Source organism: Pelodiscus sinensis, chromosome 1 (assembly GCF_049634645.1).
Source record: "Pelodiscus sinensis isolate JC-2024 chromosome 1, ASM4963464v1, whole genome shotgun sequence".
In the NCBI taxonomy this organism is placed as follows: domain Eukaryota; kingdom Metazoa; phylum Chordata; order Testudines; family Trionychidae; genus Pelodiscus; species Pelodiscus sinensis.
In genome coordinates, this window is record NC_134711.1 from 225,380,273 (window position 1) to 226,476,690 (window position 1,096,418).

Here is a 1,096,418-nt window from a genome sequence, read left to right on the forward strand (position 1 = left end):
AGTTCTAAGTTACATGACCTAATACATTATATTCTAAAGGGGCAATAATAATAATAAATCTAAACATTTAACAATCTTAACAAATAATAATAAGAAGAAGAAGAATCCTAATAAATCTAAACACTTTAAGTTGTGGGGAACAAATTATGGGGAGTCACTTCCATTTGGGGGAATCATTTTCAATACATTAATATGTTATCCCTACACTTCCCCCCCTCAGGTATGCATCATCAGACCTATGGTTCTCACGACAAGTGGATATAGTATTCTTAGAGTTCCAGAAAGCCTTTGACAAGGTCCCTCACCAAAAGCTCTTAAGTAAAGTAAGTTAATATGGGATAAGAGGAAGGTCCTTTCATGGATTGATAACTAGTTAAAAGACAGGAAACAAAGGGTAGGAATAAATGTTAAGTTTTCTGAGTGGACAGAGATAACTAGTGGGGTCCCCAAGGGTCTGTCCTGAGACCCATACTATTCAATTTATTTATAAATGATCTAGAGAAAGGGGTAAACAGTGAGATGGCAAAATTTGCAGATGATACCAAACTGCTCAAGATAGTTAAGACCAAAGCAGACGGTGAAGAACTTCAAAAAGATCTCACCAGACTAAGTGATTGGGCAACAAAATGGCAAATGGCTTCGCCTCATTTGCATATTTTCTTGCGCAAGAGAGGTCAATGTAGACGTAGCCTGCATGTTTGATCTGATCAGTCTTGTAACAGTTTTTAGATTTAGATTTAAGGAAATGTAAAGTAGTATTATGTTCTTCATAGTTAACACAGCAGCATTTCTATTCTTGTTTCCACGTTTGTTACCAAAGACTGGGTTGTTGTTTTTTTCAAACAAAGCATTAACTTCCTGTGTACTGTCTGTTTAAACTGAACTTTCCTCTCCCCAGCCATTTGTATAAAAGGTGAGACACAGAGACACATTTTGGCATAATGTTGTGGGTCTCAGGATCATTCATATTTTCTCACTGGAGGTTTTAACAGTACTATTTGTCTCTTTTATCACTCCCTAGTTTCTTGTCTGCAGAATTTACACATAGGACACTGTGGGTAAAAAGAATCAGTTAACTCAAACTAAATGTGTTTTAGATAGAATATCCCTCACACATCCTGTCTGTTATACAGGCTTCACACTTACATGTATGTTCAGCAACAGATTTAGGCCAAAGGAAGGCAGTGGTTAATGAGATATTGAAAACCTGAGATACATTCATATCCAAAAATATATAGGTGCTACACTATATGCAGCTTCTAAAAGTAACTTTGAAATCTGCAGATGATGCACATGACAATGTTTGACTTGTCCAGAAATTAATGTTATCAGCAGGAACCATTCATCTTTTTTTGTTTCCTCCTATTTTCACAAAATCACTTAATAAACTGAAGAAGTTGATTAAAAGAAGATCCAGATTTCAGATTATTTTATGGAACTCTATAAATGAAAGTCTATAACCCTTCACAGCTCAGCCGAGAAAAACAAAACAGATTATAAACTGCAGTGAGTACTTGTTTCCCTTTTGTACTTAAATACTTAAAATCCTCCTTCTTGGTAAAAAGTAACAAGCCTCGGGAGCCTATAAAGTCTTAGTTTATTGTAAGGGGGTTGTTGGCTCCTTATGAAAAGAGAGAGAGAGAGAGAGAGAGAGAGAGAGAGAGTGTGTGTGTGTGCACGCTAGTGCGCACGTGCACGCACTCTCACAGTACCAAAAGAAAGGGAAAGGGCCAATGAGAAATCAAGACCCAGAGGTTGACAGTTCCCAGGAAAAATAAGCAGAGGCTAGGGCTCCTGATGAGCTTGACTGACAAGTCAGGCAGGCCAGTTATGGAATCAGGATTTGGCTCAGTGGCTCAGACTTCCCTGTTATAACTTTGAAATCAGTGATGATTTCCCAGGGATGAATCTAGCTGAAAGTACATAGGATTTTTCACTTTAGAATTTATCACGTCATTTCTTAACTCCTCTATGATATATCAGCCTCTTAAGATAGGAACAGGAATAGTTAAACAGCCAATATTTTAAGCTTTCCTTAGGTCTCAAAAGGTATGTTTACACAGCAGTATTATTTCGGAATAACTGGCATTATTTTGAAATAACAAAATGTGCATCTACACAGCAAGCCATTATTTCGAAATAATGTAAAGGTGGAGGACTTCTTATTCTAACTCCATTTCACGAGGATTATGGGAAGTCAAAGGAAGAGTGTACTTCCTTTGACTTTCTGCTGTGTAGACAGCACTAAAAACTGAATTAGGCTATATTAACGTCAGCTACGCAATTGATGTAGCTGAAGTTGCATAGCTTAATTTGAGTTTTGCCCTGCTGTATAGATGTACCCAAAGTTTTCTGCAGTTTGTGAACAAAAGAATATTTCCTCACTAGATATGTCTTTCAAGGTCTTGCAGCTCTAGCTATGAGCATATCATTTGATATGAAAATGTCTGACATGTCAAGAAATTAATGTTATCAGCAGGAACCATTTATACTCTTTTGTTTCCTTCTATTGTCACAAGATCACTGTTACTTAATTGAAGACGCTGATTAAAAGAAGATCCAAATTCTAGATTCTTCTTTTGGAACTCTGTAAATTAAAGCCTATAACCTTTTACAGCTCAGCTGAGAAAAAAAAACAGATGATAAACTGTAGAGATTCCTGTTTCCATTTTGTACTTAAATAAATCCTCCTTCTTGGTAAAAAGTAATCTCAGTTCCCCAGCCTTCATCTCCTCAATTAGTCTTAGCTCAGACTTTAGCTTTTCTCTCAAGGCTAATAATTTGTGCTCACACATCTCTCTATAGCACCTCTGGAACTCTGGCACAATTCATCTTAACCTTCTACCCCTAGATCTATTGAAAACCTTAATTTATTCAACTGCTGTCTTGACACAACATGCCTCATCCACTGGTCTCAGTCTGCTATGCAGATTTAATCATACATTACAACCTAAATAAGGAACTTGGTAATAATGTATGAATATATTTTGAAACTAGAAGACTTTCCCGGCATTGTCCAGGTCTGTCAGGATGGGGGGGAGGGGCAGGTGATAGGAGAGTGCAGGAGTCTGGGCAGGCATGGCCTGGGGATGGTGGGGAGGGACTTAGGGCAGGAGGCTGGCAGTGTGGGAGGTGTAGCAGTCAGTATGGGGGCTGAGGAAGGGCTCGGGGCTGGGGATGTGGGGAGGGGTGAGAGTGAGGGTTGGGGGTGAGGAGGGGCTCAGGGTAGAGGGAGAGTGCAGGAATAAGGGCAGGGAATTGGCAGGAAGAAGAGCTTGTGGAAAGGGGCTTAGGACAGGGGGATGGGGGTGGCCACTGGCTTCTCCTTGGGGGCATCCGGGATTGCGCATCCTACCCATCAGCTTGTCCTTGGGGGTGGGGCTGCACACCCTGCTCACCAGCTTGGTTCCAGGGGGCTTGGGCCAGGGTGGGGGTGGCCCAAAGCAAGGAGAACCGCATAGGCAAGCCCTGCTGTCACTCCCCATTCCCAGTCCAGGTCTGGGGAGACGGGAGAGACGGGGGGGGGGGGGACAATGTAGGCCAGCCCCAGCAGCATTCCCTGGTATGGGCGGAGGGAAGAGGAGGGGACTGTGCAGAAGTCATGCACACTGGGTGGCCTGGCAGTGCTGGATGAGGGGTGGGCTGTGGTTTCTCCAGGGATGTTGGGGCTTTCTCTTCCAGCCCTGTCCAGTCGAGCCTTACTCGCTAGGGTTGCCAGGTGTCCGGTTGTGAACCAGACAGTCCAGTATTTGAGTTTTCTGTTTGGGAAACAAATTGAGAAAATATAACTGTCCGGTATTTTCTAAATAAGATGTAATTAGATTGTGATGTAATGTTGAAACCATCTGGCAACCCTATTTCTCCCCCACATCTGGCAGGGCTTTTTCTCCATGTCCACCTTCTCCCCCCACAGCCGGTGGAGCTTTTTCTCTCCCTTCTCCCGTCTGGCAGGCCTTTTTTCTTCTCCTCCCATGGGGCAAGGGCCTTTCTGCCCCCCAACTGCTGTGGGCTTTCCCCCATCCAGCAGGAGAAGGTGGGGCTTTTTCTTTCTCCCCTCCACTAGTCTGGTTCCATGATCCCTCTTTCCCATAGTCTGACACCTTTCATGTTTTCTGTCCTCCCTGTCCAGCAGGGACTTTTTCTCTCCCACACAGGCTGGGAAGAGCCTTTTCTCCCTTCCCACAATGTGGCAGGGGCCTTTTCTCCTTTACCCTGTGTCCAGCAGGAGCCTTTTCTCTTCCTCCTTCCTGTTCAGCAGGACTCTTCTCCCCAACCCGTCTGGTGGGGCTCTCTCTTTCCCCCCTCCTGGTCTGGTGCTATGGCTAAGGGAGGGGTCAAATTACCCAGTTTGGTGACTGACAAGATGGTGAGCTCCAGGCCCAGCTGGCCACTCTTTTGGTGGTGTATCTCTCCATAGTGGTCACTCTGCAGTATTGCTGTCCCTCCAATCAGCCCCCTCCTTTTCCATATTATAGAAAACAATCTCATTCCAAGCAGATACCATTTTCCTGCCACAACTAAACACTGATCTTGCTTCAAATTAGGAGAAGAGGAAGATACATACCAAATTAGGTGGTCCTAGATCTTACCATTTAGAAGAGATTCTTGAACAAACAGACTCACAGAGAGACAGACAGAAGTACATTTCTAAAATATATAGATAGATGACTTGGTATTTGTAACAGGGCCGCTGCCTTCAGATACTCCCTTGTGGTGTGGGATGGCCTTTCATGTACTCTGCCTTCAGTTCCCTCTCATATTCTTTGCAATCATTGATTCAGAATCCTTACAATAAGAATTCCTTTTGTGGGATCTTTTTTTGTCCAGTCTTTTACCAGCTCCAGACACTTTGGTTCCATGATCCCTCTTTCCCATAGATGTGACACTTTCAGCCTTTTCCAGTGTCTTTTCAGCTTCCCCTGTCAGGGGCAATCCATAGGGGGCATGAAGGCTCACTTGCTCCCACAAATGCCATGAGGGGCAGGAGCAAGTTGCTAGCAGCTGATGAGCAGAATCATCCTGCACCCTGCACTTTGGGGGCCCCTGCAGAGTCCAGGGAACTGCCGGTGGGGCCAGGCCCCCCCACACTTGCTGGCAGTGGGAAGAGGAGCAACTCGGCCCCAGCCCACTCCACTCCACTGGATCCCAGCTGCATCACTCTGCTTCCCACTGATGATGAGTGTGGGGATGGTTCCACCCCCTTCCCTTGAGCCGGCTTCCCAAAACAACATGGCCCCGGTGACAATGGGGAGCTGGTGCCAGCAGCAAGGATCCCACACACTTACACGTGGCAGGAAATGGAGTGATGTGGCTGGGAGCCAATACAGCAGAATAGGCTGGGGCCCGGTCACTCTGCTTCCCCTCACCACTACCAGTGACTGGGGAGAGAGGGGGGGAAGGGATAATCCCTGTTGACAGTGTCAGGTCCCTGCACTGGCCCTATGGGTTCTCCCCTGGGCTATTAGTCGTGTGGAGACGAGTCAAGGGGAGGGGCAGTCACATCTGGTGCCCCCGTGTTTCTCCCCTGAAGTCACCACTACCACCTGGGCTCCTTTGCAGTGTTCACAGCTCTCTAGTGGGTAGCAACTTAGCTAGCTGGCTTTTCTGCAGTCTTTCCCTCTCTCTCATTACCTAGGCCTTGCTCTTATTTATCCCTGATTGGGTTACACGATTCATTTTCCCTACCTACTCTGTGAGGTGAGTGAGTTAACTGGGTCACAGGTAGGGTAGCCACCTCCAAAACTCAGATAAAATGGCCACTGGCTGCCTCTCCTTGCAGCATCAAAAAGGGTTGTAATGCTAATAATAGCTAATCATTACTAACATGTTTTAGAGAACCATTATATACAAACACATAAGCAAAGATGTATTTTTATGTTATGTCATTTTTCTTACCTTATCCTAACCAGCACTACAGTCCAAACTATAGGGTTAAGAATTATAGAGTGTTCACACATGTTCCAAGTGAAAAAACAAACCCAGTATATTACATTTTTTACACAACATAGCAATACAAAAACTAGCCAGGTGGAAATTCTAAGCACAGTTCACAGTTGGGGCTGAGACTGATCTCCCTTTAAAGGGCCAGGTTCCCTGTTACAGGAATATTTTTTCTCATCCCCAGACCAACCAGAGACTGTGCAATGGGTACAAAAGACTGCAATGAGTGTGGCCACAACAATGAATATGGACCTATCCATATTCTCCACCTGTATGTTTATGCACTAAACATAACTTTATGAATGAATGCCAAGTCATCCAAGGCTTTTATGCACAAATCCCTATTTGCATCATGAAAAATGAAAAATGTGCAAGTGTATTCAGTGCACCTCTGTTTATGTATTTGCCCTATATCATTTTGCAGAACTTCATTTTGTAGACACAACATTTCTAATAACAATGATTTGCAGGAAAATGATACTAGGTTGGTGAGGGATGAAGAGAAATTTGGTTCTAAAATAAATGCTCATATTTCATAATGAGGGACAGTTGACACTTTCATTAAAGCCAGGGAGTATACTCTATAAAGACTGATTTAAAAAAAATGAGATTACTTATTTATAAAGTCTTATATAAGTTTCTATTTCTAACAGGTTTGATTAAATGTGGCTCAACACCTTTTCTAGGCTCTAATCCAAGGTTTCTAACACTTACATAACATTTTATAACATTTTTCCTCACAGCAATGTTGACTTTTTGCATGACAAGGAGAGGGGCATTGTCTGCACTCTATTGTGCACATCCAAAGTTAGCAACTCAATTTCTAATGTATTAGAATATGAAATGTCATGAGGAGCTAATATATCTTTTTATCATAAGGAAACAAGTGCATGTTTTACTTGGTTTATTTTACAGACTGTTCTGCTATAGCTTATAAGAATTAAATAACCATTGTCATCGTGGTGGGGTGTACCAACCTGGTAGACTGGGCCTCAAGCAGTCAACCAGGGCTATCTGGCTGAGAGGGCCCTACCTCCACACCCCTGCTGGGCATGCTCCAGCTGGAGGACCAGTATCAAGGCCAGTGGAACAGCTCAGTCAGGGCTGATGACTGCAGAGGAAGGAGCTACTGCCAGAGTGCTGGAAGAGGAGTGACAGCTGGATGGTGCTGTGGAGAATGGCTGGAGAAGCCCTCAACCTGGATGTGACTGGAGAAGAAGCTGATCTCAGGGAGGCTGGTAGGAAGTAGCCCAGGGTGAGGAGGCTAAAAACCCTGAGAGCTCAGTGTGTTGTGGGTGGATTCAGTGGTATACGGTATCAAAGGACCTTCAATATCCTTTGTTAAAGGAAAATGCCAGTTTTTACTTGTTACCTAGCTTCATCTTCCGTGTCCCAAATCCACTTGAATAGGGATCTCCTATCTCTGAAGAAAGCATCCTTAACCACTGATGAAGGGCTCTCTTAATCTCTCCTGTTAAAGCCAGTGGCTAAATACTTAGTCACTAATCCAAAAAGTGGGAGGGGGAAGAAAGTGACTTTGTAGCCTCACGTTCAGGGCAACCAGGTAAAACCTAGGACCTCTTGCTCCAGTGACTCTAATTATTTATCCACAGTGAAGCTGACTGTACTTTCACCCTTGAGAAAGTGTCCTCCTGTATTGGCTGTAATGCCTAAGGGTATGTCTACACAGCAAAATTATTTTGAAATAACAGCCGTTATTTTGAAATAACTTTCCTAGTGTCTATACAGCCAAAGCACTATTTTGAAATTAATTTGAAATAGTGGAGCACTTATTTCACATTTGGTAAACCTCATTCTACGAGGAATAATGCCAAATTTGAAATAGCTAAACTGAAATAAGCGCTGTGTAGACGCTTATTTCAAAATAGGGGGCCTCCAGCCCTTCCCAGGGTGCCCTGGTGGCCACTCTGGGCCAAACCAGGAAAACTCCTCTCCTCCTCCCCAGCCCCGGAGCCCTTAAAGGAGTAGAGTCTGTTTGACCACAGGGCCTGTGCCAACTCCAGGCCTGCCAGCCCAGAGCCTGCAGTCACTGCCCCTGACCCAGTTGCCAGCATGAGCCAGCCAGGCAGTGCCAGCCAGCCCTTCACCACTCCCCAGGAGCAGTCTGGCAGCTCCCAGGAGCCTGCCAGGGGCTGGAAAAGGCGGGCGCCTTCCTGGTCCAGTGCAGAGATTATGGATCTCATTCAGGTTTGGGGGGAATCCTCCAAAGACCATGATCTCTGCACTAGGTGGAGGAACGTGGCTGTCTACAGACAGATGCCTGACAGCCTGGCCACCAATGGCCACATGTGTACACAGGAGCAGGTGCACATGAAAATAAAGGAGCTGAGGCAGGCTTATGCCAGGGCCACAGGGGGCAGCTCCCACCCAGGGGCAGACCCAGACCCCTGCCCCTATTTTGATGCCCTAGACCACATCCTGAGGGGCCGGACAGTCCGTGCCCCCCAGGTGGTCATCGATCCTGGGGCAGAGGGCCCTCACCAGGGCACGGAGGAGGAGGACGATGGCCAGGAGTCGCAGGAGCCTGGAAGGAGCATGGCACTCACCCAGGACCCCTGAGGCGTCACTGCAGAGCAGGGGCGAGCCACTCACAGAGCTCAAGGAAGGTGTCTTTCATCATCCTGAAGTTCTGGGTCCATTGTTGGTCTCCCCAGCACTCCAGGATGATGTGGTCCCACCAGTTGCTGCTGGTGTCCAGACGCCAGATATAGCGGGGCATATGGCATCTGGGTGCTGCTGCTGCTCCTGCTCCTCCCAGCTCCGGGGGGCGGGGGGGCGGGGGGGGAAGAGGGCCTGGGAGTTGGGCTGCAGCAGATGCTGTCAGGAAGTCTCCAGCAATTGCAGCCAGGCTTGCAGCAAGATATCCAAAATGAGCATCAGAGAGCCCAGGGGCAGCTCTGGCTCCATGGTGCCAAGTACTGTGCTTTCCCAAGTCAGGGCAACCAAAGTAAGCAGAGACAAAAATACTCTGCTGTCCCTCAGCAGGGAAAGCTGAGAACCAGCTGTTCAGGGGGGTCCCTTTAAGCACAAGTCTCAGATAGCCTCAGACAGCAGCCACACAAAGCAACCACTGACCTGATGCCCTGCTGGAACCAGTTTCAGCTGCCCTTAAATGCGATTCAGCGACCAATCAGTGTGGACGCACTATTTCAAAATAGCAAAATGCTGTTTTGAAATGCATTTTGTGTATAGATGCATTATTTCAAAATATCTTATTTTGAATTAACTATTTCTAAATAAGATATTTCAAAATAACGCTGTAGCGTAGACATACCCTAAGTGATGTGCCTTTTCTGCCATAAGATTTACCTCCATTCCTCGATCTAGGAACACACAACTGCTTGTACTCTCATACTTTGGCTCTGGCTCTCTGGGAGAAGGTATTCAAAATATATTTTACCTTAACTCAAGACTAATGGATCCACCTGAAACAAAATGTTTTCCTATTATTTTTCAATGATGTGTCTTAACATCTTGAGCCCCTAATGGTCCCAGTCCAAAGGATTCTCTTTAGTTTTATTGGAGTGAATATAGATTATTCCAAAACTATACTTAATGTATATTAAAATATAAATCTGGATTAGTGAAAATTCTGCCTGGGATGCTTTCACACATTTTCTACCCCTCTACACCTCTCTTCCAAGTGTTCCCCCTCCATGCTTGGACCATGTTCCAAAGAAATGCTCACATTTAAACTGTGCCCTTCAAATATCCACATTTTTTATATTTATTTCAGAAGATTGAATCCTTTCCTGACTGTCTTCTCCTTCCTCCCAGACTAAATTGTCCATGTTTTGTGTTTTTAACCCCTTAGCTGTGAAGGTGTTTGGTCAGATTTCAAAGTTGCACTCTCCAATTTAGTCCTAGTGCATATTTGTGCACCTATCTTTCCACCACTATGGCCTAGGTTGATAGTTTCTTATGCCTTCATCCATAGTGTGTGGAACTCCATCTAATCTTCTCTCCTTCTTATCAAACAACACCCTTCTCCCACAGATGTTCTTTATAATGACCATTGTTACCCTGTTGTTCAGAAGCTTGCCCCTTCTCCCTATTTTCTATATGGGATCCCCTTTATCCTGTTTGCAATTTTGGGAGTGTTTTTCTAGTTGTAAAAACTTAAACTGAAATTATTGTACAGTGCTTTGTGCACTTCAGCAGGTGAAAATGAGAACTGAGGTTTATAAATAACATACAGTAACTCAAATCTTGGAGACAGCACGCGTGGGTAATGCTTTGATATTCATCCTGGGTAAGTTGGATTTTAAAGTGTTTTGAACAATTAAAGTTTTGTTTAAGTAAATAAAATCAGTACTTTGAATTCTACTAATGATTTTTTAAATTACTACCACTGTTTTTCTTGTATGTTTTTAAAGATATTGTTTCACTGAATGTTGCAAGATTAAAATACTGTTCTGACCTTTGTGTACAATTGGACTTGAACACTTGTTTATCTTTGAGGGGGAAAACACATTGCATTCATTCTTTGGATTACAGTTCTCTGTTTCATGTAATTCCAAAATAAATTACTGAATGTACTGGTTTTAGAAACATTTGTGGCAAAAACTGAGAAATGGCTAGTTCCTAATCCATGTCAGAAGTGGGAAATTTTGGGGGGTTGGGGCCACTGACTCTCAGAAATTAGTTGCGGGGGGGTGGGAAGCCACATGGCCCCCCAACTGGTAAGCAGCCAAAAAAGACCTTGATGTCACTCATGCAACTCTGGGTACAAGGATTCCCCTTGCACTCCAGCCCCTGAAGGGGATGCCAAGGCTCAGGGCTTCTCTTCAGGGCCAAAAACTCTTCTGAGGGATCAGAGCTATTAGATTTTGTGGGGTTCCCCTAGGCTCTGAGGTGAGGCCAAAAATGAGGAGTTCATTGTGGGGGAGGGGCTGTCAGAACAGGCTGGGGATGGGGGTGCAGGGTAGGGATGTGAAAATGTAATCATTCACATGGCTAACTCACTACTTTCTTAGCTGTATGTCTGAATATAAAAGGTGTAACCTCAATACTATATGGTAAATAGTGAACTGGCTAACTCATGAGTAGAGGGAAGCTGTCACCAAATCAAGCTATATCAATTATTTGTGTGATGTTGAGTGTGTGCTGTTACTACACATATGTCTACAAGCTCTCTCTTTCATGAAGAAAGCAGTTGGCTTCTCTCTGGGAGGAACTCAAAAGTTTTCATAGTAATCTGAAACTTGTAGAAATCCATACTTAGGCAAAGGCAAAAATATAAAAGTTTTCCACTTTTTATAACTCAGAATACTTGTCTGTTTCAAGTCAGGAGCTGTCACAAATGAAACTGCAAACCACTACTTAAATCCTGTTATTTTGCCAGTCAAACTGGGAGGCTTGTCTTTCCATTGAAATTCAAAAATATAATGGAGATAGTCAAAGGAATTGGAAAAAAATCCACAGCAGTTATTCATTCTGTCTTTGCCACTAAGAAATTGGCATTTCCTATTTGCACAGAGGCAACCCTGCTGCTTGTGCTAATTCTGCCTTCTACAGTACTCCTTGTTGTAACAGTCTTTAGATTTCAAAGACAGACTCCAGATAAGAAACAATTCAGAAACAATATTCCAATAAGGCTAAGCCATACTGTTACACAACACTGATAATGCTTACTCTGCTGCATACTCACCAGGTTCCTGTGTTTGTCCCACCACAATGGGCCCATGTATTCTTAAGCTTCCCTTGGTCTGAGTAGGCTGCAGCCCTGTTTCTCTCCTTGCCTAGTCTGGCACGCTCTTTTGCATACCCCTCTGAGGAAACGGTATTCCAGTGCCCAGCTGTCCTAGGTCCCCAAGACCAGTGCTGATCTCAAGATTACTTAGTAGCTTAATCACACCCTTTCCCAGAGCTCTAACCTTGTGGGTGCTCTGAGTTTACAGTTCACATTTTCAGGGACAGTAGAAGCACATAATAGACACATAGGGTTCATCTGGGCTCCTTCAAACCAGTCATTCTTTACATTAGCTAGCACAGGAAGTATATCAATTCAGACAAAACAATAACAAGGGACACTTGAAGACGTGAATGGTATGCATCTTTCTGCCTCGGTCTCCTCAGCATTCTTGAGTATTCTTTTGGCTTACGTCAGAGTGCTCTAAGGAGTCTAGGATCCCTGCCCTCCTCCTGCACACAATTTCTCCTCAGAACTATGGGTTCTCTCATTCTCCCCCACATGGTTAGTTTCCTTTTGTTGTTGTTAGTGCTGGCTGGTCCCTCTGCTATGAAAGTATGCCTTCTGTTCCTCTCCTGCCTGAGTTTCCTTTGTTTCACTTTCTGCTCTACCCAATCTCTGTGGTTTTAAAGGCTAGTAGCGGTACTTTTTTCTTTGTCATGCAGCTAGGGGAAATCCACTCCTCCAAACACTAGCTCTCTAGACAAGCTGGACAGAGCTTGTTCCATCCAGATTGCAGCTACTTCACTGTTCTGTGATGGTTACTCTAAATCTATTAGACTTTTACTAATCATCCTAGTCAAAGCCAGACACATGGCTGTCCTTTCCCTCCTCAGCACAAGGGTTATGATGTAGGAATACAGTGAAAGACAACCATAAGACATAATACAGACAGTTCAAAATATCAAACTGGAATTCATAAGCAGTACAAAGATACCCCTAAATCATCACAGGTACATAATTCAGCTTTCCCTTCCTGTTCAGGCACCAATTCCATGAGAACCCCATTAGAGGACCTTCAGGTTGACTGGATGGTAGCCATCCCAGGCCCTCAAAGCTTCCGGACTCATGTGGGCCTACTGAAAGAAATGTGATTTAATAGCATTTATAAGCCATAAATCAATAATGAAACTGTTAAACTAAAATAAATCATATCACCAGAACTAAGCTATTCATAATACTAAGTGTTGTTTTTACTAAGTAAATTACAGTAAACAAACCAAGTTTCAAGTTAGCCTCTATTCTGGACTGGGTTGATCATATTCATACCAAAATTAATCACTCCTTACATAAATTCTAAGATGTTTGCTGCCCATTAGGTTAAGAATCCCAAATAAAGGATTTTACCAAATTAAACAAATGTATACTTTGAATCTATTTAAGTACCCCTTAACACTGAAAACAAATGATCTAATGTCTCGGCCACAACCTCGGAGCCAATTAGCCACTTTCTTTTTGCACCTTCTCCCCCTCTCCACCCATGCTCCCAACAAACATAGTATAAAACAAACTTCAACAGTACATTCTCTATAAGGAGAAGTTATCAACTCTTATTTAATAACCTGCAAATGACAATCTCAAGGTTCTCAAGACTTTTTGACTCAGAGCACATTTTAAAAAGTGTCTTTTCAGACAATATTTAGGGCTGTTTAAACAACATAGGATTTATGGGAATTCCCACACGTATGCATGCCACCACCACACTTTCACTTTCACACCTTGAAATAAAGAGGTAAAAAGGTTGGGAAATGTCCCATTCATAAAAACAAAAGATGTAAAATGGAGGAAAAAATACGACCTGAGGTTCACTAACACTTGGGCTTTCTGTCTTCTAAACTTTCATTGAATTGGAGCTGAAACTGGAGACAAAGGGCAATGATATGCTGGCACAGGCCTAAGTTCTTGCTAGCAGATAACCTTCAGTTGCAGGGAGAAACTGTTCAAAAGCTGGCATGGCCTGTATTTGTTCTCGCGCAGATTCTGGTAAGTCAGCCTCTCCTCAAATGGCTTGACGACCTATAAGAGAGAGCTTCTCAACCTTACCATTGATTCTAGGGTTGCCAGGTGTCCAGTTTTGAACCAGACAGTCCAGTATTTGAGATTTCTGTTCTGGAAACAAATTGAGAAAATATAAATGAGAAAATATAAATGTCCGGTATTTTCTAAACAAGATGTAATGTAGATTGTGATGTAATGTCAAGTGTGTCCGATATTTTTGTTGAAACTATCTGGCAACCCTACTTGATTCTTATAGTTCATAACTCCCACTGAGATCTTCAGACACATCAAGTAGTAAGTAGGTCCTTGTTAGTGGGCAACTTGCAAAAAGTCCCACTCAGGCAAGCAATTTAAGTATTTAGTGTTTTCCAGATCAGTGATTGGTGGTCTAGATTAAAAGGAAATCAAGACACCTAAGACTACTTTTGAGAAAGCTAGTGCAGATCTTCCTATTTTTGAACAGGGCTATTAGAGAGCTTACTTTCTAAAACGCAAAATGTAGTAGAGAAAAGTTACTTTAAAGCTCATCAAGATTAAATCCATTTACCATGCAATCAATCTATATATTTTAGAAAAGTGCATCTGTCCATCTGTTTGTTCACAAACTCCCTCTAAATGTTAGAATTTCCAAATTAGATAGGCAGCTTCCTCTTAACTTAAAGCAAAGTTTGATTGCACCAAGAAAATGGGAAGTGTCAAGAATCAGACAGTTTTGGAGGGGCACAGAGAGGAGGGACATGATGGACTCCACCATCTTGTCTGCCACTATACTGGGTAAGTAGCCCCTCGTCCCAAACCCCTCCCCTCTCCTGGCCTTGGGCTGCAGCACTGGAGGGGGAGAGAGACGGGGAGACAGAAAACCCCTGCCGCCGGGAAGAACTGAGGGGAAGAAAAGGCACCTGGCAGCAGCCACCGGGAAGAGGGAGGGAGAGAAAGGCCCATTGGATGGGATGCCCTGCTCTGAGCCCCTCCTCGCCCCCCCGACCTCACTCTTGCATCCCCCCCATATCCTCCAGCCCCCTGCCCCGCCCTTTCCCCTTCACATTTCCAAGGCCCTGGCCTGACTCCAGCATGTCCAACACTACCAGCCCCCTGCCCTGAAGGACCCAGACAATGCCAGGTAAGTCTTCTAGTTTTAAATAAGGTGTGTATATATGCCCATACAAGTTGTGCTCCTCATACACACAGACACACATACATGGATAAACTGTACTTAGTATGCTATAAGAAACATAAGAGTATAAAACAAGCCTGCATTAAGCCCCCTTTTTATGTCTATATCACTTAGAATTTGAAAGGCGACATGAAACCATAAACTATGGTAGATACAAGTATAGCATTCTACAGTCTTAGTTAACAACAGTAACTTATTCAGTTTTAAAGATACTGTACAACAAGCTTGATTGGACCCTCTTACAGAAAAGACACTCCTGTGACTATCTTTAAATACATACAAGCATCTGCATGTTCTTACTAATTAAGGTACACAGTTCCAGGAAATGAGGGGCTGAAGGTGACAGGTTTCTTTCTTCTGGGTGATCCAACCTGGCTCCACTTCTTGGCTGTCCAGGTCAGGACCAATCAGATGGTGATCCATGATACTTCCAAAGCTATGAAATGTCCAATCAAAATGAATAGTCCTTTTTCACCATCCTCTCAGAGAACAAGACATCAGCTTTTGTGTTCTTGCAGCTTGGACTGAAGTTTTTATGTAACACGATAGTCTATGCAGGATAGCTTATGCTATTATCGATGGTACAATCATCTTGGAACATACTTTGAACACAGGCTGGTTTGCTCTGGTCAGCTATTTATACCCCAAAATAATTTTCTGTGGGCTCTACGTGATTTATCTGGTTGCAGTGTTTCCATTAACACTGCTGGCTGCCAAAATGTGCAATTTAAAGGTCACATAATTGGTACAAGTCCCTCAATTCTTTGCTGCTCTTTAAAAACTTGTTTTAACTTGTTTAAAACAATGCAAAATTACTATAGCCCAAACAGCTAGGCTATGTCTACACTGGCATGATTTTGCACAAGAACTCTTTTGCGGAAGAGTTCTTGTGCAAAAACTCTTCCAGAAGAGAGCGTCTACACTGGCATGTGCCTTTGCGCAAGAGATGTGCTTTTGTGCAAGAGCATCCGTGCCAGTGTAGATGCTCTCTTGCGCAAGAAAGCTCTAATGGCCATTTTAGCCATAGGGCTTTCTTGCGCAAGAAAATTCATGTTGCTTGTCTACACTGGCTTCTTGCGCAAGAACAGTTGTGCAAGAGGGCTTATTCCTGAGCGGCAGCATCATAGTTCTTGCGCAAGAAGCCCTGATTTCATACATTAGAATGTCAGTGTTCTTGTGCAAGAACTCGCGACCAGTGTAGACATAGCCCCAGTCCCTGGTCAGTGCCACCCAGAGTACAAAAGTTCACCTGTAGGGTTCTACCTCCCAGCCTGGGTTGAAAAGGGGGCAGAGGGACTGATAGGGGCACCTTACATGGTCCGAGGTCGATGGCGCCACCTCTGTGTATGATTCTGCTGCAGCTTTTACCACGAGCCACTCTGCCACACTCCAACAGCTGTCTTGTTCCACTGCCCTAAAGAGTTTTTTCTCAAGATCACGCCAGAGACTTTTGGGGTGTCGGACTCTGGGAGATTTTGGGCTGGTGGACTCCCGAGACTCTTGGGGTATTGGACTTTGCTTACGGTTTGGGCTATGAACTCTGTTTGTGGTATTTTCCCAATGCCATGTGACTTCTCTCTCTATTTCATTAAATGTTTCTTTTCTACACTCAGACTCTGTGCTTGCGAGTGGGAAAGCATTGCCTCTCAGAGGCACCCATGGGTGTGTGAATTTCCCAGGCTACTGGGTGGGGGCTTGAGCTGGTTCTGTGTGAGATGAACCCCTAGATATTGAACCTGGCTCTGGTTGCTGCTGGACCTACCCGGCAGAAGGGTTACACTTATAAACACTCTAGTTAGTTTCAGTTCTTTTTATTTACTTCCTCTTTTAACACAGCCACGTTTTACAAAATGGATAGAATAAACATGCTTGATTATAAACATTAGCCTTATTTCTTTACTTTATGAAAAATAAAACCATTTACATGCAGCCTTCACCATCCCCTCATCAGGATTGCCCAGAAGGGAAATTAAAGTTAAAAAATATCATTAAAAGCTGTCTCACTTATAGCTGACTTTCCTTGTATATCAATTTTAAATAATATTGATTCCTATTTTACTAAGCATCTGGCACATCTAATATCAATACTTGTTATGAATGTAATGTGGATTTTTTAATTAGATATGTAAAAACAGGAAGTCTGTTTAGAAGCACCAGCACTACAATCTTGCAAAAGGTTTCAACCACTCTGAGTTTCTTCAGACTTTTATTGAATGAATCTAGAGGTTAGACCTTAGCTTTTTATTCTCTCAGTGCTCTGTTCTACATTTTCAAAAACACTTTGATACCAGGGAAATTTCTAAAATAGTTATCACTCATAATTTTGAGGCCTTACTTACTACAAAGCACAGTGGCAATATTTAAAGCCGTGATCCTGCAAGCTGATCCATGTTAGCAGGGACCCATCAAAAGTCAATGGATTTCCACCCAGATGCAGCTTGCAGCATTGAGAATCTGCATTAGGAATTAAATTAAAATATTAAATTAAAAATGTAAATATTAAAATCCTTACTCAGTGCAACTTTATAATTAGTAAAGGTAGATTTATAGGAGATATGGGATAGGCTTAACCAACATAAACAGAGAGCTGATGCCACAAGATTTCACCTGAAAAAGCAAGGGAGGTTCTACGGAATGTTTCCAAAATGTATGAATATGCCAAAGCATTTCATTATTAGGCCGATGTGTTCTCATATCTGTGCAGAAGAAACATTAATTTTTAGCTGTGAAATGGAAATTTGGTTCAGAGTGCTCTGGTTGCTTATATAGATATTAAGAGACTTGTACAATGATATGCCTGGCATTTTTTAATTGATCTTCAGATTTTAGTAATATGATTGTCTTATTGCTGATACATACAATGTGTGTAATCTTTTATTGCTTAGTGGCCTAATTCTGTAGGATATGGAACACCCTCCACTCCCTGTCTTTTGTTTTTGTGAAAGTTAAAGGTTCTCAGAAGCTCGCAGGGAGTACTGACCACATGCCTTCCACCCTGGATAGGATACTTGTTGCAAGGCTGGATCTGATTTTTTGCTTAATATATTTCTTTGATTAATATTCTAAACAGAACTTTGTGATCATATGACCACATAGCCTTTGTCACTAATAAAAGAACAATATGTGTGAAGACAATAAATGTAGCATTTACCTTGCGACTCCCTACAGGAATATATAGGTACAGTATGGCTACGTCTAGACTGGCATGATTTTCCGCAAATGCTTTTAACGGAAAAGTTTTCCGTTAAAAGCATTTGTGGAAAAGAGCGTCTAGATTGGCACGGACGCTTTTCCGCAAAAGCACTTTTTGCGGAAAAGCGGACATGCCAATCTAGACGTGCTTTTCCGCAAAAAAGGCCCGATCGCCATTTTTGCAGTCGGGGCTTTTTTGCGCAAAACAAATCTGAGCTGTCTACACTGGCCCTTTTGCGCAAAAGCTTTGCGCAAGAGGACTTTTGCCCGAACAGGAGCAGCACTGTATTTCTGCAAGAAGCACTAATTTCTTACATGAGATCATCAGTGTTCTTGCGGAAATTCAAGCGGCCAGTGTAGACAGCTGGCAAGTTTTTCCACAAGGAAAAACTTTCCAGTCTAGACACAGCCCCTATATAATGAAGTTTGGAATATGTCACATTTTAAATAATTTAAACTAATTTAATGTAGATTTAAGAACATAGATGTATTGTTATGGTCCCTTCGTGTTTTGCAAGATGACTACTTTTTAGGGGTAGCCCATGCACACTTGGAGAAGTAGTTTTCTTAACCACTGCCTGACCAAAAGGCACAGACTGAGCAGTTGTTGAGCAGATATACAGGAAGAGTGAGCTTGTGTGGGTCAGGGATCTCAGAAGGAAGAGGGATTCTAGTGCTGAGTTACAAGAGAAGTACAAAGGACTATACAGGATAGTCAACTAAGTGTCCTAGTTATGAACTACCTCAATTCCTGAAGATACACAACAACTGGCTCAAACCATACCTGGGTCCTCACTCAACTGAAGCAGGACCTGGGCAATGATTAAGAAAACTACAGTTAATGAAGAGGTAAAGCCCCAGGGCAGTAAACTGGACCAGGTGAGGGCGAGCACTGGTGTGGCCCTTAACAGAGGGAACCAAGACGGGCCATGACACAGAACTCCGCGGGAGGGTGCTACCAACAGAACTTACCCCATTTACCCATGGCTACATGCAAACACATATGATAAAACAAACTCTCAAAGAACTGCACATTTCTGGACTGAACACACACTCCCAGCTGTATTTCACAGACATCTCCCCTTCCCCACCTCTAATATCATTAACTCACAGGCATTTACCTTTCCCCCCCCCCCCCCCCCCCCGCATCTCCCCTCTGTTCTGAAATGTGATTTGTCCTTTTCATATGTGTTCATTTTTTTAAATTCTATCCTTTGGTATATATGGTTGTGACTATTTTCTTCCACTACTTGATCTGAGGAAGTGGGTCTGGCCCATGAAAGCTCATCATCTAATAAACCATCTTGTTAGTCTTTAAAGTGCTACATAGTCCTGTATTTTGTTTCAGCTGTATTTTAGTCATTGCACTACTCTTCACCCTCCCCCAGTACAGTTTTACTGTTAACAGATGACTCACTATGCTGCTGTGTACCGTGTGATGAACTAAAAGTAGTAACAACTTATCCTCCCTTCCAACAACCCAGCACATCTTTGTAAGATTGTGTGAGCACCAACTGAAAAAAAAAGTAATGTTAAAAGCTTAACAGCTATGTTTTCTTCCGGGTCTCCATTTTGATCACGCACATGCCCATTCACGTGCGCACCCACTGTGGAAGCGGCAGTAAAACCAGAAGAGGCAGAAGTAAGGCAGAGCCTGGTAAGTTTGGCTCATGTTACTTATTAATGCCCGAATGGGAGAGAATGCTGACTTCAGACCCAATGCAAAATTTATTATAAGCTGCAGGTAGCAGCACGCATCTGCCAATGTGTCACCTGTCTGGCAGCTGCCATATGGAATTGTGGGATAGTGGAGGCAGACATGAATCTGGGGGACCCAGGCAGGAGCTGTGTCCACACTGCACTGCAAATCCAAGTCATAGGCTATGTCTACACTGTGATCTTTTTCCGGAAAAAGATAGGCAAATTGCGAACTGCAATTTGCACACCTTTTTCTGCCTTTTTTTTTTTTTTTTTTTTTTTTTTCCTGAAGAGGTTTTTCCTACATTTGGCCAGTCTACATGGGTGGGGCCAAATGTGGGAAAAATCTCCGCTTTTGGAAGAGACCTTATTCCTCATAAAATGAAGAATACAGAGCTTCCGAAAGAGACTGTTCCGAAATAGTGGATATGTTCCTTGGACATGGCAGAGTTTTTCTCTGGAAAAACTCTGTAGTGTAGACATAGCCATAGTAGCACATGATTCTAGACCCACCCCCTAGTGCTGGATTCTAAGGTCTGAGCCCAGGGGGCTTACTGGTATGAGTCATATTTATATGTAGACAGAAGAGGACAGGGGTTGGCTTGAGCCTGAGCCTGGGCTTACATTGCAATGTAGACAGACCCTATATGCTACTGTAACAGAAATAATAGCAATACTACAGGCCCCCCTGCAAATGTCAAAATAGGAGCCTTTACGCTTGTCATGGGATCACGAAAACTAACACCATATGAAGACCTGCTTTTAAGAGGGATACCTGGGAACTGAGTGCTCCTCCAGTGACAAAGACTGCAGGAGCCTTTGCCTCACTTTGATAATACTCAGTTATATTCCTCTGTGCTGCAATAATTTTTTTTAATTATCCCCTAATTTTAATCTGTAAATTAAGTATAGGATTTTCCTGTAGTACAAGGCACACTGGACCTCAACTGCTTTAACTTTGAACTGTTTATTACATTTAATTTAATTTAATTTAATTTAAAGATGGGTTACTAACCATTGCCAAGAAGGTCTTTATAAAATTAAAATGAATAATGAGACTTCTGGAATGAGACCATAACTCAAGGGTGGGTAATAAGTGACCTGCAGGCTGGATATGGTTCACCAGGGTTAGCTGGTAGTAGGCTGCCAGATGCTTTGTTTACCTGAGTGTCTGCAAGTACCAACTTTTTCCAATGAGATATTTCCTTGAAGTATTTGCACCAGATTGGGTTGTGGATTTCTCAAAGGTTTAAAGCACTCAAAACTAAAGGGCATGCAAAGAAAGCTGGAAAATAAACTCCCTTTTCTGTCCCAACATTCTGTGTAACATATGTGGAATCTCACAATCCCCTTACAAGTGAATTGCCCATTAAAGTCAATAGGTGTTGTGCACATGAAGGTCCTCCAGGATCAAGTCTAGTTGTTATGTCATGCTTTTTAAAAACCTGAGTTCCCCAAAAGCTCTGTGACCTTCACCCACCCACATATCCAGATTTGACTGTTGTTTTCTCAGCTCATCTGTTAGTCTGAAATGACTGGTATTAACATCTGCCTGCGTGGTTTGGCTATAATTAAGAGTCCTCTGCAAACATTGAAGCAAATGCCCTTCCTTTTTTCGCAGGATTGTGAAAACTACAAACAACACTTTAAGCTGCTTTTCTGATCGGACTTATAGTTCCCCTGTAGTTGCAGGGCCATATGTGCTCAGGGATAGCCTAGTCAGCTGCATTAAAAAAAAACACACTTAAATCTCACACATTAAATACCTGAACAGCACTAGAATAAATACATGTTGCCTGCACACCCATTCCTTGAAAAGAAAAGCAGTTTATGTAACCATACATATCTCAGCAATAATATGTTACTTCCTAACTATTATCATGGGCAGATGAGAGGTTTTTTTTAAAACTCCTCCATATGTATTCATGTCTTGTCAGCTCAGATGATCTCTGACTCATAGGAAACTATATAAATGGCATGTGTTCCTCATCTAATCTAATCTCTATTTTTCATGGCTTTGTGTGGGCAGGGGTCTTTCAAGTAAATAGGTTGACATAAAAGGCACTGAAATGGGGGAAGGAAAACTAAATGACAAGCAGTAGAGACAGGTAAGAGACTGTAGGAGAGCATGAGGACAAAGGATAAAGATTTCCCCTCTAGAAAGGTACTGTATATAGGGCTTGATTTTGCTCTCAGGAACACCCTATCAAAATTGATGAAGTTACACAGGTATAAGGGGGATCAAAATGAAGCCTGTACTGTGTCATGGAGCAAGATTAAATTGGCCTCTCTAGATGAAGTTTCTACAGTTGTGGCTTACAGATGTTAGAAGTGTAAAATGAAAAATTAGAAACAAGTGTTGACGTGCACTTTGTTGGGGCTGATATTCCTCATGTTAGCAGTAGGGAACTTATGGCCCACGGGCTGTATCCAGTCCATGGGAAGTGTGGACACCCACCTGCAAGGCTGGAGCTGTGAACACTGGTTTGCCCCACTTCAAGGGAAAGTGTTGAGTCTTGGCACTTCCCCTCATGGAGTTGCAGGGAGATGGGGGAAGCTCTGAGTGTTGGCACTCCCCTGTGGGACCAGAGCCATGAATACCAGCTTGTCTCACTGGAGAAGACCCAAGGCTCCAGACCCCCCCCAACAGGTGGTGAGTGAGTTGAACATTTTATATTTTTCTCTCTCTTTCAAAAAAACTACCCTTAAATTAAATTGCTTTTAATTTGTGTGTGGCCTGCAATTTATTTTTTCTTTGAGTCAGTGGCCCGGGACAGAAAAAAGGTTCCTCACACCTGCGTTGTGCAGCATTCTGCCAAGAAGATAAAAGAGTTGGGTTCAATATTTTTAGGATCCTTCTACACAACTAAGTTGGCTTAAACCCAAACCTAGAAACCTGGGAAAACTAAATCCACCCTCCAAATGACTTTAACAGGCAGAAACTTCACCAAGTACAGGCAGTCCCCGGGTTACGTACAAGATAGGGACTGTAGGTTTGTTCTTAAGTTGAATTTGTATGTAAGTCGGAACTGGCGTCCAGATTCAGTCGCTGCTGAAACTGACCAGCGGCTGACTACAGGAAGCCCAAGGCAGAGCAACTCTGCCTTGGGCTTCCTGTAGTCAGCCGCTGATCAGTTTCAGCAGCGGCTGAATGTGGATGCCTGGGGCAGAGCAGCTGGGGTGCTGCCGGGTTGGTCCAGTAGCGCCGAGGACCGGCGCTGCGGGACCAACCCGGCAGCGTCCCAGCTGCTCTACCCCAGGCGTTGGCGAGAAAAGCCTGGTCTGCTGGGGGGGGGGGGGGGGGCACACTAGCAGCACCCCCCCCCAGCAGACCAGGGAGACGTGGGCGGCGGGACCGCTGAGACGCGCCGCGGTCCCGCTGTCCGCATCCTCCGTGGCTTTGCTCCGCATCTCTCTGGTCTGCTGGGGGCCCCCCCCAGCAGACCGGGCCCCCCCTCCCCCAGCAGACCAGGGAGACGCGGAGTAAAGCCGCAGAGGATGTGGGCAGCGGGACCACGGCGCATCTGGGCTGTCCCGCTGCCCACGTCCTCTGAGGCTTTGCTTCGCGTCTCCCTGGTACCCCCCAGCAGACCAGGGAGACGCGGGCGGCAGATCGCCGAGACGCGCCGCGGTCCCACCTGCATCCTCCCCGGCTTTGCTCCGCGTCTCCCTGGTCTGCTGGGGGGACTCCCCCCAGCAGACCAGGGAGACGCGGAGCAGCTTTTCTCGCCCCGGAGGACGTGGGCGGCGGACCGCGGCGCGTCTGAGCGGTCCCGCCGCCCGCGTCCTCCGGGGCGAGAAAAGTCCCGTTCGTAACTTATGTCGGATCCGCGTAAGTCAGGGACTGCCTGTACTCCAAGAACATGTGCCAACAAGGAAATCTTTATTATGGGAAATGGGCATTTATAAACTTGAGAAAACAGAAGGGTGAGCCTCAGAAGGAAGGAGAGGCACAGGAAACGGGATCATAGGAGCAGCACCTCTGTAACCCGCTTCCTCCACCACACATTTCTGCTTCCAGGATTTTACATATGTAGCACGATCCAACACCCATATTTGTTAGGTTATGTCTACACTTGATTCCTCCTTCAAGAGAGGAATGCAAATTCAGCTGAGCAAAATTGCAAATGAAGCACAGATTTGAATTTCCCGCGCTTCATTTGCATAATCGCATCCGGCGCTATTTTGAAATACCTTCTTTTGAAAAAAGAAATGCAGTCTAGATGTGTTTATTTCAAAAGAAAACCCTTCTTTCAAAATTACCCTTAAACCTCATTTTATAAGGAAAGGCACAGCAAAATGCAAGGTGGAACAGATTATTTAGCACGAGAGGATTTACGTGGCATTACCCAAGTCCTTGTGGAGTCTTAGGGGGTGGGGGGAAGGGTAGAGGGTGCAGCATTCAGGGCAGGGGGCTGGGAGATTTGGGGGGTCCAGGATGGGGAGCTGGGAAGTGAAGCACTCAGGGCAGGGGGTAGGAGATGTAGAAGGGCTGAGGGCAAGCGGCTCAGGTCAAGCTAGGGAGGTGTGGGGACTTACTGGCATGTCCTTGGGGGTTGGAGCTGTGTTGCCTGATTCTAGGGATGGTCCTGGGAGGGACCCTGGCAGAGGACTGGGGGGGAAAAGTTTGGGGGGGTGGTCGCTTACCCCAGTCGAAAGGCTGGCAAGATGGCAAATCCTGGCCCCAACTGACCACTGTTTTTCTGGTATGGCTGTCCACTGTGGTCACTCTACAGCAGGCATGTCCAAAGTCCGGCCCGCGGGCCAATTGCGGCCCGTGTTCCGGTTTAATACGGCCCCACAGGTAATTTGGCAATATCTATCTTTTATGGCCCCCAACGAATCCATATGTATTGAGATGAATACGTTGTAAAATCTCAGTTAATGTCAGCTGGTCTAAATCAGTTATAAATATATTTGGACACAACATGTATACTTGGTGTTATGTTCCTGTTCATATTTTTTGAACTTAAAAGTTGACAGACAACCTTTATTACCAATAATATGTAATGTACTTTACAATGTTCCTGACATATATTTCAGCTTCCTGGATTTTTTTTTCATCTGGCCTTCAGATATGAAAGGCAGAGTGATTTAACACCTGTTTAGATTTGTCATCCATGTGACGAAATGAAAAGTATGCCGTTTGCAATAAACTTTGCATAAAATAGTTAATTTGCATTTAATTTTAATGGTTCAAAGAATGTCAGGCAAAATGGTCGGCCCTCACGCATGTTCACTTCATCAAATCTGGCCCTCTTTGAAAAAAGTTTGGGCACCCCTGCTCTACAGTATAGCTGTCCCCGACACTTGCTGCCCCTAGTGGTCATTCAGTAGTATCTTTATCCTCCGATCAGCACCCTCCCTTTCCATTTATGGAAAATAATCCTATTCCGGACATTTCCCAGTTTCCTGACACAAGAGGGCTGTGTCTAGACTGGCAGTTTTTCCGGAAAATCAGCCGCTTTTCCGGAAAAACTTGCCAGCTGTCTACACTGGCCGCTTTAATTTCCGCAAAAGCACTGACTTCCTACTGTAAGAAATGAGTGCTTCTTGCGGAAATACTATTCTGCTCCCGTTCAGGCAAAAGTCCCTTTTGCGCAAAGCTTTTGTGTAGGGCCAGTGTAGACAGCTCAGATTTGTTTTCCGCAAAAAAGCCCCGATTGCGAAAATGGCGATCAGGGCTTTTTTGTGCAAAAGCGCGTCTAGATTGACACAGACGTTTTTCCGCAAAAAGTGCTTTTGCAGAAAAGCGTCCATGCCAATCTAGATGCTCTGTTCCGAAAATGCTTTTAACGGAAAACTTTTTCATTAAAAGCATTTCCGGAAAATCATGCCAGTCTAGAACAAATGGACTCATGGGTGAACAGACAGGTAGACTCACATTTCTAAAATAGATAGATCCGCATTTCTCAAACTGTGGGTCCTGACCCCCCAGGGGGTCACGAGCAACTTAGAGGGGGGTCGTGGTATCACAAAGTTTGAGAATCCCTGCCATAGATAAATAGCTGGCACATATTGTAAGGGACCGTTTAAGGCAGAGTGGCCCATTAACACCTTTGCACTCACAGAACAAAAAGAGGGGATTAGCGCATTCCAATTTACTGTAATAAAGTAGAAGTCTCAGTGTGGCACTCCATCCATGGTTCAATCATCATGGGGGTTGGAGCAGAGCAGCCCATTGAGTGGGCTACACATATTTTACGCTATGAGAAGATTTGGCGACAAAAGTGCTGTCAAAAGTGGAAACTGATCAAACTAGTTTTTCTGCCACCCTGTGACGGGGCGCTTGAGGCAAGCAGGCTCCGCAATGGCGGCCGAACTGCAAATGCACCAGTGAGGTGCGCCACTCGAAGACTGCTGCCCCGAACACACAGGGGGCGGGGGTGGAGCAATGCACCCGTCGCACCCAGTGTTCTCTGTGGCGCTGTGGCGCAGCCTTTAAAAATGGCGCGCTGCCAGCCAAGGAGGAGGGAGGAGTGAAAGCGACCAGCATGAGAGCACTCGGGGCAAGGCCAGCACTGACAGAGCAGGACCCAGAGCGCAGCGGGACCGACTGGGATTGCTGACCCCCCCCTCCGAGCGAACTCACAACATAAGCAGCTAAGACGGGTCGCAGAGGAGTGTACCAGTCCAGCAGGGTAGGAAGTGACCCAGGGTGGAGTCAATGAGTAGGACCCGCGGGTTGACATGTTATGGGATACGTCCCAGTCAACCAAAGGAGAGAAGTGTTTTCTCTCTCCCTAAGGGCCCTGGGTCGGGGCCCAACAGGAAGGGCAGGTCCGGGTTTCCCAACCCCCGCTCCCTGAAGCCTGGGCAAGCAGGGAGGCACCTCATACTGTTTCGGTGGGACTAAAAAGATGACAACCCAAGCAGGGGCGGCCTGTCCATATAGGCGAACTAGGTGGTTGCCTAGGGTGCCAAGTTAAATTGGGCGCCAAATGGTGGTGCAATATCGTTGAGGGGTTTGGAGGTGGGGGTGCCGATTGCCAGTTGCCTAGGGTGCCAGTTGCTGGCAGTTAGTCTAGGGCCGCCCCTGAACCCAAGCTCAAGCTGTACCTAGGGGACATGGGGATGTGGTGTTGAGTGAGGACTCTTGTCTAGTGGAAGGAAGAAGGATCTTGTGTAAAAGACTGAAGGCACATCGGTATAGTGGGAGGAGGGTGGACTGAAGGGAATAGGTGCCAGGGGGGCCCGAGAGGGCTGCTGGGGCCCAGACGTGGTTTTTTTTTGTTTGTACATAAAGTAAAAAGAGGTGAACACCTCTTCCCCCCCTCCCCCAAGTGTGTACTGTAACACGCCCATTGTCAGTCTTTCATGGCCACATTATTATCTCCCCTGACAACAGATAGAGCAAAGCTACATGGGTAAGCATCCCACAGTGCAGTGTTGTTGGAAGGCAGAGCTGATCTCTGCACTTCTTGGGATTCCCTCCTAGTTCTCTCACAGCATTCTCAACTAGGGAGCAGCATCACGAGGAGCTCTGTGAGCTCTGTGTGCTTAGGAATGTCAAAGCAGCACAGCAGTCTCTCCAGCTTTCCCCCTGCAGCAACAGTCTGCCTGCTACTGTGTTTCTAGCAGGGCAGAACAGGAGCATTCCACTGTCTTGCTCTTTTTGTTTGTTCCCCAAATGGAGCAGCTCACTCAGCTGTCAGATACTTGCCAGAGCTTTGAAAGGGGAAGGATGCATGCCTGCAGGGTAGCAGAGACCACAAAACACTCAGCAGAAATCAGCCCGCAGGTATTGTGGGATATTGGTAGAAATCACTTCTCTTGCCAAAATAAACAAGAGTCCACACTGGCTCTTTGCCAACGACAGAGAGAAGGGAAAAGGCAAAAGTCTGTTGCAGAAGTGGAAGTTTTTTTTTTTTGCCAAAACTGGATGTTTTGCCAGACAAAAGTCGCATTGCTCACTGTTTTATTAACAAAAGGCCATTTTTGGTGACAAAACATGCCAGTGTAGACAAAGCCTTAGACAACCATAGTAAAATCCCCAGAAAACCTACAGTCTATTTAATGAACAGAGCATGAAGCGAATACTTAAAATGCAAGGTGGTAGGAGGAGAATCACCTATAAGTACGCTGACCATCCGTCCTGGGGTACGTCTAAACTACATGCCTCTGTCGGCAGAGGCATGTAGATTTGTTTTTTTGGAAAAGGTAAATGAAGCCGCGATTTAAATGATCGCGGCTTCATTTACATTTACATGGCTGCCGCGCTGAGCCAACAAACAGCTAATCAGCTGTTTGTCGGCTCGCGCGCTAGTCTGGACGTTCCCCCTGTCGACATCAAATCCCTTTGTCGGCAGCCCCGGTAAACCTCATTCCACGAGGAATACCGGGGCTGCCGACAAAGGGCTTTGATGTCGACAGGGGGAACGTCCAGACTAGCGCGCGAGCCGACAAACAGCTGATCAGCTGTTTGTCAGCCCAGCGCGGCAGCCATGTAAATGTAAATGAAGCCGCGATCATTTAAATCGCGGCTTCATTTACCTTTGCCTATGTGTCTAATCTATATGCCTCTGCCAACAGAGGCATGTAGTCTAGACACAGCCCTGGATATTCCAGGACACTCCTGACTTTTAATCTCCTGTCCCGGGGTGTCCCTATGAAGCACTGAAATGTCCTGAAAAGCCCAGAGATTCCAAAGGCAGCTGGAAGCAGCTACATGCTGCTGTTTCCCCTCCCACTCCCTCCACTGGGAGAACAGGAGTCAGGGCCACTTCCTGCAGTCTTTCCCTGCTGCTCAGGAATCTGCCAATAGGAGCAGCAGGAGGCTATGTCATTTGGGAGCATGTTAAAACAAGTAATTTTCAGAGGGGGAAGGGGGTGCAGGGAACTGGCACTTGGCTCAGTTGGGCTGTGGGAGTAGGGATGCCAGGAAGTCGGGGGGGGGGGGGGGGTGGTGGTAGCAGCAGGGGGCCTGAAATGACTTCCCCTGGCCAGGAAAAAAAATGTAATCTGGGACCAATCCTGAAGGTGATGGAAGTCCAACCCCTACCCCCAGCCTGTTCCTGCACCTCCCTACTGGCCAGACTCTGCACCCTCCCTTCTGGCCAGACACTCTATCCCCAGCCTGCTCCTGCATCTTTCCTCCTGGCCAGACACTCTCCCCACAGTCCGCTCCTGCAACCTCTCTCCTGTCCAGACATCCTGCCCCCAGCCTGCTCCTGCACCCTCCCTCCTGGTCAGACTCTGCACCCTTCCTTCTGGCCAGACACCCTACCCCCACTCTGTTATACACCCTCCCGCCTGGCTAGACACCCTACTCTCAGCCTGCTTTTGCACCCTACCTCTCACCCAGACCTCCAGGGGACGCTCTAGACTAGCTGCCAGCAACTGGCACCCTAGGCGAACCATGCAATCAGTGCTCTCCCCCCCCCCCAACCCCAAGGGCAGATATAGACTGAGGTTTTCGGTTCTGTGACTGGAGACAGAGGGACTGGGGATGGATTTCTGTGGCTGGGGACGGGGGGCTGGGGATGGAGATCTGTGGCTGGGGACGGGGGAGTGGGAACAGGGGAGAGGGAACAGGGTGCAAGTGGGGAGAGAGAGTCCCCTGAACCCGCCTCCTCCCAGGATTCCCCCCCCAGAGGGAAGCCGACCCCCCTCCCATGGCGTGGGGAACTCCTGCACGTGCCTCTCCCACCCCCCGCGGCGCAGGGGAAGCCAGCACGTTCCTACCCCGAGCCGACCCCTCTCCTCCCATGTCGCGGGAAAACCCCCGTGCGCCTCCTCCCCCGGGGCCGATTCCCCCTCCCATGGCGCAGGGAACCCCCGTGCACCACCTCCCTGGGGGCCACCTCCCTGCGCTCTTCCTCCGCGGCCGACTCACCCCTCCTGCGGTGCAGGGAAGCCGCTGCGCTCCTCCTCCGGGGCCGAAGCCAGACATTAGGGGAAGGGGAAGTGGCAGGGAATTTGGCGCCCCATTTAACTCGGTGCCCTAGGCGGCTGCCGAGTTTGCCTATAGGCACAGGCCACCCCTGCAGACCTCACAACCTCTCCCCTGTCTCCTCCCCACCTCCCTTCCAGATTCTGCACCCCATCTCTATCCCACTCACTGGCAGCACTGTCCCACACACTGAACCAATTATTTTTGTCCCCACCCTAGAACCCAAGGAGGTCCAAAAAATCCACCAGAAAAGTAAATCTGACATATGGGAAGAACTGAACCTCCCCCATGTTGCTTCCCCTCACCCCTTGGGGCTAGAGTGCCAGAGGAGTGAGGCGTCTCAGTTGGGGGCCACCTCAGTGAGGTTTGGGGAAGAGGTTTTTTTGCTTCTCGCTTGTGTGGTCACCAACTGATTTTTCTGCAGGTCAGTGGCCCCTGACCCAAAAAAAGTTGCCCACTCCTGCCATAAATAAAGAAAACATTGAAACCTTTTGTGTTGGACATAAATTAATATTTTACTTTATTTAAAATTAAATTTGATAAACTAACATGCAAAAGTTAAAATGCTTAATCTGTTTAATAATTTAAATTAAACCGTTCTCTTCAGCTGCAGCACTAGTAAAATGGCTCCAGTGTAAATATGTAATTAACGGTGAGTTTCCATTAGCAACTGGTCTGTGGAAATGTTTACATTGAGCCAGGTGGTCCATGGGCCAAAAAGGTTGAGAACCACTGAAATAGAGGCAACCATGGTCTCTCCCCCCGAGAGATCTCTCCGGGCTCTCTGCTACTCCACAAGAGCCCACAGAGAGAGCGGTTTATTACCATGGCTGTGAAATCACTGTTACTCCGGGGTGGATGATGGACAGACTCTTTGCGAGTCTTCCTCATCCAAGCATTTGATGATTTAAACAGCATGTTAAGATGCCACATGAAAACACTTGATGCGTCCACAGAGATGCAGGATGTATCGTCTCTCTCCAGAAATGCCTGTCATGTCTTGTGTGTCTGGGTAAACAAGTGCTTTGTGAGCTCTGTGAAGTGGTGAGATGTTTTGACTTACAGTTTCAAAGGATTTGTTCTTCTGTCTTTGGGCTGCACATAGTCTAGACCTGAATGGAGTTAGCTTTTACAACGCATTTTTGAGTTATTCTGACACATGAAGTGAAACCTGTGCTAAAGACCCCACATCCAATTTTCTTCAAAGGTCACCTCTACCAGGAAGTAGAACTTTTACTGTTTGGTCCCTTATGTTTTTGAAGGGTGACTAAATGTTAACTGGATCTTCTTGGGTAATGTCAGCAGATTGCTTTGGGCCCAATCCTAGCTTAAAATTTAAATTGGACCAGGCCCTTTGTAAGCAGGTTGGGAAGTAGTCTCATCTGGCAATTATTATTAGGTATTATTTACATAATATAGGCAGAGCCATCATGATAGTCACATAGGCCGTGTCCAGACTCAGGGGTTTTTTCGGGAAAAGTAGCCTTTTCCCGAAAAAACTTCCCCTGCGTCCAGACTCAAGCCGCCTTCTTTTGAAATTATTTCGAAAGAACGCGGCTTTTCTTTCGATGGCGGTAAACCTCATTTCACGAGGAAGAACGCCTTCTTTCGAAAGCTCCTCTTTCGAAAGAAGGCGTTCTTCAATGTAAATAGGGCTTCCTCGAAAGAGAGCATCCAGACTCGCTGGGTGCTCTCTTTCGAAAAAGCGGATTGCTCTTTCGAAAGATCCGCCTGCAGTCTAGACGCGATCTTTCGAAAGAGGCTCTTTCGAAAGATGCTTTCGAAAGAGCCTCTTTCGAAAGAAGCCTGCAGTCTAGACATAGCCATACAAATTTCTCAGTAGCTTTACATATAAAAGGGTGTGTCTATACTACATGGCTCTGTCAACGAGGCTTACAGGATCTGATGACAAAGGGTTCTGGGGTCAGCTGATCCCCGTCTAGACTACCGCGCTGTGCTGACAATCAGCTGATCGGCACATCACGGTGGCCATTTTAATGTAAATGAAGCGGTGATTATTTAAATCGCTGCTTCATTTTGCTATGTCTAGTAAACTCATCTACATGGCTCCGTCAACGGAGCCATGTAGTCTAGACTCACCCCAAAATAGCCCAGCCCCATTGATCTCCATGGGCAATATACCTTTCAAGCAGTGCTGGTGAGAGTTAGTGACATGGTCTTCTCTACCCTGTAATTGTCATGTTTAGTTCAGCATTGTCATTCTGGCTTGTGGAAAGTGAGGGCACTTGATAGCTTTGCAGTAACATCAAAAAATGCAGTTGTAGTACATCTCATTAAAGATGTAAATTCCCATTAATCAGTTAACCAGTTAATGTTACGTCACATTGGGGCTGCTGCCAGCTCCCCCCCCCCCCCCCCTCCAAAACAGACCCTGTTCACAGCAAGCTGGACTACCTAGAGAGAGAGTCTGCTCTGGACACTGGCACAGTCCCTGCCTGCTGGATCCCTGGGTTCTCCACAGACAGGGGCTGCTCCGGACAAGAGCAATCTCTGTCTGCAACAGGGCTAGAGCAGCCCCCTGCCTGCAGCAGGTGGGGATCTGCTCCAGCCCCTTCTGATAACCAGTTAATTGGAACTGGTAAGCATCATCCAGTAACAGGACTAAGGAAGTTGTCCCATGAAATTGTGGGATAGTTCTGGATGATTCCCAGGCCTGAGTCAACTGGGGCTGCATCTACACTGCAAAGTAATAGGTCTTGGATGCTGGACGTTATCTTGAATTGAGGTTGGACCCCTAGTGCTGCAGTGTCATGGAACCCTAAGTCTGGGGCCTGGGTTAATTCAACTGTAGTATAGTTGCATGGGGGTTCCTATTGTGCCCAAACCCATCTCTATTGGTAGAGGACGGCGGGAGGAGTTCTTAGAGGGGTCACATGACATCCTTTACTTCTGGTCATGTGTCCATCTTGATCCCGGAAGTACTACTTTCAGGAGTGGGACTTCCTATGGCAGGTGAGTGGGGCCTAAGAGGGCAGGGGCGTGGCTAGCGGTGTTAGGGGGCATGGATAATGTGTTCCTATTTTTGGTCCAGAAAATATGGTCACCATACCTATAAATCTTAAAATCTAATGCCTGATTCTGCAAAAATTACTCATGTGAGCAATCCTTCTTCATGGGGGTGCTCCCACTGAGATCACAGGAACTTTATACCCGTAAAGATTACTGGTGTGAGGAAGGTTAACATAAAAAGACCTTGAAAAGGGCTCAATTCTACAAGGGGCTGCACACTCTGACCCCAATTCAGTTAGCCACCTGCTTAAATGCCTTACTAGAATAGGCTCAGAGTGCTCAGCACCTTCAAGAATTGAATCCAAACTATAAAAATAGAAAAGCAGAGTACAGAACACACAGAGCTGCTGTCAGAAAAGGAATTTATACAGACAGCTCACTGATAGGATTAAAGGGGAAATATTGATATCTAATATATACTTGAGAGAGTCCGCCCATCTGTCTGTCCATGTGTTTGTCTTTCTGTTTGTTCAAAAACTCTCCTAAACGGTAAAAAGCTAGGACTACCAAATTTGGTATACAACATCCTCTTATGATAACTTAAAGCAAGGTCAGGGTTTGATTGTGCCAGTAAAATTGGATGTGCCTGGAATAGGATTGCTTCTCAGAAAAATCAAACAAACAAAAAAAGAGACAGAATCAGTAGCAAGTAGAAGAGGTTGGCTGTTCCCCTTCATCAGGGAGTGAGAGGAAAGTGCACAGTTTGCTGCATTCCTCACTCTGGCTAGGAGACAGACAAACCTGGACCTGCCCCAGGTGGAAGACATGCACCTCTCCACTAGCTGTGCCCACTGGAGCTTCAGTGGCCATAGAAAGATGCTTCTCACCTGCCTCAAGCTGCTGTAATGAGAGAGGGCTGGGGTTGTCCTCTTCCCAAGGTAGCCTGCATACTGGACTCCTCATCCCCAGCCTCACCCCAGAGCAATGATTTCAATGAAGCTTGTATATTTTTATTGTATTTTCCAAAAAATCCCCAAAATTAATTGAGTTAAGGACCTAAGAAATACAGGGTAAGTCTTTTGGTGTAAATATAAGTATTTGCAGGATCAGTTCACTAGTAATTAAATGAAACATTCAGAATGAAATATGCAAGCCAACCACATTTTGAACTAAAACAAATGTCAGTTCATGCAGAATAGAATAGGAGCCCCCAGCCCCTGGTCCATGCCGGTGGCAGCAGAGAGGCCACCATTGACTGAGCAGGGCAGGCAATTGGGGGAAGAGGCAGGGTGGATACAGAGCCCGAGGAGTGCAGCCCCATGGGAGTGCGCTGAACATTGCAACAGCCGGGCTGTGCTCCTAGCTTCCACCTCTGGCTGCAGGGCTGCACTCCTGGCCTCTGGCTGTGGGTCTCCATAGCCACCCTGCCTCTTCCCCTGAGCATCCCCTGTTCCTGTTTTCCCCCTTCCTTCTCCCTCCTTGAGTTTGTGATGCACCAGATGCTCTGGGAGGGCAGGGCAGGGGTTACTGAGCAGAGGCGGGGGAGGAAGTGTGGCTTTTCTCTATGGCTGTATCTACACTGCACCCCTTTTCCGGAAAAGGGATGCAGATGAGACAAGTCGGAATTGCAAATGCAGTAGGGATTTAAATTTTCCCCGCTCCATTTGCATGAACATGGCTGCCGCTTTTTTCCGGCTCGGGGCTTTGCCGGAAAAAAGCGCCAGTCTAGACAGGGATCTTTTGGAAAATAAAGCCTTTTCCAAAAGGTCCCTTATTCCTTATTCTGGCACAGTTTCTCAATTGACTTCACATTTGCTGATAGCCTGCATGTATGGAAGACAGTAATACATTAAATACTGCATTTGGAATTTGGAATTTGTTCAGATCTATTTGAGTGCCTGCTATGAGCCATGAAAAGGATTTTTTCAAACAAAATCACATGGAAAAACAACAGTGTGGAAAACTTCTGATATTGTTATGGAATAGGAGACAACAGCTGGCTATGATGAAGAGGACACAGCTGTTTGTTACTCTTTTACATTAGCTTTCTTCACATGAAGTTCAGTGTTTATTTGTACCAGTTTGAATTTTGTAAATTAAATCTATCTTTGTAGCTTTTATTTCCTGAACCTTTATGCACCTAATTCTGCACCATTCCAATCAAGGTAGCATGTTACAGTCCTTTTGCATTCACTTTACATTGGTGTAAATGACAACCCAAAAGCATAAGGCAGTGGAGAAACAGGCCCTATGGTCTTATGCCAGAGTGGAAGTGAGCATTGCCTGTTGATTTCCATAGGAATTGTGAGTGCCTAGCAGCACACTTGAGGATCAGGTCCTAACTACTTTTTTTTTTTAAGATTTCTTTTAGCAAAGACAGTTCCAAAATCTTTCTCAATGTCCTCATTTCTGATTGTTCTGTGACATTATGAGAAGCAGCCAGAAAAGGATTTGGGAGCAGATCGTTAGCTGGTATAAAATACCATAATTTCACTTAGTTCCTACTTCCTACTCCTGAGGAAGTAAGCATGTGCATAATTCATGTCCCCCACAGAGTTCTTTGTTTCCTTGCCAAAAAATTTTTTTTGATGGGGAAGTAAAAGAAGCTGCAAGAATGGTCATTTGCCACTCCCTGGCAGCACAAGATGGTCAATTTGGACTCCTGGAGCAGATGGAAGAAAAGTAGATCACTACTGAGTGGGAGGGGGCCCTGGCAGTCATGCCACATGAAAGAGACACTCTGTCCCTCTCACTTGCTACTGCAGTAAGCTCAGCATGGAGGAGCAGGGCATGGGGTGGGTGGGTGTTTCTAAGGAAGTAGGCATGGGGAAGCTCTGTCCTCTCAGAGCAAAATGTAGCAGCCGGCCTACTTAGTGAATGGTTCCTGTTATCTTTGTGAATTTCCCCAGGAGTATAAAACAGGTGTAAAATGGCGTAAATGCTTATGGTACTTTCGTGAGTAGAACTGAGCTGAACTTTTGGATTGAAAAAATTTCCTCTCAAAATATGCTTCATGAACTGATTGTCACTGACCTATTTGGAAACAGTCAGGAGCCAATATAAATTGTGAGTTTGATTCCCCAGCCCTCACTTGCTCTTCAATTGCCTATGATTGTAAAATTGACAATATGGCTACATATATGTTGTCTATTAACTGGAAACAAAGGGTCACACCTGGATACAGTACTATTAGGTAAGGGGATTTGGGGACTTATTCCAGTGCTCCCCATTCCCCATCTTTGTATTGTAGTTTAAATAAATTACCAAAATAATTGAAACCAGTGTGATTATATTGCATTATTTTGACAAATAATATATGCACAATTTTGCAAAATTTTAAAATGTTTTGTGCAGAATTTTTTTGGGCACAATTTCCCTAGCAGTAGTACCTTCCTGTAATGAATATAAATTCTGGTAGGCTGGAGGGATCCTATGGAATGCTACATGTCAGTGCCAGGAGAAATGAATGTGCACATCACAATTTATCAGTTGATACCTATTAAGAGGAGATGCTCTGTCCTTTGATAGAGGAAGCTTAGCGATCCAGGTCTATTGGTAAAATAGAGAAATCCGGAATGTAAGTTTGATATAACCTCATCCACCTTGTCTCTCTCTAAGGGTATGTCTAGACTACATGGCTCCATCGACAGAGCCACGTAAACTAGTTTCCCTGGCAAAGGCAAAGAAGTGGGGATTTAAATAATCCCCACTTCATTAAAATAAACATGGCCGCCGCGCTGTGCCGACAGTCAGCTGATCCGGCACAGCGCGGCGGTCTAGACTATATTCTCTGCCAAAGCAAGAGTTTCCTGTACTCCCAATAGCTGCCAGATCAACCTCTAATAGTAAAAAAGTCACTTTTAAGACAGCAAAAAGATGTGCTGCGAGAGTTGCTACAATAGAATGTTATCACATCATCTCCTTCCTGTTATGAATAAAAATCAAGTACAAGATTCTTCCTATTGCTTTTGCTGATATGGCTGTTTATGGAAATGCGTCATCTTGACACAGACAATCCATAACTCTAATCAGTCTAGCTCTACCCCACCCCCTATAATTGACTAAACACAGTGCTAGCACTGCAATTAAGCATTTAACCAATTAAATGGGATTTTATATCCCCAATAGATGTTTTATCTATTCTCTTAAAATGTTTCTATGTACTGCACATACACCTATTTCTTTCCTCAACTAAAAATGAAACTGCATAAAATTGAAATTCTTTTATTTTCCAAATGTTAATACAGCTGTACTGCTGCGATGAAATTTTGAACTGATGTGCACTTTAACAAAAACGGTAAAGTTTTCTGCACCAGAAGAGGATGCAAAGGCTGAAAAAGCGAATCCTCGGGATTGTTAGGTGGGGCGCCACCTGTAATTATTGGACCTGTCACACTAAGGCAGATGTTTGCAAACTGTGGGATACGCCCATTATGGGAGTGCACAAGTACACTTGTGGGGGCATAGGTAGGACTGCACCAATGCCCATGGGCAGTGGGGAGAGAGTGTGACGCACTCTTGGTCCCCATACTCCATCTGTGTTTTTCTCCCTCTAGCTGTGGCCCATCTCTGACTCTGGGGGAAGAAGGCATGGACAGGGTGAGGGTGAGCCCACAACCCTATAGGTCAGTCTTCTTCACTGCATGTGCATCACTGGCTCAGCTATAACAATGCAGCTGCATGGCTGCAGCTCTGTATGTGTAGAAATACCCTAAGGAGGTTTGGAAGCTTTTGCTGGAGCAGAGGCAGCCCTTGCTCTAAAACCAATGTGGAGAAAGTAATGAAAGCAAAACCAGAATATAAATGAATGTGACAGGCTATGCAATGCGAATGCAGATTCGCATCTGTAAAGCTCATGCCCCTTGAGAATTGAAGAAGTGTTTCCCAAACTAATCTGCACTATAGGAATTCTGGAGGCTATAGCAACTCTGCTAAGCTTTTGGATATACCTGCTATTGAAGCAAAATACAAGCACAAAGCAAAAAACTTCCAGATGCAGACAAAAGATTCTCAATGAAACTTCAGTACAATAAAGCCCCAGCTACACTATAAATTTAACAGCCAGAGTATAATTAGCTGACACAGGCTATGTCTACACTGGGAAGGTTTGACGAAGAAAGTGCTGTTGACATGCAAAAATCACCAAAAGTGAAAACCGTTTTTTCTGCCTATTGTCAACATTTTATGGCACCCTGTTAACAGAGCAAAGCAATGTGAGCAAGCATCCTGCAGTGCAACATTATGGGAAGCCTGCGCTTCTTGGAATTCCCTTCTAACTCTGTGAGCTCTCCAGGCTAAGGAAAGTCAAAGCAGCACAGCATTCTTTCCAACTCTCCCCCTGCAGCAGCAGTCTGCTTGCCACTGTGTTTCTAGAAGGGCAGAACACGAGCATTCCAATTATTTATTCTTTGTTTGTTCCCCAAATGCAGCAGCTCACTCAGCTGTCAGATACTTTCGGGAGCTTGCACAGGGGAGGGGAGCATGCCTGCAGGGCAGCAGAGATCACAAAACACTGAGCAGAGCCATCAGGGCAGGCATTGTGGGTTACTGGTAGAAGCCAGTTCTCTCAACAAAACAAACAGCAGCGTTCACACTGGCTCTTTGTCAATAATAAAGGAAGGAGAAAAGACAAAAGTCTCTCGCAGCACTGGAAGTTTTTTGTCACCAAAACTAGTTGTTTCCCCCACAAAAGTCTCATTGCAGTTTAAACACTTTTACTGTTTAGTTGTCAAAACATGTCAATGTAGACTAGGCCATAGTCAGAAATGTTCTTATTCTAGGGTAGCTGTTTTTAGTGAGATTGGGGTTTATAATATATAATATGATTCTCTAAGACAGCTCTGTGAATAGGTTGTCCACACCAGAGACAACTCCCCACCTTCCTCAGACACATTGCAACACAGCCATCTCTAACCATTCTGGAACACTCGAACTAGTATAGAAAGCCTAAATTCACCCTCATATTCACCTGCCCTCTACATACTTTAATTAATCTTCATTAGATTACCTGAAACGTTGCACACTCTTTTACTATATACTCCTTTGTTTCTTATGTAACATTTCTCTCCTCATAGCTTTTTGTTTTCCTTGTATTTAATTTGCTGTTTGCATCCCTTGTACTCCCCGATCCCTGTGTGGAAGATCTGCTAAGGAAGCAGGAGCATAGAACTCACAGCAGCTCTCTCCCCACTGCAATTTTTCCCTCTGACCTGGTAAATGGAAAGGGTCTACACCTGGGTGTGGCTGGGTTCTGTTTGGAAAGAAGCAACCACATGGTGAGCCACAAGGTGAGAAGAAATATTGTCAGCATGAGCTATGCACAAGGGTGAACATACACTGAGCTGTGTGTGCTGGACATCACGGCTGGGTACAGGTCCCTGTGGGACTTACAGAGGAGAAGCAGCAGATAGGCAAGCAGCCAGTGCAAAGGAATCCCAATGAGATCTACAGACTGAAGCTAGCCTGGAATAAAGGCTATCATGTGATGTCTTCAGTAAAAGTTGGGTCATTAATATTGTGACATGTATGCAAAAGAACTAGGGGTCACCAAATTAAATTACTAGGTAGTAGATTTAAAACAAATAAAAGGAAGTAATTCTTCACATAATTCACACTCAACCTGTGGAACTCCTTGCCAGAGGAAGTTGTAAAGACCCAGGACTTTAATAGGATTCAAAAATGATAAATTCATAGAAGATAGGTCTATCAATGGCTATTAGCTAGGATGGGCTGGGATGGTGTCCCTAGCCTCTGTTTGTTGGAGGCTGGGAATGGGAAACAGATGAAGGATCACTTGATGATTTTCTATTCAGTTCATTCCCTCTAGGGCACCTGGCATTGGCCACTGTCAGAAGACAGGATACTGGTCTAGACGGACCTTTGGTCTAACCTAGTATGGCTGTTTTTATGCTTGTTAACTTTTCAACTCCTAGGTGTCTAAGCATTGGGACGGAGTATATATGACTGTGGTGTGGGGTTGTACAAAATGTTAGTGCAGACACAGCCTTAGCTAGAAGTCTCTCTTTTTAAGGAATATCTTTTCCCAGAATTATATAAGTACACAAATAATTATTGACAAACCTATTTTATCAGCAGTAATATTGCTAGTGTCCCAACATGCTGTGCATGGAAAACATCAAAAGAATGACTAATAGGAATGAATACATATACTTATATTCCTGTTTATTACTATTATCTACAAAGTCTGTAGGGACATGTTTAATATATTCAAGATTTTATCTAGCATTCTCAACTACAGTCAAATAAATAAGTACCATTAACTTTCTGGGAATGAGTCAGTGGAGCGGGCTGGGGTTGGGGTTGGGGCTGGGGCTGGGTCAATCTTCCTCCTGCCACCACTGGTGAGTACAAGAGTGGGCCTTACAGCTGCTGCTGACACCAGGATTCCTGCTAATCCCCTAGGCCCTGTTGCTTGGGAAAGGAGTGAAATGAGAACAGGGCAGGAAAAAGGCTGGGACCTAAGGTGGAGAAAGGGGTTGTCCCAGGCCCCACAAGCCCTTAGGAATGGCTCTGACTACAATACAGGAAACCCTGGCCATTTGCAGTTGATGCGTTCCCACATCTACCAGAAATAGCAAATACTGGGAGCCATGGCTCCTGGTCCCTGACGTGAGCTCCCTGCAGCTCCAGAACTACATGTGGGGAACTCACCACAGGGACCAGGAGCTGCAGTAACTTTCTCAGGACTGGAGACCTCAGGAGAACCATATTCTCTGCCAAAGCAAGAGTTTCCTGTACTCCCAATAGCTGCCAGATCAACCTCTAATAGTAAAAAAGTCACTTTTAAGACAGCAAAAAGATGTGCTGCGAGAGTTGCTACAATAGAATGTTATCACATCATCTCCTTCCTGTTATGAATAAAAATCAAGTACAAGATTCTTCCTGTTGCTTTTGCTGACATGGCTGTTTATGGAAATGCGTCATCTTGACACAGACAATCCATAACTCTAATCAGTCTAGCTCTACCCCACCCCCTATAATTGACTAAACACAGTGCTAGCACTGCAATTAAGCATTTAACCAATTAAATGGGATTTTATATCCCCAATAGATGTTTTATCTATTCTCTTAAAATGTTTCTATGTATTGCACATACACCTATTTCTTTCCTCAACTAGAAATGAAACTGCATACAATTGAAATTCTTTTATTTTCCAAATGTTAATACAGCTGTACTGCTGCGATGAAATTTTGAACTGATGTGCACTTTAACAAAAACGGTAAAGTTTTCTGCACCAGAAGAAGATGCAAAGGCTGAAAAAGTGAATCCTCGGGATTGTTAGGTGGGGAGCCACCTGTAATTATTGGACCTGTCACACTAAGGCAGATGTTTGCAAACTGTGGGATATGCCCGTTATGGGAGTGCACAAGTACACTTGTGGGGGCATAGGTAGGACTGCACCAATCCCCATAGGCAGTGGGGAGAGAGTGTGACCCAGTCTTTGTCCCCTTACCCCATCTGTGTTTTTCTCCCTCTAGCTGTGGCCCATCTCTGACTCTGGGGGAAGAAGGCATGAACAGGGTGAGGGTGAGCCCACAACCCTAAAGGTTGGGAACCACTATATTAAAATTAAGGCCTAAATTGAAACTCAAGTTGTGTATATAAAGAAATTGTGTAAACACAGACATGTAAGTCAACTTAACCACTTTTTGACCTCTGCAAAAAACAAAAAAAAGAAGAAAAAAAAGCACTCCAGGAAGCTTAAATAAGTTAGTAGTGCTTACATAAGATTGTAGATTTTTTTTTTTTAGCTTTCATTTTTCCTCACAGCAGTTTCTATTTATTTGCTGTTATTTTAGCACATACCATAGACAGGGCCATCCCTAGTGGAATGCGGGGCCCAGGACAACACCCCGCCCCCACAGGCCCTTCCCCCATGCTCCCCACTAGAGGCCTTTCCACCAAGCTCTGCCCTCTCCCCCAACCAACACAAGCTGGAGGAGTAAAGGGCCTGGTGTGGTGCTGCCTCATCCCTGCACTAACCACAGTAGCAGGACCTGGAGGGGCCCGCAGCCTGTTCTGCTCCACCCCACTGCCTTCTCCCCACTTTGCCATGGCAGCAGAAACTACTCAACTAGTCGATAAGCACTTCCATGTTCTGCCTTTGAAACGTACAGAGCCCCAGTGAGGGCTCTTGTGCATTTCAAAGCGGAAGTGCCACATGGAGCCTGGGGTCAGCAGGGGTCTTGTACATTTCAAAGCTGGAACGTGGTGTGGAGCCCGGGGCCAGCGGGGAGTCCCCAGCTGATCCCAGGCTCCACGCTACTGCTTTGAAATGCCGTGAGGAGTCTGATGCTGGGCTCCCTGCGGCATTCAAAGCGGCAGCGCCGCACAGAGCAGCTGACCCTGGGCTCCGTGCATTGCTACTGCTTTTAACTACCACCCACTTCTACCCCCCTTGCTGCCTCTATATAATAGAGGCAGCAAGGGGGCGGGGAGTGACTAGTCAACTATCCTATAAGCTTATTGGATAGTTGACTAGTCCTTTACATCACTATCTGTGTCCCACTGCTGCAGTGAAGCAAAACATAGCAGGTTGGGAGAGGGTGGCAGGGCAGACGTGAGCAAGCCACTGAGTATGGGCAGTGGGAAAAGGTAGGGCAGGGGGACGCCCTAGCCCCAACTTCGAAGTAAGAATAAGAGCCTCCGGAAAAGGGCACTTTTTCCGGAGGATCGGGGCCAGTCTAGACGCTAAAAGCCGGAAAAAAGCGGCGGACATTTTTATTTAAATGCCGCGGGGGATATTTAAATCCCCCGCGGATTTCCCTACGACAACTGCTGAAATTTACATGCCCCTTCCGGAAGAGGGGCCAGTGTAGACGTAGCCCTACAGTAGGCGTTCTGGGGGCAGAGTGTGGCCAGGGCCATGTCTGGTGGTTGGGATGGCAATGACTTTCCCGGGGCTATGATACCTGCTGCCCTGTTAGTCACTCTGGCTCCAGTTGCCAGAGTGAGGGAGGGGAGGGGGGCAGCAGGTTGCTGCTGTTGCCACATTCCAGGCCCCACCCCCCAAGTTGGGTGGGACCGGTCCATAGGATGGTTGATGTTGATGGTTGATGGCTGCTGCAAGCCCCCTCCCTCCCCAAAGCACAGGGCGTGATGCAGCTGCCTTTGGAACCTCCTATGGACGGGACGGTTCTGGCCATAGGCCTGTGTCTATTCACTACACTACACGAAGAGAGACAGCGCTGCCGCAAGCAGCAGAGATCCCAACGCTGCTGTGCACAGGGGCTGAGCCCGGAGGTCATTCCAGATGTGCCCACATCTGCCCACTGCAGACGCCTGAAATTTTCCACACACACACACACAAGGAGCGAGGCTGCCACCTTCCCTCCCTTGGGTTGTCACATCCTGCTGCCGTCCAGCCAGAGACGCGCACGGGCGCTCCCTGTGCACGCCCCACGGGCAAGGCGGCAGCAGAGAGGCAGCCAGGCACGCGCCCATAGATGCGCTCTGCTCTGTCCCCTTGGCTGGGATAAGGCGGAGAGCCAGCCCAGCACCACAGCCAATCAGGATAGGGCTGGGGGTCACATGATGTGTCCTCTTGCTCGCTCTCTCACTCACTCCATCTCACAAGCGACTTTCTCCGCTCACAGCCCCAGGCGCATGCGCTCAGCTGTCGTCCGTCGCCCTCCCCCCCCCCCCAGATCCGCGTCCAAGCTCCTGCTTTAGAAGGTGGGGAGGGGGCGGGAGGAGAGCTTTTACAAGCGGGAAATCTCGTGAGATTTGGAAGGGAAGCCTCGCGAGACGTGATGGGGAGCGGGACGGCGCGGGGGAAAGAAGCGAGCCGCGGGGAAGGCGGCCCCCGGCGGCCATGGCAACTCAGGTCGCGCGCGGGAGCCGTTGCGAGCAGGAGCAGGAGCGGGACGTCCGGGCGCTGATCCGGCGCGTGACCGGGCTCCGCGAGGCGCAGGAGGAGCCCGGCGGCCGTTTCCAGGCGGCGCTGAGCTTCGCCTGGTCCAACTTCAGGTCGGGGGCCGCGCCGCGCGCTGCGGGGGCCTCCGGTGCCCCCCAGCTGCCGGGCGGGGCGGGACCGACGGGTGCCGGGCTCTCAACGGAGCAGTGGGGGGGGGGCTGAGCCCCCAGACCCAGCGCGGGCGGGAACTGAGCCGGGCTGCCTGTCACCTGGCTCCTAGGACACTTGAAATGCGGAGCAGCAGCGGGGTCTGTGCTGGGCTGAGCCAGGCTGCTGGGCCGCCTGCTGAAACGTTCACTGGCAAGGCCTATAGCGTTAACCTCTACGCTCTTGGGGATTCATTAAGCCACTACTGCACCATTGCATCCCTACTCTGACCCCTTTGCAGTCAGTGGGAGCGCATGTGGTGCCTGAAGTTAATGCCATGCCTAAGTCATTGCCGAGCTAGAGACGTCAATTTCTCCCTTCTTGAAAAGGTCCTTATAAGCCACATTGGGGAGCAGATTTTGCTAGAAAATTACAGAGCTGCAAGAAACATGACTATGAATCTTCCCTCTGTCTGTTGAAGTGGATAGATGTGTTTTAAAGATGGAAACCATAGTAATCATATATAACTAATTTTTTCCAGCGTTTTTGGGAAGATACGCAAGTTAATTTTTCACCTTACATAATGATCTTACAGTATGTTCACAACCAAAGTTATAGGCAGTTATTGTGATGATGTCTTTGGTGGTAAGTAGTGATGTCAGCATGTAGACAGCTACATGATTAACCAATAAGACTGGGTTTATCAATTAATCCTATAGACTACACACATTACCTTCCCCTCCCCGCTGCCTCTCTGGCAAATACCAGGTACTGCTGCAACTGATAGAGAGGCAGCAGTGTGGAGGGTGCAGGAAAGAGCCAATGCACCCATGAAGCCGGCTTTCATGCCATCTCTGTGCATGCCGGATCTGTGGACCCGCCTCCCCCCTGCCTTGCTGCCTCCTGCAGAGGGAGCAGGAAGGGGGAGAAGGAGCTAGTGCTGGTGGGGAGCTGGTTCTCTGGTGCCACCTCCCTCCCTCCACCTTGCACTGCTGCTTCTGTAAGAGACTACAGTGCGGAGTACGGGGGGTAGGGAAGGCTTCCACAAAGCAACCCTTGTGCATGGGGGTCTGTATTAGAGACAGCAGCGTGGGGTCGCAGGTGGGAAGCCATTATTTAAAGGTAGAGAGAGGCAGTGGCAGGGGGCTTCAGGACTGTTGAATAGTTGTGTAGCTGCTAAAATTTAATATGGTTACACAACTATTCAGTTACATGCTAGCTAATATCCCTAGTGGTAATGATCTGAGAAACAATGGGCTTATGTAAAAGTTAACAGTTGGCATTATTCAGTATATGACATCACATGAGATACCTGCCAGAATGTGTCATGTAGCAACTACTATCTATGTAAGATGTTTAAAAGTGAGACTTCTTGCTGCTTATTTAAATCTTAAGTTTTTAAGTGAGCATTAGCAGTGCAATGCAGATCCAAATTACTAGCACATTATTTTGTATCTGATCAAGTAACAAGGATCTTCATAGGGTTACTAAATATATATTAGTGGCAAAAGTAGAACACAGAGTGAGAGAGGGATGCATCAACATGGTACAGGCAGTCCCCGACTTACGTGGATCCGACTTATGTTGGATCCGCATTTATGAACAGGGCTTTTCTCTCCCCGGAGCTCACGGGCGGCAGGTCGCCACCCGTGTCCTCCAGGGCGAGAAAAGCTTCTCCCGGTCTCCCTGGTCTGCTGGGGGGGGGGGGGGGGGGTCCCAGCAAACCTGGGCGGCTTTGCTCGGGTGTCCCTGGTCTGCTGGGGGGGTCCAGAAAAGCCGATGGACCCCCCCAGCAGACCAGGGACACCCGAGCAAAGCCGCCGCCTGGGCGGCTTTGCTCGGGTGTCCCTGGTCTGTTGGGAGAGAGGGGGCGCAGCTCGTGCGCCGCCTCCCCTCCAGCAGACCAGGCTTTTGTTGCGGGACGCCTTGGGTAGAGCAGCTGGGGTGCTGCCGGGTTGGTCCTGTGGGAACCTACCGGGCAGCCCCCCAGTTGTTCTGTCCCAGGCTCCAGATTCAGCAGCTGTTGAAACTGATCAGGCTGATTCCAGGAAGCTGGGGGCAAAGCAACTCTGCCTCAGGCTTCCTGTAGTCAGCCCCTGGTCAGTTTCAGTGGCAGCAGCTGAATCTGGAGCCAGTTCCGACTTACATACAAATTCAACTTAAGAACAAACCTATAGTCCCTATCTTGTACGTAACCCGGGGACTGCCTGTATAAGGACAGTGCTCCTGGTAAGAAGTCCAACCCATCACTAAGGATGTTAAGAGGTGAGTAATCGTGTAGTCGATAAAAATTCTATCAATTACATGATTATTTGATAAGGGAAGGCACGCAGTCCTGACTCATGCTGGATCTGAAACCTACCCCTACTGTGCCTTTGCTGTTTAAATGTTGGAGCTGGGCTGCCTGCTCTTCTTTTGTTCTGTTAACTGATATAGAGAGCAATATTACTAAGAACATAAGAATGGCCGTACTGGGTCAGACCAAAGGTCTATCTAGCCCAGTAGCCTGTCTGCCGACAGTGGCCAGCACCAGGTGCCCCAGAGACGGTGGACCGAAGACAATGATCAAGCGATTTGTCTCCTGCCATCCTTCTCCAGCCTCTGACAAAGAGAGCCAGGAGCACAATTTCTATCCCCTGGCTAATAGCCTTTTATGGACCTAACCTCCAGGAAATTATCTAGCTTCTCTTTAAACTCAGTTATAGTCCTAGCCTTCACAGCCTCCTCAGGGAAGGAGTTCCACAGGTTGACTACACGCTGTGTGAAGAAGAACTTTCTTTTATTAGTTTTAAACCTGCTACCCATTAATTTCATTTGGTGTCCTCTAGTTCTTCTATTATGGGAACTAATAAATAACTTTTCTTTATGCACCCTCTCCACACCACTCATGATTTTATATACCTCTATCATATCCCCCCTCAGTCTCCTCTTTTCTAAACTGAAAAGTCCCAGTCGCTTTAACCTCTCTTCATATGGGACCCGTTCCAAATCCTTAATCATTTTACTTGCTGTTTTCTGAACCCTTTCCAAGGCCAAAATATCTTTTTTGAGGTGAGGAGACCACATCTGTACACAGTATTCAAGATGTGGGCGTACCATAGTTTTATACAGGGGCAGTAAGATATTCTGTGTCTTATTTTCTATCCCTTTCTTAATCATTCCTAGCATTCTATTTGCCTTTTTGACCACCGCTGCACACTGTGTGGAAGTTTTCAGAGAACGATCCACGATAACTCCAAGCTCTCTTTCCTGATTTGTCATAGCCAAATTAGCCCCCATCATACTGTACGTATAGTAGGGGTTATTTTTCCTGATGTGCATTACTTTACACTTATCCACATTAAATTTCATTTGCCATTTTGTTGCCCAATCACTCATTTTGGTGAGATCTTCTTGGAGTCCCTCACAGTCTGCTTCTGTCTTGACTATCCTAAACAGTTTGGTGTCATCTGCAAACTTTACCACCTCACTGCTTACCCCTTTCTCCAAATCATTTATGAATAAGTTGAAAAGGATTGGTCCCAGGACTGACCCTTGGGGGACACCACTAGTTATCCCTCTCCATTCTGAAAATTTACCATTTATTCCTACTCTTTGTTTCCGGTTTTTTTTATCCAGTTCTCAGTCTAAGAAAGGACCTTCCCTCTTATCCCATGGCAATGTAATTTACACAAGAGCCTTTGGTGAGGGTCCTTGTCAAAGGCTTTCTGAAAATCTAAGTATACTATATCTACTGGATCCTCCTTGTCTGCATGTTTGTTAACACCTTCAAAGAACTCTAATAGATTAGTAAGACATGATTTCCCTTTACAGAAACCATGTTGACTTTTGTCCAACAAATTATGTTCTTCTACGTGCCTCACAATTTTATTCTTTACTATTGTTTCGACTAATTTCCCCGGTACTGAAGTTAGACTTACCGGCCTGTAATTGCCAGGATTGTCTCTAGAGCCCTCTTTAAATATTGGTGTCACGTTGGCTACCTTCCAGTCATTAGGTACGGAAGCCGATTTAAAGGATAGGTTACAAACAACAGATAATAGTTCAGCAATTTCCTATTTGAGTTTTTTTAGAACCCTTGGATGAATGCCATCCGGTCCCGGAGATTTGTTAACATTAAGTTTTTCTATTTGTTCCAAAACCTCCTCTAATGACACTTCAATCCGGGACAGTTCCTCAGATTCATCACCCACAAAGGACGGTGCAGATTTGGGACTCTCCCCAACGTCCTCAGCCGTGAAGACTGAAGCAAAGCAATCATTTAGTTTCTCCGCAATGGCTTTATTGTCTTGAGTGCTTCTTTTCTATCTCGATCGTTTAGGGAACCCACAGGTTTTTTAGCAGGCTTCCTGCTTCTAATGTACTTAAAAAACATTTTGTTCCACGAGGCGTACAGATAGTTCGGAATGGCTTGCTAGTTCTAACTATCTAGCCCGTGCCGCGTGTAGCCGCGCGGCACGGGGTTCGAACAAGCCGGCATTTAAAAATGGCGCCGGCCGGCTTATGCAAATGAAGCCCGGGAAATTCAAATCCCGGGCTTCATTTGCAAGTGCGGTATGCCTACATTACCCCGCTAGTTCGAACTAGCGGGGTAGTGTAGACATACCCATAGAGACACCCACAGACTCTCTCAAATATATAGTAGATTTAACTTGAAAAGTGAGATGCTTCACTTGTTAACCTATAGTTAACCTAAACCCAAACATTTCCTTGCATAACTTAAAAACTGTATTTTGTTTTAATTTCTCATTTAGATTTCATCGATTTCTTGATGTAAGCAGTCACAAAGTAGAGAGAACAATAGAGGGGTAAGATTGTCTTATTTTTAATGTATTGATTAATAATGTTCGTTTGAAACATTCATTGATACAAATTATTTATTTTTGAATCAGAATTTATGAAAAGCTGATTATTCATTCAGACCTCAGTAAAGCTGCAAGCTGGAGAAGACTGATAGAAACATTTCTGAACTCGCCACTTCCCAGCACAGAAGAATCCAAGGTGTATAGCTTTTTTTCTACTTTATTCTAATTTTCTTGTATTTATTCTGATGCTGCTCACTTTATAACAATTTTTTACCAGAAAGTACAAATGAGTTACATTACTATTAAACTACATGATTGCCACTCTGAGCTATTTTTTTAAAATTATAACCTATACTCTTCCTGTTATTAAAATGTGTATTTACTAGAAGATTTACCTGGTGTTGCTCAGGTCCTTCAGGGCAGGGTGCTGCAGGGCTTAGGGCAGGGTTTGGGGGATGTAGGGGACTCAGGACAGAGGAGTAAGGAGGTGCAGGAGTCAGGGTTGGGCGGAGGAGGAGGGGGCTCAAGGCAGGTAGAGGTTCAGCAATTCTCGGGAGCTCTGCTGGCTGGGCACCATCTCCCTGGGGCTGGCCATGACAGGGGTGTGCTGGCCGGGCAGCGGGCGGGAAGCTTACCTCCACCGCTGTCTGCTGTTGCCCCAATGGGGTTATAGATGTCCCAGTCCCCATGCTACCCCCTGTGGTCATTACACAGTGTAACAGTCTGTGATAGCAGCCCCTTCTCCATGTTATGAAATACAATCAACATTCCAGGCATCCATCACCAAGGTGTCTGGGTGTACATTTCATGGCTTAAATTATATCATTGCAGATAAAAGACATAGAGCTCCACATTCTGTGTTATGTGAACATTTTTGATAGTATAGATGGGAATCCAACCAGTCTACATCAAATTGGATTTCCTAGTTTTCAGTTGGAAAAACTTGTCAAAATTGTGTTCTGAATTTTTTTTCTAATTTTGGCCAAGTTTTTTAATAAGTATATTTGTGGATCATGAACACTTAAAAGAGTTGCAGCGTTGCAGCTAAGAATGTCCTCCCTCAATCCCTATGAGTTTGGTGTGTTGAATTCCGGATCAGTTTAGGGCATCTAATGGATTAAAACTATGTGTTTTCACTTGAACCACGTCCAGTGTGGTTGTTTTGAACCTGTTCTAGTTGACCTTTGAAGACTGAAACCTGATGCTTTTGTAAAATGTACATTCCTGTGCTGGTTAGAGGCACTCTGTATAATGTCATAATGTTTAGTAGAGTTGTGTGCTTTGTTCCCAATGTGTGTGCTTAGAACAGGGGTGGGCAATAATTTTTGCAGGTGGGCCACTTCATGAATTTTGGTATGTGGTCACAGGCTGGTTCTAGGCCCCTTGGAAAGGGTGGGGCCTCAGGCAGAAGAGTTGGGGCTGGAGCTGCGCTGGCCATAAGTATGCACGCTGTGCTAATCAGGTGGGTGGGTTGGGGAGAGATGTTTGCTGGGCCAAATCCGCCCTCCCCCATCTCCCTCCGGCCAGATTTTGCTCACTCCTGGCTTAGAACCCTAATTTCATTTCTAATTTAACTGATCTGTGACCTGTCTTTGGACTGGTTTAGACTTCTCTGTTTTGGAAAAAGGAACAACTGTACAGTAGCAGTGCAATTATAATCTAATTGCTAACCACTCCTCCTTAGAGATTTTTAACATACATGTAACTTTAGCTATGTTAAAGCGACGAGGAGTCCTGTGGCACCTTATAGACTAACTGAAGTGTAGGAGCATAAGCTTTCGTGGGCAAAGACCCACTTCGTCAGATACATGTAGTGGAAATTTCCAGAGGCAGGAATAAATATGCAGGCCAGGATCAGGCTGGAGATGACGAGGTGGATCCAATCAAGGAGGATGAGGCCCACTTCTAGCAGCTGATCTGGAGGTGTGAATTCCAAGAGAGCAGAAGCTGCTTTTGTAGTTAGCGAGCCATTCACAGTCTTTGTTTAATCCAGAGTTGATTGTGTCAAACTTAAAGATGAACTGTAGCTCAGCAGTTTCTCTTTGAAGTCTGGTCCTGAAGTTTTTTTGCTGCAGGATGGCTACTTTTAGATCTGCAATTGTGTGTCCAGGAAGATTGAAGTGTTCCCCTACAGGTTTTTGTATGTTGCCATTCCTAATATCAGATTTATGTCCATTGATTCTTTTACGTAGGGACTGTCCTGTTTGGCCGATGTATATAGCAGTGGGGCATTGTTGGCACGTATTACATTGGTGGATGTGCAGGAGAATGTACCAGTGACAGTATGGCTGATCTGGTTAGGTCCTGTGATGGTGTTGCTGGTGTATATATGTGGGCAGAGTTGGCACCGAGGTTTGTTGCAAGGATTGGTTCCTGAGTTCGAGTTATTATGGTGCGGTGTGTAGTTGCTGGTGAGAATATGCTTCAGGTTGGCGGGTTGTCTGTGGGCAAGGACCGGCCTACCTCCCAAGGCCTGTGAAAGCGAGGGATCATTGTCCAGGATGGGTTGAAGATCACTAATGATGCTATGTTGTTCGTGATTAAATTGAGCCAGTCTACATGCTCAGAAATGTCAAGTTGTATTTAGCCCTCAGCAGAGTTGTGTAAGGTAACTGGGATGATCTTAAGCTTTTGTTCTTGTAGTAACTTGGGTGTCTTGCTGTCTGGCTTCATGGAACTTATTCATATCAAAGATAATTCTGTAAGTAAAGTTCTTTGGTAGATTCTTGTAAGGAGAATGGTGCTAGCATTTTAGTTGAGGTGCTAAAATTTGACACATTTTGCATAATCTGTTTGTACTCGAAAACATTAATTAGTATATCTGTTATTGAGAGGATCTGTGAGCGCTCATACTACAAACTCTGGCATACAGTGTTTTAGTCTGTTCATTTCCTAAAGTCTTAAATCAATGTATTGACTTTTTTTCTTGTGTTTTGTTAAAGACAGATTCTCATTATGCCATACTATCTCTTCTGCTGTGCTTGTCTGATTCTCCTTCCAACACCAACTATGTGGAAAAGCCACGAGATAAAGAAGTGGGTAGGTAATATGATCTTTATATTTTAAATGAAAAACACATGGACAAGAAACAATCTGATAGACTACAAGTGGGGAAAAGGGTCCTAACATGCTATTATAAATCATTTCAAGATTCTCCACTGGTTATCTTTTTGTGGATTTTTATTTTGTATCTAATTAACCTACACATCTAAGACATTGGAAGTTAGAAGGGTTGAGGGTGGGAGGAAAAGTTAATGTTTTTTCTCATCTGGGATGCTTCTTCACATCCAGCCCTGAGGGTCTGTCTCTGCTATGGGGTGGATTCTGCAGCGATTAACCCCTTTGCAGATTGATTTGGCAGGTGTAGTAAATAGACCACCACTCTCCCATCAACTCCCGTATTCCAGAACAAGATGAGTAAGGAGAGTCGATGGGAGAGTTTCTTTTGTCAATCTAACACTGTGTGGACTCTATAGTAAGTAGGTCTAATGTACATTGATTTGAGTTAAGCTACTAACATGACTCAAATTCTGTAGTTAAATTGATTTGTCCCAGGAGTGTAGACCTTCCCTGAAGGTTATTTGGTGTTTAAATGAGCCTGTGATCTTTGTGGGAACATGTGTTAAAATGATTGTCACAATAGATACCCTCTCAGTAAAGGGGCCAGTGCGTGAAATACTCTGTCAATGATGGAACCTCCATGTGAGGTTTGATGCATATTGGTGGGCAGACTGCATTAACTGCTGTGGTATTAAATAAAAGACTTCATTTTCTAACACTGTGTGTCCTGACTGTTTGATTATACAGGACTGAGCCAAAACCAAAATCTATCTGAAACTATTAACTTTGCATGTAATTTCACATGAAATAATTTATGCAGTAACTTGACATAATGCAGTTTGGTTATTTCTATAATCTTTTCATTTTAAACTAAAAATACCGCTTTTCTCATCTAGCTAATTTTAACTTGGTAACATTAGTTTTCCACCTAATCTTACCAGGAATTAATTTTACTTAGTTTCCTGGTTTTGTAGTAGTATAGGTTGAACCTCTCTAAACTGAGACTCTCTGGTCTGGCTGGACCTTGGATGCTGCCAGACCAGAGAGGTCCCAGTGGAGGGCTGATGACTAAGAGCTCTGTGGGCTGATAGAGCAGTGAGCTGCCTGGCAGGGTCTGGTGAGGCTGGCAGCAGGATACAAGCAACGGCCAGGCAAGGACTGGTTGCAGGGTGGCCAGAAATGACCTCCCGGGTCCAGCAAAATCCCTCATCCAGGACTGGTCAGGTCCCGAGAGTGCCAGACCAGGGAGATCCAACCTGTATTATATAATTTCCCATGTTTCTGATTACAAAAAAAATTGGTAAATTGACAATCTCCAATGGATCAAGAATAAAAAGATGAGAAGACTGGAACACATGGGATATATTTTGGGATGCCACACACCCTTGTGGTACTCATTTGCAGGGCTGAAAAAGAGCCATTAAAGCACTGAAACAACATTTTAGTCAAGAAATTAGAGGGGGAGGGCAAGCCTCTGCACACCCTCCCGCTTGGAATATAGTGGTGATGCAGCTTGAACTGCATTGTCAGCACATCTCGAGTGAATGTGCAAAGGTATCTCAGAAAATTCCATTTGCAGGATTAAATTCCTATTGGATTAAAGTATATTATTTTATGTGGTTTGTGATTATGTTGTTCAAAATATTTATCACACTGTATTTGTACATATTCTCTTATATAGAAGGGAATACTAGGCCCCTGCCCAGAGTAATTTACAGTGTGGGTTCCTGATCCAGCAAAGAGTTGTCAATGTGTTACTTTTGGTATTTCTACACCGCAAAAAGAAACTCAGTCAGTGGTCCCCAATGTGTTGCCTGCGGGCGCCATGGTGCCCGCGGAGCAATCTGGGCTGGCCCCGGGCGTGCGGCAGGTGCCAGCCCCGGGCACATGGGCGGTCCCTGCCCAGGGTTACCGCAAATGCCGATGCCGGCCCCAGGTGTGCGGCACCTGGGTGGCCGCTGCTCAGGGTCACGGCACATGCCGGTGCTGGGCCCTGGGCGTGTGGCGCATGGTTGGCCCCGCCCCCAGGCCCATGGCCCGTGAGTGGCCCCGTACGCGCGGTGCGTGAGCGGCCCCGCCCCCAGGCACCCAGCAGCCCCAAAATGTTGGGGACCACTGCACTAAGTCATAGAGCCCGGTTAGTTGGGATTGTAATTTTAAAATATCAGTGGAGACATTCTGACCCAGGATGGAGCCTGAGTTCTGGGATCTTCACCAGGTTTCAAAGTCTGAACTCCAGCCAAGTCATTTGATCCAGGCTTTAAGACTCAGTGCTGCAAGGTTGGTTTTTTTTTTTTTTTAATGTAGATATCTTTATGCCCTAGGAATAGTTCCATTGAAGCAAATGGGATTGCTCACAGTTTATAAAGTTACTCCCTCTTGTGAGTCTTTTGCAGGACTGAGAACAAAGATAGATCTGACATGATGCAGGAAAAGGTGCAATCAGACAGATGGGATAACAATATACCATAGTGCATATTATGAGAGTCTAAACTCAGATAAGCACTTTAGGAGAAACATAAATAGAGAAAAACAGGAAGATAATTCACACTACTTAAATTTTCAGTAAAAATGTTATATCATGGCTAAAGAAAGTGACATTTTTCACTGGAGAAGAGTGTCTCTTGTCAGATGGCACCTTTATCAAAATTATCAAGTCTTACTAGAGAGGAAGTTGGAAATGAGGACAAAAACATGAGTCTTACTTTTTTGTTCCTTTTAGAAAAGGAAGAAGAATTTGACTGGGGGAAGTACTTGATGGAAGGTGAAGAAATTGATTTTGGCCCTGACATGCCAGTAAGTTATATCTTAAAAGTGACTGACTATGCTCTTTCAGACTACATATAATATTTAGGATTATAGATATTCAATAAAGGAAATAATGTATTACTTTTTGATTTAGGAAGCTATAACTATGGCAGGGCACATTCTTTCTAGAGCCGTGAAGTGTCAGGAAGTCAATTTAGAGTAAAACTCCATTGGTCCGGCATCCAATGCTCCGGCACTCCGGCACCATCGGGAACCTGGAAGTGCTCCGGGTAGCCGGACAATTGGAGCTTCTCTGCGTCCAGCTTCCCCAGTTCAGCCACTGCTGAAACTGAACCAGCAGCTGAATTGGGGAAGCTGGGGGCAGAGCAGCTGGGATGCTGCCAGGTTGGTCCCATAGCACTGCCCCTCGGTGCTGCAGGACCAACCCGGCAGAACCCCTGCTACTCTGTCCCAGGTGTCCCCAAGAGCAGTGGGGGTGCTGCCGGTTTGGTCACGCAGCGCCGAGGGGCAGCGCTACTGGACCAACCCGACAGCACCCCAGCTGCTCTGCCCTAGGCGTCCCCGATTCAGCTGCTGCTGAAACTGACCAGCAGTGGCTGAATCGGGGACACCTGGGGCAGAGCCGGACTATCAGAAGGGGGGGTTATGAGGGGTCTGGGGTGGCAACCCCCCACCCCTCCCCAGACCTCTCATAGCCCCCCCCTTCCAATAGTCCGGCATATTTGATCATCTGGCACCCTCTGGGTCCTAAAGGTGCCAGATTATCTGAAGTTTACTGTACATGTTTTCCATCACAGGAGGGGGAGATTGTATCACAGTGGTCAAAGGGTTTTTTAAAAATTTAAATACTGGTTTATTTTAAAACAATGAACCTTAGTCAGATTTTAATTTAATTTTAAAATCTATAATAAGGCCTAAATTTAGTCTAATCTATTAAAATATACGAAGGAAAAAAATATTAAACAGTACATGCTTGCTGCTGATGTGTTTATATAAAAAAAAAAAACAAGTCAAACCACTAAACTGGTGAATGTCACTCCCTAAGCACCTGGAACCAGAGTTTGTTGAAGTGCTTAAATCAGTTTTTGATTGGATTAGCATCTTCTGTAGGTCCACTCCTCGGCGCTACTGGACCAACCCGGCAGCACCCCAGCTGCTCTGCCCCAGGTGTCCCCAAGTCAGCCGCTGCTAAAACTGACCAGCGGCTGACTACAGTAAGCCTGAGGCAGAGTTGCTCTGCCCCCGGCTTCCTGGAATCAGCCGCTGATCAGTTTCAGAAGCAGCTGACTTGGGGACTCCTGGGGTTCTTAAGTTGAATCTGTATGTAAGTCGGAACTGGCATCCAGATTCAGCCGCTGTTGAAACTGATCAGTTTCAGCAGCGGCTGAATCTGGATGCCAGTTCCGACTTACATACAGATTCAACTTAAGAACAAACCTATAGTCCCTATCTTGTACATAACCCGGGGGACTGCCTGTATACTGCCTTCCATCATGCACATTGCACAAAAATGTACTTGGTCTTGTCATACTTGGCAGGATTGGTCTGAAGACAGTGAAGAGGAGGAGGATGCTCAACAGCCTCTGAGCAGAGAAGACTCTGGCATTCAAGTAGACAGAACACCACAAGAAGAACAAGACCAACACAAGAAAACAGTGTCTCAGGTCTCATGGAAAGGTTCGTTGTTCAAAATTCTCTTAATGGAGGCTCTCATAATAAATGGATTCCTAATAAATGATTCTGACTTGTATGTAGCTACCTTAAGTCTTTCATAGTTATGCTTCTATATTAAAGTGCTCTGATATTGTCACTATATTTAAAGTTGAAGCGGTTCTTTGGTTATGTATTGTAGTTATTCTTTAACAGCAACATGATAGTGCTTCATTTGTGTGTAATGAAGGTTTGATCCAATTTCCATTAAAGTCACTGGAAAGATTTACATTTATTCCTATGGGAGTCTGCACACCAATGCTGCCATAGGAAAAAATGCATATCAGATAAATATAAGTTGCATGTCTTTACATAATATAAAACTTATGTTATTAAATGTTAACACTAAAATAAAACCAGGTATTAAGAAAAATAGCTGTGTATTCTTGGCTATAGTATACCAGTAATTCAATGAATGAGGCATTTACAAAAATGCAGTTAATGGGACTGCCCTTCAAATTGTTTCCGGTAGGTTTCCTTAACAGCTGTGAAATTACATGAGTGTGCAGTCTGATATTGCACCTACGATAGAAGCTGGTTCTCTGTGAGGAGGCTAGGTGTCATGGATTTTAGATCCAGAAAAAATAATTTTTAGGTGATCTCCTAAGAGCTTGGTATTAAGGGCACCCTGGTATTGGGTGAGCTTAGTAGTGTTTTGTGCCCTTTTATATCTAGGTTTTGTATGTATTTTAGACAGTTATTGAGACAAAAGTATATTTCCTTAAGATGGAAAGATAGATAAATATTAGTAAACGTCTTTCTTATTTTTAGAGACTGATTTTAATAGGCCTGGCAGCTGTGTATGTAAAGTAACTTACACATGCAACTACCATGAATCTACATGCAATAAAGTGCAAACAAACCGGAGTAATTAGCCACTTAATTGAATGGAGCCATATACTGAAGCTAACTCATTGTTTGGATTCTTATTGGTGGGACTTCTTTTGATTTTATAAGCTCTCCTTACATAAACGAAAATTCTTCACTGACTGTCAAATATTTTACCAGTGGGTGAGCCTGATGCACGCAGCTGGCTGGAACAGCATGTGGTTCCTCAGTATTGGACAGGAAGAGCTCCTCGTTTTTCTCACAGTTTGCACCTACATTCCAATTTAGCTGCTGTCTGGTAAGAAAAAAAGATCACTGACATGTTCACTGATGATCTTATAAATATTTCTGAAAGTTTGTTTTTGTTTTTTTCCTGAAAGATCTCTGAAACAGTAAGAGCTAGAAACACCAAATTTTGCACGGATACTACTGATCTCCTAACTTAAATAACTGGATTGGTTATATCTCGAAATTGGTCATCCCAGAGCTCCAATTGGACCATTAATTAGCTTTTAGTAGCGCCTCATCATAGGTATTTGCTGGACTCTTCTGTTAAGCATGTCACTTAAACTGCAACTACAATATCCTTTCCCTATGATAACAGAAAAAGTATTTCCAATAAAATGTTGTTAACATAATTTATGTAGTTCATTCACCACACCTTTTATCAAGAAATGAGTTACATGTAAATGTGTTTTGTAAGCACATCACTAGCTGTGTTAATTTCTTAAAGTAATAAATAAGAGAAAAGTATTTCCAATTAAAAATTTGTTATGTTAATGTCACTGACATAGTTAGTTCATCACACATTTTACTATATTTTCCCCAGGCGATGCTAGGTATTTCTGCTAGCTATTAATAAAGATTGTATTATATAGCACTTTTATCCACAGTGCATCACAGTCATTAGCTAATGGTACAAAGTATTGTGAAGGATCATTGAGTGGTCCAACAATTTTCCAGCAGTCCACAGGGAAACAAAATTTGAGAAACACGGCCCCGCGACATTAGCTACATCTAAGGAAGCACTCTTTTGTGGATATAGCTGCATCTACATTGCTTGTTTATCAACATAATTATGCCAGTCAGAGGATGGGGTTTTCTCATTGATTGAGATGGATACACTGGTATAAAATTTCAGTGTAGACCAGGGTGAGACTGGGATTTGGGGGAGAGCAGAAGTACTGTCCATCCAGAGAGGACCTTCCTTGTATTTAAGGTGGCATACAAGAAAACAGGAATGTTGGTGAGAAGTTGACAAATAGCATTGGCAGAGAAGAGACAAGAGAGGAGAAAGAAGGAAGGGAAGAGTTGTGAACCAACTTGAAAGTTGGGCTAAAACGTTTGAACTTGGAGAGTGACTCATTCCTAATCAGAAGGGTCCATACCACATGGCTCTTACCTGTATCAACAAAACCTAGAATACAGAGTGTGATGGAAACGTCAGTACTCTGAAGGATTAATTCCTGTCGCAAGGAGCTGAAAAACCCATCCCGGGCAAACTTTTTGGCAGAGTAGTGTGCAGTAAATGGAAACCCAACTTTACCTAGACACAGAGCAGTAGTGTTCACACAGTTAAGGTCTGTGACAGGAGTAAAGTTTTGATTCTGCACCAGATGTAACATGCTTTCCAAGCACTTTGAGTGCCAGTGAAACGTCATGCCCCAGAGATGCAGGTTGGGAGGGATCTGAGCATTCAAACTCTAATGGTTTTAACTCTCTTAGCGTATGTCTACATTACAGCACTAATTCAAACTAACTTAATTCGAATTAGTTAATTCGAGCTAAGCTAATTCGAACTAGTGCATCTAGACCTAAAAACTAGTTCGAATTAGCATTTTGCTAATTCGAACTAGCCTGTCCACATTGAGTGGACCCTGAACCGAGGTTAAGGCTGGCCGGAAGCAGTGCCGGCAGGGCGTCAGATTAGGACTTAGAGCGTGGAGCTGCTTTTTCAGGCTAGCCGAGGGCTGTGCTTAAAGGGACCCGACCCCCACCCCAGACAGACAGTTCTCAAGGGTTCCCCGCTTGCTTGTCTACCTCGATGAGGGACAGCAAAGCAGTCCTGGCTTGGAGTGCCCACACTCGGCACATCATAGCACTCGGCCATCAGCCCAGCTGCACTTGCCGCAGGCTGCAATCCGGGGCGGGGGGTCAATCAGGGGGCTGCAGGAGAGCTTCCACCCCGAGGAGCCTGCAGCGCCACCCCAGTCCTCCCCATTGGGGGCTTGTGCCCCATTTCTCCCTCATCTCCTTCCACTTACCCCTCCCTAGCCCCCCTTCCTGATGTAAAAAATAAAGGACATGTGTGTTCAAAAATAGAAACTCTATTTAACAAAACTCGGGGTGGGGGGGGAATTAACCTCTGGGGAGACTGGGAAAAGGAGGTGGGAGAGGAGAAGAGAGAGGGTGGGAGAGGGGAGGGGGAAACCTGGGAGGAGGGATCTGGAAGGGGGAAGCCAGGGGAAGAAGGAGGAGGGGAAGTATCAAACTATGGTACGCCATATCTTCAGTACTGTGTACAGATGTGATCTCCTCACCCCAGAAAAGATATTTTGGCCTTGGAAAAGGGTTCCGAAAAGGGCAACTAAAATGATCAGGGGTTTGGAACAGGTCCCATATGAAGAGAGGCTAAAGAGACTGGGACTTCTCAGCTTAGAAAAGAGGAGACCGAGGGGGGATATGATAGAGGTCTATAAAATCATGAGTGGTGTGGAGAGGGTGCATAAAGAAAAGTTCTTCATTAGTTCCCATAATAGAAGGACTAGAGGACACCAAATGAAATGAATGGGTAGCAGGCTTCAAACTAATAACAGAAAGTTCTTCTTCACAAAGCAAATAGTCAACCTGTGGAACTCCTTGCTGCAGAAGGCTATGAAGGCTAGAACTAGAACAGAGTTTAAAGAGAAGTTAGATAAAGTCATAGAGGTTGGGTCCATGGAGTGATATTAGCCAGGGGGTAGAAATGGTGTCCCTGGCCTCTGTTTGTGGAAGGCTGGAGATGGATGACACGAGACAAATGGCTTGGTCATTGTTTCGGTCCATCCCTTCCAGGGTACCTAGTGTTGGCCGCTGTTGGCAGACAGGCTACTGGGCTTGATGGACCTTTGGTCTGACCCAGTATGGCAGTTCTTATGTTCTAAACTCAGGGTCGGGGGTCTCAGTGGACCACCTTGATTTTCATGCAAACCTGCTCCTGGGTGGCCAGGCTGGCAGCTATCCTGCCTTAGACGGCCACTTTCCTGTGCCTAGTGTGGAGGTTGTGGATGTTGGAGGCTTCCCCCCAAACCTCGATGAGGTCCACAATCTCCGCACTACACCAGGTGGGCACCCGCCTCTTGCGGCCCCGGGCAGGCTCCTGGGAGCTTCCAGCCTGGTCCCGGGAAGAGGCGGAGGGCTGGATGGCAGCGGGTGGCTGGCTTGTGCCATGCCAGGTGCAGGGTCTGCTGGCTGGGTGCTGGCAGGCTTGCACCTGGCACGGGCACCATAGCCAGCCCGTGCCCTTTAAGGGCTCCGGGGCTGGGAGGGGGGGCAGATGAGTTTCCCTGGTGGTGCCCAGAGTGGCCACCAGGGCAAGCTGGGAAGGGGTTGCCTCCCACTAGTTGGAATTAAGTAGCTACACAGCCCTTAATTCGAACTACTTAATTCAAACTAGGCGTTAGTCCTCGTAGAATGAGGTTTACCTAGTTCGAATTAAGCGCTCCGCTAGTTCGAATTAAGTTCGAACTAGCGGTTTGCCTGTGTAGCGCCTATGAAAGTTAATTCGAACTAACGGCTGTTAGTTCGAATTAACTTTTTAGTGTAGACATACCCTTAGGGTGTATCTACACAGCAAAGTTATTTCGGAATAACGGCAGTTATTTCGGAATAACGACTGTTATTCCAAAATAACTATGCGAATGTCTACACAACAATTCCATTATTTTGAAATTATTTTGAAATAACGGATGGCTTATTCTGACTTCTTTACACCTCATTTTATGAAGAATAATGCCTATTTCGAAATAAGGCATGTGTAGATGGTCCATTTCTGCTATTTCAAAATAGCCCCTCACCAGGGCCATTCTAAGTTATTCCGCCTGGGGCTCTAAATCAAGATAGCACATCTACATTAGAGAAGCCTGCCTCAGACTAATTTTGAGGCTTTCCTGCAGGGTACACGTGCTATTTTGAAATAAGCATTTCGAAATAACTATTCCAGAGTAACTGTGCAGTGTAGACGTAGCCTTAAAGACCTCCAAATAGCTCAGCCAAATGTTCATGCATAGGTGATTTCACAGTTTCCCACCTCCAATGCTGTCAACTGATGTGGTCAGAGCTCGCTCAGAGTAATCACCTACAGTGTTGAGGTGTTTCATTGGCCCTTTAGATCCTAGGATCCTCAACTGAGCTCATCAGCTCAGTTGACTGAAGATGGCAAATTTATTATGGGGATACCTGCCACAAGACACTTTACATCAGCCAGCGAACCATCGCCTTCAGCTGGCTACTGAACTTGATCCACAAAGACAAGATGATGCCATTGAGTCCGTCAAATAGCCAATACAAAGAGAGTGCCAATCTGTTCCATTCAGATTGTAATGCCAATATTGTGTTCCTCTACTATGCCTGTTGGCGCCTAATCAGAAGCATGCCAAGATTCACAACTACTCATGAGCCTCTAGAGGGAGCCAAACACAGCCAAAGAGTAATGGGTAGAGGGCAGGGAGATGCATTGCTGAGTTTTTGCCGCTCCCTTTGGTGTCCCTGGAATGCCTCATCACTTCTGAAAACCAGCCCCCAGTGTTTGCCCCCGTTCGCCGGTCACCTGGCATGGATGAAACCACCATGATGCTGCCTCTGCTGTCTTTCAGCCTGAGCAATGCCGAGATCGTCATCATGGTGATGTAGCTGAGAAAGTTAATCCTCAGAAGCTACTGCACGTGCTCCACAACCCCATCAAAATAGTTGAAGTACGAGTTGCTGATATGGTTGAGGATCAGCATGTCAAAGCCTCCTGGAATCAAAGGGGAGAGCCAGGCATGGTTTAGTTTTGGGTGGAAGAGAACTGAAGGAAATTCAGAGCACACTGGTTGTATAAGCTACATATCCTTTCCTACCGTCACTCTGAATCTCTGCGGGAACCTATTCCTGGGAATGAAATGAGTTGTTTATTGGTGGTGGTGGTAGTAATATATAGTCTATCTTTTTTAGAGAGTTTGTCTGATCAAGAACTCCTCCTAAATGCTAAGAACTAGGACCACCAAATTTGACATACAGCTTCCTCTTCTCCTAACTTAAAGCAATGTAAGGGCTTGGATGTGCCTGGAATGGAATTGTTTCTCTTAAAACTTTACAGAGAAGAGAGAAAACGGAGACATTTGGAGTACTGCTCCGTTTAGGTACAGCTAAAGCAATTCTTAAGGTTTGAAAACTGACTAGGGTCCTTTTTTGTTTAAACTTATCATTCACTATGTTTTTACGGCCAAAGAAAAAAATACACTTCATGCAATTCCTATTTTTAAAAAATTACTAAAGATAACTTCATAAAAATAAAACTATTTTTGAAAAATACAACCATTTCAATAAATCATTTACATATTCCTTTCATTTAAAAAAAAAAACAACCTTAATTGAGTTAAGGATCTAAGCAACACTGGATAAATCTGCTAGTATTAAATAAAGCCACATAATGGTTTATGGTTGAATAATTATTGAGAGCGCTGTTGTGTCCAAATCTCACTTTGGACAAACGGCATGCGTGTGGCAATACCAAATTGTGATTTAATTTGTGTATATGTGCTAATGAATGTATTTGGTTGAATTTTGAGCTAAGAAATTGTATCAATAACTAGTATTCTTTCATAAAAATGATTTAAAAATACTAAAAAAATTAATTCTAACATATTCTGCTATATTTTGGTAATGTTTACCAATAAAGAAATGTCATCAGCTCTGTGAATAATTTCAGAACTTTTCCCTGTGACTCTGTATTCCTATTTAGAGGTGAAGGAGTTTCCATTTCCTTCACAAATTTTTGAGAGAGTATGTATTACTTTGAAGTGAGGGATAGATTTTGGGATGGTTGGTTATCCAAATTCACTCCTGGATTTAATGTATTTATAATAGCTGCAAGTTCTAAATCATTGAGTCAAAAAAGTGGATTCATCATTTGTAATATTTCAGAGGTAGCAGTTTTAGTCTCTAATAGAAACAGCTTGAACACCGGATAGTCCTGCAGCACCTTAGACTATGTACGTTTTTTGTTAGTCTCTAAGGTGCTAATAGACTATTTGTTGTTTAAGTTTTCACATATAATATTGGTTATTAAGGAATTAAATATTTAAGAGTTGGAATACTAAAACTAATGCATCAAATATTTACTAGTTAATTGTTTTTTGGTTATGACTTGGATAATATTTTGGTGGCTTTTCATATTTTTTGCCTTTAGAAAAGTTGAGAGTCAAACACTATTGTTTACAGCTTGCATAGCTTCAATGAAGTCTTTTAAGTCACAGTTGTAAATTGAGGGAGAAATGGGCTTTAAGATGACTGTTGGATTCTTATTGGTAAAAATTTATGCTGTGATTTCAGTTTTTTAATTAATAGAACTTTTTGTTCTTTTAGGGACCAACACTTGTACAGCAGTGATCCCTTATATATGCCAGAAGAAAGGACTCTCGTCACTGAAACACAGGTTATCAGGGAAACTCTTTGGTAAGCAGGAATCTGACATGCTTTCATATTTTATTTAAAATTAAAATTATTTTAAAAAAAAACTTGCACCATAACCTAAAAGTGTTTTAGGCTCTAGGAAAGAGATTTGTAGTTGGATTTCAGTGCCAGAAAACAAATATTGCTATGTCCTTTTTCTAATCTGTGCACCATCACCAATATTAAAGATGCACAAGCCAGAAAATAAGCCAGTTTACATTTTCATATAGCTGTATTAGCTCTGCAGTACAAAACACTTACTTTTTGAAAGGACTCGGTACACAAAGAGCACATTTGTTGAGGAAAAAGCTCAATTCAAGTGATGCTATTAGGTAGGAGGAAACCTCTAAAAGAAAGAGTTGAGACTATGACGGAATGTTCTGTTGGCAATAATATGGTTTACAGTCTTTAGGCAGCAGTGTGCAACCCATGGGTTGTGGCTGCCTTCCTGGAAGGTCGCACTGCTGGGCTGGCTGCCTGCCATTTTCTTTTCCCGGCTTGGCCCCCAATGCACATGCGAGGCGAGTGGACCAGGTCTTCAAATTAAAGGGGCCGCAACAAAATGTTCCTGGAGGGTTTGGGGGGTTTTTTGCCCTGGGGGTTGCGAATTAAAAAAGGTTGAGCACCACTGCTCTGGGGGGCACCATTATTTTTTTTCAGATTCCCAATAGGGATGTTAAATTTAGTTTAATCAACTAATGGACTAGTCGATGGATTTTCCATCGATTAGTTGATAAGGGGGGAGCCGCAGCAGGGTTAGCTCCCCGCACTGGGAGCTAACCGCACTGCTTTTCTGATTTTTAAATGTATTAAGAGTCGTCAGGCTCTTAATACGTTTAAAAAGCAGAAGCATAGCATCTGGGACTGGGTGTGAGCTGGGAGGCAGTGCTGGGGGGAATCGGCTTTAAGCTGTCTTCTCCGCCCTCCCTTCCCCCCTCCCCCAGTACTGGTGCCTGTTCCTCCCCGCTTTGCTGCCTGAAGCGACTAGTCAGCTATCTGATAAGCTTTTGATTATTGGATAGTTAACGAGTCGCTTACATTCCTAATTTCCAGGTGACAGTAGTTCCATGTAGTCTTGCTTCTATGCCTCTGTTCACATGAAATCAGCTTATTGGTTGCAACCATTTTTCTCTGATGTGTGCATTCTCACAGTGATCCACCCCTTTACAGTAACAGTGCTAGAGTTTTATATTGTGCTCTGCTTAGTCACCTTGGAAAGTTACCTGGGAGTTTCAGGTACTAAAAAATGCTGGCATCTTTGAGTATAACAAGCTGCTGCTTCAGAACTTTGTTGGCTTCCAACTGCAATTTAAGATGTAGGTTGCAATTTAGTAAGTCTTATATGGCCAGCTGAGGGTTTGACCCTCTTATGCTGCATCATGACACACCAGTAGCACTCCATTGATGTTAAATACTTAAGATATGGCTAACGTTGTGCACTGGTGGTCCCACATCTTTGAAACTTTCTTCTTCTAGCAATCCACTGAACGTGGGTTTGTTGAGTTTCAGAGAAATTTAAGATTTTTTTTTTTTTTTTTTTTTTGTCCAAGTCTCTTATCTAGGTTTCCCACTAACTGGGTTTGAAGACTTTTTTAATGATTTCAGTTAAAATAGTTTTGCTATTGTATTTAGGGACTCAGTTGTCAGGCTGGAAATCCAATGTATAAATAATTTGTTTTATAATGTAAGTTAGCTTAAATGAATTTTAAGTTTTACAGAAAGTAATTCTCAACGTAGGTTAAATATTTGTTCTAAAAAGCCTTGTTGGATGTCCTGTTCTTTGTGTTGACATCCAGAGATCTTTTACAATGATAATTCACCCTGCTTGCAGCTTGGGATCAAAATCTGATCTGTCGGTCACTTTGGTGCTAGAAGGTTCTTCAGTTTTCCACAATCAAAATTTAACCAGCTTCCAAGTTACAATCTCAAGTCAGACTACGGTTTATTTTATTTGAAGTTAGGAGCTTTCTTTAATTTAGACATGTTTTCCTCAAACTGTCATTCCTCAAGTAAGTTCAAGATCTGTAACTCCTCTAGTTCAGCAAAGTCCTGCCTTTAAGAGAATTGGCAATCTCAAGGCAGAGTAGTTACGTCTCTTGTATTGGCATCTGCTGGACAGTCATTAGTTCACCAAGGTCTGCATATTGGTCATCAAATCTTGGCCAAAAGGAAAGAAATGGTACTGGACAAGTTGTCTTTATATCTAGTGCCCAAGAGAAGGTACAGGAGATATTCATGTATTATCCACCTAGTTTTGGATGTTCATAATTAAGATTATTCTGCTTCCCATTTTGGAGGAACAGTGCTATGAAAATCTCACTATAACATATCTGTGGTTATTAGCATGAAGAAAAACAGGAACATTTACCCTGCCTTAACTGAATATATCCTTTTTTTGAGTAATATGTTCATAGATCTGGCTGACTGGAGACGAGGAATGTTAACTATCGCTTAATTGACTAATTGAATAGTTGATGGAATTTCCATTGACTACTCAAGTAGTTGATGGCGGGGGGGGGGGGGGGGAGAGGGGCGCTCCCACTGTGGCTCTGCACTTTAAATGTAGTAAGAACTCGGCGGGATTTTGTTATATTTAAAGTGCAGAGTTGCCCTTCTCATGGAAAAGCTTTTGGCAGATTAACATAGCAACACTTGCATATTCATTACGATAATTAATTTATTTGCAAATTCATTGTGGTAAGGGGTTGCATGTTGTTTTGCATTACATCTGTACGCACACAGTAACCTACCACTTCTCCAAGTTTACCCATTTTATGAAGGCCATCGTCCTTCTTTGATTCCCTCTGGCCTCATTCCCTTTGCCTCAGGATCCCTTTCCCCTCCGCCCCCACCCAGCGCTTGGACACTGGCCCCCAAGTGCCTTCACCCCCACCTCCAACCCCTCAGTGCTGCCCAGGATGAGCCCAACACCCACTTTGTTCTTCCCTGCAAGTGGCACCAAGCCCTTGTGTCCTCCCACGCAGTGACAGGACCACCCAGCATGCAATCAGGTCTGAAGGATGAAGCCCCATCCTGGCCTCTTGTGTCTGGTTGCCTGGCATATGGCCCCATGCTCTCACTTACTGGCCTGGGTGGCTGGGTGTTTTGGACCTTGCTAGGAAGGGAAGTGGAAGAGCAGCTTGTTGCTGCAGCTGCCCGAGCTCTGTTCTGCTAGCTAGTGCTGCTCTTCCGGATCTTGTGGAGCAGATTGTAATGTGGTTGGGTGGCATCTTGCCCACGGCTGGGCCTGCTCCTGTGGGGCATGAGACATGCACTGTTTTCCCCGTTCCCCACGCTGCTCTGCTCAGGCCCACATGCACACACAGGCCCAGCACAGACCTCTGGAGCACCCACCTGCTGCACCACTCACCGCGTACTACTTCAGAGGGTGGGGCTGAGACAGCGACTGTATGCAGGCTGAAGTACCATTGTAATGAATCAGTGAAGAAAAATGGCTATTGTTGAAGGTAAAACACTGGATTGGGAACACTGATGCCCTGAGGTGATTGAAAGAAATCTTTCTGTAGATGGTTGGCTAGTGGTTCTTGGTCATGTTCTCAGCGTGTAACTGATCACCATATGTGGGAACTGAAAGGGATTTCCCTCTGAGAAGATAGGTAGGGACACTGTGGAGGTGGAGTAACATTCCTTAGCAATGTGAGGCATGGGTCACTTGCTAGGCACATCTGGACTCCTATCACTACATTAGTTCCTTGCCAGTGGACACCAGGCTTCAATTTTTTTGTGCACCTTGGTCCATCCTCTTCTCACCTTGTGGCACACAGTTGTAGAGTTTCCTGATGGCTATAATACTTTGATCTAATTCTAGTTTTGGGGCTTGGCGTGGCAGGTGTTGGGTGGTTTTTAGTGGCTTGTGATTTTACAGGAGTTCAGATTGGTGGTCCCCTCTTACTTTAAACTCTGACTCTAAGGATACGTCTCCACTTTGAGTGGTGATCCCAAGCTTGAGAAGACCTACCTATATTATCTCTGTAACATTAAAAGCACTGGTGTGACCTGTGCGAAGGGCTAGCTGCCCCCAGGATGATTCCATTCAAGGGGCTAGGTGTGGATTCCAGGCTGCTCTTATCGCTACTGCTATATTAATTTTTTAGCATGCTAACTTGATCAGAGCTAACATGATCTATTGGAGCAAGGAATCACACATCCAGCTCAAAGTGTTGGTCTACCCTAAGAAAGGAAACTTTCTGATAAGCAGGTACATTTTATTTTTAAGGATTTGGTATATTATCTAATCCATATAATTATGATGTGTCTGTTTTTAAGAATGTCATGTTCACTTTTTCTTGCTTTCCAGGCTTCTTTCAGGGGTGAAAAAGCTCTTTATATTTCAGCTGAATGAGGGAAAGGTGACTGTGAGAAATGACATTATTGTAACTCATTTGACCCATGTAAGTTATTTAATCAACCTGGGTTGATTTTATTCAAATCATAATTTAATATGTCTGTCTTTAGCAGGCTTGAATATTTGGGGGATAGGGAACTAAAACTTCCTGTGGGGGGAAAAATTGTGATTCCACATCTGTTTTTAACTTAATAAGCAAATCTGAGTAGGCTGATGACATAAGTGATTATAATTTAGTGATAAACATAACATTTCATTATCTCAAATTCAACACTCATATAAAAGGTAAAATGAAAGAATCTTGTGATTTCTGGTCTTGTAAAAAATTAATAGTCATTAGATCATTCTGAAAACCCTTATTTTATAGAATTGCTTAAGATCAGTATTGGAGCAGATAGCGGCATATGGACAAGTCGTGTTTAGGCTGCAAAAATTTATTGATGAAGTGATGGGGCACAGCTCAGAAAATGCAACCCATGGAACCATTTCCACTCCCAAGAAAACTACAGAATCTCCATTTAGAACCTACCAAGCATTTATGTGGGCTTTGTACAAGTACTTCATTAGTTTCAAAGAAGAACTTACTGAAATTGAGAAATGCATAATCAACAAAGGTACGGTATAGGGGATATTTAATTTACAATAGGAAAATGTGTGAGAATATGCTATTACACAAATAAGTTTAAAGTATGTGAAAATAGTTGAACAAAATGCTATGCAGTATTTTAAAAATGAACCATTTTTAGCAAGTTTATCTTTGTATAATTTTGGTTTTGCAGACAAAACAGTCACTCTTTCAATAGTAGTAGATAAACTGTCACCTCGACTGGCACAGCTTAAGGTACTTCACAAAGTTTTCAGCACAGGGGTGGCAGAAGTACCACCTGACACTCCAAATGTTGTAAGAGCATCTCATTTGCTTAATACACTCTACAAAGCTATTCTTGAATATGACAACGTTGGAGAAGCATCTGAGCAAACAGTATGTCAAATCTAATTTTTACTTGAATTATGAAACACAGTATCTAGAATATTGTGTAATTTCAGTTTTTCTTTGAAGCTTTTTATCACTGAAGAATTGACTTATAAGTCCATTAGGTCACAAATGAAATACATGACATGGTCTCTTATTCTATAGTTACCTACGTTATAAACCACAAAATTCACCATCGCTAGTACGTTGTGCTCAAAAGAGACTTAGGACTGGAAATAATGCATGTTGCTGGATAGGACTGAAGTGCATTGAGAAAGCAATATGGAGATGATTGCAGGGTCTGCTTCAATTTAACACTGCACTGCATCGCTATTAGTTGAACATTATATCTGGTCAAGTTTTTTTTTTAATGGTACATTTTTGCATACTGGAAATATAGATTTGCATAGTTATTTGGATTGGCGTCTCTGAAATGGGTAGTAGCTATTTAAATTGAATATTATGAATAATTTTGCCATGGGTGGCAGGTCTAAAAGGCTGTCAAACTCTGCCTCTCCTGGTGATGCTGTGGCCAGCAGACTCGTGTTGCAGGCTTGGGTGGGGGAGAAGTTTGATTTATTTTGCCCCATGCCAGTCAGCTGAGGAGATGTTATACAGTGTTCCCTCAATCTTTTCCATATATGTGCAGAATGAATTTTTATGTGCACGTACACATGTGTGAATGTGCTCCACCAATAGAAATACAAAACCTATTTGTGGGTGCTCTGCTAATAATCTGAGTGGCATTTGAATATGTTCTGAATGGCTGCACAAGCGCTTAGCTTACAGGGAATACTGGTGATATGTACCATACAGCTTCCTGAGCTCATTATAGTAATCTCCCTGGACTCCAGAGAAATTAATGATGAATCCAGGAAACTGAGTAGCACATTCCACTCCTTAGCTGCCCCGGAACATTCATGGGGCATTGCAAAAGCATCTTCTGGACTTGAAATACCTTTCTTCTAAGGTAGTTTGAGGTCTGGGGAGCAGAGGTTTAGTGTGGCTGCACTGATTCAGAACTCCTCTGGGGCAGGCAGACAGGGAGGGTTCGGGGCTTTGGTCAGTCAGGGGCCTTCTCTGGCTGATGTGGGTGTCTTATACATTTGGGTGAGTAGGTAAATGGGGGTGAAATGGGCAGATATGGGACTAGCCTCCCTTATCAAGGGACTCTACACATCTCCCATGAACTTTGTCAGACATGTATAAGATTCCACAGTAACTGGTGTTTACTCTTCATTTCAGGTATCCCTCCTCTTCTCTCTTTGGGTTGAAACAGTAAGGCCATATTTGCAGACAGTGGATGAGTGGATTGTCCATGGTAACTTGTTTGATCCTGCTAAGGAATTTATTATTCAGAGGTATGAATGAGGATACAGATCAAAACATGGTGGCCAACACAACGTTATAGTTGTTGCACAAGACAAACTGGATGGTGGCATAACAATAATTTTGTTTGATTAAATAGCTAAAAATGATTCAATTTTTTAATTACTTTTATCTGTGTCTAATCTACATGAGAGAAGTTACATGAGGTAGTGAGAGAATGACCCTTGTAATTATTGATATAATACAAAAAGACTTAATTTTTAAAAAAATTCAAAAATAAACAAAAGAACATCCGTACCATGTCAGACCAAAGGTCCATCTAGCTCAGCATCCTGTCTTCCAACAGTGACCAATGCCAGTTGATTCCCTCTGGGGTACCTGAACAGGTAATTGAGTCTCAGAGCGGTAGCTGTGTTAGTCTGTAACTTTAAAAACGAGTGGTCCTGTGGCACAGACTAGCAAAAAAAATAAAAAATAGTATCATGAGCAGCTTCTAGCCATCAGACTAGAACAGGGGTGGGCAAAAGCCTCTCAGCAGGTTGGATCCAGGCCCCTCGGGCTTTGATCCGGCCTGTGAGGCGGTTCCAGGCCCTGCCTCCAGTCCGTTGCCTCAGAGGGGCAGAGGACTGTGAGCCTTTCTAACTGCTTCTATTTACAGGGCTGGAGCCTTCCCTGTGCCTGTCAGACAACAGTGTTGCCTAGCAGCCGTGGGAAACATGAGTCCTTTTAATAGAATCAGCTGAAAGGGATCACACGTCTCCTGCAATGCACTAGGGGAATGGAGAGCTACAAGCCCTTTCAGCTGTTTCTATTTAAAGGGCTCTCATGTTCCCTGTGGCTACTTGGCAACGCATTGTCTGGCAAACGCAAGGAAGGTGCCAGCCCTTTAAACAGAAGCACGTAAAAGGGCTCCCAACTTCCCGCCCCTCTAGTGCAGAAGTGGGCAATAATTTTTGAAGGAGGGCCACTCCCAAGTTTTTGGAAAGTGGTCATGGGCCAAACTCTTCCATGGTATTAATGGAGGAGGTGCAGGGTCTGGGATGGAGGTTGAGTGCAGAAGGGAGCTGGGGTAAAGGATTGGGGTACAGGAGGGAGAATGGGGTGTAGGAGGGAGTTTGGGTGAAGGAGGAAGTTGTGACGTATGGCAGGAGATTGGGGTGTCAGATCTGTGAAGGGGGATGGGTGCATGTGGAGTTAGTGGGGCAGAGGGTCAGGGAAGGGAGGGGCTGAGATGCCAGAGGCAGATTCTCACCAGGAGACTTGCCCGCCCGCCTGCCTGCCTGCAGAGCTAAAGGCTTGCAGAGCTAAAAATGGTTCTGCCTAATCGGCCATGTGCGTGAGTGAGTGAGTGAGCAGGAGGGTTGTGCTTTGTGGCTGCCTGCTATTCAAACAGGCAGCTTCCATTGTCCAGTGTCTCTCCAGAAACCAGCCAATAGGATAGTGCTGGGGGCAGGAGCAGAGTCCAAATCTTCCCCACTCTCCTTCTGACTCAAAAGAGAAAGCCTGCTGCCACATTTCTGAGGAACAACATGCAGGGCTGAGGGGCAAGCAGGGGAGCCTGACTCGAGCTCCCCTCTACCTTGGAGAGCTGGATCCGACCCGTGGGCGGTATTTTGCCCATGCCTGCTTTAGCACGTTGCTAGGGAGCCAGAGACACAAGGTCTTTCAGCTGTCTCTATTTAGAGGGCTCACCTGCTGAGTGGCTGCATTGCCTAGCAGCCACCCAGCAGGTGCAAGCCCTTAAAACAGAAGCAGTTGAAAAGAGTTCACAGCTCTGCTCCACTGGCCTGTTACCTTGGAGTTGCCTGGAGGCATGAGCCCTTTCAGCTGCTTCTATTCAAAGGGCTTGTGCCTGCCAGGCAGCTGCGAGGAGGCCAGGAGCTGCTAGCCCTGTTATATGACATCTAAGCCTACACCCCAGACAACTCTGGGAGGAGGCTAGCCCCCGGAATCCTCTCCTCTGCTCCAGATCCCTTCCATTGGCTAGAAGTCGGGGGAGGGACCCCAGGCCAAGCAAAGCTCCTGGTAGGGAAGCTCTCAACCCCACCCCTTTTGCCCGAGACTCTGCCTCTTCTGGGTTGGCCCGTGGCCACTTCGAAAATTTGTGAAGAGGCCCCGCCCCCCCTTCAAAAATTATTGCCCATCCCTGGACCAGGAAAATCATCCCTGCTCCTCCTGTCTTACAGCCATTGATGGACCTATACTCCATGAATATATCAGTTTTCTTTTGAATCCTGTTATAGTGTTGACCTTTACAACATCCTCTGGCAAAGCAATCCACAGGTTGACTGCATTGTGTGAAGAAATACATCTTTTCATTTGTTTTAAGCCTGCTGCCTATTAATTTAATTTGATGAACCTTAGTTATCTACTTTCTCCACACCAGTTATGATTGTATAGACCTCAAAGATATCCCCCCTTAGTCATCTCTTTTCCAAGCTGAAAAAATCCCGGTATTATTAATCTCCTCATATGGAAGCCATTCCATCAAATATATCTTTTTTGAGCTGGGGCGACCACATCTGCACACAGTATTCAAGATGTGGGTGTACTATGGATTTATGTAGATGCAGTGAAATATTCTCTGTCTTGTTATCGATCCCTTTCTTAATGATTCCCAACATTGTTAGCTTTTTTTGATTGCCATTACACAAAGTGGATGTTTTCAGAGGACTATCTACAATGACTCCCTTATCTCTTTGAGTGATAACAACTAATTTAGGCATCATTTTATATGTATAGTTGTGATTATTTTCCGGTGTATGTTATTTTTGCATTCATCAATATTCAGTTTCATCTGTCATTTTGTTTCCGTCACCTAGTTTTGCGAGACCCTTTTGCAACTTTTCAGTCTGCCTGGGACTTTATTTGAGCAATTTTGTGTTTTTCTGCAAATTTTGCCACCTGGGTGTTTTCCCTCTTTTTCCAGCTCATTTATAAATATGTTGACAGACACCACTGTTTACCTCTCTCCATTCTGAAACTATTTATTTCTACCCTTTTTTTCCCCTTCCTTAACAAGTTCCTAGTCCAGGAGAGGACCTTCCCTCTTATCCTATAGTAGCTTACTTTGCTTAAGAGCCTTTGGTGAAGGGTCTTTGTTAAAGGCTTTTTGAAAATCTAAATACACTATATTTGTTGGATTTCCCTTGGCAACATACTTGTTGATACTCTCAAAGAATTCTAGTAGATTGGCTAGTCATGATCTCTCTTTTTTTTAAAAAAAGAACTCTTCCTCAAAAACTTATGTTCAGTTATACGTCTCACAGTTTTGTTCTTTACTATAGTTTCAACCAGTTTCCCTGGTACTGTAGTCAGAGTTGCTGGCATATAATTGCCGGATCATGTTGGGAGCCCTTTTAAAAATTGGTTTCACATTAGCAATCTTCCAGTCACTTGCTACAGAAGCTGACTGAAATGATAGGTTACAGCTTACAGTTAGTGGTTCTGTAATTTCACAGTTGAATTTCTTCAGAACTCTTGGGTGAATACCATCTGGTCCTGGTGACTTATTAATTTTTAAATTGTATCCGTTTGTTCCAAAACCTCCTCTGACACCTCAGTCTGGGACAGTGTTGGGTTATAGCGGTCTATGGCTATTAAGTATTTTTTCCCCCACTGTGCAATACTACTAATTTTTTTTTCTAGCTGTTGAACAAGTAAGGCTTTCTTTGGCTTATCCCTGGCTCCTAATGCGCTGCCCCTTTAAAGAGCCAAAATGGCACTTCAAAGAGGCAGCGCAAGCTGAGCCAGGGATCAGCTGGAGTGCCCAGCTGATCCCTGGCTCTGAGTTGCAAAGCCCCTTTGAAGTGCTGCTCCAGTGCTTCAAAGGGGCTTTGCAACAGCGAAGCCCCTTTGAAGTGCCTAAACGGCACTTCAAAGGGGCAGCGCAGCATTATGCCTGAGATTAACCTGTTAAAAAATTAACACGTTAATCCTGTCCTGTGTTAATCGCAGGCGTTAAAGCAGGTCAGTTGACAGCCCTAGTAAAGATAGTTGCAAAGTTCTTCACTTAGAAAGGAAAAATCAAATTCTCAAATACATAATGGGGAATAATTGGCTAAGTGGTAATACTTCTGAAAAGAATCTGGAGGTTTATAGTGAATCACAGATTGAATGAGTCGTCAACATGACACAGTTGTGGAAAAGGCTAATAATATTCTGGAGTGTCTAAATGGGAGTATTGTATGTAAAACACAGAAGGTAATTGTGCTTTACTTGGTGTTTGTGAGTCGCTCCTTGAGTATTGTATTCAGTTCTGAGTGCCGTACTTGAGGAAAGATATGGACAAACTGGAGGAGATTATCAAAAGTAAGCAAAACTTTCTAAGCCTTCTGTGGTTTAAAACTGGGCATGTTTAAGACTGAATGGGAATCTGATGAGTCTTCAAATATATTGGTTCGCCATGTCTGCAGAAGATAGCACAAGAAGTAATGGGCTTACTGTGTACGAAGGGAGATTTAGATTAGCTGTTCGGAAGAACTTTTTTTATTTGTAAGGATAATTTAACTATAGAATAGGCTTCCAAATGAGATTGTGTAATCCCCATCAATTGAGGTTTTAAAGAACACGTTGGTTGGACAAACATCTGTCAGGGATGGTATATACTCTAGAATGACTTGGTCTTGACTTAGTGCAGGGAACTAGACTTGGTGACTTCTGAGAGTCCTTTCCAGTTCTACATGTCTATTAGCCTATCCTTTCTATAGTACTTTGGGATAATTCCAAATTCAGAATGAAATCTAAATGAGAGATGTATATTATTATTTAATAGAGAAGAGTTATATTTTAAGAGGATAAAGTGTAATGATTTTATTTCTCCATCGTAGAAACAAAAATGTTCCAGTTAATCACAGGGATTTTTGGTATGCTACCTACACGTTGTATAGTGTGTCAGAAAAGATGGAGAATGAAGAGAAAATGAGTGATAATGCCAGTGCCAGCTCTGGCAGTGATCAGGCTCCCTCAAGTAGGCAGCACACAATGGTATCCTTTCTGAAACCAGTACTAAAACAAATCATCATGGCTGGAAAGTCCATGCAGTTGTTGAAGAACCTGCAATCCAAAGACGATTCTCCACAGCAAGCTGCATCAAGAGGTGAAAAGAATTCTCCATTGTGTATAACAGCATTTGTGTTTAGGGTGCATTAACGTTTCTGTTACAAACCATGCTGTTTGTAGAGTATATAGCTCTCTTTGTTACACTTGCACTATGTGGTTTTTTTAACTTCACATCTGCTTTGAAACCTGATTCTGTTCCAAGATCCCTAACACATGAGACACGCACAACAATGTGAGGAAAAATTAATTTTTTACCTTAATTCAGAATTTCTTTGCTTTTCTCAGTTGTAGGTTGTTCTTAAACATTATTTTAATTTCTCTCTTATTAAAGTTTGTACTTCTAAAGATATTTATTCAAACAATAAACCTGTTTTCTTATGTGATTAAATAGTTGGTTCCAGTTACTGCATAGTTCACTGGTTTAGGAATGATAGGTAATAAATAAGGATTCTTGACTGAGGAAAGCCTGTTGGTGATCTTCTCAAAGAGTTTGATATAACTATGGGCATGCTGAATATTTAGGGAAATCATCATGAATGATTTAAAAAATTACAAACTAACATGGCTATCCCTCTGAAACTTTTCAGCATGAATGATGATATACAAAGCACAGTAGTGGGAACTGTGATATCTGTTCTATTCAGCTGGGACAATATAAACTAGATATTTGTAAGTTATAGAAGTCCCTTTCTATTTAAATATGGAGTGAGGTGGCTTTGCACTGTTTGGCAATTTTTTAATATATATTTGTAATTCCTTTTAGCATGGAAGGATAAACTGTCAGTGAATACACATTTTGTACTAATGGCTGACGGTTACTTTAACCATAGTATTTAAGGGTTTAATATTTTCAGAAATATTATTTTCGTATTTTAGGTCCCAAGTTCAGCAAGATATTTCAGTATGCACTCAACATTAAGCCTATAAATAGTCCTGTTAATATTAATATTTAAAGTTAGATATGTGCTTAAGTATCTTGCAAATCACAGCTTGGATACTGTTGATGCTGCATATGGAAATACAACAAGCAAAACTGGGTTAATCTGCTGAACTTGTTATAATTTAGTCAACATTATTTCTTATTTATCATAAATATTTACTGTGTACTTCAGATTCAGAAAGGAAGAATTTGTACACACTATTTCTGGAGTCTGTGCAGTCTCGTTTGCGGCATGGAGAAGAATCTGTTCCGGATATTATTACAGAACAACAAGCTACAAAGCAGAGTTTGATAAAGATGCAGTCCATAGCAGAAAGACACTTAGAACTGGATGATGTTCATGATCCATTGCTGGCTATTAACTTTGCTAGGTAATCAAACACCTGAAAATTAACAGATCTTATTACTGTGTTGTCAGAAGCAACAAGGCTTAAACTTTAGCTATTGCTGCTTAAAAAGAACAGGTTTAAAGGAGAGCCTTGCTAAGTATTATCCCAGGCAGCCGATGAATGGCCAAAGGTGAATTAAAAATATAAATTATTACGTGAGTATTTCAAGATCTGTTTGATATATGCCCGCTATATCTAGGAGTACTTACATGTTTTTAGTGTAAAAAATGGGAAATGTCTGTAGTATAGAAATTTTTATTACAAAAATGAGATATTTCTCAAATGAATTATGATAGAAAAGATGCTGTAGCAAAATCTAATATTTTTAGTGTGCATGCATGGGACGTTATGTAAAATGCCTTTCATTTGCATCAACGTGTTTCTCTATGGCTGATCATCACAAATATGTATCTTGAAAAACTCTACCGTGATACTAATCTCTCTCTCTATAAAAAAATATTCCTGTGGGACAACAGAATGATGTTATCACATCACTAATGTTGCCCCACCCCAGCTCCAGGCTGCTCCTCTGGCCCTTACATAGCTCCCCCATGGGGGAGTGGTCATCTTAGGCCACTACCAGCGACTCCTGTCCTCACACCCTGACCCCGGCTGCCTTTTGCACTGACTGGCCTCTCCCCCCACAGCCCTACTGACTGAGACCCTCCTCACACCACCCCCAGCCCTTTCTCTCACACCCCAAGCCAAGATTCTGCACCCTCAGTCTCCTCACACCCCTTTAAGTCGAGACCGTGTACCTGCATCCCCCTCACACACCGTAATTCTACTGCCTCATCTCTCTCCTTCCCCAGTGAGTTTGAAGTAGTCTTTGAAGTAGTCTTTTCCCACTGCTCTATCGCCAGCTGGAGGAGGGGGGAAGGGAAACAGAAGTGCATAGGGAACCTTGGGGCTTTCTCCCCTGCCCCCACAGGAAACTGGCACTGGTGCTTCAACCTCGTGGGGGGAGGGAAACAAGGCTGGAGCACCAATGCTGGCTCCCTGCTATAGGGAAAGTAGGGGCGAGGGCTGAGCTGGAGCTGGCGAGTGATTGGGCTGGTGGTGCCAGGGTCTCGTCAGGGTAGTGAGTGAGGGAGGTGGGGTTGTGGGGTCTCAGGGCAGTAAGTGAAGGGGGTGAGGCTGGAGTGCCAGCGCGGGCTCCCAACATGGCCCCAGTCTGCTCACTCACCGCCCTTCTGAGACCCTGCACCTCTAGCCCACTCAGTCAAACCCCCGCAGCCGAGACCCCGCACTCCCAGCCTCTTCACTCACCACGCTGCCAAGACCACACACCCTCCACCAAGACCCAGCGCTCCCAGCCCCCTCACTGAGATCTCACACTCTAAGCCTGCTCCTGCCCCCCTCAGACACTCTGCCCCCAGCCTGCTCCTGCCCCCTTCCCTCTGGCTACACCCCCAGGGAGAGGGGGGTTTGCTAGCATAGCGGGCAGGGAGCACAGACCCCTAGAAGTAGTTTAAAACAAACATTTAAGGAAAAAGGGTTAATTGCCACAAAAATAATTGTTCCTTTAAGGTAGAATAATATGAAGAAACTAGCAGAACAGCAGTATGTTGATTCTAACAGTCTTACATAGGTCATAATAATTAGTGGTGAGAATGTTAGCTATTTATTTCTTTTACATACCAATAGGTAGATCAGTGTTCCAGCTTCTTAAAAAGAGTTTTAATGTAACAATGGTGCCTTTAGTTCTTGGTTGTATTTAAACACTTTCATTTTAAGTTAAATGACCTTAACAGTTTAATAAGTATGGTGTAGTATAAGAACGTTGTGTTATATGCTCTTAAAAGTTGATTTGGACTGAATTAACCAGTCTATCAAGTAGTGTTCCCTCTAAGCTGTGTGGCAACAAAGCTTCATAGGTGATTAATCAGCCCTGCCCAGTCAGAGTCTCAGGGCTCCATGCATGGGGTTGATTGACTAGGTGGAGCTCATTAATCACTCATAACCCCTTGTTTAGGCCTTAAATTGCAATTTAGCCCTAAAAGATCATATAAAACATATTTTTCTTATTTATTCAGGTCTACAATACTTGTACTGGTACTGTTTTCAGAACCTCTACAAGAACTGGTATAAAAACAGTTAGTGATTAGGTGGTTATAGCATATCGTTCAAACTAGTACTTGCTTTGTCATACATCGGTTGTATGAATGGTCAGTTTAAATAATGGCTTGTCTGAATTACGGCACTAATATCCATTGACTTACCAGCATGGTAATTACATTTTTGCTACTTTTTCAACGCGCTTTTTTTTTTTTTTTTTAAAGCAAAGCTAAATAAAACCCAAAAGTTGTAAATGTATGACACATTCTGCAAGGTATTTCATGGATAAAATTCCTTTCTAGCTAAGAATTGTTTTTTATTTTGAAGGCTGTATTTGGAGCAAAGTGACTTTCATGAGAAATTTACTGGTGGCGATGTTTGCGTGGATAGATCCTCTGAATCGGTGACATGCCAGACATTTGAACTGACATTGAGGTCTTGCCTTTATCCTCACATAGATAGGCAATATCTTGAATGCTGTGGCAACCTAATGCAAACTTTAAAGAAGGATTACAGGTAAGAAATGAAATTAGATCCTGCTTAAAAAGCATATTCAGTTGTTGTTATACCATACTGTAAAAACATCAGTTATTTTAAGAAAATTGATTTGTAGTTGAAAAATTATATAAACTGTTTAAACATTTATTCTAATTCTGCTGTGATAAACAATAACAAAAAGCACTAATAAAACCTAGAATTAACATTTTCCAACCTTCACATTACTCATTGGTTTTTTGGGGGGTTCTATCCCTTTATCTGTGTTACATACCTACTTAATTTTCTAGCCAAGAGTGGGCTTATGTCGCTGTAACTGCATCTTAGGTATGAAAAATTCATACTGCCTGAAGGTGCGTCTATAGAGCACCCTAAACTTGAAATAAGATATGCTATTTGCATTATGCAAATTCTATCTTTCTTTGATTCTATTTTGAAATAGCTTATTTTGAAATTTGGTGCGTCTGTGAAGAGCAGTATTAAAACTTAGTAACAAATTGACAAATATTCCTGGAAAGAGCAAGGGGTAAAATCCTGGCCTTGTTAAAGTCAGCAACCTAGATATCATTGATTTCAGTGGACCCAAGCCTTCCCACAGACAGCTGAAAATACAGGAGAATTTTCAGGAAGGCAGAATATGATTATCTAAATTTAAAATTTGAGCGTTGCACTAACATTAATTATGTGATATTGTCATGCTGTGTTCAGTAAAGTGGCCAGATCTTATGATCTCTATTGGTCTTAGGTGACCATCTTTCTATTATTCATATGGCCCCTGTCACGGCAGTATCCCAGTTCCTCAGTCTTTAAATGTAGCCATCCGTACAGCACCTTTGTGAAATAGGGAAGTACTGTTGTCCCTTTTTCCCCCTTTATAAACAGATAAGGAACTGATATTGAAGCCCTTTCTTCAGCAAAACTCCAAATTAAGTTAGAATTTTTTCAAGTTCCACATTTAAAGAGATGCAGTATTTCTCCCTAGAAAGCTGTTCTTGGGAACTGAGGGCCTGATTGAGGAAAAAGTGCTTGAGTTCATTAGTAGTCGTCCTAAAGTCAGTGGCACTGCTTTCAATGCTTTGAACTAAAGCACATGAATAAGTATTTTGCTTCATGTGTGCCTAAGTGATAAATCTATTATGTGGGAAAAAATTTATATCTCACTGGAATCTGGGATTTACTTAGAAGTTCTTATTATGCTGAGACTTCTAAAGGTTTGCATTGCAAAAGGAAGACTTGTATAATGCAGGTTGAAGAGATATTTGTATTTCCTGTTTAGGCTGGTAGAGAACTTGCAGGCAATGCGAAACTTTTTCTTGCTTGAAGCTGGAGATACTATGTATGATTTCTACACATCTATTTTTGATAACATAAGAGAAAAGGAAACTTGGCAGAATGTATCATTTCTAAATGTCCAACTCCAGGAAGCAGTTGGACAACGTTATCCAGAGGACAGTTCAAGGTAAAATGCATGGAATTAAGTTTAGAGTAAAAGTGAAAGAAAGTCAAATTCCTTCTCCCTTCCTCTTGAAATAAATTCATGAAATACATAAATATTAGGCTATATTATGGTCTTAATCATCAGTATAGCAATACGTTCATCCACTTTGTTAATTCTGACACTGATAGAAACTATTGTGCGTAGTGATAGCATATTCAAAATGTAGTGTGGAAATAAGCATATGAATATCTATTTAATAGCAGTGCATTGATTAATCTTTGCACTAGAACTAATTTTTTATCTGTAAACATTTGTTTTCCTCCACAGGGAGTTGCTCTATATCAGTGGTCCCCAACCTTTAGAGGCTGCCGGGCGCCAGGGGGCATGGCCGTTCGCCTGCCGGGCGCCAGAGGGCGGGGACACATGCACGCCCGGGGGCGGCCCCCCCCCATAGCCGCGTGCTCGAGGCCGGTGCGCCCCCCCCCCCCCCCCCCAAGCGCCGCGCGCCCGGGGCCGGCACCCCTTCCAAATGCCGCGCGCCCAAGGCCGGCTCCCCCCCCCCCCCCCCGCAAGCGCCATGTGCCTGGGGCCGGCGCCTCCCCCTCCCCGCAAGCGCCGCGGGCCGGCTCCAGCACCATGCATGCACCACGTGCCCGGGGCCGGGCCAGCTCCGAGCACTTGGAGGGCGCACACAAATGGCCCCACGGGCGCCATGGCGGGAACCACTGCTCTATATATTCTCTTGAAATAGTGTCTTCATTAGTGATTCTGTTATAAAACGTAGTTATTGCATGGAGCAGAGATATCTGTACAAATCTTTCCCTACCAGGTTAAATCTGACAATTTATATTTAGCAATGACCGATTAAAACGAACCGTTTTAATGTGGTGACCAGTTTAGTGCAAACCATCTGCAACTAGAATATTTGTTTGTTTGTAGGCTGTCTATATCATTTGAAAGTGTTGATACAGCAAAGAAGAAACTCCCTGTCCATACCTTAGATGGTTTAACGCTAGGGTACAAGGTAAAATATTTCTTTTGCTTTAATTTTAAAATACATTTGAAATAACTAGGAATGTCAACGTGTAGTTGACTATACGATTAACCAATAAGCCTAGGCTTATCGGTTAAGCTTCTCGACTACATGTATTCTACCCCTTCTTGCTGCCTTTCAGAGGCACACTGGCTGCTGGCCGTATCCCTGAAGACTATAAAATAGTCAAGTAACCAATAAGAAGTCATGCGGGTTACTCAACTATTCAGTTACCCGGTATCTAACATCCCTAGAAGTAACAGCAAATTGTTTAATCATTTTTGTTTGTTTTTTTTTCCTCTTTAGGTCCCTTGGCCTGTGGACATAGTTATAAGTTTAGAATGTCAAAAAATTTACAATCAAGTATTTCTTCTCTTGCTACAAATAAAGTGGGCCAAGTATAGTTTAGATGTTTTACGATTTGATGGTAAGAAATTTCTTTATCAAGAAATATTTAATCTTAAATCTGTATGAATGAAAATATAAAGTCTTGTTTTAAGGCATATTGGTATCCATGCTATTCACCATTGTTGTAATACATCCAGTATTACAGTGACCTTCTTGAAAAGTCAGTATTGCAGTATAATAGCTACTGTTTGTACCATTTACAAAGTACAGGGAAAGTTAGTTGCTAAATTCATTTTGCTGAGCAGTGCGAAAGTCACATGGGATCTCATCTAAACCCACTTAAATGAATAGGAGTCTTTACATTGACTTCACTGGTCTTCAAGTAAGGCTCATGTGTACAGCTAAATGATTTTGGAAGTCAAGTTTTTGAAGTAAAATTGACATTAAGGGTAATGTCCAGCTGTCTTGATGGCCAATTTCTCTCTTGTGGTAACAGATGTATGAGCATCCAGATTAAGAGATTTTAAACTAGTTGGATCCTTGAAGGCTTTACAGAATTCATCATATCTGAACTCATTTACCACACCCATTAAATACAGCTGGTTATATTTGAGGCATTTCTTTTACAATCATCACTATGATAGACTATTTAAGCACCAAATACAGAATTGGGTCAGTGTGCTTTGTCTGCCATCTATCATATCTTAATTCAGCTAGAGTTAGTGAGGTTTTTTTTGTTTATTTTTCAAATATTAGATTTGTTGCTCATTAATTCTTCAGCCATGGCTACTGAAGGAAATCCTGTGCATCATATACTAATGCAAGTGCAGCCAATATGACCATAATATTACCTCTTGTCCTAAGGGGTTGTGAAAATGGTTACCCTTTTGACACTACAAAGTAAATGTTTGTAGGTCAGAATGTGTTCTTGGAATTGGAGTATAATTTTTCTGTGCTTGCAGAAAGTTTGAGCTTCTTAATTAGGGTGGGGGAGAAAGGGAGTGGAGATTTTCTAATATTCTACTTTAGTGGCCTTTTTGGGGATTATACTACTAAGAGCTTTATATAAAATAGTCCACTGTAGTTTAACCTTTTGAAAAAAATAAATGTCATGTAGATTGAGTAGTTGGGTTCAGGTTTTACCTAAACACGTTTTTGTAACCCTATTGAATTGGCGTGTCACTGAAGGTATTGAAAACTGTACTTTCTGATTTACTAAAAATTTTAATTTTGTAAGAGTATGACTGGGCTTTGCAGTGTGTTCTCCCTTTTGTGGAAATAAGATTATATTCATGTAATTTTTAAAAAATATTTTTATATATAAACCTTGGCACTTACATATTAAAGATAGAATGTTTTATGTAGCAAACATAAACTAATTGCATCATAATATCCCCTTCCAATTATTATTTTGATATATGATTGTAACGTAACTACCGATAAACTTTGTCCTTTAATTCAGATACTTATTTCAGTATATTATTATTCTGATAATTTAATACAAGGATTACATTTTAATTTTAACTTTGAAATGTAGTCAGTACCTGTTTTATAAATATTCACCTAATCTTTTTCCTCTCCACTTTTAGAACTAGTAAGTGCTACAGAAAAACCACAGCTTAAGGATGGACCTCAGTTAGAACAAGAGACAGTTCCTCACTTTGGAGCACAAACAGATATGATAAAACAACAAATTCACCGCATGTTCCTCTTAAGAGTGAAACTCATGCATTTTGTTAACAGCTTGCATAACTACATCATGACCAGGGTTCGTCCTTTTACATTAATCTTACGTATTTTAGGAATTTCTTACTGTAGTCAAACATTGCTAATTCAAAACAACTTCTGACTATGCATATGTAATTAAGTAATGTCTTCACTTAATGTCTATTTTGTTCAATTTTTAGGCAAGGAATGTATATTTAAAATGTTTGAATTTTAAGTAAGACCTCTTAAATCAGTAAATATTAAATAGACTTAGGAGTTTAAGATGCACAGTTCTTTTTTTATATTAGTAGCACTTTTCTTCAAGGCTAATTTTTTACTTCCAAAGGTTTACAAAGCGAGGACATTAGTGTCAAGAGAAAAGTACATTTCAGTAAGATGCTATTACTGTGCACTCCTGCTAGGATGACTGCAAAAGTTGTGTGTCTTTACATGGGTGCCTCTAGGAGTTAACTACTGTTAATTTCCAAAAGTTCATATTGTCTTAAATGAAACAGGAACCTATGTAGTCACATTTGTCCTACTGCTATATATGAATTGCAATTCTGTATTAATACATCCTCTTTGAAATAAGAACAGATAGAAGTTGGCCAACTTTCTTAATGGTGATGCTCTTTATTAGGCAATAGGTTCTGAGTTCTTTTGTGAATCCCAGTTTCTTAATTCCTAGGCCTTCAGGAGCTGGGATTTTTAATGATAGCATGCCCTGAATCAATACCTATAGAAGGGGCATATTCAATCCATGGTACAACTAAAAGCTTCTATCACAGTGGTTCTTAAACTCAGTTGCGATTCCATTTTAATGGGTGTGCCCAGGACAGTGGTGAGACTTGTTAGGACCCAGGGCTGAAACTGAAGCCTGAACCCTGCTGCCCTGGGCTGAAGTTGAAGTCTGAGGGTTTCCCCAGGACAGTAGGGCTTGGACTTCAGCTCCTTTCTCCTTCCCCCCCCACCCCTTGCCTAATGTGTAGTAATTTTTTTGTCAGAAGGAGGTCACAGTGCAATAAAGTTTTAGAACCCATGCTCTGTAGAATTAAAGACTGTCATTGACAAATGGAGTTCAGTTTTTGGTCTACAGATGCTGGCCATAAAACTGAATATCAAAGGCAGATGGAGGAAGGGAGGAGTCAAGGAACAATAGAGGTTCAGATTCTAAAAAGAACTTCACAGGGGAGTGTAGAGAAGAGAACTATAGGGTTTCCGATCATAGAGGATCATGTTAATTATCCTTGCTTTTTCTTAAAGATTCTTCACAGTACAGGTTTGGAGTTTCAGCACCAGGTAGAAGAAGCCAAAGATTTAGATCAACTGATTAAAATTCATTATAGATATTTGTCTACAATCCATGATCGTTGCCTGCTGAGAGAAAAGGTATGTATCTAAGAAAAACGGAATACATGATATTTTCAGCTCAACGAAAGAAGGAAATGTTGTAATTACAAATGATCTGGTATTTACTGGACTTTTACATATGGGCATTCTAGATATTGTAGAGAGGCAATAGGCTTTCCAGTTACCCTTGACTTATTTTCCCTGTAAATTTGCATTTTCTTCCCACTCAGAATAATATCCTTAATTACAATCCAGCCCTACTTCAAATTGTATACGGGTCATCTATGGCTAGAAGATGTAGAAATCTATGGTGTTTTTTTGTGTCCTGTCCCAATTAGTGCTCTACTCCAGGTGCACCTGTGTCCCCTGTGCCTTTTTGACTGGAGATTTCTCATAGCAGAATTCATTTGGCCCACACAAATGTTGTTTAGTATTGTGTGCCAAGCTGCTATTGTACATGCAAACCAGCCTTTGCTTGGGACAAAGTCTTATCAGTAATCTGCATGATTTTACCCCAGTTGTGTTGCTTTAGCTCCTTTAGTAGCATATTATAGTGGTTCTTATTGTAGTTAGTAATAGTTTTAGCTGCTGTTTTGGCTTTTTTAATTATTTTTGTCTAATATATAGCTTCTAGAGATGTAATTTCTCCTCTTCTGGGAGTTTTTATTTTACTGGGAGGATATGCTAAGTTCTGGTTTCAGACACTGCCTGTCTGTACCAACAGGAAGTCCCAGTGACTTAGTGACACGCCTTGTGCACCTGTTGCCTCAGGGAATATTATATTTTCTAAAAGTGCAACTTGCATCTTGCATTAAAATCTAGAGCCATCAGAAAACAGAGAGCACTAACTTGGACTCCTCACAGTGGAGAGCACAGTATGTCCAACCTCGGACACTGATCAGGGACCTCCCCTGTACGTTGGTCTCTGAGTAAGTCTGCTGCCTCTGAACTGTACTTCTTAAGGGCATCTAAGAGGAAGACCCAAAATTCCTTTCGTAAGATTTCCAGAGACCATCCTTCAAATTTTCCAGGTAGGGACTTAACCTAAGAGAAGTCAGTCTCCGACGAGTTCACTGACTTCAATTCTTACTGCTTTCCAACTTGGTACACATGAGGCTGCTGTCAGATATAGTGTGCTATGTTCAACTTTTCTTTAAAAGCTCAGGGCAGTCACTGGGTTCTGTTACAGTGCACCTGGCAGCCATCATAGCAGCTTTTTTGAGTAGATGCAGGTGTGCATTCCACTTAAGTGTGTGCACACCTTGCACACAGCTAAAGAATTTTGCCAAGCAGGACTTGCAGAGGGGCAGCACTTGTGCCAATAACTACCCACTCTGGTTCGTCCTGCCTGGAGTCAGAGCTCTGTATGATTTTCATCTCAAATCACTCTATTTTTAGTACTTTTCTGTTTATATTGAACAATCCCCACATAGGTGTTTGCTATGCCTACATGCAGCTCACAGCAAGGAGTGGTGTGTTTTGTTTATAGGTTTTTCACCAAATGGACTCTGGGGACAAGCGATCTTTGTCTGAATGTCTCAACATTACACCATGTCTGCTAATGGGTCTCATCCTAAACAATAAAGTCAATTTTGGTTCCTACTAAAAAAATAGAGTTCATTGAGGCCCTCAGACTCTTCAAGTTTAAGAGCATTTCTACTAACCGTTTTCAGTCATTTCCCTTACTCTGCAATCTCAGCCTTCCACAATGCCTTGAACGTGTCTCAGGTTCTTGGACAACATGTCTGCTGGCATAAAGATATTTAGAGGTAAATTAGAGATAAATAACAGCATAGAACACTGAAAGTCAGACCTGGTGTCTGTTAACAAACTTTATAGGACCATGGGAAACTTGGCCATGATAAATGGGTTCATAATAATTGACAAGGGATAGAGACTAAGACCAAGAATATCTTATTTCCTCTTACAAATCCATGGTATGCCCCCATCTTGAATACTGCATATAGATGTGATAGCTTTTCTGAGATGAGGCAATACTGGCATTGGAAAAGGTTCAGAGAAGGGCAACAAAAATGATTAGGAGTTTGGAATGAGTGCCATATGAAGAGAGATTAAAAAGACTGGGACATTTTAGCTTAGAAAAGAGGAGAGTAAGGGGGGATATGATAGAGGTCTATAAAATCATGATAGGTATGAAGAAAGGGAATAAAAAAAAATTATTTACTTTTTCCCATAACAAGAACTAGGGCTCACCAAATAAAATTAATAGGTAGCAGGTTTAAATCAAACAGAAGGAAGTTTTTCTTCACACAGTGCACAGTCAACTGTGGAACTTCTTGCCAGAGAATGTTGTGAAGGCCAGGACTTTAACAGGGTTCAAAAAATAACTAGATAAATTCATGGAGGATAGATCAGTCAATTATCCAGGATGGGTAGGAATGGTGTCCCTAGCTTCTGTTTCAGAGGCTGGAAATGGATGATAGGAGCGGGATCACTTCATGATTACCTGTTTCTGTTCACTTCTTCTGGGGCAACCGGCATTGGCCAGTGTTGACAGACAGGTTACTGGGCTAGTTGGACCTTTGGTCTGACCCAGTATGGCCATTCCTCTGACATCCGGCTAGTCAAAAGCATGCTGGACCACAGATGTTGTCTGACCAGAGAGTGATGCACTAGAGAGTTTCAGCCTCTAGCTTTGTCTATACCTCTTCATTGTGTATTTCTGAACCATTATGTTGGTATCGCATGTTTCAGGGCGATGAACATTTTGGTGGGTAGACCTGCTAACCTTGTTTTAGGTAGATTCTGAACCCCACCTTCTAGGGTGGGTACTGCTTGTGAGTCACCTAAGTGGAATACATGACTTCATTTACTTAACGTGAGTAATCATTTCTTTTTCAGCTGTGGTTCTTTGAGACAAGGTGCATGTGTGTATTCCATGACTGACCCTCCATCCTATGCATCAGACTCTAGTTTCTGAGTGTTCTTTGTAAAGGAGCTGAGGTGGAGGGTGTCAGGGAGACTCGACTTCATGTTGCCAGAGGAGAGGCTATGGTCATTAGGTGTGACAGTACTGCTAGGAAAAATCTTTGGTTCTAATGTGCTACGTGTATGCACAGCTATATGGAATACATGGTTACATCAGATCTCAAATAACCATGGTTTTTAAAAGTAACCATTTCTTTCCATTCTTGAATAGAATGTTTTTCTGTATTTGCCCACTCAGTGATGATGAGGCTCCTCAGGGGTCTCAGAAATTTATTTCTCCCAGTCAAGAGTCCTACTCTATTTGGGACCTCAAGTTGTTTCTTAAATGTCTTATAGAATCTCTGTTCTCCATTTCTCAATTGAAAGCAGCATTTCTGGTAGCCACCACTTTCATCAGCATAATGAGTTAGGGAAATGGGCGGCCCTTTTGGCATACCCCCTGTTCATGTTACCTTTCAAAGACAAGTTCACACGGCCACACCTGTTTTTACCAAAAATATCTTCGGAGTTCCATGTTAACTAATGCATTCACTTTCTGATCTTTTACCCTAAACCTCAAACAAAGAGGATGTGTTACACACAGTTGATGTCAGGAGAGCCTTCGCCTTCGATCTTGACAGGACTAAACCATTCAGAAAGACTCCCAAATTATTAGTCTCGATTGCAGATAAATCAAAAGGCTCTGCAATATAAGACTTCCCACATGCATTACTGATTGTGTTAGCTATTGCTACCAATCTTATAATCTCCAAACACATTCAGGCATATGAACTTGTTCTATAAGATCTATTGCCACTTCTACAGCTTTTTGCAAAAATATTCCCATCAGTGAAATAAATAGAACTGTGACTTGGACCTCTCTTTGTACTTTTGGTAAGTGCTGTGTGATATCTCATGACTTGGCTTCTGATGTTGTATGTGGCTCAGTTGTACTTTCTTCAATACTGAACTCAATTCTGAAGGCCCTTGCTCCTTAAAGAATTCAGTAGTCACCTAGGGCATGTCTACACTGAGGAGTTATTTTGAAATAACTCCCCTTATTTCAAAATAACTAGGCGAGTGTCCACACTACCAAGCCTGTTGTTTTGAAATAATAACTTCTGCTTGTGAAGAGGAATACGCTTATTTCAAAATAGTTATTTCGGGACTTATTTTGAAATAACCTGGTAGTGTAGACTTAGCCCTAGAGTGAAACACCTATAGGGACAGTACTAGAAAAAGAACACATTATTATTCACCCAGTGCACTAACACTAATTCTTCAGGATGTGGGTACCTATGGGTTCTCCACTTTGGGTACGTCTAGACTACATGTCTCTGTCGCCAGAGGCATGTAGATTAGGCTACCAGGCATAGGAAAATGAAGCGGCGATTTAAATAATTGCCGCTTCATTTAAATTTACATGGCTGCCGCACTGAGCCGACAAACAGCTGATCAGGGTAGCAAGAAGGTGAGCAGTAACTGAGAGTGCCACACGTGATAGAGCTCTACTACCTGATTGAACTGTTGTTTTGTAGAGCAATGATTTTTCAGTGGGTCCACAGACTACATCTAGGATTTCCAAACGGCTTTGTACCTCCACTTGAAATTTGTCAGGGGACCGCAGATGGAAAAAGGTTGAAAACTACTGTTGTACAGACAGCAAAGTCAGCGTATGCTGTACCTGTTTGCAGTAGCTTTAGCTAGTATCAGTAGTGTATTTAAATAGTATTTTAGGTTAAAATGCAGTTATAAAATATTCCAGATTGTATAATCTACATTAACCTAAATTACAAGTTCCTACAAAGGTGGGAAAGCAACAAGGGTGTTGCACTAGTTTAAACAAAATATAAATAGGACCAAAAAATATTTCATTATCTGCATTTTGTCAGTTGATGTTTTAAATGTCAACATTTGTTTAAAACTTTGCCACTTCGTAGGCGATACACTTGGTCACTGGAGCAGTACTTTATCCCAAATACTAGGTACATTAGATATTGTCAAAATAGTCAACCACAGAATGAAGTGAATAGTTAATCCAGTAAACAAAGCATATATTGTAGTTTGGAGAATTGGAGTATATCCTCACGATTGTTTTAATTGAAACATTAATTTTAAACATCATGGGATGTCATCTTCCAGCCTACAGAAGCATTTATTGAATTTAAAAATAAATTCCTGATTACAGCTACTTATATTTTTCCCCATTATTATCTTAGGTCAGTTTTGTGAAAGAAGCTATAATGAAAGTGCTGAATTTAGTGCTGATGTTTGCAGATCGTTGGCAGGCTGGTTTGGGAGCTTGGAGGTAAGTAATGTGTCCTAATGTGATCATTTCATGGTTCCAGTGTTGTGTTTGAAGTATATATCTTTTTGCATTGCATGGTTATTGGAAGAGGCTGAAATGACCTTTTGTTAACAAGGATAAAATTCAACTGAACTGAAGCTTATCAGCTTCAGGCACCTGTTGGTTGTATAATCAGAGTGTTTTTCAATGGATAATGGTGGCTGTTGTATGTAAAAAAAAAAAAATCATAAATTAATAAAATGAAAGGCTCAATGGTCATGTTTGTAATTACATTTTTTCTTTTAATGCTTAGCTTAAAATTACAGGCACTAGGAACTGACATTTTTTACTTGGTTTACGAGAGTTGTGAGTTTAAATAATAAGGACTCGTTCTGGACTGGTAAAAAGGCAAGGGAAGATAGGAAAAGTTAAACTTCCTTTGGTTATTGGCTCTGTAAATCTTCCTTTTTGATATAGTTGGCTAGTTGATAGTAACCTTGCGTTCTTCTTCGGGTAGTCCCCGTGGGTGCTCCACTTCTGGTGTCGGGCTGGTCCCGGCGCCGCAAATCGGAGCTTTAACAGAGCTGTGTGTGTGTGTGGTCGGGCAGCGCGCGTGCACTCCCGTTTCGCGCCTTTCATCTACCGCGCGCTGCCCGGCTCCCGCCAGTTCTTCTCATCCGCCTTGGGTCGCAGACGGAGCTTCCCTACTCTCTCCTCAAAATTTCCCCCTTCTTCCCTTCGGCTGTTTGCCGTGGGGAAGCCTCATGACTTTTACTGTTTAAATATAGACTGCGTCTAGCCCCGTTGGCAGACGCGGTTTAAAAAAAAAAAAAAGAAGAAAGGAAAGAGTATACTCAGAAAGAGCAGGGCTATATATAGATATACACTGTTGGCGTTTTTTTCTGTTGCCTGCTCTGGTTAAAAAAAAAAAAAACAAAAAAAAAAAAACAAAAAAGGAAGGAAATAAAGTTTAAACGGAAAGAAAGTAACACGGAGTAACCGGGGACGCATACAAGCGGCTGCTCTTAGCCGGCGGTAACACTCAGTCCCCACAACTCAAAATGCCGGGCTCCCCCGGCTTCAAGAAATGTGAAGGCTGTGCTGAGCCAATGCCGGTGTCAGATGGACACTCGGCTTGCATTCGCTGCCTTGGGGAGACTCACATCCCCCAAAAGTGCTCCCACTGTGCCAGCCTGACGACTAGAGCCCGCAAGGAGCGGGAACGTCGCTTGAAGGAGATCCTGTTTGATAAGGCTCTCATGCCTTCCACTGCCTCAGGATCCTCTGCCTCCGACCCTACGACTGATAAGCGGAAGGCTCCTTCTGAGGCTTTGCCCTCATCAAAAAAGAGGAAAGCCTCTCCTGCTCACTCCCTGCCAGCTGCTCCGCAGTCGCGGGCAAGCGCAGGTGACAAGCCGGGCACTTCTCGTTCGAGGGTAACCCGTGCTCCATCAGTCAATAAGCCGGCCGGCACTTCAGAGTCTCGTCAGCCCCCTGCTCGGGATCCTCACCCGGCACCGGGGCTTCTTAAAGAGACAGACGCAGCGGCACCAGTTGTATCAGCGGTGCCGGCTGTTGAAGGGCTTTTAACCACGGCCCCCCACAGGGAGCTGTCCTCAGCACCGGCAGGGGATCAGCGTGCTCATACTCAGATGCCTGCTTCACAGCCCTTAACCCTTCACTCTCCAGGCTCTACACAGCCAGCAGCATCAACACAAAAATCAAATGCCCAGGGAATCTCCCAGTGTGCCTCGCCAAGGTCTCACCACGAGCCATCCCCTCACCGCTGTGCCTCTACGCACCACGCAAGAGACCATGGGCATTATTACCACCGCAGTCTCTCATCTCGTCACTACTATAATAGAGAGCGTAGCTGTTCACACCAGAGATATTCGAGATCTCCTTCTCCGGCGAGACGCTCACGATCACCAACTCATTCACCAAGAAGTACATATTACGCCAGGTATGACAGCACTAGATCTTCTGGACGCTTCTCCCCTGCAAGGTCTGGCCGGCACTATTCTCATCGTTATAGACCGGACTATCTTGAATCATCTCATCACAGTCACTCTCGGTCTCATCGCAGGTCTCCATGTTCCTGTAGATCAGTTAGTCCACGCTCTGGGCACTCGGAGATCTCCAAGCGTTCTCCGCTACGACGTCCCGTATCTTCTCGTTCCCCCACGCATTGTTCTCAAATGTCGGACCTAGAGGAAGGGCAACTCTCGGAAGGTGAGCAGGATATCTCCCCTAATGCCAGTTCACCACAGCCCTCTAGGGATGAACCGCTGTCTATGGGCGAGAAGTCTCCACCGGATGATCTTAAGGAATTCCAAGACCTGTTTAAACGTGTAGCGCAATCTCAGGAAGTGCAGCTCACTGACTCTCAAGCTAAACAGCATAAGCTGTTTAAGAATCTGCACCCTAAACAACAGAGAAAGATTGCACTCCCGGTAGATGAAGCCATCTTAGAAGTGGCACAGGATATCTGGCAGACGCCAACATCGATACCGCCAACTAATAAGAAAATTGACAAGAAGTATTTCGTTTCATCCAAAGGACTGGATTTTCTTTTCAATCACCCTCAGCCGAATTCCCTGATAGTGGATGCGGTTCGTCACAAGAACAAGATGCCCCAATTCAAGAATTCCCTACCGGATAGGGAGACAAAGAAATTGGACCACTTTGGTCGGAAAGTTTACTCCTCCTCGACCTTGTTACTGCGGGTTGCCAATTATGCTGCTCTGTTATCGAACCATAACTTTGATAATTACTCTAAGTTACCGGAACTCATGCAGCACCTCCCTGACAGTAAGAAGTCTCTCCTTAGATCGGTTGTCCAGGAAGGTTTCACCGCATGTAGAACAGCCCTTCAGATAGCCGCGGACATTGCTGACACAGCCGCGCGAGCAATGGCAACAGGCATTGCGATGAGGAGAGCTTCCTGGCTACTGTCAGCGGGAGCTCCTAAGGAGTTGAACTCCAAAGTGGAAGATTTACCCTTTGATTGTCAGAAGTTGTTTGCCTCTACTACCGACGAGATCCTCCATTCTGGCAAGGACTCTCGTATGACCCTTCGTTCTCTGGGGATGTACACGTCACCTTTTAAACGCAGACGATACTACCCTTTCCAGAGGAAATATGATTATTTTCCCTATAAGCAACAGCAACAGCAGCAACAGCAGCGTGGATCTGACCAGTCTAGATTCAGACAGCGCCCTCAGCGCAAACGTCAGCAACAGAACCGCTCTGCTGCTCGACCTTCCCAGAAGCAGCAGGTTTGACTCCCGTGCAGAGGACGCGAACATGTCTCCAACGGTCAGCACTCGGAAGCCTGCAATCACCACCACCACTCTATTCCACCACCGCCTCAGGCCATTCCTTCATCAATGGGCCACCATTACATCGGACCGATGGGTCCTAGAGGTCATATCGTCGGGCCTGACAATCCCGTTCGCATCAATCCCTCCGACCACTCCTCCCACCCCATCCCTTCTCAGGGACCCGTCTCATGGGGCCGCTCTTCGAGAAGAGGTTCTTCACCTACTCGAGATCGGAGCCATAGAGAGAGTACCCGACGAATTCCGAGGCAAAGGGTTCTACTCCAGATATTTCCTGGTTCCCAAAAAGTCCGGAGGGTGGAGACCGATCCTGGATCTGAGGGGTCTGAACCGTTTTATTCGAAAGCAGCGCTTCAAAATGACCACCCTGGCCAAGATCATGCCAGCACTAAACAGAGGAGACTGGTTCGCAGTCCTGGATTTGCAAGACGCATATTTCCATGTAACGATTCACATAGCCCACAGGCGTTTTCTCAGATTCGTAGTGGGCGACGATCATTTTCAGTACAGGGTTCTGCCTTTCGGCCTCATTTCGGCCCCAAGGGTGTTCTCCAAGACACTAGCGGTAGTGGCTGCCCATCTTCGAAGGATAGGAGTCGTTATCTTCCCCTACCTCGACGATTGCCTCATCAAGGCGCGCACCCAGTTAGAGGCTCAACACATGGTAGTCGCAACTCAGGAGTTGTTCGACTCCCTCGGCCTTATCGTGAACACTCAAAAATCGCGCCCACGACCTACGCAGATTTTAACCTTCATAGGAGCGCGTCTCGACTCCCAGTCGGAAAGAGTCCATCTTCCACTCGAGCGTTTTCAAGTAATGCAAGATCTGATAAAAACAGTTTTGCACGCTCCAATGCTCCCGGTACGCGTATGTCTCCAGCTTCTGGGACATATGGCTTCCACGACAATCATAGTGCGCCATTCAAGACTGCACCTCAGGTGTCTGCAGCATTGGCTAAGCACGGTTTACAAGCCTACCGACCACAGCATTCGCAAGACGGTAGTACTTCCAGTACATGTCAAAGACTCCCTAGTATGGTGGACGAATCACAACAACATGTTGTCAGGAGTTCCCTTCCATGCACCACAACCGTCACGAGAGATAACCACAGACGCTTCTCTCATCGGCTGGGGTGCCCACATGGGCACAAAAACAGTTCAGGGTCGTTGGTCCACTACGGAGATGATGCTCCACATCAATCTTCTCGAGCTTCGAGCCGTGTTTCATGCCTGCAAACACTTCAAGGTATACATAAAAGGTACTGTCACCAGAATCCTCACGGACAATGTAGTCGCAATGTACTACGTAAACAGACAGGGGGGTGCCCGGTCCCGCTCACTTTGTGCGGAGGCTATCCGTCTCTGGAAATGGTGCATTCGAAACAACATCTCTATAGTTGCGTCATACTTACCGGGTGTGAACAATACCACAGCCGATGCACTGAGCAGGTATTTCCCCCAGGACCACGAGTGGGTGATCCGCACAGATGTCCTCTTAACTCTCTTCCATCAGTGGGGGTTTCCGACGATAGATCTCTTTGCAACACGTGCCAACGCAAAATGCAGAGCTTACTGTTCCAGAGCGGGAGTGGGACCTCATTCGCTGGGAGACGCATTCCTCCTTCACTGGGGCACATCACTCTTGTATGCATTCCCCCCTGTTGTACTCATTCCCAGAGTACTCGAGAAGGTTGTGATGGACAGGGCACGAGTGATACTTATAGCCCCAGCATGGCCCAGGCAGCCATGGTACTCAACCCTTCGGCAGCTCTCTGTACGAGCACCGCGCCGACTGCCTTGCCTACCAGATTTGCTGACACAACAGAGAGGCTCACTGCGTCACCCGAAGCTGGACACTCTGCACCTCACTGCATGGATGGTACATGGTTCAGCGAGTCCGAGAATCTTTGTTCGGACCAAGTGAAGCGTGTTCTCCTGCACAGCAGGAGAGATTCCACCAGGAAAACCTACCTGTCAAAGTGGTCCAGATTTGTACGATGGTGTGCTCCTAAACTCCTGGATCCCTTGCTTTCGCCGATGCATGTCTTATTGGACTATGTCCTTCAGCTGCAGGCAACCGGACTAGCCATTTCATCACTTAAGGTCCACATAGCGGCAATAGCTGCTTTTCACTACCCCGTTGAAGGCAAGTCGGTTTTTTCTCACCCCATGATGGTTAGATTTCTCAGAGGATTGGCTAACCTCAACCCACCACGGAGACCTCCGCCACCTGTATGGAGTCTTGACCTGGTCATCGATGTCCTCACTGGGCCACCGTTTGAACCGCTGGCCACGGTACCGCTACCGATGCTTACGATGAAGGTACTTTTTCTTCTGGCTATAACATCAGCACGCAGGGTGAGCGAGTTATCCGCACTAATGTCAACGCCTCCCTATACGGTCTTCAACCCGGAATCAGTGATACTGAGGTCTCATCCAGCCTTTCTACCTAAAGTATGTACGGAATTTCACATAAACGAACCAATTGTTTTGCCATGTTTCTACCCAAAACCGCATGCATCTCAGCGAGACGCTCTCCTGCATACGCTCGATGTCCGCAGAGCCCTGGCTTTCTATATAGACAGAACCCGTACTTTACGTAAGACGGACCGCCTCTTTATTTCAACATCGGGCTCTTCTAGGGGCAAGTCCTTATCCGCCCAGCGCATTTCCAAGCTGGTTGTCTCTTGTATCACGACGTGCTATACTATCCGTAAGAAGTCTCTCACCTCGCAACCTAGAGCTCACTCAACACGAGCAGTCGCTACGTCTACAGCTTTCGTGAACGGTGTCCCTCTTCGTGACATCTGCCGTGCTGCAACTTGGTCTTCAAATTCTACCTTTTCAAGACATTATGCAATTGTTCAGCACTTCACCACTGACTCAGCAGTAGCCTTGGCAGTGTTGCCTACTGCTCGGAATACCGATTCCGAAACACATGTTTAGCCGAGATTACTGCTTCGGAGTCACCAGAAGTGGAGCACCCACGGGGACTACCCGAAGAAGAAAAGGAAGTTACTCACTTCGTGCAGTAACGATCGTTCTTCGAGGTGTGTCCCCGTGGGTGCTCCACGACCCGCCCTCCTCCCTGCTTCGGAATCTTGTTTTTTTCTGTCTTTCAGATAGGCGGTGAGACGAACTGGCGGGAGCCGGGCAGCGCGCGGTAGATGAAAGGCGCGAAACGGGAGTGCACGCGCGCTGCCCGACCACACACACACACAGCTCTGTTAAAGCTCCGATTTGCGGCGCCGGGACCAGCCCGACACCAGAAGTGGAGCACCCACGGGGACACACCTCGAAGAACGATCGTTACTGCACGAAGTGAGTAACTTCCTTTTCTATCTCAGAAGGTGAAATCCTGCTTCTGTCAAAGTTGAGGGACATTTTGCCTTTGAGTTCAGTGGACCAGCATTTCACCCAGAAAGTTCAGGGCTCCCATTGTATCAAAAATAAGCCCTATAAATGTCTAAGCAAACCTCTTGCATTATATGAGGATTGCCTAAATGTATTATATTCTGTTGCTTTTTCCTTTATACCTCCTCTGTATTCTTAGGCACCAGATGAGAAATTTCTGTAAGGCAGAGTATTCAGGAGTGCTCAGTGCTGATCTGTCCTCGTGGAACTCGCCATCCACGTGCTAACTTGCCATGGGCATCCATCTCTTGGGCACGTGTTTTTTGTCTATGGAACCCACATCAGGGAAAAAGAAGAGCGATTAATCAAGTAGCTTCTTAGCTCTCGGCCAGCAATGGGCAATCTAGGTTAGTGAGTGGGCTGCCTGAGTAGGCCTTTTTCACCTCGATGGGCTGCAAGATTGCATAACCAAGATGGTCTCTCAGAATACGGTAGTTTTGTTAACTGTGCTTGCATACCTCAAATTTGCGAGGTGTGCTGATTGAGCTGTAGCCATGCTAAGTTTGGAAGGGGAGCAACTGTATGGCTCTCACTCAGTGTTGTGTGCAGTCAGCATGCACCTCACTTCACGTGCCCTTGCTTTACATGTTGGTTACTTTAGTAAAACTACTAGAGGAAAAAACCTACACAAATGGAAACTAGCAGAATTTGGTAACTTGCACGTGGGCAATGGTAAACAATGTTCCGTGGACCACACACCGAAATCCAGTGGACCACATGCAACCCACGAGCTACAGGTTGCCCACCACTGCTCTAGACTTTGAAGCAGTTTGGAGCTTGAGAGCATATCGCATAAGAGAGGTTTCCTAGACTGGAACAGTAACTTTACTTCACACAGGATCGGTGTCTAATCCTACTAGCTATTCGATTCATAGCAGAGTGTGGCGTTAGCTCATTATTAATTGTGTTGTGATAGTGCCTTAGTAGCCTCTGTCAAGAATTGTTGTGCTAAGCCACCCGGGGTTGGCAATAATTTTTGCTGGGGGGTCACTCTAGAAATTTGGTAAGTGATCAAGCGCTGCATTTTTCTCTTATATTAATGGAGGAAGTGTGGTATCTGGGAGTGAGTTTGGGTGAAGGAGGTGGTTGTGACCTCAGGCACTGGACTGGGGTGCAGGGGTTTGGGTTGTGACCTAGGACAAGAGGGGGTTGTGACCTGGGACCGGAGATTGGGGTGCCAGATCTGGGAGAGGATATGGGTGCAGGAGGGGAGCAGAGGTTTTGGGTATGTGGTATAGAGGGAGGAGGATTGGGAGACAGAGTTGGGGAAGGGAGAGGCCAGGCACCAGAGGCAGGCTCTGGCCAGAAGATTTATCTGGGTGACTCTTGGCCAGCAGCCCAGCATGTTTCTCAGCCAGCCTGCTTGCCTGCCTACCTCGTCCCTGAACTGGCTTCAGAGCCGTGTGTGTCTGTAAATAACTATGGGGGGGGGGCATATTGTTTTGTGACTGCCTGTTATTCAAATCCAATGGGATTGTGGTGAGGGCTGGGGCAGTACCTGAAGCTCTTCCCCACCCTCCCCCCACTTTCCGGGCTCAGTTTTGAAAGAGAAATGGACCGGGAGCCACTTTTCTGAGCGGCATGTGGGTGGGACAAGACAAGCAGGGAGTCTGCCTGTGGATCTCTCCTGCGTCCACAGATTGGATGCAGCCCGTGGGCCATATTTTGTCTAGGGCTGTGCTATAAGCTCTCCATTCACACACAATTGAAAGATCATCTCACCTGAAAGCTTAGAATACCCAAAGCACTCATTTTTATTCATTATTAAAAAGAAAGGCTATGTCATCTTATATAGGAATATATATGTAGTCAATTATCAATTTTATATTTTTAATTAAATTGCACTTCTTTCTTAGGATGGAATCCATAGAGAAGATGGAATCAGATTTTAAAAATTGTCATATGTTTCTTGTAACAGTTCTAAATAAAGCAGTCTGTAGAGGCTCTTTTCCTCATTGTGAGTATACAGAACAATTTAACAATAGTCTTTTTATATACTGACGCTTCTCATTTATAAACTTCTTTCAGAAAGTAGGCTTTTTTGAGTTTGTAGGAATGTGGCTGTTTAATATGATTTAAATTGATTTTTATATTGTGTAAGAGCAAGCTTAAGGTGTGAGACTGGCAAAGCATTGTCTCTTCTTTTAATAAAACAATTTAAAAATATTTTACAGCATGTGTGCCTTGTTTTGGTTATGAACAGCAAATCCTTCTTCATTTTGCCTAAGGCCTTGAGGCTAGACATGCTAATGATGATTGGCATCAATCGTAAATCCTAACTGTGTCAACGGAATTCACATGCCACTTAAAGTATTTGGTACTCATTTATTTGACTACACATCACTTAAAATGGCTGACGTTGAATATGTGACAAGATGATTTGTAGTCAGAGATAATAATCACTGTTAAACATAGATTGCATATTCTTTTTTATGCAGATGTTGTAGTGCCTTCTATAAGCTAAACAGAATTACAGGCAGTCCCCAGGTTACATGGATCCGACTTATGTCGGATCCCTACTTACCAACGGGGCTTTTCTCGCCGAGGAGGACGCGGGCAGCGGGACCCCCCCAGCAGACCAGGGAGACGCAGAGCAAAGCCGCGGAGGACGCGGGCGGTGGGACTGTGGTGTGTCTGGGCGGTCCCGCCGCCCACGTCCTCCACAGTGAGAAAAGCCACTCCGCGTCTCCCTAGTCTGCTTGGGCGCCCCTCCCCCAGCAGACCAGGGAGACGCGGAGCAAAGCCGCGGAGGACGGAGGTGGCGGGACCGCGGCGCATCTCGGCGGTCCCGCATCCTCCGCGTCTCCCTGGTCTACTGGGGGGGAGGGAGGGGGCGCAGCTAGGGGGGGGACCGCTGCTGAAACTGACCAGCGGCTGATTCCAGGAAGTCCGGGGCAGAGCAACTCTGCCTCGGGCTTCCTGTAGTCAGCCGCTGGTCAGTTTCAGCAGTGGCTGAATCTGGACGCCAGTTCCGACTTGCATACAAATTCAACTTAAGAACAAACCTACAGTCCCTATCTTGTACGTAACCCGGGGACTGCCTGTATTTTATTTATTGTTTTATTATGATATCAGAATAGACATCCTAGAATGGAAGGCATAAAATGGCCACTTTTATTTTAACAATTCAGTAGTTTTTTGTGCTGGTGCGTTAGATATTATGTAGCAGTATAATCTTGTACAGTACTTAACAGGCAAATGGAGGCAGAGTCTGACTGAGGAATCTACATTTTAACGATTAGGAGTTGAGAGTTTCATTTTAAATTGGCCATGACCGTTTTAACATGTCATCTATGTTGGTATAATATCACTGTTCTTAAACATTTCAGCTGATAGACTTTTAAGTATTTCGCATGTATTTTTTCAGTCTGAATGTTGCACCCACTAAATATTTCTAAAGATAACAAAATATTTGTTTAAGTAACAGGTGCATCTGTGGAAAACTAAATACGTAATGATGTGGGTAGTGGTACAAGAATAACACTAATTTTAAATGAAGCAAAAGCTACACCAGACTAACACGGCTACGTTTCTATTACTAATTTTAAATGACACTGGCTTCTCACAAGGACAGAGAATACAAAAGTGGCCATGGTTGTAATTTCAAGACCTTAAATACGAGAGCAGGTGGAACATAAATTGTCCGCTTTTTGAAGTGAATTTATTCTGTGCTTGCACTGATATAAATTAAAGCAGAATTTTGTCCTGTGTTATGGGATCTTTTCGGTGGGGGCATTATTTACAAAGGACAAAGATTCATTTATTCTTTTTGCTAAGGACCAACATTTGAAAGGAATGCAACTTTCCACAGTTGATCCCTCATTATTTAAGATATTTCAGGTAATGAAATTGATAAAATTGAAATCTCCTGATGGAGAGAAGATATCGTTGTTTGTAATCTGAATAGTAAAAATATATTTTGTAAGCTATAAAACAGACAGCTTCAGAAAACCTTTGCAGAGTGATATAAACAAGCATATTTAAAATGTTTAATTGTTTTAATCTGTTTTGGTTCACAGTGGAGTCTTTAGCTTTGTCACTCATGGCTGGCATGGAACAAAATTAACAAATCCAAAGTGCATTGAACTATTCAAGAACTGAACTCCTGTAGCATTCATCTTCAACGTTATTTAAAGTGATCCTTTTTTACTGAAATCCGTGTGTGTGTGTGTGTGTGTGTGTGTGTGTGTGTGTGTGTATACACACACATAGCTAAATAACAGTTTATATAATTTCCTTTTATTGACAGTTTGAAAATGTAAAATGCTTGAAACTGTAAATGGCATTGTATATAGTATTTAATGAGTATTTAATTGTGGCTGTATTTTTTCTGCATGTTAGTATACTATAATATCAAATTCATACTGTCATGTAAAAGTAGCTGATTTGAAAATACATCAGCTGTATTGTGTTGTGAAGAAGGAATTATTTTTAAAAATAAAGTATTATCTGCGTAAGTCTTGAAAATAGTTCCCATTAATTTTGGAAGAAATGTTAAATACTTGCCATTTTAAATTAGGATCAAAAGACATATGTATAATATATTATAACTGTGGAAGTGCGGAGTACAAAAATACTTGTTCTCAGCTCCTTACCCTTCTGTTGTTCTTCCAGTCCTTTCCACAGGTGATCTGTCCCTTGTTCAGTTTCCTAGTCTCTTGTGACTTAGTCTCTGTCTTCATGTCTGTATATGTGAACCTCACTCTTGGGCTATGTCTACATTGTGGGGTTTTTCTGGGATACCAGAGGAAAAACTCGGCTGCATCCAGGGAATGCATCTGCTCTTCCGCTTTTTTTATCTGTGGGAACTACAAACTTTGTATTAAAAAAAAAAAAAAAAAAAAAAGCTGAAATTTTGATGCAATTATATGATTCTGTGACAACACCAAATAGAGAGAAAGCTGGCAACACTGGGGGTAAAGTGCTGGTGCTTTCTAGTATGTTCTAGGTCCATTTGTAGCTTAGCATGGGACAGAAGTGAGCAAGAAACAGCCTGTGGGCTGGATATGGCCCACCGAGTCTTTTAATCCGGCCCACTGCCTGCTCCTGTGGCTTACAGCAGACCCATTCCACTCAAAGTGGCTGGCTGCTCCCTGTGGCTTGCTGTGTTGTGGGTGGGGTGGGAGGAAGAGGCGTTGTGTGCTGCCTCTGCAAAATCTCTCAGCTCAGTGTATGTCTACACTGCAGAGTGTTTTTTTTTAACTGTTGTTTTTCCTAAAAAACATCACTTACGTCCACACTGCAATCGTGTTCTTTCAGAAAAAAAATTGAGAGAACAGAAGGGTTTTCCAACATTGATAAACCTCTTCCTACGAGGAAGAAATCTTTTTCTGAAAGAGCTCTTTTGGAAAATGGCGTGTGGACGGGAAAGAAGGAGTTGTTTTGAGAGAAGAGGAAAAGGCACAGCTGTCCTGGTGGCCACTCCATCCATAGTAATCACAGCTTAAATGTGAGATAGTGTCTGTTCAGTGTGGACACTATCAAAAAAGCAGATCGCTTTTTCAATGCACTTTTGCAGTATAGACGCTCTCTTTTGGAAGAAGTTTTTTCAGAAGATTTCTTCCGGAAAGCTTCTTCCAAAAGAAGTCTGCAGTCTAGACATAGTCTGGAAGCTGAGATGTTGTTGGGGGCAGGTGCAGCACAGCACAGTTTCTCAGCTCAGCTCCACAGTTTCCAGCCAATAGGAGCTGAGAGATTTTGCTGGAGGTGAGGGCAATTTGAAGCCTCCTCTCCCACCCTCCCCCGCAGCACAGCGAGCCACAGGGAACAGCTAGCCTGGGGGCTGCTGGCAAGTAGGGAAGCCTGTTTGAGAGTGCTGCTGTCCGGGAGCTACTTAGGTAAGCCCTTCCTAGCCAGAACTGCACCCAACTTCCTCCCAGACTTGGTACTCCTTCCTATTTCCCTCCCCCATGCTAGAATCCTCTCCTGCACTCATATCCCTCCCTGGACCCTGCACCCCAATCCTCTGCCTCAGGTTACCACACAAATGCTCTGTACCCTTCTCTCCCCCCCACCCCACCCCATATCACAACTCCCTCCCAGACCGTGCATCCCTCCTGCAAGCCAGGATTATCTCCTGCATCCCGCTTTCCTACCCTAAGCTCCCTTCTGCACCTAACCTCTGTCCCAGAACCCCTCCATAGAAAACCGCAGCCCTGACAACTTGCCAAAATCTTGCAACGTCTACCCCCATCAAAAATTATCCACCCCAGCACAGAATGGTGTCTGAGCAAAACCTATATCATATTTTTATAGTTCTCATACCATAGCTTCCCTTTTAAAATGTTTCAAACTTCTGGAGGGATGCCCTTTGAAGCTGTGGTATCATCAAAAGTAATTTGTACTTTCATTTCACCTTGGTCTTTTCCCACCATGATATCCCTACTCTGCAGTGTACCTGTATTTGATATATCTATAAAATGTTTGCTGCTTGTCCAGTTTAACAACACTAGCCATAGCATGATGTATTTGGGCAGTGAGGTCCAGGAGTTGCTTGCACTTGTTCAGGTATATTCATGTGCTGTTTGGCCAAGTAGTTGTTTACTGGTCTTCTGTATTTTAAAAGTTGACTGAGTTTGGGTAATGTTTTTCTATATATATGGTTACTCCTAGCTCTATCTAAGTAATAACTTTCTTTTCTCTCAACCTGCTTTAGGTATTATATTTAGGTATGTGGCAGAACAAAACAAAAATGTCTGCCATATTTGATTAAGCATTAACTTATTGTGACTCTGCCACTCCCTGTTATCAGCACTAACTTAACTTGGAAAAATCTGTGGGAGTAGCCTAGAAGCACAATGTAGAGAGAAGCACAATTATGGCTCCTCACCCCTATTCGCAGAGCAGCGGGTGATGTTGTGAATGGTTTTCTGCTTAGTGTCCCTATCTGGTTCCCTTGATTTGCACTTATCACTCCCATTTTCATCATTTGCTGCTCTCTGGTTCAGTTAATTCATTGTCTCTGGCGCCCTTCCCCCATTCAGGGTGAGTGTCTTTTGTTCTATTGTGATCTTCCATACCCCCTTCAAATAGGATTTCAGATAGGACAGCTCTAGTCATGAATAAAAAACTAGAGCTGCCTTTTTGTTTTTGTTTTTGTTTTGAGGGGGACAAAAGGTGTGCATTCATGTTTGCATTTGCTTTCTCTGATAATGAAAAGGTATTTGGCTCAGGCTGACTTGTATTATATTAATTTAATTGGAATATATGGATCAAGAGTTGACTAGTTACATGACCCTGTAAAGTTTTAAACAAGGTTCAGGTTTGGTATACAGAGACCTCAGAGACCAGGGCTCAAACACTATTAAAAATCTCTGTGATTAAAGATAAATAAAAGAAGGAAAAAAGTTAAAAGCATGTGAAATGCAAGACACATTAAGTAAGGCTTTCATTGCAACCATAACTCTTTTCTCCTTTCCTTTTTAGTTTTTAGGAAACCCTACTGTTTGATCACTTCTTAGGTGGTATTAAATAGGATGTTAACTTTTGGGGGAAAAAAAGATAGTTAATTGAGATGGACCGGAACAGTTGTTGCTGTTAAAGTCCAGTCCTATTTTTAAGAAGACAAAACAAAACAAACTTGCATAAGAGGGGAGAGAGAAACAGTAAAAATGGAAAATGCAGCTTCTATCTCTGCTGTTGACTCTGACTTGCAGCTTCACTAATAGAAAAAGAAAGGCACAAAGCACCATTTTATTAGCCTCTCTGAGACTTGGCAAATTTCTGCCTGCAGGGGGGAGTACAGAACGTTGCTTTTAACTGCCTCTTACAGGCTCATAGCACTATTGTAAAATATGTAGTCTTGGCCTGATAAGCCAGACTATTATTATACAGAAGGCGAAAGGAAGCTGGATAGGAAAAGAACTTGGAAGGGCCAGGAGGTGTGACACAGTCTCATGGCCCAGTAGTTGGGATTCAGACAGAGCCAATGGAGATGGTGATGTGATGTGGGTGTCCTTTTTTGGGGGGGTGGGGGGAAGAGGGAGGGTTGAATCTGTTCAGGATACCTCTTTCACACAGCTGATGAAAGCCCAATGGTGTGTCAGTGGATCCCTGACTCCTAGGAGGGGATGGACGGCAGCAGTTGCTGACAGGCAGCTTCTTTTAATTTTCCACCAAAAGCTGCCGTAAAAAAACCCCCACTAATGAGCTTATCCCCTCATTATTTTGTCCATCAATACATCTAATTTTGGACACACTAATCTGGGTTCATTGATTTCCAATCTCTTGTTTACCAGCCATAAACTTATTGCAGTTCTTGAGTTACAGTAGTAGGCCTTCTTATGTAGAATAAATTAGTGAGTCTCGCCTTTTCCCACCAACATTTATTATTTTAATACGTAATTGAAATACTCTGTATATTTCTATTCGGTTTCCCACTGGTAGGTTCACAAATCAGATAAATTCATAAGCCTAATTATTATGACACCACCTACCTGATAAAAGGTCTAGTTTACAGGAGAGAAGGTTTCCAAAGGATTACTGGCAGAACACTCCAAACTTTCAAAAGGTGACATCTGATTTGTCCGCTCAGGGAAATTCCACTAGATAGAAGGATTTCAAGTTCTCTGAATTTGCTATTACAGATTAGTTAATCCTCTCCGGAGTATCCACGGCTATTGTTTTAATAATGCCCTGTTCGATGTTTTTAAAACATGAGAAAAGACATCTCTTACCTGAAAAGTTTCCACTCTAAATGATAAACTCCAAAAAATGTTAATTTTATAAACTACATATAGCTTACAGTGAAAGGATCATGGTACAAATGACTGAGAAAATATAGGTTGAGGAAGCAATAAAGGAGGGAAAGGATTTATAGGTCCAGAGAGATTGTTTTGATGGAAAGGGAATGGAGGAGGAGGAGGAACTATTGGGGTGGCAGACAGATTAGAGTTAGACAAGGGTGTAGCCCTGAATGTAAGTAATAAAGGACAGATGGGACAGAGGGGAAGAGGTCAGCACAGAGAAAACTGAAGAGTGAATGAGGCCACTTGGAGCACGTCTACACTGCAGCATTATTTCGAAATAACGTCAGTTATTTTGAATAGTGTGCGTCTACACAGCAAGCCATTATTTTGAAATAATTTTAAGATGGAGGACTTATTACTCTGACTCCTGTAACCTTCATTTCGCGAGGAACAAGGGAAGTCAAAGGAAGAGTGTTCTTCCTTCGACTTCCTGTTGTGTAGACAGCGCCAAAAGCCGAATTAAGCTATTTTGACTTCAGCTACATAATTGAAGTTATGTATCTTAATTCGACTTTTGCCCGGTAGCGTAGACATGCCCTTAGTGAAAAGTTGTAGAAAAAAAGGAGGGCCCCAGCATAGAACCCTGTGGGATGTTGATCCAAGTAACAAGAGCAAGAGGTGCAAGCAGGAAACAAAATATTGAAAAAGCAGTTAAAAGAGATTAGTGAATGGGTGGTCAACTGGCAAAAATCATAAAAAGGTTGAGAAAAACAGAATTATGGTGTACAAAGCCTTACTGTTTTCATAACTTCCAATGAATTAGTGATGGTTCAGCAGTCAAAAAGACATATGTTAGCACCACGTAGAGGCAATGCATATTAAGTTTTTATTTAAAGGGCGATCCTTTCAGGGTATGTCTACACAAAAGAGTTTTTTCCGCAAAAATGACCGTTTTTCTGAAAAAACTTCAATTACGTCCATACTTCAATCACATTTTTCCAAAGGAAAATCGAAAGACTAGAGGGGGTTTTCCGACACTGGTAAACCTCTTTCTACGAGGAAGAAGCCTTTTTCTGAAAGAGCTCTTTCGGAAAATGGTGTGTGTGGACAGGGAAGAGAGAGTTCTTTTGAAAGAAGAAGAAAAGGAAAAGGTGCCCTGGTGGCCACTCCTTCCATAGTAATCACATCTGAAATGCAAGATAGCGTCCACACTGAATGGACTCTCTCTTTGAAAAAAGCAGATTGCTTTTTTTTATGTGATTTTGCAGTGTGGATGCTCTCTTTCGGAAGAAGTTTTTTTCCGGAAAATCTCTCCCAGAAAGGCTTCTTCCGAAAAAAGCCTGTCGTCTAGACATAGCCTAAGACACTAGCCCACATCCTTGATTCTGGTTTAGCTTTGCATGTGTATAGAGAGGGGATGAGGATCAAGGTGGAGAAAAGAAATGTCCTTTTGTTAAATTTTTGGTTTTGGGCCAATAGGATCTGATTGCATTTGCCCATAATATGCTTTAATCACACCCTTTTCTCTTCCCACAAATCATCTTGGGACGCCTCTGCAAGGGGAAGGTCCAGCTGTTTAAGGAAAGTGTCCCTTTGTGCCTTTCCTAGGTTCTACTTGGAGTCGCTTCTACTTGGACTAGGGCATAATATTAGTATTTATACACAATACAAAAAAAAAGAATGGGCTTTTGGGTGTATTAGGCCCTGATCCATCAAAGCCCTTACGTACAGTGGAACCCTGTTTATACTATCTAATTGGAACCATGGCTAGATAATCAAAAACTTAGATAATCAGGAGGTCAGGTGACAGCCCAAGCCTTGCTGCCTGGGGCTGAAGTGTCAATTTCCCATATTCTTCTATGTGCGCAGGTGGTTCACTTAATACAGACAGCTGAATTATGGCAGCTTATCTAAATGGAAATTCTACTGTATTTACTTAAAGTATATGAATAATCTAATTGACAATATGGCAGTTAGCACCTCTAATTTCTATAGTATAGACAAGTCCTTAGAAAGAGAGAAACTAATGAATCAGTGGAGCAATACGTTCCCTGGACAATGTCCCTGTATTGTTATTGAGGCTGTGTATATCATATATTTTGAAGTCTTTATTTTGCACAAATTCATACTTCGTGATTACCTAGATACCAAATTTTGCATAAATAATCCAGCCACTTAAATTAGCTGAATGCACTACTTTTTACACCAGAATATGCTGGGTGAAAGGTTTAAATAATTATTCTTTTTCAAGCAGTGTCCCGTGGGTGCTCCATTGTAGGTGCCGGGCTTGTCCCAGCACCTTAGATGGGAGATCTTTTCCAGACGTAGTCTGCTGGACCGCACATGTGCGAAGTGCAGCTCGTGGCTTTTTGTGCTGTTTGAGTGCACTACTTTTTATACCGGAATATGCTGGATGAAAGGTTTAAATAATTATTTTTGTTTTTTATTGGAAAAAAGTCATGACTATTATGATTAGAGTTCATAAATATTTGCTAACAAAATTAAACTCTAGTTACCTGTTCAACTGTCATTTTAGTGCGAAGAACATTTTTTATTGCTACAAATCACAAAATTCAAATTAGTTACAGAAAGAGTAATGGAAGTTGTATGAGTTTCTGATTCAAATTTACTACGTTTGGTAATTATTCAATAAAATGAATAATGTTTGTAGTTGAAATCCTACAAATTTAAAACTGCTCCTTTACTTCCCTTTTGCAAGCATATTAATAAATTGTTACATATATTTAATTTCTTGAACTTTCCTATAAGTGTGATCTATTCAAAATTACTTTGCCCGGTCAATGACAGGCCTCACTTCCTAGTTGGGTATAAAAAGAGGGTGAATTTGCATTGGTTAGGAAAGAACCAGGATATTGGGTCTGGAATATGACTTTCAAAGGGCTGACATTTTGAGGTTCTAACAATAATTTAGTATTATTTCTGGTAGAAGTAGTTTCTGACCATAGTGTTCTAATCACTTTCCTAACCTAGAAGGCAGCATGAACCCTGGCTCTAATTCAGTGATGGGCAACTTAAAGTCCATGGGCTGCATATGGCCCACTGGGATTCTACCTGTAGCTTGCACATCCCCTAACTGCTCCCCTCCCCAATGTGCTTCTCGCGCAGTGGGGCACTGGAGCCTTGCACTTCCTATTCTCTTCCTTCCCTTTTGCCCCCAGCACTTTTGGAGTTCCACGAATCACCTGATTTGCACTCTGTCCCGGCTACTGCCTCTCCCTCTCAGAGCTTGAACACTATGAATCAGCTTGAGAGACAGAAGGGGAGAAGCAGGGACAGAGCACAAATCAGTGGATTTATGGTGCTCCAAAAGTGATGGGAGGAAGGAGGAAAAGTAAGAAGCGTGGGGCTCCAGTATGTGAGAGGTGCATGGGGGAGGAGGGTAGAAAAGGGGTGTGCAGGCCACAGGGTGTCCACCATTGGCCCACTGAAACAAAGGAGGCCATTCATGTGGCCCGCTCACTTGAGTGTTGGATGCCCATCAATGCCCTACGATGAGTCCTGTGCTCCTCATCAACACATCTCCCAGACTAGTAAAATGAGAGAGGAAACATGGGCTCTGATCCTGCAGAAGCTTTTGTGCTCAACTGTACACACAGGAGTATTCCTCCTCTGATTTCCCTGCTCTGCAGAGGTGGAGTAGGGGGGGAGAGAGAGCTATGCCAGTATTGGTTGTGCAGTGTACACATAACCTTAAGTGCTGACAGGAGGGGAGCCTAGAAGAGTTTTATGTTCTTTTGATAGAATCAGACATTTTCTGGAAGAACAAAAATGCAAATATTGTGTCAGTCACAGCTTGTTAATTTACCAGTCTAATAGCAGTAGAGTGAAAAGCTAATTGCTTTAAAGTAGCAGAAAAGGGGTTCACTTAAAATCTGAAAGAGTACAGGGGGCAAATACCCTGGGTCTAATATAATTGGCATGATATTTGCAGCATCAGAAGGATTGGATTTGAGGTTCCATCCTCCAAAGACTTTCCATGTGCTTGATTTTACACATGCATGTAGTGCCATTGAGCTCAATAGCAATATGCTCACATGTAAGGTTAAATACATGAATGTGTCTTTGCTGGATTAGGACACATTAAACATAGGTATTTAGACAGACTCAGTGGCAAGAAGAGAAAAATAGGAAGCCTGGCATTGCATTTAGGCAGACGCTTTTATGCAAAAATATGCTCAATGTTTCTCAACTTTTATAGGCTAGAATAATTCAACCACAGAAATGTAGGTCTAGAATAGACTTCAAGAGGTGACCCAATATATCCCAGCTGCAGCAAGAGTAAGTATACTAAAACCATCTCTGTCAGGTGACCCTTTCTTAAAAATCGCCAGTAATAGAGAAATAGTAATAGAGAAACGGAACCTAAAACGATAGCTACCCTAGCATTTGTGTTGCTCGGGTATGTGAAAAACACACCCCTCCGAATAAAAGTTACACCACCAGAAGCATGCGTGTGGCAAACGCTCTGCCTAAACACGTCTAGGTACCCCCTCCTCTTTGGGAGCGGTTTGATTATGTGAACGGGAGCGCTCTCCTGCAGCACAGAGGGGTTTGCACAGGCAAGCTCTGCGGCAAGGGGCATGGGTGCAGCTCAGCTGTGCCAGTGTGCGCGGGCTACCGGAGCCAGATACGGCTCCACATTCTCTTCCTCTGGTACCGCTTAGATGCCGACTCCCAGGATTGCTAATGCTAATACATCCCCGTGAAAGGGCTGCCACGGCCCCCGCCCCGCGGTGGAGGAAGGGCCCCTTCCCTTCCCTCTCCCCTCCTGCTCCAGGCCCAGGCAGCAAAGCTGCTCCCCCGGGAGCGCCCGGAGGGAAGCGGCTCCTGCCTCTCAGCCGGGGTAGGAGGAGCCTGGCGCTCGGCGGGGCTGGGATCCCGGGGGCAGCGGGAGGAGGAGGAGCTGGAGCGGCAGGAAGGGTGTTTCCTTGCGCGCTTCCCTGGCCGAGTGACTCAGGCAGGAAACTCCAAGCCCAGCGCGGCCCAGAGGCAGAAGCCGCCCCGGCCGCAGTAAGTCCCGCGAGGGCGGGGAGCCGAGAGCCGGAGGGCGCCGAGACCCCGGCAAGCCCCCGCCCGAGCCGCTGCGGCGGGAGAGGCGCGGCGAGCCGAGAGGCTCCTGCTGCGGGCGGGTGAGAGAAACTTCCCTTCTTTCTGCCCCTCCCCCGGGGCCGGGGTGCGCCCTGCGCGCACGGGGCCCGCAGCAGGCCCCGGGGCTGCTCCTGCCGCCCAGGCCTGCCCCGAGCCCAGCTCCCCCCTCCCCAGGCCAGGCTCTGGACCCATCTCGGGCTGCAGCCTCCCCGTTTCCCACCGCGCCCCAGCTCCCCGAGAGCTGCAGGGACCGGCTTGGCTGTGTCTTGTGCAGCGCCCGGCACCGTGCAAGGGCTGAACAAATCACGCCCCACAAGGCGCGGGGTGTGCGCTTTGCCCAGTGGGGTGGGGGGAGAGGCGGCGTATTGTCGTGTAGGTTGCGGAATTGAATTTCTAGCACAATATTGTTTCTGGTGTGGTTGTGTGTAGGGGTGTCGGGGTAGAGTCGAGCTCTCTTGTACTAAATGTGTGTCCCCGGGCCCCCACCACTGGGGAAGAGAAAGAAAGGAAACCGGGATTTCCAATCATTTCCCAGCATGCGAATGGAAGTTTAGGGTCATCTGTCTGTCTTGAGGAACTTCTGCCATTTGTGCTATGGCCACAAAGACAAGGAAAGCACAAAACTTTAAAAGCATTTTAAAAAGCAAAAAGTATTTCACTGTTGGTGTAAGCCCCTTGTAAATCTGCATAAAGAACAATATTTTGTGTAATCATTATTTATGTCTTTACAGCCAGTCCCCGAGTTGCGAATGGTCGACTTATGACCGTTTGCAGTTACGACCGAAGCTGTCGTAAATGGCAGACCCTGAGTTACGAATGTGATCTGTGCTTACGAATAGCGTGGTCGCGTGTAACTCTATGGGGTCCGACTTATGAACAAACCAAGTTAATGACCAATTGCTTGGTCCGCAACTGTTTCGTAAGTCAGGAAGAGGCTGTATTTATAATGTTGTATACTGAAATAGTGCCCAGAGCTTCTAGAGATGGACAGAGCCTCCTGTCACCAGTGTGTTATCCTGGAACTATTGAATTCTTCAGAATGTACCAAATGGTACTTGTTGTTTATATTGTGGTAGGGCCCAAAGTGCTTATGTACTGTATGAATGTGTAGTGTGAAGACAGGATTGAGGAGAAATAACAGAACCAAGTACTGTAAACCTTGCAGGGAAAAGATGACCAGTTTCAGGCCCCAATTCTGCAATTGATATCATACAGACCATTACAGGATCAGGGCCTGAGTATGTATAAACATATTTCTAGTTTATTACTTGAAAGCAATTTAGTCTGTTCTCATGTGTGTGTTGTATTGTAACACTTGTCCCCATATCTAGCACTCAAATTGGTTTGTCGTTGAACGGTTGTTAGGACTGCACTGCCTCTGTTATATGTACAGCATATAATAGAAAAATAGATTACAAATAGAAACATTATGAGGAATTACTTGGATTTGCAGATAAGAGGGTAAAAGTAAATATCTGTTTAAATAAAAATATTATCCCGAGCAAGATCTTTGAGGGAAGTTGGTTGCTCTCCAATTAAAATAATCTTACCTCTCTGTTGTATTTATTCGTAATGAGGATGAGAATTATATCATCCAACAGCAGACGTTGTGATGACCTGCCAGTGTTTAATCTATTTGTTTAATATGACTTTCTGAAAATTTAAAGAGCGTTAAATCCATTGGAAAGTCTTTCTATGGGTTGGACCTCCCTAGTCTGGTACCCTCGGGGCCTGACTGGTCTGGAAAGGGGGGATTTGCCAGATCAGGGGAGGTCCCTTTCATGTCTTGTGCTGAATTGCTGCCCTTTGCCAGGGCTCCAGCCTGGGCACCACTGCTGCCTTCCTGGCTGTGGCTCCCCAGCCTGGAGCTCCCTAGCTGCTGTGAGGGCCGAAGCTTCACAGCTGCTTCCAGATCCTGAGCTCCACAGCTGGGGCTGGAGCTCTGCGGATGCTGCTGACCCCTGCTACCTCCTGACCACAGGGGGCAGAACTCCACTGCGCTGCCCACCCCTCCGTGTCCCCCCACACATGGGGCTCACAGCTGAGTCATCAGGCCCCCCTCCCCTGTGCTCCTGCCTCATAGTCTGACCTTCCTATACTTGGGTTGTATGGTCCAGGAACACCACTGGTCCTGCTGGACCAGGGATTTTGCCAGACCAGAGAGTCCTGGTTAAGGGAGGTACAACCTGTAGTGGTTCAGCAAGTCTGTTAACAGCCTGTATGTTCTAGTAAGACATAGCAGCTCACACTGCCTTTGTTATAGCCCTGCAGTATTTGCTAATGGGTTTGAAAAAAAAGTGCAACATACATCTCTGAATTCTATCTCATGGAGGTATACTATAAGCAGTTCATGCTTTATGACATACAGTGAACCTCTCTTAAAAGGCCAACCAAAGGGGCAAAGTATTTTTTACTAGAAGCCTTGGAAATACTTACAATAATCATATAAGAAATGGAGTTTGGGTATTGCCTCTGTCATTTAATCAAAGGTAGCCTCTAGATTTAAAAAATGTAAATAAATCTTCTATATTCATGATGTAGCTTTATTTCTGCATGATGATAAATTAGATTTTTGCCATCCTCCAATCTTTGCAAATCCTGGATTAAACACCTACCTTCACTCAGGCTGAGGAATGGCTTTTACAATTCTTACCATGATTAGACATGACAAAATATTGCAGTTAATTTTCAATAGACATATATATTACATTGCCTTACTAAACAAAAGTGTATTCCTAACATAAATTTAAAGATTTCCCCAATATCTATGGCTTCTCTGTATGTTGTTTGCTCTTTACTACTGATTATATATCTGTATATAAAAATTGATTTTACAGAAGTATTTGTAAATTGCAGAAGCGATTGTGTATCCAGATCAATGTTTTAAGAAAGTCTGAACCTTCTAAACCTCATCTTACTGGGAGAAGTGGGATATTGGCATCTGTAATATGTCACACCCAGCTAACTAGTGTGACTAATGTATGTCATTTCATTAGAAAATGGGCTAATATTCCCAAACTCCACTCTTGATTATCTAGTGAGTTAAATAACAAGTGAAGTTACAACAGTGTGCAAAAGGAAAGGCCCTCTCAAACAGAATGTTTAAGGCTATCTGCAAAAAGATCAAACAGATGAAATTATTTATAGTTTTGTTTCCTCTTCCTGGATATCCTTGGTGGTCCAGTGTTTTTGGAGGAGGGTTGTTACTGCTTGGACGCCCCCACATCCCTGCCAGAAAAGTGTAGAATTCATATAACACTGTCCAAGTTATCAAATTGCTTTTGCTGTTTGTGTTTTAGAGGCACTTGCCCCCTCCATTCATAAGGGAGTATTTATGGAGGGAGATGGCTTGTCCTAATTTTCTGTTGTAAACGAATGGTTTTGGAGGGTCTTTAGTGAAGCTTCCCTTTCACATACGTTACTTACCAGCAGGGAGGCGGACAGCAGCTTTCTTTTCCCCACTGCTTCTGGGTTGCTCCTTTCTTCCTGTCTGCTGCTGCCACTGTGAGGTATTCCTGCTGGCCTCTTCTCTTATATGATAATAGGGTTTGGGCTGCAGAGATTTCCCCGTTCCCTGTGACATACTGAAACGGTTAAGGAGAGCAAAGATGCTCAAGCTAGAGACCCCTCCAAGATAAGAGTGGGCTTCTGGCAGAGCATTATTTGTGAGAGATCCTCTGTTTTGGAAGTTGCTAACCCCAACTTTTGTGCCACGTATAGATTTGTTAACCTTCTGGACATGCTGTGGCACCCAGCTTTTCTCTATTCTTCTGTTCAGGAGCAACTGGACTGAGGGTTGGTATGATTATATTCATGGTTGGGGCCAGGCCGATCACCGGGGAGGGGGGACAGGATAAAAGAGTAATTGCCCCAAGGCCCAGCCACAACTGTAGTGAACTAGCCATGCTCACATTATTGAGGTAGACGAGGCTTACTTCAGACAACTAAAAGAAGCTTCCAGATCACAGGCCCTGGTTCTCATGGGGGACTTTAATCACCTTAACATCTATTGGGAGACCAATACAGCAGTACACAAACAATTCAGGAAGTTTTTGGAGAATGTTGGGGATAACTTCCTGGTACTAGTGCTGAAGGAACAAACCAGGGGCAAAGCGCTGCTTGACCTGCTGCTCACAAACAGAGAGGAACTAGTAGGGGAAGTAGATGTGGATGGCAATCCGGGAAACAGTGATCATGAGATGGTAGATTTCAGGATCCTGACCAAAGGAAGAAAGGAGAGTAGCGAAGTACACACTCTGGACTTCAGAAAAGCAGACTTTGACTCCCTCAGAGAACTGATGGACAGGATCCACTGGGCTGCTAACATAAAGGGGAAAGGAATCCAGGAGAGCTGGCAGTATTCTAAAGAAGCCTTATTAAAGGCACAGGAAGAAACCATCTCGATGTGCAGTAAGAAAAGCAAATATGGTAGGCGACCAGGCTGGCTTACCAGGGAGATCCTTGGTGAGCTTAAACACAAAAAGGAAGCTTATAAGAAGTAGAAACTTGGACAGATGAGTAGGGAGGAATATAACTATATTGCTTGAGAATGCAGGGCAGTACTGTAAACTTCCAATAATCCGGCACCTTTAGGACCCAGGGGGTACCGGATTATCAGATAGGCCGGAGTACCAGAAGGGAGGCTATGAGGGGTCATTGCAGAGCCTTTGGCCATTATCTTTGAAAACTTGTGGAGATCGGGAGAGGTCCTGGATGACTGGAAAAAGGCAAATGTAGTGCCCATCTTTAAAAAAGGAAAGAGGGACAATCCAGAGAACTACAGACCAGTCCGCCTCAGACCCCGGAAAAATAATGGAGGGGATCCTCAAAGAATCCATTTTGAAGCACTTGGAAGAGGGGAATGTGATCAGGAATAGTCAACATGGATTCACCAAGGGCAACATGGATTCACCATGCCTGACTAATTTGATTAGCTTCTATGATGAGGTCACTGGCTCTGTGGATATGGGGAAGTCTGTGGATGTGATATATCTTGACTTTAGCAAAGCTTTTGATATGGTCTCCCACAATATTCTTGCCAGAAAGTTAAGGAAGTATGGATTGGATAAATGGACAGTAAGGTGGATAGAAAACTGGGTAGATTGTTGGACCCAACGGGTAGTGATCGATGGCTCGATGTCAGATTGGCGGTCGGTTTCAAGTGGAGCGCCCCAAGGATCGATTCTAGGGCTGGTTTTGTTTAACATCTTTATTAATGATCTGGATGAGGGGATGGATTGCCCCCTCAGCAAGTTTGCATATGACACTAAGCTGGGGGAGAGGTAGATACATTGGAGGGCAGGGATAAGGTCCAGAGTGACCTAGACAGATTAGAGAATTGGGCCAAAAGAATTCTGATGAGGTTCAAGAAGGACAAGTGCAGAGTTCCGCACTTGGGACGAAAGAATCCTAAACGTTGTTACAGGCTGGGGACCGACTGGTTAAGTAGCAGTTCTGCAGAAAAGGACTTAGGTATTACAGTGGATGAGAAGCTGGATATGAGTCAACAGTGTGCCCTTGTAGCCAAGAAAGCAAATGGAATAATAGGGTGCATTAGGAGGAGCATTGCCAGCGGATCTAGAGAAGTGATTATTCCCCTTTATTTGGCACTGGTGAGGCCCCATCTGGAGTATTGTGTCCAGTTCTGGGCTCTCCAGTACAATAAGGATGTGGATGCATTGAAGAGGGTCCAGCGGAGGGCAACCAAAATGATTAGGGGGATGGAGCACATGACCTAGGAGGAGAGGCGGAGGGATTTTGACTGACTTAGTGTTCAGAAAAGAAGAATGAGGGGGGATTTGATAGCAGCCTTCAACATCCTGAAGGGTGGTTCCAAAGAGGATGGAGAGAGGCAGTTCTTAGTTGTGATGGATGGCAGAACAAGGAACAATGGTCTCAAGTTGCAGTGGGAGAGGTCTAGGTTGGATATTAGGAAAAACTATTTCACTAGAAGGGTGGTGAAGTACTGGAATGGGTTACCTAGGGAGGTGGTGGAATCTCCATCCCTAAATGTTTTTAAGTCTCAGCTTGACAAAGCCATGGCTGAGATCACTTAGTTGGGATTGGTCCTGCTTTGGGCAGGGGGCTGGACTTGATGACCTCCTGAGGCCTCTTCCAACCCTAGGATTCTATGTTCAAGCCACCTAGCCACACTCAACTGCCAAATAGCCACTAGTGACTAGTGTACACTTCAAAGGCAAAAGCGCTGTGGGGACCCCCGGGATCAGCTGGGGACTCTCCCTCTGACCCTGGGCTCCAGGTAGCACTGCTGCTTTGAAACACCATGGGGAGCCTGGCATCAGCGCCTCACGAACCCTGGGGTCATGAAACCCTGGGAGTCCCCAGCTGATCCAGGGCTCCATGTGACGCTTTGAAATGCCATGTGCAGCTTGCAGACATCCCAGCTGGCCCCAGGCTGCATGCTGTGTTTCAAAGCAGCAGTGCTGCTTGAAGCCTGGGGCCGGACCCTCGGCTCCATGCGGCGCTACCGATTTGAAGTACTCCCTTCTCTGCCCCCGGCCCCTTGCTGCCTTCTCTGATAGAGGCAGCAAAGCAAGGGAGGGGGGGAAGCAACTAGTCTACTAGCTTGTTGACTATATGATAAGTATTTGCTTATCGGCTAGTCGACTAATTGTTCACATCCATCCTGGATAGCTGCCCTATCGGGTAGAGTTCTATAAATTCAGATAAATACAATTTCAGTTTGCAGGAGAGAAGAATTTCTCTCTACAAGAAGATGGTAATGGAAAAAAAGTTGTTTAATTAAATTTTGAAAGGAAGTGAATGGTACATTAATAAAAGTATCAGATACCAGTACATTGTGAGGAATTGTAAATAAGGACAGGCCAATAATATAATTGACCTTAGAGATGAGTGTCATAGTTACTTAGTTACCTGCACCTTTGACTCTTCCTGATCTGAGGCCCTGTCTCTACTACCACAAGCTGTCAGCTGAAGTTGCATAACTTAGATCATGTGAATAATCAGGGCTCGACAAATAATACAATCTACCCACTCATGGTGAGTAGATCGTAACCCGGAAGAGCCGTGTTTGGGCGATCTGCGCATGCACAGATCGCCGGACAGTGTGGCTGGCGAGCGGGGCTCGCCGCAGTTCGGTGAGCCCTGTGAATAAGGTCGTTGAAGTCGACATACTTAGATCTGATTTATCAGACTGATTTCAGGCTCATGACAAGTACTTCCCTCAATCCTTGTATATTTATATCCCAATACTGTTAAAATTTAGTTATTAACTAGTTTTAATGATAGCTTTCATTTAGGTCATTTTTTACCATTTCTGTATTAGGGATCAGAACCAAAATGATGCTTTGCTTGCCAGAATCCAAGTCCTTCCAGACTTGGACTAAGCATTTGCTGGTCAGCACCGCTATCCTGGAAAAGCTCTGCCACATCCAAGGAACATGTCTGCTTTTCTGAACAAATTTTTCGGTATCCCTTTAAACCTCATTCTACGAGGAAGAAGGGATGTTCCAAAAGAGACTTTTTTCCTGACATCTGGCCCAGAGTAGATGGGCCAATTGTCAGAAAAGCCTCTTTCGGAAGAAAAGCAGAAAAAGATACACAAATTGCAGTTCGCAATTTGCGTATCTTTTTCCGATAGAACTTTGTAGTTTAGACACAGCCCTAGTGTAGATCGCTGGCTTAAAACTGCTAGGAGAATCTCCCATTAGTGACAGATGTCAAATATGTAAAGGATTCAAGCCCTGCTCGACTAAGAGTGGTGAGGCTCAAGCGTTTGCTTATGGAGACAGCCCTTTATCTTTCACCAGAGTCAGCGCATGGGGAAAGTTCCCAAGCATACCAGTGTTGGTGCAGAGTACCTCATAGGAGATGTTTGTAGCTTCTCAGTCCTGTTTGCTGCTACCAAAGAAAAGACATAGGTCTTCCTCGTGTTTGGTACTGCAGCTCTCTCCATGTGGCATCTTGTAATTCTCTCATTCTTAAGTCAGGCCTTGGGATGCATTCCCCTGGTACTAACTATGATGTAGCTCAGCTGGTCGACCTTAGGTTCAGTATCTGCTGTTCTGTTCCCTCCAGGAGCTATTACATTGACCGGACAGCCTTCTTAAAATAAGTTCAAAAGAATTTAAGAGAAAACAGATCTTTAAACAAGCTAGTTTAACAGGTGTCTTTCTGTCTTCTTCCATACAGGGATCTTTGTCTGGTCTAACCCTCCTGTTGAAGCTCAGGCCAACTGCCCACTGTTGAAAATTAATTCAGAGTAAGGTGTGAATTTAAAGTGCAGTAGCTATTCCTAAATATCCCATGTATAGACAAGCTCTGAGATTTCAAGGAAGTTTCTCTGTTAATTGACTTACGAGTTCAAGTATATATCCCCAAAGACCAACCAAGAAACATCAGAGTATCATCATCCTGCTGTGATGGGGGCTTGATCTGATAGGTCTTTTTCCATCTCTAACTTTTATGATTCTGTAAAGTGTGTGTGTGTGTGTTTACACATATGCGATCTGTTGGGTGATTCAGCAAGGGATGGAAACTTAAAACGTGTGAACTACGTTAGATCTTTGCTCAAATTAGTCAGCTGCCTTCTGCAACAGTGAAAGATTCTCTTCCTGTCTCAGTAAACTGTAAACTAGATGTTGTGTTATGGAAAGTCTTCATCTGCCAAAGCCTTTTTTGCACTGACATTAGGAAGGACCTGCTTGCCTTTCTTTCTCAGATATATCATCTTGTCCTATGGCTATGGCATAGTTGTATAGTTTGAAATGACTGCTAACTGTTCACACAGGAGAAAAATGCAGCAGTTGAATGTAAAACGAAGGGGACCAATCAGTATCCAGTAAAGGAGTCTTAATTTTAATATGACATTTTTATTTTAAAATAGAAAGCAGATTTATTCCTCCTTCCTCTTCAGTGATCAAAAAGCCATCGGAGTGGAATGCTGGAATCTGAACTGTGAAAAGACTGAGCCGGTCCAAAGAAATCACATGCATGTGATTGAGGAAGGGTCAGCCCCTCAATATAGCTTGGCTTTCAGAAACACAGCTCCCTCTGTGGTGGTGGGTGTGTTTTTTGTTTCGAGTTTTGACAGAGTAGCATGGACATTCTTTATGGCCGAGATGGATTCCGCTGTGTGCATCTAAGGCTCAAAGCTCAAGTGAAGTCTCATAGTTATTATTTCAAGTAATGGGCTGTTAGAGTCTTAGGTGGCTGAGTAGGCTTGAGCTGGTGCACTAGCTTTTTTTAATTCTTGCAGACCTGCGTTCATATTTTGAGAAGCATCACAAGGGAAAATTAATATGTTCAGGTCCAATAGGGTGCGGGGGAGGGGGGTAAAGGAGGTAACTGCCCTGGGGCCCGGCCATTCAAAGAGGCCTGGAGCTCCTGACAACTGCTGCTGCTATTGCAGGGGCCCAAGACCCCTTTGAATTACCCTGGGAGCTCCAGAGTAAGGATGTTAAAATGCGGTTAATTGACTAGTTGAGCAGTCGATGGAATTTCCATCGACTACTCAACTAGTTGATAGGCACTTCCTCATTCCTCCTTTGAAAGGTACAAGAGCCCCACCAGGGGCTCTTGTACCTTTCAAAGGAGGAATGTGGAACTCCACGTACTTCCCAGGGCCAGAGGGAAGTCCCGCTGACTCCAGGCTGCACACGGTTGTGCCTGCTTTGAAACGTACAAGAATCCCCAGCTGATCCCAGGCTCCGCGCTGCATTTCAGTCCCCAGCTGACCCCGGGTTTTGCGGAAATGCCGTGCAGAGCCTCCATGGCACTTCAGCGTTTTAAAGGGACAGTGCCGCATAGCTGAGCTCTGGATCAGCTGTGCATCAGCTGCCCCTTTGAAGTGCTGCCTTGAGGTTTCAAAGTGGCAGCGCTGCACAGCTGATCCCCAGCTCAATTGTGCGGTTTGAAGTACCCCTTCTTTCCCCCAACCTTTGCTGCCTTTATCTGATAGAGGCAGCTAGGGGGGAGGGAGGGATTCTACTAGTTGACAGACTATTCGATAAGCATTTGCTTATTGGATAATCGACTAGTTCTTAACATCTTTACTCCAGAGTGCCATTCTGTATGGCTCTAAGGGCTGGGAGGGGGGCATGTTGCAGTCTGGACTGTGCTAAGTGCTGACTAGCCTTGGTCCTGCCTCTTCTGCTCTCGGCCCCACCTCTTTGTGGGGTCCGCAGTAGCTGTTGGCCCGCTCAATGTTAGTTTTCTCTTAATTCTCTTTGGTGCATGTGACAAAAACACGGCAGTATTTGCCATGTCATTGGTAAAATGCACGTGATGTTAAAATGGAAGAGAGAGGGGAGGACAGAACAGAATTTAATTGATACAGCTTCATAGAGGCTTAACCATAAGTTGCCTCATTCTAGTTTTGTTGTTCTATATCGTATTGAAAGCTTTTCACCATCGTGACGCATTGCATCTCTTGTATTTTTTTTCCCCGCTGGTTTTTTCCAGTAGTCTCGTCTTTTCATCTTAGTCCTCTTAATTTCCCTTTCTTTTTCCTCCTGCTGTGTGTGTGTCTCAACTGTTCTCACAACCTGCTGGAGCTGTTTCTCCCTTACTACTTCTGTTTGGGTCTATTCTTCTTTTCTGCTTGCCTTTCTTCCAGACTGTTGCTGTGGACCAGTGGTTTTCAACCTGTGATTACTGGAGGTCCACGGATTGTCTAGATTTCTATAGTAATCCACAGCTTCATTTGAAAAATTTTAGGAAATGGAATGGAAAAAAGGTTGAAAACTCCTTCTGTAGGTGTTTCAGTGAGTGATGCTGTATAGTACCACTTAGGGGAAGCTGGACTTGTAACCTCCTCAGGGAGAGCAGACACAAGTGTGCCCCAGAAAAGGACTGCTGTGGGACTGCTTTCCATAGGTTGGGAACTAGGGATGTTAGTGCATAGTTATGTAAACGATTAACTGGTAAGCCTGGGTTGATCAGTTAATCCAAATTACTACATGCACCTCCTCCCTTCCTGCCCCTCTATCAAAGGCAGTGGGGCAGGCTTGAGCTGATACATGCAGGGAGCCAGCTTTTAAGCTGGCTCTCTCTGTGTGCTGGCTCCGCAGAGCCGCCTGCCCTCCCGTGCTGCCTTCCACAAAGATAGTGGAGTCAGGGGAGGCAGGAGCCGTTTTGCGCGGCTCCCCTTTTAACTCAGCTCCCCTTGTGGACCAGCTGCCACCCCGCACTGCTGCCTCTGATAGATTGGAATTGCCTTTTGGTGAAAATTTCTAAATTTGATAGTAAAGGAACAAGTATAGCAAGTACGACTGAGTTTAAGACTTCTCTTAGGAGTTCTCTGAATAATGTAGAATTATTTATGAGAATTGGTTTCTGACTGTAGTGATTCTGGGGACAGCTGCTGACTTTAGAGAGGGTTGTGTCATTCCAAAACAGCTGAGCATTTCACTGCCACTATGATTTATATTTTGGCACGTAACTTATGTAAGAAAGGTATGGTCACACCCTTGGATTATGCAAGATAAATATTTATTTTCATCCCTTTACTTTTTCTGCAATTTAAGTGTGTGGTACAAACATTGACTTTTAATTGCTACATTGACATGTTAAGGTTTTTTACTCAATTTCTGATGACAGTTCTTCCCCAACCGCCCCTCCCCCAAATCCTCTTATTCTCTACCTTCCAGAAAGTGCTTTGAACATGAACAAATTTACATTTCTTATAGGACTTTGCCCTCCTGAAGAATCCAATAATATTTTGTAGAGCTTGCTCTGCCTTTATTGAAATGCAGCCATCTGTGGAATGGGAAACAGCTGTTCAGCAGCTTGCCACAGTTGTGGATAGGAAATGAAGAATATTATATGTAGTTGGAGCTGTAATGAGAATGATAGTGCTTAATACCATTACTGTTGCAACAAGTGCTGATGGGTGCTTTGGACCACAAGTGGTCAGTAAAGTAAGTCTGCCTCTTCTGCTAAGTGACAGCCGTTCTAGCAACACAGTGGCCAGCTAATCTGTACTGGGTTATTGGATCACTATTGACTAGGGATATTAAAAATAGTACAATTTAGTAATTGTGTAACTGCAACAATTCTTAGCGGTTACACAATTATTTGAAAACTCTCATGGGTGGGGCCAGCAGTCAGTACAGTTTTAAACCAGCTCCCTGCACGTACTGGCTCCCACATGCAGTCCACGCTGCTGCCTCTGTGTCAGAGGCATCAGTGCAGGGTGACAGACAGCTCCCCTGCATGCTCTTCGTTTAAAAATTGGACAGAACCAGCCTGCCAGTCTGAGTTTTAAATGCAGAGCACGTGGGAGATGGGAGGGGTTGTTGCGGTTAACCAGGACCATTAATGGGCCAGGCATCTCTAGTACTGACTGGGGAGGAAAGTGCAGTATTGAAACTTATAGGTCACTCAAATGGTCCTTTAGTCTCCCACCAAAATAGCTTAACACTGACTCACCCTTAAGAGCCCAAGGCAGTATGGCTGCTCCATGTGTTACTAATAATAAAAATGTCAACAGCTATGTGTGGTTAGTTTGGTACAGATTTTTCTGTCCCAATATGAGTTTGAAAATAAATGGGGGTTTTATTGGTGTTGTAAACCACATTGTGTGTTACACTATCGAAAACACTCGCAAGAGGATATGTGGTTTTACCCACAACATACAGAAAGCTGATTGGTAGCTAGGCTAGCAGCTCTAAAAGGAAATTTTAATTAAATAAATATATTAAAAATCATGCATGGTTCGGGGTTGGCACCATCATGTTTCACAATGGACACTTGACAAAATTATTGTACTTCATGACGGACATTGGGGGCGGGAAGGTCATGTGCTTCAGTCATTCAGTGTTTTGAAAAATGATCACAGATCTCTCAATTTTTACCACAGGCACTTGTCTCTTTGTAGGGACACATTGCTGACCCCTGGAGTGGTTGGGCATGCAAGCAGCGCTTTATTTTGCATGTCATTTTGGAGCAGCCACTACTCACTCCCCCTAGTATTTTCCACATGCTGTGCACTCTCCCTAGCCTGATACCATGCTAATCATTTCCATCATGTGACAGTTCTTTTGGCTGTTGCCATGCTACCAGGCTGGTGTAAACAGTCTTTTTACAATCACAGATTGAAACAAAAACTTATCTTTTTGAAAGGCTTGACTGTGTATAAAATCGGCTGCATAAAGGCCCTATCAGCTGCTGCTTGTTCTCTAGTTTTTGTTTTTACTTCAGTCAGCTAAACAGGGGAATGATGTGTGAGCGTTTTTTCCTTGTTGCTTCAAGTTATGCAAATCTGTTGGTCAGAAACAAAGAAGGACTCAAATAACAAAAGAACAAATTAGAATATTCCTCTCTCTCCATAGAACCTTCTGTCGTCCCAGGCACTGAGAGAGAGAGAAAAGAGAATTGTAAATGAAAACGTAATGGCTGCAGAATTTGGCCTCCACTGTCTGAACAATCAGAAAACTTTTTTACTGTTTTGTGCAGTACTGTGGATAACAATGAGAGTTTGTTTTTAAATTAAATCTTATTCTGTTTAATCTAAATTGTTAGAGATGTAAGATGTTTGTTCACATTCAACTGGGCTTCTTTTAAATTGAAATAGAGCTCATGTAACCTCTTTGTGGAAAAGTTGAGAGAAATTCTAGAATCCAGTGTCTTCCATGCAATGGATGTTAATATTTGCTCCCCACTACACTGGCTGGAAGAAACATTAACTTTTGGTAGTCATTGTGGTTTTTAGCCATTTGTTTTGATAAGGAACATCATCATATAAGATGAGGCAAAGTTACTTTAAGTCTTTGTAGCAAATACTTTAACTGATTTGTTTCTTAAAAGGCAGTTAAACCCTCCCCCAACAAATGAACAAAAAGAAAAACCAATTAGTAAATGGAACAGAAAAAGTTTGAAAATGTTGAGTTGATATAAAACAAATTCTCCAATAAACTCAAATTTCTCTGCTGCCTTGAGTGAGCCTGCTCCCAGGGGAGTTAATGGCAACATTTCCAAAGACTTCAGTCTGAACAGGATTAGGCCCTATGGCTCTTAGGCCCCAGAATTCAGCAGAGCATTTAAACATCTGCTTAAATGCATCCCTACTCAGCAAACTCCTAAGGAGTAAACATCTCCTCCTTATTGAGTAAGAGTTATATAAAGGCAATTGTCTTTTCCCTGCCAGTCTCATAAGCACCTCCCTTATGTTACGTCCTCCTCCAGCACTTGGTGAGCTTTGATATGACTGTTTTAAAAAATACCATGCAAATTTACACTGGAATTCATTGAAGGTGATGCAGTTATAGTTTTGGTATGTGCATCCAGGCTGAGGTTACTCTGGTTCAGGTGAAACTGAGATAATTTTCCTCAATGTCAAGAGAGGGGAAAAGCTAATCCTACAGGAGGCACTCTTTAAAAAGCAGACTAACTTCATCTTTAATTTACTTGGAACAAAAAAAATGAATAAAGGCTTGCAGGCTCAGGCATGGTTTTCAAAAATGTACAGTTTTGTTGTCCAATTTGTAACAGAATGGTGAAAGAAATGTTTCTGGACACTTGAAATTTTAATTTTATGACATTTAAACCCTTTAACAGTTTTTTCTCCTCCACAAAATACAAAGTAATATTGTTTAAAAAAACAACAACCCACACCCAGCAAACCCTGGTGATATGTATATTCAGGCACAGTATTTTGGATGGATTTTTTTTAAATTCATATTGGAAAAATTTCAGGTGATCTAATTACTTTTATTTGGGTTACAAATTCAATGTTTATTTTGAAATCAAAACTTCTGAGGCTCTTCTGGGTTTAATGTGACGTGTAACATGTACAAGTGGTGTTTAAGAAACAGTTCTCAGAGGCAGAGTTCACATTTAGTGCATTTAGTGATGCATATTTCTGGGTCTCTTGCCAGTTTTAAAGTCTTGCTTATAAAGAGCTGGATCATGTCCTGTCATGTGTGGCTATGCAAAGGAGTAGAAGGATAAGCCGCAATACCATGCCACCACTTCCTGCACATGGTGGGAAGTGAGCGTTCTTTCTGTTGGGGCTTCTCCTGCCCCTCCCCTGCCTCTCCCTGCATTCTGTCTGGAAGTGTTAAATTGGGGAACATACAAACCATGTTGTAGTTTCTCTGCTCTTCTGAGAAAGGAGTACAGTTCAACTCTGTAAATCAGTCTCCATCTATGGCTTCTCCAGGGCAGAACAACAGTAGGGTTGCCAGAAATCCAGTTTTTGACCACAACACTCAGTCAAAAAGGGACCCTGGTGCTTTTTCAAAAGACTAGTGGGAAGTTCGTTGGGGCTAAGGCAGCCTGCCCTGGCTCTGCATGACTCCCTCAATGTGATCAGGGAAGCTCCTGCACTACCTCTGAACCTAATGCTGGCTCCGCAGTTTCCCCTTGGCCAAGAATCACAGCCAATGGGAGCTGCGGAGGTGGCATCTGCCTCATGGAAGGGAGCAGGGCAAAGGTTTTCATTGTGTGTGGTTAAAGCAACTCTACACAATGACAAGCTGTAGATTTTATTATAAACTCTCTATCTGGCCTACAACGAGTGAGGGTTTTCAGTCCCTCCTCCTGAGTACAGACAACACCAAGTAATGCAATTCTGCATTGTGGTATTTCCCCAGAAGTTTGTATTTGCATTGGTTCATTTCAAAAGTTCGTAGACTTCCTGTCCTGGAGGTTGTTTGCACTACAGCGATCTAAATGGTTGGCTTTCTGATTTATACTTCTTTTAAAGCTTAACTCAAATCTCGATACAGATACCACAGATACAGAGACTGTTTTGCAGATGGGGACTTAAGGAATTCTGAAGTTCGGAGGGGAAGAAAATAGTTGTATAACCTGAAATAGTAAAAAGCATCAATACCCACTGAGGACATAAGCATGTATCAAATTGTCAAGTTTTTTTTTTTTTTAAGGGCAGCCTTTTTAAAAAAAAGTGAAATAGGTGATTATAAAAAAGTCATATCTTGGAGCATCCCCTGCCCATGGTGGGCCCTGCAATGCTGGAACAGCCTCCTACCCATGCCAGGTAGGGAACTGTTCCAGCCCCCACCAGTTAACCTTTCACATCCCCTAGGGTGCTAGTCCAGGACTTTGTAGGCAGTTCTCTGCCCTAGCATAGATTTCCTGTGTGATCTTGGGCAAGTCACTTAGTTTTTCTATGCTTCAGTACCTCAGCTGTAAAATGAGTATAATAGCACTTTCCTGCCTCACAGTGGTATTGGTCAGATAAATACATTAAAGGCTATGGCCTGGCCTACACTACACAGTTAGGTTGAGATAAGGACACTTATTGTGACAGGGCATGTCTGTACGAGGGAGAAGATTGACTCCTTCCCGTCCCTCCCCCCGCCTTCCTGAAGGCCGGTCTTCTAGCATTTGATTTAGCAGGTCAAATGTAAACCCATAAATTGAACGCTGAGGGCAGCACCTGCCGGTGTCCAGTACTCGTCCTTCTGTGAGGAGTAAGGGAAGTTGACAGGAGCTTGTGCTCCCATCAGCCTCCTGCTGTGTGGCTTAGTTAAGGTAAGGCGATTTCAGCTACGCCTGCCTTGTCTAGTGTAGACTGGGCCTCAGTTTCTGCACTACAGCCTTGCTCCCGCTGAGGTAAGTGTCCTACTACAGAGACGTGATCATGCCACCTCCACAAGAGGCATGGTCAGGGCGTCTCACTGTCTCTGTAGACCCTGCATTACTAACATCAGCTTGCCTGTCTTATCAATTTCATGGCCCTTGCCGTAAATTTGAAAAGAAAGCTGGCTCTCCCCTCCCCTCCTTCCTTGAAGAGCTGGGCATCTGGACCCTGCTCTTGGTTGGGAGCCTGAGTGAGAATGGAGCCTGCTTCTGACTGGGAATGGGCAAGTGAAAAGCCTCAGGTGGCTTCTCCTCCCGCCTCCACTCCTGGACCTGGAGAACCAGGCTTCTGACATATAGTTGCTGGAAGAGCTGAGACACCCAGTTCTCAGAACCCCATGCTGTCCCTCTTTGGTCCACAGAAGGGCTGCTGATGAGGATGCTACCGCCCCAAGCAGGGTAGTGTGGGCTGTAAATCAACCTCATATAGATAATTTAGTTTCTAGCATAGATGTGTCATAAGATGCTCAGATACTATAGTAATGGAGGCTGATACATGTGCTTTGGATAAAGTACTGATGTCTACGGAATGTGTCATATTTTTTAAGTTGCCTAATATTCACTGTGCACCATTTTGCTCCGGTCTTCTTTGTGAAATACTTACCTTCAGTAATTTTTCTTAATGGAGAACTGTGATTACCATAATATGAAATGAATTAACATCCCATATACTAACTTCTTCAGTCATTGTGTTATCCAACCAAAAGCTGTTTTCATCAATAAATAACTCACTAGAAATCTTTGTTTAAGGCAGGGGTGTCCAAACTTTTTTCAAAGAGGGCCAGATTTGATGAAGTGAACATGCGTGAGGGCCGACCATTTTGCCTGACATTCTTTGAACCATTAAAATTAAATGCAAATTAACTATTTTATGCAAAGTTTATTGCAAACGGCATACTTTTCATTTCGTCACATGGATGACAAATCTAAACAGGTGTTAAATCACTCTGCCTTTCACATCTGAAGGCCAGATGAAAAAAAAATCCAGGAAGCTGAAATATATGTCAGGAACATTGTAAAGTACATTACATATTATTGGTAATAAAGGTTGTCCGTCAACTTTTAAGTTCAAAAAATATGAACAGGAACATAACACCAAGTATACATGTTGTGTCCAAATATATTTATAACTGATTTAGACCAACTGACTAACTGAGATTTTACAATGTATTCATCTCAATACATATGGATTCGTTGGGGGCCATAAAAGATAGATATTGCCAAATTACCTGTGGGGCCGTATTAAACCGGAACACTGACCGCAATTGGCCCGCGGGCCGGACTTTGGACATGCCTGGTTTAAGGGGTGAACCTTACTGTCTGCTGCAAAAATGGTCACCTGACAGTCTTATCCCAGGAGATGATCTTGATCCAAATGATGCTTCGCTAGGGAGTACAAATTTGTACATCACCAAGGAACAAGTCTACTTTTTTCTGTATTTCCTGAATATGCTTGTTCTGATGGCCCTCACCTTTTTAAAGATTTAAGATTTTCAAAAGAAAAAAGATTTTCAAAAGACAATTATATTCATCTAGTCCCGTGGTTATCACCTACTTGAAAATTGCTGAGGGTCTCAGTGGACCATTTAATGACCTTTCCAAATGTCTGCACCATTAGCTAACTATTCCAAAGCACTTTGGATAAAAGCTCTACCAAGAAAAGCACAAAACTCATGTTTTAACATTGGTAGTCTTACCTTTCTGAAGCAATGGATGTGTCTGTGAGCAAAATTCAGGCAAGTTGGCTATTATATTTGTCAGCTTTTGGTTCTTTCTCACCCACTGTGGCAGCCCCCGGGCTGAAAAGGGAGTCTCTCCCCTGCCGTAGCAGCCACAGAGCTGAGGCTGGGAATGAGGGACTGCAGTCCTGGAGCTGAGGAAAGTCACTTCTTTCTCTGGCTGTGGGTGCCCTGCACATCCTAAATTCTCCCAACCTCTCTCCTCACCCCATCCGACTTCCCCCACCGACTTCTTCTTTCCTCCACCTCGCCCCACTGCTCCCTTCCACCTCTTCTCCCGAAGGCCACCACCTAACCTTACATGTGTGTCTTCTCCAGGATCCAGGCACCTAATTAGTCGAGCCACACCTGCACAGCTCCAAAGATTAAATGGGCAGCTCTTCATTCTCTGGTGTGGGTGCCCAGGAGCGCACCTTAGAAGGAATTATTAATGGACCGCCTGACTAGAGCTTGTGGACCACTGGTGATCCATGGACCACAGTTTGAGAATCTCTGACCTAGTCTTACTTCCTGTATGATAAAGGCCATAGAATTTCATCCGGTTTTTGCTGCAGTGGAGGGAGTTTAGTCTTCTCTGATAGGTAAGATTATCAGGCCCAGTAACTTGAGGCTGAACTACAGCATCTCTTCAGAAAGTTATTCAGTCTTAGTTTAAAGACTCTAAATAACGATACATTCATAGACTTTTTTTTTTTTTTTTTTTTAAGACCAGAAGGGATGATTATGCAGGTCAGACTAGATGATTGTAACACAAGACAAAGAACCTTACTTTGTAATTTCTTCCTCAAGCCCATAACTTCTGTTGGAGTTAGACCATGTCTTTTTGGAAAGCTGTATAATCTTGATTAAACACATGACAAATCCATCATGTCCCTAGGTAAGTTGTTCCAGAGGTTAATTGTGCTCACTTAATTTTTTCCAAGACACGGCACCACTACTCTGGGCTTCCTTTTGAGATTTTTTCCCACTCTGCTTTCCGAGAGCTTAGTTTGACTCCCGATTTTGTCAGGTGGTTATTTTTATTTGGCATACAGCAAAGGTATGGTGAGTTGATTAGACTTGAGTGTAATGAGTGGGTTTAGGACATACAGGTTGGACCTTACTGGTCCAGTTACATCCTCGGGACCTGAGTGTTCCCATATGAGGGAATTTGCTGGACCAAGGAAAGTCCCCTGGCACCGGCCCTGACAGCCTGCCGCCCTTCTCTGCCACCGGCTCCTTTGGCACTGCTGCATGCTGGTGATACGACTGCCCTGACCCGGCTGCCATAACTGCTGCTTCAGCCCCACTGCTGACACGGCAGCTGGCAGCCTTGGCCCTGCTGGTGTGGCACCAGTCCCACTGCCAGCTGGCACGTGGCCCCAATTGGGCTGCCAACCTGCCGGGGCCCCAGCCCCAAACAGGCTTCCCCTGCTGGGCTGCTGCAGCTCTGTCTCCACTGACAAACTGGCACGCAGCCCCCCTCTTCTTTTTCTGTCTGTTAACACATTAGATTGTGTTACACGTTCTGGGATTGGCTTGGTGGCTTTGTGGGAACTTGTCCCTATACATCATGATTTGTCCACGCACAACTTACTCTTCATCTCATCTACATTCCAGCCTTATCATCTTAATTGTAAATAGTAGAGATGTTAAAAAGTGGGTAATTGTGTAACTGTGTAACTAACCACTGAAAATCTTAGTGGTAACACGGTTCCACACACCTGCAGCGGGGCTATACATAACTAAGAAGGAAAGAACAAAAATAACCTCTTACCCTGTGATTAGTACCTTTTCCAACCTGCTCTCAAAATTCATTATGTAGATTCAGAATCTGTCCCCTCCGGGTTTAGGGTTTGGTTTTATTAACAAAGTTCAGTACAAGCAGCTTTCCCAAGCTGTTCCTAAGGTTTCTGTATCAGAACTGCACAGATCACATCCTAGATCCTTTCTCAACTGAGAGCCACTTCCATCTCCTTTATATCTAGGTGAGTGTGGGATAATAATCCACCTGCTTTAGCAAATTTTCAAAATCTCAGTATTCTCCTCTCCTCAGGAACAACATCCACTCACAAGAGGCTGTGCTTAGCTTCACACACACACTTCCAGCCTATTGAAGGTATTAGTCCAGTTTGAAAACAATAATTGTAGGTAACTTTTAATGTGTTTTACTGTTCATCTTTTTAGTTGAGCTAGTTTGTGTGCTGCATTGAGTGACAAATATTGAGGAGGTCTATAGTGAGGAAGGTAGTTTTTTAATCAAAAGTTACTGTGGTGAAAAATAGGTTCCCCTTTCCCAAAAATAGTTACCTCTACCCAGAGGTAGGAGGGAAAGTGGCAGTTCATCCCTTTGCTAACAACATCACCCACCCACCATGTCTTCCTGAATGTCACAGGCCTCAACTGCTCCCTACCTATACCTCCTTTTAGTTGGATGAGCCCGTCCTTTGTAACTTAGGGCACAGAATGTAGGTTCTGTTCATGGTTCTGTACCAGAGTTGAAACACAGTTTTGGCTCATCTACAGAGGAAGACCAAGCCATAGTGTAACTTTGAGAGGCAGGGGGGATTACTTCATACCATGCAATCTGCTGATCAGGTGAGATTGTTTGTGTAGTTGAGCCCTGTATCAGCTGTTCACAAGTCATATCCAGATACTCATGCTTGGTTCACTTGTTAACTGCTGATGGGAAGGAAGTGTCAATTTTCTTTAACAAAATCTGCAAACTTGTCAAAGTTAAACAGGAAGATGCCTGTTGCTCATACGCATCTTATTCTCTTACTGAGACTGAAAGCATGAGACAGAGTGGTGAACAAAAATATTTAATTCATGGGGGCATTACAGTCCATTATGTATCTAGATCAGCAGAACAAAACACTCCGATACCGTTTTGCATTCATAAAATGGAGCAATTGCCACCTCCAAAGCAGCTGAACATTTGAAATTGAAGCAGCATCTGACAAATGGGAGAACTGAAGTTCCCAGGCACACAGGCTGTTGTTGTAGAATCAGAAGCGTCAGGGGGTCGCTATACAGGATAAACTTAAAAAACAACAAATGATCTGGTGCACTTTATAGACTAACAAAACATGTAGATGGTATCATGAGCTTCCGTGGACACAGCCCACATCTTCAGGTAACCGGAAGAAAGCTGTGCCCACGAAAGCTCATGATACCATCTACATGTTTTGTTAGTCTATAAAGTGCTACCAGAACATATGTTGTTTTTTAAGTTTATCTTGTAGAATCAGGCAGTGCAGGTCTTGAAAAACATGTTTTCCTGTGTTTTTTTTCCAGCAAAACTCTGAATGGGCAATGGACCAGAAGGGCGGTGGAGGGGGAGATTTTTCCTTTGCTTGTGCTTTGGGTGGATTTTTGTAAAATGAACATTTGAAAACATTTAATTTAAGTCAACAGTCTAAAATATTTAGTCTGAAGATAGAGTGGAGTAAAGAGGAGAGTTCTCTATTGAATTAATCAGTCCTGGGAGAATGTGACTGTTCTAGTTGAAACAAAACATCTGGGCGATCAAGGAGACTGTGTTTTTTTTCTTAGTGCTGGAGCCACAAACAAGTGTCAAGCGCCTGGCCTTTCTTAGTTCGGAGCTATTTGTCTGTGGTTTTTATGAGGAAACTGAACTGTTACTGTCAACATTTTATTTTATTTTTTCCAGCAATAACTTCCTCTTAAATAGATATCAAAAAGTTTCGTTTCTAGTGTAGTTTTTCCTACAGTTTCAGAAAGTATATTTTGAGACTTTATTTTGAGCTATTTATGGGACTCCTCTTTCTGCTCAACTGCTTGAATAATAAGTTGTATGACTGTTTAGCTACATTAGCTCAGCCAGCAACGCTAGAGCATAGGACTCTAGCCTTGCTTTAGATATCTAATTCTGTGGCTGAACCTCTTGCTAATGAAATACCCTGAGTTAGGGATAGACAGACAGGTTTTGTGCAAGTTTCCCAATAAACTGTGTAGTTCTAGTTGTAGACCTTTTTTGTTTTTTAACCAAGCTCTGCAAATTGTTCAGTAAGTTTAATGTGAATAAATTGATTACAAAACCTGCTAGCTTTGGGCCTAGGGTTTGAATGTGATTCCCAAGTGGTGAAAGATCCATGTTCTGCCTTCTGTACTTTTCCAACAGTAACAGGTATTTATGAGATCACTGCTAAGTTCTATTCACTCATTTACTTCTGGGGGAATTCTGTGCCACTGTGCAAGAAAGAGTTTGTGCTGAATTAATGTTTCCAACAGAATTTGATTTCCACCAAAACGCTTCCTTTTGGTGGAAATAACAGATGTCAGCCGTGCCCATGGCTGAGGCTCTGGCTGACAGCCATGCTTGGGAGTGTCAACTGGAGCCCCAGACAACTGACATTTCCTGAATCTTTTTTGTTGTCTGTATTGTTACAGACACACTTGCTAATGGGTATTTTGAAATATTTTACCAAAATATTGGAACTGGCATGATTATATTGTGTTATTCTGGCAAATAAAATATGCAGAATTTAGCAGAATTTTAAACTGTGTGCAAAGTTTTTAATTTTTTGGCTCCAAATTCTCCCAGAAATAACACATTTGTTTTGTTTTTATCAGTATCTCATCTGTTTCTTTTCATTCTTCCTTCCACTTCCAAACTAAAACAATATTTTACATGTTGAGTGCCAGCCCACTCTTTGTTTTCTATTTATTTCACTTCTTCATTTGTTTTCTGTCCTGAGCTATCACACACACAAAAAAAAAAAAAAAATCTTATTACATTGCTCTTTCCTGGTTTCATGTAATGAAGAGAAAGAGGGAATTAAAAAAAAAAAAAAAAAGAAAATAAAAGAAAGAAACCTGATCCAGTCATATGAGAAGTCTTTCACCAGGCGACCAGGAAATTACTGGATCAATAGTTTAGAGCAGGGGTGGCCCTGGGCTGCAGCAGAAGGGGCAGGGACTCAAACAGAAGGGGTGGGGCCAGGATGCTTCCAGGCTTCCCAATCCACAGACCACGATTGGTCTGGGGGTGGGGGAGCATCTTTGCCCCCCCCCCCTCAAGGTTTCCACTAGGCACCTGTGTCACTGGAGATAGGAAGAGACTTCCTGTGCTCCCCACGCCCAGGCCAATCAAAGCACTGCATGCTCCTGGCAGGGCGGAAGAAACTTTGTGTGCTTCTCCCTGCCCCCAGCTCCTAATTGGCTTGGGGTGGGGGAGTGTCAGGGCCTCCATGGGCCGGATCAACCTACTTGGCGGGCCAGATCTGGCCCTCGGAGGCCCATTTGCCCACCCCTGGTTTAGAGTCAGAGCAATTTTTACCTGGGGATAGCCCAAAGAGGAATTCATGATCACATATTTGCATGTTTTCTGAACAGTCAAAAAGTAGCTTTGGGGAGGGAGAGCCAGTTGTATGGTAGCTTCAGAATGCACTTCTGTTTTACGGCGTGTTTTCTTGATTAGACTGTAAGTATCTACACAAGGAATAAATATTTGATAATGGGCTCTTTAGTCTAGCAGAGAAAGGTAAAAAAACATAATCCAGTGGCTAGAAGTTGATGCCAAATAAATTCAGACTAGAAATAAGACAGTTTTTTAACAGTGAGCATAATTAACTCTTGGAATAATTTACTGAGAGACATGATGGCTTCTCATTCAAGAGTGGTCACATTTCTAAAAAACATGCTCTAGAAAATTTTTTGGAAGTTCTATAGCCTGTGCTTTACAGGAAATCAGAATAGCTAATCAGAATGGTCTTTTCTGGCTTTGGGATTTGTGAATCTCTATCCACATCACTGTACAGCAGTAACTGGATGTGCACTGGCATTCTAAGGAATCGCAGTGGAACAAAAGCCAGGCTGTTTGCAAGATTGTTGTTCAGGACACTTGATCAGTCTCAGAAAACAGAAAGCTGGTTGCTTTGTAGATTGATTGTGTCAGCTGAGCTACTTATTTTCTTTTAAAGAAGGTGCTTGCTGTAATGAAAATCTCTCCAAAGCGACTGGTGAGGAAATGTCAGTTATGCAAAGGAAAGTAGGGTAGCAATGTTGTTTAGTGATTAAAGAACTGGGAGTCATGGATTCTGTTCCTGACTCTGCCACTTGACTTACTGTGATACTTAGCATGTCAGTAAACTTAGATGTGCATGTTTCTTTTCTGTGAAGGGGAATAATGCATTTTGGCAAAGGGCTCTATAATGCTCAGAAGCAGCTGCTATATAAATATTAAATAGTGATAATATCTTATTACTGCAAAAATATGGAACCCCTAGGGAACCACTGTGTTTTCAGCCTGATGGGTAGGCCCAGAATGATGTCTCTTGTAAGATGCACATGTTAATTTTGCTTCTTGAAAATTGTTCCAGTTTAAAGAGACAATAGAAAAACTGTGGTTAGAGGAAGGACCACCCAGCCTTGTCTTGTAAACTAGTGGTCTCATGCTGTCTACTAACCCTTGTGTGTACAATCAGTTGGTCTGATTTAAAAGTTATATACAGAAATATCCAACATGGTGCAGTGTTGTACTGATAGAAGAATGTTACAGGTACTCAGCGTTCACTAGGATTCTGAACCATAAAATTTCCTATTGCTATGAGCAATTCAGATTCATTTGCAGTATCTACTGCAGGAGGGCTGGTGTGTACAAGACCCTAGATGGCCACCAGATTTTTAAGTCATTAACCAGAGTAGCTCTACATACCATTTTGTTTAAAATGCTGATGGCTGCTGACACCATGTCTGCGTTTTAATTCTCCCATGATTGCTGAGTTCGTGATAGTAACGGTAGGAAATCATGGAACAAGCCATTAGGGGGCATCATCCGCTTAGAACTCGCACTTTGTCTAACAGTTTTATACCTACTCTAGTTACAAGACTCCTAAGATTACTGTCACTGGGGTATCCTACACTGCAGAATTTTTTCGGAAAAATGGCAGTCACGTTCTTTCAAAAAAAAATAGAAAAAATAGAGGTGTTTTTCCAACATTAGTAAACCTCTTTCTACGAGGAAGAAGCCTTTTTGTGAAAGAGCTCTTTCGGAAAAAGGAATGTGTGGATGGTAAAGAGGGGGTTCCTTCAAAAAAAGAGGGAATAGCACAGGTTCCCTGGTGGCCACTGCATCCATGTTAATCACAGCTTAAGTGTGAGATAGCGTCCATTCAGCATGGACGCTATCTTTCGAAAAAGCAGATCACTTTTTTGGTGTGCTTGGGCAGTGTGGACGCTCTCTTTGGAAGAAGTTTTTTTGGAAGATCTCTTCTGGAAAAGCTTCTTCCAAAAGAAGCCTGTAGTCTAGACGTAGCTTTGGGGGAGATTACAGGAAAAAGGATTTCCTTATTTTTCTAGTTTGCTTGCCTTGACAGTGCTTTGTTCAATTTAGTTACCATTTTCTGCTATATTGTCAGTTTTCCCTGTAGATGGTGTGGGGTCTGTCATGCTATTTAAGGGGAGAGAGAAACATTTTAAAAATACAAAAATTGGAAGGAGTTTGCAGGGAAAGTGTGGAACCTGAAACTCCTTTTAACTCATATTGAAAACTAATGAGGTTTCAGTTTGACATTGTCTCTTCCAAGGTGGTCTCTAGCTAACTGAGCCTGCGGGAGGGAAATTGTTCATTTCCCACACCAAAAATAAATTGTTCCTCTGTTCTTCATGTTACCTGTTTTTCATAATTTTCCTCCCACAGAAACAAAATGACTGCTCAGGTTACTTTAGAGGATGCCTTGTCCAATGTGGATCTCTTGGAAGAATTACCATTGCCAGATCAACAACCCTGTATTGAACCTCCTCCATCATCTCTGCTTTACCAGGTAAGGAGTGTCTATTAGGCGTCGGTCAGGCTTTTTGCTACCACCTACCCTTAGCGCGAGAGAGCCTTGTCTGTACCTGCCAGAGACCATCTCCCTGACTCCACCAAGCATGGCCAATTCGAGCATTCCCCTCTCAGCCAGCGCAGGCTTTGCTGTCCCTCTGCAGGTTAGCAATAGGCACACTTGAACCCCTGAATGCTTTGAGAATCTCCCTTGGACGTGCAGCCTCTGGTCCACAGAATTTCCAGATCTGCTGTTCCCAAAAGACCAGTACCTCCAGCTTGGCCTCAGATCACTGCTCTGCTCAATTCATAGCACTTAGACTTGTTTATAGAGGAAAAAAAATATAAATGTATTTACCAAAGATGTTCAAGTAATTATGAGTCGGTAGAAGTATTGCAAACAACTGGTTACAAATAAAATAAAAGCATGACACACATTGTAGGGCCTTTGTTTAAATAACAAGATAATTTCCTATCTGATAAGGCTCACCACAACCCAATTCTTTGTCACAGGCTTAACAGCCCTGTTTGGCTATACTTCTTTCATAAGCTTGTCCCTTAGGTGAGGGACTCGGATCCAGAGTGACTCTTAGTGCCCAGAAATCCACTGTCTGCATTCACAAACAGGATTACCTCCGTCCCTTGCTGTTTTGTATTTGTTTCCCCAGCAGTTTTCCTTTCTTGTGATTTTTGCAATTTTGATTAGCTTGGTGGACCAATATGCAAATAGATTTCTATTGTGAGGTACACCATACGACCAGACAAGGAGATAAGGAGGCGTTTATTTATCACCTTCTGACAACCAGATCCAATTCACAGATTTTAAGAACATAATTTTTAACATGAATGCATGACTTTTGAAATAGTACCCATGTGTACATTTTGCAATGAATGACCATCAGTGAGCTACTGGCTTTTGGTAGAGACTTTTCATGCCACCCTTCGGTAAATATATATGTATACTTGATCTAGAGGATCCCTGTAGCCAAGGGGCAGGCAATAATTTTTTGCCGGGGGCCGCTTCGGAAATTTTTGAAGTGGCCCTGGGCTGCACAGGAAGGGGAGTGGCATCGAGCAAAACGGGTGGGGCATTGAGTGGAAGGGACATAGATATATTTGGGTTTCCCACCCCCAGATAATGATTGGTCTGGGGTGCCTTTGCTCCCACCCCACGTTCCCCCAAGGTGCCCATGCTCCTGGCGTGAGAGGAGACTTCCCTCGCTCCCCTTCCCCTAGGCCAATTAGGGTCTGGGGATGGGAGCATGCAAAGCTTTGAAGTGCCGTGTGCTGCTTGCAGGGCAGGAGCAGAGCAGAGGAGACTTTGCGCACTCCCTCGCCCCTAGGCCCTAATTGGCCTGGTGGTGGGAGAGCAGCAGGGCCTTCACAGGCTGGATCCACCTGCTTGGCGGGCTGAATGCAGCCCCCGGAGGCCCTTTTGCCCACCCCTGCTATAACCCCTTTATACACCTTCCGTGCCCTCTGCCATTTATCAAGAGGTCCTTGAGCCACAGCTTCCTATTAATTTCTGGAAGAGGAAATGTGCTTTTATTTTGTTGTTGCTACAGATGCCAGTATTTGAAATCCCCCTTACCTCCAACTGTTACATTTGTTTGTTTTCTTTCATACAGCCAAACTTCAACACTAATTTTGAAGACAGGAATGCGTTTGTCACAGGCATTGCAAGATACATTGAGCAAGCTACTGTTCATTCAAGTATGGTAAGTACGTATTTTAAACGCAGTATTTCTTTTTTTAAAAGTTGTGTGAGAAGAGGCATAACTTTGACAAACTTTTTTTTATAGGGCTGACCATGCAAAGAGAAAATAGGAAACCACGTTATCAGCTACACTTCAGACAGGCACAACTGTCAGGAGTGATTGCTCATATTAAATAAGCTGTCGCTGAACGTAATACTACACATTCAGACTTCTTTCATTGTATTCCATATGAAAAATGGATCCTAATTTGTTGCCAGTGCAGCCATTCTGTTTTCTGTGGATTAAATGTGGTTTTAAATTCATGAAATATTACCTACTTCAGATGTAATAGTTGTTTGGTTCTGTTAGTAACAAAGCTTGGCCTGTTAGACTTCATGTTTCAGTGGGTGTCAAGTGTAATTTAGTAATATGATACATATTCATTGCATTAAATAGTGTTGTAAATAATCCATATTAATTCATGGTAGAATATGAATTTTTACTTTAGGATTAACTTTTCATATTATGTAGCTGAATTATTTGTTTCAATAATTGATTTAATCAGGTTGAGTTGTGCTTAGACATAGAGATCTTGCTTCTGAAAAAATAGTATCACCTGACTATTTGAAAATACTGTTTAAGACAGGATTGCTCAAACTGGTGGTCATGAGTACATACTTGAAGCAGAGAGCAACTACTATTAAAATATATAGTTTAAATCTAGCGTTTTAGAAAATTACCTACACCTTTCTGTTGCAATGTGTGTTTACTTTTAACAATATTGTACATTTATAACATAGCAATCATCGTTCCTAAACAAAACATATATTTGTATTATCACCACAGACTCTGGGGATTGTAGTGTTATATGTGCAGGTGTGTTGTCTTGTGCTTAAAAAGGTGGGGCTAAGGCAACAATAGAGGCCTTGATTGTGCAGCAGCTGAAGACCTGCATTAAACTATAAACCAGTCAGAACACTGAGACGAGGAGGGAAAAAAATAAATTGAACAGTCACACACAGATGGGCAGCACTGGAAGGAGGCTGGTGGGGATATTGCCACTTGAAAATTTGCCTTAGCCCCCCACAGCCACCCTTCCCAACACAAAGATCAAACATTATTCAGAATTAAGGGCAGTATGGTATGGCATTGCCACTCTTATTTCTGCCATTTTGTGCTTCTGCTGGCATTAGCACTGTCTTCATAGCTGGGTGACTGGCCAGCCAGAAGTCTCTGCTCTCTGCCCCTCCCCCCCGCTCCCCCTTTTTGCTGTGAAGGCAGTGCCTGCTGCCAGCAGCAGCTCAGAAGTGAGGGTGGCAATGAGTCACTAAGTCTACTGTGAAAAGTGATCTTGATAAAGTTTCTTTGCCCCCCCCCCATTATTAAACATTAACTATTAAAAAATAACTTTTCCACTTACAATAATTCCATACACATGTTTGTCTTAATTTGTAAATAACAGCCCTCCCCAAACATTAATTATAAACACTAGAGTAATACGTTTAGCATTAACAATAGTGTTTAATAATAAAAATGTGTTTTTTAGATAATATAGGGGAAGTTGCATGCAGAGGCTTGCTGTCTGAAAGGGGTCACCAATACAAAAAGTTTGAGACCACTGATTTAAGATATGTCAGTTCATACTGAATGTTATGTGTATATCCTAGTAAGATAAAAATATTTGTTAGATTCAGAGTATGTGTGTGTCTCAAAGAGAGAGAAGCTGGCAATTCTTAATTTTTGTTCTGCATAAGCGCTTCTCATACTTATCTCAACATATATTTATTTTAGAATGAAATGTTGGAAGATGGGCAGGAGTATGCAGTCATGCTGTACACTTGGAGAAGCTGCTCAAGAGCCATACCTCAGGTAAAGGAGCAAAATTCAATTGTCAGGCATCTCAAGTTCTTTCCTTTTTGTGTGGCTACACAACTTTATGGATAAACCTTAAGACTCTAGAATAAACCTTTACTCTTGAAACAGCAAGACTGAGAGTGTTGAAGCACAACTTTTGGCTGCTTGGGAACTGATGTGGTGGTGTATGGGGGGGTTTTGTTTTTTTTTGTTTTGTTTTGTTTTGTTTTTGTGAGGGAATTAAGGCAGCATTTCATGTTATTCTGTGTTAAATTCCTTGTCTGGTTTGCGAATAGGGTAGCAATAATGTTCATTGGATGGGCAGTTATGATAGTAGTGTTAAATTAACACCAAAGTTTGAACAAATGGAGATGGTAGTGCAAATACACATTTAAAGCTTAAATGTAGTGTGGTTCTGATCAGCAAGTTAATGATATAAACTAGACATTAAACACCTTTCTGGAGATCATCAAATAGGATTTTGAGGGTTGGTCACTTTTTCTAAATGTTTGGAGCAGTCCAGATTTTATTTGTGTGTGCACATGGATGCACATGCATATTTATTTCACACACATGGTTGGTGCAAGTTCAAAGTTAGGACTTAAGTGCCTGAAAAACTGATGAGCTGGAAAAGCAAATGAAATCAAAGTTTTATTTGGAAATGATGTTATCTCTTTGATTCTCTTCAGGTTAAATGTAATGAGCAACCTAACCGAGTAGAAATTTATGAAAAAACTGTGGAAGTTCTGGAGCCAGAGGTCACAAAACTTATGAATTTTATGTACTTTCAGGTAAAAAGAGTTAACAAAACCTCTATTAAATAGCTATTGGTTTTTGTTTCCTTTCTTATGTGTTGTGGTATTGCTTGCTCTGCTTTGGTTGACATAGCTCAAAGGCTGCATATGCTATTGTAAAGATTTTACACAGCCCAAAGAGAGAGACCATGGGCCTGATGTGTCTCTTAAATGTAACTTGTCTTCTAAGTGCAGTCATATATGTGCATGTGGCTTGTCACCTGTGCTCTCCTTGTTCCTCATGCAGATATTGCACAGTTTAAAATTCCTTTCTCTTTCATTCCCCATGTTTATGCTCATGTTTACTTGCTCATTTATTTTTTTCTGGAAGCAACTCATAGACTTTAAGGTCAGAAGGGACCATTATGATCATCTAGTCTGACCCCCTGCACAGTGCAGGCCACAGAATCTCGCCCACCCCTCTTAGAATAATCCTCTCACCTATGTCTCAGATATTGAAGCCCTCAAATACTTTGAAGGCCCCAACATGCAGAGAGTCCTTCAGCTGTGATCTGTGCCCAATGCTACAGAGGAAGGCGAAAAACCTCCAGGGCCTCTGCCAATCTACCCTGGAGGAAAATTCCTTCCTGACCCCAAATATGGCGATCAGCTAAACCCTGAGCATGTGGGCAAGACTCACCAGCCAGACACCCAGAAAGTTCCCTATAGCAACTCCTATCATCCCTCCATTGACCTATTTCCAACTGATAATGAATGGTCAATTAGTTACCAAGATCATGTTATTTCATCCAACCATCCCCTTATCATAGAATCATAGAACTGGAAGAGACCTCAGAAGGTCGTCAAGTCCAGCCCCCCTCTCTAGGCAGGACCAATCCCATCTAAATCAACCCGGCCAGGGCTTTGTCAAACCGAGACTTAAATACCTCTAGGGATGGAGACTCTTAACATCTCTTCTGAACTGCGGAGTAAATCAGTTTTATTCTTGCCTGAAAAACTTTGATTTTATTCTGTAAACACTTAAACACTTGAGTAACCTGACTTTTGTGAATGTTCCTGTTGGAATTGGGGTGTATATGCATGAATCAAGTTATGTATGTGTGTATTTACAGGATTAGGGACCTGTGTTTGCTGAACACTATGCATACTTAAAAAGTTTTTGCCTGGTTAGCATGGCTACAGAAGATGATATTTCCTTTACTTCAATTAATGACAGATATGTAAATGGTAGCTGGGATATTTTTATAAATTTCTATTATTTATATGAGGCATTTAGGCCTGGAGAAAACATATCAAGTCATCTACTTAATGCCCTTCTCCAAGGACTATTGCAGGATTGCTCCCTGTAGTATTTAATGTTTTATTGCACTGATTTTCAAACTATGGTCTGCAGTAAAGATGTTAAGAAGTGGGTAACTGACTAATCGTATACTTGTTACAATTTATATTAGTCAATTTATATTACACAATTAGTCAATAAGGGGCCACACAGTGGCTCTGAAGTTTAAATGTAGTAGGAGCTGGGTGCGCAGGCAGCCCGGATCCTATTATATTTTAACTGTAGAGTTGCAATGAGGCTAGGGCCTGGACTGGTGTGAGCTGAGACTGCTGCTGAAGCAGCCTCTCCCTGCGGCTAGCCCGGGCTGCCGTGAACAGGGGCTGCTGCCGGAGCAGCCTCTGCCTGTGGCAAGCCTCAATCCACTGCAGGCAGCGGCTGTTTTGCAGCAGCTCTCTCCCCTCCCCTCCCATTGCTACCTCTGATAGAGGCAGTGGGGAAAGGGGGGGGGGGGGGCAGGTGGCACCATGGAGATGGTGCTGGGAGCAACTGGCTTTTAAGCCAGCTCCCCCCAGCACGGGCTTCTATTCCCCCCCTGCCTTACTGTCTCTGATACAGAGGCATCAAGGGTGAGAAGCGAGTAGTCGAGTACTCGTTTCAACTCCATAATAAGCTTATCATAGAATCATAGAGCTGGAAGAGACCTAAGGAGGTCATCTAGCCCCCTGCCCACGGCAGGACCAATTCCAACTAAATCAACCCAGCCAGGGCTTTGTCAAGCCGAGACTTAAACACCTCTAGGGGTGAAGATTCCACCACTTCCCTAGGCAACCCATTCCAGTGCTTCACCACCCTCCTAGTGAAATAGTTTTTCCTGATATCCAACCTAGACCTCTCCCACTGTAACTTGATAAGCTTATGCTTATCGGGTAGTTGAGTACTTGACTACTTGCTTATATCCCTAGTCTGCAGGCTCTTGGAGGGTCCACTGACTATGTCTTAAGATTTCTGAATGGGTTTGCACCTCCATTTGAAAGGGTTTGTTTAAGGGTCTGCAAAAAAAAGATAGAAAACCACTGTTCTATTGCATTTTGTTGAGTTAGTTGTGGGTATACTGCTTCTTTTCAGATACTAATTCAGTTTTAATAGACCCATTTTACTATTAGATACCAATAAATATTTCCAAGTATTTCCTTTATGCAATTTTAATCCCTTTCTGAGAGCTGTCCTCCCAGTCCTTGATCTTTAAGGTACCCAAAACTATATATATTTTAAATTTTCATCATCAGTCAAGTCAATGGAAGGGAAGGGAGGAGTTGTGTGACTGGCTTTGCTCTCCTTATTTCTAGAGCCTTGCAAATCCCCAGCTATCCGTTGTATATCTGCAGGGATCTGCATCTGTGGATGTGGTTATCTGCGGCTCATTTTTTTTGGATATGGATGTGGAGGCGGCTACAAATTTTGTATCCGCACAGGCTCTACTTATCTCCCACCCATGGCTTGGACTTGTATGGTTATTTGTGAGGAGAGAAGTAAAACTGTGAAAGCAGCTCCACTTACAGGACTAGGTTAGAGCTTAATGGAGTGCATCTGGGACTTCCTGTCTTGAATCCTTGAATCTCTGACTGTCCGGCAGAGGTACACTTAGTGGTAGATTGCTCCCCTATTTCCTTCCACCCTAGCCCATCATCTCGTATGGGGGGGCTGTGTTTGCTGCTGGGCAACTTAATGAGGAGCAGCTGCAGTTCAGAACTCCCAACTTAGGGTACGTCTAGACTACAGGCTTTTGTCGACAGATACTGTCGACAAAGCGCATCTAGACTACATCCAGTTCTGTTGACAAAGCAAGCTGCTTTGTTGACATGACAGTGTGGATGCAAAGGACAGTGTAGATGCAGTCATGCCTTCTGCCGACAGAACTGTCGACAAAAGGCATTATTCCTCATAGAACTAGGTTTACAGCCGTCGACAAAACTGCTGAGTTCTGTCGACGTTATGTTGACAGAACTCAGCGGCAGTGTAGACACAGGTATAGTTTTGTCGACAAAAGTACACTTTTGTCAACAAAGCCCTGTAGTCTAGACACACCCTTAGAGAAGAGGCAAGGACTGAGGGAGAAGGTGAGGAGTGAGTGGAGAAGCAGCAGTCCCATAACTGTCCAATGCGAATGGGCCTGGTCAAATCCAAATTATGCTGTTCCATTCAAGGAAATGAAGGTATTCTGCAAATTTTGGACAACATCCTTTCTAGACCATCCCTTTGGCTGTCTCGCCAAAGAATTTGAGATATGCAAACTACAGCAGTATAATTTAAAATAACTTAAAGAAAACCGACACAACATTTTGATCCCAGCCATTATGCTTCATGTTCCAGCAAAATTCTAAATGGGGTGCAGTATCCCCGGGGCTAAGCATGCTAATTAGGCTGTATATATGGGGATCTTGAGGGGCATACTGTGAATGCTCATTGTACCCTTCCATATTCTGAAGTTTTAATGGAAACTGCAGATGCCTTCTATGTGAACTGTGGGATCGGGTGATGAGTCATTTTAAGGGCATTTTATTGTTGAAGAACTTTACAGGAAAGGAGAAGGGGTCATCTAGATAATCTGCTTTCAACCTATCCAGACAACTGTACCCCTTTCAGGAGTCTGATTTGTCTTGAGTACCCCCAAGTTTCATCTCACTTAAAGATGACATGCTTACAAAATCAGAAAATTACAAAAGTGTCTCAGCCACGCTACAGGTTGAACTCCTGTAATCTGAACTTCCCTAGTCCTGCAATACCCCTGCTCTGGCATTGTCAGTGACGATGTGGGTGCTCTGAGGTTGGAGCACTCATGGGGAAAAACTGGTGGGCTAGATTCAGGAGCATTGCTGGACTAGGGAAGAGGGAAGCCCCAGTGGCTGGGAGCAGAAGGGCTGGTATTGGCCTCCTTTGGTCCTGCAAATTCCCTGGTTAGGGACTGGTCAGATTCCTAAGGTGCCAGTCCAACTGTTATTACTGAAAAATTGCTTTTTCTCATTTTTAAAATATAATTATAAAATAAATCAATTGGAATAAAAATATTGTGTTTACATTTCAGTGTTCCATATATAGAGATGTATAAACAAATCACTGGATGAAGTTTTAGTTTGTACTGACTTTGCTAGTGCTTTTTATATAGCCTATTGTAAAACTAGGCAGCTATCTAGATGAGTTTTTGTACCTCCTGGGAGACCTCTGTGTACCCCCATGGTTACATGTACCCCTGGTTGAGAATCATTGACCTAGATATTGCAGTGAAAGTAATACATTGAAACTGTTACTTTACTAAACTATGGACTTGTGCTCTTTTCTCTTCTAGAGAAATGCAATTGAGCGATTCTGTGGGGAGGTGAAGCGCTTATGCCATGCAGAGAGGAGGAAGGATTTTGTGTCCGAAGCATATCTGATCACTTTGGGCAAGTTCATTAACATGTTTGCAGTGTTAGATGAGCTGAAAAATATGAAGTGCAGTGTGAAGAATGACCACTCTGCCTACAAGAGGTGAGACGTTGTTATAAGAAAAAGTCATACATGTCAAGCTTACTGTTTTTGAAATACAGGAACCCGCACAAAATGACAGTAATAGCTCTTTTTACAGCACCTGTGTTATTTAAATATCATCTCATACATATTTTTAAAAAATCAATTAAACGAAAGTTGAACTGTCAGAAGTTAAAACTATCTGAGCAAATCCATTTGCCTTTTGCTCTTCTACCAATAACAAAAAAGATTTCCATTCATCTGGCTGATTTTCTTTATGCTTTAAATTTAATGAGCGTACATCGTTTGATACATTTTTTAGCTTAGAAATTCTTTTTTTCTTTCCAGTTTCAGAATTCCCATTTTTAGTCTATATGGTTGGCCATTGATCTGGTTGCCATTAAGGCCCTCTAGCTTGGCTCTTTCAGGCCCCTGTGATTTACAGATGAAATGAGAGGGAGAGAAGGGTAGAATATCAGGAATGAAACACCATTCTGAGTCTGATCCACTGCAGCATGTACCATTGATGAAGTGTTATGACGTGGCAGATGAAGGAGATGAAGAGAATGTTTGCCTCTACCACAGCATCTGGAAAGCCTTCTAGAGAAGTAGGGTACCAGGTGTTCCTTAATAATTATAATTAAGTTGGTAAATAGCCTGATTAATCTGTGCTGCCTCCACTTGACTGAGGTTTTTTTCCTATAAGAAATTCTCCTTTTTGTTCAGTGGGTGAAATCATTTGGATTTTGATTGACCACCTCTTCTAGGACAACGTCCTGAGTGGACAGACATTGATCCCTTAAAACTTGATGTTCAACTGGTGTAACTTGACAAAGCACCATTGAATACTGTGGAGCCATGTTGACCCGCGTCTATTAAAAGTCTCTGCCTAACTTCAGTGTTAGCCAGCATCAGTAATGTATGAGCTGCTGAGGATGCTCTGATTCATAAGCTGTAAATTGTATCTCTGTCTGTCTAGCTAGTAAAGGACAACAGGAGACAGTGAGCCGACTGTTAGTGGAGATTGTCACCACCTTTGAAAAAGTGAGGTGCCGGTGTTCTGAAAGGAGGGTCTGAAATCAACTTAAGAAATCAACTTTTGATCTGGACAGTTTTACAAAATGTAAACCGGTGTTTGAATCTTGCAATCTCAGAAGGGTGTAACAAAACAAGTCCAGTAGTGCCTGGATCAGCATTTCCAGTGCAGTTACTATGGTCTTGTTTTTAGCCATGAATAAAGCATCTATGTTGATTGTTTAAGAGTTGTCCTCTACTTTTGACCAGGAAGTAGCATTGATATACATGTAGAATCTATCAGGAGTGGATGGACTTGTTCATGCATGGCTCTGCTATAGGGAAATGTTGATTCTATCCCCCTTTAACTGTGTTCTTTTTCTGTTTCCAAAGAGCTGCTCAATTTCTGCGTAAAATGGCTGATCCTCAGTCCATCCAGGAATCCCAGAACCTATCCATGTTCCTTGCTAATCATAACAAGATTACACAAGTAAGATTTCATAATCTTATTCTAAATATCAAATATATTTTATAAGCTATTAAAATGCATTCCATTCTGTAGAGATAAGAGGAGGGTGTAATATTTTTCATTATGTTGGTGGAAGTGACAAGCTTTTGAGCTTCCACAAAGTTGTTCTTCGGGTTTGGGAAACTTACTCAGAGTGTCATAATTAAATACATGATGGAACAGATTGTTTAGGGGTAACTAATTAACAAAATATTTCAAGGAAACGTTAAAGGTGAAGTGAATTGCGGGAGGAAAGGAAGTGGGAGAAAATACAGCTGGGGCGGGGTTTGATAGTGGATTATGGGTTATTGTAATAAGTCATAAATCCAGTGTGTCTATCCATTCTATGATTTTTAGTGTCTAGCAAAGTTAATAATTTAAGGTCCAAATGCTTGTCTTTTGAAAGTCCTGTGCAGGTTTCCTTTGAGAATGAGACCTGATGTGTTAGATATAGAATGATGGCTTTGTGAAAAGTGTTTACCACCTATGTGAGTTCCTTTTTAGAGTATAATGATTGATTTTGCACACATAATTGCTATTGGGGAATTCAGTGCACATCAGAAGTAACTGCTGACATCTTGTGTATGTAACCAGTAGACTTAAATATATTTGTTTTGTTTTATCTTGTCTTCTAGTCTTTACAGCAACAGCTTGAGGTGATTTCTGGCTATGAAGAACTGCTGGCTGATATTGTCAATTTGTGTGTGGACTACTATGAAAATAAAATGTATCTAACACCCAGTGAGAAACACATGCTCTTAAAAGTAAGGATCTTTTTTAGTGTTGCAAGGTTTAATTCTAATGGGGATGGGCACAAATGCTTGTGTATTTCACTCGGTCAGAAACAGCTAAAGAATTCGTATTCTACTATATATTTCAGAGAGTTTGTCTGTCTGTTCGAAAACTCTTCCTAAAGAATAAGATCTAGAGCCACCAAATTCGGTATACAGATTCTTTTTATCATAATTTATAACAATGTAAGGCATTGATTATGCCAGGAAAATAGGATGTGCCTGGAATGGGATTGCTTCTCATATAACCAAACAGGAACAAGACAGAATCATTAAAGCAAATATAGTCCTCAAAAATGACATAACCGAGCGAATTTTGAAACTGACTGAGCCAAAATGAGCCAGAAAAATAGGATGAACTTGAAATAGGATTGCTTCTCAATAAACCTTACAGAAAAGAGATAGAATGGAGAAATTTGAAGTAGTGCTTTGTTTTTGGCACAGCTATATCAATGGTTAAGATTTGAAAATTAGAAGAAAATGATATTGGAAACCAAATTGATTATAACCCTTTTTTGTTAAAACAAAGCAAATGGTAAGAGTTCATAGGAATGAAGAATCGAAATACATTTAATGGAATTCCCAATGGAATTCCCAAATTATGGACCTAGGCAATACCGGGTTAATCTGCTATAGGTTCAACCTCTCTAGTCTGGCAACCCTGGGACCTGACCAGTGGTGAACCGGAGAGTTTGCCGGACCATTGGAGGTCAATATTATCTAATATTATTGCCAACACTTCCACTGATGACTGGGTTCTTAAAAGACATTTAGGAATAAATTAGAGCTAAATAACAGCGCAGAACACTGACAACTTGGACTGATGGCTGTAAAGTAACTTTATGGGACCGCAGGAAACTTGGTCACACCCATTATAAGTGGACATCTGACTAACTAAAATCATGCTGGACCACAAATGTTGCTGGACCAGAGAGTGCTGGACTAGAGAGATTCAACCTGTAATGCTTAATGTGTTTATATAAAGTTTTGCCACTTCCTTTTCCCTGTATCTTCTTTTCTTCCACACATATTATACACTGCAAATCTTTGATTTTTAAGAACTGTCTAATTCTATTTTGTACCTATTGGAGATGTTTAATTCAACTGAAGTCCAGGTGTGAAAGTTGTTTTTATAGAGTTTTAGTGAAGGCAAAATTGAATTAATATGCTACATATTCAAAAATAAAATATATGATTGTGCAAAGAGGTGTTAAGGGTGACTCTACATATTGAAACTTCATTTGCTAGTTGTATTGATTCCAGGGACCAGCTAGCTGAAGTTATGATTAAACAGAACAGTTGGTAGATAAATTTAGTAATTTGGAACTTGCATGTGTAATATTGTGGTAAAAGAGGGGAAATGTAAAATGTACTTTGTCTAAGTATAGTATTTTCAGCTGAATGTCTCAATAGATGAAATGATACAGATTAAAAATATGGAATAGCTCCTAAAATACTTTCAAGTAGAACAAGTTCTTCTGAGGGATTTGGGGTATTTAATCCCCAAAGAACTAGGTATAGTATTTGTTATGTAGATGAGATACGCTCATGCCCTAAAAGAACCACAGAATGTACTGGATATATTCTACCTATAAGAATCTCTAAAATGCCCATCAGTGCTGCTGAGCAGTGAAACATGCATGTATAATATGGACTACAGTGCTGGGTTTCTAGTACTAATGTCAATCATGTGTAGAATTATAACTGTTGGTTATTAATTCCAGAATTTAATCGTTTTGGGGGGGGAGCACCAGACTTCTTTGTACAATCCAAAGACCGAGGGCTATAAAAAAAGCAGCAGCTTGACAGTGGTTGACCTAAACTTCTGTTACATAACCAACTCTGCATCCATCATTTTAATAAGAAATGGGAATTTAAATTAAATCTCTAAAAAGAGCCACATTCTAATTTAAATGGGATAATATTTTTGTATGTCTAATCTTTATGCAGATAATCTGCTTTTTGTAAGGCTTGTTTATCATGCTAATATTAATTTTAAAATTAATGTACATTGACATAACTATACACTTAAAGTACTGCAGAAAAATTAAATACTCGGGAATCTCATTTTGTCACTGGGAGTTTTGAAAAAGTGTGCTTTATGTGTGTGGCTTTGGATGTGTTAACCAGTTGTGTATTTTTATGATAAAAGAACATGGTCTTACTTTTAGCTGAATAACTACTCGTGAGCTTGTCTTAAGGAAAAGTTAGATGGTTTGTTCTTTTTCCAGGTAATGGGCTTTGGACTGTACTTGATGGATGGAAGTGTCAGTAATATTTATAAATTGGATGCAAAGAAAAGGATAAACCTGACCAAGATAGACAAGTTCTTTAAGGTTGGTTCAGATGGCAATGTTTTAATTAAAATTGATTAAATATGTTTTAATGGTAATTTTCTTCCATTTAAAATATACGATATTGTACTTCAACCAAATAATTAACACTTAAAACAATTGCATTTAATAACCTCCTCTGCTTTCTCCCCCCTTGAGTACAGCAGCTGCAGGTGGTCCCGCTGTTTGGTGATATGCAGATTGAACTAGCAAGATATATTAAGACTAGTGCCCACTATGAGGAGAACAAATCCAGGTAGGAATGCAGCACAATACTGGGGAGAGGGGCAGATCCTCGTGCTGCAAATTGTCATTGTCCTGGTAAAATCAGTGGACCTATGGCAGTTTACCCCTTCTGAGGGACTATCCTTGGATCTTTGCCCTTTGCTATGTTGGGTGTCTGCTTGTGATAATATGGGTAATACATTTTGAGTGGGAGAGCATTCTGAGGTGCTAAAAGCATTAGACTTGTGTTATTTTTCCCTGCTGCTGTTTAATTTGGCACATTTAGTAATAGTAGCATGCCCTTGGTCCTTTTCTGAGGTTGTACCATTATGGAATTATATAGTGTTGAGGAACACACAGTAACTGACCGGCTTTATAGTTAAGCATTGGTAAAACAAAGACCTTTTTTTAAGGTAGTTGAGTTGAGGGATAGATCTGTTGGTATTGTTCCTCATTGCATTGCAGTCTTCTCGGAGACTAGTTTTATTCCTGATCCTGCACTTCCTAAAAGGAAGGAGGGCTTTGTATTGCTCAACAGCATCCCTTTCATCTAATTAAAAAGAAGCATTGTTTGCGTCAGAAAGACAGCCCATCTCCAACACTCCTAGGCTAGAGAAAAGGAAGCCATGACACAAAGCTTTAAAAAAAAAAAAAGAGAGGAGGAAGATATAAAAGCTGAAAACAGTGGCTTAGTTGTATCACTTTGTCATGTCAGCAAGGTCAGGATTTGTTTTTTTCTCATGTTCTGAAATAGATGGACATGCACCTCTTCCAGCAGCAGTCCACAATACAATATCTGTGAGCAGATGATCCAGATCAGAGAAGACCACATGCGCTTCATTTCAGAATTGGCTCGTTACAGCAACAGTGAGGTGGGTTCTGCTGATTGCACTTGAGTAATGAACATTGTTACAATTAGAGTCTTGAGATGTAAGGAAATCTTAGATATGTTAAAATGACCCTACTTAAACATTTAGATCAGATATAAGGCTGGCCCACTCTCTCTCTCTTGATAATGTTTTTGCACAAGCTTATGGGAGTGAACTAAGTTTGTGTTAGTCTTAATTCTGTATTTGCAGACTTCGCCATGCCTCTTGCATGCCAGTACATCCCAGAGCAGGTGGGGCATTTTCTTCAGAATTTCATGTCAAATTCATAGCATAAGAGCATACACATAGCTTTATGCATAAAGACAGAAGTTAGGAGTCAAGTATCAGAGGGGTAGCCGTGTTAGTCTGAATCTGCAAAAGCGACGAAGAGTCCTGTGGCACCTTATAGACTAACTGAAGTGTAGGAGCATAAGCTTTCGTGGGCAAAGACCCACTTCGTCAGATGCATCTGACGAAGTGGGTCTTTGCCCACGAAAGCTTATGCTCCTACACTTCAGTTAGTCTATAAGGTGCCACAGGACTCTTCGTCGCTTTTGCAGAAGTTAGGAGAACATTCTTCAAAAAGGCATATCTTTCCTCATGCCATACGAAGGCTGTCTTCTTGACTGAGTCCGCTGTAATATAAGGCAACAATTGCACCAATCTTCTATTTCCAAGAGAATTTTTTTTTCAGTGCCACACATTTGCATGTTCTATTTGTGTTTATTTTGTTCTAGGTAGTCACTGGGTCTGGTCGTCAGGAAGCTCAGAAAACAGATGCAGAGTATCGAAAACTCTTTGATCTCTCTCTCCAGGGACTACAGCTCTTATCTCAGTGGAGTGCACATGTTATGGAAGTGGTAAGTTTCCTGGGGAGCAAAACCAAGCGAGGAGGAAGTTTTAGGGAGAAGAAACAACTGAATAGTGAATCTGGGTGGTTTTTGCTTTGAGGAAAAATATTTACATGCTCTTTCTCCATTTGGTTAGTGGCACTTCTATTTTCAACCTGGGAAGAAGATAACAGTTGTTTTCTTGAGAATAGTGGCAGTGCAACTGTGTTAAATCAAGTGTCAAAGATGCAATATCTCGCATAACCTCTTTCAGAAAGCTGAAATTATTAAGTATAAATTTTCGTAATCCTCCATTAAGCCACAGCTAGCTATTTTTATTCTGCTTTTGGACATATGTTTTATAGTATTAAAGCTGCCTTTATTTTGCTAAAATACAACTTGAAATGATCTTTCATATATCCCAACACATTTCCCAAAGTGAAAATGATAGCAGATGTTATGTGGTATAAATAACAGAAAACAGTTGTATTTTGATATTTTCTGGTGAATAAATTAAAACCTATAGGGCCTTATTCAAAGGTAGCAAAAGTGAATGAAAAGATTCCGATTGGTTTCAAATCAGTCTGTTAGTCAGAAGTTTGGTGAACACTGAGAAAAAGGAAGAAAAATAGTTTTGGCTCAATAATATAACAAAATGTCAGAAGGGTTGAAATGAAATGTTTCACGTTTTGTTTCAAAATGATGTGTTTTAAAATGAACCTATATTTGTCAAAAGGAAAGGATCCCCAAAATGAAAACCTAAAAAATTTAATTATGGGTAGAATGACACATTTTGTTCCATCCTAAATAATTTTCTTTTCATTTTTGTCACCAAACTAAAAAAAATCAGCTATTAGCTCTAATTGGCAATACAAGGCCAATGGTTTGCCATATGTCAGGCCTGGGCAAAAGAGCCTCTGTGGGCCAAATCCGGCCCACCAAGCTGCCAGATCTGGCCTGCGGACATAGCGAGGAGTCCCAATCAGATTCCTGCCTGCCCCCTTCTCTCCCCTATGCTGCTGAGAGAAGCTGCTGCTGGGTTCTGTTTGAACAGCTGTGAGCCTTTATGCACTGCTCCCGCCCCCAGCACAATCCCATTGGCCAGTTTCTGCCAGTGGGAGCTGCCTGTTGTTAACAGGCAAGGCCGGACCGAGCCATTCCGGCACCCCTGGCAGACAGGTTAATTGTGCCCTGGGTTTGGGGAGGGCACATGCGCGGCCCCGCCCCCGCCCGGCGCGTGGAGCTGACAGTAGCAGGACGCACATGCCCGGCCCGGCTGCTGCCGCTGGCATGCAGCCCGGGGCCGGCCAAGCCTGGCCATGCAGGGCCCCGCAGCCGTGGCGGGAAGGGCGCTGCTGGCTGGCGCTGTGGGAGTTAACGCAGCCCCCGCCCTGGGCGACCGCTGCAGGGTGGCCGCTGGGAGCTGCTGCAGCCCGCCATCCAGGAGCCGGGTGCGTGGCTGCCTGATGGTAGCTGTAAAGGGCGCTGAGTGCCCCTTACAGCTGCCATCAGGCACCCCCCATAGGTTGACGCCCTGAGCAGCTGCCCAGCCAGCCCATGCCTTAATCCAGTCCTGTTAACAGGCAGCTTGGGAAGCACCTCCTCCCCTACCCTCTGGCTTGTAGCTGTTCAAAAAGCACATGGTCCCTGCAGCCAGTGTGGGGGTGGGGCAGGTGGGAAGTCTGCTTGAGAAGGCTGCTGGCAGGGAGTCAAGCAGGTAAGTCTCCTAGCTACAGCCTGCTTCTGGCACCCCAAAACTTTGCCCTCTGCCCCACATAACCCAAACCCTCAACCCCCCTTGTGCTCCCATATCTCTTCCCAGATCCTACACCCCAAACCCCTGCCCCAAGTAAAAAGTCAAACCCTTTGCTCCCCATCCTGTACCCATATCCATTCTCAGATCCTGCACCCTAATTCCCTGCCCCAGGTCACAGCCCTCTCCTGCCCTAGGTTCCAGCCCAAACCCCTCTTCCCCAGGTCATAGCCCAGACCCCTGCACCCTAATTCCCTAACCCAGGTCACTACTGCCTCCTTTACCCAAACTCTCTCCCAGATCTCTCACTCTCTCCTGCACCCCACACCCTTACTGCAAGATCCCTTCTGCACCCAACCTCCGTCCCAGATGCCGTACCTCCTCCATTAATATGGAAGAGTGCAGCTCTCGACCACTTTCCAAATTCTTGGAGTGCCTCCCTCCTCCCAAATTATTGCCCACCCCTGCCGTACATAATGCTTCTATGCACGGTACTATGATAAGCACATCCTGGGTTCCTAGCCATCTTTTACAAATTGAGACAGAGAAGTCGTGCTTCTTCTTCCTGTATAATACATTTAAAATCTATCCACCCCTTTCTGTTGTGAAAATCTTAATTCATTGATAATCTCCCATTTAGACTATAGCAACTCCTTTTTCACCTCGTCTCCAAAACCCCTCTTTCTTCCCGGGTTTTTCTCTTTACAAATTGTTGCTTGCAAATCATCTCTCTTGCATTCCAGTTATATGATATTTCTACTACAGGACTCTTCCTGGACTCTGCATTGTTTTCCAGATCAAATTCAAACTTTCTATCGGGGTTCTGTGTAGCTCTGCTCCTGCCCATATCTTGTCACTGGTTGCTCACTGCTCTGCTCTTTGGTTATGTCCTGGGCTATACTTTTCTGATTTCCCAGGCCTCTTATTTCTTCTTCATACAAGTGCTTCAGTTAGGGTTGCCAGATGGTCCCTCCCCCCCAAAAAATACCGAATATGCAGTATTTTGGACAAGCAAAAAGGGGGGGGAAGCGCAGGATAATAAGTACTGCCTCTCCCAGCCACTCCCCCCACCCCTTCTGACGGGCCCAAACCGGCGATCGCGGGGCCACTATTGCTGCTCTGAGTGTGTCAGGAGCGGGGGGAGTGGCTGGGAGTCCCAGCCACTCCCCCCGCCCTGGCTAGGCTTCTGATGCGCCAAGAGCGGCAATCGCAGCCCCGCCTCCCAGCCTAAGAGTTCCAGCTGGGAGGTGGGGCTGTGATCGGCACTGGGAGCCTGTGATTGTGCAGAAGCCTGGTGGAGGCGGGGGAGTCCCAGCCACTCCCCCTGCCCCCGCCAGGCTTCTGAACAATCACAGGCTCCTAGCACCGATCGTGGCTCCACCTTCCAGCCGCTCCCCCCACCCACGCCAGGCTTCCATCCAGTGCTCAGCAGGAACAATCAGAGAATACCGGACATTGCACATGTCCAGTATTCTCTGATTTTTTTTACCAGACAAAGAGTGCAAATTCTGGACTGTCCGGTAGAATACCAGACACCTGGCAGTCCTAGCCTCAGTACATCTTCCCATTGTCCTGTCAGTCCTGTTTCTTATTCCTCTCCCCCACGCTCCTACAATTTCTTCCTGAGCATGCATATAGTCAGTTTCATCTGTTCCTTTTCAGATCCCTCCTTAAAACCTTATTCTCATTCCCCAACCCTTGTTATATAAATAGGGATTTTTTTTTTTACTTATTTGTACTCTAACAGGCATATCTTAACCCCACAAACTAATTTTGTATGTTCCGACCCTTTGTCTACTGTTTTTCCTGGCATCCTCTTAGCTGTATTCAACTTAAATTGCAAGACAAGAACTGCTTCTCTTTACTTGCTGTGAAAAATGCAGTGTGACTCTGGCACTTAATATGATTTTCTTTTTCTAGATTTCTCAGAATCAGAAACTACTAGATTTGAGTTTTAGAAAGTAAAATCTAAAATCAAGTTGAGAATAGAGGATATTAATAAGGATATGGATATAGTAGTATCGATTTCAACTATCACCTTGACTGCCTCTTGTTAAAAAGATTAATGGGTTTGCCAGATATTTAGATAATTTATGTACGGTAAAACTCCAATTGTCCGGCATCCAGTGGTCCGGCACTCCTGATAGTCTGGCACCAACTGGAACTTGAAAGTGCTCCGGTCAGCCGGACAATTGGAGCTGCTCTGCCCCCAGGTACACCAAGTCCGCCACTGGTCAGTTTTAGCAACGGTGGACTTGGGGAAGCCCTGGGGCAGAGCACCCCAGCTGCTCTGCCCCTGGCTTCCCCAAGTCAGCTGCTGGTCAGTTTCAGCAGTGGCTGACTTGGGGAAGCTGGGGGCAGAGCAGCTGGGGTGCTGCTGGGTTGGTCACACAGCACCACCCTCTCCCAGGCTGTGCAGTTCCTCACCGATCCCCCACCCCCCATAGTCCCCCTTCCGGTACTCCAGCATATCTGATAATCCGGCACCCCCAGGATCCTAAAGGTGACGGATTATCGGAAGTTTAATGTAAATAGCATGCTAAGGAGGGCCTTCACAGCTTTTAGCTTTAAATCCAAGTAGAAGGCTTACTTAAAAGGCACTGAGAAATGTAACCCCCTTCCCCCCCCCCCATCCAGTTTAAACAACTGGGAGAAATACTGCATGATTTGTTACATTGTAATCTGTATTTCCACTTGAGGTCAAAAGTGTTTTTTTGTCCCAGATATCTGACATCTCAGGAAAAAATGTTAGGAGCTGACAGCATACCTGTGAGCACACCGTTTGTTCTGTTAGCATGGGTAGCCGTTGAAATAATAAGAAGGCAAATGACATGGTAGTTGTGTGGTTTGATGGTATCTGTTTTTTTAAAAAAATCTTTAAGTATTTTAACATTTTATAATTTTAGGTTTAGTTTAAAATTGTATTGTAAAACTTTTTGGTTTTTGTGCATTGGTCTAAGGCTAAGTCACTGTTGTTAAACTTTGCTTTTGCACGTAGTATTTTAACCCATTATAATGTCCTACACCACACTATAAATCTGGCTAGTGCTATAGTTGTGGTGATATCACAACTCAGTGCTTGTTGCTTAAATTAAAGCTATGGGAAACTGGATTAAGAAGCCACTAGAATTTTGCAGTTAATATAATTAATTGGTATGATCAGTTCCTGCTAAAAATCAGTTTTGGAATATCTTGCGCTATGTTAGCATAATATCTTGATTTTGGTATCAGAACAGCAAACCTTTCTTTTGAAATACTGCATTTTCAGAGGCACAGAGAAAAGCTCCTTTATTAAGGCCTAACAGAAATCAGGAAGTCTGATTGGCTTCCACTTGTCTTCAAAATCTAAAATTGCAGTCATTAATCTTCATTAAAACACTGTGCTGAACCACATCACATGCTAGGAGTTTTAGAATTTACTGTGGTATCCTATCATCAACTTACTACTAAGAATGATGGAATGTCTTATTAGACTAAAACCTGCATTCAAGGAAGAGTGTTCTGTGGTTTTTTATATTATTTCTCAATCTTTTCTTCCATGTATCATTCTTCGCCTACCTGTGTGAATTGCAGTATTCATGGAAGCTAGTGCACCCAACTGACAAATACTCCAATAAAGATTGCCCTGACAATGCAGAAGAGTATGAGAGAGCCACACGATACAATTATACTAGTGAAGAAAAATTTGCTTTGGTTGAGGTAAAAGAAACTTTCTCTTCATAGAGATTTGGGCATTTTCCCTCTTCCCCCTTCCCATTATTTATATTTTAAAATAAATACATATATTCGCCCTGCAGGTTATTGCCATGATCAAAGGTCTTCAGGTGCTGATGGGGCGGATGGAAAGTGTCTTTAACCATGCCATACGTCATACTATTTATGCTGCTCTTCAGGACTTCTCCCAAGTTACGTTGAGAGAACCATTAAGACAGGCCATAAAAAAGAAGAAAAATGTAATTCAGAGGTAGTGTTTGCATTTTCATACAACGTCCTATGTTCCTTTTTCCATAGTTTGCTAGTTAAATGTCTAATGCTAACATTCATATTTCAAAAGCAACCACCACCCTTGCTTATAAATAAAATATCAAAAATTGGCTTTATTGACTATATATATTAGTCTAGCACAACCTGCTCAGTGCTGATTACTTTAAGATAAGAGAACTAGTGTAATCTTTAAACCATTTAATGCTACGTTACCATTAATGCTATATCTTGTGTTGCTATTTATTTTAAAGGGAAACTGGGGGCAATCTTTTGATGATTCCAGTACTGCTACAACTTGCTCTCCTGCATTGCTCATCTTTCTCTATTGCTTCATCCTGCCCCCACTCCCAATCACAAAAGAAAAAAGGCCACTGTTGTCTTTGCCCTCCACTCCTCCTGCTGTCTTCACCTCCTACTATTCAATCTTCCCTACTATGATCAGTGCCATCCTTAACCTTGTTTTTGTTGTACTTTCATTACGTACTTCCACCCATATAGGTGAAGGCCCTTGACCAGTAGTGCTACCACTTGCCTATATCTCTACAAAAAATCTTAAACAAATGAATTAAATGTTCAGATTATTCTAGACCTTAAGGTTTGCAAATAGATTCTTACACTGGTGGTGGGTGGTTTGTGGTGGTGGTTTTTTTTTGGGGGGGGGGGTGACTTTATATAGATCTGTTGTAGTCTAAGGTTTTTTGGATGTGGAAACAGAGAAGTGTTTCTTGAGCCATGAAAGTAACATTTTCCATAAATGTTTAAATGAGAGCATTAGAGCTCTTTTGATCACTCTGTACACTATGAGCAATACTTGGATACATTTTGAGAAATGCTTGTATTCCAATTCCAATGTAGAACAGAAGAGCATCATAATGTTGGATGTGTGAATTTCAGCTTCTTTGTGTGTGTTTGAGTAGTCGTTATTTCCCAAAATAATATCTTTCCAGTTTGGTGAATACAATTTAAAAATGTTATTAGGCTAGTATAGTCCTAGGATTTTGAATTTGTAATATTTAGGGGCTATCATTTACTATAAACATAGATGTTAATCACCAATTGTGGAAGTCCATGATAGTTTCATAGCAGTCCATTACTGAAGACCAACAGATTGCTCCCATATGAAACTTCTTTTATCTAGATTATTTTGATAGTTTTCATGTTAGCCAAAACCATTTTTAAACAAGGCTTTTATAAAAGCTGCTAACATGGTTAAACTGGCTAGCATAGATCTTGTCTAATAAAGTTAAGTACTTTTGTGGGCTATATTGGGCTATATATGCCATAGGTAGGTGATTTGTGAAATATAAAATCAATAGATGAAGCCAAAGGGGATGTCTTCCTTTGTCAAAGGGACCATTTTTCACTTTAAGCAGGACTTTCACACTACATAATATATTAACCTTCAAATTACATTCTGCCATTCTTAAATGACCACTACTACATCTATGCAAACTTTTAAGAGAGAACTTTTATTAGAATCCCTTTTAGAATTTTAAAAATAATTTTGCATTACCAAAATATTTTATAAATGGAAGCTTTATTTATTATTAGTGTTCTTTAGCCCTCATTTATTGGATGGTAAATTCTAATGTTTTATTATATTGCATTTACCTCTGTGGTAGTGAATTATGATGGTGTACAACCCAGGGCTATAAATATACATGTATATTTTGCTAAAAATAGTAATCAGTGATGGAAAAAAAACAAATGTTGTCCAAGTATGACTTGAAAATGTCAGTGTGACTGACAAAATACAGCCCTCCTTGAATGTTTGCTTCAAGGTGTTTTTGGTTGTGGAATAAGCATTTATATCTGGTTGGGTGCTACAGTATTTTGGATTGTGTTTAGTGTTCTTCAGGCCATCAGAAAGACAGTTTGTGACTGGGAAGCAGGACACGAACCATTTAATGACCCAGCACTGAGAGGAGAGAAGGACCCCAAAAGTGGTTTTGATATCAAAGTTCCGAGGCGAGCAGTGGGACCTTCCAGTACTCAGGTATTTTCTGTTCTTCCGTATGATAATCATAGTATTAGCATCACTGATTGACATAGAAAACTTTTTACTACTGAGCCCTGTAACAAGCTGGAGCAGATTTAGATAACTCTCAAGCTATACTTAACATTATTTTATTTATTTATTTTTAAGTATAATACAAATGCACTGTGAATCTGGATTAGTCAGAATTCTCTATCTGGGATGCTTTCACTTCAGTTTTCTACCCATATCTGTTCTTTTCCTCAAGTGCTCAAACTTTTGGCTTCGTTCCAAGGAAATGCCCATATTTTAAAGGTGTGCCTTTTTAAATGTTCTGTTTTTGAGATGAGTGGATCCTTTCCTGCCTGGCTTCTCCTTCCAGACTAAATTATATTTATGGTTTTTAAACCCCTTCACTGTATGTTTACGTGCTATATTTTAGATTTGCATTCTTAAACTTGATCCTGGTTGATATTTGTGCTGACTCTTTCCACCTCTGTGCTTTAGGTTTCTAGTTTCTTGTGTATTTGCTATAGTGATTGATAGAGTGCAGAATTCTCTCTTTCTCTCTCTCTCGTAAAACAGCATACAGGCAGTCCCCGGGTTACGTACAAGATAGGGACTGTAGGTTTGTACTTAAGTTGAATTTGTACTTAAGTCGGAACTGGCGTCCAGATTCAGCCGCTGCTGAAACTGACCAGCGGCTGACTACAGGAAGCCCAAGGCAGAGTTTCTCTGCCCCAGGCTTCCTGGAATCAGCCGCTGATCAGTTTCAACAGCAGTTGAATCTGGACGCCTGGGACAGAGCAGCTGGGGCGCTGCCGGGTAGGTCCCCGCAGCCCCCCACCTCGGCGCTGCGGGGACCAACCCGGCAGCACCCCAGCTGCTCTACCCCAGGTGTCCCCAGGTCAGCTGCTGCTGAAACTGATCAGCGGCTGATTCCAGGAAGCCTGGGGCAGAGAAACTCTGTCTTGGGCTTCCTGTAGTCAGCCGCTGGGCAGTTTCAGCAGCGGCTGAATCAGGACGCCTGGGGCAGAGCAGCTGGTGTGCTGCCGGGTTGGTCCAGTAGCACGAAGGAGCGGCGCTGAACCGGCAGCGCCCCAGCTGCTCTACCACAGACGTCCACGAGAAAAGCCTGGTCTGCGGGGGGGGGGGGGGGGGGGAGCGCACTAGCTGCGCCCCCTCCCCCCCCCAGCAGACCATGGAGACGTGGGCGGCGGGAGCGAGATGCGCCACGGTGCCGCCGCCCGGGTCCTCTGCGTCTTTGCTCCGCGTCTCCCTGGTCTCCTGGTTTGGGAGACGTGGAGCAAAGCCGCGGAGGACTGGGGCGGCGAGACCGCGGTGTGTCTGGGTGATCCCGCCGCCCACGTCCTCCACGGCTTTGCTCCGCGTCTCCCTGGTCTGCTGGGGGCCTCCCCCCCCCAGCAGACCAGGGAGACGCGGAGTAGCTTTTCTCGCCCCGGAGGATGCGGGCGGCGGGACTGTGGCGTGTCTGGGCAGTCTGCCGCCCGCGTCCTCCAGTGCGAGAAAAGCCCCGTTTGTAAGTACGGATCCGACGTAAGTCAGGGACTGCCTGTACTTTTCTACCTTTATAATAACCACTGTTACCCATATTTAGAAGCTTGCTCCTTTTCCATTTTTAGATGCGATCCCTCTTTATCTTATATGTTTGGGGTTTCGAGGGATGTTTGTACAGTATCATAACAGATCACTGCACATTGCTCTGAGTACAGCAGAATGCAAAAATAAGTGGAATTATGGTGTATCAATTAAATACAGTGATTCCTAAAATCTTGGGGTGAAGGGATGGAGCCGGTTTGGGAAGTACTTTTTATATTAGTGATGGGTGATTGAGTTGGGTTTAAAAAATGTCTCGAAAAATGTGTAAATATATAATGACATTTTGTGTAAGTAAATGAAATGCTTTATTCTAATAATAATTCTTTTTTAAAAATCACCACCAATGTATGTTTTTTTTTTTCTTACCATTGTATGTTTAGGAGCTTTGTATCACTGACTGTTGCAAGCTCATTGAAATACACTCTTGTGTCTACTGTCTGGTCTTGGTCATAAACACTTGTTTATTGTTGCTGATGGGGGGGGCAAATTACAGCAATTCTTTAGAATGTTCTTCTGTCAGTTGTATGTAGTTCCAAAATAATAAATCACTGGATTTACTACACTTAGAAATCTTTGTGAAAAAACTGAGACACAGCTAGTTTCTTATGACCAGATTCAGCTCTCATTGAAGTCAGTGGGAGCTTTTCCATTGACTTAAATGAGCTTTGTATTGGACCCTCACAGAATAACAGGTCAAATGAAGAAACTTGCCTACTTTAGAAGTGGATGTTTCCGTCTGCATGCTTACTGTGTTGTTTTTCATCCCTTAACACACTAACACACACTTTTTCTGCTTCTGTTTCCCCTTCCTCATTTACCCATGTGTTGTATTAACTGTGTCTCTCTCCCCTGCCTCTCCTTGTCTGTTGGTTTTTAGCTCTACATGGTTCGCACTATGACAGAGTCCTTAAACTCTGCTGGGCTGTTGAAGCAGCTCAAGTCTCTTGGAATGGAAAAGCTATTGCATGTGATAAACAAGTTTCTGAGGCAGTCCTACATCTATCCGCCTCTTTTAAACTTTGGTGGTAAGATATTACTTATTATTTTAATTTGTGGTGAGTGAAGTTTTTCACTGCAAATTGTCTATTGCTGTATATTAATGCAGACTCCCTTAATGTGGAAGGCTTTTTGGCTAGGCATTTGTATTGGCATTAATTTTGGTTGGAGCAGCTATCTTTTTTTTTCCAAAGGAGAAAGGCATGGCTCTTGCCGAAACTGTAGTAGGGTTCAGTTTGAAGTGGTGCAGTCACTTTCTTGATGGTATTTCTCAGTGTTGCTCAACTAATGTACCATGTGTATTTTCCTTTTTTTCCTTTCCACCACAAATGTTTCCTTTTAATGATACAGCTTTACATGGTGAGAACTATGTTAGAGTCTCTCATTGCTGACAAAAGTGGTTCCAAGAAAACCTTGAGAAGTAGCCTTGAGGGGCCCACCATATTGGACATAGAAAAATTTCATCGCGAGTCTTTCTTCTACACTCATTTGATAAATTTCAGTGGTAAGATACCTAGATGATCAGTGTCCAGCTTAGCATGTCCTAACACCTTTAACATGCCCTGGAAAATGTTTCCGATTGCCTAAGCCACTTAGATTTGGTTTGTTTAACTAAAAGATTGACTTGCTAGAACTTTTTGAGATATTGCAAAAGAATGTTTCACCTAAGTGCTTTTGTTTATTATTCCTTTTATGCATTTGTTTTAGTGGGTGGTGGTTTTTTATTATTGCATTTATATTTTTATATAACAAAGACATAAAACATCAAACCTGTTTAAATTGCAAAAAAATAAAAAAAAATTAGGAGACACATCAAGTCCCCTGTAGTGGTAAATTTATATTAATTAACTACCCCTGTGTATTTTGTCAGTTGTAATCGGAAACATGCTATTCTAATGGAATCAGCTACTGACACTGAATGTATTTAGTCTTTGTCATCACCATGGTGTGTTGTCTTTCATCTTTTTTTTTAACCTTTGACTCTCATAGTTCCAGTACGAATGCTTTCCAAAAACAGTGCCATGTTTGTCAAAGGAAAAAGTTCAGCCTTGTTTTGGCTCACTAGCATTCTGCAAACATTGCATGTTGTATGCCTGTTAGCTGGAGACACTGTAGAAATCTCTCAGCATCCCTGATAGGGTGTTCTTAAAGTTACCTTCCCTTATTCCAAACCCTCCCTCAAGAATTCAGATAATTTCCTACTGTTCTAATCTACAGGGGTCATATGGGGCCAGTCAATTCCACTGCTTAATCAGAGGGATGGCCACAAGATGCTCCACCTTTCCTTCTCTCACAACTACTTCTTGAGCTGAGAGCATTGCTTTGACAGCACTTTGAGCCACTGGTGGAGAATTAAACTTGGATAACCTCCAGGGTGGTGTAATATATTGTTGCCAATAAACTAGTGGGCTGGCCCACTTTTGCCATGTTTTCAGTAACAAAAACAAAACAGAAAACCCCCACCAAAACAAAACTCCAAACGAACAAAAACACTTGAGGTTTTGAGTGTGTTCATAACTGTTCTCAAAACCTCACCGATTTTACTTTTAAATTTGATTTCACATGTGTAGCTCTAGTGACTCTCACCTGCTTTTTAGTTTCACATTTACCATAATCATCACATTTTTTGTTATTAACATGTTTCTCTCATGGGAAGAATAATGGCTTGTTGTTTATTTTGAAAGAAACCCTGCAGCAGTGCTGTGACCTGTCCCAGTTGTGGTTCAGAGAGTTCTTTTTAGAACTCACAATGGGCAGAAGAATCCAGTTCCCCATTGAGATGTCGATGCCCTGGATTTTGACAGACCATATTTTGGAAACCAAAGAGGCATCAATGATGGAGTAAGGTTTATGTGTGCTCTTCTGTTGTATTATTTTAAATGTCTTTTTATTTATAAAGTTAGTGCTTTTGCTCATGATAAGTTTTTATTGAGAGAGTATTTCAGACATAATTCTTTAAAGATACTGTTTCCTGAATTCCTATTCTTTCATCTCGGCACCTTAACTTGAACTCCCTGGCTCTCAGTGATTTTGGTTCTTTGAGGCATAGGCAAACCACCACATTCTGAGATCAACACATGGTGCTTCTTTTCCCCTGTAGAACATAAAGTTTCCAGGTGAAGTGCTGAACCCTATCAAAGTTAGTGACAATACTCATATTGCCTTCAGTGCAGTCAGGATTTAACTCCAAGTTCCTTGATGAATGGGAATCATATGGCTCCCCACAGTAGACATGTAAAAGACACCAAAGAATGATAAGACAAGACCATAAGAAAAAAACCCCCCATAATTTAAAATGTACCCTGGTGCATGACCAGCTCTGAAGTGGATGAGTTAGGAGTCTGCCAATACAGTGTCTTGAGAGAAATAGAACAGCAGATGAATAATTACAGGCAGTCCCCGACTTACGCGGATCCGACTTACGTCGGATCCGCACTTACGAACGGAGCTTTCTCGCCCCGGAGGTCGGGGCGAGAGAGCCCCGTTCGTAAGCTGCTCCGGTGCCCCTGGTCTGCTGGAGACCGTCTCCAGCAGACCAGGGGCACCGGGCGGGTTCCTGCGCTTCTGAGGCTTTGCCAGAGCAAAGCCTCAGAGGCGCGGGGAACCGCCGCTGCTGCCGCTTCAGTCTGGGTGCCTGTGGTTGCTGGGGACGGTCCCCAGCAGACCACAGGCACCCGGACTGAAGCCGCAGCCGTGGGGGGGTCCCGCGCCTCTGAGGCTTTGCTCTGGCAAAGCCTCAGAGGCGCGGGACCCCCCCGCGGCTGCGGCTTCAGTCCGGGAGCCCGTGGTCTGCTGGGGACCGTCCCCAGCAGACCACAGGCACCCAGACTGAAGCCGCAGCCGCGGCGGGGTCCCTCGCCTCTGAGGCTTTGCCAGAGCAAAGCCTCAGAGGCGCAGCACCCCGCTGCCGCTGCGGCTCTGCTCCCCGTGTCCCTGGTCTGCTGGGGGGAGGGGGCGCAGCTAGTGTGCGCCCTCCCCCCCCCCAGCAGACCAGGCTTTTGTTTTGGACTCTGGGGCAGAGCAGCTGGGGCGCTGCCGATTGGTCCTGCAGCGCCCGCTCTGGGCACTACTGGACCAACCCGGCAGCACCCCAGCTGCTCTGCCCCAGGCGTCCCCAAGTCAGCTTCTGCTGAAACTGACCAGCGCTGACTACAGGAAGCCCCAGGCAGAGTTGCTCTGCCCCGGGCTTCCTGGAATCAGCTGCTGATCAGTTTCAGCAGCAGCTGACTTGGGGTTCTTAAGTTGATTCTGTATGTAAGTCAGAACTGGCGGTCAGTTTCAGCAGTGTCTGAATCTGAACGCCAGTTCCGACTTACATACAGATTCAACTTAAGAACAAACCTACAGTCCCTATCTTGTACGTAACCCGGGGACTGCCTGTATTCTCAGTATCCTTAGTGTATGTACAGGGAAAAAAGAAACTGAAGCTAAATGGACTTATTTGTTCTCATCTCTTTTTGAGACAGTGCTGATAGCAGTATTTTCATGTTTTTCATTTCTGTGGCTTCTTATTTGCTTCCTATGGGGTCGTATTGTACAACAGCCAAAGAAGTTGATCTTGTGTGTTCTGAAAGGACTTCCATTCTACACATTTACATTGTCATGCTTAGTAAGAATGGTAGCTTGGGACCTGTTTTGGAGATGTGGCATACCAAGTGTTACATCCTGAGGTTTGTATGGAAGTCTCTGTTGTCTCCTGCTGCTGTCTGCTTGATTTAACTCAGGAGGACCACAAGTGGGATATTTTATGGTCTTTCTTCTCTGGAGTCTGTCATACAGGCTGCATAAATGCCTGGATCAGGCCTCTGGATTGGATCTTTGGAGCTGTTTCCCCGACTGTTAACTGCATTATCTAGTATTAAGTAGTAAGGTATTTTTTTGTGGCAGGGTACATTGCAGGTAATAGAGTTGCTTGCCTTCTGTATTTTTAATCTTCTTAGTCTAAACTACAAGTGTGTGTGTGTGTGTGTGTGTGTGTGTGTGTGTAATATATATATATATATATATATATATTTTTAATTATCAAGTTTTTGTTGTTGGTATATTTACAGAGAATCATTTCACAAACTGTAAATATTTGTTCAAGTACGTGTCAATGTGGATCCCACTGGCATGAGATCAGAATTTTCTGAGTAACAGTGCCCCTCAAGGCTGCATGTTCATCCTGTCCCTCTCCAGGCTTCTGTTCGAGGGCATAAAGGAAAAAAGAGGGAGGTGTCCTCTGTTCTCTCTAAGGGCATGTCTACACTGCACAGCAATTTTAGGATACCAGAGATCTATGCAAACTGCCCATTATTTTGAAATATTTTTTGAAATAACAGGCACGCTATTTTGCCATCCCTGTAAACCTCATTGCACAAGGGATAAAGGATGGCTCAAACTTGTGCATTATTTTGAAATTTGGCGCTGTGTAGATGCGACAGATTTCAAAATACGCTATTTCGAAATAGATTTGAAATAAGATATGCAATTTGCATAGCGCACAAGTTGTGTGTCTTATTTCAAGTTTAGGGTGCTGTGTAGATGCACCCTTACTGTCCATGGACGTGAGATGGCACCTGGTGATGTGTCTGATACTCATTTCAAGCTCTATTTTTAATCTACTTTTGTGAAAAAAATCCTTCTTCAGTTTCTACCTTGTTAATTTTTTCTTTGGACATCTCTTCCCAAAGAGAGCACACTTGTGCATAGTCTCCTCCCTCTTCCCCCTCCCCAGCATGGTAGGTATGTGACACTAACTACCATGGCAGGTGCTGAACCCTTATAGTTTAATCCCTGTTTGTCCTACGAAGGACCCATCCTGCTGGTTGACAGGCATCCTCAATGTCTTTTCTGCTTGGTGGAAAATCTCAGATGAGTGGTGTGTAAATCCTTCTCCCTGAGTGCCCACAAGTCGAAGGATGTGCAGCTAAAACTCCATCTGCATCACCTCAGACCTGGAGGAGACATGCAACCACAAGGAATCTAGAGGGAGTCAACCCTCAATAAGAACTCCTTTAAGTAGATTTTTGAGCTTGTGGCACTAAAGAAGAGCTCTATGTAAGTTCAAAAGCTTGTTTCTCTCACAGACATAAGGTGTGTGTATGGATGTCAATATAAATTTTCTATCTAGAGCCTTGCAAATTTGCGGATATCTGCTTTGTCAAACACTAGGGTTTGGAGTTGACAGCTAGAACAGATGCCACGTTTGGGAGAGCAGTTCTGCACTCACTGTGTGACTTGAGCAATTGAAGCACTGCATTCCCACCATCTCGAGAGGGTACTACTTGCCAGTCACCTACAGTGGGATTCATGCTGACACATACTCCAAGAAAGAACAGTTAATTCCTCTATAGTAATGTGACTCTGCAAAGTGTTGATATTCAGTGTTACGACCTGCACCCTCCTTTAGAAGTCCCTAGTTACCATGGGCTTCCAGTTTCAAGGGAACTGAGGCAACATCATGGCAACATTGCCTTTTACGCCTTTGCACTGGAGAACAAGGGAGGCACAGGGTACATACACCACCACATTTCTACTATTAAAAATATACTAATCTCATATACATGAGCTATATGTGCACCTACAGTGGGATCCAAAGTAACCACAGCATCTCAAAGAATTAGTCTTTCTGTAAGGTTAAGTAAACATTTTTTTTTTCTTTCTCATTCAGATATGTTCTCTATTCTTTGGATCTTTACAATGATAGCGCTCATTATGCTCTTACTAAATTTAAGAAGCAATTCCTCTATGATGAAATTGAGGCAGAGGTAAAGTAAATTCATTTATTGGAGAAAACTGTTATGTATCCTAATTAGGAGACTGAGTCTGTTTAAAGGTGAGGGAACATTCTGCAGCAATATGTAGCTCTTCAGAGCAGATAATGGTGATACAGTGTGAAAGTGGTGAGAAATAGAGAAGAAGAGGCAACCTTCCTTGACAATAAGCTTTGAACAAGCATATATTTGCATATGTCTAGTTTTGGCATTGTTTAAATTTGAAGTTACTGCTTTTCATGGGGAAGTAGAAGAATTTTGTGTTCCCTAGGTTTTTTTAATTTGGTTTTGTAAGTAATGATAGAGTCTAGGACCATGGTCACGAACCCGTCAATTGCGATCGACTGGTCGATTGGAAGGGCTTGACCGGTTGATCACGAGGCATTCAGGGCCCCCACCCCCATTTCCTCCCGCCCTGCAGGAAGCCCCACTACCTGTCTCCAGCAGCAATAGAGGTAGCGCCAGCTTCCTGCGGGGTGGATGGAAGTCCCGCAGCTGTGCACCACTTCCGGGGTTTCAGGAAGTGCGCTGGCTGCTCCCCTACCCCAAACAGCCGACCTGGTACCTGAAAGGCCAGGTCTGTGGCGTGCCGGGGACCTCCTAGCAGGGCGGGGGTAGCGGCGAGTTAGGAGTCCCTAGAAGAAGCGTGTGCTTGGGACTTCAGCGGGGGAAGGGGCAGGATTCCCCAGAGGAGGTGCGTGCCGGGGCTTCCCTCCTCTGCGGGGTCTCCAGAGGATGCTTGTGCCATGGACTTCCTGCATGAGGGTGGGGTAGGAGTTCCCAGAAGGGGCACGTGCTGGGACTTCCCTCCTTGGTGGAGAGGGGGTAGGAGTCCTCAGAGGAGGCGCGAACAGGGGCTTCCTTCCTCTGTAGGGAGAAAGGGGTAGGAGTCCCTGGAGGAGTCGTGTACAGGGAACTCCCTGTCCCCTGCCCTTGCCCCCACTGGCACCCTGCCCCCACCCCAGCACCCTGTCCCGTGCCCCTGCCACAGCACCCATTGGCACCCTGTCCTCGCCACAGCACCCACTAACACCCTTCCCCAGTACAATGTCCCTGCTCTCACCAGCACAGTTGGGGCCACATTAGTGAGACTTGTGGGGTTTTGGAGGAGTTATTTTTTTGCATCTCACTTGTGTGGCCCCGACTGACTTTTCTGTGGGTCACTGATGCCTGACTCAGAACAGGCTCCTCGTCCTTCTCATAAATAAAGACAATGCTGAGACTTTTTGGGTTTGACATCATATTTTATTAAAAATGAAGGCTTGCCAACAAACCCCTAATTGGAGCCAAGCCCCCATCTGGTACATAACACTCCTGTACTGCCCCCCCCCCCCCCCAGCTGAAATCTGAGCCTATGATACACTGGAACCCCCTGCCCTGAGCTTCTCACATCCCCAAACTCCTGCACCCACACACCCTTAGTCTTCTGCCACAACACTCCTGCACCATCCACACACTGCAAAACTGTGTGCTGAGCCCATCATACTCCCAAACTCCTGCACCCTCACATCCACAAGCCTGTGGCTTGCTCAGCACCCCAACACTCTCCAGCCTGGAGCCCCCTCCCCGAGCCAGCATCTCCTCCATCTCCTCCTGCACCCAAATTCCCTCCCAGACCTGGCACCCCTTTCCCACACTTAAATCCCTCATTCCCACCCCAAAGCCCGCACCTCCTGTCTCAACCCAGAAAAACTCTTCCATGTCCAGGGATGTGTTTGCTCTTCTGCTAAAAAAAGCAGAAGAACAAACATGATCTTTCGGCAACCCCTGTATTCCTCGTTTCAAAAGGAATATGGGGGCTTCTGACAGAAGGGGTTTTTCTGACATTTGGCCCAGTCCAGACAGGCCAAATGTTGGGAAAACCTCTTCCTACAGAAGAATTGGGGGGAAAAAAGTGGCAGTGTGGCCGTACCCTGAGAGTGTATAAAAGCTGGGGATAGCAAGTGATGGAGAGGAGGAGAACAGAGAGGGCGGAGCTTCAAGGAAGGGGTAAGGTCTTGGGGGAAGGATGGGCTGGTAGATCTTGGCTTGTTCTAACATTTAAAAATGATCTTGGGTGTAAGAAAGTTGGAGACCACTGGTCTAGGATATATGCTCCTTTTTATTTCTGTGCAAATATTAATAAATACATGTCTTAACCATTTTCCAGGTAAACTTGTGTTTTGACCAGTTCGTCTACAAGTTAGCAGACCAGATATTTGCATACTACAAGATCATGGCAGGAAGGTAGCTATTTTGATGGTAGCATCTTTTATTGATGTGTGTGTATATAGATATATTTTATTTCAGTTTTCATCAAAAAGGTTGAGTGGACAGCTAATATAGTGAAAGCCAGTGAAAATGTGGTAGGATCAGAGGCTAAAAGAGGTAAAGAACACGTTAAAAATTACTTAGACACAAAGTTAGATGTCTTCAGTCACCCATGCCTGATGAAATACATCCTAGAATACTCAGGGAGCTAACTGAGGAGATATCTGAGCCATTAGTGATTATCTTCTAAAAATCATGGAGGACAAGAGAGATTCCAGAGAACTGGAAGAGACAAATATAATACAATCTATAAAAAGGAAAATAAGGACAAGCCAGGGAATTATAGACTAGTCAGCATAACTTCTGAACCCTGAAAGATAATGCAGCAAATAAATAAGCAGTTTTCAGATACCTCAGAGATAATAAGATCATGAGTAACAGCATAGATTTGTCAAGAACAAATCATATCAAACAAACCTAATGGCTTTCTTTTGAAAGGGTAACAAGCCTTGTGGAAAGGGGAAGATATGATGTATCTTGACTTTAGTAAGGCTTTTAATACAGTCTCACATGACCTTTTCATAAACAAATGAGGGAAATAAAATCTAGATGGAGCACAAGGTGGGTCTATAACTGGTTAGATAATAATTCCCAAAGAGTAGTTATGATTCACAGTCAAGTTGGAAGGACTGCCTGGGAAGAAGTACTGAAGAAAGGGATTTAGGTGTCATAGTAAATCACAAGTAAATGAGTCAACAGTGTAACACTTGCAAAATAAATGTCACTCTGGGATGAATTAACAGGAGTGTTGTAAGCAAGACACAAGAAGCAATTCTGTTCTATTTTACACTGATTAGGTCTCAGCTGGAGTATTGTGTCCATTTTCAGGAAAGATGTGGACAAATGGGAGACAGTCCAGAGAAGAATGATAAAAATGTGTAAAGGTCTAGCAAACATGATCTATAAGGGATGCTTGAAAAAATGTTGTTTTGTTTAGTCTGGAAAAAAGAAGACAGAGAGGGGACATAAGTTTTCAAGTATATAAAAGATGTTACAGAGATGAAGGAGAAAAATTGTTAACCTCTGATGATAGGTCAAGAAGCAATAGGCTTATATTGCAGCAAAGGCAGGTTACATTGGACATTAGGAAAAACTTCTTTAACTGTCGGGTAGTTAAGCAAAGGAATAAATTGTCTAAGGAGGTTATAGAATCTCCATCTCTGGATATTTTAAAGAGCAGGTTAGACAAACACCTGCAAGGGAGAGTGTAGCTGATACTTAGCCTTGTCATGAATGCAAGGGACTGGACTAGATGATCTCCTGAGGTTCTTTCCAGTCCTACAATTCTATGATGCTTTGATTTCTGCAGTAGTTTGCTGTGTAATAAACTATAACCTCTTTTTTTCCTCATTATAGTCTGCTTCTGGATAAACGGTTACGCTCCGAGTGCAAGAATCAGGGAGCAGCAATTCACTTGCCACCATCCAACCGGTATGAGACACTGTTGAAACAGAGACATGTCCAAGTGAGTAAAACTGATGCTACTGTATTGTATTTGAATTGCTTGCTCTTCTTCCCTCTTACTCCACAGCCTTTTATTTTTATATATATTTATTGTCTAAGGAGGTTATAGACAATATATAATTGATGTACCTAGTATTTAGCTCTCACCTGAGAGCATAGTACTCTGTTTCTGTTGTCATAGGCTATGTCTACACTTGCACTTGATGGACATAACTTTTGTTATTCACAGTTGCTAGAAAAATCCCCTCTTCTGTGAATGACAAAGTTTGCTGTGGCAAGTGAAAGTGTGAAAGCTGCTTTGTTGGCAGGAGGGCTCTGCTGCCAGCGAAGTGAAACCCCATTATTGGGGGTGGAAGGTGTTTTTGTTTTTGTTTTGTTTTTTTTGGACACAAATGCCAAGTGTTCTCACATGCTGACTTTTAGCAACAGGGCAGTGTTGAAACAGCCTTGTTGCTAAAACCTGTATAGTGTAGACTTACCCATAAATAGCTTGACTGGGCCCATCAGAGACAGAACATTTATCATTTCACTCATCAGCAGTACCTGAACTCTAAAGCTGCAAAGATCCTGTTTTAATGTACATATCTATAGTTTTAAAAAGTACAGAAATGTGTTGTGTGATAGAATTCTCTCTCAAAATGGAATAACTTTCCAGTCTTCAGAATAATTTTTCAATCCTCTCCAAACTTATCAGTAAGTCTTAATTGGAAACACATTCATGATTAGCTCAGGAGTTGATTAGGTTTTGATGCACTGTATATAATATTTTTTGTGCATAAATGTGGGCTGGGTAGCTCATGTACACAACATGGGTTTATGTGTATTATCTGTATACGGTATGTATGTTTGACTATAATCTACATATGCAGCTCTTCTGTTGATTTAGATAAATAGGTTTTCTTACCTTAATAAAAATAGTCTCTAAGCCATTTTATCTAATACATTTTTGGGGATTGTTTTTCTTCAGCTTCTTGGTAGGTCAATAGATCTAAACCGCCTCATCACTCAGCGGATTTCAGCAGCCGTGTATAAATCAATGGAACTGGCAATTGGTCGATTTGAAAGTGAAGACTTGACTTCCATTGTTGTAAGTATTGTTTCTGAAGCTGTCCTGCAGGATTTTCATTGGAAGTGTGGTGCTAATGCTATATTATTACTTGCTTATGGGGCCTGGGTAAATGACTTACGCAGCTCTCCAAAACTAGTGACATGTTTCAAGTCTTATCTGTTTTCAGAGCTGCACCACTTTTTGCAGCCTTATGCTTTACAAAGAAAGCCTGAAAAATGAGCTAAATAGTTGTACACAGAAAAGAATTTAAGCAGACCAGCTGAAAATCTCTTCTTTCCTCAGTTGCTCAGCTTTCTCTCTTCTCTCATGCTGCCTTACTAGTATTCCTGTCAAAGTGAGGGCATGGGATGCCTGGGCAGTCTAACACGTGCATTGTCTTCTGTTACATTGGTGTTTGAGACTGTCAAATTCATTTTCCTCGGCTTGGAGGTTAGGAGCACTCCACAGATAGCAAATTTAGGAAGAGTGGGGAAAAACCCACCTTTTTCCTGTTTGAAGATGTCTTGGTCAGCTCATGAGCAGCATTAATAGATGATGGAAAAAGCTGGGTTTTGCTTTGCTGAGCCAGAAGAAAATTCTTCACAGTGCAGAGCTTTGAGAACAGTGGAAATAAAAGGCTGTGAGGAGATGAGGTTTTATAGTGATTTAAGTTTGAAATAGAAATCTTGTATGTGATAGGCAGTTCTGCGCTCCCTACATAACTTCAGATCGAAACCAAATAATCCAGGATCTGAGAGTAACTGGGTGTTTCATTACATGCATGAAGTGGACACTTTCACTAGAGAGCCATCATGCTGAGTACTCTGAACCATCTCCAGCTGGACACCCCAAATTAATATAAACTTGTATTAATCTCTCTGTTCCTCAGCTCTGCATTTTACTGATGGGAAAAACACCAGCCATTCTCTACACAGGGTTTCATGACAATTGATTAATGTTTGTGAAACACTCAGGGTATGTCTACACTACAGAGTTTTGTCGGAAAAACGGTTGTTTTTCCGAGACAACTTGAAGAACGTCCACACTGCAGTTGCGTTCTTCCGCAAGAAAATTGAAAGAACAGAGGGGTTTTTCCAGCATTGGTAATCCTCGTTCTATGAGGAAGAAGTCTTTTTGCGAAAGAGCTCTTTTGCAAAAAAGCTGTGTGTAGACAGGGAAGAGGGAATTCTTTTGGAAGAAGAGGAAAAAGCACAGGTGCCCTGGTGGCCATTCCATCCATAGCAATCACAGCTTACATGCAAGAGGGTGTTCATTCAGTCTGGACTCTCTCTTCCAAAAAAGCAGATCGCTTTTTCAATGCACTTTTTCAGTGTGGACGCTTTCTTTCAGAAGAAGTTTTTTCGTAAGAGCTCTTCTGAAAGAAGCCTGCAGTCTAGACATAGCCTCAGATGCAATAGGGATGAGCACCATAAAACAACTCATAAGGAAATGTTGATAGTTCTCATTTGTCCTCCTCGCTTCTTGTTTCAAATGTTTCCAGGAGCTAGATGGTTTGGTGGAGATAAATAAAATGACACACAAGCTACTGAGCAGATACATGACCTTGGACAGCTTTGATGCCATGTTCAGAGAAGCCAATCACAATGTGTCAGCTCCCTATGGAAGAATCACTCTTCATGTCTTTTGGGAGCTCAACTATGATTTCCTTCCAAACTATTGTTACAATGGGTCCACTAACAGGTTAGTGGCTTTTTAAATAATTGTCTTTGCATATGTAGTTTGTTGTACCAACTAGGTATCTTAGCGAGTAGTCAAGTCAGCTACTCGCATTCTCCCCCTTCTGTCCCCTCTTCTGCCTCTGTAGTGCCGCCTGGCTTCCCCCCCAAACGCTGCTGCCTTGTGCGGGGGTGGAGAGGAGAGACTACTGTGCATCCCACAGAGCAGCCCTGTCCATCGTGTCTGGGGCTGGCCACAGAGGCTGCTCCAACAGCAGCCCCTGTCCGTGGTGGGGTGGGCGTCCCAGCTTGCCCGCTCAGCTTTTACTACATTTAAACCGCAGAGCTGCAGCGGGGGTACCTCCTGGACTTGCTTCCTAACATCCCTGCTATCAACAGGGTGAAATGTAAAGTAGATTATTTTTGCCTGGTATACACGAGCTGCCAACTGACCATATTTTGGCAATATTTTAAAAAAACATAGTTTCTCATTAAAAAATCAACTGTGCCCCAATGGATAAACTTGGTTTTTAATTAGTTTGTACAAAACTTGAACTTTTATGATTAGTTATAGTAAGAGGAAGGATTGAATATAAGTGAAGGGTGGAGCAGCTTATCTCTGCTTTAAGCTCTTCCATAACAAATGTTGGTGAACGCTGTTCCTGTTCTCCTCCTGTTTTTCGTCTGCCTCCTTTTTCAATGTTTAGAATAGTTTGTGCGGCCTTCAAATATACATTAGTAAGAAAGCCAAGTGATTAAGACTACTTATCCTTTCATACCTTTAACAGTATGCTAGTATGTGGCCACAATAGGGGAGAAACCAGACTTAACCTGAGTTGCCAAATTCTGTGAAATTGTAATGATCTACGATATGCTGCAGTATGAGGAATATCTAAAAATAATTGAAGATACACATCAGGAGGAAACTTTGATAAAAAAAATAATGCAATAAAACATTTCACAACAGTAAGTAATGGAAACCAAGTTGTAACCCTTGGTTCTGTGTTGATGCAAGAGGATGAATTACCGGTGTTTGAGGCAGAATTCAGTGGTTGTGTGTTGCCAGGTGTTTTGTACTTGTGTCATCACTCTCTTCTGTGCTCCAGAAGTTCTGAATACAATGTTCTATTGATTATGTGTTACTTCTCTTGTTATGGAGTGCAAATGCCTTTTTGGAGTTGATCATAGTACAATGGATTCAAGTGTATATACATTTTTTTTAAAAAAAGCATACAGATGGTTTATTATTATAGCAATGCAGAATTCCCAGACATCAAAACTGAGTGGATTTTGCAAATGAGCCATAATTCTTATACTTCTGTCTTTTTTTTCATCTCTCATCCCCTCTCGGAGGCTAGTGGCATTTTTGCACACCTGTCTTTTCTGATCCAGGACTTGCTTAATACCACTGACATGTTCACAAATATATACTGTGATTGCCTGGTGCCATGCAGATTTGTTCCATGTCTTTTACTTCTGCTTTTTCAGCTTTTAAAGATAAGAGTAGTAGAAATGTGGGGGCGGAATCTGAAATATAGAACACTTGAGTCAATTGAAGGTCACTTTGAAGTGAGAAAAAGGGTTTTTCTTTGCTGTTTTTTTTTTTTTTTTTCCTTTTTTTTCCGGACGGGGACAGGGGAGGAGACGGGCACTTGTGTTGCATTTTCTGTCTTTTTAGTTTGTGGTTAGAACACAGTTACCTTCAGAAATGAAATACAATGAGAAACTTGCTGACCATGAAATGACAGTCAGTGGTGACATGTTTTTGAATTATTTGGGAAAGGTAGAACAGCATCATTTTGCCTCCCACTTTCCCCCAAAAGCTTTTTCAATAATACTTATATTTTGGATCAAAGTTTCTGCCAGTGCAGAAAGGAATGGGTTTTTGTTTGTTCCGGAGGCATTAACTAAACAGTTTTTATTGCTTGAGCTTTTCTATGGCGAACAACTGGATGTATTTCTTATGAATAACGTCACATGCTTAATTCTTGTTCAGATTCTCAAATTTAGCCCCAGACTTATCCAATATGCTGATGTGTTTTTAGAATAACTTTAATATAGTTATTTGAAAAAAAAGTTCATAGTCATGCTCTGACATTCCTATATTCTGAAAGTTTCACAAATGTAAGAAATTAAATCTCTACTAAATGTATTTAGTGTGTGTTGAGTCATCGTCTTTGAGTCTGCATATGCTATCCACCGTTAAAAATGTTTAGAAAGTGAATGTGGATTCATTGAAGGAAGCAAATTGGGTTCTGTAGGGCTGCTGCTTATTGATGTAAAAATGTGCACACAAATTGGGTTAGTCTTAGCGTTATCCTAGCAGGATAATTAATTTGAAAGATAATAAAGTGGGAGAGATCTCAGATAACATCTGTCCTAGTCATCCTGCTTGATTGCTTTCATTATTATGCACAGAATTGCTCTGATATGTAATGAAAATCTCTGAGCATGTGTGATGACATGACTGCATGCTTGTTTGGATTGTGGGCACATACACAATTGATCCAGTTTATTTTTTCCTCTCGGGAACCTGGGATTCCGTGCAGCTCTTGTTAATATGCATACAGATCTGACTGCCATTAAAGTGCAGAGGACAAACTGAAATAGAATGGTAGGTACATCGTCAATTTGTCACACTTTAGTCACACAAATGATCACAAATAAGCCCAATGATTAAATTTTCAGTTTATTATGTGTGTTTGACAGCTTTGTGTGCGTAGGCAATTTTATTCTTCACCTTCCATAGACTATTTCCTGTGTGTAGGCTTCACATAAACATCAGAGGAAAGAAAAACATTTTTAAAAAAGTAATTGTAAAACCATAAAAATGAGTGTGCGGAGGGGCGGGATGTCCAAGTGCAGTATAAAATGTGTATTTTTTTTCAAATGAACTAGCATCTCTCTCTTTTTAATCTTTAATTATTCTTTAAAGTAAAAGCTTAACAGTAAAACTTGTTTTGTGTATAAACCGTCTAAGAGCTCTTCCCCCAAACATTTAATAAACAATTTTAAAAAATTGTAAAAGGTTTTCAGGCCTTACAAAGGGTTCAGTCTCAGGAGAACAAAAGTGGAAGTTATTTATGCAGAGGTATTACAGCAAACTGCATGTTGAACTATCCGTAGTTATTTTACGTTGCTTAATGCATTGAGATGAAACAATAGGATGGATGTCATTAAAAGATGTAGAGATTCACTAATTGCAGCTACTGGGTTTCAGGATTTTAGTGTCACGTGTTTGTTACCCTTCTGTACGTTCAAGTCCACGCAGGGGCTGCAACCTTGGTTATTTGTGGAAATAAAGGCTGTCAAATGTGTGGCAGCAGCTCAACTCCATTGGTCCTGTTGTTTCAGTTAGTTTTGAGATCCATGGAAATTTTAACCTACCTATATCACAGGGCAAGAGAAACAGAGTTGACTCTGCTTGGCCAGTTATTACTTTTTCATGATAGAGAAAGAGATAAGAGTGTGCGGTCTGCATTTGATACCTAAACAATGAGTTTATTTCGGGGAAGTCATTCTTTTTGTACTCCCTTGATATAAATAGTATGAGTTCCATACGGTAGCAAGCAGTCAGACTTTTAGCTAAATCTCCTTTTTCCTTTTACCTCCTTACACCCCATTACTGCAGCCTCTTCTAAAAAAAAATCACATGGGTTGCATTCTTTATCAGATGGTTTTCAAGATTACAAGGCTGCTTCAAAATGCAATATGAAGACAAACCTTCATTTAATTCATGCATAACTTGATACAGCAGAAGCTTTCTTCATGCTGGGAATAGCCAGCATGGGTTTGTGAAGAACAAGTCATGCCAAACTAATCTGATAGCTTTCTTTGATAGGATAACGAGCCTTGTGGATAAGGGAGAAGCGGTGGATGTCATATACCTAGACTTTAGTAAGGCATTTGATACGGTCTCGCAAGATATTCTTATTGATAAACTAGGTAAATATAACTTAGATAGGGCCACGATAAGGTGGGTGCATAATTGGCTGGATAACCGTAGTCAGAGAGTTGTTGTTAACTGTGCTAAATCCTGCTGGAAAGGGATAACAAGTGGAGTTCCTCAAGGGTCTGTTTTGGGACCCGTACTGTTCAATATCTTCATCAATGATGTAGATATTGGGATAGAGAGTACGCTTATTAAGTTTGCAGATGATACCAAACTGGGTGGGGTTGCAACTTCTTTGGAGGATAGGGACATAATTCAAAATGACCTTAGCAAGTTAGAGAAATGGTCAGAGGTAAACAGGATGAAGTTTAATAAAGAGAAATGCAAAGTGCTCCACTTAGGAAGGAACAATCAGTTCCATACATACAAGATGGGAAGCGACTGTCTAGGAAGGAGCATGGCGGAAAGGGATCTAGGGGTCATAGTGGACCACAAGTTGAATATGAGTCAACAGTGTGATGCTGTTGCAAAAAAAGCAAATATGATTCTAGGTTGTATCAACAGGTGTGTTTGTAAGCAAAACTCGTGAAGTCATTCTGCCGCTCTACTGTGCACTAGTTAGGCCTCAGCTGGAGTACGTGTCCATTTCTGGGCGCCACATTTCAAGAAAGATGTGGAGAAATTGGAAAGGGTACAGAGAAGAGCTACAAGAATGATTAAAGGTCTAGAGAACATGACCTATGAAGCCAGGCTTCATGAACTGGGCTTGTTTAGTTTGGAAAAAAGAAGATTAAGGGGGGACGTGATAGCGGTTTTCAAATATCTTAAAGGATGTCACAAGGAGGAAAGAGAAAATTTGTTCCTCTTGGTTTCTGAGGACAGGACAAGGAGTAATGGGCTTAAAGTGCAGCAAGGGAGGTTTAGATTGGACATTAGGAAAAAATTCCTAACTGTCAGGGTGGTCAAATATTGGAATAAATTGCCAAGGGAGGTGGTGGAATCTCCCTCTCTGGAGATATTTAAGAACAGGTTAGATAGACATCTGTCAGGGATGGTGTAGACGGAGCTTGGTCCTGACTTGAGAGCGGGGGGCTAGACTCGATGACCTCTCGAGGTCCCTCCCAGTCCTATGATTCTATCTCTTCATGCACAGTTTATTTTGGATTTTATTATTCCCGAAAGCATGGGAGGATTTTGCTCAATTTTGTATGGAAAAATAAGACAGGAAACTGATCTTTTTCTTTTCTCCCTTCCTTGTATTTATGACACTGTTTGAAAGAGATTAGTTTTTGTAATGAGAACTGTATTTTCTCATATCAAGGATTACAGAGCAGATTTGATTACAGTCACTGTCCATCAAACTCTTTGAGCCTCTTACAGTTTCCACCAAGTGACTGAGCACGTTTAGCAGAGAGAAAGCAGCAGCAGCATTAACAAACATTAGAGTTGCTGACCCAAAGGGCCAAAATTTGTTTTTTGCGTGCTCCTGGGTAAATATGGAATAACTCTAGACAAATATTTTTGTCACCTTTTCCAACAAGTGCCTTCATGTTTTTTCCCATGCTGCCCCTTATGCATGGAGAGAGCTCCCTGTAAATAGTCCAGTCCCCTTCCTAGGCTTTACAACCCCAAGCCACAGCATCAAAGTGCTATCTACACAGCTATTTTTAGAGCACTAGCAAGAGCCCCACTAATCCAAATGTGTTGATCCAGGCTGGGAGGCTCACTCCTGCAGACACTGTAGACCAGTGTTTCTTAAACTTTTTAAGACCAAGGAACACCGAACAATTTTTTTTAATGAGGAACACCAGGGATTTTTTTTGTTGAGCGCAAAAAAAAAAAAAAAAAAAAAGGTCGGGGGGAAAGTTGAGATTTTTTTTTAAGGTTGTCCGCCCCTTAAGTGGCCATTTTGAATTCTTTTGTTCTCTGCAGCACACTTCCTACTGCCTCGTGGCACACCCAGTGTGCCGCGGAACACCATTTAAGAAACACTGATGTAGACCTAATGTGAAAGACTTAGTAGGCATACTCTTTGTTTTCTCATAAAGAACCTGCTCTAACACTCCCATATTTTTTCCTCCTAAGAAATGGAGTATTGTGGGCCAGAGGTAAATGGCCAAGAGTGAAAAGTTTTGAGGCTCATGAGACTCTGTAAGGGAGGACTGGCTGTGCAGGGGAAGAATCTAACAATTAGCCTTTCAACTGCCCTGTGCTCTGTTCCAAGTACAAGGGAAGCCTGAATGATTCTCTTCTTTCCCCAGTTACCTGAAGACACTGCAGTTACTTATATCCCTAACATTTAAAATTAATCATGGAAATGGGTCTGAGTAAAAACCTTGGCTCAACATGGGAATGAAGGGACCTTTGTTGCTCTGAGACATCTCTAGTTATTCACTATGGGTACGTCTAGACTACCGCGTTTTGTTGACGGAAGTTTTGTCGACAGAATCTGTCGACAAAACTTCCGTCGACAAAGAGCGTCCAGACACATTGAGTTCTGTCGACAAAGCAAGCTGCTTTGTCGACAGAACCCCGTAGTCTGGACGCAACCCTACGTGCAATAACACCTTCTGTCGACAGAACTCTGTCGACAGAAGGCGTTATGCCTCGTAAAATGAGGTTTACCAGCGTCGACAAAACTGCTGAGTTCTGTCGATGTTATGTCGACAGAACTCAGCGGTAGTGTAGACGCTGGTATAGTTTTGTCGACAAAAGTCCACTTTTGTCGACAAAACTCAGTAGTCTAGACACACCCTATGACTAGGGCCCTACGAAATGGTTATGAAAAATGCATCATGGACCATGAAATCTTATCTTCCCCCTTCCTCCCCCGTCCCCCCACCATTAAATCTGTTTTTGTATGCTTTTACTTTATACTACACAGATAGCATTGGGGGACCAGCATTTCTCAAATTAGGGAGTCCTGAGCCAAAAGGGAGTTATGGAGGGGTGGTCACAGTATTAACACCCTTACTTCTATTCTGCCTTCAGAGCTGGGTGGCCAGAGTGCAGCGGCTGTTGGCCAAGTGACCGCTTCTGTAGATAGTGCCTCATCATCAGTGTATAGAAGTAAGGGTGGCAATACCATTCCATGCTACTTTTACTTCTGCATTACTGCCTGCAAAGCAGGGTTGGCAGCCAGTGAGGCGGCTAGCTTAGGGCCCCAGCCTGCAGGCAGCAGCACAGAACTAAGGAGGGCAACAGCAAACTTTACTATCCTTTCTTCTGTGCTGTTGCCAGCATCTTTGCCTTCAGAGCTGGTGTCCAGGATAGCAGCTACAACAATCCAGCTGCCCAGCTCTGAAGGCAGCAATGCAGAAGTAAGGGGTGGCAGTACTACTCTACCCCTACAATAACCTTGAGGACCCCCCTCCCAAAAAAACCCTCCTTTAGGGGTCAGAACCCTACTATTACAACATTTCAGATTTAAATAGCTGAATTAATGAAATTAACCATTTTTAAAACCGTCTAACTGTGAAATTGACCAAAATGGACCATGACTTTTGTAGGATGCTAACTAGAATGTCTGCAGTTCATTTACAACTGAATGGACTTTAACTGTTTTGTGAAAAGTAGATTAAGATCCTCCGGGAAATTATTGATTGTCCATGCTCTGCAAATCCATTTTATCTTTAACAATGTCATACAGGTGTTACTTCTGTCCTTTCTTTCACTTGTATAGGTTTTCAGTGGGCATGACAATTAGTGTCAGTTCAAAGAGAACAGGAGCCCCGGGGGGGGGGGGGAGAGTAATCTCAAGCACTGTCATATGTTTAGGATTACTTTGAATGATCCTGTCAAGTGTTTACAACATCCCTGACAAACTCCATTAATGAAAAATCTCTGTAAAGAACAAATAATCTCAAGAGGAAGTTTCTAAATAAATGCATTTCACTTATACAAGAGAATGGAAAAACTAATAAATCCAGGAAATCCAAATGAAAGGTGATTCTTTTTATAAGAACAGAGAATTATTGTATTAAAGGCAATATATCTAAGTGACCTTTTCTCTCCTCAGAAGCAGCTAAATGCAAGCAGTTACGGATTTTAACAAATGCACATAGCTTGGAAATACACTAAAATATATCTTAACAAACCACTGGAATTGTTAGCATGCTTATTTTTGTGCCGTTTTATAAAATACAAAAACTAAGAATGTTCAAGTTTATACAAAAATAAAACTCCTAAGCATAAAAGAAATAACTGCAAGATGAGGTTGATTTTCTGAATTTTATAGTTTGAATGCACATTTGCTATTCTGCAAAAACGTTTTACATTCACAGTCTTTAAGTATTTGGGTGAAATATTACTTCTAATTATCAGCTGCTGAGGTCTCACCGTGGATTTCTTACAGGAATAAGGATTACTTTTAAGCAAATGTGTACAGATTCTGGCCCTAACGGTAAATTTCACAAACTACTCCGACAAATAGCCTCTTGTGGGCACTCCTTCCACTCTGGTTTTCCATTTGCTTATATATTTAAATATTACTTTGTTGCTCTTGATTTCCTCAGCTTATTACCTTTTCCTTTTTTTTTTAAACTTTGACCTATAAGTTTTGATTGTGTGCTGTTGATTGCTTAGTAGCTTCCTGTTCTTCACATAGACTTGCCACTTCTGAGGTTCAAAAAACCAAAAACTAAAACCCAACAACCAGGACATCTTGCATGATCCTGAGCCTACAAAACTATTTCCAGCATTATATTTAGGAAAAGGATATTACTGGGAGAAAATTCAGATTTGCAGACATCCATTTAATCACATTTTTTAGATATGTGTAGAATTTTATGCATGTTTTATATGTAGCGCCCCCTCTCCACCTGGTTACCTTCTTTTAAAGCCAATCTCCTTTCAGGTTCGGATGGATAGGTCTGGGTTCTTCTGGATCCCGCCACCTACTCAATTTTATTCTTTCTGATGGATATACTTGGCCGTGCCTCCACCCCCCTCACTCCTTCCTAGCAGGGTCACCAGGGCAGCTTGGGAGGAAAATTCTAGCCCAGGATAATCCCCACGTATTTGCCAGATAGTTGGAGACTCCCAGAAAATAACACAAACACATACACTATAATAAACACAATTATATTAAACAAGAGACAATTATAACAGAACAGGGTAAAACACTATTTTTAGGGTCACCGGTGCCCAGCAACTGTGAGGTTAGTGTCCCGTTGGTACGCGTACTTTGTTGGGGCCCTTGATGACTGTTGACCGCACAATCCTTCTCTGCAGTGGTTTAGCAGTGGAGCTGACTAGGTCCAGTACAGCCCAAAGGACTCACAAATGGGAGAAGGCAGTACATCCCTCCACAGTTTAATATGCTGCAGGTAATAAAATCCCCAAACAAATTCCCTGCCTGACTAACTAAAAATTGGTGCACTCACACACTCCATGAATGACCTCAGGTTGAGAGATGACTCAGTCTCTGCAAAGGGCTGCTCTCTTCTCACAGGGGTTCTCTTTAAGCAGGAACCAGGCTGCTTTGGTCCCAGAATTTCCCCTCACCGTGAAGGGGTGCAGGACTCAAGATGCAGACCACACAACTGCACCAAAATTCAAAACTATAGCGTCCCAGCCCAGCCTCCAGACCCACACAGCAGGCAGCAGCCCTGAACTTGCTGCTAGAGCCCAGCTGACCATGCAGTGACTCTCTCACCCAGGGAGCTGGAGAGCCCACTCAGCCTGGCTGGGGAAGCCTCCCAGCAAACTCCACAACTGGGAATCAACAGTGGAGACATAAACCCAGCTGAGGGATCCTGCCCTTCAGGTCCCTAGAGGCTAGCTCTCAGGGGGAACCCTGCATGCAGGCCTGGGGCTTACTAGCTCCCACACACTCAGTCCTCCCCTTTTCCTGGCTGGCTCCAGACTCCCCTCAACAATGGTCTCGCCTTCCCCCTGGGAGGGGCATCTCACTCCCTGTGGGTTGCCGGGCAGACTCTGGCCCTGGTAGGGAGGGGGAGCCAAGGCAAACTCATAGTGCCTCTCCCTGAGCTGCCAGCAGACAAAGCCCCGGGAATCCAAGCAATCTCCTTGGGGGTTACATATACATATGCATTTTTAATGGTGTACAAAGTGAAACTTACTCCAGTGAACAATGGAATAAAAAGTATGATGGTACGTTCCATGCACTAATTATAGCAGAATTAGTACAGGTTGAACCTCTCTGATCTTGCAACATCCTCTAGCTGGCATAATATCAGTTAGCCAGATGTCTACTTATCATGGGAGTGGTCAAGTTTTCTGCCATCCCATAAAGTTTGTTTACAGCCACCAGCCCTGGCTCTCAGTTTTCTGTGCTGTTATTTAGTTCTAATTTACCCCTAAATGTCTTCAAACAACCCAGTAAACAGTGAAAGTGTTGGTAATGCTGCTAGACAATATTGACCTTCTATAGTTTGGCAAATTCTCTGGTTTGGCACTGGTCAGGTCCTGAAAATGCTGGAGTAGAGAGGTTCATCCTGTATTCTGATCTGTTCAAAACTCTTTAGTAGCAACACAAGCTGTGTCAGATGGTGAGGTTCTTTTTAAAATCCTTAAATAGGAATGGCAGTATTTTAAGAAGCAAGGTGGGTAACTTGATGATGGAGAAGAGTTATTTATTCATTAACACAGAATTGGTATGGTAAACCTACCAGATGTATCACTGCACTTTCTAACTGGACTGTGTATATTATAGAGGGATTTGGAGCAATCAAATATTTGAATTGCTCCACTGCAGCTCCACTCCGGCACCAATAGTGACTGCTCCAGTTCCACTCTGAATCCACTCCACTCAAATTAATTTTTAACTATAAATTTTTAATTTTTAACATACATAATTCATATACATTTTTATTTATAAATTGCACATTAGTTTTTCTTATGAAATTTTGCCGTAAAATATTTGAAATCATAGAATCATAGAATAATAGGACTGGAAGGGACCTCAAGAGGTCATCGAGTCCAGCCCCCCGCCCTCAAGGCAGGACCAAGCTCCGTCTACACCATCCCTGACAGATGTCTATCCAACCTGTTCTTAAATATCTCCAGAGAGGGAGATTCCACCACCTCCCTTGGCAATTTATTCCAAATATTTTCCAAGTTTTTAATTAATATCTCAAAAACGCTTTAATATAAACATATCAGTGAAATTTGGTATGTGCTGTAGCGTTAGTACGTGCTATCGCTGTTCTACAACATTAATTGTTGGGAAGTAATGAGGCTACATGTTACAAGGTTGAAAATAAAAATATACTTATCTAACTAATCTATGTGAGTATGTACTTGCCTAACCTTGGCACAAGGGAGCTGGGAGCAGTCTGCAGTGTTGCCAGATGTCTGATAATTATCTGATTCTTTAATAAAACATATCTCCAAAAACCTGTGTAATTTTGTATCTGTACATTAAATCTTGATTTCGGCCGAAGTGAGAATAACTGTGACATATTACATAAAGTGGTAAAGTAGATGTTAATATCAATTGTTATACAATCTGAAACTTTTTGGCACCGTTAGGACTTTCTTGCTAAAATATTATTCATTTTGAATTGAAAATGAAAAAAACCCAAAACCTGAAACAGTGGTGCAGTCAATATTTTCTGTGCTCCAGCTCCGCTCTAGCTCCGAAAACCTGCAGCTCCACTGCTCTGCTCTCCAGCTCCGGGCTCCGCTCCAAAGCCTTGATATTATAGGTACATTCTTCTTGTGCAATGACATTTTCTGCCATCAGAGTAACACTTTTATGTGCAGGGGATAGAGACCTTTCTTTGGGCTGGTCCAAGATTGTGAAATGATCTCCTGCAGGACCTATGAAGCACCAAAACGCTTTGCCATCTTCTTTCTGTTCTAAGTGGAAGGAACACTTTTCAGTATGGCCTTCACTGACAAAAACAGATAATACTTTCATCACACTGAAAAAGATTGTTTCACACGCAATTTTTTCCCTGCAGATATGGGAAGAGGAGTAGGAGGAAAGAACCACATGTGATAGATGTTAGTTATTTTGTTTATTGCACTCTAGAAAGGCATTCTGTGTTTCAACCTGTGGCGGTGGATTGTAGTAATACACATTACTGTGTAAACTGTAGGGAACAATTCTGCATTTTTTTCATTAGCAGAGTATTTGTAGTTCTGTTCCATCTCTATCCATTGAGGACTCAATTGCCTGGGAATGAAGAGGCATAAGGGAATCCCTTTCTACCTTTTGTGGAATATCATTAGCACCTACAGAGAGAAAGAGGGAGAGCAGTCAACATTGGGCTGCTAATTCTGCTCCCATGCTGTGGGAGAGAAGTTCCCATCAGTATGCTCATGAACAATTTGGAGCCGGCACAAAATGGGAAGTAAACTACATCAGCAGAAGCGTATGGAATTGCAATCTGACTTGTGCCCCGTTCCTGGGGCAGTGTAGTGGTATGCTGCCCCTTAGTTGATTTGGCCTGTTGGGTTAGAATGGAAATTTGATTTTGTGTGTGGACAGCATTGTATATTTAGTTACTGGCACACCTGATATATCTAACTGTGTCTATATTTTGCTTCTGTAGGTTTGTTCGTACTGTGTTACCATTTTCTCAGGAGTTTCAGAGAGATAAGCAGCCTAATGCACAGCCCCAATATCTCCATGGATCAAAGGTTAGATTTGATTACCCTGTATTTGTGTTTTGTATATATTTGATGATAGAACCCTTTTGAAAAATGTGACAGTAGAGAAATGATTGACTATTACATTTAGCATTATTTTGCTTAGATATTTAGTGTATCTGTTTCTTGAGGATATTTTAAGTCATAATTTGTTCTTGGATTTTGAGTGAAGGGTAAAGCGCTATTTGCCAGACAATATAAACTTTGTGTTTGATGTTTGACTTTATCTGATGTTAAAAGTTAGTCATCATGTCAAACTTTAGATCGCTCAGTTCATCACAATGGCAGAGAAGAACTGAACAGAAATGAGCTGTAGAATTTTTGTCAGCCACAGAGAGGGAACATGAGCCATAGTGAGAGCAGCTGCTCCTTCCTTGCAATTTTATGGTGGTGGTGGTAGTTGTAAAATGAGACACAACAAAAAGGAAAACCCACCCTTTGACTGTAATCAGACTTCAAAATAATGGTAAGGACTCCATCTCAAAATATCAGCTATTCAACTGTTTAAAAAAACACACTGGCATTTCTATGGCATCTTCACTCCAAGGATCTGGAAGGTTGCTTTGCAAACACTAATGAACTCAACTTTTCAACAAACCTATTGGCTAGATTATAATTATCCTCCTTATTTTACAGCTCAGCAAACAGAGACAGGTAGAGAATGATTGTTTTATGCAAGGTTACAACAGTGAGTGTGTAGCACACCTGATTCCTCATCCTGTGCTGTAAACATGAGATAACATCTGATACCCAAAAGGCCTCATCGTGCAAGTGCACTTAACTTTTAAGAGTGTCGTTTTATTGACTTTAATAGAACTAATCACACACTGAACTTGTATACCGAGGCTGGGGATATAAAATCCCTTCTCATCCCTGCAAGGCTGGGAATTGATTACCTCTTCTTAGCAATAAATATTTTATTACTGGTCACAAAGTTATTTTACTACTTCAGAATCCAGCCTGAGTAATTTAACTCACCACAAGAGCAGTAAATTCCCATTTTCATGCTATCATTATAACTCCATAAAGTCATTTTGTATTTGTTTGATTTTTTTTTTAGTGTGACACTCATTTTTGTTTTGCTTATGGAATATGTATATATAGGAATTCACACTTTATTAAAATATAGTAAGAAAGAACTAATTTAGTAAATTCAGCAGTATAAAAAATAACTTATCTGTATTCTTGCAGCAGCATCACTAGTTTTAAAAAAAATTACAAAATAAACTGTACTTCCTAGGACCTAGTCTAAAAAGTTGATGGAAAGTAGTGGGTGGTAATTTTGTAACATCCCCCACCACCTTAGTCCAAACCCATTGCCTTGAAATAACAGCACTGTAACAAATCACTAGAAAGTATTTTAAATCGAGGAGGTAAATTATCACTCTAATTTTGTCACATTTTAAATAATAAAAAAGACAGGATTATCCTCATCAAGTGCAAGTTTTATGCAAAGAATATTTCTTGTTTCGTGGTACAATTAGATGGATATTAATCAGAAGAGGTTGCAAATCTTATGTATTGCATTTAGAATGATAACTGTTTCAGTGAACTACCTCAGTATGTTTCATTCTTGCATGTGGTCACTTTTCATTATCTAATTATACTTAGCACATCGTGTTTTCAAAGAACTGTGTTCACATGATTATAACAATGGTGGTATGATAAGTAATGCTTCCAGCACCTGTCAGTTTAAACAGATGAAGGAAACTGAGACAGATTGATTTAAGTGATTTGTCTAGACATATATAGCTTACTATAGACCAGAATTGCAGCTCAGAAGTGTTAAACTTGGAATTCCAAGGTAATGATTGCTATTGTAAAACATATGCTTCTAAAATATGAAGGAAAAAGGAGCATTAACCTTCCTTTATATGGACTTAAGGAGAATTTCACTCAAAACACATACTTGTATTTGAAGAGGAAACTATTAATCAACAGATAGAAGATACAAAATAATAGTCTCTTACATCTGTAACTTCACCTCTTTTTTGGGGTGTGGGTGGGTTAATGTTAGTTATATGTTATGCAAATAACCATGGGAACACAAAGCGTATTTTGATAACTGTTTGGTAGAAGATTTGATAGCTTAGGGGAGTGAAGATAGCACACTGAGCTTTTCACCTCTAAACCACTTAGTACTTAACAACAACAAGAAGCATTGCCTTATGCCTGTTCAGTTGTCTATATTAAATCAATAGTCACTTCAGTCCTAGTGGACTCATGTCAATACTAGTATGCACTAGTTGGTTCTAATTAGCAGCCATAGTAGTCACTGTAAATATATACCTTCTAATTTAATCAAAGGGCAAGATGCCAAAACTGAAGACCACCACAGTGAACCTGTTTGTAGAGAGATTATCTGATTTCAGATTCACAGAGGTTAGGAAGCCAAATCAATCAATATGGCTCAGTGCAGAAGATTATGAATGCCCTAATTCTATACAGGGTGATGCAAGGTGAACCTTTTAAAAGCTCCAATGTTCCATTTTCAAAACTAACGTAAGCACTTAGGCTAAACAATCTGTTCCACCTTAAGCTGTGATGCTGAGTTCCTTTCCCAAATCAGAAGCGCTCTGTGTAGCTCAAAAGCTTGTCTCTTTCACCGACAGAAGTTAATCCGGTACCTCACCTTATCTTTTGAAGCACTTAATTCCGGTTGAAAGCCACTGGGACTTAGACTCTTAAGTGTCTACATTTTTTGTCAATGCTGCAGGGTTAGGGCTGTAATAAGTAAAAGGCTGAAGTAATGCAAAGATTTTATTGGAGTTGGAAATTGTAAACAGATTTAGTTTGGGTTAGTCCTGCTTTAATCAGGGGGTTGGCCTAAAAGACCTTCTGAAGTCTCTCCCAACTGTTGTCTTCTATGATTCTATGAATACTTCTCCATCAAAGATCTCAATGTGGCATACTAACATTGTTTAATTGATAACGTCTTAATCTTTGGAAACGTTGATGAGTTTCTCTCGCAGGGTAGCTAGCTGCTCTTTGAGTCAGGGCCCAGTCTGCCCGTGACTGTCTTAAGGAGGCCACATCCTAGAGATCATTGACTGACTCAGGTGGTGAATTAGTAATCAAGCAGCTGGACCTAATAAAGGTTATCTGAGCTTGGTTAGAGAGAAACTCCAAAGGGAGACGGGAAGTTCCTGTAGAGAGAAGCTCCCAGGAGAGGCCTGAGCCAGATGGCTGAGCAAGGAGCCTAGAAGGTGAGCTCTCTGAGGGACCCACCAGAATGAGGAGTCTGTGACACATGCTTCTGGAAAGGGGAGTCTCCATTGATAGAAGCTTGCTGACTGCAGCTCTCTAAGAGGGTCTGTTCTCAAAGATCCTGCCCTGGTAAGGATCAGTTTCTGTCTTGGGACACATCCAGACTACCCTCGGCTTCCAAAAGAAGATATGCAAATTTGGCGTGAATTTGCATATCTTCTTCTGATCCCTTTTTCGGAAGAAGTTTAAAAAAAAAAAAAGCAGTCTAGACGCGGGTTTTGTGCAAAACCTCCTTCCCCCCCCTTTTTGGAAAGAACCCTACAAACCTCATTTTTTGACGAATAAGGGTTCTTTTGAAAAAGGGGGGGTTTGCGCAAAAAACTCCGTCTAGACTGCTGCTTTTTTTTTCTTTTTAAAGAAACCTCTTCCAAAAAAAGGGATTGGAAGAGGATATGCAAATTTGCACCGAATTTGCATATCTTCTTTAGGAAGCTGAGGGTAGTCTACACGTGTCCTTGAAGAAGAGTTGAAATAGTTGGTCCTCCCCAGACTTCTGAATCCAGAGAAGGATCTTAGTCTAGTAAAGACAATAGGCCTCATACTGGGCCAGAGACTAGAACCAAGACAACCTTGGGAGAAGAGCTTGGGTAGAATCAAGCCCTGAACTCAGGGTGCAGGGCCAGATGGGCTAGAAATGACTTAGTCACCCAGATGAGATACTGCAGGGAAAGTTTTGTTTCTGTTGTGTTGGCTTTTCTGTTAATAAATTAGGGGAACTCCACAGGGGTGGTACTCTTTAGCATCTATATGTTTTGGCTTGTTGATCCGCTAGAGCAGCAATGGGCCTTGAAAGCTGCATGGATGGCCTTCCATCTCAATGGACTGCAAGATTATGGAATCAAAATAGTCTCCTGGGATAGGGTAGTTTGGTTCACTGTGCTTGAATACCTAGAATTTGTGGGTTGTGCCACTTGAACTGTAGTAGCACTTTGACTGGATTCAGAGGACGTACACAGCTCTCATGGTCAATGTTGTGTACAATCAACATAGCCCTTCACTTCACATGCCCTTGCTTTATGTGCATGTCACTTTAGTAATGCAAGTAGGAAGAAAAGACACAGATGGAAACCAGTAGAGTTTGGCGACCCTGCATGTGGACAACGGTGAACAAAATGTCTTGTGGGCCAACATAGAACCCTAATTGGCCACATGTGGCCCTCGGGCTGCAGGTTTTCCACCACTGCACTAGAGGATGGGAAAATCAAGTAAGGGCTCACCAGTAACCTTATGCCTTCCTGTAAGGAAGCATGTCAGGTCAGCCTGGAATGATGACGGTCCCCTTGTCATAAATTAGGAAAGTAAAGTACAGAGAAGTTATGCAGTTATGCTATAAGCCATTATCAGCGCTTTGAACAGAGCCAGGTCTCTTCTCTCACAGAGCTATGCCATAACCCCAGGATAATCTTTCCTCCTTGTACGCGTCTCTCTGCTCTAAACAAATTTAGCTAGAATAAGTATTTCACCATAATTGATTTTAGGCTCATAAAAGAGGTGTGCAGTAGTTTATTTCTCTGCATTTGTTTTGGAGGCAAAACTGTAGGGACAACTTTAGTTTCTGAGCAGCATTTATTTTGATTATTAGTGCCTTTTTAAGTAATTATCTCCATTTGGAATACCAATGATTTTCAAGATCAGATGCAATTTATTTAAGAGAGTATGTGTAAGACAAAAGGAAAACACAATCAATTGGAAAAAATATGTAGTTGATATTATTTAACATTTACAGATTGAGTATCAAGGTTAATTTAGTACAGAAATATAATTTTGAGCATATTCCTATGACAGGAGAGTCACCATCCCTTTGGCACACAATTATGTTGTGTATTTCCCAATGGCATGCGAGTAGAACAGATTTGTTTTCTGTTTGTGCTAGCTGTGATTTCCGTATGTGTGATTTGCATTAGCACTAAGAAAACTGACGTATCAGTCACAGAATAACTGAAACACTGTAGGAGTGGAGTAGCTGGAAAAGGCACACTGCCTGTTGCGAAGCGTTTAAATGGGTGCAGTATTCTCAGATTTTTGTAATAGACCACTTTGGGTTGCAGAAGCCAGTAGAATTGATAGTAATGGCTATGCTAACAGTTACCCTTCTCTGGCTGATGAGAGAGCTCAACCTGGCTAAATGAATGTTGAGTTTAAATATACATTCTTCAATATCAGTTAAAAATAAATGCAGACAATTACAGTATATTGTACAGTCACACATGTACCATATTGGACCATAACATTAAAATACATTGACTGAAAAGAAAGAAGTATGTGCTTAATAGATGTAAAACCATGACACGTGAGTGTGTGAAAACAGACTAGACATATTGTTCTGCCACGGTGCTCCAAGTTTCCACTTCAGTAGCAGTGTTGGCAGCTTGCCAAGATCTTCAGGACAAATATCGTTGCATATAATTTCAAAAATAAATGTACCTTACTCACTCATGCTTTAGCTGCTTTTACTCTTGGTACATTAACAGAAATTGGGGGCTAGATAAAATCCTTCCATTGTGTTTTGTCCTTCCCCATTAGTTTAGGGACAAAGTAATGGAGTCATGGTTTTGGGTCTCATGATCTCCTCTTTCCATGCTGTGCAATGAACACTTTGCTCCTATTGCTGCAGCATTAAGCTAGAGAATCTCTTAACCTCTTACGGTGTGGTTAGAGCACCTCTTGCTGATGTCACCATCCTGAGTGCATTTTTAAACTGGGTGAAATAGGAACCCTTCCTCCTTCCCTCCCAAATATTAACGAATTTAGCTAATGTCCTAGAACTAGAACTTGTTTTGAATGGAAATGTCAACAGCAATGAACTGTAGTTTGAGAAGCAACCTGATTCTGAATGATGTGGATAAAAAAAGATGACAGGCCATTATCGACGTAGTCATTTGTGTTCCAGCTGCCGGCAGCATGCGTTTACAGGTTCCCAGAAGCAATTTTCAGTTCAGCTTGATTTATTATTTAATAATAATTCTCTTTGACCTTTTCATTTGTGTATTTATTTTGAAGTAAACCTTATTTCCTCCCTCCAAAATGAAAGTTAAAAAATACCCTCTAATTTCTGTGCTATGTGCTTGATTTTTTTTGTAATAAAATCAAAAGAATACTTAGTTGTAAACCCTAGTATTGAGAATCTTCCAGCTGTATGTGGGTTGATTATAGTGGCAATTGTGAGTAAGACTGTTGAGAATGCATCAGTAATAGTTAAACACCACCCATACAAACTGAAAAAGATATAGAACTCAGTGGGTGAAAATATTTTACATATAGTGCACAGTAAATCTGTGCAGTGGTCGTTACCCATTATAATGGCCCAGCTGTCATTAGCACTATTTCCTGGCTTTTGGAAGTTTGCATAGCCGGCTCTTTAGAAGTTAAGGGATTTTCTATTATTGTGGCCAGTTGGATATCATCTGCATTCTTACCCTCAGCACTTTGGACTAATCTGTCTTGCCTCTGAAACTCCTCTGTGGTGTGTGACTTGTTTATTGTCCAAGCTTCCCCCTTGTCCTGTTCAGAGGGGATGTTTTGTCCCTCTGCCCGTTCTCGTCTCTTGCGGCACCATATATGTAGGCAGCCATAAAGGAGGATCCCGGCAATGATGAGAAGCAGAATACTGCTAGTTAGCCAGATGCCCAAGGCCAGTTCTTTTTTTTTGTTGCTTGCGGATGCTGGATCTTCTTCCAATGTGTGAAAAATTCTGCACTGGTCACTGGAGGGGTTTGCAGATTGGCAGGTTACACACAAGATGTAGGTGGTTAGTGGAGTTAAGTTTTCGATGACGAATGAGGACCGACTAGCAGGCACTCGCTCTTCTTTCTGAAAATTTTTTCTTGAATAACCTGACAGCATGTTGTTCCAGTTGGGATGATACATAATACTGTAAAAGCTGTCAGCACAACTAGCCATCGTTGGCCAAATTACCATTGCTGTGCTTCCTGTAACATTTTGTATTGTTACTCCCATTGTGATACCACTGAATATTTTTTCACAGTTGTGTCTCCTCACAAAAGGGTGCCTATAGTTGCAGTTCCAGAAAAACAGGATGTCCCAGAAGCGTCACCACGGAGAAAAACTATGTAGATCTTAAACATGAGCGTTCTGTAATTTAGAAAAGTGGTTTATTAGGAAACAGTGTCTTTTTTATTTTTCTAGGGGCATTTGCAGATGAAGTAATCTAATCATCCTGAATCTAAAATTAAAGAGACGCTTTTCTAGTAGCAGAAATGTTTTTAAGTCACTGCATATTTCTGGCGTAAGGAATCTACAGTCAGACAGTATCACCAGTGGGGCCTTCAGTTACCCATCATTTAAAAACTTCTATTTATTAAGAGGGAAGCTTTCAAAAGAGGCACAATCAACATAAAGCTGTAAACTCCCATGGAATTCTAGTGGGATTTGGGTGCCTAATTCCCCTAGTGTCTTTTGAAAATCTCCTTCTAACTCTATTGCAGTGTAAAAACTGAACAATCAAAATTGTTAATGGAAACATGAGGTAGTACAAGTTGAAACTCTCTTAATCGGGATACTCTGGTCCAGAAGGAACACGGATGTTCTAGGACCAAAGAATCCTCCTGGAGAGCTAGCACCTGGGAACCCTTCAGGTTAGCAGGGCAGCGTGAACCCAGTGTGTGCCAGTGGGGCTTCCCAGCAGGGCAGTGGGAGTCCCATGCACGATAGTGGGGCTGCCCAGTAGGTCAGCGGGAACTGGGTGCACAGAGGCAGCCGGGCTGACTGGTGTGGCAGCAAGAGCCCGGTACACATGGAGGCGGCGGGTCTTCCGGGTACTGCAGCGAGAACCTGGTAAACAGAGGCAGCAGGGCAACAGGGGCTGTCAGGGCAGTGGGCGCAAGCCAGAGAGGGAAGCTGTCTGGGAGGCTGGCAGTGGGGCCAGGACTAGGGGGATTTGGTGGCAGAGGGTCTAGAAATGACCTCTCCTCGTCCGGCAAAATCCCTCATCCTAGATCGGTCAGGTCCCGAGCGTACCGGACAATGGAGGTTCAACCTGTACACATGTCTGCTGACATGAAATCCTGGACCTTTTTTTGTTAACTGCATAAATTTTAAACATCTTTAACAGAAAAGTGTGCATGATATTTAACATAACTTATCACTTTGATAGGCTAAAATCACAAAAGTTTAAATATTGAGCAGTATTGAGAACTAGCCAAAACTCTCAAATGTCTCTTGAATCATAGATGATTGGTAGGAAGCCGTCAGGTTTCACTCTGAAGAACAACATAAATTTACATATCTGCAACGCACCATTCCAAAAATACATGCACAAGCACATGCACGAGCATTTGTTTTATTCTGATTTTTAAATTTGTTTTTATTTTTTCCATTTGCTTATGTATTAACAATCTAGTATTCTCCTGTGTTCTAACCAGTCTTAACAAATCCCATTTTTGTGAATACGGGCAACTATAACTAATTAGCTTGGAGACGAGCAAAAATCTCCAAATGTTTTCCTCCTTTGTTCACCCATAGCTTTTGATTTTAACTAATCATCTAATTATTAAAAACCAGAACAGATCATGAGTCTGTTGTTAGGCAGTCTATTATTTGGATCCCCTTTTTTCTGCTCCCTGTATTCTCTCACCTTCCAGCTGATATGGGCTCTCATTTGTAGCCATTCCTTAAGGAACGACTGCATCAACTGTATGCTAGTAACTTTGAAGCACAGTTCATTGTCTTGGTTCTGGAGCCCTATTCAATACTCTGATACTCTGTTCTAAATATAAAACAATCATGGCAAGCAAAATGAAGGCTACCTTTTTTGTCATGCTAGAGCAGCCAAACTGACAGCACAAAGAGGGAAGCTACTTACCTGGAGGAAAAACACGGGTTATATCCTGTGCTCTTGTTGGGGGCAGTGAATCTTTTTATAATACATTATTACCAAGATTAATAATTTTTAAGTGAAGAAGTTGCCATTAATGGAAATATCTCTCCTGAACTGTATGTACATTATCATCTGTCATACTTGTGCTTTACATACTTAAAAAAAACCCCTCTGTATCTGTTAATAATTTAACAAATTTCTGGTTTTCATTACCAAAATAAAATATTGTATAGTATTAGAAGCAGCAAATACTTTTTAATAATGAGATGTGTTGAGCTAATTGTGATGTTACTTGTCAAAGGTAACCAGTTCATCCCATCTTAGCAGGGCCTCAGTTTTACTTTTCTGTAAAGAAGTTTAATTTGGGTTTTGTTGAGACATGTATTTTCTGAGAGTAAAATTTTCAAAAGCATCTTGGGACTCATTCCCATTGACTTAAGGACCCGAGTCACTGCTGTTGGTAGTTCACTAGCTCAAGTTGAGCTAGCATGAGTCTGCCTACCTGGGTTGGGAATCACAGTGTAGACTTATACTAAGCACTTACTTGCTTTTGAAGTGTTTATTCAAAGTGCTAGCATAAATGACTGACAATTATAAAATAAATGATTAGTGATTTTGCTACAGTGTGAAAGTATTATTTAATGTGGATGTAATGTATTCTGTCTCCTGACTGAATAGCATTTTAGTACTGGAAAAATGTTGAGAATAGAAGCTTATAAAATTCTGACTTAGTAGGTGTTCTGAAGTTTATATGACTTATAAAATTGGAAAAATTACTCATCTGAGGATCACATTAAAATAACTGTACCTTCTGCAGTGTTTTCAATGAATTAAAAAAAATTTTAATTGCTACTAAGCTGTGAGAACATAGGTCTCAAAATTCCCACTTGTAGTTTGTATATTCTGCGTATTTGGGAAGAATATAAGGCATATGCTCCTCTACAACGCATTTTAAAAATATAAATGCTAGCAAACCCATTTAAAAAAAATAAAAACAACAACTCTGATCTCAAGAATGTAGGCATCCTACATTTTAGCTGCCATAAAATATAGGCAATGAAACAGCTGCATCAGTTTCAAAGAAATGAGTTTATCATTGAATAAACTTGTTGGACAAACAGATGCAGGCACCCGATAAACTAAAGTGATTTTTATAATGCTAAACTTGACTGTCTAAGTCTCTTAGGTATTTGTATATTGGTCAACAGTATATTGTTAGAACATTTTTTTTTCTTGAGAGTCCCATATCAAGTTTCAATTCAATAGATTGCTAGTTAATTACATTTTATATAAAAAGATTTTTTTTAAATACTTCTTGATGATATTAAGAATAGAATCCATCTCCTTACCCATAGAGCTATTTATGAGTAGAATTTTGGGTGTTTATTTTAATATGTGATCACAAGGTCTTGTCTCATTACCAAGCGTTAATTACATTTTAGTAGGAACATACATAACAAAACTGGTATCTTAATGTTAGAAAAACTAACTTGGTATTTTATTCATTATAAAATTGTTACTCACCTTAAATTCCTGATATAAATCCTTAGGATAAGGGTATCAGATTGTGAACTTCTAAAAATGCAAAACTAGATTTTTGGTGTCCTTTTGTGTAGGTGATTTCCTTCATGATCTGTAATTGCCAGTTCTCTCTCTGATTCTCTGGATTCAATTATTGTTGCTTGACTCTTGCAATTTTATTCTCCAGCGATGCTTGTGACACAGTTTCTTTCTCTTCTACTTAAATTCCGACATGAGCGCATCTTGTTTGAGCAGCCTGTTGCCTAGGTTTTCAAAGAACATGCAGGAAAAAAGACAGTTAATTCTCTCTCACTTGCTTCTTGGACAATATACTGCATGAGCACTCCAGTTACATGCTGCTGTATTGTATACCTAGGCTTGCTTCGGATATGCTGCGTGTGAATAAGGCTGGCACTTCTGTGACATCAGAATAGGAGGGTTTTTTGTTTGGGTATTTTTTAGAGGAGGGGGGAGCAATAGCTTACAGGGAAAAAAAAAGGAAAGCTTCTTTCAGTGATTGAGAACTTTGCTGTTTCAGGTTTCTGCTCTTAATCATCTTTTTGTATTCCTCTTGCAATACTTTTTATTTCTTTAATACATTTTTTATAATGAGCCTCTAATCTAACATTAACCACTAGATTGTTCCAAGTTGCTTTACCTGTTCGATATAAAATGTTCACACATTCATGGGGAAATAGGGTATTTTTATAGGCTGGCTATTTCTGATTCTTTTGCCTTTTTTTTTTTAAAAAAGACTATTTTAGTGCCTGCTTTCCCATAATTATGTTCTCTTTCTTGAAGTATGCAGGTGTACTCTTTCTACAAAATGCTTACAGTGAGGAGAATTATAAAATATTCTATAATGTGATAAAGTAAAATAGTCTCTACATTGTGTTTTATATATGTATTTGTATGAATATATAAAAAATTCTTGTTACATAAAATCTATGAAGTTGTGAACTCCAAAAACAAATGAATGCAACATTTAAAATCATTACTATGAAATATAAAGCTACTGCTTTTAGGAGTAATTTGTTAATAGTGTCCTGTACACCTAGGCATTCGCCTGTAATTGGTTTTTAAAGTCTGCGGTTTAAAGTTTTCTGAAACATTTGGGAAAATTAACTCTGTACTTCCTCCGTATTAATAGGCAACAAACATGTAGACCAAGAGTGTTCCATTACAGACAACTGTATTATAAATTAAATACCAGAAAAGGGGTGGGAAATATAGAAAAGATTATTAACCAAGGTTGATCTAATTAGAAATATTCCATCAGCTATTCTCTTACTTGAAAGTTTTTTGAGTTACCTTCTGACCTGTATTATTTTAGCACTCAGAAATAGGTTACCTATTCTTGCAAGGGTACAATACATCAAGAATGTAGCCCAGGAACTAAGCTGATGGGGAAAGCCAGCTACACTTGAAATAAGAGCATAAATCAGGAGTAACACAATTGTTAAAAGTGTTCTTTAGTATTTAGGAGTACCACTTCCATTTGATTTCCCAATATCTGTTTTTCATGTGTTTGTGCAGTTTTGCATTTAATACTCAATTGTAGTTTTGGGCTTTCTGCCAGCCAGTGTTAATTTAGAATTCAGTATTTCAATCAGCTGTGATCCAATAACAGGATTTTTAGCTTCTTCCAGAGCAGTATTCTGTATGGATTCTGATAATCTGCCAAACATCTGTTGAAGTTTGAGTTCACAAAAAGAATGGCTAAATAGTTATAGGAAATATCCACTCCCACCTCCCAAATCATTATAAATATGCAATCTGTAACAGGTGTCAATAATTGTAATTTAAAATATTATAGGGGGACACATTTCACTATGTAACCTGTTTGTGTTGTTAGAGGCAGCTCCCTGAGCAGAAGAAATGTAATCACGTTAAAAACAAGGTGAAGTGAAACTTCTGAATCTCCAGACACAAAACTGTAATAGTTAGCTGAAATACTGTTAACTTTTTGGATATTTTCTATGCATATTTTATAATATTAAATACAAAGTTGCTCAGTTAAAATCAGAGTCTGGAAATGGGAAAGTAAAGGTTCCAACACTAACATTTAATTAGCCCAAAGGTTTACAAAAGCTCCACATTAATCACAAGATTTAAAACAAAAGTTTTGATTAATAGAGTGATTAAAACTGCAATTAAACAATAATTGACTACCAGTTTAAATTCAGCCTGGAAGTATGCCCTCTGGAATGGTGGTTGAAGCATGGTGTGGCATGCAAATGTTTCACGTATCTAGCATATAAATACAGTACCTTGCAACTAAGGATATAACATCCCATTTAATTGATTAACCAGTTACGTGTGAAGTTTAACTGGTTAACAAATGGGGGGGGAGGCACAATTGGGCTGGAGCAGCCCTCTGCCCATGGTAGGCAGGGAGCTGCTTCAGCCCCCATTGGTTAACCAGAACCTGTAAACATCACCCATTAAGGGTGATGCCTACTGGTTAACCTTTCATATCCCTAGTGCAGCCCCAGCTACAACAGTGCCATTCAAACATCTGTTCTCACTTTCCGGTGACATTATCTCCTGTAAATGTGTGGTTTTTCCTGTCTATGTGAAGAAGAAGCAGGACTGAGTGGCCTTGGAGGCTCTAATGTTTTACATTGTTTTCTTTTTGAGAGCAGTTCTGTAAAAAAAATCTACATTTGTAAATTGCACTTTCATGATAAGGGAATTGCACTATGGTACTTGTAAGAGTTGACTTGAAAAATATTTTTTTGTTAATTTTTTTTACAGTGCAGATATTTGCAATAAAATAATATAAAATGAGCATTGTACACTGTTCTGTGTTGTAACCGAAACTTACATTTGAAAATATATTTTAAAAAGTATAATGTACATTGGTATTCTCTTTTGTTTAACAGTGCAATTAAAACTATTTTTTTTAAACTTAGTTCATTTGTTTTGGGGTAATTGCATGAGTTAATGGCAATTGAGAGCCCTACTTAAAAATATTTCACAAAAAGTAATGCACATTGTATCCAATGAGAGAGTGTTATGAAAATTCAGTGAATAGAGTTATTTCTGTTATTAATACTACTTTTTTTTCTTCCCATCAGGCTTTGAATTTGGCATATTCTAGCATTTATAGCAACTACAGGAACTTTGTTGGTCCCCCTCACTTTAAAGTAATTTGCAGGCTGCTTGGATACCAGGGCATTGCTGTGGTAATGGAAGAATTACTGAAAGTGGTCAAAAGCCTGGTATGTTACCAAACTTTGTGTCCCTTTATTTTTCTCACGGATTGCTTCTAATGAAGGGGAAATGTTTTATGTTCAGTGGAAAGTACATCTACATATAAGTATGATTCATTTAGCTTATGAAAGGTGTTTACATAACACATTTACAAAATGTGTTTACAAAATGATAAGAAGAAATACTATATATAAGAAGTTGTATTGTATAAGATCTGCATGGAAGCATAAGCCTAAACTATTAACTTTTCTCTGACTTTTATGACCTTGCCATTAGTTCACTAAACTAAAAATTGCTGTTAACTTTCAATTACAGTAAAGGACCTTAAAAAAAAGATGATGATGATACTCCTGAGGGAATTCTATACTCTCTCACCCCTTCCCCCCCCCCCAAAAAAAAATCTGAGCACAATATTTTAAAATTCTGCAAAGTTCTGCATATCTTATTTGTCAACAAATAAATGTAGAGACTCCATCATGGCAGTTGTAGCCCAGGCCACTGGCTGCAAGGAAGTGGGAAATCGCCATGCAGCACCCCATTGTTGAAGAGCTTTGGGGACAAGAAGTGGGTGGAGGAGTGTGGAGCTTCCTGGAACTATGGGGAATGCTTCTGGGGTTGGGTCTGATCCAGTCCCAGCCACTTCTTGCAGGGAAAGAAGTCCTATCCATCCCAGTCCAGCTAGGACTAGCAGCTGAGCCCAGTGCAGGGGAGGAGACATGGATTGTGGGGCATCTCCAGACCTACTCCTATCCCTTCCTCCTCACAGTGATGAGTCACCTGTGCTTCTGGAGATGGGAGCATGACTGCAGTTTTGGCTTCCTTTTTTTCCCCCTGTCATACGTCATTTTTCTGTGAGAAAGCAAAAAAATCTGCAGGGAACATGAATTTTGTATGCATGCAGTGGCACAGAATTCCCCCAGAATAAAACAAGGGAAGATATAGAACTTAGGATGACTTGATTCCCAGTGTGTGTTTTGTTATACTTTCTGTATGAACTTAGGTGAGTCACTTCATCTGTCTGTGTCCATTTCCCATTTATAAAAGGGATGAGGTAATAGCTCTTTATTGTCTCACATAGGTGTTCTGGGGATCAACATTGTGACACTTCACCTTCATATTTTTTACGCAAATACATTTTTGAATATGTATGACCAATTTTGCATAGAGTATATTTGAGTTAAGTAACCTACGTTCAAGAGCCTTTGAACCCCTGAATGTGTTTTTTCTATTTGTGCACATGTATCATTTTTGTATGTGAAGTTAGAAATATGAAGTGTAAACCTGTTTATTAATCTAGAATTTATACTAAGAGCCATTAGTGGTACTAAGGGGCTTAATAGCCCAGTGCTCAAGACAATGATCTGTAAATGGCTGTTTTTCCTGTAAGCCTACACTGTGGTTGGTCCTACAAAGACATGTGACCATGCCACCTGGTGCTGGAATTCATCTTGAATCTAGTATTCTTCCATGGGGATGTGGAGAGAAAACAAAAGCCTTAGGAAATTCTGTTTAAAGAATGGGAAGCAATCATTGTCATCTTCAGCTGGCCTTGGAAATGGCCACCCCACCCTAAGAAGGTACACATGAAGAAACCTGAAAGCAAAGTACTCTTAAGACACAAGGAACTGTTACACCCAGACCAGAGAAAAGGTCAGCTCTGTCTTGAAGGATTTTACCTGGAATAAGGAGCAGGGTGAGAATTATGATCTGTAACGATCTCACCTAGTGTAGTGGAATTAGCTGATGTGTTTTGTTTATTTTGGCTTAGTAATGTATTTTGATCTGTCTGTTTGTCAAGCCCAGTGGAGAGTCTGGGATGTATTCAATTAGATGTCTATTAGTGATGCTTCAAACTACAGAAGATTTGTTTTTTCAAATAGTTTTACATTATGCCTGATACTTACAGGGTAAAATTTAGATCTCTTCAGAGGGACTGAGCTAATTTGAACCAAATGAAGGATGTGCTAGATAAGTGGGTCAGAGGGAAAAGAGTTACAGGCTTTGAAGGAATGTGTGATTTGGTTGTTCTGTTTCTGTTAAAAGGTCCTTGATTCAAAACATGAGGTAAAGCTGCTTTAATGTCATCTTTATGCATACTGTAACATCTTGTTTTGGGAAGTTGGAAATTATTGAGGGAAGATAACTCTGGTTGAGATTATCCATGTAGCTTAGGGAATTTAGACACACGTTTAGCATTAGTTTCAATGAAAGATTGTGTCTGTCCCCTCAATTTCAGGTGGGGAACCTTTTTTTTTTTTTTTTTTTTTTTTAAATCACAGGCCATTGACCCACAGCAAAAATCAGTCATGGGGCCACCCACAAGTAAAAAGCAAGAATCTGATTCAAACCCCCTAGTCCAACCGCATTTGTCCCTATGCCAGAGGCCTGAACTCTCCCCTCACTGCAGTTACTGGTCCTAAACTCCACCCTAGGCTAATCCCCCACCCCCAGAGGAGTGCCAGGTGGGCCAACAACATGTAACTGCAGCCCCAGCTAGAGCACAAAAGGTCTGGATGAGCTGCATGCTGTGTGGCCAAAATTGCGGGGGGGCAGGAGAGGGACATTGGACAGGACAGAGCATAGACAGGTCCACATCTGGCTGTTTGGAAAGGCACAGCCTCTCCTGAGCCTATGAGGCGGTCCACCCATGGATGGGCCACATGAAATTAAGCAATGGGCTGGAGCTAACCCATGTGATGATGCATGTTTCGCTCCCCTGCCCTAGATCTACCATTGAAACTAATGGGAAGTATGTTTGTAAAATCCTTAATACTGTTTCAAATATCTCCACTTCTCTCTTTAGGAGGAGTGTTTTTAGATAATCCTGTGTGGAGTGAGAGCATTGCAGAGTCTGGACAGTTGTGTATAACAAATGAAGCACAGATGTTCTCGCTAAATTCACTCCAACTTAGTTGTGTTCTGGTTTCTTTGTTTTGTTTTGTTTTGTTTACACATTTGAGCAACAGCTGAAATCTTTTCTGTCGTCCTTTTTTTTTTCAGGGCTTTCAGTAATCCCGTTATTGCCTCCTGACCAAATATTAGATAACAAAAGGAAGGTTTAAACTTTAAGACTGATCAAGCAGTGCATAGTACCAAGCTTGTTTAGACTAGTATTCAGACCATATGTCAGAGGAGTTATCCACACAACCTTCTAAATCTTCAGAGATGGCCTACTGTGCAACTGGGAGGGGTTTGCTTGCTATTGGGCATGGAGAAGCATAAAGCCAGGAGTTCTGTACAAATGTAACTTGCATTTTATAGGCATATGGAAAGAATTTGCAGGTGTCTTTTACTTTTTCCATACTACATCTACCACCATAATATTTTGGTCTCTTCCTCCTGCCTCATCAAGCTCACAACCTAAAATAACCTATTGATTTTATTGGAGCAATTGGAAATAGACAAGGGATTGATATAGGATGTAAAAAAAAAAAAAAAAAAAAAAGAGAGAGAGGGGAAAGGAAAGGAGGAAATGTTTTTAGAAGAACTCTTATTTAGTTTGTTTTGCATTTATTTGGCTAATTTATTGATAGGATTTTTGTTCTCCAATTTTTCATGCAATGCTTGAGTGCAGTAAAGTGATAGTGGGGAGCCCCCCAAGTAGAAATTTGGCAGATTGGCATTTTGTTTACAGAAGTTTCTGAATGCATGGGGGGGATTTTTAAACTTAAAAAAAGGTCTTGATCTCACTCACCCTTTCTGCTCCTCTGATAAATGTCAACTGTAACCAGTCCAGTAGGTAATTGTATTATTAAGACTCTGTCCTCATAATTAACATTTTATTTCTCCTATTAGTCACTTATAATATCTTCCCAAAATGTGAAACACGAACTCGTGATTAAGCAGGGATGATACCTGCTGAGAGGACCTTGCAAAGGACAGACAGAAGTTAGGGGAAAGGTCAAAAATGTGTCTTGACATGTCAGCTTGATTCACTGAAGGCAGCATGTTAGTGATGGATCTCTAAGAGGGACTTAAACGTGAAAAAAGCAGGTTGCTGTGGTTGAGCTCAGACAGGTCACACCAGTAAGTGAGGGACACATAGAAGAAATGTGTGGGAAGTTCACAGGCAAGCAGACAAGACTGAAGACCGGGAGTTAGGATATGCCAGTTTTCATCACGGGAGGATAAGTAGGGTCAAAGTTCCCCTGAGCCAATGACTTATTGGGCTAACACAGTTGAGACATGTCAGTTTCAAAGTCAGTGGCATACAGGGAAGTGATGTGGCCACCATCACGTTGACTGCCTTTGACTATCCCAATCCTATGGATCAGTTACCCATTTTGTGGCTGGGTGAACTGGACGTGGCTTTTCTGTATGAGACTCAAACCCATGGGCTTTCATCAGTGTAGGTGAATGCCTTAACCACATAGCAACCACATCTCCAAATAGGGTGGGATAGGCTTTTGAAGATCAGAAGCTTTAAACCTGATGCAGTAGCAGAAGGAAAGTTTTGATGAGGGGAGTGATATGATCTGGTCATGTACAAAAGATGATATTCGTGGCTGCATTTTGTTTGGATGGCCAGGGCAAAGTAGAAAATGTTGCACTAAGCAAGGTGGGAGAGAATACTTTTATACCCCAGTGGAGTGCTTTTCATCATTACCTCTCAAAGTGTTTCATAGTCTTTAATATATTTATTCTCACAAAACCCCTGTGAGGTAGGGAAGTGCTATTAGCCTCTCTTTGCTTCAGCTCCCCCATCCACAAAGTGGGGTTAAGTGGCTGCTGAAGGTCACAACAGAATTCTGTGTCGAAGCCAGGAATTGTGCCCAAGTCCTCCAAGGCTGGTGTTATAACCACTGAACCGTCCTTCCCGTTGCTGAGAGCCTGAATGAGGGATTTGGCTGTGGTGGTGGAAAGAAAAGGATAGATCTCAGAGATGTGGAGGAAGAAGAAACAGTGAGATTCAGGTTATGGCCTTGAAGGTGTTGGGCAAGAGAAGGGGGGTGGGACCCCAGCAGAACCACCAAATTGGTGATGTTGACAGCTATGGAGAGTGGGTAAGTGGAGAAACTTTGGAGGGAAAGATGGAAAAGTTTGGTTTTGGCCAAATTAGGCTGAGAAGATATCCAAGAAGAGATATTAAGTGACAAGCTGGGATGTGGGGTTGGATGGGAGGAGAGAGCTGAGTACTGAATGGCTATGTGCTAATGTAATTAAAGACAGCACCACAGTACATATGCACCAGGGGGTCCAAATTAATGTTCATGGGGTATCTTTAATTCTGGCATTTCCTAACTTGTTTGATTTGCAACCCTAATAAATAAATGAATGAATGAATAATCTAATTTTCATATATGTTTTGAGACTTTGCTTCCTAGATGAGATTTGTTTGTCAGCATTGGCTATTGTGCTATTGCCACTGTAACATACACTGAGAGTGATTAATTGGTTAATAATGCACATTTGTTTATAGTGTGCTCAGATATGAAGTCCTCTGATCATTTGGTCATAGAATCAAACAACATTTTTTTGGATGCCTTTTCTAAGTAAAAAATTAGCAATACAGTGAAGGGAAAAAATGTGTTAGGGAAGTGTCATGTTTATCTTTGGTACCTATGACCAGTTGCATTTTAACACATTTGTACAGCCTGGATGTTTAGGCCCTGAACCTGCAAACCCTCATATACATGAATAGTCACAGGAAAGGTCAGTGGAATTACATGCATGCATAGAATTATGTATGTACGTAAGGATCAGGATCACTAGCAGGATAGGTGTTATGTACTTTCACCCAATTCAGTTGTTCTTCATGATTTGTTTGGGGTTTTTGGTCAAAAACTGTGAAATGGTAAGTGATAGTCACTCAAAGTATTTGATAGAATGCTGTACTTTAAAAAAAGCCTGTCATGAAGCTATAACAATAGTATTTTTTTTAAATCTGTTTCTCTAAAATCAAAAACATTATAGGTTGGACTATAGGATATGCAGAGTTAAGAAACACACGACTTTAGAGCGTATTCAATTCATATGTAAAATGAGCTGTATAAATGTCATTGTTCAGCAACAACAATATGATTTTTCATGTCTGTCTTCCCTCAGTTGCAGGGCACGATTCTTCAGTATGTGAAGACATTGATGGAAGTGATGCCTAAAATCTGTAGATTACCTAGACATGAATATGGCTCTCCAGGTAGGTTTACCTTTCATGTTTGCTAGAATTCCCTGCCAGGCAATCTCAGATACTAGTTTTGTACACTGTATTAGACAATCATTGGAAGAGTGAGTGAGTGCAAACTGGGATATAGTTCTGCAGCATAATTAAGTTTAAGATCTGCTCCGGGCATCTTAGCCATTTAATGAGTCAGTTGTTGCATCCAGAGAGCAATCTACTTTGGATACTGAATGCTACAAAAGAGAAAATTAATTGCTAATGAGTACTTATCATACTATTAATGCCAGTTTTGAAATGGCTTTCTTATCCCTAGACATCCATCTTCCACAGCTTCTAACCACACAAATGAATCCTTCTATTTGCTCCCCAACTTTTGAGCATTCTTTTATTTTTCCTGTGTTAGGTTTATGAAACTGGAATGATTTTGCTCCCCACAGCATATTTGACTCATTGAAAAGGCTGAACCAAATCAAGGATTTGCAAAGTGTTCCCTTCCTGTGTATCTCTCTGGAGCATATAAATGGATGAGTCATATCAATTAACCACTATACAGATTTTGAAGAGTTTAGCTGTCCTTTGTGCCTGGACTAGTGTTACCCGCACAAAATACTCACACACTGTAGGGGCACCCATACTCCCCCATTCCTAAGGCTCAGGTGTAACCTTTCCATTGTAGGCACGCACCCTTACCCTTCTTCAGGCTTAGGTGTAACCTTACCTCTGTGGGTTTGCAGGGTCTTTTACCAGTGAAAGAGCCTTGCACAGTAATATCCTACTTAGTCTCTATTAACAGTCATCAAAAAGAGATGAACACGCCAGACATACCATGCTCACTGTTCCCAATGAGACAGATGACCTTGTCTAGATGGTCTGTCAGGATCAATCCATCTGGAGGACTCTAGTTTCAGCACAGTGTCACTGGTACAGAGTTGAGATCTAGCAGCTCTGATCTTGGAACTGTGTCCTGGAGTTGGTTCCCAAAGAATTTCCTTTTGGGCCCCAGTTTATATAGTGAAACCTGAGTCATAGAATCCTAGGAAGAGACCACAGAAGGTCATTGAGTCCAACCCCCTGCTAAAAGCAGGACCAGTTCCAACTAAATAATCCCAGCCAGGGCTTTGTCAAGCAGGGACTTAAAAACCTCTAGGGATGGAGATTCCACCACCTCCCTAGGTAACCCATTCCAGTGCTTCACCATCCTCCTGGTGAAATAGTTTCTCTTTATATCCAACCTAGAGTCCTGCTTTAGCTATTCCTTAACCAATTATTTTAGTATAATTTTACTAACCAATCGTAACATACTGTAACAGAATTACCTAACCCAGTTTTTCTCAACCTTCTTTTATAAAGTACCCCTTAAAAAATTGTAAGTACCCCCAGTACCTACAGTTTTCATACACACACAAACATTTTCTGACATTGCAACACATTTGTTTAAACAACTTAATTGTAGCTGGGCTGCGATGAAATTCTTGGGTGTTTTTGATATAAAGTGGAAGGTTCGGGAATGTGGCCAGCCCTGGAGAGGTGCAGAAACAGGCAACCCTGTACTGAATGTCTTTTAACTTTTATTAAAATGCTTTTAACTATAACTATTTAACAGTGTTTACAGGCGTGGGCGCCAAATAACTATTAACAGGAACAGTAAACAGAATGCAGTGCAATAGAGGAAAATACCCTGAGGTTTTTCCAAGTCCCAGTAATTATCAACAACCACCCAGGGATTTTTAACAGTTATATTTACATTAATTTCACTCATAAGGTCTAACATCTATCTAACTCCTAACAGTACTATTCACAACCCTCTAACTAACTTACTCCTAACACTATTATTTAACAAACCTCTAACTAACATCAGACAGCAGTACTCACACTTATCTGACAAACAAGGGACAACAGAGACAGTAGCATATTCGTTATTCATTACGCTTTGCGGAAGATTCAGTTGATTCGGTGAGCGGGAGGGGGCCTCAGGTGATCAGCCTTCGGAACCTGGCTCGTGTTCTGCCTCCCAAATTTTTGGGAACCCTCAACTGGATGCAGGAGGGGAAGCTGTTTTATAGAGAGCAAGAGCTTTCCCACGCTTCGCTGTGATAAGCGTAGCAGATTCTGTCTGTCTAGTGACAGGACTGAGGGGGAAGTGGAGGAGGTGAGATGGCTCTTGGCCGGCCCGAGCTTTGCATGACCCTTACCTGTCTGGTTTTTTACTTCTGCTTTTTACTGATCTTAAGTCACATAGTACAGGATTTTTGGTTTGAGGGGAAGGTAATCTTTGGGCTAGGAAGGCTATGAGCATAAGGCCTGGCCAGAAAAAAGCCTGCTTTTACAGGGGTAAAGAGTACAAAAATAATAAAGCGCTGTAAAACGTTTTAAAAAAAATCAGTTTTCTCCAAATTTCAGTTGTGTTGATGTACCCCCCCCCCCCCCCCGACTTCTCTTGAGTACCCTTAAGGGTAGGCACTCGACCCCCTAAGGTTGAGAAACTCTGACCTAACCAATCAGACCCCGCTACCTTAGTTGATTTACACCTAGCAAAATTAATTATACAGCCGACAGAAACAATTAAAAATCTGACAGATCATACAGACAATAGGAAAGTGAGGACCATCATACAGACAATAGGAAAGTGAGGACCATCATCAAAGAATGAAAATTCCATAACCTCAGCTATTGATAAACAGTTTCTTGCCAGTTGAAATGTTAACTTAGATCTTAAAATGGGTAAAGAAAACTTATTTCTTTATCTGGTGATACTGGGTGCCATTAAGACAGGGTCTCCTTCTTAACAGTCTGGTGTGACACTACTGTAATGCAATTTAGATAGAATGTGAGTATGTGACTCCAAGCTTTACAGCTAATGGCTGCTGCTCTTCAATCTGGCTGTAGAGGAAGGCTTCAGGCCTTCCAATATGGCCATAGAAAAACCATATTGTTGCACTAGGAATAAACAATAAGTGCTGCCATACATAGAGTCACGGAGGCCATTCTGTGGGGAAAGCCTGCATAAGGATTAGGAAGATGAATTTCACCTTGGTGAGGTTCCTTCAGAAGATTCTTAGGGGGGTAGAGGGTCCCTCCTGCCCTGGGGAATGAACATCAGGAAAGAAGTGACCTGGGATCCTTGGATAAATCTGCTCAGGATTCCTCTGAGGACTTTTTTTACAGCAAAAGTAAAGCTCATTTGCATAGAAGACCGCTGACTTCTTATGGAGCTAAACTTTCTCAAACCTCAGCACTTTCCAAGTGCTATGTGTGTTTCTTTAACCTGGTCATCAATAATAAAAAAAACATAGCATAGTGAATATTTAGAAAAAATAACATGTCATCTTCTCTTTGGGGCAGAGAAGGAGAAACCTTGAATAGCAGATGATAGTTATGTCTCTAAGGCCACGTCTTTACTTACCAGGAAGCTCAAATCAAGATACACAACTCCAGTAATGTTAATTGAATAGCACAAGTCAACGTACCTTGATTCAATCTTTGGCACTGTTCCCTCAGCAGGAGGTTGATGGGAGAAACACTCCCATCGACTTCCTTTACTCCTCAGGAGGAGCAGGTGGACTGGTGCCAACGGGGGGCCCTCATTGTTCGATTTAGTGCGAGGGTGGGGAACCTTTTCTGGGTCGGGGGCCACTGACCCACAGGAAAATCAGTCGGGGACCACACCCAAAAAATAACCAAAACAAAAAACCAAAATCTATCCTCACCGACATGGCCCATGACTGAGGAAAAGACATGTCCCACATTCACCTCTCACACCAGAGCCTAGGGGGACACAGCCTAGTAGATTTTGTGTGCTCCAGCCCCATGGTGGGGCAGCAGGACATCTGGAGTACCAGTGTGCGCTTCCCAATGCTGTGGTAGGGCCAAGCCTCGGGGGCTGGATCCAGGCAAGCCGGGGGTTGCATCCAGCCCCCGCACTTTAAGTTCCCCACCCCTGACTAGACCTGCTAAATTGAATGCCAGAAGATCAATCTTCAGAGCACCGATCCCAGATAAGTATAGATGTGGCCTTAGTGTGCTACAGGGTGATGCTTGGAAAGGACAGGTGATAGGTGTGATACAAGAAACCCAATAGAAAACCTGTGTGGAGACTAAGGAAGTCCACCTTACTCCCTACGCGACTCTTTCACCAGACTTTGCTTCCTCTAGAACCAGACTTTGATGACCTCTGTTGGCTATTACCCCAGCCCTTCTGTTTGTGGCTGGTGAAGTGAGTGGAAATCTTAGTGTGACAAGGGAAATCTTAGTGTGAACCTGTGTTGTTGTCTGTGGGGAGAAAATGTTGCAGACAGTTGCCATTCCTCTCCAGCCTGTAAAACAGCTCTTCTTCCTCTCTGTCCTGCACAGGTCCAACCCAGCAGATTGAGAGGGGAGGGATGCATGTCGTGCTACATAGTCACTGCTCTGTCCTTTCCCTTCTGTGCCATCCTGATCACCCACACACCAGCTCTCAGCACAAGTACTTTAAACAAATGGGTAGCCAGGGCTCACCAAGCAGCGGTGAGCCCCGCTTGCCAACTGCGCGGTTTCGCGCGGTTCTGCGCTCTACTCATGCACAGATTGCTCTGCGCCGGCTCTTCCGGGTTGTAATCTACTTGCCACGCGCAAGTAGATTACATTATTTGTTGAGCCCTGTGGGCAGCTATAATAGTTACAAGCAATGGGCCCCACTGAAGATATTCAGTTGCTATTTTAGTTCTCTGGTACAAACTCATTCATACATCACTCTCATTGTCTCAGCTGCTAGCCACAGAGACCAAAGCTACTGCTCTGATCCAAAGCTTTAATGCATAAGGATCTGAGCTGGCTTAATGTACTGAATCTATTTCCCTGTTCTCGTCTGCATTCGAATAGCCATCATTCTCTATCGGAGCACACTTAGTAAGCCCCTAATTACATGACACAGCTCAGGGTTTTCATTATGAATGTTTTATTGGACTCCATTAATTCTATGGGACCTGAGCAATTCCAATCATGTCTGTTCTTGAGGATTTTAATGACTAAAAAGAACAGAGCATGGACATAGGGACAGCTGAGTTCAAAAGGCATTCCTTACCAAAGATTTCGTTGCCATAGAAACAGTCCTTAAGTGGTGTGCAATTTACTCATCTTGTATTTTAGAGAAATATTTTTATAACTACATTAAACTGAAGCGGGAGGTTTGGGAAGGGAGGGGGGTGAGGGGGAGACTGCAGCAGCTCAAGTACTTCAAGGAACACTGTCCTGTAAATATTTAAGTGCATTTTTATTTATCTGTTTGTCATCCTGGAAATATAATTGCCCCCTATTTATTTACTTTTCTGTTACTAATTTCTTCTATTGTTTGAAGATGACTACCGTTGTTTTTGATCATCTAGTCCCTGACATACTAAAATGTCCTTGGGAATCAGAAAAATCTTGCTTATGTCAGTACTGCTGTGGTAATAGATCTATTTGTGCTACTACTGGAGAGCTAGCAGAGGGGAAGATTCAAAGAAAGGAGGGCAGGGAGACAGAGACTATCAAAATATAAACTGAGAGAGGGGGATAGATAGCTGTGTTGAATTATTTCATAAATTAAATTACTACCCTGGGGACTACACTGGAGTATTTTTTTTAAGTAGGTCAAATCTTGTGACCTAAAGTTTGAAAATGTGTATGAAAATGGAGTCAGGGAGGCAAAAACTGGCATAGGACAACATATGACCCCAAAGAAGTACTGAACCAAGCTGAAACCATTTTTATCCTCTAAAATATGTGGGAATGTTTTACCCCAGGTGAAATCTCTCCCACAGAAATTTGGGGATTTGCCTCTTGGCAAAAAAGAAAGTGCTCAGAGTGCACATGAACTGGAGTTCCAGGATATAGCAAAAGGGCTTTGATAGCAACTGGTTCTTTGGGCCTTTTTAATAAAATGAAGGCAGTGGAAGTAGGAGCTCTGTGAGGAGGAAGCTCACTGGAAGCCAGCTGAAGTTAGACAGGAAGGAAGTATGTTATAGGTTACTCTGGAGATTCTCCTTTGGGGAGGGAGTTTGCAAGGAGACAGTAGTTCACAAAGGACATGTATAGAATCCTAGAACTGGAAGGGACCTCAAGAGGTCCAGTCCCCTGTCCTCATGGGAGGACCAAGCACGGTTTAGATCATCCCTGATAGATGTCTATCCAACCTGCTCTTAAATATCTCCAGTGATGGAGAGACTACAACCTTCCTAGGCAATTTATTCCAGTGTTTAACCACCCTGACAGGTAGGAAGTTTTTCCTAATGTCCAAACTAAACCTCTCTTGCTGCAATTTAAGCCCCTTGCTTCTTGTCTTATCATCAGAGGCCAAGGAGAACAGTTTTCCCCGCCTCCTCCCTGTGACACTGGGCTAGATGGACCTTTGGTCTGACCCAGTATTGCCATTCTTCTTATGACACCCTTTTAGGTACTTGAAAACTGCTATCATAAGAGCGTACCGGGGAGGGGATGTATATCGAAGGTAGGCAGGAGAAAGCAGGGAACTATTGCGGTTGGGAAGAAGGAAGGGAAGGCTACTTAGAAAGGTCTGATAGCAAAATGAAGCTTTCTCTACTCTCAAGTGTTTAGTGTTCGAAATTTCATTGCAGAAAGAATTTCAGTGAGGTAATTTGAAAGCTGATTGCTTTGGAAATGGCCTTCAAATCTCTATACTGTACTTCCTGGGTGAGGGGAAATATTCTAATTCTTTGTCAGAAAATGAGGCTGAAATTGAAACAGCATTTTCATCACATAAAACACAGAATGACCTTGGCTAGGCAATAAATAGTCTACAAGATACAAAAGATAAAAAAGCATAATTTTTGCTCAGTGAATACAATAACCAGTGGGCGTAATGCATGTAGGTCCTGATGGTTCAAAAACAAATACATGTGCTTAACCTTATGGACTGAATATAATCCAACTGAAGTCAGTGGGACTCAAAGTACAAAGTTATACGTGTGTGTGTTTCTTCGCGTGATCAGGCCATAGTTTGTATTAAAAGTTCTGAGAGAGAACATAAAATTAAAGGTTAAGCCATAGTACCTTGCTTCTTAGGAGGCATTTTATAAGAAGCATTAGCAGAGATTTCATTTCATAATAATAACCCAGCAGTCACTCTGCATAAAATCACAGAGCCTGGTTCAGTTCTTTGAAAGAATAAATGTCATTAGTCTGTACTTTAAACTTATGTAGCAAATTTTGTGTTTTTAGACCTTTGGGACATAATTGATCAGAGCTTTTAGATCTGAACTAGGATAGTTTCATAGAAAAGGAAAGGTAGTCTTAAATGGAGAAACCTACGCAGTTTTAAATTGCCTATGTTGACTTAATTCATGTGCTAATTAATTTAGAAAGCCAGACCACATCACTGGAATGTCACATCTGCCATGTGACCTCTTTTGAGTTAGGATTTAGGAAGCAGAGATGGGGCCTAATCCTTTGTTAATCCTCTGCATTTACGAAATACATTCTATATCGAACAAGCTTTGTTTCTGATGAGAGCAGTGTAAGTCAGCTGCAGAGGTTATATTTATGAATAACATTAAATATTTCCTTACTACTTCAGCCTTGTACAAATGAAAGGATTTAATTAAAATTATAGTTAGCCTGGGAAAAAACCCTAAGTTTATTTATCTTGGGGATTGTACATATTCAGTTCATTTAATAACTTACAGATGCACCTACTGCATTTATGTTAACAAATAACAGTGGAGAGAAGGAATGCTGCAGACAAAGAAATAAGGACTCTTTGGTGATTTGACTTATTGTAAAGGCTCCTAGAAAGGTTTCCTGCTTCTTTTGCTGTATTGCTTATCTGTCACAAAAGCAACATATGTGCTTCTTATGATATGGTCAGATGCAAGGATATTAAATGGTGGTTACATAACTAATCGTATAGTTGATACAGTTTGTATCAACTTTACAATTAGTCAATAGGACTGCTCTGCAGAGCTGCAGCGGGGGTAGCTCCAGGAGCCGGCTTGAGTCCGCTCTGGGAGTCACTCATGTTGTGGCTCTGCATTTTAAACGTAGCAAGAGCCGCCAGTGCAAGCTGGGACTGCTTGGTCCCAGCTTTCACTGAGTCCAGCAGCCCCTGTCCGCAGACAGCCTTGGCTGCCGCGAACAGGGGCTGCTGCCGGAGCAGCCTCTGTTCCTGGTGGATAAGGCTGGCTGCTGCAAACAAAGGCTGCTTCGGAACCAGCCCCTATTCATGGCAGCTAAGGCTTTGCAGCAGTCTCCTGTATCCTCCCCCAAGGCAGGGGCACCACAGGGAGCATGGGGTGAGCGGGAATCAAGCAGTCACCACTTGCCCCATGTTCGTACTATGGCACTTCAACCTTTGAAATGTAGTAAGAGTCTTGGGGGCCGAAGCTGGAGTGAGCAGAACTGCTTCCATCCCTGCTTGCGCCATTTCCCCCATGGCGCCTCTGCCTCCCCTTCCCCCCATGGAGACAGTGCTGAGGGAAACTGGCTTTTAAGCTGGCTCCCCCCCAACACTAGCTCCTGCTCTCCCCCCTTTAGTGCATCTAAACCTAAAATCTAGTTCGAATTAGCATTTTGCTAATTCGAACTAGCATGTCCACATTGAGTGGACCCTGAACCGAGGTTAAGGATGGCCGGAAGCAGTGCCGGCAGGGCATCAGATTAGGACTTAGAGCGTGGAGCTGCTGTCTCAGGCTAGCCGAGGGCTGTGCTTAAAGGGACCCGACCCCCACCCCGGACAGACAGTTCTCGGGGTGCCCCGCTTGCAAAGCAGTCCTGGCTTGGAGTGCCCTGAGTGCCCACACTCGGCACATCACAGCACTCGGCCATCAGCCCGGCTGCACTTGCTGCAGGCTGCCATCTGGGGAGAGGAGGCAATTGAGGGGCTGCAGGAGAGCTTCCACCCCCAGAAGCCCGCTGAGCCAGCCCAGTCCTCCCCATCGGGGGGGCGTACCCCATTCCTTCCTCACCTCCTTCCACTTACCCCTTCCTAGCCCCCCTTTCCTGATGTACAAAATAAAGGACACGTGTGTTCAAAAATAGAAACTCTATTTAACAAAACTCAGGGAGACTGGAAAAAGGAGGTGGGAAAGGGGAAGAGAGAGGGTGGGAGAGGGGAGGGCAACTAAAATGATCAGGGGTTTGGAACAGGTCCCATATGAAGAGAGGCTAAAGAGACTGGGACTTCTCAGCTTAGAAAAGAGGAGACTGAGGGGGGATATGATAGCGGTCTATAAAAGCATGAGTGGTGTGGAGAGGATGCATAAAGAAAAGTTCTTCATTAGTTCCCATAATAGAAGGACTAGAGGACACCAAATGAAATGAATGGGTAGCAGGCTTCAAACTAATAACAGAAAGTTCTTCTTCACAAAGCAAATAATCAACCTGTGGAACTCCTTGCTGCAGGAGGCTGTGAAGGCTAGAACTATAACAGAGTTTAAAGAGAAGTTAGATAAAGTCATGGAGGTTGGGTCCATGGAGTGCTATTAGCCAGGGGGTAGAAATGGTGTCCCTGGCCTCTGTTTGTGGAAGGCTGGAGATGGATGGCACGAGACAAATGGCTTGGTCATTGTTTCGGTCCATCCCCTCCAGGGTCCCTAGCGTTGGCCACTGTCGACAGACAGGCTACTTGGCTAGATGCACCTTTGGTCTGACCCAGTATGGCCATTCTAAGCTCAGGGTCGGAGGTCTCACTGGACCACCCTGATTTTCATGCCAACCTGCTACTGGGTGGCCAGGCTGGCAGCTATCCTGCCCTAGACGGCCACTTTCCTGTGCCTAGTGCAGAGGTCGTGGACGTTGGAGGCTTCCCCCCCAAACCTCGATGAGGTCCACGATGTCTGCACTAGACCAGGCGGGCACCGGCCTCTTGCGGACCTGGGCAGGCTCCCGGGAGCCGCCAGCCTGGTCCCGGGAAGAGGCGGAGGGCTGGGTGGCAGCGGGTGGCTGGCTCGAGCCGTGCCAGGTGCAGGGTCTGCTGGCTGGGTGCTGGCAGGCTTGCACCTGGCACGGGCACCGTAGCCAGCCCGTGCCCCTTTAAGGGCTCCGGGGCCAGGAGGGGGGCAGACGAGTTTCCCTGGTGGTGCCCAGAGTGGCCACCAGGGAAAGCTGGGGAGGGCTAGCCTCCCACTAGTTCGAATTAAGTGGCCACACAGCCCTTAATTCGAACTGCTTAATTCGAACTAGGCGTTAGTCCTCGTAGAATGAGATTTACCTAGTTCGAATTAAGCGCTCTGCTAGTTCGAATTAAGTTCGAACTATCGGTTTGTATGTGTAGCGCCTATCAAAGTTAATTCGAACTAACGTCTGTTAGTTTGAATTAACTTTGTAGTGTAGACATACCCTTGCTGCCTCTATCAGAAGCTTATGCTTATGCTTATCAGATAGTCAACTAGCCGCTTACATCCCTAGTCAGATGTAGACAAAGGTTGGTGTAGCTCTAGTCAAAGCTTGAAGATACTTTGGTCTGATCTCAAGCATATATTATCGTTTATTGCTTAGTGGTTCCATGATGTCTGACTTGTATAGTGAAAGCTGTATTTGTTCACCCTCTGTGTAAGGTGGTGATTGCATGGGGGGGAAACAGTAGTGGCATTTGATAACCACCCTCATTCTATCTTCTGGCATGTATAACTTGATTCATAAGGAGCTTTCATCTAAAATTGCATTAGCACAAATATTATAATTAATTTTACAAAGCCTCAACCTAGTTTGAATCAAACAAGGTTTTGAATTCGTCGACCTTGCCAGAGGCAGGATGAGTCTGTATCAGGGCTGAGGAGGGCTGCCATAGGTAAGTATGTGTGGTAGTTCTTGGGGAAGTCCCTTGGCAGGGATTGTGATGAGAGAGCAGAGTGGCAGTGTGCGACAGGAGAGTTGGAGGTTGTCCTTGCCCTCGCTCATCCTGCTGACCTTTCTCTGTCTCCGGTTTTTATATATATATAAAAATCTAGGACTAAACCTTTTTTTGGGAAAAGCAGCAAATTTCTGGTGCTTGGGAAAATGTGGTCACTCTAAATTGTAGATCCAGAGCATGGATTAAAAACAAGCTCACTGTTTAGCAAAACAATGTACAGTAAAACTCCAATAGTCCGGCATCCAACTGTTCAGCACTCCCGATACTCTGGCATCAAAATGCCAAGCGCTCCTGACCAGCTGATTAAAAAGCCTGCGGCTCAGCACACGTGCTGGCTGTAACCTCTGGTTACATGAGGAGCATAAGGTTGGGGGGGAATGGGATCCTGTTACAGTATGGAGAAGAGTGTTTTGCTTCAGCGAAGGGGAAAGGGGAGGGGAGAGAGAGGAGGATCAGGTTACAGCACAGAGGAGACAGGGAGGGGAGAAGGAGGGAGATGGTGTCCTGGCCAGCTGTTACGCTATGCAGCTGTACTAGACCTCCCGATTCTCCGGCAAATCTGATAATCCGGTACCACCTAGGTCCAAAAGGTGCCGGATTTTCGGAAGTCTACTGTAATAGGCTTTCAGGGAGATATTATTAAGCATTGTATGAAACAGAACACTAGCAATATGTTCAACAAAAACTTTTTGGTGTCTCATTTGCTTCAGGTGGATTGTTTATTGGAATAAACCAAAATAGGTATCATGCCGTTCTTAAATCGTAAGTGCAAGTGCAGGTGAAGGATAGCAGCATGTGAAATGAGAACCAGCTAAATGTTTGTTTATTAAAGGAAGGCCTTGTTATAGCACACACTCCTTTAACCGTATACCCGTTATGGAGATTGGGGCTATTAAAAGGAAGCAGATTCTTTTTTCCAGAGAGTGGCTGGACAGAGCTCTGTTATTTGTGTGGATATACAATATAGAGTATTTTATATTATACAAAATATAAACCTTATCAAATGAAGATCAAAGGAATTTGTTAATGGTAAGTAAGTTACTTGGTGGGAAGAAAAATACCAAGTACTAAAGGGCTCTTTAATCTAGTGGAAAAGGGTACAGGCAGTCCCCGAGTTACGCTGATCCAACTTATGTCGGATCCGCAGTTATGAACGGGGCTTTTCTCGCCCTGGAAGACTGGAGCGGCGGGACGCCCAGATGCGCTGCAGTCCCACCGCCCCCGTCCTCCGGGGCGAGAAAAGCTGCTCCACGTCTCCCTGGTCTGCTGGGGGGGAGCCCCCCCTCCAGCAGACCAGGGAGACACGGAGCAAAGCCGCGGAGCACGCCCGCAGCAGGACAGCCCAGGCGCACCTGGGCTGTCCCGCTGCAGGTGTGCTCCAAGGCTTTGTTCCCCGTCTCCCTGCAGACCAGGGAGATGCAGAGCAAAGCCGCGGAGCACTCCCGCAGCGGGACAGCCCAGGCGCACCTGGGCTGTCCCGCTGCAGGTGTGCTCCAAGGCTTTGCTCCCCATCTCCCTGCAGACCAGGGAGACAGAGCAAAGCCGTGGAGGATGCGGGCGGTCCCACCACCCGCATCTCCCTGGTCTGCTGGGGGGGGGGGTGCAGCTAGTGCCCCCCTCCCCCACCAGCAGACCAGGCTTTTCTTGCCTATGCCTGGGGTAGAGCAGCTGGGGCGCTGCCGGGTTGGTCCCGCAGCGCCGCTCCTCGACGCTACTGTACCAACTCGGCAGCACCCCAGCTGCTCTGCCCCAGGCGTCCTGATCCAGCCGCTGCTGGTCAGTTTCAGCAGTGGCTGAATTAGGACGCCTGGGGCAGAGCAGCTGGGGTGCTGCTGGGTTGCTCCAGTAGCCCCGAGGAGTGGCGCTACTGGAGCAACCCAGCAGCACCCCAGCTGCTCTGCCCCAGGCATCCCCAAGTCAGCCGCTGCTGAAACTGACCAGGGGCTGACTACAGGAAGCCCGAGGCAGAGTTGCTCTGCCCTGGGCTTCCTGGAATCAGCTGCTGATCAGTTTCAGCAGCAGCTGACTTGGGGACGCCTGGGTTTCTTAAGTTGAATCTGTATGTAAGTCAGAACTGGCGTCCAGATTCAGCCGCTGTTGAAACTGATCAGTTTCAGCAGCGGCTGACGCCAGTTCCGACTTACATACAGATTCAACTTAAGAACAAACCTACAGTCCCTATCTTGTACGTAACCCGGGGACTGCCTGTATAATAACAGCTAATGGCTGGGTGTTAAAAGTCAGACAAAATCAAATTAAATATAAGATGCATTGCACTGGAGCTCATCCTCAATTGCTTGACTACTACAATCCCAAATCCTTGCCTTCCAGGATATAGTCCCATGTGTTGTCCCCAGTACTGCCCACTCCCCTTTTGTAGTCATGGCTAGCATTTGATGTGTTTGGATGTATGACTTTGCATTAGGCTGTACTAAAATGCATGTTGTGTGAATGATCCCAGGTTTCCAAGTGATCCAGAACACACCACATGACTGCCCAATCTTTGTCATTATTTACCAACCTATTAATCTGTCCATCCACGACTGCCCAATCTTTGTCATTATTTACCAACCTATTAATCTGTCCATCCACGAATTCTGTCAGGACTGATTTCATATCTACTTTCTAGGACAATCCCTGATGAACCCCATTAGAAAACTCCCCATTCAGTGATGATCTCTCATTGACAACTACTTTTGTGACGATTCAGTTAACCAGTTTTTAATCGATTTAAAGTGCGTTTTGGTGAAACTGTGGATGTTCATTTTTAAATCAGAATGCCAAGGGATGCTCAATTAAATGCCTTACAAAAGTCTAATAACTCCACAGTTACCTCTTCCAACTTCCCCAGTTTATAGCTCATCTAGATATTTTCCCCTTCCCACCCACTCTTTTCTTCTTGTTTTAACTTCTGTTTCCTGCCATGTGTCTCACAACGTTCCCTCTACTCCTTACACCCTCTTTTTCTGCTTGAATGTTCTCACTCTCCTTCTTGAAGTCCATTCATTCACCATGTTTCCACTGTTGCTGTCTGCTCGCATACAAGGATTTACTCCTGTCCTCCTGCATGACTCCGTTTTTAAAACGATTAGAATTTGTAGCATTCATTAGCATAAAAAGTTGATGTCATTTTTGTAACGTTTCCCCCCTCCATCTGTTGCCTTGCTCTTTGGGACAGTGACTGTGTACATCTGTCCTAGTAAGGCACCATGTAAGGTTATGGTTAATTGTTACTAAAAACAGATCATATGCCCGACTTGCTCAGGGAAGGCAGCTAGATATAGCAATCAGCAAAGTTGACTGGCTGTATTCTGATCTTTAAAAGATTCTTAATTCTATATTTGCATTTATTTTATCTGGACTTGATGCTGTAATTCCTCAATAATGTACATACAGAGGCAATCATTGGATAAATCATGACTTCTGTTTCTTGCAGAGGGCATATTGTGTATGCACGCCACTTTCTGACTAGTTACTCAAGGCAGATCAATGGCATATCAGAGTGCATGCGAAGAGTCTTGTTCCTGGGCCCATCTCATTTGTCTTCAAAGGAACAAAATATGACTCATCCCTCATTTCTAGCCAAGTACCATAGTTAATGTTTTGATATGATGATCAAAGATTTAGCAACATGATTTTAATTCCCATTAATAGGGGCTGCTGCTAAATCTTGTGTAAAAAAAAAAAAAATGTTGTACAAGGCCATACAATTATATTCATCCTTAGTGAGCTAGTGAGGAACTTGAGTTCTACAGCAACTTTTCCTTCTTGTTCCACTCTCCATCTCATCCCACTGTCTACTGTTTTTGTAAAGGGGAAAAATAGGTGTGATCTATATGATTTTATCCATTTAACCACATTTTGTATCAGCAGATTTCAGTAAGTTAATAGATGTGCACATGGTAGCTACTGGATTAATTAGTCTTTATTTCTCAAATGTTTTCACCCTTCTTCTTTTTATATATATAAAAAAAAAAATCTCAGGTATCCTGGAATTTTTCCACCATCAGCTGAAGGACATTGTTGAATATGCAGAACTGAAAACTGTGTGTTTCCAGAATTTGCGGGAAGTGGGAAACGCTGTGCTCTTCTGTCTGCTCATTGAGCAGAGTCTGGTAAGTCCTTAGGAAGTTGCTCTAACACCAGGTGTATCCAAAATGTTTGTCAGAAATTGTTGCTAATGATGCCTTATAATAAAGTCACAGACTTACATTTAATTGTAAGTACCTGTCAGAAATACCTTGGTTGTTAGATGTCTCTAGGCCATAAACTCTTTCTTTTGATTTTTGGGTTGTTCAGTAAATCATCCATGTCAGATTCAATAATAGGAGTAGCTACTCTGATCATTGTTTGTCTATAGGAAAGCCAGGATGGCAGGAAAAATGGAAACAGCCCTCCTGCCTCGTTAGTTTTCGGACACTGTCCTCCATTGTCTCAGTTCTCTTATGGTTCCCCTCCTACTTCTTCTTTACAGAGGGAGAGTGGGAGAGATCCAGAGTGCCCCTGGTGTGGGCAATGTAGTTAGCATACGGAAGCCACAAAGTGTACGTGATGACCCTCTAGTGTCCCAGTACCCTAACCGTCATCTATTTTATCTTTCTTAGATTGTAAACCTTTGGTCAGGGATTGCCTCTTACCTCTGTCTGTACAGTGCCCAGTAGTACCATGGGCTCCTCTTCCTTCTCCTCCTAATACAAAAGCATCTAATTCGATTGACCTTTAGATAATTTTACTTGGAAAATAATTTAATTTCCTTGGAAAAGGGGTGGATCCTTGTGTTTGACTGAAATAAGTCATGGAACATAAAATCCTTGATGCTCATTCGGGGTTGCTATAACTATTAATGTCAATCACATATAAAAATGAAAATATGCTATTTCGATCTTAAGAGGTGCCAGATGAGTCTAGCTCTTATCTCAGCTTCTGATTTTGGCTGTTTTATACACTGAGGGTGTGTCTAGACTACAGGATTTTTTCGAAAAAAGTGGCCTTTTTTCGAAAAAACTTCCCCTGCGTCTAGACTGCTGCTGCGTTCTTTCAAAAGTAAATCAAAAGACCGTGGCAGTTTTTTCGACCGTGGAAAACCTCGTTTTACGAGGAATAACACCTTTTTTCGAAAGTGCTTTTTCGAAAAAAGGCGCTATGTAATGCAAATGGTGCTTTTTCGAAAGAGAGCATCCAGACTGCCTGGGTGGTCTCTTTCGAAAAAGCAAATACTGGTTGTAGTCTAGATGCTCTTTTTCGAAAGAGGCTTGCAGTCTAGACGTAGCCTGAGAATGTACCGGGATTTCCAGAAGAAAACATCCAGATTAATGGATTTTTTTTTAAGTATTTGTGAAACAATTTTTTTTTTTTTATTCCTTATATTTTAAAGATTTGAAATGGTTCCACATTGGGACCCGAGCATTAGCCTCCTGGATCTGAGACTGACTTTCTGGGAGACATTTCTTGGTGATAATGGGTTATGGGAACAGTGCTGGTAAACATAAAAACAGGATTTGCTGCTTCATTCACCTTTTTATACATCTACACAGGATCTGTCTACCACTTGAACATAGAAATTCATCATTCTGCATTAGTCTTTTCAATAAATAGCCTTTGTCCTTTAAAAACTGCCAGTTCTACGTGGGAGTAAATCCAAAGTAATCTGCAAAAGTCAAAATGCTGCTAAGTATTTCTGTGAAAAGAGAGCCAAAAGCACCGTTCTTTTGCTCTAATGATAGGTGCTTGGTGCCCTATTGCCTTAGCCACTATTTGTTATAAAGTCTCAGGGTAGCCGTGTTAGTCTGTAACTGTAAAAACAGTGGCACCTCTCAGACTAACAGATATATAGGATCATGATCTTTCATGGGTAAAATGCACTTCATCAGGTGAGTTGGAGTGGAAATAACAGAATCCAGGGTATATGTAAAAGCAAAAGCAGTAACCTGTCAATTGTAGGGTGCTAATTGAGCCAGGCTAGATGTGTTCCATTCATAGCTTTTGATGTGTAAATGTGAATATTAGAAGTGGAGGAAATTGGCTTTGTAGTACGTTAACCAGTTAATATCTTTATTCAACCCCAAGTTGATGGTGTTGAACTTGTAAATGAATTCCAGTTCAGTAGTCTCCCTCTGTAATTGGGTAGTGAAATTCCTTTGTAGAGAATGCCTACTTTTAAATCCATTATTGAGTGACCAGGAAGGTTAAAATGTTCCCCTAAAGGTTTCTGTGTGTTTCCATTTTTGATGTCTGATTTGTGTCCTTTAATCCTTTGTCTCAGAGACTGTCTGGTTTGGCCAATGTACATGGCAGAGGGGCATTGCTGGTACTTGATGGAATATATAGGACAAGAAGCAATGGTCGTAAATTGCAGCAAGGGAGGTTTACTTCAGACATTAGAAAAAGCTTCCGGTCAGGGTGGTTAAACACTGGAGTAAATTGCCTGGGGAGGTTGTAGAATCTCTATCATTGGACATATTTAAGAGCAGATTGGAGAGACATCTGTCAGAGATGATCTAGGCCAGTGTTTCTCAACCTTTTTTTTTTTTTTTTTTTTTTTAATAAAGTGCCCCTTACAAATATTTTTAAGTACCCCCAGTACCTACAGTTTTCAGATTAAAAAAAAAATTCTACCATTGCAACACATTTGTTTAAACAACTTAATTGTGGCCAGACGGGTGATGAAATTTTTGGGTGTAAAAAGTACAAAAATAATAAAGCGCTATAAAACTTAAAACAAAAATTCGGTTTTCTCCAAATTTCAGTTTGGTTGAGAAATACTGATGTAGGCACTGTTTGGTCCTGCTGTGAGGGCAGGGGATTGGACTTGATAACCTCGAGGCCCCTTCCAGTTCTAGTGTTCTATGATCATGTTAGAGGATGTGCAGTTGTATGAGCCCCTGATGTTGTGCCTTACGTGGTTAGGTCCTGTGATGATGTCACATAGATATGTGGACAGAGTTGGCAACAGGGTTTGTTGCTGAGGTAGATTCCTAGGTGTGTGTATTTGTGGTGTGGTGTGTAGCTGCTGCTAAGTATTTGCTTCAGGTTGGGGGGCTGTCTGTAGTCAAGGATCGGCCTGTCTCCCTAAACTCTGTGAGAGTGAGGGGTCATTTTCCAGGATAGGTTGTAGATTGTCAATGATGTGCTGGAGGGGTTTAAGCTGGGGGCTGTAGGTCGTGATCTGTTGTTTTCCTTTTTGGGCCTGCCTTGAAGTAGGTGACTTCTGGGTCCTTGTCTGGTTCTGTCAGTCTGTTTCCTCACTTCCCCGGTTTTAAGAACACCTGATAAAGATCTTGTAGGTGTTTGTCTCTACCTGTGGGACTGGAGCAGATCCTGTTGTATCTTACGGCTTGATTGTAGTGAATGGATCATGTGATGTGTCCTGGATGGAAGCTAGAGGCATGTAGGTAGGAATAGCAGTGTTTTCGGTATAAAGTAGTGTTTATGAGAGCCTCATTTATATGTACTGTAATGTCAAGGAAGTGGATCTCTTGTGTGGACTGGTATTAGGTTGATAGTGGGGTGGAAATGGTTGAAATCTCTGGAGTTCAAGGGTCTCATTTCCATGGGTCCATATGATCAAGATGTCATCCATGTAGCGTAAGTACAGAAGGGATGCCAGAGGACGGGAGCTGAGGAAACATTCTAGAATGTCAGCATGGTTCTAGAGGCAGATTAGTGCCCTTGACATGTTGTTTTTTTAACTCCTAAATGCTTCTTATTCCTCTCTTTTTTTCTTTTCTAGTCACTAGAAGAAGTGTGTGACCTGTTGCATGCTGCACCATTCCAGAATATATTGCCAAGGGTTCATGTCAAAGGTATGGGCTGGATGAGCATCCGTTCTCCAGCAGCATGACCTCCATGCTGCTTTCTGGTTGGTGCATTCGTCATTCTGAAACTTGCTTTACACAAATGCTATTCATTTGCAACAACAGCAAATTCCTGAGCATCTGAAAATTGTACAGTACACAGGAGGCCGAAGCCTGTTAACCAAGGCTTTCTGGGTTGGGTTTGAAGAATGATCTGTGCAGCACCCATTGTTGCCTCATCCCCAGTTGGGGATGAGGTTGGAGGATTCTGGCCTTGCTATGAGGCCCCATCCTTCGTTTCAGCCGTGACTAGTAGGTGTGCAAAATAAACTTTGGATTAGGGAGTTTTAGCGCTGCATCTGGTAAGTTGCTGAACACTGTGTCTAATACAGCAAAGCACTTAACTACAGGCATAGTTGAGACAGACTTTTCATATGCTTAAATGCTTTGCTGAATTTGGAACACCTGTGCTCAGTACTAGGGATGTTAAATTTAATTTAATCAGCTACTCAGTGGAATTTCCATTGACTAGTCAATGAATCAATAAGTGGAGGAGCTGCAGCAGGGTTAGCTCCTGGCTCTGGTAGCCAACCCCGCTGAGGCTCTGCCTTTCAAATGTATTAAGAGTCGGCAAGCTCTTAATACATTTTAAAAGCAGAGGCGCAGTGGAGGGTCCTGGTGCAAGCTGGGAGAGCTGATTCCTGGCTCACGCCAAGTCTCCCCCGCTGCCTATCAGACCTTTAAATGTATTAAGAGCCTGCCAGCCCTTAATACATTTAAAAAGCAGAGATGCAGCATCCTAGGATTGGGCATACGCCAGGAATAAGCTGATTCCTGGCCCACGCCTGGGCCCCTCTACCCCCTGCCTCCCATGCCCCCTCGGAGACAGCTCTGGGGGAGAACCAACTTTTAAGCCATCTCCTCCCAGCACTGGCTCCTGCTCCTTCCCCTTGCTGCCTCTGATGGAGACAGCAAAGGGGAGGGAAGTGACTAGTCGAGGGAAGTGCTTATCGGATAGTCAACTAGTTGCTTACATCCCTACTCAGTACCTTGCAGGATTTGTTCCTTGAAGTCTATGTTCTCTTCTCCCCTTCCTGACTGATGGAGGGTAGGTGTCCTCTGTTCTTCCATTTCCTCCTTTCGCATTCCTTTCTTTGTTTTTTCTGGGGTTTTTTTTTGGGGGGGGGGGTCTCTTTTCTTAACTCTGCCCCAGTGCCAGAAGCAGCAGATCTGTCTAGGCCTCTGCTCATAGGATTCACATAAATAACAAAGCAAAAGAGCCTTATCATATTTATTGCAGTTACTCAGGTCCCTGTAGGCAGCCATCAGAATAAGCAGATCTTTTGTATATTTTATTCATCCACTCAACGGTGAGGTTTTTTTTAACTTTTCAATACATAAAGCTCTACCTTCAATATAACAGCAATCTCTGGGGGCAATATCTTGTATGTGGTAAAGGTGATTTTAATTGGCTTAGTATGTATGGAGGTCAAAATATGCTAGAGATAACATACGTGCTTTATTTTATTTTGAGGGGAAGAAACTAGTTAATAACAAATAGCCTCAGTACTAGTTTTTACTGTATAGTTAGTTTCTTTATACTTGAATGTATAATGTAATTTTGTTAGAGGAATAAACCCTTTAATGGATACTATGTATCAAATGTATACTGAAGAAAAAGCAAGCCATTTGAAATGAAGTATCAATCAAAGGAATAATTTACACACACAACTATGTGACAAAAGTAAACTCTAATAAAAGCACGAATTTCTGTATTGCAGTTTTCATTGTTTTTGAAGTAAAATCATCTAACTTTAAAGGATAATGTGAGGGTTTTTTTTTCCCCTTTCAGAGGGTGAAAGACTTGATGCTAAAATGAAAAGACTAGAATCAAAATATGCTCCGCTCCATCTTGTTCCTCTGATTGAAAGATTAGGAACACCCCAGGTATGTCTTACATTTTGTGTTCAAGATATTTTATGCAAAAATATCATTGCACAAGAAACCTGGGACCTTCACAATTCCAGTAGTAATGTCAGAATTACAAATGTCTCTTAAAATTGTTCACACAACAAGGCCTCTAGTAAATCCATGGATTCAGTAAAGTTGGTCAGCAGCTTGTGCACACAGGTGGCTTATTGTCAATGTCTAGGACAGTGCAGAGGTGACATTTTAGGTTTCGGGAAAGGATTAAAGTGTTAATTTCCACATACTCTCTTGTGATATAATGTGTAAAGGAAAGGATTTGTACCCAAGGGGCTCCCAGTTCAAATTCCACCAAAAGCAACTGATTTGCTCTGTGACCTTTTAAAAAAGTCATTTGTTCTCTTGTGATTCAGTGAACAAATTGGATAAAATCAACCTTTTTGGAAAGCAACTGTTCTATTTGATCTTTTCTGAGCTTTCCCGGAAAACTAATTACCAAAAGAGAACATTCTTCCTCCTGCATACCTTGTCAGTGAGCCACTTTTGATGTCTAGAAGCCATTCTTCTCTGTGTCTTTGTTGAGTATGTTTCATTCCCCATTTGCTTCAATGGAAAATTGTTCTTGAGAGAGGAATTGGGCGGGGGGGCAAAAGGGAATGTCAAGTATAGAGTTAAGACTACTTTTATCACCATGGATAGGTGTTAAGTGAACTGTGCTAAGCAAGTGACATGGTCCCTACTGGAGAGAGCTTACAATGGGAGGGCACAAGCTAGTACAATATAGAAAAAGAAAGTATTGATTATAAATCAGTTTACTTCAGTTGTATTGATCTCTTCATGCTCACTTTGAAGCACATCAGCTTCTGATAGCAGCAGGTCAAGGAGTCAGCAATAAGTGAGGGAAGGAGGCAGACAAACCATTGTCTTTTGATTAATTTCAGTTAAAAGCCCCCCACACCCAGCCCCCCAAAACCTGCACACTTTGGTGTGGTACAGCAGCAGCTGACCTTTTGCACTCAACAAGCCTTGAAAAGCTTTTCTTCCATTGAGTGGGTGGGAAAACCCCCCAGATATTTCAATGTTGGTGTTTTCTGCTTCCGTCTTTCACTTAACCCCAGGAGAATTAATGAAAGTATTCAGATCTTAAAAGCATTGATTCAAAAAGAGAGAAGTCAAATCTAGTGACCCGGCTATGAGTACTACTTTTGTTTAAACAGCCAATTCGGCCTGCACTCAAATGAATTTGCTCCAAAGTGAAGTGCAGAACTGAAACTGGGACATTCAGGTAAACTGTTCTACAGTACTCTTGGGGTATGTCTACACAGCAAATTAAAAGCTGTGGCTGGCCCATGCCAGTGGACTCTTGCTCACAGGGCTTGGGCTGAGGGACTGTTTTGCTGTTGTATCTGGGAGGGAGAGTCCCAAACTTGGGATCCAGTCTGAGCCCAGAAGTCCACACTGCTATAAGACTGTCCTGCAACCCAAGCCCAAGTTGGCTGGCATAGGCAAGCTAATGAGTTTTTATTTGCTGTGTTTTTGATCAGCATACTCCCATAGATCAGCATACTGCACTAGTATAAAGCTTTCAAAGAGAAACCACGTCTCCCCCATAGCTAATCTGAAATGTTTCATTCACTTTTTATTTCCTCCTCTCCATCTTAGCAAATTGCAATAGCAAGGGAAGGAGATTTGCTGACCAAGGAACGCCTCTGCTGTGGCTTATCCATGTTTGAAGTCATCTTGACCAGGATTCGGACCTTCCTGGATGACCCAATCTGGCGTGGCCCCCTTCCCAGCAATGGTGTGATGCATGTGGATGAATGTGTGGAATTTCACCGTCTCTGGAGTGCAATGCAGTTTGTGTACTGCATTCCTGTGGGAACACATGAGTTTACTGTGGAGTATGTATCGTAGGCTGCCAATTATGCACTTATTGCAACAGTACTTTATTGTATTTCCTAGTTAGAAATGGAGATGCAAATATAATGGTGGTGTTCATGTTTTTGAGAGAGCTCAGTGAGGCAAGCATAGGAAAGAGGGAAAGTGATGCTTGCACTGAGAGCCTTTTAGCACAGGAACATAGATTATTTTTAAAAGAAACAATTGCTATCTATTTTAAATACTTTGGTACATAATAAAAGCTTTCATAAAGAAGAGGTCCTACCACACACACCTCAACACCAGTGATGAGTATTGCTATCCATGCTGGATTTAAGTAAAATAACTTTTACAAGTAGTTTTAACAGATACTTATTTTCTGTAGGTTAGCAGCATGAATAAACATTCAAAAGTTAGTGTCCTGCAATCTTCAGTTCTTCAGTTTTTAGCATTTTGTTTGATAGTTTTCGGTAGGAAAGATTCTGAGCTATAATTTGCCTGTCACTGGCTAGTTAAGTGGAAGTCTTGCGACATTGCTTCCCTTAGTCCATAAGGACCAATAAATATGGTTGTGTAGCATTGTCTGTACTATGGGTTAGTATAACAGTAGCACTGCTGCAGAGTAATGGGGAGCATATATTTTTGGAAGACTTTAAAACTGGATGAAGAGTTTCATCTTTTCTAGTGTTTGCAGTTACTACATATTAATTTAGAGGAAAATGATCCTAAAAGACAGTGTTTTAAACCCTAGCCTGCGGGATTTTAAATTCCTGTGGGGTTTTTTTGTTTTTTAAGAGATGTCATGCTAACTTGTTTTTGGAAGTTTTAAGCGAAATATATCATTTTCTTGGACTTTGTATTCTGTTACAGACAGTGCTTTGGAGATGGGCTGCACTGGGCTGGCTGTATGATTATTGTCCTTTTGGGACAGCAACGTCGCTTTGATGTGTTGGATTTCTGCTACCATTTACTGAAAGTACAAAAGCATGATGGCAAAGATGAAGTCATCAAGAATGTGGTAAGTGGAGTGTTCAGAATTAATCTAATTTACTTTTCAAAGCACAAGATTATGCAGTAGAGCAAGTTGTTAGTAGCACCCTATGTTAACTGGGATTTTAACTGAGCAAAGCTTTACCTTTCAATGTGGCATGTGTTTTCTTTCATTTAATGAAACATCTGATGTGATCTAGATGCATATATGTAGCCTTAAAACAGGGCTAGTCCAACTGAGGTTGTAATTCCCAAGTTCAAGGCCTATTTCTGGAATTGTACACAGAGTAGAATTTTAAAACAAATTTTTATGTGGATATTTGCATCTAACACTGGTTGGGGAACATTCAGGCTACGTCTACACTGGCATGATTTTCCGAAAATGCTATTAACGGAAAACTTTTCCGTTAAAAGCATTTTCAGAAAAGCGCGTCTAGATTGGCAGGATGCTTTTCCGCAAAAGCACTTTTTGCGGAAAAGCGTCCGTGGCCAATCTAGACACGGTTTTCTGCAAAAAGCCCCGATCGCCATTTTCGCGATCGGGGCTTTTTTGCGGAAAACAAATCTCTGCTGTCTACACTGGCCCTTTTGCACAAAAGTCTTTCGGAAAAAGACTTTTGCCCGAATGGGAGCAGCATAGTATTTCCGGAAAAGCACTGACAATCTTACATGAGATTGTCAGTGCTTTTCCGGAAATTCAAGCGGCCAGTGTAGACAGCTGGCAAGTTTTTCCGGAAAAGCGGCTGATTTTCCGGAAAAACTTGCCAGTCTAGACACAGCCTCATAGTTTATCCAGACTACACACCACTCTTGGAGCAGATTTAGGAGACTTGGCACCGTTTTCTCTTTCTGTTACCCACAGTGGCCATATTAGGTCATACAACGGGGTCCATCTAGTCCAGTATCCTGTCGTCCAACAGGGGTCAATGCTTTTATCAACAGTTGGTCCTGATTTTTATCTCAAAGCTTTTTCTGAATATACATTTTTTACATTGCAGCCTTTGAAGAAAATGGTGGAGAGAATTCGCAAATTCCAGATCTTGAACAATGAGATAATTACTATCTTGGACAAGTATTTGAAGTCTGGTGATGGAGAAGGTACACCAGTGGAACATGTACGCTGCTTCCAGCCCCCTATCCATCAATCTTTGGCGAGCAACTAAGTGTGGATAGACAACCTTGCATTTTACTTTAGCAGCAGTTCTTCTGTACCTAGTTCAGCTTTAAGATTAAGAGGAGAAAAACTCCTGTAAGGAATATACCTTAATCTGTATTTCAGTATTTCCTGTGCCTTTTGAATGGTGGTGCTTTGTCATTTTCAGTCTCCAAGGACAATAATTGTATACAATCCATACTTATTTTTCTAGACTAATATTTTATATACTTGATAAAAAGGCTTTTTGTCTTACAAACCCTTCTGCATCCGTCACCTGATGTGATCATTTTAGACTGGATTGGTTCAAACGGTTTATCCTTATCAGCAAATTATTAGGGTGGGTGAAAAAAACGTGGGTTTTTTTTGTAGAAACATTTTTTAAAAATTGATCATAATTGTTTGTATTAGAAATGCAGTAATTGCTTGCTTGGTCTTTATAAAAAGAATCCTGCTGGTATTTTGTGAATAATTTTTGTAATCAGTTGGATTTTTTTTCTTGGTAAAATTAAATTGCATCCTGTGATTAATGATTATGGAAATAAAGGCTAATTAATTACAATTCTCACTTTTTAAATAGTGATTCTTTCACTTGGAGGTGGTTGATACTATGAACTTCAGCGTGGGAGCCTATCTCTCACTGTTTCTCAAACCATATCAAATTAGTTTTCTGGTTTGAGGTGGTTATTTTAAAATGAAAGTTTTCTTTCCAAATTGATAAGTAATCTGTTTTAAAATTATTTTTGAAAGGTATCCTTGCATAGACTGAGCTATTGTAGTGTCTCTCACTATGCTTAGCTTTAATTATACTAATCATTACTATGGGAGAATATTTCAATCTTATTGTATTACGAGAGAGGTCCTAAGCAACACTAGATAAATCTAACTCCGTTTTTTCCTTCACTTAAATCATTGTTCTGAGGTGGGAGATGGGGTCAGAATGCAGGCTCCCCGTGGGGAAGAGAGGATTACCCCAGTGATCTCTCACTGCAGCAGCTTGGGACCAACTGAGAAAAGCACCTCTGACTGCTGCAGCAGGCACATCCAGGGGAGTTGTGCAAACAAACGCTTTCAAATATATCATAGATAGCTGTCTCTTTCTTCATCCCTGCCCCTCTGCTGCCTCAATAGGGTTATAGGTGCCCCAGTCCCCCATCTCTGGCCCATTGCAGGCCCCTCCCATGGTCATTATACTGTACAATTGTCCTTGCTTTCCATCCCATATCCCCTGCTGCCACCATGTGGCCATTACATAGTAGATCCTTCCCTTTTCAGTTTGAGAACTAATCCCATTCCAGGCACACCATCCCATTTTCCTGGCACAACCAAACACTTTTCTTGCTTTAAGTTATGATAAAAGGAAGCTTCATACCGAATTTGGTGGTCCTAGCTCTTAGGCTGTGTCTACACTGGCATGATTTTACATAAAAACATGCTGTCTGTCTACACTGGCGGGAGTTCTTGTGCAAGAACACTGACATTCTAATGTATGAAATCAGTGCTTCTTGTGCAAGAACTATGATGCTCCCGCTCAGGAAAAAGCCCTCTTGCATAACTGTTCTTGCGCAAGAGACCAGTGTAGACAGGCAACATGAATTTCTTGCGCAAGAAAGCCCGATGGCTAAAATGGCCATCGGAGCTTTCTTGCGCAAGTGAGCGTCTACACTGGCACGGATGCTTTTGCGCAAAAGCACATCTCTTGCGCAAAGGCACATGCCAGTGTAGACACTCTCTTGCGCAAATACTTTAACGCAAAAACTCTTGCATTAAAAGTATTTGCGCAAAATCTTGCCAATGTAGAAGTAGCCTTACAGTTTAGGAGGGGTTCTTGAACAAACAGATGGACAAACTCTCAAATATAACTAGTCCAGTGGCACTTTAACAGGTTTATTGGGGCATTGGAGCATAAGCTTTTGTGAGCTATAACTCACTTTCTCAGATGCTGAAGAGAGGAAGTGAGATGTAGCTCATGAAAGCTTATGCTCTAAAGACTAGCACATTTATTTGGATATTAAAGTGCCACCAGACTCCTTGTTTTTGCTGAAGCAAACTAAAACTGCTACCTCTCTGAAATCTCTCAGGGTATGTCTACACTTGCAACTTATTTTGAAATAGGGATGCAAATGTAGGCATTCGAAATAGTAAATCCAGGATTTAAATATCCCCCACTTCATTAGCATAATTGCGTCCGGGTGCTATTTTGAAATCGCGCTATTTCAAAATAAAACGCCCTGTGTAACCGTGTTATTTCGAGAAAAAAACCCTTCTCTCAAAATAACTGGTAAACCTCATTGTATGAGCAATAACAGTTATTTTGAGAGAAGGGTTTTCTCTCGAAATAATACGGATACACGGGGCGTTTTTATTTTGAAATAGCGCCTGGATGCAATTATGCAGGGGATATTTAATCCAGGCTTCATTGACTATTTTGAATGCCTAAATTTGCATCCTTATTTCAAAATAGGGTGCAAGTGTAGACATACCCTCAAATATATAGTACATCCTGTGAATCCTACCTCAGTAAGTTTGTAAAGCTTCTTTAACAACTGTACAATCCAAATTAAAGCAACATGATCAGGGACCCCTCCAAAGTCTGAGTTTAAGCCTGTTGCTCTCTGGTTTTACAGCTTTGTCAAATTGTACAGGTCACAACAAGTATTCTTCTAACAGCTATAACAGCATGTTAGATATTCTTAGGATGGGAATGGAATGGCTAATGGTGTATGCTTGGACAGAGCAAGTGGTAGTGAAGCTGCTCTTTCTACCCATAAGAAATTCTTCTGAGGTTATATCCCTTATAGCCAATGATGGGGGAGACCAAAACAACAGGACCAAGTAGTATTCTAGCACCTCTCTCCCTAGCCTGCCTGCATAATAAGACCTTTTCCCTGCTTTCAAGTCCTGACTTGTTTTGAAAAACTGGAAGCCAGCAGGAATCCAGAAAGGTGCAAAAGTGAGTCAGCTAGGCATGGAGATGAGGCAAGTGATTAGGAATACATTAAGTATGAGACCATCTTAAATAGCTGTAGAAGAAAATTTTTCTTGAGGTTACACAAACAAGGATTAAAGTGAAGAATAAGCTAATTTTTAGTAATTCTGTGCTGGAAAGATGGGGGGCTGGTTACTCAAACTTGCATTACCCTAACTAGAAATAATCCATTTTTCAATGTATGTGTCTACCTGACCTGGTGCTTTAGAATAAAAAAAAGTCTCACATAAATGTTCTTTAAACTTTTCTGATGGGAGAGTGTGGTGGAAGCTCAGGGTAACTGTGGGGGAAGAAAGAGGAGGAATACACTTGCATGGGGTGCAGTAATTCCCTTATTTTGTGCTCCATCTCTATTTTATGCAGTACATTCTACCTTGATACTACAGGAACAAAAAAAACCTTATCTACAGTGTCACTCTTCCTTGGTGCTGTGTGTTGCACCTGAAAATTCTACTGAAATTTCTAATGCTTTAGCTCTTCAAAGTACCATACAAAGGTCAATTATGATGAAAGATAGAGGCAGCAATGTTTCATGTCACCACTATTTAAAATTATCAAATTAAGTGACCTGGCTGAGATGCACTATAGGCCATGAAGCCCCCACTCACAGACCAAGCTGGAACCAGGATTAAAACTGTCCTCAGACACCCAATTTAGGCCTTGACTTCAAGAATTTTTTTAAATGCATGTTAAAATCCAAGCGTGGGCAATGCATAATGCAATTCCTACATGTCAACCTTCAAGTTTCCTTCAACTATCTAATGTTTAAAAGAATGTGTAGTCACAAATAACATTTCAAAGGCACCTGAAACTCAAGTCTTCAAAATTGACTAACGTTTAAGGGTGTAAATCCCAGTGAAAGTCAGTATAACAAGACTTTCCACAGTATAATGCTGTAACTATACTGGTATAGCTAAAACATTACAACCCATTCATGGCTGACTAGGAGCCTACAGCAATACAAATAAACATCTTTATAATTTATTTGTTATTCCAGTACAGGAATAAGCTATACCAATAAAAGGCACTTCTTTACTTTAAAACTATATCTATACTAGGATTTGGACCATTTTATTATCCCCCATGAAAACAATTGTGTGTTAATGGACCAGGGTCTTTGGAGCTTAACACACTTTTGACCATAGAATTTAATATCTTAAATTACTTGTGCGTTTTGGGAACTTCTACCCTCAACCTCTAAACATCTTTCTCCATATAAAAAATGAGGGTAAGTGGGAAAGTTCTTCAAGTGGATCTGCATATTCTCACATATGAGTCTTACACATCCTATTAGTGCCTCACAGAAGAACTTTCTCCAACTAGTTTCTACCATTAGAATACTCGTGCCCCCACCTGCAGTTCCCCTCAACATCCCTAACCATATTGAGAGTGAGGTTGTGTGTGGGTCCCAGTACCCTCTACTACTTCAATTACTCTCAACTGCTGTGACAAAATACAATTAACAGCTCTGGTTCATTCAGATGCCAGCTTTTCTTCATTCTTACTCTCTTGATAGCTGCAGTTTATGCTTTACTGGTAAGTAGAGAGTGGTGTTCGCTGGTAGCTCAGTTCCAGATTACGGTGGAACTGGAAGAGCTGGGATTCAGGAGATGTGCTTCATGACTGGTCGTCTTCCTGGCATAGGATGATCATATTAGATACCTGAACTGCTTAGGCAAGGATCATTCTCCTGCATGTTCCATCTACTGGATTTTCATGCCCAAATCTGCTCAAGAGAGGCAGTAAAGATTGCAAGTGCTTCTCCTTAAAGAGGAACGTGAAGCTCCAGGCACTCATCTGATCCAAGGCCTGATGCCAGTAGGCTTGGCTCCTGTGACTTCTTCCAGCAAGTCAAAGCACTTCAAAGGTTTCAGGCAACTGGAACTTTCTTGCGTCATGTTTCGAATCCTGGGGCTCAAGCAGTCAGGTTTTTGATGGCAGTGTTGGTAGAAAAAGGCCAATCAACTGCCATAGAAATTGGAGCCATGTTTGCTCCAGCTATGTTGGTTCTAAAACAGGCAGCAAGGGAGTAAGACTGTCACTGTTGGATGTGACAGGGTAAGGGATTTTTAATTTTGTTGGATCATTTTCTCTTGGCAAGAGAACATTTTCTATTGGCAAGTTACACCAAGCTCTTTTTCACAGTTAGGTTGTTAGAACACCAGATCTCACATGTCAGATTTGTTGGATCCATCCAACTCTGTCATGGCCTCTCCAGATCAACTCCAAAACCCAAGCCAGTTTTGGCTTCAACATTGAGAACCAGTGGCATTTCATTGCATCCTGCACTATCCTTCACTTCAGCCGCAACCTCTGCTTTGGTTCTGGTTCCATCTTCAGATCTGATGCGGAGTCTTTAATGGCAGATGTTCGTTTGGCTTCTGAGCATTCTTCCAATCGGAGTAAGATTGTGGAAGGGGTTGATGTTTGTTTTCACCCGAAAAAAGGAAGAGAGTGGATTATTAGCCTCTCCTCTGATCTATCTAGACTTCCTCCTCCAATATCTCCATTAGAGCTTTCTCTCTTGTTTCTCTCCACACTCCACAACAGTTGCTCTCATCTGTGTGGTCCAGTACAGATCCTAGGCTGGATCCATGTTTAGAGGAGGATAAAGAAGCAACTCCATTGCTCCTAGTTCATGCCTCCTTTTGCTCCTTCTCCTGTAGGTTTGTTCTGAAATCAAGCTGCTGGGGAGTGGTGGTTCAATGGGCACTGCTATAGGGTACGCCTTGTAGATGGAGAGGTCAGGAAGTTTCATCTATAGTGGATCTGGCAACTGAGAGAAATCCTTAGATCCAGTTCCACTGGACCCATCCATGTCTCAGGCAGTAGCACCTGATTCTCTACATAAAAGGAAGATGAGGTGATTGTATAGTCTTGTTCAAAAAGAGCTGACTCAGACTTACAGTCCTGATTTATCACCAGATGAGCTTGTGAGAATGGTGTCTGCCTCTTTCCCTTCTGAAACACTACAGTTCCATGACCTGATGGGCCACACAGCATCCATATTGAATTTACCTTCAAGTAACCATGGAGACTTCCCTTCCAGAGTTTGACATTCTTAGGATTCCTTCAAGAGTAGGATGTCCTTACAAATTTTTGATGCCCTGCTGGAGCCTGCGAGGCTGTTAAGAAGCAGAAGTTGACTAGTTTCCAAGAAGACAAACAAATCCTATCAGATACTAACCTGGGTAATGTTTATATTTTCACACCCATTCTGTGCCTTACTAGTACTACGTTCAGAGATGCTAAAGGAAGAGGTAGGAGGGGATATGCAAGTGAGTTAACAGACCCTGACTGAAGAAGGTAAGATCTATAATATGCATTTTCATCTTGAAGAACACCAGTTACAAATATCCCACCTTCATTTACTCATATGTAATTCCACTTGTAGTTATTCCCCACCATTGAGCAAGAAATATGAGGCATTTCATGGTTTCACCTACCCAGGAAAAAAAACAACACAAGGCTCTGTCAATCATAGCTTAAGGATAAGGCCCTTTGGCTGTTGCTCTTTTTTGGTTCTATCCTATGATTTCCCCCCTTAATTTAATTTTTCATTCTGCTTTATACCTGGAAATAGAGAAGAAAAAAATCATTAAAAGGCATATGATAAAAGAAGTGAGGCTCAGGTGAAGCACTTAAGGAAACAAGGAGCCAAAAAAAAAATTGTAGGAAGGGAATGGACTAGTTAAGTGTTTTTTATTTAGCACTTGCCTGACACAAGATCTGTAAAAGGATGCAGACTATCTAGCCTTAAGTACATCTTGTAGGGCAGAAGAATGTACAATAGATGCCTGTTGCAGAGAAGAGGTAAATTCCTAACTACAAGCCTGATTTGCAAATTATAATAGAATTTGGGGATTCCTCTTTGCCCCATTGAAAACTGATCCCTGCTCTCTACACTACAAAATTAATTCATTATAACAACATCACTGAGAGATATGAATCATCTATACTGCCTGGGCAATGTAGTTCTAATGATCTAAGACACAACTGTAGACAACACTTATTTGGCAGGGGAGCTTCTTCTGCTGACAGCTACCTCTTCTCACAGAAGTGATGTTATTAAGCCAACAGCAGGGTTCTGGCCTTGTCACGTTATTGGATTTTAAAGGGATCACACAGAGTTTTTGTTGTTGTGTCTGTTAATGAGATTAGAGGAATGCTGAAGGATGGAGTCTTGTTTGATTTATAATGTCTTTTGCTTTGCCCAGGATGAGATGCTGTTATTTATGCTTTTCTTTGAAGGTCCTTGTAAAGATTGTTTGTGTGAAAGTGTTATGTATGTGTTGAGATAGAGGTGCGAAGGTTATCCTCAGGGCCAGATGGCCAAGAAAGGAGGGGTGAGGTGTGGGTGAAGTCAGACTTGTTGGTGTCAGAGGAACCATCAGTGCATACAAAGATTGATCAGATTGATGACTCGAAAGTGGAGCGAGCACCCCCAAAAGACAATTGATTACAGGATGACCTTTTTGGAGATGTTTTGGCAATGATTAACATCAAAAAGATAACCCACCGGACACAAACTGGCACAGTGAAATCCATAAACTTCAACAGAGAAAAGGATTATAAAAGCAAGGTGCTCTGCTATGGAACTTTGGGTCCGTCTTGTCACCAACACCAGGAGAGCATCGGATCACGACCAACATAGCCCAGCTCTCCCTCTGTGATTGATCTGGCTGACCACTAGATTGATCAAGACTCTGGATTAGTAACTATAACATCGTCTGGAGGGAATGTGTATATGGCATTTGTGTGAGTGACTGAAAAGCATATGCGACTGTTGTAGTCTCAATAAAAGATCTCATGTGCTTTGTTTAAGCATAACAGGTGTTTGCCCCAAGGTATGTACAAAGGGGGCCATGTGAGATGTCAAATAAAACCTTATGTTCTACTGATTTTATGTATGTTACTCATGTACTTGTATGCTATCTGTATGTGGAGTTATATGTACTCTGTGTAGATGCTGGAAGATTCTGTGTCTGAGACAGAGCAATGGGCAAAGAATGTTCAGCCAGTAACTACGCTAATTAGCAAGGCCCCAGGGACAAAGCTCTCTGAGAGCCCGATACACACCTGAGGAATGCATCTGGAAATCTGGATGCCTGCAAACCAGCCAGTATCTGATGACTGCTCACATAGGACACAGGGATAGATCACAGGGCCATGTGACCTGCTCTGGCCAGGAAGATGCCAGGAGAAGTATATAAATAACATATGGTAATCTAAATCTGGCCTTCAATTTTGCTCCTGATTCCAGATGCAGCCTTGCAAAGAACAGCGAGATGGGAAGAATCGTGGGCCCATCCTGACATCGGATGTACACCTGAGACTTTTAAGACAGCAGTTTATAACATCTAGGCTAACACCCTGCATCGAGAACTGGATGATTCGGTGAATGTAATATATTCTCCTTAACCTTACTCTCATGCTTTTCTTTCTTTTATTAATAAACCTTTAGGCTACGTCTACACTGGCAGCTTCTTACGCAAAAAGTCTTCCACAAGGGTGTGTCTACACTGGCATGTGCTTTTGTGCAAAAGATGTGCTTTTGTGCAAGAGCATCTATGGCAGTGTGAAATAGTGACTGTGCAAGAAAGCTCTGATGGCCATTTTAGCCATAGGGGTTTCTTGTGCAAGAAGTTTGTTGCCTGTCTACACTACCCTCGTGCGCAAGAGGGCTTATTCCTCGTGGGGAGAGGAATAACTCTTCCAGAAGAAGCCGTTTTCCGATGCTAGACTGTAAATTTACTTGTGCAAGAATGTGTGTGCAGTGTAGACATAGCCTTAGATTCTAAAGGATTGGCCCAGTGTGATCTTGTGGATAAGATCCAAAGTGTAAATTGACTGGGGATTTGTGGCTGGTTCTTTGGGAATGGAAAGACCCATTCAGGGTAGGTGAGGGATTATAGAACCCAGTGGGTTAGGCCAGGAGCTGATTGGAGCACAGGGAGAGCTGGAGTTTCTGAGGGGTTTTGCTCAGTGAGACTAGTTTGTGACCTGTTTGGGAAGGTCTCCAGTCAGGGGCTGTAAGGAGCCCTGAGTTTGAGCAATTTGCTCTGAGCGGACACCCTCAGCAGTGCACAGGCCTGTTGCTTAAAGCATATTTGTAATGTAGACATACCCTGAGATTTACAATCAAACACAATCTCCTTATAGTACACATTTGAGTCATAGTGAGTGTTGTAAACTTTCATTTTTGTGTTTGTTCGATAAGCACAAGGATATCCTCTATTCAAACATATAATAAATTCAATTTTGGCAGCTAATCATAGGACCTTAGTCCAATAATTGGCGCTTACAGGCATTAGCACTATTCAAAGCATCTACAAAGGCCTATATTAACAGGAAGTTAACTTGTCAGACATGCCCCAATGCATTAGTGAGTCAGTATGATCTTTAACCACACATTACATAGTAGTAGGAAACACTCTACAAAGGGATACAGTCAATAACTAAAACCCTTCTGAGAAACAGGTGTCAAAGTGCATTTTGGTGGCTATTCTTAATTGACTGCATGTGCCCTCATTCATTAGTACTCTCTGTAACTAAATATTTCAACAATATTTAATTAAAATTTCTACTCCATTAGCATTTTCACCAATTGTATCTTGGTCTAGTGTTTGTCTAGTAATGCTCATACTTTAAAAGGGCTACTCCAGGCATTTGATTGTTTTGAGCATATTATATTCCTGAAAAAAGATAGCAATCTACTTTTCTACTGTCATACATTAATGCTATGAGACAGTTTTGGGCTGTAAAGTCAGTTTCCATGTAAGCTACTTTGAAAGAGTTATTCAGCAATACTTAATCTTGTTTTGCTCCTAATCAGAACTGTCCCACTTTAGGACTATTCATGTTTAAGTGACTGTCAAGTTATTTCCAAGGGAGCAAGAAATAGGAAGAGGGGAAACCGGGACATGCTGCATTCCAGATCAGAGTTAAAATTGTGGGGCTATTTTGCAAAACAAAAACATTTTGTAACAAACTATAACTACAGTAAAACTCCGATGGTCCGGCATCTGACAGTCCGGCACTCCTGATGGTCTGGCACCATCAGGAACCCGGAAATGCTCCGGGCAGCCGGACCATTGGAGCTGCTCTGCCCCCAGCTTCCCCGATTCAGCCGCTGCTAAAACTGACCAGTGCTGAATCCGGGAAGCAGGGGGCAGAACAGCTGGAATGCTGCCGGGTAGGTCCAGTAGCACTGCCCCTCGGGGCTGCGGGACCAACCCAGTAGCACCCCAGCTGTCCCGGATTCAGCCGCTGCTGACTCCAGAAAGCCCGAGACACAGCTGCTCTGCCCCAGCTTCCTGGAATCAGCCGCTGGTCAGTTTCAGCAGCAGCTGACTTGGGTATAACCTGGGACAGAGCAGCTGGGCTGCTGCTGGATTGGTCCCCGCAGTGCCGAGGTTTGGCGCTACCAGACCAACCCAGCAGCGCCCCAGCTGCTCTATCCCAGGCGTCCCGATTCAGCCGCTGCTGAAACTGACCAGGGCTGACTCCAGAAAGCCCGGAGCAGAGCAGCTCTGCCTCTGGCTTTCTGGAGTCAGCCGCTGATCAGTATCCGCAGCGGCTGACTTGGGGACACCTGGGGCAGAGCACTTGGGGTGCTGCTGGGTTGGTCCAGTAGTGCCTAGGAGTGGCGCTGCGGGACCAACCCGTCAGCACCACAGCTGCTCTGCCCCAGGTGTCCCCAAGAGCAGCTGGGGTGCTGACGGGTTGGTCTCGCTGCGCCAAGGGTCGGTGCTACCAGACCAACCCAGCAGCACCCCAGCTGCTCTGTTGCAGGCGCCCCCGATTCAGCCGCTGCTGAAACTGACCAGCAGCGGCTGAATCAGGGACTCCTGGGGCAGAGCCGGACTATCAGAAGGGAGGGCTATGAGGGGGTCTGGGGTAGCATCCCCCCACCCCACCCCAGACCCCTCATAACCCCCCCCCCCCCCGTCTGATAGTCCGGCACCCCCTGGGTCCTAAAGGTGCCGGATTATTGGAAGTTTACTGTAGAATGAAAAATTGATATTGCATGTGGACCTTGTGGTAAAATACTTAATGGCTTACTGGAGTCACCCCAGAGGTTTGAACTAAAAAAATGCACTCTTTGGAAAACATCTTGAAAGTGGCAGTTATCACTACAATCAATAAATGATTTGGGCACCAGTTTCCTGAGAGAGATGACTACATCTTACCTATGATTCACTGCAATAGTTATCTCGGATATTCTTGCTCATTGTTAGCAATGACCTCTCCAGGGTTACGGTAAGACTTTTTTCAATTTTAAAACATTTTAAATTAGTTAAAATAAACCATTCTGAATGTACACTTCCTGAGTCTTTACTGTTTCAAATTTAAAGTAATGACCACTACTAAAACATTTGTTATATGCTTCCAAATTAGCCATTTAAATGACATTCATTGTAAATTGCTCCCCTCACCTTTCAGTGCATGTCCCTCGCATTTTAGTTTATGTTTTATATGCTGAAACACACATGCCGAATATTCATTATTCAAAAGACTCAGGTTCAAGTCAATGTACTTACCACCAATGCAAAATTAGAGCACTTTATTTTTATATAGTTAAAATCATCATTAGTGCAATAAGTTTTTAAAATGGAAAATCCAAATTAAAAATATTTACAAGTTTACACAGGCAACTCAAGAGCAACAAAAACATGTACTGAGGTCATTTCAGTGTGTCTTTTAAAGTAAATATAAGGCAAATTGAAACTCCATCACTATTCTTGGTCCAAATTAATCAAACCTAAAAATTAAGGATTGTCTGTACATTTTTTAAAGTACACCATCTGCTTCCAGAAAACCTCAAACATTTTACAGCAAAAGAAGTTACAGAATTGTTCTTAATACATTGTCAGAAAGCTGCCAGATTTCCATTTCTCCTGGAGGAAACACTCTCACTGGATTGTATTTCACTTATACAGGTTGAGCTTTCTTCATTATGATTAAAGCATTCATATGTGGCTGGCAGAGTGCCATTCACTGCTCTGTCATCTTTCCGCAAGGAGACAGGCAGATTTGCTAGAGTGAAACTGACATCTTTAAAGGCATGCAATAAAAAGATCCCCACAATGATCGTAAGAAAACCACTGAAGGTGCCAATAATGTCAGCAGCAGACATGTGTTGCCACTCCTTGAAAAGGATAGCAGAACAAGTTAAAACAGATGTTGTAAAGAACACATAATAAATCGGAGTCACTATAGAAGTGTTGAATATATCCAGAGCTCTGTTTAAATAGTTGATCTGTGTGCTCACACAGACTATAAGGCTTAGCAGCAAAATCCAGGACAAAGGATGTTTTAGCACAGGCTTTCCTGAAAAAAGTTCCTTTATAGTGATGCCCAAGCCTTTCACACAGGAGACTGACAACGCTCCAATTACAGAGCAGATTGTTATGTACACAAGAATGTTGGTCTGTCCGTGGCGAGGTCCTACCACAAATATCAGTATTAAGGACACAATGACGACAAGTGTTGCAAAAACCACAAAACCTGCAAAAGGGAAAAAAAAGTAATTGATGTACAATACCCAGGAGCATGCTGTTAGATACTAAGAAATGCAGTGCATATTTTAAGAGCAACAAGTCCAGGGTAACAGGATTCTTGCCCTGCCACCCACTTCATTTTATAAATAAAAAAACATCATTTTAACATTTTTTTACCAATCATCCAGAATGGAGGCTGTAACAAATCTTGTGACAACTGATGAGATTGCTAAAATAAACATGAACTAGGACTGCAGGCCAGGCCTGCCTGTAATACTATACCCTATTTCTCTATCAGGCTCGGAAATGAAGACCACATTCCTAGATTGCCAGCCTCCCTTTTTCTGCAATCCTTGGCTTATTGAAAAGCACAGAACTAGGAGTGTGGAGAGGATATAGACACATATTTGAATGCTGTGATCTGTTTTTTATTTGGGTGCTTCACTCAGCAGTAGGAATTTTAAGTCACCCATGGGACATGCTGATAATGCCCTCAAATAAGTCATTTCCCCCCACTTTCCTCATCCTTAAAATGGAGTTTTATCTTCTTCGCTAAATGCTTTGAGAGCTACAGACATCAACTGCTATGTAAGAAGTAGGTATCATTTTTATTATATTGTGAAATACAGGCTCTTTGACTCTTATATTGTGACTCTTTGACCTAAATTTTAGCTACTAGCCCCAGTGATAATCCTTTAATATTGTAAAAACTTTCTTCACACTTCAAGATATGCTAAAAAATTGGGTTTAAAAGAGATGATGTTTCTTTGTACAAAATGTAACTAGGAAAAAATAGCTGTCTGCTGCTTAAGCAGCTAACATGTAAAACTGCTAATTTATTATTCTTCCAGCACACACTTTTACTTGGACAAAAAATGACATGTTTGCTGTTAACATTCTGACAAATTCACTATCATCCTTCAGTGTTGCTGCTAAATCTATTGTAGAATTCAATCCCATATTTCATTTACAGATGTAGAAAAGCAGAGGTTGCCTTTAACTGTTTGGTACTAGAAATTTGCAATAGTTGCAACAATAAATAAACCTCAGACCTTCTACCAGAGTAGACTAAACACACTTATCCAGGTACAGGCAGTCCCCGGGTTACGTACAATATAGGGACTGTAGGTTTGTTCTTAAGTTGAATCTGTATGTAAGTCGGAACTGGCGTCAGCCGCTGCTGACACTGATCAGTTTCAACCGCGGCTGAATCGGGATGCCAGTTCTGATTTACATACAGATTCAACTTAAGAAACCCAGGTGTCCCCAAGTCAGCTGCTGCTGAAACTGATCAGCGGCTGATTCCAGGAAGCCTGGGGCAGAGCAACTCTGCCTCGGGCTTCCTGTAGTCAGCCGCTGGTCAGTTTCAGCAGCGGCTGACTTGGGGATGCCTGGGGCAGAGCAGCTGGGGTGCTGCTGGGTTGCTCCAGTAGCGCGGCTCCTCAGCGCTACTGGAGCAACCCAGCAGCACCCCAGCTGCTCTGCCCCAGATTCAGCCGCTGCTGAAACTGACCAGCAGTGGCTGAATCAGGACGCCTGGGGCAGAGCAGCTGGGGTGCTGCCAGGTTGGTCCGGAGCGGCGCTGCGGGACCAACCCGGCAGCCCCCAGCTGCTCTACCCCAGGGGTAGGCAAGAAAAGCCTGGTCTGCTGGGGGCCGGGGGGGCACTAGCTGCTCCCCCGACCCCCCCAGCAGACCAGGGGGACAGAAGCAAAGCCTCGGAGCACACCCGCAGCGGGACAGCCCAAGCGCGCCCGGGCTGTCCCGCTGCGGGCGTGGTCCGTGGCTTTGCTCCCCGTCTCCCTGCAGACCAGGGAGACGGAGAGCAAAGCCGCGGAGCACGCCCGCAGCGGGACAGCCCAAGCGCGCCCAGGCTGTCCCGCTGCAGGCGTGCTCCAAGGCTTTGCTCCTGTCCCCCTGGTCTGCTGGGGGGGGTCCAGCAAAGCCGCTGGACCCCCCCCAGCAGACCAGGGACACCAAAGCAAAGCCACCCAGGCGGTGGGAGTCCCGCTGCCTGGGCAGCTTTGCTCCGGGGCAAACGAGCAAAGCCGCCCACACGGTGGCTTTGCTCGGGTGTCCCTGGTCTGCTGGGGGGGTCCAGCGGCTTTGCTGGACCCCCCCCAGCAGACCAGGCGAAACTTTTCTCGCCCCGGAGGACGCGGGTGGCGACCCGCCGTCCGTGAGCTCCGGGGCGAGAAAAGCCCCGTTCGTAAGTGCGGATCCAACATAAGTCGGATCTGCGTATGTCGGGGACTGCCTGTAGTTAATATAGGAAGAAGATAAGTACAGATGAACTGGACATTTTCTCTCACCTGGATCTCCTAGCTTGTGGGACATTTCATTCAAAGTTTCTACTTCCTCTTCTTGTGGTGCATGAATGACCATCACAGTTGAACCCAATACACTTAACAAACAACCAATTTTTCCATGCAGATTAAGTTTTTCATTTAAAAAATAGGATGAAAGAATAGCACTGGAAGGAAAAAAGAAATACATTGAGATTAAGAATCAGTAGAAATTTAATTTGCCCACGGTACACATCAAAAAACATCTGTCTTTTAAAATTAAGAACACACTTTTCTCAAAGAAATTAGAGTTATTAATTGTTATTTTAAGTTCAGGCTCCAAATTAAAAAGAGGGCAAAAAAAACTGACAACAGAATTAAGTATATACCCCCTCATTAGGCAGACAAGATTTCTACAGCTCCCTTGTTTCAATACCTAATATGGTGGCTGCCTCCCCAAAATTGCTAGAGAAAAAGTTCTTCATTCTTCCTAGCAATTTTGAGGATGCAACATAATATAAAATCCCTCTCCGAGACATCTAAATGATGTGGTACACTGATGCAAAATCCTTGATATTCTAAGACACGTAAGATCCTGATTTTGGTCAGAAATGAAAATTAATTTATTAGTCTCATCTTCCTTTTATCTGTGCACATTGTATCTGGTTTCTAACCTCAAGAGATGCAGAAGATAAACAGCAAATGCTGCAGATAAAAGTAGAGGTCCACCCCTTGAGCTGTGCAAGGGAGCTTGTAGACTGCTGACTCTCATTATGCCTGAGTTAAGTCAGTGCTACTCCTTCCATTTTTCTGAGCATTGTATTTACTCGGAGTTAAGAAGAAAGCCGTATTTAAGTGACATTTCTAAACACATAGGTTCACTTCTGCCTCTCTGAAATAGTGCTTTTTTCTAAAGGGTTCTTACCTTACAAGAACACTGAGAGCTCCTAATGGAGTCACTAAAGTAGCTGGTGCAAATGCATAAGCAGCAAAGTTAGCTACTTCGCCAGCTCCCACTGCAGAATAAAAGAAGAATTAGGAAGTCTTAACACATGTGGGAGAAACCTCTGAAACTAAACAAGTGTTCTCGGAATGAAGAAATTTAACTAAAATGTTCAGCTGACACGGAAGTTTAATATAAGCAGAATTCAAAGCTAGTGGCTAGGCAGTCCATATTAGGGATGTAAGCAACTAGATGACTATTCAATAAGCAAAAGCTTATCAGATAGTCAACTAGACCCTCGACTAGTTGCTTCCCCACCCCTTGCTGCCTCTATCAGAGGCAACAAGGGGGAGGAGCAACAGGCAGTGCTGGGGGAGCCGGCTTAGAAGCAGATTCCCTCCAGCACCATCTCCAAAGGGGGATGGGGAAATGGGGGGGAGGGTAGTGGGGACCAGGCAAAAGCCAAAAATCAGCTGATTCCCAGCTTACACCCAGTCTCAGACTCTGCACCTCTGCCTTTTAAATGTATTAAGAGCCAGCAGGCTCAATACATTTAAAAGGCAGAGCCACAGTAGAGTTAGTTCACAGGGCCGGGAGCTAACCTCACTGCAGCTTCCCTGCTTATCAACTAGTCAATGGAAAACTGACTAGTTGATTGACTAGCTGATTAAATTAAATGTAACATCCCTAGTCCATATAACAAAAATAAATCTCACCTCTAATTTAGGATAGCCCATTTTTATTTAACAGCCTCTGCATTTTCTCATCGGAGCAATTCAGGACATTTAACTCTCACATGAGCAAAAGAATCTGCAATTGTATCTTCTATAAAGCAGTACATAACTACAATGAGTCAAATTAAATGTGCACTGTCACACTTATGTAACTGCAACATTTAGAAGATGTGTTAAAAATATTAACAAATGAAATGGAAGGAGAGGGGAGGTTTCAAATATTTTAAAGTAACTTTTTCAATGGATGGTTTTGTATTTTGTGTTAGCTGGGGCTCATGCAAGAAGGGCTGTGTACACCCAGGAAGCAGGGGTAAAGATGACAGCTGACACCACACCACCTGGGCTGTTCTCCCACACAATCCATCACCGGGAGACAGCCTGGGCTCAGGCCCTCTTTCCTCCCACCCCACAGTCAGTCACCTGGAGGCAACATGGTTCCAAGTGTCAGTCCTGAATTCTTGCAGCAATGCAGAAATAAGGGTGGCACTGATGTGCTAAGTCTGCTATGAAATGTGATATTGATGAATATCACTTTTCACATTGCTATCCTTACTTCTGAGCTGCTTTTGGTGCAGTGCTGGGTACTTGGCCAGCAGCTGCTGCTCTCTGCTCTGCATTCAGAGCTATGTGGCAGTATATGCATTGCGGGAAACACAGAGAAGGGGAGTCCGATCAAATAAATTTAAGAACCACTGATGTACTTTAACTGCCCAAGCTTAGTGGATTGAAAAATACAAAAATAATCAAAATTAATAAGGGATCAAATTGACAGCTGATCAAGAAAAACCTATTGAAAAGAAACAAGGGAAATGGATACTGTTAGAATTTTATTCTTAAATTTGATTTCAATTACAAAATTATTAATAATAATACAATTAATTTTAAAAACACTATTTCAGTGTACAGAGGTTATGCACTGTTTCTAGCTTTGTTTATTGTCAAATATCAAAATGTTTGGGAAAAAAATGTTGAATGTACACTGGTTACTCTTTTTAATACTTACTTGACAGAAGTCCAGCCCACCACAGCCACTCTTTAAGATATGCATGACCACCTTGACCTGGAATTGGAAGAACAAGCACTTAACCAGCAACACAAAGGGAAGCATCAATCAGTGTGATTGACAGTTGTATTCCAAAACAGAGATTGTTTCCATGTTATAAACTTATATGCAACCACACATTAAACGAAGACCTGCACCACCTGATGCATAATAAGGGAAAGGGCTGAAATAAAAATATTTTCAACTTAAAATGTGCAGATGTTGTGAAATCTGCTTTAAAGATTAGCATCTTATATACATTTCTTTGAGACTAGAAATGGCATATAAAGTGCACAATATTTGTCTATTCTGAGATAATGATCTAGACTCATCATAATGTTAAAAACCCAATTAAATTAAAGGGGATTTAACAAATCCCTATTTTTGCACTTTATTTTGACAGTTCCTGGTTTGTAATCTCAGCTGACTACTTGTGTTCTTCCTTTTACACAGTAAATGAGGAGGATATCTATAGGAAGATACAACTTGACCTTGGGGAAATAAGTTAATTATCTAAAATAAGGAGTGTTTTTATTAAAGTACGCTTTGTAAGGCACACACCACCATGGTATTTTGGTGAACTTAAAAGACAGAGGCCATGCAATATTTCACTTTCTCTACTCAAATTGAGAACACACATTCTGTGTCCACTCATATAAAACACCAACTTCTCCAGAATCATTAGAGATGGAAGGTTCTAATACATAAGCTAGGTCTACACTGCAATGGTAAGTCGGAAAAAGAAATTCAATGTGCATATCTTTTTCCACTTTACTGTCGAAAGAGGCTTTTCCAAAATTTGGTGTGTTTACAGAGTGCCAAATTTTGGAAAAAAGTGCTTTTTCGACAAATCCCTTAGGTTTACAGGGATGTGAAAGAGCGTGTCTGCATTTTCTAAAACTTTTTCAAAAAAGCGGACATGTTCCTTGGACACAGCATTGCTTTTCCGGGATACCAAAGGCATCCCGGAAAAGCAGTGCAAGTCTAGACATAGCCCCACACACACTAGGGATGTTAAATGGTGTTTAATCAGCTAATCACCTAGTCAATGGAATTTCCATCAACTAGACAATTAGTTGATGAAAGGGGAACTGCAGAGCTGCAGCAGCGTTAGCTCCCAACCCCAGGAGCTAACCCAGACGCGGCTCTGCCTTTTAAATGTATTAAGAGCCACCAGGCTCTTAATATATTTAAAAGGCTGAAGCGCAGTGAAGGGGGACAGGGCATAAGCAGGGAATCAGCTGTCCTAACTCACATCCAGTTCCCTGCTATGCCTCTGTGTCCTCTGCCCTCCCCTCCCCCGCCCCACAGAGATGGTGCCGCGGGGGGGAGGGGGGGGGGAAGACTGGCTTTTAAGCCAGCACCAGCTCCCCCTTCTCTTTTGCTGCTACTCTCAGACAGAGACATCAGGGGCGGGGGCAGAGAAGCAATTAGTCGAGTCACTAGTCTATCTGATAAGCTTATGCTTATTTGATAGTCCAGTTGCTTACATCCCTTAACACACACCATTAACCTTTTTGTTTCTTTGATACACTGTTTCAGTGTGGTCATTTAATAGGGGCAACAGGACAGACTATTTTCAGACTGATACAACTGATCAACAGAGAGCAATTGGTGGAGGGGGCAACAAGCCATCCAACATCTTGCACATTTCTAGCTATTTTCCATCTATCCATCTCAGCTCTTACGTTTTGCCTGTCACTATTATAGCTAAGCACCCAATGCTACTACTTCAAGTCTTCAACATTTTCATCAAGCGCATGGTCAGCTGTAGCAAAAATCCAAAAAGTTTATCAGTTGAATGGAAGCAATGTAATATTACCTCAGGGATGAACCAGTTCTCAAGGCTGTTTATGTGAGTTCAGTTTTGATTAAATATATTGACTGCTATTAAACTGTCAGTATAACAAATTCTTTCAGTATAAACGCACAATGCTAACAGGGTTTTTTTTTTTTTTTTTTTAAACTTATGTTGTGTTACAGTAAAATATTAACCCCAAACATACAACCTTTTTAGGTTCTGGAATGTCATCTTCCTGAATATGGTCATTTCCCTCTTCTTATTTTATATTCCAATTTTTGCTTCAGTATTTCTGACATAATGGAAGTCTTCAAAGGACATTTTCGTTTTAGAAAATGAGAACAGTAATGTATTCTGATTCAATATTTTGATACAATTACACTATTTATCATGAGCTCATCTATTTTGGCAAGCATCCAGGTAATCAGGATAGACCACATTGGTTCCCAAATAATTTTCAAGTACAATTTAAGATGCAGTTTAGACGTAGAAAGCCGTGATTTGGGTCCTACATATCTTGGAAATTGCCTCTTTTATCTCTGCCTCCATAGTGGACATCATCTAAGACACTAAAATTGACAGCTCCTGCGTTTGTTCATTTGGAGCAGTCACTCTCTCGGTTGGGGCACTCACTCTGGACTTCCATTCCCCTCCATACCCTCTCACAGTGCTAATATGATGATCTTCCAATCACACTGTTTGAGGGGGGGTTTGCATGTAGGATGGAAGCAAGTTTATTCTCAATTGACGTGTTTTTGATTGACATGTCCAAAAAAACCTATAAATTTGGGTATGTATCCAGAGGACACAAACTGAAATTAAACTGAATATATTACAGAAAGGGATTTTATCTTTTTACTATAACTAACAATGAACTAGAAATAATGCAAAGACTACAGAGGAAATACAGAAGCTATAAATTTTAGATCTAGAAGTTTCATCTCCCAATGAGGAAACAAAGTAAACCAATGCACAAAAAATCAGTGAAAATTCAGTAACTATTCACTAAGTAGTAAAATAAAATTAAAAACAGACAAAAGTTCTCAAGTGCATTCTTTACCTGCTCTCATTGAGCCCTTCCTGGCCAGTCGGAGAAGACCTTTCTTTTTAAGGATGAAACTCCCTCCAATGAAAATGCTGGAGCTCATAGCCAGTACAAGACCAATATAGAAATCATATTTTCCTCCACTCTGGATCATTTCGTAAGCTACTGAGGTGTTCAAAACCGTCACATTGATCGTGGAACAAAAGAACTGCTGTTACTGGAGATAGAGTAATGCAATATTGAAACCTGAACAATTTCATATTATCACTGATAAATCATACACCTATTTTCTTGTGGAAAAAAAGTCTGCAGGCAGCAAAGATGGCAGGCAGCCTGCTCCAAAGAACCTGAACTTTAAAGGTGGACAATAAAGATCAGACACAGTAAGTGGTTGAAGCCACATGCTTGTGACAGAGGTGAAATGCAACAGATAACCTATTAAAGGTTTTGAGAAAGTGCTGTAGAGCATTTGGCACTCCAGATGTGAGTTCCAGAAGCAAAAAGGAATGACACAGCATAAGTGGATTAATGCATTTTCAAACATATAGAGCATGTATTATTCTTTATATTCACACACAGTTCCATTCCACATAATACACAACAAATAACTAATTAAGTTAAAGTTAGTTTATAATGTGGGTTTGAGTTAAGACAGCCACAGCATTCAAACATTCATATAAAATTATTGGAACAATGGAAGAAAAAAGTTACAAAGGATTGCTCAAATCATAATTCAGAAACTGCAACAATAACCAGTAATCCTCTAAAAAGAAGTCCTGTTGCACTCTAAAAACTAACATTTATTTTGGCATAAGCGTTTGTGGGTGAAGTGTGTCTGTGCCCATGAATACTTATGCCCAAATGAATCGATTAGTATTCAAGATACCACAGGACTCATCATTGTTTTTGCATATATAGACTAGAATGGCTACCCCTCTGATATAGAAATCCTCTGTTTACCAATATTTTTGAAAGGGTTGTTTTTCTCAGTACCTTCAAGACAGTGGCACTACTATAGGTACCAACATGGCCCCACAGCATGGCAACATTTTTATGGCTGACCTCAAATGTTTCCTCAGCTCCTGTCCCCTGACACACCTTCTCTACTTATGCTATACTGATGAAATCTTGATCATATGGACCCACAGGAAAGAGACCCTTGAAGAATTCCACTGGGATTTTAACAAATCTACCCCACTATCAACCTCAGCCTGAATCAGTCCACGCAAGATTCACTTCCTTGACACTGCAGCACAAATAAATGATGCTCACATAAACCAGAAACTTACTGACCACTGTCTACAGCCAAGCCCTAAAATACAATTGGATTTGCTCCAATCTCACAAATATCTATAAGACCTTTATCAAGCATTCTTAAAACAAACACCCACCTGGGGAAGCGAGGAAACAGACTGTCAGAGCCAGACAGGTACCCAGAAGTCACCTACTTCAAGATAGTCCCAACAAGGAAAAAAAAAAGAACACTGGTCATCACCTACAGGCCCCAGCTTAAACCTCTCCAGCGCATCACTGACAATCTATAACCTATCCTGGAAAATGACCCCACTCTCACAGGCCTTGGGAGACAGGTCAGTCCTCCCCTACAGAGAACCCTGCAACTTAAAGCAAATACTTACCAGCAGCCACACACCACACCTCAGATACATTCAGTCAGGAACCTAGTCCAGCAACAAACCTCATTGCTAACTCTGCCCACGTATAATGCAAGTGACATTCAGTCAGGAACCTAGTCCAGCAACAAACCTCATTGCTAACTCTGCCCACGTATATATGCAAGTGACACCATCAAAGGACCTAACCATAAAAGCTACAACATCAGGGGCTCATACAACTGCATATCCTCTAACGTGATATATGCCATCAAGTGCCAGCAATGCCCCTCTGCCATGTATGAAGACCAAACCAGATAGTCTCTGCACAAAAGGATAAATGGACGTCAATCAGACATCAGGAATAGTAACATACATACAAAACAAGAGGATGAGGAGACAGGAGAAGTCAGGCTCTAAGATTTCTCTGCTATAGAAAGGGCATTTCATCATGCTACTGCATCAGGTACAGCTTGAAAACTGATATTATGACTCACTGGCACTCAGTCACATATTGTAGGCAATTCTCTGAATTTAGACTAGCAATACCCTAGGGCAGGTACAATTTGAATTCATTTTTTCTTTCAGCTTCCATCAATGAGAATAGATGCACTTTAGATTTTCTCTCTCAGTTCAAGGTTGCACAAATGGTTAGCAAACAACTCTTAGCTCCTGTTCTTTTGAACCCTTTCACGACCCAAATTATTTCTAGTTCTTACAAAGAAACCTTCAGGGTTTGTCTAAGGCTAATTCCAATTTTAAAGTGGTAACTAATTTCTGCTCAAACTCAAATTGCTTGAAGAAAAACTTAGTTTGGAAAAGAAACAATGAAAAGCAGATGGAAGAATTATTCTGTCAATCTAGCCACATTTACATCGTGGGTTAGGTCAACCTAACTACATTAACCAGGGCATGAAATTTTTCACAGCCCTGATTAACATAGCATGGTTGACTAAAATTTTAGGTATACACCAGAAGAGATAGTGAATGGAATTAAGTCCCCATAACATTATACAAGTATGTGAAAGTTACTATTCTGATTTGTTTGAAGAAGATAGATTGACTTTTACTTCAGCTAAATGTGTAAAAAACAAAAAGTTTAAAAATGCAAAGACACTTGATTTTTAAAAGAGTTCAAGTTTCTAAAGTATTAATACATTTAAAATAATTTTAAATATCTTTTAAGTGGCTCTACCTAAGAAAATAATCATAAAAATTGTGACATTTATTGAAACTACCCTGCATAGATGGCTAGTGCAAGACCTATGGCACCACATATCTTGTTTCAGTTTTGAAAGAGGTTGTTAGAAATGTAATAGTATAACCATTTAAATGGTTAACTGTTAAGCCTGGCTTTCCTGGTTATCATTAACAGTTATACACAGGCTCCTGTCCTGCTCCGGTGGTCTACATACTTGCATTTTCAAAATATTTTGCAGTATGGAAATATGGTATATTTTAAAAGATGCTTAGATGAGAGTAACAAGAAATACACCCCTGTTTACTATGTTACCTTCCATGGTAAACACAGTGTTTCAGTGATAATAGCAGCTATCATACTGGGAACCTTTAGTTTAATGTATATAATATCTCTATGAAATCTCTATGAAAATAACTAACAAAAATGCCATAAATAAATATTCTTAGTACAAGCATGCCAGGATGTTAGGATATTAACATTAAAGTACCATGAGGTTAACAATACCCCAGGTTCAAGCTTTTTTTTTGTCCATTCATGCCCCTTTATTCTTTAATGTTAGGTACAAATGCTTTTAAGGAAGGGCAGCTGCAGCATAGCATGACACCAACAAAGACTACAAACAGCAATTGATATAAGCGTGAGGGCTTGTCTTCCCCACCAGCCCAATGGATGGGGCAGCAATCAGTCCAGTGGGGGTTGATTTATCATGTAAATCAATCACCAATTGCCAGGGCTCGCCGAACCGCATGCGCAGATCGCCGGAACCCGACAAGGGCAAGTAGATTGTATAATTTGTCAAGCCCTGCCAATTGCTCTTCCTTTCAACTCTGATACTCTACCAGAACAAGAAGTGCAAGGGGAGTCCATGGGAGAGTGTTTGTGCTAAGTAGGTCTAAATACAACTGAGGTAAATAAATAGCTAAAGTTGTGTAACTTAAATTCATCTCCTCCCATAGTGTAGATCTGTCCTGAGCGAACTTAAAAATGAAGTGCAGTTTTCAAAATGGTAATATGTATGCAAATTAATACATATAAAGAGTAGGGATGTTAAAATGTGGTTTGTTTGGGATTTGTTGGTAAACATGTAACCACTAAAAACAAACGATGTGTATACGTGTAAGCGGTTCCGCGAGAGCTGGTACATGCAGGGAGATGGCTTAAAAGCCCGTTCCCCATAAACACCTGCTCCCACCTGCCCCCTCTTGCTAATTCCTCAGATAAACTGATACAGGTGTGGGGGGAGGGGAGGGGTATAGGAGGCCTTGCATTGTAACCATGAAAGTTAACCCATGAGCTCAGGCTCATCAGTTAACCATTTAAATGTGTACACCATCACAACCATAATAAAGAAAACACATAAAAATCATACTAGAAAAAAATAATGATGCTAACACGGGGTAGTCAGAGAAGACTCCTTGAAGCCGCTTCCTGGTTTGCTGAGAAAGCCACTGATACTCTCCTTCTTGCTGTCTGGGCTCCTCACTACCCTGTCCTACTGGGCCTGATCTCCTGGTCTCCCCCAGACAAGGCACAGAGCGGAGATAACTGTTCCCCCCTCAAAAAAGCAATGCAGACATTGAATCACTTCAGCTCCAGGAGAATACAGTTCAAGGGTACAGCATTCTCTAAATGGGATCAAAACCCCAAACAAATCCATCTTTCATCATGTGAGAGTTTTCACACATTGAAAGCTCATTCAGGTAAGCCCCCTTTAACAATGAAAGGAGGATGTGTACACTAATTGTTTCCCCCACAGATAATTATTTACACTAGGTTTGATAGTCAATAAAAGTAAATTAATGAAGTACAAACAGCAGGTTGCAAGTGAACACAGGCTGTCAAAGAAAGTTTACAGAATTAAAGAAAAGAAAACACATAGCTAGTTCTAATACACTAATGCTTATTGAAAAATGACCCTAAAACTGTTCTTATTTCAGGCAAACTTTCACAAGTCAGAGAAGATCTTTTACACTGACCTGGGTCCCGGCTATCTTTTTGGGTGTGTTATGCCAGGTGACAGAGAGACTGATAGCATTCTATCCTAAATAGACTTCCTTTTGGGCAGGAATCCTTTATTTCTACACCCCACGCCCTTCCATAGAAAAGAACTTGGTTGAAATAGCATACCGGTATTGGTTTGGTGACGTCTTTCCAGGACCAACCACTGCTCAAACTTAAGAGACAAAACAATGCTGTTTACAAGTCATTAAGCTGATCACCCAATAATTAAGGTTGTCAGAGCACTGGAAACACCCTTGATGGCTTTCATTTGCACATTTAAAACCATAAACCATCCAATACCCATATTTCTAACTTTACACTCAAGAATGACCCATACACCAAAATCAGATACACAGATCCAGCAGATTGTGACATTAAAATTGACAGGTTACATGAGGCTTTTTGTCAAAACATCTTTGGATTATGCTCATATGTATATGTAAGACAATTTTATATAGCATGGGAGGAACACTATCACAGCCACCTTAAATTTTCTGGTTAAAATATAAATTCTCCTAATTTATCAAAACAATTTGATTATATAGTCATAAGACCTATAAAAAGCATGTTATCCAAAAATTCAATAATACATATAATATACACAAATGTTAGACAACTAGAGTGATCCAAACATTAGTACAGAGATAATGTAAGCAGATCTTTCTCATTTCTTAAAACAACTGCCTAGCAGTTAAAGTTTTTATTAACAAAGTTAAACTGTAACTGACATGCTTTTGAAAGCCCCAGTAACTTAAATGTTGTGGAAAAGAACAGGAAGCAAAGTTTGTTTCTTTGACTGCCACTGCACGTTAAGTGGATTTTTTCAGAGAACCATCCACAATGACTCCAAGATCTCTCTCTTGAGTAGCTGTAGCTAAATTAGTCCCCATCATATTGTATGTATAGGATTATTTCCAAACTTTACATTTATCAACATTAAATTTCATTTGCCATTTTGTGGCCCAATCGCTTAGTTTGGTGAGATCTTTTTGAAGCTCTTCACAGTCTGCTTTGGTCTTAACTATCTTGAGCAGTTTGGTATCATCTGCAAATTTTGCCACCTCACCTCTTTCTTCAGATAATTTATAAATAGGCTGAAAAGTACTGGTCCTAGTGTGGACCTTTGGGGGACACCATTAGTTACCTACACAAGGTGAAGCATGTATTCACATCCCTAACATTGGAAAAAAGTTTCAGATAGCAAGGGGACACAAGAAAGTATAAGCACATCTGAAAAAGGTTTTATGATGGGGGGGGGGAGGCCATGATGTCACACAAGCATGGAGAAGAGTAAACATTGACAGAAGTTGCTGGTAATGAAAAGAGAAATCTGGCAGTAAATTATACTTCAGACAAGAGTGAAATTTAGGAAACTGATTCCTGGAATAGCAAGAAAAGAATGTGGATATCTATAAGGACCGTCCTCTAGTCCAGTGTTTCTGAAAGTGGTCTGCGAAACCACTTTGAGAAACCTGTAAACTGGCCACTCCGGTGTGTTTACTTACCGGCACCACAGCCAAGGAGCATCGCGACTCCCATTGGCTCCGGTTCACTGTTTGCAGCTAAGGGGAGCGTAGGTAGTGGCAGCCTAGCCCACGCTGCTTCCCAAGGCTGTCCTTGGCTGCCAACAGTGAAATGGAGCCAATGGGAGCCACAAGGCTCCATGGCTGCGGCGCCGGTAAGTAAACACACTGGAGCGGCCAGTTAACAGGTTTCTCAAAGTGGTTTAGCCGACCACTTTCAGAAACACTGCTCTAGCCTAGTGAGCTAATTAATCTACTAACACAACCAGAAAGGCCAGTGAATACCATTGTTACAAGCTGTGGCGACTGGTGCCTACTTGGGATGTAACAGCATAGTAGGTTAACCAATTAACTGATAAGCAAAAGCTTATAGGTTAATGCTGTAGACTACATGCATTTCCCTCCCCGTTTCCTTGCCAGTTCATTTTTAGTAGGCTAGCCAGCAGCCTGGCTCAGTCCTGGCGCTCACATTGGGTCTGGCCCCACTGTGGCTCTGTATATAAAGGCTGCGTCTAGACTGGCATGATTTTGCAGAAATACTTTTAACTGAAAAGATTTTCCTTTAAAAGTATTTCCGCAAAAGCACGTCTAGATTGGCACGGATGCTTTTGCACAGGCTGCCACCCCACCCCGCCCCCGAGGGACTATAGAATAGTTGAGTAACGGATAAGAATTCATGCGATTAATCGATTATTCAATTAACCGATATTTAACATTCCTAGTGCCTACAGGATGAGGGAGTCTAGACAGGGCCACCCAGCGGGACAGAGAAGGGACATGTAGGGGGAACCCCATTTAGTTCCCTCAATGTTGGTGGGGCACAGAGGGCCAGTGCATGCTCGAATGCTACATTCCCTGTGGCTACTAGTCCCCAACCTTTAACTCCACACTGTCGGATGAGAGGGGAGCCTGCAGTGCACGAGGCAGCACAGAGGAGACCTGGCCCTGTGAAGTCTCCTACCCCAGAGGCTTTTCCTCTAACAGGTTACCCAGCTGCTGCCACGGGTGCAGCCGCAGCGGAGCGAGCAGCCCTAGCGCAGAGCGCGGTGGTGACTCCGGGCAGTGCCACAGGGTAGGGGCAGAGGCGGCCCGCGAGTGAGGAGCCGCCCAGCGGCGGTGGGTGGGAAGGTGCCTGCGGGTCGCTCGGTGACAGCGCGAGAGGGGCGGGGGAGGGGCGGCCCCGGGGTTCGATCCCGCTCGCGCAGCGCTTCTCGGAGGAGGCGGGGCAGATTCCGGCACCAGCCTCGTTCCCACGCCGGAGGCCTTGAGGGGGAACCACCCCCCCCCCTCCCGCGCGCGCGTCGGGCCCCACTCCGGGGCGGCCCCGGCCGCGCGCCCTCCCCGCTCACCTGCGGCCTCGGCACGTCACACCCCCGCCGGGGGGCGGCCCTGGGCCGGAGCGGGGGGCGGGAAGGTGGGGCTGGGCCCTGCGCCCTCGGCCGCCATGGAGAGAACCAGACACCTCCCGACTCGGCCAGGCGCGGGGGGCCGTCACAGCCGGCGGAAGGGGCGGGGCCGAGACAGCGGCGGCCCCGCCCCCAGGAGACCTGATCACGTGACCGCTCCGTGAACTGGGGGGGAGGGTCCGTCCCCGCGCGCCCCCCCCCTGGAGCAGCGGGCCCCGCCCCCAGCCTGCCCGGCCCACGCGCCTGCCGCGCGGCTCCGTTCTGCCCGGCCCGGCGCTTGGGGGCCGCGCTGCAGAGAAGCCTCCGTGCGCCCGGGGGCGCCGGCAGACACGCGCTACCCACCGGCTCCTCGGCACCTGCGGGGCTCCCGTCTGCGCCAGCAACCGGGCTGGGATCACGCCCTCGCATCCTCCCACGCCGCCAGCCAGCCCGAGACTGGGCAGGAAGGAGCACGAGGCAGGTAACTTGCGGGGGTTCCCCTCCCCTGCCTCGCTCGTACCTGCTTTTCCCCGCCCGCCTTGGTTTGCTTGTCACAGTCCCTTTATCCTCCCCGTGCGAGTCCCGACTAGTTACCTAAGTCAGCCTCGCTCGCCCTCGTCTCAGATTTAACAAACCTGCCCCTGACAGCACTGAAAGATGTTTAACTCTTTAAGGGGAAAAACCCGGTTATGCTGCCGGCCGGAAAAAGTACATTGTCCTTTTTATTCAAGTAAGGGATAGACGGGATTACATATATGCTGTAAGCTATCTTCCCCTTGTGCCACTTTTTTTCTTGCTACTCTATACTTCCCTCTGGTCAAAATAAATAGGCCCTGATGCACTTCAAGTATAGTTTTGCATTGACTGCGTAGGTTTATTTTATACTCTTGACTAGTTGAGCCTGTTTCTCAATCTAAGAGAAGTGTGATCCTCCCAGTTTTAACGTCTCACGCTCTCAGAAACAAGGGTTTTCTTATTTTTAAACAAGACCACAGTATTACTTCTGTTTGTTTGTTTGTTTTAAACCTGCTGCATGTTAATTTCATTTGGTGACCCGTAGTTCTTATATTGTGGGAATAAGTAAATAACTTTTCCTTACCCTCTTTTTCCATACCAGTCATGATTGTATAGACCTCTATCATATCCCTCCTCCCCCTTGGTCTCCACTTTTCTAAGATGAAAAGTCCAAGTCTTTTTAATCTCACTCTCCTCATATGGGACCCGTTCCAAACCCCAAATCATTTTTGTTGCCCTTTTCTGAACCTTTTCCAATGCCCATATATCTTTTTTGAGATGAGGCAACCACATCTATATGCAGTATTCATATAAGTATTATATAGAGGCAATAAGATATTTTCTGTCTTATTCTCTATCCCTTTTTTAATGACTCCTAACATTCTGTTTGCTTTTTTGACTCCCACTGCACACTGAGGCTACGACTATACTGCCCAGTCTTGTGCAAATGAGCTGCCATTTTTGTGCAAGGGGCTTTTGCACAAGAAAGAGCAGTCTACACTGCTCCTTCTTGCGCAAAAACCTCCTCTTGAGCAACAGCCGTTCTGCCTGAAAATAAGTGGCAGAACGGCTTGTGCAAAAACCCCTTGTGCAAAAATGGTGTCTCATTAAGTATGCAAATGAGATGTGGTGATATTCATCGCCGCACCTCATTTCCATATGTTCTTGTGCAAGACTGGGCAGTGTAGACATAGGCTAAGAAGAGGTTACTTACCTCATAACTGTAGTTCTTCAAGATGTGTTGCTCATGTCCATTCCAATTAGGTGTGTGTGCACTGTGTGCATGGATCTCGGAGCTTTTTTCCCCTCAGCAGGACCCTTAGGGCCAGCAGGAAGCCCCCTGGAGTATAACTGCATATATACCCCTGTTGGCCTTCCACCCCCTCAGTTCCTTCTTTCCGAAATTCTCTGACGAAGGGGAGGCGGGTGGGATTTGGAATGGACATGAGCAACACATCTCGAAGAACTACAGTTACGAGGTAAGTAACCACCTTCTTCGAGTGCTTGCTCATGTCCATTCCAATTAGGTGATTCCCAAGCTGTTTCCTCTGGCGGTGGGGTCGGAAAGTAATCTTACCTATTTCTCCACAGACTGCAGCACTGCTCTACCCACAGACACGTCTGCTCTGGCCTGCTGTGCGATGGCATAGTGCTCGGAGAAGGTATGGACAGAAGACCACGTGGCTGCTCTACAAATGTCCAAGATAGGTACTTGAGCCAAAAATGCTACGGACAAGGCCTGTGCCTGCGTGGAGTGGGCTTTCAACCGTGGAGGGGTTTTTCCCTGGCCATGGTAACACTCAGTAATACAGGCAGTGATCCATGAAGATAAACACTGCACTGACACAGGCGCTCCCCTCATGCGCTCCGCGAAGGAAATAAAGAGCTGTGATGACTTTAGAAAGTCTCTCGTTTTGTCATTGTAAAAGGAAACAGCCCTTCGAACATCCAGGCAGTGCAAAGCCTGCTCCCTAGGTGTGGAGTGTGGTTTAGGAAAAAACACCGGTAAATCAATGTCCTGAGTCATATGAAAATTGGAGACTACCTTAGGGAGGAAGGCTGGGTGAGGGCACCGCCTGACCTTGTCCTTGAAAAAGACAGTGTATGGAGGGTCTGAAGTAAGGGCCCGTAACTCTGACACCCTCCTGGCAGATGTGATTGCCACTAAAAATGCCACTTTCCATGACAGGTGCTTTAGCAAGCAGGAGGCCAGTGGCTCAAAGGGTGATTTCATCAGTCCTGTCAGTACCAGATTCAGGTCCCAAGGCAGGATGGGGGGACGCACCTGTGGCATCAGTCTATCGACCCCCTTCAATAACCGCTTTGTTATTTTATGGGAAAACAGCAAACACCAATCCTTCTCCCTCGCCTTGGTGGAAGGCCAAAATTGCCGCTAAATGGACCTTTAGAGAGGACGTAGCAAGGCCCTGTTGTCTAAGGTGCAGCAGGTAATCCAATATCAGATAAACACTAGGGCTGTGTCTAGACTGGCAAGTTTTTCCGCAAAAGCAAGTGCTTTTGCAGAAAAACTTGCCAGCTGTCTACATTGGCCACTTGAATTTCCACAAGAACAAACTGACTTCCTACCGTCTGAAATCAGTGCTTCTTGCGGAAATACTATGCTGCTCCCATTCGGGCAAAAGTCCTTTTGTGCAAAAGGGCCAGTGTAGACAGCTCAGATTTGTTTTCTGCAAAAAAGCCCCGATCGCGAAAATGGCGATCGGGGATTTTTTGCGGAAAAGCATCCGTGCCAATCTAGACGCTCTGTTCCGAAAATGCTTTTAACGGAAAACTTTTCTGTTAAAAGCATTTCTGGAAAATCATGCCAATCTAGACGCAAGCCAGTGTACAAGAGAATAGCAAGTTGAATACAGGCAGTCCCCGGGTTACATGGATCCGACTTACATCGGATCCCTACTTACAAACGGGGTGAAGCAACCCCGCACTAGCTGCTTCCCCCCCAGCAGACCAGAGAGACGCGAACCAACCCCCCTCCCTCCCCCCCAGCAGACCAGGGAGACGCAGAGCAGCTTTTCTCAGAAGACACCTCAGCTTGAGAATAAAGGACTGAGGGAAGTGAGGTGTGGGAGAATAAAACTGAGCTCTGGAGAAATGTTTGGTTAGAGTTTCCCCTACAATATGTACCAGTTCTGACTTACATACAAATTCAACTTAAGAACAAACCTACAGTCCCTATCTTGTACGTAACCCGGGGACTGCCTGTACATACTGATAAATGCCATAGTCTCACCTAGAGCTGGAACGCCACCTTGAGATTGATGTAGCTCTTTTTTTTGGGAATGTTTTTGGTAAGAGGTGTTGACTGCCAAATTTTGGGGTGTTACCTGACAGTTCCCACCCCAAATATTCTATATAGAACTCCTAAGAATTTGTCTAAACTGAGGTAATTTTCCTCCAGTGCAACTCTGCCAGTGATAAGCAATCATGGGAGCAAAGCTGTACGGTAGACAGGACACAGCTGTTTGGAACACAGGGCTATATAAAATACCTGCTGCTCCATTTCTATATTAAAGCTTAGTGCACTCAGAGCTGCTGCTTCAGTGGAGAATTACAGATCTGAAATTTCCTCATATAAAAATACCTAAAGTAGGTGCCCTCTATATTATTTCCTATTTAAAAGATTCAGTAATCATGCATGTGGGAAGAGAAGTATCAGCTTGTATAACCTTTTAGACTTTATATCTTATCACATTTGAGGGAATATCACTGCAACTTTTGAATATAAAATGGAGCCTGGGTTCATGGTCCACAGTATTGACATTAATTGTTATTCACTACAAATTATCCTCTTTCACAAGATGCCTTTTTCCTTTTAAAAATTATCCCAATTCTGATTTGAAGCAACAATGGCATAACCTCTTCAAAACAGGTAAATAAGCTAATACAGCATTAATTATTCCTGCTCATAAATCCTGCACTCAGAAAGATACATTTGATACTCTCACTTTGGTTAGTCTGCACACCATTAGATGTAATAACATAACAGTGACACTCAAAAGTGATGCCCATTTCACTATAGCACTAGGTCTAACTGAAGGCAGAATTTAATGGACAGCCTGAATAATTTTCCAAGTGTTTTCTATTGACTTGCTGACACTCATTCAACAGTGGGGTTAGAGAGGTGTACTGTGCTAAACAACTAGTCAAAATATAGAAATGTATGGACAGAGTAGATAATGACATTTGAGATAAAAGAGTTTGCAAAAGACTTCTAGCCCCAACAGGTATTTGTATCTTAAGAAAAATATTAATCTCACATGTAAACAAACTGAAATGGTATTAACATGTTAAAGCCTTGACCCCGGTTGTCAGTGTATGCTTAATTCAATCATTCACACGATTCTTCTTCCATAGGAAAAGAACATCTACCATTATTCAAGGCAGCAGGACTCTGAGTTTTGTGGATCAACAAAAGAAATACTTCTGGTTCATGTGTCAGGATTAGGTCCTATGATAGCTAAGCCTGTGTGAAACAGAGTATTTTCTTTATGATAAAGAGCAAAGCAGAAAAAAGTCACAAAACAAGTAGTGAGCTAGAAATAAGTCATTTATTTTAAAATGTTAGAGATTAATAAATAGATTATATATTGGAAACCTTAATAAATAGCCTTTTATAATTTATACAAGGCAAATACAACATGCCTATAAGCAAAGATAGTAAGCTAGACTTGTAAGCGATTAACAAATCTATATACACATAATTAAGAAGCTAAAATAGTTCATTTTCATTTTACCAGTAGTAACTATATTGCAGTAGTTTTTAAGTAACCAAAGGTCTGACACTGTATATTTGTTCCCATCCATTTTTCCAAATTCCATTAAAATTAACACACATACATACAAAAAAAAAGTAAAAGGAAGAATTTTCTCATTTAAAAATAGCTCAAGATTATCCCTTCTGTATAACATTTCCCCTCACATATTGCAAACAATATGAATGGAAAAAAATACAAACTTTTAATTATTGAAAAGCATTTTCCCTCAACTTTGAAAAGTATTCTGGACTTTCCATTTCCTAATTTTCACCCTTTGCAATCTTTCAGTTTGAATACTGCTGTATGAAATACTTTGGCACTAAGAGTTCTAGAGCTCTTAACATTATTGGTGCTAATGCTATATGCATAAACACATTCTGCAGTACTTAAATCCCATATTTCCTGAACCCAAAGAGTTAATTACAAAGACTAATCTCCTTGAAAGCAGGAAGTTAAGTATAATTAGATATAAATTTGTTTCAGTAATAAACTTCAGCAGTTATATGTAGATTACACTCTCTAAGGACTGTAGAGGAAGTATTACAATATCCTATGTTTAAGTAAAAAGGTGAAAGTGGTACATCATGTGAACAAAAACCCAATGATCAGTGCATTGCAGTTTGAGGTCCCTGTATTTATTTTCTTTAAATCTTTCTAGTAAAAAAATAAAATTTTATTTTAAAATAAAAAAGCAAAAGTAAAGCTTACAGCTTCCATTATTTTAAACAAACAAAATCCAGTGCTTTCACCGTCAGTGCTAGTTACGTCAGAAAAAAATACATGTACATTCAGTATAAACCAAAATTATTAAATTATTGTTAGGAAGCATCACTTGTTGAAGTGCATATGAAATTCTTATTCATATTAGTTTCAGGTAACTAATAAATAGGCTTTATTTACACCATACAGTATCCTGGATAATTAGTACAATAGTTATCTTCTTTAGACATTTTGCTTTTTATACACAGATATTTAGAGTTTAGGAAAAAAACATTTTTGGTTGTATCAAAATGGATCTATTCTTCTGTTGGATGTTTGGGGTATTTATATGGGTAATACCTACTAATAATGATGGGGCCTACACATGTCAATCCTTCAGATTTTGCATGACTAACAAGTCTCAAAATGTATTTTCAACAGATTAAGAGCATTGTGTATGTCTGACGGATTTAACAGAAGACAGACACTATGAAACTTTTCATCATGGGAATAAATATATTTTAATGCATCCCATCAGTATAATCACTTCACTTTATAGCTTCTGTCATTGCTGCTTTAGAATCAAATTTTAAGTAATCTGGCTCTTGGCTACCAATATTAATAATTTATGAAGCAACTTGGGGGGAAAAAAAAGGAGGGGGGGGGCAGGAAAAGGAAGATCAAAGCTCAGGAGACAACTATTTTCTTCCTGAGATGATGGGACTCAGACATATTATTCAAAGGTGCTCCCCTGCCTTGAGGGGAGGAAAAGAGAAGATCTGACGATTCACTTCAACAGTGCAATTTTTTTAAACCAGAGAAGCAACGTGAAAAGACCCAGAAAATATAAGAGGTTTGGGATAAGGGGAAAGGAAGAAAGAATCACATCAACAGTGACAATACAGACTACTCTCAGATGGGTACTGTTAGTTTGTGACTGCAAAAAACCGAACAAACCAAGGAGTCCTGTGGCACCTTAAAGACTAATTGATTTATTTAGGCATAAGCTTTCGTGGGTATGATGAATGCATCTGACAAAGTGGATTTTACCCACAAAAGCTTATGCCTAAAATTGGTTAGTCTTTAAGGTGCCCACGGGACTCCTTGTTAATACAGACAATGTCAAGACACTTTTAAAGTTAGAATTGAGCCAGATCCAGTTAGAGGAAATAAAAAGAACACTGCTCTTTGCTGAACAAAAAGTAGCAAACATAAATGTTTTCATTTATCCTCCATGATGTAAAAGACTGTAATGATGTGCAAGGCCACTTGAAATGCTTTTCCTTATGTGTGTTGGCTTTTGGCACCTTGATGTTTAAAAATATAAGTACATTTCAGGAAGTTCAGCACATGGATGAGGAGCTAGGGAGAAGAAGAACATTCTTGAAGAAATTTATCAGCTCCATGGATGATCAGAAGGCCAAAGAATACATCTGCATTTCAGTCTTCTCCTTTGTAGAGTCTGCCTATAACAACTTGCTTTTGAAATGTAGAAAGAGGTTGCTGTGACTGGGTAGTTTTGTTGGTTTGGGATTTTATAATTATAAAATTTGCATAAGCACCTAGCATACACGGATAGGCATTTTTTAATAAAGTAAAACTTAAATAAGCAAACATACCTGGCCAAATAAGGACTAGGATGAGATATGACTCAAAAGTTACGTCAGTCCTCCAAAAAACATGACACTGTTTTAAAAATACTATATCTGGGGTTCTTTTCATTTACCTTTGAGTCTTTAGTGTTTCCTGAGGTTGCATTTTCATGATTTTCTCTGTAACTGAGGACTAGCAACTTACTTCTCTCTTAAATCAAAGGCGGAGAGTCTTAAGTAATCACATGACTCTGGTGAGCTACAGTTTTAAAACAAAACACCAATTATTGAGTTAGCAACATTGTGTCTCTAAATAGACAAGGTTTGCATTATTCACAGTGACCCATGAACTTAACTATGTGATACTGTTCTTGATCTTGTTATAGACCAGTGGTGGGCAATAATTTTTGATGGGGGAGCCACTCCAAGAATTTGGTAAGTGGTCAAGGGCTGCACTTTTCTATTATATTAATGAAGGAGGTGCAGGGGGGTTTGGGATGGAGGTTGGCAGTAGAAGGAAGCTCAGGGTGAGGGATTGGGGGTGTAGGATCTGGGACGGAGTTTGGGTGAGAGAGGGAGCTGTGACCCGGGGCAGCGAACTGTGGTACGGGAGGGTAGGGGAGGAGGTGCAGGGTCATGGAGGAGTGTGTGATCTGGTGTAGGGGGGTACAGGGGTTTGGGTTGTGATCTGAGACAGGGGATTGGGGTGCAGGGTCTGGGAGATATGTGGATGTAGGAGAGGATTCTGGCCTGGGGGAGTGGTGTAAGAGAAGGGAATGCAGGGTCTGGGTGGGGGTTGTAACCTAGAGCAGGAGTGCAGGAAGGGGTGCAGGGATTAGGGCTGTTACCAGGGACTGTAAATTTGGGGTGCAAGGTCTGGGAAGATGTATGGAGGCTGGAGCAGGGGTGCAGAAGGTTTGGGTTACATGGGGTAGGGGAATAGGAGGAGGGACAGAAGGTTGGGGGAGGGAGGGGCTGAGGTGCCAGAGGCAGGTTGTGACTGGGAGACTTTACATGGGCAGCTCCCAGCCAGCAGACCAGGTTCCTTAACCAAGGTCCCTGCCATCCACACTCCTGTACTGCTCACTGCAGCTACAGAGGCCACGTTTGCGGCCACAAACACTGTGAGCCTGGGGTATGAGGTGGGAGAGGCACTTCATATGTTTCCTGTCCTGCAAACAGGCAGCAGCTATTGACTGGAAACTGGCCAATAGGAGCTACTAGGGGTAGGAGCAATGAGAGACACCTCTGCCCCTTCCACCAGGCTTTCAGTATTCACAGAAGCACATGGCCCCACAGCAGCCAGCTTTCCTGTGTGCTGAGCAGGGATGGGACAGGTAGGGAGCCAGCTGAGGCTCTCAAGGGCCAGATCCGGTGGCTTGACGGATATTTTGCCCAGCCCTGTTATAGACTAACATTTGTAACCTTCTGACATGGTTTCTCGCATCCCCCGTTTTCTCTTATGGGACACTCTGGACTGCCAGGTACTCCTGCCCCTAGTAGATGCAAGTTTACTTCTATCTCCAAACTTAAAATAAAATAATTTCTTACTTATTTGCAAGCTTTTGGTATATTCTTCCAATGACATGGTTTATCATCATCACTGATTACATTATACCATGAAAATTATTTTCACTCTAAAGACAAGAACAATACACTCTTCTAAATATCAGTGAATATCAATAATTTCTTCCTTTCTTCCTTCTACACATTAATACAGTGTAATCCAGGTCATCTAAACCAATCAATTCATAATCACTCATACCATGTCTTGAGACACTTGCACAAGCCTTTAAAATAATACTGCTGTACAACAACACAGCTATGAAATACTGAGTTACTCAACTCTGCTTTCCTATGAATCATAATTGTACCCACCTTTCTTCTGAATTAATCAAGAAATCTCACACATGTGCTTCTCTCAAAACTTTTTGCTCACAACAACGCCCGTTCACAGCCTGATTTCATAATAGGCAACATAATGACATAAGTTCATTTATTTATCCTGCTCTGAATATGTTTTGTCAATTAGCTACTTCATTAAATAGTTTCCTAAATTTTGTTATAGAAGTGGATTCTACATATCCTGGATTGCTGTAAGCAGACCTCTTATCAGTTACTCTCATTATGATTACAGATGTTTGCAGAAGCCACTAAAGCACCTTAGCATTGACTTCAGCCTTGTACATCTTTCCAAAGATATTCTGACCTTTCTGTCTGCTTTATACGCTTATAATTTGAGTACAGCCAAATATTAGCAACAAAACTAGATTATTCTAACCTGATCCAGGCCATCAGAAACAAACACATTCAAATTAAATGATATTTTTAGATTACAAAGGCACTGGAAAACCTACTATGTATACAGGAATATTATGCATCACATCCATGTCTTTCACACTCTTCCTGTCCATTAATTAACAAGAGCTCTTGGATGAATGCTGTATGTCTTCATGCACTTAAGAGTTATGAGAAAAATATATACCTGTAATCAGGCTGCTAGTTTCAGCTGCATCGCTGAGCTAGCTGTAGTTGGCAAGTGATTAGTGGAAGATTTTAAGGGTCAGATGCACTACACAATACCAGTGACTTGAACCCTTCTCCTTCAGTGCATTGATCTATGTCAGTCCACATTTTGGAGGCAGTTATCGTAAAACAGACAGACCTGTACTCCACAATTCAATCAATGTTTGTTTAACAATTCACAGCCAGGAGTATGAATACATTGATATTTTAAGGAAATTAACAGAAATGTTGAATTTGTTAGCAATATTTTTATAGGGCATACACTACTCATGAAAGGTACCAGATTGAGCACATTGGAAACTGATGTTCTCTGCCCATAAGATTTCCTAAACTCATCTGCCAGAATGTCGCCAAACCTTTTCTGGATGGACCAACTTTTTGGAGCAAGGAGATACTTCAGTCTCTATGCTGAGTCATTCTTTAGCCTTTCTGCTAAGGCAGTCAGCAATGATACTGCTTAATGTCAACTTATGGTGATTTGGGGTATGTGAACAACTGTCCATTAAAACTGGATGATGGCCACCAATCCTTTTCACACAAGCCACCACTCTTCCGAGGGTAGCAATTGCCAATCTCAATCATATTTGTGTCAGTGACCTAGAAATGGAAGGCTCTGTATCATTCTCCGAGCCATCCAGTTCCCCTCAAATATGATTTTAATCTGTCTTCATATTAGGTTTATTCAAATCCCCAATATTGAAGTTGAACTCCTTGAAGACTTGTATAAGAACAATTCCAATTGACACAGTGGTGAATCCACAAGCCATCCCCAAGAAATCAACCACTCCTACATTACTCCATTCCCTGAAAAGGATGGCAGAGGCCAGCAGGACTAAAGTGGTGAACACAACATAGTAGATAGCACCAAACACAGACGAGTCAAAACATTCCAGTGCCTTATTGATGTACTTGAACTGAATGATGATGCTACATCCTAACACTGTCAGAAGAACCAAGCAGAGATACAGGGCTCTTTGACTTGATGGATTATTGTGAAAGATATCTTGAGCAGCCAGCCCAATGCCTTTTGTGCTGGGCACAGTAAAACTGCCCAACAGTGAGCAAATACTGATGTAAACCATAATATTAGTGGGTCCATGAGCTGGTGCTATCCAGAAGATAAGCAGGAGAAGCATGAGAAGTACTATGCAGAGGTAGCCCACAAACACTGAAAAAACAAAGAAAAGAAGATAATGACTTATTAATAGAAAGGTAGAACTTTTGCCACTGGATAATTTATTACAGATTTGTAAAGGCTCAATCAGGAACTTAAACAAGGTAATGCATAATGATAAATACACTACGCTGAGGATCTCATATCAAATAAAGAACAAAACCCTTTGAAATGGGTTAAATCAATGTATAACTATGATAGTTGCCATTCTTATCCTTTTTGTGTAAATCAAATAATGTGTGAATACCCAACTGTTTCATATTATAATTGGATTTAAAGATTTTTTTTAAAGCTGATATTATATTTCTATTAAAAGCCCCTATGAAGAAGGGTTGTGATATAACCACATTCATTATGGCCTGAATCCACAAAATAGCTAAGCACATACTTAAGTTTCATTGAGGTCAATGGTATGAGTAACACAATTCAAGTAGTTAATTTTGATCTGGTTGGACTACTAAATGTACAACAATATTATTTACTAATAATTGTAGGTATACTTTAGGTTTGAGTTTCAGTGAAACTGAAAATGTTAAATAGTTTCCAATTTAGCAATTACAAGAGAAAAATTAAAGTGGCTTAGGCATCCATGAAGCACAGAGAATATGCCAAACTCCTCGCAGGTAAGGAAAGATTTACAAGCAAGTCAGTCTAATGAATAGCAAGAAAAAAGAAACTTCCCAACATGTTTTATTGGTACATTCTTATTATGCCTCCAGTGTGCAAAAGCAAACATGAACTTGACCATTGAAACAGAACCTATTAGGCCTTAAAGCTATTTTATAATAAAGCAACAAGAAGTGAAAGGATTTTACCCACAAAGATTTTATTTTAATTAGAACCCCTTGAAATGAGCTCCTGGAATTGTAATTTTGATTTTTTTCCTCAAGAGAAATTATATAAAATACCATTTCAATGTTTTAGAAACTAGGTTACAAGTCCAAATTACAGCCAAGTTGATTTCTTCTCTTAAAAAAGAAAATAATTTATTTGCAGTTCTTGATTTATCATGCAAAAATGAAATGTTTTTCATTGTAAGAAGAAAAACTGAAAGGGAGAATTTTTTCAAAGAGTTAGAGCAAGGGGTGGGGAGGCTGTTGTCTGCTCCCTGGGCAGTGAGAGCCATGCAGCCTGGTCAGTGACATTGCTCCCTGGGGCAAGCCAGTTGGCAGCTACTCCCTGGGGCTGGCCTGAAGCTGTTGGGGTAGTGGGAGCAAATTTACTTGCTGCCCCCTGTGGTCTTTCTGGACTATAACTGTCCCTGCTATCACAGCCCTCCCTTTTCATCTGATGAGAAACAATTGCATTCGATACACATCTTGTTGTCCTGACACAACCAAACCCTGACATTGCTTTAAGTTATGATAAGAAGAAGCTGCATACCAAATTTGGTGGGCCTAGCTCTTACCATTTAGGAGGTTTTGAACAGACTCACAGACGAACGGATGGATACACAACCACACAATCTCTCTCAAATACATAGTAGATTTGCCTAGGAATTCAGAAGCCTTAATACCACCAATGTTGCTGCTTTTGGTGAGGCAACTGTTCCTTTCAAATAAGTGTTCCTGGACAATGCTATAATAATTCTTTAAGAGAATGAAGTACCTGGATTTGTAAGCTTCTCTTCAAGCTCAGCCTGAGTTGTTACACTCTCAGATTTTGGGGAATGGATTATGAGAACAACAGACCCAGCACAGCTCAGCAGACATCCCAACTTGCCAAGAATGTTGAGTTTTTCTTTCAGTAAGTAAGAAGCTAAAATGGACCTTTCACAAAGTGACAGAAAATTGAAATTAACCTAAATTATTAATTCTCTTAACAAACATACCTTAGGTAACTAATGTCATCCGTTTGTTTACTTCCAAAAATAGCCTTTATGTAGTCCATTTATATGCTTCAGCCCTGACCCAGGACAGGGGAGCAAGGTAAAAGATAAATTCAGTCTTTATATTCATTCAACTTTTGACCTCTTATCTGACAGCACAAGGGAGCCAGGCCAACCGTGAGGCAGATACCTATCTACTGCAATCTGGTGGGAGACTACTGATCCATTTCACATAGGGCCCACTAGCAGTAATGAGGTGGCAATGATTTTTGGTAACAAATGCCAAGTAAATGGCCCAAATGTAAAAAATGCACTGTTTGTTTAACTTTCTGCGATCAACATTGTTCAAGGCAAAGGAAGACATGACACCAACAGCAAACATTTTACAGACTAAAGGAGACGATCAGTGCAATTCAAATGCATAATATACCAATTACCAGAACCTGGAAATACCTGGAAAAACGCTAGGGAGTGTACAGCTTTGTTTCTTTTAAAATAGCATTATTCTTTTATGGTGGTTTAACAATTATAGGCTAAACACTCTCCAGTGGCATAGTGAGGGGGGAACGGGTAGGGGGAGCAATTGCCCCCGGGCACCACACTAGTGGGGCGCCAGTTTAGTCCCCCTCTGTTCCCCCGTTATCCCTCTGCTCGCCTGCTCCTTCTCTGCCCACTGGAGGGAATTTGCCACACCAGCAGAGGTCCCCTGCTACTGGCCCCAGCTGCACATGCACCCCCAATACCACCGCCAAGTTGCCATGACCCCCCTCTCTTGAAAGGCTGCCGCATCCCTGGTCACGGCTGTGCTACTGGGCCTCCAGCCCTGGTTCTAACCCCAGCCACACTGCCACCAGTTCCATCAGGCTCCTAGCCCAGCAAGCTCCCAGTTGCTGGCCCTCCTGCCACTGGGGTCCCAGCTAGGACTCCCTGGTCCAGGACATCCATGGTCTGGTTGCCGGACCAGACAGCCCCGGTTTTGGGAGGTCCAACCTGTAGAATACCAAAATTGCACCAAACTTTTGTTTTATCTTAGTTGTTGATAAGTCGATATTTAAATACTAACCATCTTTCTGAGCATAACATTAGTTAATCACATATATTACACTTTACTAAAATGTGAGAGGGGAAACTAAAATCCATAAGCATGATGTTTTCCTGCTGAAATGCCACTGGTCACTGATTTTATTTAGAATCTACATTCTACTAGCAAGAAATACAGCATTCAAATAAATAAATACAATTCTTACCCAAATGGAACACCAAGAGCTCCTAGAGGAGTCACTAACACAGTTGGAACTGCAGTATAGGCCAAGAAATTTCCAATTTGGCCAAGTGCCACTGTTAAGAGAACCACAAAAGAGGTTTTTTGTTTTTTAAATCCCTTAATAAAGAGGAATAATGAAAAGCTACTCAATAATGCTGGCTCATATGACCTGACAGGAAGATGGACATTACTGAATTGCAAAAAATGAGGTGCCACTGAAGTGGATTTTACCCACAAAAGCTGGCCCAAATAAATCTGTTAATCTCGCAGGTGCCACAGGACTTCTCATCATTTTTGCAGATATAGACTAAGACAGCTACCCCTCTGAACTTTTCACCATTACTGAACTGTTTAGTTCTACCCATAACTTTTCAGTTATACAAAAACAAGTTTTTCCAGCTGTTTAATTTTTTTAAGTATTATTTAAAAAAAAGGCTGTTTGCAAAAGAGACGGCACCAAGAGAGCATCATCAATAATCCTGCTCCTTAATGTTCTCTTCAATCATTTTACATAATTAAGTAGGGAACAGAGTCTTGAGATGGAGAATTTGGAACCCTGTCAAAGGATGCATGTACATTTCCTGATGTAAGAGTTCTGAATTTAGGCATCCCATGATCTAGGTTCTAGAGCATGAGATATTTGGAATCCCACATATATCTTGTTGTAGTGCCCTACAACAACACCGGTCTTACCAAGAGACGTTAGGAAGCCACCGAGTGGGTAGAAAGTGCAAGAAATATTCAAATATCAAATACTTTGTTAAAAGCTATTGGATACTAAATTAATGCACAGGTACAGGACAATCTGTACACTATACACTATTCAGGAGGCAGATCTTCAATCAGTGTAATGCACCATGGAACTATAATAATTTACACTAGCTGACAATCTGCTCCTCACAGTCTTACACTGAAAAATGGAATTCCAAATTGATCACATCACTACCCAACAACCGTGTTTCATATTTCATCTATTGAAAATGTCATTAAAAGCTGCATTATAAAAATATTGGCTAGTTTTAGAAGTGCTGGCCCATCTTAGAATCATAGCATCATAGAATACTAGAAGGGACCCAAGAGGTCAAGTCCAGTCCCCTACCCTCATGGCAGGACCAAACATCTAAATCATCCCTGATCGATGTCTATTTAACGTGTTCTTAAATATCTTCAGTGATGGAGATTCCACAACCTTACAATAGGACAGCTTTGATATTAGTTACTATTAACAGACAAAAACTTTGAGACAATGGCTACGTCTAGACTGCATCCCTCTGCTGACAGAGGGATGCAAATCAAGCACTTTGGAAGTGCAAATGAGCCCGGGATTTAAATATCCCGGGTTTCATTTGCATACTCACGTTCCGATGCTGTGCCGATCAGGTTCAGTGTCGAAAGTGAAAGTAAAGTGTAGCCGCAGCTCTGCAGACAGCGGGGAGCTTTTTCGGCAGATCCTGTACTCAGTGGCTATGTCTACACTGGCGCGATCTTGCACCAGAAATATGCAAATGAGGCTAAGCGTGGAATATTGCTGAGCCTCATTTGCATACCTAATGAGCCGCCATTTTTGCAGAAGAGGCTCTTGCGCTAGAAGGAGCTGTCTACACTGTCCTTTCTTGTGCAAGAAAAACCCTCTTGCACAATGCTGCTATGCTGATTATTTTCAGGAATAACGGCATTGCGCAAGAGGGTTTTTCTTGCGCAAGAAGGGGCAGTATAGACCGCTCCTTCTAGCGCAAGATCCTCTTCCACAAAATGGCGGCTCATTCGATATGCAAATGAGGCTCGGCGATATTCCACACTTAGCCTTATTTGCATATCTCTGGTGCAAGATTGCCCCAGTGTAGACATAGCCAGTATGTTTCAGTATGCCTGAGACAACACCTGTGCTTCCCCTGAGCAAAAAATGTCCCACTACAACTAATTTGTAAAGGGAAGAGGGGTGTTCGTTTCTGTTTGTAGTCTGCTTCTTACTTTGGAAACAACATCATGATGCTTAAAATGGTTTACCATCTTCTGGTAGATGACATTTAGGGTCTCATCATGGCTATTTTTAATAAAGTTTCTTTAGCTGGACAAAGCACACCAAAACATTCACATTGCAAACACTGGAAACACGTGCAAGATTTTCAATGTTATCTTGGAAAACCACATGGATGCTGTCAGTGACATTTACCTAGCACACTCAGAAAAGCATCTTTTTGTAGCTGCCATCACTTGCCTGTTACAAGCTTTACATTACAGATCTATCCATTCGTCTATTTATATGTATCTGTCTCAATAGCATTTGAACTCTTCTCCTTTCTGCAGTAATCCTGTGGGTTCCACCACCAAAAAACCTAATGGTAGTGTTTTTCTGGGTCTAGATGTTTTCACCAAAATAGCTGCTCTTATTTAACACTGTCAGTTGCAAGTGAACTTGCTTTTTTGTATCAGGGAATCAAGTCATTTGAATAAACCTTGTAGGAGACAAACTGATGGTCCCCAAAGGTTTTGTTAGTCATCCAAAACCAGCCAACTTCTAATGTATAGGATATCAACTCTTGTGGTTTCTCCAAGGCATTCTGGATATTTACTAGATTACAAAAAAATCCACCCTTTTTTGGATTCCACAGTTCTATCTGGCTCTTGCTGTTTGAGACTGGACTGAAATTTTGAATCCACACAATTCTAGTTCAGTGGTTGTCAACTAGGGTACACATCCCCCTGGGGGTAGTCAGAGGTCTTTCACACTCACCTACATATTTGCCTAGTATTACCACAGGCTACACTAAAAGCACTAACAAAACCAGTACAAACCAAAATTTCATACAGACAATGACTTATTTATATTGCTCTATATACTATACACTGAAACTTAAGTATAATATTTATATTGTAATTGATTTATTTCATAGTTATATGGTAAAAATGAGAAATTACGCCATTTTTCAGTAACAGTGTGCTGTGACATTTATGCATTTTAATATTTTTTTTCTTATAAATTTAAGTGAGGTGAAATTTGGGAGTGCACAAGATACATCAGATACTTGAAAGGCATACACTAGTCTGCAAAGGCTGAGAGCCACTGTTCTAGTTAACCATTTCCAAAGTATTTTTATAAGATGTTAGATTATTAGTTTTGACTCTGGAGGACAGAGGAGCCACTCTACTGGCTTTACATTTGCTGCAGACTTCCCCAAATAGACTCCTTATCCAGAGACCTGCTGGCTTCCACTTCCTTTGCACCACTTGAATTGAGCAATGGTGAGAATGCGTTGCTTGTCTAGCCATATAGAGGCACAACTAATGAAAGTCTAATGACTATTGGCAAGTCCTGTACATTTGAGGATCAGTATCACAGTCATTCTAATAGTCCCAGAAAGATTAGATTAAAGTGCAAAGGTAGGACGTAATCTTTCCCACTGACTGACCTTACAACAAAACATGCTAGCTACTCTGTATCTTTTCTTGGACTACAGTCTCCAATTCATTCAGGGTGTTCAGTAAAACTACTTGTGTGAGTAAGGGTCACAGAGGTCTGTATTTGTCTCAAACCCAGCACTTCCCTAGGATTCAGCAGCCTACTTCTTGCAGTAGATGACAAAAAGTACTGTAGCTGCCAAAGTTTGAAATGACAAAATACTAAAGGTAAACGTTGGCTAAGTGTTTTCTGATCTAAAAATTAACATATGACAAAACCCGCATGTTATGGAACTACAGTTTTTATTTAACTTGCCTTTTAAAAAAAATAAATTATCACAATTCACAGATGCATCACAGGTAAGGCTATTGGGTGAGTGTTAATAGTTTCAGCATTAAAAGGTTCTTACATTTTGGCAGAAAAGATAACTCTGTGAAGATTAATGAGCTGTGCTAAAACTAACTCTATGATACAGGCTATTTAAAATCCAATCTATGCTGTTCCATTCTTTACATTACCTTACAACATAAGATACTTACTTGCAATAGTACCAGACCACCATACTATATCTGTTAAATATGAAGTACCTGGAAGAGGCAACATAGAAAAGAGTGGATGAGTAGTACTGGGAAAACATATAAAACAGCAATATTAAAGCTACACTAAGAAATTTATTTTCATACACTCTTGCACATAGTTAGAAAAAAATTCTGATGTTAGCTCCAGACTGTCCTAACTAATCATGGTACTCTTTCTTGGTACATCATATCATTAGAAATTCATCTTCAAGTGCTCATGAAACATCATCATCCTGTATTAAAAGAAGCTTTGAAATATCTATAGATATGTCTGAAGATTCTATTCCCTATACATGTTGTGCTCATTACTAAGAGATAGGTTATCTTTCAAAACATCTGGCGTAAGAGACAAAGAATCTACAAGCCAGTTTTTCTGGGACAAATTTAAGATACAGAGAAATCTGTGAGAGAGGTTTGGGTGTAGACTTTTGGCAAGCATTTAGTCTCCTGTGGCTATTTGACCTAGACCTTCTCTGGGATGTGAACATGTTAGATTTCAAATAAATAGGTGAAAATGTCAGACTGTTCTTCACCTGCCTACTAATCTCAAGTGTATATATTTTCATTATAACATCAGACCACTGTTATGGATTTTCATCAGACAATTACTATGCATTTTTTATCTACTATTTTATCTTAGATTTTTAATATAGAATTTGCTAGGGAGTTGTGATAGTCTTAAAATTTGATTAATATTTCAGGACACATTTTACAAATCATACATTTTTCTATTATGGAATACTAACTAAATCAATATAAAAATTATAAAAGTCCAAGGTCCATATGTATTATATTAAGTCCTGAACCAGAACAAAAAAAATTGAAAATCTTTTAAAAATAAATTTCTGCCTGACCAAAATACATAACTACATATTTAAAGATCTAATATCCTGCAGACTATCAAGGCTAGATGCCAGGAAATCTCTCAAGGAACATGACATTTGTGTTTACCTGTGATAGTCTTCAAGGTGTCAGATATTAACACCACATTATTCTGTTTATTATTTCCTGCCTCTATGACCATACTTCTGTTTTGCTCTTACTTCAGTAGAACCTCACTCAAGAATTGCTAGAAATTGGACCAATGTTATCATCAGCTGAAAATTCAGAATCCCAAATAACATAAAGCAATAACATTTAACTCCGGGGATTCCTAGAATACAGGCAGTCCCCGGGTTACGTACAAGATAGGGACTGTAGGTTTGTACTTAAGTTGAATTTGTACTTAAGTTGGAACTGGTGTCCAGATTCAGCCGCTGCTGAAACTGACCAGCAGCTGACTACAGGAAGCCAGAGGCAGAGTTTCTCTGCCCCGGGCTTCCTGGAATCAGCCGCTGATCAGTTTCAACAGCAGCTGAATCTGGACGCCTGGGACAGAGCAGCTGGGGCGCTGCCGGGTAGGTCCCCGCAGCGCCGCACCTCGACGCTGCAGGGACCAACCCGGCAGCACCCCAGCTGCTCTACCCCAGGTGTCCCCAAGTCAGCTGCTGCTGAAACTGATCAGCGGCTGATTCCAGGAAGCCCGGGGCAGAGCAACACTAAGCTGCGCCGCCCCTCCCCCCCAGCAGACCATGGAGACGCAGGCGGCGGGACCGAGTCGCGCCGCGGTGCCACCGCCTGGGTCCTCCGCGGCTTTGCTCCGCGTCTCCGTGGTCTGCAGACCAGGGACACTCGGAGCAAAGCTGCGGAGGACCTGGGTGGCGGGACCGCGGCGCGTCTGGGTGGTCCCGCCGCCCGCATCCTCTGGGGCAAGAAAAGCCCCGTTTGTAAGTATGGATCCGACGTAAGTCAGATCCGCGTAACTCGGGGACTGCCTCTAATGGCTGCTAAAACTACACTGGAATTGAAATAAGAAAAAAAATGACAGTAAGGAGTATGACCAGCTTTCACGTGGGTATCAAATTTATCAGTTCTTAAATTTTTGTTGCTGCATATAAAAATCTCAATAGTTGTACAAAATTACATAAACCATCCATACCAGTAAACTAACTTCACAAAAGTGTGTCCCCCTACTGATGTTTCCTCTCCAAGCACAGTTTGATACTCTCTTACTGATTCAATTCACTAATGTAGCGAAAAGTTGAAGAGGAAAGTTAAGTAGCATACTGTCAATTATGGACCTAATGCAAAACATATTGAAATCAATGGAAAGCACACTGTGACTTCAATGAGTTTTGGATCATGTCATGCACTGTGTTAGTTCTGCCTTCCATTCAAGAGAACAAGCTCAATACATTAAAATGGAGAGAACACTAGCCTAGAATCTTTTAGGATTCTATACCTCATGTTTTTGCTACTTAATTTTACTGGGCTTTTGTAGCTTAATTTTGCATATAGCAATTAAGAAATGCTGTCCTTAGTAGGTTGGCACTCAAATTTTGCCAAGAAAAATCAGTTACAAGTAACTTTTCAATATACTTTGTGACACTGTTATTTTATATATAATCATTCAATTACCATTAGTGAAAAATGTTAAATTACATGAATGAGAAAGTTCAAGACTTTAGCATAATTCTTTAAACATGGTAGGTCCCAGCTACACAGCAAAATGGAAATTTAATTATATTAGGGTCAACAATGCTGTAAACAAGTTACAGTCAACTTCCAATAATCCGGCACCTTTAGGCCTATCAGAAGAAGGGGCTATGAGGGGTCTGGGGTGGGGTGGGGGGGATGCCACCCCAGACCCCTCATAGCCCCCCCTTCTGATAGTCCGGCACTGCCCTAGGCGTCCCCGATTCAGCTGCTGCTGGTCAGTTTCAGCAGCGGCTGAATTGGGGATGCCTGCAGCAGAGCAGCTGGGGTGCTGCCGGGTTGGTCCCACAGTGCCGAGAGGTGGCGCTACGGGGCCAACCCGGCAGCACCCCAGCTGCTCTTGGGGACACCTGGGACAGAGCAGCTGGGGTGCTGCCGGGTTGGTCCCGCAGCCCCGAGGGGCGGCGCTACGGGACCAACCCAGCAGCACCCCAGCTGCTCTGCCCCCGGCTTACCCTATTCAGCTGCTGGTCAGTTTCAGCAGCAGCTGAATCAGGGAAGTTGGGTGCAGAGCAGCTCCAATTGTGCAGCTGCCCGGAGCACTTCCAGATTCCCGATGGTGCCGGACCATCAGGAGTGCCAGAGCATTGGATGCTGGACCAATGGAGTTTTACTGTACTCCCAAAATGTGTTTCTATGAATGTCACTTATCCATGAAAGAAAAAAAAAAATCCAGCCCAACAAAGATTACTTTTCTTTGTGGGAGAGGGGACCCTGTGTTTACAAAGCAGCACCGTGTCAGGGCCTTAAAATGCCACAATGAGCCAATTGTGGAAAATGCAAATAAACTTGTTGGGCCAGGCTGTCAGCTGGTAGTAATGCTGTTTGAAATTGTTTGTTATGCTTGAATGAGTCCCCAGGAACACATCAGATATAGCATGGTCTTGAAACGTGAGCTGGTCCTAGAACAGTCATGTACAAAAATTCTGGAAGTCATACCTAACATGTTCCAGTATTCTGAATTTACATAAGAGCTCCCTACATATTCACACAAATGCAAAAGAATGACTGCGTCAAGCCTATGAGTTTCCTCTTAAAATAATTCCAAAGCAAAGATTTAGGTGGAAAGAGACAGTTTTTGCAATTTCTCACAGATAAATTCAAAGTATAAAAATGTTGTTAGCAAAATATCATGCTTTACAAAGCTGTGACTTCAGAACACAGTTACGTAAATTGTGAACTTGTAATAATCATGTTGATTTCTATCATCATTTAAGTGGGTTTAAATAGCACAATGATCTATTGTGCTACATTTTTACCTCAAGAAACCAAGTTCACATAAAGGCTCACATTTATATAGTAAAAAAAAGTTTGTTGATTTGTATTCTGTGAAAGAACAGAATGAAGATTCATTGGTACAACTGTATGAAGACAGTTTTTACATCTTTCTCTAGCCAATAACAGAACTTTCTTATCAAGTGTACATAAAATATTGAAAGCCAAATGCTTGTTTTAAAATCAGAGATGACCAGTGGTGTTACAGAATTTCACAAAGTGAAAATTATTTAGAAGTACACTGATGACTCGACTGTTTCAGTTTGACATCATATCTGAATTTTATTATTTATTTCTTGCTGTTCTCTCCAACCATTGAGCTCTGACATAAAACATTTTAACTTTACGGGTGAACGTAAAAACCAACTCATCATGTTACTATCCACCAGACAATAAGAAGTTTCATGTGTTCTATTTCACAATAAAGTTGCTCAGGCAGCAAGACTGAATAAATTTTGTAACAGGACTGGAAGCAGATTCAAATCAAGGATGTCAGTTCCTTAACATCAGGAAATGGATTTTTTTCCATGTCACTTACCTTCTGCATCCACCCTACTTGCTTGCTCCTAAAAGAAAAGCATGAAAACACTTGCAGGTGCTTTATGCTTTGAATAGTTGATATGGGATAAATACAAGATGGGTGAAAAACCTCAGTAATTTAATGTCTAAGGATGCTTCTACTCTGCAGAGCTTAATTTGAAATAAGCTATGCAAAGTGAGCTATGTCAATTGCATATCTTATTTCGGAATAGCTTATTTTGAAATAGGGAGTGTCTACACTAGGGATGTTAACTATCGGTTAACTGAATAGTCGATTAATCTCATGAATTCTTATCAGTTACTTGACTATTCTGTAGTCCCTGGGGGTAGGGCCAGCAGCCAGTGAGCTCCTGTCCCACTCCCGAGGAGCCCCCTGCCACTCTGCACTGCTGCCTCTGTATCAGAGGGAGCAGCATAGGGTGCTACGTGGGAACTGGTCTGAGAGGGGAGCCAGTTTAAAATCCAGCTCCCCTCATGGACTGGCTGCCTGTCACCCTGTGTGGCTGCCTCTGATAAACTGGCAGTCATGCCTGCCTGGCTCTTAATACACTTTAAATGCAGAGCCACAGTGATGGTAGGTCCCAGACCCAGTGTGAGCCGAGACTGAGCCAGGCTGCTAGCCAGCCTGCTAAAAAATTAACTGACAGCAGAGGGAGAGGGAAATGTGTGTAGTCTACAGCATTAACCTATAAGCTTTTGCTTGTCAGTTAATCGGTTAACCAACTATACTAGTACATCCCTAATCTACACAGCACTTATTTCAAAATAGAGCACTCTTCCTCTGACTTCCCTTATGCTTTGTACAATGAGGGTTACAGAAATCCTCCAGCTTGACAGTATTTTGACACTATTTCGAAATAACTGCCTGCTGTGTAGACATGGACTAAGATATTTTGGAATAGAGCTAGTTATTTCAAAATAGTGTTGCAGTGTAGACAAACCCAAGTTAATGTCATGATAGAGAGGGGTGGGCTCCCAAATTATTTTCAGTAAAAGCTGGGGGTTTGTGTTTCTTCTCCTATCAAAGTGGACCAACTTCTGTTGGTGAGAAAGAAAAGCTTTCAAGACACAATGGGCTCTTCTTGGGGGTCTGGGAAATGTACTCCAAGAATCTTAAAGCTAAAAATGGAACAGAGAGTTTAGCATAAGTAATTAGCATATACTTTATGGCTATGGCGTTCAACCAGTTCTGAAACATGATAGTGGTTACTGCTATAGCAAACTAGCCACACTCAAATGGTCAAATAGCCACATGAGGCTAGTGGCTAGCATGTTGGACACCACGGCTCTAAGGGACCATTCAGTGTAGAGTTCACAAGGACCAACAGGTCAGACAGAGTGATTGTGAAAGTGTTCATCCTAAGGTTATAGGGCGTTTTGGTCTTTTATCACTTTCCTGTGTAAGTTCATCTGAGAGCCTAGTGATTACCTGGTTCCATCAATGCGATTGTTATTGGGGCATTTAGTGCATGGGATGAAGTATACTACATGTAGCAATAGCCATATATAAAATCCATGGATCTTGAAAGGCATCTGAAGAGTGGAGATATAGCTACACAAAGTAATCACTCTACCTCTCACCTATCAGTCTTCATCATCAAAGGAAACCTACACACTTTCAAATGTGAGTCCATGAGCTCTGCTAGACACTAAAAATCATGGACTGAATAGTGTCACCAGACTTAGTGTGTTATACACTTTTGTAACAAGCCATAATCTCCTTTATTTGTCCTATGACTGCAGAGGTAAACTACTCAAGGGCAGCAAGTATACTTGGCCAAGGAAGGCATTGCTTTCCCTGGTGCTGCTGTCACCCCACCACTGGATACCTAGGCTGTTGTGCCCCCACCCTTCCCAAAAACCCCACTGCCAAAGATGCCAGTTGCTCACCACCTACCTCCTCATGGGGATGGGCAATAAGGAAAGATGCAGAAAGCCTGTGGACTGAATAGACGCAGCAGGATGCTGCTGTGCCTTCAGGGCATGAAGAGCTGTGGTTGGAGGGGGCTCCCAGTCCAGCACTGGGGCCTGTAGCTTTTCCAGATTTGAAGAGGAGCTTTATAGGTCTCAAAAATGTCTCTCTCTCACTAACAGAAGTTGGTCCAATAAAATTACCTCACCCACCTTATCTCTCACCCACTCACACAACTACAGCTACACTGCATGTGATAACAGAACCTAACTAAAGTCCACAGATTTGTTTTTGGTGGCCCAGAAAAGACCCCAAATCTCTCTCCCTGAATATAAGCAGACTTCTTTCCTCTCCCACACCATTGCCATTATTTTACTATCATTCTGAGGGGAGCGTTTAGCCAAACTACTTAGCAGATCCCCGGGCCCTTTCCCCCCTTTAGCCAATGCACAGCAATCCAATTATAGAACTTGCACTCCAGTCATTTTATAAAAAGTTTTTCTTACTGACTCGCTGGAGCAATCCGATTAAAAGGAGCAGAGCCCAGCAAAAAATGGGTAGAAACGGTTCAACAGAAAGAACATGAAGGACCATGGTGAAGAATTTAAGTAACAGTTCATAGGTGACTTGAGGCCAGATCTGTTCTGCAGTAGCAGACTGGCTGAAACCGTTTTGCTCTCTGCTCTACAGCTGTATGGCAGTATTAGAAAGAGCCTGCCCCCCTCCCCTCGACTACGTGAAAGGGCTGAGGAAGGGACCCAGAGGTTATCAGGAGAGAGGGGCGCAAAAAAGGATCCTTCTCTCTGGGGAGTAAAGGCTGGAGGGGGGAGGGGGAAACGCTCTGGAAAGGGAAGAAGCGAAGATCAGTCCGGGCTATGCATGAGGTTGCAAGGGGGGGAGGGGAAGCTAGGCTATCCCGTCTGCAGTGGAGCGGCTACCAGCTGAGTAGAAGCAGATCCTCATTCTGGGCTGTGAGGGACGCTTCCGGAGGGGGGCCGGAAAATAATGCAAAGCGTTAACGAGGGGCTGGCTTTTTCCGGGTGGGAGGAGGCCAGGGACGTGCCGGGCACCGCAGCCTCCGTACCTCGTCCTCTCGCCCGCACGATGCCTTTCTTCTGCAGCACGAAGGTGGATCCGTTCACCAGGCTGGACACTACAGCCACGCTCAAGCCCAGGGAGACGGCGGCGGGGCCGGGACTCTGCGCGGCCCCCACCTCCCCTGCGCCTGTAGCCAGCGGCATCCTCATGCCCGGCTCCGCAGCGCTGGCGTCTCTCCCGCCAGCCCCGAACCCGCCGCCCCAGGAGCCTCTCTGCGGGACCCGCCCCGAGCCGCATAAGCTCCACCCCGACCGCCGCTGCCGGGAGGGGCGGAGCTCGGCGGCCTCTGGCACCGGAGCCGCCGCAGTAGGTGACGCGCCTTACAGCCCCCCTCCCCGCGGCACCGAAAGGGAGGAGACACCCCGGCGAGCGCCTCTCCTTGAGGTCGCGGCCACTAGAACTGGCCGCAAATGCTGTCCTGGCGCCGCATTGCACTACGGCTCCCTCCATCCCCACCCCAGCATGGCGTCACAGCGAGTAGCATTATGACATCATGGTGTCTTCCTATTGTCATGCCATGACGTCACAGGCACAACACTGGAATGTGGCGCAGCCTCGACGTTGTGGTCTAGCGCTGTGGTGCGGCAGCTAAACCTCATGGCAGGGCTTTGAGAGAGACAAGGTGGGTGAGGTAATAACTTTTAGTTGATCCATTTCCGGTGAGAATCAATGAGCTTTAGTGCTATGCCCAGCTCCTTTGGCCTGAAAGAAGAGCTCTTGGGGTGTTCCACAATTTGTCTCTCAGTTTCACTGCATGAAATTGGTTCAGTATAGGCGATTACTCTACCCATCTGATGGGGCTCTTATCCCAGTGTTTCTCAACCTTTAAGTACCCCCAGTACCTACAGTTTTCAGACACACATTTTTTTTCTACCATTGCAACACATTTGTTTAAACAATGTAATCATAGCTGGGCAGGTGATGAAATTTTTGGGTGTAAAAAGTACAAAAATAAAAATTCAAACAAAAATTCAGTTTTCTCCAAATTTCAGTTGTTGATGTACCTCCCCCCCCCCAGACTTCTCTCAAGTACCCCTAGGGGTACTCATGCCATTGGTTGAGAAACACTGTCTTATCCAGAGCCTACAACAGCACTGAAAATGACATAACATTATCCTCAAGTTGAATCTGCACCTATATGACATTACATTAATATTAATCAGTTGACCCAAAATGCAGGACAATGTAGCACTTTAAAGACTAACAAGATGGTTTATTAGATGATGAGCTTTCGTGGGCCAGACCCACTTCCTCAGATCAAATAGTGGAAGAAAGTAGTCACAACCATATATACCAAAGGATACAATTAAAAAAAATGAACAAATATGAAAAGGACAAATCACATTGCAGAACAGCAGGGGGATGCGGGGGGGGGAGGAGGAAGGAAGGTAAGTGTTGACCCACTTCTTCCACAGAGACAGCTCTGGCCCTCTCCTCCTTCCCAGAAGGTAAATGTAAAATGTTTGACTAGAATTAAGGATGTTAAGGGTTTGTTCGCGCTGACAGTATAATTTTGAAGCAATGTAAGGACAGACTGGTGTCCCAGTGAAGCCTGAATTATTCAGTGGGAACTAGGGATGAAAAATCCCATTTAATAAATTAACTGGTGTTACCAAAGGCTCAGTAACATACTAAATTTAGAATAATTGAAGCCATTTTAGAATCTGGTTGGATGTCCAATGTCCTTGCCCCAGAAGCAAGATCCGTCGGCTGAGCCCGTATCTAGTCACTGGTAAATTGGTAATGAACCACACAAGTCCATATAAGTAAACCAAATTCAATTGTATTGTAAATTTAGATATATAACAAATAATCATGAACCACGATAGTATCTGGTATATCCCAAATGCTTAGTATCTGGTATATCACCCTCACCCAAAGAAGAAAAGGAAGATAGAAAGAATTCCAAATGCAAGGTTGTGACGACGCGTCAGGGTTCCTCCGATCCTGCAACCCCGTAGGAGCAAGAATAGACTCCACCAGCCAGTAGAATAGAGAAGGTTTATTGCTTATCTGGGATACAGCACATCATAGACCTGATGTAATTTCAGGAGTGAGGGCCAGGATGCCTCAGACCCCTTGGATTAGGGGGTCCATTGTCACCCTTAAACCCTCAGGCCTCAGCTAAGGCTGTTCCCTTCATGTTTCCCAGCCAGCAACTGCCCCTTCCCCAAAACCTGGTGTTTGTCCCCGCCTCCCTCCTATTGTCTCCCTCCCTACCCCCAACCGGTTGGACAGGTTGGGGTCTTTGCCTATGTGACTTAGGCAGCTGTCCTGCTGGGCAGCGCTACAGATACCAGCCAGTAGGAGTCACCCCCAGCCCAAACACAGCCACCAGTGGATGACCATGGCCTAGTGTATGGCTTGCCCACTACATCACAAAGGTAAGTTACTATTAATGATAGTCTGGCAGGACGAAGGCGAGGCCTAGGACGTTCAACCTTTAGAATCCAGAGAGTCCTCAGGGAGGATCACTATGTAACAATCTAGTAGCTGGATGAGGGTATACTGAAAAGTCAATATCTGGGCTTTCACCACAAAGAAGATAGTGTTCTTATTCTGTGAGGGTTCTGTGTACGTATGGCTGGGTCTTCACCACAGCAAGATCAGATCGCGATGGTACGGCAGCAGTGATGTAAATCTCGAGCTCTGTTTGATGTAACCCAGTATGCTGATGCCAAGCCTTCGCTATAGTTTGAGCAGGGAAGCACCACAGAGACCCAAAATCCACCACTGGAGATGATCAGGAGCCAGAGAAAAAACAGGAACCTGAATCTTATGTGGGATCCTATTTTATAAGTCTCTTAGGGGTATGTCTACACTACAAAGTTAGTTCGAACTAACGGACGTTAGTTAGAACTAACTTTAATAGGCGCTACACTAGCGCTCCGCTAGTTCGAATTTGAATCGAACTAGTGGAGCGCTTAGTTCGAACTAGGTAAACCTCATTTTACGAGGATTAAGCCTAGTTCGAACTAGCTAGTTCGAATTAAGGGGTGTGTAGCCCCTTAATTCGAACTAGTGGGAGGCTAGCCCTCCCCAGGTTTCCCTGGTGGCCACTCTGGCCAACACCAGGGAAACTCTATGCCCCCTTCCCGGCCCCGGACCCCTTAAAGGGGCACGGGCTGGCTACGGTGCCTGTGCCAGGTGCAAGCCTGCCAGCACCCAGCCAGCAGACCCTGCACCTGGCACGGATCGAGCCACCCACCCGATGTCCCCCAGCCCACCCCCTCTTCCCGGGACCAGGCTGGCGGCTCTCGGGAGCTTGCCCTGGACCGCAAGAGGCGGGCACCTGCCTGGGCTAGTGCGGACATCGTGGACCTTGTCCACGATCTCCGCACTAGGCACAGGAAAGTGGCCGGCTAGGGCAGGAGAGCTGCCAGCCTGGCCACCCAGGAGCAGGTGTGCATGAAAATCAAGGGGGTCCACTGAGACCCCCGACCCTGAGCCCTGAGCTTACAATGGCCGTCCTGGGTCAGACCAAAGGTCCATCTAGCCCAGTAGCCTGTCTGCCGACAGCGGCCAACCCTAGTGACCCTGGAGGAGATGGACCAAAGACAGTGACCAAGCCATTTGTCTCGTGCCATCCCTCTCCAGCCTTCCACAAACTTTGGGCAGGGACACCACTTCTACCCCCTGGCTAAGACTACTCCATGGACCCAACCTCCATGACTTGATCTCACTTCCCTTTAAACTCTGTTCTAGTTGTAGCCTTTACAGCCTCCTGCAGCAAGGAGTTCCGCAGGTTAACTATTTGCTTTGGGAAGAAGAACAACTTTCTCTTACTAGTTTCAAGCCTGCTACCCATTCCTTTCCTTTGGTGTCCTCTAGTCCTTCTTTATGGGAACTCAGGAAGAACTTTTCTGAATGCACCCTCTCCACCCAACCCCTGCTTTTAGAGACCTCTATTCTGTCCCCGCTCCATCTCCTCTTTTCTAAGCTGAACAGTCCCAGTCTCTGTAGCCTCTCTTCATCTGGGACCTGTTCCCAACCCTTGATCATGTTAGTTGCCCTCCCCTCTCCCAGCCTTTCTCTTCCCCTCTCCCACCTCCTTTTCCCAGTCTCCCCCAGTTTTGTTCAATAAAGACAGAGTCAATGTTGGAAGAAACGTTATCTTTATTTTGTACATCAATAAGAAGGGGGGCTAGGGAAGGGTAAGTGGAAGGAGGTGAGGGAGGAATGGGGTACGAGCCCCCGATGGGGAGGACTGGGCTGGCTCTGCGGGCTTCTGGGGGTGGAAGCTCTCCTGCAGGCCCCCAATTGCCCCCTCTCCCCAGATGGCAGCCTGCAGCAAGTGCAGCCGGGCTGATGGCCGAGTGCTGTGATGTGCCCAGTGTGGGTACTCCGGGCACTCCAAGCCAGAACTTCTTTGCAAGCGGGGCACCCCTTAGAACTGTGTGTCCGGGGTGGGGGTCGGGACCCTTTAAGCGCAGCCCTCGGCTAGCCTGAGACAGCATCTCCACGCTCTAAGTCCTCCTCTGATGCCCTGCCGGCACTGCGTCCGGCCATCCTTAAGCCCTGTCCAGAGTCCACTCAATGTGGACTTGCTAGTTCGAATTAGCAAAACGCTAATTCGAACTAGTTTTTAGTTCTAGACGCGCTAGTTTGAATTAGCTTAGTTCGAATTAACTAATTCGAACTAAGTTAGTTCGAACTAGCGCTGTAGTGTAGATGTACCCTTAGACAGGAAAGTAGAGGCTGGTGCAGTGTGCAAACTGTGTAGTGCCGGGTGCAGAATCTGCGCCATGTGCAAAGTCTTTTGTGCCAAATGCAAAGTTTTGGTGTTGTGTGTACAGATTTTGTGCTGTGTGCAGAGTTTTAGAGCAGTGTGCAAAGCTGTCCAGCACCACATGCATAACATGAGGTAATTTTGGCGGGAAAGAGTCCAAGCAGTCCCAAGCACTATATGATGTTATTGATTTTACCTTCAATACTGGTTAAATATTATGTTTAACTGATTTAAATGGGGGCTAGTTGAGGTTGCTCAGGCCAGTGCCCACAGTGCACAAGGCCTGGCTCACTGTGGATGGAAGGTGCTCCAGGTGGAGCACCTCCTGCCTGCAGGGGGCCACCCAGGGCTGGAGCACCCCATGCCTGCGGTGGATGGGGGGTGTACAAGCCCCCCACCAGTTAACTGTAACCAGTAAGCATCACTTGGAAAGGTTAACTGGCAAACCCTACACATCTGTAGTGGGAATCTCAGAATTATATTGTGTCAATTCAATAAACCATTTCCTCACTTCCATCCACATCCATTCTAATGTTATCAGTGCAGAGTCACTTGTTTATTTCTGTGTTAAACTCAAAGTGCTTTCTCATCCCATACATTTTTCAGTGTGCTGCAGTTTTTGAGAGGAAGGGAAAGAAAGTATATAGAAAATTATTTTCCCTGTAACATTGTTGAAATGATCCTTCTATACTGGCCTCCCCTTGTCCTCATCAAATTGGCAATCTTGTGGCAGTCTAAAGTCTGGCTTGTTTCTTTTCCTTTTTCTTTTCCTTTTCCTTTTCCTTTTCCTTTTATTGGAAGGTACTATATTAATACAAATAATAATAACTTCTGAGACACCATCTCATCTGACCATGGTAAAGAATCAAAGAAATGAGTTAGGGCATGTCTACACTTACAAGAAGATCAGCACTCCAGAGGTCGATCTTCTAGAATTCAATTTAATGGGTCCAGTATAGACCCCTAAATTGAATATGGAGGGCAGCCCCCACTGGCATCGAGTACTCCCCCATCTGCAAGGAGCAAGGGAAGCCAACAGCCTCCCGCTGTGTGGATGTCGCCACTGCTCAACTTAAGGTAAGCCGACTCCTGCTATGCATTTTGTGTTGCTGCAGTTGCGTACCCTAAGCTGACTTGCCTGGTCTAGTATAAAACAGGCCTTAGAGATCTAACTCAGGTGCAGTTACAACTGTTTTCCACTGATTGCTTAGCTGGGGTTATTCTGGAGTGCACACAATGCTTTAGTTTCTTTCTCCCTTCATATAACAATAGCAATCTACACAAGTGTGGGCAACCTGTGGCCTAGGGGCTGCATGAGGTCCATCAGGGTTCTGTGTGTGGTCCACGGGACATTTTGTTTACTGTTGCCCATGCTGCAGGGTTGCCACATTCTGCTGGTTTCCGTCCACATCATTTTTTCCTTCCTATATTAGTAAAGTGATATGCATGAAGAACAAGGGCATGTGAAGTGAGATGCGTGCACAACATTGATAGTGAGAGCCATGCGCTCCCTCTGCATCCAATGAAAATGCTGCTACAAATCAGTTGGCACACCCCACAAATTCTAAGCATGCACGCAAAACTACCCTATCCCAGGAGACTGGCTTGTTTACAACAATATTACAGCCCACTTAGCTGCAGGACTCCGTTGGGTACCCATGTTAGTCTGTAACTGTGAAAACAACAAAAAGTCCTGTTGCACCATAGAGACTAACACATTTACTAGGTCATGAGCTGAAAGAAGACTAGTCCTGCGGCCCACTCACTAGCCTAGGTTGCCCATCACTGATCTACACATTTTTACAAACCAGTAAGTATGTTTTCAATTAATGTAGCATTTATTTTAAAAATAGATTGTCACGCTGTATGAAATCACATCACAGTGTGCAAAGCTGTATAAAAGCTGGATGAAATGACTAGACTTAAGGATTACATTTTTTTAGTAGGCAAGATGTTTATTTTAGCTTATATGTTATTAATCTGTCTTGATCACATTTTCATGCAAATAAATGCCTCTTGCATGCCATGGATTTCAGCACTGCAGATATATTTTAGTAATATGTCTGAGACTGTCAGGTTAAATTTAGCTTTATTTTGTGGAATGCATCAAATGTCTAATCAGTATTCCTTGACTTTAATTGGAAGTCTCTGGTCATAGTATTTAGGTCCTGGTAGACACAATATTGTGAGTGATCGACTGAATCCTCAGGTTTCTTACTCCTGTCTGGTTTTGTTTTGCTACTCCATTTCCTAGGTTGGGATGAGCACTAATTTTTGATGGGGGGACACTCAAGATTTTGGTAAGTGATCAAGGGCCACACTTTTCTATGGAAAGAGTTTGGGGTCTAGGGTGGAGGTTGGATGCAGAAGGGAGCTCAAAGTAGGAGACCGGGGGGCAGGAGAGTGTGTGGAATCTGAGAGGGAGTTTCGGTGAAGGAGGGGGTTATGATTTCGGACAGGTGCTTGGAGTGCAGGGGTCCAGGAGGGGGTATAGATGTAGGAGAGGATTCTGGGCTGGGGGAGGTGTGTAAGTGGGGATTCAGAGTCTGGGAGGGAATTGTAGTCTGGGGGAGAGGAGGAAGGAGGTGCAGAGGGTTTGGGTAATAACCTGGGACAGAGAAATAGGGCACAGGGTCAAGGTGGGAGTATGGGTGGAGGAGAGGATTCTGGTCTGGAGAAGAGGTGTGGGAGGGGATGCATGGTCTGGGATGGAGTTGTGACCTGGGTCAGAGAGGTGCAGAGGGTTTGGGTGGTGACCTGGGGGAAGGAGGAGTTGGGGGTGCCAGAGGCAGGCTCTGGCTGGGAGGCGTTTACTTAGGCAGGACCTTGAGGCAGACTCCCTGCCTACTGCAGCCCCAGACTGCTCAAAATGGCTGGCTGGTACCTGTGGCTATCGCTCCAGGTGTTGGGGGCGGGGGCGGGAAAGGCTTTGCATGATGCTCCCACCCCCAGCAAAATATCTTCGCTCCCATTGGCTGATTTCCGGCCAATAGGAGCTGAGAGAATTTGCTGGCGAGTGGGAGCAGTGCTCAAAGCCTTCCCCAGTCCCTGCAGCAGAGAGCCACAGGTGGCAACCAGCCACTTCTGAGATAAGGCTGAATACATAATAGCTATAATTCACTATCCTATCACAAACTCTTTCAACCTGTCTAGAAACAGAACGTTAAGAAAGCTTCTTAAAACTTCCTTATTTTTGTGACTCATTATTTTTGTGATTTAGCGAGAATAGTTTGGTATCCTAACTTTTCTCTTTGAATTCATGTACCTTGGTGCTGCCAAGTCTAAAAGTTTTAAAATTGAGTCAAGCCACTGTAGCCATGAGATTGGCCCCCAAAATCATGAGATTAAATTATCTTTTTTGACCTAGCATCTGCTTTTTAACAAAAAACCTGTTTCTTCCCACCTCAGAATGTGTTTGATAATGATGGTATTGCCAGCTTTTTCAATTTCAGAGCAAGTTAGGCAATTTTGGCTCACACCCCAGGAATTGTCTCACTAGAAGACTTGTGATAGAATGTGCCCCATACTCACACCCTATTACTGTAATAATCTTTGTACAAAGTATGCCTTGTAACGTATCATTTGAAAACTCAATTTGCTGATCAATATGGTCCTGTGTGGCAACATTGTATGCGAAGTTATAAGATTCTACTGCAGGGTGTTATTAACAAGTGTTCCTGTGAGTAGTTGCTAAGGGAGATGGATCTGGCAATATAAAGAGCAATATGTACATGACGAGCAGCATAACAAACAAACACAAATAAAAAGTCTAGAGAAAGGCACAGGGGCTCATGACAGAGAGTATTATAGCTAAACCAGCAAAAGAAAACAGAAATTAAATTGTCCAAGGACAGAAACATGGAAAGCAGGAAATAGCACCAGAGATGTGGCAATCAGTATGAGTATAGAAATGCCTAGCATTCAGGCAAATATGGAAACTGTAACAAACCTAACCATTATGCGAAAATGTGCAGAGAAAGCAGAACAATAGATGTATTATGTGTAAAAAGGAACCTCAAGTGAAAAGAAGAGCTGTTCTTAAGCACAATAATGGAGACTCAAAACACTGGCTAATGAAAATGTGCACATATGTGACATACATGAGAGACGCTGAAGTACCAGTAAATGTAATAACAGAAACTGAAAGAGGGAGAAATAAGGAATACATAAAAATGGAAGAGTCAGAAGCGCCTGTGAAAGATTACAATGTAGGAGTAATTCCAGAGTTTGAAAAGTGTGCACACACACTTAAATACAAAGGGAAAAAACAATAAAATGAGTTTGTGGTGGGACACAAAGGGAAGCAACTAGTTTTGTACCTTCATATTTGTAAAGAGCTTGCTCTCATAAAGAAGGTGTATGTCACAGAGAGACAGAAAGACAGAGAACCACACTGCAGATTACATGGCTGGGAAAAAGGATAAAGGAGTTTGAGGAGGTTGAGAAATTGTGTTCTTATACATCCTTCCTATTGAAGGAAAAGGCTCAGCTAAGGACCATAAATGCATGGTTGCGCACGTAGTGGAAGAGATGGCTTTGGATTTGTTGACCATGGGATGTTGTTCCAGGAACAAGGATTGCTAGGAAGAGATGGGATTCACTTAACAAAGAGCATCTTCACAAGCAGGCTTGCTACCCTAGTAAGGAGAGCTTTACAGTAAGTTCACTGGGGGATGGGAACCTAAATTCCAGAAGAAGTGGGATACTGGGAGGAAACACAAGGAGGAGAATGCAAAAGAGGAGGCTTCCTGATCCATATTCAGAAAGCAGGGTAGTCAGCTAGTGTTCTTTAGGTGCCTGTCAATGAACACAAAAAGCCTGAAAACAAACAGGAAGAAATGGATGACCTGACACAGTCAAGTAACTATGATGTGATTGGAATAATAGAGACCTATGGTACGTCTAGACTACATCCCCCTTTTGACAGAGGGATGTAAATTAGGCACTTCGAAATTGCTTCATTTGCATAATCACGCCATGGCGCTCTTTCGAAAAAGTGCTATTTTGAAAGGAAAACCGCAGTCTAGACATGGTTCTTTCGAAAATGGAAGCCTTTTTTGAAAGATCCTGTAAACCTTAAAAAAGCGATCAATGGTTTAATATCTAGTTGGCAGCTAGTATCAATCCGAGTGCCCAGTGGTCAGTTTTGGGGCCAGTTTTGTTCAACATCTTCATTAATAATGTTCTGCTGAACAAAAGAGTGAGGGGGATTTGATAGTAGCCTTCAACTACCTGAAGGGGGCTTCCAAAAAGGATGGAACTATCCGTGGTGGCAGATGACAGAATAAAAAGTAATAGTTTCAAATTGCAGTGGGCAAGATCTATGTTGGCTATTACAAAAACCTATTTCACTAGGTGGGTGGTGAAGCACTGGAATGAGTTAGCTAGGGAGGTTGTGGAATCTCCATCCCTAAAGATTTTTAAGCCCAGGCTTGACAAAGCCCTGGCTGGGATGATTTAGTTGGGGTTAGTCCTTCTTCGAGCAAGGGGTTGAATTAGATAACCCCCCTGAGGTCTCTTCCAACCCTAATCGTTTATGAAAACATTAATTAGCATTATATGAAGATGTATTCACAGAAAATGGTGCCTACCAGTAACCTACAAGATAAACTTAAGAGAAGATGCAGAACCTACTGTACATGCTACACAGAAAGTTCCACAAACCTTAAGAAAGAGGCTAGAAGAATTACAAAAATGATTGCAAATGGTATCATTTTGAGAACAGAAGATTTAACACCACGTTTCTCAAACTGTGGGTCCCGACCCCCTGGGGGGGTCGTGAACAACTTAGAGGGGGGTTGCAGCTGGATTCAGTTTTTCTCTTGCAAAAATTTGTGTGTCTCTGGTATCTCAACTGGCAATCCATTGACACTGATCATGTGATTACTGATAGTCGGGCTCGGCTTCTCTCGCAAATGTTCGCATGTCTCTGATGTCTCTCCACGGACAATCTAAATGCCGATTCCGTGATCTCAGACAGTTGAGTTCGGCTTCTTTCGCAAATATTTGTGTGTCTCCGGTGTCTCTGCCGACACAGCGTAGCGTTTACTAGTACAACATCTTTAGTAGTCCTTGGAGTGTATGTGAAGTTCCATTCTTTTATCAATTATTATAAATTTATAAAAACTTTTTATCTGTTGCAACATGGAAAGGTTTGTGTTGGGTGGTAAACGAAAAGCTGACTACAAATCTACCGATACTGCTGATAAAAGTAGGCCTAAATCAAGAGAGTATGATGAAAATTACATATCTTTTGGTTTCACGAGTGGTTTTGTTACTGGAATAGAACAGCCTCACTGTGTTATTTGTCAGAAAATGCTATCTGCTGAAAGTATGAAGCCAAGAAAACTAAAATAACATCTGGAAACAAGTCATGCAGACTTAACTAACAAACCTTGAGATTTTTTCATTAAAAAAGAGATGAAATGAAACAACAAAATGTGAGTCTAGTTAAATATATAAGCGTCCCTTCAAAATCACTTTTAGCTTCTTATCAAGTTGCATACAGAATTGATCAGTGCAAAAAGCCCCACACGATTGGAGAAAATTTAATACTTCCATCAGTTATTGCTAAACAGCTTTTAAGTATCCATTTGTCTAATGACACTGTTTGCCACCAAATTGCAGATATGGCAGAAGATCTTAATGAGCAACTAATTGAAAAAATAAGAAGCAAATCATTTTCCATTCAAATAGATGAGGCAACGGATAACACTAAAGATACTCATTTAATAATGTACGTTAGATTAGTTGATGACGGTAAAATAAATGAAGATTTACTCTTCTGTAAAGAAATTACAGGGATGAGTAAAGCTGAGGATCTTTTTGATATAATTGATAGCTTTATGAAGTCAAATCTGTTACAGTGGTCGAACTGTGTGGGAAAATGCACTGACGGAGCATGCTCTATGTCAGGCTGTCATAGAGGACTTCAAGCATTAATACGCCAAAAATCTCCTGGTGCTGTTTGGACATACTGTATGATTCATAGGCAAGCTCTCACTTTGAAAGATTTGAACCTGGCATTGGTGAATGTTCTACAAGCAACCATAAATGTTGTGAACTATATACAAACCAGGCCTGTAAAGGCAAGGATGTTTGCAAGATTTTGCGGAGAGATGGGTGCTGAACACACTTCCTTGCTATTTTACTGTGAGTCAAGATGGCTGTCTCAGGGAAACGTTTTGACACGTGTTTTCGAACTAAGGAATGAACTTCACCAGTATTTAATTGAGGAAAGGCATAGTAGTACACACATGTTTATCAAATGTGATTTCAGTATGCAGTTAGCATATTTAAGTGACATATTCAATAAGCTGAACACTCTTAATACCTCACTGCAAGGTGGTAATAATAATATTCTTGAACTCTATGATAAATTGAAAGCGTTTATTAGGAAAGTTGAACTGTGGCAAAGCAAAATGGAAAATCAAATTTAGACATGTTTCACACTTTAAAACAATTTATTGAAAGCAATAACACACATATTAGTGAAAATGTGAAATGTTGTATTTTAAATCAGCTTTCTTTAAAATTTCACTTTAAGAACTATTTCTCAGATATGGATATTGAAAAATTTGATTGACTAAGGAACCCATTCAATGCTAAACTAATAACTGGTACACTCACTACTACCGAGGAGGAGCAAACCATTGATATCTCTTCTGACACTGCTTTAAAAATAAAATTCTCAACAATGTCTCTCTCTGAATTTTGGATCAGTGTGAAAAATGAGTACAAAGAATTAAGCGAGAAGGCTATGAACATACTGATCCCGTTGGCAACATCTTATTTGTGTGAGTCAGGGTTTTCTGCAGTTGCTGATATAAAAAGCAAATATCAGTCAAAAGTAAATGTGGAACGAGAAATGAGAATGGCTATCTCGACAATGAATCCCAGATTTAAAAAATTATGCAAACGTAAACAAGCTCATCCTTCACATTAAACGATATGATTCCAAATTTGATTTCTTTTGTCTATTTCCAATAAAAATTTAGTTACCAAAAGTTATTGGCATATTTCTTTCTTGTCCAATCCTAATCCCAATAAAATGATTAGCTTTACTCGTGGAGCAGTGAGGGTGGGGTCACATTAATTCATTTAGCATTTTAGGCGGTCGTGGTATCACAAAGTTTGAGAACCCCTGATTTAACGGATTGGGTTCTCTGTTTAGTAATTGTAGAGAAAAAAGGAGAGGGACTAAGTTTGTTCATAGATCCAAAAGCTGAACAAAATCGTAAAAAAGGAAAACACCCTCTTCTCAGAAATAAATCAAATTACTCAGCAAATTAGATACATCAGAATTTTGGACAGGCCCCCTGGGACACTGAGAGCTTGAAGAGCTGCACTTTCAACACACCGTTTGCTTCCTAAGACTGCCTGTCAGAATATGTCAGAATATGTTTGTTTCAGAAAGTCTTACACTATCCAGTGAGCCAGATGCTAGAGCTGCCAGTAAATAGCCAGATGATCTTGAACAAGCATACATATGAACATAGACATACATATGAACACAATAAAAGTGTCACATGCTGTCTTTCCAGGCATATGGGATACATTTGAAATTTGTTACCTTGTTTCTGTGCCTACTTTTTTCATCATAAACAGGTATCTTGACAGCCCTCAATAAGATACAACACATGATGTTTTTCAGAATAGTATCCGGGATGGGACTTAAAATCCTTTGTACCTTGGATGCTTGGGACTGTATTAATATAATATATTAGCTTAGTGAGTGTGATCATAGCTCCCACTAGTGACTCAACTCAGCAGCTACATCAGCCTTCTTATTCAGCTGAAGAGGCTAGTACGCTGGAGATGCTGTGTTTGAAACTTGATAAATACCTCAATAGTGTCTTGAATGTGCACAACTGCAGTTTATTATACATACATTTATTTAAATGTATAAAGAATATAAATATATATGCAGCTAGGATGAAGACTTCCTCTCATGTTAAATTACTATAATGTAGCCTTGGAATAGCAATGTTTTACTATTCCAGAGAGTCACAAAGATGTCCTGGATTGCTAAGAGATTTCTGTAATAGGGATCTTAGTTCTCACTCTCTGGTAAATATAGGCACTACTAGGACTTTTGAAGCAGAATGTTGCCTTTTTGCAAATTTACGGTGGTGCTAAGTTCCGGTGTACCAAGAGATGTTGCCTTTAGCTGTTTGAAATACCTTACAATTCCTTAAGTGAAGACTTGCAGAAAAACCTTGGAAGAGGCTTAAAGTAGCTGACAATTTATTCTTCTCAATTTCACATAAAAAGAGTGCTGATAGTATTAGGACCCTTCGGAGTGCATAAAACAGTAATTAGTTTTAAGATTATAGCTTTAATTAAATACAAATTAATAGTAGTTTAGAATTAGAAAATCCAATATAGCTGACCAAAATGGAAGATATAGGGATGATGTAGTGGAAGAGTTCATCTTTGAGAGATACAGGGTGAACTAATAGGAAACTCCAGTTTCTGGGACATAATGAAAATTCTACTCAGCAAAAAGTCCTTAACTGACAGCTTAAAGCACATGTAGGCGGAGCGAGAAGAGGTGCAAGCCAATTGAAGAGAGCAACCAATGTATAAAGCTGAGAGCTGATAGGCTAAACCTATAGTGGGATTAGGAGTTTAGAAGAAGAAGAAGAAGCCATGTAAGAAAAATAGCAACAGCAAAAGCAGCAAGAGAACCCTGAAGCTGCCTGGTGACAGTTGCTACAGCAGCCCAGCCAGCATACGGCCTCAACAGCAGCTACTGTAACAGCCAGCAGACTTGTGTATCTGCCACCAGAGGACAGCTTTTTACCTAAGTGGCAGCAGTGAACAGTGCCTCCCTCTCTTTTGACCATACCGAGTTGAGTTAGAGCAGGGGTGGCCGCATGCAGCTCTGGTCAAAGAAATGTGGCTCTTGCTAGTTCTGACCTGCATGCCCAGACTGCTCATGGCCGGTTGCTCTGCACACGCGCCCCAGTGCCTAGAGGGAGAAGTATGTGGCGGTGGCGGCTCTGGTGAGACTCAGGCATTAGGGTACAGCGGGGAGGGGAGGGTTAGTACATTGATACCCTTTCCTTCAGTCTGATACCCTTTCCTTCAGTTTCTTGTCCCTTTCCTCATTCTCTCTCTCTTTCTGGAGTCAGGTTACTCCCACTTCATCATTCAAGATGCTCCATCTTTGTGGTTTGGCCGGCTGGGGCCTGCTCATTATAATTTTCTCCTTCTGGGGTTGTATCTAAATCTTCCTGAACAAACTGTCTCAAGCAGTCTCCTGCTCTACTGCCCAGTCTGTGTCATGTCTCCAATGGTTGGTAGGGGAACCCACACCCCCCACTACTTCAGGTTCCACCTCAGGGATACTGTTGCCAAGATCTGTTCTGTCTCAAATCCTACTTCAGTTTCCCACTTCAGTTCTATCAGACTCCTGGTCCATCTCCTCAAGAGGCCTATTCTCATCCACTGTTCTGCTTTCCCTCTCTAGATCTTGAGAAAGTGACCACAAGCTTTCTGTACTGCAACTCCCTTCTTACTCTTTATTTACTGGTTTTATGGCAGCTTAGACTGCCTCTAGCTGGGATTCATCATCAATTAAAAATTTATCAGCGCTTACTCTCTTTCATCTGAAGAAGTGAGTTGTGCCCATAAAAGCTCATGATACCATCTACCTGTTTTGTTAGTCTCTAAGGGTTTGTCTATGCTGCAGCGTTTTTCCAGAAAAACTACACTTATGTCCACACTGCTATTGTGTTCTTTCGACAGAAAGTCAAAAGAATGGAGGGTTTTTTCCAACAGCGGTAAACCTCTTTCTACAAGGAAGAAGCCTGTTTCCGAAAAAGCTTTTTCGGAAAAAGGCGTGTGTGGACGTGGAAGAGAGGGTTGTTTTTTTTAAAGAAGAGGCCTCCAGGAAATAACACAGGCTGGCCACTCTGTCCAAAGTAATCAGAACTCTATAGTTCCTGTCTCCTGACAGCTCTTAAAGCTGCAGGCACCTGGGACAAGCCTTGTGGCGGAAAGCTGGGCCTGGGAGCTGCACCTCACTGTGGGGTCTGACTGCCACCCAGATTTGGACCCATGGCCCAGCCTCAAGCCCCCCAACATCCCTCCGGCCCTCACAGGGAGCCCCAGCAGAGTTCCCAGGACCAAGCCAGGGGCAGCAAATGCTATGTGCCCTCCTGGTCCAGGGTGAGCTGTGGGGGGAGGAGGGTACCCTTCAGGCTCTCCGCTCCCAGAAAAGAAATGCGGACATCTATGGCCCTAGTGGAGAGGGGACCCTCCCAGGACTCTGGAGCAAGTGAGGAGTAAGGTGAAGGAAGTCTGCCAGGGCTATGCCAGGGCCAGGGAGCACTGCTCTCGCTCCGGGGCCAAACCCCACTCCTGCCCCTATTTCCAGGAGCTTCACCAGATCCTGAGGGGTGGGGAAGCCTGCCCCGAGATCCCTGCCAAGGAGGAGGAGGACAAGGAATAGCAAGTGCAGGAGGAGGAGGAGGACAGCCAGCACCGTGACTCTGACCCTTGAGCCAGTACTCCAGAGCCTGGATGTGTCGCAGGCATCCTCTGATGGTGGGGAGGGATCATCAGGTGAGTGCTCTCAGTTTTCCATATATACAGGGTGGGGGAGGCAGGTGCAGAGGGGATGGGGTGCGATCGTCACTTGGCCTGCTCAGCCTGGACATTGTGCTGCAGTCAGTGCACGTGGAAGCACGTGTAGCACCAGTCTGTGCTATGTGGCCTCAGGAGGCATCCCTGAAGCATGCCTGGGCTCCTGCTCACAGGCTCAACAGAGGCCACATACATGTCTGACCCCTGGGGGGAGATGCCCTTCCCACCACCAGCCACTGCTGGAAGCAGGTTGGGCACAAGGACGGACACACGACCCCACACAGACCAAGGAGTACCACACACAGCACACGGGCATGCCTACACACACGAGGCACCACCTGCTCCTGCAGACAGCGCTGCCAGGCACAGGTGTGTGTGCGGGCGCTATGGAAGGCCAGGCTGCCCCAGACCCCTCTCCCATCCATGGAATCCCACTGTGGCCACACACTTCCCTTGCCTGCTTATCTGTGGGATGGGAAGGGGGGGAAGTGGAAGCATGGTCCCCTGAGCACCTCGGGGCCCCTGTGAGGCAGGGCCTGCTGTGCAGGCCACACATGGCCTTGCTCCCACGTCATCCCTGTCCTCTGGCCCGAGGGCTGTTGGTCGCTACTCACAGAGGAGGGCACGGCCTCATGGACGGTATCTGCATAGATGGCTGACCGCCTCTTCCTCTTTATTCTCCACAGCCGGACTAGTTGTCGCTGAGGGGTGATCCATGTCATCAGAGGCAGCCGCCTGACTATGGGAGTGCCACAAGTGCACGAGGGTCCAGGAGGACCTCCTGAGGCAGTATGTGGGCGTCCTGCATGACATGCAGCAAACACAGGCCCAGAAGTTCTGGGAGGACACTGAGTGATGGAACCACGTGTGGGACCAGCTTGTGCCGCAGGGCAACATGTATGCCATCATGCAGGAAATGATGGCTCACCTGGCTACTGTCCCTGTTCCTGCCTCTCCCCTCCCCCCCACTATGCCTCCTCCCTCTGCCCCCTGCCATCCCTGACCCTACTCCAGCCCCCCCTCCTGCCCACCCCGCTGTTGTCCCAGGCCCCACTCAACCCCAAGTTTGCCAAAGTCCCTGGACCCAAAGTGGCACTTCCAGCTGCCCCACGCACCACACCCAGCCCTGAGCCCCCTTCCTTCCTTCCCCCCATCCAGGTTCTCAGCCCCCCTCCTCCCTGCCCCATCTAGATTCTCGGCTCCCCTCCTCCCCAGTTTATTTTATTATAAAAAAATACAACGTTTATTTTCTTCAAATCAAAACAGGTGTGTTTATTGAGAGTTCAGGGAAGGTGGGAAGGGAGGGGTTGTGGTGGGAAAGGGATAGTATAGTAAGGCACAGCCCCCTACTGGGGAGGCCCTGGGGAGAGTTACTGGGGTCTTTGAGAGAAATGCTCCCTCAGGGCCTCCTGGATGTATATTCCCAACTAGTGGGCCTGGCGGATGGCAGCTGTGCATGACTGCTTGAAGGCCCTACCTTCGTGCCTAGCCTTTGCCCTCCACCCCAATAGGAAGGCCTCCCCCTTCTTCTCCACAATGTTGTGGAGGACACATCATGCAGAGACGATCTCAGGAATGTTATGCTCCCCCCACATCGAGGCAGGTTAGGAGGCACCTGAACCTCGCCTTCAAGTGCTCAAAGGTGCATTCCACCTGCATGTAGGCCTGGCTAGGTGAGCATTGAATTGGTCCCTGTTGGGGTCCACGTGGCTGGTGTACGGCTTCTTTAGCCACAGCATGAGGGGGTAGGCTGGGTCCCCCATGATGCACAGTGGCATCTGCACATCCGCAACCCCAAAGTCAAGCTGGGGAAAGAATGTGCCAGCCTCCAGCTTCTGGTAGAGTCTGGAGTTTCTAAATACATGGGCGTCGTGTGCCCTGCCCAACCACCCAATGAAAATGTCCGTAAACTGTCCACAGTGGTCAAGCAGGGCCTGCAGCACAATCAAGAAATAGCCCTTTCTGTTGATGTACTGGGTGGCTCAATGATGTGGTGCGCGGATTGGGATGTGGGTTCCATCAGTTGCTCCTCAGCAGTTGGGGAATTCCAGGGTGGCAAATCCTGTGACGATCAAGTCCAGGTCTCCCAGGCGGATGACACTGCGCAGCAGGATGGAGTTGATGGACCTCACAACCTGCAGAAGGAGACAAAGAAACACACAATACAGAGATTGAGAGGGAGCCCCTGAGCCCTTGGGAGTTTTGCCTTCTGAAGTCTGTAGCATGTGGGCATGGGTCATTCACCAGAGTAATCTGGATGTATTCCATTTGATGATGCACCAACAATGGCAGGGAAATAAGAACCTAAGTCCTTCTCAGTGTCCTGGTTCTCAGTGTTCTGTGTTGTTATTTAGCTCTAATTTACCCCTAAATGTCTTCTAAGAGCCCAGTAAGCAGTGGAAATGTGGGTAATGCTCCTAGACAATATTGACCTCCCGTGGTTTGGCAAATTCTCTGGTTCGGCATTGGTCAGGTCCTGGGGATGCTGGACTAGAGAGGTTAAGCATGTACTTCATACAGTAGGAAAGGAAGAGACAACATATAAGCAAGTAATAAAAAATGATAATACAAGCTTTAATAGTAATTACACAAGTGAAACTTACTCTGTTTCATTTATATAAACACACTTGTGTTCCTGGTAACCTGAATTTTCCAGTAACTAAGCCTTCAAGCTTTAATAAACATTTCTCCAGGATATGATTACCTCTCTAAGTTTTTTCAGAAAATGCAAAATACAGATCAACAGTTTCCTTCTTTAGGGCACAAAGTAAAAGCTAACCAAGCCAAAAGCAAATCTCAGTTGTTAGCTGGACTGCAACATAGTTTCTGTGACTAATGTAGAGGAAAATTCGTTCTTGTAACTAGTGTGCTGTGCCCTGTGCTTGCTATGCTCACCAATCCCCCTCTCTCTGGCCACTTTCGATTTCGTGACCAGAGAGCATAATGATGTCATTCTGTCGCCTGCAGGAAAAACTTCTATATATAGAGAGAGAGAGAGAAAGAGAGAGAGAATTATTTTGTAACCCTATTATGAATCTGTGTTATATAATAGTACTTTTTACAAATTAATGTCCACAGTGGACAGGCAAAACATGCTGGAACTGAGGGACTACCAGAGGAGCTGTCTGAAGGAGTGGCTAATGAAATAGGAGGAGAAGCAAGCACAAGCAAAGTCATGTAATCTTAGGTTGATCAGGGATTGGTGGAGAAGCGACTTACTGATAGTCAAAATAAGAATCCAGCAGGAGAGAACAGAAGAAAGAGGTAATTAGTGACTTTGGGTAAACAGGTTCCAGTGAAGATGGGTGGAATTAACTGAACAAAAGTCATATTGGAAAGGACAGAGTTGGAGAACAGGGTCTCTAAACAGCAGGAATAAAGCACATGCTCAAGAATCATAGGCTATGTCTACATGGCACGCTTATTTAGAAATTACTCATGTTATTTCAAAATAACATAGTGTGCGTCTACACAGCAAGCCCATTATTTTGAAATAATTTTAAAATAATGGCTCCTTACTCCAACTTCTATAACCTTCATTTCATGAAGAATAAGGTAAGTTGAAGGAAGAATGTTCTTCCTTCAACTTCCTGCTATGTAGACAGCACCAAAAGCCGAGTTAAGCGACTTCAACTTCAGCTACGCAATTAACGTAGCTGAAGTTTCATATCTTAATTCGACTTTAGTCCGCAGTTTAGACACACCCATAGAAACACAGAGAAATTTTACACAATTACAGTTGTAAAGTCATAAAATGTAAGAATGGGCACATTTTAAAAAGTAAGCTCCAAAAATTAGAGGGAATAGCGAAAAACAACAAAAGCTACATGACAGCTAGAAAAAAATCCATTGCCAGGAGAGATTTAGAGCTCAATGTGTCCTGTTTATCAAAAGATTATTAAGAAATGACAATGTATAAACACCTTCACTGCAAGAAAATATTGGATATAAAAGGACTTTTTAATCTGCTGGAGAAAACCATAAGAACCTAAGGTTGGAAGGTGAAGTCAAATAAGAAATAAAATTTGCTTGACTAATTGTTTGTTTGTTTATTTCACAGTGAGGGTGATTAGCTATTGGAACAAACTACCCAGAAAAGTGATGGATTCTGCACCTCTTGATATCTTCAAATCAAAATAGGATACCTGTAGAAGATATGCTTAGGAAAACTGGATAACATTTTATGGCCTGTCTCATGCAGTAGTCCTCTATATCAGGGGTGAGGAACCTTTTTTGGTCAGGGGCCATTGACCCACAGAAAAATCAGTTGCATCTGGCCATTTGGCCTTAGGTTTCCCACCCCAGCTCTGTATTGATGGCAAGTATTCTTTTAATGTTCTAATGAGTTATATAATGATTGGCAGCACCCAGGATAGAAGCATAGGAATGTACAAAACTTGGAGGGGGGTAAAATTACTGAAAAATTCACCTTCTTTAATCAACTTAACAAAGTTGGTGACAATATCATGATGCTTTGGCTTGCATAAAACTGTAGTTAGTATTAGACTTACGGCTTTAAATAAGTTATAATTGATGATATTTAACTATAAACTATTCAACATGACTGCTACTATCGTTTTTTATTGGAGAGGCTCAAAATGGAGGGAAGAAAATAAATCAGACAATAGCAAGCAAAGAATAATGGTCAAACAAAGTTTGAGAAGTTTAGCTCAACCCAATCCCAGTATCTGTAGGGAGGGGTAAGTTTAGCTCAATTCATTCAACAATACGTGGAGGGAGGAATAAGCATGGCAAAGCTGATTAGTTGAACAGTTGCCACTCATCAAAAGCACACTGCAACTGTAAATGTCAACCAATGAGAGAAGGCCCCCCGCCAGGAGTGGGGCCGACAGGGGCTGCTGGACCTGCTGCCCTGGGAGGCTTTGCTACAGGCTCTGCAGTAGGAAGCTTAGAGCGCGTCACCACAATGAAACGGTAGCGGTTACACGGGGAGACCTTTAATGCCCTTCCACATCCCCTGGGCCCTGACTGGCAGCCACTTCTGGCCCTGGCCACTCTCACAGGCAGCAGGTAACTGGTGGGATCCCTGTGGGTCTCAGGGTCCATCACTGCGCTGCCCCGCCCTGGCCACCTGCTGACCAGGCACCAGCAGCTCACACACAAAAGGCAAACAGCAACGTAAAACATGTCACCCTCTTGACGTCACACAGCAGCCCCCCCCACAACGTAAAGCACGTCACCCCGTTGATGTCACATAGCACCCCCCCATGTATTGCGTGACACTGTCCATAGTTACTACAGAGAATTCTTTCTCAGGTGTCTGCCAGGCAGTCCTCCCCCACATGCTCAGGGTTTAACAAATTGCCACATTTGGGGTTGGGAAGTTCCTCTTCCCATTCAGATTAGTAGATTTTATTTTACTTTTTTCTGCTATGTGGGTCAGGCATCACTTGGTAGTTTGAACTAGAATAAATGTCAGTCTCTCTCTAACTTGAAGTCTTTCAATCATGATTTTGAGGACTTCAGTAACTCAGCCAAAGGTTAGTGGTCTATTACAGGAGTGATGGGTGAGGCCACTGTAGCCTGCAGTGTGCAGGTCAGCCTAGATGATCAGGATGGTCCCTTCTAGCCTTTAAGTCTTTGAGCTAGTGCTGAGTTGCTGGCTGGCCCCAGCATTGGCTCCCCCCCGCCAGTGCCAGGTTGCTGGCTGGCCTGATCATTGGTCCCAGTGCTGAACCATGTTGCCAGCCAACCTCAATACTGGCCCATAGAGTGCTGGCCGGCTGGCTACTTCCAACACCAGCCTACTCGCCTCCAGTTGGTGACAGAATTGAGTTCCCGCCAGCTTGAGCACTCTCAAAGAGGAGAGGGAAGAGCATCTCTACGAGAGGCAGCAGCATTGGGGGGGGCGGGAGCTTTTAAGCCAGTTCTCTGCACGTACCTGCTCCGTAGACTATTGAATAGTTGTGTACTCATTAAAATTTGATGAGGTTACATGACTATTCAATTACATACGATCTAACATCCCTCCCTACTCCCTTGTCCACACAGGCCTCTGATTAGAATACTGCTAAATACATGCAAACTGATGCTCAACCTCAGGTATTGTTGGTAATGCACTTCTTTGGGTCTAGTCCTTTTTTCAAAGCATTACTTGTGTGGCTGATATGAACAAGTTTTATTCCTCCTCTCTCACTGGGAGATCAGTTTTATTTTTCTGACCATTCTTTGCTGTGCTCTCGCTCAGGTCCCCAGGCTGAACTCCCCTCTAATTGGCAGTTTAATACTTCTATGCCTGACGTCTCTCAAATTCACTTCCAGACTCCTCCATTTTCCCTCTTTCGCAAAGAGGTAAATGGATACTTTTACTCCTCTTGAGACCACTTCTACACCATGGGCCTCTGCAACAAAAGATTTTGTAGTCCAACTTTGATCTTCCATAGAATCATAGGGTTGGAAGAGACCTCAGGAGGTTATCAAGTCCAACCCCCTTCCCAAAGCAGGACCAAGCCCAACTAAATCACCCCAGCCAGGGCTTTGTCAAGCCCAGACTTAAAAACCTCTAGTGATGGAGATTCCACCACTTCCCTAGGTAACCCATTCCAGTGCTTCACCACCCTCCTAGTGAAATAGTTTTTCCTAATATCCAACCTGGACCTCCCCCACTGCAACTTGACACCATTGCTCATTGTTCTGTCTGTCACTATTGAGAACAGTCTCTCTCCATCCGCTTTGGAACCCCCCTTCAGGTAGTTGAAGGCTGCTATCAAATCCCCCCTCACTCTTCTCTTCTGTAGACTAATTAAACCCAAATCCCTCAGCCTCTCCTCATGAGTCGTGTGTCCCAGTCCCCTAAAAGAGCAAAAGGGACTGTAAATGGCCTCTTGATCAGCTACAAGGGCTCTGTTCTCACATGCCAGAGGCCCTCCTGCCTGGCAGAGCAGGTATTTGAGCCAGGTGATTTGAACCCCAGGTGAGCACCCTAATCCCCATACCACAGAATCCCCATACCTACCCTAGGGTGTGTCTAAACTACATGGCTCCATCAATGGATCCATGTAGATTAGGCTGATCAGCAAAGGGAAATGAAGCCGTGATTTAAATAATCGTAGCTTCATTTAAATTTAAATGGCTGCCGCGCTGAGCCGACAAACAGCTGATCAGCTGTTTGTTGGCTCAGCGCACTAGTCTGGATGCTCCCACGCCAACCTGAAAGCCCTTTATCGACCTCCCTGTTATGCCTTGTAGGATGAGGTTTACCGGGGAGTGTTCAGACTAGTGTGCTGAGCCGACAAACAGCTGATTAGCTGTTTGTCGGCTCAGCGCAGCAGCCATTTAAATTTAAATGAAGCCATGATTATATAAATCGCGGCTTCATTTCCCTTTGCCAAACAAACAAATCTACACACCCCTATTGTTGAGTACTGTTGTATTTTAAAACAAATCAAACCCAGAGCCAAGACATAATCCACTTTTCCTCCCCCAATTTCTTCCTGTCACTCCATCCTATTCCCATTCCCTTCATATGTCTGTCCCAGTTACACCTACATTCCTGTATATTGCCTCAAAGGTTCCTTTATCTCTCTTTTCCCTCCAGAACTTCTCTTCCCTGCCTTTGAGGCAGCATACAGTTCTGTCCTTAGCTGCAATTGTCTCTTGCTGTTACCCATCATGTCTTAGCAAAGGCTTTGTCAATAAACAGGGTTATCCCTGCCTGGCGGCAGCAGCAACTCCCTATCTGTAGTGAGGTGTAGTAGGCCCTCCTTGGCCAGGTTCACTCCACTAGGCAGAGGGTTGCTATGATTAAATATATAGTTTGATCAGGTAACATTCTAAAAGGGGTTTTACATCCCTAGTCCCTAGGGGGGTGCAGAGCAACCCTCATCTGCCCCAGATGTGGAGTCCGGGGTAACTTCCCTACTCCAGCATCACCTCTTCCCATATCTACCCCTTCCCCTACTCTACCTTTTCCCCCAAACCTTACCCCTGCTCCTAGTAAGCCTAACTTCAGTTCCAGGTGCATTGGATGAAACCACAGGAAAGAAAAAAATTATCAGACACATAAATGAACACTGTATACTGGGGCAGAGTAAACTTGACTTTGAGGCATGACTTTCCTTTACAACTCTATTTTGAGGGAGTCAGTAAGCATGTGGGCAAGTTGACATACTATATTAGACTTTAAAAAGCTTTTGACAGAGTCCCTCACCAAAGGCTCTAAAGTAAAGTAAGCAGTTGTGGAATAGGGGGAAGGCTCCCTTAGATCAGCAACAGGTTAAAGGTTAGGAATAAAAAGGGTTTCACAACAGAAAGCAGTAAAATTTACAATTACAAAAATACTCAGGCTAGAAAGTCCAAATTGACTGCAAAGAGTCACAAAGATCTCATTTAAGTGGGTGACAATGACAAAATGGTACCGGTAGATGAAATTAAATGCTGATTAGTGCAAAGTAATGAACTTTGGAAAACGTAATCGCAATTGTAGATACAAAATAATGGGGATCTAAATTAGCTCTTACAATTCAGGGAGGAGTTGTTGGAATCTTTTTGGATGGTTCTCTGAAAATAGCTAACCATGGTGCAGGAGCAGTTAAAAATGGTAACAATGTTAGCAACCATAAAAGGGATAGCTAATAGAAAATATCATAATGCTTTTGTTTACATCCATGGTGCATCCACATCTTGAATACTGCATGCAGCTCTGGTAACCCCAGCTCAAACAAGATATATTAGAACTGGGAAAAAGTACAGAAAAGGCAACAAAAATGATTTGGGATATGGACTAATCTTTCATATTAGGCGAGATTAAAAAGACAGGGCTTCCTTCATTTAGAAAAGAGATGACTAAAAGGGGCTGAGAAGGCTTGTATAAAGTCATGAATAGTGTGGAGACTCAAAATAAAAAGTTTTATTTACCTACATTTAAAACAAATATAAGGATTACATAGTCACGTCAACCTGGAACCTGCCACAGGGGCTGTTGTGAGCGTTCAAAAGACACATTCCTGGTGGAGAGGGCTCTCGATGGTTGATCCCTAGTAAGAATGTGAAAAGGTAACCTATAGAGGCTGGAGCAGCTCCCTCACTGCCCTGGGCAGGGGGCCGCTCCAGTCCCATGGGGCCTGCTGGAGCAGCCCCTATCCATTGTGGTCCCCATTGCAGGTTCATAGACTCATAGACTTTAAGGTCAGAAGGGACCATTATGATTATCTAGTCTGACCCCCTGCACAGTGCAGGCCACAGAATCTCAACCACCCCTCTTAGAATAATCCTCTCACCTATATCAAAGATATTGAAGCATTCAAATACTTTGAAGGCCCCAACATGCAGAGAGTCCTTCAGCTGTGATCTGTGCCCAATGCTACAGAGGAAGGCGAAAAACCTCCAGGGCCTCTGCCAATCTACCCTGGAGGAAAATTCCTTCCTGACCCCAAATATGGCGATCAGCTAAACCCTGAGCATGTGGGCAAGACTCACCAGCCAGACACCCAGAAAGTTCCCTATAGCAACTCCTATCATCCCTCCATTGACCTATTTCCAACTGATAATGAATGGTCAATTAGTTACCAAGATCATGTTATTTCATCCAACCATCCCCTTATCATAGAATCATAGAACTGGAAGAGACTCCAGAAGGTCGTCAAGTCCAGCCCCCCGCTCTAGGCAGGACCAATCCCATCTAAATCAACCCGGCCAGGGCTTTGTCAAGCCGAGACTTAAATACCTCTAGGGATGGAGACTCCACTACTTCCCTAGTTAACCCATTCCAATGCTTCACTACCCTTCTAGGAAAATAGTTTTTCCCTAATATCCAATCTGGACCTCTCCCACCACAACTTGAGACCATTGCTCCTTGTTCTGCCATCTGTCACTACTGAGAACAGCCTCTCTCCATCTTCTTTGGAACCTCCCTTCAGGAAGTTGAAGGCTGCTATCAAGTCCCCCCTCACTCTTCGCTTCTGCAGACTAAACAGACCCAAGTCCCCCAGCCTCTCCTTGTAGGTCATATGCTCCAGCCCCCTAATCATTTTGGTTGCCCTCCGCTGGACCCTCTCCAATGCTTCCGCATCCTTTTTGTAGTGGGGGGCCCAGAACTGGACACAATACTCCAGATGTGGCCTCACCAAAGCCGAATAAAGGGGAATGATGACATCTCTGGATCTGCTGGCAATGCTCCTCTTAATGTAACCTAATATGCCATTAGCCTTCTTGGCTACAAGGGCACACTGTTGACTCATATCCAGCTTTTCATCCACTGTAGAGCCTGCAGCAAAGTCTCCTTTCCGGGAGTGGGTCGGTAGCTCTTGCTAGGCCTGGGAAGGTGGCTTTGGTGCTGCAGCAAAGCCCCCCCCCCCCCCCCCCCCCCCCGCCAGGAGTGGGGCCGACAGGGGCTGCTGGACCTGCTGCCCTGGGAGGCTTTGCTGCAGGCTCTGCAGTAGGAAGCTTAGAGCGCGTCACCACAATGAAACGGTAGCGGTTACACGGGGAGACTTTTAACGCCCTTCCACATCCCCTGGGCCCTGACTGGCAGCCACTTCTGGCCCTGGCCACTCTCACAGGCAGCAGGTAACTGGTGGGATCCCCGTGGGTCTCAGGGTCCATCACTGCGCTGCCCCGCCCTGGCCACCTGCTGACCAGGCACCAGCAGCTCACACACAAAAGGCAAACAGCAACGTAAAACACGTCACCCTCTTGACGTCACACAGCAGCCCCCCCCACAACGTAAAGCACGTCACCCCGTTGACGTCACATAGCAACCCCCCCCATGTGTCGCGTGACACTGGGCTCAGCACCTCAGCAGCTGCGCGGAAAACAGACCTCGGCGCGGGGAGGGAGGGGCACTGCGCAAACAACCAACGTTCCCCACCCGCTTCGGGACAGGATGTCCCACCTCCTAGTGTCGCGCTGATTGGTGGGCGCGCTCGGGCTGCCGGCTCGGGGGATTGGCCGCCGAGGGCGAGGCTCCTCCTGCTTCCGGTGTTGCCGCAGGGGGTGGGTTGGGCGGGGCGACCAGTCGGATGAGAAGAATAGCCCGAGAGCTGAGCCTGAGCGGCAGCTGCTGCCCGAGAGGGACAGCGCTGTGGGTAGGCGCAGCCCGTCGGAGTCCGGGGGGGCGCGCGCCCCTGCCCTCGCGCTGGGGCGGCTGTTACGCGCGGGGGGAGCTTGTCGGGGGGGAGCCGAACCTTTCCCCTCCCCCCCCCGCTCTGAGGACGGACGGGGTGGGGGAGCTGCCGGTGGGCGTCCCGCTCTCTCCCCCGGGCTGGCCCCAGTCCCCTCCTGCCTTGGGCTCCTGCTCATGCAGCTCTTCGCGGGGGCGTTGTAATGGCGGGTGAGGAAAGGGGGGGCCGGCCCGGAGGTCGTGGGGGGCTGTCCCGGTTTAATGGAGCCGGGAGGAGGCAGGTGGCCGGGCCCGGGCCTGGGGGCGTTGGAAGGGGGGTGGGGCGAAGGGGCCCGGCGCAGACCTGGGGGTAGCGGTGAGGCCGCTGCATAGAAACCGTTTTGAGGAGCGCGGCGCTTTGGTGAAGCGGTCTGAGGCCAGATCCCCGGCTGGCAGCCCGTGGGCCGCGTCCCTCAGAGCGGGCATGTAAGACATGGTGACAATGGCCCTGGAATGTGCTTCAAGTGGGAGGTGAGGGGAATAGCCTACTGCTTTTGGAGAGGAGCGGTCTAGGACTCTTCCTCCCCCCTCCCCCCCGGTTCATCCCTCTGTGTAAAAATGGTAATAGCACTTGGGTTCGCCTGCTACTTGCATAATCTGGATCAATTATTTATTTCATGCACCATTTACGGGGCTGAGGGGTAAAAGCAGCAGCCCAGGCCTCTGATGATGACCTTCGGTGCATTGGGATGTGTTCACCATCGTGGGTGGAGGAAGGGAAGGCTTGTGGCTTGAATAACGGTGAACACTTTTTCTTTTTTTCTTTGTACATTGTTAGGGTGTCTGCTTACATGTGAGAGAGTTAGATTGATATTCATGTAAATACAATTTTGGAGGAAATGTGACTCATTCTGGTATTACCAGGATAAAATAAGAAGCTATGCAAGGTTATCTACTAGATGTTTCTCCCCCCCCCTCCCCCCCCCCCCGACAGATCTGGCCCCCTCTGCCAGCCTGGAGAGCTTTGAAGAAGGAAAATGTCTTCTGAACCTTTTTGTCTGTCTGCTCAGACTAGGTTTGATTCCAAATGGCTGAAGACAGATTTACAGGTAAGGACTTGTGACTTTTTTTTACTATACCATTTTGTATCATGGCATTTGGTGTGCACATCAGCAACATTTGTAAAGGTCACTTGGCAGCAAACTAAAGGACCTAATTCTGTTGAAAGTGGCATGCAATTTCTGATCATGCTGCCTTGAGAACTGGTCTCAAACAAGCAATAAAAGTACAGTTTTAATTTCATAGTAGTCTATATTTTGCTTAAAACCATGCTAAAATATGTATTTTTGATTTTTAGTGTATTTTTTTCACAGATCCATGTTTAATTATGTAGTGCTCTGTGTTTTTAAAAACTGTAAATATTTGTAGTCTACTGCTATACATAGTTGTAGCATATAACTGGTTGCTATAACATGGAAATAAAACTGGTTAAGGAAAATTGAAATCTGAGCAAATTAATTGCTTACACTTTGAACAAGAAGAGCAACTAATATAAATTTGCAGACAGGTTTCTTGGCAATTCTGCCTGGATTATTTGTTGGGATTTAAGTGTGTGTGAACCTGTTTTAAAAAGCTTCCTACGAAAAGTTTTCTGATAAGTTTGTCTTGAATCTTTGTACTGTTTTTGTCCTGAGGAAAAACATTGTATCTTATCTAGAGTTTTATGGGGAAAATGGAACATCTAATTCTTGTCTATATGGTGTTTTGTACTAAACCAAAATTGTTGTTATGCACTCATGATAAGGACATGGGAATAAAGATTTATTATAATGCTATAGTTTCTAGTTTTCAGTTTTGTTGTGCTTAGTGGTGTTATGTTGAGGTTCAGGTCAGTAAGGCTACATCTAGAATGCAAGCCTCTTTTGAAAGATACACACCCACAAGCATGTATTTGGGATGACATGTGCAAACAAATACATATTGTCTTAAGTGCTCTGTTTTCAAAGTAATACATAAAAACTGACATTGAAGTAGGTCAGTCAGTATTATCCTTCAGTTACAGATGAGAAAACTGGGAGAATGGCATATTCAAGTGACCTTTTTTGAAGACTACATAGAGAGTGACTGAGTTGTGGAGCTGAACCTAAAATTTAGCTGTTCTTATGCTTAGATAAATGAGTCTTTGTCCTGAGGAGCCTGCAATCTAATGAGATTCTGACTCCAATATTTTCCATCTAAAGTGTAGGAAAACTACTAGCATACAACTATTCAATGGTTACATATTTACAAGCTCCTCATCCCCCGCTTTTTATCATCCCTTGTGTCAACTACAAGAAAATAGTGGAAATTATTTAGTTAAAATGACCCTTCTTTGTGGCCAAAGGTGGTGTTATGGTTGGTTTGGTTTTGTTTCAACTGTTTGTTTTTTCCTCTGTGAATTGACAGATTACAGATTTGTCTGTTCACGTGACTTGTTTGATACTGTCCCTTTGTTACTATGCTTAACCTCTGATGATTGTTGGAGAACACTATCAACAAAATTGTCATGGCATCTTGAAATTAAGGTGTCCTTTTTTTTCTTTTTTTTTCAAACAGTTGCATTTTTTTTTTTCAAACAGTTGCATGTATTATAACAGCTACAATAAGTACTTTTGCCTATTGTGGGAATCATTGTAGCGTTAACTTTTAAACAAGCTGTATTAAGAAGACCTCCTATATTAAAAACTTTACCAAAAATTTAAAAGGCACATCTTTTCATGATGAGAAACCAATTGCATTCAAAGTTGTGAAAACAGTGTTTTGTCTTAACTGAAATATAAGAGTAATTGAGAGCACAACTACAGTTTGATGTCGGGATACTAAATGTGAAAATCAGTCTTTTGTTTCCTCTACAGTCTGTTGAAAATCACTGTTCTTCAATTATTGTCTCTATTAGCAGACATTATTGATAGCTTTCTGTTACAAATGAGTACATTGCTTTTCTCTTTTTTCATTTAGCTATTTTTGACTGACTTTACACAGGCTCTGTTCCCAGAAAGTGTGTGTGTTTAAAAAACAAAACACCCTATATATGGGTCCTTGAAATAGGTTAAGTTTTTTACCTAATAGGTGGCAAATTGTTTCTCTGGTATTAGTAGATCCTGGGCTTTGTCTCTTTTTCTTCATTCATGTTGGACTGTACTGGCTATTGAGTGGAATAATCCAGTTATTTTAGAGCTTTATTATTGGTTTGAGATAATGTAAATCAGCGGTTCCCAACTGCAGTCTGTGGCCACCCCGTCTGCTGGGTTGCAGCACATTTGCTAGGCCATACCCCGGCTTTTATTTAACCTTGTGCACTGAGTTCCCAGGGAACTCCTTTCCTGCCCACTTCCCCATACAGCAGCAGGGTAGCTGGGCAGCTGGGACCCCAATGGGGCTGTCCATACTAGGACATCCTTACTGTGGCCCCCGGTTCCAGCTCCAGTAGCTGCTACTTGCCCTAGCCAGCGGGGCCACTGGAGTGAAACACTCCATGATGGGCGGCTTCCCTTGTGACTCTATTCTCTTCCTTTCCCACTCAGTGGGAGCTTCTCCCTGACCTCCAACTGCTCCCATCTAGCATGCACACATGTTCTTGTTATGCATTATTAAGTACACAGGAAAATACGAATAAGCAGAATGTGTCAGCACTGTCAGACCTGTTAACTACTGCCTCTTTAATTCTGGTAGAGTTGAGGCAAAAGGTTTGAACTATAGAATGCTTTTAAACAAAAATTAGCAACTATTTTTAAAATTCTTTTTAACCATTGTGTCTCTTACCCCTCCACCCCCTTTGATTTGCCTGATATATGTTGGGCTAAAATCACTATAATAAATATGCAAATAAATGAATTATCATAATGTATGTGCAAGTATTTCAGTGCTGGATTGCCAATAGTTTTTGAATAAGTTCGCTTGTCTGGTATAAAAAAGGTTGAGAACCACTGATGTAGATCATGTCAGTTAGACTAAAGTATCACTCTTTAAAGTGAGAGATCACGCTTATTTAAAATACTGGACTCCTTTTGACATCCTTTTGTCTCTTCTGCATGAAATGATTGTAGAACAGCTTTATGGCAAGGGCCCCCAAACTTTTTTGGTCATGTACCCTAGGAGCTGGGGCCTGAGTTGGGTGGTGGGAGCATCACCAGAGTCATGGCTGGGAGCAGGGCCAGTGATGCAGCTGGGGCAATGGCCAGAAGTAGAGCCATGGCTGGGATTGGGGGTGGTATTGGAGTGGAGCTGGGGGCAGAGCAGCACTGGGTGGCACTCTCTTCCCACTCCTGTGGGGGCTGACCCAGGCTTCACTATTCCCCTCCCCCCCATGAATGTTCTTCCATGGCCTCCCTCCACAGTTTGAAGTCTACTGCTTTATGTAATTCTGTATGCAGTATAATAGTAGAGTCCATCCCAGCATGTTACACCAGATGGTCGAGGCAGCATCTTTTACTGGACCAACTTCTACTGGGGGGAGGGACAAGTGTTCGAGCCACAAGCTTTTCTTCTGATGTGTGAAAGGTACTCCTAGTATCACAGCAAAATGCAAGTTGAACAGATAGTTTAGTAAGTAGTTAACAGAGACTCTGAGGCTGCAAGCTGTCCCACGCCTCATTGCAAGATTTGAGGATTGAAGATAGTGTAGTGTAGTTTTCTCTGAGCCTTGAAAGGGGAAAGGAGGGGAATGTCTTTCCTCAGGGTAGAAGAGCCCTCCTGAGGCATGCCTTGTTCTCTCTCTCCTTTTTGTTATCTGCTGTTAATTTACTCAAGCTGTATGGGCTCTTATTTCAAGCTTGATGACTCTGGCAGGAATTGTAGATTGAAGCCAATTAAATTTCATTCTCTGTAGAGATAATTAACCTTTTTTGCTCTGGCCTCCTGTGAAGTTTGTGCCATTGCATCAACATAACGGATATAAATAAAAACATGGAACAAATAAGTTTAAAATGGGTCATGCACAACCATTCCTTTCCCATGCCATAGGAGTTCAGGCACATGCAGGACAGAAGGTCCAATATGAATTAGTGAAGTTTGGAAAGATAAAAGTGAGGTCAGTGGGAATGGTACTGCCTGGAAACTAGCTTCAAGTGCCCTAATTCTGTTTGTGTAATGAGTGTCAAGGGTTCAAAGCCAGTGTAATGTGATATGCTCCTTTGTTAGATTGTAGGGAACCTATAATCACCTGCACAAGCACCATTGTTGTTCTAAAACTTGAACCTTTCTATTCTCAAAGATAAAATTGCTGAAACTGTCTCAAGTTTTGTGTTTATTTTTGATAACTATATATTTTCTTATTCCTTCTTCCTGTCTCTGAACTATCAGTGTAGTCAGTATTACTGTAGATGCCATCTTGCATCATTGCAAGGCCAAAGTGCTCTTCATAAATATTTTGAAGTGTTATTTATATTTATCTCATTTCAATATAATCTCATATCGTTCTCCTGCTGTGCACTGTTCAGTAAGTGAACTTTCTCCAACTGACTTTACCTAAGCAAAATGTGTGTTTTACAGCTGACCAGGAGATTCAGCTGCGAAGTCCTAAGAACATGTCAAAAATGGAAAGTTTCTAGTGCACTGAATCTCATGGCTCAAATATTTTGAAACCAAAATTAATTGTCCTAAACTAACTACACTAGATACTCAATATTTTTTATTTTACTTGAAGTTTTCAGCTGAATTTAGAGTGGTTTTTTTTTTAATATTTTTTTTTAAAGTACAGGTTGAAACTCTCTTGTCTGTGACACTTTGGTCCGGCAACATCGGACTATGGATATTGCTGGACCGGAGAGGAGAGATGTAAGTGACTAGTCGAGTAGTTGACTACCCGATAAAACCTAGGCACTACTTGACTACTCGCTCCCATATCCCCCTTGCTGCCTCTGTATCAGAGTACATGATTAATCAATTACCCGCTTAACATCCTTACCAGAGAGCCCTTCGACCACAGGGCTGGGTGGCTATGGGTTGGCCACAGTAGCCCTGGGATGAGTGGAGCCCTGTTGGCCATGGAAACTGGGAGAGCTCATTCTGTTTTATGAAAACAGTCAGTTAAAATCAGTTTGATGCTGTCCCTATCAACGAAAGCTTAGGTTATGAAGGAGTTAGTGATATTTGACTCTGCACTCACAACAAGAGTAACCTGTTGCAAGTAGGATTTTTCCATATCCTATGAAACACTAGTGTCACTGCATCTTCTTGTTGAAATCAAATCTTGAAAAATATATTTTGGGGTGGCCAGTGGGAAGACTTTCCTTATAATTTAGGACTCCAGTAGCAGTAATATTGAACTGACATTCCTCAAGCCAAACAGTAAAATTCAAACATTACAAGGCATTCACTTCACTATGGCTTTTCATGATAAGTAGGGTATGATCCCATGAAGACTGAGAAAAGAAAACTAGATAAATCTGCCTACAGAAGAGAGAACAAAAGGGGAACAATTATGCTCTATCTTTTTGTCTTTAAGTCAGCATTACATTTGAGCAAGAACAGGGGAATGTGAATGTTGCTTCTCTATCCTTCTCTTCACAGCAGTCTGAGAGGAAGCAGAGATCAAAGAAGAGAAAAGGTCCTGTTGTCTTCCTTCCTTTTTTTTTTAAATGGCTGATGCAAAATATGGTGCAGCTGGAAGGAAGAGGCAATGTGTTCTTTTCTTTTCCTTCTGCACTGCTGGGGGTTTTGGAGTGCTTCCCAGTGAGTAGCTCCTGTCTTTCATGACTGGCCCTTTTTAGTAGGTTTCTGAATTTTTTCAGGTTGCAATATAAATACTACTTTGATGGTTGTCTTCAATTAAATTCTTAGATGGAGATGGTTCTGGTGCCTGCTTTGTTTTACTTGCATTGCCTACTTCAGTGAAGTTTATATAATAAATTCAGACTTCTTTGTTGCCTACCGGATAGTTTGCTCCTCTGGAATTAATTGTTAATCAGCAGATCATGTTTCAAGAATTTTGGCAAACCTCTTTAAACATTTGGTTTCAAAACAATTTACCCAACTTCTTTTCATTTCTAAAAAAAATACTATTTAAAAAAAAAACTTCAATTGAGGTTCATGAAAAATAGAGTAGGGGTTCATGGTTTTAGGCATGTGATGTTAGCAGTGTTCTCCATTTGACTAAAAAAGGGAGTATAATAATTGACAATAAATGATGTAACCTTTCATGAACTCCATACCATACATCAGATTTCCTAGGTTCAGTTCTTTTCTCAAGCCTTGAGAGAAATAGCTAACAGTTAAAATAGGAGTTTGTACAGAGCGGGAGAATAGGTTTCTAAATGAGCTTTTTAAGTTGAGTTATTAATTGTGCCAGTCAAATTAGGTTAGAATGGGTGCTGCTGAGTGTTGTGCTTCCTGATTCCACTAATCCAAATGGTCACCATGAATGGCAGGTATGTCCATTTTGGCATGAGGATAAAATGCAAAAAGGAGTCCTAGCAGTAGAATTTCTTCTGTGCAAAAATAGCAATCTTAGAAATGTCTGAAACAAAATACAGGACTATGTAGCACTTTAAAGACTAACAAGGTGGTTTATTAGGTGATGAGCTTTCATAGGCCAGACCCACTTCCTCAGATCAAATAGTGGAAGAAAATTGGCACAACCGTATATACCAAAGGATACAATTTAAAAAAAAAAACACATATGAAAAGGACAAATCAAATTTCAGGACAGAAGGGGGGTGGGGGTGGGGGAGGTAAATGTCTGAGCTAATTATATTAGAGGTGATAATTGGGGAAGCTATCTTTGTAATGGGTAAGATAACTAGATCCTTTATTCAGATTCAGGAGTAAAGTGTCGAATTTTAGCATGAATAACAGTTCAGAGGATTCTCTTTCAAGTGCAGTCTTAAGGGGCTTTAGAAGCAGGATGAAGGTAATTAAGTTGTTGAGACCATGTCCTTTCTGTTGGTTCAAGAACTCCTCCTAAATGGTAAGAACTAGGATCACCAAATTTGGTGTACAGTTTGCTGTTATCATAACTTAAAGCAATATCAAGGTTTGGTTGTGCCAGGAAAATGGAATGTGTGTCTGTCTCCCACATGGACTTCTTCCCAGGGTGTGCCTGCTACAGCAGCCAGGCTTCTCTCAGATCCCAAACTGCTGCGGTGAGAGAGCTGAGATGGTCTTCTCGCCCCATGGCAAACTGCACACTGAAACTCTCATGCACAGACCTACTCCAGAACTATGATTTAGATGAAGAAAAACAAAAATTGAGTTAAAGCTCCAAGTACATAAATGTTTTGGATGTGATCCTGAACTCATCAAGTATCTTCAGAAACCTCTTTATCCCCAAATACTCTGTTCATAGAGTCACAGAAATGTGGGACTGGAATATGGATGTGAAAGGTTAGCCAGTAAGCATTACCCTTAACTGGTGATGCTTACTGGTTCTGGTTAACTGATGGGGCTGGAGCAGCTCCATGCCTGCCACAGGAAGGGGCTGCTCCAGCTTCGTGGGCACAGAGCAGACCCTGTCCACCATGGGTCTAGATGCTTCACAGGCAGGGGTTGCTCTGGCTGCCTACAGTGGGGGAAGGGGACTTTCCAGCCCAGCTCCCCTGTCTGTCCCCCTTTAATCCAGTTAACCAATTAAATGGGATTTTATGTCCTTAGACTAGAAGGGACCTCATTAGATACATCCAGTCCCTTGCATTGAGGCAGAAATTAGTGTTATTAGATCATCTCTAATATGTGCATGTCTAGCCTTTTTCTTAAAAACCTGCAATGATGGAGATTCCACAACCTGCCTAGATAATTTGTTCCAGTGCTTTACTACTAACTCCTTTTATAGTTAAGAAGCTTTTTGTAATGTCTAACCTAAATCTCTCTTGCTGCAGTTTAAACTCATTACATTTTATTCTGCCCTCAGGGGTTAAGGAAAACAGCTTGTCATCCTTCTCTTTGTAACACTTCCGTACTTGGAAACTCTTCCGTACTTGGAAACTCTTATGTCCAACCTCAATCTTCTCTACTCCAGACTAAATTAAACGTATTTTTTTCTTCTTTATAGGTAACTAGAAGATTTTACTTGGAGTTGCTCCAGTTCTTTACTTAATTTTTGTTCATTTATATCATTGCTTTGGGGTAGAGCTAGGGATAAGGAATTCAGTATACAAGCTGCCGAGGGAGAAAGGATTACCTCAGCCTGTTCTCACCACAGCAGCTTGGGAGCAGATGAGAAGTACCTCTCTGTGGCCACTGCAGCTCCAGGTGGCACAGGCAGGGGAAGGGTGCCTGGCTCCTGGCTAGGGCAGGTTCAGGTTTGTCTGCCCTCTGTACTCCCCAGCCAGAGTGAGGAATACAGCACACTGTGCACTTTTCCCTTGGTCACTGATGGAGAGCAGCCAGTAAGATCCCTGTTTGAATTGGGTGGGGAGGAGTTTGTCCCCCTGCCCTCCCTAAAGGGCTCCTGTAGGTATGTGAGGCTTGGGGCTGGGGTGGTTCTTTTCACTTGCCTGGTGATTCTCTCTTCTCAGTATGGTTTTATGAGAAGCAATCCCATAACGGGTACATCCCATATTCTTGGCACAACTAAACCCTGTCCTTACTTTAAGTTATGATAAGAATTGCATGCCTAATTTGGTGGTCCACTTAACATTTGAATGGATGGATGAACACATTTTCTCAAATATATAATAGATGTTTTCTAGACCTTTAATTTTTATTGCTCTTCTCTGGATTTTCTCGAATTTGTCCACATCTTCCCCAAAGTGTGGTACTCAGAATGGTCCTGTTGAGGCTTTCTCAATGGTGAGTAGAGGCAGAATTACTTCTCATGTCTGTTTTACAACATTCCTGCTAGTACATTCCAGAGTGATTAGGTGTATTTTTTTTGTAACAGTATTACTTCAGTTTTAGTTTGTGGTTCTTATAACCTGTAGATGCTTTTCAGAAGTGCTCCTCTTGAGGCATTCATTTTCCATTTTGTGTCACTGCAATTGATTGTTACTTCCCTTCCTAAGTAGAGTCCATATTGAATTGCATATTGTCCATATTGAATTTCATCCTATTGATTCAGATAATTTTGAATTCTTATATCCTCCAAAGCTCTTGCAATCCCTGCTAGCTTAATATAATCTAAGTTTGTGTACTCCTCTTCGCTATTATCTAAGAAGATATTCAATAGAACTGGACCTATGGCAGATCCCTGTAGGACTTCAATCAATAGCTACTGAGTACAATTTTCCGACCACTTGCGTACCCGCCTTATAATAGGTTAGATTCCCCTAGTTTGCTTATGAGTAGGGTGACCAATAGTCCGATTTTCTTTGGGATGGTCCCTTTTTTAAATCCTGTCCTGGCCATCCTGACACTTTTGGCAAAACTCTACATTTGTCTCATTTGCTCTTGCTAACTCATTAGCTGGCAAGAACAAACTAGACAAATGCAAAGTTTTACCAAAAAGATGGGGAGTGACCATTAGTGGGGCATGGAGGAACCTGTGTTTATGGGGGCGGGGATCAGGAGGATTAGGGTAAATGGCAGTGCTAGTCCTGTGTGGAAGGGAGGGCTCAGGAGAGTGACTTGGGTCATCCCTGCCCAGTGTGGATGGATGGATGGTAGGGGGTCTTGAGCTGGCCTCAATGGCGGGAGGGGAGGGGGGAGAGGGAGAAAGGGGGCTTGGACTGGCAGCCCGCATTGTTGTAGAATCATAGGGTTGGAAGAGACCTCAGGAAGTCATCAAGCCCAATCTAGGGATGTAATAGTGTAGTTGATTAATTAATAAGCAAAAACGTATTGGTTAATGCTGTAACCTACAATCATTCTTCTCTTCTCCCCCTCCCTCGCCCCACTGTACCAGTAAATTTTTTAGCCGGCTGGCCAGCAGCCTAGCTCAGTCCTGGCTTGCGCTGGGTCTGGGACCAACCCCTGCTGCATCTCTGCATTTACAGTGTATTAGGAGACAGGTGGGTGGGCAGGCAGGCAGCCTGGCTCAGTTTTGGCTCATGCCGGGTCCGGGAGCTCAGATTCCCCCCCCCCCCCCCGCACAGAGGGTGTTGCCCACTCCACAGTATTGCCTCTGTATCTGAGGCAGGTGGTCTGCGAGGGGAGCTGGTTTTTTAACTGGCTCCCTCGCAGACCAGTTCCCACCTGGCACCCCATGCTGCTGCCTCTGATACAGTGGCAGCAGTGCGGAGTGGCAGGGGGCTCCTCTGGAGTGGGGCTGGAGAGCACTGGCTGCCGGCCCAACCCCCGGGGACTGTAGAATAGTCAAGTAACAAATACAAATTCACAAGATGACTCAACTATTCAATTACCCAATATTTAACATCCCTAGTTCATCCCCTCCCCCCCAACCACTCTCCCTTAGGAAAAATAATGATCCTACTTATGAGAGAATATCAAAACTTACTAAAGATTAAATAAACTTAAAAAAACAACAAATAGTCTGGTAACATCTATGCTTCCCCTATCCACAAGGCTTTTATTCTGTCAAAGGAGGCTGTAAGGCTGCCTTCATTCAGGGTAATTAAAAACAACAGCTTTTGGAGGTACATGTTCTGTGGCCCCAGTGCCAGAGGAGCTGTTAGCTCCCTGCTGCAATGCTGTGGCTTGTACCTTTGTGTGCCCCCTCTTGAGCACTTCTCAACTTGATGTGATTTGTTCTTAATCAGCACGGATTTAATCATCACCATATCTTTTAGGTAGTGGTTGTCAAGGCTGATTCTCCACTCTCGCACAATGAATGCAGAAGTTAGGGCCCGCAAAAGTACCCCAAAACCTGCTTTGGTATTAAACCCCCCCCCCATCTGAAAAACCTAGATTTTGGGGATAAAAATCCACTCCCACCATCAAGTGCTTTTGAACCCACAAACAGGGGTGGACACTTGAAACCAACCCCAGGGCATCCCAGGCTCTTTTCCTCAAAGAGCTTGGAAAAAAAAAAAAGAGAAAATACAAATTGCAGGCTATGGCTGCAATCCCCTAGTCAGAGGCATGCAGCTCCCACAGAAAGATTTTCCAAGACACAGAACTGAACCAATACCAGGTTAATAGAAAAGAAAACTTTTTTATTATCAAAACAATACTCCTGTTACAAGCATAGTTGGATTGGCTAGATGGCAAGATCCACCAATTAATAAACTTATGGGGAATTCCACCATGGGCCAAAACTTCATTGCAAAAGAGAGGAAAACCCATTTCAAATAGCACAGACATCAGATCCACAGTCCCAAACCATAAAACAATAAAACCTAATGGATTTATCTAAACTGTATCCTACTTACAGATGGTGAAGAGTCTTTTCTTGGAGAGAGACATGTTGTCTGTCTCCCTCAGTATTTACAGCAAACTAGCTCATAGACAAAGGAAGAAAAAAACAAAAATTCCTTTGTCCCAGTTTGAAATTACAACCTGCATTTCTATTGGCTGACTGCTACCTGGCTAGGTACAGTTTACCCCTAAGTCCCCAGGCTGCTGGCCAGCCCTCATGACCATGACAGGGGTTCACAACCATTTTCTTTCTGGTTGGTGGGTACTGGTGAATCAGGTGTGGGGGGCTTGAGGGTGGAGCTTGTGGTTGTGGGGTTTGTTCAACAAGACATATCTGGCAGGAAAAGTGAATAATGCTATTAAGCTTCAGAGCTCAGTGGGGCTGAGGAGGACTTAGGGCTCAAGGTTAGGAAGAGGAGTTTGGGCATAAGTGTAGTTTGGCTTCTGTTTTTTTTTGGGGGGGGGGAAGGGCTGGTAGGCTGAGACCAGCTCCACATAGTCAGGTCCAGCGAAGGGGTGACATCTGTGTTTCCTGACTCACTTCAGCAGGCTAGCTGGGAGATGCAACCAAAAATATAACTCAGTGTGGTGGTGGTGGGGATTCAGTTAAAGTTTAAAGATCGCTCAGGGTGCAGAGAAAAGAGTAGCTAGGGGCTGTGCATGGTCAGAGGGGTATTTCAGGGCATGTGTGGGGGGCCTAGATAGAGGGTGTGTACTGGGAGGGCTTTGCTGCCCAGGCAGCTGGGTCCCTCTCTGTTGGAGCAGCTCTTAACAGCTGCGTGAACAGTCAAAAGGGGCTGGCTGGTGGGTACTGGTGAATCAGGTGTGTGAGGCTTGAGAGGTAGAACTTGAGGGTGGAGCTTGTGGTTGTGGGGTTTGTTCAACAAGACATATCTGGCAGGAAAAGTGAATAATGAAGATGAGATTAATTGATCCAAGTTTGGGCCTTCTGGGTGCCCTCCTGTGAAGAGTGGCAGAATCATATCTTATTGAGGTAGGGAAAACTTGAGGTGATTCTTTTGCAACCCAGTTGAATGAGAAGCTATCATGGAGTGACACTGTGAAAACAGTGGTGTAATCTGCCTTGCTTGAAGTGAGGGACGTGAATGGGTAACCATAAGCATCACCCTTCCTGGCTGATGCTTACTGTTTACGGTTAACCAGCAGGGGCTGCTCCAGCTCTGTGGGTTGGCTAATTAGTTACATATAATATTTAACTGGTTATACCAATTAAGCAGGATTTTACACCCTATTTGAAGCTAAAAGCCCATGTCAGGAATGTTGGGCTGCCATTATTTCCTGTCTTGGATGTTGCTGTCAAAGACAGCTGCAAAGCGGTTACATAACTTCACAAACATTAATAATTGAATTTACCCTCATGCAGCAGAGTTTGAAACAAGATTCCCTTCTGCACTTTCATGAATTGCAGACCAGATTTCTCTCCCACCCCAAATTAATCATTCCATACTATCTACAACTTTGACAGGTTTAAACTGAGGATGTTAAAGACTAGTCGACTATCTGATAAGCATTTGCTTACCAGATAGTTTTTTGACTAGTCCACTATTTGATTTCCCCCCTGTCCTTGATGCCTCTATTAGAGGCAGCAAAGGGGGGGTAAAGGGTACTTCAAAGTGGCAGAGCTGCACAGCTGTGTGGGCACTGCCACTTTGAACCTCCAAGGTGGCATTTCAAAGGGGCAGCTGCTGTGGAGCCTGGGGTCATCTGGGGGCTCCCCAGATGATCCCAGGCTCCCTACAGCATTTCCCCAGCTGATCCCGGGTTCTGGGGAAATGCTGTGTGGAGCCTGGGATCAGTTGATGAGTCCCCAGCTGACCCTGGGCTCCACTGTCCCTTTGAAATGCATGGAGGTGGTGTTTAAAGGGGCTGTAGGGGCCGGGGTCAGCTGGGGACTTCTCAGCTGATCCTGGGCTCTGTGCAGTACTTCCCCAGAACCCGAGGTGAGTTCGGGGGAAGTCCTGCGCAGAGCCCCGGGGTCAGTTGTGGAGTCCTCCGCTGACCCTGGGCTCCTAGTGGGTTCCTACTGGGCTTCGAGCATCATGCAGCAGGCACCCACGTGCAGCCCAGGTCCAGCAGGATGTGGAGTTACGCATTCCTCCTTTGAAATGTACAAGTGGCTATTGACTTGTCGACAGAAATTCCATCGACTAGTCAGTTAACCGCATTTTAACATCTTTAGTTTAAACCCCCAAATCAAGCATTTGGACCAACTGAACACATAATTCATATACTTTCATAGTGCAATAATACAGTAATATCTTAGGAAAGCTTGATATCTATTATGAGATGTGTACAGATTGTGTTTGTGAAGCTACTTGTGTATATAGAAATATGTGCGCATTATGTAACCTATACCTTGCAGTAGGACAGTGAACAGTGAAGTGGATTAGATAATGAACACAAGCTATAACTGAGCCAGGCTGCCTGGCCGCCTTGCTTCTAATAAACTTTAAATGCAGAGCCGTAGCATGGGTAGGTCCAGGACACAGTGCAAGTTGGGACTGAGCTGGGTTTCTGGCCAGCCTGCTAAAAAATTGACTGGCAGGGGATGGGGGGCAAATGCGTGTAGTCTATAGCATTAACCTATAAGCTTTTGCTTATTGGTTAATCAACTATACTGTTACATCCCTAACTAGTGGTTCATGTTCATAAATGCCTTGGTGTGTGTAAAAATTATTCTGCGTATGGATGGAAAAGATTAGTGGGAACATTGATTGGGAGGCTGTTTTCATACCTTCTGAGGGTAATGAACTAAAGGGGAATGGTTTTAGTGTCTTAAGAACACAGAGGACATATTTTGGAAAACGTAGGAGTGAAAGGGCTGTTGGAGTCACAGTACAAGCAATGAGAAGGCTGAGAGTCGGGCAGTGAAACCTTGTGCTTATGGGCTGACTATGTCGGGGATCTGAACTATAGTTGCACAGCATTAAGGTCCCCAAGGTTACAGAGCCAGAGGTTACATAACCAATTACTGGTGTGTCGGTTCCCAGAACATTTGCCGTTTCTACTAACAGCGACTCAGAAGAGCATCCTCCTCTTTCTGTAGACTTCAACCAAAAAGTTTCTGGACAAAACTTCAGTTCTTGGTCTCAGCACTTGAGCGTCAGGTGGATAGACACTTTGAAAATGTTTGGATATAGTAAATCTTTGGGAGAGAAGGGAGTAAATGCTTGTCCCTTTGTGCTGAGTATCCTCATTTCTGAGCAAATTATGAGAAGAATGGTTCTGTGGCTGAAGTACAGATCTATATCTGTTCTTTTCTTTGCAGCTGACTTGCTGTAACTTTGGGCAAGTCGGTTATATACTCTTGGTTATAACTGGATTAATGCATCTCATAAGGATGTTGAGATGCTTTATTTATTATTGATAAAATGTTTTGAGATTCTTAAATGGGGAAGGTAAAAAAGTTAGGCTAGTAGTTTTATTCCCCACTTTAAGAAACTGCTTAACCAGGCTTTGTTTTGAGTATCATAATAGCAAAACATAGCTGATGTTTGCTCAATATCCATGGAGTGAACTAGAATTCCAATGGTAAATGGCTCTGGTTTAATTGAAGGAGTGGGCTGCTGTTCACATTTATTATAAACATTTTACCTGTTTAAAAACAGTGTCAATAGTCCTCCCCTCAGTCAGCTGCTTTGCTTATTGCCACACACTATCATGTGTCTGTTCCTCAAAAAAACCAAAAACTAGTTTACTTCATTTTTTTCATATAATGAAGCACGATAGCAACTTAAATGCCACTAAAACAATAGCAAAAGCTGTCTTTCTAAAAGCTATTTATGCAATACTAGCTTTGATATAAATACCTCGACCCCCACACGCCCCCCAAAAAAAGAACCCTGACTGTATAATGTACAGTGACTGGAGACAGAATTATTCTTTCTGAAAGGGAAAGAAGGGGCTATGTAGTTCTGAGAATAGCTTTTTCTTTATGGAGCATATCGAGGAAGTGACTCTAATAAAATTTAAATAATGAAAGCCGAACACAGTTGGCCTATTTTCAGTTTTTTGGCTGAGTTGACAAGGATGTTTTTCAGTACCAACTTTGGATTTCATGTTCTACAGGAGGAGCAGAAGCTGAATCTGGGAAACAAATCTTGATTGTAAGCAACATCTATAAATGTAGTGGAACTTAGTCTTTTGAAATACAGGCTTGCTGTTGTATGAAGGAATTCTAAACTTGACCCGTCATTTTGCAAAGCACATAAATCTACATGAAAGCTCATGATGCCATCTACATGTTTTGTTAGTCTATAAAGTGCTACCACTGTTTTTTTGTTTTTTTTAGTTTACAAATATTTAGTCGTTAAAAAAAGAAAAGAAAGGTAAAGTCTACTTTACCTTTAGTAGAAGCAGACATCCCTCACTGTAACACTCCAATAATTTAAGAGCTTAATAGAAGATACAATTTTGCATTTGTTTTTAAAAAAGGACCTGTTTAGTTATTTCAACAAAATACCTTAATCTTCTCAAAAATAATATAGAGTGGAATACTAGCTAGAAGAGACAGTGTATTTGTAGTTATCATTCAGGTGGATGTGCGAGTCAAACATGTTCTCTTCCTTGGTATGGGAGGGTCGTTACGGGCAACTGGGGAACTGTGTTCAGATAAGAGAATCCTAAAATCTCATAAACCAAGCTAAAAATGATAGTTTTTTGTTTTGTTTTGGTGGTTTTTGTTTTTTCAGACAGCTCCCTGTAAAGTCCATTGTGGTGTTACCTGGTTCTAACGTACTAAGAATATAAGCTTTAATCAAGTCATGGTCAAAATTTAATTCTGGTAATGAGCATCATATTCAGTAAATTTCACCCAAGTTCAACATAGTGTGCAGCTGACACTAAGTGACTTTTAGGAAAAACTAGTAAACCTATTTTAACTATCATCTCACATTTTATACTGTAATATAATGAAGCCACATCAGAAGGGCAAACCATATTGTGAAACTAATAAGGCAATTTAATCTGTTACAGATACCTCAAGCCATAATATACCTATTTTAAATTTTTCATGTTTCTGAGAATTAGACGTGAAAATGACACCTCTGTTGTGAAATAACACATTTGCTTACAAATATGGCTTCTTTTACTGCAAACTTTTTCACTTCATTGGAGTTCAAACTTTTTACTTAGTTTCATGAAAAACTTTCAACCCATCTAGCTTTTTGTGGATTATTATTTGAAATCCATATTGGGATGAACCTACCTGAAGGAAAAGCTTAAAAAAGCATTGATTTCAAATAATTGTAGCATTACCTACTTGATAAGTTTTTTTTCATGTTTTGGTTGGTTAAATTGTAATGTGATTCTGAAGAATTATGAGAAGAGACAAAGTTTCAAGAGGAGGCCTTAGCTATGAATTTTATTTTGGAAAAGCATTCTAGATTTGTCAGTATACCCCAAACTAGGGAGGTATACAGGTAACTAGTTACACAGTTAAGCATCATCTTTACTGGGTGATATTTACTGGTAACTGGTTAACCTGTGCCCAGCCTGGCCAGAGCAACTAGGACAGGCTCACAACACTGCACAGTGGGCTGGAGCAGCTCCCACCCACGGTTCAGCAGGCACATACAGATTAGACCAGCCCTCCCACCCACAATGCAGTGTGGGATGCTTCAGCAGCCCCCCATGACTCAGCAGGTCAGTTGATCAATATTATGCTTTTTGAAGCTTTTCTTTCAGGTAGGATGATCCTAAAGTGAGCCATACCTACCAGGGTAGTAGAACAAAGTCTGACACTGCTAATAGTATGACAACTAAATTGTAAGTGTGCTGTGGTTTCGTTTATTTTGCTGTGAGAAGTGCTGACCAGAATTTCCAAAAGTTTTATTTGAGATAGTGTGAGGAATGCTATACATACCTTATTTTTAAAATTGTTTTTAACAGCTTGCTTTTACACGAGATGGACTCTGTGGCTTATGGAATGAAATGGTGAAAGATGGCGAAATTGTGTACACTGGAACAGAATTAGCACAAAGTGGTGAACTACCTCTAAGAAAAGGTAACTTTTTTCCACATTTTTTTTCATCCTGATAACATGACCTAAGCACTGATTTTGTAATATTGCAAACCCTCGGTTCTTAATCAAATGTATCTAACTTCTCCTTTCTTGTGTTCCTGTTCTTGAATTAATAGGAGGGCACTACTCATTAAGTTTTATAGGTTATTGCTTCCTTCAATCTGGTCCCTCGATTGTTTGGCCTTTTAGGAATACTGCTTTTCTCTGTTAGCCTGAGAGAGGAGACCTCAATTTCCAGAAATGACTTGTCAGAGTAAAAGAATTATGATGTTTAAAAAAACAAACCCTCATTCCCAGGGCACAGAGGCTACTGCTAAAGATTCCTCTTCCCTCCCAGTTTCTCTCCTCGCACAGGTCTGGGCTCCACAGCTTCATCAAGGGAGGAATAGTGCATGTATTACAAGGCTGGGTCTATTCCATCATTAACTGGGCTCTTGGCTTTTCTTGCCTGCTCTAGCGTTTGTGGGCTGTTCAAGCCCCAAGGTACATTTAATGCTGTTACATTTGCAGATGATACAAAAGCATCCACTTTCATTAACTGCCCACCATTATAAGTAGTACCCTGCTGTATATCCACACATACCCGCATATATGGATATCCACCGATCATTTTTGTGGATGTGGATGCTAATTTTGCATCCACGCAGGGTTCCAGTTATGAGCTTCTGGCAGGTGTGCTGTGGAATGCACAGGTCACTGTCATTACAGAAAGCAAGCCCCTGTTGTGTCCTCTCTCAAACCATGCCATATGTTAATGTTGTATTTCACCTTGGATCCCAGTTTGTGTTGATGTTCTCAATCTAAGCCAGTGGTTCTTAAACCACGGATCAAGACCCCAAAGTGGGCCTCAACCATTTTAATAAGGTCAGCAGGGTTAGATTTGCTGGAGGCCCAAGATCAAAGCGCAAGCCTGCAGGTTTCAACCCTGGGCAGCAGGGCTAAGGTTCGGCTTCGGTCCCTCTGGAGTAGTGTGATGTTGTCTCCCTCCTCCACTTCAGGGTACTGGGGTTTGGACAGGCTTCTGCTCTGGTCCCTCCTCACAGGGGTCCTGTAGTTTTTTTTTTGTTATCAGAAGGGGATTGTATTGCAGTGAGTTTCGGAACTCCTGATCTAAGCTGTTCATAATTAAACCAAACCAAGCCATGCCACGGAATGCAATAAGCCTTCTGGATGATATCCATATATTGGATAATGCTGGACTTCTTACTGCAGAGGTTTACACAGACAAGCCTACATATATCAAGAAGGTGGCTTCCTGGTCATCACATGTCTGACTGCCTTTGGTCTCTTAGCATTTTACCGTCCTGTTGGCTCTACCTCAATTTTCATACCTTCTTGGGCAACAGTAATAACATGTCTGTGTAGTCACCTCTCAAAATGTTATCCTTGATATAGTACAGGTTATGCCTCCCTAAACTGGGACTTTCTGGTGGAACACAGATGTTCCTGGACCTTCAAGCTCAGGAACAGGGGGAGGCCTGGTGGTGGGGCAGGAGTGTGGTGGGGGACCAGCAACTCAGCTCCGAGTCCCATGTCGGTGGTGTGGGGATGGATGGCACAGTGGGGGAGTATTGGCCCCAGTGGCCAGGGAGCTCTGACCCATGCTCCAGCCGAGGAGCTCCCTGACTGCTGCCGGGGCTGGAGCTCAGTAGCCGGGGCTGGAGGGCTGGGGCCAGAGCTTCCTGGCTTCTACAGGGGCTGCTGTTGGGGGGAAGGGGGGGGTCAAAATGGGGCCAGAGCTTCACAGCCAGGAAACACCAGCCCCAGTGGCAACCAGGGAGCTCCAGCCCCGGCTGCTGAGCCAAGCGGCTGTGGAGCGCCAGCCCTGGCAACAGCTGAGCCGGTGGCAAGTAGAGAGCCTGGGGGGCTGGGGCAGCAGCAGAGATGGGCTGTAGCCCTTGCCTGGGGGCATCAGGGCAGTATGAGCCATTAGGGGAGGGACCTTCCATGGTTCGGCAAATCCCCTTGTTGGAAACAGGTCAGGTCCTGAGGTTGCCAGATCCAGAGAGTAGTAGTAACTGAGGTTGCCAGATCCAACCTGTAGTAATCTTGACTGACCATCAATGATCGCATAGTACTTAACCTCTTCCCTCCTCCTCCTTTGTTTCTGGAGCAGCAGTTCTGTCTCTCAAATTCACATTCCTACTCAATGGATAAGTTTTAGAGTACTCAGCTATGTCCTGCCACTCCCAATTAAGGGCTTCTGCCCTGCCTGGCTATTGCTTGTCTCTCATTATCATCTCCAGATCAGTGTTCCCTTCAATTTTTTCCATCCATGTGCAGAATACATTTTATATGCACCAAGACATGTGTGCCACCCATAGAAACACCCCCCAGCTAGGGGTCCCTGCTAACCATAGTCTTTCCTGAGTGGCTGCCCAAGCACTCAACTTACAGGGAACATTGCTCCAAACCCCATCATCCATGAAAACTCCATGTGGACACAATAACTGAAGGTTTGCTTGCAACAGCTGTGTAATGGCATTGACTTCTGTAGGTGTGTGTACCCCAGACATCCCTGACACAGCTCTTAGGACACTAGATCATCTTAGTTTTGTTATCCTACTAATTTGGTGTCCCCCAAGCTTTGGAGGGTGCGGGTGGGGGGTGGAAGGGTAAGTGACCATGCTCCTCCCCCCTCGTAGATACCCTGAGAAAAGTGGGCAGGTTTCCTGAACTCTGCTGCAATCCCCCTAATAGTCATTATGTGCAGCATTGGGATAGTACAGACTCACTTTCACACCCTGCCCTGCAACCTCCTCTTGTCTTACACTAAACTTATCCCTGCCAACAGTGACTTAAGTATTTCTAGGTTTAAAAAAAGACACAATGTAGTCTAGTGAAATGTGAAACCTAGCACCTGTGGGAGCTAAAGCAGCACTTGTTTCTTCTTTAATCTTTCTTAATTACAGTACTACCATGAATTTGAGGACAAAGGTTGACATTCTTGGCTCTAGGTTAGAGGTATTCTAGGGCAAAGAATTGGATGGATTTTTTTTTCTCAAAACAGTTTAAGTGGTTCCATTTTTATTTCTTTAGATGACAGTACTGAGTGCCAGGCAGGATCAAAGAAGGAAGAACAAAATGACAAAGAAAAGAAGGACGAAGAGGAAACTCCACTACCTACTTGTAGAGCTAAATCAATTGTTGAGAGCTGGGTATGGGGCAAACAGCCAGGTATTATGAATGTTTCAGTTATTCTTTTTATGGCATTATATAATTTATATTGATAGCTAATTGGAGCTATTAGAACTAACTGGATGAAATGCATATATGTTGAGTGTATTTGTTACGTTAGCTGAATATTTCTGCTAAATTATCAGTAGGAAAATTAACAATGTTGACATTTAGATTTGTCATCTTTAGGTTTAACATTAATAGTTCACTTCTTTGGATACACCCTGAGTTATTATTTCAGGTATGTCTACTCTGGCTCGTTAGTTCGAGCTAGGTAGGCAAATGAGGGCAACCGGAGTTGCAAATGAAGCCCGGGATTTAAATATCCCGGGCTTCATTTGCATGTTCCTGGGCGCCACCATTTTTAAATCCCCCTTAGTCCGAATTAACTGCCCGCGGCTAGACGCGGCAGTTAAACGTTAATTCGAACTAACCCCTTAGTTCGAATTAACTGTTACTCCTCGTGGAATGAGGAGTAACAGTTAATTCGAACTAAGGGGTTAGTTCGAATTAACGTTTAACTGCCGCGTCTAGCCGCGGGCAGTTAATTCGGACTAAGGGGGATTTAAAAATGGCGGCGCCCAGGAACATGCAAATGAAGCCCGGGATATTTAAATCCCGGGCTTCATTTGCAACTCCGGTTGCCCTCATTTGCCTACCTAGCTCGAACTAACGAGCTAGTGTAGACATACCCTCAGAGATTTGGACAAACTTTACTGCATCAGTGTATGCTTGCGCCTTGCAGTACAAAGTTAGGTTGCCTCATGTCAGCTTATTTGTGTGTCTACATTTAAATTGGTCTCCCATAGATGTAAGCACCTTGTTAATGCAATAAAATCTCTGAACACTGAAGAGCCATGGTTGACCTACTGAGGTTAATGCAATAGATGTAGGGATGTTGTATGATCTGTATCAACCTTAATAGTCTTCCAGGAGCTGTCCCACATGCCCCCATTCCCTTTAAATGCTACTGCCCAAGTATCATGGAGACTAGAGGCTACTTTCCTTTTTTAATCTCCTCTGCATAGTTCTGAAATGCCTTTTCTGATTGGCCACCTTGGCAAGAACACCTTGCAGCACTGTTGCTGTGTGCAACTGACCAGGCTGGTTACATGCTTTAGAAGTATTTCCCTGCTTGGAGTAAACAGGAGGTATTAGATCTCTTGGGCCTATGGGAAGAAGCAGCTCTGCAGGCATTACTACTGATGTGAGTATCTATTGAGCTGGTTGCATAGGGGATGCTGTCCAAGGGGTCTGAAGTTTCAGTAGCAGTATCTCATGAAATTAAACTATGGCAGTGAAACCAACATTCAACCTGGTGCTACGCTTGAGGATATGCTGCTTTTATAATGACCTGCATGCCATGGTTGGTGCTTTGTTCCGGTATATTTTTGTGAGTCTCAAAGGTGCCACGGGATGAGTATTTCCTCTAAGCTGTGTGGAAGCATAGCTTCACAGGTGATTAAGTAGCCCTGCCCAGTCAGCTGTGCAGCTTGGAGGAAGCACTGCACAGGACTACAGATTGAATCTCCCTTGTTGGGTGCCCTTGGGACCTGAGTGGTCCCGAACCATGGAGTTTGCTGGACAAGGGAAGTCAAGCCTCCCTGCCCAGGTGTAGGGCTCTGCTCCTGGCTGCCTGTCACTGCCTCCAGCCCCCCACTCTGCCAGCCCTGGCCAGGGCTGCGCCCCCCACTGTGCCAGCCACAGACAGGGGCTGGCCCCACTGTCTCCAACCCTGGCTGAGGCTGCAACCCCCCATGGTGCCAGCCTGCACTGTGCGCCTAGCTGCTGGCCCCACTGACTCCAGGCCTAACCAGGGCTGCGCGCTCTACTGCCAGCCCCAGCCAGAACTGTGCTCTTGACTGCCACCAGCCCTGCTGCCTCCAGCCCTGGCTGGGGCTGCACTCCCTCACTGTGCTAGCCCTAGCTGGAGCTGCTCTCCCCACCTCGCCAGCCTCAATAGGGCTGTGCTCCTGGCTCGGGTCTTGGCTGGGGATGTGCTCCCTACTTCAGCAACTGGGCAGCCAGCGCTTTCTGGTCCAACAATATCTGTGGTCCTGCTGAACAACGGATGTTGCTGGACAAGAGAATCCCGGATTTTAGAAGTTCAACCTGTACTCATTTTTAAAGTTATAGACTAACACGACTACCCCTTTGATATTTTTTTTACAGTGATTATAGTACTTTAAAGTCACCAAATGAACGCTGAATAAGAATACATGCAATACACCAAAATTGCACTTTCTGAACATTTAGAAATATTGTCAGTTTTCAGTGTTTCCATACAGCAAATGGTGGTGATGGTGGTCAGTTAGAGGCTTTGTGTTCTTAATTCATGTATCCAACCAAAACTTTAACTTACGTTGCCCAGCTGTCTCTGTAGTGGAACTCACAAGAGTGTGACATTGTTCAATAATGTTTAGCACACTTGACATATGTTCGCCTTTGTTGCTGACTTACTCTTCTTAACTGGAGATAGCAAACAGAGTATCTGCAGTGTTTTGCTCTTTAGTTGTCCTGGTCCTCATAAATTTTAATTTTTGAAAAAATGTGATGAGCTAGACTAGACAGTCAAATAAATCAGATACTGTTTACTTACAAACCTGTTTTCAGGTACTCACAGCTTAAATAGTGCTAATGAGTTACATTGCTTGTTACTGTTCTCAACCCAAAAATGCCACTTTTCTCCTGAATTTAAATGCCATTTCAATTTGTAGAAAAAAAGTGTACAGTATGCTTTAAGAAAAAGGTTGAGGAAATAAAGCTACGATCAGTAAGCTAAATTAATCTATTTTAATTTGCTTTCAAAGCTATTGTCATTCCGTACATTTACTTGATGCCATCTGATATTAATCATTGTCTTTTCTCTTTAAAAAGAAAACCAAAAACTTTGATATAGCACTTACACAGGTAAAAGCCCAGCTATAAAAGTCAGGGGGAAAACACCTAATTCAGTCGCATTACATTTGATGAAAACAAGAAATGCTACATATACACAAGGTTACAGTAACTTTATTTCAGTTCCATTCAGAATTTGAAATCAGATGTACAGTACACATTTAAAATGAGTTTAAGCAGAAATACCACATTTCTGGTTTTGTGACTTCATTTTTTTGAACAGCCTTCAGTAGCCTAAAATAGAAAAGATAGGAATAAGCAGTAGCATATTAACTTTAAATGAGCAAGAAATGTTTAAGTAAAATAAAACTGATAGTTTGCTTGTGTAGTCAAAACTGGTTTGAACTAGCAGTGAATTAATCAGTCAAATGTTTGTAAGCATTTGTTTTTACACAGGCCTCCAAGGGATTTAAGGTATATGGGGGCAAGTTTGCTATTTTTAGATCATACTGTGTCTTGTTTTCTGGCACTGCTAGTAAAGCTAATTGCATTGGGAAGTCACTTTAGAGGCAGTGCACGCTGGAGAAGATGAGAATTACCAGAATGGATTCAGTGAGTTACTGTAGCAACAGTTTTGAAATCTTTCTGGACTTGTATTATGTTGAAAATTGCCTGGAAATTCCACACTTTATGGAACTTTATTATATATGGTCATGCCAATTCACTTTCAGAATATGATCTGAAGAAGTGGGTCTGCCCCATGAAAGTTCATGACCTAATCAACTATCTTGTTAGACTTTAAAGTGCTACATAATTTTTTTTCCTTTTTGTTTTACCAAGATCAGACTAACAGTGCTACCTCTCTATTACTTTATGGCTACGTCTAGACTACAAGCCTCTTTTGAAAGAGGCTTTTCTTCTTCTTTGAACAGTGTCCCTGTGGGTGCTCCACTGTAGGTGTCGGGCTCATCCCGGTACCGCAGGTCGGACAATTGTCAACAGTAGTCTGCCAGACCGCGCATGCGTGTCTGGCATCTCGTGCCTTTTGCGCCGCTTCTGATCGTGCGCAGTCCAGCTCCCGCCAGTTCCTCCTAACTGTCCTTGGTCGCAGGCGGAGCGAGCTACCTCTCCTCAGGTTTTTCCTGTCAGCAAACAAAAGTTCGTTAGTTTTTAGTAGTAGTTCTAATAGTTATTTGTCTGCAGTTCATTTAAAAAAAAAATGCATCACTTCAGTATATGGGGGTCTCGCGGATTCAAGAAATGTGGCTCATGCAGGGAGTCAGTGCCCACCTCTGAGAAGGAGTAACGTTAGTTTGAACCAAGGGGTTTGGTTCGAACTAATACGTTCCTGGTTCGAATCAGCTGTGATTCGAACTAGTGCGCCGGCGAGATCATGCTAATGAAGCATGGGATATTTAAATCCCCGCTTCATTGACTATTTTGAATGCCTGCATTTGCATCCCTAGTTCGAACTAGGGTGCAGGTGTAAACATACCCTCAGGGAACAGATTTCCTTTTTACACATCCGCATCCAAATTTGCTAGTAGTCAATGCTGCTCAGAGGGCCAAAGCCCCCCAATACAAGAACACGATCACGGACAGGGACAGTAAACGCTTAGACCTATTTGGACGTAAGGTATACTCATCGGCCACATTAGCACTCTGGATGGCCAACTACTCTGCCTTATTGGCAAATCACAACTTTGACAATTATTTGAAGCTAGTGCCTCACTTGGAACATCTGCCAGAAACTGAGCAGCAGCAGCTGAATCGTGGACGCCTGGGGCAGAGCCGGACTATCAGAAGGGGGGGCTATGAGGGGTCTGGGGTGGCATCCCCCATCCCATCCCACCCCACCCCACCTCAGACCCTTCATAGCCCCCCCTTCCAATAGTCCGGCATATCTGATAATCCGGCACCCCCTGGGTCCTAAAGGTGCCGAATTATCAGAAGTTTACTGTAATTACTTATAGTCCACTTTATTTTAATGTATGATTATTGCTCAACATTTCTGAAGAAGTTAAAAGAAAATGTCCAGTGGATAAGTATTTGACAATCACTTCAAAGTTTGTGTTAACAAGACTTGTCATACTTAAGCATCTAATCACATTCATATCTTGAGATAACTGGTATCCAAGTAACTGTCTAGTTTTTCCTCAAATTCCAGTAAGACCATTTCAGCTATTACCTGTAGGAAAGGAAAATCCAAAACTTGGTTATTATTGAGGAAAAATGTCCCTGTTATATTTAATTCAAACTAATTCTTTATTATGTATATGCAGGTGCAGTCATGTATACTGCTACATTCTTAAAATAGATTTTTGGGAATGTTTGTTTGATCTCCTTTTGGGTACTTATATGTTGAAATATACCCCTGTCATACATACTGCAGGTTCCTTTGCTACACTCGGCAATACAACAGAAGTTCTCAAACCCCTTTGTATCAGACAAAACTTAAAACAGAGGTGATTGCATAGTCTAGCTGCCCTCCTATTCACAATTTTACTTGTTCATGGCAGCTGTTTACATGAAGTATTATTAGAAAGCTATGTAATAGCTGTCTTTTAAAAAGCAATAAAGCCACTGGAAAGGAAGAGCACATACCCTTGGAAAACAACTATCTGCCTACAGATAATCAACAAGTGCTCTGTTGACCACAGTTTGATAACTTACATAGTGGTAGCCTAAAGAATTTATCTCATATTGCCTGTAGTGTAGCTAAGTAACATGACTCCAGGATTTGTGCAATAATTATAGAAGTAAAATGTGCTAGAGTGGACTCTGTATCATGGTCTTGGTATATTGTGTAATAACTTTTTTGCTTAATTCCCTTTTGATAGAACACTGCCCTCAGCTGAAATGGAATCATAGGTTACTATCAATAAACAATAGCGATAGAAATGTAGCCGTGTTAGTCTGGTGTAGCTGAAACAAAATACAGGACTATGTAGCACTTTAAAGACTAACAAGATGGTTTATTAGATGATGAGCTTTCATGGGCCAGACCCACTTCCTCAGATCAAATAGTGGAAGAAAATAGTCACAACCATATATACCAAAGGATACAATTAAAAAAAAAAACCCAACAATAAAACACCACTTGTCATCACCTACAACCCCCAACTTAAACCTGTCCAACACATTATCAATAAACTACAGCCTATACTGGAACAGGATACTAAACTCCAAGAAGCTCTGGGAGACAGACCCATAATCTCCAGTAGACAACCACCTAACCTCAAGATGATTCTTACCAACAACCACAGGACATACCACACTAATACCAACCCTGGTACTTTCCCTTGCAACAAACCCCGTTGCCAGCTTTGTCCACATATTCACTCTGCTGATACCATTATTGGACCTAACCAAGTGAGTTATAAGATCAAGAATACGTATTCCTGCGCATCCAGAAATATAATTTATGCTATCATGTGCCGAAAGTGTCCGTCTGCTATGTATATTGGACAAACGTCTCAGACACTTCGCCAAAGGATCAATGCCCACAAAACAGATATTAGACAAGATCACAAAGAAAAAACAGTTTCTTGCCATTTCAACCAGAAAGGACATTGTCTCAACGACCTAATCACATGCATCCTACTCCAGAAGACTTTCAGATCTGCACTTGAAAGGGAATCCTCTGAACTGTCATTCATGCTAAAATTCAACACTCTCCGCGGGGGGCTGAACAAAGACCCCAACTACCTTACCCATTACAAAGACAGCTTCCCCAATTATCACCTCTAATACCATTAGCTCACAGACATCTACCTTTCCCCACCTCTAATATCATTAACTCACAGACATTGGCCTTCCTCCCCCCCGCCTCTCCCTTCTGTTCTGAAATGTGATATGTCCTTTTCATATGTGTTCATTTTTTTAAATTGTATCCTTTGGTATATATGGTTGTGACTATTTTCTTCCACTATTTGATCTGAGGAAGTGGGTCTGGCCTACGAAAGCGCATCATCTAATAAACCATCTTGTTAGTCTTTAAAGTGCTACATAGTCCTGTATTTTATCAATAAACAAGTTTGTTTTGGCAGTATATTTAGTTCTTTGGTAGTAATATTGTATAGGTTGCTATTTGGATTTGAAATAATTTGGGAAAGTTAAAATTAATGGCCAATTTCCTGATCATATCTGATACATTTAAATCTTTCTGAAGATGAATGTGATTTCCTCACATGGGAACTGCAGAGCAAATGGAAGATTGAAAGTGAGCAAAAGTGTGTGTATATGGGATCATTTAAAATATTCTGCTCTTACTAAAACAGATAATCACTATTTCTGTCAGTTCTAAGGTGTCTGAACTTCTTGCAGAATCTGCCAGGATGAAATTACAGCTACCATTTAGCAGTTTAAAATAACTGTTCCAGTCATTGCCTTGTTTTCATTGCTTCCAGAACTACTGTTGGATTGAAATATTTCATGTATAATCCCTTCCTGAAGGTGGATTTTTCTGGAGAAAACTTCCACAAAATTGAAGCCTTATGAGGCTAGAGAAATATCACGGAGAAGTAGTAAAGTATTAAGTATTCTTAAATCTTATTCTAACTCCTGTGGATTCACATTAAAGAACTTGAATCTCAGTGAGGTCAGATGCCTTTAAGTTAAGTTTACACACAATGGAATAGAACCTTGAAGGTATTTAGAGCCCAAACTGGTAACATTTTTTGCCTAATCAGTTGCTGGCTGTTAAAAACATACATTGGATAATGAGGTATTTTGTTATGTGTACAGGTTATACCCGTTATGTTGTGCTTAAACATTTAGGAACTAATTTCGAAGTTTCCATTGCAGTAACAATTGTGTGTGTGTGCGCACAATGGGCAGCCTTGAATGTAGCCTTGTTCTAGCATAATTGCACTTGCAGTCAGTGTTTGGGTAGTTACGCAGTATTCTAGATATTAAGCAGTAAATGCTACTGAGGGTTTAATCTGTCTTGGTGTAAAACTTACATTTTTAGTTCTTTTTAAGATAAATACTTGTGGTGTTGGGATCTAGTCTTCCTCCTGGTACTCGGTGATTTCCAGCTCTTGTGCGGTTATTTCCATGAATGTATCACTGTACATAAGACTGAGGGGTAGCCACGTTAGTCTGTAACTTAAAAAAAACTTTTAAAATGTGTGGTTCCTGTAGCACCTTAGAGACCAACAAAATATATGTACTGTATATAGGTGCTACAGGACCATGTGTTTAAGTTTTTTTTTCCTGCTATATATAGTGTTGTGTGTGTGTGTGTGTGTGTGTGTGTGTGATTTCGATAAAATTTGTTTCCTCTTAGAGCTTACAGCTATTTTTTTGTTAATGGAAGCTGCTCTGAGAGCCCCAACTTATTTAATTTTTGTCAGTTGTTAGGAATTATGCATGCCCCATTTCTCTATAGACCTGTTGAGTCTGGTTCCAGAGGCCATGTTTATATAGATCCTGTATCTCAGATCAAAAATCTTATAGTAGTGACTTCTCCTTCAGTAAGTAGCAGAAGGAACAGGCTTCAAAAGTACTTAACCCTTAAATTGAAAGAAGAAACTAATTTGCCTAAATATAGGAATCATTTACTAATGCTTACAAGGATATCTAAATGAGAATTCCCTGAGATGTTGTATCCCAACCAGAGCTCCTGTGGGGATGTTCATTCATCTTCCATGACCATTCAAGGAAGGGTAGGTGGTTGTATTTAAAGTATATTGGAAAACCTATCCGGGAAAGTTGGGTCAGGGCATGATTAAATTCACATATTTAAATCAGCTGCCAAAGAGGCCACTGTTAATAAAATCATCTAAAATGCAGAAGTTATTCTTGGATGGCTATTTTTAAGTCACTACTGCATCTTTGAGTTGGCCTTTGGAAAGTGATAAGTTTTTCTGTTTGGGCGAGTAAGGAGTATACTGAAGTTACCTCTTCAGATTGGCAGGTCAGCTTTACTTGCTGCCTCCCATAAACAATCTCAAAGACGTTCTGTTACGAAACTCTGAAATAAAGAAGGCCATGCATTACAAAATGTTCCCTTTGTTTTTGTTTACTAAATAAAGATTGGGATGCTATGGTAACATCAGTAAGTAGCCTGGCATACAGTCTCAGTGCATTTCACTTCACAATATTTTTACTTTTCCTGTATTTTTTCAACAACTCTTATTTTGGTTTTCTTGAGTAACATAAAAGTATCATATCTTGTAAATTTCCTCTGGTGTTTAGCATATTTCACGAAGGAAAATTTATGTAACACATTTCTAAGTGGACATTTGTTGAGGTGTGAGTTACTTAATGATTAGTATTTAGAGAACATGAGAGACTTTCCCTTGTCTTTATTTTGTTATAAGATATAATTATAGTTGTATATAACACAGATTGTTGCTGGTTTCTTGGTCTACTAGCTTAAAAAAAAGGTGTGAATGATGCCAGGATGTCTGGCTACAAGCATTTTCATGTCTAAATAAATAATGAATATGAATAAATGCAAAGTATTCTTTTTAAGGTTGGGGTGAGGAAATTAAATGCACCTACAAGGGAATGGAAATACCTGAAAAGATGATTGCTGAAAATGAGCATAGGGTGATGCTGATGGCAAATTAGATGTGACTTTGGAATGTGATATGGCTGCAGAAAAATCCATTTGAATTTGCTTCTGTGTGTGCAAAGATGTCACATGAGACCATATATGAAATGCATTCTAGTGCAAAGATCTGAATGTACAGGGAGATTATGTAACTCTCATGACTACAATGTGAGGGGTGTACTATATCAATATTTTATGAAATGGAGTTCCCCAAACCGGAGATGTAGTTCTTGAAGCCCTGTTCACAGCTGTTAGCAAACACCGTTGCCCTTTGGTTGAGGAGCTTTTTTGTGCCATAATCTGGATTTAAGTACTCATAAGTTCATTAGAACAAAGTACTTCAGTTTGTAACTAGGAGCTAGATAAGTGGCAAGGCTGGAACATTGTAAGAATCCTATAGTTTAGTGAAAAGCAGCATGAGATGGTTATAGTCACTAAACAGTTGATAGAGAAGCTTGCTAAAAAACTTTATAAACCTCTATTGAAATTTGCCATAGGAATAAGCATGCTCAATTATATTTAATATATCTTTACAGTATACATGTTTCCTTTCCCTCACCCACCCACTTGTCATTAGCTTGTGAACTCCTTGACCGTGCCTTTTCTGTTTGGACTGCTCCAAACTCTATAGTGTAGCACATACTTATCCTGAAACATGTTTTGTTTGGCAGTGTTCTCCAGTTACACTTTAATTTCTAACGCTTCTTGTTTTATAAGCTCAGCAGTCCTTGGCAGTGATCCTGGAGCTACTGAGAATTGCATTATAAATACTAAGTAATAGAAGATAACGTGTATCAGCACACAAAATGCATGCAACAGACTTTATATAAGGCTGTTAGCTGCACATAAGAACACTGAAAAAACTTAAAAAAATAACAAATGATCCTGCAGCACCTTAGAGACTAACAAAAAAAATAGTAGATCATATCATAAGATGTTGTGGGCACAGTCCACTTCAGATGGATTGAGCAAGGGGTCCAGAGGTACAAATAAATAGAAAAAGAGGGCGTGGGGAGGGAAAGAAAAGGAAAAAAAAATCCTGTCAATTAGAGTGTTCATGCTAAATAAGGCTAATAGAGTGGGCTATAAGTGCCTGATACTGAGCTTTTGATGTCATTGGGGTGTTGAATGTAGCAGCCCATCCACTTCAGGTCTTTGTTCAAACCTTGATTAAAGGTGTAAAATTTGCAAGTGAAGGCAGGTTCTGCAGCTTTGCTCTCCAGCTGTTCTTTGAAATTGCTTTGTAATAGTATAGTCACTTTTAGATCCATTAATGTGTACTTGGGCAAATTAAAATGTTCCCCAACAGGTTTCTGTGTATTACCATTTTGAATAAGAGCACTGTTCACAAGGTCTGTTAGAAGATAGAAATTTGCCAAGTCATTTATTTAGAACATTTTATAATACATATTGAGTACATTAATGAACTATTGCAATTCACACAAGTAAGCAAATAGTTTTTCGCCCTAATAACCTTAACTTTGCCATTGTACATATCGTATGTGGAGTGTGTGATTACTTTGGGTATTTAGCATATACCTATCCCTAACACGTTATGTAAGAAGACTAAGTGAGTTTGATGGAGTAAAGTTAACTGCAGTGACAGTAGTAATGTATTATTAGAATATATTTGCATAGCATACAGAACGCACTTTAAAGGTTGTCGGTTTTTTTAAAATTGCATAGTGAAAAAATGTCTTCCTTGTCATACTAACCTTGAATGTTAGAATGCCTGCTCACCTTAAATTGTTCAGGTTACTTGTTTTCATATTTGTGAACTCTGTTACATGTTGTGTACATCTCACTGTATCAGAATAGTAATACTCCTCTGCCATGTTTCTTTCAGATGTGAATGAGTTGAAAGAGTGCCTGTATGTGCTGGTGAAGGAACAGCAAGTTCTAGCCACGCAAACTGCCACAACAACTCTTTCGGCTCTGCGGCTGAAACAGAGGCTAGTTGTCCTGGAACGATATTTCATTGCATTGAACAGAACTGTTCTTCAGGAGAATGTCAAGGTTAAGTGGAAAAGCAGTAGTATTCCTCTGCCTTCTGCAGACAAGAAAAGGTAATGAGATCTGGACAAGAAGCTTGTTCTGTTGCTGGATCAGTTTAAAAAAGATATGAGTCACCTTTTTGTGACTTCACTGATGTGAGAGGCCTTAGCTCTGGTTTATTTTTCCTTCTGGACTTACTACACATGCCAAAGGTATTGTATGCCTCTCTGAGGCAACAGCTTTGGTCTTGTGTTGACACTTGAATATTTCCCTGTGCTTGCATTTCAGTGCATTTCTATGTCAGAAATTTCTTCTAAGCTGTAATAATATTTTCACCAAGATGTTTCTTGTGTGTCATTCTAGATAGCTGTAGTCAGGCTTGTTTAGAAACTACGTCAAGGAAGATCACATGGCTGTAATGACATTAGTAGCTGTATTATTAGAATATACTTAACTTGCATAGGCTACACTTTAAAGGTTGCAATTTAAAAAAAAAAAGTAAACTTAAAAATAGTTTACCTTGACATACATATCTTGATATCAGGGGAAAATGTTAAAAGGGAGTAGCTGCAGATATGGCAAAACAGTAACTGAAGAAGAAAACACCAGTTACTTTCCTGTTGTAAAGAAATGTGCTAATTCTGTTTCACAGACATGGTGTCAGTGGAGGGCAGAGGTATTCTGTATTTGAATAGGAGTGTGGGGCAACTCAAGTTGAAATTTTATTAGAACTGAAAGCATTTATTTATCTGATTAATTTCTACACTTTTGCAGGAATGTATTTAAAGGAAAGTGTACTTATGAATGATTTAGTGACGTATTGAAGCAGCAGTGTCTGGCTTTCTAAAATCTTTTGGCCTCAGTCATGACTTCAGTAGACAAGCATCATTTTTTTTTTTTTAAATCACACTTGACATTTTTTTAGGGAAAACCCCCCAAAACTTGGGGTAATCCAAATCTCTGATGTGCAACCGAAAGGAAGGACAATTTTGTCATTCTTAAGAGAAACAATAGGGCTCATTTTGCATGTAGAAGGTGAAGCCTTTTTATTTTTATGTAATTTTTCATAAAAATAAAAATTAGTATAATATGTTCATATTTTAATGAATGCTATTAAGTAGTGCAGTCAGCAAATCAGCAGATTAATTGCAATTAATTACACTGTTAAATATTTAAATAAATGGCATTCTATTGTTTGTGGATGTTTTCTACATTTAAAAAAATATTCATTTCAATTACTGCACAAAATAGAAAGTGTACATCGATAACTATCTTTGTTTACTTTTATTTACAAATATTTGTACTCTAAAAAACCCCATAAGAAATAGTATTTTTCAGTTAATCTCATACGGATAGTACACTGCAATCTCCTTATTTTATACAGTAAAACTCCAGTTGTCCGGCATCCAGTGGTCCGGCACTCCTGAGAGCCCAGCACTCCATGGAACCCGGAAGTGCTCCAGGCAGCCAGACAATTGGAGCTGCTCTGCCCCGGACTTCCCCGAGTCAGCCGCTGGTCAGTTTCAGCAGTGGCTGACTTGGGGATGCCTGGGGCAGAGCAGCTGGGGTGCTGCTGGGTTGGTCCTGAAGTGCCGCACCCCCCTCCCCACCCTACCCCAGACCCCTCATAGCCCCCCTTCCGATAGTCCGGCATATCTGATAATCTGGCACCCCCTGGGTCCTAAAGGTGCCGTATTATCAGAAGTTTACTGTACTTGTAAGTTTACCTTTCATGATAATGTACAAAAATAACTGCTTTAAAAAATAAAATAATTGTAAATCATTGAAGTCTACTGTCCAATTAATCCTATTTCTTGTTCAGCCAATTGCTCAGACAGACAAGTTGATTTACATTTGCAGGAGGTAATGTTTCCTGCTTATTGTTTGCAGTGTCACCTGAAAATGAGAACTGGTATTCACATGGGACATTTGTAACCAACATTGCAAGGCATTTATGTGCCAGATACGCTACAGGTTTGCGTACCCCTTCATGTTTGCCCACCATTCCAGAGGAGCTACTTCCATTCTTATGAAGATTGCTTACAAAAAAAAAAAGCGTTAATTAAATTTGTGAATGAACTACTTGCTGGAGAATTGTGCGTCTTCCACTCTCTTTACCTGCATTTTGCCATATATTTCATGTTATAGCAATCTTGGATGATGACCCAGCACACATTCTTTGTTTTAAGAACACTTTTACTGCAGATTTGACAAAACATGAAGAGGGTACCAGTGTGAGATGTCTAAAAATAGCTCCAATACTTGAACCAAGGTTTAAGAATCTAATGTTTTTTTTCCAGAATCTGAGAGGGACAAAGCATGGGGAGCATTCTTTAAAAGAGCAATACTCCAGTGCAGAAACTACAGGTCTTCCGCTGGTGGCATCTGACTCAGATGACTGAAATGAACATGTGTTGGTTCATACTGCATTGGGTCATTATTGAGCAGAACCAGTCATCAGCATGGACCCATGTCCTATAGAATGGTGTTTGAAACATGAAGGGATGAAAGAATCTTTAGCATATATGGCATGTAAATGTCTTTGTAATGCAAGCTATAACAGTGCCATGTAAAAGCCTTTTCTCTTTCAGGTGACAGTGCAACTCCCTATTGAACTAGCAAGTAAAGTTTTTGACCCTCATCACAAAAGATAATTGGAAGAGAGAGAAGCAACAAAACTATTAGTGCTTAGCATCAGTAATTGGAGGGAGAGGAAAAAGAGAAAAAGTTGTTGGGTATAGATTAACCAAGGTGTATCAGAGCCAGGTTGAATATAGTGCTGGACAGAAGATATCCCAGGTGTAACATAGCTGCAGTCCTGGACTAAGGATGTTAAAATGTGGATAATTGACTAATCGATGGAATTTCTGTTGATTAGCCAATAGGCACTTCCATATTCCTCCTTTGAAATGTGCAAGAGCCCCTATTGTACATTTCAAAGGAGGAATGCAGAACTTGGTGTACAGTCCAAAGCCAGCAGGAAGTCCTGCTGTCTCTGGGCTGCATGCAATGTGCCTGTTTTGAAATGTACAAGAGTCCCCAGTGGGGGCTCCATGCTACGTTGCATGCCTCTAGGAGCCGGGGTCAGGTGGGAACTCCCCCAGTTGATCCTGGATTCCGGGGAAATGCTGCGAGGAGCCCCAGGCTCCAGGGCTGCCCCTTTGAATTGCATAGGGGCTGTCTTAGGATTTCAAAGGGGCAGCACTGCTGTGAGGCACTGCCACTTTTAAGCACTCCTCCCCCCTTTGCTGCCTCTATCTCAGAGGCAGCAGGGGGTGGGGAAGATATTGACTAGACAAAAGACTATCTGATAAGCAAATGCTTATTGGGTAGTTAACTAGTCTTTAACATCCCTGCCCTAGACATGACTACAGGAAGACCATTCAAAAGCATGTAATGATGAGAAGGCTTATGTTAAGAACTGTCTTTTAGGGTCATTCTTCAGGGTGTGAACAGTCATGTCAAAATATGTATGGATCTTGATATTAAAAGTGAGGCAGAAGTTAGAGGTGGGTTTGCAAGAAAAAGAAAAATGAAAATCAATTGAAGTAGACTATAAATACAGTACCATACACTTAGCAGAAATCTGATTGCATACGTAGAATTACAAATTCACTAAAGGGATATTTAACATATTAAAACAGTTTAATTTTTAATGCTTTAAAAATTAAAAATTCGAATATATACAATTTTTACTTTTTCACCATGTTAACTTTATTGAATTCATTGGAATAATAATCCTACTCACTTTCACTTACTGTATCAATTTGAATATGTTCTTTTGCACAAGCACAGGAATGCTGAGCTTTAATTTTTTTTATAAAAAGAACAAAAACACTTCAATATTTTTATTCATAGTGGTTTTTGGAAGTCACATCAATAATGAGAGTCCATGTTTGGAGCCTAAGCTAAATTTATAACCGACATTTTGTTATATAATTTGAAACTCTGAGGAAGGTTTTCAATACAATGACAGTTTCATGTGGCTAGAGTCTTCTCACTAGTTAACACTTGCTCTAAATTGCTCACAACTAAATAAGTACCACTTGAGAATTTTTTTTGTTAGACCTAAAATTAGAGCTTTTTTATGGAGAGTAGTAGTAGGTTTTAGCAACAGGCAACACATATGATACCAGTCCATCATCTGACTTATTTTAAAATTAGGTTCTTGGTGGATGGGCAATGGAAATTAATGCTGGCTTTAACATTTAAACAACTTAAATTTCTCTTAAAGCATTTTGATTTTTTTAAATTTTCTTGTCTTAGTTCTAGGCCTGTAGGCAAAGGTGTAGAAGGACTTGCACGAGTGGGATCCAGAGCAGCACTTTCATTTGCATTTGCATTCCTTCGAAGAGCTTGGAGGTCAGGTAAAGTCTGCTTTGTAATCTTATCTTTGCCTTATTTTTCACAATGGTATGCAAAATTAGTTTTAAAAGAACATGTCTCCTCTCTCCCAGTCCCAACAGCTTTAGGGCTTTGGGAGAGATCTCTCCCTGCTGTAGCCCCGAGCCCTTGTGTGGGGATTAATAGGAAACTGCACACCCATGCATCTTAGGGGGAATTTAGGTGATGGCGTTTTGCTTTTTACTTATCTGCCCAACTCCAGAGGGAGCCAGTGGCTCTGTACTCGTATACAGTCCTTTATCTTGGACATAATCTTGATTAAATGGGGTTTTTAATTGTTTTAAAAATAACTGTTTTTAGGGTGCTGGTGTTAAATAAAAGTTGAATACTAAAAATGTGTCTAAAATAATAAATAATGGGACAGGTTGACAGGGCAACTGAGTAGATTCGTATTGTTGGCTATGAATCAAGAATACTTCTACTGTGTTGTGGGGTGCTTTGATGGTTAGCTATGGAACTCCTTGAAGTCCAAGCCAAAATTATTCTATGAAAATTAATCCATAGAAATATCCATAGAAAATTAATCACATGGATATCCATGTATCCATGGATTTTGCTTTTTCTAAGGTTCACATTCAGAATGATTTTGAGAAAGTACTGATGTATCCTTAATTAGCTACTTAGTACAGGTTGGACCTTTCTGGTCCCGCACCCTTGGAACCTGACTGGTACCAAATCAGGGAATTTTCCAGACCAGAGAAGGTTCCCTGCCATAGCTCAACCCCATAGCCCTTTACCCTCAGCGCTGCCGGCTCCGGGGGGCCCCCTCACTACTTCCAATACTAGCAATCGCTGCCCTCACTGTCACAGGCTGCCACAGGCTCCAGCCCCATGCTGCTCCTCTGCAGGTCCTACTCTGGTCCCACTGCCACAGTCTGCTGCTGGCTCCACTCCTGGTACCTCTGCCATGGGCTGGCTCTGATCCTGGTCCTGCTGCCACGGGCTCCCAGGGGCTATCAAGGGCATGGGCTTCAGCTTCATGACAGCCTGTGGGCTCTGGCCCCATGCTCCCACAGGCTGCCTGAGGCTCTGGCCTTGGTCCTGTTGCTGATGGTTCAAACTCCTGCCCTGTGGCAACCCACAGGCTCTGGCCCCGCTCCCACAGGCTGCCCGAGGCCCTGGCTCTGCATTACCACTGTCTTGCACTGTGGGTGCTGCTGGTCTCCGTGTCACAAGCTGCGGGGGCTATTGCTGGCTCCAGTCCCTCTGCTGTGGGTTTCTCAGGATTGCCACCAGCTCCAGTTCCTGCCCTGTCCCGCTGCTTCAGCCTGGTCCCGCTTCTGGATAGCCCTCCTGCCACTAGGCTACTGGGCTCTCTGATCCAGGAACATCTGTGGTCGTGCCAGACCATGGATGTTGCCAGACTAGAGATTGCTGGTTTTGGGAGGTGCAACCTGTACATACTGTGAGGTAACTGCTACGTTATCTTGGTTGGTAGGTGAGGATGCAGACCTTTGCAGTGAATTGTTACAAGAATCTCTTGATGCACTCCGAGCATTACCAGAAGCATCCCTTTTTGACGAAGGGACTGTATCATCTGTATGGTTGGAAGTTGTGGAAAGAGCCACTAAATTCCTAAGGTCTGTTGTGACTGGGTAAGTGGGTTGTTTGTTTGCTTGCTTGCTTGCTTGAACTGGCATTGAAAAGCTAATTGAATTTTTAACAACTGATGGCTAGCAAAAGTAGTTAGTGGTAAATTGAGTAGTTTCCTTGTTGGATACCCTGGCATCAATCAAGCAAGAAACAACTGTTTCTCTCATATCACTTGCTTGTTGTGCATTTGTTCTCTCTCTAGTCCATTGGAGTGAGGTTGTTTTTCATAATTCAAAGGAAATTGCTCTGATATAGTGTGCTTAGCTAATATAAATGGACTGTTTTAATGTTCAGACTTGGCATCTGCATTGAGTTGCTTTGTGTGAAAGTGAATGAGAATTGCCTACTGAACAACACATTGTCTTTTGTTTAAAAGCACCAAATAAACCACATTTAAATGAAAGTGGTCAATTTTTTTTTGATAAAATTGAGATGCAAAACAGAAGTTGGGAAGTAATTTTAATACAAGACCTGGATTAAAAACTTTTGCCAACACAGCTATGTCACTTAGCTTTGAGATCCCTGCTAGGTGTGTGCAGGTCTCTGAGGCCATGTCTACCCAGCAGCGTTAGTTCGGAATAACTGACGTTATTCCAAAATAACCTCTTCCGTGTTTACACAGCAAGCATTTATTTCAACATAATGTTGAAATAGTGTCGAGCTGGAGGATGACTTACTCCGATTCCTGTAACCCTAATTTTACAAGGTGTAAGGGAAGTCCAAGGAAGTGTGTTCTAACTCAGACTTCCTGCTGCATAGACAGCACCAAAAGCCAAAATAAGCTATTTCAACTTAAGCTACGCAATTGACAGCTCAAGTTGCATAGTTTATTTTCGCTTTAGTCCTGCTGTGTAGACGTGCCCTGAAAAGGGCCATATTTTTGCAGTTGAATATATCTGCCATACATACACCCATATCGTACAAAATCTGAAAGCTTTTGTACCTTTAGAAGAGGCATGATGTGGCCCTATCAAGTGGTACTGTAAAGCTGTGGCAAAGTGAAACAGTGGTCCCTAAATGAGTGATTTTTTTTCCCACAGTTTCAGAAACATGGCAAAATGGCTGTAACTAATTTTTACTGTTTAAGAGAATTTCAACACTTTTTAATGTGGTGGTTATTTTTTCAAAGCTACCAAACAGTGTATTGAAAATTTTTTACTGACTTTGCATTGACTGCTTTTTTTTTCACAGAAATGAAGCTATTTAGCATGTGACGAAAATGGTTAATATCAATAGTTTGCAATATACATACAAGTTCCTTATAAACTGCATGACCATGCAGCTGCCTGTTTAATGTCATGCAGGTGCCCAAAGAAGCCACACAGGCCAAGGACCTGCATCAAGGGGTTTTGGTTTCCCCTGTCCTCTGGCCCAGCCTAGCCTGCCTTCTGGGATTAGGGCAACTGGCCCCTGGCCTGGCCCCCACCCCAGTCCCCACCAGCCATGCCAGTATGAGGAAAGGTGCCTTCCCCTCCCACCCAGATGCTACTGTAAAGGGGGAGAGTTGCTGGGAGTCCTGTCTCATTGCAGTAGCTGAGAAGCACCTTTCTTCACTTGAAACCTCTCCTGAACCCGGCTCCAACCCATAGACTGTATCCCCAGCTACTCCTGCACCTCAGTCTCTGTTCCAGCCCTGAGCTCCTCATTCCCGACTCCACCACAGAGCACACACCCCAGCTAGTGCCCTGCAGCCTTGTATGCCAACCTTCTGCCCCAGGTTTCTTTTCTTACACTACAAACCTCTTCGCCCCATCCCTGCCTCATGAATTTTGCTATGGGCGCTAATATGAATACTTCACCACCTTATTGGCACTCATAAATTCATTCTGTTCAGGGGTGGGAAAAATGGAGAGAGCATTGCTGGGTACTTCTCAATGGGTGGAGGCCTCAAGGTCTGCCCAGGACGTGCTGGAGGGATTATATCTCCCAGTTGGCCTAAGATGTCTGGGTAATCACACAGGAGGAGCTGGAACATGTTGCAGAAGAAAAGGTGGTTTGGTCCTTCCTACTCTCCGTGTTACCACTGTGACCCTCATTAAGGAACATCCTCCTTCACTTGAAACCTCTCTGGAGCCTGGCACCAACCCATAACCTGTATCCCTAGCCAGACCTCTAGCACCCCTGCACCTTAATCTCTGTTCCAGCCCTGAGCTCCTCATTCCCAACTCCATCCCAGAGTACATATCCCCTGCTAGCACCGTATAGGCTTGCATATGGTGCACATAGGAAAAAAGATTATGATCTTAATTAGCAAACTATTTCACAAGAGATGATAGGTTTCTATATTTGCAACTGAAATGTGCTGAGCAGATCAGTATCACTGAAGCTTGTGTACCAGCAGCATGCCCAGTTTGTACTCCATAATATGTAGATATAAATGTACAGGCAGTCCCAGGGTTACGTACAAGATAGGGACTGTAGGTTTGTTCTTAAGTTGAGTCTGTATGTAAGTCGGAACTGGCGTCCAGATTCAGCCGCTGCTGAAACTGACCAGCGGCTGACTACAGGCAGTCCGAGGCAGAGTTGCTCTGCCCCGGGCTTCCTGGAATCAGCCTCTGATCAGTTTCAACAGGCTGAACCTGGATGCCAGTTCCGACTTACATACAGATTCAACTTAAGAACCCCAGGCGTCCCCAAGTCAGCTGCTGCTGAAACTGATCAGCGGCTGATTCCAGGAAGCCCGGGGCAGAGCAACTCTGCCTCGGGCTTCCTGTAGTCAGTGATGGTCAGTTTCAGCAGCGGCTGACTTGGGGACGCCTGGGGCAGAGCAGCTGGGGTGCTGCTGGGTTGCTCCAGTAGCGCCTCTCCTCGGCACTACTGGACCAATCCACCAGCACCCCAGCTGCTCTGCCCCAGGCGTCCCCAAGTCAGCCGCTGCTGAAACTGACCAGCAGCGGCTGAATCGGGACGCCTGGGGCAGAGCAGCTGGGGTGCTGGTGGATTGGTCCAGTAGCGCCGAGGAGCGGCGCTACTGGAGCAACCGGCAGCACCCCAGCTGCTCTACCACAGGCATCTGGAGAAAAGCCTGGACTGCTGAGGGGAGGGGGGGGGCGTACTAGCTGCGCCTCCCCCCACCCCCTTCCCCAGCAGACCAGGGAGATGCGGGCGGGGGACCGAGACGCACCGCGGTCCTGCCGCCCAGGTCCTCCGTGGCTTTCCTCCGCGTCTCCCTGGTCTGGTCTGCTGGAGACCAGCAGACCAGGGAGACGTGGAGCAAAGCGGAGCAAAGCCGTGGAGCACGCCGGCAGCGGGACAGCCGCGGCGTGTCTGGGCTGTCCGCTGCCCGCGTGCTTCCCGGCTTTGCTCCCCGTCGCCCTGGTCTGGGGAGACGTGGAGCAAAGCCGCGGAGCACGCGGGCAGTGGACAGCCCAGACGTGCTGCGGCTGTCCCGCTGCCGGCGTCCTCAGAGGCTCCAATTGTCTGGCTTTCTGGAGCACTTCCGGGTTCCAGGTGGTGCCGGACTATCAGGAGGGCCAGACAACTGGAGTTTTACTGTGTGCTTCTCCATTTGCAAGTTTTTTGTATTTATTTTGCATCATATAGAAAGTTGATTAAATTGAATGCATGCTGTATTACTCTTTCATATATTCTAGAAACTGGCTTTCTAATTCAGTGATCCTTGTGCACTGGTCAGCATTAGTGTTAAAAATGAGAATATGTAGATTCATATTAGCAATATGCAAAAGCTGTGAAAGAAATAGCCTAACGAGAAGTAGTAAAGACTAAGTCAACAAATAAGTCCCACCCTATGCACTGAAGTGGGATGAAGAGCACATTACAACTCTTAACAATCATGTCATCAACAATATAACAAACCCATTTGACTCCATCACATGCAGAGGTGCTTATCAACATATCTGTTGAACTACTCAGACATACAGAAGTGTCTGTTGAAAAAAGCAGATGGGTGATAAAGAACAAATGAAATTTGTAAAACTTGATGTTCCGGTGTCAGCTGTTCTTAGTCACCCTGTAAGACCTATGCTGCCTGTGTTCCTTTTTTATGCTGATTGGAACAATGAGAAACAGACAAAACTGAACAAGGGCATCAGCTGAAATCTCAAACTGAAAGAATCCATGAGCTATGAGCACATAACATCGAACCTACAGTGTATATCTGGGATGCCATGGTTTTCATATAAATGATATCTTGAGACATATTGCACACATGCATCGAATTGGCTGAGTACTTAAGACAAGTCTTCAAAGGATTTGACCAAGCTAATTATTCAATGGAAGTTTTTGACAGATGACAACAGTAACTGTGACCACTACAGAAAAAGTTCTGGACAGGATTTAGGACTTGGATTTGGGAAATATCAGGTGATTGGTGGAGGTCCTGTCTCTCCTTGGAAAAAGTTTTTCTAAATGTAGCTTCCAGTAAGTAGTCAGTTGTAAACTTCTTTGGTGAGTTTATGGTTCAAAGTGCATCATAAGCAGTACTTTTTGCTTTAAGGCTTTTCAAATGGCAAAGGAACAAAGTCCATCACCAGTCTTGTTACATCCAAGACTTGTGTAGTACTTAAGAGGAAGTGGACTTATGGATACTTCTGGATGCTTTGTGCCAGTATGGCTTTTGGGTCTCTTGTTGTCAAAGGAACCAAAGAAATTAGGTCATCCGAGAGAGCTGTTTTTGATCTTTGCTAACAACTAATTTCCAAAAATGGAATACACAGATAACGCGGATTGAAACAGGAACCATTATCAGCTCAGCTGAAAAGCATCATTTCCAAAATAAATAAGGGAGTGGAGGAAAGTTGATATTTATTTTTAAAACAAACCTTTGCACATCTCCAAAGGAGAGTTAATTCTTTACATTTCATCTTCAGCGTGTTTTCCTAGGTATTTTTCTATCCCAAGCTTATAACCTTACTGTAAATTTTGACATAATCTATTACCTTGTAGATACTGGTTTTTCCCCCCCTACTGGCTTCTTTGTAAACCTCATGTAATGTGTTAATTTTGCAAATTTTAACTTCTGCAGTTTAAAATTAATTTTTGTTTGTTTGTTTTAAATAGTGATGTACATGGAGCTCCAAGTTCCAAAGGACCAGCAAACATTCCATTGCAAGACCAGCACTTGGCACTTGCTATATTATTAGAGCTGGCAGTGCAGAGGGGCACACTAAGGTGAGAAACGAAGCACTTTTCTGCTTTCAAACAAGAGTACCTGTTAAACACTCTGGGGAATTCTAGAGATTTAGTTTTCATTCATTAAATGTTGAATTTTCAATGCAACACTTATTGGTCCTCTCAATTATTAGAGGTGAAATCCTAGCCCTAATGAAGTCAATTGCAAACTCCTATTGACTTCAGTGAGGCCAGGGTTTAATCATAATTTCCTATCGTGAGGGTAATGATAAAGGATAAAAAACAGGAAGTTAGGGAATATTAAGCACTCATGCTTTGGGGTCTAAAGCAATTTAACTGTGGGATTTAGAAGGAAATGTATTTTTGGGGGTAGTCTACTACATTATTTTCTCATAAGAATTTTCATATTTCTCTGAATCATCAACATCTGTCTGTTAGTGATGGATCACTGTTCTGAACCAGACTAGCAATTCCTATGTAGCTAATACTTTGCATGAGAGGAGGTTAAGATACATTAAAACTATCCTGAAATACTTTTTTGTGGACATTTGGTCCAGATCTTCATCTGGTATAAGTGCTATTCTGTAGTTACATTGAAACTAATTGAGCTGTGCTGATTTATTCCAGTGAAGAATAAGTTTAGTCTGTTAGACAGATGGCTCAGTTTTCTGAATAACTACTGAATAATCAAAGCTAAAATTTGCACACATACCAAAACTTAAAAAAAATCCCAAAATATAAAAAAACCCTCTGTCCTTCATTTTGACATTTTTGTTGGGGGGGAAGGGGAGTCCCAAACCCCTAAACTAAGCAAATGTTTTAAGCTTTAGTGGGGTAGCTGAGTTAGTCTGTAACTGGAAAAACTTAAACAACAAAGTCTTCCAACACCTTAAAGACTAACAAAACATGTAGAGGGTTTCATGAGCTTTCGTGGGTACAATCCACTTCATCTTTTAAGTGATGAAGCTCTCAGTAGGTTCTGCCCAATACCCTGACTAACACCTAAAAATATTTTCATACAACTGTTTTTATATATGTGTGTGTGTGTGTGTGTGTGTGTGTGTGTTACATTAAGGAATCCATCTTTAGCATGTTTTTATTTGTCAAAAATCCAGGATTTATGTTCATGAAACATACACGTCTACAATTTGATTTCATGTAGAACGTCAAATAACTTCTGTAGGAATGCTTACAACAGGGATGATAAACTTACTCTTTCAGCCAAATGTTGTCTGCTGTTATGCTGTTGCTTCAACTCTGGGATAATGGAACAAGGGAAACTGATAATGAGCGATCTGCACAAGGAACAAGTGCACCCCTTCTACCTCTACTGCAAAGGTTTCAGAGCATAATCTGTAATAAAGACATGCCTAACGCTGAGGATGAAATTCAGGTATATGTTTGTTTTTTTAATTGGGTATATTCTGTCTAGTATCGAATTTTGTCATGTTGCTTAGACACTCTTCTAAGGCTTAAAACTCTGCTTTTGTAGTAGTAACTACAAAAGGTCCATTTTCCCTGGCTGCGGGTAGACCAACGCACAAACAGATGAACTTTTTGAAATAGCTGTCCCTTTCTCCATCCCTGCCCCCTGTTGGCCCAATGAAGATATATAGCTGTCCTGTACCACTTGCTGCTCCTCAGTGGTCGTTCTGCAGTCCCCTACTGGCCCCATGCTCTTAGTTTTTGAAATGTACAAGAGCCGCACTGGGGCTCTTGTACATTTCAAAAGCAAAGCATGCGCAGGGAGCACAGGGCCAGCGGGGGACTGCTTGCCCACTTGCCCCATGCTCCCTGCATGCACTTTGCTTTTGAAATGTACGAGAGTCCTGGGGGGGCTCTCATATATTTCAAAAGCAGGGAGTGCGGGGCCAGTAGGGGACTACTTGGTGCTCCTTGCTTTTTGAAATGTAGCAAAAGCTGGCAGGGCTCTTGCCACATTTCAAAGGCGGAGTTGCCCTGATCGACTAAACAAATAGTCGATGCAAATTGAATCAACTATTTGATTAGTTGATTTAATCTAAATTTGACATCCTTACTGAGCATCCACAAAATACTTCATATCTGTGTCTAGAGGAGAAATAAAAAAAAGTCTTGAGCATGTAAAAATTATTCTGAATGTTCCAATTTTAACAGCTTTTCTTAACTTTCTTAGATGCTTTCCTACCCTCTGAGTCCAAATGAGAGTTTTCTGAGGTACCTGACTTTACCACAGGACAACGAGCTAGCAATTGATCTGCGACAAACGGCAGTTGTGATCATGGCCCACTTAGATCGCTTAGCCACTCCATGTATGCCTCCACAGTGTAGCTCTCCTACATCTCATAAGGTAGTCTCATATAATATCAAATCAGCTGATTCTGTTTGTAGATGGACAACTTAATAAACTCTGCAAGGAAGAAAAAAATCAATTATTTTAGTAAATCAGCAGTTTACTTAGCTCCTGGTACTCAAAGAGAATCGGAGCTATTCTCAAAATGTTTTCATATAGTGTCTGAATGAATTTCCATAAAGAGTTGTCTGAATATTTAACCTCTCTGCCTTTTTTCCTCATGTTTGGCCATAGTCATACAAGGTATGTGACCAGGGAGGTAAGTTGTTAGTGCCCTGCGCAGATGAAGAATTTTGTATCTGCATCCACATTTGCAGATATAAAGTGGATATCAGTGGATTTGCAGGGCTTTAGTTATAATTTAAGGCTGAAATCCCTTTTGCATATTTTATAGCCAGAACTTTTTTCAGAATTTAAAAGAATCCAAAGTTTCTCCTTCAAGTGGTGTCCCTGTGGGTGCTCCATTCAGGTGTCTGTGTGTCCTCATGCTGGTGATCTGAGATTTTTACCCTACTGGTGCCTTCCCATGCCACGCATGCACAGTTGCTGTCTCATGCTATTGTGTCCGTTAGCTGCATCTTTTTCTACCGATCTCTGCAGAAGACGGAACTCCTCAGCGGTTCGACCTGTTCCTTAAGAGAGATTTTTGAGAGAAATTTCAGTTTTTAACTAGTTTTAGTCAGTCATTTTTTCTTAACTTAACCTGTTGCTGCAAAAAAAAAAAAAAAAAAATTCTCCTTCCCCTTTCTCCCCCCATTTTCTTTTCTCTCACCCCCAGTTGTTTTAAAATGCCTGCCTCCCCCGAATTCAAGAAATATGATTCCTTCAGGGAGATGGGCATGCTTCCTGCATAAAATGTCTAGGGAAAGGCCATGTTGTGTGGAAATGCAACACTGCCAGAGCATGACGTTGAGAGGGGCAGGGTGATAAGGCTTAAGAACGTACTCAGGGAGAAGTCCCTCTAGCTGTTGGACCGGTCCCTAAGAAACCGGCACTGTTGGAACCCTTGATTCAGAGGAAGAGAGCCCATTCATCTTTGCCCCAGGGCTCCTGCAAGTCCAGGGCATCACAACATGGTTGCTGCCTGTGGTGCTAACAACCCGCACTTCCCATTTGCCGGTTCCATCTACTTGCGGCTCCACTGAAAAGCGCAAGATGGCACCATCTAAGAGAACAGAGCTGAAATGAAAAACGAGCTCCTCCGCATCAACTGGTATGTGCTCCCACCCAGCACTGAGGATAGTCGGATGTGCCACCTCCCCCAGCACCGGTGGAGGCGATGGCACTGACACAGGCCATTCCTTAGCAGTGGACTCTATCACCTAAACAATCTTTGGCACTGGAGACTGACAAGCAAGACACATAAGAGGTCTGAGTCTCTACACAGGTGCCTGAGACTCTACTACCAGAACACACAGACAAGTCGCCACCACATTCTTCAATATTTAGGGAGGACAGTCCACATGGGCACTGAACAGAGGGCATTTCCTTTTTGTACATGCTGTCCTCCCATTGCACTGACCTCGTGTGATGTAGTGGGGGTACTTGCTGGGCTGTGGTGACCTCTGCTGTCTGGAGCAAGACCCAGCAGGGAAAACCTCATTATGCAAAGGTGACTAAAAACCTGTCTGACCTGCGGCCCCCCCATGGGGAGAAACAAAGGGAGGTGGAATGCTGCCCTGGCGGTGGGCAGAGCTGGAAGAGGGGAAGTTAGTTCCTGGCTGGAAGGCAGGGAAGAAGGAGCTGGGGAGGGGGGCTGGGACTCCCCTATCTCAAGGAGGGCACTGAGGCCTCTTAGCCCCAGTTCCTGTAACCAGATTACATCTGTGCTGCGCTGTGCTGGAGGAACAATAAACAACCTCCATTCTATTGGCTGGTGAAGTCTGTTCATGCCATTTCGGGGTGCAGGAGATGGGAAAATCCCGACGCGTCGTCACACCTTGGCACCGAACATGGGAGCAGGTTCTCATCCCAGCATTCCTCTCCTACTTGCTTAGTACCATCTTGGTGTTCAACCAATCAAAAGACCGGACAACAATGACCTCTGTGGCCCTGGTCCTACCTTCCACAGTGGCCTCCATAGGCTCAATGCCACTCTCAGCCACCATTGACAGGGCACAGCTCCTTCCACTCCAGCTCAACCACCAACTCAACCACCAGTCACCTTCTGCGGTGAAACAGACCCGATGGAGGAGGAGAATAACCTACCTCAGTCTGATACAGAGGAGCTGCCTCCGTCATCCCAGTCTTTGTTGTCCCCTGGTGAGGCAGTCTTTTCCTCCTCCTCTCTACCAGTGGATGACCTGAAACGATTCCAGGAATGTTTAAGAGGGTTGGGAACTCGCAAGACATCACGTTGCAGGAAGTGCAAGAGAAACAGCACAAGCTGCTACAAATACTGCAACCAGCATCTTCCTAAAAAATTGCTATGCCTGTTGATAAGGCCATAATGGAGCCCTCTGAGACTATCTGGCGCAAACCTGCTGCCATTACCCCTACAAACAGAAGAGCAGATAGGAAGTATTTCATGCCTGCTAAGGGCATGGACTTCCTTTTTTTTCATCCCAAGTCCAATTCATTGGGTTAAGGATGCAGTCCATCACTGGTCAAGACAGCCGTAATTTAGATCCACTCACCAAGATAAGGGCCACAATAGGTTAGACCTTGTCTTCGGACGGAAAGTCTATTCCTCTGCAGTTCCGAATGTCTAACTGCGCAGCTCTTCTCACGAACTAGGATCACATAAACTCCTGCAGCCTTGAATTGTTTATGAATGACCTTCAAGAGCAAAGATGACCACAGCTATAATCCATTATTCAAGAGGGCTAGTTGTATCACTCGAACTTCCCTAAAAGCCACAGTGGGTGTGGCAGACACAGGTGGCAGACACAGATGCCAGGGGAACAGCCACAGCTGTAGTGATGTCATACCTCCTGGCTACAATCTTTGGGAATATTAAGGGAGCTGCAAACCAGAGTAGAGGATCTTCCATTCAATAGAACTCACCTGTTTTCAGTCAAAACAGATGAGGTTCTCCACTCAACGAAGGATTCCGGCACAACCCTTCAGACGTTGTGGTGTATATTCCACCTAAGAAAAAAGAGACATTACGCACCATATCAGAGGCCACGAGACACTTCCTTCCAGAGACAGCAAGAAACCTTTTGATCAAAAGTCCAAATACAAGAAGGGGTCAGCATACTCAGACCACAATGCTGCAATCATCAGCATCAAAACCACAGTTTTGAAGGTTGAGGATCTGAGCGACCTCCCTCTGGAACCAACACAATCTAACTATGTTTTTGGTCACCACCTATGTCCTTTTTTATCATCAGTGGGCCCTTATTACTACGTACCAATGGGTCCTCAAGATTGTTGAATGGAGCTATATTATTCCCTTCCTGTCTATGCCCCCAATCCTTTCCCCTTCCCTGTGTCTCTGTAAGGACCCTTCTCAAGTACCTGTTACAAGTAGAGGTACAAAACTTTCTCAGCTTAGGTACCATAGAACCAGTTAGAACATAAGAATGGCTGTACTGGGTCAGACCAAAGGTCCATCTAGCCCAGTATTCTGTCTACCGACAGTGGCAAACACTGGGTGCCCCAGAGAGGGTGGACCGAAGACCATGATCAAGCGATTTGTCTCCTGCCATCCCTCTCCAGCCTCTGACAAACAGAGGCCAAGGACACCATTTTATCCCCTGGCTAAATAACCATTTATGGACCTAACCTCCATGAAATTATCTAGCTTCTCTTTAAACTCTATTATAGTCCTAGCCTTCACAGCCTCCTCTGGCAAGGAGTTCCACAGGTTGACTGCATGCTGTGTGAAGAACTTTCTTTTATTAGTTTTAAACCTGCTCCCCATTAATTTCATTTGGTGTCCTCTAGTTCTTCTATTTAGGGAACTAATAAATAACTTTTCTTTATCGGCCCTCTCCACACCACTCATGATTTTATAGACCTCTATCATAGCTCCCCTCAGTCTCCTCTTTTCTAAACTGAAAAGTCCCAGTCTCTTTAACCTCTCCTCATATGGGACCCGTTCCAAACCCCTAATCATTTTAGTTGCCCTTTTCTGAACCCTTCCCAAGGCCAAAATATCTTTTTGGAGGTGAGGAGACCACATCTGTACACAGTATTCAAGATGTGGGCGTACAATAGTTTTATACAGGGGCAGTAATATATTCTGGGTCTTATTTTCTATCCCTTTCCTAGTTCCTCTGCAATTTCATGGGAAAAGGTTCTATTCAAACTATTTCCTTACACAAAAGACAGGAGCCTGGAGGCCCATCTTCAATCTCAGAAAACTATACTAATTAATGAGTAATCAGAAGTTCAAGATGGTGACATTGAGGACTATCGTACCAGCATTGGATGAGGGGACTGGTTCTCAGCTTGGGACCTTCAAGATGTCTATTTCCACATATCCATCCACCCTTTCCTCAGAAGATTCCTCAGATTCACGGTAGGGGGAAGATCACTACCAGTACTATGTACTACTCTTGGGCCTTTTAACTGCACCCCTCCATGTTCTCCAAGACACCAGCACTTGTCAATGCCTTTTTGAGATGTCAAGGGGTCATCCTATTCCCGTATTTAGATGATTGTCTAATCAAAGGTACGTCTTGTCAACAGACTTTAACTATAACAAATATCATTCAGTGTATCTTCTCCTGCCTTGGCCTCCTAATAAATCTCCAAAAATTCATCCTAGAACTCACTCAAGCAATAGAATTCATTGGGGCATTGCTAGATTCCACCAGAGCCAAGGTTATCCTCCCCGTCCACTGATTCAACATGCTACATGACCTCAACACAATGTTATGTGCACCATTCATGACCGTGCATGCCTTCAAATTCTGGGGCACATGGCAGCCACAAAGGTGGTACAATTGGCAAGACTCCACATGTGGTGTTTACAGGGATGGCTGGCCACAGTGTAATCCTGAACTGACGCAACATAAGCAAGCGAGTAACACTTCCCTCATTAGTACTCCCCTCTCCTCTTTTGGTAAATATGTCCTCTTAATCTTCCAACAGTTGGAGTATCCTTCCAACAGTGCAACCAATCATGCATGATCACCTCCAACGCATCCCTCACAGGGACTTGTGGGTTGCCCACTGCAGTCATTGTACAGTCCAGGGCAGAGAGTCACACCACGAGATGCACCTGCACATCAATGTATTGAAACTGAGAGTGGTCCACAACACTTTCTTCCACTTCCTCCTGATAATCTGCTGCAAAACAACACACACTACATGTTTCTATCAGTTGACAGGGGAGTACCCGATTGCAACAAGCTGCATAATGCGAACAGGCATGTACTTGCCGGGCCATCCGATCATCATGGCAGATACTCTGAGCAGACAGTTTTCAGAACATGAGTGGGAGCTCAATCCCGTGATCGTTCATCACATATTTTGCCAGTGGGGATTCCAGACAGTAGATTTGTTTGCCATCAGAACCAGTTGCAAGTGACCATATTACTGCTCCAGAGCAGGCCAAGGGAGGAAGTCACTGAGAGATGTTTTTTCTCCCACTCTGGACAGCACTGCTTCTCTACGCCTTTCCACCAATTCCCTTAGTCTGCAAGATAATCCACAAAATATGCTCAGATCAAGCAACAGTAATTCTGATTGCCCCATCCTGGCTCAGACAACCATGGTTCCCTTACCTACAATACCTCTCTATGACCTGATACCTCTTTCAATCACTCCCAGCCTTCTGTCCCAACACCAAGGACAAATTTACCACTTAGTCCATGGGTGCTCAGATTCACCGCATGGTTCCTCCCATGAAGAATTTACCTGTTTTGAGAGGGTAGAACAGGTCCTGTTGAATAGCTGCTGCCCATCCATGTGATACACTTACCAAAATAAATGGTGATGACTCCAGGAGTCCTGTCAACATCAATTATAACCTATTACCACCTCTATACCTACAATCCTCCAATACTTCATGGACCTTAATGAGGCTGGATTGTCCATCAGCTCCATAAAAGTTCACTTAGCAGCCAGCGCAGTCTTTCATTATTTAGTGGATGGCTTTTCCATTTTTGCTTGCCCTACTTCTTTCTGGCCTACGCAAGATGCACCCTGACCAATGACCACCAGTATCCCCTTTTCTGTAATACTCTGAGAAGGCCTCCTTTTGAGCCTTTAGTGACTTGCTTCTTGCACTGTGTGGTTATGAAGGTGGCTTTTTTAGTTGCAATTACGTTATCCAAGTGGGTAGGAGAGATTGTAGCCCTGATGGCAAACCCGCCATCTTCTCAAAGGATAGGATTATCCTATGTCCACACTCAAAATTCCTATCGAAGGTAGTGTCCCCTTTCCATATTAACAAACCTATTTACTTACCCACATTTTACCCAAAGCCTTATAACTTCATCAGGGACATGATCCTGCACACCATGGACGTATGCCGAGCTGTTGCATTCTATCTGGACAGAACAAGACAATTCCAAACATGCACAAGACTTTTTATATCTACTTCTGGACCCTCTAAGGAATCAGCTGTGTCAGCACAATGACTATCTAGGTGGATATCATCTTCTGTCCACATCTGTTACAAGCTTCACAAGTGTCCTCTCCACAGAGGATCACAGCTCATTCAGCCTGGGCAATGGCAACATCTATTTCCTTTCTTCACAGTGTGCCTCATTTTGACATCTGCAGGGCCCAATTCCAACTACCTCCGGGGGTCTCACTGTCCTTGCTACCTCTTAGATGCAACTCTGAAGCTCACCACTGCATAACGTGGATACTGCTCTATAGTCACCTGAGTGGAGTACCTACAGAGACACCACTTGAAGGAGAAGTTACTCACCTTGTGCAGTAACAATGGTTCTTCGAGGTGTGCGTGCGTGCGCTCTCCACTCTCTCCCTTCCTCCCCTCTACTTTGGAGTCTGTCAATGAATTCCTTAATAGAAAAGGAATGGAGGGACTCACCGCTGCACGTGCAGCTAATGGACACAATAGCATGATATGGTGATTGTGCATGTGTGGCGTGGGAAGGCACTGCTAGGATAAAGATCTCTGATCACCAGTGTGAGGATGCACCAACACCTGAGTGCAGCACCCCCTGGGAAACACATCTCAAAGATTGTTACTGCACAAGGTGAGTGACTTCTTATATAAGCATTTCAGGGGTAATATCTGATTGGCCCCCTTTAGTGATTGTATACATAAATAAATAGACTGTTCCAAAGAGTTTAATACTTTCAGTGGAATGAGGAATATCTTCTCATCGCAACTTGGTTTGGTGATGTGATGGGAGCCCCCAGGGGTTAAAGCCGACTACCCAGTGAAAACTACTGGATGATGGTGAAACACATGATTTTTTTATTAAAAAGAATGGTTCTTTTATCAAAAATCAAGTGACTTTTAAATGAATTTTAAAACAAGCAAGAGTTTAATACTTTCAGTGGAATGAGGAATATCTTCTTACACTTGTTTTCCAAGCTACTTTTTGAGCTTTGGGATCTTCAGTTTCCTTTTTTCTTATCCCCTTCTCCCAGTACTGCCTGTTTATCGGAATGTGACTTATTCTGGAGCCCACTGTGATTGCTCTTTGGATCGTTCAAAGATTTCTGTAGAATGACATGCAAATCATTCTCTGAAACCTATGGCTGATGCTGCTCCATAAATGTACTATTCCCTGTGCCATCAGCTAAATGAGCAAGACCACGTTTCTTGTATGTTACGTAGGAGTGCTCTGATATACCAATTTTAAGAAACCCCAAAATATCAATTTTTAATGTCCCAATTTGAAAGCTCTTCTGGCCGTACTTGCTATAAATGTTTATGGTCTTTTCTATAAGCAGTGTTGTTTTAGCTGTGTCAGTTCAAGGATATTAGAGAGACAAGTGGGATGAGGTGTTTTTTATTGGATCAGTTTCTGTTGGGGTGAGAAGCTTTCAAGCTACACTCAGCTGTTCTTAGTCTGGGAAAGGTACTTGGAGTGTCACAGCTAATACAACATCAGAAGTCTGGCATAAGCAGTTGTCTCTTAGTCCAAGTGCTAACTGCTTATGTTAAATTATTTATTCAACATTGTACTCCAAGTACCTCTCTCAGACCTGAAGAATAGCTCAGTGTAGCTTGAAAGCTTGACTCCCACCGAAAGAAGTTGGTCCAATGAAAGATACTGTCTCACCTACTGATGGTATCTTTTAATGAGACTATTTTTATTGTTGTATTAATAGAAAAGGCTAAAGTTTTACATATACATCTGCCATTCATATTGATTGATTTGAAAAATTTTGAAGCAACATATTTGAAAAAATATCCTGGTGTTTGTGTGTTGTTTAAGTTATGTATTGAACAGTACATTCTTACTTAGCTTTGTTGCCTTACAGGGAGCTTTGCAAGAAGTCATAGGTTGGGGTTTAATAGGATGGAAATATTATGCTAATGTGAGTGGTCCAATTCAGTGTGAAGGACTTGCAAATTTGGGAGTTATGCAAATTGCCTGTGCAGAGAAACGCTTTTTAATCTTATCTAGAAATGGACGAGTTTACACACAAGCATACAACAGTGACACACTGGTAGGTGATTTTTACATCCATACTAAGAGTATTGTTTTCTCTTAAATATGCTGCTATGAGATGGTTCTTTGTAATAAATCAGGTGTTGATTGGAGATATTGTGATGCTGCTAATTTTAAATAACTAGTCTTTGAACCATAAGTGGCAATGGTTTATCAGATTTCTTTGCCATTTTAAGAATACAGATTGGACCACCCTGGTCTGGCACTCCTGGGACCTGAACTGTCCCAGTCTCTCCTGCTGGCTGCTCCTCTTCCAGGCTCCTCTCTTTGGGACTTTCTGCCTTGCCGCTAGCCCCCCTAACACGGGCCCGGCACATCTTCCCATCCTGTTGCCCACCCACTGCACCAAAGTCTCCTGGGGTTCTAGGCAGGGATTGCTTGGCTTCTTCCAGCCCTACTGCCACAGGGTGTTTTTTAAGGTTCCCGGCTTGTGCCACCTGGCATTGCTGGCCCTGCTGCTGTTGGGAGTTCCCCAGCCAGGGCGCCCAGCTGCCCTGCCCCGCTGCTAGGGCTGGCCCCGCTTCAGCTGGGAGGAGTGTGGGGGGGGGAGGGGCAGGCGTGGTTCCCAGGGGCTGCTTGGTCAATCCTGCCCCACTGCCACCAAGGGTTTGCCGGGATTTCTGGCTGGGGCTACCTGCCCACAGGCAGCCCCGTTGCAGCCCAGGGCTCCTCAGTTATGGCTGGACTCCATGGTCACCTGGCTCTGCTAATGCTGGGAATTGTTTGGCCTGGGTAGGGGCTTCCCAAATGCTGCCTATCCCCACTGACACTGGGGGTTCCTCAGCCAGGGTGGGGGCTCCCCAGATGCCACTTGCCCCAGCTGAGGCTGCCCAACCAAGACTCCCCAGCCCAGCCCCTGTGTTGCTCCCGCCTTTTCCAGGGCTCTTGGTTCCAGCAACAGCCGTGGCCCTGTTGGATCATGGCTGTTGCCAGACCAGAGAGCCCTGGATTTGGGAGCTTCAGCCTGTGTTTTCAATGTTATAAATCTTTGTTATGATGCTCACTACAGCTGAGCCTTAATGAATGATGCCCCTTTTCTTTTCCATGGGTATTGCTTTGCTGTTTCTTCCCTTATTATGTAGCAGTTGTTTAGCATGAAGAACATTTAAGGTAATGGATATTTTGTGACCACCAGTACCTATGAATTAATTCAGTTCTTTAAACAAAAGTATACTGGAACAGAAAAGTATGGAGCTAAGATTATCTGAAATGGTCAAACAAAAGCCAGTTCGATATGTACCACATGCATTACAAGGATTGGACAAAAATGAGAGCTCCAGAATATCCTCTGCCTTTCATCAAACCCAAATAGTGGATTTTAACTTATGGCCTTGTTCTTTGGTTTCATTAACTTAATGCTGGAGGGTATAGTTTTGAAGTAAGGTCTTATTGGGAAAACCTAATTATCAAGTTGTCTGAGTATTTTTAACACTCTTTTTGAGCAACATAACTTTTCTTTGTACGTTGTCTCAAATGAATTTACAGGGACCACAGCTGGTGCAGAGTCTTGCTTCTAGAAATATTGTGAAGATTGCGGCGCATTCAGATGGTCACCACTATCTTGCCTTGGCAGCAACTGGAGAGGTTTTCTCTTGGGGTTGTGGAGATGGTGGAAGACTAGGCCATGGGGACACAGTGTATGTATAGTAAAATACCATTGACTCACTAAAAGCATAGAATGTATTTATGCATAGTGTACTTTAATATTAGGAACTAAATATTAAGATGGGATGAAATATACAGACATTTAATAAGTGTTACTGAAACACAACCACTTACAGTGAAATGACAATGGGCAAAAGATAAGTGTGCTATGGTTGTTCAAGTCTTGTAGTACATATGTATTATTTAAAGTTGAATAAGAAATTAAGAAAAAAGGATGGTTTATAGTCATTCCATTAGATTTTGTCTTACCTATGTTAATGATCAGATCAGCAAATAAACTGCAATTGTTAATGAAACGGAAAGGATTGCCTTTCCTCTTTTTAAAAACAACCAAACAAAACTAAGACTTTTTTTACTGATTTCTTTTTTTTAAGAGAACAAGGGACACGTGTTAAAGAAATATTATGAATGTGATTTATCCAGCACATATTCATATACAATTTTACCTGTAGCCTGCTTAGCTTAGATCCTCTCACAATGCAACAGAATTTTCTAGGAGGTCCTTTAAGGATTATTTGTCTCAATTGAAAACTGATTCTTGGCCATAGAAAATGATGAAAAATGTATCTACCCTATTAACCAGTGTTAACATAAGGATACTCAGGAAATTCAGCCCCTTTTATGAACTCTGACTCAGAGTAATCCAAAATGTTTTTTACAACAGTCCGACTTCAGAAGGAGTGTGTGTGTGTGTGTGTGTGTGTGTGTGTGTGTGTGTGTGTGTATACATAAAAATAACACACATTATCAACTGTAAAATTACGTTCCTCCTGAATATTTTATTTCCTTTTTAATGAAAAAATCCTGAGTTCTTTATGTACTTGCACATGTCAATTCCATTGTATGTTCGTGAGCACCTTGTGCACAGTGGTTACAGAACTTTTCCTTTTTTCATTGGATTGGCTCAAGCACCCTCTGTGTGCTAGTGTAAGGAGCAGAGCTGCCCCAGTTCTCCTCAGTTCTGCCAGTAATGGTTGTCGGAGTGATCTCAGACTTTTTGACATAGAAGTTGTCTTCACACCTTTGTGTGTATGTATCCTGTTAGGAATTGGTTGTTAGTTTTATTGATAAATGTAAACTTACATCTTTTTGGATCAGTTTTTGATCTTTTGGTATTGAAATTTGATACTGCGTTGCTGTGCTCATTAGGTTTTAAGGCCTGCTGGACTTGACCTGAGCAGTAACCCACACCTGGTTTGCTTGAAATGGTTGGTGAAATTCTACATAAATGGCAAATAATTGCATTTATAAGGGATTTAAACTCCACTCAGAGGATCAAGTGGCGAGGTCAATTGTTCACTTCTGGAGGCAGAATGCGGCTCTGTATTGGACTCCATCTTACAGAGAGTGCCCCAAGTACATTGGCTTTGGTACTGAGTGCACTAGATGCATCTGCAACTCCTTGGTCCCTTTATTTGTATCAAAGAAGAGACTTAGACCCTCCTAAGGCTTGGTACCACAGTTGGGTTTGTTGGTGCCAAATCCAAGTAGGGGTAGAGACTGACATTTAAGAGAGAGTCTCTCTAGCCAGAAACCCTGTATTTGAGGAAAAAGTGATCACTACCTCCAGAGCTTGGACCATGTCTGTTGAGGTTGTCTTCTGGTGGATTGACCTGGTCAGGACCTTCTCTGATCACCTCAAGTGGTCTTCCCAGACACTGCCAGATCCACCTTTCAGCTCTCAAATATAGCAGAAAATGCCACCAATTTTATTCCTGGGAGGGTCTCAGCAGAGGCTCATAGATGCTTTTCTGTTATGTTAGAATGATCCTCAGCTTATCTGTTTATCTTGACAGTTACATGCAACTCCCCTCCCCTGTGCTTGAGTCTCTGTTTCCCTCAGAGCTGCGGTATGGGGTGCTGGCCCAGCAGGCAGCTCCACAGGAGCTGATGCTCACCTGCCCCATCCCCCATTGCTGCCTCTGATACAAAGGCATCAGGGGAGGAGTAGGTGGCTCCTGCCACATTCCCAAGTGTAAATGTAACCGCTGAAAGGTTACACATTTACCTTAATGAATGCATTTTAACATTACTAGGCTGAATTACTGTTTTCCATGCAGTATCCTACAGGGGTGTACTTAAATACTTCAGTGTTTGAATTGTATATCCCAGAGGTGATAAGTATTTCACCACTACAGTGAGAAATTCTTGCAGGATAAGGAAGTACTGTACTCTTGTCTTGGGGTTGAGAGTAGCAGAAAAGGAGTTGTATAGATAGAGGAACTGTATTGACTTAACTATTATTTTAACCCTAAATATCAGACTTTAGAATGTCACAGGTAGTGGTAGTGTAAGCTTTCCTCACAGGGCTTCGCATAATTGTGTTTATTATTTATCATACTCAGCCTTAATTTACTTCACAGGTTCATTTTTATCTTGCTTCCTCTGGCAGTTAGTAAGGTGTAGTTGTGATAGTGATGATCAGTTTTTCTAGTAGACAGGTTACTGCAGCTCATTTCACAGAATTACTGTATCAGGCTTCCTGTTTGAGACTCTTGTTTTCTCTCTAAATAGACCCCTAGAAGAACCAAAGATGATATCTGCTTTATCTGGAAAACAGGCCGGGAAACATGTTGTTCATATTGCATGCGGAAGCACATATAGTGCAGCCATCACTGCTGAGGGAGAGTTGTATACATGGGGACGAGGAAACTATGGCAGATTGGGACATGGTATGTTCTTCTAATTTCTTAAAGCATGACACTATGAAAATTTAAATGTGTATGTCTTTTGGATATTTTTGACAAAGTGATTTTTTGTTTTGAAGGTTCCAGTGAAGATCAAACCATCCCAATGCTGGTCACTGGGCTGAAAGGACTGAAAGTTATTGATGTGGCCTGTGGAAGTGGAGATGCTCAGACTCTTGCAGTGACTGAAAATGGTTAGTGGCTAAACTTGCCATCTTTAGTGTCATTAGAAAGACATTTGTGGTGATCTTAGTCTCTAGAGTCTAAATGATTATTTATATTTTAATACATGTTTGAGAATTGAAAGTATTAGTAAAGGAAAAAGTTGAGCACTAAATGTATATAATTTGCTACTCTTTCCAGTTGCATTGTTACTCAGACTTTTTCTGACACCACTTCAATTCATCATCTGTTCTGCCATATATTCCTCCTTTTCACACAAGTATCTTTTATCCACCTAGACGTCCAATACTGTTTTTGTTGTTGTTGTTGAGATTTTTAACTTTTTTGAAGTGGTCAGAGTACAGCCGTAATGCACCTCTCTTGGAAAGTCATAGTTGTATGCCATGCACTAGAGCATTGTTGGTTTCTGCCCCCCTCCCACTGTACTTCCATCCAGCTGCCCATTTCTCACAACTATGCATTTTATTGTAGCTTCTTCCTCCTTCCCTGTGCTGGTGCCCAGGCAGTGAGAACACTGAAAGCATAGAGGAGTCTCTCCCTGCTTTTAGTTCCTGTGCTTGGGGCCATAGCAGTTTGCATTAGCCAAGAAGAGGCAATGTAAGGAAAGTCTTGGTCCAGCCCCTGGAACTCTGGGCATCCTTAGCATAGGCAGAATCCTTGGAAAATTTAGATGCCAAATTTTAAGTCTATACTGAGCATGTGAATTTTTTTGGAGACTCATAACTTGGCCATACTTCAATGAATTTCAAAAGTTCTAATGATGTACTAACTTTTTGTCAGTGTATGTAACTTAAAGATCAATGCAAACTCTTCTTTTCTAGGTCAGGTATGGTCTTGGGGTGATGGAGATTATGGGAAGCTAGGAAGAGGTGGCAGTGATGGTTGCAAGACTCCTAAGTTGATAGAAAAGCTTCAAGACTTGGATGTGGTGAAAGTACGCTGTGGGAGTCAGTTTTCTGTTGCTTTAACAAAAGATGGACAGGTCTACTCCTGGGGGAAAGGTGACAATCAGAGGCTTGGGCATGGCACAGAAGAGCATGTTCGATATCCCAAGCTACTGGAAGGCTTGCAAGGTAAGTAACACAGAATTGGTAATCACAATTCTTTCTCGGCCTAGAAAATGTCAAAAGTACTTAGTTTCTGGTGGTGAAAAAAAAATCTTTTCTATCATACATTGTATCCCAACTTAGAGAATTTCACCACTGCATTGCTATCAAATTGTAACTTGCTTGTATTAAACAGTAAATATACTTGCCATCCTCTGTGCTTTTTATTTGAGATTGTACTTTTGTTATTCCAACAGACGTATTATGCTACTCTATTAAAACTTTGTAATACTTGGAAAATGTTTCTATACTCTTGATACTTTTGTTTTTTTTTAATTCTTACTGCTTTTCTCACTCAACCTGACTGAAGAGTTCTTTCGAGTAAAACATAATTAGGCATTTCAATCCTGTAAATATGCCTATGCATAACTTTCATACATGAATAGAACTGTTGAGAACCATGGGACTACTTTTGAGATTAAAGTTAAGCACGTTCATATGTGTTCTGAGTAGCTCAGAAAGGAGCCAAAAGATGTTGCTTACATTTAAAAACAAACAAACTTGAAATACTGTTAGGGCAGGTGAAATAATATAGCATTATGAAGTGGGTTTTATAAATCCTTGTAACTGACATATTTATCCATTGCATTTATACTGTGATGAGGTCACTTAATTGAAAAGAAGGATTCTCAGTTGCGTGATAGCAGTAATGGACTTGCATGTGACACTGTCCAGTCACTTTTCCATTTAATAGTGGAAACAAACTCTTTTAAATAAACAATTCAGCTAAATGGATGCAAAATAAAACATAATTTTTGCAGCCTTATCCATTTTGGCTCTTCTGATAGCTTAAATCTGTTTAAACCTTTCTGACTTTTTTTGAGTAGTCTCAATCTGTTAAATTGGAAGGTAAAGCTACAGTTTGACACATTAATTTTGCTCATTTTTAAATGTGGTTGTAGTAGTTGTTTGCAAAATCACAAGCTATTCGACTAATGGTGTTTTTGTTAAAAACACACATCGTTTTTACAGTAAACAAATTTAATATTTATTTTCACTTTTTCCTATCAGGGAAGAAAGTGGTGGATGTGGCGGCTGGATCCACCCATTGCTTGGCACTTACTGAGGATAGTGAAGTGCACAGCTGGGGGAGCAATGATCAGTGCCAGCATTTTGATACTTTGAGGATCACCAAACCAGAGCCTACTGCTCTCCCAGGCTTAGACAGAAAGCACATTGTTGGAATTGCTTGTGGCCCTGCCCAGGTAAGCTTTGAATCTGTTACTGTTTGTTTTCAAACTTCTTCGTGGTTTAGAGGAGTAACAGTAATTTAATTCCTACTTCTTCCTATGATCTAAAGTAGTGATTCACAAACTTTTCCATTCCCCTCCACTCCCTCCTCCTCCCCCTGCTTACCATTCACAAGGAGCCTGGGGCCACCCTGGCTCCACCCTCCTCCCACTGCTGCTGGGAAGGGTTGGGCTGCAGCACACTCTCATCACGCCCCGTCCCGTCACACCCCACACCCTGACCTAGGGGTGTATGAAGGGGGCTGAGGAGGGACAAGGGAGGAGGGGGCACAGCTCCCGCCACCCTCAAGTATCAGAGAGGGGGAGGGTTTGCTGCTCTCCCCCTCCCCCCCCCCCCCACGAGAGGAGAGGCCGCATGGCTCCCAGGGCCTCGTGGCTTCCGCTCCCCCCTCCCCCTCCCCCACTCGGGGAAGCCTGTGCAACTCCTGGGACAGCATGGCTTGTGGCTTCTGCCCCTTCTGAGCAACGGGGGGCGGGCGGGTGAGGGTGCACAGCTCCTGGGGCCGCCTCCACAAGAGGAGCACGGGAGACTGAGGCTGGGACAACAAGCTGCTCCCGCTTCACACTTACTTGGAGGGTCATGCAGGGGAGGGGTGCATTCGCACACACACCCCTTCCCCTCCTCCCCATGTATGAGCATGAAGGGGCTGCAGCTGGTCAGCGAAGAAGCCTGCTGGTGGCGCTGATAGTGTGGTGAGAGGCCGTTTCAGGGGGGGGGGGGCCTGTTGGGGGCATGACGATGCAGAGTGATGTATGAGGAAATTTTATTTATTCATTTTATATATATATATATATATATATATATATATAAATTAAAAAACAAAGAATGAAATTTTTTTTTTGATGGATATCTTTAGCTGTTGCAAGGGGAGGAATCACGTAAATGAATTGAATTGCACTGCATTCAACCTGCACTTCATCAAAAATCTGAAAATTGTAATATAGCTCTTGAGCCTCATTCCTTAAATAAGGCACTGGTATCTCATAATAGGCATATCATTGATTAGAGAAAGTAACTTACTCTTCCTTTTCATACATAGAGTTTTGCCTGGTCATCTTGTTCTGAATGGTCTATTGGTTTACGTGTACCATTTGTGGTGGATGTTTGTCCGATGACATTTGAACAGCTAGATCTACTATTGAGACAAGTGACTGAAGGAATGGATGGCACCTCTGACTGGCCACCACCACAGGAGAAGGAATGCATGGCTGTTGCAACCTTAAATCTTTTAAGACTTCAGGTATGGAAACTTTCTTACATGTCTGAGTTCTCAGATAACAGTAAACTGGCTGAAAGAAAATAGTGGCTTTTAGTGTGTTAATGCTTTTGGTTCACTTGAAATTAATTAGTACATTACAATGAGCTGTTTGCATCTTGGTTCCAAAAAGCGGAGAGCTAAGGCTGGTTTTTCTGTCTTAACCATGAATTTTCCTGCTCTTTGTTTAATGTTTTCTGAACAGTTCTTGCACTGTGAAACTAAAATGTAAACTGACTAATCGTAGACATATGATGAATATGCCACGTGCTGAAAAATCTTAGGTTCTGTATTTTAATTTGTCTTTTTAAAAATGAATTTCCTATTTGGGGCAGATCTGGTACTTCTGGGTTGCTAAAATTGTCATTATGTCCATGATAATATAGAATAATGTGTAGAGGGATATCTGGATAATTCATAAGTTGAGGTAATTATTGCTTACTAGTTATCCTGGTGTACTGGCTAAGATTAATACATATTAATAGTGTATAACTGTATTTTTACTTTAGCTTTGCAGTTTATTTCTAAATATTTTCTTGTATTTATACTAGTATTTGTGTTCAGTGTCTGCTAGATTGACTTCGTTCACCTTCATGTATTGTCACCTCTAAACAAAAATGATTTTTTTTTCTTTCAGCTACATGCTGCTATCAGTCACCAGGTTGATCCAGAGTACCTTGGCTTGGGTTTAGGCAGCATCTTATTGAATAGCCTGAAACAGTCAGTGGTAACTTTAGCAAGTAATGCTGGAGTTCTTAATACTGTACAATCAGCTGCTCAAGCAGTGCTGCAGAGTGGGTGGTCTGTGTTGCTGCCAACAGCAGAGGAACGAGCTAGGGCTCTTTCAGCTCTTCTACCCAGTGCAGGTATGGTTTAATAATGGAAAACTATTTGTCTGAATATTTGGTCCACAATGCTTGTTCTGTTCTCAGTTCCAAGAATTGAAATGAGCATTTGAATTTATAGCTCATTAAATGTTCTGTTTTTGTTAGTTTCAGGCAATGAAATGAATGTAAGTCCAGGACGTCGATTTATGATTGACCTCTTAGTGGGCAGTTTGATGGCTGATGGAGGTTTAGAGTCTGCATTAAATGCTGCTATCACTGCAGAAATTCAGGTACACTTCAACAATAGTTCTTCTATTTGCATAGTAAATGGATGTATATAATACAATTGTTTACAGGACTCGGTGGAAATTCTTTGCAAATAAACGGGTTTACATCACACAGAGAGCAGTTTCCTTGCTCAGAATTCCAAGCCTTTCTTGAGGTTCCTTCCCAGCCAGCATTGTGCAAAAAGCGCACTTAGCTTTCTTTCAGGCTCACATTACAAGTGTTTCTCTGGCTGTCCTTGACTTTCTGCTGCTATCTTAGTACTTTGTCTGATTGTGTGGTGTTTGACCACATCTGCTCAGATGCAAAAACCTTCCACAGCAAAACCCAGACTCCCTCCGTATTTGTGTTTCCCTCTAAAGCTCCTCTATCTGCGTGGCTCAGTTCCTGGTTGGCCTTGTATTTGGTCTGTATTTCATATTGTTTACCTGACTCTTAAAAGAGCTTAACCACTTTTTTTTTTTAATTTTATCTTGACTGAAGACTGGCTGTTACTATCATCTTCAGTGAGTCTTCATCCAACCCCCAGTATCGCAATAATCTGAAATGCAAACCATAAAAAGTTTACATGTAAATTTGATAAGCATTTAAATGAATAGTGACTACATTTACTATTTTAAAGCGAGGCACAATATATAAAACTACTTGTCATATATGCAGCACCTACTGCTGTGACTTCAGCAAAAGAATGCACAAACATGAAAGCCACATTCCAGATTTAAAATGGTCTTTGATCTCCTCTGAAGGAATCTTGCAGAGCAGCTCCCTTTTAGAGAGGCATCTCAGTCCAAAAACTCCCTAAATAGTAAGCAGGAATCTCTGAAACTTGAACTTCTGTACACTTGATGTTCGTTACAAAATATGAAATGTACTACCAAAATGTGAAAGCCACTGTTTCTGGTAACATTGTTCAGTTGGAATTTCAGTCTGACTTCCATACCCAACTTCCATACCCAACTGTCTAGTATAGTAATAAAAACACATTCATTTAATTCTTAAACCATATACTCGAGGATAGTATTACAGGAGATACATACACTATAAATATTAGGTTTCATTGCACTTTTAAAATCCAGCTTCATTTGAGTTCTTCAGCAATTCTTGCTCTTCTCAAGACTCCATTTTGAAGAGTTAGATGTCTAGTGATATCCTTGGGATGAGTGAAGTCCTTGGATATTGAAAGATTAGGCTGTCTGAATGAAGCCCACAACAATGGAGACCATATTATATGCTGAGAGAGACTTGAAGGTGCTTAGTCCATGAGCTCAGAGCTGAGGATACATCTTGCTTAAACTGCAAGCTACATGGCATGGCATCCATATATATTGGAAGCATGGAGGTGGTCAAATGCATAAACTGTCAAGGAAAGCCCTGTTGTAGAGACCCTTCTTTTTTCCTGAGAAGGAAGAAAAACCTGAGACCTACCAAATATGCATGTACCATGAGAGAAAGTTGCATGCTGCTTCTTTTGTGAAGGAACTATAACTTGTTAGGCCAGATCTGTGCTAAAGGGGAAGGTCAAATTAAGATAGCAACTCCAGCTACTGTAATTACATAGAAGGAGTCGATGTACCTTAATTCGAGTTTCCAGGTGGTCTACACAGTGGGAGGCTGATGGGAGCAAGTGCTCCCATCAGTTTCTTACTCCTTGTGAGGACCAGGAATACTGGTGCAGATAGGGCTGCCCTCTTGAGTTCTATTTAGAGGGTCTTTAGACATGGCATTAGAGAGTATCTTCTAACTGTTTTGGAACTAGAAGTAGGTAGATTCCAAGATTTGCCTACAAATAATGCAGCAATCTCTTAGTCCCATGGTATTAACATGTAATTTGTTTTTCCCTTATTCTGGTGCCATTCAAAAGCCTTAAGAAAAATAAATAAGATTGAGTCAAGCTGATGTAATTACAATGCTCAGGGGTGTAATGCTCCATTCTCCTGAGCACAATACCTATGCCGGCTTAGCCTCCCATGTAGCATCAGCTAGGTTGATGAATGAATGCTGCAGTTGACCAAGCTACTGTTGCTTGGGGAAGGTGGAGTTCCTATGGGAAATTCTCCCCCACCCCCCATCCACATTGCTGTAGGAAACATCTGCCATATGGCACTATAGTGACATAGCTATGTTGCTTTAGTGCACGTAGAGTAAACATGGCGATAGTCTTACATTGAACCATTGAAGGACTGCTTTATATCAGTGGTTCTCAACCCAGGGCAGGGGGTCTGCAAGCTAGTTTTAGGAGGTCCTCCAAGGAACAGTATTAGATTCTCGGGGGACATGGTAGAAAGCCGAAGCTCTGCCATGTGGGGTGAAGGCCAGAACCTTCAGCCCTGCCATCTTGGATTGAAGCCAAAGCCTGAGCAACTTTGCTTTGTGAGGACCCCTCTGGCATGTGTTCCTAGGAAGTTGACTTGCTTGCTGCTCCTTAATGTCAGTCATTGCTTTTATATGCAGAAAAACAGTTGGGGCATTGGTGAGCTGTGGAGTTTTTATAGCGTGTAGGGAGGAGCTTCAGGAAGAAACAGGTTGAGAACCTGTGCTTTATATGTCCCTTAAGAGTCTTGAGGCTTCAATCCCTTTTTTTTCCAATATTCCTACAGTAGAAGGAATGTACTGACCTTTCCTGCACCATGTTTTTCGTAGTCTGTTTTCCTGCCTATGAGAGAAGCTTTTACAATTAATTGGGAATTTTAAAAAGGCATAAAGATGCTTCTGTCCTGCAGGAAGAGAACCACTGTAGCATACTATAGTTTGGACAGTGTTGATTTAGTAGTCTTCAGAATTTTTTCATTTAATCTGACCTTCCCACTATTTTGTTTTTTGTACAGATATACTTTAATAAAACCTTGAGGGTTCAAGCATCAACCGTTTTTTATTAGAAGAGTAAGGCTCTTTCCCCTTAGTCTCCCATTCCCCATGAGACTTAATGTGCCTTTGATTTCCTCCTAGATCTTTTACCTCATGATGGAGCTCAGCCTGTGCTTCATGACCTGTTACCCTGCCTTAAAATTCTCCTCCCCTCTCGTTTATCATGTAGATTATAAATGTTGTTTGCCTTGATCAGAAGGTTGGGAAAGACATACTGCTCCCTTGGATCTCCTTACATTCTCTTTCATTAGGATAAAATGGTCTTGCTCACGGGCCTTATTTTTCTTTTCAAGTTTGCTATCTTCTCAGCATAACTAGGATACTCTTTGATTTCTGTTCTGGATTCAGGGCAAAAAGAGGATATAGCATAGTATTAGTGTTCACCGGGCACATTTCAATCTATTCTTCTAGGTTACAGAAATCTAGACACCTGTTTCTTCTGAAACAAAGAACTAAGGCTTGCAAGTCCTTCTGTTCATGTAGGCCAGATGCTATTTGGCTTATGTAGAGTTGATGCTTACAAAAGAACAGTAATATGCTGCCCATTTATGTACAGCCTCTGAATTCCCCATACTCTATCGTACTTGCCAGTTCCTTAGGGTTTCAGCTTCAAGTTCTGACATTTGCCTTCTTGGACTAAGCCCAAGGTTTAGTATTTTTATCCATCTGTATTAACATGAGAATTTCACTTTTAAAGGTGAACTGTTTTCTTAAGTGAAAGTTTTCAATTTTCATTGGGAGGAATCTTGGCAACAACTGGTAGAAGTATGTGGAGCCTAACTTCATGCCAAAATGCAAACTTCTCATTGGCTGCTCTCATGAGTGAAACCATGAGTGGCTAAGGCAGCCAACAGTGTGTAGGGCAAGCATTACACATTAGCCTGCATTGGTGGAATGGTTTAGACAGTAAGAAATTCTACTTTAAATTTCTTTGTAAAAATGTGTTATGTCTGCATAAGGTGGAGTATGAAATAAACTTGTTGGGTATACTTAGGCTATGTCTATACTGTGCGCTTCTTGTGGTGGTGTATAGAGTATATGGAGCCAATATGCTGCAGTTTAAAGCAAGCTACATCCCTGCTATGGTGTATGGCTACATGTGCCAGTAGCCTTTCCTACTGCCTCCCCATGCCAGCATGTTCATATCCATTAAACAAATGATTACATCTAGTGACAATGTCCTGGCTGCTTTTAACTTTAATGTTTTTTGTATTGCAGGATATTGAAGCAAAAAAAGAAGCTCAGAAGGAGAAAGAAATTGATGAGCAGGAAGCAAATGCTTCAACACTTCATAGGAGTAGGACTCCATTAGACAAAGACCTTATTAATACTGGGATCTATGAGTCTGCAGGGAAACAGAGTTTACCTTTGGTTCAGCTGATTCAGCAATTACTGAGGTATTTTCTGTTCTAAAAATGTCATGATCATGAGGCTTTTTTTTTCCTACAAAAGAAAATCCCTTTAGACTCATTCTACTGTTAAATGGGTAGAAAAGGCGAAGACTACATGTAATGGTCCCTCTCCCTCTCATGGAGAGGGAGACCACTCTGACTTGCTGTAACACTTGAGCTCAGGTTGCACTTTCAGGGCCTAGATCAGGGCTATTCAAATTGGAAGCCCGGGGGGGCCACAGTGATGCTCACAGTGCATGCCAATGGCTGCAAATTAAGTGTGGTTGCATATACAAACAAATGTATATGCAAATATTTTTTCACACTGATGGGCATGAATACAAAGATTAAGGCAAGACTACACAACACACATCTCATATGAGTCAGTCCTGCTGATATTCATAAAATGCAATATTTACCCCATTTCCACCCATCAGACAGCATTTTTTATGAGCCATGACAGTTTGGGAATTTAACTACTAAAACGCATATCAACAGAAGACCATTATATTGACTATTTTTGTTTGGCTCCCATTGTGGGCTGTGTTGAGCCCCCACGTAAACCCAAACCACACCATGGGCCACAAACAAATGTGCTGCTGGTTGAGTGTTGAGTAGCCCTGGCTTAGATATAAGTAGTCTATCGTTCTGTGCTCATTTAACACAGAGCACTGATGAGTTTTTAGTGTGCAGCCTCTCAGCTGGGGCTGGCAGTACTTAATAGTCTGGAGCCCTAGCCCTTTAGGAAAGGTTAAGCAGAGAGCAAGCTGTAGCTTGAGCCTCCTGGCCAAAGCAGCCAGCAAATACACAGCCTGGGGCTCTAGCTCATTGGGTGGTGTGGAGCAGGCTTTGCCCTAAACTTGAGCTACAGCACCCAGCAAAACACATTGTCTAAGGTCTCCCTTAGGAGTGAGCATCCATACTGTCTAGGGATTGGGGGTAGGGAGAACCACTTGTGGGTTCAGATACGGTAAGGCATTAGGGGAGTACCAGCCAAATCTAGTGTCTTAGCTTGATGAATAGTAGATGCATGCAGGCCTCCTGGCCTATGGTAGGGCATTGGTCAACCAAGGGTCAAAGGGGTAGGTGGATGCAGGCCTATCCATTTCCACTGTGTCCCAGCCCAGAGCCCTCTGAGGGGCAGAGTGATCTGCCATTGGGTCAGTAGGGATCGAGTCACAACATGCTACCTAGAGTCATTCAGCAAAGTAGCCAGTTGATGGCTACCCTGAGGTACTTTGGACCTGCCCAGGTTTTGGAAGCTCTCTAATTTGCACGTGCTCTGGCTCCTTGAGGTACACCACAAATGGAAGTCCCAACCACTCCTCCAGGTTGAGTCTCCTCGGGGGTCAGGGTACTTCAGAATGCAGATTCAGCTCCAGGGTGCCACAGTAGAGTGAAGGTGCCTGTCTCCTTTTATGGTTCCTCTTCAAAGGAGCTTCAGAGTCATGACTTCATATTTCCTGTCCCATCCTAGTATTTCCACAGAAGGGGGTTCCAGCCCCAGGGTTTGACTCCGCCCATCAGGGGAGTGTAATGCTCCCTTGCTCTCAAGTTCAGAGGAGGCTACTTGGCTGTCCTACATTCTACATAGGTATTTGTAGGTTTTGGGAGAGCTGCTGTTCGGTTGCTTCTAGACCTTGTGGTATTTTGTCATCCAATGCAAGAGCTCATAATAAAGAGCAGAACTTGCAGCCAAGTGTTACACACACATGGCAACCATGGCATGAATGGCTATTGCTACTCATTTCTGATGTATGTCAATTCTAGGGTTGATGGAGGAAGAAAGTTGAGTGTTTGATTCTTACTGCTATGCAGGAGTCATAGATAAGTAAGGACTCAAGTTTTCTGTGACTTAAAAAAAAATGAACTCTAAAAATAAAAGCCTGAGTTTTTTCTGTGATTAAAAATGACATCTATCAGCAGGAGCTCTGCCACTCTAGGCTGAAACATCATTTTGCCATATTCCTGGGTATGCACTGCAAATTCTGCATTTAGCATGTTTTGCTGTGGGAAATGGATTTCTAGAATTCCTACAGATAAGTGATCTGTGTAGCAAGCCTGGTCGCTGCTACTACCTAGGTGCCACGTGTTCTTAGAGGACTAGCAGATATAAAGGGGTAAGAAAATTTGAGAACTTTTGCAACACTCATCATTTTGATGTGACTGTAACAGGGACCCTTAGAACATATATCACCTCATAACTTTCTTCTTTACAGTGTTCTATTTCACATTGTTCAGATCATTAAATTGTGAAGATAAGCTTGTGGTGGTGGAGTCCCATTTACAGGAAAAAAACCTAAAATTCTTGGGACATTACCTCAACTAAAATAACATTCTCCAATGAACCCTTATATAGGTGTCGTAATTCTCAATAGTTAGAACAATCCCAGTGAAAACTTAATCCTTGTTTTGCTAGGCTTTTTATCTGAAAGAATAACTGCCCCATTATAATGCTTTTATATCAACTAGGAACATCGCTTCACAGACGATAGCCAAGCTAAAAGATGTGGCTCGTCGCATTTCTTCCTGCCTGGATCATGAACATTGTAGTAAGGAGAGATCTGCTTCTTTAGACTTGTTGCTGCGTTTTCAGCGTTTACTTGTTAGTAAACTTTACCCAGGAGAGAATGTTGGGCAGGTCCCTAATACATATGGTAAGTGTGTCTCTCTAGATTTACATACAAACAAATGAAAGCTTAAGCATTGTTTGTAATGCCTGGGTTACCAAATAAGTTTGTTTTCCTGTTGATGATAATCTTTAAATTTACTCATTGGCCCACCAGTTTGAGATGTTTTTTTAAACTGTTTAATATTTAAGCAAAGGAGTCAAAACATGTTACAAGAACACCACCAAAAAAAAGCCTTCTTTGAGAGAGCTATTAAAATTCAATAAATGTAAGTAAAATTTGTCAGAGAAAATTTAAGACATGATTGTAACCTATTTAAGAGGCCCAATTTTCAGAAGTGTGTGTTTATAGCTGGCCACCTACATTTATATTCAAGCACCAAAGAAGTGGTTTAGATGCCTAGACTATGTAGTTAGGCACTGAAATGTGATTTAGATACTAAATGTTAGACTCCCAATAATAAAATTTGGACCACTGTTTTAACTACATTAACATAGTGAAGCTGGACTTGTCAAAAATGCTAATTGAAACTAATTATTTATATTGGTACTTAATTTCCGTTTACTGACTTAATCTAGAACAGATAAATTAAGAACCATTTTAAAAAAAATCTGCTTTGTAGGCGGTACAGTACCTAACTTTATTTTGTCCTTGGTTACGAAAGGTAGCTAGCCAGACAACAACAATTTATTTTTTTGCCTTTTCCAATTTAGAGAAAATACAGCTTTGTTCAACAAGAACGATCTGAATACAATTTTAATATATTGGTTTTACAGGCAGCGACTGTCTTTGTAAGGTGGCTTTTATGTTTGAGATAATTTGGGTGGATTGTTCATTCCATCAGAAGTGTATACTGGGAATGATTGTTTCTCTTTGGCAATGATTTTGAGAGTTCCAATTTTACTTTTTTTATTCTACTTCATTAAATGATGACTGAAAAGTTTTTTGTAATGTCTTCAGTTCTGCAGGATATTAAAGCACACTGTAAACCTTGCAAACTGTAGAGACCATTCCATCTCTAAAACTTAATTATTTTAGTATGAAACAGTAATTAACAGTGCATAGCAATATTATTATTAAGAGTAAATAGTATTACAAATATAAGCAATGCCTTTCAGAACATATTCATTCCCTGTTCTGTATGTCTTGCTAATTGAGAATCAAAATGTATATTTTTTGTTCAGGAAGAGGAGAGTCAGCAGAGATTGCTGTTAGGGCTAATAATGTAGGGATGATTTCTGTAAGAAATGAGTTTAAAGAAGGGGTTTCAGTGAGGACAAAAGAGGATGTTTGCTAGGCAGGAGTTAGGCATGTATTCTGAGTAAGGAGAATTTAATAGACTGGTAGAATACCAAGTGCATTGAGGAGGCAGTAAATGGAAGGGAGATATTTAGAATAGCCCGAATGCATTAGTACACAATAATAAAACAAGTTGGAAATCTTACATAGAAAGATTGTAATTATCCAAATTGAACTTCACCTTGGACCTCAGGTTTAAACATTCACCTATAATTTTGAAGATTTCCATGGGAGTTTAATGCCACTTGATATTACATTAACAAAAATGGTGGCCGCAGCAGCAGCATATGTCCAAAACATGTTGACTTAGAAGGAAGAAAGATACCTACTAAATTGGTAGCAAAACTTCTAGCAGTATCAGAGACAACTTCCCTGAAAGTCTCGCTCACATCAGGTTAGAAATGGCCATAAATAGCATAGGAGATTTAATGCTACTGCAGCTCCAGGTTATCATGTTTACAGGCTTTATTTATATTCTGATTAGTCTGTGCTCTTAAAAAACAAACAAAAAAAACCCCTCCAAAAACGCAGCATCTCGGACTTAAACTTAGTTCTGTACCAAAAATGTGCTTTTTTTCTTAATTGAGTGTTAATATTGAGGTGGTGTTTGAGTGGTTTGTAAGTAGTATAGAATCCAAAGGGAAGCTTTTATTTTATTCATTTCAGTAGTTACTTGGATTGTTTTCTGTGACCCTTCACTTTTTCATAGGCCCTGAGCTTCTAGGAGTTGGTTCTCTGCTAAAGAAATACACAGCACTTTTGTGCACACACATTGGTGATATACTACCGGTGGCAATCAGCATTGCATCCACTAGTCACAGACATTTTGCAGAAGTATCTCGGGTTGTGGATGGAGATTTAACAGGTATCTTTCATTTTCTCCTGGAAAATCAGTATGTAGCAAACATCTCATTTCCCTGTACATAATCATTTAGGTCAGGGGCGGGGGAACCAGTTGTAGTCTCCGGCTTGCCTGGATCTGACCCCCAAGGCTCGGGGCTCCCCCACCCCAGCACTGGGGAGCCTGTGCTGCCGCTCCACCCCTCCATCAGTCCTCCTGCAGGGCTGGAGCACACAGAATCTACTAGCCCAAGTCCCCCCAGGCTCTGGTATATGAGAGGAATGTGGGCGAGTGTCTTCTCAGTCGGGGAGGAGGGGGGTTTGTTTTGTTTTTCTTCTCACTTCAGTGGCCCCCAACCCAAAGAAGGTTCCCCATGGCTGATTTAGGCTATATTGTTGATAATATATGAAACTTTTGACTCTCATTAAGTTGAGTGTGTGTGTCTCCAAATTAAAAAGAAGATGCAAGGAAGAGCACATTAAAGGGAGAGAGAAAAAGATAACTTTAAAGTAGTAAGTAAAAAGGAGAATAAATACTGTGGACCAGATCAAAAGTCCCCCTATACATCTACCTGTCTCATCTTAAGTGACAGTGTTTTCTGCTTTCTAGGTGTTCTCCTTCCAGAATTGGTAGTTTCTATAGTGTTGCTTCTCAATAAAAATGCTGGACTGATGCAGGAAGCTGGTGCTATTCCTCTGTTAGCTGGCCTTCTAGAGCATCTGGACAGATTCAACCATCTGGCTCCTGGAAAAGAAAGAGACGACAATGAGGATTTAGCATGGCCTGGAATAATGGGTATGTTGCACTTACTGAAAGCAGTTAGAACACTTAGTTGGGATTTAATATACACATTTGTGACTATCAGTCTTACACTATTTAAAATTCCTTTCCATGAAGCAAAGCACAATCCTTTTTAACAATAGTATTATTTAAATTCAAAACTTTAAAATTTCCTTGTTTTATCAAACTGTTGTTGTACTGTTTATTGTGAATTATGTCAGTGATACATTTCTCATGTTTTAATTGCTATTTAAACTTGTCTATCAAAAGAAACATTTTTTTAAATTTTGTTTGTTGGGGTAACTTCCATAATCATAAACATTTACTGAAGATAAAATTTATTTAAAATTTATGTAGGAAGGAAGAGGCGGTGCTGTAGTAGGTGGCTCAGAGTATAGCAGCTGCTCCTAACACTTATACCAAGGAACTTAATTCAAAATCTTAATTTGGCAAATTTATTATACCTTATTCTTTCCATCTAAAGCCACAAATTTAGTATGGTAATCTACCTCCGCAAAAACGGTCAGAGCTGCCGAAATGATGGGTGTGTATTGGAGCACTATGAGAGCAGTTTTGTGGTATCTGCCTCATCTTTCCAATACTATTGATTGCTTCTTTCATGACCATTTTTGAACCATTAAATAGTTTCTTCTCCTCTACCTACAAGTCATGTCTGGTTTTTGGTTCCTTGGAGACAAGCTGTTGATGTCTTCCTCCAGCACTGGAAATTTGTTTATAGTCTGTAGCGAGGGTACCAAACTGTGGTATGAGAGCTTGATGTCCATCAGTTCACTTAGTGACTCTGTATGGAGAAGGTGGCATTGAAGTTTGGGAACAGCTGGCCTGTAATGTTATGGGGTTATGAATTGAAAGTAGTACTGAAATTATAAGGATTTTTACATGTAATGGTACAGGTTGGACTTCCCTGTCTGGTACCCTCGAGACCTGGATGGTCCCGAACCGTGAAGGTCAAGGTTTCCTTCCTGGCAGCCAGCCCCTCTGTATGTTAACCATTGGTGGTGTTTGGAAGCTTAGCTGCTTCTAATTTGAGTTTTCACTATAGACCAGGCATGTCCAAAGTCCAGCCCGCGGGCCAATTGCGGCCCGTGTTCCGGTTTAATATGGCCCCACAGGTAATTTTGCAATATCTATCTTTTAAGGCCCCCAACAAATCCATATGTATTGAGATGAATACATTCTAAAATCTCAGTTAATGTCAGTTGGTCTAAATCAGTTATAAATATATTTGGACACAACATGTATACTTGGTGTTATGTTCCTGTTCATATTTTTTGAACTTAAAAGTTGACAGACAACCTTTATTACCAATAATATGTTATGTACTTTACAATGTTCCTGACATATATTTCAGCTTCCTGGATTTTTTTTCATCTGGCCTTCAGATATGAAAGGCAGAGTGATTTAACACCTGTTTAGATTTGTCATCCATGTGACGAAATGAAAAGTATGCCGTTTGCAATAAACTTTGCATAAAATAGTTAATTTGCATTTAATTTTAATGGTTCAAAGAATGTCAGGCAAAATGGTCGGCCCTCACGCATGTTCACTTCATCAAATCTGGCCCTCCTTGAAAAAAGTTTGGACTCCCCTGCTATAGACTGATGAGGTGCTCAACTGACTACTGGTGCTGTTTCAATCAGAAGCTGATAATTTCTTTGACATTTCTTCAGGAATTTGTCTAAATTTGCCTAATTAAACTATAGAATTCATTTTGTGTTGCGTTGAGCAGTGTTGCATCTTGGTCTCCATAATTTTGAGTTTTTCTTTTACATTTCTTCCTCTGATTTTTTCAAGATAAGCTAGTTGAAAATGTATTTTCACTTGTGTAATAGTTTTGAATTCCTGTGCCTTTACCACAGAGTCCTTTGTTTCTGTGTGGTGTATGTGACTTGAACTCTCTTCTAATGGAAACTTCTACTGTCAGATGAATGAGGGATTGTGAACTTGAGGCTTGTGTAGCAATAGTGGGGAGACTGGCAGTGAAACACGTCTTTATTCGTAATTACTACTGATGGTGCATGTATCTCCTCAAGGTGTCTTATTTATTAACTGGTAGGCACCTGTAGGCTTTCTGATCTCCTTCCAAGGCACTAATAGATAATTGCCCAGAATAGAAATAGCAGGCTGGCAGTCCTTTCTGTGCATCAGCACACTAGAGAAGTGCTCACAGTTGCCAAGCAATCTCTGTCTATAGTTTGTGTGCTGTGGATGGGAGTTAGAACCAGTAGTTGTCATGACAGTTTTGACTCGTTCTGAAGCAGACACTGGAGGTTTTAACGAACTATCTCTTGAGATTTGAACATTAAGGAGAACAAGACACATGTTGTTTTTAAACCTGAAACGCTAATGGGGCTTTGTCTTCAGCACACTTGTATGGAGCTAACAAAAGAATTGGTCGAATGACACTCTTTATTTGCACAGGCACTCAATCTACTAGGGGGGACACACATTGGGGGGGAGCACAATAAAAATAAGTGTTTGTTATTACAGTTCCTTCTGATAAAGTTGCAGTAATTTTAGGTGAAATGTTTCTCTCCCTTGATAACAGTTGATTAGACTAAACCCAATAATGCCCATCATATAGGTATACAGGCAGTCCCCGGGTTACGTACAAGATAGGGAATGTAGGTTTGTTCTTAAGTTGAATTTGTATGTAAGTCGGAACTGGTACATATTGTAGGGGAAACTCTAGCCAAACATTTCTCCAGAGCTCAGTTTTATTCTCCCACACCTCACTTCCCTCAATCCTTTATTCTCAAGCTGAGGTGTCTGCTGAGAAAAGCCGCTCTGCGTCTCCCTGGTCTGCTGGGAGGGGGGGGGGGGGGGGGGCGCTAGCTTCGCGTCTCCCTGGTCTGCTGGGGGGAAGCAGCTAGTGCGGGGTTGCCTCACCCCGTTTGTAAATAGGGATCCGATATAAGTCGGATCCATGTAACCCAGGGACTGCCTGTATTAAAAATGAGGAAAAGCATATATGTAGAACTCTGTTGTTATCCCCTTCCTTCCCACCCAGCAGAAAAATGCTTAGAGGAGTTTAAAGTTGCTTAAAATCTTTTAACAGCCATGTTACTTGCAGTATAATACCTTGGTCGGCATCAGGTTTTTTGTTTATTTTAAATTCTGAGGAGTATGTCTATGCCTCCCTAGTGTCATTTGTGCCAATGCAAAGAGCTGGTAACCTGACAGACCTCAGATAGTAGTTGTGAATGAAGAACCATGGGTGTAAGTATAGGTTCCACGTGGGTCTGTTGAAGGCCTGATGCTGATCAATAAACTTAATCAGGAAGTAAAGTGAAAATGGATAATACAAATTGGTATGAAGATTATCAGAGTGATAAATCATGAAGACATTTATACAGAGGAGTCTGGATCACTTGTTAATCTGGGCTCATTCAAATAATATATATTTTAATACAGCCAAATGCAAGGTCATATATCCAGTAATGAAGAATGAAGGCCATGCCTAAAGACTCGGGGGGGGGACTGTATTTGAAAGCAATGACTGAAAAGATTTATGGATCTTAGTGGACAACTCAAGATGAGCTCCAGTGTGATGCTGTCACAAAAAGGACTAATGCTTACTTTGGGTTGAAGAGGGGAGTAGGGAGCTAATTTTTACCTGTGCATATGGTATTGGTGAGAGATGCTAGAATACCGCATACAGTTTTGATGTCAATATTTTAGCTTCCCTCAGACTCCATAGTCAGGTGGAGGAGGAGGAGGAGGAAGGGTTGAGGGATGGGAGTAAGCACCAATATCTTTCCCAGACCACACTTGAAGAAAGACTTCTGCCCTGCTGCTACTCTTGCTTCACCACCTCCTGGGTAAGAGACCTGCTCCTTTAAAACTAAGAACATCCAACTGCAGGTATTGAATCCAGCCTTTGCCAGGGGCAGGCTTAAACTCAAGAGGCTGCTGCTGGTAGCAGGGTGTGTCAGAGGATTGCCCTTTGGGGCAGACCAAGAGTCAGGGTGTATCTTGTGTTGTGGTGGTGGTTTGTTTGCGCGCGCGTGTTTGTGTGTGGTTTTGTATTTCTTTGTTTGTGCTGGTGAGAGCAGCATGTTGGTTTTGTGGTGGCCTATTCAGCGCCTGGTGACAGCAGGGAGGGCAGAGGAAAGTTCTTGGTGAGAGAAGGTTATGGCTAGTGGTCCTCTCGATGCCCAGGTCAATGGCTAAAGCACCACTGGAAGAGAAATCAAGCCGCATCCTATTGCGGGTTAGAGCTGAATTGCAAGCCTACTCTATAGTGGTGCTGACAGCAAAGAAAAGCTACTTCTCCATTGTCAGCCGAAATGGTCAGGACTGTGTGTGTGTGTCACACCCAAGTCTTCAACTGCTGAGACGCAAAGTCTCGTTGCAGTGGGCAGCCTAGGAGGCTGGAGGGCGCCCCGAAAAATAGTTTAACGTCTGTGACTTTACTGCTAGGACCGGGGTCCCATCGCAGAGGGCAGCCAACAGGCTCTCAGATGCCCTGAGTTTGTAGGAAGAGCTTATTACACCTCAGATTTTAGCTGCTAGGATACAGAAATCCCTTCGCAGCGGGCAGCCTGGGGAGGCTGAGAGGTGCCCCAACGGATCTGTCTCCTGGAAGGGACACAATCCAAAACACCCAAGCTCTTCTTATACCTGTCCCTTTTGACTGGCTGAAGTTCATTTGTTTGTGTTCGGTTCGGGTACAGCAGCACTGGTTCAAGTCAGAAGCTTGACACGCACTGGCTTATTTATAGGAGAAAGAAAGAGAAACGAAATAAAGAAACTTGGTTCAGTATATATATATTTTATAAGTGAATGAGGGCACCCCACTTATTCCCAAAGTTTATAGCTAAATCACCTTACCAAAGGCAGTTTACAATAGAAATGAAGCAGCTTGCCTTAAACTATAATAAAGTAACTAAACTTATAACAGAGTGACAATTAAAGTATACACATAAAGAAAACACATTGCAGGTACGATTCTCACCCCTGCATTCTAGACTTGGCGTGGCCAGCGTCTTTCTCTCAATCCCTCGGGAAGAAGTAGGGTGAGGTTGGGCGTCCCACGGACCTCGGGAGACAATCAATACCTGCCAGCAGGTGTAGGTGATTGGAGCTCAAATGGGGTGGGCAACTCAACCCTCTTTATACCCCTTGGGTCACATGGGCTTCTTCCTGGTCTCAAGTGGCCAATTAGGAAAAATGGCTTTGAACGCCAAGTTTCCCACGAAGGGTGCAAAGCATAATTCACACCTGGGAAGATGCAGACAATGGGCACCTCTGGTATGTGATGGGCGAAGATTCCTCTCCTGAGACAGTGCAGGCGTGTCAATTACTGATACTAGCCATCACGGCGACGGGAGGCCTCCCAGTCATCAGCTAGCCCATTTACTGTCTGGTTTCTGTTTATGGTAGTGTCAGGGACAGGCACCACACCTGCGTTCCCAGGGTATCAAAGGCTGACTGCCTTTCTCTTGCTCTCTGGGGGAGGGGGGGAACAAGATGGGGTTCGTGTCTGGCTACATCCATCCGCATCGCATTTGCACAGCGCTGTCGGGTGGAATTGTTTTGAATGGGGTGGGGCCTCTTACAGTTTAGTCATTGTGATGAGATGGAGGATCCCTCAGCAATCCACTGGGACTTGTTTGTGAAGCATTTTGCAGGTAAGATCGTTTGCACCTGGTCTGACTTGGACTCTGTCATGTAAGCGGGGTACGGAATGTATTGAGCACGCTGCCTAGTTGCTTTTCTTTTTATCGCTTTTGGCTTTTGCAGACTGAAGATGCGGACAAGGTGCTTGGAAGAATGCAACTGACCATGTTCTTGCTCGACCCTTGCCCTTTGTGGCTTATTAAATCAAGTCAGGAAGGGATGACTGGTTGGGTCCAGGGGATGATTAATGTTTCTTTTAGATCTGGGACACTTCCCACCTCCTTGAAAGAGATGGTGGTAAAACTATTCCTAAAGAAGCCTTTCCTGAATTCACACAATTTGGATAACTGTCACCCAGTCGCTAATATTCCCTTCATGGGCCAAGGTACTCGAGTGGGTGGTGGCGTTGCAACTCCAAGCTTTCTTGGAAGAAACGAATTATCTGGATCCAGGAACAGCCTGAGGCCGGCTGCAGTAGCTGGCGCCCCAGGCGGAGAACGCAATCAGCTTCCCCGCCTGCAGGGCCGTCAATGGACTCATGTCATCGGCGGGCGCTCCTGTGACGTCATCATCGGGCAGCGGCGCCCTAGGCAGTGCCTTAATCTGCCTATAGTCACAGGCCGCCCCTGTCTAGATCCATTTCAGTCTGGCTTCAGGTCTGATTTTGGAATGTAAACTACCTTGGTTGCCCTGATAGACGACCTATGCCAAGAGATTGACAAGGGGCCCTGTTGATTCTCTTGGACCTTTTGGTGGCTTTTAATACCATGGTACCCTTCTGGAGAGCTGGTGGAGTTGGGTATTGGAGGCACTGTTTTGCGGTGGTTCTGGTCTTACCTGACAGCATGCTTTCAGAAGGTGGCTTTAAAATTTTGTAAGCTGCCTTGAATATTTTAAATAGAGAGGTGGGGTAAAAATAGTTTTAGAAGTATTTTAAATAGGGTTTTTGAAGAACCAGAGAGGCTATAGAGAACTACAAAAAGATTAGAGGCTGGCGAAATATCCTTTGCAGTAAGAGACTTAAAAACCTTAAGGCTATGTCTACACTGTTGGCTTTTGCCGGCATAGAGTCTGTAAATGAAGCGCTGATTAGCATTTTGTCGCACTTCGTTTCCATAATCTATTTGAGCCATTTTTGCTCAAGCGGTTTTTGTGCAAGAACAAGCAGTGTGGACGTTTCCTTTTTGCGCAAAACCCCCTTTTTGTGCAAGATCCTTATGCCTCTCATGGAAAAGGTATTCAGTGCTTTCCACGCTATCAGATGAGGAAGTGAGGGTAGAGACACTTGGGATTTGCTACATATCTGTGCAAGTGGACTGTACTGTCTGCTGCTGTGTGTTTGATATAACTATAATACTTATGAAATTGTTTGCCAGTTGTGTTTGTGGGACACCTCACCTTCGCAGAATGTGTTGCTTTATAGAATTATCCTAGTGCAATTTTGTTAGTTTCCTTAAAAATAGCATTGGCAGTAAAATGCATGTAATAAATAATGTTTTTGGTTTTCATCAATAGGTTCATTTTTTACTGGCCAGAGCTGCAGAAATAACGAAGAGGTAACACTTATACGTAAAGCTGATCTAGAGAACCATAATAAAGATGGAGGTTTCTGGACAGTGATTGATGGGAAAGTGTATGATATAAAAGATTTTCAGACCCAATCTTTAACAGGAAATAGTATACTTGGTGAGTTTCAACTTCTAACTGCAGGGGCACAGATTTCTGTTTTGTTTTAAAATTAGGTGCTCTAAACATCTGTTTAGATATTACAGAACTACTAAATATTCTTTTTTTCTAGCTCAATTTGTAGGTGAGGACCCAGTTGTTGCTTTGGAAGCGGCCTTGCAATTTGAGGATACAAGAGAGTCAATGCATGCCTTTTGTGTTGGCCAATATATGGAGGTAAAAATATAATAGCACATCATATGTACAATAGTAAGTTATTTGGAGAAATTAGTTTTTCAGCCTGTAGGATTGATACCTAGGACCTGCAGCAAAAGCTTAGGTTATAAATGACTGATGTAGAGACAAAGTCATTCCACTTTGAAGGAAATTTAACTTATGATTGTATTAATAATTAATTTACCTCTTCAAAATAGGAAAAAAATAGCTTTGTTTTTAAACTCTTGTTGAAATTAACTTTTTGACTTAATCTGTCATTTCTTTTGTTTAGCCTGACCAGGAAGTGATTACAACACCAGATCTTGGCAGTCTGTCATCACCTCTCATAGATACAGAAAGAAATCTGGGGCTGCTTCTTGGACTGCATGCATCCTACCTAGCAATGAGCACACCACTTTCTCCTGTAGAGGTTGAATGTGCCAGTAAGCACAATTTGAATTTCAGTTAAATTAGAAGTAACAGATGGTGTACAGTACAGTTGCATGTTTCCCATACCATGTTTAAACCAGAGTAAAAGAAATTTAGCATTTTTTGCCTTATTTTCTTTTGGACATAGTCTAAACATTTCTTGTTCGTTTTTATCATTAGAAAACTTTTAATACTTCATTCTTCTCTTTGGCTGTTCCTCTCAGTTTTCTCCTTCTGTTGCAGACTTGTGGCTCTTTCACTTGTTAGTGTAATTAATTCACTTTTATTCAGATGATTAAATGCCTTTCTTTTGTGTATTTTCCTTGCTCTATAGTTTTTAGAACAGTGTGGTATGTGCTGTCTTCAAACCCTCACTTACTGACAGCAGCAGAAGTGAAAAAAGGAAAAATCCTTTATGTATCATTTCATTCCTTATCCTCACTACGTTCACTGTCTTCTCTCTTCTATTTAATATTTTTCTGCATGTCTTCTAAACCACTTTGGTTTACTGGTCTGAATTTCTTCTTTTAAAAGTCATTTCTTTAATGTGTGGAAGGGGACTAACCATGGAACCAATACTGTTTTTTCCAATTGAATTCAAGAACTTCAGAGGGAAAATAAATTAGTATTTTGTTTACAGTGCAGCAGAAATATGCATTAAGTAGTTTAATAGACTTCAGTGGGAGTACTGACATGTCTATGCATGTAAGACCTTGTAATGTCTCCCAATACTTACATCAAACTGTAACAGGCTTGCATGCTTCATGTACCTTTCTGTATACACTTCTGGGACCCGTCATGCATTTTTAAAAGGCTCAATCATGTATATGTCCGTTCTTGGCCAAGAATTGAACAAAATTCAAAGATGGGCTCGTTGATTATTTGAATAACTAGAATATCCAGAGTTTTAATCTTTAATGGTAACAAGACTATTGGAAGGGTGGTAAAACTTGGTGCTTCGAGGTTTAAATTGATCTCTTATTAGGGGTTAGGGTGAGTTCTTCATAAGGTGGAAGAGCAGACTCTAATGTTGACTCATTGTATCTCCTTCTGATGAATCTGTGTCTGTCTGCTGTCACATTGGACCAGGACCATGATTCTGTTCCAATATGGCTGCTGTTAGAATAGTTGCTAAAACTTTCATAGCTTCTTCATAGTTGGTGGCCTCAGGTGAGAATTGGCTCCTGTAACAGAATGGCTAAGATGTGACTTCACTTAATTTACAAATATTTTGTCAATTATTTTCTGATTTATCTTTGGTGAATTATTTATCTTCACCAAATATGTATGAAAGTATTCTAAATTTACTAATGTTTGCAAGTAAATTTATTTCTTTGTTTTAAAGAAGGATTTATAATAGGTAGCTTTAAAAGAAGGATTAGTGATAGCTTTGCCTGGCAGAAAAAACCCACACATCCACATGTTGTTTTCCCTCTTGTTAGAATGGCTGAAGTCCTCTATCTTCTCTGGCGGTTTGCAGACCAGTCAGATACATTACAGTTACAATGAGGAGAAAGATGAAGACCACTGCAGTTCTCCTGGAAACACTACTCCAAACAAATCCAAACTGTATTCCCATCGACTGACCTTGAGTGACCATTCCCAGCCATTTCTGCAAGCCATTGCAGATAACAATATTCAGGATCACACTGTGAAGGTAAAATCCTTAGTTTTTATCTTTACCAGGAAATAGTTTAAATGTGGCCATCAACAAGTGCTCTGAATTGTTGCTGGAGAAACAATTCAAAAGACACCAAAAGTGAAATGAGTGTTTCCAAACACTTACAGAATGTGTACTTGGTAGAGCAATTTCGGTTCACTGCCAGTTGTCAACTACATTTTCTGTTGCAACATTTGACTTGTGGTTCACCTGTTATCTGCCCTGACTTATAGCTGTTGCATATCAAGCCATAGTCACTAACCACTTACATCCTAACTAATGTATGATTCAATTGAAACTGATTTCCGTATGCAGTTTTTATTATGAATTCCAAGTGATTTAAACTTAATATTACTTGAAAGGAAATTGAATACTGTGTCTGTTCCATTTAAGCATTAGGGATGGTGTAAACCAGGGTTTGTTACCATTTGTACTAAGAATTATCTTCCAGTTAGAGGGAGGAGGTGCTGTGTACTTAGTGACCACAATCTATATCCATCTTTCTCAATGAGTGTCCTGCACTTTCACACTTATAGATTTTTTTTTTGTAATAGTATAGTTATTTTGCAGTAAATATAGAATGATTATGCAGCTATTGTGCTTAGGTTGTTTACTGATCTTGGCATACCTCCGTATGTCCCCACACAAGTGTCCATCTTCATTTCTATCCCCATGATTCCTATTCTGACCTCCTGTATCAAAATATAATTTTGAAATAATTATCTTTAGGAGGAAGTATTTAAGACTAGGCTTGGCCTAATAAGCTGGAGAAGATGTCAGAAGCAGTTTCAAATTTTGTTGCTATGTTGTGTAGGGTGAGAGCCCTCTGAGAGGCTATTTAATCTTGAGAATGACAGTAAGGTAGGGATGTTAAAAATTGATAGAGTAACTATGTAACTGCTGAAAATCTCAGTGGTTGCACAGTGTTTTGCAGTGAAGCCTCCCCAGGAGTGGGGCAGCTAGCCTGGCTCCTGGGGAGGTGACTTCACTGAGTGTAAGTGACATTGTTACCAGACAAGCATCCTCTTATCAGTTAAATAGTTGTTTACACTCAAACATCCCTACAGTAGTAAGGATTGCTGTTTGGTATAATAGTTTTTGTACTTCTAGTAAATTAGGCGATTCATGCCATGAATTGAGAATATCTGTAGCTTCTAAATGTATTTAGCCTAGGATATGATTGTATTTTCACTTGAGTGCTGGCTGTAGTGTTCTACGTTGTTATGCCCGGAGAGTGTGATATTACTTTTTCTTTGACTTTAATGTTTCTTTTTAGGACTTTTTATGTCAGGTAGAGAGATACTGCAAACAATGTCACTTGACAACACCAATCACATTTCCTCCTGAACATCCTGTGGAAGAAGTAGGCCGGTTACTCTTATGTTGTCTTCTAAAGCATGAGGATTTAGGTAAGTTGATGTAGCTGTTTCAGAACACCTTTTAAACAAATTTAACTCCCACCCTCCTCAATCTTAGAAATAGATATTAATGTGTTTTTTCTCATTCAGGTCATGTGGCATTGTCTCTAGTTCATCCTAGTACGCTGGGAGTTGATCAAGTCAAACACAGAACCTTACCAAAATCTGTAGTAGATGTGTGTCGTGTTGTATATCAGGCAAAATGCTCACTAATTAAGGTGAGCCTCTAACCAACTGTAGTTTAACTTCTTTTCAACCCTAACTATTAAAAATGACAATTGACTCCTGTTTTATTTGTATATTAAGTTTATAATCTGTTCCCGTTCCTGTTTTAGACACATCAAGAACAAGGCCGCTCTTACAAGGAAGTTTGTGCTCCTGTCATTGAACGTTTGAGGTTCCTGTTCAATGAATTGCGTCCTGCAGTCTGCAATGACATCTCCATAATGTCAAAGTTTAAACTTCTGAGCTCTTTGCCCCGATGGAGGAGGATAGCTCAGAAGATAATTCGAGAGAAAAGGAAAAGAAGAGGTAAGCGAATAGCAATACTTTAACAAAACAAAAGAACCAACTCCCCCCTCATAGCTTTGTGTATATGTAAGTAACACTTCTTTATTAGGACAGAGAGAGGGATGTAAGTGACTAGTCAACTATCTGATAAGCAAATGCTTATCTTTGATGTGTTCAAGTCACCAAGGTCTGATGAAATGCATCCTAGAATACTCAAGGAGCTGATAGCCAAAGGATCGGAAACCTCCTCTATCATCTTTGAAAAATCATGGAAGTCAAGAGAGATTCCAGAAGACTGGAAAAGGGCAAATATAGTGGCCATCTATAAAAAGGGAAATAAGAACAACCTGGGAAACTACAGACCAGTTAGTGCCAGGGAAGATAATGGAACAAATAATTAAAGAATTTAAATACAAACATCTGGAAGATAGTAAGGTGATAGGTAGCAACCAGCATGGATTTATAAAGAACAAGTCATGTCAAATGAATCTGTTAGCTTTCTTTGATAGGATAACAAGTCTTGTGGATAAGGGAGAAGTGGTGGACATGGTATACCTCAGTGTTTCTCAATCTTTTTTTTTTTTATAAAGTACCCTCTTAAAAAAAAAAAAAGTACCTCAGTACCTACAGTTTTCAGACACACAATTTCTTTTTCTGCCATTGCAACACGTTTGTTTAAACAACTTAATTGTAGCTGGGCAGGGGACGAAATTTTTGGGTGTAAAAAGTACAAAAATAATAAAGCTCGGTAAAACTTAAAAACAAAAATTCAGTTTTCTCCAAATTTCAGTTGTGTTGATGTACCTCCCAGACTTCTCTTGAGTACCTCTAAGGGTACTCGTACCACTGGTTGAGAAACACTGGTATACCTGGACTTCAGTAAGGCACTTGCTACAGTCTTCCGTGACCTAGATGGGGCTATCATAAGGTGGGTGCATAACTGGTTGGATAACCGTTGTCAAAGAATTGTGATTAATGGTTCGTAGTCATGTTTGAAGTTTATAGTAAGTGGAGTTTTGCAAGGGGTCTGTTTTAGGACTGGGTCTGTTCAATATCTTCAGCGATTTTGATGATGGCATAGAAAGTATGCTGCTTAAGTTTGCATATGATGCCAAGTTGGGGGAGGGGTTGCAAGTGCTTTGGGAGGACAGGATCAAAATTCGGAGTGATCTGTACAAACTAGAGAAATGGTCTAAGGTAATTAGGATGAATTTAATAAGGACAAATGCAAAATATTCCACTTAGGAAGGAACAATCAGTTTCACACATTCAAAATGGGAAATGACCGTCTAGGAAGAAGTACTGCTGAAAGGAATCTAGGAGTCATATTGGACCACAAGCTAAATGAGTCATCAGTGTGACACTGTTGCAAAAAAAAAGCAAACATGATTCTGGGATGCATTAACAGGTGTGTTGTGAGCATGACATGAGAAGTCATTCTTCTGCTGTACTCTATGCTAATTAGGTCTCAATTAGAGTATTCTGTCCAGTTCTCGGCACCACATTTCAAGAAAGATGCGGAGAAATTGGAGAAGATACAGAGAAGAGCAACAAGAATGATTAAAGGTCTAGAGAACATGGCCTATGAGGGAAGACTGAAAGAATTGGGCTTTGGCAAGGAGAAGACTGAGGGGGACATGGTAGTGGTTTTCAGATATCTAAAAGGTGTCACAAAATTGTTCTCTTTGGCCTCTGATAGGACAAGAAGCCATGGGCTTAAACTGCAGCACAGGAAGTTTAGGTTGGACAATAGGAAAAACTTCCTGTCAGGGTAATGAAACACTGGAATAAATTGCCTGGGAAAGTTGTGGAATCTCCATCAATGGAGATACTTAAAAGCAGGTTAGATAGATGTCTATCAGGGATGATCTAGATGATGCTTGGTCCTGCTATAAGGGTAGGGGATTGGTCTTGATGTTCTCTTGAGGTCCCTTCCAGTTCTAGTATTCTCTGTTTAGGAGAGAATCCTGGTTTACAGTCCTTTGGCTTCGCAAGGGAGCTACAGAACACAATTGAGGGAACTCCTCCCTTTCTCAGTGAATCTCCTTCTTCAACCAGAAGACTGATTCCTTACACTCCTTCAAAGACTCTAGGTGGTGGGCAGTGACTTTTACAGGGGGTCCACTTAATGAATGTTGATAAGTGGTCACAAGCAGTCTCCACCCTCGAATTTGTCCAGGGCTGGAGACTTTGAATTAAAACATATAGCAAAGGGCTCTAACCCCACTGCTTCTGCATTGCCTGACAGCTACCTAGGGTTGCTGCAACTATTTAAAGGGTTAGCAGCTCTGTGGGCCCTGTTTGGGGTAGTGTTTGTGAACCAGGAGCTATTTAAATAGGAACCTGCACCTGAGCCACCTCTTGGAAATTCAGTGTCACAGGCAGCAGGATATAAATAGAAAGTGGCTAGATGCGGTCGGCAGGGTTAATCCAAGTGTTAGGTGGGCTGGCTTCAGCCCCTGGGCCACATCTAGAGCCACCTTATGATCACTGAGCATTTCTATACCAGCACCCAAGAAGCAAATTCTATCAGCTGTTTCCTGAACAATGTTACAGAGATCCTCTGTGCTTCCTCCAGTGGCCTACTGAGCCTTGAACAAGTGTCAGGCTTCCACAGCCATATCTTCCTGGCCTGTTAACACAGTCCGTGATGCCACACAATTTTCATGTAAGCATTATTTCTGAGTGCATATAGAGAACTATCAACCAAGTTGCAACTCACCATTCTTGCAACTCACCTCCTTCAGGGGTCATCCAGCCTGGAGTGTGATAACATCCAGGACCCACATGTCCATTATCATTCAACATGGCTATATAGTTGAGTTCATGACACTACCTCATCCACATGTCCTGACATGATCCTGCCTGTGGGATCACTCTTGCGACAGTATCCTGGTCTTGGAAGTGGACTCCTTCCTACAGTAGAGGTGATAGAGCCTATGCCCATGTCCTGTCAAGTCATAGGGTCCTTCTTCATGAAATTCCTGGTATCCAAGAAAAAGAGAAGATGATCAGTCCTAAATCTCCATCATTTCAACCACTACATACACCAGCCAAAGTTCTGAGTATATGCTGTTTTCAGCCATTCTAGCCTCTCTTAAAAGAAGCACTCTGTTTACAGCTCTCAATATGAAAAACACTTACTTTGACATGAATTTCTACCCACCCACAAATAATTCCTGAAGTTTACTGTAGGCCCTCAGCACTTCCAATACAAGGTTCTACTATTTGGATTCACCACTGCTCCATGGGTTTTCACTAAAGTCTTCTCTGTAGTGGTGGCCTACCCATCATCAAGGGGTCCTCTTCTGTTATCTTGATGACTGGCTGCTGGAAGCATGATTCAGATATGAGGCTCAAGTATTGATTTTTCCAGTTGTTTTTACTCCTCTCTTCCCTGAGCACTAGTGTACGCCTCAAAAATTGATTTTGGACTCCACACACTCACTGGAGTTCATTTGGGCATGCACTGACATGATCTTTGCATGAGCCTACCTGCCACAGGGCAGGTTCTTGAACCACCTAGAATGGATTGCTTCTTTGACCTCCAATCCTTTGGTCCTGGCCAGAACTTGCCTTTCCCTTCTTGGCCATATGACCAGCATGCACATACATCACTGCCTTTGCTCATCTTTGCTTCAGCAGTCTACATCTGTGGCTATAGATAACACATTCTCTGATATTCAATTCAAGGAACACCTTACTGACTTTGTCTCCCCCCCCCCCCCAGGTTCCTTCCTCTCTTTGATATATAACCCCAGATCTGCTTTGCACTGGGAATGCCTTTCCTCCTATCCTCTTAAGGCAATGACCATGATTACAGATGCATCACTTCACAGATTGGAGTGGAAGGGGACACAGCTATGGATGAACATGACGCAAGGCACTCAGACTGCTTGGGAATCCAGGTTGCATATCAACATCCTAGAACCTCATATATTATGAAGAGCATACTGTGCATTTCTCCCATCCATCTGATCCTTCTATATTCTGTTGGACAGCACCATTGAAGTTTGCTATGTAAGCAAAGAAGGGGACGCAAGGTTGGGAGCACTTCGTGCATTACGTATTCACCTTTGGAAATGGTGCCTCAACCACAATATCCTGATGTCTGCAGCTTATCTGCTGAGGACTCTAAATATGATTGCAGATGCTCTCAGAAGGAATTTTGTGGCTGACCATGAATGGGTACTGTAAGACTCTGTGGTCATGGACATTTTTCACCTTGCGGACTCCATTCAGAGATTTCTTTTGGCACACATTTGGAAATACAGGTTGAACCTCTCTAGTCTGGCACCCTCTGGACCTGACCCATGCTGAACCACAGTATTTGCTGAACCATAGGAGGTTCATATTGTCTAGCAGCATTACCAATGATTCCATTGTTTAATGGGCACTTAGAAGACATCTGGGGTAAGTTTAGAGCTAAATAACAGCACAGAAAAATGAGAACCAGGATTGGTGGCTATAAAAAAACTTCATGGGACTGTGGGAAACTTGGCCCCACTTATGGTAAGTGGACATTCAGGTAACTAAAATCATGGATGTTTCTGGACTAGTGTGTGTCACACTAGAGAGGTTCAACCTATAGCTTTTTAATCATGTACAATTAGTCATCAGGGAGGCTGACACAACATAGCTTTCAGAAAAAAAAGTTAGAACTGTAATTACGTAGTATCTGGAAAACTGTATGCATTATACTAAAATAATTTTAGGGCTGATGACAGTTTCAGTTAAAATACTTATGCTTTTTACCACTGAGGTATTAACAAAGCCAATGGTAGCCTCAAGCAATTAATATTTTATAGTGGTTAAAGATGCAGTATGTGCAAATAAAACAGCTTCCCCCTTCCCGTTCCACCACATGATGTATGCTAAGCAAATTCAAAGGCTTCTGTTTGAAGTTATGCGTAATTAAACAGCTCTTGATGTGCACACTTCCATGAAATATTTTATCTGCCCTTATATTAACCATTATCTAGGTATGTAAGTGTGTAATGCATTTACCAACTAGTTGTTTCCAAAGCCATATGGAGATATGAAAGGAGAAATACCTTGTGATGTTAGATTTTAATTGGAGTTTCTTCTGTTGAGACTGCCCTACTTTTTCAGAATTGTTTGTTTAAATCCTCTTAACTCTAAAGTAGTTAAGTTTTTAATGGCAAAGTATTTCAAAGATAGCATAACCAAACCATCAGCAACAATCGTTTGTTACTTTGGTGTGTTTAAATCAAGTGGACACTTTTTATAATCAGCTTTTATATTTTTTACTGTGAATAGTCATGTATTTATTCTCTCTACATTGGAAAGATTTAGATTTGCATGTTGAGTAATTTTTAAAAAAATTTCTAGTGCCCAAAAAATCTGAGTCGGCAGATGTGGAAGAATCCAAAATTGGATATGAAGAAAGTGACTTAGAAGAGTCTTGTGTTGTACCCCACAGTCCTGTGTCTGTAGATAAAAGGCCCATACCAGCCAAGTCTCCTAAGGTAGAGTATCTAGCTATTGAATTGCTCTTCTGGGTAAAAGAGAACTATAGAGGAAAACCGTAAGACAGTCCAGTAATTCTTGCAGACACATTTGGAATAAGCAATTGTCAGCTTAATAAGTACAGTATGGCTTCTTCATGTTTTATTTACATTTGTAGTACGGTTTTAAAACATGCTTGTATGTCATGAGTTCTGAACTGCTGATGACATGAAGCTTCCTCTGATTTGTTCCTTGAAAGAATGTTCAACTCCTTGATTTCATTTCAGGGTAAATGAAGCTATTTGCTTTGTCTTAGTGTTTCAAGGTGAAATGGTGCTTAATGTATCTGAGCATGGCATTCATTACATCAATATATGAATCTTTTCCTTAGTTTGAAGTCTGATTTTAAAATATTTTTTTAATTTGGGGTGTGTGTGTGTGTGTGTGTGTGTGTGTGTGTGTATATAAAACCCTGTTTTCTTATTGAATTAATTTGCTTCATTTGATACTTTTTCCCCATCTAGCAGGATAAATGGCAACCACTTCTGAGTACAGTGACAGGTGTTCACAAATATAAATGGCTGAAGCAAAATGTCCAAGGCTTGTATCCCCAGTCTGCCCTCCTCAACACTATTGTTGAATTTGCCCTGAAAGAAGAGCCAGTGGATGTAGAAAAGATGAGAAAATGTTTATTGAAACAGGTAAAATGAGTAAATATGGATTTTTATGCTTAAGCATTATGACATAAACATATCAATAAATGTTGTTTTTTATTGATTGCAGTTAGAAAGAGCAGAAGTTCGTTTAGAGGGGATAGATACAATTCTGAAATTGGCAACTAAAAGCTTCTTACTTCCATCTGTGCAATATGCTATGTTCTGTGGATGGCAGAGGCTTATTCCAGAGGGGATCAGTATAGGGTAAACAGTCTTTTTTCACTTTTATTAAATTTCTGACTGTAGGGGTTGGGAGAATGTAAACATTTTTTCCCCTATCTTTATTAAGGGAACCTCTCACAGACTGTTTGAAGGATGTTGATCTGATCCCACCATTTAATAGAATGCTGCTTGAAGTAACTTTTGGGAAGTTGTATGCATGGGCTATTCAAAATGTCCGGAACATCTTATTGGATGCTAATGTCCAATTTAAAGAACTAGGTGAGCTTCTGTCTTAGCCTTTGTTGTTGTTGAATCAAAAAACTCTAGTTTAAATATAATTGCTTTCATTCATGTGCGGAACAGCACATTTTAATGTCTTGCTCTTTCTTCAAGGTGTTGAATATTTTTATATAAATGTGTCCTTTCTCTTCCTTTTCCCCCCACCTTCCCACCCCAAATTAAGTTTGAGTTTCTAATATTTAGGACTATGTTCTTGGTTTCCTGATAGGTTACAGCACTTAAATAACCAGTTACTACTCTGTATATCTTGGAACTTCCATTTTGGAGGTTCCTTAAGCCAAGGGTAATGTATGATTATTTTAAACTGTTTAAATTTATAATCTATTTAACGGTAGCCTTTATGCATTAATTTGCTCTGCATTATTTATATTTACTTAAAGGTATCCTAATTCTGAACTAGGTATCCAGCCTGTTCCTCTGCAAACCATTACTAATGAGAATGCTGCTGGACCAAGTCTTGGGACAATTCCACAAGCACGTTTTCTGTTGGTTATGCTCAACATGCTGACCCTGCAGCATGGTGCCAACACCTTGAACCTCCTTCTCAACTCTGGCATGCTAGCATTGACACAAACCACTCTGCGACTAATAGGTATGAAATCTTCAAGTTCTTTGTTTCTAAGAATATATGTTTTGAACAATGAATTATTTCATAGGTTTTAACCGCCACTGCATTGTAAGTAGGAAGACAGCTTCACTGGTTAAGAACTGGTGATCTGGGCTGCTTGGTTATAGTACTACCCAGTTTGTAAAAACGTGCCATTGATGTGGAGGGGAAGATTGACACATGCTCTTTTCCCAGGTGTGACTGGAGTCTTATGAAGAATCTTTCTTTGACAGTTCTTGTTATAGTCTGTGGGAGTTGTAAAAACATATATTGTTTCATTTAGTTTGTTGCTGTGTGAGCTTCCCTTTTATCCATAGTGATTGGAAGAGTTCTAGCATTTTGCTGTAAGCTTCATTCATTCATAAGAATTTCTGGAGAATTAAGTGTAATAGTGAAAGCTATTCGGCTTTGGTTTTAACCCCCAGTCCCTTGTACAATAGAAAAAATATTATGACAGGTTTATTTAACTTTTTCAGATTCTTATAAAACTTCATGGACAACAAAAGAAGAAACTATTTCTGGTGCACTCCTTTCCTGCTGTGTCTGCCCCCACTACTGTTGCAAAGGAAAAAAGTCCTAAAGATAAACATGAACTATACAAAGATGTTTTATTTGAAGTACGCTTCAGCAGTCTCCAATGATGAAATTATGCCATTTCTGTTCTGTTCAGAACCTCATTTTGTTTCAGTGAGAGCTAAGAAGGAAGGCTTCTCCAAAGCAGGCCTTTTCAATAGAAAGGAAAATCCTAGCATTCACCTTTTGTTCTTTGCTGCTAGTTAAAACAACCAAATCTTGGCAGCAAAAGTTTGCCTCCTTAAGATGATCCACTGGAGGAAAACTTCATAGTTCTTCTTTGAACAATGTCACTGCAAGTGCTACACTGTTGTTGTTGGGTTGTTTAAGTGCTACAGGTCGGAGTTTTTATAGCAGTAGCTGGTTGGGCTGGGAATGCATGCATGTAGGTGCCTTGTGTTCACACCTTTGCCCCTCACATGTGTGGCCTGACCCTCCTCAGTTCCTTCACTACTGCCCTCTGTTGCAGATGGAGCTCAGCTTCGCTTATCTAATCAGAGTAGAAAAAATAGTTCAAGTTAGTTCGTTTGATCCATGATTCGCTCTTAATATTGTTGTTCTGATTGTTTAAGACAAAAAAGAACAAAAATGAAAAAAACAGTTTGAATGGTAGAGAAGGAAGTAGGCCATGGCCTCTTGTTTTTTCTCGTTTAGTTTTGTTCCCTGTGCCTTGATGGGCTCCCCCAGCTTCAAGAACTGTGACACTCATTGCAAACTGATGCTAGTCTCCAATGGGCACTCTTCATGCGTTTGATACTTGGGGGACTCGCATGTTCCTCAAAAATGCACCCACTGTTGCCGTCTCACTGCAAGACCCCAGTAAGACAGGGAGCTAAGGCTCAGAATGCTTTTTTTCGATAAGGCATTGCAACCCTTGGAGCCTCATGCACCAATAGCCCAGCCTGAGCCCTCTAAGGCCCAGAAGAGGCAAACCAGTTCTCCATTGACAAAGTCTTCTGCCAAATGGAATGTGTGTCTGGCAAGATTCCCTTCCAGCCACTCTGTCTACTAGACTCAGCGCAGGGAACAAACTGGGGACACAATCATGTCAATCTCTGCTTAGTGAATTTCCAATTTGATATTGTCATGCATCACTTGGTGCCATTCCCTACAGAAAAAGACGCTGCTAGCTCCATGTAGAGCGCATTTCACCCATGCTATGTCAATGTCTATGGTGTTTCTGAGTGAGACTTCACAAAAAGACATTTGCCGTACAGCTACTTGGTCATCTGAACACACCTTTGTGAGACACTATGCCATCTTACCTCAACCACTGACTGATGTTTCACTAGGCACAGCAGTCTTCATCCGCCGACTGGTGACTCCAAAGCTCACCTTCCTTACGATCATGCCTCAGCATTTCAAAGTGGCAGCATCTCACAGCTGAGCCCGGGTTCCAGTGTGGCATTTCCACAGAACCTGGGATCAGCTGGGGAGTCCCCAGCTGACTCCTGGTTCTGTTAACCCTGGCATTTCAAATGGGCAGCACGGCATGGAGTACCCCGCTGACCCCAGGCTTGTGCTTCCTTTTGCAATGCACAAGAGCCTTTGCTGGGGACTCTCATACATTTCAAAGCTGGCGTGCCACGTGCAGCCTGGAGTCAGCAGGCCTTCCCCTTGGCCCCGGGCTGCATGCAGAGTTCTGCATTTCTCCTTTGAAATGTACAAGAGTCCCCAGTGGGGGGGGGGGGGGGGGGGGGGTTGTACATTTCAAAGGAGGAATCCGGAAGTGCCCATCGACTACTTGACTAGTAAAATAACCGATTAGTTAACATCCCTACTCCATGACCATCATGATGGATGCCCCTCTCCTGGTTTAGGGGGCTCATTCAGGCCCTCTCATGACTCAAGGACAATGGTCCCTGTAAGAATCCAACCTGCACATAAATGTATTGGAGGACAGGGCGGTATTCTACGCATGCCAACATTTTCTACATCTCATATACAACAGCACCGTTCAGAGTTTTATGGACAACCACACTACATCAACAGACGGGGCGGGGGGGGCGGCGCACATCTTGCTGTCTGTGCATGGGGGCTGTCTGCTTCTGGACTTGGTGCATAACACTCGACCTATACCTACAAGCCTTCTACCTTCCAGGCAAGGACAATCTCACTGCTAACGACCACTGCAGGAATGTCATCTCCAATCACAAATGGGAAATGGACTCCAGGATCCTCCATCAACTGTTCACCCATTGCGGGTTCCCCCACAGTGAACTTGTTTGCAGCCAATACCAACAAGAAGCGTTGACAATATCCTCCCTGTGTAGGCATTGGCACGCAGTCCCTGTGGGACATGTTCACAATAAATGGAATGCACTGCCCCTCTATGCCTTCCCTTCAGTCCTGCTCTTCCCTCAAGTGGTCAACAAAATAAGATTGGACGCAACCACAGTAATCTTTATTGCTCGGGAATGGCCAAGGCAGACATGGTACACCTATCTGCTTCAGATGTTCACAAGAAGACCATGGCTCCTTCCACTGCTTCCTCATCTCCTGACTCAGAAGAGCCGGCATCTTCACTATCCATGCCTATAGGCACTCCACCTCCAAGCATGGTTCCTCAATGGCTCACCTCAGTAGAAGCAACGGTCATGATCAGGTCAAACAAATCTTACTGAACAGTCATGGAATAACAACCAGAAAATCATCTTTTTACAAGTGGCAAGGTTTTCATGGTAGTTAGGAAAAGAAGCCTAGAACCAGCTACTGTGCGCATAGTTTGGCATTCTACAGTACATCTTAGAGCTAAAGGAGTGGGGGTTTTCGTTCAGCTCTTTAAAGGTCCACTTGGCAGCCATTACAGCTCTTCATCAGCCTATCAATAATAAATCCGTTGTTACCTATTCAACAACCAAACGTTTCCTAAGGGACATATGGAATACTTACCCACCGAGCATGCCTCATGTTCCAGTCTGGGACCTCAACTTAGTCCTTTGGTCTGTTACTTGTAAACCATTTGAGCCTATGACAACATCTTCCACCTCTCTATGAAGGTGGTCTTACTGGTGGCCATCACGTTCGCCAGGAGGGTAAGCGAAATTGGTGCTGTCATTGCACATCCTTCTTTCATAGTAGTCCACACCGGTAAGGTTGTTCTCCATCCTCACCCTGCGTTCCTCATGAAGGTTCCCACTCCCTTTTACTACAATGAGCCCATAAATTTACCTGTTGTCTGTCTTAAGCCTCACACCAATAACAAGGAGACTACACTGTACACTCTGGATGTCCAGAGGAGATTGCCTTTTACTTGGTCAGAACTAAACAGATCTGCAAGTCAAACAACTCATTTATTTCCACCACAGAGAGATTGTTGGGCATGCCAATTTCCACCCAGAGAATATCCAGGTGGATAGCGGACTGTATCAAACTAGCCTATTCCACTTGTGACCAAGCTCCTCCATTGCATCTACAGGCGCATTCAACAAGAGCCATGGCGGCCTCTACAGCTTACCTAGATGGCATCTCACTCATGGACATATGCAGATCCGCAATGTGGTCCTCTGCTCACACTTTTGTTAGACACTGTGCTCTGGACAGTCACCCCTCCCGGGGTAACCAGTTTGGACACACTATCCTAACTGCTGTGCGCAATAAGTAACTGAAGCGCCTACCTCCATCCCGGGTACTGATTCATAGTCATTTAAGGTGATGCACCCACAGGGACAATCATTTTGAAGAACCTCCGTTACTGCACAAGATGAGTAATCCTCTCCTCGTTTTAAGTTCTGTTTGGTGTCTGTTTCCCAAATGTTTCAGTAAATTGGACAAGAGTGCATGGTGAAGTGAGTGTGAAGTTTCTCTAGTTTGCCTGTTAATCTCACGGGGCAGCTATGTCAGGAATACAGACCCACATCACATACTCAATGAGGATATTATTTGATTGATTCTTCATTGTTCAATATAAAGTCCCATATCTGGAAGCCAGTATGAGCTTCATTCAGTACTCAACTGAATATAGCTCATACTCTTCCTGTGAAGAATTCTGTAAGGAAGCAATTTGACCCTTAGCTTTCACCTTTCCCAAGCATTGCATGTGCCTGAGGTTGTCCTTTGAGGAAAGGACAACTCAGCAGTGTCCAACTCAGCAGTTCCCCCCCCCCCCCCCTTCAAAAAACAAAAACAAACAAAAAAACCACCCCAACCAAAACCTTTACTCTTCCTTGAGAAATGGAGATTACTTTTCTATCCTCCTTTGTTTTCTGCTACATCTACAATACAGCAGAGAGTTGACTTAAGCTACACAACTCCAGCTACATGAATAACGTAGCTGGAGCCAATGTATACCTTAAGTTGAGTTACCATGGGCTCTATACCATGGAGGGTGGACAGGAGAAACTCTTCCATCAACTTCCCTTTTCTTGTCTGTGATAGAGCAGTTGGGTGGACTGGAGAGTGATCTGTGATGGATTTGACAGGTCTCACTAGACCTGCTAAATTGACCACTGATCTATCGGTTTCAAAGCTTCGATCTAACCTTTAGGATAGATGTAGTCTTACGTTCCACTCTCCTTTTTGCATTTATTTTTCACTATTTCCTACTTCCTTGAGGTGATGGACTGAATAAGGTAACAGACAAAGGAAAACTTGTTACCTACCCATTGTCATTTCCCCCCTCAAGCTGGACCTGTCCATACTTTCCCATTGAGGGGAGTATGTATAGTTTAATTGTGATTTCATGTTAGGTTTTTTCTGCAACCCATCACTGAAGTATTCAAATAGTTTCCCTGCAAAATAGATTGGTAATACAGTAAACTTCCGATAATACGGCACCTTTAGAACCCAGGGGTTCTGGATTATCAGATATGCCAGACTATCAGAAGGGGGGGGGCTATGAGGGGTCTGGAGTGGGTTGGGAGGGGGTGCCACCCCAGACCCCTCATAGCCCTCTCTTACGATAGTCTGGCTCTGCCCCAGGCGTCCCTGATTCAGCTGCTGCTGGTCAGTTTCAGCAGCAGCTGAATCGGGGATGCCTGCAATAGAGCAGCTGGGGTGCTGCCGGGTTGGTCCCGCAGCGCCGAGGGGCGGTGCTACGGCACCAACCCAGCAGCACCCCAGCTGCTCTTGGGGACGCCTGGGGCAGAGTAGCTGGAGTGCTGCCGGGTTGGTCTCGCAGCGCCAAAGGACGGCGCAGCGGGACCAACCCGGCAGGACCCCAGCTGCTCTGCCCCAGGGGTCCCCGATTCAGCCGCTGCTGAAACAGATCAGCCGGGGCAGAGCTGCTCTGCCCCGGGCTTCCTGGAATCAGCCACTGATCTGTTTCAGCAGCGGCTGACTTGGGGACCCCTGGGGCAGAGCAGCTGGGGTGCTGCTGGGTTGGTCCCGCAGTGCTGAGGGGTGGCGCTACGAGACCAACCCTGCGGCACCCCAGTTGCTCTGCCTCAGGCGTCCGGATTCAGCCTGCTGGTGAAACTGACGCTGCTGGTCAGTTTCACCAGCGGCTGAATCGCGACACCTGGGGCAAAGTAGCTGGGGTGCTGCCGGGTTGGTCTCGTAGCGCCACCCCTCAGCACTGCGGGACCAACCTGGCAGCACCCCAGCTGCTCTGCCCCAGGGGTCCCCAAGTCAGCCGCTGCTGAAACAGATCAGTGGCTGATTCCAGGAAGCCCGGGGCAGAGCAGCTCTGCCCCGGCTGATCTGTTTCAGCAGCGGCTGAATCGGGGACCCCTGGGGCAGAGCAGCTGGGGTCCTGCCGGGTTGGTCCTGCAGCGCTGTCCTCTGGCGCTGCGGGACCAACCCGGCAGCCCTCCAGCTGCTCTGCTCCCGGCTTCCCCGATTCAGCTGCTGGTCAGTTTCAGCAGCAGCTGAACAGGGGAAGCCTGTCCGGCTGCCCCAGCACTTCCGGGTTCCTGATGGTGCCGGACCATCAGGAGTCCCGGAGCATTGGATGCCGGACTAATGGAGTTTTACTGTAGTATGGCTCTTTGTGGACTCTCTCATTTTTCTCCCTTTTTTCACATTGGTGTCATCACCTATTGTTATGTTATGATAATCCTTACTGAGGAGATAAGCAGTACCTGAGCTCAGAGCACTTGAATTTCTGATCTCAAAACAATGGTGGATTATGGGGAGAGAATTTAAATGTATAAGTTTACTTAGACTTTTGTATACAAATGGTAAATTTATTAGTAAGTTATTGAAAGGCTCACACTCACTTTTACCCCACAACAACCAGATTTTATCTACAATACAGCAGAGAGTTGACTTAAGCTTGTCTTGCTGCATTCATTTCTTTCTAGATGAAGTCTGAAAATAGTCTAGGAATGTGAACTCTTACATTGATAGGTTATTTTTTCACTTGAATGATCCAAATTCCCTTTCTTCATCACTATTGCTACATTTACATTATATGAAGGTTAAATAGTACTTGTTCTTTTCTCCAAAATTACCCTTAGCTGTGCTTCTAGCTCTGTTTACTAGGAGTGAGACTGGGTTTTTTGAAACGTTTTCATGTGCTTATACTTCTAGCTGAACCTGTAGACTATCATGTACAGATTTCTGGTTTCGTGTTGCTATATTACTGTGCAACAGTTGATTGACTGTATCTTTACCAACAGCTCTGCAACCATTTTCTAGTGCTTTTTCACTGGTCAAAAAATAGTAGTTAAGATGTGTGTAACATATTCTACCTCTAGACCTGCGTGGATGCTGGACCTCATCACCCTAGTATTTCTTCCATCCGTCTGTATTATTTTAAACAAAAAATGTGGTATGATGACCTTTATTTTCAAAACCCTAATTTCAGAATTTTTAAAAACTAGAATGATTATACCACTTGTTAACTCCTGCCTTCTGAATACTAACTTCTCATTTTAGGTGTTAATGTGATAAGTACTAGTGTGACAAAGGTAATGTCTTAAGTTTCAAGCGATCTTTGTTTCTTATGGACGTTTCCTTTAGGGCCTAGTTCTGACAATGTTGAAGACGATATGATTGCCTCTTCTCGGGGAGCTTCAGCCACAGTTTTGGAAGAGTCAAGGAAGGAAACCACACCAGTTCAACTCCCTGTGTCGGGGCCAGAGTTGGCAGCTATGATGAAAATTGGCACCAGGGTGATGAGAGGGGTAGATTGGAAATGGGGTGATCAGGTACAAAATTGTGTTCCAGTTTCGTTTTGTAATATGTTTTATCAGTCTACCAGCAGTATTACTGGACTCATTAAGTCAATGACATCATTTACAAGTTATTAGACAACAAAAAGCCAAGTACGTAACATGATACAAGTAGAACCTTTAAAAAACCAGGACTCTCTGGTCTGGCAACATCCATTGTCTGGCAGAGAGCCCTGGTGGCCAGGAGTCAGGCAGGAGGACGAGTGGTCAGCCAGGGCTGGGATTCCAGCAGCCCTGCTATAGTGGGGAGAGGATGTGGAGAGGGCAGCAGCCCTGCCAGGGCTGGAGGCTGTGGGGGGAAGGGGAGAGGGGTGAGGGAAGACCAGAATTGACCTCCCCTGGTCTGGCAAACTCCCTCGTTTGGGACCAGGGAGGTCCAACCTTTAATAGATCTAATTTTTATCTGTAGAGTAAATTCTTTTTCATTGTAACTTTCCTCTATTAATAATCACTAAAAGGAAGCAGGTTCAATTGTTCAGTTGAGTGCAGCATCATGGAAATGCATCTGGTGTAAGGAACTTGGACAATGTGTTAAATGTTTTATTGTATTTTTTAAAATAGCAATGTTGCTTATTGCTGATTGCCATCTGAATTAAAAATAATTCTAATCTGAAAATATTTTATATGACATTTCTAGGATATGAAAGTGAAAATATTCCAAGAGTTTTGAAAAAATACTTTGGGTTATTTTATTTTACAGTACATGCTAGGGATGTTGGGTACCGTGTAATTGAATAATTGGTGTAATCGCACAAAATATTATCAGTTACACAATTATTCAATAGTCCCCAAGGTCAGGGTTGGCAGCCAGTGTGCCCTGGTCCCCACTCCCAGGGTACCCCCATCCATCCCATGCTGCTGCCTCTGTATCAAAGGCAGCAGCACAGGATGGCAGGCAGGAGCTGGCCTGCAAGGGGAGCCAGTTTAAAAAGAACAGCTACCTGTGCAGCCAGGCTCCTGCTCTGACATCCGTGTCTGTGGGAGGCCCGAGCTCCCCATGGACAGAAGCTGTGCTGGCTCCCCTGAGGCACTGGCTCCTGCCTTCTCTCCTCTTCCCCCCCTATTTCCTCTGATAGATGCAGAAAGGGGGTAATATATGTGGTGTCAACAGGGTTAACCAATAAACCTCTTTTTATCAGTTAAGCATGTAGTTGACTACATGCTGACATCCCTAGGTATGTGCTCTCACAAGTTTGGTGGTTAGTGAGACATTGTATAACAGAGTCCATCCCATTATTGGCATGGATTTGAATTATTTGTTGACTGAGCATCTCTTCTTTCAGGATGGGCCCCCTCCAGGCTTGGGTCGTGTGATTGGAGAACTGGGAGAGGATGGCTGGATTAGGGTTCAATGGGACACTGGCAGTACAAATTCTTACAGAATGGGAAAGGAAGGAAAATATGATCTCAAACTGGCTGAGCCACCACCTGCAGCTCAACCCACAGCAGAGGATTCTGATACAGAGGATGATTCTGGTAAGAAAAAGTACTTGGGTAAAACTGAGGCAGACCTCTTTCTGAATCTTCAGTGTTAAGACTTTGTAAGATCAGCAAAACCCATTTCACATCAGGAAAAAAATTATCTGAAAAGCTTTTTCTTTAATTTGGTGTAAATTTATATGTGGCGGATGTACCTCTTACAACATAGCCAAAGCTATTTTGAAGGGATTGGAAGGTGGGTTTGCATGGCATCTGCTGAGCATGCATTTCGGAAGGAGGGGAACGCAGCACTGAAATCATCGCAGTTGGTCAGTGTCATGGCAGGCACATCTGAATATGATGGTGATAATTCTAGTGCAGGAATTGTAATAAATATTCCTATGAAGTGTCTTGTTTGTCACATCTGTCTTTTTTGGAATTACTCTGAATTTCATCTTTTTGAAATGTGTGTTATGGAGTAAATGATGCTGTGGAAAGAGCTTGGAAATATGCACTGGTATTACATGATGACTTGCAATTTATACCATAGTAGTTGAAATATAGGATGCTTTCCATAATAAGCATTACAAAAATAATCTTCAAGTAGTGCCCTGATGGATTCTCTACTTCAGGCGTTTCATTGTCTCTTGTGTACCTGAAGAGAGATGCTATGCTAGCAATGCTTGTTTGACCTGCTCATGTGCCCTATGCCTCCCATGTGCTGGACCCTGAGGCCATATTGGGATGTATAGGTGAACCAGCGTTACTTGCTTCTGTACTGTCTTGGCCTGAGACAGAGCTCTAGCATGCTCACATTGAGTGTGCCTCCACTATTTGGTATTTTTCTTATAGTTTAAGATTGCTTAGTACAGTTTATTGTTAATATTAGTTCTAGTTAGTGATTTTTAGTAGCAAGAGGATTAGTATTTTTCCTTCCTCTCTTTCTCCTTGAGGAACTTGGTCTTCCTGGCATCATATGCCTGGCTTGCCAGGCTACTTTTCACCAGGAATCAGTCTGTGTGTTAGTTATTTAGGGGAGTACCATGTCTTCATGACTGCTTATTTCCTGCCAAATAGCTACATGTGACTAGCACCCCAGCTGCTTTGCCCCATGGCTTTCCCAGGTCTGCTGCTGCTGAAACTGACGAGCGGCGGACTTGGGGAAGCCATGGGCAGAGCAGCTGGGTTGCTGCCTGGTTGGTCCCGCAGCGCTGCCCCTCACCTCCCTGCTCGGCGCCCGGTAGCACCCCAGCTGCTCTGCTCTGCAGCTTCCCCAAGTCCGCTGCTGGTCAGTTTCAGCAGCGGCAGCAGCAGACTTGGGAAAGCAATGTGGAGCAGCAGACTTAGGGAAGCGGTGCGGAGCAGCTCCAATTGTCCGGCTGGCTGAAGCGTTTCCGGGTTCCAGTTGGTGCTGGACTGTCGGGAGTGTTGGACCACTGGATGCCAGACAATTGGAGTTTTACTGAATATGGCTTCCATACTTGCATTTTCAAAGCACTACATTATAAGTCATGCTGTCAAATCTGATGTGGAAGTTTGTACTGCAGTACTGTCTTCAGTTCCAATGTTCTCTCTGGCTTCAGGAGAAACTTCTCAAAAGTTACTTGAAGTGAAGAACCCACAGAGATAGTACTTGAAGAAGAGGTTACTCATCTTGTGCACTAACTTCAGTTCTTTGAGGTGTGTCCCCCTGAAGGTGTTCCCAATATTCCTCTCTGCTTTAGACTGTCCTCTGTGATGAATGGATTGAGAGAGATTTGTTTGCACATCTTATAACCTCAGTGTCCACTGTGAGGAGGCATAAGGCACACACATATGCCAAACAGCACTACTAGTGGAAAATCTCTAATCAAAGGTTCAAGAGTTTCATGTGCACCTGAAGTGGAGCACCCATAGGGACATACATCTTGAAGAACTGCAGTTCTTTATCTTTTTCATAATATTTTGTTTACTGTGTTACCTACTTACTAAAGTAATTTTATCTTATGTCTCTTGCTTCAGAAGGAGAACAAGCTGAGAGGAATCTTCACCCCACTTCCATGATGCTGATGAGTACTGTGAACCTGTTACAGACACTGTCTCTCTCTGCTGGAGTCCATGCTGAAGTAATGCAGAATGATGCCACCAGAACTTTGTGTGGATTGCTTCGCATGTTGGTGGAGAGTGGTACGATAGATAAATCAAGTATGTGAGATGTGACGTAGTCTAACCCTGTAAATCTCTCCATTCTACAGCAGCATATCTTACCTGATTTTGCAATCTTTCCTTTATTTAATTCTTTGTAGCTAGGTCAAAGTTCAGTAACACATTTAGACCTTCTCATAGCATTAAAGCTTTACATATTTTTGGAAACATTACATTGTTTTGAGGACAAGATGCATTTCTTTGTTAGTGCTGGTGTACTGCACACTATACAAAGTTCATACCTTCCAACCTGTAAATAGATCCTATGATAAGAAATCTAAGCAAAAAAGGAATTTTCAGGTTAGGAGGGACAACCTTACTTTATAATAAGGTAAATACTATGTTTGTTGTTGAGTCATCTCTATAATAGCAATTTCAAGCTATTTCTCCAAAATGGTCTGATTTTTAAGGCGTTACGGTCAGAATGTGGGTGAAAATTTACTCACAATAGATATTCGCTTTCCTTTTCCTAATGGTCTTCAACCAAATTAGAAGTCAGTTAATTAACTTTATATTTAAGGGCAATTTTGTAGCAGAGTTTTAAGACCTGGCTAATCAAGTGGATTACTTTGAGAAATTGTGGTACAATTGGCAGAAAAGTCAACTGTTCATGTATTTTTATTTCCAGCTTCCTTGCCAAATAAGTTGGTTTATAAAGAGCAACATAGAAGCTGGTGCACATTAGGATTCATTCGTAGTATAGCACTCATGCCTCAGATGTGCAGCACTCTGAGCACATCTCAGTGGATAACTTTGCTAATGAAAATTGTGGAGGGGCATGAATCTTTCACTGCTGCATCACTACAGAGACAGGTAATGTGTTTCCAGATAATTTTCACATGCAGTAAAATTGGGAGGTTTTTGTCTTGATACAGTACAGTTTAAAATGTACAGTTTTGGAGGTGACTTATTTTCTTGAGTTGGAGAAAAGGTAATATCAGAATGTTGTTGCTTTTAAAATCTTCCTGTAAGTTAATACTATGTAGCTATGTGATGTGAAATATTCAATGTGGGGGAGAGAGGGAGAGTGGGTTGGCTATTATGGGTCTAATAGTAAAGGCTGCTAAGAAGGGAGGTGACCTGGCTATGCAGAGAGTCTCTAACCTCCACAAACAGGTAAAGAAAAACTCAAGCTATTTTAAATAAAATAATCCAATTGCTTAGTTCATATGTCCTTTTTTATTTATATACTATATCTTTGCATTCATGTTAGTGACAAAATGTAAGTGATCTAAAACAATCTGCAAGAAGGAGTTAGCAGTCATATGTGACATATCAGTGATAAAGTTGTAAAATCTTGTCTAATTGGTTAACTGCTTACGGCAGGTGGGGAGCTGCTCAAGCTGCTAACAATTAATGGGCATCCATTAAGGGTGATGCTTACTGGTTAAACTTTCACATCCCTAATCAGTGTATGGCTCTTTTGTGTGAGCAGCTTTTGTATTGCAAATACTTATTTTCTGTACACAAGATTTAAATGCATAATTCTCCACTAATGGGACCTTGGGACAGGAATATATAAACGGGATTCTGATCTCTTCAACCTGATACATTTAGGCTATGACTTTCAGCATATACCAAAAGCAGTTCAGATGCACTTATGCAGGATTTAAATTGTGTTTTTTACCCCTATGAGATTCTGTCTCCAGTCAGCTAAACACAGTGGTTTTTCAACTCTGCTGCTTTTTCATACCCCAGTTTTGAAGCCAGTTTTGCGGATATAGAGAGCATTTCTTCCTTCGTCTTCCAGGAGTGAGGGACAAGAGATTCCTCACCATGCTTGAACTAATGGAGCTGCAAAAAGTCAAAAGGAGCTCCATTTGTGAGGGGGCCTTCCTGGGAGCCACAGAGAGCTGTCATGAATTGGCTCCATGACTGCAGATGTCATGCTTCCAGGTTCAGTGTGGATAGCTTGTGTTGGTCCACTGGTTTCACACTCTGTACTCAAAAAAAAGTATTTATTTAGACACACATCTTCATGTCCAGGACTCAAAAGACAGGGTTGTCATTAATGATGGGAGCATAATCTGGTTTAATAAGCAACCTTCCCACCTTCTCCTGAGGCTCAGAGCCCTGGAGGGTAGGGAGTGGATGGTGACAAAACTCAAGTTCTGGGCCCTGAATACATACCTGTGCTGTCTTACGTGTATAATGCAAGAAAGATGCAGCCTACTTGTATCAGACTAAGGGAGTTAATTCCCAGAAAGAAAATCAATTTTCTAACTTACAATGCAGATGCATAGTTATTTTCTAAGCTGAAGAATGTGATACTAAGCCTGCCTTTCATTCCTAGTTGGTTTCCTGTAGAATATCAGAAGAGTTAGCTGTTCATTTCAAGCTGCTTTTTACACTGTACAGTAGGCCTTGGCTACATACAAAAGTTCCTCAGACATTGTTCTGGTTGCTGTTTGCACTGATACGTTACATCATTAGTAGGGATGTGAACGACTAGTCAACTAGCCAGTAAGCAAATGCTTCAGTCAACAGACTAGTCAACTAGTTGCTTCCCCCCTCCTTGTTTTTCCCCTTGCTGCCTCTATCAAAAAGAGGCAGCGGGGGGGGGGGGGGGGGGGGAGAGGAGGAGGAGGAGAGGAAGACATACTTCAAAGTGGTGCTGCCGCTTTCAAATGCTGCATGCAGCCCTGGGCTTCCCCCTGCCTCCCGAGGTTCGCTGCTCGCCGCACCATTCCCCGGCGACCCCCTCTGGGGATTCTTTGCTCCCTCTCCTCCACCCCCCGTTTACAGCCGGCGACTGGGTTTCCCCAGCTGGCCAGTCACTGGCAACTGCACAGGGCTTCCCCTGCCGCTCGCCGTGCTGTTCCCCGGCGTCCTCTCCTTGCCGGACGTGAGGCATCCAGCCAGAGGGGGTTGATGGGGAATGGCGTGGCAAGCGATGAACCTCTGCTGCTTTGCAGGGAGGCAGGGGAAGCCCTGCGCAACTGCCGGCGACCGGCCGGTAGGAGAAATCGTGTTTTTGCGGGGATGGGTCATGTTGTTCGAAAAATGTTCCTTTAAAAAAAAAAAAAAAATCTTGCTATCGTGAAAATGAGTTAAGCAGGCATGTGTTAAATGAGGAATTACTGTACAATACTGCAAGTATTAAATTAGCACAGTTTCTCTTAGTATTGCTGTGTGGGCAAATAAGTGAGAAAATTACTAGATAGCTCTGGACTATTAAGTTTTAGTAGCCAACATTCTAGAGAAGAACACAAGAGATAGCTCTGTTTAGCTATTTCTCCTTTTTAGATCTCTGATCCTATAGAACTTATTTGTTCAAATGGCTTGAAATAATTCTAACTCCAATATCTCCTTTTAGATCCTTGCTGTGCATTTATTAAAAGCAGTACTTCCATCCTGGGACAAAACGGAAAGGTCAAGAGACATGAAATTTCTTGTGGAAAAACTATTTGGTTTCTTAGGAAGCCTACTTAGTACTTGTTCTTCAGATATCCCACTACTCAGAGGTAGAGCAAATTTTTTTTCCTTGAATGGTTTAATTTATTTTTCATGTCATAGCAAAATCTCAGCAGCTGATCTATTTCTTTTCAGAATCTACTCTGAGGAGGAGGAAGGCCAGGCCTCAAGCATCTCTAACTGCAACTCACAGTAGTACTTTGGCAGAGGAGATAGTGGCACTGCTGAGGACGCTCCATTCACTAAGCCAGTGGAATGGACTCATAAACAAGTACATCAACTCTCAACTAACCTCCATCACCCACATCTTTGCAGGAAAACAGTCAGAAGGGGTAGTTTCCACGTTTTAAAATTAGCTCATTTTTCTATAGAAGTGTTAATTTGTAATGTTTTTTTAAATTTTAAAACTCGTTTAACAGTGTGAAAGTTGTAAAATTAAGTTATTTACTACAAAAATATTTTTTGTAGTGTAACTTTTTCAACTGGATTAATTTCTATATAAATTATTTTTTATGAAATAGATAAAAGTAATAGTTTTCTCCCTACAGTTATCTTTACTATTCATTTTCAGGCTGCTTTAGAAGACTACTTCACTGATTCTGAGAATCCAGAGGTGGGAGGCCTAATGGCAGTACTGGCAGTGATTGGCGGAATAGACAGTCGCTTGAGATTAGGTGGACAAGTAGTTCATGATGAATTTGGAGAAGGCACAGTCACACGTATCACACCAAAAGGAAAAATCACTGTTCAATTCTATGACATGCGATTGTGCAGAGTGTGCCCCTTAAGTCAATTAAAACCAGTAAGTATGCTAATCTTGGCTCTTTAATACTACAGAAAACAGGAAAACTGTGATGACTTTTTTTTTTTTGTGAAACAAATTTAAGATGACTCTTTTACAAAGGTCAGGCTGACCAGTGACTAGGCGGTATACTATACAAAACTATTTGTTCCAGGAGTATACATCTGCCAGTCCCACAACTGTGCATTTTAGTCCTTGTTCATATGCAGATCAAGGAAGTCTTCATGCATGTGTTTCCAGGGCCTTATCATTAATATGAAAAAAAAAAAAAAAAAAAAAAACACCACACACACGGCTCACCAAACTGCAGTGAGCCCCGCTCGCCAGCTGCACTGTCCGGCGATGGATTGCCAGAACCCAGCTCTTTCGGGTTACAATCTACTTGCCATGGGCGAGTAGATTGTATAATTTGTCAAGCCGTGTGTGCGCGTGTGTGTGTGTGTGTGTGTGTGTGTGTGTGTGTGTGTGTATAAAAATAAACATAAACTCAGTTTAGCTGTCTTCACTGGTTAAAGTGTGAATTCAAAGTTAAATTGTAATGAAGATAGCTTGTAGTTTTCATGTGAGCAAGTTGAGTTAGACTGGGATACATGTAGTCTCATGTGCTAACTAGTGTGAATAATAGAAATTGCCTAGTCTTCACAAGGATTTTACTTAAGTTAACAGAATTTTTTTGCCTGGTGAAATCACAGAATAAGAGGCTCCTGTGCACTTAAAGCTCCACTCTGTTGTAGGGGTTTCAGAATAGTGAGAGAAATGTAGCCATGTTAGTCTGGTGTAGCTGAAACAAAAAACAGGACTATGTAGCACTTTAAAGACTAACAAGATGGTTTATTAGATGATGAGCTTTCGTGGGCCAGACCCACTTCCTCAGATCAAATAGTGGAAGAAAGTAGTCACAACCATATATACCAAAGGATACAATTAAAAAAAATGAACACATGAAAAGGCCAAATCAAATTTCAGAACAGAAGGGGATAGGGAGGGAGGTAAATGTCTGTGAGCTAATGATATTAGAGGTGGTAATTGGGGAAGCTATCTTTGTAATGGGTAAGATAATTAATGTCTTTATTCAAACTTAAGTGTAAAGTGTTGAATTGAAGCATGAATGACAGTTCAGAAGATTCTCTTTCAAGTGTAGTCTTAAAAGGCCTTTGAAGCAGGATGCAGATAGGGATAGCTCAGTGGTTGGAGCATTGGCCTGCTAAACCCAGGGTTGTGAGTTCAATCCTTGCAGAGGCCATTTAGGGATTTGGGGCAAAAATTTGTCAGGGATGGTATTTGGTCCTGCTGTGAAGGTAGGGGACTGCACTCAATGACCTTTCAAGGTCCCTTCCAGTTCTAGGAGATAGGCAATCTCCATTATAAAAGTCGTTGAGACAATGTCCTTTCTCGTTGAAATGGCAAGAAACTGTTTTTTCTTTGTGATCCTGTATGATATCTGTTTTGTGGGCATTGATCTTTTGGCGAAGTGTCTGAGACGTTTGTCCAGTGTACATAGCAGACAGACATTTTTGGCACATGAAAGCATAAATTATGTTTCTGGATGCGCAGGAATATGTGTTCTTGAACTTATAACTCACTTGGTTAGGTCCAATAATGGTATCAGCAGAGTGAATATGTGGACAAAGCTGGCAGCGGGGTTTGTTGCAAGGGAAGGTACCAGGGTTGGTATTAGTGTGGTATGTCCTGTGGTTGTTGGTAAGAATCATCTTGAGGTTAGGTGGTTGTCTATAGGAGACTATGGGTCTGACTCCAAGAGGCTCTGGGAGAATCCTGTTCAAGTATAGGCTGTAGTTTATTGATAATGTGTTGGACAGGTTTAAGGTGGGGGCTGTAGGTGATGACAAGTGGTGTTGTGTTGGTTTTCTTGGGTCTGTCTTGAAGTAGTTGGTTTCTAGGTATTCGTCTGGCTCTTTTAATTTGCTTTTTTATTTCTCCGGGTGGGTAGTTGAGGTTTATAAATGCTTGGTAGAGATCCTGAAGCTTCTGGTCTCTGTCAGTGGGATTAGAACAGATGCGGTTGTATCGAAGGGCTTGGCTATAGACGATGGATTGTATGGTGTGTTCTGGATGGGAGCTGGATGCATGTAGGTAACTGTATGAGTCAGTGGGTTTTCTGTAGAGAGTGGTGTCTAATTTTCCATTGCTGATTTGCACTGTGGTGTCCAGGAAATGGATCTCTCGTGTAGAATGGTCCAGGCTGAGATTGATGGTGGGGGTGTAGGTTGTTAAAATCTCTGTGGAATGTCTCCAGTGTTGCTTGGCCATGCGTCCAGATCATAAAGATGTCATCGATGTAGCGTAAGTAGAGAAGGGGTAAAAAGGGATGGGAGTTGAGGAAACGTTGTTCTAATTCAGCCATAAAGATATTAGCATACTGTGGGGCCATGCGTGTACCCATGGCTGTGCTGCTGATCTGGAGGTATAGGTTGTTCTCAAACTGGAAATAATTGTGGGTGAGAACAAAGTTACATAGGTCTGCTATCAGATTGGCAGTGGTGTCCTCTGGGATAGTGTTTCTAATTGCTTGTAATCCGTCTTCATGTGGGATGTTGGTGTATAGAGCTTCTACATCCATGGTGGCAAGGATGGTGTTATTGGGGAGGTTATCGATGTTTTGTAGTTTCTTTAGGAAGTCAGTAGTAGCTCAGAGATAGCTGGGGGTGTTGGTTGCGTAGGGTTTGAGAAGAGAGTCTACATAGCTGGATAAACCAGTAGTGAGCGTGCCGATACCAGAGATGATGGGATGTCCGGGGTGTCCAGGTTTATGGATTTTGGGAAGCAGATAGAACAATCCTGGTCGGGGGTCAGAAGGTGTTTGTGTGTGGATTTGTTCCCGAGTAGCTGTAGGGAGGCTTTTAAGGAGACAGTGTAGTTTCTTTTGCTATTCCGATCAACACACATTCCTGCTCATCAACGATTTGATTACTTGAAAGAGAATCCTCTGAACTGTCATTCATGCTTAAATTCGACACTATACACCTACGTTTGAATAAAGTCACTAATTATTTTACCCATTACAAAGATAGCTTCCTCAATTACCACCTCTAATATCATTAGTTCACAGACATTTACCTCCTCCCCCATCCTCCTTCTGTTCTGAAATTTGATTTGTCCTTTTCATATGTGTTCATTTTTTAAATTGTATCCTTTGGTATATATGGTTGTGACAATTTTCTTCCACTATTTGATCTGAGGAAGTGGGTCTGGCCCACGAAAGCTCATCCCCTAACAAACCGTCTTGTTAGTCTTTAAAGTGCTACATAGTCCTGTTTTTTGTAGGGGTTTCAGTCGTCCCTCACACTGTCTGCTTTTCATTTCTACCTGTGATACTGCAGTCTCTCAGGCATTCTGCTTACGACTATAGTCCTGGCAGCTCCTCTATTTTCGATGAGTTTAGAGGCATAAGTCATCTTTGTCCCTGATAAAGAGCAATTAAGCTTGGTTTATCCTCTTGAAATAGAAACAATCCATACATTTTTATGCATTTCTAAAGATATGAAAAATACTTGACTTTTTTTGTTTCTTCTAGCTTCCTGTGGTGGCTTTTAGGGTGAACAACTTACCATTTACTGAACCCATGTTGTCCGTCTGGGCTCAGCTGGTAAACTTGGCTGGAAGTAAAATAGAAAAACACAGAATGAAGTGTCCTAACCAGGGTCTTTCAGGTACAGTTTCCGGTTTGTCATACATTAGCCCATCTCTGGAAAATATTGTTAAATTTCAGGGATGTACAGTAGTTCTATGGAAGATTGTTTTTTTTTATGAATAGGTAGCGATACTGCAAAGTGGAGCATATGCATTCATGTAAGTGGTAGTAAGAATTGTATGTTGAAGTAAATGAATGTACTTAAGGGACTGCATGTAGGCACTGCAGAGGGAATCTAGTTTGTATCTTGAATGGAAGAGTGACTGCCATTCATGACTTGGTGTGCTAAAAAAATGTGGTTTTGTGATGGGATCCTGAGATTGTAAAAATAAATGTTTGCCTTTGTTACTTGGAATACTATTGCTGTCTGAATGGCTTTTCACTGTTTTTGATAGGTCAAGTGGATTTGGATTTGCTGAGATGCCAACAGCTAAAACTGTACATACTGAAAGCAGGTCGAGCACTGCTTTCTCATCAGGATAAATTAAGGCAGATCTTATCTCAACCAGCTGTACAAGAGGTTGGATCACTTCCTACAGGTACAGCTTTTTATTTTAAAAGGATTGTTGACCTGCTAGCCATTCGTGAAGCAGTATTTAACCTCTTGCTGGTTATCAGTCTTCAAAATAAAATGTCATTTGCAAGGTTAACCCTAGTTTAAAATGTCTTTGAAGCAGGATGCAGGTAGTCAAGTCGTTGAGACAATGTCCTTTCTGGTTGAAATGGCAAGAAACACTTTTTTCTTTGTGAAACTGTCTGATATCTGTTTTGTGTGCATTCATTCTTTGTCAGACAGTTTCACTAAGAAAAAAGTTTCTTGTCATTTCAACCAGAAAGGGCATTGTCTCAACGATTTGACTACCTGCATCCTGCTTCAAAGAAATTTTAACACAAGACTTCAAAGAGAAACCTCTTAACTGTCATTCATGCTTAAATTTGATACTTTATGACTGGGCATCAACAACGATGCTTATTATCTTACCCATTACAAAGATAGCTTCCCCAATTATCACTTCTAATATCATTAGCTCACAGACATTAACCTCCCCCCTCATCCCCTCTCTTCTGAAATTTGGTTTGTCCTTTTTATGTGTGTTCACATTTTTTGATTGTACCCCTTTGATGTATATGATCGTGCCAATTTTCTTTCACAATTTGATCTGCGGAAGTGGGTCTGGCCCACGAAAGCTCATCACCTAATAAACCATCTTGTTAGTCTTTAAAGTGCTGCATAGTCCTGTCTTTTGTTTCACCTTTTGTTAGGGAGAGTCTCAGCATTAGAGTGGGGAAGTAATTGAAGAATTATGCCAAGTATTTGCCAAGGGCTTAGCATGCTTCTTTTTGTAATATTAAGTCAGGTGATCTGGTAAGATAATGGACTTAAGGTTGCATTCTTACGTGGTTTCTCCTAGACAAGCTCTAGATATGGTAATAAACTAGTGTTTAATTAAGAGTTTAACTCTCTTGAGGCTTGTGTTCAGGAAATGTGCTGTACTGTACATGCTTCCCTCTAAATACACATCCGATTTTGAGGCGGAAGGTGGTGGAACTCATTCTTTATACATTTGAGCCACACTTAACTCAGCATAACTCACCTCATATTAATCTTTATTGGGTAAAACTCCTTTGTTTCAGAGGATGGAGCGGTTGCATCCCCTGACATAGGAGATATGTCTCCTGAAGGACCTCAGCCTCCCATGATCCTCTTACAGCAGCTTCTGACAGCTGCTACCCAGCCATCGCCTGTGAAAGCAATATTTGATAAACAAGAGCTTGAGGTACATTTAGTTGTCTTTCCTCATTTAAAACTTTATACTCATCACTCTAATTCAAATTCATGTGGATGACTATTATTTTATACCATTTTCATGTTTCAAAGATTCTGTAAATAAAGCCAAACATATACTGTACAATACCTGTAGATTGCCTGTTGTACTTAGCTTCAGTGTGTGTTACCTTCTCTTCATTTAGGCTGCTGCTTTGGCGGTGTGTCAGTATCTAGCTGTAGAGTCCACGCATCCTTCCACACCACTGTTTGAAGACTGTAGCTCCAGTGAGGCTACAACACCTGTTGCAGTACAGCATATCCGACCTGCAAAAGTAAAGAAACGCAAGCAGTCTCCCATTCCACCTCTACCTATTGTAGTTCAGCTTATGGAAATGGGGTTTCCTAGAAAAAATATTGAATTTGCACTGAAGTCACTTTCAGGAACCTCTGGAAGTGCTTCTGGATTACCAGGTACTTTACATACTAAAGTGCTATTAGTACAGAAAACTAAAACTTCTGAATGGATGCCAAAGAAGCCCATATTTATTTGGTTGGCTTTTTGTTTTGTCTGCTAGGAGTGGAAGCCTTGGTTGGTTGGCTGTTGGATCACCCTGATGTCCAGATTACTGATCTCTCGGATGCTGACACTGTTTCTGATGAATATTCAGATGAGGAGATAGTGGAAGATGTGGAAGAAGCTGAGGCTGCTTGTCCTGTTGTTAGTATTTAGAGTAATTCAAAAGTTGATTGATTAACAATATGATACACAGATTTCAAGATGTGTAATTATGGTCTTCACTCTCAGATTTCTGTAGCATAAGGGTGTTGTGGTACACCCATCAAACTGTTTATCAACCGTTTCAAGTTTTGAAAGACCTCCTGTGTGTATTGGCGTTTTAGTTGGCTTTTTTCTTCCGTATTATATTGGAAACCATAATTACTACTCAGATATCTCAGACTACATCTGTGGGGTTTTTTTCTACTAGACAACACACTTTGATTGTGCATTAACAAGCATGTCAATGTACCAGTATGTTGGATATTTCAGGTACCAGGAATGACTGCAAAAATTAAATTTAGCCTATTCTGGAAATGTCAACCTTGAACTGAACTTGAAGTTTAAAAGTGCATCTCCTTCCCTTTATTATTTTACTGAAAAATAAAAATGATACTTTGGCTATTCAAAGTATGACTTGAATGGCACTGAAAACCACAAGTGAAATAACTTTTTTTAAATTAAAAAAGGGATTTCAGAGGCAAAGACTATAACATTCCCTATAAAACTAAGTGTCGTTCTTAGAAATTCTGAATATGAATTGCACTATTTTTTCTATATGCTTTCAGAAACCCTAAATCTGTGCATCATTTTAGTTAAAAGGTTTTATCGGTATATACAGTCAAAAGGAATATCTGCAGTTTTTTAGTTTTCTTGTATTCATGTATCTAAGGTGTATTGTCATGCGGTTGATTTCATAATCACAACAGGAAAGGATGTGTACTGTATGGAAGGAAGATAAGTCCTGGATTTAGTGGTAGATTATTATAATTGGTAACGTGAGCACATTTATGGTTCTATGCATATGCCTTTAGTTTGCCATTTAGAACATTTACACTTAGTGCTCAGATTACAACTTTTTTTTTGAATTGTAACTGAAAATGAAATAGTTTTTCCTACACTGTTTTTTCCTGCACTGTTTTCTTAGCTGACACCTTCAGAGCTTGAAAGAGAGAATTTCCCAGGAAGAGTAGTATCACCCTATTTATCAACTTTGTTTCTGTTAACCAGACATTTCAGTGTATACAATACTAGCCATATCTATAATCTCAAAGGCTAGGTCTACACCATCGCCATTTTTCGGAAAAAGCTCCGCAAATTGCGCTCTGCAATTTGCATAGCTTTTTCCGATCGCTTTTCCAGAAGAGGCTTTTCCGTCATTTGGCCCTGTCTAGATGGGGCCAAATGGTGGAAAAGCTTTCTCTTTCGGCAGAGCCCTTATTCCTCATAAAACAAGGTGGACAGGGCTCCCCGAAAAGAGTACGTTTGCTCTTCCCAAAAACGGAAGAGCAAATGAGTTCCCTGGACGCAGCAGAGTTTTTCACAGTGTAGATATACCCAAAGAATAAAACAAATAATAATATTACCAAAATTTCATCCACCATTTCTTCACAGGAAGAACTTATGAGGAAATAATGTAGAGAGATAACCTAGGCATGTGAAATCCCATTCAGTCAGTCAACTGGTTAAATGTTAGGTTTAATTGGTTAACTGATTAAGCAGGATCCCAAGTTGTTCACATCTCTGATATCACCAAGATTTCTCCTCCCGCCCCTTTTTTTGGTGCAGTTTTTATATTGCTTCAGGAGTTCTGGAAACTTGCCACTACTTTAGCCTTCCAAGTTTTTCTGAGTATTAAGCAGTGTTCCCTGTAAGCTGTGTGCTTGTGTGGCCCTTGAGAAAGATTCTGATTTGCAGCATGCCCGCAGGTAGGTTTTTTGTTTCTACTGGTGGTGCACATTCTCACATGCCTCCGTGCACAAAAAAAATGTATTGTGCACATGATTACAAAAGATTAGAGGGAACATTGGTACTAAGCCAGACTTTCGAGTGCAGGCGATCTTAAATATTAGCCCCTTAATGTGTTGCATCACAGTTTCCTTGTTTCACTATTGCAACTATTATTAATTACATATCCTTGTTCTTTTTGTTTCATTATCTTTGTTATCTAGCATATCACTATCCTTGCTAATGTGCTTATTTCTTTGTACTAAAGGTAACTACACACTTTTAAAACCTCCCTGTTTGTTGGGTTTGTTCTTTCACAGTCTAGTGGTGCTGTTGTTACAGAGAGCCAAACGTATAAGAAACGAGCTGATTTCTTAAGTAATGATGATTATGCTGTGTATGTGCGAGAGAACATTCAGGTAAATATGGTGGTGAAAGTTGTGTGTAATGTTTCTTTTCTCTAAGTGCTCATTTAACTGAAGGCTTTCTGGAATTTATTATCATGTTTTATCTAGGTGGGGATGATGGTTAGATGCTGCAGGACCTATGAGGAAGTTTGTGAAGGAGATGTCGGTAAAGTTATTAAATTGGATCGAGATGGACTGCATGATCTCAATGTGCAATGTGATTGGCAACAAAAGGGTGGCACTTACTGGGTCAGATATATCCACGTTGAGCTAATTGGTGAGTTGAATATTCATTAAATACTGTTTAGTATAGTGGTGCCCAAACTTTGCCTGTTACACCGCCCTTACCTGTAATGGAATCTCTGTTCTCAGACCATTACTGCACAGTTGGCTCAGTAGAGCAGCTTGCGCCGAAGTTAGAGCGAGGGGCAGACTTAGGGATGGGGTTAGAGGAAACACTGGCTGGGGGGACGGGTGGAATGGAATTGGAGCAGGGGGTGGAGTTGATCTGCTGTTGGGACCAAAGTTGGGCTGGGACTAAAGAAGGGGACCGAGTGCAGCTGCGCCTGGAGCTGGAACTTGGCTGGGGACAAAATGGAACCACAGTTGGGGTCCGAGCTAGTCTGGAAGCAGTGCATGACTATGTGGCACTCCCTCGCTGCCCTCCCCTCCCCATAAGGAGTGACTTGGCCCTGCCTCATACACTTTCCCCTTTCCTACCTCTGAACATTGGGGCTGTACGTTCCACGGTTTGAGGACCACTGGTATACTAAGTATCTGTACAGTATGCCAAAGGAGAATGCAAGCTTAAAAAGTAAGTGATGAGTTTATTTTTGAAACTTCCAGGATTCCCACCACAGAGTTCTCCTTCTCACATCAAGATTGGTGATAAAGTTCATGTGAAAACCTCAGTTACTACACCCAAATACAAATGGGGATCTGTAACTCACAGGAGCGTGGGGGTTGTAAAAGGTAATGTAGACTTCCAAAAGTGAGAGAAAATTACACATTTTAAACTATATGGATATTATTCTTGCTTTATTAAGTGCAAGGAAAAGAAACTTTTCAGAGTGTCAGTGGGAGACAGTACAAACTCATGTTATGGGGGTGCTCAGGATATACACTTTAATGCTCCCTGGCCATGTGACAGTGAAAACCAACAAAAACATATACAGATTTTGCGCAGGATTCTAAACTTTATTATTCTTCACCTAGCCACATGAGTAATACACAGCTCTAGACAAAACAAAACAAAACCCACCACCAATTATACACGTTTTCCTACCTGTTTCTTCATCTGCTTTAGAGTTCTGTGAATGATGGCCTCTGTATGTATTCTACATGTTGGGTACTCGTATGCACTGTGTGCCTGAGTTTTGCAATCAGGGTCTGTTGGCTTGCACTGCAGTGTAGCTCTCCTTGTGCTCCAAATGAAGGGTGTAAAAGAAGAGTGATCAAGAGGTCAAGCTGTACTAATGCACAAACTTCAGAATGAATTACTGTTGTATTACTCTATTACCAACACACTCTTATTCTCTTTTTGGATGGGTCGAGGTACTCCTGAGGGAATTCTGCACCAAAATTTTTTTTAAAAATCTGCAAAGTTCTGCATATTTTATTTGTTAGAATTAATACTATGTAATCACACCAATTTCAACTATTTGGGTAATTTATTTCAAAATACCTATCAGCAACTATGTCTATAACAATACAAAGGCCAAACATTCCACCAGGAATAAATAGAGAGTTAAGGAAACCCCTATGACAGCACACTTCCTGTTTCTCTGCCTCCTTCCCCAGAGCCAAGCAGGGGGGAGACATCTACACCCCATGCATCCAGAGCCCAGCTGCAGGGTACTCCTCCTGGCCAGGCACTCACACCCTCTCTCCACCAGAGTCCAGCTGCCCCCTCTTCTTCCCTCCCAGCATAGACAATCCCATGCACCTCCTGCTCCCTAGCCCTCAGACATGTTTCAGGGCACCTCCTAGCCCAGATGCTCTCACACCTTCCCAACACTAGCTGCACTGTTGGTTCTCACCCATCCCCCTACCCAATCCCAGAGACTCATACCATCTCTCTCCTCCCCACCCCCCCACCCCTCCAGCCCAGGAATCCAGAGGGAGAAACAGTCTGATGCTAGGTCCCAGGCTTCTATGGAGATTCCTGCACACTGCCTTCCTTCAGGTTGTGTTGAGAATTACCTTTAATGGGAACCCTCCAGCTCCTCCCTCATCTCCTCCCAACAGTTTCTTCTTCTTGTGAGCTGCACTCTGCCTGGTCCTTCAGCCCCTACTGGTGGCCAGGAACTCTACAGCCCATTTCTGTGTGAGAAAAAGAGAATTCTGTGCACAAATACAAATTTTGAATGCACAGGGGTGCAAAAATTCCCCCAGTGAGCTCTTTCTACTAGAGAGAGCAAGCTACAGGAGGCCCCCATTTTACGACAGCCTGATTTACGACCCCCCACACTTATGACTTTTTCCGTAATTGCAAAAGGGGCCGAAATCCCCCGACTTATGTCCTCGGCCTGCATATATGATGGTGTATGATGCCTGACGTAAATGCAGGCTCGAGTTACTATGCCCCCAACTTGTGAAGCTGTCCCCGGGGCAGATTGCATCACAAGTCGGGGGCAGCCTGTACTTTGATTGCATGTCTGAGACGCATACCACTGGTAGATATGAAGACCATCTATTTGGAGCTGTTTGCATACCTTCACAAGACATTATGCTCTGGTCCAGTCACTGGTACTTAGATAGTAAAACTTGAGAGACATTTGCCCACGCTGCCCTTCATATCTTTTTTGGAAGCATGAGGAGAATTATGATGGTCATGTGGGACGATGGATGCTGCTTGCAGAAAATTCTAGACTTAGGCACATGGTGTACATATGAACCCATGTATGGAATACAGATCAGGACCACACATTTCAAATAACTTCCAGTTTCAGGTAGGTAACTTCCATTTCTTTGGACTCAGGCAGAGTCCTTTGAGGTTCCTGGGATCCTTCTGTTGCAACTCACGACTTTCTTCAGAATGCATGGAGCTGCTATTCCTCCATACATCAACTAGCTTTCTGTGACCTTGGCTTATCATAGGTAAACAGGACCTCACTGTTACTGAAGTATTTCTCTATCTCATTCTTAAAGTTTCCTTTGTCTGAGTCATTTGAGTTTGGTCGTCATCAAAAACTAGTTTCTGTTTTCTGCTGCTTGTGATTTTTCCACTCTTCTGTACATATGGAGTTAGAACTACTACTTGTTCCCATCTTCAGCCAGCCATTTTTCCCAAGATGTTTTGAATTGAATAGGCAACCATTTAAAGTTTAATGGCCAACTGTTATGCTTGATCTGGCAAAGGTGTCCTGCAGCCCCTGTCAGCAATTAGCAGGTTACACATCCACGTAAAGGTATTCCAGGATACTACAATTTCATCACATCAACCAGAATTCATAAGTTGTATATAGATTCCCCACAATGTCACAGCTGGTTCTTGAGATATTCAGAAACATCTGTACACCTTCCTTCATATTAAGCCAGAGATACTTTTTCTGTTCAAGTAGAGCTTCTCATTATGGAAAAAGTTGAAAATAGGCGCTAGACACTATAACTTTTTCTTTGAAGAGTATCCCCGTGGGTGTTCCACCTTTAGGTGCGCCAGTGCCCACCAGTTGGAGATTCTTGGTGGCAGTGCCCCCTTGTCTGGCTACATGCGCGAGGCATCTGGAGTGTGTAATGTGCACGTGTGGCCAGCTGGCTCCTCAAACTATTCTCTCAAACAGCTGTAGACCTGCAACAAGGAAAACCTATAGTAAAAAATGGCAGCATTTCATTAGCTGGTGCTTTGCTTGACGCTGCACTCCCATGCAGGTGAGAATCCCATTCCATTGTAACGAACCAATTTATTCACCTGTCTTCTTCCCCAAACCTCATGGCAACAACAGGGAAAGGGCTCTCCCTAATGTCGATGTCCGCAGGGCAGTGGCCTTTTACTTGCAATGAACACGCTCGTTCCACAAAAATGCTTCGCTTGTTCATCTCCTCCACAGAGAGATCTCAGGGACTACTGTTCTATAAACAGAGACTGTCCAAGTGGATCTCAGACTGTATAAGACTGGTGTATGCCATATTCAACAAACAGCCTCTTTTGGCCCTGCGTGCCCATTCCATGAGGGCAGTGGCCACCTTCACAGCCTTCCTCCGCTGTATCCCCTCGGACGAGATCTATAGAGCAGCCACGTGGGCTTCCGCTCACACTTTTACTCATCACTATTCCATCCAGTCGTATGCAGACACTCAATTTGACAGCTCAGTACCTTCAGTAGCCGAAACAAGCCTTCCGAAGGTCCCACCTCCAAGCTTTGATACTGCTCTGTAGTCACCTAAAGGTGGAGCACCCAGGGGGAGACTCCTTGAAGAAGGGAAGGTTACTCACCCTGTGCAGTAACTGGAGTTCTTTGAGATGGATGTCCCGTAGATGCTCCACCACCCATCCTCCTCCCCTCTCCTTTGGATTCTGTTGGGGGTCCGGATCAGAGAAGAACCAAGGAGCCCACTGGTCGTGCATGCACATTAAACGCTCCAGACGCCTCGTGCCTGAGCCTTGTGCATGCGGCCAGCTCGGGGGGCACTGCTACCAAGAATCTCCAGTTGGTGGGCGCAGTGGGGCACAGCAGCGCTGGCGCACCTAAAGGTGGAGCTCCCACAGGGACAACCATCTTGAAGAACTCCAGTTACTGCACAGGGAGAGAAACTTTCCCTTTTAGCTGTGGGTGGCTAACAGCACAGTAAAAAGTCAAAATATAAGAGGGTTAGATTATTGTAGGGATAATAATCTATAATACTATAGTTAATACTATAGTGGCTTGGCAAAACATGATTTTTGTAATATAATTTCAATTGATGTCAAAGTTTTTAATTATATCTATTTAAATGTTCACAGTTGTAGCAAAGATGTACATTTGGGCATTTTTTTCATCAAATTTTAAGTTTCAGGAAGCCTTGGTTGGGTCAGACAAAAATTTAATGAGTAGATTTTGAGATTCAAATTGTTTTATAACCATTAAAACAGAAATTGTCAACATCACATCAAAATATGCAAAATAAATATCTTTATCAAATCTAAGTTCTCAAGAAGCATTTTTCTTTCTCTGCCCATTAGTATATTTTGATTATTGATGGAAATGTTTTTTGCTGCTTTGTATGTGTACAGTGAAATTGACACTCATTGGCTTTTATTGGTATAAATTTAATCTTCCCAAGCATAGTCATGTTTCTTGTCTATCATGATGTACATTGAAAAGCTCTTAAAATTCCTGTGATGTGCAAGTTAATCTGTGCTTTAGGAAAATATAGATAATGCATATATTATTGTTTCAAGTAATCTCATGAAAGAACAAAGCTAGGCCATAGTGAAAATGTTAACTAAGTAAAAGTTGCCAAAACATTTTCATGATTTTTAGTATTTGATTGCTGTGACTTGAAAGTTACTTCCATTGAAATAAACTTGCATTCTGAAATAAATTCTAACTTCTTAGAAGGAATCACTTATAAAAAAACAATTTTGGTTCGCAGACTGTAGGCATTTCAAATTACATTTTAGAGATTTTCAAGAAATCATCTGTATCTGCATGTTTTATCACAGCTTTTAGTGCCAATGGAAAAGATGTCATTGTAGACTTCCCTCAGCAGTCTCATTGGACTGGTTTATTGTCAGAAATGGAATTGGTCCCCAGCATTCATCCAGGGGTCACGTAAGTTAATTGTCAGTTCTATAATTTTTTGAACTACTTGGCATATAATGTTACTATCATAACTACAATTTTTTAGAGAAGTGTAATTTTGTCCACAAGTTGAAGGGAGGATAGGGGGAAGGAAAAAAGAAAATTCTTCATTTATGAATGCTGTTAACAATATAATATATCTTATAATGTATGGAATTGACCCTATTAAATGTCTTTTTTTTAAATTAGGTGTGATGGCTGTCAGATGTTTCCTATCAATGGGCCTAGGTTCAAATGTAGAAACTGTGATGACTTTGACTTTTGTGAAACCTGTTTCAAAACCAGGAAACATAACACCCGGCATACTTTTGGGAGAATAAATGAACCAGGTATATTTCAAAACTAGAAATTACTCATGTTAATCCAAAATTCATTAAATAGTTTTTGAAATCACGTTTTTAGCTTTAATTTTGTTAAGTTTAACATTATAGCTAGCTTACTAAGAAATGAGTTGTTTGGTACTAATTAGGATTTTATGTTGCAGTTCACTGTCGAATGTAGTAGAATGTCTCTAAACTTTCTTTGGGTAATTCAGAATGATTAACTTAAGTAAAAGTTTTGAATAGCTCATATTTGTGTGTTAAATTATATTTGAAGTAGTGATACTAACACCCTCTTCTGTCACAGGAGTAGGCACAAAGAGTACTTTTGAGTTTTTCTGTTCCTGACTAGTGTTGTTACTGGGGTCTACAATCAGTTCTTTCTGTTTTAGATTTTACTTTTCCTGGGTCATCCTATGTTTTTTTCTCTCTCCTTCACACTTCCAGGCCCAGTGTGGATTTGGAAGTAGCTAAAGTATATATGCTGCTGATAATCACGAATGTTCAGTGCACACACAAGGACTAGTGACTCATTAAAAAGACAGACCCCCCCAGAGGGATTTGTTTTCCTGAGCTAGTTCCCCTATAAAACCAGCTGAGAAAGTGACTGTGGTTCTTCAGAGTACCTCAGCTAAGGAGTTGGTTGCTATGGCGATGGGCGCTAATACAGAATCATAATAGAGGGGCCAGCATCTATGTATCCTCTTTGTGGAGGGAGACGATAACCCTATTTTTCAGAAGGGGTAATGGAAGTTTCCCCAAAATCACTTTACATGGAGGCCTGAATCCTATCTTGAGGTGCTGACTTGGTGCCTTTATCATTAATGTCCTAAGGATATATAGAACTGGGAACCCAGCCTCTGCAGTATCCACTACCACTTCATACTCTTAACTACTACGTAGCTCAGTTTCGTCTTGGATCATAACTATTACCAATTTCAAGTTTCTCCCCTTCAGTCTGGCCACTTACCCATTCTGTTTACAAGCATCAGCCTTATCAGCCACTTGAGCGTCCACAACTCCCATGGAAGATGATCATACTCCGCAACAAGTGATCGTCCATCATTATCATCATTTATAAATTACTTTTGGTGGTAGCTGCTTGAATGAAAAGAGAAGGATTTAGTCTTTCCATGCCTTGAGGATTATCTTCTCACGGTCCTTCTCTTACTCAGAGGTCCATAGAGGAATCTGTGTCCTGCTTATTTTTACCACCTTCCCTGGTCATCTGTCTCAATTACGAAAAATCTACATTGACCTTCACAAAATGCAGACTTCATAGGGGTGACGTTAGGCCTCACCACAGCAGGAGCATACCTCTTGAAAGGTTTCTGGTCATGAGTACTCTTGTACACTATGTCACTATCAGAACTTGTCTTTCTCTCTTTGGCCACATGGTGTCATAACACATATGATACAAAATTTTCAGAAGGGTAGCTGAGTTAGTCTGTAACAGGAAAAACTTAAAAAAATAACAACTAGACTAGTAGCACTTTAAAGACTAACAAAACATGTAGATGGTATCTATGCCATCAGATGCCAACAATGCCGCACTGCCATGTATATTGGCCAAACTGAACAGTCTCTACAGGAAAGAATTAATGGACACAAATCAGATATCCTAAAAGGCAATACACAAAAACCAGTTGGAGAACACTTCAATCTACCTGGACACTAATCAATGGATCTCCTAAGTCACTGTTTTGTTTCAGGCAAATTCCATAAGCCAAATACACAGAGAAGGATTGGAACATAACTTCATTTACACGTTTAATTCTTATGCAAATGGTATGAACAAAGACATCGGCTGGCTGGCAAACTACCTTCCACAGCCTATGACTTAACCTATCAACCAAGCAATGGAGGTGCTAATGTTCTTTTCAGCCTCTTGTAACTATTTTGTCTTTAAGGTGCTACTAGACTATTTGTTTTTTACATTTTTCCTATTACAGACCAGCTCAACTACCCCACTGAAGCTTATCTACTCATGGTCTCTTTTTTTTCTTCTTCCTCCTCTCCTTTTTTTCTCTTTTACCTTATTTATTCTTGGATCTGGACTTCTAACACTCCTGTAATCTGAAGAAGTGGCCTGTGCCCATGAAAGCTCATGATGCCGTCTATATGTTTTGTTAGTCTTTCAGATGCTACTAGTCTATTTGTTGTTTAAGTTTTTACATATGATACAGTTCACCAAACTTCATCTGCAGTACTTACAAGCCTGGCTTCTCACTGTGTATTCATAAAAAAAGGGCAACATAAAGAACAAAATCACAATTACAATCCAAGGTATATTAGCTCTCTTGTCTGGAGGACAAACCAGAGAAGGTGTGGATATAGGGATTCTTTTCCTCATGCCAACAACTCAGGCAACTGTCATTGCACACCCTTCCACTGGATTAGGGTGTGCACATGGGCATTGATATGGCATCAGGCATTTGGACTCCTGGGGAATCTAGACTGCACATCAGCTTAGTAGATCTCAAGGCAACATGTTGAGCCTACAGTGCCTTTCTCCCACTCATTTAATTGAGACACATTCAGATAATGTTGAATGATATCACAGTAGTAATTAAGGGAGAACAAGAACTCTGTGTATGCATAGAGGCAGTCATTCTCTGGAACTGGTGGATCAAACATCACATAATTCTGTCAGCTGCATACTTATCAGGGATTTACAATCTACCTGAGCAGACATTTTACTTAAGTCATGGATGGATAATTCACAGTTTGGTTCTTACTGTCTTTGTTTAATGGGAAAGGCCAGCCTGGGATCTTCTTGCCTCACAGGTGAACAGTAAACTTCCTTATTGCTAATCACAGCAGCCTAGGCCAAAGACTCATTGGGAATCTTGTTATAGAAGGGTCACCTGGAGTGTGCCTTCCCTCCCAATTCCTTTAAAATCACAGGCTGTATAGAAGATCTTCCAAGACAGAGCTAGAGTCATCATGATTGTCCCCAACTGACCAAAGGTGCATCTACACTACGGGGCTTAACTCAAAATAAGCTATGCAAATTGAGCTCCATCAATTGTGTATCTTATTTCAAAATAACTTACTTCGAAATAGGGAGCTTCTACACAGCGCTTACTTAGAAATAGCACACTATTCCTCTGTCTTCCCTTATTCCTCATACAATGAGGGTTACACAAATTGAAGTAAGAAGTTCTCCAGCTTGACAATATTTTGACACTTTTGAAATAACTTCCTGCTGTGTCGACACAGACTAAGTTATTTTGGAATAGCGCTAGTTACTTCAAAATAGTGTTGCAGTATAGACGTACCCCAAGACAGTTCTGGTTCATAGATCTACTGAAGCAGTGAAAGTGACCGGATCTTCCAATGCCACACAGGGACAAAGTTTTGCATTCCAAACTAGGACCGCTACAACTCAGAGTTTGGTATTTGGATGGGCATTGGAGTTAGAATGCTTGTGTTCCAGGAGGGTGCAATTTATTGTTAACAAAAATAGAATACTACAAGTATCCGTTACTCAGCTAAATGGAAACATTTCTCTGCTTGGGCTTACCAAAGCAATTTGTCTCTGAACTCTGGAATCAATGCTGTCTTAGGGTACCTACTTGCCCTTAAGTTTTCAGTTGTGTGTTCAGTTCCCTATGAATGCATTCAGCAGCAGACAGTACTTTTGATCTTCCACTAGATATTTGTACAATCTTCATGCACCCTACAGCTGTCAGAATTTTGAAGGAGATTCTCAGATCCTTTCTGCCATTGTTGAAGTTTACATCTCAGTGGCCTGTAATTGAGTTCATTTTGCTAAAGTCATACATACAACACCAGAGAAGATTGAAAAATAAAACAGGAAATGTGACTACCACAAAAAGGGACATTGAGGACTAATGGATATGTGTAGTGCTTGAAATAGTTTTCAATTAATTTTTTAGTTGTGCCTTTTTAATGAGAATAATGTGATCAAATCTTCATGCTTCACTTCCAAAATTCACACATTTTGGGCTAAATTGTCTGTGTGTTTATTTTGAAGTTTGATTTGAATGTTTGCTCTTGTCATAGTATTTTTTTTTTTATAAAATGTAATTTTCTTTAACAATACATAGTTTATAGTATAACTTTGTGAACTAAATAGGTCAGTCTCCAGTATTTTGCGGGCGTTCTGGAAAACAGCTGAAGAGACATCATAGCAGTCAGCGAGGAATGCTACTGGATGACTGGTCACGAATTGTAAAGAATTTGAATGTGTCGTCTTCTGTGAATCAGGCTTCACGTTTGATTGATGGTAGTGACCAGTGTTGGCAGTCTTCTGGTTCACAGGGAAAGGCAAGTTTGAGCCATACTACTTGAATGATTTGCCAGCTCTGGCACCCTTTGGCTTTTGTTTTGTTTTGTTTTTTTAACGGCTTGTAGTGCATCTTGCTGATTTTTAATGCACAACCTGTCATCTCAGTGTTACATATACAGTTCATCTAAAGTTTATATTTAGATGTATGTGTTCCAATCTAAATATACTGATTTTTAAGTTTGCTAAGATGTATTCTTCCCAATTGTTTGTAATTTTTGTGAATTCTAGAAAAGGACTGTCAATACAGATAATAAAGTGTACTACTTTTATTTGGTGTCCAATGGCATTTTCATCGAATTGTGATTTATTTTCTAGCATTGGATTCGTTTAGAGATTTTCCCTGATGTACTTGTCCACAGACTGAAGATGATAGTGGATCCTGCAGACAGCAGCTACATGCCCTCTCTTGTTGTGGTTTCAGGTATATGAATTGAATTGTGCTCAAAAATAAGGTTTTTTAAACATGCTTTTTTAAAAGCTTAAATGTTGATTTAACTTAGTAATATGTTCATATAGAAGTGGTATTTAAGTGTATAGTTGGCATATGGCCTTTATTAAAATCAGTTTTTTTCCCCACTATGTTGTACAGGTGGGAATTCTTTAAATAACCTCATAGAGCTAAAGACAATCAACATTAACCCTGCGGACACTACAGTGCCTCTTCTTAGTGATTGTTTAGAGGTATGTGAATACTAATTGTGGAAAAGCTCACAGATGGTCAATCTGTATTTTGCTGTAAGGAGTGTCCATGTGTACCTTTAGTTATTGTATTATTGTTTGAGAAAACTATATGATGGTGCTTATAATTAACTGTGCCCCTGGCTTTTGCATAATCTCTGTCCATGTGTACAATTATTAGCCTTGTGAGTAAACACCAGTAAAATTTTAGATCTTCAGTTTAAAACCGAATGTCTCAGAACCAAGCAGACAATACATATACCAGGCTTTTTTTCAAAGATATGGCTGGAACTACTCGTGTGCTGGGTGACAGAAGTGAGTGGCTACTTCTCAGCCTAGGGTGAAAAATTTGGACTGTGGCCAGTTACTGCAAGAAGGGCACAATCTTAAAGATTTCTCTATGCTGCCACCTACCACTTTACTGCTCTGTAATTTTCTCACTCGGGAGGAAAAACACATCTCCCCCCACCCCTACCCCCAGTGCAGCAAGTTACAGTACTGTAAAGCTCTGGTGTGAACAAGCTCCCACTCTCCACATTCCCTTCGCATTCCAGAGCCTAAGGGTGTCCAGCCTAGTAGATTTTGTGTGTTTCAGTGCCGGGGGGGGGAGACGGACAACAGAGGGGACTGCAGCACTAGAGCAGGTTCCCTAAAGCTGGAGGTGGCCATGAGCCTCAGGGGCTGGATAAAGGCAAGCCAAGGGTCACATCCAGACCCTGGATGTGAGTTTCCCCACCCCTGCCTTAGTGGTCGATTGGAGTTGAGAGAATTCCCAGAAGCAAAATAGTTCAGTAGCAAACTTCTAGTATTCTGAGAACATCTATCTCAGATAAATTGCCACCTAAATAGGGCATTGAACTAGAATGTTTGTTTGATCTTACAGACTCGACTTCTAAAAAATAACTCAGCAGTGCAAAAACCTTAAATCCTCCATGTATTCCATTAACTTAGAGACCCAAAAGATTTGCCATTACATCTTTCTTCTTTAGTATCACAGGTATATTGAGATTGCTATAAAGCAGTGCAGAAGCTCTGGAATAGATTGCAAAATACATGGACTCAGCATACTGGGGCGTATCCGGGCAGAAGATGAAGATTTGGCTGCTGTCCCTTTCCTTGCTTCTGATAATGAGGAAGAGGATGATGATAAAGCCAACACTGGGAGGTAGGGAACTGGAGCTGGAAACAAACTTACTATCTTAACCTAAATTAGAAGAATGTCAACATTGGCTATGCAACTTGTGTGTGTGTGTGTGTGTGTGTGTGTGTGTGTGTGTGTGTGTGTGTAAAAGAAAACACACAGGCCCTATTTTCAACAAATTTTATAATTGACATTAGTTGATGTATGCCTTTTGTCTTTCTAGTGTGTATTTAGTGATAATTTTTTCATAGCTTTTTTTATTTTGTCTCTTCAGCTAAAATTCCACATTATGAGTAATTACTTTAACAGTTTATGTTCATTATATGATGTAGAATCCTGAAGTTCTGTGGGTCTCTTGTGATTTTAAAGAAGTTCACTGTGCAAAAACTATTAAAACATATTTTTTATTTTGGAGCTGTTACAAAAAAATAACATAGTTGTCTCAGTTACAACTGTGAAGTTACAGTGAGCTTGATTTCACAGAGAAAATATTTACATATCAAAATGTAAAATAGATGGCTAAAATATACAACACAATTTAAGACTTATAAAATGTCACAGTGTATGGCTATGGAACTGACATTTTTATTTTTCTCAATGTACCCAGTCTTGTTAGGAAGAAGATGGCAGGACTGGAATCAGCAGCTACTATAAGAACCAAAGTTTTTGTTTGGGGGCTGAATGACAAAGATCAGTTGGGAGGACTGAAGGGTTCCAAGGTATCGTCTTTGTTGAAAAGGTGTTTGTGTAAAACAAAAGATCTCTGAAGTAGGTAAACCAGACACTGAATTCAGAGATTTTTAAGTCTCATGATCAAATCCTTTGAGGTCTAGACATCATGACTTTCCAGCTAAAAAGCATTCAAAGTCTGTCACCGGCAGATTGAGAAATTGGATCTTAAAATTACATTTTCAGTTCCAATTTGATTTTAGCAGCTGCCTTCTTGAAGCAGGGAGCTCCTCACTTACAACTCCAGCTTTTAAATGGAAGCAGATTATGCTTTTAACTCTGAAAGATTATAGTATGTGTTGGACCTCCCTGGGTCTGACACCATCAGGACCTGACTGGTCCCAGACAAGGGAGTTTTCGGGACTAGAGGAGGTCTGGAGGAGGCGGGACCCAGCATCCTTGTTGATCTCCCCAGTCTCCTGGTTCCACAAGTTGCAGCAGCCTGGCTGGAGCTGCCAGCCACACAAGCTGCCAGCCACACGAGCTGCAGCAGTCCACTGCCCTGACGGCAGCCCTTGCTGGCATTCCCACCAGTCTTGCGGCAGTCCCGCTGGAGCCCCCAGCAGCCTCATAACAGTCTTGCTGCCCCACTGGCATTCCCAGTGACTATACTGGCTGCAAGCTCTGGGCACTGCTCTGCAAGTTCCATGTCTCACTCCCCACCCCCAGCCAGCTTCCCTGCCCCACTCACTACGGGCCCTGCTGGCCATCTCTGTTCCAAGCTGCCAGCAACCTCTGCTGCTGGGGCTCTCTAGTCCCGCAACATCTGTGGTCCTTCTGGACCACGGATGTTGCCGGACCACAGAAGTTCAACCTGCAGTCAATAACTTGAAATTATGTACCATAAGAATGATTATTACGGACGTGCTTAATTTACATATCAGTACAAAGTATTTCTGTGCTAGGAAACTCTTACAATTTTACAGTGGTGCTGATTCAATTATCTGAAAAAATAAAATAAATTCCTGACCCTTGCTAGTATAATCCTTTTGAATGTGAAAAATTATTTAAAGGGAAATTTCAAATAAGTGCGTCCAGACCTGTTTGAGGTTTTTTTGGGAGCCAGTATGGCTGAGTGAGAAATATGTAACATATTTAATAATTGTAAGATACCATTACTCTGAAAATTCAGTTGAATAAAAGGAATACTAATATTTTAAAATTAGAATAAAAAGCTGATTTACTTGTTTGCAGAGTTCATATAGGATTGTAAAAATCTATGGAAGTATTATTCTCATAGCAAAAAATAACAATGCTGTTTCCAGAGCTACTCATATTATAATTGGCATTGATGCCAGTGTACAGATAGATTAACTTATCCATTTAGAAATATTATTTGGGTGAGAAATGATTTTTCCCTCCCAATTAGATCCTGATTGCAATTGCCATTGAAGTCAATGGGATTCTTCTGTTGGAGTTTAATGGGTTTTGGAACAAATCCTAGAAAAGGGAACAATTAGTAGGAAATATAATATAAAGCCATTAAACATTCAGAAGACAATCTTTTAAATGTAAACAGCTTGTCTTTTTTGGTTTAAAAAAAAAAAAAAGTTGCCATAACAAAAATCAAATGCAAACCCTCAACCTTTCACTACGCTTTATCAATTATCCTCCAGAATTTTTGTTTCACTAATTGTAATGAAGAAGCCTTTTTAGTAACACAAGATTACTTATTTTTTCCCTGATAATGTCTAACCTATATTGTTAAAGAACTTCACTTTTTGATTAATTGTAATATAAAGGATATAGAGAAAATAAATTTTGCTAGCATGCTCATATATACTGATTTCTGATGTGCTAATTGGCATTTTAACCAACTTGCTTAGGTTGTAGTTTATTGTGACTCTGACTAGGGTTGGTTTACTCAAAAAAATATAATGGGATAAAAAAAGCAATTTGTGCTTCATACTGCACTTTTTCCATCTAGTGCTTTATCTCCGTTTTACATAACACACCCATCCCTTACTTCAAACACTTGATCTGCTTCAGTTATTTAACTAATTGATTATCTGAAAGGTGTCAGATAATGGGGCAGTGAGTGCCACTGAAAAGCTAGTAAATGAACTTTTACAAACCGTTGGTTAGTTAAATTTAGATAAACCAACTTAGCATACTAGAATTGCACTTCAAAGAACTGTTAGAGGTAACAGACCTTTAAATCTGATTTTATGCAATAATCTCTCTCTTCTCCCGACCTTTTAGATCAAGGTTCCTTCATTCTCTGAAACTCTTTCAGCCTTGAATGTAGTACAGGTAGCTGGTGGATCCAAAAGTCTTTTTGCAGGTAGGATAACTCTGTGCAAGGTTCCTGCATTTCAAACTCCCTACACCTCATGGCCTTAAAATAAAAAGTAGAACAATTTTCCAAGAGGTGAGAGAATACATTGGTTTTTATTAATGGATATTTAAAACCTTTTTCCTTTTAGTAACTGTTGAAGGCAAAGTATATGCCTGTGGAGAGGCTACTAATGGAAGACTTGGTTTAGGCCTATCAAGTGGAACTGTGCCTATTCCCCGACAGATTACAGCTCTCAGTAATTATGTAGTGAAGAAGGTGGCTGTTCACTCAGGTACTGACTCTTTACGTTTCTCCATGGTAACATAAACACTGTGTACTTAACCTTAAAAGTGAAAGTGGGTTCCTGTGACCTATATCCTCTGCACAAGAACTATATAGAACAGAGCCTTAGATATACAGGAGCATTGTCTGAAATTCTGTGGGCTTCAGAAAGGAGATTAGGCTAGATCAGGGATGGGCAAAAGGGCCTCTGCGGGCTGGATCCGGCCCACCAAGCAGGTTGATCCAGCCTGCTGAGGCCCTGCTGTTCCCCCGCTATCAGGTCAATTAGGGCTTGGGGGGGGAGGGGGGAAGAGCGCATGAAGTTTCCTTCGCCTTGCTCCCAATCCCTGATTTGGTCTGGGTGCGAAAGGGGGAGCGTGTGAAGTCTCCTCCCACTGCCAGGGGTGTCTAGGTGGAACCTCGGCGGCAGTGCTCCCCACCCTTAGACCAGTCATGGTGGGGAAGCAGGGAAGTATCATTCACTTCTCTCCCCTCCCCCCCTCCCCATCTTCCGCTTGAGGCCCTGCCCCTTCTGGGGCAGCCCAGGGCTACTTCAGAAATTATTGCCCACCCCTGGGCTAGATAACCTCATGTTCCCTCTGGCCATAACATTTTTTTAATTTAGTCTCTCTTTTTTTTTTTTAACCTCTATGAAATAGTGGTATCTTTCTGAAAGTTACATTCAGAATAATTTCTGAATTTTCATAGTACAGTTTTTTGTCAATCCAATGGAAATATTTTTCTTAAACAAAAGAGTTAGCTATTTTTTTTTTAAGTGATTCATTTCTACTGAGGGAAAATGATCATGCTGGATTTTTTTTTAAAAGTTATAAAATAAGTTTTTTTCACCTTGTCAATAGACAGTATGAAAATTACTGCTTTTGAGTTGTGGAATGGGGAACCTAGCACTATATTAAATTCCTTGGACTTTTGCTTGACTCTTGCTGCCGTGATGATTGTGCACGTTCTAGTCTTCAGTATGGAAGGAATGCCAGTTGTTAGGAAGAGTCAGGTGTTAGTAGTGATTCAATCGTTAGAAACATAGATAGTTTGGTTTGTGATGACTGGGAGAACCGTGTGGTCACTTGCCTGCCTGATGCAAAGGTTGCGGATCTCTTGAGGCATCTAGATGGACTTATGTGTAGTGCTGGGGAGGAGCCGATGGTCGTGGTACATGTAGGTGCCAATGACATAGGGAGGGTAGGAGAGATGTCCTGGGCTGTGTCCAGACTCAGGGGTTTTTTCGAAAAAAGTAGCCTTTTTTTGAAAAAACCTCACCTGCGTCCAGACTCAAGCCGCGTTCTTTCGAAATTAAATCGAAAGAACGCGGCTTGTCTTTTGATGGCGGTAAACCTCATTTCACGAGGAAGAACGCCTTCTTTCGAAAGTTCCTCTTTCGAAAGAAGGCGTTCTTCAATGTAAATAGGTCTTCTTCGAAAGAGAGCATCCAGACTCACTGGATGCTTTCTTTCGAAAAAGCAAGCCGCTTTTTCGAAAGTTCAATGTGCAGTCTAGACGCTCTCTTTCGAAAGAGGCTCTTTCGAAAGTATCTTTCGAAAGAGCCTCTTTCGAAAGAGGCTTGCAGTCTAGACATAGCCCTGGAGGCCAAATTTAGGTTGTTAGGAAAGAGACTGAAATCCAGGACCTCTGTGGTGGCATTCTCAGAAATGCTTCCAGTTCTTTGCACAGGGCCAGGTAGGCAGGCAGAACTTCAGAGTCTGAATGCGTGGATGGTGTAGGTAAGAGGGGTTTAGATTGATTAGGAACTGGGGACACTTTTGGGAGAGGGGGAGCCTATACAGGAAGGATGGGCTCCACCTAAACCAGGGTGGAACCAGATTGCTGGCACTAAACATTAAAAAGGCCGTAGAGCAGTTTTTAAACTAAGAGATGGGGGAAAGCCGATTGGTGCGGAGATGCACGTAAATCGGATGGAGACTTCTTTTAGAGGCGAATCCATTGATAGAGATTCTCTAAGCTGTAGTCAGAAAGAGGAGGGGAGAGGACAAACCATGGTCCAGAGCAGATAAACAACCGCATATAAAGGAATCCAGTGCATCAGGGAAGGGCAGACAGATAAGCAGTGGCAAATTTTTAAAGTGCTTCAACACAAATGCTAGGAGTCTGACTAATAAGATGGGTGAAGTAGAGTACCTCGTATTAAAGGAGGTTTTTAACATAATAGGCATCACTGAAACCTGGTGGAATGAGGAAAATTTGTGGGACACAATCATACCACGATATAAAATATATTGGAAGGATAGAGCAGGCTGTGTGGGTGGCAGAGTGGCACTGTATGCGAAAGATAATGTAGAATCAAATGAAATAAAAATATTAAGTGAATCAACATGTTCAATAGAATCATTATGGATAGTAATTCCACGCTCCAATAATAAGAAATTAGCAGTAGGGATATATTATCGACCACCTGACCAGGACAGCGATACTGACAGTGAAATGCTGAGGGAGATTAGAGAGGCTACCAAAATAAAGAAGTCTATAATAATGGGGGATTTTAATTATCCCCATATTGACTGGATACATGTCACCTCAGGAAGAGAAGCAGAGATAAAATTTCTCAATGGCTTAAATGACTGCTTCTTGGAGCAGCTGGTACAGGAACCCATAAGGGGACAGACAATTCTCGATTTAGTCCTGAGTGGAGCTCAGGATCAGGTCCAGGCGATATAACCATTACAGGACTGCTTGGGAATAGTGACCATAATATAATAACATTCAACATTCCTGTGGTGGGAAGAACACCTTAGCAGTCCAGAACGCTGGCATTTAATTTAAAAAAGGTGAATTACACAAAAATGAGGAGGTTAGTTAAACAGAAATTAAAAGGCACAGTGACTAGAGCTAAATCCCTGCAAGCTGCATGGAAAGACACCATAATAGAGACCTAACTTAAATGTATACCTCAAATTAAAAAACATAGTAAGAGACCTAAAAAAGAGTCACTGTGGCTTAACCACCATGTAAAAGAAGCAGTGAAGGACAAAAAGGCATCTTTTAAGAAGTGGAAGTCCAATCCTAGTGAGATAAATAGAAAGGAACATAAACACTGTCAAATCAAATGTAAAAATGTAATAAGTAAAGCAAAAAAAGATTTTGAGGAACAGTTAGCCAAAAACTCAAAGAAATAACAAAATTTTTTTTAAGTACATGAGAAGCAGGAAGCCTGCTAAAAACCTGAGAGTCCTAGATGATCAAGATATAAAAGGAGTAATCAAGGACGATAAAGCCATTGCGGAGAAACTAAATGATTTCTTTGCATCAGTCTTCACGGGCAAGTTAGTCGAAACAATAGTAAAGAATAAAATTGTGAGGCATATAGGAGAACATAATTTGTTGGACAAAAGTCAACATGGTTTCTGTAAAGGGAAATCATGTCTTACTAATCTATTAGAGTTCTTTGAAGGAGTTAACAAACATGCAGACAAGAGGGATCCAGTAGATATAGTATACAGTAATACTCCGATGGTCCGGCATCTGTCGGTCCGGCACTCTTGATGGTCTGGCACCATCAGGAACCCGGAAGTGCTCCGGGCAGCCGGACCATTGGAGCTGCTCTGCCCCCAGCTTCCCCTATTCAGCCGCTGCTAAAACTGACCAGCCGCTGAATCGGGGAAGCCGGAGGCAGAGCAGCTGGGGCACTGCCGGGTAGGTCTCATAGTGCTGCCCCTCAGGGCTGCGGGACCAACTGGGCAACACCCCAGGTGTCCCCAATTCAGCCGCTGCTGAAACTGACCAGTGGCTGAGTCCAGGAAGCCCGGGGCAGAGCAGCTCTTCCCCAGGCTTCCTGGAGTCAGCCGCTGATCAGTATCAGCAGCGGCTGGCTTGGGGACACCTGGGGCAAAGCAGCTGGGGTTCTGCTGGGTTGGTCCAGTAGCGCCGTGGTGTGGCGTTGCGGGCCCAACCCAGCAGCACCCCAGCTGCTCTGCCCCAGGAGTCCCCAAGAGCAGTTGGGGTGCTGCCGGGTTGGTCTCGCCGTGCCAAGGATCGGCACACTACCGGCAGCACTCCAGCTGCTCTGCCCAGGCGTCTCCGATTCAGCCGCTGCTGGTCAGTTTTGGCAGCGGCTGAATCAGGGACGCCTGGGGCAGAGCTGGACTTTCGGAAGGGGGCGCTATGAGGGGTCTGGGGTGGCATCCCCCCCCCAAGATCCCTCATAGTCCCCCCTTCCGATAGTCCAGCATATCTGATAATCCGGCACCCCCTGGGTCCCAAAGGTGCCGGATTATCGGAAGTTTACTGTACTTACATTTTCAGAAAGCCTTTGACAAGGTCCCTCACCAGAGGCTCTTGTGTAAATTACATTGCCATGGGATAAGAGGGAAGGTCCTTTCTTGGATTGAGAACTGGTTAAAAGACAGGAAACATAGAGTAGGAATAAATGGTAAATTTTCAGATTGGAGAGGGGTAACTAGTAGTGTCCCCCAAGGGTCAGTCCTGAGACCAGTCCTGTTCAGCTTATTCATAAATGATCTGGAGAAAGGGGTAAGCAGTGAGGTGGTAAAGTTTGTGGATGAAACCAAACTGTTTAGGATAGTCAAGACAGAAACAGACTGTGAGGGACTCCAAAAAGATCTCACCAAACTGAGTGATTGGGCAACAAAATGGCAAATGAAATTGAATGTGGATAAGTGTAAAGTAATGCACATCGGGGAAAAATAACCCCAACTGTACGTACAGTATGATGGGGGCTAATTTGGCTACGACAAATCAGGAAAGAGAGCTTGGAGTTGTGGATAGTTCCCTGAAAACTTCTACACGGCGTGCAGTGGCGGTCAAAAAGGCAAATAGGGTGCTAGGAATGATTACGAAAGGGATAGAAAATAAGACACGGAATATTTTACTGCCCCTGTATAAAACTATGGTACGCCTACATCTTGAATACTGTGTACAGATGTGATCTCCTCACCTCAAAAAAGATATTTTAGCCTTGGAAAGGGTTCAGAAAAGGGCAACTAAAATGATTAGGGGTTTGGAACGGGTCCCATATGAAGAGAGGTTAAAACGACTGGGACTTCTCAGTTTAGAAAAGAGGAGACTGAGAGAGGATATGATAGAGGTCTATTAAAATCATGAGTGGTGTGGAGAGGGCGAATAAAGAAGTTATTTATTAGTTCCCATAATAGAAGAACTAGAGGACGCCAAATGAAGTCAATGGGTAGCAGGTTTAGAACTAATAAAAGAAAGTTCTTCTTCACACAGCATGTAGTCAACTTGTGGAACTCCTTGCCAGAGGAGGCTGTGAAGGCTAGAACTATAATAGAGTTTAAAGAGAAGCTAGATAATTTCATGGCAGTTATGTCCATGAAAGGCTATTAGCCAGGGGATAGAAATGGTGTCCCTGGCTTCTGTTTGTCAGAGGCTGGAGAGGGATGGCAGGAGACAAATCGCTTGATCATGGTCTTCCGTCCACCCTCTCTGGGGCACCTGGTGTTGGCCACTGTCGGCAGACAGGCTACTGGGCTAGGTGGACCTTTGGTCTGACCCAGTATGGCTGTTATGTTCTTATGTAGTATGGAAGGGCAAAGAAATAAATCTTGGCTTTTTGTAACTGTGATTTAAACCGTTGCAGGTGGCCGGCATGCTATGGCTTTAACAGTTGATGGGAAAGTATTTTCATGGGGCGAAGGAGATGATGGAAAACTTGGCCACTTCAGCCGAATGTAAGGATATAATTTCTAGTAGCAAGTAGAAGTAGGAAGTATTTCAAACAAATGAGATTAAATACTGCCATTGATTGCTAATTATAATTCAAATATATTGATATTAAAGAACTGTTAGAAAAATATTCTTTTGCAATACATATATCAGTTTTGTATGTTGTAAACTAAGATTTGAAAAACAGATTTCTCTTAATGAGTAAGGTTGGTCTTTAATTGGGAGTCTTTTGTGTATTCATTATTAAAAAGTTTTGAAAGTCTGCAGAATTATTGGTTGTTGATATGCACTGGGTAATGATGGATGGGTGTGTGTCTGAGATGCCTGCAACAGCCTGATGAGGATCTACTCGTGCTCTGTAGACCTTTCCAATTTTCAACTGAGTTTCTAGGTAAGAAGCCACTGTAATTTTTTTGAATGGTTGATAAAACAAATCAAGCTTTTCTTATGGTGAATGTGTGCTGTCTTATCTGACAGAGCTGTGTGTCATGTCAAACCTTTCTAGGGATGTAAATGAGCAGGTGACTATACGATTAACCTCTGAATCAGAAGCAGTAAGGTGAAGGGGAAGCGGGAGCCGGCTTAAAAGCTGGTTTTCCCTAGCACTGGCTCCGCAGTGTTTCTCCTTCCCTCCACCACACACACTACTGTCTCTATCAGAGGCAGCAGCGCAGGAAGCAAACAAGTTCCAGTGAAGGAGGTCTAGGTTGGATATTAGAAAAAGCTGTTTCACTAGGAAGGTGGTGAAGCACTGTAATGGGTTATCTAGAGAGGTGGTGCGGTCTCCATTATGAGAGTTTAAGGCCCGGTTTGACAAAGCCATGGCAGGGATGATTTAGTTGAAGTTGGTCAGGCTTTTAGTAGTGGGTTGGACTACATGACCTCATCTGGTCAGGTCCCAAGGGTGCCAGAACAGGGAGGTCCAACCTATATTTTATTGAAGCAGTAAAGCAAAGTACCAACATTGTTTTGATACCAGCAACGCATGGTATACCATTTTCTTAAGTAATTATATTTGTAGTCTGACACTTGTGATGACTTTAAAGTTGCTAAGGGGATTTTTTTAACTGTTAATGTGCTTTTGAGCTAGAGAAGTAGATTTTTCTCCTGAAAGTTTCATAAATTTCAAACCTTTTTAGCAAGAAGAGTGAGAAAGTTTTATACTCACTTTGTGTTAAGTGCATAGGGAAAATCTTCAAGTTATTTAATTTTAACTAATATTAACGAATTCAGTAGAAATATTCTTCATACTGTATAATTCGGAGAGAGGTGCTTAGGAGCATTACACGAAATATAGAAAAATACAAAATGTGCCTGAGAGTTTGAGTACAAGAATAAACATGACTCAACAAATGTGTGGGTGACAAACAGAAGTGAGAGAGTATGTGGCAAGGAGAAAAGATGGCTTTATTAGTTTACACATAGGCACATACATTTTTTGCTATATATTTTGTTCTATTTATTAAATAGAACTTTAAACCGAAAACATTCTTGACTCATTGTGGGCAGTGTTTGTTTTGCTGCCTGCATGATGTTCCCTGAATACTACTGCACTGCCAGTTAATTACGATTGTGGCTTCCACACCACATAAGAAAACCTACTGAAATGAAAGTTGGACTATGGATTCAGTGAGCAGAAGGTTGAATTTAACTAGAAGACATCCTGTTTTCTCAGGCAAATACTACAGGGATGATGACAAGAAACATATCCTGTACTCTAGCAGATACCCGATAATGAATGCTTGCTTATCCTATTTCCCCTGTGAAGAGCAGAGCTGGAGTAGGAATCGACACTTCTTTTCCTCATCCTCTGGCTCTCTCCATCTCAAGTTGGAGATACTGGAGTCTTTGTGCTGCTGTATTGGAGGCTCAGCCAAGTGTACCACATTCTATGCAATCTTTTCCCATCCTGTGCATAGCAAGACCCAAGACCAAGAGATCAGAGGATGTTCTTGTGGGTTGGCATATAGGGCCTAGGGACCTCCACTTTTGGGATTCACATGGATTTTACAAAAAATATATGGCAAATACTGAATATCTTTTTTTTTTTTTTCAGACAGAATTTGTTCATAATTATAATTATCTGTGCAAAACTGAATTTAAGTATCTTTTTCGAAGATGAGACCACTGGCTAAATACAGTCTATAGCCACTTTGAACTGATAACACTGATTTTTATTACATCTGACTGTTCTAAATATTTGACTTTTTACTTTCTCTGTCATTAATTTTCATAAATATCTCAGTGTGGGCAGCGATGACAGATCATACAGATTGACTTAATCTTTCTCTCTCATACTTCATTATCAGGATGCTGCAGTGTGTGTGTTATGTAACGTCTTTAAAAATGAACTTTCAGTTGAACAATTAAAATAGTGGAAAATGAAAATTTAAGGTTAACTTTTTACCAAACCTACATTTTTGGCCTAAATTGACTTGAATTATACATTTAAGAAATATCAAAATAAATTGATTCAGTGACTTATTGTGAAACTCTGTATACTAGCATTAGGGCAAATTTGTCATTGAAGTGTTTAATATTACATGAGATGTTGGAAGGTTGAACATATAATATACTGTATGAGATCACAAAAGAAGGTGACAAATCCTTTTAATTTTTCTTTAGGAATTGTGATAAACCAAGATTGATAGAAGCACTGAAAACTAAACGTATTCGTGACATTGCTTGTGGCAGTTCGCACAGTGCTGCCATTACTTCTAGTGGTGAATTGTACACATGGGGCCTCGGTGAATATGGCAGACTGGGTCATGGAGACAATACTACACAACTCAAACCGAAGATGGTAAATACAAGAGGTGTTTCCTGACTGTATCAGTGTCTGTGTATATATACATGCAGAAGAATAGAAAATAAAGGTAGAAATGAAGCCGAGGATCCATCCCAAACCAGTGTGTAATGTGAGGTTGGATGTATAAAGAACAAAACAAGTCACAAATACTTTGAAATTACTGTGAAATCTTTGAAATATGTTTAATGTGTCTGAGGCAGCATGTTTTCTTTTTTGTGCATTCTAGGTTAAAGTGCTTCTTGGTCACAGAGTCATTCAAGTTGCTTGTGGAAGCAGAGACGCTCAGACTCTGGCTTTGACAGATGAAGGTAGGAATATCTTGCTTTAGCAACTTCACAGCATATGGGAATATTGTGATCAAAATCTGACATCCAGTTTGGTTGATATTCCTAGGTTTAGTGTTTTCCTGGGGCGATGGTGACTTTGGAAAACTGGGACGAGGAGGAAGTGAAGGATGCAACATTCCTCAGAACATTGAAAGACTGAATGGCCAGGGTGTGTGCCAGATTGAGTGTGGGGCTCAATTCTCTTTGGCACTTACCAAATCTGGAGTGGTGTGGACCTGGTATGTTAAGCTTGCAAAGACATATTTACAAAAAACTTCAAGTTGTGGTGATTGCTACTAATTGGCTTATTACATGTATGCCTTGTGTATATGTTTAGTTTATTCTGAAATACCCTGTTGTGACCATCCCCATCTACTCCCTCTTCCTGCTCACTTGTTTGTGTCTGCACTACTTACATTTTGTTGCTAGTGTAAGAGTGCCTGGGACCCTTTCTTGGTTTAAGGCATATACATTTTAGTGCAATAAATAGAAATAAAGGTTATTGTGAAAAAAGAAAATCTTTAAATAGTTGAAGCCCTACTTAACTTCAGTATTGTGGAACGTATGGATTCTGCAATTTTTTTGGCTTTCACCGCAATTTTGACTAGGCGTGGGACTAACAGGAGGAACCCCAACCACCCCAGGTCTGAGGGCTGGAGGTTTTGGCTGTCAGCCCCAGACCTCCAGCTCTCAGCTCTGGGTGGCCAACAGTGGAGAAATAATATTGTGGAAAAATAATAAAATAATGGACTTTATTACTGAAAATAATGTCTGTTATTCTTTTCTGTAATTTGCAGCTGAATTGTGGACTGGCAACGGAAATTTATTTATAATCATCCCACTATTCAAGTAGGGCTTTATATATAGTTTAGGAAATATTACAGCTCAGTTCCTCTTGGCGCTTAATGTTAAAGCAAGTACTTTGCTGAATCTTATATGTTTTCTAATTACAGAATCACTGGTTGTGGCTCCATTGTTAGCAATTAGTTTTTCCACTTGAATCGGGGATTCAGCCATTTTTTGTATAGAGAATACAGCATATTCTCAATATTAGAATGTTCTTTGAGGATAGAATGACAATTTATCATCTAAGAGCTTACAAGTGAATTGGTTTGTTAGTTAAAATGTATAAAGATAATTGATGATACTTTAAAATAAAACAAGATCTATTTATTTATTTTTTGTTCCAAGTGATCTCAGTAACAGAAAAACACAGGGTTTTCAAACATCTTACTTGGTTAAATTGAATTCTTATGTACAAGCTATCTTTGAAGACACTTAGCTTGAGGATTAGCCTGCCCCCCCCTCTTTTCATAAACTTATATTTATTCTTTGACACAGACTGATGAATGGTATTTGTCTATAGTGCATCTCACAACAATCTGCAGTCTTTCCAAGTGGTTATCGCCTGTTGTTCTCTGAGAATAAAGCTAACTGAGCTTCTAATAAAGATGTTGTCCTTCAGAATGACTGCTATCCCCCATTGCTATCAGTGTGTGGGAAGCAAAACTGCCTGTAGCCCACCATTTTCCCTTCTATGGGCCCTATCTTGTATTGACACTGCAAAGAGTTGGAGGCAGGAGAGAGGAAATTCAAATGTCTTCAAAAATAGGTTTAATCTAAACTGGGAGTACAAACACTAAAATATTTAATTATCATAATGTGTGGCTGTTTCATGACATCACTGCAAGGCAAAGAACCTCATTTGTGTATCTCAGCTTTACACTTACATACCCAGCATGCTTGTATTTCTTAAACATTAAACCTTACCCCGGAATTTCCTGAGCTTGTAGTACTTTTTTTGGGGGGGGAGGGAATTAGAAAACGTAAGGTGTGTGTGTGTGTTTTTTTTTTGTTTTTTTTTATAAATCCTTATGATACTAATATACAGTTAAATTGTAACAAGTTTTATTTGGATATTACTATGGAAACTAAGGACTTTTGGAGATATGTGATTTCCAACAAGGGCTGATTACTGTTACAGAATATAATGGGGAAAGATGAGAATTGTTATCTCTCTCTCTTTATTTTTTTGTGCACATTTGATACTGCTAGTATTATCTTGAGGTGTTGTATAAAATAAAGTGAATGACAAGTGAGTTGAGCTATGTTAATGGTGTGTCTCAAACTTGAGGAAAATTTCATGTATTGGTGATAAAAGTAATTTGTGTTTTGAGGCTTGTCTGAGTTATGTGCAGTTTTACTCATGTGAGCAATTGTCACAGGGAACTCCTATGTCTATATAAATTGTAAGCTGGATAGTAATTTTAATGACTTACTCAAAAATTATCACCTTATAAGTAAGCTTATAATAAGGCATTTCAAAACAAAGAATGAATTTTATGCAATTACAGTAATTCCCCCACAATAATCACACATTTTTTTTTTTTTTTTAGTAGAGAGACCAATGTATGAAAGGTTGTAGGTTTTTTTCGCTATCTTCTAGGGATGAGTTTTTTCCAGATCATGTTTTAAGGTCATTGTCAAAAAAATTGCACTGCTGTTATGCAAAAAGCTTTCAATTTGCATAGGCGTAATGGTAAAGGATTGCAATGTTTGTAACACTAACTGCCTTGAATTTCACATTTACTACCTTGTCTGTTCCAGGGGCAAGGGGGATTACTTCAGGCTTGGTCATGGCACTGATGTACATGTGCGAAAGCCACAGGTTGTGGAAGGGCTGAGAGGGAAGAAGATTGTACATGTGGCTGTAGGTGCACTTCACTGCCTAGCTGTCACTGACACAGGACAGGTAAGTTATTCTGGTCCAGAAAAAGCTAGATACTGAGGCAATGTAGGCAGCAGTAAAACTTCTGGCCTTTTTATTTTTGTTAATTATACTACAGGTTGGACCTCCTTTATCTGGCATCCTTGGTACCTGAGCCGTCCTGCACCTGGGAATTTGCCAGACCAGGGGAGGTCATGGTTTCCCTGCTGGTTGCCCCACTGCTGGCTCCTCTCCCTGGGGCTCCCTGCCCTGCTGCTGCCCTGCTAACGCTGGACCAGCAAGGGCTCTCCACCATGCTGCCCGCTGGCTGTGTCAGGGATTCCAAGTGATTCCCCAGCCAGGGCTGCCTGACTGCCACCAGCCCTGCTGCCTTTATGGGTGGCTGGGGCTGCCCGGCCATCGCCAGCCCTGCTATCTCTGGGGTTCCTCAGGCTGTATGGCCACTGCTGGCCCCACTGCTGTGGTCCAACCCTGCTGTTGCTTCAGGTTTCCTGGGGTTCCCCAGCTGGGGCTGCCAAGCCAACCCCCGCTGCTACTAGGAATTCTCCTGCTGGGGCTGGGATTCTTCAGCTGCCACCTGGCCTGCTGCCAGTGTTGCCCAGATGGAGCTGCTGCCTGTCCCCACTGCTGCTAGGGGTTTCCGGTCAGAGCTGCCCAGCCATCCCAGCCTTGCTACCGCCAGGAGAGTTCCATGGCCACTGCTGGCCCTGCTGCTACAGGCTCTCTGGCCGGCTGACCCCACTGACACAGAGGATTCCCAAGCCTGGGAGGAGGCTCCTGGATCCTGCCTGGCCCCGCTGATGCTGGGGTACCTCGTTGTGCTACCGCTGGCCCATCCAGGATTCCACACTCCGGGTCCTTGGGATCTTTGATCTAGCAATATCTGTGGGCTTGTCAGACCATAGATGTTACCGGACCAGAGTGTCCAAGATTTGGGAGTTCAGTCTGTACAGCGGATTTGGTGCTAGTGGCTAGTTTCAGACTCAATAGTTCTCAGTTTGTACTAAATACAGAGTTTATAGGAACACATGAAACCATAGGCAAGTTGCATACACCATCACGAGAACAAGATCCACTATCTTTTAACAGTTTTATTAAAGTTGCCAACAAAGTTTATAAATGTCACAGCACACACAATTCCTAAATATATACATGCACCAGTTATCACTATAGATGTACACTCATCCTCCTGCATGGTGGTAGAGTCTAAAGTCCTTCTCTGGATTGATCATCAGTATGCTGGAGGTTTCCTGGAAAAGCTCAGTTTTTCTGCTCCGGGTACCCTTTTTTCACCCTTTTTGTGATTCTATACCTACATTCTGCTGATGTACAGAAGTGTCAACCCTTTCTTTATTGGTCTCTGTCCTCTAGAAACATAAGGGATCCCAAATTCTATAGCATGTGTAGGTTCTCATGAACATTGATGTGCCACCAGTATCCTACAGTTAAGACACATGGTTAGAGACAAGATTTGCTATTACAGCATTTTATAATGTAAAATTTAATCTTGCTAGACTTCTGCAATATTACTTTTTGGTACCTCTTTTCCATTAAGGTAGGACATCCAGTTATTCCTTTGTCATTTACTTGTTGGCATTTCTTGTGTCCAAGGCCTAAAATAGCTAAGCTAAAATGCAGACCTCGGCCTACAAGTTTTATTTTTCTGCTTGTCTTACTTAAATCTAATACATGATTCCTCTAGATGCTGATCTGTCTTAAGCTTCTGTATTCCTACAGATTAACTCCAGTTGACATACAGTGAATATATATGTTATTACATGTTGATTAATCATATTACACAATAAATAGATTAGGTATATTAATGTGATTGTCACTTAGAATTTTCTTGCCTTCATATACTTATTCATATACACCCAGAATTATTCATTGTCAGGGTTTCCATACCCCCGCCCAGAAGGGTTGCCAGCTATCTCATCTCACAAACCCAAAGACTCTTGCACCATCACTGCCCCCTCCTTGATTCTGCACCCTTGTTCTGCTCCCTTCTTTGAGGCCTTGACCTCTTCACTCCATTCTACCACACTCCATTCCACCACCCTCACTTTCATCAGGCTTGGACAAGGAGTTGGGGTGTGGGAGAGGACGTAGAGTTTGTGCTCTGGCAGGAAGTTTGGGTGAGGGCTCTGGGATGGGGCTGAAGATTGAGGGGAGGGAGAGTGGAAATCAGATGGGTGGCATTTACTTTGGAGGCTCCCAGAAGTGACTGGCACACCCCTCTGCCATTGGGGGGGGGGGGGGGGGGAGGAGTCAGGAGCTGCAGAGTTGGTGCTCAGTGTGGGGGCAGTGTGTGGAACACTCCTTCCTCCCCCTGAAGGGTGGTGCAGGGATGGTACCAGCTGCTTCCAGGAGTGGTACAGATTGAGGGTAGGTAGGATCCCTGCCTTAGTCTTGCTGCGCTGCCAGAGGCCCCAGTCCCTTTTAAATCATCTGAGCCCTGGGGAGTTGTCCTTTTAACACCCCCCACTTTTCTCTCTCTCTCTCACACCCACCCACCCACCCACCCTTTCAGCAAGCCTGTATATTAGCATATACCTAAAAGCATCAGCTGTTAAATATGAAGGTGATAGGTACTCTAGAAATGCATTAAATTAGTAACAAGTCATTTAGAGATAAGATTCAATTAAACAAATTAACATATGGAACTGTCTATTGGCAGGTTTATGCTTGGGGTGACAATGATCATGGACAACAAGGCAATGGAACTACCACAGTCAATAGAAAACCCACTCTTGTCCAGGGTTTAGAAGGCCAGAAAATTACACGTGTTGCTTGTGGATCTTCCCACAGTGTAGCATGGACAACAGTAGATGTGGCTACACCATCAGTTCATGAGCCAGTACTCTTCCAAACAGCCAGAGACCCTTTAGGCGCTTCTTATCTGGGTAATACAAAACTTGTGTTTATATTCTTAACATTTTAAACAACGTTGTGTGCGTGTGTGTGTGTGTAGACGAATGAGGGATGTAATGGGTGATGCTTGTTGTTTACAGTTAACTGATGGGGGGTCTGCGAGTGGTGGCTACTTCAGCCCCAAGGGATCAGTCATGAGTGAGGAACACTCCAGCTTGGCTGGGCTGAAGCGCTCCCCTCACCCATTTTTAACTAGTTAACCAGTTAAACTTAACGCTTAACCAGTTAACTAACTAAAAAGGATTTTACATCCCTAAGGGTATGCCGAGTCATAGGGGATCTGTCTGCAAGGAGGCAGAAGGGATCTGTCGAAAAAAGCTTTTTCTCGACAGATCCCCCTCTAGACTGCCAATTTTTGCTGACAAAGTGCTGTCAGCAAAACATGATGGCCATTTTTATGCAAATTAGGCACGGGATATTTAAATCCCTGCCTCATTTGCAATGTCGACCTGCCTAATCTGCATCCCTCTGCTGACAGAGGGATGCAGTCTAGACATACCCTTAGAAGAGCAAGTGTAGGGAAGAGGTGGAGTTATCAGATGAAAACCATTTAAAATACTGATTTGATGGAAAAAGGAGGAAGTGAGAAGAGCAACAATACTTGAGAAGCTAAAAACATTGTATGCCCTGAAGCTGCGTCTCATAAAAGTACGTGCTAGTTTAAGACATTTAAAAGTTTAAACTGTTTGCCAAAGTCCAAAATGCCTTACCAAAAATGAGCTCTTGTTGAAACTGTAGACAATTTTCGTTCTCCCCCCCCCCCCCCCCCCCCCTTACAGTGCATGTCACTTTGTGACCTTACCCTGCTTGGGGTTTCTGGGTGCTATGATAATATTAAATCTCTGAGTATTCTTTTGCATCATGAAGAATTATTTTAGAGGCATATGTTATCTTAACTATTGACTAAAAGACAAGTAACCACCTTTTAAAGTGGTAGCAGTGATCTAAGGTGGCATCTTCCCAGTTTATCTAAACCAAGATTTAGTCAGACTTGAGTAACAAAAGTTGTATGTAAAATAACGTAATATTTTTTATGTTTCTATGTCTTTTAGTGCATTAGCTATCTTTTTCCTGGACAGAACTGCAACAGTAACAGAGTTTCATAAATATACTGCCCGCGCACACATGCGCTCTCTCCTAAAGTTATCTGGTCAGTTTGTCCAAGTAAAGCTTGTTTTCGAAGTCAGTAAGCAAATGAGTGGTATTGCAGTGCTTCCATGTTTGAGTAAATTTTAGACTCTGATTTATATGGAAGTCATTACCAAACTAGATTCACTAATGGATTTCATATCAGTATTACACAAATTGTAAGCTAAGAATCCTTTCCATATGTGACATTAAGCATGTATCAAATAAAAAAGTGGTTTTAATAATCCTTTTCTTAAAAAGCACCTTTGGCTTTCTTTCACAGGTGTTCCATCAGATGCAGATTCTTCTGCTACCAGTAACAAAATCAGTGGTGTGAACAGTTCGAAACCTAATCGCCCTTCCCTCGCTAAAATTCTTCTATCGTTAGATGGAAACCTTGCCAAACAGCAAGCGTTATCTCATATATTGACAGCATTACAAATCATGTATGCAAGGTAGGCATGCCAATATTCTTGTATTTTACAGGGTGAAGCATAGATGGTAACTAGTTCATATTGTTTCTCAGTTATGTCAGATAATCGTGTATAAAATAGGGCTCTAGAATATATGGGTTAATGTCCTTTAAACTTCTTCTTGGTGTTGTCTTGAAATCGATTTGTTGGCACAGGTTTTCCTGGCAGGACTGTCATATACAGCACAGGAAATTCTAAATCTCTGCAACAAAATATTCACATATTTGTATTTAGAAGTCTCATGTGAGAGCTTATCATCCAAATAAGAAAAGTGTGACTTCCAACTATATTCTTGTTGTATACCTTGTAGTTGAGACACTGTATCACAAAGGGAAAGGGTTGTTTTGCGATTGTTCATTTCTGTTTGTAAAGACAGGAGGAATATTAGTGGTTAAGAGTGTGAAGAAACTTGTGGAAAACTTTAGTTTAAAAAAACCCTCCAAACTCTGTAAGTATCTAATTGCCTTAGCTAAGTGTGAATCCTCCCATATAGAATGGAAGCAAACTACCCTGTGGACCAGTACTTCTAGTATTACTCCAGCTGAATAACATGACACTTGCATTCCACTAAGAGGATTTGGTGGGCCTAGTGTAAGTTTGTTCTCAACACTTTTATTTTTGATTTAGGGATGCAGTTGTTGGAGCACTGATGCCTGCAAGTATGATTGCACCAGTGGAATGTTGTTCTTCATCCCCAGTCCCTCCACCAGATGCTGCTTCGACAGGGAGCCCTGCCAATGGGGAAGAGTGTATGTTAGCAGTGGATGTCGAAGAGAGACTGAGCCCAAATCCCTGGCAAGACAGGAGAGGAGAGGTAAGATAAATATAGCAAACTTTATTTTGATTTGTTTTTAAGAGCAATAATTTCGAGTGCTGAAACATTCATCAACAATAACAGTGAAGTATTTTTTCCTTTGTTGAATTTGACAGTAACATGCATAAGAACTTTACTTCAGTGTCTAACTTCTGGAATCAATGCAATAAAGTTCCTGTAAGTGTCATGTGTCAGTTGTGCCTGATATAAAAAGATTAACATCTTATGATTATAATTAATCAATTCATAGCTTTCAAGTCCAGTAAATATGAGAGGTGATAAAGTAATTTCTTGCCATTTTTGGACCTATCCAAAGATATTGGTATTCTCTTAATTGGGTGTTGAAGCAGTTTAAAAAAAGTAGGTAGATTTACACACTTAATTTAAAAAAAGAACATATGCAGTAAAATGACAGTTCATAACCAAAGTTATTGCAATATAAAAGACAAGACATAACAGGTAGATGAAACAAACAACTAGGCAAGAATGGGGAGTTGGGCCCCTGACTTATAACTTACCTTCACTATGGGATAAATCATAGTGCGATTGATGCTGTGGCATTCATTTAGTAAGTCTAGTTAAGGCCTGCTAAGTCAATGGTAGAATGTCTCCCATTGACATAGTGCAGTGCAGATACTGCAGTAAGTCCATGTATGTTATGTGGAATTGGGTTATATAGTTTGTGTAATTGAAGCAGCACAAATTGTATCAACTTGGTGCCACAGTGAAAACAAACCCTCAGTTCACCAAGAGGCACCACTGCAATATAAAGGTTCATACTGGAACTGGATTTCTTGAATAAGATGTTGCAATTTTTAGGCATCACTGTTCTGAGCACTAATTGTCCACAGAGTTCTATTTACTGCACCTGTTTAAACAAGCTTAACTAGATTTATTAATGCCCTCTGGGTAACTCTTATGTCTTTTAACTAGGTTGTTTCTTCAGAAGATGCTGTGACGCCCTCTGCTATAACGCCCTCAGCTGCTGCTGCCTCTTCGCGTCCTTTCATTCCAGTCACTGATGATCCTGGAGCTGCCAGTATCATAGCGGAGACCATGACCAAAACCAAAGAAGTAACGTTACTAATATTTTTTTAAGATTATAGGTTTTATTATGTATTTCCATAAAGCAATTGAATTGCTCTGGTGTTTGACATGTTGTCATCAGAGTAAAAATAGATTACTGATGCTTCAACAACTGCCATAAGCATGCTGCCTTATGGGAAACAAGTTTGCAGTCACTTCTGAATTCACTGCTTAGTACGTGTCCTGTTTCTTATTGAGAATATAATACAACCTTGTGCATGTAGTTAGCTTTTTATAATGCAAATATATATTTTTGGGTCACTAGATAGAGCTTTCCCATCAAAAAGTACTGTTTTGACAAAGCTCTACTTTCAAAAGTGAGATCAGAAGAAGATATGCAAATTCTCATGGAATTTGCATATCCTTTCGAAAATAGAGCGTAGTTTAGATGTACCCTAAAAGTGTTACATCAGCACAGCTGCAGCATCTAGTGAAGATGCTCTATTTGAAAGGTCTTTTTTCAGTTCTGTTGCAGAATGAAAATAATTTTTTGAAACCTTGATATTTTTTCCTGAAATATTTTTTTCCAGCCAGCCCTAACGTCCAATAAATGTAAAAGCAGTTTTACATAAATGGGTAGTAATTTTTATTGTATACTTCAGCATGGTAGAGTTTTGTTAGATAAATGCCCCAAATGTTGAGCTTTCCATGGGTAAAACCTACTTCTTCAGATGAGATCATCTTATCTGAAGAAGTGGGTTTTGCCCACTAAAGCTCATGATACTATGTGTATATATTTCTTAATCTAAGATGCACTACTCGTTGTTTTTAAAAGTTGTTTCCAAATGGTGTAGAGGTGAAGAGATCCTTAAATATGCATCTCAAGAAATAAAATAGTAGATATTTTTCCTATAGGACTTTGTTCTGAAGATTTGACAGTTGTGTATTATGGTTTTGTGGCTTTATACTATATGTTTCTCTTCACATTTTCCCTTTTAGTTAGGGCTTTCAAAAATTAGGAGCTTGAACATTTGTTAACCTACCACAATTTCCAACTATTCATGTGTGGATATAGCTGATAGATGCTTATTTACTAAGCTCCTGCTTGAATTACAAGATGGTTGTCAAAAAATTTCAGCTGAGTTGCATACAAGCCATGGAAAAGTAATAATGGACCTATTATTTATGGTAATAAGTTCAATTAGTACTTTTCCACGGATTTCCACTGTTGGCTGCCCGGGGCTCTCACTGTCAAAATTGTGGTGGAAGCCAAATATTCCAGAAATTGCAGATCCTTCAATATCGCAAATTAGGTAGAGCCTCATTTATTAAACTATTTAGATTTTTTTTCTGGCTCTTGTATTGATCAGTTTAATGATCCTGCAGTTTCCTTTGTTTTTACAATATGCTGGTGAAAGGGAAACACTTCCACCTTTGGGGAAAAAAGGATAAAAATAATGTAGTGTATTTGACCTTTTGAGGTTCAAATCAGACTGCTTGCCCTGCAACCCTGTGGTCTTCAGTACTATGCTATTGTGACTTTACAGCCCTGACACCAGTGGCCAGAATATGAACATACAGGTCATACCTGGCCTTCCGTTGTCCAGTTACTTTTCATAGTGACTCCAATTTCCTCCCATTCCTGAATGTCCCCAAAACTATATCCTGCAGTGCCCAGCCCTTTCCTAGGACAGAAGCTGTTAAGGTCCCTGCGCTTTTAAATAAACAGCAGTATATTATCCTGACTGAAGTGACTAGCAGTCACTTCAGTTCAGCCAAAGAACTGAATTGGTTTAGATAAAAACGTAAAAAGTTTGTTGAATGAAAAAGAGAAAGCTGTTAAGTGAGTTAAGGTATAAGAATAGTGACCATATTTTCTGAACCAAAATTAGGGACTTATTAGCCACACACCCCTGACCTCTGTTAGCGTTACCTCCAGGAGTATGGTTCTCGGGGTCAAGATGGACACATGACCAGAAGTAAAAGGTGTTGTGTGACCCCCTCTAAGAACTTTTCCCACCATCCTCCTACCAATAGGGATGAGTTTTGTCCCCACTGGACACCTCTCATGAGCGGAATGAATTGTGTGTTGTGCACCAGTATTGAGTTTGTGGCTTGTTTGGATGTGCCATCGTGGCACCCAAGTTATTAATAAATATCTTATAAACCTCTACCCTTTCCCTCTGCTGCCATGTCTCCTCCCCTTGCTCCATCAGCTCCCCTGGTGCCTGCTGCCCCCCAACCCCTCGCCCTCCTCTGCTGTCCTGACTCTTGCCCTTCTCACGGCCCTCAGCCCTCCTGGGACCTGCCCCCTTGCACCAGCCCTTTTCTCCCCCCTGTGCCCACTCCTCCAGTAGCCCCACTATGATCATATGAGCTACCCTCCTCATTCCCTCTCCTAACACCTCCCTCTACACACCTGCCCTACCTCTCTCCTCTGGTGCTTGTCCCTCCCCTGCACATGTCTGCCCTTCTGCTTCACCCCCAGAATCCCCTGGCACCTGCACCTTCCCTTACCCTTGCACCTTCCTTGTGCCTCCTCTTTCCCTCACTGTCCCTGCCTCCCTAGTCCTCTTTCTCCCTGATGCCCACCCCCTCACCACACTCTGCCCCAGTTCCCCTCATGCCTCTGTGCCCCCACACATGACTTGCTACATCCCTGCCTTTCTTATGCCCACCCCTCCTTTCAGCCCTTCTCCCAGCACCTCCGCCTTCCCTTCCTCCCTCTTGCCCCCCAATGCCCCTCCCCTCTCCTCGCATCACCCTGTCCCCTCCACCCCCACTGACCCCTCCCCTACCTTCTCCTCTCCTCTTCCTCATTGTCACCACTTGGCCCCCTGGCATTTGTCTCTCCTCCACTCTGTCCCTGGTCTTGGTGCCTTCCCCTTTCTTCTCCTGCCCTGCCCTCCTCTCCTCTCACCCCCCTTTCCCCTCGTTCTCCTCCTGCCCCACCTTCTGCCTTCCAGTTTGTGGGGCTGGCATCTGTGGTCAGGCTCCAGAAGTCCCCACAGCTCCGGCTGCAGCTGCTTCTGGGACAGGACCGCTTGCCGGGCCTGAAGCTGGGCTGCTCACAGTGCTAATTTTAGTGCGTTCTAGTCCCCGCATCAGCTTTGGTTCCCATTAGGAGGAGCAGGGAAGGGAGAAACCCCCCACTCCACCAGACTTGGCTTGCGGAACGTGGCTGTGTGAGCGGGTCTATGCACTGCTGCTCCCTCAGCAGGGTGAGAAGGGGAGGGAGGAGAAAGGGCTGTGCACAGAACACACCGGCAGAGCCCAAACATACCCCGCGCTGCAGCACTCTAGCTGGGCTCCATGCGGTCTCTGCCTGGATTCCGGCGGCAGCTCCAAGGAGCAGCTTGCTGGGTTTGTCTCCCAACCAGCACCCCGTCTCCCACTCCAGCAGTAGTGGCAGCTGCCTGTGGATGGAGGATGCCGGGCTGGCAGCTGCACACAGTGGAGGCACTCCCGCAGTGGGAGGGAAGGGCCACATGCTGGTGAGGGCTTGCTGGACGGCGATGGTGTGCTGCACTGGAGCTCGGAGCTCTGGAAACTGCACACCACCAGCAGCGGTCCTGGCTGCCCGCGCAAAGCACCAAGGGAGCTGCTTACGTGCTGGGTGGAGGCAGGGAGTTCCTGCTGTGCTGCGCTAGCACTGTGTGTCCCAGTGAGGGAGGGAAATGGCGGTGCCATTTGTAGTTGGAGCTGAACACGTTTTCCAAGACATTTGCCTTTTTTATTGGGACACGGGGACAGAACCTTTAAATCTGGGACTGTCCTGGAAAAAAGGGGATAAATGGTCATCATAGGTATAAAGGATAAAGGTAGAAAGGGTTACAAAAAGCAAGTAAAAGTTTGCTTTTTAGTTGCTAAAACTTAACATGGCACAGTCTTTTGTTCAAGGTACTTTCCTCCCCAGGATTCCTTTACCGACACACAGTCCAAAGTTCTGTTTATCGTGTCTCATCGGGTGAAAGATAACTTTACGGTTCTCTGCTCTTTTCTTCATAGTTTAGTTAGCCTCTGAAAAGCATCTTTTTTAAAGTTCATTAATGCTGCTTCATGAGGCAGGAAGGCTTCCTGGGGTACAACCTTTATCCCCCATTGAGATTAAGTGATTCCTTTTCCCTTACTTGCTCTCCTGATGGTTTTGTTTGGCTGGCATGCAAATGCGCTTTTCTGTCTTTTTTCTGTGCATTTACAAGGGAGCCTATTCAAGCAGGTGGAACAGCATTCTGTTGGGGGCAGAGGAGTAAACCTGTGTATCAGCTCCCCCTAACATGCTTGGTTTCTGTATTACAGTAAACTTCCGATAATCCAGCACCTTTAGGACCCAGGGGGTGCCGTATTATCAGATATGCCGGACTATCAGAAGAGGGAGCTATGAGAGGTCTGGGGTGGTGTGGAGAGGATGCCACCACAGACCCCTCATAGCCCCCCCCTTCCGATAGTCCGGCTCTGCCCCAGGCATCCCCGATTCAGCCACTGCTGATCAGTTTCAGCAGCGGCTGAATCGGGGACGCCTGCAGCAGAGCAGCTGGGGTGCTGCCGGGTTGGTCCGGTAGCGCCGCTCCTTGGTGACACCTGGGGCAGAGCACCGGGGGTGCTGCCGGGTTGGTCCCGCAGCACCAAGGGGCTGCGCTACCGGACCAACCCGGCAGCACCTCACCTGCTTTGCCCCAGCTGTCTCCGATTCAGCTGCTGAAACTGACCAGTGGCTGACTCCGGGAAGCCCGAGGACTGCCCTGGGCTTCCCGGAGTCAGCTGCTGGTCAATTTCAGCAGTGGCTTAATCTGGGAGAGCTGGGGCAGAGCAGCTGGGGTGCTGCCGGGTTGGTCTAGTAGCGCCGCCCCTTAGCGCTGCGGGACCAACCCGGAAGCGCCCCTGCTGCTCTGCTCCAGGCGTCCCCAAGTCAGCTGCTGCTGAAACTGATCAGCGGCTGATTCGAGGAAGCCCGAGGCAGAGCTGCTTTGCCCTAGGCTTCCCAGAGTCAGCTGCTGGTCAATTTCAGCAGCGGCTAAATGGGGACAGCTGGGGTGCTGCCGGGTTGGTCCCGCATCCCCAATGGGGCAGCGCTACAGGACCTACCAGGCAGCACCCCAGCTGCTCTGCCCCCGGCTTCTCCGATTCAGGTGCTGGTCAGTTTCAGCAGCGGCTGAATCAGGGAAGCCGAGGTCAGAGTAGCTCCAATGGTCCGGCTGCCTGGAGCACTTCCAGGTTCCTGATGGTGCCGGACCATCAGATGCTGGACCAATGGAGTTTTACTGTATAAACTTTTGTGTATTGACTGTACATAACTCATTCAAGAATATTAATGATCAGTCAGTTCTTAATTTTTCAATGGCATGTTAAGTGACACCTTTTAGATGCAGATTATAAAAATAGTGTTAGAGTACACTAAGGTTGTTGGGCCAGCTGAAATTCACTACTGCATGACAGGAGTCTCTGGTCTTCTGGCATAGAGATGCTGTGTGGGTCACATTATTAAACTTCCTTTTTTTCTCAGAGTGCTTGCAAATGCCCTTTTCCTTGTACTGAGCAAGCTTTCATCTACACTAGCATTTGAGATTTTTCCCTTTAGCTGTATCATTGGAGATGGCACATATGTCCTTTAGTGTGTGGCACTGCTGCATGATGGTCCAGAGGGTAGAACCAATTCCCCACCTATTCCTTCTTACCACCTGTGATGGTTATCAGAACATGCTAGCTTGTTACTACAAGTATTTCCATTCTGTTGTAGATGATTGATACTTGTTCTGTTGTCTTACTGTAGGGATCTTTTTTTCTTTTAGTATTGTATTTAGTTTCCATTTTGGTTGCCAGTAGTTCTACATATAGATGCACAGTGCTGTAGCATGCCTCAGTCCCCATACTTTAAACTTTGGCATCAGCGTTTTGCATGCATTGCAGTCAGGGACTGCACTCTAAGAAGTGCCAAAGTGCCTCAGAGAAGCTCACATCAGAACAGGTGTGAAATCTGCAGGGACTTGAAACTGAGAACGGAATATCAGGAGGTCAGATTAAAACATCTCGTTATAGCCCCATCTTCAGAAACTTCCTGCTTGGGGTGGGCATTGAATGCCTTCGCTTTGGTTAGGAATGCTCTTCCTGGCATGGCAGTCCCAACATAAATCTTCTCCGATACTAAAGAAACAACATTGTAAGATTGCACTGAGAGAGAGCATGGTCCATGAGAGTGAGGTTGCCAGCGCCAGGGTCTAGCAGTCAAACTGAGAAGCAGGGTAGAGTTTGAATAGTACCAAGCAGTTCTGTTTCCAGAACAGGTAAAACCTTAGGTGGTGTCATTCACTCAGGTGCTAATGCTATTGAGATGGACTGTAAAGGTGCACTTTCTTATTCAGCAGTGCTGTCCCCTTTAGCTCAGCAGCAACAAGAGACTCTCCCGGTACTGTCAACACCAGAGGCTTATACCATGGCAAGTGATTTGTTGAGCTTGTTACTGGCATTTCAAGAAACAGACACCCGCAGTGACTTGCTGACTACTGGAGTTCAGTACCCAGTACCATGGCACCTTCACATACTGTAGTACCCCTTCATATAATGCAGCTGAGGGGCAAATTGACTCTTAATTTCTCCAGTGTCATCCTCTATAGACTCGCATCACTGCTCCCTGGTATCAAGAAGCACCATGCTATGTTCACTGAGTCAAAAATTGAGTCTTGTGTCACCACCTAAACATCATTTTGCTGTGAGAGTTTTCACAGCTGGTATCCTGTGGAAGCTCCATGTTGGAAGCCTTGGTCAGGAAAAATCTCGAATCCACCATAGATAGTCTTCTACAAGGAAAGGTGCACCTTAATCTTCGTCCAAATTTTTCACCAAAGTGGTTTCTCACTTACATATCAGTCAGGTAATGTACTTACCAGTATTCTTCCCCTATCCTCACTCCCATAAGAATGAGGAGAGACTGCACACGTTTGATGTTAGGAGAGTGTTATTACTACCCTATGTGCCATTATGCAACCATAGGAGGCAGCAGCAGGTGCCTGGGTATCTCTAAGACAGTGTTTCTCAAAGTGGTCCCTGAAACCACTTTGAGAAACCTTTTAACTTGCCGCGCTGGTTTTTTACTTACCAGCGCCACAGCCATGGAGCCTCGTGGCTCCTGTTGGCTCAGTTTCACCATTTACAGCCAAAGGAAGCAGCAGCCCCGCACATGCCGCTTCCCACGGCTCCCTTTGGCTGCAAACAGTGAAACTGAGCTACTAGGCACCACAAGACTCCATGACCTCGACACCAGTAAGTAAAGAAACCAGTGTGGCCAGTTAACAGGTTTTTCAAAGTGGTTTTGAAGACCACTTTGAGAAACCTTGCTCTTAGAAAAAAAGTCTCTGATGTTGGTGCATTGGGTATGCACACATCTGAAGTGGAATGGATATGTGTAATACATTTCAAGGAACAAAATTGCAGAATTGGTTAGTGACCTTGTTAGTTTTCTTTTTTTAGGCAAGTTAACTTAGTCTGTTGCATGAAATGTTTCTTCGAATCCTCTTAATCAGTGAGACAATTCTTCAATTTCTCTTTCAGGATGTAGAAAGCCAAAGTAAAGTATCAGGTCCAGAACCCCAACACTTGGATGAGTTTACTAGTCTTTTAGTACCAGATGACACTCGAGTCATGGTTGACCTGCTGAAGCTTGCTGTCTCCACCAGGGCTGGTGAGAAGGGAAAGGATGTTCTTTCTGCTGTGCTGTCTGGAATGGGCACTGCCTACCCACAGGTCAGTCAGTGATTTTTGTTGATTTATTGAATTTTAACTGTTTTCTCATCTTTCTTGTTCTGTTAAGGTGACTCTTAGTAGCTGATGATTTAGGTTCAGCAGGCATAGGTTTTTACAAATATGAAGACTAATAATAATTGTACAAACAGAAGTAGGTAAACAGGATTTTACATCACTAATAATTGATTAACCAGTTAAATGTAAGGTTAACCGATTAAAGTGGGGGTGGCTGGGCTGGAGCGGCCTCTACCCTGCCCCAGGCAGGAGCTGCTCCATCCCGGCAAGAGCATCCCCTGTGGCTCTCCTTCATCCTCCCCTCCCCATGCCTGTGGCACGCCAGGGCCTGCCGTGGACTTGGGCACGCCCCTTTCCCCAGGCTTTAAGCCATGTAATCTTTATCTATGGTCATTCCCATCAGTGACCACCATATTAGCTGTCTTATGTGCCCATTGGTCAAGAAACTAAGCGACAAGTAAAAACATAAAAATGGCCATACTGGGTCAGACCAAAGGTCCGCCTAACCCAGTATCCTATCTTCCAACCGTGGCCAATGCCAGGTGTTCTAGAGGGAATAAACAGAACAGATAATCAAGTGGTCTCCTTTGTCATCCATTCCCAGTTTCTGACAAACAGAGCCTAGGGACACCATTTTTACCCATCCTGGTTAATAGCCATTGATGGACCTATCCTCCATGAATTTATCTAGTTTTTTTTTGAACCCTGTTGATGTTGTGGTCTTCATAATATCCTCTGGCAAGGAGTTCCACAGGTTGACTGTGTATTGTGTGAAAAAATACTTCCTTTTATTTGTTTTAAACCTGCTATATATTAATTTCATTTGACACCTAGTTCTTCTGTTATAGGAATAATTAAATAACTTTATTTACTTCTTCCACAAGTCATGATTTTATAGACTTCTATCATATCCCCCCCCTTAGTCTCCTTTTTTCTGAGCCGAAAAGTCCCAGTCTTATTAATATCTGTCATTAGGGGGAATGCAGCCAGATGGAAAATCAGGGTTTGACTGCATCTGCTGGGCTACATAGCAGCATGCATATGATACCTGTCCTGCCAGGCCCCAAATGTGGTCCCTGCATCAGTGGCTGGCAGTAGTCTATTCCCAGTCCAAGAATCTCCTTGAAAAGATAGCTAGCATTCCACTCAGCCAACTGGGGGAGGGGAGATTGTCTCCTCCCAGCCACAGAAGAGTGGTTCACTATGCAGTGGGAGGGCTGCACAGCATGGAGCTGCTCTGCACAGCCCTCCTGCCATGCAGAGAAGTGCTCTTCTGTGGCTGGGAGGAGACCCTGCCCCTGCCTGGCTGGCTGAGAAAAGGGGCAGGACATGTCTCTCTCAACAGCCTCAGTGAGAGCGGTGTAGCCCTGGACCCCAGAGCTGTTGCGGCCTGGCAGCCAGAGGTCCGTGGCTTGGTAGTGGGCTGTAGCCTGGTGGTTGAGAACTGCTGGTTTATAGAGTTAATGAGTTTATTACAAATTATTCAGCGCAATAAAAACAATTGTTTTTAGACTAGCCCATGTGTTTTCAATAGAAAATATTTGCTGAATTGTCATATTGTGGCACAGAATGAAGGTTATAGAAACCTTACACATTATATTCCTGTATTTTGTCAGTTAACATCTGAGAATATTTTAGCCTTTAGTTATCTTGACACTTTCATTTGTTGAATTGGCATTTTAAAGCATTGTTTGCTTGTGGGATTTAATATGATATGTTGCATTTTTTAAGTGAAATAAATGCTTATTTCATTTATTCATACCTTTTCAATTGGAATATTAAAATATAATAGACAAGATCTTATTGCCCTTGTATAAAACTGGTATACCCACATCTTGAATACTGTGTACAGATCTGATCTCTTCACCTCAAAAAAGATATTTTGGCCTTGGGAAGGGTTCAGAAAAGGGCAACTAAAATGATTAGGGGTTTGGAACGGGTCCCATATAAAGAGAGGTTAAAGCGACTGGGACTTCTCAGTTTAGAAAAGAGGAGACTGAGGGAGGATATGATAGAGGTCTATAAAATCATGAGTGGTGTGGAGAGGGCAGATAAAGAAAAGTTATTTATTAGTTCCCATAATAGAACAACTAGAGGACACCAAATGAAATTAATGGGTAGCAGGTTTAGAACTAATAAAAGAAAGTTCTTCACACAGCATGTAGTCAACTTGTGGAACTCTTTGCCAGAGGAGGCTGTGAAGGCTAGGACTATAACAAAGTTTAAAGAGAAGCTAGATAGATAATTTCATAGCGGTTAGGTCCCTAAAAGGCTATTAGCTAGAGGATAGGAGTGGTGTCCCTGGCTTCTGTTTGTCAGAGGCTGGAGAAGGATGCTAGGAGACAAATCGCTGATCATTGTCTTCGGTCCACCGTATCGGGGACACCTGGTGCTGGCCACTGTCGGCAGACAGGCTACTGGACTAGATGGACTTTTGGTCTGACCCAGTACGGCTGTTCTTATGTAATATACCGGGAAAGATGGGGATCAGGGCTTGCTCTCATCATTTTTTACTTGAACTCTGAATTGGTTTCTTTATGAAGATATTTATAATTGGTTGATACATATTTTTGCAGGTTGCTGACATGTTGTTGGAGCTGTGTGTTACAGAGCTAGAAGATGTGGCTACAGACTCGCAAAGTGGCCGTCTTTCTTCACAGCCAGTGGTGGTGGAAAGTAGCCATCCATATACAGATGATACCTCCACCAGTGGCACTGTTAAAATACCAGGTATAGAATAGTGATAAAGTTTATATGAAAGGAGAAATTATCCATTCAGTTACTTAAAATATGTACATTTTAAGGAACAGACACTTAGTTTCAGTTTACGGTAATCCATTTTGTATCATCACTAAAATGTTTGAATAAATTGTGTAATTTTAACATGCCTGGTGTTATAATAATGTGCATGCTTGATAATAACCTTTCTTGGATCCGTTAAATGTACCCTTTATAAATTCAGGTTCTTTAGGCAGTACTGGATTTGGTACACTGCTGATCTTCAGCTGTAGATCACGTCAAATTTTTGTTTCATTAGGACATGGCATACAGCTTGCCCATAGTTAGTAAATAGTTTCAAAGCCAGCAATAAACTAATTTCTTTGTCCATTGCCCTAACCATTGTTACAATTTTTCTGTGTACATTGGAGTTTCATTTTGAAGTGACTTAATACTATTCATAAGTTAGACTTCTGATGCTGTTACCTGTAATTTGCTTTAACAGATCACTTAAGGCAGGGGTAGGGAACCGAAGGCTCAGAGGCCAAATGTGGCCCCTGGCTTTCCTGGATCTGGTGCCTGAGGCTCAGGGCTCCTCTCCCCCTCCCCCAAGCATTGGGGAGTCAGCAGACTAGGGATGTTAAATATTGGTTAAGTGAATAGTCGATTAAACTCGTGAATTTTTATCAATTAGTTGACTGTTCTATAGACCCCAGGCAGCCCCTGTCCCGGGGGGAATTTTCTGAGCTCCAGATCCGGCACAAGCTAGAACTGAGCTGGGCTGCCTTACCGCCTGGCTCCTAATACACTTTAAATGCAGAGCCACAGCGGGGGTAGGTCCAGGACCCAATATAAGCTGGGACTGAGCTGAACTTCTGGTGTGTGTGTGCGCGCGCGCGGGGGGGGGGGGGGGGGAGGGAGGGAGGGAATGTGTGTAGTCTACAGCATTAACCTATAAGCTTTTGCTTATCAGTTAATCGACTATACTTTTACATCCCTACTCCAGACTCCCTGCTGTCCCACCGCGGGGCTGAAATATACAAAATCTACTATTCTGGGCCCCCTTAAGCTCTGGTGTATGAGGGGAATGTGGGGAGTGTCTTTCTTTCTCCTTCTCAATCAGGGATCATGTCAGTGAGGCTGTGGTGTTTTTCTTTTTGCTTTTCACTCGTGTGTAGTTCCTGACTGATTTTTCTGTGTCAGCGGTCCCCCACCCTAAAAAGGTTCCTCACTCCTGACTTAAGTTTTGGAATATTTTGAACGTTGTCATGTGCAGTTAATCCAAATTCATGGGTGGTGTGTACTATGTACTACTATACTATGTAATACTTTCAAGAAACATAAAGATAATTATTTGCCTGTAATTAATAGAAAATAGATGTTGTGTTCTAGGTTGCTCAGTATATAGAACAATCCAAACAATGAGTTACTTCACTGGACTTTTAAAAGCTTACATTTTCCCCATTTTACTTATTGTTTTAATTATATAATTATTTTATTTGTTAGGAGCTGAAGGACTTAGAGTAGAATTTGATCGCCAGTGTTCTACAGAGCGGCGTCATGACCCTCTCACCATAATGGATGGTGTCAACAGGATAGTTTCAGTCCGATCAGGTGATGAGAATCAAACGTTGTTTGCTTCATTTTTCTCAAGTGCTTTGTTTAGTTTTCTGTTGAATGTTGGATGAAAAGTACTCTTCTTGTATAACAAATTACATAGGTTTATTTTGGGTAGAACAGGCTGAAGTGAAATAAGCTATAAAAATACTTAAATATGTATGAAACATTGATTTACAATGATTAACAAAATTTAAAAAATGTTAGGCATTTGTCTGAAAACATCAGTTTATTTCTGAAGCATACATAACTGAAACACATGAAGATTCTGGTAATTATTTAATAGAACAACTTTTAATATTTTTAAAACTGTAAATAAAGTATTTTACAGAAGAATTTCAGTTGTAAGCTGCAGCCTAAATTATTTTTGATAGACTCCACATTTAAAATCTCTTTTAACTTTCTAACTTCCATGTATAAAAACCAGCATAAAATGGCAGAATTGAAATTTATTCTTTGATTTGCTTTACTTTTTACAGTAAACTTCCGATAATCCAGCACTTTTAGGACCCAGGGGGTGCCAGATTAATTCTATTGTGATTTTTAAAATATGTTTATCTGACTCTGCCTTATGTTTATATGTAAATCCCGATTTTAATGTTATGGCCCCAAATGGTTCCTAGTATGTTGTGTACAATTTTCTGTATAACCTGGGTATTTATTTTAATGAATCCAAATATAATAAGAGTTTTACTATGTGAAAGATGACACATCTTTCTGCTCTCAAGTGCTCTATCTTACTAGGATCTTGTTGGTTTTCTTCTTTCATTTACTCATCCATGTGGTATTTTCCTTTCTGTCTCTCTCATCAAGTGTGATACTTAAAGTATGAGCCAGCTGTGGATTTTGATGGCTCACCTTTCCTTCAAGAGGAGAAGTGCATTTTATGGAACACTTGGAATTTGTATAGTAGTTTGGGCCTTCTAGTTACTGACATTTCCCTGAGCCAAGATTATTTAAATTGAGACATATGTCTACCTTTGTCTGAAAATATATGTAGGGGGCAATTGGGTGCACAGTTTTATAATTATTTGTACCTATATTTAAGTTGCTTAATGGTTGTTGTAACAGATATACACTATCATAGCCAAATCTCATTCAGTTAAGTTCAATTTGATTGAATTAAGACAGGTGTTTGCAAACTTCATTTTGCCATGACTAGAAAAATTACAGCATGATTTCGGAGAGGTGGGGAGGACCTGAGCCTCACTGCACTGGGGATGGAGAGGACAAAGCCCAAGTCCCACCACTCTAACTGCAGGGAATGGGTGCTAAAACTGTAGTTTAAGGTGGTCAGTGCCAGGCAGGGGCCCTAAACATGAGCTCCACCACACAGAACTGAAGTCTTTGGGCTTTGGCCCTGGGTAGAGGGGCTCAGTCTTCAGTCCTAGGCCCCATCAAATCTAAGTCAGCCCAGCAACCCCATTAAAGTGGTAGTGCTGTGGTTCACTTTAGGGTTCCAAACCACAGTTTGAGAACTTCTTAATTAAAAGTAAACATTTAGAGTTCAAAACATTTACAACATTTTACTATAATGTACTATTGTGAGCTTATCTGGAACTTATTTAATAGGAAGACAAGATTTAATGCAGTCTCCAGAAGGCATTAGGATGGTCAAAGGGCTTTCTGGGACAAACTTTTGAAGTAGATTTCCTATGAAGTACATGGGGATGAGGGGAGAACAAATTCTCTCCTCTGAAGCCAACCTTTTGAAGCTTTGCACTGGGAGGAGATATCCTTTGTGTACCAATTATCTGCTTCTGAAAACTGCAGGTGAAAGGGTGGACTAAACATGTTTATGGAAGTACTTATTCTGGGCAGAAGCTGTGATGAGCTTAACACCACAAATTGGGTGTGGGTGTTGGGCTCTGGTAGGAGCAGTATGTTGTTAGAGGTACAGTGATGTCTCATAAGCTTATAAGCATGTCTGTAGGTTCTGTTGGGGCATGTCTACTTAGCAGAGCTAAAGTTGAATTAAGATACACAACTTCAGCTACGTCAGTTGCGTAGCTGAAGTCGAAATAGCTTAATTCGGCTTTTGGCATTGTCTACAGAGCAGGAAGAGCACTCTTCCTTCAGCTTACTTTACTCCTGGTGGAATGAGGGTTGCAAGAATCAGAGTAAGAAGTCCTCTAGCTTGACGTTGTTTTTAAATAATGGATTGCTGGGTAGACACACATTATTTTGGAACGTCAGTTATTCTGAAATAATGCTGCTGTGTAGAAGTACCCTTACTGTTTTAAACGTTTTCTCTGTAGGACTTCTGCCTTGGGAATAAAGAAAGCTTATGTAAAAATAACGGTGTGGTATTTTATAGCTATTATCAGTCTTCGCAAAGAGAGAAAGTAGGTGTGCTTGGCAGGTTCTCTCTGCTGGGAATAACGTAGCGAAGACAGGGCAGTATGCATCCTGTAAATACCTGATTAGAAGTGAATGAGACACAGATCTCCATCCATAAAGACAATATCTGGGGAGGTGGAAGCCTGAGAGCAGATGTCTTTATTTAACCATTGATGGGAAATACAGGTGCAGATGGCCTGAACTGTGAATATGAAAAGGTTCCAAATATTTAATTCATTTTGTATATTGTTATGGATTGAATGGTCTCAACATTTTATTTAGGACAGTGAATTTTCAGAAATGTACCTGACTTGTATTAAAACAACTGATGGCATCTCTTAGATAACTTAAATTGGGCAGTTAAAGCAGAAACAAAATTTTGTCAGGAAATTGCTTCTTGTCTTTGATTTTTAGCTATTTTTATATACACAGTTATATGCCTCATTTACAGACTTTTTTCTAGGATATATTAATCTAATGCTCAAAGCAGCTAGATTCTAGTTGTGGTGTTTTATGGATGACTCAAATAATCATTAATCCGTACAAATGAAAAATGTATGTACTATCTGACTGTAACAGGTCGTGAATGGTCCGATTGGTCCAGTGAATTGCGAATTCCGGGAGATGAATTAAAATGGAAGTTCATCAGTGATGGTTCTGTCAATGGATGGGGATGGCGATTCACTGTTTATCCTATCATGCCAGCTGCTGGTAAGTCATAATATATAGTAAGGGGAGAGAGCGGACTTGCAGACCTGTATCTCTCAATTTATATTTATTGCTCGATCCTAATATTCATAAACAAATGTTGTGTAGTCCACTTTTATATATGCATATCTAGAAAACAGAATACATCATCAAAGTAACATGATACATACATAAGAGAGAATGCAGTTTTGGCATGCTCTTCTTAGAAAGATGAGTATCTGGATCAAAAATTTGTTTTATAGTGAGTGCTGAAGGTGTTAGATCTCAGGCCACTTATTAAGATTCTCATAACTAAATGGTTAAACAAGTTAACATTTTTTTTCACAGGCCCTAAAGACCTCCTTTCAGATCGATGCATTCTTTCTTGTCCATCAATGGATTTGGTAACGTGTTTGCTGGATTTCCGCTTGAATTTTGCTTCTAACAGGAGTATAGTTCCTCGCCTAGCAGCATCACTTGCAGCATGTGCTCAGTTGAGTGCCCTAGGTAGGTTCAAATTAAAAATTAATTTTGTTGTTCATATGTAAAAATGATTCTGTAAGCAATTTAAGTTTTCTTTTTACAATTATAGCAGCTGGACATAGAATGTGGGCCTTGCAGAGACTACGGAAGCTGCTAACAACAGAGTTTGGCCAATCTATTAACATAAACCGGATTCTAGGGGATAATGATGGAGAAACACGAACTATGGTAAGAAGCCTAAATTCTCAATAGTAACGTTGTGCTCTAATTTGTTAAATATTCAAATTAATATAATACTTAGATACAGTGCTGATAACTAAAGTTTGTAGACAGACAAGGAAAGTATAGGTGGATGGCTTCCCCACGCCTTCCAATTTACTTCAGACTTTTTCTGGAAGGTCTTCACTTGTAGCAAAAGACTGGTTTATACTTGATACCCAGATGCCAAGAAGTAAATGGTATTTGGCAGAAAGGGTGGTGTTTGTGATATGGACACATCCCTATTAGAGGTTGTACAGAGATCATGTTTTACATTGTTTATCAAATTGCAATTAATTTTCCATCACTACTACCCTAAATTTCCCTTTCCTACTGTAGTATATTCAGTGTATAGATTAATTAACCTTTTGTTGTTTCTTCAGAGTTTCACAGGCAGTGCTTTAGCTGCTTTGGTCAAAGGTCTTCCAGAAGCTTTGCAGCGGCAGTTTGACTATGAAGACCCTATTGTGAGAGGTGGCAAGCAGTTGCTTCACAGCCCTTTCTTTAAGGTAACAAGATGTTAATATTAGATAATTAAGTAGCATGATTCGGTTGGTATTTTATATTAGCAAGTTTGTATGGTAAGCAAGGTAAAGTGACACTTCCCAAAAACTGCCACATTCTTCATCAGGGAATATCCATCAAAGGGTCCACTGAATATTTACTCATTTCCAACTGGAGTTTAGTGTCATGGAACTAAATCACACCTCTGGTTGCACTTCAAATGCAATGTAACTCCAAAACTTTTTTTTGTTTTTGCAGGTGCTTGTTGCTCTTGCTTGTGATCTAGAGTTGGACACACTTCCTTGCTGTGCAGAGACACACAAATGGGCTTGGTTCAGAAGATACTGTATGGCCTCCAGGGTTGCTGTTGCCCTTGATAAGAGAACTTCATTGCCTCGCCTTTTCCTTGATGAGGTACTGCAGAAATATTTTCATTATGATAGTAGAACATGTGAGCGTATTTAAATAAATTAATTATGGAGCCCTGTGTTAACAATATATTTAAATCTGAGGAAGAAAATAGCTGAGACTTAAAAATTTTATGCCAAGTGTTAATCAAGAGTAACTGGTATTTAAGTCATGATTTCTAATCCAATATAATGTTGCAGGTGGCAAAGAAAATCCGAGAATTAATGGCAGATAACGAGACTATGGATGTTCTCCATGAGAGCCATGATGCTTTTAAGAGGGAGCAAGATGAACAGCTTGTCCAATGGATGAACAGGTTATTATTTTAATTTGCTATATGATGTTTTGGTCTCGCAGTATTTCAAAGTTGAGTGTTAGAATGAGAATGTATCACAGCTTTCATTTTTAATCTCCAAAACTTTTCCTTTGTGTTCCTTTGAACTATCTGTAGGAGACCAGATGACTGGACCCTTTCTGCTGGAGGTAGTGGAACTATTTATGGTTGGGGTCATAATCACAGAGGACAGCTTGGAGGTATTGAAGGGGCAAAGGTGAAAGTTCCAACTCCATGTGAAGCCCTTGCCACTCTTAGACCTGTTCAATTAATTGGTGGTGAACAGACTTTGTTTGCTGTGACTGCTGATGGGAAGGTAAGGATTACAATAAATAATTCAAGTTAAATTTCCCTGGCAAATTTCAGCCTTCCAGAGTAAATTTTTATAAAACTTTTATTTAAAAAAAACTCAACTGCTGGTACTGGCAGAATGAACTCAGAACCTAGTTGAATAAAATTCTCTACTGTACTGAAGAACACTTTTGCCCTGTACAGAAGATGCTGTTACAGCCTCTATACTTAGGGGTCTATGCTGACCATAACCCAGCCATCTTCTTCTGAACAAATGATTAACATTACTCTGAAGAGTACTCTCCTTGAGGGAAATGGTGATATGCTTCATATTTGTAGAATTATTGATTTGAGTGTTTGACTTAATCAGAGAGGCTTACATTTCTTTCTTCTTTCTGTGTGATGAAATAAAAACCAAGGAAATGGCAGTTAAGGTTGATACTGTGGGCTTAACACTTTGTTGTATGACCATATCCCATAGACATTTTAATGCTTGCTATGCCTATCAGATTCATGAAATATAGATCAAATGGGAAGATTTAGCTGTGAGACTGTCTTCATGTTTTTCTTTATTTAAACCTAGTTTGTGTAAACTGAATTTTTGAAGGTAATTTAGAAAATTTTAAGAGTCATGTAACTAACTCTTAATGTCTATGTATGCCCCAATACTTTAAGTCACTTAGGGTATGTCTGCACATCAAAGTTGTGTAGAAATAACAGTTGTTATTTCAAAATAACTTTTCTAGCGTCTACACAAGCCAACCGCTATTTCGAAATTAAATCGAAATGGCAGAGGGCTTATTTTAAAATTGGATTGTTCCTCATGGGATGAGGTTTACCAATTTCGAAAATGCTATTTCGAAATAAATGCTGTGTAGACACTTATTTCGAAATAGGGGGCCTCCAGCCCTTTCCAGGGTGCCCTGGTGGCCACTCTGGCCTCAACCAAGAACACTCCTGTCCTTCCCCCCCCTCCCCGGAGCCCTTAAAGGGGTAGATTCTGGCCACAGTGCCTGTGCCAGCTCCAAGCCTGCCAGCCTAGAGCCAGCAATCACTGCCCCTGACCCAGTGGCCCCAAAACTGTGAGCCAGAAAGCCACTGGCAGCCAGCCCTCCACCACTCCCCAGGAGCAGTCTGCCAGGGCCCGAAGAAGGTGGGCGCCTTCCTGGTCCAGGGTGGAGATCATAGACCTATTCAGGTTTGGGGGGATGCCCCCAACGTCCATGATCTCCGCACTAGAGGGGGAATGCATACGTCTATGGCGAGATAGCTGCCAGCCTGGCCACCAAAGGCCACATGCGAATCCAGGAGCAGGTTTGCATGAAAATCAAGTTGGTCCGTCGAGAGCCCCCCAACCCTGAGCTTCCCCTCCCACTTCTTCCCTTTGTTTCCCTCTTCCAGCTCCCTCCTCCCAAGTTTCTCCCTCCCCTCTCCCACCTCCTTTCCCCAGTCTCACCAGAGTTTCATTCCCCCCCCCCCCCACACTTTTGTTAAATAGAGTTTGTGTTCTTGAAAATACATGTATCTTATTTTACATCAGGAAGGGGGGTTAGGGAGGGGTAAGTGGAAGGACGTGAGGGAGGAATGAGGCACAAGCCCCTAGTGGAGCAGACCAGGGAGGCTCTTAGTGCTCCTCAGGGTAGAAGCTCTCCCGCAGGGCCTCCAAGATTCTGACAGCCCCCCGATATACCTCCTGGATGGCAGCCTGCAGAAAGTGCAGCCAGGCTCTCAGGAACGCATCCACGAGAAGCACCAGAGTTCCCAGGGGCAGTTCTGTCTCCATGTTGCAGAGTGTTGTGGTGTCCTGAGTGAGAGCACACAGAGACAAAATGTTTTGCTGTCCCTCTTCGATGTAGCCAAGCAAGCAGGGAAAGCTGAGAACTGGCTGTCCGGGGGGGGGGGGGGTCCCTTTAAGCACAGGCCTCAGGCAGCAGCCATACAAAGTAACTCCTGACCTGATGCCCTACTGGATCTGGTTCCGGCTGGCCTTAAATGCGATTCAGCATCTACCCAGTGTGGACGTGCTATTTTGAAATAGCCAAATGCTATTTCGAAATGCATTTTGCCTATAGATGCATTATTTCAAAATAACTATTTCAAAATAATGCTGTAGTGTAGACATACCCTTAGACCATCAGAGCCTGTATGTGAGTACTGCTTAGCAAGCTGACAGTTTGTGCTAAAACATAATTTCAAAATGGTTCATGCGGGGGGGAGGAGGAAGGGAAGAATAGCTACTTAAAACTTAAGTCATTTACAAGTTCCTTCTCCCCATAAGAGCAGTTTAGCTTATGTACTAATGTGGCTTTGTCTTCACACTTCACATCAACAAATTATTTGAGTTGTGAAAAAATAAGACTGTCATTCTAAGTTTATATATGTCCTGTGTTTTCCAGGAAAGGAAATTCAGGTGGCCAAATAATTTTTTTTGTCCTTTATTATACTAAAGAAACAATCAATATTAGAATCCAGTTAATTACACGGAGTGTATCAAGTAGTTAAAGTTAAACATATTTAGGAAGTTAATTTTTTTTTTCATTCATTGAAGCTTTATGCCACTGGATATGGTGCAGGTGGCAGACTTGGAATTGGAGGGACCGAATCAGTTTCCACTCCAACGTTGCTGGAGTCTATTCAGCATGTGTTCATAAAGAAAGTTGCTGTGAACTCAGGAGGAAAGCACTGTTTGGCACTATCTTCAGAAGGAGAAGTTTATTCTTGGGGTGAGGCAGAAGATGGTAAACTGGGTCATGGAAACAGAAGGTAACATTTTGAAAACCTTTTATGTTGAGAGATTGATTCACATTAATGAGATTTATATAACTGAAGCATTGTACAAATATTACCTAATCTATAGGTAGATCAAAGTCCTAGCTTTCCATACCTACACAAGGATTGGCTTTTTTAAACTAGAGAAGCCAATACAATTCTTAATAAAATATTTCTAGGAAAAAAAAGTGGTCCCATTTTGACTTTTGTTGTTAGCTATATATTGTAACAAATCCATGCCTGCCTCAGACAGATGGCTTCCAATAGAGTGTATGTTCTGGATATTTGGCATGTCATGGCACTACAGCATAGCACAACTAAAACTAATATTATCCTGCTCCAGAAGCAAAAGCTCAATACTACTTGAGCTGAATGAGAAACTCCATTAGCTGATTAAGGTGCATGGTTTACAACGAAGTACGGCAGTTGGGGATAGTAGTACATTTTACACTAACAATCTGGAGTAAGGGGTAAACAGTGATACTAAACTGCTCAAGATAGTTAAGACCAAAGCAGACTGTGAAGAGCTTGAAAAAGATCTCACCGAACTAAGTGATTGGGTAACAAAATGGCCAATGAATTTAATGTTGATAAATGTAAAGTAAAGCACATTCGAAAAAATAATCTCAACTATACATATAATACGACGGGGACTAATTTAACTATAACTGCTCGAGAGAGAGAGATCTTGCAGTCATTGTGGATAGTTCTCTGAAAACATCCATTCAGTGTGCAGTAGCAGTAAAAAAAACCAAGCAGAATGTTAGGAATCATTTAAAAAGGGATAGTGAATAAGACTGAGAATATCTTATTATCTCTATATAAAACCATGGTATGCCCACATCTTGAATGCTACGTACAGATATGGTCACATCATCTCAAAAAATAATAATAATAATACTGCATTGGAAAAGGTTTAGAAAAGGGCAACAAAAATGACTAGGGGTTTGAAGTAGGCCCTGTGTGAAGAGAGATTAAAAAGACTTGGACTTCTTAGCTTAGAAAAGAGGAGACTAAAGGGGGATAAAATAGAGGTCTATAAAATCATGACTGGCGTGGAAAAAGTGAATAAGGAAAAGGTATTTACGTGTTCCCATAACATCATATAACTAGGAGTCACCAAGTGAAATTAATAGGTAGCAGGTTTAAAACAAACAAAAGGAAGTTTTCTTCACACAGCTCATGATCAGCTTGTGGAACTCCTTGCCAGAGGAGGTTGTGAAATCCAGAACTTTAACATGGTTCAAGAAAGAACTAGGTACATTCATGGACGTTAGGTCCATCAAGGGTGCCAGGGTGGATAGGATTTGTGTCAGAGGCTGGGAATGGGTGACTGGAGAGGGATTGCTTGAAGATTGCCACGCCCTCTGAGACATCTGGCATTGGCCACTGTTGGAAGATGGGATACTGGGCTAGATGGACCTTTGGTCTGGCCCAGGTTATGTTCTAATTGCATCACAACATGTTAAAATTTATTTATAATCAACAATTGATTAATTTTTGAAGATAAATGCTTTGACTCCTTTGTTTTAATGAAGTCCTTACTAATGTATTGGTTTTATATGGGAAGTTGAAGTAGGACAAGTTACTGCAATGACATAAAGGAGTCTAACCGTTTTGAGGTGTTTAAATGATACTTCACAATCAAAATGAAAATAACAGAACGTATAATATGTAACTATCTACTTATGATCTATAATTATGCACATGGAAACTCACTGATATATGGAAATTCTTCTAGCCTACGTGAACCTATACAAATAGGATCATTTTGAATGTTTTTTCAAATTAATTTTCTTTGGGAAAATGGACCAGAATCAAGTAATATTTTAAAATGAGCAAAAAGATTCCTATATTACTTAGTCTGCACATTTTACTGATTTTTTTTTTTTTTTTGGTCTGTTTAAACTATTTCATTTCAGTCCTTGTGATCGTCCTCGTGTAATAGAATCTTTGCGGGGCATAGAAGTAGTTGACATTGCTGCTGGTGGAGCACACAGTGCATGTATTACTGCAGCAGGGGATCTTTATACATGGGGAAAAGGGAGATACGGACGCCTAGGGCATGGAGATAGTGAGGATCAGCTAAAACCCAAACTGGTGAGAAGATGTTATTGGAATTAATCACTGCAGTTTGAATGTCTATTCTAAATATTTTTTGTCTTTAAATGCAATTTTTTTAAAGAGTAAATGTGTAGAGAAAATGAGAATGAACTTGCCATTTTACTTTTGAGAGAGAAGTGGGTTGAATAAAATGCAACTGCCAAAGTGTCAGCAAGCACTAGAAAAGGAAATGCCTTGCAGCAGAGAAACACACAAATGCTGAGCATGCTGCAGCAGCTGATGCCCAGAATAAGGGCTGGAGCTCACACATACCCGTTAAAAACAGAAGAAGCAGAAACAATTTCCGATAGTCTAAACAAAGCAACCATTCAAATAATCCATTACTCACAGCCCTGTTGCCCCAGCCCTATACACAGAAACAGAGCAGGAGGTGGAGCTGGCAGTTCTGCTCCTTTCCCTGAATTCCCCCACCCCCAGTGGGGAAAGGAGCAGAACTCCTGTCCCTGTCTTCTTTCCATGAAGCTGTTGTGTCTCTGTACAGCAGGATGGGGATCAGGTGGTATGGATGCTGGCCTCCTCCTCTCCCCTCCCCTCCCCTCCCCAGCCCCCCTCCACTGAACCTTCCAGGAGGGAAAGGAGGAGAACCCCCAGCCTTGTCCTACGAGACACAGATGGAGACGCAGCTCTGTGAGGGCAGACTGCTACTTTTCTTGCTGCAGTTCCTCGGCAAGCCCTAAACTGCAAGTCTTTCAGGAACTGCATCAGAAAAAGGAGCAGATCATCAGTTGCTGTTCTCTGGTATGGATTGGGCAGGGGGCAGTGTAGCAGCTGTGCTGCAGGAGCTTCTGGCATAGACCACACATTCTGTTTCTTTCCTGAAGTTTCCAATGCCAGAGGAGGAGAACTAAGCACACCTCCATGTTCCCTCTAATCTTTTCCATACATGTGTGGACTTTTCCCATCCAGGTGCAGAATTAAATGTTTGTATGTGCAATGAGACGTGCATCTCCAATAGAAAGAAAAACCTAACTATGGGCACTCTGCAGATCAGCAGGGCAGCATTTTAATTTCTTCAGAGTGGCCACACAAGCTTACCACTGTGGTGTCCAACATGCTAACCACGGGCCACATGAGGCTAGTTGGCTTGAACAATTAGCTATTTGGCCTGTTGAGTGTGGCTGTTTTGCTATTGCAGAAGCCAGTATAGTGGCTACTGCTTCAAAACTGGTTGGGCACTATGGGCTTACAGGGAACACATGTGTACCTCCTCCCTCACCCAGTAAAGTGGGATGGGATCGTGGGGAGGAGACTGGGAGAGAATGGAGACTGGGCTGTGGGCGAGCAGAGTCGCAAGGGAGTCATGTGGCCTCCTATGCATGTTACTCTTCCCTCCCCTCCTCTCTTCTAACTTGAAAAATTTCTCTGTTGATGTAGCGATAAACAATAAGAGCAGTTACAACTGATATTTTTTTGTTATAGTTATGTATTGATGTCTGTGACTCCAATACTGAGATACTGTTAAGAGAAAAATATATTTGCCAGAAAGCATTATAATTTTGGTAAAGAATTTTCTAAAGTAAATAGTTTTAATGGATGTAGATACGTGTGTGATTTGAGTCTTTCCAAAGAACGTATTTTTTAAACTTATAAAGCTGGGGTGGGGAACCTTTTTTGGGTCATTTGCCTCTGACCCAGAGAAAAATCAGTTGAGGGCCACACACAAAAAGACCCCTCACTGATGTGGCACCAACTGAGATGGGGAAAGAGACTCCCCACATTGCTGTCGCTCACCAGAGCCTAGGAGGGCCAGACTAGTGTATTTTGTTTGCCCCAGTCCCAGGTGGGGCCAGTGTGGGAGGGCTGCAGCACCTGCACTGGCTGCTGTGTGGGGAGGGGGAGCAGGAGGGAGAGGGAGAGGGGCCAGATCCAGGCAATCTGGGGGCTGCATCCGGCCCCTGGGCCTGAGGTTCCCTACCCCTGTTATAAAGGATATCATTTGTAATAAATTAAATCCAAGAAAGCTAGATGTCCTGATTGAATTATTGTTAGCTTCATAATCTCATGCTAACTAGCTTTTAATAACTTTAATTTAGATTGATAGTTCTTCCACAAAATTACTTGGCACTTGAACTGGCAATCCATTTTATTATCTGAGGTTGACTGTTAAAATATGCAGGTTATCATTTCAGAATATATAACGTCTGGTTTCTTACTCTTGTTTTGGATTCTTGAGTATTATAAACCAACAAATAGCTATTTGCAAATTTTTTTTGTTCACTTTACATAATACACAATAAAATTTAGAAACCAGTAGCTGAAGTTCATAAAACCATTAATTCTCAATAGAGAGTCCCTGCAAAGGTGACTTTTTATTTCAAACAGTAAGTCAAATAAGAACAATGTGAAACTTCTTCTTGTAAACAAAAAAATGGTGTCTCTCTTTCAGGTAGAAGCATTACAGGGTTATCGTGTGATTGACATAGCCTGTGGTAGTGGAGATGCCCAAACATTGTGCCTGACTGATGATGATACTGTTTGGTCATGGGGTGATGGAGACTATGGAAAACTTGGGAGAGGGGGCAGTGATGGCTGTAAAGTGCCAATGAAGGTATTTATACTTTACATCAGTTTAAACACACTCGTTTTAGAGATGAGTAATGAAAAGCAAGTTATCAATTTAAAGAAGATTTTTTCTTCTTTTAGGAGAAGTTTTCCTGGTGGTTTCTGTGGGGACATCTCCATTAGGTGTACTGACTAGTAATATGGCCTTGTGCTTGTATGTCTGAGTAACAAGAGTTGCATATAATTTTTCTTTCTCTTTGAGCAATATTGTTGGCTCCTGTGGTATTCCTAATTTTTAAGTTTAGCGAGGCTCTCAAAACAGTAAAGCCTCCTGACATACCTCCACAGGTACATATACTAATTCAAGGAAATGGTACTAATGTGGTGATACCAGTTCCAAAAAGGAATACAAATAGATTAAACTCAATGTCCCATTTTATTATGACTTGCAACATATGAAACTATAGTTCACTTGGAACTTCACAAAATACTAAGAGTTGAAGAAAGTACAAATATCTGGTAGCATGCTAATATTGCTATATGGTGGTAGAGCTGTTTGTCCTCTGGACTGAGGAGAGGAAAAAGCAGAACATGCTATGTAAAATGTTACCCATTTCCTTGGTCTAAGCTTTTTTTGTTTTGTTTTAATATTTTATTCTCTAATTTTAAACAAAATTTAAACTGGGAGAAGTAGAGTTCAGAATGTGACTTCTGAACAGCATATACATCAAGTTCAGCTAGAGGCACACATACAATAAGGCAAACTGCAGAAAGGGTGTGAAATCAGTCTATCAACGTGTCCCACTTGGAATTTAGCTGACACACTGATTATTTTTTCTGTATCTGAAGAAGAGGTTTGTGGAGCTTGAAAGTCTGTCATCTTTGCCAACAGCAATTTGTCCATTAAAGAAGATGCCTTACCCACCCTGTCTGTCACAATCTAGTTACATTTAATCCTCTTTTTCTAGATTGATTCTCTCACAGGTCTTGGAGTGGTTAAAGTAGAATGTGGATCACAATTTTCAGTGGCCCTTACCAAGTCTGGAGCAGTGTATACCTGGTATGTCTATGGAGTGAATGGCATAATTAATGCTGGTCTACATTCTCCCACTTAGGTTCCTCCTTCCCTTTAAAGTAGCATCTCTGTGCTTACCTTTGTTGCTTCCTCCTTTGACTCTATTACAATTAATATATATATAAATAATTAGCAATAAGATTCTGAAAAAAATGGAGTAATAGTCACCCACTTCTTCCCCTCTAATTTGTGTCTGTACACTTTCTGGCTATGTCTGCAATTCTATTAGGTTAAATTGCCTTATAATCAAGTTTGGTTTTACTCTGTTACATTAAAATGGCTGAATGTCTGCACAGAAATTATTTTAATTACATTCATGAAAGATTATATCTATTGGTAGTTTATACAAAAAATTGCGCACATAGAATCACAGAATTGTAGGGCTGGAAGGGAGAAGTCTAGTCTCCCCAGAGCACTGAGGCAGAACCAAGTATACTTTGACAGGTGTTTGTCCAACCTGTTCTTAAAAATCTCAAGTGATGGGGATTCCACTGTCTCCTTCAGAAGCCTGTTTCAGAGCTTACCTTATACTTATGTTTTTCCTATTATCTAACCTAAATATCCTTTGCTGCAGATTTAGCCAGTTACATGCCCTACCTTTAGTAGAGATAAAGAATGATTGATCACAGTCCTCATAATTGCATCCCTTGATGTATTATGCATCTAAACATTATTACATTCTGTGTACTTGATAAGATGACTTGGCAAATGTGGATATTCTTTACAACTTCATATAGTCTTAAGTTCCTTCAGTACCATGAAATTCATAATCTTCTCCTCTCTCTGATCTTACTGTATTCCTATTTGAGTGAAAGGCATGAATGTCTTGCCTTGAAGATCCTCTCACTGGCACTCACATATGACATTTTTGGAAGCAGAGTCGTAGGATGTCTACTAAATATCTAATAAGTTTGGTTAATGGTCTATATGGAAATAAGTGTTCATGATAGTGATTTTACATTTGGCCTATATTTGTAAATCTCAGCATAAAACACTAGTTTCTGCCATAATGGTGACTGAATACAAATTGGTCTTTGGTCCCCTTTCTACAAACAACCAAATCAGCTTTTAAAGTTTTCACATTTCACTTGAAGACAAAAGTACTGTATTATGATGTATGCAGAGTTAAATTGTATGTATCTGGAAATCTTTTTATAAGTGTGTAGTTGGGAAAAATGCTAGTTATTTTATCTGTATGCAGGGGTAAAGGCGATTATCATCGATTAGGCCATGGATCTGATGATCATGTGAGAAGACCTCGACAAGTACAAGGGTTGCAAGGAAAGAAAGTCATTGCAATAGCTACTGGCTCTTTGCACTGTGTGTCCTGCACTGAAGATGGTATAGAAAATAAATTCTTTAATAATTCTTGATCAGTTTTATTTTGAAAATCAATGTTTTTAAAAGTCTGAAATCTGTTGTAACAGCATTTTCAATGAGGCACATCTTTTGTCCATTGACATCTGCTTGCATACTTCTTGAGCAACAAACCTTGATTTGTGTTGGTGATCTAAAAGGGCATGTTGCAAACAGTCTCAAGGTTTTCAGTCACTTAACTGGAAACAATAAGAGTTTCATAAGGTTTGAGATGCTTGAAAGAAAAACACATAGCTTTAAATGAGTACACTAACCTTTTCTGTTACCTAGGAAGTCTCTTGAACTTGCTGAAATGTTTAACTTGGTGAATGAAGTATGGAAGCAAATAGTCATTTCTTCTTACAGAGCAGCTTATATTCATTTTAGTATAGTGACCTATTAAATGTTCTTCTAGTAGTCTAATTTCTGTTTTTAATTTGTGTATTTATAAAAATAGATTAGTATTTTTATAGATACTGATGAAATATTATGCAGTAGCTTAGCTTTCCTTTAATTTTAATCCGTCTGATCTGCCATGGAACCATCAAATATAGACACAAAGTAATTTTTCTATCACTGTAACTATAGTTCTGATTCTCCGTTTCCTCCTTGTGATTTAGATACTTGGTCTGTGTTCTCTTAAATGAGTACCGTATATAAACTGTTTGGGCAGTGGACATATCTCTAGATATGTTTGTACAGCAGCTAGCATAATGGGGTTTTACTTCTACTCAGTAATTCTGGATCTTTCCTTCATGCAGATAATAAGTTTTGTTTGTAGCATCTAAGAGTCCTAGTCATAGGATAGGACCCAATTCTGCTAGCCACTGTACAGAGAACAGAAAGATGGTCCCTGCCCCAGAGAGCTTCAGAAGTAAATTTGATTTTCATCCTTCTTTTTGAAGGAAGTAAACATATTTGTATTGGTTTAGGTGAAGTGTATACTTGGGGAGATAATGATGAAGGGCAGCTCGGAGATGGGACAACTAATGCTATTCAAAGACCTCGGTTGGTTGCAGCACTTCAGGGTAAAAAAATAAACAGAGTTGCCTGCGGGTCAGCACATACTTTAGCCTGGTCAACTAGTAAACCTGCAAATGCTGGCAAGCTTCCTACCCAAGTAAGATTTTGCTTTAGTAAAGATGGATATTGAATATTAGTTCATGCACTTACTAAAATGTTGTAGCAGCTGTTTTTCCTTTCTGAATAACTAAGTAAATGCAGAATGCATAGTGTTAGGTTTGGATCAAAACTTTAATTGCTTCTTTCCATTTCTTGCTCCTGTCCCCCTTCCCAAATTCAGATAGAGGGATTCCACAATTCTGTGCAGAAACAGTTTTTGCCTTTTTAGTTACCAATTAAGTATCACTATTAATTTAGTTTGAAAGTCAAATGAAATTGAAACAGTTTACAACAAAAGCTATGGAAGTTTGTTTGTGGATCTTTCACTGTTGCCTTGGGGTTTGAAAGACTTACTTTTAATTGTTTCCTTTTCCCCCCACCATTATAATGTTGATGTGTCTCTGTTGCTGTTCTTGCCCATCATATACAATAGACTAGATCAAAAGGACAGCTAAGAGTCCAGTATAAGAATAAAGAGTGTGCATGCGCGCGCGCACCAAAAAGTCACTTCCATATTCCAGTGCCACTTATAACACTTTAAAAATCTTTTCAACTTAGTGATACTAGAAAAATGTTTTGTATACAAGTCAACTTATGCTGTCTTTAGCATTAACGCTCCAAAATAAATAAGTCTATTAATTTCTTAAAACCAAAATCTTCCTGTTTCCTTTACTTAATTGTTACTCTGTAAATTGTTCCATGCACATACAGTAGCTACATTTGCTCACCCTTAAAAATATGATTGTTCTCTCATAGGTTCCTATGGAATACAACCATCTTCAGGAAATACCAATAATTTCATTGAGAAATAGACTATTGTTACTGCATCACATCTCTGAACTGTTTTGTCCTTGCATTCCCATGTTTGATCTCGAAGGACGCCTTGATGAAACTGGTCAGGGACCCTCTATTGGGTTTGATACTTTACGGGGAATTCTAATATCACAGGGAAAGGTATTTATCAGGATTTATATTTGACTTTTCAAAGAAAATCATAGATTATGGTAATTGTGTTTGTAATTGTATACATTATTTAATTTTTTTCAGAAGGAAAATGGAATAGAACTGTGTATCTTGGCTCATGTGTACAATAGAAATAATTCATCATAATGTATGTTATTTCAGGTGGCAGGTGGAATTTGACTCAAATCCTATTAGGATTATGTGGGCTGCTGCTATCAGTTTTAAATTTAAAGTCGTCTTGTTCTTGTTTAGTTGAGTTCTCCTAGAACTTACCTTGAGAGAGTAAATCTAAATAGACTTCTTCTAAGGGACCACATTTTGTTTTTGATTTTCAGATTTAATGGTTTGGGGTTTAGCTTTTGCGCAAAATCTTGCCGCCTGTCTATACTAGCCACAAGTATTTGCACAAGAACACTGACTTTGTACTGTACAAAATCAGTGGTTTTGCGCAAATATTCCGATGCTCCCGCTCAGGGGTGAGCCCTCTTGCGCAAGCGTTCTTGAGCAAGAGGGCCAGTGTAGACAGCCAAGTTGATTCTTGCGCAAGAAAGCCCGATGGCTAAAATGGCCATCGGAGCTTTCTTGCACAAGAGTGTCTACACGGGCATGGATGCTTTTGCGCAAAAGCAAATCTTTTGCAAAAGCTCTCTTGTGTAAATACTTTTCCGTTAAAAGTATTTGCGCAAAATCATGCCAGTCTAGACGCAGCCTAGAAGTGTCCCATGATAAATACATTTGAGCCAGACTAGAATCAGAACATGAACAGTTTTGTGTGCTTTATATGTTGAGTAAAAGAGCAGTGGTGCTAGAATCTGAACTAAATGGCAGTGTCCAGGTGTCTATGCTTCACAATGTCTATGGACCTTCTAAGTGAGTTAAACTGTAACATTAGAAGGCTCATGAGAAGGCATATTTAAACAAAGCAATGGGGGGGGGGGAAGAAGAGGGGAGTCAGTACTAGACATGGGATGAGGCAGCTGGATAGCATGCCCCAGCTCTTAGGAGGGTGGTGGTGTGTTAATTTACATATATGGGCCCAGAGAGTCAAAGGTGTTATACCTCTCACTTGCCAACATTGAAACAAGGTTTTGGGTTTGGCGTACAGAAAACTACAGCTTGCTTATCATTGTGGAAGATGCACCATTAGAAATCCTTTTCACCTTTTATTAAGGTGCAAAAAAAAGGAAAAGCATTTAAAATGCAGTAGTTAAAATTTCAGTTAGAAACTCCCTTGTTCCCTTTTTCTTTAGCTGGAGAAAGTTTTTAGAAGGGACATCACTCTTGTTTAGCAAAGATAGAAAACAGCTTCTGTTTCTGATGTTGGATTTTTCACTTACAGCCTTACTGCTGGAAAAACACAGGCACAGATCCGGGTCTTATCAGCCACTTTGAGACCCATAAACTCATCCCAACATTAGACAGTGTTTAAAGCATTGTTTTAGCTGACCTTTCTGGTTACAGCAGTGTTGCAAAATACACAGTTCTGGCAGACTAACCCAGGCTTTTCTTAGACAGAGGGAAAGAGAGAGGAGAGATTGGAAATAAGGTGGGGAAGGAAAAGTGCATTTGAATTGGGGAGGAAAGGGGAGACAGTTTTTCATACCAGAAGCTACTCTGGATTCAGCCAGAGTTTTTGAAGATGGCGCTTTCACTTGACTTCCTCTCTGGTCTGGTCTGGTCAGGGCAGCTTTCAGGATCAAGGTGAAAGAGATGGTGGGGGTAGGACCCAGAAGGATGAAGCTTGCTCCTTCTCTTTGTCTCAACTGTCAGTTAACTTATGCAATGTCTCAGTCCTTTAGCTTTTGTCTGGCTCACCTGTATGTTAGTTCTGAGTTTATAAAAATGCATTTAGTGTTTATATTTTATGAAATGTTTGTGTGTTGCATGTATTCATTTCCCATATAACATGGGATACAAATGTTGTAAGTTAATATTTAGATGTTTGCTTGGTAACTACAAAAGTATTTGCTCAGAAAGTGTACATTTAGCCAGGAGAGAAGCATTATAAAGTGTGAACTACTGGCTTACCAAGAAGTGTTGTCTTGTGTCCAATTAAAGGAGGCCCATAGATACCAAATAAACCATCATGGAATATCCGTGGAGAAAAGATGTAATAGATTACTCCCTCCAAACCCAGGAAGAGATGTGCACAAGCACTTGTCTTATCAGTCTGAATTCTAGGGGGAAGGGAATAAAAATATTTAAGAAGAAATTGTTTCTATGCTGCTTAAACTCTGATGGTTGAAGATCTCAAAGCATAAACAAAGGACCACCAGCTGTTTAGGCTGGGTTAGCCATTAAATGACGTCGAGCTTGCATATTACAACAGCTTGTATTATTTTTTGGAATCAAAGTTGTAACTCAGAGGTGGGCAATAATTTTTGTTGGGGAGGGCACTCCAATAATTTGATAAGTGATCATGGGCTGTACTTTTCTACCATGTGGAAGAAGGGGTTGTGACCTGGGGAAGAGGCTTGAGATCCAGGAGGGAGTGGGTGCCAGATGCAGACACCGGCTGCGAAGTGCTTACTGTAGGAGGCTCCTGGTCAGTGGCAGATTCCCTGGTTGCCGCAGTCCCATACACTGCTCAAAGCGATCAGCCTCTGGGACCAGTATGTTTGTGTTTGCATGCAGTTTTGGGGGTTTGCGCCGCCTTCACAGTCTGCCCTGAGATTGGGGGAAAAAAATTTTGAAAAAATTTACACAGCTTGGTACTAAGTATCGTTTTCCTGTTTAGTCTGTTCCTTGTTGTTGATAGGATCTTTGAGGACAAGATGCTGGTTCTCTTGTTCTGGGCTTAATCTGTGTTATATCGCCTCCACTCCGCTAAGTGAAATTGTTCATATGTTTAAATCTGAAATCACCACAGATTCAAACTCGTATTGTAATTTTGGCACTGCTCTGTTTATGTATACTTTTTTATATTTTTATTTTTTAGGAGGCAGCTTTCAGAAAGGTGGTGCAAGCAACTATGGTCAGAGATCGTCAACATGGGCCAGTTGTAGAACTCAATAGAATACAGGTAACTAAAACCATGACAGTAATGGGTGACATCTGATGTTTGTCCTACAAATGTGAATGAGTTTAATTATGCTCAAGCACTCTTATGAGGACTGCTTCTGTAAGTGAGTGATCCTCATGGACTAGCTTCCACCAGTTTTAATTCCACAACTTTCATTTGGCAGCTCCAGTGCTTTGTTTAATGGCTGAGGGCATGTCTACATAGCAGTGTCAACCTGCCCTTACCAAGCCTGACCCTCCTTGGTTCCACACACACTGATTCTTTGGATCTAGGACTTGAACCTAGGGTCTTGGGATCCTGCAGGGCTAGTTGGCCCAAGTCCATGTTAAGCTAGGACCAAGAGTCCACATACTATTGCTTTCCTGTATGCTTGTGACCCTGGTTTGACTTGGGTCCCAGTAGTCTTCCAGATATATCCCAGAGATTCTTGGGGCAACTTCCTTAGTTCTCTCTCTGCTCTGTATGGCAGCGTCAGTGTCTCAGGTGCCTTTTCACTGCTGTGCCAATCTTACTTCCTAGCTGTCCAGGGTATTGGGAGTACTTCCCCCACCTATCCTGAGTTGGGAACTCTGTCATGCAAAGCAGCTGCTTGATCCCAGGCTCCTTCACCTTCTGTGAGGCTGCATATGCAGTGGCACCCAGGTAGTATGCACTGTAAGGGCAATGAATGGGAGCCAGCCCAAAAATTTCCCCTCTTGGTGATCCCTTGTGCCTACCTCCTGAGGTGCAGCAGGGGCAGGGATTAGTGATTCTCTGGGGTGGTACAGCACACTGCAGCCCAAGCCCCGGGGCTCCACTTCACCACTTTGTAGCCAGCAACGGCCAGGCCTTAATGTGTAGGTGTGTGTGATTTTCCTTTCAAATTTTCAAACAGACAAAACAAACAAACCCTTCTTCATTGAACATCCCAGTTTAAAAATTAAGACTCTCAAAGTTTCATGTTGATATTTTGGCAGTCCTGAAAACTGACGAACGGGGGCATGTGTGCATTTTCCTGTCATTGTGTTTCGGCCTACAGATGGAGAGCCCAGTTCTCAGTTTAGATGGTAGTTCAGTATAAAGCCGCCTTAAACTGCAGTCATTGTGTACCCCATTATACCAAAGGACCTAATTGTGCAATTTATATACCCGGGTGTTCCTTATGGGCACCTGACTCCTATCCATCACACTGTCACTGGAGTTTTCCCTCAGTACAATAGGCTTGTAGGGCTAGAGGGTTGACACTGGTGGAGATGGCAATATCAGAGCTGTAAATTCAAGCCTGGTTCAGATAATCCCTTAACCTAGGGTTAAAGTGCAGGGTAGGTGCTCAAACCCAGTGTTACCTGACAGGGCCAGTTGACTCAAGTCCCACTAACCTTGCTCTGTAGACTTACCCAGAATGTCAGAGAGACTACTTAAAGAGATAATATGAACTTGGTTGAATGTGCTGGAGACAGCTGCTTATTTATGTCCATTGCTCTGTGCACTGTAGCAGGTTAGATTTACACTATGCAGCATGGATCCCTTATGTAGAACAGAGCTGTATTAATTTCTGTGGCTGGCAGTTATGTAACAGTGCCGCCTGACAAAATCATTTGAAAGCCTGCTCGCTGCTTAAGTGAGGAAAAATGGTAGGATAGGTAGAAGGAGCTGAAAACTACTTTAGAGAAAGCTAGAGGTTGTGAGGCCATTCAGTGATAGGGATTTCTAAGGTGAAGGGATGATATCATCCTTGTCTAAATTCTAAATCCAGAGGGAGTGGAGCTCCCTTTTGAATTACTTTTAAGCTGCACATCTGAGGAAATCTTCTGCCATGACCAGCTCTTATCTTGTAGGAGCAGAGCTCTGTGCCTGTATAATTGAGGACATGAATAACAGCTGTAACCATGTTCTGCTCCCTTTTGGACCTTTTGGACCTTCATTCTGATATAAGCCACCCTTCAGTCAGCCATATGTTGCTGATCTCCTGTAGACCCAAAAATAGCAGAATAACAAGCTAGGGCTTATAAAATGGGAGGGGAATTGTTATTTTATTTCTTTTGTAGCACAGATTTATACGTGTTAGAAAAAAGGTAATTTTTTAGCTATTTGGGTGATTGCTTAATTGTGTTTTATGGCTGCTTATCCTGCTCTTCCTCCCGCATCTTCCAGTTGGCAGCTGCTGTTTTTCTCCCTGTATGTAAGATTTCACATTTATTAATATTTATTCACTTCATACTTTCTACAACTCATAGTGTTCTAATCTCTCCAAGTTACTTTGTAGCTTGGTTATTTCCTACATTGTCTGTGATCACTGCAATTTAATAGGATTGAATTTACGCTTGGGAGCTTCCAGATCAAAAACATAAAGCAGCATTTCGGGATACAGGGTAGTGCACTTCCTTTTTTCGTAGATTTAAACACTTTGTAGTTAGTTCAAAGGAGGGAAATAAAAAATAATCTGGTAACCAAAATTTGTGGACTACAGTCATTGTCACATTGTCAAGCATGAGACATCTCAAGCACATATGTGGACTATCTCATGAAAATCCAAGAAGTTAGATAATATGAAGATAAAATGATGGATTCAGATGTCGATATACCTCTACATGGTCACATGAGTGTATTTTGCTTTTGCTTTCATGACTGCCTAATGTTTGGCATTACATGTTTTAACGTCAATGATGGAGGGGAAAGAATCCTTTCAGAATAACCACTTCCCTCAATGTGACCACATGTGATAGTCAAGAAAGGACAAGAGTTTAATATCCTGTTCCCTAAGTACACTTGAGGGCATTTTAAAATGTACTTCAGTCATGAAAGCAAAGTAAGATAAACTCATGTGACTATGTAGGGTTATATGGACAGGCCTTTTCCACACACATTTCTGTAACATTGAATAGTAAAGTACTGTTTCACTTTAAACTGACTAGAATTCAAACTTATTTAGTTCCTTTGCTTTTTTTTCTTTCATGGTATAGTACATAGCATAGAAAGTTGGAAATCTAACTTTCTATGGAATTAGATTAGCCAATTTTTTTTAATTGTAATGATCTGACACTTTTGTTAATTAACTGACAAATATTCTGCTTTGTCTATACTCCATTGCCTTCTCCCTTATCACATTAGAAATGTGTCTATAAATATGTAGAGGCTTTTTGCTGCCTGCTTCTTCTGACATAATACTATATAATATAAAGACTGCTGTAACTTTGAATTTTGTTGAGACCCCTGACTGAGAACATCTTCAGCTTAGTTTTATTTTTCTTCTTGCATTTACTTCCTATGCTCTCAAATTATCTGGGTACTGGGTCCTGCCATGAGGGCAGGGGACTGAACTTGATGACCTCTTGAGGTCCCTTCCAGTTCTAGTATTCTATGATCTTTCAGTAGTTCAATTTCCTCATCTCTACACCTTAGATGAGTAAGGTCCTTCTTGAACCAAGGGATGATTGCAACTTAGCTGTGAATTTTGAACATACAAGCTATGACAAATTGTGGGAAAGTAATAATAAACCTTATTTGCATTTATAAGGTCCATTATTACTGAAGTAATTGGGCTTCTTTAGTAAAAAGAAGAATGAGAGGGGGCATGATAGGAATTTTCAAGTATCTAAAAGGGTGTTACAGGGAGGAGGGAGAAAAAATTTTCTCCTTAGCCTTTGATGATAGGACAAGAAGCAATGGGCTTTAACTGCAGTGAGGGAAGTTTAGGTTACACATTAGGAAAAAACTTCCTAGTTGTCAGGGTGGTTAAACACTGGAATAAATTGCCTAGGAAGGTTGTGGAATCTCCATCACTGGAGATATTTAAGAGCAGATTGGACAGACATCTATCAGGTATGATCTAGACAGTATGTTCCTGCTGTTAGGGCAGGGGACTAGACTTGATGATCTCTTGAGGTCCCTTCCAGTTCCAGTATTCTATGCTTTCCATTATTTTTCCATATTGGCCACCTGGGGCTCAGAATGGGGGCCGCTGAGGTTCCCACTCTCAAAATTGTTGTGGAAGCCTAATAATTGCTGTATTCAGTTTCTGCAATGTTGTGACTTAAGTAGGGCTTAATAGATGAGGCAATAGTGTCTAAGATGTTTGGCCCATTTCCTCATGCCAGTTATAGGTTAATGAAAACAGGGTATTCCCCTGTCCTTCCGATTATTGTTGAACTCTGAATCCTTAAACTCAGTCATTCACCTGAGACAAACTGGTAGCAGCAAGGTCTGACTTTGTCTTTAGTTATTCCTTTCTCTGCTATGTATTCCTTTCTCCTCATGTATGTTACAGTAGATTGTGATCAAATTATTTTTACTATTTCTTTTGGATAAACTAAATTGATTGAGCTTCTTTAATCTCTAATTCTCAGATATATTTTCCAAACCTTAAATATTTTTTCAGTATCTTTTCTGAAGTATGAAAGCCAGAACGCGACATGGCATTACAATACAGGTCTCACTAGTGTAGACGGTATCAAACTCTTTGAAGGAAGGACGTCTTTGCAGAAAGCTAGAAAAAGTGGTGGTGTTCTTTTTAGTTAAAATTTCTGTAGTCTGGATTTGGGCAAGATTACATATCAATAAATCATGAGAGCTAGATCCTTCCCTATTATAGCCCTTTCACTTAAAACAGATTCCATAGGTTGCGTCTTATGTGTCTCTAAAGAGAGTGGTTTGCAGACACAGGCAGACCCTCTTTTCTGGTCCATAGGCCACACAGCTAAAGCATTTGAGATTTAAATCCTGACCTGATTGAAATGATCTGGAGTTTGCGCATAAAATTTCAGTGGAGCCAACACTTCAACCCAGTTACCAAATCCACAGATCTCAACAATAAACCCTTTGTCAACAAAGGAATATATCGTGCGTGTTGGTTATCATAGTTAAGCCTTGATGGGCACTCTAGAGTAACATCTATATGTTTTTAAAGCCAAACTGCCTCTCCATGCAAAAATACAAGAGTTGTATGAAATAATTTTAATTTATGCAAAGAATACTTAATTGAATTAAAAAGTATTAATAGTATTTACATTGTGAGAGCTTTCTCATGCTGCTCAGTCAGGATTGCTTGCGAAGCTGCACCTTATTCTTCTACAGTTTCAACCTCTGAAATCTGGGTTTGTCTGGTCTGGCAAGATCTGTTGTCTGGCAGAACCACGACCAGAGCCAGTGTCAGGAGCGCAGCCTGGGCCAGCAGCAGCAGGGCTGGTGACCAGAAGCACAGGCTGGGCTGGTGGCAATGGGACCAGCATTGCAGGGAGCACAACCCCGGCCAGGCCAGGATTGAGAGTGGAGACCAGTGGCTCGGACTGGCACCCTGAAGCAGGGCTTATGAGCTTGTCCAATTCAGAAAACTCCCTGGTCCTGAGGGTGCTGGACCAGGGAGGTCCAACATGTAGTCTCTCCTGAGCAAAAACTTCTTGGTTTGCTATGAATTGGTTTAATAGTTTTGATATGTGATTATTTCCAAATTTTTCCTTTATTTTCTAAATTGCATACTAATATAAGTCCTGGTATGAGACTTTGAATTGGTGATTGCATCTCTAAACCTTCTTAGCATCCTATTTAACCCGCCCCCCCCCCCCCAAAAAAAAAAAAACACTTGCCTGATTCTTTTCTTAGTGTGATATTTTTGGGAAGTCAGATTAAATGGAAGTCTTTGAGAGAGATTTGTGTTGATGTAGCACAACATTGTAAAAAGAAATTATATAAATATAATTATTTTCCTAAGTAAATGTGTGGTAACCGGTCTTTCACAAGAACCTGTTTATATCATTCCATTTTAGTATTGTAGTTTTCTTCAATGCAACCTGATGGTTTTGAGATTTTCCTTTTATACCATTCTTCAAGCATCGTCGTTTCCAAATCTTGCCTTAAAACGTATTAATTCAAAAAGTGTTTAAGGGAACTAATGAGAAATGTGCATATGCTTCTTTTGTATAATTTATTAGAAGCTCAGTTTTCATACCATAGGTACTTTTAAAATAATAGTTCAAAAATAAATAAGCCATACGAATGAATCTGTATAAAGACTCTTTAATCAACTGTCCACATCAATACAAACTTTTTAACTCACTCTAAGTACTTATATCTTATTCAGCACGTCCCATCAGAGGCAAGTGGAAAGTGGCCTCTTAGCTGTATAATATATTCACCGCTTTCCTGATTTGAAAACGTACCCTGTATATGAGTGGAGACTTCTTGCATTAAACAAGTTGATCACCATCCAAAATAGTTTCATTGCTCAGATCTTTCCAGATATTGTGCTGACAGAAAGAGCGCTCTCTCACCTCTTGCTTAGCCACAGCAATTGTTTTTGCAAGTATTTCTTTGTTGCAGTTGCAAACAAGACTTCATCACTAATGCTGCTCCGTATTCCCGATTGCTTTATCTGTCACTTTTCAGATGTACATGATAGTTACCTTCTTAACATTGAAGCCAAAGAGGAAAGTGTTCAGGAATCACAAAATTAAATACTGAAGGGTAGAAGGTTTTTGCCTACATGGCCATGAATTAATGACAGTGTTTAGTTATTTGACCTTTAACAGAATTCTTCCTCACATCTATTTGGAATAAAATCTTATTTCACTAATTTCCTTTAATGCGTAGAGCCTGGACTCTAACAAGAAAGATGTCCCTAATGTCACAATTGGAGGGTGTAGTACTCAGCCTGTGCAAGGGTATAACTGCCTTCATTCTTGTTCCATCCTAACTCTCCAGTCCTACTCGAAAGACACCAGTGGCAATAGTATGGCCAGCTCTGTTTAAGCTAGAAACTGTCTGAGTTAAACCTCTGTGCAATCATGGCAACCTTGACATCTCTAATTGCAAGTTAGTGAAATAACCCAGAATAATCACCCTGTATGGTAAGGTCAATCAAGGACCCAGGCTCAGCAGGGCAGCTTATGTACACCAAACTATGTCCTTTTCATTCCATTGCAGGACACTAACGTGAACTAAGCTGTTGGATAGCACATTCTACACTCTGCCATCCTGTCTACTCCCATCCTCAAGTCAATGTGCATGGAATATTGTATGGAAACATACAAGCTAATAATTAGGACACTACCAAATTCTCAGCGATGGAAACAGTGTCATGGGCTGTAAAATCACACTCCCTCCATGAGATCTGGCCCTTTGCATGCTTTTTATCAAGGGAGTTGCTGGGGCATCACAGGTTATTTTAGGGAGATCATGGTGTTGCCATCCTTACTTCTATGCTGCCGTCAGAGCTGAGCATCTGGAGTTGTCTGGTCAATAGCCATCAACCCAACTCTGGGTCAATGCCCAGCCAGCAGCAGTGCATAAGTAAGGGTGGCAATTCCATCCCATGTCACTCATACTGCTGCGCTGCATACGTCAGAATTAGGTGGCTGGACAGTGGCAGCTGCTGACTAAGGGCCCAGCTGTGCAGGCAACAGCACAGAAGTAAGGATGGCAATACGTACCATGCCATCTTTACTCTTGCACTGCTGCTGGCTGTGGCTCTGCCTTCAGAACTGGGTGCCTGTCCAGCCGTCACCACTCTCCAGTTTCACAGCTCTGAAGGCAGCACTGCTGCTCGCAGCAGAGCAAAAGTAAGGGTAGCAGTACTGCAGTCCCCACCCTTACAATAAACTTTTGTGACACCCTTACCGCCCCACAACTCCAGTTTGGGTTAAGACCTTTAAAATTACCACATGGTGAAATTTGAGATTTAAATAACCAAAATCAAGTAATTTATGCTTTTTAACATCCTAGGAATGTGAATTTGACACTGTATTTGGTATGGCCCTACTAATGGAGTGATTCAATACTCTTGTATGTGTGAAGTCAGGGGCCTCAGAAATGAAGTATGGTGATAATTTTAGTAGTTACTGGCCAGTAGAGAGGCCATATATCCTGGAACCAGTCAGTTTTTCTATTTTTATATGCAAATTACCTTGTGCCTTCAATTTAAAAACAATATACTACATACTAGAAATGGGGAGCCTGAGCTTTCAAATGAAACAACCTGGTTTCATTTGAAAGTCCAATCCTATTTAGGAAAATAGGAAAACAAAAAATGCTGGCAAGTCAAGTGTAAAAGTATAATTAGGCAAATCAAAAAGAAGGTGAGCAGCAACTAGCAAAAGATGCAAAAACGAACAGCAAAAAATATTTTAAGTACATTGAAAGTAGGAAGCCTGCTAATAGGTCATAGGATGATACAGGCATTAAAGAAGCATTCAAGGAAGACAAGGCTATTGTGGATAATGTAAATTAATTTTTGCACTGGTTTTCAATTTAGAGGATGCAGTTGAAATGCCAATAGAGGAAATTTTAAAACTGATTACAGGCAGTCCCCGGGTTATGTACAAGATAGGGACTGTAGGTTTGTTCTTAAGTTGAATTTGTACTTAAGTCGGAACTGGCGTCCAGATTCAGCCGCTGCTGAAACTGCCCAGCGGCTGACTACAAGAAGCCTGAGGCAGAGTTTCTCTGCCCCGGGCTTCCTGGAATCAGCCGCTGATGAGTTTCAACAGCAGCTGAATCTGGACGCCTGGGACAGAGCAGCTGGGGCGCTGCCGGGTAGGTCCCTGCAGCGCTGCACCTCGGCGCTGCGGGGACCAACCCGGCAGCACCCCAGCTGCTCTACCCCAGGGGGCCCCAAGTCAGCTGCTGCTGAAACTGATCAGCGGCTGATACCAGGAAGCCCGGTGCAGAGTAACTCTGCCTCGGGCTTCCTGTAATCAGCCGCTGGTCAGTTTCAGCAGCGGCTGACTTGGGGCCCTCTGGGGCAGAGCAGCTGGGGTGCTGCTGGGTTGGTCCAGTAGCGCTGCTCCTTGGCACTACTGGACCAACCCAGCAGCACCCCAGCTGCTCTGCCCCAGGCGTCCTGATTCAGCCGCGGCTGAAACTGACCAGCAGTGGCTGAATCAGGATGCCTGGGGCAGAGCAGCTGGGGTGCTGCCGGGTTGGTCCAGTAGCACTGAGGAGCGGCGCTGTGGGACCAACCGGCAGCGCCCCAGCTGCTCTACCACAGGCATCCGCGAGAAAAGCCTGGTCTGCTGGGGGGAGAGAGGGGGGCGCACTAACTGTGAGCCCGCCTCCTCCCCCCCCCCCCCAGCAGACTAGGGAGACGCGGAGCAAAGCCGCGGAGGGCCCGGGCGGTGGGACTGCGGCGCGTCTGGGCGGTCCCGCCGCCCGCGTTCTCCGGGGCGAGAAAAGCCCCGTTCGTAAGTACGGATCCGACATAAGTAGGATCCGTGTAACTCGGGGGACTGCCTGTAATGTGGTTTAAAGTAAAAGGTTCGGAAATGTGGCTAGTCCCAGGGAGGCGCAGAAACAGGCAAACTATTACTAAATATATTTTAAACTTTTATTAAAAGGCTTCTATGTATAAATTATTATTTTATCAATTTCTTACGTACGTAGGCACCAAATAATTATTAGAATGACCAATAAGCAAAATGCAATACAGTAAAGAAAATTCCCTGAGGTTTTTCTAAATCCCAATAGTTGTTAACAAGGGACCAGGGATTATTAAGTAACACTGATGTAAATGTAACTTATAAGACTAATAATTTATCTAAAACTTTTAACACTACTACTTAACAATACCTCTAAACAATTTCTGATAACAATACTTACATTTAACAGACACACAAACTACAACAATAACAACATATTTGGATTCGTTGTTTGGTATACGTTATGCTTTACAGGAACTCATCTGGTTCGGTGAGCGGGAGGTGGCCCTCGGGTGATCAGTCCTCAGACCTGGCTCATATTCTGCCATCCAATGTTTATTCGGGATTCCTCAAATTGATACATGAGGGGAAGCTGTTTTATAGAGAAAGCTGTTGTGCACTTTTTGTGATAGGCTAGCAGATATCCTGACAAGTGACAGGAGTAAGGGGGTGAGATGGTTTCCTGTTTTTCCTTTTCTGCCTTATCGGGCATGGCACAATCAACACAACCAGCACGAACTTTACATGAACTTTTCAGGTCTGGTTTTGGTTCCTGTTCGTCGCTGATCTTTAAGTTACTGTAAGGTTTTTCATCAAGGGGAGGTTGACCTTTTGCTTGGATGGCAATACACGCGAGAGGCCTGGCCAGCAAAGAGCCTGCTTCCACAATTAAATGAAACAATAAGAAGTCTTCAGGATCAGATGGTAATCACCTAAAAATTACACAAGAACCAAGGGTCACCCAGTGAAATTAATAGGCAGCAGGTTTAAAACATACAGAAAGAGCTACTTTTCCACATAACACCCAGTCATGCCATGGAACTCATTGCCAAGATATGTGAAGGCCGAGAGTATTAAAAAAAAAAGGGGGGGGTTAATAAGTGGTCGATTAAATTCTTGGAAGATAGGTCCATTAATGGCTATTAACCAAGATACTCAAGGATGCAACACTGTACTGTGAGTATCCTTAAACTTCTACAAGAAGCTAATATTGGGCCACTTGATAAATTGCCCTGTTCTGTTCACTCCCTGGGAAGCATCAGACACCTGTCACTATTAGAGGACAGTATACTGGGCAAGCTGAGTCATTGGCCATTCTGTTTGTTGGTTTGACCCAATAAGGCTATTATGTTTATTCTTCCCCCATTTCCTCACTTTAGCTCTGGATGATGGATCAGAATGGTTGAGGTGGGGAAATGTTTTGATGGGAGGTGAAAAGAGGAAATTTAAACTGACTCTGTCTACTTGTGCTTGAAGGAGGGTGGGGCAGTTGGAGGAGAATGTATGGTAGTAAGAGCCTGGCAGGAAGGAAATTTCATCTGAACCATTTGAAATTGAACTTTGGACAGTCAGTATATATATCACATTTAGCCTGTGTAAATTCCTCTGCGTAAGTAGTCTTGTGTGTGTGTGCGTGCCATGCATGGTAAATGTTGTTATGGGCTGGTGTAATACAGTGCAGCACTGCCGTATTATAATGTGCACTTGTTCACTTGTTAGGTAAAGCGTTCTAGAAGTAAAGGTGGATTGGCTGGTCCTGATGGTACAAAGTCAGTATTTGGTCAGATGTGTGCTAAAATGAGTTCCTTCAGTCCAGACAGTCTTCTCCTTCCTCACCGTGTTTGGAAAGTAAAGTTTGTTGGTAAGAATTATTTTTTCCTCAATCCTACTTCTGCTTATCTTATTCTTTTATTCCTTTGGAGTGGGGGATGTCATTACAGTAGGACGTGGTGGGGAAATAGAGTTGCCACGTGTCTGGTATTGATCTGGACAGTCCGGTATTTTTGCCTCCTGTCTGGTTAAAAAAATAATCAGAAAATACCGGACACCTAAAATGTCCGGTATTTTCTGATTCTCCCCCCCCCCCCCCCCCCGCCCCGCCCCTTGCCAGGAGGCGAAAATACCAGACACCTGGCAACCCTACCACAACTCAGCAAGTGGGCCCAACCCCTGAACCTCCCAACCCTCCCTAGACCTACCCTTAGCCCCTCCGAACCTCTCCTCCTCCCCACTTACCTTGTCCGCAGGGGAGCCCTCTTCCCGCACAGAGTAAGAAAACAAGATGGCCACCAATAAAAAAAACAAACGAACAAACCCCAAAGGCCTTAAAGGGGCCATGCTGGGTGTTGTGGTTGTGTTTTTTACTTAATAGCTGTCAGGGTCCTTTTTTTTTTTTTTTTTCCCCCTTCTCCTCAACTTTGGTCCGTCCTCCTCCCCTTTTTTCCTCAACAGTGGCTTTTTTTTGGGAGGGAGGTGGCTTTCAGTATTTTTGTTTAAATTATCTGGCAACCCTAGGGGGAAATGCTAGGCATTGAAAAGACCATTTTCCAAGCATTCAGAAGAAGTATAAGAAGAAGTGTTCCAAACATTGTAATCTTAAATTCCAAAGATAGTGAACTTTAAAAATTAATATTTCTAAAAATGCCATTTTCTAACCCAAATGTAAGTCTAAAATTAAATTTTCACTAAACTCACAATTTGCATTTCACTTTACGTTAATGTTGAAAAGTAAACTAGATTAGGATGTTGCTAATAACGTTTAATCTATGGCTATATTGACATTTTTTTGTATCAAAGTGAAAGGCTGTTTTAAAATATTCCGTAGGAACCTTATGTTCACTGAATCTTTTATTTTTGTCCTTCAATTCAACTGCTTCCTTATTTTGATCCTTAGCAGTGATACAGTAATAATGCATGGTACTTTTAAGATATAATATAGTTTAACTAGGAGTTTAAAACCATCATAACTTAAAATAGGATTAACTGAAACTACACTCTTAATCAAGTCCATGTTGATGATGTAATTTGTTTTGGTTTCTTTTTGCTTTGTTCTTAATGACCAACTTTGCAGGCCACATTTTTTAAAGTATGTCTGATGGTAACACTTACACAAGGTTGTAAAAATAATCCTGTTTAAGGAGGAAACTATATTATAGAACCAAAATTTGTCATTATTTTATTAACTAATACGACAATGCAGCTTTTGAATACTATTTTTCTATTTATCCATTGCAAAGGAGAAATATCAATACATTTAATTCAGGATTGCATTTGGAAACATTGAAATTATCTGCATACTTGAATCACCTTTTTGTTTTCACAAGGTGAGTCTGTGGATGACTGTGGTGGAGGTTACAGTGAATCAATAGCAGAAATGTGTGAAGAACTCCAGAATGGGCTTACACCTCTCCTTATTGTGACCCCGAATGGAAGAGATGAATCAGGAGCAAATAGAGATTGCTTTTTGTTAAACCCTGCTGCCAAGTCTCTCTTACATATGAACATGTTTCGTTTCCTTGGTAAATATTTTAGATGTGTATTAACTTTACAAATATTTGCCCATGTGAAGTGTGTAGAATTTACAATATTTTTTGTGTCCAGGTGTGCTATTGGGCATTGCAATCAGAACCGGCAGCCCTCTAAGCCTCAATCTAGCAGAACCAGTATGGAAACAGCTGGCAGGGATGAATCTAACAATTGCTGATCTCAGTGAAGTAAGTATGGAGATTTTGATCATAGATGTAAAGACATGCCTACCCTATAGGGACTGTCCCAGCACATTTGGGGTGCTATAGATATCCAAGTATGTATCTGTAGTGTAGCTACAGCATGTACAAAGTCATGAAGGATTTTTCCTTAACTATAGTTGGTACATTAGCAGAAGCATTTTTCTGTTTCTCTAGCTCTGTTTACTCTGGGGGTTGTGTCGTCAATAGCTGTGTTTCTCAGGGATATGGATCTTTTACACTCCTGAGTCATGTCGCTTCATGTCCTTAATTTTAAATGTTGACTAGGTCTAATTTATAGAAAGTGAAAGAGAAGTTAGTGTAAGACTGATATTCAGCATCTGTAGCCTGTTGGTGCATTTTGATGAACCTCTTTTAGCTTTGAGACAGTGTAAATCTCAATTTTTTCCTTCTAGTTACAAATTTAAATAAATTGAAGTCTTATGAAAAGAGTTAAGCTAATTGAACTGAACATAGTGAAACCCCTCGTAAACTATCACAAAAGGAAATAAGAAACTGGTTGTTTAAAGGGACTTTATAGTAAAGATGGATTAACATTGTACACATAATTATCCTGAATTGTTTGGGATGGACTTGATGCAGTTTAATGAGCTTTTACTATAAGGGCAGCAACAACACCTCATTCATGCATTTGCTTGGTTGTTAGCCAGTCTTGAGTCAGATTTTTATCGTTTAAAATTCTTTCATGTATATGCTTTGAAGATGCCTGTAATATTGTACAAATATTAGATGTTCTCTGTTTGCTTGATGGTTGTTATATTTGCTCTAGGTTTCAAGGAGTTAATTGCAACAGGAATGGGAGCCTTTTAGTTACCTTCATTGTCCTTTCAAGGTTTTGTATCAGATCTTCTGAAGTTTAATTCTGACTGTGGTTAACTGTCTATCTGGGTCTATTGGGGAAAGTGCCATCATGTAACCCCAGGGGCACTTTCTTGTGAGAAAACTGAAACACAAAAAACCTGAACCTCTGAGCTTAAAGATATAGTGTGGGGAGCACAGAGAAACTGCAGGAGAACTGTTTCCCTGACTGAGGAAGCTGTCTCTCCATGAGTACTGGCTCCAGAGCCATCTTTCTCCGTGGTCATTCTGCAGCATAGCTTTCTCTTGTTCTTGCTCCCCCCCAGTGATAACTGTGATTATAGCATAGGAGGAGTTCTTGAATAAATGGACTTGCAGACAGATGGATGGGCAGACTCACGTACAGAATCTAGATGCACATATTTCTAACTTATGTTTTTATGTATAAAACGAGAGAGCTTTGCACTGTAAAAACAAATCAAATTGTGTTTTTTCAATCACCTAATAGAATTATAATGCAACCTCTTCCCTGTGAAAGTTGAACTTACAAATGTAGTGTTATGTACAGAGGCAGTGCAGGGGGAGGAGGGGAAAGCAGGAGCCAGTGCTCACTGGGAGTCCGCTTGTCAGTTCCCCTCAAGCACTGGCTCTGCCTGTGCTCCTCCTCCCCCGCCCCCGCTGCTGTTTCTGATGTGGGGGGTCAGGGGAGGAAAAAGTGTGAAAACAGTGATTCAAAACAGCCCTTCAGAACAAAATATTGTTTAATTTGAACTGCATGACTAAACTAGAGATGTTAGATATCAATTAATTTAATAATTGTGTAACCATATCAAATATTAGTGATTATACAATTATTTGGATAGTAGATGTGATTAGTTCTCCTTGTTCTATTGTGAAAAACATTTCTGTGCCATGTGAAAAGTACACAGAGGTAAAGAATGAATAACTTCAGTTTTAGTTCACAGATTTGTTTTCCTTTGAAAGGTTGATAAAGATTTTATTCCGGGGCTTATGTACATTCGAGACAACGAAGCTACTTCTGAAGAGTTCGAAGCCATGAGTCTTCCCTTCACTGTGCCAAATGCAAGTGGCCAAGACATTCAACTGAGTTCCAAATATACCCATATTACACTGAATAATAGAGCTGAATATGTGAGACTGGCAATAAACTACAGGTGTGTTGAATAACTTCATTAGTACAGATTTAAATAAAGGGTTGGAACTATAAAAGTTTTGCTTTTACATGATGCCATGCAATGTACTGCTCTGGTGGTGTTGGGTACAGTATTAGCCAATTATTTCCCTGGCATTATAAATCACAGGAAAAAAGTGACTCAGGCCTCGCATATTCTTGAGAAAATAAGGGGAAACGGTTTTAAGCTGTCAATTCCCATCCAGTGGAAGTGACAGGGAGTGTTTCCCTACAACACGCAGAGTTGCTTCTTTCCTGCTCCCTCCCCTCCACCCTCACCCACAGCCAGGCAGAGCCTCCGTGTTGAATCTGCGTGCTAGTGCCAGCTCAACCACTGCAGAGGGGAAGGGGGAGCCTGAGTCTTATGGCTCAGATCCAGCCCACAGGCCATAGGTTCCCCATCCCAGTATAAATTGTATCCCTAGATGTATTTATTTTATGTTGATTATTGCTGATCATGTACTATGTTGTATTACTTTTTAAACCAGTCTTTGTACTTTTGGATAATTTTTAAGCACCATACTTGGATGTACAGACATTCTTACAGCCATTCTTTTCTTAACCAATGTACTAGGGGGCTACGCTCGCCAACCCTCTTGTCCCCCCAGCCTGCTGAGGCTGCTCCAGCCTTGGCGCTCTCTCCCCCTCGCCTCCCCCCCCCCCCCACCACAGGGGAGGGAGGGCCGGGCAAAGACAGGCCGTGCTCTCTCCCCGGCCACTGGCGAGGGCCAGGCTGGGGCCCGGCTGGCGAGGGCCCCGGCTCTCCATGTGGCGTCTGGGAGGGCCAGGCTGTGAGTGGGTGAATTTTGGCTCCAGGGGAAACGCAGATGATGTGATGACATCACTCTGTCATCCTGTAGGAATTTTTTGTTGTATAGAGAGAGACAGATTATATAATTTCAATGTTGTCTTTAATAAAATGTTTACCCTCAGTGTTCAGTCATTGACCAATGCAATCTAACTTGCACACCGCATGGCGGATACACTCCATTTAAGCTAAGATGTACTAAGGTCAAGATCACTGGAAAGGAGGCTTTGTGGCCCTGGATTTTGGGGATGCTTACCTATACCCCCCAAAGGGCTTTCCTGATGGCCAGAATTTGCCAGAAATAGGAATGCTCCATCTCTCTATGAAACCCCATTTTAATTGTCAAAACAGACCTGTTACTTTCTTTTCTGTCCTTATCTTTGTGCTTGTCTGTTTCTCCTTATAATTATATTTGTCAACTCTTTAGGGGGCAGAAATGGTCCTTTCATTATATATGTATATGGGGCTTTTAGGCAGAGTATTGCAGAAGTTAGATCCATCTTGCTGGAAACTGCATGGGATCTTTCACATAAAATATTCATAATTAAAAATCAAGCATTAGTAACTACTTTTTAAAGTACTGTAATCCTTTTATATAGGATAACGTGAATAGCTTCCATTTTAGTTGTTAATCTGACAATCATTACATCCAGATTCACCAAATTGTGAACATCTTAATTGGATAAGAGCATACAAGAAAAATCTTTAATAAGAATAGTTAAAGCTTAACTAAGCTTTTTTAATGTTACAACTCACATTCCCACATACTTTTTCATGCTTCATGTAAAAGGGATTCCAGAAATCAAGAAATTCTTTCTGCCTAGAAAACCTTAAACTCCAATCTTGTTCTAAAAACTAAGGCCAAAATTTGTGTACCCTAAGTGTCTAAGTAGACTCCAGAATCCATATGTAAAAACATAAATAAGTGTTCTGATCCTTGGCAGCCAGAATTCTGAAGTCAGTGGAGCTGGCGGTGCTATGCACATTTGAAAATGAAGTCACTTTTAATGAAATAGCTGTAACTGCATGTAAGAAGCCTAACTGGGCATCCCAGGGTATGAAAATTTCCCAAATGCTTGTTGATTAGTATAAATGAGGCAGCAAATTGGCATAATTAAACTATTTTTGATTCAGTAATTTTAAATCTGAATGTAAGCCGCTCAAGTAAGTATTCACTAGAACTTATTTCTGCTGAAATGTCTGTCTTCAGGCTTCATGAATTTGATGAACAAGTTGCAGCAGTTCGGGAAGGGATGGCCCGGGTTGTTCCTGTTCCTCTTCTTTCACTCTTCACAGGATATGAACTGGAAACAATGGTATACGTTTTCTCATTCACTATTTCTGTTGGATTGATGATATAAAATTAGGCCATTTACTTGAGTATTACTGATCTAACTAATTTTTTTAGCCCTACTAAAATATGCAGTCTAATTATAGTAGATTGCAGGTAATTTGCAGGTGATGGAGAAGAGTAGAAAATAGTTATGTAGTTGTACTATCAAAATCTTTATGGAAGTACTTTTTTATGCAATTGGGCAGTGTAATGTAATAGATTGTGGGAACTAAGAACTAGTTGCTACTGAGAGCTGACATTTGACTTGAAAAGGGATCAAAATCTTTGTATGTTTCTTCAGATGTAAAATGGGGATATTGCTTCCCAGAGCTGTTGAAGGCTAATTTAACTTTGTACAGCACTTCAGAGTTGCAAAATGTTAAGTTTAGTGCTGCAGTAGCATAAAAGGAGACTAGTCATTGTCCCTAATGCTAAGCATCACTGAGTAAATGAGTTAATGGACCATAGCTAGTAGATGTTTGAAATGTTAATTTTGTCATTGAATAAACTGATTTAAACATAATGATGGAGTGAAGGGGACGACTGAATTCTGATCATTTCTTTTTCTTGTCTTCATGTTTTATTTTCCAGGTATGTGGAAGCCCAGATATCCCCCTTCATCTTCTGAAGTCTGTAGCCACATATAAAGGAATTGAACCTACTGCCTCCTTGATACAGTGGTTCTGGGAGGTGATGGAATCCTTCTCCAATACTGAACGATCTCTCTTCCTACGTTTTGTATGGGGCAGGACAAGGCTGCCTAGAACTATTGCAGACTTCAGAGGCAGGGACTTCGTTATTCAGGTACGGTCAAGAGACTTGCAGGTTGGTAATAGAGTGGTGGTAAACAGGAGAATGAACTTCAGAGTTCATAGAACAGTAATACGTAACTAATCAACTAACTTATTTAAATATTTTCTTTGGTCCAACTCTGGATATTTCCTGAGCTGGGCAATTGTTTTCTGAGACTCCCTCTACCCACACTGCCCACTTATTTTGCTTCTTTTGCTGAGTTTCCCTCAATGGTAATCACTCCTGCTTTTGCTAATATTTGCGAGAGACCCTTTATCATCTTAAATGTTTCAACTTAATTCATTGAAGCTGTGGTTTTCACACTGAAGCATTTTTAGTATTTTACAAATTACATAGTGGGTTTTATCTTGCTCTTTTAGCATATACTGTTCATTTCAGAATCTTATATAGAATAATGTTTTAAATATAATATTAAAAAGATGTATTTGACTAAGCAGCTATTATTTTTAAAAGTCTCCTTACCCTGATGCTAAGTGATTAAAAAAATCCTTTAGTGTCTTCTCTGTGGTGTTGATCAGTAAAACTAAATGGCTTGTGCCTTTTGTTGTTGTTTGACAGGTTTTGGATAAATACAATCCTCCAGACCACTTCCTTCCTGAGTCATATACATGCTTCTTTCTACTGAAGCTGCCCCGGTATTCTTGTAAGCAGGTACTGGAGGAGAAACTGAAATATGCCATTCATTTCTGCAAGTCCATAGACACTGATGATTATGCCCGGATAGCACTGACAGGAGAGCCAGCTGCTGATGATAGTAGTGATGATTCTGACAATGAAGATGCAGATTCTTTTGCTTCAGACTCTACACAGGATTATTTAACAGGACATTGAAGCAAATAACATGAGACAAATATCACAAGCACTGAGGCATGAAATGCCACTAGGGGCATTTAAGGAAAGGAGTACAGAATATGTATAAACAGAAGAACACTAATCTTCTGAACACGGGGAAAGCATTTTTGTTACTCACAATAGGAATAATGGAGTATAACTTCAGGCATCTGCTTAGAATAAATGGCACAGTATATGGGCATTTAACATTTATTTTAAGAGTTGAGAGAATCCCCCATAAGACTGCACTACATTTAGAAGCTTTGTGTTTACTAAAGTGTTGTAAATGTTTATATACATATGGTAGTGCAGCATCCAGAAAAAGCAGTGAAACCTTTAAAATGTGGGTGCAATAGACTTTTTTCATAATAAGTGTTGTGTTCTGTGTAACTTCTTGATTGTATATTGGACATACTGTGCAACAACTGAATAGTATTATAAATATTTCAATTAACTTTACTAGAAGTTTGTTTATTAAAAAATCTTTTGAACATTAAATTATCAGTATTCCTTGAAGTACATCTCTAGGCAATTAAATGAAAAAGACTATTGGGTTCACCTCCTCCCCCTATTTGTATATTTTAGCTTATGTCTCTCAAATTGATACCTTTCTGTGAACATCATCATAATTCTTATCATGGGAAGTGTATTGTATATAAATAATTTGTGCCATGTATATGCAGAAATTATAATTTCCCTCTAAATAAAACTTCTGTCACGAAGACTTTATTATGACATTTTATGGTAATGTGTAGCTGGTAGAAGAATACTTTAAAATGGGTCAAATCTTTAAGGCTGTTTTTATGCTAAATGTTTTTTTTTTCTGCAGCCCAATGTCTCCCACAGTTCTGTTACACATGGGCTCCTCTATTCAGCTTTCAGAGGTGAGCCAAAGCTGCATCACCCTGATTATGCCCTGTTCTTCCACTTATACTGCTTCTGCAAAAACAGATGATGGTGGTTTGCTTACCTCCCATCCCTTTTCTTTTGACTTCATTGTTTTGGGTATTTTTCAGGCAGTCTGAACACTTTGCTTTCAGTTTCCTTGCCATATTTTAGTCTGGTCTCTGAGCAGTGCAGGTGTCACAAGCACCCAAAGTCAGTATGTCATGCCCCCTATACTTTATGAACATTGGCGCATATATATGTATAACTCAGACTATTTAGGCAAAATGCACCATTTTTAAAGTTACGATCTGCTGAATGTGCATATTCTATTTTTCTGCATGCATCACTATTGTATGTGAAGTTAAAAATATTGAATATAGACCTGGGTTAATGAGGGCAATTTCTGATACTCTGGAAACTTAATAGCCCGGTGCTCAAGACAATGATCTGTAAATGGGTTTGTTTTTTCTTGAAGCCCAAACTGTTGTTGGTCCTACAGAGACATGTGGTCAGGCCACCTGATTCTGGAACCCATTTTTGATCTGCTACTTCTCTCAAGGTAAGAAAAATCTGGACTAAAACAAAGAATTCTTGCCTTGGGCCCAAGGGATATAAAGGTAGGAAACCAAACAGTAGGAGACATACAGGCCGCCATACCACTCAGGATGCCTGCGGGGAAGAACTGGACTCAAGTTAGGAGGCTACCTACCTCGTGAAAAAGATGATTAGGACAACTGTTAGGGTAAGGATTTTCATGTAACAAATTTCTTAGTGTATTCAGCTTAGCTGGTGTGTCTTGTTTATTTTAGCTTGGTAACCTAGTTTGATCTGTCTTGTTTCCACTTGCAATCACTTAAATCCTATATTTTCTACTTACTACAATATCTTGTTTATTATCAAGCCCAGTGTAAATGTTACACAGGGTTGGGGTATCAACTGTGCATATTTCTTTCTTTGCTAAAGAGGGTGCATTTATAAGCTTTCTTTGTGTAAAACCTTTATACGGAGTAAGATGGATTTATTTAGGGTTTTGGTCTTCTTTGGAACTGTGTTACTAGGTACTGTCAACAGCTTTATAGCTGATAGCTCCCAGAGCTGAGCTGGTTTGGCATCTGTGTTTCTCTGTTGGGGGTGGGCTTTTACCCCAACTCAGTGCTTTGGCTGAGGAAGACCAGAGGTTCTGGTCTAGCAAGACAGGGTGGTAGGGCGCCCCAGAGGGCAGGCTGGTGTGCTCAGTGGCATGACCAACTGATGGGTTTCAAGGGACCCCTGTAATAGAGTCCTTCACAGGTGTCTGAGCCTTGCAGTGATCACAGTCACCCAAAGCCCGAGTTCCTTCTCACTGGGCTCCTCTGTTCCATCTCAAACATGGCAGATCGACTGCACAAGCACTAGACGAAGCTGCTCTGGATGCAAAGTAGCTATCTCGGTCTTAACAAAAGGCAAATCATACCCAGCCTGCTTCATAACTCCACCATAGAGAAACCAATCAAGATCTGATCAGAACAGAAGCTCTAAGGACAAGACAGACTTTATTCTGCCAGCTCAGGGGCATAAGTCAGGAGATAAAACAAGACCACAAAGATTTCCCTATTGGGATACTGGTCTTTATCACAAGGCCTAAACTATCTTTTATGTTCCCTGAGGAGAGATGCTGGGCTCTTAAATAGTTCCCCTCACCATCTGAATCAGACCCTTTCCCATACCCGGAGGAGTGAAACTCTGATGCGAGAGACACAGACAAAGTGTGTGTGTGTGGAGGGGGGGGAAAGCTCTCTAGAGGGATTTGGCTCTACGTAAAGCAAATCACAAGAGATCACATTTTGGCGGTGTCCAGGTAACCCTACCTATGATGTGTGCAAAAAAGAAAATCCCAGAAAATACAAAAATATCCATAATGCCCTAGTTCTTTGAGTCAGCTGCTGCTGCCTCTACCAAGAAAGAATCACTTCTGACGTGGAATCTGAGCAAAACACAAGTAAAATGGAGCACACAAGTAAAATGGAGACCCTCCCCTGGAGAAGTTTGAGACCATGTGCAGAAAGTTTGAGGCCATTGGCCCTAAGGGTCTTCACAAAGATGTTTGTGATGATCATAGTTAGGCTCCGGTCACACAGGACTCGCCTATACCCGTTTCTGGATGACACTCTAAACACTGGTCTGACTTAACTTGTGTTCTATAACACCACAATGTGAACACCAGACCTCTTGGAAGCACATGTTTTGTGATAAACACTAAGAAAAGTTCTTTAATCTTATTCACTAGGATAACCCACCTGGGAGTAGACGCATAGGCACATCAGTGGCAAAGATCTAACTATTACTCAACTGGTTCCAGAAGATCTACGATCTCATCGCTATCCTGCAAGTGTGTCAAATTCACCCTAACTTGGTGCATTCAGCTACTGGCCCTTCTGGGGTCACTCAGGGATCCCACCTCTAGCAAAATCCTACAACAGGTATCCCTAGGCTTTTCTTCTGAAAACATGGGACCCCTCTGTCTGGCACTCCTGCTTCTTAGGCACCAGTCGTGAAGAGCAATGTGAAAGGTTAACCAGTAAGCACCAACTTGAATGGCTGATGCTTACTGGTTCTGGTGAACTAGTGGGCACTGGAGCAGTTCTCTGCCTGCCACAAGCAGGGGGACTGCTCCAGCCACACAACGTACACAGCATAGCCTCTGTGGCAGGCCCACTCCGATCTGGCTGGAGCAGTCTCTGCTTGTGGTAGGGGGAGGGCGTCCCAGCCCAGTGGCAGGCAGAGGGGGCCTGTGCTGGAGCAGCCTCCTGGCTGCTCTTTAATTGGTTAACCAGTTAAATAATATGTTTAACCAGTTAAAGGGGATTTTACATCCCTACTAAGTAGAAGTCAAAGAAGAGTGACTCTTCTTTGCACCAAGCAAGAAGGGCAAAGGACTCTGTTCAGGCTGCCAGCCTGCACCAGACACGTATGGGGACTCCTGGGCCTGATGGGGCCAGTCACAGGGCATCTTTCCTGCCCTCTGGGGACAAGGGCAGTGGGCCTCAGTGACCCCTGAATAGCATTCAACCCTTCATGTGTCTATTCCACCTGTGGTCTTCTCGGACCATCATGGCAGTCAGGCCAAGCCTCTAACCTAGCTCCTCTCTGTAGGCACTTGTCCCAGCAGCTATCTGTAACAATGCCTTTCTGTCTCAGGGCAATGTGGCCCTAATAGAGTCCGTGATAATGGGTATGGATCTCCTCGTGGGTTTGGTGAGAAGGGAGTAGGAGGACCCTGCACCTGTCCTCTCCACTGAGTCCCAGCTCGGGGGTGAACCGCCAATGGCTTGGTGGTGAATCCCATCCAAACATGCTGAGCTCCTGGGATACAACTCCCCACCCTCAACTACTTCCTACCATTCTCTTCCATGTAGCCATCTGTTTCTCCCCTCCGGACTGGGGGGGGTCTTACCTGCAGACAGGCCTTCATGGCTTGGTCCTTGGGTGGTTCCCTCTCGGGGGTTTCAACAGCACCTCTTTATCTGGCAGCCCTGACTGAGCAACTCCACAAACCTTTATACTTGGCCTCCAGCTGGAGCATGCCCAGCAGGCCTTCAGGGGTAGGGCCAGGTGAGCCAGGTTAAACCTCTCAGACCCCAGTGTGAGGTTGGTACACCCCATCACAGGTCCCCATAGCCTCCCGGTGAGGGATCTGCCACCAATTGCAGACAGGTAGGAGATTCAGATTAGTGGTAGTTCCAATGCCTTCTGAGGCTCTCCCAGTGCCCAGAGAGCACTGACCTTTATTAGCACCACTGGCACTATGTGTGTTGCAGACCATGGCAAAGGTTCCCAGTGAGGACAAGCCATCCATAAAGTTGCCCCTCAGAAGGCAGGTAAACAATTCTTGTCTCCAGAGACAAGACAGTGCCCTGTGTCTCCACACCCCAGATTGCTGTTTTCTGTGGAATGTCCTTGAATTGCTGTGCTCATGGTCTCTGCCTTCTCACTGCAGATTGCCTGGAGGAAGGTACCGATCTTCCTTCTGTCAGCCGCCCAGACAGTAGAGCAACCAGCATTTTGTTAGCCTTTTCCTGAGAGAGGAGTAACACAAGCCTCACATATTTTTAATTGAGTTCCTCTGGTTTTACTTGCAATACAATATGGCACACGCTGTATTGTACAGTTTTGATAAACTGGAGGTGTACTGTATTCTAGTAGGATCAGACTGCCAGAAAACAAGGCATGTACCCACAACTGTGCCATATTTTAAGATTTCACCGAGTCAGTAACACGTGTGCTTCCAAAATGTTATACTATTTGTTCTGAAGCTACAGACTTCCCTTCAAACCCTTCAGTGCCTCATGAGACACCCAGATAAATCAGACTTCTGTGATTGAATAATTATTAAAACCAGAAATCACACATTTTGGTTCTTCCAGTTCCAAAGAACCAAACACTCACCAAGATCAAAATACAGTTCTGATCTTGTCCCCAAATCATTCTGTTAGCCAGTCCATTAGTAAACTAAAAACTAATGGTTTATTGATAAATCTGCAAAGAGTTATTAAATGATTAAAGTGCATCATATACATTCAAGTTGATCTCAGAGTTTATAGATCAGGATAATAGCAGTGAGACTAAATCTGCCAGCTTGCATTAAGTCTCTCTGGTTCACCCAAAAGATTAGGAGAAGGGATGTGAACAGATAACCGGTTATCCAGTAAGGGTCAGCCTTCATGGGTGATGCTTACCAAGTAATGATTGAGTACTCAGGAACAGCCCCCTGCCACCAGTGCACAGTGAGTGGAGGGCTGCTCCAGCCAGGCCAGGTCCCTGGGCAGGGCTGCCAGTACCCAACCCCACAGGGGCTCAGAGCTGAAGCTAGCAGCTCCCCATGGGGCCAGAAGCAGCCAGATGGGAGCAGAAGGTCCTGCTATAGCTCCTTCTGGGCTGCAACAGTATCCCTGCCTCATACTCCTTTAATCAGTTAACCAATTAAATGCTAGGTATAAATAGTTATCCAATTAAATGGGATTTTACATCCCTATTTGGGAGTCCTCTGTTCATTGTTCATAGCTTTCCTTTGTTACAAATCAGTACAGAAGTGTGAACAGAGGAGATGTCACCAATTTATACTCCTTCCTCCCCCCTCCACCCTGTCCATATACTTGTGCATGGAAAGGTACGGTCTCAAGCATGGAGTCTGGGATCAAATGTTCTACATGCCCTCACTGAGCCATCTTGTCAATGTGCCCTTTGGAAGACTTCACTCTGCCAAGTGGCCTGTGAACCATGGCTGGCTGGTCTGGATGTAAATCCGTCCTATGGAACACCACGTCTTTGAGATCATACACAATGATCACACACACGCGTAAACAAGATAACATTGCTCAACAAATCACAATCTTTCCAGTGCTCTCATACCAAGTATACAGTGGGTGTACCTTAGTGTACATGTGTTTGTTTCTTTTTCTAGAGCATTATGGTGAAAAATTTTGTATGTCCTGCAAAACACAAGTACTTTATTTCAAGCATTATGTACTAGCACTTTATCTGTTCACTATTTTCATATATACAAATAGAGCACGCCTGTAACAAGTGGAGTATTCTTCACATGAGCCCGACTGATTTCAGAGTGAGTAAGTGTCACAGAGGTGGATCCTAAATGATTACAGACAAATCACCATAAATCACTTCAACCAAAATCATCCTTTCAAAGAAACCATCCAATTGTAGTTAGTTGCTGAGCAAAAATACAAATTATTCTAATCTTGTGTCCTACAATACAACATTTTGTTATAGATATTTTGGATGTTTTTTGCAAGTGGAAATAACACCTTATAAAAATGGTCGTCTGTGAAATGTATTGTGGGCTTGTAAGGATGAATCTTATTGCTGTCACTTTCATGCTTTGGGATTGTTCTATGAATCTGTGCAGTCTGCCACATCTGCAATCTGTGTGAAATGCCTGTTGGATTTGTGTATGGTTTTTATTGTAAATAACCACTTTGTATCGCTACCCTTGAGACACAGAAAGAATGCAAACCTGGTAGAGCTCCAGGATGACTTCCCCTTTCTCCCCCTTCTCACAATCCCTTCTGGTTCAATGCATAACTGTTTCTTGTCTGGAAAGACTCTCAGGAATGCAGAAACTCACTTCTTTTGCTCTAAACTACATGATTCTCATACAGCAACCAGCCTGTGAGCCGCCATATCACTCCCTACTGGGAAAGGGATGTTTACACTAAAAACTAGCATTAGGACATGTTTCAGAATGCATGAAGGATGCTACATAGATATTTTGTGCACATGAGTAGTAATACAACTGTGTTAAATTTACTGGTAGGTGATTAATAGAGATGAGCTGGGGAGGCCATATTTTTGCTTTGTAGAACTGAACCCAGGGCTACTTTGAGTCCAAGTTCAATTTGGGCCATGCCACCCAAGTTGATGAGTTCCAAGATGGTTACTGATAAAACCTTATGGTCTGGGCCAATCACAAGTTAGTCCAATAAAACAGGATCTAACTAAAATATATATTTGAAATTCTAATCAATTCAAAATATAACCATTTTTTACTGTATGTATTACTTCTGGGAGAATTCTGTGCCAAAAGTTTACAAATTTCTTACACCCTTTTACAACTCTGCATATTTTGTGTGTCAAAATAACACAATATTATCAAGTTCAACAGGCTTTTGGGGGAGGGAGGAGGGAACTGGGGAGCCTCCCTCACATGAACCCTGGCTGACTTTTGGCACCCCATATCCCTATCTCCATGTGGCTCAGCCACCCTACTCTTCCATCTGTCCCTGCTAGGGTTGCCAGATGGTTTCAACAAAAATACCAGACACAACTGACATTACATCACAATCTATATTACATCTTATTTAGAAAATACTGGACATTGATATTTTCTCAATTTGTTTCCCGAACAGAGAGCTCAAATATTGGAGTGTCCGATTCAAAACCAGACACCTGGCAACCATAGTCCCTGTACCGCCAGTCAGTAACCATTTCCCCACTCTCCATGTGGCCCTGCACCCCCACTTGCATTCAGCCCAATACTATACCTCCACTAGTTCGTGTGTCTCTGCCCCAGTCTGTCCCTCCACTGTCTCTTCTCAGCCCCCCATTAATCCTTTGTGCCCTGCTGTCTCCTCCTGCCTCCCCATATCCTGTACCTCCCAACCTTGTCCTATTGTGAGGGCCCTGTGAGGAAAGCAGTTTTTCTTCCTCCTCACTATCTGGAGATGGCTGAGTTGGTTGCTCTCTCTTCAGGTGTCTCAAAAGTCCCTTGTAGGTAACGTATGTAATTATAGCACCTCTGGCAAAATGTATTTCTACAGAGGAAAAAAAAAAAAGTTTGCAGGAGACATACATTCTGTGCAACGCACAGTGGTGCAAAATTCTCCCATGAGTAATTTGTTGGCTTTCATGATTTAACACTGATTTTCAATATATTTTTGTTAATATCTGCCTTTAGCACAGATATTAGTGTGCATGGTTTTAGTAATATAGGGAAGAGCAGTAGTGTTGTGCTGTTACTTCATATTATTTCATTATTTCATCGTAACTTTAATACCAGAGAAGACTGAGAGAGGACATGATAGCAGTTTTTGAGTATCTAAAAGGGTATTACAAGGAGGGGAGAGAAAAATTGTTCTCCTTGGCCTCTGAGGATAGGACAAGAAGCAATGGGCTTAAACTGCAGCAAGGGAGGTTTAGATTGGCCATTAGGAAAAACTTCCCAACTATCAGTGTGCTTTCTCCATCACTGGAGATATTTAAGAGCAGGTTAGGCAGACATCTATCGAGGTAATCTAGATGGTGCTTGGGGGATTAGACTTGATGACCTCTCAAGGACCCTTCCAGTTCTAGTATTCTATGATTCTAATAATTTTTGTTGCCCTCTGCTGACCTTTCTCCAATGCATCCACTACCTTTCTGTAATGGGGGCCCCAGAATTGGATACAATACTCCACTGTGGCCTCACCAGTGAACCTTAGTGCTGTTCACCTGAGTTAAATCGATGTTTTTGCCTCTAAATGTTCCTGAGACAACCTTCTCACATTTAAATAAGCACTCATAGCCCCTTAAATGAATTCCTCACAGGAGAATTTGACTGATTTCACAGTAGAAGAATATATAATAAATCTATATAGCAAGGGAAACCGTGTAAGTTGATGGGGCACGTTGGAAAGAAAGTGGAGATAGTTAGCAAGAGGATGGAGAACAAAGGAGACATGAGGCACCAAAAATAGGATGATGAAAGGTACTGTCCTATTGCAACCTAGGTCCTTGCCAGCTTTTTAAATAGCTTCCTTCTGGCTTTTGCCACAGCTCAACCAACTCTTCCCAGAGCTGTGCACCAGGGTGCACCGGCTTACTTTCACCTGAGACAAGGAACATTCATGAGCCAATAATTTGCAGTCAAACTACGGCCCACCTTCTGACTTTAAGGTCTATGTCAAAATACTTCCTCTTCCTTCCTTGATCTCATTAATATAAACACAAAAAACTACGTTGTGTTGACTTAGTCAACACAGTAATTACTGCAGTGGTTCATGTTCACACTATTGTTGAGGGTGCGCATCTCCTCTAAGTGTGCTTTCACCAGCTTAATGGGGGCAGTGTGGGGTGCAGAGATTCCAGGATCTCCGCTCTGAGCAGCTCCCTGCCAGGAACATGTAGGGCTGCTGACAGGCAGGGGAGCAAAGAGGCAGTTGTCCCAGGGCCTGGCTATTTAAAAGGCTCTGAAGCTCTAGGCCCTTTAAATTGCTGCTAGAGCCCTACACAGCATACTCTGGGCAGTACTGAGGGCTGGCTGGGGTTAGGTGTGGCACAGTCCATGTGGCACTGAGGGCTGGTTGCTCAAGCCCTGCCCCTTCCACGCAAGGCCTCACTCCTTCTGGAGGGCCTGAAGCTGCCCCCCCCCCCCAACTGTACAGGGCCCAACAAAGTCTGTCACCACCCCGAGAGCATAGCAACTTCTTGTACTCTCAGCTCTGCATTCTGTGCCCAGAACAAGAGCAGCTGCTGGTCTTCCAGCAAGAAGCCAGCAGCCTGGCTGGGATTGGGGAGCCAGGAGCCCAGGGGCAGCCGGGTTCTAGCTGGAACTCCCATATCTGCTCAGGGGTGACTGCCCAATCTTTAAGTGGTTTTCTCCTCAGTTTCGTGGCTCATATTGACAGGAATGACCTCCAACAGCTAATAAAGTAACAGAGTCTATACAGACACTTTGTGACCCTAATTTCACTGACACAAGGTCTACACCTTGTGGAGTTATGTCTTTGAGGTAGGACATCTACATCATCAGGAGCAAGGCTGTAGTGTGTACACTGTCAAAATAAGGAATTAGGTCGACATAAATTGCCTGATATTGATCTAACCTCATATTGTAAACCAGGCTGAACTAATTCTTCAAACACAAGTGCTTCTTTAGGGAGACTCTGTCAAGGGAAACTATCATTGCTGCTTAATAACAGATAATTCTCCATGGCAAAATGCGAACTTTAATTCTATTGTGAAGCATATATTTTAGCTGTTGTTTCCCATGCACACTGCTGCAACTTCCCTTTCTGGGGGGTCTGCCTATGCTATACAGATATTGGCTACTGTAAAAATACAGGGCCATAACAGATTGACCTCCCTCCCCCACACCTATTCCAACTTTCATTACAAAAATCAGAGTAAAGTTCTTAGTTTTCCTTAATTTAATTCTGTAATAAATTGGTCTTTGAAAGACCAATTAGAATGAAAAAGGGTATCTGTCGCAATTTTTTTTTAAACACTAATGGTAAATTTTTCAGATGCTCTAGTGTTCTGAAGTATAGGGTGGCTAACTCGGGTCATCTGAAGAAGTGGGCTGTGTCCACAAAAGCTCATGATACCATCTAACATGTTTTGTTAGTCTTTACAGTGCTACCAGACCATTTGTTGTTTTTTAAGTTTATCCTGTGCAGACTAACTCGGCTACCCCCTGAAGCATCATCTGTTCTGTAACTTTTTGTTGAGTGACTTAAAACAGGCTTTTGTGCTGTATTCAATTTCAGTAAAAAAAAATTCAGTTTATTCTCAAAACTCATGAGTGTGTGAAGTGTTGGCTTAATAAAGCTAACAGTGATCCATTTACTTGTTCTCTCCCTGCACTCTGTAACAACTAGCTCAGTATTAGGAAGAGTTTTGTTGAGGCTGAGAATACTGGTGGTGGTAGTCAAATCAAGTGCTAGCTCCTTACTGGGGTGGGTCACATGATAGTAAATCTAGGATTTCTTGCTTCATTTATATGTGTGCATAGAATGTTACGGTCACTCCTAGATCAAGGGATGCTGTTAAAAGCTGATTGTATTTCCTCTGTGAACTATTCATTTAGATAAATAAACTTTCCATTCAGAACACACAAAGCATCTTGCTGCTCACCTAACTGAAGAAGCTGAGTTCGTTTTAAAGTCTTCCTTTTCTTTGTGCAATCCATTTCATTTTTTGAGTCCTTTTCCAATAATAAAAGAATCTCTGCAAGAACTCTACAAAAAATAAGGTAAAAATGCAATTTTTTTCTAAAAGTTGTCATAACAGAAAAATGATCCAACTGTTCTAGTAATCTGGGAATAATAATTTTTAAAACATATTTGAAAAAACTTTATTTAAAAATCCATTAAGACTTGGAAAATGGTACAAGATATGATTTCAGTCTGTCTTAGTATTTATGTGCATTTGAACATACAATGCTTTAAAACTCCACAGGATATACTGTTAACTATTTAAATTGTAAGCTGTTGCTTTGAAAATATTAAGCAATATTTATAGCAAATGTTCCAATTCACCTTGCTACTTATTCATTGAGATGCCAAGTTTCCACTAAACCTTGAAAAGATATGAAGTTGTGGTCATTTATTTCAGTTAACAGCAAATTTCATTTTACTTGTTAAATTTTAAAACATTAAACTTTTTGTCCTCAATATATTATGCCTGCTGATGAAATATACAGAATTTCATCTCCATTGGGATTGTATTACAACGAACAGAATAATGTTGTATAATATGACTGCCGCTCTGAGCTAAGCAATGTAGAACTATGTAATTTGTTTAAACAACCATAGAATTGCCCTCAGCTTTTTCTCCCTTGGTGGTGTTTGTTGATTTGATGTATGGCTAAACTGTGGCTTTATGCATTTTGGCTCTCGTTGCAGTGTGCTTTTTCATATTTCTAAGCAGCTTTCTTGAGTAACTGCAATGGAAAGAGCAGCAGCTTACACTAGAAATGTCTTACTCTGAATGGACTGTTCTGTTTTATCCAGCAAGAGTTAAGGTGGTTTCAAATTCCTTTATTTAAGAGCTCTAGCGTGTTTAAAACTTAACTGTGCAAATGCAGATCATACTGAAACTGTGTTTGAGATAAAATGCAGGACAATGTAGCACTTTAAAGACTAACAAGATGGTTTGAGATGTGAACCTGGGAGCAGAATGTAACTTTACGTAGTGTTTGAGAGAAAAAGTTTATAATTATACAATGTGTGGAACACACTTTAGTGTTACTTGTTGAAGTGGACTAACAATTCACTTCAAGTTTAAAGGAATTTGCTTCAGTTTAAAGATAAAAATAGATTGTATTTTTGAATAGATGCACATATTGGAAACATTCATTTTTATTGTATTTACTAGTGGGCTGTGCCTCCTGCTCGCAGCACTCGCCAGCCCCTGGGGGTAGGTAGGCAGGCAGCCCTGGCTGTCCCCCTACCCCAGCCACTAGAGAGGGTCCAGGCCAAGGTGTGGCAGCCCTAGCCTGCCCCAAGTGTTGCATAAATTGCTGGTTTCGTCCCCTTGGAGGCTAGTCTGATTTACCCCAAGAAGAGAGTCACACTTTCAGGCTGGGTCCAACTCAAGTTTATTGGTTGCAACCAAGGTACGGCTAAGGAACTCAATGTTCAAATCAGAGCCGACCCCCAACATCTCATAGGCAGGGGTTTTTATAGGGTTCACATCTTTCCTGGTTTAGGTGCCTTAACATGATAGGTTACTTCATCTTTGACATTTAGCATTCCTATAGGTCAGGTTAATTTTCCAAATGAGGTTAAATACAGTGCCTACTTGCTGAACAATGGGCAAGCCATACTTCCCTTTTTCCTTTCCTGCTTGAGCCGGTCACAAGTTTAAAGGATGTGGAATCTATCCATATCTCTACTTAACAGAAGACTGGTTTCACTTCCCCTCGTCTCCTTATTATAAGTTATTACCTGTGACAGGCCTTGACCTTTGTCATGTCTTACTCCTATACAAATAGCAAATATATCTAAGCATTAGCAATGTATGTATATTGTACGTGCCCCTCATAGGGGAATCAATGGCTCCGGGGGATTTGACTTCCCTTTTACACATCACAAGTTTCTCCTCTTGGCTGCCAGGCCCCCTCAAGGCCGGGCTAGCCTCAGCTGTCCCCCGCCCCCCCCCCCCAGCTGCTCTGGAGGTTCGGCAGTGCCGAGGCCGTGGCAGGCCCTGCTTTCTCTCTCTGGCCACCGGGGTATTCAGAGGGGCTGAGGCAGGGCCGGCCCAGCTTTCTTTCTCTGGCCATGAGAAGGAGGGTGCATGGCTTCTGGGCTCCCTGTGAGAGAGAAGCCTCATGGCTCCCAGCTCCCCCCTTGAGGAGGGAGGCCTTGCTGCTCTGGACTTCCCTCTCCATGAGGAGAGAGGTTCGTGGCTCTGCCCCCTCCCCAGTGAGGAGAAGGGTGTGCAGGTCTGCAGGTCCCACGTCCCTCTCCCGCCCCCAGGAGGAGAAAGGTGGCTATGTGGCTCCAGCCATGCTGGAGTACTGAGAAGGGTGGAGGCAGAGCATCTGGGGGCAGAGTTAAGGGGCTGTGGAATGCAGAGTGATGTGATATATCATTGTTGTCCCACAGGAAAAGTTTGTTTTTATACACACACACACCCACCCATGCACCCCTCCTCCCTGGGAGAATATAAGAGCATAAGAAAGGCCATACTGTGACAAAGCAGTGGTCCCTCTCCAACAATAGCCTGTCTTCCAACAGTAGCCAGTGGTGCTTCAGGGGCAATGTACAGCAGATAGTCACCAAGTAATCCACCCAGTGTCGCTCTTTTCCAGCTTCTGACAGTCTAGGGACACTTGAGCACATGGGTTTGCATCTCTGTCCATCTTGATTAGGAGCCATTGATGGACAGAGGCAACATTTCAGATTCTGGTGGGAAAGTGACCTCTGCATGCCACAATGGGAGGCAGGGGCAGACTGAGGACAGCAGTTTCAGCAGAATTACTGAGCATGCTCACCACAAGTCAAGCAGCAAATCAGGGATGGAGGAGGTTCACCCCTTGTACATCCCTCACCCACACCTCATCTCTTTCCAGAGCCACCATAAGCACTCGAAAACTTTATTTTTTTTGGCAGATAACTTAGCAATTAGCTGACAGGAGCACTGTATCTAATCCATATATAAAAGAAAGAAAATTAAATATTAACCCCACTCAGTCCTACTTCTAACATGTTTTAACATCTTGTGGCGAATCACTTAAGGGACACTGATTAACCTTAACATTTTAGGGTTGTACTTTGTTACTCACTCTGTGGAGAGACAGACAGACAGACATTGTCAGGACTCCTGGCCTCTTTCTCAGCACTGGGAGGAGAGTGGACTCTAGTGGGTTATAGCATAGGGCAAAAGGGCAGATACATTTGGGTCCTATATAAAAACATCAGAATGGCAATGGGCTGGGTCTGGCCCGTGGCCCAGAGGTTCCCCACTCTTATGCTAAAGCAAGAGTGGCCAGTCATTTTTAAAAGGGGCCACTTCACAAATTTCTGAAGTAGCCCTGCCCTGCCCTGATTGGCCTGAGGGTGGGGGAACACATGAAGTCTTGTCCCCTATTCATGGTGCCTAGAGAGAATTGCCAACTGTTTTAAAACAGCTGGTGGTTCCCTCTAGACCAGGCATGTCCAAAGTCCGGCCCGCGGGCCAATTGCGGCCGGTGTTCCGGTTTAATATGGCCCCCCAGGTAATTTGGCAATATCTATCTTTTATGGCCCCCAACGAATCCATATGTATTGAGATGAATACATTGTAAAATCTCAGTTAATGTCAGTTGGTCTAAATCAGTTATAAATATATTTGGACACAACATGTATACTTGGTGTTATGTTCCTGTTCATATTTTTTTAACTTAAAAGTTGACGGACAACCTCTATTACCAATAATATGTAATGTACTTTACAATGTTCCTGACATATATTTCAGCTTCCTGGATTTTTTTTTTCATCTGGCCTTCAGATATGAAAGGCAGAGTGATTTAACACCTGTTTAGATTTGTCATCCATGTGACGAAATGAAAAGTATGCCGTTTGCAATAAACTTTGCATAAAATAGTTAATTTGCATTTAATTTTAATGGTTCAAAGAATGTCAGGCAAAATGGTCGGCCCTCACGCTTGTTCACTTCATCAAATCTGGCCCTCTTTGAAAAAAGTTTGGACACCCCTGCTATAGACACTGCAGTGGGAGGAGACTTTGTGTGCTTCCCCTGCCCCCAGGCCAATCAAGGTCTGGGGGCAGGGGCACATGGTGGCTAGAGAGAATCGCCAGCTGTGTCAAAACAGCTGGTGGTTCGCTCTGGTCACATGCACCCCTTGCAGGGGAGGAGACTTTATGCATCCCCCATCCCCAGGTCTTGATTGGCCTTGGGGTGGGGGAGCAGCAGGGCAGCCAAGGGCTGGATCCACCACCAGCTTGGTGTGCTAGATCCAGCCCATGGAGGTTCTCTTGCCCACCCCTGTGCTAGTCTTGCCTTCAGTGCAGGGGACTGGACTAGGATGACCTCTCGAGGTCCCTTCCCTCCAGTTCTGTTGTTAGATCATGGTACACTACAATAGATAAAAGCCTATGAAAAGCCTTTCTGTACTTATGCAACGTGATAAAACAATATTTCTATAAACACACAGGACTATTTCTGAACATACTCAAAAGCCTAGTGAAAAGATTTTCATGTCTGGGTGCTTTTGTCAGCCTATATTTCCCTGACGGATTAACTTTGAACTACCAATTAGAAGTTATTGCTAAATCCTGTTACAGCAGAAGGCAATTAGATTCTTAATCTTAAGATTTTACTAATGTCTCTTTGAGAGTGGATTTTTTATTTTTATTGCCAAGTCTTTTATAAGGTACTGTCACAGGATAGCTGCAAAGTCAACAGGTTTCCTTGTGAGGATAAGAGTTGTGGCTAGTACAGACTGTACATTACTTAAAAAATAACTCAGAGGCAGAAAAAGGGATAGATAACATTTGATCATATTGCACTATAGTAAAGTGTGCCTGCCAGTACACCGATGACTTCATTTCTTCATCTGAAATATTTAAAATCTTTGAAATCCTGTCCTCTAAGAGAATTGTTGCATTTTTCAAACAGCATCATTGGGAACAAAAGACTGGACACACATTACTGCTATGAAAATTGTGTTTTATTACCTATGTTCTACCAACACCAGACAGATCAAACCTCCTCCATATTTTACAAAGGGACACTTAACTTTGCCAAGGTTGATAGGTCCAAAGTTTAATTTACCTTGGAACTTGATTTTTGTGTTTCCTGGCAATTATAGGGAGTAAGGACTGTGGTACTGCAAAAATCTTGACATTTTCCAACAGCCACCCAGCAATAACACTGGCAATAACACATTGCATATTTGTCACTGTTCCACCTCTGGGCAAATACTGCATTCTCTAAGAAACCGTGGTATGGTAGCTGCTGGCAGATGCTTTTTAATGAGTGCATATGCTCCCCACTTGCTTCTACTTGTATGTCCAGCGGAGAAACATAGCCACAATTAGAAATAGAGGTAAATCATTAACATTTTCAATGGGGAGCAGAGTAAGAAAATGTGCTGAGTGCAATAGAAATGCTCAATTGTGACACCACAATTGTACATTTGTTACAGAGACATGAAACGAAAACATTATGTTCAGTCATAAGACCAGCATTTTAACTCTTCTCATGTTCCTCTAATTTGCATGCTCAATGAATTATTAATGTCAGTTAGTAGAATTATTGCCATTGATTTTAGAGGTACCTATTAATTTACTGTAAATAAGGTAAAATTCTGAGTTCTTAAAGGGACCACTCTCCCGATTGATAGGTAAATGGAGATCAGTGACACTATGTTGTGTAGCTGCATGTGATTTCATGTGCACAACAGAACACCCTGCTACCACATTCACAAATGTTTGAGTATGTGGCATCCTCCTCCTGGGGCCTGGTGACAAGGTGCCCTACTCACCGTAGATGGTGCCCCCTCCTGGCTATACTGGGGATTAGCTCTGCCAGGCCAGCGTCTCCTAGTGATTACACTCCATCTTTCTCTCTCTGTGGCCCCTTTCTCACTCTGCAGGATCTACAGTGTCCTCTTCATGACCCAGTCCTTCAGGCAGGTCACTGTGTTTTCCCCTTTTAGGGATGTGTACCAAAGTTCTTGCTTGCCAGAAGTCTTAAGCAGTCTTCCCATTTGCTGCCCCAGGTGGCACTGCCTTTGTGGCTAGTAGGGGAACCTGGCTACCTCCTTCTCTGGGTTCCATCTCAGGGGCTCTCTAAACAGCAGCCAAGCTGTGGTTTCATTCTGGGCTTTTCCCCGAGTCTTTTCCTTACCTTGTACCCCTCCCCATTCCTCTGGGTCTGCCAGTCTCTCAACTTTCTTCTTCCACAAAGTAATGATGAGCTACTTGTCTCTAGAGGCCCCCCTCAAACACACCTCTCTACTCCCACGGAGTGACTGCAGGCCATCTCCTGTGCTTTGAATTTCCTGACTTTATATAAGTCTGCTTGTTTCTGCCCCTAAGGAGGGCTTCTTCCCAGGGCTAATTCTGTTCCACTTTTGAAAGGCCGGGATGGGGAGAACATCCCACTACAGGCCTATCCTGTGTCTACTTACAACTATTGATGACCTTCCACTGAGTTCAATGGGTTTGTGGCTGGGTGGATGAATTACGATATATTTCAATGACCAAGACAAAGAGAGAATGACTGGGTAAAACTAGATGAATCCATGCCATCGATATTTAAGAACAGGTTAGATAGACATCTATCAGAGACAATCTAGACCGTGTTTGGTCCTGCCGTGAGGGCAGGGGACTGGACTTGATCTCTTGAGGTCCCTTCCAGTTCTAGTGTTCTATGAGTCTGTAAATAGATGCTGATCCAAAGCCCACAGAAGCTAATGAAAAGATTCACATTAGCTACATTGGATTTTGGCCAAGGTTCTTAAATACATTTATCCTTTAAATTGTGTATGATCTAAAATTCTCTCATCATTAAATATAAGAAAGCAATGACAAATACATATTTGTCCTCCTACAGTCATATAGGGCGCATACTTTTAGCTGCAGTTTCCAAAAATGCTGTCTAATTAACAAATGTTACTTGTAGTATAGTCTACTGAGTTTTCAGAAGTCTCATTTTCTGCTCATTGCATTTTAATTAATTGCATACTGATGCTGGTTCTCTTATTCCACTGGGAAGGTTAATTGCTGTTTTGTTTGCTTGACCTAAGAAATTATACAGAACACATTATAGATGTTACAATTCAGGCCTGTTCTAACTTCTTTGACCTAAGCTGCTTATAGCAGAGTTTCACCTTATATTTGGATTATTAAGAACATTTTGTTTAATTTAAAAATGAAATCCCATCCCCTACCTTTCTGTCGTAATTAATTAAATCATCGTGGCATAATAAGACCTCATAACCTTGTAATATCAGACCCGACAGCTGCATTGATTGCTTGTTTAACAGTTGGGGCTGAGCTTAATTTCATTCTTCACATAAAAGGACAGATCCTGTTTTCTCTGCACCTCCAAAACTATTGTCTTCCAGCTGCGGTCAACTGGAGCTCTTGATTTCAAGGAGTGCAGAATTTGTCTCTGTTGTGCATCTTGTCCCAAACTGAATGCAAAGAATTTGGATTTGTGAAATGGGCTGTTTCCTTTTTGGGAAGGAAAGGAATGGATGCAGACTTGATTCATTCCGAATTTGATTCATAAAGGCCCTGAGCTAAACCTCACTGAAGGGGGATGGAAATTCTCTCTCTAACTTCAGTGGGCTTCAGATTAAGTTCAGTGTGTATGAAGTTCCTGCTGACTTTAAACTAGAATGTATAAAAGAGCAAAAGCAGCAGCACAGTCTCTCTGTCTCTCTCTGGGAATGTCTACATTGTGGGGGTTTTCCAGGATACTGGAGATATCCTGGAAAAACTCCCCTGCATCCAAGGAACACGTTTGCTCTTCCGCTTTTTTTTGCAGAAGAGCAAACACAGGGCTCTCCGAAAGAGCGTATACCTCGTTCTATGAGGAATAAGGGCTCTGCCAAAAGATAAGGCCAAAAGTCTAAGGGACAAATGGTGGAAAATCCTCTTCAAGAAAAGTGATCAGAAAAAGCTACAGTGTAGACCTAGCCTCTCTCTGACACCCCCTGAATGGGGAAAGTAGTCCAAGCACAGCCCTGTGTTCAAGTTCCCAACCCTCAGCTTACTTACAAGCTACCTAACTACTGTTATGCCACAGCTTTCCACTACATGGCTTTGCTTTGTTTTATGTGGCAAATACACTTGATCTAGATGATTGTGTTCAGGAAGCAGGCTGTGCCAACCCCTCTCCTCTTTGATCATCCGCTCTGAAACACAAAAGCCAAATCACTGAAATGACGCTGTTTTCATTCTTCTTTTAGCACAAACGCTGGAGCCAGTGTTAGTGCTATTAGTTTTGACTGTAGCTGTTTTAAGTTTCCAGATAGTTTGTTTTAATCCATTTCAGAAAACTCAGAGATTTACATGAAATATCCACTCTGCTCTAGAAATCAGGGAACTTTCAAAACAAAATGCTGGAGAATAAAATAAAAATGGAAATTAAAATTACAGCGTTGCGGTGGTTGTATCAAATCCAAATGTTGTTCACTCAGAGGATTAATTTCAGGTACTCTTATATGAAATCCAAGTTTATATATGAAAACACCCAGGTAAAGCACCCAATGCAACCATAACTCTGCCCTCCAGTGACACCAAGAGATTTAGGCCTTTTAGTGTCTTTGGTTCCATATTAGAAGTAATTGATTTTTAAAGATGAATAGGGTTTTTCATAGGTTCCTCCTTCATGATTTAACTTTAGCTCATAAACTGATAAACATATTGGTAAATTCTCAGGAAATTCATTCTGTAGCAATTGCTGGGAGTTTGGAGAGGATACACTGTATTTTTCCATACATAACAGAGGCAGAATCCCTGCTTTCAGTGCAAAATGGAACTCAGCCTTTACTCTGGAGTTGAGCTGGTGCTTCCGTAATAAGAGAAGAAAATATAGCAAGATATCTAATGCATGTTTCAAATATTAGTTACCTCTGGTAAAGCTAAAGAGACTTGTGAAGGCTGAGTGAGCAGGAAACCTATTTTGCTTAAGCCCAGCCAGCGTTGTTTGGCAAAAAGCTTCACCAGACAGGTTTGTTTTTCATCAACTCGATTAATACCATAAATGTACCTGAGTTGTATTGAGCATTTTAGGAAATAATCTCTTATCTTTGGGAACATGGGCAGAAGAACTGGATTTTAAGGGGACTTGTTAAAGTATACCAGCATGACTCATGTTAGTAAGATGGACTAGTAATACATTTTCTTTGACATTGTATAGTTAACCATTTTCTCTGGAGTGATGGAACAATAGAATAGGTGAAAGTTTATCCACAGCTGGGGAAATTCAGATTTTTTTAAATTGCTACTTACAACTGGTCAGTGGTGAAACATGGTACAGGGAGGGAGGTTATTACACAAATACTGTGATATAAATACCTTTGGCAGAATGAAATAGTGTCCAACAAGCCACTTGACCTTAGATATTTTAATTAGTTTCCAATGAAGGGGCTAATGTAGAAGAATACTCAGCTACACACAGCCAGGCTGGGTTTATCATCTGTCAGAGGCTGAAGAGACTTGATGAGAATTATTTTTCACCATCCAGTTGCGTTGGGTTTGTGTGCACTAGCTGGTTTACTTTGTAATTTCATAGTGTATGAAGTGGGGTTAATTTGATTATAAAGTAGTTATATCCTGCAAATGCGATTTTCTGTTTCAAATTATTTTCTGTGGGGGCATTAAACTGAGATGCTCAGGAGTAAAAGGGAGGAGGGGGAGGGCAAGCGAAACCAGCTTGACTGTCTTCACTAATGAACAATCCTCTTCTGTCTAGGCTGGCAGTGGAAGAACTTGCTGTTTGCAGATGACTCTTCATGTGATGCTTTAGTTTCTCAGTGTCTGATATCAGTGGAGGTGGTTATAAGGGTGGGGGCTGTGTAAGATCATCTCAGTTGCCAGTCTCTCCATGCAGTGGTTTTAGTATCCAGCAGCTGCCCAGAACTTGCCTTGTCTAACCAAGAATGTTAATTACAATCTTTGGAATTTTATGTAAGCGCCGGGCTAGTCAGCTGAGAAATAGTGTCAGCCAAAATGTTATCTCCACTATCATATGTATGTCAGGCTCTATTTTTTGCTTGATTTTGATTTGTTGCAAATGTCATGGTACTGCATTAAGGGAAAAATCCCCCTGTACTGAGTCTCTCCTAGCATTCAGTGCTGTAATTTTGTCCTGGGATTGGCAATTCACAGTGATAAGAAATACATGATACAAATTTCAAAATTTCTTAAGTAACTCTGATGCCTCAGGTCAATTTTCAAAACTGACTTGACTTGGGTACTTAAGTATCTAAATTCCATTGACTTTCACTGAAACTTAGACTTCTAAAAGCCTATATCCTGTCTGAAAATCAGACTTGGGCTTCTGAATCACGTAGGTCTTTTTGAAAATTTTACCCACAGTCATGTTTAATAGAAAACTGAATAGTTGGTAGAGAGAATGGTCAATTACCTGTTTTAGTTGTATATTTCCTATTAGAAGATTTACCCAGTGTTGCCCAGGTTTTAAACTCTTTTTTTTTTTTCTATTGAAATCAGTTCTCTGGGATGGGTCTGGGATACGTGATTCAGTATGCAGGCTTCTCTGGGAAGAGAGGACTACCTCAGCCCTCTTTCACGGCAGCAGCTTGGGGCCAGGCGAGAAGCATCTCTCCATGGCTGCTGCAGCGCCAGCAGGCACAACTGGGGGAGGCGTGCATGTCCCCCAGCTGCGGGAGGTTTGGTTCATCTACCCCCTACACTTCCCAGCCAGAGTGAGGAATGCAGCAAACTGCACTTTCCCCTCGCTCCCTAAGAGAGGAACAGCCAGCAATGTCCACATATGAATTGGGTGCAGGGAGAAGCTTAACACTCTCAACCCTTTTAAACAGCACCTGGGAGGTGGGAGGCTCAGAGATGGGGCAGTCCAGGATGGGAGGGAGGTATGCCCTCAGCCAGCCTCTTTCATCTGCCTGGTAATTCTGTTTCTTTTCTGTTTGGTTTTATGAGAAACAATCCCACTGGCAGCGCATCCCATTCTCCTGGCACAACCAATCCCTTTACTTTGATTTGAGTTAAGAGGAGGCTGCATACCAAATTTAGTGGTCCTAGCTCTTATCATTGAGGAGATGTTCTTGAACAAATAGACAGACAAACACATACATGTACAGTCGTATGCACAGAAAGACAAACTCTCTCAAACATATAGTAGATTTTTAGACTGGAAACTTTGGCTTGGAAACTATGTTTGGATGGTGACTAACAAACACATTGTGAAACAAAAGACAGACCAGACTAACACGGCTGCATCTCTATCACTAAACACATTGTGAGTACTTCTGGGATACAAATAATTTTTCCACCTGTAAAATTAGTGATAATAAATGTGAATTTAGACTAACTGAAGCATCCGCTCTTGAGAGCTGAATGTAAAGTGCACATACAAATAATTAATTGCCAGCACATGGCACTCAGGAATATGCAAAATTTATTTTTGTGTTGACTGACTGTATGTAGAAAGGACATCTGTTTTAGAGCACCCCCAGAACAATTTTCTTCCTGTACAGGAAGTTGAAGAATTTCAATTAAATATTTAGACTTTGAAATCTTCTATTTATGTGGTTTTATTTTAAGTCCTTTCCTTGCTGTTGGTCCTCAAGAGATTTCTGCACAGCTAGATTTTCTGGCATCACCTGTGCCAATTTAAAAAGGTTGCTAATATATGAACTCCTGTGAAGATCATAATCAGTTTCATCTATAGAATCCCTGTATGATGGTAGGACATGTGATTCTGGGCTGGCAGCTGTTGGTAGTCCTTCAGTCCAGAAATAATGCCCTTGGATCTTTAATATTCCACTTTTTAATAGTTTCTTAGCAACCTGGACAGTTGCCCTTTGACTGGCTATGATACAATTAGATCCATTACACTGGATGAGTCATGCTCAAATTATGCTTATATTGCAAACTCCTAACAGGCAAACTGAGGTCCATTATCTTTATTAACTTTATCTGGGATGGCCAGCTGAACAAATGGAGCTTTGCAGCATTCAATATCAGAGTTTGCTGCTGTTGTAGGTGAGGGATCTATTTCTCAGTAATCTGAACAGTAATTGACTATCACAAAGTAGATGGATCCTTATTTCCCAGTGTACATAAGCCCAGGCCCTCTTTGCTCCATAGCTGAACAGGTATTTCAGATAATTGAGTGCTTCCTTTGGTTTGCTAGGAATTCGTTGCAGATACTACACTGGCTACCGAAGTCTTTCACCTCACTGCTTACGTGCGGCCAATAAGGACAACTTTGGCCTTGCGTAGACATGCTTTTAATGTCCATACGCCAGAAGTGGATGCTGACTAGCATTTCAGAGTTGGATGTCTGTATAAAGGCATTTGGTGTAATAACACCATCTTATAGTACCAGTTCTCTAAGAGTGTAGTTTTGCTCTTGTTGAGTGTCCTGGAGCCAAATGCTACATGAAGACCATTTTGTACTAATGCTGCTCCCAGTCTGTATTCACTAACATCGCAGGGAACAGTTCTAGGTTCCTTTACAATGGAGTATTTTAGGACAAGATGCCACAGGGCAAGCTGGCCCTTTAAAGGCACTGGGGCTTACTCTCACCAATGCCAGGCTATCTCCTCAGGTGAAGGGAATTTGACACCAGGGGTCATGCAGTGGGAGAATAGGACTGGAATCTAGGCCTGCCATCCAGCGGTGCGCACAAAAAATAAAAATTTGACTCCTTTTGGGGGGCTGGAGGGGCTCACTCTCCCACAGGGCTCCACTAGGTGCTCTGTGCCTCCCCCTCCAGCCCACTTCTGCCACAAGGTACCCTGTGCCCTCCTCCATCGCTGGGGGAACTGTGCTCCCTCCTGGACTGACCCCTCCCTTAGCTGCCCCATTGCCAAAGTCTCTGTTCACTGCTGCACTACTATTGGCTAGCAGAATTGCCACTCTTTCTCTGTATCATCACACTGGCTAATTGATGGAGGCAGAGAAGGGGGTGGGGATGGTAAATTCCAGAGATTGACTGTTGGAGGAGGGATCTGGTTGCCCAGCACTTCAACTAAGAGTGCTGCCTGGGCATGCATTGTGCGCAGACCTCTGGTATGAAACTTGCTCCCCCATGCTGGGTCTGGGGAAACTGTCATTTACCGCCATGCTCTGGGGCCAGAGAAGCTCACTGTAAGCTGGGAGCTGGAGGAGTGCAGTGTCCCCCCACTTGTTTCCCCTTTGGGCGCATTCCTACACTCAGAGAATTCAAGGAGCCTGCTGGGAAGAGGGCAGGGTTGGAACTGTCTCTTGAGTAACCATTGCATCCCCTGACATTTCATAGAATCATAGGACTGGAAGGGACCTCGAGAGGTCATCGAGTCCAGCCCCCCGCCCTCAAGGCAGGACCAAGCTCCATCTACACCATCCCTGACAGATGTCTATCTAACCTGTTCTTAAATATCTCCAGAGAGGGAGATTCCACCACCTCCCTTGGCAATTTATTCCAATATTTGACCACCTTGACAGTTAGGAATTTTTTCCTAATGTCCAGTCTAAACCTCCCCTGCTGCACTTTAAGCCCATTACTCCTTGTCCTGTCCTCAGAAACCAAGAGGAACAAATTTTCTCCTTCCTCCTTGTGACACCCTTTTAGATACTTGAAAACCGCTATCATGTCCCCCCTTAATCTTCTTTTTTCCAAACTAAACAAGCCCAGTTCATGAAGCTTGGCTTCATAGGTCGTAAGAACATAAGAACATAAGAACGGCCGTACTGGGTCAGACCAAAGGTCCATCTAGCCCAGTATCCTGTCTACCGACAGTGGCCAGCACCAGGTACCCCAGAGAGGGTTGACCGAAGACAATGATCAAGCGATTTGTCTCCTGCCATCCCTCTCCAGCCTCTGACAAACAGAGGCCAAGGACACCATTTTATCCCCTGGCTAATAGCCTTTTATGGACCTAACCTCCATGAATTTATCCAGCTTCTCTTTAAACTCTATTATAGTCCTAGCCTTCACCGCCTCCTCTGGCAAGGAGTTCCACAGGTTGACAACACGCTGTGTGAAGAAGAACTTCCTTTTATTAGTTTTAAACCTGCTACCCATTAATTTCATTTGGTGTCCTCTAGTTCTTCTATTATGGAATGTTCTCTAAACCTTTAATCATTCTTGTCGCTCTTCTCTGTACCCTTTCCAATTTCTCCACATCTTTCTTGAAATGTGGTGCCCAGAACTGGACACAGTACTCCAGCTGAGGCCTAACTAGTGTAGAGTAGAGCGGCAGAATGACTTCACGAGTTTTGCTTACAACACACCTGTTGATACAACCTAGAATCATATTTGCTTTTTTTGCAACAGCATCACACTGTTGACTCATATTCAACTTGTGGTCCACTATGACCCCTAGATCCCTTTCCGCCATGCTCCTTCCTAGACAGTCGCTTCCCATCTTGTATGTATGGAACTGATTGTTCCTTCCTAAGTGGAGTGAAACTCCTATCTCATCATTACATCCCAGTGACAGCAGAAGTGCTAGTAGTATTTCTGTTATTTCCTGTCTAGTCTGTAGGACTTGCCCTGGGGTGGACATATCGAGGCACATCCTTCTGGGAGCATAAGGACTTCTGTATTGTAGACATGCTAATGTGCCATTGTAGAATTACAGTCTACAGTTGCCTTTGGTGGGTTTATTTTTGTATCATTGCACATGACTCTTAGGCTGCGTCCAGACTGGCAAGATTTTGTGCAAAAGTCTAGACTGGCCGCAAGTATTTGTGCAAGAACACTGACTTTGTACTGTACAAAATCAGCGGTTCTTGCACAAATCCTCTGACACTCCCGCTCAGGGATAAGCCCTCTTGTGCAAATATTCTTGCACAAGAGGGCCAGTGTAGACAGACAAGTTGATTTTTTGCGCAAGAAAGCCCGATCGCTAAAATGGCCATCGGAGCTTTTTTGTGCAAAAGCATCCGGGCCAGTATAGACGCTCTCTTGCGCAACTACTTTTAACGGAAAAACGTTTCCGTTAAAAGTATTTGCGCAAAATCATGCCAGTCTAGATGCAGCCTTAATGTTCATCACTTTTCCAGCTAGAGCTTTTGTCATATTGACATTTCATCTGGGTGACAGATGAAAGCCTTTGGGGAAGCTTGAAGTTTTAGTTGCACAAAGCACCTCTTTTGCCTTTGCTCTGCACAGCCATGCAGCTGCTTCACTCACTTGGCAAAACCAGATTTTTGTCTGTGGAGGTCCATTGTCACTCCCTCCCTGGTGTAGGACAGTGTCTGCCTCATCTCCATATGCTTACAGAATGCTTCCTTTTCTGACAAGAAGCACACACAGTGCTTGTCCTTCCTTGCAGGCTGCAGCTCTGTCTTGTTTCACAGTGTGTCTCCACAGAAAACGCTGTGCACAGGATAGCCTACTGGAGATAGCTCGAGTGCAGGGAGCGTAGGTAACAACAGTAACAAAGACAACAACGTGGGCATCAGTGAGGATAGTTCAAGGTCAGCATGGACTTTGGGGATGGATTAGGCTCAGTAGCCTGGTCTGAATCCCATGCTTTGCTGTCTTCATGGCTACTGTCGCCAGCATTAGATGGATTTAAGCTAGTAGGGTTAGGCTAACCTCCAGTGTGCAGCTTTTGCTGTGTAGACAGCCCACGCTTAGTCTGTCTTGATTTGTGTCTGGAGTGGTATTGTTAACTATTTCGAATGCTTTCATGCGCTGCTGTGACAGCTGACTTAAACAGCACGATTAATTTCCAGCCCTGTCACCGCGAGCGTGCTCTGCCTTCATTATATCTGGCATCTACCAGGCCATGATTTTTTTTTCAGTTCCTCTGTCAGATTTGCACAGGGAGGCTAACTGCTGCAGCCTGGTTGCATAGTGGCCTGTAGTTTCAGCTTCGTTTTAATCAGTTGTATTGAAAGTGCAGCCAAGATTTTAATTGCATCTCCCCTTTCTTCATCTGCTCACTGTTAGTACTGATGAATTAGGTAGCAAACCTTTATCCAGGTCTCTTGTCTGTGCAGCCATTCTGATTGTGATGTGTTTTGTTCAGCCTTGCCGTTTATACCTTGGTGATTTGGCTCTGTAGAATCTCTGGTTTTCACTGATATCCCCATGCCTTTGCATTGCAGCTGTGAGTGGAATATTTCTCATAGTCTTTGCCAAAGTGACCCGCCATCTCTGGGCAGCTGCAGCAAAGAATTAAAGCAATACTATAGACATGTCTTCAGACCGCATATTGCGAATGCCATGGAAAAGGAAATGCACATCAAGCCATTTGCAATGCACAGAAAAAAGTTTGTATTAGTCCCACAAAATGCAGGAATTGTACTGAACACTTGAGTGCCATCTACTGGCACCTTATCTATTAACGATGTGCAGCTACATAGTCACAGCTATTAAAGAAAATGTATCACTATTTACCTACTAGGGGCTACAGTCAGTTCAAATTTACCCAAGTCAGTAGTTTTCAACCTTTTTTCATTTGCAGACACCTAAAATTTTTTGACTAGAGCTGTGGACCCCATTTGGAAATCTGTGTCCCCTCTCCTACTCAGGGGCTGGAAAGCATGGACCTAGGCATAATGACAGCTTCCGGCACAGTTTTTCTTTGGAAATAACAGCTGGGCACCAATAATGGTGCTTTACAATTAATAGTATGATTTTTTTTTTTGGCTGGGCTTGTGGATTGAGAGACCATAAAAGCAAGTATGCTTTTGTTTTGACTTTTTTTTGGTTTTGTTCCACCCTCCTTGCCTACTTCTGCTTAAAGCGGGAATAGTGACATAGACATGTGCTTGCACGTTTTCAGTTTAAAATTGCACATCTAATTCTCTGCATGGTTATCAATGTAGAAGAAGGAAGCATTCATAATATTAGAACAACTCCTGTCTGATAATTTCAAAGCACTTTAGAAATCATACTGCTCCTGGGAGGTAAACATTACCCCCATTTTCCATGCGGGAAAACTATAAGAGCATTTCAGCAATTTGCCAAAGGGCATTCAGGAAATCTGTGTCTTTGAACAGAACAGAGATCTCCTGACTCTGTCCTGTGTTTTAACCACCGTATTTCCTCAGTACACACATGCACATTCCTGTCCTAGTTTTTATGCATCTATATCATAGGCCATACTTTGAAAACCAAACCTTTAAAGTTTACAGCATCCCTATACAATTGTGTATTCTATAAAAACTTACCTTCCTCGTCTCATAGCTCTTCCTAGCCAACTTTTAAAACAACTTGACTTCAGGATATTGTGTGTGTGTAATATATATTTATATTAAAAAGTAGTCTGCTCTGGATCTTTGTCCGTCTTACGGCTACTGTCAAAATGAAGTATAGCCACTTGAAAGTTTCCAGAACAGCCTTTCTGTAGGATGTCATAAATTAAAATGTTGGCATTAGGCAGTAACACATACCTTTATCTCTAACAGGCCACTGGGGGAATCCTTCCCAATGTGGGTGACATGCGTTGCTTTTATACACACAGTAAAAAATGATTACCAGGACAAAGCCAGCCCTGCAACTATAGCTGAGCTTTGTATTAGTGGATCCTTATGCAGAATTAGAGCCTCCTCAGCCCACAGCCAGCATAGTAGAGCACTTAGCAAAGATCAGGAGGTGGCAACAGCAAGACATGGATGGAGATGCTACTAGACCCATTTCCTGTAGCCACCTACCTGCCCCAGACACTCCTCCTCTCCCACCCAGCTAACTCAGCTACCTCTTCTCACTTTTCTGTCCTTTCCAGAGATAGGATCTGTGGGTCTGGGCATGCACCACTAAGGAGAACTGTGGCCAATGGGAGCTGTGGGGGCAGTGCCTACAGGGAGGGGCAGCATGAGGAGTCAGGGGCTGCAGAGATATATCAGCCACTCCCAGGAGCAGTACAAGGCCACAGCAGGCAGGGAGACTGCCTTAGGCTGGCTGTGCCACAACTGGGAGCCCCTCTCACCCACACCTCGACCCCCTGTCCTGATCACCCCCCTTGTACCTCCTCCTGCATCCCTGCCCTGAACCCTCCCCTGGACCCCTCACTCCTTCCCAACGCCCTGTCCCAGGTGCTGCCCGCAGACCCCTCCCACACTCCAAACCCCTCAGCACTAGCCTAGAGCCCACATCCCCTCTCACACCCCAACTCCTTGCCTGGTGAAAGTGAATGAGGGTCAGAAAGTGTGAGCGGCAGAGTGTGGGGGGATGGAGTGAGAAGGGCAGAGCCTTGAGGAAGGAGTGGGGCAGGAGTGAGACCTCAGGGGAAGAGGCAGAGTGGAATGGGACAGGGCAAGGGTGTGTGGATTTGTGTGACTTGACAGTTGGCAAGCCTATCCACCACCTGTTTCTGGCTGGGATATATTTCTGCTTCCCACCTGCTTCACTGCTTGTGGACAATTTATGCCTCTCTGTTCACACTCCATACCTGCTCCATACCTGCTAAAGGCCAGGGGGAAGAACATAAGAACAGCTGTACTGGGTCAGGCCAAAGGTCCATCTAGCCCAGTAGCCTGTCTGCTGACAGTGGCCAGCACCAGGTGCCTCAGAGAGGGTGGACCGAAGACAATGATCAAGCCATTTGTCTCGTGCCATCCCTCTCCAGCCTCTGACAAACAGAGGCCAGGGACACCATTTCTATCCCCTGGCTAATAGCCTTTTATGGACCTAACCTCCATGAAATTATCTAGCTTCTCTTTAAACTCTGTTATGGTCCTAGCCTTCACAGCCTCCTCTGGCAAGGAGTTTCACAGTTGACTATGCGCTGTGTGAAGAAGAACTTTCTTTTATTGATTTTAAACCTGCTTATGTTCTTATGTTCAAGGACAGTGGCTTGCTCTGACAATACATGGCATCTTACTCAACTTGGCAGATTTGTCCCAAATGTATAATTAGCTGTTCAAATTTAGTGGTTCCATCAGCTGGTGTCTCCTCCCCTCCCCCGATTTTATGGAAGCACCGAAGAAAGGTTTTAGTAGTTAACACCCCCTCACTACAAACTGTCTTGAATAAAGATCACCTAAATGCAATCCCTTTAAGGCATCCATCTATCTCATGCATAAAATGTAATCAAACTGTTCCCATATCATTGCTGATATTGCTTCATAAATAATAGTCTTTATAGAAAATTGTTGGCAGATGTTTTCCTTTTAAGTATTAAAACACGAAAGAAAATTCAAAACTTGACTTTAAAAAAGAAAAAAACCCAAACCGTTATCTATATATTGCAATTGCATCTCTGCAGATAATCAAGGTAAGCATTGTTGCTCAAGTATCTTAATCATTCAGTCATTGCGGGAAGAGCTTTGTGCAAGTCCATGAGGGAACTAGGCAGCCCTTGCTGACAGATACAGCCTGTAAATATGTAGCCTATATCTTCTACCTGGCCACAGTAGCAAAAGCGGAGGCAGATTATGAAGGCCACACTTATAGTCATTAGCAGCAAATCTGATCACCTCAGAAGTGACTGAGCTTTTCTCAGACATGACATTGAAGAGGGCTGGACTGTTAGAACTATCATAAGATAGGCTTTGGTTTTGTCTGAAGCTTGGTTTTGCTAGCTAATACGCCGCCCAGCTGTGATTTCAAGGTTCTACAGGGGAATGATGCAGACGGTGCCTAGGGCAGACGTGATGGCTCAGTAGATTAAAAAGATGAAAAGAGAGATTTTGCAAGACCGCATGTAGCCTGATGTCAGGATGGAGAGATGATGTTAAACTGGGCCAGCAGCCAGGCCAGATGAATTGGTCTCAAAAGAGGTTCTTAGGGAGAAAAGTCTGGGAACCACTGCTGTACACAGAAAAATGGCTAGCTGTTGTCTGCTAGTTTTCCCTAAGGTTTTTAGGAATTCGGGAGAGGTGTAATAGAATCATAGAACTGGAAGGAACCACAAGAGATCATCAAGTCAAGTCTCCTGTACTCATGGAAGGAACAAGCATATTGGCGATTCCACAGCCTCCGTAGGCAATTTATTCCTGTGATTAACCACGCTGATGTTAGGAAGTTTTTCCTAACATCTAACCAAAAGGGATTTGGAGTTGATAACCTCTTGAGGTCCCTTCAAGTTCTAGAATTCTGTGATTCCATAAGTCTATGATAATGTTATAATTAATAACAACTAGTGTAACTAGATTAGTTGTAGCTATGTCCATCCCAGGATTCTGGAGAAAAAGGGTGCAAAAGGTAATGGTTTTTGAACCAACTTCTGTTGGTGAGAGAAACAAGCTTTTGAGCTACACAGAGCTCTTCCTCAGGTCTACAAAAGGTGTTCATAAGCTCACAGCAAAATGTAAAGTGGAACAGATTGTTTAGCATAAGTTGTTGGTGTCATCCCCCAAACTTTATGAAAATTGGCTTATGAATATGTATAACTCAAAGGTGCTTTAGGTAAAATGCATCATATGACATCATTTTTAAAGTTACAGTCTCTTGAATGTGTATTTTCTATTTGTGTGAATGTAACACTCCAGTATGTGAAGTTAGAAATATGAAGTGTAAACCTGCTTACTAATCTAGAATGCATAGTAAGAGCCATTAGTGGTACTTACAAATGTGGTGGCCCAGTACTCAAGATAATGATCTGTGAATGGTTCTGTTTTTTCTGTAAGCCTGGATTGTAGTTGGTCCTGCCAGGACATGTGGCCAGGCCACCTGCTGCTGGAACCCTTTATGGATCTGGAACTTTTCCATTCAAGTTGAGAGAAGTTTGAACTGAATACAAAGAATTCCTGCCTTGGGCAAAGAGGATATGAAGGAGGGAAACCAAAAAATAGGGGTGGTGGCCACATGCCAGGAGTCCCTGCCACTTACCACCCAGGATGCCTGCTGGAAACATGTAAAATCTGAACAGGAGGAAGGATTGTGCCCAAGCTAGGAGGCTGCCTTGCTTGAGAAAAAGATGATTGGATCGTTTGTGGCATGTAGCAAGTTTCTTAGTGTATTAGGCTTAATTGGCACGTTTTGCTTATTTTGGCTTAGTAACCTACTTTGATCTGTCTGTTTCGGTTTTCATTGGCAATCACTTAAATCCTACTTTTTATATATAATAAAAACACTTTTGGATATTATCAAACTCAGTGTCAATAGTTGTTGTGGGGGGTGGGAGCTGGAGCCTTTTGAGCTTTTTTCTGACTTACACAGTAAGGTGGATTTATTTGGGGTTTTGGTCCCTTTGGAGGTCTGTGTTTCTGGATGCTCTCAAGGCCCTATGGCTGAGCCCTCCCAGAGCTGAGCTGGGTTCAGCATCTATGGTGGTCTGCTCAGGGGCTGTGCCTTGCCTTGGGGAGATGAGAATTTCTGGCTTAGCAGGACAGGGCAGTGAGGTGCCCCTGAAGCAGGTAGGTGGGCTCAGTGGCATGATCAGCACACTGGGTGACAGCCCAAAGAAGGACCTCTGTGATTCAACCCCTCACAGTTGGCACATGTGGTAAGTGACCATTCTAGGTAGAGTAGCCTGTGAACATCGCTGCAGTCAGAGGACAAAAAACAGGGGATTAGTGTGTTACAGATTATTATTGAAACAAAAAACAGGACTACGTAGTACTTTAAAGACTAACAAGATGGTTTATTAGGTGATGAGCTTTCGTGAGCCAGACCCACTTCCTCAGATCAAATAGTGGAAGAAAATTGTCACAACCAGATATACCAAAGGATACAATTAAAAAAGTGAACACATATGAAAAGGACAAATCAAATTTCAGAACAGAAGAGGTATTGTGGGGGGGGGGAGGTAAATGTCTGTGAGCTAATGATATTAGAGGTGATAATTGGGGAAGCTATCTTTGTAATGGGTAAGATAATTAGAGTCTTTATTCAAACTTAGGCGTAAAGTGTTGAATTTAAGCATGAATGACAGTTCAGAGGATTCTCTTTCAAGTGTAGTCTTAAAAGGCCTTTGAAGCAGGATGCAGCAATCAAGTCATTGAGACAATGTCCTTTCTGGTTGAAATGGCAAGAAACTGTTTTTTCTTTGTGATCCTGTCTGATATCTGTTTTGTGGGCATTGATCCTTTGGTGAAGTGTCCGAGACGTTTGTCCAATATACATAGCAGACGGACACTTTCGGCACGTGATAGCATAAATTATATTTCTGGATGTGCAGGAATATGTGTTCTTGATCTTATAACTTACTTGGTTAGGTCCAATAATGGTATCAGAAGAGTGAATATGTGGACAAAGCTGGCAACGGGGTTTGTTGCAAGCGAAGGTACCAGGGTTGGTATTAGTGTGGTATGTCCTGTGGTTGTTGGTAATGACAATTTTCTTCCACTATTTGATCTGAGGAAGTGGGTCTGGCCCACTAAAGCTCATCACCTAATAAACCATCTTGTTAATCTTTAAAGTGATACATAGTCCTGTTTTTTTGTTTCAGCTACACCAGACTAACACAGCTACATTTCTATCACAGATTGTTATTGTAAATCATAAATCCTGTTGTTTTTAGTGTCTTAGCAGGCTAATGAATTCAGGCTTGTCTTTTGACAAGAGGTGGGCAGGCTTAGTTGAGGTTGAGGCCTGATAAGTTTCTTACAGTTTGCACTATTTATGCGAAGTAATCTGTTCCTGCATTTTGCTGTGACACGGGGGTTTCTTTCCCCAGACCAGAAGAGGAGCGCCGTGTGGCTCCAAAGCTTGTGTCTCTCACCAACAGAAGTTGAAGTTGGTCCAGTTAAACACATTATTACTCTGTCTTCCTCAGAAGCTGTCTCTCTCTGTCTAAACAGAGTCACGAGTTGTCTGATCCCGCAAAGTGCTGAGCGCTCCTGCCTGGCTCAGGAACTGGTTCCAAAGTTTCGGTCTGAACATTGCAAAGCTCAGAAGTATTCGCACCTGCAATTTGGATGTATCCCATCTCAGCTAATGTTAGTAATGAATGCTAGAGGCAGTGGTATCTCATGTCTGAAGTGGATCACTGCAGGGGTCAGGAAAGGAAGAATTTTTCTCACTGCTAGCTGTGGAGTATTGTGAAGTTGCCAAGTGCATTATGGGAGTTCTTCACTTTCTTTGGCAGTATCAAAGACTAAAAATTGCAAATTAGTCCAGGAAAAATGTCTCTCTTCCCCCTTTTTCTTCAGATCAGCCTTCACAATATTATACTGTGATTTCTGAGTGGTTCAAGTCAATGTTTTAGATTGGAAAGGAATGTTGTGCCCAGAGAACTTAGTGTTCTAAAGCCAAAAATACTGAAAGGAAAATGGATGATCATGTGGCTACTCTTTCATCCAAGCTTCTCTCAGCTTTTAAAACAGCTGCTTAAGGAATACATTTTTTGCTTCAGAAATGTTGGAGACAAGCTGTGTGAAGGTCTAGTATTCATTAGGAATGGTAGAAGGGTTCACTAATGAACTTGCTGCCTAGAAATACATTCTTTAACAAGCTTTGCCTAGTTATAGGGTTTTCTATTTGCATTCATTAGGATGAACTGAATAAAGATATTATCTTTCATTTGTGAAGCTGTCATAACCATGAGGGATGGCCAGCAGCCTGGGGACTAAGGGGTTAACAATGTGCCATGTACCTAGCCAGGTAGCAGTCAGCCAATAGAAATGCAGATAGGGATTTCAAACTGAGACAAAGGGATTTTTGGGTTTTCCCTCCTTTGTCTCTGAGCCAGTTTGCTCTCTGGATACTGAAGGAGACATGAGACATGTCTCTCTCCAAGAAAAAGACTCTTCATAATGTGTAAGTAGGGTAAAGTCCAGATAAATCCATCAAGTTTTATTGTTTTCTGCTTTGGGAGTTTGGATCTGATGTTTGTGCTGTTAGAAGTGGGTTTTTCCTTTCTTTTGTAACTAAGTCCTGAGCCCATGGGGATCCTCCATGAGTATATTAATTGGTGACCTTTTCCATCTAGTCATTATGCTTGCAACGGTACTATTGTTTTGGATAATAAAAGTTCTTTATTTTTTTAACTAACCTGGTATTGGTTCATTTCTATGTCCTGGAAAATGTGTTTGTGGATATCTGCATGCCTCTGACTAGTGGACAGTGACCACAGACTGCAGCTTGTATTTTCTCTTTTCTTTTTCAAGCTCTTTGGGGAAAAGAGCGTGAGGTACCCCTGAGAGTTTTAGGGAGGAGGTTTTCCAAAGTGACCTCTTCCCTAGTTTTTTTTCCTTGTGATACTTGGGTGGTGTCAGTGGGGTTTTATTTCCCAAAGTCTGGGTGTTAAGGTTTTGGGGGAAGTTTTGTACCAAAGCTTATAGAGATCAGGTTTTGGGGTGCTTTTGTGGGCCCCCACTTCTGCATTCATCATGCCAGAGTGGGGAACAGCCTTGACAGAAGCTAACTTGAGCAGTAGAGTTTCCTTTATGAATGGTATCTGACCAAAGGCATATAATCTGGCCTGTCTTCCAGTCCCTCTGCTTGGCTCTCTGGAAGAATGTAGGGTACCAGTGTTTAGCAATTGTTATGAAATTTGAAGCAAACCAAGATTGCAGTCCATGTGACTGACTGTTACATGTGCAAAGGAGAAGTGGCACGGCTAGTATGCAACTCCTAGTGAGCAGCAGTCTGCCTCAGACCTTGTAGAGAACAGAACACGTGTATGTTAGGTGCTGGAGTTATGACACATTTGCTAATGTGAGCCAGGTATCTAAAGTGCCTTTGCACAGTTTGCATTGAGATATACAGGGCAGAATCTTTTGTGGACCCTGGTGCCTGGACCATGGCCCTACCCCTACTGTGCCCTGAGACCTCACCCCGCTTAGCCTCTTTCTCCTGAGATCCCACCCATGCTCCACTCTAAGGCCCACCCCGCTCGACTTCTTTCCTCCAAGGCCTTGCCTGTTTCTCCTATGGGGGAAAGTGGAGCGAGCAGTGGGAAAGGGTGCAAAGGAGTGAGTGGGGGGCGGAGCCTTGGGAAGAAATGGCAAGTGAGGGCAGGGCCGTGGGGTGAAGTGGGACACAAAGTTGACCCTGGAGTCCCTTCTGAGTGTGGGCCTGGCACCACTGTAAACTCGATCCTGGACATATACAATTACAAATTGTGGTCATGGTGGACCAGACTTAGGTTTTTAAAATTTTATTTTGAGGAATAGTAATAGAGATGCAGCAGCCGTATTAGTCTGGTGTAGCTGAAACAAAAGACAGGACTATGCAGCACTTTAAAGACTAACAAGCTGGTTTATTAGGTGATGAGCTTTCGTGGGCCAGACCCACTTCCTCAGATCATCACCTAATAAACCAGCTTGTTGGTCTTTAAAGTGCTGCATAGTCCTGTCTTTTGTTTTGAGGAGGGTTTATTTAGAGTCCGTCATATTTTTTTGCTGGGGCAAAGAGTAGAATAATGGAGGTTGTTGGCAAAATGCTTCCTAGGCCTTGCAAACAGTGGCTGTGTATTGGCCCTGCAAGTTCATTTGCTCAGTTTTTTATATAAAACACAAAACAAAGAATTTATAAGTGCATCCATTTTTCACATTATGGGGCAATTTAGTGTAATATGATTTTTTTTCGAGGTATTTGTACAGCCCGCCATCACTTGTGTGAGGAAGAGAGCATAGCTATTATTAGGTTTTTTTTTATGTCATTAGGTAGCACAAAACTCCAAGACAAAATAAAATACAGAAAATACTCAAAGACAAAGACACTCCATCACCTGTGGGCAAATGCTTTTGACAAAGCAGTCACTTCATATGTGATTTTTCAACACTTGTCCTCAAAGTCAACTGCAGAACAAAAGGTGAACCTGGGGATTTAAATTCCTAATGCTGCTAGGCATTAAAAATCATGTACTTTACAAGGGACACTGCTTTCATCAAACACACACACACACACACACACACACACACACACACACACACACACACACACACACACACACACACACACACCCCTGCTAACCCTTAATGGCCCACTTCAAGCTGCTTTTGCATAAAAATCTAACTTGTATTGCCCCATACATCTGAAGCATGCATTTCCCTTATGTGTAATAATCTGTCACTTCTGAAATGCTTTGATTCCCTTCCCTTCTGCATAGCTTGGAAACTTGTATCTTCTTCCTGCAGAATTTGGTCCAACAATCAATATTACCTTCTCTCTCTCTCTCTCTCTCTCTGTCAAAAAAATCACTTTTAGTAGTTAGCTGCTTAAGTTATTTTTCTAAATGTTGTATTAAACCTCCACAGTCACTGACAAACCAAATGATAGAAATGTAGCTGTGTTAGTCTGGTCTAGCTGAAACAAAATACAGGACTATGTAGCACTTTAAAGACTAACAAAATGGTTTATTAGATGATGAGCTGTCATGGGCCAGACCCACTTCCTCAGATCAAATAGTGGAAGAAAATAGTCACAACCATATATACCAAAGGATACAATTTAAAAAAATGAACACATACGAAAAGAACAAAAATCACATTTCAGAACAGAAGGGGGATGCGGGGGAGGAGGGGGGAAGGAAGGTAAATGTCTGTGAGCTAATGGTATTAGAGGTGATAATTGGGGAAGCTATCTTTGCAATGGGTAAGGTAGTTGGTGTCTTTGTTGAGCCCGACATGTAGAGTGTCGAATCTTAGCATGAATGACAGTTCAGAGGATTCCCTTTCAAGTGTAGATTTGAAAGGCTTCTGGAGTAGGATGCAGGTAATTAAGTCGTTGAGACAGTGTCCTTTCTGGTTGAAATGGCAAGAAACTTTTTTCTTTGTGATCCTGTCTAATATCTGTTTTGTGGGCATTGATCCTTTGGCGAAGAGTCTGAGACATTTGTCCAATGTACATAGCAGACGGACACTTTCGGCACATGATAGCATAAATTATATTTCTGGATGCGCAGGAATATGTGTTCTTGATCTTATAACTCACTTGGTTAGGCCCAATAATGGTATCAGCAGAGTGAATATGTGGACAAAGCTGGCAACGGGGTTTGTTGCAAGCGAAGGTACCAGGGTTGGTATTAGTGTGGTATGTCCTGTGGTTGTTGGTAAGAATCATCTTGAGGTTAGGTGGTTGTCTATAGGAGACTATGGGTCTGTCTCCCAGAGCTTCTTGGAGTTTAGTATCCTGTTCCAGTATAGGCTGTAGTTTATTGATAATGTGTTGGACAGGATAATGTGTTGGACAAACCAAATGTCTGTTTTTGTGCCTCTCTCAATTTATGTTTACAGAGAAAAGGGCAATAAGGGTATGTCTACACAGCAGTGTTTTTCAGAATAACTGGGGTTATTCCAAAATAACTTAGTCCATGTCTACACTACAAGCAGTTATTTTGACATAATGTTGAAATAATGGCGATCTGGAGGACTTCTTACTCTGACTCCTGTAACCCTCATTTTACAAGGAGCAAGGGAAGTCGGAGGAAGAGTGCTCTACCTCGGACTTCCTGCTGTGTAGACAGTGCCAAAAACTGAAATGAGCTATTTTGACTAAAGCTACACAATTGACACAGCTCAAATTGCATAGCTTATTTCGGCTTTAGCCCGGCTGTGCCCTAACTGAATAAAATTAACATCTTTGGAAACATTTCTGCAGCAGTAAAATCCTAGACCAGAAGATCAATGGGGGGCCCAGCTGGGGCCCAGACCATCTCTACAGGGGGAGAGGGGAGAGAATTGCCACCCACTTCTGCTCCTGGCCCTCTCCCCCAGGTGCTGGCCCTATGTCCAAGGCCCTAGCTTCCAGCCGCACAACTGAGGTCTGGCTGTGGCTGCTGGCCCCATGCCCAGGGCCTTGGCTTCTAGCCAAGGCTCTGCTCCTGCTCCCCAGCTTTACCCTCAGCCTTAGCCCCCTTACCTTTGTCCATGTCTCATCCTGTAGCTCCCCTCCTGGCCCTGCCATTGGAGGGCCAAGGGGGCACAGAAAGGGATAAAGGGTAGTGTGAGGTATAAACTTTGGTGACAACTGTACTAGACTTTAGTTTTCCTGAGTTAAAGCAATAAGAAGTTAGACCTAATATTATTAAGCCATTTGGAGCAGTTTCAGTTTCTCCTTCACCTTCACAGCATAGCCCTGCTTCACCTATAATTTCTTATTCACTATTGAGAAGTTGACTCCAGCCTCCATGCAGCTCAGGATGCCAGCCTCTGTATCACGTGCTTGTTAAATTTACAGTCAAGCACCTTTATGCTTTCTCCCATGCTGATCTTCCTGGTTGGGAGGCCCTCTCCATAAATAGATGCAGAAGTAATTCCTCTCACTTCAAATCCCTCTTCAAATCTCTCCTTCACTGCGAGACTTGCAAAAAAACTCAGCAATGGCTGGGCAACTTGTATATCAATATCACTGACTATCATAATGACCAATATTGTCTCATTGTTTCCTTGTCTTTCCCCATCTGTCTGTGTTGTATCATCTTTTGTCTCTTGTCTTACGCTGTAAACTTATGGGGGCAGGAACCTTATATTTGTTCTATGCTTGTACAGCACCTAATAGAATAGGGAAAAGAACTGCAGCCTCTCATCTCTCCAGTTCAGTGCTAATGTCATGCTGTTTCTTCGTTCCCTCAGCTTGGGGATTTCTTCAGCTGCTGGAATACAATTTCAGTTTCTCAATCAATATTAAGTGGTTTTTGTTCCATTTGATCAAAGTGATGGTTGTGGAAATGCTCTTATTTATATATCTGAAATTTCTATTCCCATGAGTACTTAGGAAAAAATCATAGATGATAAAATTCCTACAGAAATTACCAAAAAATCTCATCCCTCTCTCCACAAAGTGAAAAGTGTACTTCTTTGCTGTGTCTTTTACTTCTTTGCTGTGTCTTTTATAAACAGCACATTGCATGCATATGCATGCCAACCAACTTGCAAGTTTTCCCCTGGGAGAGGACTGGAGAGGGGGAACTATATGCAACACTGACAGATACTAGTCATATTGCTTAATGGATAGTTGGAATGCATTCAGATACTGCAGTGGTGGGAGCAAATTATATGAAAACCTTAAAAAAAATGACCTCTTATGAGCTGGGCACTAGAATTTTCTTCAGTGATTCAAAAGACAGTGGCTTCATCTGTCACTTCTACTCAAAATGAATTCTGCAGTTTATTAGGTTACCCTATAGGAAAAATTTAGGGGTACTAGGTAAAACTTTCATGAGAAACTGAAGTCCCATTTTTAAAAGTGACTTATGTACTTAAGAGGCTAAATTCTGCTGATTTTTGGCTCCTACGTGTGTCGCCTTTGTAAATGGGACATGAGCTCCTAAGTCACTTGGACACTTTTGAAATGTTAACTTATAGCCTAAATTTTTCTTTGCCCAGTTTCAGCCTATGGCTCCTAGTTACATAGCATTTGGGCCCCTGTCATAACTCCTCTCCTTTCCTGGTGAGCCCAGTCCTCTGCATTTGGCCAACATCTTCATGTGTGGTTCTTTTAATCTGTTCTTTGATCCAGTGGCGGTCGTGCTTGTGTACCGTCACTATTTTGAATATAATGTCATTTGTTTTCCCTTTTGTGGTATTAGTGTGCCCTGAGCTGTACACGGCTGACATGCCTACCTTCACTTGGGTAGGGGCATCAGATTTCAGGGATGGGAACGAATGCAACTCCAACTGAATGCCTATTTTTTTGGGAGACAGCCTGTAAGGTTATAATGCATGGGTTCAGTGCATGTGATTATCCATGTCTCCTGCTTGTGGCTAGTCTAATGAGTATAAAAACACCCTACTAATATCTCTGAGGGTGTTTTGCTTTAACTGAAGTGTGCCAAGCTTGTATTTTTTACTGCTGAAGGGTGTGAATTTGATCCCACCGACAAGTGTGGTGGTGTCTCTATGTGGGGACGGCTCATCACAAAGGCACTGTGGGGGGCTCTGTACTGCTAGATGTTTGGTAGGGAGGGACAGGAAAAACACATCCTCGCCTAGAGCATGAAGAGACTCTCGAGCTGCTCCCTATGTGCTACAGCCATTGAAGGGTTGCAGTAGACCCTGTAGCTCACGTACCTGCTCTTCTGAGGGAAATGACAATGGGACTGAATCATGGGCAGTGGGAGGAGGCCCAGCTGGGGGAGGCAGCCAAAGCCCCGCACCTTCCCCCCCCAAAGCCACACCCTGAGACTCTGCCCCTTCACAACCTTCTACCCCCCGGCCAGCCACACCCCATCAATCGGGGCTGCTGGGCAGTGTGGCTCCAGCCTCCAGGGAGCTGCATGGCATGGCTCCTGCCCCTCCCAGGCAGCCAGTGTTGGTGGTTTTGGGAAGGTAATGCCTTCCCTTTGCCTACATTACTCACTGCCCATGGGATGAATTCATGGGTCTGATGCCATCACCTTCTCACTTCCCCATGTGCTTGAATGCCTTGAGTCCCAAGGGAGTTTGCAGAGTGGAGTGGGTGGACTCTGCATCATCCAAGCATCCTGGCCCCAAGGACACACGGCAGAGCCAAACTATTTTTAGGACCCCTCACAACTGTGCAGTGGGCAGGTTTCACCACTCGTCAAACATCCCTTCCAAGCAGGAAGCAAATGTTTTAAAACAGATGGGGGACCTACAGCCTGGGAATCGTATCCAGCCCCTGGCTTGCCTGGATCTGGCCCCTGAGGCTTGAGGTTCTCCCCCATCCCCAGCATCAGGGACCCAGCACTGGCACTCCAGCTGTGGCTGCCATCCGCAGCCCACTCTTGCACCCTCATTCCCCTCCTGTACCCCAAACCCCAACCTTGCTTCCCACAGTCTCCTCCCACACACGGAACCCCTCATTTTTTGCCTCACCTGAGAACCTAAGTGAAGCCCGCTACTAGCTCAGGCCCCCTTAGATCCCAGCGTGCGAGGGAATCTGGGAAGTGTTTTTCTGCTTCTCAGCCAGGGGGCCACATGAGTGAGGGTATGTCTACACTACCCTCCTAGTTCGAACTAGCGGGGTAATGTAGGCATACCGCACTTGCAAATGAAGCCCGGGATTTGAATTTCCCGGGCTTCATTTGCATAAACTGGGCACCGCTATTTTTAAATCCCCGCTCGTTCGAACCCTGTGCCACACGGCTACACGCAGCACAAACTAGGTAGTTCGGACTAGGCTTCCTAGTCTGAACTACCGTTACTCCTCATTCCATGAGGTTCGAACGAGCAGAGATTTAAAAATGGCGGCGCCCAGTTTATGCAAATGAAGCCTGGGAAATTCAAATCCCAGGCTTCATTTGCAAGTGCGGTATGCCTACATTACCCCGCTAGTTCGAACTAGCGGGGTAGTGTAGACATACCCTGAGTGTTTTGGTTTTGTTTGTTTTTTTTGCTTCTCAGTTTTGTGCAGCCCCTGACTGATTTTCCATGGGTCAGTGGCCCCCATCCCAAAATGAGTTCCCTACCTCTGTTCTACACATTGTATGGGCCTGTTCCCAAGTCCAATGAAAACAGTGGAAAGGCTTGCATGGGCTTCAATGGATCAATCTCATACTTCACACATTCTGAAATGTTCCTTTTGGAATTACATTTTTTCATGAGCTTTAACTGATCATAAAAAAATCAGTTTGACAAATCAGCAGTTGTACTTCAGAGTGTTCACAGTCCTTGAGGAGTCCTCTTTTGTAAGAATTACTTGGAAGCAATGAAATTACTGAATTTATCTTTGCTGTATCACAGAGCAATACCACTAGCCATGCTGAAACACCAAGGTTGGGTGTTTTTTTTTTAATCCTTCTGTTAATTTCTTTCCCAATAACCAGTGTTTATGGGGCTGATGCTGAGTGGTACAAACATGCATGGAAACAAGTTTATTTAAAATGTGGAACTGATGAGAGAGGCTGGGAGATGGAATTGGGTTTGGGCACTATCCAATTTCCAGACATGTGAGTGCAAATGGCAGTCTCATTCTGTCTTTTGGTTCTGTTTGCCCACCTCACCCTTTGATTCAGACAGACGTCAATGATTAGAGGATGGGCATGCCCACTGAAATGGAAAGCAAAACTTCTATAGGATCAGAACTAGGCCCAATGTGTGCAAAAGAAACTAAATAGAAACCAGCCAGGACTGACATCAGCAGAGCTACTTTGATTTACATTAGAAAATGTTTTGCTATCTGTAATGACTGTCATCAGGAAAAAGTTTTGGTCTTGTTAATTGTAGAAAAATTCTCCTATCCCTGGCTTATTTTGCAGCTTATGGCAGTATAAGCCCACAACAGGGGAGCCAAGCATTTTTTAAACGTAGCTGCTGAACCTTTCACCACAGAAAATAATTCCTTTTTTTTTTAAGGATACTTGGGGTGGTTTCAAATGCTGAATATAGCAGTAGAAGGAAATAAAATGCTGACACATTCCATTGGACAAAATGCTCTCATGTATCAGGGGCTGCACTAATAATAAACAATTTAATATGGTTAATTTTATCTGAAAAAGTGTTAAACTCTAGTCTTACCGATCTGTGTATTTTAATAAAACAATTCTCATTCATTTTTCAAAAGCAACATGATGCATTGCACAAAGCTTGTTTCATCGTCTGAAATGAATACTGTACCAAAGAGCTATGATTTCATGCATAAACCCTGGAGCATTTTGCAAAACAAACTGCACCATCTGTTTGATATTATGCCATGGGAGACCGGTCTGAAAGCTATATGCCTAGGCCACTAGTGTGCCCACTGGCACCGGAGCACTATAAGAAAAAAGATCTTTTATTCCTAGTTTGCCGGCCATTTGAACAAGAGGATAAACCAACAACACGATTAACTCTGCTTTTTTGCACCTGTTGGTTCTCTTTTCCCCCCATAGTACAGCTGCTGGGGCATATGGATACTCTAATTCCTTCATGCAGCGAGGTTCCTTAGCCTAAATTTGTTCCACAGAAGATACGATAACAGAGGACTAGAAAAATGTGACATGAAGATTTACTACATATTGGTATTCTAGCTGCTGCTGCAATTTGAAGCACCTGCAGTTTATCAAGTTAGACATAAGAAAGATTGACACAATGGGAATAACAATAATCTAGACATGTCACGGGGAGGGGGGGAATAACACAGTTTTCTGCACAGTGCTTCAGTTAGCCTGGCTTTCAGACAGTCTGCAGAGTCATTTTAAATTTTGAAGAAAAAAAAATCATGATATTCTCTTCTGAGACTGAGGATTACGTACCTCTCCTTGCTGATTTTATCCTCTTCCAGATGGTAAACATTCCATTTTCTTGTATTTCATATCGAGATAAAATTAACAGGGCTTGCTTTAATTTATAATTTTTTTATGATAAAAATAAGGAAATAAGCAAAGAAACCTATTTGTCATCCTCTCTCCCCAAAATAGGGTTCAACTGTATACACATTTACATGTGTGAAGTATAAAAACAATTTTAACAAATTGTTAATCTCCACATCAACCAAAAACTGATTGTGTGTGTGTGTTATCCTTGAGAATGTTTCTCAATAGCTTTTCCTATACGCATGATAGTCTGTAGTATCTTTATCTTGGAACATTTTCACAGTCATGGGGACTTTAAAGATGTAATGAAATTTGTGTTTTCTTGGGAGAGATTTTCTTGAGAATATAGTATGCACTTACAGCCGCTCTTGAGCACCATCTTAGATAAGAGTGAGTCCTTCTAATGAATGTGTAACTGAGAGTTATATTACCAGGTTCCCAAAACATCCTCTATCAATAAGAAGGATCCAATGCTTTTCTCATTTGTGAGGATTGCTTCATGTTCTGGAACTAAGGTTGCACAGGAAGCCTTTGGATTAGATGAAGGATATTTAGATTTTGTTAATACAAATAGTGTTTATGCTAGTGACATTTTAAAGGAATATACAAATATTATTTTTACACAATGATTTCAAAAAAACTTGCATGGATATCAGAGAGGAGAAAAAACCTTCAGGCCATACATTTAGGCCACGAGGGAAAAGAGATTATTTTTTGCTTTCAGGCCTGCTGTGTGTCTCTGATCCCACATAATCTTCTTCAATATCTTAATAGGAGTTGGTGCTTATTTTGTTTGTCTATTCTAGGGGAGCCTCCTGTTCAATGTGACTCCAAAGACTGAGAGAGACTGAGTCCTAAATCTAAATATTCAATTTTAAAATACTGTTTCTCATAACCCACCTTTTCCCTATACTAGAGCATGCCCCAGGTCCAGAGAGGTAGTCAGCGAATAGACACCTCTGCTCTACTCTCTTGTCTTAGCTCTCCAAAGCTGTGGATAATTGGCTCTTGCTGTGCGGTGCTGCCTTTGCAGGATCCTTGCTATGACATAGCCTAGACTTGCTTGGATAATATTGCCTGAATTCAATGAGTTATTCAGGAAATTTCATGCTAGTAAAAAGGTTGTTTTCATTTGTCCTTTTTTTTTATGGAGCTGGGAAACTGTTGTGGACATGCACAAATTTTCAAAGATAATAGTCCCACATAATATTTATTAATCACCCAGCACTAATAACAGATGCTGGGGAACCTGCTAGGGAGTCTCTATTGTTTCAGATAAGTTCTTTTTAGTGCATTGCACATTGTCTTATTAAAAGTGGAATTTCTAAATGGATAACATATTAAAAGGCTGGCTCCATGCTACCAGGGATCCTTGATCAGTCTGATATCAAAGCATGGAGTCCAAGGAGGTGCCACTACAGAAGAGGAACTGGCAGGTGATTCAAAGTACCATGCAAGCAATGGGCATATCTAGTGTGACATCATAAAGAAATGGCAGTTTTAAGTCAAGTATTTATACTCTTCTTAGCCTGTTCCATGACTTCTCGCTTCCACATCCTTATGCCTGAAACTCACTCCTGTCTTTAGTGAACAAACTGAAAACTTTTCATTTAAATCTTTATTTTAAAGTGTTTCCTACCTGAAGCCTCCACATGTTAACCCACTATAGAAAGCAGTTAGCAAGGATGCTGTATCAGCTCCTATTAAAGACAAAACAAAACAACTACCCTCCCTCCCCACAACAAACTAAAATCCTCTCAGCACTCTTAGGCCTATGTGCAACAGGCAACTTGCTCCAGTGCAGTCCTCTAACTTAAATAATTCCACATGGTAAAATGGGGCTCAAAATGGTCTGATTTATTGGCATATGTCATGGTACAGTGCATTTGCACTAGGAGTTTGCACTGACATAGATGCATGGGTACAAGTTTCTCTGATACACACCAGCCCTATGACACAACTACCCTCTAGTTTACCCAGGGGATTTTCTGTGCATTGTTTCACTGGTTCATAAACTCTGTGGGTTAGGAACTGAGTTGTCTTCTGTTTTGTAAAGTTCAGGGCATTCTGTTGGCACTTAACTTCTACACACATAACATACAATATACATACGCTTATAACAAATTAGTGGAGGAATTCGGTATTTCTTGGTGAGGTGAATGGCTTTTTAAAATGTTAGTTGCAATCAACCCTTTAAATGGCAACTGTACATATTTCTGTATGGTCTTAGTGAAATAATTGCTTTTGAAGATCAGCCTGCCTGCCACAAGAGGTCACTTCATCCCTGTTTTTATTCCAGATCATTGCGATGGTCGATGTTTCTAAAAAAGGAATGTATGGGAGAGAGAGGGGATGTATTTTCAAGTAGTTCCAGGGACTGGCATCTTAATTGAAACTCTGCTTTAAAGTGTATTTAATGCAACCTTACAAAATTGTCACAAACTTACCAGGTGAGGCAAAAAATTACTAGCCCTTCCTTATAAATGTGACACACATAGCCTTTTCCAACTATCCTTATTTGGACACATACTTGTACACCGACGGACAGACAATCATTCACTTTGGTTGCTTTGACAAACATACAACTGCTGCCACTTAACTTTTCACGAGTTCATGTTTGCATCTTCTGTGCATGTGAGCATGCACACACTTTCTCTCACACATACTTCACAATAAACTGTCATTTGCTCTTGTTCTCTTTCTCTCTCTTTTCACATCAGATTCTCTGTTTCTTTCACATACATTTCACATGGGGTGTCTTCCAAAAACATACAAGGCAAGGTGAAGAGAAGATTCAAAACCTGTGGTATGTGCTATATGAAAAGTTCCACAAACCTTAAGAAAGAGAAGTTTCAGGGGGTAGCCGAGTTAGTCTGTAACAGGATAAACTTAAATGGTCTGGTAGCACTTTATAGACTAACAAAACATGGAGATCAGTGGTCTCTGTGGGTGCCATGCAGTGCCCGCCAGGGCATTTATGCGTGTCCACTGAGTTATCAGGGCCAGCCCAAGCCATTCTTGCGCCCCAGACCCTGGGTGTGCGGCGCATGCGCGGCTCCCACCCCTGGGCATGCCGCACATGAGCGGCCCCGCCCCCAGGCGCCTTGCAGCCCCAAAAGTTTGGGGACCACTGATGTAGATGGTATCATGTGCTTTCGTGGTCATGATCATGGCATCATGAGCTCTGGTCATCTGAAGAAGTGGGCTGTGCCCATGAAAGCTCATGATACCATCTCCATGTTTTGTTAGTCTATAAAGTGCTACCAGGCTATTTGTTGTTTTTTAAGTTTACTTAAGAAAGTGGTTAGAAGAACTGCAAAATATGCCAGCAAGTGGTATTATTTGGAGAACCGAGAGTTTTGGTTTACTCCCCGGTAAAGGAGCAAAGAAAAGGAGGGGAACTACAGCTGTCTATGAACCCTAAGGAGCTGTACACAAAAGAGAACATGTCCATTTGCCCACAAGAAATGACTATTGTCTGAGATGATATTTTGGGGCAGCACTGCCACTGAACATCAGGATGAGATGAGAGGAGTCATATTCTTCAGCAAATTAGATGCCTTAGCAGGATTTTGGCAGGTCCTCTAGGAGACTGAGAATTTTGAAGAGCTGTACTTTCAACATAATTTGGCAGATTTTGGCACTTCCTAAGGGTGCCTCTCAGAATATCTTCCACTCAGAAGTATTTCACCCTAATAGGAGTCTAATGCAAAAGAGTGCAGCAGGTGTGACTGTGTATGTTGATAATATAATATTTTGGGGTAGCACTGCCACTGAACATCAGGAAAGACTGAGAAGAGTACTGGGAGATACAAAATCTCATAACCTTCAATGGAATAAGGCTAAATGTCAAACAATGGAAATAACACATCTGGGAAGGAGACTGACCTCTACCAGAATCTTGCCTGATGAATCAAAGATTCGGGAAATACTGAACCTGAAGATGAGACGGGAATTCAAAGGCTGCTAGACATGTTGATTTATGTCAGCAAGTTCAGGCCTAATGACATAGCTTGCACAACTCACCTAAAACCTCTCATTTGGACCAACACTGGATGGACACATATGCCAGAGCCTGAAAGAAAATGCAGTAATTGTATGCACATTATGACCTCAGCTCCATGTGTTGCCAGTGTTCTGACCAACTGAAAGACAGCAAACTCTTCACAGATGCATGGAAAAGAGGGCAAGGAGCAGTACTGTTGCAATGTCCTGGAACTGATTGGTTCCCAGTCTCACATGCATCTAGCGACATGACAGCCCAAGACAAGATTGTACTCACAAATCTGAAGGGACATTACATCTGGTGTAGCGATGTGCAAGTTTCATGACTTTCTCCATGGTCAGAGATTCACAGCAGCCACTGATGGCAAACCACTGATTGCAATAAGTTAAAAAGGATTTGGAGAGGCACCACCCAAGATACTGTGACTACTTTTGAAAATACCGATGTATGTTGTGACCCTGGCATTGTAACCTGGATTCCACTTGAAAATGGCAGACACTCACAAGAGCATATGCTCCATCTGTATCCAGCCTGATGGACAAGCAATGAACATGCACAGGAACACAAGAGTCAGATGCTGTATCTTGAGGCATATGGGATGAACTGAGGACAGCAATTAAATGTAGCTGCTCCCTTACTCCATCTACTTTCACTGCGTGGCAGGAACATCTCTTGTCTATAAATGATAATGCAACACATTGCAGATGTGTTGCCAGCCTTCCCTGATTCATGGTAACTAAAGGAAGAAGCCGCATTTAATGAACCGAGGTGCTTTTAAGATGTAGCACTTGAGACAGATTTTTCAGCTGTGTTTAAGGATCTCTGGGTGCAGAGGGAACACAAGGCAGGTATTTGTACCCTCTAACTGTGAGGCTGGTTCTGCACTGGCCATACCCTGGGAGTGAATTAGAGCAGCCTCTGCGATGCTCTAAACAGCAACTGCTTCTAACCTAGTCTGCTGGGTTTCTGGGATTTAGGCTGTGGTTTAGTTACCCCGACTGCAGCCAGCTTTGAAGGTGCTGTAGCAGCCAAGGCCACCAGAAGATTCCCACTGCGGAGGAAAATCATCTGAAAAGTGCTGTGTATGTGCTAGGTATTACTGGCCACTTAACCTAGCTTCAGCTTACGGGTGGTTGCCAAACTGACCTGAGAACAGTATCCCCACTATGTGGAGTGGGCTGGAGGATGATGAATATGTAGAGCAAAATTCTCCTCCCCGGCAAGAGAATTTTCCCCAGATCAGACACTGCTTAAAGTTACTCTCATAATCTCTGGAGTAAACAGAGTTTCCACTGGCATCCTAAGAAGGTCTGCTTTAAATTGTGTTGGGCTGGAATTTGCCTTTGGGCGGTGCCTGCGTATCTCTTGAAGGAGCAGCATACGATCTCACTTCCACTCTGTCTGGAAGGCTGGGTCTCTTCCTGTCCAGGGGAAGACGAATAATGTAGATGCAATGTTTCTTTCTCATCCTCATAAACAAGGTGCTGCAGACTCATACTGGAGGAACAGTACAATTTCTGGATAATACACAGAAAGTAAGATATTTTTGTAGCCTCCTGACCTTTACATTTAAATGATCTTTCCTTTTCTACTGCCAGAATGCTATGATATACTTCTTGGGACTTTGCGAGACGACATAGAAAATAACATTTTAAAAACTGATGAATAGCATCCAAATATGTGTCACAGATATCACAGTTTTTCAGTTACGTAGAACTGCAAAGCAGAATATAAAAACCTTTCAAATTGAAACCACTTAGAGAAAATATTGATCTCGTTAGCACCTGAGAAGATCTACGGAAAAAATGAATATGCTACATTGGTAACATACTATAGCCTTGGAAGTGGATACTCAGTTACTTGTGATAGGATGGAGAGGAATAGTAGTAATGACTTGATCATCGTGTTGTACCCTTCACAGTCAAAGTCCGTATAGATTTACACCACATCATGTGGTAGCATCTCCTTTTAAGTTCTAATATAAATCTCTTTATTGATCACCAGCTTTTACAGATTCCAGAAAGGCTTAACTGCACTAGCTTCTATTTAGCTAAAGTCTCTCCCATTACGCTACCTTTTCTCTAGCTCATATTTCATTGATATATTAGAAAGTAAGAATGATAGAGAGGATGAGATGGAAAACAAAGGGTAGGAATAAATAGTAAGTTCTCAGAATGGAGAGAGGTAATTAATGGGTTTCCCCAAGGGTCTGTCCTGGGACCAATCCTATTCAACCTATTTATAAAAGATCTGGAGAAAAGGGTAAACAGGTGGCAAAATTTGCCTATGATACAAAACTGCTCAAGGTAGTTAAAACCAAAGCAGACTGTGAAGAGCTTCACAAAGATCTCACAAAACTAAGTGATTGGGCAAGAAAATGGCAAATGAAATTTAATGTTGATAAATGTAAAGTAATGCACATTGGAAAAAATAATCCCAACTATACATACAATACGATGGGGACTAATTTAGCTACAACTACTCAAGAGAAAGATCTTGGAGTCATTATGGATAGTTCTCTGAAAACATCCACTCAGGGCTCATCTAGACTATGTGGAAGATTCGAAAGAGGACATGCAAATTCTGTGGGAATTTGCATATCTTCTTCTGATCTCACTTTCGAAAGTGGAGCTTTTGAAAGTGAAAGTAAATCAAGACATGTTTTTTTCAGCGAAAGCCTCCCTTTTTTGAAAAGCTGCGTAAACCTCATTTTTTTGAGGAAAAGCAGCTTTTCGAAAAAGGGGGGGTTGCCGAATAAAAAATGCATCCTGACTATTTTCACTTTTGAAAGCTCTGCTTTCAAAAGTGAGATCGGAAGAAGATATGCAAATTCCCGCTGAATTTGCATATCCTCTTTCAAATCTTCTGCATAGTCTAGATGAGTCCTCAGTGTGTAGCGGCAGTCAAAAAAGCAAACAATGTTAGGAATAATTAAAAAAGGGATAGAAAATAAGACAGAGAATATCTTATTGCATCTATATAAAACCATGGTACACCCACATCTTGAATACTGTGTACAGATGTGGTTGCCTCATCTTACAAAAGATATATTGGCACTGGAAAAGGTTCAGAAAAGGACAACAAAAAATTGTCCAGAATGGGTTGTGTGTTTGGTAGGGTCCTAATCATGAACGACGTTGAGGTCTAATATCATAGTGATAGTTGCCTTAGAACTACTTTACATAGATAGATAGCCAAATGTGCTGATTATGGCAAAGACACTTGTGGGATTTTTAAACAAAGATTTTATGAATGTGCAGTAATGTGTTTCATAATTTTGGTTCAAATCCTGAGGTTTTTTCCTTTATACTCCTCCATTCTTTTAGTTTACTGATAATTCTAAAAATAAATGCTATATATGGGAGATACTTTTTTTTTTTAAAGTACATTTTAACAAGTTGTGCAGACGAGTATTTACAAAAAGATACATTTCAATTACAATATACTGCATAGCTTAATAAAATCAGCATAATATGAAGTGGCATAAATGAGACAGAACCCTCATTTTTTCTACTGCCATCTATCAAACTTTATAAAACTAGCCAATAGTATTTTTCTGCCAATAGCGCTTGTCCTTCCAACTCCAAGTGACAGGGTGTTTTGTGTCTTTAAGGGACTGTTTTGAGGTACGGTTCCCCCCCTTAAGACTGAATTCTCTTCAGGGTTGTCCTGTTTTGTATGCTATGAGAGCAAGAGTGAAAATGGTATGAAGTTTGTGAATTAGTAAATTCTTCTTCTTTGTTTGATAATTCACTGCAGCTTTCTTCTCTGCTACCATCCCTCCAAGAAAACTAGGAAAATGACAAATAGTGAATGCATATGCCTATGTACTGCATGTTGAGGGTTGCTAGGCTATTAATATCAGAAACTCCGGAAGCATGGGTGAGGCAGGTTACAAATGAGAAACTAAGACCTTACCTACACTACAGAGACTAGGCTGGTGTAAATCCCCAGTGTAGAGGCACTCAACACTCATGGAAAGGCTTTTTCAGTCCGTGTAGGAGCACCTCTCCCCTGAATGAAATTAGCTTCCTTAATGGAAGCAGTCTGCCATCAACACAGCTACATCTATATTGGGGATGCGGTTGGCATGGCTATGCTAGTTGGGGTATGGTTTCTTCACACCCTTGACTGGCATAGTGATGTGTCAACCTAACTTCTAAATGTAGACCAGTCCCAAGACAAAAAGAATAGGGTAAACGAAGCTATAAGAAAAAAGGCCATCTACAGAGTCAGCTACCTGAGCCTATTATTACTGTAGGCTATGTCCTGAATATTGTCATCAGAGGAGCCAACTAGGATTGCCAGGTGTCAATTTTTCACACAGATATTTGTGGTCCCTGTATGGTGAAAAATACAGAATATACCGGACATATAAAATTTTCTGTTTTTCTTGGTCAGATCTTTTTTTGCTCAACAATTTCAGTCCCCCGCCATGTTTGGGATTTTTTTGTGACAATATCTGGCAACCATAAAGACAACCGTCTCACCAGGCTCCTGGGCAAAGTGGGGTGGGGCTGGCTCGGTGCTCCCAGAAAGGGCAGGGCATCAGGTGGAAGGGGCAGGGGAAGCCAGCTATCAGCACTGCCTGGATTGCGGTGTGCCCCTTCCGCAGCCCTCAGCGCTGCCTGGAGTGTGCCGGTGGTGATTTAAAGGGCCCAGAGCTCCTGGCTCTGCTGCAGCTGAGAGCCCTGTGCCCTTCTGAATCGCCAGGCCTCGGAGTAATTGCCCCCTTTACTCCACCCTGTTGGCGGGTCTGAGGGTGGGCTTTGTTCATTTTTGGTTCCTTTTTTCAGTGTATTTGATTTGCTTTACCCTGACTGTTTTGGAGCACTCAGGCTTAGCTTGCCTCTTTCATCTCTTGTCAATAATTTTTATTCTAATGCTGTTATAATAACAGAAGACACTAAATAATACAATAAAAAACCTCTTCGCCTTTAGGGGCCAGGCTAGTTGGTTAAGGTGCAGAGAATCAGTGTTAGCTCTTGCTAGCTCCTTTTCTGTCAGCTTTCCCACTGGGATTGGAGGAAACCCTGTTCCTTAGATTTGCTCTGTTGCTGTGCTCTCCCCCACCCAATTCTGCAGAGCCCAAACTCCTTGACGCTATTGCACAGACTCCAAAGGAAAGTGTGAGCATGCTGTATAAATGGCGCTGTCTCCTTTCAGGTCTGTTCCCCTCTTTTGCCTTTCTGTATTCAGGGGAAGCATTTGGCCTTTTGTGCTTAAGTGTTGCAATAAACCACATTGAGCCGTATGAGTTTAAGATGGAATGTTCTTTAACTCAATTTTCTGGCTTTTATGGTTTATATACTGTGTGGATTCTGAAGTGTTGGATTTTAAACACTTGTCACACTGCATTTTAATGATCAAAATATAAAAGCTTTTCAGACAATTAGGCACAAGCATCAAATAAAACCTAATTTGCATCAGGACTTGATTTAGGTTTCACAAACATAACCAGTAACCTGTGAAATGGTGGGTTATTTTCATGAAGCTCAGGTAATTGATCTGCTTTATGAAGGGCCACCGGCTATGGTATGGTTTGTAGCTACCATATTCTTAGAGAGTCTCCTGACTGAGAACAGAGAAGTTGCTTTACCAAGCATTGTAGCTGCAGCAGACAGGCAGTGGTGAATCAGTACTAAGAAGAGACGAGAGTAAACTGTACAGGGCCGTGATTTATCCTGTTTCTGGGTTGATGAGTGTGTGGTTGATGAGTTTGCGCTTTGTCTGGTAGCAATAACATGCAGAAGAGATGAGTAGAATAGCAAAGCAGAATATGGTAGTGTTAAAAACGATGGCACTTTTCCCATTAGATTATTTTTGTGAGGGTGGTCGAATGACAAAGTAAGGCCTCTAAGACATTGAATTGTGGTTTGTAGAATTAGTAAGCCATTTAGTCTCTTTCTGTGACTAAATTGTTTTTCTCTCATGCCTGTGCCAAGTTGGAACCATGGCTAATCTCTACATTGGCACATCTGTAGGATGTTCTCTCTTGTTCTTGTAACTGATAGGTCTCCCAAGGATAATGCAAGAAATTGCCCTTTTTGAATGAAAGTTAAGTATCTTTGGAGTTCATTGTATTAAATGAATGGTTTATACTTAGTTGTGGGCTTGGAGTGCACATAATCTTTAGAGTAGGGAGATAAGAATGATGCAAGATTGGAGATTTGAAGAACTACACTGAACAATGTGTCGGACAAGACTGGACTATTGGAACAACAACAATAAAAAAGTATTATGTGGTTTTCCTGGGGAATATCTATGGGGAGGCGAATGCAAGTTCCCCGTTTCTGTTATATAACCCTCCCAGCCTTTTGAAGCTATGCCCTGAGAATTGGGTGTGTGGTAGCTTTGATTTCCTGTTGCATAAGATGAACATCAGAGGTGTAAGCTGAATAAAAGAAAGACTGAACAGTTCTGGTTTTGAAGCTGCGACAGTTATGAACTTATCAAGGGGAAAACCCAGCTGTGGGTTTTGAAGGACTGACACCTATCAGAACCCAAGGTGGAGCTGGAGTGGCCCAGGTCAGCTTTTTAGAATGCACATTGGTTCTTTTATTGTTTTAATAGGTTTGATCAGTTATGCCTTTAAACTTTAGGACTAAATGCACTTGCTTGTAAAAAGCTGAGTGATAACTTACAACTGCAGGCACAAAGTGTTCACAACTTCTGCCAGGGAAAGCAGAAGCACAGATCGCTGGCTATGTAGGCAGCCTGGTTTGCTGGGAATATCACTGTGAGGGAAATGTAAAGGTTGGAAAGTTCCTGGTCAAGAGGGAGGGAGATGTGGGTCTCTGCCCGAGAGAGGTATGAGGAGCCGGGAGTCTGGAATGGGTACTCTTGATGGACCACAGAGCGAGAATACAGGGGCAGTTGTCCTGCACTGTGACGGCTCACTCAGTGCTTTGTTTTACTTATGACACCATGTGAAGAGCTAATGCAAAGAGCTACTCTGGGAAGCCATTTGCAGTGCTCCACAAGAAGTTTTATTGGTCCTACAAAACTCAGAAGTTATGCTACATGTGCTTGAGTGCCATATACTGTCAGGTTATCTATTAACTATTTATATATGCACAGATGCAGAGCACTATGTATGTAACACCGTATTATTTTCTGCATTCTGGTAGCTATTGAATTCACCTGTATTTTGTCACAAATCAATTGGGCTGTGTCTAGACTGCATCCCTTTTCCGTAAAAGGGATGCAGATTAGACACATTGTAATTGCTAATGAAGCAGGGATTTAAATCCCCCCCCGCTTCATTAGCATAAAAATGGCTGCTGCTTTTTTCCGTCTCGGAGCTTTGCCAGAAAAAAGCGCCAGTCTAGACGTGGATCTTTCGGAAAATAAAGCCTTTTCTGAAAGATCCCTTATTCCTTATTTTAAGGAATCCCTTATTCCTTATTTCTATTTTAAGAGGAATAAGGGATCTTTTGGAAAAGGCTTTATTTTCCGAAAGATCCGCATCTAGACTGGCGCTTTTTTCCGGCAAAGCTCCGAGCCGGAAAAAAGCGGCGGCCATATTTATGTAAATGAAGCGGGGGGGGGGGGATTTAAATCCCCGCTTCATTTGCAATTGCAATGTGTCTAATTTGCATCCCTTTTACGGAAAAGGGATGCAGTCTAGACACAGCCTTGTTGATGATGGTAGTAAGCCAGCCAAGGCAAAACCAGATACTAAATCTCATAGCATGACTATACAGGTTTGCAGCAGGTGTCTCAGCTAGTCATTATTATGGACCATTCTGCTTATACACTCTATGGAGCAGTTTTGGAATGGTTTAATATCTCAGATAAAGCTTAAGCATCTTGTTATGGTCTCTCAAAATTATTAATACCCAGAAAAAACAGCACCCTTGTTACCAAATGATGTATGGAACTAAACTGACTCCTGCATTCTGAGACACATCCATTTCTTACTATATAGTTTTTGTTAGCTAGTTTTTAACTCATGGTGTGAATTTAGCCCTTAGCTTGTGGGTTATTTATTTCTTTTAATACTCTCATGCAAGGCTTTTTTAAACTATATCCATTGACTGTCTCTTTTCATTCCACATTTGGCATTTCTGTTGAGGCTTTTATACCACACTCATCACTTCAGTGTAAGGTAAATCTCTCAAAGAATCCTAAAAGGCTTGAGTTTAACTTTTTCATGTATTTGCTAGTTTGTTTTGAACAAGCAGCTGCTAATCCTCAATATATTTCTCTGTAGTGCTACTGCTTCACTTTTCTGTATCCTCTGATCTCTAAAATAAATACAAGTGAATACATTATCTGATTAATTTCATCTTTTTCCCCTACGTATTTTTCACAAACCAATCCAGATTCTTACAACGGTGTTTATGTATTCACTAGACAATTGTGCACAAATTTCAGCATCTGAATTGTTCATGATGTCTTCACTATTTACTATGATTTATCAAATTGTATTGGATAGTTACCTTCTGTTTGATACATGATATCTTTTTGTTCTCTTATTGGATGACTGAAACTTTTACTATTAGAATAATGAATAGCAAAACAAAAATGGATACAATGAGTATCACACTTCCAATATGAATAATTACGTGTGCCTTTTAGGGTTTATGAAGATTTTATTGAATAAACTTACCAATAATCCAAATTCATATGAACTTGATGATTTCTATGACCGCATGAATAAAAGCAGTACAAATTTGCCACATATATTCAAAAAATATTTGTGATTGCTTTTGTATTGTATCATTCAATGTGGCATTATTTGACAAACTCAAATATTATCTGGTCCTACTGATTAATATATTGCTCTTGATTTTCTCAGATTGCTTTATCATTTGCTTTTCTTAGATCCTTATACAAACTAAATATTGAATTCAATTGTGCCTGTAAACTGCAGGATTGGACACCAGGCTATGTCTTCTCTGTAGAGTTAACTAATAGATGATCAGTGCCCAGGTGTTGAGCAGCCACTGCAAAGCTGCATGCGAGTTACTGTGTGCTGTGCTCTCCCATGTGAGCTGCTGGTTCTTTGTTGCAGGAAGCTGAGCAACTCTATAATTCTTTCCAAATGAATTTTGATCTGTCCTTCTGGGGAGATTGGGGGCACCCAAGGTTACAAGAGGGCTGTCAGTGCTCTAGTGGTTTAGCTGGTGCCCTCACTGCAAAGTGAAAGTGGTACCTGTATAGCTCCACACAGGACCACTAACCTGGACTGAAATCACCACTGAACTCAGGAGAGAGGTTTTGTGAGTGTATTGGGAGAGGGATTGTGGCAATACCCCAATAGGAGTGCGTCTACACAGCATCCTTACGTCCAAATAAACTATGCAATTTGCACTGTGCAAATTGCATGGATTATTTCTATGTAATTTTCAAATTTGAAATTTGGCACTATCTACACAGCGCCAAATTTTGAAATAAGGTGCTATTCAAAAACGTCCCTTATTCTTGTGCAATGTGGTTTACAGGGATGTCGGAATAGTGAGCCTGTTATATTTCGATACAACAGGCTTGCTCTTAAGATGCAGAATAGCTATTTCAGAATACTGGAGGTATCCCAAAATAGCCCCGCTGTGTAATCGTAGCCTAAGAGCTGAGTCCACTCTATGCTGAAGTCATATCCAGGGAGGGCTGGATTCTTCCTTTGCTCAGCAAAAAGTGGGGTTTGGGTGGTGGAGCCTCAGGGAGAAAGTTGTTGTTTCCTAATCTGTGGCTGGTCTGTCATCCCAGGGGCTGCTCTAACTTGTGCCAGCAGTGTGTTGCCTTGTGGGAATTGGTCTAACATAGCTCTAATCAGCTCCTTTCTTGTCCCTTGCATTGCTCCTATGCTGAAGGGAGAGCGGTTGGAACAAGAGTTGGCTCTAAAGCTTCCCTGCTGCTAAAAGAGCTGTCAGCTGCCCAGTCCCAGTTAGAATCTGGCTTCTTTGTGTCAGATGAGCCAGGTCAGAAATTAAAATCTGGTTGTTAATTGTCCTGGAGACCCTTATACACTCATCATCATATGACCCACAATTCCTGATGATTAAGCTGGATACATGCAGATAGCTTGCTGGGTTGGGACTTAAGTGTTTCTTAAGAGAAAATCAGGGCTAGAAGTAAGCGCTTCAACACATCTAGCTTACTGATAGTGTTCAGGCACCTGTTTCTTATTCTGATCATCATGGTGTCAGAGCTCAATCCTGCAATGGCAGTGAATATAGTTCATTCTCTATGATAAACCGGTGTAATTTGGGAGAAAAAGTTTTTTTGGGGGGAAATTCCACATTTGGTTAAAGAGAAGGATAGCTCTGTGTGGCAGGCTGTTTTATGTATTTATTTTAAGTGACTGCTGCTTTCTCAACTCAGTTTTCAAATGTTAAAGTATTTCTGGTAGAGATGAATTACCAAGCAGAATACAGATAAAACAGTAAAAAGTGCAAGATAAAAAATTGTCCAGTGGCCTTTTAGCACTGGAATATCAGCAAGCGTGTGCACGCGTATCCCCCACATCCACCTCCCCCCTGTATGTTTGGATGTGGGTAGATATAAAATATGTGTATTCAGTAAGTTCCTAATAGATTTGTTTTTACTTTTTTCAGAATAGAAAACCAGTAAGAAGGTATGTACTTGGATAGTAAAGATGACGGCACAATCACTAGAAATCTAGAGATGGAGCTGACTCAGACATCCTCTCCTCACCATGCTAGCTCACACGGAAAGGTGGCGGCTGAACCAATTGCCAGCAACTTAAATGAGCTCTTGAAGGAGTTTCACGGAATGGTGGCTATTCAGGGACAGCCACAAATACCGTATCAAAATGGAGCAGTAGGCCAGGATTGCTGTGTTCCCCTTGGGAAAGATTTCAATCCACTCGCCATGCAGGGGAGGTAAGAACAAGATCAAACTGAATCAGTTTCTTTTATTGAAAGTTGTTTTTATTCCCTGACAGTGTCGATAAAATATATTTTATTTAACATCTTTCTATAATGGATGGAATGAAAAGCTCAGTAGGAATTTATAGCAGTCGTAATTACTTAGAGATGGTGACTGGCTCAGCAGGTTCCCGGACTAATATCAGCTCTTACAGCTGCTCTGCATCGATTTTTCTGTTTTCCGAATCTGAGACCTGGGTTTTCTTCCTCACTCTGTGTGTTTTGTGATGGGTTTGTTTAACCAACAGGGAGAAAAACATCTTTGTTTTGATAAAATGACACACAAATTAGCAAACTATTTCACAAGTCTACATCAAGGCAATCAGCTGCATCACTGCTGAGAAGGGCTATCATCATAAAAAGACACCAATAATGCAGTCTTGAGAGTAAGCACAACATAATACCAAACGTGATTGTTTAGGGTCTGATTACTTCGGGTCATGAGCACCTGTTAGGAGATGTTTTCTATACTCTCTCTGTAGCCAGTGTGGCAGTATCAGGACCCAAATGTGTGCAATTCTATTTTTATGTTTAAAATAAGGATTCCAAAATATTGTATTGCAAGTGGCTGTATAATCTTTCCACTCCCTTCTTCATTTTGCTGTAGAGTTTTGACTCAGGAAGATAGCAGTCTCAGCTTCTAAAAAACAGTTATCGTGTAGCAAAATCAAACCTGAAATAAATAGAATAAGCACTCCAATGAGAGTGGGGGTGGAAATGAAAGACATTTAAAACCGTCGTCAAGAAACTTCAGTGGTTCTGAAGATTCTTGATATCTATTTCATAGATTTATTTAAGGCTAGAAGGGATGATTGTGTTAATCTAGCCTGGCATTCTTCTTAACACAAGCCACAGGATTTAGATGTTTTATTCCACCGAAAATGAAACGTTTCATTTAGATTTTGAGCATTTAAAATGTTTTTTGCATTTAAAAATTGCAGAAAAAAATCAAAACAAAATAACTTTTGAACTGAAAAAAGTTTCATCTTGAAACTATAGAAGTGAAACTTTTTTAGACTTTGGATTTTTTTTATTTTTTGATGTGAACAATTCAGTGAAGCTGATACAAATCCATAAAATGTTTAGGTGTCACTAAATACACACTTTTGCAAACAAAGTGCTCTATATGTAATATAAACATATGCTGTGACATTATATACCTTGGGAAAACACCTTGTTACCCCAATATTCTTCGTTTGTATGTAATTGTGATTTTGCATGTAAAGCAGGCCATGTAAGGGATCGGGGGAAAGGCTATGATCTGGTGAAAGTCCCTGTTCTATCAAACTATGTATATGGTTAGTGCATATGAAGTTATAAGATTGTGTCATATGGTTGTCAGTAAAACATGCTGGAAATTGGCCAGATATTAGCTCACCAGAAACAAGAACAAAAAACAAAACAAACAGACAAACAAAAAATTCCTGGCAGGTATCAAACAACTATCAACAGGCATTGTTCCACAAAGGAGTCATAATTCAATGACTTACCTGCAAAAGATTGCACCAGAGGAATTGTTTAAACTTGCCTGGTGATGCAACAATGTCCACTAGACATACTTGGAGTTATGTTCCTCAAGCATGTGGAGTAAGGGTATAAAAACAGAATATAGGGCTCCCTGCTTGGTCTTTCTTCTGATTTCACCTATGCTACAAGAAACAAAGCCCTGAGAAGACTGAAGATTCCAACAGAGGAGACTGGCCCAGGTTTTAAAAGTGAAATCTTTGCACTGTGCACTGAGAAAAATGACTTAATCTTTTTGTTGCTCAATCTAACAGGGTTGAAAGTTGAGACTGCATGCTTATTTCATTTCTTTTGGTAACTAACCGTGACTTTTTGCTCATCAGTCACATAAAATCTATCTCTTGTAGTCAGTAAATTTATTTAACTATATATCTTTAGCAGTGAGCTTGCCTGAAGTGTCTGGTAAATTACTCAGATTTTCAAAAGCTAGTGTATATTCACTTTTCATTGATGAAGTGGTGAACCAAGTATTATTAAATTTGCACTGTTTATGGAGAAGGCATATTCAGGAGGTACAGTACTGGAAGCTGGAGGAATTTGACTTGTGCCTTTTTCTGTGTGATTTATGAGTGGCTCTGAGAGCATTCAAGCAATCTAACTGGGTATGGGATTCCACAGATTGTTGTGCTGAGTGATAACAGCACCTAGAGGGGTTTGCTGCTTGTCACTAGAAAAATTGTCTGAGACACATCCCAGGTTGGAGACTTAAGCAGCAATCCCAGGCTGCAACCTGAGGATCCCCTCACATATGCGCTGACCTGGAAAACTATTTTTTTCTATTCTGTTTTCCATTTGTTATTTGGACCTTCACGTGGTTGTGGAGAAAAACCCAAGTTAGGGTTATCAGTGGGACATAATTTGTCTGCCCAATCTGCATGCATTTTAGAGTAAAATAGCTTTCAGAGAGAAATGTGGAAATCTTTAACAATTGAAAATAATTACAATAACAATAATTATTATTAATAAAAATCAACTTGTACTTCTTTTATATTCTTCTTGTTAGTATTTAAGGAACTATACAAAACTCCAAAGGGTTTGGTAACATAATCAAATAATATAAAAATCTCCTTAATTCTTAGAGAGCCAATGGATGTATCAAGGTGTGTGTGTGTGTGTGTGTGTGTGTGTGTGTTTTTCACAAACATGATGACAGTAAGTGGAGTGTGAGGAAAATGGGGTGGGGTGTTTTGGGGAGCCAAAGACATTTCTTTTTGAAAGTCTCATCTGTGCCAGTATTGAATCACACTGGTAAATAGTGCTGACACACAGGAACTGCCCAGTTAATACATGTGGCATTTTGATGTTGAAAACAGCATAAAATATAGACATTAGAAATGAATAAGACATATTAGATCATTGTTTACCTTTCTCATCTGATGTAGGCCTCTCTTTTTCCCCCACACAAACACATTTTCTGATTTCTATATGTAAATACTTTTAACTTAATAAATGAACCTTGCAGCATTTTAAACTCCCATTTATTTTTTATCATGCATTTTATCCAGTCTTCTGATAGCAACAATCTGCATCGAACAAGTGATGCTTTCAAGTGAAATATCTGCAATAATAGGACATTCAGTTCTGGATCTTGCAGTCATTTACAGTTGTGTATAATTTTCCTCCTCTGAATAATTCTGTTGAAATCAATGGGACGACTCCTCATAGTAAAATTAAATACATGAGTAAGTCCTGGCATGATCACAGCCTCAAAAAGTGTGGTCCGTGCAATTCCAGAGTAATGAAAATTTCACTTCTGATGATGTTTATTTTGGTGCTTACAGCTGAAGATTATTACTGATTAAAAAATATGAAGAAACAAACAGAAACTGGCCTAGTTGCAGAAAATAATCCATTAATTTGAAATGCCTGTGTAATTTGTTTTAATATATCTATTTAAGTTAAATTGGTCAATTATCTTTCAAGAATAATAATCTCAAGGTGTCTAATTGTTCAAATGTATGCCGAAGCAAGCTGTTTCAATGAAGCTATTTAGAAGGACTGCAGATTTACTTCAGTCAATAAAATGAACTTTAAGAAACTGTTCTTAAATTAACTGGCCACAATTATTTGTGGGAGGAGAATGTCAATGAACCCTCCTTTGCATTTGCCCTTCATTGCTGCAGTGTGCAGAGGCACAGACTTTCTAACGTGCTGAGGAGGTGCTCCTCCTGGTTGCACGCTAGACCCTGCCCCCACTCCACCCCTTCTCACAAGACCCCAACGCAGTCGTGCTTCTTTCTGCCCCGTTCCACTCATGCTCCCCCCTCTTCTCATCCCTTTCTGTCCCCTCCCCTAAGCATGCCACACACTCATTCCTCCCCCTCGAACCTCCTGCAGAATGGCTGATTGGAGAGGGTGGGAGGCACTGGTGGACAGGCGGTGCTAGGGGGAAGGATTGCTGGAGGTGGGCTGCTGGTGGGTACTCAGCACCTACTATTATTTTGCTGTGGATGCTCCAGGGCTGGAGTCAGTGCCTATGGTAGTGTGTACATACCACAGGGGGTGTTTTGCCTTTACTTTGCGCGCGTGCTTGTTCCAGGGTTTGAGGTCAGTTATTGAGTCTTCACTAGCTGCCATTTTACCTACCAAATCTTCTGACTTCACCTGTGACGCTGGTGTCCCACCTGACTCTTGCTTCCTTCTTCAATGGCTCAATGGCTATGAGCCAGGATGGGTAGGAACGGTGTCCCTAGCCTCTGTTTCTCTGGAGGTGGGTGATGGGAGGGATCATGAGAGGATTACTTGTTGTGATGCCTCCTCTGGGGCATCTGGTATTGGCCACTGTCAGCAGACCAGGTACTGGGCTAGATGGACCTTTGGTCTGACCCAGTATGGTCATTCTTATGTTCTTCTTCTCCCTAACCTCAACTGACCTACAGCCCTGGATCATTTCTGGGGTTTGTATATATTTCTCTGATGCTTCTGCTATCTTTCACTTTCAGGAATAGTATAGTGGACTTCATTAAACTGGATAGAGGTCTGAGCAGATATTTCTTACGTTCTTAAGAATTGTGGGTTGTCTCACTGATTCAATAGTTATCAACACTTACAATGTGCAGAGCTGTTGCAATTTACATGTACTGTAAATATATGACACTGGTTTTCAGGTACTTTTTGAATGCAAATTAATATGTTAAAAGCATAGTCATTTTAGGGCTTATTTGTGGGGTTTGTATCAAAATTTGTAAGACTGTAGTGACTAATACAATTTTTTCCTCTTCCTGACAAGGTAGTAACTTCACAGGTTCCCATTGTGCTAGCCCATGTGCAAAGAGGGGTGGAAGATAATCCCTATTCCGATAACCATCTAATTAAGAGTGGATGCAACCTGTGGGAGTAACAATCAGAAGGAATTGTGTATAAGGAACCAGGGAAACAAAAATAAACTTCTACAGATAGGCCAAATAAATACATTAATATCAACTGTTATCAGTTGCCAGTTTCCCGCAGGCATCACAATGGTATTATACCCTGAAGGTATTTGAAGGAGTACAGGAAGGTGGCTTTATGGATTAACTCAGGGGCAGCCTATGATATTTTGGGTTCATTTGAATTAGAGCTGAAACAGCACATAATTTATTGGATGAATTTAGCACCTTTATTTGTTAATGAATTATCCAAAAGCAGATCTCAATTTTTATAAATGTCTTTGTTGTTCAAAATCATTTGATGGATGATTTATATTAACATTTTTCATTATTGCTTATGGATTCTTCATCATAACTATTTCTCTGAGTTTTTATTCTGCTTATAATTTATTATTCACAATAGTTCAGATGTTATTGCTTCTGTTAACTGACTTGTTGACTAAAACTCATAATGACTTTTAAAGACCTAAACATAGCCTCTTAAATACTTCCAGAGAAGCCATATTCTAATGAAAACATTTTTGAAATAAAATACTAGCTTGAATGTTTTTGCATAGCAAATATGAAGGGCCACAAATACTGACAAAGGGAAGTGAGTGGCTTTTATTCACACAAATACCTACGGATTCTTTTTTGCACTGTCAAACTTTAGTTTGAACTCAATTCAAGCTAAATTCAGGGCAGTTCTGAACCTACAAGCATCAAAAGTGAAATGTTATTGTATGCGAATTCCTGAATAATGGTACAAAACAAGTGAGTTTTGCACACTGCTACTGTTTTCCTAACTGTTGTTGTTGTTGTTGTGAGGTCGTCTTCGTTAAACCTCCAAGGCCAATTGTGGAAAGATGCCAGGGACATATGAGCTTCAATCTTTTTTGGAATATGACAGCTGTTTCATCATGTAAACCTCTTTTTAAATACAGGCGGCTTTTAATGTTAAGCCAGCCAGGCAATCAGACTTCCAAAAGAAATAAATTATATGTAGGCAGTTACAGCTGATAAGGTTTTTGTTGGATTTACATTAGCCAATTTAGATTAATAGATTTCAAGGCCAGAAGGGGCCATTGTGATCATCTAGTCTGACCTGCTGTCTAACAGAAGCCATAGAACTTCACCAATATAATTCTTGTATTTTCAGTCTGAATTTATCTAGCTTCAGCTTCCAGCCACTGGCCCTTATTAGACCTCTGTCTGCTAGACTGAAGATCCCCCTTATCAAATATTTGTCTCCCCAAGTAGATATTTATACATTCTGCTCAAGTCAAGCCTTAATCTTCTCTTTGGTAAGTGAAATAGATCGAATTCATTGAATCTACCACTACACAGTATGTTTTTCATCCTTGACTCATTGTTGTAGGTCTTCTCTCAACCCTCTCCAATTTATCTGCTTCCTCCTTGAATTGTGGGCCCTGGAACTGGACACAGTATTTCAGCAGCTGTTGCAATTGTGCCCCAAACAAGTAAAATAACCTCTCTATTTCTATTCCAATCCCCTGTTTATGCAGCCAAGGATTGAATTAGGCATGTTGGCCACAAGGTAGCACTGTCAGTTGTTGAGTATCCACATGACCCCAAAACCTTTTTCCAGGGTTTCTGATTCCCAGGCTAAGATCCTTTATCCTCACTGCATGGCCTACATTCTTTGCTCCTAGATGTATATTGTCTGCTTGCACCAGCTTCCTGAACAAGCCAGATCATTCTGTATCATGGGTCCTGACTAGGGATGATAAAATGCAATTATTTAGGTAAACGTGTAACTGCTGAAAATTTCAGCGTTTACACGTGTCGGGAGAGGCAGCTCCCACAGAGCTGCCTGGCCCCCCATTGTGACTGCTGCCTCTGTATTTGTATTTCAGATCTGATACAGAAGCAGCAGCTTGTAGGGGGGCAGGCAGGCCAGCTCCCCATACATACCAGCTCCCGCCTCCTTCTCTGGCCCCCTGTGTTGTCGCCTTTGATACAGAGGCAGCAGCCAGGGGAGTGAGGGCTGCGTGTAACTGTGCATGTTAACCGATGAGCCTGGACTCATAGGTCAACTCTGTACATAGATACACGTTCATATCCCTAGTTCTGACCTTTCCTCTTCATTATTTGTCACTCCCCCAATGTGCCATCTTCAAACTTTATCAGTGATCATTTTATATTTTCTTATAGTTCATTGATAAAAATGTTAGAGTAGGGGCAAGAAATGACCCGTGGGAAACCACTGAAAAACATACTGACTCCATGATGATGACTTGTTTACAGCTACATGTTGAGACCTATTGGTTAGCCAGTTTTAATCCATGTAATGTGTGCTATGTTCATTTTGTTTCATTCTAGTTTTTTAATCAAAATATTTGTTTTTGGTACCAAGTTAAATGCCTTGCAAAGTCTAAATATATATTACATCAACATACTGTTACCGTTGTCAGCCAAACTTGATGCACTTTAATAAAAAAAACCTTGAAATTAGTTTGACTGAATCTATTTTCCATAAATTCATGTCATTGGTATTTAATATTTAATGTGTTATTGAGTCCCATATCAGCTGCTCCACTCCTTTTTGCCTGGGATTGATGTCAGATTGACAGGCCTATAATTACCCTGCTCATTCTGTTTAAATATTAGAACAACATTTGTTTTTTCCCAGCCTTCTGGAACCTCACCAGTCTTCCAAAACTTATTGAGAATTAACATTAAGGTCCAGCAGGCTCTGCAGCCAGATTCTATAAAACTCTGCAAGTTATCTGGAACTGCAGATCTAAAAAAATCTGACTTTAATAGCTGATCTTTAACATCCTCCTGGGATACTGGAATGGGAGCAGTGTTATTATATGATATGACTACATCTATTTCTCTCTAAATCCAAAACAAAAATGTTTATTGAATACTTCTGCCTTTTATTTATTAGTGTTAGTAATTCTACCATTCCTATCTAGCAATGGATAAGTGCCATGATTAGGATTCATTTTCTTTCTTTTATACTTAAGAAACTCCTTATTGTTCTTTGCTCTGCTGGCCATAGATTTATCTTTGTTTTCCTTTGCTTCCTTTATCAGTATTCTACAATTCATAGCTTCTGATTTATATTCATTACTATTAACGTCACATTTCTTCAATTTTTTTACTGTTTCTTTCACTTCTTCTATAAACAAGGTTGATTTTTTTTAACCTTTATAACCTTCTTCCTTGATTGTGAGTTTCTGGGCATCTAGAAAAGTGTTCTTAAACAATTCTTAAGCATATTCATATTGATTCTGATTAGAGTCTTCTTGCCAGCCAATATGGCTCATTAGTTTTTTTCTGCTTTGTGAAATTGGCCCCTGTAAGTATCCAAGTGTATGCATCAGTAATTTGGACTTTATTTTGTTTGAACATTATAAATGAGATAGTCACAATCACTTGTACCTCAGTTAGCATTAATTTTTATGTCTGTGATCGGTTGCTCTTTAACTGTCAAAGATGATCTCTAATATAGAATTCTCCTGTGTTGAATGCAACATTTTCTGAGTTAAGAAATTGTCATCCATAATATTAAGAAATCCTAAGATGTTCTAGTTCTGGCTGCATGAGCCCTCCAGCATGTGTCTTTCAAACTAAAGTTCCCCAAGTCCAAAAAGCTTATTTTCCTACGCAGTATAAATAGGTGTTTAAGGAGCTGTTCATCCTCTTCCCTGGTGTGACTGGTACTCTGTAACAGACACCAACTAGCACCTTATCTTGTGCTTACCTGTTAGATCATTGATCCATAAATATTCAGGATAATTTTTTTCCTCAGTTACCAGTGACTCAGAAACAGGAAATACCATTTGTGACATCGAATGCCACTTTCTCCTTCCCTTTTGTTCCCTGACACCTTCCTAATAGGTTGCAACCACTGATTCTAACAAGCCAATTATGCATATCATTCCTGCAAGTTTCAGTTATACTAACTAGATTGAATTTATGCTTATAAATGAACAATTCCAGTTCCTCTTGTCTGTTAGTTAGGCTTCTAACATTGGTATATAGGCAATTCAAGAATTGCTTCTCTGTGTCCTTTGGTTCCTTGATTAGTTTTGTTTTTATCATCTCACTTTTATGCTAAATATGCACTCATATCTTCTCTCTTTTGACACCCATCCACTTTGTCATTAGTTTAATACTCTCCTGACTACTCTAGACTGCCTGTCCTTGAGGAAATTTATTTCCCTTCTGTTAAGGTAGAATCCATCCAAATTATACAGCCACCTCTCCTCACAGAAGCTGGATCAATGTTCCCCAAAATTAAATCCTCCTCCACTTACCTACCAAGAGTTTCAGTTCTAGAATCTTCTACCTTCTGTCATCCTTAGCTTATGGGATAGGAAGGCTCTCAGAGAAGATCACTTGTGCCTTCTTCAGCAGGCTTCTAAGATCACTGAAGTTATCTATTCTCTGTAATATACTTTGTGATGCGATCATAAGTCCAGTGTGCGAACCATCTCTAATGGATCCTTGCCCATCAACTTTGGATGCCTATGTCATCTCAGAGTGATGGTTTTTGCTTTTCATCTAGAAAGACAGCACACTTGTCCTGTTGTCTGTCTGTCTGTCTGTCTGTCTTGCACAATATTCGTTCAGTTATTTGTAGTATTGAATCCCCCCCCCCAAAGGATTGTCGGTCTTCCTTGGATAGTTGGAGCTCTCTTGGTGGGGAAGCTTGATTTTTCTATAGTTTGGCCCAAGCAGCCATCCTTAAATTGTGTCCAGTACAGCTCTCCATTCCCTTGGACTAGTTGGATCCTGAAAGATATCTTCCAGAGTTTCCATTCTGAGGTATTGATTGAATACTTCTAGCTGTATAGATTTCTGCTTGGTTCCCTCCACTCTAGAGCCTCCAGCCTGCTTTTGTGTCTCCATCTGTGTAAAATACAACCTTCTTGACTCTGCTAGTTATGAACTGCTGAGCCTCCTCTCTGAGGGTATGTCTACACTACAGCGCTAATTTGAACTAACTTAGTTCAAATTAGTTAATTCGAACTAAGCTAATTCGAACTAACGCATCTAGAACTAAAAACTAGTTCGAATTAGCGTTTTGCTAATTTGAACTAGCATGTCCACATTAAGTGGACCCTGAACAGGGCTTAAGGGTGGCCGGAAGCAGTGCCGGCAGGGCATCAGAGGAGGACTTAGAGCGTGGAGATGCTGTCTCAGGCTAGCCGAGGGCTGTGCTTAAAGGGTCCTGACCCCCACCCCGGACAGACAATTCTCAGGGGTGCCCCGCTTGAAAACTAGTCCTGGCTTGGAGTGCCCGGAGTGCCCACACTGGGCACATCACACCACTCGGCCATCAGCCCGGCTGCACTTGCCGCAGGCTGCCATCTGGGGAGAGGGGGCAATTGGGGGGCTGTAGGAGAGCTTCCAACCCCAGAAGCCCACAGAGCCAGCCCAGTCCTCCCCATCGGGGGCTCGTACCCCATTCCTCCCTCACCTCCTTCCACTTACCCTTCCCTAGCCCCTTTTCTTGATGTACAAAATAAAGGACAATTGTGTTCAAAAATGGAATCTGTCTTTATTGAACAAAACTGGGGGAGACTGGGAAAAGGAGGTGGGAGAGGGGAAGAGAGAGGCTGGGAGAGGAGAGGGCAACTAAAATGATCAGGGGTTGGGAACTGGTCCCATATGAAGAGAGGCTAAAGCGACTGGGACTTCTCAGCTTAGAAAAGAGGAGACAGAGGGGGGACAGGATAGAGGTCTCTAAAAGCAGGAGTTGGGTGGAGAGGGTGCATAGAGAAAAGTTCTTCATTAGTTCCCATAAAGAAGGACTAGAGGACACCAAAGGAAAGGAATGGGTAGCAGGCTTCAAACTAGTAAGAGAAAGTTGTTCTTCACAAAGCAAAGAGTCAACCTGTGGAACTCCTTGCTGCAGGAGGCTGTGAAGGCTACAACTAGAACAGAGTTGAAAGGGAAGTGAGATCAAGTGATGGAGGTTGGGTCCATGGAGTGCTATTAGCCAGGGGGTAGGAGTGGTGTCCCTGCCCAAAGTTTGTGGAAGGCTGGAGAGGGATGGCACGAGACAAATGGCTTGGTCACGGTCTCCGGTCCATCCCCTCCAGGGTCCCTAGGGTTGGCTGCTGTCGGCAGACAGGCTACTGGGCTAGATGGACCTTTGGTCTGACCCAGGACGGCCATTGTAAGCTCAGGGCTCAGGGTCGGGGGTCTCAGTGGACCCCCTTAATTTTCATGCACACCTGCTCCTGGGTGGCCAGGCTGGCAGCTCTCCTGCCCTAGACGGCCACCTTCCTGTGCCTAGTGCGGAGATTGTGGACGAGGTCCACGATGTCCGCACTAGCCCCGGCGGGTGCCCTCCTCTTGCGGTCCCGGGCAAGCTCCCGAGAGCCGCCAGCCTGGTCCCGGGAAGAGGGGGAGGGCTGGGGGGCATCGGGTGGCTGGCTCGATCCGTGCCAGGTGCAGAGTCTGCTGGCTGGGTCCTGGCAGGCTTGCACCTGGCACGGGCACCGTAGCCAGCCCGTGCCCCTTTAAGGGGTCCGGGGCCGGGAGGGGGGCATAGAGTTTCCCTGGTGTTGGCCAGAGTGGCCACCAGGGAAACCTGGGAAGCCTTAGCCTCCCACTAGTTCGAATTAAGGGTCTACACAGCCCTTAATTCGAACTAGGTAGTTCGAACTAGGCTTAATCCTCGTAAAATGAGGTTTACCTAGTTCGAACTAAGCGCTCCGCTAGTTCGAATTAAATTCGAACTAGCAGAGCGCTAGTGTAGCGCCTATTAAAGTTAGTTCGAACTAACTCTGTAGTGTAGACATACCCTGCCTTCCTCTGTGTCCAAATCCTTGTTGGAACTGCTGTTTGTCCAAGGCAAAGCAGACAGCCATTGCTTCACCTCAGCACTAATTTCCCACACTGCAACATTTTAACACAAGAACTGTTTTACCTTTTATTGCCTGATGTTTCTTATGCCCATCTCGAGCACTTTGGGTTTGAGTGGTGATGCTATTCATGGGATATAGAAGTCTGAAATAATAGTGAGTCAAACTTATTTCGAGTTACTAGACAGTAAGTTCTGCTTCAGCTTCCTCCTCGTGTAGGTCTGTAAGGGTCCAAATGCATAGGAACCAGTGAAGCATTTCTGAGGAAGAGCAGGATGAGGGAAACCAGCACAACCCTTACGTACAAAAGAGCACTTGTCGGGTATGGGAAGAGTTAAAGGGAGCTGAGGGAACAGGACTGATACCTATGTAAATCTTCTAATGAAGATCCCCTCAGTGGTGTGAGGAAGGTGTGCAGTATCAGCTTTGATACTGCACAGAAATTTGTGGTGGCGTTCCAATGTTGCTCCATGGCTTTGGGAGGAGAGTACAGATTCTTCAGACCTCGATGGATTGACCTAGCATTACAGCCTATTAACTCAACAGGTATGTTGCAGAGAGGATTTTGCCCCAAGTTTGTCATGTTTGAGTCACAAGCATGGAAATTAGTGATGGAAAAGCATTGCTAGATCTGCTAGGACTTTGCACCCACTTTGTACAGGCATAAATAGCTGCACTGTGCAAGGCAGTGGAAAATCAGGCCTAGATCAGCACTTCACTTGTGGGAGTATGCCTGTCATCTGCTTAGGGCCCTCAGAATTCTGTGCTATAATGGGATATTCAAGTAGAAGTGGTTTCCAGGAGAGCTTTTTAGACTTTGTTCTTTGGGAAGAAGCCTATGAACTCACAGTGAACTTGTTCTGATATGGAGTTTGCCATAGCTGTTCACTGCCAGGCTGGATTATTATACTGCACTCTATGCTTGCAGGCCATCTGGAGATGGCAGCTAGTGCAGAAGGCAGCTATTTATTAAGTTGCATTTCCCACAAGTAGCACAGTACACCCACAGTCTGTTACCTGCCCTAGCCATCATTTGATTTCTCCTGGTGTTTAAAAGTAGTGTGATATTGGTGGTACACTGACTTGACTATATTCTTGTTGCATTTAGACTTAGCCAGTTGTGAACCAGGACCCCACTGAGCTAGACCGAAAAAATGGTCCCTGACATAAAGAACTTACAATATAGTATGAGACAAGAGACAACAGATGGATACAGCCAAGGAGACTGGGAGTATGTGGAAATGAGACCAAACTGGTCAGCATGGGTACGTCTACACAGCAGGGCTAAAGTCGGAATAAGCTATGCAACTTCAGCGATGTCAATTGCATAGCTTAAGTCGAAATAGCTTAATTCGGCTTTAGGCACTGTCTACACAGCAGATGGTGATGCTCAATCGGCTGCTTGTGCTCCCCGCTGCATGGGGGGTGGGAGAGGAATTGGCACTGAGCTTCAGCCATGGACCACCAGCGAGTGGTCTGCAGACTGCACGTTGAGAACCACTGTTCTAGAACCTCTTAAGAGACAGCTATTCCAAACCTAACAGTCAATCATTGGACACCAAGTATCCCTTTTCCTGGGATGAGTAAAATGTCAGATCTTGCCGGAAACAGGTGTGCACTATTCAGGTACATTAAAATCATTCTGAGGCTAGTTTGCTTTTTTAGCAGAACAGAAGTTCTCAGAATAATACTCACATTTTTAAGGATTGATGAGTAAGCAAATGAAGACAATTAGCTGACGAATCTTTTGTTTTTAAAAATACAGGGTCACTAATGAACTGTGATTTCTTCCCATTTTTAATATTGCTTCTTCTAAGGAGCTCAAGTGATTTATTCTGTGAAATGCAGCTAAAGCTGACAAATGAGTTATCAAAATGCTTTACATCAGTGCCGACTTGAGCGATTCCCTGTTTGGCATGTACTAATGCGCCTGCAAAGGCAACTTGGAATCAATTGTGCAGACAGTGACTACAGGGAACTGGACCCGCATAAGGCCATGAATCAGCCAAAGTGCTAATGGGAGCTAATCTTCTCAGATTGAGAAGTGGAGGTGAATGGTTTCATTCATTTGATCACCATTTCTTTAATTGTATCTTTAATGCCAGAGGTGGGAAACCTCAGGCCCTGGGGCTGGATGTGGCTTCCAGCTTGCCTGGATCCAGCCATGAGGCTCAGGGCTCTCTCTCCCTTCCCACCTCCCACCCCCCTGGTGCATTGGGGAACCTGTGCCCACTGTGGGACCATGTCAATGAGGATTTGTCTTTTTATCTTTTTATTTTTTTCTTCTTACTTCTGTGCAGCCCCTGACTGATTTTTTTCCTGTGGATCAGGGCCCCCCTTGACCCAAAAAAGTTTCCACACCCTTGTTCTGTGCTCTGTATTTAAGCCAAGTGAAGTATAGTGATGTTACTTTTGATGTGTGGACTTGTTAAGATGAAGTATGTTATTTAAACACTAATTCCCAAAAGATCCAATCTGTGGCTTTTTATTGACAGGTACCAACTAGTTCATCTTCTCAAGAGTGAAATAGGGAGAGTTATTGCTAATCTGGTAACTGACAGTTTGGAGAGTTGTGGCAAAAGACTTGTTTGTGGCTTTAAGTAATTCAAAAACAGCTGGGAGAGGCTGATGGTTTCACTAGTGGTTAATGAGTGATTCCCTCTTCCTCCCCGATTAGTAAGACTAGAAAACAGGGTCCATCTGGCATACCATTCATGTTGTCATTGATTTCTGGGTTGCTGTAGTATGAAGTGAAGCTCTCATGACGTTTTTGCATGGAAATCTTTATGTAACACATCCGTATCTACAATTTGGCTACATTTGTGTGTGGTGTGGCATTAAATTTGTCTTCGGAGTAAGAAATGTTCTGCAGTAGATAAACCTACTGCAGGATACATAAGCCAGAATTAATATGCTTGACTGCATACTGTAAATCAATGTTTTACAACTACTACTCCACCCACTGCTGTACTTTTATATAATGTGATTTTTTTCTTTGCTACTTTTTTTTAAAAAAAGAAGCCGTCTCAGATATACCCAACTTTAATCCCTAGGAGTGAGTAATAGGAGCAATGCTACCTCTTCAGTCATGCCAATGACATGTGAACGTCAATCCTCTTTGGGATTTACTGACAGCTGTTTCATCATGTAAACCTCTTAGAGTGAAAAACATGAACCTGATTTTAATGAATATGTCTGATAAAACAAATGGAAAATCCAAAGTAACAGTGAAAATGGAACAGTTTCTGTAGTCTGGTGAGCTGTTTTAAAATGTATAAAGTATGTTTAAATATTGCAGAAAATATATAATTTTACTCAGATGTGAAACTCCAGAGTACTGCTAGTAAGTGGGTTTTTAAAAATTCTTTAGTATACAGAAAACATTCAGAATTGATTTTCATTTACTGTACTGAATGCAGCATAGGTTCAGAATTGATTTCCATTTACTGTACTGAATGCAGCATGGGTACTTTTCAGCTCCAATCAATTAGATAAATATTCTTTGTAAAACTGACACGATGTGATTTATGTATTTAGAAGAGGGGTGGGGAACCAGTTTAGAATCGGGGCCGCTGACTCACAGAAAATATCAGTTAGGGGCTGCACACATGTGAGAAGAAAGACACTCCCACATTCTACTTGCATACCACAGCCTAGGCAGGCTCAGGCTAGTAGATTTTGTGTGCTCCAGCCCCATGGAGGGATAGTGGGGTGCTGGAGCACCAGCACGGGCTCCCCAATGCTGAGGGGGAGCTTGTAGCCTCGGGGGCCAGATCCAGCAAGCCAGGGGCCACAGGTTCCACGCCCCTGATTTAGAACATTAGAACATGTTCTAACATCATCTTCTCAGGTCTACTTAGCACACAGAAAAAGGCAGTCTTGTGCAGCAATGTAAGGAAGTGGGAGTTACAGTGAGCAATGGCATTTTCCCAACAACATTCTTAAAATTAGCTGGATGGAAAGTATTGCTGTGATCACAGGTGCAGAAACACACATCCAGAAATTCTGAATTTGCCTTTACAAATCTGTTCATAGTTGTATAACAGTATTGAAGAGGATTATAAATTCAGAAATGTTCATTTTAATCTGTTTAGTTAGAAGAAAGACAATCCTGGGTAAGTGTGGCTAGTTTTCATATTATGTATCTAAACACTGAATATAGGTTACATTTTCTGAAGCAAATAGCCAAAACTGTCTCTAATTCTGAAATATCAAGAACCAGATCCTTAGAAAGTAAATGATAGAGGAGCTACATTGAAGTAAAACATCAGTGGAGGAAGAAAGAACATGGAACTTCCTTCACCACTTGGTTCCATGTAACCTTCCTTATTTTTCAAAGTAAAGTTTATTCAATCTGTAACCCTCAGAAGAAACCGTTTAAAAACTTTACTGGTCTATAAAGAGGGAGTCTGGACCTCAAGTGATAAGCAATTGAATCAACTGATTGTGTACATTATTACTGAATTATAAAAGTGTATTGAATGTTGTCGTTTGGGAAAGACTCCCTGGTGATTAATATCAGAGTGAAATGTGTGCATTAACACTATATGAAGAAATAGGGCTATTTAATTATATTAAAGTCTGTGGCCAAACAGGGAGAACCAGGTTTCCTCTTAGACAGGAGGCAGGTATTTGCCTGTCTTCATTGAGATTAAAGAAGGTGTGACCCAAACAATGGAAGCCCCATTTACATACAAATCAGCAAGGGTATGGGAAGTCCACGGGAAGAGACAAACAATAAGAGGTCATCTTGTCTCTTGAAACAAAATCATTGAATGTGGGAAGATCTAGGCAAGGACAGAAACCACCTTTGGTACACATCCCTAGACAGACACAAGGGAGAAGAGCTCTCACAAACTGACAAAGATGGGTCCTTCAATCAAGGACAGATTTGAAATCTCTGGAAACCGAATAGAGGTGACAAACCATCTTAAACAAAGCTTGTATCTTGCTAAATTAATTTTAACACTTTTAGACGTGCATCTTCACTTTTATTGGCTTGTAACTCTTCTAACTTTATTCCTTTTACTTGGCATCACTTAGCCTATCTTCTTTAATAAACTTGTTTTATTATTAATATAAATAAAATCTGCTGTGTTTAAATGGTAAGGGTGTATTTTCCACAGTTAAGTCAATATGTTGTATTTTTGCCTATTTAGACTGAGGAACAAATAAACCATATTATTTCTCTGAGTTGTCTGGAAGTGGGCAGGATTATTGTACAGAATATAATTTTGGGAAAATTCAGAGAGGGAGTGTGTTAGTCACCTTGATGTAACAAGGCGGATGGAAGCTGCTATGGGACTGTAGATAGACTTATGGGGGTAGAGCTGCTGAATCAAGGCTAGCTGCATAGCAGACAAATTCTTAGCATGTGACCTTGCATGTTTGTTGCTGACTGTGAGCATCCTAGTTTGGGAGCTACAGTAGTAGGGCACTGAGACGCTCTCAGGGTTATGTGGTAGGAGGAGACACTACCCTTTGCTGGTCTGAATTGCACCCATATTCCTGTGACAATCACTCCTTCATTAATAGTAGCAATGCTCATAATGAGCCCAATCATTTTCCCATTGTAATGAGAATGTTTTGCCATTGACTTCAATTGGAGCAGCATCAAGCCCTATATAAATAAATGAATGGGACTGGCTAAAGGTCCTAAGGAAGTGAGGAGCACAAGTCAGTGAGATTTGTGCTTCTAACTATTTGGTGATTTAGAAACCCTCGTCTTAAATTAACTGTCTTTAAGCTTTGTTACTCAGTTCAATTGTTTTCTGTTGTTGCACAACCTGATCTTTCAAAACTTGGCAATAATACTCACTCATTTAATGTGGCTAAGAACATGGTTTTTTCTCTTGCTTGTGGTTTTGCTAATGCTCTCTGGGGTGGGATAAGGGCAGGGGAGAGGAACAATTCTTGTCAATTGAGTACATTCACTGGTCTGACTTGACTACCTTATAGGATCTATATCTTAATGTGCCTTGCATTGTATTTATGCATCTCTATTTCTCCTAGTTACTTCTTTCATTATTTTGACCCAGTTTTTTCTATATTTAATAACCTATTTTCTTTAAATGCGCAGATGTTGGTATTTTGCTGCTATCTAGGGCACCAGTCCTGCAAGTTGTAAGTGTGTGTGTGTGTGTGTGTGTGTGTGTGTGTGGAGGGGGGGGGCAAGGAGAGAGGGTCTTCGACTGTGTGTAGCCTTATTGACTTTATTATTCCTCTCAAAAATGTAAGTGTATAACCTAATTATTCAAGCTCAAAGCCTAACTATGTTAATCTGGGGGACATTTTTTGTTTTGTATCTGGATACTTTTTTCTTTTTACGTTACGTTGTTGCTCTTCTGTGTAGAACTCCCAGTTATCTCTCCCAATCATTTCCTGTTGCCAGGGCATTGATTAGCCTGACTGACGTGGGGTGGCCTATTGGACTATCTCCTTCAGTCCACTGGCTCGGTAGCACATTTAAACAACTCTTTGTCAGGAATTTTTTGATCAATCAGTTTCCTGTTGGAAAAGGCTGATTCATCTAAACCAAAGCTTTCTGCATGGCAGGATATGTTTTGAGAGAACTTTTGTGAGAAAAGATTCGATAGCTCAGGATATCATTTCTGGTCATAACCAGAACCCCGCCACTGGGCAGGTTGGTGATTAGGGCAGTCACATAAGATACCTAAGTTGAAATGTTTGAATGGGTACTGGGATCTTCAAATCAGTCACTGGAATGCAGGTCCCTTTCATCCCCCATGAGCGCCATCACCACTGGCCTTTAGAGTCTGTCTGGGTATAAGTCCTTGCTCTAGCTGATTTAGAAAATCCAGAATCGTATCATGCTGGGCAGAGATTTGACCACCAGCCTCAGATTTGTGCAGGATGAGAAAACAATTTCCTGCCTTTATCAGTCCAGTATTGTTGTTTATGTCTGTGCTAGTTTTATCTGATTGTTTTACTCAATCAGTGTGTGAAGGGTAGGCTTTGTTGCTAAACAAAGGTATAATTTGTGCTCTGTTTTCAGCAAGCAATATGAAATACCTGAGGTGGTGCTGACTTCAGATGAGTGAATCTTTTTTTGATCCTTCTGGCTGCGTCTAGACTGGCATGATTTTCTGGAAATGCTTTTAACAGAAAAGTTTTCCGTTAAAAGCATTTTCGGAACAGAGCGTCTAGAGTGGCACGGATGCTTTTCCGCAAAAGCACTTTTTGCAGAAAAGCATCCATGCCAATCTAGATGCACTTTTGCGCAAAAAAGCCCCGATCGCCATTTTCGCGATCGGGGCTTTTTTGTGGAAAACAAATCTGAGCTGTCTACACTGGCCCTTTTGCGCAAAAGCTTTGCGCAAAAGGGACATTTGCCCAAACGGGAGCAGAATAGTATTTCCGCAAGAAGCACTGATTTCTTACAGTAGGAAGTCAGTGCTTTTGTGGAAATTCAAGCGGACAGTGTAGACAGCTGGCAAGTTTTTCAGGAAAAGCAGCTGATTTTCCAGAAAAACTGGCCAGTCTAGACACAGTCTATGAGTTTACATCCAGCAAGTAGGGCTGACAGCCATTGTGGGCCACAGGGCAATGTCTGAGTGGGACTCTAGCTCTTTGCCCCCAGGAGGGGTGGGGCCATTGGTGGAGGGGGTGAAGCTGAGGGCAGTCAGCCCTTAGTGCCACCCAGACTGTGGTGTGTCCCCCACAGTTCTCAAAGCCACCTGGAGCAGCATGTGGAATTGCTCTGGTAGCAATTCAAAGGGGCCCAGAGCTTGGGATGATTGTCCCCTCTGCCTCCCTCACCTAGGCTGTGTCCAGACTCAGGGGTTTTTTCAAAAAAAGTAGCCTTTTTTCGAAAATACTTCCCCTGCGTCCAGACTCAAGCCGCGTTCTTTCGAAATTAATTCGAAAGAATGCGGCTTTTCTTTCGATGGCGGTAAACCTCAATTTACGAGGAAGAACGGCTTCTTTCGAAAGTTCATCTTTCGAAAGAAGGCGTTCTTCAATGTAAATAGGGCGTCTTCGAAAGAGAGCATCTCACTGGATGCTTTCTTTCGAAAAAGCAAGCCGCTTTTTCGAAATTTCTCCGTGCAGTCTAGACGCTCTCTTTCGAAAGAGGCTCTTTCGAAAGATGCTTTCAAAAGAGCCTCTTTCGAAAGAAGCCTGCAGTCTAGACATAGCCCTAGGGTACATCTAGGCTACATCCCTTTTTTTGGTAAAGAGATGTAAATTAAGCATGTTGATATTGCAAATGAAGCTGGGATTTGAATTTCCCGCGCATCACTTGCATAATAGCGGCTGCCACTTTTTTCCAAAATGAGGCTTTTTTGAAAAAAAATGGCAGTTTAGACTCAGATCTTTCAAAAATAAAACCCCTTTTTCAAAAGATCCTGTACTCCTTAAAAAATGAAAAAAAGCAAATCCTGGCTTCATTTGCGATATTGACATGCCTAATTTACATCCCTTTACCGAAAAAGGGATGTAGTCTAGACACACCCCTATTGTTGGCAGGCCATAGAACCAGAAAACCATGCAACTCAACACATACTAAGGGTGCATTCTTTTGATACAATTCCTATTTAAAATGATTTCAAAATGCTATGAAATATTGTTTCTCATATAGACTTAATAGATTTTTTTTTTTTTAAAAAGAAAACCTTTCAAGGAGATACGATGCCTGAACAAAGTGATGGCATGGTGTGTGTTCTTGTAAAATACATCTGCCACTACCAGATCTGTCCAAGCTAATACTGTGCCTTTTTCATGTTGGGCCCAAGAGAAGAGATTTTCAGTACTAATTCTGTTTCTTCTCAACATTGCCCCAATCTGCATGCTGCTTTCATGTATTGCAGTTGTGAGAATCTGTTGCTCTTTTCAGTGTCTTTCTGTTCTTTGTGCAGCAGGCTGGAGCCTTCTGTCCCATTGATAGAAAAAAGTTTTAAAGAAGCATATACTGTCGTGTTTCTGCAGATCTCTTCACGGAATCCCCCTGCTTAGTCAGCAGCAAACTTCTGCCATTGTTAATTGGTTGAATCTCACTTGGTTTCCCTATTCCTGCTTGAACAGGCCAGCTGTGTTCATGGGCAAGTTTGATAAACTACTATGTATGTACAGACATTTTGTCTTATTGTAATACTGGCCACCCACTAGCATTACAATAAGTCTTTTCTCCTGTGTATGTACTTTGCACAGCACAATGGGATCTGTTCTTTACTGGGGCTTCTTAGAATGGCTAAAGTACGAGTAATCATAATAATTAATAGACATTTTACACGTCTGGGGTTTTTCTCTCATTATTTTCCCACCATTTTGACTTGCGTATCTCGGGGTGCGTCCACACTGCCCTTATTTTGAGATAACTAGTGTTATTTCAAAATAACAATGCGAGCATCTACACAGCCATTCCGTTATTTTGAAATAACGGACAGTTTATTCCGAAATCTGTAAATCTCATTCTACAAGGAATAATGCCTATTCCGAAATAGCTATTTCAAAATAAAGTGTGTATAGATGCTCCACTGCTGCTATTTTGAAATAGCCCCTGACCAAGGCCATTCTAAGTTATTTCTCCCCAGTGCCTCCTGGGTCTTTAAATTGAGATAGTGTGTCTACATTAGGGAAACCTGCCTCAGACTAATTTTGAGGCTTCCCCGCAGTGTAGATGTGCTATTTTAAAATAAGCTATGTAAGAAAAACTATTCTGGAATAGTTTATTTCTAAATAGGGGTACGTATAGACTACATGCCTCTCTCGCCAGAGGCATGTAGATTAGGCTACCCGACACAGTAAAATGAAGCGGCGATTTAAATAATCGCCGCTTCATTTAAATTTACATGGATGCCGCACTGAGCCGACAAACAGCTCATCAGCTGTTTGTCGGCTCAGCGCGATAGTCTGGACGCGTGGGTGTCGACATCAAAGGTATTTGTCGACCACCCAGGTAAACCTCATCCCAGGAGGCATACCTGGGTGGTCGACAAATACCTTTGATGTCAGCAGGGGAGCGTCCAGACAATCGCGCTGAGCCGACAAACAGCTGATCAGCTGTTTGTCGGCTCAGCGCGGCAGCCATGTAAATTTAAATGAAGCAGCGATTATTTAAATCGCCGCTTCATTTTACTATATCTGGTAGCCTAATCTACATGCCTCTGGCGACAGAGGCATGTAGTCTAGACGTACCCTAAGTGTGCAGTGTAGCTGTACCCTTAGTCAGTAAAGTATCTTCAGATTCAGGAAGATGCTTGAGGAAATCATTCCTCTTCCCTTTCCAATGTTTCTTTTTAGAAGATTTTATGGCTTTTTCCCTCGAGTCAGATTCTTTCTCCAGAAATTGTAACTTAGCCTTTTTGTGACTCTTAGCCTGGCATGGCTGGAATGTTTGAGGCTTGCTGGGCAAGTAATGAATGTGTAGCAAGCTCCGGTGCCAGTCTATGATATAGTAGTAGCCTGCCTGTATAAACTGTCCGTCACCCTGCAGTGTGCTAAAAGTTCCCTACTGCTCATTGACCTATTTCCATTTCAAAATAGAGCAAAGTGCACTACAGAACTTTGTGAGCTGTAGCAGGGTCGACATGGACAGTAAGTGTGTGGCAGTGTAGTGTGCTGTAAATTTGTACTTAGTGAGCTGCGTACAGACTGTTCATCTAGACAAGTCCTCATTGCATCATTGAGTGAGGAGTTTTATTTTTACAATAGACTTCCGATAATCTGGCACCTTTGGGACCTAGGTGGTGTCGGTTTATCAGATATGCCAGAGTACTGGGAGGTACTATAAGGGGGCGTACTCCCAACCCAATCCCCCTGCCCTCTCCTCCCCTTTCCTTCTGCAGAGCCAAACACCTCCTCTCCCTGCTATAATCCCTTCTCCCCCAACCTTATGTCCGGGTCCCAAGGCAGCTGCCTGTGCTCAACGGCCGGCTGCGAGAAAGTGCAGGCTGGACGCTGTGTGCGCTGAGGACTATGAGCGGAATGGCGCAGGAGGTGAGCACTGGCTCACAGCGGCCCGGCTGTGAGAGCGGCTGACTGGAGCACTTCTGGGTTCCAGTTGATGCCGGACTATTGGGAGAGCTGGACAATTGGAGTTTTACTGTATTTGTAACCTCACTGAAATTAGAAAGCCTCAGCTTGTCGGTTGCACAGGGGAAAACTTTGTTTCTGTGGAGATCAAGCAGAGTCCTTATGAAAGGTGATTTCATCGTAAATCATCAATAATTACTTGTTTGGGGGAAAGTCCCATAAAAAATTCTGAGAAGTGCACCTCTGCTGTTACACAGTTAATGATGTTCCAGGATCACTGTTTGGGAAGTATGAATTATTCAAGTATGAATTGTCCAAGTCAAAATCAGACTTGGGAATTCTGTCCTCAAGAAAAATCACACTTCATGTACATATTCTTGCACAGGAATGTACAAAAAAAAAAAGCTGTAATGTCAAGTGCAAGATGGAAAAAAAAATCTCTCTTTTCTCAGACTAGAGGATAACTAAAGTGTAGTTCTGTACATGGCATAGGGGAACATAGTGCATGTCTGTGTTGAGATAATCTAGTATCTGTGCAAGTGAGGGCAAAGAAATGCCTGATTGATATCAAGAAATGTGATGGATAGAGACATCAAGAAATGGTATACTATGTTGCCAATGCACTATCATTTAACCATTGAAGAGGGAATTTCCCTCTCAATGCCAAACATTGGACTTTTGTTTCTATTACAGTTGATTTTTGGGTGTACTGGTATTTGTTGTTACACAAGGAATTGTCAGAAATTAATCAAGAAGAGTTGTGTAAAAAAAAAAAAAAAAAGTTGAACTAGTGTTAGAATTCCCCTTTTTTGCTTGTCTACTTTCTGGACAAGTGAAAACTTGGGGAATACATTACTCTTGACTAGCAACTATGCAACAAAATACTAAAATATTAAGATGGTCATCAGTATCTATAGTTTGTTATCCTTGATGCGTTTTGGATCCCAGTCAACTGAGTTTATGCTATCTGATCTCTTGTTTGAAATTAATCTTCTGTTGATGCTGTATTACAGGACGCAAATATGGGTCACCATTACCTTTCAAAAGGGTCACTGAGTGTCTCCCCAGGTGGCTCTGCCTCCTCTCCTCCCCCTGTTTTTCAATTGCCTTGGGTTACCAAGTCTTCCTGAATTGTCAAAATGGGTCCCCATCTGGAAAAGGTTGGGAACCGTATCAGGAACCTGTCTTGAATAGTGACGTGTATTAACTGAGATTAGATAACCAATTTAAATAATTATTCAGTCTTAATTTGATTGTATCACAGAAATCCAAGTCTAAACAGAGTTATCTCGCTACAAAAGGCAATTTCCCCTCTCTTAGTATTCACATCTCCCCATCGACTGCTGTGAGTGAGCCTGACTGAATTAGCCTCATTAACGGGGCTGGATTACCCAATAGGCAGATTAAGCATGTGCTTAGGGCACCAGCAAAGCAGGGGCACCAAAAAAAAAAAAAGTTTTGTTTTTATTTTGCATTACATAGGGGGCGCACCATAATCTTTTCAGTGCTTAGGGCCTCTAAAGGTCTTAATCTGGCCCTGCTCATTAACACTGGTCCTGCACTTGGTAAGTAACTTCCTTCTTTGTTGTACTTCTATGTATATTCCCCTGCCTCTTTAACTTCCACTCTAATTCATCTGATGAAGTGGGTTTTACCCACAAAAGCTTATGCCCTAATAAATCTGTTAATCTCTAAGGTACCACAAAACTCGTTATTTTGGCAGATACAGACTAACATGGCTACCCCTCTAAAACTCTTCTTAGACTGTGGTTTTCCCATCACTGACTTCTGCTGAGGCCTTCAAAAGCAGGATTATGTAGTGGTGCTTCAACAATTTGCATAGTGAGAATCACTGAACCAAACTTCATATGCTGTATATGATGGAAACCAGTTTCAATCAGGGGCAGCTGCTGCACCCTTAGTTCCAGCCCCTCTGGGGATACGCCTTGTAGCGCATTGTCTAAATTAGGGTGCATCGAGACAGCACCCTTCTGTTGGAATAAGCTACGCAATTTGTGCTATGCAAATTGCGTAGCTTATTCCGATTCTAAATCGAAAGAGCTTATTTTGAAATTTGGCACTGTCTACACAGCACCAAATTTCAAAATAAGGTGCTCTTCTGACAAATCCCTCAGCCCTCATGGAACGGAGGTTACAGGGTTGCCTGAATAGTGTGCCTCCTATTTCAGGAAATAGCGGGTGTTTTTAAAGACGTGGCATTGCTATTTCAGGTTACTTCTGGTATCCTGAAAGAGAAACACAGTTTAGATGTATCCGTAGGCTGTGTCTACACTGGCAAGTTATTCCGGAAAATCAGCCGCTTTTCCGGAAAAACTTGCCAGCTGTCTATACTGGCCACTTGAATTTCCGGAAAAGCACTGACGATCTAATGTAAAATCATCAGTGCTTTTCCGGAAAAACGACGCTGCTGCAGTTCGGGCAAAAGTCTTTTTCCAGAAAACTGTTCCAAAAAAGGGCCAGTGTAGACAGCACAGTAGTGTTTTCCGCAAAAAAGCCCCGATTTTGAAAATGACGATCAGGCTTTTTTGCAGAAAAGCGTGTCTAGATTGGCCACGGATGCTTTTCCAGAAAAGCGTCCTGCCAATCTAGACGTGCTTTTCAGAAAATGCGTTTAACGGAAAACTTTTCCGTTAAAAGCATTTCCGGAAAATCATGCCAGTGTAGACGTAGCCTTTAGAGTTTAATAACGCTGAAAGTCAGCATCTGTAGCAAATATGGTATAAGGTTGTTAATTTCATGTTTTTCTAATAATACAATAATAGTTGTGCATGGTGTTTTACAGTAATGAAAGAAAAGGTTCCAGCCCCAACACGCTTACAGTATAACTGGGATACAGTATCGTGAGTGGCAACAGCAGACTGTAGTACCATGTGGAGGGAGAGAGAAGGAATATGGCCACAACAAATTGTAACAATTAATGTTGTGGTTTTTAAAAGTAACCTAAATAAATGTTGCAATTACAGCTAGTTTTTAAAATAACACTTATCTTAATTATGTTTTTGTATCTTGCCCCTAGTCTAGTATTATATTAAATGTGTGGTGTTGAATCACTGCATTTAAAAAAATTTGTTAGGGATGTGAGGAGAGAGTTGGACTTTTCCTGCCAGTCTCCATTCTCTACTTCACTTTCTACTCTAATTAAACAAGTCAGCCATCCTTTAAAACCAAGGAATCTGTTTATACTGTTGACAGGTTTTCAATAAGACCGTCATCTGTGTGACTAATTTTTTTGACTCTGTACAATAATCACACATTGAGCTCAGAAATGTGTTTCTAGGTGATCTCCTAAGAGACAAAGACAGCAGGTATAAATACTACTCTGTCTTAATCCATGAACCTGAATACATAGGGCAGCAAAATTATAGAAGGAAGAACAGTTTCTATTTTGAGTTCATTTTTAGGGTTATTTCATAAATTATTCCTGTTTATCTCTGAGGCTTGGGCAATTGACATGCAAAGCAAATGAGAAGAGTATGTAAGTCTGAAAATAAAATTCGTGTTGTCAGCTCATTAGATGTCTTTGTGTATTGAATAATTTAATGAAAGTTCTATTAGAAGAATTCTGTTCTAGTATTTTGTAGAAGTGCTTAGTTCTTTACATGGAAAGTGCCCTGTAGGCTTCCTGTAATATATGAGGATATCTAGTACTAACATTACCCTGATTCCAAGGCAGCCGGACTATGAGCTCGTATACTTGCTTAAGAAACTATTGGGGATAAAATTTTAAAAAACAGTGGCACCAGAAATATTTTAACCCATATTTGTATATCTGCAACCAAAATAAATCCTGGTATTTGTGCTTTTTAAGCAGGGGCAGACGATCATTTTGCGGGGCCCCCCTTTGCCACGGCGCATGCATGGGGCTTTTTGAAGCGCTGGGCCCGGGGCAGCTGCCCTGCTCGCCCTGCCCTATATCCACCCTGGTTTTTAAGTACCTGCTTACAGTTACAGATCAGAACATTAGAGTGACAAGTACTCCACTGTGTGCCTGCAAGTCATTTTCAGAATGCCAAAATGTACATACAAACTGTACATGTCCAAGGGAAGGACCAGCTATGAATGTACTAGGCAGTGTATACCTTAAGGTGAACTTCTAATGGCCTCTGATGTGGGAGTGCAGAAGGGAAGGAGAAGGGTAAGAAGTGCCCTTCCTACAGACCAGCCAGCTGAACTGACTGGCTGCATGGTGTGTGTGTGTGTGTGTGTGTGTGTGTGTGTGTGTGTGTGTGTGTGTGTGTGTATGAGCATGTGTAGACTTTAAAGGAAGTAGCTCTGCATGCTCCCCTGTGAGTTAGAACACCTTTCGGGTTCATTTTCACAGTGAGGTAGAATGCTTTTGGTGGTGCTTCTAAGGATTCATGACTTTGCACTATGCACTGTGCAGGGGTGTGTGTGAATGGCTCGGCTAGTTCTTTCTGACTTAAAACAGAAAGAGAGACCCTCTATGCCAGGGGTGTCCAAACTTTTTTCAAAGAGGGCCAGCTTTGATGAAATGAACATGCGTGAGGGCCGACCATTTTGCCTGACGTTCTTTGAACCATTACAATTAAATGCAAATTAACTATTTTATGCAAAGTTTATTGCAAACGGCATACTTTTCATTTCGTCACATGGATGACAAATCTAAACAGGTGTTAAATCACTCTGCCTTTCATATCTGAAGGCCAGATGAAAAAAAAATCCAGGAAGCTGAAATATATGTCAGGAACATTGTAAAGTACATTACATATTATTGGTAATAAAGGTTGTCTGTCACCTTTTAAGTTCAAAAAATATGAACAGGAACATAACACCAAGTATACATGTTGTGTCCAAATATATTTATAACTGATTTAGACCAACTGACATTAACTGAGATTTTACAATGTATTCATCTCAATACATATGGATTCGTTGGGGGCCATAAAAGATAGATATTGCCAAATTACCTGTGGGGCCGTATTAAACCGGAACATGGGCTGCAATTGGCCCACGGGCCAGACTTTGGACATGCCTGCTCTATGCTCTTAAGAGTTTGTCTTCTCCAATTTATGGCTGAGAAACCCCACTATTCTGGATCACCATGGAAAATGGCAATATTTGGGCACAACAGGTATTTTGCAAGCACCTGATCATAGTTGGACTTATTTATTAGGTCCAGAAAGTGCAAATAAACATTTACCCTTTGTAACTGAGACCCCAGTCCTGTGAAGTGTGGCATGCTCTCAGCTCTCACTGAGATCCCTGGGCAACGGGAGAAGAGAGTGCCTGGCAGGATCAAGCCATAAAACACAATAGAGAGACATACTTGGCAACCTTTAGATGGTCACATTCCTCAAAATGCACATCTGGAATTTGAGTGATTGGAAAGATCTATTCAATAGCAAGGGCCAGATTCTACTGTTAGGTACAGCAGCGGAAATCCAGAGTAATTACACCAACTTCCTTTGGTATTTATGGTGCTACAACTGAGGCCACAATCTGGTCTCAAAGTATTTCTTTCCCCATTGTGGTAGCAAATGTGCTTGGAATTATTTTAATACTGTTGAATGCTTAGTTTTGCTCTATATTTATGGTAGCACAACTAGAAAATCCTAATTTTTGAAATTCCTCTTTCCTTATTCAGTCTTCTATTTTCCTTCTTTGTTATTCATACAGTTCCTTTCCCTGCATTTTCTTCTTGACTTGGTCTCCTTTTCCTAACCCTTTCTGCTTCATTAGTCTGTCTATACTTTCTCTGCTTCTTTCTTTTTAAAAGTGTCTTGAACAGAAGCTAGACATTCACTATGCTGTCATTTTGTCAGTGAACACAATTTTGTAAGGACCCTGAGCCTGTTTGGTTTAATATGATCATAAATTCCTAATGCTGTTTGAGAGAACAATGTTCCACCAATTTTTTAACGATTGAAGACAAGCATATTTTAGAAATTTTGTTCACAACATTCAGTTGTTCCACAAATCTGTTTTTCTGTGCCCATCAGCTGAGCTTTCATCAATGCTAGAGAATGATCAGATGTAAAATTTAAATAAAAGTAATTCCATGATGACTTCCCTAGCTTTGGAAACTGGCTCTTTGAAAAAAATAATTTTGAGGAATATCAAGGCTAATTTATCATAAATTCAGGATAATAGCTGATTTGGTTAAACTGGAAGCTTAGAGGAGAGGAAATACTGGCATTTAAAAGCCACACTGCTTGAGCGTGTTATGTTAAATATGTAGCTGTGCTTTAAAAGGTTACTGAAAATGTTTCCTTATAGCAGATTCATTTTCAGCATGTCCTGTAACATTTAGGAATAACTTCTCTTGACAGGTTATCTGAGTCTGATGCATAGAAATGTGTGTTTTGGATTTGGATTACTGCCAATCTACACAACTGCTTTCTCTGACAGACTTGTAAATTGTTGGCAGTTGTCAACAGCTAGACTGTTGGCACCACCTGCTTCTAAAATGTGTCACCTCCTTCCTTCGTTCCCTGTTTTTCCTCTGAGTTAGCTTCAGGCATCTGCTTTTCCCATAGCTCTCCATTTTCCTTTGCTGAAGCAATAGGTGAATAGAAAAATTTGCAATTGCACTTTCTTTCCAGCTTTGCAGCCCTCTGTAGTGGGCTTTTCTTGTCCTGTGTTCACTGAAAGCTTTGCTCTTGGTTCAGACATGGCAGATGAAGCCGCAAGGTCAATTTAGGCCTCCTAACTCAGATTAGACCAGGTCCAGATTTGTGAATTCAGTATAATCTTTTTAGCCTCCCTCAGTGGAGTCTCACTTTAGCGAGGTCAGGCCTGCCTTATTCCTGTTCTTTAACCAGAACTCGAGGACCTCCTAACTAAAAAGTTTAAAAGCTTCAGAGGGATAGCCGAGTTAGTCTGTAACAGGAAAAAATTAAAAAAACAACAAATAGACTAGTAGCACCTATGGGTATGTCTACACTTACCCCCCTAGTTCGAACTAGGGGGGTAATGTATGCATACCGAACTTGCTAATGAAGCCCGGGATTTGAATTTCCCGGGCTTCATTAGCATAAAGCCGGTGCCGCCATTTTTAAAAGCCGGCTAGTGCGAACCCCGTGCCGCGCGGCTACACGCGGCACGGGCTAGATAGTTCGGACTAGCAAGCTATTCCGAACTATCTGTACGCCTCGTGGAATGAGGTTTACAGATAGTTTGGAATGGCTTGTTAGTCCGAACTATCTAGCCCGTGCCGCGTGTAGCCGCGCGGCACGGGGTTCGCACTAGCCGGCTTTTAAAAATGGCGGCGCCGGCTTTATGCTAATGAAGCCCGGGAAATTCAAATCCCGGGCTTCATTAGCAAGTTCGGTATGCATACATTACCCCCCTAGTTCGAACTAGGGGGGTAGTGTAGACATACCCTTAGAGACTAACAAAACATGTAGATGTTATGTAGCTTTAGTGGGCACAACCCACTTCTTCAGATGAATGGAGTTATTAAAGATCCAGTTTCAAAATAAATAAGGGATGGGGGTAGAGAAGGAAAAAAAAGGGGGAAAGAAACAGTCAATTAGTCTCCATGCTACATGAAGCTGGTAGAGAAGTTGCAAATTTCTTAAGTACCCATTGTTTGGTTTTTATGTCATTAGGATGTGGAATGTAGCCTGCCATCCAGCCAATGTCTTTATTCAGACCTCTGTGATAGGAATCACACCTGTAAATGAAGTTAAGTTCCAAGGCTTCCCTGTGTATTTAGTTTGTGGAATTGGCCTGAAACAGTACGGTGACATTGAGATCCATTAATGAGTGCCCAGGCAAGTTAAAATGTTCCCCAACGGGTTTCTCTGTGTTACCTTTTCAGATATCTGATTTTTGTCCATTAATTCTTTCCCATAGAGACTGTCCAGTTTGGCCAATATACATGCAGAGGGGCATTGCTGGCACGTGATGGCATAGATCACACTAGTGGATGTGCAATTATATGAGCCTCCGATGACCATGGTGGCTGATGTGGTTAGGTCCTGTGATGATATCACTTGTGTAGATGTGTGGACAGAGTTGGCATTGGGGTTGATTGCAGGGGTGGGTTCCTGGATGATTGTGATGGAGGTGTGCTGTGGGGTTATTGGAAAGAATTTGTCTGAGGATCAGAGGGTTGTCTGTAGGCGAGGATAGGCCTGTTTCCCAAGGCCTGTGAGAATGAGGGGTCATTTTCCAGGATAGGTTATAAATTGTTTATAATGTGTTGAAGGGGTTTAAGCTGGGATGAGTTCAGCTCAGTTCTTATTGTCTCCCTCTGGGGATGCTTCCTCTTTGATCAATTGTTTCCTCCATTGTCGTAAGTGGGGATTCTGCTTTGAATCACAGCTGCATTGATGTGCAGGGTACATTTGCAGTCCAGCTAGTGGATGGGGAATTCTCTAATTGTTTATATCTTCTGTACGATCAGGTCAGCAGTTGGAAGCTCCAACACCTTTGTGCATTTTGGGCACCCTGGTTATTAGTGGATAAAGGGAAATTACTCCATATGTACAGCCAAAGAAAAAAACAACACAATATATAAAAATGCTTTCATTGCTAAACTTTTCTGACATCTTAATGGTGCATGCTTTTAAAGAGTCAACAGGTTATTTACTGATTTAGTGAAATGCTTAAAATGTTCATTAAAAACTGTCTAGAGTCCACTTAGAGACACAAGACGTCAAGATGACACTTTCCCCACCACCCCGACTGTTAATGTGTCAATTGATCAGACTGCTTTTACACTGGGTAATCTTGCCAACAGAACTGTTTATTTTTCCTGTGGTGTAAGTGAAACCACTATGCAGCAGACATGAGAGAGATACATATGTGAGATATTTAAAAAGAGCAACAATTTATTTAAATAGTTGCTGTAAGGTGGGACAGTGCAGTTTGTTCAAAATAGCTATTAGATACATTTTTATGAATATGGATGAAAAATGTTTAGCATTTATTTAATGCCTTTTCTTTTTAAGGTCCCACATTTTTACTTGGATAATATGATAGATTGTGGCTATATTATACAACTATATTTAAAAAATCACAGAGCTCCCAAAATCTGTAATTATTCAAGTACACATGATGTGGCATAAGAACATATATTGAGTCAAAATTAGGTGTTTGTAAAGGTTTTGTAAATATTTGAAAAGTATAAATAAAGACTAACAGGCCTGCATATGTCTCCAGATTCGTGCCTGATTAATTTAATTATCTTCTGTCTCTACCTCAGTGCTTATCTTCCTGAAAGTCCTGCTTAAAGTTTTAATGTCTTTGTAATTATTATTCTGAAAAACACATCTTGGCTCTCTTGTATTTCCATACTTCTTTTAATAAGCCACCTCCGTGCCTGCTATGAAGGCCTTAGATATAACTGATATGCTGAAGTATTCTTTTTTTCTGCGACAATTTGCTGTAAATGTGCTTTATATGGTGACATTTTCAAAGAGTTCTATTCAAAATCATTGAAGTTCTTGAACAATTTATTTGCTTGTAAGTTTGCTCCTTCTCCAGTTCTGACTGGCTCCTTTCCATAGAAGTAAAAATTATCATTATTTTTCATTGTCATAGAAATCTGTATATTACTGATATGTAATGCGGCTGCTTAACAGACGGCATGTGAAGCAGCATATTAACTGATGCTTAAAATATATGTGTTTTACTATAGGGAAGAGAAATGTAGTGCACTATGTGGAATGATTAATCTTTTCAATGTAAGACTAAATAATTAGGCTCCTACCATTGCTAGTGATTAATTTAGCCGTGTTTGTCAGCTAACAAGGGCACATGTGGTCTGATTTCCTCCCTCAGGTTTTGTCAGTAGGTTTAAGAAGCTTCTTTTAGTAGCAATTTTTTTGCTTTGGTGTACTGAGATTTTAAAAAGTTGCTATTTATTGCATTGCAATTTCCAGTACAAAATCATGCCTTTTCCTAGGGAAAGTACAGCATAACTTTACCTTGGGTTTAGGAAAGAATTTATAGGAGAGTGCTCCCCAGTGCATTCATGTCTAATGTTCCATAGGAGAAGAAACTCAGAAAGATCGGAGCATGTTCTGAGAGCAGCTTCTTTCGCAACCCTGTACAAAGTCCATTGAAGTCCAATGCAAAGACTCACAATGACTTTACTGACCATTGGAAAATGTCCACTCTGCCTGGTCTTAGGAATGCAGTGTATGGGGCTCGTGGGTCTGCCTAATACATTAGGGTTGCCAAGTGTCTGGTTTTGGACCAGAAAGTCTGACTTTAAGGGGACCTGTATAGTTTCTGGCAGGCCCACTGATGAGGAGGGAGAGGGGAAAGGAGTGGGGCAACTGCCTTGTGGTCTGATGATACAAAAAGGGCCCCATAACTCCTGCCCGCTGCCTCCTCTACTGCAACGGCAGTGGTGGCCAGAGTCCCTTAAATTGTTGCTGGAGTGCTGTGCAGTGCTCTCTGGGCAGCACTGAGGACTGCCTAGTCCAGGGGTGGGCAATAATTTTTGACGGGGGGGCTACTCTAAAATTTTGGAAAGTGGTTGAGGGAAGCACTCTTCCATGATATTAATGGAGGAGGTGCGGGGTCTGGGATGGAGGTTGGGTGCAGAAGGGATCTTGGGGTAAGGGACTGGGGTACAAGAGGGAGACTGGAGTCTGGGAGGGAGTTGGGATGAAGCAGGCCGTTGTGACCTAGGGCAGGAGACTGGAGTGCAGGGGTTTGGGATGTGACCTAGGGTAGGAGGGGATTGTGATCTGGGGCAGGAGATTGGGGTGCCTGATCTGGGAGGGGGTTATTGGTGTAAGAGAGAGACAGAGGGTTGGGGCAGGAAAGGGCTGGGGTGCCAGAAGCAGGCTGTGGCCAGGAGACTTACCTGCCAGCTGCCAAACTAGCCTGCCTGCCTGCAGAGCTAAAGCGTGCAGAGCTTAAAATGTTTCCTAGCCAGTCTGCCTGCTTGGCCATATGCTTCACTGAATAACTGAACCAAGGAGAGGGGGTGTGATTCTTCTTGGCTTCCTGTTATTCAAACAAGCAGCTCCCATTGGCTGGTTTCTGGCCAGAAACAAGCCAATGGGATTGTGCTGGAGGCAGGGCATCTCTTGAAACTTCCCCCCTCTCTTCCAATTTTAAAACAGAAACAGAACCTTGCAGCCACATTTTGCATGGTGGGTGGGCTGCAGGGCAAGCTGAGGAGCCTGTCTGGGGCTCCCCGTTGATTCCGTAGGCCAGATCTGGTGGCTTGGTGGGTTGGATTTTGCTTAGGCCTGGCCTAGTCCCATCCCTGTCCCTTCTGGCCAATGTGCCACTCCTTCCAGTGCACAGAGCAGGACACTCTCATCTTGCTCAGAGGCCAGCAAGGCTATTGGCCGCCTTCCTGATTGCTGGTCAGAAGTATTGGCCAGACTTCAAAAGCCTGGTTGCTTTCTCGGACCTTCTCCCAGCTAGAGGCACTTTGGATTCCACTTTGACCTAGCCCCTGAGTGGCGTTGGCTTTGCTGATGCTGTGGGTCCAGTGAAGCTGCAGCCAGGGAAAGAGAGCAGGACCTGGCTCCTTGCTTGGTGCTGGGCAGGGGGAGATGGATTGGATAAATGGACTGTAAGGTGGATGGAAAGCTGGCTAGATTTTTGGGCTCGACAGTTAGTGATCAATGCCTCGATATTTGGTTGTTGATGGGTATCAGAGCACCTCAAGGATTGGTTTTGGGGTGGGTTTTGTTCAACATCTCTACTAAAAACCTGGATGAGGGGATGGATTGTACCCAGGGGAACGGTAGATACATTGGAGGGTAGGAATAGAGTCCAGAATGACCTAGACAAATTGGAGGATTGGGCCAAAAGAAATGTGATGGGGTTCAACAAGGACAAGTGCACAGTTTTGCACTTGGGATGCAGCGTTCTGCATTTGGGATGGAAGAATCCTAAGCACCGTTACAAGCTGGGGCCTGACTGGCTAAGCAGCAATTCAGCAGAAAAGGACGTGGGGGTTACAGTGGATGAGAAGCTGGATATGAGTCAACAGAGTGCCTTTGTAGGCAAGAAGGCTAATGGCATATTAGGGTGCATTAGGAGGAGTATTGCCAGCAGGTTTAGGGAAATAATTATTTCCCCTTTATTTGGTACTGGTGAGGCCACACCTGAAATACTGCACCCAATTCCGGGATCCCCACTACAGAAAGGATGTGGACGCATTGGACATGGTCCAGTGGAGGACAACAAAAATGACTAGGGAGCTGGAGCACATGACCTACAAGGAGAAGCTGAGAAATTTGGGCTTGTTTAGTCTGCAGAAGAGAAAAGTGAGGGGGGATTTGATAGCAGCCTTCAACTTCCTGAAAGGAGGTTCCTAAGAGGCTGGAGAAAGGCTGTTCTCAGTAGTGACAGGTGGCAGAACAAGGAGCAATGGTCTCAAGTTACAGTGGGAGAGGTCTAGGTTGGATATTAGGAAAAACGATTTCACTGAGAGGGTGGTGAAGTACTAGAATGGGTTCCCTAGGGAGGTGGTGGAATCTCCATCCATAGAGGTTTTTAATTCTCAGCTTGACAAAGTCCTGGCAGGGATGATTTAGTTGGGTTGGTCCTGCTTTGGGCAGGAGGGCTGGATTTGATGACCTCCCGAGGTCTCTTCCACCCTATGTGTGTATGAGTTGTAGTGTCCCATTAATTTTTCCTACCTTAAGGACAATTGGCTGGGTGGGAGGTGGAGGTGCTTGAGTCATCAACCCACATCAGCTCCCACTGAGCTATCTCGTGTGCAGGCAGGCTCCATGTTAGGCTACAGTTTGCAGTGATGGCTCTGTGGGCGGCAAATGATTAGTCCCTTTCCAGGGAGAGAGTGCCCAGGTGGAAGGGTAAGCAGGGAAGAGGAGTGAGTATGGCCTTGGAGGGAAGGGGACAAAGGCTTAGGAGAGAGGTGGAGTAGAGGATGTAGCCTCACAGGAAGAGGTGGGAAGGGGGGTGGTGCCAGCAAGTCCTGCTGTGGTGTCTGGTGTCAAGACCTGGAAAGCTGGCAACCCTGTAATACGTGCGGTGTAGTATGAGAAGTTCTCAACACACAAATGGGAGCTACAGGATATCTCCCTCCTCCTCCTTCCTTTGTGTAGCCAAGAGAGGCATTGGAGAGGACAGGCAAAGAGAATCCTTTTCCTCAAAGCAACTAGAATGAGCTGTGGAAGGAGGGAGAGCAGTAGGCCTGATTCTCCAGTAACTGTGCAAAGTAGATGTAAACTATTACCAAACTGGAATTGTTCATTCACTCCTATTAAGACAGGGGCAGAAGGACAAGATTCTGTGGGGACCACAGGTTCTGTCCAGATGCTCTGGCCTCCCATGTGCCTCCCCAGGTTCTGAATAGCCCTGGATGAGCTCTGCATCCTCTATCCTCTCCATCAGCTTTTCCATGAGAAAGCGAGGTTGGGCCCTGCAAATTCCATCTGTGGATTTCTGAGTGACTTGGGAGCATTTGCATTGCATATTGCATTCAAGTGTGAGATGGAGAGTTTTTTCCACTGACCACCTCAGTCAATCTTCTGAGTTCCCATGGAAACAGCATGTTTGTAGTATTAGTGATTACAAAGTATGATCTTCGTCGTTGGGGACTGGCTCATAAAAAGTAGACTTCTCTCTATCAGTCATAGGCACAACAAAAGGCACACCCGTCTTCCCCCCAGCCCAAGTCTGTGTGCTCAGCTCTCTCAGCAGCTGCCAAAGGGTTAAGAATACAGTTTTCTGTATGGAGAATAGTTTGTCTCTTAATTAATAACAGCATTCCCAGCTGCGCTGTGAGTGCATTCAGAACAAAGGCTGGAAGGGGAGCTTGAATACTTGACAGTAGTTACAGTTATGCTTGAGGCAGGCTATACTTTTCTTTTCTGAAAACCTGTATGTGCAAGGGATCTGTCCCTATTGCTAGCAGGGGCGGCAGGTTTGTATAATTTTTGGTGGTGCCCAGAATGGGTCTAGTCCTCCCCTCCCCCAACCTCCCACCCACCCACCCGCACTCGCCCGCTTCAATATATTATATTGAATATTCAGTATATATTGAAATATACATATTTCACCCTTTTTTAAATATTTACACCCTTTTTTCCTGGGTTATCCACACAAACACCATAGTAGCATAAGCATGGAATGAACCCATTGTGGATTCCATTGTGCATTAAATATATTATATTCTATTTTGTTGTACCTGTTGTGACGAAGTGGGAATGTTCTTAATGTTTTCTCTGATGGACACATGACCAGAAGGAAAGTCCCCTCTCGAAGGACTTTTCCCACCTTCCTCCTACCAATAGGGATTAGTTTGTTCCCCATCAACCCCCCCTCATGCAACTATCCTGCAATTGCATTAACCCAATGTGTGTGGCATTCACTTGGGGGTGGAGAGGCTGGGAGAAGTGTTCCCTCTAAGAGTTTCCTCCCATGAGCAGAATGAATTGTGTGTTGTGCACCAGTACTGAGTTTATGTGGCTTGTTTAGATGTGCCACTGTGGTACCCAAGTTATTAATAAATATCTTATAAACCTCTACCCTTTCCCTCTGCTGCCATGTCTCCTCCTCTTGCTCCATCAGCTCCCCTGGTGCCTGTTGCCCCCCAACCCCTCACCCTCCTCTGCTGTCCTGACTCAGACTCCTGCTCTTCTCACTGCCCTCAGCCCTTGGGACCTGCCCCCCTCCACCAGCCCTTCTATCCCCCCCTGTGTCCACTCCTCCAGTAGCCCACTCTGATCATGTGAGCTACCCCTCTTCATCCCCTCTCCTAACACCTCCCTCTACACACCTGCCCTGCCTCTCTCCTCTGGTGCCGGTCTCTCCCCTGCAGGTGTCTGCCCTTCTGCTTCACCCCCAGAATCCCCTGCACCTTCCCTTACCCCTGCACCCTCCTGGTGCCCCCTCTTTCCTCACTGCCCCTGCCCCCTTTGCCCTCTTTTCCCATGATGCCCACCCCCTCACCACGCTCTGCCCTCATTCCCTTCATGCCCCGTGCCCTCACACATGACTTGCTCCATCCCCGCCTTCCTCATGCCCACCCCTTCTTTCAAGCCTTCTCTCAGCACTTCCCCTCCCCAGTCTAGCACCCAATGCCCTTCCCCTCTCCTCTTCTCTCCCAGCATCACCCTGTCCCTCCTCCCACTGACACCTCCCGTCTTGCCCTTTTCCTCAGTTTCCACTTGGCCACCTGGCATTTCTCTCCTCCACCCTGTCCATTGGTACCTTCCCCTTTCTTCTCCTGACTTGCCCCCCTCCCCTCAGCACAAGCCCCTTCCTCTCCCACCTCTTCCCCCTATGTTTCCCCCTCCTCATCCCACTCTTCCCCTCCCCACCTTCTTCCTTCCAGTTTGCAGTGCTCGAGTCTGTGATCGGGCCCCAGCTGCTTAAAGGGCTCCAGACTACTTGCCGGGCCTGGAGCTGGGTCGCGCGGTGCAACTCTGGGCTGAGCGCTTTTAAAGTCCCACGCCATGCCCGGGCATCTCCCCTCTCAGCTGTTGTGCGGCGTTTCAGCACTCCGTGCATGCGCAGCTTTCATTCTGGCAGGGACGCTCCAGGCCCGGGGAATGGGGAGACGCTCTGGGGCCAGAGGGGAGGACGTGCGTGGGAGGGAGGGGTAGCTGGTGGAGGCCAGGGCCCGCTCCAGGCAGGGCCAGGGGAGAGACTCAGCTCCAAATATTGGTGGAGCAGGGCCTCTGCCTCTGAATATTCCTAGAGCCTGGGCACCATGAGCCCATATAATTTGCCGCCTATGATTGCTAGTGTTTTGTAGTCACTGGAAAGGGTGCTGTCAGTGAGTTTTTTCCCTCATGGCTATTGGTTTGTTATTTACTCTTCATTATAATAGTGTCTTTGGAGCATGAAAACATTTCTCTCTATTTGTATTATCTGTTATTTATTACCCCCCTCCTTAAGTTTTGGGTGAAGCTGAAATGAAAATGGTAAATTCCCTCTAGCTCCTATATATTTGAGAGAGTTTGTGTTTGTCTGTCTGTATCCCTCCCCTGACTGTGCCTGCTGTAACTGCATCAGGCATGGAGAGGTGTTTTTCACCTGACCACAAGCTGCTGTGGTGAGAGAGGGCTGGGGTAGTCCTCTCTCTCTGGGACAGCCTGCATATTGAACCCATCTTCTTCCCTACCCCAGAGCAATAGCTTAAATGAAGAATATAAACACTTATTTGAGTAGAAGGACCTGAGCAATGCCAGGTAAACCCTCTAGTATAATTATATTTTACGTCTACCAGATTCTCTTTGTTATGTTGGGGGTGTTTTGGCTCAGAATTGTGCGAATGAGGGATTGACTGGCAGATCCCTTTGCCCCTGCTTTACTATATCTTTGCCTGTGCTGAGGGTAAGTAAATTAAGTTCATTTCAGCTGAGAATCTGCCCTTATGTTTCTACCCCATTCAATTGTGAAGATACTCTTCAATTGTAAACTGATTACAGGGTTTAAAGTTCAGGACATATTTTCCTCCCCAAATGTGTGTTACTTAGTCCATGGCACACTTGCTCAGGACTGGCCAGTGAGTAAGAAGGGATGCACCTACTGATAATTGTCAAGCCATAGGCCATAAGAAAAAGGGATCAGGGTTAACAAATCTGCATTAACATGAATCAGTGGCCCATTCCCAGACCACCTTTGTCTTGACCCCAATTGAACCTTTTACTGCTGTATGTGTAAGACCAAACTGAAGGACAGAAATTGTATAGGGATTTTAGAGATGTACAGGGTACCAAACCTCCATACTGGCCTGAATTTCACCCATAATTATCACTGCCTAGTCCACATTCTCCTTCCTGATGACTTTCTAACTTTTCTCCTCTCTAAAGTTTCTTTTTCTAAAACTTCCCACCTTTATGGTTTCTTCATACTCTTGTTTTGTAGTTCATATCTTTCTCATTCTAATTAGGATCAAAACATCATTAGAGAACGGGGTTTTCTGACTTCACCAAGCCTGGTGTTTTTCTCTTGTCTTTTCTATGCTTGCATCTCCCTTACACTTTCCACATTTTTATTGTCATGAACAATGCTATTTTGTTCTGAAGAAAGATTTCCAGTTGCAGCCTGTTGGTCATTCTTTTTTTGGCAGTTGTGTGAAGCTCTGGGGTGAAATTCAAAGGTGACATAAACAGTGCAGTTTATACATCAATAAAAATGAGGCTTGTAACATGTGAGGGAGAGGAAGAATAGGGTCATCAAATCTAATGTAACCCACATGAAGCTGTAAGATTAAGTAGATTTACTCTCTTACTTTGTTTTTATCCTTCTTTTGGTTGCACTCACTGCTGTCACTTTTCCTTTCAATTTCCTTTGTGTGTTGGTTACTCCCTTAGGCATAGATGATAATTTTACTGTGTGCCCTGAGTAAGACACAGCATGTGGCACATTGAGTTACAATTCAGTCCTCATTTCCCTCTCTCTCCAAGATGAGAATTAGACTATGTACACTCCTTTCCCCTTCACACCTGCTCACTGGAGCTAGCTGGTACATTGTGGTGCTAGAACTTCCTGTCCACCTGCATGGGAGCAGGAGTAGCCCCACATTAAAATGGAATTGCATCCATTTACACCAGCTGAGACTTGGGACCTTTTTTTTTTTTCCTACATAGCAATATCAAGTTAGAAGCCTATTCCTCTGTGGCATTTTTTTTAAAGGAGCAGAATAGTCTGCGAGAAATATATTTCACCTAAGCAGTATGGATTAGAAGGTCCCTCACCAAAGGCTCTTGTGTAAATTACATGGCCATGGGATAAGAGGGAAGGTCCTTTCTTGGACTGAGAACTGGTTAAAAGACAGGAAACAAAGGGTAGGAATAAATGGTAAATTTTCAGATTGGAGAGGGGTAACTAGTGGTGTACCCCAAGGGTCAGTCCTGGGACCAATCCTTTTCAACTTATTCATAAATGATCTGGAGAAAGGGGTAAGCAGTGAGGTAGTAAAGTTTGCGGATGATACCAAACTGTTTAGGATAGTCAAGACAGAAGCAGATTGTGAGGGACTCCAAGAAGATCTCACCAAACTGAGTGATTGGGCAACAAAATGGCAAATGAAATTTAATGTGGATAAGTGTAAAGTAATGCACACCGGGAAAAATAACCCCAACTATACATACAGTCTGATGGGGGCTAATTTGGCTACGACAAATCAGGAAAGAGATCTTGGAGTTATCGTGGACAGTTCTCTGAAAACTTCCACACAGTGTGCAGCGGCGGTCAAAAAGGCAAATAGGATGCTAGGAATTATTAGGAAAGGGATAGAAAATAAGACCCAGAATATCTTACTGCCCCTGTATAAAACTATGGTACGCCCACATCTTGAATACTGTGTACAGATGTGGTCTCCTCACCTCAAAAAAGATATTTTGGCCTTAGAAAGGGTTCAGAAAAGGGCAACTAAAATGATTAGGGGGTTTGGAACGGGTCCCATATGAGGAGAGGTTGAAGCGACTGGGACTTTTCAGTTTAGAAAAGAGGAGACCGAGGGGGGATATGATAGAGGTCTATAAAATCATGAGTGGTGTGGAGAGGGCCGAAAAAGAAAAGTTATTTATTAGTTCCCTAAATAGAAGAACTAGAGGACACCAAATGAAATTAATGGGGAGCAGGTTTAAAACTAATAAAAGAAAGTTCTTCACACAGTGTGTAGTCAACCTGTGGAACTCCTTGCCAGAGGAGGCTGTAAAGGCTAGGACTATAATAGTTTAAAGAGAAGCTAGATAATTTCATGGAGGTTAGGTCCATAAAAGGCTATTAGCCAGGGGATAAAATGGTGTCCTTGGCCTCTGTCTGTCAGAGGCTGGAGAGGGATGGCAGGAGACAAATCACTTGATCATTGTCTTCGGTCCACCCTCTCTGGGGCACCTGGTGCTGGCCACTGACAGTAGACAGGATACTGGGCTAGATGGACCTTTGGTCTGACCCAGTACGGCCATTCTTATGTTCTTATGTTATGTTCTTAAGATCTAAATAATACCTCATTACCAAAAGGCAATGGGATCCTTTGTGGATTGTTTTCTGGATACTGATCTCAGTTTTTATTACACCTACTAAAGGTCTTCCTACTCCTACCTGAGAACCCTCTGTTTCTGTATTCAAGGATCATCTTAGCCCTTTGGGGTAAAACATTACATTACTGTAGCATATATTATTGTTAATGCCACAGGTAAAACCTTGGTACATCATTCACCAGTTTGTCATTGTGCTCACCAATTTCCAGAATGCTGTCTTACACAGGAGTTAATCATTTTTCCCTATGTTGTAAGATGACAATATGAATTTCTGATCATAGATTCATAAATTTTATAGCCAGAAGGGACCACTGTGATCATCTTAACTGCATTTCTGCAGAATGCACGCTGTAGAACTTTGCCCAAATAATACTTGTTTGAAGTAGATCAAAACTTTTTTTAAAAATCTATCTTGATTTTAAAATCTCCAGAGACTGGGAGTCTAACACAAACTTTAGTAAGTTGTTCTGGTGTGTAATTACTGTCATGGTTAAAATGTATACCTTATTTTTAGTGTGACTCTGATCAAGCTTCAGCCTCCAGTCATTAGATCTTGTTGTACCTTTGTCGCTAGATTGTTTCCCATGTAGGCACTTATAGGTGGTGATCAAGTCATCCTGCAACTTTCTTTTTGCTAGAGTCTATCATTATAAAGCATGTTTGCAACCCTTTTATCATTCTTCTGGCTCTGCTTTGATCCCTCTCCAATTTATCATCCATTCTTCTTGAATAGTGGACACCAGAACTGGACATTATTCCAAAAGCAGTCACACTAGGGTCAAGGACAGGGGCACTGCAACCTTCCTACTCCTACCTGGGAATCCTCTGTTTCTGTATTCAAGGATCATCTTAGCCCTTTTGGGTATAACATTACATTTAAAGCTCATGTTCAGCTGGTTATCCTCCATGATTTCCAACACTTTTTCAGTCACTGCTTCCTAGGATAGAGTCCCTCATCCTGTATGTGGGGCCTTCATCCTTTGTTCTGAGATAGATGTACAGCATTACAGACAGCTGTATTTAAGTATATGTTTTATTTGTGCCCAGTTTACCAAATGACCCAGATCACTATATATGAGTGACCTGTCCTCTTCATTATTTATCACTTCCCCAATCTTTGTTCTCATCTGCAGATGTTATCAGTGATTATTTGGTGTTGTAATCCAGGTGTCAAGGCTGTTCCCTACTCTGGCACTTCAAGTGCAGAAGGTGGGGGCCTGCAAGATACTTTAAAATATCCTGCCACTAATGGTTTCTGCTTAAGAGCTCCCCAAGGTCACGGATTCCCTGACCTTGGGTCGTATACTGCCACCACCAAAATGCAAAAACCCCTCTGACAATCCAGGAAGATGCACTTGGTAATTTCTTCTTGTGGCGTAACCCCAAGCTCTTTAGCCTTCTTTCAGGTGAGAGCTTAAAAAAACAACTTGTAATTTCTTAATAATTGACCTTTCAATTTCAGGCATATGTACTCAGTGGCTGCGTCTAGACCGGCATGATTTTCGGCAAATGCTTTTAGCGGAAAAGTTTTTCCGTTAAAAGCATTTGCAGAAAAGAGCATCTAGATTGGCACGGGCGCTTTTGCGCAAAAGCACTTTTTGCGGAAAAGCATCCATGCCAATCTAGACATGGTTTTGCGCAAGAAAGCCCTGATCCTCATTTTTGCCATCGGGGCTTTTTTGCGAAAAACAGTTTTTAGCTGTTTACACCAGCCCTCTTGCGCAAAAGCATTTGCGCAAGAGGGCTTTTTCCTGAGCGGGAGCAGCCTAGTATTTGTGCAAGAACACCGACAATCTTACATTAGATCATTAGTGTTCTTGTGCAAATTCAAGCGGCCAGTGTAGACAGCTGGCAAGTTTTTTGTGGAAAAACTTGCCAGTCTAGACGTAGCCAGTATGTTCTGCCTTCTAGAACACAGGAATAAGATCATTGTCTTAAAAGGGCACATCTATTAACAAAACAAAGAAGACATGCTTGGTAAAGCATACTTGGTTGCTATAGATGCTACAGAGCAACTGAAAAAAGCCAGGTTAAAAACACAGATCTCAGCACAGAGTTCCAAAAACCCAAAATAAAGAAAGTAACCTGTTCGCATCTAATTAAACATTCCCTGTTCTACTTACAACTCTGTTCTAAGGTTTAGTTTTTCCTTAGGCATGGATATCGCTAGAAATTCCATGCCTTGTTCCTGGCTTAACTCATATCTCCCAGCTCTTGTTCTGCCTTCATAAAAGACTGCAACAGAAGGGTCCTGCTTCAGTTCAAATCACACACTCTCTTTTCATTGGCGCTCTCGGCTCCCTGCCAACACTTCTTAGAGCTTCTTAAGGGCCCACTGTTTTTGAGTTTAATCGTGACAGGCAATTTAGTTAACTGAATGGCTGGCATGTCCAGAAAAAGGGTAGCAACCTCTCCCATTCATCACACCAGGCCATTGCTAAAAATATTAAATAGTGTAGTGTCAAGAATCAACAATCGGGAGAATCTGCTAGAAACTCATCCACTTAATAGTGAATCCTTATTTATTGTTAGATTTTGAGACCTGTCATTTTCCCATTTTTAATCTGTTTAATGTGTGTCATGTTCACTATTTCATTTTAGTTTTTAAATCTTAAGTCTGTCAAGCAAAGCCAAGTCAAATGCCTTCTAGAAGTGTATCATATCAACACTACTATTTTTATCAACAAAATTTGTAACCTCATCAAAACAAGATATGAAGTCAGTCGGACAGCATATATTTGTCATGTTGATAGTGCTAAATTATATTTTATTAATTGAGCTGCATTAGCCATTCCATTGTTTTGCCTGTGATTGATATCAGGCTGACAGGTTTTATAATTACCTAGGTCATTCAATTTACCCTTCTAAAATATTGGCAGAATACAAGAAACTTCATCTGTCCGTCAGAATATTTACTAAACATTTAGACTTTTAGTGAAATTTTCTGCAAGGAATGCTTGGTTGGAAGTTATTGTTAATGTTAAATGAGCCTAAAATTAGAAATTCCAAGAGTATTTTTGCTATGATTATGGATTTTATTTTTTAAAAGTAGAGGGGTTGAAACAACGTTGTTTATCTTTTAGACTCATGGTGTCCAACACACTAGCCACATGTGGCTATTTGGCTGGTTGAGTGTGGCTAGGTGACTTGAACAATTATTCATTATTTCAGAATATTTGGGGGCAGGCATAGCTCAGTGGTTTGAGCATTGGCCTGCTAAATCCAGGGTTGTGAGCTCAATCCCTGTGGAGGTGATTTGGGGCAAAAATTTGTCAGGGATGGTACTTGGTCCTGCTGTGAAGGCAGGGGACTGGACTCAATGACCTTTCAAGGTCCCTTCCAGTTCTAGGAGATAGGCAATCTCCATTAATAGAATAATGTGGTTAGTTTGCTATATAGTTGGCTACTTCTTTAGAACTGGTTGGACATTAAGGGTATGTCTACATTGCATTCCTTTTCCGAGAGAGGAATGCAAATGCGGACAAGTGAAATTTCAAATGAAGCACGGATTTGAATTTCCCGTGCTTCATTTGCATAATTGTGGACCACTGCTTTTCCGAAATAGCTTATTTCGGGAAAAGAAACGCGGTCCGCGCAGGGTTATTTCGAGAAAAAGCACTTCCTTCAAAATAACCCTTACTCCTTACTCCGGGGTTATTTCGAAGGAAGTGCTTTTTCTCGAAATAACCCTGCGTGGACCATGTTTGTTTTCCCAAAATATACTATTTCAGAAAAGCAGCGGTCCGCAATTATGCAAATGAAGCACGGGAAATCCAAATCTGCGCTTCATTTGCAATTTTGCTTGTCCGCATTTGTATTCCTCTCTCGGAATAGGAATGCATTGTAGACATACCCTAAGGTTTTAGACTGTAGATGAGTGTTAAATGAGGGATCAGACTCTCCAAAAACATTGTTTCCTTTTTTTTTAAACATTTGATGTGAATGAGATGCTCCTACAAAGGTGGCATGTTGACAGCCTTGGAGAACAGGATCCCAAAACCTTGGAACTACTTTCATGAATGGGGAGGAGTGGGGATTGGGATTGTTTGGATGGAAGGAGGAAAAGGGGCGTCTCAGTCAGTTCTTCAAAGTGTTTCTTTTCTTTAATCCAGGGTCACCTGGGTTTTTTCAAAAAAGTCTAAGAGTCCAAATGCAGCATACAATTCTGATTTGCAGTGTAGAACTCTTATTCACAATATGGATCTTTATTGCACACATGCCCTTGTTGCACATGTGGAATGACTTTTGTGGGCATTAGGCACATGGAACAGTGCAAACTAGGCAATCAATGGGAGATTGCGCTCCATGAAGAATGGGGAGAATGTCACCTGCAATTTTTTAAGAAGCAGATGCTAGTTCAGTTAATATATAATTAGTTACAGAAATATAATTTTAGCTAATAAATATTGTGTAGAAGCTAGAGGGTCCTTAAAAGAAGGATTAACACTTGTTATTTATGCATTCATTGATTTAGCATTGTTTATTTTTTAAGGTACCACTTCAGTTTGCCCAAATTATTCAGCACAAGGTCAAAGGACAACTGCTTTACAGAGAAGACTCCTCTGCTGAAGGTTTCCACTGAGGACAATGGGTGGGTTATTTTTATTAAATTAAGGATTTATTTTACATTGTTGCTTCTGACATTCTGACTGTTGGGGTCCAGAGAGGTAGCCTAGACAGTAAGGGTTGTGAGCGAAATAGGACTTGGAGAGAGTACAATAGTGAAACAGGAAGCCTTCCCTACCCAGTCCTGCATACAAGTTCTAAACCCTGATATGGCCCTCAGGACAAAAAGTCTGCCAACTCTGGTGTTGAGGTTTTTTTTTTTCCCCTTCACAAACTCTGCTTTCTGATTCACCAGGAAGAGGTGAGGGACCTGAGTCATCAGTGCTGTAAAAACCTTGCAATGTGTTGGTGTGAATAGAATCCAGTCCCTGGGGTCTGGTCTATACTAGGGGATAAGTTCAAATTAAGATACTCAACTCTAGCTACGTTACTTGCATAGTTTAAGCCGAATATCATAACTCGAATTTTGATGCTGTCCACACTGCGGGAAGTCAAAGGAAGCACACTCTCCCTTCGGCTTCCCTTACTCCTTGTAGAAGCAGGGCTACTGGCATTGACAGGAAAGTCCTCTCAGTTTGAATTAGTGTATCTTCGCTAGACCTGCTAATTCAAACCCCAGAAGATCGACTGCAGCAGCTTCAATCTTATCTGCAGTGTAGATATGGCCTGGTGTAACAAGGAGCCAGTTCTTACATGCACTGACATACTGGTGCATCAAGGGTTCTTTCTCCACAGAAGTACTCTATTAGTTCTCCAGTGAACTGAAGCATGCATCAAGAAATCGATGCATATAGATTGGGTGCCCTCCAACTTCTGCCCCTTCACAGACTCATTTAAATTCCAGTTACCCTTCTCTACACAGCTCCACTTCTTTCCCTCCCAACCAGCTTTTCCAAAGGCCACAGAAATGGGGAACCAGGTCAGAGATTAGGTGCACTCCAGTGAACCTTTTGTGGGTCATCAGACTAGTGATGTTCTCTTGACATCTTCCTACAGTCTTCACTGCAGCAAACACATGGGATTTGACAAGGCAGAGTTTTGTCAAAGGCAGAAGCACAGTTTGTCAGAGAAGCATTCTGCACTGCCTACATCCTCTGAGTGCATGCAATTTATCTGACAGTGCGTAGCTCCTAGAATCCAAGTCGGATAACATTTCTTCCACCAATCAAACTATGCCCTGATTCTGTGAACTCTTAAGCACATGTTTAACTTTACTCCCATGATTCATGGTTGAAGTCAATCATAAGCAATTTAAGAATATGTAAAATTTGGCTATATCCCAGTATATTATGGAAAATTTTCATTCAATTTTTACTAAAATGTTTTGTAGGTTACGATGTATGGCACTTCATAATCCAGATTTTACTACAGATGATGATTCATGGGACAACAGCTCTATAGAATTTGAGCAGAGGTCTCACCTGGGAAGTGAAATCATGAGCTTGTCTAGGTCTGCTTCCTCTGAGAAATATGAACTCTTGGACAACCTTCATGTAAAGTTCAATTTATCAAAGATGAGGTATGAATCCAAAGCTTATATTTTAATTTGTGTTATTTTTGCAAGGGTCAACCACAAAAGTCAGATTTCATTTCTGCAGATGTGTAAAATAACTCTTCATGTGTTGTTCCACCAATTTTTAAGCAAAACACCTTTTGAAATTCATAGTGAAATCTGGTAAAGATTTATGGCTTATAAATCTTGTAATTTACACAGAGCCTCTCTTAGGTCTTCAAAACTAAATACTAAATATGGGAAAAATGTCTATATGTCTTTTTAAAAGTTGTTTGTGTTCCTTTGTAAATATATCGCAATATCTTCTGCAATAGGTTTTGCTGCTTGGATAAATTTCTGTTTACACTGTGTTTAACTAGCACCATCTTTGTAAATTATTATTATTGTTGTTATTATTATTATTAATAAAAATATTTTTGTATGTAGTGTAATGCAAAATGTGGCCAAAACAGGCATGCAGATGTCTGCATCCTTCAGTTATCTAAAATAGACAGACTTGCCAACGTGTTCTGAACAGACTATATACATATTGTATCAAGTCTACATTTACTTATTTCGTAAGGTGTGGGGTTATTGGTAAATTAAATGTTACCAACACAATTCGAACTTCAGCCTAAAATTTGTCAATGGTGGCTTTTCCTAAATGTTAACTGCATAACACCTTTGTTCCAGATGCTAATTCCTTCTGCCCCTTTTAGAAACTACAAAACTCTTTTTAATATTCTAGTTATACCTGCAGTAATCACCCCGCAGCCTTGCACCGAGTTCAGATATCTCTGCTACTCAAAATATGTGCCCTGCAGCCTGTGTCAGTTACTTGAGTTTACTCCTCTGTTACAAAATGTTATTCCACTAAATCACACAATGTGCTTTGTGTTAGCTCACTGCTTTATGTTTATTTTCCAGTTCTAATTAGGGATTTTGAAATAACAAGGTATTTTCCCTCTTCTCCATTGTTGTTGAATAAGCAAAGTAGGCTAACTGTACTGAAATTGTACCAACATTGTTTCTTTGCAATATTATTTCTTTGCCGCTTGAGCCAATATTTGATGATGTTTTAGTCCTGCTTGATTTCTTTACTTTATCGTTTGCAAAACCACATAAGTTTACGTTTTGGGAAAGTATTACATTTCCTTGGTGGATTTTCCAGTGAAATATTTTTCCATATTTGTTCAATATACATAGAGGCCAGATCCCCAATTGGTTTAAATCAACATAGCTCCATTGACATTAATGGAGCTACAGGCTGACAAAGTGGCTCAAAGTCGCTAACTATAGAGACACAGGGGGAAATTCTGCCCTGATTTGCACCACATGTAGCCCATTGATGTCTAATGGGATTGCATGCGGGTATAAATCAGGATAGAAATTGGCATAGAATTTTTGCTTGCATTACTATGGCAGATTGGAGTTGTAATGCAAGGCACAGGTTGCTAAATATGGGTATGTCAAAGGCTGATCTTTTCTGGTGTGTAAGCTGTTAATAGCATTGCTTCTCTAATACTAAATGGCAAAAAACAACTAAACAATCTATCCTCCACCCCAAATGCTTCGCTTTATCAATAAAATAAAATTTTTCAGAAGCATCTAATTATATCTTGTCAGCGCTTGACTATGTTTCTGTTATTTAAGGACCAGTAGTTATGGACTTCTCAATTAACGCCTCTTGATTTCTATTGTATCTTCCAATGAAGTTGTCATCACATTTCTTGTTCCTCTTGAAACTGTTGAAACATAATTTGAAAGAGCAGACTGAAGATTTATCAAAGGCATTAAATCTAAAATAATCTAAACAGGGCTTTAATAGTTCGTAAAATATATATATAAAAAAATCCTAACAAAGTCCCTAAAGAGTAGTGGGGAGCTAAGATCTAGAGAATAGAGAGGGGGAAGAGAAACAAAATATGTAATTAAAGACATGTACTGGGTGTTCTTCACACATCCTACTTGGTTTAGCTCACACGTATTATCAATCCTGAGGTGCTGGAAATTGCTTTTGTAATTTAAAATTGGTCATTGCTGTCTTGAGTTTCCAACCCTTTTTGTTCTTGTTATTATTCATGTTTCAATAGCTTGGACTTTGATGTTTCTAGATGAAAGACTTTAAATAGACAGAGCCTGCTTCTCTGATGCATGGCAGTGCGGATCTCTCTGTGGCCACCTACATGGTTTCTAATTTTTTCCATTCAATCTCTTGATCCTACGACTTATTTCCACTCTGATTGAATCACGACTGCTGAATCTTTGGAAACTTATCTAGTTTTCTATTACACAAATGATTCTTTTGTAATGCAGTTGTTTATTGAACTGAGCCCGTCTCAACTAATTCCAGTGTCTTGGAATATTTTTCTTTTTTGCCACCATCAGGCTTAAAACAATCCAGTTCCCTGACATTCTATCAGAAAGTCAGCACAATTTTTAATGTTTACTTTTAGCTAAAAGACTAGGCAGACATCCATGGCTTTAGTTAATGAAAAGATTTAAGAGACAAATTACAAAGTAGACCCCATTGCTACTCTGATATAAAACATAACAGGACGTACCCAGGGCATAATCCAGACTAGTGGGGGTTCTGTCACCCCTGACCTGCAATCTTGGGTGCATTACAATACGTTGTTGTAGTAGCTCCCACCTGAGCCATTCACAGATAGCAAGCCACACTCTGAAGGTCAGTGTGTAACTGCAGCCTGACAACTATACCTTGACTCTCACCAACCTTGATTATACTGCAGGGTGAACTCCAGTCACAGATCTTCCACCATAAATGTGTGTCCTGTACTGCCCTGCCCTGCCCTCTGCTGGACAGTACAAATATATTTTATCTGTTGTTACTTAAAGGAATAATATGCCAAATTATTATTTTAAATAGTTACCCAGACACTCCAATTTTAACACACTGGATTAGATAAAACAGTAAAACAAGTGTATTAACTACAAAAACAGAGTTTTTAAGTGAGTACAAGTAATGAGACATAAAAGTTAGAAATAGTTATAAGAAAAGTAAAGATAATATACTTATCAGTGCCCAATTTAACAAACTATATTAGATTCAAGATTTATCACCACAGGTTGCTGAGAGAACTCTTCTGGCAGGACCCACTCTTCCCCTGGAGTCCAACTTCTGTTTTCCTTTGCGGTCTTAGGAGCGATTCCACAGACCTACCGGGAGAGAGAGGATGGATGGCTTGGGGTGTCTGCCCCTTCTTTTAATAGTCTTACTCCCTCTCCCCCTTTGAGAAGCATTCCAGCTGGGAGCAAGATGACAGTCTAGTGACAAAAGGAAACTCTATGCTGTTTCTTTGCTAAATTGTAGATTTTTTTTTTGTGCTATCTCCTTTCTTGCCAAAGAATATCCACTTAGCAGGCAATGGTCCATTAACCTTGTTGATATCTGGCTGAGGCGTCTGCTTTCCCTGTGTCTCTCAGGAACTTGTTTGGGCACTCTTCAGCATTATCTGAAAAACCTACATCAGTCGTGATTTCAGCTTATGTTCAGACTTTACATAAAATGTTGCTATGTGGATTTTGCCAGGATATTATTGATCAGCAAGTTAGGAGATGTTTATTGATACCTCACAAGGCATACATTACCATGAAAGTGTGAACACCAGGGTATATTCTCTGTCACACACAGATTTTATGTACAGTATTCACAAATAGAAAAATATTTAGTCAAGCAAGGAAGCTCCCACATATAAAACAAAAGGACAGATTTTAAATGGTAAATGCAAAGAATGATTATTGGAAAATGCAATTTATGATGACCATTTAATTTAAAATAAGCATGGTTTGAAAAATTAAATATTTTTCTGAGAATTTTTACAGGGTTGGGAAATCAGTGGCCTGGGGACTGAATGCAGTTTGCCAGGGTTAGCTCCTGGTGAGTTGCTGGTGCTTTATTTACCTGGACATTCACAGGTCTGCAGTTTCCTGCAGCTCCTATTGGCCATGAACGGTGATCTGCAGCCATCAGGAGCTGCAGGTGTCCATACCTGTGAACATGCAGATAAATGAAGTGTTGGAAGCCCACCAGAGGCTAACCTTAGCATACTGCCTTCAGCTTATTGCTTACCCATATTTGAGGCCATTCAATCTTTTTACAATAAGTCATTGTTTTGTGTACACAATCACCCTGTGATAATGTACAATATAAATCAGACACAAAGTTCTGATAGTTTATCTGTGAATATCCAGGAACTGGTGACATTCTGAAGAGATAATGGGATTCCAAATGGCTATTTCCTTCTTATCACTATGATTTTGTTCAATAACTTTTTTGGTACTGTACAAGAAATATTTTGAGGGAATAATTAAATTTTGGAGAAGTCAGCCCTAACAGCGTACCTCTTATGTAACAAGTAGAATGTATTTAGGGTGCAGCCTTGAAGTTCTTATACAAGGAAAACTCCAATGATGTTAAAAGTAGCTTTGTATTTCTAAGGACAACAAGATTGGGCTCTGGAAAGGCAATAGACAATTACTTGTAGTTTGGAACCTGTATTTAGGAGTCTGTCAGGAAACTGAATTCTCAGGCTAATCATGTTATTTTCTATCTAAAATATTTCCTTATGATTAAACACAAATAATGTTTCTTTATTACATTTCTATAAGTAACGTTTGCCTTACCTTTCAGATGCTGTTTGAGATTCCTGAAAGTTTCAACCCTTTTTATCTTTGTAGTTGTGTGCTCTGTAAGTATTGGATTTGCAACATTCTTTTATTTAATAAATAAGAATGTGTAACGTAGCGGGGGTGTTGTTACGTCCACTCTTTGCTGTATTGGGCTGTGTGTATGTGTGTGTGAGGCTGAGCATGACTCACTCCAGATGTGTCTTGGGCCCAGACACCTGAGGGCCAGGTATAGGAGATAACTCCTGCCCTGGAAAAGGGACAAAGGAGAGGTGGGGCTGCACCAGGACAGGGGGTAGGGTCTGTGAGAAGAGTCAGTCTTGGCTGGGCTAGGATGAGAGATGAGACTTGGAGCAGGAAAGGGGGGTGAAGGACTTGGGGGCCACTTCACCCCCAAGAGGAATAATGCTGCCTGCTCTCGGGGCCTGTGCTAACATCAATCCTATGCTGTGTCCCTGTGAACCAATAAAACCTTCTGTTCTACCTGCTGGCTGAATGTCACATCTGGCTGCGGATGGGAGTGCGGGGGGAGGGGCGGGGGGGGGCGGGACGACTTTCTGATGTGCTGTGACAGAATGAAATCCGTGTAAAGATTTCAAATTGTAATTAAGGTGCCTTATGGCTAAATCCAGTCCTCTCAGGGGAGTGAGACTCAGTTGGCAAAAAGATTCACAGAACCTCATGCTCTGCTCAGACAGCTCTCTTGTGGATTAGTTAACACTGGCCCACGTGCTACAAATTGTGTCCCCAAGGGAACATGGAGAAGAGGCATGTCAGGTTAATTAGTGTGTAGGTCATGAGCAGGTGCATAATGATTTTGAGATGGCTCCTCAGGTACCACTTCAAAATCGGGGGCCTTCATGAGGTCAGATTCTTCCTCTGCCAAAGTATCTGTACTAATTCCTCCACTTCCCCCTCAAACTCTTGTGGAATTCCATGCAGAAAGGAAAGCAGGCTGGGGAAAATCTTACGTGGGCTCTAAAATGTGGCTGTCACTTTCTGTTGGCTAGCAGAAGCAGGGGAGCTGCCGAAGGCTGAACTCTAGCTGGTGGAGAAGTCCGAAAAACAGTCCCAGAGAAACAGTCTCTATAACTCTTTCCTTCTTCTTCTCCCTCTTCCCCATCTTTTTATTCTCTGTTCCTTCCTTCTTTCACTTTTCATTGTTCTAATATTCCTGTTTAATGTTCCCTCTAATTTTTTTGTCTCATGTATGGAATATATTTTATGTGCACTGAGGCATCTACAGATGTGCATCACCAGAAGAAACACATGCTTACAGTTGTGGGCACTGTGGGCGCTCTGCTAATCAGCTGGGTAGCATTTGAATCTTTCCTGGGGGGGCCTCCCAAGTCCTTTGCTTACAGAGAACACTTCTTCTATCTCTTTTCCCCTTCCAGAGGCAGCATTTAGTGTTTCTTGCTGTGTGTGTGTTTTTCCATCTCCATCTTCCATCACCTCAAATCACCCCATGAATGGTGACACTGCCTGATTCTTGTTCTCTCCTCTTGCACTCTTTCCTTTCCAGGATGCAATTTTTTTTTCCCTTTTGGATTCTTTCCTGATTGCATCATTATCCTGGCTTTTCCAACCTCCTGGCTTCATATTACCTCAGACAATCAATAGTGAGGCAGACACCTCCAGAATTAAGTGTCTCCTTTCTAGGCTCTGTTGCACCCTGCTGTACTATAATGACATACGTCAAACACCTGAAAGATGGAGGCAGAAATATAGTGAGGGAGACACTGATCCAGAATTAAGTAGCAGTCACAGTGTTCTAGTGGAATGACACTAAAGGCCTAGCAGGGAGGTGGCTGAAGGGATTCTGCAGCTGAGTTGTGTGATTGCTGCTGTTGACTGGGCAGTCCTCATGGAATCTGTGAATTCTTAGATGGCCATGTTGTTCAAGTGTTTTGGAGGGTTGGAAATTATCTTCTTGCCTGACACGAGGAATCTTTTTCTGCCTGGCAGGATTCCTGTAGCAAAGGAGACCATACACATTTATGTTCCCCTCAGCAAGGGTGGGATTATTTGGGCCTGACCTCCCAGACAGTTGCTCAAAGCTAGCCTGCAGTTTTGTTCTGGGACAGACTTGTTTACACTGTACAAAATGTCTGACGTTGCTAGTTTAAATGTGGTGAAGGATTACTGCTTGGTACTGCTGACCCTTTTTGTGAGCCAAAGGTCTGGTTTTAAGTTTCTGAAATATCAGCAATTGGAATTAAATATATCTGAAAATATGAGTGCATTTGTTTATAAGGTTCAAGAAAAGCCATTTCATATTTTTGAGACAGACTAGAGTAGGAAGGTCAACTCTAACAATTCAAGGTAACCCCATTTTTTATTTATCTTAGATTTTATTTAGTACTTATCCCGACCAAGGAGCACCCTGGCAGATGTTGGCTGTGTCACCATTGGAAAGCTACTGTATCCTTTATCAGTTAAAAAAAAAAAAAATCAGACGGAGCAATGTCATTGCTGGTTACGCTAATGATAAGTTAATTCAAAACGGCTGCTTTTCTGATTACTAAGTTAGATATTGATAGCAATTTATTTCCTTGGAATCTGTGATGCTACCTAATGGCCTTTATGATAGCAAATTAATGTGTTCATAAACCTATTTCCATAGTAACTTATCTAAACGATAATGAAGTGTGTAAATGCCTGATTTTCCTATTTCTTTAGCTGGACACCACTTGATACCTAGTCATATCTTAAAAAAAGGAGCTGAAGGTCATAATGAAACCTGATCACAATATGCAAAAAGGAAACAACAGAGGTGTAAGGTCACAGTGACAGACAAATCCCAAAACTAGTTCCCCCAAAGATATGACTAGTTAAAAATTGAATTAGATTTATTCATCATAAATTTTAATAAATAATCCTATTTATCATTTACCTATAATACATAATTAGTAAGCAAGAAGATGGATCAAACCTTTTTTTCTTGTTAAAATCCAGGAAAGTTGTACAGGTGTTTAGAAAATGGAACATGTAAGAGGTGACAGAAATTTGAGTAGGAGGGTAAAATGGTTAACCAGTTAAAGGAGAGCACTTGACCAGTAAACTTTTATGACTCAGGTCCTGCTGCTGGGCTTGCTGGAGGTGCCACTGTAGTTGTGAGGTCCTGCTGTGGCCATGGAGTCCTACAGCCTGGCCCATCAGCCCTGTCATGGCTGGGGCTGCTCTGGCTTGGTGTGGCTGGTACTGGTAGAATTCACTAGCAAAGGACTGGTTCAGTGTTTAACACACCTATATTTGAGAACAAGCTATTAGTCCTTGATGGTGGTGGGATACTGTTTCCTTTGTTAATAATATACACTTGAACTCCCAGTGTGATGCTGTGGCCAGAAGGATGAATAAAGAGAGGAAACTTCAGCATGAATGGAGAGGTAATTTTTACCCCTCTATTTGGCACTGGTACAACTGCTGTTGGGATACTGTGTCCAGTTCTTATAAACTGGAGAGGTTCAGAAAAAAGGCATAAGAATGATTAAGGATTTTTTTAAAAAATGCCTCCTTGTACTTAAGGAGCTTAATTTATTTAATTTCATAAAGAGAAAGTTAAGGGGTGACGTGATGACCATTTACATGAGGAAAAAATGATTGGTAATGTGCTCTTACAGTCTAGTGGGGAAAGGTTTAACATGATCCAATGGCTGGAAGTTGATGCTAGATAATTTCAGGCAGGAACAAGGCATACATTTTTAACAGTGGTACAATTAAACCATTGGAACAATTTACCTGGGTTGTGGTAGATTCTTCATCACTGAAAAATTTTAAATCAAGATGGGATGATTTTCTAAAAGATCTGCTCTAAGAATTACTGTGGGAAAGCTCTACAGCCTGTGTTATACATGAGCTCAGACTAGAAGAGTACAATGGTCCTTTCTCAGTCCTGGAAGGGTGCTAATTCAGATATTTCCTGAGAGCACAGATTCTGAACTTTGTCCTCCCCCAGCAGAGACCCTGCTCCACATCTCTTACGGACCCCAGGTGTCCTTTGGTCAGGGAGTTTCTCCTCTCTCTTACTTGCACAGCAAATGAGCTATTGTTGCCAGGAGTCCAGTTCTCAATAGATTCCCCTGCACATTGCTGTGCCTGGACAGACTCCTCATATTTCAGGTCAAAATACTGGCCTAGAGACTGCTCTAGTTTGGTCAGATTTGAATGCTGTTGTGACACCAGGTGCCAAATCACATGCCACCCACTGGAATTTGGCCTAGTTGCTCCTTCGTTTGCACAGAGGGCTGGCTGGGTCAAATTTTAGTGAGGTCCAGCTGCACAGCAAGAGCAATGTTCTGAACTGTTCCTGTAGCAGCTGTACTAATGTATCTCAGGACCACTGCTTGAAAGTGATTGGAGCATCTTCCCCCATCTTGACCCCCGCCCCAAGCTTTGCAGCCTATGGGACTTTGAGCAAGTGCAAAAACCTTGAGAGGAGGGGATATACCTGAAGTCTCTAACTGGCACCACTGGTTGGAATCTATGGGGAAAAAAGAAATTTAATTTGATGTTGCTTTTACTACTACTATGAGCTATTCAAGAACATTTAGTGATTGGTTAAATGTACCAATATTCTGATGTTGAATCTGAGTTTTTAGTAGCTTGAAACCTATGTATTAGGCTACAGAGAATTAACATCTTCAGACAGACTGAAATATTAGGCTTGCAAGAAATACTCTATCATTATTAGGATAAGATTCAAATTCAAAATAATCTGAACAAACTGGAGAAATGCTCTGAAAGAAATTGGACAAAATTCAATGAGGACAAATTCAAAGTAGTCTCTTTAGGAAGGAACAATCAGTTGCACACCTACAAAATGGGAAATGACTAGCTAGGAGCACTGTGGAAGTGATCGAGGGGGTCAGAAGCTAAATATGAGTCAACAGTGTAGCACTGTTGCAAAAAAAGAGAACATCATTTGGGGATGTATTAGCAGGAATGTTGTAAGCAAGACACAAGAGTGATACCCTTCTTTCTTCTTCCCCCTTTCTTGCCCCCCTTTTCCTGCTTAAGTTCAATGCTTGTGATTTTCTGTGTAATGTCCAATATCTCTGAGTAGTACCAGCATTAGGCTATGTCTACACTGCACTGTTCTTCTGGAAAAAGTATGCAAATTGTGAACTGCAATTTGCATAGCTTTTTCCGCTTCTTTTTTTGGAAGAAGCTTTTCTGACATTTGGCCCATCTACACTGGGCCAAATATCTACATTGGTCCAAATGTCAGGGAAAAAAACCTTTTTTGGAACATCCCTTCTTCCTCACAAAATGAGATTTACAGGGATGCCAAAAAAGTGCTTCTGCTCTTCTGCAAAAAATATCGAAAGAGCAGACATATTCCCTGGACATGGCGGAGTTTTTCCGGGATACTTTTGGTATCCCGGAAAAATGCCATAGTCTAGACATAGCCTGGGGCAGCTAGGCTGCAGCTATCAAAAGCAATGCCAGAATACCCACTCCCTTCCATGAATTGAAGACTTTCCACAATCTGTAGGATTTCCTTTAGTACTATTTTGATCACAAATGCATTTGGTTTTCCTACTGTCCTTGATTCAAATTAAATGGAGTTAGTATAATTTTTCAAAATGGTGATAGTGCTCTTCCTTTTTAAAATTAATTTGTGACATATCGTTTTAAATGCTCATTCGGCAACAAAGAGGTATTTTGTGCTAGTGAAAGGCAGCAGACTCTCTTCTGCGGGATTAAGGTTCAGTATGCTATTGTGGCATGGTTGTAAAATGAAAGGCAGACAAGTGCAAAGTCAATAATTAATAAGATACATCTTTGGGATCTGAGTTAAAAATAGCAGAAAAGTTACATTGATATGATGCATTAACAAAACCCAGTGCTCATTTGGGAGTGAATACTCCTAATACCCTATGATTTTCAGCCTATTGTGATGGAGCAGTCATCATTACTCCCAAAAGATCTGAGTTTATTAATTACATAACCATGAAATACCAAGAGACGTATTTTTCAATTTTTCCCATCATGAAAATAATTTTTGGTTTTATAGAACGTTTTGAAATACGCGTTCTCCTCATTCATTACTGTGCGTCTCTTTGCACTGTGTTCCGAATAACTTCTGCCTTCATCTGTACAACATTTTATGTTGTACAGGCAATGGAGAACAGAAGGCTGGAGCAAATCAATGCAACATAATAGAACTATGGTTCCTGAAATGAAAAAGTAATGGGGGTTCTTGCATGCCAAAGAGATATTGTGCAATTCAAGCATATGCCATCTCACATTCATTTACAGAAGTGCCTGGGTTTCTTTGACATAGTACTTATTTAACTTGCCTCACCTATTACAGTTGAATGCTTCTCCCCTTAAGTAGAGAAGTGTTGCAGGTAATTCCTTTTCTGCCTTCCTTTGCATTGTAGTTCTGCGATTCCTCCAAATTCTTCCAAGCTTTGAGCCTCTTTCCCACATTTAGATTATTGAGCTATCAACTGCTGCTTTTGCTCTGTGATTGTAGCAACCTTGATTATCTGCTTGTGCACTTCCACCTCAAGCACCTCTGTACTGTCTCTTGTGCCAACTCCTGCCATACATTGGGGAAATTCCTGGTCAGACTCAGTAATGCCGTTTCTTTATCCTCCAAATCACCCTGCAACATTCATCTGTTCAATAACTGCACTACAATAGTGGCAAGGCAGGAGGTGAGATGTGTTTACTGTCCCTCTCAATTTTAGCTCCATTCTCAGAAGTATTGGCAACAGGTGGCCCAACAGAATTGCCACCAGGCTCCTGGGTAAAGCAGGAAGTTGGGAGGGGGCCCAGCTCTGTGCTCCTGGAAGGGGCGGACTGGGGCAGCCAGCCTCAGTGCCTCCCAGAGCATGCCATGCTGTGCCTCCTGACCTGGCAGCTGTCAGAGCTGCCCAGATCACACCATGTGGTGCTCTGATGGGGATCTAACGGCCCCAGGTCTCTGACTGCCACCGTTGCAGAGATGGTGGAGGCTGGCAGCTCCGGGCTTTTTTGAATTGCTAACCTCAAGGCGGTTGTCTCCTTTGCTCCTTCCTCCCATTGGGGGGCCTAATTGGCAACCCCACTAGCTGTCATCTGCAAACTAAAACAGAAAGATGTTAGAGAACACCAGATCCTTAGGTTGGTCAATATGATACGAGGCCCAAGTGTTTCTGGTCAATAGTTCCACAAAACTGTTAAAACTTTTTCAATGTACAGGGGGAGGGGGAGGGATGACATTGGTGGGGAAAAAAAACCCCATAAGCTAATGAGAATGAAAAAAAGAAGTGAGAGGCATTGAGGCTGTTAGTTACCATGATTATGGCTGAAAGTGCATGAATTTTGAAATCGCAGATTGAATGATCACTGCAATTACTTCAGTCACGGAGCAAGCAGAGGTCATTGTAAAACATTTTAATCATAATGCCATGAAGAGCTTGGGGCAGATGTTCATCAGTAATATCAAAAAGAGTTCTTCATTTCCCTGAAAAACAACCAACCAACCGATCCCGCCTCCCATTCTCAGATACGATAGTCTTGGAACAGAATATTTTAATCAATCACCATCTCTAATATTTTGTGCTTGACTTTGCTGTTTTTATTGCCATGGCTCTGTTTAATCTGTATATTCCCCACCGCTTCCTGCCCCAGAACAAATTTTAAGTGTCCCCCGTGATGCATATCATAGGCAGATGCTTAGTGTTAGGCATGTACCCAAGTGCTTTGCTGGGTGGGGGCCAGAGTGCTCAGCACCGTGCAGGATTAAACCTTAAATGCACCACTAGCACAAATATTAGGCAAAGAGTGGGCTGTGAACTTTAACAACCTGAAGCCTCTGAGGAAACATTTCCCTCCATCCTGCAAGAAAACTCCTACACAAAGCTGCCCTTCGTTCATTCCTCCTCCTGCATCACCTCTAGAGGAGCACCCAGGTAATGGCCCTGTGCTGTGTGTCCACCCCTATTTTCAGTGGGGACACTGCTGGGCATTGCTCCCTCTCCCTCTGTGGAGAGGATAGTTTAGAATGTTGCCTCCCTTCCAATCCAGGGTCTTTTCTGAAATGACATGAGGTCTGATTCCCCATCCTGGGTCTCTGCTGTATCTAGTTCTTTGCTCAGCTGAGGGGTCTGTATCTTAGGGTATGTCTAGACTACATGCCTCTGGCAACAGAGGCATGTAGATTAGGCTATCCAGCATAGGAAAATGAAGCGGCAATTTAAATAATCGCCGCTTCATTTAAATTTAAATGGCTGCCGCGCTGAGCCAATCAGCTGTTTGTCGGCTCAGCGCGGTAGTCTGGACGCTCCGCGGTGGACATCAAAGGCATTTGTCAACCTCCCCGGTATGCCTCGTGGGATGAGGTTTACCAGGGAGGTCGACAAATGCCTTTGATGTCAACCACGGAGCTCCAGACTACTGCGCTGAGCCGACAAACAGCTGATCAGCTCAGCGTGGCAGCCATTTCAATTTAAATGAAGCTGTGATTATTTAAATCGCCGCTTCATTTTCCTATGCCGGGTAGCCTGGTCTACATGCCTCTGTCGCCAGAGGCATGTAGTCTAGACATACCCTTATATAGCTGATGGAATGAGTAAGGGAAGTTTTAAGTGTTTCCGTAATAACCTCTAATATCATCAATTCACAGACACTTACCTTCCTTCCTTCCCCCCCCCTCCGCATCCCCCTCCTGTTCTGAAATGTGATTTGTCCTTTTCATATGTGTTCATTTTTTTAATTGTATCCTTTGGTATATATGGTTGTGACTATTTTCTTCCACTATTTGATCTGAGGAAGTGGGTCTGGCCCACGAAAGCTCATCATCTAATAAACCATCTTGTTAGTCTTTAAAGTGCTACATTGTCCTGCATTTTGCTTCAGCTACCCCAGACTAACATGGCTACATTTCTATCACTATTCCGTAATAACTGTATGTGCTATGAAGTGAAACTCCAGAGTTCCCAGCAAGCTGTTCCTTTGGAATCCCTTAGGTCTCCTGGTAGACTTTGCTAAACATTATGGGATGCCTTCTAGACTTTGTTCACACCCAGCCATGGCAAGAGAGGGGGATGATGTACATGTGTGGGTGAGGTAGGATTCAGGTTGCTTCTTGTACTCGCAAAAGAACCCTGGGATTTCTAATGTGCTCACTAGAAGATTGATTCATGGGCCCATGTGGCTCATGCCCAAGGCCAATTTGGGAGTCCCCACAGGAGCACTGTAACCTATGTAGAAGTGTGTGTGTATGTGGGGGCTACCATCACTAGAATTGTGGTCCCACCCTCTGCTCTTCTTTCACTTGAGGTCCCTTGGCCAGGCCAGAAGTCAGAGCTGGGTCATGGGAAGAGACACCCAGAGAAACCTGGGCCTCTGTGGGGAGCGCTGGATTTTCTGCCTGCCTTGGGTGCTTGAGAGCCATCTCTGGACAGTGTCCTCATTCTCAGCGTAGGTGGATCTGGGGCTCCCCCTGGCAGTCCAGGTTCCCTGGGTGGCTCTTAGCACCATATGACTCCAGCTTCTGGCCTTGTCATGTCTCTGGTCTTTGGGGAGAAGAGGCGGAAGATGAACACATCATAAAAGTAAAATATTGAGACCCTTTGGGGGTGCCATTAGCCCTGCCCCCATTGTGCCCAAAGCCCCACCCTCTCCTGGCTCCCCTCCATGTTCTTCCTCACCCAGTGCTGGTTTGCCGTGACCCTCCTCAGTGCTCCATCTGCCACTCACCTCTTCTCACCCTCTCTACTTGCTGCTCATCTTCTCGCTTCCCTGCCAAAAACCCCCCCTACCGACTGCAAGGACTGCTCACTCTCCTGCCAGGCCATCCCTGTCTGCAGCTCATCTCGCTGTTTGCCCGCTACCTGCCCCTGGCCCACTGCTCACCCTCTCACCTGTATATTGAGACCAATGGCATCCCTATCGTACATTGATTGGGACAAACAATTAAATATTGAGACGGTCCTGATTTTTATTGGTACAGCTGGTCACCTGAAAGAATAGGAGCAAGGGGCTCACCCCAGCTCTTGTACCAGGAAGAGGCTGATGCTGCTAGCTGGGGCTGTGCGTCATGGCGGGGGAGCTGCAGTAAGAAAGAATCTTGGGGCTTGTGTTGTGTAAAGAAAATTGCCAATTTCTCCTTTTGGGATAACATCCTCTCTCCAGGTGCACAAACCACCTTGAACCTAGGCTCAGTGTGCGTTGGGTCTTTCCCTGCAAATATTTTGTGACTCTTTGCTTCGACAAGCTTCTGAAATGAATTCAGATGCAATGCATTGAAATTAAAATGCACAGACCTCATTAAATTCTGACCTGTGAAAATGATCCCTGTTTGCCTCATAGAAGTAGGTCTGTAGTTTTCCTCAGCAGAAATGTTTTGAGAAGATCAGATTCTACCTTAGATACAGGCTATGATCTGCAGTGACATGAGTGGAAAAAAGATGAGATTCAAAGTGTTGTTTGGAAGGAAAAAAGTGATTTCTATTTAAGCTCCTCAGCTTAGACCTGTGAAAGCTAAGTTTCATGATCAAATATAAGACCTTATTGCTAGGGCTTTTTCTCATGGTTTCACGTTTGAACAGTAACAAATGAATAATAATGCAAGGTAGGAAGAAACTATTTTGTATGATGGCACCACTGTGCATAGCTTGAAAATAAGTTTTCCCTTTTCTTATGATTTTAAGCTTCCTCTGTAGTAGCTCCTGAATGTGTCATCTGTATAATTACAGGATTTATGTTGGCTGTATTGTGTGAAAGGAAGCTGCCATAATTATATGCACCCGAAGCTTTTTTTTTTGTAGAAATAAATTATTGGCTGCACTCATAATGGTGTTCAGGCTGTCAAAGGTGCCCCAAGTCATTAGGTTAATGAATACAGGTCAGCAAGCCTTTTGAAGGACAACAATTAATGCCTCTCGTTAGAGCTGTTAATATGGTTTCAATAAGGATTTGTGCCATTACGCTGAGCTTTGGAAATTGTGACAGCAAGCTACCCTGGAAAACTGCAGCAATGGAAGAGAAATGTAATATCAAGTTAGGTGGAGACAGCATGTGAATTTTTCTATTTGGAATTTGTTGAAAGAAACATCCGTTGATTTCTTCATTGTTCCTCTGTAGATTTTAAATTCATCCTACTGTGTTATTAATCCCTTTAAATACATTAAAAATAAATGTGTGAGTAGATTCATTGCTTGTAAAAGGTGTTAGATGTCCTGACAGGTCTGGGGTCTGCAGTCTTCTCTCCACAAATCAGGCTACAATATGGATATTGCATGAGTCCTCATGAGGCACTGATGCACTCCTCAGCCCTGAGCTGGAGCGACTATTTTGGCACATGAGTGTGCTTCAGTATCCATGCTCATTCAGCCTTTCTGCTGAAAATTAATGAGTGTGCAACATAAAAATTCGTTATAAAGAGGTAGGGACTTCAAATACGGAAACAAAACTTTCTGTATTAAAACAATAAGAGTGTGGTCAGCCTGGGATAACTGTAATTATTTTCACTAGAGATCCCAAAAGTGGAACAAAGTGATGCCCTGTAGGTACTCAAACTAGCAAGAGTGCTTTAAAAATTCTAAGCTGTGTTTTTTCTTTCCTTGTTCAAACCTCTCAATACTATGGGCAGTGAAACATACTTCTGGGGTTGGGTTTCATGGGTCACAGGTGAGCTTCTACTAGCAGGCTAGTAGGTGGAGGGTTGGAGTATGACTTCATCCATGACTTTACAGGCCTAGGTTCAGGAGCTATGGTGGGTCATGACATCTTAATTGCTAGAAATGTTGTTTATTGTTTAGTTCCTGATAAGACTGATTTCTTTTCCATCCAGCTGCAAGGTTACAGCAACAAAATAGCCTTTAATTAAACCGGAAGGAGTGGGGATACAGTTGTCTTCTATGTTCACTGATTCCAGTCAACCCCCTGAAAGCTGGCATTTCACTGGTTTGGAATCTTTTTTTCATAGGGTTTTGTCCTGAGAATAATCTCTATTGCATTTGAGAGACCGCCTCATATTGCACTGTCTGGTTAGGAGTTACATATTATACTGAAATACAGTATATTACTTAATCCTACATAGTTGCCACTGGAATTGTAATCCTTAACAGGTTTTCCATCAGCTATGAATATTACAGATTTTCGTGAATCTTCCCTACTGAAGTTAGAATTAGGAGGACCTTTTGTAGCAGATGTGGTTGATCGTCGGGCAGAGGAATACATAATAGTGCAAATTGGGCAAATAGAAGACCCTGGGTCTCGAAGAAGACGTCAGCTGCAGGTGCTGCTTTTTGCATATCATTGTCATTGGAAATTTTGTTTTGTGTCTTTTTTTGAGATGCCTTTATTTAACTGATATTGAGTTGTCCCCATCAACATTACATGGATTTTTGTTTTGTCATGAAATGTACACTGATGTTAGCATTAGCTGCATTGGTATTATCTACCTACATATTTCAGAAATGGGCATCTGTCTGTCTGTCTGTCCGTCTTTGAGTCCATTTGTTCAAGAACGCCTCCTAAATGACAAAATCTAGGGCCACTAAATTTGGTATGCAGCGTCCTCTTATCCTAACTGAAAGTGAGGTCAGGGCTTGGCTGTGCCAGTACAACGGGATATTCCTGAAATTTGATTTTCTCATAAAATGGAAAAGGAAGGGGTGTAGTATGAGGGAGTTATACTGTGGAATGACCACAGGGGGGCAGCAAGCATCCCAATGGGAAGCCATTGGCCAGCAGCATTCGACACCCTAGCTGGGCCCAGGAAGCACCAGTGGGAAGCCCGTACAGCTTCCTTCACTGCTGGGCCAGCCATGGGACTAAACCAGTGGCGGGGGTGTGGGTCCCTCCACTTCCATTCCAGCCTGATCCAGGGAGAAGCCAGCAGCCAGGGTGCATAGCTTGATTCCCGTCCCAGGCCAGACCCAGACGACATTGGTAAGTCTCGTATCTTGACTTTGCAACTTTGTATTTGATCCCTCTTTCTGGAACTTAATGAGCATTGGGGACAATTCCCTCTGGCCTGACACTTAACATACAAGCAGTTTTGTCTAAAAGTAATCAGATTGGTGAAATTTGACTTGAGGGTTTTTGGGCAAAAGAAGAACATGAGGAAACAGACTTAAGTTACTTATGTTTTTAAATTTGAATGTCTTACAGGTTTTATACAACTGGACTCTACCTTTAAACTCAAGACGAAATGAGCAAGTTATCACAACTAAAACCTTTGAGATACCTAACAGGTTGGCAGAAATCAATTGAAATAATAGTTTATATAAACTGACTTGAATGCTATGAAATATTTTTATTTTCTTAAAAAAAAACTATTACATTCCATTATCTTATAATTCTTCAGACTGACAGTAAAACATAAACTTGCCAAGTTTTTAAAAATAATTATAGTACTGTCATCCTATCCACTTCTTGGGCTTATGTTACAGTCCAAGACATGACATTTACAATCTGGTATTCAAGAATCACAAAAATTGCTTTACATTCTTTATTATAGCTAATGACACATTTTTACAGTATTTAAAAATATAACAGTTTCATTCTACAGTAGACTTCCAATAATCTGGCACCTTTGGGACCTAGATGGTGCTGGATTATTGGATATGATGGAGTACCAGAAAGTACTATAAGGGGGCATACTCCCAACCCAATCCTCCTCTCCTGCCCTCCCCCAGAGCCAAATACCTCCCCTCTCTGCTGTAACCCAGTCCTCCTCCTCCCCCAACCTTATGTCTGGGTCCCAAGGCAGCTGCCTGTGCTCAGTGGCGGGCTGCTAGCAAGTGCAAGCTGGATGCTGTGTGCACTGGGGCCACGAACGTACATGTAGCTCACAGCGGCCTGGCCGTGAGAGCGGCTGATTGGAGCACTTCCAGGTTCCAGTTGATGCCGGACTATTGGGAGTGCTGGAAAACTGGATCCCAGACAATTGGAGTTTTACTGTATAAGGAAACAGAACTTTTCTTTTTTTTCTTTTCCCTGCAGTAATGCAATCTCCATAAACATTCAAGCTTTTCTGCAGGAATCTGAAATTGTTCCTCTCTCCATAAAGCATCAGTATCTTCATGCGAATATTGAGACACAAGTAACCATTGCATCAGTCATCTTGGCAGGTGTTTATGTGCTTATCATATTGGAGGTAAGTCAAGAGGTGCTCTTTCTCTCTCTCTCTCTCTCTCTGTGCATACTTGTGTGTGTGTGTGTGTGTGTGTGTGTGTGTGTGTGTGTGTGTGTGTATGTGCGCGCGCGCGCGCATGCATATGTATTGTTTTTGGCAGTTAATGTACTTTCTGAAACTGAATCTGAAACTTTCCAGTATTATCAGACATTGCTTAGGGCACAAACAAAACTTCATTCCAAATATGCTGAAGGAAACAGAAATGAATGGCAACTGATCCTAGTAGGTTATTACTAATTATTTCCATGGTACTTGAGCAGTTCTTGGTTATTTCTCTCTATAGGAATCTTGTGATATTTCCATTATATTTTATAACATGGCTGGGAGACTAAGCCAACCTGTTGAAACTTGGTAAATAAGACCTCAAGTCAAAAGCAAATAACTCTCACAAGTTTAAAAAAAATCACTTAGGTCATTCCCTTCTCTAAGACACCTGAAAACAAATTAGAATCGTTTGTGCATGTAAAAGAGTAAAGTAAATATTATGTTTATTTTTAAAACAACGACAATTTGAAATACCTACAGTGCATCCTTTTGTATGGAAGGAGAAGATTTGAGTTAATATGAGGGAAGTTAATGGATACAAAACTTTAATCACATATTCCAAGGCTCATAGATATGCAGTTTAACTCAAATACTTCGTATCATGACTGAAGATGATAGATATATAAGAAGTGATACAGAGATATATGAGAAGTGGTACAGGATTTATTTTTTGACATTCAACAAGTCTTTCTTGGAATGTAAATGACAACATGAATATCCTGTAACTGAAACGTGAGACACAGGGAATAATTCTCCCTTCTTTTACACCATTTTTAGGGTGCGTCTACACTGTGGCACTAGCTTGAAATAAGCTACACAATCTGAGCTATACAAATCGCGTATCTTATTTCAAGCTTATTTCGAGAGAGTCTATTTTGACATTTGGCACTGTTTACACAATAAATAAACCACTATTCTGACAAGTCCCTTAATACTTGTGGAACGAGGTGTACTAGGACATCAGACTAGCACACCTGTTATTTCGATTGTATTTCAAAATAACGAATAACAAAATGCAGAAAATGCGAAATAGCACTGCAGTCTAGATGTACCCTTATACTTATGGAATTCCATGGGTTTCAACTGCGTTGCATTTGATTTTCACTGGTGCAGGTGAGAGAGGATCTATGGAATGTGTCACAATGGCAATATTTGGTTTGCTGATTCTTCTTCCCTATCTATCATCATGATTTTTTTTATACTGTAACCCATCAAAATGCTAAATAAGATAAGGAATGCCTTTCTTCCAATCCAACTCCAATAACAGAGACAGGTACCATGTATCAGACAGTTAAAAGTTTAGATTATTCACTTCAGGAATGGAAATTGATGTATAAGGCTAACACTGGTTCCTTGTACTTTATAGATGCTATCTCAATACACTAAGTGCAAAGGGGAGTAGTATATTGGATTTTGATTTAAAGGCATCTATACAGGTTGCACATCATTGAAAGAACCTTAATACATTTTAATGCTGTGTTTTTTCTTCAAAATGTGTGCAGTCCTTAGCAATTGCAAAAACATCAAGTTGTGAATGTGCATGGTGACAGGATGATTTGTCTGCAGTTGTTTGCAAGTTGTGAGACTAGAAGAACTCACAACCAACACAAAGTTCAGGGACTGAGTGTACAGACACTAGATCAGAAAACCTGGAAATTCATACATGTTTCTATTGTTTCTAAGAGAAATGTTTAAAATAACTGTAGCTGTTTTTTTTACTAAAACATTAAGGGACAAATTCTACCCTCAGATGCATGCTTCAGTGGAACTACTTCTGAAGATTTAAGGGTAGAAAAAAGATTAAAAAACAGAAAAATATTTTGCCATTGTTCCATTATAACTACCATTTTCTATATCTGAGTTTTCAAAGGCTATGTCTAGACTGCAAGCCTCTTTCGAAAGAGGCTCTTTCGAAAGATACTTTCGAAAGAGCCTCTTTCGAAAGAGAGCGTCTAGACTGCACGCGGAACTTTGGAAAGAGCAAGCCGCTTTTTTGAAAGAAAGCACCCAGTGAGTCTGGATGCTCTTTCGAAGAAGCCCTATTTACATTCAAGAACGCCTTCTTTCGAAAGAAGCACTTTCGAAAGAAGGCGTTCTTCCTCGTGAAATGAGGTTTACCGCCGTCGAAAGAAAAGCCACGTTCTTTCGATTTAATTTCGAAAGAACACGGCTGCAGTCTAGACGCAGGTGAAGTTTTTTTCGGAAAAAGGCTATTTTTCCCGAAAAAAACCCTGAGTCTGGACACAGCCAAAATGTTAATGTCTTTCACTTTATCTACCTTCAAAATGGTATTTATTCTCTTGACAAACATGACAAACAGAGAAACTTTTAAATTACACAAATCAGAGGAAAATACTCAACATTCCAGCAGAATATGATGATTGTCTGGTTATCCTTCATCCTCAAATCACTCTGAGTGTGAATGACAGAATTGGTAAACAGTGACTTACCTTAGATGTGGTATTTAGAACTGGCTTCTAGAGTTAGAGTAGTGATTTCTCAGAACTTAGCACTCCATTCTTTTCTTCTCGCTATCAGAGAAATCAATTCCCAGTGTCACAGGGTAATATCTCACTAGTCCATTTTCTACCTTGCTGCTGCTTTTCATTTTTCTTTCTCTTACACTTTTCCTTTGTTTTACTCATTTCCATTTACCAATTTACTGTTCTCTGGTCTTCAATTAATTCATTTTTTGTATCTTAATTTTTTTTGGAATCACTGTGAATTTGTAAAATATTTATCTTTTGAATTTGTCCTTTAAAAAAGCAAGGTGACTACTTTAAGAAAAATGGTATTAAAGGAGTTAATTACCTTTATCCAAAACTACACAATATATTGCATCTGACCAATAGCATTTAACATAAACAGGAAAAGCCAAGTTAGAAAAGAAGAAGCTACATAAGGATTAACTATTTTAATAGTTGCATTAATTTATTCCCAGATCTTGGAGGTCTGAAATGGAAAGGGAGGCCAGTGTAGCCCAAACTGTCCACTTTTTATCATGAATGAAAGTTTAGATAAAGATTCAAAATTTCAGAAATGTATCTAAAATTTGGAACCATCCCTTTTTGGCACCCTCTTGAGTTATCTAGAGGCGAACTTCCTCACAAAACACGAGTTTTTCCTGCTTGTTATATTCTGTAGTGGATCTTCTATGTAAAGCTCATATTCCCTAGAATCTATGCTCACGCTATGGCCCTTTCTGAGAACCATAGAATTGTAGGGTTATATGGGTCTGCAAGGGTCAAGTAGTCTAACCCCCTGCCAAGATGCGGGATTTGTTGTGTCTAACCCATCCAAGGCAGATGGCCATCTATCCTCCTTTTGAAAACCTCTAGTGAAGGAGCACACATGACTTCCCTCAGCAGACTGTTCCATTGTCCTACTGTTCTTACAGGTACGGAGTTTTTTCCTAAACTCTGAGATTTAATCTAAATCTGCTATTCTGTAGCTTGATCCCATTCCTTATTGTTCTGCCTTCTGTGACAAGAGAGAACAACTTTTTTCAATTTTTTATGGTAGCCTTTCAAGTATTTGAAATCTACTATTATGTCCCTCCTTAATATCCTTGTTTCTAAATAAAACATATACAGTTCCTCCAGCCTTTGCTCACATGGCTTGCATACTGTATATTTTATCATCTTTGTCACTTGCCTAAGGAGCCTTTCCAGTTTCTCTCTATCCTTTCTGGTGACCAAAATTGGACACAGTACTCTAGCTGAGGTCTAAACAGAGTCAAGTAGATTGGTATTATCACCTCTCATGATTTGCATATCATGGCTCTGTTAATGCAACCTAAAATTGCATTTTTTTTGCAGCAGCATCACATTACTGATTTACACTGAGATGGCGATCTACCACAATTCCCAGATCCTTCTAAGCAGTTCTGCTGTCAACCTTTTATCCCCCCATTCTGTATTTGTGCACTTGATTTTAATTTCGAGAGTAGAGCACCTTACATTTATCTTTGTTGTCTGCTTTCCAATTTCTGCTAATGTCAGCAGCATCTGAGAGGACTGAGTTAATCAGCATATCCAAACTGACCCCCTTATATGTCCCTGGACTCAGTGATTTGGGTTGAGCAACACATCCAGGCTGCCACCCTCATAGGCCAGGGGCACTGTATCAGAATCATAGAGTAATAGAACACTAGAACTGGAAGGCACCTTGAGAGATCATCAAGTTCAGTCCTTTGAGTCATGGCAGGACCAAGCACCATCTAGATCATCCCTCACAGGTGTCTAACTTGCTCTTAAATATCTCCAGTGATGGTGATTCCACAACCTCTCTAGGCAATTTATTCCAGTGTTTAACCATCCTGACAGTTAGGAAGTTTTTTCCTAATGTCCAACTGAACCTCCTTTGCTTCAGTTTAAGCCCATTGCTTTTTGTCCTATCATCAGAGGCCACGGAGAACAATTCTCCCTCCTTCCCCGACACCCTTTTAGATACCTGAAAACCACATCATGTCCCCTCTGTCTTCTCTTTTCCAAACTAAACAAGCCCAATTCCTTAAGCCTTGCGTCATAGCTCATGTTTTCTAGATGTTAATCATTCTTGTTGCTCTTCTCTGGACCTTCTCCAATTTCTCCACATCTTTCTTGAAATGTGGTGCCCAGAACTGGACACACTACTTCAATTGAGGCCTAATCAGCAGACAGTAGAGTGGGAGAATGATTTCCTGTTTCTTGCTCATAACACTCCTGTTAATGCATCCTAGAATCATGTTTGCTTTTTTTGCAACAGTGTCACATTGTTGACTCATGTTTATTCTGTGGTCCACTATGACCCCTAGATCCCTTTCTGCAGTACTCCTTCCTAGACAGTTGCTTCCCATTCTGTATGTGTGAAACTGATTGTTCCGTGCTAAGTGGAGCACTTTGCATTTTCCTTATTAAACTTTATCCTATTTACCTCAGACCATTTTTCCAGTTTGTCCAGATCATTTTGAATTATGACCCTATCCTCCAAAGCAGTTGCAACCCCAACCAGCTTGGTATCATCTGCAAACTTAGTAAGCATACTCTGTGTACCATCATCTAAATTGTTGCTGAAGATACTGAACAGCCCCAAAACAGATCCCTGAGGAACCCCACTTGTGCTCTTCCAGCATGATTGTGAACCATTAATAACTACTCTCTGAGAACAGTTCAATGGCTATTAGCCAGGATGGTTAGAAATGGTGTCCCTAGCCTCTGTTTCTGTGGAGGTGGGTGAGAGGAGAGGGATCATGTGAGGATTACCTGTTGTGTTCTCTCCCTCTGGGGCACCTGGTATTGGCCACTGTCGGCAAGACAGGATACTGGGCTAGATGGACTGTTCTTATGTAACAGTTATCCAGCCAGTTATGCAGCTCCCTCCCCTTATAGAAGCCCAATCTAAATTGTATTTGTCTAGTTCATTGATAAGAAGGTCATGCAAGACTGTATCAATTGCCTCACTAAAGTCTAGGTATAACAGGTCCACCTCTTCTCCCTTATCCACAAGATTTGTTATCCTATCAGAGAAGGCTATCAGATTGGTTTGATATGATTTGTTCTTTACAAATCCATGCTGGCTGATACCTATCACCTTATTATCTTCCAGATGTTTCCATTATCTTCCCTGGCATAGAAGTTAAACTGACTGGTCTGTAGTTTCCTGGTTGTTCTTATTTCCCTTTTTATAGATGGGTGCTATATTTGAATATATCAGAATAGAGTATGCCTGAGCAGGATGGGTCAAACAGCACTTCTGAGCTGCCACCCTCATACACCCCATGTTCAGCTCATCCCTGTTTATAGCCCCTTCTGCTAGGGCCCTGGCCACCATGGGAGTCCAAGCCGCCACCCTGCCCCTCTCACCACAGGGAGATGGGTGGCCAGGTGGGCACATACCCACATGCATGCACAGCCCCAGCTTCCCTTGCCTTGGAGCATAAGGAAGGCAGGCAGTGTGTGGCTCCAGTGTCCCAGGCCTGGAGCACTGGGTAGGAAAGAGGGGTGCAGATCCAGCCTCCCCGGCCAGGGGCACATGCAGGACAGGCACTGGGGGTAGCAACATTTTGCCCCCTTAATGCCTACAGTAGGCGTTCTGGGGGCGAAGCGTGGGCAGGGCCAGGCTGGCAGTTTGGGAAGCAATGCCTTCCCGTGCCTAGGATACTGGATGCCCATGAACACTAGATTTGTTTATGGGTAAACTGATAGCTGAAGAGAGTATTTCAAAGTTCTTTTGTTTAGGCTAGACAATAGGAACGGATCATTCCTGGCTATAGGCAGTGTTTCCTTGAGTGAGCTCACAGTGCAGTTATACAGCTTCAGTATTTTGGTTACCAAGAAGGGATTTATGACTAGAATTGATCTGGTAACTACTTAGCTGGGTTGTGTGTAGCCCTGGGTTCATTAACATCTGGAGCAGAGATTTCCTATCAGGTAATGCTTCCCTGCTCTTCTGGTTCCAGAGTTCACTGCAGTTCTTGCCCTGGAATCTCTGTTCTCCATTGTATATGCTAATCTTTGATGCAAATGAGGCTGGGGGAGTTTCCTTAATCTTGTCACCCCTTTCTGAAGGGAGTTAGGTATGTCTTCCCACCTCTGTCAGTCTATTCATTGTTTTCTGCAAGTCTTCTGATCAGTTTTGGTTCAAGCAGAAGCTGTGGGGGAGGGAGGACTTTTGTGAGTCAGATAGGTCAGACAGATACTATGCCAGGATTCTGCAAGAACACAGAGCTGATTGGTTGTCCTGCAAGTAGAAGCTGTACCTAGTATTGATACTGTTCTGTGTTAAAAATCATGTCTGTTAGATCTGCTGTCTTTCAGGCAAGATACTAACTTTTTAGATCTATTTGTAGTCAGCTTCTGAAAGATATTTTAAGTTTTTTTTAATTTTTAAATTGCAATAATAGTAAGGATGGAATCATTGGTCACATCTCGCATATGCAACCCCACAAACAAAACAAAATCCCCTCAAACCAAATCACACCTTCACAATGGCCTGCTCAAACCAGTGTCCTGTAAAAAAAAATCACCTTCACAACTATATTGCTTTTATTGAATTCTGCTATATTTACCACATACACTCATGTTGTTCTGGCATCCAACCTTTTTGTCCATTTATGAGATGGCATTCTGCAACTCTGTGTTTAAATCTATTTTATTTCTGTGGCCATATCCTCTTCATTTTCTGTTTGAAGTCTCCTTTATTCGTGTGACCAACCTTTCCTTCAATAGCTTTACATTGATTTTTTTTAAGTTGATTTTTTCCTCAAATATTGATCTGTTACCTCTGTGTATTTGGAGTTTCTGTTGCTCTTATTTTATTGAAATAGCTCCTTTTAAATTTCTTTCTATCTTGGTTTTTCATTTGCAAATCATACTTCACTGTGTTGCAATTTATATTTTGAACTTTGTCACTTGTTCCTATTATGTGTGTGTCACCTCCACACTTCTTATGATGTGTAGAATTAAAATAAGACTTATTTCAAGATGTAGAATTGTTGACAAGTATAGAATAATTCATTTGGTTGTGAGCCACTTCTGCTATACAGGAAATGAAAGCAAATGTATGTTTAAGAAGAATGTGTATTAGATTTAACTACATTTTTTCTCTTGTCTGCAATCTAATATCCCTTCATGATTGATAAGTGATACAGAAAAGTTGAGACACAAAACATGTTTGATATTGTTATACAAAGTTATCTGTAATGAGATATAGACAGCTGAGATATTGAAATGACATCAAATTTTTTATTCAAAGATTTACACTGAGAATATATAGTTCAAAACACACATTTTTAGAGGTAAGGTTGTGTCTATTATTGCTCCTAAAACACTTACAGAACATTAAAATAAATCCTCTGAGTGAAAATCCTAAATGCTTTAAACTTAGAAAATTCATTGGGTAAGGACTCAGCAAAGAAATATGACAAAGCTCTACTTCTGGTTGGAAGAGCTAAGCAGAAAAATTGATACTAAATGTAATGAAATAAATTTGGCAGCATGTGACCTCAAGAGGAAGAACGAGGAGAACTCATGCATCCCCAATGCAGATAGAGGTAAAAAAACAGATATTATAGCAGAGAATGTTTTGTAAGAATTATCTGAGGAAAGGGATCAGAAGAAGACCCCATCAAACAGAAGGCATGGGATGCATTGTCCTAAGGGTGAGGGGTTCCATGACCACCACTCCCAAGAGGAGGAGATGAGTGATGGTAGTTGGAAATTTCCTCTTAAGGGAGATGAAGTCATTCATCTGCTGTCTAGACTGGGAAATTCGAAAAGTGTGCTGCTTGTTTGGAGCTAGAATTCAGGATGTGACAGGGTGTCTGTTGAGGCTGATCAAGCCATTGGACTGCTACTCCTTCCTAGGTTTCTATGTGGGCACCAATGATATTGCCAAGAATGACTTTGAGTAGGTCACTGCAAACTATGTGGCTCTGGGAAGAAGAATTATGGAGTACGTGATTGGTGGTGCAGGCGGTGTCAGTGGGTTTCGGATTCTTGATTGTGGGAAGTTGTTCCAGGATGAAGGATTACTAGCAAGAGATGGGATTCCACCTAACAAAGAGAGGGAAGAGTATCTTTGCAGGCAGACTTGGTAAAGTACAGTGAAGAGGGTTTTAAAGTAGGTTCACCCTAAGTGACCTGAACCCTGAGGTAAGTGAGGAAGTGGAGAGTGCAGTGGGGAGGGCTCCTGATTCATACTGAGAAAGTAGGGCAATTGGCTAGTTATCTTAAGTGCCTGTACACAAATTCAGGAAGTCTGGAAGCTAGCAGGAAGAACTGGAACTCCTGGCACAGTCAAGGAACTATGATATGACAAGAATAAGAGAGTCTTGGTGGGGTAACTCACATGATTGGAGAACTGTCAGAGAAGGGTATAAACTGTTCAGGAAGGATGTCAAAAAGATAGTTGAGAGTCTTTGGTTTAAAGAACTAGATTTGAGGAACAACAAGAGTGATTAGGATTGAAAGCAACAAGAGTGATGGCATGGTGGGTGTCTACTATAGACTGACAGATGAGACGGATGAGATAGACAAGGTTTTCTTCAGACAACTGACATAAGTTTCCAGTTCATAGTCTGTGGTTCTCATGAGGACCTTCCATCATCTGCTGGGAGAGCAACACAACTGTACAGAGACAATCCTGGAAGTTTTTGGAGTGTTTTGGGAACAACTTCCTGGTGCAAGTGCTGGAGGAACCAAATAGGGGTTGTGCTTCTTGTGACCTGCTGCTCACAAACAGGGAAATTGGTAGGTGAAGTGGGTGGCAGCCTGGGAAGCAGTGACCATGACAAGGTGGAGTTCACGATCCTGACAAATGGAAGAAAATAGAACAGCAGAATACAGACACTGGACTTCAGAAAAGCATACTTTGACTCCCTCAAGATACTGATAGGCAGGATCCCCTGAGAAGCTAATCTGAGGGGGAAAGGAATCCAGGAGAGCTAGCTGTATTTTAAATAAGCCTTATCGAGGGCACAAAAACAAACCATCCCAGTTTGCAGAAAGAATAGCAAATATGGCAGGTGAACAGCTTGGTTTAACAGAGAAATCTTCAAAAAGGTTAAAAAAAAAAAGAAAAAAAAAAAAAGAATGGTCCTGCAGTACCTTAGGGTATGTCTGCAGTACCCAGCTAGTTCGAACTAGCGGGGTAATGTAGGCATACCGCACTTGCAAATGAAGCCCGGGATTTGAATTTCCCGGGCTTCATTTGCATAAGCGAGGCGCCGCCATTTTTAAAACCCCGCTCGTTCGAACCCCGTGCAGCGCGGCTACACGGGGCACGAACTAGGTAGTTCGAACTAGGAAGCCTAGTTCGAACTACCTAGTTCATGCCCCGTGTAGCCGCGCTGCACGGGGTTCGAACGAGCGGGGTTTTAAAAATGGCGGCGCCTCGCTTATGCAAATGAAGCCCGGGAAATTCAAATCCCGGGCTTCATTTGCAAGTGCGGTATGCCTACATTACCCTCCTAGTTTGAATTAGGAGGGTAGTGTAGACATACCCTTAGAGACTAACAAAAAATGTAGATAGTGTCATGAGCTTTTGTGGGCACAACCCACTTCTTCAGATGAATGGAGCAAGGGGTTCAGAGGTACAAATAAATAGCAGAAAAAGAAGGGAGATGGGGAGGGAAAGGGGGGAAAAACCTTGTCACCTGAAGTGTCCCTGCTAAATGAGGTTAATAGAGTGGTCTGCAAGAGCCTAATACTTAGCTTCTGATGTCATTTGGGAGTTGAATATAACGACCCATCCAGTTTATGTCTTTGTTCAGTCCTTGGTTCAATGTCAAATTTGCATATGAAGGCAAGTTCCATAGTTTCTCTCTCTAGCTGGTTTCTGAAATTGCTTTGTAAGAGGATAGTCACTTTTAGATCCATTAATAAGAGACTAAACACAAAAAGGAGACTTACAAGAAGTGGAAACTTGGACAGATGACTAGGGAGGAGTATAAAACATTGCCTGAGCATGCAAGGTGTAATAAGAAAGACCAAAGTGCATTTGGAGTTGCAGCTAGCAAGGGACATGAAGGATAACAAGAAGGGTTTCTACAGGTATGTTAGCAACAAGCAGAAGCTCAGTGAAGGTGTGGGGTCCTTACTGAATGGGAAAGGCAACTTAGTAACACATGATGTTGAAAAAGCTGAAGTACTCAACACTATTTTTGCCTTGGTCTTCACAGACAAGATCAACTCCCAGACTGCTGCACTGGGCAGCACAGTATGGAGAGGAGGTAAGCAACTCTCAGTGGTGAAAATACAGGTTAAGGACTATTCAGAAAAACGGAACATGCATAAGTCCATAGGAATGAATCTAATGCATTGAAGGGTGCTGAGAGTTGGGTGATATGATTGCAGAGCTATTGGTCATTATTTTTGAAAACTTGTAGTGATCATGGAAGTCCCGGACAACTGGAAAAAAGGCAACTGTAGTGCACATCTTTAATAAGGGAAGAAGGAGAAGCCAGGGAACTACAGACTGGTCAGCCTCAGCTCAGCCTCTGGAAAAATCATGGAGCAGGTCATCAAGGAATCCATTTTGAAACACTTGGAGGAGAGGAAGGTGATCAGAACCAATCAACATGGATTCACCAAGGCAAATTGTGCCTGACCAATCTAATTGCTTTCTATGATGAGATAACTGGCTCTGTGAATATAGGAAAAGTAGTGAATGTGATATGAATTGACTTTAATAGAGCTTTTGAAATAGTCTTCCATAGTATTCTTGCCAGCAATTTACAGAAATATGGATTGGATGAATGGACTACAGGGTGGATAGAAAGCTGACTAGGTCAGGAGGTTGAACAGGTAGTGATCAATGGCTCAGTGCCTAGTCAGTAGCTGGTATCAAGTAGAGTACCAATGGTGTGAATCGCACCCTCTGCAAGTTCACAGACAGCAGGGATGGGGGGAGAGGTAAATATGTTGGAGGCTAGGGATAGGGTCTAGAGTGACCTACACAAATTGGCAGAAGGAGCCAAAAGAAATCTGATGAGGTTTAACAGAGACAAGTGCAAAGTCCTGCACTTAAGGATGGAAGAATCCCTAGCACTTCTACAGGCTGGGGACTGACTGGCTAAGAAGCAGTTCCCCAGAAAAGGACCTGCGGATTACAGAATACAGGAAGCTGGATAAGTGTGCCCTTATTGCCAAGATCACTAATGTTATATTGGGCTACATTAGCAGGTGCACTGCCAACAGATTGAAGAAAATGATTCTTCCCCGCTATTTGGCTCTGGAAAGGCCACATCTGGAGTGTTATGTACAGTTTTGGGCCTCCCTTCTACAGAAAGGATGTGGAAAAATTGGAGAGAGTCTAGCAGAGGGCAATGAAATTGTTTAGGGGGCTGTGGCACATGACTTATGGGGAGAGGCTGAGTGAACTGGACTTATATTAGTCCGCAGAACAGAAGGAGGGGGAATTTGATAACAGCCTTCGAATAACTTGAAGGGGCATTCTAAAGAGGATGGAACTAGGCTATTTTCAGTGGTGGCAGATGACAGAACAGGAAGAAACAATCCCAAGTTGCAGTGTATGTGTGTATGTGCAAGTCTAGGGTTGGATATTAGGAAAAAAACTATTTCAGTTGGAGAGTTGCAAAACATTGAAAGGGGTTGCCTTGGGAACTAATACAAAATCCATCCTTAGAGGTTTCTAAGGCCAGGCTTGACAAAACCATGGCTGGAATGATTTAATGGGGTTGGTTCTACTTTGAGCAGAGGATTGGACTAGATGTCCTCTTAAGGTCTTTTCCAACCCATATAATCTATGATTCTATATTAACTGAATTATTTGATTAAAATATAGGCACACAGAAGTGCATTGTCCAGTTTTAAAAACTGACAGCATCTTACTTAATGAAACATAGATTTTTGGTCAACCATTTTTATGAAATTAATACAAAAATTGCAATTTCCTTCCGTATCATAGTCACATTCTAAACAAATTTAAATGATGATTATACATCTGTTAGGTTTAATTTCTTGAACTCAAAGTACAGTCAATTTTAATCGTATTTAACCAGTAGCATTTAGAATACAGTTTTAAAAATGTCATCATGAGCTGCACCTTGCAATATGCAACCCTTCATCTTGCATTCTGAGAGCAATGATTTAAGGAGCCATTCATGCAAATGAAAGATTTAATTTACCTCTGATATATATGGTACATGTTCTCTCTGTCTGTCCACTTTATGCTAATATCTACTAATAGGAATAAGTATTTGTATGTGAAAAAATTATGCAGCACTTAGATGGAAAAACTGAATAAAATATTTTCATAATGGGTTCTGATCCCCTGGCAATTTCAGTTTAAAAACAGAGGTAGCAAAGTGCAGATCAGAGTATGCCTCTCCACTCTGCCAGAGAACTGGTGGCAACTGTGCAGGAAAGAGGAGCCATTCCTAGCCGCTACTGGAGAGGATAAAGTTGAACCCCTCCTCTGGCTTCTTGTCTGACCTTGCTGAGAGTGGAACATCTAGCTTTGGCTCCTGTTTCCTGATTTTAGTGAGGTAAGAAGGAAGAATGTAGTTAGCTCCTGGTTTGGGTGGGAAATGGGGTGAGGATCACCAGTGCTATTTATCCCCTCTCAGTGAAGAATATTTGTGACTCCTTTTTCCTTTAATCTCTCTGAACTGGTGAAGAGAAGAAGCTGCTGACTCTGTCATCCCCTCCATATGATTGGAGGAAAGAGCAATATGTTGTCCTGATCATTTTTGGTCCTTGACCAAGTTTTTAGTAGGGGAAGAAGACAGAAGAATCCATGTACAAAAGCTACCCGATCAAGAGGCACAGCACTAGGCAATATTAGTCTAGATTCTAGATGCTGAATGTTCTTGGGTTTTTAAATCTAATGAAGATGATTTATAAACATGAATTACATGCACAAAAAACTGGCCTGAATTGCTCCTCCTTTTTATTCTTTTAAAGACAAAATGTCAGGTTAGAAATCATAGGCCAGAAAAAGATACTTAATATCGACAGAAAAAATCAAAATAACCTTAAAGCTGCTCTAAGTATCTGAAGGAGCACTGTGGGCTGATGTAAATTTGTTGCAAGGGAAGGGTGGAGGATAGTTGCAAACAGGTAACTGACCTCTTTAGGCAAAGATCCATGTCTGGTAGAACAGTCCTTTTGAACCACTTTAGCCAGTTTTAATCCCTAGCTGCCACCAAACTGAGACTTTACCTAAATTGCAGGATAATACTCAAATAATTACACTGAGCTGTGGACAAGACATGGAAGACTGAGTGAAAGTAATTATGGACCTTTATTAACTCAACCTAAGTGTTGGATCTCTAGTACTATCCCTGATATTAACTCTCTAAGGTTATGTCTAGACGACATGCCTCTGCCGACCGAGGCATGTAAATTAGATATGCTGACAGAGTCAATGAAGTGGGAATTTAAATATCCCTTGCTTCATTAGAATAAAAATGGCTGCTTCGTTGTGTCGGCTCAGCTGTTTGTCAGCACAAAGTGGTAGTCAAGACGGGGATCGGTCGGCAAGGAAAGCCTTTGCCGACCGATCCCTTATGCCTCGAGGTTTACAGGATCGGTCGGCAAAGGCTTTCCTTGCTGACCGATTCCCGTCTTGACAGCCGCTTCGTGCCAACAAACAGCTGAGCCGGCATAACGTGGCAACCATTTTTATTCTAATGAAGCAGGGGGATATTTAAATCCCCGCTTCATTGACTATGTCGGTATGTCTAATTTACATGCCTCGGTCGGCAGAGGCATGTACTCTACATACACCCTAAATGTTTAAATCATTTTAAAGATCTTGGTGGTGGTTTTGTTGGGATGTTTTTTCTTATTTTGAACCTTTCCTTTATCATAACTAGGTTTCACTGTACAGCTGTGCTACTGTATGAAATATAAATTATACTACATTAAGAATTCATTAGATCAGAATGTTACCACCTAGGTAGTGCTGCTTGCTCTTCCAGGAATTAAGTGATATAGTGAACTGTAAAAAATGCTTTTGTCCAGGTCCCTCTTTGTTGTTATTAAAATATAGCGATCCATCTGAGATGTGATACTTTCAAGAAGAAGGGTAAATACAGGTTACACCTTCCTAAACTGGGACTCTCTCATCCGGCAACTTTCGTTGTCTGGCAGGATCATGGATGTTGCTGAAAGAGAATGCCCAGAGGCAGGAGGGCCAGCAGCTGAGAGCCCTGCAAAAGGTGAGCCTGATAGTAGTGGGCCAGTGAGCCTCAGCAGACTGGCAGGCTGTAGTAGCAGGGCCATGGTAGTGGAGCAGGAGCAGCCTGTGTGTGCTGGCTTGGCAGTGGGGTTGTGCCACGGTGACCTGAGTGGGGCTGCGTGCCAGCCCAGCAGTGGGGATAGTGCCAGGGCAGTCTGGCTGGCAGTAAGGCCAGATTATGGTCAGTGTTCCCTCTATGATTTCCCCCTCACCCTCCTCTGCTGTCCTGACTCCTGCTCTTCTCACTCCCTTTATCCCTCCTGGGACCTGCCCCCCCTCCTCGTCCTCACTGATTCCTGCACCTGCCTCCCCCCCATGCCCATCCCTCTTCTAGCTCCCTTCCCCATCTTCTCTCCTAACACTCCCCCTACCCACCTGTCCTGCCTATCCTCTGCTCTCTGGTGCCCGTACCTCTGCTCTCCTCCCCTTCCCTCTTCATGTCTGTCCTTCTGTTTCACCTCCACAATCCCCCTGGCATCTGCACTTCCCCTTACCCCCTGCACCCTCCTGGTGCCTCCCCCTTCCCTCACTGCCCCTGCCCTCCCAACACCTGCCCCCTTTCTCTCTGGTGCCCAACCCCTCACCACCCTCTGCCCCAGTTCTCTTCATGCCCCTCTGCTCCCTCATACATGACTTGCTCCATCTCTCACCTTCCTTATGCCCAACCTCTCCTCCTCTCCCTCCTTCTTGCCCCTCCCCTCCTCTCTCCTATTATCACCCTATCCCCTCCCCACTCCATTCCCCACTGACACCAACCCATCCCCTTAACCCTCTGCTCCTCCTGCCCTTTCCCTTCATTGTCTCCTCTTGGCCCCCTGGCATTTGTCTGTCCTCCATCCTCTCCTGCCCTTTGGTGCCTTCTCCTTTCTTCTCCTGCCCTCACCCCCTCCTCTCCCCTCCGAACAAGCCCCTTCCTCTCCTCACCCCACCTTCCCTTTAGCTGTCCTCCTGCCCCTTCCCTTCCGCCATCCTGACACCTGCACCTACTGGGCAGGGCAGCAATCCTGTGGCTGGAGATAAGGCTGTGGTGCTATTTTTAGTACCATGGCCCTGGCCTAGGAGCAGCTGCACCACAGTCCAGTTCCAGTCCCGGAACATGGGGCAGCTGCCTATCACATGGCCTAGCTCCGGGAGCCACTGGAGCCGGGGCTGTGAAGCTATTTTTAGTACTCCAGCCCAGGCTCTGGCAGTCACCATGCAGGCCGTGTGGTGAATACCCAGCTGCTCCTAGGGTGGGCAACCATCTGTCATATGGTCCTACCTCCAGGAGCAGCTGAGGCTGCAGATGCATGGCTCTACTGAGAGGGTGAGTGGGACTGAAATTCTTGGTGTGTGCCCATGTAGGCATGCAGGGAATCCTGGCTGTGGCAGCACAGCAGGGGGAAGCCCATCTATGTTGGCAGCCTGATTGGGGCAGGCAGTGGGGCTGCAGCAGCAGTTATGGCAGCAGGGCTGGGGCAGTGATGTCACCCGTCCAGCAGCGGGGCCAAAGGAGCCAGCAGTGAGGAGTGCAGCAGGCTAAAGGGACTGGTGGAAGGGGACATTCCCTGGTCTGGCAAATTGCCTCATCTGGGACTGCTCAGGTCCAGAGGGTGTTGGGCTAGAGATGTCCAACCTGTACTGCTTTCGAAGTGCCTGTTTCTGAATCTTTATTGATTTATTAATTTGGAATTGCTGAATTTGTGAAGGAAACAAAGTGTGCATATGTCCTATCTTGCATCATACTTGTGTGCTTTTTTTAAACTGGTCAAGACAGGTAATAGAACATTTACTGTGCTGCCTCCAGTAACCCACAGGGAAGAGAGTCATAAAGTCTTAAAAATGTAACAAGGCACTAGAATACACCATACATCTCTAATGGACACAAGCTCTCCAGAAGTGGGAGGGACTGGCCAGCAGCTAGCAGGAGGCCTATGTCAGTGGCATGAGTCCACGGTGTGTTCTGGCCTTCCCTTTTTCTTCCCCCTCCGTCCACTCACTGGCAGCAGGGAAGGCACAAACCAGGCAGCTCCAGCCTACGTGGTGTTGCTGCTCAGCCATGCCACTCTGAGGATTGCTAAGAAGATGAGGGTGTGGAACAAGATTGGGGTGGGGGCGGTGACCTTTCTCCTTCCCCTACTGTGCATTGGCACTCAGGCATTGGATATTTGTATAATAACTTTAAGTTTAAAGAAGGTAGATGCGTGAAACTAAATAAAATATTGACACCAATTTTAGGTCTGGCTGCATGAGAGAAACACGGTTTAATAAAATGGGTGCTCTCACTACAAGGTCATACTAAATCTGGTTATGAGATACTCTTTTGGGAATATCATGACTTCAAAGGGTTACTTGCAGAATGAACATACAATCCGTAAAAATTAGCACATCCTTCCAGTTATCCATCCATGTAGAAAGGTGCCATTTGCACTCCGTGATAAACGCAAGGTTGAGCTTGCAGGGATGGAAGCAATGCAAGTAATACAAAAAATTGAAGAGTCAATGGAGTAAGTGAGTTCCCTAATAATTCTGGAGAAAAGGACGGTTGGCTTGGCCTATTGTAAGATCCTAGAGACTTCAACAAGGCTATAAAAGAACCATTTCGGACTACGAACCATAGAAGAAATTATAGCTCAATTTGCAAATGCTCAATATTTCAGTACATTGGATGCAACCTCAGGTTTCTAACAGCTAAAATTAAGTGAAGAAAGTTGTGGCCCCACAGCTGCTTAATGAGCTCCGCCCAGTCAGGGGCTCTGGGCTCAGCACATGGAACTGCCTGGCTGGGGCTAGGGACACTTTTCCCTCAGCTCCAGCAGCAGCTTCCTGCTGAAGACAGAGCAGTGAGTCTTTCCCAGTCAGTAGGGACACATCCCCTCTCTACCGGCATGGAACCCTGAGTGCCTGGCTGGGTGGTGCTCATGAAGCAGCTGTGAGGCTGTGCTGTCATGCAGCTTACAGGGAACCTTGCCCTGTGGCAGAGCTTCAGCCCCAGAAGTGTACCACAAAATCATACATTATGATCTATGTACATATTAATGATTGTTGACACCGCAATGGATCACATCAGCATTTGGGTCTCAATGAAAGAGCAGCATGATCTTAGACTTTGGGAAGTCCTGGATGCAACTAGAGTCAAAGGCGCCGTTTTGGGAGGGTAGAGGGAGAAGCAGCCATGCGCTCCATGATGCAACTAGCTTTTCATCCTGTTTCTTGGACGCTAAACGAGTGAGGGGAAAGTGCTTGTGTTCCATGCATGCCTCTCACACCTGGCTGGTGTAGGCAGCTCACCAGCCAGGTGTGAGAGGAATGCATGGAATGCAAGCACTTTCCCCTCACTCCTTTAGCATCCGAGGAATGGGATGAAAAGCAAGTCGCATCGCAATGAGCACGGCTGCTGCCTCCCCTATCCTCCCAAAATGGTGCCTTTGACTAGAGCGGCAAACCTCAAACTAAATAGGGAAAATGTATTCTGGAAGTGACAGAACTTGCTGCTGTTGGGGGCTTTATTTCCCCAAAGGTGTAAAATCTGATAGAGGAAGATTTTAGCCATTGAGATGATGCCATGTCCCCAGTCAAAGAAAAATGTCCAATGGGCTATATAAAACAAAAGACAGGACTATGCAGCACTTTAAAGACTAACAAGATGGTTTATTAGGTGATGAGCTTTTGTGGGCCAGACCCACTTCCTCAGATCAAATTGTGGAAGAAAATTGGCATGACCATATATACCAAAAGGATACAAACAAAAAAAAGTGAACACATATAAAGTAGACAAATCAGATTTTAGAACAGAGGGGGGATGAGGGGAGGAGGTTAATGTCTATGAGGTAATGATATTAGAGGTGATAATTGGGGAAGCTATCTTTGTAATGGGTGAGATAATTAGCATCTTTGTTAAGCCCCATTCGTAAAGTGTCAAATTTAAGCATGAATGACAATTCAGAGGCTTCTCTTTGCAGTCTTGTGTTAGCCTCTTTGAAGTAGGATGCAGGTAGTAAGGTCATTGAGACAATGCCCAGGCTGGCTGAAATGGCAAGAAACTGTTTTTTCTTTGTGAGGCTGTCTGATGTCTGTTTTGTGGGCATTGATTCTTTGGCGAAGTGTCTGAGAAGTTTGTCCAATGTACATAGCAGACGGACACTGTTGGCACACGATGGCATAAATTATATTTCTGGATGAGCAGGAATATGTGTTCTTTATCTTATAACTGGAATGGTTAGGTTCAATGATGGTGTCAGCAGAGTAAATATGTGGACAAAGATAGCAACGGAGTTTGTTGCAAGGGAAAGTTCCAGGGTTGATATTAGTGTGGTATGTCCTGTGGTTGTTGGTAAGAATCATCCTGAGGTTAGGTGGTTGTCTATAGGAGACTATGGGTCTGTCTTCCAGAGCCTCTCAGACTGTAGTATCCCGTTCCAGTATAGATTGTAGTTTATTGATAATGTGCTGGATGGGTTTAAGTTGGGGGCTATAGGTGAAGACATGTGGTGTTCTATTGTTGGTTTTCTTGGGTCTGTCTTGAAGCAGATGGTTTCTGGGTATTCGTCTGGCTCTTTCAATTTGTTTTTTTATTTCTCTGGGTGGGTAATTGAGGTTTATAAATGCTTAGCAGAGATCCTGAAGTTTCTGGTCTCTGTCAGTGGGATTAGAGCAGATGAGGTTGTATTGGCCTAATTCTGCTTCCATTGAAGTTAACTTCCATGGATCTCAGAGGAAGCAGAGTTTAAATCAACGTTGAGCTTTAGAAAATCTGACCCTTAGTTTACTGTGTGTACCGACCCAGTTTCTTCAGTGATCTGTTATAGCAGGACTGTTATAACAACTGCAATGTCTTTTAACTCAGTAACCAAATGCTTTGGCTTTGTCAGCACACAGAAAGTGTCTGGCCTATATCCTTCAAGCTAACAACTATTAGTAATGCTGACATGTGCTCTCTTTAGCCTGTCTGGTCAAATAGGAATCTTGCCTGTAGCTAAAATATCACAGGTACAACATCAGCACATGAAAATAATCAATCTGAAGTTACATAAGGTTCCCTTTTCTATAGAGAACTATTCTTGCCTGATAATCCCAAATGAGTCAGATGAGGGATTTACTGAAACTTGGCTCATTGGGCTTTGTCTTCCTCAGTTCGTTTTCTCATTAATTAAGACAAGAGTCCCAATTTACAGTAACTAGTAACTACTTATTAAATGCAACTTTCATAGGCTCTGTAGCCTCTAGGTGTGACCAGAGCTTCCTTCCTTGTTCTTCACAGCATCTGATAACCCACTGTCCTAATAGGTAGAGGCTAGAATAATGCTCTCATTTAGCTGCCCGTTACAAGTGTGGGATCCAGCAAGGTCAGCAACATCTTCCATCTTCATCATCTGACTGAGTTTAAACTCTTGAGGTTCTATGGTATAATCCTTCCCTTCCAACTCTGACTGGTTCAGTTCTGAGGCTGATGACACATACAGAATCATCCTTAATGGTGGGCTCTATTCAGGCCTCAAGCAGCCACCAAGTGGGCTTATTAACTAGTACTAACCCTCTTCTGGATGTTCTGAGCACTTGTACTACTTTCTGTGCACTTACAGTAACACAGAGGATTATAGATAATCCTGTGTTCTTTGCATTGTTGCTCTCTTTTCATCTGGACTTTAAAAAATTGTGGCAGGAGGAGAGTTAAATATGCAGTCTCCAAACACATACATTTCTCCTCCTAATAGCGAGAGACTATGTCATTTTATGGTTAACTTTTTACCATTGTTTTTTTCCTCTCTCAAATTTTATTTGCACAATATTTTATTTTGTCAACAGAAGAATAATGTATCAGGGAGAGAAGAGAGGTAAGCAAAAAAGTCATTCAACAAATTTGACTGATTAAAATGACACCAATTCCATTTTCCATTCCCCTTCAGCATACATAATAGATTTAACTGAAGGTGTGGCTAAAAGCTCACAGCTACATAACTGAAACTGTAAGCTTTTTAGCCTTGATTTTTGTTAAAATCACCGAGTGTGATGATTCTGAAATCTTTACATTCTTTTATATGATTCCACTAGCTGATGGCAACTTCCAGTGCCTGAAATGTTGATGGCATGTTTACTGCAGCTGTGAGAATCATTAAAATTGCCTGTCTAATTATAGGAAGATAAATGGAAAAGGTTTATGGTTTGTCCCCAGATTTTTTTTTTGGCTTGTTGTTTCATGAGATATTGGTCATCCAATTCAGGCTGCAAAAAATTCGTGTGACTTAAGGCATTACTTGCACAACAAGAATATAAAACAGTTTGTAGTTGAAGTGATCAATTGATGAACAATCCAAGATCATCTTATTCATTCAAATAATCTAAAAATAACAAATACACTTTCAGAAATCATTTTGACTTATAAAGATTCTCAAAAGGATCTGTAAACAGAAAAAAGGCCAAATTCATTAGATAATGTTTTCAAAATAAATAATTCAACTTGATTCCTAATCTATATTGAGAAATTGTTTGCAATGTGAAAAGATACCTCAACTGATGTTAACTGATTTATTTAAACTTGATATTTCTTTCTATGAAATGAAAAAAGTTTAGTAATTTTAATTTCTCAGGATGATGCACGAACATTTCAGCTCTGTAAACATGACCAATGTGTATGTGAAACTCTTCTTTCAATCCTGTAATATTACTTATTTTCACCTTCTATTTATGTTAAACAACTTGTCTAATAATATCTTGTGTTTTAAATCAATGCATTAGGAAGTGACAAAACTGCTCCCTTCTATTCATTTCCCTTCAGGCAAAGATTTCAGAGCTAACAATTTAGTACATTTTGAGTAGAAAGGAATATAAGGCTGAATGTCATAGATCAGTGATTCTCTACCGTGGGGTTGTTCAGCTATTTCCTAGGGTTGTACAATTTTCTACAGAATCTAGGTTTCATTTAACAGTATTCTTTTCAGTTCATAAAGATAATCTTCCATAGATGTAGCAATAATTGGGTTTACTGAATGTAAGAAGCAGTATGTAATTTGCACAAATGCGTATGGATCATCCATATTTATAAGAATATATTTCATATTTCAGAATGTATATTAATACTAAAATATGTAAGCCATATCCCTGATCTTGCAAATCTTTACTTATATATGCAGTCTTTACTCACTCAATGATGACCATACTGGAAAATAGAGTTAATGTGTAATGCTTTGAAAAAAGGGAAATCATTGATCAAATCTTAAAATACATACAGTACTTTCCCACACTTATAGGGCAGATTTTTAATGTATTTTTATGTTTTGCACATCCATCTAAATTGTTACGATTTTATAGCATTTTTCATTTACTTTTAAACATATGTAATATTTCAGTTTACAGTTTGTATAGATGTGCTCAAGTAACTCTAAGCAGCATTACATTCATATTACCAACTACAGAACATGTAAGTGTTGATATTACTTTTCCTGTTAGTTGTGACTCCTGCAGGAGAGGCTTTGTAAACCCTGACAGACTTTTTCTCTGCCCACCTATGTCTCATATTCTTGCTTCATCCACATGCTTCTCTCTTCTTCAGCATGTAAAAAGGAGTTATGCTGGTTTTACACATCTACCAAATGCCATATCAGTGCAAGTATCAGAGGGGTAGCCGTGTTAGTCTGGATCTGCAAAAGCGACAAGGAGTCCTGTGGCACCTTATAGACTAACAGATGTATTGGAGCATAAGCATCCGTGGGCAAAGACCACGAAGTGCTACAAGACTCCTTGTTGCTATATTAGTGCAAGTTACACTTTGTCACTTTTGTTGTTGTTGCTAATCTACCCTCAACAACTGTGCAAGTTGCTACATAAATAATTAAAGGACAGTGAATTTGCTGCAATTTGTTTTGCACAACAGAAGTGGACATTATTGAAATGTCCACTGTTGGGGATTCCAAAGTGTGGGAAGAATCCCCAGTAGGCATGAAGCCTAGAGGAATTGGTTCTTACACCATTCTTTCTCCATCTCAGATCTGGTGTAAGGAGACTATCAGGATTGGGGAGGGTACTATGACTTGAATATGCTATGCCATCCCCAGCTGTGAACAACACTCTGGAAGAGACATTACCAGTAAGGGTTGGTTATAATGGCCTTCCAGGCTAGGACAAAGCCAAGCAATCCGATGTTATAACTGTGGCCCTGAGGCTCTCCATGCTCTCCTTTCCACTGCACTCAGCAGAACTCAGCCACAGCAGAGAATCTATGCCTTCTATTTCTATCCCATTGGCTCTCATTCTGCCTTGAGTAACAACACTCTATGCAATTGCACTGAAGTATAGCAAATTTCCATACCATTGAAACCATGAAGTAAAGTGCATTTTTGAGGTAAATCATTTGCAGGAAAGTGTCATAAACATAATACTTAAGAAAAAAAACTCCAAATTTTCAGCAATAGCATTGTGCACTGATTGGAGAAAAAAAAGTCAGGTTACTTTTGGGTTTCTACACACATTAGGTTCTGATTGAAGTTTGGTCCCACTTTTTCAGATTAATTAATGGATCAAGTCCCTGTTAGAAATTCAGTGTATAATGTATCTGTGAATAAAGGATGCCCTAGATTTCAACTGGGAAATCAATACTCTCGAATGGGGCGGGAGGGAGGCGGGACTCTTTTGGGTTAGGGGCTGCTGACCCACAGAAAAATCAGTTGAGGGCCACACACAAGTGAGAAGCAAAAACAAATACCAACCAACCAATCAACCAACCAAAAAAAAAAAAACCCCTCACTGATGTGGCTCCTGAATGAGAAGGAGAAAAGACTCTCTCCACAGTCCCCTTGAACAGCAGAGCCTAAGGGGGTCCCAGCCTAGTAGATTTGGTGCACTCCAGCCCCACAAGGGAGCAGTGTGGGGGCTGGAGCACCAGTGCAAGCTCCCCAATGCTGGGGGGGCCTTAGCCTTGGGGGCTGGATCCAGGTAAGCCTGGGGCCTCATCCAGCTCTAAGGCCTTAGGCTCCTCACCCCTGCTCTAGAATAACATACCCTGGCTTCTAAATAATTTATTTTTACCTCCCTCAAAGAAAAGGCAATTCCCTTCTGAATTCTGGAAGATTTGTTCAGTTCACAAAAGCAGCGTGCTAGTCTACCTAAAAACTTGATAAAGTGTATGGTATTAATTGTAAAGGGGACTTGATTGGGGTTAATTTCATCTGCGGAAATCACGGAACTAAGAGTGCCAAAACAACCTTCTGGGGTGTGGTGTGGTTGGAGAGCTTCAATCTTTCCTTTGTATTACAGAGGTGTGTGCAGCTCTATAGCCTGGGCCACTTGTCACTGTGGCAAGTCATCATACAATGATGCCAGAATTGTGTGTCATTTTGGATTCCTGAAGGGCAAAATCTGACAAAAGGCATGCTGGGCATGGAGTGGGCAAGGCTGCCATTTTGAGAGGGGGTGGGGTCAGCAGCTGTGCACTCCAGGACGCGGTTTGCTTTTCATCCCATTCCCAGCTAAGGGAGTGAGGGAAAAGTGCTTGCAATCCATGAATGCTTATCACATCTGGCTGATGAAGGGAGCTCACCAGCCAGGTGTGAGCAGAATTCATGTACAGGCAGTCCCCGACTTACGCGGATCTGACTTACGTCGGATCCGCACTTACGAACGGGGCTTTCTCGCCCCGGAGGTCAAGGTAGTGGATTGCTACCTGCGAGCTCCGGGGAGAGAGAGCCCCGTTCGTAAGCTGCTCCGGTGCCCCTGGTCTGCTGGAGACTGTCTCCAGCAGACCAGGGGCACCGGGCGGGTTCCCGCGCTTCTGAGGCTTTGCCAGAGCAAAGCCTCAGAAGCGCGGGAACCGCCGCTGCTGCCGCTTGAGACCCGGTGCCTGTGGTCTGCTGGGGACGGTCCCCAGCAGACCACAGGCACCGGGACTGAAGCCGCAGCCGCGGGGGGGTCCCGCGCCTCTGAGACTTTGCCAGAGCAAAGCCTCAGAGGCGCGGCACCCCGCTGCCGCTGCTGCTCTGCTCCCCGTGTCCCTGGTCTGCTGGGGGGGGGGGGGGGGGCGCGGATAGTGTGCCCCCCCCAGCAGACCAGGCTTTTGTTTTGGACCCTGGAGCAGAGCAGCTGGGGCGCTGCGGATTGGTCCTGCAGCACCCGCTCTGGGCACTACTGGACCAACCCGGCAGCACCCCAGCTGCTCTGCCCCAGGTCCTGATTCAGCCGCTGCTGGTCAGTTTCAGCAGTGGCTGAATCAGGACGCCTGGGGCAGAGCAGCTGGGATGCTGCTGGGTTGGTCCAGTAGCGCCGAGGAGCGGTGCTACAGGAGCAACCCAGCAGCACCCCAGCTGCTCTGCCCCAGGCGTCCCCAAGTCAGCCGCTGCTGAAACTGACCAGCGCTGACTACAGGAAGCCCGAGGCAGAGTTGCTCTGCCCCAGGCTTCCTGGAATCAGCGCTCATCAGTTTCAGCAGCAGCTGACTTGGGGAAGCTTGGGGTTCTTAAGTTGAATCTGTATGTAAGTCAGAACTGGCGGTCAGTTTCAGCAGCGGCTGAATCTGGATACCAGTTCCGACTTACATACAGATTCAACTTAAGAACAAACCTACAGTCCCTATCTTGAACGTAACCCGGGGACTGCCTGTACTTTCCCCTCATTCCCTTAGCATCTGGGGAATGGGAAGAAAAGCAAGCAGTGTCCCAGAGTGTATGGCTGCTGGCCCCCTCCCCACCCTCCCGAAATGATGCCCTTGGGCGTGGGGATGGGGCTATGCCCCCTCATGTCCAAGTCTCCAGGCAGCAGGGATGGGATATTGGATCCCCAGAACATATGTCTTCCCTCTCATGCTGTGGGTGGTGTCTCTCTCACTGCTGTGTAGTAACCAGGACCGGCTCACTGAATGCACCCATTGAATCCGGAGGTTACACCTGTCATTGATGTTAAAGTACCCTTGAATAGCGAGTGGAATTTAGAGCTGAGGTAGCTTCAGATACTCTGCGATAAATGGTTTTGGAAATTTACAGCATTTTTAATTAATGTCAAGCGCCATATTTATGTTCAGAAAGAGAAAATAGAATGAATGAGTTGGGAGAGGGCAATTGATTTCTTATGGTGAAATATATACAGACAGGTATTGCCGTCAAGAATCAGGCCAGTGGTCAGAAAACTGTCAGTGAGAGTGGCTGATATTAGCTATACTAATTGTGCAGAATTCTTCCCCTCACTGATATTATCTTGTGGCAGTGGGTTCCTCGGGCATACTGTGCATTGTTTTGAAATTATTTGCTTATACACAAAATCTCATTAATTGGAGCCGTCAGGTGTGCAGGCTGGCCATGTCACTTCCCACTTTGGTGCTGTTAGGCCTGCGGTCCCACTTTGCTGGCACCCTGCAAGAACTGCAGGCCAACGTGGCACTGTATTTCAGCAGTGATAGAAATGTAGCCGTGTTAGTCTGGGGTAGTTGAAGCAAAATGCAGGACAATGTAGCACTTTAAAGACTAACAAGATGGTTTATTAGATGATGAGCTTTCATGGGCCAGACCCACTTCCTCAGATCAAATAGTGGAAGAAAGTAGTCACAACCATATATACCAAAGGATACAAATAAAAAAATGAACAAATATGAAAAGGACAAATCACATTGCAGAACAGAAGGGGGATGCGGGGGGCGGGGGGGGGGGAGGGGGAGGAAGGAAGGTAAGTGTCTGTGAATTGATGATATTAAAGGTAGGGAGAGTGGGATGTTTGTGAGTTTGTATTTCAGCAGGCACTGGCTGTTGCCCAGCTCAGAACTGGCCATGTTCTATTACTGAAGGCACCAGTTTGGCTACCGAAAGCCACTGGTTGGTGATAGAGCCATGTACATTGGTGAGCACTGGAAGATTCAGATTAAGGATGGCAACACTCAACCCCTCCTCCAGCAAACACTTGTGGGGGAGTGGGTGTGAAGAACTGGTGCTGCAGATAATATGGGGTAAAGGGAGTCACAGGGTGTGGATTTCTCAGTGTCTGTGTTCACCCTGTGGGTAAGGTAGGGGATGATTGCTGCCATCCTCAGAGGAAGGCTGTGCTGGGCACACTTTGTAAGAGGTACTATGTGGTGCTGCATGTGAGGGGCAGCTGCAGGATTTATGGGGACACATTGGAATCAGATTATTAGGATTTTCAGATAATGGAAACTGGGTGACTGGGCATGTACTGTAGAAGGTTTAAAGTTTCTTCTTTTGTGGTGATGTCTTCACTAAAAAAGGGTTTTTCATTGAGATGCCTAACTCAATGTAAAATCCTAAGGGAAACAAGGCACTATAATTTTTAACTTCAGTGTAGCTAGCTCAGGTCAGTCCTGAGGGATATGGGTCTCTAAATGTAGGTAGTCAAGGTTAACTCTGAGGTTGGAAAGTACCACTGTGATTCTAGTCTGATGTTCTGTGTAATACAAGCCCCAACAATTCCTTTTATCAAATCTTTTTGTTTTAAAAATTAACAGTGATAGAGAATTCACCGCCACCCTAGGTAAGTTTGTTCCAATGATTAATTACCTTCATTTGTTAAAATTTACATCATATCTCCAGTCTGAATTTGTCCAGCCTCAACTTCCAGCCACTGTATCTTGTTATATATTTTTATGCTAAAATTAAGAGCCCATTATCAAATAATTTTTCCCTAGATAGGTGCCTATAGACTGTAATCAAATCATCCCTTAACCTTCTCTTTGTGAAGCTACATAGATTGATCAAAGAATTAGAAAACCTGCCATATAGACTCAAGGAGCTCATTCTTGTGGGGGCTCTTCTCTGAGCCGTTTTGAGTATTGAATCCCACACTGGGATTTGTCTGCCTTGGATAGTTGGAACTCTTTGTGGTGAAGCTTTGAGGTAAAAACTATAGTGCCTTTTCTCCAATATGATTGGAGATAACTGACTATTCCAATGTTTAAAAAAAAAAATCAACACCATAATTTCCCCGCCCCCTCTCCCCAGTAAAGCCACAGCCTCAGTTTCATTGACTGTGCCCACTTTCTTGCATTGTGAGAGAGTATTGTTGAAAAGTAAATAGTAGTGAATGGCTGAAAACTGCATATTTGGAGTGTTAAAGTAAAATGGCAGATTTCCACTGGTTGCATTAGCGTGTGAGAAACATCTTTTGGTAAATTCAGGATGTCATGAAAGATCTCAGTTCAGAAGTAATTCTAACCAAATATATTTTTACAAATGTCATTTTGACAATTTAAAATTTATGTACAACAAATAGCACAGATGTGCTAAGATTTTTTTCATAATCATAACAACTACAGCGCTGATCTGTAAAATTATTTTATAAGTTCAAATACTTGTTTTAATCACCTTATTTTATGGGCTGACCTAGGGGGGCAGGGGAGTCCATTACTTCAGCTGAAATGGGTATGTGGGTGCAATTACCCTAACCCTGGAACCTGTTGACATTGAAATGAGGAGTATCCTTGCCAGACCACATGAGGGCCGTGGGCCTTAAGATTTGCTGGCATTGACAAATGGGAGGTGCCGCTAACTTGACACAAACCCAGGCACTGGATATCACTAAGCTTCGGATTGCCAGAAGCTGGGACTGGACAACAGGGAATGGGATCCCTCATATAGCCCTGTTCTATTCATTCCCTTTCATGTACCTGGCACTGGCCACTGTTGGAAGACAAGATGCTAGTCTAGATAGACCATTGGTCTAACCCAGTTTAGCTGTTCTTATGTTCTGGTGTTATTTTGAAAGATATTTAAGAGCCAAGATATTAAATGATCACAACTATTTAAAGAGAAGTCATAAACAGCTTTTCTATTTTAGATTGTTGAGAACTTCCTCTGAGGCCTTGTATATGTGGGAACATTCAGGAAAGGGAATCAATTGAAGACTATGCATACATTAAAGCATGCTAAATTGTCACATGGATGCTTTCATTCAACTGTAAAGTGGCGAACTAATAATGACAGTGTTTCAATAGTTTTATGGAAAACAGTTCTATCGAGTAGCGAGGCAATTTGTTATTAATTTTTTAACCTGACATTTTTGGGTAGTCACAGCAAATGAATGGTCTAACTATTATTTGTAGCTTTAAAGAGCTCTCAAATTTATATTAAAATGCCATTATATGTTGTAATTCCTTGTTAGTTGTATTATGTTCCCATTAGGGCTCTTTGAAAATGTTACACTGAAACTTATTTTGATGGAAAATTGGGATTTTGACTGATGCAGGATTTTTTTAAAAAGTGTTAAGCTTTGATGGAAAAACTCCCTTTAATTTCAATGGGATGAGGATATGGTCCTCTCCCTCTACACCTCACTGCAGACCTTCTGCCTAAATGCTTTCCCTGCTATCCGCCAGACTTCTTACTTCAGATTTAAAGAAACAGTACACGTTTGGATGCATGAGGCATGGGACTGATAGAGGAAAAAAAACCCCTTCATTTTAGGTCACTGTTGTCTTTCATAAGTACTAAATTTTCTTGAGTATTTTTTTGAAAGTGAGTATAAAGTATATTTTCTGTGAAAGATCAGAGCAGTATGATCTAACTACAGCTCATAAGCTTTTTATCAGTAGTGCAGCGTAAAAAATCCTAAGTGGAAAGCTACACTTTCCTATACCCTAATCAAAATCTGTCCAGTGAATAACAACAAACACATATATTTTGCAATTTTTTTTATTATTGAATAGTTTCTGCTTCATAGTTTGCTGGAATAAAGGGCTGCACAGTGGACAGTCTATTTGCAATGTGTTTTGTACCTGAAAAGTCATTCTTTAGCCTCTAGGAAATGATATTACTTGCATCTCTTGGAAACTTATCAGGACGAATAAGCTGAGTGATGACTCCATTTTTACAGGAAAGCTGTCTTGACTTCCTGCATAAATTGAGATACTATCTCCCCAAGGCGATCGCCAAGTCCCTGTACTTCTGAGTATGTGAATGATATGTGATGGAGACATTAGCCAATACAATTTCCCGTGTGGGGTGTTGAACAATGAGAGTGATGCCTTGATGAGGAAGCTGGTGGACAGCTGAGGACTTCAGTAATTTGTCCCTAAACTCTGTTTATGAGTCTAACTCTTCTCATGGCTGACAACTTTGCTTCGGAAACTTCAGCTGAGCCTGAACTAGGAGATCAGATTGCCTCATCCAACTATCAAACACTAAGAGTCAGAAAGGCCCTAAACATTTGTAATACTTCCACACTGTCATCCTGAAGGGTCACAGTCTAGTTGTGAGCTGGCAGAAGAATCCATTCTGAATCAACAAAATAGATTTTTATTTTCATTCTTAAATATAATCAGGTACAGATAAATGTTTCTATTCAATGAATATATTGCGCTGTTAGTTGTGTGGCATGCTGGCGGTGTTAAAACATTAAACTTTCAAATCAAAGGAAAAACTAAAAACAAAACATTTCCCTTTCTTCTTCCTCTTATAATATAAACAAACAGAAGGACCCTGATATGTTGGCAATCTATTACTCCCTTCTCAGCAGAACCTTTCTAATAAAATTAGCAGCAAATGAGATTTTTTCTAATCAATATTATATTCCCTTAGAAATAATTTTCAGTTCCATCTCATAATATTTAAACACAGCTAACCTATTTGTCACTGATATAAGGGTAAATGCAGTCAATTACATTAAACCTCTGTCATAAGCTTTTTGTTGAATATGTTTCTCTTTAATGGCCAAGCATGATTCAATCTGTGAAACAAGTTTTTCAGACATAGTAATTAAATAATTCTCAACTAGATTTGTGAGTAAAAAAAACCCCATTCCTTTTATAAGGACATATTTTGTATTAATATTTCCTCTTTAAATATTTATTCAGTGCAATAAAGCCATTAGACACATGGTGACTCTTTCTTTCAATGAGTGCATTTCTAATGTAATCTTATTGCAGTATTCCAAGAACATTTGTGGAGTTATGGGTTAGAGCTTCAAAAAAGATGCAGGGATCCTATTTTACAGCTCTGCTACTGATCTGTTTTGAGATTTGGGATCCGACACTTAACATATATATATCTGCTTATCTGCAAATTGGATAGAATCACACTATTCATATGTCTAAAGTCAGTAGAAGTGCTTTGAGACCCTTAGATAAAAGATACTTTGAAAGTTCAATATATTACAAAATAGTTTGTTATGGGTTGGGCTAAATATCATTATGGGTCAGGTATGGCTGTGGCTGCTGCTTTCCATTCAAAATTATTGTAAAGAAGTTGTTATACTCAAGTAGCTCGAGCAAAGGCAGCAGCACCTGAAACCAGGCACATAGAATCACTGATTAGAGGCTGATTCATGTGACCTGAGTATTTTAAAATGCCAGGGCTTGGGACTCTGGGTAGTGAGGATGTATGCATGAGAGGGGAGGAAGTCAGATTAGGTGAGACAGAGGACAAGAATGGTGTATGACCCTGGAAGAAGCTAGAGAGAGGGCTACTGTGGTAGATGCTGGCTAAAGGCTTGGGGCTGTAAGCAAAGAAGTTATCCAGTATTTTTTTGTTCCTCCTGCACTGGGAGAAGCAGTACTTTTTATATGCTTTATAAATAAAGCTGAATTAAAAAAAAAACTTGAACTTGCTGAAGAATAACATGCAGAGATGGACACGTAGATCTGTCCCTGCAATACTTCCATTGTGAGAATGCGATACCCATCGCCTTCCTCCCCCAGTTCTGCTATCCCTGCCCCAATGAAATGGGAAAGCAGGGAAAAAGAAGGTTGCAGTAATAGGAGATAATTGATTCATGAATGCACCTGTTAGCCATAAGGAATGACAGGAGGATATGGTAACTGAGATTATATGAGCAGATAGGGGTAAGGAACAGAGGGAAGAGAAGTGAAGAGCAGATTTAGGCCAAAGCCTTGTAGGACACTGCCAGAGAGGGAATGAGAAGTAACTACCAGAGGAGATACTGAAAGTGATCTGAAGCCAGCTCTACACTATGTGACAAAGTCAACCTACGGGTATGTCTACACTACCACCCTAGTTCGAACTAGGGTGGTAATGTAGGCAACCGGAGTTGCAAATGAAGCCCGGGATTTGAATTTCCCGGGCTTCATTTGCATCTCGCCGGGCGCCGCCATTTTTAAATGTCCGCTAGTGCGGACTCCGTGCCGTGTGGCTACACGTGGCATGGACTAGATAGTTCGGACTAGGCTTCCTAAACGAGGAGTAACAGTAGTTCGGAATAGGAAGCCTAGTCCGAACTACCTAGTCCATGCCACGTGGCACAGAGTCCGCACTAGCGGACATTTAAAAATGGCCGCGCCCGGCGAGATGCAAATGAAGCCCGGGAAATTCAAATCCTGGGCTTCATTTGCAACTCCGGTTGCCTACATTACCACCCTAGTTCGAACTAGGGTGGTAGTATAGACATACCCTACGATACACAACTCCAGGAACAAGACTAGTCAAGCTGGGTTTGACATACCTTAAGTTGAATTTTTGTGGCAACCCTATTGCAGAAGGTTGATGGGAGAAACTCTCCCGTTGATTTCCCTTACTTCCCATGACCCTATGGAGTACCAGGGTTCATAGGGGCACAATCAGTGGTCAATATAGTGGGTCCTAGACCCATTAAATCGAACATTGGGAGATTGATCTGTGGAGCATCAATCTCAGGTTAAGTGTAGACCTGTCATAAGGGGGAAAAGGAAAAGTAGAAGTGTACAGAACTGCAGAAGTGAAGTAAGAGGGAAGGGGGGGGGGGAGGTGCTGCAACAGGGATTTACAGAAAAATCAAAGATAATGAGGATGGAGAAGAGCCCTTGAGGTTGTGCCAAGCAGGGATCTATATACATACTGCTGAGAACAGATTCAAAAGAGTGAAGATAACAAAATGATTTGGAGGAGATCCAGTGGGCAATTAGAGGGGAAGATGTCAGGCCAGCTGTTGTATATGAGTCATTCAAAGAGCGAAGGAGTGGAAGATAGAGTTGGTTGGAATGTTTTCATCAAAATGTGCTGTTTTGCTGAAGCTAGAATAGTTTATAGGGACACAGCTGTTTCCGTGAAACTTCTGATTGGAAAATTTTTGGATGAAAATGAATGTATGTGTTTGTGTTTTATGGTTGAATGGTTAGATTCCTGGCCTGACCTAGGATTGAGTCTCTGATTTGGGGTGAACAACTCTGCTCTGAATCAGGCAGAAGAGGGACTTATACCTAAATTTCATGCATCCCAGGATAATATCACCTACCCACTGTCAGCTATGTTTTTGTTCCACTACAAAACAAATTTCAAACATTGCAGTGAAATGGAATTTTCCTCCTCCTGTCAGCTATAGTGGAGAATGGGATGGGGAATGGGGTAGTAAATTGCAAAAGCAGAAATAAGTCAAGGGTGTTTTATTTGCTTTAAGAATAAGGCTATGTCTACACTATAAGAGTGATAGCAGCATGGCTGTGGTGCCGTAACTGTTCCATTGTAACGTAGACCCATGCTACAAGGACAGAAGGGGATTTCTGTTTCTGTAGTACAGCTGTCCCCTCAAAAGGCAGTCGCTAGGGTTCATTAAATCATTCTTCTGTTGAGCTAATGGTGTCTATACCAGAGTTTACATTGACTTAACTCTGTTTATCAGGGGGTGTGAAAAAATTGCAAGATGGCTAGGTTGACTTACTTTTTATGTGTAGATGAGGCCTAAACTGAGATTTAAAATAGTCTTCGTAATGTTTTGCCTTCTGTTACAGATTGTTCACAGAACCCTAGCAGCCATGTTGGGCTCTTTGGCAGCTTTAGCTGCACTAGCTGTGGTTGGTGAGGTAAGTTGCAACATTTCAAGTATTCAGTTTATTTCTGTGCATTGTATCATAAAACCTTAGTGAAAACGGTGTCATGTGCAGCAGCCTTTATGGGACTTAAAATGCTGCAAGAACAGTATTTGCGTAGTTAGTGAATTCCTGTTCTTGGGGCCATTGGCCATGAAAGAGTTATGCAGTCTTGGCTCCAGATGGGTAAAAAGAGAAGGCCAACTTAATGGCATGATATTTTGATTTTGCAGGAACTTGTGTACAACCATTTTCAGCTTTATTCAGCTTTATTCCACTACTGTGTGAAGTAAATGGGCCTTGGTGAGGCCTAGTCAGTCTAACCTTCAATTTTCTTAGGTTCTGCAACTTTTAATTTTTCTAGCTTGTGTAAGACTTATATTAGTAGAGCTGTAGATGAGCTAAGGGATAACCTTTTTCTCCATCAGGCTATGTAAAACCAATAGTTTTCCATTTTTTACCAGTAATCTCTTATATTTTCAAAAATACTGAGAGAATGAAGGTCTGACTAGAAGTATGAGTGACACGAGACTATAGTAGGCCATTAGGTTACTTAAACACATCCAGAATATACAGAAGATTAGATGAGTTTTGGCCATATTCATCTCCACAGAGGAGTGGGTCTTATAACTGCATCTGTGAAGTCATCTGCTTCTGATCCCATATTTTTTATATTCCTGGAAGGATCTTTTCTAGTGGTTCAGTGATGTATATTGCCAGTAAGAACTTCCCAGATAAAGAAAGATCATCCTGCCTATCCCTCAACTCTGATTGCACCATATCATTGGGATATGAAGCTTGTAACATCTGATTTGCTTGAAAGTGCTCTGGGTAGGTGAGGTTGAATGGAGTGCATTAGATTCACAACCTTAAAGGTCTAGGTACCTCAAAGAAAGTGTGATCCTTCCTGGGCCATCACAACTCTAAGAAGAGTTGTTGATGCTCTTTCTTCCTGGTAGGAGAAAACCATGAAAACAACATCTGACCAGACAAGTGCCTGAGGAAGCCCACCAGTCAACAAAAGATACTGAGATCGGAGGCGACATCACATGGTCCCTGTTCTGCAGTTTTGATGTTCCAAAGATCAACAAGCTAAAAAAAAAATTCAATGTTTTTTCTCTCAGGCTATGTCTATGCTAGCACTTAGAAAAACAGTTCCCAGACTGATGTAAGTTTCATTTACAAAAGCACCAGTGCAGGTTACAGTGTCAGCTGGAGTCATTTTCCCACGGACACAGCAACCACCACTCATTGGCACAAAGTGGCTACACTGAAGACTTTACAGTGGTGCAGCTGCAGTGGTACCATGGTGCCCCTGTGAGGTCTGTGGTATAGACATGGCCTAAATAACTATTTTCAGTTTTGTTCCTATTTCAAATCTCCCTGGCTAAGATGCTTGGTACCTGTATTGCTTTTTCTCCAACGTTTCAGAAGTATGAACAAAAATGCAGGTGTGTGTATGTCAAAGAAATAGCACATGCTTATTCTAATCTACAGTAAATCCTAGATTTAATTGCTTCATGTCCCATTGTGTTATAAAAGTATCTGCCCCCAAAGGGTAAATTATGGGTTGTTGATCACTTTGTAACAGAGAGAGATTATTAGGTGTGGAAAGATCTATCTGTAGAAAAATAGGGACAACATTATTCAGTAACTGGCAACTTTAAAGAAATCTGGTAACTGCTTCAGGTGCTTAATTAAAAAGCAGACCATGACACCTTAAGTTTGTATAAGAATAGATCACATGGTACGTTAACTCCATGGTTTAACTCTTAATTGTGTTCATCCAACGATATGGTCAGTTGTTGATACCATTCCATTATTGTCAATTTGTTGATTTATTCAATTCCAATTGTAATTTTGATTTTGACAGTTGTGATATATAAGCCTTGATTAATATAGTAAAAAATTTAAGAGATTTAGTTAGAAGTTTACTTAATTTTAAGTTTGCTTTATTTTAATTTGTAATAAATCTTTTAAAATCATAAAGCTGTTTTTTTCTCAAAATAGCAAAAGATGACAATACTCACAGCTTGGGGAAAGTAATGTTATAAGGTACACAAGAGCTCCTTGTTTCTGTCTGTCAACAAATACCTTTATTCCTTACAATTTCATCATGTTCAGCTGTATTGGGTTTCCCATGTATCTACTGGTTACATTGCCTTGGGCCACATAAGTGGCGTTGGTGATGTTTACACCTTTCAAATATTTTTATCTTCCCCTTGCTCCTTAACTGACACACAGAAAAAGTATATGTACTTATTAGTTCTTTTAATCTTTCCTCATAAAACAGCCCTTATATCCTCATAACTACTCTTTTCTGTATTTCCTCCAATTTGTCTACAGGTGAAGCTGAATTATCATCTTCTGTCAGAAGAAAGTAAAGTGCAATCTATTAACCAGGTTTTTTTCCTTGTGAGAGAAATAAGCAAACTAAAAAGCAAATGTAGGTGCTAGATAATAAGTCATTCAGGCTATCGGCAGTTTTCAGAGATAATAGAAAAGAGCCGCATTTGGATATTCTGCAGAAAAACTAATTAATTTCTATCACAGCTAATTTATATAGTTCACCAATTAAGTGGATTTTGCAGTACTGTAGCTAATCACTAGTTAGGTGATCCAGAGAATTAACTGATAATTGTATTGTTTGATTTGCAGAGACCAAGCATGGTCAAAGTGGTGGAGTGGATTGATTATGAAACTCTGGCGCTGTTGTTTGGAATGGTAATTAAAATGTAACATTTGCTTTTAAAGTGCTGGACTACTTGTAGTCAATGTTTCACAGTTTCTTTTTATTTGTTAGTATCTTTTTAACTGAGAGGTGTTCTTTGGTTTATTTAGAATGTTTAAAAACTAAAAGCACTCAAGAACTAAAAGAAAAAGAGGCATTTTCAGTGTGCAGCGGCAGTCAAAAAAAGCAAATAGAATGTTAGGGATAATTAAAAAAGGGACAGAGAACAAGACCAATACTATCTTATTGCATCTATATAAAACCATGGTATGCCCACATGTTGAATATTTCATACTGATGTGGTTGCCTCATCTCAAAAAAGATATAATGGCATTGGAAAAGGTTCAGAAAAGGTCAACAAAAATGATTAGGGATTTGGAATGGGTCCCATATGAAAAGAATTAAAAAGACTTGGACTTTTCATCTTAGAAAAGAGGAGACTAAGGGGGGGATATGATAGAGGTCTATCGTGTGGAAAAAGTGAATAAGTAAAAGTTATTTACTTATTCCCACAATATAAGAACTAGGGGTCACCAAATGAAATTAATAGGCAACAGATTTAAAACAAACAGAAGGAAGGTTTTCTTCACTCAGCACACTGTCAACATCTGGAACTCCTTGCCAAAGGATGTGGTGAAGGCTAGGACTTTAACAGGGTTCAAAAAAGAGCTAGCTGGATTCTTGGAGGTTAGGACCATTAACGGCTATTAGCTAGGATGGGTAGGAATGTTTTCCCTAGCCTTTGTTTGTCTGGACATGGATGACAGGAGAGGGATCTCATGAGGATTACCCATTGTGTTCCCTCCCTCTGGGTCATCTGGCATTGGCCACTGTAGGCAGACAGGATACTGGGGTAGATGGACTTTTGGTCTGACCCAGTATAGCCATTCTTACGTTCTTATTTTGGAAATTGTTGGTATCTGTTTCTTACTCCCATAAAATTGGAATGATAACTAAAACTAGATATCTAGCTGATTTTTTGGTTTGCTGAGTCAGAGTATGTGAGGTAATTTCTTTTATTGGACCATCTTCTGTTGGTTAAAGAGAGAAATTTTTGAGCTTATACAGAGATCCCCTTCAGGTCATTTTTTGGTTTGCTGGCAGCTCTGAAAAATTGAAAAAAAAATTGAATTGATACAAAATTAATGTGAAAATGATGTTTTTGAGTGTTTTAAGTGATTAGATCAGAAAAAGAACTGGACGAGGTGTTATCCTTATATCCTTTAGCCCAGAGTTTAGGGTGCTCACCTTGGATGTTGGAGGCACTGGTTCAATTCCCCTCTGCCTGATGGGAATAGAGATTTGAAATTGGTTATTCCACATTACAGGAGAACATCCTAGCCATTGGGCTCTGGGATAGCCAGATGTGGGATTCTCTCACGGGGTGAGGGGGTATGTCTACATAGCAGAGCTAAAGTAATATTAAGCTACACAATCTCATCTACGTTAATTGTGTACTTGAAGTTGAAATAGCTCAATTCGGCTTTTGGTGTTGTCTACACAGCAGGAGGTTGAAGGAAGAACACCCTTCCTTCAACTTTTTTTACTCCTTGTGAAAGGACGGTTACAGGAGTTGGAGTAAGAAGTCTTCCAGCTTGACATTATTTTGAAATAAAGACTTGTAGTTAGTTATTTTGAAATAATGTTAGTTATTCATAGGCTTTATTCTGAAATAATGCTGATGTGTAGACGTACCCTACGTTATTTCAGCTGTTCTAGTTGTAAAAATAATTAAATATGCATGGACTGAAAATCGGATCCCCCTTCTCATAGGTAAGTGTCCCATTAGTTTACAGAATCAGTTTTGCTGCCTTTCCCTGGCCCAGTGACTATTCTCTGTATTATTAATGGCAACAAATAGTCACTCTGGCCAGGGAAAGAGAGTGAGAATAACCCTATAGCTTCGGAGAATTTGAACTTTGGTCTCTCAGAGCCATAACAATTGGGCTAAAAATTATAAGGAGATCATCAGGTGCCACCCCTTCAGCCCTGAATAAAAAAATCTATGACTTTGAGAGAGAGAGTCACAAATATTTTTGAGTCAATTGGAACTGCATTTTGGGGTTAATAAACTATTCATAAAAAATTGCCCAATTTTAGGGACAGCACACCTCCCTCTGAAAGAATGTTTGAGATCTATAAGGAAAAAGGCCTCTATACATGCCAAGTGTTATCACTGGGACAAGGAGGGTAATACTTTTCATTGGACTAACTTCCATTGGTGAAAGAGAAAACTTTTGAGAGTGTTGTCACTCTCATTCTTCTTGTTAATTTTATTTGCACTAAACCTTCCTCAAACATACTTGACTAGAGAAAATGTTTCCCTTTGTCTTAATCAGTCTTCTATTATAAGTCTGAATGTGCAATTGGACAAAAACATATACCTGTCTCGACTATAATAATATATCAGTTATATGACCAACTCTACTCATATGAATCTGTTATCCTTTTGAGACTGAAATATGGTATGGTGTCATAAATGGACAAAATCCACTGCCAGCTATATCTGCTGCTACCTATGAATTTTAATGACTTTCTTCATCTATAAAGACTGGGGGACCAGGCACTCTCCCGGAAATATGGGAATGTTTAAATCATCCTAGGGAGTTGGATGTCTTCTGGACTCCACAGAGCACTGCCGAAGAAAATAATTGTAAACTAATGTCCACTTTTGATTAGTGAGAAGGACAGAGATACTTGCAACACGTCTACCAAGTAATTAGAACTGAAATACATCTCTGTAAAGAGGCTTGCACAAGGTGTATGCATCCCTTAAACCATGAAATAGGGCCTCGCCCCTACTGCACAGATGTAAATTTTACCCTAAATGCCAGTAATAGAAACCTGACTTCTGCTGCATGGCATCCTGATTTTCAGTTGATGTCCCCTCAAAAAACAGGACCAAAATTGTGGAAAAGCCATAGGAATCCTTGTTAAAGCATCACACCAAATCACTGTAAATAATTTTATTCTTGTTTCTTTACCTTTTCCTGTAGATGCTTCTAGTGGCCATATTTTCAGAAACTGGATTTTTTGATTACTGTGCAGTAAAGGTAAGTTAGTGGTGACATCTCACATTTATAGTTTTTATAATACTATATTTATATTACTGCAACTGTTACATATTTATTGAATTAATAAAACTGTTGCTTAGTCAAACCTATTAGAGTAAACAATATCTTTAAAAGCATTTTTGCAAGGGCACTTTACATATACCATACTTGAAAGAATAGTGGTCAATTTATACATTTTTAAGGAGCTAAGTATGGAAGCTTTTCAAGGAATGGTATTTTGATAAGTCCAAAGACCCTGACTCAGTAGGGTACTTAAGCACATGCATAATTTTAAGCATGGGAGTAGTCCCAAGTGTTCCAATGACTTCCCATGGACTGGGTGTAACAGAGCTGGGCTTCAGGCATACTCATCAGTGGCCAGATGAGTGCTCCAGATGAGGGCAAAGAGAAGGTGTGAATCTGACCACTAGTTTATATTTATATATAATTAATGGCCACAGACCTCTATGTAGGAGTTGAACCAAAGACTCGCTGTTGTTCTGTGTAGTTTAGGCTGCACAGCCCATGGATTGAGAGAATAAATTCAGTACTCAGTCATCCCATACATAGTTTCCAATGTAAAACTTGTTTACTTAGATTATATTCAAGGGAGTTAATTTCCATATAAATATAAGCAGAGAAATACAAGATTTGGAATTAAAGCAAGAGAAAATAGGAAACTAATATTCTGTTCCTAGTTCTACCGAAGATTCCCTGTGTGACCTTTAGCAAATCACTTAATTGCTCTGAACCTATTTCCTCATCTGTAAAGCAGCAACATTTTCCTACTTCCCTAGAGTTGTTAAATTAATTACTGTTTGAAAAGCATACTGAGATCTTTGGAAAAGAAGTGACTAGTATAACCAATGTTCCCCAATCATTGTTGCACCATCTTTTATAAAGTTGTTCATTGGTTATTTCTGAAAATGAAATTGATATGTTCCATGCCTTTATGTTGTTGCTATTTGTTTGGTTTTATTAGGCTTACCAACTCTCTAGAGGCAGAGTGTGGGCCATGATTATCATTCTGTGTCTTATTGCTGCAATTCTTTCTGCATTTTTGGACAATGTTACCACAATGCTTCTCTTTACTCCAGTAACCATCAGGTATTTTATTTTATGCTTTTGGTGTTAGTTGGTTATAGCTAGCCATCGCTAGTTGGTGTGTATCAGAATAATATTTTAGATCTTGTGTTCAGCAGTTTGAATTGATCTTACAACCCTGAATGTTCTGACCATAATTAGTATCTAGAGTTGCAATTTTTAAAGAGTTCAGCTTCCTTATTTTCATGTATCAGTTGTGAGCACAAATATTCAAGTACTTACTTGCAGAGATAGTTAAATCTGTATGTAGGTACAGATGGAAGTACTCTTGACTTGTGCCCACAGTTAAATTGCAATGGGAAATTCTGCCAATCATTTCATTCAGGGGTGCAGGCAAATTGCTCTTGCAAATAGGGGTGCTGGAATTTTTGAACAAAACTCAAAAACCTTGTGTTTTCATATATGGACTAATATTTATGCACAATTTTGCTTTCTAATGGATGAGTTAAAGAAACATGAATCCCTGTTAATATTAATGACAAATGATGGAAACTATTCAGTAGCTGAAGAACTCTTTTAGGATTAGAAAACTCAAATTATATTCTTATTGATGTTTATGAAGTGGATGCAACTCCAGATTAATTTCATATTTCTAGATTAGTTGATCATATTTTTTTATTAAAACACTGAATTAAGTTATAGTAGCTTTCTGGAAATTGCATGAGATTTGCGATTACATTTAATCCATGTGATGATAAATCACTCCTTGGCCTGAATTTAACCTATATACAACCTAGTAAATCCAGTTACGTTAAAAAACCTGATATGGAAAAGATGGTTTTAAATGTGGCATTGAATGATATAGCACGTTCAGTCCTTATCATATTTAAGTGTATAGAATTGTATGAAGATATGCAGCCCATTAAAATGTAATTTACAGTGGGAAAGGTCTGTTTTGCAAGTGGAATTTATTATAGGCGGGAAACAGCTGGTGAATGAAAGCTCCATTTGTCGCTGTGTGATTATATTTTCAACAGATCACATCACTTTTACTCAAATAGTGTTTTCATGACTTACAGTAGGTAAAAATAGATGGTTAAACAAGCTTTTTCAATTATGTTGCAGAATTTTTTGAATTAAATGAAATGTAATTGGTAATAGAAGACTTTTAGAATTTCAATCTACACATTCTGAGCCACTGTTTGGATGCATACTATTGTAACATTTATTCTGTTTTTTACTAAGGGCATGTCTACAGTAGGAAATTATTCTGAAATAAATAAATTTGAAATAACTCTCAAAATAAATATTTCAAAATAAACTTATTCTCTGAGGAAAGCAAGAGTACAGATTTTTAAATAACTGGCCTGTTATTTTGAAATAATAGGTTTGGTAGTGTGGACACCCCACTTTTTATTTTGAAATAAGGGGGGATATTTTGAAAAAATTCCCTAGTGTAGACCAGGGCTAACCGTTTTATAACACTGGAAATATAAGCATATGAAAAAATGTTCCATTTGGATTGCTATCACTTGTACTTCTAAACTAGCAAAATCACAATAATTTCTATTCTACTAGTTATTCTAAAAATATAAAGTTATTATATATGTGTATATTTCTGAAAATGTCATTTTAGAGGTCATTCTTTTTATCCTGTTGTTCTCCTTAGTATTTATCTATAATTTCACAGCACTATTTTGCACTGTCATTACCATGGAGATAAAGCTAACAGAAAAATCTACTGATTCCATGACAATAAGGATTCAGACTATTATCAATGAAGCATAAAATATGATGTTCAGTTCTTGTCACATTTTGTGGTAATTTGTTTTTATAAATAATTCAGTAAATAACCTTCTTTAGCTGTAACTTAGTTTAAAACATATTCTGAATGTCAAGACACTTTATGATTTGCAATGTTCTACAAAATTGCTTTTTTATATGGGAAATTGAAAATCCTGAGTAAGTGAACTGTAATGGTTTAAGCCTACAGTTCAGGTAAGACATTTTAACTATGCCTTACAGCTTTGCTTTTATAGACTACAGTAAGCATTTTTTTGCTAAGTGTGTCTATACCCCATCAAGAAAAAAAAAAGGAGTATTAAAGTTGTATAGTTATGAATCAGAAGTCAAGGAATGACATGTGCAACTGCATTTCAATGCAGTCTTTAATTACATAATGTCATACTATTGCTCAAATAATACAATACAACTTTTTACCTTACATTTTTTTCTGGAGACTTAGATACATTATACATGGGTAATATCTTGAAATATTTTTATGCTTTTAAATTCACACTATATTCATTGCTATAGTGTCTGTTTTAACTTAAGGTATGTCTACACTACAGAGAAGATCAAAGCTGCCACAGAATTAGATGCACCACTCCAGTTGAGGCCTAAGCAATGTGCAATAGAGGGGAAGAGTTACTTATCATGTCTTACAACATTCCTGTTATACATGCCAGAATGATGGTTTTCTGGGGTGTGATTTTTTTTTTTTTTTTTTGCAACAGTAATACACTGTGCACTTATATTTAGCTTGTGGTTCATTATTACTACCGCCCTCCCAGCCATCCCTTTCTGCTGTACTCCTTCCTAAGTAGTCATATCCCTTTTTTTATGATTGTTCCTTCCTCAGCGGAGTAGCTTGCATTTGTCTTTACTGAATTTTACCTTACTTACTTTAGACCATTTGTTCAGTTTGTCCAGATCGTTTTGTATTTTAAAGAGAGATTTTGGAGTAATTTGGGATAGTTCTCTGAAAACATCCACTCAGGCTGTGTCTACACTGCACCCCTTTTCCGGAAAAGGGATGTAGATTAGACACTTTGGAATAGCAAAATCCGCGGGGGATTTAAATATCCCCCGTGGAATTTGCATTAACATGGCTGCCGCTTTTTTCCGGCTTGAGGATAAGTCGGAGAAAGCGCCAGTCTAGACATGATTCTCCGGAAAATAAGCCCTTTTCCGGAGGATCTCTTATTCCTACTTGAAAGTTATGAATCAGAAGTCAAGGAGTGACATGTGCTTGAAAGTAGGAATAAGAGATCCTCCGGAAAAGGGCTTATTTTCCAGAGAATCACGTGTAGACTGCCGCTTTTCTCCGGCTTATCCCCAAGCCGAAAAAAAGCGGCAGCCATGTTAATGCAAATACCACGGGGGATATTTAAATCCCCCGCGGATTTTGCTACTCCAAAGTGTCTAATCTGCATCCCTTTTCCGGAAAAGGGGTGCAGTGTAGACACAGCCTCAGTGTATAGCGACAGTCAAAAAAGAAAACAGAATGTTAGGAATCATTAAAAAAGGGGTAGAGAATAAGACCAAGAATATCTTATTGCTTCTATATAAACCATGGTATGCCTACATCCTGAATACTGTGTACAGATGTGGTTGCCTCATTTTAAAAAAGATATATTGCCTTTGGAAAAGGTACAGAAAAGGGCAACAAAAATGATTAGGGGTTTGAAACGGGTCCCATCTGAAGAGAGATTAAAATGACTTGTTCTTTTCATCTTAGAAAAAAGGAAACTAAAGGGGTATATGGTAGAGGTCTATATAATCATGACTAGTATAGAAAAAGTGAATAAAGAAAAGTTATTTACTTGTTCCCACAATATGAGAACTAAGGGTCACCACATTAAATTAATAGGCAGCAGATTTAAAACAAACAAAAGGAAGTTATTCTTCTCTCAGCGCACAGTCAACCTGTAGAACTTCTTGCCAGAGGATGTTGTGAAGACTAGAACTTTAACAAGGTTCAAAAAAGAGCCAGATAGATTCATGGAGGTTAGGTCCATCAATGGCTATTAGCCAGGATGGGCAGGAATGATGTCTCTAGCTTGTGTTTGTCTGGAAATGGATGACAAGAAGGGATCATGTGATGATTGCCTGTTGTGTTCCCTCCCTCTGGGGCATTTGATATTGTCTACTGTCAGCAGACAGGGTACTGGGCTAGATGGACCTTTGGTCTGACCCATTACGGCCATTCTTATGTTCTAACCTATTCTTCAATGCATTTAAAACTCCTCTCAGCTTGGTGTTATGCACAAACTGTATGTCATTAAACAATTGATGACGATATTTAAGGGACCCAGAACTAGTCCCTGTGAGATCCCACTTATTGTGCCCTTTCAATTTTAACTCTGAGCCACTGTTAACTACTTTCTGGGAATGGTTTTCCAACAAGTTGTGCACCCCTCTTATAGTAGCTCCACCTAGGTTGTATTTCCCTAGTTTGTTTATGAAAGGTCATGTGAGACAGTAACAAAAGGCTTTACTAAGGCCAAAAGATACCACACCTACTGCTCTCTTTCCCCCCCCGCCTCCCCCCCGGGCAAGGTTTGTTACCCTGTCAAAGAAAGCTATTAGGTTGGTTTTGGTTTGACATGATTTGTTCTTGACAAATCCATACTGACTGTTACTTATCACCTTATTATCGCTTAAATGTCTTCAAATTGATAACTTAATTACTGGATGTCCCAAATATCTTTGGGAATCAGTATTCCTAAATACTTCATGTAAAATGATTGGCATTGAAAATCACAATTTGAGAAAAGGCCTTTGTCAACTTATTTATCAATCCGTAAGATTTCTGATTTTATCCTAATTAATTTTAGATCCTGAGAAGAGTCCAACTTTACTAATAATGAACTGGTAGTCAGAATGGGCTTGGTTATAAATGCATTGTATGGATAGAGAGTAATTTTGTGCTCAGTTTGACTCACCCTGATACCATGAATATGTTGATTTACTTTGATGGCAAGAGTCAAAGTTTGTAGAGCTAAATCAAGCAGAAGATGTTAGAGGGGGCTGCTTTGTAGGTCTCTGAAATGGAAATGGGGCTGAAATATCATCATTGTTAATTATCCTAGAAGTCAATTTAGAAAATAAAAGTATTAATCCAAGCAATACATTCTTCATCAAATCCAAATTTTGGTAACAGATTCAAAAGATATTCAAAGGCAATGCGAACAATATTATTTTGGGCATTTGAAGCATTGACAGCTATGGGTTCTTCAGTGCAAATTAACTGAATCATATCTTTTATAAAAGTACCTGATTTATGTATATAATACATGTCACAATTTTGTTCAATAGCATAGAAAGAGCTTTAGCTAAAATTGGAGTGTCACAATTTATTAATGAAATTGGCCTGTGATTATTACTTAGTTAAAGGTTTTTCCCAGATTTGGGAATAATTGATATTGCAATTACTCTTGCAGTAGGCAGGAGAGTTTGTTCTTTCTTAGCCTCATTTAATATATTAAAAAATATAGGCATTAAAAGTTTCAGAGTACTTTTTATGAAGTTCAGGTGAGATCTGATCTGTACCAGGAATCTTTCCAATCTTCATTTCTTTTATAGCCTGAGTCAGTTCCCTGATGTCTAGAGAGTAATCTAAAAGTTCTTTCTGCAAATCAGAGATCTGTGGCAGTCACAAGCCAATAAAAAGTTATCAAGGACCTCTTTGCTGGCTTGCTCTTCATCTAAAAATTGTGTGGAATAAAGCTGTTTAATTTGTTGATTAATTGCTGAATGTATTGTGTATAATTTATTACTATGATCATGACTAGCAGCAATCTTATTTCTGTTTGTGTCTTGCTTAAGTCTGTGCGCAACAGCTTGGCATGTTTCTCAACAGATTCCCAGTAGCTTTGCTTTAGACAGAATCAGACAAACTCAGCCAGTTGGGACAGGAGTTTGTTTATTTAGATTGATGCAGTTTCTCTGGGGAGGAGGCAAGAAGCATAAACTACACATAAAGCCTTAATTTCCTTCATAAGAGTATAAACTCTGTTGTCTCCAATTTGTTTTAAAGATGGCATAGGAGATAATACAGCCTCTGATGAAGATTTTAAAGCATGGTGTGTGTGTGTGTGTGTGTGTGTGTGTGTGTGTGTGTGTGTGTGTGTGTGTGTGTGTGTGTGTGTGTTGGAGGGGATGGGGGGGGGGGCGAGTGTCTCACAGGGTCACGTGTCCTCTGGTTTTCTGCCAGGCTGAGCATGGCTGAAGGGACATGCCGGGGAATGGCACCTCTGGTGAGTGCTCCAGCTGAGCTCCGCTAGGTGGTGGCCAGGGCAGGGAACTGAGACTGTAGGCAGTGCAGATCTGTGTCTGAGGGAGCATGGGAAAATCAGCTGAATACATGTCTGGTAACCTGCCTGAGGTGCTCAAAAGGGAGCTTGTTGAGTCAGTTGAGGAAATGGGGTACGAGGCAACTGGGGCCAGGAGTGATGAGGGAAGCAGTGTAGGGGTCAGGAGCAAGAGGGGAGTGGGTGTGGAGGCAGTGGAGGGCCAGAGGGTAATTGGGACACTGGGGGAGGAAGGCAGTGGGGAGTCAGTGAGGATTGGGGCACCAGTATAAGCAGTGAGGGTTAGGGAAGTTGGGGGACTGCAGGAGGCATCAGGTGCCAATGCAATTAAAGGGCTGGGGGAAGGCAGTGGGGGACAAGGGACAACTGGGGCTCTGGAGAGGCATCACAGTCCATGGGCAATGTGGGGTGGGCACTTGGGGAAACAACTGAAGCCAGGACACCAAAAAACAAGTTCACCCAGGACACCATTTCCCCTAAGGCTGACTCTGGTACGGCTGGACGTAAGGGTAAGCAACTGCCCAGGTTGCCATGGTCAAGAGGGTGTTGCTGAAAGGTGCCTTGACAGTCACCAGGAAGTCGACTATGGCGGTGACGATGTTTGTGTGTGTGTGTGTGGGGGGGACCATTGTTCCCCTGCAATTATCAGCAATTACTAGTTGCCTATGCAATGCTTTCCAAGGTCTGACAGCTGATAAAACAGTGGGGGCATTTTTAAAAATTCAAGTTCAAACTCCTGCTGAATACAGTTAACAGATGATATATCAAAAAGCAGAGAGGTATGTATTCTCCACATTTTAGATTGAGGTGGGGACTTAAAAGATATATGTGTAGGAGCACGGTTGGATATAACAATAGTACCGATGCCACAATCAGTGACAGAATTGATCAAGTCTAGTGACACCAAGAAATAACCCAATCCTAAATATGCTGAATAAACTGTAGGAAAAAAAGTACTCTGAGTAATCCTGTGTATAATCTCTCACATTTTGTAAACCTAAATCAGCCATGTGTATATGAAGTATCTCATTAATATTCATCTTTTTATATTTAGATGAAGAAGATGTATCAAGGACTGTGTCTAGAGTTGTATTAAAGTTTTCAGCAAAAGTAATGCTATGGTGACCCTTGTCACTTATATGTATGAACAGCTTGTGGAAAGAAATTGGGATTACTCTGCTTTGGCCCATAGAGATTGGCTAAAATGATAATAAAATTCCCAGTTTCAGCTTTCAAAACAGTAAATCTACCCATACTCTCATTACTTTGTATTTAGAGTTTTAACATGCAACTTTTGATGCCCCCTCAATTTTGAATTTAAGAAACTAGAAGTTGAAAGGCCTACCCAATCTTTAATCTGTTTACATTCTTCAAGTTCTGATGGGTCTTCTGGAGCACAGCAATAGTCAGCATTGTCTTTGAATTGCCAGGTATTGAATATATAGTTTTTCTTTTAATAGGATTGTTAAAATGATTTATATTCCAGGAGACACTTTTAATATAAAGTCACTTTGAGAAAAATGAGGAATTGCAAATTTTCCCAAGAAGCATACAATTCTTGCGTATCTAAGCAGGCAAAGTTATAGAATCCTGGGCTTGGTTATCACTTTCCAGTATATGTTCTACAGAAATGGGAAGGAAATTCCCACCATTCCAGGGAGGGCAACAGGAGGTGGGCAGAAGAGGAATTAAATAAGTGAAAAAACAAAATGGAAAATATAGTAGAGAGAGAAAATCATGTCAGTACTTAACAATCAAAGAGAAAAATCTGTTTGAACAGTCTAGAAATATACATTTGATGGTGATGGGCAGCTGGATCAGGTAAACTTTGGATATCCAGAGCTTTTGGGGCCCAAACATGACAACTATAGTAATCACCTAATATCAATAGAACCTTGATACTTTAATTGATAAGAAAGCACCAACTAATAAAAGATGCTAACATTTCAATATCAATTAGCACCCATTATCTAAAACAGCCATATCAGATTTTAGAGAGCAATACATAAACTCTATAAGATCTTGGCATAGATGTCTCTTCTTGGGATGGAGAAGTCTGCAGATTCTTTTCAGATATATTTCTACCTCCTGAGGGGAATTCAGTGGTACTATCTTCTTGCCATTTTTAATATGGAGCATTGCCAGTTATTTAAAAAACACTTTCAGTTTATCTGCATAGCCAGTTGTTTTATTTGGTTAAAACCTGCTTTTGCTGCAACCCCATCATGGCATAATCTCGAAAGAGCAGTATTTTAATTGCTGGTTCTCTGGATAACATCTCTTTAAAAGTTAACACCTAGAACTGCACAAGCAATGTTCTAGGCCAATGTTCTGGAGCGGGCTTGGGGGCAAGGGCTTGGTCTTCTCATTCTATAGCAAAACAAAATCTACTGGCAGATTCAATAACTTAGCAGTTAGGAACAAGTTCAGAGGGTTTACCTTTCTCAATTCTCACAGGGATACCCCAATCCTGATGTTACATTATTGAAAGTCCAGATCAATTAGCTTGATCTTAATAATCTTGATAGTCACTACACTTCTTCAAAACTTGTATGTAGTTCTCTTTGAAATCATCTTCCACTTCTGAAGTTCTGAGTTCATCCCCTCCCATGCATTCTGAATCTCAGTCATAGTGGTCTCTAGGGTGGAAACCATAGATTTAATTTCAACGCTATTTGCAATCACCTGTTGTTGTACTGCTGTCAGCTATGTTCCATCAGGCACAAGCGCCATTGTGTTTGTACAAGTGGGAAATGCAGATCTCCTCTGCCTCTTTGGGTTCAGGGAAGAATATGCAGAGCTAGAGGGCATCTTGTGGATTTCAGCAGTCAGGCACAATATTTCTTTAGGTTGAATCCCTGTGCAATATTGCGGTGGGAGTGGGGAGATTAAAGGATGATGTCTGGGGATTCCTCAAGCACAATTTTTTAACATGGGGTAATTCCATCCATCTTCAGCACTGATATTACTCATGTTACTACAGTATCTGGGCACTTCATTATCTTTAATCTTCATTGCACCATTTTGAGGGAGAGAAGTGCTATTGTCCCCATTTTAAAGATGGGGAACAGAGGCACACAGAGATTAAGTCACTTGCCAAAGGTCACATGGGAAGTCTGACACAGAGCAGGAAAAGAAATCTCCAACGTCTCAAGCTATCAGCATAACAACCGGATCACTCTACCTCTTTTTGTTTAGCATTTGCAACAAATTATCCCATGGGATCCATTTTCGGCCATTTGAAATCTTTGCATCAAGATAGGAAGTCTTTCTAAAAAAGGATACTCTAGCTTTTGGGCATAGTCAGCTGTTAAAATTCTGTGCTTGTATACAAAGGAGGTCAGACTAGACGATGATAATGGTTTTAAAATCTGTGAATTGCTTAAACACAAAGAACTTTAAACACATGCTTAAGGCCGTCTCTGTTCAACCCATCATGTAAGTGTGTGCTTATGCATGTGGTTAAATGACATTGAAATCAATGGCAAACCTGCAGTAAATTTGGGAGGTGTGATCTTGAGATCAGGTGAACAGATTTGTGGTAGCTCAAAACTTGAGATAGCATGCAGAAAGTAACAGTGTGGATGATTCAATACAGATGGTGTCTCAGTACTCTTGGGTGGCTTAAATAATATATGGAAGGGACCTTGAAAGGTCATTGAGTCCAGTCCCCTGCCTTCATAGCAGAGCTAAGTACAATCCCTGACAGATTTGCCCCAGATTCCTAAATGGCTCCCCAAGGATTGAGCTCACAATGGTGTGTTTAGCAAGCCAATGCTCAAACCACCGAGCTATCCCTCAGGCTTGCCTGAGATGCCATCAGTGCTACAAAATCTATGTGGTTATTTCTAGAATACTACTTCAAGCTGAACTGGCGTGTCTTTGTCCACCTGTACTGGGAATCACACTCCCCAGATATAGAATTGTCGGCTGTCCAGTTTTGACTGGAATGCCTGGTTGGAAAAGTGATAGAAATGTAGCCGTGTTAGTCTGGGGTAGTTGAAGCAAAATGCAGGACAATGTAGCACTTTAAAGACTAACAAGATGGTTTATTAGATGATGAGCTTTCGTGGGCCAGACCCAGTTCCTCAGATCAAAATAGTGGAAGAAAGTAGTCACAACCATATATACCAAAGGATACAATTAAAAAAAATGAACAGATATGAAAAGGACAAATCACATTGCAGAACAGGAGGAGGATGCGGGGGGGGGGGGGGGGGGGGGAGGGGGGGAAGGAAGGAAGGTAAGTGTCTGTGAATTGATGATATTAGAGGTAGGGAGAGTGGGATGAAAGGACCTTGGTGGCTCTGGTCAGCACCCCCTAATTGGGCTGTTGAAAGTCTGGTTTGTGTGGCTGAGAGGCTCCCTACCAGGCTCTACTTAACTCCCCAGAAGTAGCAACATATCCTTTGACTCCTAAACTAAGATGGGCAGGAGGTTCCATGCGCCACTCCCATTGTGAATGCCAGCTCTGGACCTCCCATTGACTAGAACCCGTGGTGAATGGGAGCTGCAGGGGAGGCACCTGTGAGTGGAGGCAGTGCATAAAGCCACCTGACTATGCCTCTGCTTAGAAACTGAGGGACAAGTTGCCACTTGTGGAAAGCTGCCCAGTAGTGAGCATGGCCGAGAGCTTGCACTCCAAAATCTCTCCCACATCACAGTCCTCTGCTCTAACCTTGAGACCTTTCTGTACCACAATTCCCTCCTGGAGCCCACACTCCAAACCCCCTTCTGCGCCTCAATCCCAATGTGGGAACTCTTTCCCACAATCTGAATCTCTTGGTCCCAGGTTTGAGCCCTTCCTGCACCCCAAACCCCCCATCCCTGGCCCCACCTCCGAGCCCGCACTTGCAACTGAAGCCCTCACCCCCTTCCTCACCCCAGCTCAGTGAAAATGAGTGAGTGGGATGGGACAGAGGGAGGGGGGATGGAATGAGAGGGAGGTGAGACCTCAGAAAAAGGGCAGGGCAGGAGCGGGACACAAGTTTTTGGTTTTGTGCAATTAGAAAGTTGGCACCCCTATCCAGATGCAGTGTAGCTATGCCCCATGAGGCTTAAGGACATGCTTACTGTTAAGCTGTATTTAAGTTGCTTTGCTGAACTGGGGCCTAAGACTTTGATTCGGGAAAGCATTTAAGCAAATGCAAGCCCACCTCTGTTCAGTTATGCACTTAGACATGTGCTTAAGTTTAAGCACAAAATGGCTTAGCACATGCTTAAAGTCAAAGTGCTTTCCTGAATAAGGCCTTTCATGAACAGACTTGGACAATGTGCTGTGTATGCACAACATGATTTTTAAGGGGCCATAACTTGATAATCTCATTGTAGTGTTCTGAGACACTTCTCACTGTGGGCCATTTCTTTATAAAATGTTTATTATCAATAATCAGATGTACTGCTGATAGTGAAGGTTAAAAATATTTTTTTCAATATTAGTGAAATTATATTTTCTATTCTCCTTATACAACATAATTGCTGAAATACTCCTACTCAACCTTAAAAAATGGGCAGAGACTAAACTTGGTAAATTCTAGCCTGAGAGGTACATGTGTTAGAACATTAAATGCCACAAAGGGAGAGTTGTTAAAATGGAAAAGCTCATGAAACTTTAGCTATAATTCAACTGTGATTTGCTACTTTACCATTGTTTTTAAAATATGTATTTGAATGCAGTAGGCATTGCAGTATATTGTAAAATAATTAATTATGGAAGGCCAACCTTTTTAACCTTTGTTCAACAGTTCTGAGTTTCCAACACAAGCACTAAGTCTTATAAATCATTTAAAGTTTGAGATAATTTAATCAGAGGTTAAGGAACTGATTTCATTTTCTTCTATATACGCAGGTTATGTGAGGTACTTAATCTTGATCCTAGACATGTCCTGATTGCAGAAGTAATCTTCACGAACATTGGAGGAGCTGCCACAGCTGTCGGGGATCCACCAAATGTGATTATTGTTTCAAAACAGGAAGTGAGGAAGGCGGTATGTATTACAGTCCATTGTGTTACTAAATATAGATGCAGATGTGGGTTTATTCAGTAGTTTAGACCTTTTCCTTCCACAGACATCCATATAAGGAAACAAAATGCACCTATTTTCTTCTGCTTCTTGTCATAAGTGCTATAGGGTAAAGCTGAGTAAAATTTTTCAAATCAGAAATGCATTGAACAATGGCCTTATTTCAGAAGCAATTTTGTCCCCTCCATGTTTGATGTTATCTGAAAAGGATCTCCCCCCCCCCATTTTCAGGGTATTTTTTAAACCCAGCCCTTTTTTCAGGGTCAAAATAGAGAAAGGAAGGAAAGAAGGGAAAAGAAGTCTGTTGTTGGCCACTGTTGGCAGACAGACTACTGGGCTAGATGGGCCTTTGGTCTGACCCAGTACAGCCGTTCTTATGTTCTTATGAAGTGCAGAGTCAGATGAAAAAATGAGGGATGCGGGCAGGAGAATTGAAATTGTTTGGCTTTGCAGTGAAGATTTCCCCCCCTCCCCCCCCCCCCCAAAAAAAAAAAAATTCAAGAAAAACAAACCTATAGAACAAAAGCAATTCTGAATTTTTTGACTTTTCACTTTACTGTATTTGTCAGCTCTGCTGTTGGATGATGCAAACTATGAGAATGTTTTGCCCTGTGTGGGACCGGGCACAGAATTGCAAGCCTCAGGTGTTGTCAGTTATTATCTAGTTTTATTGAAGACTCAGAGACCAATCCTCCCACCCACGTAGAACGCCGCTTGCTACTAGCCCTTCCCCAGAGTACAATGGCTTGAGAGGTTTTAACTTCCTACCCTAAGTTCCAGTATTAGCGTTTCATTTTGCTGGCTAAATGAGGTCAGTGACAAAAGCAATAGGATTTACGGGGGTACTGAACAGTAGGAGCTTCAGCCACCTGATCTTGAACTTCTTTATTCACTTTACTCCCTATGATCCTCACTGCCTCTTTGTTCCTTTAAGGCTGTATAGAGCCCCTGCTCTCAGGCTTTTAGATCCCGGGAAGAGCTGAGAGTCATGTACTGCTTCTATGCCTCTTATTATAGCTCCCTTTGTTGGGAAGGAGCCCCCCCCCCGGCCTCCCATGTTTGTTTTGTAAGTGGGGTATCACAGCTCCTTAGCCTGACTTCATTATGCTCTTTTCTAACTCTCTCTTCTTGCTCTTGGGAAGGGGAGAGATTACCTCTCTGCTCACTACAGTCCTTTGGGAGATATGGGAGCAGGGGGGAAGACCGGTGTGTCATCAGCGCTCTCTCTGTCTGTCTCTCTTTCAGTCTGTCTTAGTATTTTGAAGCAAAGCAAGGAGGGGCTTCTCTTCTGTGACTGTGGCTCTACTCCTGTGGTGCTGTAGGAGTCTGTATGGGTGGATTAGTTGTTAATGACATTCTTAGTGTCTGCATCCATGAGATATGGATTTGGGCTGGCCCCCATGGATGCAGACATTATGGATCTCATTAACAACCGCTCTACCCAGGCAGACTCGTACAGCACCACAGGGCCAGAGCTATCAAACTGTGTTAATTAATATATTTCAACTAATGTTGTTAAAAGTGTAGACAGGGTTAAATGTGTAGACATAGTTTAATAATTCTGAAAATATATTAACTTGTTGTAGTCAATATTAGGTGTATTAAAGTTTTTAAATGGGGTCACGCTAGTGGTTAAAATGTATTAAATAGCACTTATTTAATCATAGCCTCTTATGTGTGGCCATGGAGAGAGATGACTTTGGCTTTTTCTTGTTGTTCTTGAAATAAAAAATAAAGGTAATTCTCAGTGAAAGTACAGTGTTTGGTTGTTCCTTATGTCAGGAGAAAATCCAGACTATACCTTTGCAATGATAACTTGCAATTATTTCTGGCCTTGGTCATTCGAAAGGTATTAGACCATAAACAATAACTGGACCAGCAGTGCTGTTTTGGCACTGATCCATTATTTAAGTCCCAGATTGTCACATGTAAGAGTAATTTTCTCTCTCTGCTTTAAAACTGCAAACTTGTTCTGAGAGAGTTTTGTGCATAAAGTAGTACATTTCATACCTTCATAAGTAATCAGAAAAAAAATCCAGCTAATATGAAGACAGTGATATATTATTTCATGAAAACAGCATATTTGCATATCTCAGTATGAAATAGAAACATTTATAGAAATTTGTATTTAGGTGCAAGAACAGATGCCCATCTGTTTTCAGTTTTGGAGCCACAAACAATAGAACCTATAAGCTGTAATTTCCCTATAACAAAGCCTTAAGGATGCCATTGCCATCTGGGAAGTTTAGGCTATTTCACAGAATCAGCAAGACCTCAAGTAAAGAATATTTGCAGCATCACATAGCATTTGCTTGACATTATGAAATCTCCCTGATGAAAATTATTTCTAGTCTCTGTTATGCAAGTCAAAGTTATTCAAACCAATTGTGCGAGAAGAATCTTTATGAAAATTCATGGAAACCTTGCAATGTGTAGTAGACACATTAACCATTTAAATTGTGTTCAGAGCTACAAATAAGAAAAAAGATATTTTTTCACTGACTTCTATGTCCAATTCAACTACTTAGATGAGTATGTGGTCTATACAGGGCTGAATCATGGCCCTGGCTGAATGGAAGTGCAGGAGAATAAAAGGATGTGATGTACAAAGTATGTGACTGAGGCTATGTCTAGACTGCCAAAAAAAAAAAAAAGTCAGAAAAAGATATGCAAATTGAGAACTGCAATTTCCATATCTTTTTCTGCTTTTTTTTTCCCCCCAAAAGAGGCTTTTCTGAAATTTGGCCTGTCTACACGGGGCCAAATTTCAGAAAAACACTCCTCTTTTGGAACATCCCTTATTCCTCTCAGAGAGGAATACAGGGATGCTGAAAGAACATGTCTGCTTTTTTGGAAACTGTTTCGAAAAAGTGGACGCATTCCTTGGATGTGGCAGAGCTTTTCCTAGATACTGGAGGTATCTGGGGAAAGCTCTGCAGTGTAGACATAGCCTGAGAGAGGATGGGGCTCCATAGGGATGATGCATCTCCTTCTCATTCAGAGGGATGAGGAAGTGATAGAAAATGGGTGGAGCCTTGAAAGCTCCCCTATTACACCCATAGGTGCAACTATGCTACCACATTGGTGAATGTATGTTGCAGCAAGTAAACCCTTATGGTAACATATTCCTTCCACAGAGCAGCAGAAGGATTGAGTGGAAGACTGAAACTTCCTGGCTATGTCTAGACTGCCCCTGTATTGTGCCAATATTATGCAAATGAGGTGAAGTGTGGAATATTGCTGTGCCTCATTTGCATAATTAATGAGGCTCTGTTTTTGCGCAATAGGCAATTGCACAAGAGCAGCTGTTCCTCTTTTTTTCAGGAAGAACGGCTCTTGTGCAAGAGGGTTTTTGCACAAAAAGGAACGGTGTAGAAGGCTCCTTTTTGCGCAAAAGCCTCTTGTGCAAAAAGAACCTCATTAATCATGCAAATGAGGCATGGCATTATTCCACGCTTTGCCTCATTTGTATATTTTTTGTGCAAGAGGGGACAGCCTAGATATAGCCCCTATGTATTGATCTTCTCCTTAGGTTGCTCCGGTGGCAGTGCAACAATATGTAACAACTATGAGGTGGATTTGAACCTGGGATCTCTGGAGCTTAGTATAGTAGCCTCTACAGCTTGAGCTATAAAGTCAGCTGCTTCTCAGCTTGGGCTGCAGAGCTCACTTGTGCTTATCTCTTGCTGTAAGTGGTCTAAGTGCCACTACATGGGACAATGAACTACCCTAGGGATATGTCTAGACTACATTCCGTTTCTCGAAAAAGGGATGTAAATTAGACACTTTGAAATAGCAAATGAAGCCAGGATTTAAATTTCCCACGCTTCATTTGCATAATGGCGGCCGTGGGGTTTTTTCGAAACAGGGCTTTTCAATAGAAAAACGGCAGTTTAGATGGGGATCTTTTGAAAATAAAACCCTTTTTCGAAAGATCCTGTACTCCTGAGGCTTACAGGATCCTTCGAAAAAGGGTTTTATTTTCAAAAGATCCCTGTCTAAACTGCCATTTTTCTATCAAAAAGCCCCATTTCAAAAAAACTGTGGCTGCCATTCTGCAAATGAAGTGCGGGAAATTTAAATCCTGGCTTCATTTTCAGTTTTGAAGTCTCTAATTTACATCCCTTTTTTGAGAAAAGGGATGTAGTCTAGATATAACCTAGGTGTGTGGGTTACATACTTCCCCTAGCTGAGGAAGCACACCCCAAGCATCAGACACCCAACTGAGATCCCAGACAAGCCCACACTTGTTACAGCCCTGGGGCAGATTTGAACCTGGGACCTCTGGCGCTTGCTGCAGGAGCATCTGTGGCTCAACTAGTAGAGGCTCCTTCACGAAGCTCTAGAAGTACCAGGTTCAGTGTGCCCGGTGGCAGTTACAAACACATTACCCATATGTTATGTTTGGAGGTGAAATCTAGATGAATGAGGGATTTTACATTTGCCTGTAATCCTGAGTGTTTCAAAAACTCTGTTGTTGCAGCTCCCCTCAGATAGCCTAGGTTACTTGCAACAAGTATGCACTCACTGTATGTGATGCAACTCTCCTCTGACATCAGCAGTTTGTCTTCTGTAGCAACACAGTCACTCACTGGTTTTCATTAGCTATGATTACGCCTTGTGAAATGATCACAATATGCCCCCAGTCCCAATTTTTCTTAAAACTCTGTGCTCTGCAATGTCCAGCCCTTTCCTGGAACATTTAGGAATAAAAAAGCTCAGTGTATCAGTGTAACTGAAGTAAAAAAGCAGTTCAAATCATACGCAGCACTGGGTTGTTTTAGAATAAAAGTAAAATAAGTAAATTTAATTATAACAACATAGGTTTTAAGTGAAATGGTTACAAACAAATGTGAAAAATATTTTCTAATGCTGTAACTGTAACACATTATTATTTAAATATTGGGTAAGTTTCTCAGCGCACACATATTCCAGCAAGATGACTGACCATCCCTCTGGTCAGGATCTCTCCACAAGGTTCTTTTGTCATCTTAGCTGAAAGATAATTTGGGATTTTTGTCCCTCTCTCTTATAGTCCAGTGAACCTTTTCAACAGATTCTTTTGAAAGTTACCCCACAAAATAAAGTCCATTCAAGTTGCGAGGGAGAAAAGTGGGAGTCTGGTGGTGAAGGAAGCCCTGTATTGCTTTCTTCCTCCACTTGTGTTTGCTATTATGCAAATTGATCTGTTCCTTTCCCCTCAAAAGCAAGTGAATGGTCTCTTGACATGTGATTGTCTATTGACTCGGATGACACCTGGCTTGAAGAGTCAATTAATCTTTTCTCAGAACCTGTTTACTCTCTCCCCAGTCTTGTCTGGTAAACACATATTAGTCTCATATTTCCCTCAGATACATATGGTCCCATGATCTTTTACCATACATACAACACACAAGAATATTAATGATCAATGTGTTATTACTTTTTTAAATGATGCCTTACAGGACACACATCAGTATAGTTTATGACTCTAATTCATTCACTAAACTGATTAGGTCATATGAAATTCTCTATTAGGTATCAGGGAGCCCTTTTCTTTCAGCCATTGGGATGTTTTTAGGTTATACCCTAACATAGAGTTTTGTTGTCTGCCATTTCCCTCCACCCATCTTCCTTCTACTTGTATGAGGCAGTGGTCTCCTTCCTATGATATTCAGAGATGTCAGTTGACTGCTGAGCAAATATTACTAAGTTTGATCTTGCTTGTTTTTTCTGATATTACATGGCATGGCTGATCGACACCTGGTCCTAAAAACTGTTCATAGAGTCAAAAGGAGATTGGAGCATAAGTATACTAGTCAGTGAGTGGGGAGAGTATTGAATTGCCTTCTTCTCCAGGAAGATTCTGTCAGTATTAAATGATGTTGTAGTTGTACCAGGCAATCACTAGCAGAGGCAATATACGAAAAGGCAGGAGAGGAAGTTGCCGAACTTCCTGCAACTCTTCTCAAAAGAATAAGCAGGGTTGATGGAAGAAAATTTTGGAGCTCAACAAAACACTGAATTTTAGCCCAGTTTCTGAAACACTCTGTGCTATTTGAGTAGCTGCTGTGATGGAATACCAAGAAAAAGCAAATCATTTCCCTCTGCTGATTTTGTCCACAAATCCTTCCTCCTGAGACTTTTGTGTGTCAACTCTTGTGCCTAGTCTTGAATTTCAAAGAGTATAAACTGACACTATCCCTTCAAAATAAGGATATGTATGCACAGCTCCATCTCAATTCAATTTATTTTAGCTGTCAATCAAACTTGAGAGCTGCTTATCAACTTCAGCATTTTATTTTTTTCCTGATTGCTATACTTTTTCACATAGGAAATTAATTTTGAGAGTTTCATATAAAGATATTTCTTGTACTGTGTTTTTCTTGTGAGAAGTTTCTGCATTGTTACTATTGATAAGAAAACTTTTCAGCACTGGTGCAGACATCCAAGATCTAGAGATGTAAGAAACTTTGTAAATCAAAGTTTAAGGGCTAGTTTCTGAAGTACCACATTTTTTTCTTTCCCAGATTCCCATAGCACATGACTTTGGTCTAATCCAATCATCAGAAATAAAGGGGTTTTCTGTGCTTTTTAGGTTCTCTTTTCTTCTTTTCATTTAAAAAATAGCAAATAATCAGATTTAAAGGAACTTGGATTATCTGTATCAAGAACTACTATCAACAGGATACACCTCGGTGATGTCTTTCTTTGCACTGAGATAGATAAATTGCTGTTATCACTATGAAAAGTCTCAAGTGCATCACATTCTGAGAGTCAGATGAAAACTGAAAGAATTGGATTGATTACAGTAGCTCTCGGTTAGGTACATTCTGATAATCTCCACTTGCCTTATCCCTCATTCAACAGTGTCCCAAGCATTTTATTTTCTTGGGATTGAGGATTTTTGGTTTGTGGAGCCTCAGAGTTCTTACAATTCAATACCAGTCATATTCCTGTATCTCTTCAGATTATAGAGGAATCCTGCAAACCTTCTAATGTGGAAACAATTACTACTTCTTCATTTCTCTTGAATCATGGTTCTTGTGGCAGGGGGTTTCTGTCTTGTTTTGTGATCTGAATCTTTAAAGAAAGAGGCCCTTATGCAAACATTTGGGTAGTTAGGCCCATTTTCTTGCAAAATGTCCATAATTATGTAAATATACGCAGGACAGCATGTTTGTTTTTGTGGGTAGATATTTAAAAATCTAGCCCTGTAAGTTTTGGAGATCTTTGTTTGCTCACATGGATCTTGGTAGGCCTCCTAAAAGTTTGCAGATTAATTCTCTCCTAATGTTCTCTCCTTTAGCTTTGGATCTTAATTTAAGGCCTGGTAAGTATTCAGACCATTCTTTATGATCATTTACAGGGTTGACGTAGGCCAGTGGTCTCCAAACTTTTTAAGCACGAGATCACTTTTTGAATTTAAGTGCAATTCAAGATCTACCTAAAACCCAGATACCCTGACCCCACCACCTTTGTGCCCCTTCTCCGAGGCTCTGCCCCTACTCACTCCATCCTCCATCCCTCCCCCATTCTCTGTCCCTTTCACCAGGCTGAGGCAGAGGGTTGGGGTGCAGGCTCTGGTCTTGGATTAAGGGATCTGGAGTGTGAGATGGGCTCTGAGCTGAGCTTGGGGCAGGTTGGGTTGCTGGAGGGGGTTCTAGGTGCAGGCTCTGGGAGGGTGTTTGGCTGCGGGGTGCTTGGGGCTGGTGCAAGGGCTTGGAGTGCGGGAGGGGTTCATGACTGGGGTAGGGTTTCAGGATGTAGGCTCTGACTGGGCACTGCTAACCTCAGGTGGCTCCTGGGTGATGGTGCAGTGAGGTGAAGGCAGGCTCACCCTTGTCCTGGCCCTGCACCACTTCTGAAAGCAGCCAGCAAACTCCCCCCATCCCAAGTCCTGTTGTATCCCCTGCCCTGCCCTGTGAAGATAGGATATAGAGTGGGAGAGGGAGCACCTTGACATCAGTGCCACTCCTCTTCCTCCCCTGCCCTTCACAGCAAGCAGGAGGTTCTTGAGGGTGGAGGGAGGCAGCTCCAAGGCAAAGGGCAGGAGGTGCACAGCAATGGGGAGAGGGGCAGCTGAAGTGCTGGCGCTTGATAGCCTCTTGGCCAAACCAGTCAGGATCCCCTGTCAGAGGCTTCAAGAACGACCATTAGATCCTGATCTACTGGTTGGTGACCACGGACTTAGGCAGTCTATCCAGAAAAGATTGAAGGAGTACGTCTGGAAGGCCTAATTTGTGCATGTGAACCCTAATGATTCTATGCTGCATATCTTTAGGATTTCATTTTATTTTGTGCATTCTCTATAGGTCATGTACCAGGATCTGAAGAGTCACTACATTTTCATGAAAGGTGTGTGTGTGTGTGTGTGTGTGTGTGTGTGTGTTAGAGAGAGAGAAAGAATGAGAGAGAGAGAAAGAGATACACTGCCCCTGTCATCTACAGTATTTGGACTTGGTATAGAGTGACCCCTAATCTTGTCCCATGATAGCAAATGAGAAGCAGCCTTTCTGTCTCATTTGTTCGGGATATTTCCGCATCACATATGCTTGAACTGAGAAACTTTCCGCATAGATGCTTCCTATAGGGAATATAGTGCAGTGGAACAGTGTGTGTTCAGGTGGCAAGCAAGCTGTCTTAAAATTCAGGATGCAAACAGGCCATGATTCTGCTTGGAAACATTATTACTATGTGTTATTTGCATAAAACTGCACCAAAGTCCTTTAGCTGAGGCTGGGGCACAGAAAGATTAAATAACTTCTCAAAGTCACATGGGGAGTCTGTGGGAGAGATGTGAATTGAACCCAGATTTATTTTATGCTAGTCCAGTGCTGCTGCTAATAATAATAATAATATACATTAATTATTAACAACTTCCTCACAAATCTGGCTCTATGGGGATTCCCTGTTGTCTGGATACTGCAGGAAACCTTGCTATCAGTATAACTCTTATATCTAGAGTGGAAATTCTTTGTTATTAGGAACTTTTAATAAAATTAAAACAATTTAATATAAAGAAACACTGGCTGAAAATAGGGGACAAATCTTGATTTTTTTTGGTAAGAAATAATGTGTGAGATTTTCAAAAGCACTCTGCAATTGGCTCAATTCTTCTGCCATTTAAGTGAATAGAGTTTTACCTTCAACTTGAATGGGAACAGAGCTAGACCAACACTAAGTACTTTGGAAAATCCCACGCCAAATATTGAATATGACATTATATAATATAGTCCCCTTCCACTTGATCCTTCAATGAGCCCATTAAGTCAAGGCCTCCATCATACAATAAGTAAAGAAACTCAAACAAAGACTTAAATTGGAGATAAAATATTGCAAAACATGTTCTCTTTGCTAGGTAACACTTTTGCTGTAATAGTATATTGTAGATTTTGGGACAAATTTAGGTTGAAGTGAAATTGATGCAAAAAGTCTTATTGTATTAGTAGAAGCAGGAACTGGTTATTAGTGTATAAATATAAAGGAGCTATTCTGATACACTGAAATGTAATGGAATATTTTTGGTTGGTTTGGTAGATATGAAACTTTTATAATAATAGTTTCCCTAAGCGTGGGGAAGCACAAAATATTCTATGCTTGGAAATGTACTATTGCCTGCTTTTTGATATGTGTATATAATCACTGAATTGTTAAGTACATAATGACAAATATGGTTTTTTTTTTTTTTGCAGGTAATGTAGGGTAATTGAACTGGAATTTATAATTGCATTTTTTACTCCTAGGGTCTGGATTTTGCAGCATTTACTGGACATATGTTTGTTGGAATTTGTCTTGTTCTTCTGGTCTCCTTTCCTTTCCTCAGACTACTTTTCTGGAACAAAAAGCTTTACAACAAGGAGCCAAGTGAGATTGTTGGTGAGTTAGAGCATTAAATCATATTTTTATAGCCATTGAGTTGGATAATGTTTAAAATTAAGTGAATGCTGTCTACCATAATATTGTGTGTGAAAAAATATTGGACCATACAGCCTTATACCATCTTTGAATGATAGTATTTCACTAATTAATTTGGTTTTAGTTGTTTTTTATTTGTCAAGCAATGATTTTCCTAATGTTACTGTTTTTATTTATGTCTTATGATTTCTGTATATACTGAAGGTGTGTGGCAAACTATATGTAATGTACAATGACAGTAAATATACATTATGCTAGTTATATCACCTGAAATTAATGAAGCATTTTTCATTGTGATGAGAAGCATAATTGAAAGAGGCTTACCAGCAATTTAAAAATTATTGTTGTGTGTTTAGTTTTTCTTGTGGGTCACTAATGGTTGGAAGAGGTGCGACCATGGGAAGCTGATCTAAACTACTCAAGAGAATATTTGTGCAGGATTCTCACTCATAGCATTTTATTCCCTAGGTCTAATGGTTTTTGATCCCAAGGGCAGGTATAGTGGGTTGGGGCCTAAGCTATATGTGCTATGTCATACAGCTAGTTACACCATATAGCAGTCTAAATGCTGCTTTTGGAAGCTGTTACATTTTTCTCTTGTCTGCAGCAAGAGAAGGAGTTTACTGTAGGAGCTGTGACTCTACCTTGCTGTTGTGACACTTCAGTCCTTACAATTCTTGCCAGTTTGGGGGTATTTTCTTCTGGTATGCCCCTTCCCATCTGCCAATCAGGTCCAGTACTTTTAATTTGCCTTGTAGCTAGATAACCTCATTGATTTTTGTTTCAGTGTTGTTTGTCTAATTTGATTACTGGAATTGTTTGTCTAATTTGATTACTTAGTCATTTCTCTAATTCGATTACTGGAATTCCCATCCCAGTAGGGCTACCATGCCCCGGCACAAGCTGCTGAAGAAAGTGTTACATACCTCTGTCTCAGTTGGCCCTGTTTCAAGGAGGGTACGTAGTAATAGTGTCTCCTTGATTATGGAACATGTAGATGGTATCATGAGCTTTCGTGGGCACAGCCCACTTCTTCAGATGACCGGTCTGAAGAAGTGGGCTGTGCCCACAAAAGCTCATGATACCATCTGCATGTTTTGTTAGTCTATAAAGTGCTATCAGACCATTTGTTGTTTTTTAAGTTTATCCTGTACAGACTAACTTGACTCCTCCCTGAAGCTCCTTGATTATGGTTGCTCACCTTCACCAATAAGAATTTAGTGGTATAGATGGCCAGAGTCAAAGAAAATGAAGGCCGAACATAATGGTATCACACTCCAGAACCGTGTGCTTCAGTGATGGGATACATTTGGGCAAAGGCTGGTGACAATCACTTGAGTTATAGCCAAAGTACAGGTTGATCTTTCAGATTAGGTGATTGTCCTGGTCAAATCCTTTCTACAGTACCTTAAAAGGTAAGTGCACGAGAGTGTTGATGTGTCCTGTCATCAGGTTTGGGCAGCATTTGATGTAGTTAATACAGTAATGAGATCTATTATCTTAATAGTGACTCCCACCAGGTATGGGTGGCTGTAGTTTCCTCCCTGTAGCTGCAGAGAAAAACCTAAAGACTTGTCTTACTCATGAGACAGCTTGTTTTGAGCTGCAGGCTTTACAGAAGTTTAAAGAGACTGAAATGAACACCCTGTTCTCCTGGGTATCCTAGCTCTTAAGTCCTCTCCACAGGGAGGAAAGGGAAAAGTTCCTCTGCTTAGAAACCTTGTGACTTGTGCCTTGATACTTGATTTCAAGGGAGGTGAATGCCACTCTGCTCAGGATTCTCATTCATACAGCAGAAACCAAACCCTTTTCAGTATGTACCCCAAAATAAAGGGGTTTTGATATGTGCTGTGGTGTATAAGAGACAGAAGGTGGGTGAGGTAATTTCTTTTATTGGACAGACTTCTGTTGGTGAGAGAGAAACACTTTCAAGCTTATACAGAGCTGCTCTTTTGGTATTCTTCACACACAAAAAAAGAGAAAAAACAACAACATTTGACTCAGTAGAGTTTAACTCTCTACTCAGTGTGCTCAATGGACTCAACCTGAGAGTCGTTGACCTGCTGAAATAAATTAACTACAATTCTTTCATAGAGATAACATTATTCAATGTCCCATGTGTCATTATTACATGCAGAGGAGTTCACTGAAATTGCCTGGGTAGAAGCTTTAGAACTTGCAGATCTCTACTTAGGGATATTCAAATGCAAAGAAAGTAAAAGAAGATTTACCATATATATGGAACTACCAAATTCAGCCCATTTTAGTCAGTTTCACAGTAAAAGGATTTTAACAATAATAATTCCATTATTTCAGTTATTTAAATCTGAAATTTCACTGTTGTAACTGTAGGGGTCGAGACAAAAAAAAAAAGTGGGGGGTGTTGCAAAGTTACGGGGAGGTGGAGAGCAGCAGGAGGGAAGGGAGGCTGCAGTACTGCTACTCTTACTTCTGCATTGGTGTTGCTGGTGGCACTGCATTAAGATCTGGCCAGTTGGAGAGTGGTGGCTGCTGGCTGGGAGTCCATCTCTGAAGGCAGAGCCTGTGCAAGCAGCAGAGCAAATGTAAGGATGGCATAGGATGGCATAGCCACCTTTACTTCTGTTCTGCTGCTAGAGGGATGCTGCCTTCAGAGCTGGGCATCTGGCCAATAGCCGTTGCTCTCTGGCTGTCCAGCTCTGCAGGCCGCTCAGAAGTAAGGGTAGCAATACTTAGGGAGGTCAGATTTCACAGTCCATGACACATTTTCATGGTCTTGAATTTGGTAGGGCCCTAGCCATTGGAGAATTATACCACTAATTTTGTGTCTTGCTGTTTGGCAGGGCCCTCCTTAGGATAGTGTGGAGCCTGGGAAAAAAACCCCGCTGCAGGCTCCACCCTGCCCTGCCCCTGCTCCACCTGTGGAACAAGGGTTCCTGCTGCCACAGAGAAGCTGAGTGAAGAGGGTTAGGAAAGCGTGCTAGGGCAGGGCAGAGCAGATGGGGGGCAGGGCAGGGACTTCAACAGGAGAGTTGTCCCAGGCCCCATACTGCTCTATGGATGGCCCTGCCAAAAGGCAAGATGCAAAATGAGTATGAGTGCAGGTGTGGAGTGACACTTGCTGCCACCCCATACCAAGCCCATGGTAATCTTTTGGGTCTTATCCATAGGACAGTTGAGGCAAGCATCAATGCTTCATGTTTTAATGCTTCAGGGTTCAGCTTCCTTGGCTGATCAGAGACACCAGTGGGGTGACAGCCAGTAAGTGAAAAGATAATTTACTGAATTCCCAACTTGTCCTGAGTTGACAATTGAAGTATACAGGAAACATGGGCTAAGACCTCCATTTTCACTGCTGTAAGGGAGGCTCCAGAATGCTAAGAATGTAGGAAGTTCCCACTTTCTTGTACAGGGCCCAAGAATAAGAATCCTGCATGGATGTGCTCGTCAGAGAAAAAATAATTACAAGGTGAGTAATTATCTCTTTGTATGGAGGGGAAAGTGAAGCCCCTTAACTTTTAAATCCATTGTAATTTTCTATAATTATAAAAGATTATTACCTTTCTTTGCCAACTAGGAATATATTATTATAATAATTGTTGGTATCCAGTAATTTTTTCATAAAGTACCTGTTTGTGATTTGAAGTGAAATTAGTTTTCTTTAATGAATTTTTTTTCCAATTAAAGTGGCATCTTCATGTATATTTTAATGTATAACTGGAGCTGTTATACAGTAAGACTTTGCTTTAAGTGCCATTATGCATGGAGTCTCTGTGACAGATTTTTACTGGGCCCTTTGAGGTCCTCTGCAGAAGATGCCATGTTTCTATCACATCCTACCCTAGAAAAAAATCAGTAAAGGTAGGTCCTCCAGGGCTTCCTAGAAAGACTGCATAGAAGCAGCCAATCAGAACTCAGCAAGTTCAGTTATAGGGAGGTGCAGAGTCTGAGCAGGTCTGTTTCTAGCTGAAGCTTTGGGGTAATAAGGAGAAAGAGTATTCATGGAGAAAGCCCTAGGCTTCTATAGCACAGCAGGCATGGACCTGAAACTAGCTCAGAAGGAGATGAGGACTGAACTCAGACAGGGGACTAAAAATTTGAACAAAAGCACAAAGACAGGCTCTGTTGGACCTCCTAGAATGGCAGGGATGGAGAGGGGAAAATTGTGACTGGCTGGGTCACAAAGATCACCTTGAGACTGTTGCCTGATGGGTTGATCATACCTCTGAGCCTGCCTTCCTGCCTTCTAGGGTTCCCCACCACCATATCCTGCTGAGCCCAAAGCACTGGTCTCCCCCAACAAAGGCATTAAGTTGGGGTTACAGCTCACAACAGAGCATCACAAACATTGAGAACAGTTCAGTTCTGGGAAGGCTCCGTCACAGGCACTTGACACAGCACCCCCGTCCACAGCCCCAATGGGACCACATCCCAGATAAATCCAGCTTACCCTGCATAAAAGCTTTGCACAGAACAAATTCAGAAAGTTTGTGCCCTTTATTAGTGAAAGATAGATAAGTACAGCTGTTGTTTCCTTCAGGTAATCATTATTTACACAAGATTTAATAATAAACAAAAGTGATTTTGTTAAATATAAAAAGTAGGATTGAAGTGGTTGCAAGTGATAACATACAGATCAAAATAATTTTCTAAGCTAAAATAAAACAAAACACCCCAGCTAAGCATAATATATTAAGAGAAGTTACAAATAATAATTTCTCACCCTAATTCTTATTTCAGGAGAAATCTTTTCCAGACCAGAGCTTTTCTTTCTGTCATTGGTCCCTCTCTATCCCTGGCATTAGCGTTCTTTTGTTTTCAAATCTTTTCATGTACTCTTGGGGTAGGGAGTGGTCTGTAAAACCAGCTGAAAACATAATAGTTTGCTTCTCATTCCTTATATAAAATTTCCCTGGGGGCAGGAAGCGTTTGTTCAATTTCCCACCTCATGTGGAAAAGTACAAAATTCAAGATGGATTCCAGCACCTGGTGGCATGGTCACATATCTTTGTAAGACCAACCATAGACCAGACTTGCAGGAATAAACCACACTATTCACAGATCATTGTCTTGAGCACCAGGCTACTAAGTTCCTTTAGTACCTCTAATGGCCTTGATTAGCACATTTAGATATGTAAATAGAATTATACTACATAATCGTAACTTCACGTACCTGAAGGATACATACACACAAATAGATTATACACATTCAGGTGATTACGGGCTCTCCAACGATAAGTTGCATGCCCTAATTTGTATAAAACATGTTCAAGGTATGCATATTCAAAACATATTTCCATTAAAAATATACGGTCACAAAGTCACAGATGAGCCACTGAAAACCTGCCTCACAAAAGCAACAATTGATAGGGGTTTGCAGGTTTGCAACCAGGTGCTCACGAGAGGTGAGTGCTCTCTGTCATAGACTGCTAATAAGAATTATATAAACAGACAAAAAATTCATAGTGCAGACTCTGATCATTTTTACCTATAAAAGTGTAAAGTTTTTTTGTGATTTACTTTCACAGAAAATTGCATTTTATGCTTTTAACTTATACACTGTTTGAATATTTTAAAGAAATCAGTTGTGTATAGTCACATTACTGATTAACTTGAATCATACTTTCAATCATGAATATTATATTTAGCCAATAAAGTGTTGTAAAGCTTCAAGAAACTGGCATATTTTGCCTCAAATTAGCCTCCTTATTTATAATCCCTGTTACTCTGTCTACTGTATTCAGAAACAGTAGTCTTATAATCAGTGTACTGTGCTTTCCCCATAATCAGCAGCTACTCCATCTCTGAGAAGCTAATCAGTAGCTGTTCAATGAAATCAAATGCTAAAGCACTATTTCTACTGAAATTTTCTGTGAAATGGGAAGAGAAGGTGATAAACACAGATTTCATTAAAAGGTAGCTGCAGTAATTTGGCTTTAGAGAAGCAATATAATATGTTCGAGATGTCTTAATGAGTCCTTTCCATCTCTAATTGCCATGATTTTGTGATAACTTGAAATGTATTGTTTGAAGCAGCTCTTTAATCAACTAAATATCTGCCGTTTTGCTCTCTGATTAGCAATCAAACAGTCTTTGAAGTTATGCGAACTAGCACTGATATGTTGTTCTCCACTGATTTTTATTGTCTGTTATGTACTTTAAGTATCTTCTGTTGTTTTTGGCTACTTGGATTAGTCAGCTCTGAGTGAGGTACTAAAAGAAGATTGACTTTGATTTTAAGGACAGGTAATTCTGTTTGTTTGAGTAGAATATTGACATTTTATTTTTAACCTTGTGCATTACCTGTCACTTTAAATTTTGGCATCAGATAAGGACTCTAAAACCCGAGAGAGCTTGTGATCTCCCCAGAATATGGCTTTACCTCCTGTAGTTTGCTAATCTTGAAGCAAACATAATGACACCAGAAAAGAGAAACAAACATAAATAGAAACAAAAAACAGGACTATGCAGCACTTTAAATACTAACAAGATGGTTTATTAGGTGATGAGCTTTCGTGGGCCAGACCCACTTCCTCAGATCAAATAGTGGAAGAAAATTGGCATGACCGTATTATAAATAGAAACGATCAAATAGAACTTTAATATGTCTATCATGGTTTCAAGGTGAACTGCACCCTTACATCACTTTTAGCACTTCTTGTTGTAAGCAGAACCTTGTGGCCCTCCCTCTCTTAGACTGGGTCTGTGGGTGGGCTGCACTCCCCCATTTATCAATAGTGTTAAGGTGACAGTTCCAACTAGCTGTGGTTCTTGTCAGCCCATTCCCTCCAGGGGCCTGTGACCAGGGTGGTTAAAGTGACTAAAAAGTGGCTTTTTAAAAACAAAGCATTATTTACAGGCCTGCTGATGGGGGGAATGGGTAAAGGGGGCAATTGCTCTAGGGCCCAGAGGGTGGCAACAGTGGTGGCTGAAGCTCCTGGCCCCTTTGAATTGCTGTGGGAATGCTGGAGCACCACTCTGCATGGCTTTGAGAGCTATGTGGGGGGAGGGCGGGAGGCAGGCGATTGTGTGGAAGGCTCTCAGGGCTGACTGCCTCCTGTCCTGCCCTGTCTCTTCTACCCTCAGCCCTGCCCGTTCTGGGCATGGGGAGCCGGGCTCCCCCACACTTTGCCCTGGGGCCTGCAGTGGCTGTCAGCCCTGCTGATTGTTTATTCATTCTCCCAAATATACCAAGCACATAGAGTAAAGGGTAAAACCAATAAAGGTTTACATACACATTTTCCCTTTTACCTAACCTTTAATCTTTCCTTACAAGCTTTTGGGCTTTTAAGCCAGCCCAGTCACCTCCACTGAACTGCCTCTACTGGTGTCTATCTCCTTGCCAGCCAGTCAACTCTACACTGCAAATAAAGATCCCTTAGTCCAAGCCCTGTGGGTTTTAATCAGTAAGCATGGGCCAGCCAAGGGTGTCTAACTGCAGTGTGGATATACCTTCAGTCAGACCTTACCCTTTTCTAGGCCTGGTGTTCTCTAATGTTTAGAATCCTCCTTTTTATCCTAGCCTTAGCCCTGGGAAGAGTAAACCATTCTCAGCTTGTCTGGAGCCAGGTAGTGGAGACTGGCCAGTAAACGTCTTCCCACGGTTCTCTCTAGGGCCATTGCTATGTCAGGGTATGTCCAGACTGCATCTCTCTGTTGGCAGAGGGATGCCGATTAGGCAGGTCGACATTGCAAATGAGACAGGGATTTAAATATCCCGTGCCTAATTTGCATAAAAATGACCATGTGTTTTGCCAACTCAGCACTTTGTCGGAAAAAAGCGGCAGTCTAGAGGGGGATCTGTGGAAAAAGAAAGCCTTTCTCAACAGACTCCCTGCAGGACGCATAAGGGATCTGTCAAAAAAGGCTTTCTTTCTTGACAGATCCCCCTCTAGACTGCCGCTTTTTGCTGACAAAGTGCGGAGTCAGCAAAACATGGTGGCCATTTTTATGCAAATTAGGCACGGGATATTTAAATCCCTGCCTCATTTGCAATGTCAACCTGCCTAATCTGCGTCCCTCTGCTGACAGAGGGATGCAGTCTAGACATACTCTTAGTGTTTTGCCTTTCTTGCTTAGGTTTTTAACCACCCCCAACTCCACAGCTGTCATAAAGAAATATGCAGAGGCACAGTCCTCACTATTAATACTGATGTTTCTCAGTTTGTTATAATCCCTAGGAGGGGTGTGTGGGGGGAAGAGGGGGAGGAGTCAGGAAGCAGAATGCATTAAAGAAACATGGGAAAAGAATATTCGAATTTCCCATTACAAGAAGGGAAATATATTGAAGAAAGATTTTCTATGTCAGGCCTGGGCAAAATACTCATCCACGGGCTAGATCCAGCCCACCAAGCTGCCAGATCCGGCCTGCAGAAGCACCAGGGAGTCTCAGGCAGATTCGTAGCCTGCCCTTGCCTGCTGCTGAGAGAAGCTGCTGCTGGGTTCTGTTTGAACAGCTGAGAGTCCTCATGCACTGCTCCCACCCCCAGCACAATCCCATTGGCTGTTTTTGGCCAATGGGCGTTGCCTGTTGTCAACAAGCAGCTTGGGGGGCACTCCCTCCCCTGCTATCAAGCTAGTAGGTGTTCCAAAACCACTTGGTCCCTGCAGCCAGTGTGGAGGTGAGGCTGGTGGGGAGTCTGCTGAGAAGGCTGCTGCTTGGAGTCAAACCAGTAAGTCTCCCAACCGGAGCCTGTCTCTGGCACCATTTGCCTGCCTACCCCACATAACCCAAACCTACCTCCATATACCACACCCCAGTCCCCTGACCCATGTCACAACCCAAACCCTCCACCCTTCTGCACCCATATCCCTTCCTAGATTCTGCATGCCAATCCTCTGCCCCAGGTAACAGCCCCTCCTGTTCTAGGTCACAACCCAAACCCTTTGCCTCCTTTCCTGCACCTCTACCCCACATAACCCAACCCCTGTGTCCCCTCCTGCCCCCATATCACCTCCCAGATCCTGCACTCCAATCGCCTGTCCCAGGTCACAACCCAAACCATCTGTCCCCATTCCTGCACCCATATCCCCTCCCAAATCTAGCACCCCAATTGCTTGCCCCAGGTCATAACCCAAACCCCTGCATGCCCTCTTGCATCTTAGTCCCCTTCTCCAGGTCACAACCCCCTCTTAGCCAAGATCACAACCCAAACTGCTGCACTGTAGTCCCCTAGCCCAGGTCACAACAGCCTCCTTCACCCAGACTCCCTCCCAGACCCCAGACTCACTCCTACACCCTAGTCCCTTACTGCAAGCTTCCTTCTGCACCCAACCTCCATCCCAGACCACACACTTCCTCCATTAATATGAAGTGTGTGGTCCTTGGCCACTTTCCAATTCCTTGGAGTGGCCCCCTCATCACAAATTATTGCCCACCCCTGTTCTATATCCTAATGAGGTACTGGAGAAAAAAGATAAAATATATAAAATGTAAACTATGTGCCTATAGATTTCCCAGAAATTTGGGTATTCTAGGAACAAAGGACCAAGTATAAAAAGTTTAGGACAAGAGTTCAGAAACAGTTTGCAAAATAGGTATTTGCATAGCTGAGGATGAATAAAAGAGATCTTTACCCGGTTTCAATTCGTTCCCTGGGACCTGTTTCTTTAATCTGCCTTTCTTTAGTTGAAAAGAAATAAAGGAATTTCACATTCATGTAAAAAAGAAGTAGGATTAGATAGTATGATGACAGAGTGGGAAAAAGATATTCTCTAAAGGAATATGAGTGGGGAAAACAATGGCATATGCAAGCAGAAGGAAATAATATTGTTATTCCTCTCAAACAGACAGAATTTTCCTGTTGTAAAATCAAAGGCCAGTCTAAAATCATCTGTACTCCCTTGCGGATTGACACATTTTTTTCCCCCATTGAGAAATACTGCCTTCTACCAGAGACTTACAGGTACTTGGCTGCTAATATTCACATCTCAGGATTTATGAAGTTCTTTATCACAAAGGCAGCAGATTACGTACAACATTGTAGAGCTGTTCACTCCCCTTAATGACTACTGCAGAGGCAGGTTTTCCTCTGAGTCTCTAATTTGGGGAGATATAGCCCTCTGATTTTTCCTATGCTATTTATTTGATCCACGTTCTGACTGGATCAGTCACTCAAGAAAATAACTGTTAAATCAAGAGTATCAGATATCAGTGGTGGGGACACGTGTTCTCCAATTGATATATTTATTCAGAACGCATGTCAATGTAACACTACACTGTAGTCCCTGGCAACAAACAGTGGCAACAAACAGTGCTGCAGTGGCGTATCACTTTTCACACGGAGCCAGAAGAGCATGGGGGAATTATGTAGGATCGTGTGATTGTAGTCAAGTGCAAAGAATTGGATATAAAGAGAGAGTGATGTAGTGTGCAGCAGCATGAAGTGCAGAGGCATAGAAAGAGACTGGTATGCTAGTTAGTCTCCCTCTCCTATGTGAAGTGCTACTGCTGTCTCTGCAGAGATCAGAAAAAGGGTGAAATGGGAGAAGAAGAGACGAAAGTGGTGGAAATATATATATATAAAAAATGTAGGAAACAGAAGTAGAGAAGTAGAGAAGTAGAAGGGGAGTCAGAGAAGAGAGAGGGAGGGACAATACAGCTACCAAAAAAGGAGACTAGAGCTTTGACAAACTGAAAATCTTACTTAGTCCTCACTAAGCAATAAATGTGACATTTATGTGCTAACGGTAGATTCTCCCAGTTACCTGAGTAGTTTTGTTATACAAAACTAATATCATTGTACTTTACATCATTTCTAGGATACAAAATGTTGTCAATGTTGTACTATAATTTTAGAATTCAGTCTTTCTATGGTCAAATGAAAATACAGTACTTTTTCCCTTTAACTTGTATTTTAATTCTTCTTAGCATTAAAAATATCTAACAACCCTCTTATGTTCCTTTCTAGTATGCAGTATAGGAATGTATAGCTCACACCCTTCCTGAGTGCCACAGAAACAAGCTTCTGCATTTTTTGTTCAGGATGGTTTAGAGGGAATTGTGGGCCAGGGAGGGGGCACGGTCAGTGGTAGGGTTGTCAATTTTCTAACTTCACAAAACCAAACACTCTTGCCCTGCCCCTGCCCCATCCCTATCCCTTCTTTAAGGATCCAGCCCAGTCACTCCATTCCCTCTCCCTCTGTCCCTCTTCTCCCCAACTCTCACTCGTTTGCTCATTTTCACTGGGATGGGGCAGAAGGGTGAGCTGTGGGAGAGGTAGGTGTGGCTGGGTATGTGTGCTCTGGAATGGAGCTAAAAATGAAGAGTTTAGAGTGCAGGGTCGGGGGGGGGGTCTGGACTGAGGCAGGGAACTGGGGTGTGGGAGGGTGTATGGGCTTTGAGCTGGGGGTGCAAGCTCTGGAGCAGAGCAAGAAATGAAGGATGTGTGATGGGGGATCCAGGCTGCGGCAGCAGATTGAGGTGATGAAGGGGATTCAGTGTGTGGGTACTGGGCAGCACTTACTTTGGGGGCTCTGTGGAAGCTGCAACATATCCCTCAGCTCCCAGGTGGAGGCATGACTAGGTGCCTCTGTGTGCTGCATCCTCCAGCAGGTACCATCCCCACGGTTTGCATTGGCTTTGGTTGCAGGCCAATGGGAGCTGCAGAGCCAATGCCCAGGGTTGGGTGGGATCAGCACACAGGGTGCCTTTGGCCATTCTACCACCTGGAAGCTCAGGGACATGTCATTGCTTCCCAAGAGGTGCGTGGAGCCAGGTAGAGAGACCGCTAGCCCCATGCCAACTGGACTTTTAACAGCCCAGTCAGCAGTGCAGTCTGGAACAGTTAGGGTCCCTTTTTGATCTGGCAAATACTAGATGCCTGGCAGCCCTAGTCAGTGATAGCTGTCTGTGGCCTAGGTCCCTTGTATACTAGAAATACAGCATTTCTGATTAACTTTGTGTTCCATTCTCCTGAGTAAAGGGTCACTGGTTTAATTCTTAGGGGCCTGATATACAGTCCATTGAAGGCAATGGAAGTCTTTTAATCCACTCTGATCGATTTTAGGTCAAGTCCTTAGGAAATTGGACATGTTGTGTCATTTTAGAGATCTATCATTAGATAGCAAACATTAACAAAACAATTTTGTTTGTTTGTAACTTGTCCCAGTATTCCTGCCTGTCATTTTACTCTTTAGAAAGAGGACATTCATATAACTACGTTAACAGATTTACCTTGAACCCTACATTTATGATGATAAAAATACCAAGTTGCTGTCACTTTCACTTGCAAAGGTCATCTTAAAAATGTAAACTAGTGTAAATGGCTGTAATCTGAACAGCAGGGTTATAATCTTGATAGTTATTTTTTGCTAGGTTATTCATGGGTCCTCAGATCCCTGGAAAACTGAGATTCCCTGCTTTCCGGCACACTTATTTATAAAAAATTGTGCTTATGCTAAAGCACAATGGGGTGTGATCACGGGGGACAAAAGACAGAAGTACTTTTTGCGAGAGCAGGCCAGGTGGCACTTTTTAAAAAATGTGTCTGAGAGTGGGCTGGTGACAAAGTATTGTACAGGCCAGGCAAAAATATCTAGCTCTTTATCATATCTGTGAATTCCTTGACCTGAATTGCATCATCTTTAGTTGTTGGCTACTTCAGTTGTTCTTGAATGATCATTGCTTCTACTGGGGTTCTTTAGAAATAGATCTTGTTTTGGCTGTGTTATATTCCAGCAGATGCATCTTTAAAGATTATGATAATTTTAACAACAATAATAGCATTTAATATCTGTGTAGGACTCTTCATCTTCAAAGTGCTTTCCAAAAGTTAACCAATTCTCACAACAGTCCGATGAAGTAGGTAATCATTGCTATGTGTTGACTAATTCTGAATAAATGCCACTTACCAACATTTTCATCAGTCCCTGAATAAACCACTAATTGCATTCAATATTAGATTGTTAGCAAATGCTGCATTTTGCATATATTAACTACACATATGGACTAGAATAGCCTTAAAATACAATAATTAAGGGCAAAGTCCTTGATTAATCTCTATAGGCAGGAATGGTCTGGAACATAGGGTATGTCTACACAGCAACGTTATTTCAAAATAACAGCCGTTATTTCGAAATAACTTTCCTAGCATCTACACAAGCCAACCACTATTTTGAAGTAGCAGAGGGCTTATTTTGAAATTGGCAGACCTCATTCTACAAGGAATAGCACCTATTTCGAAATAGCTATTATGAAATAGGCACGGTGTAGACAGGGAATAGGGGCTATTTCAAAATAGGGGGCCTCCAGCCCTTCCCAGGATGCCCTGGTGGCCACTCTGGGCTCAAACAGGAAAACTCCTCTCCTCCCTCCCCCTCCTGGAGCCCTTAAAGGGGTAGAGTCTGGCCACAGTCTTTTGTGGCTAGCACTAGGCCTGCCAGCCCAGAGCCACTCTGCTGCTGCCCCTGACCCAGGCCGCAGCATGAGCCAGCCAGCCACTGGCAGCCCAGACCTCCACCGCTCTCCAGGACCAGTCTACCAGCTCCCAGGACTCTGCCAGGGGCCGGAGAAGATGGGTGCCTTCTAGTGTGGAGATCATGGACCTGATTGAGGTTTGGGGGGATGCTGCCAATGCCCATGATCTCCACACTAGACGAAGGAACGCAGCCGTCTACAGGCGGATGGCTGCAAGCCTGGCCACCAAAGGCCACATCTGAATCCAGGAGCAGGTTCAGATGAAAATTAAGGAGCTGTGGCAGGTGTATGCCAGGGCCATAGGGGGCAGCTCCCAACCAGGGGCAGACCCAGAGAGCTGCCCCTATTTGTATGCCCTGGACCGCATCCTGGGGTGCGGAATGGTCCATGTCCCCCAGGTGGTCATCAACTCTGGGGCAGAGGGCCCTGATGAGGACACAGAGGAGCAGTAGGAGGAGGGGGGCCAGGAGCCGCAGGAGCCTGGAGGGAGTGTTCCGCGCGGCCAGGACCCCCAAGCCGTCCCAGTGGACCTGTCGCTGGTGTTGTCTGAGGCTGGTGAGGCAACAACACGTGAGTGCCATCACTGCCCCCTTATGCGGGGGCGGGAGGGGAGGGAGACCAGGGTCTGCGCGTGTGGGCCTTACTGACCATGGATCATGCAGCAACCTGTGCATGTGCGAACACGTGCCATGCCACCCTTGGGCATGTGGCCCCAGCTGGCTGCCACACAGGGGCCTTGGCCTGTTAGCAGAAGTGTGTGAAGAGACGTGACATGCTTCTGAACCCGGGGTAGGACACAGCAGGACGCCCTCCCTCCACAAGCTCCCTCTACACAGAGGCAAGGGACATCTCCTCCCCTCCCCACACCCACACTGATGCAGCACGGGGGCTTGGGTGTAGTCTTGGGGCAGCTCCCATTCCCGGGGATAGCAGGATGTCCTGAGCATGGCCTGTGTGCAAGCACATTGGCTCTGATGGTGTGGAGAACTGTCGTCCTCGCTTACAGAGGGGGGCTGGGCTTCACCCACTGTGTCTCCAGGGATAACTGACCACTTCTCTTGTTTCTCCTCAGCTGCACCAGCTTTGAGTGCAGGGCGCCCCACCCCGTCCAGGACATCCTCCCACACCCGAGTACTCTGCAGGCTGACCCGTGCACAAGAGGACTACCAGCGGCAGCACCTGGAGGCACTGTGAGCCCTGCACCGCACCATGGAGCACTGGGTGCAAGAAGACCTGCAGCTCTGGTGGGAGCAGCTTGCCCAGGGACATGCCATCTGCGAGCACCTGCAGACCCTGGTGCAGAGATTGCTGCCTCCTGCCGCTCCAGTCTCTGCTGTCTCCCCAGCTACCGCTCCTCCTCCCACTCCTTCTCCCCCTCCCGCTTCTCCCTCCACAATCCCCTGGGAACGCCGAGGCCCCCGCACCTGCGGTGCTGGGAAACAGCTGGGCTGGTGAGACTCTCAAACCTGAGCCCTGAGCTTCTCCTCCTGCTTCCTCCTCTTGCCTCCCCCTTCCAGCTCCCTCCTCCCAGGTTTCCCCCTCCCCTCTCCCACCTTCTTTCCCCAGTCTCACCTGAGTTTCATTCCCCCCCTCCACCTCAGTTTTGTTCAATAAAGAGACTTTGATTTCATGAACACATGTCTTTTATTTTACATCAGGAAGGGGGGTTAGGGAGGGGTAAGTGGAAGGATGTGAGGGAGGAATGAGGCACAAGCCCCCAGTGGGGCAGGCCAGGGAGACAGTTACTGCTCCTCCAAATGGAAGCTCTCCCGCAGGGCCTCCCAGATACAGACAGCCCACCGATGGGCCTCCCGGATGGCAGCCATGTGGGGCTGCGTTTACAGGCTGGCCAAGTGGTCTGCCTCTGCCATCCAACCTGGCAGGAAAGCCTCCTCCTTCTGCTCACGCACATTGTGGAGCACACAGCACGCTGCCACCACTTGCGGAATATTCTGCTCTGAGAGGTTCAGGTGGATGAGGAGGGTCTGGAAGAAGGCCTGGGGGTTGGGTTGATGCAGATCCTGCAAGGCAGCATGCAGAAAGTGCTGCCAGGCTCGCAGAAACAAGTCCAAGAGAAGCACCAGGGTGCCCAGGGGCGGCTCTGGCTCCATGCTGCAGAGTGCTGTGGTGTCCTGAGTGAGGGCAACCAGAGCATACAGAGGAAAAAATGCTTTGCTGTCCCTCAGCGAGGTAGGCAAATAAGCAGGGAAACGTGAGAACAAGATGTGCAGGGGGGTCCCTTTAAGCACAGGCCTCAAATAGCCTCACGCAGCAGCCACATAAAGTAACTCCTGACCTGATGCCCTGCCAGAACCGGTTCTGGCCGGCCTTAAATGCCATTCAGCGTCCAATCAGTGTGGATGCGCTATTTTGAAATAACATATTTCGAAATAACTATTTCGAAATTAGATATTTCAAAATAATGCTGTAATGTAGCCATGTAGGGGGAACTCACTTCTTCCTGAATACCACAGGGACAGACTTTTGTATCCTTTCTCCACAGAAAAGCATGGGGAAATTGCAGGCCAGGATGGCAGTGTGCTTCGTGGGTGTGTCACCTGTAAGGATTCATTGGCCAGACACCCTGAACATTTGCCCACATTTGCTCACTACTAGGTTTTGGCAGGGGAGACAGTTCTGCAATGTTAAATTCATAGAGTTTTTCTCATTGTGGTGAGGGGGTGGGTTTTTGCTTTTAAAAGGCAGAGTGTTTTGACCAAGGACCTATTTGTCCCTGTGATTCCACACCAGCTATGGAATCCCCTATCTCACTTCCATCTGTCACAAACTCCCTGTCTTGTAGCCTTTGAGATTTCCTCCTTACTGTGTTCCAGGGAGCAGAAAAACATCCATTGTATCCCAGGGGAAAGAGTAGTTATGTCAAAGCTGTACAAAAGATATTTAGGCACTGAAATATGCAGATAGATGCTTATTGGGATTTCAAAAGTACCTAGCCAAGTAAGAACCCAGTAATAGTTAGACACCTAATCTGCTTTGGTGCTTTTTAAAATCCCACTAGGCAGCTTTCTGCATCTTTAGGCACTTAAATACCTTTGTAAATATATCCCTAAGTACTTGAATGTTCTTAGCTGGACAGTAGTGGGGATGAAGGATTCAAAAGATAAGTAATATGCTAAGAAATCCAAGATGCTCTCTATAATCATTTAGCATGAAAGATTATGCAAAGAATAATGTTTAATGAAAGGAATATTACTAGGCATATTAAAACATTCTGCTTCAAACTTGTATTAGCATTGCTAAATCATTTACATTTTCCAACTGAATTATTTAGTTAGTTATACTAAAGGCCATTGTCAATACTTGCAGTAGTGTTGAGAATCTCTTCAGATATGAGAAGTTCATATATTTCTGGTACACACTGCAATGTGTCTTCTAACCAACTGTTAACTTTTTATTTTTATTTTTTTGTGACAGATAATGTTTTGGTCCCTTTATACATACCGTTTTTATGTGAAGCTTCAAGTTCCATCATGAATATATTTTCATGTTGTGAAAAATGTCAGAAAAGCCTTGTTTTTCTTTAAGTCTTCAATGTTTCATTTTATTATAATCATGAATAAAAATATAGTAATTTACAATAAATAGACTCAAGATAGTTTGTTCAATATTTGAAATTCTGGAATGCACTCTTACTGCTATTTTAAAGTTGATAGAATCCCTCTGGAAGAGAAAAATAAAGACCTATATTTTCCAGTTTTCTGATAACAATATTGTTTCCTAATATTGCATAATAAAGGAAATATATAATTTACCTCTTTACTTATGATTGTTAATTTTGTTATTAAAATTGAAAAGTAACTAGTTAAGTGAATTGTGCATATGTGTTACTACTTGTCCCTTCCTTTCACCTATACCACACACATTTTCTTCTTTTCTGAATGTAACTTGTATTTCTTCTTAGTCCATTGCATTCTCTCTTCCACATCTCCCACCCCCAGGAGTGGAATGCCTGTTTTACAGCAGCTACCAGCCCCTTTTTACGTTAATCACCCTGCCTCTGTTTTTAAACATAATACTGACTCCTTGCCCGGTGACACCTTTCCTCTGCAGAGCTCGTATTTCATGCTAACCCCCATGCTGCAGTTAGGAGCTCTGCCTGGGTATGTGCCTCCTGTATGAAAGTTGAGTGGTGGTGGGGTGCTGCAGTTATTAGCAGTAATGTAACATAGCTGCCCCTCATCACTCCCCTAAGTCTACAGATCCTAGTGCCTATTAGATAGGATAACTGCCCTTGCCTACTCCCCACATTCAGCTGGGTCCCTTTGGCAACATACCCAATCTGTCCCACACACTCTGCTCCTCTTATTGGATGACAGGGAGATAGCAGCCACTCTTCACTCCCCACCTTCTGCTGACCCTCAAAGTAAAGGTATTCAAGCTGTGGAGAAGGTGACATGCAGTCTGGTAGGTGAAGAAAGTTCCATGCTCTTTCTTCTCCCACTTGGTAAACAAAGCTGTTAATCTAACTACATCAACCTTCATTGACCTGAAGACTGGGCTAGTCAAAGAATCAATGTGCATTCTTTTGCCTAAGGCAGACCTGTTTATCAACTCCCCCCATGACATGTCTGGTTTAAATACACTTTAGTCTTAAGTCTAGCATATATCATAATTATTAATACCAATCATGCACATACATCACTCAAGAGTGTTAATGGTCAGTAAATTATTAGTTTCAAATGATACCCCACAAGGTATATTTTGTGCAAAGATTGTTAGAATAATATGTAGGATGTGAATATAGGGGTTCTTAGGACTATAGGGGTTTAATAGGGGATAGCCTTGTGAATAAAGATAAGCAGAATCAGAAATGGATGTAAGATCAGGATCTTTAACTTATTTGGTACCAGAAGATTTACCCAGCATTGCTTGGGTCCTTAACTCAATGTCTGTGTTTTGGAAAATAAAATGAAAGTATATAGGCTTCATTTATATCATTGCTCTGAGATGGGGCTTGGATGAGGGGTTGAGTATGCAGTTAGCCGGAGGGAGTCCTCTCTCATCGCAGCAGTTTAGGGCCTGATAGGAAGTGCTTGTCCCTGGCCACTGCAGCTTCAGTGGGCACAGCTCGGGGAGGGGTTGCATGTGTACATTTCCTCTCGTTCCCTGATGAAGGGGAACAGCCAGCAATGTTCCCATATGAATTGGAGTGGGGGAGCTTCAGCCCTCCTGCTCTCTCTAAAGGGCTTCTTTTGTGTGTGAGGCTTGGGGGTGGGATAGTCCCAGATCAGGTGGGCATGCCCCCAGCCAGTCCCTTTCACTTGCCTGGTGATTCTGTTTCTTTTCTGCACGGTTTTATGAGATGCAATCCCATTCTAGGCACATTCCATTTTCCTGGCACCTGATCTTGGCTTAAGTTATGAAAAGAGAAAGCTATATATCAGTTTTGGTGGTCCTAGCTCGTACTGTTTAGGGGGAGCTGTTGAACAGACAGATACAGAGACAGACAAACTCAGATAAATACAAGATTGTTGGGGGACTTGGTCTAGTGCTTAGAATATCTTGGTGAGAGCCAGGAACTGCTGAGTTTTAATTCCAACTGACACTGATTCCCTCTGAGAACTTGAGCTGCACTTCTTTGCCTCCGTTTACTCACCTGTAAAATGGGGATAATACTTATTTACCTAGTTCACAATGACAAATTAGTTAATATTTGTAAAGCATGTCTAAACTCTAAGCCCTCTAAAAGTTGTTCAGAATTATGTGAAGCTAAGAAATAAATGTTGCTGTGTATGTTTCTTTTTCAATGAATATTTTTGATAAAAATTACTTTTGTCTATAAACTTAGCTAAGAAAAATATTTGAGTAAAAAAAGTTAAACTGCAATAATATAGGGAGATAATTCTACTCCTAGGAATATAATTTACACTTTATTAGAGACAGTCCATCACTGCTAACCATCTTGACTGACTTTCACCAACAGAAATTGGCCCAGTGAAATATATTACCTCACCCATCTAGACTGCAAACTGTGAAGTGCACTTGTGGGTTAAAAATTGTCATTTTAATGATAATTTTATCATCTCATCAAGTATGGTCATGCTTTCCTGAGTATACTCAATTAACACAGCTGGCCTCTTAGGATTTTGAGAATTAATTATATTCAGTTTGCAAGGCTGTCTTCTATGATATTGCTAATGTTGGTGGAGGAGTGAATGATATTCTGAAAGAGGGAATTGTACTGCATGTGACTGGCAGGATAACAGGAACAAAACTCACATTTGCTTTTTTAAAAATGAAATACAACTTTAAAAATGTGGCTTGAAATCCATGTCCCACTGAAGTCAATGACAAACCTCGCTGGGACCACAATTTCACTTGTAAAATTTTCTTGCTTTTCAGTATTCAGTGTGTTGAATGAGGGGAGGATTAAAGTAAAGGAAGAGGGTAGCAAAAATTGGTCCTAAGGACTCCATATGTTTGATGAAATATCTTTTTGAGACTAAAATGGGATGGAAAAGTTGAAAATTTCCAAAAATTAAAAATGTTTGGCCAATCTCCCTCCTCCTCTCAAAAAAGATTTAGAAATGCTACTGCCATGTCTTGTGGAAGTTGCACGCTCCTCATTCTCTTCTCTGGACTGGGCTCTCTGACTGTGCTACATCTCATCTGATGCACCACAGTTTTCCCTCATGCTGAACCACTGCAATGAATCATTAGAGTCCCTACCCACAATGCACTTCATTGGAATTTCTCAATGGATTTTTTTTTTTAAATTTGGGGATGTTTGGTTTTTTCTATGCAAAAGCAGTTTTGGAGAAAATAGTTTAAATGAACCTCCTATTTTCTGTCAAAAACCACATTTGATGGAAAATATTCAACCTTTCCAAATCGAGGCCAGTAATAGAAAGCTGGTGAATTCTGTAAATGGTGGAAAACAAAAAGGAAGATAAAACCATACTGTTCAACTGTCCAACAATTAACTAAATTCCACACATATGTTGATTGCTGAAAATAAAGACTTATGGGACTGAGGTTATCTAGAGAGTTAATTATGCTAAAGGAATAAATTTTATAACATTTTAATTTTCCTGCACAAATGATTTTTATGTCTCTTATTTTGAAATTTTATTGCACATTACAATTGGCATTTTGCACACAGCATGTTTCACACAGAATAGTACCATATAGTACAAGTCACATCATCTTCCTGAGGAAACACGAGAAAGGAAAACATATTTTTGTCTTAAGCTTTCTGCTCTTCAATTTTGTTTTGTACATCAATATGATGGTGATAGACATCCTATAAAAAGCAAAGATAGAATTTCCCTCAATGAAAAAGCTATTAGGGAACAACTTTTTACTTCGGCTGACGGAAATTTGATAAAAGATTTAACCATCTTCCAGTGGTTAACCCTAATAAGAGGACTGGCCCCCCAAGGTAAACATCAGGCGAGGCTGAGTGGATGGGATTGAAATGGCTGTTGCAACTGAGACTTTTAAAAGGCAAAATGCTAAACTGCATTATCATGCTCCATAAGTGTCTGCCCTTGCATAAGACAATAAAATACTTTATCACTGAACAGAGGTGCTGGAAGACAAGATACAAAGCCATGGTAATAGAGTTTGAGGATATGTGAATAAGAAGAGTGAGACATAGGTCTATCTTGGTGTGAATGGGATTCAGTAAACAAGGAAAAGGGAAAAGATAAGTTATAGAAATAGCTTTTCTCTTTCCTTTTCCTTCACTAATAGAGCCCACAAACAGTTATGTAAAAACAGGTGCAAGAAATACTGATGTTGGCAATAATGGCTAAGAGTATGAGGAAAGAGGATAAGACTATTGGGGAGGAAATTAACAAAATATGCCATGTACACATGGCACGAGAACAAAACAAGATAGGTATAGGGCTTAAAATAACCTGGCCACTGACAAAGTGCATGATATAAAGTAGAATGGAAGATGCATGTATCAGTGTAGGGTCAAACTTGCATATAAAGTGGTTATCACTTGGAGTCGTGGGATTTATAGTATACCTTCTACCTTGCCCCTACATGTGAGCCTGACCAGTGTTGTCTAGTCTTAGCCTATGCTAATCAAGAAACCTGAGTGATGAGTCTAGAGTTGAGCTGAACCTTTCCAGGACCAAGAGGTTGAGGTCTCAAGAGAAATCCCAATGTAAACAGAACCTTCCTGGCATCTCTCCCACATCATGTACCTTAATGTCAAAGTACAACAGGGAGGTTTTAGTACATGGTAGCAGGATCCATGTAACTGGTGCACAGCAGCCTAGTGTGGGGATAGATTTGCACCCGAAGTTGTCATTTATGTCATACATACAAGATCTTAGATTATAAACTCTTGGCAATGACCACATTTTATTCATCTGCAAAACAGATTTATGGAGCCAAACAAAATGTAAGCCAATTGCTGTATGTGGCCCTTTGTTGCCTCGGCTATTTAAAATTAAAATGTTTCATGGGTGAATCCTTGTTAAGCCTATCTCTGTATGAGTTCTAATCTCATAACTGCACATAATTGGCCCAAAAGGTCGAGAGCTTAAACAGATATGTTTAGTTCTGTTTCTGTTAATAAATAATAGGTGGTAAGTAATTACAGCAAAATAACTAGAACTAATGTTGTTTCCTTCAGTATATAAGAAAATATTTATTTGTAGGAAATTCTGATGGATAAATCTTAGTAAATTAAATTAATGCTTTTATGTAATGGTTTCTTGCTAAATTACGGACATGCAGATCAAAAAAATTCATATGACTCTCTTCTCCCACTAAATTTCTCTGGATATATGAGTGATCTGGAATTGGGTGGCAATTAGTTCTTGACAATTTGCTTAATTAGTTTGCAATTTGGGAAAAGTTCTGTTTAGCTTGTATTAGATACTATCTGTGTAACTAAGGCCTTTTCTTGTGCTTTCTTATGATTCATCTTAAAAATCCAAGGCTCTTACCTAATGCCCACATTCGCTGCTCAGAGGGCACGTCTATAATTAGGAGAAAATTGATGTGCTGGAGGTTGATCTTCTAGTGTTCGATTTAGCAAGTCTAATGTGTGAGGAGTAAGGAAAGCTGATGGGAGTGTATGCTCCTGTCGGACTCCTGCTGTGTGGACGCCACCATGGCTCGGCTTAAGATAAGTGGACTCCAGCTACACATTTTGCATAGCTGGAGTTGCAAACCTTAAGCTGATCTGCCTGGTCTAGTATAAAACAAGTCTAACTGAGTAGGAGTATACAGTTTTCCATCTTGGTGTCAGGTTCCCTGGTCTTGTTTGCACTGGAAAAAAAACCACGCTATGTTAGCCAAAATTTGGCCTTCTCATTTTTTCTAACATCAGATTATATTATTTTTTCTTGATTATGGAGAAGGACATGTGTTAGGTGGTTTAGGGTTAATCCTAGGATTCCCAGTAGTCTCAATTCCTATGGAACAAGCATCTCAGATGTCTCCAGAAATCCCTTGCATCCCTCAGAAATGATTTAATGTGATTTCACCATGTTCTGAAGTGCAATACTAAAATTCCACCACGCTGGATAATTACAAAAAAATTATATCACTAACAATGTTTTAATGTGAAAATAAAATAAGTGGAAAAAATCCCAACAAATCCTGGAGCTTGCTTTGTTTATGCTAATTCTTCTACACTTTCATGCTTTTCATTATACTCCACCTTCTTTGATTTATATTGGCCCATTCTCCTTGTACAGGGGTGTTTAACTTCATATTTTTTCTATGAAGTGACACCCACTCTGATTAGCAGTACCATGGGATACAGTTTATTTTGCATAGGTTAAAACAGATGGATGAATTATTTATTATTTTAGACCCAGAGTTGTACTTTGGTATGTGTGCCCTGTTCTTTTGTCAGTCAACGGGAATAACTCACTTTGATTGGAGGGAACAATTTGTTGACCTGAATCTTGGGTTTGTTTAATTTACATTTTAATTTTTTTTCTTTTTTCTTTACCTTTTTTTTTTTGTCACCACCAAAGCAAACTTTCAGTAACATTTTTATAGTGGAAAGCTTATTATATCATCTACATTTTTGAGCCTCTAAGGTGCTACAAGACTATTTGTTATTTAAGTTTTTTCAGTTGTAGACTAACATGCTACCCCTCTGAAAGTTTTTAAAAAGATCATTTAGCTCTACTCTTCTTCCATTTTAGTGGTTATTAACTTTTAAGTGCAATGTATATTTGCATTTTTTGTTTTATTTGGGGGGCTGATCTAAGATGCATTCTGTATCACTTTAAGCTAAGCAATCCTATTTCTTCTTAGAGCTGAAACACGAGATCCATGTTTGGAGACTAACAGCACAACGAATCAACCCCGCCAGTAGAGAAGAAACTGCCGTGAAATGCCTCTTAATGCAGAAAGTTTTGGCTCTGGAGATCTTGCTGAAGAACAAACTCAAAACATTCCATAAGTATGGCATGCACAAATGCACATCACTTTAATTTTGTAGGGTTTGTGAAATCCATAGTCCAATGGAATGAAGGACAATTTATTGGGGTGTATATGTGGGGCAATTTATGGAACTTTGCTATTAGCCTGGGCCGAAGGGCTTGCAGCATTAGTGCTAGCTGTGCATAAGTTTAGGAGTGAAACCAGGCCTCACTGAAGTCAGTGACTTAACTGAGGCCAGGATTTTACATACAGATAAGAGAGTGAAGATCAGTGTGTTCTCTACCCTGGGACCAGTGCTGGATTCCTTGCCTTCTTCTGAACATCATGTGGGAATTGGAGAAGAGGAAGATCCCTTCCTACACAGAACCCTTCCCAATGATGACTAAAGACTACATAAATAGCCAAAAGGTGTTTGATCAATGTAAGGAGGCCAAATTGGCTTTTCAGGGCTGCAAATATATGGTAATGGGCTCCTGAACATCAGAACATCTACTATCAGGTAGTTTTCACCTGAAGGCTTAAAAAGTAAGTCTGTGACCTTTTCCCTTGCAGTAGTGTCCTTCTGAACATATAGTGTGACATGCTGCTAAATAATATTTTAAAATAAAATACTAATGTGTTCTTCAGTGAGTATGAGACTTTGGAAGGCATCCTACTAATGTATAAAATTATTGAATAGTAATATTAAAAAATACTATCAGCCAAAATATGACCCACAAATTCAATGTTGTGCTTATGGTGGGAAAAGCTTTTTTAAAACCTGAATCCAGCAAAAATGCTAACCCGAATTTTTGAAATATTCCAGTGAGAACCATTGCTAGTCATTTTAAAAGTTGCCCTGTAGAATTTGAAACCTAAGTATTATAGGAGAGAGAACCTGATAGATAAATTGATGCTAAACGAACGTGAAACTGACTTGATTAATTTTAATTGTCCAAGCTGAATGAAATGTAGATAATTAAATAAAGGGCATGAAAAGGGACACGTAAATTGGATTTTAAAAATTATTTCAGTAACCTAAAGGGTTTTTCTTTATATCATATGAAGTTTACACTGGTAGGCTGTGTCTACACTGCACCCCTTTTCTGGAAAAGGGATGCAGATTAGGCACATCGTTCTTGCAAATGAAGCGGGGATTTTTGAAAAAAGGCTACTTTTTTTCGAAAATACCCTGTAGTCTAGACACACCATTAGTATGCATTATTACAAATAAGAGAATGCTCTGAATGTTAGAAGAACTACAGGACCTATTCCAATACTATATTAAGATGATTGTGGCAGAACTCTAATTTCATATCTACAGCAAATGTGTGCTTTTCTTTCAGGCAAATTTCACAAGAAGATAAAAATTGGGAAACAAATATTCAGGAACTCCAAAAAAAGGTAAATAAATGGCAGATATACTAAATTTCAGAAGAACTTGCTCTCTGATTTGGTACATAAATAATATTTTGAAGTAAATCCAAGCAGAAAAAGCAGGAACCAATTCTATGCACTTATCAAATATTCTACATGCAGGGGAAAAAAAGCTGGATTCTGAATGGGATAGAAATAAGGTAGTACATTCTAATGTTAAGGATTATTTTAACATTTCCTGTGTTTATTTTTACCTACAATATACTTGATATATATATATATATACACTCTATTCCTCTTGAACTGCCAGATATGTACCTGCAACCTTACATTTGTTTAATGATGGGTTTTGGTCACACTTTATACTGCGTTTTCATTTATAAATATTTTTAATGAAAGTATCAATACATGATTAATTAGTGTTTTAATAAATTGCTTATCCATTGTTATAGATTCTAACAGTTGAATAGTTTTTAGATTTTTAAACCAGGATAGAACATAGGACCATACAGCGGAAACTAGAGAGGGTGGGAAAGAGGATTGGGACTGGAGATGAGAATATGGATTTTGGAGAAAAAGAGGGGTCAGGAAAGGAGACAGGAATTAGGCAGAAAATGGAGACTAGAATGTTAAATAAAGGGAAAGAATCAAATCTGCAGATTAGGGTCTAAGATTTTTTAGCAGAATTCAACAGAAAGCCTTAATTTCTTTCTGTTCCATGGAATCACTATTGCATTGAGTCTCTGCTAGTGTTCCCATTGAAAGAAGGTTAAGAAGAAATGTGAACACTTGGAGCAGTCATGACTGCAGATTCCTGCTCTTCACATTTGTGTCAAGAGACTTAAATCTATAGTTGCCTATGCTAAACTTGGCATTGCTTGGATCCTTGCCTCAAATAAGTTTTGTTTTTCTTCATTTAAATGATTGTTCTGAGGTGAGGCTGGGATGATGCGTTCAGTATGCAGGCTACCCCGGGGAGAGAGGACAACTCCAGCCTTCTCTTACCGCAGCAGCTTGGGTCCATGGCTGTCCATGGCTGCTGAGGCTGCAGCAGGCACAGCCCAGAGAGGAGTACATGTCTTCCGGTTGGGGGATGGACAAACACACAGACAAACTCTCTGAAATATATAGTAGATAGCTATCCCTTTCTCCACCCTGCTGGCCCAGTGGGGTTATAGCTGCCCAGGTCCCCATCTCTGGCCCTTCTGTGTTCAGTCTGCAGTATAACTCCTCCTGCCAGATCTCCTCCCTTTGTATTTTATGAGAAACAATTTAATTCCAGGCATATTCCACTGTCCTGGCACAACCAAACCTTTACCTTGCTTTGTGATGAGAGGATACTGGTGATCCTTTACTGTTTAGGAGGAATTCTTGAACAAGCAGACTCATAGACAGACACACACATTTCTAAAATATATAGTAAGATGATGAAACTATTTTAAAATTGCTTTCCTTTATTATCAATTACATACAAAAGAAATAGGAAAATTGTAGCTAATTTCAAAATGTGTTTGTTTTTTAAAATAGCATTGGTTTTACATTATTTTCTTCTTTTTCCCAAGGAGAAACTTTACCTCAATTTAAGATTTTTAATTGTTCCTTCCTGTATCAGCTTTTCTTTACAGCAAGAGATTTAGGCTTTAGAAATACATGCAGGATTGAAAGTATGTACAAAAATAGTTTCTTCTGTAACATGGTTGCTGAATGTTTTCCTACCCACAGCACAGAATAACAGACAAAATACTTCTCATCAAATGCCTGACTGTGCTGGGATTTGTTATCCTGATGTTCTTTCTCAATTCATTTGTTCCAGGCATTCACCTCGATCTTGGTGAGTCTGATTTCTCTGCTTTATCACACTGATAGACTTAGAGCAAAAATGTTACAGTTGAGTTTGGATCTGTTCACAAGGTCCTTTTTTTTTCTGTACTGTATATTTCCACATAGTCCTATACACTGATCAAACCAGCAATTCCCCCGATTAAGTTCTCAAAATCCATGCATGTCCTGATCAAATCAGTAGTTATGGGTATACAGTACTGGTGACTCCCATTCTCTGATCCTCCTTCTCTTGGTGAAAAAGGAGTACTATATCAGAGGGGTCAAAGGTGAGTAGGGCTTTCACCTCCATGAGACAACTATGTCACAGTGGAACAGTGTTCCTGGTCGTGTTTCAGAATGGTTGGAGGGTGCAGCTTATGGCAGGGCCTGACAGGCAGGATTTCTGTTTCAGCATTCTGGCAGTTTTATGTCTGAAGGAAAGATTCACTGACCCCTGATAGTAAAGTGTACCCTAGCTCTGAGAAACAGAAAGATATCAGAGCTTATAATGTTTCTATGCCAGTCAGTACATGTTTTCTGATCAGCTATGAATTCTCCAATTTTCCAATTAATGTTCTTGCAGCACTTATTAATAGCTTTAATTTTGCCGTTGAGCAAATTTGGACCAAATCACAGATTTGTGTTCAGGGGAAGGAATAGTTCACGCGGATTTGGCTGAGCGTGTGCATAATTGCCCCTAAAGACATGTACACCAAGAGTAAGACCCAGGTTATTTCCACTTCAGTGAATTGCCACAATATCTGGTAGATTATGACTTCTTAAGTTAATGGTTAGATGCTGTGGCATTGTCAAAACATGATGCCAATTAAAGTCAGCTGGTAATCGACAATTGCCATATCATGGTGTGTTCCTTGCTGTTCTTCAAACTTCTTCAACCTTGTTATTCAGGAATCACCCAGAATTTGCACGTTGCCAGCCCTGCAATGCACGTATATCTTTTCAATCTGTGGTCAAGATAGCTGTGTCCAAATCTTCATGCTACATACCTATGAAAGTGCTAGATCAATCTACCTCCAAATCAGGAAGTAGCCCTTTTCCCCCCATCTTGGGACTAGTAAAATACACATATTCTGAAATAACCAATCTAAGGCTAGCTTATAACCAATGTTCCCTCAAAGTTTTTCCATTTGCATGCAGAATAAATTTGTATGTACACTGAGGCATGTGCGAATGTGTACCACCAGTAGAAAAAACCTCAGAGCTGAGAATGCTCTGCTAATCAGCTGGATAGCATTTGAATCTCTTCTGAGAAGCTACTCAGCTTACAGGAAACACTGCTTATCACCCATCCTCAGTCACAGCCCCACTCTCTCTCCCATGCCACAACCTCCCACTAGGCCCTCTGCCTCTGCCTCCTTCCCACTCCATATAAATGTTAGGTCATCTGCTTGCTGTTCTGCTGCATTCACAGTAAACTCCCCATAAAAATAAGAACACACTATAAAGGAGAAAACTTGTATTAATGTGAACTCTGAATTGTTTACTGCACAGCTGTACAACAGTTCAGACTAGAAAGATCAACGGCAAATTGTTCACTGGAGCAAGGGTGCTGAACTAACCAGGGGAGCATGAAGTGGCTGCATAGAAATCTCAATATTTCTTTTAGTGGCTTATGCACACTGTAATCCTCCCAGACTGCACAGCTATGCAAACAAAGAAGTGAACATTTTCTTAAACGCAATTTGGGTGGCTCAAATGTACAACCTTGTGTAAAAATGGAGTGCTTTAGACTACCTTGAGCTGCATCACAGCAATTGTTTTCTCCCTAGTTTTGCACACAAACCAACTAGTCAACTCCACATTTCTAGAAACTTTCTGAAAATGGCTTTTTAGGGGGCTGACTTCTCCAGAACTCCTGCCTCAGATGACCCTAAATTTGGGTCACTAATCCTACTCTGTTTTTCCAGGAGGCAAATCAAATTTTAAGAAAATCTGAAAGAATGTGGATTTTAGAGCAGTTAGAAACATGACTCTTCAGTTAAGCAGGATAGAGGGATGATGGAGGGAAAGGTGTCCTGTGGCATAGGAGGTACTGAAAGTAGTGAATTCATTCATCTTCGTGTGATGGTGTCAGATGAATGACATCACCGCTTGGTGATGAGTATAACCTGAAACAATAGCTCTGAGATGAGTGAACTGCTCCATTCATCTCAGTGTGTGTCCCCACGCCCCCCACGAGTGTTTAGGGCCTGGGATAGACATAAAGATCCCCACCCAAAGGAGCAAGACTTCCCCAGATCTTGTAGCAGGGAGGGAGCCCCAAACCATCCCAATAGGCTCCTCAAATTGGCTATCACAAGAAGTAAAGATGGGGTGTCCAACCTCTGAAAGTGGAAATGGGACCCACTTGACCCTGGGGCACACACAGAGAGAAGGCAGTGAGAGAGGCTCAAATCAGGAAGGGGGAACCCCCCTTTTTATACCTTAGATCACATGAGTAGGAGGATGGCCTGCTCAGATCCCCCTAGACCCTCTCACCTTCCCTCCCTTAAGCCTCTCACCCCAGATATAAGCACATTAGAGGGGACTCGATGTCAGTCTATATTCACTCCCACATTCATCTTCCTAATGTCCCACCTCACCAGCCCCACTAGTTTTCATAACTTAGCTCCAAATATCTTTTCATTTCTGTATTCTCCACCCCTATTTATCTCGTCTCATGATTTGCTCTCTTTGCTACAGCCCCCAACCCTTCTCTTCCCCTACTCTGCTGCCCCTTACTGGCCCTTGCGGGAAGCTTGTCTAATATTTTTGTCTGCAAAATATTTTGATTGCATTCTCTGCCAAATAGAATTCTTCCACAGACCTGGCTACTGCCTCTTGAGGAGGTATATTATGTACAGTGATGGGGGAACCCCTCTCATTGTTAAAGTCTTCCCTGCAGTACTGCTACAGTGATGCAGAAGTGCCTCGGTAGCAGTTTTAGTGCAGACCTATCCTTAGGCCAAAAGTTTTTATCTTAAGGGCTTGTAATTAGTTTGCCCTTAGGCCATGTCTAGACTACAGAATTATGTTGTGTAAACTTATGTCAGCATACTGTCATCACAGTTATTAAATCATTGTGCGTGTGCATGCTTGGGTCCTTGTGTCACTGGTGTGTGTCCTCAACAGGAGAATTTGTATTGACTGAATTGTCAGTGTGGGGTAAGGTTCCCTCTAAGCTGCACAGCAGCACGGCTCTGCAGCTGCTTAATGAGCTCTGCCCAGCCAGGGACCCAGGACTCACACCCAGAACTGCCTGGCTGCGGGAAGAGCACTTCTCTCTCAGCTCTATCAGCAGCTCCCTGCTGAGGACAGAGCAGTGAGTCTCTCCCAGCCCGTAGGGACATGTCCCTTCCCAACCTTCTGGGAGAGACCCACTGCTCTGTCCTCAGCAGGAAGCTGCTGCTGCCACTGAGGGAGAGGTGCCCCTCCCTCAGACAAATAGCTCTGTGCAGGGAGTCCTGAGCCCCTGGCTGGGCAGGGCTCATTAAGTAGCTGCGGGGCTGTGCTACCACATAGCTTAGGGGGAATCTTGGTGTGGGGCATTGCGAGAGCTCCTGGAAGCTACTAGCAGTTGACTAAAGCAATGCAGTGTCGACCTGCCCTGTATTGACCTGCCACTCGAGGAGGTGATGTTACTAAATTGGTGTGGAGAGTCTCTTATATCGACAGGAGCCAAATTTAAGTGAAGAGTCTTCTACAGGTGGGTCAACAGAAAGCAGGTTACATCAGTATAACTGTATAGCGTACACTATAGTTTAGTTATGTTAATTGAAGGATGAATTCACAGCCAACAACCTTAATGAGGTCTGTGATTCATTCACTCATTCGTACCTCTCTGTTTAACAGAGTGAGGCAGCACAAGGGGGAAAGAAAAAACCCTTTTGTGGAGGGGACACGTAATTTGGATACCAAATGATCCCAGATTTGGTTCACTAACACTAACCATCTTCCCATTTGGCACACCACATTTCAAAGTAAGCTGGATTTTGGACCACTTACATGCGTCAAGCTTTAAAGCATGTAAGATGCCAGAAATGGAGACCATCTACCTGTTTTCTTTTATTGGCACAGTAAAATGTACATTTATGTAATTACTCATCTCAGTTTGAGTCCTCTGAAGATTTAGTGGTACCTTGCACTCCCTCCGTTAAAGCTAAGACAGACTATTTTATGGGTTTACATCTCTCCAACCCCTATCTGACCCTTCCGAGGCACACCAAATTGCTAAGGAATCTGAGTGACCTTATTTATTTTAGAGAACTTAGAAATGTCGACCTGGATACAGAAGTCATGACACAACCTTAACTCTTATTGTGCTCCTATACCACTATAGTTAGTGTTAATGGAAACCACAAGCTCACACTCCTAGGACTTGTTGAATACTCCTGAACTGCGCTATCAGTTACATATTATTGTTACAGAACATTTGCTACTGTGATTCTCCATGGATTTTCAGTTCTCCAGTGTTTGGAAATAATTTTCACAAAATACAGCATATCTTATACTCTAATGTTTTTGTTAAAGTTGTGCAATGTTTTTCTTCATAAAATGGAAAATGGATCATAGATCAGTGTGTAAATTTCCTGCAGAAAAATGTGTTATGTAAAGATTGGAGTGTTCGCAATCTGATAACTTTTAATTATATTTGATTGCGTGAATCAGAAAGATTATAGAATTCTTTATCAAACCTTAGCCTTGATATAATTTTTCCATTATGAATTTGGATTCACTAAGATAATTTGCAAGGGCTAATGTTTTAATTTAAACAATAAAATCAGCATATTTAACAGCCTTCTTAAATTCCGGCTGCCTTCCTGTTCAATTTTCTTATATCCCTTCATTAATTTACCTAGTTCTATTTATATGCAAATACATATGTTAATGTAGTGTTAAAGCTGGGACTTTAAACAAATAGAAAATTGAGAGTGAAGATTCTCACAACAGTCTTCACTCTGCTTCTTCTATATTTGATTTATAATGTAACTTCTGTTACATTCTACTGATTAAGCATTCCAGGGAAGATATTCATTTCCCTAAATGAGTGTACAGTGCCTAGCACAAACATTTTTTACTGTGGCTCATATGTGTTAGTATCATGTAAATAAATATGTAATGTATGTTTGAACTTCTCCTTTATATGTAACATTAGTTGCACATATACTAGTTGCACATATGAAGCATTTTGTGCTACTTGATGTATGATCTGGTAATAAGACATTATTGAAAAGTGTATTTTTTTTCTGACTCTTGCATGGTAAAAATCCCAACTTACATGTAGCATTAACAGATTTTCACACACAATTTTCTTTTTATGCCTGTACACAATTTTCTCCTCTATATTATTTCCATGGGGCCCCACAGTTTCTCTGCTGGACTTGCTTCCCAACTTTTCCCTCCAGGAGAATGTGTTTCATTGTGTTTGGGGTATTTTGTGCCTGCAATGGGCGTGAAGTACAGTAATTCCTCATTTAATACGTGCCCACTTCACACGTTTTTCGCGATAGTATGATTTTTTTTTAGGGAATGTTTTTTGAATTACACGACCGTCCCCGGAATAACACGATTTCCCCAGCCGGCCAGTTGCCAGTAGCTGTATGGGGCTTCCCCCGGCTCTCTGCAAAGCGGCGGAGGGTTCGCCGCTCGCTGCACCATTTCCCGTTGACTCCCCCTCGCCAGACGCCGTGGCCCCTCTCTTCTGCCCCCGCTTGCAGGCCAGCAGCTGGGTTTCCCCCTCGCCGGATGCAGTGTGCCACAGGGGCATACTCCCAACCCAATCCCCCTCCATTCTCCTCCTCTTCCCTTCCCCAGAGCCAAACACCTCCCTTCCCTGCTACTGCCCAGTCCCCTTTCTCCCCCAACCTTATGTCCCGGTCCCAACAGACACCACTGTTTGAAACGCAACCCCCACCTTTTCCATTATTTTCAATGGGAAAATTGACCCCATATAACACGTTTTCACTTAACATGACCATTTTCTGAAACAGATCTATAGTGTTAAATGAAGAATTACTGTATGTTAAAACTGATACAATGCAGTATGTTAAAAGCTTGAAACCTTAAAAATTGTTGTAAAGCAGAAGTGTCATCTTCCAGGCATCTTTATTTAGAATTATTCATGTGCTTATATGCTCTGCATAATCAGGTCCCATAGGGGACTAGAATTATTTCATCCTTTTAGGGTGTGCAAGCCCTCTGAATCTTTCTGTTCCAGCAAGGCTTTGTTCAGAGGCTACAGTTTAAATTAGTTATCATCTACTATAACATTAAATAAGGACAGTTTAAGCATACTACAGGAGAGCCCGGTAGACCATTTAACTGGTAGAACCAGCCTGTAATTATTCAGTTCTCACTCCCAATGAAGAGAACAGGAATGTGGAACTAGGTTTGGGAAAAGGCAGGTGCAGTATCCAGTCACATGACATCCTGGGAAAAGGTGCTGGAGCAGCCTTCAGTGGGAGACAGTGGGCAGTCTTGGAATGTCAAGGGGCAGCAGCCAGAAATCCCTGGAGCAGATCCAGGGAGGCAACAACATGATCCAGGCTGCAGTAGCTGTATTCAGAAGCAGCCCCCAATGATGGAAGCAGCAAATAATGCAATGGCAGAGAAGCTATTTCCTGCTCAAATATTTGGGGGCAGGGTGAGAGAGGACCGAGCACCAGCAGGAAGTGGGTCTAAATGTGGGCCATGAAAGTGATGGGAAAATCTTTTCTGGAGGAACAAAGAAGCTGTTAGATATCACAGGCTTCTTTACAGTCACGTGACATTGTGTGTCATTGTTCACGTATGGTTCTATGTGTGGTGCATGAGTAGCGAGCTGTGGGGTCTCTTTCCAACTCAGGCCCTGTGCCACATCACCTTTCACAGCCTCTGATTAAAATCGAAGAAATAACTGAAATTTGAACAATCTAAACATGAAATACATTAATCCATAGTCAGCTGAACCCATAATCCTACATGCAAATACAGATTAGTCTGACAGTTTTTTGTCTTGGGTTAACCAGTTAGATAGAACTAATATTACATTAACCCTATATTTTCACCATGTCTGTATTAAAACTGAGCTTTTTAAGAAAGTGAACTTGATTGGAGGACTATGACATGCATTTTGTGATGATGCTCCAAATTAAATTGGTTTAATTTCTTGTAGAAAGCCCTGTAGATTGTATTGTCTGTCTTCTACTTTAGCATTGTGAAGAGCTGGTGATAATTCTTCTGAAAAACCTAGTACTCACACAGTGGACAGAACTTTACCAAAACTTGGTAATTTTAGCTCTGAGAAGAATGAATAGATTGAAAAATGATAGCTGAGATGAGTTTTTAGACACTTAATTACTTGTCATCTGTCATACAAAAATACATAATTGGACCGGGGAGCTTCCCTTAATGAAATATAATTGTTTGTAAATTTCCTTTTGGTATGTGTCTATAAAATTGTAAAATATTAATTGGACCCATTATTGTTGTTATGTATTATTTGTCCTATAGTAGCATCCACAGCATACTAAGTGCTGTCTAAATCTAAGGAGAGACAGAGTCCCTCCCTGCAAGACCTTATAATCTAAGGCCCCAAACCTGTCAACACTTATTCAAATGATTGACTTGATACGTGTGATCACTCCTATGTATAAGTTTGCCTGCATCTGAGGCTGTGTCTAGACTGCGAGGTAGAAACACTTGGACCTACATGCTCTAACTCTCATTGAGCTAGCAGAGAGAGTGGCAGTAGAGTCATGGCTGAGCTGTGCTGAGTACCTACTATTTCCAGGTATGTTTGTACTCTACACAGTTCAGCTCCCATTCCTATGCTACTATTTACACCAGTGAGGGACAAAGAAGGCTAGTGAGTAGGCTGCACGAGTGGCCCTCCTCCATCTCAGTGGGCCGCAAAATTGTCAAAACCAAGACTGTCTCCCAGGATAGGGTAGTTTTGTGAACTGCCCTTGAGTACCAAGAATTTGTGTGGTGTGCCAGTTGAACCATAGCAGCGCATTGGCTGCAGAGGGAGTGCACAGCTCTCACAGTCAATATCGTGTGCAATTAGTTTGCACTTCACGTGTCCTTGTTTTAAATGCATGTCACTTTTGTAATAGCAATAGGGAAAAAAACCTGTATGTGGACGAAAACCAGCAGCATCTGAAAATCTTTGCGTAGGCAACGGTAGCTAAAACAAAATGTCTCATACAAACTCATGAGGTCTCAGGCTGTGCTAGCTAAATAACACAGCTCACAGCCAAAGAAGACCCATTTGGAGATGGTTGGAGACCCCTTTAGAGATGTTTGGACCATGAGATCCCCCCCAAGGCAAAGAGAATGCATGGGTCTGTAATGTGATTGGGGTGAACTGCTGGACTGAAGGGACTTCTATTATTAATTTCAGTTTCCCATGGACATGTTTGTAGAAAGGCAGTGGTCAAGGTACCTCTTAACTGTCTCTAAAATTATAAGATTATAATTAGTTAATTCCTCTATGATGACACCCAGGCTCCTCTTGGAGATTTAATTCTCATTTGTATTTTAGATTGGCTGCAGTTCAAGCTTCTGGTTACGTAAATAACATTGCTCTTGACTTTCAGTAATTCTGTCATATTTTGTCCTTGACACTTGTGTTGGGTGCACGCCCTAAGATGGGCCCTTTGATTATTCCTCTCATGATCAATGGGAACTTATATTGTTATAACATTTAAACCCCATGGTCTGAGCACTGAAGTGGAATGCATCCTTGTTTTCATGTCATGTAATCTGACTTCTGCTTTATTCAGTAAACTAGAATTTACAAGCCTCCTTTTTATTTTGCTGCCAAGGCATTACATTGAGATAGGTGTTGAACTACTGTGATTACAAAAGGCTCTTGTTGTGGGGTCCTTTTTTTGGAAATCACTTGTCATATTTACTAACTCATTTACATAATTCTCAGGAAGTTTTGAAGAAATTCACAAGCAAAATTAAAGACTATAATTCAAAAGGGCACCAGCAGAACAAAAAAAAAATGACGTCCATAGAGTGTATTATGCAAATTAGCATGGAAGATTTGTCTTTATACAAAAATGAGTGACACCTCAAATTCCATTCAGCAAGTTTTTTCACCATGTAATTTCTCTTGATTTTTAGCCTGCTGTTATTTAAACAGACATCAAGAGTGCCAGCTTTTACAGTAGTTTCTATGATTCAACTAGTGATTACAACAGACTAGTGGTGGAGTAGCCAAATGTAGTGCTGGCCTAGAAAACTGCCTAGTGATGAAGAAAGCTCTTTGTTTCATGAACTTGATTAGAAGTTATGGTTGGAATCTTAAAACTAACATTTAGAATATATTATGTACTGTACCAGTGTGGGCTCTGCTTAGAAACACTGAATCTGATTCTTCCACCACTGGACCCTACAAAACCTATGCAGCTTCCCATCACCCACTTGTAGGTTCTTGTTTAACATGTTTCAAGAAATAGATCTCCATGTTCACCGTTTCATAGTGGAAGTGGTTCTTCCTCATCAGAGTTGAGGCAAATATCAGAGAGAGATATGTACAGAAGCTTGCTCCACTGCTGATAGTGTTGCACCTAATGAAGAATCACTTAAAATCTATATATAGCTCTAGAACTACACAAATCCATCAACCCAGTGACAAATGGGAAATTTGTCATGACCTGTTAAGTTCTACACAGTTTAAGCATTGTGAAAAGTAGTCAAATCCTTATGCAAAGAGAATATTCCAAATGTAAACCGGGATGTGTCTCCTTAGCAGCTGAGCTGTGTATTAAGGAGTTCCTTTGGGATGGGTGTAAAGAGGTTTTTCTCTCCGGCCATCTCACTGGGGCTACGGCTAGACTACAATCTTCTTTTGAAAGATGCTTTTTTGAAAGAATCTTTCGAAAAAGCTTCTTTCGACAGAGATTGTCTAGACAGCAACCAGTATTTTTGAAAGAGAGAGCCGCTTTTTTGAAAGAGAGCACCCAGTCAGTCTGGATACTCTCTTTCAAAAAAGCACTGTTTGTGTTCAATAATGCCTTTTTTCTAAAGAACACTTTAGAAAAAGGCGTTATTCCTCGTAAAATGAGGTTTTCCACGGTCAAAAAAACTGCCGCATTCTTTCGATTTAATTTCGAACGAATACGGCAGCAGTCTAGATGCAGGTGAAGTTTTTTCAAAAAAACCCTGTAGCCTAGACACACCCTGGGACAGAGCTGTGTAGAGTCCTGCTTCATCTCGCACATGTCAGAGCCACTAAATTACATGAGAGACCTCCAGAGCTGCCAGAAAGAAAAGAGGAGGATTTATGCTAGACAGAGATGTGAACAGCCTCCTTCCATTCATCTTGAAAGGGGTGTCAGTTCTGTATAACCTTTGCCTTTCTCAGTTTTACACCTCAGACTCCTAGTCTAGAATTCTGGGGGGCTATAACTCTTGCTCCCATCCATCCACCAATGGTAGTAAATAGTGTAAATCTGATACTGCCATACTGGATGTTAAGTGTTGTTCAGGCCTAACAACTTTCATGTGAATTAATTTAAATAGAAAAGTGTAAAACTAGGTTGATCCTAGGTAAAACAATGTGTGTGTATGTGTGGGGGTGGGAGGAAATGTTTTGACATTTCAGTTAGAAATTAATTGTTCTGTTTCAAGTGAACTTTGAAGGATACCTGGGGGTAAAAGGTCAATACTTTAAATGTTTGCTTCTATCTAACATTTTCTTTTTCCAAAATGTTTGGAAGCACATTTTAAATGAATAATTTAGGGTAGCATATGTTAGCTTAGGATTCATGAATACCAACTGTACTGGGAAAGCGTCTAGCAAACTAAACAAAAAAAAGCTTGACTGTGACACATTTTAAGGGAGGCTAAGGCTTTGTGCCAAAATAAAATTCTCAAGGTTCATTCAGTATTCATAGCCTATTTCAATATGGCCTTTGTGTAAAAAGTGATTTACTCTCTTTAATCATTTGAAGAATTTAGCGTTTTCTTCCATAGTATCTAGGGGTGAAATATCCATCATTTCCAATACAAATGAGCGTATAGGTATTGACTGCAAAGTAACTATTCAAATGATATTCAATTCTCACTTGTATTTAAGTTCTTAATAGCTAATATTTCTTCTTCCATCATTTTACTTGTAAAGCATTCCCATATGGTTTAGTAAATTACAGGGCAGGACAAACTCCAGGAACCAACCTTCCTTCATGAAACTTTAAATAAGAGGTTGAACAAACTAATTGCATGAAAACTACTTCACACATTTTAATGCTCCTGATTTTTTCAACCTAAATACATTTGTGTGAGGGAGGCCTTCACTTATAAGTTGCATAGGTGATACTGTTTATGATTGGGGGAGATGAATTGCAAGAACCTTAATTTTACTAGGCCCTGTCTGGATTTAAGCTTTTATCCAAAGCCCACTCTTTCTGTTGACTTTTCTGGGCTTTGTCTTATCCTTAGTCTATTGCCTACACAGAGGCTACGTCTACACTGGCCCCTTTTCCAAAAGGGGCATGTTAATTTCACAGGTCGTAATAGGGAAATCCACGGGGCATTTAAATATCCCCCGCGGCATTTAAATAAAAATGTCCGCCGCTTTTTTCCGGCTTTTAGAAAAGCCGGAAAAGAGCGTCTACACTGGCCCCGATCCTCCGGAAAAAAAGCCCTTTTCCGGAGGATCTTATTCCTACTTTGAAGGAATAAGACCCTCCAGAAAAGGGCTTTTTTTCCGGAGGATCGGGGCCAGTGTTGACGCTCTTTTCCGGCTTTTCTAAAAGCCGGAAAAAAGCGGCAGACATTTTTATTTAAATGCCGCGGGGGATATTTAAATCCCCCGCGGATTTCCCTATTACGACCTGTGAAATTAACATGCCCCTTCCGGAAAAGGGGCCAATGTAGACGAGCCCAGAGTGTACTGATGTTGTGAGAACTACTGAAAGCTATAGAATTCTCCATTTGTTTACAATAATGTGCATAGGAGTCTCTCAATTTTGTCTCAAAAAGTCACAAAGGAAATCCTATAGCTGTTTCATTGTTTGACCCTGCCAGATACCTTTTGGTTAATTCTGAACTTCAACATGCTTTAGGCAAAGGCCCCTCACTGTTCCCAGAACATTCTGACCTGTCTTTGTCTGACCACAGACTCCTGAGCAGGTCTTCATGGGAGTTGATTAATGGTTTCTAATCACTGCAGTCCCCGCTCACATTGCCTGACACCTCTTTTCCCAGACACTGGATATCCTTTTCACTGATTTTCAGTGAATGCCAACTGACCTGCTGATTGTTTTTGTATGCTTCACAGGAGAACCTGTGTCTTGGTTCTCCAGTCAGGTTACTACAAATTCTCTTCCCCCATCCGGGATTGTTCATGAAGGAAACACAAGAGAAATTAACTCAAATAAACTGATGTAGGAGAAGTGAGACGGAACATCTCCCTCTTGGGGTGTCCCTGCCTTCCGTCAGTGAGGGGCATTCAGGATGCAGCTGGTTGGGAAGCTCTTGTGTTCAGTCAGTCCTTTCCTCAGGAGCTGGTGGTTGAAGATCTGTTCTCTTCCCTGGTCTGCCTGCAGATAAGTTTTGCTCCTTTTAAATATTCCTCTTCCAGTCCTGTGCAAGCCTTGAATTTGCAATGGGTAGGGTGGCTGAGCCAAGACCAGCTCCTTAGCCTCTTGTGGTCTTGCATGAGGTTTCCAGACCCCATCACTCCATCCCAGTTTCTATTGTTGGTATTCCTCTTCTTGTTAATTTTTCATAGATGTCGCCTCTGCCAAAATTAAGCTGCCAGTTTCTGTAAGTGAGGCTGTCTCCTTGACTCCTGGCCTGAAAATGATGAACAGCAGAGTGGTAGGTTGAGGCATTCTGACTTTTGAAGATTTACAGCCATAAACTGCCTTTTACTATTCCATCTCTTGTGGCATGTAGCAGTGCTGAGTTATGCTGCTTGGAAAAGATGCCTAACAAAAAGGTACATGAGTGACTTGCACATTTCATTTTGTTGCTCTCTGATGTACATCATGTAGAGATTTTACTGCTCTGTGGAATAGATAGTATTTTTGTTGTGTAAGTGTGTAGGTGTTAAAATGAAGGTGAACATAATGGTTTTTAAAGCATCTGTCTTATTCATTTCTGCCTGTTATATAAAAAAGACACCCTTTTGTGTTAGCACAAAGAATCAAATAAAATGAACCATCTTTTTGTGAGAATGAGCGTTAGCATGTTGGAAGGGAGCCACATTCTTGCAATCAGCATTGGCTTTTACACAGAATGTCAGGTCCAATTCATGCCTTTTTGACAAGTTAACTTCTGCTTGGAATGTGAGAGAGAAAGGTGCCTACTTTCAATGATGTTCTTAATGTTCATCTCTCATGTGAGAAAAGTTTCCCAAAATAGGTTCCCAATCTATGCCTTACAAAACAGACATTGCCCAGACACTTGCATAATGCATGACTTATAATTGCAAGAACAAATATATTTTCAGTAAAACTTTTATTTTGTGCAATGTACCCTTTTAATCTAAATTTTCATACTATCTTCATTTTATTTTTTTACTCACAAGGAAGATGTGGAACATATATTTTTCAGATTTGTCTTTTTAAAAATATGGCAGCTTTTACCAAGGGAAGTCATATAAAATGATGCAGGCCTATATACTTGTCTAACATAGGAAATCATGTAGTTGTTACAGCTGTTCATCTGCTGTTACATCTGTACAAATCTCCTGTAGCTAGGACAATGAGGCATTTAGCCATCTTAGATGTCAGTGTTTAATTGTATTTTTTCACAGAATTCTACCTTTAATTTTCATCACATCTATATGACTTGGACTAAACAGGACTAGCAACAAGAATACCGAGTGTGGACTTTGTAATGCAATGGTGGATGTGATTTCTCCACTTTGATTCCACACTGACACCACAATTAATTGCTATTTTTTTTCCGAAAGATTACCTGAATAAAGCCCAGTTGACTCTGGAGTTTAACTTTGGTGTCACTCATAGTTTGGATGTGTTGATCTGTGCCTGAAAAGCAGGTAGTCTTGTTGTGACTCTCTTCTTTTACTCATTCTATGATCTAGTCTTTACTTTTTCATTTGATCTCTTCCCTCTACCATGGGTTGCTGTTTCTTTTCAGCTTTCACATTCTTTTCAGCCATCATGCTGGATGGAACTACTACTGTCATATTGCAGGCTGCCCTACACTATCACCATCAGAGTTCTGTCCCTGAGGCAGTCTTAAAATGTGCTATTGGAAGTGGCATAACAGCTTAGAAATCATTTATGTATAGTGAGACCTGTTTTAGGAGGCCACTCAAGACCAACAGTTATCACTTGCTTTCCAGAAAAGATCTGACAGAGGCAGAACAAAATTGTGATCAAGCAATGTTAGAAAAGTCTTTTAAAGATTAAAAATACTTATCTGGTGCCAACATTTGTTATGTCTGAAAATGCAATACATGGTCATACAATTTGGGTATACAGGTATATATGGTAAAATCACAGTATTAGAATTAAGATGCTTTAAAATAGCTAGGTGCTGTACAATTTTATTTTCCCCTTAAGAACTGTTAGTGAAAATGAGTACAAAAAGTAGGTTTTTTTCTGAGTGGACTATTTCAGCATTCTAGTCAACATAAATGATTTGGAAATGTCATGGAGAGTACATTTATAAAGTTTGCAGATGATACTAAGATGGGAGGGGTTGTTAAGTACTTTAGGGGACAGGATTATAATTCCCAATAATCTTAAACTGGGGAAAAGGAAATAAATAGGATTTAATTCAATAGGACAAATCTACACCTAAGAAGCAATAATCAATTGCACAAATAGAAAATGAAAATGACTGCTTAGGAAGGAGTAATGTAGAAAAGGATCTGGAATTATAGTGGATCACAAACTAAAGGGCTACGTCTAGACTGGCATGATTTTCCACAAATGCTTTTAATGGAAAAGTTTTTCCGTTAAAAGCATTTGCGGAAAAAAGCGTCTAGATTGGCACGGACGCTTTTCTGCAAAAGCACTTTTTGCGGAAAAGCGTCCGTGCCAATTTAGATGCAGTTTGGTGCAAGAAAGCCCCGATTGCCATTTTCGTGATCAGGGCTTTTTTGCGCAAAACAATACCGTATTGTCTACACTGGCCCTCTTGCACAAAAGCATTTGCGCAAGAGGGCTTTTGCCCGAACGGGAGCAGTGTAGCATTTCCGCAAGAACACTGACAATCTTACATGAGATCGTCGGTGTTCTTGCGGAAATTCAAGCAGCCAGCGTAGACAGCTGGCAAGTTTTTCCGCAAAAGCAAGTGCTTTTGCGGAAAAACTTGCCAGCCTAGAAGCAGCCGAGGAGTCAATAATGTAACACTGTTGCAGAAAAAACAAACATCGTTCTAGGATGTATTACCAGACGTGCTGTAAGCAAGACATGAGAAGTAATTCTTATACTGTATTTAGCACTAATAAATCCTCAGCAGAGTCCTGTGTCCAGTTTTGAGCTCCACACTGTGGGGAATATGTGGACAAATAAGAGAAAGTCCAGAGAAGAGAAAAACAATTCTTAAGGTATCAATCTTCGTAGATTTTCTAGACATCTTGGATTTGTTTAGTCTGGAGATGAGAAGACTGAGGGGGAATATGACAATAGTCTTCAAGTATGTAAAAGGTAGTTATAAAGAGAAGGGTGATAAATTGTTCTCCTTATCCACTGAAGACATGACAGGATACAGTGGGCTTCAAATGAAGCAAGACTTAGATTAGACATAAAAAAAATCTTCCTAACCATCAGAATAGTTATGCATTAGAACAAATTACCTAGGTAGGTTGTGAAATCCTGTTCTTGGAGGTTTTTAAGAGACACATACCTCTCAGGGATGGTCTGTATTAGTGGTGGGTAACCTATGGCCCGTGTGCTGCAAGTAGCCCATTGAAGTTCTATTTGCAGCTTCCAAGACATTTTGTTCACCTTTGCCCACATGCAAGGGTTGCCAGATTCTGCAAATTTCCATCCATGTAAGTTTTCCCCTACCAGTATTACTATAGTGGTATGTATGTAAAGGGTGCATCAAGTGAGGTGCATGCTGATTGCACAGAACATTGACTGTGATAGCCATGCTCTCCCTCTGCATCCAGTCAAAGCACTGCTATGGTTCAATCAATGAACCTTGCAAATTCTATGCACGCAAGTGCATTTAGGTAAGCTACCCTATCCCAGGAGATCGTCTTGGGGTACGTCTAGACTACATGCCTCTGTCTCCAGAGGCATGTAGATTAGGCTACCCGACACAGTAAAATGAAGCGGTGATTTAAATAATCGCTGCTTCATTTAAATTTACATGGCTGCCGTGCTGAGCCAACAAACAGCTGATCAGCTGTTTGTCGGCTCAGCACGATAGTCTGGACGCTCCCCTGCCGACATCAAAGGTATTTGTCGACCACCCAGGTAAACCTCCTGGGATGAGGCAAGATATGTCTCATAGGCTGGCTGTGGCCTGCCAAGCCAACAGTTCCGCCCACTGACCATCCTGCTGGGTCCCTCAGGCATACGGCAGCCGTGTGGCTCTCTGCTCTGGAGAGAGCAGGAGGCTTTGTGTGATCTCCCCATCCCCAGCCCAATCCTCAGCTCCCATTGGCTGGAAACAATCGGCCAATAGGAACTGACCCCAGCCAATCTCTCAGCTCCTATTGGCCGGAAGCAACCAGCCAACAAGAACTGAGAGATTGGCTCGGGGGATGGGGGCAGTGCAAGCCTCTCTCCCCTTCTAGAGCTGAGAGCCACATGGAGGGGAGCAGCCTGCATTTTCAAGCAGTCTGGGGTTGCAGAAGGCAGGAAGCCCAGCCTGCCTTGTGGGTGCTGCAGGGCTGCTGGCCAGGAGATGCTTCGGTAAGTGCCTCCAAGCCAGAGCCTGCCTCGGGCACCTGTGTCCCTCCTGCAACCCAACTCCCTCACCCAGGTCACCATTCAAACACTCTGCACCCCTCCTCCAGGTCACAGCTCCCTTCCAGACTCTGTACCCCCACCTACACCTCTCCACCCCCTCCTATACCTCTCCACCAGGCCAGAATCCTCTCCTGTGTCCATCCTCCCTGGCCCTACACCTAATCCCCCTGACCCAGGTCACAAACCCCTCCGACACCCAAACTCCATCTCAGACCTCGCACTGTCTCCTGCACTCCAGTCCCTTACCTTGTGTGCCCTTCCGCACCCAACCTGCATCCTAGACCCTGCACCTCCTCTACTGAAAAGTGCGGCTCTTGGCTACTTTCCAAATTCTTGGAGTGGCCTCCCACCAAAAATTATTGACAACCCCTGGTCTAGATAATACTTAGTCCTGTCACAGTGCAGAAGACTGGACTAGATGATGTGATACTATGATTCTATGTCTTTAATTTCATTAATTGATCCAAACATTTCCACATTTTGTGTGCATTTGTCTGTGCTCGCTCACTCACTCACACAGAGCAACATTTGCAAATACTCAGTGTTGACATGTACTCAGATTGCATGTGTATACTGCTATGTTTTTCTAGAGAACATATGAATCTAATTCAAATTTGGCAATTTACTGTGGGGGAGATTTTGATACAGTACATGCGTAATGCACAATTGTCCCCTCTTGATAGGGTTGTTGAAGTGTTGTAGTGCCCAAATCTTCTCAATATACTTAATAACATGCCAATTGTACCAGTACTTTAAGGAAATCACTGAAGACATGTTAGTTGTTAGCCCTGCATGTACCTGGTGGATCTGAAAAATGCAAAGGTGTACAAATGACACATATACAAAGTTATAAGTTATAGTAGTCATTTTGACTGAGGGAAGATTTTTAATAGACTGGAAAAGAGAGGAGAAAAATAATAACTATGTCTAATTGAAAACTGATTTTGCTAAATGCACACTCATCACCAGCTGGTGGTAAATTTTAGCTAACTATATGGAAAACACAAATTATAACAGGCCAGACATTTACTAGCCAAAAGGAACTGATGAAAAATGAGAGAAGGGGAAAATAGTTTTCTTAAAGGGTCAATTTTAAATTAATTTCAATTAATAAATTCCAGAAAATCCAGTCTTTACCCACAAATTATGTGCTATACATTTGGAAAACAAAGCCAGATATCTTCTTTAATTACAAAATAGACTCCAGCTCACCCCCCCCCCCCCACAGGAACCATGTGATAAATAAAATATAATACCCTGGGGTGTGTTGGCAAATAATTCATTGACTCTAGGACCATATCTAAAATTTCATACCTTGAGGCTTTAACAAACAACTACCTAAAAAGAAAAAGGCAACTTGCCAGATAAATGTTTCTTCATTTCCCTCACATGAGAAGTTTGTACTCAAAATTACTTTGGCCCAAATTCTAGAATTGGGCAAACTTTGCAAGTAATGAGTTTAAATTTCAAGATCTTGTTGCTGCACAGGACTAGCACATGACAACAATGGGGTAGGGAAAATTCCCGCCTTGCCAATGGAATCCAGCATTTGTTTTGCACCTTGATACTAGGCTTTCAAATCATAACATTTTAGGTAGAGATAAATATTTTTGGTTATTCATAGAGATTTTCATGTCTCCTGTTGGGCTCTCTACTGCTAGGCTAATATTTAATGAGGCCTCAGTCTAGTATAGCACTTAAGCCCATGCTTAATTTTAATCATGTCAGTAGTCTCTGTGAAAGCAAGAACAGGGCTCAACTTATAGTTCTAACTTTGCTTTGAAGCTCAATAAACCATGTCTAAAACTGTTAAATGGTATCATGGTGTGGCATTAAGTTTTTTTCTTAATCAATTGTTGTTTGGATAATCTATTTAATGTACTAGTGACTTTTGTAGCTCTGCATACACTGAGCATTCACCTGTATGATACACTTTGTTTTGGTCTTCATTGCAAATGTGTCTGATGTCTTGGGATCATGCACAAATGGAACCCCTGAATGTGCCTTTAAGATTATCAAGCAAAGGAAACTATTTCAGATCACAATAATTAAAATGCATATATGGTTTCAAAGGATGTCATATTCTTAGAATGATGCCCATTTTATTAAGCTTTTCAATGTGGATGTCAGCCAAACAATATCCCAGTTATTAAATGCGACAGCTTTTTCTTAATTAGTCATTTGGAAAGCCTGCAGCTGCCATCCTAATCCTCCCCGTCTCCTTCCACATATTCTAGACACCGATTCCAGTGCTTGGTTATTTTCAAAATATAAGCTCATCTCCCTTTTCGATGGCAATAATATTCCGTTTCCAATGAGAGAATTCTGTTCTGAAGATTTTCTTTGCTGGGTAGAGTTTAATGGGAAAGAAACCAAAGCATGAAAGCTATTTCTGTTGTTTTTTCCTGGGGCAGCCTAGAATATGTGCAAACCCTTCTTGCGTAGGCGGCATCACAGAGTTTTCAGAGTGCGTGGTACATTAAAGTTTCATGATAGCCCAGTTTCTCTAAAATCAATAGGCACAGTAGCTGTATCCTTTAGAAACCATAACTGTGTGGATCAGGAGTTTAATATCAGTCCGTCAAGCAAGAGACACACTGACGGCTTTCCTTCTCTCTGATCAATTATATTTCTAAAACACCAATCAGTTAGGATGTAATAGAAATAGGAAGAAATTTAACAGAGCAGAGTCCAAGGTTATGTAGTAAGGGACTAACAAGAAGAATTTTTGCCATAAACTGGGTAATTATTTTTTGGAAATGATAGAGAAGGAGAAAGACCTGGGTGTATTTGTGTGCTCACAAGATGTCTATGAGCTGTCAATGTGATGCAGCTGTCAAAAATGCTAATGCAGACCTGGGATACATCAGGTGAGGTCATCAAGAACTTTAGGCTTGAAATTAGATGAAGGTTTCTAGCCTTCAGAAGAGTAGCATTCTGGAACAGCCTTCCAAGGGGAGCAGTGGGGAGGCTTAACTGGTTTCAAGACTGAGGTTGATAAGTTTATGGAGGGGATGGTATGATGGCACTGCCTATGAAGGTATGTGGAGATGGGACACAAGATGAGGAGTTACTACAGAGAATTCTTATCTAGGTATCTGCCTATTGCATCTTGCCCACATACTCAGGTTCTGACTGATCTCTATATTTGGGGTTGGGAAGGAATTTTGTGATGGGGTCAGATTGGCAGAGACCCTGGTTTTCCCATTTTGACTTCCCTTGTAGCTTGGGGCACTTGCAGTGTAAATGATGACTCTTCTGTAACTTGAAAATTGTTAAACCATGATTTAAAGACTTTGATAACTCAGCCGGATTTTAAAAGTCTATTACAGAAATGGGTGGGTGAGGTTCTCGGGCTTGTGATGTGCAAGGGTCAGACTAGGTGATCACGATAGTTATGGTGGTCCCTTCTGACCTTAATGTCTATGAATTGATGTAGGCAATGAAATGCAGTAAATTAAGACACTCTGCTCTCATTCTTTTAGGTGCTGTTTCTTGGAGGATTTCCCTCCCAGCTTCCTCTCTTTCCTTTCTTTTCTCTGTCTGCTACCTTGTGTTGCTTCTTTCTTTTGCACTTTGTTCTGCTTCTGATATTGTGAGTGGACTTCTCTAGAAAGTCGGGATTTGCAATGTAATAGGAAGGTTAGATGTCATGCAATGACTAAAGATCATTCTGATGCTTGTGGGTAGGGTGAACCACAACCTGTTACCAGAAAACCAAAACCAAACCAACCCATGCCTCCACAACCCTGGTAGGTAGTTTTTGTGTTCCTACGGAGTACAAGGGGCTCTGAGACTCTTATATAGAGAATCCAGTCCCCAGAGTATTTCAATTCCATAAAATATTTCAAGATTTGAAAATGTTTTGCCTGGGACATGGTATGTAATGACATAGATTATGCCTTCTGAGAAAGAGATGGAAAGTGGTGTGTACTTTGCAGTATTAGAGGAGGGGGACATGAGAGTATAATTTATTTCCTAGTGTTGGTGTGAAAGTAATTTAAATTTCTTACAGGTACTGTCCTATCACAACCTGTTCCCTCGGGGGAGGGGGAAGCTCTGGGTTGGGGGTGGGGTCTTTGCAATACCACGGTAATTTTTAAAAATGTAAGTGTAGGGTGGAGCATGTGGTGGATCAGGGTAGAGGGTTGGGGCGTGTGAGGGAGTGCAGGAGTCAGGGCAGGAGTCTGAGAATGCAGGAGTCAGGATTGGATTGTGTGCGGGGCTTAGGGGAGGAGGCCCTTAGGGTGTGGAGGTGTGCAGGAGTCAGGGCAGGCAGATGGGATATGGGGGAGGTGCAAGAGTCAGGGCAAATGGCTGGGGGTGGGAGGAAGATGCAGGAGTCAGAATAGGGGGTTGGAAGGGAGGGGATATGTGGGGGCCCTGAGGCTGGGTAACCTTACCTGGTGGGTTGATGGGTCCCTGCCCTGATACACCTCTTTGCTGCCACTGTCACCAGGGGGAGCTGTTGGCTGGCTGTGTGGGAGCACTGCTGCTGGGAAATCAGCAGAGTTGCAAAAGACCAACCCTGTGGCTGCCGTTCCCTTCCCCTGGCTTCTTCCCAAGTCTGGTTGCAGCAGCTCACACCACAGATGGCACATGCACTGCTGAGAGTCCACTGAGAGAGGCAGTAGGACAGGCATGGACTGGGAGTGCTCATGGCTTCCCTACAGCATGCCCACAGCCAGCCCCTTTGCCATGCCTGCTCCACCTGGCTGTACACGCCAGGTCATCACGCCAGCCTGCACCAGGAGCCCTGGGAGCCAGGCTCTGGGAGAATGCACTGCAAGCCATGCTGTCCACCAGCTGGCTGTCATGGGAGTGCCCCAGCCATCTCTCAGCGGAGCACCCCAGCCGGCTCTTGCAGGGGGTCAGACTAGATGATCATAATGGTCCCTTCTGACCTTAAAGTCTATGAGGGTTGTACTGGGGTGCATTGCCTTACTTTCATCTCTGCCTGTACTGCATATGTTAAAAAAAGGTGATAAGACTGATTCCTGGACAATTACACATGTAATAACTCTTGAGGGGTAGGAGCTGCTAGTGCTATCCATCACTACTCTTAGGTGTTTGCTAGTGAGGACTGAAGAAAACTACACTGGAGGATGTCTCATAGTAAACACTTGTGTGTAAACCTTATACAGTTTATAAAGACTGGCAGTAACTTATAGAAAAACATCCTAATAAAACATTGGCACCATGTTAACAAATGAGTTATAATGTTTCTCTCTGCAACGTATTTACATAAACATTAATAAATAATTATTCCCTCTGAATAGCACATTTAGGGTACGTCTAAACTACATGGCTCCGTCGACAGAGCCATGTAGATTTGTTGTTTTGGCAAAGGCAAATGAAGCCGCGATTTAAATGATCGCGGCTTCATTTAAATTTACATGGCTGCCACGCTGAGCCGACAAACAGCTCATCAGCTGTATGTCCGCTCAGTGCACTAGTCTGGACGCTCCCCTGCCGACATCAAAGCCCTTTGTCGGCAGCCCCGGTAAACCTCATCCCACGATGAATAACGGGGCTGCCGACAAAAGGCTTTGATGTCGGCAGGGGAGCGTCCAGACTAGTGCACTGAGCGGACAAACAGCTGATGAGCTGTTTGTCGGCTCAGCGGGGCAGCCATGTAAATTTAAATGAAGCCGCGATCATTTAAATCGCGGCTACATTTGCCTATGTGTCCAATCTACATGCCTCTGACGACAGAGGCATGTAGTCTAGACAGCATTAAAGTGGTTTGTGTTCATGAAAGACAGGAAGAAATAAATAATTCCAAGATATTTACACAGATTGCTCCAGAAAAATTAAAAATGGTTAGTTCTTAAATGTTACAGGTTTGCTAATGTTACATTTGTGCAATATGGGTCCAAAATGCTGCCATTTAGTGCTTGGTTAGTATAGGTATAAATGTTGACGGTAGTATAGGGAGAAAGGTGGTGGAAACCTAATTTTGCCATTAGTCTTGAAACCAAAACTTTTGTTGACATCAATGGAAATGAACATTGATCATCTTTATTTGCTGTGGTGTAGTGGCATCTGACATAAGAGAGAGAAATCATTCAATTCCTATGAAACATTAATTCATCATAGTCCTTATTTATACTCAATGTCATTAAGGTCAGATCTTCAGCTATGGTGAAGATCACACCAAGCAAGTCAAAGGATTAATGAATCATTTAATTTGTATTAATAGATTACACTTTGGTTTTAGTTTGGCAGGAAGGAAGGATATAGGAGAGCTGTCAATGGTGATAGCCAAGGGATACCATGGACAGAGATTAGGAATTCACCTCTTCTATGAGTATTGCTAAAGTAACCCTGGAGAACTTTCCTTTCTTTTCCTTTTCTTATAAATACTTTTAAAGAGCTTACCTTCTTGCCTTTGCAGTGCTCAAGATTATATCAGATGTCAAGCATTTTCCTGGGAACATTTCCCTCCACCTGTTCTACACATATCAGCATTTTAAATTACTTCAGTTGAGTGCACTGGTGTTTAGGCCCATTGGAGAATCCTGGAATTTGAGCATAACAGATACACTTTCAGGTTGTGCAATCAAAAGCCAGCATCCATCTTGACAACAGATGACATAATCTTCCGTCCAAATCAATTCCATTTCCTACATGATACCATGCAGGTGACTTGTGTAGAGGAGGGCACTACATCCTTACACCTCACCCACTCACTTTCCTCCTTAAGCTGCAGAACTGCACCAATTCCCCTGTCTGGCAAAATTCTCCACTTATGGAGAAAGGAGATGGATATGGAACTCATTAGTCCAGATTCACACTCAGCAGGGCTTGAAGCATTCATCCTCTGCAGTGGGTGCCCACCTCCCTCAGGGATTCCATCCTGGGAGGGCAGCTCCATTTTGCAGCTAGGGCTTTGTCAGAGAATCATTGCTGGAGGGACCCAGCTGGCCTACCTACATCCCCTTGTAGGCCAACCATGCTCTCTTTATGTGCCATTTTTGCCCCAGTTTCTCCCTTAGGATACATATACACAGCAGTATTATTTCAGAATAAATGACGTTATTTCAAAATATCATAGTCCGCATCTACACTACAAGCAGTTATTTTGACACATTGTTGAAATAATGGTGAGCTGGAGAACTTCGTACTCTAACTCCTGTAACCCTCATTTTATGAAGAGTAAGGGAAGTAGAAGGACGAGTGCTCTTTCTCAGACTTCCTGTTGTGTAGGCCGCACCAAAAGCCGAAATAAGCTATTTTGACTTAAGCTATGCAATTGATGTTGCTCAAGTTGCGTAGCTTATTTCGGCTTTAGCCCTGCTATGTAGGTGTACCCTTAGTAGTGGAAGTGTTGGTTTTGGGCTGCTTGACCACTGCTGGTGGGGACTTATTCTCACCACAGGGCTAAATGGACTCAATATGGATGTTTGCCAAATGGTAGTGTTTCCTTTCTTGGTGGTAAGTGGAGATAGCAATCGATCATGACTTTTGGATCTGGAATCTAATTCTATCACAATGTCCTCAGTATCTGTGGTGAGGATTTGTAGTCCGTGTTTAGGCCCATTGGAGAATCCTGGAATTTGAGCTTCCTCAAAGTTTGGGGAGGTTTGGCTCCGTGTTCCACTTTGTGTTTATCACTAGTTAATAAGAAAGTATTTTTGTTGAATTGTGAAAGCAATGAGATTTCATAATCCCTCACCCTCCTTTCTGCAAGCACATGCAACCTCAATACATCAGATTTTTCACATGTTAAGAGGAGAATTCTTGTGAGAGTGGTTTTAGTACCATGGAGCTATCAGAAGCCAGATTATCAAGGCTCAAATTGACAGCTTTGAGGACACAGAGTCTAAGGCTATGTCTAGACTACATGCCTCTGGAGACAGAGGCATGTAGATGAGACTACCAGGCATAGGAAAATGAAGCGGCGATTTAAATAATCGCCGCTTCATTTAAATTTACATGGCTGCAGCGCTGAGCTGATCAGCTGTTTGTCGGCTCAGCGTGGTAGTCTGGACACGCGGGTGTCGACATCAAAGGCATTTGTCGACCACCCAGGTAAACCTCATTCCAGGAGGCATACCTGGGTGGTCAACAAATGCCTTTGATGTTGACACCCGTGCGTCCAGACTACCGCGCTGAGCCGACAAACAGCTGATTGTCTCAGCGCGGCAGCCATGTAAATTTAAATAAAGCGGTGATTATTTAAATCTCCGCTTCATTTTACTATGCCGGGTAGCCTCATCTACATGCCTCTGTCGCCAGAGGCATGTAGTCTAGACGTAGCCTTAGAAAGGGAATGCTACCAAGGTTTGGAGACCAGTGGAAGGGAAGAGAGAGGAGACATTAGTTAGAAAAGCAAGTACTAAGAGAACTTTTCCAAGAAGGCTATTACAATGGGGTCTTCATAGATAAAGGATCCAGTGAGAGAAGAGCTATCAGTTAAAATCAAGGGAGAAAATGTTTATTCATGGAACTCAATTTTACAATTCCCTTAAGAGGCAATGAAAATTCCTAATCAAGACCCAATATGATGTGGCTTTGTAAAAACTTTTCTTGACTTTCTAATGAGTGCTAGATAACAAAAACATTTCTATATATTTTTACGCATGAAGTATTATCAACAAGTGTGCTGTGCTCAGAGGACTGTATTTATTCTACCATTCCCTTGTAAGCATGCAATATGTTATTTTAAGTTCCAAAAATACATATGTATTGGAAGAATAAAAAAAATGCAACTCCTATGTAAGGGAATATTATGTAGAATTGCTGTGGATCTTTCTTTAGAAATTGAAGGGCATCAGTCAACATTCACTATCTTCATTAATGGAGAGAATATTCGAGCTATATGTTTCTGCTTTTATTTCTTAATCAAATTTAGATGGAATGTCATTGTCTCAATATTAAACCTTTGGAAAAGGTTCTTAAAAATGAGCTTGTTTGCCAGAAGCTGGGAATGGGTGACAGGGGATGGATTACTTGAATCACTTGTTCGGTTCATTCTCTCAAAAGCATCTGCCATTGGTCATTGCCAGAAGACAGGATACTGTGCTAGAGGGACTTTTGGTCTGACTCCAATATGGCCATTCTTATGTTCTATGTTCTTTGGGGGTAAGGGAAGCAGAAAGCACATGTGTACCAGCTGAATGACCCCATATCGTACATGCATGGACTCAATGTGCTATATTTTGCTATTTTCAGCATCAGTGAGGTAGAAGTGTCCTCTTAGAAAGCCATTTTATTTATCTATTTGCCCTGTGGCAGGATCTTAGTATCTCTAAATCTTCATCAGTACTTGATTACTAGTCTTTGACTTGAAGATTTCTACCAGGAAGGATTTTGTTTCCCCACAGGCATTTTTGATTGACATATAGGAACAAGTCACAGTGAAAAGAGAACTAACTTGAAATAGTGAGAAGCTTTGTGCATATGATTAATAATTCAAAAAACGATGCATCACAATAGTTTTTCATACAAATATTGTCCCCTTTTATAATAAATTTTCCTTCTCAGAAAAGTGGGCCTATGACTAATAAAAATTCTTTTTGAAATCTGAACAGTTTCAGAGGGGTAGCTGCGTTAGTCTGTTTCAGCAGAAACAATGAGGAGTCTTGCAAATTTATTTGGACATAAGCTTTTGTGGGTCGCAGCCCATGAAAGCTTATGCACAAATAAATTTGTTAGTCTTTAAATTGCCACAGGACTCCTCGTTGTTTTTGAAATCTGAAGTTTCTTAATTTGAAATTTGGCATAGTCCTTTGGCAGAAATCACTATTTCATGCACAGATGGTTCCAGAATACATTTAAATGTGAGTCATAGAGAGCCTGTGATTGTTTTTCCTTGTTGAATATTAAGCTTTGTGCTTTTGGACATCTGTGGATAAAAAAAGAAGTATGTAACTGTATATAGGCTATGTCTACACTGGCCCCTTTTCTGGAAGGGGCATGTTAATTTCAGCCATCGTAGTAGGGAAATGCGCGGGGGATTTAAATATCCCCCGCGGCATTTAAATAAAAATGTCCGCCGCTTTTTTCCGGCTTTTAGAAAAGCCGGAAAAGAGCGTCTACACTGGCCCCGATCCTCCGGAAAAAGCGCCCTTTTCCGGAGGATCTCATTCCTACTTTGAACTTAAGTGGGGTTGCATATATATGCAAATATATGCAAATAGCTTCTTTCACACTGATGGGCATGAATACAAAGATTAAGGCAAGACTACACAACACACAGGCCCCATTTAAGTCAGTTCTGCTGCTCTTAATAAAATGCAATATTTACCCAATTTCCCCCCATATGACAGCACTTTTAATGAGCAATGACAGTCCAGGAATTTAACTGCTAAACCATATATCAACAGAAAACCATTATATTGATTCCTTTTTTGTTTTGGCTCCCACCCACAGGCCCTGTGTCGAGCCCTGTGTAAACCCAAACTGCACAACAGGCTGCAAAAACATGGGCCAGGGGCCATATGCAGCCCACAAGCCGTATGTTGAGTAGTCCTGCAGTTGGGTGAGGTAATATCTTTTACTAGACTAACTTCTGTTGGCCTGAGCTTGAAAGTTTGTCTTTCTTACCAAAAGAAGTTGGTCTAATAAATTATATGATCTCCCCCACCTTGTCTAATTGTATTAATAAAATATACACACAATATATATGTAAAAGTGGTAAGTGCGTACTCTTTGTGTACATAGTTTATCATTGTTTTTAAGCGACAACACCTGATCTGGAATAGTCTTACATTTCCTCACTTCATGCTCTAGAAAGTCCTATATAGCAGCCACCAATGTTCTGTCTGAAGACTGGAGAGAATGTTCTTCAGAGCCTTTTAGTGCCTGTTCTAATGACTTGGAATTTTATTTCTGAAGCAAACTCAGTGGATTTTTCAGCTGCACTAGATGGTTCCTTTCCCTAAAGCCTGAACATGCTTGCCAATTCCTCAGCACTTCCTGGGCATTACAGGCCCGAACATCATGGGATTGAAAATTAAATGTGTACCCTCTCTGCCATAGCATTTGTACGGGGTTTCTATTTCTGCATAAAACTAGAACATAGTCTTGTAAAATAGATTAGTGAACTTTCCTTGCTCCATAGTCAGCATAAAGAAGTAGGTCAGAAAATGTTTAAATGAAAAATATGTGGATTCATATTTTATGTCATTAGTATGTAAAATAAATGTGCATCTTAGCCATAGTTAGAAAATGTAACACATACTCGCTCTTCTCTCTTTCTCTTTCCATGCAGGGTGGATTGCAATGTTGGGAGCTATTTGGCTACTAGTGTTAGCTGATATCCATGATTTTGAGATGATACTAAACAGAGTGGAATGGGCAACACTTCTTTTTTTTGCAGCACTGTTTGTTCTAATGGAGGTAAGGGTAAAAGAATTAAGACAAAAACTAGTTGTTCCCCATTATTTTTAACCTGTGATTTCTATAAGTTGAATAGCTAGAAATGCAAGAAGCATGTGAGTAACGAGGGCAAGCATTATCCTGAATAGAGTGCTCACATAAGAAGGGGGCAAAAGCTCTGTAATGTTTCTGTTAATAGTTTAGTTCTAATAAGAGAACAGAAATATGGAATAGTGACATCTGCTTCTGGACCCCAGTCTCACTTTTCATTATAACCCATAGTTTGTCCTCTTCCCCTTCTACTTCAATAATTTCCAGCAAAGTGAGGGTTTCATTTCAAACTTGGCATGTGTGTTCCATGTGATCAGTTATTTTTAAAACAAGTTTAAAGTTATCTAGACAGGCATAAGAAAAAAACAGGAGTTAGTCATAGTTTGAAAATACCATACTTTTCCTTATATCCTGGCTACAAAATGACTTATCTGAGAGGCTTCAAATGAGATTTTTTTGGAAGCTCTTTGTGTGGTCTAGCACACAAGAGCAAATTTCAGATAATGAAAGACATTGTTAAAATGTTGAGTGCAAGCAATGTTTGAATAGTTGACAACATCATACATTTGGTTTCCGCATTGCTGGTTGATTCAGTCCCGCGTGAGATCCATTTGATTTATTATTTCAGAATGTAGATGTGAAATGTTTTGCTTTGGCACAAATGTTTGGCAAATGTGTGTTTTTCAAATGAATACCTGCATTCACATGCAAACAAGAGCTTTTGTACCTGCACAAGAGTGCTCACTAGTCAGTATTTTCTTTTAAAAGTTCAAATCATCCAATCATGGTGCAGAAATCAGACCATAATATGACTTGGTTGAACAGTCACACACCATGAATAGTGAATAATCAAAATGAACAGTTTATAAATGACTCAATTTGAAATCTGTTTGCATACCCTTTAATCAAATAACTATAAATAGTAAATAGATGTATATATTTGGATTTATTTGTGAACAATTCGTCAACAGAAAAATGTGCTAAATGTACAGCAAATATTTGTCATGAATAAATCAGCTAGTACTTTTTAATACAGAGTTCAGAATCTATTTAAACTCCTGAAAGATCATTGGAGTCTCTAATCATTGTGAAGGTTGCAATCAGCTTTATAGAGTTCAAAACATACATTGTTCATTTATTGTGACATGGGGCATCCATTAACATACACTCTTACACATGCAGTTTTTAATGTTATCTATTTTGAAACTTGTTGGGCAGGACTATGAATCTATACTAAAGTCACCTTAAGTTGATGATGTTAATATTTTAAAGTTTGTATGTTTAAAAATAAATACAAATGTTTAATGATTTAGAATTTTTCAGTGAATAGTCCTTTCTTTGAAAGTTGCCACCTGTTTTCTGAGTACATTATTTTTAAATGCAGAAGAGATTCTTCCCTATTCCTGGGTTGGCAGTGAGGTAGCTGCCATTTTGTTTTTCATTTCAGTTGCCGAACATTATATATGCATCCTCTCTCTCGCTCTTCCCCTTCCTCCCCTTTGTATTTATTCTCTATTTCTAAAATAAAAGTAATCTAGACTGAAAGTACATTTCCCCCTTTGTATACAAGTAATTGACATACAGCATATTATTGCTCTAGATAATCTAAATCATCTTTAACACAAGGGACTTACTAGGTAGGACACTACAATTCTCCTCAAGAGTGCCATGACTTTGCAACATGGATGACACCAGATATAAATATAAAAACTAAAGGACTGCTGCCCTGTCATTGCAGTGCATCTCAGTACCACACAAAAACATGGACAAAGCTCCTGGCCCAGAAGAGAGATTCTGCTGACAGTTGAAGCACACTAAGCGCAATGCCGTTCTTCCTGAAAAGTAATAGGTGTAACGGCATTGCGCAAGAGAGTTTTTCTTGCGCAAGAAGGGGCACTGTAGATGCTCCTTGCGCAAGAGCCTCTTCTGAAAAAAATGGTGGCTCATTAGGTATGCAAATGAGGCTTAGCAATATTCCACGCTTAGCCTCATTTGTATATTACTCGCGCAAGAAGCCGCGAGTGTAGACATAGCCTTGAACTGTCCAGAGATTGAAATATTTGATTTAAGGCATTGGTTAATATCTAGGGTTTGTTTAGGTTTACAATAGTTTGCTCTCAAATAGTCAAACAAAATACGTCCACTTCAGAAGAAGGGAAACTTCGAACCTCAGAGTATTTCCTCTTAATGGAGATGAGATGTCTGTGCCCTACATTCCCTTTAGTCTGGATGACATTTCAAATGCAACAAAATTCCACAAATAATGTGGCTCTTCTGCCATTTTTACCGTTCTCAGTAGCTTGCCAAATTGCAATGTGTATGTTATACATAGTGTGAACACTGACATTATTTTGAGATAAAATAATTGTGTTGGATCTGTTTTAATTCACTTTAAAATATTTTTTTCAACTGCATAATTGCTCACATACTATTGGTTGATCTAAATTTATCTCTTTTAGGCTTTGGCTCATCTTCATTTAATAGATTATATAGGAGAACAGACAGCTTTGTTAATAAAGGTACATTACAATGTTTACAGTTATCTCACTACCAAAATAGAGAAACGTTTTTATGGCTTTAATAAATATACTGATTAATCATTGCATATTCAAGTATAACTGTATTCTTGCATCAGATGTGCAATGGGTGCATGTCACTCTATGGTCTTCAATATAGAGCTTGTAGACCTCTCCCAAGCCAGAATAGATGATCTTCTCTGAATAGCAAATCTTTTCTGTAGTTTGAATTAATTAATAATGGAGGGGAAAGATAATATAATAAATAGAGGGGGAAAAGTATAAGTATAGCTGTGCAGTACATTTCTTGCATGAACTATAAACATGATTGTTAGAAATGTTACTTGTTGCATTTTAAGTGCAGGTGAGACAAACACCTGTCAGGAATGGTCTAGATAATGCTTAGTTCTGCCATGAGTGCAGATGACTTCTTAAGGTCTCTTCCAGTCCTATGAGTCTATGCCCCTTTCCCACATTTCTGCTGAATTAGTAGTAATATTGTATGAATAAATCTATCAGTTATTTCCTTTTTTAAAATGTATTTTATATTTGTATCACCTTTTACAAATGAGTGTATTGACGAGTTGGTGTAGATTCTATACAATTTTGCCATTTGTAGCACATAGAAATAGCAAGGTTATTACAGCTGAAAAAAATGTCAGTTAAATTTCAGGGTAAATGGATTTGTAACTGCATCTTTCTCCATACCAGGTGGTTCCTGAGGATCAGCGCCTTGCGGTGGCTATCATTTTAGTCCTCTGGGTCTCTGCTCTGGCATCATCCCTCATTGACAACATTCCGTTCACAGCTACAATGGTATGTGTCTCTTCCGCAGTTGCATTTCTTCCTTCCATTATATGTAGTGAGTCCATCCATTTGCTAACAAGCTTGTTTTGTAAGAACTCAACTGTGTTACAACTGCCCCCTTCTCTTGCAGGCAGTGAATCATTATTAGTAGGTTGATTCACCCCACTTAAGCATCCCAGTGGCAATTTGCACATACAAACATTAGATTTGCAAACACCATTATGATAAGTAAGCATGAAATTAAGTGCACCGCTGTGCTTACATTTTTGAACTGGCCCTGGTCTTCTGGCCTTTTAAACATCTGGCTCTCAAATCTTATTATTCCCACATTAAATTTATAGTGGCACTTCGTCATCATCTTTAATGACACTGAATAGTCATAGGGCTAAGGAAAGAGTGAGAATTATTCTATAAAACTGGAGTTTAGGACACTAACCTTGAATTCAGGTGACCCAAGATCAAGTCCTTGATCCAATGCCTATTTAATAATTTATATTAAAAAGGAACAGCTTCAACAGGAGCGAATCAGAGATGCCCTCCCCACTGGAGGAGGACGAGGCAGCTTCCATGTATGACCTTTATTCAACTTGTAAGGGCTTTCTGCTGTACTGTGGGGGCATGTCTGCACCACTTGGAAGATCAATACTGCCGTGGTTGATCTTTTGGGGTTGGATTTAGTGGGTGTAGTATAGACCTGCTAGATTGAACTCAGAGAGCACCCCCATTGGCACTGGTACGCCTACTCCTCATGCTTCTGTCAACCTCCCACTGTGTGGACGGGGATTTAAGATAAGTTGACTCCAGCTACGTAATTTACATAGCTGGAGTTGTGTATCTTACTTCCACCTTCCCATGTAGTGTTGACTAGGCCTGTGAAACTAATGTTGAAATCCCCTTCCTTGTATCAAGCAGGCAGGGAAATTGAACTTCAGTCTCCTGCAGGCCAGTCATGTTGTATTGGGATAAAAATTACTAAGGGAAGCCCCTTCCTCTACTATTTCAGTCTAACACTTTAAAAGATTTTTTAAAATTCAAAGAATTATCTTTGCAATTTTTGGATTTTTTTCAACCCAACCTGATCTCTTTTTTTCTATCTTTTTTTTTTAAACTTCCAGAGAATAAAGAAATCAGTTATTCACTTGACTGTAGTTCATACATAATACTCAGACTGGGAGAATTGTGGGATTCCACTTCAGGAGAGGTGAAGATATGAAACCTAACGCGTGGGTGGAGGTGTTGGGGGGGGGGGGGAGGGGATAAGAGTACACTCAGAGACCAGAGGAAGGACAGAGATGCAACCAGTTATCTGTGATACTTGGTATCTTTTATTTTGTTTCTTTTTTTATACAACTTAAACATAGTGGCTCAAATTTTGATTTGGGCTGCTCTGTTTGTGCATACAAATGCAATAATTAGTTCCTAATGTTTGAATCAATGTGTAAATCTATGCACAAACACAAATTTTGCCTATGCACAAAAAGGGAGGTAACTGAATTAAGCCTGTTCAATTAGCTTTATGAAATCTGACTGTCAGAATTATATATCAGTATGTAGAATCCAGAAGCCTAAACATTCTTCTAGATAAGGTGTTGGATGCTAAAAAGAGGAAAGGGGTTCCACTGTCAACTATTAGGCTTTGTCTACACTGTGAGTTTTTGCGGCAGAAAATATGCTAATGAGTGACTCATTAGCATGTCACAATATCATTAGCATATTTTCTGCTGTTTCTTTTTGCGCAGAAAATCCTTATGCCTCTCTCGGAGGATCTTGTGCAAAACGGGTTTTTTGCACAAAATGGAAGCAGCAACACAGATTCCTTTTGTGCAAAAACCATTTCTGCTAAAAGAAATGGCAGAAAATATGCTAATGATATTGCAATTTATGCTAATGAGTCCCTCATTAGCATATTTCTGCCACAAAAACTTGTAGTGTAGACAAAGCCTTAGGGTCTTTCTTTATGTGGATCTAGAATCTCTGGAAGGTGAACAAGGCAATTAGGTGATTCCATACAAAGTTGGGTATTTCATCTTACTTTTCAAACTTGACATTCTAACGGCAGTAAAAGCAAAACCTGCTGATCAACACTACAAACAGGTAATCAGTGTATGAATGTGACAGAAATCAAGCAATTGACTGGATTGAAATAATGAAAACAAATATATTTTCTAAAGTAAAATGTAAACATAGTTAATTTTTTAGGCAACAAAGTTAGAAAGAATTCACACTTATCTTGAAGCAGTGATTCTCCATCAGTGGTACATGTACCCTGGGGATACACAGATATCTTCTAGAGGTACATCAATTCATCTAGATAGTTGCAGGCTACATTAAAAACACTAGCGAACTTAGTACAAACTAAACTTTCATGTACACAGTAACTTGTTTATACTCCTCTATATGCTACACAGAGAAATGTAAGTACAGTATTTATTTTCAGATTGATTTATTTTATAATTATAAGGCAAAATGAGAAAGTAAAGCATTTTTCAGTAATAGCATGATGTGGCACTTTTTGTATTTTTATGTCTGATTTTGTAACCAAGTAGTTTTTAAATGAGGTATAATGTGAAAGCTATGCAAGATAAATTAGACCCCTGAAAGGGGTATAGCAGTCTAGAGTTGTAACATCATCTCATTTTGACCTGCCACTTTTTATCATTAAAAGTGAGAGGAGCTCTTCATTTGCAGTGATGTATTTTTCACAGGTATCTAATGTCTTCAATGTCATTTGTTTTTCTTTTTGGATCTCCCTTTGTCTTCTGCTTTGCCAGAATGTTTTGTACCATCTTTAATTTTTCAGTCTATTGGTAAAAGTGTAAGAATGGACAAACTAACCATAATAAGACATCGGCAGTTTTGAGAACCACATATACATTTTTCTTATGAATACTCTTTATGAACAGGTTGTGAAGTTTTCCTTCCAAACAACATTCTTCTATTGTAAACAGTCTCAGAGGGGTAACTGTGTTAGTCTGTAACTAAAACCAATGTGCAGTTTTGTGGCACCTTGGAGACTAACAGATATATCCTGAGCTTTTGTGGGTAAAACTCACTTCATCAGAAGACTAATTCTTAGCAAAATATGAGCAAGAATTAATGTGGTATAAAATTAAGGTTGGATAAAAACACCTTGAATAAAGACCATGCCTTTATCGAGTATGTGCAGACCACAGTGTGTGCATCATAATGCAAGTTCACAGGAGAGATGTTACATGGTACCTTCTACCCTCCCTGTGGCCTCTATGCTAGCATTGGGCACAAGCCTATGTGGTTGATGAAGCCACTTTTCATGGATAGCACTGGCAAGTGTTTCTAGCTTCTCAGCAATGGGAAGAGAAAGGGACCCTACTAATACTAGTGGAATTGGACCAGCATGCCCATCTCTCCTCTTCCAAGGATGGCTGAACTGCTCTTGCTGCTGCAGCATGAGCAACCTTATTTAAGGAGGAATTATGTCTGAGGGCTTGTCTCCACTACATCAGGGATCAATGATGCAACAATCGATCCACCAACCATTGATTTATCATGTCTGCTTAGACCCAATAAATCAATCTGAGTGCTCTCCCATTGATACCGGTACTCCACCAGGATGAGAATAGCTGACATCAATGGGAGTGTCGCACCTACTGACCTTACTGCACGCAAGATGGAGCAGTAATTATGTCAACTTCAGCTATGTTATTTGCATAGCTGAAGTGACCTAAATCAGATCGATAGCGAGGGTTAATATAGACAATGCCTGAGTTAGATGCGTCATGGATGAAGTTTAATAGGGACAAATGCAAAGTGCTCCACTTAGGAAGGAACAGTCAGTTTTACACATACAGAATGGGAAGCGACTATCTAGAAAGGAGTACGGCAGAAAGGGATCTAGGGGTTATAGTGGACCACAAGCTGAATACAAGTCAGAAGTGTGATGCTGTTGCAAAAAAAAGCAAACATGATTCTGGGATGCATTAACAGGTGTGTTGTGAGCAAGACACGAGAAGTCATTCTTCCGCTCTACTCTGCGCTAGTTAGGCCTCAATTGGAGTATTGTCTCCAGTTCTGGGCACCGCATTTAAAGAAAGATATGGAGAAATTGGAGAGGGTCCAGAGAAGAGCAACAAGAATGATTAAGGTCTAGAGAACATGACCTATGAAGGAAGGCTGAAAGAATTGAGTTTGTTTAGTTTAGAAAAGAGAAGATTGAGGGGGGACATGATAGCAGTTTTCAGGTATCTAAAAGGGTGTCATAAGGAGGAGGGGGAAAACTTGTTCATCTTGGCCTCTGAGGATAGATCAAGAAGCAATGGGCTTAAACTGCAGCAAGGGAGGTTTAGGTTGGACATTAGGAAAAAGTTCCTAACTGTCAGGGTAGTCAAACACTGGAATAAATTGCCCAGGGAGGTTGTGGAATCTCCATCTGTAGAGATATTTACGAATAGGTTAGAATAGGTCTGTCAGGGATGGTCTAGACAGTATTTGGTCCTGCCATCAGGGCAGGAGACTGGACTCGAGGTCCCTTCCAGTCCTAGTATTTTATGATTCTATGATTCGTTCTCACTGCCTTCCCCCTGCATTGTCCATTGCTTACTAGCTACAGTGTAATGCATTATCTATATTTGTATTTCAAGGAGAGCTTTCTCTATCATACCCATACCTTTCCTTCCTCTTTTTCTTACAGTGTAATTAATATCCTACATGTGGTAGAAATTAATGATGTACCAAATTATTTATCATGATTGTCACTGTGATATCAAATAGAAGATTTTTTTCTTTTAAGGGCAGCTCCAGCTCCTGTTTAAAAAATATCTTTGGTAATTAGGAAATTTAATAAGAAAATTGTATGAAAAGTGTTACCAAAATTTTAAAATATGCCTTGTTTTGAGTATGCCCACTTTGTGATACTTTTGTTTATAAATGACCTAAAAGAAATGATGATAAAGGGAACGGAGGGCCTATTTTACTCAAGGAAAGGTTGATTTGTTTAGCTTAGCAAAACAAAGGCTAAGCGAGAGTATGATTGCTTTCTATAAATACATCGCAGGGGTAAACACCAGGGAGCATGAAAAGCTATTTAAGTTAAAGGACAATGTTGACAGATGAACAAAGGAGAATGAACTGGGCATGAACAAATTCAGGCTAGAAATTAGAAGGTTTCTAACGATCAGTGGAGCGAGGTTCTGGTACAGCCTCCCAATAGGAATAGTGGAGATGAATGACCTAACTAGCTGTAAAATGGAGCTTTGGATTTATGAAGGAATTGCTGGCAATAGCAGGGGACTAGACTCAATGATCTGGGAGATCCCTTCCAATCCTACGTTTGAGGCACATACCAGAATCAGTTTTCATATAGTTTGCAGAGTGTCCTCCATTCCAATTACAGCATGGGGGTTTGAAGAAATCCCCAAGGCCTGCTGAGTCAGGCTGTTTCCTAAGTATTTTCATGATTGCCAAGGCTAGAAGGGACCATTGTGATCATCTCATCTGACCTTCTCTCTAACACTGGCCATAGAACTTCCCCAAAATGATTCCTAGAATATATCTTTTAGAAAAACATCACATCTTGAATTGAAAATTGTCAAGTCTCAGAAGGGTGGCTGTGTTAGTCGGTGTGTGCAGAAACAAAGAGGAGTCATGTGGCACATTAAAGACGAAGGTGAGTCTACACAGCAACCTAAACGCAAAATAAGATATGCAATTTGTGCTATGGAAATTGAGTCTATCATGTTGATTGTATTTCGAAATAGCTTATTTTGAAATTTGGCATGACTACACAGCACCAGATTTAGAAATAATGCTGTATTTCGACACATCCCTTAACCCTTGTGCAATGAGGGTTACAGGGATGCCAAAATAGCATGCCCATTATTTTGAAAAATATTTCAAAATAATTGGTATGTTTAATAGATGCAGGGTAGCTATTCTGGGATACCTCCAGTATTCCGAAGTAGTCTCACTGTCTAGACATACCCTAACAGATTTATTTGGTCATAAACTTTAGTGGATAAAGACCACTTTGTCACAGGACTCTTCATTGTTTTTAAAAATTGTCAGTGCTGCAGACTCCACCACAACTGGTATGTACAGCCTCTCCCTGAGTTATGAATGAGTTATGGACCAAACACTTGGCCATAACTCGATCTGTTCGTAACTCGGACCCCATTGAGTTACACGCGACCGCGCTGTTCATAAGCGCGGGTCGCGTTCGTAACTCGGGGGCTGCCTTTACGACCGCTCCATGGGAGCTTGGGTCGTAAGTGCGAACGGTCATAACTTGACTGTTCGCAACTCAGGGAACGGCTGTACATTAAGCCAATGGTTAATTACTCTCACTGTTAGAAATATATGCCTTATTTCCAGTCTGAATTTGTCTAGCTTCAACTTCTAGCCATTGATTAGACCATTCTCTGCTAGATTGAAAGGTCCATTATCAAATATTTGTTCTCCATGTAGGTATTTACAGACTGTACTCAGGTCCCCCTGCAGCATTTTCCCTTTGTTAAACTAAATCGATGGATCGAGCATGTTGAGTCTGTTGTTATGAGGCATGTTTTCTTATATTCATTCTTGTGGCCTTTCTCTCAATCTTCTCTGTTTTATCAACCTCCTTCTGGAATAGAGGGCTTCAAAACTGCTGAATCCAGAGGTAAAATGGCATTTCCACTCCTACTTGAGATTCCTCTGTTTATGCACCACAGGTTCACTTTATTTTTTTTGACCATAGTGTCACACTGGTAGCTCATGTTCAGCTGATTATCCACTAGGGCCCCCAAATCATCTTCACCGTCATTGCTTTACAGTCTCCCTTTAGTTCTGGGGACATCATCTCAGGCTTATTTTATGGCACAGAGCTGAGCGGAATATGAAAACATTTACTGCATCTTATAAAATCATTCATACTTCTTGATCTGAATTCATTTCCTGAGGCTGATTCCCATTTCTTGGTATTTCCTACAGGTTTTTGTTGTTGGTAATTTACACAAATGTAATAACCCCAGTGAGTGTTTCATACATTTATAAAACTGACTCTACATAAATTAGTATCAATATAAACAGATGTGTTATAAAAGCAGTGAAGGAAATGTTTCTCTTCACACTTTATATTTGCTTTATTTTTTATAAAATAACCACAACATATAATGCAGTATAAACAAATACACTCTTACCTGACTCTATTTTAATTCAAGGTGTAATTTATATAAAGCTGTCAGATGCCTGGATTGTTCTGGGCACATCACTTTATATATCTGTAGATTCAAGTTTAGTGAGGGGATTGCCTTAAAACCATATATATTTGAGGGCACACCTCTTACTTTCAAGTGCCATAATTATTTCCCACAGACTCTGCTTCAGTATCGACAGGCAGACACTTTGCCCTGTAGCCAAAGGACAAAGAGAAGTTGTCTTTGATCTGCTGAGACCATCCTTTGCTTTCCTTAAATTCTGCCAATAGCACATTACAATTTCCAGCAAAGCTAGCAGCTTCTTTAAAAATTAGTGAAGGAGAAGTTTCTCCTGAATCAAAACAAGGAAGGGGATGTAAGAAAGAAACATTAAACTCCTGGTTTAAAGTTGTTGCTCTCATATATCTGCTATTTTCTGTACTGTTTATAGCAGGGGTGGGAAATCTTTTCAAGTTGGAGCCGCTACTCACAGAAAAATCAGTCGGGGGCCGCAAACAAGTGAGAAGCAAAAGAAAAAAACAAAACAAAACCAAAACCAAACAAAAACAAACCACAAAACAAACCCTCACCGACGAGGCCTCTGACTGAAAAGGAGAAAGACACTCCCCACATTTCCCCTGCACACAGAGCCTAGTGGGGCCCAAGCTGGTAGATTTTGTGTGCTCCAGTCCTGCAGGTGGGTGGTAGGGGAGCTGGAGTGCTAGTGTGGGCTTTCTAATGCTGGGGGAGGGGCATGAGCCTTCGGGGGCCAGATCCAGGCAAGTTGGGAGCTGCATCCAGCCCCTGGGCCTTAGGTTCCCCACTTCTGGTTTATAGTCTCTCTAGAGCAGGCATGTCCAAAGTCCAGCCCGCGGGCCAATTGCGGCCCGTGTTCCAGTTTAATACGGCCCCACAGGTAATTTGGCAATATCTATCTTTTATGGCCCCCAACGAATCCATATGTATTGAGATGAATACATTGTAAAATCTCAGTTAATGTCAGTTGGTCTAAATCAGTTATAAATATATTTGGACACAACATGTATACTTGGTGTTATGTTCCTGTTCATATTTTTTGAACTTAAAAGTTGACAGACAACCTTTATTACCAATAATATGTAATGTACTTTACAATGTTCCTGACATATATTTCAGCTTCCTGGATTTTTTTTTTCATCTGGCCTTCAGATATGAAAGGCAGAGTGATTTAACACCTGTTTAGATTTGTCATTCATGTGACGAAATGAAAAGTATGCCGTTTGCAATAAACTTTGCATAAAATAGTTAATTTGCCTTTAATTTTAATGGTTCAAAGAATGTCAGGCAAAATGGTCGGCCCTCACGCTTGTTCACTTCATCAAATCTGGCCCTCTTTGAAAAAAGTTTGGACACCCCTGCTCTAGAGGGAAGGAGAAGATAGCTCAAGCTTTGGCATATGGTTTACACACTGGCTTTTGCTTCTTTTGAAGGGCACCATATCATAGCTAAAAAAAATTCAAAACATTATTGAATTCCAAAGAAAATTAAATATATATTGGAAAGACTTCACTACTGTGTTAATTGTAGCAAAATGTATCCTATTCTGTAATAACCAAACGTGACTTGCTGCAGATCCCTGTAAATATATACAGGTTGGTTCAAAGGCAGTTGTGTAAGTAATTCTCATCTGGAAAAAATATATATACTGAAGTCTAGAATAAGGCATTTGCTTCCAGACATTTAATAGTTCATGTTTCTATTTGCAGTACTGGGTTAATTGCAAATGAGATTGAGGTTTTAAGCATTGAGACTGAGTTAAAGTGATGCATACCACATATAACTGTATAGATTAACACAACAAAGGACATTATAGGTTATTTGATGGGGAAAATGGAGAAGCCAATGCTCTTATATTCAAATTCATACACGGTTCCTGTGTGTAATATTGTTGTTAAAAGGGAGGCGACAAGTGATGAAAGGTCTGATCCAAAAGCCAATGAAGAAAATGGAAAAATTCTCACAGACTTCAGTGATCTTTGGATTAGGCCCTCTGTGACAGAGTGCAATGCAACAGCAGTTGATCTAGAACTCTGGTCACTACAGCTCTAATTAATTACTCCAGAGCAGATCTCATTAGCAGAGCTATGCCTAATGGATGTGCTAAGGGGAACTAAGAGGCTACTTAGTCCATTAGTCAGATGATGCAAAATGAAGTGGATGGGAGGGAGGAAACAAATAGAGGGAGATTACTTTCCCCTGATGGTTTTAGGATCTAAGGGCTTCCTGGGCCTATAGATTTAAGGCCCCATAGTGTATGAGTGTGGTGGAAAACAATATGGTAAGTAAACTGTATGGAAGTTTTAACAGAAAATAGTCTACACTACACACTTATTTTGAAATAAGCTATTCTGGAATAGTTATTCCGAAATAGCTTATTTTGAAAGACACGTCTACCCCACAGGGAAGCCTCAAACTTAGTCTGAGGCAGGCTTTTCTAAAGTAGATGTGCTATCTCGATTTAGATCACCAGGAGGCATTGGGGAGGAATAACCTAGAATGGCTCTGGCGAGGAGCGATTTTAAAATAGCAGATGTGGAACATCTACACACGCCTTTTCTCGAAATAACTTATTTTGGAATAGGCATTATTCCTCGTAGAATGAGAGTTACAGATTTGGGAAACAGCCGTCCATTATTTGAAAATCATTTCAAAATAACAGAATGGCTGTGTAGATACTTGCATTGTTATTTCAAAATAATGGTGCAGTGTAGATGCACCCTGAGCTGTTTGTGGATTTGAGAAGAGGCTTGAGTAAGTGAGGCCCTACCGTACCCTCCAAGAGTTACTGTTGAAGAGAAAGTTGTTTGGATCTTATACATAGTACTCAATGTCTTTAGAATAGGAAAACACTTGGATGGAACTGAAACAATGTGGATGTGTTGTACCCAGCTTTGATTTGGGAGCATTAAATGTGCTCTTATATCTTTTCCTGACACTCTGTGCTCTGTGTGTGTGTGTGTGTGTGTGTGTCACTTGGTGTAGTTTCTCGATATCTACATAAAAATTGGAGCATTCCTTGGCTGATTGCAATATTTTCATCTGGAATTCTGGAATTTTTACAGAATGTTTTTCTTTCACATCCAATCCAGCTATTGAAAGTTCAAGATGCAGTACTGCTTGTGGAGAGTTGCTTTTATTATCAAAGGAAATGTATACAGTACATTATATGTCTAAACGTAGGAGAAATACTTTTCAAACATGTGGAAGAAGGTTATAGTACTTCTGACTCAAAATTTGGCTAATAACAGTTATTCCTTAGTGATGATTATATGTTGGATTCTAGGTTCCTTTAAAAAAAGCAAAATATAAACAAGAGAGTACTCCATCATGGAGATAAAAACGTCTAGTGATAATGCATGACTTTACAATATTTTTCTTCTTTTGCTGAAAAACTAGCCATCTGTGAGAATTAAAGGTAAACAATCCAATCGTGCTGTACCTGTTGTTTTCAGAAGGATAACACTATTGATGTTTTTGGCAAAGTCTAAGTAATAGTGATGTAGACTTAATAAGAAAAAACCATAGCATTTCTAACCGGAGGAAAAATCAATTTGTCAAATAAGTAGGTAACAATAGAACTACTGGGGTAAAAATATACATTTGAGTTTCTAAAGAGGTATTAAATATAGCTTATACAAGATTTTAAAATGTGAATAATCCCTTTTTAATTAAAGAAAATTACTAGATTTTTGTTCTTGTTTTAAATCATTATAACGTATGTTTGTCTTTAGAAAAGATACAAGGAATCAAGTGCTTTCCTAATGTGGCTTGTTGTTTCCAGCAGATTTCAGAGGCCTCAATCAGCAGTGGCAACAGATTATTAGAAACTAGTCAGGTGATGGCACACCAGCAATACCCTGAGGGTATGTCTACACTACAACGCTATTTCGAATTAACTTAATTCAAAATAGTTAATTCGAATTAAGCTAATTTGAAATAACACATCTACACACAAAAACTATTTTGAAATAGCATTTTGCTATTTTGAAATAGCACGTCCACACTGAGTAGACCCTGAACCAAAGTTAAGGCTGGCTGGAACCAGTGCTGGCAGGGCATTAGGTTAGGACTTAGTGTGTGGGGCTGCTGCCTGAGGCTAACTGAGCTCCGTGCTTAAAAGGATCCTACCCCCATCCTGGACAGCCAGTTCTAGGGTTCCCTGCTTGCTTGTCTACCTCGATGAGGGACAGCAAAGCAGTCCTGTCTTGGAGTGCCCGAAATCGGGACACCACAGCACTCGGCCACATGGAGCCAGAGCTGCCCCTGAGTATGCTGGTGCGTCTCGTGGGGTTGTTGCCATCAGCCTGGCTGCACTTGCTGCAGGCTGCCATCTTGGGGGGGTCTATCGGGGGACTGTCAGGATCCAGGAGGCCCTGAGGGAGAGCATCCACCCCAAGGAGCCCTCAGAGCCTCCCCTGTCCTCCCCACCGGGGATTCATGCCCCATTCCTCCCTCATGTCCTTCCACTTACTCCTCCCTAGTCCCCCTTCCTGATGTCAAATAAAACACAGATGTTCAAAAATAGAAACTGGTTTTATTGAACAAAACTGGGGTGGGGGAGAGACGAAACTCTGGGGAGACTGGGAAAAGGAGGTGGGAGAGGAGAAGAAAGAGGGTGGGAGAGGGGAGGGGGAAACCTGGGAGGAGGGAGTGGGAAGGGGGAAGCAAGGAGAAAAAGGGGGAGGGGAAGCTCAGGGTTGGGGGTCTCACCGGACCAACTTGACTTTAATGCTAATCTGCTCCTGGGTTCGCATGTGGCCTTTGGTGGCTAGGCTGGCAGCTATCCTGCCATAGATGGCCGTGTTTCTCCGTCTAATGCGGAGATTATGGACATTGGGGGCATCCCCCCCAAACCTGAATAAGGTCCATGATCTCCACCCTTAACCAGGAAGGTACCCGCCTTCTCCAGCCCCTGTCAGGCTCCTGGGAGCTGGCAGATTGCTCCTGGGGAGCGGTGGAGGGCTGGCTGCCTGTGACTTGCTAGCTCATGTTTTTGGGCTTCTGGGACAGGGGCCCCAGTGGCCACTGCTGGCTTTGGGCTGGCAGGCTTGGAGCTGGCACAGGCACTGTGGCTAGGGTCTACCCCTTTTAGTGGCTCCAGGGCTGGGGGAAAGGATAGTAAGTTTTCCTGGTTGTGCCCAGAGTGGCCACCAGGGCTCCCTGGAAAGGGCTGGAGCCCCCCCCTCCCCCCATTTCCAATTAAGTGACTACACAGCACTTAATTTGAAATAGCTATTTCGAATTTGGCGTTACTCCTCGTAGAATGAGGTTTACCAAAGTCGAATTAAGGGCTCCACTATTTCGAATTAAAATCCAAATAGCGGTTTGCATGTATAGATGCTATTAAAGTTAATTTTAAATAACAGCTGTTATTTTGAATTAACTTTGCAGTGTAGACATACCCCAACTGCCACACTATAAATATAGGACTGGATTCTCTAGTGGAAATGTTGTAAAGGGTCTGTGATCTGGCCAAAAATGCCTACCAGAGAACTATTTGTTGGGTGTTACTATGCTGAATCTGGATCTGTTCTTCTGCCTTCCCTCTAGAGGAGACACTTAAGTGGCCTTAAAGGGATCAGCTGTCACACAGTGGCCAGAATATGTCTGTACTGCTATCCTCTAATTTAATCTAGCATTGCTGGGCTCTTGTATCTGAACTGTGACAATGGCTCACATCATGGTGAAGAAGGCTCTAGCTGGGCCTTCCTACTGGGGAGTTCCTGAAATGCAAAACTAGAATTACATACTTGTAAGCAAATCAATGTTATTTCTTAGCTCATGGTAGAATTTTCAATTACTTAATTACAAAGATTTGTTGATACTCAGTTCAAGGTTAATGTGTGAGATCCCTAACTCAATTAATTTCTGTTTGGAAAATAAAATGCAAATGGACTTGCTTCATTTAAATTGTTGCTCTGGGATGGGTCTGGTTCAGTATGCAGGCTGCCTGAGGGAGAGAGGACAACCCCAGCCCTCTCTCATCGCAGCAGCTCAGGGCTAGGTGAGAAGCACCATGGTTGCTGTAATCTCAGTGAGCACAGCTAGGGGGAGGGGTGCATGTTTCCCAGCTGGGGCAGGTCCAGGTTTGTCTGTCCCCAGCACTCTCCAGCCAGACTGAGGAAGTGCAGCAAACTGCACATTCCCCTTACTCCCTGGTGAAGGAGAACAGCCAGAAATATTCCTGTATGAATGTGGAGGGTGGGGGGAGGAAGCCTCAGCCACGCCGCTTTCTGTAAAGGGCACCTGGGCAGTGGGAATGTCAGGGCTGGGCAATCCCAGACAAGGAGTCTGCACCCTCAACCAGCCCCTTCACCTGTTGGGTGATGGTATTTTTTTCTGTGTGGTTTTATGAGAAGCAATCCCATTCTAGGCACATCCCATTTTCCTGGCACAACCAAATGCTGACCTTGGTTTAAGTTATGATAAGAGGAAGCAGCATACTAAATTTGGAGGCCCTGGGAAGAGTTCTTGAACAAATAGATGGATAGACAGATAGATAAACTCTCTTAAATATATTGAAGATATATGCATGTGATTTTGTGTGTGTGTATGTGTGTTTATAAAATACATAAACGTATTTATTTTAGAGCTGTTAATTAATCACTTTTGATTCATGATTAACTCAAAAATAAATTGAAATGTATTAAATATTTTGGATGTTTTTCTACATTTTCAAATAGATTCGTTTAAATTATAATACATAACACAAAGTATACAATGCTCACTTTATCTTATGTTTATTACAAATATTTGTTCTGTAAAAACAAAAAAAGGAATAGTATTTTTCAACTCACCTCATACAATAATGCAACTCTTGAAAGTACACTGTACAAATGTAGATTTTTTTGTTACATAACTGCACTGAAACTAAGCAATGTAGTACTTTTGAGCATACAGGTCCACTCTGTCCTATTTCTTGTTCAGCCAGTTGCTAAAGGAAACAAATTTGTTAACATTTGCGAGAGAGAACGCTGCCCACTTCTCATTTACAGTGTTACCTAAAAGTGAGAACAGGCCTTTGGCAGGCATTTTTATAGCCAGCATTGCCAGGTATTTGTGTGCCAGCTATGTTAAACATTCATATGCCTTTGTATGCTTTGGCCACCATTCCAGAGACATTTTTCCATGCTGATAAAACTTGTCAAAAATGTGTTAGCTAAATTTGTGACTGAGCTCCTTGGGGGCAATTGTATGTGTCTTGATTTGTTTTACCTACTGTGCTATACATTTAATTTTGTAGCAGTCTTGGATGATAACATAGCACATGTTGTTCATCAAATAAGGAGGAACTGGTTGAGAATTTGAAAGTGGAAGGCAGCTTGGGTGAAAGTGATCATGAAATCAGAGTTAATGATTCTAAGGAATGGTAGAAGGAAGAATAGCAAAATAGAGACAATGGATTTCAGGAAGGCAGATTTTGGTAAATTCAGAAAGCTGGTAGGTAAGGTCCCATGGGAAGCGAGACTAAGAGGAAAAATAGCTGAAGAGAGTTGGCAGTTTTTTGAAAGGGACATGATTAAGGGCCCAAAAGCAAGCTATTTTGCTTCATTGGAAAGATAGAAAGTATGGCAAAAGACTGCCTTGGCTTAAACAGGAGATGATCTAAAAATAAAAAAGGAGTCATATAAAAAGTGGAAACTAGGACAAATTACAAAGGAAGAGTATAAGCAAACAATACAGGTATGCAGGGGCAAGATTAGAAAGGCAAAGGCACAAAACAAGCTCAAACTAGCTACAGATGTAGAGGGTAACAAGAAGACTTTCTATAAATACGTTAGAAGCAAGAGGAAGACTAATGACCAGGGTAGGCCCATTGCTCAGTAAGGAGGGAGAATAATAACAGGAAACTTGGAAATGGCAGAGATGCTTAATGACTTCTTAGTTTCGGTCTTCACCAAGAAGTTTGATGATGAAGGAATGCCTAACATAGTGAATACTAGTGAGAATGGGGTAGGTTTAGAAGATAAAATATATAAAAAAGTTAAAATTTACTTAGAAAAGTTAGATGTCTGCAAGTCACCAGGGCCTGATGAAATGCATCCTAGAATACGCAAGGAGCTGATAGTCGAGGTATCTGAGCCTTTAGCTATCATCTTTGAAAAATCATGGAAGATAGGAAAAATTCCAGAAGACTGGAACAGGGCAAATATAGTGCCCATCTATAAAAAGGGAAATAAAAACAACCCAGGAAACTACAGACCAGTCAGTTTAAATTCTGTGCCAGGAAAAAAATGGAACAAGTAATAAAGGAATTCATCTGCAAATATCTGGAAGAAAATAAGGTGATAGGTAACAGCCAGCATATGTTTGTGAAGAATAAATCAAGTCAAACCAATCTAATAGCTTTCTTTGATAGGGTAACAAATCTTGTGGATAAGGAAAAAGCGGTGGACCTAGACTTTAGTAAGGCAATTGATATGGTCTCACAGCGTATGTCTACACTACAGTGTTATTTCAAAATATCTTATTTTGAAATAACGTGTCTACACACAAAATGCATTTTGAAATAGCGTTTTGCTATTTTGAAATAGCGCATCCACACTGAGTGGACGCTGAATCGCATTTAAGGCCAGCCGGAACCAGGTCTGGGAAGGCATCAGGTCAGGCGTTACTGTGCAGGGCTGCTGCCTGAGGCTATCTGAGCTTAAAGGGACCCCTCGCACAGCCAGTTCTCAGGTTTCTCTGCTTGCTTGCCTACCTCGATGAGGGACAGCAAAGCATTTTGTCTCTGGGTATGTCTAGATTACATGGCTCCGTTGATGGAGCCATGTAGATTTGTTTTTTTGGCAAAGGCAAATGAAGCCGTGATTTAAATGATCGTGGCTTCATTTAAATTTACATGGCTGCTGCGCTGAGCCGACAAACAGCTGATCATCTGTTTGTCTGCTCAGCACGCTAGTCTGGACTATCCCCTGCCGACATCAAAGCCCTTTGTCGGCAGCCCCGGTAAACCTCATCCCACGAGGAATAACGGGGCTGCCGACAAAGGGCTTTGATGTTGGCAGGGGAGCGTCCAGACTAGTGTGCTGAGTGAACAAACAGCTGATCAGCTGTTTGTCCGCTCAGTGCGGCAGCCATGTAAATTTAAATGAAGCCGCGATCATTTAAATCGCCGCTTCATTTGCCTTTGCCTACAACCCTAATCTACATGGCTCCATCGATGGAGCCATGTAGTCTAGACACAGCCTCTGTGTGCTCTGGTTGCCCACGCTCGGGACAGCACAGCACTCTGCAACATGGAGCCAGAGCTGCCCCATGGCACTCTGATGCTTCACTTAGACACGTTGCTGTGAGCCTGGCTGCACTTTCTGCAGGCTACCATCTGGGAGGTTCATCGGCAGGCTGTCAGTATCCAGGAGGCCCTGCGGGAGAGCTTCCACCCTGAGGAGCACTAAGAGCCTCCCTGGTCTGCCCCACTGCGGGCTTGTGCCTCATTCCTCCCTCATGTACTTCCACTTACCCCAACCTAACCCCCCTTCCTGATGTCAAATAAAATACACACATTTTCATGAACACAAACTCTCTTTATTTAATAAAACTGGGGGGGGGGGGGGGGGGGAGGGAATGAAACTCTGGTGAGACTGGGGAAAGGATGCGGGAGAGGGGAGAAGAGACAGGGGTGGGGGGAACCTGGGAGGAGGGAGCAGAAAGGTGGAAGCAAGGGGAAGAAGTGGGAGGGGAAGCTCAGGGTTAGAGTCTCGCCGGACCAACTTGATTGTTATGCAAACCTGCTCCTGGGTTCGCATGTGGCCTTTGGTGACCAGGCTGGCAGCTATCCTGCCATAGACGGCCACGTTCTTCCATCTAGTGTGGAGATCATAGATGTTGGGGGCATCCCCCCCCCAACCTGAATAAGGTCTATGATCTCCACCCTGGACCAGGAAGGCACCACCCTTCACTGGGCCCTGGCAGGCTCCTGGGAGCTGGCAGACTGCTCCTGGGAAGCAGTGGAGGGCTGGCTGCCAGTGGCTTGCTGGCTCATGTTTTGGGGCCACTGGGTCAGGGGCAGTGACTGCTGGCTCTGGGCTGGCAGTTTTGAAGCTGGCACAGGCACTGTGGCCAGAGTCTGCACTTTTAAGGGCTCTGGGGAAGGGCGAGGGCGAAAAGTGTTCTTGGCACCTTGGGAAGGCTGGAGGCCCCCTATTTCTTATAAGTGTCTACCCAGTACTTATTTCAAAATATCTATTTCGAATTTGGTGTTAGTCCTCATAGAATAAGGTTTACCAAATTCGAAATAAGCGTTGCACTATTTCGATTTAATTTCAAAATAGCGGATGGCTCGTGTAGACGCTAGTAAAATTATTTCAAAATATCAGCTGTTATTTCGAAATAACTTTGCTGTGTAGACATACCCACATGAACTTCTTATCAATATACTAGGAAAATACAACTTACAGGGGACTACTATAAGCTGGGTGCATAACTGGCTGGATAACCATTCTCAGAGAGTAGATATTAATGGTTCACAATCCTGCTATTAGGGCATAATAAGTGGTGTTCCACAGGAGTCTGTTTTGCGACCAGTTCTGTTCAATATCTTCATCATCGAGTGAGATAATACCCCCAGGTTTATTAAATAAAGAGTGTATGTTAATTAAGTTTGCAGGAAATACCAAGCTGGGAAGAGCTGCAAGTGTTTTGGAGGATAGGGTCATAATTCAAAATGAACTGAACAAACTAGAGGAATGGTCTGAGGTAAGTAGGATGAAGTTTAATAAGGATAAATGCAAAATATTCCACTTAGGAAGGAGCAATCAGTCTCACACATACACAATGGGAAGTGACTGTCTAGGAAGGGGTACGGCAGAAAAGGATCTAGGGGTCATAGTGGACCACAAGCTAAATATGATCCAACAGTGTGACACTGTTACAAAAAAAGCAAACATGATTCTGGGATGCATTAACAGGCGTGCTCTGAGCAAGACATGATAAGTCATTCTTCCGCTCTACTCTGCACTGATTAGGCCTCAATTGGGGTATTGTGTCCAGTTCTGGGCACCACCTATCAAGAAAGATGTGCAGAAATTGGAGAAGGTTCAAAGAAGAGCAACAAGAATTATTAAAGTTCTAGAGAACATGACCTATAAGGGAAGACTGAAAGAATTGTGCTTTGGAAAGGAGAACACTGAGATGGGGCATGATTGTGGTTTTCAAGTGTCTAAAAAGGTGTCACAAAGAAGAGGGAGAAAATTTTTTCTCCTTAGCCTGTGAGGATAGGATAAGAAGCATTGGGCTTAAACTGCAGCGAGGGAGGTTTAGGTTGGACATTAGGAAAAACTCCCTAACCGTCAGGGTGGTTAAACACTGGAATAAATTGCCTAGGGAGGTTGTAGAATCTCCATCTCTGGAGATATTTAAGAGCAGGTTAGATAGACATCTTTCAGGGATGGTCTAGATGGTACTGGGTCATGCCATGAGGGCAGGGGACTGGACTTTATGATCTCTCGAGGTCCCTACCAGTTCTAGTGTTCTATGATTCTATGATTTTAAGAACACTTTCATTGCAGATTTGACAAAATAAAAAAAAAGTAGCAAAGTCAAATTTCTAAAGACCGCTACAGCACTTAACTCAAGGTTTAAGGATCTGAAATGCATTACAAAATCTAAAGGGAAGGAGTGTGGAAGAGCAACACTCTGCTATAGAAACTGTAGAACCCGAACAACTAAAAAAGAAAATCAACCTTCTCTCGATAGCATCTGACTCAGATGAAGAATATGAATAGTCATCAGTCTTTGTTGCTTTGGATCGTTATCAAGCAGAATCTGTTATAAGTATGGACACATGTCCTTTAGAAAGCTACATCTAGACAGCCAGTGGTGGCCCCTCAATACAGGCAAACTAGGTGGTTGCCTAGGGCGCCAAGATAAATGGCCGTTGAGGGCTTTGGAGGCATGGGCGCCGATCGCTCATTTCGCCTAGCGTGCCAGTTGCCGGCAGCTCATCTAGGGTCGCTCCTGTAGACAGCGGTGCTATTTCAGGATACTAGAAGTATCCCAAAATAGCTATTTCATGTCTTTAAACACACTCATTATTTCAAAATAGATTTTGAAATAACAGGTGCACTATTATGGCATCCCTGTAACACTCATTCCATGAGGGTTAAGGGACATTTCGGGATAGTGCTTAATAAGCTATTTCGAAATTAGATTGAAATAAGAAATTCAGTTTGTGTAGCTCAAATTGTGTATCTTATTTCAACCTCTGGGTGTAGTGTAGATGCACCCGATTAGTACTTGAAACATGAAGAGAAATATAAATCTTTAATGTATTTGACACATAAATACCTTGCAATGCTAGATACCGGTGTCATGAGAATTCCTGTTCTGACTTTCCGGTGACATTATAAATGAGAAGAGGGCAGCATAATCATCTGCAAATGTCAACAAGCTTGTTTCTCTGTGCATTTAGCTGAACAGGAAGTAGGACTGAGTGGGCTTGTAGGCTCTAATATTTTTTACATAATTTTATTTTTGAATGCAATTGGTTTTTTGTATATAATTCTATATTTTGAAGTTCAACTTTTATGATAAAGAGATTGCACTACTGTACTCTTATTAGGTGCATTGAAATACTATTTTTTGTGTTTTCTATAGTACAAATATTTGTAATCAATATAAATATGAAGTGAGAACCGTACACTTTTTGTATTGTGTGTTGTAACTGAAATCAATATATTTGAAAATGTAGAGACTGTCCAAAATATGTAAATAGGAGGTATTCTATTATTGTTTAACAGAATGATTAATATTAATTTTAAAATAATTATATTAATCACAATTCATATTTTTAATTGCTTAACAGACCTAATTTATTTTTTCAATAACAGATTCCTGTGCTTCTCAACCTGAGTCAAGATCCTGATGTTAACCTGCCTGTGAAACCACTCATCTTTTCCTTGGCCATGGGTGCATGTCTTGGAGGTAAGAGACTGTAATAATTGGCAAATTGCAGTATGTATAAACATTCCACAGAATAGTTCAATAAGGTTTAAGTTCAATAAGGTCCCATGATTATATTATAGAAAGCACACACAGTTCATAGTGTCAAGTATAAGAGGGGTAGCCGTGTTAGTCTGAATCTGCAAAAGCGACGAGGAGTCCTGTGGCACCTTATAGACTAACTGAAGTGTAGGAGCATAAGCTTTCGTGGGCAAAGACACACTTGCATCTGACGAAGTGGGTCTTTGCCCACGAAAGCTTATGCTCCTACACTTCAGTTAGTCTATAAGGTGCCACAGGACTCCTCGTCGCTTTTGCAGTTCATAGTGACTTTGGAGGGCATTGGATCAGGCCCTTAATGTGTTTGCCACATACTCTATAAGGGTATGTCTACACATCAAGGTTATTTTGAAATAACAGCCGTTATTTCGAAATAACTTTCCTAGCATCTACACAAGCCAAACCGCTATTTCAAAATTAATTCGAAATAGTGGAGCACTTATTTTGAATTTGGTAAACCTCATTCTATGAGGAATAATGCCAAATTCAAAATAGCTATTTCGAAATAAGTGCTGGGTAGACACTTATAAGAAATAGGGGGCCTCCAGCCTTCCCAAGGTGCCCTGGTGGCCACTCCAGCCTCAACCAAGAACACTTCTCTCCCTCCCCGCTCCCTGAAGCACTTATAGGGGCAGACTCTGGCCACAGTGCCTGTGCCAGCTTCAAAACTGCCAGCCCAGAGCCAGCAGTCACTGCCCCGACCCAGTGTCCCCAAAACATGAGCCAGCAAGCCACTGGCAGCCAGCCCTCCACTGCTTCCCAGGAGCAGTCTGCCGGCTCCCAGGAGCCTGCCTGTTCCAGGGTGGAGATCATGGACCTTATTTTAGTTTGGGGGGGGATGTCCCCAATGTGCATAATCTCCACACTAGACAGAGGAACATGGCCGTCTATGGCAGGATAGCTGCCAGCCTGGCCATCAAAGGCCACATGCGAACCCAGGAACAGGTTTGCATGACAATCAAGTTAGTCTGGCGAGACCCCCAACTCTGAGCTTCCCCTACTCCTTCTTCCCCTTGCTTCCCCCTTCATTCTCCCTCCTCCCAGGTTTCTCCCTCCCCTCTCCCGCCTTCTCTACTCCTTTCCCCAGTCTCACCAGAGTTTCATTCCCTCCCCCCCAGTTTTGTTAAATAAAGAGAGTTTGTGTTCATGAAAACATGTGTGTTTTATTTGACATTAGGAAGGGGGGTTAGGTTGGGGTAAGTGGAAGTACATGAGGGAGGAATGAGGCACAAGCCCGCAGTGGGACAGACCAGGGAGGCTCTTGGTGCTTCTCAGGGTGAAAGCTCTCCCGCAGGGCCTCCTGGATACTGACAGCCCGCCAATGAACCTCCCAGATTGCAGCCTGCAGAAAATGCAGCCAGTCTAACAGCAAGGCGTCAAAGAGAAGTACCAAAGTGCCCAGGGGCAGTTCTGGGTCCATGTTGCAGAGTGCTGTGGTGTACCGAGTGAGGGCAACCAGAGCACGCAGAGGAAAAAATGCTTTGCTGTCCCTCATCGAGGTAGGCAAGCAAGCAGGGAAATCTCAGAACTGGCTGTCCGGGCAGGGTGCCTTTAAGCATAGACCTCAGATAGCCTCAGGCAGCAGCCACACAAAGGAACTCCTGACCTGATGACCTCCTGGACCTGGTTGCAGCCAGCCTTAAATGTGATTCAGCATCCACTCAGTGTGGATGCGCTATTTCAAAATAGCAAAACGATATTTCAAAATGCATTTTGTGTGTAGACGTGTTATTTCGAAATAATGATTTCAAAATAAGATATTTTGAAATAACACTGTAGTGTAGACATACCCTCATAGAATTTATTTCTGATTTGTTTGGAATTTGTTTGAAGGTCTGTTATGTATAAAGTTTAACTGGCACAGAGTAGCAGTCTAGATGGTGCTCAGAGGGTTCAGATCTTTTGTGAGGATAAAGGAAAAGGACATATTTAACTTTCTCATAGATGCCATTGTTACACATTTAAAAGGATATGAAGTTAATGTATAATATCTGTGATCTAAAGGTCTGTTCCAAAGGTCGTTGAAGACATTGGGAGGGTTTCCACTGACGTAAGTGGGATTTGGCTGAAACTCAGAAGACTACTTACAGATCTATTCACTGCCGTATTTAGCACTCCTTACTCAGACAAAACTCCCATTGAAATCAACGTGAAATGAAGTCAGTGGGAGTTGTGCCTCAGGAAGGAGAACTGAATAGAACCCAGCAGTATTTAGTTAAAAATAAAATATCATCTTGGTGGTAACTTGGCTTCCTCGTGTTGGTGCTGGAGTGAATGTACCTCACCATAAAACAGTTTGCTAAATTAAATGGATTTTGTTGTTATTAAAGGACTCCCCAAAGAGTCTGTTGCAAGCCCAGTCTTCATTTTAATTTATAATAGCTGTATAGGGTAGCCATCTGGTAGCACTTTAATTCACTTTTATGTTTGGTATTTTTTATATGCTACAAATACTTCTCTGTCATTGGTTATCAATGAGTTACAACAGGAGCTAACAAAAATACTGACTAGCTTACTTTTTAAGTGCAATTAAAATAGTGTGTGATTTTAGTAGAATAACAAATCTAATAAACAAGGAGTCGTCCTGTAGCACCTTAGGGTACATCTAAACTACATTTTTTTTGAAAGAGGATATGCAAAATCCTATGGAATTTGCATATCTTTTTCCAGTTTCACTTTTGAAAGAGGATCTTTCAAACGTGAAAGTAGTCTGGATGAATTTTTTTTGGAAAAATCCCCTTTTTGGAAAAAAATGCGTAAATCTCGGTTTTTAAGGAAGCGGTTTTTTGAAAAAGGTTTATTTTCCCTGAAAAAACTGCATCCAGACTACTTTCACTTTTGAAAGATCCTCTTTCGAAGGTGAGATCGGAAGAAGATATGCAAATAGAAAATAGAACGTAGTCTAGACATAGCATCATAGACTAACAGATTTATTGGAGCATAAGCTTGCGTGAGCAAAGATCCACTTCATCAGATGCAACATAGAACAGATGTTCATAGAATAAATCTTATGTTGATTTTGATTGCTGATAGTACCCAAGAATTTAATATTATTTAATGCAATAATTTAATTCATGTATAGGGCTGTTTTGTCTTACAAATATTTAGATAGTTGTTTAGATGCTCCTAAATTCATATTGATTTTCCATCACAAAAATTAACCTAAATTTGAGTTTCCTGTGCTACACAGGTCTTTTCTCATTTATTCAGCTAAATGACTGATAGTTTAAATAACCTTAGTACCCAGCAAAGATTATAATGACGTAACAGACAGATTGATTTTTAAGGGTGCATTACAGAGACTGGATACTTTATATCAATCAACAGTTGTTTGTTACAGGGATATCTTTTTATAGTCTTCATTGTGGCTTAGTCAGCTGATCTATCCCTCTTTATCACAGGGTATGAACCATCAGCATTTGTTAAAGTAAGGGCTTGGCTAGATAGTTGGTTTGCAGGAAGCTGGGATGTAAATGTATTGTGTGCTAGCATGCCATGCACTAAGGCTATGTCTACACTGGTGGCTTCTTGTGCAAGAACATCTTGCACAAGGGTTCTTGTGCAAGTAGTCTTACGCAAGAAAATGTCCACACTACCATGTGCGAGCTCTGCTTTTGCGCAAGAGCGTCCATGGCAGTGTGGATGCTCTCTTGCACAAGAAAGCTCTGATGGCCATTTTAGCCATAGGGCTTTCCTGTGCAAGAAATCCCTGCCGAGCATCCATACTACCCTCTTGCACAAGAGTTCCTGTGCAAGAGGGCTTACACCTGTTAAAAAAGAGCATAGCTCTTGTGCAAGAAGCCCTCTCTTGCCACGCTGTACTGTAAATTTCCTTGCTCAAGAGCGGGCAGGCAGTGTGGACGCTCTGCGGATTCTTGCGCAAGAACGGCCATAATTGCGCAAGAAGCCGCAAGTGTAGACATAGCCTGCCAGTCTGTGTGAGCCCTGCCACCATGCCCTAAAAATTCCCAAGTACATTTTAATCTACTCCCATTTCAAGCAGCAAAAGGTCAGTATATACTAGGGAACTTTTAGTGTATGGTAGCAAGATCCACATGGACAATTAGAATGTGTTAAAATACTGTTCTATAGATTTACTCCTCAGCGTGTACTGTGCATTTACTGAACACCTAGAGAAACCTACCAAGGAGAGAATTTGTTCATGCTTGTTCTGATACTACTATGAGGCTATGTTTACACTACACTGTTCTGGAAAAAGCTACGCAAATTGCTGTTTACAATTTGTGTAGCTTTTTCCGCTTCTTTTTTTGGAAGAGGCTTTTCCTAAATGTGGTCCATCTACATTGGGCCAAATGTTGGAAAAAAACCCTTTTTTGGAACATCCCTTCTTCCTCGTAAAATGAGGTTTACAGGGATGCCAAAAAAGCGCTTCTGCTCTTCTGAAAAAATTTCAGAAGAGTAGACGCGTTCTCTGGATGAGGCAGTTTTTCCTGGATACCTCTGCTATCCTGGAAAATCTCTGTAGTGTAGACATAGCCTAAAATCATTAAAGTGGTTGGCTTGGCTCTTCAACAGAGGGAGTTAGGTGGCCAAATTCCTTTGGAATTAAACAAAACTCAGATACCTGACCCCTTCATGATTTGTTAGTAGTATATAATTGTCATTTCTGAATTTCATTTGCTTTTTTGTCCACATTTTGTCCAAGATACCAGAGGTATCATCGTATGTTATTAAAGAGAGAGAGTGGCCCGAATATGTGTGAAACATGCAACACTGGTCAAGGTGTAAATTGTGCATTGAGAGCTATTTAAATGAAAGGCACTATGTGAACACAAGAAGTGCTTTGATGATCTGCCATGTAATAATTTAGATGAATAGCCTGAGAAAGCGTTATCATGATTAGTTAGTAAACTCAGCAATGAACTCTCTCTACAGCACTTTGTCATCATTTGAAAATAAAGGGTAGCTACTGTGGAAGGCTGAATGAAATATGTCAGTCAGAGGATGGATGGCCTGAAGGCCAAGGTACAGACTCTTGGTGTTCACATATCAAAACAATCTGCTACAGCTTGAAAGTAGTGAAGTGGATCTTGGCAACAGGGCAGTGACTAGAACTTAAGAGTGAAAAATGCTCAGAGTACGCTTGTTTAAAGTACATTAGCAGCCAAAATGATTAAACCTGCTTTCTCATGTGAAAGTGCCAGTCAATGGCCTTTTTAAAATTGTTTACAAAGAAAGAATGTATGTGTGTTGAAATGGTGTAAAGCAGTGTTTCTCAAACTGGGCTTCATGAGACATCTCCAGGGGCGCCGTGAGGTTGACAAACTAGAAACATCGATAGGTACAACACATACTATCAGTGGACCACTGGGGCTCCGCATAAATTTTTATGCATGTAAAGGGCTCTGGAGCCCAAAAAGTTTGAGAACCGTTGGTATAAAGAAATCCCAGGAAGGAAACTAATTCTATTGTATTGTAACTATACAAGGCAATTATAATGTGATTCTCTATAGCATTGGGGAGAGAGTGGATCTTATCAGCCACCCATGCAATCAAGGAAATTAAACACACAAGCCATTACATAGGGAAATTTGACTAACCAGTACAGATCTCAGCGAACATAGATTTCCAGGTTGGTTGTTTACAGTACACAGCAGCATGGTTCTATTGCTCTATTGTCAGCAAGGCCTACGGGAAATACTTTTGCACACACTGAAGATTAGTGTTAGTCAGTTCATCACTAGCCTTTTCCCTGGCACTAGTACTAATACCCTTGATATTAGTACTAGGGCATTTACACTGAATGCTGCTGATTCTTTTCTGCACCTGGCAGCTCTTCCTGTAGTTGGGGTGCTCCTAGGGCAGAAAAGGTTGAGGAAAGATTCTCTGTACTCTATACAATGGCTGCCATGAAGGCAAGGTTTTGGGCTATATACTCCAAAATAGTGAGAGATTGTGTCACTGCTTGTCCTGGAACCTTGAATGTCTTTAAATGCTTTGCTGCTGTAACTCTCGGTCTGGATGCTCTCAGGCAACATGCAAGAATAAATGAAGTATTTGTGTTAAGCAGCTCTAGTTCAGCAACTCTGACTCCAGTTGCTTGCTAGTTACACCACAGCTATACACTGGTATTCTTCAACCATGGTAACCACTAGCCAAATGACCCCAACACTTTCCCAGTTAGGATTGCCAACTCAGACAGAGCAGATGGACTGGACACCATTACCACAAATGGTATCTGGTCCATCCAGGTTGGTAAGCCCAATGCTGACTTTTCCCTAAGCCATATGCCTTGAAATGCTCACAGTTCTGAAACATTCAGAAGGGTAATAAGGTTCATTGCTTCTTTAAAGGGACAACAGCGCAGCAATTCATTGCCTTAATTGGAGCAAAAAACTCTTACATTGAAACAAAGCCTGTGGTTAGTATAGATTAGAAGTAAAATCAAGTTTATTAAAGATAGGGGTTTTAAGTGAGTTCACATACAAGGGATAAAGACAAAATGTTACAAGCAAATAAATGGAAAGTATGCTTCCTAGCAACTAATATTTAACCAGCTACCACCTTGTTTCAAGGTAAATTTCTTATCCATCTTTCTCTTTTTCAGCCAGAATTGGCTTTTTCTCAGTTAGGAATTTCCACAGATGTACAAGGTACCAATTTCCCTTGTTTTCGTACATGCAAGATCTTTGATTTGTATTTGTTTCCCACCTATTTCAGCACCCAGGCTGACCCATCTTTCTCAGCTTTCAAGAGCTCCAGCACTTTGTGTCTGTCCAGAGGTGGATGTCAGGATGGCTTCTTCTTTTTTCTTCTGTCTTCACAAACTCAATTTTCCCCCGGATTCAAAATGGGGTATGCCTTCCTTTCTGTGGATTTCCCATCCCTCTGGTGATTCTCATATACAGATGAGAATTCCATTGTTTTGATCAGACCTTGCTTAGTTTATTTGGAGGGAGGTAGCTGCCTTCCTTTCTGGAAGAAAACTCTTTTTTCTCTTTGACTGGTCACAGACTTTAAAGGATAATATCAGTGTGTCCATAATTATTCAGATAGCATTAATACATACATTTCACAATGACGTTAATCACTAATGTGTCATTAGCTTTCATAAAAGACCTTGCTTGGTACACTTTTATAAACAGTAATACAATACACAATCAATTGATTCAATTACTTATCATTTGAGGTCCAGACATATTTATAGTCCAGTAAACCGTTGAAATGTTGTTCTCAAATAAAGCTTTTCCCTCTTCTTAGAAAAGATGGCATGATGTCTGGTGAAGACTTCATATTGGTTCCTTATCAGATGGTGATACCTCCTCCCTTTGTTAGCTTGACGGTTTTGTTTATCTTTTATATAAATGTACTTTCATTGTCACTGCCTGACAAGCAGGTTGGTCAGGAAAACTAATAGAAATTGCTTTCTCTACAGCACACTGGGCTAATGCAGGATTTTTAACCATATTTTAAGAAGCATAATTTCAATGAGTTGTTAGTTTTCCAATCATAGTTTGCATGACCTCTTTTAGATACAGATTTTGACAACAATGAACTCAAGTCTGTTGATTTTGTTAGGATAGCTGGAACTCACTGCAGCATGCCATGGAGCTCCTGGCCATCTGACATTGGGGTACTCTTAGGGTCATATGTGGGGAGACATTAAAATAGCATATATGTTCCTTATACTGATAGGATTTCTTCCAGTTCAGCTTGCCATTGCCCTTTTTTGAAAAGCAGGCCGGGGTGGACCTGGGACACCTAATCTTCATCTCCATCCAGAGACAGTGATAGAATCATAGAATACTAGGACTGGAAGGGACCTCGAGAGGTCATCGAGTCCAGTCCCCTGCCCTCATGGCAGGAACAAATACTGTCAAGACCATCCCTGTTAGACAGTTATCTAACCTACTCTTAAATATCTCCACAGATGGAGATTCCACAACCTCCCTGGGCAATTTATTCCAGTGTTTGACTACCCTGACAGTTAGGAACTTTTTCCTAATGTCCAACCTAAACCTCCCTTGCTGCAGTTTAAGCCCATTACTTCTTGTTCTATCCTCAGAGGCCAAGATGAACAAGTGTTTTCCCTCCTCCTTATGACACCCTTTTAGATGTCTGAAAACTGCTATCATGTCCTCCCTCAATCTTCTCTTTTCTAAACTAAACAAACCCAATTCCTTCAGCCTTCCCTCATAGGTCATGTTCTTTAGACCTTTAATCATTCTTGTTGCTCTTCTCTGGACCCTCTCCAATTTCTCCACATCTTCCTTGAAATGCGGTGCCCAGAACTGAACACAATACTCCAGTTGAAGCCTAACCAGCGCAGAGTAGAGTGGAAGAATGACTTTTCTTGTCTTGCTCACAACACACCTGTTAATGCATCCCAGAATCATGTTTGATTTCTTTGCAACGGCATCACATTGCTGACTCATATTCAACTTGTGGTCCACTATAACGCCTAGATCCTTTTCTGCCGTACTCCTTCCCAGTCGCTTCCCATTCTGTATGTATGAAATTGATTGTTCCTTCCTAAGTAGAGCACTTTGCATTTGTCTTTATTAAACTTCATCCTATTTACTTCAGACCATTTCTCCAATTTGTCCAGGTCATTTTGAATTATGACCCTATCCTGCAGATTAGTCGCAACCCCTCCCAGCTCGGTATCATCTGCAAACTTAATAAGCGTACTTTCTATACCAATATCTAAATCGTTGATGAAGATATTGAACAGAGCCGGTCCCAAAACACACCCCTGCGGAACCCCACTTGTTATACCTTTCCAGCAGGATTGTGAACCATTAATAACTATTCTCTGAGTACGGTTATCCAGCCAGTTATGCACCCACCTTATAGTAACTCTATCTAAGTTGTATTTACCTAGTTTATTGATAAGAATATCATGCGAGACCGTATCAAACGCCTTACTATAGTTCAGGTATACCACATCCACCGCTTCTCCCTTATCCACAAGACTCGTTATCCTATTAAAGAAAGCTATCAGATTGGTTTGACACCATTTGTTCTTTACAAATCAATGCTGGCTGTTCCCTATCACCTTGCCACTTTCCAAGTGTTTACAGATGATTTCCTTAATTACTTGCTCCATTATCTTTCCTGGCACAGAAGTTAAACTAACTGGTCTGTAGTTTCTTGGGTTGTTCTTATTTCCCTTTTTATAGATGGGCACTATATTTGCCTTTTCCAGTCCTCTGGAATCTCTCCTGTCTCCCATGATTTTCCAAAGATGATAGCTAGAGGCTCAGATACCTCTTCTATCAGCTCCCGGTGATTTGCAGGCATCTAACTTTTCTAGGTGATTTTTAACTTGTTCTTTTTTTATTTTACTTTCTAAAACTACCCCCTTCCCACTAGCATTCATTATGTTAGATGTTCTTTCAGACTTCTCGGTGAAGACCGAAACAAAGTAGTCATTGAGCATCTCTGCCATTTCCAAGTTTCCTGTTACTCTTTCTCCCTCCTCACTGACCAGTGGACCTACCCTCTCCTTGGTCTTCCTCTTGCTTCTAATGTATTTATAAAAAGTCTTCTTGTTTCCCTTTATTCTGGTAGCTAGTTTGAGCTCATTCTGTGCCTTTTCCTTTCTAATCTTGCTCCTGCATTCCTGTGCTGTTTGCCTATATTTATCCTTTGTAATTTGTCCTACTTTCCATTTTTTATGTGACTCCTTTTTTATTTTTAGATCATGCAAGATATTGTGGTTAAGCTAAGGCGGTCTTTTGCCATATATTCTATCTTTCCGACACATCGGAATAGCTTGCTTTTGGGCCCTTAACAATGTCCCTTTGAAAAACTGCCAACTCTCCTCAGTTGTTTTCCCCCTCGGTCTCGATTCCCATGGGATCTTACTTATCAGCTCTCTGAGCTTACCAAAATCTGCCTTCCTGAAATCCATCGTCTCTATTTTGCTGTTCTCCCTTCTAGTCTTCCTTAGAATTGTGAACTCTATGATTTCGTGATCACTTTCACCCAAGCTGCCTTCCACTTTAAAGTTCTCAACTAGTTCCTCCCTATTTGTTAGGATCAAATCTAGAACAGCTTCCCCCAGTAGCTTTTTCAACCTTCTGAAATAAGTTGTCTCCAATGCAGTCCAAGAACTTATTGGATAGTCTGTGCCCCGCTGTGTTATTTTCCCAACATATATCTGGATAGTTGATGTCCCCCATTGCCACCAAATCTTGGGCTTTGGATGATTTTGTTAGTTGTTTAAAAAAAGCCTCATCCACATCTTCCACCTGTGTAGGTGGCCTGTAGTAGACTCCTAGCATGACATCACCTTTGTTTTTAATCCCTTTTAGCCTAACCCAGAGACTCTCAACACTTCCATCTCCTATGTCCATCTCCACCTCACTCCAAGTGTGTTCATTTTTAATGTCTAAGGCAACAGCTCCTCCCTTTTTTCCCTGTCTGTCCTTCCTGAGCAAGCTGTACCCTTCTATAAAAACATTCCAATCATGTGTATTATCCCACCAAGTTTCTGTGATGCCAACAATGTCATAATTGTACTTATTTGTTAGCGCTTCCAGTTCTTCCTGCTTATTTCCCTATCCTCCTTGCATTTGTATATAGGCGTCTAAGATCCTGATTTGACCTTGCCTCCGAGTTTTGCCTAGACCCTCCTTTCTCTGTGCCATTGTAGCCCATGCTCCCTCCCATTTCCGACCCATCTCCCAGGTCCCCATGTTCTCCACTTACCTGTGGGCTTTGCTCATCTGTCCCCGTCGAACCTAGTTTAAAGTCCTCCACACTAGGTTAGCCATTCTGTGTCCAAATAGGGTGTTCCCCCTCCTCAAAAGGTGGACGCCATTCCTGCTTAACAGTCCTTCCTGGAATAGCATCCCATGGTTGAGGAAGCCAAAGCCCTCCTGGCGACACCATCTTTGCAGCCAGGCATTCACCTCTAGGATGAACCTGTCTCTGCCCGGGCCCCTACCTTCGACAGGAAGGATCGAAGGCGCAATGCCTCATGCAGAAGAAGAGAAGCTCTGCCCAGGTATACTAGAGAGGAGAGGGTCTCAGGACACAGTCATAGATTCCTAATTCTCAGATATGTCCCTGAGTATTTGCCAGCTGTATTCCATCAGAAATTCCCTTCACATAAAGTGAATTCTTCAAGGGCAATCTCTGATCAATGTAAATTAAGCTTCTAGAGCAGTGTTTCTTAAACTATGTTCCACGGAACACTGGTTTGCCGTGAACAACTTGCAGGTGTGCCATGACCTTTTCTTTGTTTTATTTTTGTCTTTTTTTGGTGTCTGGCAACAATTTTTTTTGAAGAAAATGTTCATAGGTGTTCCGCATAAAAAAATAATATTGTTTTGTGTTCCGTGGTGTCTAAAAGGTGAAGAAATGCTGTTTTATAGTCAAAAGTGAACATGGTACACTGAAAATTTAAAGCGTGCCTGGGCTTATGATTTCTCCTGTGTGTTGAACGATCCTCCTCTGTCACACTACAGTAATGTGCTGCAGAATTACTTACTGCTTACAGTAAGGTACTACAGAACTATTAGTTGTTTTTTAAGTTATCACAGTAATGGTCAGCCTAATTAAGCACTAGTAATTTATCAATTATAGTCTTTTCAATGCTAATGATTCCTACAGCTTTAAAATAAAATTAAATATATTAATTGATTGAGCCTGATTGGACCTATAAAACTGTAATAAACCAGAAAGTATTAAGTGAACAAAAAACATGGGTGGCTTGTTTCCTGAAGTATCTTGAAAACCAATACGCATTCTGTAATTTTTCTGAAGGAGATTAAAATGAAAATTTAATATCTTATATTTAAAGCTAATGTTTGAAAGCTAAATGAGGGCACAGTCTATTGTCTCCTTGATTCGCACATGGAATTCCAGTGATTCCACTAAGAATTGTAGTCCACGTCCCAGAGGAATACTTCCAGGAGAGATTGCTAAACCTTGCATTTTCAGAGCAAGAAAGGATGTAATCTGGCTGTTTCTATTGACTGCTAATATTTAGAAGAGTGAATAATGTACAAATAATGTACAAATGTAAATATAACTGAATTATATTGATACATAATTGGTGAGGTGCATGTTGTTTATGAACGTTCAGTTGAAAGTAACAAGACCTGAAGAGCTGTTGCTAAAAATGCTACGTTAGGTTCTTTTTACCTTTTTGGTATCTGGAGACTTGGCCTTTATTTGCCCCTTTCTCACTATCTCCATCATGTCAGGTAAAAAATTGAGTGAAGGATTTGCATTAAAAAAATTATAGGTTCTCACCTGCATATATAGGGAGTTGCAAATTGTATTCATCCCGGGCCAGTGGAGACTGCAGAGGACTATGTGACATTTACCCTGAGTATATGTTATTTCTGATATTCTCCTCCCATGTTGAGTTCTGCTGGGGGAGAACAGCTTTAATCTGTAACCATAGCAGCTCTGATGGGAGACGCTGGCTGCAAAATTTGGCTGAACTGGGAGATTCCAGAAGTATGCTGGCCATGCCCTCTCTCTGGTTGCTTGCGCCACTTTGGAAGGTGTGATTGTAAGCAATTTTGTGCTACTGAGCACCTTTCCACCTTAGTTTATGGTGACAGTAGATAGCAAAGCTCATGGGTGAATCAAATCCATCTGTACTAGATTAGATATTTAAGGGAGCAATTGACTGCATGCTGGGTAGTCAGATATGTCTCAGTGGCATAGCACTACAGCTTTCTTGTCTCTTGTCTTGTCTTTTTGATTTACTTCCTTTATGTGGCTTTACGTGATGTGTGCTTTGCACAGTGGAGATTCTATAAATTATTATACCCTTTGGTGCTATCCAATAAAATGTTAAGCTATCAACAAGCCTGCAAGACTTAATGAAGGTAGAAACCTGGTTAAAATTGCTAGACAAAAATACTTTTGAGACAGATACTAGGAGAGAAAAGTTAGTCTGTAATAATTAGGCTTTAAAATATATTTCAAAATCAGTGCTAAATTGGTACTAGGAAAACAACATAAATATAGCTAAATGAAGGTCTTTTGTGGTAACAAGAATTCACATTTATTTAGTACCTTTCATCTTGACAGCTACCAAAGCCCTATATAATTTCAAAAAACTGAGAATGTTTGGGGTGAAAATATAGCAGCTGTTGAAGAGTGTACTGTAACACTTCACAGCATTTAAGATAGAACAGGGGGTGCTAGCTTCATGTCTCATCTAGAAGACAGCTCTATTTTAGATAAATTTGCTGCCTCTGAAAGGTATGTCAACTGATAATCCAAATAAAAGGGCAGAATCAAAGGGACTCAGATTGATTGGGATCTTTTAAAAGGAAGAGGACAGTGTGTTGCATATTGACCTTTTCAAACAGCTGAAATAATAGACTTAGGGACCATTCCCTATTTTTTTCAAGACCATAATAAATGCGCTTCCAGTAATACTATATCTTTGAATGCTACAAATCTAAAAGCAAAAATCGTGTACCTTCATCCTTTCTCATGTTGGCACGTAACTATTTCTCTTCCCTAGTACTCTTAAATTGTGGTTGCTGTCAAGTACACAGCAGCCCTATTTACCTGTCCTCCTTTATGAAGCACTCAGCATTTCAGATTTACATCTTCAGTCTCTCTATTTGTCATACTAACAGGAGCAGTGTTGTATCCAGAGTGAACACTAATAAAATTGCTCTCTTCTGTCATCACTTCTTCATATTCACCATCAGTGTTTTCCAAAATCTCTTCTTGTTGATGTCTCCTAGAACCCCCAACAATCTGTATTCTTTTCTCCTCTCTTAAATTCTAGGTTAATGTAGCTGCACCTGATAAGTCTTTGAGAGAGATTTGTCTTTCATGACATCTAAACTCTAGGTCATATATTTTCAGTGTGGAGTTCTGCTTAAAAAATGATGGTGCAATAATGCTCTCAGTATGAGAGTTAGGCTTACTCTAGGGACCTCATCGACAAGAAAGATGCTGTAATCTTTGATTGTAAAAGAGAACCCTCTATGGAAAATGTAAAGCAAAAGATTCCAATTTTGAAATTAAATGAAATTGAAAATTGAAAATAATGTTTGTCATCTATAAAAAGGGAATCTCTCAGGTCTGGTTAGTCATCAGACTTTGGGCTAGCCTACAGACAAAAGTCATGATTTTTCAAGTCCTTTTCCTGAGTTTATCAAGGGTGCTGTGACATACACATCTGACAACAGCTGTATCTAGTATTCAGTGTAAAGTAGGAGTAAATTATTTATCCCCAAGGATAATGCTACAGAGTCTTTAGAAAATCCATGGAATCAACCAACTTCATAGTTTAGATCACTTCTGTGTCTTATGTCATTAATGCCACTTTAGTTCAATTAAACAGAGAATCACAGACTAATAGTACTGGAAGGGACCTCAAGAGGTCATCGAGTCCAGCCCCCTGCCCTCAAGGCAGGACCAAGCTCCGTCTACACCATCCCTGACAGATGTCTATCTAACCTGTTCTTAAATATCTCCGGAGAGGGAGATTCCACCACCTCCCTTGGCAATTTATTCCAATATTTGACCACCCTGACAGTTAGGAAAAAATTTCTAATATCCAATCTAAACCTCCCCTGCTGCACTTTAAGCCCAGTACTCCTTGTCCTGTCCTCAGAAACCAAGAGGAACAAATTTTCTCCTTCCTCCTTGTGACACCCTTTTAGATATTTGAAAACCGCTATCATGTCCCCCCTTAATCTTCTTTTTTCCAAACTAAACAAGCCCAGTTCATGAAGCCTGGCTTCATAGGTCATGTTCTCTAAACCTTTAATCATTCTTGTCGCTCTTCTCTGTACCCTTTCCAATTTCTCCACATCTTTCTTGAAATGTGGTGCCCAGAACTGGACACAGTACTGCAGCTGAGGCCTAACTAGTGCAGAGTAGAGCTGCAGAATGACTTCACGAGTTTTGCTTACAACACACCTGTTGATACAACCTAGAATCATATTTGCTTTTTTTTGCAACAGCATCACACTGTTGACTCATATTCAACTTGTGGTCCACTATAAGCCCTAGATCCCTTTCCGCCATGCTCCTTCCTAGACAGTCACTTCCCATCTTGTATGTATGGAATTGATTGTTCCTTCCTAAGTGGAGCACTTTGCATTTCTCTTTATTAAACCTCATCCTGTTTACCTCTGACCATTTCTCTAACTTGCTAAGGTCATTTTGAATTATGTCCCTATCCTCCAAAGAAGTTGCAACCCCACCCAGTTTGGTATCATCTGCAAACTTAATAAGCTTACTCTGTATCCCAATATCTACATCATTGATGAAGATATTGAACAGTACGGGTCCCAAAACAGACCCTTGCGGAACTCCACTTGTTATCCCTTTCCAGCAGGATTTAGAACCGTTAACAACAACTCTCTGACTACAGTTATCCAGCCAATTGTGCACCCACCTTATCGTGGCCCTATCTAAATTATATTTGCCTAGTTTATCAATAAGAATATCATGTGAGACTGTATCAAATGCTTTACTAAAGTCTAGTATACCACATCCACCACTTCTCCCTTATCCACAAGGCTCGTTATCCTATCAAAGAAAGCTATCAGATTAGTTTGGCATGACTTGTTCTTCACAAACCCATGCTGGCTATTCCCTATCACTTTATTACCTTCCAAATGTTTGCATATGATTTCCTTAATTACCTGCTCCATTATCTTCCCTGGGACAGACTTTAAACTTACCGATCTGTAGTTTCCTGGGTTGTTCTTATTCCCCTTTTTATAGATGGGCACAATATTTGCCCTTTTCCAGTCTTCTGGAATCTCCCCTGTCTGCCATGATTTTTCAAAAATCATAGCTAAAGGCTCAGATACCTCCTCTATCAGCTCCTTGAGTATCCTGGGATGCATTTCATCAGGACCTGGTGACTTGCTGACATCTAACTTTCCTAAGTGATTTTTAACTTTTTCTTTGTGTATCCTATCTTCTAAACTTACCCTCTCTCTGCTTGTATTCACTACGTTAGGCACACCTCCAGACTTCTCGGTGAAGACCGAAACAAAGAAGTCATTGAGCATCTCCGCCATTTCCAAGTTTCCTGTTACTGCTTCTCCCTCCTCACTAAGCAGTGGGCCTACCCTGTCCTTGGGCTTCCTCTTGCTTTTAATGTATTTATAAAAGGTCTTCTTGTTTCCCTTTATGCCTGTAGCTAGTTTGATCTCATTTTGTGCCTTTGACTTTCTAATCTTGCCCCTGCATTCCCGTGTTGCTTGCCTATATTCATCCTTTGTTATTTGTCCTAGTTTCCATTTTTTATATGACTCCTTTTTTATTCTGAGATCATGCAAGATCTCCTTGTTAAGCCAAGCTGGTCTTTTGCCGTATTTTCTATCTTTCCTGCACAGCGGAATTGTTTGCTTTTGGGCCGTTAACAACGTCCATTTGAAATACTACCAACTCTCCTCAGTTGTTTTTCCCTTCAGTCTTGCTTCCCATGGGACCTTACCAACAAGTTCTCTGAGCTTATCAAAATCTGCCTTCCTGAAATCCATTACCTCAATTGTGCTGGTCTCCCTTCTACCTTTCCTTAAGATCATGAACTCTATTATTTCATGATCACTGTCCCCTATACTGTCTTCCACTTTCAAGTTCTCAACTAGTTCCTCCCTATTTGTTAAAACTAAATCCAGAACAGCTTCTCCTCTGGTAGCTTTTTCAACCTTCTGAAACAGAAAGTTGTCTCCAATGCAGTCCAGAAACTTATTGGATAGCCTGTGCCCCGCTGTGTTAGTTTCCCAACATATGTCTGGATAGTTGAAGTCCCCCATCACCACCAAATCTTGGGCTTTGGATAGTTTTGTTAATTGTTTAAAAAAGGCCTCATCCACCTCTTCCACCTGGCTAGGTGGCCTGTAGTAGACTCCTAGCATGATATCACCCTCGTTTTTTACCCCTTTTAGCTTAACCCAGAGACTCTCTACACAGCTATCTCCTACGTTCATCTCCACTTCAGTCCAAGTGTGTACATTTTTAATATACAAGGCAACCCCTCCTCCCTTTTTTCCCTGTCTGTCCTTCCTGAGCAAGCCGTACCCTTCCATACCAACATTCCAATCATGCGTCCCATCCCACCAGGTTTCTGTAATACCAATGATATCATAGTTGTATTTATTGGCAATTCCAGTTCTTCCTGCTTATTACCCATACTTCTTGCATTTGTATATAGGCATCTAAGATACTGATTTGATCTTGCCTCCCTGTTGTGCCCTGACCCTCCTTTCTCCTTGCCATTATAGTCCGTAGTCCCCCCCATTTCCAACCCATCTCCCAGTCCTGCACATTCAGCACTTACCTGTGGGCTTTGTTCACCTGTCCCCGTCGAACCTAGTTTAAAGCCCTCCTCACAAGGTTAGCCAGTCTGTGTCCAAACAAGGCCTTCCCGCTCCTGGAAAGGTGAACTCCATCTCCGCCAAGCAGTCCTTCCTGGAAGAGCACCCCGTGATCAAGGAAGCCGAATCCCTCCTGGCGACACCATTTTCGCAGCCAGGCATTCACCTCCAGGATGCACCTCTCTCTGCCCGGGCCCCTACCTTTGACAGGAAGGATCGAAGAGAATACCACCTGCGCTCCAAACTCCTTCACCCGTACTCCCAAAGCCCTGTAGTCACACTTGATCCGCTCAGTGTCACACCTGGCAGTATCATTTGTGCCCACGTGGATGAGTAGCATGGGGTAGTAGTCAGAGGGCCGGATAATCCTCGACAATGTCTCTGTAACATCTCGGATACGGGCCCCTGGCAGACAGCATACCTCTCGAGATGAACTGTCAGGGCGACAGATGGGTGCCTCCGTTTCCCTCAGAAGAGAGTCTCCAACCACCACTACCCTACGTTTCTTTCTCGCAGTGTTGGCAGGAGACTGCTCAACCTTGGTGGTGCAAGGCCTGGTCTCCTCCACTGTGGGGGGTGACTCCTTGCCTCCTGCAGAAAGTAAAGTGTAACGGTTATGTAACAACACAGTGGGAGGGTTAGGAGCAGGGCTGGAACACTGCCCGCTGCCGGAAGTAACCAGCTGCCAGTGCTCACCCTGCACCACCGCCTCCTCCATAAGTGGCTGGTCAACAGTCCCACATCCTAGGACAGTGACCTCAGTAGACTCCATAGGAATACTGTCCAGGAATTCCTTATGGCCTCGAATGCTCCTCAGCCTGGCCATCTCCTCCTGTAGCTCTCCCACCTGCTACCTGAGAGATTCCACCAGCAGGCACCTTTCACAACGGTTGTCTCCCCCAGCCTGGAGATTACTCAGTGGGAATTGCAAGCCACAAATACTGCAAGACCACACCAGGTCCTGGGTAGAGGCATCCATGCTCAGGTTCTCTGTCTGGATACAGGCACAGGTGGAGGAGACAGGAGAAGTACTGGCTCAAGCGCTTCGGGTCTTCATCACCATCAGTCACTCCCTCTGCTCAACTCCCTCTTCAACTCCCCTGTCTGCAGTCCCCTGTCCGCTTCAGATTTTCAGCTAACAGATTTTCCTAGTTTGATTTGATAGAAATCTCTTGTTGCTAAAGTAATCTCTTCAGAATCTAGAGACCTTCGTCTGTGTTGTGCAAATCAGATCCACATGTGGCCTCTGAGGAAACACTAAGGAGTATGCAACTGTCAATGAACAAACTCATGAGGCATAACTACATTTGGCAAGTGGATTTCTCTCAAACTAACTGGCATGATGACTAACTGCATTAATCAGCAAATGGAGCAGATTCAAAATAGAAAATATGCAATTATATTTATAAAGCATTCCCCATGCAAGACTAAGGAGCTCTGTTTGTTGTACAGTAATTCAGAATAAATTGTTGAACAATTAAAAAAAGAGAAATGTAATCAAATAAACCCACTACAAAGAAAATAGATGGGAAGAAGAAAAAAGGCAAAGAATCTCAGGCTATGTCTATACAAGCACTATGGTGGTACAGCTGCAGCACTGTTAGTTTGATCTAATTTTAAAATATAGACCAGGCCTAAATACAGAGCAATACTGGTAACTGTTGAGAACAGCTTTAGAAAAGAGTGAACAACAATTGTTTATAAGCTACAAGGGAAGAACTTGGAGAGATGTCAGGGAGGGAGGGAGCAATTCCACATGACTGAACAAATGCAGCGAAGGTGTGATCACCAGCTGACCTGTGAGAAGGTGGTGGGATATCAAAAAGTAGGCAATACCAGGCTACGTCTACATTGGCAAGATTTTGTGCAACTACTTTTAACGCAAAAATTTTTGCGTTAAAGTATTTGCGCTAGAGAGCATCTACACTGGCATGTGCATTTGCACAAGAGATGTGCTTTTGCGCAAAAGCATCCATGCTTTTAGCCATCGGGCTTTCTTGTGCAAGAAATTCATGTTGCCTGTCTACACTGGCCTCTTGCGCAAGAATAGTTGCGCAAGAGGGCTTATTCCTAAGCGGGAACATTATACTTCTTGCGCAAGAAGCACTGATTTCACACATTAGAACGTCAGTGTTCTTTCACAAGAACTCCCCTCCAGTATAGACAGGCAACATGTTTTTGCGCAAAATCATGCCAATGTACACACAGCCCCGGAGTCTGAAAGCCCATCAGGATGAAGCTCATGAAATTGATCTTGATGATAACTGGGAGCAAGTTAAAAGCCTAAAAAAATTTTCTGGCTTGGCCAATTTAAAACCAATCTGCTACACTTGCTCACAACAATGAACAACTGGATAAGCTGCTAATGACTGACAGGTGATATTGGAGGAAGCCCTATTTGGAAGGAGTTTAGCCTTGTGATCATCAGGGTTTTTTAATGATGTCAGATTATCACAAGAAAATAAGGAGGATTGCCAGACAAAATCGTGTAACTGAAAATAATGTGTTGAATAATATATTTAATTGTGATCTTTATAGATTGGATTACACTAGTAATGTTTTTTTAATTTCACCATTAAAAAGTTTTAACATATACATATAGACACATTTGTTCTGAGAAAAAAAAACCCTCCCCCCCAGAGAATTGGATTTTTTGCATATATTGTGCCTGATATTATTCCACCTGAGAAAAGAAATGGAAATGTTAAGCTTCTTCTTTCATTTTTTAATGGTAGTCAGTAGGAAAAATCAAGGGGATCAGGCTTTTTGTGTGTGTTAGCCAAAAACATTTTTGGGGGTAATTTTCTTTTTCAGGTGCACTTCATGTGGAATGTTGTTTGTTGTGTGCCAACAATTCCCCAGGTCCTTTATAATTTTGAGTTCAAGCTTATTGTAGAAAATACCTTAATTTATTAATAGCAGTCTCAAAGATAAGTAACAAAGGCTAAAGTAGTCTAATCAATAGTGTCTTTTATGGTTAATATGCCCTTGGTTAACCAAGTAGCTTTGCAGTTGGAGTTGTTAGCAATTTTTAATTGGGTATGATTCCAAATTGGCATAGAAGGAAGGTCAGATTTTCTGAAGAACACTCCAGGAGGAAACAAATTGTGTTTTTCCTTAAAGGTGCAGGCAACCATTTTCAAAATGTGTGTGCAGAGAATGCTAGAAGTTATTAACTATTTCTTCTTTTTCAAGTCACAATGGGACTTGAGAAGACTTGGTGGGACAAAATAATCTTTTTTGAAAACCTTAATTGAAAAATATTAGAAGATATAAAAAAAAATCTGGAAAATCCCCACATTTACCCATGATTTCTTAAGTTCCTTGTGGAATAGACAGGGTGTCTTCAAATTCCATGAGAATTGTTGTACAACTCTATTTATTCATGTGAAAATTGTAGCATGAAATTTAAGTGAAATTAAGCTAAACTTATACATTTATCTTTGTTCTATGTTCATTTTAATAGTCTCTACCTTTCTCAGTAAAGTTATTGGTAGTAAACAACATTTCTCTGTCTTTTGTCATTTGATTATGACATCCATGTTTGAAGATACTATTTTTGCTAACTCAGAGCATATCCTGAGGCATAAGTATGCATAAAAGGAGAATGATACTATTTGAGATGGATTTGGTTAGAGAAATATCCATCACTTGAGACTTGTTCCAGTTTATCTGAAATCATGTTATCTCACAAACTAGTTTACTGTAGATAGTAGTGGTTGAATTGAAGAGATTTTTGAGTGTAAGCAGGATGTCATCCTCATATAGATTCATCTTTACTTTTTATCCTGATGGCAATTCCTTCAGTGGAGGGTGTCTGACGTATGCTGAAAAAGGTTCCAACTGTCTCAGTCATGTTCACTCCCAGATGGTGTATGCCTGCCCCCCCTCCCCTGCATTGATCCTGCCTCCTCTGTCCCCCCCCCCCATATGAATTAATTAGGAATCTGCCAGAAATACACACTAACTCTTCACTTAAAGTCATCCTGGTTAACATTATTTCATTATTAGGTTGCTGATCTATTACAGAACTAATTTAAAATAACACAGCGTTCCATTATAAAGCTGTTTGGCTCACCCTGTTCTACCCATCCAGTGTTCCAGCTGAGGTGCAGGGTCTTACCTCATTCTGCCCACCCAGAATTGCAGCTGGGGAGTAAGCAAGCCCTTGGCCCCACTGCCTGGCAGGAGCACTGGGCCATCAGAATGGTGCAAGCCCTTGCAACTCAACCCCACTGTGTGGCAGGAGCGCTGGGTAGGTGGAGTGGGGCAAGCCCCTGTACTCTGACCCCACTCTGCCCTTTCCTCAAGAAAATTTCACAGTCAGCATTAGGGTTGTTAGCTGTCCGGTATTGACCAGGACAGTCCGGTATTTTTGCCTCCTGTCTAGTAAAAAAAATTGAGAATATACCAGACACCTAAAATGTCCAGTATTTTCTGATTTTCTTCCCTGACAGGAGGTGAAAATACCAGACTGTCCGGGTCAGTACCAGACACCTGGCAACCCTACACACACTCTGCAACCGGGCCCAGTGCCCCCCCTTACCTGGGTCCGCAGGGGAGCAGTCTGGCCTGGAGCAGGAAAACAAGATGGCTGTCAGCCACCAGCAGCCTGTTAAAGCCAAAAAGCCTCAAAAGCATTTTTTTTTTGCTTAATAACACTTTTTTTTCCCCTTAACAACTTTGGTCTCCCCCCTTTTTTTCCTCAACAGAATTTTTTCCCTGGTGTTTTTTTTGGGGGGGAGGGGAAGGAGGGAGGGTTTTCAGTATTTTTGGCAACCCTAGTCAGCATTGGTGAGTACAATACTAAATTGTTTTTTAAAAAATTGTTTAAAACATGTGCTATTTATTGTGGCAAGGTCCTTGCTCAGGCCCTTTGCCCTGGGACAACTTCCTTGTCCACAACTCAGCCAGAGACCCTTTCTGGTGCAGGTACGTGTGCCTTTTATTGTCAGTTTCCCACCATCTTCTATTTACAGTGTTTTGGATTATAGCAAACACAGCCAGACTTTCCTACCCGGGGAAGCATACTCAGCCACACCCTGGCTCATCCCATTGCTCATCTCTTCCCACGGCCCCTCTGGCTGCCGTATATAGCCCTTAGCTAATGAGTCCCACAGCTGCTTCCATTAGCTCCTCAGGCCTGGGCTTGCTCAGCCGTCTTCAATTGGCCTTTTCAGCCAGGCTGCTGTGGCAGAGCTATGGCTTAGCAAGCAGTCTGTCCCAATGTGTATATGATATTTTTTGTCCGGTGGACAAAATTCCCTGGAACCTAATCCGCTCTATTTTCTTTAATTCTTATGGGAATATTGGATTCACTTAATAACATTTTGCTTAAAGTTTCATTTTTCAGAAACATAAAAACTTTCAGTGAAAAGTTACTCTATTAAGCATGGGTACCAAAATATATTTACCAAAATACATTCATGTGCAACATACATAAATGAATGAAACTCATTGCTTCAGAGCTATGAATGCTTATATAAATAATAGTTTATAGTACAAAAATGTTAATATCCACATGATATATAAACAGTTGCATCGATAAGTTAACATAAAAAGGTAAACATGAAGTGAAATAAGAATATGTGCAAAGAAATATGAATACATGATTACCATATATATATTCTAAATACAGAAATTTAAGTATGGGTAGAAATATAAACATTAAAAGTGCTCCTGCAAAGTGATACAGGTAGTCACAGATAATATTCAACAAAATAATTATGAATATATTAGCTTCATGTATATATTATAAATGGGGATAAATAGAGATATAAATGTAAGTGGATATAAGGAAATAAGAATAATATAATTATTGTGAGTATTCAAATATTTTTGTTATTTTCAATATATTGATAAACCACTGATTCTCAAGCTATACTAAATATCCTGCCTGTTGGTATTAATTATTCTTTATAATACTATTAAAATATCAACGATGGCAAAAGTTGCCTGGTTTTCATAATCCTTTTACTTTTTCTTTATTGAGAAGATCATACAATTACCCTTGGAGAGATCTGATCTCAAATCCTATATTGTTTGCCAAGCATGCAATGGGGTATTGAAGTATTTCACAGAATGTGTCATCTTCATTATGAAGATGGCAGAATATCTAAGGCAGTATTTAATATCTGATCCCCTGAGAGCTGCTTTGATGCCATTAAGTGCTACTCTTTTCTTCCTTAAATTTACGGAGAAGTCTGGATACAAAGAAAATATGAAATCATTCTTAAGTGTTACCTAGTAGCAGACATGACTTTATTTCATCTTAACAATTGAAAGATGATGGATCTGGGGTTATTGTTCTCTCTCTTTCTGAGCTCTGCCACTCGATAAACTCTTTCAATCTCCAGGTGAGGCAAACTGGATCCAGTCCCAGTACCTCAGAGGATGTACTCTGGAAATCATGTTTTCTCCCCCTTCCAGCCTTCAAGAATGTTGACTGATCGCAACTTATTCCTGTATAATCTGTTTCAAGATCTTCTTCTGTCTCCTCAAGACTAGTTAATCTTTGCCATAAGGAAGCATTCTCTGTTTCAACTTCCTTCACTTCTATGGCAGTTTCCTGTAATTTATTATCAAAATAGGTCAAATGTGCTTTGGCTTCTCCCACATCTACAGAGTACTTATATGTATCTGAAGATAAAAACGGATTAAATATAGTAGTTAGAAAGTCATTTATAGCTGCAAACTCCTGTCGGAGAATGTACTGGGCTTCCTTGACCTTACGTTTTTGCAGAAATTCAGGCTTGGGTCATTTACAGCAAGGGTCGACAACCGTTTCAAACCAAAGAGCCAAACTACATCAAAATTCAGAATCAAATGGTCAACAAAGAGCTGTATAAGACTGCTTATTTGAGTGACTGAAAATATACAACTTAGTATTATTGATAATTGATGTAATGATTAATAATAGCATAAATGAAACTTAGTACTCACCGATTTTATTTAATGGGACTTCTGCTGCTGCATCTTTTCACACATTTCTTTAAAGTTTACATCATAACTGGTCAAATCCAACTTCATGCATGCATTTAGGCTGTCTTATGGCAAGGGGATGGGGATGTAGGGGTGCAGGAGTCTGAGTTGGGGTATATGAGAGGCTTAGGGCACAAGATTGGGGTGTGTATGGGTGCAGGAGTGTTATGTCTGGGGACTGAGGATATGGGGGTATGAAGGGCTCAGGGCAGGGGGTTCAGGTTTATGATGGGCTGAGGGTTGGAGTCTGTGGGGAGTGCAGGTGTGTTATGGCAGGGGACTGGGGATGTGAGGATGCAGGAGTTTGGGGATGTGGAAGTATGAGGGCTCCAGACAGGGTAGAGGTATATGATGGGCTCATGGTAGGAAGCCTCCAGGAAAGATTTGCAGGGGAAGCCTCTAGGATGTGTGTCTTGGGGGAAGGAAAGTGGCAGCCTGCACAGAGCCAGTTTTGGTTCTGCTTGTTCCCCACTCTCTGGGGGAAAGAAAAGGGCAGTGCACATTCCTCACTTGTTCCTTGCATGCTGGATTTGGCAGGGAGGCTTGGGACTTTCTCTTGTGTGGGGATTGCAGGAGTGTTATGACGCTGCAGACAGATGAAGGCTGGGGACCAATTTGTTGGCCAGGCTTCATTTTTAAATAAAGTAAAATATTATGTCCAACACAAAAGGTTTCAGCATTGTCATTATTTATGGCAGGGCTGGGGAAACTTTTTTGGTTCAGGAGCCACTGACCCATTGAAAAATCAGTCGGCGACCACACAAGTGAAAAGCAAAGAAAAAACCCTCCGACCTTCTCCCCCCTAACCCTCACTGATGTGGCCCCCACTGAAACATCTCACTCACCTGGTGCTTCAGCCCATAGTGAGTGAGGGGCAGAGAGGACTGAGGTTCAAGGTCTCAGGCCAGATTTACTCGTCTGGGATTCCAGGGTTAATAGATTTTGTGCCTCCCCTCCGCCCCTCCGGCTCTGGGGTGGGGCCAAAAATGAAGGGTTAAGTATGTGGGACAGGGCTGCTAGTGAATGGGATGAGGATGGGGGTGCAGGATCTGGATGGGAGCTGAGGTGCAGGATGGGGAGAAGATGCGAGGTCTGGGTGTGAGGTAGGGTACAGGAGCAGGCTTGGGAGCAGGGTGTCCGCTTGCGCTGTGGGGAGGGGGCAGTGCAAGAGAGGGGGCAGAAATTGGCTGGGGCAGGCTGTCTGGCCAGGAGGGAGGGTGTCTATCTGGAGGGGATAGTGTTGAAGTAGGGGGTTCGGGATCTGGACATGAGCGCATGGGGGCACTTAGCTGTTTTCGTGGTGCATCGCAGGTACCATATAACATGGCCTTCCACGGCTGCCATTTTCCTGAAGGAAACCTCCAGGAGGGATTTGCAGGGGAAGCCTCTAGGATGTGTGTCTTAGGGAAGGGAAAGTGGCAGCCTGCACAGAGCCAGTTTTGGTTCTGCTTGTTCCCCACTCTCTGGGGGAAAGAAAAGGGCAGTGCACATTCCTCACTTGTTCCTCGCATGCTGGATCTGGCAGGGAGGCTTGGAACTTTCTCTCCCTGCCCCCCTGCAGAAAGCCGATGCTGGCGTTCTTATCTTGCAGGGGGCCGTAAGGCTATAGCACCAGCGCTGGCTCCCTGCTGCAGGAAAATCTAAGGCGGGGGGGAAGGGAGGGGTCTGAGTTGCAGCTTTAGAAAAGCTATATCTGGCTCCCTAGTGAACCATACTTGGCTTGCGAGCCATAGGTTGCCGACCCCGGATTTAGAGTGTCTCTACATTGCAATTAGATGCCCATGGTTGGCCTATGCCAGCTGGCTTATGCTTGCAGGGCTGCGATAAAGGGCTTTTTAATTGCAATGTAGACATTTAGGCTCAGGTTTCATCTCTACCTCACATTGTCTTACAACCCAGGTTCCAACCTGCATCCAAATCTCTCCACAGCTTCTTAGCCTGAGTCTCACGACCCTGAGTTAGGCAACATAGATCAGCTATGGGTTTTTAATTTCAGTATAGATATATAGAGCCCTATGGGGATAGGAATGTCTATGCATGGATGCAGATATCTGCGAATAAACAACAGGATCTGCAGAGCCAGGAGGCTCTACTCCCAAGAGAAACTGCACCCATCATAGAGGAGTGTGGTCCTATAATGCCCTGGAGCCAGTGCCCTGTGCTGGCATCTCCTCTCAACTGTGTGACCCTGTGCACCGTCCCCTACCTCACTGCCAGACATGGTGTCTCATGTCGCGGGTTTATGTCTCTATTGGCAGTGGGGTTGGGGCATTGCAGCCACAGTGCTGGGAGGAGCTACTGGCATGGGATGCTGGTTCTGAGTGCAACTAGATCACACTCCTCTCTGTTAGCCAAAGTGGCTTTTTGGAGGAGAGGCCTATGAAAGTGCAGAACCTGATGGTTACTCACGGATATCCGTACTCATGGGTAGACATTTCTGTCTGCGCAGGACTCTACAGCCATTGTACCCTTAGTGCTTGCATTTTTTCTTTCAGGATCCCTAAAAACACCACAGAAATGGTCCCCCTCTTCTAATTAGTAATTTTTTGACAGAAGGTTTTGGTTTAGGTATCTTAATTGATGAGCTGTAGTCTTTAGGGAAGTGATCGTCTATGCAAGTCATGTGACCCCCCCCCCCCAGGTTAAACAGAAAGCAAGTGTCAAAAATCAGGACAGAAGGTCAGGGGCAATAGGCATCTATATAAGAAAAAGCCCTGATTATTGAGTCTGTCCCTATACGATCAAGACATCTGGTCACGCTACCCCTCCCCAAACTGATAAGTTTAACAGTTGCCCTTATTTCCGGTAAATTGTAAGCAACAAGGCTGTGTCTAGACTACGGGGTTTTGTCGACAAAAGTGAACTTTTGTCGACAAAACTATACCTGCATCTACACTACCGCTGAGTTCTGTCAACATAACATCGACAGAACTCGGCAGTTTTGTCAATGATGGTAAACCTCACTCTACAAGCAGCTTGCTTTGTCAACAGAACTGGATGTAGTCTAGGCGCTCTTTGTCGACAGAAGTTTTGTCGACAGTATCTGTCAACAAAGCCTCTGTTGACAAAAGCCTGTAGTCTAGACGTACCTTAAATGTTAACTCTAAATCAAAGGCACACCCAAAATCAATAATAAATTCTAATGTCTCAGGCAGAAAGATTGTCAAACAGGATAATTTTGGGGATAAAGGAAACACATATGTGTTTGAAGGAGAGAAAGAGAGAGAGAGAGACATACTCACAGCACAACAGTCACAACGCAGAAACAGAAGCAAAGTCAAGTTGAGGCAGTTTGGAAACATAGTAATGTTTTGTCAAAATAAAGCTGAGACAAAATCCTTTTTGATTACATAGTTCTGGTTGGAAAGGCAAGCGTGGAAGAGCAAATAAAAGAACTGTCTACTGTAATTTTATTCCTCCTATGTTCTGAGAAACATGACTTTGTAGATTCCTTGTTAAGACACAAGATTACACTAAAGAAAACACCAGACTGTCTTGCCTTTTGTCAGCTGCTTCTCCCAGCTAGAGCACCTGAATGGCACAGAACTTTGACTAGCTGCTTGTGTAACACTCAGTCTTTCACATGGTCCTATCCGAAGACTGAATTACCTGAAGATAAATTGAAATGGAATTATAACCAAATTCTGATTAACCAATGACAAAATCTATGGTATTTAATGATAATTACATTGTTATTTTGAATGTAGAAATTAATTTTCATGTAAAAACCATATCAAAATTGATCTGTTAGGGATAAAGGGAAGAATACAAAACAGAAGACATTTCCCATAAAATAAATCCCGCATATGAGAGTCTTTGATTAGTCCAGAAAGAAAAATAAAGCAGAGAGAGAAAATAACATGAAAAAATTTCCTCAGAGGAATGATAATTTTCTTCTTTCAAAGAATGACATACAAATGAAAGCTCTTTTTCCCTAACCTATATAGTTTTATATTGTCCCTGACTTCAGTGCCTGAGAATGTCCAAAACATTTAACAAGAGAAATAACAATTTATCCTCTTCCCGTCCAAGCTTGTAGGATAAATAGGTTGCTTTGTTAACAGGTTAGCATGTGAAAGGAAAAAGGGTGCTTACTGCCTTTGTGTATGTTTTTGAAGTTCTGTCACTTAAGAGTATGAATTCCACACTCTTGGCACAGCAACTATAAAAGTACTGCACTCAGAAGCATCCTATATTAATGTCAGTGTCATGGCAACGGTGGAATGTTGCTGTCATTGGAAGCCATAGTCACCAAAAAAGAGGTGTACTGCAATGTAGCTAAAATCAATCCGCAAGGGATTGCAAAATCAGAACTGAGAACTTGAACTAGACAGTTCAAGATCTTGAACTCTGTATGCATGAAGTTTCATATTTACTGAAGTGTGGATCGTGGATTTTTAGAAGTGTCCCATGTCATGATATAAAGAAAGGAAAAATAATTTAATGGTTCAGCTCCGAAATAAAAAGTGTGCTCTAAATTGATTTAGTAAAGAATCTACATAAAATCTAACACTAATTTGATGCTATTTGGGTGAAATTAAAGTAGGACTGCAGTGCCTTTACTTGTATTAATGATTTTCTCTTTGTGGAAAGCAATTATTTGCCATGAAAATTTTGCAGATCAGTGATAGATCAATAATTGGAGAAAGACAACACAGCTGGCATTTTGGAGCCCTAAAACAGAAGTGTAGGTTTATGCAACTGTATTTATATACTTAACACATTTATTTGTCATGAATTCAGCATGCCCTTTACTTGAAACTTGTACTGTCTATATTTCAGATTATGTGAGTATTTCAACACACTGCCTTGTACTGGTGACTCAGTGAAATAAGAGACTGAGTTGATTGACAGTTTACAGCTGGCAAGTACATTCAGCTTGAATGTACTGTGGACTTTTAGACAGAGCAGAGTAGAAAGTCATATGCTTTTAAGTTCTGTTGCAGCAGAAAGCACTAATTTTTTTTCCAGATTTCTCACTCTGCTAAGCTAGACTTTTCCTAGATGCAACCCCTTTTTTTGGAAAGTCACTGATAGGCAGTGCTGCTGGTTGGAATACTGAAAAAATGAGTATATAGAGAGAAAACAAGAAAAACCCTATCCACATGGTGGTCGAATCATGGTCACAGTTACAGTGCTAGCAGGGTTCTAGCCCAGTTTCACTGCCAGTGTGGAAAGGCATTATTTTTAGAATCATGTTACTACTATGCTACAGATAGTATTCATGCATAATATGTATAATACCACAATGTTTCAATCATAAAAGGGTCATGGCCAGCAAAAATTATAAAAGCATTTTAAACAAGGAACCTGAACCATGGCTGATTTGAGGATCATATTGAAAGTCCTGCTTTCTAAGGTCAGTTGGCAGAAGTCTTAGCTTCTGAGTCATAGAATTATGACAAAGAAAAATGTGTAAAATATTGGTGGTACACAAGGCTTTCAGTGGAACATGTCATCATTTCAGGTGCACAAATGAATAAAATACCAGGGAGTAGACCATTGATATTATCCCCTTTGTTAGTATTCCACTTCTTTTTCAGTAAGCTGCCTTTTCTGAGAGATGTGTCTTTTGTTGTGTCAGATTTTATGTCTTGATGTTATAGATGTTTGCATTAGAGAGATAGAGATGCTTACTGATTTGTTCACAGCAGGAGATAGTAAAGGTGCTCAAAGGATCTGCTGCAGCCTGCCTAGTGTCCCCTTAAGCTTGCAAAACAACAAAACTACACTTTTTCTTGAATGGCAGACATTTTGATTGCTGATTTTGCTCCAACTCCAACAATTAAGGTTGAGTGTGAAATACTTATTTATAGAAGGTGGCTGCATGGAAGTAGTGAGACTAGTGGCAAGTGCATGAGTGTTTCAGAATCAGGCCCTTAGTCTGCACGTAATGCACTCTGGGAAAGATATATGGCACACCTGTAGTCCAACTGTGAGATGTCAAAGACATTTATAACTGAGATCAGGTCCAGGAGGATTGGATGGAATCTCCTAGCCAACAGATGGCAAAAGCTTTACTTGCAGATGCTGCTGGGTCACAGTTTAGTGTCAATGAGGAATTCAGGAGTGTTCCTAAACTACAGGCCAAATCAACCAATTTTTCAGTTGTCACCTTCAATTAGTGGAGACTGCACTATGCAAATACATCAAAGTTCTTTCTTCTCTCCTTGGCATAATGCAGCCTGTGAGCTATTCTCATCCAGTAACTCAGCCATCTTGGTGTGAGTGATATAGTCATATGTGGTTACAAAGATATAGAGCTGTGAGTCATCTGAATATTGTTGGCACTTAAATCCATGCCATGTAGCCAGATCAACTAATGCATGTGTACAGATGTTGGATAGGGCCAGTAACAGAACTGATCTTTGTGGGACTTTGCAAGTGAGAGGTCTAGTAATGAAGGTACAGTTTCCCTTCATTGTTTTTTGGGGTTAGATCTTCCAGGAAGTTCTTAAGTCATTTAACACATTATTTCTGCTGCCACTGCTCTCAAATGGGACATTAGTTATCCCATGTTTGACAAGGTCAAATACAGTGAGCAGACCCAAGAGGATGTAAATGAATTTCCACGTACAGTACTATCCATTGACTGCAGAAGATTATCCATCATTGCCACTAAATCTTTTTCATGTTCTAACCTTAATTCAGATTGTGCTGGGTCCATTGGCTTCCACATTGACTTCAGTTATATGATTTTATGGTTGACCTTTGGCTAGAATCTCAGAAAGGCTTTTGAGCAACAGAATGACAGATGTATTTGTTTTACTGAAGTCTGAGTTTTTCCAAGTCAGCTATTTTATAAACACCTTTTGTCTCTTAGTGTTATGGATAAATCCCAGCTTGAATGTTTTTACAATAACTTTGAATTTTTAGAAACCTAAATTTCTGGCCTATTTATTGTAGCTGTTGTATGTTTTAAATTGTTCCATCTGAGAATGTTTGGAAGGAAATTTGTGGCAATATTTTAGCATAAAAATTAAGAGGAACTATTTATTAAGTACACTGATGCACAAGTTTTCCAATCAAGAATAGACACCTTGTTTTGCTAGGTAATATACAAACAATTCTAATCCCTGCCTCAAAGTACTCACATATCATTTAATTGCCTGCACTTCCCCTGAATTGAGTAGAAAAGGAAACATTGTTCAGGCTTGCTTGAGGAAGATAAAGTTTTTTATAGATGGGGTGGTGAGAGGTCATGAGAAACTGCTACAAAAAAGTGGGTGGAGATAAGCTTGGCGATGTTGACTTCTCACCTGGGAATGTAAAGGCGAAAGCTTTAAAAAGGTGCAAGCCCTGGCAGTAGAAGCCCATTCTCCAGACAGCAAGAGGCAGCCAACCAAACTGCTGGCACCTGCTTGTGGTGGATGTTCAGTGCAGATAATCTATAGGGAAGGCAGCCAGGGCACATCTATACTACATGGAAAATTGCTGCTGCTGCGGTCAGTTTAGTGGGTATAGTATAGACCTTTGTATAATATTACAATGTGTGGTATAGACCTGCTAAATCAAAGTCAAAAGACAATTTACGTAGCTGGAGTTGTGTGTCTGTTTTCTACCTTCCCATGTAGTTTAGACCAGGCCCCAGTGACCAGATAAATGGCCTGTTAAAGGGATTAAAAAAGGAGGTGTTGGTTAAAGGAATGGAATGGGGTGAAGGTTGGAGCTCCTTTGGTTGGTATGGCAGGGAGTCAACTCTTTTTCTTATAGCACACCTTAACTTTCTGATGATGGCAGGTGTATGGACCTGCATGGAAAGTAAAAGGTGGCTCATGGAAATCCCAGCTAGTTATCTGAATAACCATGGAGGTTGCCTACACGCTACACTTTTATGTGCCAGGAGATCCCAGACATCTAATATTAAGGTTATGGCCTAATTAACTCTATACCAAGTGTCTCCTGCCTCCTTTTTCTATGAAAAATATTATATTTATCACATGTTAATTAAGCTTTTTTTACAACACCATTGTCCCTACATTAATTACAAGCAGATTGTGATAGATATCATTATCTCATGAGAACAATAAGAACAGTGGCTATTGCATTGTTGCTCTTTGACATGATATCTTTAACATAAAAACATAAGAGCGGCCATACTTGTTCAGATCAAAGGTCCATCTAGCACAATATCCTATCTTCCAATAGTGGCCAATGCCAATGCCCCAGAAGGAGTGAGCAGAAACAGGTAATCATCAAGTAATCCCTTTCCTGTCAACCATTCCCAGCCTGCAACAAAATAGGCTAGAGACACCATTCCGACCCAGCCTGGATAGTAGCCATCAATGGACCTAACCTCCATGAATTTATCTAGTTCTTTTTTGAACCCTGTTGAAATCCTGATCTTCACAACATGTTCTGGAAAGGAGTTCCACAGATTGATTGTGTGCTGCATGAAGAAAAATTTCCATTAGTTTCTTTTAAACCTGCTGCCTATTTATTTTATTTGGTGACCCCGAGTTCTTATGGGAACAAGTAAATAACTTTTCCTTATTCATTTTTCCAACACCAGTCATAATTTTATAGACCTCTATTATATCCCCCCTTAATCTCATTTTTTCTAAGTTGAAAAGTCCTAGTCTTTTTAATCTCTCTTCATATGGCACCCATTCCAAACCCCTAATAATTTTTGTTGTCTTTTGTATAATATTGAGATTAAGCAAATAAATAGAAGAAAAAAAAGTAAAAGTTTGTACTATACCATTTAGCCCTCACTCTTCTTTAGTAGTCATGCAGGGATTTTATGGATTCCTGGAAAATACTTGATCCTTGTTTACCAAAACATACCTGAATGTACTGGACCTGTGTATAGGTTTTCATGTACATTTGCTTTATCCTACATTTTTTATGATTCTTTGGTTGTAAAATTGTTTTTTTTACTACCAAATACCTCACCTACTATAAAGATAGAAATTAAAAAAGAGAGGAAACAAAAGATTGTTTTTATTGTGGATTTCAGTTTAATCCCTGAAGCCATCTAAGACAAAAATCTAATTAAATCACATGAACACAACAAACAAACAAGCAAACAAACCAATCCCAAACCAAACAAATAAAAATCCTTGATACTTTCAAGAACATTTGAAATTGTCCCTTCCATCTCAAACCCATCTTGGGAAATAAATTAATTGCAAAGGCAGAAACTTTTTTTTTAAAGATGGCTCATTATGTTCAGGCATTATTGCAGCTTCTTTGCAGTATATAAACTCCTCTGTTATTTGGAGATCCCTATAATACTTTGATACATCTGTGAGATGCAAAGATATTGTCAACTCTGTTTGCTTAATCTAAAAGAAGATACAGATTCTTCATGTTACAGTAGCATTGTTTCTGTTGTCTCCTTTTGGGAGTGTATTTTGGCAAAGAAATGTGCTGCCATCAAAGCAACAATCTTTTGGAGCATGTTTGAAGACAATTGACTGGCTATTAGTTTGACTTGTTTTGGAATTAAAAATTCTTTAATCTTCCTTGCCTGATTCCTTTGCACTCTATTTGTGTTTGGATCTATTTCCTGTGTCTTGCCCTTCTTGTGACATTTTGTCCTAGTGTACATGTAAGACACAAGTTTGATTTAATATTTCTAAATAAACATTTCTTAACGCACTGAGAGACAGAGATGAAGTGAAGAAACTAACTGTGAAGTCAATAGATGTCCTCAAATGACTGATACTGTTTGGGGTGGGAATACACTTCCAAAGATTTGATATCATTTTTTTTGTCCTGCTGCACTGTCATTCAGCTTTGCTCTCTACCTTTAAGAAGTGTATGTATGACTTTGTGGAGAGAGAGGAAATGCAGCAAATTAGTCATAATGCCACAAGTAGAATAGTTCATGGCAGTGTAACTCTGGCCCTGATACTCTGAAAGGATCTGTGTGAGTATGTGCGTGCACCTACATGCTACCCCAGTGACAACTGTGGAACTCCTGGTGGGAAGGTGGTACTCCCCATATGGTTTCCTTTCCAGAATCATGGCCTTAACAATGAATGAATGAATGAACAATGGATGAACAGCTTACCTTATTTTTCACTTTCATGCAACCACTGTAGAGTTGGAATTCTAAAGCCAGAAATGAAAGAGGGAAATGAAAATGTAAGAGATTAATTTGCCAATCTCATGTGTATATATAGAAGAAATTCATCCATTGTCTTAGTACTTTCAATCAATAGCTCAACATATTGTTCCAGAAAAGTGCTTCCTTTCCTGTGTTTCCTCCTCTTTGTCTTCATTTTAACTTGCTAGCATCTCTCTGTTTATAAAAACAACAAGCAGAAAGTTTATCTGAATACAGGTCATTGGTGTCACTATGACTACATAGTGTTATGCTTTCTTCCCTTTCACTTTGTTTGCTGGAAATCTGAAGATAGTTTGAAGCTTATCTATGAAAGCATTAAGCTCTTTATAGGCTGAGAGATATTGTTGAGATACTTCCTTTCAGATTTATGCAAAATAATTTATTTTTTCTTTTCCAACTAGCAGGTCTAAAGTGTTCAACCTAGACTAACTGATTGGCAAAAGTCCTTTGCTTCTTACTCTACAAATATAAACGGACATTTTTTTAATTACAGGTAATGGGACATTGATCGGAGCATCTGCAAATGTTGTTTGTGCAGGAATTGCAGAACAGCATGGCTATGGCTTCTCTTTCATGGAATTTTTCAGGTACAATATTAGACTTGTTATTTTAAATGTCTGATTTCCTCCTCAAAAAATGTATCCAGAATTCTGATATAAAATATATTAAATAATAGACTCAGTTAACTTTTAAAGATGTTAGAAGAGAATTGATAAGCAGTACATGGACCTACTACAGTGAAACAAATTATGTCTTTATTGCTGGGATTAGCCAACCATCACAAACAAGGACCTAGAGAGCTGTCAAATCTATACAATTCAGATGGAAGTAGAACTCCTCAAGGAATAGATAATCTGAAGATACAATTTCAGAAAATGCACCTGACTTCAGTTGGAGATGAGAGTTTGGTTTGTTAATTTTAAAAGGAAGATTGATACCTGGGTGCTGCCTTGAAGATTTTGCCTAAAGACAGTTTAATTCCATTGAACTCAGTGGAGTTTCACTAATGTAAAACTGATGCAATGATGCATGAATCCCTCAGCATTCACTTCTAGGGATGATAAAAACACAAATGAGTGAGGCATTAGAGACCAGTAGTTCTCAAATGTGGATCATTTGCTGGTCACGTGATGGTGGTTTCTTTAATTCATTTCCAGCTTGTGTTATATTAAAAAAAAAAAAGTAGAGGGATGGCCCTTAAACTGGTGTCAATCAGGGTTGCTGTAGCTGCTCTGAAGTCATTGGAGTTAAACTGATTTACACCAGCAAAGGATGTCTGGCTCAAATACTTTTAAAGTACTTTTCCAAGTAATTGATTGCTGTAGTTACCTTAAGAATGTTATGCCATCTTGAATGAGGAAGGAGGTAATGATGAATGGAAGAAAAAGATCATTGAGATAATCTATATTAAAATATAGTTAAGAGGATGAAAATGTTTGAGTTAAAGAATGTAATAACAAGTTAGAGGTATTTAAGGGAAAAATGTACTAGTACACTTTTTTGTGTGTAGTAAAGATCCACTGGAACTGCTGGCCATAGAGTACCTCTGAAAAGAAAATCTGGGGAAAAGGGAATAAAATAGATTTACTGCCCTATATCAGTTGTAGGGAATAATAAACAAACTGGGAGTTGAAAGTTGTTTTTTTTTTACTTTGAAAATAGTAGAAAAGTGTATTAAACATGGAGCAAGATGAAGGAGGACCATGTAGGCTACTGTTCAAGCAAAGTCTTCTAATTTCATATTGGACCATCCTTAATATTTTTGTCTCAAACTCTTCTAATATTAAAACAAGGTTTTCAGTAGTTTGTTAAACATATTTCAGAATTACTATTTCATTTCTATTTCTATTTGTATTAAGTAATGAATATCCCTTATATCACTGGGCCATACTGAATAGCAACTTAATCCTATTAACTTAAGTGGGACAAACTGATGGAGTATTTATGGAGTAAGATTCTCCTTAGTCTAAGCAAGAACAGGTTGCCAACTATTTAGAAAAATTGTACACGCACAAGATTATGGGGCTAGATCTAATGCATCCAAGAGTACTGAGGGAGTTGGCTGATGTGATTGCAGAGCCATTAGCCATTTATCTTTGAGAACTCTTGGTGATCGAGGGTGGGTCCCTGATGATTGGAAAAAGGCAATTTAGTGCCCATCTTTAAAAAAGCGAAGAAGAGTCCAGGGACCTACAGACCAGTCAACCTCACGTCAGCCTCTGGAAAGATCATAGAGCAGGTCCTCCAGGAATCCATTTTTAAAACAAAATCCCAAGCACTACTACAAGCTGGGGACCAATGGACTTCGGGGATTACAGTGGCTAAGAAGCTGGATCTGAGTCAACAGTGTACCCTTGTTGCTAAGGAGGCTTATGGCATATTGGGCTGCATGAATAGGAATGTTACCATCAGATCAAGGGAAGTGATTATTTCCTTCTATTTGGCATTGGTGAGGTCACATCTGGAGTAATGTGGTCAGTTTGGAGCCCCTCTCTCCCCACTGTAGAAAGGATGTGGAAAAATTGGAGTGTGTCTAGCAGAGGCAACAAAAAGCGTCAAGGGGTTGAGGGACGTGATTTATGACTGGAATGAGTTACCTAGGTAGGTGGTGACTAAAAATGTAAGGAGTTACCAGTAAAAGAAGTATTTAACAATTTGAGCTACTCTGTATTTAATTTAAGGTAGTCAGAAAGTGTTCAAGGAACTAAAACTGGCACTTACTGCATTTAATATATACTCAAGCTCCTCCTGTTTTTAAGGTGCTAATAGGAAGAGATTAATGGGAATTGGGACATGAAGGACTAAAAATCAAGCCCAGTCATGGGTGAAATTTCAGTTGAGTTAGCCAGAATACCAGAATTGTTTATTTTATTACCACTTAACTTTTGAGCAGAGAGTACAGGAAACTTCTTCCCAAAATTCCCCCCCCCCCCTTTTTTTGCATTGTTTTTTTTTCCCCTTTTATCTCCCCCATCCCTGTTGATTTCCCTTGTGCTGGAAAGTGTGCATGTAAGTGTGCATGTAAACCCTGTTGGAGAATCTGGAGTGAAATCATTGATAATACTGGTGAGATAACTTTACATTCCTGGCTGTAGTCCAGTGGGGAGAGTTGCCCCTCCCGCTCTGGGTCTGTGGGCAGTCAGTCCACCTCATTATGTGTCTGGGGGCTGCCTGACATGGGCAATCAGTGGGATGTTGGGAGACAGCCATCCCAGGATTGGGGTAGCGGGGAGGACACAGGCCACTCCACTGTGGGCCAGGGCCCTTTCAGTGGCAGAGCGATCTGCCCCTGGGTCAGTCGGGATCCTGAATGCAACATGATGACTTGGTTGTCAGGATGGTCGAAGCCAGTCAGGGGTGACTTCCTAACCCTTCTTCAGGATTTACCTGGCTCTGTAGAGGGTTGCCCTAATCAGTGGGGAAGAAGGCCATTGTCAGTGCTTTCAGCTCCTCCGTGCTCAGGTCTGTAAATGGCCCTGGTGGTTCTGGCCAGTCTTCAGATCCCTCAGGGACTGGAGTAGCCACCCAGCTTGGGAGTTTGCAGGAGACATCTGGTTTCTCTGGCCCACCCACTGACTTTCAATGGGAGGGTTGTTCTGCGTTCTTGGCTCTGCTCACCAAGGTCCAGTGAGGGGGCTCCTCCCTCTCCAGGTGTATCTGTAGTCAAACTGCCTCACTATGCTGACAAGTCTGTGAACATGTTGCTGCTATGGGGGATTTTATGCAAACTATCTCCTTTGACTCTAACATCCACAGTATTCTGATCACGAGTTTCAGGACATAATGCATATTAGATCTATGTTGCAATGTTCAGTGTCAGTATCTTTTTAGGCTATATATTCCCTTATGCATCTTGGGTGATAGGCAATGATTCAAAGTACACTTTTAAGAAATTATAAATGAACACCTGTACAATATGAGTAATATAGAAATGCTGGGCTTATTTTGGATTGCTCTGTGAATGTCTGCAGACATTCAAAGTGTCCTTTTAGGATTTAGCTTTTCTATAAAAAATTTACTGTTTTTACAGAAAGAACAGCAAAATGGTTACTGATGAGGAATTATTAATAGCTAAGAATCTTACTTCTGCTCTGCATTTTCTGTAGGTTTGTGGGAACATAGCATGTGATAACTCCTCTCTCCCACAAAATGCTTAAGTGCAGAATAGTGACACTGAAGAGGAATGCTCACATACTTACATGTGCTATTTAGAAGGAAGCTTGTCCAGTAGAAATAAAAAAAAGTACTCTCAGAAGCTATTAACCATGAATCTCTCTGTCTTGTTTGGTTGTTCAAATTTTTGGGCCAGATCAACAACTTCATTGACTGAAATTGGAAGTAAGTTGATGTATGGCATCTACTGATCTGATGCTGAAGATTGATTTTTCTATGTGATACACTTCACACTTGTAAGTCTCAACATGAGACTATTCCAGATACCTTTCATACGGATAGAGTTAGGCTGTGTCCAGACTCCATGCCTCCGTCGACGGAGGCATGTAGATTAGCCAGATCGGAAGAGGGAAATGAAGCCGCGATTAAAATAATCGCGGCTTCATTTAAATTTAAATGGCTGCCCCGATCTGCCGATCAGCTGTTTGTCGGCAGATCGGGAGAGTCTGGACGCGATGCCCCGACAAAGAAGCCTTTCTTCATCGACACAGGTAAACCTGGTTTCACGAGGCTTACCTGTGTCGATGAAGAAAGGCTTCTTTGTCGGGGCATCGCGTCCAGACTCTCCCGATCTGCCGACAAACAGCTGATCGGCAGATCGGGGCAGCCATTTAAATTTAAATGAAGCCGCGATTATTTTAATCGCGGCTTCATTTCCCTCTTCCGATCTGGCTAATCTACATGCCTCCGTCGACGGAGGCATGGAGTCTGGACACAGCCTTATAGTTTATTTTCCTGCAAATACAGAACTCAGCACTGCAATATAATTTCTAATGCTTTATCCAGTCTAAATTTATAGTCCCAAGTGAAAAAGCTTCATTCGCTTACTTGGAAAACATTTTAGAGTATTGGGGAAGCTTTTCCTGGAAATGTTTCTTTCCATTCCATTTCTTATAGCTACATCAATATATCAGAGTGGTCCCATCTGACCTTCAAAGTCAAGGAATACAATACTAAATAATTCTACTTCCTTATGGAGCTAACACACTTCCTTGATGTGTAAACTGTTATTGTGGCCCCTTTATTAGGGTGACAGGATTTTGCTTTTAAGCATCCTTATAACAGGTTTCTAAAATCTTCTGGTAAATACTTAATGATTCCTGCTAAGCCACTGTGGCTCATTAAATTGAACTTGGATGCAAGAGAATGGGAAATTTTCTGAAGCAAGAAGGAACTAAGACAGAGGAAATCTGCAGGAAACGCTAGGGACAACCACATTCTGGAAGGAAGCTTTTGCCTAGATTTCAGCTGTATTATTTTTAGTTATTAATAAATCTAGGAAGCTGACAGGGATTGAGGGAGGAATGAGTTTAGACACTGACTCAGCATGTTGTACTCTGCTGAAGGTGGAAAGGGAGCTCAGCCCATCTGCATTTCACCCACCTGCTACACTTAGAAATTGGTTAGCCAAGCAATACTTACTTGCTTTTTTTATCTTTCCTCCTGAGCAAATTTCTCTTGTTTGAGTTTGCTTCTCTTTGGACCTCCTCCAATTTGGCAGTATAATTTGGGTAGTATGGAGTCCAGTAATTAATATAATAGTCCAGGTGCAGTCTCACTACAGACATGTGAAGAGAGAGTGTCTATATTTTTCTTTTGTTCTCTCACGTGATACTTTGCTTACAAATTTCTAAATAACTCTAGCTTTTTCTATAAGCCTTTACCAGTTAAAACATGTGCCTAATTGCTTCACTTTTAACCCCCAGACTCTTTCAATATTTATTTGCCTCATATGTAATTGCTTGTAGTTTTTCATAAACATATCCCCATCAGGACCATGACATTTACTATATATTTGAGAGAGTTTGTGTGTCTGTCTGAGAGTCCATTTGTTCAAGAATGCTTCCTAAATAATAAGAGCTAGGACCACCAAATTTGAGATGAAGCTTCCTCTTAGCCTAACTCAAAGCAAGTCCAAGTTTGATTGTGCTAGGACAATGGGCCTGGAATTCAAATGCAGGGCTGTGATAGCAGGGACAGTTATACTCCTGAATGACCACAGTGGGGCAACAAATGTCCCAGCCTTGGGGAGCAGCCTGGGCAAGGCTGGCCACAGGGATCAGGCAACAGGTGGGCTGCATGGCACCTACTGCCCTGGGCCGGCCCTGGGGAGCAGCCAGTATTAGCCCCCACCCCTGAACCCCCATACCTCCCAACTGCCTTCCCTGACTCCTATACCCTCCCTGCTCTGAGTCCCTTCTCACCCCAACCCCAATTCTTGCATCCCCTCACCCTCCTATCCCCCTACACTAAGCCCCCCACAAGCCGCTGCCCTGACTCCTGCAACCTTCACACCTCCAGCCCCCTGCCCTGAAGGACGTGAGCAATGCCAGGTAAATCTTCTAATTGGAAATTATATTAAAGTTTTGTGCCAAGTATGATATGACTGGTGTGGAGATAGCTTCAAGGATAAACATTACAAGAATAAAAATATATGCAGATGGGATGGTATGGTATGGGATGGAATGGGATGGAATGCCGATAGATCAGAATGCAGAGGGGCATACTCCGCAGGAGGTGCATGGAAAAAAATCTGAAAACTTATTGAGCACAATAGTTCTGCAGCTAAGAGCAATTTTGTTTGGCTCTGTAGCAAACCACCACCATTGGCTGTGATTAAAGATGTAATCGAGTTGTTTCATAGAAAAAGAAAGTGGCAAAATACATTAATTTTATTTCAGTCAGATAATTGGTGACTGGGAATTTGGCATGGTAGAGAGTAGATTGGGTGAGAAGAATAAATAGAATCACTTTATATAATTAAGTAATTATACAGATAACAATGATTTGGCATTTGAAGAAGAGAACCCTTTGGGAGGGACTAGCTCCTGGGGCCTAATTTAGAACACATAGTAAAATAAAGCGGGTAGAAACATAAAAGTATTTCTGGAATCTTTTTTTCTAGGCTAAAATGCTGAATTAATAGTCTTTATCTTCACTGGAGGGTAACAATAATTTTAAAAAAATGAGCAGTGCTGTGTCATCTTAGTGACTATCAAATATATTAGATCATGAGCTTTCGTGGGTAAAACCCACTTCATCTAATGGCTTTTACTCATGAAAGCTCATGATCTAATATATTTGTTACTCTTTATGGGTACATCTATACTTACACCCTAGTTCAAACTAGGGATGCAAATGTAGGTGACTGAAAATGCTAATGAAGCAGGGATTTAAATATCCCGCACTTCATTAGCATGATCTCGCCGGCGCATTACTCCACTCAACAGCTGTTTCGAAAGTGATAGTGCGTGCCGGGATGCGTTAGTTCGAACCAAACCCCTTGGTTCGAACTACCATTACTCCTCATTGTTGTTACTCCTTGGAGTAACGTTAGTTCGAGCTAAGGGGTTTGGTTCGAACCAATGCGTCCCGGTGTGCATTTCACTTTTGAAATAGCTGTTGAGTGGAGTAACGCGCCGGCGAGATCATGCTAATGAAGTGCGGGATATTTAAATCCCCGCTTCATTAGCAATTTTGGTCGCCTACATTTGCATCCCTAGTTCGAACTAGGGAGTAAGTGTAGATGTACCCTATGGTGCCACAGGACTGCTCGTTGTTTTTAAAGTTACAGACTAACATGGCTACCCTCTGAGAAATAATTTAAAATTAGTTGAAAAAATATTAGTTTATATAGTAACTGTTTCGAGAAACAAATTGTCTTATTAGTAGAATTTATCTCTGAGGGGTATAATTTATGACAAAAGTGGTTACAGTAGGATATCATTTATTCCTGCTGGAGAGCAGTGACCCGTATAGATAGTGATGCCTTCAGTGATGATTGTTATTCACATGTAGAAGGACAAATGTGATGTCTTAATGCTACTCCCTGTACATTACATCCTGTTTCCACAACACATTAATAATCGTTTGTGTAAAATGTTGAGCACTAATGTTGAAATGTTGAAACCACATAAATTTCCTTTGATAATCTGTAAAATAGCAGAAGGCCTATTCCTTGCAGTTCAATTAGCCTTCATTTCCAGACTCTTTTATTTGTATATTTTTCATAAGACTGGTGAATGCCAAAATGGTTCCTTATTCTTCAAACTCAGTCTTTCATGTCACGCTATTGCTGTTTTAGTACTGAGCCTCACAAGAGTGCCGACTACCCAGTTGTAGTGGTTTTGAGATAGAGGCATTCACTGAGGAACAACCAAACTCATTTCACTTATGACTTTTGTTAGTTCTATGCAGCTATCAGGCCTGCCAAGACGGGGGGAAAGGGACAACTGCCCTGGGGCCCAGCAGTTATGAAGGGCCCAGGGCTTCTGGCTCAAGAGGCTCTCAGAGCCCTGGGTCCTTTAAATTGTCACCAAAGGAGCTGGGAGAAGTCCTGGGTCCTTTAAATTGACATGCTGCAGGTGGCTTTAAGGACTGGTAGGACAGCGCAGCATGCTCTGTGTGGCGCTGAGGGCTGGCTGCTCCCACCTCTTCCACTAAGGCCCCACACCATCCAGGAGCACGAAGCTGGCCTCCCCTTCCCACTTTGCCCAGATCTGTCAGCTACCCAGGCAGGTATGCAACTGCAGAAGGAAAAATCTATAACTCTGCTGGTTGCCAGACTTGTCCTGGAGTCTGTAGTAAAGTTTAATCTTCAATTAAAGATTATGTTATGTGAGTGAACCTCTAGAAATGTGTCCAATCAAAACTGGAAACCCTATTCTCAAGACACTTCAGAGTGCAGGGCATAAGTCCATACATAACAGTATTATGGGAGATGCCGCCTGCAGAAAGGAATTTGATGCTTAAGAATTTGTCCACTATTCACATGCTTAAGGAATTCAGTTATTCAACCAACTTCACATAGATTTTCCAATCTCATTCACTTTTAGGATAAGCCCAAGCATAGAAACTTTCAGCTCTCTGAGGTGAGAAGGTAGTTCATGCTTTGAGCTTCTTTAAGCATTGTGTTTTCTGCTGAGATTGCTGAGCAGAAACTCGATTGTTACTGGTTACTATCTGAAAAACAAATGAGATTTTCAAAAGCACTCAACATTTACCTAATTCTTCTGCAGTTGACATCAGTAGCAGCTTTACCATTGATCTCAGTGGCAGCAGAGTTAGGGCAACAATGATCAATTTTAAAAATCCCACTCTAAGCCTAGGTTTACACTAGACAAGGCAGGTCGGCTTACAGTACGCCATCCAGCTTCTCAAAATACATAGCTGGATTTGGCTTATTTTAAGATGAGTTACTGCAGAGTCTACCCTGCAGGAAGCAAACAGGAGCACAAATTCTGTCTGGCTTCCCTTAGTCCTTGCAGATTGAGGAGTACCAGATGCTAATGGTGGCTGCTCTAAGCATTTGATTCGGGGGTATACACTAGACTCGGTAAGTCAAATGCTAGAAGATTGACTTCTGGAGGGTCGAGCTTCTCCATAGTGTAGACATGACCTAAGAGTCCTCCCCATGATAAGCAATGCAGATTCATGCAATAGAGAATGGTTTATTTTCTTTTCAGGGTGCTTCTTTGGTTTCATTATTGTAAGGTACAACGAGAAGGATGAAAATGCAAATTAGTGATATTTATTCCTTAAGCAAAAAATGCAGAACAATTTAATATTTTGAGCATTTCAATCTGAAGAATTTTTCCTTTTCCATATTGAAACAGGATTTGTCTGCATTAGGTGTAATTTTGCTTGCAATTTGGCATAGATAAAGCTTTTCTCATCTTCAAATTATGACCAATACTTTTGGCAAACATTGTTGGGTTTGTGGAAACTGAAATAATTGCTTTTTTAATCCTGAAGTGTCCTTGATTGGATTAGCAAATACGTTTGCCAATTAAATTATGTGGAAATGAAATAGTGAGCTTTGGGTCATACTCTGCTTTAAAATAATAAGATTAATTACTGAGAGTCAGTTATAAATAGTTTTTGTTTTGCCTTCCATACAATATATAATTAGTGTATCACTCTTGTAAGAGAAGAAACAGGTGACCCAGGATCGGATGAGGTAAATGGTCTACTTTATTGCTGCTGCATGTTAACCCCAGGCCCCCAACACAACATTCCGAGTGGCAATAATTTGGCCCCCAATTACACTCCTTTATCCATTTTAGTATGTTAATCCATCTGTCACTACTTTCCATAAACCTTTATTCAGCAAAGTTAACTCCCAAACACTGAATATTAATAAGCAGGTAATGAATACCCCTGCTTACCAGTTTTTAATTTAATCAGCATTACATACTATCTTAATCAGCATCTTACAGGGAGGGGGAAAGAGCTCTGACCCTGAAAATATTTTTACAGAGTAATTGAGAAGACACTGAAGGGCAACAAAAATGATTAGGGGTTTGGAATGGGTCCCATATAAAGAGAGATTAAAAAGACTTGGACTTTTCAACTTAGAAAAGAGGACACTAAGGGAGGGGATATGATAGAGGTCTATAAAATCATGACTGGTATGGAAAAAGTGAATAAGGAAAAGTTATTTACTTATTCCCACAATATAAGAACTAGGCATCACCAAATGAAATTAACAGGCAGCAGGTTTAAAAGAAACAAAAGGAAATTTTTCTTCACTCAGTGCATAGTCAACCTGTGGAACTCCTTGCCAGAGGATGTGGTGAAGGCTAGGACTTTAACAGGGTTAAAAAAAAGAGCTAGATAGATTAATGGAGGTTAGGTCCATCAATGGCTATTAGCCAGGATGGGTATGAATAGTGTCCCTAGCCTTTCTTTCTCTGGAGGTGGATGACAGAGGAGGGATGACGTGAAGATTACCTGTTGTGTTCCCTCCCTCTGGGGCATCTAGCACTGACTGTTGTCAGTATACAGGGTACTTGGCTAGATGGACCTTTGGTCTGATCCAGTATGGCCGTTTTTATGTTCACTGTCCAGTGCAACTATCTTTCTAGATTGGCAAGGACAAAGGGGAAACATATGCTTAAAGGGTAATGCCTGCTGTGGCTGCACCCCTTACCACTATCCCAGTCCCCTATTAATTTGTACATATCCCAACAACTCTCTTAGTATATGAACTATGAAACTTAAAAGCACATTACAAAATAATTCAAAGTTGGGATAAAACCCATACAAAGCCCTGGATCTTGGAACCATTCACAAATGTGCTTAATTTTATTATCATGAGCAGTCCAGGGTATGTCTACACTATAAATGCATCAGCTGGAGCTGTGGCGCTTACTGTGGCTACAGAAAGAATCCTTTCATTACTGTAATAAATCCACCTTCCGAAGTGATGGTAGCTAAGCTCATGGATGAATTTTTCTGTTTTCCTAGTAGTCTACATCAGGGCTTAGTTTGTCTGAACTTCTTCTGCTACAAATGTGCATTTTTTACACTCCCAAGTAATATATCTGGATTGACACAACTTTCTAGTGTAGACCAGCCCTCAATGAAACCAATAGATAGTTATAGCAAAGCTGAGTGTGCATGAATATTTGTGGGATTGGAGTCTAAATACTTCTCATTAGACTTGTGCACAAGTACATAAGTATGTCTGTATAGAGGGAAATGCACGATTAAAATCTAAAACAGCAGATTATTATCTGGGTGAATAGCAGGGAAAAACTGACTATAAATATTTGTTCAAATGGAAAAATGAATTTTGATTTGATCATATTTCTATCTTGTGATTATTACCTCTGCACGTGTAAACTTGTATATGTCTGAATACTTCCCTTCCCTCCTCCCCCCTCCCCCAAAAAAACCCCAACCAGTTGATTAGGTAAGTTTATTTAATGAGTAAACAGAAGTAGTATTATCATGTGGCATGTGCAACTAATTAATGTAACAAGGATTGCAGAATGCTACTTACAGGTAAAAATATTTCCATAGAAATTCACAGATAATTCTGAATAATTAATACAGCTGGGATGGTCTTGGTGGATTACATCCAAGTTTGGGGATTCTTTGAGGATTGTAAACAATATAATCTTTGTGTGCCTACTTGTCTGTGTCAGTGTATATATGGAGTATGTGGTGGAGTAACAAAGAAGTGTTAATGATAAAAGTTTGGGAAGTTTGGATTATTCATGAGCGACAAAACCATGAATGCCAGAATCTTGTGCCAATAAAACCTTGATACTTCACAACACCATCATATACTCTGTATGATAGAATACAGAAATCTATTTTAGGAATTTTTTAGAGAATTAAAAAAGGACAATTTCTTATCCCTCTTTAAGATGTTACCACAGGATATATATAGTATAAATATAGATAACTATAGATATAGTATAAATGCACAGAATGCAGAGACAGAGAGAAAAAAAATAAAACAAATTCATGCCAACCATTTCCAAATAGGACCTCAAACAGCTTTTTTCATACACAGAAATGCCACCACTATAAAGTCAAATTTCTTGGATGTCTCCAGTAGGGCCAGAATGGGTGCTAGGCTCCACCAGGAACCTCCCCTTTGCAATAGTATGAAGATGCTTTTTGCAGTCTTGTTGGGCTGCAAAATACAGTAGATTTCTGATAATCTGGCACCTTTTGGACCTAGGTGGTGCCGGATTATCAGATTTGCCAGAGAATCAGGAGGTCCGGTATAGCTGCATGGCTTAATAGCTGGCCAGGACACAATCTCCCTCCCTGTCCCCCCCCCCCCTTTGCTCTTTGCATCTCCTCCTTGTTGTAACCTGATCCTCCTCCTCCTCCTCCTCCTCCCCTCCCTTTCCCCTTCACTGAAGCAAAACGCTCTTCTCCCTACTGTAACATGATCCCCCTCCCCCAACCTTATGCTCCCTCTGGTTACAGCCAGCACGTGTGCTGAGCAGCAGGCTTTTTAATCAGCTGGTCAGGAGCGCTTGGCATTTTGATGCCGGAGTATTGGGAGTGCCGAACAGTTGGATGCCGGACTATCGGAGTTTTACTGTAATAGACATTAGGACAAATTTGCTTATATAAATTAACAAAAGCCTTTTACATTAGAGAGGAAGTTGCTCTCCCTCTCCAACAACATTTTATATGCAGAAGATAGCCACATCTCTGGGGACTTGATCTTTTCTGTCTTGGGTCTCAGTTGGATACATCTTCTACAGAGAAATTTATTTGTGGAAGGTTGTTCTTTGAAAACCAGTGGCTCTTTGGAGACATTCAGAATTTTGGAATCTGAGATTCAGTCTGAGAGACAGATTAGTGGGAAGGTCACAAGTATGTGATAAAATGAATGAATGATACATGGCTTTATAACATATCTTTCTAATTTATAAAATGGTTATAATCTCCATATTTAGGACATGTGTGTATGTTTTGTCCTATCTTTGAGATCCAGCCACTGCTGTGTGAAATATGGAAACTATTTAACAAAACACAGTCACAACACTGAATAACAATAAACCATAGCAATTATAAGTATGTTGTTGTTAAAATAAAAGGTGTAGGCAGGATGTGATTATCTGTCATTGGAATTTTGCATGAAAACCTGCCAAGTGCCAGGGGATTGGTAGTAACCACAATTGTTCTGTACTTCAATTTTATTATCAGTAGGAATATAATAGGATAAGTACTTTAGATAACTTATTTTTAAAAAATGTTAATTATGTCAAATCTGGGGAAAATGTGTCATTCCATGCATCAAGTATCAGAAAGACTAGCTTAGTTATAAATGTCTCTACTAACTGTAGAGATTATCTGGGTGACCATTGTTGAGGACTAAGACTCAGATTCAAAGCATGGCAGGAGATAAATCATGACTAGTTTAAAGTAATTTAATATGACTTACAAAATCAATCAATAAAGAGTGAGAAATGCAGTAAGCAAAATAAGATTTTTGTCACGTTGACCATAGCGCATCCTTCCTAAATGTTATCTTTCAGCAGAGTCGATATCTAATAGCAGCTTGACAGCATCATTTGAACAGTAATTATTTCTGATAAATTTTTGTCGGTAACAGATTCCGGTCACTGTACTGTTGCGTGTGCCATCATGTTCTCATGTACACTTTCCTGTTCTTTTTTTGGTTTTCAAAGTACAGGTTGGACCTCCTTGGTACAGCACCCTCGGGACCTGATTGGTCCTGGATGAGGGATTTTGCTGGACCAGGGGTGGTCATTTCTGGCCCCTGGCCTCTCTCCATCCATGGCCTGACCACTGCCCTTCCCCCTGGTTCCCCCCAGGATATTAGTGGAGGAATTCTGGGGTCTGGGATGGAGGTTGGGTGCAGAAGGAAGCTTAGGGTAAGGGACTGGGTTCAGGAGGGAGTTTGGGCAAAGGAAGCAGTTGTGACCTAGGGCAGGGTACTGGGATGCAGGATTTTGGATGTGACTTAGAATAGGAGGGGATTGTGATCCAGGGTGCTAGATCTGGGGGGGGGGGGGAGAGGGGGAAAGGGGTATAGGTACAAGAGAGGGAAGGGGGTTTGGGTATGTGGAGGAGGGCAGAGGGTTAGGGAAGAGAAGGGCTGGGGTGCAGACACAGGCTCAGTCTGGGAGGCGCTTACCAGCAGAAACCTGAGGCAGACTGCCTGCTGCAGGCTGTTCGCTGCTCCACATGGATCTGCTCTGAGCATGAGAGGAAGCGGGACGGGGAAGGGGACAGGGAACGAGAATGGCAGGAGAAGGCTTTCTACACTGCTCTTGCTCCCAGCAAAAATTCTGGGCTCCTATTGGCCAGAAACTGAGAGTTTGGCCAATGTGGGGCAGGAACAGCATGAGAAGTCTTCTTCCCAGCAGTCTGGAACAGAGAACAGCTGGCTTTTTGAAGTGTGAGCTGTTTTCTGCCTAAGAGTTTGGGCAAGGCGGCTGCAAGCCAGATCCGGTGGCTTGGCAGGCTGGATCTGGCCTGCTGGCAGCCTTTTGCCCATCCCTGATCTAATGCGATGTGTCTCTTGATTGAATTACTTAATTTTAGGGAGGCACTCAAATAGGTAAGAAGCAGGACATGATGACCTAATAAGTATTTTCCATCTTCCTATTATTTCAATAAGAGACTGTAATGGTAGCCAGTAAGATTTTGAGTAGTGTTGACAGGCACTAAGGAAAGTATCTTATGCACCTAATTCCTAACATGCTGTTCTTTAGCTATTACAGAACTGGATCTCTCTTTAGGTACATATAGACTACCCTTGGCTTCTGAAAGAAGATATGCAAATTTGGCACAAATTTGCATATCTTCTTCCAATCCCTTTTTCAGAGGAGGTTTTTTTGGACAAAAAAAAAAAGCAGTCTAGATGGGGATTTTTGTGCAATCCCCCCTTTTCGAAAGACCCCTGTAAACCTCATTTTTTGAGGAAGTGCACACGTACCTCTCCTGCCCCCTCTCCCAGCAGGCAGCCAGAGCTGGTGTGCCAGCCTGCAGTTGCGTAGCTGAGGCTGGTGCTGCAGCACTGGCTCCATGCAGAATGGGGGCCAGGGGTGGGGCTGAGCTCCCGCCCTCCATGACAGTAAAAATCAGCTTGTGTGCTGCTTGTGGTACACATGCCGGGGGTTACTGACCTCCCATATAGACAACTATTAAAACAGAACATTTACTGCACATGTGCACTAAATCAAATGTATCTCGTAATGCAATGATTTCTTTGCTAGCTTCCACTTATTGATATAGGTATTGCAATTATTGACCTTTTATCAGAGGAGCCTCAGAGTCTAAGTAATAAGTGTCCAGGATTGTCACTCTGTCTTTGTATGTCTGTTTGAGTCTGTGTGAAACAATGGAAATAACTACAGTTGAGATCTCCTTTTATTCGTACTATCATCAGGTTCAATCCTCACTGTTACTGTCTAGTCTTTAAATTCTCAGTCATGGTGACTTTATGAATTATACCCATGTGGTGTATATGTAAGTGGGGGGAATGGTCCCTCTATTGTGGGGAACTTTCCTGGCTTCTATACTACCCTGGTGAAATAGTCCAGCAAAAGGATCCGAGTCCCCGCTTCCACTTCTTTTACCCAAAGGCTTCTCTGATCCTGAGGGCTCCCCTTCCACTCTCCTGAGTAGCAGAGTCCCTGAAATCCCAACAAGGCTGGGCCCAGGTTTCCTGGGGCTTAATCCCCGACCTTGTAGTCGCTTAGGGCAGGGTCTAGGGTGTCCCCACTCTGGGGTGCTCTCTTCACACTGGATGCTTTCCTGACCCACTGATCATTACATACACTTCAAAGTAAATACAATTTATTAAACAGCAACTGATTAAAAATAAAACAATAAGGAAAAAATGAGAAAGGTTAAATGAGAACACATAGTCCCACTCTTTAGTACGGGGATATCACAAACAGCCGTTTGCAGAGTGTAAGAAAAGTTCACAGTCTGTTCCTTATAGGTCCTAGGGCTCTTTCTCAGGCCCTGGCTGTGCTGCAGGGGGGCTGCAGGTTGGACATGCTTGTTCTGGCAGTGACCACATGACTTCAGGCTCTAAGTGACAATCCCCTCCAGTTCCTTGCGCTGCTTCTCTGACCCCTTTGGCTCTGGTCACTGCAGGTCTGCTTCTTAGCACAGGGTCTGCACTCTGTGGGCTGTGTGTGTCTGGCCCTGTCACTGCTTCTCACCACAGGGTCTGCGCTCTTTGGGCTGTGTGGGCCTCTGGCTCTGTCACTGCAGGTCTGCTTCTCAGCACAGCTTGCTCTCCTTGCTGCTCTTCTTAGCTCTTTCTTTTTAGCTTTGACTCAGGGTATGTCTACACTGCAGTCCTCTTTTGAGAGAGGAATACAAATGCAGCCGAGTGAAATTGTAAATGACCCTTTAACGGTTATTTCAAAAGAAGCGTTTGTTTTCGAAATAACCACATCTACATTGCATTTTTTATTTCGAATAGGGTATTTTGAAAAAGCGTCCGGACACGATTATGCAAATGAAGCGTGGTAAATTCAAATCTGCGCTTCATTTGCAATTTTGCTCGGCTCCATTTGCATTCCTCTCTCGAAAGAGGAATGCAGCGTAGACATACCCTCAGAGACCCAGAAAATCACAGATCACATGGAGGATGGGATCTGGCCTCCTAATTCCCTCATTGGTCTGTCCAACCTGTCAATCAGGCTGACCTGGAGTATTGGCCTGTTTCCATTGTCCCTGGGGATTGTCAGTCTTAGGGCCCTGATTTTTCATGGCCAGCGCCCTTTTGGTACTGGGCGCTGGCCAACCAAAAACTCCCACTGAGTTTTAGTAAGGGGCTAACGGTCCCCTTACATATAGCTATAATAAGGCATGTATCTATGCCATGCCAAGAGGCCTAGACCTTTGGGATATCAGAGGTAACTCAATGAATCCACCACCCTTATTCTTCAGCTAATTTAATGCAACAATTTATTTGGCAGTATAATGGACACTGCACAGAGGGTAGATTTATTTGGCTCAGTTGTCACACCTGTGTGACATGGATTTTCAGCTACTAATATAAATAATCATACATACTTACTTCAATCCTAAAAATGGGGATTAAATTAGCACCTCTGAAGGAGAAACCACTTTATCAGCTTTAGTAAGTACTGTAAATCCTGATTTGATGCTATTGCATAAAAATGAATGTTTGTAGTACTGAAAGAAGACTATTTTTCATAGACTGAATGCTTTTGTGCAGGGCAGCCAGATAGTTTTAAAATTACTGTTCTAAAGTTATCTTCAGCAGATAATTTATGCATACTTTTGTGTAATCTAAAACCACCCAGAGAGAGAGAGGGAGAGAGAGATTTTCTTTAAGTACCAGCACACTGATGGTATTAAGTGGTTCTTGGGAGATGTTTTCTGTGCCAATGGGAAATCTCTAGTGTTCGCTTAGAAGTTATTTCCCAGCTTTGTAAAACATTGATGTCAAACTTTTGGGAAATGTTTTGAAATAAATAAAGTCATCTTTCTGTGGAGAGATTTTTGAAGGATCTCCCAAGACTAGGAGTTTAATAGCAAGTGGGGGTGAATTGTGACCAAATAAAGTATTTGTAAAGCAGAATGGTTGCTCCAGAGAATGTTTTTGAAAGTTCTCAAGACAGTGCATCTTCAAAATCTTTATCCCTCTAAATATAATAGTCACTCAAGTCACCAAAGAACTAGACTGGATTAAGCACTAGCAAATATTCTGCAGGGAACAGCAGATGGGTGGAATCTAATATAAGTGTTTTCCATCACTGATGTGTCTATGTTTCGGATTTTAAGCCTTGACTATATAGCTCATTTGCCGAAGGTTGAGAAACAATATTCCCCTTTCTTCATGTCTGTAAAGACAAGTAATTTCACTATATAAAGCTACCTGGGACAGAATTGCATATGAATGTGCATTATTTTATAGTGAAATGCAATAACTTATAACTGGACTATGGCTAGTTATCCATTGTCAGGGAATACATTGACTGAAAAGAAAAAAAAAGTATATTTGATTAAACTCCTGCTGCATGAAGACAGGTGTTATCCTGGTGATGTCTGCTTTAGAGCTGAAATAAATATGCTTTTGTTAAATGCTAAAAAGCAAGAATTAAAGGTCAAGTTTATCATTATGCTGATATGCTTGTCATGCCTGTAGTCTAGAAATTAAAAAACCCTAGTCTATTAAATCCATGATGCTATTTTTTACAGCTAAAAGAGGTCAGTATTTTATTTTTTCCACGTAATCCATCAATGCCATGGTGAGTTTCCAGAGTCAGGAGTATCTGTAGTTCAGTGGTATGAGACGGTGTCAAGAGTACGTGTGCATGATTCTGTGGTGCCATTGTGGCTTAGTACTGTATGTTTGTTTCACTGCATATCTCTGAATGAAAGGCAGAGTGTTATCACATAGGCAGTGGATGGAATCTTCCACAGCCCCTGAAATATACAACTCATCAATTGTCAACACCCTTACTGTCTTTTCATTGTCTAGCTAGAATTGGAGAAACACTTAGGCTGTGTCTACACTGGCACGATCTTGCGCAAAAGCGGCCACTCTTGTGCAAAAGCTTGCTGACTGTCTACGCTGGCTGCATGTTCTTGCTCAAGTAAACTGATGTTCTAATTTATAAAATCAGGGCTTCTTGCGAGAATTCTGACACTCACACTCAGGAAGAAGCCCTCTTGTGCAAGAGCTCTTCCAGAAGAGGCCAGTGTAGACAGGCAACAAGATGGTTAAAATGGCCATCAGAGGTTTCTTGCGCAAGAGAGCATCTACACTGGCATGGATGCTCTTGCGCAAAAGCACATCTCTTGCACAAAAGCACATGCCAATATAGACGCTCTCTTCTTGAAGAATTTTTGCAGAAGAACTCTTCTGCAAAAGAGTTTTTGCGTGGGAACACGCCAGTGTAGATGTAGCCTTAGGGACAAATTTGTGCCTGTGTTGCACAGCTGTGGGTCTGAGGAAGAGAAGTAACAGAATCCCTACTACGTTGTCTCTTCCCAAGTGAGGAGCAAGGCTGAATCTTCCCCCAGTGCTAGGAATGGGAGCCAGTTACCACTTCAACCCAGTGGGTACATCCTAGAGGATGTCAGGAGGTATGTCCACAGTGGCCAGCAAGGCCAGGTGTTACATAAACCAAGAAAATAATAATAAAAAAAGATAAGGAGTGAGTTATTTGTTACTTTAGATACATACACATTCTGAACATCCAAGCCAAGCAAATAAAAGATGTGCCTACCCATATGCTAGATGCCCAGGGCATACTTAAAAAATAGAATGTTAAAATAACATGAAACAAGCAATATAAAATCAAACAGTTATAAAAGATAGGAAATACATAGTGTAAGGGTGCATTTTGCTCAGATATTCAGATTCATTTTAGAATAACATGGCTGCACTTCCTTGCTTTTATTTAGTCAGCCCAGAGTCTGCCCTTTGATACCCATGTACAACTCCCAGTCAGATTAGAGGGGCTAGTGCTTAGAAATGAAGGAAAAATTGGCTGTAATTTATTTTGCTAAAGATCCTGAATTCTGTGATACGTTTAAAGTACAGAATTGGCTGGAAGCTTCTTTGTTTCTTCTTCTGTGTTGATGCCTCAGCCATCTCTGGTTCATAGTTTTTATAAGAGCAAGGAAGTTCTCTTCCCTTACCCAACTTGCTTTCCAAGCAGATAGTAAGCAGCTCCACCACATGTACTCCTTCAGTATCTATTCCTGCTGTCCTTCACAGCTGAGAGGCTTATAGCTAAGTGTGATGTTCCATTTTAAAAAGCCGTGCCAGAGGTTATGCTGAAGTGTTGTACTTTAACTTTGTATTTGACAAATAGAATGGGGGCCACACCAGAGTTACGTAGTCTTGCAACTATTTCAGAAATTATCTTGCCTTCAGCTAACGTGTAGTCTGTGCTTTCCAGGGAAATCTTGTTTGTATCATTTCCTCAAATTGTGATTAGAAGTTGCTCACAATTTCAAATGCCTCCAAGAGACATGTTGCTGTTGGAGAGTCTCGATTCTCCTATTAAGAGTCTAGTCTTAAAAGCATAATGGGAAGTGTTATGTAACTTTATTCAGCTTCTTAAATGTTAAAGCCAAGTTCTTTATTTTAAAAAGTTCACTTTCATCCACAAGGGAAACTCATAAAGTAGCAGTGATGAAGCACATGAAGTGGAAGAGAAAGAAGGGCAGAATGAGTGCAGATGACACTAGCATGTGGAAGTTATAACTAAGGCCTTTTTTTTTTCTAGATAAGCTAGGAAACCTGGAAAAAAAGTTGAATTCAAACTGCTGAAAGAAGTACTATTTATATTTTGTATTCATTTTAAGTTTATTTTAGGTTATTTTAATTATAGATCTTCTTTGTTGACATAATGATAGATTTTATTCATTGTTTAAAATATGTAGCCTGTTGGCTAAGGACATGTCTCCCTCTAGTGGTTGGTCCAGACATAGGATAAGAGCCTGCTTGTAGAACCGCCTAACAGAGGTATTCCTTTGATCAAGTTGTACAGGCCTATGCTTTGTGGCTGAATCAAATCTCATTGAAGGTGATGTGAGTCTTTCCATTAACTTCTGTGGGCCCAGTGTCTGGTTTCTAATAGTGAAGGACCTAGGTTGAGTTGCTGGGTGTCTGGTGGTCAATTGTCATCTCCAATCAACACTACTGACTGGGCTGGTAAAATTCCAGTTAGTCTGAAAGTGGGGCTAAGGTAGGGTTTTGCCTTCCCTAGCTCTGTATGGGTCCCAGAAGTGGCCAGCATATCTGATTCTATTTGAGAAGAAATTATAAAGAGTTTTGGAAGGGATATATACATTTCAGGCTATAAACCAACCTCTAATTAATGGAAGTTAGAAACTTTTCCTGTGGGTAGATTTTCCATTACTGCCTGCAATAGTTTCTTGCACATTTCTCTGAAATATCTGGTACAGACCACTGCCAGACTGAATTTTTTTATGGAATACAGTGCGTGTGTGGGCTGCATGTGCGTGTATCTGTGTGTCTCAGAAGGAAAACACAGTAATTGAGAGTAATTTATTGTAAATAATTATGTTATAGTTAATTAAAATGAATGCTTCTGAATTTTTAAATTAACATTTTGATTGAGAAACAAGTAAATCAAACCCACATCTATCTTAAGATAATTTAGATGTGAAACCAGTTTAATGAAATGTTCAGATAATTGATAAATGCAGAATGTATTAAATAAGTAGGATAAATTGGATTGGGTTGTTTTTATTTTTGGATAGGAACAAAATACATTGAATCTATTATGCAGTTTATGTTCTGGACTAAACTTTTTGCACCAATAGGACCTTCAGATATTTTTTTAATTTTGAACCTTAACCTAACAGTGAATATAGGTCTCCCATCATGTGGCCCTTGACTTGGTAAAAAAGATTTATAAGGTTAAAATAGAACATTGAAAAATAAGCAATAAACCACAGACGGAAATGTTAATGTAGAAATGGATAATACATATATGAAGAACCCTATCAACTCAGTTTGAAGTTATTGCACCCCATTCATGTCTGCTCTATTTTCCTTCTATTCTTCCTCCACACCTGTTCCTCTAAATCTTCTCCTCCCTGTCCTGTATAGTCTGTTCTCTTTTTCATTTTCACTTCTGTTTATGTGTTACCCCATTTCCTTAGAATACCCTTCCTTGCTTAAATTGTGTTTCTTCTTGAAAACTTATATATTTCATGGAACCTTTGTGATAAGCCACAAAATAGATAATATAATACAATATTTAAGACAGGGCTCAGAAACTCTCTCTCTCTCTCTCTCTCTCTCTGTCTCTGTCTCTGTCTCTGTCTCTGTCTCTCTGTCTCTGTCTCTGTCTCTGTCTCTGTCTCTGTCTCTGTCTTATATATATATAAATGACCCAGCAGAGAGGCTGGAACAACATCCCTCAGCAGTGTTCACTGCCCATTCATCATCTCTTTGGGGAATTAACTCATATGACCAGTGATGCTAATTTTAAGTGTCAGCAGTGTTAATTATTTCTTTCCTTATATAAGAGAGAAGATGGGGGTTACAGATCTGCATGAATTACTATGAGGGAGGCCTCATTTTGGTGCCAAATATGGAAGGGAGATGCCACTGCTTATTTTACACAGCCAATAAAGAACCAAGCCCAAGCAGCCTGGCAGAGACCACTTACTTGTTGTGCATCAAAGGGAGTCAGTCTCAAGTTGCCTAGTGAAGCTCAGAGAGCTGCACAGATGTGTTTGAACATCTGTTAGCAATATTTCATTTTGGTGTCAAGTGTATGGAACTTATTTTCTGGATAGAAGTTGGAAAACATCGTCAATTTCTCCCCCCCCCCCACTCAATCTGACCCCTGGTTTAATGAAACTCAAACTGATTGCTTCAACAGGACCCTCTAGTCCATTAGTGTGCCTCATATGTATGAATCATGTTATCTGGATCTGATTTGGGGAAAATTTCTGCTCACTAAGACCTGGTTCCTATGGGTTTTATAAAGTCTTCCCTTTTTTGCAAGATGTAGTTGGTAGAGATGGTTAAAACTTGGAATTTCTCTGTTGAAAATTTGAACAAAAACAAATATTTCAGAGATTTCCCATGAAGCAGTTGTTTGAAAATTCATTTTAAATTTAAATTTAATTTGTTTTCCCTCCCTTTCCCTCCATATTCATATATGTATTATTTTTATATTATTTCATAATTTGTCAGTAGTGGTGCCTAATACTTGATCATGCATATCTTATAGATATATTAAATTATTTTAGTCATTTGAATCAATATGCATAATCAAGCCCAGAGGGATGTATTTTATTAAGAATATAAGAATGGCCATACTGGGTCAGACCAATGGTCCATCTAGTCAGTGCCCTGTGTTCTGAAAGTGGCCAATTCTAGATGCCCCAGAGGAAATTAACACTACAGGCAGTCCCCGACTTACGCGGATCCGACTTATGTCGGATCCACAGTTACGAACGGGGCTCGCCCCGGAGGACACGGACTGTGGGACTTCGCGGTCCTTCCGCCCGTGTACTCCGGGGCTTTCTCCGCGTCTCCCTGGTCTGCAGACCAGGAAGACGCGGAGCAAAGCCGCGGAGGGGAAGCCGGCAGCGGAGCAGCCCAGACACCCCGCAGCTGTCCCGCTGCTGGCGTCCTCAGAGGCTTTGCTCCCCGTCTTCCCTGGTCTGCTAGTCTCCAGCAGACCAGGGAGACTGGGAGCAAAGCCGCGGAGGACCCAGGCGGCGGGACCGCGGTGCGCAGCTAATACGCCCCCCCCCCCCCCCCCAGGAGACTAGGCTTTTCTCCGGACGCCTGTGGCAGAGCAGCTTGGGCGCTGCCGGTTGGTCCCGCAGCACCGCTCTGGGCGCTACTGGACCAACCCGGCAGCACCCCAGTTGCTCTGCCCCAGGCGTCCTGATTCAGCCGCTGCTGGTCAGTTTCAGCAGCAGCTGAATCAGGACGCCTGGGGCAGAGCAGATGGGGTGCTGCTGGGTTGGTCCAGTAGCGCCGAGGAGCGGCGCTACTGGAGCAACCCAGCAGCACCCCAGCTGCTCTGCCCCAGGCGTCCCCAAGTCAGCTGCTGCTGAAACTGACCAGCGCTGACTACAGGAAGCCCGAGGCAGAGTTGCTCTGCCCCGGGCTTCCTGGAATCAGCAGCTGATCAGTTTCAGCAGCAGCTGACTTGGGGACGCTTGGGGTTCTTAAGTTCATTCTGTATGTAAGTCGGAACTGGTGGTCAGTTTCAGCAGCGGCTGAATCTGGACGCCAGTTCCAACTTGCATACAGATTCAACTTAAGAACAAACCTACAGTCCCTATCTTGTACGTAACCCGGGGACTGCCTGTATAGGTAATTGTCAAATGATCTATCCCCTGTCACCTATTCCCAGCTTCTGGCAAACAGAGGCTGAGGACACTTTGGAGCATAGTTTAGCACCTCTGCTCATTCTGGCTAATAGACACTGATAGACCTATCCTCCATGAAATTCTGAATAGCATGAATAGAATTAATTCTTATTTAGTTTGATATTTACAACAATTATACCGCATGAACTTCTTTTAAAGTATTGTACTGGAAGTTGGTATCTCAGGAAAAATAAAATAAAAATTATGTGCAGAAAACCTAAAGTTATTTAATATATGAGATACTTTCATTTACTCACATAAAACCCAAATTATAGTGATGTCAATGAGAATTTTGGGTACATGATGAATGCAAATTTGGGTCTCCTTAATTTATATTTATAGCTTACATGGACAATTCCCCCACTTGTAAAATTTTCTTCCCTCCTCTCCATAATAATTTTAAAGTTTTAAGCAAAGAGTTTAAATAAGGAGTGCATAGTCTGGCTTTTAAATATGCATTTAGATTCCTAGATAAGAGCCTTAATTTACACAAATTTTGAGACACTGACTATACTTATGTAAATCAGGTCATATGCTTAAGCACTCAAATATGGACTTAGTGATAGAACTTGGCAATCCCAAAAATAAAATAAAATAAATTTGGTTCGGGTCAAATCAAATCTGAAAATTCTGAAAAAATTTTGTAAATCGAAACAGTCAACAAAAAGTTTCTGTTGGGCCAAAACAAAATGTTTTATTCATCCAAAGTGGAGGTAATGGTCATGCTTGCTTTGTAACTTTCAGCCCAGTCACTAGGACTGAGACTACATCTAGACTGCAGGCTTCTTTTGGAAGTAGCTTCTCCAGAAGAGATCTTCCGAAAAAACCTCTTCCAAAAGAAAGCATCCACACTACCAAAGCGCATCGAAAAAGCCATCTGCTTTTTCAAAAGATAGCATCCAGACTGAATGGATGCTATCTCACATGTAAGCTGTGATTACTATGGGTGGAATGGCCACCAGGGCACCTGTGCTTTTTCCTCTTTCCTCTTCTTACGAAAGAACTCCCTCTTTCCCATCCCCACACACTCTTTTGGAAAAAGTCTTCTTCCTTGTTGTAAGAGGTTTACCAGTGTCAGGAAACCCCCTTTGTTCTTTTGATTTTCTTTCAAAGGAATGAGATTACAGTGTGGAGACATAATTGAAGTTTTTCAGAAAAACGGACATTTTTTCTGAAAAAAACGCTGTAGTGTAGACATACGCTCACTTGCAGTTTCAATTCTCCCTTTAGTTTGATGTACAAAAGGGAATTGAACCTTTATATAATATTTGAACAATCATTGAGCAAGAGAAAGAGTGTGATAATGACTCCATAGACTGGTGGATAGGACATTTATCAGAGAGTTGGGAGCTGCAAGTTTAAGCCCCTGCTCAGACTACTGCTACCCAGTGGAAGAGCTTCAATAGGAGAATTTGAGAAAGTAATCGACTATCTCTTAGTCCAATGGCGATGGCATTTTCCTGTGATGTAGAAGACTCAAGTTCAAATATCTCCTCTGCAGCAGGAAGAAGGGGAAGCTGAATCTATATGTTCTACAGCCTGGAGTGAATGCCCTTACAAGTGTCATAAAAGGAAATGGGAAAGACCTTCTCTCTCAGCTCAGTTTAGGAGCCTAATTTTAGGCACCCAGTGGGCAAATCTTGGCCTTAAAAATTAATGAATCCATTTATGTAGAACTGTGCATTTTGTTGAATGTAAAAATGAAAGGTTTTTATTGGTAGCAATCAGTTACCGTTGAAGATTATTAGAAACTTTTATATGGAGAGTATTCTTGTTTATATTATTACTGTGAACATGCCAAAACTTGTCACAAACCCCATGACACAGAGAAGCATGACATTTGTTCAAAAGTGAATAAATTATGTCTTTACATTCGTCTAGCTGTGTATTCTTATGGTAGAGTCTTTAGTGTGATTAATCACATGTCCATTTCCCATTAGAACTGTTAAGAACCCTCTTAGTGCAAGAATAATAAATTAAAGGTACTCCAGTAATTGCTCATGGCTATCCTGCTGGGAATTCTGTCTTTCCCCTTTCCTATTTCGTAGGCTTGTTGCAAGTACTTTGACACATATACCACTGTGGACTTAAATTAGAACACCTCTCTGGATCTCCCAAATGCTAACTTTTATAAAAACCTACAACCACTAGGAGTATTTCCACATATCCTTGACATCCACTTAAAACAAAGACTTTTTACATAAATAAACAGTCCCTGGTGCAATCTGAAACCCAAATAATGCAGCAAAAAGACCTAGAGTGGATTTTCAAAGACACAAAGTGGAGGAAGTAGACTCCTAACCCATGTTGAAAGTCAGTCAATGTAGGTTTTAGGCTTGACTTCCCATTGTGATTTTCCCAGTTTCACTTTTAAAACTGTAAGGCTATGTCTATTCTGCTGGCTTTTGCGAGCAAAGAGTATGCAAATGAAGTGCTGATTAGCAATTTGCACAGTCTATTTGAGCCATTTTTGCTCAAGGGGTTTTTGCCCAAAAACAAGCAGTGTGGACGTTTTGTTTTTGTGCAAAAATATGTTTTTGTGCAAGATCCTTATGGTAGTCCAGCATGGAAAGAAGGGTTATTTCTATAACTTCTGACAGAAAAATTCATCTTATTTACTTAGCCAGCTTTGAAAAGGGGTACTCTAGAGGATCTAATGGCATGATTAATGTATCTGTAGATCAACTTTGCTTTGCTGCTCAAACTTGGCATCTGTTAATATCTTGTATCCAAATGAATCAGAAGCCTATTGTAGCTCTGCCTTGCTTAGAGGGGGAAATGGGAATAATTTGATAGCAAATTATTAATGTATTTTTGTACTGGTTTTGTGCAGTACAATTAATTGCTGTTTTTATGAGGGAGATTTTGTGTATTATTTTCCTATGAACTTTTCAGAATCTGAGTTCCTTACTACAGAAAATTATATTATAGGTTGGATCTCCTTGCTCTGGCACCCTCAGGACCTGAGGGATTTTGCTGAACCAGGGGAGGTCATTTCTGCACCTCTGTTACCGCTCCCCCTCCCTTCCCGGCCCGACTGCTGGGTCCCTCTAATTGGCTCTCCCCTCCTGCTGGAACCCTCTGCTCTGCTGACCCTGCTGGGTGACATTGCTGTTATGGGACCCACTGGGCAGCCCCGTGCTGGGGCTCTGGGACCAGCTGGACAGCTGTGTGGGAGCTCCAGGACCCACTGGGCAGCTGTGCATGCCATGCTGGAGCTCTGGGACCTGCTGGGCAGCCGTGTGCACCACGCAGTGGCTCCCTGCCCCACTGAGCTATCACAGCCCCAAACCCTGCTGGGCAGCCCTGCTGCCATGCGCTGAGTGGCCCTGTCATCAGATCACTACAGGCAGCCCAATGCCCTGCCCGCCTTGCAGGGATTCCTGTTGGCTAGGATGAATTGTAGTGTAGGATAGTCAGTGGTGTCTCAAAGATAGCTGGGAGCACTGGTAACATAGGGCCTGAGGAGGGAGTCAATATAGCCAGACAGTCCTGCTTTAAGAGTGCCAATGCTTGTGATGCTGGGTTGTCCTGGATTTCCAGAGTTATGGATCTTGGGTAGAAGTTAAAATATCCCTGGTCGGGGTTCTAGAGCTGTGTCTGTGAGAATTTGTTTCTGTGCTTCTGCCAGTAGTTTTGGTGGTACTCAGCAGTATCAGAGGATAGTGGCCTGCAGAATGCAGTTGGAGAGTTGTCTAGCAGCCTCCCATTCATAATCTGACCGATTTATGACTACTACAGTGCCTCCTTTGTCGGCCTCTTTGATTATAATTTTTTGCATGCTTCCTATCCAGCTTGTACCTTAAATAGATATATGCATACTGACATTTGTATAAGGGATAGCTGTGTGAGCAAGACTGCTGAGCAGTAGCAGGAACAAAGTTAGCTGAAGACAACGAGAAGGAGGAAAACAGAACACACTTCTCCAACTTAGGCTATGCCTCCCCTAACTAAATGTGGTGGTGTTTTTTTTTTAAAAAAAAACCTACGAGATAGCTAACATTGTTAGCTACCTTGTCTAGTGGAGATAAAGTGCAGTCATTTTGTATTATATGTACTTGTTGTGAACATGCCTATCTACATCATGGTAAAAACTATTGAACCTTGTCTCAACTAGCACAGAACATTAAGAGATACGACCCATGGAAATTTTCATTGTAAAAAAAGTCACCTTTTTTGGCAGTGAAGACATAGTCTTAGTATGCATAATATGCACAGTGCTGAAACCAGACCATGTAATGTTCTCTTACCAGAACACACATTGCTATTTTGTGGTGCTTATGATTTTAAAAATGTCTACCAAGTATTTACTATATCATTTTAGCTTTATACAACATTTACGCACTGAGAAAGAGAAACAAGTTCCTTGCTCCAGAGAGCTTACAATCTAAACAAGGTAAGACAAGTGCAGGGTGTGGGACAACAGTTCTTAAAAGGAAGGAAAGAGAGAGAGATAAAGAGAGGGCTTTGAAAAGGAAACCGTGAAGGACAGAGTTGAAAGAGGACTCATGTGGCAAATGGGAGCAGGGAGACTACTCATTAATTATTATTTAGTTATGTTTTAGTGAATTTGGGCATGACAGGGACAGAGAGGAGCGTTAGCGCACAGCAGCTGATTCTCAGATTTACCTGTCAGAGTGCCAGTTAATATAACAGGTTTGACTTTCTCTCTGAAACGGTATATCATACGTACTTGAAGAAAAGGACTGTGGAGCTCAAAAGTGTGTCTCTTTCACTAACAGAAATTGATTCAGTAAAAAGATACTACCTCACCCATCTTGTCTCTCTACTGTCCTGGGACCATAACGGCTACAACAACATTGCACATAGCATGTGTTTTGGTAGCCAAACCATGTGTCCATTTTGTTCCTTCATAAAAAGGAACATTATAAGCTGAGGATGGCCCTGTTTTCCCATATTTTACATATTACACATGTGATGTCACATAAAATCCCTTTTCTCAAAAAAAAAAATATTTATTTTGATTTAATGTATTCAAAAGCATCTGGGTGCCCTAAAAGTCATTAGTAACACAAACCATAACAAAAATAATAACAAGATGCGGCACATTAGAAGAAAGGGGCAACTTATCTGCTGGCGCTGCTGTCAGAGTTGATTATTTGATTATGCACTGTTTTGTTATTTTTTTCATCCTATGACTGTTTTTTATCTAATGCCTAGCTATTGGTCTGCAAATATTTGCTACACACAATGGTTTTAATCATATAATGAGCAACACACAGAAAGAAGGCTATGTTCATAGGGAGCCACACGGACTTCAGTGCAGGACTGGGGTTATTAACTGGTTAAGCAATCTTGTTTTACTTTTGAGGGCCCTACTGGGTGCTCTAGGTAAATCTACTGGTGCTGGCAAATCTTGCTATGCTGTAGTTTCCTTGTAAGATATATTCCTACAACTTCCTCTAAATAGTGTCCTTGTTTTGGTCTTACTCACCAGTGCTTTGGTGGTCACTTTGTTTATTATTATTATTAATTATTATTATTATGTGAGAACTAGCATAAGACATCTGTATAATTATTCATTTGGCTGCTAGCATTTGAATATTAATATATTATAATTATATGGTGTGAATGTAATAGTGTGTATATGAATGTTAACTTATTAAATACAATATTAAGTCAAAATAAATTAAAGCCACACTTGAAACAAAATGTTTCAATATTACCTTCAGGGGTATCAAACTAATTGATATGGTGAGACTGATCCAGTGGTGTGGATCCCAAAGTTATCGTAATAGCTCAAGATAAATCATGCTGGTAATTACTTACATTGGCTTAGAGTTTAGTGACTGCTACAGCTCCTCCCAATACCTGGTATCTCTTTTAGCAATACTAAGCAAATACCATTTTCCTTCACCTGGACACATTCCAGCTTCTATCAGACTTACATCTCTTCTGAGCCTCTTAAATGTGAGCAAGGATCCTACAGGTGTGTGAGGTTTGCCAGATTACGGCTGGAGTTTGGACTATGCAGATGTGATTTGTAACTAACTGCCCTGAGTCAGCACTGATGGTACATGCTGAATGTTCCTTAGTTTGCACTGATGTGTTTGAAACAGGACTACATCTGTGCATACTTGTATATGCAGAGTTCTAATGAAAATTCTGGAGTCATGTAGACAAGCTTGAAGATTCATGGCATGTTCAAAAGCTGAATGAAACTGTTCCCTTGGCTAAATCCAGCCCAGAGGCCATACATTTGACATCTCTTGTCTAAATGAAATTGTTTTGAGTTTTTGTTTTTTGGGAATTTTTTAAAAAAATGAATTTTCTGTTCTTATTTGGAATTCATTTTTTTTCTGTAGTGTCAGAATTTTCTGCAGAGCAGAAATTCTAGTTCCTGACCAGCTCTGTTCACATTTGTCAGAAACCAGTCAAAACCAGCAATATGTTGCATATTTGTGTGACATTAATAAGCTCATCTGTGCCAGTGTGGTTTCTTTGTGTTCTTGTTGTTAAGGAAAGAGGAAAATATATCACCACTAGTTTATAGGAGAGTTTTGGCAGCTGGATCTTGTACTGGAAGGGAAAAGATTGTTTCTTCTTTCATCCTTTACTTTCCCAATCAATGCCTGTCAGCATTTATTCAAATTTGACTTACACTGTCTCATGAAGTCCTATAGAGAAACAGCATAAAGTGTCAATATGTGACAGGCCAAATACTTTTTAGGTGCATATATGCTCAGGCAAAACTATGATCAATTTCATTTGCTCAACTGGCAGATAAATCTTTTGGTGACCAATCTGGGATTTATTGTGTAGGACCCATATGAAAACTGGAATAAAACATTGTAAAGTTTTCAAGGGCAATGGAACAAATCCTGAAAATAGCAATATTCCTGGTTTTTAGGGGCCCTAGGCATGACAGAATGTATACTGTACTTCTGAGAGTGCTTTATTACCACCCCTTTAAACCATTCCACCTTTGTCAGCATCACATATGCACAATATCTCAGGTTACCTCTACAGACTCCAACCCGGATCTTTATCACTCTGTGCTACTCTGGTGGAAAAGCCAGTGGACAGCTCTATGGTTTTAGGCATTTTGTGGCAATATTTTGTTTGGAGGTGTGAGCAGTATTACAGACTAGCTGCCTGAGTAAGGACTTAAGTGGGATCACATTTGGGACAACAGGGCACTTGTGTCACTGTGGCTCCACTTTTGTTTTTGCTGCATTCAATCAAAGCCAGCGGCGTTTGTGTACCAAAGTTGGAAATTACACCTCCAACATGAAGCGAAGCTGTATTTGAAGAAAGATGGACAAGTGGAAACAAATGTCCTGTTATTAGCTCAATTTCATTAAATGATGTTATGTTTACTAACTAAGATATTTTGCCTATTTTAAAAAGAAGGGTGGATTTTCAAAAGCGCTGAACATTGGGTCACATTTGCTCCCCCCGATGTCAATAGACATTTTCCTAATGACTCCGGTGGCAACAGAATTTCTCTCTGGGATCCCTTGAATTGAGTAAGATTTCCCCTTGGATGCCTATAACTGATGAGTCTGAGGATGAGAAAGTAGGCCAGTTCTGGCAAGGAACATTCTCCAGCAGTGGCTGCATATGAGGTCTCTATCTCCATCGATGCCAACACCAGTGGCAATAATGAGGGTCCACGCACACTTCTTACGTTGGGCTCTCTGATCTTCTTCTTGGAGATAACGCTTGATCTCAACGTGTCGGGCACTGTTCTTGATGGTGGTCTTCCAGGTTATTTGATCCTCTACCTGCCTCTCTCAGACGTGAGTGTCAATGTTGCACTTTACCGACGTGTTCTTAAGGACATCTCTGTAGCACTTTCTCTGCTCACCATGAAACCTCACCCTGGTCCTCAGCTGAATGTAGAAAATCTGTTTAAGCAAATGTGTGTCAGGTGTCCTGACCACGTGCCCAGACCATCGTAGCTGCCTGTGGGTGATTTTTGCCTCAGTGCTGCAGGAATCAGCCTCTGCAAGGACACTAACCTTGGTCTATCTGTCTTGCCATGTGATGCCCAATATTCTCCTCAGGTACCTTTGGTGGAATTTCTCTAGATCTTTAATATGTCGTCTATAGAGAGTCCAGGCTTCAGCGCCATACAGCAACATTGGCATGAAGTCAATCTTGGTCTACATTTTGATGTAACTGTCATCAAAGACTCGCCTCCATAAATGTCTATAAGTCACACTGGCATTGGAGATTTGGTGGTGTATTTCATTGTCAATGTCAGCATTGCTGGGCAGATAGCTTCCAAGTTAGGGGAAGCTGCTGACATTCTGCATCCCTTGGTCATCGTGATGGTTGGTTGGGTAATGGTGGGTGTTGGTCTTTTGTGTATGGAGAGTCAGTCCCAACCTGTGGTAGACTTTAGCAAAAACATCAGCGATTGCTTGGAGACCATCTTCTGAGGTTGCACTGACCTGGACATCATCAGCATACTGAAGTTCTGCCACTGAAGTTGTTGAGGTCTTGGTCTTGGCTCTGAAGCGGCCCAGATTGAAGAGGCTGCCATCCATCCTGTAGGTTTTTTTGACTCCACCTGGGAGGTCATCTCCAATAACCTGGAAGATGGCTGCCAGAAAGATATTAAATAGCAGAGGTGCTGTTACACACCCTTGTTTGACTCCAGTCCTTACGTCAATTGGTTCAGTTGTGTTGCCAGTGCTGAGTATCGCAGCCTGTATGTTGTCATGTAAGAGGTGTATAATATTGATGAATTTTGACAGAAACCATAGTGTCACAGGATCTTCCAGAGGGCCTTGTTGTTGACTAATTTGAATACTTTAGTCAAATCAAGAGCACCATATACAGTGGCTGATGTTGCACCCAACACTTCTTTTGTATTAGGTGGCAGAAAAAACCAGGCAACAGAATTAGGCCAGTACTGAGTCTCTTTGAAAATCCCAGCCAGCATACATTGCTCCGAAAGGTTTAGGCAGTTTACAAGAATAACAAATGAAGGCCTGGTAGTCATATAGCTGAGCTGGAAAAAATGCTACCGGGCCAATATTTTAATATCAATGATATTTCCAGAGTCCCTTGTATTTCGGAGCATTTGATTCACCTCTTCCTATGGAAGGAAATACTTTTTCTTGATGCAGGCATTCAGCTTGTGTTCTGTCATTTTATGCACTCTAGAATTATATCCAGTGCCTATATGTTGGTTCGGTAATGTGACATAACCCAGGAGGTGCTATGACAACTGTAATAAAATAAATTGTCTTTTGCCAGAGGAAGCAGTACCTTGCTGGTAGGAAATTACCAGGACTGTTTATGAACCAGCAAGTGGCTTTCTGGGCAGCCACCCAAAATGTATTGGTTAATTTACCACTATCTGTAGTCTGTCAATGTGTTTACTTTAATTTGCATTTGCTGCTGTCTTATACATCCTCAGTTTATACTGTTTTTCAAATTGGAATATAAGCTACAGAAACATGCATTGCTGAAGATGATCTTTGGATATTAATTCATTGTATTGTAAATAGAAATTCAAATGCTCTGTCCATAGAAGTTACCTGTTGATCCCTTAGGCTAGCATGTTGTGTTGTAACTAAACTGATCTAATTTCCATTTACAAGCAAAAAGAACTGTCAACAATGACTCTCTAGCTGGATTTTTTGCATATTACAAAAAATATTTCAGAGATCTTCTTTCTATAAACTTTCAGCTTGCTGAGACTTTTAGGTAAATGTTTCTTTTCTTGCCCCAGGAGCACATTGTACTAGTACATAATGGGATTACATTGTAAGGGCTTCATATGATTGATATTTGTATGTCCATATCTAGAGTATCATAAAGCTAGCACCCAGAGCAGTGCTAACTGTTGTAGATAGGATAAGTTACAGATAGGGCCATGATTTTACTGGCACATGTTGGGTGGGGACAAAATTATTGCCTGATTTCCACATTGCTCCATTTGGAGGGGCAAGCAGTTGATGTCCTTGCACTCTAGAATGGTCATTATGCCTGAATTTTTATACTGTTCCCCATTCTCCATGTATCCATGCAATATGAGGTGCAAACTGTTCACAAGAGATTACAGGAAACCCCCGACTTCCAACCACCCAAGTTACGACCCCCCAGCACTTACAACCAATTTTGTAAGTGCGGAAGGGGCCAACCCCCCCCCGACTTTCATCCTCAGCCCGCATTTACGATGGCGCACAATGCCTATTGTAAATGAGGGTTCGAGTTACGATGCCCCCGACTTCTGATGCTTCCCTGGAAACCAATTGCGTCACAAGTTGGGAGTCGCCTGTACACAGGAAAGGCTTAGCAAAAAGCTTTACAATAGTCACAATAAGTATAGAAATCATGGTAAGGAAAATTCTGAAATATTCTGTAACACGTCAAGCATCAGGCTAGGTTTCCATTACCTAGGAATAACTGAACACATGTTCTTTGGCTTATAATTGGCAGCCGGTAAAATGCTTTGTGGAGTTTCCACTGAGATGTGGTGCCTTTGCATCACTCCTAATGTGGACAATGGACTGTGCCTTAGAGACACATTTGAATCTTTATTGCTATGTGTTGTAGTTCATAGAACAAATCTGTCCTCGCACAATTTTGTTGCCCAGGATATTTGAAGTAAACTAAATTCATAAAAATGTTCTCAAGTTCCATTAAGTTTATAGCATAATCATTGTCCCCATTGTGCAATGTGCTTGTGGAAACACAGAACAAAAATGTTCTCCCTACCCAATCAAAGCAGAAGACAAAAGACAGGTATGGACAGACAGGTTGTACAAGGAAACATAATACATTTTTAGTAAGCACGATAAACTGCTATCTCAGCACGCAAGAGGCCTTACCATTAAGTGCTTATAGCCATCATGGTAAAGAAGAATTTTGAGGAGGGGTTTGAAGGAGAATAATGAGTTAGTTTGTATATGTTTATAAGGAGCTTCTATTGAACATGAGAGGCATCATGGGGAAAAGAACAATGGTGCTTGTTTTGAAAATGAAACAGCTGGGTGGTGATGGCTGAGATTATGGGTAGATTGGAGGTAAGAGTCAACATTTCAGTAAGGAATGAGTGATATTAGGTAGGCGAGGTCATGGAGGGCCTAGATGTGAAAACAAACAGTTTATGTTTGATGAAATAGAGACGAAGGAACCAGTGGAGGGATTCCAAGAAAGAGGTCATATGGTCAACATGATGGGCTAGTAAAATGATCTTTGCAGCAGCATTCTGAATGGCTATCAGTGGAGCAAGATTGTATTATTTTTCAAGAGAAAAGAGCAGGATATGGCAGAAACTGGGATGTGATATGACAAGAACTTGGATAAGAATTTTAGTTGTGTGGATAATAGGAAAGACTATATTTTAGTAATGTTATGTAGAAAGAATCTATAAGGTTTAAACCAAGTCTGAGTGTGAGGGCCTTAATGGAGGTTTGACTCAAAGATGACATTCCGGTTAGTGGTGACTGACAGGCAGGATGGTGGTGTTGTCCACAGTGGATGAGAGAGGAGGTGCGTGGGAAGGCCTGGGGGAAAAAATTTAGAAGCTCTGTTTTAGCCATGTTGAGCTTGAGCTGATGGCTAGATAGCCTCAAAGAGATGTTAGAGAGACAATCCAGATTTTAATTTGGATAGAGGAGACAGGCCTGTGGTAGAGAAAGAGAACTGTGAGTTGTTAGCACAGAGATGGTAGTTGAATTTAGGTTTTCAAATTGGATCACCCAGAGCCCAAGTAGGTAAGGAAGAAGAAAAGGAATCAAGTACAGAGCCCTGTGGAAACATCATCACAAGTGAGGAGAATCCTCCCAAGGATATGCTGAAGGACTGATTAGAATGGTAGAAAAAGAACCATTTAGTGAAATCCAAGATGAGGACAAAAGTTTCAAGAGGAGGATCATGACTGCCTGTGACAAAAGTAGGGGACAGATTGAGGAAGATGAGGATGGAGTGCTGATTCTGAGATTTGGCTAGGAAAAGGACCTTAGATATTTTAGTGAGAATGGTTTCAGTGGAGTGCCTGGAGCAAAAAGTACAAGTTTTAAAAAGTCAGTTTTTAATGTTTACTATTCAAGGGGGAAAAACCAGGTTAATGGTCAAGTATGGCTTTGAATTTAGATCTGAACTGGGTCTTAAATGTTTACAACTCAGCTCACGGGATCAAATCCTGCTTTTGGATGTATGTACATGGGTCCTACTGGAAGTTAAAAGAAGCCCCATGCTCAATATCAGAGGGCAGACCATATCACCCCTAGCAAGGTGCTGTGAATAGTGCATAGCTTTTGTGCTCGTCCCAAGGAGAAAACAAGTAGGATATGATGCAGACCTTTTTCATCTCCATTGGAGAGCTCTTTGGCTTATATGTTTATTCATAAGAACGTAAGAATGGCCGTACTGAGTCAGACCAAAGGTCCATCTAGCCCAGTAGCCTGTCTGCCGACAGTGGCCAATGCCAGGTGCCCCGGAGGGGGTGGACCGAAGACAATGATCAAGCGATTTGTTTCGTGCCATCCATCTCCAGCCTCTGACAAACAGAGGCCAGGGATACCATTCCTACCCGTTGGCTAACAGCCTTTTATGGACCTAACCTCCATGAATTTATCTAGTTTCTCTTTAAACTCTGTTATAGTTCTAGCCTTCACAGCCTCCTCTGGCAATGAGTTCCACAGATTGAGTATGTGCTGTGTGAAGAAGAACTTTCACTTATTAGTTTTAAACCTGCTACCCATTAATTTCATTTGGTGTCCTCTAGTCCTTATATTATGGGAACTAATGAAGAACTTTTCTTTATTCACCCTCTGCACACCACTCATGATTTTATATACCTCTATCATACCCCCCCCTCAATCTCCTCTTGTCCCAGTCGCTTTAGCCTCTCCTCATATGGGACCTATTCCAAACCCCTGATCATTTTAGTTGCCCTTTTCTGAACACTTTCCAAAGCCAAAATATCTTTTTTGAGGTGAGGAGACCACATCTGTACACAGTATTCAAGATGTGGGCGTACCATAGTTTTATACAGGGGCAGTAAGATATTCTGTGTCTTATTTTCTATCCCTTTCTTAATAATTCCTAACATTCTGTTTGCCTTTTTGACCACCACAGCACACTGTCTGGAAGTTTTCAGAGAACTATCCACGATAACTCCAAGATCTCTTTCCTGATTTGTCGTAGCCAAATTAGCCCCCATCGTATTATATGTATAGTTGGGGTTATTTTTTCCAACGTGCATTACTTTACACTTATCCACATTAAACTTCATTTGCCATTTTTTGCCCAATCACTCAGTTTTTGTGAGATTTTTTTGAAGTTCATTTCCTTTCTCTCGTATATATGCATACCTAAGCAAAATGCGTTTAAAATCTGTTACATTGAAGTTCAGAAAGTCATCAGCTAAGTTTTTACCCACTTAGTATGTTTAAATAGGGTTTAATATTCTGTCATTTTGTTACTCAGAATAGGTGTTCCACACACTTTAGTTGTTTTTTTAGGTTACCCTGCATTTTGAATACTGTGCAGAGTGATTGAGAGGGTGCACTTCTAAATATTCTGAATGCTATCAGCAGATGTTTCAGAGTATAGCAGAATTTGAAATATTAAATGCCCTGTCATTAAATTCATTCCTTCAGCTACACTTGTTCAGAGTTGTTTACTTCCAAACTAATGTATAAATATCCAATGCAAAGTACTTTTGGTATAGACTAGCACAGGAGATGAATTTCCAGACACTTAAATATGATTTAATGATTTCTGCATTGAAATATGACCAGTTCATTGCACATTTGCAGTGTGTTTAGCCATCAGAATATATTGATTCTTCATATAGTATACTGATAGAATACTAAGTTTTATTTTTATCACCACTCTGAACAGATCACTCAGAATATATTACTATTTGGAATATAAATTGAATGCAAAAGTGTTATTACTTCGAGTAATAATGATGAATAATTCTTCACTTCAGTGATATTTAAAGAGAATTTCTAAGTCATGAAATTGCTTTAAAATCTTTTGGTAAATGACACTTTTCATGTGCATTGCTTACCAAAGCCTCAGGTGTTTGTTAAGGAGATGTCAATAGCAACTCCATACTTAAGATTGCCTTGAGATTCTAACTGAAATCACAGCTCCTTTTTTTTTTTCAGACTTTGATTGAGTTTAGTCTCCCAATTTAGCACAATAAGTCTTCAGGGAGCACCTGAACTTTCTTTGTGTTTTTAAAGTGAAATTGATGCTAACCATCGCAGAGAAAACATTTAAAATGTTTTATTTTTGATGAGTTTTCCTTATATTGCCACAGTCCCCCGGAAATTCTGTTTCTCTCCAGCACTTCCGAAACACATTTTGGTAACATCTGATATATTGTCACTTTACAAAATGAAGCAGAACAGTTATTTCCCTAACTCATATCTTACCTGTGTTATGCCAATATTAACTTCTGGAACTGCTCAAGTCAGTCAGGGTATCTCTGCACTATAGAGAAGATTGAAGATGCTGTTGTCAATTTTCCAGGGTTTGAATTAGCGGGTCTAGTGAAGACATGCTAATTCAAACTGAGAGGGGTGTCCTGCTTCCATGAGGAGTAAGGGAAGTCAAAGGGAGAGTGTTGTCCCTTTGACTTTCTGCCATGTAGATAGCATGAAAAGTTGAGCTAAGGTACTTCAAATTCAGCTACACAATTAACACAGCTGAAGTCGTGTATCTTAATTTGACCTTCTCGTGTAGTGTAGACGTACCCTCAGCTATTCGCCTTTTCAAAAAAAATGTAAAAAATAGAATAATTTTTTTCCATCAAGATGTACTTTAGTGAAAACACTTTCAATCACCTCTATTACTGAACCACCAGCTGTGGTGTGTACATAGCATCACTGAGCCAGAAGGAGAGACTGGGCAGGAGGTGGAGCCTGTAAATGAGTGTGAGCAGAGATGGGCGGAGGGAGGCAGAGTAAGCAATCCAACAAATCAGTTCTTTCTTTGAGATCTCTGTTGTTTGTTTAATTTAGCTACCAAGACTGTAATGAAGTACAATGCACTTATTCTGATTAGGCAGTCAGCAAATTTGCCTAAGGACTTTCTCATTTGAACAATATCTAAATTAGGGAAGAATTTGTTGGTTAAATAAGGTACCAGGATCAGATTGGAAGTGCTTGATGAGCATTATTTTCTGGAAAATTGTTTTATCTTTAAACCATTATTTTGAAAAATAATGTGAATAGGAAGCAAAGGCAAAATTATCTTATTACAAATGGCAGACAGAAACATTAAACTCTCTAACCCCCTTAGACAGATTTGACAAGTGTTTTGTAGAATCTTTAAAGTACTTCTATATACATGATTTATATTTATTACTTCATTGAAGAAATTGTGCATGGTTAGTCATGGATCTCCTGAAATAACCACCACGTAAACCCTATCGATTGTCCTGATTTGGTATTTACTCCATGGACAAGTGACAATAAAGAGGTCAAATTGCTTATCAGATTTGAGATGCAAATGGGAAGAAGTTTAAATGTTCAGACAAGTACCACCTAGAGCAGGCATGTCCAAAGTCCGGCCCGTGGGCCAATTGCGGCCCGTGTTCCGGTTTAATACAGCCCCACAGGTAATTTGCCAATATCTATCTTTTATGGCCCCCAACGAATCCATATGTATTGAGATGAATACATTGTAAAATCTCAGTTAATGTCATTTGGTCTAAATCAGTTATAAATATATTTGGACACAACATGTATACTTGGTGTTATGTTCCTGTTCATATTTTTTGAACTTAAAAGTTGACAGTCAACCTTTATTACCAATAATATGTAATGTACTTTACAATGTTCCTGACATATATTTCAGCTTCCTGGATTTTTTTTTTCATCTGGCCTTCAGATATGAAAGGCAGAGTGATTTAACACCTGTTTAGATTTGTCATCCATGTGACGAAATGAAAAGTATGCCGTTTGCAATAAACTTTGCATAAAATAGTTAATTTGCATTTAATTTTAATGGTTCAAAGAATGTCAGGCAAAATGGCCGGCCCTCACGCATGTTCACTTCATCAAATCTGGCCCTCTTTGAAAAAAGTTTGGACACCCCTGATCTAGAGCAACAGAGAAGTGTAATCACTGAGATGGCTGCTCATATATTGGATATAGAATCAGCTGAAAGGATTGGTTTCTGAATAAAACTCCTCATGTTCTTAAGTACATAGAGCTGGGACTATGAGACAGTCACCCAATTAGCAGGATGTACAACAATTATTGTGTTTACAATGCCCTGATCCCCAATTTTTATTAGAGCATTTAGGTACTACTATAATACAGCTATTAAATAATAATAATGCATTCCTACTGTTTTCATTAGATTGGATAAAGTGTGTGTATGCTTTCCTGGAAATGTAGTGTTAGCAATTAATGGTTAAGTTGTTCAGAAAGCCTTCTGAAGTTGGAAAAAGGCATATGTTTAGTGTGAAGAAAAGGAGAGATGAAGACATCTGCCCATTTCTTATTACTGTGTACTCGGTGCTTTGTATACTCTGTGTCAAGTTAGATCTCAGTTCCACAGAAAGGTCCCCAGATCTGTGGCAATGTCATTTGTATTTAAAAAATGGAGGGTTTAGATCAAATAAATATAATGAATGAATAACTCAGTCAATACAGCAGCCCCTCTGTTGCTTCTTTGATATTAAATTCAGTTCATTTTATGCTATCCCCCCGGAGTTCACTGTGCCAGAAAATTTCATACTGACACTAAATAACTGCAATGAAAGAGATAATCGGGGCACACCTGGAAGGTTTGGCAGTTGAATAAAGCACAGCTGGGAAGAGCCATCTTGGGTTTGTTTCTGTTAGAATGATGAAAAGTGAAATTGTTGATAATGTTTTGAAATTATCTTTAGTTGTTAGCGTTAACACACTATTAAGAGAAATGGAACCAGTCCATAACATTTACAGCAAATGTAGGCAGATATTATACTTCATTCACATTTTTAAAGGTTTTCTTCTGTTGCCCGATTTAGGAGGTTAGTATTATTAATTTGGTCATATGGGTTATAGGCTCGCCAGTGAATCTGATCAGAAGATAATAAGGTTCTTATATAATCAGGCTACAAAGTTTTCAAAGGACTGTCAGGGGTATGACATAGTGCTCACATTGACACACATATAGTCTTAAATACTTTATTGGGATAAATGGAATAGTAATCAAATGGTAAAATAAATCAGGGTTGTAGATGCAGAACTTTTATTCTAAAGATACATGTGGTATTGCATTCTATAAAATGTTTGACAAATATACTCACACCCTTCCTTGGAAACTTGTTGGTAAGAGACAAAGGACCAGCTTTGCCTCTGGCATGCCAAGATAGTTCAGATCCAGGTTCTTCAGTTCTTGAGTGGAAGGGTGCAGTGCTTTGGAGAAGCTAGAGCTAAGAGCTATGGAAGCTGTGATTAATGGCAGAGGGGGAAATACCCTTTTCTGGCCATTCCAGCCATTTAGTTAACTAAAGTCTTTTCACAGTAGTTAACTCATGAGACCTAACCCTTATTGTCTTGCCTGTAGGTGTTAAAACCACAGATAGTATGTCCTAGAGCAGGGGTCTCCAAACTTTTCTGCCCGAGGGCCGCATTAACTATCAAACAGCAGTTCGGGGGCCGACTACACACTTGAGGTCCAAATAAAAAACAATCAAAACATGGATGTTGTTTTTAATTATTTATTTAATATTATTTTATTCAGTTATTATTTAATAACACATTGATACACTACACATGAACACCTGTATTAGTGGGAATGGTGAAATTGTTTCCTGGATGCCAAAATAGAGCCCAGCCCACTAGTGACCTCATGAGAGAGCTAGCCAATAGGATAAGAACGCACTGGCCAATAGAGAGCAATTGTCCACGCCAAGTCCCAACCCCTCTTGCTGTGAGGGACGCGCAGAGCCCGGGCTCGGCCGTCGGTCCGCAGGGCGTGTGGCCGTCCGTTGGCGGCTCCGATCCCCCGCACCCTCGGCCGGGGAGTCTCGCTGCCCAGGGCAAGGGCTGCGCGGGTCCAGAGTACCTCCTCCGTCCCGCTGGCTCCTCCGGCTTCCCTCTCCTGGCTGCCTGCCCAAAAGAAAGTGAGTGCCGGCCGCCCCTGTCCTTACGGCCCCTCCCCCTTTTGAGCCGGCACGCACGGGGCGTGCCGCTCACCCTGGCGTCCCTGCCCCTTCTCCTCCTGGGTCCTGCCGCCTTCCTCGCCTGCCGCGCCTGCGGCTGTGCGCCCTCGCTCCCCTCCCCGTGGGCTTTCCCCTGGGCTCTGCTGCGCTGCGCTGCTCGGCGCTTCTCCAGGGGAGGGGCTGTTAGTGCGGGGAGTTTCTTCCCCGTCACAGTCTCCACGGGCCAGATGAGAGGGCCTCGCGGGCCGCATCCAGCCCGCGGGCCGTAGTTTGGAGACCCCTGTCCTAGAGTATGGAATGCTAGGGAAACAGGAAGTGAATTGGCAGGAGGTTAGGAGAGCCACAGAAAGAGAGTGTGGGTTTTTGAATAGGAAGCAATGACCTTCCTGTTTCGATTGTGTTGTCAGAGCAGAGCCTGCAAGGACATGAAATAAGCCAAGCATGGCTAATCCCGCAACATCCTTGCCTAGGGAAGAGCTAAGTCTTGAAATTTCAGATATATGAGTACAACAGGGAATGTTTAGTCAAAAACAATCAGGTTATTTTCTTTATTTTGGGGGTTGCGAGCCATATAACAACCCCCTTACAATGTAACTCTCCAAACTGAATCCCAGGGAAGCAATTTTCTGTTTTTTTTAATCCTTTCTTTGTTGATCTATGATACCTAGCAACGAAATGATCTTTCACCAAGTGCGTTCTTTTTTGTTGTTGTTTGTTGTTAATAAAAATCACCCTATTAAGATGCAATCTGATTCCTGTGTCCTAGAAGGTGGGAGGTTCTGTGTGCACATGCCTAAGACTGCATAGTCAAACTATTAAGAGAAATTAACGTTCCCAATTTCTCTCCAAAAGGCAGATTAAAAGCTTGAGAGTATCTCACGGGAACGAATTCCCAAGTGCATCATTCTGAGGTTTTTTTTAAGGTTTTTTGCATTGTGTGGTGGCAGCGATACCAACCAACGGCCAGGGAATCTGTGACCTTGGGGAGTTTTAACATAAGCCTTTTGTGGCAATATAATTTTTAAAATCTCTTGTGGGCCCCTTCTCTCTTCTGTACTTGGAGTGCCAGAGTGGAGAAAAAGCTAATTTACTTTACTTAACTGACTTAAAATGAAAACGATCAGACTAATAAACTAAGAACAAAGCTTAGGAACCTGAAAACAAGCTTGCAAAATCAGCTCAAGCAACAAATTCAGAAAAACAAACCTTCTGGCAAGGAAGATCAAGCCTTCTGAGAGGGGTAGGGAACCTCCATCGTGCCAGCTGCACATAGTTCATTAGAGTTAGCCACTTGGTGGGGCATCAGAAAGTTTATTTATGTGAGTATCAGGGGGCATGGATCCTCACAGCTCCAAGTGGCTACCTGTGACAGGGCGCTCGCCCTGCACTGGCCCTTTAAGGGCAGACCCCGGCCTGAACCAGGGCTGGGGAATTTAGCCCAGCTGAGGCTATACTAGCCCATTAGGGCCCAGCTGGGCGCTATAATAGAGAATGGGCTGCTGCTGTGGGGGGAAGCAGTGAGAACCTGGCTGCTGAGGGAGGAGGAGGCTCCCTGGAGCTAGGGCAGGGCTGGGGAGGCCAGGCAGGGCTAGGGGAGCTCTGGCCCGCAAAGCCCCAGACTGCAGGGCTTGAAGGAAGGCCCGCTGGAGGAACATCGACCCCCGGAAGGGGGGCTCAGAGACAGACTTGGGCACTGCCGGAGGGCAGTGTGGCGAAGAGGACGCCGCAGCCGGGAGTAAGGAGGGGAGACACCACCCCAGAGAAGGCACCCCACCTGCCAAGGGAGCCGATTCCGGAAGACAGACGGCAGGGGGATACGGGGGTGAGTGCGAACCCCCTCACACTACCTTTCACCATTCCTGGCCCATGGAAACTTCCCACAGCTCCCATGAGCCAGGAATGGCAAACCACAGCTTCTGGGAGCTGCAGGGCTCCATGCTGGTGGATTCTCAGGTAAATAAAGCATCTGGCAACCCACCAGTGGCTAACTCCAATGAAATGATTTTGGCCCAGAGGCCAGAAGTTCCACACCTCTGTTATAGTGCTTGGACCCTCCTTCTATGTCCAAACTTATTTACATATGCTCCATAGAGTAGTATGGTTGTGCGTATCGATGACATATACATACATATTAATGGCATTAGATGTTTATTACATCTGTTAGTTGGGTTTTTTCCTTGCGGTATACCTGTTGAGTTTGAGGGGACAAAGTTGGAAACCCCCTGTGCCAACCTGCTTCAACATAACCATTTTCTATCTCTTCTAGAGTCCAGCCGTATATGGATCTTGTGCTTTAGCTCTTCTCAGTCTATCTTGGCGAAAGGTTCCAGACACATGTATGCTAGTTTTCCTTGGCTCAAGTAAGCAGGTTAGCCCTATAGCCTACACTTCACAACCAGTAAGGCTAGAAACATCCTAGATATTTAAATAAAAGTTTAGACCCTGGCACACAAATCTCAGATAAGGACTATAGTGTCTGTACATGCAGAACACATTGAGCTCTGAATGGTCAGTCAGTCAGCCAGAAGAAAGACCCCTTCCAGAAAGGGGAAATCTGACTGTCCTGACCTAAAACAAGACAAAACTATTCTTTAAGCATTGATCCTGCATGTGCTTTACTTTAAGGTCCCAAATAGCTGTACATTGCCCAGTGATAGGAGGGTTAGGCCTCTATTCCAATATGCTACCTGAACCATAGTAATGTCCTCTGGTATTTGCCTTTTCATGAGTGTTGACTCAACCCTTCAGTCAGGTCCCCAATCCATCTTCTTTCTTCTTGGGGTGATGGAATCCTCAGGAAGATCCCATGGCCTCATGACTGGGAAGAGCTTCAAGCTGCATGATGACCTCCATAGGTGTCCAATATCTACCATGTGGCTCTAAAGTTCTTTACTTGCTCCTTCCTTCCCCAAGGGAGAGTGTGGGAGTGAGGGTTTTCATTCTCTTTGTAATAAGGGGGGCTGGTGGAGAGCCTGGGTCCTCCACTAAGCTTCAGCCCAGGACGCTGTAAGAGATACAAATGTCCAGCATCCAAGAGTGTCTTAAGTCTATCTCTCTGGGATATATCCTACTATCCAGTCTCACTGAAGGATTCTCTATCCTCATACCTCAGGATCTCTCAGGAACAGGTCCCTTTTATGTTGCCTGGCTCCCTTTTAAGCTTCATCCTCAGCTAAAGCATGCTCAGCAAGTGGTGCTGGGTGGGGTCAATTGGGTCCACCACTGTTCTTTAACCTGTGTGTGTGTGGGGGGGGGGATCATACTCCTTATCAAAGTATCCCATGGAAATTAAAATTGTGCATGAATCTTTGCTAGATCAAGGCATTATTACTTCAGGAACTCAAGAAACTGAACAAAAATGGGCCTGATTCTGATCTGTTTTGAACCACTGGAACTCTTCTGACTGAACTGGGATTTGCATCAAAATCAGTCCCAACTATTTATTTTTCAACTTAATTTTCATGGGATTTAAATTTCCCAAGGTAGTTAAATTTTAAATTAATGTAATCTGAATCTTGCAATCTGATTTTTGTAGACATCTAAATATGGTAAACAAAGAAATTAAAAGTTTTGAACTATATGTCTGAGAGAGAAGAGGAATTTCAATTTCACTGTTATTTCCTCAGTAAAAATACATTTAAAAGGAGAATGACGTGTATCAAAGTGTTCTTTATATAGAGTTGTAGAAAGATTTTTTTTGTTATTTTGTGTAAATTAGAAAATCTTATTCACATAAAGCAAACCCACATAAAAACCCAGCATTTGTTGCTTAGTTATTATGATAATTTAGCAGTTGTTTTGGTAACTGGTAGATGAGGTTACAAATACTTTTCCAGCTATGCTTGCACTCATGCAGCGTTACATTTATTTTAATGGCATTAAAAGCATAAACCACTTGCATAGTAGCTTCCTGTTCAAACATTTTTGCAGAAGGGCAAATTTTGAAACTGGTTTCTTTGAGATGGACACAAGGTGCTCTACAGCCTTTATGCAATCACATGAATCCTAAACTGATAGTGTCTAATAACTGGTAATTAGGATGACAAAAAAGTTGCTAATAAATAGAAGAGTTTTTTCAATTTATGGGCATTTATCTTCAGAAAGGTGGGACCTATTCACTTTGTGATTGTTATGAAAGATCAAATAAAGACAAAGGAGAAAGAAATTGCCTGAGGGAAGTTTAAAAATATATTTTTATTTCACACAGACTGGCAAAATGTGAGAGTTAGAAACATTTCTTGCAAATGATTTATTTCTTCCTGACGTGGGAGCTCTATCCCAAAGGAGTATTGTTCATCATTATTCCTTTTAATTTATACTTGAAGATAATAAAGCATGAAGATAGACTGTAAATCCGCTAAATTTGCTGGTATCCACATAAGTAAAAAACTATTTTGATTAATATGGAAATTATCTAATGCAATCTTTTATCTTTGGTAAGTGGAAATCATTCCAGCCAATAGGACAGACTTCATTTCCTTGCTCCCCAGTGCTTTACAGATTTAGGTGCAAGCTCCAGTGAAAAATCTTGTTTCATAATGTTACAGTTGCCATATATGAGAGTAGAACAATTGCATCTTCTCCCTACATTTTCCTTAGCCAAAGAGTCCAAATTCAGAGAAATAATATCCTAAGATGCAAAATGGTATACATTTACTGGAAACAATGGATCAACTGAAACCTGATGTTAAATAAAAGATAATGCTATGATCTTGTGGTAGTGAAATTTAGGGCCTATTTGGAATCACTAATCACAGGGTTGGTTTTCCCAGTTGTACATAGGAGTAATGTGACAGGCAAGAGAGTAATGGAGAAGTGCCATTTCACCATTTTCTAAAAATTGATAAGGAAGGTATAATGCTTTTGTTAAATTCTAAAGCATAACAAGCCTATTCCAATGATCTCTTTATCTTAATCCCTCTGTTCTCATTATAGCTGTAGGCTCAAATAATATTTATGAATTTCTCAAAAAGATACTTGAAAACATAAAGGCTTGCATTTTTAAGAGCTACGGTGATATAGGATGCTTAACTTGCGATGCCTTACAGGAGACTGATTTTCAAAATGTGCTGAGCATCCAGCATCTCAGAATCAGGCTCCTTTATGATGCCTCAGACTTGGCACCCCAAATCACTGATCTCATTTGACAAGTTGAGGGTAATTCCAATTAAATGATGGTTCATTTCTATGCAAAAGCAATGAAATGTCATTTGTTTGTGGGAGGTAGTCAAATGAGGGGGAGATTAAAATGCCTGTTTTGATCGGTTGTGATGATCTAACCATTCCCCATTGTATGGACTTAATTCTGAAATTCTGCTCTGAAGCTTAGATTTTACATAGGAGACAGAGAATTTAGTTCAGGGTGCATGTGGGAAGGCAGGAAGGAAGCCTGTAGTTGGAAGGAAGCCTGAGAATGTCAGTGATTTATAGTTCTAGTAGACGGAATTGTAAATCTGTCCATTTTAATCTGAATAATTGAAAGAGAGCTACTGAAATTTGCAACTGGGGAATTCAGTATATGGAAGAGGAAGAAGAAATGTGTATTTTGAAGCACAATCATTCCTTGAGCTCCCTCCAGGGAAGCACAGCTCTATGCCACTCCTTACTAAAGATTGATCTATTTGGCACAATCTGGATTTCAACTTTGCTCAGGAAAATAATGATTCAAGGAATGCTATTTTAACGGGGAAGAGAAGTTCCCTGATGACATACAGAAGAAAGCTTGTGCCTTAAACCTCACTGGCATCCTTGAGGCTCTACAGCGTACCTGTCATCCTTCCAGTTAAGCACAGCTAGATGAGATGCCTTTCAAAGCTAGTCAATACCACCTCTTATTTAGTGGGAGATGACATGATTTCAGGTGTGCTGTCCAACTTGTGCAAAACTTTTAAAGTGCCTCTACTGTGTAACATCCATGACAGCTGCCCACATCTAGAAAGAACCATAACCAAGAGAGGATTTAAGCAGAGCCTGCAGAAGCAGCAGTGCATTCACAGCACAGGAACATTTTAGCAGTGTAACATAGCCCTCATGTGAGCTACTCCCGAGAGAAAAGTGAAATCACAGCCCCTGCTACATTCTCTTTTGCTCAAAAGAAAAAGTTCTCAACTATTGAGCTGATGCGCTTAGCTGTTTTCTATTTGTGAAAAATCTAGATTTTAGAAAGTAAACTTTGACATGTTGAACAACTTTTTCTACAGTAAATGTAATTTAAAATAGAGTGAAATAAGACTAATACTTTGATTTTAGTGATCATTGGGCATTCATCCTGTCATCAGCCACCAACATTATCTCCCTGGCACATCAATAATTTCACTATCTCCTGTTTCAAGTCCCACTGTAGGCTTCCCATTCCCCATGCAGCAAATACAAACTTCTGTACTTATGTTCAGGAACCCCCAAAATTTAGCCCCTTTCTGCCTGTCCATATTGTTGTCTGTCTTTGGTATTGATTGCTGCCTTTGCTCTGTCAATGTTGTCAGCCTAAATCACCTGCTTCTTCCATAAGTACTGTAACATTTTCATCCATTCTGCCTAATACACATGGAAAAATACAATTTTGGCTTCCCGTCAAAATCTACAAAGCTAGTCTCCTCTTACAAGTTCATCCTTAAAGTTTAGCTTTGCTGTGATTCCATCAGAAATCTGCAATCTCTAATAGTTGGATAAGTGTGCAGATGTTATTGCTGCTCTGGATCCATTTTACACATCTGTAAATTGTGCACACAGCTATTTCTAAGTGAAAACATCTGGTTATTATTGTTACCTATTCCTCCGTCCCCCTTGCCCATTTTTTTGCGTCACTTACCTGTTCTTGTCTTTGAGAGTGTAAGATCTTTGGGGGTACTTACTGTATGTTTGTACAGCATCTAGCATAATGAGATGCTCAATTAGTTGATGCCCATAAGAACTACCACAATACAAATAAACCATAATACAGTAATAACAACAACAATCTAGTATTCTTTGTTATTGCAGGCATCTTGGGAAAATGCATGTGGCAAAAGGTGCCAATTTTGGTCCAGGGAAGTTTTGGTTACCACTTGGTGACTACTTAGCTTCAGAGTTATGTGTCTGAGTTTTTAATACATTCAAAATGGAAAACTCAAAGGTTATGTGTACACTGTTATTGGGAGGTTTCACTGCTTCAAAAGTTAACCTATTCTAGCTAGATCAAAGCTGCCTTGGATTATATATATACACGTGCGAAATCACACCTCCCAGTTGCTATGTAGATGTATACACAGTGAAACCAGGAAAAGTGAAATTAATTATTTTTGTCAAAACTAATGGATCTGTCCTCCACAGTGGTGCTTCACTAATTGACACTGACAGTCCAATTTATCTTGTACCTTCTTTTGGGGAAAGATTTAATGTTCTGTTACTCTTCACACCTGAAAGGTTCACATGTTGTATGTTTTCCTATTGTCTCTGCAAGGGGTGTTCTCCCTTATCTTTGGTTTTAGGCAACCAATATAAGCATCTGCAATTTCCCTAGTAAGAGGCTGTTCTGGTAGCTGACCTTCCCTCACTTTCAGGAGAACTTGAAAGTCTCTAGCAGGTCCCATTGATGCTTTTGCTTTTTCAATTACATTTCATTCTGATTCTGAAAGACACCCTCAACTGTACTATACTGTAATGAGAACCACATTTTGTGTCACTATTTTAAACTGGGTAACCCATGAAACATGGGCACACTATGGAAAACATAAGCAGCCTTTATCACTTAAATCACAAATGCCTGCTGGGAGCACTCAAGAAAGTAATCAATAAATACAATGTAAATTAGATTTTGAAGCATATGTTGTATAAAAATATCATACAGTGTCTCCTCTGCTGCTGTACCATTCATAGGGAACTCAGCATCCTCACATTTATAATTAAGCATATGGATCCTGGCAGGCTCCATGGATTCTGTATTTAGTATTAGATGCTCTGGATTTCCTGAGCTTACTAAAGACTTGACTGGTTAGCTCTGTATTGCAGAACACCATTTTCCTTTTTGCGTGTGTTTTAGCCAAACAAAATGTCACATTAGAAAGGCAAAAACAAATGAGGCTAAAGAAAACTGCTTAATAACTGCTTTTCGTGAGGTTCACATGAAGGACTTTCTTGAAAATAATGTTCAGATATATTACACTCCAACATCCTTACTTAGGAGCAAGATAAAGCAAAATCAAAGCAGATAATTGTCTTCAAGAAATTGCAGTGACATGCTGGTGGTTTTACACTAGATTTGAATGTCCACTCCTGTTCAGGTTGTATAGAAAATTCATCCTAATTTAATTTTTTTAAATATTTAGTTATCTTTTGTTAAAAACAAAATAACAATAAAATTTTAGTGTTATGAGACATATTTATATAACAGGAAATTGGAACCATTGTAATTGGACATTCTAGTTTAAACTTGGTTAAATCCTTACTTATGAGCATTCAAAATTATATTATTTGATCTGTTTGTCAGGAGAGTGTAATGATTTGAACAGTTTGAGACATTTTGCAATGAGCCTAAATATAGCAAAATACAATTTTGACAGCCCCTAAAGATTTATGTTTACACCAGATACCTTAATAGGCTTGTACTAATTGCCCTAATTGGTTCCAATGAATACATCTGTGCAAACTGAATTTACTATTATGGTTTGCTACTGACTGCTATAGGTTTCTAATATGTGTAGTTGTTTCAGGATTTTCAGAAAATAGGTTGATCTCTCCCTTCCCACATTACTGCAATGATGCCATGGATAAATAGTGTTATGTTGCAGATAAAAAGATCTATTTGCGTTACCTAATAAATCTCCCATGCTGATATTCTTCTCACCAGCAGATGGATAATACTGGTAAATGCAGAACTACAATGTAGCTTTCCAAAGGAGCTGGAGTCATTATTTTATATTTACATTTTGTAATTACTAAAACTCCGTTGAAACTCTGATAATGAAACTGGAGGAAATTGGAAGTCTGGAAGAACATATGCTAAGTATGTTGTGGGGTATGATTAAAGGGGTGCTTCAAACATTGAACTGGTCAGTTCAAATATGCTATACAATATTTTTCAAGCAACTCATAAAGGTACCATGTGCATACAAATCTGCACAGTACATAGGGATAAGCAGTGAAACCATCTCAGATTTCCCATGCTACAACATAGTCCATGTACTCTGTGTTCCTTTACTCAACAGCCAAGTACGGGTCTAGACAGCTGCTCTTAGAAGTCTTAGAGGGTATTCTATGTGTAGGAGTCCCATTTTACTCCAGTTTTACCCCATTTACTGATGTTTTAAGGGAGCCCTGATCTTGGGTCCCTATTATCTCTTCCTTCCCATTCTTCCTTGTTAGCCCTGCTTATAGGGCATGAGAATCCTAGCATTTTTATGTATAAATCACGAGGTCTTGCAGGTTCTCTAATATTTTAATGTAAATATTTACGTTTTAATTAACGGGCCTGAAGCTTTTATGAAGTGAAATCATGCAAACTGAACTTATCCATCAAGTTTGCTAAGAAATATGCAAACTGATATTTGAGGTTTTGGCTCAGTCCTGCTACCTAGATATTTTTGTGTAAATATATGCAGCCATTATAGATATTGTTTCAATCAGCTATTTAATATGCACTTCTGTTTAGTGTACAAACATAAGAAACAAAACCTAGATCACTCATAAATGGTTAAAATAATATTGAACATCTGATGTAAATTACAATAACCAGAAAATACAGAGCTAAGGATAAATTCAATACTTGTCTTACCCCAATATACTAACATATGGCATATAAGATCTCACATATTCAAATATCATATTACTGAGGCATGCACAATTGGCTGATAATGAATGGGGTTTCTGCTCTGACTATAAATGTACTTGCTTCTGACAGCTCATTTTGGAGCTTTAACATTTTTCACTAGTACTGTATTTTTCCTTGGGAATACGTGCTGTTGTAGAAAAGGGAAAATGTATTTTTCAGTGGAGTCTGTTGAATAAAATGCTGCAAACAAGTAGCCATAAAACAATTTAGACTTTAAAGGACTCTGTAGATTTTAGCAGTATTAAAACTCTGAGAAAGTTGCTTATGGTAAAAAGCTGTTTAGTAAAATTGCTTGAAGCACCTCTGTGTTACCAAAGCCACTGAAAAAGACCATATGCATGATGGAAAATATAAACAATAGATGCAATATTAGACCACTGTTAGTGGGTTGTGGGTTGTTTCCTTAGTTTTATTTAATGTAGTTTATATTTGAAGGAAAAAATTTGAAGTTTCTGAAAGTTATTCTGAAATAATTAAACCAATCTATCCTCCAGCTAAATGACTAGAATTTGGAAAGTGATAAATATGACCTAAATTCCATTAGATAACTGTGCTCTTTATTAAAAAAAATCACTTATTCATTCAGGCTGTTACCTATTTCTCAGTGACAGAATATAGTGCAGATATTAAGAGTTCAAAGTCTTATACAAATATTCCTCTGGAGTACATCTACACAGCAGCATTATATTGGAATAACTGGTGTTATTCCGAAATAACAGTTGCATCTACACTATAAGTCTTTATTTTGAAATAATGTTGAGCTGGAGGACTTCTTACTCTGACTCCTGGTAACCCTCATTTCATGAGGAGTAAGGGAAGTCAATGAAGAGTGTTCTCCCTTCGACTTCCTCCTGTGCTGATAGTGCCAAAAGCTGAGTTAAGCTATTTTGACTTAAGAAATTGAGGTAGCTGGAGTTGTGTAGCTTAATTCAGCCTTAGCCCTGCTGTGTAGAAATGCCACTGGTGGCTAAAGACAAAGAGTGCCTGTGTTCTCTTTTAACTCTCCCTCATACCCCCTCTCCCCACTCACTCACACACACAGACACACACACACATATTAAGACCTTGTAAGAATAGAATTGCTGTCACAATGTCTGAAAGTCTGAATATATTGTTTACCGCAAGACCACATACCCAGGCTTTATAAAGGGTGCCATCTTTACGTTTGGTCCCTTTGGCCCCTGAGAAGCTAAAATGTGCTTTGTTGATGGACATTAGAGTTCTTTCTATGGACAAACTAAAGAAAGATCACCCTCTACATGTCAATTTGGAACAAATCCAAGAAAGGGACATTGTGTCATTTGCATTAATGGTATAAAAGGTAGTAACTGGTTATCACAGTGTAAAGAAGGTACATTAAAGTGTTCTTGTGTTATGATATTTTGGCTATTGCCATTAGTAAAGCTACTTGAGATAAACAAGGAGAGGTTAAGAGTAGGGGACTTTCTCTGGCAGCTGTCCTCAACACTAGAGCTCATTGTGTTTTCTGGAGAAACTAAAAACCATTAGCATTGTACTGCAGTGTATCTTTTTTGGTTTTTGGTAGTTTTTTTTTTAGTTTGTTTCTCAGGCTACTTCTAGATTATATCCTTCTGTCGACAGAGAGATATAAATGAGACACTTCGAAAGTGCAAATGAAGCGGGAATTTAAATATCCCATGCTTCATTTTGCATTATCATATCATGGCGCTCTTTTGAACAAGCGCCATTTTGAAAGTAAAACTGCGGTCTAGACGTGGATCTTTCGAAAATGGTAGCCTTTTTCGAAAGATCCCGTAAACCTAAATGAGGTTGTCAGCCAACGGTCAGGGCAGTGTGTATGTGTGTATGCTTCCGAGAAAAGGTTTAACGTCTGTGTCTTTACTGCTAGGACCGGGGTCCCATCGCAGAGGGTAGCCAGCAGGCCAACAGACGCCTCGTTATATAGGAAGAGCTTATTACACCTTAGATTTTAGCTGCTAGAACACAGGGGTTCCTTCGCAGCGGGCAGCCTAGGAAAGGCTGAAAAGGTGCCCTAACGGATCTTGTCACCTGGGAATGACACAGATCCAAACGCCCAAGCTTTCTCTATGTCTGTCCTTTTATGACCGGCTGAAGTTCTTTTAAATTGTGCTTGGTTCTGTTATAGCAACTGGAGGAGTCAGGTTAAAGCTTAAACAGATACAGGTTTATTAAAAGACTTATAAAAGCATATGGTTACAATGGCTATTGCTCTATTTCTTAAATGCTAGCAAATAAATAAATAAATAAATTATATATATATATATATATATATATATATATATATATATATATATATATATATATATATGTCTTAAAATGATCACAGGAAAAAGGTAAAGATAGAACATAGAAATAATGGTACTAAATGACAGCTTAATCTTTAAAGAGCTCTAACACTATGTATATATATACTTAAGCAAAGGACCACATCCAGGTACAATTTTTACCTCTTTCTGTGCCTCTCGACTTCAGCGTGTCAGGCCAGGGCCGGTCTCTCAATTCCTAGGAAAGATGAATACGAGGTGGGCGTCCTCTTTGGAACCTCGGGAGATCAAACACCTAACCTGACCAGCAGATAGATGGTAGATTGACACTCAGAGAAAATGTGCTGCTGGACCCATCTATATACCCCTGGGGGCCCGTATCCTCTTTCTTATCTAAGAGGCCAAATTCTACTGGTCTGTTTTGTGGCGCCAGTTCTTACAAGCAAGTTTCAAATTAATTTACACTTGCAAGAGAGATAACTAAATTGTGAGTACTAGACATTTTTTTTACTGGGCGAGAGATTCCTCTCCCCGCGGATGGATGTGTGTTCGTATCAATATGGGTTTGAGTCAAGGGCACTCCTTGGCAGCCTCTTGGTCAGCAATTGGCATATCTCTGTTTACAGCCATTCATGGTCACAGCAGCCTAAGCCTTCTGCTCTGTGTGCCCTGTATGCTCCAGGCAAGCAAAAATAGATGTTACAGAAGAGTTCTTGTCTAGCTACAGAGGTCAAACCACTAAGGGGTAACAAAACACTTCGGTCATCTGAAGAAGTGGGCTGTGCCCACAAAAGCTCACAATACCATCTACATATTTTGTTAGTCTATAAAATGCTACCAGACTATTTATTGTTTTTTAAGTTTTTCCTGTTACAGACTAACTTGGCTACCCCTCTGGAGCACTAAGGACTAGTTCATAGAGGAAGAAGGTTTGAATGGTATGATATACAAAATTTTGCACAGCCCATCATGTCATACACCAGATCTGCACCCAGACTAAATTATATCCCTTTCCCCACATCAATGAACACATCTCACAAAGCTTAGCTAATTTAGCCACAATCCATACATAAAGAACAGAATGGCATTTTATGCACTCATATACAAATATGGTGAAATTTAGCTACTGATGCATTTTTCTGACTTCTTCATACTGATATGATAACTTCAAATAAAATTACCATATCTTCAGATGCAAAATGAAAGGATAAAAAGTGACACATAATGTGTTGACAGTATGATCCTTCCTAACGTCAAACTACTGACATTCTATCCGTTTTTCAGTACTGCTTGTTGGCTTTAATTTTTAACATTCTATCCAGGTGTCAGCTGGACTTAATCATGTCTTATGGGAGTTAGACAATTAATGCCAATGGGAAGGTCACTATATTCATCAGCTGCTGTTGCTGTCTCACCATCCGATCATTGCATACAGTCTTTTGAAGTCATGTGCACAGTGCTTTTTTCTATATTTCAAAGGGGCAGTTTTACCTTCATGGTGTTTCATCCAGGTGTCTACCATTACCCTCGCTGCCTTCCCATGCAGAGATAGTTATCATAAAGTCATTTGTTGTTCTGACTCCTATCTTTCATATGAACTGCACCAGCAGAGTTGGGCAAATACTGAAAACATATTTCTGTGACTATTGATTTGACCTGAAACTGGTAAATTAACCATTTTGCTTATAGTGAAGGCCTATACAGACAATGCTTGCTTTCAATGAACAGATTTTGGAAGGCCAATAAAGTGCTTTCTACAGGTTATGTATGGAAAGGGTCAAGATTATTGTCAAGAGAAGTAAGGAGGTTTTTCTAGAATATAGAATGCACAGTTTAGCACCATTTATTTTTCTTGCCTTGAATTCATTGTCCTGATCTGAGGTTCATTGCTTGTTGGGACTGTATGGAAAATCCTGGCATAGACAAAAAACTGGGAGAAATATTGTAATTTTGAGCAATCAGAAGAAAACATGGTTATGGGCTATGTTCAGTGTTTTCAATTACATGATAACTACTATGTATGGTAACTAGTAGGTAACCACACTGTAATTTATATGTAATTTTAGGCTATGTGCAAGTCACAGTAATTTTAGTGTTTTGTGAATGATCATTGGCAGTGTTAGCCACCTGCTATGTTACAAACAGGTGTCCAATTGTAAAAGTGTCATAGTCATATGGATAAGCAGCAGCACCTCTTTTTTAGACCTTTTTATTAAAGGGACACTACAGTCAATACCGTCCTGCTCTTTCAAATAACAGAAATAACAGTATTTTGCAGACTTGGGATGATGGGAAGTTGAGATAAACAAAAAGACAGGAGACACAGAGACAGAAGACAGAAAAGGAAGAAGAGAAAAGGGGATAGGAAGGTGATACTAAGAATAGAGAAAGAAAAGGGGGGAGATGAATTTCTAGGATCCTGACAACCAGGATCCACACATTAAAATATATGCCAAGTTAAGACTCAATTAATATTCTAAAAAAAAATTTCATTAGTATTCATTCAGATTTTAAAATGGATTTACATCAACTTTGTACATTTTTGTGTGAGCCTCCCATGTTTTCTGGTGAATCAATATACTTGTAAGAATGTTCTCAGAGGCAGTTAGTTTTACATAAAAGTTGAAGTATTCTGAAAACTTCCTTCTAATGCTTATGTTCATCCAGTCAGAGAACAGAAAAATACCACATACTTTTGGGGACTCAAATGATCAGATTTTTAAATATCCAACATGAAATGCTCTGTTTGTGGCATAATTTAATTAACAGTACTCAAACTATATTGGTTTACTCTGTTAAGATGCTTTTACACAGCACAGTTATTTTGAAATAACTGATGTTATTACTGATGTTCTGAAATAACAATGTGAGTGTCTACAAGGCAATTCCGTTATTTTGAAATTATTTTGAAATAATGGATGGCTTATTCCGATGTCTGTAAACCTTATTCCACGAGGAATAAACCCTATTCCAAAATAGCTATTTCAAAATAGTGGTATCGTGGAAGCTTTACTGCAGCTATTTCAAAATAGCTCCTCCCCAGAACCATTCAAAATAATTACTCCCTAGTGCTTCCTGGGGTTCTAAATTGAGGAAGCGGGTCCACATTAGGGGAGTCTGCCTCGGACTAGTTTCCCTACACTACAGGGAAGTTTTGAGACTTCCCTGTAGAGTAGATGTATTATTTCGAAATAAGCTATTTCAGAGTATTTCTTCCGGAATAGTTTATTCTGAAATAAGCCTCCAGAGTAGACATACCCTTAGAGAATTTTGCAGCAAATGCTCATAATTAGTTCATTGAAAATGAACTGCAGACTAAAAAAATTGAATTGCAAATATGTTTGGATGAAGATGAAATCTGAGAAAATTGCTGCATTCATAGATTATTCTGAAATGCAAGAAGCTACTGTGTATGGGAACTGGTAGGTAACCACACTGTAATTTATATGTAAATTGGTACAAAAAAATCTTCAGCCATTTCTAGATGAGATATAGGACTTTGACTTGCTTCTTGAACATATGAGTTGTTTCCTTTATATTTAAATAAATATAGACCCACAGCTTCTTGGTAAAGAAAAATAATTAATAGCAGCCATTCTTTATCCGTGACTAGGCCCGCCAATGGGGAGGTTAAAACTGCAACTTACCAGGTATTCAAAGGGTCTGAGGCTTCCAGCCACTGCCATTGCTACTGCAGAAGCAGTGGCAGCTGGAGTCCCGGGACCTTAAAATTGCCACCGAAGCCACATGTGGTATGCTCCGGACAGCATTGAGGGCTGCCTGGGGGAGGCTATCCCTGCCCCAGACCCACCCCTTCTGCCTGAGGTCTGCCCCTTCCAGGAGTGCAGAGCTCCCCCAGCTTGTACAGGGGCCCAACGAGTCTGTCAGCCCCAGTAACTGGTTTCCATTCCTCCCCACAAAAGGTGTATGTATTTGTGTGTGCATGTGTGTTAATGGTCACATAAAGAGGATATAAACATATCCTTTTGATTAAGGACTCTGTAAATTGCTATCATGCCACATTCCTTTTGGAAGGAAATTTAAAAGATCCATCTTGAAAACCAAATGATAGAAACTTCATTAACAGGAGTGACTTGCCTTCCACTCAGAAGCAGCCCTTGAATTGCCTGCAGGAGCTTCAAAACTTGAATCCAATTTTTGAGGCAACTTTTGTAATTTCAAGATGTAAATTTTTGCAAATAAACTTGTCACCATAGGACTTCCAAACCAAAGTGTGGCTTTTATTCAAGGACTGCTTGAAATGACACATCTTCTCATATGACACTTGCCAGGCATGCAACATATTTCTTTACTGTGTATGTAGGTGCTGATAACAGGCTAGTAAGTGGGAGGGAAGAGCCTGTAAAATATGTTCTTTAAGTTAAATTCTTAAATAGCTATTCAGAGATAGATTAGAGACCAAATTCAAGCCTCATTTTAAATCACTATGCAATTCCACACAGCCAGTTGGGTTACATAGAAGTGAGAGCAAAATGTGGCACTCCATGTTCATATAGACTGCCACTGTGCTTTGTAACAGCTTGAGCCAGCACCACCAGTGGTATGATCTTCGAGGATTGCTGGTATCCTCTTGCAACTCCAGAACTCATGAGAGACCCCACCTTCCATTCTGAGACATCTCTCTGCAGATCCCCAAATAATTCACTTTCCCTTTGTGCTATGTGCTCAGAACAATATAGAAGGCAGAAACTGTTGAGTCTGTCTTTCTTCCAGGATAAATCACTTTTCCTGTAAATATTCCAGGTCAGACATGAGAGGTTCTAGCATTCTTGCTGGAGTGTCTGGTTTTTATATGTTACAAAGTTGGCAACCTGAGCACAGATACTATCAAAGTGAAAATAGCTGCAGTAAATTCAGTTCCATTCGATTCCTGTTCAGGCCTATGGTAAAATTAAGCCCCATACAAGTGAGCAGTTACATGAGTAGCTGCGTTAGTAGTAAAAGTCAGTGGAACTACTTGCATGAGTGATTATGTATTGATGTGAGTACAGGTTGAACCTCTCTAGTCCAACACCCTTGGGACCTGATGGGTGCTGAATCAGAGAATATGCTGAACCACAGAGGGTCAATATTGTAGTGAATGGATCTCTTTTTATTTGTATTTTGCTGATGCAAATAAATGGAAAAAATCTTGCAATGCTGCTTAATAATGTATGTTGTATTGATACATCCTCTATAAGCCTATGCCTGGCCAAGGCTCATCAGCTCTCTTCATAACAAAATGTTAGTGTTATACAATTTTACTGTGTTGGCAAAAGGAAATAAGCAGCTAAAGCATAAAAAGCATGCTTATGTGTATCAGCATTACCAACACTTCCACTACTTGCTGGGCTCCTGGAAGACATTTAGGGGTAAATTATTAGAGGTAAATAATGCACAGAACACTGAGAGCCAGGACTAGCATTTGTATACAAAATTTACAGGACCACGGGAAACTTGGGCACACCCATCATAAGTGGACCTCCAGCTAACTAAAATCATACCAGACCACAGATGTTGCCAGACCAGAGAGTGCTGGACTAAAGAGGTTCAACCTATTCACAATCTTGCCCTCTGCAAACATGTCAAATAAAACAATGAAGGAAGACACTATGAAATATGAGTGTTTGTGGCAGAACCAGGCCTTCGATTCTTGCTGTTAAAGCAAAGATATGAATAAAAATCCTGCATGTTTGCATGTTTTTCTACATAATTCATGCACTTCTTGCACAAAACTAAAACGAGTTTTTCAGATTTTTTTATGGAAAGGATAACATTTTTTTAAAATCCGTCTCTTCTTGCCCTTATGCACACACAGGTGTTAAGTGCCCTTCATCTCCGAGCTCTTGTGTATCCACTTGTGAAACCCACTAAGTGGTATCAGGACAAGATCTGGGCTTTGCTAAGCTACTAGAGCTTGCCCAGCAGCACTGAATTTATTCTCTATTAAGTGTGAGGTCTAATAAAGTCTGCAGTTTCTTTTCTCATGAAATTCTTAGCAGTCTCACCTTCATCAGACTGTTGTATGGCAACGAGCCATTCATGGAAATCTACTGGATGTATTTACATTTGTAGATGGATTTTTCTACAGCACCATTTCATTCTTAAAGTGAACTAGTCAGAGCTGAGCACTTTTAAAAGTGAGATGGCACATCTTAGGGAGATCAGAAAGAGGAAAAAAACCCCCAAGGGTTGACATTGTCTGAAAGGCAGCTGCGTGACCATCCAATTATTTCAAAACTCAGAAAGCTGCTTTGCAATGCCATGAATTTAATAAGAATGCTATGAAAGGATATTTATACAGATTCTTAGAATAAGTAACCATTCAAAAGCTAGGACTGGGTCAGTCTAGCTGGGGGGAAAATATAATACCTGCTTACACTATATTCATTCATGCTCATCTGAATTAAAAAAAATCCAATTCACACATAAAGAAGTCAGGTCTTCAGGGTAACTGTGTGACAATCTACTGCATTCTTAGCTTACCAGAAATCACTAGAATTCTGTGCCCATTTTGTTGTTCACATGTGTAAATGAGATCTACAATTCACCTTCCTCAGGGAATATTTTGAAGTCTAGGCAGATTTTGCCCTCTCTAGTAGCGTCTCATTCTCTTTCTTTTCAAACACCTTCTCTCCTCCCAAACAAGCAAAAACATAAATTTGCTGTTGCTAACCAATATTTTGAGAGCTCTGATGCATGGCCCCTATTGCCATCCTGAAATCCCAGAGTAACATGGGGGGAGAGGTCTCCTGTCCTCCTGCCATAGAAGGAAGAGTGGCTGGAATCATACCATAGGAATTGTTATAATGGATCAGACTCTACGGTTCAACATTCTGTTTTTGATAGTGGTTAACACCATGTGTTTCAAGGAAGGTGCCAGAAACCAACAGGCAGATGTGGGATAATGTGCCTGCCACAGAAGTCTTTATTTTTACTCTGTCAGTTTTATGGGTATCTTCTTCTTTTCTTGAGTCGCCTCAGTTTCTGTGGAGTGGTCAGTGTGGATGAAAGGCTCACTTGGACACTGGGTGGGGACATATGGACAATGGAGGTCTATGAAGCAGTTTAGTTTTAACTGAGGTAGTTCCAAGTAACATATTTCCGTATGCCATCTGTCTGGTATTTCTTGCCTACCTTGTCTAAGGGGCTATTATTATGTGTTTATACAGTTCCTAATGTGATGGATTTCCCATAATAAATAAAGCATCTAAATGCTACTAAACTGCTGCTGATTTTTAAGCTCCTCTAATCATTTTTTACTTGTCCTGTTCAGATTACTCTTCATGGCAATGAAACAGCATTGGAAAAACATTACACAATTCCTGTCAGAATAGTGTTGCAGGTGAAGGTAGGAAGCACAGTAGGAGAGCAGATCACACCAGAGCCATCACACAAGTTATTTTCTTTTTAAACACATCTCTTTGTATACAGAGAAAGGGAAGACAAGGAGATTTTAAGACACATGGGAACTGTGAGTTTTCCCTCTCTGTCACCAGCTACAAATGAATTTTTTTGTTGTCTGTGTAATTAATGGTGTGTGGATAGTGAAGATATCTTGAACCTTCTAAATGCTGCCTAACATGAGAAGTAAGGTGAAAACATAACCGATACATCCACATATACTAGGTACCTTCTTCCTTCAATTGCCAATGAAGGCAATGAATGAAATATTGGGACTTCAAAGAACATTACCACACTTTGATGATGTTTAATAAAACAGGAAGATGAAGCCAGCTAAAGAAACGTCAGCCATAAATCAGAGTTATAAGGAACTTGTTTGGAGTAAATGCACAGCATGAAGTCAAAAGTAATGAATGAGCTATTTTACTGCTTGTTTTACTTGAGACAACTGACATGGTTCGTGTTACTTGTATAACAGTGCATTGAATGACACACAACAAATCCATTCAGGTTCAGATTCCAAGTGACATAAGTCAGTAGAGATCTATCAAAGTCAATGCAGCTATGCTGATTTATATCATATATGTGTCTGACCTACACTTATCTAAATGTCACAACTGGAAGTATCAGAGGGGTAGCCATGTTAGTCTGAATCTGCAAAAGCGACGAGGAGTCCTGTGGCACCTTATAGACTAACAGATTTATTGGAGCATAAGGTTTCATGAGCAAAAACCCACTTTATCAGATGCATGTAGTGGAAATTCCAGAGGCAGGTATAAATATACAGGCATAAGAAAAGAGTACCAATCAAGAGTAAGGCTAGGGATAACAAGGTCAATTCAGTAGAAGTAGAATGTCTCTACTTGAACTCTGGCCAACCAGGCATTACTGTCATAAACCTGCAATACCTTAATGTACTTTCATTTAATAAAATGTTATAAGGGTATCAAAAGCTAGTAACTTGTATGATAGTTTTAAATTTTGCTTTCAAAAAGTCTGCACATGCCGTTATTGCATGTCAAACAGTGTGTCGCATCCTTATTGATCTTTCCTTATTTTGTTTTTGTTTCAGGTTGGGATTCCCCATGATGATTATATCCTGTACCATTGGGATGTGTTATCTCCTTGTTGCTCATGTTGTACTGGGTTGGAATTCTTAATAATTTATACTTTCAAGACCAAAAGAAGCATTCTGTCTTGTTCAGTCTATACATCAGAGCTCTAAGAAGACACCACAGAAAAAGAAGAAAAATCTCCCCTTTAAAAAGTCTTAGTTTTTGTTATTCATAAACGTATGTCCTGTGAACAATTTGCAGAGCTGAGTATTGAACTTTAATGAATCCAAATGGTTTGTCATGGTCAATATTAATAAGAACACAAAGACACACCATTACAAGGGAATATGTTGTGTCTTGAAACTTGTCTTTTCACAATCTGAGCACAGTCACACATGAAAAAAAGTCATTCCCAATGAAAGATGTTCAGTAGTTTCTTCTTAGGGGTTCATTTGTTTTTGTCAATATATTTAGCAATTTGTGTTAAAAGTAACATTCAGCCTCTGCAAACTAACAATAGACATGTAAGCAGACAATATGTACATTAAGAGAGATGTACCATTGTCTATGTTTAAAATTAAAACCATTCCAATAAGAATTTGATATGGAAGAAATTATTTTGAAATTGACTAATAGGTTACACGCCCATAGTTTTTTTTCTTTTACAATTTCATGTTAATTCAAATCTTATTGGCTATAAAATATAGCATTCAGTTCTTTGGTGGATTACCCTACATATTTTAATAGGTTCAGATACTACCTGTAAAATGAATCAAATTCTGTTACAATTAAAGAAACGTACTAGTTTGTGTTGATCCATGGTTTTAAAAATATCCTGGTAATTTCTATTGCCCTCAACAGGTCTCATGTCATGCTTATGATGATGACATCTAGAGGTTACCCTTTCTGTGCTGAATAAAACAAGTGAGAAAACTGATTCAAAACCCCTTAAATACATTTGTTCGTACACATTCCATTTTACTCACCAATGTATATAATGATTCCTTTTCTTATATATTAGAATCAATCTTGCCTTTCGAAGGCCAAGCCTTCTATATAACTTAACCCCCCACTATACTGTAAGAAAAATGAGAGACCCTGCAACACCAAACATAGTCAAGCATCCCACCTATCCATCATATCTACTCAGCCAAACTACTGGTATGAGTAGGAAATATCATTGGTTTCTATTTAGGACCTGCCAGAAGGACTGTCCTAATCTACTTGGCCTATCAGTGGTGGGTGTACTTTAAGCAGGGAGTAAAATATTCTGTAAAATATCCAAAAGTTTTGGAATAAATTCAGTCTCTTTCTGGAAGTTTGATATGTGGTAATATTTTTCTGATAATTTCCTTAAAATAAACTGATTTACTTCCTGGATCATCATTGCTGCCTTATTTGTATTGTGAGACCAGGTTTACTGAGAGGGTAGGGGACAAAACAAATGAGGAAAATAAGATAGTGTTATTGTTAGCAGAGAGTATTTTTATGTGACAGTAATCGAGTGCTCAGTCACCAAGGCAGAATGGTGATACATCAACATGTTTTCCTGTCATAATACCCTTGTTTCTCACTTCAGCAGACAATGTACTTAAATGAGGTTTATACACATACATCAGAGCACTTCAAGATAATGCAGTAATTTTCATTGACGCCCTTCCTAATTGTTATAGTAATCTGTGCATCAGGATGACTACATGCTCAACATAACTAGTGCACGGGATTGGTTGGAATACTATGTACAATGAAAATAAAAGTTGAAAGCTTGGAAAAAATGAACAATACATTACCTACTCAGATCATCTATTCAATAGATTCTATTGAATGCTTAGGGCTAATATCTCTCGGTCTGATTCTCATTTTCACAAAGGCCCCTTTACATCACACTGGCAATGAAAGCAGTCTTAACATGGATGTAAACTTATGCCTAGTTTGAGGCCTTTTACCAGAACATTGTAATGGGAAACCAGGTTATGTACAATTTCACCCCTTTGGCCTGACAGGAAGTATGTTCAAGCCTCATATTTAAGCAGATTAAACTCCTGTCTCTGGGAAAGTCATTTATTCTCTCTGGGTCTTAGTTTCCCATCTGTAAAGTGGAGATGATAGCACTTTGCTGTGTGTCAGATTGTGAGCAGCTCAGATACTATAGCAAGGGGGATTATATTAGTACCATAGATAGATTTACTGCTTCATTAGTCTATTAAAACCAAGGTGGAACACTGAACATTTTTAGAACCTATATTGGAAGAGAATTCAGAAATAATTAGCCCAGGGGTTCTTGACTCCATGAGGGCCAGTAAGATTATTACTTGGGGGAAGGAGATCATGTGCTTTCAGCTTCCACCCCAAACCCCACTTCACCTCCAGCATTTCTAATAGTGTCAAAAATAAAATAGTGTTTTTAATTTATATTGTACTCAGAGGCTTCTGTGTGAAAGGAGTCACTAGTATAAAAGTTTGAAAACCACTGACTAGCCCCAACAGAGAAGATGTCTAGCTGTTAATGCAGAACACCTGCCTCCTGAGCTGATTTATTATTATTCATCAAATATTTTAATACATTTATGAATAGGACTTGGAATGTATCACTTCAATTCAACCAAAATAATGTTTAAAAATCTATCATAGTTGTTTCAGAGAAGATTCCAATGTTCTTCTTGTAATAAGTATGATATAATTTACTTTTTGTGCCAAACAGGAAGTATTAAAGCATGGGAGGTTTCAACAGAAGTCTCACTTCTCCTGACCTATAAATTCCTCTAGAATTGTAACCATCAAGGATAATCTTACACAAATTTAAAGTAAGATTATCTTTTGTAAATTTGTTATTAATTTTCACCCAGTTCAATAGCTTTGTACATAACTGAAATGTAATAATCAGATTTTTTTCTCCTTTCTGCTGATTGTGGCCAATTTTAACATTTAAAGGCAGAAATTAATTTAACAATTCATTGTAAATAACTTGTATGAAATACTAGCCTTAGTAGGGAATTTTGCCTCTGATTTCAATAGGGAAAGAGTTTCACCCATGATTCACAACCACTTAAAGCATGGAATGTTCTGCAGTATCGACGAGGGGTCCTGTGGCACCTTATAGACTAACTGAAGTGTAGGAGCATAAGCTTTCGTGGGCAAAGACCCACTTCGTCAGATGCATGTATATTTGTGATACTAACTTCAGAAAATGGAAATCCAACATAAGTGGAGCCTATAAAAAGCATTATAAACTACAGCAAATATTGTGTAAGGAGGAAAATTAAGATTGCATTTGAAGACCAAATAGTCAAAGAGATTAAAAACAATTAACTAGAAATATATGAAGTACATAAAATTAGGAAGCCAGCAAAAAGACCATGGATGTGCTGGACTGCCACTGGATAAGGGAAGCATTTAAAGAAAGAGGACAGTACAAAATAGTGACTGATATAGAACAGGTAGCATGCACTTGTTTACTCACTCTTTCTCAAAATACAAGGGGACAGCCAATGTAAATATAAGGCAGTGAATTTAAACTGCTTTATATTTTCCTCGGTGGATAGGTTATTTCTAGAGCTGATTGAAATGGTGTTTTCTTTGGCAAAATGCTCTTTTTTGTGTAAAAACATTGAGATGTTGGAGTTTTCCATTCAACCTTGAAACTAAACTGAGACCTTCCCATTGTTTTTATGGAGACAAGTGACTCACTCCAGAATAGCCCGTCGCATGGTAGCTAGAACATTCATGTGGGATGTGAAAGACCCAGCTGTGAGTGAATCAATTTCATCAACTTTACATTGGGGTAAATGGCATTCACTTTTGTAAAGTGCTTAGAAATCTACATACGGTATGAAGCTAAGTAGTATTTTTATAACTAGCATAGAATTAATATTAGCTGCTAACACTAGTATTTTAAAGACCCAGGCGTGGGAACATATCAACATAGGTAATTAGTGGACGTTAAGTCTCATTAGTAACCACTAATGGACAACTCGGAGGTTCAACATGTAAGAAAATCAGTGATAACTCAAATGGATAGAAACTAAATAAGCTAAACATTAGCCAGAATGTTTTTTTTAATTAAATGTTAAGCAAACAAATGAGAAATAAGCCAAACAAGATAATGAAATAGAGCTGAAGCACTAATTTATTGCTTCTGAAATACATAATTGATAGAAAACTTTAGAGTAGGTGTGCAAACTGCCCTGGATGAAGTTAGCATATATGAACCCAACGGATTCAAAACCAACAAGTGGTTGAGATTTAACAAGAAAGATTAAAACATTTTTTCATCACTGCTCAGGAGGGGGAAGATGAGGCAAGAAATATCCTCTCATGGAGTTCCTCAGATGAAAATGTTAGAGTTGGCAGTAACCAAGTGCTAGATGTAGCAATAAAAATGAAGAGTGGGTATGTACAATAAACTTTAAGTTGAACAGATTTTGCAAGTTGCTATTGCAGCTTTGTTGGCAGTGGCAATTTATTAGTAGTTTCAATCAGCAATTGAGCTAGCCAATCAGAAAGCCTTCAGCAGATTTGCATATAGTCATTCATAGCATTTTCAAGGATGGAGTAATAGACCAGCTACTATTTCCTCAAGAAAAAAATGGATGTGTTTGTCCAGTAGGAGAGTGCAGATCTGGTACATGCTAAGATATAAAAACCTGAAGATTTTAGTGGGGAAAGTGAATGTCTTCAGCCCACAAACTTGGGAACACCAACTATAGTTGTTGTGCAAACTTCTAGTGAGCTTTTCCCTCTCCTGCTTTCTCTCCCTAATTTTTGCCCACAGTCTCTTAATTCTATCAGTCCATTCTCTGCCCTGAATTCAACCTCTACAGCCTCTTTCCAAACTGTTCAGCCTGCATCCACACTGACTTTTCCACCGTCAATTCATGGCCAATAATTTATTCTCTTTATGGCATAAGAACATAAGAACAGCCATACCGGGTCAGATCAAAGGTCAGTAGCCCAGTATCTTGTCTTCCCACAGTGGCCAATGCCAGATGCCCCTGAGGGAATGAGCAGAACAGGTCATCATCAAGTGATCCGTCTCCTGTCATCCATTTCTAGCCTCTGACAAACATGGGCTAGGGACACCATTCCTACCCATCCTGGCTAACAGCCATTGATGGACCTAACCTTCATGAATTTATCTAGTTCTTTTTTGAACCCTGTTAAAGTGCTAGCCTTCACAACACTTCCCCTCATTAAATTATAGTATCCCTAAGGGCCCTTGTTGATTCACCCTGTCTGTTCTCTGCCCACCTTAGCTCTATCAGTCCATCCTATGCCTGCAAGTTACTTCAATCTCCCTTCTGGCCACCGATCAGTTCTCTGTCTCCCCTCCAGCAACCTAATCTTCTCCTTCACCACAGCTTCATTAGCAAAATTCGCCCATTAGCTTCCCAGTCCTGCACATTGTACCTCTTTCTTCTAGCAAAATAAATGTTCTGCCTCCCCGATATAATTACATAGGGTGCAAACTGGATGAGGCCCATACTGCTCCCAAATTCTCTGATCCTATACTCAACCCAAACTCCTTCATACCCAATTTTTTTAACAAGTTTCTCCATTACAGGCATGTGACAACCTATTAAAACATAAATTGCACGACAAAGGAGCCACTCATCCTATGAGCTTCATTGAAGCCCCCTAATGTTACTTATATAAACCTCTTGCCCTTGCTAAATGTCATCTGTCATGAACTCGGAGGACTGAAATTAGAAAAAGAGAATATATTGGAACAGGGGGATTGATGGTTCAAGGGATTAATAACAGGCTACTGAGGCTTTCACCTCAAGGGCACTGTTCAAAGCTAACTAAGGTAAGTATTTACCATAAATCATTTCTAGTGGATGTCTGTTCTATATCTTCTGTGAAATGAGTTTGATGGTCCTGCCCGGTAAACAAGTGCCAGATAATAAATAGCTCTCACTGATAGCTTGAGAAAAATGACCAAAGAGTTGACTAGGTGTCATGGTTGGAGTAATAGGCTTGCTACTAATTCTTCAAGAAAATGGATTGTTGTTTGTTGATTAGAAGCCTGTGACCCTGGCTCAAGCTAGGTGAAAAAACAAAGAGGGAAGGGCACTGTGCAATACAATAGGCAGGTGAAGGAAATGTTAGTGAGGAGGTCTGGATTTCTTCGCTCTTCCTCCATCACGCCCATCACCTAAGTCAATGGAAACATTCCCATTAACTTCCCTGGGAATTTGGCCAGGCCTTGTGTGGAGTGCTTCCCAGTCAAGGTAGAGAGACATTACTGAGGAAGTGTGGAGAAGACTGAAATGATGGTGCGTATGAGCTATCTTCTTTCTGACTGAATAGAGACTTTCAGTCTTCCGGGCTGTTAACTCAGCAACTATTCCTAACACTCATAAATAAATAAATAGAAATAAAGGAACTAATTTTTACCCATATTTGCTACTACCAGAGGTATATGTTCAGTCCTCTCACTTATTTAATATATTGGTCGAACAAAATGCTATAGCCATTGAGTTGAAGGTTTAAGCCCTCAGCAAGTTGGAGACTGTTTTGGTTTGTGAGGGTAAATTGAAAATGTTAAGTTTCTCAGGAAAGCTTGAGGCTCAGGATGCTTTGTTTTCTTTTGCTTTCCTCCTCACCCTCTCTTCTGCATTTACTGTTGTGCTCAGAGAGCTAACAGCTATAGCCACCAAAATTGAATTTTTAGCCTCTCAACAAGCCTGAGAGTGGGAGAGCTGTAAACCACAATTTTTCTTTCTTTGATTGATATAAAAAGAACATGCCATTTGATTTCTTCCTGTGAGGTGGAAGTATTTTAAGCTTTAGGCTGTTGGTTATTTTCTTTGGAACAAGAAGTTTATCAGTGGATAGGTGTTGGGAATGAGGCAATGCATTTCATGTTTGCCTTGAAGGTTTCTGCACTTCCACTGAGTCTGGCCTGTACAAGTCTAAGCACTGTAACATAAATGGTAAAAATGACAGACCTGAATAGTATTCTTCCACCTCTATTTATTGTGAGAGTGAGAAAAATACTCCGCTAAGACTACAGCACCAGAGGTCTCTACTCCTAAAACATGATGTAAGAAAGGAATAGAAATGTAGCCAGATCAAGCTGAGAACACACCTCTGATAAACCAGAATACACCCTATATTGTGTGCCCATGCATTAGAGATCATGGTTTCATGAAAATCTTGTCAATTACTCTTTTAAAGTAATGAATATTACTAAATATATGCCATTAGAGGTGGGACAGGCAGCACCACATATAGCTGTTTCCTAATAATTCCTACTATAAGGCCACATCTAGACTATAGGCTTTTGTTGACAGAAGTTTTGCCGACAGAATCTGTCGACAAAGCTTCTGTCAACAAAGAGCGTCTAGACTGCATTACGCAGATCGAAAAATTGATCTGCTTTGTCGACAAAGAGCATCCAGACTGCAGGATGCTCTGTCGACAAAAGAAGGCACCCGGAAGTGCTTCTGGAAGGTCACGGAGGCAGCCTTAAAGCCCAGGCACTGCTGCATGCTCCCTGCAGAGATGCGTGCTTAAAGGGATCCCTCTGGACAGCCGTTGCTCTGCTCCTGCTTCTGGCTTGCCTACCTCCTAGAAGGAAAGCAAAGGTACTGCAGTTTTTGCTTTGGTTGCCCTACTTCCTCGGACACCACAGCAGTTTATTTTCTTGGGTTTTTTTTCACCTTTTATTTGGCCATGGAGCCTGAGCTGCCCCTGGGCAGGCCATGTGAGATGTCAAACGAAAGCTTATTGTCTATGGATTCTGTATATGCTCTTCATATACCTGTATAATGTCTGTGTGTGAAGTTATAAATATGTACTCTGTGTTGATGCTGAAAGATTCTCTGTCTGAGGCAGAGCAATGGGCTAGGAATGTTTGCCCATGTACATGATAATAAGCAAAGCTCCAGGGAACAATGGACCTCTGGAGGCCAAAGACACACATGGCCACTGACCATGTGACTCTCTCCAGCTTGGAAGAAGCCAAGGGGGGATATATATAAGCCATGTGGCCGACTCCATCTTGGTGCTCACATTTGCTCCTGACCCCAGATGCAGTCTCGCAGGGAATCACAAGCCATGAAGAACTGTAAACCCATCCTGACATAGGATGTACACCAAGGACTTTTAGGCCAGCAGTTATAGCATCTCTGCTGCAAGCCTGCATCAAGAACTGGGAGATTCGATGCATGTAATGTATGATATTTTAACAATCTTACTCTCATGTTTTTCTTTCTTTTAGTAATAAACCTCTAGATTTTAGATTCTAAAGGATTGGTTCAGCGTGGTTTGTGGGAAAGATCCGGATTTTAAATTGACCTGGGATCTGTGGCTGGTTTCTTGGGACCTGACAGAATCTGTTTGGGGTAGGTGAGGTTGTGTTTTAAAACCCCTCACCTGTGGGCAGACCCAGGGGCTGTTTGGGCCATGGAGAGAGCTGGGGTGTCAGAGGGGTTTTGTTCGTGAGGCTTCAGGCTGGCTAGGAAGGCAGCTAAAGTGCTCTGAGGGACTGGTTTGTTGCCTATTTGGGAAGGGCCACCAGTCAGGGGCTATAGAGATCCCCGAGTATGAGCAATTTGCCCTGAGCAGATGCCCTCAGCGGTGCCCAGACCCGGCTCGGTTGGTCACAGCATCTTAGCCAAGCTCGCATACAGGTGGAATGTGCCTTCGGCTGACTGAAAGGGAGGTTCCTTTGTCTCCTCACATGCCTGGAGATGGGGGAACACAACCTGGTGGAGAGGAAAGGGGAGGCCTTCCTGCTGAAGTGGAGGACAGGTGCTGATGGTGAGGAGAGGCCATTTCAGCAGCCCCGGATGGCTGCCATCTGCCAGGATCACCGGGCTGGTGTCCAAATCCGTGAGGCCCTGAGGGAGAGATTCTCAGAAGGAGCCCACTGACCCTCTCCAGGGCCTTCCCCATGGGGAGGTTGGCCTGACCCACCTCTTCCTTTCCCTCTACTACCCTCACTGACTTCCCATTCAGAACACAGAGAAGACCCACTTTTCTTTGTACACAGAAAATTGCTTTATTACAAACACTAGCAGTAAAGAAAATGCGTGAACAGTTGAACAAAACTTTCTCTTTTAACTGTTCACCTATTTATCCACAGAGTAAATGTGTCTGTCAAAAGTAAATATTTTGTAACATAACTCAAATGTCCTTTAACTGGGGTGGTAGGGGACTGAAAACCTGGAGAGGAGAGGGGGGCTCAGGAGGGCTGCTGCTTCCCTGAGTGCAGGGTCCTGCCACTGTCCTCTGTCCTGGCATCACCATGGCCTTGGGATCTGGTGGAGCGAGATCTAGTCCTGGCCTGGGAAGGAGGGGGAGGGCAGCTGTTGGGCCTGTGAGGGCTTGGGAGCAGGAGGGAGGGAGGGGAGGCTGGGGGAGCAGGCAGGGAAGAGGGAGCTGGAGGGGCTGGAAGAATGGGGGGAGGAGGGGCTGGAGGGGCTGGAGGGGTTGGGGGGAGGAGGGGCCTGGAGAAGCAGGGGGAGCAGGGCCCTGGTGTGTAGGAGGAGCGGTGCCTGTGACAGGGCCAGGCAAGGTGAAAAGCTCCCTCATTGTGGCACTGATCTCCGTGCACTGCTGGACCAGCTCGGCCTCTGCCTGCGTCCTTTGCTGGAGGCTCCTGTTGAGGTCCTGCAGGGCCTCAACATGTTCCCTTAGCATGTCCGTTTAGACCCTCCAGTGCCTGCAGGTGCCACGGGTCTGGGATGGTGTGGGACGGGTGTGGTGCTCCCGTTGGATAGAGGGTCCGGCTGTGGAGGAAAAGAGGAGGAGACAATCACACTCTGTGTGTATCCCTGCTGTCCCTGTGGGCATGCCGGGGCTCTCCTTTGGACAGGTGACCCCACGTGTGAGATGGGCAGCGGCTGGAAAGCCTCCCAAGGGCCCCACAGTAGCAATGGAGCTAGCTGGCCCCCCACACTGCCAACCCGCCCATGTGTGGTGACCCCTCAAAGCACTCACCTGATGTTCCCTCCCCAATGTCCATGGACGTCTGGGAGGCCTCTGGGGTTTGGGTCTTCACTGCCTCCTCTTCCTCCTCCTCCTCCTCCTCCTGGTGCAGCTCTCCCGCCTCTCCTACCCGGTCTTCCTTCCTCAGGAAGGGTCGGTCCACGATGTGGTGGGGTAACCCGGACTCCACCACACGCAGTGGAGTCTGGGCTTCCCCACCACCCAGGATCTGCTCCAACTCCTCATAGTAAGGGCAGGTCTCAGGGGCTGTCTCGGAGAGGGAGCTCTGGTCCCGGGCCCTGGCATATCCCTGCCACAGCTCCTTAACCTTGGACTTGACTTCTGTCATGGTGCGGAGGTGATGCCCTTTGGTGGCCAGTCCCTGGGCCAGGCGCTCGTAAATGTCCACATTCCTGCGGCGTGTTTGCAGGGCCTGCAGGCCTTCTTCCTGGGAGCAGAACTCCAGCAGGTTTTTTAGTTTGGGGCCAGACCAGGCCGGTGCCTGCCTTTTGGTGCCCCTGGGTGGGTCCTTGTCTCTGTCCCGAGAAGGGCCAGGGGGGCCTTGAGGCTGGGCCATGGCTGCTCTGGCTAGCTGCCGGACAGCAAGGCTTGTCTGGGTGCCTGTGCCTTTAAAATGCTGTGGCCAGGAACCACAGATGTGCTGTACCTGTAAAGGCCAGACTGTCCACCAGGGCTTCTTCCTGGAGGCCTTTTTTCTTGACAGAACTGGCTCCCTGCATTCACACTTACCTTTTGTCGACATAACTATGTCGACAATGGCATTATTCCTCGTAAAAGGAGGGTTACAGCTGTGGACAAAACTGCCGCGTTCTGTCGACTTGCTATCGACATAACGCGGCGGTAGTGTAGATGCAGGTATAGTTTTGTCGACAAAAGGCCAATTTTGTTGACAAATCCCTGTAGTCTAGACACACCCTAAGATTCCTGGATGCCAGTTGCTTATAACTTTGTCAGTCTTTGACAGTTTGGGTTAAAAATTTCAGAGCTGAGTGTTTTCCTAATGTTATGCTAATGTTTGGGGGCAAAGTGTTCAAAAAATGGTTCAACTGTTTCAAAGACTAAAATCAGTGGAAATACATTTTAAGCCCATACTTTAAAAAAAAATCATGCCATCTTTTTATTGAGGAGCCAGGCTTAGAAGCAGGGACTTGAAAACTGCAAGAAGTCACCAGGGTGACAGGCATGTAGTTTTTCCTGGCCAATAAAAAACTGCACAAACTTGGCCATGTTAAGATGCTTTGAAAAATCTTTGTCCACACATGCTCAGTCAAGGCTGCTTAGGATTTGACAGCTAAATTCTCAGAAGATGCTGCCTGCCGGTTGCATGGGATGAACAGACTTTCCCTGCAATCTGGTCCTGGCTGTGGTGGCTCTGGACCCAGGAACTGAGAACAGGCCCTCTCTCTCTCTCTCTCTCTTTCTTGTACTTTCAGTGCTGCTTTTGCTACTGCCCAGACAGTGTACGGGAGGAATCATCTGACTGGAATACAGAGGGGACAGTCTTAATTCTGGCATTTCCTAACTTCATTGCAACTTAGCAACTTCTATGCTCTTAGAATTGTTGCAAATAATAAGGGTGTATATATTATATGAATGGAAATTAATTGAGTTAAAATCAAATTCAGAGCACTTTAATTCTCAATGAGAAACTCCACATAGGGAGTTAATGCAGTTTAACTAAGTCACGTTAAATTCACATTTTTGATTTATTCTGATTCACTTTCCTGCATGTTCCCATGTCACTTTCCTCCCTGTCCCTAAAAGTAGGGACGATGGGGATTATGTTGTAGGGGGAGCTTTTGACTGTCTGAGAAAATCTGACTGTCTCAAAGTAAGAGAGTGCAGCTGAGGATAACAGGTTTTTTGCTCTTATTATGTTAATGGGTTTTCTGCTAAAACAAAATCTGCACTAAAGTGTTGGGTTTTGTAAACAAGCTGTCAACATCCTTTTAATGTATTCACATTACAGTTTTGGCTTATTATTCCTGGTAAAATTGATGCCAACTTGCATTACTTTTGATTGTGGAATGATACAGACATTGCAGTGATAAAAACATAAAAAGAAACTCACACATTTCTTTCTGATAACACTAAGCAAAAGCCTTGTGTAAATTAAATGTATTTGACTCTTCCATGTTTGAGAGGGAAACAACTTACATCTGCAGTAGGTGAGCAGCAGTGAATATAGCCTGGTCTTAAACAGTTTGCAGAACACATCCTATTTCAGGAGGGAGGGCATTTTATTTGGGATCTGTGACCACATGGCAAGGAGAATCTGCTGTAGTCACATGGTCAGCAGTGAGCTGGGGAAGAAACTCAGGAACTGTCTGCAGAACAGCATGTGGAACAGAATGCGACTGCGGGAGATCACATCTGGGTGCAGGGCTGGGGGAGTAGCAGCTGCCAGTCAGGAAGCCTGTACAGAGGGGCTCCAAGACGAGACACTCCTGAGCCAGGCTCTGAAGACCATAAACTCCTGTTTGCTTGAACACTAGACCTGAAAGAAGAGCCCAGGAACTAGGCCTGAAGGAACTTGACTCTTGATTGAACTGCCCTAGGGGCCCAAACAAGCACAGCAAGGGTTTCAAAGTTTTGGCTGGACATACTCCTGGAGGTTTCATCAAATAACACAATCTGAAATTAAAGATTAATCTTTAATCCCTGGAGATTCCAGAAAAATCCTGCAGGATTGGCAATCTCAGACCAGGTCTATACTAGACCTGGAAGGTCACCATTTCCACAGAGGGAAGTCAACTGGAGCAAATGCTTCTATTGACTTCACATAGTAATCACAGTTTAAATGTGAGAGAGCGTCCATTCAGTGTGGATGCTGTCTTTCGAAAAAGCAGATTGCTTTTTCGATGAGCTTGGGCAGTGTGGATGTGCTCTTTTGGAAGAAGTTTTTTTGGAAGATCTCTTCTGGAAAAGCTTCTTCCGAAAGAAGCCTGCAGTCTAGACATAGCCTGACATGGCTTTGTTACCTGACGCTAGTTACATTGATAAACTGGCAGTGCTAAGCCACAGGTGAGCTCCCATTTATGTGATGGCTGTTCTCTTTGGTTGATACACTGGGGATTGAGCTAGGGACATCCAGAACAACACAGTGAAATCACTACAGCTCAGAGCTGTACAACTTATGTCCTCTGCAGGCTGGCCCACTCACCCATGGATTGCATTAAGGGCCCCTGCAGCAGTAATATCTGACAGCATGACTTCCTTCATTGCTGCAATAAAGATTAAGGGAGAAAACAATTTCTAATCCAATTCTCTCAACACCACCATCACAATAGTCTAGTCACTTCTACTGTACAGATCAGTCTAAACTACTATCAGTTCAGGAAGGTAGTTTTCTCAACCTGTTTTTGTGCTGGTGCAAATGAACAAAGGGTAAAGCAGTAGAGCACCAGACCTGTTGTTACTGGCACTGCCAGAGTATATAGTTAGCTCCAATCCCTCATTAGAACATAGAAGAATCTAGAGAAGGGCTATCCTTGCACTCGAAATAAAACCTCAGGGAACTTTGTGGGATGGGAAGATTTTGCCATTAATGTATTTGTTGGTTTGTAAAGAAATGGCTCGGTGATTTGTGCCACAAGTTTGAAAACAATTAGATTCCCTGGAGCGCTAGGTTATAATCTCAGCCCATATGACAGACACTGATGAATCCAAGCTTAAACAGAGTTCTACTTATGCAGGAATGACACAGAGGGTTATCTCCATAGTTCAAGAAGTTTCTCCTACCTGGATCCTTCTCATTTTCTCTTTAGAGGGTTACTCTTTTACAGGAGCTTTTTCCCAGCAGGCCTTTGGGGACTGACCCTTTATATTTGGCAGATCCAAGTAGCTGAAGCTTTTAAGTGGCCATTTTGGAAGTGGTTGTTCATAGAATCATAGAATAATAGGACTGGAAGGGAGCTCGAGAGGTCATCGAGTCCAGCCCCCCCGCCCTCAAGGCAGGACCAAGCTCCGTCTACACCATCCCTGACAGATGTCTATCTAACCTGTTCTTAAATATCTCCAGAGAGGGAGATTCCACCACATCCCTTGGCAATTTATTCCAATATTTGACCACCTGACAGTTAGGAATTATTTCCTAATGTCCAATCTAAACCTCCCCTGCTGCACTTTAATCCCATTACTCCTTGTCCTGTCCTCAGAAACCAAGAGGAACAAATTTTCGCCTTCCTCCTTGTGACACCCTTTTAGATATTTGAAAACCGCTATCATGTCCCCCCTTAATCTTCTTTTTTCCAAACTAAACAAGCCCAGTTCATGAAGCCTGGCTTCATAGGTCATGTTCTCTAAACCTTTAATCATTCTTGTCGCTCTTCTCTGTACCCTTTCCAATTTCTCCACATCTTTCTTGAAATGTGGCGCCCAGAACTGGACACAGTACTCAAGCTGAGGCCTAACTAGTGCAGAGTAGAGCGGCAGAATGACTTCACGAGTTTTGCTTACAACACACCTATTGATACAACCTAGAATCATATTTGCTTTTTTTGCAAAAGCATCACACTGTTGACTCATATTCAACTTGTGGTCCACTATGACCCCTAGATCCCTTTCCGCCATGCTCCTTCCTAGACAGTCGCTTCCCATCTTGTATTTATGGAACTGATTGTTCCTTCCTAAGTGGAGCACTTTGCATTTCTCTTTATTAAACCTCATCCTGTTTACCTCTGACCATTTCTCTAACTTGCTAAGGTCATTTTGAATTATGTCCCTATCCTCCAAAGAAGTTGCAACCCCACCCAGTTTGGTATCATCTGCAAACTTAATAAGCGTACTCCCTATCCCAATATCTACATCATTGATGAAGATATTGAACAGTACGGGTCCCAAAACAGACCCTTGAGGAACTCCACTTGTTATCCCTTTCCAGCAGGATTTAGAACCGTTAACAACAACTCTCTGATTACGGTTATCCAGCCAATTATGCACCCACCTTATCGTGGCCCTATCTAAGTTATATTTGCCTAGTTTATCAATAAGAATATCATGCGAGACCGTATCAAATGCCTTACTAAAGTCTAGATATATGACATCCACCGTTTCTCCCTTATCCACAAGGCTCGTTATCCTATCAAAGGGTACGTCTACACTACAGCGCTAGTTCGAACTAACTTAGTTCGAATTAGTTAATTCGAACTAAGCTAGTTCGAACTAACGCATCTAGAACTAAAAACTAGTTCGAACTAGCGTTTTGCTAGTTCGAACTAGTAAGTCCACATTGAGTGGACTCTGAACAGGGCTTAAGGATGGCCGGAAGCAGTGCCGGCAGGGCATAAAAGGAGGACTTAGAGCATGGAGATACTGTCTCAGGCTAGCCGAGGGCTGCGCTTAAAGGGTCCCGACCCCCACCCCGGACACACAGTTCTAAGGGGTGCCCCGCTTGCAAAGAAGTTCTGGCTTGGAGTGCCCTGAGTGCCCACACTGGGCACATCACACCACTCGGCCATCAGCCCGGCTGCACTTGCCGCAGGCTGCCATCTGGGGAGAGGGAGTAATTGGGGGGCTGCAGGAGAGCTTCCACCCCCAGAAGCCCGCAGAGCCAGCCCAGTCCTCCCCATCGGGGGCTCGTACCCCATTCCTCCCTCACCTCCTTCCACTTGCCCTTCCCTAGCCCCCCTTCTTATTGATGTACAAAATAAAGATAACGTTTCTTCCAACATTGACTCTGTCTTTATTGAAAAAAACTGGGGGAGACTGGGAAAAGGAGGTGGGAGAGGGGAAGAGAAAGGCTGGGAGAGGGGAGGGCAACTAACATGATCAGGGGTTGGGAACAGGTCCCATATGAAGAGAGGCTACAGAGACTGGGACTGTTCAGCTTAGAAAAGAGGAGACGGAGGGGGGACAGGATAGAGGTCTGTAAAAGCAGGGGTTGGGTGGAGAGGGTGCATTCAGAAAAGTTCTTCCTGAGATCCCATAAAGAAGGACTAGAGGACACCAAAGGAAAGGAATGGGTAGCAGGCTTGAAACTAGTAAGAGAAAGTTGTTCTTGACAAAGCAAATAGTTAACCTGTGGAACTCCTTGCTGCAGGAGGCTGTGAAGGCTACAACTAGAACAGAGTTTAAAGGGAAGTGAGATCAAGTCATGGAGGTTGGGTCCATGGAGTCCTATTAGCCAGAGGGTAGGAGTGGTGTCCCTGCCCAAAGTTTGTGGAAGGCTGGAGAGGGATGGCACGAGACAAATGGCTTGGTCATTGTCTTCGGTCCATCCCCTCCAGGGTCCCTAGGGTTGGCCGCTGTGGGCAGACAGGCTACTGGGCTAGATGGACCTTTGGTCTGACCCAGGACGGCCATTGTAAGCTCAGGGCTCAGTGTCGGGGGTCTCAGTGGACCCCCTTGATTTTCATGCACACCTGGTCCTGGGTGGCCAGGCTGGCAGCTCTCCTGCCCTAGACGGCCACTTTCCTGTGCCTAGTGCGGAGATCGTGGACAAGGTCCACGATGTCCGCACTAGCCCAGGAAGGTGCCCGCCTCTTGCGGTCCAGGGCAAGCTCCCGGGAGCCGCCAGCCTGGTCCCGGCAAGAGGGGGTGGGCTGGGGGGCATCGGGTGGGTGGCTCTGTGCCGTGCCAGGTGCAGGGTCTGCTAGCTGGGTGCTGGCAGGCTTGCACCTGGCACGGGCACCGTAGCCAGCCCGTGCCCCTTTAAGGGGTCCGGGGCCGGGAGGGGGGCATAGAGTTTCCCTGGTGTTGGCCAGAGTGGCCACCAGGGAAACCTGGGGAGGGCTAGCCTCCCACTAGTTCGAACTAAAGGGCTACACAGCCCTTAGTTCGAACTAGCTAGTTCGAACTAGGCGTTAGTCCTCGTAAAATGAGGTTTACCTAGTTCGAACTAAGCGCTCCGCTAGTTCGATTCAAATTCGAACTAGCGGAGCGCTAGTGTAGCGCATAGGAAAGTTAGTTCGAACTAACGTCCGTTAGTTCGAACTAACTTTCTAGTGTAGACATACCCAAAGAAAGCTATCAGATTAGTTTGGCATGACTTGTTCTTCACAAACCCATGCTGGCTATTCCCTATCACTTTATTACCTTCCAAGTGTTTGCATATGATTTCCTTAATTACCTGCTCCATTATCTTCCCTGGGACAGACGTTAAACTGACCGGTCTGTAGTTTCCTGGGTTGTTCTTATTCCCCTTTTTATAGATGGGCACAATATTTGCCCTTTTCCAGTCTTCTGGAATCTCCCCTGTCTGCCATGATTTTTCAAAAATCATAGCTAAAGGCTCAGATACCTCCTCTATCAGCTCCTTGAGTATCCTGGGATGCATTTCATCAGGACCTGGTGACTTGCTGACATCTAACTTTCCTAAGTGATTTTTAACTTTTTCTTTGTGTATCCTATCTTCTAAACTTACCCTCTCTCTGCTTGTATTCACTATGTTAGGCACACCTCCAGACTTCTCGGTGAAGACCGAAACAAAGAAGCCATTGAGCATCTCCGCCATTTCCAAGTTTCCTGTTACTGCTTCTCCCTCCTCACTAAGCAGTGGGCCTACCCTGTCCTTGGTCTTCCTCTTGCTTTTAATGTATTTATAAAAGGTCTTCTTGTTTCCCTTTATGCCTGTAGCTAGTTTGATCTCATTTTGTGCCTTTGCCTTTCTAATCTTGCCCCTGCATTCCCGTGTTGCTTGCCTATATTCATCCTTTGTTATTTGTCCTAGTTTCCATTTTTTATATGACTCCTTTTTTATTTTGAGATCGTGCAAGATCTCCTTGTTAAGCCAAGCTGGTCTTTTGCCATATTTTCTGTCTTTCCTACACAGCGGAATTGTTTGCTTTTGGGCCCTTAACAACGTCCCTTTGAAATACTTCCAACTCTCCTCAGTTGTTTTTCCCTTCAGTCTTGCTTCCCGTGGGACCTTACCTACAAGTTCTCTGAGCTTATCAAAATCTGCCTTCCTGAAATCCATTACCTCAATTGTGCTGGTCTCCCTTCTACCTTTCCTTAAGATCATGAACTCTATTATTTCATGATCACTGTCCCCTATACTGTCTTCCACTTTCAAGTTCTCAACTAGTTCCTCCCTATTTGTTAAAACCAAATCCAGAACAGCTTCTCCTCTGGTAGCTTTTTCAACCCTCTGAAACAGAAAGTTGTCTCCAATGCAGTCCAGAAACTTATTGGATAGCCTGTGCCCCACTGTGTTAGTTTCCCAACATATGTCTGGATAGTTGAAGTCCCCCATCACCACCAAATCTTGGGCTTTGGATAGTTTTGTTAATTGTTTAAAAAAGGCCTCATCCACCTCTTCCACCTGGCTAGGTGGCCTGTAGTAGACTCCTAGCATGATATCACCCTCGTTTTTTACCCCTTTTAGCTTAACCCAGAGACTCTCTACACAGCTATCTCCTACGTTCATCTCCACTTCAGTCCAAGTGTGTACATTTTTAATATACAAGGCAACCCCTCCTCCCTTTTTTCCCTGTCTGTCCTTCCTGAGCAAGCCGTACCCTTCCATACCAACATTCTAATCATGCGTCCCATCCCACCAGGTTTCTGTAATACCAATGATATCATAGTTGTATTTATTGGTTAGCAATTCCAGTTCTTCCTGCTTATTACCCATACTTCTCGCATTTGTATATAGGCATCTAAGATACTGATTTGATCTTGCCTCCCTGTTGTGCCCTGACCCTCCTTTCTCCTTGCCATTATAGTCCGTAGTCCCCCCCATTTCCAACCCATCTCCCAGTCCCGCACATTCAGCACTTACCTGTGGGCTTTGCTCACCTGTCCCAGTAAAACTTAGTTTAAAGCCCTCCTCACAAGGTTAGCCAGTCTGTGTCCAAACAAGGCCTTCCCGCTCCCGCTTGTTGCTTGCTGCATCTTTGTATTTTCTAGCTGGTAAGTATCCCTGTTATGATTCCCTCTGATCATTCTCAAAGTGGATCTTTCAGAAGAGATGCAGCTATCGCAAGCAAATAGAAATACGTGGTATTTTCCCTCAGAGATAGTGATTGTCTCAGCACTCTTGGATATAATTTCCTTACAGTGTTGTACGAAATACTGTGTATTACATCACTCCCAGCCACCACACATGAAGGAGTTACATTTCAGTGATGAATGTGCACTGTACATAGGTTCAAAAAGGGTTGAAAGATGGGTATAATAACAGATGCTATTATTAATAAGCATACATTAATGAAAATTATGAGAGAGAATCTAACAAATGTCAGGAATCTTTTGTATCATGAGAGAATAGCACAGGGAACATCTTAGCTGATGAAAATAAGGGAATCATGCAAGAGATGGTTAGCGGTAATTCGGTGACTAGGTCTGGCTCTCAATGCCAGTACAGTAGTGCTTAAATGGTTTATTCATCTTTACTAAATACAGAACCTTTTCTTTGTTGAAAAATAAAACATAATGTGTGAGGTTTAATTTTTCCTGATATTTCATTCTATTAATCATGGGGCTATCTAATGTCATGAGTCCTACAATGGAGAGAATTACCTAGAGGGTCAGATTAAAGTGTAAAGTTCATTTCAGCAGTACAATATTTGTATACAAGTATACAAAATAATTATACAAAGTAATTATGACAAAATAAAATTAATTCCAGAATAAGTCTATTTTACATATTCATCTTCCTCTATTGTGTTCAAAGTGGAAATCTAGAGCACTTTGAAAAGTAAGATTGGATTACCTTGTAATTTGTGAATATTCTCTTTATTAACTGTTTTTGAGAGAACATATTCCTATTGGAGCAGTATCATGTCAGTGCTATCCATCTGACAATCTGTGCTTCATGTACTTGTCACTCATGTGTCTCACTTGCTGCAGCGGGGGAATTAAATTTGCATCTCATTCTTCCTTGAGAGTATTTGTGAATTTGTCTTTCTTTCTTGTCTCATTGGTTTCAGATAATTGTTAATACAAATTTTGCTTTCAGATTTTTGCCACCTTGAAAATCTCTCCTATGTGGCTGTGCATTTGTTTTACCACCCACTCTTATAGCCCCTAGTAGTGGGAGGGTCACTGTTGTCCTGTTCTGTAAAACTTTTATCCTGTTCCACAAGCAGGATGAAATTGACATCTTAAAAGTTTTTCAGGAAAAAAAAGAAAGCGAGACCAGTCCCAGTATAGCCAATAGGATGGTGATTAGGACGCTCACTTTGGATGTGTCAGACTAACACCCTGGACTTGAACCTGACTGTCCACCATCTATGAGTACCTTAACCAGCAGGCTGTTGGCCACTGTGAAATAAAAAGCTCTTTCTTAAATTCTGATTAGATTTTCTAAATGGATGCTAAAAAGCTTTCCTGATAAAAGTTTCATCAACAATGGCATGTCCTTCTGAAAAGTTTTGGTTTCAATTACCAAAAAAATCATTTAGTCACAAAATTCCTGAATAGCCACCTGACTATTCAGTTGAGATTAGATTCTTCCTCTGCTCTTTTATCTATGAGAGAAAACCAAGAATGCAGGCTGCTGCCATAACATTGTTAGCAGTACCCCGTTCCCTCTAAAAGAAGAAATTCTGGCTGCTTCTACTGTTGGAACTTTGCTATAAATGTCATATTTTTCTGTTGATGTCACTCTTTAAAGATGTTTTGGTGCCTTTTTGTGAAGTATTTTCACCAGTATATTCTGGCAGCTTTATATTGCTTCTGTCATGAAAAGTAGCCATAAAACCAGTTTAATCAGTCACTTAAATCCAGCTGATAATCACTTTGCATCACAGGAGTGGTACCACAGAGCAAAAACATACCAGTGAATGTTCTTAAAAGGGGGATAATATGATGTATACTTGTAGATATACAACCGGTTTGTTTTATTATTGGTTTCATGACTTCTTTTTGTTTCTTTTTCCCCCTCCGTTTGGGCAGAGGTGGACTAGCTAGTTGGTGTGGATATTGTCAGCTTTTTTCTTTATAGAATGTAGCTGCAAACCCCAATTAGTGGAAGGGTGGATGGGCTCTCAGAGGCAAATTCAGAAGTAGTGATGGCAAATTCTTGAATCTTATTTGCCCTCTAGTTAAGGTGGAACTGCAGAAGGATCTTATGGGGTTTGGGCAGGGGAGAAGAACCTTTTTTGGATTGGAGGCCACTAAGCCACAAAAAAATCAGCTGGAGGCCACACACAAGTGAGAAGAAAAAAAGGAAAATCATATCTTCAGTGATGTGGCCCAAAACTAAGGAGAAAGACACTCCCCTTATTCCCCTCACACACCAGAGCCTGGGGGTGGGCAGGCTAACAGATTTTGTGTGCTCCAACCCCACGTGGGGTGGTTGTGGGGGAGTGGGGTCTGGAGCACCAGCATGGGCTCCCAAATACTGGAGGGAGGGAGCCCCAAGCCTCAAGGGCTGGATCCAGGCAAGTGAGGGACCACATCCAGCCCCCAGGCCTTAGGTTTCCCATCCCTGGCTTAGGGTATCCCCATGATTGCGCATCCTTCTCTAATATGCTGGGCTACTCACTCAATGGGAAGTACAAGTTGCACCTCTACAGTCTGAGATTCTCTGGTCCGGCAACATCCGTGGACTGGCATGAAAATGGATGTTCCAGGATCAAAGAGTCCCAGTGCACTGCACGGGGGTAGGGGTCTGGGAGCCGGCGCACAGGTCAGCTGGGTTGTGGAGAGGGAGGGCCAGGAGTTAGCATACAGCTCAGCTGGGCTCAGGAGGGGCTGAGAGCTGGTGTGCAGCTCAGCTGGTTTGTGGGGGAGCCAGGAAGCCCAGGATGGGGGAAGTTGCAGGGAGCCTGAAATAACCTCCCATGGTCTGGAAAAATCCCTCATCTGGGACCAGTGAGATTCTGAGGGTGCTGAACCAGGGAGGTCCAGCCTGTACTTCAAACTTTTGTGCTTTTTAAGGACAGTGAAATCTGACCTCATTTTAAATCAATGGGAATTGTGGTGCTGTATTTCTGACATGACATAAAATATATCGTTTCAAAACTGATGTATGTTGGTTTTGCTGTGCAGCTGAGATGTCTCATGGAAGTTGTTAGTCAGGTGCCATCGTTTTTGAACAAAATATTTTGGTTATTGATTTTCTGTTGTGCAGATTTGAAATTTGCAGTAGAAAATTTTAACAAAAAACTGTTTGTTTTGTCATCTTCCACAGGTAATCCTCTTCCCCCCCACAACCCATTTTCCAATTGGCTTTACCTGCAGTTCAGATGATGTTAGCTTAGAATTCTATCACTGCTGGTATGGTGTATTTCCTCATATTACTTATGTACACTGGGTATAATATGACTCTACTGTGATAAATTTGTGTGTGTGTGTGTGTGTGTGTGTGTGTGTGTGTGTGTGTGTTGGGTGGCACAGGGGGAAGACTAGCAATATTGTCATTTGTGCACTTGCACTCTTTACTAGAAAGACCTTCCATGTGTGCTTCATGATCACATTTACTCCCAATAGAACATGGAAATATCATGATTTCCCAAACAGTCTTTGTATCAAAACAATTTGTAAAATAGTTAATACTTACCCCTGAGAGATCTGGAATACTTTAAAGCTTACCGCAATTTACATCAAGACAAACAAAGTGTTGAAGTCAAGCTTTATCAGTTCAAGCTGTGCACAGTTTGATCATTTGGTGTGGTGTGCAATAAGAAGTGCTTTACAATGTATAGCAACTCTTGTGAATGAGAGCACAATACAGAATAAAAGAACAGCTTTTGCCACAAGAAAGAAATAAAACAAAATCAGCATTTGAAGCCAAGTATCTTCTTTGCTTGCTCAGGGGATTTCATTATTTTCCAGTAATCACTTTTTAAACTCTGAGCAAGTGTGTCATGAGGACACAAATACTTCTTGCCAGCTTCCCTGGAATGACCCCTCCTTGCTCAACTGAACTCATGTCTTTTGAGGCATGACAAATGGGATCAATAGATCATTATGGCTTCTTGTTCACTGCCATGTTTATGCATATGTTTCATATTACTGAGCGTTTTAGGGAGGTAATGCCACATTTCTATTTACTTCAGTGACATTGGTACAACTTTCCCTAAGCCCTCTCATGAAATTCCATGATACATACTGCAGTTGTGCAATTGGGAAGCTAGAAACTACAATCCGGGTGTTTGCTCTAGTCGATAGTTCATAATGTGGGGCTGTTTGGTGGTTGCAATTCTGGGGAAGGGGAAGAAGAGCAATAAAAGATAGTAAAGTTGCTCTGAACTATCTATCCTTGAGGGGTGTTTGCAATCTGATTACTCCAACTGGCTTTTCAAATGTTTGCTCTGTTTGTTTAGGGTTTTCCTCAGGTTTTTGATTGCTGTCACTATGTCGCCCTTTGACACTGCCATTCCCTGGTGTTTGCTTTCCTGTTCTGTTTTCTTCCTCATGACAAATAATATGCTGCTTCCCTTTTCTTTGTCTGTTTGTTTTTGAAGCCCCCCCAAAATTAGAAGAAATGTGGATATTAGCAAGTCAGCAAGTCATCTTCCCCTTCCCCAGATTTACAACCACATCAAGAACCACCGAACAAAGCATACACCTGTATTATAGTATCTAACTTCCCTATTGCTCAACTACAGATATTGTATGTATCATGGAGTTTCATGAGAGGGCTCGCTCACTTTGAAGAGTCAGACATTTCCAGAGTTACTCCTCTTCTCCATAGAATGCTCCTAGAATTATCACACATAGGCAGAAACATGGATTATGGGCTAGTTCTCATCATGTAACCAGTACAGGATTGTGTTCTCCCATATATTTTCTAGAGGCATTCTGTACAAAGGGCATCACTCTTCCTTCTATCACAACTCCCCTGAACTTAAATACCCAGCAAGTGGATCCATTCTCTGTCACCTCTCCCTTTCCCACTTGTTACAAAACATTTTGCACCCCCAAAAGGAAGTAAAATGCATTTCTTCAGATTCTACAGCCCAAAATTCTCATAGTACCTATCCATTTTTGCTGTTATCATTTCTAAGAAGAGGAAGACCAAGGACAGGTTAGGCCCACTGCTCAGTGAGGAGGGAGACATAATAACAGGAAACTTAGAAATGGCAGAGGTACTTAATGACTTCTTTGTTTCGGTCTGCACCAAGAAGTTTGATGATGAAGGGATGCCTAACATAGTGAATACTAGTGGAACTGGGGTAGGTTTAAAAGTTCAAAGTTAAAAATTACTTAGAAAAGTTGGATGTCTGCAAGTCTCCAGGACCTGATGAAATGCATCCTAGAATACTCAAGGAGCTGATAGAGGAGGTATATCTGAGATGTTAGCTATCATCTTTGAAAAATCATGGAAGTTGGGAGAGATTCCAGAAGACTAGAAAAGGGCAAATCTAGTGCCCTTCTATAAAAAGGGAAATATGAACAACACAGGAAAGTACAGACCAGTCAGATTAACTTCTGTGCTAAGGAAGATAATGAAGCGGGTAATTAAGAAATCCATCTGCCAACATCTGGAAGATAATAAGGTGACAGGTAATAGCCAGCATAGATTTGTAAAGAACACATCATGTCAAACAAATCTGATAGCTTTCTTTGATAGGATAACAAGTCTTGTGGATAAGGGAGAAGCGGTTGATGTGGTACACCTAGATGTTAGTAAGGCATTTGATACCGTTTCACATAACCTTCTTATCAATAAACTAGGCAAATATAACTCAGATGGAGCTACTATAAGGTGGGTGCATAACTGGCTGGATAACCATTCTCAGAGAGTAGTTATTAATGTTTCACAGTCATGCTGGAAGGGCATAACAAGTGGGGTTCTACAGGGGTCGGTTGTGGGACCGGTTCTGTTCAATATCTTCATGATTTAGATGATGGCATAGAGAATGTGCTTATTAAGTTTGCAGATGATACCAAGCTGGCAGGGGTTGCAACTGCATTGGAGGATAGGTTCATAATTCAAAATGATCTGGACAAACTGAAGAAATGGTCCAAGGTAAATAGGATGAAATTTAATGAGGACAAATGCAAAGTACTCCACTTAGGAAGGAACAATCTGTTTCACACATACAGAATGGGAAGTCTCTGTCTAGGAAGAAGTACTGATGAAAGGGATCTAGAGGTCGTAGTGGACCACAAGCTAAATATGAGTCAACAATGTGACACTGTTGCAAAAAAAGCAAACATGATTCTAGGATGCATTAAAAGGGATGCATTAACAGGAGTGTTGTGTGCAAGATAGAAGAAGTCATTCTTCCTCTCTACTCTGTGCTCTGAGTACTGTGTCCAGTTCTGAGCACCACATTTCAAGAAAGATGTGGAGAAATTGGAGAAAGTCCAGAGAAGAGCCACAAGAAAGATTAAAGGTCTAGAAAATATGAGCTATGAGGCAAGGCTGAAAGAATTGGGCTTGTTTAATTTGGAAAAGAGAAGACTGAGAGGGGACATAATAGCTGTTTCAGGTATCTAAAAGGGTGTCATGGGGGGGGAGGGAGGGATTGTTCTCCTGGACATCTTATGATAAGACAAGAAACAAGGGGCTTAAACTGCAGAGAGGGAGGTTTAGGTTGGACATTAGGGGTACGTCTACACTAGCCCCTAGATCGATCTAGGGAGGCTAATGAGGGTGACCAGAATTGCAAATCAAGCCCAGGATTTAAATATCCTGTGCTTGATTTGCATGTTCCCGACTGGTCGCCATTTTAGTAGCCTGAAGTAACTACACGCGGCAGTGAAACAGGATTCCGAAATAAAGCCCCTACATCGAATTAGGTGGTAAACCTCATTCCACAAGGAATACCACTTAATTCGATTTAGGGCTTTATTCCGGAATCCCGTTTCACTGCTGCGTGTAGACACGGGCAGTTACTTCAGGCTAGTCAATTTCTAAAATGGCGACCGGGCTGGGAACATGCAAATCAAGCGCAGGATATTTAAATCCTAGGCTTGATTTGCAATTCCGGTCACCCTCATTAGCCTCCCTAGATCGATCCCTAGGAAAAACTTCAGAACTGTCAGGGTGATTAAACACTGGAGTAAATTGCATAGGGTGTTTGTGGAATCTCCATCACTGGAGATATTTAAGAGCAGATTATACAGATATCCATCAGGTGTGATATAGACTGTGCTTGGTCCTGCCCTTGATGACCTCTCGAGGTCCCTTCCAGGGCTTGTATTCTATGATTCTATGATTCAATGCATAATTAATATGTAAAGTCTGCTGGAAAAGCAGTGTCAATTTTTTCCTAAATAATGTGAGAAAATAAAAAGCAGACAAATCATTGGAATGAAGTGGACTAGATAAGCGTTTCCTTGGAAAGTAGGTATGGTTCATAATTGTCTGCGCACTGTTAGAAACACATTCCTGCATGTTGTTGCTGCTAGTCCTATAATTCATACTCTTTAATGGCTTTGGGAGCAAGCTGGAGCTTTTTAAATAATAGTTTGCAAGAATGATAATTGTGGACCTGTCATATGGTACATAAAGCTATAGAGACATGTGAGGCATGTAAGAGGCCTATGTTTTAAGATGATGGCCTGTAAAGGACAGTTGATTTATACATAACTATTATATTAAATCTCAAAGGAACACGTGGAGGTTAAAAACATCTACTTTAAAGGTGAACGTCAAAAAAAAAAAATGCTTATATCTTTACTTCTCCTTTATGGACTTTTGTAGCCTCTGAGCTCTGTTCAATAATGTTGGGGGCCAAAGGGCCTCCAGTTGTCATTTTTCCTTGACGTAGTCTGTGGGTGAGAGAGAAAGTTAGCAATTTTGCATAAGATCAAAACAGTAGTTTTCCAATGTAATCAGAACATCAGGGCTGTGTCTACATTGGCACCCCTTTCCGGAAAAGGGATGCTAATGAGACCAGTCGGAAGTGCAAATGCCACGGGGAATTTAAATATCCCCCGCGGCATTTGCATGAACGTGGCTGCCGCTTTTTTCTGGCTCGGGGTTTTGCTGGAGAAAAGCACCAGTCTAGATGGGATCTTGCAGAAAATAAGCCCTTTTCCAGAAGATCCCTTATTCTCTTATTCCCCTTGAAAGTAGGAATAAGGGATCTTCCGGAAAAGGGCTTATTTTCCACAAGATCTTGTCTAGACTGGCGCTTTTCTCTGGCAAAACCCCGAGATGCAAAAAAGCGGCAGCCATGTTCATGCAAATGCCATGGGGGATATTTAAATCCCCCGCGGCATATGCAATTCCGACTGGTCTCATTAGCATCCCTTTTCCGGAAAGGGGTGCCAATGCAGACACAGCCCAGGAGTATGCTGCTCCCTTTCTTTGTTGTAGAAAGAAAGACTGCAGAGACCACAAAAAACCACTAGAAGCTGGCTAAATGCATGTGTTTGCCAAAAGTAATGCACTCACTTCATAATCCCATGCCATATCTAAGTAAGCAGTGATGCACAAAACCAAAGAGTATGTTTTCAAAACACTAAAATGAAATAGTTTAAACATAGCTGATTTTTAAGAAAGGAGGAACCTACACTTCCAGCAGCAAGTGAATCAACTTTTGCATATTGTGATAATGGATTGTGTCCACCATCACCTGCAACAGGAACCCAATGCCAGTTGCTTCATATTGCTAGCATGTCTGAGGCTACGTCTAGACTGCAGGCTTCTTTCGGAAGAAGCTTTTTTTTGGAAGAGATCTTCCGAAAAAACTTCTTTCAAAAGAGAGTGTCCACAATGCAAAAATGCATCAAAAAAGTGATCTACTCTTTTGAAAGAGAGCATCCAGACTGAATGGACACTCTCTCACATGTAAACTGTGATTGCTACGGATGGAATGGCCATCACTTTTTCCTCTTTCCTCTTCTTCTGAAATAACTCCCTCTTCCCCGTCCACACACGCCTTTTTGCAAAAGAGCTCTTTCGCAAAAAGACTTCTTCCTCATAGAATGTGGATTACCAATGCCAAAAAAACCCCTCTGTTCTTTCAATTTTCTTGCGGAAGAACGCATTTGCAGCGTGCAAGTTTCCTACTCAACTCTGTAGTGTAGACATACTCTGAGATACCTCATAGGCCAGCATTTTAAGTCTTTCCCTGCATGTTACTTTGGTAAGCCAGGTGGTTATTTCTGGTTTGATGATTTTCAATGGCTCCTTCATTCTGTAACTAATGACAGCACACTTTATTTTTCCTGTTGTGCAGCTTTTAGGTGCAAACTACTTTTGTCTAAATCCTCAGCAGAAGCTTTCACACAATCTAATTGGAAAAAGGTTTCAGAAAAATTTGAATTGTACCAAGCATCTTTGTGTTCTCACAAAGCTGTTGATATTCTTCAAAAGAGCACAGAGAACGTAGGCAACATGCTATCTTTTCAATACTCTCCAAAAGAAAGAAGAAAATAGGAAGATCCTAGTGAAAATACTAAGTAGGATTCACATCTTGCTACCCAAAGACTTCCTATACTGAACAAGCTGAAAATATATCCTAAACTGGAGATGCTGACTGCAGTTTTATTCATCTGCTTTGTCTGCAGGCAGAATATGACTGTGATATGTTAAAGTAGTTGAAAAAGAACTAGACAAATTCACAAGTCCAATTGTTCAGAATGAGAACAGAAATCATGGATCTTGAAGTCATGTGGGATATTTCTGTAAAAAATTCAGGAAACTGAAGAAACAATAGTGTTCTCAAAAAAAATAAAATAATGTTTTCTCCTCCCAGAAAGCACTAAATTGACTTAAGCATCTAACTTCAGAAGCCGGTTCACAGCTGTGAATTCCAAGTGGCACCTCTGTCCAGCTGGGATTTAGGTATCTAGTTCACTTTGTCCAGACTCAGGGGTTCTTTCGAAAAAAGTAGCCTTTTTTCGAAAGAACTTCCCCTGTGTCCAGACTCAAGCCGCGTTCTTTCGAAATTATTTCGAAAGAACGCGGCTTTTCTTTCGATGGCGGTAAACCTCAATTTACGAGGAAGAACGCCTTCTTTCGAAAGTTCCTCTTTTGAAAGAAGGCGTTCTTCAATGTAAAGAGGCCGTCTTCGAAAGAGAGCATCCAGACTCGCTGGGTGCTCTCTTTCGAAAAAGCGGATTTCTCTTTCGAAAGATCCGCCTGCAGTCTAGACGCGATCTTTCGAAAGAGGCTCTTTCGAAAGATGCTTTCGAAAGAGCCTCTTTCGAAAGAAGCCTGCAGTCTAGACATAGCCTTTGAGGGACAGGGCTTAAGTTTCAGGCCTGTGCTCAGCATTTCTGATTGGCTAGCATAGGTGGCTCCCTGCTCTGCTTTCCTGGCCCTTATGAATACCATTCCTACATGCAGAACTCTTCCTGGGCATTGTACAGGGAGCCTGAGGACCTGACTTATTTGGGAGCAGTGAATCCTTTTTAGCAGATGCTATCATTTAAAAATGGAAATTCTTTGCCAGAGCTGCCAACTCAGCTCTCTAGAGAACCAGTGCCTAGCATATCTTTCATTTCACGAATGGACATTCTACTGGAGAAATGAGCTTGGTTTGATTTATACTCACAGCATCATTGACACTGTAACACAGAAAATAACAACCATAATCTGAGAGAGAAATCCATCTGAATTTAAATATGACGTGTACTGACTGTGTATAGTGTAAACAGTGGCTGTTGGTAGAAAGGTCTTTTGCCTTTATGTTGGAACTTGAGATCTTTCCTAAATTGCACGAGGAAACATATCATGGGTCTGAATTGTACGGAAATGCCATTTGATTATCATTATTAAAAGATCTTGGATTTTAAATTCTCAAAAGTGAAATGATTGTGTTTAGAAGGTTAATTTAATTATGCATTAAATTGGGACTGTTATTCTTTCCCTGCTGTCTTTTCCATACCTTGGCAGATAGCCTAGTGTATATTATCAGCATGTTGCATGATATCTCTTAACAAAATGATCTCATGTTAATTAAAAGTATTCTTCAAAGGCACTGTGGTGAAACCCCTTCATTATTAAGTGTGTTCATTTCCATTCAGAAGTATCAAAATACATAAACTGCTGCTGAAGATTTAAAATACTAAAACCAAAAATGTAACTAAATAGTCTATTTTCAGTTTTAATTAAGTAATTAAAATGACATTTTGCACAGTAAACAAATCCTAGACTTTGCCCTATTATGATTAATTATGGTGATTAATTATTATGTGTAGATTTTGCTTTCAGTTTTATTTTTTCCCATGCTGCTGTCCCTTTGAATGATGGCAGTTTGTAGAAGGGAAAAAAATGGGCCTCGGAGACCCAGGTCATGACACAAGTCATGTTGATGTTGAACAGAGATGGAAAGAGCAGCAAAACTGTACACAGCCTATTGAAGTTTCAGATACACCTACTGAGCAAGCACTGTCTCTCTCTCTGTGAAAAGACACTCCCTCTATGACCCTCGGTCTCCGTCCTGGTCTTAATATGCTGCCTCTGCCATGCCTGCCTTCCCAGTGCCCTCATATGGACATCCCAATCAGCCATCATCATTTTTTTTACGTGTCTGAGTTAATTATGACTCAACAGTGTTGCATAACAGACTCATTTGGAAAGATTTAATCAAAGATTATCAACCAGAGATTAGTATAGCATTACACAGAAATAATAGATACATTACCACCCTTTACTGTCAGTCCAAGAGCTGGATCTGTGACTCTCCTTCTCTGTAGCTGGATTGACTGGCAGATTTTATTCCCCAACTAAGTTCCCAGATCAGTGCCAATTATAGTGGGTTTCCAAACAGAAAAACCTATTTGCCAAAAGCAGCATGGTTTGATGTCATTTCTATTCATTCTCTGTTTATCTGATTTATACGCGAAGGCAAGATCATTTACAGCAAGGCTAACAACAAATTTTGGTGGGTCCTTCTTTCCTCATAATCTTTATCTAGTGTGACAATTATCCTGTATCAGTTCCCCAGGTTTATATATGCTTACATATGTATATAAAGGGAAAGGTTTCCCAGACTATCGGGAGTGTTATGGACACGAGATTGTAAAATACAGTTTAACACACAAAATTCCTGGTTAAGGTTACTTATCCGTTAAGGACCAGTGTGTTGGGCCTTAGAATTCAACATACTTTCTGTTTATATATTTGCTATTTTTTAGAAAATTAACAAAATATACAGAAAATAAAGGACTAAGAGGGGTAATATTTACTTACAGGTACTACACTTTCTATACTGTAGGGCATAAATCTGGACACTCTGGATGCCGGTGAAAACAAGCCAGAGGATTTATTACACACAGCTGGTGGAGTGCCAATCAGAGGTTAACCTGATGAACGCTGGTTAAGCATTACAATAGATTATATAGGCAGCAGATGGATGGAGGAGAAGCAATTTGATAGGGTCTGGTGACAAGACAAAAATGAGCATATAAGCCAATCAACTACAAAGATTAGTAGCATCTCCGCCCATCACCAAATAAACTCCTTATCTTTAATACAAATAGTTTCCTTAACAAGCTAAATAAGCCAACATCAACAAACAGACAATGAAATGGCAACTTTTGTCTAGTTAAATTATGATGGGTCTGTGAAGCGGTTACTGACCCCTCGTGCTGATGTGATCCATGAGTTTATGGGCCCATTATCTAGGATTAAAGCAAAACATATTAGCAAGGTTGTGTTGGTATCAGTTAGTGTGGCCCCTTGGAATGTGGTTGCCAGGGCAGCTGTGCCTTCCCAAGGTTCCTCTAATCAGGGTAACTGTCCGTGCTGTTAAGTTACAGACCTGTCTCAAATTTAGGATTGAGTAGGGGTTTTTAGCAAAATACTATGGACTGCCTCAGTTTCCCTACAATACTGAATTCAGGCTAGTCCAGCTGGGCCTGGCTGTTAACCTACTTTTAGTCAGGGTGCTATACCACAAAAGGAGCTCCTCAGACAAATTCAGCTGTAACTGGGAACTAGCTTCTCTGCAAAGCTCCATTCAAACAAATGAGTGTTTCCTTCACACAATTAATTTATGACTGTGACAGGGCAGGGGCGCCCTGTACTGAGATGACCCGCTCAACCGCGTACGCGGCGGTTCTCGAGGGTCAGGCCGGGAGCCCCGAGTGGGGCACGCTGCGAACAGCCGCCCATATGGCCCTTGCACGCCCCGCCAACCGCTGTGTCAGCGGTTCGGCGTCGGCGGCCTTCTGGCTAGAAATGCCGGAGGATCCCAGGGAGGCGGCCAGGTGGATGACGCCATCACGCTACTCCGGCCGCCGACGGGAGACGTCACCACACCACGCCGGGTGGGGCCATGGCGGTGGAGCAGATCCGGGGGATTTAAACGCCGCCGGCAGGGAAGGAGGGGGAAGCAGGCCGCGAATGGCCTCCCTCCCCAGGGCCGTTAGGTGGAGGGGCCTGAAGCCGAAGGGGTAAGCCTTTCTCAGCAGGGTGAACCGGAGTGGGGAGAGGAAGCAGCCCAGGGCGGGCGAAGGGAGCCTGCGGGCTGATGAGTTGCGGCTACAGCCCCGTCAGCCGGAACGGATGAAGGTTCCGTCTGAGTCCTTAGGGCCCTGGGCTGGGGTCCATGAGAGGGGGCGGGCCCGGACCCCCCTCTCCCCACCAGGAGGAAACCGCGCAGCTGACGTTTCAGGGAGACCCGGCAAGTTAATGACCTGATTAGTTGGGACGCACATAGGCGACCGTGAGGAGGGGTTTGAACTAACGACCCCGTGGGTGTTGGGAAGGGGGAGTACCCCGTAACAAAGAGGGAGGGGTACCCCACTACACGTGGTGGAGAATGTGGGTACAAGAGCCCCTGGACATAGGGGACGAAGGGGGGGGGATTTTTTAACCCCCTAACTTCCAGTAAGGCACCAGGGTGGCGTGATGGAATCCGTGAAGGTGTTGGATTGGCTGAGGGAGAGTCAGCGCGCATATCAACAATAGCAGACCGTGCTCCTGCAACAGCTGTTTACCCAGCACCTCGAGCAGCAGAAGCGGCTGGTTCAAGACCTGACAGAGTGATTCGAGGCACATCAGGTCCGGTGGAGGGAGCAGATTTTGAATGCCCAGCCCCGGGGCCACCCCGAGGAGACCCCGGTACGGCGGGCCAGAGGGACAAAAACGCGGTGGCTGGCTCCGGCCTGGGTGACGCCCGGAGGGCAACCCCCGCCTAGACAACCTCCGCAGTTGGTCCCAAGGGAGGAGGCCACGGGAGAGGCTGCCCCACCCGAGGGGGTCGGCTCTCGCTGCGGAGAGGAAGGGCAGGTCCAACGGGAGTACCCCTATATGAATTGCCCCCACACTCAGGCCTTGACCGGAGGCTCCACGCAGGAGGGAAGAGGGACGGCCCGGATCATGAAGCAGGTGCGGATCGATGGCCAGCTGGTGGAGGCCCTAATAGACTCTGGGTGCAGCCAAACCATCATCCGGGAAGACGTGATAGGGACCCAGGGACCTCGAGGACCCCTGGTGATGGTCCAATGCGTCCACGCCGATGTGCACCCATATGCAACAGCATGGGCGCAGATAGTGGATGGGGCCCATGAGAGTTGGGTCTTTGTGGTGGTAGCCCCGAAGCTGGTTTATCCCACCCTCCTGGGGCGCGACTGGGAAGGGTTCGGTCGTGTGGTGGCCGAGTGGAGCCGGCCGCCACGGGCAAGGAGCCCTGAAGGTCTGTTGGGGGAGGAGGGAGACCACCCCACCAACACCGAGGACGGAAAAAGGGGGGCCGAGAACCCCCGGGACAGGGAGGACCCGCCGCTCGACGAACATGACCTCTGGGGCGGCGACTTCCTCCAGCATCAGAGGGAGGATCCTACTCTGCAACATGCCTGGGAGGAGGCTGGCGAGCCCCGAGAAGGAGACACCACCCGGCAGCAAGGCCCTTGTTTTGAGGTATGCTGAGACCGGGTGTACCGGGTGACGCAGGGGGTGGAGGAATATGGGACCCTTAGACAATTGCTAGTCCCGACGCGGTACCGCCACCCACTGATGGGGCTGGCCCATGCGAACCCATGGTCTAGGCACATGGGCTACGAAAAAACTGTGCGTAGGATTCTCCAACAGTTTTATTGGCCAGGCGTGTACCAGGAGGTCAAGGATTTTTGTCTATCCTGCCCTGAATGCCAACAGGTGAGCCCGAGGGGGGGTCCCAAAGGCACTGCTGGTGCCCCTACCAATTATAGGCATTCCCTTCGAGCGGGTGGCCATGGATATAGTCGGCCCCCTAGAAAAGACAATCTCCGGGTGCCAATATATTTTGGTGATCATGGACTATGCCACTCGGTACCCGGAGGCGATCCCTTTGAGAACGGCGACTGCCCAAGTATTAGCGGCTGAGTTGGTGAAGATCTTTGCCCGAGTGGGGATCCCTAAGGAGATACTCACGGACCAGGGAACAAATTTTATGTCCCGCCTCCTGGCAGAGCTATGCCGGCTATTGCAAATCCATACCCTACGGACGTCCGCCTACCATCCCCAGACGGACGGGTTGGTCGAGCGTTTTAATAGAACCTTAAAAAGTATGCTGAGGAAATTCGCCGAGTGAGACCCCCGAGCCTGGGACTGGCTGTTGCCAGCCCTGATGTTTGCAGTAAGGGAAGTCCCCCAGGCTTCCACTGGGTTCTCGCCCTTCGAGCTCCTGTATGGGAGACACCCCCAGGGAATCCTCGACATCGTGCGGGAGGACTGGGAGACCCAGGAGACAAGAGTGAGGGGATCAATACCCTATATCTTAGAACTCCGGCAGAAGTTAAAAACCTTGGGGGATTTTGCCCAACTGCACCAACAGGAGGCCCAGGCCCAACAGATCGCCCATTACAATGCCAGGGCCCGCTTAAGAACCTTCGAACCCGGAGATCGGGTTTTGCTTCTGTTACCCACACAGGACTTGAAGCTGTTGGCGAAGTGGCAAGGACCCTTTGAGGTGGTTTGATGGGTGGGCGACGTCGACTACGAAGTACGCCTGGCTGGGCCACGGAGGGAGACGAGAATTTATCATGTCAACCTCTTAAAAGCCTGGAGGAGTCAAGAGGGGCTGATCGGGGACAGCCTCGAGGCCGACGTGGACTTGGGCCCTGAGGGGAGGACCTCCGCCACGGCCCCAAAGCCTAAGGTAGGCCAGGAATTGACCCCTAACCAGGAGAAGGACCTAGAGCAGCTGCTCAGGGCCTACCAAGAAGTGTTGACTGACCAGCCAGGATGTACAACCCACACCCACCACCATATAGATACGGAACCCGGAAAAACGATAAGAGATCCGATTCGGCCCCTGCCGAGGAAGGTCTGGGGGACAGTACGAGAGGAGATCCAGAAGATGCTCCAGTGGGGAGTGATCGAGGAGTCCCGCAGCACCTGGCGGAGCCCCATCGTGTTAGTCCCGAAATCCGATGGCTCAGTATGATTTTGCATCGACTTTCGGAAGATTAACAGTATCTCATGGTTCGACGCTTATCCGATGCCACGGGTCGATGAATTATTGGACCGCTTGGGCCACGCCCGATATCTGTCCACAATAGACCTCAGCAAAGGATATTGGCAAATTCCCCTCACTGCGGCGGCAAAAGAAAAAACAGCCTTCTCGACACCCTTCGGATTTTATCAATTCGTACGTATGCCATTCGGCTTACATGGGGTGGCAGCCACATTCCAGCGGCTAGTAGATAATGTGCTAAAAGACCACCGTTCGTACACCGCCGCATATATCGACGACATTGTGGTATACAGCAAAACCTGGGAAAGGCTCCGGGCCGTCCTGAAAACCTTGAAGGAGGCAGGCCTTACGGCGAACCCCAATAAGTGCCGGTTCGGAGAACGAGAAGTGACCTACCTCGGTTACACCGTAGGACAAGGGCAGGTAAGGCCTCTCGTCGATAAAGTAGAGACACTCCGAAATTATCCACCCCCGAAAACTAAGAAACAGGTACGGCAATTCTTGGGGCTAGCCAGTTATTATAGACGATTCGTACCCTATTTCGCATCACTAGCAGCCCCACTAACGGACTTAACCCAGAAAGCCCGCCCTACTAAGGTGCTGTGGATGGACGCTTGTGAAACCGCATTCCGAGCGCTGAAAGGTTGTTTGACCGGAGCCCCGGTCCTGACACAGCCAGACTTTGATAAGCCATTTATCGTCCAAACAGATGCGTCAGAGGACGGGCTGGGGGCGGTCTTGTCCCAAGGACGGGGAGAAACAGAGCATCCGGTAATGTACATAAGCCGCAAACTGTTCCCTCGCGAGTGTAAATACTCAACCATAGAGAAAGAAGCCCTGGCAGTAAAATGGACTATAGAAATGCTCCGATATTATTTGTGGGGCAACCGATTTACGGTAATGACAGACCATGCCCCATTGCGGTGGCTAGAAAGTATGAAAGACTCTAACACCAGGATTATGCGCTGGTATTTGTCTTTGCAGCCGTACGCGTTCGACGTGGTGCACTGCGCTGGAGCCCGGCTCACGAATGCAGACTTCTTCTCCCGAAAAGACGGCCCCGAAGGAGACTCGGACCCAGGGATAAAGGGACCCTTAAAGGGGAAGGTGTGTGACGGGGCAGGGGCGCCCCACACTGAGATGACCCGCCCGACCGCGTATGCGGCGGTTCCGCTGTGTCAGCTGTTCGGTGGCAGCGGCCTTCCGGCTAGAAATGCCGGAGGATCCCAGGGAGGCGGCCAGGCGGATGGCGCCATCGCGCTACTCCGGCCGCCGACGGGAGACGTCACCACACCACGCTGGGTGGGCCCACGGCGGCGGAGCAGATCCGGGGGATTTAAACGCCGCCGGCAGGGAAGGAGGGGGAAGCAGGCCGCGAATGGCCTCCCTCCCCGGGGCCGTTAGGTGGAGGGGCCTGAAGCCGAAGGGGTAAGCCTTTCTCAGCAGAGTGAACCGGAGTGGGGAGAGGAAGCAGCCCAGGGCGGGTGAAGGGAGCCTGCGGGCTGACGAGTTGCGGCTACGGCCCTGTCAGCCGGACCGGACGAAGGTTCCGTCTGAGTCCTTAGGGCCCTGGGCTGGGGTCCATGAGAGGGGGCGGGCCCAGATCCCCCTCTCCCCACCAGGAGGAAACCGTGCAGCCGACGTTTCGGGGAGACCCGGCAAGTTAATGACCTGATTAGTTGGGACGCACATAGGCGACCGTGAGGAGGGGTTTGAACTAACGACCCCGTGTGTGTTGGGAAGGGGGAGTACCCCATAACAAAGAGGGAGGGGTACCCCACTACAATGACTATATATTCAAAAGAGCTCAACAATCAACAACTCCCCACTAGATACCTACATAGGGGACTGGTCACCTATCAATTCCCATGATTTCAAATCGCAGCTACTGGGTGCAGAGCATTTTTGGAAATCCACCCACTTCATTTTTGTGGCTAAGGGTAATCAGAGTTGGGATTGCAGTTCAGGTTGGCATACTCTGGTTTAGCTCACTTTCACAGCAACATAAGCTAAGCAAAAAAGGCACTGTCCCTCCAGAAAAAGAGCATCAGGACAAGGAGGTTTAGTGGTATAACTATAAGGGTGCAGTATAGTTATTGTAACAGACATCACAGTCTCTGTGCAGTTAGCAACAGGAAGACACCAATCCCCAAGTCTATAGGGTGTTAACTGCAGTGTCCAGCCCTGGAGACACTGAAGATGCACAGAATTACTGTTTCCATGGTGTCGTGGGTCCAAGAATATTCTAGGCCCGGGGGCTCAAGTACAACAAAATTCTGGGCTGGGTCTTTCTCTCAGCCCTGCAGGCTGCCTCCAGGTAATTTTAAAAGGCCAAGAGGCACTGCCACCATCAGCAGCCCAGGAAGGCTAAAGAGGCTTTCTGCCTGCTGTCACTCCTGCTCAGGTGCTCACACATTCCTGCAGCCGCTGGGCAGGTGAGATGTGTTTATCTCCATGTGATGTGCTTGGCCTGAGTGTCTCTGCAGTCAACAAAAGCTGTGGGGCAATGCCTACAGGCAGCAGCACATGGAGATCCCTCCCCTTCATCTAGCTTACCCCAGGTAAGTGCCACATCCTCCAGTCCTCTCCCTGAACTCCTTCCTGCACCCCCACTTCCTCCCTCCACACCTCTTCCTACAGCTATACTCCCTCCTACAGCCTTCACCTCTCACACCCTCTGCATCCCACCCCACAAAGCTCAGAGTCTGCACCTACCACCCAAACTCTATCCCAGAGTCTGCATGCCAGACCCTCTCCCACACCAAAACTTCCTGCCATAGCCTATTTCTCCCCCAGCACCATAATCCCCTGCACCAGTCCAGAGCTCCACCTCCTACCCCTTCTACACCCAAACTCCCGCCATGTAATGCTCCTGCACCCCAGTCTTCTGCTATACCCAAACTCCCACCATGTAATGCTACTGCACCCCAGTCTTCAATCTGCCCCAGCTCACAGCCTACACCCAGCACCCAAATTCTGTCCCAGAGCCTGTGTCTGAAATTCACAGACAGAACAGTGCAGTGACAATCCTCTCTACACATGCTTCATTGTCACTTGGGTTATGTGTCTCTTCAAAACACTCTAGGCCAAACTCACTATGTGCATAGCACTAATTTAAACAAAGGGTAACCTAGATAATGTATAAAATGGAGAAATAATATCTACCTCAAAGGGATGTTGAGGCTAAATATACAAATGTCTGTAAAGCTCTTTGAGAGCCTCAGTTGGAAGTTGCTGATTAGAAGGACTCCTTAACAATTGCATCTGTTTAAAAATTTCTAATGGCACTAACAGAGGTAGTTCCTCATTAGAACTTTTTAATACTGAAATAGCAAAGAATTTTCCATAAAGTTATTAGCACACATGTAGCTTTAATGCATTTATTTTGTAAGCTCAAACGATGTAAGATCCTAGAGTAGTCTGTATTCATACTAGGTTTGTGTTAAGATTGTGAAGCATATGTCTCAGTGTAGAATCGGCAGCAATGTAGTTTTTGTGTTATATAGTACAGTTCCCACTGCCGTAGTGGCTACATTTAAGTTTAAAAGTCAAAGTTTTAAATCTGCTGTTGATTTAAGTCAGCACTTTAGGATATACACTGTATAGGGACACATGCAGAACTTGCATCAGTTTTCGCATAAACATTTGGAAATGTATATTCGTTCACATAATTATGCATTGTTTTTTAAATCTTTTTGGAGTCCTTCCATATAAATGCCCAGCACATGGAATACATACATTTTAGGAATAATTTATATAGAGATTAATTACATGCCTATTGAAGCCTCTTGGTGTAATCTCCGTTAAATGCAATATGACATTTTTGTTTGGTGAACTCTACCACATACTATACACACTTTTTGAAAAATTTTAAAACATCCTTGAAAACTTACTGCCTTGGGTTGGTTTAATTATTCGTGTCTGATTATTTGTGTGTTTTAAATTGAATAATGTGCATGTACATGGTGCATAAATCTAGTCTTATCAATAATAGTACATTTTTTCTCCTCCATAACTATCAATTTTCTCTCCTTTGTACCCAGACAAATATTGAGATCCAAAAATTTACAACAATATACACAAAGGTTTTGATGTAATCCTTACAAAAGCCTGGATGAATATAATGATGTTTAATAAATGGATTCTGGTTTACTATATAATTCAAATGCATTAGAAGGAGTTGTCTTTCTGCAGCTTTGTACAGCTTTATGTTTCAAACATAATCCGTGATCATAAGGCCCCCCACCCACTTCTATGGGACTCTGTGGCTACGTCTAGACTGGCATGATTTTCCGCAAATGCTTTTAACGGAAAAGTTTTCCGTTAAAAGCATTTGCAGAAAAGAGCATCTGGATTGGCACGGACGATTTTCCGCAAAAGCACTTTTTGCGGAATAGCGTCCATGCCAATCTAGACATGCTTTTGCGCAAAAAAGCCCGATTGCCATTTTCGCGATCGGGGCTTTTTTGCGGAAAACAAATCTGAGCTGTCTACACTGCGCAAAAGGACTTTTGCCCGAACGGGAGCAGCATAGTATTTCCACAAGAAGCACTGATTTCTTACATGACATTGTCAGTGTTCTTGCAGAAATTCAAGTGGCCAGTGTAGACAGCTGGCAAGTTTTTCTGCAAAAGCAACTGCTTGCCAGTCTAGGCACAGCCTGTAGGTATAATGAAATCCTTTTGAAATTAGTGGGAATCTGCACAGATATAAATCCTGCATCACTCTGCAGGACTTGGGGCCATAGTAAGCAGTGTTGCCAGCCTTTTTGATTATTTTCCTCAAAATCTTAGACTCTCGGACATGTGTGAATGCACTGGAATTTATTTTCTAGCCCTCAAGATTGCACAGACAAACTTGAAAAATTTGAACCCTAAAAGTGAAAAGCCCAGAGACAAACAAAAAAGACCCCACAATGTTTTATTTGTAAAATCTCATAATTTTTGAACTGACGTCATGATGGGCTTTTATTTCCCCCCCCCCCCCTAACTTATAGCTTTAGAATACTTGGAATTGAACAAATGGAATTATGTTATTAAATGATGATGTAACAAAAGGCTATAAAGTGACATATTAGGATTAGGTGTAAAAAGCTTGTAATGAGATTCACTCACTGGCATTTCAAAGACTAATTGTGAAGATTCTAGATACATTTCAGCTTTTCATTGGAAACAAGATAGGGGGTGCAAAAGAAGAGGAGAACATAGCTGTTTTCATAGTTAATTGAAAACAACAACAAAAGCAACAACCATGAAACCATAATTAAAAAGAAAAGCAAAACAAATATAACCCCTACCCCTTCCCAGAGCAGTTTTAACAAAGTTTAGTTACAGTTTTCTGTATTACTTGGTTTATTATTATTCAGACCTAACACACAAAAGTCACATTTGAAACAGAAAAAGAAATAATAAAAGCAGAGCATTCCCAAAAGCCTTAATGCATAAATCCATCCTTGATTCCTTGGTATAAGGTGTGACAGATGGCATATGCAATTTCCTGCTCTATCCTGGATGAACCTTGTTGAATTAAGTTGGTACCTTATTGAATTCAGTATAGGTACCTTATGGGTTTAGTGTATTAAAAATACACATTTTTATGTACTATTGTGGGATTGTTTGTAACTCTGTAGGGAGGGAGGCATAACTAATGTAAACCCTAAGAAATGTTATGTATTTCAAAGGACTCAGAAACAATGGGCCACAGAAGATTGAACTTTTAGTTGAGTGGATTTCTAGAAAATACTTGGAAGGAAGGGAATGTAAATTCTTCTTACATTAATTGCACCTAGCCATTCCACTGTGTCTGTGCACTCCATGCAGTTTTTGGAGTCATTTTCCCTCAGTACCTGTTGGTATGGCTGGAGTGCCCTCTGTTACCACACATTCCCGTGTGATGGTGTAAGAGGCTAGACCCATCCTTGATCCCCTCGGTTCCTTGTTGCTGGCAGTGATGTCTGTTGGAATGATTCCAACAAACCACAGCAGGCCTGCTTGAGAACTTTGGGAGACAAAAGTCACATCTGCAAAGGAGTGAAGCCTGGCTCAACAACAACAATAATAATTATAATAATAATAATAATAATAAAAATAATAATAATAAAAGATAGAGCAGTGAAGCTGAAGTGCTTGCTTATGGAGGCAGCACTTCATCTCCCTTCTAAAGGTCATTGCTTGGGAAGAGAGCCCCAAGCACTTTAGTTTCAGTACAGAGCATGCCACTAGAGATTTCTATGGCTTAGGCCTTCTTCAGGCTCAGGAGTCAGTCTGGTACCAAACCCAGATTGAGGAAGATAATTTATGAAGCATTCAGGAGAGAGGCTATCTCTTGAACACTCATTGGCTACTACTAGGGGATTACCTCCTCCAGAGCCTGTGCTTTGTCCATCAGGGTATGTCTATACTAGCCCCCTAGTTCAAACTTGCAAATGTAGGCATTCAAACTTGCAAATGAAGCCTGGGATTTAAATATCCTGGTCTTCGTTTGCATGTTCCCGGGCGGACACCATTTTTAAATCCCCTTAGTTCGAACTGACTGCCTGCGGCTACATGCGTCAGTCAGAAGTTAATCCAAAATAAGTCCTTAGTTCAGATTAACTGTTACTCCTCCTGCAATGAGGTGTAACAGTTAATCCGAACTAAGGATTTAGTTCGGATTAACTTCTGACTGCCGCGTGTAGCCGCTGGCAGTCAGTTTGAACTAAGGGGATTTAAAAATGGTGCCCACCCGGGAACATGCAAATGAAGCCCGGGATATTTAAATCCCGGGCATAATTTGCAAGTTCGAATGCCTACATTAGCCACCCTAGTTCAAACTATGGGGCTAGTGTAGACATACCCCCAGGGCCATCCTCTGAAAGAGCTTCTGAATAATAGAAAACTATCAGGTAGGAGCACTTCCCTGGCTAAGTGGCAGTGCTTTTCCATGTGGTCTCAATGGAAAGGAGTATCTCTTCCATGGGCACCCCCAGACCTCATTTGGAGTGGATCTAAAATATTCATTGGTCATTAGCTTTATAAGAATAGATCTGGCAACTATTTCACCCTGGCACAACTCCGTAGATAATAGATCCCTTTCCTTCAAAATGATTGCTTCCCTATTCCTAAAGGACTTATTAAGGGCTTTATTATTAAGTGGACTTTTGTCGACAAAACTGTACCTATGTCTACACTACCACTGAATTCTGTCAACAGTAAGTTGACAGAAAGCGGCAGTTTTGTCGATGGCGGTAAACCTCATTCTACGAGGAATAACGCCTTTTGTCGACAGAGTTATGTCAACAAAAAGCACTATTGCATCCACAGTGCTTTTACAAAAGAGAGCGTCTAGACTCTCTGTCAAAAAAGCGTTTTGCTTTATTGACAGAACTGGCTGTAGTCTAGACGCTCTTTGTCGATAGAGGCTTTGTTGACAGAATCTGTCGACAAAGCCTCTGTCGTCAAAAGCCTGTAGTCAAGACGTACCCTTTGAGTTAACCCACACATATAAGATCCCATCCCTCCTTGGGAACTGAATTTACTTCTGGTACCTCAAAAGGGTAGGTAAGCTGAGAGCCTTAGTGTCAGAGCCTGCCTATAGTTTTCCATAAGAATAAAGTTTATTTTCCGCCTTATCCAAAACTTCTAAAAAAATCCTCGAATTTCCATATTAACCAGGCAATCTATTTTCTGATGTTTTTTCCAAAATCCCATGCACACAAGAATAAGGAAAAATTCTATTTGTTCAATCTGAGAGGGCTTTAGCTTTCTACCATACTATCAAAGTTCTTTAGATACCCCATGAATTTTAAACGTGCCTGTTATTTCGAAATAGTTTTTGAAATAATGGGTGCACTATTTCGGCATCCCCATAACCTGCATTCCATGACAGTTAAGGGATGTGTCGAAATAGCGCGCTATTTCAAAATACAATTGAAAGAAGATACGCAATCTGCATAGTGCAAATTCCGTATCTTATTTCAAGTTTAGGGTGCTGTGTAGATGTACCCCTGGAGAACAGGAATCTTTGGTGGCTTTCTTGGCACAAGTGCCTATCATAGATGTTAGTAAGGTGGCAATTTGGTCATCTGTTCACACTTTAGATTCTCATTAGGCCATTCCCATCAGTCCAGAGACAATGCCACTTTCAGATAAGGTGTCTTACAATCACTGTTTGGGTAGGCTCCATGCCCTCCTCCATGTGTATCTGTGAGCAATGTGGAGTGAAATGGATATGTACAAGATAAAAACCTGCCTTTCTGCAGCTATTGTTCTTTGAGATGTGTTGCACATATCCACTCTATCGATCACCTACCTTCCCCATCTTTCAAAGTCTCCCTGGTGTGAAAGAACTGAGGGGAATTAGGGATAGCTCCACACTCTTATACCAGCATGAAGTGATGCTAGAAACATTGGGCACCCTGATTGGTACCATTGCAGAAATGTATCTCTCACAACGATGCATGGGCATGCACATACCTGCAGTGCTGTGGACATGTACAACACAGGAACAACAGTTACAAAAAGGTAGATAACAGTTTTTTCCCCACCTCCAGTCCAAACTTTTTGAAGCTAAGCCTCAAGGAGAAACCTATTGCCTGGCTGACTACCTATTCACAGTCTGCAGATCGTACACCCAGACTGTTATATAGGAGTCGCTCACAGATTCATAGGGATTTTTTTCTAAGCAAAAGGTGCTATGAACTTGCAACCATGGAAAAATCTCTGAATTTTGAAGGACCTGCCAGAGCCCTTGTTAGAGTCGTGGTGATCTCTGGTAAGTTTATCGGCAGACATTGGGATTCTTTTGTTGCTTGTAATATCCTTTCTCTGTAATGCTTTTTTTCTTAAGAAGTGTGTTTGTTAGGAAAATCTTTGTGGTCAGCTATACTTATAGACAATTTCACAGCTCATAACCTCTCAGGTGAGGGCAAAACAGGCCTGCTTAAACTGGAGGATGTGCAGGAGAATTCACTGTGTAGGCAGGGAACTGTGCAGCAAGGCAAACCCTCCATCGGGAGTGAGGGAAATGTGAATCTCGTTCCAAGAGAGGTGAATATTGGGGAGACAGAGGCCAGAGAGAGCGTGCTCTTATTGATCCATGGAGGAATATAAGTATGGGATAGGAGAAGGGGACAATGAAGGTGTAGTTGCCCTGATCTATGACTCAGGATATTTTATTTTAGGGTCCTGTTGCACTGTGTTCCACAGTGAATCTTCAGGAACCTCATTTAGCCTTTTCGTTACAACAGGAAAGCTATCAGTACCTACCATGTCAGCAAAGTATAGGTTTTAGATGTTGTCTGTCTGCAAAAGAACTGTGTTTGTATCCTAATCAATCAGTGTTTTACAGCTAGGGTCCTTGATGCATAGATTGTCTGCTCCTGACCTTTTCATTTTGCTTTTATTCTGAAAAATAAACAATGCAGAACACTAACATTAAATACAAATCATGGTCTATGAGCACAGCATTAGGTAGGTATACCTGATGGGATAAGTACTGTATGTCTTGCAGAGCTGGTCAGGAATTTTCCAATTCACTGTTTTTAAATCAGAAAATGCCAGTTCATCACCATCAAAACTCCTTGCAGGAAAGGTTTGGTTTTGACACAATTTCCCCTTCAAAATGTTTTTGAAAAAAATATTGAAGTTGTCATGATATGGTTTGACATTTTTAAAATGTAAACCTTCTGCTTTGGGGATCAAAATGACTGCTTAGACATGTAAATTAGTTTCTGGTAAACTATAAAAATAAATGGTTGAAATGGAAACAAAGTGCTGTGAAATTATCTAAATAAAGCATGTTGATTGACCTGATCCATTTTCCCCCAGATTTTTGGTTTGGGAAAAAATTGGCATTTCAGTTTTACATGCCAATTCAGACCGGAACATTTTTTGGAATCTTAAAAATTCTCATGGGACAGGAAGCTCATTTCCCACCCAGTTCTAATGGCAAGGTGAAACATTTTATTTTCTAACAGTGTTGCAAGAAGAATTGAGGTGAAGAGATGCAGAGCTGTATTGTAAATGTCTAATGTACTATGCCTAAAAGTCTGTCTCCTAGCAACATAAACGTTGCTCTTTTGGCAATTTAATATTAGCTTTGTACTTGACTGAAAGCATTCAGTGACAAATTCAGCTGTAGCACAGGGACTCTGAAGAGAAGGAACAAGGGTGATAACTGTAAATGTTGAGTTCTGTATTCTGACATCCCAAAAGCATGCAAAGAATTACAGACCTAGTTCTGAGTCTCTGCTGTACACCTAGGCTATTTGACCTTTGGGGTTCTGATACCCAATTGCCATTAATTTTTATGAGAATTGGGCATCCAAGTCCCTCAGGTAGTTTTGAAAATCCCAGTTGTTACATAGTATTTACTTATGGAAGAGCTCCATGGAAGTTGGTTTTACCCAAGAAAGCTCATGACCTAATATATTTGTTAGTGTCTAAGGTACCCTAAGGACTGTTCATTGTACTCAAATGAACTATTCAGCATGGATAGGGAGGGGACAAAGTCGGGCCCTTAATACAGGATCTCTAACCCAGAAGTTGAAAGTTGTGTAGCTGAACAAGGAGGAGTTCCTTTAAGCTTTCCTCATTTGCATAGTAGTAGAGAGGGAACCATATCACAAATTTATTATTTGCTTGCAAACAACTGACAGAGACTCCTACATGCACTAACATACAAAATGGAATATCTTTCCGACCTTCAATGTGATACTCTTTTTTGTGGTTTTGCTAGGTTACTGTCTTTGAAAAAATGCAGTCGGGAGCAGACTCACAGCCTGGGTCCTATTGGCTTCTGCAAACCAAAACTCTCTACCTGTTTGCTCCCTTTGATTCCTTCTCCAATTCTCATCTTCATGCTCTTTTCTTCACGCAACTCCTTCTCCTTGGGGCTTGAGCTTAAGAGTTTGTGCATTCCCACAACTGCTGTTGACTTAAATGGAGATTTTGAGTGGCTTGGCTTCTCTCAGTTTCAGGCCTTTCCTGAGTAAGGTGTCTGCCTTCTATCCATTTCAGTTTCACCTTAAAAAGTCACTTCATTCCTGGAGTTTGCCAGTATTAATTCACTACAGTAAAAAAAAATGCTGCCCCATGCCACACTGTAGGTCACAGAGCTGACTTTTGCCTTCTTGATTTGTTACCAACACAAAATGAACACAGACACTGCAGCATGGACCGTTTAGAGCCTCACCATTTCAATGGGAACTCTGGAAGAAGTAATAATAATGAATTATTATTTATTATTTGTGTTACAGTAACACCTAGATATTTCTATGCAGACAGGGGCCATATTGGGCACATCTACACAGCAATCCCCCTTCCTCTAGCAGAGTGATATTCTGAGCTAGGATCAACTGTTGGGCTCAAAATAGCAATGTAGAAAGACGTCAGAGCCTGGCCTCCAGCCCGAACCCAAATGTCTACACTGCTATTCTTAAGGGTACGTCTAGACTACATGCCTCTGATCAGCTGTTTGTCGGCTCAGCGTGGCAGCCATGTCAATTTAAATGAAGCGGCGATTATTTAAATTGCCGCTTCATTTTACTATGTCTGGTAGCCTAATCTACATGCCTCTGGCGACAGTATGCCTTTCGGTACAAGCCCTACAAGCCTGACTCATTTGATCCATTCTCTGACACTCAGCATCATGAGCCTTTTTATTGCAGGGTGAACATACCCCTTGTAGTCTCTCTCTCTCTCTCTCTCTCACTCACTCACTCACTCACTCACTCACTCACTCACTCAGGGTATGTCTACACTACCCCGCTAGTTCGAACTAGCGGGGTAATGTATGCATACCGAACTTGCTAATGAAGCCTGGGATTTGAATTTCCCGGGCTTCATTAGCATAAAGCTGGCGCCGCCATTTTTAAAAGCCAGCTAGTGCGAACCCCGTGCCGTGCGGCTACACGTGGCACGGGCTAGATAGTTCGAACTATGTAGCCATTCCGAACTATCTGTACTCCTCGTTTAACTCACTGCACTCACCTTCCTTCCCCCCCCCATCCCCCTTCTGTTCTGTAATGTGATTTGTCCTTTTCATGTGTGTTCATTTTTTAAAATTGTATCCTTTGGTATATATGGTTGTGACTGTTTTCTTCCATTATTTGATCTGAGGAAGTGGGTCTGGCCCACGAAAGCTCATCATCTAATAAACCATCTTGTTAGTCTTTAAAGTGCTACATTGTCCTGCATTTTGCTTCAGCTACCCCAGACTAACACGGCTACATCTCTAAGAGAGAGAGAGAGAGAGAGAGAGAGAGAGAAAGAGAAAGAGAAACAGTCCTTTCCCTGAAGATCTGAAATGTAAACAGACCAGGAAGGCAAAGGAGACCTGGGTTTTGATGTACAGAGAGATTAAGTAACTTGCTTCTGGTCACCGGAATGGCCAAATCCTGGCCCCATTTAAGTAAATGGGAATTTTGCCATTCACTTCAATGTAGGCCACAATTTCACCCAAAGTGTGTGAGAGACCTGAGACTTGACTCCGTATCTCATGGGTCCCAGTGTAGTGTGGCAAGAGCAACCCACCTTCTTCTCATTAAGAATGATTATTCTGTTTTGTGTTACTGCCTAAAGTTAGTTCCTTTAAAATCAGTGACACCAGAAAAATGCACTGTCAAAAGAAAGGTATATTTATGGTATGATTATAAGCTGGGAGATTAAATTACAACAGTTCATTTGCAAATAAAGACCAAGGAATATTGGTGTGTGTATCTGAGCTGTGATCACCAATAATATTTTCATGCATGATTATGCATTTTTTTGGAGACTGTAGTTTAGTTTACTAATTCTGATTGACAATTGCCTTTCCCCCTGTCTCTGTCCCTCCCAGATCTAGGGCTCCACCACACATACATGCAGTTATTCTGGTTGAAAGTTGGTAAATTCACTGAATTATTTGTAGTATTTATTTCATTGAAAAGACTTTTTATTGAATGAAGTCTATTTGTTAAACATTATTTGATGGAAGTTTCTCTCCTGAGTCCACAAACTGTGAATACATGATTTCTTCTAGTACCTTGCCTCATAAACCTATGACAAAATGAATTGGTAAGTCATTATTTACATGCTCAATTTAGAGGAAATGTGGATTCCTCTGATTCCAAGATATTAAGGGTAGAAGAGCTCATTTGCTAGCACTATACGCTATCCTGAGGAACCAACTTTACCATATACAGCATTTGTGCAAGCAGACATAGCTCTAATTCATTCACATTGTGACCACTATGTCAGGGTTGTGTCTGTCACTTTTCAGATACAGTCCTCTTCAGGAAAATACAAACAATATGTCGAAGGCACACCTCAGCAAGCCATGTGAAAGTATAATAAAATTGGCTAATGTAGATGAAGTGTCCAAAGATCCATAAAAAATTAATCTACTGGTGTGACAGTAAGAAAAGCTTTGGACAACAACAGAGAAAAAAAGAAATACATGGGAAGTCATTGGTAGTATGATGATTTGCACCATCTGATGATCTTACTGATAGAGGAGACTAGGTGGGAGAACAGGCATATGAGTATTTTAAGATCACCCTGAAGTTGTGGGCCTGGGATATTGGAAAGATAGATGGGTGGACAGCTACTGCAGAGAGAGGAGCCAGTGAATATGTACTAAGAGAAAGAGGACAAGCAGGTCTTGTTATTTTTGCAAGCCAACTAACTAAGGATTTAAGAAACATAAAAATTCTTCAGGTAAAGTATAATAACACATATTTTTATTTTTTTCCCACCTTAACATATTTATTTTTTCCTTTAAAGAACAAGAGAGATTAGTTGCAAAAACTCTAATATTAATACAACACTAGGCTAAAAAATCAAGCACTCAAAAATTAAGGTAATAATAAATAATTTACATTACTATATATATATATATATATCTATATGTGTATATATATCTATATCTATATCTATATGTATATATATATATATATATATATATATATATATATATATATATATATATATTCTGTTTCAGTTTACCTTGTTAGCTGGAAATCTTGATATGTTATTGTTACTTATTAACTTTTACCACACAATATAAGAGATATTTAACAAGGCCAAAATAAAATGGCAATATTACCATTTATTTTAATGGGAACAGCACCAAATTTTTAGAATGTCCTGATTTTTGAGAGGTTGATTTCATTAATGCTATTTCTCACCAACCTCACAATATAGATGACATGAATATGTTATGGATGGGGACATAATCTGGCTTTTGAATTAACCTTCTCAAAAGTGGTGCTGTGGTTACTATCTCATGTTTTGTGGTCTGTATTTCCTAACATTGTTGCTTTTCAATGCGGAGAGTGAAGTTGATTCTCATCCAATTCCAAAGCTTTCTCTATAGTTTCGCATTCTTGAGGAACAGAGAAAGAAACAGAATATCACTCTTAGTAGTATCGTCATTGCATCGTGTGCCTCATTCAAAGTACATTGCTTATTCCTGCACTCAGGAAATTACACTACCCTGAAAATAACAACACCAGGTTGTCGCATTGTATGTTGTAGAAATAGAAATGAATACCAAACCTTATCTTTATAAGGCTACAAAAATATAATATTGTATGCTTGAGATTGGTGCTTGAGGTGCTGTAAAAATGGTTTAAAGGTGATCTCCTTTGAAAATGGTGTCCAAGAGATCACAGAGGCACTGAATTGCTTTCATCTCTGCTGACAAGCCACTTCTTTTGAAAAACCACATACTGTATGTTCAAATGAAAACACAGGCCAAATTAGTTTTGTGACAGCCTGTCCCCAACACCAACTTTAAATATGCTTTGGAGAGGAAAGCTTAAAATTTTTGTTTGTCTCCTAATCCTCTCAGGATAACATCAGAATTTAACCAACCACTGCCATTGCCTGTAGGTTAAGTAACAGCTTCCAAACAAGAATACATCTGTCAGTGGCAGATTGCAACTAACACTTCATAATTGGTACTATAGAGCAGAGAGATTGATTAGAACCAACTAATAATTTCTGCTGCTTAGCCCTATGCTTTTGTTTGTTTGATTGATTAATTTATGTATGCTTTAAAATTAGTTCCCATATCAAAAATTACTATAAATTTCCCATTTTAATGGAAATTACTTGCCAGCAGGATAAACATCTTTTGAAGCACTTTCTGCAGGTGCTCACCATTATTTGATTTATCAGTATAATAATAAGATTACATACAACTCCATTCCATTCTGCAAATACAAACAAGTCCCCTACTATATTTCTCTTCTTTCATTGTCATGAGAAGCTGCACAGTTTATTTTTTGCTTATAGGACACATTTTTCAACCTCTTTGATTCCTGATTATAACTAAAATCACTGTGTGAAAACTATTTCTGAAGGTTTTTTGGCTTTTGTATTTGTGTAACTATTTGTCTGTTATCTTCTCCCTGAGAGGCTTTTCCTAAAAATTGGTCACATAGCTCACAAGTGCTAGTGAGAATATAGCACGTGACTGTGAACAAATGAAGTACAATATGGGGAATACTTCTTTGAGCTAATTGGAGGGATCCTGATAAACAGAATGGGAAACATCTGTTTTTATGCATCAGCTGCAAATATGAGAAGATTCGTTCAGAGCTGACTTATACTATTTTTAATTATATACTCTAGCCCTTAATAAATACACAATAGCTATCTTTATAATGCTGTCTCCAATGGAAACTATAGAGAAACAAAAGAAGAAACAAAACATGGCAACTTAGCTCTAAGAGTCCTTGCCAAATGTAAATATTCTGCACATTTTTTCTCATTTTATTTTTGATCTCTCTCTCTCTCTCCCTCTCCCTCTCCCTCTCCCTCTCCCTCTCCCAAGGAAAGCAGTCAATAGGAGGAAAAATATATAGATTCTGCCTCCCAATTCAATTTAACACAAATATATTGTCAATACAGAACAGATTTTCTTGTTTGAAAACATTGTTTTGCTCAGTCAAACTAATGGCTCTCAGAAAAGGCCTTCACACATCTTTTTACAGGTCTGGGCTTTTCTCTGGAGTAAAAGTTTAGTTGGAACAGGATTGTACCATTACTACAGTTATTTGACTCAGAGGGCCAATCTTAACTGAAGTAGACAGATACCCATATTTTGCACAATAGTTTAACACAGGAAAGGGGAAGCAGTCATCCTGAGGTGAGCCTGACTAAATGAGTGAGCTAGCTTAAATTATCAGAGCTGCCAAACTAAAGTGTTATCTATATATGAAAGGCTCTTTTGCTCTTCCTTGGCTAAAGCTATGTAGTGAAATTGCTGTAGGAAATAATAGCGTACAGAAGTAAAGCAGAGTTCCGAACATATGAGTAAAAATTGAAAATGGCAAAATAATGTGACAACAAAGTCTTTAAAACACTTGTATGCCTCTGGATAGGTGCCTGGTTTCTATAGACTATTTGGAAAGTTGACAACTGGTGCTAAATTTACTAAACTTGATTTATCACAGATTTAGCAGATTATGCTATCTGACAGCTCCAAGACACATTTGTCCATTAATACTCATACAAGGCTGCACTGCAATAGCCAGTTCCTTATGCTGTGGCCTGCACCTGTTGTGTTTTGGAGAAAAATTGAGTCATCCCTGACAGGTGTACAAAATATGTTATGTAGGTGCTGAATTGCTCCTCTTTGCTTACACAGTGTAGAATGGAACAAAAACCACCAAAACCACTATCATGGAGGATAGTCACAGTTTTGGGAGAGGTGGGATGCAGAGAAAATCAATCAGACTGTATATTTCTCTCTGCCCCTCTGCAGCCTCTCTATGCCTACTGCAATGCACTCCTGTTCTACAAAGCTGAAGGAGGAAGGACCAGAGAAGAAGAAGAAAGAATTGGGAAAAACTACCAGATGTGACATTGTCACAGAGTTCAGGGAGTAAACAGGTGAGCCTGCATTCTGATCACTCTGGCAACAATTTGCTCCCCCAGAGAAATCTGATTGGGGCATGAGATGGACTTAGCTATTCAGGGTAGCAGGCTTGGTGAACTAAAGGATTAATTAGCCCATCAGCTTAAGACTGATAAGAAGAACACAGGAAAAAATCAAGAAGGACAGGAAGCCAACTAGCCGAGCCCAGAGTTAGAGCACTCCTCAAGAAGGGAGATCTTGTCTTCTCTTGGTGCTGGAAAAATGGCTGAGGCCATAAGGGATGTTGTAAATAGTGCTGCTGCATAAAACTATAAAGGTGGTGGAGAGAGCCCAAATAAACAGCACAGTGTGGCTATCTAACCAGTGGAATCTGAGCAGGTTTCTGCAGTGCAAGAAGGCAAGAGTGGACCACGCTCTGCTACAGGCCTTTCAAGCTCTTTGAGACTTACTGCCGCTGTTTTATTTTGTATAGTAGTAGCCCCAGAGAGACGGTTAATGCAGGCACTGTTCCTGGGGGATGTATTCCAAATACTGTAGGTTCTGTCCTTTGCTGCGCATCCTCTGAAGGGTGCAGCAGAAGTAGAGAAAGATTCTGGTGGTGTCCAGAGGCTATTTTGGCTTCTAGCACAGGTTAGAGCAACTTCAGTGCATCTCTACATTATGTGCAAGCTGTGACTAGGCTCAACAGTACACAGAATTGCATAGTTTAGGGTGTAACTCTCAAGCTGAGTATAATACTGTAGTGTATATGAAAAATGCATTAGCCATTGCATTTGGTTCAGCAAAGGATAATCAAAATTTTGTATATTGGACATTTGAATCATAGTATCATTTTAGATAATTGGCTCAGAAATGTTTTATTCTGCAGAACTCATTTCTCATGTCTATCTTCGGTACTTATATGGGAGGAATTTGGGAGAGAATCAGGCTTATTTAGTCTACAGAAGAAAAGAGTGAGGGGGGATTTGATAGCAGCCTTCAACTACCAGAAGGGGGGTGGGTTCCAAAGAGGATGGAGAGAGGCTGTTCTCAGTGGTGACAAATGACAGACTGAGGAGCAATGGTCTCAAGTTGCAATGAGGGAGGTCTAGGTTGCCTACTTTGCTTCAATCTTCTAACAACAAATAATACATGACCAGATGACTACAGGGCTGGATTCTATTCACCCCAGGGCGCTGAAAGAATTAAATGGAAAAAAACAAAACAAAACAAAAAAACCCTTGCAGCCACTGGCAATAACAACTGAAAATTCATGGATAGCAGGAGAGGTCTTGGAAGTCTGGAGATGAACTTACATATTTCATATAAAAAGGGGGAAAAGGAGAAGTAGGTGAACTATAGACCAGTCCGCCCAATTTTGATATCTGGGAAACTGTGAGGGCAATATATAAAATACTCAGTTTGTGAGTACTTGGAGGATGAAGGGCTATCACTAGTATGGATTTACTAAGAACAAATCATTCCAGAACAGCTTCATTTCCTTCTTTGACAGGGTAATTGGTTTGGTGGATAAGGGGAATGCAGTGAGCATAACATACCTGGAGTTCAGTAAGGCTTTTGACATAGTCCCACATAACATTCTGATAAGTAAACTGGAGAAAGGAAGGCTTGGTGGAGCCTACCATGAAGTGGATAGATAATTGGTTAAAAACCACAAAGAGTAACTATAATGGAATGATGTCAGATTGGAGGGAAGTCTCAAGTGAGTTTCCACAGGGATCTTTTCTGAGTCTGGTGTTATTTAACATCTTTACTAATGACTGGGATGTAGCAATAAAGAGCACACCAATCAGGTTTGCAGAAGTCACAACATTATGAGGGGTCACCAACACATTGAAGGATGCAGATAAAAGTCAGAGGGATCTTCATAAACTGATGAACTGGGGTAAAGACAACAAAACAAAATTCAACAAAGACAAATGTAAGGCACCATACTTAGGGAAGAGAAACCAAATGCATAAATACAGAAGGGTGGTTAAATGGCTTGGCAGCAGCATTGTTGAAAGGGATCTGGAAGTTGCAATAGATCACAGCTTCAAGATGAGTGAGCAATGCAATGAGAAAATAACAAATGCAATTTTAGGTCGCATTAACAGAGGCGTAGCATGCAAACCACAGGAAGTCTTCAAATTTTTGAAAGGCTGCCATAAAAGAAGTCAGAGAAAATCTTTTCTCGCTTGCCACAGAGGGCAGAAAGTGATGCATTCAAACTACATCATAAATTAAATCTCAGGAAAGAACATCTTAAATGTAAGAATAGTAAGACAATGGAATAGGCTGCCTAGAAGTCATGGAAGCTGGAGGTTTTCAAAAGGAGACTGGATAACTTTCTGCCTTGGTTAGTTTAGATACAACAAATCCCACTTTTTGCCAAGGCTTTAGCCTGTATGACTCTTGTGGTTCCTTCTAACCCAATGGTTGTATGATTCAAAGCTCCTCCATACCATAAGATCACAACGTTTACTCTATTTATCTTCATGATACTCCCTTAAGTTAGATAAGGGTTAAAATTTCCATTTGACAGGTGAGACACAAACTCAGTGACTTGCCTGAGGTCTTACAGTAAGTCTGTGGGAGAGAAGAGAATGGAGCTCAGTTTTAAGGAGTTTAAGGTTAGAGCTTTAATGACTGGCTGCTTGCCTAGAGCTGATAGCTTGTGCATGTTAAAGCATTAGGATAGCCCCTGCTAATCTTATTGCATGCAGTGGTATATTTTCTCAGGGTGCACCACTTAAAGGCAATGGATACACCAAATGCCAAAAATTTTAAATTCTCATTCAGAAAAAGACATTCACAAGAGCAGAAGGTTTTGTTGATTCCCCTTCTGCTGCAGAGTGCTAAAAACTGGGTAAATATTTAAGCACCAGAGAACTGATTGCCTTCTGAAAACATTTCACAGAAACTATCTCAAAAAGTTTTTCTGGGGGAGGTGGGCATGTCTCCTGCAGCAAGGTGCTGTATAATTGGTGGATACATGCTCTGATTGTGTTAGAGGCTTTTTCATAAACAGTTTTTTTCTCTTTAAAGGAGACATAATAATGCAAAGGGCTGATACTATGTACTTGATCATATGATCCCAAAGACTAAATTACAGGAGATAAGCGAAGGTAGAAGCATTTTCTAGATTGCTGTGTCAGCTGAGGTAAAGAACAATAGCTTCATGGTACAAACATTTCATTCATGTCTATTTTGTTGGGGAAACACACAGGCTGTGTCCAGACTCAGGGGTTTTTTCGGGAAAAGTAGCCTTTTTCCGAAAAAACTTCACCTGCGTCTAGACTGCAGCCGCGTTCTTTCAAAATTAAATCGAAAGAACGCGGCTTTTCTTTCGACGGCGGTAAACCTCATTTCACGAGGAAGAACGCCTTCTTTCGAAAGTGCTTCTTTCGAAAGAAGGCGTTCTTGAATGTAAATAGGGCTTCTTCGAAAGAGAGCATCCAGACTCACTGGGTGCTTTCTTTCGAAAAAGCGGCTTGCTCTTTCGAAAGTTCTGCGTGCAGTGTAGACGCTCTCTTTCGAAAGAGGCTCTTTCGAAAGTATCTTTCGAAAGAGCCTCTTTCGAAAGAGGCTTGCAGTCTAGACATAGCCACAGAGACTTTTCTATCATCCTACTTGACATGGTACAAGTGATCAACCCTTATTAAACTATAAGCTATTGGAAAACATTTGCAGGTTGTGTTAGATGGCAAGTTCCTCATTTAACTGGAAAAGGCATTGCCATGGCAACAAAAATTGATCCTGTCCTATCACAGGTTTTTCCCTGCATGGAGCTTTTCTACACATGCTTCTCATCTTAACATAAAGCCATATTTCAAAAGGTGGCTGGATTTTGGCTGCCAATATGGATTATGTGGTGTGTGGGTTTCAAATAATAAACTCTCAGTTTTTCTAGCTCGACCTGTTGTCTAAGCTGCAGCATGTGTGAAAACATCTTGTTTGGGCCAATGCGAGACTGTTAGCTAGAGAACTACTTTTCAACTTCAGTTAAACAAAGCTCTTGAGGACTGTCAAAAATGGCTAAATGGACATACTGGGCTGGCATCTCATTTACATCAAGGCCCATTTACACCACAGGTTACATGTGTATTAAGGCCCCTTTACAATTCTGGAGTGTGTATGCTACAAGATAAGGGCATGACTCCCAGCTCGAGTACAAATACTTGTGCTTCACCAACAGTTAGCTTAAGTATAACTAGCAGCTTAGCCATACCAAGTACGTACCCATAGTGTTTAGGCAGCTTTGTATGTGGCACGGATAAGCTGTTCTGTTGCTGCCTGTGCTCCTGAAGCTACACGACTCTCTATACTTGTGTGAACTCTTATCAGGTGAGTGAGAACATGTGTCCATGAGCTGGAAATCATACCCCACAGTGCATAGTGTGAGTCATATCAATAGAGCAAAGAAAAACTCGTTTGGGCTCCAGCCGAAGCCTGGAAGTCTACACAGCAATGAAACTGCCCTGCAGCCTGAGCCCCCTGAGTCCAGTTGCTGTGTAGACATATCCGCAATCACTGCTCCATTTGTAATGAAAGAAGTACAGACAATTTTTTTTTAACATTCATAACTGATGCCACAAGCCCAGAGGTTTTGCAGCTATGACCTATCAAGCCTAGAGGTGCCAGGACTCAAAGCTGGAAAGCCCTGGGCAAATGACACACCAGCCTCCATGAAAATAGTCCAACCTTCCTCCTGTGGTGCCTCAGCAAAGAGGGGTTTGTTGTTTACTGCCGGAGGCAATGCCATTAAAGTGGCATCTGTTTGTGTGCACAGATGCTGAAAGCCAAATAGAAGGCACTGTCACCTTTATGTGAATGCAGCTTATAGATCTGAGCATCTCTTCAGCTATCTGATTGACACGCATAACGGTGCGCACAGAATAGCTGCTAGTACTCAAATGTGCAGAGGTGCACATAACTTTGCAAGCGCATCAGTGGAAGATGAGTTAAGGCCCTTTGAACGTCTGTATCAGTTATATTTGGAGGGTATCATTCTGTTAAGCTGTTGAGTTGCTCTATAAATTAATAGGTAATATCATAATATATCCCAGCAGACAATTCATATGCAGTAGGAAGACATCTATTTTTGTGTGGAAGAAGCATATTCACATTGGCCAGAGGCATATGTGCCAGCATCTGAAAGCTACTATTAATAAAGACATTTAGAAGATTATCAATCCTACTGAAATCCTTCACCTAGAAGAACTTCTTGGAAAATCATTTTGGGTTATGTGCTTCCTAGGTAGTACAGGAAAGAGAATTTGTACATCACCTTGTGGAGAGTATATCAGAAACAGATTACATTGGGGTTTCCTTACCAACCAGAATAATCCCACCCCTTACATTTTCAGGAAGTTTTTTATTATTATTATTATGTGTCTTAGTATTTGTAGGTGATATGGGGCTCAGTGTGCTGAACTCTGTTTATATATAAGCAAGCAGTTCCTGCTCCACAGAATGTACAGTGCAAATACACAGAAGATATATAAAGGAGAGGGGAAGAGAAGCAATGTATTATTATCTCTATTTTACAGAGGGGGAACTGAGTGACTGAGGATTACATGAGTTTGCCAAAGTCACATAATGAGGCTGTGGCAATCTGACATGGAATCCAGACCCTGCACCTCAATTCTGTTGGCGCCTCAAGACCCCTCCCATGCTCCAAACCTCTTAGCCCCAGCTCTGCCACATTAATTTCGTCAGGTGCACCAATATGGAGGCGATGTGTCACACACAATCTCCATATTGGTGCACCTAACAAAATTCATTCCTCACATGCAGAGGAAAAAATTAGAGGGAACCCTGCAGAGCACCTGATTATGTCAGCAGTATGATGAAATGTGGCTACACTAACCCAGAGAAGCCAGACCATTTTGCACAAAGTCTCTAAAGGTATTTTTTTTAATGTTGAGGGAAGCGAGTTTCAAAGCATTGGGATTTATCATTTTTGACCTAGACTGATCTTTTCAATGACAAATCACAGGCTGGCTTCCTTTTCCAAAAAGAAATTATCTAGCATCACATACACTGGTGTACTTGGCCTGAAAAAAAGCCAAATTATCTTTTTAACATTTGCTTCTTTAATTTTGGAGGTTTTGTTCTCTGGCGCATTAACAACAGCTTCAAGTTGCTTAAAATACTGCTAGCCAGGTCTATGCAATGACTTTCTGCCTCCAGGTCTCTCTCTGTGTTCTGATGGAACTTTCTTCTTTTTTATTTTTAGCAGTTCTGAAAGGTGGAATAGTATAGCTTTTCCTCCAGAGATGTGGGAATGAGAGCAATTTCCAACTTTTAAATGCTTGGCATGGCATTTGCAGATTTGGCCAGCAGGAGGCTTCCCATGAGTGCAGTTTTGTAGAGCTGCTGGGACGATTGTGGGTTGCGGTGCTGGGCTGGGCCACACCCCCAGTGTTTACTCTGATACGTGGCTTTTGAACATTACTTAAAAGATCACAGGCAACTATCTTTGATTCCACATTGGCCCATCATAAATTATCTATTGAGGAAGTGTTCTCAGGGTACACAAAGAGATTGCTTTTGTATAAATGCAGTTCTCTGTTTTTAAATAATAACAACCACCATTTAGATAGGGCCTAGACAACGCAGGTGTTCTTCTGCCAGTGAATAGAAAGAGCTTATGTTCATTACAACCCCCTTTTCCCAAATTTGTGCTGACAACCTTGGAGAAGCTGCCATATGAACAATCAAATCAAAGAAGCAGAGCCAAGTTGGCTTGTGATGTACTGGAAACATTAGGAGTGTGGGAGGGGTGTCATTGTTTCCCAGACAGAGAAAGTCAAGATTAGTAGGGAAAAGAAACTGAATGCTCAGTAATTTAGGAGGGTTTTACAGACTCCTTGAAGCTAGTTCTCTGTCTCCTTGGTGCTTCTGAGCTCTACCAGATCAAGGGTGAAATTCTGGCTCCATTAAAGCCAATGGCAGAAATCCAAATGTATTCAGTAGAGCCATGATTTCATTCAATAGAGCCAGGATTTCATCCCGAGAGTTTAGACTTAAATTTAGATATTCCACATGTGATAGATTTTACAATAGAATGCTTTGTATGGACACAAGTTGGAAATACTAGGACTATGACACACACTGAAGCTATGACACGTTGATATGTGTTGAAATTTAGCCTCTGGGGTCTTATTTAGAAACTATGATAATATTGAGCTTTTCAGTGATTTCTGATTCTCAGATGATCCCCTGAGTACTATAACTATAGTGCTATACTTTGTACTCAGTCAAGAAAAACCCCACAAACTCCTCCTCCCCTCCCCTCCCCGCAAAAACAAACAAACAAACAAACAAACAAACAAACAAACAAACAAACAAACAAACCCCGGCTGCTGCTACCTGTGTGCCTCAGAGGGTCAGTCAATGTTTAAAAGTAACTAATGTTTAAATGTAAATATTTTCAGCCAATTTCCCATAAGGCCTTCATTCTGAATCTCTGGGGCAGAGGAAGGGAGAAAGGAGGAATAGCTGTGAGAATTTCTCAGACTAACCCTACTTAACCTGACTCAGTTTTGCAAACTGGAAATTTCTCAGGGGAATGTTATGTCTAGTTGCTTTACATTAAGCCTGCAAAAGCATCTGAAAGCTTACTTACGTGAACTTTCAAGGATTAACAAATATATTGTGTTTACAGTATTGGTCCCTTAAGAAACAGCAAGTGACTTCCATGGAATTATGGAGGAATGTGGAGCCCAGGAAAGGAGAGTGGATTCTCTGTGTCTCATGTTGCCCTTACACAACATGGATTATGAGGGCAACTGATAATCAATGTCTATTGGCTAAGATTTCATCTGTGCATGACAAATGTGACAGGTGAGATCTTGCTACTGCTTCACCTCCTGAAATTATTTTCAAATGCTCAGATCTCAGATACCATACACAGAGTCTGGGCAAATATGCCTATATTCAATGATGTTAGAAAAAAAAATCAGCTACTTATGTACCACAGTCATCTGTAGCTAGCATAAATCCACCCATCTTCCTCTTGGCATCATAGTCAGTCACTCACACGTATTTTTAAGTAGTTTGGTGGTTTTGTCATGTGAGCCCCAGTATCGGATGCTCTCTGGGAGAGTCTGTTAACTGGTAAATGTTCAAACACAGTAACCAGCTTGGTCCCTTTATCACAGATAATATTGAAAGCCCACAGTGGCTGTAATGTGAACACTCCACAGTGCTTTGCCCACAGCCTGTATGATTTTGTACTAATAAGAGCTGGTAAAAACAATGCAGATGAAAAGTTTTTTCCATCTGAAAATATGACTTCAATTAAAATAAAAGTGCTATATTTAAAAGTGACAAGTATGGGGACACTCCTCTCCACCCTCCCTCCCCCCCCCCCCCCCAGCCTTTATTTTCTCTTTAGAAGAAAGAATAGAAAGGAATGAATGGAGGTGTGCTGGGGTATAATCCAAGATAATCACTGCATGAGTTAATGTGGGCAATAAGAGATCAATTAACCTTATATGGCACACCTGAGGGAAACTTGAGTAATAAGCACTAATGGCATAAGAAGCACATTTGGAGGGCTTGACCAGGTAGTCCAGTCCAAGGTGGGATGAGGTGAGGTAGCATGGCATGGCTGCTGAGCAGGCTAATGGCTGGTTATGTAGTCTGGAAAAGTCTGAGAGCTCAGAGGGGTTAGATCTCAGAGGTAGCTTGGGCTGGTGGTTAGCTACCTGGAAATACAGGCTGAGGGTATGTCTACACTACCACCCTAGTTCGAACTAGGGTGGTAATGTAGGCAACCGGAGTTGCAAATGAAGCCAGGGATTTGAATTTCCCGGGCTTCATTTGCATAAAGCCAGGCGCCGCCATTTTTAAATGTCCGCTAGTGCGGACTCCGTGCCGCGCGGCTACACGCAGCATGGACTAGGTAGTTCGGACTAGGCTCGGACGAGGAGTAACGGTAGTTCGGACTAGGAAGCCTAGTCCGAACTACCTAGTCCGTGCTGCGTGTAGTTGCGCGGTACGGAGTCCGCACTAGCGGACATTTAAAAATGGCGGCGTCCGGGAAATTCAAATCCCGGGCTTCATTTGCAACTCCGGTTGCCTACATTACCACCCTAGTTCGAACTAGGGTGGTAGTGCAGACATACCCTGAGAGACAGGTGAAAAGTTGTGTTGGAAAATGAGGGAGAAGCAGCAACTTGGGGAGAAGAATGGCTTCAGATTATAAGGAAGAAAAAAAGAGTAGACATATCTGGATCTGAAAAAGAGGGGACTGAAAAAAGTGTTAGGAAAAGCACTGACATCTTATAATTATCAAATCACTGACTGAACATGTAAAAATAGGTGTTCATCCCTTGAAAACAGGCAAATGGATTAGACAATGTATCAGAGGTTTATGAAGAGCTAAAAACGCAGGATGGAGATTTGTTAGTTGAATGTACAACAAATAATTGAAAATCTTCTTACAACTACAATTAAAAAAAATAAAAATAGCTACCTAAATTTATGACAAAAACAAGAGGGTTAATGTATGGGGTACCACTAGGTATGACTGAGGATGAAATTAAAAGGGGTATGGATGAAGATGAAGTGCTATTTGTTAAGCAACTGATTAGCAGGGAGAGCAAACCATCCGCAAACAGACAAGTAACGTCTAAAAGTGCAATGCGACCTGATTTGGTTTATAGGATATCAACTCTTCCGGGTTAAATCATATATCCTGGCCCCTTTGAGATGTTATAAATGTCAGTATTTTGTGCATGTGGCAGCTGTCTGTAAGGGGAAAAGAGACACGGTTAATGTGAAGAAGAATGGTTGTATTAAAATTCAGCAATTGCAGGGGAAAGCACAGTGTAGCACATGAAGGGTGTGTGGCAGCAGAATGAGCTAGAGAGATACAGAAAATTAAAACTATCCATTAATTATCTGAGGAAGAAGCTACCAAAAGAGATTCACAGCTTAATGTGGAAAAAGGAGGAAAATGTCAGTGAGAAAAAAGAACGACTGGTACAGCAACGCGGATTTCAAGCAGGAAAGCTAATATAAATGTGTGACACTGAGCCAGTGAGAGAAAAGCAATTAGCAGGCTAAATGATCCACATTCAACATTTAAAGACATATTAGAGAAGTATATAAATGGTAATTAGGGCCATTTTTTATAAATAGCTAACAAAGTATGTTAAATAGACTAGAGTTTTGAAAGGTAAACTTGTATCATTATAGAATTTGAAGATGTTGAATATATTTGTCTCTATTTATTTATATCTTGTTAGATGTTAACCGGATTAGCTTGTAGTTGCTAAACTTCAGTTTGTTTGTGACTATATTCTATTGAATCAGGCATAAAAAGAAAATATTAACATTTAGATGAAACATATGGTGAAATACCATTGCTTTTATCTCTCTTTGAAGTGTATAGGAAACTACCTATTGACTGCTTGAATGAACAATTGTCTTATGCTAAACAGTGAAACTAATTATTTGTGTATACATGGAAAATAGAATTGACTTCAAAGTCACAATATATATTATCTATTCTTCATCCAATGAATGTCTGCTGCTTTGATTATTTGTTGAGAGGCAAGCTTGCAAGATATCTGTAAAAGGATAAGGCCCCAATCCTGCAATCTTCGATCTGCTCATGCTGCATCAGGAAAGCTTGAGTCACAGAGCTGAGGTCTCCAGCATCAGTTTGGATTGCCATTGTTTCTCATGGCCTAATTGATACAGACTCTGCACATGGATGGCCTACTGGATTACCTATGGAATTGATTCTGAAACAACTTTTTGCAACTTCTCAGCTCACCATCTCTATTATGAAACTGACCTAAAAACTTTACTCATATCTTTATGTATAAGGAGTTTTAACCAAATACACTTGCTCTTTTCTTTTTTAAAATATATTTTCATTTACTTAATAAGAATTTGCTATACGCATTTATTTGGATAAGCTCTGAAATATTCGTTTACCTGGTGAGTAATGTGACTGATTTCTTAGGACTGGTAGAACTTTATACAGAGAGCCTTACATGCATACAAAATGTGTATCCATATCCACACCCATATATGCAAAAATGAGCGGTGTATATCCACATCCAGATCTGTGGATATAAAGTGGATATCTGCAAATCTGCAGGGCTCTAGATACAAAATTTATATCAACATCTGCATGATGAGCCACGGATATCCATATCCATGTCTGTGGGTGTGGATATCTGCAGATATCTGCAGATATAAAGAGAACATCCATGGCTTTGCAGGTCTCTATTTATATGTGGTGAAAAATATTGAAATAATCCTGAATATATTTGATTTGCTTGACTGGGTGGGAAATTTAAGGGGGCTGTGATTTTGGATTCTGGACAACCAGTAAGATATTATAGCAGTTGTTTTGTTGTTGGCTTGGTGAACCAAATTATTACGTAAATCATCAGTTTTGGGAAGTCATCTTCCCCATTCTTTGCTGTTTGCTGTGAGAACATAAGAACGGCCATACTGAGTCAGAGCAAAGGTACCCTATCTGCTGACAGTGACTAATGCCAGGTGCCCCACAGGGAGTGAACCAAACAGGTAATGATCAAGCGATCTCTCTCCTGTCATCCATCTCCACCCTCTGACAAACAGAAGCTAGGGACACCATACCTTACCCATACTGGCTAATAGCCACTAATGGACTTAACCTCCATGAATTTATCTAGTTCTCTTTTAAACCCTGTTATAGTCCTAGCCTTTACAACCTCCTCAGGCAAGGAGTTCCACAGATTGACTATGCGCTGTGAGAAGAAGAACTTCCTTTTATTTGTTTTAAACCTGCTGCCCATTAGTTTCATTTGGTGGCCCCTAGTTCTTATACTATGGAACAAGTAAATCACTTTTCCTTATTCCCTTTCTCCACACCACTCATGCTTTTATATACCTCTATCATATCCCCCCCTTAGTCTCCTCTTTTCCAATCTGAAAAGTCCTAGTCTCTTTTAATTGTTCCTCATATGGGACCTGTTCCAAACCCCTAATCATTTTAGTTACCCTTCTCTCAACCTTTTCTAATGCCAGTATACATTTTTTTTGAGATGAGGAGACCACATCTGTACTCAGTATTCAAGATGTGGGTGTACCATAGATTTATATAAGGGCAATAAGATATTCTCCGTCTTATTTTCTACCCCTTTTTTAATGATTCCTAACATCCTGTTTGCTTTTTTGACTGCCACTGCACACCGTGTGGACGTCTTCAGAGAACTATCCACGATGACTCCAAGATCTCTTTCCTGATTAGTTGTAGCTAAGTTAGCCTCCATCATATTATATGTATAGTTGGGGTTATTTTTTCCAAAGTGAATTACTTTACATTTATCCACATAAAATTTCATTGCCTTTTTGTTGCCCAATCACTTAGTTTTGTGAGATCTTTTTGAAACTCTTCACAGTCTGCTTTGGTCTTAACTACCTTGAGCAGTTTAGTATCATCTGCAAATTTTGCCACCTCACTACGTCTTTCTCCAGATCATTTACGAATCTGAGCAACTCCGTATTTCCCCTTCAGCAACCATGATCAGAAAGGGGAACCAGGGAAGATGTCTGACTTGTAAGCAAAGAGAAATGTAAAGCATTTTTGAAAAATTATTTGCACTTTACACGTAGGAAAGAAGACTGAAAAAAATAAAGATGATAATAAAGCTGTCAGAAAAATATTTGCATATAGGCAATCTCTTGATAGACTACATTCATGCAATTTTAAATGAAGATAATAATATAGTTTAAGCAACATGGTTCTAATGATTTTTGCTGGAATGTACGTAATTGAATAACACATGGTCAGGAATTAAAGAAAACTAGTTTTGAAATGGAAAAGAAACCTGACATGTGTATAAAAAGAAATGTGCTTTGTGAAAAAATGTAGACTTCTAAGGCATGGTGTAATTAAACATGACAGAAAAATAAAAAGAGATGTTGTCTATATATTTATAAAGGATGATTAATTTACATTGCAATAGATGTACAGGATTTACATTTTTTAATGCAATGCTGTTGAAATTCATTATCAGAATAATATCTTTATACAAATTGATGGTGTTTACAGCCTACGTAAAAAAACGAGACAATCAGGAAATGGAAGCATTAGTTGTGGATGGCAAAGAGTCATATATAGTGTGTGGGGACCTTAATAGGAGAAGCAGGAAAATGGATTATTATGGCAAATGCCTGGAACAATTCACTAATATGCACAACCTGGTATTGCTCAATACTAGAGAACCTAGTTTAATTTGGTGGATGGTATCCTTTCCTGTTTAAATCTTGGAATTGTAACAAGCAGTATAGTATGTACTTTAAGCTAGGAAATCTATAAAGAAGTTGGAATAGGAAGTTATCACTTCCCTATGCTAATTATATATCAAGGCCAAGGTAATATTGAAAACATCAAGGCCTGGAGCCTTGGAAAAGCAAACAGAATTTTTTAACAAGCATGCAGTTTCTAAGTACCAGTTGTGTAAGTGATAATCTAGGAGAATTTCATGATAATATTATAAAAGGAGATGTAGCAACAACCAATCTAGTGATATATAAGACATTGAATTTCCATAAATTCAGGAATCTAGTGCCCCAGTGGACTGAAGATTGTAAAGTGGCAAGAAAAGAAAGAAGTAAGGCACATAAGCAAGCGAGTATAATCAATAGCAAGAACTTAATGAGGTATAAATGATGTAAAGCAGTGGAACAAAGAATTATTTGAAAACCAGCGAAAGAGCTGAAAAAATGTATTGAGGGAAAATGAACAACGATTCCATGATTTCAGAGATATATAAACAAATGAAAATAATCTATGATATATGGGGTAAAAACAAATTTACACTTGGTCTTATAGTAAATGACAAAGTTGAAAATTTCAATTTAGGAAAAGCAATAGGGCTTTCAAGTGATTAAAAATTTAATCATGATTAATCTCACATTAAACAATAGTAGAATACCATCTATTGAAATATTTTGGGATGTTTTCTGCATTTTCAAGTATAATGATTTCAATTACAATGGAAAATACAAATTGTACAGTGTTAACTTTACATTTATTTTGGGCTGGCACATTTACCCAATGTTGCTCGGGTACTTAACTCAAGTTTGTGCACTTTTCCCTTGCTTCCTGACAATGTTTATGGGGAATAACCAGGAGGAGTTCTTAAACAAACAGATGAATAGACAGACAGACAAACTCTCTAAAATATATAATAGATTACCAATACTTGCATTATAAAAAACAAAGGAGTATTATTAGTTCACCTAATACAAGTACCATAGTGCAATCTCTTTGTCATGAAAGTTGAAATTGCAAATGTAGAATTATGTACAAAACCAACTGTATTTAAAAATAGAACAGAGTTAAACATTAGAACCTAAAAGTCCATTCAGTCCTACTTCTTGTTTAGTCAGCTACTCAGACAAACAAGTTTGAATACAATTTACAAGAGAGAATGCTTCCCATTTTTAGTTTACAATGTTTCCTGAAAGTTAGAATAAGCTTTTGCATGGCATCACTGTACCCAGTGTCACAAGATATTTATGTGCAAGACATGTTAAAGATTAATTTGTTACTTCATGCTTCAACCACCATTCCAGAGAACATGTGTCCATGCTGATGACTGGTTCTGCTTGATTGAGATCAAAAGCGGAGCAGACTGATGCATGTTCATTTTCATCATCTGAATCAGAGGATCAGCAGTTGATTTTCCTTTTTTGGTAGTTCAGGTTCTGTAGTTTCTACATCAGAGTATTGCCCTCTTATGACTTCTAAAGTCATGCTACACAACTTGACCCTCAGATTTTGGATGGCACTTCAGATTCTTAAACCTTGGGTGAAGTGCTGTAGCTATTTTTAGAAATCTCAGAGTGGTATCTTCTTTTAGGTTCTGTCAAATCTGAAGTGAAAAAGTTATTAACATGAACAACATGTGCTGGGTCGTCATCTGAGACTGCTATACATGAAATATATGGCAGAATGGAGGTGAAACAGAACAGGAGACATACAATTCTCCAACAAAGAGTTCAGTGACACATTTTGTTAATGCATTATTTTTTTAATGAGTATTAGCATGGAAGTGTGTCCTCTGGAATAGTGGCCGAAAGCATGGAGGGATATATATATCCTTAGCACATCTGGCACCTTGCAATGTCTGCTCCAAAAATGCCATGTGAATGCCTGTTCTCACTTTCAGGCGATATTGTAAACAAGAAGCAGGCAGCATTATCTTCTGTAAATTGTAACCAAATTTATTTGTCTGCGCAATTGGCTAAAGAAGAAGTAGAACTAAGTGGACTTGTAGGCTCCAAATATTTAAATTTTTTTTGTGAATACAATTAAGTAACACCAAAAAACTTTATATTTGTAAGTTGCACTCTCATGTTAAAGAGCTCACACTACAGTACTTGTAAGTGGTGAATTGAAAAATACTATTTTTCTTCATAATTTTTATGGCACAAATATTTCCAATAAACTATAAAGTGATCACTATACACTTTATTCTGTGTTGCATAGAAAATTTAAATATTTGAAAATGTAGACAAGCATCCAAAACATTTAATAAATTTCAGTTGGTATTATATTGTTTCACAGTGTGATTAATCTCAATTTTTAAACCACAATTAGTTTTTTTTAGTTAATTGCTCGAGTTAGCTGTGATTAAACAACAGTACTAACAAGCAGACAATTTAGCAAAAGTATTCCAAAAAATTAATAATGATGCTAATCAAAATAAAGATTTTTGTGAACAAAAAAATGTTTGCTAAAAAACACTGAGTTCATACATGGCTAGAAGAATACAATGACATACTGAAGGAAATTTCAGTATGCAGGAATTCAGTAAAGCTATAGACAAAAATAAAAATACAGTCCCAGGTATAGATAGCATCTGCAAAGCAATGCTTAGCACCTACTAGAAGAGAGTTTGTGAGTTTTAGTGAAATTATATAATAAAACTTGGAGAACAGGAATAATACTGACAGAATGAAAGCAAGCTGTGGTCATACTGATAGGAAAACATGGTAAATTGCACATGATGCTTATAGACCTATTGCCCTCCCACATGTGTGGGCAAAATTATGGAAAGAATAAGATGAGAGATTCATAATATACTTAGAAAATATGAAATTATAAACTGTGCACAAAGTGGTTTCAGGAAAGGAAAATGCACAGTTGATTATATCATAAGCTTAGCAACAGAAATACAAAAAAGTGCTATGAAAAATAGTATTTTATATTTGTATTTTTGGACTTCGAAAAAGTATATGACGTACTATGGAAAAAAGACTTGCTGTACAAACTAGTCACAATTGGAATAAGAGGAAGAATGTTCTAGTGGATAAGAGATTCCTTAAGTGATAGAACCATACCAATCAGGTCCACAGCAAATGGGAGCTGCCTGAGTTGAGTATTCTCTGAATCTGGCACCCCAAAAACCCTTCCCGCATCACAATTCCGCACTGCAAATCAATCTCCTGCATCCAAATGCACTCCCAGAGCCTGTGTCTCAGAACCTGAATCTCTTGTGGCTGTTCCTCCATCTCAAAAAGCAGGGACATGTGATAGTTTCCAGAGAGCCACATAGCAAGCCTGCCGGCTCCATTCCAACCAGACTGTCTATGACTATTAGAAATGCCGGTTTATAGAACTTTCCGGTTGGCATAGGGCCAGATTCTAAAGCTTTTACTGTACATAGAAAAAAAGATTTTTTTTTATAAAGACTGAGATGCCTCAAGGTGAAAGAATAAAGTCCAAATGGATTAGAGGGAGTACCATGAAAGTGCAAAAGCATGAAACATGCATGACTTAGCTTTTTTTAAGGATATAAAATTGGATGAGGGGGTGTAGATTTTTGTCTATGGAAAAACTGTGGTAGGTGGTGGTCATAGCCTCACATACTGAAGCTGCTGGCCATACAATGACAGGTAAAGAAAGCCCAGGATGGGAAGAAGCTGGGATAGGAGTATATTACCTAGGAAGTGACAGCAGTAAAGGGATCTACCATCACAACCCAGAGGGAAAGAGATTTGGGAAAGGACAAAGAGGAAGTTCAGGGAGAGGATAGGCCCTGGGATCCTGTCTTGAACTGAGGAGTATGGAGATAATCCAAGAAGAATGAAGTAGCTGCAGGGAGCAGAGGACTATCCCGTGACAAGCCAGAGACAGACAAGGAGATAGAGCTCACATAGTAAGGTGTCTAGGGAAAGAGATGTGAAACTTAGCAGACTCATAAGATCCCTGAGTTGAAAGCTAAAATTGATGTGGGCCTCTGTAAGCATACTCAGTTGTGTATATGGGGGGTCACAGTGTGAGCAACTGACAGAAGGGGAACCAAACAGGGCCAGAGCTAATTCTCAAATACTACCACAAGGGGGTGTACTTGTGGTAATTGGAACCGTCTTTATGGAGAAAATACTTTCCTAAATTTTCACCTTTGCGGGAAACGTAGAATTTTCTTTACAGAAGATTTTTCACATTCAGATTTTTGTGTGAGAAATCTCATATTACTGGAAAATGCTAACAGTAATGATTTGATATTATTATTGATTTATATTACTATTACACCTAGTAGCCCTAAAACAGGCCTTTGTAGGAGAGATGGTTGCAGTTGGCTACAAGCTGGGCAGCCATTTTCAAGCCTTCTGCTGCTGTTTGTCATTAAAATGGATTTCTGTGAACCAGATTACCCAGGATAGCTGGAACTACACATGTTTTTATCTATTCTAGTGAACAAATGATCTTGAACAATTTTCTTCTTGGAAGAGGCATTAACTTTGGAACTTAACAGGGACTCTGATCCAAGTTCTCACGTCATTCTGTGGAGTTAATCCTCAAAATGAACTCTAGTGATAATTGTTTTGGAGAGGATTTTGTGGTGCCAAGGCTCTATGCTTGACTGTCCTTTTGACAAAAGAATCAATGATCTACTTACTCTTTAAAAACAAAACGTTCTTTCCATTGGAATCTTATAAACTATGAGGCATTTATCTCAGTAATTCTGTGTAATGATGTAGTAACCAAATGTAAATCAGAGCTACAATTTCTAGGGGAAAATCATATTATGTACAAATTAGATAAGGTGTCTTGGGTTACTGTCCAGCTTGAGAAGATGGGTGCTATCAGTGGGATTACTTATAGATTTAGGCTCTACACAGTATGGCTGTGTCTACACTGGCCTCCCTTTCGGAAAAGGGATGCTAATGTAGCACTTTGGAATAGGCAAATCCGCAGGGGATTTAAATATCCCCCGCAGTATTTGCATTAACATGGCTGCCGCTTTTTTCCGGCTTGGAGATAAGCCGGAGAAAAGCGCCAGTCTAGACGTGATTCTCCGGAAAATAAAGCCTTTTCCGGAGGATCTCCAATTCCTACTTGAAAGTAGGAATAAGAAAAAAATTCTGTTGTCTACACTGAGGGTTGGATCTAGCTGTTGGAAGCTTTGGAAAATGTTACCCCATGTCCTTAGGCTCACCCCACATCAAAGAGCAATGTCTAAAGGGAGCATAAAGGAGACATTTCACAACATCAAAGAATGTCTCTGAGGGTAGCTTGGTGAGCATGGTGAGGGAAAGGGGAGCACCCATGCTAGTAAATCTGTTTATGTGGTGCAGTTCACACCCCCACAAACAACCTGCTGATCTCACTCTGTCTTCTTCCTACCATCTTTGGAGCGCAGAGTGCCTTCAATGCTGTTGTGAACCAAGCAAACTTCCACTCTGGCTGTTCATGTAAAAGGCCAGGAGGAATCTGACTTGCTACATAATGTGTCTGTACTTTATGTAATGCGTGTACTAATTGTGTAAAGTTGCTTTCTGCTATTCACACAGAAGTTCAGGTCAAGAGGTAACAAATACTATGTGCAGTTAAAACCACACAGGGGAATTGTAAATAGGTAGAATGCAATTAGGTGTATAAGACAATGAGATTAACTCTCCCACTCTCACAGAAAGTTACAGGGGGTCTCTAATAACCACAAGTAATCTCAACTAATTATGTCTTATATCTGAAATGCCCCTGGCAATATGCTAGTATACGAGTCAGAAGGAAGAGCCCTATCACTAATGGCAACTACATTTTAAATATCAATATCTTGGCTAGTTTGTTTGCTTGTTTTTTAAAGCACTGTCCTGTGAGCAAATCTCTCTGCAAATTTCCAATTTTAAATAAATAGAGGTATTGCTTAATCATGGTTGTAAAGATATGTGCAAAATCCATGAATACCTGTCTTCCCACCAATTAAATCATGTCTGAGCTATATTTAAAAACAAAAATAAGCAAAACTTGGAGACCACATAAGTGAAATTTTAGGGTCTGATCCAAAGTCCAAAGAAGTCAACCAAGCTCTTAGGTGGGGGCATATTTAAGTGCAAGCATATGTCCCCCTCAAAAATCAGATGATCAAATGGAAACAAGTAAACATAATGGCCATTATAGTCGAGCAAGCAAAGTTGTATCAATAGTCATATTACTGAAATTAACAAAGCATGTCACTCTTTTTATTAAGATCCGAAATACAATAGGAGCTAGTTAATCTCTACAATTATATTATTATGTCTATATATTGTTTTCTAGCATCTGAGAGCAGAAATGTTGTTATTTACTGCATGTTTCAATTTTTTTGAACAAGTAAGTGAGAAAGTCATTAGCGTAGAATTATAGAATACTAGAGCTGGAAGGGACTTCAAAATATCATTAAGTCCAGTCCCCCTGGCTACATGGCAAGACGAAGCAACATCTAGATCATCCCTAATAAATGTTTATCTAACTTGTTCTTAAATATCTCCAATAATGGAAATTCCACAACCTCCATAGGCAATTTATTCCATTGCTTTGATGCCCTGACAGTTAGGAAGTTTTTCCTAATGTCCAACCTTGCTGAAATTTAAATCCATTGCTTCTTGTCCTATCATTAGAGATTAAGGAGAATAATTTTTCTTCCTCTTCCGTGTAACACCCTTTTAGGTACTTGAAAGCTGTTATTCTGTCCCCTCTCAGTCTTCTCTTTCCCAAACTAAACAAACCCAATTCTTTCAGTCTTCCTTCATGGGTTATGTTTTCTAGACCTTTAATCATTTTTGTTGCTCTTCTCTGGATCTTCTCCAATTTGCCCACATCTTTCCTGAAATGCGATACGCAGAACTGGACACAATACTCCAGCTGAGGCCTAACCAGTGCAGAGTAGAGGGAAGAATGATTTCTCATGTCTTGTTCACAACACTCCTGTTACTACATCCCAGAATGATGTTTGGGATTTTTGCAACAGTGTCACAATATTGATTCATATTTAGCTTATGGTCCACTATGATCCCTACATTCCTTTCTGTAGCACTCCTTCCAGTCACTTCCAATTTTGTATGTGTGCAGCTGATTGTTCAATGTCAAATGCTGATGAAGGAATGACTTGTCTTCTTTGAAATGCTGAGCTTCTATTTGTTATCTGTGTGACTACAGATTGACTGACTGCCTTTTATTATTTTCAGTCTTTCCAATGAGATTGCTCTTTCTTTTGGGTATATTTGTGGTACTCCAATAAATCACAGTTTTTCAGCTTATTGAAAGTGACTGTTTTAGTCCTTAGGTTTCTGTAGGCAATTAGTGATGACATTCTGCTAGATTACATAGTGTAAAGCTGGCAGCATCATAGCTTAATGGTTAACTGTAACTATCATTAATGAGAATGATTTAACGAATGATAACACACTGATATTTCTGAGCTATCAAATATCCTTTTTTTTCAAAAGTCATCCCCTTTCTCTCTGGTAGAATTCTGAAGAATTGGCTAAAATTCTTCTTTTAGCCAATATTTTGAAGAATATTTATATATTTCATATGTTGATATACTGGCCCTTGATTTTGATAGGTTGCGGTCAAGATTTTCAAGCGACTGCTTATTTTGCATATCCATTTTAAAGGGGTTTGATTTTTCAGAAAGTGCTGACCACCCATCCTCTGAAAATCAGGTTTTTAATGATATAGTTATAAAAGCATTGGTTTATTTATTTGTTTTGCAAAGTCTCTATTAAAAAAAGCAGAATTATTAGGTCACCAGCTGTAGCTCTCTTCAACATCCACTTCCACATCCTATATCCAGGGAGAGGTCAAATTCTTAATCTTTTTCCGGACATTTGGCCAATTAAGTCACCCAGGGTGTGTCTAGACTACATGCCTCCTTCGACGGAGGCATGTAGATTAGCCAGATCGGAAGAGGGAAATGAAGCCGCGATTAAAATAATCGTGGCTTCATTTAAATTTAAATGGCTGCCCCGATCTGCCGATCAGCTGTTTGTCGGCAGATCGGGGGAGTCTGGACGCGATGCCCCGACAAAGAAGCCTTTCTTCATCGACACAGGTAAGCCTGGTTTCACGAGGCTTACCTGTGTCGATGAAGAAAGGCTTCTTTGTCGGGGCATCGCGTCCAGACTCCCCCGATCTGCCGACAAACAGCTGATCGGCAGATCGGGGCAGCCATTTAAATTTAAATGAAGCCGCGATTATTTTAATCGCGGCTTCATTTCCCTCTTCCGATCTGGCTAATCTACATGCCTCCGTCGAAGGAGGCATGTAGTCTAGACACACCCCCAGTGTTTAATCTCATCCTGTCTTGACTATTGTAATTTTCTCCCTTCTTGTCTTTTTTTTTAACTAATATCTAGAGTCCTGTGCAGATACAAAATTCGTATCCACCTCCACATCCTTATCCACAAAAATGAGCTGAAGATATTCGCATCTGCATCCACTCCTAAACCATCACTCTGGCATCATAAATTAACATGTGCATTTACACTTACAAACAGCAACGGCAACAGAAACATTTGAAATTACAAGTGTGGCAAAGACTGGTAACCATGGAAGCTGATTGCCTTATCCAGCGTCTTTCATCATTCATCTCCTTCCTGATATGATTTATCAATAACTGACTGCCAAGCCTATCATTTAGAATACACCCATTCTCTCTGTGTTTCCTGTGAAGTGACTTGTACATTTGTCAATGCTGTAAAATAAATAATAGAAGAAACATTGATTGGCTGCCTGTGAAACTTTTGTATTACCCACTTTTTTTTTCTTTTTCTGTGGACAAAAAGAAGACACTTATTTTTCTCAAGCTGTCAAACACTTTTTATGAGCATGAATTGATGTTTTAAGGAACTAACATATTTAAGCGCTGTCAAGATAGAAGACTTAGGGCAGTGGTTTTCAAACTTTTTTTCTCATGACCCAGTTGAAGAAAATCACGGACCCAACACAATTTGACTAGAATGTGAGCTCCAGGATAGGACTGAGGATGAGAATGGGGGAGGGGAGTGTCCTGGAAATGAGATGAGACCTGGAAATTCATGACATCAGTATGTTGTTGCCTCCTTACCAGTGTTTGTCTGTAAAGGGGTGCTTGCCCTTAACTCCAAGTTCATTTATATGTCCTGCACTGGTTTGTCTTCTCTTGGTACTTGGTATCTTGGTACCTTCTAATAGTACCTTGGCCCCTCTGTGGGTATGTTTACACTACAGAGTATTGTTGGAAAAACACTGTTTTTCTGACAAAACTTGAGGAACCTCCACACTGCAATCATGTTCTTTTGATAGTAAATAAAAAGAACAGAAGACTTTTTCCAACAGCGGTAATCCTCATTCTATGAGGAGGAAGCCTTTTTGCGAAAGAGCTCTTTCACAAAAAGGTGTATGTGGTTGGGGAGGAGGTTTTTTTTTTTCAAAAGAACAGGCCTCCAGGAAAAAGCACAGGTGCTCTGGTGGCCACTCCATACAAAGTAATCACAACTCTATAGTTCCTGTCTCTTGGCCCCTCTTAAAGCTGCAGGCACCCTGAACAAGCCTTGTGGCAGGAAGCTGGCCAGAGAGCAGCACCCTGACCACACAGCTTTCCCTTTCACAGGCCTTGAAAGCCAAGTCCACACCTCAAGCCCCCCTCAACTGCCCTGGCCCCTTGCTAGGAGCAGACCTAGGGGTCCCAGGACCCACCCAGGAGAAGCAAGAGGTGTGCACCCTCCTGGTCAGGCCCAGAGATCGAGTCCCTCCTGGAACTGCGGAGTGAGGAGGAGGCCATACAGGATCCCCTGGCAAAGCACAGAAATGTGGACATTTATGGCTGGATGGCCGGCTCCGTGGTGGATCTTGGAACAGGTCCAGAGTAAAGTCAAAGAGCTCCACCGGGCATATATCCAGGCCACCGACCACAGCTCCCACTCTGGGGCAAGACTCCTCACCTGCCCCTACCACAAGGAGCTGCACCAAATCTTGGGGGGTGGGGAAATGTCTTCCCCACCCGTCCTTGTGGACTCTGGACTGGAGACCCCAGTCATCACCCAGCTGGAGGAGGAGCAGGAGGGCCAGGGCCAGCCAGCCATGGTGGAGGAGGATGAGGAGGACACAGGCACTGTGACCCACTCCCTTGAACTGGTGCAAAGGATCCAGGATGTCTCCCAGGCCTCCTCAGATGCCTAGGGAGGGCTCTTCAGGTGAGTGCTCTCACTTTCATACACACAGGGTGGGGGAGGCAGGTGCACAGGGGGTGGGGGGTGAGTGTAGCTCAGGCTGCACATTGTGCTGTGATCCGTTACTGTGTGGCACATGGATGCAGTGGTCAGCCCCTGAGCCAGGGTGGGATCCTGATGCCAGGCTCAGGGGAGGCCACACATGTCCTGCCACAGGGGGTATCCACCCCAGCTGGAAGCAGGCTAGCCACAAGGGCATGGGCATGGGCATGATCCCACACAGACCTGAGGAGTGCCGCAAGCTGTACCTGTGTGTGCGGACCCCTGCGAGGCCCAGGCTCCTCTGCCACCATGAGGGGACCCCACTGTGGCTGGAGACTTCCCTTGGCTGCTTGTCCATGTGCCAGGGGTGGGGGTCTGGAAAGTGGACAGCACAGTCCTCTGTGCACGTCGGGGCCCTTGTGAGACAGGGCCTGCTGTGCAGGCCTGTGATGGGGTGGACAAAGCCCGACATCCCTTCTAGAGGCCTTTCAGCACCCTGGCCAGCAACAGGAGCATTAGAGAGGTCCTCCGAGTAGAACAGACTGGCAGCCCCTGCTGCAGCCAATCAGACTGCAGGAGGCTGATATAAAAGGGCCTGTCAGTTCCTTCCTGGAGCTAGACCCAGGCAGACCTCAGGGCTGACTGGGGAAACACTAGCACTCTCGACAGCTCCGAGTGGGAGCTGGGCATCCTACCTGGTTGGAGCCAGGGCCTGTGGCTGAAAGCTAGACAAGAAGCCAAAGACAACCCTGCAGAACCCCGGACATAGGGAACTCAACCACAAGGGCCTACAGAAAGTGAAAAAACATGCTGCCTGTCTACACTGGTGCGGCGTTCTTGTGCAAGAACACTGATGTTCTAATGTGTGAAATCAGTGCTTCTTGCTCAAGAACTATGATGTTCCCGCTCCGGAAAAAGCCCTCTTGCACAACTGTTCTTGCGCAAGAGGCCAATGTAGACAGACAACATGAATTTCTTGCGCAAGAGAGTGTCTACACTGGCATGGATGCTTTTGCACAAAAGCACATGCCAGTGTAAACACTCTCTTGCGCAAATACTTTAATGCAAAAACTCTTGTGTTAAAAGTATTTGTGCAAAATTTTGCAAATGTAGACGTAGCCTATTAGTATAAACTTTTCTTCATTTATCATATTTTCTTTATCAAACAATCTATAACTACTCCTAGGAGCAACAGTGTGATCACACTGAATCACAAGGATCCTTCTGATCTCTTTCTGTCTTGACACCAGGTATAGATACAAGCAGTCTCTTTGATGCTAACCAGAGAAGAACAATGGACAGTTATAGTTGTTTAACATTCCTTCTTACACTATCTTTATGCTATATTTCATGAAACACTGTAAAATTTTCTGCAAGTGGGGGAAAATAAATGGTGACCTCTCCCACGCAGCACCCACTCGTGACAGCAAAAATGAGATGTCACACTCAGAAAACTATGCATCTATGTGACCCTCCCTCTCTTCTTTTGTATGAGGAATTAAACTAATCAATACTGACATCTGAATGATCATCACTGGACAGCTGAGTTAACCCTCACTGAGATGATGGATGGAGCAGTTTGCATCACACATTTCTTCGGTACTCGGTTCTCTGGAGACTCTTTCTCACACACACATCAGTTATGCTTGGCTCAAATTTCTGAGTTTTTCTTCACAAACATAATAGCTAGAAAAAAATGAAAGCATCAGCTCAAGACAGTAGGTTCAGAGAAGCACACACTGTCTAGGTGTGTACTAGCTGTTTCTGAGCCCTGGCTTTGCATGCTCTGGCAAGCACATCTTGTTGCTTCAGTTTTGTTGTCACTGCTGTGCTGTGTTTTTCAGGTTTTCCCTGTTGGGGAAAGAAGACAGAAGAAAAAGAGAAGAATCTAATAGTCTTTACAGAGGTATTGCAGCTGTACACAGAAAATGTCTGAAACTAGTTCATGTGAAACACTGAACAGTTACCTATTGCCATGTATTTTTCAGCCTATTAGCATAGCACTTAGACCATCTATTTAAATGGCCCTCATCATCTTAGTATATGAGCAGTTCCCAGGTATTAAAAGTGGGAATGAAACCAATATGGCCTTGGTTCTGGTGAACAGTGTGCAAAGTTAGTTTAAGCTGGTGGGGTCTACCCTCTGAAAAGCTTTAGGCAGGCCTACACTATAAACTTGTGTCTACTTAATTTACTTAAGAATACAGTTGCTTCAGTTAGTGCAATGGTTGTGCATGTGTATACTTTGCTCCTTGTTTCAGCAGTTCACATACTCATCAGCAGTGTTTGGGTACATCTACACTACATGTCTCCATCGACGGAGCCATATAGATTTGTTTATTGGGCAAAGGGAAATGAAGCGGCGATTTAAATAATCGCTGCTTCATTTAAATTTACATGGCTGCCGTGCTGATCAGCTGTTTGTCGGCTCAGCCCGCTAGTCTGGACGCTCCCCTGGTGTTCATGCAGAGTAAAGTACACTATGGGTAGGTATCCCATGTGCAACTCACCACAGTCCAGCACACTTTCTTTTGGAAAGTTTTGGCAAAGCATGATGGGGCCAAAACTATTCACACCAGCGTCAACTTTTCCCATCTGTAACTGTCTCATTCCACAATGTTATCTGTATGCCATAATTTGACACCCTTTCTTCTGAATTTCTTTTTGCTCACCATCATCTGAGAGGTGCCTGGAGCCTACAAAATTCTGGGTTATTGTCATGAGTATTGCAAGCACAGAGCGCACAATCCAGGAGTAATTGCTGTGCCTCAGGTAGCACCAGAGGAGTGGGAATCATGAGAATTCTTTTGAGGACAGCTTGCTGTGGGGGACAGCTGGAACCAGTTTAAGGTTGTTGGTAGCAGTCACAGAGAAGATGATGAAGCACCACTTCTGGGCCTGAGAAACAAACGCTGCAGGTTTGGGATGATGAACGGTAGCTGCAGAACTTTTGGATGCACAAGACCACATTCCCAGATCTGTGAGCTGAGGTTGCTCAAGTCCTCTAGTGCAGTGGGGAGATTAAATAGCTGTTGAATTGATAGTGGAGAAGTGAGTTATGATTGCACTACGAAAACTTGTAATGCTGGCCAGTCTGGAATCAATTTTGAGTCAGCTGAGTACATCAATACAACAGGCTACTTTTCTATGGTTACTATGGTTTTTACGGTTGCACATATGTTGACATAAGTATAGCATTATCTGTACTTGCACTGCATCAGCCTAAGTACATTGACCATGGCTCTATTCCCTTGGGAAGGTGGTGTTACTTTATTGTTGAAACAGGATGCTTACATCAATGGGAGAAAAATTTGAATGTAGACACATGCACAGTTAGGTTGATGTTAACTGATTTTCTTTGCCCCAGCCTTGCAGCATAGACCATGCCATAGTATGCGTATAGAGTGAGGTGGGATGTAGGGATGTTTCTGGAAGGTAGGGAGTTCAAGTGCTACTAGGAACTGTGAAATGATAGATAACCCTGTAATAGTAGTTGTCTACTGTGTCCTATTCATTAAAGTCCTGCTGCTATTGTAATTCTCTAGGCCATTTCCACACACACACACACTACCCATTCCCTTACTTCAGGGCTATGTCTCACTAAAATCCCAATGCCACCCTATCCAGGGTTTTGCAGTTCTTCCCACTAGCCAAACACCCGGGCTACGTCTAATTCCCTTATTCCTACTTGCAAGAAACTTGCAAGGAACTTGCAAGTAGGAATAAGAGATCCTCCGGAAAAGGGCTTTATTCCGGAGGATCGCGCCAGTCTAGACGCTCTTTTCCGGCTTTTCCCCAAGCCGGAAAAAAAGCGGCGGCCATGTTTATTTAAATCCCACGGGGGATATTTAAATCCCCCGCGGATTTCCCTGTTCTGACTTGCCTGCTTTGCATCCCTATTCCGTAATAGGGGCCAGTCTAGACGTAGCCCCGGTCTTCAGCAGCTAATCTTGGGCTTCAATCCTGCCTGCAGTACACTTTCCACAGTGAGCTTGTCTATGGCACTACTGCTATCTTAGCCACCCAGTCTGCACGCCTCAAGCTCAAAAGGGTATCTGGCTGGCTCTAGTCCAACAGTTTTCTTTATACTGTCTGGGCACTTGCTACTTCTCACACCACTGCTTCCTGGTGCAGGGTGTGTCAGGACCAAATGCTTCCAGCAAGGGGCTTTGGGGCCTAGTCTACCATGTTATGAGGTGTAAATAACTACACAAGGCACCAGACTCTGGAGAATTAGGCCAATTATATTTTGGGCATTAGAGATAAACAAATCATTCAATCCTTTTGTTTAGAGAAGATGGTTCTATGTGAAGAATTCACAAGGGACACGGTAAACCACTGTTGAACAAGTCATGCTTTATCCATACAACAAAGCTATTTTTGTTTGATACTAGATCATTTCGGAGGATGACATGGGGGATAAAAGGAGCATTATTGGGTTGATAGATCTATTTGTCTCATACAGTTCTGGAAGCCACAATGCATCATCTTGACACATTTTCATTGGGTTATTACTCCACAGAAATGACAGAAAGTGTGTGTGGATGTTGGGGGGTAGAATTCTGTGATGCATCAGGGTTTTCTAAACATCTGTGAAGAGAAGAGCTAATCATGGAATCTTGTTCTTATGAATTAAAAAAATTAAAAGAGAGAATGTAGGATTTCCCCAGTTTTTCTTGTGGCAAAGCATGTCATGGAAAGCATTCATTTTTGTGATGTTATGTTTAATGTTTAGTAACATTTCATGGGGGTGGGGGAACGGGGAACCCTGATAAGTGCTTCTCTCCTTTGGACCTAATGAATAATTATTTATCTGAAGGGGAATATCTCCAATGAGATGGAGGGCATGGGGAAGACAGACTCTATAGCCCAGTTGTTAAGAGTACTCACTTGTGATGTAAAAAATCTTGGCTCATTAAAATCCCTGCTTTGGATCAGGTTGGGATGTAGGGACTAATATAGACCCATCCTCCCTTCACTACTAATTTGGTCATCTAGCTGATCTATGAGGCATTAACTGGGATAAGATTCATTGAGGTTCTGTTCAACCCCATTTTGAAAAAGGGATTGAAAAAGCAGAAAGTTTTTGTTCTTTAAAAAAGTATTTTGAAAGTGTTGTTTTGGCTTTTTCATTTTTATTTTAATTTTTATTGTTGTTGGTGGTAATAGTGGTGGTTTTGGGGTTTGTTTTTGTATGAAAAATTCAGGTCTTGCCTACACTAGAAGACTCTTCGGCTGAGCCTGGGAGTGCATGATGAGGAACAGAGCCCTGGACATGGGGCTGGCAGGAGCTGGGAGCCCAAATACAAAGTTCTGGCTGCGGGGATGGGAACAGAGCCCTGGGCATGGGTTTGTAGTCAAGGCTCTGCATGCTGGCCAGGAGTGGAGCTCTGGGTACAGGGCTGGCAACTTAGGATTGTGGGAGTGGCCGAGACCCTGCACAAAAAATGGGGATGTTGCGGCACCCCCTGCAACCTAGTTCCTGTGCCTATGAAGTCAGAAAAGAAAAATTTTGCACAGAATGGAAACTTTCCAACAATAGTTCTGGAAGAACAGAAATAGAATTTTTAAGAATGCCTAAACGGGAAGCTGGACACCTGGCAGGAGTTGTGTTCCATGGGTCGCCTAGCCTCCCAGCAGCCTGCCTATTGGATTTCTGGACTGCTCACCACTTAGATCTGCTGGGCTCTTTGGGATCCTCAGCAGCTTCCTAGGCTGCCCAAATCCTCAACTACCTGATCCCCAACTGCAAGGCTCTGTTCCATCAAAATATTTCAGCCAGCTCAACTTGCAACACTTTCCAGTGATATTTTACGTGGATTGTATTTGAAGATTTCTGGTGTCTGAGCATCTAGTCCCCATAAACAGTATTTAAAACTTTCACCAGGAGCCTTCTGCTGGTGAGTCATACAGTGTTTCTGGCAAGAAACAGCTATTCCCCTTGCTATGTATCAAGTGAGATTTGCTTTGGAAGTCAGTGGAGAAAGTTGGGCTGGTGGTAATCAGATGAATCACAGTGTGAATATACTGCATTTTGTGGGAAAAGTACGGGTGCAAGCAATCTTGAAACTAACTTGCTGGTGAAACCATGGAGTGTCACATTAGTACCACAAAGTATTTAGTATGTGCTAATCCCCACTGAGTTAAATGTACTATAACTGGCTACGTGAGGGAACGGAGTGTTGAGTACCTCTTTGGATTCTGTTTTTGATGATGCACTGCTTTGGGTATCATACAGTGAAAATAACACATTGAAACAGTTCACGAAATGCATAATGAAGCTCAGCCACAGTAATTCAGGAAGTGGCAGTAATGGCAGTTTGCATCCGCATAATCTTTCAAGAAAGTTAGAACTAAAAAAGGATAGGAACGTATGAACTTCTCAAATAAACTTTCTCTCCAAGCTACTTTAATCCTGTCCCATATAGATGCCTGAAGAAAATCTGAAACTTTTCCATTCCATCATTGCCCATAGATTTTTTTCTTTAAATCAGTAACCACAAACCCCAGTTGTTGTAATCTTAATCACACAGTAGCTGTGCTTTTTCATGGCCTTAATAACATATCAGGCATTTCTCATTAGAGAAATAGCATTCTTAAAGCAGCCAACTTCCTATTCCTTATTGATAATCTAGTCCTGCTGTTTGCTGGGGATACTCATCTAAGCGCCTCATATGAGGTGCTAAATACCTTACAGGATTGAGTAGTATAATTCCATGTGATAGAGAATTATCCAAGAGGTATATGTGGGTCTCCACCTATAAACATCATGGTCTAAATTTATTATTACTTGCTTCTTTGTGTGTCTCTGATTATGCAAATTAGGAATAAACCTGTCTTAAATGTGTTTACAGCTGTACTGTGTTGCCAGAACAGCACAAAGGAAGATGGCCGAGTGGCTTCTTTATGGGGCAGAGTGAATGTACTCTAGGGCCTAGTTTTAGGAGTACAGCATTAACTGCACTCCCTGGCTTTCTTTCTAAGTTGTTTTTTTTACATCTATTGTTGGAAGGTAACATACACTCAAATCACTGCATCTTGACTTCATTTAAATGAAATTTTCATTATAGGAATAGAATGAGTGAGGTCTGTTTCACACGCCTGACAAACAACACAGGTTTTATTTTTTCTCTGAGCCCATAGAAGGCAGGTAAAGTAACTATTTGTTTTAACTCACAAAATCAGCAACTTCAACATGGAGCCTCTGTGAAAAAGAGTTTAACACAGAATCTCATGATGCCGTTTTTAGTCACTTTCCAGAGTACAATAAAAGATCACAGAAGAAATATTTGTACTTCTCCCCTGTCCAAATCCGACTGTCAGGAGGTAAAGGAGGATGAAACCTATGCAACAGAAGACTAATAATTATTAATCAAGATTACTGAAGTAACAGCTTTCTTCATTTTCAATCCCTTACGAGGTACCACAATAACTGGGGTGAGATTCATCTCAGCACAGAGTCCTCTGTTAGGTCCAGGCATCACTTAACTCAAACTTAAGACCTATTTTGGAGGCTCTTGAGTGACACAAGGGCCTTGTGCTGTCTTTCTTCATGGGATGTTTTGTAAGGGGAGAATACCACTTTGTTTAAGATCCAAAGATAGAAGTTTACTTGTCTGTTCATTTTGGCCATCCAGTGACTTTGTATTTGATTAAAGGAATTTAGTTCTTTTGATTAAAGAATTTGAGTGGAAGTCTTGAGGCTCAGAGGTAAGAGTAATAATGGTTGCTAAGATTGAATTCACATTTTAAATTAACCATACAGTGCAAAACATCATTTAAGGTTTTTTCCTGTTGTATTCTCCTGAGAAAGGACCTTTTTTCTTCCTGCACTTCTCAGGAAAACATGCATTACTTGGAAATTCAGTAAATCAGAGCCTCTCCTGTTTGTACTGGCTGAGGGAATTCATGTATCTGTCATCAAGAACAGACAGATTAAACTCATCTAAGCATATCAAATATAATGCAGTGAACTAAGGATTAATAGTTCAGATTTGTTTAGATGCTACAAGGATTTAAAAATATGTCATACCTGAAGAACCTGTAGCCAAATGAGAGATACACTCCAAGATTGATTTAAATGAAATATGTTGTGTACAGGATTAGAAAGAGACCCATGGCTAATATAAGGTTGTCAATACATGGAGTTTGTCTAATGACACAAACCATGAAAGAAGGATTTTGAATGTTTTTTGTAGCCCCAGGCTGCTGAAAGCAGTATCAGTGACAACAGTCTACAGTATTAACTATTAGGGCATTCAATCTTTAGTACGTATTTCATCTTTTCCCAGTTCTCATTTTAAAAAGCCTTTTAGAATGATAATGAAGATAACTTTTTGAATTCTTCATGCTTGAAATTACGCTGCAACTAAGGTGGGCTAAATAGCTGCAGCACTTCTAGAAATGTTAGCATATTCAGCAGCACTATTTTCCCATTCCCAGCCATGTCAGTGGAAAGATGCTTCTGATTTTGACATCTTTTTTTTCCTTTTCTTCCCTGATGGAATGCTGAACTTGAGGTCCTGTTTTCTTATTTGATCACTGAGAACCAGCCATCTCAATTTGCCCTTTCGTATAGAAACTCAGCATGAGGTCGAGAAACCACTTCAGTACACCACTTCAGTACACCAAATTGATCTCAAGTGAAACTCAAATGATACGTAAGTCTTGCATGTCCCCCCAGCATGGGGATGTCACCCCCAGATACTTAGGTACTTTATCAGAGAATGGGGCTTTGGAATCAGCATCAGAGTATGAACAGTGCTGCCAGCACTAGAAAAGGGTTCTTAAAAGATGAGGAAGTAAAAGTGCCCTAAGTTTGTCTTTATTTTTTATGGACTAATCAGAAGGGGATATAGACAGTGAAGGAGACATATGGTTTGAAAATTATCTTGGCATCCATGCCAATAGAGGAAAAGTATTCATCTATAATAGAACAAAACATTCTAATAGTTTCCAAAAACTTGAACTTTGAAGAATAATTGGGAGGGATAGTGGAGGACAGAAGTGGGAGGAAGAAAATAGAATGCAATGAAAATGACATAATGGTCATTTGGTAATTTTGATTACTTGTACTGGCTAATTGACTCTGCATGTGTTCCCAAGCATTAATCACAATGTGTCATAATAATAAACAGAAATCCCTTTGATTGCTAATTTTAGTAGGCATTGCTACATAATGTTTTGTATCTGTGCTAATGAGTAGGAAATCTTGCTTTTTGTCCCATTTTTTTCCCAAATGAATAGTCATAGTTCAGTGCCTTCAATCAAAGAAAGTAATATTAGTAGTAGTCTTAGTCCTTCTTATTAGTGGTGTTACAGCTGTCACCACGGCTATGTCTACACTGGCCCCTAAAAATGGAAAAGGGATGCAAAGCAGGTAAGTCAGCATAGGGAAATCCGCAGGGAAGTAGGAATAAGAGATCCTCCGGAAAAGGCCTTTATTTCAGAGGATCACGCCAGTCTAGATGCTTTTTTTCCGGCTTTTCCCTAAGCCAGAAAAAAAGCGGCGGACATGTTTATTTAAATCCGCGGGGGATATTTAAATCCCCCGCGGATTTCCCTATGCTGACTTACCTGCTTTGCATCCCTTTTCCGTTTTTAGGGGCCAGTGTAGACGTAGCCCACGAGTATATGAAAGATGGTTGGGTAAGTATGACATTAAAATCAATGTCCTTGCAATGTTATTGTGAATTAGCTAAAGTTCAGGGAATGAAAAATAGTTTTCAGGCATATGCAGTAAAAGGGGATACGTAAATCAATTTAAAATACTATAAATATTCAGTAAACAATGATTAAGGGCCAATGAAAATCACGTCTTTTGAAAACTGTAATTCTGATGCATAAAACTTTAAATTGGAAACTCTCATTTTTTATTTTCTCTCTCCTCTTTTTTTTTTGGCTAAAGTGAATAGTTTTAGCAGAGTTTTATTGAGACAGAAGAAGAGACCACATGGGTTAAAGTTATCCTAGATCCAAGTCATCCCATCATGTTGGAAAAGCCACAGGAGTGGACTGGGAAGAAGGTCCCTTATAGAATTTCCAGTGCATTAGTCTGTAAGTGGTGGATGTGCTCCTTTCTCTCTGAACAAGCATGAAGCAGGGGGCTTTGACCAATAAAACCTTCACATCTTCTGAGATCTTAAATGAAGGCTCTGTGCTACTGCTGGTTCTTTGGCATTTTCTCCAACTTCCTGTCAATGTTGCTCTGATAGAGACACATAGACATAGCATCCCCTGCAGAGAGCAGAATGTCTTAGTAGAGGTGATGTGTGGTAGTGTGCAGGGTCATATGCCCCTCCCACAGATTAGTCGGTCATATGCTAATAACTAATACAATAAAGTTCTTCTTCACACAGCGTGTAGTCAACCTGTGGAACTCCTTGCCAGAGGAGGCTGTGAAGGCTAGGACTATAATAGAGTTTAAAGAGAAGTTAGATAATTTCATGGAGGTTAGGTCCATAAAAGGCTATTAGCTAGGGGATAAAATGGTGCCCTTGGCCTCTGTTTGTCAGAGGCTAGAGAGGGATGGCAGGAGACAAATCACTTGATCGTTGTCTTCGGTCCACCCTCTCTGGGGCACCTGGTGTTGGCCACTGTCGGCAGACAGGATACTGGACTAGATGGACCTTTGGTCTGACCCAGTACGGCCGTTCTTATGTTCTTATGCTCTTCCCCCAAGTTGCTCAATCAACTGGTGCTGCCCTGCTCCCTGCCTGTAGTACAGCTGAGCTGATGACCTGTGAGTTGTGCAGGGCAGGGAGAGGCAGATGCAGGCAGAACAGCTGAGAGCTGCAGAGAGGGCCATGACTTTCTGTGAGGAGATGATTGAATGGGGTGTGTGTGTGTGACAGGATTTTCCTGGGTTGTGTGCTCATATTAGCATTGTGCATGGGTCATCTTTGGGGCTCATCTTAATAATTAATTCAGAGATGCATGTTCCCTAGCTCTATTGTCATCCTCCTCTATTCTCAATACTTTCCCTACCTTCCCAATGCATGGATCCTATAGCACGTGAATTTGCTTTTCATGTGACTTGTCCAAAGTCACACAGTGGATATTGGGGCAGAATTGAGAATAGACACCAGGGCTCCAAAACTAATCTGCAAGCCTCAAGCCCAATCTTCCTTTAATGTCACTTTCAACAGGAGTCATTTTGCAGGACTATTAATAAAGACATATCCATCTCATCAATTACCTAGAACTCATATGCACTTATGGCACTGACTTGAAGTGGAGGGGAAAAAAAGGTATTGAATCAACCTTTGAAATCATGAATACCAGAAAGATATTTCTAACAAGTCCAAAAAGAGTCAGGGAGTGGATCTCATTGTCATCAGCTGATAGAGGACTCAGGGGTTGCCTAATAAAACACATTGGGTACTTCTATACTGCATTGCTATTTCAGGATACCAAAGTATCCCAAAATAGCTATCCCGTGTCTTAACAGCAAACCTGTTATTTCAGGTGCTATTCTGATGTCCGTGTAAACCTCATTCTATGAAGAGTAAGGGAAGTTTAAGAATGGTGCTTTATTTTGGAATTTGGTGCTGTGTAGATTGCACCAAATAACAAAATAAGCTATTTCAAAATAGCATCGAAATAAGATACACAATTTGTGTAGCTCAAATTGCGTATCTTATTTCGAGTTACAGTGCAGTGTAGACACACCCTTAGTTTGCAGTAAACTGTGGTATGAAGTCTATGTATCTCTGCTCACTACATGTAAGAACCTTGCAGGCATGCAGTAAAAGTTTCCTAATGAGCTATCAGTCACATGCCAGTATTTAGTCTTAGATAGAGTTACCTGCAGTGTAGTTTGGCTTTAAAGCAGGATAAATCAAAGCTTATTGGACAAATTTCAGTGAGCAGCTGCAGAGTCCACACAGCCACTTGGCGTGCTGCAGGCTAGGGCATGGTAGTTTTACACTTCATCTTCCCACTCATTGAGTGTGTGTATAGACAAGCTCCATTCTTTATGGAAATTATACCATTAATTGTGGAGCTGAAAGATAAATTATAGCAATAGAAGTCAGGCACAAGTGGTTCTCAAGTGAGGGTGTTTCATATGCTGTGATCTTTCTGCTAATAGGAATGCTTTGGGGAGTTATTAGGATCTTTTTTCCTCTGTGTTATGTAAGGAAGCCCCACTGCCTGAAATTAAACAGATCTCTTCTAATTGTGTTTCTCTGAAAAGAGCACTTACAAAATTAAATGGCTAGGGAGAAATATGTGAATAGTACTCTGCAGTAATGAAAGGATATTTCTATACAAAGTGTCTCTGAAGAGGCATGCTGTAGGCCAGACAGCTACCAACTCCCAACTGGTGTTGCCAAGCAACACCACCTCACAGCCTTAAAAAAGAAAATGAAAATTAGTAGTCACTGAGGAAAGTGGTACAGTTTAAAGTTGTGGCGGAAGCATAGCTTAATAAGTGCAATAAAGACCTGGGGAGCAAGAGCATTTGTTGAGTCACTCATTCTCTGTGTGATTGAACACGTCACTAATATTCCTGATCTGTAGCTTGTAGGTTCTTGTCCATCCACATGGTGGCTGAGATCTACCATAGTAGATGTCAGTGATGGATATGGTCATATCCAACTCCCATTTTGATTGCAATCTCCTTTGTGCTTTCACCAATGCTTTTTTTACTGTCACCTTGGATTAGGAACCTAAGGGCAGATATACACTGCAGTGGGGAGCATGTTTTCCAGTATGAGTAGACAGATTAGCACTAAGAGTGCATCTACACAGCAGGGCTTACATCAAAATAAGCTACGCAAATTGAGCTTCGTCAATTGCATAGCTTATTTTGAAATTGGGAGCATCTACACAGCACTTATTTAGAAATAGAATACTCTTCCTCTGACTTCCCTTACTCCCTGTACAATGAGGGTTAAAGGAGTTGGAGTAAGGAGTCCTCCGGCTTGACAGTATTTCAACATTATTTCAAAATAACTACTTGATGTGTAGATGTGGACTAAGTTATTTTGAAATAATGTTGCTGTGTAGACTTCCCCTAACTGTGCTCAAGTTAACATGCTAAAAATAGCAGCTCATAGTTGGCAAGTCTGGATGGCTTTGTATTGAAGCAGTTAACCTGAACTACCAAGCATTGCCATTAATAGTGTGCAAGCTTGAGCAGAACTAGAGCATGCCTATCTACTCATACTCAGAAGCATGCTCCCAGAAGCAGTAAAGATGTGATCCAAGAGGTACTACCAGAAGGCTAGCAACGCACAGCAAGCAAGAACTGTTAACCTGTAGAGTGTCCTAGTCAAATAGAATAATCCAGGACAGTAAGCTGATTACAGGCCAGAAGCACTAGTTCCCTCAAGTGGATTTTTCACCAATTAGTGAATCATAGATTCATAGAAATGTAGGACTGAAACAGACCTTGAGAAGTCATCAAGTCCAGCGCCTGCACTGCGGCAGGATCAAATAAACCCAGATCATTATTGACAGGGCATTTGTCCAACTTGTTTTTAAAAGCTTCCTATGGTGGCACTTGGAAGCCTATTTCAAAACTTAAATACTCTTATCATTAGAAAGGGTTTTTTCCCCTAATATCTAACCTATATTCTTCCTCTTTGCAAATTAAGCACATTACGTCTTATCCTACCTTCAGTGGACATGGAGGACAATTGATCACCCTCCTCTTTATAACAACACTTAACATATTGGAAGCCTGTTAAATGGTTCCCCCTTAGTTTTCTTTTCTCAAGACTAAACATGCCAAGATTTTTTAACATTTCTGTATAGGTCAAGTTTTCTGAAATGTTTTCCTTTTTCTTGTTTTCCTCTGGAGTCTTTCTAATTTTTCCACATCTTTCCTACATTGTGGTGCCTAGAATTGGACACAGTACTTCAGCTGTGACCTCACCATTGTGTCTAACATACAACCCTTCTGTTTATAAATCCCAGAGTCACATTAGCCTTTTGAAACTACATCACAGTGATGACTCATATTCAGTCTGTGGTCCACGATAATCCCTAGTTCCTTTCAAGCAGAACTATCAGCTATTCTCCTTATCACCTGATAAAGAGCTGGAAGCCACTCAGGAAGGTCACTTGATGGATTGGACAGGTGCACTATAAATCTGAAGAAGTGGGTTGTGCCCACGGAAGCCCACGATACCCTCTACATGTTTTGTTAGTCTTTAAGATGCTACCAGACTATTTGTTGTTTTTAAAGTTTTTCCTATAAAATGAATGTTTCCTTGCTGATCATTTGAGCGGAGACCAAAATCACAGCGTGAGTTTGCGCAGGAGGGGAGGAGGGACCTGGAAGGGTCCTGAAAGAACCAGAGTTACAAAGTTTATGTGTCATTTGCTTTCTCTGGTCCTGACAGAGGAAAGAGTGCACTCTTTCTTTTTGGAGAATCCACAGCTTTTGCTGAACTTTGGGAATGTGGAATTGTTACTGGGGAGGCTTACAGCTGGTACTAGTTTTGGGGTGGAGGAGGATGAACTCCTCCAGTGGCCCACTGAAAGTAAGCTGGTGGGGTGGGTTCTGGTATTGACTAGGGACTAGGGTGTTTGCTTACAAAGAGGATGGTGGTGGGTTCAGGATCCCTCCCCTCAGAAAGGCCAACACCCAAGCCACACCAGTGGAAAGTAGGATAAGGGATGCCCTGAAGATAAGGTGGTGGGTTCTGGCATGGCCTAGGGATCAGACATTCATCTGAGAAGGTCAAGGTGGCAAGTTCAAGCCCTGCCTTTTAGGAAGGGGTGCTGGGATCCAAGGATTTGCCCATAGGGCCCAGAATAGGAGACAGGGCCTAGATTCTATTGATCCTCAGCCAGTTTAAGAGCCTATGGGATCCAAAGGTTAGCTCCAAGCTATATTTAGCTTAAAAGTGGTTTTCTTCATTTGTTACCCTTTTCCACAGACATAGACAGAACTTCCAGGGAAGGCACTTTCTTTTTGTATCTAGAAACATATTGGCTGCTGGTATAAGAGTTTTAAGAAACATTTCACTGTCCCCTGACACCTTTTGGCTGACGGCTACACTTGAATTACAGATTAAAGGCGCAGCAACAATTAATATATTTAATTTTAACCATTCCTGAGAAATCACTTACATAATAACTTTGTAATTATTTATCTTTTGATTATTGAAGATAATCAGATTTGCAGTGGAATATTTTAGAAGCAATTTAAATGTATATGTTTTATAAAAACACTTCTTTCTCTGTTACAGCTGGCAGCCCTCTCCCAGTATTACAAAATTTGTAGCTGCAAGCCCCTACTGTTTGGGTGCTTGGATATGAGAATTATCTTTTGATAACTAGAGCTCCTTCTTTTATTTAATTAATAATTAGTGTTGTGGCTGGTGCTTAATATTTTATATATTAATAAATATATAAAATGAATGATGAAATACAATTAATAATAAATATGTATGGTTACTACTGAGCACAAAGTATCCTATGTTATTATTGCCCCACTTCGATGTTTGTCTAGCTTTTGAATTGTGTGCAGAGCCTTTAAAGTGCTTTAAATTTTGTTCCTCATAATAGTAGGATGTGTCGCTCCTTAATTCAAACATGTGAAAACACCATTCACTTTACAGACAGATATTTGGTCATTTATGATGATAATTATTCATGAAACATATGGAAATGACCAAAATGACAGTTATCATCGATGTGAGAGTTACTAAGACATAAGAACATAAGAATGGCCATACTGGGTCAGACCAAAGGTCCATCTAGCCCAGTAGCCTGTCTGCCGACAGTGGCCAGTGCCAGGTGCCCCAGAGGGGGTGGACCGAAGACAATGATCAAGAGATTTGTCTCCTGCCATCCTTCTCCAGCCTCTGACAAACAGAGGCCAGGGACACCATTTCTATCCCCTGGCTAATAGCCTTTTATGGACCTCACCTCCTTGAAATGATGTAGTTTCTCTTTAAACTCTATTATAGTCCTAGCCTTCACAGCCTCCTCTGGCAAGGAGTTCCACAGGTAAACTACGCGCTATGTGAAGAAGAACTTTCTATTATTAGTTTTAAACCTGCTACCCATTAACTTCATTTGGTGTCCTTTAGTTCTTCTATTATGGGAACTAATAAATAACTTTTCTTTATTCACCCTCTCCACACCACTCATGATTTTATATACCTCTATCATACCCCCCCTCAGTCTCCTCTTTTCTAAACTGAAAAGTCCCAGTCACTTTAAATTCTCTTCCTATGGGACCCGTTCCAAACCCCTAATCATTTTAGTTGCCCTTTTCTGAACCTTTTATAAGGCCAAAATATCTTTTTTGAGGTGAGGAGACCACATCTGTACACTGTATTCAAGATGTGGGCATACCATAGTTTTATACAGGGGCAGTAAGATATTCTGTGTCTTATTTTCTAACCCATTCTTAATAATTCCTAGCATCCTATTTGCCTTTTTGATTGCCACTGCACACTATGTGGAAGTTTTCAGAGAACTGTCCATGATAACTCCAAGATCTCTTTCCTGATTTGTCGTAGCCAAATTAGCCCCCATCATACTGTACATATAGTTGGTGTTATTTTTCCCCGATGTGCATTACTTTACACTTATCCACATTAAATTTCATTTGCCATTTTGTTGCCCTCTCACTGAGTTTGGTGAGATCTTTTTGAAGTTCTTAACAGTCTGTTTCTGTCTTGACTATCTTAAACAGTTTAGTATTATTCGCAAACGTAACCACCTCGCTACTTACTCCTTTCTCCAGATTATTTATGAATAAGTTGAAAAGGATTGGTCCCAGGACTGACCCTTGGGGGACACCACTAGTTACCCCTCTTCATTTTGAAAATTTACCATTTATTCCTACCCTTTGTTTCCTGTCTTTTAACCAGTTCTCAATCCAAGAAAGGACTTTCCCTCTTATTCCATGACAATGTAATTTACACAAGAGCCTTTGGTGAGGGACCTTGTCAAAGGCTTTCTGAAAATCTAAGTATTCTATATCTACTGGATCTCCCTTATCTGCATGTTCGTTAACCCCGTCAAAGAACTCTAATAGATTAGTAAGACATGATTTCCCTTTACAGAAACCATGTTGACTTTTGTCCAACAAATTATGTTCTTCTACGTGCCTCACAATTTTATTATTTACTATTGTTTTGACTGATTTGCCCAGTACTGAAGTTAGACTTACTGGTCTGTAATTGCCAGGATCGCCTCTAGAGCCCTTTATAAATATTGGTGTCATATTATCTACCTTCCAATCATTAGGTACGAAAGCCGATTTAAAGGATAGGTTACAAACCATAGATAATAATTCAGCAATTTCCCATTTGAGTTCTTTTAGAACCCTTGGATGAATGCCATCCAGTCTCGGAGATTTGTTAACATTACGTTTTTCTATTTGTTCCAAAACCTCCTCTAATGACACTTCAATCCAGGAGAGCTGCTCAGATTCATCACCCACAAAGGACGGTGCAGATTTGGGAATCTACCTAACATCCTCAGCCGTGAAGACTGACTCAAAGAAATCATTTAGTTTCTCCGCAATGGCTTTATCGTCCGTGATTGCTCCTTTTATATCTCGATCATCTAGGGGACCCACTGTTTTTTTAGTAGGCTTCCTGCTTCTAATATACTTAAAAAACATTTTGCTATTTCTTTTTGAGTTTTTAGCTAGCAGTTCCTCAAAATCTTTTTTTGCTTTTCTTATTACATTTTTACACTTGATTTGACAGTGTTTATGTTCCTTTCTATTTATCTCACTCGGATTGGACTTCCACTTCTTGAAAGATGCCTTTTTGTCCCTCATTGCTTCTTTTTCTTTTTCATAAGCTTTTCTTCTCTTTCTGTGTTAGCTGTGGGGATTGATCAGAAGAGGGCTTCAAAATGCTTCTTACCTTTCCAGTAGGAATATCTAAACTGAGGGTTACTGCTCACTTCCTCACCTTGTCAAGACAACTAACTAACTGACTAACTATTTGCATGAAAATACAAGGAAGTTGCCATCTTGCCACCAGTTGAGACAAGAGAAGATGCAACAATGCAAAGAGCCTGTCTTTTGAAGTTAACCTTTTCTTGACCCTGCAGAGAACATAGTCAGGAAAACAGAAAGCTTCTCTGCTTTCACGAGTCTAAAAAATTCACACCCTCCAACTTTTGAAACCACAAGTTCTTTGTCATGTGCTGCATCTATGCTATCTGTGATGGCACGTGCAGCCTGGGAACCACTGAGATCATGTCTACACTACAGAGAAGACTGACCCCCGCCCCCGGAGGTCGATGTTCTAGCATTCAATTTAGCAGTTCTAATATAGACCCTGAAAAGGAATGCTGAGGACAGCAACTGCTGGTGTCTGGTACTCTTTGTTCTGCAAGGAGTAAGGGAAACCTGTGGGAGTGTGTGTTCCTGTTGGTTTCCCACTGTGTGGGTGTCCCAGCAGTTCAGCCTAAAGTAAGCTGAATTCAGCTACACATTTTGCATAGCTGGATGGCATATCTTAAGCCAACCTGCCTGGTCTAGCGTACACCAGCCCCGAGGGGGCAAAGTATAGCCATCTGAAATAACTGACAATGTTTGTTCAGGTAGCTACTCAGAGTTAATTAAGAAGATGAAATGGGTGAAGCACACAGACAAAATATATGAGGTTTAATTAACACAGACAAATATAATTGAACTATATAAAAAATCAATATACATAAGTATAGGATAAGAGTAGTAAGATAGTTTCCTGCATTGTTCATAATTATAGTCTTTGTCTACACAGCATAACTAAAGTTGAATTAATCTACACAACTTCAGCTATGTCAATTGTTAATTCAGCCTTTGGCGCTATCTACACAACAGGAAGTCGATGGAGTAACACTCTTCCTTTGAATTCCCCTCCTCCTCATGAAATGAGGGTTACCATGAGTCAGATTAAGCAGTCCTCCAGCTCGACATTATTTCAGAATAAAGGCTTGTAGTCTAGACTCACATTTTGTTATTTTGGAATAATGATAGTTATTCCGAAATAATGCTGCTGTGTAGACGTACCCATATTGTGCATACTTGCAATGCTATGGAGACCTTTAGGGGGAAAATGGAAGGAAAAGTAAGTAGAGATCACCCCAGGGGGGTGCTGGGCCAAGCTTCCTACCTGGTTGTTCCATGTTGTCACTCTACAGTCCTACCAACGGGCTGGATGATTATTTCTTTTATGTACATTTCTCCTTCCACTCACACTTGTCCAGCATCATATCTGATCAGGATTTGGTCCTTGCCCATGTGTAATAATGCAGCACACCATGTGTTATATTGTTGCTAACCACTGTTCTGGCCTTTAATGCCTCACTTGTGTCAATGACTGTCCTAATAGTTTTGATATATCATTGCAATTAGCTCCACGGTCACCTTGTTGCAAAAACACTCTACGATGCTACAGTACGTTTGTCAGAGGCTAACCTATTAATTAGGCAATGCATTGCTTTGCTATCACAAGAGACATACTGCTAAATTTTATAACCTTATATCTAGCATCTGTCATTTCATAACCTTTGATCAAGCACATAATATTCATGCTCACTAATGCTGACTGCCAACATCTGCTGGGCCTTATTTTATGTCCTTAATATTTGATGATTAAAAATGATAGCCAAGTCTGGCTTTAATACCTGTATTTTGGTTTTTCTGCTGCTGTTACAGCTTCAATAGCAGCCATTTTTTAAATTTCAAAGGTACACACAGTAAATAAATTCTATTTTACCCCAAATCATATATCCTCCGAGATGCTAATGGGCAACACTGTAGTGCAGCTGTGTCTACATGGTGAGTTACTGCATGGCAAGCTGGTGCATTCTAAATTCACCACCTGACTTGCTGTTCAGTAACTTGATGTGTAGAAGCTTCAGGGGGTAGCCGAGTTAGTCTGTTACAGAAAAAAACAACAAATGGTCTGGTAGAACTTTATAGACTAACAAAACATGTAGATGGTATCATGAGCTTTCGTGGGGAGAGCCCATTTCTTCAGATGACTGGAGTTTTGAGTACAGGATATGAAAACTTGAAATAAATGGGAGAAGGGAAGGGGGTGGAAGGTAGAGAAAGATGCTTGAGAAGCTGGCCTATAACAAGACCACCACTTGTAGATCTGTTAGAGTATGTTAGGCAAGCAGAAATGTTCTCCCACGGGTTTCTGACTGTTCAGGAAGTGGATTTCCCTTGTGGACTGGTCCAGGCTGATGTTGATAGTGGGGTGGAAGTTTTTGAAATCCTTGTGGAATTCTTCAAGAGACTCTTCCATGGGTCCATATGATGAAGATGTCATCGATGTAGCCAGGTAATCCTGTGGTAAGTGTGCCAATGCTAGAGATGCTGGGTCATCCAGGAAATCCACTTCCTGGACACTACAGTACAGTTAAATAATGGACAACTCTCAACCACCCTATATGGGAAACCCACCGACCGCTACTCTAACAGATCTGCAGGTGGCGGTCTTGTCACAGGCCAGCTCCTCAAGCCAAATACACAGGGAAATTCTGGAATTACATTACATACACAAATTCAGTTCACATGCTACTGGGCTTAATCGAGACTTGGGATGGTGAGGACTTTATCACAGAGGGTATGTCTACACTACAGCGCTAATTCGAACTAACTTAGTTCAAATTAGTTAATTCAAACTAAGCTAATTCGAACTAACGGATCCAGACTAAAAAACTAGTTCGAATTAGCGTTTTGCTAATTCAAACTAGCATGTCCACATTAAGTGGACCCTGAACTGGGGCATCAAATGAGGACTTAGAGCGTGGAGCTGCTGCCTCAGGCTAGCCGAGGACTGTGCTTAAAGGGACCCGACCCCCACCCCGGACAGACAGTTCTCAGGGGTGCCCCGCTTGCAAAGCAGTCTTGACTTGGAGTGCCCGGAGTGCCCACACTGGGCACATCACAGCACTCGGCCATCAGCCCGGCTGCACTTGCCGCAGGCTGCCATCTGAGGAGAGAGGGCAATTGGGGGGCTGCAGGAGAGCTTCCACCCCCAGAAGCCCACAGAGCCAGCCCAGTCCTCCCCATCGGGGGCTCGTACCCCATTCCTCCCTCACCTCCTTCCACTTACCCTTCTCTAGCCCCCCTTCCTGATGTACAAAATAAAGAAAACGTGTGTTCAAAAATAGAATCTCTCTTTATTGAACAAAACTCGGGGAGACTGGGAAAAGGAGATGGGAGAGGGGAAGAGAGAGGGTGGGAGAGGGGAGGGCAACTAAAATGATCAGAGGTTTGGAACAGGTCCCATATGAAGAGAGTCTAAAGAGACTGGGACTTTTCAGTTTAGAAAAGAGGAGACTGAGGGGGGATAGGTTAGAGGTCTATAAAAGCATGAGTGGGGTGGAGAGGGTGCATAAAGAAAAGTTCATTAGTTCCCATAATAGAAGGACTAGAGGACACCAAAGGAAAGGAATAGGTAGCACGCTTCAAACTAGTAACATAAAGTTGTTCTTCACAAAGCAAAGAGTCAACCTGTGGAACTCCTTGCTGCAGGAGGCTGTGAAGGCTAGAACTAGAACAGAGTTTAAAGAGAAGTGAGATAAAGTGATGGAGGTTGGGTCCATGGAGTGGTATTTGCCAGGGAGTAGGAGTGGTATCCCTGCCCAAAGTTTGTGGAAGGCTGGAGATGGATGGCACGAGACAAATGGCTTGGTCACTGTCTTCGATCCATCCCCTCCAGGGTCCCTAGGGTTGGCCACTGTTGGCAGATAGGCTACTGGGCTAGATGGACCTTTGGTCTGACCCAGTACAGCCATTGTAAGCTTAGGGCTCAGGGTCGGGGGTCTCAGTGGACCACCTTGATTTTCATGCACACCTGCTCCTGGGTGGCCAGGCTGGCAGCTATCCTGCCCTAGACGGCCGCTTTCCTGTGCCTAGTGCGGAGGTCGTGGACGAGGTCCACGATGTCCGCACTAGATCAGGCGGGTGCCCGCCTCTTGCGGTCCTGGGCAAGCTCCCGGGAGCCACCAGCCTGGTCCCGGGAAGAGGGGGAGGGCTGGGGGGCATCGGGTGGCTGGCTCAAGCTGTGACAGGTGCAGGGTCTGCTAGCTGGGTGCTGGCAGGCTTGCACCTGGCACAGGCATCGTAGCCAACCCGTGCCCCTTTAAAGGGTCCGGGGCCGGGAGGGGAGCCTACGAGTTTCCCTGGTGGTGCCCAGAGTGGCCACCAGGGAAAGCTGGGGAGGGCTACCTCCCACTAGTTCGAATTAAGGGGCTACACACCCCTTAATTCGAACTAGGAAGTTCGAACTAGGCTTAGTCCTCGTAAAATGAGGTTTACCTAGATCGAACTAAGCGCTCCGCAAGTTCGAATTAAGTCCGAACTAGCGGAGCGCTAGTGTAGCGCCTATGAAAGTTAATTCGAACTAACGTCCATTAGTTCGAATTAACTTTGTAGTGTAGACATACCCTGAGGTGCTAACAGCTCTCTGAATGGTATCCTTCCTGCCTTCGCAATCTATTTACTGACTTTGATTTTTATCTGCTTCGATCTAACACCCATTCTGCAGTACACAGGAAGGGGGGTGGGAGACAGATCATCTTTCTCTATCCCCCTTCCCTTCTTCTATTTATTTTGAGTTTTCATATCCCCTACTCATAACTCTGGTCACCTGAAGAAATGGGCTGTGCCCATGAAAGCTCATGATACTATCTACATGTTTTATTAGTTTATAAAGTGCTACCAGATCATTTGTTGTTTTGATGTGTAGAGAAGCCCTTGTTAAGAGTGTAAATATTAAGAGTTCAGGCAGTCTAAGTTGGTGCAACATACACATCACAGGCAAGGGGAATGGAAGAAAGCATAAGACTACACAGATAGACTTCCATAAGTCATCTTTAGACTCACCTCTGATGCTGGTCAATGGAATGTATAACTTCTGTACATGAGTGTGCTATGGCTCATAATGGCACCGTTAGGCTTAATTAGTGCTTTTCTTTCAACTATCCTGGGGAGGATAGACCTCATGGTGTTTTATTTATCCACAGCATTGCTCTGGTCTTGTTGTCATGGCTGAACACAGCATTCAGGTGCTCATATGCATTACAGATGCTTGGTATTTGCAAATGTCAGTTTAATAACAAATCCAGGAGATCTTTTGTAGTGTCATCTGTTTGATGAAGCGTTTGAGGAATGAAAAACAATGGGCTCCTTCTCATGAATGAAACTGTAACTTATGAACACAGGTACAGTACCTTATTGATTGTCATCAACTACATTTACTTCATGGTGAGTACCTGGATATTCTCCATTCTTCTCCATCATTTGTGGAGATTAATCTCTCAGAAGACCACACAATAAAGTTCATTTGTCTTCTATTGATGCTTCCAAGTACTCTAAGCTGTTCTGACTGACTTGCCTGCATCTAGCACACAAGGATTTTTTTCTGGCTGGCAGTTGTTTTTATTTAGGCTGTTTCTATATCTCTGAAGCCCTGCCCAGGGGCAGAAGAGGAGGACCCTTCCTGGTCTGGTGCAGAGCTCCTGGATCTCATTGAGGTCTGGGGAGAGGAGACTAACCGTCAGGATCTCTGCAACAGACATAGGAATGCAGATGTCTACAAGTGGATGGCCACCAGCCTGGGACAAGAGGGCCACATGTGCATCCAGGAGCAGGTGTGCCTGAAAATTAAAGAACGTAGGCAGGCCTAAATGAAGGCCAGGGAGTGGAATTCTTGCTCAGGGGCAGGACCCCAGTTGTGCCACTTTTTTGAGCAGCTGCACTGAATCCTGGGGGCTGGGGGGGGTTGGTCCTGCCCCTAGCATTGTTGTCCTGGTTGCCTGTTGTGAGCCTCCCAGAGGGTGGAGCTGTGGACAAGGAGGAGGAAGAGTACATGGAGAAGGGGGAGGCCAGCACTGACACCTTGCCCGTCACCCAGGAGCTCATCCTGTCACTGGAGCCAGAACCCGGCTCCCAGGGTTCAGACAAAGCCGGGGAAAGCTCATCAGGTGAGTTACAATACTTTCCCTAGACACATGCTGGGGGAGGCAATGGGTGCATGCAGTGGCCTTCACACTTATCCCTCCTAAAACATTCCCTCTCTCATTCACACAAACAATACATTTATATAATTGCAGCACAAAACAAAGAGGGTACTTCTAATTACTTTAACAAAGTTACACATCTTTCAACATTAAACTTCTTTCTAACTACTATAGGGCCTTGCCTAATATTAGCATCACTGTGTATTACAATATTCCATCCCTTTGCTTTAACATCAGAACATGCTAACATCAAACAGAGCTGGAGCTAAATTAACACAGCTGCCTGGCTTGTCTGAGGCCTACATCTTGGCTGTGTCTAGACTGCACCCCTTTTCCGGAAAAGGGATGCAGATTAGACCAGTCAGAATTCGAAATCCACGGGGATTTAAATATCCCCACGGCATTTGCATTTACATGGCTGCCGCTTTTTTCCGGCTTGGGGATAAGCCGGAGAAAAGCGCCAGTCTAGACGCGATTCTCCGGAAAATAAGCCCTTTTCTGGAGGATTTCTTATTCCTACTTTGCAATTCCGACTGGTCTAATCTGCATCCCTTTTCCGGAAAAGGGGTGCAGTGTAGACACAGCTATTGGCTGTGTCTACACTGGGCCACTTATTCCGGAAAATCAGCCGCTTTTCCAGAATAAGCTGCGAGCTGTCTACACTGGCCCTTGAATTTACGGAAAAACAACGACACTCTACTGTACAAAATCAGCCGCTATTCGGGAAAAGCTACGCTGCTCCTGCTCGGGCATAAGTCCTTATTCCGGAACACTGTTCCGGAAAAGGGCCAGTGTAGACCGCGCAGTAGTCTTTTCCGGAAAAAAGCCCCGATTGCGAAAATGACGATCGGGGCTCTTTTCCGGAAAAGCGCGTCTACATTGGCCACAGATGCTTTTCCGGAAAAAGGGCTTTTCTGGAAAAGCAGCCTGCCAATGTAGACGCTCTTTTTCCGGAAATACTTATAACGAAAACTATTCTGTTTTAAGCATTTCCGGAAATTTATGCCAGTGTAGACACAGCCCTTGGCTACGTCTACACTGGCCCCTTCTCCGGAAGAGGCATGCTAATTTCTAACTTTGGAATAGGGAAATCCACGGGGGATTTAAATATCCCCCGCGGGATTTAAATAAACATGGCCGCCGCTTTTTTCCCGGCTTGGGGAAAAGCCAGAAAAGAGCGTCTAGACTGGCGCGATCCTCCGGAATAAAGCCCTTTTCCGGAGGATCTCTTATTCCTACTTATTCCTATTCCAAAGTTCGAAATTAGCATGCCTCTTCCGAAGAAGGGGCCAGTGTAGACACAGCCCTTATGTTTAAGTTTATCCCAAACCTTTTGCTATAACTTAACATACATTCATTATAACTAACTGACTTATTACTTACAAAATTACAGGGCTATAATGGCAGGTTGCATGTGCCTGAGGGTGGGTCCCATCACCTGAGGGCAGGGGCAAGCCACTCGCACAGCTCCAGGAAGGTGTCCTTCCACATGCGGAAGTTCTGGAATCACTGCTGATCCACCACTCCAAGTCCCACCAGTCCCCACTAGTCGGAGCTAGTCTCCCAAAGCCAGAAGTGTGTGGGAAAGAGTAGGAGGGGTTGTGCTGCATGAGCAGCGCTTGAAGAGAAGAGAGGAGGTGCCCTGGAGTGAGTTGCGGATCCTGTTCCTGCAGAGCCACGTGGGCAGCTAGCAAAAACTGCGCCAGAAGGTGCAGCAAGTCTGAGAGCCGGCGACTGCTTTCTAGCAGGTCCGGCTCCATGGCAGAAGTGCCATGGCATCCCCAAGGGCAACCGGAGCACGCAGTGGGAGGAGTTTGCTGTCCCTCGTGAAGGTAAGCAAAAGGTGACGAGGAGTCTGAGATGCAGCTGTAGAGGGGAGCCCCTTTTAGCACAAGCCTCAGGCAGCAGCTTCATGAAGTGACTGCTGTCCTGATTCCCTGCCCAGAGTGCTTCTGGGGGCTTTAAATGCCATGCAGCCTGCAATCAGTGTGGACACATTATTTCAGCATAGCTCTGCATTATTTTGATGGGCATTTGTAGTGTGGACGTGCTGTTTTGAAATAGCTGTTTCGCGTAGTATAGACATACCCTCCTTCATCTCTGCCAATTACAGAAGTTTTCTCCTTGATGGCCTTCTTTCCTAAGCCTGAGAAGCAGCACATTTCAAACAGGATTAAATAACATTGTGAGTCAGTATATAATTTTGGAGCTTATTGCAAAAATCCCTTGACTAAAGGATTTGTTCTTTTTGTGTGTGGTGTGTTTGGCTTTTTGTGTTTCTTGTCCTGGTGATACTCACTATCCTCTGTCACACTCTTACTTGAATTCTGGTCACTGAGTGATACCGGAAATCATTTTATACTGTTAGATTAAGTGAAATCAGAAATAGTGAAAGAAACTTTAGGGGGGAGCTGACTGGTTCCATTACTCATGCTAGTTAGCACAATATTCCACGAGCCAGTCCATTGACTTTAGCAGGAATATTTGTTGAGTGAGGTACAGGAGACCCTCAAAGATAGGAACACCAGAATTATGGACTAACCAGTCAACCAGACACTATATGAATCTGGAATTAAGAAATCAGGCAGCAGCGGAGACACCCACTCCCCCAGAAAAGGAAATACTGTATTAACCCTGCTTGCCCCACCCCACCCCATCCCACCCCACCCCATCCTCCACAGACTGGTTAGCCACGTACAAGGAGGAGATGAAAGCAGTTCAAGTCAGCAGAACTGGGGCAGTGCTGGGCTCTGTGTTGTTTTCCTGTAAGCTGCAGGTTCTGTTTGTTATCACCCCTGCTTTCTGTGAAAAAAGGGGCTGTGCTATTTTCACCCTCCACGCTCATGGCCGGGAGGCAGACATGCTGTTTTCATACACATCCTATTGGAAAGGGGACAAGTTTACAAACTCAGTCCAACCCAGGAGAGAGGCTGACTGCACTGGGAGGGAGCTGCTGCTGGAGTTTGGCCTGGAGTGTCAGCTACTGGAGCTGGAGCCCAAACTGCTTGTATCAAGTTACAAATATTTTAGAGTTACTGACAACTCCATCCCTGAGGTGTGCATAACTCAGAGGCTCAACTTTACTATTATTATGCATATAAGAATCCAATTCTAATTTTGTATTGGTATCTGTTATTGAAGGATAAGTCTACACTATGGGACAACATCAACTTAGGAAACACCACTTCAGCTATGTTACTTATGTAGCTGAAGTCTAAGTAGCTTAACTTTGCTTTTGGTGCTGTTTTCACAACAGGAATTTGAAAAGAGAACACTCTTCCTTCAACTTCTTACTCCTCGTGAAAGCAGGATTACCAGCATTGAATGGAGTGCCCCTCTCACTCTTAACTAGACCTGCTAATTTGAAGCCTGGAAGGTCGACAACGGCAGCTTCATTCTTCCTCTGTAGTGTAGACATACATTAAGTTGGCTATAGCAGGAACAGTAGTACACCTATTATTAAGGTTGCCTGACACATCCAATTATAGGACCCTATTTTCAGTTGGTTATAACTTTGCAAAGTAATTGTTGAGGCTGAAATTTTCCATGCTGAGGGTTTGACACAGTTTGAGCTTTTTTGGAAAAATTTCAGCCAATGATATTCCTGAGAAATAGGCTATGGAAAAATGCATTTTATGTCCATATTAAAAATGCTGGTGACTTTTTTCTTTGAAATGCTTTGGATCACAGACTCACAAATTGCCAGGAGGAGGGACAGCCTTTGTGCCAAAGATATAACTTTTGCCATACCCGGGAAAATCCATCCATATTTGGCCATGGAGGGTATGTCTAGACTGCATCCCTCTGTCAGCAGAGGGATGCAGATTAGTCAGGTCGACATTGCAAATGAGGCAGGGATTTAAATATCCCGTGCCTCATTTGTATAAAAATGACTCAGCACTTTGTTGGCAAAAAGTAGCAGTCTAGAGGGGGATCTGTCGAGAGAGAAAGCCTTTTTTGACAGATCCCTTATGCTTCCTTTACAGGATCTGTTGAAAAAGGCTTTCTTTCTTGACAGACCCCCCTCTGGACAGCTGCTTTTTGCCGACCAAGTGCTGAGTTGGCAAAATGCGGTGGCCATTTTAATGCAAATTAGGCACGGGATATTTAAATCTCTGCCTCATTTGCAATGTCGACCTGCCTAATCTGCATCCCTCTGCTGACAGAGGGATGTTGTCTAGACATACCCAGAGTAAAGTCATGTTTCACCCATGCTAAGTAGAGACTACATTCCGTGAAAATTCCATCCATACTAAGCATGCTCCAGCTCCTGACTGAGCAGGACTCTCCCTGAATTGCAATTCTGAGTTTCTGCTGATAACCTTTATTCTGATATTTCCTAATATTTGAATGCCCAGCTTTGCAACATAAATGTTCTTTCAATTTAAGTTAAATTGAGTGTCTGCTTAAAGGTATGCTAAGATGAAGCAGAAAGAGAAGGCAGACAATAGGAGGATGTAGATATTGCTTTCAGTGTTTTGTGTGAAGCATTCTGCTTTGTGTATGCTGTGCAATAGCCTCAGATTCATCTCTGTATGGGGCAGATTCACTCATGGCATAAGAGGTTGCTCACAATTCTTCTGAAAGAAGTTGCAGTTGATTATGCAAGAGCTGAATTTGACTCTATACCTTCAGGTACCCAAGTGTCTATCAGTCAGTGTCTAGTAGTGTATCACTCACTCAGAACATGGTAGTACAAATATTTTGGGAATGATTATTACCAAATGGATACTGAAAGCTGACAGAAAAAATCTTAACCACAGTTCCTAGAAACCTTACAGCACTGAGTACATTAACTGTGATTGATATGGGACACACTTCAGTTTGATGAAGCCTACTTAGTATTCTCTGGGCTTAGCAAATTACAATCTGTGCTACACATTGATTTTTTTTTTCACCAAGTGAACAGTAATTATGAAGTGTTTTTTGCTGATCATTGTTCATGCTTCATTTATTCATCGAGTTGAAAATAATGTTATGTTTATGTGCAACTAGAGATTTTATAGTCACTAACTGGAAAAAAGCACTGTGATAAGTGGAGATGAACCCAAGCTGTGAACCAGAAACTTGGGTTCTAACCCCAAATAATCCCCAAATTTGGATCTGTTTGGATCTGGAGGACTGGTTCTAGTTCATTCCCAGAGCTGAATGTTAAAACATTTTATTGAAATGTAAACTCTGTTTTTAAATTGTTATGTATTGCTAATGAAAATCAGCTGCAAGGTGAGTGTCAATGGCAATTAGAACGTATGAAATAGTTTAAAGGGCCTTGCAACTTTACCAGTGGGGCATTTGTGGGAACCCAATTTCCCCTACATTTCCACACAATTTCCCATAAGTTTCTGTTACTCTGTAATGGCTCCCGGTGGCTCTTTTTAGATAGAGATGTGGTCAAATTTTCTGCTGGAGCAACTCCACTGAAGTAATTGCAGTTATGCCACCAGAGACTTTGGCCCATAAGATTTTGCCATATCAGATCAGACAACTGTTAGGCAAAGTCCACTGCCTAACACTTGAAAGGAAGATGAATCTTCCTCGAAATTCCATATGTTTAATACTGTAGCTGGTGGAACACTTTTCTTGAACCTTATTCCTGATCATTTTCTATCCTGATACATGATGTTGTTTGAAATACAGCTTGGCTACGTCTACACTGGCATGGTTTTCCGGAAATGCTTTTAACGGAAAAGTTTCCGTTAAAAGCATTTTCGGAAAAGCACATCTAGATTGGCAGGATGCTTTTCTGCAAAAGCACTTTTTGCGGAAAAGCGTCTGTGGTCAATATAGACGCGCTTTTCCGCAAAAAAGCCCCGATTGCCATTTTAGCCATCAGGGCTTTTTTGCAGAAAACAGCACTGTGCTGTCTACACTGGCCCTCTTGTGCAAATGATTTGTGCAAGAGGGCTTTTGCCTGAATGGGAGCAGCACAGTATTTCCGCAAGAATACTGACGATCTTACATGAGATCGTCAGTGTTCTTGCGGAAATTCAAGCGGCCAGTGTAGACAGCTGGCAAGTTTTTCTGCAAAAGCAGATGATTTTGTGGAAAAACTTGCCAGTCTAGACACAGCCCTTGAATATTTATAAATATTGTCAGAATAGCTTTTTAAAAATACAGTCACTGCTCAACTCAAGGGTCTCCTCTTGCAGTGAGTTCCATGGGTTAACAACACATTGGATAAAGTAGCATATTTTAGTATCCTGTACAGTTAGCAGTTATTAATCTCAAGTGACACTGATCTTCTGTAATGGAATAGAGTGAAAAAGTAGAGTCAATTCAGTATACCTCAGAGATTCTCAGGTGGGGCAAGACCACAACCTCCCCTGATTAAGGTGTGTGACAAACTTTCTAGGGGTATGTGGCATATCTAATACATGAGATCATGACACAGAAGATGTCAGGGCAAAATCTGAGTGCTTAGCAGTGCAATGTGCTCACTGTACCCCCTCTAGCTTCTTCAGTTCTTCTGTGTCTGGTTCTTGGTTGGACCACCTAAATAGGTCTTTTAGTAGAATTTTGTATCTTCTGGTATAGTAGAATTTGGTGTGTGTTTGGAGGCTAGGAGCTGTACAAGTAAATAGTAAAGGGTGGGAGGGGAGGAGGGGAGGAGATGATAATTCTTAAAAGATTGAGAACCCCTGCACTATACCATTCCAAGCTTTGTATCTGATCTACTTCAAATTCTTATAGAAAAAATGACTGCTTAGATCAAGAGAATTAAGTATTTAGATGTAGAATTTTCAAAACTCTAATGCAAGTTAGGTGCCCAACTCCTATTCAAAGTCCTACTGCCAGAAGCATTTCATGGTAGCTCTGTATTCACAGGGTGAGATGTTCAGCTAGCTCAGGTAACAGAGTAAATCCAATCATCTACAGCTGAAGATCTGGCTCACAAAGTTTGTTGCAAATGGAAATTTGTCACCTGTGACATATACAGGGCACAATCCAGATTAATGAGTAGCTATTTTACCCCTGGCTTCTAACCTGGGGTGTCCTTTAAATTGCCCTGCTGTTCACAAAACATCTAGGCTACGTCTAGACTGGCATGATTTTCCGCAAATGCATTTAATGGAAAACTTTTCCGTTAAAAGCATTTGTGGAAAAGAGCGTCTACATTGGTATGGATGCTTTTCTGCAAAAGCACTTTTTGCGGAAAAGCGTCAGTGCCAATCTAGACACGCTTTGCCGCAAAAAAGCCCCAATCGCCATTTTCACCATTGAGGCTTTTTTGCGCAAAACAAATCTGAGCTGTCTACACTGGCCCTTTTGTGCAAAAGCTTTTGTGCAAAAGGACTTTTGCCTGAACGGGAGCAGCATAGTATTTCCGCAAGAAGCACTGATTTCTCACATGAGATCATAAGTGTTTTTGCGGAAATTCAAGCGGCCAGTGTAGACACAGCCATGTATTGTAAGTCTGTTATTCCTTTAAGAGAATAATATGCACCCAGCTTTTTACCCAAACATTTCAACTTTAACATACCAGATTAGATAAATTCATGACAGAGAGGACATTATAAGTGGATAAAAGTAATGAGGCATGCAAATCAGAAATGGTTACAAGAAAAAATAAAGATAAAACACTTAGTGGTATCGACTTAAGAAACTAGTTTTGTTGCAAAGCAAACTTTCTCATTTCATGTTCCAGAAAATTACTGACCAAACTTCCAAGAACCCCCCTCTCCAAAGTCCAATAGCTGCTTTCTTTGTCTTTTAAGTGCAGTGAATGCAATAGGCAGGCAGAGGAGGTAACAGGATCTATTGCAGTGTTTGCCCCTTCTTTTTATAGTTTCAGTCCCCCTCTTTAAAACATGACCAGCTGAGAACCAAGTCCGAAATATCTATGTGGAAGGACATTCCCTGCTGTTTTAGTCATCTGTTTGAATGTCCTTTGTCTTCCTTTCCTGCTTGATGACTCTGCTTATTTCTTAAATTCAAATTAAGCTGACCACCCATTCCTTTCTTTAGGACAGATCTATTTGCCAACTTCTGTTTGATAGGGCTCTGGGGCTTGGAACATGCATTAATAATGTCCTACAGGGGACTCTAATTACTTCAGATGCAGCATTGCTACAAATATTCAGAATAAGACTGACAAGCAAATTATGAGTTTCCACATGATACCTTACCAGGAATTCCTTTTACAAGCATTATTGCAGTAGTGTGTAGGATATGAACACGAGGATTTATTCTGCCAGCCATTCCTCTGAGAAAAACAACCTTGCATTGGAATTATAAAATAGCCAAAGAAGAAAAAAGGCAAGCAAAATAAGTGAAATTTTGGTCTTCCCAATGTACTCATCACTTGAGCATCTAATCTCACTTGTATTTTCCACCACAGTTTGATTTTCTGGCAAGAACTTTCAAGGTCTGTTGGGTGAAAATCTGACTTGGTGTAAGCAGGTGCAGTTAAATTAACAGTCTGTAGTTCTAATCTTACAACTTCCTTTCAATTGCCTTCCTCTCGCTTGGACATGTAAAAACAATGAGTAGTCCTGTGGCATTTTAGGGCTTGTCTGCACTACAGAAAAGCTAGCCGCTGCCACAGTCATTCTTCTGGGGTTCAAATTAGTGAGTCTAGTGAAGACCTGCTAATTTGAACTGAGAGGGTGCCCTTGTGCATGCCAGTAATCTTGCTTCTCACAAGGAGGAAGGGAAGTTGAGGGGAGCATGCATCCTGCCAACCTCCTGCTGTGTGGATGACGTCAAAATGTGATTTAAGATACAGTGAACCCTCGTTTATCGCGGTAGATAGGTTCCAAACCCGACCGCGATAGCTGAAAATCCGCGAAGTAGGATCCTCAAAGCCTCGGGGGAAGCCGGCGGGGGGGCATCCCAGGCGCGCCTGGGCTGCTCCCCCGCCGAAGCCCCTCCGCGGCTTTCAAAGCCTCGGGGGAAGCCGGCGGGGGGGGCATCCCAGGCGCGCCTGGGCTGCTCCCCCGCCGGAGCCCCTCCGCGGCTTTCAAAGCCTCGGGGGAAGCCGGCGGGGGGGGGGCATCCCAGGCGCGCCTGGGCTGCTCCCCCGCCGGAGCCCCTCCGCAGCTTTCAAAGCCTCGGGGGAAGCCGGCGGGGGGGCATCCCAGGCGCGCCTGGGCTGCTCCCCCGCCGGAGCCCCTCTGCGGCTTTCAAAGCCTCGGGGGAAGCCGGCGGGGGGGCATCCCAGGCGCGCCTGGGCTGCTCCCCCGCCGGAGCCCCTCCGCGGCTTTCAAAGCCTCGGGGGAAGCCGGCGGGGGGGCATCCCAGGCGCGCCTGGGCTGCTCCCCCGCCGGAGCCCCTCCGCGGCTTTCAAAAGCTTTTGAAAGCCGCGGAGGGGCTCCGGCGGGGGAGCAGCCCAGGCGCGCCTGGGATGCCCCCCCGCCGGCTTCCCCTGAGGCTTTTTAAAGTTTTGGTAAGGATCAATTTTATGTTCACAGTACAGTGAACCCTCGCTACTTCGCGGTTCGACCATCGCGGATTCACGTATATACATAATGTAATGAAAAAAGTCCGCAAAGTCGTGAATCCGCGATGGTCGAACCGCGAAGTAGCGAGGGTTCACTGTACTTCAACTCCAATGATGTAATTAACATAGCTAGAGTTGCATATCTTAAATTGATTTTCCCCTTAGTATAGACCAGGCCTTAGAGACTAACAAAAATATATTTAGTATCATGAGCTTTCATGGGCAAAACCCACTTCTTCAGATTATTTTATCTAACCCTAAACTCAAGCTCATCTGAGGAAGTGGATTTTGACCATGAAAGCTCATATGGTGTCAAACTCTCTAAGGTGCCACAGGACTATTTGTTGTTTTTAAAGTTGTACACTAACACTGCTACCCCTCTAAGACTTTTGGACATATAAATTACACATGTTTACAGTTAAATGTCAGATTAGTGTAAATTACAGGCTGTTTATTCCTGATGTTTATCCAGTTACATTCTATATGTAACTTAAACTGTTGTTGAAGTCATTGTTAATTTTGGCTCTGTATGCACTGCTCACCTTCTTTCTGCTAAGTATTTTGCTGTCAGATAAATAATCCTTCCACTGCATGTGTGTGGGTGAGCTAGTGGTGACTGGTTATGATAGCTGCTGGTGCATTCCCTGTAGATATTGTATATCCTGCACTGTTCTCCAGCTGAAGATAGTATTCAGCATTGGAATCAATTGGATGATGTCTATTATGTCTCTCTCTCTCTTACACACACACACACACACACACACACACACACACACACACACACACACACACACACACTTGACTTTTGCCAGCACATGATAAAATTTTGGTGATAAATTACATTACATCATGATAGCATATTTCAGGGCCTTGAGGCTGTGTTTTCCATTTGAGGAGAAATTAGTGACATGAAGTTTGGATGTTTTAGTTTGACTTATTTATTTGACACTATATATGCCAGTTGTGGAACAGAGATGAAAAACAGTATGCAGGCAATCTTCTCGTTCAGCAATCTGAGCTGACACATCAATGCCTAGTTCCCAAGTATCAATTTTACCCATCCTAAATATCTCTAGTGAGATAAATTAAGACAGAGATCAAACTTCTTTGCTTGTAGTCACAACTCCCTGTTACTCATAGACTCCATGGTGGATGGGGTGGGGGGAAGGAGGGAGGAGGCAGGGTACACACAGCTTACCAGGGATCCTCTTTGCATAATGGTTCAGTGAGGATGTCAGTGAGATTTCTACCAAAAGCCAGTAGCCCAAAAGCCATTGGTCATCATATTCATTGTGGAGTGTATGCATACATAATATTTAAGAAGTTATGTATCTATACTGTAATATTATATTCTTATGTTCTTAAAGTCTTGGGGTTATGGCAGGTCACCAAGAGGTAACATACGTCTGATATGGTCCTGACAGGCAAGAGGTAATTGACCCCCCCATCGTCCTGTATAGTTTTTTAGGCATTGTATATTGTCAGCCTATTTTCATAATAAGCAAGTTGTGAAATGAAAGAGTGCAAAATCAGCAAGAAAGGAAGTCTACAGGATCATGGGGATGTCCTGCTTGTGAATAAAGACAAATGACAGGACTGGTATATCTTGGGGGGCAAAGAACACACTGACTCCATCACCTGGAATACAATCTGCCTACGTGCTTGTCTCATGAAAGGATAACAGCTAGCTTGGTTGTAAAATGCTGCAAGGATTATGGGTAACCAATACAGGCAATCCCTGGGTTACGTACAAGATAGGGACTGTAGGTTTGTTCTTAAGTTGAATTTGTATGTAAGTCGGAACTGGTACATATTGTAGGGGAAACTCTAGCCAAACATTTCTCCAGAGCTCAGTTTTATTCTCCCACATCTCACTTCCCTCAGTCCTTTATTCTCAAGCTGAGGTGTCTGCTGAGAAAAGCTGCTCCGCGTCTCCCTGGTCTGCTGGGGGGGGAGGGGCGCTAGCTTCACATCTCCCTGGTCTGCTGGGGGGAAGCAGCTAGTGTGGGGTTGCCTCACCCCGTTTGTAAGTAGGGATCTGATGTAAGTCGGATCCATGTAACCCGGGGACTGCCTGTAGTCTACAAAACATGAGACTATCTTGTTAATTAAGGCTCTAGAAGGCATGTTATGAGTTTGTTTTAAATGTAACCATCTATGTAACCATCTGTTTCTAATACTTTTACTTGCCACTATTTAGTCTCCATGGCTTGCTAATTAAACTGATATTTAATTTCATTATAGACATATCTAAGCACTGCAGGTGAGGCAGAGTGAGGATGTGAAGTGGAACTGTTCAGCTGAGGTGTAATATTGCTTAGGAAGCACTGAATCTATGGATAATGTGAATGGCCAGTGGTCTGGTCACTCCAGAGAGATGCTTGGAAGATTTCAGAGCTGGGGCAAGCTTATCACAAACCTATAGAGTAACAGCAAGGCTAAAAGGCTTTGAGGAGTTCTTGTGTTGCCTGTGGTAGGGTGGAGTCCAGGAGCTAATCCCTGACCATCACAGATGAGGCTTCCTTAGACTAAGGGCAGCTGGTAGCCAGGTTTCTCACAATCCTGAGTTCCTCTGGGAAACATCATGTTGTCCTTAAAAGAAACTTCACAAAACTAACCAAATAATGCAGATTGTTTCCCCTCAAAGACTGCATAGTGCTTGCAACACTAACGAAAAGACTGTATAGAAGTACCCCCAGTAACTCTCTTGGCAATTCTGATCTTAGGTTGTGTCTCGGAAGTGAGTTCTTCTTCCAGGTCTTTCCAGGTCTTATTATTCTTTCCCTTCCTTTCTTGATGGTCTCCTTCTTGGACCCCGGTTTATATAGTGAAACTGCTTAGCTATACCTTAACCAATTATTTTATGAACATTTTACTAACATATTGTAATGTAATTCCCTAACCAATTATATCCCAACACCTTAATTGATTTTCATCTAGCAAAATTAACTATACAGCAGATAGAAACCATTATAAACCTGAGAGAGATCTTACAGATAAATAATGGAAAGTGGGAACCATACAAACAGAATGAGGATTTCACAACAACAGATATTGAAAAGTAGTTTCTTGCCATCCAAAATGCAATCAAACTTAAGTTTTCTGTGACCATGTTGAGATCTGTTTCTTTATCTGGTGACACCGGTTATGAGTATGACAGGGTCTCTATCTTAGCAGCCTGGTATTATTCTATTTTAATCTATTTTAATGCAATTTAGATGGAATGAGTATATGTGACTTCCTGCTTTTCAGCTCTTTCAATCTGGCTGCAGACAAAGGGCCAGGCTTTGGGCCATCTGATATGGCTCCAGACCTTCCAATATGGCTACAGAAAAAGGCCTTATCCTTGTAGCACCTGATTCAATATTTATAAAGAACTACTTCTGGGTTCTGCCATCAGACCAATAATTCCACTCCTCCCAGGAATGGAAGAGAGTTTTATATAATACATTGTCTATTGATTTTGGGGCTGGGGCAGGAGTGGGGATGAATAACCTGTGTGCTTATTGGGCTGGACTTTCCAAAGATGGGCAACATGCATTGAGAGAATTCTCTTTCATAGTAAGAACATTGGAGGTCTTTCTGTTGAAAATCCCCTTCCTCCATCTCCTGAGAGGATGACCCAAAGCCAAGCTACTGTTTTTTACCTTCTTCTGGCCTCTCACCACATCTCGCCCACCCCCACACTTCTCCATATAACCACTCAGTGCTTGCCTTCCTGTTCTTGCTCAATCCATTTACTCCCCTACATCTCCACTCAGTCCCTGGAGGTGAGTGAAATAATGTAGAGAAGATAAATTCATGATTGTAGGCTGTCAGGGTAGGTGAGGCCTTAATTGTGATCTCCTGATATTTCCAGGCTTATGTTGGAAGCCTAAGCTGTATTGTGAATCCCAGCCAGGCCCAAAGCCAGACTCTTTAGTCGCTTTAATTGAATATTAACTTTATCTTGAATAAGTAATGTTCAGTGCAGTAGGATAACATTTATTGTAATGTTGCCTTTCTACAAAGTGTTTTTAAATCAAGAGATTGATTTGTATGATTTAATAATATTAATACGTTTTGTTTCCTGGTTATTTGCCTTCTGGTTCTGAATTTCTCCCCTAGCTATGATGGCTAGAAACATACTTAAATTAAAAAGAAAAGAAAAGAAAAGAAAAGAAAAGAAAAGAAAAGAAAAGAAAAGAAAAGTGGCTTGTCATGCAATCACACAACTCTGGGAGCTGAAGGTGTAAGAAAAAAAGAAAACAAATATGGTGAGATTTGCCTTGAAATTGCGAGTGTTGGCAATGATGTATAAGCACTTAAACAACCATATCTGCTCTGGATATTTGCTTGGAGGAAAATACATTATTTCAGAAATGTACCATTAAAACTGCTTTTTCCTCCATGAAATTACCTAATCCCTGAGTGCACTGTGAGCATTTTAATAATACCCCCTGAATATGTAGTAACTACTTCTCAAGTTGCCTTGTCAATTGGACATAGAAGTCGCTCATTTCCTATTGACATGGCAACACTCTTGTGGTTGCCGCACAGAAAGATTAAGAATTATTATTTTTCTTTGTGAAAGGGACTTTGATGTTTGAGCTCTATTTTTGGAATTATTCATCAGCTTCTCTTCATGCTGATTACAATTTTTAGTTCATATACAAGAACATTGTTTCTATGGAAGTACTAATTAAGGCTATCTTTATGAACAAATAGGCAAATAGAAAAGCATTTCTGCCACTGATGAATTTAGCTTTTAACCATTTCATTCACAAATGGGAGGCAATGCGTAATCTCCACACCAGAGATGAATAATCATTCTCAGAACTTCTTTGCTGCTTTACTCACTAATTAGATTTCCCGACACTCCTATGGCGTAAGTGAAAATTATGATTCAGTTCTGAAGTAGAAGAAACGGATATAGAGACATCCTACGAATTGCCTAAGTCCATAAAACAAGTCAACAATGGCAGTGGTGAGATGAAAGCTTAAGCACCTTCAATTCTAGCATCATGCTCAATCTTTAGACCATGTGGAATGAATGTGCACAGAACCTAATCATGCCTCCATCACAGAAAAATGTATTTGTTTGTATCAAACACCCAAATATCCATACTCAGGAGCAAGTTCCTACTTCAGTTATAGAACCAGAGCCCCAGCTGTTTTGTAAGTCAGTGCAGCTTAATTGACTTCAGTGGAGTTCAGCTGTGGCTTTGGATCATTGCTTTTTCTGCTTCCAAACTTGGAGTTTGGCTTGGCTCTAGCTATAGGAAAAGACTGGATTTCATAGCACATATTGCCCAGATTAGTGCAAATCTACTTCACTCCACAAACAAAACAAAATGATAAATGTAACACAGTTAATAGTAGGGTTGCCCCTACCCTGAAGCCATGCCCCTTTTTTGGCCTTTCTCCAAGGCCTAGCCCCCACTCACTCCATCCCCCTTCTACCTTTGCTTCCTCCCTTCCACCGTGCTCACTCACTTTTACAGGGATGGGGCAAGGAGTTGGGGTGCAGGCTCTGGGCTGGAGCCAAGAGGTATAAAATGTGGGAGGGGACTCTGGGCTGAGCCTGGGTCAAGGAATTGGGGTGCAGGAGAGGGTTTGGAGTATGGGCCCCAGGAGGGTGCTCGCAGCAGAGCCCAGATTGGGCTCTGACTGGGCAGTCACCTCAGGTGCTTCCAGTCAGCAGTGCAGCCACACTAATGCAGTCTCCCTGCCTGCCCTATGCCTGCATCACTCCCTATGACCCCTGAGTAGCAGGGGCTTCCATTGCTACTCTGTCCTTGAGCACTTATTTCGCTTCTCCCATTGGCAAGGAGTCAATAGTTCTGCTGTTAGCCATGCTGGGTTGTCAAATGATAGTTATACCTAATCAATAGAAAATGCACTGCCATAAGAAAAATAGACAGCATTTAAGTTATTCAGAGGCACATGTGGAAAAATGGTCTAGTAGTAAGGGCATGGGACTAGGCCTCTAGTGAGTTGGGCTTCATTCTTAGTGGCAAATTTGTATTGCCTTGGGAAAGTCATTTAATCTTCACTGTACCTCAGTCCCTTTCCTGTAAAATGAGGATAACACTTCATACATCACTGGGATTTTGTAAGGTTGAAGTTAATAATGGCAAGGCTATCAGATACTATGGTGTTGAGGGCCACATAAATACACAGATAATTAGATGCTATTATCCTCCTTGTGCAGAGTTAGAGTGATCTACTGGCCTCCAGAAAGTCCATTGGAGTTTTGCCATTGACTTCAGTGGGGCCAGGATTTCATCCTTGGAGACAGAGGATAAAGAAAGAGTAAGCACCGTGCCTGGGAGACACTTCAGATCTAGCCATAGGTCTAGAAAACAAGGATCTGGGTTTAAAATCCTGGTTTGCAATGGTACTGACTGTACGATGGATATCACACTTCAGTTGTCAGAGCCTTCGCTTACCCATCTGAAAAATGATAAAATAATGAAATTTCTCCATGTCGTGGGGCCTAAGTAATGCAGGAAGTTCTGAAGGTCAATCAGAAGGGAGAATAAATCTGAGGAATTTCTGGTGTCTGGCCTCAAGGCTACTGCTGTTTTCTTCCCCCCTCCTTTTTTTTAATTCACAAATCATCCCTTTTTTATCACACCGACTCTGCATGGGAACATTTTTCTGACTTAAATTTGTAGCATCCCTCCAAAATCATGAACAAAATTTTTGAACTAAAGAACTAGGTTTCCATTCTCTCCCCCTTCCCTCCCCAGCATGAATAGTTCACTCAGTTCTAATGGAAACCTGCTTGCCCCACTCCAGAAACAGATTCACTCACTGCCCCACTCAAACCAGCCAAAAATGCCATCAATGTATGAAAAAAGAGACCATTCTCCCCACCTCCCATAATTGACATTCATCTAACAGAGATAAAAACAGAGCCATTGCTGTTGTTCTTAATTGGCTATTAATATAACCATAGGAGCTAGGACCCCTAGTCATGAACTTGGACCTCTTTGTGCCAGGCACTGTACAAACACAGAACAAAAAAGACCAGGATTTTGACTGGTCATCTTATCTCTGTTTCTATGATTTGATTTTTAAACAGCCCTGAAAGAGCCCTAATTCATTTTCTTTTCTTCCGTGCTGCTGACAATGAATCTTTTAACTTCTAATCATCTCCTAAATAAAATGAACACCACAACTTCTCTTATCTATAGCCTCTGTTTCTGCTTCATTATATTCTCCCTCTGCCGAGATTTAAGTTAAATGAAGATAAATCAGACTCATTTACTACTGTAGGCATCACTTGCAATACATTTTTCCTTTAGCCAATAACTCCCTCACCCTTCCCTTGAGTAGCATGAGGTAGATATGAACCAATCTGAGCAAAAATTTAGTCCTAATCAGTATTTGGAAAGTAGCAATATATTTGGATTATTACTATTCTGACAAAAAATCCAATGGCAAACACAAGTGATACATGTGTCTGATTTTGGCTGCAGGCAACGGTCCAATTTTTCAATCTATACAATTATGAAGTGCATTGATATGCACTGAATAAAACTCTTCCCTAATTCACACCAGATCTTTTCGCCACTCAAGTCCCACTCACCTCTTTAAAGTAGGCTTGTAAATTATTCATTTAAACTGGATGAATTTCTGGCTGACAAGAGGTGGGAGCCAGGCATCAACAGTTCTCCACTTGAGTGTGCTATATTGCCAGTTCTGAGCATTTGAAAATCACTACCCCTGCCAAGAGTGGCAAAAATCTCCGTTTTCTTCTTTTGCTCCACCTTCCTCACGTATACAGACCCAGGCCATGGACCCACAAAATGACTTTGTTGATGGTGACAGGCTCCCAGTTAGAATGTGGGGCTGCTGAGCCCTGCCAAACACACCAGCCTTTCTCCCTCAGGCTGATAACATCTGACAGGCACTGAACTTACACAGACAGGGACATGCCTATTTGTGTTAGAGGTAATGTCCCAGTCACTCATTAACCAGAAATGGAGGGGCTCCCTGTGTTGGCCATCCACTTGCTCCCAGGGTGGGTGGAGAAAGCTTGAACCCACCACTCTACATTTCTAGGGGAATGCCTGCTCCTCTAAGCCACTCCTGAACCTACCCCACTACCCTGCCATCCCTTATCCTGCCTTCCTAATGTGGGAGCCAGCTGCCTCCCAGCACCCAAGTCTTGCACCCCAGAACTATACCGTTTTACATTGATCAGAAGCCTGACCAGTGTAAATGCATTACCTAGTTCGCTACTCCAGCAAAAGGGTGGTATCTGGGCAACAGCCTTGTTAACCTGAGCTGAGATTTCATAAGCACTTCAGCCAAAACACACTGTTTTAGGTAAAATATAAAACTGATTTATTAACTACACAAAGCTAGATTTTAAGTGATTATAAGTAGTAGGTATAAAGAGTTACCTTAAGAAAATAAAAAGCAAACATGCATTCTGAATAGTAAACTTTCAGTCTAAGCAGGAGTTGAATCATAGAGTCTCTCACATCCTGGCAGATGTTGCAATGCACCATTTTAGTGTCCCTGCATTGGAGGGTTTGGGTAAACTCAGAGCACAGATCCCGTGATGTGACCTTCAGCACCTTAAGTTCTGAAGTCATTGCTTTGTGTCCCAAACCTGGATTACAATGTGATCCCACCAGTCAGTGATTGTTTTTTGGATCCAGAAGTGTCTTCTGTGTGAATGCTACCACCTGTCGTGAACTGGGTCTTGCAACCATCTCACTCAGTTCTTTGTTGTGGTTTAGTAAATACTTCAGGCTCTGTGCTTGAAATGCTCATGACAATAGAGCACAGCTGCTCAGGCTCTGTGCTTCTATCAGAGATGGTGGGCAACAAGAAGGGCCTTGCAGATTTGTGGGATTTTGAAAAAAGGATGAGAAAGTCTGTGATAGTGGATAACATTATAGGATGGCGATGGTTGCTGTCTGGGAAGTTGGCCCCATGCTCCCAGTCCTCTCTGTGAAACTTGTTTTGGTCCCAATGTGCATTGCCAAACTGTCCCAAAAGACTCTAGACAGTGGTGAGTTGCACAGGGGTGCAGCCGCTCTGCATCAATACAAGCACTTCTCGTGATTGTGTGTACCTCTGATAAAGGGAGTCAGGTATTCATGCAAGCGATGTACTAACTGCAGTGGCTGTATGCAGATGTAATTTGAGTGGACTTAACTCTGTGGTCTAGACAGGGCCTAACCTGCACATGGGGGGCTGAGCTGCGAGCTGTGAGGAGAGGCCATCTCACTCTGCACAGGACAGGAGGAGTTTTTCTGTTTTTTAGCATGCTCACCTGGGCTTTGGGAGACCATTGGCTGAAGACCTGCTTCTGCCTGAGAGAAAGAAACCTGCTTCTGCCTGAGACTTGGATGGGCATCAACCATTTCTCAGGCGAGTCCTCTAAACCCTGGGCTAAAGAGTCCTTCTGTGACCCAGTTGATGCTTAACTATTTAATTAAAGTGGACTAAGTTCAGTTAGAAAGGTAGGAGTAGCCACACATCAGAATAACTAGTGGCTCAATAGTACAAAGATAGGTGCTAAGGGAATTTTTACAGCAACATTTTATGCACCCAGAAAGTTTAGGAGCTCACAGGGTTAGGCAGGTGTTGAGCAGGAGTTTTGTGGATTTCAGTGGTGCCTAATGTTGGGATTTCTGTATGCTAGGGTTTGATTCTGAGCCTTTCTGGGGCTGAAGAGTCAATGGGAAAATATGGATTTGCTTGAAATCTTTCATTTGGCCAAGCAATGGAAATCGGGAAGCTGACGACTCCTGTGCATAAAATTGAGCATATTTTAAAGCACTTTGTTAAATCAGTAATATAGAAATAATCTATGGGTGATATTGTTTGAATATGTAGCCTTCCCGTAGTTTGATAGGACTGACATAGCGTTACCATGGAAAATTCTCTAGTCAGAATAATATAATAACATACGCATGCACACACACAAGACTTCCTTAAAATGGAAAGGACATTTAATGACAATCATTTACTGAAATGAGTGTGGATTTTCATGTGTATTTGGGCTTAAATTTATGCCTCATTTGCTCTGATGATTTTATCATTCAAGAAAAGATGTTACTGGTATTTTTTCAATATCCTCTTTGTATTCCTTTTTCACAAGGTTTCCTTCATTAACCTATACTTCATTTATTTATTTTAGCTTTGTACTTATGCTAAAAAATCATCTCAGCAAGAGTGATGTTTCGGATATTCTGTTGCCAATTGTTTTTGTTAATGAAGGAGATCACAACCATGGTGCTTTTCCAATTTGTTAAAGGCCCTTTTCCATATGACTGGAAGATCTTAACGGTAGAATTGATGACAATGTATTTGACATATCAGGTGGCTGTGATTGTGGAAATCAATCACTTAGTTCCTTTTTGATTCATAGATGGCCCAAAGATAAACCAGCATGGTAAGTATGAAATCAAAGAGAATATGATGGATCTATAATAACAAATTATCTCATGGCTTTCCAGTAATGTGACTCTTAGGTCCAGATAAGATGGTAAGATGACTAATAATGAAATCAGGAAAATAATTTTTGTTGCTGGAAATATTAGTCTAATTTAGTGCCATTTTGTTCTGCCAGATGACTTGCTCTCTGAAAAAAAGCTAATGCTTCCTTTTAATGTGGATTTGTACATCTTCTCAGTAAGGTCTGTCAAATGATGGTTTGTGCTCTGAAAATTCTATTCTTGTCTTTCTTTAAATTTGAAAGCACTGTATAGTCAGCTCAGAGAGATGAGCTTTAGATATGAAACCTATTCTTAATAAACCTGATTTGATAATGCACTGCCTGACGTGCAAAAATACCTGGAAGTTACAATAAACGTATGTATGTTAGTACCGAGTTAAATATATGATTCTCAAAGAAGTCATCAAGCACTAAAAGCACACACAATTGTAAGTACAATTTTAGGATTAGATTTAATATTTTAATGTAAAATATATGATCTGAAGATCAGAGACATATGCCTTCACTGAAATATTACCTGAGCAGTTAAGTCTTTAATGTATTCATTTTCAAATCTGGTTCCAGAGAGGTAAAGGCACAGATTTGGTACATTATATTGAAGCTACTGTCAGTTTCCAACTGTACTGCATCTATGCTTTTCCCCATGCTTAGATTGCATGCAAGTGCCTACTGAATTATAATAATGACAATACTGGGGGTATAAAAATACAATAGATTTTGACCTATGTGCAACTGCAACACTTAAGGAGGATTAGGTGCTTTTTTTGTAAGTCAGCATTCCAGTTCCTGAAAGGCTGGGTAGTAGACTTAGGGTAACTACACATTCTGATGTTATCAGGATTGTTCCAACATTAGGGGATTTGTATTCTATAGGAAACTCTCCTGTCTCAATTTTTCAAACTTGCTATTTGGTCACCCTAATGATACTGAAAGCTGAGTAGTTTACCCCTGCAAGGGAAGAAGGATGAAGTGTTCTTGATGAAGTGGAGGACTCTCGAGCTATTTTCTCTACTCTTGGCCTGATCCAACTCCTAAAGAAGTCAGTGGAAAGACTGCCATTGACTTCAGTGGGGGCTGAATCAGGCCTAATAAGAGGAGTGACTCTGGGAATAGAGTACATTTCACCTTTTTTCACATCACTTTTCAGCCAGACTACTCCCAAGTGCTGAGTTCTGTTGTCAGCCTCAGTGATATGCAGGTCAGACATGTCACCCAAGCAGTTCAGTCTAGCTCCTCAGAGCTGAACGTGTCCAGTGAAATTGGTGCAAAACATGACTAGCCAAATGGAAGAACTAAGAATAGGGCTAGATGTATTGTGTTTCTTAATGGGAGTCATGACCAGGGATTAAGAACTGGAAGCAGAAGGGACTGTGACCTGAGGCATTGTAAGGAAAAAACTTGGGAATTAAGACAACCAGTGTGGGACCACTTAGCAGGGTGATGAAAACTTATTGCTAGAAATTAAAGTTCCGATTCATCAAAGCACTTAGGCACATGCTCAACTTTAAGCAGAGATGCTCTCCAGTTGAGATTAATAATATATTTTAAAGTAAGCATGTGCTTAAATGTGTAAGGCTGAATAGCAATTGGAGTCAGTAAAACCATTAATTTGCTTAAAGTGAAAGTGTTGAAGCGGTTTGCTCAGTCAGAGCCTAAATAGGTAAGGTTTTAAAGGGGAAAGAGATAAGGGGAAAACAAAAGCAACTTAAAATAGTAAATTATCATCTGAAGCCTGATATTTAGAATAAGGATAGCAGAATAGGAAATTTTTGTGGAGAAGGGGCAGAGGTCATGCCACTGTATTCTTTTATTCAACAGATAAGCTGTAATGATAAATCTCTGAATGTTGATTCATAGAACTAAGTAGAGCGGAAAATACACTAACTTGGTGCATTTTCCTTATGCATTTTCCTTTTGTATCACACTATCAATTCCAGTCTGACAGCTACTTTAATAAAAGGAGGTCCAGTCACCTCCTTCACAATGCATGCATGCGCAGGCACACACACGGACATATTCTGGGGAAACTGTATTTTTTGAGCAGGGAGGCAACACTAGCCCCTCCCTTTCTGCACAGGGCGGGCATATTACACAAGGAACATCTACACATGGACATTCAGGGCAAGACGAGATCTACAGTTAATACATTATTATTATTATTGTTTTTATAGGTTGGAACTTTCAAAGCTGCCCAATTCCCACTGACATTGAAAAATGAATTGGGCACCTGACTGCCTGAGTTGAAAAAGTGAAGGGCTGCAAATTGCATGTGGTGTACATGAGATCATTACCATAAGAAGTGAAGACAAGACATGTGGTAGGGAAACTAGGTTACAGGTACAAGATTGTGGGAATGATTTTTATATCTTAAACTGGTGTATTTCAGGATCCTTTCTACTGAAGTCTAAAGGATTTTGCCGGGGGTGAGGGAGGGACGGGGACGACCCAGTACAAGTGAGAGGAGAATCAGACCTTTTTGTTTCAATGTTCAGCATGGATCTTGAAAATATATTTATTTTAAATAAAGGTATATCTACACAAAGCCTTTCAGCATGGTGACAGGGAATGTATCACCTTTGTCTGTTTTTCAAATTGTACCCACTAAATGAAATTTCGCTCCTGTTTCGTCTATTGTAATATTTAACAATTTGCTGTAGTCACAGACCCAACTTCATGCACATGCAGACTGTGCAGTCCCTTTGACTTCAGTAGAACTACTCACACGTGGAAAGCCATCCATGTACTGATGGGCAGTTTGGTCACATTTTCATCTTCCAAAATAACCTGACGTGATACAGTGCAATCTAACCAGTAAAATACACATTAATACTTTTTTAAGAACATGAACATCATGTTCATTATAATTACAATAATGGAGGAATCCATTGTGGTGAGGCATTTGAATAATGAGAGTCTAATTAACTTTGGAAATACCAGCCTGGATCATCAGATGGCTTTCACACATGAAGGGAACCTCCCAGGGGTGGCTCTCTGCTTTCATAAAAAGGAGGTGTGTTGTTCTCATATCATTCTCCCCCTGCCTAAATCCCATTGGGTGCTGCTCAATGTGGAACTGATGAGGTTGGGGAGAGAGAATATTGGCTGTTACCCATTGCACCATTCCCTGATCTCCATACACAGATCCTAGAGAGTAAGAAGAATTCATGCTGCTTAAAACAGCAGCATATCACAGGCTCAGTTCATAGCCATTTCCCTAGGTTCTGTCCCCTGCTGCAGTGTCATGCAGCCTAAAGAGAGGTGCTAGCAGTGTAGAATGGTGTGGATAGTCTCTGCTACGTGATTAGCCTAGCAACATTTTATTTTTATTTTTGTATCATTTCAATGGAGTATATTGATGTTTCTTTTTGGAGCATGTTTTGTTTGTCTTGATTTAAATGTTCCCAATTATGGGAAACTATGGGAGTGTTGGACAATGTGTGTGCATATTCAGACAATACCTATTTAATCACAGCAGATGTTGACATTCAAAAATGTAAAGCTTTATAGCCATTACAACACAAATTGTCAACATCACATGTCAAAATATACAAAGAAAATAGCGTTAAAGCAAATGCTAATTGCTTCTCAAGCAGCATATGTCCCTGGAGGTTTTTCGCCTTCCTCTGTAGCATGGGGTACAGATCACAGCTGGAGGATTTTCTTCATCTTGGGGTCTTCAAACTATTTGAAGGCTTCAATATCTGAGATATAGGTAAGAGGATTATTCTAGGAGGGGGTGGGTGAGATTATGTGGCCTGTACTGTGCAGGGGGTCAGACTAGATGATCATAATGGTCCCTTCTGACCTTAAAGTCTATGAGTCTATGAGTCTTTGGCTAGTTGTAAACTTTGATGATCATCCATGGAAATTTTTTTCTTCAATTTTTGTGAATAAGGTTACATTGACATTTACCAGCATTTACCAATAATCCTTCCAAATCCATCTACAATTCATCTACAGTGCTTGGAGGACTTACCCTCTATAACCATACAGTGGCTCAGTTCCATGGAATGTTACTTGACAGGAAACAATGCAAGAGGAAACTCTTGGAAACGTTCTACTTTTCTGCCCCCTTTCTGCAAGTGGTCTGACTTTGGGATTACTTAATCTGGTGTATTTTGCTTTAAGAAAGCAAATGCAAATCCTTGTATGAGCTCCTTTGAATTAACTAAAACACATCTCTGGGATTTGGTGATCACTGCATGCTTATGGTACTTCTCCAAGACCTTTTCATTCTGTGTCTAGTTCCACTGGCTGTGTAAAACAAGGGCATCACAGCACTACATCCTGACTCTCTGTGGGACGCTCAGCCCTTAAAGGCACAGCCCTTAGTACCACAAATACCATCATCAGATTCATTAGCTTTAGAATCTCAGAAAATATTTGTGTTTCTAATGTGTTATACTGCTTCTTTTTCTCACATTGATCTCATTTAAAGAATCAGACTAATACACTAATAACTGCTGAAGTGAGAGATCCCTGGTGCAGAAAAAAATGCTTTGTGCACAATGGTACTGCTTGATAGAGTTTGGATCATCACATCTATTTCATTCAGTCTACATTTCAGGGATACATAGAAATCCAGAAAACCAGGAATAGCAAGTGAATTAACAGATAAAGGGAGTCCTGTTTTGGAATGTAAGTGTCTAATTTGTGAAAGACGCAGCCTAGATTTTTATGCCCACTTGAAATGGATTATAGCACTGAGCCTGCAGTTAGCTATTCTTTGCAATCGAAGCCGTCCTATATGGTCGGTTTAGGGTTATATGAATGAGAACCTTGCACCGGGCACTTGTACAATGACTGTACAGAGTAGATTCAGGACTAAATTTAAACAAGGATATGTTCTAAGGTTGTAATTAACTATGCATACATACAGGCCAAGTTTAATCAAAATGGCCCTATGGGATATTAATAAAGTCACTTTCTACAGAGCACATGTTTTCTCTCATAATTGCACTGGTTTTGGTATTATTGAGAATAGTTTAGACTATTGGAATGCATTCATCTTCAAAGGTTTCTGGTCCACATACTTTACGAACAAGGTTAGTATCATTGTACCCATTTTATGAACATGCAAACTGAGGCATAGGGTCTTACCTAATGTCACTGGCCAAGTTAGAACTAGAACACACCCAGCCTCAGCATGCTGTTTACTAGGCCTCATTGCCTCCCCTGAAGGTGTCTGCTCATTTGCAAAATCCAGTTAAGTCAGTGGCAATCTTTTCATTAATGAGCTTTGGATCAGACACTGTAAACTGTTCAGTTAGGTGTAGATGTGTATTAGCAAGACAAATCCTGTGTTCTCAAGGATTTTGTCAAGTGCCCAAGGGTTAGGATTTAATGTACAGGTGAACGAAGTAAATTGGAAGTGTGAGTGAAATGCTGGTGGAAGGAGATATAGAAAGATAAGAGCTAGATAGTAACAGGAGCTCTTGAGATGAGGAAAGAACAGAAGGGCATCAGAAAGGGGTGAATACTATTGTCTGTCTCCCTGCTTTTTTCTCCCTGAATCTTGACATTTAATTCTCAAAGAGGACAGTGGTAGCTGGAGGACAAAAGAAGCAGAATAGCATGATCTCAGCTTCCACTGATTGCAGTTTGTCAGTGGATTGCCACTTTGAATTTGGGAGTTATATAATTTAGCACTTTCTTGGAGCCCAATTTTGTACCTCTTATTCATTCAAGTAGTCCCATTTATTCAGTAACACTACTCTCAGAAAAAGTAAGTGATTCTCAGCAGGAAGAAGGATTAAAGCATTAAAGAATTTTAACTTGTGTTAAAAACATTCTTTTTATTTACGCTTATAAGATAATAAAATAAGAACCCAAGTTTTGAATTGGTAAAAGGAAGTATCAGTCTAGTTTGGCTTCCCAACCTTTAAACATTTGTTCAAAACAGAAGCAGCTCCTTAATGCAGCATAACTTCATTACAAATAGTGCTTCAAGACTATTTGTTGGGTTTTTTCCCCCCAGTTACAGACTAATTCAGACACCCCTCTGAAGCTTCATTATAAAAGAATTTCTGAATGACAAAATGTAAGGAATAATAATTAAAGATAATTAAGCTTATTAATTCTTTATTATTTTTAGATTTTTCCGTTTAAAATGAAAACACTAAAATCTCTATTCAGACAGTATAGTTCATGTGTTTTGATACCAGCACATGTAACATCAATGTAAATGTTGTTTTCATATTTTTCTTTACTTTTGTGCATTTCAATTATTCGTCCTTTTTATTCATGCCGTAAGATTCATGTATGAAACTATGAGAGACTGGAGTAGACATGCCAAAAACAAGTAATTGAAAATCAGAAGAATTTCAGTGTATCTATTTAAATAGCTTTTTTGTGTAAACAAAAACATTTACAATAGAAACTATCATGAATAACTCCTGTTAGTGACAATATGTGAAAAATCCTTTATTAGGATTATATATTGTAATCCTCATGTTTTCTAAGTATTAAAACTAATAAACAGAAAATTAGGAGAGAATGCAATCCATGAATCATTAAGTCTGTTTTCTGATTTGTGTATTCATTTGATGTACTTTTTTAGGCTATAAACTGGGGAAAATCCAAGAAAATGAATAAATAGATTGCTTTGCTTGCAGTTTCAATTTTTAAAAAATGCATAGTGTAGTCAATCAAGAAATGTTATGGTAATTACCATGAAGATCACAGCTGCTCAGATTCTTTAGATTATTAACATCTTCTAAACTCCAGTAAGAGAGTAACTCGGACATTGCTCTTCCATCAACAAAAAGTGCCTTCATCAGATGTGCTACAGTAGCACAGCAACATCGGTGTAGCTGTGCCAATGTAGTGCCAATGTAGTGCTTCTAGTATAGTGTATATATATATATATAGCTAGCAGAGACCAAACCCAAATATCCTGTCCAGTTCTTTATATATGACAGGTAAGGGATAATGTCAATGTTGACATTTTTGTGTCTCATTTTTTTCTTTTCATTTCATATTATAGCGTGGCGATATGGCACATTATCTCTGGACTGCCATTCTAAAATTATCTTTTTTTTTGACCCTATAAATCAAATCTATGGTAAATCTAATATTGTGCCCAATCCTTTTTTGGGTGGTTGAAGGGAACTTTTAGCATTATTACAAAGTTAAATGTTCTGTTTACAAGAAAAAGTGTGTTGCATGACAGAAAATATGCCATAAACTAGAGTATCTCTGTTATATTAGATCCCTTGATGAAAATAATATTGGGCATCATGCACACACACACACACATACAAACCCCAAACCACCATGGAACAATATTATTTCATGCTGCTATTTTCAATGTCTAAATAATTATGTCCATATGTAGCCAAAAGTCACTGTTTTCTTCTAAAACACTGCACATAAAGATTATAAAATAATTCAGTAAGCTGTGTGATAGCATGGGAAACCCCACTTGACTAGCTGTGTTTTTTCTCCAAAAGGCTTTTTAAGCTTTTAGGCCTAAAGAAAGCTTAATTGAAGTTAATTGAGAAATTAAAAAAGGGAAAAATATTACAAGGGATAAAAAAAACTTTCAGCAAATTAGATCATTGTAAAATGGAACTGTCTTCCTGTGACTCCTCAAGTTCTTTTTCTAAGGGTATGTCTACACTGCACGGCTACTTTAGGATACCATAGGTATCCTGAAATAGCTACCCTGCTTCTACGCAAGCCACTTATTTTTTTGAAATATTTTTCAAAATAACGGGTGCACTATTTCACCATCCTGGTAAACCTTGTTGCACGAGGGAGAAGGGATGGCTCAAAGTAGTGCATTATTTGGAAATTTGGCGCTGTGTAGATGCACCAAATTTCAAAATAAGCTATTTCAAAATAGATTCGTAGCACAAATTGCATATCTTATTTTGATTTTAGGGTGCTGGGTAGATGTACCCTAAATGAACTCACTTGAAAAGGCAGGCTTCATTTATTGTAAGAGAGGGAAGGATTCACAAAACTATGAGTTTGCCAGATGTCTTCAGTAATTTGTGCAATGACAAATCTGACATTATCTGAATTCTCTCATGTATGCTGGTAGGTCTTCATCTGATTCTGAAGTTAATCAGACTCTGCACCTCCCTAAAATGTTCAGCTGCATTGCATCTTGTGGTATCTATATCTGTACACAGCAGAATGGATAACTCCCCAGCCATCTTCTCTCCAATCTGTCCTCCAGTTGCTTCATGTCAGAGCGGCTTCTAAGTAAAGAAAACAGCCTGTGAAGGAATACAGTGTTCAGCATACTTTTGTGACAATAAATATGTGTAGAGGAGAGAGGGAATGAATGATAGAATTACAAAATCCACTGATAAGAACTAGAGTAGGTGGAAGAAATGAAAACATAAATCATAGATTTTTTTAAAAATTGAAAATATGTTCATTGGAAGGTTTTAAAAATATATTTTGAAAATGTTTATGTAATTTTTGTACCATTCATTTTTCATTTTGTAACTGAAAAAGAGAATAAATGAGGATGGAAGGAGAAAGGGATGAAAGAAGGGGGAAAGAAACTGAAAAACCTAAGAAAAAAACCTCTCTGCCAATTTTTTCAATCATCAGCAAGGAAAAACCCCAGAAAATTGGGGAAAAAAACAAAATCTTTTGCAAAACAATCATCTTTTCATCTTTTGTTTGGATTGAAGAACATTCAATACAAAAGAACATTCAGCTAGCACTAATAAGAATAACATATCTTTCTATTTTTCTTTCAAATAATTGTCCCTGTCGCCTGACCCACGTACCATTAAGCAAATGCAAAAACTCTCTAATTATCATTTCCTTATTGTGTGTGTCTGATTTTTTTTCTGTTTCTGTCAATGTTTTGCTAGTCTGCGTAAAGCTGTCTGGTTTTCTTGGGGAGCCAGGGATGGATTCCAACAGTTGTTTAGAGTTAGGAGCATCTCAGATGGCGGTGGCTTTGGGTATTAGTAGAAGAGAAGAAAATATTTATTTTTTATTCTTGTTTCATCAGACAGCTTCAATTAAGTTTTTCATTCTGTTGTTTTCATTTTCTAATTTTTCCCCTTTCTAAAATCCACAGCTTCCTTCCTCTCTTTTTTTCTGCTTGGTGATGGAAACTTTCAATGATGATAATGGATTATCTATCCAGGCCAGTTGGAGGGCACCTAATCTCAGGTCCAGTGAATTCCGGAAGAGCCTTTCTAAGGTCTTCCGTGCTTTGGCTTGGCTTTGGGATACATTGATGCCCTAGGTGCAGAAGGAGTTTGGTTCCTTACCATAGTTATTAACAACTCTAGTTGCATTGGTGATTCAAAAGGAGGGGCTGTGGCAGCCAGAGGAAATGATTCCAGTAATTTTCCACAGTCCTTGTTTGATCAGGACACGGAAGTGAATGAAGTCATAGGTCCAAGAATCAGGCCACAGCTCTATGAACTTGAATATTAAAGGGAGCAGGGGAGTGGGGAAGGGCTAACCTACCCTCTGGAAAACTACCTATTAATTAGATCTAAAGTGGGATGGAAGGTCTCACACAATGTAACCCAAGTGTGAGGACTGGCTCTGTTACTCAACCCCCTATTACTTCTTGATTCAGCCAAATGCTGAATTGTGTCATTTTTCCCTGATAAGGAGGGATGAAGGTACCAATGAAAGAAAGTTCAGTCTGAAAGCTAAAGTTCTTGCTCCCCCTAGGTGAATAGAGTTCCTCACTCCCACTTGGGGCTAGTGTTTGGGTTCACCCTAGGAGCTGGCCCCTTGAGCCCTCTGACCTGCACTGGACGCTGACTGCAAGCCATGACTGATAGCTTATTACTTCCCCTCGTGTTATTTAAAAACATTATTCTGTCTCTTATCAGACCTGCAAGATTTTCTGAGGAAGGTGACCCACACTGAACATCTTGTCAGTCCTGCCCAAAACAAAGGACTCACTGCTTGCTTCCAGATGGTTAGGCCTCCTGCCAAGCCAGGAAACTCATATCTGACAGGCAGGTCTCCCACACAGGGTATGTCTAGACTGCATCCCTCTGTTGGCAGAGGGATGGAGATTAGGCAGGTCGACACTGCAAATGAGGCAGGGATTTAAATATCCCGTGCCTCATTTGCATAAAAATGTCCACGGCGTTTTGCCAACTCAGCACTTTGTCAGCAAAAAGTGGCAGTCTAGAGAGGGATCTGTCGAGAAAGAAAGCCTTTTTTGACAGATCCCTTATGCCTTCTGCAAGGAGGTTTACAGGATCTGTCAAAAAAGTCTCGACAGATCTCCCTTTAGACTGCAGCTTTTTTACGACAAAGTGCTGAGGCGGCAAAACGTGGCGGCCATTTTTATGCAAATAAGGCACGGGATATTTAAATCCCTGCCTCATTTGCAATGTCGACCTGCCTAATCTGCATCCCTCTGCCAACAGAGGGATGCAGTTTAGACATACCCACAGAGAGCAGAATAGGCGGGGCAGGAATGCTTATCTACCTGGAGAGGGACGACAGGCTGGAGCTGAACCCTCCTCCTTAAAATTGACCACTCTGCTCCACTCGTCCCAACTTCATCCCCACACAAACCCCACATCTCTTTTGAGGAGAGCAAAAGGGAAAGGGCTCTGGTACCAGAAGACCCTTTATCTCCCCTCCATCCAAACAGGACCCCAAGTGGTGGTCATTCCTTATCTGTCCAAATAATAACTGCCTCCGCTATGGCATATTTGCTTCCATTTTCCCCTTTCTTTATCTTTGCACCTTGTATTCCTCTACATTTTTCAAGACTGCAGTCCTTCCATGTTCCTACAAAGGGAAAATGACTTGGGCTTTGCTTAATGTGCAATGTATTATGGTTGCTGCCCTTGAAGACCAAGGAAGGTGATTAGTATTTCTCATTTTCCTTCTCTGTCTGTCTCTCCATGCAAATTTGTAGGCTGCAAAGAGAAATTTAGGAGAATTTAAGTTAGTTTCCCTTTTCAGGGGTGTTTTAGGAGAAATAAGTGGCCTAAGTGACTGCTTATGTCTCAGGCTGGTCTTGTTCATTTCTGAATAACCTTAAATGGCTGAGAGATTTTCAGGCACATTTTGATCTAGCTATTCGAAATCATGTAATATTTTTTAATGTAATAGCATGAGCCAGGCAGAGAGATTCATCTCTCTCTCCCCACATTTTATATTCAGCAGGTGACACCTCATTTTTCAAGGTCTGGTGTTGCTGGATAAAAGACACATCAGAAAACTGGTATTGAAATTGTGCACCTTAATCCTTCCTATGTGTGGTAATCCCAAATCCCTGCTTCTGCTCACAGGAGGATCAGCAGCTGTTAGCTGCGCCATCTTCACATTTTTATTTATTCATTTTGAAAACAGTTTCTCCAACTTCTTTAAAGTTACAAAGGAATTAAATTTCAGTGAATGTGACAATAGTTACAAAGTGGCAAGAGGAGGAAAAAAAAATAAACAAACAAACGGTCCAGAAGCCTGCTGTCAGAATAAGCTTTTAAATCTCTTATGCGTGGAGATGAACACAAGGCTATAGGAGACCTAGTACATGGAAAATTAATCATGCTATCTCCAACTGACAGCTCAAGTGATTAGTGCGCAGAGACCTTTCATATCTCAAACCACCAGCATATAAATTTGATCAACTTTAGGTAGCTGATATCAGGTTTATAGAGCCATATTGAAGCAGAAGCTTCAGCTTTAAAATGATAGAACTTTGCCTAAGTAACAGTGATTTAGGAAAAAATAATTTTCTACTTTGCTGGAAAACATAGTTCCATTTCTATGTAGAAGTATCTCATGTCCACAGCCTATCCAATAAACCAGTTTACATCCTCCTTCTGATCCCAAACCTACTCCCTTTAAGCCCATGGCAAAATCACTATTTTGCCTCTTAGGCTCATGAAATATCAGCATATAGGTGGTGACATTCTTGCATTTACAATAGTGTTCAGTTCGTTTCACTCGGTGACTGTGATCAGTTCCCTGCAAGTATTCAAATCCTAATGTTTGAAATCCAAGCTATAGTGGTCAGTCAGTTGTACCTGGTCACATGATCTTATTTCTTCATGACTGAGTGAGCGTACTGAAGATGAAAGAAGGATTGCTTTTAGAAGCCACTGGGGTAAGGATAGAATCTGTCAGGGAGATGTAGCAGTTTAGGAACTCTGAAGGATTGAAAGTTTTTTCCCTCCTTCTAGGTATCATCCAAGGCACCATACTTGCAAAAAAAAAAAAAAAAAAAAAAAATAGGCTAATGTGGATTTATTGGTTAGGTGTAGGCTTTACATTTAATTTTTTTTCTTGCAAGCTTGGCACAAAACAATTGTATACGCACATAATAAACATGTAGAGTGATATCTTGGGAAGCCAATAGGATGTTTGCCATTGAATCAATGAAAGCAGGACTTCACCCAAGGGCTTGAAGGTCATGTCTACACTATGCAGAGGATCAATGCTGCCACGGTCAAACTTCCAGGGTTCAATTTAACAGGTCTAGTAAGGACCCCCTAAATCAAATTCTGAGGGCACCTCCATTGGCACCAGTACCCCTGCTCATCACAAGGAGTAAGGAAAGTCAATGGGAGTGTTTGGGTCAGCCACTTCCCGCTGTGTGGATGGTGTAGAAACTTGATTTAAGATCCGTCAACTCCAGCTATGTATTTAACATCTCTAGAGTTGAGTAACTTAATTGGCCCTTCTGCTGTAGTGTAGATGAGGATGAAGTGTGTCACCTACAATTTTCCATGTAGAATCAGCTGCATGTGTAAACAATGGGTTTGGTAGCTCTGAATACAATTAGTTCTGTGTGCAAATGAGCATTCAAAATACTATCGATACAAGTGGATTTCTTCACCAAAGTTGTATGGGACTAAGTGGGAGCTGGATTGAGGCTGATTTGAAATTCTGACCCAGGAGATCAAGATTCTGGCACCTGATGATAACTGGACTTGACATTTCTTAGGAGAGAGACTGACACCCATCATATGTGGAACATGATGAAGAGGAGTGATAAAACAAGAGAAATATCATTTTTTTTAGTAATTGTCTGAAAGCAGAAATGTAAAATATTGGCAGTGTGCTATGCTTCTCTTTCAATCAATGAAGACAATTACAAATATCAAAATAAATGATTGTCTTTGTGATTACATTGACTTATCTCAGAGCTAAACACATGGCTTCAGTTTAGACTGAAATATACTGTGCAGCTTCCTCAGAAATTAAATTCAATATTGAAAAATACAGACCCAAGTGAGGTGGTTAAAAAGTATGATGGAGGGAGAAGGATGAGATTGTCTAGTTTTAGAGGCTATAAATACATGAACATAGACTAAATAGACCCATTTCCTCATTATTCTAATTGGGTTCTTACAAACCCAACTCATTAAGTACTGCAGGTCACACCGGTTATATGTGTTTCTTTCTCCTTTTCTTTTCCAGAGCAAAAATTGTATACAGATATTCTTAATCTCTTGTGTCCTATGCAGACATTCAAACCATGTCCAAAGTAGGATTGCTATGTGGATTTCCTCATGTTCTATAGAATTTTTCCATACTAAAAAATTCACACAGGCCCTGAGGACACAAAGTTTTATGCCTCTGTTTCATTCCTCAGACTTCCATAATTCCAAGCACTAAGGCTTGTAGGTGAGATATTTACCTATGATCTTAGGGCACATCTACACAGCAAGGCTAAAGTCAGAATAATCTATGCAACTTCATCTACGTCATAGAATCATAGGACTGGAAGGGACCTCGAGAGGTCATCGAGTCCAGCCCCCTCCCTCAAGGCAGGACCAAGCTCCGTCTACACCCTCCCTGACAGATGTCTATCTAACCTGTTCTTAAATATCTCCAGAGAGGGAGATTCCACCACCTCCCTTGGCAATTTATTCCAATACTTGACCACCCTGACAGTTTTTCCTAATGTCCAATCTAAACCTTCCTTGCTGCACTTTAAGCCCATTACTCCTTGTCCTGTCCTCAGAAACCAAGAGGAACAAATTTTCTCCTTCCTCCTTGTGACACCCTTTAAGATATTTGAAAACCGCTATCATGTCCCCCCTTAATCTTCTTTTTTCCAAACTAAACAAGCCCAGTTCATGAAGCCTGGCTTCATAGGTCATGTTCTCCAGACCTTTAAACATTCTTGTAGCTCTTCTCTGTAACCTTTCCAATTTCTCCACATCTTTCTTGAAATGTGGTGCCCAGAACTGGACACAGTACTCCAGCTGAGGCCTAACTAGTGCAGAGTAGAGCGGCAGAATGACTTCACGAGTTTTGCTTACAACACACCTGTTGATACAACCTAGAATCATATTTGCTTTTTTTGCAACAGCATCACACTGTTGACTCATATTCAACTTGTGGTCCACTATGACCCCTAGATCCCTTTCCGCCGTGCTCCTTCCTAGACAGTCGCTTCCCATCTTGTATTTATGGAACTGATTGTTCCTTCCTAAGTGGAGCACTTTGCATTTCTCTTTATTAAACCTCATCCTGTTTACCTCTGACCATTTCTCTAACTTGCTAAGGTCATTTTGAATTATGTCCCTATCCTCCAAACAAGTTGCAACCCCACCCAGTTTGGTATCATCTGCAAACTTAATAAGCGTACTCTCTATCCCAATATCTACATCATTGATGAAGATATTGAACAGTACAGGTCCCAAAACAGACCCTTGCGGAACTCCACTTGTTATCCCTTTCCAGCAGGATTTAGAACCGTTAACAACAACTCTCTGACTACGACAAAATACAGGTCTATGTGGCACTTTAAAGACTAACAAGATGGTTTATTAGATGATGAGCTTTCGTGGGCCAGACCCACTTCCTCAGATCAAATAATGGAAGAAAATAGTCACAACCATATATACCAAAGGATACAATTTAAAAAAAATGAACACACATGAAAAGGACAAATCACATTACAGAACAGAAGGGGGATGTAGGAGGGGGGGAAGGAGGTGAATGCCAGTGAGTTAATGATATTAGAGGTGGGGAAGGGGAGATGTCTGTGAGTTAATAGAATTAGAGGTGATAATGGGGGAAGCTATCTTTGTAATGGGTAAGATAGCTGGGGTCTTTGTTAAGTCCCGTGCGGAGAGTGTCGAATTTTAGCATGAATGCCAGTTCAGAGGATTCCCTTTCAAGTGCAGATTTGAATGTCTTCTGAAGTAGGATGCAGGTTAGCAGGTCATTCAGACAGTGTCCTTTCTGGTTGAAATGACAAGCAACTGTTTTTTCTTTGTGATCCTGTCTAATGTCTGTTTTGTTTTCAACCAGAAAGGACACTGTCTGAATGACCTGCTAACCTGCATCCTACTTCAGAAGACAGTGGGGAAGACTGTGGGAAGGAGTAATGTTAAAGAAATAGCTCTGCGAGTGCTCGTCCCAGTTTTGTAAAGACCCAGCAGCAGGAAGGAACAATTAACAAACTGCCCTGTTCACATGTTTACATTTATGAGCATTTTAAACTATAGTTTTTCAGTGAAGGCTTTTAGCTCCTTCTCCTCTTTTTTTTTTTTAGTGGTTCTCCTATGTTTTTGTTTGTGTTGAAGAAGAATGCTGTGACCATTTTGGAAGTAAAATTATTATAACCTAATCTCTCCAGCCTGCCTTGATTGATCTAAGTGGAATGATTCAGTCATATAGTTAAGGACACACTGTGTTGAACACTTTATGAGTATGGAAGGATGGGGGCAAGTCAAGGACACAAGTAGATTCTCCCACCCTTAGCACCCCATGCAGTGGTGAAACACATTAAAGTTATTGTACTGAGTGAAGGCAAGGGCTCTGTGGCTACATCTAGACTGGCATGATTTTCCGGAAATGCTTTTAACGGAAAAGTTTTCCATTAAAAGCATTTGCAGAAAAGCACGTCTAGATTGGCAGGATGCTTTTCCGGAAAAGCACTTTTTGCGGAAAAGCATCTGTGGCCTATCTAGACTCACTTTTTCGCAAAAAAGCCCCGATCGCCATTTTCATGATTGGGGCTTTTTTGCGGAAAACAAATCTCTGCTGTCTACACTGGCCCTTTTGCGCAAAAGTTTTTCGGAAAAAGACTTTTGCCCAAACGGGAGCAGCATAGTATTTCCGCAAAAACACTGACAATCTTATATGAGATCGTCAGTGCTTTTGCGGAAATTCAAGCGGCCAGTCTAGACACAGCCAGCGAGTCTAGCTGCCACAGGGGAGTAGGAAGATTGCTTCCCTTCTCAATTCTGAACTGAGTGGAATTGGCTGGGTACTGGGGAAAGAAAGCCCAGGCAGAACCTTTTATGGGTTGGTAAATGACTGTAAGCCTCTTGTGCCCCCAGGAACTACAAAAGATGTGTCTCTGCACCACCCCAATTTAAGGCTGTGTCTTACGGGCACAAACATTTCATTAGGTTGAAGAGGGCTACTGGAAGTAGCATTTGTCCATGGTTATTCCCTGTGTAAGTAATTCCCAAATGCTCAATTCTGCTCAAAACTGCAGCAATGTCACTGGAGACCTAGAGAGAGAAATAAGTACTGGGGAGGTGAGGAGTAAATTGGAACTAATAAATGTATTTAAAAAAGATAATGTGGTGGGATTATGTTTATGCTCTGCTATAGGTGCACACAGAAATTTGGTAAATCTCTAGTTTCTTCAAGCAGAAATAAGATTTATAATAATAGGTAACTCATTAAAAAATTCTCTCCATTGTCTTTTTGACCAGTTTATCCCATAATGCTCAGGACTTCTCTTAGTACTGTAATAGAGAAAGGATCAGGAGCATTGTAGGTCTGAGTGACACCATCTGTCTGTGGGGTTTGGCAGTGGGGGTTTGAGCTCATCCATCCAAGACAGTCATGTTTTTTAACTAATTTACAAACCCTGTTACACAGGAGTGAATAATAGGTGTTCTAGCAGTGCCAGTCCCTCCACCCCGAGTGTACTCATTGTACAGCTTAACTGGAAGCTGTGGGTACTTTCAAATGCTGCTGAACATGCTGCCTATTACCTGTGCTCATGGATAAGAGGAATCAGAATTGCATTTAGACAAATCCTCCTATCACAGAAACTAATGTAAAAGACTTTAATTACTGTGGGGCACTTAAATGACCCATTGTTCTACCTGAAATAAAGTCTCCTAGGACACAATCGCCCTGGTAACCATGGGACTCAGAACACAAGAGCTTCTTCAGAAAGCTAGTCCCAGAGTGCACTCATGTTTTTCCTAGTCTTTTATCACTAATTCCACAAGCAGCATTGCAAAACCATTCTTAAAAAAGAAAATTGCTACACTAAAATTAACTGCTGAAGCTGCCTTTGCACTTCTGCAAAGCACAGCTGAGGTGAAATGCCAAGAGGGAGCAAGAAAAGATAGGGCTGAGATGCTTTTGATCTTTCTGCATTCACACCAATTGTATGTGGATTTGAGAACATCAAAACAAGAAGCAATGGCACCATTCTGATAAGATACAGCAGCATGCCAGATCCTTTATCAATGCTGAGTCTTTACAAGGTTCTATAGTGACAGTCTGCAAGCAGTGTTGTGTGTTTGTCTTGACTGTTGTCTTTGATGTTGCCAGTAATTCGGAAATGTACACCACAAATTTCTCCAGTGTTCACTATTAAAAAGTCTGAATGTATCACATAGAGGTATCTTAATGTACTATAGTTCTCCCTGATGTATGGAAATGGCTATGATACCTTTCTAAATATCTGTTGAAAAATGGTGACTTTTAAGGGTAACTAATATCTTGAAACCCCCTGTTCACTAGCCCTGGGTTACTCTCTTCATTTTTCTTTATTCTTCCTGACCTTTTATTTTCCCTTAAAATCTCTATTTCTCTGTTTCCTCTAAGGGCATGTCTACACAGCAGTGTTATTTCAAAATAACAAAGTGAGCATCTACACAGCAAGCTTGTTTTTTCCAAATAATTTTGAAATAAGGGGCTTCTCACTCTGCATTCTGTAATCCTCATTTTACGAGGAATAATGCTGATTCCGAAATAGTTATTTTGAAATTGGGTGTGTGTAGACAGCACAGCTGAAATTATTTTGAAATAAGTGGCCTTCAGGACTTCCCACAGGCACCCTGGTAGCCACTCTGTCCACACTCACGAGAACTCTAAAGTTCCCCTTCCCCTGCAGCCCATAAAGCCTCAGCCACAGGGGAAAGGGCTTGTGGCACACAGCAGGCCCAGCTCGCAATGTGCCACACAGCAGAGTCCTGACAGCTATCACTGCTACCATGGCAGATCCCTGTGCTCCCCCCAAGCCCTCCACATCTGCAAGGGAGCAGGCATACACCTCACAAGCCCCTGCCCAGGGCCAAAAGTGGAGGCAGTCCTTGTGGACAGTTGTGGAGATCCTGGATCTCATTGAGATCCATGGGGAATACTCCAACATCCAGGATCTCTGCACCAGGTGGCAAAATGCCGATGTCTCTGGCTGGATGGCTGACAGCCTGGTCTAGGGTTGCCAGATGGTTTAACCAAAAATACCAAACACCCCTCCCTCGCTCCCCACCCCCACAAAGAAAACCCCACAGGGGGAGGGAGGAGACAAAAGTTGCTGAGCAAAAAAAATAAATAAATAAGAAAACCCCAGCAAACCCAGTATGGCCCCTTTAAGAACAGGGGCTGGGCTCTTCTTATCTTAACAGGCTGCTGGTGTAGTGGCAGAGTGAGAACAACAGCAACAGCAGCTCTTACTGAGCATGCTCAATTGCACTACACATGCTCAGTACGCCCTAGGTATGACTTTCTGAGAGGCATCTGTTTGCGATGCTACGGTGGCCATCTTCTCTGCCTTCTCTCCCTGCTCCGGACCCCACAGCTCCCCTGCAGAACCAGGTAAGGAGGGGGAGTGGGTGAGTGGACTGGGCCCAGCTGCTTAGGGTTGCCAGGTGTCCAGTATTGACCGGTACAGTCTGGTATTTTCACCCACTGGCTGGGAAAAATCAGAAAATACCAGGGGTGCTCTCAATACCCCTCCCCACAGTTAGGAAAGCCCATGGTGGCAAAGCCAGTGATGATGGGGTCCATGTCACCCAGGATGATGACCCTGAGCAGCAGGATGGTGTTAACCACCTGTAGAAGGAGACAAATGTAGAATCACAGGGCTGCCAGGACCCTGAAGGTAGGACTGAAAACCTTCCAGGGAGTGAGCTTCCACCACTCCCCCCCTTCTCTAGGGAACCCCATTCCAATAGTTCACCACCCTCCTGAGACAATAGCATGAGAGCGTCATACCTGCATGACCACAGAACCAATGGTTGATCTTCCCGTGCCAAACTGATTCCTGGTGGAGCAGTAGCTGTTTGGCATGGTGAGCTTCCAAATAGCAGTAGTGACCCACTTCTGGAGGGGGATGGCGAGTCACATCTGGGTTTCTTGTTGCCATGGGTGAACCACTCCAGGAAGGTGTCCTTCCACATGTTGAAATTCTGGAGCCACTGCTGATCATCCCAGTGTTCCATGATGATCCAGTCCCACCAGTTGGAACTGGTGTCCAGTTGCCTGAAGCGGCGGTGCATGGTGGGGTCGAGCTGCACAAGCAGTGCCTCAAGAGAGGAGAGGAGGTGTCCCACAATATGCTGTGGGTCCTGTTCCTGCAGGGCCATGAGGGCAACCCACAGTAACTGCACCAAGAGGTGTGACATGAGGTCTAAGAGCAGTTGACTGCTTGGAGGCAGGTCTGGCTCCATGGCTGAAGTGCTGTGGTGTCTGCAAGGGCAACCAGAGCAGGCAGTGAGAAGGCTTTGCTGCCTCTCAAGGATGTAAACAGAGGAGATGAGCCTGAGATACAATTGTACGGGAGAGGTCCCATTAAGCACGAGCCTCAGATAGCCTAGAGAACAGGCTCCAGGAAGTGACTGCTGTTCTGATGCTCTGCATGAAGTGCTTCCTGGGGGGCTTTAAATGTGTTTCAGGCTCCAATCAATTGAACATTGTATTTTCAAATAACTCAGCGCTATTTCAATGGGCATTTGTAGTGTAGGCGCGCTATTTCAAATAAGGTATTTCGTAGTTTTTATTCAGAAATAGCTTATTCTGAAATAACACTGCAGTGTAGATGTATCCTTTGGCTATGTCTAAACTACAGGATTTTTTTTTTAAGTGGCATTTTTTTATAAAAACTCCACCTGCGTCTAGACTGCTGCCACATTCTTTCGAAATTAAGTTGAAAGAACATGGCAGTTTTTTTTTATAGCGGTAAACCTCATTTTACGAGGAAGAATGATTTTTTTCGAAAGAGCTCTTTTGTAAAAAGGCGTTCTTGAACACAAACAGGGCTTTTTTGAAAGAGAGCATTCAGATTGCCTGGGTGCTCTCTGTCAAAAAAGCGGATCACTTTTATGAAAAAGGCTTGCCTGTCTAGACGATCTCTTTTGAATTAATCTTTTTCAAAAGATTCTTTCAAAAAAGCTTCTTTTGACAGAAGTGTAGTCTAGACATACCGTTAGTGTCTGACCACATCATGCTTGTCGTGGTGATCTTAAGAAATGACTACATAGATTTTTTTCAAAAAATGTTTTAAACCATTTTTTATTTATGGCACATTCATTTAAAAATAAAATATGAAATATTTTACAAATACTTTAAAAATCTTATCAAGTGTCTAGATAAACCAAAATACTTATTTTAGGTTTTTTATTTTACACACACAAAAATTAATATTTTAAGTGAAAAATTTCACAAGTCAGATTGGGAAAAACAATATTTATTTCAAATATGTGATGGAATGAATATCTGATTCACACCTTCACAGTAGTTTGAAAACTCATAAATTGCTGATCATAGAACGGAAAGGAATCTCAAGAGGTCTTCAAGTCCAGTCCCCATGGCAGGACCAAACACCACTTAGACAGTCTCTGAAAGGTATTTGTTTAATCTGCTCTTAAAGATCTCCAATTTGTGGAGATTCCACAATTTCCCTAGGCAATTTATTCAAGTGCTTAATCATAGTTAGGAATTTTTTTCCCTAATGTCCAACCTTGCTGCAAATTAAGTCAATTGCTTCTTATCGTACCAGAGATTAAGGAATATATTTTTTTCTCCCCTCTTTTTGTAACAATCTGTAATGGGCTCAACTCACTGCCACGGCACCTCCTGCTGGTCACACTGTAGTTTGCCACCTCCTGGTTGGCATCTCGGACGTCATCACTCTGCTCCACTGTCTCTATCTCAGAAGCCATGTTGCTCCTTAGATCGTGACGTCCTCTTCTGGACACTGTGCTCCGGCATTGGCCATGATTCCATCCTTGCCCCTCTCCAGGGGTGTCAGCAGTCCTTTGTCTCACACCTGACACCATGGTCAACTGCAAGCAAGCTTTCACCCAGTCATGGGCAACCAAGACTAGTGAGTGGGCCACATGATTGAAATCCACTGGTGGGCAACCTGCAGCCAGCATCCCACTGGGGTTCCACCTGCAGCCCGTCCCCTTGCCCCATGCATCTCTCATGCACTGGGGCATTGGCGTTCCGCATTTCCTACTCCCTCCCCCTCCCTCCCAGCACTTTCAGAGTACCATGAATCTGCTGATTTGTGCTCCATCCCTGCTCTCCCCTTCCTACCCAGAGGTTGAACAGCCATAAATAGGGAGGGGGGAGTAGGAAGTTTGCAGCTCCAGGGTCTCAGTGCCCAAGAGATGCCTGGGGGTGGGGGCTTAAGGGCCTCAGGACAACTGCCCCTTTGTCACCCCCATCAGCAGACCAAACACAACTTTACAACCTAGGGTTCTTGAAATTTTTCCAGTTTTTTTTCTGAGTTTGATAGAAGTTAGTGTACATTTTCTTTCTGTGTTTGCAAGAATGAGACCGTAGGTAATTTCTGCATGTTGACTATGTTTTCCCCAAATGATACAAAAACATTTTTTAAATAGGCAAATGTGATTATAACACTGCAATAGTTAGCAGAGAGAGGCTATGTCTACGCTACCAAGTTATTTTGAAATAAATTATTTTGAACTAATAACTCCTGAAATAACTATTTTGAAATTCCTTTTCACAAGCAGGAGTTATTATTTTGAAATAACAGGCTTCATAGTGGGAATGCTCGCCTTGCTATTTTGAAATAAGGGGAGTTATTTTGAAATAACTCCCCAATGTAGACATGCCCAGAATGAAGTGTGGTAATAATACCTGATATTACTTTTTACATATTTTTAAATGATCAACATTTCATGCTGCATGTGCATTTAAATCCTGCATAATAACTTAAATTTTATTCTCTAATCCTATATATATATATGCATCGTCTTGTTGTATTGTTTCTAAGGGTATGTCTAGACAGCAACATTATTTGAAAATAACTAGCGTTATTTTGAAAAAACTTCCTGTCTACAGAGGAGGAAGTTATTTCGAAATAATGTCAAAATACTGTCAAGCTGGAGGACTTCGTACTCCAACTCTTGTAACCCTGTAACACCTGTAATCCTGTACTCCTGTACGAGGAGTAAGGGAAGTCAGAGGAAGAGTGCTCTATTTTAAAATAAGTGATGTGTAGACGCTAAATTTGCATAGCTTATTTTGAGTGAAGCCCTGCTGTGTAGATGCACTGTAAGAGACAATAAGAGTACATGACATACAAGATGCATAATAACTATAGGAAGGGCCCTTAATTCACAGTATGTAATACAAAATGAAAAAATGACCGAATCAAGGGCTCATCTGGAAAAATTCATGTTTGTGAAGGATGTGGAGTGATCTGTAAAAATTAATGAATACTGTACATGCTATGATTTTTAGGATATTTGCTATATTGCTATATTGGCTTAAATCTTGGAAGGTTTATACTGGATTAAATCAACAAAGCTTCTGGGAAACTAAGGCTAGGTCTACACTATAGCCTTTTTTTCAGAAAAAGCTATGCAAATTGTGCTCTGCAATTTGAGTAGCTTTTTCCAATTGCTTTTCAGGAAGAGGCTTTTCCGTCATGTGGCCCTGTCTAGGCCAAATGGCAGAAATACCTTCTCTTTCGGAGAAGCCCTTATTTCTTGTACAGTGAGGTATACAGGGCTCCCTGAAAGAGCAAGTTTGCTCTTCTGCAAAGAAAAGCAGAAGAGCAAATGCGTTCCCTGGACATGGTGGAGTTTTCCCGGGATACCTCCAGTATCCCAGAAAACCCCTGCAATCTAGACGTACCCTAACAGAAAGGCAGAACAATAACTCAAGATTAGGTACACCCCGGGTCAGATAATAGACAAAGCCTGTGGTAATAGCTATGACGATTTTACCTTCCAGAAGTGAACCAAGTTACACAGCTTGTTTTGTCATGCCAGGAAGCAATGGATTAAAAAGATTGTATAGAATTAGAGTGACTCAGAGCCCATGTCTATACTAGGAAACTATTTCAAAATTACTAAATTCAGTTTAAGAACTCTTGATTTAACAAATTCAAACTAGAGTGTCCTAACTATGGGGAATCCTCGAAATTAGTCTGAGGCAGGCTCCGTTAATGTGGATGCGCTACCTCAGACTTAGAGCCCCAGGAAGACTCTGGGGAACTGTGGGAGGCCTTCCAGAGGCCTGTAAGTTTGAGTTAGAGGCACCAGAATGTCCACACTACCATTATTTTGAAATTACTATTTCAGAATTTGCACTACTCCTCATGAAAAGCAGGAGTACAGAGTTTGAATTCTGAAGTCTGTTATTTCAAAATAACAGGCTTGGTAGTGTGGACACACTGCTTATAAATTCAGATGAGGGGAGGGGTTATTTTGAAATAAATCTTAGTATAGACCAGGTCTAAGAGACTGCCTTCTGTTCAGAGGGCATACTTTCTTCAAAAATACAGTAAACAAAGGCCTTCTTAGGGTACTGCCAAGACTCTGGGTAAGATAGACAGACACACAGATGGATTATTGCTGTAAATCCAGGTCCTAAATCTCTTGTGTTATGCTTTATTTCTGCTGTTAAGATTAAACAATACTTTAATTTAAGAAGGCAACATGACCTATGCAGAGAGGATGAGGGATTTGGGTTTGTTTAGTCTGCAGAAGAGAAGAGTGAGGGGGGATTTGATAGCAGCCTTCAACTTCCTGAAGGGAGGTTCCAAAGAGGAAGCAGTTCTCAGTAGTGATGGATGGCAGAACAAGGAGCAGTGGTCTCAAGTTACAGTGGGGGAGGTCTAGGTTGGATATTAGGAAAAACTGTTTCACTAGGAGGATGGTGGAGCACTGGAATGGGTTACCTAGGGAGGTGATTGAATCTCCATCCCTAGAGGTTAAGTCTCAGCTTGACAAAGCCCCAGCTGGGTTGATTTAGTTGGGATTGGTCCTGCTTTGGGCAGGGGGCTGGACTTGATGATCTCCTGAGGTCTCTTCCAGCTCTATGATTCTATGAGATGGTGGGGGCTGTAGCTGCTTTGTTCTAGTAAAGAAAATCTATTACACTTCAAAAATCCTTCTCCTTGATTAAAAAGGCTATAACACAGGTTAGATGCATTTGTTAAATGGCTTGGATAAAGTTTCTGTCTTTATGGATAGCTTTGTAGGAGAATTTGTTTAGCATGCTGTTTGGCTGCTACCCTTTATTTAAACCCTAGGAAAAGAGACTTCTTTTCAAAAAGATAATTTTCTTTTTATAGTATCTAAAAAAAAGAACCCATGGGGTTTTAGCCTGATTGGGACAGTATATCCCTGTAATCATTTTTTTGTCTCGGGGGAAGAAAATGATGATGAGAAGGAGATATAAAATAAAAACTAAACTAACTTCATTTTTTTCAGTTTCTTAGTTCAGGTAAATTTTTCTTTTTCTTTCCAAAGTAAATGTATAAGTCTACAATTTTCAAAAGTGAATTGTGATATGGTTGCCCTCCTGGAGCTACCTTAATGGACCTGATTTTTAGAAAGTGCTTCATTCCCACCCCCTGTCAAATTGGATCCCTTTAAGATAGTTCAAGGCAGACACCTGAAAATATATTTATTTCAACAAAGAGAAGAATAATTTCAGGAGTCAAAGGAAAGGCATGAGGTTCTTATCCTGCAAACACTTACGCACATGTTTAGTTTCCTCTCTAACACAATAGTAATATTACTGTGGAATATGCAATAAATAGAAGGTAGTGACTCATCTGACACTTTCAACAGTCATGCCTGTGCATTTGATTCACACAGAGCCATACAAGTCAAACTAGCAAAGTTCAAGCATAATTTTCCTGAGCATTTGGTTTGTCTATCAATTAGAGAATGACTCATCCCACCAAAAGCATTACAGCAGAAATATAGATAATTGACTATAGGGTGTTTTACCTGGGAGCGTAGGCTGCCCAGTCATACAAGGAAGAGTTGTGGAAAGGCAGCGAGCCATTGGCTCAATGCAGCATAATAATTTCAGCCCTCCATTGATGGGAACCATAAAAAAACACAGATAGGATGGGTCAGCTTGTTGTCATTCATATTGATCTATCTATCTACCTATTATCCTTAATAATCCTGCAAAGATTTATGCACGTACTTAAAGAATGGGGACTAATCCCATTGAATTCTGAATTGCAGAGATTCAGAACTTCGAATTCAATGAATGAAATACAGTAGGATTTATTATAGAACAAACTGTAGTTAATTAACAACAAATGTGAAAGGATTCACTCACTGCAAGAGCACTTCCTCATGGTCAGGCATGGCTTGATGATTGCCTGCCTGCATGGTGCCCACTACTGAGGATTGGTCCATTGCTGCAATAGTATCCCTGTAATTCAGTTCTCTAGCCAGGTCACAATTTAGTCAATTGTTTCCAGGGCTCTCTCTCCCCCTGCTTTATGCCTCTCCAGCTGCTTGCCAGCATCCTCTAGTTAAACTAGGGCTTGTTTTCCCCCTGGGCTTTCTCCTTACCATTCATCTATTCCCAGAGAGTCACTGCAGACTCCCCTCCCAGCATTTCCACTGGCTCTCAACGTTGTAATCAGTCTGAAACTCCATTGGGTTTCATCACCAATACTGCCTGGTTTTCTGTCTCTCTTTCTCTCTTGTACACACACACACACACGCTCTTAAAGTCATATTAATCCATTCTGATCCCATTCACAGACCACTGACTATAAATAAAGTTAAGGGTTTGCATACATTTTTGCCACATAAGAGCCTGACCCGGATGGAGTACTCATAACCATTAACTTCTACTATTATCTACATGTGCCACTTCGCAATAGCTATAGGAATTTAGTCACAGTCACTAGATTTGCATTCCCAAAAGGAATGCTTGAAAAAACAAGTCCAGCTAGGCATGTTAGTGAAGGCTGTAGAGTTCAGTTCCTCTTCTAGAGTCTTCTAGGGCTAGGAGGCCTAGCATATTTTGACAGAGCCATACTTCTATGGAGCTACAGACCCTCATTGTGGTAGTTCCAGAATCCAGAGTTAGAAGAACAATTCCCCACAGATCTCTATATTCCCCAGATATGGATTTCTATGATCCATGCCTCTCCCTTCAACTCCCAAATAGAGCTCTCCCTTTGACTCCCAAATAGAGCACTAGAACTAGACTCAGCAATGTGACCCTTGTGGTGTTTCAGGGCATGTTCTAGCTACCTACCAGGGGGTATGTCTACACTACCACCCTAGTTCGAACTAGGGTGGTTAATGTAGTCAACCAAAGTTGCAAATGAAGCCCGGGATTTAAATATGTAGAGCCTTTCATCTGTGGATCTCAAAGCACTTTTCAGTACAGGCAGTCCCCGGGTTACGTACAAGATAGGGACTGTAGGTTTGTTCTTAAGTTGAATTTGTATGTAAGTCGGAACTGGTACATATTATAGGGGAAACTCTAGCCAAGCATTTCTCCAGAGCTCAGTTTTATTCTCCCACACCTCACTTCCCTCAGTCCTTTATTCTCAAGCTGAGGTGTCTGCTGAGAAAAGCTGCTCCATGTCTCCCTGGTCTGCTGGGAGGGGTGCTAGCTTTGCGTCTCCCTGGTCTCCTGGGGGGAAGCAGCTAGTGCGGGGTTGCCTCACCCCGTTTGTAAGTAGGGATCTGATGTAAGTCGGATCCATGTAACCCGGGGACTGCCTGTATTAAAAAATTAAGATTCAGCATCCATGAGAGGAAGATAAGTGCATGTAGAGTTCATATTCACTACCACTGAAATGCAGGAGAATAGGAAAGGGAGAAACGTGTTTCAATTTGAAACTGAAGACTGAAATTGTTTGAGGCTCTTATCTGCTCTCAGTGCAAGTGATGGAAAAATCGTAGTTGGCTTCAGTGAGGAAAGAATGGAGCTCTCATCTAAATAACCCAAGAGCATCAGCATTAACACCCTTGTCCGACAACGATCTGCATATCAGTAAGAATAATATCAAGGTTCGTAAATGATCTGTTCATAAACAAATGAGCAATGCTGAGAACATATCAATGACATGAACTTATCACCTTCACCAGCATTATCTGGATTTGCACATTCCTATTTTTGGTCTTTCTGAACCTAATCCCTTTTTTCTACAAACTTTTTTCTTAGCATCTAAACTGAAACTATATTATCAGTTCTTCCAGTGCTTCAGGCAAGAAGAGAATACATACATTTCCTCAACAACATGTCTCACAGAAGCCTATGAAACAAATATCCCAAGAGAAGTGGTGGAAGCCCTGGTTTTTGACACATTGAACACTAACCTGGAAAAATCACTAGTGCACAGCGAACAATGATGCCCCGTCAGTGACATGAAATAGATAACAGAACAGAAACTTTCCATCTCTAGATTTTAAGTCTCTGTTCAGAAAACTAATTACAAGTGACTTACTGTTCAATTAAAAATGAAATGAAATTACATCTACTTTGACTGATAGTTTGGGGAGATACAAGATTCTTCTGAAAAAAATTCTAGTCTAGTGTTGCAAAGCCTGCAAGCACAGAAAGCATGAGCTTTTTATAAACTAAAAATTATAAATGTGTTACATTTAATTTGGTCACCTACTTTTGCCTTTTTTCATTTTTAGAGGGAAGTTCCCACACTAGTGTTGACCAATGTCCATACAAAGTCCCAGAAAACTATTCATGACTTCAGGTGAATTTTGAATGCCACTTAGGCAGATGAGTGCTTGAACAGCTAAAAGTTATGGCGTAGGCAGCACCACCACTTTCTCCACCCCACCCAGATTTGAATGGGTTTCTGAGCACACTTTATAGATTGGGCCCTACTCATGAGTTACAAATCTCTACCTTCCCCCAGTTCATGGAACTTAGGCAGGAGGTGGAGGTCTGGGTGTCTACATGGAGGCAGAAGTATATATACCCAGAGACTGAGACTTATGGATCTATGGAATTTTCAACTTGAAAATGTAGATGGTGAGTGAATTGGGCACCTACAACATCAGTGGGAATTCTGGAGATCACAATGGAGCCTAAAACTTTGATTTAGGAATTCAACACCGAGATGTAGGCACCTAAGTTTGGTGTTTAGGCATCTAAGTACTTTTGTGTATGTCTACACTGCCACCCTAGTTCGAATTAGGGTGGCTAATGTAGGCATTCAAACTTTCAAATGAAGCTTGGGATTTAAATATCCTGGGCTTCATTTGTATGTTCCCGGGCAGGTGCCGTTTTAAATGTCCATAGTTAGACCCACCTGCCCGCGGCTACACGCGGCATGGACTAGGTAGTTCGAATTAAAGCTCCGAATTCAAACTACTGTTATTCCTCCTGCAAGGAGGTTTAATGGTAATTCAAATTAGGAGCTTTAATTTGAACTACCTAGTCCGTGCCGCGTGTAGCCGTGGGCAGGTAGTCGAACTATGGGCATCTAAAAATGGCGCCCACCTGGGAACATGCAAATGAAGCCTAGGATATTTAAATTGTTCGAATGCCTACATTAGACACCCTAGTTCGAACTAGGGTGGCAGTGTAGAAATACCCTTTGACTGTACTTTAGAAAAGGTAAATCTCATCCACAATGTATAAGACATGGTCTAGTATAGCTTCTTTGATAGATTCCCATCCACCTCTGCTGGATCCTCTCCAATGCATCCACATTGTTTCTATAGTGGGGGGGGCCCAGAACTGGACACAATATTCCAGATGTGGCTTCACCAGAGCGAAATATAGGGGAATAATCACTTCTCTAGATCTGCTGGCAATGCTCCTCCTAATGCAACCTAATATGCCATTAGCCTTCTTGGCTACAAGGGCACAATCTTGACTCATATCCAGCTTCTCATCCACTGTAATCTCCAGGTCCTTTTCTGCAGAACTGCTACTCAGCCATTCAGTCCCCAGCCTGTAACAATACTTGGGATTCTTCTATCCCAAATACAGGACTCTATACTTGTCCTTGTTGAACCTTATCAGATTTCTTTTGGCCCAATCTTCTATCTCAATTTGGTTTGAATTGAAGGTTAGGTCATCCCTGGCACATGAAGGAGTTTTGTGTGTGAGATTGTCATGTGGCCTATGGGACACATTTAGTAATAAGAATTAGCTGATGCAATGTTTGAACACAGAGACCTGCTGGAGTTCTGTAAGTTACATGCTTTGCTGTTTAACAACCACCCCTACCCAAAACAGTAATGAGAATTATGCATGGACTCCACTGCAGTACGGAGGGCTGGCACCGGGTCCTATGCACCCACGGGGAGCTGATACTACTTATAGAACCTGGCTGGGTCATTCACAACATCATTGGAGTATAGACAATAGAATTCACTGTCCCTGTTTCTTGGTATTAAAAAAAGGTAATTTAAAGATCATCCTGAAAAATGAGCCTTACACCAGGCACTAAACTCTAGGGGTGTGTCTAGACTACAGGGTTGTTGTTGTTTTTTTTCAAAAAAAGTGGCCTTTTTTCAAAAAAACTTCTCCTGCGTCTAGACTGCTGCTGCGTTCTTTCGAAAGTAAATCGAAAGTGCGGCAGTTTTTTTGACTGCAGAAAACCTAGTTTTATGAGGAATAACGCCTTTTTTCAAAAGTGCTCTCTTTCAAAAAAGCAGCTCGCTTTTTCGAATGTACTGGTTGTAGTCTAGATTCTCTTTTTCAAAAGAGGCTTGCAGTCTAGATGTAGCCTAGGTGTTATGAGCCAGTTATATGAGAGCGCAGAGTCGTGTGGATGACTTTTTGAAACCAGTGTAGAATCTGTGTATGAGTAGGTGCCCGGGGTCAGAATGCAGAGAGGAGCTTCTGCGCAGGTGCCTTTTCACAGCTGTGCAAAACCTGTGTCAGTATGAGCATTATTGGGGTGGGATAGAGGGAGAATGGATACTGTGGCAGCGGTGGTACTATCAAATAAAGCAACAGAGGGAGGACAAACTGTGTGGTTGGAAGATCCATTTCAAGTTGTTGCTTGCGAGCTGTAAATATATCTGTGTCCCTCACCTGGTTGGGGGAAACTGTGTTCAAATCCCATGTCTAAAATCAGACTAGTGGGAAGGATGCTTCTGCGATGAAGATGTGCCTGAAGCTGCTTCAATCCAAAATTAATTATACAAGAAAGAGCTTGAAAATTATATGCTGCGATCCACTTTTTTTGCAGTTATTTTCAGTCTGATTGTGTGTGTACAAAATAATTAAATAGCTGTATGAGGTTACGGAATTGTGGTTTTGTACTCAAATGAATAAATGGAAGCAACAATTGTTAAACTTGGCAACTATTGTGTGGTGATAATGAATGTGAAAACAAAGCTACAAGAAGAGGAATTTTAATTTGAGCTCTCAGTTCATCTGTTTGCCTAATTGTTTAAAGGACGTGGCTTCACGTGTAGGGCCACACTAAATTCACGGCCATGAAAAACACTTCATGAACTATGAAATCTGGTTGCCTCCTGTGAAAATCGGGTCTTTTATGGACTGTAGAGACTTGAGACCAGCATTTCTCAAAAAGGCAATTGAAGGGAGGGGATGCTGCAATATTTCAGGGGCTGTGATCTGTGTTCCCTCTAAGGTTCTCTCCAAGAATTTGAGTCCAACCACCTCCTCCGCAGAGCTGGGCAGTGGCAGCTTGGCTGCTCTGTGGTGGGGCTGTGTGGCAGGTGGCTGCCCTGCCCCAGGAGCAGCAGGGCAGCCACCATGTGGCCCTGGCCCTAGCTTCAGCCCTTCCCCAAGGCTGGAGCCATGGGCTACATGCTGGGTAGTGGCTTGTGTGGAAGGATCAGAGCCAAAGCTGTATGGCAGGCAGCAGCTGATGCAATGGCCCTGGCCAGAGCAGGAGCTGTGTGGCGGGTGGTGGCAGCTCCGGCAGCTCCGGCTGAGGTAAGAGCCACTGGGGCTGGGGGCTGATCCAGTGACCAGAGCTGGCTGTGGCCATGTGGTGGGAGCCCTATGGGGGTGCCAGACCCTTGGCCGACTTCCCCCCTGTGCCCAGCTGAGTGGGGGGCAGGGACTGCCAGGCGGAGCAAGCAGGAGGCCAGCTCGCAGTGCCTCACCTGCCCTGCAGTGCACTAGCAGCCACAGCCCTGCCCCGAAGCCAAGTGTTTACTGAGGCTGGTTCCTCTCCCCTAGTGCAGAGCAGTGGCATGGCCATGGAAGGCTGGACCCAACCGTTGCTGCAGGAGCCATTAAGGGAGCACCAGGGGGCTCTGGTTGCTGATAGAGGTCCCCTGCAGAGTTTTGAGACCTTCCTGCCGGCCCCATGTGCATTCCCCTGGTCTTGGAGGCAGACAGGAGTATCCTGACTTCTCATGCTGAAGCTGCTCCTGCCTTCCCCAAGGGCACCAAGTAGGCTGGAGCTGCTCTGCCCAGTTCACATGTGGAGTGTGCAGGCTGGGGGGGGGCCTCACTATATGCATCTCCCTCTCTCCAGGGGTGGGACTAGGTGCCCGAGAATGGGCTCATTTTAGGTTTAAGCTCATGGAGGGTTTTGTTCAGTTTCCAAGAGCTGTTCCATAATCCTTCTACTTTGGATTTTCTGTTGTTTGGCAATCTTTTGTACAGCAGTGGAGCAGCAACGTTCAACCTTAAACTGGATTTTAACTTTCACATTCACTGATAACCTAATATTTGGGGGAGGCGGAGAGGAAGAGGTATTTTGGTGGGTTAGTTGGTTTAGTTGGTTATTTCAGTGCATGGTTCATATAGTAGTGGATTATGCTGTGGTATTTTACACATCTCTGAAATGTTTTTAAATAATAAATGGCGCATCCACACTACCAAGCCTGTTATTTTGAAATAACAGGCTGGTTATTTTGAAATCTGAACTCCTGTTTCCTGGGGGAATAAGCTTATTTCAAAATAGTTATTTTTGGGGTTATTATTTAGTTAATTCAAAATAATTTCCTGGTGTAGACATGCCTTTTAAGGTGCCTTGGGACTCCTCATTGTATCAATGGGGTAAGCCATCATTCATTTCTTAATTTGATCTCAACTAGAAATGAGCATCAACCAAAGGAAAAAACACACCCTTAAACAAATCTTTAGAATGCCCTCTATTATTTTGCCTTTTGTTTTTATTTTACATTAATAGAGTTACATGGAGCCTTGGAAGAAAAAAAAACCCAACCAGAAAAACCCGGAAATTGCATGTATCACTTACACAAAAAGCTGAGGTGATGATCATAGTCTACGAGGAATAGATTTCTGATTCAGTCTAGCTGAAAAAAACCATAATGAAAACTAATGGTTGGAAATCAGATACAAGTTTTTAGTAGTGAAAGTAATTAACCATGAGAACAACTTACATAAGAATGAGGTAGATTCTCTATTACTTGAAGTCCTAAGACTGGATTTTTTTTCTAAAATATACTCTGTAGCTCAAACAGAAGTTATTGGCTTACTGCAGAAATTAGTAGGTGTGTTGTATGGCCCTGCTATGCAGGAGGTCAGGTTAGATTATTGTAATAACCCCTTCTGGCCTTAAAAATCTATTAATTGAATTGGACTTTTATTTCAGGCTTTATTTTTAGAATTTTTATCCTCACTGCAATGACCCCCACACCACTAGTATCCCTTAAACAATGCCAGAGAGTTACCTGATGTGCTATAAAGTGTTGAGAGCAGGATTTGGCACTTAGGTTGTTTGCTGAAATGCTGCTATGCTTGTTTCTTGCAGAAGCCTGTTACAGCTGCTGCTATCACTCATTCAGATTCTAGTTAGACTAATGGTGAGCACATTGCTGGTCTCTTTCAATGTGATCAGAACGTTATGGTCTGTCAGTAAAGCAAAGCACTTACTCTCAAATGTGCCACTATCCACTTATCAGATCCAGTGAGTGAAGCTTATAACCAGTGCACCTTATTTGGTTCAATGTGCTTAAGTCTTCTGGGAGCTGAGTCACAACCAGAAGTGTGCTGCTTTAGCTGATTTGTTGTTCTGGGAGTATGGAACTATGGTACACTCAGTTTATGGTGGCTTTTGATGACTGGCATGAAGCAAAAGAACTGGAACTCAGTACTGATGCAATTTCCTACTTTTCTCACTCATGGAATAGAGAAGTTAATTAGTGATACAGTTACCATAGGAAGAAGGTCATGCTGTTATATGCGTTTAGAGTCAATATCCAAACTCTTATGTTTGCGTTAAACACCATAAGGTGCCCTGATCGCCTGTAAACCAAAGCATCTTATGTTTGCCAGATGTCATTTCATGGATGATGCTAGCTATTAGCAATGGTAATAATTCCAGGAATATTCTGACCACAGAGGGGAAATTCTGAATAATTTTATAGAAATGTTCAATGAACAGATCTGGTATCAAATCTAAAATGTTATTAATTAAGGAACTCAATTAGCATCAGTATATACTAACTGCCTGGTTATTATTACTGATGCCTGTAAACGGTATAATTGCTGAGAGTCATGTACTGTTCCATACTGAGTCATAATATTTAGAAGTATAAATAAAACTAAATACAGGAGAATCTTATTACTGGAAGGGGCTTGATTAGCTGTAAAGAAGAGGAGCCATAATTATTAAACAGCAGGAACAACAAAAAGGGCCGCAGTTGAGATGGTTGCAAATGTGCTACTGCCACAAGACAAGATGTTTTCATTCAAATTCCTTGACAGGCACTGCAAGCTAATAATAGGCCTTTATTCAAAATGCTAGTGCCATGTAGTCAGTTTTACACAAAATAGTTCAGTCAAGGAAGTTCATTTTATCTTGCTCAGTCTTTTAAAACCAGTGGCCTTTGTAAGTTGGTAACACTTTCTGTTATAGCAGTGTAACTAAAGTCATAATATGGATCTTAATTGGTCTTCATGCAAAATTCTTGTAGATAAGCCAAAATTATGCTGCAAATTCCTGAATTGGTGCTGGTGCACTAGTCAAATGACAACTGAATTGGCAGTTACATTTGTACAATAGGGGATAGCATTTAAAATCTTGGGTTAGATCCTGAGTAAAACTAGGTCAGGTTAGCTCTGTTGAAGCTAAGAAGAGGAAGTAGAGGCTAAAAGTAGCCAACAGAGTTACACTGATTTGCATTATCTGAGTGTCTAGACCTAAATATTCATTGCTTCTTGTAATCACAGTATTCAATGGTACCTTTCTATACTTAGAATTGTAGGCATTCTCTGGTCTAGCAATATCTGTAGTCTGGAATGATTTTATTTAGCCGGATGTCCACCTATCATGGGTGTGGCGAAGTTTCCTGCAGTCCTGTAAAATTTGTTTACAGCCACCAGTCCTGGCTCTCAATGTGTTTGGTGCTGTTATTTAGCTCTAATTTACCCCTAAATGTCTTCTAAGAGCCCAGTAACCAGTGGAAGTGTTGGTAACACTGCTAGACAATATTGACCTTCCATGGTTTGGCAAATTCTCTGGTTAGGCATTGGTCAGGTCCCAAGGATGCTGGGCTAGAGATGTTCAACCTGTATGTCAATCACCACGGGGAAGCAAAGATGAAGTTTTAATGATGACCATTTTATTTCACTGCTACAAATCTAACTTTCCAAGGAGAGACTAAACTGACAAGATGCAGGAGGTTTGTGAGCATTATTGGAATTTGGTGTTCATAATAAAATCGTAAAATTTACCACAATGTGGGCATGTCTACATTACAGAGAATATCAAAGCTGCCACAGTCACTCTTCTGGGGTTAGCATAAGTGGGTCTAGTGAAGACCCGTTAATTTGAACTGAGAGGGTATTCCTGTCAGCACCCACACGAGGAGTAAGGGAAGTTGATGGGACTGTGTGCTCCTGTCAACCTCCCACTGTGTGGATGGCTCCAAACATGATTTAAGATACTTTAACTCCAGCTACATAATTAATGTAGCTAGAGTTGCCTATCTTAAGTCGATTTTCCCCTTTAGTGTAGACCCGGCCTGAGAGACCTCATTACAACAAGATAATTGACTTGGCACTTAAATTTGGTTTATAACATTTCCAAAACAATTGTCACTGTATTTCTGTATTTTACCTGTATTCTCTACATGTTTAATTTGACAGCCCTTAGTAGATGAGGCTGAGGAGTACTAAACCCAGATGGGGGACCACAATCCATGATAATATATCTTGACAATGTCAAAGTTGAACAAATTAATATTTTTTCATCAAATTTTGATGTATTTGCATTTTGTTGAATCATTAATTTGGTTCAATGGCAAGTTCAACATACTTTGTTTCCATGCCACCCGATAGTTCTTTAAATAATGCAGTGTATTGCTTTACCGATAATGGCTTGTATTAAACTCCAATGAGAACATCTCAGGTAGGGTGACTAGAAAGAGAGACCCTATATTGATGAGAACAGAAACTTTTTTTTATAAGAGAAATCTGGTACTTGTGGATGTCTTCTAAAGACATCATGAAGTCTAAGTAGGTAAGCGGCATTAATGATTATAAGAAGGATTAATTTTTTTTGTTTACTGCTCCTGCTTACATTCTTTTTCTGACTGCCTGGTTCATGCTAACAATAATCTCTGTGTAAAAATAATCTTTTCCTAGCACACACTTCTGGGTCTGACCTTTTAAATTTGTCAGAATTAAGCGGTTGCAATCCCATAGTAGCCATTTTGAAGCTGTCTTCTGTCTGGGGTAATGTTCTCTCTTCCAGATGATAAGAATCTGATTTGTTCCCACAACTTTCCCTTTCTTATTGCTGAAGCAATGGTACATTCCTGTGTTCTCCATTCCTCTACCTCTTTGAAACATTTCCAAACAGCTGTGGATATTTATCTCCCTGGTTTGTCTATCATCTTTTTGGCCAAGCAGCATTTAGCTTTTACAAATCTTTTTTCCTAAATCTGAGCAGAGCAGTCCATGGTGCAGCAGGCCCAGCCGGGATGAAGCAGCCTCCTACTCGTGTCACGCCGTGGGCAGGGGGCCACTCCAGCGTGGTTGGACCCACCATGATGTGCTGAGTGGCCTCACCCACGGGATCCTATGTAAGTGGTTAACCAAGTAAACATGATGTTTAATCATTTATCTAATTAAATGGGATTTTGCATCCCTATATTTATTAAAGGAATGTGAATTTTCTATTTAATCTGTGACTGTGTGGAAATGTTTGTGTTCAAGCCAATTAGATGTAACTATGGCCAATGCAATTTTCTTGCTCAAAAGTATGAACACAGGATGATTAATCATGTAGAAAACAAGGTAGCCTTCTCATTTGACCTCTGTGGTGCTAGTGAATATGAAATGTGAAGACAGAAATTCCGGATGTAGCAAGGCAGCTGCCTGAATAGCCTTCATGCTTCATATTCATTTTAAGATATGCCATTTATTGTGTAGTTCCTTATAAGGCCTTTGGTACCTGTTTTTTATTTTTTTCCTCTTCTGCCTTGCCAGGTCTGTCTGTTACTATTCCAGAGATTCCACTAAATTGCAATGACTCGATTTTAGATCTGCAGGTGCATGGAAATTCCCTAATTGCTAATGGTTTAGAAGATGGCAGGTGACTTTTGCCAGCCAGTCTAACAGACATTTGAACTTATGTCGCTCCAATGCAACTTGCAGAATGGCACAAGATACATGACACAAAATTCCAGGTAAATTACAGAACAGAATGTGCTTGAATTTAACCCAGCTATTCAAGCAGCAATAATAAAGTGGGAAAGAGTAGTTTGGTAATGACTGTTTTATTGATTTCTTGTGTTCCAGCCATTTTGTTATTCACTGTATTAGAAGCTAATTATTTTCCTGTTGCACTTAAAATGCTAATGAAATATGGACAGGTTGCAAGTAAATAGGTTTCATGCATTGTTGTGACAGCATAAGACAAAGCACCAGTCTGTTTAGCCATCAGTTCCACAGTGCTCTGGCCTGAATTTTGTAAAAACTAATTTGAATGTTTTTTTCCCCTGCTTTATTCACATAAATCATTTTATGCCAATACAACATGTTTGAAGAGCGATGGATGTGCCAGGAGGGATACACCGTCATGAAGACTACTGGTGACTTTCAAGTTAACACTAATTTTGATTTTTGCCTTGATCCTTTCTTTTAGTGTCCTTGAAGCAGCCAATGACAAAGTGTTTCTTGGAGGTTTACAGAGGCAGTAATATTAAATGAAAACTTTAATCTTGTGTATGCCTGAAACCTAGCAGTATTATTGCTGTCAGTCTGACACAGAATTATAATGATATAATGATGCATGCTACTAGCATTATCTACTCAATTGTCTGTCAGATTCATTGCCAGCTGTCTTGGACAATAACCCTTTTCTGTGCCTCTAATGATATTTAGCTCAAATGGCTGGAAACCTTCTCTATCTTGGAAAGTTTTGGGACGTTAGATGTGTAGCATGAAGGTCAGTAAAATAAAGTGGGTGCCATTTAAAAACAGTCTTTTCCTCTTCATTGTCATTGTGGTACTAATGTTGTAAATATTGAAAGATCCCATTGGTGACTGTAGGTATGTGAAGCTGTGAACATTCAGGGCTGGGTTCTTAGCTCTATGAGCTCTCTTATATCTTCAAATGCCTTTATAAGCATTAATGAATTATTTTTAACATAAATAAGCATGTCTAAATTTCTGAAACAAGCACTGATTTTAGGTGCTGAAGACCTTAAGGGTAGAGCCCTGCGTAGATACACAACTTACACCCACATCCACAGCTGTAGCCAAAAAACTGAGCCATGGATATCTACATTGACGTCCACGGACAATGATACCCGTAGATATAAAGCTGATATCCGAAGACCTTCAGCACTCTTCTTAAGGGGTCTGATTTTAAGAAAACAGTGAGCACTATGACTCTGAAAATCAGACCCCTTTAAGATTCTCTGGTCAGGCCCATCCCAAAATCCACCAATTACTTTTAAAGATTTAGGTAGCAGTGCATCTTCATGCAAAGGGTTATTTATATTTATTTTGCTGTGTCCCAGACAGTGGAAACTGCATTTGTGCATAACTGCTAGTTATGTCTGGTCTAGTGTGGCATGGAAAGGGTTAATGGTATGAGCAAATCCTGCAGCTAAAGTCACTGAACTGAGAAGAGCATTAAGTGTACAATGACAAACATCATTTGGAGCCTGAGGAGTTGAGAAATGGTACTTAGTCATTTAGCCAGGAGAACACAGGGAAGGAAGATTGAAAAAGTGTTCAAAATGTATAACACTATCACTGTCTGTGCTATTAGAATATTCTTATCCCTTCTAAAATGCACAAAGCTGTTCATGGAATATGTCTGTGTATTAAGTAAGTGAGGTTGGACAATATTGAGCAGTCTTAATAATGTTTCTTTTCTCTCTTGCTAAAAGCAATAGCAAAAATCCCTGTGACTTCTGCTGTTGAACAACAACAAACAACAAAACAAAACAAAAAAGGGAGGGGTGGAGGAAGAAATTCGTACAAGAGTGACATCCACTCAGATGGTTTTACTAGCTTCAAGCAACATGCTGTCAAAACAGCAAAATCATATTATTCTAATATAAGAATTATTTGCCTGCTGAGGCTTCCTGAAAATAATTTCAATCATGGCGTATACTATTTTTAACTTCTCTGTCTGTGGCTTTCCTCATTCAGTTCTTTCTAATTCCAGGGAGAGCCCTGGATCTTTGAATTAGTCTCCTCTTAGTGTTCAAAAAGTGTTTAATAATGCAGGAGCTATGTTAATGTGAGTCCAGTAGCAATTCTATGCACATCACAAGCCTCATGAAGAGAGATAATCCTGTAGAGAAGAGCCCTACATCTATTGAATGCCACTTTACACATTTAATAATCCAAGTGAATCAGTTATAGAAACTTTCCTGCCTCTCTTGATGAATGTTGATGCTAATGAATTGACTGATTCTATAATGTATTTCTAAATGTTAGTGTTTGTTAAAGATTATTCATATGGGGTGGAGGAAAGGAGGAAATGCATACTGTTTCTGTAAATCTGTTGTTGGCAGCTACACAAGCCTCTTACTCCATATCTGTCATCTGAAGGAGTGAGTTATGCCCAAGAAAGCTCTGGATGCTATCTAGAGGACTAATCATTTTTAAGAGTTTTTTTTAAGGTGGAGATGGGAAGGTTCTAGATAGAGTATGTAAGATGAAGCAGACAGTGTAAAGGGTACGTTTAGGGATAGTGATTATCCTTATTCTAATAATTTTCATTGTTCAGAATTAGAAGAAAGTGACTTTCTGTGGTTGTGTGTGATAATTACTATTCCTCGCTAAGAACAATGTGTTAAAGGAACTGGGGATATGTCTATACAGCAATGTTATTTTGGAATAACTGACATTATTCTGAAATAATATGTCCGTGTCTACACTACAAGCTGTTATTTTGATATAATGTCAAAATAATGTCGGGCTGGAGGACTTCTTACTCTGACTCCTGTAATCCTTATTTTATGGTGTAGACAGCAGCATAGCCGAAATAAGCTATTTTGATTTAAGCTATGCAATTGATGTAGCTCAAGTTGCGTAGCTTATTTCAGCTTTAGCCCTGCTGTGTAGATGTGCTCTGGGAGACCGCTTCTCCTTTGTTTCAGCTTGAATCCCAGTTGGTGCTCATTTGCTATTGAGATGGAGTGTAACATGGATTGGAATGGAGGGAAAGAAAACTCACCAACGCTGGAACTACTGTGAATCCCTTAGGGTGCATCTACACTGCACCTGTACCTTGAAGTAACCTACACAATTTGAACTATGCAAATTGCATAGCTTATTTTGCAATTTGGCACTGTCTACACAGTGCCAATTTTAAAATAGAATGCTGTTCCAAAATATCCCTTAATCCTTGTGGAGCAAGGTTTACAGGGACAGTGGAATAGCGAATCTGTTACATTTTGAAATAATGAGCTTGCTCAAAAGATGTGGAATAGCTATTTCAGGATACCAGAAGTATCCCAAAATAATGCCGCAGTGCAGACGTAGCCTTAGGGTATGTCTACACAGCAGGGCAAAAGTCGAATTGAGATACGTAACTTCAGCTAAGTCAATTGCATAGCTGAAGTCGAAATAGCTAAATTCAGTTTTTGGCATTGTCTACACAGTAGGAAATTAAAGGAAGAACACTCTTCTTTCGGCTTCCCCTGTTTTTCAAAATAATTTCAGTAATTCCTAAATAATGCTGCTGAGTAGACATACTCTTAGTTCTTTCCTGCCAAGATGTCATTTCCAGGGATGAAAATACGTTATTCACCTCTCTTATACAAGATCCAGCTCAGGAATAACCCACCAATCTTTCATTGCCCCTCATTCATCTTGCAAATCCTTCTCTGAGAGCAAGTTCACATGGAGTTTACAGTCTCCAACTCCAAAAACATGCAAAACTCAAAGGAAAAGGTATCCCTTCACAAGTCCTCACACTACATAGTTATATTCAATGGTTAAGAGAAGGACTGTAGCTAGGCTTTTGTGTCTATTTTAATTCCAGAAGCAATAAAGCACTGTAACCAACATTTCTGTTTGCAGGCTTTTCCCAAGAAGCTTGCTCCCTGAATTCCTGCCTTCTGTGTACTAGAACACTAATATTGTTGTATATCCCTCACTGGACTGGCATCTTGATTCGTGCCAGGTAGAAACTCAAATCACTCTTTTATGCTTGACTTTTAAAAAGTTCTTGCTTTCATGTTGAATTCTGGTGATGGTGCGTTCTCACAGTGTAATTGTACATTGTAGCTTGCATTGTAGCATTGTTAATTTGTTAGCATCTCTGACTACTGTGGCTTTTTGATTGCCTCTTATTTTGGGAGAACCTGGGTTCATTCTCTTTTTGGAAAAAATAATAAATAAATTGTCCATAGATTTCAAGCACTGCTGTGCAGAATGCAGATTTGGCTGGATTCTGTGTTAAATTATCAGCTGCCAGGCAAAGGCTGCTGCGAAAGCTTGATTGTGCTCTGTAAGAGTTTGGGCAAAGATTGGAATGTTATCACTAAAGATGACTGTGTTGTAAATGTACTGAATTGCTCTTCTGATTACTGAAGATTTCAGAAGCTGAGCATATGGCATTCATTAATCTTTTGCTCCATCTCAGGGTTACATACCTGAGTAGAAAATATTGCCAAGTAGCATAGTTCTAATGTATGTTCTAGTGAAGGGAAACATATATTATAAAGCAAACCTGCAAAAGGGGCTTTTTTGGTGAATGCTGAAAACTGTTTACAATAAAAATCTCTTTCTTTCCATCACTGAATATGGAAGCTGGATTTTCAAGGCTTGGGTGACCTCTTTTATCACTTCCTTTTTAGAAATTAGCAGCCACAGAGTGGGGGATGTACTGATATGTAACAGCTTTAAATGACACATTTACTACATCACTGCTCATTTGTTATGACAGAGACTGGGTAATAAAAGACAGGGAACATCTTGTCAGTTCAAAGTTGGAATTACCCAAATCTACAGTTTCTTTTAAAGACATTGTAAAAAATCCTTCATGTCATAATTATACTCATTGCAGAACAAAACACTTGTTAATTTCTGTGGATGCTAACACAGCAGGCTGTTAATCATTCTGCTCTTGGCAAAAGATCATTTGTGTTGCTGAATTGTTGTGATGTATTTGATGAAATGCCATTACAGGATGGCTTATATCTTGCCTAAACAGCTGAAGATTAGAATAATGGAACACAAGAGGTGTATTAGGAGAAATGATAGGAACTTGCTTTGGGCCACGTTGAGGTTTTTATAAGATGTGCATGATGTATATTGAACACAAATCCTGTTTTTGCTTTTGGTGTAAATCAGAAATAACTCCAATGACTGAATTTAATCAATGTTTACTGTACTGTGACAGAGCAAAAATTGGCCCATGGGCTTTACCTATATGTAAGACCATAAATCCTGGAGAAATGTGCCTATAAATATTTCCCATTTCCTTCTTTACAAATATCTTTCCCTCCTTTCCTGATGTATTCTCGTGCATTCCCATGTTAAAGCGGGGTTGATATTGTTTTGAATTTCTCCTACATAAGAACATAAGAATGGCCATACTGGGTCAGACCAAAGGTCCATCTAGCCCAGTATCCTGTCTGCCGACAGTGGCCAGCACCAGGTGCCCCAGAGAGGGTGGACCGAAGACAATGATCAAGCAATTTGTCTCCTGCCATCCCTCTCCAGCCTCTGACAAACAGAGGCCAAGGACACCATTTTATCCCCTGGCTAATAGCCTTTTATGGACCTAACCTCCATGAAATTATCTAGCTTCTCTTTAAACTCTATTAGGGTACGTCTAGACTACAGGCTTTTGTCGACAGAAGTTTTGTCGACAGATACTGTTGACAAAACTTCTGTTGACAAAGAGCGTCTAGACTACATTCAGTTCTGTCAACAAAGCAAGCTGCTTTGTCGACGTGGCAGTGTAGACGCAAAGGACAGTTTAGATGAAATAATGCCTTCTGTCTACAGAACTCTGTCGACAAAAGGCGTTATTCCTCGTAAAATGAGGTTTACTAACATAGACAAAACTCCTGAGTTCTGTCGACGTTATGTCGACAGAACTCAGTGGTAGTGTAGACGCAGGTTTAGTTTTGTCGACAAAAGTCCACCCTTAGGCTGTGTCTAGACTACATGGCTCCATCGATGGAGCCATGTAGATTAGGGTTATAGGCAAAGGCATATGAAGCCGCGATTTAAATGATCACGGCTTCATTTACATTTACATGGCTGCTGCGCTAGTCTGGATGCTACATTTACATGGCTAGCGTGCTAGTCTGGATGCTCTCCTGCCGACATCAAAGCCCTTTGTCAGCAGCCCCATTATTCCTCGTGGGATGAGGTTTACCGGGGCTGCAGACAAAGGGCTTTGATGTCGGCAGGGGAGCATCCAGACTAGCGCACTGAGCCGACAAGCAGCTGATCAGGGGGGATGTAAATGTAAATCATTTAAATTGCGGCTTCATTTGCCTTTGCCAAAAAAACAAATCTACATGGCTCCGTTGACGGAGCCATGTAGTCTAGACATACCCTTATAGTCCTAGCCTTCGCAGCCTCCTCTGGCAAGGAGTTCCACAGGTTGACTACACACTGTGTGAAGAACTTTCTTTTATTAGTTTTAAACCTGCTCCCCGTTAATTTCATTTGGTGTCCTCTAGTTCTTCTATTTAGGGAACTAATAAATAACTTTTCTTTATCCGCCCTCTCCACACCACTCATGATTTTATATGCCTCTATCATATCCCCCCTCAGTATCCTCTTTTCTAAACTGAAAAGTCCCAGGGGCTTTAACCTCTCCTCATATGGGACCTGTTCCAAACCCCTAATCATTTTAGTTGCCCTTTTCTGAACCCTTTCCAAGGCCAAAATATCTTTTTTGAGGTGAAATATCCTTTTTCACATGATAAAGATTCCATTATGAGTGAATCTGCTCCTGTCCACAAAGAAACATGCATTTCTTGGTGTTATTGTTTTTGACATTTGGGCAGTATCTTTGCTCTAAGCAATGTTTTCTTTCAGAAACTACCAAGGTATCTGTGTTGGAACGTTTTCTCCTGTATGTGGAAGAGGAGGAATAAGAGAGGGAGGTGGCTAATAATCTTTATTGTTTAAAAAACCCTAAGGTCACTGGTAGGAATTATGTTCCTAAACTAGCTAAAATTCTGAGGAATAGATTTTTAAAGCCAGGGGACCATAAGATCATCTACTCTTACCTACAGGCCCTTAAATTTAATTCAGCAACCTGTGTACTGAGCCTGATAACTTGTGCTTAACTAAAGCCTTTTCCCCAGAAAGGCAGCCACACTTGATCAATAGATGGGCAATGCATCATTTCCTTTGTTTTACCAGTGAACTACCTTCTTCAATGTTTAAAACATAGATGCCTTATATCTAATAAAAAAACTATGCATACTTCTGCAAAAAGTTGCCTACCCATTTGACAGGGCCCCTCCCTCTTCCCATTGTGCAGGAGCCTAGAAGCTACTTTATTCATTATTCAAAAAGTAAAGTAGAATGTGCAAACAACAGCAGTGATGTTGTGGTTGGTATCTACTACAGGCCATCCGATTAGATGGATGAGGTAGATGAGGCTTTCATTGGTCAACTGAGAGAAGCTTCCAGATCACAGGCTTTGGTTCTCGTGTGGAACTTTAATCACCCTGACATATGTTGGGAAACCAATACGGCAGTACACAGGCAATCCAGGAAGTTTTTGGAGAATGTTGGGGATAACTTCTTGGTACAAGTGCTGAAGGATCCGACATGGGGCCGTGCACGGCTTGACCTTCTGCTCACAAAAACGGAGGAACTAATAGGGGAAGTAGAGGTGGGTGGCAACGTGGGAAGCAGTGATCATGAGATGGTAGATTTCAGGATCCTGACCAAAGGAAGAAAAGAGAGTAGTAAAATACACACCTTGGACTTCAGAAAAGCAGATTTTGACTCCCTCAGAGACCTGATGGGTAGAATCCCCTGGGATGCTAACATGAAGGGGAAAGGAGTCCAGGACAGCTGGCAGTATTTTAAAGAAGCCTTATTGAAGGCAGAGAAAGATACTATCTCAGTGCGTAGCAAGAGAGACAAACATAGTAGGAGACTGGATTGGGTTACAGGGGAAATCTCTGATGAACTTAAGCAAAAAAAGGAAGCTTACAAAAAGTGGAAACTTGGACAAATGACCAGGGAGGGGTTTAAATGTATAGCTTGAGAATGCCGGGGGGTTATCAGGAAGGCAAAAGCGCAATTGGAATTGCGACTGGCAAAGGATGTGAAGGATAACAAGAAAGGTTTCTACAGGCATGTTAACAAGAAGAAGGTGATCAGAGAGGGTGTGCGGCCCCTACTGGATGAAGGAGGTAACCTAGTGACAGATGATGTGGGGAAAGCTGAAGTACTCAATGCTTTCTTTGCCTCTGTATTCATGGACAAGGTCGGCTCGTGGACTTCTGCGCCAAGTGACGCAAGATGGGATGAAGATGGACAGCCCTTGGTGGGTAAAGAACAGGTTAGGAACGATTTAGAAAAGCTAAACATACATAAATCCCTGGGTCTGGACTTAATGCATCTGAGGGTACTGAGGGAGTTGGCAAATGTCATTGAGGAGCCTTTGGCCATTATCTTTGAAAAGTCGTGGAGATCAGAAGAGATCCCAGATGATTCGAAAAAAGCAAATGTAGTGCCCATCTTCAAAAGAGGGAAGAAGGACAATCCAGGGAACTTTAAGCTGGTCAGTCTTACCTCGGTTCCTGGAAAAAACATGGATGGGATCCTTAAGGAATCCATTTTGAGGCACTTGGAAGAGAGGAAAGTGATTAGGAATAGTCAGCCTGGATTCACAAAGGGAAAGTCGTGCCTGACCAATCTGATTAGCTTCTATGATGAGGTAACTGACTCTATGGACATGGGAAAGTCAGTGGATGTGATATACCTTGACTTTAGCAAGGCTTTTGATACGGTCTCCCACAATATTCTTGCCATCAAGTTAAGGAAATATGGATTGGATAAACGTACAGTAAGATGGATAGAAAGATGGCTAGAAGGCCGCGCCCTGCGGGTAGTGATCAACGGCTCGATGTCAGAATGGAGGTCAGTTTCTAACGGAGTGCCCCAACGTTCGGTTCCAGGACCAGTTAGAGGGCAACCAAAATGATTAGGGGGCTGGAGCATGTGACTTATGAGGAGAGGCTGAGGGACTTGGGTCTGTTTAGTCTGCAGAAGCAAAGAGTGAAGGGGGATTTGATAGCAGCCTTCAACTTCCTGAAGGGAGGTTCCAAAGAGGATGGAGAGAGGCTGTTTTCAGTAGTGACAGATGGCAGAACAAGGAGCAATGGTCTCAAGTTGAGGTAGGAGAGGTCCATGTTGGATATTAGGAAAAAATATTTCACTAGGAGAGTGGTGAAGCACTGGAATGGGTTACCTAGGGAAGTAGTGGAGTCTCCATCCCTGGAGGTGTTTAAGTCTCGGCTTGACTAAGCCCTTGCTGGGCTGATTTAGTTGGAATTGGTCCTGCATAGAGCAGGGGACTGGACTTGATGATCTTTGGAGGTCTTTTCCAGCTCTATGATTCTATGATTCTATGAATGGTCAGAAGGGTTTGGGGCAGGAGCTGAATTTTGGGGACTACCTTAGTGGTCTCCCAGCTTTCAGACAGTGGAGGAGTTGTCAATTGCCACCTCCTTTCCTACTGACACACTTTCTCCCCAATGCATGCTAGGTAAAAGCTCTAGGGCTGTGTCCAGACTCAGGGGTTTTTTCGAAAAAAGTAGCCTTTTTTCGAAAAAATTTCACCTGCGTCTAGACTGCAGCCGCGTTCTTTCGAAATTAAATCGAAAGAACGCGGCTTTTCTTTCGACGGCGGTAAACCTCATTGCACGAGGAAGAACGCCTTTTTCGACGGAGATCCGTCGAAAATAAGTGAGTGTGGACGTGGGGAGGCCATTTTTCGAAAATAATGGCCTCTAGGAAGAAGCCCTGGTGGACAATCTGGGGCATGGCTTGCATGTCTCTGGTTCCTGTCTGCAGCCATTTCTTAAAGGGACAGGCACCCTCACAGCCATTTGTGGCAGCAAAGCAGCCAGAGCACACGGCTGGTGAAGTGCAGCATGTCCCAGCCCCAAGACCCTCCTGGCCCTTCCAGAGAGCCTTCTGGGGATCCAACCAGGGGCTCCAAACGCCGGGCACCGTCATGGTCTGGCCCAGAGATCAAGACCCTTCTCGAGCTCTGGGGAGAAGAGGAGGCCTTACAAGCCCTAAAAAGCAGGTGGCGAAATGCAGACATTTATGGCCGCATGGCAGAGGCCCTGGCCCAGAAAGGACACTACCCCCGCACCCAGGACCAGGTGCGCTCCAAAGTTAAGGAGCTGCGCCAAGGGTATGTGAAGGCCAGGGAGCATAGCTCCCATTCTGGGGCAACCCTCCACTCCTGCCCTTACTATAGTGAGCTGGACCAGATCCTGGGTGGTGGTGGTGAAGCACGCACACCACGGCGTCTCGTGCAGTCAGGCTTGGCGGACCCTGTGGTGGACACGCCAGAGCAGGACCCAGAGCAGTCAGGAGACGGGGACATGGCGCCACAGGAGGACAGTGAGGAGATGGCGACCCTCACCCTGGAGCCAGTCACACAGACCCCAGAGGCCTCCCAGGTGTCATCTGACGCAGGAGATGAAGCAGCAGGTGAGTGCAGTGAGGTTGTGTAACACCCAGGGGAGGGGGGGTAGGTGGGTGCACAGTGGGTGATGCACAAGGGAAACCTGTAATGCTCAGGCTGATGCCCAGGTCACACACGGTGTTACCTTCAGAATGTCTGATTCCCCTGTCTCAGGGAGAGGGCATGCCCTTTTGGACAGCTGTTGCACACATGACTGATTGTGATAGAAATGTAGCCGTGTTACTCTGATCTGAGGAAGTGGGTCTGGCCCACGAAAGCTCACCCCCTAATAAACCATCCTGTTAGTATTTTAAGTGCTACAGAGTCCAGTTTTTTAGGACTGATTGTGTCTTCATCTTTTCCTCCACAGCCGGACCAGCCGTGCAAGAGGGCCGCAGCACCCCAGCCCCACCTCCATCTCGGGGACATGGGAGCCGCAGACACAGGCGTGTGTATGCGGACATCCTGAGGCAGCATGTGGAGGCCGTGCAGGAGCTCAACACCATCCTGCTAGAGAGGGCGGAGGCAGAGGATCAGTGGCATGACCGGCTGATGGAGGAGCTGGTCCAGCAGCGCACGTCCCTGACTGCCACTCTCAGGGAGGTCTGCGGCTTGCCTGCTCCTGTGCCTGGTCCTGCTCCTCCAGCACCCCATGACCCCGCCCCACCAAACCCCCCTTCCACAACAGCATCCCTTTCCCCCCCTGGCCCTCCTCTCCCCCAGGCCTCCCCGTCCCAAGAGCACCCTATCCAGCCAACCGACAGCTGCATCACCCGATCCCGTGGCCATGGTGGACCCCGAACACGAGGCCCAAGCAGGAGACTGAGATCAGGCAAGCACCGTGCAACCTGATCCCCTTCCCCCCTACAGGTTTCAAGTCCCCTTCCCCCCTCCAGGTTTCAAGTCCCCTTCCCCCCTCCAGGTTTCAAGCACCCCCATCACCCCAGATAAATGACAAGGAAAGTGTTCAACAAAATGTTTATTGTACATAGTTTGGCATGAAACTAGATTTTCTACATCAAAAACGAACAAAAGCTTTTTTATGTTATACTATTTTCCAGTGAGTGATATTTTAAAAAATAAAACAGAACTTATTATTTTGAGACAAACCCTGGTGTTTATGATTTCTCCAAACAGGGTCAGGAGATGGGTTGTGGAGGGAAGCTTCTTTTGGGCCGGGGCCCAGTCCCCAGGCAGAAGCCCCTCAGTAGAGTCAGTGGCCTCCACTTGAGAATTGCTCCCGTAGGGCCTCCCGTATGCAAACAGCAGACTGGTGAGCCTGGCGGTCTCTTTCGAAAGAGGCTTGCAGTCTAGACATAGCCTAAGAGTGGGACTGGGGCTACGTCTATACTGCAGCCTTCTTTCAGAAGAAGCTTTTCCGGAAGAGATCTTCTGGAAAAACTTCTTCCGAAAGAAAGCATCCACATTACAAAAGTGCATCAAAAAAGCAATCTACTTTTTCAAAAGATAGCGTCGACACTGAATGGACGCTATCGCGCATTTCTGCTGTGATTACTATGGACGGAGTGGCGATTAGGGCACTGGTGCTTTTTCCTCTTTCCTCTTCTTTCGACAGAACTCCCTTCTCCCCGTCCACACACGCCTTTTTCTGAAAGAGCTCTTTTGGAAAAAGGCTTCTTCCTTGTAGAAAGAGGTTTACCACTGTTGGAAAAACCCCTCGGTTCTTTTGATTTTCTTATGGAAGAAGGCGATTTCAGTGTGAATGTAATTGAAGTTTTTTTGGAAAAACGGCCTTTTTCCAAAAAAACTTTGTAGTGTAGACATATCTTGAGTGTCTAGCAGCTTTGCAGCCACAGTCTACACTTAGGCACTATGGAACATGGCCCAGCTCAGTAAGATTGTCCCAACTCATTGCAAATTTCATCAGATGTGAAACTGTGCATAACTGCCACTGGACAGATTTGAACCTGGAACCTCAGGCCAAGAGCTGCTACAGCTTAAGCTATAAAGCTAGCTGCCACTCAACTTAAAATGTAGAGCTCACTTGTTCTTATATTTCACTGTAAGTGGTCTAAGTGTCACTACATGGGACAGTGAACCACACCGACTAGGTGTGTGAATTACACGTGCAATTACCATTTTGCTAACTGGTGCAGACCAAAATTTCACCAGAAAAGATTTACAACAAAAATTTGCTCACAGCTAGAAAAGAGAAAAGGAGGTGTGTTTTACTCCTCTGAGAAAATCTGATTTAACAACAAACCCCATAGCCTTGCATTTTGTCCATAAACCTTCTGTTTGTCTAATAAATAAATAAATATATACATTTAAAATCTGAAATAAAAGCATATGAAAAACTGAAACACTTAGGTAAATTTAGGAAGATTTAGAAAAAGCTAACAACAAACAGACCACAAGCCCAAACCAGCTATGTTTCCCAATGAACAATCTCAAATGTGTAGTCTGCAGAGTGAAACTTTACCCCATTATTTCAATTCAAGTGCAAGATACTGTCCCAGCATTCATCAATTGGAATGTATATTCACGGAGGCAGAAATTCTTCTTTCCTCTCTGTTCATACAAGTGGTTAAGAGCTCAGTCAATACTTATTTTGTCTTTGTGACCAACCACAGATTTTTCAAGGGCGCCCAAAGATATAATCAGTCACACAGTATGTCATCAATGAGCCTGTTTTGACTAGCGTGCAAAATGGATGGTCATATACTACAGCGGGGGATGATCAATGTAGTGCAGCACTCATATAAGTTAGTCACAGTAAACTATTAGATGGAGATAATGCATATTATTGCTAACTTAGGGCAAGTTTACACTTCAGGGCAAAAGCCGAAGCTGGGTCGAAATAGCTTAATTCGGCTTTTGGTGCTGTCTACACAGCAGGAAGTTGAAGGAAGAACACTCTTCCTTTGACTTCCCTTACTTCTTGTGAGATGAGGGTTATAGGAGGCAAAGTAAGACATCCTCCAGCTCGAAATTAATTCAAAATAATGGCTTGCTGTGTAGATGTGCACTATGTTATTTCAAAATAACATCAGTTATTATGAAATAACGTTGCTGTGTAGACATACCCTCAGTTAACATCTATTTCTTTGGAGGATTTTGGAAACATCTAAAAGGAGCTTAACCAGGTAGTCTGTCCCTTTATGCCTAATGGTCGTCCCACCTACCACACGCTGTGACCCTTTACACTTTTTAGACAATCTGACATATAAGGAATGGCATAGGAAACACTGGCAGAGAGGAAATGGTCCCCGGAATAAGTAGTGTTTGGGAGGAAATCCCATTACTGTTCCTTTAAGCGCTTGGAACAAAACCCAGATCTACAAAAGGGGCTTAAGTTCTGTGCCTTTGATGTACTTAATAACTCACAAGAACAACCGTGTGGTCGAGAAAGCCTGAGTTAGATAGCTAGGCTTCCTATGCAATGCACAGGGAGAGACCGGCACATTAGAGTGTACGCCACAAAGCCAGCATGCTTGGCATGGAGCTAACTAAGCATTCCAATGGAGATTGTGTCCCAAGGATCTCTTCATCACAAGAGGTGGAAGGCTCATCGTGTATAAGATATACAGGGATCCCCTGGGATTGGTAGTTACACTGTAGTTCACCAAGAGCAGCATAATGTTTCTATTAAAATCCTGTCAGACTGTTCATTATTATCTTTGCAAAATGTATGTGGAGATAAAGTATATAAGGCTATATATGTGCGTCTAGAGGAAATTATGTTCTGAAAGCCCTGCAGTTAAAAGAAGCTCATCCAGAGGTAGCCTGCATTGACAAAGATTCCACAGGAAACACGTACCTTCCTAGGAAGGCATTGTCCATTGTGTGAAGTGGTAATGAAGAGAGAGCATAGGGCAGTGGTGAACAGACTGTTGACCATTAGGATAATCTGACTGTGGATGTGAGACATTTTGCTGACATAGCCCATCCATTCTGGAACCAGAAAGATGAACAAGGAACCACAGAAGTTGTTTCTTCCCTCTGGCCTGGCATGGGATGGTACCCCAGTGGTGAGTGTTCTAGGAAATACTGAGTGTTGCAGTTTTCAGTAGGTTCTCCCCCTCTCCAGGGTTGGGACTCGGTTCTGGAAGAATCAGGTTAACATAAGATGACATTTCAAAAATTAAGTCCATGCAAAAATGAGCAGGTAATTACACTATGCATGTAAGTGGCCATTTAGAGTGTAACTGTGCAGATCCCTATTGTGTGTGCAGTCATGGAGGAACACAGCCCTTCTTTGCTTGTGAAAGCCTGAGATTTAAACAATAATGGCATATGCCCCAGATCATACAGACTAGACTAGACCAAATAATGCGAGGGGGCCAAAATCTACTATTGTTTACATCAATATAAACTGAAAGCAACTCTACTGACTTATCATAGCATGTAATCTTGATGTCTCTGCCAGCTATAAAAAATTAGATGTGTTCTCCATTTCATATCTCATATCAAGTAGAAGACACTGTTATGCATTTGCAAAGCAATGGTAGAAATGCTTTGTGGTTTTAATAACCTTACTTCTGTAATGTACATAATAAAGTTAATTTAATTTAACCTGTTTCTCCATTATGTATCTCAAATATGTATTTGCAAAGATCTGGCTATAATGTATTGCAAAATACTTCCTGCCCTCTGCCCATAAACATCTCCCATTTGGTCTGAAAAGCTGTAAAAGTCATTGTTGCTTATATCAAAGAGCAGTGATTTTTCTCAAGCAAAAACTCTGTTCCCCCTAGGATTAATTTTGTCTTTTAGTGTGGACTAGCAAGAAGTTTAGTTGCTTACTTATAAATAAACTGTAATCCGCAGAGTGAGTTAGTGGGAAATCCAATAAACTGGGAGTGCAATAATAACAACGAAATGTAAAGGTTATGAACATGTGAATTAGAAGCACTAAATAGTACTTGCATAGAAGAGGGTGCACTTTCGTAACATCCATGAGATGGTAAATGGAACATTTAGAGAGATCCTTAGTGAATTCCTGCATATTCAGCCCATAGTGTAATAATGTCTTCACACCCCTAGCTAAAAAGGCAGCCATACTATTAACCATAGTCATCAAAATCAGGGTAAGGAGATACAAAATGTGATAATAGTATGGGCTCCAGGAGAATTATTCCATTCAACTTTGAAGTGTTCTTCATAATGACAATCAAAAGACACTGCATCCCTTTCTCTGTCACTGCAGCTGTACTGCAGACAAAAGAAAATGTAGATTTCATTGTGGACTACATCACAGTTGACATGATAAACTTTAGGGGGAAAACATCAATATAAAACAAACATATGCATTCTAGTTGTCCTGGAGTCTGGAGGAGTATCTGGGCTGGTTGCCATTCTACTAGAAGTATTGTCTCCAAAAAGATATAACAAAGAATAGCAAAGTTTAAACAATGGAAATAGCAAAGTTTAAATTCTGAAAACATCCACTCAGTGTGCAGTGGCAGTCAAAAAAGCAAATAGGATGTTAGGAATCATTAAAAAAGAGATAGAGAATAAGAGAAAGTATCTTAATGCCTTTATATAAAACCACGGTACGCCCACATCTTGAATACTGCGTAGAGTTGTGGTTGCCTCATGTCAAGAAAGATATATTAGCATTGGAAAAGGTTCAGAAAAGGGCAACAAAAATGATTAGGGGTTTGGAATGAGTCCCATATGCAGAGAGATTAAAAAGACTTGGACTTTTCATTTTAGAAAAGAGGAGATTAAGGGGGGATATGATAGGGGGGATAAAATCATGACTGGTGTGGAAAAAGTAAATAAGGAAAAGTTGTTTACTTATTCCCACAAAATAAGAACTAGGGGTCACCAAATGAAATTAATAGGCAGCAGTTTAAAACAAACAAAAGGAAGTTTTTCTTCATTCAGTGCACAATCAACCTCTGGAACTTCTTGCCAGAGAATGTGGTGAAGGCTAGGACTTTAACAGGATTCAAAAAATAGATTAATGGAGGTAAGGCTATGAGCCAGGATGGGTAGGAATGGTGTCACTAGACTGTGTTTCTCTGGAAGGGATTGTGACAGGGAAGGGATCACATGAGGATTACCTGTTGTATTCCCTCCCTCTGGGGCATCTGGTATTGGCCAGTGTCAGCAGACAGGATTACTGGGCTAGATGGACCTTTGCTCTGACTCAGTATGGCCGTTCTTATGTTGAAGGAGCAGTTTGGTATCTCACTGTAATGTACTGTAATCTTCCATTCAACTGTACTGGAATTTTAAGGACTGAATTCAGAGCTCAATGAAGTCACTGTAAAAGTTTCCTCTCATAGGGTATGTCTACATTAGCCCCCTAGTTCGAACTAGGGAGGCTAATGTAGGCATTCAAAATTGCAAATGAAGCCTGAGATTTAAATATTCCAGGCTTTATCTGCACGTTCCCGTCTGGTCGCTATTTTGAAATTCCACTACCCCGAAGTAACTGCCCGTGGCTACACGCGGCAGTGAAACGGTAATTTGAACTAAGTCCTTAGTTCGAATTAACTGTTACTCCTCCTGGAATGAGTATGCCTCTCCCTCCCCCCAGTTTCTCTTATCCACCATCGGGCCCTGCAGTTCAATACCTCACCCAACTCCTACTGTCTGCCACAGATCAGCTGTTTTGGGGCATCAGGAGGCTCTGGAGAGGAGGAGGGAGGAGAGAGGAAGCAGCATGACCAGGAAAAGGGGTGGACCTGGTAGGAAGAGGTGGGGTGAAGGCAGGAATGGGGGCAAAGGAGTGGGGTGAGGCAGAGTGGGGGCGAGAACAAGAAGTGTAGAGTGGTACACAAGGGAAATGGGTGGAGTCGCTTCAGGGCCTGGGCAGAGCAGGAGGGGAGCTCCCCCTGGTAGATTAGAAACATGGGCTGATTTGTCCTAGGCCCCATGTTCCCTTAGGGATGGCTCTGGTAAATTGGGAAAAATGTTTGATTGTTTTGGTTATGTTTAAATAAAGGACTGTCCCTTTAAGATGAATGCAAAAATGAACAGGTTCACTTTCTGTACTTGTGCTGCATAATGGGAGTTAACTTGTTGCAGAGGCTTCTCCATGTTCATAAAATAGCCTTGCCACCTACTCCTGGTTTTGGATTACAACTGGAGGCAGTAATGCCTGAGGGTATGTCTACACTAGAAAGTTAGTTCGAACTAACGGACGTTAGTTCGAACTAACATTCCTAGGCGCTACACTAGCGCTCCGTTAGTTCGAACTTAATTTGAACTAACGGAGCGCTTAGTTCGAACTAGGTAAACCTCATTTTACGAGGACTAACACCTAGTTCGAACTAGGGCTGTGTAGCCCTTTAGTTCGAACTAGTGGGAGGCTAAGGCTTCCCAGGTTTCCCTGGTGGCCACTCTGGCCAACACCAGGGAAACTCTATTGCCCCCCTCCCGGCCCCGGAGCCCTTAAAGGGCCACGGGCTGGCTACTCACTTTGTGCCAGTTGCAAGGCTGCAAGCACCCGTGCCTGCACAGCCTGCACCTGCCACAGGATGAGCCAGCCATCTGAGGGCTCCCAGCCCTCCATTGCTCCCCAGGACCAGCCTGGCGGCTCCCGTCGATGGCCCCCCTGTAGTTGGGGAAGCCGAGGGCGCCGAATCCCCGTATGACGGCGTCCGGGTCGGCGAGGCGGACCACCCTGCGGAGCAGCACCCGGTTGATGGCCTTGACCACCTGCGGAGAGAGACACAGCAAAGCGCCAATCAGTGGGGCGCCCGGGTGGCTGGGAGCGTGCGTGTCCTGGCAGTGCCCCGCGCCCCACTCCCGGAAGCAACCCCCCTGGCGGCGTGTAGTACGGCCGGGACAGCCCGACCCCTCCGGTGCGGGGCGCTTTCGCCTCCTCCCGCCCCCACCTTTGTCCCTGGGGCGGCCCATCCCCTCCTCGCAGCCCCCCTTCCCCCCGGCTCGGTGGCCGACGAGCGCCGTACCTGCATGAGCACTGCTCTGACGGTGGATCTCCCCACGCCGAACTGGTTCCCGACGGATCGGTAGCTGTCCGGCGTGGAGAGCTTCCATAGGGCGATGGCCACCCGCTTCTGGAGAGGGATGGCGGGTCTCATGCGAGTGTCCCTTCTTTGCAGGGCAGGGGCGAGCCACTCGCAGAGCTCCAGGAAGGTGTCCCTCCTCATCCTAAAGTTCTGGGTCCACTGTCGGTCGTCCCAGCGCTCCAGGACGATGCGGTCCCACCAGTCGCTGCTGGTGTCCAGACGCCAGATGCGGCGGGGCACGCTAGTGCCAGGGCGCCGCCGCGGCTCCTCCACGGCCCCCAGGGCGGCCAGGCGGAGAGGCAGGGGGCTGACGTTCCCCAGGTGGTGCCAGGCAGCCTCGAGCCATTGCTGGCAGGCTTGCAGCAGCAAGTCCAGAACGTGCACCAGAAGGTGCAGGGCGAGCCGTGGCTCCATGTTGCCACCTGCGGCGGCCCCCCCGAAGGGAAGCACCGACACAGACGGGCACAGAGACCGACGCTTTGCTGTCCCTCGGCGAGGTTGGCAAGCAAGCAGGAAAAGCTGAGAACCGGCTGTCCAGGGGGGTCCCTTTAAGCACGAGCCTCAGATAGCCTCAAACAGCAGCCACACAAAGCAACTGCTGACCTGATGCCCTGCCGGAACCGGTTTCAGCTGCCCTTAAATGCCCCCCTGCGTCCAATCAGTGTGGACGCGCTAGTTCGAACTAGCAAAACGCTAGTTCGAACTAGTTTTTAATTCTAGATGCGTTAGTTCGAACTAGCGCTGTAGTCTAGACGTACCCTGAGAGAATTCTTCAAGTTCATACATGTACCGGCTTTTTAATAGAAGATTGTGTTATGAGTTCTCAACACTACAATGCCCATTAAAAGTCCTCTGTGACAGTTTTCAGGGTACTCCAGACAGTGAGTAACCTTATTCTCCCCCTGCCTCCAACATGAGAGTGTGACGGGTTTTGTGTGGGGCTCTGTGGTGGTGGGGTTTCCCCAGGCCATGAGCCCACAGAGAGATGGCCCTCACCTCATTGAAGTCCCTTTGTAGCATTCCCCTGTTCTGCTCAGCTCCATATCCATAAAAAATCACAAAAATAACAGGACTGCACTCCCCAAGGGAACAGTGTTCACATCAGCTTGCATGATTCAACTCAGTATCAGCACTTACCCTAAATGATGAGCTGTTAAGCTATGTCTACACGGAAGGGCTAGAGTCGAATTAAGCTACACAACTTTAGCTATGTCAATTGTAAGGCAAAATAGATTAACTTGGCTTTTTGGTCCACGCAGCAGGAAGTCGAAGGAAGAACACTCTTCCTTTTACTTCCTTTATTCCTTGTGAAATGAGGGTTACCAGGAGCTGGAGTAAGAAGTCCTCCAGCTTGACAATATTTCAAAATAAAGGCTTGTAGGGTAGATGTACACTATAATGTAAGTTATTCCAAAATAATGCTGCTGTGGACGTACCCTTAGATACATGAAAAGTGAAAACATTAATGCCTTTATCAGAGGCAAGTGAGAATAATAGAAGCAAATGACTGCATGTAAAACAAAATCATAATATGATCTCTAGAAACTAAGCATCCAAGTGAAGTTTCACCTGGAGCTTCTGAATTCTGAAGAAGTTTCTATCCCCTGTCCCTCGGATCACCAAAGGCAATTGCAGCATTTTCAGTTAAAGTTAGTTAAGAGTCAAAGTTAATTTCTTCCTAGGTGCAGGAGAAGGGGATGTTCTTCTTTGCCTTCTACTGAGATAGCCCACAAATTTCATTGCCTGTACTCGTAGACAATATAACCACCTGGGGCTTGTTTTTCCTGTTGTGCTGCTTCCCTGCTGACTTCACATCTCTTTGTCGACTTTTTTATGTAAATGGGTATCCATAGAACTCGCTTCCAGTGCTTAATTTACATCTGACAGAGAGATAAGTGAATAAACAACTGACAGAAAGCCTGTTTTTTTTACCCCGCTGCTGACTCATACCTGAATACAAACTCCAGCGTATGTTCATTGTGTACACATCACTCCAAATATAGTATCTATAGTTACATTTTACAATGACATTCAGGATGTGTGTGACCCCAGCTTTCATTTAAGACCTTACATGACAGTTTTTGATGAACCATACCAATGATTCTTTGGTACAGTGTTTCCTAAACTTTTTAAGATGGAGGAAAAGCAAACAACAATTTTTTTTTTATGTGGAACACCAAGGACTTTTTGTTAAGTTAAAAAAAATAGGGTCAGGGAAAAAGTTATTGAGGGGGGAAAAGTCATCTGTCCCTTTTAGGGTAGCCATTTTGAACTCTGTTGTTCTCCGCGGCACACCTCCAACTGCCTCGCGGCACACTGGTGTGCCACGGAACACAACTGAAGAAACACTGCTTTGGTACATACCAGAATCACAACTTTTTTATAACCCCCTTGCCAGTAGTCAAAAAGGACTTTCAAGGAGATAGATTCTCAACAACAAAGGTCAGTGACTAGTAGTTATACAACTGTGATGGATGGGAGGGGTACTGTTTATAAAAGGTTCAACTGAGCAAATCCCTGAAAAAATCCAGTAAATGTTGGCAGGGAGCCAGAAGAGTCAATGGGAAGAGAGTGTTAAGATTTGAATCGAGAAAACAGGTTGCCTGCTTCAATCTGAGAAAAGCAACAGGGGCTGTGAAAGGGTATGTCTAGACTACATCCCTCTGATGGCAGAGGGATGTAAATGAAGCACTTCGAACGTACAAATGAAGCTGGGATTTAAATATCCTGCGCTTCATTTGCATAAACACGTAATGGTGCTCTTTTGAAAAGTGCTATTTCAAAATTGAAACCGCAGTCTAGACTGTGGTTTCAATTTCGAAATAGAGCTTTTTGAAAAGAAAGCAATTACGTGATTATGCAAAAGAAGCATGGGATATTTAAATCCTGGCTTCATTTGCACTTTCGAAGTGCTTCATTTACATTGCGCTGCCGACAGAAGGATGTAGTCTAGCTGTAACCAAAGAGATGGAATGAGATGGGAGGTAGAAATGAAATGTACAGTATTAACCATGTCTAGAAGAACAACACCTTGAAGCAGCAAATATAAGTAGATAGGGAATGTTTAACTAGATGTGATCAGATTGTCTTCTTTGTTTTGTAGTTTGGTTAAACTCCTCTGTACTGAGTCCATGTGCCCTCCCCCACTACACTGTAACTAAAGCCGAATCCCAGGGAAGCAATTCTCTATGCTTCAATCTGTTTTTTTCTCAGTTGCTCTATTACACCTACAAACAACATGTGCTCTACTAGGTACAGGCAGTCCCCGGGTTACGTACAAGATAGGGACTGTAGGTTTGTTCTTAAGTTGAATCTGTATGTAAGTCGGAACTGGCGTCAGCCGCTGCTGAAACTGATCAGTTTCAACCGCGGCTGAATCTGGATGCCAGTTCTGACTTACATACAGATTCAACTTAAGAAACCCAGGCATCCCCAAGTCAGCTGCTGCTGAAACTGATCAGCGGCTGATTCCAGGAAGCCTGGGGCAGAGCAACTCTGCCTCGGGCTTCCTGTAGTCAGCGCTGGTCAGGGGTCAGGGACTGGCTGACTTGGGGACGCTTGGGGCAGAGCAGCTGGGGTGCTGCTGGGTTGCTCCAGTAGCGCGGCTCCTTGGCGCTACTGGAGCAGCCCAGCAGCACCCTAGCTGCTCTGCCCCAGGCGTCCTGATTCAGCCACTGCTGAAACTGACCAGCAGCGGCTGGATCAGGATGCCTGTGGCAGAGTAGCTGGGGTGCTGCTGGTTGGTCCGGAGCGGCGCTGCGGGACCAACGCGGCAGCCCCCAGCTGCTCTACCCCAGGGGTAGGCAAGATAAGCCTGGTCTGCTGGGGGGGGCACTTGCTGTACCCCCCCTTCCCCGCCCAAGTCCTCCACGGCTTTGCTCCGTCTCCCTGGTCTGCTGACCTGCGGGTCAGACCAGGGAGATGAAGAGCAAAGCCACGGAGCATGCCCGCAGCGGGACAGCCCGGGTGCGCTTGAGCTGTCCCGCTGCAGGCGTGCTCCAAGGCTTTGCTCTCTGTCTTCCTGGTCTGCAGGGAGACGGAGAGCAATGCCGCGGAGCACGCCCACAGCGGGACAGCCCGGGCGCGCGGCTTTGCTCTGGTGTCCCTGGTCTGCTGGGGGGGTCCAGCGGCTTTGCTGGACCCCCCCAGCAGACCAGGGAGACCGGGAGAAGCTTTTCTAGCCCCGGAGGACACGGGTGGCGACCCACTGCCCGTGAGCTCTGGGGCGAGAAAAGCCCCATTCGTAAGTGCGGATCCAACATAAGTCGGATCCGCGTAAGTTGGGGACTGCCTGTATATCCCTTTGTTTTATTAATAAAATCTCCCTTTTTAAAACTGTGATCTGATTCTTGTGTCCTAGAATTCAACAGGAGATCTGTGTATGTATGCCTGAGACTGGGAAGTCAGCTATCAGAGATTACAGTGTGTTTTCTTTCTTTCTTTTTTTTTTTTCAAGCTCTCTTGTGGTAAAAGAGCTTTAGTACCCTTTTGGAAGCTCCCAAGTGAATCTTCTTATGCTGAAGAAGAAAGTTGTTTTATTTTCTTTACACTTTCATAACCTACGTCCCAAGCTCAGGGAATCTGCAACCTTGGGGAGTTTTTAAAACAGAAGCCTCTAGAGGTAGATTACTTTTAAACCCTCTTGCAGGCCCCCACTTTTTGCACTCAAAGTGCCGGAGTGAAGAACAGCCTTGACAGCAACTAATAAAAGCAATCATGTCAGAAATAAACTATAGGTGGCTGTAAGACATGGGCTTCTTCTTAGCTGGTGTTGAGATGGCATGTTGACAGAAGAGCAAGATATTTTAATCAAACATGATCGTGTCTGAATCACTGCAGCAGAGAGTGTCACCAATTGCAACTACTGAAGCAAAGCTAGCGAATGGAAGAGCAGAAAAAAATATCCAGATGCACTATCCATAATGAGTTTGGAAGTGTTAGCTAGGCTAGTCAATTAGATGACACACAGATGTATCCAGTCCAAGCAAAACAGTTTGGCATTGAGTTGAAAGGACTGCAAATTGCAATATGTGTCCCCTAATCCACGGATACTTGCAGGGCATATGATAGAAGAGGGGTAATGAAGCTTGGAGAATGACAATCCGGAAAAGTTAGGCAGGGCTAGTGCTAACTGCTAGCCATCATCATATTGGTCCAGCACAATCAATGAGGTAAGTTTAATTATAGTTTAGGAATATGTAAATAACCAAAATGCATAAGTGCTTCTTAATTCATTCCGGCCCACCCAACTGTTCATCCAGTTTTGGAGGGAATCAAACTGCAAATAATTAAACTATGATTTAGACTTCAGCTGGAGACTTACCGGTATGGAAGTCTGTGGATGAATGTAGCTGATTCTGTGGCCTGGATAGCTAAATACAGCATATGTATTTGGCCCTTCTAGAGGCTTCTGCACACATTATTTTGGGAATAGACTCTGGAAGTATATCCCACACACTTTCTGGGTGTGGTATACTATCCCACTTATTCAAATCAAGACTACTTTCAGGCTACTTCTAGACTGCATCCCTCTGTCGACAGAGGAATGCAAATCAAGCATGTTGAAATTGCTAATGAAGCAGGGATTTAAATATCCCGCGCTTCTTTAGCATAAACATGGCCACCGCTTTTTTTCAAAATGGAGCTTTTTCAGAAAAAAATGGTAATCTAGACTGCTGTTTTTTTTGAAAAAGCTCCATTTTGAAAAAAAAGTGGTGGCCATGTTTATGCTAATGACGCACGAGATATTTAAATCCCTGCTTCATTAGCAATTTCGACGTGCCTAATCTACATCTCTCCATCGACAAAGAGGTGTAGTCTAGACACAGCCACAGAGGGTGTGTCTAGACTACAGGATTTTTTCCACAAAAGTTGGCTTTTGTCGAAAAAACTATACCTGCATCTACACTACCGCTGCATTCTGTTGACAGTAAGTCAACAGAACGCGGCAGTTTTGTCAACAGCGGTAAACCTGATCGACAGAGATTTGCCTTTGTCGACAGAGATTTGTCAACAAAAGGGTGTGTATGGATGCAGAGAGCCAGTTCTGTCGGAGAAAAAGACCTCCAGGAAGAAGCCCTGGTGGACAGTCCATCTACATGCCTGGCACCTCTCTTGTTCCTGTCTGCAGCCATTTTTTTAAAGGGATAGGCACCCTGCCAGCTATTAGTGGCAGGAAGTCAGCCACAGCACACGGCTATTCTTGTCCCACGGGATCCCAGGCATGTCCCAGCCCCTTACAGGGACTCTTCTGAGGACCCACCCAGGGGCTCCAAACGCCGGGCACCAGCATGGACTGGGCCAGAAATAGAGTCTCCTCGAGCTGTGATCTGAGGAGGAATCCTTACAAACCCTCCATACATGCCGCAGGAATGCAGAAATTTATAGGCGCATGTCCAAGGGACTGGCCAGGAGAGGGCACCACCCCCGTACCCTGGAGCAAGTGTGGGCCAAAGTTAAAGAGTTGTGCCAGAGGTATGCGAAGGCATGAGATGAGAGCTCCTGCTCTGGGGCAGCACACACTACTGCCCGTACTACACAGAGCTGGCACACGTTCTCAGCGGTGGGGAAGTCTGGACTCCACTGCGTCTCGTGCAGTCTGGGTTATTGGAGCCTGTAGTGGATAAACCAGAGCAGGAGCACGAGCAGTCCAGGGAACCTGGAGAATGAGACCTATTGCTGAGGAGGAGAATGATGTCAACATCGTGACCCACACCCTGGAGCCGGTCACCCAGGCCTCCCAGGTGTCTTTGGACATCAGGAAAGAACCAGCAGGTGAGTGCTGTGAGGTTGTGCCACACACAGGGTGGGGGAGGTGGGTGCACAGTGGGTGATGCACAAGGAAAACGTATCATGCTCCGCCTGGACATCATGCAACTGGCTGTGCATGTGCAAACACATGCAGTGGTAGAGTGTGACATGTGGGTGTGTGCCACGTGGTGCCAGGAGCCATTTCCACAACACATACGGGTGGGTTGGCAGTGTGAGGGTGCATATCCAGCCCTCCCACACCCATTGGCACTTTGGGGCCCCTGTGATGCTCAGGCTGATGCCCAGCTCACACATGGTGTTACTTTCAGAACCTCTGAGTTCCCTGTCTGAAGGCGAGTCCCTTACAGCGAGGACATGCCTTTGGGGACAGCTGTTGCACACATGACTGATTGTCTCTTCCTCTTTTCCTCCACAGCTGGACCACCTGTGCAAGAGGGCCACAACACCCCAGCCCTACCTCCATCTCAGGGACACGGGCGCCGCAGGCACTGACATGCTTATACAGAGGTTCTGAAGATGTATGTGGCAGCCCTGCAGGATCTCAGCAAGACCCTGAAAGGGTGTTTAACCACAGTAGAGGTGTTTAAGTCTCGGCTTGACAAAGCCCTGGCCGGGTTGATTTAGTTGGGATTGGTCCTGCCTAGAGCAGGGGGCTGGACTTGATGACCTTCTGAGGTCTCTTCCAGCTCTATGATTCTATGATCCCAGGTTTGCTTTTAGCTGCAGATGACCGGGATCTGTTGGTATTACACAGGCACACCACTCCAAAGCACTAAGAGAGAGACTCAATCATTGTGCTCTAGTTAGTTTAGGTTAATGCAACTGGTTTGGGGCCAGACTATTGCAATTTTTCTAGTCTGACTTCCTGCATTACACAGGCATTGGAACTTCCCTGAACTCATTCCTGTTAGAACTAGAGACTTTCATTTAGGAACATAACTAATCTTCACTTATGCGCTTTCATTGTTGATGTCATGGGATCAGTACACCCCTCACCCTGGGGATGGGGTAAGGCTATGGTAGCCTTGCACCAAATAAATTTGGTTGCACTCAGTCTAAGGACTCTGTGGTCCAATGGCCTGTTTCATTATGGCTCCACTCATCTATGGAGAACTGTAGTCTAATGGCCAGAGTCAATGTGGCTCTTCTTGGCTGCAGAGAAGAAAGAGGGACTTAATTGCTCCCCTTGGCACTCATCTATCAGTGACCTGCCGTCTTTGTTATTTACCACTCCCCTAATCTTCCCGTCATCTGCAAACTTAATCAGGTTCATCTGTTTTCTTCCATATGATTGATAATAATGTTAAATAGTGGGATGCTAACAATCAGTCTCTGGAAGACCCCAGCAGAAAAATACCCTCTTGACAAAACAAGAGTAAAGGGGCTGATAACTACTACTCAGCATGCTCTGCTGAGGATCCAGAGAGACTGAGAAACAGCAGAGCTTTGGACAGCTTGTGAGGTTGTTCATTTACAGATAATCTGTCTGCCAAGAGACTGCAGTCTGGAATCGCTTGAGAAGGTGAGATGGAATACTCAAGCTTTCCGGGCCTCTCCGAAGCAGCAAATGGACCACAAATATTACAGCAAATTAAACATTCGTGTCAACAGTGTTGAAACTGCACAGAAGCACATCAGAAATATTTTTCTGATTTCGGAATAGACTTTTTCTTAAATAAACATTTTGGGCTAGTTGCAAGAACTTTGTTGACATTTAGAGATGTTTTTATTATAAATAACAGATATTGGAAACCATTCGAAAGTTCAGACTCACAGTAGATTAAAATTGTAGCTTGTTGTTTAAAATAAGCAGTTGAATGCACCACTGTCTATATAAAAACCATATAGCAGAGATTCAAAGTATTGAATCTTCACAAGTTTGTGGAGAAATCTACATCATCTTGATCACATCCTGGGTCATAGTAAGGAACACAGGTGACATTAGTGGATCAAAAATGCTCATTGATTTGATTTGCTCTTAGGGTATCACCAACTCAAAACCTTGGTCTGGTACAGAGTAAGGATGTTAAGGACTAGTTGACTATCCAATAAGAAAATGCTTATCGGATAGTCAGTCGACTAGTCGATTCCCCTCCTTGCTGCCTCTATCAGATAGAGGCAGCAAAGGGGGGAAAAAGGGGGTACTTCAAAGTGGCAGCACCACACGGCTCAGCCCAGCAGGGGCTCTTGTACATTTCAAGGAAGGAATGCGGAAGTGCCTATAGACTAGTAGAGTAGTCGATGGAAATTCCATCGACTACTTGACTAGTAAATTAACTGCTAGTTAACATCCTTAGTACCGAGCTCTAGTGAATCTTTGTTGACTGTACAATGCTTCATTGAAGTGAGTGGGACTCTGCTTGGCTTATGGATTTCATTGTGGGGCTAAGGCTCATGGCTGATACAGAAGTCTGACAAACTCTCCACGCTGATTAACTATTGAGGGATGGAGATATGTCTTCAGCCATACCATATTATGCCAGGATCTTGTTATTTGTCAGAAGCTAAACAGGGCTAGGATAGTTCCTGAATAGAAGGCCTTAGCCTCTGTTTGCCAGATTCTAGGAATGGGCAAAGGAGATCGATCACTTATGTTATATTCTTAAGTTGTTATATTTCCCTGCATGGCCTTTATCCTAGAGGTGAGCCAGTGTTCTATGGACAGCACCATACTTAGATGCTGGACCTTGATTTCTGGAGAGCCTTCTCTTCAACCCCCCTCTCTATTAAGGCTTTGCAGTTTTTTGTTTTGTTTTTTCTCTCTCAGTTCAGGTGTATACTACAAAATTACTTTGGTGTAACTACATCAGGCGAAGATGGGAATAATCCACACTCTTAAATGACATAGTTTTACTGATCTAAGCACTGATCAGACCAGCTCTGCCCCGGGCTTCCTGGAATCAGCCGCTGATCTGTTTCAGCAGCGGTTGAATCGGGGACCCCTGGGGCAGAGCAGCTGGGGTCCTGCCGGGTTGGTCCCGCAGCGCTGTCCTTTGGTGCTGTGGGACCAACCCAGCAGCACTCCAGCTACTCTGCCCCAGGTGTCCCCAAGAGCAACTGGGGTGCTGCCGGGTTGGTCCTGCAGCTCCGAGGGGCAGTGCTACAGGGCCAACAGGGCAGTACCCCAGCTGCTCTGTCCCAGGCATCCCCAAGAGCAGCTGGAGTACTGCTGGGTTGGTGTCGTAGCGCCGCCCCTCGGCGCTGCGGGACCAACCCGGCAGCACCCCAGCTGCTCTACTGCAGGCATCCCCGATTCAGCTGCTGCTGAAACTGACCAGCAGCCGCTGAATCAGGGACGCCTGGGGCAGAGCCGGACTATCGTAACGGGGGGCTATGAGGGGTCTGGGGTGGCATCCCCTCCCACCCCACTCCAGACCCCTCATAGCCCCCCCTTCTGATAGTCCATCATATCTGATAATCCGGCACCCCCTGGGTCCTAAAGGTGCCGGATTATCGGAAATTTACTGTAATATGGAAAGTTTGAGATCCATTAATGAGTGCCTGGGAAAGTTAAAATGTTCCCCAACAGATTTCTGTGTGTTACTTTTTCAAATATCTGATTTTTGTCCATTTATACTTTGCCATAGAGGCTACCCAGTTTGGCCAATATACATGGCAGAGGGGCATTGCTGGCATAGATTTGATGGCAGAGATCACGTTGGTGGATGTGCAGTTGTATAAGCCTCTGATATGGTGGTTTATGTGGTTAGATCCTGTGATGATGTTGCTTGTATAAGGTGTGGACAGAGATGGCACTGGAGTTGATTGCAAGGGTGAGTTCCTGGCTGTAAACAATTGATTGGAAATGTGTCTTGGATGGAAGCTAGAGGCAAGTAGGTAAGTGTAACAGTCGGAAGGTTCTGGTGTAAGGTGATGGAAATGTGACCGTTGTGTAATTGTACTGTAGTGGCAAGGAAGTGGATCTCTTGTGTTGACTGGTCCAAGCTAAGGTTGACATGGGGTCAGTGTGGGGTACTGACCGCTGGAGCCCTGTCCCCTCCAATTGAGAGCCAACAGCCTGTGATGAGTGATGTAGTTACTGTAGAATCTGTTAAATCAGGTAACGTATCAACCTAAGCACTGGTGTAGACAGCACTATGACCATGAGAGCTTCTCCAGCCAACATAGCTACCACCGTTCACAGAAGTGCCGTTATTAAGTTAACAAAAGAGCTCTCTCCTGTCAGCTTAGAACACTAGTTCTCAATCTTTCCTTTTGCACCCCAAGTTTCACCTGACTTAAAAACTACTTGGTTACAAAATCAGACATAAAAGTACATATGTGGCATAAGCACACTAGTACTGAAAAATAGCTTATTTTCTCATTTTTTACTATAGAATTATAAAATAAATCAATTGAAATTGAGTGAACGTATGTGTCACTATATAGTATATATAGCAGTATAAACAATTCATAGTCCATATGAAATTTTAGTTTGTACTGACGTGGCTAGCAATATTGCCTGTTGTAAAACTAGGCAAATATCTAGATAAGCTGATGTACCTCTTGGGAAACCTCTAAGTAACCTAAGGATACGTGTACTGGTTCAGAACCACCAGCTTCTTTACCAGAAGCACTATATGGGACTCAAAACTAGAGCACTAATATTTACACGTGCAGTGGAAAGATTTTAATGCCTATACAAGTAGGCGATGGAATTTACATCATCCAAAACTGCCTACGTGTGCAACATCTATCAACTGTGTGCATAAGTGTTACTGCTTCAAAAGTGTGGAAGCAGGAAAAGGGGAATAGGTTGAGTATCTTTTGAAAATCAGGTTCTTTTAAAAAAGATAAACCTTATATACTCTAAAAAGAAGTGAACCTGGTGCATACTGTCCCAGGTAAAATATAAAATCCATGTGGAAAGTATAAGAGATTACAGGTTATGAATATTATTGAGAGTCACCAAATGGCCATTGTCAAGTTAGGCTGAACTGACTGTATAAGCAGTTAGACCTTGGAAAAATCTTGATTGTACTGCAGTTTTTTAAAAGATGTGTTAGTCACAAGTGTAGTGTGTTTCCTGCCTGGATCTCTGGCTATATGCATTTTTAGGCACTGAGCTGCAGTTTTCAGATTATATCCACAGGCACAACTAACAAGAATGTTACATGGTGTAAAAAACATTATGAAAGTCATAAAGAAATACAAAGCAAATAACAAAGTTTTTCCAATCTTTAAAAGGCAGTTTTCAAACCAGATAGGTCAGAAAAGGATTTGTAAGGTTAAATAGCAGAGAGTATTTTTATTCGTTAGTATTATCATAGCTTTTATCCCTTTCGTATGATCATAGTTCCGATTTCACTCTGCAAGGTGCTGTACAAACATAGAAAGAAACAAATGACCCCTGCTGCAAAATAATAATCTTGTGTATAATATTTCTATGGTTTTGACTGAAAACATGGTTGAAATTCAATGCAATAGTTTAGGGAATCTTTTACAAAATATTGTTTTCTACAGGAATTCAAGATCCTATCTGTAGCCCTGAACAAAGCAGCTGGCCTGTCCCGCTCATGAGAAATCATGGAGAATAATAAGGAGGAGATGTTTCCAAAGATAAATGCTTCAATGCATAATTCAAAATGAGCTTTGAAAATATTGTGCCAGACATGGTGTCACAGTGCTCTGTGCTTGTGTTTCTGAATCTGACCACTGGCTTCCAAGTTCCCAGGTACTGAGGATAAACCAAGGAGCAAACCAGAATTTCATGGCTTTCACTTGTTACCAATAGCTTTCCCATCAATAACAAACTTAAGGGGAGTATTAAGAAAAAATACAGATTCCTTCACAGAAAGGGAAAAGGGATCATTAGCTTGAAGTTCACTCTCCTAGCACCAGTGGATTTAAAAGATGACAGGGGTGACAAATCTCATTATTGTAAGTGCAAGTGGGGAATACCAGCAGATAGCCATTTGTGAACAGACAAAGAGAATCGTTGAAACTGAAAATCCAAAGGCATGCCAGTAATGACATCTATCTATATTAGTATGAATAATCTGATAAAGAGGTTTCTGCAAACTCAGAGAGAGTCAGGTCATGTAATGAAACAAATCACCTGATATAAATATTTTAGAACATGGGCTGGAAGGATTATTTCCAGCTAGCCTCCGGCTTGTTCCCAGAGGCCAGCTGCAGGGAACCAGCAGCACCAGTTGCAGCAAGGGTGCCTTCAGTAGGGGCCACTGTCTGGTGGACAAGTCCCATGGAACATGCTGAGCCTGATTCATTCTATAGAGTTATAGCACCTTTGGCAGGGCCACTACTTAAGGCATCTTCAGCAGTGATGTCAATTCCCTTTCATAGTAGCTATGACTATCTCAGCAGCTGTTAAGTGACTGGCCACGGGGGAACAAAACGTGGGTCACCAGCTGGGTGGTAGCTGTGGACTGAGCTCTGGGACCAAGTGGTAGTGGTGGTAGCTGTGGGCTGGGCTGTGGGACCAAGACGGACCAAGCTTGTCTTTATCTCCTGGGTTATGTCTAGACTGCAGGTTTCTTTCAGAAGAAACTTTTTTTGGAAGAGATTTTCAAAAAAAACTTTTTCCGAAAGAAAGTGTTCACACACAAAAGTGCATAGAAAAAGCGATCTCCTTTTATCTTGCATTTAAGCTGTAATTACTATGGACAGAGTGGCCACCAGGGCACCTGTGCTTTTTCCTCTTTTCTCTTCTTTCGAAAGAACTCCCTCTTCCCTGTCCACACACACCTTTTCCCGAAAGAGCTCTTTCAGAAAAAGGCTTCTTCCTCGTAGAAAGAGGATTACCAACACTGGAAAAACTTTTGGAAGATCACGATTCCAGGGTGGATGTAATTCCGATAAAACTCAGTAGTGTAGACATAGCCCTGGAGGGGTGAGGTTTTACATGGGCAGCTGAGAGATGTTGTATTCTGTGTTTGGGGCTCGGAACAGCAGCATTGCTTGCTTTTGCATTTCTTGCTTGTTTTACATTTCCAGTGGCATTTCAGACTGCGATTTTATGCCCTTGTTTGCAGTGGAGTTTCTGTTTCTGATTTGGTACTGCTCTGTGCCATGCTGTTCTATCTTAGTTCTGATCTTTTAATAAACACAAACAAAAAGGTTCTCCACTACCAAGCAATGAACCCTGAGAATGCAGCACTGTGGAAGGCAATAACAGCCACAGAGCTGAGCAGTAGTATAAACAATAGTGGCAGCGAGTGGCCAGAGCTAACAGTAGTAACAATGAGGGAGTCACAGAGGCAGAATCAGAAGTGGGAAGTGAACCCTCATGAATACTGGACATTGGATCCTTCCTGACCTAGGACTACTGACTTTGAGTGGCATGCAGAAGAGGGACAGAGGCATGATGTGTCAAAGGGGCATTTGTTTTTTGAACTTTCATACTGAAAGGCAGGAAACTGAGGCAAAGGAAATAGCCCAATAAATTATGGGGTTGGTATTTGCTTAGGGTTACATGTCTCCTAATTATGATTATGGTGTTTTCCCAAATTAATGCTGGATTCACTTTCCCTTTTGATAAGTTTTTTTTTTCTTTTGTTATCGACACATGCAGTCCTTGTGAAGGGGGAAGTATTGCCTCTTAGAGGCAGCCGGGGTAGTGTTGTGTTTTCCCAGATTACTGCATAGGGCTTGAATTAATTCTATTTTTAAGAAGAACCCCAGGATATTGAACCCAAGAGACAGAATGGTTGCGCACCTGTAACTAATTGCAAGTCATAACAATTAGTTAATGTTCAAGTTTGTCTCCTCACAGTTTTCACTATTCATTACATTGAACTATCTGCATTTGAAATGCCAAATCATTAAACTGAAGCTACGAAAAAGTTATGAATGTTGAAGAAATGAATAATTTCAAGCTAACATCTTGGTTTTGACCCTGTGTGCCTTGGTCTGGATCTTCAATCCAAACGTCAGTGTGACCTACTTTGTTATTAGGATGTTGAGACTGAGCAGTGAAGAGAAATGAGAAATAACTGTAATGAAATTAAAATTAGCAAAGCGGCTCTAACCGAATGCCTTTGAGCTCTGTTTGCATGCTCACCAGATCCTTGGGGTAAAATCATCTTCTCCGTCATAAGTGACTGCCTCTGCAAACAACACAAAGCAGTGCTGCTTGGTAAACAAACATGCTGCCTCTCAGGATAATGGCTTGCGGGTATTTGTTTGTATTGCTGCCCAATGGGGCAGTTGAAAATGCCTTTGCCATGTACTGGCTGGAATCTCAGACCTGGCGAGGGATCTCACCGTGGTCCTTTTCATTGCACGGAGCAGGAGGGTTTGCAGAACTTCCTTTCCTCTTGTGTGGCTGTGTGAGGGCCTCTTGTGAAGTGGGCCTTGCCCCACCACTGCCACTGGGGAATGATGCTGAAAAGGGGCAGGGTAGGGCTTCCCTCCCTCTCTTCCAATGTGTCTGCCACAATGCTGTATCTGTGGCAGGGCAGTTTTGTGTGACCACCTGTGCAGGTATAGGGCTAGAGGTAGTTAGATCCAACTCTGTTTCGTAACTGCAATCTGCTGATGAGCCCAAACAGGGTACAGCCATTCTGCTGCTAGAGATTGCTGACCCTCCCCTCCCCTCCCCGCTGCCTCACCCCTAAAAGTTATACTTTAGCTGGAGTAGGAAAAGTCTAGCATGTAGAATGAGAGGACGTACCACATGCTAGGTCATAACAAGAGAAGACAGCATATTTGTGAATCTTAAAGTATCTCTTTATTTAGAGGATTAGTGACAGAGGTGCTTTCAAAATAGGTTGGGCATCTAGAATATTGCCCATCCACTTCACAGCTCTGTTTTATTTGATGAGTAAGCTAACACTGGCTGGATCTGATCCAGGGCAATCCAGTTAAAAGACTCTAGGTCCCATGGGATGGTTCCATTTAGTTTGGATCCTGACATAGGGACAAAGTATGACAAAGAGCCATTGCAGAGCTACAGGGCTTCCTCAGAGTCGGCAGGAGCCTCTGAGATCTGTTGTCTTGCCAGCTGTCATAGTTTCCTTGTAAGTCTCATTATATTTGATAGCCTTCTGAAAGTCTCAGCTTCTGGAGTCATGTGATTATAGGAAACGCTTAGCTTTGATTATAGTTTTTAGATGTCATGATTATGGAAAATGTAACACTCTCCTGCCCACCCCGCTGCAAAAGGTTTAAAATCCAGACAGCATATAAAAATATGCTAAAAATATTTCAATAAAAACAGCTTATGATCTGTAGGGGTGATTTTTGACTGCTTGGATTTTGTCTAGTCACTGCAGCTAAACCATGTTAAATAACACAAAGAAGCCTACTCACTTTTAACCGATAAGATGTCATATGGACTAGTTGGTTGTGATATATAGAAAATAAATTTCATTCCAATGAACCTGAATGCTGTAATTATATGCCCCCTTCCTTTCATATATGTAGCTGCTGCATCTGTGTCTTTAATTATCTGATTCTGTTTTCCTTTTCTCTGTCTCTCTTGCGATCTTGATTTATTCTCTCTTTAGACCTCTGGGCAGGTGTTGACAGTACTTTTTAAATGGTCACAATCTGAGAGGAGCTGTCCTGAAAAGCCATTCAGCTGATTGTTAATAGTAGTCGTCAGAATACTTTGTAATTATTCCTGTAAGAATACTTGTATAGATTACGTGATAGGATGATTACAGAGGAAAATAATGGCTGCCTTGAATGCCCATTATTTATCTGGAAAGCATTTTTAATAAAGAAAAAGTGGCTGACATACATTATGTAAATGTTACATTGGTTTTTGTTTTTAAGTTCTTGCTCTTAGCTTTTCTTCTACTTAATTTTCTCAAATACTTTTTTTCACCCTACAGCTTCAATATATTTTGAGATAGATGTTTCATGTGTGAATAACATCTAATGTTGTTGTTGTTGGAGATAACCCACCAGAGTGATTTAGAAACACCCTGGAGACACAATTCAACCTGTCCTTTCTTGGTCACAGTACTTGACATGTAACTGAATTTCCCTTGCATTATGTTCTGCTACATCCCTGTCTCACGGTTGCCTCCCAGCGGCATTCATCCATGATAATGGCTAACAGAGTAGGTTAATAGGATAGGTTCTCACCTTTGTTGAGCTGATTCAAAACCTTGATCAGAGATGAAAATACACGTGAATCTCATCTTTCTTATCTTTACTTAGCTCATATGAACTCATCAGACAATAGTTGGACTTTTCTTAGGGTATGTCTACACTAAGATGTTTTTCTGACAGAACTTGCGGAACGTCCACACTGCAATCATGTTCCTCCTAAAGTAAATTGAAAGAAGAGAGGGATTTTTCTGATGTTGGTACTCCTCTTTCTATGAGGAAGAAGCCTTTTTCTGAAAGAGCTCTTTCAGAAAAAGGCATGTGTGTACGGGGAGGAGGGTTTCTTTTCAGAAAAAGAGGCCTTCAGGAAATAACACAGGTGCCCTGATGGACACACTGTCCAAAGTAATCACAACTCTATAGTTTCTGTCTCCTGGCGCCTCTTAAAGCTACAGGCATCCCTGGACAAGCCTTGTGACAGGAAGCCGGCCTTGGAGCAGCACCCTGATCACACGGATCTCCCTGCCACAGCATTTGGAGCTATGTCCGAGCCACAAGCCCCCCCCAAAAGAAGCCTGCAGACTAGACATTGTCTTAAGAATCAGAGGGGAACTGTTTTAGTCTGTATCCACAAAAACAAGTGTTATGGCACCTTGCCCATGAAAGCTTATGCCCAAGTAAATCTGTTAGGCTATGTCTACACTGGCAGCTTCTTGTGCAAGAACAGCTCTTCTTGCTCAAAAACTTGCCTGCTGTGTACACTGCACGAGCATTCTTGTGCAAGTAAATTTACAGTACAGCGTCGGAAAACAGGGCTTCTTCCGGAAGAGTCAGGGTATGTCTACACTACCCCGCTAGTTCGAACTAGCGGGGTAATGTATGCATACCGCACTTGCTAATGAAGCCCGGGATTTGAATTTCCCGGGCTTCATTAGCATAAGCGGGGAGCCGCCATTTTTAAATCCCCGCTGCTTCGAACCCCGTGTAGCGCGGCTACACGGGGCTCGAACTAGGTAGTTCGGACTAGGGTCCTATTCCGAACTACCGTTACTCCTCGTGAACTTGCATACCCTCGTTCGAACTAGGAGGGTAGTGTAGACATACCCTTATTCCTCTCCCTACAAGGAATAAGCCTTCTTGCACAAGAGCTCTTCCACAAGAGGGCAGTGTAGACAGGCAACATGAATTTCTTGGGCAAGAAGCCCCTATGGTTAAAATGGCCATCAGAGCTTTCTTGCGCAAGGGAGTATCCACACTGCCATGGGCGCTCTTGCACAAAAGCACCTGGCAGTGTGAGCGTGCTCCTGTGGAAGATTTTTTGCACAAGAACTCTTCCGCAAAAGAGTTCTTGTGCAAGAAGCCACCAGTGTAGACGTAACCTTAGTCTTTAAGGTACTACAGGACTCCTCGTCTCTGCTTAAGAAGAGCTCAAGACTGAATCAGTGGAAAACTGCTAATGGATATCATGGGCCATGCCATGCTTCCTCTTCATTGAATGCAGGTCAATATTCTCTGCAGAAGGGCAACACGGAAAGCAAAATACCGGAGATGGAGCTAGTGTAAAGTTGGGAGAAGGGCTTCAGCCCAACTGTGTGCTTCCCAAATTCTGAGCAGAGAAGAAGGACACTGGAGATTTTGGTGTAAGTTATTTCTGAAGTCAAGAGGTATTCTGAGGCTTCTCTAATTTCTGTCAGTCTGAGCTGCTCTCTCTATGGCTTGTAGCCCAGAATTGTTGGAGTTCTGGCCACTTTTGTTCCGCTGCATGCTCCTTCACTTGGAGGCATTCTCCAGGGACCTCCTTGGCTCTCCTATGACAAATGCATACTTTTGGAATGACACAAAGATGTTGTTGAAGAAGCTGATGTCTCATAGGGTATGTCTACACTACAGCGCTAATTTGAACTAACTTAGTTCGAATTAGTTAATTCGAATTAAGCTAATTCGAACTAACACGTCTAGAACTAAAAGCTAGTTCGAATTAGCGTTTTGCTAATTCGAACTAGCATGTCCACATTAAGTGGACCCTGAACAGGGCTTAAGGGTGGCCGGAAGCAGTGCCGGCAGGGCATCAGAGGAGGACTTAGAGCGTGGAGATGCTGTCTCAGGCTAGCCGAGGGCTGTGCTTAAAGGGTCCCGACCCCCACCCCGGACAGACAGTTCTCAGGGGTGCCCCGCTTGAAAAACAGTCCTGGCTTGGAGTGCCCACACTGGGCACATCACACCACTCGGCCATCAGCCTGGCTGCACTTGCCGCAGGCTGCCATCTGGGGAGAGGGGGCAATTGGGAGGCTGCAGGAGAGCTTCCATCCCCAGAAGCCCACAGAGCCAGCCCAGTCCTCCCCATCGGAGGCTCGTGCCCCATTTCTCCCTCACCTCCTTCCACTTACCCTTCCCTAGCCCCTTTTCTTGATGTACAAAATAAAGGACAATTGTGTTCAAAAATGGAATCTGTCTTTATTGAACAAAACTGGGGGAGACTGGGAAAAGGAGGTGGGAGAGGGGAAGAGAGAGGCTGGGAGAGGGGAGGGCAACTAAAATGATCAGGGGTTGGGAACAGGTCCCATATGAAGAGAGGCTAAAGAGACTGGGACTTCTCAGCTTAGAAAAGAGGAGACGGAGAGGGGACAGGATAGAAGTCTCTAAAAGCAGGAGTTGGGTGGAGAGGGTGCATACAGAAAAGTTCTTCATTAGTTCCCATAAAGAAGGAATAGAGGACACCAAAGGAAAGGAATGGGTAGCAGACTTCAAACTAGTAACAGAAAGTTGTTCTTCACAAAGCAAAGAGTCAACCTTTGGAACTCCTTGCTGCAGGAGGCTGTGAAGGCTAGAACTGGAACAGAGTTTAAAGGGAAGTGAGATCAAGTCATGGAGGTTGGGTCCATGGAGTGGTATTAGCCAGGGGGTAGGAGTGTTGTCCCTGGCCAAAGTTTGTGGAAGGCTGGAGAGGGATGGCACGAGACAAATGGCTTGGTCACTGTCTCCGGTCCATCCCCTCCAGGGTCCCTAGGGTTGGCCACTGTCGGCAGACAGGCTACTGGGCTAGATGGACCTTTGGCCTGACCCAGGATGGCCATTGTAAGCTCAGGGCTCAGGGTCGGGGGTCTCAGTGGACCCCCTTGATTTTCATGCACACCTGCTCCTGGGTGGCCAGGCTGGCAGCTCTCCTGCCCTAGACGGCCACCTTCCTGTGCCTAGTGCGGAGATCGTGGATGAGGTCCACGATGTCCGCACTAGCCCAGGCGGGTGCCCGCCTCTTGCGGTCCTGGGCAAGCTCCCGGGAGCCGCCAGCCTGGTCCCGGGAAGAGGGGGAGGGCTGGGGGGCATCGGGTGGGTGGCTCAATCCGTGCCAGGTGCAGGGTCTGCTGGCTGGGTGCTGGCAGGCTTGCACCTGGCACGGGCACCGTAGCCAGCCCGTGCCCCTTTAAGGGGTCCGGGGACGGGAGGGGGGCATAGAGTTTCCCTGGTGTTGGCCAGAGTGCCACCAGGGAAACCTGGGAAGCCTTAGCCTCCCACTAGTTCGAATTAAGGGTCTACACAGCCCTTAATTCGAACTAGCCAGTTCGAACTAGGCTTAATCCTCGTAAAATGAGGTTTACCTAGTTCGAACTAAGCGCTCCGCTAGTTCGAATTAAATTCGAACTAGCGGAGCGCTAGTGTAGCGCCTATGAATGTTAGTTCGAACTAACGTCTGTTAGTTCGAACTAACTCTGTAGTGTAGACATACCCATACTCTGTCTCTTATTACACCGCCTCACCTTACACCACCTCTATTCTACCCTTTATGTCAGCCTTGATAACCCAGAATGGCTAAGAATTAGACAGATGACTAGTGAGTGTGGTTATCTCAGTTTTTGTGTTTCCATTGTACAAGAGGATTATCTAGAAAGTGCCAAAAACTCTCCTTCTGAAAAGCAGCATCTGTAAGGGTGTGTCTAGACTACAGAGTTTTGTCGACAAAAGTGGACTTTTGTCGACAAAACTATACCTGTGTCCACACTACCACTGAGTTCTGTCGACATAACGTCGACAGAACTCAGCAGTTTTGTCAACGTATGTAAACCTCATTTTACGAGGAATAACACCTTCTGTCGACAGAGTTTCTGTCGACAGAAGGTGTTATTGAATGGAAACTGTCCTTTGCGTCCAGACTACCATGTCGACAAAAGCAGCTTGCTTTGTCGACAGAACTCAATGTAGTCTGGACGCGCTTTGTCGACAGAAGTTTTGTCGACAGTATCTGTCGACAAAACTTCTGTCGACAGAAGCCTGTAGTCTAGACGTACCCTAAATGTGTCTCAAGCTGGACACCCAAAATTTGAGACCTTTACATTCATGAGTCAATCTGAAAATACTGGCTTAAATGTTTTTGTAATTTTTAGCACCTGCACAACACCATCCTTGCCATCACGAGCATTTTCCTAGTTAACTAAGGTAGCAATATTTTGCATTGCAGCCAGATGTTTATATTTCTTTACCCTGATCCTTCTACTTATTTTCTTCCTTTTTAGGGAGAAAGAAAGTCAAGGTGGACTGTACAACACTGTACAATATTGTAAAGATTGTCTCTGATGGGAGAAATACATTAAACGGGAAAGTAACTTGTTAATAAGTGCAGTTTTTACTTGTAATTTTATGTTTTCAAATGCATTTGTTTTGAGTTAAATCTCTATCTCAAGCTTTGTTAAGTAAACTGCACTTTGGTTTTTCCTATAGACATGTCTATGTGCTGTTGAACTGAGGCAAAGCTGGTAAAATAGAGAGCATAACTTCCAGGGAGACAGCAGATCAGTGACCATGATGGGTGCCCAAAGGAGATGGGACTGGGCACTCATGTGACTCACATACTCAAGCCTGAGAAGTGAGTCTGTGAATTAATAGGCTTCAGGGAGAGGAAAAATGGGGCTTGGAAATCCCAGAGCTGAGAGCTTTGCCTGCTGCGGGCCAGAAGGGTTGAGAAGATTTTCCACTGCTGGGCCCAGACAAGGCTTTCTCATGCTATAAGCAATTCACCTTAAGTAACCTCCAAAAGTGCCCCACCCGTATAAAGATCTCAGCAACATTTCTCCATCATTCTTCCATATAGAGCTCTGTGGTCTAAAGAAAGTTGATTAATCTTCTGTCATTCTGAGGATAACAGAAAACAAATGTCTTTCCATTAAACTTTGATCAGCATCTCCTTTCCCACCTGGTCAGATTTCATGTATGTGACTCTGCTAGTATTTTCTGAGCACATAGTTAAGATTGAAAAGTTTAATAGGGGAATGATTTGATTTGTGTTAACTCTGAAGTGAAAAGAATTGACTCACTCCCCCATCCATCTGCCCGCCCTCTATCAACACTGACATTTTAATCAGCCTATTATTCCGGGGTAAAATAAAATCACATCAGTCATTACAAAATTTAGACAGTTTCCTGAGCTTGCTGCTCAAAGAGGGCATTTATAGTATATTGCAAACCTTCCTCAGAACGGTCTCTGGTTTAGCTTTATTACACAGATGTACCCCAGCAAAAAGCAAACACTTTCAGTTTGATATTATTACCAATCTTACTATAAATTGAAGGATGGTTGGGTCCCAGGAAAAGAGTTCTGCTTTGTGGATTCAGTGTAATTCCTTCAAATCCTAGAAGAATCAAGCAGAGCAGCAAACCCCAAGTCTTGGATAATGGGTTTCCTAGCAAAAGTGTCAGAGTGTATTATGGCAATCTAGGCTTTAGAACTAACTGACATTTATGTGAAACTATGGTGTAATTTCAACCTGTCTCTTTGGGGCTTTTTAAGTTAGCTCAAGGGGATTCCTGGAGTTAAACTAATAAACTCTGGAAAGAAAAGGATGGAGTGTTTTATAAGTCATCTCATGCCATGTAAAAAATAAAAGTCAAGCATGACAGGTTCTCTCTTTTCACAAAAGAGATTGCCTATGCCAACTGTAGCCTCCATCCATGCTCTTCTTATTATTGACAGTTCAGGTAGTGATGCCTACAGGTAAAGTTACCCAACATTTTCTACTATAAATTCCTCTTTTCAGGCGCTGAACACTTTGCTACATTTTAACTCTATGGGTGGGAAATTTTCCAGCCTCAGTATCTGCTTCAGGCTTATTTAACCATTCTATGATTGGACAATTTCCTCAAAAAAAATGGTTTGGCCAGTTTTCAGATTGAGGTTAACATTTGCCCATGTTAAAAAAAAAGATCATATAACTTTTTTGATGAAAAGCTTTCATTGTGTTTGGGAGTAGGGACTGTAAATTAGGGAAAAGGGTCCCCTTAGTGTCATGTGATACCTGTAAAAATCTGCTCAAATTTGGTTGAGTAATGAGCCTCTGAAAAAATCACAGATTGCACATGATGGATGGATGTAGTCTTATAGATTTCATCTGCTCTGAGCACACATCACTCAAGAGCTCCATGGTCTGAGCAGGACATTCTTTGCAAGTCCTCCTCTTGGCATCCAAAACTGCTGTGACTCTGGGAATAGGACATGAGGATGGGGGGACTGGGATGAGGAACTTGGACTGGGGGATGGCTGGCTGGAACAGGGAGCCAACCAAGTGGCATAGGAATATGAAGCTGAGCGAGGTAGGACATAGGTGTGGACTTGGATGAGGATAAGCAGGATCAGCCCGGAGCAGACAGAATCAAGCTTGGGGGAAGACGGCAGCTGAGTTGTGTGACCGCTAGAAAACACTCCCCTCAGAACATGCAATAGATCCCAGCATTCTTCACTCACCAAACACTTTGATCAACAAAAAGCTGCAAAATGCACAAGAAAAATGTGTTCTTCCTGGCTAGGCCAAACAGGGTAGAACAACCCACTATGGCTATCATGAGCTTAAGTAGCTGAGGACTGTGCTATGGATCTTAAGATTCTAACCACACTGATGAGCCATGTGGGAATCAATATTATACCACATCACGGAATTTCTGTTCCTGTCCCCCCCATTTTGTCTTTTAAAAAGCTAACAAATTATACACAAAATTTACCTTAAAGGAACTCAGAAGTCAAGTACTCAGATGTTTGGAATGACCAGAACTGAGGTTGTCCATTCAACTTTAGTTTGTACTGGGATATAGGTTTTAGCTAATGGATCACATGCAACTGAACCTCTGCCTCATGCAGGACACAGGATGAATGAGATTGCACAGTGATTGATGTCACTTCTGGTAGGAACCCTCTTTATTTATTGCAGAAATTGGAAGATTTCTAATGAAGAAATCAGGGGACTGCAGGGAAGGAAAGGGTGTTTTGATGGTTTAGGGAGCTGAATGGCAACCTTGGCATTTCTTCAAAACAACAAGGAGTCCAGTGGCCTCTTAAAGACTAGCAGATTCATTTGGGCATCAGTTTCATGGGTAAAAACCACTTCATCACTTATTTACACCAAAATAAATGTGTTAGTCTTTAAGATGTTACAGGACTCTGGGTGTGTCTACACTGCACCATTATTCCAGAAAAACAATACTAGCGTCCATACAGCAATTGTGTTATTTAGAAAGAAAATCGAAATAACGGAGGGCTTTTTCCGACATTGGTAAATCTCATTCCGTAAGGAATAATACTTCTTCCAAAAAAGCTCTTTCAGAAGAGGGTATGTGTGGACTCTCCACTGCTGCTATGTTGAAATAGCTCCTCACCGGGGCCATTCTAAGTTATTCCTCCCCAGTGCCTCCTGGGGCTCTAAATCGAGACAGCATGTCCACATTAGTGAAGCCTGCCTCAGACTCATTTGGAGGCTTCCCTGTAGAGTGGACTGTCTATTCTGAAATAAGCTATTCCGAATATTTCTATTTCAACTCTGTTTCGAATAGCTTTTTCTGAAATAAGCTTGCAGTGTAGACATACCCTCCTTATTGTTGTTGCAGATACAAACTAACAGGGATATCTCTCTGAGACTTGGCATTTCTGGCATTTCTTAACTTTTGAGGGTTTGATTTTGCCACTATAACTTTCTTTTAACATATTTTATGTAATTATTATTATTGCATATGCATCTAGAGATCCAAATGAGATCCAGCTTCCATTGCACTGGACACTACATACACACGGGGTAAGGAAATAGTCCTTGCTCCAAAGAGCTTGCTATCTAAGGCTGTGTCTAGACTCCATAGTTCTTCTGGAAAAAGATACACAAATTGCAAACCGCAACTTGCATAGCTTTTTCTGCTTCTTTTTTCAGAAGAGGCTTTTCCAACATTTGGCCCATCTACACTGGGCCAAATGTCGGGGGTAACTCCCCCCCCTTTTTTTCAGGCCATACCTTCTTCCTCATAAAACAAGGTTTACAAGGATGCCAAAAAAAGGCATCTGCTCTTCCAAAAAAAAAAAAAATCAGAAGAAAAGATATGTTCTTTGGATGAGTTCCTCGGACCTCCGGTATCCCGGAAAAACTCTGCAGTCTAGACCAAACAGAGAAAATAGCCTTGAGAAAGGAAAGATCTTTATCTTCATTTGATTCAGAGAAACTGAGCTGCAGAGCTATGCAATGTCTTGTCCCCGTCACACAGGGAGTCTGTGGCATACCCAGGAATTGAATCCAACTGTTCCACTTCCTACTTGGGTGCTTTGGTCACAAGCCCATTCTTCTCTGATGTAAGACAGTTTCCTCTGTGAATTTGTGCCATCGAAGAACATACTTAACAAATGGCAATATAATAAGATCCCTTGGAAAGCAAACAGTTTGTTGTGTTCTACCATTGTGCCTGTAATTAAAAACCAGTTAACCCAAATACAGATTTTCCAGCTCACTGGGTCTCTTTTGTTTTTTGCTCTGGTTCTAAATGACTATAGTGTTTGAAAAGACACTCAGCTGACATTCTATTATTTTAATATTCTGAAAGCTTTTTGAAATGTCAAGAGATGACTTCATCGGTGTGTCTGAAAAGTACACGTATGAGCTGTAGAGAAAGCTTGTCTATAAAATCCAATTGCACTATTCAGTATTGTGGATATGTTTCATAAGCATTTGGTGCACCTTTATGCAGAATGCCAGCACTGGTTCTAGCCACCATTTAAACTCCAGCTATGGGGAGATCTTCAAAAAGTGCACGAGGGCTAGATTTGTAAAAGTATTTAGATGCCTCAATATGTACATAGGCACCCAGTGAGATTTTCAAATGTTCCTAGGTGCCTAACTCACTTAGCTGCTTTAGAAAATGCTACCCTGTATTTCACACAAACTACTGAACAAATGTGAGGCAAAAAGTGAATAACCCACTTTTAAGTTTCAGAGGGGTAGACACATTTGTCTGTAACTGGAAAAACTTAAAAAAACAATGAATGGTCTAGCAGCACCGTAAAGACTAACAAAACATGTTGATGGTTTCATGAGCTTTCATCTGAAGAAGTGGGTTGCACCAACAAAAGCTCATGATACCATCTATATGTTTTTTTAGTTTCTACGGTGCTACTAGACCATTCATTGTTTTTTAAGTTTTTCCACTGTTAAGTGCCTTTCATGCTGGCCAGAGGGGGGAAGAAAACATTTGAAAAATTCCCAGTGGTAGAGAAGGCTGAAACTGGGGATATCTCATTCAAGTAAAATTCATGCAGAAGTCATCCAAATATTTTGTTTCAGAAATAGTGACACATGGTGTTTTCACAATGAAATATTCTCCTAGGACTAGCAGCTGCTGTTTCATGCTTGCTAACAACAGCAATGAAAAGTGACAAGAATGTCAGTTTCATCCAGCAGCTATTCAGGTGGGGTTCCCAAGGTCTGTGGCTCTGGAAGGCTCCACAGTGTTGACTTCCCCAGGGTGGGAACCCCAGGTCTTCCAGACTCTTTGGCTAACTGGATCCTAGGGCAACTGTGTTAGGAATCTGCATGGTAGGGGCTGTCCTAGATGCTCTGGTGCCCAAGATCCTGGGGCAGTCCTGATAATGGGCTGCTGGAAAGCTATGGACACTGGAACGTAGATTCCCCAGCTCAAGACAGTATCTTGGAAGCTTGGACTCCCCAGTAGCTAGCAGGGGGAACTATGCAGACCTCTAATGGAACCTGCCTGTGATCTGATGAAAATAGGTCAGACACAAACTATTTTTGCCAAACACTCTGAGTACAACAAACTGGTATTTTCCCCACAATTTTATTTTCAACCTACTGTACTCAAGAGAAATATACATTACAAGTGAATCGCCCTTTGCCTTCTACAGGATCAACTGTTTCATCCGCTCCTGTTCCCCAGAGGTGTTCTAACTAGGGCTGACTCCCAAGAATAACAGGAATAAGTGCCTGTTACAATGAATAATCTATAGCTATGTTAAAGCAATCCGGTGTTCCAGTAATGAGTGAAGCCAAGCTAAGGCTACTAGGGAGCAGGTCTAATTAGATTCGGAGCTTTCAGTCAGGAAGTTTTGTTTTCTAACAGTCTAATGCAGCTGGCTGAAAAGATAATGTTCCTGCTTATGCACTGATTGAGCTCTTGTGTTCTCCCATTAGTTTTATAACTCTTCCTTTTAGATGACTGTATGAACATAGGGTATTTGTATGTCCTGCAAACATATCAGATCAAGCTTTGACCTGGTCACTAGCTCAGAAGTGGAAGTGTATTAGATTAGAAGCATATTTTTATGGCACTGTGCACAAGAGATTTATGTGTTACAGTAAGCAGAAGTGATTTACTATATGGTGTTTTTCCATCTGAGTCAGTAAGAGAAGCAATTGAATACTACAGAAACCCTTTTGCTAGAATTGGTTTTGATATTTAAATACAGATGCTTTTGTTAGGTTCACATCCCTCTGGACTCTCTTTCCTGCAAATAGTCTAGGAAAATAAATTTGCCAGCATGAAAGCTACTAAAAACATTGAGTATTCACAAAAAGCAAATTTCAAATTCATAGGTTCAATTATTTATACCAAAGTTGTAATTCTATTTGCTATGGTCAGGCAAGCAGGGAATCAAAACATAAAATGTACATACATTTCCCAGCTCAAGGTTCAGATTTATAATATCAAACACTGAAAAGAAATTGCTTTAAAACATGCTATAAAATATTGTGAGAATAGTGGGGAGAAAAATTACATTAACACTGTACCAGGCATAATATCTGACAGTAGCTGTAATTTCTGTGGAAATAAGACAAAACAGACTTGGTCTTTGGAAAAGAGGTTTAAAATTTCCTTCCTCCTGCATTTCCCTAAATGACTTTTCTTCCTTTCGATAACTGAGTTATGCTTATTCGATCAAAGAGCAATAACATGTGACTTGTATCCATAGTTTGAGTTTGACTTCAATATTTGAGGAGGTGATGGCCAGTTGGGTTGCCTATAAAGGAGAAGGTAAATTATGTGCTTTCCACAGGGACACCATTTCGTGTGTGTGTGTGTGTGTGTGTGTGTGTGTGTGTATGCAACTTTAACCATGATTCCAGGGGCTAGTTAGGGAACTTAAAACTCTAGTGTTTTTGCAAATAATAACTTGGATATATCTGACAGGAGCACTGTATCTAATTCCTATATCAAGATAAAAATTAAATAAATATTAGACCCACAGAGCTCTAATGTAAACATGTTCTGGCAACTTGTGGCAGGTCACTTATGGGACACTAGTTAGTATTAAAATTGTAATGTATATTTTTATTCTGACTAAAGTCAGAAGGAACCACTGTGATCACCACATTGCAGGCCACAGAACATCACCAACCCACCCTAACCTCTGGCTGAGTCACTGAAGTTCTCAAGTCAAGGTTTAAAGACTTCAGGCTACAGACAATTCACCATTTACACTAGTTTGAATGACCTCATGCTGCAGAACAAGGTGACTACCCCTTCCCCCCTCTACCAATCTGACCAAAGAGAAAATTCCTTCCTGACCCCAAATATGGTGATCAGTTAGACATATGAACAAAACCAGAGAAAGAATTATCTATAGTAACTCAGAGATCTCCCCATCTAATGTCACATCTCCAGCTATTAGGTATTTTTACTACGATCCTATCATACCAGCCCCTTCATAAACATATCAACAGTCTTGAAGTCAGCTAGCTTTTTTGCCTCCACTGCTTCTCTTGGGAGGCTTCTTCAAGACTTCACTCCTCTGATGGTTATCTACCCTCAGCCTTCTATTGGTTAGGAAAAGCAAGCTAAGCTCTTTGCATCTCTTCCCATAAGATAGGTTTTCCATTCCTCTGATCATCCTAGTAGCCCTTCTCTGCACCTGTTCCAGCTTGAATTCATCCTGCTTAAATATGGGAGACCAGAACTGCACACAATACTCCAGAGGAGGTCTCACCAGTACCTCCTACCATGTTACTGACACTTGCGGTCTCTACTGGAAATACCTGGCCTGATGCATCCTAGGCTCACATTAGCCTTTTCATGGCCACATCACATTGATGGCCCATAGTCATCCTCTGATCAACCAATATTTCTAGATCTTTCTGTTTCACTGACACTTCCCTAAATGCATGATCTTGCAACAGGGTGGGGAAAGGGGGCAGTTGCCCCAGAACCTTGTGATTTAAAAGGGCCAGGAGCTCCAAGCCACCACTGCTGCTACCGTGGAAGCAGCAGTAGCTGGAGCCCTGGACTCTTTAAAGTTCTGCCAGAGCCCTGAGCAGTGTAGTCCTGGTGACAATGAAGGCTGGCCCTGCTCCTTCTACCTGAGATCCCGCCCCTTCCAGGGGCTTAGAGTTCAGACCTCCACTCCTCACACATGGCCCAGGGCTTTTTAGCCAACCCTGTCTTACACTTTGCACTATTAAATATCCCATTTCTATTTCTCCAATTGACAAGGTCATCCAGATCTTCTTGTATGGCATTGTGGATCTTTTCTGTATTGCCAATGCCTCCCACCTTTGTGTCATCTGCAAATTTTATTAGCACACTCCCACTTTTTTGTACCACGATCAATAATAAAAATGCTAAATAAGGTTGATCCCAAGACTAATCTCTGAGGAATTCAGCTAATAACCCACTTCCAGCCTCACAGTTCACTGTTCAGCATGACCTTTTGTAGTTTTCTCTTTAACCAGTTCCTTGTTCACTTTTCATTTCTCATATCAGTCCCCTTCTTCTGTAGTTTAAGTAATGATTTCCCACGTAGCACTGTAGCAAATGCCTAACTGACATCCAGATCGATTAGAACTACTGCACTTCCTTTGTTTTTTTTTTTTTTAAATTATTATCCACTCAAAGAAAGATATTTGGAACGTTGTTACCGCCTCTTGGATGCAAGAATTGAAACAATCTACAATTACTTTCTATCATTTAAGCTACTTTTCTTGGGCTGTTCACTAAGCTTGTAACACATCATTTAACTTTAGGAAACTTCCTGGCAGCTAGTTTGTTGATAAACAAAGTTCTGACTCCCTGCCTTAGGGATATGAACTGGGAGTAGCACAGTTCCTGTCTCCTCTGTGGCTCTCACTCAGGCTGCCTGCCTTTCAGAGTTGCAGTCTGGGGTGGGTAATGCCCTCCCATGCCCCTCGCCCCAAGTGGAGCTACTTTTACTTGTTCTGTACCTCTTTAAAGACAGATGATTTGTGCTTATCTACAAGAGCTGTCAGTTGAGGGACCTTACACCAATGCTATTTTAAAAGCCAAAAGCCAACCATATAAACAAGAAGTTAACAAAATATTATAGGTTCATTCATACGCAGCTTTTAGACTCAGGCTGATATTTTTCTGCTTAACAACTCACCATTTTCCACAAATGTGCATCATAAGAAGGGCTCAGAGTTCATTTTGTTTCAGAAACTGGGCTGATTTATTTGTAGGCATTTCTATGGCATTAATCTCCATGGTACCCAAGGACTTCAGAGGCAAAATTGTTTGTGCTGTAGGATCATTTAAAGTGTGACCCAGACTACTTATAGTGCATTCATTCATTTCCACACTATTCGGTATTGAATATTTTTGCTTAAATTAATGATGGAGCTGATCTGCACAGTTTCCCTTTAAGCACCATTTGCCATCAAATAGCTTTCTACCATTTCTCAGGGCAGAGAGATTTTGTAAATAACCCATATTAAATGTATAAATAACATAAAGCTAAATCCAATTCTTGGAAACCATGCCATATTTTTTCTTATTTATGGTAACCTCCCCCCCCCCCTTTTTTTTAGTCATTGATTAATATGATGACCTATGCATGTCACAGTGTACAGATCCTTCATGACACAAGCAGGGTAATATCTAATACCATCTATGGTACTTATATGAGCCCCATTGCCATTGTACTTGAGTGCCTCATGGTCCTAATGTATTTATCTTCACAGCACCTCTGTGAATATGTGTGTGTTTGTGAGGTGCTACAAATGTGGAAGAGAAGCAGAAAAACCAGGTGACTTCCCCGAGCATATCCAGGAAGTCTGTCGCAGAACAGAGAATTGAATGAATCCCTAAGCTAGTGTCATAATCCTCAGGGAAGAGAAGCCTTCCCCTTCCTGACTTCCTTTTGCAGGTAATTGGCCCTGCAATCATTGCAGCAGTGTTTTCAGGATACCAGAGAAAGCAAGGTGATTACTCCCAGGGTGCTAAGTGAAATGGGTGTAACTGCGAGTACAGATGTAGCTGTGTCTTTGGGTTTTTATAAGGATGTTAGGGTGTAAACAATTAACCATTTAATTGATAAGTGGATGCTTATTGGCTAATGGTGTCAGTTACATTCAGCTTCCTGAGGAAGTGGCTTTGCTGTGGTAGGGCAGTGAAGCCTCCTTCTTGGGCAAGAACTGGGTTTCTGGCTTAGTTAATCAGGACAGGAGGGATTTATTAGTGTATGAATTGACACATCAGGTTATGTAAAGGACTGTAAACCTCACAGAAAGGAGAAAAGAGAGGGAAAAGAGAACCTACAGGGAGAAGTGACTGATAAATCTGGAGTGGTGACCTTTCTCCTTGAATGTCCATTTTACTGGTAAGTGGCCTCCAACGGCATGAAGAGGAAACATGGTTTTTCAGTTCTGGAAGAAAGGGATTTTTTGCTTTCTTTTAGGCCACCACTAAAATAGGCATAGAAAGGAGACATTTTATATCGAGCCAATAAGGACTGTGATGCATATCACATCAGCAATGCTGCCCTATGTCTCCTGCATGATTAGTTTCAATTGGTTCCAGCACATAAAGAAAACTGCCTATTTGAACTATAGTCATTTCTACAGACAAGCGAGAGAATGGTTTGGAAACTGCCAAAGCTCTCAACCCACTCACTAAAAGGATAGCATAGCACTTCCTATCTTTCTTAGATCATCCAATAAATCTGAGAACAAGGGAGGGAAAGACACAGCATGAACATAGCAATAGGACTTGAACCTTCATCAATTCCATGACATCTGTATTTCAAGAACAATACAGCAAGGTAATGATGACATGAAGGAAATTGCATTCTGATCCTCTGTGAGGGTTTTCAAGACCTTTGTACCTACTTTGATACGCTCTCTCACTTTCTTATAATAGTCAATATAATGTGCTGACAGAAAGTTATTAACATGGTGCTAATATGACACCTTACAGTAGAAAAAACATGGATACAGAGAAATAGTTCTTGGTAAAACCTCATAATACAGTGACCTCTCATTTAATGTGGAAGAATAAAGTACTTTGAAATATACACATGCCTTTGTTGTATCTTTCCCATACACATTGGCCTCAGAGGCCATTGTATTATACAGTGGGACTGAGCAAGGTGTGAAATGTAACCAGGATATACAGTAAACAGAAACATATTTTATATTGTGGGTAGTCTACGTTTTGGATCAAAAACTAGAATATATCAAAATGCTGAAATGTGTGAGCATCTGGATCATAAGATTGTCATTTTTCTAGTTCCTTGTAATGGAAAATTATTTTTCTACTTTTTTTTTCCTGTGTCTTTTTGAGAATGAGATTCCATTTGGCTGTCCATTCTACCTCCTCAGAAAGCATTGGTGAGATTAGGAGCATCAGCAGTGCCCTAAAGATGGGCTTCTCAAAAGAGCTCAACAATGATTCAGAGGATTCAGTGGGAGCTGAGTTAGGGCAGCAATCCACATTTCTGAATATCCCACTCTGATGCTCCATTCCACAAGTGCTTCCTGCGAGGAGGCTTTGAAATCTTCTCACAGATGGCTGTTTATAAATCAGGTTCGGTTGTCAGACTCAGCCAACATTTCCAACATGTACAAAGGCTGTTTGGTCCAGAGCAGTGAATTGCTTGCCCAATATTAATTTATATAAAACTAGCTGGGGTTCAAACTTGGAGTCCGAATTACTCATAAAATAGTGTTTATTTACTGTCAGTAGATTGCATTAGAATCTGATAAAGCACATGAATAACACTGTCATTATGTACAAGGCACAAAGAAACAACTTTAAATGCTCCCAATGTACAAAATACTTCAGTCTTTCTAAAGACTTTATTAAAGGCAGGCTTCAGAGTAACTTCATTCTGAATGTGCTGATTACCCCCTCTCCCCCCATTATTAAGAACAGGGTGCTACTCTGGGAGTGAGAAACATGTTTCAACAAGCACTTTGCTAACAAATTACTTAAAACATTTCACATTGTGCAATAAAACTAGAGATGGACTAGAGCGGTGGGAAGCCATTAGCCACTGCGGGAGAGGTGATCACTGATGGAGCATTTCAGTTTCCTTTCTGAACTTAACGCTCAGGAAAATCCCCACTGAAATGTGACTGTATCTGTGGCACAAAGAGGCTTTCTACTTTTTAAAGAAGATTTCAAGTCTTACAAAACTTTCATCTTTCCTGGCACTTTTGTTGAGCATTCGTCTCTGTGCCCGGAGCCACCCATGTTGTGGGGGATTTCCTTTTACATTGAATTTTTGGAGCTCATGAAAAGTGCTGGCATGATAGAAAATCGGAGGTCTTCTAATATCTAGGCTATGTTTACACTGCAGTGCATTTCCGTGTCTTTGAACACACCCGTTATTTTGAAATATAATGGGCTCGCTATTACGACGTCCCTCTAAACCTTATTCCATAAGGAGTAAAGGACATTTCGGAATAGCAATTTGTTTTGAAATAAGTGCTGTGTAGACAGTGCCAAATTTCTAAATAAGCTTTTTCAAAATAACGTTGAAATAAGATACACCATTTGAGCTAAGCAAATTGCGTATCTTATTTCAACCTACAGTGCAGTGTAGATGCACCCCTACAGAGCAGGGACAGAACACACAGTTACAGTGGAATTTACACACATCGCCCCATCCAAGTGCCTCACCATTGACTCAGGGAGCTCATTCCTAAATGTAATATTTTCCATCTTCTTTACTATTAAGACTGCAGTGTTTGTACTGAATTTGCTAATAAGGATTCCTGCAGTGACTGCTTTGGTATTTTTTGAGTGTTGGAAACTTGTCTTCTGCCTGCCAGCTATCTGGAAAAAGTCTCAGCCCCCTGGTCAGTTTGATTGCATATAGGTGGCTACACCTGAAATGGGGAATTGTGGGCTTCCACTGAGTGCAGAGATATGAAGGCAAAGTGTCTATATAAGGCGTGTGGGGAGTTGAAAGATACACTGATTTGGATACTGCTTTCTAACAAAGCGTGAAATAACTGATTCCGCAAAAGGGCTCTGACCCCACTCACCCAGACTTGTGTGCTAATGAGCGCTTTAGTGTCAACTCCAGTGCTCCCTGTAAGGTAAGCACTTGGGCAGCCACCTAGAGACTGAAATGCTGCCAGCTGATTAGCAGAGCACCCACAGCCGACAGCATGTGTTTATACTGGTGCTGCACAGTTGCAAGTGCCTCAGTGAACACACCACCATGTATTCTGCACACGGGAGAAAACAATAGAGGGGACACTGGTCAAGACATGACGACAAGTGAGAGGTCCCAAAATGCAAAGCAGGCATGACACAGACTGAAGGCCAGGGTTCCGGTACATGCTGTTGTGGCTGCAAACTGGAGTAGCAGGCACAACATGGTCGTTGTGGAGGACATGGGCAAAAAGAATGGCCAGACAGCGTTAAGTCAGCGAAACCCAGCATGCTAGGAGCCGAGGGTCATGGTCTGTGATGCGTAATGGAGTAGCACTGGGATAGAAGGCACAGAGAGAGCATGCCATAAAGAATGGCAGGCCCCGTCCCATTGTACTGATTGAATTCCAGAGTCGAGCTGCTGTGGGAGCCCCATCGGTGACCCAAGACCTCTGTATAACATACGGGAAACCAAGTGGACACAGTCCAGCTGGTGTGCACATCTATCTGAATCTGCTAAATGACATTTAGCTCCTCTCTCAGGCTGAGCCCTTCTGAGGGTGGAAGAGTCCTTTCCAAACCCAGAACAGCAGCTCACTTCAGTAGCAACAGACTGTGCAGCTTGTGTCCCCAGGGCCCAGCCAGACCAGGTGCAACATCTTGGGGCTCTCCCAGTTCATCAGCATCACCTGCTCTTCCCCTTGGTGACCATGCCCATGAGACCTGTGCAGGCATGCCTCCGTGTAGAGAGAATGTTTGTCAGGATACTTGATTACTCCATGGCAGATAGACGTGTATGGCTGGCTGAGACAGTTGGACTGTGTGCTCTTTCTGTTAATGCTGGCATCTCATTAACATGCTCTTCCACAACTTTCCTTAGTCCTGCAGTGACTTGTAAAATCCTCTTTCTCTTCCCTCCCCTCCGTTCCCCTCCCCCAGGTAAGTACACCTACTTATTGTAGGTCTGCAGGTCTGTTTTGTTCTGGCCTCCTGAATGTAGCTTCTGCTTTTCCTCTGGGGATAATATGGATGTGTGCAGTAGCTTTCCCTGCTAATATTGTTTAATACCTAGTCTGGTGATTTCAGCTGGCTAGGCCCTCAGATGAAGGTTGTAATACATTCTCTAGTTTTCCTGGTCCTGTAACCAGATCTTCTTGTATTGAACCAAATGTATGCATATGTGTGTGTTGGTGCAGGGAGAGATCAGGAAGAGAGCAATTTCCTCCCTTGTGCACCTTCAACTTCACATCATGATGGGCATACCAGGGCCTGTTCCTGCTGCAGGGTAGAGCCTCTGATACGGCTCCTAATGGGGCAGTGCTGCCAAGGGATGTGTGTGGAATGGGCAGCAGTGTCTGTAGCTGTTCATAGAACAGCAATGTTCAGCAGATTGTCAACTGAGCTTGCTCACATGTCTTTGACATTCCACCCATTGTGAGGTCTGCAGGTGCAGCCACCTGGCCTGTCTTCCATTCGCTCTTCTCCCTTACCTGGCCAGATGTTGGTGTAAGGGGAATGCCACTCAGTGCCCCTGCTTGTGTATGTGGTGCTCTAATGCAATGATATGCTACATGATGGCTTTTGCCTGTGAATGTATATGGACTGATAATAGCTCCTGAAATGTCTTTGGGGTATGGTTTGTCATGCTGTGGGGAGGCAGTTCAAGCTTTTCTTGTACTCAGCTGTTTTCCCTTTAGTAAATTTGGCCCCTTTGTGGGAGGTATCTGCTCTAGGGCTAAGGGTATGTCTACATTAGGAAATTATTCTGAAATAACTTATTTCAAAATAATAACTCCTGTAAAAACTATTTCTAAATAGCTTGTCCATGCTACAGGGAAACCTCAGAATTAGTCCAAGGCAGGCTCCCTTAATGTGGATACACTACCTCAACTTAGAGCCCCAGGAAACACCGGGGATAATTACTTTGAATGACTTTGGGGAGTAGTTATTTTGAAATGGCAGCAGAGGAGTGTCCACTCTACCACTATTTCAAAATAAGCATTATTCCTCTAGGAAGCAGGAGTTATTATCTTGAGCCAAGTGTCCTGGTAGTGTGGACACTCCGCTTGTTATTTCGAAAAAAGAGGAGTTATTGCATCTCTGTAAACCTCGTACTATGAGGCATATATTTGCATATCTTTTTCTGATTTACCTTGGTAGTCTAGATGTAGCCTTAGTGCACACTGCAGATTAATCCTCTCTACTCCAGCACTCTCTAGACCAGCAACATCCATGGTACAGCATGAATTTAGTTAGCCAGACATCCACTTACTGGGGGGAAGGGGGGCTTTGCCAAGTTTCCTGTGGTCCCATGGTCCCATAAAGTTTGCTTATACCTACAAGTTCTTGCTCTCTGTGACGTTATTTAGCTTGAATTTACCTCTAAATGTCTTTGAAGAGACCAGAAAGCAGTGGAAGTGCTGGTAAATGCTGCTAAGCATAAGCATGTTTTTATACTTTATCTCCTTACTTCCTTTTGCCAATACAGTAAAATTGTGTAACACTTTCTTACGAAAAGAGCTGATCAGCCTTACCCAGGCATAGGCTTACAGAGGTTCTATCTGTACAATCATACATTTTTAAGCAGCTTTGCAAGCACTTTCCCATTTATTTGCAGAGGTGAAATAAAAATGAAGAGACCCACTGACCTCCCATGTGTCAGCAAATTCTCTGGTTTAGCACCAGTCAGGTCCTGAGGGTGCTGGACTAGAGAGGTTCACCCTATATTAATCCCGCTTTCCTCAGGCTGGGGTTGGCTCAGAGCCCATTTGGCTGGATGCCATCCTTTGCAATATCACTTGTGATTGGTCATCTTTGTGCCATGTGCACCAGCAAGGTCACCTCACTCTACTGTCCCAACTTCCTCCCCCTCCAAGATGAATTACAGGCTGCATAAATGAACCTCATGGTAGTGACTTTGTAATGTGACTTAAACACTACTGAACACAGCTCAGCTACTCCTTTCCCTCCACACAATATTGTGTGAAGCCCCTAAATTTGAAAAGGCCCTTGTACTGCCATCAGCTTCCTTTTGTGTTTGTTTTTATATGGTTGCAAGAATTCATTTACCAATGTACCTGTAAAACTTCTCATAAAATAAAATAAATACCTACACATATAACAGGAATAGCTGTGAATCTTGGGGCAAATGTATTAGATAGAAGCACTGTCACCAAACCCCTTACCATCATGTTTTGACTCTTCACTTACTATCATAAGTAAGCCAAACTGTGATTTTTTTTTTTGGCATTATACAGGGCTACAGGGGAGAGAAGCGTACACCCAAAAGGATCTTTATACCACTTGGGAAACATACAGCTTTAGAAATTACCTATATTTGAGCTATCTAGTGGAGAATTTCTTTATGATCCACAGTGCTTTATCAATATTACAGTGAATGCAAGGTTTCAACTTTGCCCACTGATGGTTGGCATCTCTATTTTTGGAAGTACCAAAGTCCCAGGTGTAACCAAAATATCTTTCTCTATGCACATGGGCACACACAATAGCAACATGCATCAGCTCTTTTGGAGCTTAGTGACTATTCAAATATCCACCACCAAATTCATTTTTGGAAAGTTTAACATTTTGCCATTTCATACTGCATCTGCCTGGAAACTTTGCATATAAGTTACCAACTGAACACACATTTCTGTGTCTTATTTGGTTCATATAATAAAATGCATGAATTCAGCAACATATCAGTTAGTGAGTGGTAAATAATAAGCCTGTCATGGATGCAGAGATGATTTGCTTTTAAAAAGTAGCCTTATAAATAAATGTTTTATTTGCAACAATTTTAATTTTTTCATTAAACAAAATTTTATTGAAATAAATAAAACACTAGAACTTGGCTTTTTCCTAAATTGTAAAAATTTACATTCCTTAATAGAATGTTGAAAGGTTCTGTTTAGTGTGATTAATGCTATGTCCTATCTCATGTTTAGTAAGTATGCAATGCTTTGATAACTACAAAAGAAAATGAGTCCACTTTTTTTAACTTAGATTGGTTTGAGGATTAAATAATTTGAGAATGGCAGACAGTAGTGAGAAAGTATGGGGTAACTTTTTGGAGAGTAAATTGAGAGGTTCGGGAGGTTTAATTCAATACTATGGAAAATTAATGCGTCCTAATCCAAAAGCTCTATTATAAATTGTTTGATCTTTGCATCTTTCTCTTTCTACCATTGGCTATGTTGCTGAGATTCACTGGGTCTGGACAGCTGCCTATATACCTGAAGGGCACTATCATTCAGAGCTCTGCAAAATTCCATCTCCTTCCCCAATCAACGTATACATACAATACTGCTCAGAGAGCTAGTAGGGAGGTATGGTCTGTGGGGCTTCCCTGTTCTGAAAATACCCAGCTGTATACCTCAGTTTTATCTGCTCCAAACAGCACTGTTGAATAGTTTGTTTCTGATGCTGCCATAATCCATGCCTTTGTCTCACCAAGATTAGACTAGTGCACTGTACTCTGCATGAAGGTGCACCTGCAATTAATGTGGAAACTGCCACTGGTGCAGAATTTAGCTTCCCATTTATTAAGTAGTGTATCTCTCCCTAAGCAACAGGATACTGGCACTGCACAATTTGCTTAATGGTTTCATGGTGGAGTTTAGTGTGTTCATTTCGAACACTTAGGGTGACAAAATGTCCTGATTTTATAGGGACAGGCCCAATATTGAGGAATTTGTCTCTCATAGGAACCTATTACCCCCTACCTGTCCTGATTTTTCTCTCTTGCTATCTGATCATCCGCTAGGATCAATCAAACTCTAAGTGGCCTAAGTCCTGCTTACTTGATGTTTGTATCACTGAGCCATAGTGTGGAAACTCTGGGTGCATGTTCATTGGGGACTTTTGATTAAAAAGAGAGGGAGCTGCTGGCATGGGTCTCTCTCTGTAGGACTTGAGAATTTGGGAATTATGCTGAACCTTGGGTGAACTTATTCTCAATCTGGTGACATTCAGGCCATGCCGCAAGATGTATGCATGGATTTGAAGAGGGAGTTGGGATCATGGAGGGAGGCCGAGAGCATTATCAATATTTGACTTCATTTTGGGCTGAGTCAATTTTGGGTTTAGAGGAAGAGGACACTGGTGGGTATAATTCTTATGTGGCTAGGGTTGCCAACTTTGTCATCTTTAAAAACAGGACAGAACCTCCTCTTCCCCCTAGACCTCCCCCTTGCCCTCCTTCCTTCCCGGAGGCCCTTCCCCCTGTCACTTGCTGTTCTTCCTGCTCTCCCCACCTCTTTCTGGTCAGGAGGGACTTGCTTGAAGTGTTGGGGCTGAGAGCTGCAGACTCCTGATATGGGTAGGTGGTGGCCCCGGTTAAATTGGGTATGTCCTGGATGATGACTCAGCACCTCCCCGCCTCCCCCAACTGCAGTAGCTGAATTTGCACGTCCAGTCAGTAGACCTGACCAGACACCACCAGGTCCCCTTTTCGACCACACTTTCTAGTTGAAAACCTGGCAGCTGGCCATCCTAAAAAATGGGGCCACATAAAGTTCTGTCAAGGATGCCTAGTGAGAGGTGCTTAGTAATGGGAATAAAAATTAAAATAAAAGCACACAGGAAATGCAGCAACCCTTTTTGGGGCATTAGGGAAATTTCTAATGGTATGTTTATTCCAGTATGGTTGGATAGTCTAGAATAAAAGTATCTGAACTGGTTTAGTTTACCAACATACATATATCAGTTGTTACGTATTGTTATACCAGTATAGTTAGAACAGTACAACAATATGTAACTACTGATATATGTATGCTGGTAACTTCCCAATGTACACCAAGCCCTAAGAGTTAGATTAAATTAAGAAAACAAATTCTTTGGAGTTTGGGATTTGGAAGTCTCTATAAAAACAACACTATATAGCATTTAAAAAAGTATTATGGTACAATAACTATACATCAAAGAAACTGCATCATATCTGGGTCCATGTTACTCTGCTGCTGTTTTGTAAAGGCTGTAAGTGCAGCAGAATCCATGTTGGATCCATGAACAAACTGATCTTTATTTCTTTTCAGTCTACAAATCAGTGGTTGCCAAATCCGAATGCTGGAACCCATTTTCTAAGAAATGAATATTCGGTATCTCCAAAAATTCCTCATAAAGCATGATATCCCAATTACATTGCTGTCATGGTACTTCTGGTATCATCTTTGCTTCAGACAGTATTTCAGGATTTCTTTTCAAACTTATTTCCTTTGCAAAAAAAGTACAGTCACCAATATATCCACTCAGTCCTTGGCATTTTCTGGCAATATGTGTATTTATTTGTATTCAGAAATACAAATGTTGCAATCAAAATACAAATATAAATATTGGTCTAGACGCACAGCCCTACGCTTTAACACAAAGTACAGTGGAATGTATGTGCCTTTAGGGGAAAGTTATCTGAGAACTTGAGGGTATGAAGCACAGAGATGTTTGACTTTTCTGGATGGTTTAGAATGTGGGGTTCCCTAGGATGGCTATCTTGACTAGAATGACATACTGGTACTAGTGCTACCTGTATTATCCAAGGCACATTGGGCACAGAAGTTTACTTTCATTTCACTATGACATCACAAGCTGCACTGCTAGCAAAGAAATCACACATCTGTAAGAAAAACCTAGAAAGTAAAGAGAGTAAGAAATGTATGTTTATTCTTGGGTAAGAAAGGTCTATTTTGGCACCATATGTGTGGATTTCACTCAGGGGCGGCCCTAGACTAGCTGCCAGCAACTGGCGCCCTAGGCGAACAATGCAATCGGCGCCCCCACCTCCAAACCCTTCAATGATATTGCACCCCCATTTGGCACCCCATTTAGCTAGGCGCCTTAGGTGACCACCTAGTTCGCCTATATGGACAGGACACCCCTGATTTCACTTAACTCCCAAAACTGCACTTACAAAACAAAAAACAAACTGGAAAAAAAAGTCAGTTGCTTATGTTGCTTTATGTTGGACTTTAAAAAAAGTTACCTGTGACTATTACATTTTGGACAGTAATGTATGGCAAGTATCACATGGTGCACTAAATGACAACGAATCTACATGTCTCCCTAACACAAGTAAATAAAAAATGAGAGATTGACCCTGCAGACTTTGTCCCTACAGTTAATAGTGGCATGTCTACACTATAGAGAAGATCGTCTCTTGGAGGTCGATCTTTTAGCATTCGATTTAGCAGGTCAAGGGTAGACCCCCCCCCACCAAATCATACACAGAGGGCAGCCCCCCTCCCCAGTGTTCTATACTCCTCATTCTGTGAGGAGTAAGGGAAGCTGACAGGAATATGAGCTCCCATCAGCCTCCTGCAGTGTAGACACTGCAACAGCTCAGTTTAAGATAAGCCAAATCAAGCTACGCATTTTGTGTAGCTGGATGGCATACCTTAAGCTGATCTGCCTGGTCTAGTGTAAACGTAGGCTAGGAGTGTTGTATGCTTAAGCTAATGGTGTAATTTGATTTTATATGCATGTTCTATGCATTGTTCATCTGCACCACACTAATGAAAGCTCCATGTCCATGAATTCAGCAGCATTTAATATTTAAATCCCGCAATAGGGTCCCACAAATTCTACAGAATGTTCAGTGTGAGATACTTTTTCATTAGTAGTTCCCAACTGTGCTTTTATCTGAATACTGTGTGGCTGGCCTCTTGAACTGTTATCATCTTTTAATACTTCTTATTAAGATTTATATCATGCCATTTTTTTTGCGGGGGGGGTTTGTGGGACAAATTCAAAACATTAAGGCTTTCAAACACTGTGTCCAATGCAGATGAAAAGAAGGCAGCAGATTTTTCTCTGTTAGCATGGCATTTTATTTTATTCTTTTGTAATTGTGTTGGATGTTTTACACGTATTTTTAGATAGTTATATTAAAAGAAAAAGTGAGACTTTTTGAGCAAGATTCCAGCATTTCTAATTCACTCATAGGGGCCTACAAGACTTCTTAGAACTTTTTAACCATTGAATGGGCTCTGTAACAAGTTGTTAGCAGAATAATGGGCTTTCAATGTTAATGGTTCCTTCTCGATGTTCTGTCATGTATATGACAGGGAAGACTTCTCTCTCCAGACCATTGCCATAGACTAGTAGTTTGGTAAAAGGTCCACTGACACAAATGTTAAATGTAATAGGGGGAAAAAAGGCTTAATCACAAAAGAGAGATGATCGCTGTCATTCCTGTAGGTTCCACGGTATTAAACTCTGCAGGTTAGGGAGGTCCTGAGCTAAACCTGAATTATTTGTGACATGCTCTCTCTCGAGCTGGGTGAAAATTGCAGATTTGGCATCAAAAAACAATTTTGAGAATTTGTGTTGATTTGCCAAAAGTGAAAGAGAGAGACTTTTAAAAACTGAAAAGAAAACATTTTGTTTGGACATTTCTTCCAAATTAAAGATTTTTATGTTTCTCTTTAAAATGACTTTTTTAAAAAAAATTCCTTCAATTGTATTTAAACAAAAACATTACAAAGCTCAATTAGTGAATAATTTTGTTTCTGACAGAAGAAGACATTTTGTTGAACCCAAAATCATGTTTTCCAGTTTTTTCTATTTGCCATTTTTTGGTGGACCCAAAATATTTTTTTCTCAATTTTTTTTCATTGTCAATGAATCAACCCCATCTCCCAGATATTCACCTCATGTGTTGCTGTTGCTCTTTTGTCAAGTGTGTCTGGTTATTATCCAGACCAAAAAAAATGCCTTGCAAATAATTGACTAGATCAGTGTCTAGGGATTAACCTGAGAGAACCCACAAGTCAAACTAATGAACCACACAAATGTCATTGGCTCTCCATTTTCTTTCATCTGCTGTAGCTAAGCCAATTATTAGAAGACCAAGAAACACTATTTAGATATGCATTAAAGAACCCCTGGATGTCAAATACTGAGGTAATAAACATTATGATGAATGGCCATGTCTAATTACAGCTATCTCTTGTGTACAAAAATACATCGCCAACTTAGGCTCACAGTGGAAGAGGAAAAAGAAAATAAAGTTCGTAGCAGAAGGGAAGATATAATTGCAGATCTGGGATAGCTATGCTCAGAAATGTCAGTGGTCAGTAGCCAGATGCTGAAAGGAAAATAATACTAGGGAGTTGTCATGTTCTAAAGTAATTAAAAACCAGTTAGAAAAGTTACATCTAAATTATTTTCAGATGACATAACTGTACTGGTAGCCAAATCCTGGGCATGATGCCAAAAATGGGGGAAAATCAG

The 1,096,418-nt window shown here is 42.1% G+C and overlaps 7 protein-coding genes and 2 long non-coding RNA genes across 25 annotated transcripts; 6 read left to right on the plus strand and 3 right to left on the minus strand.

The window, feature by feature from the left end:
* The first annotated feature begins 43,335 nt into the window (after positions 1-43,335).
* On the plus strand, positions 43,336-101,749 carry TUBGCP5 (tubulin gamma complex component 5). 4 transcript variants are annotated; one of them, XM_075916235.1, is made up of 23 exons: positions 43,336-43,424; positions 48,356-48,409; positions 48,494-48,602; positions 51,349-51,445; positions 54,189-54,262; positions 55,774-55,912; positions 56,954-57,071; positions 63,380-63,469; positions 67,785-67,878; positions 68,200-68,446; positions 68,612-68,814; positions 70,051-70,166; positions 74,964-75,232; positions 76,308-76,506; positions 78,910-79,098; positions 80,354-80,536; positions 81,455-81,539; positions 81,855-81,975; positions 83,486-83,664; positions 84,867-84,992; positions 90,101-90,189; positions 98,780-98,880; positions 100,943-101,749. In XM_075916235.1, exons 1-23 carry the CDS (start codon positions 43,351-43,353, stop codon positions 100,987-100,989), a joined length of 3,003 nt encoding a protein of 1,000 aa, XP_075772350.1. In that variant the 5' UTR covers positions 43,336-43,350; the 3' UTR covers positions 100,990-101,749. The 4 variants fall into 4 exon arrangements, with proteins under 4 accessions (XP_075772350.1, XP_075772352.1, XP_006135890.2 ...); XM_006135828.4 differs by having other exon boundaries at positions 43,338-43,567; positions 100,943-101,747; XM_025177819.2 differs by lacking the exon at positions 43,336-43,424 and having other exon boundaries at positions 48,394-48,409; positions 51,353-51,445; positions 100,943-101,748.
* An 8,739-nt stretch (positions 101,750-110,488) lies between these two features.
* On the plus strand, positions 110,489-232,647 carry CYFIP1 (cytoplasmic FMR1 interacting protein 1). Of its 3 annotated transcripts, none has more exons than XM_075916231.1 (31): positions 110,489-110,641; positions 136,688-136,811; positions 138,442-138,531; positions 140,302-140,379; positions 141,054-141,155; positions 145,742-145,923; positions 147,310-147,406; positions 148,060-148,188; positions 150,447-150,551; positions 150,713-150,804; positions 151,528-151,645; positions 152,380-152,502; positions 157,799-157,924; positions 158,023-158,189; positions 160,058-160,205; positions 163,152-163,305; positions 164,486-164,642; positions 168,454-168,550; positions 170,706-170,782; positions 172,223-172,331; positions 173,298-173,417; positions 174,880-175,079; positions 187,469-187,556; positions 201,270-201,413; positions 207,451-207,541; positions 222,330-222,460; positions 226,075-226,147; positions 227,991-228,085; positions 229,727-229,965; positions 230,813-230,960; positions 231,931-232,647. In XM_075916231.1, the coding sequence occupies exons 2-31, from the start codon at positions 136,695-136,697 to the stop codon at positions 232,093-232,095; spliced, it is 3,762 nt and encodes a 1,253-aa protein (XP_075772346.1). In that variant the 5' UTR covers positions 110,489-110,641; positions 136,688-136,694; the 3' UTR covers positions 232,096-232,647. The 3 variants fall into 3 exon arrangements, with proteins under 3 accessions (XP_075772346.1, XP_075772349.1, XP_075772336.1); XM_075916234.1 differs by lacking the exon at positions 163,152-163,305 and adding an exon at positions 162,682-162,829 and having other exon boundaries at positions 110,531-110,760; XM_075916221.1 differs by having other exon boundaries at positions 110,532-110,760.
* Positions 193,884-198,514, minus strand: LOC102451154 (fibronectin type III domain-containing protein 9-like). The gene is made up of 2 exons (XM_006135825.4): positions 198,193-198,514; positions 193,884-194,924 (listed from the first exon to the last, which is right to left on the minus strand). Exon 2 carries the CDS (start codon positions 194,787-194,789, stop codon positions 194,127-194,129), a length of 663 nt encoding a protein of 220 aa, XP_006135887.1. The 5' UTR covers positions 194,790-194,924; positions 198,193-198,514; the 3' UTR covers positions 193,884-194,126.
* Positions 232,648-243,623: 10,976 nt separating the features above from the next.
* NIPA2 (NIPA magnesium transporter 2) lies at positions 243,624-260,649 on the minus strand. 2 transcript variants are annotated; one of them, XM_006135822.3, is made up of 6 exons: positions 260,510-260,649; positions 252,442-252,643; positions 249,542-249,598; positions 247,787-247,877; positions 246,889-247,049; positions 243,624-244,584 (listed from the first exon to the last, which is right to left on the minus strand). In XM_006135822.3, the coding sequence occupies exons 2-6, from the start codon at positions 252,578-252,580 to the stop codon at positions 243,947-243,949; spliced, it is 1,086 nt and encodes a 361-aa protein (XP_006135884.1). In that variant the 5' UTR covers positions 252,581-252,643; positions 260,510-260,649; the 3' UTR covers positions 243,624-243,946. The 2 variants fall into 2 exon arrangements, with proteins under 2 accessions (XP_006135884.1, XP_006135883.1); XM_006135821.4 differs by lacking the exon at positions 260,510-260,649 and adding an exon at positions 260,111-260,319.
* A 5,515-nt stretch (positions 260,650-266,164) lies between these two features.
* On the minus strand, positions 266,165-286,273 carry NIPA1 (NIPA magnesium transporter 1). 3 transcript variants are annotated; one of them, XM_075916369.1, is made up of 7 exons: positions 285,845-286,273; positions 278,460-278,507; positions 274,504-274,594; positions 273,037-273,197; positions 270,214-271,422; positions 269,280-269,365; positions 266,165-267,987 (listed from the first exon to the last, which is right to left on the minus strand). In XM_075916369.1, exons 1-5 carry the CDS (start codon positions 286,005-286,007, stop codon positions 270,911-270,913), a joined length of 975 nt encoding a protein of 324 aa, XP_075772484.1. In that variant the 5' UTR covers positions 286,008-286,273; the 3' UTR covers positions 266,165-267,987; positions 269,280-269,365; positions 270,214-270,910. The 3 variants fall into 3 exon arrangements, with proteins under 3 accessions (XP_075772484.1, XP_075772478.1, XP_075772492.1); XM_075916363.1 differs by having other exon boundaries at positions 266,165-269,365; XM_075916377.1 differs by lacking the exons at positions 269,280-269,365; positions 270,214-271,422 and having other exon boundaries at positions 285,845-286,272.
* A 145-nt stretch (positions 286,274-286,418) lies between these two features.
* On the plus strand, positions 286,419-303,332 carry LOC112543525 (uncharacterized). Its single transcript, XR_012899315.1, has 4 exons — positions 286,419-286,480; positions 292,842-292,887; positions 301,971-302,158; positions 302,866-303,332. It is a non-coding gene; the product is annotated as an uncharacterized LOC112543525 (long non-coding RNA).
* A 9,758-nt stretch (positions 303,333-313,090) lies between these two features.
* HERC2 (HECT and RLD domain containing E3 ubiquitin protein ligase 2) lies at positions 313,091-514,927 on the plus strand. Of its 5 annotated transcripts, none has more exons than XM_075916267.1 (93): positions 313,091-313,224; positions 314,233-314,347; positions 331,377-331,491; positions 334,549-334,686; positions 345,933-346,152; positions 350,348-350,448; positions 351,924-352,080; positions 357,098-357,208; positions 358,391-358,562; positions 359,325-359,498; positions 367,866-368,054; positions 369,542-369,693; positions 372,236-372,393; positions 372,489-372,602; positions 373,413-373,664; positions 374,709-374,902; positions 375,988-376,188; positions 376,841-377,069; positions 377,196-377,320; positions 381,399-381,577; positions 384,044-384,228; positions 386,210-386,365; positions 386,951-387,136; positions 394,280-394,450; positions 394,563-394,666; positions 394,938-395,088; positions 396,517-396,731; positions 398,011-398,143; positions 398,243-398,370; positions 398,488-398,683; positions 404,015-404,151; positions 404,656-404,832; positions 404,915-405,051; positions 405,137-405,288; positions 405,710-405,901; positions 413,393-413,580; positions 414,888-415,080; positions 417,025-417,207; positions 417,836-418,020; positions 420,524-420,671; positions 420,757-420,953; positions 421,193-421,423; positions 424,959-425,094; positions 425,471-425,614; positions 426,711-426,853; positions 427,047-427,314; positions 427,419-427,561; positions 429,667-429,765; positions 429,862-430,030; positions 430,600-430,725; positions 435,398-435,506; positions 435,726-435,865; positions 439,959-440,149; positions 440,487-440,592; positions 440,761-440,852; positions 441,839-442,014; positions 442,598-442,709; positions 444,922-445,003; positions 445,146-445,289; positions 450,870-450,960; positions 453,581-453,758; positions 453,991-454,072; positions 454,158-454,329; positions 456,698-456,842; positions 459,496-459,721; positions 461,161-461,332; positions 461,978-462,164; positions 463,098-463,238; positions 470,736-470,927; positions 473,519-473,672; positions 475,167-475,274; positions 478,197-478,328; positions 478,653-478,811; positions 478,897-479,015; positions 479,429-479,554; positions 479,808-479,963; positions 480,158-480,273; positions 480,409-480,607; positions 483,131-483,345; positions 485,274-485,451; positions 487,862-488,023; positions 488,946-489,037; positions 490,254-490,393; positions 491,341-491,528; positions 492,287-492,484; positions 495,432-495,515; positions 506,402-506,543; positions 508,006-508,200; positions 508,283-508,395; positions 510,211-510,401; positions 512,437-512,542; positions 513,151-513,363; positions 513,931-514,927. In XM_075916267.1, exons 2-93 carry the CDS (start codon positions 314,276-314,278, stop codon positions 514,201-514,203), a joined length of 14,523 nt encoding a protein of 4,840 aa, XP_075772382.1. In that variant the 5' UTR covers positions 313,091-313,224; positions 314,233-314,275; the 3' UTR covers positions 514,204-514,927. The 5 variants fall into 5 exon arrangements, with proteins under 5 accessions (XP_075772382.1, XP_075772418.1, XP_075772401.1 ...); XM_075916303.1 differs by having other exon boundaries at positions 417,025-417,189; XM_075916286.1 differs by having other exon boundaries at positions 404,659-404,832.
* A 152-nt stretch (positions 514,928-515,079) lies between these two features.
* OCA2 (OCA2 melanosomal transmembrane protein) lies at positions 515,080-879,634 on the plus strand. Of its 4 annotated transcripts, none has more exons than XM_006116097.4 (24): positions 515,080-525,595; positions 573,105-573,392; positions 619,570-619,668; positions 620,974-621,162; positions 625,790-625,847; positions 628,137-628,209; positions 637,866-638,023; positions 638,902-638,984; positions 639,736-639,889; positions 673,278-673,349; positions 676,014-676,079; positions 679,083-679,139; positions 680,122-680,246; positions 692,127-692,265; positions 702,027-702,159; positions 725,852-725,999; positions 727,306-727,363; positions 729,059-729,167; positions 757,274-757,401; positions 759,891-759,950; positions 760,659-760,763; positions 780,772-780,865; positions 815,787-815,880; positions 878,272-879,634. In XM_006116097.4, exons 2-24 carry the CDS (start codon positions 573,127-573,129, stop codon positions 878,357-878,359), a joined length of 2,556 nt encoding a protein of 851 aa, XP_006116159.1. In that variant the 5' UTR covers positions 515,080-525,595; positions 573,105-573,126; the 3' UTR covers positions 878,360-879,634. The 4 variants fall into 4 exon arrangements, with proteins under 4 accessions (XP_006116159.1, XP_075772449.1, XP_075772442.1 ...); XM_075916334.1 differs by lacking the exon at positions 515,080-525,595 and adding an exon at positions 549,088-549,157; XM_075916327.1 differs by lacking the exon at positions 515,080-525,595 and adding an exon at positions 558,405-558,511.
* A 30,663-nt stretch (positions 879,635-910,297) lies between these two features.
* On the plus strand, positions 910,298-952,311 carry LOC142827034 (uncharacterized). Of its 2 annotated transcripts, none has more exons than XR_012901400.1 (3): positions 910,298-910,405; positions 930,142-930,269; positions 951,886-952,311. It is a non-coding gene; the product is annotated as an uncharacterized LOC142827034 (long non-coding RNA). The 2 variants fall into 2 exon arrangements; XR_012901402.1 differs by lacking the exon at positions 910,298-910,405 and adding an exon at positions 914,587-914,838.
* The last annotated feature ends 144,107 nt before the right edge of the window (positions 952,312-1,096,418 follow it).

Excerpts from the sequence above, each read along its gene's own strand:
- TUBGCP5 (XM_006135828.4), top strand. The coding sequence starts at position 43,413 with ATGGCAACTCAGGTCGCGCGCGGGAGCCGTTGCGAGCAGGAGCAGGAG. Across the intron at positions 51,446-54,188 it reads GCCACGAGATAAAGAAGTGG|AAAAGGAAGAAGAATTTGAC; the intron begins GTAGGTAATATG and ends TGTTCCTTTTAG. Across the intron at positions 70,167-74,963 it reads AAGGAATTTATTATTCAGAG|AAACAAAAATGTTCCAGTTA; the intron begins GTATGAATGAGG and ends TCTCCATCGTAG.
- CYFIP1 (XM_075916231.1), top strand. The coding sequence starts at position 136,695 with ATGACTGCTCAGGTTACTTTAGAGGATGCCTTGTCCAATGTGGATCTC. Across the intron at positions 136,812-138,441 it reads CATCATCTCTGCTTTACCAG|CCAAACTTCAACACTAATTT; the intron begins GTAAGGAGTGTC and ends TCTTTCATACAG. Across the intron at positions 175,080-187,468 it reads TACAATGGGTCCACTAACAG|GTTTGTTCGTACTGTGTTAC; the intron begins GTTAGTGGCTTT and ends TTGCTTCTGTAG.
- LOC102451154 (XM_006135825.4), bottom strand. The coding sequence starts at position 194,789 with ATGGGAGTAACAATACAAAATGTTACAGGAAGCACAGCAATGGTAATT.
- NIPA2 (XM_006135822.3), bottom strand. The coding sequence starts at position 252,580 with ATGATCCAGAGTGGAGGAAAATATGATTTCTATATTGGTCTTGTACTG. Across the intron at positions 247,050-247,786 it reads GCTCTCAGTGTTCTTGTAAG|TGCTATTCTTTCATCCTATT; the intron begins GTAAGAACCCTT and ends TTTTCCTTCCAG. Across the intron at positions 244,585-246,888 it reads CCACAAGCTAGGAGATCCAG|GTTTTGTGGTTTTTGCAACA; the intron begins GTGAGAGAAAAT and ends TCCCTTTTGCAG.
- NIPA1 (XM_075916369.1), bottom strand. The coding sequence starts at position 286,007 with ATGAGGATGCCGCTGGCTACAGGCGCAGGGGAGGTGGGGGCCGCGCAG. Across the intron at positions 273,198-274,503 it reads GCTCTTGGTGTTCCATTTGG|GTCCATTTTAGCTTCTTACT; the intron begins GTAAGAATTGTA and ends ACTTTGTGAAAG. Across the intron at positions 271,423-273,036 it reads AGAGAAGCTTACAAATCCAG|TGTTTGTGGGCTACCTCTGC; the intron begins GTACTTCATTCT and ends TTGTTTTTTCAG.
- HERC2 (XM_075916267.1), top strand. The coding sequence starts at position 314,276 with ATGTCTTCTGAACCTTTTTGTCTGTCTGCTCAGACTAGGTTTGATTCC. Across the intron at positions 369,694-372,235 it reads CTAGGCCATGGGGACACAGT|ACCCCTAGAAGAACCAAAGA; the intron begins GTATGTATAGTA and ends CTCTCTAAATAG. Across the intron at positions 478,812-478,896 it reads TGCTCAGTTGAGTGCCCTAG|CAGCTGGACATAGAATGTGG; the intron begins GTAGGTTCAAAT and ends TTACAATTATAG.
- OCA2 (XM_006116097.4), top strand. The coding sequence starts at position 573,127 with ATGTACTTGGATAGTAAAGATGACGGCACAATCACTAGAAATCTAGAG. Across the intron at positions 676,080-679,082 it reads TGGCGCTGTTGTTTGGAATG|ATGCTTCTAGTGGCCATATT; the intron begins GTAATTAAAATG and ends CTTTTCCTGTAG. Across the intron at positions 757,402-759,890 it reads CACTGTTTGTTCTAATGGAG|GCTTTGGCTCATCTTCATTT; the intron begins GTAAGGGTAAAA and ends TATCTCTTTTAG.